The 1153433-nt window shown below is 38.7% G+C and overlaps 2 protein-coding genes, 1 long non-coding RNA gene and 1 pseudogene across 39 annotated transcripts; 3 read left to right on the top strand and 1 right to left on the bottom strand.

Annotated features, from left to right (window-relative positions):
- The first annotated feature begins 192131 nt into the window (after positions 1-192131).
- On the top strand, positions 192132-988778 carry KIAA1217. Of its 27 annotated transcripts, XM_079106261.1 has the most exons (25): positions 192132-192579; positions 375182-375262; positions 375716-375798; positions 508036-508183; positions 675631-675914; positions 833506-833704; positions 881166-881364; positions 885223-885316; positions 920641-921473; positions 940135-940239; positions 940753-940802; positions 946567-946733; positions 957131-957306; positions 962262-962392; positions 963168-963315; positions 969058-969505; positions 972633-972816; positions 975110-975273; positions 976061-976228; positions 979207-979326; positions 983586-983621; positions 983770-983847; positions 983961-985559; positions 986059-986181; positions 986923-988778. In XM_079106261.1, exons 5-25 carry the CDS (start codon positions 675801-675803, stop codon positions 987418-987420), a joined length of 5634 nt encoding a protein of 1877 aa, XP_078962387.1. In that variant the 5' UTR covers positions 192132-192579; positions 375182-375262; positions 375716-375798; positions 508036-508183; positions 675631-675800; the 3' UTR covers positions 987421-988778. The 27 variants fall into 27 exon arrangements, with proteins under 27 accessions (XP_078962387.1, XP_078962394.1, XP_078962403.1 ...); XM_079106268.1 differs by lacking the exons at positions 192132-192579; positions 375182-375262; positions 375716-375798; positions 508036-508183 and adding an exon at positions 540453-540929 and having other exon boundaries at positions 975113-975273; XM_079106277.1 differs by lacking the exons at positions 192132-192579; positions 375182-375262; positions 375716-375798; positions 508036-508183 and adding an exon at positions 540700-540929 and having other exon boundaries at positions 969058-969472.
- Positions 988779-994191: 5413 nt separating this feature from the next.
- Positions 994192-1000410, top strand: LOC306641441 (small ribosomal subunit protein uS2-like; annotated as a pseudogene). The gene is made up of 2 exons: positions 994192-994387; positions 998971-1000410. The product of its transcript is annotated as a small ribosomal subunit protein uS2-like (transcript).
- An 18861-nt stretch (positions 1000411-1019271) lies between these two features.
- ARHGAP21 (Rho GTPase activating protein 21) lies at positions 1019272-1152092 on the bottom strand. 10 transcript variants are annotated; one of them, XM_079106289.1, is made up of 26 exons: positions 1151707-1152092; positions 1149919-1150356; positions 1089603-1089782; positions 1087277-1087301; positions 1064881-1064973; positions 1063189-1063267; positions 1060192-1060246; positions 1052827-1052856; positions 1049635-1051531; positions 1041715-1041873; positions 1041492-1041594; positions 1038816-1038852; positions 1036262-1036387; positions 1035084-1035368; positions 1032480-1032544; positions 1032266-1032405; positions 1031562-1031704; positions 1030672-1030827; positions 1030498-1030576; positions 1029892-1029965; positions 1029725-1029814; positions 1025936-1026061; positions 1025709-1025750; positions 1025302-1025407; positions 1023365-1023396; positions 1019272-1021146 (listed from the first exon to the last, which is right to left on the bottom strand). In XM_079106289.1, the coding sequence occupies exons 2-26, from the start codon at positions 1149994-1149996 to the stop codon at positions 1019461-1019463; spliced, it is 5886 nt and encodes a 1961-aa protein (XP_078962415.1). In that variant the 5' UTR covers positions 1149997-1150356; positions 1151707-1152092; the 3' UTR covers positions 1019272-1019460. The 10 variants fall into 10 exon arrangements, with proteins under 10 accessions (XP_078962415.1, XP_078962419.1, XP_078962417.1 ...); XM_079106293.1 differs by having other exon boundaries at positions 1032266-1032402; positions 1151707-1152090; XM_079106291.1 differs by lacking the exon at positions 1151707-1152092 and adding an exon at positions 1151310-1151424.
- Positions 1112875-1122754, top strand: LOC306641286. Its single transcript, XR_013758106.1, has 2 exons — positions 1112875-1117013; positions 1117053-1122754. It is a non-coding gene; the product is annotated as an uncharacterized lncRNA (long non-coding RNA).
- Positions 1152093-1153433: the final 1341 nt, after the last annotated feature.

Here is a 1153433-nt window from a genome sequence, read left to right as displayed (position 1 = left end):
GTGAAATCTGTAAGATATGAGACCTTGTGGGAGGTTTGAGACCACTGGGGACATGTTCTTTAAGGGGATGTGGGACTCTAGTCCCTTCCCATCTCTTTTTGCTTCCTGGCTGCCATGAGGTGAACAGGTCTCCTCTGCTATGTGCTCCTGCCATAATGTATTGTGCTTACACAGGTCCAAAGCAACAGATTCCAGTGACCATGGACTGAAACCTCCAAAAATGTAGGTCAAAATGAGCCTTTCCTCCGAATAAATACCTTAGGTATTGTTACAGTAATGGAAAGCGACTAACAGTAACCAACTTTTCATTTCTCTTTCCTACCGTAACATTTCAGGAGAAAACAAGCCAGGTGCGGTGGTACACGCCTGTAATCCCAGAGGCTCGGGAGGCTGAGATAGGAGGATCACGAGTTCAAAGCCAGCCTCAGCAATGGCGAGGTGCTAAGCAACTCAATGAGACCCTGTCTTTAAATAAATACAAAATAGGACTGGGGATGTGGCTCAGTGGTCAAGTGCCCCTGATTTCAATCCCCAATACCAAAAAGAAAAAAAAAAAGAAATTAAGATCTTTGAGTGTGCTTTAATTTATCCACCTATGAGTGTGCTTCATAGGACAGAGGAGTTTGTATCTTAACTGTCTGGGATTTCCAAATATTTATGTCTATTTGATAATTTTGGGAGGAATTGTCTTTGAAATGTGAAAAAAAAATTGATAGGCATTTTAAAGTTTTTTTTTTGATGCTGGGGATTTAAACCCAGGACCTTGTGCTCGTGAGGCAAACACTCTACCAACTGAGCTATATCCCCAGCCCATTTTAAAGTTTTTGACTGTCATTTTGTGGGAAAAACAATTTTAAAATAAGGAAAAATTGTTTTCATTAAGTGATACAATTCAGGAAGTAGCATAAGATACAGTCACCAAGTTTGATTTAAATTGTAATGTGTTTGGGGGACTTTGTTCTAATGGCAGCATTAATGAAAGGTGGCATATAGTGAAAGTTACTTTTGAAATTTCTTCAATAAGTTCTCTGTGAATTTCTGGACTTCTAAGTGACGTGAAGTATTGATTCAGATCTGTCAAATTCTCACTCTTTAGATGTCACTTGACCTCCTGGGCACATAATGACAGAGATCTCCCTCACTATTTAAATAGTTTCCTCTTCTTTTCTTTCTTTCTGTTTCTCTACTTTTCCTCAGCTTCTCTTCCTCTTCCCCTCCCTCCCTCTCTCTTTTTCTTTCTATCTCTTCTGCTTTTACCTTATGCTAAAGGCTCATAGTTAAATTCCCTCGAGTTACATTCTCAAAATGAATTTGTGTATGATGCAACTCCGTGGTATTTAGCAACTCATGGTATTTTGGCTTCTGTCCGCATTTCACTTGCAGTAGAATAGATGAAAACAATCCAAGAAACACAGAATGTAGGATTAAGATAAATGCATGTTACAGGGTTGGTGGTTGGTCACGTGCATGTTTTGCCAAGTAATCAGACCTTAAAAGGTAATTACTTTAGGACCTTGACAAAAATCTGGGATGGACTGCTCTTAAAAAGCATACTTTTGATTCTCTAGGATTAGCAAAGAATGAAGCTTTCAGGACACTGAAGCTCAATGATTAATCCGAGGATTTCTCTTACTGTCCCCTTTGTTTCCTACTCAAAACCATGTTAAGCAATATCTAGGTATTACTGTAATTTGTTTCTGGGCATCTAAAAATGAGAGAGTTCTTTACAATATCGCTCAACAGCCTCTTATTTACCAGACAGAAGTATATGTGAAATAATTGCTACAGCACAGAGCGGAGCTCTGGGGGCCTTGAGTGGGTGTCCCTCCAAAGGGTGGTGACATTCTGCCCCTCAGCACACTCCTAAGGAAGAGAAGGGATCAGTGAGAAGACATTCAGGTTTTGTTCTCTCTCCATTGGAGGCATGTTTTCACTGGGTATATTTTCTTTAACTGCCCCATCTGGCAAGGGTACACACATTTTGAATTAAAAGAAAAATTTTTACAGGCCTTTTGCAAACATAACGTGTTCTTCCTTTGTTGCAATGTTTGTGTTCTGGGAAAGGCCTTGCAAAGCCTGTGGTAAGTTGCTTAATAGTGATCATGGCTGTTAATTCAAATTTTTTTCCCGCAAGAAAGAAGGGGGGAAAGAACTATCTAGTGAATATCAGGGTCTTTAGGCTTATTCAGGGGAATTGGACCAAAGGTAGTAATATAACAACAACAACAACAACAATTAATAATAATAATAATAAAATTGGCTTTGCATAGTAGTGATTTTTTAAAAAATTTAAAAATCATTTTGTTTTTGACTAACCTGTATTAATTGTGCATATTAATGTAGTTCTAGGTATTATTTCCACATCTGAATCCAGTGTGCACAGATCAAATCCAGGCTCCTTTTATACACTCCCTTCCTCCTCTAGGAATCACTATTGTACATTCAGGCTTGATATTTTTTAGCTTTCACATATGAAAGAAAATGTGTGATACTTGTTGTTCTATGTCTGGCTTATTTCACTTAGCATAATGACATCTATTTCCATCCATTTTGCCACAAATGATAGTATTCCATTCTTCTTTATGTTTGAATAATATTCTGTTGTGTGCATGTGTGTGCATGTATGTATGTGTATATATATGTGTATTTCATTTTTCTTTGTCCATTCATGTTGGTAGGCACCTAGGTTGATTCCATAGCTTAGTTATTTCAAGGACTGCTGCAATAAAAATAGGCATGAAGGGTTCTCTTTGGCATACTGGTTTCATATCTTTTGGATATATGCCAGAAGTGGGATAGGTGAATTCTATGGAAGATCTATTTTTTGTTTATTTGAGGAAACTCCATACTATTCTCCATAATGGCTGTACTAATTTACATTCCCACTAACAGTGTCTGAGAGCTCCTTTTTCTCCTCATCCTTGCTGACATTTGTTATTTATTTATTTATAGTAGCCATTCTAACTGTGGTGAGATGATAGCTCACTGTTGTTAATTTGGTTAATGATATTGAGTGTTTTTTTCATATATTTGTTGGCCATTTATATTTCTTCTTTTAAGAAGTGTCCGTTTTTAAATTAAATTGTTTATTTTGTGTTGTTAATTTTTGTGTGTTCCTTATGTATTCTTGATACTAATTCTTTGTCAGAAGAGTAGTGATTTAAGCTGGAGTCCATGATCACCCTTGGGGAGAATTTGGCTGGACTGCAGGATGATCTCTCTTTAAAAAAAAAAAAAAGAAAAAAAAATGGCACAATGTTTTTTGTATGTACATTTTGTTAGTTTTCCAGAAATGTCTCTGAGTTGCTAAAATAATCTTTTACAGCATCTCAGAAACTAAGGCTTTCTCTCAAATGATGTTAAAATTAATTCTTATATGAAACCTATATGCCATTATCCAATACTATTTTTCAGAATATTCAATAAATGGATAAATACCAAGAAGACAAGAACTGAAATTTTATTTGTTTTTTGTTTTTAATTTAAGTAGAGGTATATTGATTTCAAGAGATTTGTACTTAAAAATATTAGAATGCCCCTAATTGAAAGAGAAAGATATCTACTTTAAGTAAATGTGTGGTAGTGTGCTGGCTAAGATTTTTGCTTCATAAAATTAAGTAAAAATTACTTGTATTCATGATATGAAAGAAATACTTTTAAAAGATTGTACTTTTTATGATTCTCCATAATGCTAAAATGATCTTTTATTGCCCCTTTCTCTTTTTATTATAATTAACATTTCTATTTGGAACAAGACTACTGGAAAACATTCAGAATAAATTGTGTATTTATATACACAATTTATTATATCAAATACACAATTTATTATATATAATATTATATATACATATATATTACATATATACATATATATATAAAGATTGGATTTTTACATGTAAGAAACTCTATTTCTAGGTAGAGGAATTTGGGTCATGTTTTACTTTCTTTAACTGAGATTCTTCATAGTGCCTAGCTATATAAAGACCACATTATTGTTCATTTAAGAGAAACCCTGTTTTGACAGGGTTAATCCTATTGAGAAATTATAACATCATTATGCAGCAGTTAGAAAGATTCTGAAATCCTAGGTAATAGTGGACATTTACTTGAATTATAATTTTATAAAACTTAAGAGAATTGGTGCTAACCATGTCTGTTTAATGAAGGTTGCTAGCTATTCTGTTTTTGTAAGTTTATATATATCACTTGAATATTTTTATTCAGCTTTTAACTTGTATCATCTCATTTTAGTCAAAAGCTTTTAGTTACTCACAGGGCTTGATGTAAATCATTCCTATAATTAAATACATTGGTTTCTTTTATGTGGTTCCATAATAATGCAAAAAATTGAGCATTTTCTAGACTTGTATTTATACATTTACTTTTGTCCTTAAACTTGCTATATTTTAAGAGGACACCAAGAAGAATCAAGCAGATTTTGGCCTCAAGAAACTTTCAATTAATGTTAGGAATAAAGTATGTACATAAATATTCTTACCGCAAATAATGTGATACCTATTAAGGTCATGCATACAAAAATTTAGATAATACAAATATTCACATTTATGAATAATTTCATAGGCAACATTTTGAGTTTATGAGTGTGCTTATTTCAATGCTTCAATATACACCTTGAAAGGCAAATATTCTTAACCCTAGCACTAGTTGGTGAAGGGGAGGCAAGGGCAGGAAGTAGCAACTGAGTTGGCTTTGAGGGATGGATGGGATTTGCATATCTGATGAGTAGGCGTTCCTGGTGAAAGCAACAGCTGTAGAGGTGCCCTGACACTTCAGGGAAGCATAGAAACATCTCATGCTGCAGGGTCAGGGAATAGTGAGTGGCAAAGTCAAAAGCCTGTTCAAGGTCTCTAATTTGTAGTGAAAGGGAAGACAAGAGAGACTATGTATTGTCATATGTGATGTTGAATTAGGAAAATACTTTGGAGCAAATACAAAGGCTTAAGTGTGCGTCTGAAGTATTGTTTATCAGTGACACTCCAGAGGATGCTCTGAGTGATGTGCTTTATAGAGGCCACACCTTACAACATACAGAACTCACTAATTTCTTCTTTTCCTTTTCACCCATGATTCTTTTTTTTCATTTGATGTAGTCTGTGGTCAGGTCTCTACTATAAGCAATTTGCTTGCAACAGAGCTGTAGTTAAGGCCTTGAAAACTAACTATATAGTTACATCACCTGGAAAGAATTTGATGGTGAATTGAGCCAACAAAGACAGTATTTATTTCATATTGTTTAACCATCTTGGTTCCACTTGGTAGTGGCCTAAGCAATTTTTTTTTTTTTTTGGTGATTATTCAGGTTTATCTTTTTAATTAAATGTTGTTGATTCAAAAATTGACAAGTTAGGGCAGTGACTCTATTTTATGTGATACACAGTGTCATGGATACATGTATATTTGTCAAAACCCATGGAATGGACAACATTTAGAGTGGACCCTAATATCGGTTACAGACTCTGGGTACTAATGACTGTCAATGTAGGTTCATTGATTGCAGAAAATGTGCCTTGTTGTTATGGTTTAGACATCAGGTGTCCCCCAAAAGCTCATGTGTGAAACAATGCAAGGATTGGGTTATGAAAGATGGGTTGGGTTTTGACAGCCTTTACTCAATGAGTGAATTAATCATTGATAGGGATTAACAGAGTGGTAACTGTAGACAGCTAGGGTGTGTTTGGGGGAGGTGGGTCCCTGGAGTGGTGCCTTTGGGGTTTATATTTTGTGCTTGTTGAGCAGAGCTCTCTTCCTCTGCTTTCTGGTATGGTGTCTTTAGTTGCTTCCCTCTGCCACACTATTCTGCCATGATGTTCCGCCTCACCTCAGACCCCAAGGAATGGAACCAGCTATCTATGGACTGACACCTCTGAAACCGTGAGCCCCCAAAATAAACTTTTCTTCTTCTAAAATTGTTCTCGTCAGGTCTTTTAGTCAGCTGACTGAAACACATGTTGATGACAGATGTATATTTTGGGGGAACAGTGTGTGTGGGGGGGTGGGGAAGAGGGTATATGGGAACTCTGTAATTTCTGCTCCTTTTGATGTGAACTTAAAACTGCTGTAAAAAAATCAAGCCCACTTAAAAAAATTAATAGTTGTAAAGAACTGCAAAAGCCTGTGGCCTCTTATAGGTGACTTCATGGGAGAGTTCAGGATAGACGGTGAAGGTGGCAGGTCGCATCACCATGGAGTCTTAGGCAGTGGGGAGTCCTGGTTCTTCCACCTACATGGGGGGAGGAAAGAGGTTCCTTGGACATAATACACTGGGTTGGACTGTGAGAAGAGTCGGCCAAGGAGAGCACAACAGTGGAAAGATCTTAGAAAAAAGAAATTCAGGGCTCATTGTCCTGTATACAAGCCCTATGTATCCACTGACTGCATCCACAGAATCAAGCAACCATGGATTGGAAATATTTTTTAAAACTGCATCTGTTCAGAATATGCGCAGACTATCTTCTTGTCATCATTTCCTAAACAATACAGTGTAACAACTATTTAATAGCATTTACTTTGTATTAGTTATTACACAAATAATCTAGAGATGATTTAAAGAATACAGGATATGTTCTTGACTGGGTAGAATTAATGTTGTCAAAATGGCCCTAGTACCAAAAGCAATATATGAATTCAATGCATGCTCCATCAAAATGGCATTCTTCGTAGAGCCAGGAAAAACAGTCCTTAAATTCAGTTGGAAGAATAAGAGAACCAGAATAACCAAAGCAATTCGGACCAAGAAGAGCAATGAAGGAGGCATCATGATACTTGATCTCAAATTACACGACAGAGCTACAGTAACAGAAATTGACATTAAAATAGACATAAAGACTAATGGAATAGAAGGTACAGACACAAACCCATATACTTATAACCACTTGATACTTGACAAAGGTGCCAAAAATATATTTTGGAGAAAAGACAGTCTTCTTAACAAATGGTGCTGGAAAAACTAGATATCAATATGTAGATGATTGAATTTAAATTCCTCTCTTTCAACCAGTACAAAAATCATATCAAAGCGGATCAAAGACTTAGGAATTAGACCAGAAAACTGCTAGAAGAAAATATAGAGCCCACATGCCATCACATAGTTGCAGGTGCTGATTTCCTCAACAAGACCCCTAAAGTGCAAGAAATAAAACCAAGAATCAATTAAAAAGCTTTTGCACAGCAAAGGGAATTGTTAAGAGCATACAGAGAGAGCCTACAGAATGGGAAAAAAATCTTGGCCAACTATTCCTTTGACAGGGGATTAATATCCAGAATATATAAAGAACTAAAAAAACAAAAAACCCAAATAACCCAATCAATAAATGGGCAGAAGAACTAAAAAGACATTTCTCAAAAGAAGAAACACAAATGGCTAATAAATATGTGAAAAAATGTTCAACTTCTCGAGCAATCAGGGAAGTGCAAATCAAAACTATACTAAGATTTCATCTCACTCTGGTCAGAATGGCAATTATCAAAAACAAAAACAAGGGCTAGGGATATGACTCAGTTGGCAGAGTGCTTGCCTTACAAGCACAAAGCTCTGGGTTCAATCCCCAGCTCTGCAAAACAAAAACAAGAACAAAAACCCACAAAAAAACAAACAAACCAAAAAAATACAAACAATAGTAAATGCTGATGATGATGTAGGGGAAAAAAGCACACTGATACATTGTTGTGGGACTGCAAGTTAATACAACCACTTTGGAAAGCAGTGTGGAGATTCCTCAAAAAACTAGGAATGGATCCACCACATAACCCAGCTATCCCACTTCTTGGTATTTATTCAAAAGAATTAAAATCTGCATACTATGACAATATAGCCACTGTAATGTTTATAGTAGCACAATTCACAGTAGACAAATTATAGAATCAACTCCGATGCCCATCAGTAGATCTACAGGTCAAGAAAATATCTTATATAGACACAATAGAGTTTTTATTCAGTCATAAAGAAGAATGAAATAATGTCATTTGTTGGTAAGTGGATAGAAATGGAGAAAATAATGCTAAGTGAAAATCAAGAATCCAGTGTTTTCTCTTATATGTGGAAGCTAAAGCAAAATAAGGGAAAGAAAGTGGAGGTAGGGGGAGGGGATATGTGTATATATCAATGTATCAAATGGAATTTCTTTATGTATATGTAGAAAGTACCAATAAAAAGTAAATAAATTAACTAATAAAAGGAAAATCAATAGAAAAGAGGAAGGAGAATTGGGGAGGAGGAGAAGAGGGAAAGGGTAGGGAAATGGGGATTGGAATCAAATTCCTTGCATGCATGATTTGTCAAAATATGCCTGACTATTATACATAACTCAAATGCTCTCATAAAAAAATAGTATAGGGGAGAATGTGCATAGCTTATGTGCAAATACCATGCCAATGAATGAATATAAGGGACTTGAATATCTGTGAATTTTGGTATCACCAGGGGTCCTGGAACCCATCCACCATGAATACTGTACTGATGAGGGTCAAATCCCTCTTTCTATCCCTTGCTTTCCAAAAACCCCATTAATGGATATCTTCCCTTAAGAATGCATCTTGAGACCAGGCATGGTGGTGCATGCCTGTAATCCCAGAAACTAAGGAGGCTGAGGCAGGAGGATCACAAGTTCAAGGTCAGCTCTCAGCAACTTAGCAAGACCCTGTCTCAAAGTAAAAAATAAAAAGGACTTGGAATGTCACTCAGTGACAAAGCACCCCTAGCATCAATTTTCAGTGCCCCCTCCAAAAGAAAAAATGCATCTTGATTTTGTAATGGAGGTCGACTCTTAAGGCATTTTTCTTTCTTATTTTATTTTTTTGGTACTGGGGATTGAACTCAGGGCACTTGACCACTGAGCCACATGCCCAGCCCTATTTTGTATTTCATTTGGAGACAGGATCACAATGAGTTGCTTAGCACCTCACTTTTGCTGAGGTTGGTTTTGAACTCATGAGCCTCCTGCCTCAGCCTCCCAAGTGGTTGGGATTACAGGTATGCACCACCGCGCCTGTCCCCTTTCTTATTTTGAGATTTAAGACACAAAGAAAAAAAATGCATATTAATCTGTTAATGTAAGGGATAGTGCTGTACATTGCTGTGCAGGCTTCCTCTTTCTCTCGTCTCAATTTTTAATTATTTTCTTGTTGCTGTTGAAAAATTGCGGCGGTGAAGCCTGTGTGCTGGTGTACACGTGCCCTTTTGCTCTCCTAGGCCTGATGGACTTATATACTCTGTAGTATTCCTTATGCTTTTGTCTCTAAACTCATTTGTTTCGAGGTTCCTTCTTCATTTTTAATAAACTCACTGAGTACTTGCCTTTGAGACTTAATATTAAAAGCTATATCCTAAAAAAAGTCCTGAAAAACAACAAGGAAAACAACATTATATTGAGACTTGGGACCAAGTTTCTTCAGTATTCCTATATGATTGGTTTACTGCAGTCCTTGCTGCTCCTGATCTTGTACACTTTTGTTGGCCTCAGACACCTTTACATTTGTTTAGAGGCCTGATTCTTGGGCCAATAATTTAATTTCTTTGAAGAACGAGATGACTTGTCTAGATGACGTGGGATTAGAATAAGGGACTAAATGAGCCAGGAAATGAGAATCCCTGATCAGTCCTTTGGTTGCTTTCCTTTAGTTTGTAGTGAAATCAATTAAGTCCTCTTTGCATAATTCTTTTTATAAACCTATAACCACTCGTATCAATTTTATTGCTGAGTAGGAAAGAAAATTGGTATGCATTTGTTTGCAGGGGAACAAAATAAATATCGTGGATTCAGTTGTCATACTTTTAGAAGAAAAAGCAATATTTGCTTTTAGAATGCATTATTCAAAAAACCTCTGGAATTTCTTTTTTATATAATCTCTTCATTTTGAAATTTATCTCTTAACAGAAGATATCGCTTCAGAATTTTTTCTTGCATCCTAAAATATCAGTCACAGAGAAATTCAATAAATGCTTAAGAAACAAGTTACAACCTCCTATATCTTTGAATTTTTACTTTATAGTTCTTTTGACTTATCATAATGTTTTATTATTTTCTCCATGCTCCATAGAATGTCTGTGATGTCTATATCTGAAGATCGTGTCCTTTCTGTGTTGTGGCATTGTGCGCTATACCTCATGCTGTCTTGCTAATCCGTCTGCAAATATTTGTTTCTGTTCTGCTCAGACTGAACATCCTGGAATTATTTGACACATCAAAATACTACAGATACCTTTATTTAAGTGATTGATATTGATCTCAAATGATTGTTCATTATTTAATTTTTCCATTAGTTTTAGTTTTGAAATAAGAAAGTAAAACCTCTTCTTCAAAGGAATTATTGGACCACGGGCTGAGGGTATAACTCAGTGGCACAGCCACTGAGCTGCTTCCCAGGCTTCAATTCCAAAATCTTACTAGGGTTCGCTGCTTGAGTAGCCTACAGACGTCTCAGACTCCACCTGTCCACAATTTAATGCGTCATCTTCCCTCTGGCCAGACTCTTTTCCTTTCTCTCCAACTTTGGCTAAAGGTGGCGCCATTTATTTATGTTCTTATGCCGGGAATCTGGGACTAGCCTTTGAACATCCACTACCACTATCACTTTTATACCAAACATGTCACCCATTCCTGTCAGTTTTACCTCTTGGGGTGTGTGTGTGTGTGTGTGTGTGTGTGTTACTGGAGGTTAAACACATGGGCTCTCTACCACTGAGCTATATGCCCAGCCCTGTTTATTTTTTTATTTTTAGACAGGGTCTTTCTAAGTTGCTCCAGCTGGCCTTAGAATGTGTGACCCTCTTGCCTCAGCCTCCCAGGTTGCTGGGATTACAGGTGTGCCCCACACCTGGCCTCGGTTCCCCCCCTTACGTGCCTTTTATCTATTCTCTCTTTCTTCAGGTCCCCATTCTCTCTCTGCTATTAACTAGCTTTCCTTGTTTTCTGCATCGACCTCCTGCACACTGTCCCTTAGAAAGACCAGAGAATACTTTTTCTTTCATGATCATCAGTTTCTTTTAAAATTTTTGGTATTGCCAAATGACTACTATTCATTGTAAAAAGATCAGAAAATACAGATAAATTAATATAAGAAATAAAAACTCCTAGTAATTATCAACCACATAAACAACTGCTCAAAATTCTGTATACATTTTTCACACTATTTTAAGCACAGAAATCACATAATGGCATGTAAAATTGAAATAGTTTTTGAACCATTTATGACATGAAATTGAACACAAATTGAACTAGGGTTTGCAGTCTGACCTGCACTGGGCAATCAATGATATACACACTGTGCTCCTAAATTAAAGCCAGGCCAGTGGGTGGTGACTGATTATTGGTTGAATTTATTTTAGGACACATCAGGCTAAATGCTTTTATTGATGTTATGATATCTCATTAAAAAAAAAAAGATGTACTTGCTGTCAGTCATCCTAGGAAGTGTTCAATCCTTGGAGCATGAAACTTGGAAGGTAGGCTTGGGTGAAATAAAAGCCTTTTTTTCCCCTTTCTTTTTGGTACCAGGGATTGAACCTAGGGTGGAGCTTAACCACTGAGCCACAGCCCTATTCCTTTTTAAAATTTTATCTGGAGAGAGGCTCTCACTGAATTGCTTAGGTACTTGCTAAATTGTTGAGGCTGACCTTGAACTTACCAGCCTCCTGCTTCAGCCTCCTGATCAGGCTTTTCTTTTTCTAACATAAGATATACCTTTAGTCCAAACTCTAAGTAATGAGATGCCAGGAGCATTTCCAGGGAATTAATAGGTGTGGCTACATGAAGGAGGCTGGGAGCAATTAGCCTTTACAGAGACCAAGGATATTCCTGACCACGAACAGTAGGAATTCCGATTCCCCAGATACTGGATGAAAGTTACAATGTGCTTTCAACTGAACTGTGGGGAATTAAGGAAGGAGTCTGCTTCAACTTGTGACAAAATCAAAGACTGAGAAATGCAACTAGGAAGGCCACACAGAGCCAAGATAACCAATTAATAATGTAGTAGAAATAGATTCAGTGTCTGGTCACTTAAATTCACTAGTAGTAGAGATTGAATAAGAGTAGCAGACAATGGAGTCCTTTTCGGTATCAATCGAACTTAATTTACTTGCATTTTATAACCCTGTGTGTGGCAATAAATTACCTGAATGACCTTTAAAAGGTAAAATCTTCTTAAGTGTTTGCTTTTTCTAATCTAGATAATAATCCTTTAAAAAAACAAGCCTTCATACCCAATAGGTGGTCATGGACATCTATTTTATTTCTTTGCCTGTCATTCATCAGTTTTGTAGAGTGGTGGGTGTTTTTGTGGTTACTGGCTCCCCACACAATATTCCATGTTGTCTTCAGGGACAATGTTGCTTTGGGTCTTTTCTTATGACGTATTATCTCTTGAAGGAGTTTTCAGCTCTCCTCTTGAAATCTGTCTTGATAATGCTTCCCTGTTTTACTAGTGGAAAATAGATCTGAGATTTCCTGTCTCAAAAGGCATGCTCTAGATATCTATTACTTTAGCCTAATATTCTTGAGGACAGTAGTTAACATGATATATTTAAGTAGTTAAGTCTCTCAAAGACATTGATCATTTGTATCAGGTAGATGGGGGAAAGATGTTTTAAATTAGTGCAAATATAAGTGCAGACCTTCTATTGTTAAAGTTAGGGTTTTTTTCATTGTTGTATAAGAGATTCCTACTTGAATTGGTTTTTAAAAATATTCTTCCCACTGGTAAAAAAATTTATCTTTTAATGAATATGAGTGGAAATATTTTTAGTTTTTATAGTACCAAGATTATGTCTGAACTTTTTATGATAGAATACCATATACCAAGATAATTTTTATTTTATAAATTGCTTTGTATTGAATAAATTGAATTAGATATGTTCATGTATACTAGAATTTAACTGTTTGTCTTCTAAAGTTCAAGATAGCAGATTGTTTATACCAGTGGGTCTCTAATTTAACATCCATTTGAATTGCCTGGAAGGTGCCAGGTCCACCCTGATTTTCTGATCCAGGAGGTCTTGGAAAGAGCCAGGAATTTGCCTTTCTAACAAGTTCTTAGTTGATATGGATGCTTCTGGCCTGGGGACCCTACAGGGTTTAAACATTCAGAGGCACACTCTTCAGAAGACCCACCTGGATACTAGAAAGTTCCTGTGGCTGAGAGATACAGATGGGGATGGGAGTAAGAACAAAGACACAGAGAGAAGCGACACGAACAACTTATTGACCACCTAGGGACAGATGCCATCATTGACTCATTCCATGAATTCACACCAGTTTCTTGAGAGTAGATTACAAAGTTCTCATTTTTATAGGTGAAGAAGGAAACTGAGATTCAGAAGGCCAAGTGACTGGTTACAAGTATCATGGCAGCAACTTGTAGTTTTCTGGGGCCTCAAGTTGAACCCTAACATCTGTTTCTAAACTCTGTATTACATCTGTGCATGAGAGTTTGAGAAGGGAAGATCACGCACAACAGAAGGACCAGGAAGTATGAAGACTCAGAAAAAGCTGATTAGAATTGCTATTTGAAAAGAAAACTTTTAGTATTTTGGTTGGGAGCCTAAGTTCCCTTTCTGCAGAGGGCAAAGAAGGAGAAACAATAGTGAAGACTGTTCATTTCTTTCATTTGTGTACTGGAGAATCAAACCCAGGACCTCACACATGCTCAGTAATCACTACCACTGATCTACATCCCAGTCCCAAGGCTCACTTTTGAAGAGATTTCCTTTTTAAAAGGCAAGGGGCCAGAGAATGACATCTTGAGGAGTAAGCTCTTTCCCCAATGTAGGTAGTCATGCAAATTGGTAGTTTGTTTATTCAGATGTGGTCCATTAAAAGAGTGCTGCAAGGTTTTTAAATACATCGGGTTGATGTCTCTTGATGTTATTTTTCCCATCCTTACTTCTGCTGGAACACTTACAAACAAGCAGAGTATTCCAGTCTTGTCAGGCTTCTCCTGCCAAATATGCTTAATTATGTAACTGGGTGAGGTGTGCGTTGCCTCTTACATAAGAACCGGTTTTGCTGCCATTTATCAAGCTGCTGGGGCTACTTCTCTTCTGCCTTTGTGCATGTGCTAGTGGGGTGGTGGAGTACTGCCGAAAGCATTCCTTGAGTGGCTTTCAGTTTCGGCTTGGGATTTAGAGTGATGAGCTAAAGTTCATTCTTCACACATTTAACTCCAGGGAAATCAACTCCATTATATTTAAGGGTTGGAAGTGTTTAGAGAGTTACCCAAAACATGAACTATGAAGTCATTGATTCATGTGCATCAGTCCATTCATATAAAAGTGAGTGGGATGTATGACTTCATTTCTGCTATGAACTCATTATTTGATCTTTTGATTTTGGAAGTATAGTAGAGATAAATGACTGTAGATTTTTTTTTTCCTGCCACATGACTAAAAAGATTCTTAGCTGATTTATTACTCTACTCCTAAATATTTAACAGATACGGCCAAGAGAGTGGATTGCAATTTAAACATGAACCTACTGTGGCTTAATTCTTTCTAGCACTAAATAGATTATAAATTAATTAACGTAGTCTCTCTCAGTAACTGCAGGGGATTGTTTTCCAGAAACCCCTGTGGAAACCAATCGGATGATGCTCCAGGCTGTTATGTTAAGTGAATACAGTATTTATATATACCTATACACATCTTCTTGTATTCTTTAAATTATCTCTAGGCTATTTATAATACCTAATACAATGTAAATGCTATGTAAGTAGTTATTCTACTGTATTGTTTAGGGAATAATAACAAGACAAAAAATCTGCCACATATTCAGAATTTTTCCTTGATATTTTGATACATGGTGGTTGAGGTTATTTAGAGGGGACCCATAGGTGCAGAAGGCTTACTATATATTATAGAGATACTAGTCAATATCTAAGGAAAATGATATTGTTGACATTACATGATTTTATGAATTGAAATAGAGCTTGGAAAATTATTTATGATTTTTTTCTTTGTATGAAGCATATTCTAGCTAAGTTTGCAAAACTACTAAGAATTTTCCTTAAGGATTAGTATAGAGTGTGCATGTGAAGGTCTGATTTTTATATTCTTCACCACCCTTGAAGACTCAAGAGTACACAGACACTCAAACTTACCCCAAAGTCTGTCCTGTGTGGTTGGTGAAATTTAGCAACTCTCCATGCAAGATGTTTTTGGGGTGTGGGGGTTGGGGATACTGGGGGATGGAACTGAGGGACACACTACCATTGAGCGGTATCTCTAACCCTTTTGTATTTTATTTTGAGACAGGATCACTCTAAGTTGCCCAGGCTGGCCTCAAATTTTCAATCCCTCTGCCTCAGCCTCCTGAGTTGCCTGCAATTATAGGTGTGCATCACCAAGTCCAGCACCATTCAATATTTTTTTTATTGTTGTTATTTATGGACCAAGGACAGTACTGTCCTTCTTCTGAAAGAAATACCAACTATTAGAACATTGCTTTGAATTGCACATACCAAGCAGATAAAATACCCTGCAACCTCCTTGAATCTACTACATGTATATGATACTATTGCATCTCTTTGTTTTAATTTCCTCATCTGTAAAATGAACATAATTTCATGTACAACCAGAGAAATGGAAAGTTGCGCTCCATTTGTGTACAATGAATCAAAGAGCATTCTGCTGTCAGGTATAATGAATTAGAACAAATAAAAAATAAATAAAGTGGGCATAGTGGTAGTATCTGCCATAGAGAGTTGTTATGAGGAGTAAATATTAATGCATATAAAGCCCTTAGAACAATGTCTGCTCTAGGGTAGGCCCACAATTAAAGTAATATATTTGGAACCTAGAAAGGAAAATGGAATAAGCTGTTTTCCATGAAGCTGTCAGCAAAAGAGTGACAGAAAAGTGGAAGAAGGGATTCGAATTGAGGTAAGTTTTGTAGCACAGTCAGAGAAAAAGGTGTTGGACCAGAGGAAGCTGCTGGAGGGGCACACCATGACTAAGAGTGACCCCCCTGGCTCAGGAAGTCACCTCTCATAGAGACCATGTCTCCCAGTGTGTGGCCAGGGTAAGGCAGGATGGTACTATGGATTCCCTTGAATTGTTCTTTTGCCTTTGGACCATTGCGATCTCTGAGCACGAGCCCCAGCTTGGACAGCCTTTAAAGGATGTCTTGTTCTTCCACCGAAGACTCAGGGTTCACCTAGAGGGACTCTGGTTCCTTTCCATGCTCTCAATTCTTATCTTTTATCTTGTATGGGAACAAAATCACTTTATTTACCTGTTTAAACATATGTAGTCAGATACTTTTTTTAACCAACCACTCTAATCAAAGAATCACAATGCCTCCTCCAGATGTAATATTTAGAAATGTTGCCATGGTCACTGTTTCCAGTTTGGGTGTCTGTCCTTTGGCCATTGCAGCATGGCAATATATGATAAGAATATTCCAATAGCCTCATCATGCCATGTTTGGGCCAATATGGTGGGAGGGGGATGAGGAGCCTGGAAGAGTCTGTTACTGCTGGTAGCATCCTTTTGAGTGCTTTATGATTTTACTTTAACTGGGCAAGTCCCTGGGCCTCTTGGGATTTCATTCTTCCCTTTGTAAAAGGAGCATACTGAATGAGTCTCGAGACACTTTAGGCTCCAGTGTTATATTTGGTTGATATGACCCCAGTCATGAAGAAGTTCCCTGACTCTAGGGCTGCTAATGAATTTCTTCCATATCCATCATACACACACACACACACACACACACAATTCTACTCGAAAACAATTTCCAATAGATTTGATCTAGTGACCTGAAGCTGCCATTATAGTTGAGCATCCTCTGGGCTCCATCCCTTCTAGTCTTCCCCTTTCCCTCCCACTTGAATTGTAATAGGTTTTTAGTTATTTACTTCCTAGATGCTCCCAAAGTTCAAACAAGTTCATCAGAAAAATTCCAAGGCTCATACAACTTTATGGATGTGAAGAACTTTAAGTCTAGCCTAGGCACGAACTACCTGACCAGGGAGAGACTGCATTAAATAAGTACTGTCTGGTGCGCTTCTGTCATTTGTCACTGACAATTGCTGATACAATAACAGCTCAGTAATAATTTGGATGGGATCATTTTCCAGACATGATCATGAAAACATTTTCTAGGCATCTGGCAGCATTGCTTTATGAAGTTTATTAGCACATTGCCTAGCAACTGTGGAGAGAAGACATGCAAAGAAAATTACTCATATGAGACTATGAGGTTGCTGTGAAATTGCAAAATTGGTTTTTTTTGAACATATTTTAGGAATCACAAAGTGATCAGCAAGGAAGGTTAATGCTGATTCCATTAGTGACTAGAGACACTCTAGGGCAAATATATTGAACTCATGGCTATTATATCAAACACTGATGGGATTTGCTATCTGTACATTTCTAGCAGTTCACTGGGTAAATTTCTTGATATTGTACATCTGGAGAAAATGAGCTTGTCATGGTTGCATCAAAGATTTTGTAAATTATTTTGTAGACTTGTAGGTAGGGATTGTCTAATATTCTTTGTCTTACTTCAAGTCCCCAACTTCATTACATTTGGTTGTTCCATACACATTTTAAGTTGAAGAGAGTAGATACCTTGCACATGAATTACTTGCATAGTGTGATCACAAGTTTTGTTAAATGGAAATGTGTTCTCCTTGTCTGTGAGAAAAGCCTACATAGATCCTCTTGAGAAAATTAGTTTAAAATGTTCCATTTTCATTTTGTCATATTGGTTTGGAGACTTGGAAGACTTAAATCATCAAAATACATAAAACAAGAAAATTTCCTAATACAAGTAACCTATTTTCCTTAGCTTCTTAGGACTGAATGCTGTCAAAGAACTTTAGTGGAAATACTAAAATCTAAAATATTTCATAAAATATATTTTTCAATATCAGATGATTGAAAGTTAGGAATAGTTCATTTACTTCATTTACTAATAATCCAAGCAGTGTAACAATGTACTTTCTCTGTTCCTGAAACCTTCACAAGACCCAGGAACACACACCAGTCTATTCTTCAACCCGATTTATAAATTATTTAAGGTTTCATCTTAAAGGGTATATTTAAATATATTTGCTTATTTGGAGCTATTTTGAAATTATGAATAAAATAAGGTAGACATAAAGAGAGTATAGATGACAGTATAATAAATACCTAACAAACTGATCATCTGGTTTAAGAAGATCACAAACACAATTTGGGCCCCCGTGAAACACCATTTCTGCCTCCTTCCATCTCTTGCTCTCTAGTGTTCATACTTTCACTGCAAACACATACAGCCTTAAAAATGCATGGGATTTGAGCATGTTTTAATTTTTGTATAAGTTGTTTCATACTGTATGTGTATTTTTCTATTTTTGAATGCATTATAATTGTACATAATGATGGGATTTGTTGTTACATATTCTTACACATATACACTATAACAACAAAATCTCACCAATATCACTTCCCACCATTTCCCTGCTCCCTCCTGCTTCCCTCTTCTCTACTGATTTCCTATTGATTTTCATGAGAGTATAACTTCCCATTCTTGCAGTTGTACATGATGTGGATTTTCAATGGTGGTGTATTCATATATGAACATAGGAAAGTCATGTCCAACTTATTCTACTGTTTTTCCTATTCACATCCTCCCTCTCTCTCCTTCATTCCCCTTTGTCTAATCCACTGAACTTGTATTCTCCCCATGTCTTCTTGTATGTTAATATCCATGTATCAGAGAGAACATTTGACCTTTGGTTTTTGGGATTGGCTTAGCATGATAGTCTCCAGATCCATTCATTTACTGGCAAATGTCATAATTTCATTCTTGTTTAATGGATGAGTAATATTCCATTGTGTATATATATATATATATATACCACATTTTCTTTATCCATTTATCTGTTGAAGGACACCTAGGTTGGTTCCATAGCTTAGCTATTGTGGAGTCAAGCTGCTATAAACATTGATGTGGCTGTGTCACTGTACTGTTCTGTTTTAACTCCTTTGGTTATATACTGAGGAGTGGTTTAACCAGGTCAAATGGTGTTTCCATTCCTAGTTTTTTGGGGAGTCTCTAAACTACTTTCCAGAGTGGTTGCACCAATTTGTAGTATCAATTACTATATGAGTGTAACTTTTTCCCCATATCCTCACCAACATTTATTGTTACTTGTATTCTTGACCGTTGCCATTGTGACTAGAGTGAGATAAAATCTTAGTGTAGTCTTAATTTGCATTTCTTTAATTACTCGAGATGCTGAACATTTTTCCGTATATTTGTTGACCATATTTTTTCTTCTGTGAAGTGTCTGTTCAGTTCCTTTGCCCATTTATTGATTGGGTAATATATTTATTTTTTGATGTTTTTTTTGAGTTCTTTATATATCTTGTTAATATTCTTAATGATTTGCAAGAGTTCTTTATCATACTTCATCATTAATTTTTTTCTCCCAGTCTATCATTTGTTTTGATTTTTAAATATTATCTCTTAATTAACAAACCATTCATTAATCATTTGAAAAATTTGTTTTTCATATTTTGCATTCATAAAACTATTTCCAATTTTTCTTTGTTTTAAAGTTTTCCCCCTTTATTTAGATTTTAATCTAGCTGCAATTTAATTTTATAATTGTGTGAGGTAGAGGTCTAATTTTATTTTATTTTCCTATATGAATATTTTTCTAGCATAACTTATTGAATGCAACTTTCCTGTAATGGAAATGGGTAAGTTTATTAAGCTCATTCAGGTTTGTTTTTCTTCTTAAACTAATGAGTCAGGTTATTATCAATTCTGGGAAAACTGAAGACAATGTTTTTGAGTGTTTTATTTCCTTTTATGATTTTTATTTTCTATTTCTGGAATTTGCATTAGGATTATATTGTACATTCTCATTCTTTTTTTTTTTTTTTTTTTTTTGTGGTGCTGGGGATCGAACCCAGGGCCTTGTGCTTGCAAGGCAAGCACTCTACCGACTGAGCTATCTCCCCAGCCTGTACATTCTCATTCTATCTTCCATATTTTTAAAGTTCTTTTTCATATTTCTCACATCTTTCTCTGTCTTTCCTTCTGTGCAATTTCCCCCAATTTTTTCCTCTTATTGTTTCTTCAACTGTGTCTAATATGCTATTTGACATTTTCACAAGTTATTAGTTTCAACAATGATAGCTTTCATATCTGTGAGTTCTGTTCTATTTTTTTCAAATCTATTTTGTCTTTTTTTATGTTATTTTTATATGTTCAATTTTTAATTTTTCCTTTAATCAGTTAAATATACTTATTTCTTGTGCTAACTTCAGCAGCATGCATACTAAAATTGGAATGATACAGAGAAGAATAGGTGACACAGAAATTCATGAAGCGTTTTACGTTTATTCAATGGATGGATGGATAAAGAAGACAGACTATATTTCTATTGAATGAGAAAATGGAATACTATTCATCTATAAAAAGGATAAAATGCTGTCAATTTGTAACATGGATGAACCTGGAGGACATTTTGTTAAAAGAAATAAGCCAGGCACAGAAAGACAAATGCAGCATGAGCTCACTTATATGTGAAATAAAAATAATCATCTCACAGAAATTGAGAATAGAATATTGGTTATTAAAGGCTGGGAAGTGTATAGGAGTAGGATGGGAAGAGATTGGTCAATGGATACAATGTTACAGTCAGATAGGAGGAACAAGTTCTGATGTCTTATTGCATAATAGGGTGATTACAGTTAATGATAATGTCATCTATTTCAAAGTAGTTAGAAGAGAGGATTTTGATTTCATCACAAAGAAATAAATAAATATTTAAAGTGATGGATATGCAAACTACCCTAATTTGATCGTTACACAGCTGTATACGTGCATCAAAATATCACGTTGTATCCCATAAATATCCACAACAATTATGTGTCAGTCAAAAATAAAGTAAAATGGCCATCCAGCTTAGGTTCAAGGCCAATGTGCATGGAAGTCCTGCCCTAGTGGTGGGGCTCCGGGTCCTGGCTTCCAGTTCCCTGACCTGGGCAGCGTTGAAGGGTCCTGTTCAGGATAGGGTGGCCTCAGCAGTCAAGCTTGGGACCTGGACTTCTAAGGTGAAGGGAATGCACGACCAGCAGGTCCCTCGAGAGTGGAAGGGCGATGGATTAGACAACTTTGACATGGGGAGAGGGAGGCCGATGTAAAAGAAAGAACCTTCAAGACATTATGCTTCTTTGTTGTGGCATTCTGGAAATGTGAGTGAGATCACGTCGGTGACATCTTTCAGCTGGAACAATTGCCCAGGGAATAACTCATCAAGTTTGCCAATAGAAGCTAATGATTCTATTACAGAAAGTTAAATCGAAATGTGCAGGGTGTCCAGGCGCAGTGGTGCATGCCTACGGTCCCAGCCACTCTGGAGGCTGAGGAAGGAGGATCACATGAGCCCGTGAGTTTGAGACCACCTTGCAACCTGTTCATGGAGAAAATGGACATCAGTAAGTCTGCCGCACTGTCTTCTGGGAGCTGGCCTTTGGTGATGATCTTTTGAACTTCTCCACGGTTTTCCTGCATCAGGCCCCTGTTGGCTATGGCATCTCGTTGTTTGCACTTTAGGTTATTGGTCTCACTTGGGTAGAGCACATCCTCTGTAGCTTCCTCGCAATGAGTGCGTGGGAGGTCAATTTTCGTGTCGTTTTGTATTTATAATGCCTAAGTTGATATAGAAGTCTAAAGTTTTCTACTTGTGCCTTGATTTTGTTTTGTTACACAGTATGGTTTCCATTGTTGGAATTTTTTCACAAATAGAGTTTAGAGGCAGGCAGTCCTGGATCTGCTTCCATCTCCCAGGGGTTTCATGAGGACACACAATTCCCTCCTCTCCTACATCTTCATCTTGTCAACCTGGAAGACCAGGGTTTTAGGTTTTAGCTTTTATAGTATCTATTCAAAAGTCAGGCAAGGCAGAAACACTTGACCCTACAGACTGAAGGAAAAATTCTGTAGAATATGCCACAAAACTTTTGGGAATGCCATCTGGAATTTGATTTTCATTTCCATTTTGTCTAAGAAATGTGGTTGACTTCTGACTTCTCCATCACCATAGTGAAACTTCTTTTTGTGTGTGTGTGTGTGTTTGGTACTGGGGATCAAACTCAGGGCCTTGTGCTTTCGAGGCAAACACTACCAGCTGAGCCATCTCCCCAGCCCCATAGTGAAACTTCTATTTGGGGATTTAAATGTTTAATTTTGAAGAGCTCATTCTTGACATATGAATATTCTCCTTTCATACAACTTAAAGACTGAACATGTTCTATCTTTTTTGAAGTAATAACTTCATGCTGTCTAAAAGTTGGAAAAAATAAAATAAAACTTAAAAATTCTAATTTCTTATCTCCGATAATTCTGTTATCTAAGTTCTTCCCATTATGTGTTCAGTAGATTGATTTTCACTATTATTCTTTGTTTATTTGTAAATTTTGAATTGTGAATTATCTTATGTGGGATTTCTTGCTGGGAATCATGTACAACCACCAGAGCAGATTTTAAAGTCTTCTGCCGAGGATGTTATAAGATTGTCAACAGTTTTTGTTGTTGCTGTGGATAGTTTTTTGGCTTAGCTATCTTCAGGCAATTGTATAGTTTATGCTAAATGAAATTTATTGGAAATGTAAATTTTGGGTCCAGAGCTTAGGCCAAGATAAAGTCTTGCTTTTTTCTTTTCCTTTGAAGGATGACTTTGTCATTTCACTGCACGCTTTGTAGAGGGGTAAAACCTTAGGGCGCCTTTTTAATTTAGGAGCTTTAGCTTTATCTCCCCTAGGCCAGAAAGACCCCAGTCCATATTTGTTATTCACGTGGTCATTAAGACCTTAGCCCCTTGTGAAGGCTTACCAAACCCTGTAGAGCTATCCAGTATCATCAGCATATTATTATCTTTCTGGTGTATGTTAGTCAGTTTTGGCCATTGTAGATTTCTGTTACCCTATTACACTTTGCTTTACAGCAGGAATGTTTTTTTCATGATTTCCTGGCTCCCTCACTGCCTGAAAGGAATGTCTATTTGCCTGCCTCTGCAAGCTTGGTTATCCAGATAAGAGTCTTGGACTGGAAAATGAATGATTCAAACATGAATAGAGTAAAAAAAAAAAAAAAAAATCAAGTATAATATAAATATGTTCATTGTGTAAACATAATATATTTACATTAAAATTGGTATTGTGCTTTTGCCTTCATGGAACTTTATTTTCAGGAAAATAACTTGCTCTTGACTGAGTAGGTTTACTGTTTCAACAGGAAGTTACTAAATGTCTATCATCTGCATGACAGCCTATCATGAACTTTACTTTTTGGTGTATTGACTACTGACCTGTTTCTTCCCGTCAACAGATAAACATGCTCATGTTTTTATTAGAAAAATGACAATTGGTGAAGAAAATGTTTCCTTAAAAAAGAGAGAGAAAATGGTGCTGGAGTTTTGACAAGGTTGCCAGGAACTTCTACCCATTGAAAGCAATTAGCCCCATTGTTCTTTCTTAACTCAACATATAGCTTAATGGAGCACAAAGAGCTTACAGCCCAAATCTGATTTTATCTCTTTTTATGGATAATTATGACTCCAGGGAAGCCTGAGGAGACAGATCTACACTTATTCACACGTGTAGGTCCATTTTGCTTCCTCGGAAGCAGCATCCTGTTATTTGCACCAATCTAGAAAATTAATTTTTCCAGTTCTGCAAGTGAAGTTAACTTCTCAAGAGAATGCATAAGGCTAGCAGTTCACAGCCATGGATTTGGTAGAGAGATAAAGCAATGCCCTTCATCCAAGGACACCTCTCCCGAAAGATTGCCACAAATGGTTTGGGTTTTTTTTGGTAGTGGGGATTGAACTCAGGGGCACTCAACCACTGAGTCTCCCCAGCTCTTTTTTGTATTTTATTTAGATGCAGGGTCTTACTGAATTGCTTAGTGCCTCACTGTTGCTGAGGCTGGCTTTGAACTCATGATCCTCCTGCCTGAGCCTCCCGAGTCTCTAGGATTACAGCTGTGGTCCACCATGTCCGGCCCACAAATGGTTTTTGAAGCCTAACATTCTTTTAGAGAAATAATCAGAATTGACCAAGTCATTCATATCTATTGCTGTATCAGAAAGACTCTATGTCTTTAAATGGCTAAGGACCTCTACATATAAGGAACAAACAGCAATAGCTATTCCTCGAGCCATCAGAGATCACAAGAAGTCTGTTTCAAGGTCCCTGTAACTTGGAAGCAAGCTGGAGCACAAGCAACCTCTACATTGCTTTTCCTGTGACTCGTCTGTTATGAGATGGCTTAGGAATCACAAGGGACAACTCAGGAAGGTGAAGATTGTTGTGGTAAGAATCCTCCCTCCAAAACTCATGTTGAAAATCAATCCCCAATGCAGCAGTGTTTAGAAGTGAGGCCTAGTGGGAGGTTCTGTGATATCAGTATGGTTCATCCCCACCAAAACTCAGGTCAACGCTTACTTCCTTAATGCAACAGTGTTGGGAGGCTGGGCCTAGTAAGGTCATGGGAGCCGAGCCTTAAAATGGATTAATGCCCTTCTTGAGTAAATGAGTTCTCACACTCAGGGAACTGGATTAGTTGCTAAGAAAATGGGTTGTTATAAAGCAAGTCAGCCTTCATGTTTTCCCTCTCCTACGTGCACCCACTTGCCCTTTTGCTTTCCGCCATGAGTTGAAGCTCTACAAAGCCCTCACCAGAAGTGGAGCTGATGTTGGTGCCTTCCCAGTCTCCAGAACTGTGAATGAAGATAAACCTCTTTCTTTATAAAGTACCCAGTCCCAGGTATTCTGTGATAGCAACAACAACAACAAAAATAAACAAAGACAGGACGTGTTTATTTCATGAGGGTGGATTAATGTTGTCATCAAAGGCATGAGTTAACCGTCAGGAAAACAGGTTGTTCCAGAGCAAACCCAGCCCCTGTGCTTTCTCTTTTGCATGTACTCACTTGCCCTTCCAGTCTTCCACCATGGGGTGATGTATCGCAAAGGTCCTCGCCATGCCCTTGAACTTCCCAGCCTCTAGAAATATAAGAAATAATTTTTTTCTTTGTAAGTTACCCAGTCTGTGGTATTCTGTCCTAGCAACTGAAAACAGACTAAGACAAAGGCAGAAGGGCAAACATCCATTCCTGCCTTATTGTGACACCTCTGAATTGCCCTCATAGTACTTATGATGTCCATGGGACTCACAGCTGAGTACAATGGAAGTTCTGTGGAACTCTTTGCTTCTTCCATGGTTGAGTTGACTAACAAGGCTGAGACATTGCTATGTTTCTCAGGATTGAATTTGTGATTTCCTTGACTCCAAAAATCATTAATGAATGAATGATTCATTTAAAAACACTTAATGAGAGTCAACTAGGTGCTTAGGTTGAAGTGATAAGGCAATTAATAAATGGTTCCCGCCCTACAGGAATTCACAAGCTGGTTCAGGAGGCAGAGGAATCAATAAGTCAGCTCCATATGATAGGATGAGAACAGCGTGGTCAGAGGGGACCACAAATCCACCCTTGGGAACATGGAGGATAGGGTCAGGCAGGGGATTCCTAGAAGAAGTGACTTCCAATCTGAGTAAGAAGGGATTTGTAGGTGTATTCACCAAGTGAAATTTCCTCAATCATATGAGAAAAGCAGAACTTGGGTTAAGAACACAGCAGGCATGGCTATTTCTTGAAGTAAACACTTTCATTGGATTCTCCTTTTTTTAAAATATTACCTTGGTAACTTAGCCTTTATTATTATGTACAGTGTTATTTTTCAGAAGCAAAAGCATTTCATCTTCTGAATTGCTTAAATGTTATATATAGTACTTGATACCTGGAGAGTAGATGCTCCATCACCCATGGCTGGGCCCCGGGTCAGCTTGCAGGGAGTAGAGGGTGACAACAGACATTTCCTATTCAGTTCATCTCATCCAGGTAACGCATCAACTGGGAGAGACTTAGAGTGAGTGCGTTCGTCATCCCAGCCCAGGATCCATGTGAAACCAAATGCACCTTATAACTGTAGCGATCAGAGCAATGCTCTGACCATTTCTTCAAATTCTGTTAATGAGAAGAGGAATTCAAACAATGGACTGAAAGGTAGCCTTAGGTTGAAGCATGAAAAATAGATGGCAGACTCTGAAAGTTTCCAGGAACAAAGGGTTCTTGAGCTCCATTCCAATGAATTGACAATTTTTCTTTCACATTTTGAAAATTCTGCTTTTTATTCTTGAAAGGAAACAATAACATTTAACATGAATTCACCGAGTGCTAATTCTTAGAGAGCTTCTTTAATGAATGCTAGGTTTACAATGCTGTAAAAGACTTATTTCTGGACCCAGTTGCTCTTAGTGGAAATGGGCTGTTAAGTAGGTCACTGTAATGCAGTGACAGAGTGGATCTGGCTAATAGGTGAAAAGATGACATTCCTGTGATTTAACGCTGAAACCCTGACCAGGCCGAATGAAATGCAGGGGCTTCAGTCAGACCCTGCTTCTCTCTTCCAGATCTATCAAGCTGTTACCATTGCAAAATTTTGCTCCTTGCGTTCCACACCTCCAGATCTTGGTCATAATTAAGAATGTCTGTCAATGTACTTCTCTGATTTTGTGGAATTGTCCAGCTGCATGCAAGCCACACTTACAACTCAGAAGTGGGCGCTGTGTCCAAATCACCTCTGTCCCTGGAGTCCCTGTCTCTGCTTGGCATCTCTCTTGCTCTTCGCATGAACCTTGCCCCATGGGGTCTTCAATCTTTGATCTTGTCATCTTCCTCCATCCAACGTAATTTACTCAAGTTCTGCCATTCTCAAACTTCCATGGATCCCAGTGAGATGTGGCTCACTCAAAGTGGAGACACTACTCACAGGAGCTGGGCAGTTTAAAGTTGGTGCAAATTGCAGAAATAGAACCAGGATTCTGAAAGAACTGAAGGTGGCAGTAGAGCAATAAGCTTGCTTTCTGGGCTTGGTGCTGAAGACAAGGATTTTAGCTTCACTCAATTTCTCTCACGTACATATTATTTCTCTTCACATTTTCATTTCTCTTTTTATCCCTTTCTGACTCAGCCTTTTATCTCTCTTTTCTGATTCTTTTTCTCCACATCTTCCCAATTGCTTTTGAAGGCTTTGTGCAAACAGAGATAACATTTCTAGTTGGTTTTCTTCTCTCCTTTACCCATAAAGAAGTATTAAATCTGTCATTCTGTACTTTTCCATCCAGTTAAGCCTTACTTAAATAAATGGGCTCTAAGAACTAATACAACAAAGTTCATTTTCTGTCATCTTTAATATTAAACTGACAGAAATAATACTGGGTAGTTAAAATTAGCCAAGATGTGATCTTAGGCAATTGCCTATAAAAGTTTTAGAAAGTGACTAAACTCCTTATCTTCATAGGGTTTGAAAATATGATTTCATAGGATTTGGAAACAGAACTGCTGCTTGTTTTAGTAAATAAAGTTTTATTGGAACATAGCCAATGTCATTCCTTCCACTCATGTTTTCTTTAGCCAAGCAAGTCCAAGGCCAAACCTGAGAAAAGAAGATCTGGGAGGGAGGAGCTGGTCAGGAAGATTCAGATTACAAGAATGTACTCTATTACAGTGCTGATTCAGCTTTTGTTTAAGGGTTTACTATAAAAATAAAAACCTCTGTAGGTCTTGGGGCAAAACGACTAATTTTTTTTGTTCACTTTTCTTGGAGCATATTCCTCAATATGAGTTCTACGTTGACTACAGCCTTAGAATTCTGTGTGTTCAAAGGGTGAAGGGAAAGCAGACCTTTGGAATCCTGGCAAGATCCATCCCCTGCCTCCTCATCCTTCCCTATCCTTCCACTCAAACTTGCTCACTCTGCTTTGAGAGTCTCAGGATTGATCTCATTCTTCCCTCAGCCCCAGCGTCACTGTGGGATTTCCTGAGAAGGATGCTGTGAGCATTGTGGGGTGCTCCCGGCTTCACAGGCAGTGGGTTTGGGGGGATGGGCTGAGGGAAGCATTCGTAGCCAGGGCCTCAACAGATCTTGAAATGCTAAGGGGAGCACTAATGCTTTGATGTTCCATTGAGTGGCTGCCAGCAAGGTAGGCCAAGGGACAAGGTGGTGATCAGTCCCTGGTGGGATTGGGGCTAGGAAGGGATGTGTCACATAACATGGCTCCCCAGCCACCAAGCTGTGCAGCTAGCCCATTGGTCCCTGCTGAGAAGCAGCAGGGGAGCAGTGAAGTGGCAGAAGGGTGGCCTAGTTAGGCTAAAGCACAGGCAGCAAGCATAGGCTGCCTTGTAGCCTGCCGTGGTGACACAGGCCTGAGGCATGGCAGGCCAGTGTCAGCCTGGGGCAAGCTGCCCCGCCACACCACAGCAGTCTCCCTGCACACACTGGGGATGCCCACTGCCGAAGTACAATCCATGTAGCGCTGCAGCTCTGGACACCCACTGAGCATGCGCAAGTCAGTGACTTCAACCTCTGCTTTCCGAACTGGGAGAAAATTGAAGTAAGGAGAGCCTGAATGGGATTCAGGCCTAACCAATAGCATTATTACTTTTCCAAACCCTAATTAGCATAAGTTTGGATCAATAGCGGTGACTCAAGTGCTACATGACCCCCTAGACTAGCAAGCTCAGATGGAGAAAATCTGCTATTGGACCACATCTTGCATAGCAAGAGTTCTGTTCCTGTTTTTTTTCTTCGGAAATCCTGCTCTTACACTTGCTCATCCTGGTCTGTGGATTTCATGCTTCAAATTCATGAGGCAAGAACCCAGGAAGAAAAAAATTGAGGGTGAGCTGCAGGGGTCTGCTGCAACACTGCAATGGTAGGCATGGCCTACCATTAAGAGCTGCGCAGTTTCTTGGCTTCAGAGGCCTGTAACCTTAAGCAGACCCCGCCTGTGGGCAGAAGTGGGGAATGGAGTTTCAGTTAGGCCCTACGACTCTTGTAAGCCATAGGTAATTCCTGGAGAGAAACTCAGCTCAAAACTTTTAGCACGATTACTTCCAACCCCCGGGACATGAGTGCTTCTGCAGGCCTGGAAAAAGGGTGGGGCTGAGCCAACCACCACAGCATCTATCACCCCCTACCTACTTCAGGCTCTCCCAGGACAGCAGGGCTCTGGGCCCCCAGGTCCTCCCCATCCTCTGGATTCCCATCTCCAGTCAGCTCCGAACATACCTTTTCTCTTCCAATCTCCAACTCTTCTCCAGCTATCATCTTCTCTTCATAACTTATGTCCTCTGGGACCCTCACTCCAACAATTCTTTGACTCCACTGGACCTCAAACACCTGCTTCTTTCTATTCCTTCTGTGCAGCCAACAGGCACGGTCCAGCGCACTCACATTGTCAATTGCATGGTCCTCCTCTCAGCCAGCCCACCGAGCATGCGCAATTCAGTGACTTCAACCTCTGCTTTCTGAACTGGGGAGAAAATGGAAGTAAGGTGAACCTGAATGGGACTCAGGCCTAACCAATAGTGTTATTACTTTTCCAAACCCCAATTATCATAAGTTTGGGTCAATAGCAATGACTCAAGTGCTATATGACCCCCTAGACTAGCACACTCAGATGGAGAAAACCTGCTATTGCATCACGTCTTGCACAGCAAGAGTTCTGTTCCTGTTTTTATTTTCAGAAATCCTACTCTTACACTTGCTCATCCTGGTCTATGGATTTGCACTTAGTAAAAGTCCAACACTATAGCTGGATGTGGCTGGAGAAAACCATGATGTTTGAATTCCTGCACCCTAAGTGAGGTCTTGGGGCTAAGGTCATAACAGCCATAATTATCTAGTCTCTTTCCTTCTCAATGCTCAGAGAAAATTCTTCCATACTTTTTCCTTTCTCCTTGAACTCCTAACATTTTCTCATTCTCAGCTGGCAATTTTACTTTGCATGTTACTGAGAAATAGGAGCAAACGGAAGACACTTTCTACGTGTTCCCACTATTTGCCTCTGTGTCCACGGTCTGCCGCCCTGACCTACTTTTCCTTCTTTACCTACTGAAGGACGTGGCTCTGTGTTTGTCTGTGCCTCCTGTACATCATCACATTATTCTTCTCTACTGCATTAACATCATCAGCAAAAAACTAAGCTGTTCTTTCTTTCCAAGCATGTTTTCCCTCCTTTCTACCGCCAACTCAGTTAAAAGTTTACACATTGCCAGGCTATTTTTTTTTTTTTTTTTTGACAGTCCTGGGCATTGAATCCAGGGCCCCATGCTTGCCTGCACTCTGAGCTGCATCCCAAGCTCTCACAGTGCCAGGATAACAGTCGGTCATCTGTCCTCTTTAGACGCCACCTCTTAGCAGTGTTTGACACAGTTGATCACTTTCCCTTTGAAAAACATCCTTCTCTGTGTTTCCAGAACCCTGGAGGCTTCTGGTTTTCTTTTGATCCTCATGGTTGATTCTTCTTGGTCTCCTTTTCTTGCCCTTCCTCACCCTTGAGATTGCTAAATGTGGCAGTGCCTCAGTCTGCCTCCATCAGACATTTTCTCTTCTCTAACTAGTCTCCCTCCTGAGGAAGCTCATCCAGATGGCTTTAATTACCATCTATATGCTCACAAATCCCAAACTTATTTTCATACCCTGGACCTCTGCCCTGATCTCCAGATGTATATATCTAGATATCTCTGCACATTGCCACTTGGATAACTTCCGGGCAGCTAAAACTTAACATGTCCAACAATGGGCTTCTGATAACAGCTGTTGCAAGACTGCTGTGAGAAGTAAGCAAAGCAATGTATACATTGTATCTTACACATCCTCTCATGGCTAGCACTCAGGAAATAGCTATTATCATAATTGTATTGAGGTACTCAAAAAATATTTGTTCAGGAACTAAATAAATATTTGCTGAATAAATGAATACTACAGTAAATCACTAGGGTACTATAATGCTGGCTTAAGTAGTCACCAATAATAAGTATATGTTGGTGGTAAAGAGAATGAGTAGTATAATCTATTAATTTATTCATTAAATATTAACTTAGTGTCTACTATGTATCAGGCCCTGTTACAGGCACTGAGAACATAGCAGTGAGAAAACTGGCAGTTTCTCTTTTCTCTTGAAGTTTACATTCTAGGGGGAGGGAGGAGAAAAAGAAATAAAATATAGACTATGCAAAGGTGGTGGTATATTCAGTGCAGAAAAATAAAAGAGGGATGAGAGATTAAATGTGCTATGGGACATCTATTTTATTTTTTTAATTTTGATTCATTGTACACAAATGGGGTACAACTATTGTTTCTCTGGTTGTTCACGAAGTAGAACTGCACCATTTGCTTAATCATTCATGTATACAGGGTAATGATATTTGTCTCTGGGGCATCTATTTTAGATAGCATGATTTAAGAATAAATTATTGATGCATAAAATAATGCTTCATAAACTTGAAACAACAACAGATATTTATTACCTCTCATGGTTTCCATGAGTTAGGAATTTTAGGGCACCTGAGCTTAGTGATTTGGGTTCAGGGTTTCTTATATGTTTTAGTCAAGATGGTGATTGAGGTTCCCACCCTCTCAAAACTTCACCAGGTCTGGCTTTCGTTCACTCCCATGGTTGGCAAGTTGGTGCTGGTTGCTGGCAGGAGTAAGAATTTGTTGTCCAGAAATCAAGGGAAGAAATATTTTAAGAAAGAACGAATTGTCATATCCTGATGATCCATAGGAGAGGGTAAGAACATTGATCACTGGATTTGGCAATGGGGAGGTCATAAGTGACTTGGATGGGGGCAGAGAAATGAGGGTGTGGTGGTACCTACAGGGGACTGTGGGATCAATAGTGATATTCTGCCACGAAAGCATGTATAAAGACTGGCAGAAATGGTTCAGTAGAGAGAAAAGTTGATGATATAGAAGAAGGAGGGGCTGTTTGTTGAGTAGGAAAGGGAGAGTGGGATCTAATGCACAAGGACCACATTCATTGCCATAGAAGGGAAGATAAGGTTTCTGACTATAGGTGCAAAAATTAGTGAACTTATTGGTAGGGATTTTCTTTCTTATGGAAATTAAAAAAAAAAAAAAAAGAAAAAGAAAAAGAAAAAGCAATGTGCTGATCTTGAAGGAGGAAAGTGGGGAGGGTTGAGAAGGTCGAGGAAGATGTGAAATGGTTGTGCAGAAGAGAAGAGTTCATGAATGTTCCCAAGGACTGGCTGTGAGCAAGAAGGGTCAGTCCGTTGTTTCTGGTCATGATTTTAAGGAGAACAGGGAGCATGAGTATTATTTTCCTTGAGCTGTGTTTTGTGGCAAAGGCACATGTGAGGAGGGGTAGAGAAAGTCAGACTTTGTTGAGGGTGGAGTTTTATCAGGCAACTATGACTAAAGGAGATGTGAAATTGGAACTGGCCACAAATGACGGAGGCAGGAGACGGGAAGCAAACCTTGCATCAGAAGCTTTCCTTTATTCTGCAGCGAGGTCCATGGATCAAGCACAGGAAGGCCTAATTTCTGGGCATGGAGCCGGCCCCCAGGTTACAGAAGGAGTCTGGGTTTTATAGTTTCATTGGAGACTACGGATGTGCAGTTTGGACAGCCAGGGGCTTGTTGTAAAAGTTAAAACTTTAACTTAGGGAAGGTAGGTTGAAAAAAGGTGGAAACTCATTATTATCTGGGGAGAGAGGAGTCGGGATCCCAAGGGATGAGTACTCAATCTTGCCCACTGCTTTTCTGTCTCTGGGATCCATTGTCTCCCAGGATTTCAAGATGTGCTGTGCCTCCTTTTAGGACTAATTTGCAATGGGGGAAGATCAAAGTTTAGGGCTCAGCATTCAGTGTTTGCCCCTTTCCTTTAGGGCCCATTGTTATTAGGAAAGGATTTACTGGGAGCTTGATCCTTTGCTGGTTTTCCCTCCCTCCTCCTCCCGAGCTGCATTGTCCCTCTGTTTTCTTGGGGAGCGGTTCTTGCAGAACTATTATTTTCCATAACCCTTCAGAAGCATCCACAGAACTGGAAGCATTCCCTGGGGAACTTGAGCTGAGCTAAAGAGAAGAAAGGATGTGAGCAGGGGAAGTGAACAATGAAAAGAAGGATCCCACAGAGGCCAGTGCTGGACCTGGTGGTAGGAGAGTGCCGTGCGTGAAACTGGGAATGTGGATCTGATGACTATGTTGGTAATGATGGGGACAGGGTGTGACGGTGGAGGTGGGTGACTGAGGTGAGATGGAGGACAAGAGTCTTAATTGACAAAGAATCAATGATTGATAGGAATCGGACTTATGACCCTGTGTGCATGTATGATTACATGACCTGGGTAACTCTACATCATGTCCAACCAGATGAATGAAAAGTTATACTCCATTTATGTATGATGTGTCAAAATGCATTCTACTGGCTTGTATAACTAATTAGAACAAATTAAAAAAAAAAAACAAAAAAAAAATAAGAAGCAATGATTGACAGGGTAATGTGTTGAATGTATCACCAACATGGGTTCTTGAAATCCCCAAGAATTAGGACAGGAATAGTATAGGAGAGAGTTGGGTCTAAAATTCGGTGAATAGGAGATAGTAACTGTGAATTCTGTTAGTGACTACAGTAATTAGGGGGTAGGTGTGTCTTCTAATATTGATGTTATGAGCTTAGATTTTTTCATTTAATCAGTATAGGTACCAGTTTCTTTGACCAAAAGTATGGAAGTTGGTCTAAGTCATCTCCAAGTTTTGCTTCTAAATTGTCAAACTTTTGAATAGAAGTCTATGTTACCATCTTTAAAAAACACCTCTATTAACTGGAGAAGAATTGAATTCCACGTATTTTAGGTTTCCTGACCATACAAGGAAATCTATTTATTTTGGACTGTCAAGTATCATCTTGCAGTCTTCAAGGGCATTTTCTTATAGCTCATAAGATAAACTAGGCACCTTGCCGGGTGAAAGGAGGTGGAAGATGACAGGAGAGAGTCAAGATTCAGTCCTACAAATGTGTTGAGTTCCAACCAGGGAAATTTGGAGTTAATGTTCTTGGAGCTTTTATCATTAAATTGAGAAAATTGTACGACTGTTATCTGATGAACTGAGCCACTGGGGCATCTTTGGACTTCTAATTGAACAATCCCCCCCCACCCACACATCAGAGCAGATACCCTTACCCGTCTCTCTCCACTGACTTGCAGTCGTTTTTCTACTGGGACATCTTTCTCAGTGCATCATAGAAATTTCTTTTCCTCTTTATCACCCTGCTTGGAATTGGAGCTCCGTCAGGGAAGTCTTGCTTTTTACTCATCTGAGTACCCATCTTCAAACTCACTACTTGAAATATGAGCTGTTCGATAAATATTGACTCAATGCTGAACTGAACAGTTGATTGAATGGATGCATTAGCCATTTGTTTACTTGCTTTAGCATCTATTAAACAACGACCATCTTGTAGGTTGTAGTTGATGTAAAGTTTAGTAGTTTGCAGGTATCTAACACATATATTTGAACTAGCAAGTGAGAGAGTCTCATGACTAGGCAGTTTGGTAGGTTTTCCTGATTCCTCACTAGTTCCTTTTCGCTAAGTGAGGGTACCTAGTGAACCCACTGCCTCAGCCCTGGAATTAATCCAGCAAATCTCTGACACAAACTCTGGAGCGGTGCATGAGTTTTCTGGAAACTCTCTCTTCTGACAATCCAGGTCTGTTCTGGATTCATGCATGGGTGAGGTGAAGAGGACCAGAATGGTCTGTCTCAGCTCTGTCATTCCTGAAGTCCTGTGGACTTCTTCTTTCAGGGCTGAAAGTGGATTCCAGAACAAGTTGTTCTTCCAGCTTTAAGGGAGCCCAACCTAGCCACTCCCTTCTCTTGAAATAATATTTTAGCTGTAATCTTTCTCCGTCTCCACCTCTGTCCTCTGGCTTTTATCTTGTGAATCATGGTTTTCTCATCCATATCAAATCTAGGTTGGTTTACAAATCTGAGAAAATTGAAATCAACTCATCATATATTTATTTAGATATTAATCTGAAGCAGATACTGGGGACATGGGCAGGAAAAGGCAGGGCTCTCTCCTCCCAGGGTTTACAGCTGGCAGAAATGTCAGTTCGCTGCATGGCTGCAGTTTCATTTTAAAGACCCTAGGTACTCGTGAGTGCCGGCTCTCTCTCCCACTCCGAGAAATTTATTTATGCTACCAGGGAGGAAAAATATTTTTTTTTCTCACTTATCCTAGGTTCAAGGCTGAGGTCTCTGTATCAAAAAACATATTAACAAGGAAAAAGCATGCAAGTTTATTTGATATAAGTTTGATGTGACATAGCAGCCTGCATAAGGAAATGAAGAAAAAGTCAAACCTGAGTGTTTTGCATAGCAGGTTTGATGAAGAGTAGAGAGTGATGGAGAAACGTGGACAGGCAAAGAGGGGATTATATAATGCTAATCAATTGGTAATGGAAAGACCTTCTTGTTCGGATTCTTCTCTGCATCCCTGTGTTTTCGAAGATAAGGGCATTCCTTTCTTCTGGGTATAGGGAGGACACTCTCACATGAGGGTCTTATGACCTGTTCCAGGGAAGCAAGTCAGAGGAAGGTCAGAGAGCTCTTTCTGCACATCCTGTCTCTCAGAATCCTTTAGTCTGAAATAATCAGTATGCCAAGTTGCCAGATTTTGGAGTAGCTTTGTCATGAACCCTGCCAGTGCGTTTCTAAAGGGAGACAAGGATGCTATCAGCAGCTATAAACACCAACATTGATGACCACCTTTCTGTTTCTCTGGAGCAAAGACAATCTATATTTTCTCTCTAGTATTAATTTGTTGTTTTATTTTTCCCTGCCTGAGGGACCGGGGATTCGAACCGTGGTCCTTGAGCATGCCAGGCGAGCACTCTCCAAAACGAGCTGTTTGCTCAGCTCCTTTAGTATTAATTTGATTGGACTCTTTTGGCGTTGCAGAATTGTTATCTTAACAATGGGGGAAACTTTAAGTGAAAATCAGGGTTTTAAAAATCCTGGGGACTCAGAGTTGGAGAGCAAGCAGGCCCAACAGGCTTACAGCAGCGGTGCTGTCCTAAGGGAGGTTGGCTTGGGAGACACAGACGGCTCCAGGGCTCCCTCTAAAGGCGATGCGCTGTTCGTCCTTAAATAAGGTCTTGGAAAGAGCAAACATTTCACGTACTTCTACTCCAAGAGAATAATTTTTATTTAGAACAAGAAGTAACTTTCCATTCCCATCCTAGGAAAGAGTTGAACTCCAGGATGTGGGCTGGCAAGTGACAACTTCCTAGCTATCCACAGTGAGGTTGGTTTTGTGACCTGAAACTGCCACAGAAAATCAAGTTCTCATATAGTTCACTGGAAGCACAAAAGGCTTCCAGGGAAAATTTCAGTAATTTTTGGGTAGTCCACACCTCTGCTTCTCTCTATTATCTTAAATATTAGAGAGTTGATTTTATATATATATATATATGTATATATATATGTACATGTATATATATATATATATACACATGTATATTTATGCCTGAATTTATATATATCTCCCACTATATCTCTACTTCCTCCATATGCATAGCTCTGCCATTATAACATCCCACACCAGAATGGCACATTGTTACATTAGATGAACCTACATTGACATATCATTATTACCCAAAGTCCACAGTTGACATTAGATTTTACTCTTGGTGTTGTACATTCTGTGGGTTTGGACAAATGCAGAATGACATGTGTCCACTATTTTATCATACAGAGCAATTTCACCGTCCTAAAAGTTTTCTGTGCTTTACCTATTCATCTTTCTCTTCCTCTAAACCTTGACAACCACTGATCATTTTCCTGCTTCCATAGTTTTCCTTTTCCAGAATGTCAAGGAGTTGGAAAAGTATGTAACCTTTTCATATTGGCTTCTTTCACCTAGTAAAATGTGTTTGTGTTTCTTACATGCTTTTTTCTGTGTCTGATAGCTCATTCCTTTTTAGTACTGAATAATATTTTACTCCCCAGCTATACCACAGTTCATTCATTTGCTACCTTTGGACATCTTGGTTGCTTCTGAGTTTTTAACAATAACGAATAAAGCTGCAATAAAAATCAGTGTGCAGATTTTTTTGGTGTAGAAATGAGTTTTCTACTTCTTTGGGTAAATTCCAAAGAGCGTGCTGGCTTCCGGATCACATAGTAAGAGTATGTTTAGTTTTGTAAGAAACCACCCAACTACTTTCCAACGTGGTGATACCATTTTGCATTCCATCTCCATTTAAATGGAAGCTCCCATTGATCCATATCCTTGCCAGCATTGGGTGTTGTCAGTGTTTTGAATTTTGACCATTCTAAAAATGTGTAGCAAATAACACATTTTATAGTTAAAATGTGGGGGTAATTTTATCATGCTGATTATTACTTATTGTTCTTATTTATCATAAATGTATATTCGGAAAAAAATATATCGACTTCATTCGGATGTGAAAATACTACAAAATGTGCTTGCTATTAAATAATTTTTAATTAGAAAAAATGTCATTTTTAGGAAACACATCTTTTTATGTAACTTATTCCCTCTGTCCTTTTACTACCATCACAGAGCTCTAATTTCCTCTCCTGAGTTGCCGGTTCTTCAAAAGTAGAGTATCATTTTGCTTGCTTTTTTATTGTCTCCAATTCTTTCTACATGTTTCATAGAAGGGAAAAGTATAATCCAAACTCAATGCCATGGATTTTAGAAAAGTTCTGTGATATGGGCAATTAGGTAAATCATTGGTTCACTTTTTACTTGCCCATGGTCATATAACCACTAACTGGTAAACCTGGAGTCAAAAGCAGTCAGTTTGGCTCCGGAGTTCCCCACACATAGTCAGGTAGATATATATATATATATCACACCCTGACTGGTAGCTTGTACCTTTCCCTTTAGGTATCCATAACCTTATTCACAGTCCCTTTGCTGTGAGGAGTTGATTCCATTCCTGTTGCTGAGATGGGACATGTAGGAAGGTGGATAGTAAGCAATGGTTTTCCATTCCCTGGTCAGAGTTATTGCATTAGGCATGGGCAGCAAGCCGGTAGACCATGTTTACTGAGTAACTTTTTCTTTTTTCTTTTGTGGTGCTGCGGATTGAACCCAGGGCCTTGTGCATGCAAGGCAAGCACTCTACCAACTGAGTTGTAGCTCCAGCCCACTGAATAATTTTTGAGAGAGATGTGTCCGCTGTCTTTTGGAAAAAGTTGGGAAACCAGCTTCTTTCTGTATCCTTAGATATGAATAGAAAGAAGCAGATCCCAGGCAGTTATGAACATCCAACACAGGACAAGTGAGATTAAGGTTGTTGTGGATAAGGGCAGATAGATGACATGGATGACATTAAATGAGCAGGTAAATTGAACCAACCCTACCTCTCGCATTCAGTTGTATAAGCTACTTATTGTTTAAATCATTTTGAGATTTTTTTTTGATATTCAGTGGAAACTATTCATGGCCAGAGTTTGGGAAAATAGGACTATATTCCTTTCTTAGAGGCTAATTGGTTAGACTTTGACCAAGTATAGTTGCTATTCTTGGAAAGAATTAATTAGAACTTGGTATTTAAGAGCTATGCGATAACTGGTTCATGTTATATTTACAACTCTATATTCAAATAAAACCTAAATGTCAGGTGCCCGAATACAAATATAAAAAAATCAAGACCTGCTGTTACTGCAGTTGAAACTGAATTATAACTCCCTAAGGAAGAATCAATACTTTTCTTTTAAGCCAAACTCAGATTCCTAAATGTACTTCCAAATGACAAATAATAAATGGCCAAGGAAAATATTTAAAATGATCTCTACAGAGGATAAAAAGTAGGGGGGAATGGTATCCATGTGCTATAAATGTCTATTATAAGGGTTGGAAAAAACCATCCCTTAAACTCCTCCTCTATAGGAACATGCTTCTTCCTCAGGTTATAGCCAATTAAACAGTTGCTAAAGTGGAAAATTCAATTGTTGGTGATTATAAAGACATGTAACCAAGAATAAAACTGTCACCTTGAAAGAGATTTTCTTTAAGATTTCAATGGTTCTAAATTTTAGAAGGGCAGAGCTTCTGTTGGTACTAAGAAAGTATAGGGAACAAAAATTCTTCAGAATAGTGGAAGGTGTCTTGATTGTTTTTGGTTGGGAAATGTGCAAGACCCTTTTCCTCCAGGGAACCATTGTGCTTTTCCTTTTTTGACAGAATCTAAAAGTGTAATACTTTGCTTCTTTTACCTGCTGACACTCTATCTTGCACAGTCAAATTATAAGGTACTTGTTAAGTCAGGGAAGAAAACAGTCATTTTCTGCTTTTGTTTTATGTGTATCATTCAAAGTAGAAGGCCCCCAGTCTTCTAATGTGATTGACACAGTATCTGGAGAGTTCTGCATTTCAATAAGTTACTCTAGGGAAGAACACTGATTCTCAAGGTCCCTGGACGACAGAGAGCTCAAGCTCTGGCTGTGATTCTTTTCCTCTAAGAAACATAAATAACTACAACTGCCAGAAAATAAAGCAGGTAATCTCTAGCAATGCCTGGATACATTAAAATGAAATACAGTTCAAGACTCTGATTCTTTGACTCTGATTCTTTAGACCATTGAATACTGTTCTCAGTCATCCAGTGAAATTTTAATTCATTTTATTATTGCATTTTTATGACAAAATGTAACATAAGTCATTCATTTTGTCCATTAATTCCCTCTCCTTCATAAAATCGGCATACGTGATGATGACCTACATTAAAGTAATTGTCTACCATGTGTAGTATTATAGTGATAATCTATAAATAACATGAAAGTTTGTAGAAAATTTAGGTGTAAAATGCTGAAAGAGATATAAATCCTTCAATATTTTAGGTTCTTTCCCGCTCGTATGTTGAACCAGTGTCTTAGCTGTTTGAGCCACCTAGTGGTAATAAATGTGAAATATGATTTCTGGTACTGAAAAATAATGTAATCGTTTAAGTTTCCAATTTAAAAAGAATGAACTAAATAAAGCAAATCATAGCCACTGCATACATTGAACTTTTGAGTGAATATTTATTGTTTATAGGTAGAAAGTTGTTATGGTTTGGATGTGAGGTATCCCCATTAAGTTCACATGTGAGGCAATGCAAGAAGGTTCAGAGGAGAAGTAATTGGGCTGGAAAGTGTTAATCTAATCAGTGAATTCATCCCCTGATGGGATTAACTGGGTGGTAACTGAAGGCAGGTGAAGTGTGGCTGGAGGAGGTGGGCATTGGAGGTGTATGTTTGTTTCTGGCAAGTGGAAATCTCTCTCTTTCTCTCTCTCTCTCTCTCTCTCTCTCTCTCTCTCTCTCTCTCTGTCTCTTTCTCTCTCTCTCTCTCTTTCTGTCTCTTTCTCTCTCTCTCTCTCTTTCTGTCTCTCTCTTTCTCTCTCTCTCTTTCTGTCTCTTTCTCTCTCTCTCTCTCTCTCTCTCTCTTTCTGTCTCTCTCTTTCTCTTTTTCTCTCTCTTTCTCTCTCTCTCTCCCTCTCTCTCTCTCTCTCTGTGCTTTCTGATCATCATGTGAGCTGCTTCCCTTTGCCACACTCTTCCACGATGATGTCCTGCCTCACCTTGAGCCCCAAGGAATGGAACCTGCTGTCTATGGACTGAGACCTCTGAAACTGTGAGCCCCCCAAATAACTTTTCCACCTCTGCGGTTGTTCTGGTCAGGTCTTTAAGTCACAGCTGTCAAAAATCTGACTAAAGCAAAAGTTGACTATTAAAAAATGAATTATAAAAACATAGTTATTTGTTATTATCTTTCTTCTACTGGAGGCTACATAGCCAAGAAAATCAAAATTTTAAGAAATTATAATAGAAAGTGACACTTTCAATATGTACGATAAGAAACAACTCTTCAATATTTAATGGATTAAAATGATGAATCCATTTTACAACTTAATTGCATTCAAATGTGACCTTTCACAGGAGGTTTTAGGTATGGTCAGATTTTCTAACTTGTCTTCCAGTTAATCTTGTCTCATGTCTTGTTTATTCAAAGAACAAAAATGAATCACCAATCTGCCCAGTGATCCATTAGAAATATTCTGTAACCAGATTACATTATGGCTAATTTTAGATTTCTTCAACTGAGAACTGTAGATCAAACTAAGTTTCCATTTTGACTCTGTTCTGGAATAATAACTTCCAGCAGAGCCAAATCACGAAATATTACTAACTTGACATGTTAGAACCCACATCCATCTTTGCCTCGTTAACTTTTAAGGAGCTTTTATTTGTTGTTCCAAGAAGCTCAAGTTCTTTGGTTTCCTGCTTTCTTAAATTGCCATATGTCTCGCAATAGGATTTAAAAAAAAATCACAATCAGCACAAAGAAATGATAGATTTGTCTTCTTTGAATTCACCACCCTTCCTAGTTGGTTGATTTGAGAAACCGCAGTGAAAAGGGTCCCCCTTTTTGATGATCCTGCTTGTCTGACTCCAGCCTTCCCCCATCTTTGTCTGTGGTTTCATTCGGCGAGCAGAGGAGAGGCAGCCTTTGCAAGTGATTCTTGGCAGCAACAGCATCTAAAGAAGTTGAGAGACCTGACGCTTCTGCCTCGGAGCAGACAAAACCTCCAGGGGGTGATTGGGCAGAATAAAAATGCAATAGACTCTCCTGTTATCTAAGACACCCAGCAGATTTGTGGGGGAACTAACAGAGAAAACTCTGCTATGAACATAAGTGGCTATTATTTTGCCCACCCCCTCTTTTTTTTTTTTTTTTTTTCTTCTTTTCTGGGAAATTCCATCCATTGGGACAGAACATGTGGTTGTGGGTAGATGTGTTTCCTAGGCTGAGCCAATCAGAGAATTTCCTTAGGTATTTGAACTTGAGAATAATGAAAACAAGTCTGAGCCCTTTGGGGTGAATTGTGATGCTGCCTCCTGCTTTGTGGAGGAAATCAGTCTAAAAGAGGAGAGATGGGAAGTGAGAGCAGCGAGAATCAGAGGCAGGGAACAGGGAGAGGGTCTGAGCCAGGATTCCTGGAAATAACTCATTTCCCCATTGGCCTCTGCTGGTTTGAGCCAGGCTTCTGTTGCTTGCAACCTCAAGTCTTGATTAATCCAAAGCAGATGCTGTCCACACACATTCTTTGCAAATGTATCAGTAAATAGAACATTCTGGAAGATGAGGGAAAGGGGCAGGTCCAGAGTTCTTTTGAGAATCAAAAGATAGTGATCAAGAGCACCTACCAGGACATGATAAGTAGGGTAAGCAATCTCATGGACTATCCAAAAGATACTGAGAGAAGGTGTGACCATGTGGGTATTTGAAGAATTCCAGGATAATGTGGACTTTTACCCTGAAATGCTCATTATGGGCTATACATGTTTCCTTAATTTCTTTTTTCACCATTGAAATTTCTGCTAAAATGGGTATTATAATGTCTAAGTGTCACAAGTGGAAAGTACCGAGATGCCTAATAGTAGTTTCTGAGTTGGAGAGAGAGGCTAGCTGGAGGAAGATTGCCTGAGATACACTTCTCCAACCTTCCATTCCATGCAGCCATGCTTGTTATCAGGTGACCTACCTGTTCCTTTCTGCATTCTCACCCTCTTTATGGTTCATTTGAGACCAAGTCGAAATTTTAAAAAATGGATTCTTTATGATCACACAAATTCCAAAATAAACTCCTAAAATCCACGAAAGATTGCAGAACAGTAAGTAAAATGCACTCAGAGAATATAGTCGCATAAGGGTCTCCTTTCTTCAGGTGCATTTTTAATGTCAAGTGGTAGCCATCAGTGAAAGTGGTTTTGACTTCCTATCCTATTTCATCATTCACAGGCTCTTTGAATGAACATGACCGCCTGACTTTAGCTTCCGCCACTAAGGATACTAAGGATCCCAAGTTCACATCTCTGATATCAAACTCTTTCTTGAACTCAAGACCTGTATGTTAGAAAGTCCTGTGAACCTCAAGGTCAGTGCATCTAAAAGAAAACACTTTCTGAATTCTTCACACTTCCATTGTCAGAGAATGATATCACCATCTCCTGGGTTACTTAAAGCAGGAAACCTGTGAACCCCTATCTTATCAGTCACTATGCTCTTTCCACGACATCTCCATTATTTCTCCAATGCACCTATTTCTTTCCATCTCCGTCGCTACATCCTTAGTCAGGATCCTTATTTTCTTGTGAAGCTTACTATAATAGCCTTGAGTTAGTTATCTTTCAATATCATTTTCTTTCGGGAGTTAACTTTTAAAATTGTGTCATTTCAAGAATCTTTGATAACTTCCCTCACAATGGAACTGTGAGATTTTTTTTTTTATTAAAAATCATAAATTTACATAGGGCAATGTTTGATTCATTCTGTTATTTTTTCCCTCCCCCCCAACCCTCCCACCCCTCTTTTCCCTCTGTACAGTCCTTCCTTCCTCCATTCTTACCACCCTCCTTATCCCTAACCCTAAACCTAAACCTAACCCTAACCCTAACGCTAACCCCTCCTACCCTCCATTATATGTCCTCATCCGCTTATCAGCGAGATCATTCGTCCTTTAGTTTTTTGAGATTGGCTTATCTCACTTAGCATGATATTCTCCAATTTCATCCATTTGCCTGCAAATGCCATAATTCTATCATTCTTCATGGCAGAGTAATATTCCATTGTATATATATGCCACAGTTTCTTTATCCATTCATCAACTGAAGGGCATCTAGGTTGGTTACAATCTGGCTATGGTGAATTGAGCAGCTATGAACATTGATGTGGCTGTATCTCTATAGTATGCTGATTTTAAGTCCTTTGGGTTTAGGCCAAGGAGTGGGATAGCTGGGTCAAATGGTGGTTCCATTCCAAGCTTTCTGAGGAATCTCCACACTGCTTTCCAGAGTGGCTGCACTAATTTGCAACCCCACCAGCAATGTATGAGTGTACCTTTTTCCCCACATCCGTTCCAACACCTATTGTTGCTTGTATTCTTGATAATCGCCATTCTAATTGGGGTGAGATGGAATCTTAGTGTAGTTTTGATTTGCATTTCTCTTATTACTAAAGATGATGAACATTTTTTCATATATCTGTTGATTGCTTGTACAAAATGTTTTTTCTTCCATTCACTCTAACATCTCTTCAGTCTGTTCCTGCCCATGGGAGTTGCTCGTGGAAGGAGCTCTTCTCCCTCATGCCTCAGTATGCAGGCTCCTCCCACTGTGGACATTGTCCCAACTTCTTCTTCCTGCATGACTTCATGATTCAGCACAGGAGCTTCCTCTTCAGAAAGCCTTTCTTAACCTTCTTAACTCTGTGGAAGCTTCTACCATAGTACCTCACACCCTGGCTTGCCCTGGTACTGTTAGTTTTATTTCTTCCCAAACATGTTGTAAACTCCTTGAAGGTAACATTGTCACCTGCATATTCACTAAAAAAAAAAAAAAAAAAATCAAATAGTCTTTTATTCAACCAGTAAGTTAAAAGATGAATAAAACCACAAATTCTTCACTAATTACCCCATTTGGAGTTGACACACCAGGTAACATCGATTTTGAAACAAGAAAAATGATAACGGTGTTATAGTAGTACAATACAAAAGATACTGACAAAGGAGGAATCTCCTGCCATTATCCATACACTTCTAGAAGAAAAGATTGGTAGGTGGGAGAAATGAAATATAGTAACCTAACCTAATGGAAGCTGGGGTGGGAGGAAGGCAATCATTTCATTCTGATAGAATAAAACCTAGGTAGAGACCCTACTCCATTATTAGCTCTGAAGTTCTCTAACAACCAATCTTGGAAGCCTTTGATTGTCCAAAAAAGATTGGAAGAAGCCTATCTAGAAGAAAGAGAGAAGAGTTATATGGAATCCTATGAGGATTCAAACAGAGACAGTATATATAGTTTGGATTTTTATGCTCCCAACTTAAAAGAGGTAGCCCAGGTGGCTGTTTTCATTTGGTTTCCTGTTGTTTTGTATATTTTGAATATTTATCTCTCAGCCTAAAATAGTATTGGACTCTTCGTAGGTCAACTAAATCAGTCTTCAGGATCTCTTGCCTTTGGGCCCAGGGTCTCAATTACCCACTGGAAATATCCTGGCCTTTACCCTCCACAGAGGGGTGCTAGAGATACACTCCAGGGACATAAAACCAAAGATCTGTCATACTGGTCAAATCAGAAGTTTTCAGCAACCTTTGTTTAGTGCTGACTCAAATGTTGCTCCAGAATTGCTACTAAGAGGGGGAGCAAGGGCATGCTTGTTTGAAATGGGAGCTGGGAGGGGCGGATGGAGATTTTGTGGTGGTAGGTAGGCTGGATCCCTTCCCAGCCCCACAAACCTAATTCTTGTTTTGCCTCTGCATCTGTTTTCTTATCACATCGTGCTAGTCATTGTGGGAGATTTTCTGAGGAAGAACTGGGCAAAGATAAGTCCTACCCTCAGGGAAATTAGAGTCCAGTCAGAAAAGACAAAAGAAAAAGAAAAAAAAAAAAAAAATTCCACAGCTTCTTAAACTGTTAATCAACCTAGAACAACTTTCTGAAGACAGTTGAAGTACAGGAAAAGCCTGTCCTAACCTGATCAACGAGGTCCTACATTTTTCAATAGCATAAAAGCTGAATCAATATTATTGTAAGAAATAAAAGAATGAGTGAGCCTATACCACTGGTTGACCAGGAGATCTGGGTCCTTCTGGGTCCCAGATGCCATTTGGCACCTGCTGTGATTTGGAGCCCATGTGTTAAAGGCCCAAGGGTCCCAAGGTGGTGCTGTTGGAAGGTGGTGAACTCTTTAAGAGGTAACACCTGTGGGAGGTCATCATCAGGTCATTGTTGGATATGTTCTCGAAGGCCGAGAGTGGGACCTCTGTTGCTTTCTCCTTTTCTCTTTTGCTTCCTCACCATCAGGTGAGTGGTTTTTCTTGCTATATGCGCCTATCATATGCTGTCTTGCCACAGGCCCAAGAGACCATGGACTGGAACTTCCCAAACTATAAGCAAAAATAAACTTTTGAAAAAATAAGTAATTATCTCAGTTATTTTGTTGTAGTGACAGAGAGCTGGCACACACAACTGTCCTTGGTGGCTGTTGTGTCCTCTGTTTAAATATCAGTGGGTGTTGTGTCTGGACAAACTTTCAGGGCAAAAGCTGGAATTCTCAAATTTTCTGGGTTCCCCGGGGTCCAGTTTCCAGCTGAGTGGAGGGGAGTTGGGCTGAGAGAGTACTAGTGATTGAATATGTTTCCTTTGCTTTCCTTGTTCTGAAGACAGGGTTGCCTGCATTTTCTCTCCTCAGTCTTACCCCCTCATCCCACACATCTCCTGCAGTAAACTAGAAGGTTGCTGGCCCTGCCCCGTTTGAAAAGTGAAGCTATGCACAGGAGAAGACACTGACAATTTCCAATTGCATTAAAAGCTGAATTTACACTATCATGGGGCACCATTGCCTAGAGATCTTCCTATAATAACATTCTCTTTGAGTTGAAAGAAATTATAGTACTGCCCCGAGGAGAAAGAATTTAAGATATAATTGTTGCATGAGGTAGGTGAGTGTGAATTATAATAACTAAGGTTTATTGAATTCTTATGACATGCCAGATACTATTCTAAGCAATTTATTTGTGTTATTTATTTCTCACATTGGTCCAGTGAGTTCTGTACTACTAACATTTCCATTTTAGAGATGTGAAACTTTAGATATAAAAAGAATTTGCCCAGGAGTCCTGCTCAGTGGTAAAGTTAGGGGCAGGAACTCAGCCAGTCTTACTCCATAGGCTATGACTTTAACCACAATGCTGTTTGGAATTGAATGAGTATAGGTTACCATTTTTTGTTTTGTTTTGTTTTTAAATTAGCTGGAATTCACAGCTGGACTATAATAATTAAAATCTTAATAGCTAGCTTTGTTATAAATGAAAAGAACACAATTAGGGTAGGAAAACCCTGCAAACACTTGGAATTTTGATTTCTTATTTACAAAGAAATTCTGATTTGACTTCTAATCCTAGCTGCTTCTTTTTTCCCAGAGGCATCTTTCCATCTTACTTATCTTTTCTTTCTAGAGGATCTTCAGTTTTTCTCTCTCTTTAAATTTTATCCTCTTGCCCGTGTCTATTCCATCTTGGAAAAAATACATAGTATGACTTATTCTTGGCTCTACTTGCTTCCTCTAATTTTTACAAAAGACCCATTTTTTTTTCTTTCTGCTCCTACTACTTCTTCAAGGTTCTTCTCTTGAAGACCCAAGTAACCTCTCTGTGAAATTCAAAGGCATTTGCTATTTCTGTTGCTTCTTGCTCCTTTATCGTCTGTTATAACACAAAACCCAGCTCTTCCGTGTGTCTTTTCTATTGTTTTTTTTTTTTTTAACCTCAATCTTCCTCCTACCCACTCACTGTGGGTTTCGCCCATGCTTATTTCTTAGAACTCTTCTATTCTTTTGAAGCCATCTTCTCTTTTGAAAAGCTCATCCATTTTCAAAGTTTCACCTCTCTCTTTCAGGCAGGTTACTTTGTATCTATCTATACCTTAGTAATTTCCTCTTACCCAGATATCAGTATTTATTTCCAAAGGCTTCCTTGGAATTTCCATTTAAGTATTTTACTGTCACCATGAAGCTCCAAGTGCACAAGCCTTTGTTCATGGTCTGTGTTTCCCACGTGGGTTCTCATGAGGACAATGACGTTGCTGTTGATAATATACAACACTTACGTGGCTTGGCATCATTCTGAGTACTTTGTATAGATTCACTCGTTTAATCCTTAAAACAATTATTGTCCTTGTTCTACAGCTGAGAAATGTTAAGCAATATGTCTCCAAATGATGTCACCTGGCTAAGATTGACCCGGCGCCCCTCTCCTGTCTTGACGCCCAGTCTGAACTCCATGTTTCCATGTGCTGTTTTCTAATTCCTCAAAACTGTGCACCTCCTTTCCTTTATTCTCCCAGTCCAATTCATAACATCTTTTGTCTTTCGAACTGTCTCTGGTGTCCGTATCCGCCAGGGTCTGCTTTGCAGACACAGGCGTGGTTCAGGAGATGGGAGGGGATGAGGAGGCTCTTGGATACTAACAGCAGTGAGATGCTGTCCCCAAACCCAGTCTTGGAAGAACAAAAACGGTAAACCATGTCATGGGGTTCCAGTCCAGAGAAAGCTGGATCTGAGGAATCGTACTGCCACCATTTCCCAGAGGAGTGCAGCCGCCCACGAACCCTGGGAGGCATCCAAGGGGATGAGGCAGTAAATGGGGAGGACGGATGCCCACTCCCGTGTCCCCACGGATCCCCGTTTCTCACGCTTGCTTCATTAACTCTCACGTGAAATCTCGCATCCTCATCATTCTGCTGTACTCTACCTCGCTACCCTGTCACCAGACCAGTTTCTCTGAGATGCCCCATTCCTTGTGGCCTCTTTCTTCTCATAAGTTTGAAAGGCTGTCACCAATCCTCAGTTTGCGCTTGGTAGTCCTTCAAATCCTGAGTCCGATCTCTGCTTCAAATGCTATATCTGCAACTTTGCTAGCCCTGGCTCTGACCGGTCTCTTCATTGACACCCACTTTCTACCAAAATGTCACTTTCACCCCTGCCTCAAATGCTACTTCTCCTCTCCCTCTCTATGCCTGAACTACTCTTGGTCTTCTTCCCAAATACTATCTATGCCGCAAGACCCCTCTTTTCTGTACAAACTACTCTGTATACACAGGTTCCTTTGTCTTCCCTGTTTCTGCTAAATTGTAACACCTTATCAATTCAATTTTAGTTATGTTTGTTTGTTTCATGATTGTATGTCTTGTCTCCTATAAGGGAAGGATGAAGATCACAAATCAAGGGTGTAGTTGATGGTTCATTGACGCGACTCTCATAAGGGGTGCAATTAAAGTAGCCTGGGTGACAAAAAAGTGATCTGTGCTCTCTGCTCCTCACTATAAAATCAGGGGAACCCCAGTCTTCAAGTCCCTCCCTCTCCTGTCAGGGTCCCGATGTTCTCCTTTGCTGCTAGAAGCATGTGGATCACATGCCCCAAGATCGTCTTGATGGGCTGCCGTTGCTACTGCAGGATGTGGGAGTTACCACAGTATGTCTTCAGGATTGATTAGGATTCTGTAGGTATTCTTCAGCTTCCATATTGGGATCGTTCATTTCCATATGACTGACATTTTTCTCACTCTTATGGTGCAAACCATCCTGTTTGCCAAGAGTTACCTGATAGGATGGGGTTATTCAGAGTACAATGTAGGTTCATACTCCCAGAGAATTCCAGTCTCCCGACTCTAAGCTAATGTCTCAGGATCAAGTTCATCTGCAGTAGCAATGACAGCCCATGTTTACAAATTGAGGTTTGTCTTTTTGCTTCTAATATCATACTTTAAGTTCCTAGAACCTCCTTTTACTGCTGCTCAGAAGGCTTGAAATTCAAGCTTTTAACAGTTAAGTGGAGGAAGAATGAGTTCATGAAAACGAATGAACTTATCACCTTGGTCATTTGGATGGTTTCTCTGGTCTTTTATTCAGAAACGTTTCTCATCTTCTTGTATTTTTTCTACCCTGCCTTTTTCACTGTGTGCACCTTTCAATGATACATTGAATCATAATGATAATAATGATAGGTTAAAGTAATAGCTTAGTTAGAACTGGATGAATTTAAAAAAATATCCTAAGAAAGGCCAATGTTCAGAGGGAGAGAGAATTTGCATAGTGAAAACTATTAATAATGGAATCTTTAAGTCTTCTGAAGTGCATACATTTGTTTAAAAAATAATTCTTGGTATTCATTAATTTTGGATCAAGGAAATACAATTTTTCTCCTTTTAAAAACCTACTATCATTTGTAATTAGCCAATGAAATGCACTGTTCTCCAAATTCAGCAGTTTGCTACATAGATATTTCTTTCCAGCAAGTAAAAGCTATATTGCTTTTCTAGAGATGATCACAAAAATGAAAAACATCACCAGATTAGCTAGTTCAAGACACAGGACATGGAGGGGAACAAGGAATCATTTGACAAAGTTATTGAGTCCAACAAGAACTTTCTTCTCTGAAGATTTTGGCGTCTTGAAGGAACTTATTTATCTGTCTATCTCAACCTTTGCAAAATTGTATGATGTGAAAGAGGGAGTAGAGCTGAATGGGAGTGGGGAACCGACTAGGGGCAAAAGACCTTTCCTTGGGGGGAAAAAAGTCAGAAGCTGAACTTGGTGGCTTTGAGGGCTTGCAAATACAGCCAGCTGTAACTTTGTAAACATTTAGCATAAAACTCATTTTTAATCTCATAAACTTAATTTTTTCCCCCTAGCATATGGGATGCATAAAAAGGAAATAAAACTTTAGTAAATTGAGCCTTACTTGTGCTTTATAAAAAAGAAATTGAATTGCTCTAATGGCAGCTGCAGCTGGCTTTCAGCTTCGAACAACCAGTGTAAATCTAGTTTTTAGTGCTTGATTTAGTAAACACTCAGCTGCAAACAGGCTTCGAAACAGCTCTGAATGCAGGGTTCTCCGTAAAGGCAGTTATGTAACCTTTGTGTGATATGCCTTTAAAATATGTGAAGAATAGCAGAAACCCTGATTGGGATATCTTACAATTATCCTTTACTCTATATTTAAATCTGCAGAGAGTTTGCTACTCATTATACACGGAGCTAGCACAAATGGATTCTAATAGGCCATGAATTTAAATGTATGTGTAATATTCATTAAAAATAAAAAAAAAAAAAGTAGAGTACTAATACAGAGTTAGGAAGCTCTAGTAGAGTTGGACACATTGTTTGGTTACCTCAAAGTGATCATCACAGCTTGTTTTTGATCTTGTCCTTCCCAAGCCTTATGTCACACTCCCACACGCTGAAGAGCCTTGTATTCTGTTTAGCAAAGGCTGCATGCACCCAGCTTGCAATTTTTACTAAAAATAGGGAGAAAATCTTGTTCTTGATGAACAAGATGGAATGTCCAAATGCTTTCAAGTGGATGCACCAGTAACTGTTAAGACAATAAGGTTAGTTTATCCAAAATATTCCCCAGTGACCTGGACTCGGTGGGGTGTTTTGCTGTTTTGGTGAAGGTCATTTAGCCAATCGCTAGTAGACAAGATGAGAGTTGGCACCTTATGGTTATGATTCCTTATGTTGAAGGAATCTTTTTTAAAAGAATTCCAGCTAGGCTGGCCAGGATTAATCCTGGGAATAATTTTGCATTAGGATAAATCAGTGCCTGTTCTTTCTCCCTTAAACATCTTCCAATATTTCAGGTTTATTTTTAGCTGTCAACCAAACCTGCCTCAGGCATTAATTGATAAGTGTTAAGATTCTCTGTTTCTCATGGGTATTTCCAATTTTAAAAGAGATGCCTGATATGGAAAAGTCCCAAGACCCCACATTTGGGCTGTTTGTGTGATAGTTTCTGAGACTGATGCGTGCAGGGAGCTACTTGCTTCAAGGCTGGCTCTGGGCACAGTGGCTGGGCTTTAGAGAAGTTAATTCACACACATCCTTTTTCTTTTTTCCACCATCTGGTTGTTTGGCTGCCAGCAATTGGAACTATTAACAAATGGAGACTGTGTGACATTGGAAAATAAGCCTGCTCTACAGCAAGGTAGAGGAGAGAGAGTCATCAGTGAATGTCTCTGTCCGTGGCTCTGCGGCTGCCAGCTGAGTGACCTTAGGGAAGTCATGCAAACTGAGCTTCTGCCTGGCCCCTCTTGCAGGACCTTTGCAGGACCAAATAAGATCATGAGAAAGAACATCGAAAATGAGATAGCAATTTCCTTTGATTATTCATAGCAGCTAAGTTTTTTTTTTTTGTAGAAAGACAGGTAATGAGTACTATCTTCTCATGCCCTGGGAGAGGGTGATTACCACCTAGACCACTGAGATTGAGGGAAATAATGTGAGCAAGTAACAGATCTTGTTATACCTGTGAATAAAATGCTTGCACTTAGAGAAGATTAAATCATCAACTATTCAAACAATTAGAGAATGAAAGCGCCATGGAAAATAAAGCGGCCTTGGTAAGGGGGAAAGAACTGAGCTAGTCAGCACTACACCTCCCCAGCCAGGGGTTCCAGTCATACCAGGTCTCTTGTTCATAGTCAGATTAACCATCTGAGCGATCATCTGCTTGTTAAAGAAAGTTCAGCTTTTAAAATTCTTTTAATATCACATTCTAAACAAAAATTTGGTAGGCACTTTGTATGCAAAGTCAAAATATAGATCTTGTTATGGTTTGATCTGAAATGTTCCCCCAAATCTCTGTGTTGAAGCTGTGCCCCGCCCCCACCCGGCAGTGTTCATCGATCAGGGGTGATTGCAACATGAGGGCTCTAACCACATCAGTGGGCTAATCCACTGATGGAGCCATAGCTTAATAGGTTATTGGGAGGTGGTGGAAACTTTAGGAGATGAGGACTAGTTGTAGGAAACAGGTCACTGGGGGTGTGCCTTTGAAGGGTCTGTTTTGTCCCTGCAATCTTTCTCACCTATCTTCTCCTCTCTCTGTCTTTCCCTTTCTCCTTCCTGGCCACCTGAAGCGAGCAGCTTTGCTCAATGTACTCCTTGACACAATGTTCTGCCTTACCTTTGACCCCCCAAAAATGGAACCAAGTGGCCATGGGCTGAAACCTCTGAAACTATAAGCCAAAATAAATCTCTTCTTCTTTTACATGGTTTCTTTCTGGTATTTTGTCACAGCAACAGAAGCTGAGATGAATGGATAAAGAAACTGTGGTATATATACGCAACGGAATATTATTCGGCCATGAAAAAGAATAAAATTATGGCCTTGGCAGGTAAATGGATGGAATTGGAGAATATCATGCTAAGTGAAATAAGCTAATTCACAAAAACCAAAGACTGAATGATTTCTCTGATAAGTAGAAGATGATACATAATGGGGGGTGGGAGGGAGGCAAGAATGGGGGAGGAATGGATTGTATAGAGGAAAATGAGGGGTGGGGAAGGGGTGGGGGAAGGAAAAATAATAGAATGAAACAAACATCATTACCCTATGTACATCTATGATTATGCAAAAGGTGTGAGTCTACTTTGTATACATCCAGAGCAACAATAGTTGTACCCCACTTGTGTACAATGAATCAAATTTTTTTAAAATAGATCTATTAGAAAATTTCAGCAGTCTCCTGACTTTCCCTTCTCACCTCTCCCTATCCCCCTCCCCAAAGGTACCACTTTCAACTGTTTCGTTCCTTTTGACATTTACATCTACAGCATTCTAAAAGTGATGTGTACACTGCTTGCCCTTGATTTTCCCATTCTAGAAAGTATCTATCCGATTCTTATCATGGAAGATATAGCTAGATTTCTACACTGCTTTCATTGAGCTTGACCCTTTATATCTTCTCAATATGGTTTTATTATAATTTTGATTAAAAGAGTGTTGTAGTCATTCTGATGTTTTTTTATAACTGAGGATTACAGTGTACTATTTTTTCTTCTTTTATCTTTTCTTAAAGATAACAATGCCTATTTTTTCATTTGCTTATTTTTCTTTGTAACTATTTTAAAATCACTTCCATCTCTTCTAATGGTCTTCAGTAAGACTTTCCTCAAAGTCAATCTGTCAGTTCCTGTATATGTGTGTGTGTGTGTGTGTGTGTGTGTGTGTGTGTGTGTGTGTATATATATTTGAGAAGCTTACCATATAGACTTTTCTTTCTTTTTACCCATAGGCTGACTGGGCAGTAGTTATCTTTGAATACATTTCAAGACTGGCTTGAGTTTTTGAACTTTTTTTTTTCTTTGTTTTGTGTTAGAGAACAACCTCTAGTAGTTTTATCTAGGTTAAAAGATGCTTCAGTGGTAGACATCAGGGTGACAGTCATTGCCATGCCAATTTCTTGAATCATACTATGCCATTCAGTTTATTTGGTACCTAATTATCATTAGGAAACTCTTTTCACCATTATTTCTAAACTTTCTCTTTCGTTCTTGTGTTCTGAATCTCCTCTTCCCCTTACCCTATATATTCTTGTTTGGTTTATTCTCTTATTTGTTGAGGATATCTTCAATAGCTTTCTGAGATAATGTGCATGAAAAGCAGATTTTTGAGACTTTTATTTCTAATAGTGTTTTACCTCACAATGTATGGCTAAACTTGAATTCTAAGTTGGAAGTGTCTTCCGTCACCATTTGCGTGGTAGTGCTCCATCGTATTCTGGATTCCAGTGCCGGTGTTGAGAAGTATAAAGGCATTCTGAATCCTGTGCTTTTGAGTAGATATTCTTTTTCTCTAATTAGCAAGAGATTTTCTTTGTCAATGGTACTGTACACTGATGTGCTTTTTGATGAGTCTATTTTCTTCCATTCTACTGAGTAATTAGTGGGCCTTTCACTGTGGAAAATGATGTCTAAGAACAGTTCTAAGATCATGATTTCCTCCCCTGTTTTTGGCATCTTTTTGATAATTGTGTAACTCTGATGTTGGATTTCCTAGCCTTGTGTTCTAATTTCCTTCTTTCTCCAGTTGTCCTTCTCTTTAGCTTTTCCCTAAAGCTCAGGATTTTGGAATTTTCATAGTTTTCATTACTGTCCTCATATTTTTAATTTTCAAGAACACTGTTCTCTGAATGCTCCCTTTTGGGTGATTCTGTTCTTGTTTTATGACTGGATTAACTATTTTTGAGCCTCTGAGGATATTAGTTGTAGTTTTTGTTTTTAAAGCAGTATCCTTCGGTTGTTGCAATTTCCTCCAAGATGCTTTTTTACTTTTTTTCACATGGAGGGGATCCTCATGCTTTTGGTCATCGTTGGCTATCTGCTTATTATCAAAATGAGGGGATCAAAGGCCTGTCTAGAGTTTTTGTGTGTATGGTTGTACTTGTCAATTTTGATATTTACCATGTCCTTGGGTCATTTGTTCCGAGAGTGCTGAGTGTCAAAATCTTGAAGCCTTTCTCATTTTTTTTCTTTGTAGTTTGCTAGACTTCATGATTTTTTTTTTTCTTTTTACTAAAGTGTCAGGATCTACATTGGAGCAGGTAGTGCAATATCATCTTATAATGTTGTGACTTTGAACAACTTTTGTTGTTGAGTAAGATGTTCGTAAATCTTGTCTCCTTTGTCTTTTTCTGACCTTATGTACTACTTCACTATAAAATTTGGCTTATTACATAGTGTCTGTTGGTATATTTTTTTTTCTGAAAAAGAGATTATCCATTGCAAATAAGACAAACAATGTCTTTAAAACAAAAGAAGTATTTCCCAGTTGCCTTACTTTGAAACACATGATTTTCATCAGCTGCTTTTCTTTTCTTGTCAGCAACCATTCAGAAAATGACAGACTCCACTTACACGGTCACCATCCATTCTCCTCACCATCTGCCTGCCCCCTAAGCCAGCAGACATATCTCTACGTGCAAGGCAAAGCCAATCAATGATTATTCTACAACTTCCAGACCCTGCTAGTGGCACATCCATCAGCATATGAGTTACAGATGTCATAAAGTGTAACAAAGCTGGGTTAGGTGCCTAATCTCCCTTTCTGTTCAATGACAAGATGTGTGATCTTAGATCTGGGCCATCTTGCCTTTCCAGGCCTCCCTTTCTCATTCTTATGAGGGGTTTAGCAATGTAATTTGCATAGGGGTTGTGGCATGGTATAGCAACGTAATTTGCATAGTGGGTGTGGCATTAAACATATGATTAGGTTGAAGGCTTTTCATCAGTGTGTTAGGGCAATATGAGCGCTGGAGACTGTCAAGGTGTATTTCAAGAGCTCTTAAGCAAGTGCCCTTTGCAGGAGGTTGTAAGTGCCCACTGTGCCCTAAGGCATGGGCATATGCTGTCGCAGGCATTATTCACCTGAGGTATTTCTTTATGTGATTGTTTTTTTATTTCTCTTAAAAATATTATTGCAGAAAAGAAAACCAGTAATGCAAAATAATTGCTTTTGATACCTGGTGGTATTTTAAGGGATCGATGTTAATGAACTGACATTTTCATTGTCTTTCCTGAATTTTCAACCCCAAATTCTGTCAGATTGACTCCAGCAAATGGATTTAATTTTACTGTGATCAATGTTTATAGTAGCTCAGTTCACAATAGTTAGATTGTGGAACCAACCTAGATGCCCTTCAACAAATGAATGGATGAAGAAACTCTGGTATATATACACAATGGAATACTATTCGGCCATAAAGAATAATAATATTATGGCATTTGCAGGTAAATGGATGGAATTGGAGAATATCATGCTAAGTGAAATAAGCCAAGCCAAAAAAAGCAAAGGCCAAATGTTTTCCCTGATAAGTAGAAAATGATATATAATGGGGGCTGGGGGGAGGGGAATGAGAGAAGAATGGGGGAACTTTGGAATGTGTAGAAGGAAATGAGAGGGAGGGGGTATGAAAAATGGTGGAATGAGACAGACATCATTACCCTATGTACATGTATGATTACACGAATGGTATGAATCTACATCGTGCACGACCATAGAAAATGAAATGATGTACCCCATTTGTGCACAATGAATCAAGATGCAGTCTGTAAAAAATTAAAAGCTAAATAAAAAAAATTTAAAAATTTTACTGTGGTATTTACTATGTGTACACTAATTATACATGAAGCAAATCTATTCAGAAAGAAAAACAGATCAGTTTGGGAGTTGGGGCTGTGGATTGGCACCAACCATGGAAAAAGATCATGAACTGTAGAAACAGATTGACCTGGGTTGGAGTTTGATAGGCCTTTAATCTGTTTGACCTTGTGTGAGTCACCTACCCTAACTGGACTGCAATGTCCTTGTCTATGAGATGAGGTTGATGACATTTTATGGTGTAGATGTGACTATCTAGTGAAATTATGATCTGTAATTGAGTTGGTGCTTGTATGGAGATTCCTCAGAAAACTTGGAATGGACCCACTTGACCCAGCTATCCCACTCTTGGGTTTATATCCAAAGGATTTAAAATCAGCATACTATAGTGATGCAGCCACATCAATGTTCATAGCAGCTTGATTCACAATAGCTAGATTGTGGAACCAACCGAGATGCCCTTCAATTGATGAATGGATAAAGAAACAGTGGTATATATACACAATGGAATATTACTCAGCCATAAAGAAGAATAAAATTATGGCATTTTCTGGTAAATGGATAAAGTTGGAAAATATCATGCTAAGTGAAATAGGCCAAGCCCAAAAAAACCAAAGGCCAAATGTTTTCTCTGATAAGTGAATGATGATACATAACAAGGGGTGTGACAGAGGCAGGGGGAGATATGAATGAAGGAAATTTGAATGGTGTAGAGGAAAATGGGATGGGGGGAAGGAAAGATAATAGACTGAAACAGACAGTATTACCCTATGTATATGTATGATTACATGGATGGTTGAATCTACATTGTGTACAACCATAGAAATGAAAAGTTGTATCCCATGTGTACAATGAATCAAAGTGCAGTCTGTAAAAATAAAAAAAATTTAAATAAAAAAAGAAAAAAATACTTGAGTTGGTGCTTAATAAATATTAGTTCCTTCTCCTTTGTAATATATTAAATACATTTAAATATATGTTTATTACAAAATAATGTGAAACAATTGTTTTTCATATTACTCTGTATTTCTGCACATTGGCCTGAGTTAATTTTTTAGGCACGCGGGAAGTTACAGGGTTCCATGGGGTAGCCACGCTGCAATTGAAATAGTTGTTCACTGGCTATGAGATGGGGACTGTGTGGGGACGGACACCCTTAGGCCATTTCTCCATGACTGAAAAATCACCACTATAGCAACAGGGAATCTTTCCCATAAATCTTCCTACTCTTCAGTGAGATGGACACGGAGGGAAGAAACAATGTGACCATATTAGTTACAAATGCATTCTGAGAACCAAAACATGATAATTAAATGAAGTTCAAGGATTTTTTTTGAAAGGTAGAAAGAGAAAGGTCACCAAAGGACCATAAACACTCCTTTGTGTGTGTGTGTGTGTGTGTCTGTGTGTGTGTGTGTTGTGTTAGCATTGGTTTTTTAATATTATTTCCTGGATATTATTTGTGTACTTGTGTTAGCCAAAATGAATCTAATGGTGCTTCTAGCAGCATTCATTTTATTATTTCACCTCTCTGTGTATTTGTCTTATCTACTATTTCATAGTTCAATGCGTTTATCCCTAGCTTCAGATGTTTATCACTGTTTGGGGGGAGGAGGGTAGAGGAGGGTTTTTCACTCAGTGTTGAGCTTGTGAGAAACCAATTTGTATGAATTCTAATGATCTGGTCTTTTAAGTCAGATGTTTTACATATATCTATATCTATATCTATATATAGATATATTGATCCATAGGATCCATCCTGGTGGACAGAAATGCCAGTGAACTTGCCATACATTTATCCAATAGTACTGGGGTGCATGGACAATAGGCTTTTTAGGATTATGTTAAATTATAATTCAGAATTTTAAATGGACCCCTAAATGCAATAATGTATTTATTAAGATTATGTTAGATTGCAATTTGAATTTTTATGTAGACCTCCAAAACATTCTTAATGTCCATTAAAGCTTTCTGTCACATTCTTTTTTAAAATACTTTTTGAAAAATATTTTTAAAACTTTTTATTTCTTTATATGCAGTGCTGATAATCGAACCCAGTGCCTCACATATGCTAGGCAAGTGCTCTACCACTGAGCTATAATCTCAGCTCATTTCTACCACATTCAAAAAATTATTTTAAGAAATTATAGGGTATTTGGAAGAGAACATATAGTTCCATTTATTTCTTGAATAAATTTATGAATTCTTTCTCCCTTCCTCTTCATCAATATTGAGGTATGATTAACAAAAAATGATCTATATTTAAAGTGTACAACTTGATGTTGTGATATATGTGTACATATTTAGCAATACTGTGTTGTATTGAAGCTGGTTAAAAAGGTAGATGTTCCATGTTCTTACCACACACATACACATACAGAGAGAGAGAGGGGAAACCAGAATATGGTAATTATGTGAAGGTCATGAATATTTTCAAAGGGTAGAAAGAAAGAGAAAGGTCACCAAAAGACCATAAAGAGTGTGTGTGTGTGTGTGTTGGGGGGTTGGGTATGGGTGTTTTTTGTGTAAGACCTGTGTGCATTGTTTTATCAGCAGAATGTTAGAAACTCCTCAGGCCTTGGTGGGAGCAGGGTAGGGGAAACACAAGTGCTCAGTTTTTAGTCGGTTCTTTTCTAAAGAGACCTCAAACTTTAGGAGGATGAAGGTCTTCATGAGCATCCTTTGTGTGTAGCTTTCTGTAACTCCCTAGTACTCAGCATTTGTTGGGTTAGAATCAACACAACAACCAGCAATGAATGAAGCACTTATAGAAAAACCTAGAAGAAAATGGATGCCATTGAGAAGTAGAACAACCAGTAAAGATTGCAGGATGAGAAAGACAGATTTCAATCCCAACTAGTAAGCTGTGGACCTTGAGAGGGTTTTCTTTTTATCCTCAATTTGTTACCTAAAAAAGGAAGAACAAGAGTACTCGATTTAAGACAATGAAGATTAAATTAAATAATGATTGTGTATTAACATTTTCTCAATACACGTTTTTAATAAAAATTTAAATAAATGTTTTTCATCAGTTTTTGACCGTATCAACATTTAATCAAACATCCCTTGGAAGATGTCTCTGGAGGTAAATTCTTGAAGGTATGTAAACCAGTTTTTAAAGTAAATGGGATCACAGTGCACCTGATATTCTATTATCTGATTTGTTAATTTATGTCATAAGGTGTTTTCTAACTCAAAAATTAAAAACTGCATCATCATCTTTTTACATGACTATCAAGAATTTTATTTAATATTTGTCACAATTTTTAAACTATCTCTCTGCATATTTTTTGTGTTCATTTTTAAAAATGGAAATTTCTGGAATAGATATTCTATGGCTATATTTTTTTTGTGTGTGTATTTTTTTCTACAAGGTAAAAAAGTAGAATCACAGGATCCTTAATATATTCTAACTCTTAATTAGCCTCCTCTTAAAATTATGGGCAAGTTATGGAACCAGTCCAGATGCCTGTCAACAAATGTATGGATCAAGAAAATGTAATATATATGAGTTTTACTCAGCTATAAAGAAGAATGAAATTATGGCATTTGCTGGTAAATGGATGGAACTGGAAAACATCATGCTAAGTGAAATAAGCCAGTCTCAGAAAGTCAAGGTTCAAATGCTTTCTCTCATATGTGGAAGATAGACCAAAATAAAAGGGGGAAAAAGGTGGGAGGAATCTCATAAAAATAGAAGAAGGATCAATGGAATAGAGGAAGGGAATCCATGGGCAGGGTCAAGGGACAGGAAAAGGAATGATGGAATGAAACTGAATGAACTATCCCATGCATATATATGAATATACCACAGTGAATTTCACCATATATATATATATATATAATGCATTAATCAAAAAACTATCAATAAATAGAAGAAAGGCCAGTAGAGTAGAAGTAAGTAGAGGGGAGGGATGGGAAGAAGGAAAGTGAAAGTATTGGGTATTGAACTGCTGCAAATTATACTCCGTCTTCATATAATTATGTCAAGAAGAATCCCAATATTAGGTATGACTATAATACAATAATAAAAATTTAAAATATTTTTTAAAAAATAGTTGGTCATCTCTGTTTGAGACCAGTGCAAAGTACCGTTTGAATGACTTTCTTGCAGTGTTGCTTCTATTCTAATTTTCATTTTTTAAATTACATGTTAGATATAATTTTATAATTTGTATGCATAAATTCATGCATAATTTTATATGCGAAATGATATGTATTTTATACATAAGTTTTGGTACATAATCTATGAATATGTAGTGAAATTCTTCACAACACCAATTTTTCAATAACAAATAGACAATCACTCCTATTGGTTTCTATGTCAGTAAATAAATATGTACCTGTCCTTTGAGGCTACTGTATATAGATATAACATGATTTAACCATATTCCAAATTATGAGTATTTAAAATGCTTCCTATTGTTCACTTTTGCAAGTAATGCTTAAGTTAAAATCCATATACTTGCATCTTACGTCTATGTATAAACTTGTCTCTGGAACAGATAACTCGAGTGGAATGCTGGTCCAGGTGTTATGCTTAGATAGCTTTAATAGACACTGCATTACTCTATAATGAGTTTTATGAATTCATATTCCTAAAACAATCTGTGACAATATTCATTTCTCCACACTCTTGCCAATAGAATGGTATCAGTCAAAAATAATTTTTGCCTATTTGATGAGTAAAGAAAATGCTATTTTAGATTGTTTTCTATTTATCTATTTTGTGGTGCTGGGGATCCAACACGGTGCCTTCCATATGCTAGGCAAGAGCTCTAACACCAAAGTACCTCTCCAGCCCCATAAAGCATATTTTAAAGTGATATAGAAATTGAAGGATATTTATTAATTGTATTTTTGAATATATTTTAAAAAGTGTTCCATTCGTATCTATTACCAGTTTTCTTTTAGGTTGTCTCTTTCTTATTGATTTGTAGTTATTTTACTGTGTATGTTTGTATGTGTGTAAAGGCATCTATCAATTCTTTTAAAAATAGATGTTATAGATATTTATTTTAGTTTATTGCTTGATTTTAAACTTTTGTTTTTGTAGAATCTTTTCTTGCATAGTCTTTGAAGTTCTATGTGAAAAAATGTATTAAAATTTTTTGCTTTATTCACAAATTTTTCTAGATCCATTCCATCCTTTTCCTATTAACCTAAAACACCTCCATCATCCATAAGTATGGATCTGTTTCTAGACCCTATTTCTTTATTCTAGCCTTTGTCACACTACTTATGGATTCTAGCGCTACAGTACAGTTTCACTATCTAGTAGGGCAACTATTCCCTCTTTTTTATTTTCTCTTTTCTTTCTTTCTTTTTTTTGAGGGGGTGGGGGAAGCTGGAGATCAAACCCGGGACTTCGTGTATGCTGGGCAAGTATCCTACCACTGAGCTACGTCCACAGCCACCTCATTTTTTTTTCCCCTAAAATTTTCTGTGTTCTTTCATATTTTCTCTTCCATTTTAATTTTAAAATTGCCTTGTCAGGTTTCATCAAATATTGTTTAAATTTTGATTGGAACTTCATTGAAATGAGAGATTCAATTTTCAAGCAATGCTGTCTTTATAATTTTGGGTTTTCCTGTGTTTGTATGAAATTATAACTGTACTTTGTATTCATAGAGGGAGGGTAGAGAGTTCATCTGGAATTAACTTTTTAATTGTGACTGCTGTATGAGGTCATTTTCTGAGGTGGAAACTACACAGGGAGGAGTAGAGTTTAATAAAAGGAGTTTAATAAGAGATCTACTTGGACATATTCTGCCTGAGATGTTTATGAGAAATAAAGATAGAGAAGTACACATCAAATATCACGCTATTAATTTTGGTGAGTTTTTGGAATGATAATATTGAGAACAACAGAACTATAGTGGTGCATTTCTAATAAAGAAGGAAACCCCACAATTAGCCTTTTAATTATAATCACTTTACATTGAAAAATTACTGGGACAAATAATTCTTGGTCACGCTCCCTACTGCCTTCCCTTCCTCCAAGGACGGGTTGCAGTTGGATCTTTCCATTATCTTGGGTTTCAGCACAGCAGGTTGGAACCTGGGTTTCCTAGGCAACCTAAGTGGTTAAAATCAAAGTGATAAGAGTATCTAGTGATATTTCCCTCCTTTTGCACATGGGATCCTCAATTTCTCTGTTTGCCATCCTCCTCAAATATCTCAGGAAACCCTCAGAGGAATCGTGGTGGGTTTTAAGCACAGACATCTTGGGTTTATAATCTCTCTCCTTCTGCTGAACCTCCCACATGACCTGCAGTACTCTTTCTTCTTTGGTGCCAATCAAGGCACTTGATTGACTTAAGGCCAATTTCCACTTTACTCCCAGCACAGAGTCATGCCAATCTTCAGCCACACTGACTTTTCCTGTACTGTGTGAAAGATGCTGCAGCAAATACATGAAAGCCCTGTTATATCCTCTACCAAAACGAGGAGCATCTTTCTCCTTTCCCCAAACATCATATATCATTCTTACCTGTCCAGAGCAGTGATGCCTTGAACTCTCAACAAACACCTGTCTGTGTGGGATGTACTGAGTGACGTGTTCAATATCTCTCTTCCTCTTCAGTTATCCAGCAGTGCATGGGGCCTTGACCTTGAACCAAACTTGTGGACCCGATTACCAGTCTCTTCAGTCTTGATCAACTGCATAAATAGGCCTCTGGAGTCCCATCACTTGGGCCTTCTAGATTAGACCAGAATGTCGACTCTTAAACCGACTCTAGTTTAGGTTCAAGCTGGAGTCCTTTCTGCTCATCTGAGGAAATGACTCAGAATCATGCATGGAATCTGAATCAGACTAGTAGGCCCATGGCCATCTGCTCATACTTGGTAAGGAAAGAGGCACATTGTGGTTTCAGGCATATGGCTTTTGCTGTTAAGCCTTATTGTCTTCTCTTAATGGTGAAAAGGATACATTGTTTAAAACTAATTAGTTACGATACCATGTGACTGAACATACAAAGATAAGTTATATTTGTCATCATATGCTCCAGCTAATGGAATAAGTATGAGATCAGGAACGGATGGTATGTGCAGCAAATGATGGCCACGGACAAAAACCAAGACATTCCTTGCCCCCTTCTTTCTCCCTTTTCTTGTTTGCATTGGCAGGAAGTTGTCAGAGAGAATGGGAAGGCCAGCTTGAGCCTTCTGCTTTCACCCAGTACTGATACCCTAACAATTCCCATGTACTTTCTTTTCAGTTTTTCAAAGGGATGAGTGGATTTGGTATCCTTCATCTGCCCAAGTCTTCAGGACCTGTTCCTCCTGATGCTCCTTATAATTTCTTGAGTTTGAAGTGACTTGAGCCATTGGGAGCAAGTTGAAGTTACTTTTATAAAGTACAAGCTGAATGATTATCAAAAGCCCTCTAATAGGAGGCAGGGATAGTAAGTTGAACGGCAGATGTGGACTTTGGAAGCCAGCTGCTCTAATCCAGTCTCTGCTCTTGGGAAGGATTCCATACAGTTGTCTGACCTATCATAATATGTATTTCAAAGACATCCTGTGGCTATGTATCCTTATGCCTCGCAGGCATTATTAGTTGGGGAAAGGTTTCCAACTTGTAAAACTGATGCCACTTATTCATGTTTCATCTTTAATGAAATGATGAATCTTATTTCATTCTTCTAGTTTCAAATCTCATGTGCAATGTAAAAGAAGGGAAGGCACATCAACTCTGATGTCAGACAGACCTGAATTTAAAACCTGGCTTCACTTCCTATTGGCTGTGTAACCTTGGACAAGTCATGTAACCCTCTTCTTTCAACTCTAGAGATGCCATGCCCATCTCAGCAGTTATTATAGGAATTAAATGAAAGGATAGATATGAACATGGCTGGCATAACTTATGTGTTCAGTAATTGGAATTATTGCCTTATGGGTTATTTTCAGAGATGCCCTAAATCCAAGTCATTATTTTCTATCGATCCTGCTGCTTATGTAGCAGGGTGACGTCAGCAAGGAAAGAGTTCATTACAATCAGGTAGTCTACAGAAACCTAGTTAAAGCCTGAAGATTGGACTGAAATCCAGGAGATGGAATTATTTTGCAACGTAAGATTACTTCAGTGAAAAAGATTAATGAGTCACATTATACAAATGGCTCAAGCTAATAACAAATGAAAATGTTCTGGTTTTAAAGCTAGAGTTGATTTAATAATATTTGTGCAATAACAATATTAAATTCAAAGTCCCTTCTAGCAACTTGGGCTTTACCCAGAACTTTCCTCTCAGAGTTAAGGTCACCTCACATGAAGTCACCATCTGTCTGAATGCTTTGGGGGCAGCCTCCTTTGAAGTGCAGTTGTTGAGAGATCCCCCAAAATCTTAGGTCCTTCTCCTTCCTTCTCTGATATAGATATTGAGGTGACTGAAGCTTTTATCCATCTCTTCCTATGAATTCAATTATCTGGAAGAATTGTAGATTAAGCCAGAATCAAGCACTAAATTAATTTAATTGACATGAGTTTATCTGATTATCCCTAGCAGAGAGTCGAGTCCTGAGGTAAAAGGGTTTGGGGGAAGAGTCAAGGTTGGAGACCATGAGTTGGGTCCACTGGTGAGGGGCAATTCCCTGAGCTGCTGGGACACTCTGCTATGTTCCCATTGGCCTGGGGTTAATTATGCCTTATGGTGTTGACTGTTTTCATGTTTCTGTCATTTGTATTAGAGTATATGATCCTCAAAGAAAGAAACTCCCCTTTCGCATCTCTGAATTTCCCTCAGACTGCCTGGTTTACATCTCACAGGTATTTAATAAATGTCTTCTTTATTGACAGGTAGTCAATAAATGCCTATTGAATGAAAAGTCATTGAAGAAAACTTTTATATATATATATATATTTTTTTTTTTTTTTTTTTTTTTACCGAGGGTTGAACATCATAATTCTATTTCCACTTTTTGCTTCATAAAACTACACTTCTGTGAAATCCTTCCTTTTTTCTTCCCCGTGTTGGACATATCTTCTGTTTTCTCTTGATCTTCAGGGCAATCACCTCTGAGACACCTGAACAGCCTCAGCTCCCCTGTGAAATATGTGGTGGTCTTCACTACATCCGTCTCCCTGACTTCCTGACAACCTACTGACTGTTCAGAGTAACCAGAAGAAATGCATCTTTTCACTCCAATATCATGTGACAGGAAACAGCCTGAGATCCCTGTACTTTTGAAGTGCTATGATAAGTTCAAATTGCAATTCAAAAATTAATCTATTCAGTAATAAAGGCAAACAAATATTACTGAACACACCAAATTCATATAAAGACTGGAAATAGAGGGTTAATCATGTTAAATACTCCAAGGGACTCCTGAAAGCACTTTGATGACTAAAATTTTGTCACCACAATTTTTACAATTTACTCAGAAATATTGGAATGAGTTTACATGATAGAAAAATTCATTGTTTCTTTCATTGGATTGGATAGTGTTGATTCTCTTTTCCCCAAGGAAAGAGCAATATACTCAGATTATTTTATGATTTGAATTTTTATTTCAAAATTGCTAAGATTTACATAAGGTTGTAAGAAAAAATAGAGAAGTTCCATGTTCCCTCTATCCAGTTTCATCAATAAGTCTTACAGAACTATAATACAGTATAACAACAGAACGTTGACATTGACCTGGTCAAGATACATTTCCATCATCTCTAGTGTCTCTCATGTTGCTCTTTAATCTCTGCCCACTTTCCTCCTGCCCACTACCTTGTCAATTCCTGACAACCTATCTGTTCTCCATCCTTATAACCTTAATATTTTAAGAATGTCATAAATAGGATCATACAGTCTGTAACCTTTTTCAGTTATATTTTTATGCAGATTAATCCAGGTTGTTGCATGTATTAATCATTTTTATTACTACAATGTAGATATAATATAGTTTATTTAACTATTCACTTATTTCCACTTTTTGCCTATTATAAATAAAACTACTATAAATATTGGTATATAGTTTTAGTGTGAACATAAATCTTCAGTTCCCCGGGATAAATACTCAGCTGAATGGGAGTTGCATGATCTATCAAAATGTTTAAGTGTATTCTACTGTCATGTACAACAAATTAGAACAAATAAAACATTTAAAAAAAATTTAAGGATTCTTTGCTTAGGTCCTGAGACATTTCTTTCATTTTTTTTTATTAGAATTTTACAATATACTTCTAAATTTTGATAATTTTTAGTTAATTTTTTTCTTTCAGTGCTGGGGATTGAACCCATGGCTGTGTGCTTGCTAGGTAAGCATTCTACCAACTGAGCTATATCCCCAGTCCTTTAGTTAATTATTGTGCAAAGTGTGAGACAGCTTAAGTTTTATTATTATTATTATTTGTCTATAGATGCCCAATTGCCCCAGCGCCATTTGTTAAAAAGGTCATCTCTTTTTCCATTGAATCACTTTTGTACCTTTATCAGAAAATAGTTGGACCTATTTGTGAGGTTCTCTTTTGGGTTCTCTATTCTGATCCATTGATAGGTGTGTCTGGTCCTTTACCCCTTCTGCACAGTCTTGACTACATAGCACTATAATGTGTCATTTTTTTTTAATTGTAAACAAATGGGATACATGTTGTTTCTCTGTTTGTACATGGCGTAAAGGCATACCATTTGTGTAATCATACATTTACATAGGGTAATGTTGTTTGATTCATTGTGTTATTTTTTCCCTTCCCCCCACCCCTCCCACCCCTCCCACCCCTCTTTTCCCTCTATACAGTCCTTCCTTCCTCCATTCTTACCCCCCTCCCTAACCCTAACTCTAACCCTCACACTAACCCCTCCCACCCCCCATTACTATAGTGTGTCTTGACATTCTTCATTCTTCTTTTTCAAACTTGTTTTGGCCATTATAGTTTCTTTGCCTTTTCACATAAATTCTGGTGTAATCTTTTCTATGTTTGCAAAAATATCTCCCTGGGTTTTTGAAAGGAATAGTACTGTACCTGTATACCAATTTTGGGGGAAGTTGACATCTTTATTTTATTAAGTTTCCAATTCATGTATAATATGTCTTCCCATTTATTTAGATTTTCTTTGATTTCTTTCATCGGTATCCTATAGTTTTACATATTGTTAGATTTATACCTAAATATATAGTTTTTTGAGTAATTGTGAATAGCATTATATTTTTAATTCAGATATTAATGAGTTCATTGATAATAGGTCAAAATACAATAGATTTGTGTATGTTTATCTTATATTCCTATGACTTTGTTAAACTCACTCATTGGTTCTTAAAGTCTTTTTTGTAGATTCTGTTGGATTTTCTGTGTAGAAAGAGTATCATCTGCAATGTTATTCCTTCCATTCAGTTCTGACCTGTATGTCTTTCATTTACTTACTTACTTATTACTTTCTCTTTGACTGATTGTGCTGACCAAAACTTCTGGCACTATATTAAATAAGATTGGTGAGAATTAATACCTTTATCCCCTCCCAATCTTAAAAAGCATTTAACCTTTTAAATATAAAGCTAACTCTGGTTTTTAGATTTTTTTTTTAATCTGGATGAAGACATTCCCTTCTATTCTAAGGTTTCTGACAACTTTTAACATGAATGTGTATTAAGTTTGGTCAAATACCTTTTCCTCATCAATTGATGTGACATGTGTTTTTTTTTTTTGTAATTTTTTATTCTGCTAATATGGTGGAATATTTTGTTCAATCTTGAAGTACTAGACCAGACTTGCATTTTTAGAATAAATCCTATTTGTTCCTGGCATACAGTTATCTTTATGTTGCTGAATTTTCCTTGCTAATATTTTTTGTTAAGAGTTATTGCATCTATATCAATGAAAGATACTGTTCTGTAGTTTTCTTTATTTGTCTTGTCTTTGGTTATGGTATTAGAGTGATACTTCATAAATTAATTAAGAGATCTTCTTGTTTCTTCTACTTTTTGGAAGAGATTGTGTAAAATTGGTATTAATTCCTCTCTAAGAGTTTGGTAGATTTACTTAGTGAGTGCTTCTTGGCCTGGAGATTTCTTTTTCTGGAGTGCTGAAATTACAAATTCAATTTCTGTAGTGGATATAGGGCTATTCAAATTAATCGACATCTTATTGGGTGAATTCTGATAGTGTGCTTTTCAAGGGAGTGTTTCATTTCATGTGAGTTGTCAAATTTATGTGTGCAGAGTTTGTTGTATCTTTTTTACTGTCTATAGATTCTGGAGTGATATCTCATGTTCCATTCCTATAAATATTGGTAATCCATGTCTTTTCTTTCTCAGTCTTGCTACATGCTTACCAATTTTAATAATCTCTTCCAAGAACCAGCTCTTTTTTTCACTGATTTTATCAGTCTTTTATCCTTTTTGAAGTATGTATTTATTACTCTAAATTTCTTGCTCAAAATAACATTAGCTGTGTTTTTTTCCAAACTTGATGGATTGAATTTTCATTTTTATCAAGTGCAATGTACTTTTTGAAAATTCCTCCTGAGACTTTGTCTCTGACTCATGAATTTTTTTTAGAAGTGTTTTGTTTTGTTTCTTTGATGTTGATTGTCAACTGGGTTGGATTGAGAGATGCCTAGGAAATTAGTCAAACATACTGTGAGAGTGTTTGCGGAGATTATCAGCGTGTGGGTCTGTGAACTGAGAGTGGGGAAAACTTGCCCTGAATGTCTGTCACCGTCCAGTAGGCTGGAAGCTCAAATGGAACAAAAAAACGGAAGAAGGGAGCAGTCCAAGGGTATGCAAGTCGATTCTTCGTGAGCAGATGGATTTTTTTCTGCTTCTATCACCAGACATATCGAACTCCAGTTTCTTCAGACCTTCAATGTGAACTCACATCAGCAGCTATCCAAGGACTGGTTAGGCCTTCGGTGTTGTACCGAGGCTGCATCATTGGTCCCTTTTGTTCCAGCTTAGACTGAGCAGCTACTGGTTTCTCTAGCTCTTCGGTTTGGAGATGACCATTGTGAGATTGTCCAGGCTGTGAACATGTAAGTCAATCTAATGACAATCATGTGATTATAAGAGGGGATTTTATTAGATCATATATATATATATATTTGATTTGATTTGATTTGATATGTATATATATGTAGATAGATAGATGTTACTGATTCTGTTCCTCTAGATTCTGTTTTTTTATTTTTTATGACTGCATTTTGATTCATTGTACACAAATGGGGTACATCATTTCATTTCTATGGTTGTGACGATGTAGATTCACACCATTCGTGTAATCATACATGTACATAGGGTAATGATGTCTGTCATTACCCATTTTCATACCCATTTTTCATACCCCTTCCCTCTCATTTCCCTCTACATAAAGTTCCTACAGTTTTCCCTTCCCCCCTACCCCCGAAACCCCATTATATATCATCATCCACTTATCAGGGAAAACATTCAGCCTTTAGGTTTTTGGAATTGGCTTATTTCACTTAGCATGATATCCTCCAATTCCATCCATTTATCTGCAAATGCCATAATATTATTTTTCTTTATGGCTGATACATTTTCTAATTTACAATTTCATCCTATTATTTTTTTGTTATTGATTTTCTAGTCAGATTTCAGTGTGATCAGAGAGAGCACTCCGTAAAACTTGAAGTCTTAAGTATTTTGAGATTTGTCTTATGGTTCTGAATTTGGTCTATCTTGGTTTGTCTTTCATAACTTGAGACGAATGTAGTTTCTGCTGTTTGATGGAGTATACTACAAAGGCCTGTTAGATCATGTTGAATGATGATGTTCTTTATTCATATTTTTGCTGACTTTCTGCATAGTCTATGAGTTGTTGAGAGAAGGATGTTGAAGTATTCAAATATGATTAGATGTATCTCTTTATCCTTTCAGTTCTATCAATTTTTGTTATGAATATTTGCAGTTGTATTGTTTGTTGCATACACATTTGGGATGTCAGTGTCTTCTTGATTAGACTCTTTTATCATTATAAAATCTTTCTTGTGTGTCTCTAATAACTTGCCTATATTGTTAGAGATGAACAGAGTTTCTTATACCAGCAAATAGTTTCATGTTTACTAATTCATTCTGTCAATCTCTGTCTTTAAATGGGTATATTTATACCACCTAATATTTACTATAATTATCAATATGTTAGGGATGAAGATTGAGAATTTTGGTTAGTCCTCTTTGCTTTTGAAATTTCTGTTTGCTTTTTCCCCTGAGTTACTTGAACTTTTAAAAAAAATTCCATTTGTATTTTTTTAATATGTCTCCCCATATGTCTGGTTGAACTGTTGCTCTGAATATTACATTATATACACATAATTTATCACAGTCTATTGGTGTTATTGTGTTACCAGTTTGAGTGGAGTATAGAAATCTTACCTTTCTTTATATTTCTTTACCCTCACTTTGGGAATATGTTTGTAATATTCAGTTGATTCTTATTATTTCATGGTAGTTATGTTTTACAAAGTCTCTGTGAATGCTGAATTAGCAAACACTGAATTAGCAAACAAACATTGATCCTAGGGGAACCTGAGGGTTAAGATACTTTATATTGTTGATAATAACATTGAATTCATGGCTGACAACCCTGAACTTCATGAATGAAGCTTATTTCATCCATAGTTTCTTCACAAGGCCTGTTACAGTTTTCTCACTCTTAGCAAACTAGACAGAACTTCAGCACTATATTTGAATTCGCCAACAAAAGCACAGAAATGTAAACAATATGGCACTGAATACATCATAAAAAGGACACTCTATTGCATAAGAGCTGAAACAAAAGGCTACACCTTGCTCAACCTTTGCTTGGAATGTGTCAGAAGACTCAATTTTTTTTGCCACTCTGCATCTATCCATGAATGAACATGAAAGTGCTGTAATGGTCTGAAGATTACAAGTAAATTTTAGTAAGTAAACTAATTCACAAATGTAGAATCCGTGAATAATAAGGGTCAACTATAATTATCTTTGATATTCTTCTACATACAATTAGAACCACAGAAGCAATGTTAGGATTTTTGATAAAACCATCAAATGTAATTTGAGACACTCAAAGAGAGGAGGAAAGCCCATTATATTTGCCTACGTTTTGCATTTTTCATATGACTCTTCTTTTTATCTTCAAGTTCTTTGCTAAGGATTTCTATCTTTCTTGCCAAGTCTTTTTATATTTTTTTGTTTCAAGTGTCTCAATAATTGTTCTTTGAAACATTTTTATCATGGCTGCTTTAAAGTGCTTTCCTCACCAATGTTCCAAGTTTCCTTTTTAAATTATTTCTTTCCTGTTGGGAGAATAGGATCAGGTATCATTTTAGGGTACATCCACTGCTGTAAATCATCATCATCATCATCATTAATATTATTATTAATCTTCTTCTTCTTCTTCTAAATCTGAGAATGTCTTGCTTTCCTATTTTTCCCTAAGACATATTTTCACTGAATATAAGATAGTGGGTTGCCAATTCACTTTTAACAGCACTTGAGAAATATTGTATACTACTTCCTTCAGGTTTCTGTGAGGTCTGATGAGAAATCCACTATTGGAATTATTTTTCCAATATAGATCGGTAGAGTATCATTTTCTTAAATGTTTTCAAGAATTTTCTTTGTCTTTAGTTTTCAGAAATTATGATGTGTTTGGCATAGATTTCTTTGAGTTTATCCTGTATGAGACTGATTCTGCTTATCAAAATTGTATGTTTGTCTCATGCCATATTTGGAAATTTTTCAGCTATTATTTCTTTAAATACTCTTTTAGCTTTCTCTTCTCTCTTCTTCTGAGATTCTGATGACATTAATATTAGATATTTTCTTATATGTCTGCAAGTCTCTAAGTCTCCATTCATTATTTCCCCATCTGTTGCTCAGGCTGAGCAATTACTATTGCTCTCTTCCAGTTCACTACTTCTTTCTATGTCCTCTCCTTTCTGCTGTTAAGTTCATCCATGAGGTTTTTCATTTTACTTATTGTATTTTTCAGTTTGATTTTTCATATGACTCTTCTTTTTATCTTCAAGTTCTTTGCTAAGGATTTCTATCTTTCTTGCCAAGTCTTTATATATTTTTTAAAGTATTTAAAGTATTTGCTTTAAGTATTTGCTAGATAAATCCCACACCTCTGTCACTTGGTGTTGCTATCCACTGATTTTGTCTTTTTGCATTCAGTTTGAAATCTTCTTGGTTCCTGGTATGATATGTAGCTTTTGATTAACATTTGGGCATCTTCATATTGTGTTAAGGGACTCTGGATCTTTTCAGAATTTTCTACTTTAGCTGGCAGTTTTTGACACTGCACTGGCTGAAAGAGAGGGAACTTTGTATTATTACCCCCAGGATGAGGTTACAATCCCAAGTTCCCTATTCAGCTTCCATTGACCCCTGAGGGAGATGCCTCTTTGTTACAACTGGGCAGGAATGGGTATCCTGGTATCCATGTGGTCTTCATGGGTACTGCAGCAAGAATGACCTCATTACTGCTAGTGACAGGTCTGACTTTCCACTAGGCTTCTGACATATCTTCAGTGTGCTATTCTTTTTTTATTTAACCACATAACTTCAGTGTGGGGTATCCTTACTTTATTAAAAACATTTTCCTTATATCTAGGAAATGGATATAATTAAGTTTCTTGATGATCTTCTTACTTTGCCACTTCTATAATCTCTATCATCTCTCTGCTGATTAATTCTTTTTTATAGTAAGTCTCTTCACCTGTCTGGAGCCTGGAAACTGCCCCACTCTGGGATGAATTTTCACATATGAGGCTGTCATTTCCCCCATATCTAATCCAGTTTTTTCCTTATCTCTCCTGCTGTTGTCACAACTCCCCTACCGTGTCCCTTGCTTCTCACTGCTTGCTTCTCTTGAAGCTTTGCTTATATTTCATGTTCTCTCTTCATAGAATTTTACTTTTAAAATACACAACTCAAAATAGGGTTCAGTTAAAGTGCTGAACATGCCAGTCCACACACCTTCAGCTGACTCTCCTCCTTCCTGGTAGAGGGGACAGCTCAAGTTGACTGGGGAGGGGTCAATAAGAAAGCCTGACTGAGGAGCTTATCTTGAAGACTAAAATCCATTTCCTCCGACGAAAGGAAATAGTGCTAATCTATCTTAGATCATATTTCTCCATCTCAGCCACTTGGTTGGTGTGGTGGCGATCAGAAGCTATAAATAGATAAACTTTGTTAGAAGCATCTTAAAGAACCGGCAGGAAATGACCAGCCTTGTTCATGATATTTTAGAAACTAGCATGTTAGCAACAAATACCATCATCTCTAATTTCTCCTTTGCAAAACTTCTTCGAGGGGAATTGTCACCGGTTTGTTGATCTCTGGGATTCTCAGAGGTTCTGTTTAATTAATGCCCTCCTCCCCTGCTTTATACACTCTTAGACTTTTGGATGGCCAAACAGGATTTAAGTGATTGATTAACAAGTTCTGCTAATGATTTTGATTAGCTCTATTTGTTTTGCACATAATCATCTTTTCTTGGTAATTAAGAATTTAGTCACAGTATGCATACTTGATATAATTTTGGGTGAAGACTTCCCTAATTAAACTCAGATGTAGTTATAATTTCCAAACGATTATGGAATCATTTATCAAAACCTATAGTAGTTCTGTCTTCTGGAAGAAAAAAAAAAAAAGAGATTTGTTTTGATTTGCTTTAACATCTGAGGTGTTTTTTGCTTACAGAAGATAACTGATAACACAAATTATGTTTTTAAGAATCATGTTTCCTGGTAAATTATTTGCTGGATAAAATTGATATTAATCTAGGACATAATAACCTTTTCTTTGGAGAGACATTTGAATGGGTTGACCTTTTAGATGCATAAATTAGATGAATGTGTTTTTAGAATCCTATTTTACCATCTCTGGAAAAGAAATAACATGGGTATTTTTTGTGTACCTGTGTTCATAGTCTTCAATGAAACATCACGCTGTGGAGTACAGCATTTGGGGGTGTCTGAGCAGGGCTCCCTTAGGGAATAGAAGCAGTTACCGGGATTTATTCAGGTCAACTGCAGAATCGGGCTGAGCAGGGCTCCAGTGGCTTCATCTTTGAGTCCCCAGCGGCTGTGTGGCTCCCAGAGCCCTTGTTGACAGAAGCACCAAGTGTGTGACAAGTGACAGTTCCACCCCTGCCCGGCCAGTGGGGCCCACGGGGTGAAGACATCTTTTGCACTTGTGAGAGCCCGTGTGGTGTCCGAGATGTTCTCTTTTGAGTTCTCCTTTCTACAGCTTCTTTAAGGTCATCCTAATTGGCTATTCTTTAAAATAAAACCTTTCAAAAGAGACTAACCACATATTCTATTACTCACAGCTGCATATTAATGATATTTCCTTTGGAATTTGATTAAAGCAGCTTCAACTCCAATTTCTGTATGATTTGAAAGTCGTTACAGAATGATCTACACTAACGCCCCCAGCATGACACGTTCCATCAGCAACCCAAGGGGGACTCTGACACAGAGTCACACTCATGCATGCAGTTTATAGGCCACCGGGCTCTTGTGAGTGGCAGCTTATGCAGGTGAAGGAGCTGCCGCTGGGGACCACGTTAACATCAGCACTAATGCTGCTGTCTAAACAGTTTAGCTCCCTCGGCTTGGCTTCCCACAGTCGCTGCTGACTGACTGCTGATAAGCTGAGGAAGGCTGGAGGTCAACAATCCTGAGAAGGCTGGTAATTATTAAAAGATCAAGATATCTTTTTTTTTTTTTTTTTTTTTTTTGAGGTTCTGGGAATCGAACCCAGGGCCTTGTGCTTGCAAGGCAAGCACTCTACTGACTGAGCTATCTCCCCAGCCAGGATCAAGATATCTTAATGTGCACATCCTCTGAACTAGTGGTCAGACTGAGGGGTCTCTGGGAGAGAAGTGTTCCCATTCTCTTTAATTTAGCCACAAACAAACAAACAAAACAAAGAAGTTGTTGGTAGGGGGAGCTGAAGGGATTTTCCCTACATCCTAATTCTAAGTTTAGAATTTAAAATACTGAATAAGGAGTTGGCTCTTATTTACTGTCCAGACTTAAGCTACTGCTTAATGGAGTCTCTTTGCTGATGTGATATATACTTAATCAATGGAACCTTGAATCAGCCGGGTACCATAGAGCATGGGGGACCAATGGCCTTGTCGATACTTGTGTGTCTGCCATGAGTTTGTGGCTTCTCTTTCTTCATCAGACATTACAACATATAATTATCCATCCCACACACTGAACCTGTCTCCAAGGTCAGTGTTTCTTTGTGGCTAAAGGCTGGGTCGTGGTGCAAAAGCAAGTTCCCTTTGCTCTGCCTTCTCCGGTCCTCACTGTCAGACAGTAGGGGAAACTTCTCTTAGTGCTCTGTCTTGGACCGTGGTGCTGAAACTTTTTTTTTTAACCTGGTACTGAGTATTGAACCCAGAGGTGCTTAACCATTGAGTCACATTGCCAGCCCTTTTTATATTATTTAGAGAAAGACAGGGTCTTGCTGAGTTGCTGAGGGCCTTGCTAAGTTGCTGAGGCTGGCTTTGAACATGTGATCTTCCTGCCTCCATCTCCTGAGTCACTGGGATTACAGGTGCGCACCACTGGGCCTGATTGGTGCTGCGATATTTTTTTTTAAATGGTTTTAGGTGTTGATAGACCTTTATTTTATTAATTTATTTATAAGTGGTGCTGAGAATCAAATCCAGTGCCTCACACATGCTAGGCAAGCGTTACACCACTGAGCTACAACCCCAGCCCTGGAATATTTTTTAACATTAGTGATGATATAAAGATAAAGATTATTAACCTGATGAAATATTTGTTGTCCCCGTCTCTCCTTTTCTTCCTTCTTTTTCTTTTTTTCCACAATTTAAGGGAATAATGTCAGGATTTTTTGAGAGCCAAAAAGTTGGATTTAATAAAACAAACAAACAAAAAGAAACCATTGAGTTGTAGTTTACAACATTACTGAAGGAAAAAAGTTTCATGAAATTAGCAGCTGGGTGGATTATCCAATGTACATTTCTTGTGAGATGATGAGATTTGAAAATCTGGCTGGAATGAGTAGTTGGTATGGTGTTGGGTTGGTGTCAAATCTTAGTGAGACTTGGACCAAAACTTGGCTTTGGGGAGTCTTTGTAGGCATCATGAATACATGGCAGTTTTTGTATTAAGTTATTGTGCTTTTCCACACCAATGCTAGAAAAGACAGAGAACAGGCTCAATTTACTGAGAAAAAGCAATATGGGTTGAACATTGCTAATCCAAAAGTCTGAAATCTGAAATGCTCCAAAATCTGAGTCTTTTAAAGTACCAATATGACACCCAAAGTGGAAAATTCCACACCTGACCTCACGTGATGAGTCACAATTCAAACACAGATGCACTGTGAGTATTGTATAAAATGATCTTTAGTCTCTCTATTAAAAGTATGTATGAAACATACAGGAATTTAGTGTGTAGACCTGGGTTCCATCACCGTATGTCTCCTTATGCAGGTGGAAATGTTCCAAAATCCTAGAGAACTCAAAATCCTAAATTCTTCTGGTTCCAAGCATTTCAGATAAGGATACTTAACCTGGAAAACAAAATGGCAAATAAATATAAGAAAATGGGTGTACACTAGTAAATAAATCAGGAGATGCAAATTAGGACACTCTATTTTTGCCTATCAAATTAGCAAAAACATAAGACACAATAATTCCAGCATTGGAGAAGGATACTGGGGGTTCTGGGGTCAAACTGATTAGTTTGCTGCTCAGTACTTCTTTCTAGATTAGGGAACTTGGACAGTGATTTAATCTCTCTAAGATTTAGCTGAAGAATGAAGATGATGTTAGTAGCTACCTCAGGATTTTTGAGGGGATTAAGTAAAACAATGCTTTAAAAATGTTTAACATCATTCCACACATTGCAAATGCTCATTTATTGTTAAAATTGTGGTTATTATTATTGGAAGACAGAATCTTAATACACAGATGGGAAAGTGTAAACTGCTACAACCCGTCAGAATAAAAATTTGATACATATTAACATCTTACTGATGTGCATGCATTTGCCTTAAACATTTTACTTCTAGAAATCGGTCCTGAGGAAACAGGACACAATGACACACTTACAAGAATATAGTTCATAAAATTTTTTATTTTCCAAAAATGAAAACCATTTGAATATCTCACAGTAAGGAAATGTTTAAAACAAAAACAAAAACAAAAACAAAAAAACAAAAACAATGCTTTGTCCATCTACTAGAGTTCCATTCAAATATTACAAAGGGTATTTTTGAAGAAAATTTAATGGCTAAGAAAAAATGACATTATGTAAAATAGTGGCGGTCAGAGTTCAGTGGGATTACCTGTGGTTTGTTATTGTTTTTATTAATTGCATTAGCTTTTTCATTGCTGCGACCCAAATATCTGACACGAATTTCTTAGAGGAGGAAAGATTTATTTTTGGCTCTCGGTTTTAGTCTCCATGTTTGACCAGCTCCATTTCTTTGAGCCTGAGGTGAGGCTACCCTAAAGACCTCCTCTTCTCCATCAGGCAGAAGGGCATGGCAGAGGAAGGCTGCTGAGTACATGGCCGCTGAGAACAGGGAGAGGGTCAGGAAGAAGAGGAACCCTCCCAGGGCACATGCGCAATGACCTACTTCCTCCAGCTGGGTCCCACCTCCCAGTATCCATTCAGCCATCAATGGATTAATCCACCGATGAGGTCAGAGCCCTCACTTCCTAAAAGCTCCACCTCTGAGCGCATGAGGCTTTGCGGGACATTCCAGATCCAGACCATAACATTAACAGTTATTTATAATTTAAAAGTTTTCTGTAGTCAGTCAGTACATACTTTTTGGTCATCTGCTGCACGTTAGGCAAGATGCTGGGGACCACGGATGTGGCAGTGTGGAACAGATGGTGCTGTCCCCATGGAGCTTCTGGACCATCCATTGAACAATGCGCTGCTTTTATAATAAGGAAGATCATTACTAAGACACAAAGGGAAACTGTATTCATTTCCTAGGGCTGTCATAACTGTATCACACACTGAGTGTCTTAAATAACCGAAAAGTATTTTCTCACAGTTCTAGAGACTGAAAGTCTGATATCAAATTGTCAGCAGAGCTGGTTTCTTCTTTCTTCTCCCTGGGTCTTCACTGTTCATACCTGTAGAATTATCTGTGTTCAACTTTCTTCTTATCATGAAGATACTAGTCAAATTGGATTAGGTCCCACCCTAAAGATCTCATCTTGATAGCCTCTTTAAAGACTCTATCTAAATATTCCAAGTAATGAAGGTTAGAACTTTAGCATAGGCATTTTTGAGGGAGATTATTAAATCCCATAACAGAAACCATCTTATAATATTTCTTTTCTGACACTCTCTCTTGAGCCACATAAGGAACTATGTGCACCTCCCCTTCGATTTCTAGCCCCTTCAGACAACCCCTTCAGGAAGACCAAGAACGTGGATCCCTCTTTCAAAGCTTCCTTACTGGCCAGAGCACTGGCAGCTGAGATGGTAAACGTGGCCTTACATGGGAAGTCCTAAATCATCTGTGGAAAACAGTAGCATTCAAGGTTTCCCTGTCACTTCAATTGAGTAAACCTGAGTCCCCTCTCTAGTCCCTGCTTCTCATCTCCACCCAGAACCAGGCATCCTGGGAGGGTCTCCCAGGGAAGACCTCCTGAGGAAGTGGTGCCCAAGATCTAATTAGATTCAGATGCAGAGTCTGAAAATGAAATCTGCCTCTGGGTGTGGCAGGGGCCACCCAAGGAACATGAGTCACTGATGGACAGCAACAGTAAAAATGATTCCACAGCTCTGTAAACCAGAAGCTTCCTTTATTATACAAATTCAATTTTAATTTCATTAAAAGACAGCTAAAGGCAGGAAATAGATTCTTGTTCGCAGCTGATGGATAACCATCATTTCAGATTAATTTAGAAGTGGAAGTAAACCTAAAGAACTTTAAGATGAACGTCCTTATTTTAAAGGTCAGGAAATTAACTTGTCAAAGCCATCTGGATTTGCCTCAAATCACAGATCTAATGAGAAAGAAAGGCCAATTGTAAGTCTAGGAATTGGGACACTGGCCCAGTGTGATTTCCATAATATTTATGAGGGAGGAAGAAGCCCAAGCTGGAGAAAGCACTGGACCTAAGAGTTGGGAACCCTCTGTCTTGGTTGCCAAGCAGCTATATAACAATGAGCACCCTGAGTCTTCTCTTTGGTCTTCTGTCTTTAAACCTTTGAAATCAAAGTTTGACAATACTATTCCTCACATCTCTAACATCCCCCAAGTCTTTCATGGGGGATGAACAAAATTCTATGTTCAAGCAGGTAGAGTTGACAAGTGAGTGCAGATGTATTTGGCAGAGAATGGTCTCGTAATGGTGTCTAGCAGCCTCAAGAAAAGATCAGTGGCCTCAAGTTTTGTCTAAAGACTTATAAGGAGGATTGAAAGTCAAAAATGACCATTACTGGATGCTTGTGTTCCCTCCAAAATTCATACGTTGAAACCTTATCACTAATGTGATAGTATTGAGGTAGAGCTTTTAGGAGGTGATTAAGTCTTGAAAGTAATGGAGCCCTTGTGAGTGGAATTAGCATTCTTACAAAAGGTTGCAGAGAGCTAGGCTGCAGAGAGCTAGGCCCTTTGGTCCTTCTGTCCCTTCCATCATATGAGGATCCAGCTTTCCTCTCCTAAGGATACAGCATTCAAGGTGCCATCTTGGAAGCAGAGACCAGGCCCTCACCTGGTACTGAATCTCTTGGTACCTTGATCTTAGACTTCCCAGTTTCCAGAACTGGGAGAATAAATTTCCATTATTGATAAGCTACCCAGTCTCCAGACTTTTGTTTTAGCTGCACAAATGAACTAAGATAGAAGGGCAAAGTAAAGATTACAAAAGATGGAAAACAAACGAGTTGCAATGTTGTGTTCTGCCTCCATGCATTTAGAGGTGAGCCTCCACCTCTCTCCTCACAGTTGATCAAGTGCTGAATGGTTTTGCTTGCTTTCTCAGATTCTTGCAGCATACTCTGTACTTCTGTTTTTACTCACAGGTAACATCTCCATTTCATTCTCCTCTTAAAAAGCTAAGCTCCTATTTTCCAGGTGCTAAATGTCAAAAAATTGATGAAATTCATTTTAACTTTTTGCTTAGGTCTTTTTATGTCCATCCTTCTTTTTTCCTTCTCCTCTTTTTTTCTTCAGTGTGTGATTATTTTCAAAAGGTGCTATAACCTTTGAAAACTGTCATTAGCATTCCCCATGCATATTTTAATTAAAGAAAACTCATGTTTTGCTTGAGTCACTGGAGAAATGAAAGGTATAATCTAATGGTAAACGTGCTTGTACTTTGCATTGATTTAAACCGGACCCCCTTTTCTGATAGAAGGACAGAAATGAGGCCATAAACTAACACCCACTCTTAGAAAAAATCATAAGTAGCCTGGTTCTGAGACAGTTTCCAATTATCTCATGTCCTTTCTGGTTTTAAAAGGACAAAGATCTAAATTAGGAGATGTACCTTCCTGCATTAATTGCTGCCATTTCCACGTGCTGCTGAGGAACACCTGTGAGGCATGATACATATATTTCTACAAGGTACCTGCATCAATTGTACAATTTTTACTTGAGTTACTTGCATTAGTATTTTTATTAAATGGATGTTGGTAATCCATTCTTCAAAAAAAAATTTTTTTTTTTTTTTTTTTTTTTTTTTAAAACTGAGATTATAAACCATCGGGCTTTTTCTCAAATATATGAAAACCTATTAAGCTGAATTTTACTTGTCAAACCATCTTTTATCAGACAACATGATTATGGGAATAAGAGGGCCCTTTGAGTTTTCTTCTTTTTTTATTCTAGCAATAGGGGAAAATCATCTAGTTTTATTCCAGCAATAAGGGAAGACCAAACTCCTGTTGCTGGGATTTTATTTTATTTTAGTGTTACTGGGGATTGAACCTGTGGTACTTTACCACTGAGCTACATTCCAACTCTTTTTATTTTTTATTTTGAGACAGGGTCTCAATAAATTGCTCAGGCTAGCCTGAAACTTGAAATTCTTCTGCCTCGGTTTCCCAAGTTAATGGTATTACAGGTGTGAGGCACTATGCCTAACCTGCTGCTGGGATTTTAAATGTCCCTGAAGCCTCACTCTACAGAGTCAGATCCAAGAACCTATATTTCTAGTGATCTTTAATTGGTCACTTATAAAAAAATTACTTAAAGGAAACCTTTCATTTCTGTGTTCTTTTGATCAGTATGACTTAAAAATTATCCAAATTGGTGAGTAAAATTATACGATAACTCTTTTCATGTGTCAAAGACCAAAATATTATTAAAAATTTCCTGCTTATGTGCTATGGTTCCTTGGCAATAAATCCTGAACTAGCCAGGAACCCAATAATGGCTGAAAAGAACTCTTTCTACCCACTGTTATGGGGTTACAGGGGCTTGCTTCCACAACCTAGGGTCAATAAACCTAAGAAGCCAATTAAGAATGGATAAACAGATTGAGAGAATGTGTTATGTATATGGAAAGGAATACTATACAGTCTTACAAAGAAGGTCATTCCATCATCTGCAACATTGATGGAGTTGGAGGTCATCAGGCTAAGTGACATAAGCCAGGCACAGAAAGACAAATATCACATGAACTCATCTGCATGTGGAATCTGAAAAATCAATCTCATAGAAAAAGAGTAGAAAGGTGGTTAATGGGAGACTGGGGAGCAGGACAGGAAGAGAAGAATGGAGAAAATAAAAGTGTTGTCCAGAGGGTGCAAAGTTTCAGTTGAATTGGAGGAATAAATTTTAGTGATACTGCATGTGACCACAGTTAATAATAATGTATTATATATTTCAAGATTGCTTAAATAGTTACTTAATTTTCTTAATACACATAAATAAATTGATGAGGTGAGAGATACATTACCTTGATTTAATCTTTCTATAAGGTATACAGAGAATAAAATATCACATGGTACCCCACAAATATACACAATCATTATTTGTCAATTAAAAAAAATTTTTTTAAAGATCAATTTAAGGATCCAAAGAGCAAACACTGGCTAGAACACTAGCCAGGTCATTTCACAATTCATGCATACCATAATTATAAGGTGACAATTAACTAATTCACTATCAAAATTGCTATCACGGAAACCTGAAGTATGGAGTCTGCATGTCATTCTTCCTGTAGACAAATGTACATGAGAAGCTAAATAATAATTATAAAATTGGTATATGAGTATGGAATTACAAAATGGGGAGTTAATGGCATCCTGCTAAAAGAACTGGATATATTCATTTCATAAAAGGGATGTTCTTGCTAATGGGACCACAATGTTTGAAGCCCATTAGCTAATACTCCTCCATTCCTGGATGTGCTTGGATAGGCACTACAGCATTTACTTCCATGACTCACCTTGCTCTATGTTTCCAAACTGACCAGCTCCTTTAAAGATTGATACATTCTTTATTTAGACAGGTCAATACATTTAATCATATCATGGTAAAATTATCCCTGCCTGGGAGCCATTCTGTCTCTTTAAAATGATGGTCATCCATTCATCAAATATTTATGGAGTGTCTATTATGTGCCGGGCCCTGAATCTTACATTGTGCATTCAGCAGTGAGTGAGACAAACAAGTTATACAGTCGAATGGGGAGAATAACAATTACACAAGCAATCACAGCAATGAGGGATCAGTGTTACAGGATGAGAAGAGCGAGGATCTATGGCTCATGTCACCCCTGGTCTTGGAGACTCCAGAGGTCTTCTGTGGGAAAGTGATACCAAATTTGAGATCTGGAGGATGTAAGTGGAAGGCAGAGATGTGAAAGGGAACTTGGCACTTCCCTTGGTCAAGGAAAGTTCCTGTGTGAAGACCCAGAGGAGAGAGAAGGCAGCTAGCTACCTTTGAGCACTGAAAGATTTCATTAGGGCTGTCCTAGAAGGCAAAGGTGTTGATGGCTGGTGAGCTTAGCAGGGAGTAGAGCATGAAGGCTCTCATTAGACCTGCTCAGTAAGTTGGTTTTTTACTACAAGGAACAGGGGAATTTCTGGTGGGTTTAAACCTCATGATGATTAACCTTTCTTTCCTTCCTTCTTTCCTATCTTCCTTCCTTCCTTCCTTTCATGTGGTGAAGGAGATTGAACCCAGGACCTCACACCTGCTAAACATGCATACCACTGAGCTACAGCCCCAGCCCTGATAATTAGGTTTGCAGTTAATGATGAAAAAGCAAAGACAATTAAGGGACGATGGCATTATTTCAGGCAAGAATGGATGGTGAGTTGACAGAGTTAATCAGAGTAGCAACAGTTAGGATGGAGAAGGATGAGGTTTTGAGATGTATTTACAAGGAAGAATAGATAGGTCTTGACCCCAGGTGAGTGTGAAAGGTGGAGGGCATGAGGAATCGAGAAGATTCCAGGTTTTGCTGGAACAGGAATACAGGGGCAAGACTGGGTGTAGGGAGATGGTGGATCCAGGCCAGAATCCGTGGAGTTTGAAGCATTCCCTGCCACTGGAAGATGGTTGGATACATAAATCTGTAGCCCAGGAGAAACGTCTGGACTAGAGATAAGATATTAGAATCATCATCATAAGGATAGTCTTTGAAGCCATGAAACTAGATGAATTCACTTGTGAAAAATATGGAGAACATACAAAGAGACCAGCATTAAATCTCAGTTGCCAAAAAAAAAAGAGAGAGAGAGAGAGAGAGAGAAAGAAAGAAAAAGCAGCCTTAGATAATTTACTCCCAAATCCTGTCCTGCAGTTCAGCTTTCTAGAACCGTTTTCCGGTTCCAATTTTCTTAGCATATTTTTTCCTGGAAAATATTGAGGCAAGAATTAAAGATCCATGCTTTATATGGTATGTTCAAACCCAGGACAGCAATGATGAGGAAAAGTGAAAAGAAGATGAAAATCAAGGCAAAATGATATATAATTATCTTGCTGCCAGTTTTTGGTGAGCAGCAAGAGGCCCAGGAGGTCCCTGCAAGGTGGGTCCACAGGACCTTTGCTGCATGGACCGCAGTGAAGCACCATACCTTGGAATAATCATGGGAAAGGGGGACTCCTTTGCCTCCCTCTTCCCCATCTCTTGTTTCCCTTTAATAAAGGTTACCCTAGGGGTATCTGTTACAGTTTAAATAACCAAGAGGGGATCATACACTTGGATTTGCCACAGGGAAGTAGTTTATGTAGTTGTGGGGTATGTTAAACAGAACTCTCTAGAGCTGTCTCCGTAGTGTAACACAGGAGCTTGAAGTCCACAGGAGGGTGGTCTTCAAGGAAGATCATAAGCGGACTGGAAGTCTGTGAGGATGGGCTGAGACTGGAACTCTCTGTCATAGAACTAAACACATACATCTGACCCCGGAGTTGCCCGATCAGCAACGTGTGCCAACTACAGTATGGCTGCCTCTTTCTTTCCACCTTCCAGATCTTATAGATTTCTTCCTCCTGCTCTTTCTGGGACATAGCTTTTAAAGCCCAGATGATCACCTACTTCTACAAATTTCTTCCTAAGACCAATTCTTGAAAGCAGGGACCAGGTGAGATGTCAACTCCCCACATTTCTGGGTTGCTCACATGGCCTCTATAGTGCAGTGCTTCAGCCGAGTCTTGAGTGACGCAGGACACCAGAAGCTTTGGGGAGCGCTCAGCGCATGCAGAACATGTAATGGCAGCAGGAAGAAGTCAGGAATGTCCGAGGGAATCTGAGTAGGCTAATAAAATATAGCTATCTTGGAAAATTTCAATACATAATGGGACCTTTAAGTTCAAGAGGAAAATGTTTCAAAACTGGGCCAGAAGACTTCAAAAGGTTTATTTTTGTTGAGCAAAGACATTTAATATTTCAGAGGCTTGCCACCTGAAACTTACAGTTCTTTTGTGTTCAGATCAGAACCCTTAGGATAGTGTTCATGCAAAGTCAAGGCAGCTTTCATGTATACACTATGCTGCTGCTTTAAGAATCACTGAATGTGAAACAATTAAATAAGCTCATTAGATTTTATTGGTTTTTTTAAAGGGGAAAAAAAAATCCCAGATAGAAAGACTTAGTTGTAGAGCAACTTCAAATGTGGCCCAGTGACAAAAACAATGCTGGCTGATAGTTAATGAAAAGCATGAGGATCATCTGATTATTGAAAAACAATTATCAAGGCTTTCTGCTTCCAGGCTGTATGCACACGTCCCCAATACAGCCTTTGCAAAACACAGGAAGAATAAATAGGAGAGAGGGTCTTTGCTATTCTGGCATTTCTAAAAAAGAGGATTTTATGTCCAGGTTATTATAGATAGATACAGATTTATTTCCTCTACCTGAGCAGTTCCCTATGATTCTCATTCTCAGTTCCTACCTGTGACAGATTATGTTTATAAAAATAAAACCCCCTGTGGGCTGAGGCATTGTGTCCAATGCCAGCTCTCTGCCTCTGATACTACATACCTCTCTCTTATTTAAGAAATGTCACTAGGATGCATGTGGACCAGGACCAGGGTGATTTGTAATATGGATAACATGACATGATGGTAATTTATTTAAAAATTATTTAATTTGTAATTGTTAGCATTTTCATCACTCAAGTTGTTATGCACATGTATAAAAATTATCTATCACACATGTTTATAATGTGTGGGATGCTACACTGTGTTTCCACATGGCTTCCTGTATGTTCTATGAATAAAGCTTAGTGATAGGGCTACTCCTATTGATTATAGTGAGGGGTTGAGGGTAGGGTCAAGGATTAAAATGTTATATTATTCTTTCACAGTTTGACATAATACTTTATTCTAAAAGTATCCGCTGATTATTCCCTTGTCATGATGTGCCTGTGAGGTGTAGGTCAATTTTAATTCCTGGATTACCTTAAGGTAGAGGTAAGTCATATAATATTTTCAGAATATCTGACAGTAGGAATACCATGGGCAACTTGAAGAAGGAGATGGAGGTTGTCAGTATCCCTCCTTCATTTCCATTTCCACATCCACAAAAATCCTTCAAGTATTAGACAAGACTGTTTGATTGCAAGTGACAGAAACATGACTTGACCTAGATTAAGCCAAAAAAAAAAAAAATCTATCTGGTCTTGTAACTGAAAGTCTAGGAGATCTCCTACGTGGCTGAATTTAGAGACGCAAGTGAATATTGTCAGATCCCCCCACCCTCTCCCACGCACACATACACACACACACACACACACTCACAATCTCTACCAAATCACAGCATCGTCATATAAAAGAGAGTTACTCAATAGCTCTTGAAGAAGAGACTCAGGAAAACTGATGGCTTTGTGGGGATATGCCCAACCCTGAACCAATCAATCACTCAGTGTTGCCAGAGGATAGGGCGTTCCATGTGACAAACTTGAACCAACTAGTTGGCAACCATATAGTTTTCTGTCACTGTAAAAAAATACCTGAGATAAGCACTTTATAAGAAGGGAAGGTTTTGGTGGTTCCAGTTCACAGTAGGTTGGCCCTGTTGTTTTGGGCCTATGGTGAGCAAGTACATCATGGCTGGGAGCATTTGGTGGAGTGAAGATGTTCCCTTCATGGCAGCTAGGAAGCAAAAGAGAGGAAGAGAAGGAGCCAGGGCTCCCATATCCTCTTCAAGGACATGACCCCCATGACGTAACTTCTTCCCACTAGGCCTTACCTCTTAAAACTTTCATTACCTCTAATGCCAAGCTGAAGACTGAGGCTTTAACACATGAACCTTTGCAGGACATGGCAGATCCAAATTATAGCAGCAACCTATTTTTGTAGCAAAGATTTCATTGTACCCAAAGAGGTTTGGTCTTTGTCTTAGATCTTGGGGTTTGGGGGGGTCACATCTCAACCTATAGAATTTCCAGAGGGATAAGTGACTTTGATATTCAGATTTATACCTGATAATTTATGCTAATGAGGTGACTCAGGGTGGTGGAATGGCTACTTGAGAAAGACCAACCATGTGATTAGAAAGTCAGGGACGTTGATTCACAGGATATATCAGCTTGGCCTCCAAGGAGGGGAGCTGAGCTAGGGTGTTGGAGATTGAATTCAGTCATGTGGGCAATGATTCATTCAGTCAGGCCTCGATAAGGAAGCCCCAATAAAAACTGCAAGCCAGAGCTTGGGTGAACTTTCCTGGCTAGTAATACTGTGTTGTCATATTTTGATGCTGGGAAGATAAGACATATTTGAAATTCTCCTGGACTTCATCCCATGTCCCTCTGGTCCTGATTTGTTTCCTTTTGCTACGATAAAACTGTAATTATAAGGACAATATTCTAGCACACTTTCACACTTGAGGATGATCGTAGGAACCCCTGAATTTGTGGCCAGTTAGTCTGAAATGAGGGTGATCCTGGGGGCCCTTAAACTTGCACCTGGTGTCTGAATGGAGGCCAGGCTTGTGGGCAGACTTGGAAGTTTATTTCAATTGGTGTCAGATGTTTTGGGTGAACTGTCCATCTGGAGGACTGTGTCCTTTACCTTGAGTTTGCCTAACTCTGGTCTCCGGTACCTACTTTTTTTTTTTAAACCCTGGGGGAGAAAGTGGTTTCTGAAGGAAAAAAAAAATGCTAGGTAGACAAAAACTAGAATATTGAACCAAAACAAAGCTGATGTCCATCTGTCCACGTTTCAAGGCAACTCATCCCTCCAGATACGTGGTGCCTGTAGTAATGCCTCACGGCTATGAAGTCCTTTTAGGAAATGCTTCTGTGAACCTACAGCTTTGGTAGCAGGTTGTGTTTTGTTTTTTTCCCTAACCACCAGTTCGAAGAGAAAAATTCTAGATAAGTTGCTAATTATTGAAAGTGAATGAATATACTTTTCTTTTAACATTTGCTTTTGAGCGACCTTAAATTTTTAATGGAAATCATAGAGACTCTAGATTGTAGGTGTCATAAGGGAGGGACTGTGAGAAAGCTGCCAGGTGTCAAGGAGGTTATTTAGGACAATGAGCCAAACGCTTGATCCTTCGTTCCTTTTTCTCCACTGTAGAAACGAGAGGCCACTGAGAGAAAGAAGAGGCTGGCTCCCGTTGTTCCATTTTTCACCCCCAGGAATGGCGAGGTCAGATGGATCAGCACAGACAAAGAAATCGTCTCACTGTTGAAGGATCGCTGAATAAAAGGCGGCTGCACTTTAGAGACAGGAAAGGGCTGCAAGTGGGAAAATATTGAATCAGAACATGAAAGTATTTTCAAGATTCTTTTTTTTTTTTTTTTTTTTTTTTTTTGCGGCACTGGGGATTGAACCCAGGGCCTTGTGCTTGCAAGGCAAACACTCTACCAACTGGGCTATATTCCCAACCCTTTTCAAGATTCTTTTCCCCACCAACATAAGTAAGGCAGGGTTGAACAAGGCACCTGAACAGTGTCTCCCGATCCCTCCTTCTGTAAGGAGGCTCGCCTGGGCTAGGAATCTAGGTGCGTTTGAAAGATTGTCCAGTGGGGGCAGAGCTTGAGTGCCTGAGTGTAGCTCCCTCCTGAGAATACAGTGCACCCACTCCTGTGAGAGAAGGACAGCTTTCCCTCCCCTCTGTGAGGCCACCAACCACATCGAACCTTTGTGATTGGCCATCGTCAGACCTAAAAGATCACAAATGGGATTTTGTCCCAGATCAAACCCCTCAAGATCTTTCTCTGTCCCCCCCCACCAATGCATCATAAGTGCCTGAAACAGTGCCTGAACATATTAGGTGTTCAGTAAATTGTTTTTATAGATGGTAACATAGGTGAGGGAGTAGAGCCACCCAGGTGCTATTACATTGGTCTTAATGTCACCAAATGTTGGAGAAGTTGGGTTCAAAATTGATGAGTTCTAGCAACATATCAGATGCTGGGTCCAGGCAGGTCTCCAGCAGAATGAACACAGCGAACAACAGAATTTTGGTATGACATAGGAAAGTTGTCGAAAAGACAAAAGAGCTGGAAAAAGTAGAAAAGAGAATCAATGGTTACAAGAAGTTGGGGAGGAGCCCTTCTGTGCTAACTGGATGACAATGGAGCTTTATGATTCTATACTTTCATTTGAAAAAAGCAGATTAGGTTGTAAAATTTATAGCAACTCTATGTCCCTTCTGCTGTTTGACCTTTGGGCTCATTCATAACATGGTCACAGTACTTTTTATTCCCCATGGTCAGCAGAAGAAATAGCCTCCTGTCTCTGACTATGGCATATTCTCACTTAAGGAGAGGACTCTGCTGTTCTTTCCAGGCTGCTCCCCCATCTGTCCCACCAGTGTGTGCATTTGCTCAAGTTCAGAGCTATAACTCACAGTTTTACTCCGTCCCATGGGATGGCTTCTATGTTCAGTGTTAACTTACAGAATTAAAGGGATTAAAGAGACAACATTTCTAAACAAGAAAAGCCTCTTATAATGAATGCTTCCTGAAAATTTGCATATTTTCACTTCATTGCTTTGTAAATTATTACCAGGAAGTTAAATCTTTGTAGTCAGATAAACCATATGATGAAGTACAATTTTTTTCCCAAATGAATTACTCCATGTCCATATATGACTGCATGACTGATGTGATCCTACAATATGTACAATCAGAAAAATGAGAACTTACACTCCATTTATGTATGATTTATCAAAATGTATAAATGCATTCTACTGTCACGTAGAATGTCACAACTAATTAAAACAAATAAAAAAAATTTTAAAAAGAGAAACAAAGCTTGTATTCAAATGTTTCAAAGATGTTTTCCATGATCTTGTGTTACTTAAAATTCATTCATTAAACATCTGATGAATAGATCTATTACATTTTTTTAAAGCTGATTAAATGCTCATTTTGGAAGGATGGAAAGAATTATCACACAATGATTTTATTGCAATACATCTTCGTAAGTGTCCGGTGTTATAAGGAATTGCATTGCAATTTGCCCTACAAATTGACATGCTACAATCATTACTTTTCATGTTTGAGTTTGAGCCTATGTTTGATCTTATATTTTCAGTAGTAGAACGGATGGCGGTGGTGAAGCATTATTATTTTTCCAGCATAGAAAATTATGCCACAAAATAAATCATATGCAGGGCTGTCATAATAGCCCCAACAGTTATGACAGGAAAAAAGAATAGTTACAGCTACCCTTCAGTGCACAGTGAAATAGTGAACAATTTGTTAAATATCCCTGGAGTCAATTAAACTGGCATATGATCAGTTTGGTGGCTGCCAAGCCTCAGTGGGAGCCAATTAGAATTCACCAAAAATGAAAATGGATGAATCTGGAAAAAACATGTTAGATTTATGGGGGAAAAGCAAACATACCATTGAGCCAAGAATAATCTTGGTGGGCATTTTTTAAAGGATATTTGTAAATAGAGGGCTGCATAGTTGGGCCATGCTCACAGTAATTTGATTGTTTCTTCTGAAATATTTTAAGTCATTACTGTGAAGGAATTAAATTAGTCAGATTTAGTCTACACAACATGGGAGAACAATTCTGAAAATTGCAGCCATTATTAATTTTGTTCCAGAAGCAGCCTTGCATGAAACACTAGAGTGATTTTTCTTTTCTTTTTGCATTTAAACTACAGATAAACACTGCAGATTGCTAGAGATGAATGCTAGTGAAAAGCTGTACAGCAATTTCTTTTAAAGTCAGATATTCAATTGTGAAAGATGTTCGAACAATCTAATGATGGATGTTCATTAGTTCAGTGCTGTCAAGACGAGTTACCACTCCGCATCTCTGATACTGATCCTGCTTTTGCAGTCCTGATTGAGTTGTTAGGGAAAAAACACTCCACAGAGCTCTACCTGCCTGTGTCCAAACCAGCACCAACTTGAAATATCATTGGCTTACTCAGCAGCAACCAAGCCCTCAAAGCAAATAGGATAGATCCATCCCAGAGACTTTCCGGCAGCAGTAAATGGATTTGCCCTCCTTAGAGCAGAGAGCAGTGTTCCAACACAATTATTCTTATTGGAACAGACTAAGGAATTTACTTCAAATGAGGTTGTTGGTTGTTCCATGGAAGCTGTGTCAGAATAAATATTCAACTGCTCTTCAGAGGCATAATTTGTTCATTCTCCCATGAAACCTTGGTGAACCATGAACTGTAGATAGACGGGTTTGTTTAGATAGAGGGAAAAATTCTTTTCACTTGAGCAAAACTTCTATTTAGCTCAGGTAGTTTGGTTTTTTTAAAGAGGCCATTTTCACATGCCAGATGTCCCGAAGCAATAGCCTTTATTACTTGTTTGCAATAAATTTTATTAAGGGAAAAATTCCAAGTGACAGATGTCACCAGTGAACATCCACATCAATTTAATGAAGATGTGGCTCTGAAATGTATCATCATAGGGTAACTATTTAAATGAAAGACCAATACAGTTGCAATTTGACAAGACATGATCCTTTCCAGATTTGTGGGGAAAGGCACTATAAATTCCTCATATGGAAAAACATATAACTCATCCTTCTTCATATCCAGACAGCCCTCACTCTGAGATAGTGCTTAAACATAACAGATACTTGGGAGATGCTTGATATTGAAAGAGATGATGACCAAGGCCCAATGCTTGCTTGATGTCTTTCTTTTTGATGTATTTTTTATTTGTTCTAATTAGTTATACATGTTGCTAGAATGCATTTTGACACATCTTACATAAATGGAGTATAACTTCTCATTTATCTGGTTGTACATGATGTACAGTTACACAGGTCATGTAATCATATGTGCACATAGGGTAATAATGTCTGTTTCATTCTACTATCATTCCTACCCCCTTGCCTTTCCCCACCCTCTACTCCCCTCTGTATAGTACAAAATACCTCTATTCCCCACCCTTCCATTATGAATTAGCATCCATATATCAGAGAAAACATTTGGCATTTGGTTCTTCGGGATTGGCTTATTTCGCTTACCATAATATTCTCTAGTTCCATCCATTTATTGGCAAATACCATAATTTCATTCTTTTTAAAGACTGAGTAATATTTCATAGTGTACATATACCACCATTTTTTTTTTAATCTATGCATCTGTTGAAAGGTACCTAGGTTGGTTTCATCGTTTAGCTATTGTGAATTGAGCCGCTATAAACACTGATGTGGCTGTGTCACTGTAGTGTGCTGATTTTAAGTCCTTTGGATATAAACTGAGGAGTGAGATAACTGGGTCCAATGGTGGTTCCATTCCAAGTTTTCTGAGGAATCTCCACACTGCTTTCCATCGTGGTTGCACCAATTTGCAGTCCTACCAGCAATGTATTGAGTGTTTCTTTTTTCCCGCATCCTTGCCAACATTTATTGTTGCTTGTATTCTTTTTTTTCCTTTTTTTTAAATTAAAAATCATAAATTTACATAGGGCAATGTTGTTTGATTCAGTCTGTTATTTTTTCCCTTCCCCCCACCCCTCTCACCCCTCCCACCCCTCTTTTCCCTCTATACAGTCCTTCCTTCCTCCATTCTTGCCACCCTCCTTATCCCTAACCCTAAACCTAACCCTAACCCTAACGCTAACCCCTCCTACCCCCCATTATATGTCCTCATCTGCTTATCAGCCAGATCATTCATCCTTTAGTTTTTTGAGATTGGCTTATCTCACTTAGCATGATATTCTCCAATTTCATCCATTTGCCTGCAAATGCCATAATTTTATCATTCTTCATGGCAGAGTAACATTCCATTATATATATATGCCAAAGTTTCTTTATCTATTCATCAACTGAAAGGGCATCTAGGTTGGTTCCACAATCTGGCTATGGTGAATTGAGCAGCTATGAACATTGATGTGGCTGTATCTCTATAGTATGCTGATTTTAAGTCCTTTGGGTATAGGCCAAGGAGTGGGATAGCTGGGTCAAATGGTGGTTCCATTCCAAGCTTTCTGAGGAATCTCCATACTGCTTTCCAGAGTGGCTGTACTAATTTGCAACCCCACCAGCAATGTATGAGTGTACCTTTTTGCCCACATCCTCGCCAACACCTATTGTTGCTTGTATTCTTGATAATTGCCATTCCGACTGGAGTGAGATGAACTCTTAGGGTAGTTTTGATTTGCATTCTCTAATTGCTAGAGATGTTGAACATTTTTTCATATATTTGTTGACCAATTATATTTCTTCTTCTGTGAAGTGTCCGCTCCATTCCTTAGCCCATTTATTGATTGGGTTATTTGGCTTTTTGGTGTTAAGTTTTTTGAGTTCTTTATATATCCTAGAGAATAATACTCTATATGAGGAGCTTGTGGTAAAGGTTTTTACCCATTCTGTAGGCTTTCTCTTTATGTTATTGATTATTTGTTTGCTGTGAAGAAACTTTTTAGTTTGAATCCATCCTATTTATTGATTCTTGATTTTACTTCGTGAGCTTTAGGAGTCTTGTTAAGGAAGTCAGATTCTAGGCACACATGGGGAAGATTTGGGCCTACTTTTTCTTCTAGTAGGCACAGGTTCTTTGTTTTAGTGCCTATGTCTTGGATCCACTTTGAGTTGATTTTTGTTGCAGGGTGAGAGACAGAGGTTAAATTTCATTTTGTTACATATGGATTTCCAGTTTTTCCAGGACCATTTATTGAATAGACTATCTTTTCTCCAATTTATGTTTTTGACAATTTTGTCTAGTATGAAATAACTGTATTTTTGTGAGTTTTTCTCTGTGTCTTCTATTCTGTATCACTGGTCTAAGTATCTATTTTGGTTCCCGTACCATGCTGTTTTTTTTTTACTATGATGGTAGTATAGTTTAAGTCTGGTATTGTGATGCCTCCTGCTTCATTTTTCTTGCTAAAGATTGCTTTGTCTGTTCTGGGTCTCTTATTTTTCAAAATGAATTTTGTGTTTGTTTTTTTCTAGTTCTATGAAGACTGTCATTAGGATTTTAATAGGAATTATATTAAATCTGTATAACACTTTTGGTAGTAAGGTCATTTTGACAATGTTAATGATAAATCTTTCAAACGAAAACTAAATAAAGAGCAGGGTGTGGTAATCGCAGTGGCTTGGGAGGCTGAAGCAGGAGAATCGTGAGTTAAAAGCCAGGCTCAGCAAAAGTGAGACGCTAAGCAACTCAGTGAGACCCTGTCTCATAGTAAAAAATAGGGCTGGGGCTGGGGCTCAGTGGCAGAGCACTTGCCTAGCATGTGTGAGGCACTGGGCTCAATCCTTAACACCACAAACAACAATAAGAAAATAAAATAAAAGCATGTTTTCCATCTACAACAATAACAAAAACTTAAAAAAAAAATAAATAAAATCACTATTAAGTGAATGCAATGAAAGATGTGTGTGTGGCCTAAACTTAAAAGAAAATAACTAAACAAAGACACTATAGAACTAAACAATACAATCAACAATTAGACCTTACAGACATATAGAATATTTCATCCATCAATGAGCAAATACACTTTCTTCACAGCAGCACATGGATCCTTCTCTGAAATAGACCTTATCTTATGCCATAAAGTAACTCTTAGCAAATACAAAAAAATAGAGATGATACCCTGCATCCTATCAGATCATAAAGGAATGAAATTAGAAATCAATGATAGAATAAAAATAGAAGCTACTCTAATGTCTGGGGACTAAATAATATGCTATTGAATGATGAATGGATAACACAAGAAATCAGGAATGAAATAAAAAATACTTAGAGGTAAATGAGAATAGTGATACAACATATCAAAATTTCTGGGACACCACAAAGGCAGTGCTAAGAGGAAAGTTCATTGCATTGAGCTCATTCATTAAATGAATAGGAAGTCACTGAATAAAGGATCTAACAGGACATCTCAAGGCCCTAAACAAAGAAGAACAAATCAGCACCAAAAGCAGTAGAAGACAGGAAATAATTAAAATCACAGCTGAAATCAATGAAATTGAAACAAAAGAAATAATTCAAAAAATTGACAAAACAAAAAGTTGGTTCTTTGGACAAACAAATAAAATTGAGAGAAAACTCAAATTACTAAATTCATGATGAAAAAGCAAATATCACAACAGACACTAGGACACTACTGAAATACAGAAGATAATTAGAAACTATTTTGAAAATTTATATTCTAATAAAATATATAATCTTGAAGACATCAACAAATTGCTAGAGACATATGACCTACCCAAACTGAACCAGGAGGACATACACAATTTGAACAGCTCACTCTCAAGCAATGAAATAGAAGACACCATCAAAAGCCTATCAACTGAGAAAAGTCCAGGACCAGAGAGATTCTCAGTCAAGTTCTACAAGACCTTCAAAGAAGAGTTAACACCAATACTTCTCAAATTATACCATGACATCGAAAAGGAGGGAACCCTTCCAAACCCATTTTATGAAGTGAGTATCACTCTGATACCAAAACCAAACAAAAACACATCAAGAAAAGAAAACTTCAGACCAATATCCCTGATGAACATAGTTGAAAAAATTCTCAATTAAATTCTGCAAGTTGCATATAAAAACATATTTAAAAGATAGTGCACCATGATCAAGTGGGGTTCATCCCAGGAATGCAAGGTTGGTTCAACAAATGAAAATCAATAAACATAATTCATCACATCAACGAGTGAGAGAAGTGTGTTAAAGTCACCCAGTATTATTGTGTTGTGGTCTATTTGATTTTTGAGCTTGAGAAGGGTTTGTTTGATGTATGTGGATGCTCTATTGTTTAGGGCATAAATATTTATGATTGTTATGTCTTGTTGTTGTATGATTCCCTTAAGCAGTATGAAATGTCCTTTTTTCTCCATTTTGATTCACTTTGGCTTGAAGTCCACTTTATCTGATATGAGGATAGAAACCCCTGCTTGTAATATTCCATCATATATATATATATCACATTTTCTTGATTTATCAAAATATGTAAATGCATTCTACTGTCATGTACAACTAATTAAAACAAATTTTAAAAATTTTTAAAAAGTGCAGAAAAAGATTAAAATTAAAATAACTGAAAGATTAAAAAAGAGAAGGAACCCCTGCTGTTTGCATGATCAATGTGAGTGATATGTTTCTTCCCACTTTCACCTTCAGTCTTTGGTGTCTTTGCCTATGCGGTGAGTATCTTGGAGACAACATATTGTTGGGTCTTTATTTATTTTAATTTATTTATTTATTTATTTTTTTATTGTAAACAAATGGGATACATGTTGTTTCTCTGTTTGTACATGGCATAAAGGCATACCATTTGTGTAATCATAAATTTACATAGAGTAATGTTGTTTGATTCATTCTGTTATTTTTTCCCTCCCCCCCACCCCTCCCACCCCTCTTTACCCTCTATACAGTACTTCCTTCCTCCATACTTGCCCCCCTCCCTAACCCTAACTCTAACCCTAACACTAACCCTTCCCTCCCCCCATTATGTGTCATCCTCCACTTATTAGCGATATCATTCGTCCTTTGGCTTTTTGAGATTGGCTTATCTCACTTAGCATGATATTCTCCAATTTCATCCATTTGCCTGCAAATGCCATAATTTTATCATTCTTTATGGCTGAGTAATATTCCATTGTATATATATACCATAGTTTCTTTATCCACTCATCAATTGAAGGGCATCTAGGTTGGTTCCACAGTCTGGCTATTGTGAATTGAGCAGCTATGAACATTGATGTGGCTGTATCTCTGTAGTATGCTGATTTTAAGTCCTTTGGGTATAGGCCAAGGAGTGGGATAGCTGGGTCAAATGGAGGGTCCATTCCAAGTTTTCTAAGGAATCTCCACACTGCTTTCCAGAGTGGCTGCACTAATTTGCAGCCCCACCAGCAATGTATGAGTGTACCTTTCTCCCCACATCCTCGCCAACACCTGTTGTTGCTCGTATTCTTGATAATCGCCATTCTAATTGGGGTGAGATGGAATCTTAGGGTGGTTTTGATTTGCATTTCTCTTATTACTAGAGATGTTGAACATTTTTCCATATGTTTGTTGATTGCTTGTAGATCTTCTTCTGTGAAGTGTCTATTCATTTCCTTAGCCCATTTGTTGACTGGATTATTTGACTTCTTGGAGTAGAGTTTTTTGAGTTCTTTATAGATTCTGGAGATTAGTGCTCTATCTGAAGTATGATTGGCAAAGATATTCTCCCACTCTGTAGGCTCTTTCTTCGCATTGCTGATAGTTTCCTTTGCTGAGAGAAAGCTTTTTAGTTTGAATCTATCCCAGTGGTTGATTCTAGCTTTTATTTCTTGTGCTATGGGAGTCCTGTTAAGGAAGTCTGGTCCTAGACCAACAAGGTGAAGATTTGGACCTACTTTTTCTTTTATAATCTGCAGGGTCTCTGGTCTGATTCCGAGGTCCTTAATCCATTTTGAGTTTAGTTTCGTGCATGGTGAGAGATATGGGTTTAGTTTCATTCTGTTGCATATGGCTTTCCAATTCTCCCAGCACCATTTGTTGAAGAGGCTATCTTTTCTCCATTGCATATTTTTGGCACCTTTGTCTAGTATGAGAAAATTGTATTTATTTGGGTTTGTGTCTGTGTCCTCTATTCTGTACCATTGATCTACCTTTCTATTTTGGTACCAATACCATGCCATTTTTGTTACTATTGCTTTGTAGTAGAGTTGAAGATCTGGTATTGCAATATCCCCTGTTTCACTCTTCCTGCTAAGGATTGCTTTAGCTATTCTGGGTTTCTTATTCTTCCAGATGAATTTCATAATTGCTTGCTCTATTTCTGTAAGGTATGTCATTGGGATTTTCATTGGAATTGCATTGAATTTGTATAGCACTTTAGGTAGTATGGCCATTTTGACAATATTAATTCTTCCTATCCAAGAACATGGAAGATCTTTCCATCTTCTAAGGTGTTCTTTCTTTAGTGTTCTGTAGTTCTCATTGTAGAGGTCTTTCACCTCTTTTGTGAGATTGATTCCCAAGTATTTTATTTTTTTCGAGGCTATTGTGAATGGGGTAGTTTTCCTAATTTCTCTTTCTGAAGATTCATCACTTATGTATAAAAATGCGTTGGATTTATGGGCATTGATCTTGTAACCTGCTACTTTACTGAATTCACTTATGAGTTCTAAGAGTTTTCTGGTGGAATTTCCAGGTTCCTCTAAATATATAATCATGTCATCAGTGAACAGGGATAGTTTGAGTTCTTCTTTTCCAATTCCTATCCCTTTAATTTCCTTGGTTTGTCTAATTGCTCTGGCCAGAGTCTCAAGAACGATGTTGAATAGAAGTGGTGAAAGAGGGCATCCCTGCCTTGTTCCAGTTTTTAGGGGGAATGCTTTCAGTTTTTCACCATTTAGAATGATATTAGCCATGGGCTTAGCATAAATGGCCTTTACAATGTTAAGGAATGTTCCCACTATCCCTATTTTTTCTAGTGTTTTGAGCATGAAGGGGTGCTGTATTTTATCAAATGCTTTTTCTGTATCTATTGAAATAATCATGTGATTCTTGACTTTAAGTATATTGATATGGTGAATTACGTTTATTGATTTCCTGATGTTGAACCAACCTTGCATCCCTGGGATGAAACCCACTTGATCATGGTGCACTATCTTTTTAATATGTTTTTGTATGCGATTTGCTAAAATTTTGTTGAGAATTTTTGCGTCGATGTTCATTAAGGATATTGGTCTGAAATTTTCTTTCCTTGATGAGTCTCTGTCTGGTTTAGGTATCAGTGTGATATTGGCTTCATAGAATGAGTTTGGGAGGATTCCCTCCTCTTCTATTTAATGGAATACTTTGAGAAGTATTGGAATGAGCTCTTCTTTAAAGGTTTTGTAGAACTCGGCTGAGAACCCATCTGGTCCCAAACTTTTCTTTGTTGGTAGGCTTTTGATGACTTCTTCTATTTCAGTACTTGATATTGGTCTATTTAAATTGTGTATGTCCTCCTCATTCAGTTTAGGCAATTCATATGTCTCTAGAAACCTGTTGATGTCTTCGAAATTTTCTATTTTGTTGGAGTACAGATTTTCAAAATAGCTTCTAATTATGTTTTGTATTTCAATCCTGTGTGTTGTGATATTTCCTTGTTCATTCCGAATTTTAGTGATTTGGGTTTTCTCTCGTCTTCTCTTTGTTAGTGTGGCTAAAGGTTTATCAATTTTGTTTATTTTTTCGAAGAACCAACTATTTATTTTGTCAATTTTTTGTATTGTTTCTTTTGTTTCAATTTCATTGATTTCAGCTCTGAGTTTAACTATTTCCTGTCTTCTATTACCTTGGTGCTGTTCTGTTCTTCTTTTTCTAGGGCTTTGAGCTGTAGTGTTAGGTCGTTTATTTGTTGAGTTTTACTTCTTTTATTAAATGCGCTCCATGAAATAAATTTCCCTCTAAGTACTGCTTTCATAGTGTCCCAGAGATTTTGATATGATGTTTCTTTGTTCTCATTTACCTCTAAGAATTTTTTAATTTCCTTCCTAATATCTTCTGTTATCCATTCATCATATAATAGCATATTGTTTAATCTCCAGATGTTGGAATAGTTTCTGTGTTTTACTCTTTCATTTATTTCTAACTTCAATCCATTATGATCTGATAGAATACATGGTAGTGTCTCTATCTTCTTGTATTTGCTAACATTAGCTCTGTGGCATAATATATGGTCTATTTTAGAGAAGGATCCATGTGCTGCTGACAAGAAAGTGTATTCGCTCTTGGTTGGATGGTATAATTTATAAATGTCCGTTAAGTCTAAATTATTGATTGTGTTATTGAGATCTATGGTTTCTTTGTTCAATTTTTGTCTGGAAGATCTGTCCAGTGGTGAGAGAGGCGTGTTAAAATCACCTAGTATTATTGTGTTATGGTCTATTTGGTTTCTGTAATTGAGAAGGATTTGTTTGACATACATGGATGAGCCACTGTTTGGGGCATAGATGTTTATGATTGTTATATCTTGCTGATTTATGCTTCCCTTAAGCAGTATGAAATGACCTTCTTTATCCCTTCTGACTAACTTTGGCTTGAAGTCCACATTATCGGAAATGAGGATGGATACTCCAGCTTTTTTGCTGAGTCCATGTGCATGGTATGTTTTTCCCCATCCTTTCACCTGTAGTCTGTGGGTATCTTTTTCTATGAGGTGAGTCTCTTGCAGGCAACATATTGTTGGATCTTTCTTTTTAATCCAATCTGCCAGTCTATGTCTTTTGATTGATGAATTCAGGCCATTAACATTCAGGGTTATTATAGAGATATGATTTGGTTTCCCGGTCATTTGGTTCATTTTTTATTTATTTGTTTGACACAACTTGTTTCCTCCTTTATTTGACAATTCCTTTAGGATAATTCCTCCCTTTGCTGATTTGCTTCTTTGTTTTTCATCTCTTCCTCATGGAATATTTTGCTGAGAATGTTCTGTAATGCTGGCTTTCTTTTTGTAAATTCTTTTAGCTTTTGTTTATCATGGAAGGATTTGATTTCATCGTCAAATTTGAAGGTAAGTTTTGCTGGGTATAAGATTCTTGGTTGGCATCCATTTTCTTCCAGCTCTTGAAAAATGTTGTTCCAGGCCCTTCTAGCTTTTAGGGTCTGGATTGAAAAATCTGCTGATATCCGTATTGGTTTCCCCCTGAATGTAATTTGGTTCTTTTCTCTCACAGCCTTTAAAATTCTGTCTTTATTTTGTCTGTTAGGTATTTTCATTATAATGTGCCTTGGTGTGGGTCTGTCGTAATTTTGTGTATTTGGAGTCCTATAAGCCTCTTGAACTTGATTTTCCATTTCATTCTTCAGATTTGGGAAATTTTCTGATATTATTTCATTGAATAAATTGTTCATTCCTTTGGTTTGTTTCTCTAGGCCTTCCTCAATCCCAATAATTCTTAAATTTGGCCTTTTCATGATATCCCATAGTTCTTATAGATTCTGTTCATGATTTCTTACCATCTCTTCTGTTTGTTCAACTTTGTTTTCAAGGTTAAATATTTTGTCTTCAATGTCTGAGGTTCTGTCTTCCAGGTGTTCTATCCTATTGGATATGCTTTCTATGGAGTTCTTAATTTGGTTTATTGTTTCCTTCATGTCAAGGATTTCTGTTTGGTTTTTTTTCAATATCTCTAACTCTTTATTGAAATGATCTTTTGCTTCCTGTATTTGCTCTTTTAGCTGTCGATTGGTGCGATCATTCAATGCTTGCATTTGCTCTTTCATCTCATCGTTTGCTTCCCTGATCATTTTAATTATGTACATTCTGAACTCCTTTTCTGTCATTTCTTCTGCCCTGCTGTCATTGGGTTTTATTGATGTAACATCTAGATTTGTTTGCAGCATTTTCTTTCCTTGTTTTCTCATATTGTTCAGGTATCAGTGGACTGCTGAGATATTGCAGATTTCCTCTATTGATTTACAATGTCCCTGAAGATTTCTATATATATCCCCCCTTAGCCTTCAGTAGGCTGAAGTCTTGGGGGAAGTTGATAATGCGGTGCTCCACAAGGAAGCTGCCTCTCTAGGAGTGGTGGCCTTCAGGTGGGGTATATTCCCTGCTAGTGGGCAGAGGTGCCTCCACTTGTTGACCAATGGTCATCCAAAGGGGACCTAGGCTGCGGGCTGAGGCAAGGCCTGTTTGGGACTGAGTCTCTGGTTTTACCGTCCTTGTGGGGAAACCTCACCCAGCAGGGAAGACTCACCAGGTGGGGAGGTCTCGCTGGTCAGTTCCCTCCTAGAGGTTCCCCTCAATTTACAGCTACCGCCTGGGCTGGGCTGCCTTCCTCTGCAAAGTTCCCAGGGGCCCGGCCCTACCTCCTGCGCCTGGGAGCCTCACCCTTCGCAGATAAATCTCCTTAGGCTGCCCCTCCTCAGAGAATCTGCCCACAGGTCTGGAACCTTCGCTCCGCCCGAAGCCTGTCTCTGTGCGGCTCTTCCACCAAGAAGCCTCCTAGATCCTGGGACCCTGCTCTGCACCTAATCGCTTGGCTATGCAGCCCCTCCTCTGAGCAGCCACCTGGGGCCCCGTTCAATCGCTCTGAGACCCAGAGACCCGCCACACGCCTTTCCTCCCGACAGCCGCCCAGTATTCCGGTGCGGTCACTAGGAGTCTAAGAAACTCACTGCATGCCTCCACCTCCCACCAACCACCCGTAGCCCGGGCAATCAATCACTCCGAGTCGAAGTGACCCTCCCCGTTCCTCCTCCTTCTCCAGATAACCCCCCGGGTGTTCAGGAGCGGTCGCTCTGAGTGGCTCTGAATCCACGTGACCCGCTGCACGGGTCCTCTGGGCAGCCGCCCGGAACTCTGGTGTGGCCACTCAAGACCAAGCGACCCACCACGCTTCTCCTCCAGGCAGCCCCCCTGTGTTCCGGCGCTGTCACTTTAAGTCCAAACAACTCACCACTCGCCTTCTCCTCTGAGCAGCCGCCTGGAGCACTAATGCAGTCCCTGCGAGTCCAAACGACCCGCCGCGCTCCTCCTCCTCCTCCTCCTCCTCCTCCTCCTCCGGGCAGGCCCCGGGGTTCAGAAGTGGTCTGAGTCCAAACAGCTCACCACGCAGCCCCTCCTCTGGCAACCGCCTGCAGCTCTGGTGCAGTCACTCCGAATCCAAGCGGCCACACTCCTCTTCCTCCTCTTCGTCCTCAGGGCCGGCCCCGGGGTTCAGAAGCGTCGTTCTGAGTCCAAACAGCTCGCCACGGAGCTTCTCCTCTGGCAACCGCCTGTAGCTCTGGTGCAGTCACTCCGAATCTACGCGGCCACGTTCCTCCTCCTCCTCCTCAGGGCAGGCCCCGGTGTCCTGAGTCCACACAGCTCTCCTCGCCACTCTTCCCCTGGGCAGCCGCCGGAGCCCCAGTGGTTACTCCGAGTCCCAGCGCTGTTCCGAGCGGCCTCCTTTACGGCGCTCCCAGTTGTCCGCGTTCACTGCTCCAGCGGGGGGAGGGGCGTCTCGCCGGCAGCTCTACTTCACAAAGTTCCCTGCGTTCCGGGACCACCGTCCCATCCGGGACGCCTTCCCAATGGGTGAGAGTCACCTGGCTGCTTTGAGTTGATCCCAAGTGTCTCAATATCTCCTCTTTTGAATCCTGAGTCCTGGAGCAACATGAAATGCAGCCACCCTCTAGGCCGCCATCTTGAAACCTCGGGTCTTTATTTTTAATCTAATCTGCCCATGTATGTTTTTGATTGATGAGTTTAGACCATTAATGTTTAAGGTTATTATTGAGATATGATTTGTGTTCCTGGTCATTTTGTTTTATTTCTAGTTTTTAATTTGAATTACTTTCTCCTTTGATCAACTATTTTTTTTTTTTTTTTTAGTGTATTTCCTCCCTTCACTGGTTTTTACTTTTTTTTAAAAAATTTCACCTTCAAGGAATTTTTTTTTTTTTTGAGGATATTCTGAAGTGGAGGCTTCAGAGGTTGTGAATTCTTTTAACTTTCATTTCTCATGGAAGGTTTTTATTTCATCTACAAATCTCAAGTCTTAATTTTGCTGGATATAGGATTCTTGGTTGGCATCCATTTTCTTTCAGAGCTTGGTATATGTTATTCCAGAACCTCCTAGATTTGAGGGTTGGGGTTGAGATCTGAACTGGTTTTCCCCCATACTGATATTTGTCTCTCATAACCTTTAAAATTCTATCCTTAATCTGTATACTAGGCATTTTCATTATAATGTGCCTTGGTGTGGATCTGTTGTAATTTTGCACATTTGGGGTCCTGTAAGCCTCTTATTTGATTTTCCATTTTATTCTTTAGATTTGGGAAATTTTATGATATTATTTCATTGAAAAGATTGTACATTCCTTTTGTTTGTACCTCTGTACCTTTGTCTATCCCAATACATCTTATATTTTGTTCTTTAATGTTATCCCATAATTCTTGGGAGTTCTGTTCATGGTTTTCTAATATCTTCTCTCTGTTTCCAAGATTATATATTTTTTCTTCATTGCCAGAGATTCTGTCTTCCAAGTGGTCTAGTCTGTTGGTGATGCTTTCTATTGAATTTTTAAATTGGTTTATTATTTCCTTTATTTCAAGGATTTCTTTTTTCCCCCCTCAGACTCCCTCTTTATTGATGTGATCTTTTGCAACCTGTATTTGCTGTCTTACATCTTCCTTTACTTTGCAGATAAGTTTAACTACGTACCTTGTGAACTCCTTCTCTGACTTTTCTTCCAGCATGGTGTTGATGGAGTCTGTTATTGGCGTTTCTTGGTTTGCTTTGGGTGATTTGTTTCCTTGCTTTTTCATGTTCTTTGTGTGTCTACCCATCTAACCGTATGGATCTGAGGCAGTAGTTTCTACCCCGTGGACTTACAGTGTCCCTAAAGTTTTCCAGTACTCACTGTTTAGGGGGAGACAAATAATAACAACCAATCAAACAATTTACAGCATTAAACCAAATAGTTCCTACTATGATGTCTACAATGTTAATTATCACAATAAACAGAAATAATATGGTCAGTTATTACCTATAATAAAAACAGCAAGTTTGCAAAATGGTTTACAATTTCAAATGGTGAACAGTGAGAGAACAGAAGTGATATAGGATGTGATGATTATGAGGAAAGAGGAGAGAAGACAGAAGTAAAAGATTAAAGGAAGAGTGAAAGAGAGAACAATAGAGATTGGCTGTTAGAAGAAAATAGGGAAACAGATAGTAGGAGAAAAAAATGTATATTAAGCAAAAATTTAAAAAAAATCAAAAATAAAAATAAAGGAATACAAAACAAAACTAAATATACCCCTCCAACATCCTGGTTCACAAAAAATGGAGTTCAAAATATTCTCAGCTTCTGTTCTCAGTAGTTTTAGGTGGGCTCTTCTGGAGTGTAATGCTCCACCCTTTGGTTTGCTGAAGTGAGAGAGGCTGGAAAAGGTGGCATTTCCTTTCTCTGTATTGAAATTTAGGCTCATGAATTGTGGGCTTCCAGTTAATAGAAGGTACTAATATTGACTAATAATGATCTGGGAATGAGATCACCAACCCGGAAGCAGATCACTGTAGCGTGGTTTACTCCATGGGACTGAGTTAATCAATGGGGGACCCTAAGGACAGTAAAAATGACCTTGGAAAATTTTATGTTCATTCCACATCAACACCACAGTGCGTGCTTAAGTCAGCTATGAAGTCACTCGTGGCTTATGTCTGGTTCCTGTGGCTTTTGCCTTTGGAAACGTGAACCCATTATTTTATCTTAGTCCCAGGTAGCCTCCATTTGTTCACGTCAGTCTGGACCACACTCCTTCTCTGGCATCATAAAGTATGCTTTTAGTTGAAGGCATATTTCCCAGTGTTCTAGTTTAGATGTAGTTAGAGTTTGTCTCTCAAGGGTTCATGTGCATGCATGCCTAATTCCAGTGACTTGGGAGGCTAAGGCAGGAAGATCTCAAGTTCAAAGCCAGCCTCAACAAAAGTAAGGTGCTAAGCAACTCAGTGAGACTCTGTCTCTAAATAAAATGCAAAATAGGCTGGGGATGTGACTCAGTAATCCAGTGCCCCTGAGTTCAATCACCAGCAAATCCCCCAGCACACAGAAAAAAGAAGTGGTGGGACTTGTAAGAGGAAGGGCCTGGTGGATCCAAGGGGAGGCTCTTGGATCATTAGGAGTGCTGTCTTAGGGATTAATGGAGTTACAAAAGACTAATTGAGGGTTCTCCCCTCTCTCTGGCTTCTTGTATCGCTGCATGATCTCTCTCTCACACACATGCTTTCCCCGTGATACTATCTCCCATGATGTGCCAAAGCCAAGGAGGCCTTTGCCAGAGCCTGCAATGTGCCATTTAGTTATTCAATTTTCAGAACTATGAACTAAATAAGTCAGTTTTCTTTATAACTTACCCAGCCTTGAGTATTTTGTTAGAGTAACAGAAAATGAACTAACAAGGGGCTAGGAAGATACCCAGTATCTGGAATCTGGCCAATTACATGTCCTTACCATAAAGTCACTTAGAAATATGTATAGCTCTTTTTCCTTTCATGTGCCTTATGTAGATGGCACAGGTATCTTTTGGTGGGGATCACTTTTTCTTAGTGTTTCAAATGCTTTTTAGCACTTAACATATTTATCTGAGTGCTAGAGTTAGCCTGATCTTTCACTGGTATTCAGGGATAATACAAGTACAAGTGATATTGAAAATATCTCCTTTTCAAAGATATTTTTTCATATGGTATCTGATTAAATCAATGCTTCCAATTTATCACAGCATGTTGGTAACAAAACCTGTCAATTTTTTTCCTGGAGCCTCTCCATCTTCTGGTGAAGTCTCCAGGACACAATGAGTACATTTATCATGAGGAGATTATAAAGGTTCACTTTGACATTTCAAGGGAGACTGATTATATGTATTCTTTCTGTGAGGTGCTGAGAATCCATGAATGTATCAGTTATATCCAAGGAGCTACTAGATCTTGGCATCTTTTCTATCTTCAACATTAGACTCTTGAATCCTATAAGTAGAGAAAATTTCTACTTTTTGGCTTAAATTTTCTACCTAGTGTGGTATAAATGGGATTTTTAGAACTTTGAGGTCATTGATAACATGTAAATAATTGGGAAAATAAACTTTTAAAATAGTTTTTATTATGGAAATTTTCAAATAATCAAAAGTATAGAGCATGGTATCATAAATCTATATGTACCTGACTTGTTAAATTATTACTGTTTAGCTAATTATACTCCATTTCCCCTACCTTTTTGCTACAATATTTTAAAGCAAATCCCAGATATTATATTATTTCATACTTAATACTTCAATATGTATTTCTTTTTTTTTTTATGGTGCTGGGGATTGAACCCAGGGCCTTGTTCTTGTGAGGCAAGCACTCTACCAACTGAGCTATATCCCCAGCCCCTTCAATATGTATTTCTAACTAATAAGATTTCTACATAAACTACCATGTCATTATCATGAGCAATAAAACTAGAAATACTCCCCCAACAATTTTCAACTTTCCCTAATTGCCTCAAAAATGTTTTTTATAGTAGTTTTTTAATCATCTTCAAATATAGTCCACATGCTGATTTAATTAATTTGTTAGTTCTTTTTGTTCTTTAAGTATGATCCCCCACCACCATTAATTTGTTGGAGAAACGAGGACATTTATCTATAGAATGTCTTATTCTGGACATGGTCAATTGATTCCTCATGGTGTCAGTTGACTTGTTCTCTCCTCCATATTTTCTGTAGGTGAAGTTTAGTTCTAGAAAACGGATTAGATTTAGGTTGAATTGTGTTAGGTGAGTTCACTTCACGGTTGAGGTGTCTGATCCCAGCTGCATAGTGACTGGTTGTACCACTTATTTGGCGATGTTAAGACTGGGCAGTGTATTTGGGTATTATCAAGTCAATGTTTCCAGTATGAAGTTGGCCATCAACCTTTCTCCAAATGAGCGCCCTTCAGTCATACTCACTGTCAAGAGAGTTATTGTCTCTGACTAATGGGTATAAGCCTTTTTGGCCCATGCTCACTACGGATGCATCCCTGGTTCCCACGCCACTTCTTGTCACTAGTTAGACACCAACTTCATGCTTTAGAATTCTTTACCCTCTGTTCCCCCCCAATAGTCTCCACAATCCTCTTTCTTATTAATAGGAGCTTTCCTTCATCTCCTTCTTTAGCAAACACAGATTCATAAGTGTAGCAATAGACCTTTTAGTAAGGTCCAGGAATCACTTTAATTTGCTCTCTGCTGCAAGATTCCACTATTGTGGCTGGGTGTGGTGGTGCACATCTGTAATCCCAGTGGCTTGGGAAGCCGAGGCAGGACGATCTCAAGTTCAAAGCTGGCCTCAGCAAAAGCGAGGCGCTAAGCAACTCAGTGGGACACTGTCTCTAAATAAAATAGAAAGAAGCACTGGGGATGTGGCTCAGTGGTTCAGGGTCCCTGAGTTTAATCCCTGGTGCCTCCCTGCCCCCCCAAAAGACTCCACTATTGTAATGTGGAAGCATCCTTTTGGGGTCAGGTGTGCCTTCATCTGTGAGGTCCCATGGATCCAAGTGGGTTGTTTAGAGGAACTGAGGTAATTTGTCAGTGACCTAGAAAACAGAACCACCTAGAACATTTTAGGTAATGAATGCTGTAGAATCAATGATTCCTAAATAATTTTACTTTAATTTTTATAGTCTTATTATTTGTGACAAATAAATAGCAAATAGTAAGTATTCTAATGTTATCCATTGAGTCCCACTCTTGGGAGTAAATATTCCTTTACCTGGGAAACTATTTAGACTAGAGACAGAAAACCATTGAGAAAAAGGATTTGAGATGATAGGAAATATTCTTTAGGCAGAAATTCAACAGGTCAATATTTTCCAACTAAGTCTATGCATTTCCATTAACCTCTTTCTACCTTTCCTTAAGAAGACATTTTGAAGAACTAATAGTAAGAGTTACCATTCTGTGAGTGATTATTGAGTACAATCACAGTAACGAACTGTACAAGGTCTCCAGGTTCTGAATGATTATATAATTTGCACAAGATTAATAGGTAGTAATTATTAGAATTTTCCTGAAACTGAAGTCTCTTACACATGATACTATGTTGTTCTCTTCTCAGAGACCTAAGGAAGAACATCTATGAAATGCAGCTTCTTCATTGCAAACATTTGTGCAATAGCTACTGGTAATAGTAAGAAATGCCAAGCCTTAAGTTTGTACTATAAGCATTAAACTTTGGGTAATTGCAGATAATGAAGCAGAATTCTTTAAGATGACATATTAATGACAGTGCCAGAATTCCACCATGGTAGCTCTCACCAAACAGGACCACACGATTAAAGAATGCAAATTGAAAATGTAGAAACAGTAGAGACCAAAGTAGGTGCAGAGGGACATGACTGCACACTGTTCTGAGCTAAGATCTTTACCAAGAGGGAACAAATGGGAACCCAGATTGGACCTTTACTGTGTATTATAATTATAATTTTCTGCCTATATTTGAGGAAAATAATTAGGTGTAACTAGTCTCAACCAGATTTATTTGTTTGTATACTTTTTCAAATTGGAAGATTCTCTTCACTTATTACTAAGAAGGGCAGATTTGGAACAAGGTGGACTTGGATTTTGTGGAGTCACTGTTCCTGTGTGGTAATAAGGTAGAGATAAGGTGAGAGTGACTTTTGCAAACCAGATCTCAAGTAGGGACAATGTTTGCAAGAAACAACTGTTCCACCTGCAGTAAAACACCAAGTACAACACTTAGCAGACTCCATATTCTTAGCATTGATATGCAACACAGTCATGGCAAGACATGTGATTCATTTAAGACTCCCTCACTTGCCGACGGCACAGATGATCCTATGTCATTCCAACCATTTAAAAACCAATATTTAATTACACCTGTTTTACACAATTATATTCTCCCTGCACAAAACAAAACAAAAACTAACACATCTCCTCAGGAAATAGACAGCAAATACTCCAAATGAGCTTTCTTTTTATAGACATTAGAGGGGAGTGGAATTTGAACTGAGAAGGTGTTGAAGATGAATCCTCTGAAATTGGCCCAATTTTCTGAGCATTTCTGTAGGAGAGTTTGCCCGTGTGTTCTGTTAGTTCACTAATTTGTGTCTGAGGCCCACTAAAAGGAATTTCGGGGATCATGTAGTTTATGGTCTGGAAGCAAGACCAGCAAGAATTATATTTCTCCGGGGGCTTGATAATGGCATACACTTAAAAAAAGACTAAGGAGATTTTTTTGATTTTGTTCTTTTCCACAACTCTTTCCCTTTCTGCATATTCTATAACAATACTTTAGGTATCCATTCCCTTATATTAAAAAAAAAAACAACTAATTTTCTTAAAAATATTTTAAACAGGGGGCTGGGGAGATAGCTCAGTCGGTAGAGTGCTTGCCTTGTAAGGACAAGGCCCTGAGTTCGATCCCCAGCACCCAAAAAAAAAAAAAAAAATTTTTTTTTTAAACTTTATCTTGTTTTCCTTTTTTTTGGTTTTGTATTTTCCTGTGGTGCTGCCATTAAAGCATGCCTATGAGAAGAATAAAAAGCTCTTCTAAGAAATGAGAATTTTTAAACTAAACCCATATCTCTCACCATGCACGAAACTAAACTCAAAATGGATTAAGGACCTCGGAATCAGACCAGAGACCCTGCAGATTATAGAAGAAAAAGTAGGTCCAAATCTTCACCTTGTTGGTCTAGGACCAGACTTCCTTAACAGGACTCCCATAGCACAAGAAATAAAAGCTAGAATCAATAACTGGGATAGATTCAAACTAAAAAGCTTTCTCTCAGCAAAGGAAACTATCAGCAATGCGAAGAAAGAGCCTACAGAGTGGGAGAATATCTTTGCCAATCATACTTCAGATAGAGCACTAATCTCCAGAATCTACAAAGAACTCAAAAAACTCTACACCAAGAATACAAATAATCCAGTCAACAAATGGGCTAAGGAAATGAATAGACACTTCGCAGAAGAAGATCTACAAGCAATCAACAAACATATGGAAAAATGTTCAACATCTCTAGTAATAAGAGAAATGCAAATCAAAACCACCCTAAGATTCCATCTCACCCCAATTAGAATGGCGATTATCAAGAATACAAGCAACAACAGGTGTTGGCGAGGATGTGGGGAGAAAGGTACACTCATACATTGCTGGTGGGGCTGCAAATTAGTGCAGCCACTCTGGAAAGCAGTGTGGAGATTCTTTAGAAAACTTGGAATGGACCCTCCATTTGACCCAGCTATCCCACTCCTTGGCCTATACCCAAAGGACTTAAAATCAGCATACTACAGAGATACAGCCACATCAATGTTCACAGCTGCTCAATTCACAATAGCCAGACTGTGGAACCAACCTAGATGCCCTTCAATTGATGAGTGGATAAAGAAACTGTGGTATATATATACAATGGACTATTACTCAGCCATAAAGAATGACAAAATTATGGCATTTGCAGGCAAATGGATGAAATTGGAGAATATCATGCTAAGTGAGATAAGCCAATCTCAAAAAGCCAAAGGACGAATGATATCGCTAATAAGTGGATGATGACACATAATGGGGGGAGGGAAGGGTTAGTGTTAGGGTTAGAGTTAGGGTTAGGGAGGGGGGCAAGTATGGAGGAAGGAAGTACTGTATAGAGGGTAAAGAGGGGTGGGAGGGGTGGGGGGAAGGGAAAAAATAACAGAATGAATCAAACAACATTACTCTATGTAAATTTATGATTACACAAATGGTATGCCTTTACGCCATGTACAAACAGAGAAACAACATGTATCCCATTTGTTTACAATAAAAAAAATACATTAAAAAAATTAAAAAAAATTAAAAAAAGAAATGGGAATTTTTTTTTTTTCTATGTGAGAGAAAAATTGGGGATTTCGGGTTGGTTCCAATATTGCTCTTTAGAAATCATGAATAGCTTTAACTTATTTCTTCTTTTTCTTTTTGATTAGTTCAGTCATTTGGCAAAAAATAAAATAAAATAAAATAAAATAAAATAAAATAAACTCCAGTTGAGGAAAAAAAAAAAAGGCCATGTCAAACTTCTTGATGACTGAGGAACCTGGATAATGTTTTAGAGTGGGTTTTTCTGGGGAGTTGGAGGAGGAGGGTTAGTTTTGGATCAGCATTAACTGGGTGGGGCTGGGGTTGTGGCTCAGTGGCAGAGCTCTTGCCTAGCATGTGTGAGGTGCTGGGTTGGATCCTCAGCACCACATATAAGTAAGTAAGTAAATAAATAAATGTATGTATGTATGTATAAAAATACAAAAACATTTCAAAAAAAATTAACAGGGTATTTTTTTCTTTTCTATTTTTTTTTTTTTTTCCCGAACTCTTTGACTAGTAAGCATAAGGCAGAGTTTGAGGATACTAAAAGTGTTATATAGATAGGCCAGTGGATCCTTTTTATGGAAAATAGTTTATGCTTCACTTTGTCAGAAGTGTTGAGAGATTCTATAGTGTATGTTTGCCCAGAATCTTCCCTTTTCCCTTCTTCACATTTTTTTTTTTTTTTTTTTTTTTTTTTTTTTTGGAGAGAGTGGGAGATTATGTTGAGCATCTTAATTCAACTGCTTTCCCCTAAGGAAACTGAAAAAAATCCTAGGTGCTTTTTCTCATCGTACCTCCCAAGCAATGTGTGAGAATAATTTGGCTTGACCAATTCCATGACCTCAGTGGAACTTGGAGTATGGGGTGAGTGACAGGCAGGACAAGGGTGCCGATGGCTACACTCCCTGTGTGGAGCTGGGCAGGGCAGTAGCAGCTACATGGGACTCACACACGATTCTGGGGACCTAGCTAAGTGCTTTCCACATGCTCTCTCTCTTGTGGAGGAGACCTGTTTGCCTCCAAACCCATCATTTCACCTGACTTCTCTCAGGACTTTCCTTGTCCACATTCATTCCTTGGAAGACAGCTCACTGAAAAGAGTCAAAAAAGCATGATTTCTAGAAAGAGATGCCTGTCATTCACTCTTTCCCATCCTTTCCATGTTGGTTGAATTCGGTTCTTTAATGGACAGCAGTCTGCAATGGGCACAAGGTGTCTTGGTATAGTGTCAGGATTCTGGTAGAAGACAAGCCTGTGTGTGAGTTACCCTCTCCTGATCCTTCCCACCAGTCCATTGAGCCCGTTTGTGGATGGCAAAAAGTAGCAACCCAGAGCTAAGGATGGCTATTACCTGCTAAGACATTCTGAGACACAGCCTCTGAAAATGAGAATATAATTTATCAAGCAGTGTGCTCAATGATTCAGAAAGATCCATATGTGCTTTTGTTCCAGTCACTCTAATGAGAATGTGTCAACTTCAGTTATATTCTCCTCTTACCAGGTTCATTCCTGACTAAAGCAGAGTGACTGCTTTCCAGAGAGGCATGGTCTTAATGCAGGGGCTTGCTAGCTTAGCAGAGAGGCATTTCCTTATCATAAAGGATCTTTGGATTAGGACTGAGCCCCTTTCGGTGGTCAAAAACCAATATATTATTTCTAGAAGGAATTTGTTAACATTCTAGGATCCTTCTTCACCACTGATTTTAGAAAGAAAAGGAAAAGGTCTAAGGTGAGCTCTACAAGAGCAAGTGATTTAAAGGCACATGGGATGGACAGGAGCCAAGGGCTGGTAAAGAACACGATGTCACGTTGTTTAACAGACCAAGACCAAACGGCATTCCTTCTAGTTCCCTGCTGAAATGAAGGTCAAGGCTTTTGGTTTGGAGACAACTGCTGTCTCAAGGGGACAGAATATTTTACAGTCACAAGAATGTGTTGTCCAACAAATAGATGGTGAAATACATGAATGGCCTGTGATTAGTATCAATATTCCATGGAAGGAAAATGATGCTCATCGGAAGCTAGCAAAACCCTCATGGATTTCTATAGAAAGAGAAACCCTGAGGATACAAATTGAAATTTCGTGTGAAGCAAATAATCTTTTTTTTTTTTTTTTTTTTTTTTTTTTAACTTTATCCCCCATCTGCCTTGAGGGTAAAAAACACATGAGAAACTCCATAACAGCAGGAACTAAGCAGAGTTTTCTCCTCAAGTAGCCGAATGTGCTCTGTGTGGGGAACAGAGTCTAATGCCTCATTTGTGGTGATGGTAGACTGGGGAGGCAGACACAGAAAACAAAGAAAGAGTAACCAGTAAGCACTCCTTAGGATTTAATTCTATGCCATCTCTTTTTGGGTATCTGAAACCAAAATCCTGTATCTGATGCCCCAGGCTGAAATTTTTATGCTGATTTCTTCATGGGCAATTTGTATTACATAATTTGCATTTCAGGGGCAAATCTTCACAAATTTTCCTTATTTAACTAAGTTAGTGTATATCTCCATACCACATCATTAGTCGCTTAGGAAACTTTGGCGACAATCATCAAACTTTATGTGGACGGCACAATTGATAGCAAAAATTCTGAGTCTCCCTTGGAATTAAAATTCCATCTGTAATTTACCTTCCCTATTCTACTTGGAACAATGTCTGTATTTTTGATGACTGGTTCCTAGGATTTGTTGTTTGATAACATCCTGAGGAAATTTTGAGATTGTTGAGAGTTTTAGCAAAGTACTAGAATTTTGACCTGTATGTCTGCCACATACTTCTTATGTTTTAATACTAATATAATTCTGTTTATCAAGTGCCAACTACGTACCAAGCATTGTACTATCTTTAATTTTTGGAACAAGTCTGCTGTGTGTTGGTGCTATCTACCCTCATTTTAAGGATTACGAAGCTATCATATGGACGTTAGCTAAGAAATTTCTGGACTCTGGCTGTTTTCTTGTTTAAAATTATATTTCTGTTTTATCTTGTGAGTTCAGGGAGAGTCCTGCTGGCTTCATGGGTTGGTTAACTCACATTCCTGATATTTCACTTCTTCATGCACATCTTCCTTCCATGTCAGTAACACCTCATGCAATTTTGTAATTGTTTCTGATCCTTTCTGAGTTAAGCTGCTTAGTGCTCCCTTTGGCAGGCCATTGAAATTGGCTGCTGGAGTTTGATGGGCATTATCAGAAGCTGCATATCACAGGACACTTCATCACTTAGTGTGTTCTGTGGCTTCAAGAGAGCAAGCGACTTGGGCACTTCTTTCCATCACAATGATGGCATGTTAGTAAGAATTAACTAATTTGCTGTCTTAAGGGGTGCTTGACTCAAAGCTTTAAAACTAGGCTAATACTGTCCAATATCTACTTGAATCCTTGTGTTGAAACTTCAAGGAACTCTGAAAGTGTGTTACCTTTGAGCACATAAAATTATATTTTTCTAACTGCTAAGTCAGTAAAGGGTCAGAATGTACTGTATACTGACTGCATTTTAAAAATATTTAGCTAGTATTTTTATTTGACAGAAAATATGTAGCTGTCAAATAAAAAATAATTATATATATTAAATATATGGACTGAGAATTTTAAAATATGGGTTTAACATGAGAAATTTGGGAAGCAATTATATGGTTAAAGTAGGACTTCTAAAAATTATTATAAGACTTCTCAAAATGTATTTATTGGGACACTAATCCCACAGGTTGTTCCCTGAAAAAAATTGTTAAAGGGTCAAAAACAAAATGTATTTATTGGGACACTAATCCCACAGGTTGTTCCCTGAAAAAAATTGTTAAAGGGTCAAAAACACACAAGACATAAAAACTAAATAAGACAGTATATGCTGTCTTGGAGGGTCACAATGCATGTAAGTATGTTAATGAATCTGAGATCTTCTGCCATAAGAAATCTGTCTGAAGGGGTTTTCTATCAGTACACTGATTCTCAAATGTACTTGGGCATGGAAAATGTTATTGGGTAATATCTTTTAACATCCCACAGACCACTCTTTGGGAAATACTGGACAGTTAAAATAGAAAGAAAGAAATAAGCTTAAACTTTTCAAGTGTAGAGTCTTCTACTAGAGAGATTTTCAGAATTCCAATCTTTGTACTCTGGATTTTGCAGGTTAAAACCTATGAAATAAAAAGTTTTAGTCTTTCAGCACAGGCAGGTTACAGATGGTCACCTAACTTACATACGGTCACCTTCCAACAGCTGAGCATGGATAGTACTTCCTCCTTTTCTTGCAGTTTCACTTTTCATAGTTTCAGTTACCTTCAGTCAACTATGACCTGAAAACATTGAATGAAAAAATGTCAGAAATAAGCAATTTTTAAATTTTAAATCATGTGGCGTTCTGAGTATTGTGATAAAATCTTGCACCAATGTGTTCTGTTTCACCTGGGACAAATCATCCCTTTGTCCAGGGTATCCATGCTGTATACACTACCCACCTGGAAGTCACTTAGTAGCATCTCGATTATTGCAGGATCACAATTATGTTACTTAATAATGGCCCCAAAGTACAAGAGTAGTGATGTGGGCAATTTGGATTAAAAAAAAAGAAAGAGCTGCAAAGTACTTTCTTTAAGTGAAAAGGTGAAAGTTCTTGGCTTAAAGAGGAAAAAGAGACACATGCTAAGTCGCTAAAATCTATGGTAAAAGTGAAAAATGAATCTTCTACCCATGAAACTGTGAAGAATGAAAAGAAATTTGTGCTAGTTTTGCTGTCACACCTCAACCTGTGAATGTTATGGCATTAGTGCATGGTAGGGCTTAGATAAGTTGGAAAGGTACTAACCTGCCACTTGTACCATCCACTGGGGGTCTTGGACTGCATCCTCTGTGGATAAGGGGGGACTACTGTAAGTTGCTAGCCCACCCCTGATGGCACTCTCAGCCGTCGGAAGGGGGATCCTGTGTCAACAATCCCTTCCCCACAAATGCTAGAGCCCTGTGAAACCTGAATTATCGCCTTCTTATTTATTTTTATAAGAAATTTGGCACATGAGAGGTTTGTTCCCCCAAAATAAGTTAAATAGCTTATAATCAATCTTAAGGCCAGTTTCTAGGTGCTGCTTCAGTGGATCTATTGGATATGAAAGGGATTTGTATATGTCACAACTTATTGCAGTAATTTTTTAATGTGAGTATCGCCCTTCATGTCCTTACAGACTGCCTTCACCCCGTTGTTATTCATAAAAACTACTCCAGTTAGACCATAGACTTTTAATACCAGTCACGTCTGTTGCAGGGCAGTTGCCTGTGTCAATTCTCATCAAAGGTTTTTACTTATAAAATGGGCTTCCAAATGGAAGAGGTGACAGGACCGAGTATAGGAAGGCTCTACTTGTCAATAGATCAGCACCTTGAATTTTAAAGGAGATTGCATGTTTTTCAAGCTGTCCTTAGAAGGGGGTAAAGGTTCAGGATTTTATATGCTTCAATTCTTGTTTCCTGGCTTCCTGCCAACTTCCTTGGCGGACCTTGCCCCAGCTGTCAGTAGTACCTGCAGGCTTATGCCATGCTCCCTCTGAAGAGGACTCTCTAATCTGTAAATTACACTGTCCTCTTGTTGAGATGGAGTCTGCAAGATGTAATCCATGAGTTTCTTTGAACTGTATTCAGCCTAATGTACTTGGAAATGATTTTGCTTGTCAGAGAACGATTGACAAAAGAAAGAAAAATCTCCATAAAAATTTGAGTCTAAAAATAGCTGCTTTTAATCACTTCTTAAAATAGCAGCACTCTATTTTATCATTGAACCCACAAAAATGCACAAGGCTGAACTTTGGTCAGTCTTCTTTCAGGTATGAAAAATCTGCCTAACACTTGGTCATGTAAAGCAAAACAAATCAAGTAAAAAAATCCTAAGGTAACTAGAAAAAAAATGTATTTCTTGTTAAGTCCATTTCTATAATTCCTAGTATTATTATCAAATAATACTAGTTTTCTTTCCAGCAAAAATATTTTATTAAGAATATCTTAGCTTTCAGGGAAATCCCCAGCCCAAAGATAGTCATGACTAAGGTATCTTATCTGTTTCTTTGAGTGAAAAGACTTATAAGACAGTCATCAAATACCTTTATCAGTGAGGACTGTAAGGTGTGACCCAAGCCTGCACCTGCTTCTGCTGTCAATTCTGGCTGACCAGCTCACCTGTCACCTCAAGGACAGCCTATGTAGATGGGACTGGAAATATGTCAAAATCAAGATTATTGGGACTTTGAATTATCAGGCAAATCAATATATCTGTATGAAAGTGCATGACAAAAATGTGTTGCCAATGAGGTTGCATGGAGATCAGATGCTGAGTTGGAGATGTATTTGCAGGACCCTTATTAATGTTTCTGGAAACAACACCTATGGAAGGAAAGGCAGCCAGCTGGGCAGATGGAGAAGCTAGGCTGAGACACAATCCCAACAAAGTCTTCAGCTGGCCCCAGGGATGCTTTGGTGCTAGGGTGGTCCTTCAGCATTGTCCCAACTGCAGCCAGAGAACTGTCTTTAGATTTCTGTGTTGACTAATCATTGGATTGATCTGGGGAAGGGGCATGACCTTGAGTGAGATGCCCTTCTGCTGAAGCAGTTCATAAAGGGATCTGACAGCTGAGAGCTTTCTGCCAGCAGAACACCCAGCAGCTGGGGGAGAGTCCTTCATTCACAAAGAGGACCAGGATATGAGTGGCCACTGCAAAATTATTCTACTTATATTCAAACACAGGGGTAGGTCAATTAATTAGCTTATGGAAACAGAGCTTATTAAGGCAGAAGGTTATACTTTCAAAGACATCTTGATGACTCAGGAGAAGCAGCAGTGACTTGTACCCAGTGCCAATAGTGTTTTCTACAGGGGTCAAGTTGGGGACAAGCACAGCTATACCCGCAGTTTCTACTTGCCTAGAAAGTTGGAAAGCACAGTTTTGGCTTTGAAGAGTTTGGTAAGTGATGTCTCAATTTGACACTCTCTCCTCTTATCCGTCTCTCAATTCCACACCTTCTTGACCATGATGGCCTCTCCTCTCATCCCCAAAGTTTAGCTTCTTCCTTTTTTTCCCATTGATCCTTTAAGCACAATATTTTCTGGCATATTTAAAATTATTTTATTTTACATGACATTCTTATATATGAACAGCCTTTCAATAGTTGCTGTATTTCACCCTTGGTAATGAAATTCTGACAACAGAGAAGGCTGTTGAATTTTTTCCTTTGTTACTATGAAAGACAGCAGGCACAGGACTTGTGTGCAAACCAGATGCCCTAGGTTGGAACTTGGCCCACTTTGGGTGACTGGTTAAATCTCTGTGCTTTATTTTCTTCCTCCATGAAAGAGAAATAATAATAGTATGTTCCACAAGTTGTTATGGGAATTAAATGAGCTAATATTGTAATGTAATTAGAGCAATAACTGGGAAACATAAACATCCTATAAATTATCTTTTTACTAAAATAGACATGCAATCTATACTATGTGCATGGAAAGGAAGGGGGTTAGGAAGTAGAGGAAAGACCACACTCTGTTAAGTAATGATTAAGTGCCAGAAACTGTGCAAAATAATTCTCCTAAGAGATGTACAAGGCAGATATTGTCATCCTCTTACAGATGAAGAAAGTAAGGTTTGCAGAGTTTGATTCGCCCATCATCATGAAGCTGGTGGAAATTGAGCCAAACTAGTCTGGTGTTAGTGTCTTTGTTCCATTTTTGTTTGTTCCCTCTCACCCCATTCCCATTCCCTTCTTGTAATACTGCCTTGAAGTGGTCTGGTGGTTTTCCATTTTCCAGTGAACAAAAACTGATATACTTAAAAGTGATAGAAACCAGAATCCTTAACTCCCATGAGAATTTCCCTCTCAAACTGTTAGTTTCATTTTGTTCCTGCTATTACATAAAACAAAGAGTAATAACATGAGAAATATAACTTGACAACATCATTTATATTATAATTTCCCTCATATTATGAACTTTCTCCTTAAAACAATACTTTCATGGCAAAAAATTAGCCTACTTTAGTTGCATTGTTAACTGCAAAAATTATTCTTTAGTTTTTAGGGCTTCTTTGTGTTCAAATAACTCAAGAGCAAATATTTCTACACAGAAGCAAATCCCAAAATGAGAAAATTAATTCATAATAAGTCAAATTTTGATGCTAAAATAGTTTGATCTGAGATTACCATTGACTACAAATTGCCATCTGTGCATACTTGTTAACGATGTCAAGTGTAATTAATTCTGCGGGCCCACTCTTTGACAACCTCTGTTAATGGGATATGCAGAATACACACTGGTATGTTAATTTTCAAATTAAACCTGCCACATAATTGTTGGCTTTGTGAAAGTAGTTGCTTCCCTTGTTTGACCAAACTTTGAAAGACCCCCAAAAGGGACAAAGAAATCAGTTAACCCACATTAGCTTAGATCATCCTTCATATATTTCCATAATAGTTATTAGCTCCTTCAGCAGGAAGTTTTTGTTTCAGACCCCATGAGATTGAGAACTCTTACTTTTGTGTACAAGATTCAGTATATGTGCACATTTTCCTTTATGAGTTCTGGGGGCATGGGGAGCAGAGGGGAAAGAGAAGGGAGGAAATGACTGTGTCACTACCCATGTGCTTCCCAGTCAACACCAGTGGTCAAAACCCTTGCAGGTCCTGAAGGTTTTGGTGTCCTTGCTTGAGGGATGAAGAGGAGAAGCAGGTAGACCGGTCTTGTTCATACTTGGTCAGGGAAAAATGCCATCTATGGTAGAGGCAACACATAGTGGTGGGTTAATACTTGTGAGCAAGATCAGAAACAAACATTGACAGAACGGTCTAAAATCTGGTCCAAGACATGACAGGGAAAGGAAGCCTTGACCCATGAAACTTGACCATGAAACTCTCTACTGCTTCCTTCAAACTTCTACCCAAAACACTGTCTCATTTCCCACCATTAGCCCCTCCTGCTGGAACCCCAACACTAGTCTACGCCACAAGTGTCCAGAGTTGGAGAAGTTGTCACCACTAGTGCTCAGTAGGTAGAAGTGGCAGATGAAGACGGGGTCCAAGTTCCAATGCAGTATAGGAAGAATGTGGATTTCTGGTATCTCAGCTTGAACCCCAAATTTATTCCCCTTGATATAATTTTAAGAAATGGTACATTGACCCTCAAGTATGACTGGAGGTACACTCCAGGAAGAATAAATTTGTGAGAAATATTTTTTTTGTGTGTGTGCATGTGAAATAACCTGAGGATCTAATAATCACAGACAATGAAATTTCTATAAGACACTGTCTTCCCAATTTCCCAGCAACTGTTTTTATGAAGGCTCTGGAGAGAGAACCCAGGGCCTTGTGCATGCTAGGCAAGTACTATAAGACTGAGCAATATCCCTAGTCCAACACCTAATTAAAAAAAAAATTTCTAAAACATATCATAAGATGAGACTAACTTAGACCTGAAAATATGAGGAATAAACTATAGAAAGAATCTAAGAAATTTCTCAAAATAAAAATATAATTGACAAATGAGATTCATAATGACTTAAAAAAGAGCATACAGAAATTGACCAAAATGGGAAAAGAAACTTGCTTTACTATGAAACAATTAACTTACAAAATATGTTAATGCTCAAATTTACTATATTGTTTCTCAGACTTGAATCTCAGATAATATGCATTTACTGTGAGATAAAAATATACATCAAATACAGCAATTCATTGGCTAATTTATTTCTATTTTAAATTTTATGTATTTGCACTAAACTTGTGCATGTAAATGTCTACTATGTTTTTTTCTGAAACAGAATTGAGAAAATTTCTGAAGCATAAATTTTTATGATGATAAAGATTGTGTCAAAGTTCTTAAAATAATTAAATGAAGCCCCCTCCTTTTTATATCCTTACTTATATTATCCTATTGTATTTTAACTGTTTTGGTTTTCAGTATGATTGAACCTGAGCTAAATGATGGCTTTCATCTGTATTTTTATTTCTGGATTTCTGTATTTTATTGAACTTTTAATTTATGTAGTCAGAAACCAAAAGAAAAAAAAAAAAAGAAATCCCTTGCTTACTTTCTAGGCAAGGTAAGGTTGCTGAGGAAGTGCTTGCTGTTTCTTTAATATTTTTTGACATAATTGGATCTATTTTAGCAGTATGAGCTGTTGCAGCTATTATGAACTGAACAATGGAGGAAGGCCAATTATTCCAAAGCTGCATTTAACGGCTGCTCACCTTGCACAGATACCTCTCTTCAAAATCAACTACAATGCAGCGTGCATTTTCTGAGAAATTCAAGAGGTAGGTAGATCGATGCCATTAACAATATCGTTTTGAAGTCTGGTGTCAGACATTAAAATCTTGGACCATCTGTTCTGTCATCCTGCTGCTTGGAGTTCTTGGTCACTTGAATTCTTAACTGTATATTTAAAAGTGCTGAATGATGACTAGGTACTCTAGCAAAGCATTTTTGTTCACAAAATTTTACATACAAGAGGCCTGTTCTCATATGACCTATCAATATCGATGAGTCCTCTCAAAGATGACCTAAGCAAATAGCCATAGCTTTAGGGGAGAAATGTCAAGAAGAACATCTGAATGGAAGGATTTAGTTGAAGGGAACTGAAAAATTAGGTAATCAAACTCAGTTTAAAAATAGCAAGTGAATAACAAAAGTCCAATGTGGCCTCTGTGTCCATGAGTGAGACCATCTAATGTAGGGGTGCCAGGCTAGCTCAGGCGCAGGTAAGAGCCGATGGAGTCATAACCCAGACCCCAGGAGTTGGGTAAATGCAGGCTTGTGGCGAGCAACCTGCAAACTCATTTATTGCAGGAGAACCCATACATTTTATAGACTTTTAACCCAATCACAATGTGCCACGGGGGATCAGACCACCAGGCCCCTATACAGGTCCCTTGGTAACACTAGGTAAATTTGAGGACAGTTTACTTTCTTTCCTAAGTGACCAGAGTGGAAAGAACTTCCAAGCTATTTGACTGTCTTTCCTTGCTTTAAGAAAACTGGTGACTTGAGAGATGCTTGTCTTCAGCACCTCTCTGCTTTATGAGATTCCCCACTCGGTGCTCATCCTTACATCCTAATTCAGTTTCTGGAGTGCTTGGTGTTCCTCTCCTCCTTTTATCTCACCTGCCAATGTCCCATGCCACCAGTCTTTCTGGCCTCATCCCTGCCTAAGTGGCTTGGGTATGTATGCATTTCCTTTGGGACATGTCCGTTTAGATAGCATAGCACAGTATGGGAAATAGAAAGGCCTGGGTTGGAATTCTGACTTGACCGCTTACTATGAGACCTCGGAACAAGTATTTAATTTTTTGAATTCATAGGTAAAATGGGTGCACTAATAGGAGTACATAATAGGTTGTTAGAAGAATTAAAGCACATAATATGTTTCAAGTGGCCAATACGATGTCTGAAAAATAGCAGGGGCCCAATGAATGGAAGTTATTATAACTGACAAGATAACCTCCCCCCAAAGACTTTTTACAGTAGTAACAAATCTAGCAAAAAATTGCAAGTACTGAATGAGGAAGATTATTAAATTTTATTGGGAGAAATTAATGTAGAGCCAAATAAATGGAGTAATATGTATGTGAAGAGTTGATGTACTAAATATTTGAATTTTTCCTAAATCAATCTATCTATATATTCAATTCAGTCTCCATAGCCTTATTATCACATTGACTAACAGATATTAAAATATATAAAGAAATTAAAAAATCCCAAGGATATTCAAGACACCCATATAAAAAGAGGAAAAGGGAAGAAGACTTGTTCTGTCATGTAGGTCTACTTATTTAAAACTCTTACCAATCATGACTGAATGGTATTGAAGCAGACAAACAGATGCAGGGAATGAAAGAGATTCCCAGGACAGACTCATGCGATGGAATTGCCATGATTTATGATAAAAGAGATATTCCAGAACAAACAGGAAAATGGCAATCTTTGCATTACCAATGCTGGGAAAAGTAGATATCTAATTGAGAAAAGACTGAAACTGAACCCCTTTCTCCTGCCATAAATGAAACGAAAATCAACTTCGAGTCAGCTATAAACAAAAATGTGAAAATAAAAATGTTATGTGTTAACATAGTTATAAATATCCTCATGACATTGGGCAGGATTTAAAAATATGGCATAAAAAGAAATATTGTAAATACAATGAACTTAGGTGAACTCATGAAAAGATCTTAAAAGGTGTAAAAATACCAGGTTCAGAATGAGATATTGACAACACATAACCAGTAAAGAACTTGTACCCACATACCAATTAGGAAAATATGAACCAACTTGAGCAGATATTTCACAAAGAGGAAATCCAAACAACCAATAAGAGTATGCAGAGATGCTCAATGTCATAAATCATCAAAAAGTACACATTCAAATCATATTGAGATCCCAATACATATACCAGTTTAGCAAAACAAAAAATCTTAAGAGTAGCAGTTGGCTGGAATGGAGTAATGAGATCTATTACACTATCGGTAAGAGTAGAAAACAGTCCATTCATTTTGGAAAACAGTTCATGTTATCTAATAAAATTGGAGTTACACATGCCTAATGATACAACAACCCCACTGTTGGGTACATCCCTAGAGATATTGTGCATTTGTGTTTCAATAGAAATATATAAGAATGTTCTAAGCAGAATTTTGATAATAGTTTTGAATTGGAAATGAACCAACTATTCATCAACAGTGTAATGACCCTAAACATTAAACAGATGAATAAATTGTGGTACATGTATTGCATATTGGGATTGTTACACTGAGAAGTAGAGTTTTTTTTAAGAACCTTCCTTATAAAGGCAATATGGATTAAAAGAGGCACCAAAGAACGCTTGCAACACACACACACACACACACACACACACATTTTTTGTTGGTCCTGGGGATTGAACCTGGGATATTTAACCACTAAGTCACATCCCCAGCCTTTTTTTTTTTTTTTTTTTTTTTTTTTTTTTTTTTTTTTTTGCGTGTGTATTTTATTTAGAGACAGGGTCTTTCTACGTTGCTTAGGGCCTCACTAGGTTGCTGATGTTGGCTTTGAACTTGTGATCCTCCTGCCTCAGCCTCCCAAGCCACTGTGCCCAGCTGCAGTATATTTCTATTTGAAATAAAGATGTATAACAAGGGTAACCATCAGCTAGATGATAGAACCATAAAGAAAAGCTAAGAGAACTAGAACAGGACCACAGTAAGAGTCAAGGCAGTGGTTTCCTGCAGAGAGAAAGAGGGTTTCCATTAGAAAAAAGGCACAGAGTGAACTTCGGGGGAGCAACCACTATTTCATTTTATAACTTGGATATTGGTTACAAGTGTATTTGCTGTGTAATTACATATTGCCCTGCACATTGAGTGTTTTTGTACTCTCCTTGTTTCACATCCAAATTTTTAAAAATTTAAAAACACTCACCAGAAAGCGAGTCCTGTTGGTATGATTTTAGATTGCAAAATAAAGCAGTGAATTCTTCTTCAGCCTCTGTACTTTGAACATAAAGCCAATGTCATGCTGACATCTTGAGCAGCCTTCCAGGTGCCACCAACAAGCTGCATTTAATGTTAAATAGTAACAGAACTTATACAAGTGAGGTACTTACTATGTCCCCAGCCATGTGCTCAGGGCCTGGCACATTAGCTCATTTAATCGTCACAGCAGTTCTGTGAGACATTATTACGATCACTTTATAAGTGAGGGTAATGCAGGTCTACCAGGGCCTGCATAAAATCTTGCTTTGGTCACACAAATGACAGAGGTAGATTCTAACCCAGCTTGGTGTGACTTTCCACTTGGTGTACTCCACCACTGTCCCATTTGACTCCTTTGTGACACTTAGATATGACCACTAATGGCAAAATCGTGGATACAATTAGAAGCATACTCTACAGCGAAGGTTCCTACAGCTTGGCATTCATTTTTCCTACAGGCAATTATGTGCCAAGCTCTGTGGTGGTGTTTGTGGCTACAAAAAAGAAAGGGACACCAGGAAGAGGATCAGGTAACTACACAAGCAAAACTAGCTTATGGGTACACTGCAGTGGAGAGAGGACAAAAATGTGACATTGGCATTGTGTTCAAGCTCTAGGCTATCACTCACCTTTACTTGCCTGGACCCCAAGTTTTCCTATTGGCTGCCTTGGAAACTGGTTCTTTTTGGTTCCTATCCCCTTTCCCTGCCTCTCCTTCTCTGTTCCTCTCCTTCCTCAATCTCTTTGGCCTCCCTAAGACATGCCTATCCTTTAATGCCTCTCTGTAAATCTCTGGATGCCGCCACTGGAATTGAGCATGCCTTTCCTGACATCCTTCCATGTTTTATTTATTCCACTTTTGCAGCCGATAGCATATTTGGTCTTGTATTATGATTATTTATGTGCACATTTTATCTTCCCTGCTAGAGTGCAAGCTCCTTCAGTCCAGAGACCATGATTAATTTCACTTTTCATTTATCAAAAAGGCCAAGAATAGTGCTTAAAACACATAGCCTTGCTGAATGCAGTTGGACACAAAAACAGAGCTCAGAGGTTTTCCCCAGCAACCTGATTCAAATCTTTTGCACTTGGACAGGTCTTTTAAAGCAAAGGTATCATGAAAATACTAGCACTAATAATAATACTAATACTAATAAAAATAACAGGGTTTGCAGTACTTTTTAATATTTCAAGGTGTTACTATAATTGGGACAAATGGAATTTACAGAGATGCTATGTATTAGGCCAAAGAATTGTGCTGAAATTATTTATGAAAATATTTTCTTGCTGGACATGGTGCAGCATGCCTGTAATCCTTGTGACTTGGGAGGCTGAGTCTGGAAGATCCCAAGTTCAATGCTAGCCTCAGCAACTTAGTGAGACCCTAAACAGCTTATCAAGACCCTGTTTCAAAATAAAAAATAAAAAGAGCTGGGGATGTGGCTCAGCAGTTAAGTGCCCTTGGGTTCAATCCCTGGTTCCCAAAAAAAAAAAAAAAAAAAAAAAAAAAGAAGCAGCATTCTTTTGGGTCACTTTTTGTTAATAAAATTCCCTCTTTCAAAGAAGGAAATACAAGGTTTGGGGACAAACCAGATTACCCGAATGGCCCCTCTTTGCGTGTTGAACAATTCTCAGGAAATATAAAGGTGGCACTTTGCTCATCTCTCCTGCCTTGTGGAAGTTTAGATCTAGAATCAACTGGCAGTTGATTTTTCCCCGCCCTCTTCCTTCAGGAGGCTATGGATATTTTGTTCAAAGTGCAGCCACAACATCCGGTGTGACATGCCTTCTATATGCTCCAGATTCTGGAGCCCAAGAAGAGGAGGGAGCCTCTGGGTCTCACTCTGCCCACCTGCAGTGGTGTGTGGTGGAGGTTAAGAGTAAGACTGCCTGAGCCCACAATTCAAGCTCTGATACATATTTGTTGTGATGTTAGCAAATTGCTTAATGCTTTGTACCTTGGTTTTCTCATCTGTAAAATGGCAATACTAGTACTTACCTCAGAGGACTATTGTGAGGATTTTAGTTAATATATCAATGCTTACTTTAGTTAGCATTTAGTAAATCCAGACTTTGATCTTTAAGAGACTCCATATACCTGTTGAGTTTGGGGACTCATAAGGCTTACTATATTTTTTTGTGAAACAACTGAAGATGTACCACGTATACCAAAGGGTCTCATTACCCACCAGGAACAGCAGGCCTGCATCTGTTCTGTTTGTCACTCTGTCCTCAGTACCTAGTCCCATCCCTGATACAATAAAGACATTAATTATTAGTTATTAGTTTAGAACATATTAGGAAATATAATTATATAAAGATGAGTATTCTTTAAAGATATTTTGGTAAGTTTTGCTCAGATAAAAAAAAATTCAGTGACACGGAATATGGGAATGTGCTGAAACGATCATTTCTGCTTTTTGTGTGACTCCCACTAGCTGGATGTCTTACATGCAATATTTTAGTTAATGTATACATTCTCAGAGGTAGATATTAGTAATCACATTTTGCAGGAGGGAAACAGCTTCCCAGTCGTTGTCAGCTAAATAGAGGTCACAGGGCATTAGTGGCAGAAGGGAACTTTGCACCAGGACTCTGTGGTCCCAAAGTCGGCCACATCTGTGATCCATGTTCATGGTGGTGAGGACAGCTCAGAGGTAGGGCCGCCATAGCACTTCGAGCATCCAGGACCTCTGAGAGTGAAGAGTCGCTGGGAACTGGAGGCCCTCAGGCTTTCTAGACGCTACACATAAATCACCCACTGTTATTCAGTTGCTAAACTGTCCACAAGAAAGTGACATTTATCTGACCTGAAGTTGGAGGCAGACAAATTACTGCACTAAAATCAAATGCCTGATAAATGTTTCACTATATCCTTGTCTTTGATATTGCTTGCTTTTTAGAAGGCAGAATCTAGTTGGTGGATTTTATATGAAGTATCAGGGACTCAAAGACAAATGGTAAGGAGCTACTGGAAAACTGGAGAACATGGAATAGGGACAGTTAAGTTTGAGGTTTTGTTATCATCTGCAAAAGGAGTTAATGCCTATTACCTTTAAACCAAAGAGGAGTTGGCAGGAAGCATTACTTAATGCTTAAACATAAAGCTTTAAATAATTAAGATAAATGCTAAAAATAGCTGGATAATATACCTGTTTTAAATATTTTATGATAGTATGTTGCTAACATGACTTATATTCAGACTACATCCTGATTTGGATATTTCATATTTTGCCACTTTACCTAGTAGATCACCAATTAAAATTAAATAGTGACTGCTAATTATAATGAAAAGTTTTCGAAGGCTGCAAAGAGAAAGGCAATCTTAGAAATACATGCTTTGTCCTAAATAAATTCTCTCTCAAATTACCTGTTGCTTATATGAATACTTTGTTGAGAGAGTTGTGATATAAAAAGTCATGACTAGGAATAATGAGATGAAATAAAGTAGTGGAAATTTTGGGAGAAATGTCAAGAAAAGTCAAGTTTTAAACTTTTCAGCTGTGTGAAATAGTCTACGGAAAGAGGCTAAAGTCCTGAGTATTTAAAATATTGATTAAGTTGCAGCATGATTAAGAGAACTTATTCAGCAGGAAGCATCCCAGTGCTTTCTAAGTACCATCCAAGAATATTATCAAGCCTGCTTCTAATGTTATTGCTTCAGTCCTGAGCAGATAAGACCTTGAGTAAATATTAATTTTAATAGCATCACAAGTAATTATTCCCCAGAGTAATTTCCTTGAGAAGTATACATTGTCTGAGTTTATTTACTTGTTTGGAAGCAAGTTTATTTATTTATTTGCTTACTTATTTTTATTTTATTTTATTATTATTATTATTATTTTTTTTTGCAGGGCTGGGGATCAAACCCAGGGCTTTGTGCTTGCAAGGCAAGCACTCTACCGACTGAGCTATCTCCCCAGCCCTTATTTATTTTTATTTATGTTGTACTAGAAATGGAACCCAGGACCTGGCACGAGCTAGGCAAGAATTCTACCACTGAGCTAAATCCCCAGGTTTATTTTGAAGATCCATGATCTTATCTGTTGTGGGGAATACAGAACGAAAGGCAGGAAATGAGCAATCTTGAAGAGAGTCCTTGTGTCCTGCCATTTTTTATTTTAGTGTTAGTCACATTATTCTGCCATCAAGGTTGCAAAAAAATGCCATGGGATTACTAGATTTGGGTTACCAGAACCAATTTCAGCAGCAAAGTAGATGGGATTGGCTAGGTTGGTTTAGTTAGGGCTCACCATTCAGGAGGGAGAGAGTGAACAGGCATGATGGGGGCCATGGTGGGAACAACCACAAACTCAACCAGATCCTCTCTGGTTATCTTTCCCAGTTTGTGAGTGAGTTCTGAAAAGCCATCAGGTAACAGACGATTGCTATTATAAACTCTTGAAGGGACTTAAAAACGAAAAGGATACTTTTTGTTTACACTATAAAGCCAGCATAACCCTGAAGAGAGGTGTGGCCCTCAAAGGAAAATTATAATCCAGTTTGACAATACAGATGCCAAGTACATAAAGAAAATATTGATAAATCAGTTCTAATGGTATATAAAAATATGTGAGGAACAAAAGGTTTCATCTCATGAACTGAAAGGTGGTTCAACATTGTGATTCCTATTAATCTAATTAACCAAATTAACAAATCACAAAACACCAAATTTGATTTCCATCACGATTATTAAGAACACCCTTTGTAAACTAAGGGCAGAAGATAATTTCCTTAAGTCCCACAATAAACCTGAGGGTGAAGTAATAGAAACCATGCTCACTATAAATGGAAACTTTTCTTCTGTAAACTAATAGAAGGAAACTTCCTTAATCCTACTAAACCTGAGGGTTAAATAGTAGAAGCCACTTCCACTATAAATGGTAAAAAGGCAAGAATAATTACTATCACTGTCACTACTCAGTGTTCTATGGCGGTTCAAATTATTGGGTGAAAAAAAAGAAAAAAAAATCAAATAGATGATCTGAAAAAGCAGGAGTTTTTATAAGAGAATTAACAACTCTGGTGGGAAATAACATGAAAAATTGGTGGTATGCACAATTACCAGTTAGAAAATATAACACATAAAATGATGGCATTTACAATTATCAAATCATTTCTTAAATACATAATAAGAAATGTAAGAATTATATGAATAAAAATGTAAGAATTATATGAAATGAGTCAAGGTGTGCGTGTGTGAGACAGGTTCTACATCACAGGTTCAGCCAACAACAGATTGAAAATATTTGGAAAATATTGCATTTGTACTGAACACACATGGAGTTATTTTCCTTTTCGTTATTCTCTAAACAATATAGTATAACAACTATTTAAAGAGTGTTTACGTCCTATAAGGCATTATACGTATTCCAGAGATGACTTAAGGTATACAGTGGGGTATGTACAGGTTATATGCAAATGCTATGCCATTGTACACATGGGACTTGAACTTCTGTAGATTCTGATTCTTGAAGCAATCATCTGTGGATATTGAGGGACAACTCTATATGTATATATCTATGCATATGCATGTGTGTATGTATATATTCTGGACAGGAATAAGCAACATAAGGAAGACACTAAATAAACTTCAAATTCATTTATAAATTAAATACTGCTTTAATCAAAATTTACCATTCATATAAATTTTCATCAGAATCCTAAGTTTATTTTAAAGATCACATGAAAGAGAAAAAATGCATAAGGGTAGCAAAAACATTTATGCAAAAGTAAAGAGCAAGGGGTGGGGCTTCCCTACCAGGCGGAACACATGCCATAAAGCAGTAGTAAATAGAGAAATGGAGAAGTGGCCCAGAAATAGCCTCGGCAATCAGTGGAACTCAAGGCATCCTGAGGCAGAGTCCTGTAAACGTGGGGGTTAGCTTTGTTACAGGCAGCCTTTCAAATCAGAGGTGAAGGGTGGAAAATTAATAAATATGTTGTGGACAATTTCCCACACATTTGAAAGAACATAAACTAAGATGCTCAAAAATGCACACATTTACAAGAGGTAGATTTAAGACAAAATAAAACCCTTTTGGAAGGCAATATGTCACTCTATAAAAATGAAAAGACATCACAAAGCAAAATTATAAAATTATTAGAAATGTAAGAAAGTATTTTTTATAATATCAAATTGAGTTATACTTTCCTAAACAAGGCAGAAATTGTCAAAATACAAAATTAGATAGAAAATCTCTGTTTTAAAAACATAATGTAAAAAGACAACATGAGCAGAATTCAAATATGAGCAGTAAGATTGAGTAAAATATTTAATGGGCAACTATGTAAAGAAAATATATAAATCAATAAGACAGAACAAAATGACTGAAGGATATAAATAAACAATTCATAGGACAAGAGATTTTAAAATATGAATAGATTAAAAACATTCTCAATCAGGAAAATACTAAAGTCCTAAAATAGATTATAAGCATTGAAACATCAGCTTTAGAAAGAAAACTAATCTTAACTTTTTTTTTTTTTTTTTTTTTTTTTGATACCAGGGATTGAACATACAGGTACTTAACCACAGAGCCACATCTCCAGACCTTTTTTTAAAAAAAATTTATTATTATTATTTCAAATTTTGAGACAGGGTCTTTCAAGGCTTAGGGCCTTGCTAAGTTGTTTAGGCTGACTTTGAACTTGTGATCCTCCTTCCTCAATCTCCCAAATCACTGGGATTATAGGTGTGTACCACCATGCCCATCTAGTCTTAACTTTTGTTGAAGTGCGGGAAAACATGTACTTATAAACTGTAGGTGAAAGTAAAGATAAGAGACCATGTACCTTTTAGTAGGAGTAACAGAAAGGTTCGATCATTTGGTTCATGCATTCTATTTCCAGGATCCAAGTCTTCAGAAATATTCATAAGTAAATCTAGAAACTAGTGCAGAGACTGTCCAGCATTGTTTCTTAACATAAAATGTTGAAAACAGTCAATTTTTTTTGCAAAATGTAGTATTTCTACAATGTAGCCTTAAAAATGGAATACAATGTAGCCTTAAAAAATAAGTTATAGAAAACATCCTCTTATAAAACCATCCTGTTAGCTAGAATAATCCTACTTGTAAATCTTTCCCCACCCAAACATATATGTGTACCTAGATGTATGTGATGTGTAAACTCATAAAAAAGAATGTAAAAGGATCTACTAAGCGTAGACAACAGAGACTGTCATGAGTAGAAGAGAGGGAAGGGGACATTTCGTATTTTCTCCAATTTACCTCTATTTTATTTCATTTTTATTTTAGTAGTAAAAAATAAAATCAGATAATGTGAAGAACTTTAGTCATACCTCATAGCCCAAAATGACCATAAATTTCTACCTCTCAGCCATTTCTGCATTGGCCAATAGATATTCTTGCTTACCTGGTAGGTGAAACCAACTGTTTAATCCTCCTCTACAAGACAACATTATTTGGTTGAGTACTGAAGTGCAAGATTAGATCCACAGAGTGAAAAGGCAAGACAACCTGGCAGAAGATGTTCACAAGGCATGTATTTGACTAAAGACTTGTATCCAGAATCTATCGAGAAGGTAAATAGAAAACTTATAAATCGGCGAGGCAGAAAAATCAAATTAAAAATAAATAGCAGAAGCACATCTGGAATGACAGCGTAAGCGCCTTTAAAAATCCACTCCTCCATAAAAGCAGAAAGAATACTTAAAAAGTTGTCAAAAATAAACTTTCTCAAAACTTGGCCAATTAATCAAAGGTTCACAAAAATCCAAGCCACATCTATTCAAGAAAAACAGCTGCATCTTGGAAAGAACAGTGAGTTTTGTAACATTTTAATTTGCCCCATCCCCTTCTCCCTAGCTCCCCACAGTAGCCTTGAAAACTAACAGTCTTGTAACCATGGTAACGTGAGAACCAGCAGCCTAGCTGCTACCAGAGGGGGAAGAACAAGTCTGGAGCTGCTCCAAAAGCTCTGTCCCCAGAGGATTGAGACTGGCCTGTCTGGCTGCTCCCTGGAAAAGCTCCGTTCTCAGGGTTTGTCTCTGTTTGACCTGACTCAGAGCCTGCTCCGTGGGAACCGTCCATCCCCAGGGTGTTTGTCAAAAACAATCAGTGAAAATTGTTTAACATCACAACTGCCTGAGGTACACAGGATACACTGATTAAAAGTCTTAAAAGGAGAAATATAGGAATGAGATGTTCACAGGGCGCTCTGAAAAGCTTTTACATATTTTGGGGAATCTAGAAGGCCATGTGCATGCACCTGGTTGATTACATGATTAGAAAAGACCAGAGAAGACTCTCATCTCTCACGTCTGCCTTACTCAGAGGCTCTGTACAGGTAGAAAGTAAGTCTAAGCCACATTCACAAGCTGCTAGAGCACTTAAGACATGTTGTAGCATATATCCAGAACCCCTTGGCAAATGCTGTGAGACCTATTGGTTCAAGATATTTAAGGAAATATCTATCCAATCATTAGCAAAGTCAGCAAAGACTTCACTGGCTGCACAACAAACAATACAGACTTTGCAGAATTGGACCGAGTAAGCAACACCAACCATTACCACCAGCAACAATGATAAACTGGTTATAGGTTGTGGGGTGATCTGATTTCCTGAGTTGCTACATGATATTATCAAAAATATCCAGTGCTCAACAAAAATTTAAAAATAATAACAACAAAAGCAAAATGCAAGAAAGCATGGCCTAACCACAAGTTAAAAAAGAAAAGAAAGAAAAACGATAGTAAGGGTCACTGAGGAAGCACGGATGTTAGACATAATATACAAAGACTTTATATCAGCTGTCATAAATCTGAAGAGGTAAATGAAATCATGTCAGAAGAATTCAAATAAAGAATAACAGTGATGTTTCATGAAATAGAAAATATCAATAAAAAGATAGATTATAATTAAGAATAAAATAGAAATTCTGGAATTGAAAAAATAAAATATTCACTAGGGTGGTTCAGCAGAAAATCTGAATTGTTAAAAGAAAAAAATTTAGTGAACTCGAAGATAGATGAATTGAAATTATTCAGCCCGAGGAATAGAAAAAAATAAGGATTAAGACAAAGGAAGGGAACCTTGGGGTTTTTCTATTGGAACCATCGACATACCAATATATATGCACAAAGAATGTTCCAGAAGGAAAGTGGAAAGAGCAAGAAAAAAGAAAAACTACTTACAGAAATAATGGCTGGAAACTTTATAAATTTAATGAAAAATATTAATCTGTACATATAAGTTTAACTCCATGTAGGACAAACTTGTATGTATAAATCACAATACTTAATAGTTGAAATTCAAAGATGAAACCTTGAAAGAAGCAAGAGAACAGTGATTGAACACATAAAATGGATCCCCTATATTATTAACAGTTGATTTCTTATCATCAAATATGGAGGTCAGACGGCAATGGATGAAGTATTCAAAGTACTAAAAGAAAAAAGATTCTCAACCAGGAATTCTATATCAAGCAAAATTATTCTTCAAACACCAAGTAGAAATTGAGAATTTCCCAGATAAACAAATATTTTGAGAATGTGCCACTACTACATGTTCTCAACAAGAATTGCAAAATCAGGCTGAAATGAAAGCACCCTAGACAAACTCAAATTCACACAAAGAAATAAAGGGCACCCATAAAGGCACATAGAAAACTATAAAAGCCAACGTAAATGGCTTTTATAAGCCATTTATAAAAATGGTAAACTATCATGTGTACCATTTTTCTCCTTCTCCAAAATAGACCATATGCTATATACCACAAAGAAGCCATTAGTAAATACAAAAAAATAGAGATACTACCTTGTATTCTATCAGACCATAATGGAATTCAATTAGAAATCAATGATAAAATAAAAAAACAATAACTACTCCAACACCTGGAGATTAAATAATATGTTATTGAATGATGCAATGATAACAGAAGACATTAGGGAAGAAATAAAAAAAAATCTTAGAGGTAAACGAGAACAACAACAAAACATATCAAAATATCTGGGACACTCTGAAAGCAGTATTAAGAGGAAAGTTCATTGCATTGAGCTCATATGTTAAAAAAATTAAAAGTCAACAACTAAATGACCTAACATTATATCTCAAAGCCCTGGAAAAAGAAGGGCAGATCAACACCAAAAATAGAAGACAGGAAATAATTAAAATCAGAGCTGAAATCAATGAAATTGAAACAAGAGAAACAATTCAAAAAATTGACAAAACAAAAAGTTTGTTCTTTGAAAAAGTAAACAAAATTGATAAACCCTTAGCCACACTAAGGAAGAGAAGAAGAGAGAAAACTCAAATTACTAGAATTTCTATGTGATTTAAAAGACAGTCATATGAAGCAATAATTATAAAACCATTGATGGACTTAAAATGTATAAAAATCCAATTTGTGTGACCACAGTAGCTCAAAGAGAGAGTGGAAATGAAGTTCTATTAGGACAAAATTTTCCTTTACTTTCAAAATCAAGTTGTATTGATAAGAACTAGATTAAATTAAGGTGTCTGTCATAAACCCCTAAGAAAATAATCAACAATGTATAGCAAAAGATATAAAGCATAGAGTTATCACATAACAGCATTTTTCTGCTAGGTGTGTATTCAGAATAATTCAAAGTGCATGTTCTATTATGATTTAATTGATAAAATGATTTAATTGATGGATGTGAAATATATCACAAAAACTCAGGTGTTGGATGTCTGATCCCCAGTACAGCAATGCTCAGAGGTGGGGACTCTTGGAAAGCTTTGACCTTATCAATGGATCAATCCATCAAGGAATTTATAGCTGCATGGATTATTGGAAGATGGTAAAAACTATAGGAGGTGAAACCTAGTTGGAGGGAGTATGTCCTTGGGGATGTGCCCTGGGGTATACCATGTTGCCTCTTGTCCCTTCCTCTCTCTCTGATTCCTGGCCACCATGAAGTGAGCAGCTCTGCTCCACCATGTCCTCCTCACCATGATGTTCTGCCTCACCACAAGCCTGCAGCAATGGGATCAAGTGACTTTCTTCCTTTAAGTTGTTTTTCTCAGGTATTTTGCCACAGCAACCAAAAACTGACTAGCATGTTCCTAAAAAATTTATGTACAATATACAAAAAAAAAAAAAAAATGCAAAACAGAGGAAACAATCCAAATGCCCTTCAATAACAATTAGATAAGAAAGAATGTGGTATAGTCATGTGATTGAATATTATTCATAATAAAAAGGACTGAAATACCGAATATGCTGCAATATGGTTGAACATGAAAACATGCTAAGTGAAAAAGCTAGCCACAAAATCCCATGCACTGTAGGATTTAATTGATAAGAAATGTGTGGAATAGGCAGGTCCATGGAGACTAAAAATAGGATAGTGGTTTCCAGTGCCTGGGGAGAGGGTGGCAAGATAGGGAGTGACTGTTGAATGGGAAGAAGATTTCTTTTTGGTGACAAAAGCCTTCTGAACTTAGATGATGGTGATGGTGCATGACTCTATTCTATACTAAAAAATAATGAATTTACAGTTTAGTATGGTAAAATTTCTAACATATGAATTATATCTCAATAAAGTAGTTATTTAAAAAAGAAATGGGCAAAAGGCTTTCACAGGCAGTTTATAAAAGAGCATGTCTAAATGGCAATAAGCATATGAGAATATGCTGAACATCATTAGTCATGGAGAAAAAGAAAATTAAAGCCACTGCACACCCACCACAATGGCTAAAATTAAAAAGATTGACATTGCCCAGTTTGGTAACAACATGAACCAACTGGAACTCTCAAATGTACATGGCTGGTAGGAGTGTAAATTGGTACAAACTCTTAGGGAAAAAAGTTAGCAGTATATCCTAAAATTAAAAATATGTTGACTTAAAGATTCAGTAATTCCACTTCAAAGAGTGTATCCAATAAAAATGAGTAGGAGCATATACCCAAAGACATGTACAAAAATATTTATCACAGGTTTATTAATAGCAAAAACCTCAAAAACCACTTCCCAACAGTATAATTTATAAGCACATGGCTGTTTATTCATACAATGGACTACTACAATAGTGACAGATTATTGCTATTTTTAAATATTGCATATTTAAATATTCCTAAAGATACCCATTTAAGATCAATGCACTTTATGCATATCTCTATAATAAAGTATTAAACTGGGAAAATATTGGCAGAAAGAATGGGTATTTATTTTGGGGGTGGCTGTAGGGGAGCTCTGTGGAGCAGGTAGCCTGGATTTGCTCCTTGACTTTTTTACCAAATGAGGATCATTAAATTAGATCATTGTTGTTCAACTCCAAATATTTACACATTTTTATTATAGTTATTTGAGTCACGTGTTATGTTGAATTATGATTTTTCTACTTTCTGGTTTTCCTAGCTACCTTTTGTTATTAACTTTAACTTAATTGCATTTTGTTCAGTATGTGTGGACCGTGTGATACCTATTCTCTGAAATGCGTTAAGAACTTTTTATGTGCCAGTGTGTGATCCATGTTTTTTGACTCATGTGTTTTGTTCTGTGCTTGAAACTAACTTGTGTATCCAGTTCATGGAGGCAATACTCTATGTTCATTAGATCAAACTTATTCAAAGTATTCTTTAATATTTTATCTTGCATGGTTTCTAATTTGCCAGGTTTATAGATGATTGAAAGACATTCAGAATCTGCAACTATGGCAGTGGATTTATCAATTTATGCTTATAGTTCTAACCATTTTTTTCTTCTTTTGTGTGTGGCTCTGTTAAGCTGAATTTAAGCATTTTGTCATTGCTCCTGAAACAATGGTCTTCACCTCTGTTTTAGTTGATAAACATTTTTTTATCTTTCTCACACATGTGATAATTATATCCACTTTCTTTTTTCCCCTTTCATTGTGCGGTGGGGATAATTTCAACATTATGGAGAAGTCGTAAAAGCAATCTGAATGCTCTCATGTACCCCTTACCCAGAATCCCAAACTGTGAGAATTTTCCTATATTATTCCCCCTTCCTTTCTTTCTCCATTTCTGTGAGGCACGTTCCTTAAAGAAGGGAAAGGGAGTTGATGGAGGGAAGGAGAAAAGAAGACAGAGGAAAGGATGCATAGCAGTTTTCTTTTGATTATTTGCATAATGTAAGTTCTCTTTTTAAATTTTTACTAGTTCTCTTTTAATGTACTTTTATTTTGATTGATTGATTGATTGGAGATAAGAGTCTCACTAGGTTTCCCAGGCTGACCTCTAACTTTTGGGCTCAAGCCATCCTCCTGCCTCAGCCTCTCAAGCAGCTGGGACAACAGGCGTGTGCCACCACACCACACCTTGCTAAACCTGGTGTTTTCTTATATGTACAAAACCAACTGGAGTTTTGTGACTCTAACCTAACAATCCTTGTCTCCAAGTATAGAGTGTAACCTCCTTTTATTAAGACAGTTTGACATTCAGTATTGGGTTTCTACCTGCCATCTAATTTTGAGTTTTAATTTGGACAACTTTTTGTTTTCATTGTTTTCTTTCCCTTCTTGCCTTCCTCCGGATACTACTTTGGAATTTAGTGGATTCATATATCTGGTAACTATGGAAATGTAACCTACCTCATAAAATCTAAGTAAATCCTCCCCTTGACTCTCCTCCTGCATAATACAGTGAGGTTGGGGTGGAAGCCCTGGCCTTCCTGCCACCGGTGCCGGTGCCGTACGAGCCACAATAGTACGCTTGCAGTCAAAAATTATAGACTGAAATAACCAGGTTTATTTTCCAGTTCCCTTTTGCAGGGAAAGTTAGTTTTTATTATACCTTTGTTCTGCATAGGTTGCTCACTAGGTGACCTGGCTTCCTGTAAGTGTACCTATTAGTCTCTCCATCTTAAGCAAGTTCTGGTTTTGATCTCTTACCCTGTGACTGCATGACTTCCTGAAGGGAAGCTACAGTAAGCAGGGGTTGACCCTTTGAGGCTTGGACAAGTTACTTGTGAGCAGGTTAGCATCAGGCTTGGGTCGATGTAGGCCTGCAGAAAATAGCAGAGTTCCAATAAATAGGAACTCTATTGTCCATTGTTTGTGAGAAAATCAACACCTGTGTCTTGGGAGCTATGAGTGGGCACACAGGTGTGGAGCCTCATAACTAGAAAAGTTTTCCAAAGACTGGTGAAATATGAATGCTGCTGCTTCTGTGTTTCAAAGTGACCCACACACCTTGGCTGTTTGGTCTGTGACATTCCCTGTGGCTAACACGGAAGAAGCAGCTGAGTAGTTGGGTACATGCTGGGTCACTCGATGAGATGAAGATGAGGCAACTGCTGTATCAGCTGCTTCCTATCCTTCGATAATACGAAGAAAACACGGCGTTCAATTAAAGGCAATTTGGGCCAGATAGGTCTAATGGGCGGCTCATACCCATAATTTCCTCCATGATGCTACATCCTTAGAACACTCACCGCTTCAATTTCTTCACCTGTATGAATCCCAGAGCATGTAAGGACTGTGTACCTAGACATATAAGTGCTACATGAATACTAGTTGCTATTACTATTATAGTAATTCCCTTATTGAACAATTTTGGTTGTTTTCAGCGTGAGGGTGATTCAACCTCTCTAGTCCATCACACTGCAGAAAATAGAAGCCCATAAGTTCCATCATGAGCAGCGCCATGAAGCTGGATGTGTTACCTGAGGCAAATTTCTAAACCCCTCATTTGGGAGGAATCTGGAGAATTCTTGTTCCATCAGTTTCTTCCAAGTCTCTGGTGCTGCTATACAAGGCATTAAGATGGTTTCTAAAAACAGTCTCCAATCTGCACTCTCTCCTGGCCTCTCAATTTCTTTCTGTTTCTTTTTTTCTTTTTTTCCTTACCCTTTCTTCCTTTCCTTGATATTTTAGAAACATTTTAATGGACTAAGCATAGATGTGTAAAGGTGTTTGTATCACGGAGAGGGGAATGAAATGATTCCACTGTACTAAGAGTCTCAAACCCGGATGCTGATGGAGTGAGACAGATATATGTATGAGGTGTGTTGCGTCAGACACCAGAGAGAGATGGGGACGTGGTGAACACAGAGCGCATACCTTGCTCTCCAGGGGGCTGCCTTACCCAGCTTTAGCCAGTTATCACCTGTAGGAATGCAGGTCTAGAACAGCTGGTCACCTTTTCTCATTTTCCCCCAAAAGACACAAATAAGGATTGTATTGGTAATATCTTCTGGTTTTTACATGTTGAAACTTTCATATTCTGTTTCAAAGCTGCTCTGCATTCCTAACAAAGCATATTGGCATGTTCCATTTGGCCCATGGACTGCTATTTTGAAGACTCTGTGATGCTCTTCTTCCTTTATTTTATGATTATTTATTTTTTTTTATTTTTTCTTCTTCTTAGTCTCTTTTTTGGGCTGAAGTAATTGTAACAGATCTCTGGATTTAAAAGTTCATCTAAAATACTTTTGTTAGTAGCTACGTTGCCATAAAACATGATTAATAAAATGTTTTAGTTCAGTGAAGGTAACATTAAATTAATAGGCAATCTATTGAGGAGTTAATCCATTGTGGAGTATAGTCTTTCTTTTGTGAAAAATTGTAGTAAAGTGTGATATACCCTTGGAGGCATTATTAGAAAGTGGAATAGGGAATAAAAAGGAATAATGACAAGAATGCATTTAAAATAATAACACGCAGAATTAGAGAATATGTAGACCTAATGACAATCTCAGATTTGTAAAGAGCATATGAATATTTAGTCTCTGGAACGCAAATCAAATACCAATTCGCTTTTTGTTTTACTGATTACATCTACTAATAGCTTCCTTTAAAGCAGGCTGGGGTTTCCAGAAGTATGTGCAAATATGCAAACCGTGGCACTTAGAATATATCACATAGGTAGCATTTGCCACCTGGTGAAGTGAGAAACGTCCTTCAGGGTCACATTTCCAGGATAGCAGTTGGAGCTGGGGAAAGCAGGAGACTCTAGCGCTAGGATGGGATTGACTTTTACTGAGCTTGGCTTTGCACAAAAGTTGTAGGTGCTGAGGAAGACATTTCCTAAACGACCAGGCAAACTAGAAAAATAATGAGACTGCAAGGTTGATGAATGCAGTTTGTGCCAGGTGAGCTCAGACACTGGTAAGGACGCAGAGTCAAGACCCCAGACTCCCGGAGTTGGGTGGAAGCAGGCTTGTGGCGAGCAGCCTGCAAACTCCTTTGTTGCAGGAACAGCTATACGTTTTATAGGTTTCTTGCCCAATCACAATGTGCCACTGGGGAACAGACCACCAAGGAACCCCAAGGTTCCTATACGGGTTCCCTTGGTAACACTGAGTCAGCTTGGGGGCAGTTGTTTACTTTCCTAGGTAGCCGAAGTGGAACGCTCCTCCTTGCAAATTTTCCTTACACACTTGAGACGTTCACTACTGCCAGCCAAGAACTAGGATTTCTCCCAACAGATGAATATTATTCTGAATTAAAATGAAGACAGCCTAGTACCTTTCTGATTTGAGAACTGCAGAGGATGCACTTGAGAAGAGCAAATTGTTGAGTTTTATCACTTGAAATGTTAATGGACGAATGTATGTCCTGATTTACTGGCCCTGTGTAACTATCTATAGAAATAAAATCACACTTTCTGCGACTGCAGGAATTTTCTAGGGATGCCGTAACAAAGTACCAGCCCTGGCATACCTAATACAAAAGATGTTTATTCTTTCATAGTTCCGGAGACTCAGGGTGTCAAGAAGGCTCTGTTCCCTCTGAGGCCCCGGGCAGTCCCTGACGTCTGGCGTCATCACGCCAGTCGGTTTCCATCTTTGCATGGCCTCCTCCCGGTGTCTCTGTCCCCAGAGCTTTCCATTGGAAGGAGGGCAGTCATTGTATTTACAGCCCACCCTCGATCAGTGTGAACCCCTCCTAACTCGATCACTTCTGCAAATAGGTCGTTTTCAAACAAGATCACTCACATGCGCAGTACCTTGGGTTAGGACTTTAACACGTCCTTCAAAGGGCTCTAACTCAACCCTCAACAATGATCGTAGCTGGCAGAACGATGTAAAAGGCACATGAAAGCAAAACGAATCTGGCTTTCAAAGAGCTTATATCATATGAAAGGTGCAATTCAGACATGGGCACCATTTAAGTTCAATCATATGCACGAAATACGGAAAATCTCTATTTTAGAACTTGAAAGGATCTTCATCTTTCCAAAGTCCTCATTTCATATATGACGAAAAATTCAGCAATGGACTGGAACCTTCTTTGTTTTGTTATTATATAGGATATTTTGAGAAATACTGTTTTTCTTTCCTTTGGTTATGTCCAGCAAGTTATTTCCAAGTTCAGAGTTTTAATATTAATCAATATTACTTTATGATTTCTTTACACTTAAACTTTAGTGTAAATCATAACACCAAAGGCTAATTAATACTTTTCTCCAAATCTCCATTGTTTAACTCACTTGCATGCTGACTACAAATACCACAATATTCTTCAATCTGCTTCTTTAATCTTTATATTTTTTTCATGGACTTATTTTATTCCTGAGTCAGAAAATAACTTTTAACTTCTGTGGTTTTATAATATTTTGCAATGTATGGTAAAGTAAATCTTTAAAATCGTTTTTCAAACATAACTCTGCTCATCTTGAGTGGTTCTTCAAGTTGAATTTTAGCATAATTTTAAAGTTCTAAAAGATTTTGTTTGGCATTATGGTTGGAAATGCATTAAATTTATAGACTCCTACCATGGGGTTCCAGAGCCAGAGTACCATAAGGAGATGTTCCTATGGAGGCAAAGTGTGGAGTGGGAGATCGGAGCCCAAATAAGGTGAACAGGGAACCTGTACAGAGTTGTTGCTTGACATTGTGTGCTAACGCTCGAGTAGGAAATGCTGGGTGTCCACAAAGGGAGGACACCAGAGCAGGGGGAAGCAGAGAACATGGCACCACATCTGTAATTCTGCCAAAGATGCACAACCTAAGTTCAACTATGAGGGAACAGCAGAAAACCTCAAAGTGAAGAACATTCTACAAAGCAACTGGTATATGGTCTTCAAAGTGTCAAAGTCTTTTCTGGGGGGATACTGGGGAATGAACTCAGGGGAACTCGACCACTAAGCCACATTCCCAGCCTATTGTATTTTATTTAGAGACAGGGTCTCACTGAGTTGTTGGTGTCTCACATTTGCTGAGGCTGGCTTTGAACTCGAGAGCCTCCTGCTTCAGCCTCCTGAGTCACTGGAATTACAGGCCTGAGTCACCATACCTGGCAGTCAAGGTCTTAAGTGATAGAAAAATTAAGAAATAAGGACTAAAGGAGATTAAAGAGACTTTATGACTGAATGCCATGCATAATTCTAAACTTGATGTTTTCACTATAAAATATTATTGGGACAACTGAAACTTGGATATGGATTTTGATGATTAGATGGTGGTAATATATAAATGTTAACTTTCTGATCTTAATGGTTGTTTCGTTATTATATGGCATGTCCTTGTTTATAGAAACACTCAAGTCTTAGATGATAAAGCAACAGAAACTCAATTTACTATCAAAAACTTAGGAAAAAAGAGAGGTCTCTGATTGTATTTCAACTTTCTTATAACTAACTATGTGATTGCTTAAAAATAATTTTTAAAATGGGAAACAACTATGTGACAAAAATAAATTTATAAACTAACTTGAGAAAACATTCATTTAATGTTTTCAAGATGGAATTTTCAGGGGGCAGGCAGGTAAGAGAATATTGGAGGAACTTTGGATTGTGTAGAGGGAAATGAGGGGAGAGGATGGGGTGGGGAAGGAAAGATAGTAGACTGAGATAGACATCATTACCCTATGTACATGTATGATTACATGAATGGTGTCAATCTACATCATACACAACCATAAAAATGAAAAGTTGTACCCCATTTGTGTACAATGAGTCAAAATGTAGTCTAAAAATAAAAATAAATAAAAAAGATGGAATTTTCCTGTTCAGGAACATCTAATGTGCTTAAATTTTAAAACAATATTGTCTAGGCAAGCATTGTTTCTCTTATGTAAGTCTCAAATAGCTCATTCTTAGGCATTATATAATATATATATTATTGCAAATAGGTTTTTTTTCATTTTTTTCTCTCACATTATAATCAGTGAACCTTTATATGTCTACTTTGTATCTTTGGAGCTCAACTGACTTTTGACCATTTTTAGTTCTATTATATTTTCAGTTGTTTACCTTATATTTTATTAGTACTAAATCATGTCCCTTTGAATAATTTTAGTTTCCTTTCTTCATTTTATAAATTTGAACCTTCTTTTCTTATTTCCAGTAATTCCAGAATAATGAAGCACACAATCTTAAAAGCTGATATCTGTGTCTTAATCTGGGTTTCAGGGTGACTGTCACTAATATTTTACTCTTAGCTGTAATATTTACTATTTGTTTGTAATAGATACTCTTTTTTACAGTATGAGAATATCCTTTTATTCTTTAGTTTACTAGGAATTATTTTCTATAACAGTTGAGTATTGAATTTGTCCAAATCTTTGTGTTAATTATCAAGATGTTTATATCATTTTTCACATGCTGACTACATTTCAGTAATTAATTATATAATTAGATTCCTAAAGTCGACCTACTCATAAATTATTAAATATAATTCAAGTTTGGAACTGATATAATGTTGGATTTAATGTTATAATGTTTTACGTGGGATTTTGCAACTATATAAATTATATTGATCTTTATTTCTTCATGTCTATTATGTTGTTCTTGTTCATTTTAAATTTTAAGATAATGATGACCTCATGAAACAAATAGGAATTTCCAATTTGTCTTTTATATTTTTAAATTTTTTATTTTTTTAATTGTAAACAAATGGGATACATGTTGTTTCTCTGTTTGTACGTGGCGTAAAGGCATACCATTTGTGTAATCATAAATTTACATGGAACAATGTTGTTTGATTCATTCTGTTATTTTTTCCCTTCCCCCCACCCCTCCCACCCCTCTTTACCCTCTATACAGTACTTCCTTCCTCCATACTTGCCCCCCTCCCTAACCCTAACTCTAACCCTAACACTAACCCTTCCCTCCCCCCATTATGTGTCATCCTCCACTTATTAGCGATATCATTCGTCCTTTGGCTTTTTGAGATTGGCTTATCTCACTTAGCATGATATTCTCCAATTTCATCCATTTGCCTGCAAATGCCATAATTTTATCATTCTTTATGGCTGAGTAATATTCCATTGTATATATATACCACAGTTTCTTTATCCACTCATCAATTGAAGGGCATCTGGGTTGGTTCCACAGTCTGGCTATTGTGAATTGAGCAGCTATGAACATTGATGTGGCTGTATCTCTGTAGTATGCTGATTTTAAGTCCTTTGGGTATAGGCTGAGGAGTGGGATAGCTGGGTCAAATGGAGGGTCCATTCCAAGTTTTCTAGGAATCTCCACACTGCTTTCCAGAGTGGCTGCACTAATTTGCAGCCCCACCAGCAGTGTATGAGTGTACCTTTCTCCCCACATCCTCGCCAACACCTGTTGTTGCTCGTATTCTTGATAATCGCCATTCTAATTGGGGTGAGATGGAATCTTAGGGTGGTTTTGATTTGCATTTCTCTTATTACTAGAGATGTTGAACATTTTTCCATATGTTTGTTGATTGCTTGTAGATCTTCTTCTCTGAAGTGTCTATTCATTTCCTTAGCCCATTTGTCGACTGGATTATTTGAATTCTTGGAGTAGAGTTTTTTGAGTTCTTTATAGATTCTGGAGATTAGTGCTCTATCTGAAGTATGATTGGCAAAGATATTCTCCCACTCTATAGGCTCTTTCTTCACATTGCTGATAGTTTCCTTTCCTGAGAGAAAGCTTTTTAGTTTGAATCTATCCCAGTTATTGATTCTAGCTTTTATTTCTTGTGCTATGGGAGTCCTGTTAAGGAAGTCTGGTCCTAGGCCGACATGTTGAAGATCTGGACCTACTTTTTCTTCTATAACATGAAGGGTCTCTGGTCTGATTCCGAGGTCCTTAATCCATTTTGAGTTTAGTTTCGTGCATGGTGAGAGATATGGGTTTAGTTTCATTCTGTTGCATATGGATTTCCAATTCTCCCAGCACCATTTGTTGAAGAGGCTATCTTTTCTCCATTGCATATTTTTGGCCCCTTTGTCTAGTATGAGAAAATTGTATTTATTTGGGTTTGTGTCCGTGTCCTCTATTCTGTACCATTGATCTACCTTTCTATTTTGGTACCAATACCATGCCATTTTTGTTACTATTGCTTTGTAGTAGAGTTGAAGATCTGGTATTGCAATATCCCCTGTTTCACTCTTCCTGCTAAGGATTGCTTTAGCTATTCTGGGTTTCTTATTCTTCCAGATGAATTTCATAATTGCTTGCTCTATTTCTGTAAGGTACGTCATTGGGATTTTAATTGGAATTGCATTGAATTTGTATAGCACTTTAGGTAGTATGGCCATTTTGACAATATTAATTCTTCCTATCCAAGAACATGGAAGATCTTTCCATCTTCTAAGGTGTTCTTTAATTTCTTTCTTTAGTGTTCTATAGTTCTCATTGTAGAGGTCTTTCATCTCTTTTGTGAGATTGATTCCCAAGTATTTTATTTTTTTCGAGGCTATTGTGAATGGGGTAGTTTTCCTAATTTCTCTTTCTGAAGATTCATCACTTATGTATAAAAATGCGTTGGATTTATGGGCATTGATCTTGTAACCTGCTACTTTATTGAATTCACTTATGATTTCTAAGAGTTTTCTGGTGGAATTTCCAGGTTCCTCTAAATATATAATCATGTCATCAGCGAACAGGGATAGTTTGAGTTCTTCTTTTCCAATTCGTATCCCTTTAATTTCCTTGGTTTGTCTAATTGCTCTGGCTAGAGTCTCAAGAACGATGTTGAATAGAAGTGGTGAAAGAGGGCATCCCTGCCTTGTTCCAGTTTTTAGGGGGAATGCTTTCAGTTTCTCACCATTTAGAATGATATTAGCCCGTGGGCTTAGCATAAATGGCCTTTACAATGTTAAGGAATGTTCCCACTATCCCTATTTTTTCTAGTGTTTTGAGCATGAAGGGGTGCTGTATTTTATCAAATGCTTTTTCTGTATCTATTGAAATAATCATGTGATTCTTGACTTTAAGTCTATTGATATGGTGAATGACATTTATTGATTTCCTGATGTTAAACCAACCTTGCATCTCTGGGATGAAACCCACTTGATCATGGTGCACTATCTTTTTAATATATTTTTGTATGCGATTTGCTAAAATTTTGTTGAGAATTTTTGCGTCGATGTTCATTAAGGATATTGGTCTGAAATTTTCTTTCCTTGATGAGTCTCTGTCTGGTTTAGGTATCAGTGTGATATTGGCTTCATAGAATGAGTTTGGGAGGGTTCCCTCCTCTTCTATTTTATGGAATACTTTGAGAAGTATTGGAATGAGCTCTTCTTTAAAGGTTTTGTAGAACTCGGCTGAGAACCCATCTGGTCCCGGACTTTTCTTTGTTGGTAGGCTTTTGATGACTTCTTCTATTTCAGTACTTGATATTGGTCTATTTAAATTGTGTATGTCCTCCTCATTCAGTTTAGGCAATTCATATGTCTCTAGAAACCTGTTGATGTCTTCGAAATTTTCTATTTTGTTGGAGTATAGATTTTCAAAATAGCTTCTAATTATGTTTTGTATTTCAATCCTGTCTGTTGTGATATTTCCTTGTTCGTTCCGAATTTTAGTGATTTGGGTTTTCTCTCATCTTCTCTTTGTTAGTGTGGCTAAAGGTTTATCAATTTTGTTTATTTTTTCGAAGAACCAACTATTTATTTTGTCAATTTTTTGTATTGTTTCTTTTGTTTCAATTTCATTGATTTCAGCTCTGAGTTTAACTATTTCCTGTCTTCTACTACTTTTGGGGCTTGTCCGTTCTTCTTTTTCTAGGGCTTTGAGCTGTAGTGTTAGGTCGTTTATTTGTTGAGTTTTACTTCTTTTATTAAATGCGCTCCATGAAATAAATTTCCCTCTAAGTATTGCTTTCATAGTGTCCCAGAGATTTTGATATGATGTTTCTTTGTTCTCATTTACCTCTAAGAATTTGTTAATTTCCTTCCTAATATCTTCTGTTATCCATTCATCATATAATAGCATATTGTTTAATCTCCAGATGTTGGAATAGTTTCTGTGTTTTACTCTTTCATTTATTTCTAACTTCAATCCATTATGATCTGATAGAATACATGGCAGTGTCTCTATCCTCTTGTATTTGCTAACATTAGCTCTGTGGCATAATATATGGTCTATTTTAGAGAAGGATCCATGTGCTGCTGACAAGAAAGTGTATTCGCTCTTGGTTGGATGGTATATTCTATAAATGTCCGTTAAGTCTAAATTATTGATTGTGTTATTGAGATCTATGGTTTCTTTGTTCAATTTTTGTCTGGAAGATCTGTCCAGTGGTGAGAGAGGTGTGTTAAAATCACCTAGTATTATTGTGTTATGGTCTATTTGGTTTCTGAAATTGAGAAGGATTTGTTTGACATACATGGATGAGGCACTGTTTGGGGCATAGATGTTTATGATTGTTATATCTTGCTGATTTATGCTTCCCTTAAGCAGTATGAAATGACCTTCTTTATCCCTTCTGACTAACTTTGGCTTGAAGTCCACATTATCGGAAATGAGGATGGATACTCCAGCTTTTTTGCTGAGTCCATGTGCATGGTATGTTTTTCCCCATCCTTTCACCTGTAGTCTATGGGTATCTTTTTCTATGAGGTGAGTCTCTTGCAGGCAACATATTGTTAAATCTTTCTTTTTAATCCAATCTGCCAGTCTATGTCTTTTGATTGCTGGATTCAGGCCTTTAACATTCAGGGTTATTATAGAGATATGATTTGGTTTCCTGGTCATTTAGTTCATTTTTTAAATTTTATTTATTTATTTGTTTGACACAACTTGTTTCCTCCTTTATTTGACAATTCCTTTAGGATAATTCCTCCCTTTGCTGATTTGCTTCTTTGTTTTTCATCTCTTCCTCATGGAATATTTTGCTGAGAATGTTCTGTAATGCTGGCTTTCTTTTTGTAAATTCTTTTAGCTTTTGTTTATCATGGAAGGATTTGATTTCATCGTCAAATTTGAAGGTAAGTTTTGCTGGGTATAAGATTCTTGGTTGGCATCCATTTTCTTTCAGGGCTTGAAAAATGTTGTTCCAGGCCCTTCTAGCTTTTAGGGTCTAGATTGAAAAATCTGCTGATATGCGTATTGGTTTCCCCCTGAATGTAATTTGGTTCTTTTCTCTCACAGCCTTTAAAATTCTGTCTTTATTTGGTATGTTAGGTATTTTCATTATAATGTGCCTTGGTGTGGGTCTGTTGTAATTTTGTGTATTTGGAGTCGTATAAGCCTCTTGAACTTGATTTTCCATTTCATTCTTCAGATTTGGGAAATTTTCTGATATTATTTCATTGAATAAATTGTTCATTCCTTTGGCTTGTTTCTCTAGGCCTTCCTCAATCCCAATAATTCTTAAATTTGGCCTTTTCATGAAATCCCTTAGTTCTTGTAGATTCTGTTCATGGTTTCTTACCATCTTCTCTGTTTGTTCAACTTTGTTTTCAAGGATAAATATTTTGTCTTCAATGTCTGAGGTTCTGTCTTCCAGGTGTTCTATCCTACTGGATATGCTTTCTATGGAGTTCTTAATTTGGTTTATTGTTTCCTTCATGTCAAGGATTTCTGTTTGGTTTTTTTTCAATATCTCTAACTCTTTATTGAAATGATCTTTTGCTTCCTGTATTTGCTCTTTTAATTGTCAATTGGTGCGATCATTCATTGCCTGCATTTGCTCTTTCATCTCATCATTCAGTGCGTGCATTTGCTCTTTCATCTCATCGTTTGCTTCCCTGATCATTTTAATTATGTACATTCTGAACTCCTTTTCTGTCATTTCTTCTGCCATGCTGTCACTGGGTTTTATTGATGTAACATCTAGATTTGTTTGCAGCATTTTCTTTCCTTGTTTTCTCATATTGTTCAGGTATCAGTGGACCGCTGAGATATTGCAGATTTCCTCTATTGACTTACAATGTCCTTGAAGATTTCTATATATATCCCCCCTTAGCCTTCAGTAGGCTGAAGTCTTGGAGGAAGTTGATAATGTGGTGCTCCACAAGGAAGCTGCCTCTCTAGGAATTGTGGCCTTCAGATGGGGTATATTCCTTGCTAGTGGGCAGAGGTGCCTCCAGTTGTTGACCAATGGTCATCAAAAGGGGAACTAGGCTGCAGGCTGAGGCAAGGCCTGTTTGGGCCTGAGTCTCTGGTTTTACTGTCCTTGTGGGAAAACTTCACCCGGCAGGGAAGACTCACCCGGTGGGGAGGTCTCGCTGGTCAGTTCCCTCCTAGAGGCTCGCCTCAATTTACAGCTACCACCTGGGCTGGGCTGCCTTCCTCTGCAAAGTTCCCAGGGGCCCGGCCCTACCTCCTGTGCCTGGGAGCCTCACCCTTCACAAATGAATCTCCTTAGGCTGCCCCTCCTCAGAGAATCTGTCCGCAGTCCTGGAACCTTCTCTCCGCCCTTAAGCGTGTCTCTGTGCGGCTCTTCCACCAAGAAGCCTCCTAGATCCTGGGACCCTGCTCTGCACCTAATCACCTGGCTATGCGGCCCCTCCTCTGACCAGCCACCTGGGGCCCCGTACAATCGCTCTGAGTCCCAGAGACCCACCACACGCCTCTTCCTCCAGACAGCAGCCCAGTATTCCGGTGCGGTCACTAGGAGTCCAAGCAACTCACTGCGTGCCTCCTCCTCCCACCAACCACCCGTAGCCCTGGGCAATCAATCACTCCGAGTCGAAGTGACCCTCCCCGTTCCTCTTCCTTCTCCAGATAACCCCCCGGGTGTTCAGGAGCGGTCGCTCTGAGTGGCTCTGAATCCACGTGACCCGCTGCACGCGACCTCTGGGCAACCGCGCGGAGCTCTGGTGCAGCCACTCGAGACCAAGCAACCCACCGCGCTTCTCCTCCAGGCAGCTCCCCTGTGTTCAGGAGCTGTCACTTTAAGTCCAAACAACTCACCAATCGCCGCCTCCTCTGAGCAGCCGCCTGGAGCTCTAATGCAGTCACTGCGAGTCCAAACGCCCCGCCGTGCTCCTCCTCCTCCTCCTCCTACTCCTTCGGGCAGGCCCCAGTGTTCAGAAGTGGTCTGAGTCCAAACAGCTCGCCACGCTGCTTCTCCTCTGGCAACCGCCTGTAGCTCTGGTGCAGTCACTTCTAATCCAAGCGGCCGTGCTCCTCCTCCTCCTACTCCTCTGGGCAGCCCTGGTGTTCAGAAGTGGTCTGAGTCCAAACAGCTCGCCACACAGCTTCTCCTCTGGCAACCGCCTGTAGCTCTGGTGCAGTCACTCTGGATCCAAGCGGCCATGCTCCTCCTCCTCCTCCTCAGGGCAGGCCCCGGTGTTCTGAGTCCACACAGCTCTCCTCGCCATTCCTCCCCTGGGCAGCCACCGGAGCCCCAGTGCTTGCTCTGAGTCCCAGCGCTGTGCTGAGCGGCCTCCTCTCCGATGCTCCCAGTTGTCCGAGTTCACTGCTCCAGTGGGGGGAGGGGCGTCTCGCCGGCAGCTCTACTTCACAAAGTTCCCTGCGTTCCAGGACTACCGTCCCATCCGGGACGCCTCCCCAACGGGAGAGAGTCACCCGGCTGCTTTGAGTTGGTCCCAAGTGTCTCAATATCTCCTCTTTTGAATCCTGAGTCCTGGAGCAACATGAAATGCAGCCACCCTCTAGGCCGCCATCTTGAAACCTCAGGAATTTCCAATGTTTCTACCTTCTGTAATTGCACAGATAACATAGGACTTATCAAACCTTCAATAGAGATCTTGTCCCTAAATCATATGGATCTATTGCCTTTTTTCTTTAATAACATTTTTTGTTTCTTTCCAGATTATTATGTTATGCTATGCTTTTCAGTTTTTATATTCTACATTTTCCTAGAAAGCCATTTTTAAAATTTGTATTCTAGCTTTTTCTGCTTCCTTGCTATCTTATACTGTTTGAATTTCCTTTAACACATTTTTCCAGTGATTTGCAAGCTATGTGTCTAATTTCCATTTTTACACTGATTATCTTTACCTTAGAAATACATTGGAACTTAAATTTCTGTGTCACTTTCAAGAACAAAATAATGTCTATGTACTTTCTATACTCTTTCTTTGCTTCTCAAAGATAATGGTTAACATGCTTTATCCCTCTTTCTCCAATCCTTTCCTGGACTTCATCTAAGTAACTGCAGATTATTATTATTATTATTATTATTTGGTACTGGGATTGAACTCAGGGGTGCTTAACCACTGAGTCATATCCCTAACCCTTTTTAGTTTTTATTTTGAGACAGGGTCCTGCTAAGTTGCTTAGGACCTTACTAAGTTGCTGAGTCTAGCTTTGAACTTGTAATCCTTCTGCCTCAGCCTCCCAAGTTGCTGGGATACAGATGTGCACCACCATCTGGGTTCTAGATTATTTTTTAATATGATACACTTTTATTTTAAAATGTTTGTAATTGCTTTATTCTTCATAGTCAGTATATATTCTAATTTTTAGTTCCTTTAATTTCATCAAGTAATATAGGAATATATTCTACTTGCAAAAAATTTAATCATTATACACAAAACTAAAGTCTTCTTTTATAACCACCTATAATGCCAATGCTTTCCAAAGAAGCTATTGCTGTTACAAATTTAGTGTATCTCTTCAAGCATATGGTGATGTATGGCACGTCCACACAAAACATGTGCTACATGTGCTCTATATAGAATAAATAGCTTAATATGGCACAAATAATTTTGCAACTTTCCTTTTTAAGATGGACCAGTATGTCTTGGAGGTTTCTGTTTTGTTGTAAATAAAGATTTACTTTATTCTTCTAAACTGTTGCATACCATTGTATAATAATTCTTTTTTTAAAAAAGTATATTTTTATACATTTAAAAATTTTCCTTAATTTACATACCGTAAAAGTTACTCATCTTGCTTACAGTTCTTTGAGTTTAACAAATGTACTAAGCTATGAAATCGTCACATAATCAATATATGGCACAGTTCCATCACTCTAGAAACTGCCCTTAAATCTGCACGTTACTCCTCACCCCTGGCAACCACCTTGGGTAAATTTTAATGTCCAGTTCAGCGGGGATGGACACGACAGCAATCTCAGGACAAATCTGGTGGTCAAGAGAAGACCATGCTGAGCTCTACTGGGATCTTGCTCGTAAGTCCTTCCTGAACACTCTGTGTTCCTAGGCCCTGGACGAACAGAACCGATCTTTCAGACAGCAGCTTTTTCCTCGGATTCCCTTTCTTCTACTGAGTAGCATAAAAGAACATTAACGAACCATATTCTTTCTGCTGCTATCTCACCACATTTTTTGCTGTAAAATATTCCCTTAATCTGAGCTCCTTGTCCCGTGAACACACCACAGTCTTTTTTAAAATTTATTTTAATTAAAAATCATAAATTTACATAGGGCAATGTTGTTTGATTCATTCTGTTATTTTTTTCCCTCCCCCCCACCCATCCCACCCCTCTTTTCCCTCTATACAGTCCTTCCTTCCTCCATTCTTACCACCCTCCTTATCCCTAACCCTAAACCTAACCCTAACCCTAACACTAACCCCTCCTACACCCCCTTATATGTCCTCATCCACTTATCAGCAAGATCATTTGTCCTTTAGTTTTTTGAGATTGGCTTATCTCACTTAGCATGATATCCTCCAATTTCATCCATTTGCCTGCAAATGCCATAATTTTATCATTCTTCATGGCAGAGTAATATTCTGTTGTATATATATGCCACAGTTTCTTTATCCATTCATCAACTGAAGGGCATCTAGGTTGGTTCCACACTCTGGCTATGGTGAATTGAGCAGCTATGAACATTGATGTGGCTGTATCTCTGTAGTATGCTGATTTTAAGTCCTTTGGGTATAGGCCAAAGAGTGGGATAGCTGGGTCAAATGGTGGTTCCATTCCAAGCTTTCTGAGGAATCTCCACACTGCTTTCCAGAGTGGCTGCACTAATTTGCAACCCCACCAGCAATGTATGAGTGTACCTTTTTCCCCACATCCTCGCCAACACCTATTGTTGCTTATGTTCTTGATAATCGCCATTCTAATTGGGGTAAGATGGAATCTTAGGGTAGTTTTGATTTGCATTTCTCTTATTACTGGAGATGTTGAACATTTTTTCATATATCTGTTGATTGCTTGTACATCTTCTTCTGTGAAGTGTCTGTTCATTTCCTTAGCCCATTTGTTGATTGGATTATTTGTATTCTTGGTGTAGAGTTTTTTGAGTTCTTTATAGATTCACAGTCTTGATTATTAGTACAGGTGGTGCCAATTAGATTCTGTGCAGAGAGGGAACAAGATGATGGCAGTGCTACAGCCTTTCCTGCTTCTGTAGGAATGGTCACAGCTGGGTCCCAGTGACAACAGCCAAGGGACAACCATTGTATATTATTTTGTAATTTATTGAACCATTCCCTGTTGTCCTACATGTAAGTAATGGTTGCTCTGAAGCTATTACAGGGTTTTACATATCTTTCTCTACACTTGTACAAGTGTTTCTCTAGGTTTTCCAGAATCAGTCCTCAATTCACGAAATGGAAAATTCTATATGTTCTCCAAACATAAAAGGATTTAGTAATAGAAATAAGTCATTGAAACTATAATGCATCATTAAAAAATGTAGATAAAAGGAAATAAGCTGTCAATAATGATAAAATCGTTACAAGTGTTGGTGGTGTGGAAGACAGGGTACTTTGTTGGAATGTTGGCTTCAATTTTGACTGCTATTGAGGTGACCACAGGATTAGGTGATTGCTGCTGCCGTTGCTAGCAGAGCTGGGACCCCCACCACCTCTCCTCATGGACCTTGTGAGTAGACAGTGGATCCAAAATTTGGCCACTGTAACCCTCCGACCCTAATTGTAACAGGCACTTGGACAGAGACCTATATCTAGACTAAGATGGTTTTTTAATGAGTTGTATATAAAAGACTAGGTCAAAGCAGGTCTTGAGCAAATTCCATGAGCTCTAACTGCAGAGTCCCCCCTCACAAATGTAATCTCAGCAGGTATGCAGCAATATGGCTAACCCTGGATGTAAAACCATTTAAATATCTCAGTAATACTTCCCTGAACTCCTTAATTCTTTCAGTTCTCTGGGCTCTCTGGCTGCCCTGGATTCTCCTTTCAGACCCAGTGATGGTATATGTGACCTGCTTTTATTTTTATTGTAGTTATCTAACAAAATCAATTTTGACAGAATCCTTCTCCCTAGTGAGAAACATCCTCCTTAGTTTTTCCTGCTCTATGTCTATATCTTCTGATTGAATATACAGTAGGCCTTCACTATGTCTAGTTTGATAAGTAAAAATATCAGAAATTAAGTTTTGGTTTGAAACTTTCTGCCTGTGATTTCCAACCTGAGACTGAGGTTCAGAATTTGACTTTACCTTTTCTGGGTTTGTCTTGGCCCACGTTAGTGAGGTCATGGGAGAAAAGTGCAGGGACATTTTATGGCTGGCTGTCTTAGTCTGTCTAGGTTATTACCAAGAACCATAGACTGGGTAGCTTTCACAACAGAAATGTGTAGTTCTCATAGTGTTGGAAGCCAGAAGTCTATGATCCAGGTGCCATGATGGTCAGGTCAATGGAGGGCCCTCTCCCAGCTTGCAAACTATCGACTTTTCATTGTATTCTCACATGGTGAAAGACTGTGAGAGACTCTCTGGGGTCCCTTTTATAAGGGCATGAATTCCATTCATGGATGTTCCAACCTCATGACCAAACCACCTTACAAAGTTCCCATCTCCTCGTGGGTCTTAGGATTTCAATATATGAATTTTGAATGAGCACAAACATTCAGCCTGTTGCCCTGGATTTATTGTCAGACTCTCCCTCCAGGGCAGTAGACTCAGCAGGTGGGCTGGACACCCATTTCTTACCATGTCCCACTCTGCCTTCACCTGCCAACATCTCTCTGAGAATTCCTCAGTCCTAGAACGTGTGTTGGCATCACACCCTGGCTTATGGCAGAACCATAAAATTTACCCTTTGATTGACTTGCCTTTCCTCATTGCAAACACAGAAAAGGGAAGGAATAAGACCTTGTCATATATGTCTCAAAAAGTATCTGAAAAATTTCTTTAAAAAATTTCACCTATTTGTCTGGGGTATAATTCAGTGGTAGAATGAGTACTTATATGCACAAGGCCATGAGTTCAATCCCCCAGTGCCAAAAAATATATTTATTCTGATTATAAAAATAATACATGGGCATGAAAGAAATATATCATAAAATATATTTTTTCCTTATTCCCATTCTCCCTTTCAGTGATAAGCAATAGCATCAGTTTTATATCAAACAACCCCCCCATATACACACATACACATATATACTATACCAGAGTGATTTATTGGTGTTTGTACTAAGATGAATATTAGTACATAATTGTACATTTTTATTTAATAATATATGTGTTCATTTATCCCTGTCAAATTATCTTATTTGTATTGTTTAGCTTTTTGTTACTGTAACAAAATACCTGAGAAAAACAACTTAATGGAGGAAGGATTTATTTTGACTCATGGTTTTGGAGGTCTCAGAGGTTTCAGTCCATAGTTGACTGGCTCCATTGCTATGGGCCTGTGGTAAAGCAGAGCATTATGGTGGACAGGGCATGGTGGAACAAAGGTGCTAGCCTCATGGCAACCAGAAAGCAGAGAAAGAGAGGAAGGGACTGGGGACAAGATATAATCCCTAAGGACTTACTCCCTTCAACTGGGTCCCTCCTCCTACAGTTTCCATCACCTCCCAATAGTCCATTCAAATTATGAATCCATTGGTATATTAATCCACTAATGAGGTTAGAGTCCCTAGGACCCCATCATTTCCCAAAACCCTCACCACTGAACATAGCCACATTGGGGACCAAGCCTCCAACCATGAGTCTTTGGGATATACTTCAAATCCCAAATTATAACATTATAATAGTGGTGTAGTACTTCACCCTTGATATACAGCATGATTTATCAAAATCAATGCAGTATGAACAGATAGTAGTTTATACATTTTGATTTTTTTTTTTAATCTATGGACATGTGGTATTAATTTTTTAAATCAGAAATTTCACCTATTTTTTTTTTCTTGGATTGCGAACACTTCCCAGAGGCTAGCAAAACACAGAGGCTGCCTAAATTTACAGACCGGATAGCTAGACTTGCTATAAGATATTAACTTAGAAAATTTTTGAACCAGAACAGGTTTCCTTGTTTATTTTTGTTTAGAAAGGATGGAATTGAAGTGTGGTGTTCATGGGTGTAGTTTATGTATAATATTGTTCCCTAAATAAATGTGTGGGATAAAATGCTTTTTAAAGAATGCACTCATCTATGAAGCACATTAAAATATTCTTTATTTTTGTCTTCAAAGAAAATAATAAGAAAAAAATAATAACTCACACAATATTTTAACTGAACACATGAATACACACGCTCACACACATACTCCAACCTCAGAAATTGCACTGCATAGATTTGAGAAATTTTTATACTCTATTTGTAATAACATTAAGTTTTTTAGTCACTGAACCATTGCATCATCAATTTTCATTTCTTTTTATTTTACTTTGAGGTGGACTGGTTCCAAGTTGACTAAGTCTCACATTTAAAATAATTAAAACTTTCATATTGCAGAAGAAAAATATTCTTCCCTCCACCTTGGAGTGTGTCCTTTCTCCACTCATTGATCACCATAATACGGAAAAATAGCAAACCAAAGTAAAATTTCATGTCTAACCTTCTTGCCTTAAATAACCAAGTTGCAACTGATGAGCTTCTGCATGTGGGGCCTGTATTCTTAGGCACCAAAACAAGTAAATGCCTTTAAAATTAGATTTAGACATGTTTGTATATTTGTAATCTTTTAAAAGAGTGTTTCATACCAGAACATGCCGGAATACAAATGACTTGCTCAACAGCAAACCAAGGTGAAAGAAGAGAAATGCTACGGACTGCTAAGGGGAAAGCCCTCTTATTTGAAAACAGTAGGTGATGTCCACTTGTTTTCATGAGGTCACACCAGCCTGTGGGACTCCCTTCTGCAATCTCCTCCTCCCACACCTCTCAACTTCCCGTGTCCATCCTTGATCTCATAGATTCACTGCACTCATAATTATTTATCTAATTCCAAATAAAGGACAGTCCAGAATTTCTATGCGCAAAGAATTAAGAGGGTAGCCATCTCTTAGGTGAGAGAAACTTGAAGATGAAACTACTTTACATAAAATTGAGAGAATATTAATTGTGCTAGAGAATGTCCTTCTTCACTCAGAACCTAGAAATTCCTTGCTTTTGTTGTACAAAGGGAACTTGGGGAGAATGTGCTCTGATTCTATTGCTTCATACATGGTAACGCTGAGGCCCAAGAGATGAGAAAATTTCCCAGTTTTGCAGCTGGCGAATGGCAGAATAGAAATCTCCAATCTCTCCTCCTAGTTCTAATATTTATGAAGTACATTCAAAATGATCAATAATTGTCATAAATTTGGTATTTAGGCTTAGAATATGCTTTTATTTCCACTGAGAAATATAATTTAGCCCCAAAGTAAGGTAAATTACTTCTTTTTCATTTTATTTTCAAAATCTTTTTATTAGTACATTATAGTTGCACATAACAGTGAGGTTCAGTTTTACATAAACATCCATGCATGGAATATAATTTGCTCTATTTCAGACCCTAGTACTTCCTCTTTAGTTCTTTCTTTCTTCCTTTTACTGTTCCCCTTCCTCTACTCATTGGTCTTCCTTCAGTTTATTTATCATTTTAATTGGTGCTATATAGCTGTACATAAAGGTGGAATTCACGGTGGTATGTTCATATACGTATGTAGCATAATTTGGTCAATTTCATTCCACAGTTCCTCCCTATTCCCATCCCTCCATCTTCTCCCAAAATCCCCTTCTAGAATACGCTTTATATTTATGTTTAAATGTTGCCATTCCTGGTCCTTCAAGAATTTGCTTTAAATGAAGTAATCAAGTGACACAGTAAAGGCGTCATTTGGGAGATAATAGAATTGAAAATGCTTCACTTTTTACTCTTTTTCACTGTAACTTCTCTTAAACTTTTCCTAAAATACTGTTGAGGTTGAACGTCGAAGTAGTCTCTCTGCTGTGTGACAATTGGGTCATTTGGAGGCACTAAAAAATTTCAACAAAATTGATTAGGAAGTTGATCATAGACTTTCTTTTTACAAAATTGAAAGAGATTCCCTAAGGAGTATCTTAAGCTCCGAGCTAAGGTGACCGCTCTACCTATGGTGACATTTTAGTTTTTAATTATATGGAGGTTTGGAAAGTATGGAATAATGGAATCCAAGTCTTCTTTGAAGGTTCTATCTCCCCATCAGTACATCTTCCTAGTCTTTACATTTACTTGGAGAGAAAAATACCTTAAGGAGAACTTTAGGGCACACTAATTACTGCATGATGATAAATATGGTGTTAAGGAATTTAATGTTTGTTTGCAGAAAAACCAAAGTTGCATCTAGAGTGGATTCCACATAATAATATGTGTAGAGGGCCAGAGTACATGCTGTTGACATAGAAATAGTCTTTGCATATTGGAAACTGGCCCTCTCAGGGGTGTGCAAGATATTTCATAGGGAAGTAGCACTGTCCAAGAGAATACTGCTTACTAATTCAAATGATTTTATGTCTGTGCATATAGTACAGTAAACACTTGTCTCATGTGGGCATAGAACTCTTGCTGAATTTTAATTAAGTTAAAATTTTTTGAAGGTCTGATCTTATTCATTTGTCACTCTTAAAAATTCTTATTTTTGACTGGACTCAGACTTAGAAGTAGAAGCTCCCAGAGAGGACAGCCTGCATCTCTTGGCAATCTGGTCCTGGTGTTTTTCTTTGGTTTCTTTCATTCTCTTGGCTAAAAGTTTGGCATATTCTGCAGCCCCGTCCTTGTTCTTCTTAGTATGCTGTTTCTTCAGAGCAATATGCCAATGGTGCTTGTGTAACAGGACACATGGAGTAAGGAGGCACTGAATCTTAGGTGCTTTGTTCTTGGGGTTTTTTTTTTACCTTGCTTGTAAGGGTTTTCTGACAACATATTGGCGATGTCATTTTCCTTAGAGAGATCGAAAAGTTTGCGGATTCTCCTAGCTCTTTTGGGTTCCAGTCAACGAGGCACAGAAGTATCTGTAAGTCTAGGAATATCCTTCTCTTCTTTTCTTACAAGAAGCAGTTGAGAACGCTCAGATTTGTATCCACAATGCAACCTCGAACAGATTTGTGCTTTCTCTCTCCAGATCGCCTTGGTCTATAACAGGAATGCTCCTTAATCAGTAGCAGGCAAACCTGGCCCTGGGTCCAGACACCCTGCTTCATGGAGAAACCTTGTTCGTCATTCCCACCACTAATTCAGATCACATAACCCTTCCATTCTTCATCCAGAGTGTCAGCAGAAACTTCTTTGGCCATATGCTTCTCATAAAAAGTACTAAGTTTGTGTTCATTGTCCACTTCAATGAGTTTCTGGCAGCTAGTGTCTGGGAAAGAGATATTCAACTTCATCCTGGAGCAGCTGATCACCCACTAAGCTTAAATTTTAAGGTATGGCTAGTATATACCATGTTGGTCCATGAAGTTCTAGAGCATTGACCAGTGGATTACAGTGCAAAGAGGTAAGATTGGAACAAGCCAAGATGGGAAATATAGACTTTGTTCTGTAGGGAACAAGGAGGAACAGAAGATGACTGGTGACTCAGGGTCCTGCAGTTGACACAAAAGGCTGAGGTCAGGAACACACATGGCAAGATGGCCATGGGATGGAGTTCATGCCTGAGATGAAAGGGAATGAGGTCAGGATGTGTTCGAAACCACCATTTATAAATGGAGGGAGAAGGGAAGGAAAACTTCAGGAAAATCTTATCAGATAGATTTAATTTTCTATAAGTAGCAAGAGACCCATGTGTCTACTGAATGGAGGAAGTGAAAAATGAATAGAATGCCTTGAAGCTGTGAGGAGGAGAGTAGACTTGGTCTGAAATGATATTTCGGTTACTGACTAATGATAAGTGAAAGGATTTCCTTGTGGTAAGACTGAGGGCACAGCTGGGATTGAAGACTGTAGCCTTGAAATGGTCCCAAGCTGCAGTTCCAGAAGTTTATCCATCTAAGTATAGAATTGAAGACGGTGCATTATAGCAGGTTCAGGATTGAGGTACCCCAGGAGTTCACTGAAGAAATCCTTGGTGCAAGGAAATTGAGTAAACTGGTGAGGGAATACTTTAGATAAACAAAAAAGGGGTCATGGAAGACCTAGAGAAGTAAATTAGGTCGAAGAATAGAAATTGGAGTTGAAGACTTCAGAGGCATAGATGTGAACCCAAGAACCGTGGAAGGGCCATGGTAACACATTCATGGCTGAAAAAGATCAGAGGTGAAAGTCATTGGAGATGAGGTGTTGAACGTAGTATGAACATGAACGATAAGTGATCTAACCAGACCTGGGAGACAGAGCAGAAATGTGAGCCTGAATGTCAATAATGAACGAAAGGCACTATCAGGACTTCAGAACGGAACAGAAAAGAGAGAGAGGAAGTGCCCTGTGAGATGGAATGAACGTTAAAAGGAGGTCATTTCTATGTAAAGTCTGAGAAATTATGCTAACTCTGCTTCCTGACTTTGGAACAATACTCTTGGAAGAAAAGCCATGTCCAACACCTAGGGCTGGTTCTGAAGCAATGTCCTTCAGAGTAGAGGCAGACTTTAATTATGGAGGAACAGGGTTTAGTGTGCAGTGATCAAGTTAATGATATCAGAGAGCTTCTCTACTAGTCATGGAGGGTTCTAGAGGCCTCAAGGTTATGTAGCAGTAAGTAGAGACTTGAAAGGAAGTCATGAGAGAAAGTAGAGCCTAGAGACATACACAATGTCTTTTATACTGTGATGAATTTCTTGGTATGATATTTATGGTAACTTTGGGGATGCTTTAAGAAGAAAACAACAGAATTTGGATCTCAGGACTCTATTACCAGTTAGACATGGGGGCAAACAGCCCTCACCATAGGTATGGCATGACCATGGTTAGAATTTTACTTTTTCTCTCATCCAGAATATGGTCATATGTTCAGAAAAGGAGGGTATAGTGGAATATATTTGTTAATCTGCTTTTCTGACCATCCTTAGAAGCAGGATAAATTCTCATTAGTCTGGGATGATTCAGGTATGGCTGTCTACCTGCAGGAGAAGGATAAATTATACTGCCTTACGGGCACCTTTACATTACAATAATTTTGTGAATCTAAGCTAAATTACCTCAGATTCCTGGGTTTTATAAATATAGTGGAATAACAGTGCAACATTTTGTGAGAATTCAGAGTGACCTTATTTTATAAACTTATAACCAGAATTTGTGTTCCAACAATAGATGTTTTCTAATTTCTAAGTTGAAGAATATGGAATCACATTTGGTTAAACATTGAATGTGCTGCTTTTATAGAAAAGAATAAAATAAATTTAACTTGGGATTGCCCCAGAAAAGTCTAAGACTTATGACCACCGTACTTACAACTGAGAATAATTTATCAGGTGGATATTTCAGCAACTATACCTTTTTGCTGTAGTTTAACAAATTCTGATCTAGGGCACAGGATGTCCCTGTGAGGTTCCAATGGAGTTATCCAAATCCAAGAAATGAAAGATATAACTCTTATTCAATAATTTAGACTTTTCTTCTCTACTTTAAAACACTCATCTTACCTCTGTTTCTTGTTATACTCAACTGCTTAGAAAGACATTATCTTACTGAAAATGAGGAAGCCATCAAGAATAAATTGCCTCTTCTTCCAGCACTGTAACTCAAGGAAAATTCTTCTGCAAATGATAAAGAATTCTTTGCATGTCTCCCCACAGCTGATCCTGTTCCTTTGGGTACACTGTGGCCCTGCACATTGGAACATTATACAAGCATCACCCAGCTAGGCAATAAACATGCTTTCAAGGGCTTCTCAGGAGTATGCTGAATCAAAGTAGAAATAATAATATCATCATTTTAAGTTGCCATAGGAGGATACTCATTCTTTCTAGAAATGTAAACCCTTCAAAGTCTTTTGCCTCCTCCATGACAATTTGCTTTTGTAAGAAGACAATCTCACAAGTCAGATCAGGTTTATTGCATGCTCTTAAAATAAACAAAACAATCCAGGAAGTCTTAATATTTATTTGGAATTTCATGAAGGGAACACTTGTAGGTCAAGAAATCAGAGGAAACCTCTTGTCTCTGGTGGCATACCTGGAGTCACCTATGATGTGTCTGGGGTCTCTCTGTGCCACAGACATGGAGGCTGGAGGGATAAGAAAAATAAAGGAATAAAGGGTGAATGAGAGAAGACAAAAGGCACTAGAGCTGAAAGTGGGTTGGAGAAGGCAAGGCCAGAAGCTAGACTAGGGGTTTCTGACAGTAGGACTGTGGGAATAGAAAGTGGTTTCCTGTTTCTTCTGAAATCCGGGCGAAGAAGAAGAAGAAAACTGAAATTGTTAATTCTTGAAAACCTGGGAGTTTTTTCTGACATCTCCAGATATTAAGAATGGGAGTTAACAGGTATGGCCCAGGCATATTGACCTTGAGGCTATTGTGAGATTTCCAAGCTCATACGACTACCCTATGTCATTGTTTTTAAATCCCTTCTTTCCCATAGAAACACTGGCAAATACTTTGAGAATGGATTTTGTCCATGCATTCATTTTGTGATCAGTCAAAAAAAGAAAGAAGAAAAAAGAACAAACTAGACAAATACCTTGTTCTATTGCCCAGCTTGGGGGATGAGTGACTAGCAGACAGAATAGATGTGGGCATCTTCCAAGACGAATAGTAAGCAGGGGCCTCGGAGCAGCTCCTCCCAGGAATCCAACCAACACTGCCCTCAGGAGTCTGGGATAGCCATCTTGGTCAGCTCCCCCGCTTACTGACTGCCATGTCCTGAGCTGCTTTTCTCTGCCAGGCACTACCACCATGCTGTTCTGCTTCACCCTGGGCCCAGAGCAATGGAATTGGCCATCTATGGACTGAGACCTTTCAAACCATGAGCCCCAAGTAAACTTTCCCTCCTCTAAAATTGTTCTTGTTGGATCTTTTGGTAACAGCAGTGAAAAAGCTGACTAAAACAGACCTCATCATCTAATGGATTATTAATTTAAAAGGACTTACTGGGAGGTGGTAAAAACTACAGGCAGATGGGGCATGGCTGAAGAAAGTAGGTCACTGGAGGTATAACATCGGGGACTACGTCTGTCCCCAACCCCTTTCTCTCTCTCTGCTTTCTGGCTGTCACCCCACTTCTACCATGTTGTTTCTGCCTTGGAACCTGCTGACCATAGACTAAAACTTTGAAACCATGAGCCAAAATAAACCTTTCCTCTCCTAAGATGTTCTTGTCAGGTATTTTGGTCACACTGATGAAAAACCAACCGACACACTCAGTAAATATTTATTGCATGAGGGGAATTGGGATTGGAATCCTCTTTCATCCTCAAAAAACACTGGTGACATTGTTTGGTGACATTCTCCATTGAGTCTCCCTCCAAGGCTTGCAGGTTGGCGTTGATGAACTGTCAAATGCTTAGTCATAGGTGTATTTGATCTAATCCCAAAGGGTTTGGCTCTAGAGAAAAAGGAATCTGATGACACATTCCAGAGGATATGGGAGCAACTCATAATGGATTTAGTGCATCCTTCTGTCTGTTTTTTATGCTCGGTTTTCACCAAGAAGGTAAAAAATTACCTTGTGACTCAAGCACCAAAGGTTTCTGGATAAAATGGAATGTAATGTTTCTTTCTTTCTTTCTTTTTTTAATCAGAGATTCAATCCTACTATAAGATGCCTACCCCTCCTCTAAGGCCATAAAGGATAAGCCTCAGGGGCAGGGCTGATGGAGAAGCCTGGGTTGCCAAACTTAAGCACCAATTGCTCCAACCTTTCCACTGATAAAAGCCTCTTCAAGAGCTCACCTCAGACCTGGCTTCCCTTCAAGTCATTGTGACCCTGAGCAGGTGCCATTTGCCATCCCCTTGTTCAGGTATATTTGCCGTGGGTCTTTACTCATGCCTGGGCCTCAGGTCTTTCCTGCTTAGCAATAGTTCCAATCCTTCTGTTGAACCTAGACAAGTCTCAGACCTGCTAGGATCCTGTTCCTACATGCTATAGCCTAGGTCTTGCATGTTCACACATTATTCCCCAGGTGCTGAAGGCTTGGTCCATGCCGAGGACCTCCAGGTCCTAGGCAAAACACAACACCATAGCTTCTTCATGCCTAAGTTTGGATCCAACTGAAATGAGGTAAAATTAACAAAGTGGAAAAGACCAAGTCCTTCTTATGTACCAGATTTTCACTTTCCAACTCATTTTTATCCCTAATGACAATGAGGTAAATGCCATGAGGTGTATATGGGGGGCTGGGAACAACATGGAATATGCCCCTCAAACTCTTACTCAAGGGGATATGTTGCCCTAGATGTGAAGTCTCTGAGCTAGTTTAGTGGCTTCCCCAGCTCTAGAGCACCCCTGACTTGGGGTATGTCCTTGAGGCCCACCTCTAGTGACTAATCATGTCAGTTGTCCCTCTGCCCAGTCCTACTTACTGCCACTCTCTTCCTTGAGTTTTGACCTGCATCCCAAATCCTCTCTCAGCATCTGTAGAACCTAATCCATGACTAACACACCGAGAACAAACCCCAAGGTCTCCCTGACTGGACCGAGGGTGAACATCTGACATCACCCAAGCTAGACTAGAAAACCTCCCCTGAGATATGAAATATGTGGTTGAGACTGCTGGTAAGCTATGAAACTCAAAATGAAAAATGATAATCTAAATATAATTCATATAAAAATTTAATACTAATGCTAATAATATTCAAACTAGAAGAATATGACTAGTTCATGATATTTGAATTCAACTTCCCACTCTACCACATGGGCATATGTGTAAAACTAATTAGAGTGTCAAAAATATGTACAGTAATATGGCAGACTAGATATGTCAAAAACCTACAACAACAAATCATCCAAAAATATCAGAAAGACTAGATATTTTAAAAAGTTATATAAATGGAAGTCAAAAAAAAATCATTGGGATCAGGAGCAAAGCAAGAAAACCATCCCAAGGTAGGCAGAGAGACCAAAAAGCTATTGCAACCTCTGCAACATCTAGAGAACTTCATTCTTAGTGTTTTCTCAAAAGAGTTTCAGGAAGAGCTAATATGTAAGAAAAAGAATAAATAAGAAGAAAAAAGCCCAGAAGACTCAAACAGAGGGAAAGACTGTCTGACCTTCAATTTTGGGGGAGAGTGAAAAAAAATCCCCCTCTATTTCTCTATCACCAGCCATGACCAGGGGGTTAGGTTTTGAACATGCACTGTGTGTGTGATACATACATATATATTCAACCTATAAACCTATATAACATTTGACCTTTGGTTCTTTGGGAATGGCTTATTTCACTTAGCATGATAGTCTCCTGGTTCATCCATTTGCTGGCAAATAACACAGAGTCATTCTTCTTTTTGGTTGTGTATGTGTATATATATATGTATGTATGTGTATATATAAATATGTATATATGTGTGTGTATATATATTTACACACATATATTTAGGACAATAAGAATATATGAAGGAAAAATTAATAGAAATACAAGAATAAATTGACATATAATATGAAATATCAATATGCCTCTCTTAGGTGAAGAATAATGGCAAAATATAGGAAATTTGAACAAAAAAATTGGCAAGTTTTATTTAATGGACAGTATGAAATTTTAAAGAATCGACATTTGCAAGCTGGTATGGACTAGGATATGAAGCAAGTTTGAACAAATTTCAAGAAGCAACTACTATGCAGATCACATTCTCTGACCACACCTAATTATATAAAAATAATAATGTTGGGGGCTGTGCCATGTTGGCGGCGCCGGGATGTCGCCTGATTACATCGGCAGCGAGGAGGTTAATTGACATAAGCACACTCAGGTGATTTTCTCATCCACTGCACACAATGTATGCGCATGTGTTCTCAAGCACTAATTGCCTGCTCAGAGCGACTCGCCTAATCTTTGCGTAAGAGGCGTGGCCCTGCTCTCCGCCTCCTGGAGGTGATATAAGCGTAGGCGGAGCGAGACAGAGACACAGCAGCCATTAGCAGAAAAACAGCAGCAGAAGACACCCGAGGCAGTAGCTAGTAGGGACATACGGACAGCAGCCATTAGCAGAAAAGCAGTAGAAGAAGACACACGCAGAGAAAAGCAGCTAGGAAACGCGCCCTGGCAGCTAGTAGGGAAAAGTGGCACAGCAGCGAGTAGGGGCAGCGCGGAAGGCAGATCGCAGAACGGAGAACTGAGACGCATCACTAGGGCATCTTGGGTGGACGCACCCTTAGTTCACAGGATGCAGGACTTTAAGGTGTAGCAAGTCTCTTCCTCTAAGCTCTAAGCAAAGCCTGTCTTTCTCTCAAAGTTTCTCTCTTAAGCAAAGTTTCTTTCTCTCTGATAAGCGGGGTCTCTCTCTCTCTCCTCTCAAAGCAAGTAAACCTCATTTCCTCTGTCCTCTATAAACAAACAAGCAAGAAAGCAGTGCACTAAAGAGAAAGATAGAAGTGCCTCAGTTTCCACTCCACCACCCATAAGACCCATGCAAGTTATTGCTGCAAGCGGTGACAAATATCCACGGATTTTGTACCGCAAAGAGCCAGCAACAAATAAGATATCAATGCATTTGGAAATAACTAAGTAACTCATAGATCAAGACAAATGAAAGTAGAAATGAACAAATACAAAAGGCTAAATGGTAATGAAAGCACTGTATGTTGGAACTTGAGGAATACAACCAAAGAAATACTTTCAGAGAAATTTATTAGAAAAGGAGAAAATTACCAGGTATAATGGTGGATGCCTATTATCCTAGCTACTTGGAAATGAGGTGGGAGAATGGTGAGATAGAACCCAGAATAGGAAAACATAGCAAGACCCTAACTCAAACAAATAAACAAACAAACAGAGAAAGCAAAAACTAATGCAATTTGCAATTTTAAAAAGTTAGAAAATGATACAATAAAGGACAACATGAAGAATAGGAAAATAAAAGCCCCAAAAATGTAGAGGAGAAGATCAAAAAAGACAAATATGAGTTGAAAATAATTTAAAAATTTAGATAATCCCTTTTTATTATTTTTTTAATCAAATTGTACATGGCAGAAGAATCCATTTTGATATAATTATACAATCATGGAATATATCTTATCCTTATTAGGATCCCCAGTCTTATGGTTGGTTGTACACATGGTAAGATTGACTGTGATATATTTATATATGAACATAGGAAAATTATGTCAGATTCATTCCACTGTCTTTCCTTTTCCTATCTCCCCTCCACTCCCTTCATCCCCTTTTGTCTAATCTACTGAACTTCTATTTTCCCCTTCCTCCCTTATTGTGGGTTAGCTCCCCCTACCAGCAAAAATAGTCAACCTTTGGTTTTATGGACTGGCTTATTTCACTTAGCATGATCATCTCCATATCCATCTCTTTGCTGGCAAATGTCATAAAGTCATTCTTCTTTATGACTGAGTAATACCCCATTATGTATATATCCCACATTTTCTTTATCCCTTCATTTATTAACAGGCATCTAGTTGGGTTCCGTAGCTTAGCTATTGTGAATTGAGTAGTTATAGACATTGATGTGGCTGTGTCACTGTAGTATACAGATTTAAAATCCTTAGAATATGGACCTAGGGGTGGAATAGCTAGGTCAAATGGTGGTTCCATTCCTAGTTTTTTGAGGACTCTCCATGTGCTTTCCAGAGTGATTGTGCCAATTTACAGTCCCACCAACAATGTATGAGTGTACCCCTTTCCCACATCCTCACTAACATTTATTGTTACTTGTATTCTTGATAATTGCCATTCTGACTGGAGTAAGATGAAATCTCAGTGTATTTTAATTTGCAAAACATAGATAATCTCTTGAGAATATTAATAAAAGTGAAGAAACAAGTAAAAAATAATATTTTTAATGGAAGAGACACATAACTACAAATATAGCAAAGGTACAAAGGATAATAAGAGATGTAAGAATAACATTTTTCAAAAAAAATTTAAAAACTTAGATGAAATGGAAATATTTCTAGAAAAATATCACTTATTATAACTGAGTATTAAATAAAGTAGCAATTAAAAGTCTTCCCAGGACCAGTTAGTTTTACAGAGGAGCTTTACTAAAACTTTTTTTTTTCAATTTAAAATTTCTTTTTTCATGAAAAAATTTTAAATTAAATTAGCTTTTCCTGATGCATAAAACTATAAAAGTATGCAAATTAACAGGGTACTGGGTGATGTATGAGAGTGTATATATATATATATATATATATATATATACACACATATATATATATACACTTTACATATAGTATAATGTTTAAATCAGGTAAAACATATCTATGAAATTTTGGAGAACAAATCAGTGGTTAGGGTTGTAGCTCAGTGCACAGTGTGTGCTTAGCATGCATGAAGCACTGGGTGCAGTCCCCCTCTGGCCCCAACTCCACTGAAAAGAAGAGGAGGGAGGAGATGATTCCAATCTTTTAGTAACTCTCCTAGATATGGGGAGGGAAGGTGGACAATATTCCTAAATTTATTTCCTGTGGTCACTATAATCTGGATACTCGAATTGGGTATAAACAGTACTCTAAAAAACACAGTAAGCCGGGTGTGGTGGTCGGTACCTGTGATCTCAGTGACTCAGGAGCCTGAGGTAGGAGGATTACAAGTTCGAGGTCAGCCTCAGCAATTTAACAAGGCCCCAAGGAATTTATCAAGACCCTTTCTCAAAATAAAAAATAAAAAGGGCTGGCGTTGTGACTCATTGGTTAAACACCCCTGGGTTCCATCCCTGGCACCAAAATAAATACTGTAAAAGATTATTGTAGAATCATTTTGCTAATTAATACAAATTAAAAATTAAAAAAAAAATCCTAAGACAATTTTTCACATTTTAATATCTATGAATTTAAGATGCTGTTTTTAAATGGAAGTTTTAGGTAACAGTGGGAAGTTTTACCTACTGTTTAGGTAAGGCAACATCAGTGATCAAAAGATGACTTCCATTGGAAAGGGGGTCACAAATCCCAAGGGGAAAGGGCACCTCAGACCATAGGCAGCTACACCACAGAGCACTGGGGTAGATCAGGAGGCAGAGAAGCAAGAAGAAATCCTGGGCCAGAGGATTTATTGTGATTTCCCTGGGTTAGTCAGCTTTTCATTGCTGTGGCCAAAATACCTTACAAGAATAACTTGGAGAAGGAAAATTTTATTTTGGGCTCATAATTTCAGGGGTCTCAGACCATGGTCAGCTGACTTCATTGCTCTAGGCTTGAGGTGAGGGAGAATATCCCGTTGGAGGAAAGCTGTTGAGCTCATGAAAACCGAAAGCAGAGGGACAGCTGGGAACCAGGGCCAAGATATAATTCCCTAGGGCACATCCCCAGTGAGTAATTCCTCCTTCCACGTCCCTCTTGCCTACAGTTACCACTGAGTAATCCATTCAAATTACTAGTCAATCAAATGGAGTAATCCATTGATGAGGTCATAGAGATCATAATCTACTCATTTCACCTCTGACCATTCCCGTGTTAACACATGAACTTCTCTTGGGACAACTCATATCTGAACCCTAAAACCCTGGGAAGGAATAATGAGGTGGGGTAGGTAAGTTTAAGATGGGCTAGTTGAATAATTTCAGTAGACTCTGGAGCATAACTGGCCCTAATTATCTGGTACTGTTTCTGGGATGATTAGGACCCGTGGATTTTGGCTTGCACTATGAGAATTGGATAAAGGAGGTAACCTAGCATATTGGCTCTGGTTTGGTTGGTCTGTACAAGAAAGGTAGGCTCACAGGTAAATGTTTATTATCTCTGCAAATTGGCTAACCTTGGGAGGGGCAGTCCCTCCTGGGTCAGCAAGGCCCTGGATATCAAAACATCAGAATACAGAAAATACAAGACATGATTAACAGATTCATCTTACAATCAAGTAGGTAGGTAACAATGGACACCAGATGAAAGTCATAGCATAGTTACCATTGGCTAAATATTTATGAACTTAGCTGTTATTCATGAGTTGGACAATTGCAACCCATCAGTTACAATTGATTTTAGTCAAGAAATCATTTATTTTGTTTGGAGAAAAAGGCCAAAAAAGCAATAAACCCTTGCCTATCCTATAAAAAAGCAAATCTAGATAGATCCAGTTTTTCAACCCTAAAAATAAATATATTTAAAGAAAATATAGATGAACATATATCTTGTGGTATTGAAAGATGGGGTAAGCTAAGTACTAATGATATTTTAAAAAATTATAAATCCAATCATATTCTTTTTTATTCAAAAGACATCTTAAATGTTATAATTAACTGGGAGTTGTTTACAATATACATGGACCAAGGGGAATATATATGTATGCACACATAAATAGCATTTCACTGAAAATTAAACACATATGGTCAATAAACATAAAAATTCTCAAACCATTAGTAATGAGAAAAATGGAAGTCAAGACCACAATTAGATATCATTTTGCACCAATTAGTTGCAAAAATGAAGTCTCACAAAATATAATCTTCCAGTATTGTAGAAGATTCTCTTATTGCTGGTAGGAATGCAAGGTGGCAAACCACTCTGGAAGCAATTTGGCATTGTGAAAAGTTAAATTCACACTACAACTCATCAACTCCATTCTTGCACCCAAATACTCTTACATACCACAGTGTTCATAGCAGTAATATTGTGATAGCAGAAGACGTGAGGCCGTCCGGTGTTCACTTGGGTCCTCTAGGAAGCAGATGTGAAGATAGCACTAGAAGTGCAAGATTTAGGGGAGAAATACTTATGAAGAATAAAGTGAAGAGGTTTCAGGAACAGACGGGAAGGGACATCAGATTGTGAGGCAGGTCTGACAGCTTTGGAAGGAGAAGGAAAAAGATAGGAATCTCTACGGGGCCAGTGGGCGACCTTCAGAGGAGACCCACTTTGGACAGGAATAATCCCAGCTTAGTGCCCTTGTCCGCTCTGGCATTGTTTGGAAGCGGCTCAGGAAGACCATGACCTCTGTGTGAACACTACAATGGATCCACTCCTCAGTCACTGGTGGATGTCAGCCAACTGCACTCCTTTAAGGGAGACCTGATTGCCAGAAGGCCTGCATAAGCCACCCCAAATCAAATGCTCATTGATAGGAGCCTCGATAAATAAATTCTGAAACCAGACATATTACATACTGTATATTATAAAGCAGTGAAAAATAATCCAAAAATAATCGAGCACAACAGTGTTGATGATTTTTTTTTTCAGTGCTGGGGGTTGAACACAGGTCCTTACACATGCAAGGCAAGTGCTTTACCACTGAGCTACGCCCCTATCCCCATGTGATGACTTTTAATTTTCAAAAATCAAATGAAAAAAATGAGTTCCAGAAGACCACCTAGGAAACTTTATGAAGTGCAAAAATACTCGAAACTAAATGGTACATTATTTTAGGCACATAAATATATGTGATAAGACTACTTTTAAAATAACAAATAAAGGATTAAAACAAAAATTAGGATAGTTATTATCTTTGAGGATGAAATTGAAAAATATATAATGGAGTAATGAAGTTCACAGAAGATGCAGCAGTATTGGTAATATCCTCACTCTTGGATTAGGTGGCATGTTCACACACATAAGTAACTGATGTATGAAAATAAAGTACATAAAACACTAAAAATAAGCCATTAATTAAAAGACTAGATGACAACATGCAAGTTTCAAGATAGGCTATTGGGTTAGAGCATCTTATGCTCTTATTCAGGAGACAGGTAAAGATAATTAGTTAATGTTTTAGAGTTTAAATGTAAGCGTGTTAAGATTTCAAGGACAACTACTTGAAGACTAGAAATAAAAAATGTATCTTCTGAATCAGCACAGGAGAGAACCATACAAAAAATACAATTCAGAAGACCAGAGAGAAGAAAAGTGGAATTCAGAAAAAAAAAATTGACCAAAATAAATAGGACATACATGTGAGAAATCACAGTGAATGTCATGAACATAGATCAATAATCTGTTTCTTTTTTAAAAAAAAAATTCATCTATAGACATCTTACAAGCTAAAGTCCATGGAATTTTTATTCATCTGGCATGCTTCTGTTGAACTGTCATAATTATGTCCATTGTCTGTGCACTTAACATGCCTAGTACAATAGAAATTCGCATATGGCTGAGCCAAAAAATGTCACACAAGTCAAAATTAATTCTCCTCCAAGGTTCTGGGAGATCTTCAGAGGTATGTTTTTATTTTATTAGTCACTGTCCTGAGGCTGTGAGGTATTTTAAGCCTGTCCTGGAGTTCCTTGAGAAATCTCTATAGATCTTCTAAAATTCACCACTTGACCAAAACTTGTATAAAGCTTTTCGGTAGTTAGAGCTTCACGGAGCTTGGCATAGGACTTCAGTCCAGGGATGTCATTCTGAGACCTTTGCAGAGGGCTGAAATATTTCTTAGTGAGTCTAAGAGCTGAATTTGTTAAAATCTGATTCTATATTTTCCTGTCTATGGTGACATTTACTTATGTCAATTTCATAATGTCAGGAGCAATCTTATATAGGCAAGTCTGCTGTCTAGGGCTGCAAACTATAATGGGTATTAAAGTGCTGGGTAACTATTTATGTTGGCGAAAAGAAAAATCTATTTTAAATGACCACAAAAAAATAGAGCTAAAAGAAAACTATAAAATATAGGAGTTCTTACCTTTGCTTCCTTTAAAGAAAACAATGCCATAAGAAGAAGGTCTGAAACAAGAATCACACTGTGCCCTTTTCTTCCCTAGGAACTAACATGGTTAGCTCTATGCCTAGGCAGATTTGAAAAAACAGAAAACAGCTTCCTTTCTCTTCAAAAATATTATTAGGCAAACTTCCACTCTAACAGTCTTATAATAAGTTATTGGAATTATAATTTTTAATTATATTTTTTCCAAGAAAACATGCATGAAGTTTTTGTTTGTTTGTTTGTTTTAATTAAGACATCTAAAAAATAGCTCTCTCTCTTACCCCAGTCTCCAAGCTGGGTTTCTCAGAGGTAACCTCTTCACTTCTTTTTGTTATTTCTTCTGATAATTACCTATATAATTTAAAATTATGGATTTATTTTTCAGTTTTAGGCATTGTATGTTGAGTCTTAGCTATGAAAGAATAGTATTTGGAATTCTTGAGATCACCTCCACCCCTAATATCCTCTTCCTTCATCCTCCCATACACTTGTAATTTTTAATGAAATCATTAATCAGTGTTGCAGTTTTGTGACTATGAAAGTATTACTCAGTGTTGAGCAAAATATTGTTCTACAATTATATTTTCTTTTTATATGAGACTTTATGTTTTCCTTGGAGTTGATATTGGCTTCATTTTTATTTGTAAGTTTTTTTTAATGTTTCCATAATGAATTCTTCTCAAACTTTTCACAAGAACTCTAAAACCTTTGATACTACTTTTTTATACCATTTTCTACTTGCCAGATATAGCAGATAACATACTGATCCCAGTTTGCTTTTCCCTGGAGACAGATTTCTTGTGCTTTATGTTGTTGTTCATTTTATTTTTATTTTACTTTAGGTTTTCTTTTTCTTTTTTATTGGTGCATTGTAATTATACATAACAATGAGATTCCTTTTTACAAATTTGTACATATACACAATATAATAATTTGTACTTTTGCAATCTGAATGGCTTGATTTGGCCTATTACAGAGATGACATACTGAGATTCTTTTCTGTTTTGTTTCTGTATTACATCCCCTGTTCCTTAGATTTACCACTTTTGTTTTTCTTATTTATTCTTATTTTTCTACATAATATCATACAGTAATTTCCTGAGAAATAGCTCATGGGCAAGTAACATTTTTATGACCTTGAATGTCTAAGAAAATGTTTTTATCACCCTTATACTTTTGATAGGTTAGCTGGATATGGATTCTAATTTTTTTTCTCACAGTTCTGAAGGCTTTATTCCACTGCCTTCTAACTTTCAATGTCTTTCATAAGAAGTATGTCATTCTGATTCTTTAAAATGCAACCAAACTTTTCTCTTCAGAAACTTCATATTGACACTTTGGTTGGGACCCTTCTCATTCATTTTTCTGGGCTTATAATTTCAATTCTATGTAATTACTTTGTGTATTTTGCTGGCCAAATTTCCTCTTCTCTGGTAGCTTTTTCTATATCACTCGGTATTTGGATGTGGCGTTTTGAATTAATCTTGCAACTTTCCAGAATTTTAATTTCTCACTTACTCTCTCTTTATCCTTAGTTCTATTTCCTGGAAGATATTTTTGAATTTATCTTCTAGTCCTTCTGATATTTTTTATTTGGTCTACCTTATATTTAAATTACATAAAATTTTTAATTGTTTTCTATATCACTTTTATTATATTTTTAAAAAAGAGTCAATTTCTTTTCTTAGCTCTTTGAGGATTTTAAATAAATGTTTTCAAATTTTCTTCAAATTTCTACATTGTTTCATTTTTACTGACTTTGGCGCTTTCAGTGTTTGTACTGGTTTCTACATTTCTATTGTATTGTCTTTCATGTTAGGGATTTTCCTCAAATGTAGCTTTTTCTATGACAGTTTATTCTACGAAGCTATTTTGAGTGTGTGTGTACAAGCAGGACACACCAAAAAAGGGCTTTGTGCTAGTTTCACAGCAAAAGGCCCAGCTGTTTCAGGAGAGTTTTTGCAAATGTCAATATATGCAAATATTCCTCTCATCCTCCACTCAGTCTTTTTATATCTCAAGAAAATAATTCTCCAGTCTCCAGCCATGGTAAATACAACTAGACACCTGCATTCTTGGAGCTGAGTCATGAAAAAGTGATGTTTCAATGTTTTGTATGTAGGTTTTCACATTTTGTTTTTTTGGTTTATATACAATAGGGCCTACTGTTTTTGGCTTATAGGTTTGTGAGTTTTGACAAATACAAACTGTTATAAATCCCCACCACAATAACAATAACAATAGCAACAAAGAAGAGTGCTATCAACCCTGCCAGGCCCTTATCCTTGCCCCTTGTTTTCAAATTCTCCTACAAGCTCTAATCATTTTCAACTACCAATCTCTTCACCATCTCTAAGATTTTTGTTTTCTGGAATATAATACACATGGACTTGTTTGTTCTTTATTTTTTGCATCTGGTTATTTTCATTTAGCACAATACATTTGAGATTCATTTATCCCATTTCATTTATCGACAATTCATTTTATTGTTATTGTTGTTGAATAGTATGTTGATGTATCACATATTGTTCATTCATTTTCTGTTGAAGGACATATGGATTAGTTTCAGTCTTTGGTGACTATGAATACAGCTGCTATAAATATTTGCATAGAGACCTTTGTATGAAAACAAATTTTTATTTTAATTTCTCCCTCAGGAGAGGGATTACTAGATCCAAGGTGATCAAAAAGTTCAAACATAAAAGACATGAAGAAAATTATACCAACACACTTCATAATCAAATTCTCCAAACTGTAATAAGAAGAAAATTTTAAAAGGAGCTAGAGAAAAGAGATGTTAAGTAGAGAGGAATAAAGACAAGAATTACAGCATATTTTTTAGCAGAGACAATGTAAGCAAGAAGATAGTGGGACAACTGTAAAGCACTAAAAAAAAAAAACAAACCCAAAAACTATCAACTGAGAATTCTATACCCAGTGAAAACAACGTTTGAGTACAAATTTGAAATAGAGACTTTCCTAGACATATAAAAGCTGAAAGAAATCATCACCAACAGAGACACACTATAAGAAATGCTAAAGGAAGTCCTTTAGACAGAATGAAAATACCAGATGGAAATAAAGATGTTCATAAAAGATTAAAAAGCACTAGAAATGGTAACTATGTGCTTAAGTATAAAATAACTTTTCCCCACTTATTTAAATATCTGCAAAGGATAATTCACTATTTACTGAGAGAATAATAACAATGTATTGTGGAATTTAAAACATGTAGAAATAAAATATACAATAATGATAACAAAAAAGGAAGGAGGTATAAAATGGAAGAATACCATGGTAAGATTCTTTTGCAATATATGTCATGATACAATACCACTTAAAAGTAAAGGTAAGTTAAAGGTATCTATGAAAAATCCTAAAGCAACTGCAAAAATAACAAAACAAAGAGTTACATCTAATAAGCCAACAAAGGAGATAGAATAGAAGTATGAAATATTCAATTTATTCAAGATCATGCAGGGAAAGGAGAAAAGGAGAACAAAGGACAGATGAGACAAGATAGTAATTTTAAATCTGGCCATGTAATTAATCATGAAATTAAATGGTTTAAATACCCTAATCAAAAGGCAGAGAATTTCAGATTAATTAAAAAGTAAGACCCAACTATAAGCTGCCTACAGGAAGTTCATTTTAAATATATATAAGGCAAATGGGTTGAAAGTGAAAGGGTAAAAAAACAAAACAAAACAAAAACCAAAGTGCCATGATACGCAGTTCTAAAGAAAATTGGAGTGAATGTGTCAATACCAAAGTAGACTTTAGAGCAAAGAATATTATTTTGGAAAAATAAGATCATATAATGATAAAGACTTCAATTCATCAAGAGACATAAAAATCTTAAATTTTTATGTACCTAATAAAAAATCTCCAAAATACATGAAGAAAAAACTAAAATACTCTAAGAATAAATGGACAAATCCACAAATATAACCAGAGAGTTAAATGTAACTGATAGAACAAGTAGAGAGAATATCAGTAAACATATAAAAGACTTAAAAAATACTGTAAAGTAACTTGATCTAATTGATATTTATAGAATATTCAGTGACAGCAGAATACATATTTCTTTCAATTGTGCATGAAATATTTGTCAAGGTAGGTCATATTTTGGGTCATAAAAAATCTCAAAATGTTGTCTTGTCACAGTGGAATTAATTTAGAAACTAACAACAGAAATATCTCTGGAAATTTCCTGAGTATTTGGAAACTCTATAACACTTTAAATAACCTGTGGGTCAATTAAAAGATCAAAAAGAAATCAGAAAACATTTTGTACTAGGTGAAAATAGAACAGCATAAATTATTATGGGATACCATTAAAGCAGTAATTAGAAAGAATTTATAGCACTAAATGTCTGTATGATAAGAATGGTCTTAAATTATTGACCTCAACTTCTACCTTGAGAAACTAACCTAACTACAGATTCTACAAGATATTAGATAGAAAATAAAGACTTATTATGAATACTTTTATGCCAGCTTTATGCATACTTTCCAGCTCGTTCTATGCAAACATTTCCCTTATATCAAAACCAGATATGTAATTCAAGGAAAGCAGACAACTGAAATATTCCTCATGAACATAGATTGAAAGTTCTTATCCAAACTTTAGCAAATTAAATCCAACAGTTTACAGCAGTCCCCCACTTAGGATGGTTCAACTTATGATCTTTTCAACCTTATGATGATGCAAAAGTGATACACAATCAGAGGAAACTGTACTTCAAAGTTTGATCTTTCCCTGCGTCAACAATGTCCTCTTGTAATGGTACTTTCTTGTAATGCTGGGAAGAAGCTGCAAGTCACTGCTCCCAGTCAGTAACATGATCACATGGGGAAGAGCGGAAAGGCTACAACTACTGTTGATAAACCAGTGTTTTAGTCAGTTTTTTTTTTGTGACTGTGACCCAAAAGACCTGACAAGAACACTTTTAGAGAAGGAAGTTTATCTTGGCTCATGGTTTCAGTCCATGGTCAACTGACTCCATAGCCCTGGGCCCAAGGTGAGGCAGGACATCATGGCAGAAAAGCATGGTGACCAAAACAGCTCAAGATGTGGTGACCCGGAAAGGGACTGTGGGGGAGTCCTCTGCTCACTGGGAGCAAAATATAAACCCCAAAGGCATGCTCAGTGACCTGCTTCCTCCAGCCACACCCTACTTACCTATAGTTACTGCCCAGTTAATGCATGTCAGTGGATTCATCCACGAATTAGATCAAGGCTCTCATAATCTAACCATTTCGGCTCTGAAAATTCTTGTGTTGTCTCACAATGAGCTTTGGGGGGACACCTTCTATCTAAACCACAACAGCAATAATGTGCAGTTAGGTGTATTATATGCATTTTCAACTTATCAAATTTTCAATTTTCCATGGATGCATTGGGATATACACCATCATAACTATATATTTTATTATTTTTTTTAGTTGTAGGTGGACATAATACCTTTATTATACTTATTTATTTTTATGTGATGCTGAGGATCAAACCCAATGCCTCACACATTCTAGGCAATTGCTCTACCACTGAGCTACAACCCCAGCACCAACAAAAGTATATTTTTAAAAGATAATATGTATGAACAACTGAGGTTTATCTTATTTCATTATTCCTCAAGACAAAAAAGTCTATCAACGTAATTGATCTTATTACCAAACTAAGGAAGCAAACACCCATATGAATATTTCAACAGACACAGAAAAAAATATTTGGAAAAATCCCAAATCCAATCCTAATTAAAATTTTCCTCAACTTAATAAATGGCATATATGAAAAATCTATGACTGACATTATGCTTATTGGTGAAGGACTGAATGTTTTTTCCCCAAGATAAGCAATAGGGCAAGAATTCCACTCTCACCACTTCCATCCATCATCAGATAGATTCTATCCTGTGCAACCCAGCAAGGAAGAGAAATAGAAGGCATCAAGATCAGAAAAGAAGAAGTAAGGACCTTTTTATTCACAGCTAACCTGATTTGTCTTATAGTAATATCTTATGGAAACATACCAAAATATTACCAGAAATAACAACTAAGTTTATAGAAAGTGCAAGATACAGTATCAATGTACAAAAGTCAATGAATTTCAATACAGTATCAATCACCTATCATTTTTAGATCATTTTTATCATTTTTATTAGCGCTAGATATTCAGATATTGAAGTTAAAAATCTTCCCATTAACAACACCAAAATTATGCAATATTTGGGGTAGATGTGACAAGCAATATGTCAGACCTCTACATGGAAAACTAGAGATCAAACTGGGGAAATTTTAAGAGATCTAAATAAAAAGAGAGATGTATTATGTTCATGGGTTAAAAGACTCAACATTGTTAAGATATCTTCTCTCCACTTTCATTTGTAGATTCAGTCTAGTCTCAAAATGCAAAAATAAGCTCAGGGCTAACATTCCACTAATACATCTAAATCACACCAGAGTATTGGCTTGAGGAGAAATTATGACTGTGGGGCTATTCTGCTAGATACTTCCCTTAATACCACTGGGTGCTTGGTTTGCAAGGTTACCTGCAATTCAACCAGGCTTCAACTACTGCTGCCAACACTGACTCCACTGGTAAAGAATTTTCCTCACAATCACGGCTCCTCCTAGAAGCTAATTCTTTGCCATCACTTTCTCCAGTAAAATAAAGGTTCCACACAGAGATTATTTCTCACTTCTTAAGTCCTCTATCGGTACAGCAGAATTCTGGCACACCTACCTGTACTCTGCTGTGAAAGAAATTAAGTGAGACATCTCCTTTTTTAATCTTGAAAAGGAAGAATTTCTGAATGTTATGGTTTGGATACGAGGTGTCCCCCAGAGCTCATGTATGAGAAAAATGCAAGAAGATTTAGAGGAGAAATGATTGGGTTAATGAGAATCTCAACTCAACCCAATCAGTGAATTAATTCCCTGGTAGGGTTTAACTGAGTGGGAACTGAAGGCGGGTAGGGTGTGGCTGGAGGAGGTAGGTCCCTATGGGCCTGGCTTTTGGATATATGTTTTGTATCTGGAGAGTGAAGTCTCTCTCTGCTTCCTGATCATCATGTGAGCTGCTTACCTCCACCACACTCTTCCACCATGATGTTCTGCCTGACCTCTGGACCTGAGGAATAGAGCTGGCCATCTATGGACTGAGATCTCAGAAACCGTGAGCACCCAAATAAACTTTTCCTCCTCTATGATTGTTTTATTTGGGTCTTTTAGTCACAGCAGCAAAAAAAATATGACTAGAACACTGAAAATCAAAAGTGCATTAAAATATGTTGAGCAGCTAGAAACATGATACATGAACCACAGAGGCCAAACACTAAAAATAATTAACTTACAATAACAGGGCTTTAGCTGTATTTTAAAAAAAAAAAAAAACTCCCTAGATTTTAAGTGTAGGAGTCCTTTCAGTATTCCTCAAGACAAGAAAAGCCTGTTTTAGTCCAGAATGTGTGTCCTTCTTGTTTGCTTCAGATTCACCTGAAAAGGAGTTCTGAAAAGTATGTTCAGGTGATTCAGGAGGATAAAATACAAACCCAAAATGAAAAACAAAACAAAACAAAAAAAAAACAGCCAAAGGGATACAGAAAGCCTTCCTAAAACATCTAAGGAGTCACCTGTTTCTCTTTGCCTAAATCACATTGGTTCCCAGGGAGTCCTAGAGAAATGGAGAAAGTGGGGGACCCTTTGATTAGGACACAGACACATGGCCACCTCCTTAAATATCTCTCAAGAAGAGTTAGTGTGTGGACTTTTGCCTCACTTGATTTCCTAAGGCTATTTTTTTTTCTTTTCTTTCTTTTATTATTGTTTTTAAAGATTTCAAAAGTTCCAGGGGAAAAAAAAAATTTCATCTTTCAGCATCATTGTCAATATTGCTGTTATAACTTAAGCCATTATTGGCAGTCTTGTGGCGCAAATAAGCAAGTAAGCTTTGACGGAATAGTCAATTTCTTCACAGGTGTCTTCCATTTTTAAAGAACATTTTATGTAGTTTTATGTGGATATAGTCTAAAAATATACAATTTGTTCCTCTAGACTACCACATAGCAGGGATTTGTTAGGGATAATCTCTCTCTCTCTATCTCTCCTCTCTCTCTCTCTCTCTCTCTCTCTCTCTCTCTCTCTCTCTTACACACACACACACACACACACACACACACACACATACAGTATTTATATAATTCTATATCAGATTCTATTAATGTTTGCCTTTAGTCCTCCACGTAAAGAGCATTTGTCTTAGTCTTCTCCTGGTGCTATAACAAAATATCCTGACTAGGTAATTTATAAAGAACAGAAATTTATTTCTAAAAGTTCTGGAGACTGAGAAGCCCACAATCAAGATGGTGGCACATTCAGTGACTAGGGAAGGTTTGCTCTCTGCTTCAGAGACATCCCCTTGTTGCTATGTCCTCCCATGGCAGAAGGGCATGAAGGGGGCCAAAAAGGACCCCTCAAGTCATTTTAATAAGGGCACTAATCCCATTCCTAAGGACAAAGCCCTCAGGACCTAATCACCTCCAGAAGGCTTCATCTGTTAATATTATTGCCTGGAGGATTAAGTTTCAACTTGAGTTTTGGAGGGACACAAACATTCAAACCATAGCTGAAGTTGTCCTCAAATCCTGGAGGAGTGCAGTCCCAGTCCAAAATCCTCTTAGTGGTTTTATGTGTGTGTGTGTGTGTGTGTGTGTGTGTGTGTGTGTGTGCATGATTGAACCTAAGGCTTCCTGCATGTGGCAACTGCTCTACCCCTGAGTCCTACCTCCAGCCCTTTCTATATATTTTTTAAACAGGGTTTCCCTGAGTTACACAGTCTGGCTGCAATTTGCAATCCTCCTACCTCAGCCTCTGAGTCAGTGTTCTTTCCTTCTGACCGTAGAGCTTTCGGTCTGGCAAAGGCTCATGGTGGAAGTGACCCACCCTAACCCAGATTTGGTGCACAGCCAGGGCACTGCAGTTTTCTGGAGGGAGTTGTTGTCAAAGACTCAGGGCTCCCAGGCCCAGCCACACCATTTGCCTAACTGCAAGTCTAGCCAGGCATCTCCACACAGAGGCCTCCTTGGGAAGGGGCAGGGTTTGACTTAGACACTCTTCTCCACTCCCAACCCCAGCACTCCTCCCTTCTTCCTCCTCATTCAGGGTCCCTAAAATGGCAGGAGGCAGGATTTTTTTGTTACATTAGGAGGATCTCCTCCAATCTGCACTAACCCACCTAACCCTGGCCTGTTTTGCTTCTTACCAGCATTTTTGCAGTAAGTGAGCAAAGCCTTGATTGTTATTCTCAGCTTGGCTTCTCCTACTAATTGGCCACCTCTGCAGCTGGTGGCTTAGCAGCCTCAGCATCTCCCATTTGCCTCAATTTTTTGTGAGTTTGTGCAGAGATTCTCTCCTGTAGGGTGCTCTCAGCTACCTTATTGGACTCATGGTTTCCCTCTTCTCGGGTTCTTTGATCCTGGAGACTGAAAACTCCAAGATGGTCCACTCTGTCTCTTGAGAGGCTCTCTGCTTGAGCCTTACTTTGCTTTTACTTTATTTTCACCTCACTTTCACTTATAATAAAGTTCTCTTGCATGGCTTTTAGTGTTTGACTTTAAATTTTCTTTCGTCAGAGCACTAGAGCCAAGGTTTGGAGTTTCAGCTCTTTGCTTTCCTCTGACAAAACCATTACTGAGTTTCATAGCAGGGATGCTTTGGTTGCTGAGGGATTTAGGGGTTCACGAAATGGCTCTTTCAGTTTTCTTAATGTTCTTTTCTCTCTTGGACTCTAACACAAGGTAACTAGGGTGAGAGAATCATCTGAGCGATAGACATTTATTTTCTCGAAATTACCCCTTTCCTGGTATAACTTAGCCACACTCTTTCTGAGATGGGGAGAACATTTGGGTAATATCTTTCTTAGTCATTGGTCCTCTTTGTTGATTCATTCAATCTCCATTCCATCCACTACTTGGAGACATTGAAAAGGCTAAAATTCCATTTCCTCTGTGGTTCTTTACCTAAGATTCTGAACTCAAGTCAGGACTCACTAATTAGACACCTTCTCGCACCCTTTGGAAGTTAGAAGTGGGGCAGGAGTCATCTTCCAGCTAGCTTTAGATATTTCTGCTGGCAGGGAAGGTCACAGAAATTACAGCTGCTCTGCACTGGCAGTTTCCTGCTTTCTGGATGTGCAGAAACAGCTGCAGTAGCCAAATAGAGGTGCAATGTGGTTCTGAATTCTTTGGTCCAGTGGTGGACTCAGAGGTCACTGCAGCTGACCTGGAAGTTCAGTTCTGTCGTCTTTTTGTGTGTTGTTCCTAGAGATTCAGTTTAGAACATTTTTTCAAGCTCTTCCGGGAATTTGGGGAGCACCTAATTCCAGATAGTAAATCTTTGTGTTCTTAAAATACTCGCAGTAAATTCTCTTTCTTGTACTCCTCCTGGATGGATAGACCACCCTTTTCAGCAGACCTCTGGGACACAAGTTTGCACTCAGTGTGGAACCATCTCTCCTCACCAGAACCCTGCCCATTCCATGTCTCTATAAATAGTTCTCCTTAGGTGTACTTTTTTTCCTGCCCAGTAATGAATAGCTCATATCTTATGATGATTTTTAACTAAGAAGACGTACAGTTTAAAACTTCAGAAGGAGTTGCTGGAGAGCACTTACAGTCATTGTACACTTCTTTTATCATTTTAACAGGAACTTCCTGGAAGTCATTTGAACTTGCATGTCTCATTTGCCATGGTCTTTCACGCACAATCTGAGGTTTAGTTCAAGACAGCTTTATTTCTTCTTAAAAGCAACTGCAATTGAAGACATACATGCCTGATGATTATTTTGGTGGATTGGATAATGTTTCAAATGATGTTTCAAATGTTTCAGGAGCAATATTGCTGACTGCAGACTTCACACCTCTGCCAGTTTTTCAGATCTGTGGCCAGTGATCCATTCTTTCTGGGAACTCCCTTAGGTATTTCTGCAGCAGTGTCAAAGGAATTTTTACTATATGGTGCTATAGCCAATTAATTCAGAAGACTGAAAGTACAGCTTGAGAGGCTGGAATTTTTGACTGCAGAAGTCTCTGGCCAACGTTTCCATTTTGGCACATTAAAATAACATGACTGCATCAGAAGAAAACCCCTCGGGCAAAAAGCAAAGAAGGCAAGGAACTCCCTCTTCTTAGGTAGTAAAATGGTGTGAGGTTTTCAATTTCATATAGTATGACTCTTTCAACACTATGTATTTTCAAGTGGTGTGGGTATTTTGGCCATGTAACCTGTCTGCTCCATGATTTAAACTGCAGCACTAACTTAATTACCTCAACCAGGCAAGTTCATTGCAGGAAGAAATCAGCAGAAATGCTTAGCATAAACCAAGAGGTATTTATTGACCGCATGTTCATCGATGTCTTTGTTCTTTGCTCTGAGTTGGGAAAGGAGAGGTTGTTTGCTGTTCTTCCAACAAAGTCAAGGCTAATCTTCTGATTGCTGTTTAATAAGACCAGGAAAGCTCAACCAGTTTGCAACTGTGTCCATTGGTAGTTAGCAGTGGGTAAAGCTTATATAAATGCTCCTACACCCTACATTTCCTGTGAGAAGTGAGTGGTAGTCTGTAATTTGCAAGCTGTCTTTTACGTGGGAGCAGATTATAGCTTCTCATCTTCTTGATCAAGTTCCTCCTTGTGGACACATATATCTTAACCATCCTTAATGCTAGATGGCTTTAGGGGCAGAAAAGCCTGAAAAAAAGACTACTTTGAATAGTTTGCAACATGAATACGACTTAAGTATCACCCTGCCATTTCTGTATCACAGAAGTGGGTGGAGGGAAACTGCAGGTGCATCTCTTTGCCAGAATATATAGTAACATATTTTTGGAAGATTGTATAATGTAGTGCCCATTATACCATAGGTTTCATGAGATAATTATGAAGTACTAAAGCAAATCGGCATACTAAACTGGTTGAATATGCTAACATTCTAATTTTGTATAGAGGGTGATTACTGTTATTATTATTTATAGAGTGCAGTAAGTGTACATAATGCTTCAGAAACACGTAGGCAGACAAGGGCTTTACCCAAAGGTGCCTAAGTTCTAATTGCCTGAATTAGACAATGTAAATGAAAAAAACACTACTCTGTGCAGAAGTAGGAGGAGATCAGCTGGAAAATAAGGTTAAAGAAATAAGTGTTTATGAAGAAGTGATGGGTAAAAGCATCAACCTAGGTTCTTTTCAACCTAGGTTGAAGTTGCTCTGTACGAGGTAAAAAGAATCCAAGAAGAGTCACTAGATCCATTTTGAAATACTTCCTGAAGATTTTTTTAAAAAATTCTAACCAGTAAATTCAGTGCTCCTTAACTTGCCGGGGTGGGTTTCAATGTTCCTGAGCATAACTCATAGGGAGTTCACAAGGACAGGTGGAGAAGAGACAGAGTCAAGATGGTAGGCTCTTTAAGGGCAGGGATCAAGTCTGATAACACTTGAATTTCTAAATACATTCTGGCTGGGACTTCTCTGGCCTTCAATTTGCAGCATTGTTTTCACATTATGAAGCAAATCTACATCTAGGATCATACCTGAAGGAACAATGTACCCTCAGGTAGCCCCTCCCAAAACTCAAACTGGAAACAATGAATTCTCTCTTCACTCTTGTTAAGTTTATGACATGAATAGATGTTCCTTGTTGTAAATACAGCCCACTTAGATAGCCTGTTCTATAAATTACCATAAGACAGACCCAGGGAATGGCCTATTTTAAATTCAATTTGAAAATCTTGGTGAAGTACAATTACAACATATGAGCACATGTATGAGTTCCATGTCATTATGCAGGAAAACCCAACATTCATCATAAAATTATTGTTAATCTGTGATTATCCATAAAGTATTTGGTTATGTAAATGCTTCCTCATTAACATTTTAGTATAAAACTTAACTAAATTACCTTTGGGAATAACATGTATAAATGTATCAACTTTTTGTTTCGATAATGACATTTCTGAAATTTGAACCTTATCAGTTTGGGACTTTTAACTTCTTAAAAGGAAATTGGCCATTTGGATTTTTGTCTTAGGGGTTAACTGTCAGGATTAGAGGGCACTAGACAAGCAGTTTTCAAATACAAAGCTATTAATATATCATGAAGCATAAAATATTAAGAGCCAGCCCAAGTCCCGAGAGAAGTTGCAGGAAAATTCCAGTGTTTTATACAAAACTTGCTATGTTCTAAAAATAAGTGTTTAAATTTTTTTGGTCTGGTTTTCTCTATCATGAATGAATTTAGCTTTGTCTCAAATGTCTCTTTAGAAAAATACCTACATAATTGGATAGATTTACTAAAATCATTTTATTATCTTTAAGTAATATATATTTGCATATTTATTTACCTACCTAGATAAATATATGTGTGTGTGTATATATATATACACACACATAAAAATATGCTAGAAGTTGTACAAGTAATTTGTAAACTGGTTCTTACGGGACATACAGGAAGCTAAGTACTATGTAAAATAATTTTTATTTTTGTTTTTTTTTTTTCTTTACTTTTCCTGTTGCAGAAAATGAGAAGCTACATCAAAGATAGAGGGAGCTTATTTTGATGGGGAAATAGCTTCTAGAGGCACAGAATTCTGATTCTCCGTAGTTTTGCTAACAAGTACTTGTGTTTGGTTCAGAAGCTTTAACGGCTGTGGCGTACATGATGAAAAGCCACTACTGTATTAAAGTATACCTCCTGCTCCAACACAAGAACCTGCTACCCTGATCCCAACAGAGAAGAGCTATTTCTTCTTTGTGACTGTGATGCTTTGGCTCTAAGGTAGCTGTGGATTGACAAAGGTGTGCTTGTGTGTGTGTGTGTAGCTCATTTTCCACCTGGTGACTGTGATTTGTCTGATGGTTAAACTGCTTGGACAGAGGTAGCCTGAGCGCAGTCATGTAGCATTCATTGGCTTGTGGCCCATCGGGCTGTATTGAGAGTGTCTGAATCCTGGTTCTCCTCATGCTGATTGGGGCACAGTCCAGGTAAGCTGAGTTAACAGTTTCTTAACTTATCAGCAATGCCTATGCCCAATTTAAATGATGGGCTGCATTCTACACAATGAGAAAAATATTTGTAATCCATTTTGGATAGTGCTTCTGATTTCCCCAAACCAAACTTTAAAACACATAAGTGTCAAAATGAACAAGAAAGTAATTCTAATGATGAACTGGATCATCAGTATTTATCCTTTAGAGAGTTAGTTATTTCCTCTCCTTCCCTTTCTTCTCCTCTCTTCTTCGTCCTTTCCATTTCATATATGTATATATGTTTAGATTGATAGAATGGGGGTAGCTCAAAAGATTTTATTTTATTTTACATAGTTTTAAATTAAATGTTGTGTATATTTGAGGTTTATAGCATGATGTATAGGATGCATATAGATGGTAAAATGGATACTATAGCAAGGCAGGTAACATACCATATCACAGTTGCTTTTGTGTGTGTGTGTGTGTGTGTGTGTGTGTGTGTGTGTGTGACAAGAGCAGCCAAAATCTACTTTATTAACAAAATCCCTAATATGATACAATTTTATCCTCATGTTGTATATTTAATCTCTAAACTTGTTCAGCCTACACTCTGCTACTTAGTTTTCTTTGATCTACATATCATTTTCTCTCTCCTCCTCCACCTGTGGAAACCAGTATTTCATTTTCTGTATTGAGCTCACTCTTCAGAAAAAAAACCACACACACACAAATACACTTCACCTATATTTCTGTGAATATATTTTATTTTGTATGTAAAAATCATGCAATATTTGCCATTCTACCACTGGTTTATTGAACTTACCATAACATCCTCTGTTTCTATCCATGTTGTGACAAATGGCAGAATTACCTTTTTTAAGATTGAATAATAGTCCATGGTATAAATACCACCATTTCTTTGCCCATTCATCTGGCAATAGACAATTAGGTTGTTTCTATTACTTAGCTATTTGGATAATGTTGCAATGAACATTGGAGTCTAGATTTCTTTACCAGATAGTGATTTCATCTCCTCTGTATACATAATGAGAAGAGAAATTGATGATCACAGAATAGTTCTATTTTTAATTTCCTTAGGAACCTCCATACTGTTTTCCACAATGGTTGTACCAATCTTTATTCCCACCAACAGTGTACAAATGTCTGCTTTTTTTGATATCCCTGTTCACATTTATCTTTTTGATAGTGACCATTCTAACAGATATGAGGTGATGTCTCAGACTGGTTTTAATTTGCATTTCCCTCATGATTAATGATGCTGACTACCTTTTCACATACCTGCTGGCCATTTTTATGTCTTCTTTGGAGAAAAGTCTGTTCAGGTCCTTTGCTCATTTTTTAATTGGGTCTTTTATTTTTCTGCTATTGAGTTTTAATTATTCTTTATAAATTTTGGATATTAACCCTTTATTAGACATGCGGTTTGCAAATATTTTTCATTTTGTTGATTGTTTCTCTTATTGTGCCCAAGATTTTTGGTTTGATATAATCCCCCGTATTTATTCTTGCTTTTATAGCCTGAGCTTTTGACGTGATATCAAAAAAAAAAAAAAATCATTGCCAAAGTCAATTTCAAGGAGCTTTTCCCTTCTGTTCTCTTGTAGGACCTTTATAGCTTTAGGCCTTATGTTTAGGTCTTTCATCCATTTTGAGTTGATTTTGGGGTACAGCATAAGAAAAGGGTCCCATTTCATTCTTTTGCACATAAGATCCAGTTTTTCCAGCACCATTTATTAAAGTGACTGTTTCTCATTGTGTGCTTTTGGTGTTCTTCTTGATAATTAGTTGGCCGTTTAAAAAACTTCATTTCCAGGCTTTGAGTTTGATCCATTGGTCTGAGCTTCTGTTTTTATGCTAGTACCATACTGTAAAACAGATTGTAAAATGTAGTTATTTTGTATTCTTTAAAAAACAGTCCAGCAACAGATAGTTTTTAAGTGCCTGCCATTGACTAGGTACTGTCCTGGGTCCTAAGGACAACAAGCAAAATTCCTGCCCTGGAGGAGCTTGTAAGTTTAGAAGGAAGACAGAGGTGAAAACGACCTATCAGGTTAGAATGTAAAAAACTGTTATCCTGGATGAGTGGACAGAATGCAATGGGCAATAAGGGAAGGATCAGGGGCCCTTAGGCTGCCACATCCGATAGCTATTATTCACTGTGGTTATGTCAGCCAGGCTGCCATACCTGCTAATAGAGTCACTTGAAGAGGAGCTGTGACCCAGCTTAGAAGGTTCATCGCTGCCACTTCACACATTTGTTTTCAAATCATTCCTTTAATTTGTCAATGGCTTGCTTATTCCCACCCTATTAATCTGAATTAGCATTTTCAGGGAACAGTGACTCCTACTGAGGAATTAACTGCTTTTGAAACATGCATAACTAGAATCTAGTTATATAATTGCTTCATGATGTCAGAGTGCTTTCAAATTTATACTTTAAGAAATAGGACGATTGCGGAAGAACCTGAAGGCTGATGACCGGGTGTCCTTCTCTAATATTCCCTTGTCTATTTAGGAACATGCTGTATCTACTCATTTGAATTATGCTATTTATTTGTGAAATCCAGATTGCAGTTAAAGGTATCTGTAATTTTGCCTAATTAGCTAGAATTCTAATTTTCAAATGTGGGAACTCTTAAGATTATTAAATCTATGACAAGTAGACCAGGGTTCCAGACTTACTTCTATTTTTGTTTTTTATTAAACTTCTCTTGGAGAATTGAGATTGTAATAAAACTTTCTGCTGCTATCTGATCCGATTCTGATGACTTTAGAAAGTTCAAATGTTTTCTCCCTTTCATGTCCCTCATCCTAGTCTCCACGCTTTCCTTTAGAAAGTTATTTTAACGAATAAGAACATCTCGGCAATTAAATAGTGCCTGTCTTCAAGAAGGAAGATGATTGCAATTAAAACGACTGTCACTCAACCAAGGCAAAATTCGCTGGCTGTGCTGGCGGTCACTGCAGAGCGCACCTGACGCCTAGCTGCTGGCAGCCGATTTGGCCTGGGCTGGAGCGCATTGCACATTTTGCTCCCGCTGGGGTGCGGCAGGCAGAGGGCCAGCAGCTCCATCCTGGGCACTCAGCAGCCAGGAGGGGTGCGCTGCAGGCGCATGGAGCCAAGCACTCTGCTCCAAGGTTGCTGGTAAGGCACAAAAGCTCCTGGAACAACCTTTAACCATCCCAGCACCACCTAAAGCGCCTTCATTTGGCGCCTCTGCAGAAAGGCTCTTCTATTTTTGGTCCCTAGGACAATTTCAGAGAGCGAGGAAAGTTGGGTGGCCAGGCTGGTAGGTACCTTTGGAGTACAGGTCCTGGAGGGCAGCAAAGACTCAATGGTGACCTCACCCTGATGACCTCAAGAGAATTTTTCCCGGAGTTCTCACCACCGCGACCTCAGACCCAGAACCGAAGGGCGTGGCCTCACGCACCTGGAGCCCAGCCTTGGCCCTGACCCCTTCAACTGGCCGGGGGAGCTTCTGCCCAGCTTCTGGCAGAGAGACTCCCTCAGGTTCACACCGGGAGAAACTTGAGGGCGGAAGGCCAATCGCTTTGCTTTCTTTGCAGCAGCTTGTCAATAGTCAGAGGTAAGAGGAATCCTTGACTCCTCGAAGTCGGCTCCTTCCTGTCGGGAATTTGCAAGCAGGAGCGGAAGCAGAGAGAACATCCCAACTCCAACCCGACCCTCTCCTACAGGAGCGTGCATATCAACTCTCCATAAGGTCTCTTCCCTCTTCCTCCTAAACCTCTAGCGCAGCTTTTTAAAAGCATCCTGTGCATCCTCCAACTTTGGGGACAGAGTGCCCAACTCCCGCACTTTCACCCCACTGGCTTCGTTAATCCATTTCCCGTGTTCTTGCCCAAACTCAATGTCCCTAGTATCCCCGCCCTAACCTGAAGGCGAGCGCCCCCGGCTGTTCACGACAACCCCTCGGCGACTGTTTGTTGAGAGCTGTTTCAGGCTTTTCTCAGGATCCAGCGGCCGTTCCGATCCGTCCCCAGCCCTGCGGGGCACACGCGCGCGTGCACACACACACACACACACACACACACTCACACACACACACACACACTCACTCACTCCCGATTACACTCACACGTCCTCGCTCTCTGCACCCCACCCTCCGCGCCGCTCCTCCGCGGGGTGGGGTGGGGGATGTAGGTGACGTCAAGACTGCAGTCCCGAGGAGAGCGGCTGGAGAGGGCTGCGCGCTCTTAGCCGAGGAAGCTGGAGGCGCACTCGGGCAGCCGCTGCTCCCGCGCTCCTCCCTCTCCTCTGCACCCGCTGTCACGCTGCCCGCCCTCGGGAGAGCCTCGCCAGCTACCAGGTGAATTGAAAGTCGTTTCCGGGGGAGGACGGAGAGGGTGCTGCAGTCCTGGCATGCACTAAAACTGCAAGTCGGACAGAAACAACCCAGTAGAGGAGCAGAGCGCGCGGCGCTGAGCGCAGCATCCCGGAGCTGCTGAAGCCGGCTACAGCTCAGCTAGCAGCCAAGCGCGGCGGCCGGACCTCCGCCCGGCACTCCGGCCCTGGGCGCACTCGCCAGAGAGACTCCTTTGCTTTCCTGCGCATTTCGCAGCTGCGCTGGTGTGGGGAATGCGAGCGTGGTGGCTCCATGTCGCCGCGGAGCAGCTGCCGGTGCTAGAGCGAGCAGAGGCGAGGGGGCGGCAGCCTCGGCCCGAAGTAAGTGCAGCAGAAGTTTGCGTCGGTTCCCCTGCCGCTCCCCCTGAGCGAGTGGGAGGCACATCTCCTCCCCTCATTCTCTAAGGAAACCGAGGGGAGACTTACAAGGGAGCCTTGTGCAGGAGAGAAAGTGAGCATTTCCGAGGGGGCAAGCACCAGAAGAGGGACGGGAGGGAGGGAGGGGTTGGTGGGATGATGGGTATGCAAGGAGGTGACCCTCAATGGGGTTGAGGGGCCGGAGAAAAATTCGATCCCAGGGATCTCAGGCAGTTGTTTTTGGAGAGTGAAGGTAGAGGCTGTCACGCCTATTCTGGTGACCTTGGCATGCCCCCCTGGGGTGACGAGCCAGGGGGTTAGTGGAGGCTGGTCTCGGGTGCGATTAAGCTATTGCCTTGCTTCTTGAGCTGAACTGAAGGCGTCGTGCTTCGTGACAGCTGGAAGACGGGACAGGAGGAGAAGCTGGCTTGGAGGCAGCAATGCTAAAGGGTGGGGATGCTGAGGAGTCTGGACCCAGGGTCTCCGAGTGGAGTGGGTGGTTGGAGCCCTCTGAAGCGCTCCTGTCTCAACCGGGGCGACAGAGGTCTATGGAGAAAGCAAGTGTGCTGTAGGGTTCTTGAAGTCGATGTGGGGTGTCTTTGAGGGTTCAATCGCTGATTCTTGGAATTGGGCGGCTTCTCTGAGGACGACAGAGCTCCGGGAGCTGAGTGACCGGCAGGGGCCGCGAGCCTTCAGGCTGCCCTCCCTACCCGCTGCTCTTCCCGCGTCGCCACCGGAGCTCTCAGACTGCAAGAGCAGGGCGAGACCCGATCCGCTCAAGAATCCTGGGCACTGTGCTCACTTGTCCTCGTTGTGCGATGATCTCTTTTTGGCCTCTTCTTCTGTAACAGGATTTCCCCTAGGAGGTTTTATTCCGTAACCGACAAACTTCTAAATGGTTTTAAAAGAAAAAAGTTCACTGGAAGCTGCGCTCCTCCTAGGGTCAGAGTCTTGCAGAGGGCAGGGAAGCTAGGGACCGGTATGGTAGCCCACCCTGGTCGCACCTGGGGAGGGGTCTCAGGGAAGTTTATATTAAATGCGTTGAAATGATTCCAGAAAGGCAGAGAAGGCTTCTTCTCTGGGAGGACTGTTTGTGCCTAGGAAACGGGAATCCCACTTAGCTTTTGACACCAAGGATGCCAGTTTGGGAAAAAAAGGAGATAATTAGTCAAAAACTGATTCCAGTGAGCTTAAAAGTCATTCATAACAGATACTGGTTACTCAGTTCCTTCCATCCATCCATCCATCCATCCATCCATCCATCCATCCATCCAGAACACTTTGTAGGGACAGACTATTTGCCAGGCATTGTGTTAGATGCTGGAGCAACAGAAATGACTGATCTGTGGTCCCAGCTCTGAGAACTTGTAGTCCATGAAAAAAGTGGTCTGGAAAGGTGGAGAAAAATACATGTGCCACAGTTAGGGATAGGTGTTAACTGGTTTTAACCACAATGACTTGCTCCAGCTCATTAATTGTGTGACCCAACGTCTACTAGATTACATCCTCCTTGAAGCGGAGAAACTGTCATTCATTTCTGAAGCCCAAGGAACAGCACTGTGCCAGGCACACAGTGGTACTGAATGAATGAATGGATGTACTTAAATGAATGAATGACTGGATGAATAAATCATGGGTCAAAAGTGTCCTGCTGGAGAGATGGGAAAAGAAGGAAGAGAATGAGCTCAAAGAGAAGAAGTAAGGCAACTGGAGAGGGCAGGAGAAGAAAGAAGTTAGGGTTCTTAGATATTTGAAAGTACTCATCCTTCAACAAACAAGCTTCATTTTCCATTTTCACACAATGGAAATTATCAGCACCCAACTCAGTTCCCTATCTATGAAATGCCTACATCTCTAGATTAAAACAGGGTATCTGTTAACTTACCACATGGAGGTCATGAAACAATGCTCATATGGATGTGTTGATAATATGAGTTGGATGTGTCTAGCATAATGTGACAGATTGAAAAAAAAAAAAACTTTAGAATCGCCAAAAATAGCTCCTTGACACATCTAGCAATATACTTAATGTGTACATTTGACCGTTTGTAATTTAAACTGAATTAAAAGATTTACATTCAGATTTTACCCACAAAGATTAAACACATGCATGCAAGACTTTGCTTGGTTTAATGAATCCAGCCCAAGTTAGGGCTGTCAGGTAAAAGGCAGCAAATTCCTAGGTGACTGAAGAGGGGTTTCTCCCCTCCTTAATTTTATTGTGTGTGTGTGTGTGTGTGTGTGTGTGTTTACCAGAAAGCTGAAGTTCGTATAAACAGAACTATTTACTTTTCACTACTTTTTTTGATATTTATCAATGGCATTAACGACTCAGTAATTCGAATCAAGAATTTATAGGCAGTAATGCTGGTTTTAGTTATTGGAACTTTCTCAGAGCTATATGATTTATGTGATTTGGGGATATTTGTGGAATTTTTGTAAACCTTATTTTCTCTACTTACAAAATAAGATAGTTTTACTTATATCATTTCACTAGATATTTAAAATCAGAATATATCAATGTAAAGTACTACTTATTTTGGAACTTTATATTCTGTAATATTAATTTAGTATACCTACATTGATGAGAAGTATATAATCAATGAATAGAAAAAATCCTATATGTTCCACTACTAAGGACTTTGCAGGTATTTTAAGACATTATGAGAGGTCTAGGGAAAGTATTGTGATTATGGATGATTTATGGTGGTTTAAAAATTTTATTTTATGTAAAGGTATTTTAGAAATACTAATAATGGGTGGCTAAACTTTGAAATTATTTAATCAAACTCTGGGATGTTTCTTCCATTGTAGATATTTGATTTGGATTATTTCCAGAACTGCACTGTTAGATCAAATGGCTATTTGGATGAGTCTTGTAGATTTGGTAACAAGTACATACTGGGTAAAAGAAGTGTATTTTGGAAATATAGTTCGGGTACAGAAATGCTGAGGTTTTTAGGGGTGTACTGTTATGAATAGCCAAGTTTAGAAATTATTTAGCTTTGTTTTTGCAGGAGAGAAAACTGGAGTCTAGAATGGTGAGGGGGGTCTACATTTCTCAGGATCACATTCAAATGTGTCAGAGTCTCTATTTTGCCCATTTTAGGCTTGGGAGGAAGTCAGGCCCTTCCTAAAACCAGGAGCAATTTAATGGATTTGCTATCCTTAGACTTCAACTTCCTTCCTCCCTTCCTCCTTTTCTTTTTTTTCTTTTCTTTTCTTTTCTTTTTTTTTTTTTTTTGGCGCTGGAGATCAAACCCAGTGGCCTTACACATACTAGGCATGCTTTGTGTTGCTCTTTCCAGTTCATGCCTTCCTCCTGTCTTCCTCTCTGAAAGGACCGTGTGTCCATCCTGTCATGATTACAACTCCTGCTGCCTTCTTAGGTCCTTCAGAGGACAAAGCAGAAAAGGACTTGGTGAGGGTTCCACGGCTCCTAACCTCCCTTATCGGCCTGGTCCTACACCTGTGTAGTAAATGAAGCATGGGTTGGATGCTCCCCGTAGCTGCCCTGCATTTGAACACTAATAGACATCAAGAATCACAGTTTCAGTTCCAGAAGGGGCTTTGGAGACCACCTAGCCCAAACCCATCATCTTACAGATGAGGAAACTTGGTCCAGGAAATGTTGCAACAATCACATCACAGTCATTGTGGGGACTTCCACGGATTGCATTCTTACTCCCATTGGTTGCTTGTGTTTTCCATCTCTAACTGAATGGTGAGTGAGTGGCACTAGCATTCAATTACTCTAACATAGGTGTGTGGGCAGGCAACCTGTGTTCCTGTTCCAGCCCTCTCTTGCCCCAGCCTTGCAGTCATGAGCAAGTTGCTTAAGTTATTCAACACATCTGCTTCTTTAGTAAAATTCTTTTTTGTTTTATAGGTTATTATTGCATAAGCATTTGCTTATGGATGTACCTCTAGATCATAAGTTTTCCAAGGGAGGGAAATAGCACACAGTTTGGAACATAGTAGACACTAAATAAGTATCTGTTGACTAAAGGGATGAATGAACAAGTGAGTGAATAAGTACAAGAAGGATTGAGTGAAGGAAATATCACCTAGGAACATAGAATCTTAATCACAAGAGCCATGCCCCTTTGCAGATTCTATATCTGATAGACTGTTTCTCCTTTGTCAACATCACTTTCTAGATAGATGAGACCCCAAGCTTGCTACTTCTCTGTCCTCTTCTCAGTAAGTGGCAGATACTTTTATCAGGGCCAAAACCCCTGGAATAATCCTTAATTCCTCTTTTTATCCCAGCTAGCATTCAATCTATTAACAAATCCTACATAGGAACATTTATGATACATTGCAAATCTGACCAGTTCTCACGACTTCCCTTGCCACCATCTCGTCCATGACTTCTCTGGATTAGTGCAATGGCTTCCTAACTTCTCTCCCTCTCCGTCAATTCTCATACCACCCCACAGTCTCACTTCCACTGACACCAGAGCTATACTACCAAGACACAAGCCAGACCAGGAGACTCCTCTGCTTACATTTTACAGGGTCTTCCCGTGTCTTTCACAGTAAAAAAAAAAATGACCTTATACTTAGTTATTAGGTTCTACACTATCTGGTCACTTCCAGTCCTTCAGATGTCTTCTCCTACATCCTCCTTAACTATCATGAGTCCACCACGCTGACCTCCTTCCTGTTCCTGTAACACACCACACTTGATCTCGTCTAAGCAACTTAGAACTCTCTGTGTCCTTTATCTGGAATATTCTTCCCCAGATACCTGCCTGACCTCACTCATGTACTTCCTTCTCCAACAAATCTTCTCAATGAGTTCTTTGTTGGCTAATCTATTAAAAACTTTATCTTCTAACTCTTTATTCCCCTTTCCTGCATAAATGTCCTTGTTAGATATTGAAATTATAAACATATTTTACTCAAGTTTTTTGTTTCTCTCTTCCACTAAGGCCATGAAGGTAGAGATTTTATCTGTTCTATTCATTCCTGTATCCCTAGTACTTAACTGTGTGGCAGATAGTGGATGTTCATCAAATATTTGTTGAAAAAATAAATGGGAATAGAATAGAACCTGTATCATAGGATCTTGTTGGGCTCAAATTAAGCAGATCATATTGAGGCTTAGCAGAGTGCCTGGGGCATGTTTACTCTAGGGGGTGATGATGATGATGGCAATGACAATGACAATGATATTGATATCATCTCTGGTCTCTTGGCCTGTTAGTCCCTCTCTTGAGCAGAATTGTATTCAGAGGTAGAACTCTTCCAGGATCTTTAGATATTATGTTTTTTGTTTTTTTTTTTTTTTTTTTGAAATGACCTTGAAGGAGCCTTATCTGCTTCTGGAAACAATTAGGAGATAGATGAAATCATCTCTTCAAGATGTAGTCTAATCCTTCTGTCCTGGGATTTTTGGAAGATTGCAGTTGTACATTTTGTCCTCGAATTAAACTACCACATTCTCATTACGATGTCCGTGCGAGTTCTCCTCCAGTTGGGGAGGCATCTTCTTCTCCTGAGAGATCATATCCTATTTCTAAAATGATAGTGGAAGTAGGAGACTGGGAATAGTGTCCTCTCAGAGGTCAAAGGTGAAAATCATGGCCTAACTAAAATCACACGGGTATTTCTGGAACATCACTTCGTAATGGAGTTGCCTTGTTGTGTTAGGTTTAAGAACAGGAAGATGGGAGGGAAGAAAGGGGAAGAGAGAGTCTTCTCAGATCAACTGTAGTTGGCTACCTAAATTGGTCATCACAGTTTTCTTGTCCCTTGCTGTTTGCCTTTTGCTTATCTTAACACAAATGTTCTCATTGGTGACCTCCAATGAGCAACTCATTTTAGCTGAGACCTGGCCAAAAAAAAAAAAAGACCTGGAGGACTTGTGAGGCCATATCAATTAATCAATGAGGCATTGCATTAAAAAATGGAACTGAAATAAAATGGCTCCTGTAAATTCATCCCCAGGGTAGGAATGGCCTATGTGCTAAATAAAAAGTTCTTAATTGCTTAATAATGGGCTATACCTGTTTAAATGCACTGTGGAAGTGCCAATAGGACATTTTTATGGTTCTACCAGGATGTTGTCCTTATATGTTAAGTTTGGTGGCCTGTTATATTTTCATGTAAATGACCATACTAGACCATACAGCTCACAATTTCTATGAGCTCAAGACAGTCACTTTAAAAAAATGGACTCAACAGATAGTGCTTTCAGCTCTGTGGATTTATAATAGTTTGACCTCACCAGAGAAAAACATTGTGTTGTGCTCATTTTTTACTCTAGAAATAGAAAGAGAGTCTTTGGCTGTAGTACTTTCAGGTTTCTAGTTCTGTTCTTAGCATGCTCTGTAACCTTGTCCAATTTACATTAGTTTAGAGTCACTTTTCTGGAGCCAGGAAAAGTTACCACAGCGGCAAAAATGGGGCCAACAACCTTGAACTGTATCCGTGAGAAATCTATTTTCTTTTAACTGTGAAAGAGATGCAGCCAGAACATCTCTTTAGGGAAGAGAGCGGAGAGAGAGGAGAAGGGACACGAGAGAGAGATTTGGGGATGGGATGGAACGTGTACTATAGGATAGAAACACATACTGTCATAACAATGAAGAGAAAGAGGGGGGGGAATTTAGCTTTCCAAACAACTGCAGTACACTATTTATTTCCTATCTAGTTCACAAACACATTTTGTCCTCAATGTTCTTCATAAGTAGGTTGTTTGGGACTTTTTTTTTTCTTGTAGAAACAACATTGCATGTGAAATTTAGTTTCTCAGCTGCCTTGGGATAAGCCTGTTTAATTAATTGCTGAGCATTAAAAAAATAACACTGTAGTTTGCTTTCTCAGATGGAAGAATGAGTCTTAATGAAATCAAATTAATTAATAAATAATGAATTAATTAATAAAACCCTAATTTCCTTCATGTCATACCATGAGGATCTAGGTTGGCATGTTGGTATATAATCTCTCTCAACTCCTTGCTGATTTGTTCAACAGAACAGAAGAATGTATATACACATACACATACCTATATTATGCATACTTAAAATATAATATAGGTAATCTACCAAATAGGCAATATTGGATTCCTTTTATTTGCTATCTTTTACAAGAAACCTTATACAATGGCATGGATGCCCTCCTAGCCTCCTACCTTTGGTTTTTGCTGGTTTTTGTGTATTTGTATATTTTTAAATTTATTGGTTCTTTTTAGTTATCCACGGCAGCAGAATCAATTTTGATCTAAGTATATGAGCATGGAACATATTTTTTTCTGGTTAGACTTCCATTCTTGTGATGTACATGGTGGTAAGACTCACTGTGTGGTTTTCATATATGTACATGGGGAAATTATGTCAGATTCATCCCACTTTCCTTTGCCTATCCCCGCTCCCTTCCCTCCATTCCCCATTGTGTCATCTACTGTACTTCTGTTCTTCCCCTCACCAGTTCCCTTATTGTGAGTTAGCTTCCATATATCTGAGAAAACATTCAATCTTTGGTTTTTTGGGACTGGCTTATTTCCTTTAGCATGATCGTGTCCATATCCATCCATTTGCTGGCAAATGTCATAAAGTCATTCTTCTTTATGACTGAGTGATACTCCATTGTGTATATATCCCACATTTTCTTTATCCCTTCATTTATTGAAAGGCATCTAGTTTGGTTCCATATTTAGGTATTGTGAATTGAGCTGCTATAAATACTGATGTGGCTGTGTCACTGTATTATGCTGATTTTAAGTCCTTTGGGTATAAACTGAGGAGTGGAATAACTGGATCAAATGGTTCCATTCAAAGTTTTCTGAGGAATCTCCATATTGCTTTCCATAGTGGTTGTACCAATTTGCAATCCCATCAGCAACGTATGAGTGAACCTCTTTCCCCACATCCTCGCCAATATTTATTGTTGCTTGTATTCTTGATAATTGCCATTCTGCCTGGAGTGAGAGGAAATCTTAGAGCAGTTTGGATTTGCATCTCTCTAATTGCTAGAGATAATGAACATTTTTTCACATATTTATTTCTTCTTCCGTGAAGAGTCTGTTCAGTTCCTTTGCCCATTTATTGATTGTGTGGGGTTTTTTGGTGTTTTTTTAAAATTTTTTTTATATATGCTGGAAATTAATGCTCTATCTGAGGTACAAGTGGCAAAGATTTCTCTCCCATTCTATAGGCTTTCTCTTCATGTTCTTGATTGTTTCCTTTGCTGTGAAGAAGCTTTTTAGTTTGATGGCATCCCATTTATTCATTATTGATTTTACTTCTTGCACTTTGGGGGTCTCATTCAGGAAATCAGTTTGCTGGGACCCCTTCTGCATAGAACAAACATGCCTACTTAGCTTGTTGGAAACTTGTGGAGAGTTCTGATCCTAGTTTTCTGTCACACCTGTTAGATACAATACCCCTTTTCAGTAGAGACAGCAATACTTATTTCCTTTCTTCTTATTTCTCCTTCACTCCTTCCCACTGGTCTTCTTTGCTTTTTCCTTTTGGCCTCAATCTCTGGTTTCCTGCATTTTGACCTCCGCATTCTGGTCGTCTTAATGCCTTCATGGAAAGTGTGACCAGTACTCCCCCTAGTGGTGATCCAGAAATCTTCTCTCCATGCTCTGGTTCATGCCCAACCTTGGTTTCCTCTGATCAGTCCTAGTATGAGATCTGGTCGCTTCTCTTTATAGGAGTCTCCGGACATGGGGGAGTGGAGATTCTCCTGGTGGTCGCTGATGTACACAGCATGTGAATCCTAGCAGAGAAAGTGCAGGTGGTGGACTATCAGAGAAAGTCACCGTGAGCATCAGGAGGGACTCAGACATTGCCCCAAGTACTCCCTATCCACCCCTGGCTTTGCACTGTCCCATCTGCATATCCCCTCTGGATCCAAGTCCTGGGTCAAAGCTTCTTCCCTGCCTTCTGATTTCTGAAAAGTGCAACGATGAGATTTTTGGAAGGTTTTTATCTGAGACATGCTGATTCTCCATTGGAGGAAAAAGCCCTGATTTGTAGGGTTTGCCCATTTCTGTGCTGTAAATATATTTTACAGTAGCCAATTCCAGCATGCTGTCCATTGACTCGCAAAACTCTTCAGAATTTAACAATTGGCTGTCATGAATCTGTCAAGCTGGCTCCTGCCTCGACTGTTTTTATTGTGGACAATGATGTAAGAGAAAGAGGAAGGTTTCCTCCTGTCCTCTCTTTTCCACAGCCCTTTTTTCAGTTGATAAATGTAGAGAAAAGAAAACTTATAGATCAGGAGGCCAGCAACGTTGTTCTAAAAAGGGTTGGCTAGTAAATAAATATTTTAGATTCTTTAGTCCACATTTGGTTTTTGTCACACATTAAAAAAAAAATGCTTCAAAAATGTACAAATTATTCTTAGCTAAAAAGCAGTTCAAAAACAAAAAACCAGGTTGAGAGTTAAATTGGGTCTGTGGGTCTTAAATCGCTGATCTTTGAAACAGATGATTAAAGTGGAAACCCAAATTTCAGAGGATTGGTATAATGTGTGTGTGTGTGTGTGTGTGTGTGTGTGTGTGTGTGTGTGTGTTTCTGCATTTCGTAGAAAAGGTCCAGACTGAATGAGAAGATTCTGAGCATTCACTGTAGGCCCCACCCAGGCTGTGGGGACAATGAGGTCTCTGGGGTTTGAGAGCGAGGCTGCCAAGGATGGTGAGATCAGTGGGGAATAAGAAGAATATGATCACAGGGTAGTATTTTTCTTCTCATTTCTTTTTTAAAAACAGTTTTACTGAGCTCATGCCTGTAATCTCCACAGCAGGGGAGGCTGAGGCAGGAGGTTCACAAGTTCAAAGCCAGCCTTAGCAACTTAGTGAGACCCTAAGCAACTTAGTGAGACCCTGTCTCAAAATAAAATATAGGAGCTGGGGTTGTAACTCAGTGGTGGAGCACTTGCCTACCATGTGTGAAGCACTGGATCTGATCATTAGCACTGCATATAAATAAATAATAAGTAAGTAAATAAACCTCCATTGACAACTAAAAAATATTTTTAAAAAACTAAGAATAAATAAAATATAGGAAAGGACTGGGAATGTCCCTCAGTACTTAAGTGCCCCTGGGTTCAATCCCTGGTACCAAAACAAAACAGTTTTATTGGGATATAATTCACAAAGTTAAAAAAAAAAAATCCATCCATGTAAAGAATAAAGTTCTTTAAAAATCTATTCACAAAATTGTGCAATTCACACCCCCTCCACCAGAAGAAACTGTCACACTCGTTAACAGTCATTCACCATTCCTTCCTTACTGTCCATCGCCCCCCACCCCAGTCCTGGCAACCAGTAATCCACTTTCTGTCTATACGGACTTGCTATCCTGGACATCCCATATGCCTAGATACAATATGTGGCCTGTTGTGGGGTGTATTTTACTTGGCATAATGTTTTCGAGTTTCCTGCATGTCATAGTGCACACCACTACATTTGTTTTTATGTAGACAACGGTGGACTAAATAACAGTGTTGTAGGAATATGCCAGATACTATTCATTCATTCATCAGTTGATGGACAATTGGATTGTTTCCAAATTTTGGCTGATGAATAATGCTGTTATGAAGATGCTTGTACAAGTCTTTGTGGGGAGACATGTGTTTGTTCCTCCTAGGTGGACGCCTTGGAGTAGAGGTGTAGGGGAATAGGGTGAGTATATTTACTATTTTGAGGAATTGCCAACCTGGTCTTGACAGCCACCGTATCATCTTACATTCCCACCAGTAAATGTATGAGGGTTCCATTTTCCCCACATCCTCACCAATGCTTCTGCCTTCTTTTTATAGCTGTCTTAATAAGTGTGAAGCATTATCTTGTGGTTTTGATTTGTACTTCTAGTGATAGCAAGCATCTCCTCATTTGTTTATTGGACATTTGCATATTTTCTTTGGAGAAATGTCTATTCCGATTTATTGTCCATTTTAAGACAGTTTTTAAAAATTTTTTGTAATTGAGTTGTATGTGTTCTAAATATGAGTCACCTGTCAAACAAGTCCCTTCCTGTGGCTTGGTTTTCACCTTTGATGGTTTAGTTTGCAACTCAGAGGTTTTGATATTTTGATGAAATACAATTTATGTAGTTATTATTTCATTGCTTGTGCAGTAAATCCAATTTGATTAAGATTTATTCCTGGCAGGGCGTGGTGGCACACACCTGTAATGCCAGTGGCTCTGGAGGCTGAGGCAGGAGGATCTCTAGTTCAAAGCCAGCCTTAGCAACAGCGTGGTGCTAAGTAACTCAATGAGACCCTGTCTCTAAATAAAATACGAAATAGGGCTGGGGATGTGACTCAGTGGTTGAGTGTCCCTAAGTTTAATCCCTGGTACTGAAAAAAATTTATTCCTGTTTTCTTCTAAAAGTGTTGTAGTTTCAATTCTTGTTTAATTGAGGTCTACAATCTGTTTTGAACATGAATTTTTGTGCATGGTATGAGGAAGGCATCCAGCTTTGTTCTTTTACATAGTGTATTCATTTGTCCCAGCATCATTTGTAGAGAAGAATAGAAATGTCTAGGCACCCTGTGGAAATGAATTGACCACAAGTATGAATGTTTATTTCTAGACTATCAATATTATTCCTTTGATCTGTATTTTGATGGTAATGCCACCTTGTCTTAAATACTGCAGCTGGTCACAAGTTTTAAAATTTGAAAGTGTGAGTCCTCTCACTTTGTTCTTATTTTTTAAGTTTTGGCTACCTGGCTCCCTTGAATCTCCATATACATTTTAGGATCTGCTTGTCAATTTCTGAAGAAAAGAAAAGCAAAGCTGAGATTTTGATGTGTCAAATCTGTAAATAAACTTGGATGCCCAATGTCCAAAGGCCTTTTAACAGAAAAGAGCTTGTAGCAGCCATGGCAGATGCCACTCTCGTTAGAGCACAGCGAGGTGAGGAGAGACAGTGGAAATGGGGAGGAAGAGTTAGAGAGGCCTAGTTACAGCATCTTGTAGTTGGTAAGGAGAGCAGATTTATTCTAAGGACAGTATGAGAGTTTTAAGGAGGGAAGCATTGCAGAAAGATGTATGTACTAAGAAGACGGCTCTTGCTACTTTGTGGAAAGCAAAAGTAAATTAAATATGGCCAGAGCATAGGTGGAGAGTCTGGTAAAAGTCTCTAGAACGTGAGATGGGTGAGGAGAATGGAACAGCACCTAAGTTTGCCCTGGAATTAGAACCAACAGAACTTGGAGATGTTACCTTTAAGACTTGAGTGGGAATTCCAAGTGGAAATGCAATATGACTAATCTCAAGGGAAAGGACAGTGTGGATCCCCCTCTAGACAGGTGCATTATTCTGGATGCAGATATATTGACTCTTTCCTGCGCTTCTGACAGGAACCCCGTTTCAGTTAAGGAATCCATGGTTTAACCTGCAAATGTTTCAACCAGATGTTCCTGTACCAGCCTGTGCCCATGTGACACTGTGTATTTCCTCTCAGGTATCTGGCTATAGGAATAGTGGCAGAAAATTCTCAAAGAAAAAGAAAATTTCCACTAGAGGTATAGCTCCGTGGTAGAGCATGTTCTTAGCATGTGTGAGTCCCTGGATTTAATCCCCAGCAATCCCTTGTCCCTGTCTCCATCCTCAGCACCAAAAAGAAAACAAAAACAAAAACACAGAAATGAAGCCAAGAGAGGTTAAGCAACTTTCCCAAGGTCACGAAGAAGCCATCTGGCTGCATGGTCCCAACACTTGGTCACTACTTTGTGTTTTCTTTAGCTGGGAGCTCTCTGGGCAGAATTACTGGTTTTATTTTGCTTCTAGTCCATAACACATTTTAGGAAAGAACTGTATTATTTACTTTCAAATCCCAAGATGCTGAGTGAGTGAATGAATGAATGAGTAAATGAACATGAATAGATGGATGGATGGATGGATGGATGGATGGATGGGGGATGAAATGAGTCAAGGGGCAGGAGTGGGATGGGGCCTTCTGTTACCATATGGAGGCTGCACATTTTCTAGGCCACAGAGTCCCTGAGCTGCATTCTAATTCAGGCCAGTGTAATATCTGACTTTGCTATCATATTCTTAAAAAATTTCCATTAATCTTTTGGTGTGTTCTCATCAAATAATGTCATTCTCAAATAGATGATGAAGCGTCTGCATTGGCAGGTATTATGCTCTTTAACACAGTTGCTTTGTTGTCACCAAGGACATTTCTGCATCTGATATTGATTTACATATTCAATTATGAATGTCATGAAGACAACTGTCTGTTGCTAATGAGGATTATATTTGCTCAAGAAATTGTGGCAATCTGAACAATACAGTACATACTTGTTAATCCAACATGAATTAAAAAGAGTAACCTCATTGATCCTCATTCCCAGGCTTTTTGTTCTGTGCTGATATGAAGTTAAGAAATATTGGATGCTGTGATTTTACTGTATTTAATGTCAAGTGGTGAAAGTATTTTTGGAAAATTCATTATATCTTGCAGACAGTTCAAGTTGTGTTGAACTTTTGTTCAGTATAGATTTATGCAGGTGTGCCCTGATTTTGAAAAATTTTCTTACCCTCTGAATTACAGAATAGATACCTAAGAAATAAACCCCATCACAAAAAGGAATCTCCAGGGAATTCATCATGTATCTATGGAGTGGGAGCAATGAATCCAGGAGACTGGGTCACCATCTAACCTTCTCATTCTCTGGTGTCTGATCAACAAAGCAAACCAACCAACCAAGATTGCTGGCTTGATGGAAAACATAAATAGTGGGTTTGCTTGTCTGTACAATCCTCAATGCAGAGCTTGTCAAATCTACATTAGAATATATGCTTTAGGCTTTATCCGAAGTCAGAGGTTTTATTCCTATTCTTTATCTAGATTTGGGTCCCCACGGCTCAGGTGTGCTCACAGAGGGGGAGAGGAAGGTGGGACCAGATCCTCAGCGTTGACCCACCACCACCTGCATGTGTATGTGTCTGGAAGGTGGTTTCCGAAGGAAGGCATGGTGGGCAGAGCAATGCCTGCCACACACAGTTGTCCATGTCCTACTTTATGTAGATAAAAGGAACTAGTACATGCAATTATGTTAAGGATCCTGATATAGGGAGATGAGCTTTAACTGTCCATGTGGGCCCAATGTAATCTTAAGAGTTCTTGTAAGAAGGAGGCAAGAGGTTCACAGCAGGAAGGAGAGGTGGATTGAAGGAAAGAGGTCAAGCTGATCAAGCCATGAGCCAAGGAATGTGAACAGCCCCCAAAAGATAGAAAAGGCAAGGAAATAGACTCTCCCCTGGAGTCTCCAGAAGGAGAACAGCTTTGCTGCCACCTTGATTTTAGCCCATCGAAACTTCTGACCTACAGAACTCTAGCAATAATTTGTTTTGTTTTAGGTTACCCAGTTCATGGTACTTTGTTATAGCAGCAATAAGAAACTAATACAGAAGGTTTGAGGACCTACCTAGATGTGCCTACTATAGGCAACAAGACACAAAGGAACATTCTGTAGGTCTGAGTCCAGAAAGGGAAAGGAGAACAACCCTGCTCACTAGGAAATGTGGTCCAGTTAATGTAAAGCTTCAGCAAATCAAATCAACCACTCTCCTCTCCTGGGATGGAGTGAGTCGGGGAAAACAGAAGCTTGTGAAGGTGTCTTGTGGGAATACGTTTAACCTCAGGAATTGGAGGATTCCACAAACATAGAAGAATGGGGGAGCAAAGCCCAGGATGATTGCTTTCCAGAAATGTGAAGTGTGGAAATTGCAGAGAAAGCTACTTACTGGGTGAGTCTCAGGAGAACAAAATTTAGACTTGAAACCTCCCTTCTGTTGTCTGCTGACACCCATGAACTTGCAGCCACCATTGGCGCGTAAGGACTTTCACCTTCCACATCTCACCTGAGGACCTCTCAATGGTGGATTCCTGAGGACCTCAGACACGGGAGAAATGTTGTTTCTAGTCCTTCCCTCCTGAAGGTTAAGTGTCAAACTAGATAAGGTATTGACAAAATCTGGCACAGAGGTGAAGACATGGCAGAAGTTTGCTTCTTTGTAGTTTGAGGGAAGAAGGTAGAAAGAGGAACATAATCATCCCTCAATGCAATCCCCAGTCCTGTGTTTCTCTCTGACCTACTGGGGCTCCATAACGACTCAGTCGCCATTACAAGAGCCCAGACCACACACATCTTGACAAACTCTTTAAGAACTTATAGAACTGCACAGTCAGCTCTGTCCAGAAGAGATAGGAGATAGATGTGAAATAGAGAATTAGTGGGTAAATTTGATCATGGTGTGATTTACCTGTAACTTACCAGGTATCCTTTTTGAACCTACTTTATTTCAAGGGCACTTTTCTTTGAAGCTTTTAACAAATAATTTAAGCAAAATTAATATTCATTGCAAATGTCAGGAACAGTTGCATTTTATTTTCAGAGGGACTTGAAACTTCAGTGCTCACTGTGAAAAGTCACATTGTGGTGCTTTTATTTCTACTTTTTATGATAAAGATACACATCTCACTGTTATCTAATTATTAATAACTATTAATACCATTTAATTAAATAATACAAGAATAAACCCAGTATGCCATCTTCCTTATCTTGCTCTCAATGAAGTAATTTCGGAAGATTTGCACATTATCTATTAGTTCAAACTTTAATTGCCTCTTAAGAGTATGTAGAATTGCTTCTGGTCCACTCAAAGCAGACAAGGGGGTAGTGTGGGTGGGGTTTAACACAGCTTGCAGGCATTTTCTGGTTTATATCGTAGAGGATTAGGGTGGGAAAAGCTGCAGTTAACATCAGGTGGTCAGTAGGTATCTCTAAAAACTGAATGAGAAGAAGAGACAAGTTGTCCCAAGTTTTCAGGTCATGAATGAAGGGTTTATTAAAAAGCTAGGGAGGGATGTATTATAGATTAATTTAAGAATCAGAAAACAGAAATTTAGGAAGAAAATCACTGAATAGAAACTGTTTGAGGCTATCATATTTTGGACTGCACTTGTCTATTTAGGCCATTCAGTGTCTCTGTCAGGCCCACCCAGCATAGGTTCTGGTCTGATAAACTGTTTGCAAACCACTCCCTACTATCATTGAGTTATATCTCCATTTCTAAGACAATAAGGCTCAAATCAGGAGTTAGGCTGGGCACAGTGGCACACGCCTGTAATCCCAGCAGCTCAGGAGGCTGAGGAACGAGGATCTCGAGTTCAAAGCCAGCCTCAGCAAAAGTGAGGTGCTAAGCAATTCAGTGAGACCCTGTCTCTAAATAAAATACAAAATAGGGCTGGGGATGTGGCTCAGTGGTCAAGTGCCCCTGAGTTCAATCCCTGGTCCAAAAAAACAGTAAGAGTTAGTGGGATCAGTTCCTGGGTGTCAATCATTTCAGTTGCATTTTAACAGAGATCTTGTTGTAATCCTTCCAATGGATCAGTCCAGTTCCTAGCTAGACGAACTATCATGGACCAGAAGGCAGGTTCAAATACTGCTCTTTTTAAAATGCATGTCCACAAACATTTCCATAGCCCTCTGCATGTTTATCAGCCTCATGGAATGATGATTTCAATGGCGGGAACCCATCCTACATATTACATGTTGTGTTAATATGGAAGTTCTGCTCTTGTATAGACTAATTTTTAAGGTTCTGTCTAATTTGTCTTTGTCTAGGAACTTGTATTAATTTGCATGGAGATATTATTATCATTATTAGTTATTCTTAAATAAGACAATCCATTAAAATCCTTCAGTATCTCTAATAAAGATTGTCTTTAATTTCTACTAGAATTTGTGATATGATTCTGGAGGTGAAGGCCTTCTAAAACAGAGTCAACTTAGATTACTGTGTTGCACAGCAAGATTAATATTTCATGATTGCCTACTTCTGGCACCTAGGAAATTTCATTTATATCCTTGATTCAAACTATTCTCAAATCTGTTCAGCTCAGAACTTGCTTCTGAATTCAGATATATATATATATATATATATATATGATATATATATATATGATTATTAGGTAGCCTACCAAATGTCTCATAGGTTCCTCATACTTAATATGCCCCCTTCTTCCACTCCTCCAAACCTCTCTTCCTTCTATATTTCTTGGCTCAGAGATTGATGACAGCTAGTTGTCCAAGTCTGATAACTGAACTTTGCCTAGATTTTTTTTCTTCTACCTTTCTTCCATGTTCAATCAGTTGCTTCTAAATATCTCCTTCCCCCTCCTTTCCTCTCTATCCTTTCTGTCACTACATTGCTGTAGTGTTCATGATGTTTCATCTGGAAATATTGCTGAAGATATTCTTACTAACCACTAGCTTAGGGAAGATTCTCCAGAGAGCAGGTCTTAACAGGAAGATTTGTGCATAGCCATGTATTAAGGAATTGCATTTGGGGGAGATTCACGAGGAGTGGGGAAAGAAGGACTAGGGAAGAGAGGAAGGCAAGAAGGTTGAGAACCCAGGCAAAGTTCTGCAGAGGGTCGAGTCTGCCTGACCCCGCAGGTGGGGTCACATTATGGCTTCAGCAGAGTCCTTCCTTCCTGCATACATACATACATATATACATACATGCATATATGCATACATAATAACTTGTACTTTCTTGAATATGCTACGCCTCCTTAAGACTTGCTGGTCCCCTGACCTGAAATATTCTTCTTCGATTCCCTTCTCATTTGACTTCTGGTCAAAAAGTGTCTACAGAGTCCTTTTCCAGCTCTCCTTCTGTGATGCCTTTGGGACTAATCCAATAAGGTGTGGGTGGTAGTTTCTGCCACGCTGCTACAGCACAGTGTACTGATCCCTGTTGTAACAGAGACTCCTCTGCATTGCAAGGTTGCTTGCAGGTCTGCCTTTCCTCAGGATGGTGGTGAAAAGAGACAGATCTTTTCATTTTCATCCCTTTGGTGTTTAGTCCACTGCTTGTTGAGTCAATGAAGTGAGTGTAAAGGAAAAAAAAAATTGATAAATGTACCATGACCTGAGTGTGTAGATATTATGTCCCAAATAATTTCATTTATTAGAAGCTTGAGAATCCACTAGAATAGCTAATGTAAATAAAATCTGTTTTAGCTTATCCTTCCTATTATGTAATCTAATGGTAAAAGTTTTATCAGTTTTAGAGTCTCTTTGACATAGCCATAAGAGTTTACATTTAAAGATTTACCAGGTGAAGTTTCCAATATATACCAAAGAGAATGAAGCAGATAACTAACCTGTACATTTCAGAATTTCAGTTATATATATATATGATATATATATGATATATATATCATATAACATATGCAATGAATAATATAAATAAATATGTATTTTACATATATATTCATTTTCTCTCACCTAAAAATTTTATCTTTTTGTTCCCTACAAATATGTTCTTAAAAATTAGGTTGAACTGATTTTAAAGGTAGAAATCACATTATACAATTTAATTTTTAAAATCAAATTGGTCTATGAAAGAAAAGCAAAATGTACATGACACTTTAATTTTTCTACAACATTTTATTTAAAAAATAAATGTCATTGCTCAGTTCACCAAAATGACCTTTAAAAGCCACGATCTTGAAAAAGTAAATGGCTTTGTTTTAAAGGGAAACACTCGGCTCCAATTTGCAAGTTAATGGTTGCATTTTCACTTTACCAGTAATAAGAAATCAAAAATTGAGGCACAAATAATACAAATGGCGTGTTTCAATCTTGAAAGGCATTGTCACTCTTTTTATTCTTTTTGAATTTTTTTTTTATTTCATAGACTGCATTTTGATTCATTGTACACAAATAGGGTACATCTTTTCATTTCCATGGTTGTGCACGATGTAGATTCACACCATTCGTGTAATCGTACATGTACATAGGGTAATGATGTCTATCTCATTCCACCATTTTTCATACCCCCTCTTTTATTCTTTAAATAAGGTTTTATGGAAGCATTTTGACTAATGCTGTATACAAGAAATTTATGCCCATACTTCTGTTAGATGAGAGTATGTCATAAAAATATATGAACATAGTAGACTGTGTACACAAAATGAAACACAGCTATGCTCAGGGCATTTGGGAAGTTTCTGTTTATAAAATCAATGAATAATGCCTTTATATAAATCCATCTGAAACAAAGTTCTGATGTACAGTATAGGGCTTCGTTTTAGATCATTGAATCCCCTTTGTATTCTTAGGCATACATTTTCTAATAGTTCTAAATAAACAAACTAATCAGCACAGTTCTCCTTTTCCCAGGAGAACTGTGTTGCTCCCTCATGCTAAATAAATGCAACAGGTTAAGAATGTGGACTACAAACCATAAATTAAGACATAAATTCAATATATACATTCAGGCCCACCTGAATTTATAGGATAAACCTGCTTTGTCTTTCCTGGGATAAAATTAAATTTGTTGGGCTTCTGAAGTATTATATTTATAAATAACTTCTCCATCCGGAGACTCCCTCCTCTCCCTATCTCCAGCATGGATTGAACACTCAGAAGACTGAACAATTTTATAATGTAAATCAATGGGAAAGTTGGTCCAATTTACCAGGAACAGCTTTTAGGCCTGTATCATTGTATATATAAAAAGATATTTATATGTACATAAGAACAAAGAAACATTCATGTGACTTTATTTATTAAAGACTTATTTAAAGAAAAAAAGATTCTAAATGATGGTTTCAGAAAGCAGAGCCCCAAGTACTTTATAGTATTTTTTTCTTTGCCAACATCCATTGTCTTTTAGGTCCTAAGTTTTCATTTTCTTTTCATTTTAAATTCCTTACATAGAAGACTTAGTTAAGCTTATCCTCACTCCTTGTGCCTCTCTGTCATGGTGTATATTCATGTTTCACTAATTGCAAAAATAAAATACACAGAAATACATTGCTAAACAAAATAAGAGGCAAACAAAAACAACACGCAAAAATTAAATTCTTTTTCAACACTAAACCTCTGCCCTAGCTTGCCCATTCTCTTTACCGCCTGTTTTTGGAAAACTTTCCTGAACTTGCTATCTTTACTTCTTCGCCTTATCTTCACCTCTAGGTTTCTGTGGACTTAAAATCCTTCTTGGTTTTAAACAACACTTGGTTGTCCTGTGCTTGTGGATTTTTAAATGAAATAAGAGGAATTTTGCTTTTAGATTTTTTTTTTTTTTTGCTCTAAACATAGTTCATAGAAAGACTGGTTAAAATGTGATAGCTAAGAATATTGGAGTTAATATTTACGGAGCACTTAATATCCAGGCAGCATGCTAAACTCATCACATGGATTATCTGATTTAAACATTGCATTCACTGTAGGAGACAGGAATTTTGAAAAATGAGACACAGAAAATTATAGCTGTGCTCTCAGGTACAATAATATGGGCCACCCTGAGAGCACCCCAATCTTGAATATTATATGCTGCTGGAAAAACATGAACCAAGTTCAGAATTCAAAAACCAGCAGTCTAGTTGCAGGTAGAGTAGTTAGATTTATTACTTTATGTTCCTTCATTATTCCTAGTGGAATTTAAGTTAGAGCTGAAAAGATATACACAGTGAGAGCCGAAATAAAGATAAGAAAAAAAATGATCCTAGAATAAAATTAGTATATAAAATGTGTGCTAAAAATCCTATCCCCTTGCAATGTGGATCTGACACTTTGCACTCTGAGCTTAACCAGCAGTCCATGTAAAGATGAAACATTATCTTCATGATTCGCTTTGTGTAAAATCTAAAAACAAACAAGTTGCTCATCAAAAGTACAGCTAATCCGATCATGAGACCTAAGACCGGATAGCAATGATCTTAGAGGATTCCATGGAAATTCTGTTAAAATAATGCATCCTTTAAAAACAAGTTTTCATGAGTTTCCATTTTTTGAACTGTGTGTTAGTGTGAAAACCATTATGCTCAGACTTTCCTGTTGGTTAGCCATAGTTCTCTTTGCTTCCATGTAGTCTGCTTGGTTTGTGAGTCAGTAGGTATGAAATAAATGTGTTTTTTCTTCCTCCCCAACTTATGTCCTCAGTAGAGAGTGTGGACACAGTAGTTAGGATGAGCGACTGCTTTGGAATGATCCTTCATCTATGTCATACCTTTCTACTCATAAGAACAATTTTATTTCTCATTTTTCTTTTTGCAAATACTTAAATGTGTGGTTCATAGGATAGAAATATTCTGAGGAGCCATTTGTTTGTAAGCAAGTTTTGTGTTAAAGGGAAACATTTTATAATTCAGGATTTGTCTCAAGATTTTCCCCATGTTTAAGTAATTCTTTTTGCTTGCTTTGTTATGCACCACAGCTTAAAACGGTTTTAAAATTGCATTCATTTTTAGTTCTTGATAAATTCTTCATCAGGGGAGAAGAGTATGTGGGTGGAGAAACATTAAGACTGTTTGATATGGAATAAATTTACAGAGATAGAAAGTAAGGGAAAAGTAAAAAAGAAATTAACGGATCTGTTTAGTGAAAGAAGATAAATGATAGGGGTTTCTCTTTGTTCAAAAGGATTGTATTCTTTACAGCGTTTTCTCATAGCAGTCTCAAGGTTTATGCAGATGGAGTAACTACTTAATAAATAGTTTTGGACCATTTTAGAAGCATATTAGGGACTATAAACTTTGGAAAGAGGGCGGAAAAGAAAAGAAAAAGAGCAAAATGCAAACTTGATTGAAGACTAGGACTTTTCAAGATAGTATTTAAGGACATGGGAGTTCTTCCCATCTTCCAAGGTCATATCTAATTTCTTTCTTCAGTGTTCTATAATTTTCTTTATAAGGGTCTTTCACCTCCTTGGTTAGATTTATTCCTAAGTTTATTTTTTGTTTGTTTGTTTTTAGGTTATTGTTGAACAGAACAGTGAATTCATTATTAGAGTATAGGGAAGCTATTGACTTTTATGTTGATCTTGTATCCTGCTACTTTGCTAAATTTGTTAATCAGCTCTAGAAGTACTCTGGTGGAGTTTTGGTGTTGGTGGGGGTGCGGGGGGGGGGGAGTCTGCTCCATAAAGGATCGCATCATCAGCAAGCAGATAATTCAACTTCTTCTTTTCCAATTTGAATTCCTTTAATTTCCATCTTGCCTGATTGCTCTGGTTAGAGTTTTGAGAATATTGAACAGTAATAATGAGAGTGAACACCCTTGTCTTCTTCCTGACTTTAGAGGAATGCTCTGCTTTTCTCCATTCAGTACGATGTTGGCTTTTGGTCTGCTGTACCTTGCCTTCGCAATGTTGAGATACGTTCCTTCTCTCCCTGGTATCTCCGGGATTTCTAACATGAATGAATGCTGTAGTTTGTCAAAGGCTTTTTCTGCATCTATTGCAATATCATGTGATTCTTGTCCTGAATGCAGAGCAGTTTGTATTTGACAGTTCCTCAAAAAGTAAAACATAGAATTCACATATGACCCTGCCGTTCCACTTCTAGGTGTATTACTAAAAGAAGTGAAAGCAGATATTCAAATGAGCTTATGTGCACACACGTTCATAGTAGCTCTATTCACCATGGCTGAAGGGTGGAAGTGGCCTAAGCAACAATCAGTGGACAAATGGACAAACAAATGTGTATATGCAAGTAATGGAATATTGTTCAACCATAAGGAGGAGTGACATGCTGATTCATGCTATGACCTCCTGAGATAATGTCTGAAATATTGAAAGAAGCCAGACACAAAAGGTTATATTTACATGAAATATTCAGAATAAATAAAAGCATAGAGATCAAATGCATATTGGTGGTTGCCTAGAGCTATGGGGAAGGGTGAAATAGGGAAAAACTGCTTAATGGGTGTTTTACTCAGGAGTGATGGAAATATTTTGCAACTAGATTGAGGTGGTAGTTGCATAACATTTTTTGAAATTTGTTCTTTTTAGATCTACATGACAGTAGAGTCAACATATTATACATACCTGGAGTATAACTTCCCATTCTTGTGGTTGGTTGCACAACATTTTGTATATACTAAGTGCCGTTGGATTGTTCACTTTAAAATGATTGATTTTGTAATATAGATTTTACCTCCAATTATTTAAGACATAACTATACAGATTGTGTGGAAATCTGTAAATATATAAAAGCCTGATTAAATGGCTGGAGGATTTAAAAAAATGTTTGCTTCTATGGCAAAAAAATGGGGGATTATGGAGGAATGGGACTGTGTCATGGTGTTTTTGCTTTAAATTTTGCAATGATGCTTAACTTGTTAAATGATGTGTATTACTTGATAATATAAAATTAAGAATCTTAAAAGAAGTTTGCTTGTAAAGATTTTATAATTACATGTAGCAAATGATAATGGAATGTTTAAATCCTGGAGAAATGTTGAGTAAAAACGTATGAGAGTCCTCCTTAATTTCATTGACAAAAACTCAGTGCAGGTATATTAACTACCTTTAACCTAGAATTATTCTAACATTCATAGGTCACCTGTATGGAAGTTGCTTACATTCCCTAAGGGATGAAAACTCTGTGAGTCTGGCTTTGCTTAGAAAATTAAAATGAAAAGGTATGCATTCCACTGACACCTAAGACCCTAAGAATATTTTTATATTCGTGGCATTAATAATAGCTTCTACCCACCTGATTCTATAGAGGTTTTGTAGTTTCTAAGTCCTATTTTTTAGGCCCATTTTAAAACCATTTTTAGAATACAATATGTGAAGGCTTCATAAAACATCTGGGAAATTAGCCAGTTTCCCTGAGTGTCCTTGAAAAGTCAGATGGAACTTCCAAAGTGACTCTTAGAATTTTCCAGTTGCTATCAAAACCTACTCCTACATTTCTGCCCAAGAAGTACAACCTCTGGGTAAATTGGAAAACAGGTGAGGGCTTTTGGCTCTCAGTATCATTTAATGTCTTTGGGCTGTGAACCTTCACTTGATTGCTCAGATATACCCATTGCATCGTATAGCATGTGGGTAAAAATCATCAGTAAAACATTATAATCTATTGAAATCAAGTTTACTATTATAGATAACACTTTATTCCTTCTTTTTAAAAACATGATGAACTTCTAGTGCTTTTGCAGTTGGTATATGCTATTCTTCTTTGATACTTATAAAAGTATAAATAAATAACCTATGTTCTTGGTTACATAAATCAATCCAAACTAATAAAAGTAATTACAAATGTTCTCTATGTTTACCTTCAATATAAATAAAATGTTAAAATTTTCCAAAAGAATTTTTTTCCAGGAAAATTTCTCTCATTTTGGAGTCATATTATTTGCCTTCTGAGACAATAGAAGAAATCAACATCAGCACACCTGTTCAGAGTTTAAATCAACCTCAGTGCCTAAAGCACATAATGTGGGTGTTTCTAAGAAAATTTTTGAAGTTTTGCTTTTTCAACAAATCAGGTACACAGGATTTTCCGTATTTTATTGTTTCCATTCAGATTTCCTATTCTTTTGGCTTTTAAAAATACTTTGCTATAGCAACTCAAGTGTTCATTGACAGATAAATGTATAAACCAAATGAGGTATATACATGCAGTGGAAAATTGTTCGGCCTTGAAAAGGAAGGGAATTCTGACACAGGCTACAAACATAGATGGATCTTGAAAACACAATGCAAGTGAAATATGCCAGTCACAAAAAGACACTCTGTATAACTCCATTTAAGTGAGGTAGCTAGTAGTCAGATTCAGAGACAGAAAGTGGAATGTAGATTGCCCAAGGCTGGGGGAAGGGAGAATGGAGTGTTACTGTTTAATGGCTACAGCTTCAGTTCTGCAAGATGAGAAGAGTTCTATGGATGAATGTTGATAATGGTAACATGACAGTGTGCATGTATTAATGCTACTGAAGTGAATGTTTAAAAGTGGTTAAGATGGTGAATTTTATGTGGTGGTTAAGATGGTGAATTTTATGTGATGCATGTTTTGCCAAAATGTAAAAAATTTAAAATATGTGTTTTAAACTTTCATACAAGGAATGGTTTCCAGAAGTTTTCCACAAAATCTATCATGAGCTCTTAGACTTGAATAAATACTTAACTTATGTTAAGGAAAAAATTCAGTAGCTGAGACAAAGGGGAAGGAGGGGAAGGAAGGAGGGATCCGAATAGGAAAGACAGTGGAGTGAATCTGACATAACTTTCCTGTGTACATATATGAATACACCAGAGTGAATCTTCACCTCATGTACAACCACAAGACTGGGATCCTGTTTAGAATAAGATGCACTCCATGTTTGTATAAATATGTCAAAATACAATATATCATCATGTAGAACTAAAAAGAAAAAATTAAAAAAAATCCTCCTGTTATGTTTCATAATTATTTTATAATTCAAATGATTTTGGATAAAAATCTTTTTCCAAAAATACCTAGCTTCTTAAATACAGTCTATTTATGTGATTGGCTTTTAACATATATCATCCATTGGAGTAGCAGACAAGATAATGTACTTTATCTTCATTAGCTCACAAATCCTCACAATTATCAATGAGAAAACTTTTTTTTACCATTGAGGAGACTGAGGGTCAAAAAACATCAAGCATCTTTCTCCAAGTCACATAGCGCTAAACCCAAAATTTAAGTTTAGTCCTTTGGCCTGTATGTAATAGAAATCTAAATTCAAATTGGTTTCAGCGAGGAGATAATATAATCCACATATTCCAGTTCCTGGGGAGTAGGCTTTAGACTTCATTCTTGTCCAGCTGTTTCTCTCTTCCTCCGTTGATTCCTCCCTATCCTGTGTCCAGGTCTCATTCTCAGACTAGTGACAAGAGCCAGAGTAATTCTTGAGTGTCATCCGTCAGCTCTCCTGTAGATTTTGTTCTTTGCCTTATTGGTCAGGGTTAGTTCCCACACCCATTTTTTTTTAAAAAACATTTTTAAAAGTAGATTCTTTTTATAACTTCATTTTTGCATGTGGGGTGAGGATCAAACCCAGTGCATCATGCATGCTAGGCAAACACTCCACCACAGAGCCACAATCCCAGTCCCCTACACCCATTCTTAGACCAGTTTCTGGCCAGCAAGACTGATGAACTTAAGCTCAATTTGGGGGTCAAATGAATCTCGAGGAGTCCACCTCCCCTGATCGTTTTCTCCTGCAGCATGCCACTTTCTAAGGGCTGTTGATGTTTGATCTGCTCATCCTCTGAGCTGCCCTGCTTTTTCATGACTGTCTGGCTCATTACAATTTCTCTAACTCTTGCTGTCACTGAGCTGCTCCTTCTAGTTTCTATTAGTGTGCTTGTTCCCAGCAGTATTTCCATTCCTCCTCTGATTATTTAATTATCTGTTGCTTAGCTGCTGTGCCCTGGGAGAATGAAAAAAACATTACCTTATTAGAACTTTATATAAAAATTTAAAAATAGGCTAATAATCATGGCATGTTGGTCTGTCCTAAGGAAAAAAGTGCATGAGTCTTAATGTATGCAGGTTGAACCTTCACTTTTTGCTGTTCAGATTCATTTTGGCACATTTACTGCTTCATTCTCAAGTTTCCTAATAGTTTAGAATTACTCATGAGTCACTTCTAGTTGTATTTAAAGTTACACAAAAGAATGTATAATACTTTTACATGTTTCAAAGCTATTATGAAACTAGTAAAATTAGACATTTTAGCAGTTGTTTTTTAAAACATTCTTGCTAAGAAATCCTTGTGGTGGTACATGATAGCTTTGCTGTTTGCTGATTTAAAAAATATTAAAATTCATATGTGAAAATGAATACATTGGTAAGCTTAAGCTTTGCATGTTATTTTTATAAGATTTGATAATTCCTATGTGTTCTTTCTTTTCAAAATGTAATAATTCTATCATTTCAATGTTTAACTTTCCAATGCTATTCCTGTTTACATTTTCATTTTATTGATTTCAATTTTTCCTTTTATGAAGTTTTACTTGCTTGCATTTAGTTAGCCATTTTCTACGTCTTAGCTGAAACTTCTAAATCATGCCTTGCGACACTTTGCTCTTCTTGTTTTTAAAGGTATTATCATGTTTTAGATGAGGTGTCCCCAAAAGCTCACAAGTGAGACAATGCAAGAAGGTCTGGAGGAGAAACGATTGGGTTGTAGCCTTAACCTAATCAGTGGATTAATCCCTGGTGGGATAAACTGAGTGATAATTGGAGGCAGGTGGCTGGAGGAGGTGGGCATTGGGGGCGTGGCTTTGGGGTATATATTTTGTAATTGGAGGGTGGAATCTCTCTCCCTCCCTCCTCCCTCCTCCCTCCTCCCTCCTCCCTCTCCCTCTCCCTCCTCCCTCCCTCCCCTCCTCCCTCCTCCCTCCTCCCTCCTCCCTCCTCCCTCCTCCCTCCTCCCTCCTCCCTCCTCTCTCCTCACTCCTCACTCCTCTCTCCTCCCCCCTCCCCGCTCTCCCCTCTCCTCTCTCTCACCTCTCTCTCTCCCCCCCATCATCATGTGAGCTGCCTCCCTCTGCCATACTCTTCCACCGTGATGGAGCTGGCTGTATATGAACTGAGACCTTTGAAACTGTGGGCCCTCTAATAAACCTTTCCTCCTTTACAGTTGTCAGGTCCTTTAGTCACAGCAGTGAAAAAGCTGACTAAAACAGGTGTCAAAAATGTTTCTCATAATGGTATTGGATTTATCAGCAGTAGAAGATAAAATGTGGACAAGATTTTGATTGTCAGTCTGGATAACTTGACATATTCTCTCAAATTTCATCCCTAAGTATCCCTATAGGTAAAAGAGAATGAAGGAATAATCCCATGATTTAGGGGTGGCTAGCCCTAAATGGTTCCCCAAAACCCATAAAAATTTCCTTGAGCCTCCATGTTTTAACTTAAAAGTTCATATAAAAATTTTCTTTCACTCTATGTATGCATAGAATTATTTTAATATGTTATGATCTAAGGATTTGTCATAGAGTTAACTGATGTTCCAGGAAGGCATGCCACATTTGTCTGATGGCTTTGCCACCATATTCCCACACCCAGGAGGACTCACAGCTGGTGCATGACCTTGCTCCCGGGTGAACATGAAGTCTTCCAAGTCCAGTTCTGCTGGCTCTTTGCAGCCGTTGGTTGGCCTCAGTTCCACATAGGGGGACCCCTTCTACATCCAATACTTTATGACAGTTTTTCTAGGAAAATACTTGTTCTTCTGCCTGCTCTTCTCTTGGCTTCTCCTTCTACTTATGTCTTCAGCTGTTCCACTTTTCTGCTTCTAGAGTTCTTTCCCTTTCTAAACCATGTTTGGATTATTGCTGCCCTGCCTTTGGCATCCATGTGCAGTTGGCTCAGCCCATTCCACGGAGCCTTTCCGGTAACTTGCTCTGAAAGTGTTCTGTGACCTGGGTTTAAATGAGGAACTACAGAGTTGCTCATTTATCTGGGTTGGTACTAAAGAAAACAGTTACAGAGGACAACAGTTACAGTGGACATACCAGTTTTTTGACAGGAGGATTATCATGATTCGCTGTTATTATTTAAGCATGACAAAGAGACCATGACCTGTGTATCTTGAACTCTACATTTTTCCCTTTAGTTTTAATACTGTTAACTTCGGCAAATATTGATTCATGTGTAATTTTTAGTTATTTTCCTAAATTTAACTTTAAGATTACAATTATGTATCAGATCTGTGAGAATAAGGCAATTAAATATAACACAGCAAATGAGCTAGTCACCCTCTTCCAAGTAGAATAAAATATAGAATGCTCTACTGGATGGAATAATTAATGCTCACCACTGATTAGAGTGAATTCTTTGGTTTGGAACAATAAATGCTGTTTTGCTTACATACATGGCTTGTTTATTCATTGAACTTTTGACTTACAGAAACCAGCATTTTACTGTAATAAACACTTGGTTACATCTGTTATAAATTGAACAGGATTGGTTTTTCCAAGAATAGTGTTCCAACTCTAAACCAAAATTATAAGCAGCTGTCTGCTAATAGACATGTACACCAAGCCCCCACCTCTGTGTCCTCTTATTTAAAATGTTGTCTGAACCTCAACAATCAAGTTCAAATTGATGTAGTTTCTTAATTTGAAAATTATGCTTTAGGATTTTGTATTATTTACTTTCCTCAAAAAATGCACCATTTGTGTGGGAAGAAATGGTTTTTTGTAGTTTTTTCCCTTCATGTCCTTTTATATGATTTCTGGGGAATATTTCTTTATTAACATTTTCCCTCTATTCCTACTAAATTTAGATTTCACTCTTTTTTAATTCTCATAGGGTTTTTAGATGCACCTTTTAAATTTTTCTTAATGCTTGCTTTTCTTTAGTACCAATCCAAATAAAGTTCCTAGGATTTGGGGGAGAGCAAAACTAATTTGTTAGTAAAATGTAAGCCAAATATTTGAGCATGAGTTTTTAATTTTCTTGTTAACTTTCTTAAATTATAAAGGAGCTATAACTCACAAAGAAAAACTTGGAAGATAAAGAAAATTAAATAATTACTTTCAGTTTTAGCTCATCCATATTATTATAGTTTTGGGGTATTTGATTCCATTTGTTTTTGACAAGCTTGTTTCTTTCTGAAAAGGTGTCATCATTGATGTACATCCACCTTTGTATATCTAATATCCACCTTCTCATCTAATGTTTAATAACATTTGTTTTAAAGATAGATTTCAATTTTTAGAGCAGTTATAGGCTCACAACAGAACAGAGAGGAAGGTCCTGACATTTTCCATATACCCTTTGCCTGGACACACGCCTAGCCTCCTCAGTACCAACATCCCCCATCAGAATGGTACCTTGGTTACAACTGATGAACCTATGCTGATACATCTTTATCTCTCAAAGTCCATAATTTACACAGGGCTCACTTTTGGTGGTGTACATTCTGTGGATTTGAAAATGTGTAATGACATGTATCTATCATTATTGGATGATCATCCAGGGTATTTTTACTGTCCTAAAAATCCTCTCTGCTACTTATTCATCTCTCCAACCCCAACCCAAGGCAACCATTGATCTTTATACTGACCCCATAAAATTATAAGGGAGCTTAAAAGTTTGATTGCCTAGTGACATTACAACCACCATAGTATCACAGTGCCAGGCATCACTCAAACATGTGTGGAGATACTGGTGTAAATACCCAATTGCACTGCCAGCCATATAAAAGTATAGAACATACAATTTTGTACAATACACCATATTTGATAATGATAATAAATGACAATGTTACTGGGTTAGCTATTTACTATACTTTTTATTGTTATTTTAGAGTGTGCTCTTTCCTCTTATTAAAAAATGTAGTTAAATGTAAGACAGCCTCAGGCATGTTCTTCAGGTGGTGTTCCAGAAGAAGGCATTGCTCTCATAGGACTTGACAGCTCCATGTGTGTTATTGTCCCCAAAGACCTTCCAGGGAGATAAGATGTGGAGGAGGTAGACAGTGATAATCGATGATCCTGACTCTCTGTAGGCCTAAGCTAATGTGTGCGTTTGTGTCTTAGTGTTTAACAAAAAAGTTAAAAGGTAAAAATAAGAGCATTTAAAAGTAGAATAAAGTTATATAATAAGAATATAAAGATAGAAAATATATTTGTGGAGTTGTACAATGAGTTTCAAGCTATTATTATAAGATTCGAAAAGTTAAAAAAAATTAAAAAGCTTATAAAGTGAAAAAGTTACAGTGAACTGAAGGTTAATTTATTATTGAAGAAAGAAAAATGTTTTTAATAAATTTAGTGCAGGCTAAGTGCACAGTGTTTACAAAGCCCACAGAGTGGACAGTAATGTCCTGGATGTTCACATCCACTCCACTTGGAGCCACTTCCAGTCCTGTAAAGCATCATTCATACGAAGGGCTCTATACAGTTGTACCACATTTTATCTTTTGTAGCTTAATTTTATTGTGTCTTTTCTATGTTTAGATTTACAAATATTTACCATCATGTTAACAATGGTGTACAGCGTTCATGATAGCTATATACTGTACAGGTTCTTTGCCTAGGAGCAATAGACTGTACCATTGTGGCCTAGGTGTACAGTAGGCTATACCATCTAGCTTTGTCTAAGAATATTCTGGGTGTTTGACAATGATAAAATCACCTAAGCATTCTCAGAATGCATTACCAATGCTTAAGTGACATGTGATTGCATGTGCATTCAATGCTATAAATTTCCCTCTAAATCCAGCTTTTGCTGTATCTCATGAATGGGATGTAAGTTTCTTATGTACTGTACTGGAAAGCAAACTCGAACATTACTTTTTTGTTCTTATATTATCTTTAGAACTATTGTCTCTAAACCATACCTTTGGAGATATATGCCACCTTATTCAGTATATGTTATGTTGTTGAATATGTACATTACTTTTACTTTAAATAATAAACACAGAAACAAGGATTATTAAAAGTGGGGTATCTGGATTAAAATGTTAAGAATATTTTAGACTGCTAAAATATTTTGATAACTTATTCTTCAATAGTATTCTAGTAGTATATGGTATTTATAGAATTATAAGTGACCACTTTTAACTATTGACTGACACTGAATTTTTAAAAATGGGTTAATTTAATTTATAAAACTTACTGCTTCAATTATAGCCTATTGGTTGTTAAGACTATTAAGTCAGTACTTTTTTCTTTCAGATATTTTACCATGTAGCTTTTAACACAAAATTTTAACCAGACATATAAGTTACAAGAATAAATCCATATGATTATAATACTAACTTATCTGGATTTTCCCAACTTGACTGGAAGCCAATTTAATGAGAATTCAGCTACCAACATACTGTGTCTTATCCCAACCAATTCTTCCTCCTGTGTGTTCTTCCCTGTCTTCCCTTCATTGGTAAGCATTATTCTTACTTTGGGAGTTATCTTTGAATTAATTTAAAAAATTTTATCAGGTGCATTTAATTTCTAAAATTTTTTTACTTTATTATATTTTAATTTAAAAATCATATCTTAACTCTCTGTGGTCTTTGAAAATTGTTACTTCTCCTGAAACATTATATTTCAGTGAGTTATCATGTTGCATGTGGATACAGTTTATCCATATTAATCATGATGAATTTTCTGTTGAGAGGATATATCACAATTTATTCATCCATTCATTCCCCTGTTGATGAACATTTGAATTTTTCCTATTTTTTTACTATTATAAATAATACTGAGGATCCAAGATGGCGGTCTAGAGGGAGGCTGCGTTCCTTGTTGCTCCACAACACCGGATTCAAGCAGAGGATATCTGTTTCTCGGTGAGGCAGTTTTTGCTGCTTATCGATCCCCTGCTCTTTACCCCATTTGTCTGCTGTGATCACCTGCAATCTGCCAACTTATCAACGCCTTTTTTGAGTGCAGATTGCTCACTGTCAGGCGTTTGTCATCCGCCATTTGCCTGCCTCTCGCCTGTCCATCGCCTGCCTTGCCCCATCCATCTCCCAACGCTCAAGGTTCACCTCCCGATCTTCCGACAGCTGCCAGCAGATTGACCGCAGACCGCCAGTGGAGAACCAGCTGCCTGCTGCTGCCTGGAAGTTCACTGTTACAGTACCTGCAGGTTTGATTACACGTGGCTGCCGCCATTTTGAGACAACAGCCAGGCCTTGTAGTACCCCTGGCCGGACTGACTGAGCCCCGTCTCCAGGATCCCTCAGCCCAACTGATCACTCCCTGCCTCTGGGGCCCTCACATCAACTGACTGCTCCCTGCCGCCAGGACCCCCAGACCAACTGACTGTGCCCTATCACCGGGAACCCAGACCAACTGATTGCACCCGGCCTCCTGGATCCCACAACCACACCAAACACACCCGACCTCCAGGACCACTGCCGGACCAACTGCATCCTGTCTCCAGGACCTCCAGCTGACCACGTCCACCCCTGAGCTGCAGCTCCCCATTTGCCAACACATTTGGAAGCCAGAGCAGCCATCTTGGATAATCCTGGAAGCCGTAGCTCTGATCTTCGGGTGGGGCAAATCCCATCCTGAGACGCCTGCTGGAGGCCTGAAGCTCATTGTCAGGTACCTCTCATACATCAGGCTACTGAACACTGGGAGGTTTCATTAATATATGACTATTATACAGTAGATTTTCTTTTTTCTCCTTTTTTAAAAAAAATATTTAAGTTTTTATTTCTTTACGTTTCTTGCTTTCTTTTCCTTCTGTTTACCTGTTCCCTCAGAGTCACTTTCTCCCTTATTTACATGATGTTATTGTCTCCATAGGGGCTATTTGGTCTAGGATTGCATAGTGTCTGATTTGGGTACTGCTAATATTGATCTCCCCTTAAATAAAGGGTTTTGGAAACCTATAGGGCCACTATAAGCCTATAGGGGGAAATCTGCAATACCCCAAATCTGCAGCGCTAGAGGGGAAGACACATGAGCAACATGAAAAAACAAGGGAAGAAAATGATCCAAACAAATCTAGATTCTATAGTAATAGAACCCAATGACAGTATGTTAGAAGAAATGTCAGAAAAGGATTTCAGATTATACATGATTAAGATGATTCGCGAAGCAAAGGATGAGATAAGAGAGCAAATGCAGGCAATGAATGATAATACCAATAAGCTGAAAGAACACCTGCAGGAAGCAAAAGATCATTTCAACAAAGAGAGATTCTAAAAAAAAAAAAAAAAAAAAAACGGGAATCCTTGAAATGAAGGAGACAATAAACCAAATAAAAAGCTCAATGGAAAGCATCACCAATAGACTAAACCACTTGGAAGACAGAACCTCAGACAATCAAGACAAAATATTTAATCTTGAAAATAAAGTCACCCAAACAGAGAAGATGGTAAGAAATCATGAACAGAATCTCCAAGAACTATGGGACATCATGAAAAGACCAAATTTAAGAATTATTGGGATTGAGGAAGGCACAGAGATACAAACCAAAGGAATGAACAACCTATTCAATGAAATAATATCAGAAAATTTCCCAAACCTGAAGAATTAAATGGAAAATCAAATACAAGAGGCTTACAGAACACCAAATGCACAGAATCACAACAGATCCACACCAAGGCACATTATAATGAAAATGCCTAACATCCAAAACAAAGATAGGATTTTGAAGGCTGCGAGAGAAAAGCATCAGATTACACAAAGGGGGAGACCAATACGGATAGCAGCAGACTTCTCAACCCAGACTCTAAAAGCTAGAAGGGCCTGGACCAACATATTTCAAGCTCTAAAAGAACATGGTTGCCAACCAAGAATCCTATACCCAGCAAAACTAACCTTCAGATTTGAAGGTGAAATAAAATCCTTCCATGATAAACAAAAGTTAAAAGAATTTACAAATACAAAGCCTGCACTACAGAATGTTCTCAACAAAATATTCCATGAGGAGGAAATGAAAAACAACAATGTAGGTCAGCAAAGGGAGGAACTACCTTAGAGAAAAACCACTCAAAGGAGAAACCAAGCCAACTTAAAAACCAAAAATAAGCCAAATGACTGGGAATACAAATCATTTCTCAATAATAACCCTGAACGTTAATGGCCTGAACTCATCAATCAAAAGACATAGACTGGCAGAATGGATTAAAAAAAAGACCCAACAATATGCTGCCTGCAAGAGACTCATCTCATAGAAAAAGACATCCACAGACTAAAGGTGAAAGGATGGGAAAAAATCTACCACACACATGGACCCAGTAAAAAAGCGGGGGTTTCCATCCTTATATCAGATAAAGTGGACTTCAAGCCAAAGTTAGTCAGAAGGGATAAAGAAGGACATTTCATACTGCTTAAGGGAACCATAAATCAGGAAGACATAACGATAGTAAATATTTATGCCCCAAACAATGCTGCATCCCTGTACATCAAACAAATTCTTCTCAATTTCAAGAATCACATAGACCACAACACAATAATTCTGGGTGATTTTAATGCACCGCTGTCACCACTAGATAGATCTTACAAACAAAATCCAACCAAAGAAACCATAGAACTCAATAACACAATCAATAACCTAGACTTAATAGACATATATAGAATATTCCATCCATCAACGAGCGGACACACTTTCTTCTCAGCAACACATGGAACCTTCTCGAAAATAGACCATATGTTATGCCACAAAGCAGCCCTTAGGAAATGAAAAAAATAGAGATACTGCCTTGTGTTCTATCAGATCATAATGGACTGAGAGTAGAAATCAATGACAAAGTAAAAAAAGGAAATTACTCCAACACTTGGAGACTAAATAATATGCTATTGAATGAAACATGGATAACAAAAAACATCAGGGAGGAGATTAAAAAATTCTTAAGAGGTCAATGAGAATGATGATACAACATATCAAAATCTCTGGGACACTATGAATGTGGTACTAAGAGGAAAATTCATTGCATGGAATGCATTCCAGAAAAGAATGAAAAGTCAACAATTAAATGACCTAATATTACAGCTCAAAGCCCTAGAAAAAGAAGAACAGAATAACAGCAAAAGTAGTAGAAGACAGGAAATAATTAAAATCAGAGCTGAAATCAATGAAATTGAAACAAAAGAAACTATTCAAAAAATTGACATAACAAAAAGTTGGTTCTTTGAGAAAGAAAACAAAATAGATAAACCCTTAGCCACACTAACAAAGAGAAGGAGAGAGAAGATTCAAATTACTAAAATACATGATGCAAAAGGAAATATCACAACAGACACCACTGAGATACAGAACATAATGAGAAGCTACTTTGAAAATCCGTATTCCAACAAAATATAAAGTACCAAAGACATTGACCAATTTCTAAAGACATATGCCCCTCCCAAACTGAATCAGGAGGACATACACGATTTAAACAGATCAATATCAAGCAAAGAAATAGAAGAAGCCATTAAAAATCTACCATCCAAGAAAAACCCAGGACCAGACGGATTCTCAGCCGAGTTCTACAAGACCTTCAAAGAAGAACTCATTTCAATACTTCTCAAAGTATTCAAGGAAATAGAAAAGGAGGGTACCCTACCGAACTCATTCTATGAAGCTAATATCACCCTCATACCCAAACCAGGAAAAGACACATCAAGGAAAGAAAAATTTAGACCAATATCTTTGATGAATATAGATGCAAAGATTATTAACAAAATATTGGCAAACCATATCCAAAAACATATTAAGAAAATTGTGCACCATGATCAAGTGGGTTTCATTCCTGGAATGCAAGGATGGTTTAACATCCGTAAATCAATAAACGTAATCCATCATGTCAATAGACTTAAGGATAAGAATCATATGGTTATTTCAATTGACGCGGAAAAAGCATTTGACAATATACAACACCCCTTCATGCTGAAAACACTAGAAAAAATCGGGATAGTAGGAACATACCTGAACATTGTAAAGGCTATTTATGCTAAGCCCATGGCCAACATCATTCTTAATAGAGAAAAACTGAAACCATTCCCTTTAAAAACGGAACAAGACAGGGATGTCCTCTTTCACCACTTCTATTCAACATTGTTCTCGAAACTCTAGCCAGAGCAATTAGGCAGACTAAAGAAATTAAAGGGATACAAATAGGAAAAGAGGAACTTAAGCTGTCACTATTTGTGGATGACATGATTCTATGTTTAGAGGATCCAAAAACCTCCTCCAGAAAACTTCTAGACCTCATCAATGAATTCAGCAAAATAGCAGGCTATAAAATCAACACGCATAAATCTACAGCATTTTTATATGCAAGCGATGAAACAGCTGAAAGGGAAATGAGGAAAACAACTCCATTTGCAATAGCCAAAAAAAAAAAAAAAACTTGGGTATCAATCTAACCAAAGAGGTAAAAGATCTCTACAAAGAAAACTACAAAACACTGAAGAAAGAAATTAAGGAAGACCTTAGAAGATGGAAAGATCTCCCATGTTCTTGGATAGGCAGAACTAATATTGTCAAAATGACCATACTACCAAAAGTGCTATAGAGATTCAATGCAATTCCAATTAAAATCCCAATGATGTACCTCACAGAAATAGAGCAAGCAATCATGAAATTCATCTGGAAGAATAAGAAACCCAGAATAGCTAAAGCAATCCTTAGCAGGAAGAATGAAACAGGGGGTGTCGCAATACCAGAACTTCAACTATACTACAAAGCAATAGTAACAAAAACAGCATGATATTGGCACCAAAATAGACAGGTAGATCAATGGTACAGAATAGAGGACACGGATACAAACCCAAATAAATACAATTTTCTAATACTAGACAAAGGTGCCAAAAATATGCAATGGAGAAAAGATAGCCTCTTCAACAAATGGTGCTGGAAAAACTGGAAATCCATATGCAAGAGAATGAAACTAAACCCCTATCTCTCACCCTGCACAAAACTCAACTCACAATGGATCAAGGACCTTGAAATCAGACCAGAGACCCTGCATCTTATAAAAGAAAAAGTAGGTCCAAACCTTCAAGTTATTGGCTTAGGGTTGGACTTCCTTAACAGGACTCCCATAGCACAAGAAATAAAAGCAAGAATCAATAACTTGGGATAGATTCAAACTAAGTAGCTTTCTCTCAGCAAAGGAAACTATCATCTATGTGAAGAGAGAGCCTACAGAGTGGGAGAATATCTTTGCCTCTCATACTTCAGATAGAGCACTAATTTCCAGAATCTATAAAGAACTCAAAAAACTCTACACCAAGAATACAAATAATCCAATCAACAAATGGGCTAAGGAAATGAACAGACACTTCACAGAAGAAGATGTACAAGCAATCAACAGATATATGAAAAAATGTTCAACATCTCTAGTAATAAGAGAAATGCAAATCAAAACTACCCTAAGATTCCATCTCACCTCAATTAGAATGGCGATTATCAAGAACACAAGCAACAACAGGTGTTGGCGAGGATGTGAGGAAAAAGGTACACTCATACATTGCTGGTGGGACTGCAAATTAGTGCAGCCACTCTGGAAAGCAGTGTGGCGATTCCTTAGAAAACTTGGAATGGACCTACCATTTGACCCAGCTATCCCACTCCTTGGCCTATACCCAAAGGACTTAAAATCAGCACACTACAGAGATACAGCCACATCAATGTTCATAGCGGCTCAATTCACAATAGCCAGACTATGGAACCAACCTAGATGCCCTTCAATTGATGAATGGATAAAGAAACTGTGGTATATATATATATATATATATATATATATATATATATATACACAATGGAATATTACTCAGCTATAAAGAATAATAAAATTATGGCATTTGCAGGCAAATGGATGAAATTGGAGAATATCATGTTAAGTGAGATAAGCCAATCTCAAAAATCCAAAAGAGGAATGATCTCACCGATAAGCAGATGATGACACTTAATGGGGGGTGGGAGTGGGACAAGAATGGAGGAAGGAGGGACTGTATAGAGGGAAAAGAGAGGTGAGAGGGGAGGGGGGGGAAGGAAAAAAAAATGGAATGAATGAAACATCATTACTCTATGTAAATTTATGAATATGCAAATGGTATGCTGTTACTCCATGTACAAACAGAAACAATATGTATCCCATTTGTTTACAATAAAAATAAATTAAAAAAATAATACTGAAAAATGAATAAATAAATAATACCGTTGTGAACATTGCTGTATTTTGTCTACTTATGAACACATGCAAGACTTTATCTAAAGTCTTATTTTTTATCTAAAATGTGGTCTTGGGAATAGAATTACTGGGTTATAAGACTTGTTGAGCTTCAGTTTTAATGCATAAAGCTGCATTGTGTTTTGGTTTGGTGCTGGAGATTGAGCCCAGGGCCTCTAAACATGCTATGCGTATACTCTAACACTGAGCTGCTGACTCCTGCGTTCCTTTTTCCTTTCTTTTTTCCTGTATCATGGATGGAACCCAGAGGTGCTTTACCACTGAGGTACATTACTTAGTCCTTTAATTTTTTTATTTTAAGACAGGATCTTGCTAAGTTGTCCAGGCTAACTTCAAACTTCCAGTCCTACCTCAGCCTCCATAGTCACGGGATTACAAGTGTGTGCCGTGGGGCCCAGTTCGGGCGTTACCTTTTGAAGAGGCACGCCCTTTTAACTTTCTACAGCAATGTGTACGACTTCCTATTGATCTGAATGCTTGCCTATACTTTCTATTGTTAGAATTTTTAATGTTCGTAAATCTATGGAAGTATAATGGCATATTATTATGATTTTTAAAAATTAAAATTACACTTTTCTGTTTAATGAGGTTTAGCATGTTGTATGTTTAGTTGCTATTTGGGGTCCCTCTTCTGTGAAATGCAAATTTGTCAAGACAAATTCGCCTCTTTTTCTATTAGATTATTTTCCTTATTCTTCTTAGATTTAAGGAGATCTTAATATATTAGGGATAGTATTCCTTTGAAGTTTATATGTGTTGCAGATATCGTCTTCCAGTTTTGGGCTTTTTTTTTTTAACTTTCTTTTTGATATTATTTTAGAACAGCTTTATTGAGTTACAATTGACATATAATAAATTACTTGTATTTTAAATGTACAATTAAGCACATTTTGACATATATACATATGAAGCATCAGCCATCAACATCAAAATAGTGAACTCATCTAGAACTTCCAAAAGTTTTCTTGTGAGCATGTATTTCCTTCACCCTTGGGTAAATGCACAAGAGTGCAATGGTGGGTGTATGGTATGTATATGTTTAAATATTAAGAAATTGCCAAACTATTTTCCAAAGTGGTTATACCATGTTATAACCCAGCTAGCAGTGTATAAGTTTCTTCATGGTATCTTTTTATGACCAGAAGTTCTTAATCTTAAGGTAGTCAAATACATTCATCATTTATTTTATTTCCTCTTTTCCCATGTTATTTAAACATTCTTCTCTACCTGAGTCCATAAAGACATTCTTCCGTATGTTTAAATTTCTTTATGTTTTGACAGTTTTGTTCAAATTCTTTATCGTTTGGTGTGGTATGTGTAGTGTGATGAATATAGTATGGCATATGGGTCTATTTTTTCCCATATGCACAACCAACTGTCTCAGTACCATCCATCAAATAGCTCCCCCTTTCTTGTTTCCAGTGCCAACTCTGCTATACATCCAATTTTCATGTGTGAGAGGCTCACTGTATGCATCTGTATTCTGTTTGTTTTGTCTCTCTCCAAGCCAATATGACACTATAATAATTCATCACCTCAGCTTAACAAAAATCCTAAATGCTGCTGTTATAATTCCCCTCTACCCTCTTATTTTCCTTCAGTAGCTTTTGGCTATACTCAGCCTTTGTTCTTCCACATACATTTTAGAATTAGTTTGTCAAATTGCTTAAAAATGAATTCTGAGATTTTGATTGAATTCTATGTAATTCAAAGATCATAATGAGAAAAATTCAGATCTTTTCAAAGTTGAGTATTCTGACCCCTGAACATGACATTTCTTTATTTGAATTTTTAATGTCTTTCCAAAGAGTAATTGTAATTTTTTCCATGCATGCCTTGACTATCATTTGTAGATGGATTACCTGATATTATGTATTGACAGAAGATGGTGTGCTTTAAGTTCTACAGGACTTACATTAGCATTTTAAAAGGAATTGAGTCTTTTGCTTTACTGTTTCCCTTTCATTGCTCCTCCCCTCAATACTCCCAAGGGTTTATCACTCTTCTGACAGCTTAAGGTGAAATTTTACACAATTATGTTGAAACAAAGTGTTCTCTTTCAATAATGCATTATTTTTCATTCTTCATTACTATAATTGTAATAATTAAAATCATTTCTATTTGTGAGAATGTATTTTTCTCATAGTGATAAATATTTATTTAGTTATTTCTAAGTAGCAAACCAGTTTTAATGCCTGTTGACAGGTATTTTTTTTTTTATTGTAAGATAGGTATTTTTGACTAACATAGTTCCATATTTTAATTCATGGTTTTATTAATCTCTTGGTGATCTGGAATTTATTGTTAGTGGAATTTGTAGAAAACCTGTTAGGTGCAATTTTATAAGAACTTTTCATCTTCTAGTTACATTTTTATAATATTATTCACTTGAAGATATGGTCAGTTATTATATATTGTCCTAGCATATTAACAGCACATATGTTTATGAAATCATTGAATCATTAAGTTTTTTCCCTCTATGCACAATAAACTGCTTTGTTATTTTTCATTTGTTATAACAGAGAAGATAGTAGAAAAAATCGAAAAACTGTTTTTTCAGTTTGGTTAATTTTATTTATTTGTTCATTAAATAGTTTATTTTCAAATATTTATAGTGTAGCTGAGTGTGGTGGTGCATGCCTGTAATCCCAATGGCTTGGGAGGCTGAGTCTGGAGGAACACAAATTCAGTCAGCCTCAGCAACTTAGTGAGGCCCCAAGCAACTTAATGAGACTCTGTCTCAAAATGAAAAAGGACTGGAGATGTGGCTCAGTGCTTAAGCACCTCTGGGTTCAATTCCTGACATCAAAAAATTAAAAATTAAATTAAATTATTGTGCATGAAGTATACAACATGATGTTAAAAGATATGTATACATAGATGTGTGTGTGTGTGTGTGTGTGTGTGTAAATGGTTACTATAGTGGAACAAATTAACATCTATCATTTTATATACTTACTCACTGTCCCACCTGCAGAAGAGCAGCTAGAATGTACTCATTTAGCAAAAATCCTCAATACCATACACTATTATTATGTATAGTGTACTGTACATTAGATATTACAGCTTGTTCATTGTATATATTTGCTACTTTGTGTGCTTTGATGTATGTGTGAGTGTGTGCGTGGGTGTGTGTGTTTGTGTAATTTTTTGGTGCATTGGGCCACTGACAGTTGCGAATGCTTCAGTGAACATGAGTGTATTTTTGTTTTTATGAGATGGTGATTTAATTTTCTTTGGGTATATACCCCAAAGAGGAATTTGTATGTAGTTATATTTCCATTTTGATTAGAAACCGCCATCCCATTTTCCACAATGGCTGTGCCAGTCTACATTCTGACCAGGGTGGTAGGGCTTCCTTTTCTTCTCACCCTGACCAGCACTTGCTATCTCTTGTCTTTTTATGGCAGTGTGGGCACTGGGAATTGAACCTAGGACCTTGGGCATGTTAAGCATGTGCTCTGCCACTGAGCTACATCCCCAACCCCTCTCTTGTCTTTTTGATAATAGTTATCCTAGTGGTTAATTTCAGGACTCATTTAAAAATTCTTTCAGTTTAAAATTTTATGAGACTGTGTCTTAATATTTATTTCTGTTCATTAAATTTCTTGGAAGATGTTAAACTTTCAATTTCTAATCTCAAGTTTGTTTTATGAGGTCTGGAATATTTTATCCTTTCACATCTCTGATTATTGCTCCTTATATATGCATTTGTAATTTTATTGGCAGGTTTTCTTTCTGAGATTTGTCATTCAAATATGTCATAGCCTTGTGCATATTTTTTACAGTTCATCTGTTTTTCTGTTTTGGGGATGCCTCTCAAGTTCATCTTTTACAATCATGCCCTGATTTTATGTATGTCTGTTGATTTTATTTCAGCCACTACATATATAATTTTTCTACATCATAGCTTCTTTCAACTGGTTCTTATTCTTTCCTGGGGCTCAAAAAGTGGATATTCTTAAATATTTCCCCTATTTCTTACAGTCTGAGGGGGAAGATTTTTGAGAAAGCAATAAGAGATTTTCCTTTTAAACCATTATAGTCTGTCATTTGTTTCTTGGGCAGAAGGAATTTATAAATAGATGATTGATTAATTCAGCACTTACTATTGAGCACCTACTGTGAGCTAGTCACTGTTTTTGGCACTGGGGAGATAGCAGTGAACAAAATAGGTTAAAAAAATTGTCCTCTCATGGAGGTTATATTCTGCTGATGGGAGGGGATGGAGGGAATACACACACACACACACACACACACATATATATATAATTGTACACCAGATGGAGCAATGTGCTCAAGAGAAAAATAAAATGGAAAAAGGAGAAAGTGTTCAGTGGAAGTACATGAGATGCTTTTAAAACAAAGAAAGTAAAGATAGATGGAGGAGGACATTCCAAGTGGAAGAAACTTCATAAATCAGGGATTTATGAAGAAGAACAATGGCTTGATCAGAGTGAGCAAGGGCTGAGACACAGGAGAGATTTCAAAAAGGCACATGGGGTTCTGGGCTTTGGTATTTCTCTGCGGGAGATGGGAATGCTGTGGAGGAGTTAGGAGCAGAGAAAAGACATGATTTTACAGGGCATTCTGGATGCTGGGTTAAGAATGGACTGTGAAGGCCAGGATAGAGGTGGGGAGACCATTTGGGAGGCTGCTACAGGTGCAGAAGCTGGTGGCTGGGCCAGGTGGCAGCAGTGATAGGCTAAGGGATAAGCTCCAGACATATTTTGAAGCAGAGCTAACATGATTGTCTGAAGCATACGTCCAATAAAGGAGCAAGAAGTTAAGGGTAAAGTTCAAAGCTATTTATCTGAGAACTGAAAGGGGGTTGCCACCTTCTGAAGAGGGGAAACTGCAGGAAGATTTGATTGAGGGGATGTGGGGGGTTCCATTTTATATATCTTAGCCTGGAGATGCCTTTAAACATGTGAGTGGAGGTAACATATTCGATGTCCCAATGGGGAGTTAAGACTAAAGACACCGTGAGAGTCATCAGTGGCTAAATGATTTTTAAAACAATGATTTTAGATGACACCAAGTGAGGAAGTATAGATAAAAAAATAATAATAATAATTATGTTGCCATTTTCATCAGTTTAATTCACTTTTGAGTTTGGTTTGATCTTTGTTTTCCCAGATATTCTGGGAGATTGATGTTAGGGCTTCTCTTGTGGGTTATGTGTATATAAGTACATGTTGGATTGTTTTTATTTTTTTGAATGTAGAAGGTCCCTCTAGGTCTGGCTTGGAGAAGAGGTTGGGAGGACAATGGTCTTCACCTTGTCACTTAGTGCCATTCCAAAGTTTTCTTCTATTTTTTTTTTTCGTTCTTTTTCATTATACATGACAGTAGACTCTATTTTGATATATTTATACAAACAAGGAATATATAATATTCTAATTAGATAAAATATATGATGTCAAGATTTTCTGTGGTATATTCATACATGTACATGGGAAAGTTACGTCAGATTCTTCTAGACCTAAAGATTAAGTGCAGGTTGAGATGAAAAACATCTCATGTTGTGCTTAGGATCAAGGACCCATTCATCAGGTCCTTGGTGAGAGAGCATCGTACAACATTCTTTAAAGATCCTGAATCTAGCCTGAAATCCCTATAGGGTAGTTTCCTCCCTCCCCATCTCCTTCCTCCTCCTCCTTCTTTTCTCTCTTTCCTTCCTTCCTGCTCTTCCCTCTTATACTTTTTGGAATTGACTTTTGGTTAATTTTCAACTAGAATGATTTTTGACTAATTTGATGTCTACTCAATCCTTCAAGCCCAGCAAGGGAAATAAAAATCCTCAGAGGTGGTTAATTGAACAAAGAAAGCATATTTAGATGCTTCTTTCACTAACTGCCCTCTTTTCTGTATTTTGGAGCTGGCATCAATAAGTGGTTTCTGAATGCCTATCTGTAAGCTCAGAACCTGAACATGCAGAGCCAGCTCTAGGTGACTTGAGCTGCCAGCCAAGACTAGATTGAGGGTGAGTGATGAATGAGTTGTTAAAAATCTATCCCCCACCCCGCTTCTTAAATTGAGTTGGGCAGACAGACATCAAAAAATAAATATATAATTTAAATTATATAGCCAGGTAGGAGATTGGCAGTATGGGGTTCCATTATGGACAGGACAAGCCACCCTATGGGGGTGACCTTCAGATGACACAGAATGAAGAGAATGCACAAGCTTGAGGCCATCTGAGGACGTGAAGTCCTGGCAGAGGACAGAAGGTATAAAGCATTTGGAAGGAGCTTGTGTCTTTGAGAAACTGCGAGAGGCCAGTTGACTGGAACAGAGTGAAGGATGGGAAAGAGTAGTCATCAACATTATATAAGGACCAGGTCCTATTTGGTCTTCAAGTAACATGGTAGGGAGTTCGAAAGTTCTTCTGAGTATAATCAAGAGTCTTGAGATGATTTGGGGCAGATCAGTAATGTTATTTGATTTATTCTTCAAAACATCCCTAAGTCATTAATGGGGAACTGATGTAGAAGCAGGAAAACCAGTTAGGGGCTGATGTAATGGCTGCCCAGGGGAGAGGCAGTGGGATACAATGGGGTCATCAAGAGTGGGAGGTAAAACCGAATGGATAAGCGGATGGATTAGTTTGTGGGGTCTGAGTACATAAGTCAAGGATTGCATGTAAGATTTTTGCCAGAGTAATGTCATTGTGCCATTTATTGATAGGGAAAATAAGGATCAGATTTCAAGTTAGGATGTAAGAGAGTTTTATTTTAGAGCCGTTGTGTTCAGATGCCACTAGACATATGAGAGGAGATGCCTGCTATGTGGATTAGCCTGAAACTCAGGGAAGAGGCGGGCGTTGGAGGTGCACAGGGGAAAGTCATTGACATGTAAGATGAATTTAAAACCATCCGACTGGCTGAGAGGACCTCATGTGAGAGTGTAGAGAAGAAATCAGAGAAGGTCGAGGTCTGAGCTCTGGGAAGGTCTAGAAGCTTCTAATGGGACTAATCTGGAGAGAGGAAGCAGAATTCTAGGTGAGTGTGACATCTTGGAAACCATATGCGTGGGGGTTTTCAAGGGGAGAGGGTTTGACTATATAAAACATTGCTGAGTGACCAGGAACCTTGGGGACTGAGGACTGACTGTGAAGTTTGACACGATCAGATAACCTCGCAGCCAAGGGTTTGGGAGTGATGAAAAAGGGGCTCCTGCTTCTTGACCATCTGTCAAGAACCTCTGATGTGCCCACGGTTAAAGAGCAGGATGTGCAGAAACTGCCACAACCCATTCCTGCCCCTGCAGAACTGGTTAAAAGTGATAGGTTTGATTGTGTGGGATAAAATCCAAAACTGGCTCTCCCAAAGCTGTGGGGAGGGCAGGGAACGCAACCCAGATTGCTGAGAGTTTCAGTAAGATTATTCTGGCATCCCCTTTATGGTATGTTTGAATATGACCTGTGTAGGAAACCTGAAATTTGAGCTAAGTACAAAATTGAAACTGCCTCCTGATGGGCCCCAGGTGACAGATGAACTTTGAAAAAAATATCAGTGTTTATGGTTGTTCTTACCACAGTCTGGTCAGTAATCCCGCCTAACACCTATTTCCATGATTAGATCAGCCTTCTTTATTTTGTGAATCACCTCTAAGCTGAGCATGTGATTTGTGCTAAAATCAACTCCAGGGAGAAAAAGTTCTCTGGCATTTAAATGGGTTTGGACATGTGGTAGTTCCAGAATTTCCAGCAAGAGGGGACGTTTTATTAAGACGTTGTGCTGGAATGAATTGATAGTTGTGTGAGCTGTGCCATTAAATTTGTAAGCTTAGAGATAAAGGAACTAAAGAATGGAGAAAATGAAGGTTTTTGTGATGCTAAACAATTTTAATTATGGAGCTCACACCTTGCTCTGTTGAGAGAAGTGACCAGCAGCCACCTCAAGTGACACTAGACCACAAGTTTTTATATTTTAGAATTCTCTCTGAACTGTCCAATGCTGTGAACTTCTATTTTCAAATTATATTTGTAAATACCTGTGCTTATGGCAGGGATAAAATATAACCAATAAATTTCTACCTTTCCTTCTATCTGGACTAGTTTTCTAGAACAATTTTCATTGGACTGATGTTTTGATTATTTGGTTAATGTGGTCTGGTTTTTATGTGTCCTTTTAAAATTTCAGAATAAATAGAAATGTCTCTGGCAACACAATTGAGTCATTAACTTTTTTTTTTCTGGCAGGAATTGGGGAAGGCTGGAAGGATGGATCATTTTCTGGTAGTAAAGTAAAAAGCATCGCATAGAAAAGCATCTAGGCAAAGGGAAGTGTGAGCAAGAGCTGGCCAGCAGAAGTGCCTGGCATGCTTGGGTACAGACCAAGGCCAACGGAAAGATGGCAACCCTGGAATTCAGGTCTTTAAGAACAGGGAGGCCTTTGTGTTGGCCATGGGTCCTGTAAATAAGCACCTGAGCCAACAGGTGGCCTGCCGTTCCTAGGGCAAGATTGAAGGCCATTTTTTACCACGGTACTGTCTTGCTGCATTTGACAACAAGACCCTGGTAGAAGATCCAAGCTATTGCTGCTCATGTCTAGAGATTAATTAGTATTTGGCCCAGAACACTCAGTGGTGACCCCTGGAGCCCTGAACTGGGAGATTCCTCAGAAGATACCAGAGAGCAAGGAAAGCTGGAAAGGTGCCAGTGGAGGGTGCCAAAGGTGGAGCTTCCAAAGGACAGACTTTCATTGACCACTGTTAATTCAGGCAGGGTCACACGCAGAGTATTTTGTATTTCCCTTGTCAGAGAAAGGCAGATAGGAACCGTCCCTCTGAAGTCAACTCTGGAAATTAGGTGACAGGTGCCATGACGGAAATCGTAGTGGATGATTATGCTAGTACTGGAAAATAGTCCATTCACATCAGCTATTAGAAATATCTGCCCCCGTATCAGTCAGAAACAGAACTGCCTCCTGACGGACCCCAGGTGACAGATAAACATTGAAAAGAATGCAGATGTGCATGCATAGAGAGAGAATTTTATTTTTTAAGGAACTGACTCACATGATTTTAGAAGCTGGATAATCCAAAGTCTGTGTGATGGAACAGCAGGTGGAAGAGAAAAGAAAGAGTTGATTTTGTGGTTCTGTGGTCTGCTGGCAGTGTTCTTGCTTGGGGGAAGTTAGGCTTTGACCTTTTAAGCATGTTGCATGAGGCCCATCTACGTTAGGTGGGGGTAAGCTACTTTACTCAAAGTCCACTGACTTACGTGTATCTATTATCCAAAAAAACAACCTCACAGAAATTTCTGGAACAATGTTTGACCAAATATCTGAGTACCATGGTCCAGTAGACACATAATATTCTTCATAACCCTATCCTAAGACTGAGGTAGAAGAAGGATTCCCTATTAGAATGCAATATGTGCTTATTATCTTTTTGTCCACAAAACAGGAGTGAGTTTTAAAATTTTTTTTTCATGTACTGCATCCTTCAGTACCTATGCTATTACCTGGTACATAGTAGATGCTCATGAAATATTATACGAATAAATGAATAAGAGAATGAAAGTTTGAGTCCATTTGTTTGGATATACATTATCTGACATGCTAGTTATCTCTATCCTGGCCAGAATGTTTGTGCAAACATAATATGATTATTTTGAGATGGTCAATATGTCTGGTTTGAGACCCTGAATCTTCCTAAGCATATATTAGGCATCTTTGGGAAAATTTTAACTCTTTGTAGCATGGATTACCATGGAGATGATGACAGTGGACTTTAACGGGGTGTGATCCGGGGTCCTGTTGAGGAGCTCTCTCCCTCATGAGACTCACTAATAAATGATCTGAGCGATTTTAGCTGTTTGACCTGTATTCACACTATAGCCCTTTGAAAGAGAAAGAGAGATGATCTATCCTCTTCACCAGCAAAGCTTGTGAAGGCTGTTTGTAACTGTACTCGGCCCAAAGATAATTTGTAGCCTTGGAAAGCAAGACTGACAGGTGTGGAAGCGTTCACGGAGCCCTCTGTGAAAGAGTGATAAATTGCAGCTTCGTGAATGGACAGCTAACCACAGGGGGATGGGACCGGAGGGAGGAAGTTCATCAGACAGTGGGTGCAGATGCAAAGGGAGATAAATAAAAGCATCTGCTTCTGATGGTGTCTGCAAGCAAGTGAAGAGAAGACCAAGCTGGGCTTATCTTTCTTTCATGATTCAGACTTCCCTGTTATTTTGCACCCTTTATAAGCAGATGCTATTCCAAAGACTGAACTGAATGCCATTCCCTGTGTCCTCTGTCCTCCATTAACTGACTTTCCAGATCCAAGTTTGGAGCAAAGGAGTGTGTGTAACTTTTCTATCTGGTGTGGCCACATTTGTTCAAGCTAGAATTTGAGTGAGACTTTATATGCATCGACGGTGGGGTCAGGGAAAGTGGGCACTGGGAATCATTTCCTGCCAGCTGCTGTAGGGCAGGAGTTGGAGATGGCAATGGAAGGTTCAGACCCAGCATACCGAGGGCATGCCTGCTCCATTGGTGTGAAGAAAGGTAAAAGGCTGTAAGAAGTGGAGAAGCAATCAGAAAAGCTGGCAGAAAGTCTTGAGTCCAGCAGGAAGGAAGTTGAGACTATTCAGAGCCCAGAGGACTGTCCTGACTCCTAAGTATATCTCATTTGAAAATAAAATAAAATAAAGAATATCTGATTTGAAAAGCATTCTATAGTATGCACAGCCCTCATCTCCTAGGAGGATGATCTAATCAAAAGAATTGGCAAGGAAAAAGACCTCTTGGAGACTCTGCACAAGAAACTTACTAGAAACAAGACTGCAGGAGAGATGATAACAGTAGCCAGAGGAGTCTTGAAGAATAAAAGATATGTAAGTAATGAGATGGTGGAGGAAGTACCTGTGTTTTTCTTTCTTCTTGGATTTGGATGAAGATGGTAATGCATCTTTTATTTTCTATTCTTCCGATTTAGGGTGATTGGTTTGCTTTCAGAGACTATGAAGATGAGCAATGGGGTGGGTTTCAGTCAAAAGGTAAAAACAGCATTCTTTACTATAAGTTCAGGCAACAAAGAACAGTTCAAGGAAATATCCAGCCGATAAAGCTGCTACAGAGGATCTTGCGTAAGGATATTCAGATCATGGTAGACAATTAAGGGATCACATTTCTTGCTGGGAAGGAACTGAGAATAGACCCTGGAGGAACATTCTTGTTTAGTGATGGTCATGATGAAGCCATGCATACAAAAGAGACAGAAAGTTTAGAAAGGTTTGGAGAACCAAGGTCAAGAGTGGATTTCTTCAAAATTTCAATCTGGAATTGGCCAACCCCTTTGCAAAAGATCTAGCTTTACCTTCAGCACCCAGGACTGTTTCTGTACCCAATAGGTGGTCAATCCATCCTCATGTCCTGTGCTATTCTGCAACCAGATTCCCTAGGACCATGGTCTAATTAGGCCAAGGCTGATTCTGTAATGACCCACCTTCCCAATGGTTACCATTGTGTCATATGCTTGAAATCCTTGGAGAAGCTCAATTAATCAGGGCCTGAATGTCTGGAATGAGTTCCACTGCCAACCCCAAGGTCAATTAGCTGGTTCCTGCAGGCTGCACATCCCTGCCATTCTTTTTAAATTTTTTTTCATTTTTTCATTTTTATTTTTAAAATTTGTTCTAATTAGTTATACAAAACAGTAGGATGCATTTTGATACATTGTGCACAAATGGAGCACAACTTCTTGTTCCTCTGACTGTACGTGGTACAGACACATAGGTCATGCAATCATATATGTCTCATTCCACCGTTCTTCCCATCCCACATCCCTTCTCTTCCCTCACTCTCCTCTGTCCAATCCAAAGTTCCTCCATCCTTCCCTACTCCCCACCCTACTCATTATGGACCAGTATCCATTTATCAGAGAAAACATTCAGCCATTGGTTTTTGGGTTTGGCTTATTTCATTTAGCAGCTCCATCCATTTACATGCAAATGCCATAATTTCATTCCTCTTTAAGGCTGAGTAATATTCCATTATGTATATATACCACATTTTCTTTATCCATTTTTAGTTGCTTCCCATCACCTGGCATTATGCTGCATCTGACATTTTGTTTTCATTAGCTTGCATTTCCAGAAGTGAACTGTTATTGTTTATTAAAATATTCTTTACACTGTTGTCTATAATTCCTCATCTCCAAGGTGGTCCATCCTAATTCAATTCAATTGACCAACTCGTCTACTCTCCTTTTCCTTCTCAGAAGGAAAATCTCCCTGTCCTTGTCCTCTTCCCAGTCCTTTTCCTCCTCCTCCTCCTCACTGGAGATCCAACCCAGTCCCTTGCACATGTTAGGCAAGTGCTCTACCTCTAATCCACATACCCAACCCTACTATCTATCTTCCTTTTTTTAATATATATATTTCCATTGTTCTTTTCTGTCTCAGTTGACAACTTGGCAGTATTTGCCAATTTTGACTACTGCCAAATTGTGATATTGGATTTTGACTTCCTTCATACTTAGGCTCTTAGTTTCCCCCTTCCTCTCTTCCTCTAGTCTCTATTCTCCTCCATCTATACCTATTTCTATAACATTGGTATCCCTTAATGTCTAGTCCTCTGCTTATCTTTCTCTTGACTCTGTACTTTCTACCTCTGCTTGCTCTGCCAGACCTATGGCTTGAATAATCATTCGTACCGGGATGTCATGGTGGTGCACACCTGTAATCCCAGCCTCTCCAGAGGCCATGGCAAGAGGGTCACAAGGTCAGGGTCAGCCTCGACAACTTGGTGAGACACCATTTCAAAATAAAAAGTGCCGGGGATATGACTTGGTGGTAGAGTACCCCTGTTCAATCCCCAGTACTGGGAAAAAAGAGAGAGAGAGAGAGAGAGAGAGAGAGAGAGAGAGAGAGAGAGAGAGAGAGAGAGAGAGAGAGAGAGAGAGATGTCATCCAAATTTAGATGTCATCCAAATTTCAATCCCCCAGGCTGGCTGGTGAGTTCCCAACAGCTACCTCTCTGCGCTGTGCTGATTGCTCCTGAAGGGCTCATCCTGACCTCACATTCAGCCTGTTGTAAACTGAGTACATCATTCCCAACCATCTCCCTAAAATTGCGGCATCTCCTGAATTTCTTTTTCCCTTTTCCTTTTCTAAATGTCCTCATCTGTCTTGCTTCTGTTACCTTTTCTCCAGCTCCACTCCCACAGCTGTCTGCTGGTCATCAACATGTCCTGTCTGGGTCACTGCAATCTTTTCTTGAACTCCTTTCCAGGTATCTACTCTGTTATGGTTTAGATATGAGGTGTGCCCCAAAAGCTCATGCCTAAGACAACGCAAGAAAGTGTAGAGGTGAAATGACTGGGTTCGAAAGCCTTACCTCTGAGCAACAGCAGGTGTTGGCGAGGATGTGGGGAGAAAGGTACACTCATACATTGCTGGTGGGGCTGCAAATTAGTGCAGCCACTCTGGAAAGCAGTGTGGAGATTCCTTAGAAAACTTGGAATGGACCCTCCATTTGACCCAGGTATCCCACTCCTTGGCCTATACCCAAAGGACTTAAAATCAGCATACTACAGAGACACAGCCACATCAATGTTTATAGCTGCTCAATTCACAATAGTCAGACTGTGGAACCAACCTAGATGCCCTTCAATTGATGAGTGGATAAAGAAACTGTGGTATATATATACAATGGAATATTACTCAGCCATAAAGAATGATAAAATTATGGCATTTGCAGGCAAATGGATGAATTTGGAGAATATCATGCTAAGTGAGATAAGCCAATCTCAAAAAGCCAAAGGACGGATGATATCGCTAATAAGTGGATGATGACACATATGGGGGGGGGGGGGGGGTTAGTGTTAGGGTTAGAGTTAGGGTTAGGGAGGGGGGGCAAGTATGGAGGAAGGAAGGACTGTATAGAGGAAAAAGAGGGGTGGGAGGGGTGGGGGAAGGGAAAAAATAACAGAATGAATCAAACAACATTACTCTATGTAAATTTATGATTACACAAATGGTATGCCTTTACGCCATGTACAAACAGAGAAGCAACATGTATCCCATTTGTTTACAATAAAAAAAGAAAGCCTTACCTCATCAGTGTATTAACCCATTTGAATGGATTAACTGGATGGAAACTGCAGGCAGGCAGGGTGTGGCTGGAGGAGGTGGATCATGGGAGCATACCTCCTGGGTTTATATTTTGTCCTTGGTCATCGAGCTCTCTCTCTGCTTCCTGATTGCCGTGTCGTGAGTTGCTCTCCTTTCCTGCCCTAATGTTCTTCCTCACCCAGGGTCCAGACCTGTGAAGTCTACAGACTGAGACCGCTTAAACTGTGAGCGCCAAATAAACTTTCTTCCTTCTCTAAAGTTGGTCTTGCTAGGTCTTTTGGCCACAGTGGCAAAAACCCTATCTAAAACATACTACTAATTCCATCCAACTTAGTATCCAAATTGTCATCTTTCTAAAATGAAAATCTGATTGTGTCATTCTCTTGCTTAAAACCCTTCCATTGCTCTGCATTGCTCTAAGAAAAGTCTAAACTTTTTGGCAGGAAATGTACAAATGTAACCCTTCAAAATGCAACCCATTCTCACCTCTCCTGCTTCAACTCTTGCCACTCCTCTCTACTCAACCCCAACTTACAGACAGTATCTGGCTCAAAATATACCTGGTAAATTAATGACTGACTAATAAAGGGCTTGAGTGAGAAGCTGTGACTGACTAATGAGGACATAAATACAGGAGCGTTCTATCAGCAGTGTTTTGGCAGAGTGAGGTTGTTGGTCCTGTTTCCAAGCATCGTTAATGTGGTCCAGTCCCTTCGTAGCTGGGAGAAATGTGAAGTTCAGTGACTCATAGTAGGCATGCACTTTGTCCTTCTTGCTCATGACATGCTGGCCAGAGGTGTTCTCCAAGGTACTGTGTGAATATCCTACACACCACTGTTGTTTGAAAGGTTTATTTAATCACACATTTTGGCGGGGGTACCAGGGCACTTGACCATTGAGCCACATCCCAGCCTTATTTTGTATTTTATTTAGAGACAGGGTCCCACTGAGTTGCTTATTGCCTTGATTTTGCTGAGGTTGGCTTTGAACCAGCTATCCTCCTGCCTCAGCCTTCTGAGCCACTAGGATTACAGGTGTGTGCCACCACAGCGAGCTTCAATCACACATTTTAATCATTAAAATCAGTGGGGAGTGTATATGCTGAAGCATTTAGAAATGCATGCTGAAATGTGTCTTCTAGCTTTTACTTCCTCACATGAGTCATGTCTTTTGTCTAATGGGATGCCATTTCTTCCCTAGTGCCCTTGAACTTACTTTTGGTATGAATAAAACCTAAATTTTATCCCATTTTACTATGATTGATGGAATTAATTTATGATTGTGGCTAGTGGTCTTGAAATTCAAAGTAGTTTCCTTGGTTTAGAAATCTAGTCGAAGAAAAATGCAAGAAAAATGCAAGATACCTACAACCAATTATGAGCAATGAAACTGGGAAAAGAGACTGTTTAGGTTCAGATTTTGAAAACATGTGAACACCAACAGGTATCTTTTATTATGTATATTGTTTTCAAAATAAAATTTCTGGAAAATTATTTTTATAAACCCAAAGTGGGTCTAGTGTGTTATTATTTGTTTTACTTTTGACAATGGATTCTATATCTCACATCAAGAGCCATCCATCCTCAGGTTTAGGAACGACAGGGGCAGTTTCAAGTATCTGTAAGTCCTTTCTAGAACCAATTGGATACCAGCGTCTATAGTGGTTCAGTTATCCTGTGGTCAAGTCCAAAATAGTTTTCAGAAACAGGTTGAGGGGCTGGGGATGTAGCTCAGTTGGTAGAGTGCTTGTCTGTCATGCATCAAGGCCCTGGGTTCAATCCCCAGCACCACCCCAAAAAAAAAAAAAAAAAAAAAAAAAACCAGGTTGAATTTTATTGTGAACATTTTCATCAATTTCTGAAAACTTAGAATGTTATTATTTAACTCAGAATGTTATTAATTAACAAATAGGAAGTATCATGTTCTGTGGGAGGAAAGATCTAATGAATTAGAATACTATTAACTTTGCCTCTATTTTGGTTCTTAAGATTTTTAACTTTTATTTACACTTTAGATGTGATTCTTAAACTTTATTTTTAAAAGTGGAAATCGCTGAATAAATTATTTGTTAGCTCCAAAGGTGGGTTGATTTTATTGCTTTGAATTATATGGAAAAACATTGTACTTAAGAATCCTTGTGTTGATAGGATGCTGCAGAATTGAAATTTGGTGATTTTAAAGCACCTTGATATTTACTCCACTTAAAATAACCACATATGGTATTCTCTTTTACTTTCATTAACTAAAAATTAAGAAGCATGTTATAATTTTCTATTATTGTGTAATATTATACTTTATTTGTACTTTATTTGTACGTAGGCATTGTGTATTTTTTTGAAATGATGCTTTTTTCTCTTGTATCGAAAACATTAGTTATGCCATGTTACTAATGAACATAATCATAAAGGAACAACATTTAATTAAAACTTAATATGTTTTATTTAATATCTTTAGATTATCAATGTTTAAAAAGGATTTGATCAGAAACCCAAATGAACAGGCATTGTACTGAGGGCTAAGCTATATGCAAGATGGTATTTGAAAGAGCCCTACGAAATATTATCATCCCCATTTTGCTTAGAAGGAAGCTGAGGTACAAAGAAGTTAAATACCTGCCTCACATTCACAGATATAGCAATTGGTGGAGTTGGGGTCACAGTTCTTTGAAATTTGTGATAGATGCTCTGCACATCCATTCTCCAGTTTTTATTTATTTATTTATTTTTAAATTAAAAATAGTATTTGTTTGAAAGTATTCAGAATGTCAACAGAAATACTGAAACTTTTTAAAATCTGCAATTAGAGAATGCTACTCAGTTAACAGAACAATAATTATTTCATAGAAGCTATATCAGAAACAAATGAAGATTAAAAAAACTGCCACCCTCCTATATATCTAACAAGAACCTGCTTTACATTTTCTTGCCAATTGACAAGCTCCACACTGTATCAGGCAAAGTTAGTGGCTGCAGAAAATACCACCAGGACAGGGCAACCTAAAGTCGCATTGAGTGGCATGTTAGCTATAGTGTACGGTTTGGAAACAAATCTTACACAACCCTACATTTCATTTTCTTTTCTTAAGAAGGAGTGAATTAGGGCGAGGGAGATAGCTCAGTTGGTAGAGTGCTTGTCTTGCAAGCACAAGGCCTTGGGTTCAATCCCCAACATTGCCAAAAATAAATAAATAAATAAAGAGAAAAGAAGGAGTGAGTTGTACGCAGTGGGATTAAATGTTCCCCAGACAAGGGGGGAAAACTGCACTTGAACCAAATTGCCACAATTGTCTTCTCCATCTTGGTTTTCTTCATCTTGCTGGTCTTCCTCTTTTCCTTCCTTTTCTTGCCTTTCTCAGCCTTGGTAATTCCCACGATGCCACATCAGGCCTTCCTTTAGTTTGTTATATAGCGATATTATTTTCATTTTTCCTTCACTTTAAAGGCCTTCTTTTCTTAAGGCTGCTTGTCATCTGCAGCAGTCTCACTCCACATCTCTCCCTGTTTCTTTGTAACATCATCAAAGGATAGACCAGAATGTTCTCCTTTGATGTGGGGGCAATACTCAAAACAGCACAAGGTCGAAGAATGCCTTCCGGGTGCCTCGAGGTCCTTGGACATTTTTGTTTCCACTTTAGGAGGGACATGAGTTTTTGTTTCTCTTTCATAATGGGCCTGGTTCACCTTTGCCATGTCTTCAGATTTCCCTTTCTCTTTAGTGGACCTCTCTGAGTACTTAGAAAACTCTTAGACACTGACTGAAGCCTCTGGATTCTTCTTGTGCTTCTCCTGCAAGTTTGCCAGGTGAGTGCCTATGATGACATTTGGCCTCTCAGCTTCTCAGGATGCTCCTCTGCAAGGGCACAGAGTCACCCAGTGCCCTTTTCCCTCTTGTTTCCCCTGGTACTCTCTTTATGGAGCCCAAGAACTCTGGTTCTCCGGTTTAATGGCTCCTATTTTTGTGAGAGCTCAAATCTTTGTATAGAAAGCATTCTGTGTCCAGATCAGAAAAGATTCCAGATTAAAAAAAAATTATTTAATTTTATTTGTTCTAATTAGTTGTACATGACAGTAGAATGCATTTATACATTTTGATAGTTTATACATAAATGGAGTGTATTTGCTCATTTTTCTGATTATAATATTGCAGGATCACATTGGTCATGCAGTCATACATGTACATGAGGTAATAATGTCGGTTTTACTCTACTATCATTCTTTTCCCCGTACCCCTTCCCCTCCTTTCACTCCCCTCTACCTAATATAAAGTAATTCTATTCTTCCCTATCCCCACCCCCTTATTGTGAATTAGCATCTGCATATCAGAGACCTTTCATACATTCAGCCTTTGGTTTTTTGGATTTGTCTTATTGGATTTGTCTTATTTTACTTAGCATGGTATTCTCTAACTCCAGATTTGATAAAGAATGATAAAGAATTCTATAGAGGACATGTCAAACACAAATAGAGGAAAGATCCAGTGATACTGGTTGTAATCAGAATACCCATGGTCATCACTTAGGAACTTGGTAGAAGATCATATGCAGAAAAAGATTAGAGGGCCATTTTTACCCCAAGAAGCTCATGACCACTAAGTTCCTGTTAACAGAAATACTTTGACAGCTTTGTACCATAACATGCCATAGATGTTAGAACTGTGTTAGATGTTAGGACCTGTGCATTTGCTTGTGAACATAGTCAAAGTCCAACAGCTAGCCACCTACCTGATTCTTGGTTGGAAATCTTAGGCTGCAAACTAGGATCTGGATTTGGAACACTGCAGCCTGCTTGTGTTTGGGTGAACCCAACTCTCTCCAACATTTACTCTAAAACATTTGGAACAGGAATATCACTGATTAAAGCAAAAGTTATATGGACTTACAGTTTCTAGATGAATGCTAGAAAATGCATTGGGAGTCTATTCAATAATAAGTGAATTAATCATTTTTAATGACTGCAAATATTGGAAATGCCATATGTTCAAAATCCAAACTAATCTCAACAGTTGGTCAATGAAAACTAATGACGAGATTTTGAAGTAACAGCCCATCTGAGTTTTAAAAATACCTGTTTTTCAGAAAATAGAGGAACTCACAGATCTGGGCATTTTCATAGTCTCACTTTCAACTCTGCCTTTGGATTTGGATAATTCTAACTCCTTCAAGTCCTTGACAAATTCAGCTTACCTGCAAGACCCCACTCAAAAATGTCCCTGTCTGTGAGTTCTCCCTCACTTCCCCACTGTTCCCTTCTCTCTGTCCCCATTAGAGTTAACCCTTCCTGGATGTCCCCTGTACATTATTTCATTCCTGACCTTTCTGAGTATCTTTCTTGCTGGGCTGTGAGCATCTAGTGAGGAGCTGCTGGCTTTTTCATCTCAGAATCCTCAGGATGTAGTACAGTCCCCGACATTTAAGAGACACTCATTGTTTGTTAAACAAAACGAATAAATAACAGCATAGTCCAAGCATGTGTGTGCCAGAGACAATCAGGTCAAAGGGAGACAGAAAGGGAAGTCCAAGGAGAGAGGAGGCATCCCATCCACGTTTCTAAAAGGAAACACGGTGACTCTTCACCATGGCCATTCTGGCTCTGTCTGTGTGTCTCACATAGAAGTTCTTTTTAGACTGAACCTTTATTAGAACTCAAAGCTTCACCTGTTCTGCCCAGAAAACTCATTAGCATTTTCCTACGTAATCTGATAGGCAGACAGTTTCTCTTTTCTTGTTATGACTTTGGACAAATCCTGCTGGATGTTCTGTCCTTTCCAGCCTTTTAGAGGGCACAATGCAGACCAAGGGGTGGCCATTGTCAGGACGGCTCTTCCATGTCTCCACCCAGCTCTCTCTCTACCACTTTCGTCCTTTGAGTCCCTCTGTCTCAAGGATAACATGTCCTTCCCCTGATTCCACCCTCTAACTTTCTTTGGGGCCCCTGAGTCCTGCCACTCAGCTAGTTAGATTTCTAAATACTCTTTTTCTTGCTTTACTATTTTTCCTTAATCTCTGGGCATCCTCCAGGGGAAGGAGAGGAGGGTACATTGTATCATTTCCTACGATACTTTTTAAAATGAACATTGCTATTTTTTTTCTATTTGTGTGTGTTAATCAGTGGTATTTAATTGTTGTATTAAGAGGAGGAATAAGATCAAAGGAAAAAGAATTTAAAAAATAATATTGGCAAATGATTTAAAACCACCAAATTATCAAAACAATAATTAAATAAAACTGAATTTCATCTTCATTATATGAACACACAGGCAAATGACAGACTGTGTGGCCATCGGGGCTGACACTCATGAGCCAGAGATCTGCAGCTTCACCCAGACTCCTCTCTGCCCAGCTGCCTCCAGCTGTGGCCCTGATTCCTTCCTGAGCTATAGAGCAAATGGTATAAAAGTTTGGAGGAGAAGATAATGGATCCTTGCAGCTTACTAAGAGAAATTAAAATCCTGTAGAAATCCTAGGAATGCAAATTTATGGGTAGAAGAAATAAATTTTTCACATGTATGACAGTTCTTTTGCCATAAGCAGGGAAATTAAGAGACCTGGTTTATTCCCAATCCAGTCACCAAGTGGCCATAATAATCTTGTCCAAGTCTCCTAACCTGTGACATCTTTAGTGATCATAAAAAGTCCCTAATAGCACTAAAATTCAACACTTCTATGATCCTTTCAGAAGAGTGTACAGAATGTGCAGTGCAGACATGAATGTAGATTCTGATTTCTCCCCAGTGGCCTCGAGTGAGGAGTAAAATGCTTATAACAATGTGAATGCAAAGCAAAAGCAAATGAGGAATGAAAAGAGGGAAACGAAAAATAATAAGCCTAGAGGGAGATTTAAGTTTATTGTGGGAGTAGCAGGGAAAAAATAGAAGAGCCAATAGTTGAAATAAGATGTTTGACCACGCTGGATATCACTGATTGTGAGCTACTAATTACAAGAAAGATTCCAGTTAGTCTGGAGTAACTGTCTCTGCCTTGTGTTCACCAGTATGAACCAGTAAATTAGCACCAACCTTTCATTTTTCTCTGCTACCATTCACATCTGCTTGTATTACCTCTGGTTACTTTGTGATTCTGAGGCTTGCCTTAAAAAAGCATATAAGTTGTTTTTAATGGTAAAGAAGTAAGAATTGGGGCTGGGGATATAGCTCAGTTAGTAGAGTGCTTGCCTCATAAGCACAAAGCCCTGGGTTCGATCCCCAGTACTGCAAAAAAAAAAAAAAAAAAAAAAAGTAAGAATTGATATGGGGTGGGTTAATATTTTTTCAAATAGTATTAAGAAGATTGAAGAGTCTAAATATATGGTGCCTAAATATCTGGTGGTTTTGGTATTTGTTCATGAAAGGACTAGAGTGTATTTTTGGATTATTAGTGTTATTATTTAGTTGTTTTACATATTTTTCTTATTTTTTATTATGAGAAGATATACATAACATACAATTTACTGTATTAACCATTGTAAAATGTATAGTCAATGACATTAAGTATATTCACATTGTCACCCTTCCCTCATGACCACCCATGCAGGGAACCCTTCTCATCCTGCAAGCTTGGACCTCTGTCCCCATTAAAAACTTCTCATTTCCTTATTCTACCACCGTCCCACTTTTTGTCTTTTTGCTTTTGACTACTCTGAGTACCTCATATAAATGGAATCAGACAGTATGTGTCCCCTTCTGACTGGCTTATTTCACATAGCATAATGTCTTTCACGTTCACCTGTGTTATAGCACATGTCAGAATTTCCTTCTAAACTATTTTTATTCAGTAGGTATATGCTGTATTTTGTGTATCCATTCATCTGTCAATGGGGACTTGGCTTACTTCTTAGGCCAAGAAGTAAGCTTGGCTTAAAAAAGTAAGTGTTTTAGCTTTTATGAATAATGCTCCATAAACATGAATGTACAAATTTCTCTTTAAGACCCTACTTTTAATTTAGGGGTTATATTTCCAGAATTAGATTTTCTGAATTACATGATAATTTTATTTTTAACTTTTTGAAGGCCTTCCATACTGCTTTTCACAGTGGTGTACTATTTTGTACTCCCACAAACAAAGCATAAAAATCCAAACTTGTTTACAGCCTTGCCAACATTATTTCTTGTTTTTTAATTCAAAATTATAGCAATCATTCTAATGGGTGTGATGTAGTATTTTGGTGGAATTTTGATTTGCAGTTTTCCAGTGACTAGCAATTAAAGCCTCTTTTCATTGTATTAACCATTTGGATATCTTCTTTGAAGAAATGTCTATTCAAGTTTTTTGCCCATTTTGGATCCTGTTGTTGGGTTTTTGTTGTTGAATTTCAGAGGTTCTCTCTAATATAATAAGATATTAATCCCTTAGAGATATTATTGGTAAATTTGGTGGGTTGCTTTTTTACTATCTTGTTTTTGATTTTTTAAAAAATTTTCATAAAATCCAATCTGTCCCATTTTCTTTGGCGCCTGACCATGTGGTGGTAAACATAAGAAATCCTTCTCAAATCCAAAATTGGGAAGCTGTTGCCTCAAGTTTTCTTCTAAGAGTTTTATAGTTTTCACTTCTATGTTTAGGTCTTTGATCCACTTTGAGTTAATTTTTGCATATGGTGTTAGGGTGTTAGATAAGGATGTTTCACACATGGAGGAAAATAAACTTTTTCCATTTCTGTAGCACAATTTGCTGAAAAGACGTCTTTTCCCATTAAAAAATAATGGGAAATAACTTGACCACACAGGCAAGGGTCTATTTCTGAACTCTATTCTGTTCTGTTGGTCTATGTGTCTGCTTTTATGCCAGCACCATGACATTCTTCTTACTGAACCTTTGTAGCAAGTGTTGAAATCAGAAACTGGGAGTCCTCCAGTTTTGTTCTTTTTTAGGATTGCTTTGATTAACTAAGTTCTCTTGAAATTCCTTATGAATTTTAGGGGTTTGGGGTTTGTGTGGTTCCATGGTAGAGTACCTGCTTAGCAAGTGCAAAGCCCTGTGTATGGTCTCCACATACACTGAAGGGGGAGAAAAGATTTTAGGATGGGTTTTTTCCATTATTGCAAAAAATGCCATGGGATTTTGATGAAGATTGCATTAAATCTGTATATCATTTTAGGTAGTATTGTTATTTTACCAGTAAGTCTTCTTTTAATTTGTTTCAATCTTCAATTTCTTTTAGAACTCTTTTGTAGTTTTTTTTTTTTTTTTGTACAGATATTTTTTCTCCTTTGTTAATTTATTTCCTAAATACTTTGTTCTTTTGGCTGCTACTGTAAATGGGATTTGTTTTTCTTAATTTTCTTTTCAGATTGTTCATCCTCAGTATATAAAAATGCAACTGATTTTTGTGTGTTGACTTTGTATTCAGCTACATTGCTGAATTCATTTATTAGTTATTATAGATGTGTGTGGCAGGGGAGGTTTAGGGCTTTTTACATATAAGATGATATTATCTATGAACAGATAATTTTACTTCTTCATTTCTAATTTGGGTGTCTTTTAATTCATATTTTTGCCTAATTGCTCTGGGTAGGACTTCCAATATTGTTGGATACAAATAGTGAAAGTGGGCATCCTTGCCTTATTCCTGATGTTAGAGGAAAATCTTTGAATCTTTCGCCATTGAGTGCATTAGCTTTGGCTTCTTCATGTATGCAATTTGTTTTGAAGAGGAATATTAGTTTTTCATTTTGAATGCTTGGGTTTCTCTGAATGGCAGATTTCACAGTAGGATAATGATGGATTACAGACCTTAGGCTTGTTTACAACTCTTCTATTTTTTTTTTTTTTTTTTCCTGTCAGGCTTTGAGCAAAGAGCTTATGTTCTGTGAGCCTCCCATTTTGTCTGTGGAATTGTCCTCTCAAAATTGCATGTCGGCATGATTTAGAAGTTTCAGGTAGCTTCTGAATCTGCACCTATATTCTAGGTATGAAGAGTGGGTTACTTTCTTGTGTTATTGTAGTAAAAGAAGGAAGAAATTGTTTCCTTTGGCTTAACACCATAGTCCCATCTAGTTCACTTCTTCTATTTACCTCACATTGTAAATATACTGTGTGTAGGAGACTAGCCAATTTTGCTTTAAAATTTTTCTCTTTTCAGGTTTTTAGCTCACTTCCCAGACCCTTGTTTTCAATAGTTGGCACACTTGGGTTGGTGGGTGTTATGGTTTGGATGTGAGGTGGCCCCTAAAAGCTCACATGTGAGACAATGTAGGAAGGTTCAGAGGAGAAATGATTGGGTTGTAAGAGTCTTAACTCAATCAGTGAATTGATCCCTGATGAGATTATTTGAAGTGGTAGGGTGTGGCTGGAGGAAATTGGAATTGGAGCATGGATTTGGTGTATATATTTTGTATCTAGAGAGTAGAGACTCTGTCTCTCTCTCTCTCTCTGCTTCCTGATGATGTGAGATGCTTCCCTCTACCACACTCTTCCACCATGATGTTCAACCTCACCTTGATATCTGAGGAATGGAGCTGGCTTTCTATGGATGAGAACCTCTGAAACTGTGAGCCCTCAAATAAACCTTTCCTCTTCCATACTTGTGCTGATCAGACCCTTTTACCCAAAGCAGTGAAAAAGCTGACTAAAACAGTGGCATATGCAAATCAAATCCAGACTGAGGAGTTGACAGTATATTTTGCATGTATTTTTTTGCTGTACTTTGGATCCTGAATGTCCATCAAAAGCCTGTGTGTCAAAGACTTGATCCACACAGTGATGCTACTTGTGAAACCTTTGGAAGATGGAGTCTAGCAAGAAGTCCTTAGCTTACTGGGGGTGTGCCCTCAAAGGAGTGTGCCCATTCCCTTATTCTTTCTCTTTTGCCTGTAGCTTATGATGAAAGCATTTTGCTTAGTCATGCACTACCATCATGGTGTGCTACCTTGCCGGAGGCCCAAAGCAACAGAGCTAACTGATCATGGACTAGAAACTCCTAAACTGTGAGCTAAGCAAAACTTTTCTCTTTATAAGTCAGTTTTCTCAGTTATTTCATTATATTACCAGAAATTCAACTAACACTCTTGCTAAGGGGTCTCTCTGAAAGGGAGTTGGCCTCCCTTTTGCCCTGGGCACAGGGTGAAGATGTGAAGATGAGGGTGGCTGGCTATGCTGGCTGCTCTAGGGCATGCATGTGGCAGGTGGAAGTAACTCTTTTTACCTCAAAGCGGATTGATGTAGGCTAGTTTCTGAGAGTCCCTTACCACCTTAATAGGATTAAAGGTAAAATTAATAGAGTTGATGACGTCCTAAGGTTGCATCAGGAATGATCAAAGCAGGAGGGACAGGAGTGGAGAGCTGAGTACAACTGTATAGGTACTCAATTTTTTTAAAAATATTTTTTGCCAATAACAAAGGAAGAATGATAGCTGGGGAAGTCAGGTAGCAACATGGAGGGATGAGAAAGAAATGAGCCGAAGGTTAATAGTAAGAGCAACAAGTGTCTGCATATGCTTATGTTGAGATAGTTTGCCAGTTGATAAAAACCACGAAGTTCTGCGAGTTTAACAAGGGTGCACTTTTGAGGTAATTTAATCCCAAATTCAGTCATTAAAACTTAAATGGTGATGTTTTAAAAATGTAATTGGACAGTCCTTGTAATGTGTGGCAATGCCAGATATTATAAACACTGGATGGAAAGTTATTTTCCTCTTTTCCTTCTCCTCCTTACCCTTTTCCTTTTCTCCCCTTTGCCGCTCCAAAGGCATGCATTAAACATCAGAATTAAAAGCATTTGCCTGCTATTCTATCTAATGTTTGCTGCTTTCAAATTTCCAAGTCTCATCAGGGTTACTCAGTAATTTTATTTTTTATAATTATCACAGTAGGGGAGAATTTGAAGGTGACTTGCAAAAGAGAATGTGGCTAATAATAAGGGAATCAGTAAAGTTCTCTTAATTAGCAATGATTTCAGTATTCTACTGGAGTAGATTTGAGTCAACTAACAAATGGAGAATCATATATGCTGAAAGAAAACTAGGTATGTCCCCAGGAGATTTTTTTTATGGCTCCTAAATCAAGTATGACTTGTGCCCTTTAGCTGTCACTAGTGATGTGGTAGAATGTATATAGCAAATATTGATTTTTGTTTTTGTAATAGTAAATAATAACTTTTATTAATGTCAGTCGTCTTGATATCAGAACAGTTAATAGTTTGTCCAAATTTGACATCATATGATTTCATTCAGGGCACCACTTCACAGCAAAGAGCAATCATTTATTTTTCAACCCTAATGTGAACTTGAAGTTCATTCAACAAACATTTGGGTTCACAGAAGTCATTTGACCCCAGAGATGCTTTTGTCACATGTGCCCAAGTTGACCCTGGAAACATGTCATTCTTTTTCTCACCTCCACTGATTCATTCACCCAGGGCTTATTCTGTGCTAAGCATGAGAGATGCAGGTTCTTCTAAGAACCTATGGATTATCTGGGAGCCATGAGAATGTTCAAGGTACAGTGGGAGCACAGAAGAGCAGTGAGAAATTAGAATAAGCATAGGGGAAGAGTGCTCAGGAATGGGATCCAAAAAGTGATGGAGAAGGAGGGCCGTCAGAGCAATGGGGTAGGACTGTGTGGTGCCTCTTGAGAATGATGGCCAATGATGGGAAGAGGAGGACCAAGGAGGACCAAGCTGGGGTTTAATATGAAAGCTTTGGGGTGACCAAAGGATTTTTAGCAGGATAGTGATCTGAGTAAGTTTTCAGGTAGACGTCAGTGTAGAGAAAGTGTTGGAGGTGGTCTGCTCTGGAAGAAGGATGCTGAGGCTGCTGTGTACCGTATCCTAGATGAGAAGTGCTGAAGTCAAACCAAGGAAACAAAAAGAGCATATTTAGATTCTACTAGAAGAAGAGTTGGAAGGGGAAGCTAACTGAATAAGGAAGAAGAAAGAGGCTGAGACACTCAATTTGGGCAATTGGGAGGTTCCATTCATTGGTGATGCTTTTAGGTTGGGATGGATTTTAATGCCCCTCTTCCCTCTGTAGTTCAGATCTATACTTAAGAAACAAGGTAAATGGGACATAAGCCCTGCTTTAGTAATGTAATGCTTAATTTGAATTGTCAACTTGATTGGATTAAGAGAAGCTGATGACTAACAGGCTTCTGAGTGTGTCAATGGGGCCTGTCTAGGAATGGTTGGAATGTGGGATAGTGAACTGGAGACCCTCTGTAAGCATGGGCAGCACTGCCCAATAGGAGGGTGGCTTGGATGGAATAAAAGTTGGAAGGACAAGGAAGCAGATGCAAATGCGAGCTTGGCTCTTCTTGAACAGGTTCTTGATTGCTGCTTCAATCATCTGAGGATATCAGACACTCGCTTCTTCACTCTTCCAAAGCAGATTCTGCCAGTGATTCTTCAGGTAGTTTCCAGAAGCCTTGGTCTTGGACTAGGGTAGCACTGTTGATCTTTCTTGTTCTAGGGCTTCTGCATCTTGGACTGCGCAGCTCCTGATTCTTCCAGCTCTCCAGCTGCAGACGGCCCTTGTGGACTATCCAGTTTCCGGTCCTGTAGGCCAAGCTAATAAATCCTCTTTTTATAATCATACTTCCTGTTGATTCTGCTCCTCTAGAGAACCCTGACTGATACAATTAATAATCAGGTAAGCATTCTATACCCAAAAGCAAGGCCAGAGCACAAGGCTAAAACCCAGAAATCTCAGCAGGGCTATCCCACAAACAGAGATGGCTGAATCTGTGGGGAAGATGCTGGGTTCTGAATTCCAGAGACCAGAGGAATGGGCTGGCTGGTTACCCCAAAGGCTGAACTCTGCTCAAGTGTCCTTACCCTAGAAGAGCAAGACCTGGGAAAAAACAAAATGGGGAGAGTGCCATTTTGTTGCTGAAGAACATCCATCCCACCTATTCTTTTTTTTTTCCCACCTATTCTTAAAATTTGATCCAGTGAATATTTTAAGAGCTGATCGGTTGGATTTGTAGTTTTTCCCTTGTGGGAGAAATAGTAAGTGGGAGAAGAACAGTGGGTAAGGGACATTATCTCTTCTATGCTCAGAGGTAGAAGGACAGGGGTGGCCAGAGTAGTATGTTCCTTCCTGCACAGTCACCATCAAACCATCAATACTGCACAGTGACTCAGGCTCTGAAAGAACCATGAGGGTGCTTACGCAGAGATGCTTGATCTGGAGAGAAGGAACTATTTGGGATTTATCAAAGAACTATTTTGGATTGTAGCCAAATGCATTGGAGTGGTGCAGGATAATCTTAGAAGAACGTTTCATGACAGAGAAAGGAAGTACATTGAACATGTGATATGGAAGATCAATATTTCAGAGAGAGACAGAAAAAAAGAATTGTCTAGAGAGGGAAGAAAAAAACAAAAACAAGAAAAAAAGTGTTCCTAAATCCAAGAGAGGAGAAAACATCAAAAAGGAGGGAGTAAGCTGGGCATGTTTGTGCATGCCTGCAATCCCAGAGACTCTGGAGGCTGAGGAAGGAGGATCACGAGTTCAAAGTCAGCCTCAGCAAAAGCAAGGTGCTAAGCAACTCAGACCCTGTCTCTAAATAAAATACAAAATAGGTCTGGGAATGTGGCTTAGTGGTTGAGTGCCCTTGAGTTCAATCCCTGGTGCGTCCCCGCCAAAAAAACAGGAGTAGTTAATAGAACAAAATGCTGCAGATACATCAAGCAATATGTTTATTTCAAAATTGACCACTGACTTTTTCAAGCAGGAGCCCCAGGTAGCTGGTCGGGTGTCAGTGGTAGTTGCAGGAAGAGGACAGGTTTATGCACAGAAGGAAAGGCTGAGGGAGTCAGTGGAGGTGAAGTGGGAGCAAACTCAAGATACTGGGAACCAGAGCTACAGGTGACCCTTCACCTCAAGTACATCAGCATCTTTCCTGCCTCAGGGACCATACATTTCTCCTGCTTGGCACTTCCAACTCTTTACCTGTCAACCCCTGCTCATCTGATGTGTCACGTTCTTATCATGCTAAGTGAAATAAGCCAAACCCCCAAAAAACAAACTCTGATATGCAGATGCTAATTCACAATAAGCAGGTGGGATAGGGAAGAATAGAGTTAGTTTATATTAGGTAGAGGGGAGTGAAGGGAGGGGAAGGGGTAGGGGGAAGGAATGATAGTAGAGTGAAATGGACATTATTACCTCAGGTACATGTATGACTGCATGATGGATGTGATCCTGCAGTATGTATAATTAGAAAAATGAGAACTTACACTCCATTTATGTATGATCAAAAAGTATAAATCATTCTATTGTCATGTATAACGGATTAGAACAAATAAAATTAAAAAAAATTTAAATTTAAAAAGGACCTTAACCCAGCATTCTCGATCCAAATGCAGATCTCTCCATTTTATTCTTTTATCATATGCTAAATCTATTACTGCATTTCAGAGCATTTACCACTGTTGATGAGTATGTATTTATCTCCATGCTTATTTTATAAATCTTTTTCTCTTAGACTATAAGTCACAGGAGGGAAGGGATCTTGCCTTGTTTTTTGTTTTTTTTTTTTTTTTTTTTTTTTGGTTTTTTTAGCAAAAATAATTTAAATGTCCAACATAAGGTTCTTTTTTTTATTATTATTTAAACAGATGGGATACATGTTGTTTCTCTATTTGTACATGGAGTCAAGGCATACCATTTGTGTAATCATAAATTTACATAGGACAATGTTGTTTGATTCATTCTGTTATTTTTTTCCCTTCCCCTCCACCCCTCCCACCCCTCTTTTCCCTCTATACAGTCCTTCCTTCCTCCATTCTTACCACCCTCCTTATCCCTAACCCTAAACCTAACCCTAACCCTAACGCTAACCCCTCCTACCCCCCATTATATGTCCTCATCCACTTATCAGCGAGATCATTCGTCCTTTAGTTTTTTGAGATTGGCTTATCTCACTTAGCATGATATTCTCCAATTTCATCCATTTGCCTGCAAATGCCATAATTTTATCACTCTTCATGGTGGAATAATATTCCATTGTATATATATGCCACAGTTTCTTTATCCATTGATCAACTGAAAGAGCATCTAGGTTGGTTCCACAATCTGGCTATGGTGAATTGAGCAGCTATGGACATTGATGTGTCTGTATCTCTGTAGTATGCTGATTTTAAGTCCTTTGGGTATAGGCCAAGGAGTGGGATAGCTGGGTCAAATGGTGGTTCCATTCCAAGCTTTCTGAGGAATCTCCATACTGCTTTCCAGAGTGGCTGCACTAATTTGCAACCCCACCAGCAATGTATGAGTGTATCTTATTCCCCACATCCTCGCCAACACCTATTATTGCTTGTATTCTTGATAATCACCATTCTAATTGGGGTGAGATGAAATCTTAGGGTAATTTTGATTTGCATTTCTCTTATTACTAGAGATGTTGAACATTTATCATATACCTGTTGATTGCTTGTACATCTTCTTCTGTGAAGTGTCTGTTCATTTCCTTAGCCCATTTGTTGATTGGATTATTTGTATTCTTGGTGTAGAGTTTTTTGAGTTCTTTATAGATTCTGGAAATTAGCGCTCTATCTGAAGTATGAGTGGCAAAGATATTCTCCCACTCTGTAGGCTCTCTCTTCACATTACTGATAGTTTCCTTTGCTGAGAGAAAGCTTTTTAGTTTGACTCTATCCCAGTTGTTGATTCTTGCTTTTATTTCTTGTGCTATGGGAGTCCTGTTAAGGAAGTCTGATCATAAGCCAACAAGTTGAAGGTTTGGACCTACTTTTTCTTCTATAAGATGCAGGGTCTCTGGTCTGATTCTGAGGTCCTTGATTCATTTTGAGTTGAGTTTGTGCAGGGTGAGAGATAGGGGTTAAATTTCATTCTGTTGCACATGGTTTTCCAGTTTTCCCAGCACCATTTGTTGAAGAGGCTATATTTTCTCCATTGCGTATTTTTGGCCCCTTTGTCTAGTATGAAAAAGATTGTAATTATTTGGGTTTGTGTCCCTGTCCTCTATTCTGTACCATTGATCTACCTCTCTATTTTGGTGCCAATACCATGCCGTTTTTGTTACTATTGCTTTGTAATAGAGTTGAAGGTCTAATATTGTGATACCCCTTGCTTCGCTCTTTCTACTGAGGATTGCTTTAGCTATTCTGGGTTTCTTATTCTTCCAGATGAATTTCATAATTGCTTGCTCTATTTCTGTAAGGTACATCATTGGGATTTTAATGGGAATTGCATTGAATCTGTATAGCACTTTAGGTAGTATGGCCATTTTGACAATATTAATTCTGCCTCTCCAAGAACATGGGAGATCTTTCCATCTTCCAAGGTTTTCTTTAATTTCTTTCTTTAGTGTTCTATAGTTCTCATTGTAGAGGTCTTTCACCTCTTTTGTGAGATTGATTCCCAAGTATTTTATTTTTTCGATGCTATTGTGAATGGGGTAGTTTTCCTAATTTCTCTTTCTGAAGATTCATCACTTAAGTATAAAAATGCGTTGGATTTATGAGCATTGATCTTGTAACCTGCTACTTTACTGAATTCACGTATGAGTTCGAAGAGTTTTCTGGTGGAATTTCCTGGTTCCTCTAAATATATAATCATGTCATCAGCGAACAGGGATAGTTTGAGTTCTTCTTTTCCTATTCGTATCTCTTTAATTTCTTTGGTTTGTCTAATGGCTCTGGCTAGAGTCTCAAGAACGATGTTGAATAGAAGTGGTAAAAGAGGGCATCCTGCCTTGTTCTAGTTTTTAGGGGGAATACTTTCAGTTTTGCAACATTTAGAATGATATTAGCCATGGGCTTAGCGTAGATGGCCTTTACAATGTTAAGGAATGTTCCCACTACCCCAATTTTTTCTAGTGTTTTGAGCATGAAGGGGTGCTGTATTTTATCAAATGCTTTTTCTGCATCTATTGAAATAATCATGTGATTCTTAACTTTTAGTCTGTTGATATGGTGAATGACATTTATTGATTTCCGGATGTTGAACCAACCTTGCATCCCTGGGATAAAACCCCCTTGATCGTGGTGCACTATCTTTTTAATATATTTTTGCATGGGATTTGCTAAGCTCTTGTTGAGAATTTTTGCATCAATGTTCATTAAGGATATTGGTCTGAAATTTTCTTTCCTTGATGTGTCTCTGTCTGGTTTAGGTATCAGGGTGATATTGGCTTCATAGAATGAGTATGGGAGGGTTCCCTCCTCTTCTATTTCATGGAATACTTTGAGGAGTATTGGAATGAGCTCTTCTTTAAAGGTTTTGTAGAACTCGGCTGAGAACCCATCTGGTCCCGAACTTTTCTTTGTTGGTAGGCTTTTGATGACCTCTTCTATTTCATTGCTTGAAATTGATTTATTTAAATTGTGTATGTCCTCCTCGTTCAGTTTTGGTAATTTCATATGTCTCTAGAAACCTGTTGATGTCTTCGAGGTTTTCTGTTTTGTTGGAGTATAGATTTTCAAAATAGCTTCTAATTATGTTTTGTATTTCACTCGTGTCTGTTGTGATATTTCCTTGTTCATTCCGAATTTTAGTAATTTGAGTGTTCTCCCTCTTTCTCTTTGTTAGTGTGGCTAAGGGTTTATCAATTTTGTTTATTTTTTCAAAGAACCAACTATTTATTTTGTTAATTTTTCCAATTGTTTCTTTTGTTTCAACTTTGTTGATTTTGGCTCTGATTTTAACTATTTCCTGTCTTCTACTACTTTTGGTGTTGGTCTGCTCTTCTTTTTCTAGGGCTTTGAGCTGTAGTGTTAAGTCATTTATTTGTTGATTTCTACATCTTTTGTTGAATGTGCCCCATGAAATAAATCTTCCTCTAAGTACTGCTTTCATAGTGTCCCAGAGATTTTGATATGATGTTCTCATTTACTTCTAAGAATTTTTTAATTTCCCTCCTGATGTCTTCTATTATCCATTCATCATATAATAGTGTATTATTTAATCTCCAGGTGTTGGAGTAGTTTCTGTTTTTTATTCTGTCATTTATTTCTAATTTCAATCCCTTATGATCTGATAGAGTACAAGGTAGTATCTCTATCTTCTTGTATTTGCTAACAGTAGCTTTGTGGCATAAAACATGGTCTATTTTAGAGAAGGATCCATGTGCTGCTGAGAAGAAAGTGTATTCGTTCTTTGTTGGATGGTATATTCTATATATGTCCTTTAAGTCTAAATTATTGATTGTGTTATTGAGATCTATGGTTTCTTTTTTCAATTTTTGTTTGGACGATCTATCCAGAGGTGAGAAAGGTGTGTTAAAATCGCCTAGTATTATTGTGTTGTGGACTATTTGATTTCTGGAATTGAGAAGGATTTGTTTGACCTACATGGATGAGCCAATGTTTGGGGCATAGATATTTATGATTGTTATGTCTTGCTGATTTATGCTTCCCTTAAGAACTATGTAATGTCCTTCTTTATCCCTTCTAACTAGTTTTGGCTTGAAGTCCACATTATCTGAAATGAGGATGGATACTCCAGCTTTTTTGCTGTGTCCGTGTGCATGGTATGTTTTTTCCCATCCTTTCACCTGTAGTTATGGGTATCTCTTTCTATGAGATGAGTCTCTTGCAGGCAGTATATTGTTGGATTTTTCTTTTTAATCCAATCTGCCAGTCCATGTCTTTTGATTGATGAGTTCAAGCCATTAACATTCAGGGTTATTATTGTGATATGATTTATATTCCCAGTCATTTGACTCATTTTTGTTTTTTGACATGATTTGGTTTCTCCTTTATTTGGCTATTCCTTTAGGCTAGTCCCTCCCATTGCTGATTTACATCGTTGTTTTTCATCACTTCCACATGGAATATTTTGCTGAGAATGTTCTGTAATGCCGGCTTTCTTTTTGTAAATTCCTTTAGCTTTTGTTTATCATGGAAGGATCTTATTTCCTCGTCAAATCTGAAAGTAAGTTTTGCTGGGTATAAGATTCTTGGTTGGCATCCATTTTCTTTCAGGGCTTGGCAAATGTTGTTCCAGGCCCTTCTAGCCTTTAGGGTCTGGATTGAAAAATCTGCTGATATTCTTATTGGTTTCCCCCTGAATGTAATCTGATTCTTTTCTCTCGCGGCCTTTAAAATTCTGTCTTTATTTTGTATGTTAGGTATTTTCATAATAATGTGCCTTGGTGTGGGCCTGTTGTAATTTTGTATAGTTGGAGTCCTATAAGACTCTTGTACTTGATTTTGCATTTCATTCTTCAGATTTGGAAAATTTTCTGATATTATTTCATTGAATAGATTGTTCATTTCTTTGGTTTGTTTCTCTAAGCCTTCCTCAATCCCTATAATTCTTAAATTTGGCCTTTTCATGATATCCCATAGTTCTTGTAGATTCTGTTCATGATTTCTTACCATCTTCTCTGTTTGGTCAACTTTGTTTTCAAGATTAAATATTTTGTCTTCAGTATCTGAGGTTCTGTCTTCCAGGTGTTCTATCCTATTGGTTATGCTTTCTATGGAGTTTTTAACTTGGTTTATTGTTTCCTTCATTTCAAGGATTTCTGTTTTTTTTTTTTTTTTTTCAGTATCTCTCTTTATTGAAATGATCTCTTGCTTCCCGTATTTGCTCTTTTAATTGTTGATTGGTGCGATCGTTTAATGCCTGCATTTGCTCTTTCATCTCCTCCTTCAATGTCTGCATTTGCTCTTTCATCTCCTCATTTGCTTCCCTGATTGTTTTAATTATGTACATTCTGAACTCCCTTTCTGACATTTCTTCTGGTGTGCTGTCATTGGGTTTTATTGATATAGAATCTAGGTTTGTTTGGGACATTTTTTTCCCTTGTTTTCTCATATTGGTCAGATGTCAGTGGGACTCTGTGATATTGCAGATTTCCTCTATTGGCTTATAGTGCCCCTGTAGATTTCCAGTGTATCACCTTCCTGCCTTCCGTAGCCTGAAGTCTTGGAGTAACTTGATAATGCAGTGCTTCTGAAGAAAGCTGCCCCTAGCCTGCTACTGGTTGTGGGGCTTGGAGCTGGCTCTGTGTGGGAAGGCTTTCACTGGGGGGCCTGCTCCAAGAAGCTGGTCGTGTGGGAGGAGCCCACCGCCGGAGTGCACAGGGCTGCCTGGGGAAGACTCTAGCTGCCCTGCCCTACTCTGATAAGCCACCCCTATCTGGGCCTGCCACCCAGGCCGAGCTTCACCCAGTGGGGGAGACTCATCCCGTGGCTCTATTTTAGTCCTAGTCTCTCAATGCCTCCCCTTCTTGAATCCTGGTTTCTGGAGTGACTGGAGATGCAGTCACCCTCTAGTCCGCCATCTTGCATCGCCCTGTGGAAAAAGCCTGCAGCCGTAGGGGGCAGGGCCGCCTAGAGAAGTCTCTGGCTGCCCTGCCCTGGTCCCAGAGGCTGCTGTGGGTTGGAGCTCTCTGCTGCTTGGGGACTTGTAGCTGGCTCTGTGTAGAAAGGCTCTCACTGGGCGGTCTGCTCCGAGAAGCTAGCCTAGAAAGGCGCTTCCTGCCGAAGGGATCCAGGCTGCTTGGGGAAGTCCCTGGCTGCCCTGTCCTGGTCCCTGAAGCAACCTGTGGGCCGGAGCTCGCCACGCTGGCTCAGGGACTTGGAGCTGGTTCTGTGCAGAAAGGCTCTCACTGGGGGGGCCTGCTCCGAGAAGCTGGAGAAGCTGGCCGTGTGGGAGGAGCCCACTGCCGGAGTGCACAGGGCTGCCTGGGGAAGATTCTAGCTGCCCTGCCCTACTCTAATAAGCTGCCCATATCCGGGCCTGCTGCCCGGGTGAACTTCACCGGGTGGGGGAGACTCACCCCGTGGCTCTATTTTAGTCCGAGTCTCTCATTGCCTCCCCTTCTTGAATCCTGGGTTCTGGAGCGACTGTAGATGCAGTCACCCTCTAGTCCGCCATCTTGGATCACCCCTCTTGCCTTGTTTTGCTTGTTATTGTATTCCTGGCTTGCTGCCAGGGACATATTAACTGCTCAATAAATATCTATTAAATCCATCAATGAAGTTTCTTGGACTACTCTTATCAACTAAAAGGCACTCACTCAACTTGCAATTTTATTTATTTATTTTTTAAATTTATTTTTATTGTAAACAAATGGGATACATATTGTTTCTCTGTGCATGGAGTAAAGGCATACCATTTGTGTAATCATACATTTACATAGGGTAATGTTGTTTGATTGATTCTGTTATTTTTTCCCTTCCCCCCCACTCCTCCCCCCTCTTATCTCTTTATAAAGTTCCTCCTTCCTCCATTCTTGCCCCCTCCCTCCCCATTATGTGTCATCATCCACTTGTCAGCAAGATCATTCTTCCTTCGGTTTTTTTGAAATTGGCTTATCTCACTTAGCATGATATTCTCCAATTTCATCCATTTACCTGCAAATGCCATAATTGTATTATTCTTTATGGCTGAGTAATATTCCATTGTATAAATATACCACAGTTTCTTTATCCATTCATCAATTGAAGGGCATCAAGATTGGTTCCACAATCTGGCTATTGTGAATTGAGCAGCTATGAACATTGATGTGGCTGTATCTCTGTAGTATGCTGATTTTAAGTCCTTTGGGTATAGGCCGAGGAGTAGGATAGCTGGGTCAAATGGTGGTTCCATTCCAAGCTTTCGGAGGAATCTCCATACTGCTTTCCAGATTGGCTGCACTAATTTGCAACCCCACCAGCAATGTATGAGTGTACCTTTTTGTCCACATCCTCGCCAACACCTGTTGTTGCTTGTATTCTTAATAATCGCCATTCTAATTGGGGAACTTGCAATTTTATTATTCAGATAAAAAGGGATGTTTGTGAACTTTTCAGTGAAGATGTACAATATACCATTTTAAGGACTTAGGGAACTGAGCTGTATTGTGATAATATCACAAGAGATGAGGGGGTGGGGAATATATGGACATATCTCCTTACCATTTAATTAATTCAAGATATGGATTATGGATTAATTCAAGAATTATGGATTAATAATGGATTAATTCAAGATTATGGATTAATTCAAGAATTATTGATTTGCCTACAGGCAGTCCTGGGTTCACCTTGCTTTGGGGTTCTTGGAGCTGAAGAGGATGCATAGTTTTCTGGATCTTCTGGAGTCCAGTTCTAGAGGGAATAGCCTCACTAAACCAGGCCAGAAGGATTAACAAGCATTAATCTCTATGTTCTGCTATTTGCACTGCAAAGGGCTGGGGGTCCTCAGATGACCGGTGCATATCTCCCATTCTCACACAGTTGCAAATCTGGTAGGACTTAGGGCCATGGAGATCAAGTAGGTGACACAGAAACGAGGTATTTTATCAGAGGAGTAGGACTGATTGCTACTGCATCATTCTTTCATTTCAGCTTTCTCAAAGGTTTTGCCTGAACTACTTGAGAGTCTCAGAAACATAGAACACATTTGGCTTTGACATGCGGAATCAGTGCAGATCTTGGAACTTGGTTCCTGTTTAACTCAAAATTATCTATAGGCATTTATATGCCAGTGACCCAAATGAATAATCAAATCTAATTAATTGGTAGTCAACAATACTTTTCTTTTTCTCTGTTCCTCTCCATGTTTAATGTCATGTATTAAGAATATAATCTTATTCTGAACAAACTAGAGGCTCTTTGGAGATGGGGGGAGCCATTCTGACATTTCACATGGGGAATATGATGTGCACCCTATTGGTAGGTAAAGTTCATGAGGTCAGTGGTGACGGGAGAAAGGGAAAAAGCAGGAGTTGGTGACACCACTTGAAAAAGAATATCAAAATGTCACTACATTGACCTCCAAGGGTGGAGAAGACCTTCAGAAAATATAATTGTATTATAACATTAACCTAAAAAGTTAGTTTCTGATGGTCTTTGTGAGAGATGAGAGCAGTTTTCCTTTTAATCACCACTCTTTTCTAGAATCTCCATGATGTATAAGTCTTCCCCAATTTTCTCTAGAAAATGGGATATAGGAGTTGCTTCTGTAGCTTGACCTTTGGTTTCTTGTGGCTCCCAGGGGTATATCCATTTGCCCGTGGAAAGAAGCAGTGGGCCTGATGGAATTAAGAACATAAGTCACCTTTTGTGGTTACTGATAGTACTGCTTATCCAAGGTACTTCTGGTCAAGTTCAAGGCACCCCCTAGCATGACATCATAAATTAGCATGTCATCAACCCACCATTCCTTTTGGTGATCCCTCCTTTCATCTCTTTGTTAGAACCCCACAAGTGCTCGGAAGATGTGGAGAAGTGTACTTTGCAGGGGCTGAAGTACTATTGCAATGAGCTACCAGGAGTGGTTGCCATGTAGTTCCTCTGCCATTGTTAGATCTGCTTCAGGGGTGGTTTCCAGTGGCATAGCTTTGCCTCTAGTATATATTTCAGGTTGAAAAAACTCTCTCTTAATATAAATTGCCCAATTTGTAGAGTTTCTGCAGTGAGTATTATAACCTAGTTGTTATTCTTTCTCTTATGGTACACTTTTGAACCACTCTGTTGTTCCATAGGTTTTGATTTAGGAAAAGTGAATAAACTTTCAATATTAGCATGAGTAAAATAGAATTGGGAAAAAATATGTTTTTTGCTGTCAAGTACTCCAGAACCTGTTACTTCAATGTAAGCCATTAGTTTGTGCATAAAGTGTAGTGGTACTTCCTGAGGAGATCTTGTGCTTATATTAGATAAGGTAACCTGATCACTGCACAGCAGATATGAGCTATGCATCAGCTTGAAAATCTTTAGGAGGAAGCACAACAGGAGTCAGTTTCTCAATCATATAATGTGTGTCCCTTATTAGTGGGTGGCATGAACTAATGATAACTAATCATCCAAGCAATGATTGGGAGACCCAGCTTTCTTTCATCTGTGACTTTGCCAGTTTTGATATAAAGCTTTTATCATCACTATGGAAGGGGAAAGGACATAAAAGATTGTACATGCCCAAGGGCCAGTCTTAGAAAGTGGCACACATCACTTATAACTTGGCCAGTCACATTCAAGGAAGCCAAGACCCAGTCATGTGCTCATGGGGAAGAGGATACAGCTGTGGTCAATAGTTCTCCTATGTCTGCCCCAATTGTTTTCTTTCTTCCTTTATGCCCTCTCTGTGTCTATTTTTTTAAATTTCTATAACAAAAAGTTTGGCAGTGTAACCCAAGTGTTGAGAATTTAAAAAGAATCTAAAACTATACAATCTCTTCATCTTATATGAATTTTAAGTTATGTGAATTTAAAAAGTGTGATTTCAATGTTAGTAAATATTAGTAGAATCTCATCTGATGTGTAAAATTTGAAAAGCTAAAATATACCTAATTTTAAAATAATCTATATGACTTCAAAGCTGGCAAGCAAAGCAAATCGTACAGCAGTTATGCTTTGACACTTGCAGCCTTTCCTTCAGATGATAACCAAAATATTCGCTATTCTTTATAGTTATAACATGAATCATTGAATTCTTTACATGCATAATCTTTGGTGATGCTTTTAATGATTGGTGTGCAATCATCTTAATGTTCATGGTTATTCTAATTTAAAATCTTTTTTATAACCTGAAACAATGCTATATAAGAACTCATGAAGTGTGGTATAAGTACCCATGTTGAAAATGCACCTGCAAAGGTTTATAATAATAATCAATATGTAGATGAGGATGAAAAGAAAAAATAGAATAATAGAAAGAAAATAAGATAAGCTAATATTTAGGAGTACCAGATACTGTTGTAAACACTGGATGGTGTTGACCCTTTTGTGTGGTATGATGTTTTAGATTGAATTGTTCTAAGCACTTGGATGGTACTAAGATGGTACCTTTATCACTCCTCTTGTATAAATTCAGAAACATAATACTCTGGGTCAATGGCCATATACCTCCAAATTCTGCCATGCCATGCCATCCTTTTCATTTAGGAATAAATGATCTGCACACTCTTGGGGATGTTGTTGAAAAAAATCAAAAGAAGATTTAAATAATCTTTTTACTTGGTCCCATTCTGGAATTAGTCCTGTGGGATAGTTAAGAAGTACATGTTAAGATAATATAATTCTACAGGAACATATCCCTGGTATACAAGCAGCTGCCCCATAATTTTCTACACAACCAATGAGTCACATTCTTGTGAGTTCTCCATGCTGCTTGATTTAGAGCCCTAACTTAGTGTCTCTGTTTTCTTGCTCCTCACCCATGGAGCAGGATTTTATTTTATTTTTCCTTCCTGGAACCCTGTGAGATTTGGACATCCAGAAATAAGAATGAAAATTGAGAAAGAGAAGAATGGATGGGATGGAGACAGGGAAATAATTGACAGATTCACTAACTAATCTCTTCATTTATCAGACTGTTATCAGGAGTACTATGTACCAGGCATTATTGTAGGTGAGGGAGATTCACAAAAAAGGAAGCAATCAATGTCTACTAGGGAGGACAAGTGTTAAAAAAAAAATAAAAAACAAATGAGGAACTAAATAAAATGTCTAAGTGTCCCTGTGAAAAGACTTCACATACAGAAGAAGTGAAAGGACTTGCATGTTCCAGAAAAAAAGAGGTGTTCCGTATGGACTGTGCTGGAGACTACTACTGCCTTAACCTTGGGTGATAGGAACTCCCATCCTGGGTCCTGCCCTTTAGGGGGTATCACTCTGGCAAGAGTCTTATGGGACCAGAGACCTTCCAATCTGAAGTCCATGTACTCCGTGTTCCAGGCTTCCTAGAACATTCTGCTCGAATGACTCCCAGCCTCACTTCCACGACCTGTGCAGAGCTCTCCATTGGCAGTTCTCTTGAGGGTGGGAATGCATAGGGAACGGAAGCATCTTCAAGCCCTAAGTGGGATCAGGGGTCATTTGCAGGATGCTGTGACTGAGCTCTGACATCAGACAGGGGTCTCCACAGCATTGCTTATAAGACTGCTCATGTAGGGAAATCAGGGGTGGAATAAGAGGGGGACAGAGTGCAAACCCCGGACCCAGAGCCTTCCCTCCCTATGCCTCTATTTCCCATGTGGGACTCTGAGGAGACCAAGAATCCCTGATCTCCAACTACTTTAAGCAGTTATATTTACTAGGATAGAAAACTTGAGCACACTTAGTACTTTATAAGTTTGATTTTTCGATTTTTATGTTCCTACATAGGATCCATTTCTGCTCTGGTGCAGGACGCACAATTGTAACGGGCGGGCTTCACACAGAAGGTGAAGCTGAGGAGACAGGTCTGGTCAAATGATGCCGATCTTGGTGTCTCCTGCTGGTTAGCAATAGGGAGCTAACAGACATATTTAAGAAGATGCACATGATCAGATGAATTTTATAAAAGACAACTTCAGGCACTGATCCAGTTGGAAGCTGCTGCCTTCAATTAGCTCACTGAGGACCAGAAACCAACCTAAGGCTGTGGAAGAGACAGGGAAAGTGAAGTTGAGAAGCTGAGGGGGACCTGGGTTTGAGGGACATTTATGAGGTAGAATCAATGAGCTTTCCTGATTGGTTAATAGGTTGGTTAATATGTGAAATGACAGAATGGGAGTTGTGGAGTTAAAAGAACATTACTCATCAAAGGAATCAAGAAGGCTTATTTCATTATTGGTTGGCAAACTGTAAGGAGGAAAATGGTATCGATTGAGATTGGAAGGCAGAGTTTGAAGAGACGATGCCTTCAGTTTCAGGTTCCCTGAGTCGGAAGGAGGTGTCTCTAAGACACCTGGGCACAGTTGTACAGCTGACACTGGGAGAAAGAAATCAGAGATAGACCCAGACTGTCCCACCTCTGCATCCCAAAGCCACAAGCCTGTGTTGTAGTGTGTGAGGGTTGAGCAACACTGTATACAAAACGGATGACCAACTGTAATTATTCCTTTGACTAAATGGATTAAATACTTGTGTTAATTCAAGATTGGAAACTTAGGTTGTGATAGACTCTACCTTTTAGGTTATTCTTGTATCTTACATTGCACAAGACTTCAGGGTGATTAAATTTGCTGCCCAGAAGTATTGCATTAAATATGGAATAAATCTGCATGTTCTTGCTTTGATGTAGCTGATTTGTACTAAAAGACATTTCTATCACAGACTTTTAACTCTGGTCAATGCCTTCACTCTATATTTTATATATTCTTGATTTAAATCATTTTATGGTGGAGCTGTGTTAGCTTCTATAACTTCTACAATCATAAAATGTAATTATCCCACGGACATATCAGATAATGTTATGAAAGTAACGCTGAATCAAAATGACTTTCATTGAGTCGTATAAAGAACTCTCATGATTTCTTTCTTCTAATGATTTCAAAAATTATAGGACATGTCATGTTCAGAAAAGAATCAAATTATAAGTAGGGGAATTACATTGGATCTGTGCCCAAATTCTTAAGATAGACCATTGGTGATGATCAGAAGGTCTCCTCTGGACTTGAATCCAAATCGTGTCTTCATGATGCTGTGGTTCCTCATGCTAAGCCTAAGAATGAGTCTGATCCCTCAAGATTCTCTAAGACACACTGGTAACAGGATAATTCATAACTTAATTCCTTCTTAAGGAATTTTGTCAAAAATTCTTATGATAAATAGATGAACTTTAGAGAACTAATGGGAGAATATCTAATTATTATTCTTAAATTATCAGTGATGACGTAGATAATGATATTTCTGTGCTTCATCATTATTGCTCTATTCACGTATTTTATTCATATATTTATTCCTAATAGTCTTCTGTGTTAAGCTATACTTCCAGGTAATGATTACATATGCTAAGGGCCATATTTGGTTATAGAAATTATGTGAGGCTAGCAACTCTTTAAAATAGTAATAGTAACGAAATCTAAAGGCACAGTATTATTTGTAAATGTACTATATAAATGAAATTGCTAGAAAAAATACATTAGAATTATTACTATGTTTATCAAATGGTATCATTGTAAGTCTCTTTTTTTTTATAGATATAGTATTTTCCAAAGTTTATCCAAAAAACTACTGTTATATTTGGAAAAAGTCAATCTATCGTTTTTTAAAAAAAAGAATAAAAGTACGCATGGGAGTCGCAGAGTGAGCTGGCAGGTGAGTCAGGTCGCCTGCACTGCGGAGGTAGCAGGCGGGCACCTAACCCGCCTACCTTGCGGAGCTAGTCAGCGGGCAGCCAACCCGCCCAACCACCAGACCAAAGACAGATGCCATCACTGAGTGACCCCACCTGACCACCACGTGGAGGTCTATTGCCATTGTGGAGCAAGCCAGCAGACAAGCCAGCCCGCCTGCAGCGCGGAGCTAGCCAGAGGCTTCTTTATGGGCTGGTGCAGGCATTTCTAATTATTCCTGAGGGCGTGGCCATCATCACTGGAAGGGCAGCTCCCTTCCTGAGACACCTACAGGAGACTAGAGGACCTTTGACAGGACCCAGGAGTCAAGAAGAGGAGGTATTGAGAGACTCAGGGCCAACTCAGAGCCACCGGGTGAGTCTCTCCCACTGGTCAGGCTCCCGGATGGGGCAGTAGTCCTGAAAGGCAGGGAACTTCGTGGAGTAGAGTGGTCCAGTGAGACTCCCCTGCTGGAGCCGAGAACCCAGTCAATCGGGAGCATTGCAGAGGAGGGCCTCACAGCGAGAGGCTTCGATGCAGAGTGAGGGTCCAAGGCCCAGACGGTAGCTCTGAACCCCAGGGAACATAGCAGAGGAGAGCCACTCAGGAAGGAGTCCCTCACAAGGACAGGCTTCCCAGCCCAGGTGGTAGATCAAGACCCCTAGGAACATCACAGAGGAGGGCTTCCCATGCCAGGTGATAATTCTGGACTGAAGGGAACTACTCAGAGGAGAGCTGCCCAGCAAAACATCCCCACCAGGAGAGTCTTCCCCACTGGGTGAGGCTTTCCCACCAGGGAAGTAGAACCAGAGACACAGGCCCAGATCAGATGTGCCCCAGTCTGCAGTCTAGTCCCCCTTTGGCTGACCATCAGTCAACAAGTGGAGGCGCCTTTGCCCACTGTCAGGGAATATACCCCACCTGAAGGCCACCACCCCTAGAGGAACAACTTCCTAGTGGAGCACCGCATTATCAAGTTCCTCTAAGACTTCAGGCTATTGAAGGCTAAGAGGTGAGTTATTGGAAATCTACAGAGACAATATTAGTCAATAGAGGAAATCTGCAATATCCCAGAGTTTCACTACTAGAGGGGTAGATACCTGAGCAATATGAGAAAACAAGGGAAGAAAATGTCCCAAACAAACCTAAATGGTATAGCAATAAAATCCAATGACAGCATGGCAGAAGAAATGTCAGAAAGGGAGTTCAGAATGTACATGATTAAAATGATTGGGGAAGCAAACAAGGAGATGAAAGAGCAAATGCAGGCATTGAATGATGAGATGAAAGAGCAAATGCAGGCATTGAATGATCACACCAATCGACAGATAAAAGAGCAAATCCAGTAGCAAAAGATCATTTCAATAAAGAGTTAGAGATATTGGAAAAAAAAAAACAAACAGAAATCCTTGAAATGAAGGAAACAATAAACCAAATTAAAAACTCCATAGAAAGCATAACCAATAGGATAGAACACCTGGAAGACAGAACCTCAGACATTGAAGACAAAATATTTAATCTTGAAAACAAAAGTTGATCAAACAGAGAAGATGATAAGAAATCATGAACAGAATCTACAAGAATTGTGGGATATCATGAAAAGGCCAAATTTAAGAATTATTGGGATCGAGGAAGGCTTAGAGAAACAAACCAAAGGAATGAACAATCTTTTCAATGAAATATTATCAGAAAATTTCCCAAATCTGAAGAATGAAATGCAAAATCAAGTACAAGAGGCTTATAGGACTCCAAATACACAAAATTACAACAGACCCACATCAAGGCACATAATAATGAAAATACTTAACATACAAAATAAAGACAGAATTTTAAAGGCTGCAAGAGAAAAGAACCAAATTACATTCTGGGGGAAACCAATATGGATATCAGCAGATTTTTCAATCCAGACCCTAAATGCTAGAAGGTCCTGGAACAACATTTTTCAAGCCCTGAAAGAAAATGGATGCCAACCAAGAATCTTATACCCAGTAAAACTTATCTTCAGATTTGATGAAGAAATAAAATCCTTCCATGATAAACAAAAGCTAAAAGAATTTACAAAAAGAAAGCTGGCATTACAGAACATTCTCAGCAAAATATTCCATGAGGAAGAGATGAAAAACAATGATGTAAATTAGCAAAGGGAGGAACTACCCTAAAGGAACAGCCAAATAAAGGAGAAATCAAGTCATGTAAAAAATAAACTGAGCCAAATGACAAGGAATATAAATCATGTCTCAATAATAACCCTGAATGTTAATGGCTTGAACTCATCAATCAAAAGACATAGATAGGCAGATCAGATTAAAAAGAAAGATCCAACAATTTGCTGCCTGCAAGAGACTCATCTCATAGAAAGAGATTCCCACAGACTAAACGTAAAAGGATGGGAAAAAATATACCATGCACATGGACACAGCAAAAAAAGCCGGAGTATCCATCCTCATTTCAGATAATGTGGACTTCAAGCCAAAGTTAGTCAGAGGGATAAAGAAGGACATTACATACTGCTTAAGGGAAGCATAAATCAGCAAGACATAACAATCATAAATATCTATGCCCCAAACAGTGGCTCATCCATGTACGTCAAGCAAATCCTTCTCAATTCCAGAAATCAAATAGACCACAACACAATAATACTAGGCGATTTTAACACACCTCTCTCACCACTGGACAGATCTTCCAAACAAAAACTGAATAAAGAAACCATAGATCTCAATAACACAATCAATAATTTAAACTTAACGGATATATATATAGAATAAACCATCCAATAAAGAGCGAATATACCTTCTTCTCAGCAGCACATGGATCCTTCTCTAAGATAGACCATATTTTATGCCATAAAGCTAACGTTAACAAGTACAAGAAGATAGAGATACTACCTTTTATTCTATCAGATCATAATGGATTGAAATTAGAAATCAATGACAGAGTAAAAAACAGAAACTACTCTAACACCTGGAGATTAAATAATATGCTATTGTATGATGAATGGATAACAGAAGACACCAGGAAGGAAATTAAAAAATTCTTAGAGAGAGAACAAAGAAACATCATATCAAAATCTCTGGGACACTATGAAAGCAGTTCTTAGAGGAAAATTTATTTCACGGAGTGCATTCAATAAAAGAAAAAAAAAATCAACAAATAAATGACCTAACACTACAGCTCAAAGTCCTAGAAAAAGAAGAACAAAGCAACACCAAAAGTAGTAGATGACAGGAAATAGTTAAAATCAAAGTTGAAATCAATGAAATGGAAACAAAAGAAACAATACAAAAAAATGACAAAATAAATAGTTGGTTCTTTGAAAAAATAAACAAAATAGATAAACCTTTAGCCACACTAACAAAGAGATGGAGAGAGAAAACCCAAATTACTAAAATTCGCAATGAACAAGGAAATAGCACAACAGACACGATTGAAATACAAAACACAACTAGAAGCTATTTGAAAATCTATACGCCAACAAAATAGAAAATCTTGAAGACATCAACAGGTTTCTAGAGACATATGAATTATGTAAACTGAACCAGAAGGATATACACAATATAAATAGATCAATTTCAAGTAATGAAATAGAAGAAGTCATCAAAAGCCTACCAAAAAGAAAAGTCCAGGACTAGGTGGGTTCTCAGCTGAGTTCTACAAAATCTTTAAAGAAGAGCTCATTCCAATACTCCTCAAAGTATTCCATGAAATAGAAGAGGAGGGAACCCTCCCAAACTCATTCTATGAAGCCAATATCACCCTGATACCTAAAGCAGACAGAGACACATCAAGGAAAGAAAATTTCAGACCAATATCCTTAATGAACATTGATGCAAAAATTCTCAACAACAGCTTAGCAAATCCCATGCAAAAATATATTAAAAAGATAGTGCACCACGATCAAGTGGGTTTTATCCCAGGGATGCAAGGTTGGTTCAACACCCAGAAATCAATAAATGTCATTCACCATATCAACAGACTAAAAGTTAAGAATCACATGATTATTTCAATAGATGCAGAAAAAGCATTCGATAAAATACAGCATCCCTTCATGCTCAAAACACTAGAAAAAATTGGGGTAGTGGGATCATTCCTTAACATTGTAAAGGCCATCTACACTAAGCCCATGGCCAATATCATTCTAAATGGTGAAAAACTGAAAGCATTCCCCCTAAAAACTGGAACAAGGCAGGGATGCCCTCTTTCACCACTTCTATTCAACATTGTCCTCAAAACTCTAGCCAGAGCAATTAGACAGACCAAGGAAATTAAAGGGATACGAATAGGAAAAGAAGAACTCAAACTATCCCTATTTGCTAATGACATGATTATTTATTTAGAGGAACCAGGAAATTCCACCAGAAAACGTTTAGAACTCATAAGTGAATTCAGTAAAGTAGCAGGATATAAGATTAATGCTCATAAATCCAATGCATTTTTATACATAAATGGTGATTCTTCAGAAAGAGAAGTTGGGAAATCTACCCCATTCACAATAGCTTCTAAAAAAACAAAATACTTGGGAATCAATCTCACAAAAGAGGTGAAAGACCTCTACAATGAGAACTACAAACACTAAAGAAAGAAATTAAAGAAAACCTTGGAAGATGGAAAGATCTCCCATGTTCTTGGATAAGTAGAACTAATACTGTCAAAATGGCCATACTACCTAAAGTGCTATACAGGTTCAATGCAATTCCAATTAAAATCCCAATGACATACCTTACAGAAATAGAGCAAGCAATCATGAAATTCATCTGGAAGAATAAGAAACCCCAAATAACTAAAGCAATCCTTAGCAGGAAGAGTGAAGCAAAGGGTATCGCGATACCAGACCTTCAACTATACTACAAAGCAATAGTAACAAAAACAGCATGGTATTGGTACCAAAATAGAGAGGTAGATCAATGGTACAGAATAGAGGACATGGACACAAACCCAAATAAATAGAATTTTTTCATGTTAGACAAAGGTGCCAAAAATATGCAATGGAGAATAGATAGCCTCTTCAACAAACAAAAAAAGCCTCTTCAACAAAACAACAAGACTAGCAACAATAGGTGTTGGCGAGGATGTGGAGAAAAAGGTACTCTCATACATTGCTGGTGGGGTTGCAAATTAGTGCAGCTGCTCTGGAAAGCAGTGTGGAGATTTCTTAGAAAACTTGGAAAACTGGGAAAACTGGAAATCCATATGCAACAGAATGAAATTTAACCCCTATCTCTCACCCTGCACAAAACTCAACTCAAAATGGATCAAGGACCTTGGAATCAGACCAGAGACCCTGCATCTTATAGAAGAAAATTGTAGATCTAAATCTTCAACATGTTGGCTTAGGATCAGACTTCCTTAACAGAACTCCCATTGCACAAGAAGTAAAAGCAAGAATCAATAACTGGGATAGATTCAAACTAAAAAGCTTTCTCTCAGCAAAGGAAACTATCAGCCAATGTGAAGAAATAAACTACAGAATGGGAGAAAATCTTTGCCACTCATACTTCAGATGGAGCACTAATTTCCAGAATCTATAAAGAACTCAAAAACCTCTACACCAAGAATACAAATAACCCAATTAACAAATGTGCTAAGGAAATGGACACTTCACTGAAGAAGATCTACAAGCAATCAACAGATATATGAAAAAATGTTCAACATCTCTAGTAATAAGAGAAATGCAAATCAAAACTACCCTAAGATTCCATCTCACCCCAATTAGAATGGCGATTATCAATAAATGTAATTCACCATATCAACAGACTAGCAACAATAGGTGTTGGCGAGGATGTGGAGAAAAAGGTACACTCATACATTGCTGGTGGGGTTTCAAATTAGTGCAGCCGCTCTGGACAGCAGTGTGGAGATTTCTTAGAAAACTTGGAATGGTATCACCATTTGACCCAGCTATCCCACTCCTTGGCCTATACCCAAAGGACTTAAAATCAGCATACTACAGAGATGCAGCCACATCAATGTTCATAGCTGCTCAATTCACAGTAGCCAGATTATGGAACCAACCTTGATGCCCTTCAATTGATGAATGGATAAAGAAAGCGTGGTACACACACACACACACACACACACACACACACACACACACACAATGGAATATTACTCAGCCATAAAGAATGATAAAATTATGGCATTTGCAGGCAAATGGATGAAATTGGAGAATATCATGCTAAGTGAGATAAGCCAATCTCAAAAAAACCAAAGGAAGAAAGATCTTGCTGATAAGCGAATGATGACACATAATGGGGAGTGGGAGGGGGGCAAGAATGGAGGAAGGAGGGACTGAATAGAAGGATAAGAGGGGTGAGAGGGGTGGGCGGAAGAAAAAAATAACAGAATGAATCAAAAACTATTACCCTATGTAGATGTATGATTGCACAAATGGTATGCCTCTACTTCATGTACAAACAGAGATACAAGATGTATCCCATTTGTTTGCAATAGAAATGAATTTTAAAAATATTCATGGAGGAAATGTATGGATGAGGAAGAGGAATGGTAAGGTCGCAAAGGGTCATGGGAAGACACACATGCATGCACACTCACACTCACTGCAAGGAAAGAGTGAAGCCAAGAAAGAGAGCAGAGCAGCTGTCGATATCTTGCCATCCTTGTTGAACAGAAAGGAAGTCAGATCACAACAAGTACTTTCTGTTTATCTCTGAAAAATCACCAACTACCAATCATAACTACATATTTCTGTGGCAAGCAGAAACACCAATTTCTGCATAAGAAATGTTTTTATTTTATAGCCAGGTTTGATGGTGCACACCTGTAATCCCAGTGGATCGGGAGGCTGAAGACAGGAGGATTGTGAGTTCAGAGTCAGCCTCAGCAACTTAGTGAGGCCCTAAGCAACTCAGTGAGACCCTGTCCCTAAATAAAATACAAAAAAGGGCTAGGATGTGGCTCAGTGGTTGAGCGGCTCTGAGTTCAATCCCGGGTACCCTCACAAAAGAAATATTTTTATTTTATAATTTGAATAGTTTCTATTAGCATCTCTTTTTCATACCATTAGAGATTTAAACACAGTGGAAATTAAAGAGAAAAATAAAACAACCATGTGTCCACAATCCAGTTTTGTCAAACTGCCCTCCTGCTAGGTTTGCCTCACACATTGGAGTGGTGCATTCCAGTATAATATTGCTAATTTAGGGTGGATAACAGGGGAGACTCCTGAGGAAGTAGGGGGGGGGGCTAACTAGCAGAGGGGAAGTTTATATAATTAGTTAGGGTAGTATATTTGACTTTCCTTGGTCCTAAGTTGGGAGCGAGGACAAAAATTAAGAAAGTGGGAGGTCATAATCAAGTGCTGGCTACTTGGAGCTGATTGTTGGGGAGGTTTGTGTTGAGCTTCCTCACTGTGACTGGTGACAGCAATCTGGCTTCCTGCAGCTTTGACTTCAAGCAGGCTGGTTTCCTGAGCTGTTTATTGGAGATAAAGGGATTGGTTTCCTGGGCAGGCTGCTGCAGGTCCTGGGTCAGAGTACTATTTTTATATATGGTCTGGCTGTTGTTCATTTGTATATTCAGTCTCATGATACCTGAGGTTATTTATGTTAATCTGTTGCATATTTCATCATATGACTGTATAACATTGTATCCATTCTCCAACTTGGATCTCAGTTTCTTATCATTATGAACAGTGCTGCAATTGATCTTCAGGTCTATTTGCAGAAGAGAGTTTTATTCAGTGCTTCGTATCTTAACCTTCTTTCCATATGTCAGCTTTCTGTTTTTGTTTGAACCAGAGAGATGAGTTTTTACAGGTCTTATCTTTCCCTTTGGTCAAATCTAATGTACTATAACTTAAAAGCAGAATTGAATTATCTCTGGACTTATTATACACTGCCCATGATTTGCAGAGTCTGATAGGTCAGAAGAGTGTGTGTGTTTTGTTTTGAAATTCTTATGACAAAGAAAGAAAAGAAAATCACTGTTTCTCCTCCTTCTGCAAAAATACAAGTTCATTGTTCCGTTCCTCCTTGTCTCCTGGAGTTAGTCCGAAATGCGACTTCATCAATTCAGCAGGATGGGAACCTCTTTAAGCTAGCCATTATAAATAGCCTCCAGTGTTGCTTATTCAGAACATTATCACATAAAGCTCACTCGGTGTGAATGTTTTCGGTCAAGGCCAGGTGACTAATAGATACTTAACTAGAAGTTAAATTGACCGCAAGTTCTAACATGAACCTTTGGTATTGAGTAATTGTCAACACGGTTATTTTATGTTTATCCTCTCCTTTAAAAGTTCTGTGTATTGAATATTAATTTGGTACTCTATCCTGTATATGCTTTCTAGGATTTTCAGTGACTTTTCTCTTTATTCCAGCTAATTATTTACTGCACGTTGACATAAATACTATTTATTTTTTCAAGAAATAAAATATATATATATATATTTATATATATGGCAGAAGAAAATGCAAAGTTGTGATCCTTATGTAACCAATTTTTTTTTTGTATTGTATGAATTTAAGGGGTACAACATGTTTTGATGTATTCAGACAGACTGAAATGGTTACAACAGTCAAGCAATTCGATGTCCTTCATTTCACATAGCTATCTTTGTGGGGGGGGGATGGGTAGTAGCAATTAAAATCTATTCTCTTAGCAAATTTCCAGTATACAATACAATGTTATTTAATATATTCCTCCTGCTATACATTAGGTCTCTGAACTTATTCATTCTACATAGCTGCAACTTTATACCCCTTAACCCACATATCCCCATTTGCTCCCTGCCCTCACCCTATTTACCCCTGGAAGTCCTATTTATTTTCTTTGTTTCTGTATAATAGCCTTTTTTACAGTCTATATTGAAATGAGAACCTGCAATATTTTTCTTCCATTTCTGGCTTATTTCGCTCATCAGAGCTTTCTCCAGGTTCACCCATGATATCACAGGATTTCCTTCTTGTTAAGGCTGAATAATATTCCACTATGTGTATGCATCTATGCATCGCATTTTCTGAAGTATTCATACATAGACACTGGTTGTTTCCATATCTTGGCTATTGTGGATAATACTGCAATGAGTTTGGCAATCCTTTCAATATCAGCCATCCTAACAGGTGTGAGCTTATTATATTTTGATTTGCATCTCCCTGATGATTAGTGACTTTGAGCACCTTTTCGTGTATGTTGTCCATTTTTTTGTCATCTTTGGGGAACTATCTATTGAGGTCTCTCACCCATTTTTAAATAATGTCAGTTTTGTGTGTACATGAGTCATGTGCTTCTTAAAAATATGTTTTGGCTATTAGCCCTTCATAGACAGGTGGTTCTCCAACATTATCTCCCTAGTATAAGCTCCTTTTTCATTTTGCTGTTCCTTTGGCTGTGCAGAAGCTTTTTAGTTTAACTTACTTGTTTTTGCTTTTGTTTGCATTCAAACACGTCTTTGCCGAGATCGATGTTGAGGCACTTTTTTGGCCCCTGTGCTTTCTTTTGGGAATTTTATGACTTCAGATTTGACATTGAGGCGTTTGATCCATTTTGAGTTATTTTCGTAGATGGTGTAAGATGAGTCCATTTGCATTCCTTTGCATGAGGATGTCTAGCTTTCCCAGCACCCTTTACTGACAATGGTACCTAAGCGGTACCCTTGCCAAAAGCTGGTCGACCATACGTGTGCGTAGGTTTATTTCTAGACTCTTCTGTTCCGTTGGTCTCTGTATCTGTTTTTCTGTTACTAACATACTACTTTGATTACTATATCTTTTCAATTTAATTTTAAATTAGGAAGTGTGATGTCTTCAACTTTGTTTTTCTTTTTCAAGCCTGGAAGCATTCCATCTAATTCTGTTTTTTGGAAGAGTTTAAGAAGGATTGGTATTAATTCTTCTCTGGAAGTTTGGTAGAATTCCCAGCAATGAAGCTGTTCAATCCTGGGTTTTTCTTTGTCAGGAAGTTTTATTACTCCTGACTATTTGTTACAGTCTGCTTGGGTTTTTTGTTTCTACCTATTTGTCTTGGTAGGTTGGTTGCATATTTCTAGGAATTGGCACATTTCCTTTAGGTTATCCAATTTGTTGGTGTATAATTATTCTTCCTATTTACTTAGAATCCTTTTTATTTTGGAGTACTTTGTTGTAGTGTCTCCCTTTTCTTATATTATTTGTTTGAATCTGCTCATTTAAAAGAAAATCTACCTTAAGGTTTGCTGGTTTTGTTTGTTTTTCAAAAAATCAACTCTTAGTTTTATTCATTTTTTTCTTTCCTACCACTGAGTCATAGCCCCAGACCTTTTTAATTTTTATTTTGAAACAGAGTCTCCCTACATTGCTGAGGGTCTCCCTAAATTGCCCAAGCTGACCTCAAACTTGCAATTCTCCTGCCTCAGCCTCCTGAATGGCTGGGATTATTGGTGTGTTCCACCATGCCAGCACTTTTTTCCTATAGGTTTTCTATAGGTGTTCCATTTATTTCAACTCTGGTCTTCATTCTTTCTTTCCTTCTGCTTATTTTGACTCACATCCTTCCTCTTTTTCCGCTTGCTTGAGGTGTAATGTTAGGGTGTCTGAGATCATTCTTCTTTCTACATGAAGGTGTCTATCACCCTAGACTTCTCTGTTAGAACAGCTTATTCTGTATCCTTTAGTGTTTGATGTGTTGTGTTTCCATGTCTATTTACCTTGAGGTAGTTTTTAATTTCCCTTTTTATTTCTTCTTTGACTAATTGGTTGTTCAGAAGCATGTTCTTTAGTTTCCATTTATTTATGAATTTTCCTCCTGTTATTGATTTCTAGGTTCATATCATTACAGTTGAAAAAGATGCTTGCCGTGATTAAATCTAAAATTCATTCAGACTTTGTGACCTAACATATGATCTGTACTGAAGAATGTTTCATGTGTGCTTGAGAAGAATGTGTTACACTGCTATTGGATGGAATGTTCTCTAAATATCTGTTAGGTCCATTGGTCTAGTGTGTCTTTCAAGTCCAATGTTTCCTTCCAGTAAACAACTGGATGACCTGTCCATTGTTGAAAATGGGGTATTGAAGCCCACTATTATTGCACTGGTTACCATTTGCATGGGATAGTCTATTCCTTCACTTTTCAGCCTATGGATGTCCTTAAAGCTAAGATGGGTCACTTACAGGCAATATATAGTTAGATCTTGTTTATTTATTCATTCAGCAACTCTATATCTTTTAGTTGGAGAATTTAACTCATTTACAGTCAAGATAGTTATTGATCAGTAAAGAGTTACTACTGCTATTTTGTTCATTATTTTCTCGTTTGTAAATAAGGAAGAAATCCCTTTCTTCCCCTCTTGCTGTCTTCTTTCTGTGAGTAGATGGTTTTCTGTACTAGGATACTTTGACTCTTTCTCTTCCTCTTTTGTGTGTGTATTGCAGGTACTGTTTTGTAATTACCATAATGCTTACATGGACAGTCTTTATCAATCTATTTCATCTGATGACTTCTATCACATATGTAAAATTCTTTAACTCCTCTTCACCACCACATTTTATCTGTGATGTCATAATTTACATTTTTTGATATTGTATAGCTCAACAAATTATTGTCAATACAGTTTTTTTAAAAGTATTTTTCCTGTAACCATGTTTTCAAAACCCAATCTTCTCGCTCATGAACCTGTTTCTATTCATATATTTAACTGTCTCCACTATTTCTTGCCTGGGTTTTTTGTTTTGTTTTGTTTTGTTTTTTTAAGACAAAGCAAAAAACACCTTTCTAACAAATCTTACTCTCTCTGGGCTTTCCCTCCCTCAGGCTATTCTTCCAACTGTTACCAGAATAATATTCTAAAATTAAAAGCTAATTATTCCCCTGGTTAAAACCCATTAAGAATTTTCATCATCTTTAGGATAAAGGGACACCTACTTAGACTGATATGCAAAATGCTTTGTGACCTGAAGGTCACTGCAAGCTCTTCCTCTGTCACTCTGCAGATAGACACATACCAGGCAGCCCTATGCTCCAGCTACACCCAGAGGTTGCCAGATCTGCCACAGGGCCCTAGACCCTTGGCCTGAAGTATTCCTCCTTCCCTTTCTTGTCTTTTTGACTCATCCTTTAGGATTCAACTGCAGAGTAACCTGCTCTGTAATGCTGTTTCAGAGCTTGATCCCTTGCCTACAGAGCTAGGGGCTCCCTGCTCTCTATGCCCCAGCCCATGCATTCTTCCATTTCCCCAATATGGCGCTTGACCCGAGGTTTGTAATTAGGAATAAGTTTGCCTCCCCCACAAGAGTTTGCCAAGGGCCTGTGTCAACTTTTTCACTTTATAGATTTTAATTTAAATTAAAATATATTTACACGTATATACGTGCAAGCATACATGAATACACCTTTCTTTTAGCTCCCTCCTGGCCTTGCTCTCTGAAAGTTAACATGAAATTTAATCCCAAGCCTTCAATTTCCTTATAAAAAGTTTGAGCTTAGGTTTTAGGATCTTGGAGGAGTCATTAAAAATCTCATCAAGAATAAGGCTGTTTGTTCAAACTCCTTTTTCTATCCTTATATCCAGGAAAATGTGTAGTCATTTGTTAAATAATTTGAAGGAAGAAAGAAATGAAAGAGGACAAATAGTGGGGAGGGAGGGAAGAAGGAAGGAAAGAAGGAGGACAGGAAAGGAGAGATCAAGGGAAGGGACAAAAAGGATCATGTAACTCCACCAGGCATTTTTGAAATCTACACAGTGGAGGGACACCTAGACAACATTGAATTCTGACAGAAAAGCGGAAAAGGAAGGAAACCAATTCTGAACAGGAAACTAGCAATATTTCTACCAAAAATGTTCTGTGATATGCAAAAATAAATCAGACATGAAAATTGCCCTCAAAAAGCTTTCTTTCTAATAAAGGAAATGAAAACATGGGTCTATATAAAAGTACAGAGCAAGCAATCAGAATTGGTGCATTAGCCCTCCCATAAAAATCTGTTACATGAATAAATAAGTGAACAAAAATACAGATGAATTTCTTAGGGGGCCACAGAGCAGAAATAAATTCCATCTAACTGAGGGATTATGGGAAGGGGAAAATAATCCTTGACCTAGGACTTGAGGACAGGGAGAATTTGTGCATTATAGGTACGGGGGCAGGGATAGACTTGAGGGGAGGATGGAGAAGGGAACATTCCAGAAGTGAAGAGTGAGAGGGGTGAAGGGAACCTGAGATTAATGGTTTGACCAAACAGCTCTGTTTTAGTGGCTCACCTTTAAGATGGCCATGTCTCCATCTCTTCAAATGCTGGCATTGTACACACATTATTTTGTTGTTTCAGCGTTTCCAGTATTATGGTAATCAACAAATACCATTTCTGCTTCTCCAAAAGCTTTAAAATCTATTCAGAAGTAGCCAAAAGAGTGTCATTTAAAACAGTGATGTGCAACTCTTGTGACTCCAGCCTTGTCCCAGGGCATGCTGGGAAGTGAGCTCCTGTGAGCACCGAGTGTGGGTGATAGCAGAGTGTTCATAGCCTTGCTTCCTAATGCAGGACTGGAAAATCTTTAACCAGAAGAAACCAAAGGCTAAATGACATGCTAAAATTCTCAGGGTCAGGAAACCCAAATAGCACAGAGAATGATAGTGCCCTTGACCAGAAAATCACACCTGCGTGGTGTTGCTCAGGAGCCTGAACCCCTGCAGTGAAAGAGTATTCTTCCAGTCATCAAAGTCTAACCTTTAGCGATTGTGACAGCTATCTCCAAGTGCTTCTCACAGGTGCTCCATTGAGAAGGTTGAGAATGACAATCAGAAAGGGAAATCGTGTTTTCTGTTTAACAGACATTTAAAAAATGTTAAAGTTTAATAGCATGATCTTTTTCTTCTAGTAACATTTAAAATTTTTAAATAGATCTTTGAATTTTTTTTCGTATTATAAGCAACCCTACAAAAGTAGGAAAAGTGAAAGTTTAATGTCTTTTTAAGTATTATAGAGAAAACAATTTCCTTATCTTTATGAATTATTTCATACTTCCAAGTGCTTACCAATCACGCCGATTCTCTGGGGTAACTTAAATGCAGATACTCCTCAACTTCCAGTGGGATTACATCCTGCTGAACGCATTAAAAACTGAAAATATTGGACTGGGGATTTGGCTTAGTGGTAGAGCATTCTCCTGGCATGCATGAGGCCCTGGGTTCTAATTCCCAGCACCACACACACACACACACAAGATGAAAGTTGGAAAAATCTTAAGTCTGTCTTTAATTTAATGTGTCTGACCTATCAAGCATCATATCTTACTCTCGCCTACCTTAAATGTGCTCAAAACATTTATACTCGCATACAATGGGCGTTGCAATGGAGTATCATACAGCATGTTGCTAGGCTGGAAAAGTTCAAAATTCGAAATTGGAAGTATAGTTTCAAAATAGGAAGTATAGTTTTGGAAATTGAAATACATTTTCTACTGAGTGCGTATTGCTTTTGTACCATTATAAAAATTAAAAATATCATGCCAAGTGAAGTAAGCCAATCCCAAAAAACCAAAGGTCAAATGTTTTCCCTGATAAGTGGATGATGATATATAATGGGGATGGGGGAGTGGGGGGTGAGAGAAGAATGGAGGAACTTTAGATTACGTAGAGGAACATGAGAGGGAGGTGGGTATGAAAAATGGTGGAATGAGACAGACATCATTACCCTATGTACATGGATGATTACATGAATGGTATGAATCTACATCGTGCACAACCATAGAAATAAAATGATGTACCTCATTTGTGTACAATGAATCAAAATGCAGTTTTTTAAAAATAAATTAAAAATAGTAAGATGGGGATCATTTGTACAGTTTGACAAGTGGAAAAATCTTTTTGTTTGACTATAGAATGAGAGTATACGAGATCCTAAGAGATGGATGTCAATCGGCTTTCAATAAATAATGGTCACCTGGTTGGGTACTAGGGATAGAATAGTACAGATATACCTCTGAGAAACAGGAAGAGCAAGCAGGCCTAGCAATTGGGGACCTCACAAGTAAACACAGAGGTAAGCACAGGGTTCTTCTGAGGCTTGAAGGAAGGCTCTTTACCCAGTTTTGACGGTTAAGAAAACATCCTAGAAGACAGGGCATTAAGGTGGGTAGAGGTTGGAGATTATATTCTGAACAGAAGAAGCAGCATGCTTGGAGGCTCAGAGAGAAAAAAAGCACAGCACTCAAGAGGTGTTGCAAGGAACTGTGAGAAAACAAAACAAAAATCCACCATGCTACCCAAGTTTCAAATTCAGGGTGCACAGGCATGCTATATGTGGATAGCCTTCTCTCTCTGTAATTGTAAAATCCCCTCATTTTGCAGTAGATTCTTTAGGACTGAAATTTGTGAAACAGCTGTCATCTTGCATTTAGTGTTTTTATAACTGGTAAGCCCTCTTTTAAACACAATTTGTTATTGGAGAAAAATGAAGATCCCTTTCCTTACAGTTTCCATGAGAGAAACGTGGAATTTCTGTGCAGGAAAACCTTCACAGAATCCATAGGGCTTGGTTCACAGAGGAGGCTACAACATTCCTGATGGTCATTGCCCAAAGTTGCAGAGCTTCCTGGGAGTAGAGTTAGATCTACAGTTCAGGATTTAAATTCCTATCCGCATCAGACACTCAGTCCTAAGTTTTCCAACAAAGGCTGCATAGGAATCCTCTGATGCTTTTGTCAAGTGTCCCCCCTGCCATTATCCTTTGCTTCCACTTCCCTCCTCCCCCATGTGGGGCTTTCAATTAATTTATGAAAGGTCAGGGGACAAACGATTCGCTTTCTGATGGGATTTTGATAGGCCTTGTTGAGAGTGATTATGTGTGCACATTTTAGGAAAAAAGTAGCTTCCTGACAGTGCTCATTTACATGGCTAATTGCTGTGGGCAGTGCATGTCAGCCAACCCTATTGAGTAGGGGCAGGACAGGGACAGGGAGAAACCCAAAAGGACATAAGACAAAACATCCACATTATGCTCTTTCATGATTGAAATGCTCAGTGGCACATTTTAGATAAAGCCAAGTGACTCATTATACTGTTCTCAAGGTCCTTTTACTTGAGGCTTCAGATGGTCATAGAACTCAGTGACCTTGAAAGATGAGCTGCAGGTCATAATGGGCAATTTTTGATAAATCTTTGCAGTATAAGAGGGTCAATGAACTCTCAAATACCAATAAAAGGCAAAGGTCTCTATAATTCTTATCAAAATGTCCTGAGACCACATATGAAACTGTATTTCCTTTTCTCTGTCAAACACATTCATAAGTTTTTAAATTTTTTTGGTTTTTTTCCTGTTTTTTTTTTTTTTTTAAATTACAATGGACCTAGTTAAATTATGAATATTAAAGGCTTATGATTCTTGACAGCATGGCCAGCAATGGTGACTTTTGTTTTTAATCTTTGGTGATTCAACTTTTGTATCTTGATTTCTGAAATGGATCATCACTCTATCAGTAATCTGGTATTGTACAGGTTTTCCTTTTTCTGTAGACATACCAGTTCAAAATCTGCTATGGATGCAGGCTCTGGAATCACACATTCTTGGGCTCCTGTCCTAGCTTAGCCTCTCATCACCTAAGAGATGCTGGGTAAGTTTACCTCAACTTTCTAAAACTGATTTCTCACCTGCACAAGGGCATGATCATGGTATCCATGTTATAGGATATTAATGAAGATTAAGCGAGAGAAAGTGGGTAAAGCCCTTGGCAAGGTGTTTGCCCATCCCAAGAACTCAGTAAAGGCTATTAAAATATAATGTGATTGGTAATGTCGAATGTTTTTGACTTTCCCTTGTATTTGGTATCTCAGACTGTCATAGCTGTGCTGACCCTGAGTTCCATAAGAACCGAAGTCCAACTTCGGTTCTAAGTGTGGAAGCATCATTTCTTTATTATTGAGTAAGTTGTCAGTAAGTGACCACAGAGTGGTATTTGTAGTGAATGCTATGCAGAAATTTGATTTTGATGAAAATAGTTCACTTTTAAAGAATAGCTGATGGTTCCCCATTGTATTACCAAGTAAAGTAAGGGGGAAAGGACTATTTGTGAGATCTGAAATAATTTTCTTTCAAGAATTGTGCTAATTTGGTTCATTGATATAGACATTCTTAAGCTAATAATAATAATATGATTCTGATCATTAATAACAGTTGAATTTTTAATGTTACTTTTAAAAACTTTCTATCCTAAAAAATTTCAAACCTATAAAAAAATAGAATAGAATAAGCCTACTTGTACACATCACTCAGTCTCAACAATTAACAATAATATATGGCCAGTCTTGACTTCCCACTCACTCCCCTCCTGCCCCATTATACTCGGTTACATTGAAACAATATTAGACAGCATTTGTTTTATTTCTAAATAGTTGGAAATGCATCGATAGAAGATAAGGATCTATTCCTGTTCATAAAAACTATGATATCATTATTGCACCTTTAAAAAATTAAATTAAATCAACATCCAATATCCAGTCAGTTCTCCAGCTTCTCCAGTTATTTTGTGAATATTGTTTTAGAGTTTGAGTACCATTTTTGAATAGAAGAAGATGGAAAAATAAGTAAGTAGAAAGTAGCTTGTGAATTTGTGTCATGTGATATGTGATATGACAGAAATTTCTGGAGATTGCCTCTCAGGAGGTAAATTGATATCACCTAAAATATTGAAAAATATGTCTTTGGTGGTTAAATTTTAACAGGCAACTACTGGATGCATCTAGATACCAAAGATGTTATTAAAGGTTAACATCACATTGGGGATTAGAATTATAGTAGCCAGCTTCTGCAATACTGTATTGTACTTTTGCCAGAGAAGAACTGAATCCCCCCTCCCCCATTATCTAGACACTGGCCTAATGCAGGATAATTTATGTTTCCAATTTTATATTTAGGAAGGCTAATGCAAGACTTTCCTTTGATTTGCAATTTGAGCTACATCTAAACCACATTGTGTCTGGGAAAAATATCAATATCTAGGGAAGGTTTCATGACCTTCCTCTCTAAAAGTGATGAGTGCCCTAGAAATGAATTAAATAGAAACTCTCTGTTTTGGATGATCATTTTATGATACATTTTATCTTTGCAAACCAGGACACTGGAGGACAAAACAAATGCTGAACCATTCCAGTGGGGTCAGAAAAAGGACAACCCTTTCACTTTCTGCCATAACACTTCCAAAATGGTTGCAGGTCTCATACTTTTAGAGGCAATGCATGTTAGAGATGCCTACAATAGCTTGATATTTAAGAACTATAGTGACTCCTTTTGCAAAGCGAAGAATGCATGATTTAAAACCTTGAGCAAATATTATTAATTTAGTTCTCTTATAGCAAATTTTCCATAGATTAGCCTTTTTTCAAATGGATCTAACTTGAATATCATTACTATTAAAATTTTACTGTATTCTTATTCTTTTATAGTAAGAATGGATGTGGGTGAAAACACTAAGCCTCTGTGGTCTTTAAACTGCTGTGTTCTATAGAATCACATCTTCCTGAGATTCATTTGCTTTTCTGAGCCAAGGGTTATCCTTTGGCTGTTTGTCATGGTGTCTTGCAGTTTGTCCAAGAAATATAACCTCCCATGTGGAGAAGGAACAACGCTTAATATGCAAAGTCATTAAGTTCCAGGTCTTGTCATAGAAGAAATGGGTGAAGATGTGTGCCTCCTTCTATTTCTTCATGATGTGTGTATTTTATTCTCATCACTTTTATGTGCTAACATCAGGATGAGACCTCTAACTGCTCAGTTGTCTTATTATGGTCACAAGAAGGACCTTACAGGTGATTGTGGATGATCCAGGGAACCCCAATTACATTCAGTAACATGCAACTTGTAAGATGGAATTCTATGCCGGCCTCAGATAGCATGTTTGCTGGCGGCAAGGTAATTCCACAGCACGAAAGTCTCCTGGCCAGGCGTTAAACACGGGAGCCCAGAAGTCCTTCCTTTGTTTTTCCCTCCTTCTCTCCCAATTCTGGTCCAATTTTCTTCCTGGACGGTTTGCACCACTTCCAGGAAAAATTCAGCCATTCAGTGCAGATGTAGCACCACTATTAAACACAATTCTACTGAGCACATTCTTGGCAAAGAACGATGCCTGAAACATGCTGATAGTTACTAACCGTGCACATTTTTGCATATGAAATGCCTATGGAGAAGCACCTGCTGTTTGGCCTAGGTTCTTTGCTCTCCCTGCTGCCTGTGACTGCCGCTGTGGCTTCTGCCCTTCGACCTCCTGCATAGCCACCAGATGAGCGCAGGACACACCCTGAACTTTGAGCCTAGAACCAACAGAGGCAATTTAGGCATCTGTCAGTTAAAGCACTTAAAAGCAAAGGAGATGATTTCATTTTGACCTTCTCTCCCCATGGTTGAAATAAGGTGAAATTAATTTTAATAGTCGTTCATCAAAAGCATTTTGACCATTATTATAAAATCATTGCTTTTCAAAGTATGCAAACGCTGCTTAAGAGGAAATGATTGAGCATTCAAATACTCTTCAATTTAGAAAATATCCTTCAACAGCGTAAGATCATAGACTCTTTAGACCTTAAACTTCACTTCCCAATTTGCTTTTAAGCCATTCACTTAGAGACCAAAGTGCAGAGAGACATCTATCAGGTCTTCTCACCTGTTTAAGAGTTGCTTCTCTAAAGTGTCTGCTGGCCTACTTCCTGTCCTTCTGAGATGCTTGTTTCTTTCTGACTTCATTGTCTCTGGTCAGAAAGAACTGAAATGTTTGGGGGCATATCTTCACTTCTGAAGTGGATGCATGGAGGGATAGGAATCATTCCTATAATAACCTGGCTCATGAGCTAAGTTGTAAGGAAGAGCTGATGTAGCTGGGAATGCTTTCTACCTACTTCTGATTACAGGGGATTGGGTTGAGGGTGTAGCTCAGTGGTAAAGCACTTGTCTAGCATGTGTGAGGCCCTGGGGTCAATCCCCATCACCACAAAAAAGTTAAAAAAAAAAAAAAAGAAAAGAAATATAGCCATCTCTGGTTACAGGGGAGTGAGCCAACCTCAAGTTTTCCCTCAAGAAGAACACGTTTTTGCTCAGGCTTTTGCTTACAAAAGCAGAAAAAAACTGTTTGTTAATGTTTTCATTTAGCTGACAAAATTGCAGTTCTCTATTTTAGGAAGGATTTGATATTTGTTAACAGCTCTGAGTCACTTCATATGTAATACAGGCTCTGTTTTTTGTTCTGTCAGATTTCCGAACAAAATTTTAGATTTCCTGAAATAAATATGGTATGCATGATGTGTTCAATGTGGAATCAACCTAAGTCTCTGAAGGTGATTAAACAAGAATAAATGCATAATTAATCAACCTCGCCAGGAATCAGGATTCCTAAAAGATCTGGAAATGTATGATGGTTTTACTTTCTGTATATATGCTTCTTTGGTTGATAAATATCTGAGTGTCAAAAGGCACTTGAACATCATCTTAATTTTGCAACGTGGACATCAGGTGAGCTGCCTATTCCTTGAAGAGCTGCTTACACTTGACCTGACTCAGTTCTGCAAATTCCTCCGTAGGAGGACTGGAAGACCCCAGGGACTCCCAGGTCAGTGTGACAGCTTCTGTTTCACCTGCCCCAACCTGAGAGAACAGACTCATCCTCACTCAGTTTCTTTAAGAACAGGCCCATCTGTCACCTTTTCTTCTTTTAGTAGCCATTTTGACCCTTTGGGGTCCTGGGGAGAAGCCACAAAGGAATGGACTTCCCTTTGATGTCTTGTGAGTCCCAATTCATTTTTTTCCTGACCTCCTTCTGTTCCTTGTCCTCTTGGAGATCCCCGCTTCTACCCTGGTCTCATCTGGGTAGTTTCCAAAGGAAATCTTGATTATTAAGTTATTTCCATCTTGTTACAGGCTACACAAATGTTTTAACTTTCGTTCCCACGGGACTTAATGGCATGTTAGGGAACATGGCCAGCCTAAGAAGCCTGAATAACAGGTCTTAGAATTCTGCCCTTCACCCTCTAGGTGACCTTGGCGAAGTGATTTCACCTCTCTTAACCTCCAAGTCCCCATTTGGAAAGTGGAGATAATCATAAGGCTTTGCTTCCCTCAGAAGCTGCCTGCCTCATTTGTCTCTCATGTTCCCCTGAAGCCCTGGATGGTAGAGGGCTCCAGAGTTTTGGCCTCCAGCCAAATGTTTCTGGGATTACACAACAGTTCTACCACACAGTAACACTTCCACTGGAAACAGACTGCTTTGGGTGCGTAGACTTAATCACTTTGAAAAATGTATATTCCAATATAAATATTGGCCATACAAACATGCATGCCTGGAATATTCTAGTCATATCATTACCCTGATAAGGAATCTGAATAGACATGAGGCCTGGGGATTGAGAATGGAGACCTCTTCCCTCCAAAATATGATGTAGATGTGTTTTTGAACGCTCATATGCTGCATGCCACTGGGCATTTTAGAATCATTATGCAGTGACTACTCACAACCACCTGGAGATACTTTTTCTCTATTTCAGAGAGTAGAAAATTGACGGTGAGAACTGACATCTGCTCAAGACTACTCAGTTAATGTGTCTGATTCCAAAGTATGCTCGACTCCAACACTCACATCTGTTATACCAGTTAGGGTACAGGTTGTCAATCATACAGAAACGTGTCTATACTCTCTATGGCCACCAGAGTCTCATAAACCACAGGAAATTTGAATTAAGAGAAATGATACATTAGAAGGTCTTTAGGCTCACAGCCACCTACAGCATTTGGAGAGGTTATGAACCCAGTCTTCAGCCACAAGTTAAATGTGGGTGCTTCTGGAAGAATTTCTTTCTTCCTTATTTTGCCTCTTCCTTTAGAATAATGGTCTCTAGAGTGTGATGTGAAAGGCAGTCCATTTGGGTGTGGAAAGAAAGTGTGAGACAGGAGGAGGCAGTTTCCAACATGGAAGCCTGGCCTTTATTGGTCAGATAGTTGTAGTGCAAATCCAAATTAAGAGAGGTCAGATAGCCTATCCTTAATGGAAGAAACATCAGAGTTCCTGGCGATTTGAGTCCTCTTTAAGGTGAATTATTTAAAAACAAAAAAACCAAAAGCTAGTATGTCCTCATGGAAGCAGGAAGGACCATTCTTAAGAGTCACATACTGAATCCTTACCCATCGCCAACTCTACCCTCTACCCCGGCATTTGCTTGGAGTTGGAAACATTGACACTCTGAGTTTTTCATGCTTCTTCAGAAAATTTGAAAGGAAAATATGTCCCAAATATTGGAGCTAAAGACATAGGTTGCCACTTGAGTTTAGCAATTTTCTGCTCTCTGCCATGTAGAAGAGCTAGTGGTGTAGTGAGTGAAGGGTTTCTAGGAGTTTGTTGTGTATCTCATGAAAAGTTTAGAAAGGAAAATATTTTGACCTCCACAATATTCTGAAATGAGCAGTGACCCCTGCCAGGCAAGGCATTTTACTTCTGTTGCTTAGCATCCCCACAACTCACAGATTCTTTGCAATTATGACTAGGAAGTTCAGTTGGAGCGTAAGTCCATGGGGAAGAGGGATGAGAGATGACGTCATTGGAAGGGGCCAGAGCACGAAGAGCCTTTGTATCAGTTTGCTAGGGCTGAAAGGTTGTTTTGCAGTTCTGGAGGCTAGAAGTTCAAGATCTAGGTGTCTACAGGGTTGATTCCTTGTGAGGGCTGTGAGAGCAAATCTGTTCCCTTGGCCTTTCCCAGCTTCTGTTGTTTGGCTGGCAATCTTTGGCATTCCTTGGCTTAAAGCTGCCTTACCCTGGTCTGTCTTCACGTACACGTGGCCTTCTCCCTCTGTATGTGTTTGCTTCCAAATTTTCTTTTTCTTTGTAATCAGTCACACTGGATGAGGGCCTACCCAAATGACCACATGGATTTCCATATACGAATTTCTGAGAGGAAACAATTTAGCCCATAACAGCCAAACAGCAAAGAAGTACAGGCTTTGAAATCAGAATTTTTGTTAGGAACATGTAAGATAGTATTTATGAAAACACTTCACAAATTGTGAAGTACAACACAGATGTGAGTGATTGCTATTGTAACTGCTAAGCCTTTTCTAATTATTCAGCCTATTTTTTTCCAAGTCTTGTCCCATTCTTGGGTATTGCAGAGCAGGCTGCTACTTTCCATGAAGTGTGAAGAAGGCAAAGTGTGTCTACCACCAAGAATTAAGAAGAAAGAGAACAAACAGCTACTCTTAGCATATTCTTCTAAGGAATTGAGGTCTTCTAATGTATTTCTGATTTTCTGAGGAAATCCAAGAAACTTCCTCCAGAATTTTTATTTGGCTTTTTATGACTCACTCCTGCATTCAAGGCCAGTGGGCTTGCTTATGAAATAGCAATGCTCTGTTAAAGGAGACCCAGCAGCTACCATTCTTGCTTAAATGAAAAGCCTGAGGCCCACCCTCTTTGGAATGTCAGATTTAAAATATAGAAAAGAACTTATGTTCCAAAAAGCAGTGAAGAGGGTAGGGTTGTATCAGACTAAGAATTAAGAATATGTTAGCCCTTCGAGAAATGCCTTTCTGGGATATAAACAAGATTAATTTTAAAGTGTCTTCTTTTTCTTTGTCTGTATAATATTTTTCTGAGAGCAATTTTGTTTGCTTTGAAAACTACCACCACGGAGCGTCTTAGGAATCTCTTGATTACTTTATCATCTGCTTACAGCCCACCAATCCCCCACCCCAGCCTCTCATGTCTTCACTACAATAGAAGACCAAAATTTATTTAAACAGGAAGGAGAACACCCATAAAAATACAGAGTCAACAGCATAACAGGCAACAAGACGCTAATCCATACTGCTCGGATTTGTTTCTCTGTTCATGTATATAATGACTTTACTCCTCAATGGATTTGAGGTGTTTCATAAAAGCACACAAATTATAGTAGGATTAAATAAACAATGGAGGGAATTGTTTAAGGTTATCAATTGATTAAGGTTAATGGCATAATTCTTAAAAAAAAAAAAAAAAAGAAGGAAAGAAAAACGGTTCTAAAAAATATAGTCCAGCCAGGCACAGTGGTGCCGGTAATCCCAGAGACTTGGGAGGCTGAGGCAGGAGGATTGTGAGTTCAAACCCCAGTCTCAGCAATTTAGCAAGGCCCTAAACAACTCAGCGAGAACCTGTCTCTAAATAAAATATTAAAAAGGGCTGGGGGTGTGACTCAGGGATTAAGCGTCCCTGGGTTTAATACCCAGTACAAAATTAACAAAAAGCAAAAAGAACAAAAAACAATAATAAAAAAAGCATGATCCAAATCAAAACGCTCTGGTGGTTTGACTCTTACCCACAGGGTTAGCCAGGAATATCCAGAGCAGTGTTTCTGAATCTCTGGAGCATGGGCTCCTTTAGTAGGAATATTCATGAATATAAACTGAGAAACTAATATGTGCAGATACCTGAGATTATCTCAGTTAATCTGTGCAGCAACTGCAGGGGTACATATTATTGTTATCTCTCATTTCAGAATAGGAACTTGAGGACCCCTGAAAATAAGCAATTTGCCCAAGATCTCACAGTTAGTACCTGATGGAATCAGACACAAATAAACACAGGCCATCTCATCTCAGTTCAGCTTGGTCAAAACCACCTCACAGGCCGACCCATGACAAAGCCCTTTAATAATCTGAATAAAATAAGAAATCTGTATCTCCAGAAAAATATGCACATGGACATAAACAGAAAAGCCCATGTATCATTTCTCCGCAGTGTTCATATGTTCCCTGAAACACTTCCAAACAGATGAAGTGTCCCCCTGTGAAGACTGAAAACTCAAATGTTATTCAGAACATTCTCGGCAATAGTTTTCTGTTGAGAATTTTGTGAGGCAGGAGAACAGAGAGCTGAAGGCCTTACAGATGGCAGATCCCCAGGTAAGACATTCTAGGATGTAGATGATGGACAGGCCTGTGGGCCTGCACAGCCAGGTGAGATGTGGGGAAGGCTAGGGCCCTCTCAAGAAAGCTGAGGGTGACCACTAAGTATGTGATCATTCTTGCTGCAAGGTTGGGCAGGGACAGCCTGCAGAAAGCCATTCAGTGTCTGCTGCAACACACGGATGAAAGAGTGATTGAGATCCCCAATTGTTTTTACCTACACCATCACTGAGTCAGGAAATACTCTTCAGATCAATGGACCCACGTGAATGTTCTAAGAAGACAGGTATAGTGTTATCTGCATTTAAATGATGTGGTTTCTTGGCTCCTCCCTAACTGAACCATCCGCATATTTTACCCCAATTATTGCTGAATTGAATTAATACATATTAGCAATTAGAGGTTGGGAGACATTGGACACCTACCATGGTTTGATTTTAGAACAGTTGACCTAAAGCTGTACTTGCTTTTCTTTTAGTGTTGTCAACTGTCTATTTGAAACCGTGCTTTCCGGAAATAAATCTAAGTACAGCAGAAAACCACTTCTATTTTTTTTCTTTTTTTAAATTAAATTCAGAAATTTAATTAAAATTAACATTTTAATACATATTCTATTTTCTGGACTAAACACATTCATTGCTGCTATCTCTGAAAACCCAGGAGAATTTTCTTACAGAACACAAAGACTATTGCTCAGATTTCTGGTGAAGACATCATCAGTAATCATTAATGATATTAGTAGACACGGAAAAAAAAAAACAACCCACAAAAACAAAACATTTTGAATTAGGTATTGAATCTTAAAACATGACTCAAAGGTGTGTGTGTGTGTATATATACACATATTGTTACATTAAGAATTTTTTGTTTTTTAGTTATACTTGACAGTGGAATGTATTTTGACATATCATACATACATGGAGTAAAACTTCCCATTCTTGTGGTTGTATATGATGAGGAGTTACATGGTCATGTGTTCATATATGAACATAGGAAAGTTATGCCTGATTCATTCTACTGTCTTTCCCATTTCCATCCTCTCTCCCTTCCCCCCATTTTCCTCTGTCCAATTCAGTGAACCTCCACTCCTAGAACATTTGGCCTTTGGTTTTTTGGTATTGGTTTATTTCACTTAGCATGATAGTCTCCAGTTCCATCCATTTACTGGCAAATGCCATAATTCCTTTCTTTTCTATGACTGAGTAATATTCCGTTTTATATATGTACCACATTTTCTTTATCCATTCATTTGTTGTTGAAGTTCACCTAGGTTGGTTCCACAGCTTAGTTATTGTGAATTGAGCTGCTATGAACATTGAGGCAGCTGCATGAGTATAGTATGCTGATTTTAAGCCCTTTTGGTATATGCTGAGGAGTGGGAAAACTGGGTCAAATGGTGGTTCCATTCTAAGTTTTCTGAGGAATTTCCATACTGTTTTTCAGAGTGGTTGTACTAATTTTCAGTTCCACCAGCAATGCATAAGTGTGCCTTTTTTCCTACATCCTCCCAAGCATTTATTACTACTTGTATTCTTGATAATTGCCATTTTGATGAAAGTGAGATGAAATCTCAGTGTAGTTTTAATTTGCACTTCTCTAATTTCTAGGGATGTTGAACATTTTTTCATAAATTTGTTGACCATTCATATTTCTTTTTCTGTGAAGTGTCTTTTCAGTTCCTTTGCCCATTTATTGTTAGGGTTATTTGTTTTTTTGGTGTTAAGTTTTTTAAGTTCTTTATATATGCTCACTATTAATGCTATGTCTGAGGTATAAGTGGCAAAGATTTTCTCCCATTCTATAGGCTCTCTCTTCATGTTCTTGATTGTTTACTTTGCTGTGAAGAAGCTTTTTAGTTTGATACATCCCATTTATTGATTTTTTATTTTACTTCTTGTGCTTTAAGAGTGTTGTTGAAGAACTGTATTCCTAAGCTGACATGATGAAGATTTGGGCCTACTTTTTCTTCTAGTAGACACCGGGACTCTCGTCTAATGCCTAGGTTAATGCACTTTGATTTCCTGAGTGACATGCAGCCAACCAAAGGTAGTGTGAAGTCATTGGCTATCACCTCCAAAGTGGAGGGAGTGAAAAACTTGGGTTCATCACTGGAACCCACAGTGTTAGAAGGCTGGACAGTCTCCCTGTTCTTACTCTAAGTGGTTTTTGAAGCGGACCCCACATACACAATTGTAACCATGAAGTGATATTGTGCTCACACAGTTTTCCAAAAATCATAATGCTGGTAATAGCTAACCATGTGACAGGTGCTTTTTGAAGACCTTTGCGTGAATAATTTATTCTGCACACCCCATGAGGTCGATACTACTATTACCATCCCTACTTTGTAGATAAAGAAACTGGAACCCACTTTCTTACCCCAAAGTGTGGCATGCAGTGTATTTCAGTCAGATCTCTCCACAGGGTGATTGAGGGCACTTTCTGCGTGGAAAAGATGGACTACCATAACTCACTGACTTAAGTCAGATTATCAGAAGGAAAAATAAACTAGAAGGCATATCTGATAGAACATGGATTTATAATTTGGGGCAACTACTTAGAGACCAAATGGAAAATGAGATGGTCTCTCAAATCTCAAGTAGTGATGCTCTGTGAAACATTCAGCCTCCCCTTCAGGTCTGAGGCTGGTATTTCCCAGCTGCTGAGAATGTCCAGTGCTGATGGATCACATCAGAATCCATCTGCAGGCACTGCCCTCCAAGAAAGGGTGCTGCCTTGCTAAGGTGAAGCCTGCTGGGCAGCCCTCTTTCTATGACTGGTTAGGTTGGGATGCCTCAGTCTAGGACATCTCACAGAGGTCACCCCAGCTCCAGCGTTGCCTGTGGGATTGGCTGGTTTGAAACAGATTCACACTTCCTCTCTTTTTCCTGCTGCACTGCCCTCACTTCTTGCTAAGGACTTGCTCCCAAGGTACTCAGAGGGCATCACACAGACCCACTTTGACCTCAGAACCTGTTGCTCCCCACAGAGTATCATGCAGATACATTTTGACCTCAGAATCTGTGGGGGAAATTGACCCATGACATCTGGACTTGTTTGAAATGTTTCTTTTATTAAATTTAAACCAGTGAAAGATTGCTTTCTCATTCCATATAGGATGCCTATTAAATCACCTTTGGATGTTGAGATTCATTTTTGTTGCTTTCCATTGTTTCATGGGAGAAAGACATCTTCAATCGCATCTTGGCGAAACCACCTTGACAATGCTTGTTGTTACTGAGTGGGTTTGTGTAGGTACACACACACACACACACACACAATAACAAAGACATTGACTTAGAGTCATAAGCATATGTGTGATGATTTTAAATTAAAATAATTATATAGAGCTCTATAAAGAGTGATAAATATGGAAAATATAGATAAAATAACATTTTATATTCATAAACATGTAGATATAAACATAGACAAAATATAGTCATACAGACAAAACAGAACCATGGACATAGATATGGTTTCTGTTGGTGTTTTTTGAGTCTCTGTCTGGATCCTGGTCTTTCTTCATTGCTGGTCCTTCACCTTTATTTATAAGGGGAGCAGGTGGAGTGAAACTGTACCAGTACAGCTTACATCAACTGCTGGAATGCTCTGGGGAAGGCTATAATTACAAGCCGTAGATAGCCTGGAAAATCCTGCAGGGCGGTGAGTAAATCTTTCTGAACCCCTTGTCACTTAGCTTGCTTTTCATAGAGGTGGGCATGACAGGGAGCTGGGTGACAGGTCCTTTTGAACACTTTGAGTTTTTTCTCTTTGTGTAAGTACAGGTAAGAGAGAGCCACTCAAATGTTTTGCATTCAATTCACATAACACCTAACAACCAGACTTTTTGAAATGTTGAATAAATGTTGCATTTTTCACTTGGATAACCTTTTCTGGTACTTTTTAAAACAGAGAATGTATGCACATGGGTAATATAAACATGGGTTTTGTCCTTGATGCCTCTGTCAGGCTGAATTTTGCTCTGAGTTACTTTTTCAATGCAGTGCTTGAGTTGTGCAGGCCTAGATTGCTGTCCTTATCAGTATCTTTTATGTATGCATGTATAATATAATACTATATCATATAAGTGTGATCAATGTATTCTATATACATGATATATAGATGGATGTACTATAACCATAGGTATATAGACATATGGTATATAATACATATACCATACATTTTCAAGTTATTGATTCACTTGCTATATATTACATGTATGTAATATATGGATCACACATATATACCACATACATGATCATACATAATATATACACATGAATGGTATATGATCTAAATATTACATATTATATGGACTGTATTGACAGGGAAACCACCTTGAGGGAATGTGTGCAGTCAATGGACCAGACTACATTATTCCTGTTAGTCTTCTAGTTGGCTGACCCAATCATATATTGAATGAAACTTCAGTTTGAATCCAAACTAGGACCCTGCAAAAGGACAGAATAAGGCAAATATTTTTAAAGCTCTTGATTGTCTAATCAGATGGAACTCCCATCTTGGGAATCTCTCAGAGGTTCAACCCAGAGATGCCTGAGAATTGATTGTGGAGTGTGTGTGTGCGCCCGTGTGGAGAAAAGAAAGGTTTGTTGAAAAGAATGTTCTGTCATTGCTGAGTTTATTACATTGTTATGTGACAATATTTGCAGAGTTAGATAGGATGCATATCTAAGTGCAAATTAAAAGTGATAGATAAACAAGTCCAAATTGGATAATAAATAAGAAATGAATGCTAAAATGTGAATGTCTTTTTTTTTCATTAAATTGGCTTTATTTTGGGTAATAGCATAACTAGAGATTCAGACATGGTACTTTTTCATTTCTTCAGATCCTGCTCTAATTATTGAAGCTCCATTGACCTTGGTGATGACCTTCTATTTTTACATCCATCAGTCTTCCTGAGGATGCCAGTTTGCATTCTCATGAATTATACTGTGGAAAAAAATTCTCAAAACAGACATCTGGGCGGGATATTTTTTTATATTCACATTTCATATTCTATTACTTTCCTCTGTCATCTCTTCTAGGAATAATGATTTTTTGCTAGCCTAGTTGAATCTTCTTAGGTTTGAACCAACTGTCTTTACTCTTTTGAATGAGTTTAATTTGCACTGCTACTTTTTCTTTTTGTCGACTCTTTGAAGATTGCAATCAACTCCTTTTTGCCCTTCACTGGGTATTTTGAAGATATTGATTCACTTGCTATGTAGTATATAAATGAAGCTTACAAATGCAATTTCTTTGGTTCCTAGGTGCATTTCCATCCCCTTCATTTCTCTCATGTTCCAGCAATCCTAACTCCATATCCACAGTATCTTGGCCCATTAGCAGCTAGGATCTGTTTGGGCACGGTGAACTATATTTCCTTGCTCTAATGAAGCACACAAAATATAACAGCTATTTCCTCAGCAGGCTACCCTCTCTAAGGAAGGCAAAGCAAATGTTGCCTTAGAGCAGAGAGCTAAGCTCTGGGAACTTAATGAACTTGAAGATACTGTCTGCACAGGGCTGTGGCATTGGGATAAAACTCAACAGCTCACTTCAGTGGGCTCAGCTGCTGCTCTTGTCTGCCCAGGACCTTTATAGCATCTTGAATGGACACTTTCACTCTCCTCTTTGGCTTTTTTTTAGTTCATTGGGCTAGTGACCTTGATTACATAGTCAGCTGTGCTTTGCATTTTCTGAAGTGGAGGATACATATTTTGAAGAACTCACAAGCCTAGATGAAGGTCACAGACGCTTCTTAGTGTAAGACAACCCTAAATGAAATTTTAAAACAAAGATATTAAGGTGTGATGTTATATAGAATGATTCTGAGTGATGAGACCAACACTGAGAAATTAACATGAAAACTGTCTAGGAGGGGAGACATTCGTAGGCCGCTGGCTGAAGCATCTACAGTCTCACATTGGTACTCTTCCTAAGGACTTCAAAAGACAACTTGCAATGAAAATGAGCTCCCACTCAAAAAATACAAATGGAATAAATACTGGAGAATCACAGAGAGAATAAGAACTTCACATGGTAGAGTGTACATTGCAAGAACCAGCAATGACAGAATAATCAAAACCACTAATGTAAGAACACTTAGAATGTTCCACTGGGTCACTGTAGTTATAGTTTGGGATTGGGGAATTTGGGTTGTGGCCGGAGGTATGGTCAGAATTTCACATGGATATGAAGTATTGAAAGTAGCCACATAAGGATATGAACCTTATTCTTCAAGCAAATGGGGGCCCATTGAAGGCAATGTGATCATATTTGCATGAGAAAAATAAGGCTAAATATGGTTGATTGAGTTGATATGAAATAACTTTCTAGATTTTTACTTCAACACATGGAAATATTGAAAAAATGTGAAAATATAAACGCCTAGCCCAAGTTCAAAATCAAGAAATGGAAATCCTCAGCTATCAGAAATGAAGAGGAAACCCAAAGCCAGAGCAGTGAGCAGGAACTGATGATTTAATGGACCATTAAAAAAGCAATAAAGATGTAGGCCTTAACTTCTGGAGACTGGAGTTTTAAGTCCACGGATGGGAGTTCACACTACACTCTCAGGTCTACCTGCTCCAATCCAGGAGTTAGAAAGGGCTGACTGTCTACTGACAGAGAAACAACTCTGCACTGGCTCGGAGAGCTGATGAGGAAGCTTGCTGTGCCTCTGGGGCCAGCAGGGAAAATATCATAAAAGTGAGTTAGAACTCCAGTTTCCTGCCACTGCAGATGTAAGTCTAAGTTTCTCAAAATGTTATTGATAAATTAACATGAAAGGGACAGGAGACATTAGGGGGCCTCTGGCAGAGACATCCACAACCATCACATTGGTACTCTCCCTAAGGACCTCAGGAAACAACCCCCAGTGGAAATGAGCTCAGACTCAAAAAAGTAGCCAATAAGGAGATGGACCTTATTATTCAAGCAAATGGGGCCCATTTATATTTACAAATAAAATGAGCAGTGAAGAAACAGAGAATGAGAAGACCCAACAAGTGATAGTTGTAGGTTACAAAAACTAGCAATGACAGAATAATCAGAAGCATTAAAATAAGAATGCTCAGGATGTTCCATGAGCTAAAGAAGAAGAAGAAGAAATAGAAAAAGAAGAAGGAGGAGGAGGAAGAGGAGGAGAGGAAGGAGGAGGAGGAAAAGGAGGAGGCGAAAAATTATAGGGCAAGTACTAAATTGTATTATTACCCTACGTACATGTATGATTACATGAATGGTATGAATCTACATCGTGCACAATCATAGAAACGAAAAGATGTACCCCATTTGTGTACAATAAATCAAAATGCAGTCTGTAAAAATTAAAAAAAATACATAAAAAGAAAGTAAGAGTATTTGAAAATAATCAATAGATTTTCTAAAATTAGAATTTCTTTGAAATAAAAAGTGAGAAAATCAATAGAGCAAAAAGCCAAAAGAAGTGGAGAACCAAATAATTACCTGAGGAAATGAGGGAGAAAAGTAGATATGGAAAATAAATAAGGGAAGGAAAGAGAAATGGAGGGGACATGAATAAAACTCAACGTATGTTTAATACAAGTTCCAAGAGAAGAAACAATCAGTAGTCCAAGTGATAGTGGTTAAGAATAGTCCAGAATTAAAGTCCAGGAGCACAGTGAGGTCTGACTAAGTAGATAATAAAATCAAATTATAAACCCACAAAAGGCACGTAACTGTGAAGATGAAGAATATCAACAACATAAAGAAAAAAATTAAATTCATAAGTTTACGAGAGAAAGTAAGTGCAAAAGAAAGAACAGCTGTTAGACAATATGCTTTGCATGGGCAATAAGGCATGAACTAGAACAACAAAATAATATCAATATGCAAAGGAAAAATAACTGTCAGTCCAGAGTAAAATGAAAGATAAAGACAATTTGTGACTTTCGAAGAAGGTCATTTCTGATTCCACAGTTGAAAGATGCCCATCAGAAAGAAGGAAATTCAAGGCAGAAAAGAATGGTGAATGAAAAATTTTGTAAGAAGGCATGGAAGGAGAAATAATGTTCATCTAATGATGGTTCATTACATCTATCCAATGATGGATATCGAATGGTGAATATTTAAGGAAAAAGGAGACACTAACTAGTGATAACATGGGCAGGGAGAGAGTCAAATCCTGGTGTTATTTAGAAGATCAGAGACACTGATCAAATCTGGACATACTAAAATTACATGTGAAAACTATCAAGGTATGCATTACAAGAAATGAAGTAGAATGCATAATTTGGGAAACATAATACATAAAAAGGAAATATATATAAATATACTTAAATATAAGCATATATAAAATATATCTAAGTGTTCTTAGGAATATATATAAAATATTCTTATAAAATATATAAAATATTCTTATATAATATACAAGAAGAAAATATAATGGAAAATAAAAGAATGAAAAAGCTTAATGCAACAGAAGTTAGGTAGGAAAAACAAGCAAAGAAAAAACAAAGCTAATTTAAAACATGAAATAAAATGGCACAACAAATACATAGTCACAATTGCTATAAATACCTCAAACATAACTTATGAAAGACAAAAACTTTCACACATAAAATGCCCACTAATAGGAATTTAATGAGGTCACCAAATTGAAGCTCAATATACAAAAATCTAATTGTATTTATGTAATAGGTAGTGGCAACAATTAAAAATAAGTCTGAAAATATAAGTATCAGAAAAATTCTAAGAAATATTTTTATGGAGATTGGCAAGCAAATATTAGAATTATGTAAAAATGCAAATTCAAGACAGTTCTGAAGAATAACAAAGTTTAAGCATTTATAAGACCAGACAGTAAAATTCGTTTAAATTTACAGAAAATAAGAGCATGACTTTGAAAAATAGACAAAGAGACTAATAGAAAGTCCAGAAGCAGATTCTGATAGGCCACAGAGGCAGGCCTGCAGCACAGAGAAGAAGAGATGGCTTGACTTTGTGTACAAGTAAATGTTGGCACCTACTCCTGCCATGTGCCAAGTCAGTTCTCATCCAGTCGCAGACTGGCATGGTATAACCATGAAGCTCTGAAAGCCCGTACAGGAAAACATCTCGATGATGTAGACAGAAGTTTCCCTAAACAAAATAGGAAAAAAAGCGCTACCAGAAAAGATGGGTAGATGGGGCTTCAAGCCAATGAAGAATTTCCGTTCACTTTCACCATAAAGACAGAGAAAATGTGTGGGATGTTTATATACATACATCGCTTGAATGTCTACTATCTAAAATACACAGATAACTTCCACAAATGAAGAAAAAATCTAATTCTATTATCAGTAGGCAAAAGACTTGAGTAAGCACTTCATGAGAGACGTGCAATATGACCCAAAATATGTTCAACATTATTGAAGAAGTAAAATTTAAACTATCATGAGATACACATACTGGAATTTCTTTTTTTTTTTTTAAAGGCAATATCAAGTATTGGATATGATGAGGAGCAATTGGAACTTCCATGTAACTATTGGTAGAAGTATAAACAAGGTCACTGGAAGTATCTGCTAAGGGTGAATACACAGATATGTACCAGTTCCATTTGTTCATAGCCATGTACCCTTTGTAAATGTGTGTGCACAATAAAAAGACATATATAAGAACACTTATTGAAAAATAATATTTATTGAACAAATCTGTATCTTCAAACCGGAAACAACCCAAAAGATCATCAAGAGTAAAAACAAATAGCATATAATACAGTGGAATAATACACAGCAATGGAAAAGAAAACTGCTTCGTGCATCAGGGATGATCCCCACAAACAGAATGTTGAATGAACAAAATCATACACAAAAATATGTATGCGTGGGCTGGGGAGATAGCTCAGCTGGTAGAGTGCTTGCCTCGCAAGCACAAGACCCTGAGTTTGATCCCCAGTACCGCAAAAAAAAAAAAAAAAAGTATGCGTGTATATACATGTGTGTGTGTGTGTGTGTATGTGTGTGTGTACTGAATCACACAGCATTAACAAATGAGCAAGGTTCTCCCGAGGTAAGAGAAAGCTAAATAGTGAAGGCTGATGACTGAGAGGGATGGAAAGGAGGTTTCTAAGATGCTGGCGATGTTCTGTATCTCAAGGTGGGAGGTGTTGACCTGGGCACATTTGCTTTGTAAATGTTCAACAAGACATACCCTTGAGATAGGTGCCTCTTACTGTATTCTTGTTTTCCTTCAATGGTAAGTAGCAAGCAAAACTGCCAAGCAGCACCACTTACCCATTATGAATAGATAGCATATACATGTATGTTATGTATGTTGTTTCTCTCTCTCTCTCTCTCTCTCTCTCTCTCTCTCTCTCTCTCTCTCTCTCTCTCTCTCTCTGTGTGTGTGTGTGTGTGTGTGTGTAGTAGGAACTGGAATTAAACATCAAGTCATAAAATTGTCTTCAGGTCAAGAAGCAAGAGAAGGAACAGAAAGGAAGCAAAGGGGATCTCAGCCTTGAAATGCTCCATTCTTAATTAGAAAAAAAAATTACAGAAAAAGTTCCATTGTGTAAAAACGTGGTGATTCTCTGTTGTTTCATGGTTTTCTATGTGTAGGTAGATTGGAGGGGCCGGCTGGAGAGGGAGGTAGTGGTGGTCCTAGGCCAGGTGAGAGGTGGTGAAGACATGAACCGGGTGATGGTAGGGGAGAGAGTTTACCACAGGGCCAGGGACAGGAGAGGTAGAACTGTAAGACTGGGTTGGAGTGGGCGTCTAGGGCGCCCATAGACTCCTGGGATTCTGAGAAGGCTGTGCCAAATGGTGTTCCAGATGCAGACGGAAGCAAGTGAATTTGGTATACAGTGAAGTGGGGAAGAATGAAGGAGGACAATATTATTTAAATTTTGAGAAACTAGCTGGAAACCCAGGTCGATATTTCTATGACAATTGGAAATAGGAGATCAGTGTACATTTATAATAAGTAACAAAGTGCATATAAGTATACACACACATATATATATACACTTAGAAAAAGGCAATGGGATAAAAATGATAATGTTCGTCTCATGTTCTTTGTAACGTTGTGAGAAAGTATTGTGCAATTTGTATAGACACACACACACACACACACACTCACACTGCTATTTCTAGCATGAGTTACACTTAATTCATGTGAAACGAGGGTTCACTTTGAAAACAAAGGGTTTACTTTATTTGCGTGATTTTCATTGTGCTTAGCACAGACCACAGTAGGAGTTCACGTAGGGTTAATAGATGAAATAATGAAAACAATTATTCTTGTTCCCTTGGGTTTTAAAAAGATCTGCTTTATTGAGATATAATTCACACTCTATAATTCAATTACTAAAAGCTCATAATTCAGAGGTTTTTAATATATTCAACAGAGTTGTACAACCATTACCACAATCAATCTTAGATCATTTGCATTGCTCCAAAAGGAAACCCCATGTCTATCGCCACCACTAATAATGACCCCCATCAACCTCACACCCCAGAACTAGTTCTTTGCTAATTTAATTTCTGTCTCTACAAATTTATTTGTTACAGATATTTCACATAGATGGAAACACACAGTGTGGTTTTTATGTGTGACTGGCTTCTTTTACTTAGCATAACCTTTTCCAGGTTCGTCCATGTTTTAGCAAGTATCAATACCTCATTTCTATTATATTGACAAAAAACAATTGATTATAATACCACATTGTATCATATCCACTCATCAGTTGATGAATACTTATTTATACTTTTTGAGTATTATTAACATGCTTCTATTAATATTAATTTAAAGCTTTTGGGGAGTTATATTTTTATTTCTCTTGGGTATATATAGGTTTGGAATTACTGGGTCATATAGTAATTTTATGTTTAGTCATTTGAGGAATTGTAAGATCATTTTCCAAAGTGGCTGCAACATTAACATTCCCACCAGCAGCATTAACATTCCCACCAGCAGCATGGGAAGGTTCTGGTTTCTTTATATCCTCTGAGATACTTGCAATTATCTGAAGTTTTTGTGTATGGAGTAGGATGCATGTCATGTGTTTTGGGTTTATATTTCCCTGATGACTCAGTGTTGAGCATCATTTTATGTGCCTTTCAGTCATCTGAATGTCTTCTTTGTACAATTAGCAGTTCTTCTGCCTAATTAATATAATTGGGTTTTTTAAAATTATTGAATTGTATTAGCTCTTTATATATTCTACATGCAATTTTTCTATAGAGTTTGAAATAATGTTTTCTCAGTGTGTTTTCATTTTTCTTCTTTTTCACATTCTTGATCATGACCCCTGAAGAACAAACTTTTGATGATCCTTTATTTTTTCTTTTGTTGGTGGTCTAAGAAGTCATTGCCTAATCAAAGATCACATTCCCTTGCTTTCTGAAAAGTAACTTTTCTTACACTTTACTACTTTCATAGCTTTTTGTTTTGTTTCATTATATCCCTTCTTAAGTAGATATGCCTCACCTTGTCCTTTTGCTTCTCTTACTGCCTGTAACGACCTATATTTAAATAAGATTATCATGTATATAATGGTTTGATACTGTTTTTCTCACTTAAAATTTTATAGTGAACATTTTTCCATATCCTTGAAAATATTTAGAAAAATGCTATAAAATGTCTGTAAATCTCATTGTGTAATTTATGTATCATAATGTATTTAAGCTTTTCCATTTTCTTGCACATGTATAAACTATTTTTGGCATTTTGATATCATTACTATTAAGAACTAGTGAGTATGCATATAAATATATCTGGGTCCAAATACTTAATTCTTTACCCTACAGTAGATTCTAGTTAAGAAGTGGAGTTAAGTGGGTAAAAGGGCTTCATTGTCTTTCTAGGCTACGTGCAAATTGTTTTCCAGAAAATTGTGCCAATTCCCACTCTCCTAGTAAGTGCCTGTTTCACTGTACCCTTATCAGTGTAGTATTATTATTATTTTTTCAGGTACTAGAAATTGAATCCAGAGTATGCTACCATTGAGCTACAATCCAACCCTTTTCATTTTATTTTGAGACAGCGTCTCGCTAAGATGCTGAGGCTTGCTTTGGACTTTTGATCCTCCTGCCTCAGCCTGCCAAGTTGCTGGGATTTCACCAGTGGGCTGCTGTGCCTGGTTAACATGGTATTATTTTTAACCAAGTAGTGATTTGGTGAACACTTCCACTTCATGCCCAGATTCCTGCATTAACTTAAAGCTGAGTCTGCAGCTGCCAGTTCTGGATAGGGAAGCTCTCCCAGGAAGCCATAAATTCTTCCAAAGCTTCCACAATATTTCCATAATTTTTTGGTGACTTAATATTTCACTCATGAGGGCATACAACAATTATGAGGTCATTAGAAGGTTCTTTCCAAAAGTAACTTCAAAAGAATTCTCTGAGCTGGGGATATAGCTCAGTTGGTAGAGTGTTTGCCTTGCAAGCACAAGCCCCTGAGTTCAATCTCCAGCACCGTGAAAAAAAAAAAAAAAAAAAAAAAAAATTCTCATGGAGGTAGCTTCTGGGATTTTATTTTGATAGGGGAACAGGAATAGTTGATAAAAAATAAATAATTTAAAGGCAAGCATCAGAGTTATAGAAGGAATGGGTAGAGCTTCCTGTTCACTGTATTTGGGTATTTTCCTTGAGGACAGGGACTCCAGCTTACTTTGTAGAGTAAGGCACTTAATAGCATAGGCTCAGCATGTGCAGATCAATGTTGGAAATCAGGAGCTCCTATTTTCTGTCTAGGTGATCTTAGGATCTGCCTCAATTCTACACAAATCACCTAGCACTTACTAGGTTCTTACTACATGTTGGCTATTTTCCATTACTATTCATCTCTGAATCCCCAGCAAGCACTAGAGATGGCCAAAACAGATAGTCAATATAATTATGAAGTAAATAAGTTATGGAAGAACTTTTAAAAGTATGTATGGAATAAAACTTCCCATTCCATATTATAGGCCACTCAATAGGTCACCTTCAATTTTAAAACCAAGCCATCTCACATTTGAAATTTTCCTGTTATTATCCACGTAAGCCTCTTTGCTGAGGTTTTATGCTGAAATAAACCATTATTTGTAGCCTGTAATGTCTATTCTTGCAGGAATATACATTGTTCAGCTATTTTAAATCATTTAGCAGAATAGTTCAAAAAATCACTTGGTGTCTGATTTCATCCATAGCACAGGATGAAGTGTGAAAAATCCAGTGTTGTTCTGATCCTTGGCTTTGTTGAAGTCTGCAAAAGGTAAAATTTAAGCGACCTTTCCCAGGTAGGATTTTATGGTTCTGGTAAAGTTCCCAGAGTTAGCAATTCCAGTGAAAACATTCAAGTGAGGATGTGAAGATCTTTTCTTCCTAACTTCACCTCTCTGGCAAGTCAGTGAGATCATGGATTTGAAGGTGCATCCAGAAAAGTAAATTTCCAAAACTCTAAAACATTAAACATTATACACAAACATTAAAATGTCGGTGTTATCAGTACAATAAGATATGAAAGAGTTAACATTGAGACATAGTTTTTCTTCCTCATTTCATAAGATCCTACAGTTAGATGGGTTGTTCAAAGTTCTGAGTTCCAAGTCTGTCACTTTTATATATGACACAAGAATAAAGTAACTTCATCAAGATCGCCTTATTTGTAAAAAATCTCATCCCTTTATATCAAAATAATGGATGCCAAAATTAATTCTTTGAAATGGTCATAAAATACTATTCTAATTATCCTAAAATGTAAAGAAGATAAAAACTTATATTCATGTATTTTATGTATAAGGAGTTTGGGTGCATTTCAAATGTTATTGTCCTAAGGTAAGTTTCAAAAATCTGAAATAAGAAATTTCCGTTGTGAAGTCTTTATTGGAATTGATCATTATAGTGTTTTGAAAATGTCTTTGCTGCATCAGCAGGGCAAAATTTAAATTCCCATCATTAGGGTCTGTTGTAAGTTTGCCAAACAGCCCCTTCCTTTGGAGAACTGCTTACAGAAAGGATGCTATGCTGTTCCCTCTAAAGGTTAATTTATGTTGCAGTTAATATAAGTTAGTGAAAACTTTCATGAACTCCCTTTTTTTAAATTTCCTGTGGGATGCCATACTTAAAATTAAGCTATTTCCTGGCAACCAGTATTCATGTTACTTTGAGCTGCAAAGGTGCTGTATACAAGGTATTGAATGACATTTTGATACACAGAAACAAACAGTAGGTGCCTTTTTTTTTTTTTTTTTTTTTTGCGTGTATTATGTTGATACTTAGGTGAAGAAGTTTTCTACAATTCCTTTTGGATGATACTATATTTATGACCCAATTCTCCTTTATCCAACTTTGGAAGCACTGAGAAGTGAGATATCCAAATTCCTTTAGGGAGCTCTAGAAAATTGTATAATTTACTGTTTTAATTGGAAGGGACAAATGGTCAAGTGATTGGATATCGAAGTTGCTGTAATGTTGGTCACCTTGGAGAGGTCTAGTCAGGAGAGTCATGGAAATCAGCCATTGGGCATAAGTCTTTATGCCATAGGATCAGGTACACAGAAATTCTGGAAGAGAAGTAATACAGAGATGAAAGTGGGGAAAAAGACTCAGGCTACAGCATGGATTGCTGTTCCTGCTTCTGTGAACTTGCAATAACATTGAGGACTGCAGAATATGCATTGCAGAAACACTTGACATCAGATAATCCTGCATAGCTGAGAATCAAGAGAATTCTTTTCCCCTGGCAAAAGACAAAATACTAATTCTTTCAAAACTGTTCTCCGAGCCTATTACATAACACTCATTTTAAATGATTTGAAATCATTTTAATTGGTCCTTACCTGGAAGGCTATATCACTTTTCATTTCACCAACTTCTCAAAATGGCATGGTGAATTGCTTCTCATCCGCAGCTGTGAAAATATGATAAGACAGGATGATGTATACAAATGATTTCTTCTTCAGAATAATTCATCCAGAAGAATTGTCAAATTATTTTTAAATGGCTGTGGTTCTTACTGAAACATTTCAAGAGAAGTTTAAAGCCTTCACTTGCATTAGGTGACACTGCTATTTGGTAGTTCTGCCATAAAATTGTGGAATGTTTTAGCTGGGACATAACTTGAGGGATTGTCTTTTCTAAAGCACCCAATTTTTCAAATGAGATAACAGAAATCCAGAGAGAGTAGAGAACTGGAGGAATTTAAAGTGAACTCAGAAATCTAGAAGATCACAATCACTCTTATAATTGTGAAGAAGAAGGGAGAGTATATAAGATCTCTTTAATATCTGTAGGAAGGACATTGAGGTGGGAGTGATGGAAAGAAGGAAACAGATTAAGAGGAGGGGGTGTTGGGGATTTAGCTCAGTTGGTTGAGTGTTTGCCAGGAGCACAAGGCCCTGGGTTCAAATTCCCAGTACCACAAAAAAAAAAAAAAAAAAAAAAGAGAGAGAAGGGGTATTTCATTGACTTTGGTTACAATGTTGAAACAGTGCTAGCCTTGTTTTCAGATGGTATGTCAGAGAGTTTTGTTCTGATAATTAATGTAGGTTTCCCATATGACTTACAGGGCCAGACTTTCATTCCGAAGAACTTAAAGGAACCAATTAAACCCAAAGTGAAAAATATTTTGCATTTATTTAAAACCTAAATTTTGACTATTTCTATTTTCTGGATTCTTTCTTGGGAATCTCCCCAATATAAGGAAGGAATTATTGGTGATATTAATCTCTGTGGGATCAACATGGAGAGTTTTCTGTGACAGAAGTAAAAACTAGAACTCTATTTAGTCCTGAGCCCCCTCTTGCTTCCTTGGCCTCCTTTAATCACAACATAGGTGGCCAGAATCAACTGGGGAGGGTGAGGATCCTTGGTTGTCTTGGCAATGACTTGGCCTTTGGTGGGGATTAAAGGTTTTAAGTGGGCAGGAAGAGTGGGTGAGATAGGATGATCAGATTCCTAAAGAGACTGCTCACCCCTGTAAACTCTCCTGACAGGTGTCATGATCTGTGACTGTTTTCTTGACTTTGAGGAATTTTCTAATACCCTGGGATTATTTCACTGCTTTTACTAAAGCAATCACTAATCACATTATCACTAAAGCGATAATGTGAGTGTGAGCTTATAATGATTTTATCCTAATAAAATATTCCTTGTATGCAAAATGGTTTAACTGATTGTCTTTATGCTTGTTCACATTACCTCATCCATATAAATCGTACTACTCCATTTTAATACATGGATTGTTTGCATAATATGAAAGCAGTCATTAAATTTTCTAAGAAAGCAGTTAAGTTACTGAGCAGGCATCCTGTGGGAAAGGAGGCTGGTTGTACCTCATCCTTTCTCTCCTTGCCTAGTGACAGAAACTGCCCTTTATCCAGGCACATGGCCACCATGATAAGAGACTACATTGTCCAGGTCCCTTGCATCCAGTGAGATTCACATGACTAGGTTCTCACTAAGGTGATATAAGTAGAACTGTGGTTGGGACCTATAGGAGACCTTCCTAAAAGAGGAGTGTGCTCTTTGTCAGCCTCTTCTCTTTGCTGGCTGAATTCAGAGGACATAGAGCTCAAGGATCAACCTTCAAGTCAGATGTCATATAGAAAAGATGTAGAGTAGCAAGAGAAAGGATGTGGTTCACAGACACCAGGAGTTCCATGCCAGTCCTCAACCCCCTGTGACTGAACTTCTTTTGGTGACAGAAAAATAAATATCATTTCCATTTAAGCCACTCTTACTTTGGGATCTCCAGATACACTCAGTCAATGTAATCCTAAATAATGCCTATCTTAAAATAGTATGCACAACACTTAGCCCGTGTAGGAAAATCATCAAGCAAAAAGTTTTGCCAGTAGACACACAAAATTTATTTTACTTGATACTCTTAGAGTGCACTCTATGTAGCAATTTGTCTTGATGATTTGAACATAGTTATGTCACCATTTGGAAATTTTGGAGCAGATTTTCCCTTCTGTGAATCCTCGAGAGTAAATACTGAATCAATAGTCAGGAGCTTAAATCCCATGCCACCTGGCTCATTTTATTGGAATGTGTTCTTTATTTTTTTTAATATTTTTTACTTGTTAATGGATCTTTTATTTATTTATTTATATGTGGTGCTGAGGATCGAACCCAGGGCCTCGCACATGACATGCGAGTGCTCTACCAGTGGGCCACAACTCCAGCCCAGACTGGGTTCTTGAATCAGCATCCTTAACTCAGTTTCTCTTTGTAAAATAAAAATTCTGAACTAAACAGTTTCCACAATTCTCTAAGCTAAATGGACTATAAATTTATGAAACTATTTCCATTCAAAATCACTAAAACTGGTCTGAGACCGAGTAATATATTCAGATATAGTAGGCCCTCCATATCCATGAGTTCTGCAACTAAGGATTCAACCAACCACAGACCAAAAATATTTTTTAAAAAAATCACATCTGTACTGAATGTGTACAGACATTTTTGTCTTTTTTCCCTAAACACCATGTCACAGCAACCATTTACACAACATATACATTGCTTTAGATATTATAAGCAATCTAGAGATGATTTAAAGTACCCAGGGGTTCTTGCATAGGTTAGATACAATTGCTACATGATTTTATATAAGGGACTTGAACGTATGAAGATTTCATTATTTATGGGGTTGGAAAGAAGTCTGGAACCAATCCCTCTCAGAGATACATACACAGGGTAATCGTACATGTTAATAAATACTTACAGAGTGCCTGCTATATGTAGACAATTATGCAACTTTGCATTATATGGGGTATATATGTGTTGTTGTGGGGAAGGAGAGCCACAAAACTCTGTGTGTAGAAAACTATGCAAATATTCAATCATAGAATTCTGAATAACATATCACTCCTGACTTGAACTCAGTGTTATCTTTTCTATTCCAGGTTCCTTCTCTCATAGAACTCTGCATATTAAATTGACAGAGGTCTACCAGCTCTGTGGTTTGCAGAGAGCTCTCTTTAAGTTCCAACGATTTTATTTAATGCTATGAAATAGAGCTTTGCTCTGTTTTTATCCATCTTGGACTAATCCACTGGCTATGAGAATGGTCATTCAACTTCTCTAATTAACATTAACTGGGCTTCATCTTTTTAAGCTTCATATCAATGAGGACAAAATATTCAAAATATTGTTCAGTGAATGCCCACATGTCAAAAGAGTTGGCAGGACCATTAAATCAGAAAAGAATTTCTGGATGTGAGTTTTGCTCCAGAGTTTTAGGGAGCTGGTAAATGTGAGTGGTTGGAGAAGTGGGGCGGTCAACTTTAAAAGGGTTGAGTGTATGTTCTGAGAGGCCGAGCTGGAACTGATTGAGCAGATGGAGCATGGGATAGAACTGGAAGGAAGTGAGACCCCTGAGCTTTCCTGGCATCCATTTTCTGCCATGACCCTTAGCATGAAATATCTCCTATAAGCCAGTGTTTATTGGAAGTATGGAAGAAACTCATGTTGAAAAGAGATGGATAAGAATATGACTCTGTAGGAAGTAATTTTAAAGTTACAGAGCAGAGAAAGGCAAAATCAGCACTGCAAGAATGTGCTTCTTTGTACAAGAGATATTCTGTTTGCATATTTGGGTTTCATGCTTCATTGTGTGCTTATGTGGTGTGGGTGAGATAAAGTTGCAGAAGGAACTTAGAATTGCCTGACTTTTGAAAGTTAAGTCAGCTGTGACTTTCCTCTAATAAAGTATCTTCATGGGCTTAATTTTATTTTTTGCAGCTGTGTGTGTGTGTGTGTGTGTGTGTGTGTGTGTGTGTGTGTGTGTGAGAGAGAGAGATATTTAGTGGAAAGAGAATAATTAGGCAGCTGATTTATTGCCAGTGTTGTGTTTATCTGAGTGTATCAGCACTGAAATTACCAGAGGTATTAAAAGTAGAAAAGTCATGGTGTTTGAAGTGTCAGCTCCAGACTCCTCCTTTTGCAGCAAAAATCTCAGTCATGATAGTTCCTAAGCAGCAATTTGGACACTCACAAGTAAAAGCTCATAGACACATGTTCCAATAGCACAGTCTACAGCAAATCGGAATGGTCAACTGTAAGAAGACAAGTAAACTACAAATCATAGTATTGGTTTGTGTTTTTGTTAAGACACAGGAAATCAACTCTTCTTCCATGCTCATCTTCCAGAATTCTCTGTCATCTTGCTGTGGCTGATAGATACCTACCCACCAATGGCCATGTTTATTGTATATACCCACAACTCCAATGACAAAAGAAACCTTGAGAATCAGGAGGAGACAGGGCCCTGTTCACTGGACCCTCCTTTCTATAGCTAACTTCTTGGATTCCTTTAATCCATTTCTACTGCCCTCCCATCTGCTCATCCACACATACACATATGGTTGGCATAAATTCGCTTCATAGTAACAACACACAAAATACTATATTGTTTTATGTTTTCATATTTAATTAAATATCAATTCTAGTTGTCTAGGTTTAACCTCAGATACACATTGTGAGTCATCGTTGGAGATCACCTGAGGGTGGTCCAAGGAATCCACGGTGTTCTGCTGTTCAGAAGAAGTGGGGAAAGGCCTCCAACTTCTTCAGCCATTGTGGTGACTGCTGAGACGTGTATTAGCCAAACCCTTGATCTAGTCCCAGGCTGTATTAAACTTTGGGATAGGTACATTCTTCATGTCTCCTGAAGCCACTGCTCCTTGTGTTCAGGCTTCAGCTTCCCAGACCACCCATAGGACACCCTGGACAATAAATAGGGGTAAGGTCAAGACCTGCAGCTCTTTGCACTTACCACTCTACTCTTTGACTCATTTACACCATCTGAACCCCAAGACCGGGCCACTGTCCTTTTCATCAGGAAACACCCACCTTAACCTATCTCTTTGGCTATAACAGACTCCAAAGCTTCTGTAGGTTTTGAGAATTTCTATATTCTCAAGCCTAAAATTTCTGGGTGCCCTAAACATAGAATTCAAGAGTATGTTCTAATAGGAAAATGAGAGTGAAAGTCATCTTACTTTTCCTAGATATTTTTGTAGTAGCAGAAACAAGGCAAGTTCATACTTCAGTAGATTATATTGAACACACACATAACCAAGTATATAGGAATTTGTGGTAGTTGGGAGTAAATAGTAATTTTTTGACATATGGAAAATTGGCAGGATTTTTAATTGTTGTTGATGATTTTGTGTGTGTGTGTGCTATGAGGTGCAAAACTTTTCTTAAGGTTAATTTGACTGATAAATCAAGTCATTAGGCAGAATCAACTTGTTTCTCTATTAAAGACCTACCAACCTTTTGTTCCATTTATAACTTTGGATGCTCTTTATTCCATTCTGTGACGAGGTAGAGAACAAGATGTCTCTTGATTGCTGGAAGAAGCAAAATGTTTTGCTTAAATCTTCTACAAGGACGGAGGGTATGTCAGTTAGCTTTCTGTCACTGTAACAAATTACTGAGATGATGATCAGCTTATACAGAGAAAGTGTTTATTTTGTATTAATTGAAATTGGAGATTTCAATTAGTGGTTGATTAACCCTGTTGTTTCAGGCCTATGGTGAGGTAGCACATCAAGGCAGAAGCACGTGGTGGAGTAAAACAATTCATTTTATGACTAGGCAGCAAAGAGAACAAGGAAGGGGTAAGAGTCCCATAATCCCCTTCAGGAGCACACACCCAAAGACCTGAGGATCTCCCACTAAGCCTGGGGACCAAGCCTTTAGTACATGGATCTTTGGGGGTCTATAAGATCCAAACTATAGCAGAGAGCTATTTAGAAAAAGTCAAATGAGGAAGTTTTTCCTACAGAGTTTTCTGAAAATTAGAGTGAACCAAGTGTTGAAAGTAATGATGCATGCCTTCAGAATGAGTCCCTGTAGATTACGAAGTTTATTCTTTGATCTGAAAACATGACATTGATTAAGAAACTTCTCATATATGCCATATGTCCAAATTTAGCCTAAATTAAAGTTGAGGGAGGCAATCTGTGTTTTAGTTTTAAGGAACCACTAACCCATATGTCCCCACATTAAGTGGGGTTAAATATAATTTATATTACTTTTCTGTTGCTGCTGTTACAAGTTACCCAAAATTTAGTGGCTTAAAACATCCATTTATTATCTCATAGTTTTGCAGACCAGAAGCATGCCTCAGCTAAATTCTCTGCTTAGAGTCTCATGAGGCCAAAATCAAGGTGTCAGCAGGGCTCTGCCCCTCCCTCCCAGAGGTTCTGGGGGAAGAACCACTTCCAAGCACATTGAGGTTGTTTCTAGAATTCAGTTCCTTATGTTTGTTGGACTGAGGTCCTGCCCACTTGCTGACTCTGAGTTGGGGTCACCCTTAGCTCCCAAAGTCTCTCTGGTTCTTGCACAAAGCCTGCCCTGTCACGTAATCCCTTCCATCCCAGAGCCAGCAGGTTTGAATCTGTCTCACCCTTAGGATTTCTCTGACTTCATCTTTTGTTGCATCTTTGCTCTCCTTAGCTAGAGAAATATCTTCACCTTTTTATTTTTTTAGATTAATAATTTTTTAGTATTTATTTCCTTTTGTTTTCCTTCTAGTTTCTTTTTTTAATTTATCTTTTAATTTCTTACAGACTGCATTTTGAGTCATTTGTACACAAATGGGGTACATCATTTCGTTTCTATGGTTGTGCACGATGTAGAGTCATACCATTTGTGTAATCATACATGCACATAGGGTAATGATGTCTGTCTCATTCCATCATTTTTAAATACCCCCTCCCTCTCATTTCCTTCAACATAATCTAAAGATCCCTCATTCTTCTCTCACTCCCCACCCCCCACCCCCATTATATATCATTCTCCACTTATCAGGGAAAATATTCAGCCTTTGGTTTTTTGGAATTGGAGAATATCTTCACCTTTAAGGGCTCATATAAGTAGATTGTTCCACCCAGTTAGCCCACAATGATGCTGTTAAAATTCAAAACTTTAATCCTAATTGCAAAGCCCCTTTTGCCATGGAATGTAACACATTCACAGGTTTCAGGGAATAGAACGTGTTTGACAAGTCATTCTGCCCACCAAAATATCTTTTTGTAGAAAAATAAATATAAAACATTTAATTCACCTTTTTTTGAACTAAAAAAGAAAAAAAAAACTAACAGAAAGCTAGTCAATGAAAATAAAAACAACAATAAAATTTGCAACTTTATTTCAGTCCCAGGTAATGGCAAGTTGAGATGGACTTGATAGGAAGGAGAGGCAATTCAGAATCTAGAAGAGAGAACTTCTTTTAAAAAGAGGAAGAAAGGTCAGCACAGCAGAGATGAGGAGAGTAGAATCCAGGAAAAAGAAGTGGAAGAGGGAAGGAGAAGAAGAGAGAGGGAAAGGAAGAGAAGGAACGAGAGAGAAAGAGGAGAGGTGAAAGGGAAGAGACAAATATAAGTTAAGAAAGATACAAAAAGTTATGTAAAGGAGAAAACAGTTGTAAATGGTGCATGAATAAAGGAAAAGTTCCATGGACTTTGAAGTGAAAATTAATTGAAGATTCTTTGGCTAGTTAGGGCATTTATCATCTATTACAGTGACATAATCTCTAATTTTTCAAAGAAAGTCCCAAATTAATTATCCTAGTATGTCTATTAGCAGCATCCTTTTCACTCCTGTAAGTGTCCTGATTTAAACAACACATTATATAATAATCCTCCCTTAATAGGGTTCTATTGGAAGGTACATTAACTGTTCACTTTTTCTTGCAGCATTTAAGATGTTATCAGGAACATCTGCTGCACAAGAGTTGGTCTCAGAATTCTGCAAAATGCATGAAATTTGTCAGTGACTGACTCAGGTCTCTGAATTAAGTTTCCAATTCCTGAATTCATCTTTTGTTTCTATTTGTCTCTGACATTCACAGTCTGTAAACTCTATTAGTAGAATTAGAAAACGTCTGTGTTTTTTCTTTTAAACTAATTTCTTTTCTCCACTCTCAATATATCATTGTGTAACACATAGTTTAAAATGTAATCCTGTGCTTTTTGGAGGGAGAAAAATGAAAGCTCATTATCTCTTAGATGTTGACTCAAAATATGCTTTTTGGTATTTTCATTCTTTTGCATTAAAATGCCAGCTATTCTGTATCCTTTGGGTATGAAGAATTTAAGTGGTTTAAATTCTTAGAAGCTGCATTCATGTTTGTATGCTAATTAACCTATATTGGTGAACACATGTATGAACAATGATGATAAATAAAAGAGCATCTGACCAATAAACAGATTGGCTTCAACAAGCCTCTAGTTCAGGCAGTTTTGGGGTACTAAACTACAGATAAAAGCTTTTGCCTTCCAGTCATTATACTCAACAGGACTGGTTATCTGATTATGAGATCATTTCAATTTTAGCTTAAATAAAATTGATTTTCAGGGATTACAGTTAAATTATGAATAATCTATGTGTTATTCTGGATTATAATACCTTTGGGAAATAGGGCTGGATAGCTCACCGCAGATAAAAATGTTGTACCCTTCCCTGGTGCAACAACCCAGCAGAGTGGTGAAGTCACCAACTTCAGTCGTACAGGATGAGATTAAATACTGACTTTGCTCCTTAGGAGCCACGTGACCTCAGATAACTCGTTCATCCTTTCTTAACATGTGCTGTCTTCACGAGCAAAACTGGGGTATCATTAACAACCCCAGGGCAAGAGGATTAAATGAGATTAATAGAGATTAAGTAAGATTATTGAAAACTCCCTGGCATAGTTTCTGATATACAGAGTTAGAAAATTACCTTCTTCTTGTCTCTTGGAGGGATAGTATGCAGAAATAGTCATTTCAGCCCCCTCATCCAACCTTAACCTGAACCTGAATTTTATGATGAAAGAATTAGTCTATCTAGACTTAACATTCTCTTTTATTATTCTAATTAGAGTTGAATTTTTTTTCCAGTACACCCTCAGGGTCCACTAGAAAAAGTTTAAGTATTTCATATAATCATTTTCCAAAGCCATAACATAAAGTGGTTTTTCAAAAATATTAGAAATTTTATGAAAGGCCCAGAAACATTTTATTATTTACAGTATATCTGTCATTTTAATAGTAAATATTATTTTATTGTAGCTCAGAGGTCTTACCATGAAGAACTTAATATTAGTTATTGTTCTTAAGAATAGCAAAAATCTACTTTATGTTGCATGTATTATGGAATCAAGATAAAAGCCTCAATTGGTGATTTGAGAACACAAAGTTCCCCTGCATTGACTCTGGTGTCTGGTTTGTGCCTCTCCCCCAAAATGCTCTTGTCCATGGTGCTGATCGCCAGAATCACATTCTGGCTCCAGTTTCGGTATTTGATGGCCAGAGATTTCTTCCATGCTGGGCACGTAAAGAGTATCGTTTGGTTTGTAGCTTATGTTCTTCTGTGTGTTCAGTCTGTTGTAATTTTAAAATTCTTCTTAAATTGTGCCAATACCCCAAGGTCAATCATGTTCCTGGTTATTATTTTTTTAACCCCTCTATATAGTGTCTCATTTCATGTTGTTTTCAGTTTCTTGAAATGTTTCTCCTGCTCAGTGCACTCATAGCTACTGAGACTGGTATCCTCACTCATTCATTCCACCAACTTTAATTGCTCCATTTATAGGGTAGACTTCTGGGCACTGTAGTGAAATTAAAAGAGAACATGATTTAGTACCTAATTTCAAGGAGGCTAGATTCTGGTGAAAAGCAAGAGAGGAAGATCTTTGAATAGATTTGGTTAAGTGAGGCAGAATAGAGAGTTATAGAGGCACAAGCCAAATACAATGTGAGATTGCAGCCATGATTCTCAATCCCAAATGCACATCAGAATCACTTGGGGAAACTTCAAAAAGTTCTAATGTACAAACTCCATCCTGGATGAATTCAGAAGCTCTCAGAGTCAACGCCAGGCTTCAGTATTTTAAAATCTTATTTCAGTGATTCTAGTAGGCATAGTTGAGAACTGCTGGCCTAAAGGAAAGCCCTAATTCTAATGCTAACTAATTCAGTGGTAATGTGAAAATAAAATGAGAGTACCTTGTTCCCATCGACTTCTTGCAGCGTCTTCATGTTACACATTGGACCAGGAGGAGGATCTCCCACTTCAGTATTGATATGGAACTTGTATAATTAGTATACATTCAATACACATTTATTTATTGATAGATGAGTGCCTACTTTTTTTTTTTTTTTTTTTTTTTTTTTTTTGCGGTGCTGGGGATTGAACTTGGGGCCTTACTGCTTGCAAGGCAAGCACTCTGAGACCCACTGAGCTATATCCCCAGCCCATGCCTACTTTTTCAAATGCCTCCCTCCCTTTTTAAAAAACAAACATTTACTGAACACCTACTATGTTTTAGACACCATACCAAGTGGTGGGTTTAAGAAGCAGGAAGTGCAATCATATCTCTGCTTGGAAGCTCAGAATTCCCCACCCTGTGGCTCCCTCTCTTTGAAGTCTGTAAACAGAGTAGACTCTTGATTCCCTACCCAGCTTATTGTTGGCATCTTTGGGAGAATTCCCTCATGCACATGAAAGCCTGAAATCCTGAAATAATGGCACATGCAAAGTCACAATGACAAGACAGATCTAGGTGGGGAGTGCTGTGGGTGTCATATTGGAGAAGTTGACTTCTCCTGGTGGAACCAGAAAAGGTGGTGGGAGGAGGCGGCCTCTGAAATTATCTTGAAGGATGACCATTCGCTCTCAGTGAGAGAATGGAAGGAGGACATTTTAGACAAAAGGGAAGACTCCATGTCTAGTCAACAGAGACAGGAACAGCATGTCAAGGAGACTGGATCCAGACTGTGAAGGCCATTTTTGTAATTTTAAGCTCATTAACTTTTATGGATTTTCTACAATGTTTTAAGCCTGTTCACAAAGAGGTTGATAAACTGCTCAAGGATCAGTTTGTTCCTGGGTATGACTCTGAGCCCTTGTTTTGTTATTTATTTATTTTAGCAGAGCAACGCCAAACTCTGAAAGTCTCCCAAGAACAGAGAGGCCTTCCTGATTCATGGTGACACAAGATACACTCTGCTGTACAAGTGTCTCCTCAAAAAAAGCACAGAGATCTAGCTTGGGTAGCCAGGAACACATTCCATGACACAGACCTGGCAGGTAGAGTAAGGGACCCCCATCCATCCTCAAACTTCTGGAATTTCTAGAGGGGGGCTGTTGGGTTTTGGGAGGGTGGGATAAGGCATAGGCTGGGAGACTCCAGGAGACTATAGTGATCTTGTGAAGTCAGAGGTTTGATTTTATTGCACCACAAACCAGGATACAAACACATGATGAGTAAAGTGGGCTTTGGAGTCTAACCTGGGTCTCTTTTTGTCTAATGAAAAGAATAAACCATGTTCCAAAAACTAAATCTGTTTAATTAATAATAACAATTGGTTGTTTACTAGGTACCTGGCCTCAAATGTTTTCAGCATTTACTTCTCATTAGGGCTCATTTGCTTTTCTCACCAACCCCTTGAGAAAGATAGTATTATTGAATCTCTTACAGATGGTGTGACTTGTCAAAGACAGAGTGAAATCTGAACCAAGGTGCTCATAGCTGTTAAGAAACTGAGTGTGTAGCAGCCATAGCAAGCCACTTTTGGAAGTGCGTCTGTTGATTGTTTGTTTTGGTTACTGAACCCAGGGATGGAACAATCCCTGAGCTATATCCCCAGACGGGCCTTGCTTACTTGCTGAGGCTGGCCTGGAACTTGTGATCCTCCTGCCTCAGCCTCTTGAGTCATTGGAATTACAGGCGTGCACCACCTTACCTGACACTGGTGATTTTCTCACCTTCTGACTTACATATCTCACAATTTTTATAATAGGGGCTTTGTTGAGTAGATAATGTAAGAAAATTAAAAATAAATAAAATGCCCCATAATAGTCAGGAAGACACTAACATCTTACTTCTGTTCCACCATGCTCATCATTATACACAGCCTCCTTTTTCCTATGTACTTTGGCTTAGGCATTCCACATAAAGTGGTAAGAAAATGCAAAGCTATTCAATTTGGTGGGAATTTCAGGTAAAGTTGAATATCAGAGTACTCTGCTCCAAGGAATGTTTTCAGATATAGTAACCAGGGTGATTAGAATTCTGAAAAAAAAAAAAAAAAGATGCTGAGGATTAATTCAGTTGAGTTATGAAAACAAGTGCCATGATTTATAAGTACATTCCCTTATCACCTAATTTCCCCTGACACCTGGATAGTTACCAGGGACTTGAATCACAATCTGCACCTAGTCATTTGATTGTCCACAAAACCCAGAGGGAGGGTAAACTATCAGTTCTGTCAGTTCTATTTGTAGATGTGAAGTCCACAGGAGAACTCCAGAGACTGCTTTGAGAAGAAATTATACTTAAAAATATACAGAAACAAAAAACTTCAGAAAGAGAATTCCTTCACAGGGACCTGGAATTTCAGTAATACTCAGTTATTCCATATTTGTTCCTCTTTTATTCAAAACATTTATTTGCAACGTTACAATTATATTCATGATTTGACATCTATTTCAGTTGTTTTATGTTTATTCATTGGATAGTCTAAATATGTTCTCTCCTTCCAAACTACTACCAATTTTTACAATTACTCCATATGACTCAATTATATCATATTATTTAAATACTACTCTTACTGAATGCCCTCTATGTACCAAGTATTGTTTTTGTAATCTTTTTGTACATGTGGTAATTTCAGATATAAAGGGGTTAACGAAGAATTGCATAGCTGTTAGCCATTTCAAAATATTTATAAGGAAGATATGAATTTATGTGACCTCTTGGTAAAAAGAAATTAATTGAGCTCATGCTGTGTAACTAAATAAATCAGTGGGAAGAAAAATGGCAGGGTTTACTAGCGGAAGTAATTAGATCTAAGAATACTCTGTTGTGCTAAGTTGCCTCTGTTTGTTTCTGAATAGCTGCTAATGTTTAAATCTCTGGGCTGCCAGATTTTTACTATTTTGCCAACATTTTCCCTACTCCAAATGTTACTGGAAAGCTAATCAGAAGCAGTAATTGATTTAACAACAGAATGATTCAATAGTTGCAATCTTCTATAAAAAGCTCCCCTTTTTGTAAATTTGTAAGGTAAACTGTCAATTTATAGATCTTCTCAGAATAGCAATTCTCTTTGCTTTCTTTAAAAAAAAAAAAAAGAGCTGTCTGCACTCTCATTTGTTTTAGGGTAGAATGTTTCACATGTACAGAGTCCTGTGCTGGAGTATAAAGGCTGTCTTTTATTGACAACTGAGTCTCTCTGGAAGTGGTAATGCCCAGGCTAATTATATAGCTGCTCAAAACTGCATATAATCAAAACAACACAACCTTGATAATAGATGACCATATTCAGGATTCTTTGCAGATTTACTAGTAAGAGGTTGGGTACTTGCCTGTTGCTATGATAAAAGATCCAAGGTTTTGCTTTTTGGAATCGTCTCTCTCCCTGAATTGCCTGGTCTAGCCCCTAGCCCCAGTCTTGACAACTGTAGTTCTCCCCCTTACACCTTTATATATACTTAGTTATCACAAAAAGTACAATGCAGACATGAAAACTGTTGGTTTGTGCCAGGGCTGCAAGTCTTTTGAAATGCCCACAGACGTTAAGTACATCATAGGGTTTGTGGTGCAGGAAAGGGATGGGGCAGGGAGACCTGCCCTGCAGTGCCGCCAGCTGAGCTGACTCATGCTATGTTGAGAATTTGTCTTTTCTGCTGATTCCTGGATAACGGACAATTTCCCCCAAAGAGCAGAAATTAGACACTTATTTCACTCCATATATAAAAATCAATTCACAGTGGACCAAAGACATCAACCTAAAAAGACATAAAACTGAAACTACTACTACTAGGAGAAAAACAGAAAAAGATCTCAATGGTGTTGCTCTAGACCATGACTTTTATTTCTAAAATATTTTAAAATTACTGGCTGTGGTATCCACGAATCCCTTTTGGGGTTTGACTAGTTTGCCAGGATGGCTCACACAACTCAGGGAACACTTTACTAACACTCACTGGTTTATTATAATGGATACTACGAAGAGTACAGATGAGCAGTCCGATGAAGAGCTACCTGGGGCAAGGTGAGGGGCTGGGCCATGGAGCCTCCAAGCCCTCTCTGGGCAAGACACCCTCCCAGCACCTCTCCCAGCTCAGCCATCCGGAATTATGTCATTTGGGGTTTTTTATGGAGGTTTCATTACATAGGCATTTGGTGACGTCATTATCCATGGATAAGTTCTCCCCCTCCTTGGAGGTCGGAGGCTTAGAACTAAAAAAACCTTAATCCTCAATCATGTCTTGGTCTTTCTGTTAATTGGCTAGTTCCTGAACTTATGTAGGGACCCCTAGCCCAGACATGTCATTAGTATATAAAATAAGCTCCTCTAGAGATTTCAAGGGTTTTAGAAGCTGTGAGGGGGGAACCAAGGGCAGAAACCAAATATACCATGGCTCTCAACAATACACTTTCCAGTTCTTCTAAATAACCTTAGTCATTATATTTAGGTTCTTCAGCATATTTGTAAAATAGGGATAATTATAAAACCTATTTTATAAGGCTTTTAGGAGGATCAAATGTGAGAACCCATTTAAAGTACTTAGTAGTTATGGCATGTGGTTTGTTCTCAGCTCTTATTCTGGGAGGACGGTTGGCTGCCCCACACTTCCTCCAGTCACCACCTCCTTGGGACATCCCTGTCTGTCAGTAGAGGGTGTGACTTTTACATGATCAGTGTTGATGTCATACATTCTCTCCTGCAGCTTTTCTTGTTGACATAAAAGCAATGACATGCCTTTGCCTAATTCCTGGGGTCTTCCAATGCATGAAAAGCACAGTTGGCTACATAGGCCATGTTCTCCTGGGGCTCTTTGATCACGTTCTAGGTCTACTGAGTCAACCTGGTGTTTCCTTTTCATTGCACAATGTCCTAAGTCCAGTATTAATCATTTCCTTAGTTTTTTTTTTCTCCTTTTACATGTTGAGATCCTTGTTTGAAAATGGATTCTTCTTCTCTCACACTTGAGAATATATGGCTCGAGTTGGAGTGCTAGGTTCAAAATCTTGTTTCTCAGACCATGAAGGCATTGCTGAGGAAGAAGAGGAAAGGGATGTTTCTAACAGTCCCCATGATGAGATAAGAAGGCTGACACCAAATGATTTTGTTCTTTTTAGGTTATTTGGTTTCCTTTCTGAAAGGCTTAAATTTTTTATCCCGAAATGTCAAGAGGATGTATTTTAGCCTGGGGAACGATTTTTACATTCTACGTAGTACTCAATGGAAAAAAATCTCACCTGTTTAGCTTATGGATATTTTCTTCCAGAATTATTTGGATTTATTTTTCACTTCACTTCTATTTTTTAATGTTCTATCATTCACAAACTTATGGTTGTCAACCCTTATAATTAATCTCTATAGTTTCTAATTTTTTATTTGTATATGTTTACTCTATGTTGTAGATTCCATTGGTTTTCCTTTTAACATAACTATCAACCTAAAGGAAAATACAATCATACTTTGAGTCTCTAAGAACTGAGCCTTGTTTTTTAATAAATATTTTTTTCTAGTCTGATCTTGTTTTAGTTATGTGATGCTTATTGAATCACAGAGGTCACTAATTAGATTTTTTGAAATTTCACTATTTCTTTAGTTGTATTTCATTCAATGTCTGTTATTTTTATTATACTTGGTTACTCTTTTCTCTCTTAAATATATTGGGATTGGTTCCTATTTACACATGAAAGTCCAGATTTGTTTGATTGCTTCTTTGTTTTTGGTACCAGGGGATGAACCCATAGTCACCTTACCACAGAGCCACATCCCTGATCCTTTTATTTTTATTTTTTATTTTGAAACAGGGTCTTGATAAGTTGCTTAAAGCCTCACTAAATTGTTGAGGCTGGCTTTGAACTTGCAATCCTCCTGCCTCAGCCTCCTGAGCAGCTGAGATTATAAGCATGTGCCACTGCACCCAGCTTGCTGTTTGTTTTTAATATGGGCAGCTGGAATGGAGACTAACTTTATGTACATCTAACTTTATGTACATCTTTACCCATGGTTTTCCAACAAAATTATCACCCATATTGAAGGAAGGAGGTCCATACAAATATGCAGGAAGTTTGGAACAGCAGTCTTGATATAGAACACGAGGGGAAAAAATCAGTCAAGTGGACTGAGCCCAAATCTATCATCTCCATGAGCTTCACATAGGGACTTTGGCGAGCAACATTTCTCCCACTCCCATGAGGCCAACTTCTCTCAGGGGAGAAGGCCACAGCAGGTAGGAAGGAGGAAATCTTTGCTGGAAGTTTGGCAGATGGGCTGAGTCCACGATTTGGAGACGTAAAAGTGAATTTCCTATAGAATGGTACCTCATCATTCTACCAGTTATCTCTGTGCCAGAACTGGAGAGTTCATCTTTAAATGAGTTACAAGATTAGATGGAAGCACGTTTATTACAATACCCTGGTAGAATTTATTTTACAGGAAAGTTTAAAAGGCAGTTTCCAAATCGTATCAAACCATAAGAGGGCTATAGAAAGTGATTTAACTAAAGAACATTCCAATGAAAGTCTTTATACATGACTCAGCTTAATAGATATGAAAATGTGGGTCTTACGTTAAAATCCTCTTTACTGAGTTGTATGAGAAACTGGGATATGGTCTTGATCCTCTTCTTGATTAATTTACTCAGCGTACATTTTGGAACCAAAAAAAAAAAAAAAAAGATGAGAGATGACATTATTTTCATCAGCAATCTGGCTCAGATGTTAACCCACATCAAAATAAACAAATGCTTGAATGTCCATAGTTACTAGAGAAATTATGATAAAAATGAAAGTTACAATAAAAATGTAGAATTTCTTTTTATAGATGTTAATTCTTTAAAATCAAGAACATTCTGAAAGAGGTTTCTTAGCATATACTAATTTAATTTTGGAGAGTGTATTGCAAATATCCAATGATTACAGACTTTTAAATCACTTTGTATAAAATCCGAGTGCTATGGTCTGAATGTTTGTGCTCCTCCACCCCCACCACAAATTTATATGTTGAATTTCTAACCTTCAAGGTTATAGAATTAGGAAGTAGGGACTTAGTGGGGTGATTGGGTTTTGAGGATGGAATGCTCATGAGTGGGATTTGTGCCCTTATTAAAGAGGATCAAAGGAGCTCAACACCACTTCCACCATATGAGGACTTGCCAAGAAGACATGTGAACCAGGAAGACAACCCTTACCAGATACCTAATCTGTAACCACCTTGATCTTGGACTTCCCATCTTCCAGACCTGAGGACAAATTTCTGTTGTTTATAAGCTACCAAACTATGGTATTTTGTTATAGCAACCTAAATAGATCCTGAGGCTAGAAAACAATTAAAGCAATACTAATTAGAATATGATGTTTCCAAAAGTTGAAAAATATTCCTAATTACTATTTGTATTCCTGATGAAAAGCAAGAATTTACTTTTGAAAGAACTGCCATAGGCAGAAAGAATTGAGAAACAGTTTGGGATTACTTTTACAATCTCTCTTAAACTAAACTCCTCAGGGACTGGTAAGCGGCTTGCCTATGGGTATTAAGAAAGAGCCTTGGGGAACATCAGCCAGTTACAAGAACTCAATCGTAAGTAAACTATTAAAATTTGTTTTTAAAGTTCTAGTAGTAGAAATTGTATTTCTAGTAGCAGAAAATGACATTATCTAAAAGTGGTAAGAAACATTGCTGGGATGAATGAAACCCTTCTGTAACCAAGATAAAGGAGGAGTATTAAAACAGTTTGGGCCCCAGATTATTAGAATTTAAATATATGTTCATAGATAGCAAATTTCTCTGCACCTGTGATTTTAGATATGTGCCAGAATAATGTTATAATCTTTTGTACATACAGCAATATTTCTCAAACTTTGAACTTCACATTTTAGAATTTAGGAATGATGTGAATATAGAAATTGATACCCTGAATAAACACACAGAATCATTTCCAAGAAACTGAAGTATTTCATTACCTATTCTGATAACCTGAATTTTATCATAAAAAATCATGAGTTGCATTGATCAGAGTTCACTGTGCTGCATGAAGTATAAGGGGTTTATTATATGAATTAAATGGTATATCAAACCATTGGGAAGGATGAAGAAATACTTTCTAGACTGAGCTTTCAGCAACTGGATCATATCACACAAGGGTCACCACTGGCTTTTTCTTCTGTGGTCTGCTGTCCCCAGAGCATACCACCACCACCAGGATGTGAAAGGCCCTATGATTAGGAAGTCACCAGGGCCAAAACACTGCTATCAAAACAGTTTTATCTGGCTATGTTTAATTTTCTAATTTCAAACCAGGTATATTGACTTTGCACTAATGATAACAAATAGGTATCAATATCTAAGTAAATAATTATCCTTTCTTAGCATTTGGAATACAGTTTCCTGATTTCTATAGTTTCCAATGGAAAAAAATGTGATCAAATATTATACTTTACTCCCTAAGATTCATCATATCTTCTCTTCTCTTCTCTTCTCTCTCTTCTCTTCTCTTCTCTCTCTCTCTCTCTCTCTCTCTCTCTCTCTCTCTCTCTCTCTCTCTCTCTCTCTCTCTCTCTCTCTCTCTCATTTGGAATTTATTTTTATTTAATGCCCCATTTTGGGCACTCAGGGGCTACTTTCATTCAATATCTTTCTATAATTCTTAGAAATTGTTACCACGATATTGTTTTGTGGTTTTTCCCTAGATTCTGGAATTCCTATTAAACAATATAAACTCTTAATCTATTCCTCTTTATTTAAAAATATGTATATGTTTACTTCTAATATATCAAAGTAGGTCCTTTAAAAATCTTTTTTTGTTTTATCGCCATCTGTTTCATAGTTTATTATTATTAATAGCTCATATGTAAGTATAATTTATATGGATTTATGTCTTTATTTCTCAATATATCCCTTTAAGCCTTTTTCCTACTATTCCATAAAATAATCTTCAGGTATAAAGAGTTCATGTTCCTGTTGTTGATTATTTTTTGTGTGTGTGGTGGTAGGTGGGGGGGATTTGTTAGGATTAGTTTTCTTTAAGGCTTTTGAATTTAGATTTGTAGGTCATTTTGAGTGGAAAATTTTTATTTTGTTTTATTTGTTTTACCTTCTCTATCTGCTCTTCTGGGGGTCCTAGTCCACAACCAGATTTTTGGTCATGTGTTGAGGTCTCTGATCTGTGGTAACATAAGAATGTTTCAAATCCACTTTGGCCCAATTCCCAGATATATGACTTTACCCAAGTTATACCTGTTTACCTCCTGATGAACCAAGTATTTCAAATCGAGGAGCAACACCCAACATCAGGTTTATTTATTCATTTTATAATGTTCACTGAGTGCTCAGTATATTCTAAGCATTATTCTTAGTGCTGGAGGATCAGGGGTAAACAAAGCTAAATCCCCTCCCTCATAAACTGACATTCTAGTGGAACAGAGAGACAATAAAAATTAACACAGTATATAAGAAGACAGAAAGTACTAGGGAGGAAAAGAAAAAAAACAAAGAAAGAAGAATGTGGAGTGTGGGGGGCAGTGTTGTCTTATGTAACATAATCAGGGAAGTTTTCATTGGAAAAACAAGGAGGCAAGGTAGCTCAAATGGAGAAAATAATCAAGCAGAAGCAGCAAAGGTGGTGATACTCAGTTTAAGTTTATAGATAAAACTAAGCAGATTGCATGTGTGACATGATTAAAAAAAAAAAAAAAGAAGGATCAAGGATAATTCCACTAATCATGTTCCAAAGAATTGAATTGCCATTTACTGAAATGAAGACTACAGCTGGAAATTTGTGCCAGGCACAGAGGTGGAAGACATGGTAGGAAGGGACAGAAAGCAATACTTTAGTTTTGGAAATATTCATTTGAAATTATTACTAGATATGCAAGTGGAGATGTGGAATAGGAAGACTGTGTATTGCTATAGTTTCCAGTGGATCTGGAAAATCCCTTAAAGGTTTGGCCCTTACCTTGGTGCTCTTGGAGGTGATGGAACCTTTAGAAGATGGGACCTCGTGGAAGGAAGTTACATCATTGGATATTTGCCCTTGAAGGGGATTGTGGGACACTTCCCCTTCTCCCTTTCATTTCCTGGCCACCATGAGTCCACCTATTTTCTCCACCATTCATTCCCACCATGATGTACTGTGCTGCCACAGGTCCAAAGCAAACAAGATCAAGAGACCATGGACTGAAACCCCTGAAACCATGAGTCAAAACAAACCTTTTTTTCTTTTACATTTATTATTTCAGCCATTTTATTATAGCAAGAGAAATCTGACTGACACAGATGCATTCTGGAGTTTGAAAGAGATTCTGAGTCTGGGAGTTGGAACATGTGGTACATCAGGTCCTGACTGAAGTTCAGGAAGGAAAGAATGTAATAAGAAAAGAGAATAAATAGATCTGAGGGCCAAGCTTTGCATTATGCCTGTCTTTAGAGGTGGGGAGATGAAAACAAACAGACAAAGATGGACAGTGAGAAGTGAATGAAATACTAGAAGAACTAGGATGGAATGGCATTCAGCAAGCCAAGCAAACGCTTCAAGAAGAGGGAGCAAGAAACCAAACTGAGTGCTAATAACAGGAAGATGAATATAAAGGTTGAAAAGTGGAATGCAGTTCCTTGGAGAACGTCATAAAATCTAAGTGTTTTTTTTTTGTTGTTGTTGTTGTTCTTTTCAACTTCTTGTAAGAAGATACATGGGTGTATCTCCCATTCTTGGAGGATTTTTATTTCCAGGAGATAACTACTCCACCACCTACTTGCTTCTACATTAGCAACCAGTAGGGATGTGACATCAGACATTGATGTTACTGACCTTATCCTGATCCAAAGTGAATTTACTTCTTTAAAAGGCTGGCTATACTTGTTCTTTTCCATTTGATTACGTTGGCATCCCAATAGTGGGAAAATATGAATCAATGATACCATTTTGACTGAAATTTTTCTCTGCTGTCTTTAACTTCTTTATGAAGTTTCTTTTATCGTCTGACCTTTCCTGGATCACTATTGTGAACCTTTAAGGATGTGATTTCTGTGGTCACTTTCTCTAATGGAGATCCCTTTCCTACCCCTCTCTATACGCAGCTGGGTTGGAGGTGGAGTTGATATCTCATTCCACTGCTTTATCACTAAAAGTCATCTCTCCTCCATTTTATGGTAATCTCATTTGATATGTCCTGTCTATGTTCATTCTAATTTTTTTTTTATCATTTATTAACCTCCTGGTCACCCCCTGTTATGGATTGAATTGTGTCTCTCCAAATTCATATGTTGAAGTCATATTCTTCAGTATCTCAGAATGTGACCTTATTTGGAGATAGAGTCTTCCAAAGAGGTAATTTAGTTAAAATTAGATTAAGTGACTCCTAATTCAATAAAACTGGTGTCCTTATAAAAAAGAAGAAAATGAGGTCACATACACACAGAAGAAAGGCCATGTGAAAGTAGATACGGGGACAAAGGTCATCTATAATCTGAGAAAGGCCTCAGAAGAATTACCCCTCTAACACCTTGATCTTGAACTTTTAGACTCTTGCACTGTGAAAAAAATAAATTGCTGTTGTTTAAGCCACTCAGTGTATAGTACCTTGTTATGACAGTCCTAGGACATTAATATACTCCAACCCCATTCACAGGTTTGGGTTCCTAACTTACAGATCTTCATTTTACCCAACACCCTGCCCTTCTCCTGGCCAACTTCATTGTACTTGGAAATGGTCCATTCGATGCCCTAGTAACTTAATCATCTCCAGGAACCTCCTCCATTCTACTCAAGCTGTACTTTCCCAAGGCCATTTCCTGGTTCTTATCCAGAACTTTTCCATCATTATGACACCTTTACCTTTGAGTACCTTTAAACAGTCTCACTCAATTGTTTCTACTGCACTGACTCTTCAAGTACTTCATCAAATAGGCTGTTATCTTTTAGACGTCCTCTCTATTTATGAGACAACTGTTCATGACTTCCTCTTCCCCTTGTCATGTTCTTCGATTAAACTCTACCAGCAGCCCTGAGTCTCTTGCTCTGTTGTCCTCTTATTGCATGTGTTTAGTGAACTCCAAATCTGGATTAATCCAAATATCCACCTTCTGTATATCTGCACCTGGGACATGTTTGTCCAATAATTATTGGGTCCATGTAGATTGCTTCCCTTTTTACTATCAAATGAGTCCATGATTAATATCATTGTACATATATTTTTTGTGTTTCTCTGATCACTTACACTAAATTTCCATAAATATAGTTTCAAGATAAAAATGTTGATTAAGACTTTGGAAATACAACATCAGGTTGCCTTTCATTAAGTTTGTAAAGATTTTCCATAATTGATGTGTGAGAATACACATTCCCAAGACTAAGAAAAATGAATTAAAATTTAAATGAACTTAAAAGAAAAATGACAGCTTTTAAGATATTAGTTTATTTAATGAATAGGGAAATAAGAGATTTAAATGTTTATTAACAACTTGTTTTAGGTGTTAGGATTTTTCCCCCCATTGGTTTTCATAAGTTCTTTTTTTCTTCACTAATTGTTTGATGTATTGTTGACTCAAGACTTCCTTAAATTCATAAATGATATATTCTGTTTTATTTTTGTTTCAATAATCTATTACTTGCTGATATACAAACACACATACACACATAAGGGGTTTTTCCTCTCATATTTTGTTTCCTTTTAACATTATGGTCATCTCCTTTATGTTTATTGTTTTAAAAATCATCTCAATTCTTACAAATCACACTAATTTTTTTGCAAAAAATTTTATTTTTATTTTTTAGTGGAGATTGAACCCAGAGGCACTTAACCACTGAGCCACATCCCCAACATTTTCTGTATTTTATTTAGAGACAGGGTCTAGCTGAGATGCTCAGGGCCTCACTAAATTGCTGAGGCTGGTTTTAAACTCTCCATCTTTCTCCTTCAGCCTCCTGAGCCACTGGGATTACAGGCATGCTCCACCACATCCATCTCAAATTACATTGATTTTTTATGTATTTAAAATTTTCAGAAATAATTTCATTGTGGATTTTTAATTCTGCCAATACATTTCCAGTTTTCTTCTAATATGTTCTTTAGCTAGTTCCTTTTCTCATCTAGAGTCTCAGACAGCCTCTTCTTAGTTTCTTGCTCTTTTACTTCATCCTTTTCCATTTTTACAGCCTGCTCAAATTTCAGGGACACAAAACTGATGTTGCCAACCATCTTATTACAAATCTTGTGGTAGACCTTTATTGAAGCATTTATTTCTTCATTGTCTTGAATGGGTCAGTTCTTTGCTTTTGGCTTGCAGAACTCTTTCTGTTGGTTTTCTTTTGTCCTGTATGCTCATCTTGAATGAGGAGATCACTCTTCAGTTCTGTTTTGTTCATGTACAGAGTGAGGGAGCTCTTTTTAGTGTTCCTCGCTGTTTACCTGGTAGCTGTTAGAATTTCTTTCTCATGTAAGAGCCTGCATTATTTTATAGAGATTCTTTTCTATTTCCTGAGTCTGGTGGTCATTTGTTTACAGTATGACTGTGTTGCATGGAGGAAGGAACTTCCATTCTCCCATCATCTCTCAATGTGAAGAGCAATTTATTCTCAGCTCTCAGAAGCATTCTATAGATCATCGTGTTCCAGAAATACTGCAAGAAAAACTATTGCTCCCTCAGTTTGGATGGCTCCCACAACTCTTTCTTCTTCTTTTCATTTTACAATAGAGTTTGTATCCTAGGATTTATGCCCTACAGCAGATCTTTTTCCAGCCCAGTCAGTTTTATTGGAAACTTACATGTCCAAATGGGTATGGAAAAGAAAGGTATACTTTCAATTGGTAGAAATGGGTGGGAAAGGGACCCCCAGTGCTGCAGAATGTAGGTAGCATCTGCATTTAGTAGATGACTTCCCTCATTTTAACCAGAGAAAGTCGCTAAGCCCCAAGTAGTCCTGCCCACCAAGCAAGGTGGAAATCACCTAATGTTCCTTTCCTTGGATTCTGTTCATGCTTGATTAGTATAGATGGTCTATTATTATCCAGTATTCTTAGTTTCAGTGCTCTTGAATTTATGTCTTTCTATTAGTGTAACTGTGAATATTTTCAATGAGAAGATAAAAAAGTGTTGGTGTGAGATCACTAACTACTCTTCATCTTACTAGGGAGACCTATATTTTCTTAAAAGCTACATCATATGGTTTTAAAGGTAATAGTATTAATGAAAGTAAAGAAATATGAAATGAAAAATTAATGATCCTTTTATATTTTCTTTAAATAAGTTATGTAAGAAAAAACTTAAACACCATTGAATTGCTCTGAATTGAAGTTTTTATCTACTTAACACTTGGTAGATTTTTTTTTAGTGTCTGAAAATATGTTTATTATAAGCTGTAATACATTCTTCCTAATTGCTGATAATTAGTTTGTCTTCTATTCATAAAGAAATTCTAGGAACTGGTCATCACTATTAAGACAGTATGAAATATTTGAATTTCCAAGACAGGAAGGGTTCAGCAGAACTGGTAATGAGTGACTTTCTTCATTTTATTCTGCTGGTAGTTGCATTTTTTGCCATATTCCATTTTAAGAGGGAGTCTAGAATAGCAGTCAAGAGCATGAGCTCTGGAGGCAAACTACCCATATTCAAATTTCAGGGCAATTTTTGCTCAACCTGTTTGTATTTTCATTTCCTCAAAAGTAATAGCTTCTGTTTATTATGTACCAATAAGGATTAAGATTTTTAGTTTCACTAAACAGAAAACCAGCTTGAATTAATTAAAACTTAGTGGGTAGTTTATTAGCATATCAGGGTATCTCACAGAATACAGAAACAGGATTCTAGATCTCGCTGATAAGCGGATGAGGACATATAATGGGGGGTAGGAGGGGTTAGCATTAGGGTTAGGGTTAGGTTTAGGGTTAGGGATAAGGAGGGTGGTAAGAATGGAGGAAGGAAGGACTGTATAGAGGGAAAAGAGGGGTGGGAGGGGTGGGGGAAGGGAAAAAATAACAGAATGAATCAAACAACATTGCCCTATGTAAATTTATGATTTTTAATAAAAAAATGGAAAAAAATAAACAAGCATTAAATATCAAAAAAAAAAAAAAAAAAGACAGGGATCAGAAGCTCCATGGCATTGAGACTTTTCTACTGTGCATATCTGCCTTATTCACTCTTAGTATGGACCAATTTTCTGTTTTTCAGTCCATGTGGTAGGAAAAAACATTTTCTGTCAAGAGCTTCAGAAGTTACATCTTCTTAATTCAAGAGGACAGCTAGGCTGCTCTCCAAATCCCCAGAGACCAACGATTGGCTGAGTTTAGGTCAGATTTTCACCCTTGAACCAATCAGTCATAGGATAATTCTGAGCAAAAGGTCAGTTCTCAAAAGAGTTGGTGGAAATATGAAAGGGGTGGTCAGTAGGCAAAAAATAATTTAAAAAAGTAAAAAATAATAATTCTACTACACACATATTTTCTGATTTAATCCTCATCACAAACTTAAGAAGCTAAGAAATAATTTGTCCACCACCATTCATTTTATCAGTAAAGAGAAATAGTTCAAGATCTGAATAATTTTTATCTGTTTACTTCTTACTATGTAAATCTTGCATCACATTGTAGAATCCTGGATGTATATAGATACTCTTTATCTTTTTATTAAAATACCTAAATCTTGGTTAAATAAAATGGTGGTATCATAAGTAATTTCAATGGACAACCCAAAAAGCCTCCTACTCTAAAAATAGGTTTTTATAATTCAGAGTTGATTTTTTTCCCCTAACTTCTAGACCCAATAGATTATTGTCATCCTTACTCAGTCCCAACAGAGATAGCTTCAAAATCAATCCACATTTTCCCTGCCTCTTTTTTGTTTGACTTCTTCACAGTGTTTTCTGCCAGTCTCCAGAAGCACACCCCCAATACTTGGTCCTCCTCAAAGCTTGGCCTTTTGGGGAGAAAAGCTTACACTGACCCCTTCAGATCTGCTTCATCCTTCCTCTTTCTGCTCTCTGCCCTGGGAGAACCCTATTAAACAGGTTCCTTGCCCTTTTTCTTAATTGCATTTGGCCAATGGGATACCCAAAGAGAGATCAAAGGGAGGGAAGAGATTAAGATCAAATCATTGTTCAGTGTTCTTCAATGGAGGATGATAATGACTGACTTGTTTCCTTGGGTAAAACCTATGATTACTTTCTTCAGGTCTTTTCTCTTGTGCTGGTCAGATTTACCAAAGAAGACTCAACCAATCTCTTTCTAGTCCAATAAACAAGCTACCATATATATTGAGGAAGACAGTTTGAGGGTCTCAACATTTTATAAATAAGCTTTGACTTAATTCTTTTTTATTCAGCATAGCACCTATGTTCAGTTGTACCTGGGCTCCACTAGAGATTCTCTTTTTTATCCTTTGCAGAAAATAAACTTCCCATTGTATGTTGGAATGCAGGGTTGGCAGCTGGATAGCTAGAAGGTACGAAAAGGTAGACATGAAAATTTTACTGCTTTAAAAAACATTTTCAAACAATCCTCTTGTGTTTGGCAACCTTTTTCATCCCCACTTTCAAAAAGAACCCAGTGTCATTATTTCTTGAAACTTCTAGTGTTTTCTGAGATATAGCATTACTATCTTGCTTTTCTGAACAGTTTAGGATCCAGCTTTCTAGAATTACCAGTGGTTTCTCTCTTTTCTTTTTTTTCTTTGTGAGTTTATGCCTTTAAATTTTTTTTTTTTATTTTTGTTTTAGTGGAGTTTTGGAAAAGAGCAAAATAAAAGTCTGTTTTCAATGCATTATCTTTAAGTAGTGGTCTTTTACTCTCCTTCAGCTGATTCAAGATACAGCTTCTGTCTCCACCATGCCATTAAAATACCACCTGTTAAGTTACTGGTGACTTGTGCTGTCACATCTAAAGTACAGGCTCTGTTCTCATCTTGACATTTCAGCTGCATTTTATGATGTTGACCACTTGTTTTTAAAGTCTTATCTTCTGAATTTCAACATACCACACACTCTCTTATTTCTTTCTCTCCCTCCCTCCTTCCCTTCTCCCTAATCCCTCTTCCCCTCCCTCCCTTCCTCTCTCCCTCATCCTGTCCTTCTCAGCATCCTCTGCAAGATATACTGATGAAGGTTGGAGTCCTTCAGCCTCAGCTCCAGCTCCAGGCCCTCTTCTCATCTCACTCTACGCCATCACCAAGGAAGTCTCAGTCATGCCTCTGTCTTTAATTTACCCCATTTCCTCCTATCTTCCAACTCTTCCATCTTAGGTATCACTGAGGAACCTCAAATGTCCACCCTGTATCTTCATTCGAATATCTTCAGAGAACCTCGAAATCAGTATGTCTAAAACTGACACACAGAGAACACACGCATACTATCTGCCCCAAATGGTAGCATTTCATGTTTTAGTGACTAGCATCCTTATCCTTACACTTTGATAATTTTGACACCACCTCTTCCCTCATCCCCCATATCCAATGTCTCCATTTTTCTCTTGCTTCTACCTCCCAAATATATATTAAATTGCCACTTAGAGGACAATTTCTGTCTACCCTGAGTGTCACGTGGTTCCACAGTGTACTCTTGTGAATGGGAATTACACCTTGATTGTCACAAACAATGAAATGTTGAGACTGTGGCCAAAGTATCATTTATTTTATCCTGATTAAGACAAAATATGGCAAGATTTGTAATTACGCATACCTTTTAGTAATTAACTTAATGTGCCCCTTCATCACTAAACTGTTAGCATTAGTAGTGCAGAAATTGTATCTGTTCTCTGCACCCCAGAACCTGGCATTCCTAGACATAGAAAATATTTTTAAAAACCTATGTTGGATGAATGAAGGAATAAATTAGACAACATAAAGCTTAATATTATTGTTGATACAATGCTTCTTAGTTTGTCATAGATGTTGGTAGGCCAAACAAATCAGTTGATTTTTGCTATAATTAATATTATGTTATCAATGGAAACCTTCAAATATATAGATCTTCAATCTAGAAATAGGGATTAATGTTAGAAATGAGCTGGAAACTATTTTCTGTGATCCAGTTCTTAATTACAAACAGCCGCCTTCTCTCTGAATTCTGATGGAGAGGGAACTTCAATAGCAACTGGTTTGTGGAAGGTTCTTTGCTCACCTTCTCCCTGGGGTAAGGACCTTGGATCTGTGTTGAAATAGGAAGTGAGAAGGTTGCTTTAAAATCACAGAGAGTAACCCTTGCTTCATGGAATATTATTCCACCCATCCTTCCTAAGGATTCACTGGATTCATTCCAGGGATTGGTAAGACTTTCTGTCCTAACTCATTCTCAGCTCTGATGACCTAAGGTCTCCCAATGTGATAGACCCTGTTTGACCTTTGTCAGTCTTCCCAGGAGTCCTCTGCCAATTTCCAGGTCCTTGCAAACATCAAGAAAAGACACATTGCAATCTTGCCTACTCTCTAATCTGAATAACCTATAAACCCATCCTTCAGAGACTGCTGTGAATTTTTTTATTGTGTTCTCAAACCAGGAGGCTATTTTTAAACATAATTTTCAAATTAGACTTTGGGAAACGAGGTAGTCCAAGTTCTAACATTTACAACAAATAAATGCCTGAAAGTCCATCCCATTAAAGAGTTTTTAATTAAAAAGAACAACCCACAGGTGCCTCATTGTACAAGCGTACTGGATCATTCAGCAGCCTTTGGAGGAAACGAAATAGTTCACTCCATGGTTAACATCCTCTAGACAAAATTAACCCTAGCATGAGAGCGAGGCTGGCCATTAAAGGCTAAGGTAATTTTGCTTGAAGTGTTACCAGCTCCTCATTTTCATTTCTTTAATTCTCCCGGAATAGCATAGGAAAGAGTAATTGTGGCTTCAATTCTTTCATTTCCTCCCAACACTATAATTTTGATATGAATTTCAAAGAATGCCAGCTGACAATACCATTGTAGGGGGAAAACCAGAAGCAGAAATGTAAATAGGGAGAGAACAATTTTCCTCTTCACTACTAAACTGTGATCTTCATGAAGAAGAGACAGTGATTAACACAATTTTGTAGGCCCAGTATCTGGTAGAGTGCATTGAACATAGTAGCCTTTCAGTAAATGTTTGCTGGATGAAATTCACATAAGATTTGAAGTGCTTCCAATTAATCAATTATGATCAGAAAGAGAAAGTCCTCATGCATTATTAACTTACGATGAATTTCAGGGGTCAGTAAATTTTTTTCCTCGGGTTACAAGGGTGTCCTTTGTCACCTCTTCTGAGCATCTTATCAAATAGAGTTGATCGGGTCACTTTGTTTTTTTAAAAGAACAGGACTGAATAGGAAGCCAGAGATAGAATGAGCAGGAATCAAATGGCAAATTGAAGAAAGCATTTGCTAGAAGCAGAGCTCTGTCATTAATAATAATGATCTTCTGCTGTCATTAAAACAGCTTTGTAAATTTGTTCCTGTCTGTGTTCCTTAGAGTGTACAACCTGTCTCTGTATCAGAATAGCCTGAGGTGTGATGAATTCACCTTAAAAGTATCAAATCAGGGGTTGAGGATGTTCAGTGGTAGAATGCTTGCCTAGTATGTGAGGCCCTGGGTTTAAGTCCCAACACTGAAAAAAAAAAAAGATGGTGAATGAGAGAGACATCATGACCCTATGTACATGTATGATTACACGAATGGTATGAATCTACATCGTGCACAACCATAGAAACGAAATGATGTACCCCATTTGTGTACAATGAATCAAAATGCAGTCTGTAAAAATAAAAATAAATAAAAATAAATAAATTTTTAAAGAAACTAAATTTTTTTCCTCTTAATGTATTTATTCTTTTTTAAATTATTTGTTTATTTTTACTGACTGAATTTTATTTTTAAAAAGTGCTAGGATGGGACCCAGGGATCTGCACTTTATGATGAATGGTTCTCTTGCATCATATGAACACCTAGTTAGGAAGCCATCCTGCCTCTAAGAATATCTAGTCTGAATGGATTATTATCACTCCACCATTAGGAGGAAGTGATAAATTTTTTTTTCAAGAATTTCATGAAGAATCAGTCATATCAGAAGAAAAAAGCAACTTAGATTTATGTATGCATGTATGTTTTATGTAGTTATGTATTTACAGAGAAAGCTATAGATAGTGATAAAATGCTTCTGATCTAAGAGTTAAGAGCAGTGAAAATAAAAGTATCAAGCAAAAGCATTTTAAGCCAGGCATGGTGGTACATTGGCAATCAGTTGATTGGTTTTCTAACCTGGGGTGCAATCCCAACAACTAGGGAGGAGGCTGAGGCAGGAGGATTGCAAGTTCAAAACCAACCTCAGCAACTTAGCAATGACCTAAGCAACTTAGCAAGACCTTGTCTCAAAATTTGCAAAATAAAAAGGGCTGGAGATGTGGCTTAGTGGTTAAGTGCCCGTGGGTTCAATACCCAATACCAAAAACAAAACAAAACCCACACATTTTAATCCTTTCCATCTGGTTAAAGGAAAGGATTAAGTCAAGAGACTTCAAATGAGAGACAGCAGAGATGAGACAGGCCAAGAGGATCCCATAGAAAGGGAGGAAAGAACAAGGGTGGGCGCCTTGGAAACTTCTCTCCAAGGCCGGATTCGCTTCTTACCCCGGCTCCTCAATAGACTCTGCTACAGATTGGACATAATCTTGCCAAATTTCAGTTTCTTCTCCTGCAAAATGAACTGGATAGAGAAGAATATAAAATATATGAGGCTTATTGCAGTTATAGATTCACAGTTTCTTTGTTAGGATATCAACCTGAAGCCTGTGGGCTGGGAATCTCTGGACTATAGGACCTCTAAGATTCCTTCCAGCCCTACTGTTAAGTGCTTCTGGGATCTCTACCTTTGGCACTGACCTTGATTGAGAGTTCCTGAAACTTACAGCTTCCAACAATAGACACTAAAATATCTATAAATAATGGCAAGAGCAACTTTGGATGGAATTGTCATTGTCAATCAGTTGATTGGTTTTCTAACCTGGGGTGAAATAAAAATATATTCAGTGTCATATTTGGAGAAATAATAATGGCACAACCTTCCAATAACCATATGCCTTGAGGCATTCTTTGCTCTGGGTACCAAGGATATCTACAGCAGTCTTCTGAAAAATGAGCTGGATGGAGAAGTGTGAAACACATGAAGCAAATTGCACTTATGGATTTGTAGTTCCTTTGTTATGATAGCAACCTGCAATGTGTGGGCTGGGTGACTCTGGACTACAGGATCTCTAGAATTCTTTCCAACCCTAATGTTCAATGCCCCTGGGATCTCATTGCCTTTGGAATGTGGCTGTGATGCTATGTAAGGTTCTTCCACTCAGAAACAGTTTTCCAAGTTTAAATCTGAATTTCATTACTCTTGGCCATGTTATATTGCAAAGCTTTCAAAATTCTTTTTATTCTTTAATACAAAGAATAAGTCAATGGATAGGTTAGAAAAGGTCAGATGCTCTTAGCAGAATTTCTAAATACACAAGTTTATAACTTTTTAAGAGATGGGTTTATTAGCCTCTTAAATGTTATTACTGTGTTTAGACTGAAGTGTCTAAAATGGCTTTAATGTGATTTTTTTCCTTTTAGGCAGACAATGAAAAAGCAATCACTTAGGGTCACAGGCTTATAGACATAAACTTCTGAGTTAGAATATGATACAGACTTTCAAAGGTGAATGTGTTCACTGTCGTGCTCAGTTGAGTGACAGCATTTGCAGCCACGGTGCAGACTGTCATTTGTGTGTGTGTCCCGAGGAGTGAGGGTGTACATCAGCCCTGTTGTACTCACACGGCTCTGCCTGTCCTGTGTGCTGACTCCCACAACCCCCTCTCTAGAATTGGAACTCGCGGCCCAGGGCAGGCCCTCCTGGCCTTCTTGTCTGTTCTCTGTGACCTTCTCCCTTGATGTTCTGGGGCGAATGCTTTTCGTTAATCTTGACATTATACTCCAACTGGCCTTAATGATGAAATCTTTAAAAAATTTATACCTCTGGTTTCCTAGGTGATAATTTAATATCATTACTCCTTGCTTCCAACCTATTTGGAAACCATTCCATTTCACTTTGGTCCTCTTTTTAGTGTCATTTCTATTATCTAACTCCCATCAAGGTGACAGGATTTGCTTGCCATCTGTGAAAAGTATATCATTTAATAGCAATATTACACATGGTAATGGAATGTTTATATTCAGGACCAAACATGTTTAAGAATAAGTAGATTAAACAAATAGAGTTTTTCAGTCAAGAATTGTTATTCTAAGTATTTCCTTTCTTTCTTTGCTTGTAAACAATTTGGGTATATATACATATATATTTGAAATTATTCAAATACATTATTGTATTATACAAGGAACCTGACCCTTGAAAATTTATGGTAGGATGTGGCTTGTCTGTTAACAGTTAAGAAGCAGGAAGGAAGAAAGGTAGAGTTTGTGAAATTCAAGTTAACTTGGCTTGAATGAAGAAACCTACAGACAAAGTGGGTTTGTGGGACTGACTTTATGAGCTATAAGCAATGAAGTAGGCAGAATGGACTTCATCCCTAGAAACTGAATGTGACACATTATAAAACAAGGAGGACTTTGCAAATGTAATTAAGTTTGCATACCTTAAATAGGAGATTATCTGGATTATCCACATGAATCTTTAAAATCAGGGAACTTTCTCTACCTATAGTCAGAGAGATGTGGCATAAGAAGAAGTCACAGAGATTTGAAGCAGATCTGCTCCAAGATGGAGGGGTCAATATGATGGGGATACAGGTAGCTTTAGGGTCCAATCAGCAAGGAAACAGGGACCTCAGAGCTACATCTACATGAAACTGAGTTCTTCCAACCACAAGAATGAACCCAGAAGTGGATTCTTTCCACAGATAACAGCCCGGTCCAACCATCATGTAGATTTCTGTTTTGTGTGCCTCAGAGCAGAGACAGGAATTGAACCACTAGGATTTCTGACCTACGGATCTGTGACAAAACAAATTGTGTTGTTTAAAGTTGTTGAACTGTGGTAATTTAAGGTAGCAATAGAAAACTAACACAAGCAGAAAGGCTGGGACCAATGTCAGAGACTCCAGTTCTGAACTGTCAATGTGGCAAGGATCAAGTCTCTGCACAGCTATGAATAGGATTAACACATTGGACTACAGGTCTGGCCTGGACACCAGACATATTTAGATGAATTCAGAACAACCTAATATGTTCTCGGGTTCCCAAATGTTTAGCTGACATTTCATACTAAATTCTCTCTACCTAGCTTCTTTTATTCCATAATAAGTAATATTTTTACCCCAGGTATGAAAGAAAAATATTAATAAAGATGAATCTCATCTCTATTTCTGTGAACTTGGCACTCAGAGATAATAAATATGATCAGTATGTTTTGTTAAGTTTTAAAAATAAAAAATTGGATTTCAAAACTTGGAGGGGGCTGGGTGGTGAGCCGGGTGTGATGATGCATGTGTAATCCCAGCAGCTGCAGAGGCTGAGACAGGAGAATCTTGAGTTCAAAGTCAGCCTCGGCAAGGACAAGGCACTAAGCAACTCAGTGAGACCCTGTCTCTAAATAAAATACAAAATAGAGCTGAGGATGTGGCTCAGTGGTCAAGTGCCCCTGAGTTCAATCCCTGGTACCCCCCAGATAAAAACTTGGGGGGATGAGAGATAAGCGACAGTTGCCCACATCTGGACAAGTGAGTATCTGCAGTGATTCACAGCTATCCGTAATCCATGTGGACCAAACATTCTGTCTGTGACCACCTGTAACTTTATTTCTGTTTTTGTCACTGCAGTTCTCTAGGAGCCCTATTTCCAGATTATAGTTTAAGATGTAGGGTTACTACATCTTAAAATTTTGCGATTACTCATATTTTATCCAGAGAGTTCAAAAATAGTAGTAGAAATAAGTAGAGATGAAATTCAGGTTATAAAGGCTTATTTTGAGATTTTTGGGGAGCAAAAGCCCTTTTCTATTTCATCATGCCATGCACACAGACATCCCAGGTCGTTGGGGGCCCCTTTGAGTGCTCAGGAATTCCATTTGGTGTGAACGCCATTTGCTCAACTTCTCAGTCTTCATGTATTTTGCCAGCTTTTGAGAACCTTTGTGTCAATGCCCAGATCCCATCCTGGAAGTTTGGAATTAATTGGTCTGTGGTGAGTTGGACCATAAGCATTTCAGCTCTCCCAGTGACTATAAAGTGAAGTCAGATTTGAGGACCACTGACTTAGCAGTCACGAAGGCATTAAATGACACCAAGAGTGGCTTCCTTGGGTTTTCCATGAATCCTAAATGCAAGATGTAAAACTTCATCAGCACCTTTTTTTAAAGTCACAGCCCTGAATTCTGTGTCATTCATAAAGTTTGCTGACACTTGTTGGGGGAAGGCAATGTATATGTCATAAAGAAATAAAAGCAATGGACAAAATCAGTTTCACTAGAGGAGTTTAGTCAGTATTGTGTTTTATGTGTGTGTGTGTGTGTGTGTGTGTGTGTGTGTGTGTGTGTGTATGTGTGTGTGTGAGAGAGAGAGAGAGAATACAGTTAGAACACTCTAAATACAGGAATATATTTAGAACCCCCAAGAGAATTGAATGTCTCCATTACTTTTTCTGTCATTCAACCTTCCCCAGCTCCTGTCTTCAGATAAAATAGTACTTTTCCCTCCCTTACACTTCCCTTCTTGGAAATCCATGTTTTTGTGGTCTTAAAAATAGCACTTGAACCTTTTTCCTTGTGCGACATGTTTCCCAGCGGATCTCTCCCAATCTAGGCTTTCACCTTTGTTTCTGCCCTACAGTAACTCATGCACTCACATGGATATCATGTGTGTGCAGGTGCACATTATATCGCACACACAAAAAAAGGTTGGGCCACTTGGAAGAGCTACCCTGTCTCCCAGTTTCCCAATTTTATGTTTCAGTTCCTCTAACAACTCTCTGTTGAGTTCTAAGAATACATCAACAACGATTCCATTTGCTGGACATATTACAAAGGAAAAAAACAAGTCCCTTTTCTCATGGAGTTCATATTTATTGGCCTGGGAAGACCAACACTGAACAAGCCAATAGATGGTATGGTGACGGGAATCTACAAAGAAAAGCAAATGAGAGAAAAACAAAGAGCCCAAAAGTTTAGGTGAAAGAATATAACATTTTGATTTTGGCTGAGGGCATTAAGACAAAAATGACTTTATCACTTCCAAGTCCTAGAGAAGTTCAACATCTGACACACTGACATTTGACAACAGAGCTCATGTATACATCAGTGCTATTTTACATAGTACATACACACAGAAGTAGGAAAGCTAATTTAGGGAATTTCAGGAGAGTCATAACATAATGATCCTGGATGTGTTTCAGTATCTAACATGAGGCCCATCAGAGAATATTTGGTACAACCTCTTGTATATACCTCAGAGTATATGTTGGTACAACCTTCATAATATAAAACATTATGTAGTTTTGCCAGAGCTTTTTGGCTCTTTGTTTTTCACCAAAGGCCAATTGACTCCTCCCTTCTTTTCATTTCCTATGACTAGTTCTTGTGCCTATCATTAAGTCTTTGACTTCACTGAGCCAAGGGGTAGAGAAAAGGCAGAGCAGAAGCATGTGGGAGGCAAGAGGGAAAGTGCAAACACTGTAGGGAAACTCAAGGGCAGGAACTTGTGAATCAGGATTCAACATGGAATTCTATAAAAGTAGGGTAGATGAGGAGATATGGGTGAGTAGGCGAAGATGGGTTTGTTGATAATATGATTTCTCGCTAAACCAGGTTATATATAAAACTATGTTGGACTTCTTACAAAATGTGCAATAAATAGTGGTGTTTGTATCTAAGTTTTAGTTTCATGTCAGATTTGATACGAACTGAAATGATGGACATTAAATCTTAATCCACCTAATAGATATTTATACTGTGCCCACCAAGTGCCAGGCACTACGCTAGGAGACTTTGTAATTATTAAAGTTACTGAAATTAAAAAAAAAAAAAAAAGCAAATGGGATCTTGGAAGAGCAATGAGAAATGACATGGGGTGGAGGCATACTATTTGGTTTTACTTAAAAAAATTAAGCAAATGTGATTGTGTATACAAAATGATGTTAAGGCATATAAAATGATGTTATAGTATACAGATAGTTAAAAGGTTACTCTAGTGAAGCAAATTAACATATCCACCATATTATATAGTTACCCATTTGTTTTTGTGACAAAGGCAGCTAAAAATCTCATTTTTCATTAATTTCATGTACAGTACAATTTTATAACGATAGTCCTCATTTGGTACCTTAGATCTCTAGACTCTTCTTCATCCTACCTATCTGCTACCCTTTATCCCTCCGCCCCAACCCCAGTAATAACCACTGTTTTGCTCTCTGTCTCTTTTAGATGGCTGCTTTTTTAGATAAATGGATCAGGGAAGGCCTCTGACAAGGAGACATGTGACAGATCTAAATAGACACAGAGCTGATGGGGTAAGGGACTCAGTGAAAACAAATCCAAAGAGCCCTGGGGGCTGAAAGTGCTTCCTGGGGCTGGAGCCCCCTGTAGGCAGCCCTCTGCAACAATACTCTGCAGGTGAGGAAACCTGTCCAGGCGCTGAAAGCTGTCCCATGCAACTTGTACAGCTGTGAACAGAGACAGGATTGGGAACTCATAAAAGAAATTACCCCCAGTCAGTGAAAGAATTCCCAGAGGGTGCCTGAACCAGAGAGACTGAAACAGGCACAAAGAACATTTCACTTGTGAACCACTCAGCCTCTGGATCCCAAGGTGAGGGGAAAAAAAATCCCATAATAGCTGGCAACCCCATAAGAGTCATTGTGAAGATACTGACTGCAGCCAAGCAAGCGCATCTGCACTTCAGGGTGGACCCCTGGTGATTCACCTCCGTAATGCTGCAGGTGAGAACTGTGGAGGGTTAGTCCCTATGCCATAAAAGTGCATTTTTCTGGAAGCCCCAGAGAGCTATCAACCCAGCAGAGATAGAAGCTCCACAGCAATAGGAGGAGCTGACCAATTCTCAGATACCCACCAACAAAGTTCCAGAACCTTCCACCAACAAAGTTCCAAAACCTCACACCAACAAAGTTCCAAAACCTCCCAAAGTCCAAACCCCAGAGACTGGAAACTCCAATCTAGAACTCTGCATCACCCTTGCTGCAGGATTACACATTCCCTCAGCACTGCTCAGTCTATTCCACCCAATCCCCAACTGATGGTTGGGTGAGAAAGAAGAACAGGGGCCAAAAATACAGAACCAAAAATATAAAGACTGAAGGTCCATCCCTGCCAACAGATTTGACCACCACTGTAGAAACAAACCCACCATCTCTCATTAAGATTTTTTCTTTTTTCTTTTCTTTCTTTTTTCTTCTTTTGGCCTTCATTTCCCCTCTTTTAAAATTTTAACTTGTTTTCAGTTTTTTCAAACATCATTTCATCATTTTGTATCCTTCACTTTTTTCATCATGCATAATTTTGAGTGTATATGAGTGTGCATGGGTGGTTCTGTATGCTTTCACTGCACGGATAGGTTAGAATATATATGTGTATATATTCATATAACTTTACTTACATATTAATAGCGCTCTCCTGCATGTGTTCATTATTTAGCATAGATTAGATTAGATTTAGGAGGGATGCCTTTATACCACTGTTTGACTCTTAAATTTACTGGTTCTTTCATGCCTAGGTTCTAGGTCCTCCTAGCTCCCGTTCTTCATTCTCTTCCCCCAGTATCAGAAAAACTTCCCTGTTCTCTCTGCCTCTTTTTTTTTCCCATTACTTTCAGTTAACTTATTCCTTCTTTACAACTGACACCTGCTCCCTATTTCCTGCCTCTCCTCCAATCACTGTTTCAAACACTTCAAACTTTCTCTTGCCTTCCAACCCTATTTCCCCTTTCTTGAGAAATTGTAATCCCACTAAATAATAGAAATTATATAGATTATGCAATTCCTACCCCATTCCAATTGTGATTACTAATACAGTTAACAACATAGTAGGCACCTGCTGTTGAACACCTCATCTTGTTCACATTTTCTTATTATTGGTTCTGTTGTTCATTGCTAACCCCACCATATAGGTGTTACAGATGTCAAAGTAGATAGTTGACACTGGACATTTATCTTAAGACTTTACATCTGTTGCGGACATTAGGGCTATTCCTGGCTCCACGATCCCTCTAAGAGTGGCTTGAAAGAGATTGGTACACTTCAAGGTCACAGAGTAGAAATCCTGCTGCCAAGAAATACATCTCAACCAAACTACAGTGAATCTCGTTTCCCACACAATCTGAGCCTTAACATTATTACAACTCAAAAAATTGAGACAAAACACCAAACCCAAAACCAGGAACAATCATAGAGGGACTTCAGGTTCCACCCCTTGACATTTATTCACCTATCAAAAACAAGAGTCCCAGAACAAATAAGATCATTTCACACAAAAGGATATATGCAAAAAATAGGAAGGGTAATCCATATCAATTGATGCACAAGTCCAAGACCTCTGAAAACACGAGGAAACCCTAATGTTACATGTAACTGAAACAATAAAAGTGAACGAATATGAGGAATCAGGCAAACAAATCTGCTCCCCAAATTCACAATTTTCCAAAAAGGATTCCACTGTTATTGAAATGGATGAAATTCCAGAAGATTATTAAAAAAATTACCATTGGAATGTTTGATGAACTAAAGAACTAAGGAGTAGATTAAGAAAGCAGATATAGGAGATGAAAGATTACTTCAATAGAAACAGTGAAAAGAAACCAATCAGAACACCTAAATATGAAAGACACAATCACCCAAATTAAAAATTAATTTGAAAGCATCACCAACACTTGAAGACAGAACTTCAGACCTTGAAGACAGAACATCAGGACTTAAAGACAGGATATATGAACTTGAGTACTCAGACTACAACACAGGGGAAAAAAGATAGGACATGATCAGAATATGTAAGAACTCTGGGATAACATCAAGAGACCAAACCTGAGAATCACTGGAATAGAAGAGAACAAGGAGATACAAGCTAAAGGCATTAAGAACATTTTCAATGATATAATTATGGAAAATTTTTTCTATATCAGAAATAAGATACACATACAGGAATCTTAAATTACCTCCAAATAGACCTATCCAAATGAGAAGCTCTCCAAGACTCATCATAATAAAAATACATAACATGGAAAACAAATAATGAATATAATAAAAGCTGCAAGAGAGAAACATCAGATTACATTTAGAGGCAAACCAATAAGGCTCACAGCTGATTTCTTAATTCAGACCCCAAAATCAAGGAGAACCTAGAATGAGATGTGCTAAGCTCTAAAAGAAAACAACTGCCAGTCAAGGTTACCATACCCTGCAAAGTTCGGTTTCAAATTCAAGGAGAAAAATAAAAACTTTCTGTGACAAGAATAAACTGAAAGAATCCTTAACCACCAAGCCATTACTATAAAGAATACTCCAAGATAAACTGCACACAGAGAAACTCAAAAACAAATTCCAAAGCTCCCAAATAGAGGAAGATCAAATAGAAGAGTAATTCACTAAATGAGAAACAAGACAGTATTAAATATAGCAAAATATCCAAATGGCAGGAAACCACAAACATATATCCATACTAACATTAAATGTTAATAGTCTTAAAAAGACATATTAACAGAATGGATAAAAAAGCAAGAGAGTCATGGGCAAAGATCCACAGGCTGAAGGTAAAGGGATAGAAAAGAATGTTCCTCAGAAATGGACTCTGAAAGAAGCAGGAGTACCTATTCTCATATCTGACAAAACATATTTCAAGCAAAAATTAATGAAAAGAGGCAAAGGAAACTACATCCCGATAAAGAAAATAATTCAACAAGAAGATATAACAATAGTAAATATTCATGCCCCAGATGTAATTACACCAAATTACACTAAAAAATACTCCATGACATTAAGTCTCAAATAGACTCCAACAGAACAATACTGGGTAACTTCAATACACTGGTATTACTAACAGGTCATCAAAATACAAATATCAATAAAGATATGTGAAATCTAGATAAAAGCATGAATTGAATGGTTCTAACAGACATCTACAGACTATTTCACCTCTAAACACCTAAATTTACCTTCTTATTAGCAACTCATGGAACTTATTCCAAAATATACCATATTCTAGGTCACAAAATAAATTTTGGCAAATACAAAAGAAATCAATATAATCCTATGTATCCTAATAGATCATAACGGAATGAAGCTAGAAATTAACAGCACAAAAAATAATAGAAACCACATAAACACATGAAAATTGAACAAAACTCAAATGAAGAATGAATCACCAATCAACAAATGGGCTAAGGAAATGAACGGACACTTCACAGAAGAAGATCTACAAACAATCAACAGATATATAAAAAAATGCTCAACATCTCTAGTAATAAGAGACATGCAAATCAAAACCACTCTAAGATTCCATCTCACCCCAATTAGAATGGCGATTATCAAGAATACAAGCAACAACAGATGTTGGCGAGGATGTGGGGAAAAAGGTACACTCATACATTGCTGGTGGGGTTGCAAATTAGTGCAGCCACTCTGGAAAGCAGTGTGGAGATTCCTTAGAAAACTTGGAATGGAACCACCATTTGACCCAGCTATCCCACTCCTCAGCCTATCAGCATACTACAGAGATGCAACCACATCAATTTTCATAGCTGCTCAATTCACAATAGCCAGATTGTGGAACCAACTGAGATGCCCTTCAATTGATGAATGGATAAAGATACTGTGAGATATATAAATATATATACACACACATACACACACACATAATGGAGTATTACTCAGTCATAAAGAATAATAAAATTATGGCATTTTCAGGCAAATGGATGAAATTGGAGAATACCATGCTAAGTGAGATAAACCAATCTCAAAAATCCAAAGGACGAATGGTCTCTCTGATCAGTGGATGATGACACGTAATGGGGGGTGGGAAGGAGGTCAGAATGGAGGAAAGAGGAAATGTATAGAGGGAAAAGAGGGATGGGAGGGGTGGAGGGGGAAGGAAAAAATAACAGAATGAATCAAACACTATTATCCTATGTAAAAGTGTGACTACACAAATGGTATGCCTTTACTTCATGTACAGAGAAACAGTATGTATCCCATTTGTGTAGAATAAAAATAAATTTTATAAAAGAATGAATCAAAGAAGAAATGAGAATAGAAATTAAGAAATTCTTAGAAACAAACAAGAACAGAAATGCATCATTATCAAAATCTCTGGGACAGTATGACAAGTGTCATAAGAGGAAAATTTATAGCACTAAGTGCCTACATTAAATAACTAGAGAGATCTCAAATGAATAAACTTAAGTTTTCAAGACCTTGGCAAAAGAACAAACTAATTCCAAAATCAATACAAGATAGGAAATAATTAAGATCAGAACTGAAATTAATGCAATTTAGAATTTTTTCCATTTCTTTATTTGTTCTAATTCGTTACCTTGACACTAGAATGCACTTTGATACATCATATATAGATGGAATGTAATTTCTCATTCTTCTGGTTGTACATGATATAGAATCCCACCAGTCGTATAGTCATACGTGTATACAGGGTAATAATATCTGATAAATTCTACTATTCTTCCTACCCTCACACCCCCTCCTCTCCCTTCACTCCACTCTACCTAATCTAAAGTATCTCTATTTTTCCCTGGTACCCACCCCCATTGTGAATTAGCATCTGCATTTTAGAGAAAACATTCATCCTTTGGTTTTGGGGGATTGGCTTATTTCATTTACCATGATATTCTCTAGCTCCATTCATTTAGCAGCAAATGCCATAATTCATAATTTAATTCTTATTTAAGACTGAGTAATATAGTAATATTCCATTATATATATTATATATATAAATATAAATATATATATTTATATATATATATATATTTGATCCATTCATCTATTAAAGGGCATCTAGGTTGATTCCATAGCTTAGCTATTGTGAATTGAGCTGCTATAAACATTGATGTGGTTGCATCACTGCAGTATGCATATTTTAAGTCTTTGGGGTATAGATGGAAAAGTGGGATAGCTGGGTGAAATGGTGGTTCCATTCTAAGTTTTCTAAGGAATCTCCACACTGCTTTCCATAATGGTTGCACCAATTTGCAGCCCCACAAGCAATATATGAGTGTATCTTTTTCCCCACCTCCTTGCCAACATTTATTGTTGCTTGTATTCTTGATCATTGCCATTCTGACTAGAGTGAGATGAAATCTCAGTGTACTTTTAATTTGCATTTCTCTAATTGCTAGAGATAAAGAACCTTTTCTCGTGTGTTTGTTGATCAATTGTATTCTTCTTCTGTGGTGTGTCTGCTCAGTTCCTTAGCCCATTTATTGATTGGGTTATTTGTTTTTTTGGTGTTGAGTTTTTTATATATTCAGGGAATTAATGCTCTATCTGAGGTGCATATGGTAAAGATTGTCTCCCATTCTATAGGCTTTCTCTTCTCATTATTGTTTCCCTTGTTGAGAAGAGGTTTTTAGATTGAATCAATCCCATTTATTAATTCTTAGTTTTACTTCTCGTGCTTTAGGAGTCTTATTAAGGAACTTAGATTCTAAGCCAACATGGTGAAGATTTGGGCCTACTTTTTCTTTTATTAAGTACAGGGTCTCTATTCTAGTGCCTGTCTTTGATCTACTTTGAGTTGAGTTTCATGCCAGGTGGAGAGAGAGGAGTTTAATTTCATTTTGTTACATGTGACTTTCCAAATTTCCCAGCATCATTTGTTGAAAAGGCCATCTTTTCTCCAGTGAATATTTTTGCAAACTTTGTCTAGATTAACCATATTTATGTGGGATAACTGTATGTATGTGGGTTTGTCTCTGTGACTTCTCTTTTGTACCATTGGTCAACATGTCTGTTTTGGTGCCAATACCATGCTAGTTTTGTTACTATGACTCTATAATATAGTATAAGGTCTTATATTATGATGCCTCCTGCTTTACTCCTCTTGCTAAGAATGCTTTGGCTATTCTGGGTCTCTTATTTTTCCAAATGAATTTTATGATTGCCTTTTCTAGTTCTATGAAGAATATCATTGGGATTTTAATAGGAATTTTATTAAGTCTGTATAATGCTTTTGGTAGTATGACCCTTTTGACTCTATTAAATCTGCCTTTCCAGGAGTATGGAAGGTCTTTCCATCTTTGAAGGACTTCTTTGATTTCTTCCTTTAGTGTTCTGAAGTTTTCATCGTAGAGGTCTTTCACCTCTTTTGTTAGATTGATTTCCAAGTTTTTTTTGTTTTTTTTTTTTTTGAGACTATCATGAATTGGATAGTTTTTCTAATTTCTCTTTCAGTAGATTCATCACTGATGTATAGGAACACATTTGATTTATGGGTGTTGATTTTATATCCTGCTACATTGCTGAATTCATTTATTCTACAAGCTTTCTGGTGGAATTTTCTGGATGTTCTAGAAATAGAATCATGTCATCAACAAATAGTGATAGTTTGAGTTCTTCTTTTCCTATTCCTATCGTTTTCTTTCTCCTGTGTAATTGCTCTGGCTAGAGTTTCAAGGACAATGTTAAATAGAAGTGGTGAAAGAGGGAATCCTTTTCTTGTTCTGGTTTTGAGAGGAAATGCTTTCAATTTTTCTCCATTTAGAATGATGTTGGAGTGCAGGCCATGTAGCCCAACGCGTAGAATGATGTTGGCCTTGGCTTTAGCATATATAGCTTTTACGATACTGAGGTATGTTCCTACTATCCCTAGTTTTTCTAGTATTCTGAACATGAAGAGGTGCTGTATTTTGTCAAATGCTTTTTTGCATGTATTGAGATGATCATATGATTCTCATTTTTAAATTTATGGATGTGATGAGTTACGTTTATTGATTTCTGTATGTTGAACCAAACTTGCATCCCCGGGATGAACCCCACTTGATCATGGTGAATTATCTTTTTAATATGTTTTTGTATGCATTTTGCCAGAATTTTTTTTTGTACCAGTTTAAACCAAGGGGTGCTTAACCACTGAGCAATATTCCCAGCCCTTTTTTGTATTCTATTTAGAGACAAGGTTTCACTGAGTTGCTTAGGGCCTTGCTAAGTTGCTGAGGCTGTCTTTGAACTCATGATCCTCCTGCCTCAGCCTACCAAGCTATTGGGATTACAGACATGCACCACCACACTTAGCTATGATTTGCCAGAATTTTATTGAGAATTTTTGCATCTATGTTCATGAGGAATATTGGTCTCAAGTTTTCTTTTCTTGATGTGTCTTTGTCTGGTTTTGGTATCAGGGTGATACTAAACTCATACCAAGAGTTTTGAAGGGTTCCCTTCTTTTCTATTTCATGGAATACTTTAAGGAATATTGGTGTTAATTCTTCTATTAATACCAATAGTGTATTGATTGGTAAACGTTTGATGGTGTTTTCTGTTTCATTATTCGAAATTCATCTGTTTAAATTATGTATGTCCTCCAGATTCATTTTGGATAGGTCATATGTCTCTAGAAATTTGTCAATGTCTTCAAGGTTTTCTATTTTATTCAAGTATAAATTTTCAAAATAGTTTCTAATTATCTTCTATATTTCAGTCATGTCTGATGTGGTATTTCCTTTTTCATCACATATTTTAGTAATTTGAGTTTTCTCTCTTTTTCTCTTCACCGGCATGGGTAGGGGTTTACCAATTTTATTTTTTCAAAGAACCAATTTTTGGTCAATTGTTTGAATTGTTTCTTTTGTTTCAATTTCATTTATTTTAGCTCTGATTTTAATTGTTTCCTGTCTTCTGTTTTTACTGTTGATTTGTTCTTCTTTTTCTAGGGCTTTAAGATATAATGTTAGGTCATTTATTTGTTGACTTCTTATTATTTTAATGAATGAGCTAAATGCAATAAACTTTCCTCTCAGCACTGCCTTCCTAGTGTCCCGGTGATTTTGATATGTTGTATCACTATTCTCATTTCCCTCTAAGTATTTTTTAATTTCTTCCTTGATTTCTTCCACTGTCCATTCATCATTTAATGTTGTATTATTTAGTCTCCAGGTCTTAGAGTAGTTTCTATTTTTTATTTTATTATTGATTTCTAATTTCATTCCATTATGATCTGATAGAATGCAGGGTATTATCTCCTTTTCTTGTATATACTAAGAGTTTTCCTTTGTGGTATAAGATAGGGTCTATTTTAGGAAAGGATCCATGTGCTGCAGAGAAGAAAGTGTATTCACTTGTTGATGGATGAAATATTCTATATATTTCTGTTAAATCTAAATTATTGATTGTATTATTTAGTTCTGTGATTTCTTTATTTAGTTTTCATTTGGAAGATCTGTCCAATAGTGACAGAGGTGTGTTAAAGCCACCTAGTATTATTGTTCTGTTGTCTCTTTGATTCTTGAAATTGAGAAGGGTTTGTCTGATATACATAGATGCTACATTGTTTGGGAAATAAATAAAATTGTTATGTCTTTCTGATGTATAATTCCCTTAAGCAGTATGAAATATCCTTCTTTATCCCTTCTGATTAATTTGACTTTAAAGTTCACTTTATCTAATATGAAGATGGAAACCCCTGCTTATTTATGTAGTCCATGTGAGGAATATGTTTTTCCCCATCCTTTCACCTTCAGTCTGTGGATGTCTTTGCCTATGAGGTGAGTCTCTTAGAGACAGCATATTGCTGGGTCTTGTTTTATAATCCAATCTGCAAGTCTGTGTCTTTAGAATGATGAGTTTAGACCATTAACATTCAAGGTTATTATTGAGATATGTTTTGTATTCTTGGCCATTTTAGTTTATTTATGGTTTTTAATTTGACTTAGTTTCTCCTTTGATTGACTTTCCCTTAATGTATTTCCTCCCTTGCTGATTTTCACTTTTTTTTCCACTTCATCCTCATGAAATATTTCGTTGAGAATGTTCTGTAGTGTAGGCTTTCTAATTGTAAATTCTTTTAATTTTTATCATGGAAGGTTTTTATTTTATCTTCAAATCTGAAGCTTAATTTTGCTAGATATAAAATTCTTGGTTGGCATCCATTTTCTTTCAGAGCTTGATATATATTATTCCAGGATCTCCTAGCTTTGAGAGTCTGGTTTGAGAAATGTGTTGAGATTCAAGTTGGTTTTCCCCTATATGTAATTTGATATTTTTTTTCTCTCACAGTCTTTAAGAGTTTATCCTTATTCTGTATGTTAGTCATTCTCATTTTAATGTGTCTCGGTGAGTGTGGGTCTGCTGTAATTTTGTACATTTAGGATACTGTGAACCTCTTGTATTTGATTTTACATTTCATTCTTTAGGTTTGGGAAATTTTCGATATTATGCCATTGAAAAGATTGTGCATTCCTTTAGTGCTTTCATCTATCCCAATAACTCTTACATTTGGTCTTTTCATGTTATCCCATAATTCTTGGAAGTTCTGTTCATGGTTTCTTATCATTTTCTCAGCATGGTCAACTTTATTTTCAAGATTATATATTTTGTAATCATTGCCTGACGTTCTGTCTTCTATGTGGTCTAGTCTGTTGGTGATACTTACCATTGAATTTATAATTTGGTTTATGATTCCTTCATTTCAAGGATTTCTGCTTGTTTTATTTTTCCAGAATCTCTGCCTCTTTACTAAAGTGATCTTTCACTTCCTCAATTTTTTCTTTGATTTCACTCTTTATACTATTCTTTACTTTGCAGATCAGTTTATGTACATTCTAAACTCCTTCTCTGACATTTCTTCTACTGTGTTGTCAGTGGATTCTGTTATTGGAGCATCTTGGTTTGTTTGGGCTGCTTTGTTCCCTTGTTTTCATCTTGTTTGTGTGTTTACCACCTAGCAGTGTGGATCTGAGGCAGTACAGATTCTACCCTGTAGACTTAGAGTGTCCCTGGAGGTTTTTAATACCTCACCTGTAAGGGGGAAGACCAATATCAACAGCACCCAATGTGAACAATATAGAGCCTTAAACCTACTAGATCCTATTAAGATGTTTACTTTTTTTAATTAAACAGAAATAATGAGTTCAATTATTGTCTATAATATATACAGTAAATTTGCTAAAAGGTTACAATTTCAAATGGTGGGTAAAGAGAGAACAGAAGTGGTATAGGACGTGATGTCTATGAGGGAGGAGGAGAAAAGCTAGAAGTAAAAACCTATAGGAGTGGAAGAGGAATTGATAGAGATTGGACATTAGCAGGAGAAAAGATAGAAAGAGAATCCAGGAAAACAGACAAGCAAGAGGAAAAATATATACAAAGAAAAAATTAAAAATATAAGAATATACAACAAAGCTGCAAAATATCATTCATATATCAAAGTCTTCAATAAACTGATGCATGAAAAATACCTGGTTTCAAATATAGTAGAAAGTTAGGAAGAAGAAGAAGAAGAAGAAGAAGAGGAGGAGGAGGAGGAGGAAGACGACTAATTCCAAAATCAGTACAAAATAGGAAATATTTAAGATCAGAACTGAAATTAATGAAATCTAGAATTTAAAAAAAGGATCAATGCAATGAATATTTCATTCTTCAAAAACATAAATAACAAACCCTTAGCTAAACTAACCGAGAGAGAGAAGCTCCAAATCAATAAAATTAGAGATGAAAAGGAAGGATCAGGGTTGGGGAGATAGCTCAGTTGGTAGAGTGCTTGCCTTGCAAGCACAAGGCCCTGGGTTCAATCCCCAGCACTGCAATAAAAAAAAAAAAAAGCATTGACACATTTCTAGACACATATGACCTGCCCAAATTGAAACAGGAAGGTACAGAAAACCTAAACAGACCAATATCAAACAACGAAATTGAAACGGCAATTAAAAACCTTCCCAAAAAAGAAAAAAGCCCAGGAACAAATGAATTCTCAACTGAGTTCTCCAGACTTTTAAAGAACTATCACTAGTCTTATTCAAATTATTCCATGAAATTGAAAGTGAGGGAGTACTCCCAGATACATTCTTTGAAACCAGTATAACCCTGATACCAAAACCAAAGCACATCAAGGAAAAAAAAAAAAAAACAAAACTACAGACCAATATCCTTGATAAACATAGATGCAAAAATCCTTAATAAAATATTCACAAACCATGTTCAAAAACACATCAAGAAGTTAATATACCATGATCAAGTGAATTTCATTCCAGAGATGCAAGGTTGGTTCAACATATAAAAATCAATAAATGTAATTCACCACTTAAACAGAATTAAGGACAGAAATCACAAGATCTTCTCAAGAGAACTTTAATAAAAGGTCTCTGATAAAATTCAGCACCCATTCATGTTAAAAACACTAAAGAAGTTAGGAATGGATGGAATTTACCCCAACATCATAAAGCAAATCCAAAGCCACCAACATATTGAATGGAGAAAAACTGAAAGCATTCCTCTAAAATCAGGAACAAGATAAGGTCATCCACTCTCATCACTCCCATTCAATGTAGACCTAAAAACATTAGCAGAGTGATCAGGCAGAGAAGAAATAAAAGGGATACAAATAAGAAAAGAAAAAAATCAAACTATCTGTTTGTTGATGACATGATCCCAGAAGACATCTAGAGCTTATAAATGACTTCAGCAAAATTAAGATACAAGATTGACACCCACAAATTACTATCTTTCCTATACTCCAACAGTGATTCAGTCAAGAAAGAAATCAGGAAAACCATTTCACTCACAATAATCTCAGAAAAAAAAAAAAAAAAGGAAAGAAAAACTTGGGAATTAATCTAACCAAGGAGCTCTAAAAGAGCTCTACAACGAAAATGATAGAACACAGGAAAAAAATTGAAGAAGACCTCAGAAGATGGAAAGACCTACCATGTTCTTGAATAGGCAGATTAACATTGTCAAAATAGCCAGATTTTCATATATATGTTGATTGATTGTATATCTTCTTCTGTGAAGTATCTGCTCAGTTCCTTAGCCCATTTATTGACTGGGTTATTTGGTATTTGGTGTTAAGCTTTTTGAGTTCTTTATATATCCTGGAGATTAGTGCTGTACCTGATGTGCATGTGATAAAGATATTCTCCTACTCTGTAGGCTCTCTCTTCACGTTATTGACTGTTTCCTTTGCTGAGAAGAAGCTTTTTAGTTTGAATCCATCCCACTTGTTGATTCTTGATTTTATTTCTTGCACTTTAGGACTTCTTGTTAAGGAAGTCAGGTCCTAAGATGACAGGATGATTTGGGCCTGCTTTTTCTTCTGTTAGGCACAAGGTCTCTGGTCTAATTCTTAGGTCCTTGATCCAGTTTGAGTTGAGTTTTGTACAACATGAGAGGTAGGGATTTAATGTCATTTTTTTGCATATGGATTTCTAGTTTTCCCAGTGCCATTTGTTAAAGAGGTTATCTTTTTTCCAATGTATGTTTTTGGCACCTTTGTCTAATATGAGATAACTGTATTCATGTGGGTTTGTCTCTTTGTCTTCTATTCTGTACCATTGGCCTACCTGTCTATTTTGATGCCAAAATATTTTGGCTATTTTGTTACTATAACTCTGCAGTATAAACTCTGGTATTGTGATGCCTCCTGCTTCACTCTTCTTGCTAAGGATTGTTTTGGCTACTCTATGTCTCTTATTTTTCCAAATGAATTTCACAATTGCTTTCTCTATTTCCATTAGAAAAGATATTGGGATTTCAATTGAATTGCATTGAATCTGTATAATGCTGGGCTATTTTAGTAGTAGGGCTATTTTGACAATATTAAGTCTGCAGTAATTAGAGAAATGCAAATCAAAACTAAGATATCACCTCACTCCAGTTAGAATGGCAGTAATCAAGAATACAAGCAACGATAAGTGTTGGCGAGGATGTGGTAGGAAAAGTACATTGCTGGTAGGACTGCAAATTAGTGCAATCACTCTGAAAAACAGTATGGAGATTCTTTAGAAAATTTGGAATGGAACAACCATTTTACCCAGCTCCTTGGTCTATACCCAAAAGACTTAAAATCTGCATATTACAGTGATGCAACCACATCAATGTTTATAGCAGCTCAGTTCACAATAGTTAAGCTATGGAACCAACCTAGATGCCCTTCAACAGATGAATGGATCAAGAAATTGTGATATATATATATATATGAATATTATTCAACCTTAAAGGAGAATAAAATCATGGCATTTGCAGGTAAATGGATGGAGTTGGAAAAGATCATGCTAAGCGAAATAATTTAATCCCCAAAAACCAAAGGCCAAATGTTTTCTCTGATATGTGAATCCTGATCCATAATGGTGGTTGGGGAGGGATGAATGGAGAAACTTTGGATTGGGCAGAGGGGAGTGGAAAAGATGGTAGAATGAGATTGACATCATTACCCTAGGTACTTGCATGATCACAAAATGGTATTACTCTACATCATGTACAACCAGAGAAAGGAATAGTTATGCTCCATTGGTGTACAATGAATCAAAATGCATTCTGCTGTCACGTATAACTAATTAGAACAAATAAAAAATCAAAAAAATAAAGTAAAATATAAGCATTAAAAGGCCAAATTACTAAAAATAATATATTCAATGCAATACCCATCAAAATATCAATTACATTCTTCAAAGTATTAGGAAAGAATAATCCTTAAATTCATTTGGAAGAATAAGAGACCCAAAATAGCCAAAGCAATACTGAGCTAGAAAAATGACGCAGGGGACATCACAACACCTGATCTGAAATTTTACTACAGAGCTATAGTAACAAAACAGTATAGTTTTGGCATCAAAATAGACTCAAAGACCATAGCTTAATGGAACAGAATAAAAGACACAAGGACAAACCCACATACCTACAGCCATCTATTATTTGATTAAGGTGCAAAAATTATTTTGGAAAAAAGACACATCTAAACAAATAGTACTGGGAAAGCTGGATAGCTATAGGCAGAAAAATGAAATTAGATCCCTATCTTGCCCTGAACAAAAGTCAATCAAAATGGACTAAAGTCATAGAAGGTAGACCAGAAACCCTGTAAGTGCTAGAATAAAACTCAAGGGTCAACACTCCACTATACATTGTAATTATTTATTAGATATTATTGGATTACTTTTTAAAACTTCAGTATCCACCTTTCCACCTAGCATGTAAAAGAAGTTTTTCTTTGTCCAGGATAGCAGAGGGATTAGAGTTCATTGTAATTAATTCCAATATAATGGATGAAATACAGAATTTTATTGTACCTTTAGTTTGCATTGCCCAGACTATTAATGAACTTGAACACCTCTTCATTTATTTATTAATCAATTTGGACTCTCTTCTATAATTTGTATTTTAAGAAATTAATTATTTTCCTTGCCTTTTTTATTATTAACTTGTATGTCTTTTTCTTATTCATTTATATATTATAGAATTTATAATATTCAATCTCATGTGGTTTGCAAATGTTTTTTCCCCCTCTCTTATTTGTCTTTTGATATTGTGTGTGGAATCATTTAAAATTCTAAATGGTTCTCTAACACTTCTTTTATAACCAACACTGCCTTTTGTTTTATAGCTTTAGAGATTCCTATTTTGCTTAAGGATTCTCTTCATTTTATTTTTCGAATTACTTTAGCATTTGAATCTTTAATTAATCTGGAATTTATCTTCGTATTTGGTGTGGGATGAGGTTGGATGGTTTCTCATTTTTTTCCTCAAAATGATTAGTCAATGGTGCCAGAAAAAAATTAAACTTGATCAAATTTTATTTTAGAGGAGGAAATACAAAATAAGTCATTCTTTCTCCTATTTCCATTTTGCCACATGTCAGTTTCACACGGACACCTGTATCTTTCTATGGATTCTACCCTGATCTATTTGTCTGTGCTAGTTTAATTAAAGTTCATAAGTTTTAAGGATAGTAAGGCATAGCAGGAACGTTGTACTCTGCCTCAAACATTCAAACATTCTATTTTCTCTTTTGTCTCTTGGGTACTTATTGTTCCACATAAATATCTAATTATTTCACATAGTTCACAAAGTAAAATAAATAAAATAACCTCTCCTGTACAAAGCAAACACAACCCTCTAGGATTCTACCTAAATTGCATTGTATTATATTATTATTTAGGGGAGACACATTGCTGCCTTCCTGATATTAAATCTTCCCATCTCAATAAAAGTTGCTTATTTGCTGAACAGCTATTATAGTACATGCTGTTGCTTCAAGCTGATCAGGTCTCAAGGAGAACTCCCCAGTTGGGTCTGGATGATTCTATAGTATTGATTAAAAATCACTAAAATAAAAGTAAAAATTATTGGAGAAAATCTTCCATTTTAGCATCCTTCTCTTTTTTCTAGATAAACACGGGTTTCTCCTCAGTATGTGCCCCCTTTATCATCCTAAAGAGCAAGAAATTCCCTTCCTACTGGAAACCTAGTGGTCAAGGGCCTGGGAGTTTAATTCTGCTGGCTTCCTAGGGACAGCTGTACCGTTGCCCCAGGCTCGACTCTGCTGTGCCTTCTCCAGGCTTCTGAGGGAAGGTGCCTGCAAGTTTCTATGATGCCCATCTCCTTCACCTGCCAAGTCACCTGCCAGTGGCCTGGCAGCTCTGTTTTCCGGCCAATGTATTCTGTAGACCAGAGACCTTGTGCCATTGCAGAGGCAATAGGAACAACCTGGCATTACTGAGCCGTTGTCCTTGGCATAACCCCAGGATGCACTTGCACGTGTTTCCTTTCCCCTTGGATCAGGCCTGTTTGCTGTTTTGCTTTTGTGTTGCTTTTTACCCTTTCTCAACCCACAACATAACTCCTGACCACATGGTTTTCTTTGCTGTCAGGAAAGCAGCCCAGATGTACGGCTGCTCTGTTAAGCCAGTCTTGGCATGAAGGATTGGAAGAAAGACCAGCAAACAGGCTGAGCAAAGCCTGTGCAAAGATTGTCCCGACCCAAGGGCACAGTGACCCTCAATTCACTGCTCACATTGTGCTGGGGGCTCTAGGAAGAATGGGCAAAGGAGAGATTTGCCTAAGTCTCTATCCTTGTCTGTATAGCTCTTTGTATGGAGATTTTCTTTTTTCTTTTTTTAATTTTCTCCATCTGTTACCAAACAATCAGCTTGGGTCAAGATTCAGTGGTTAGTTCCTTGTTCCTTTTGAAGGTTGACATTTTCCAACATCTGCAGCCTGGATACTGAGCATAAATAAATGCTTGTCAATTCACTCAGGGAAAAGATTCTACTTTTCTCTTGTGACCTGTGTCTAGGACATGTGACAGAGCCTGAGCTGTCTGTCATAAGCAGTCTCCCACTTCTCAGGCCTGCTGTACCGTCAGGATGCTTGCAAAAGACCTTTATTGGATATAATGGTTAATAAAAAAGTTATCACTTGGTATCACAAGTTGAGGCTACACTTTCTGTGCATATTTTTGAATAATATCTGAAAAAGTATCTTCCCTTGGAAAAACTAGAATGTCTTTATAAAAATAGGCCTGTTCTAATGTCAATTTTCTGCCTGAATAAAAGTGAATGAATATTAAACATTGCTGCAGGCAGTCTTGTCTTTGGAATTAAAGAGTCTCTGCTATAATAAATAATTTTGTAAAAACACAAATTTCGAATAAGCAATGCTAAGCACCCCCCCACACTTTTTTTTGGTAAATGTATTTTCAGTCTGGAGTACATACATTTACAGAGTAATGTGTGAACATGAAACGTTGGTTTTAGAATAAGTCTCATATATTTTGAAAAAGCGGTACAGCCACCTACCTGTTATAAAGTGGTCCAGTGGCTAAATGGAGAATAGATGACTCTTCCCAGTGGGAAGATGGCATATGTCTTGGAGGAAAAGTGAGTCACATTCTGCACTACTAAATTGTTATTCACTTGAATAACATATTAGGTCTGTGCTGAGGGAAATGTGATGTGTCCTGTAAAAGGAGCTGTAGACTCAAATCAGCTGACTTGGTTTCAAGTGGGTGGTCAGGCTGCTACCTGCTAGCTGTGTGACCTCGAACAATTTATTTATGCGCAATGAACCTCACTTTTATCGACCACGAAAGGGAAACATTAGACTAGATGGAGTTCTAAACCGCGTTACTGCACATGCTGGCATGTCTCACTGGGTTGTGAGGTAAGTAATTGATTGCTGCTAGAAATAAAGTCCTGACGTTTGCAAACAATTTATGGTTGGAGCGCAGATAAGTTTAGCCCGTGATGTCACTTTCACCAATTCACCTTCAGAGATGGTTTCTAGCGGGGGAGAGGAGAGTGACTTATGGTTACCATGCTGGTTGCGACATCAAATTACGTTTAGTATAAACAGAAAAAGGGGGGGTTCATGATTAATGTTCTTTATAAATGAATGTCACTGCTGCCAAGAACTGCAAATGACCAATTTCATTATTTAAGTGCCTATAAAATGTTTTCATGGCTACCATTGTCAGTACATTTCTGGTCATTTGCCTTCCTTCCTAACAAATGGCTTTTGTCAATATTTTGTTGATGTCTTGGCATATCCTGAAGATAGAAATGCAATCTTAAATATGGCCCAGAGTACATGAACTGCTGGGCTGGTTTCCCCTAGCATTTCTCCTGGCTATCCATCCTCTCTGCAATAACAAATGAGGATTCTCACACATCCGGCCTGAGTGGCTAAGGGGCTGGATAATGACAATATCTAGAGGCAGAAAAGTGTTCAGAGGCAGAATGTGTCTGCCTTGTTTCTGCTATTCTTCTGATTCTGTTTTTCTTGCTCGCTGCTTAGCCTTGGAAATTGTGATTTCCTGGGGTTTGAGTATTCTACATTTCAAATTCTGTATTTTTATATTCTAGACCTTCTTTGCCTCAAGGCATCTTAATAAAGGTATAAAATATTGTCAAATCATAATGAATCCCCATCTTCTGTTCCTCCCACCAAACACACACACACTTAAAGATACACCAACAAGACATTGCAGGTCACAACAGTCAGGGGAGTGAGGACTGAGCCCATCTCTGGTTAGGGTTTACTTATTGCTCATTCTGTGCAGGGGGAGGTGCTATATTTTGCATACATTAATTCACTTAATTCTCATAACAACTCTATGAGGTAGGTAATATTAACATATTTTTTGTAAGTGAGAATGCTGAAGCTCAAAGAAATGAAATACCTTGCCCAACTAGCAGCATTTTGCTGAGATTCACACTCAGGTTGTCTGGCTCCAAAATCAAGGCTCTTGACCAGTCTTCTGTGCTGTATCATCAGTATTCAAAGTTAATTGAGCTTATGACAGCTACTTTCACATAACTATTCTCTGAAGTAGCTTTTATTATCCCAGTGGCATATTTGAGGAAGCCAGGAATCAGTGAAATTAAGTACATGACTAAGATCACATGGCTGGATTTGTTGGGGAGGTGGGGAGAAAGAGAATGGGGATTTAATCCAGAAGCACCCTACTTATGAGCTACATTCCCAGACCTGGTTTTCATTTTTATTTTGAGACAGGGTCTCACTAAGTTGACTAGACTGGCCTTGAACTTGCAATCTTCCTTCTTCAGCCTCCCAAATAGCCGGGATTACAGGTGTGCACCCCCATGCCTGGCACATGGCTGGAAATGTTGATGGGCAGTGAAGGAATTTCTTTGACTTAAAAACTATGTACTTTCCTCAGTTATATATTATTTTCTGTATAATCGAAAAATTGGATGTAAATGAATATGAAACACTCCTGGAATTTTTTTCCTGAGATTATTTGTCCTATTTGGAGTTTCGTGTATATCGTGGACTCCTCTTCTAGTCATTGATTATTATCTTTGTAATTTCACCAAGCTCCAGGATTTTTGGATATTGCAGAAGACTTACTCTGCGGCTTGGAGCACACATTCCAAAGAAGAAGGACTGCGCATCTCTGGCTTCCCTAGTCCCCCTCAGGCGCTGATAGGCTGTTAGTTCTCGGGCTCCGCCCCTTTGGTCCTTAGCCAATCAGAACAAAGCTCGACAGTGTACTTGGTCTTTCTGCCCGCTTGCAGTTGGTTAGCAGAGCTGGATTTGCTTACCTAAGGCAGCTCTCTGAGCCGCAGCTTCTTTTTTCTCCACCCCCAGTTATGACCCAGCACAGAATGGAGGTTCTGCCCTAGTTCCCAATTTTAGGCAGCCTTTAATGACTGGGATTTTGCTTGCTCTTTGATCACTGAAAAGCTATCGGTACAGTTTCGCTCCCCTCCTTTGAACATGAGTCTGTCACTTATCCTCAATCATTGGCTAGGATTAACCCAAGCACCTTCTCCTTCCACCCCCATCCTCTAAAACTAATCCCTTACAATTCAGCATGACTTTCAAAGTATAGGGATTTGAACAATGTCGATTAACACTCTTCAGTGGTGGGGATTTTCAAGCCTCTAGTCCTAACCTTACACTGATGCCAAGACTCAGTAACTACTCGGCAGAACCAGTAGCAGTCAGAACCCCTGCTAATAGCGTAGGGAGCAGTGGTACAACATCACATGTCACCAACATGCTAGGCTCTGTGCTAGGCCTCAGTGATCAATAACAGTGCATCTTGCATCATGTCCACAGTTTATTTGTGCCAGCAGAGACGCATTCCTCTCAATTTCTTTTTTTTTTTTTTTTTTTTCCCAGCTTTTCTGAGCTGGTCAACTGACCTCTGTGCTTAGGAATCCTTACATAATGTGTTTTCCCACCTGAGAACAAGCAAACAAAAAACAACTACCAAAGCTTAACTCAGAAGATACTGTATTTGTGTTCAGAAATTGTTGGAACAGCAAGGTGAGATCAGGTAGCCTGGAAAATGCAAGGTGAGCATAGGAAAGTGAACGTTGCCACCTTCTAGAAGAAAAAAGGCTTCACGGATGCAGAAGAAAGGAAAGGATTGCTCCTGGGATGGACCTTGATAGGACACGTTGATTTCGAAGCCCTGAGGGGAAATGTGAGATGGAAGACATCTCATTCCCAACTTTTAGAAGAAAAAGTTTGCTTTTAACTTCCCAAAAGCAAAGGAAGCCGCAGGGACTGAGTGTGCCAATTGCATCTTGGGGACTTTCTCCCCAAAGACTGCATCATGCTAGCCTTGCCAAGACTGCACAGAGCTTCATTTACCACCGTGAAAATATCTTCACTGGCTGGTGTTCACATTAAGGCAAACAATTAACAAGTTAATTAATTGTGTTTTTTCCTTGCTTTTCTGCTTTCCGAACCGCTTTTCCTTGAATAGTAGCCAAAGCACTTTCCTGTGCTCACCGAGCTTGCTTCCAGGGTTCACAGTGCAAGGTTTGCAAAAATATAACGTTTCAGGAAAGCAAGCCAACAAAGGGTTTAATTTCTAATGACAGCACTCAGTGGAAGATCTTTATACATTTATAGACATTTAATTTTTAGAATAGAAACAGAAATGGAGCTATATTTTCTATTGTTCTTCCCGGAGTTTGTCATTAATTGACATTCAGTATTCACCACGGAACACTCTAACAGTAAGTAGTTGCTCACCCATTTAGAAGTCAGGTTTCCTGTATTTTCAGAATGATTTAAACTGGAAATAGGCAAGTAAACAGCTTGAAATGAAGTACCAGTAAGTGACAAAAGTCTGTTAAAACAGCCATGCACTTTACTCAATTAGAAATGTGGACGCCCTCCTGCCCCCAGCCTTAGAAAGTATATAAAAACTAAAAATCAAATTAGAATCAGGATATTGTGACAGTGAAACTGGGGCTCAGAACAACATAGGATGGGGACAATAATCTGGGGCCATTACATGTAGATGCGGATAATTTTCCATACCTTAATATCCTTTCTGAGTACCACAGCTCTTACATATTTGCTATTCATACTTTTAACCCATGTTCTCAAAAATAAAATCAAACTGTTTAGTATATACTAAAAAAAGTCATGATTAATGTTCTTTATAAACAAGTCAATTGACATGACGATTTTATGAATGATGACAAAGGAATGCAATTTATCTAAAAAATGAGTTTATGTGTAATATTTCTTCTGCAAAGATGCCAGGTGAGGCATTACTATTTATCATTGAACATGTTGCATCCTACCTTAGTTATAAGTTAGACTATGCACTCCCTATTTTAAGATGGGAAAATGAGTCAGTAAGGTGAATGGACTAATACTATATTTGAGTTTCCCAGGGCCAATTCAAGACACCATGACCTCTTCTGTTACTGATCGTGTCCCCTGCAAGATTGGTTGAAGGAAAAACAAGGAGAGCCTTGTTGCTCCCATCCCCTAGGTCCTCTGAACTCTCTCTCTCTCTCTCCCTCTCCCTCTCCCCTCTCCCCCCAAAAAGAAAGCACTCTTCACTTTAGGTAAGTGCAGATTTAAAAACTTCAAGATTCCACTTTTATAAGAAAACATGAGCACACAAGCAGTATGACCATAAGGCCCCTGGATGTGGATGGACAGGGGACACTTAGTAGATTTTGCATCCCAATAGCAGTAAACCAGCATCACGCCTGTCTCTGATTGAGCATTTGACCTGTACCAAGCACTGCACTTTATGAGATAAACTTATGTAATATGCACTTTATACATGGTAAGGACATATGCAGGCTTTGTGAGATGATTTCTATAGTTCACACTATTAACATTAACCAAGTCATGCTTTGTTTTTACCCTGACATACGCATGTCATGGTTACTTATGACACCTCATGCCCCCAGTTTCCACTATTCTGTGGTGAGTCATTGTAGATTTGCCTAATTATCCATTCTTGAAAGGTATGCGGTTCACCTCTTGATTGTTACACATTTTGTATTTTCTGAGCAAAGATATCTCTTCCTTTTATTTCTATTCTATGTCCTGCCCACCCCCCACTCTCTCTCTCTCTCTCTCATCAGGGTATTTCCTTTCAAGAATTAGTGAATTCACAAAGTCAAATGACCAGAATCTGGGTTCTTCCACTAACTAGCTCTTAGACCTTTACTTGTTCACTTACCATCCCTGGACTTCAGATTCCTTACCACTTTAGCAAAGGGGTCTTCCTAAGCTCTCTAATATGCCTTCTACCTCTGATTCCACAATCTTTACTCTTATCTCTTTAATCTAGAACAATGCCATAATTAGCTATCTAATCATTTGGAGGTTTTTTTTTTTTTTTTTTTTTTTTTTTTTTTTAAATACAGGATGCTGGTCTCCCTTTCTAGACCAATTAAATGTAGGGGTAAAATACAAACATACTTTTAAAAACTCTCTAATTGATTCTAATGTGCACCCAGAGTCAAGAATAACTAGTTTTCAGTAAAGCATCCTGATTTTATCTTTGGCATCTCTACTGGTCACTGTTGCTTGTAATCAGAAACAAGGAAGAGAGGGAAATGTTATAGAGACAAAGGAGCAAGAAGACAGGAGTCTAATAAGAGGAAGCTAGCCAATAGCAGAGGAGATATCATTGCTTTGGGGGATCTTTATAAGGGGCCATTATTTTCTAAGTGCAGAACATAACCCTTCCCGGGGTTGGCTGTTTTAGTTTCAGGATATTGAAGTAAAAGAGTGACTGGTCCCCATTTCAGCCACTGTTTCAAGTTTTTCAAATAAGATTTTTCCCATGAAAATTTCCCTCTAGTTTTATAAGGATCAGCAGTGAATGTCCAGTATGTGCTACGACTGTGCTTTGAGATCGCTCTTGCCGCTTGGATCTCTTCCCCAAACACCGGCCACACTAGCTTCTGCTGTAATTCTGGTCAAGCGTCCCACCGCGCATGCTCTCCCCTCTCACGTTCTGCTTCCTTGGAAAGCCAGCTTGCTGTAGTTGAATTAGAATCTACAATTCAGTGCTTTTTATCCTTGACTATGAAAATTTTACATTTCTTCCAATAGAAAGGAAAAGGTTCGATTTAAAGCAATATATGCTTAGTACTAAGACTCATGAAATTCTACAGCTGTGTTTGATGACAGCAGTGAGCGATGAGTTACAACAGGTTAGGTCTGGGGTGAGAGGCAGCCAGGGTAGTAGAAAGGACACTGCCTTATGGGTCCCTCAAGATGGAAATGAACTTCACTCTGTGGCTAAGGGATTTGAGCCTGCCAACTGCTTTTTAACCTTTAAATATTCTCCATTTTAAAAAGTGTGGACTGAGAGTGTGACAAGATTGTCTCCCGGGCGCCTTTATGCAATCAGCTATTACAGTCCTAAGCTCTTGTGCTGCTACTGCTTTTCCTTTGGCTGACAAATGGACTTGTCTGGTCCGTTTTCCTCTTTACACAGTACTGAAGTTTCTAAGACTTTGACAAGGTGTCCTCCTCTAAGGCAGAGTGCCCTGGCCTTCTCGTAGCGGAATGAGCCCAAAGGACCTAAGATGCTCCAGCCATGGGGTCCCATCCTATTTAATCATTGTCTTTAATTTCGCATAGGCTTTCACATCTACAGAAAAAAAATGGTTTTTATCCTGATATATGAACACTTATTTCTTCTTTTTAACCTTTCCAGAACTATTCCCTCGGATCCTCAGTTTAACGTCTTCTATCCACAAGCACAGCTCTTTCCGCAGCAAGAAATATTGAATATGGGGTGAGTGAGACAACTCTGTGATTGACATGTCTGTCCTAACAGTGCGTCTGCTTCTGTATCTTGGGAAGTTAATATATTTTTGCTTTAAGTAATTACAGTTTCCCTATGAGAATATTCAAACGTTTCAGCGGGCCATGTATCTTTTGCTGTGTCAGATATGCACAATCGTGTCTTTAAAAATCAGGAGGCTAATTCTCTTTGATAGCTTCTGAATAAATGTTCACTCTCACAAGCTTTAGCGTTAGATATAAATTGACACAAATATAAAGCAGGCTTTTAAAATCTATCATCGTAGTTGGCTAGCATCTGTTTTGTCATCTACCAAATAAATGCGGGTATATAAAAGATTCATCTTGTGGTGCCGATGCTCATGATGGAGGGGTTTATGGACACAGTGAAAATCTTGATTTGCAGTCACATAAAGACATTGGTTTTCCACTGTTTCTTGTCAAGCTCCTGCAGAGCCTCCACGGGAACCAGATTGCCCGGGGCACACGGTTCAGCTGCACCAACAGCCAGTGCAGAGAAGTTACCAGGTAACACAGATGCATGTTGTCACAGTAAAGAGGCACAAATGCCCTCTGCTTTTATTTTTTTCTGTGTCTTTTTTCCTGGCAGAAAGACTCTGAAACAAAAAGACCAACTTAGACGAGACATTGAGTCGGATCATGGCAAGAGAAAATGATGTATTTATTGAAGTAACACGCTGGTTCATTTTGTAATTATGGGGGTAGGCATACGTACACATCAAAATGATTTGTTCTGTTTTGCTTTAACTGTACTGTCAAACCAGTGGGTAGCATCAAATAGTGTTATTCCAATTACAGTTTTTGTTATTTCTTCCTTCTTACTCAAAATGATCACATTTTTTTTCTTTTGGTTTACTTAACGTAATTTTATTTCCAGAGGGATTTATAGGCTAGGATATAAAAGAGTCTATCATTCAGTCAGCCAATACTTAGTGAATGTATACTCTGTTCATGCCCTAGGCTCTGTCTCAGATGCAAGGCTCTCTTGAGCCTGCATTCTAAGGGGGAGGCAGAACTAATGAACAATAAGTGAAACTATAATGTGTCAGATAAATGCGGTGTAAAGTAAAGCTGAGCTGGAGCTGAGGCACGTGGTGATGAGGTGCTGTTTTAAAGAGTCAGAGAATGTCTAAGTGGATAATATTTGGGCAATTAATTGATAGATGTAAGGAGCAAACATTACATCTGTCTTGGGAAAAATGATGGAGGTTTTGGTGGTAAGACAGATGCTAGGCAGTGACAGGTTCTCTATTTTGGAGGTAGAAATGACCAGATTTCTTTCCAGATGGGATGTGGGGCACGAGTGGAAAATGATCAGGATGATTCCAAAGTCTTTGAGCAACTAAAGGATGGAGCTGTCATTGACTGGCACTAACCAGACTGCAAAACTGAGTTTGGACAGGGTGGAATTAGGGTTTTTGTCTTAGGGCTGTGAAGTTTGGAATATTTATTAGACATCTGGATGTAGAACTCAAGTAGGCAGTTGTATATTCAAGCCTGGAGCTCAGAGGCAGGATCTGTGATAAAAACATACATTTCAAGATGCTGGTTCTTAGATGGTGGTCATGGTGGTCTTTACTGCTGCCCACCTTCTCTTTGGGAATTTTAAATATGGTGGCTCCCTGGCTTTTGTATTAAAAAAAAAAAAATCTGCCTGGATGATTCTTATGTATAATGTAGATTTAATACATAGCATATGACTATGGCTAGAGATGAGCAGAAGTCTTAAGAGAATATCCAGGGCATTCTAGAGATCAAAGAGTTGAGGGAAAACCAACAAGAGGAGTTAATAGGAGACCAAAGGAAAGTTGGGAGAGAGGATCTGAAAGCCACATGCATCTTATTTTTATTTTTTTTTTTTTATTTTTTGGTACTAGGGATTGAACCCAAAGGTACTTAACCACTGAGGCACATCCTAAGCCCTTTTTGTTTTATATTTTGAGACAGGGTTTTGCTAAGTTGCTTACAGACTCACCAAGTTACTGAGGCTGACTTTGAACTTGTGATCCTCCTCCCTCAGTCTCCGGAGCTGCTGGAATTACAGGTGTGTACCCCCATGCTTGGTTCCAAGTGCAGCTTATTAAGGAGTGGTTAACTTCATCAACAACCACAGACAGGTTAAGTCAGTGAAGTCTGTTAATTAACCACTGGATTTAACCATGTGAGAATTTTGGTGGCTTTTACAAAAACTGTATCAGTGGTTCAGCAGGAAGATGGCTTAATTGGAGTGGATTCAAGAGGGCCTTGGTGGAGAAAGATTGGAACCAGTCTTTGTAAGTTAACTATTTGAATTAATTTCTCTATTAGTGAGAGCAAAGAAATGGAGAGTTAGAGTGGGAGGTGGTGGTAAGAGAGTCTTGTTTTTTATAAGATAAGGAAAATGGCACCATGTGTGTAGTGCGCTTGGAAATGATCCAGTATGGGGGGTGGGGGAGATGATGATATAGGAGAAAGAAGCAAGAATTGATGGAGTAATTGTTTTAGAAAAGGGGGACAAATGTGCAATGGCTGGTTTACTCTGCTTGGGAACATGGCCAGTAACTCCACAGTCACAGGAGGGAAAGTTTGAATACCTGGGCCATTTGCAGGTAGGTGGATACTTATGAAGCATGTGCTGGAGGACATTCTTTTAAAGACTGCTTCTGTTTTCTCAGGGAAATAGGAAGCAGGTTCTTCAGTGAAGAGAGAGGATTGCAAGGAGGATTTAGAGTCTTGAGGAGAGAACAAACTATGAAATACACTGCTGTAGTTTGGATGTTAAATATCTACCAAAGATTTACATGTTAAAGGTGTGGTCCCCAGGATGGCTACTGAGAGGTGGTAGAATCTTTAAGAGGTGGAGCCTGATGGGAGGTCTTTAGGTCATAGGAAGGGTGTGCCCACAGAAAAGGATTGTGGGATGCTGGTCTTTCAATATCTTTCTGGCTTGTGATGAGAGCAGTTTGTTCTGACTCATGCATCCTACCAATACCATCTGGCATGTTCACTAGAAGCCTAAAGTTATGGGGCCACCAGATCTTATATTGGAACCCCCAGAAACATAAGCTAAATAGATTTTTCTTTATAAATGAATTCCTTGGATATTTTGTACTTGTAATGTGGAACTAATACATATGCATAGGAAAGTGAATGAATAAATGAACAGGGAAATATGAATCATTGGGCAGTTTATGATCTTTAGTATGAGGTTGGCAGCTCTGTGTGTGTTTTCTAGCTACATTGAGCTGTTTGCCTGATGTCACAGACCTGGAGAGTCAGGTAAAACCAGGGTAGACTTTCTGCCAGGTGAACAGACTGGAGGAAGAGTGAGCCATTGAGTTAAGCTGTATGCTGTGGTGTCTTCATGAGGGACCTTACCACATATGCTAGGTTGGGGGAAGTGAGGATGAGAGAGGAGGAGCACAGGGAAAAGATGGTAGGATGAACAGATTGGAGGTCTGCCTATGGTCAAAAAATTGCTGAATATGCAGTTCTAGAAGTTCACTAGGGCATGAAATGACTGTCTGTTTTCATGAAAAGTAAGCATATTTATTACCAAAGTTGATTTCTCTTTGAATCTACTTAATGAAGTTTTCATCCATTAAAATTAGTTAAGTTATGCAAAAAGGACCATAGCTTTGAACATTAGTATGCATTCTTTCACTTACAATTATGAAATGAATATATTAGCGTATAATCTAAAAACAATTAGTGATTGCTAGAATACATCTCAGTAATTCATCTCTTGTAAAGTAATAAATTGCCAAATACAGAATTAAACCATCCTGAGCACTTTTAAAATATTTATGCTTCTTTGCAACCCCAGTGGTTTGGGAAGATGATGACAAACAACATAATGTATGTCTCTGCCTATTTTGTAAATCACTTTAATTTTGCTAAATTGCTGGAGAGGGATGCGCTATGGTTAAGAAACTTTTCAAAAAAATCTAATTGATAAAATTGCTTTACATACGACGGATGTTAGAGCTATAAAATGCTTGACTTTGATAAAATTTTGTCTGTTACACTTCAGAATTGTACGTGAATGGATAGTCAGCCACCCCCAACCTGACCTAAAGACCTTTCATTCCAGCTTGGGTATTTTGCTGCATGCCTGGTTTCCCTAGTTTTCTTGTTATAATTTTTGGCATTGTTAAATGAAATTTGTCAGAGGCTATGGATTTGGACTAGGAACCTGTGCTGGGCCCAATAGACCAAACCAAGGTAGAATTTAATCACCGTAATGGAGCCTGGCTAGTTGAAGGAGGTTCTGTGGCCAATTAAGTAAGCTATAGCCAATTGACTGGCTGATTGACTAAGCTGTAGCCAATTAAATTGTTCTCCATGCCTTGCTTTATTTTTCTATAAATTCTATCTGATAGCAACCTGGCTGGACAGCTCAGAACTTGCTCTTGTTCTAGAAGGAATTTGGTTCACAAATCCTGTTTTGTTTGTTCTTTGCTCATATGAACTCTACTAAATTTAATTGGTTTAAAGGAGTTTTTCTTTTAGCAACATCAAAGTTAAAAGTACAGTTTTAAATAAATTTAAAAACAAGGATGACACATTTAAACAGCCCCATGATATTTAGGTTTCCTGAGTTCCTGGTCAGAATGAGATGATTCCATGTTTGAATCTGTTTGTCATCTTGAGAAGCACGTGTCCCCAGTTTTCTTTCTTGCTCAATCTGCTAGTACACGTCAACAAGATTAAGTTAAAAGCACTCACTATTGTTCTCAAGGTCTTCAAGCCAAGACCCATCAACCCAAATTGTCTTTCCTTCAAATGAGATTGGTCTTAGTCTAAATGAGTCTAAAAGAACCTCTTTAGTGACTCTGGGTTCAATTATTCATCTAGTTCTGGACTGATTTCACCTGAACTTTTACCCTGGTACTAGGTTTAGCTAAAGGCCTTTGACAAAAGTAGTATTCATCTGGCTATAGTGGATAATGCCTTTGCACTCCTGTAGCATTATGGTAAATAAAATCACAGACCTTCCTTTATTTTCATACATGATGTGTTCCTGCAAATGTGAAAAATCAAGTGTGGGAAAAACAAGAACTAGACTTATATCTTACAAGGGATTTGTATTTCTATATAGCTGACAATTAAATCCTTAATGACATTTCCCTTGTAATCCAGTGATATAGTTTTAATATTCAGGATACATTCTTTCATTCTGTTCTTTCAGATGTTAGTTCTAATGGGTGTTCAGTTGAGAGAAGATTTGCTTAAGATTTGCTAAAGTTGAGATTAAAGATTTGCTTTTTGGGGGGTCTGTTTGTTTGTTTTGCAGTGCTAAGGATCAAGCTCTGGGTCTCATGCATGCTGATAAGCACTCTACCCCTGACTTACATCCTCAGCCTGGGATTTGCTGTTTTCTTCATCTATGGTCCTTATCAGTAGCATCAAGGGTTCCATTTTTGTTTCCCCTTTATTTCTTTTAATAGTTTATTTATTTATTTCTACAGTACTGGGGGTTTTTAACCCAGGGGCACTCTACCTATGAGCTAGACCCCCCAGTCCTTTTTATTTTTTATTTTGAGGCAGGGTCTTGTTAAGTTGCCCAGGCTGGCAATTTATCTATCCTCCTGCCTTAGCCTCCCTGTTGCTGGGATTACAGGTGTGCATCACTGTGTCTGGCTGTTTTCCCTTTATTTCTGTAAAATAATTCATACAAAATGCAATACCATGTTCAGATATTCACATTTGCCATCTTGGACAGGTGAGGATAGTGATGCCCCCAAGCTCAGGCTTTGTAGTGCAGACATTGTCATTGCCTGCTGGTGAATATCAGTGTGGTGACTTAGATGATCAGTGTTAGGTTTTCTTTTCAGGTAACTATTGATTATCTATCACCCCGAGAAGGGATTACCTACATACTTTCTTATAAAGATCCACTTGATAAGAGAAGGGGAGCTGGGCATGGTGGCACATGCCTGTAAGCCCAGTAGCTCTGGAGGCTGAGGCAGGAGGATTGTGAGTTCAAAGCCAGCCTCAGCAAAAGCGAGGCGCTAAGCAACTCAGTGAGACCCTGTCTCTAAATGAAATAGAAAAGAGGGTTGGGGATGTGGCTCGGTGGTAGAATTCCCCTGAGTTCAATCCATGGCACCAGCAAAAAAAGGGGGTGTTGAAGTGACTGATGGGAGGTGGTGGAAGAATGTAGAAAATCTTCAAAATTCACTTACAAGTTCATTGAATGAGAGTTACGAAGCAAAGCTCACTCCTCCCTCATGTTTGAATTATGCTTAGTTTGGTTTGGTGTAGCACTGGCAACAGTTCTTCCATATTTCATTGATATATTCACTGATCAATTTGCAATTGGGAAACCAATTGTCCCAATAAGTAAAAAAAAAACCAAACCTGAATTTAAGTCTGTGTTCCCAAACAAGGAGGCAGATGGCCTGTCCTCTGGAGTTACCCTGGCAGTATTGTTCATGCTAAGTATTAAACACTGGACTGTCTGCTACTTTCCTTTGGGTTTAAGCATGTTAATAAACCCTGCTCTTCATAAGGCATCGTCAAGTTTGGAAATATTTATGTGACTCTTCATGAAAATGTGTTAAAGGAAGAAAAATGTGGCTGATTCCAAAATTAACTAATTAATTGGTATAAAGTTCATTAAATTTTGGTCAGAGTTGAGGAGGCAGCAACTGTTGTGTTGAAAAAGTTTACATTTTTAGGATAGATTTCACTAGAAGGATAAGCCACATCCCTCTTTTATCTAGATACCTTGCTCTATAGTAATGGCTACCTTGGCTCATGTTCCACTTTGTAAAGAAACAAATCAGAGGCTCAAAGACAGGTGCTCATATATTCCTTGAGTTGTGATCATTTCAAGAGCCAACCAAATGTTGAGTCATGTGCCACATGACATTTCGGTCAGTGACAGACCTCATATGATGGTGGTGCAAGAGCTTATCATGGAGCTGAAAAATTCCTCTCACCCAGTGACGTCATAGTCCTAACACACAGCACACACATTACCCACACGTTTATGGTGATGCTGGTGTAAACAAACCTGTGCCACCACTTGTGTAAAAGTATGACAATACAATTGTGTATAGTACATAACGCTGTACTTTCTATGGTTATTTTAGCATTTACACTTTTTACTTATTAAAAAGTTTACTATAAAGCAATATGCCATCAACAACCTTAATATCTTATGTTCACTCTGTCTTTTGATTGCATCAAGGGGTTACCTTGGAGTGACTGACCTAGACCATCTAGGTTTGTATCAGTACACTCCGTGCTCTTTGCCCAGAAACAAAATCACCTAATGATGGACTGGTCTAAAGTTTAAGAATTGAGTCCTGGGTTCAGTAAATGTCCCTACTCACTCTTGATCTTAGATACATAAGACTGGATCATCACTCAGATTTCTAGCTTTCAAAAATTAAATTATGTAGAATAAAATGTGGGAAGCAAGTGAGCTACTTTTGCCCCTTGCTTTAAAAAATTAAGTTAAAAAAAGCAAACCTTCATACCTGATTTCTGGTTGCTGTGTTGAAAAGAAAACTTTTGTAGACCTTTTTTTTTTATGGATATTATTTTTTTTTATTGTAAACAAATGGGATACATGTTGTTTCTCTGTTTGTACATGGCGTAAAGGCATACCATTTGTGTAATCATAAATTTACATAGGGTATTGTTGTTTGATTCATTCTGTTATTTTTTTCCCTTCCCCCCACCCGTCCCACCCCTCTTTTTCCTCTGTATAGACCTTCCTTCCTCCATTCTTGCCCCCCTCCCTAACCCTAACTCTAACCCTAACACTAACCCCTCCCTCCCCCCATTATGTGTCCTCATCCACTTATTAACGATATCATTCGACCTTTGGTTTTTTGAGATTGGCTTATCTCACTTAGCAAGATATTCTCCAATTTCATCCATTTGCCTGCAAATGCCGTAATTTTATCATTCTTTATGGCTGAGTAATAGTCCATTGTATATATATACCACAGTTTCTTTATCCATTCATCAATTGAAGGACATCTAGGTTGGTTCCACAATCTGGCTATGGTGAATTGAGCAGCTATGAACATTGATGTGGCTGTATCTCTGTAGTATGCTGATTTTAAGTCCTTTGGGTATAGGCCAAGGACTGGGATAGCTGGGTCAAATGGTGGTTCCATTCCAAGTTTTCTAAGGAATCTCCACACTGCTTTCCAGAGTGGCTGCACTAATTTGCAGCCCCACCAGCAATGTATGAGTGTACCTTTCTCCCCACATCCTCGACAATACCTGTTGTTGGCTGTATTATTGATATTCGCCATTCTAATTGGGGTGAGATGGAATCTTAGGGTGGTTTTGATTTGCATTTCTCTTATTACTAGAGATGTTGAACATTTTTCCATATGTTTGTTGATTGCTTGTAGATCTTCTTCTGTGAAGTGTCTATTCATTTCATTAGCCCATTTGTCGATTGGATTATTTGCATTCTTGGTGTAGTTTTTTTGAGTTCTTTATAGATTCTGGAGATTAGTGCTCTATCTGAAGTATGATTGGCAAAGATTTTCTCCCACTCTGTAGGCTTTCTCTTCACATTACTGATAGTTTCCTTTGCTGAGAGAAAGCTTTTTAGTTTGAATCTATCCCAGTTATTGATTCTTGCTTTTATTTCTTGTGCTATGGGAGTCCTGTTAAGGAAGTCTGGTCCTAGGCCGACATGTTGAAGATTTGGACCTACTTTTCCTTCTATAATCTGCAGGGTCTCTGGTCTGATTCCGAGGTCCTTAACCCATTTTGAGTTTAGTTTCGTGCATGGTGAGAGATATGGGTTTAGTTTCATTCTGTTGCATATGGATTTCCAATTCTCCCAGCACCATTTGTTGAAGAGGCTATCTTTTCTCCATTGCATATTTTTGGCCCCTTTGTCTAGTATAAGAAAATTGTATTTATTTGGGTTTGTGTCTGTGTCCTCTATTCTGTACCATTGATCTACCTTTCTATTTTGGTACCAATACCATGCCGTTTTTGTTACTATTGCTTTGTAGTAGAGTTGAAGATCTGGTATTGCGATACCCCCTGTTTCACTCTTCCTGCTAAGGATTGCTTTAGCTATTCTGGGTTTCTTATTCTTCCAGATGAATTTCATAATTGCTTGCTCTATTTCTGTAAGGTACGTCATTGGGATTTTAATTGGAATTGCATTGAATCTGTATAGCACTTTAGGTAGTATGGCCATTTTGACAATATTAATTCTGCCTATCCAAGAACACGGGAGATCTTTCCATCTTCTAAGGTTTTCTTTAATTTCTTTCTTTAGTGTACTGTAGTTCTCATTGTAGAGGTCTTTCACCTCTTTTGTGAGATTGATTCCCAAGTATTTTATTTTTTTCCAGGCTATTGTGAATGGGGTAGTTTTCCTGATTATTCTTTTCAAAGATTCCTCACTTATGTATAAAAATGCATTCGATTTATGTGCATTGATCTTATATCCCGCTACTTTACTGAATTCACTTATGAGTTCTAAAAGTTTTCTGGTGGAATGTTCTGCTTCCTCTAAATATATAATCATATCATCAGCAAATAGGTGGATATTATTTTTGAGAGCAGTTTTAAGCTCATGGCAAGATTGAGCATCAGAAACAGAGATTTCCCATATGGACCTTTTGCCCTATATGTGCACAGCTTCCTCAGTTATCAACATCTTCCACCTAAGTGCTACCTCTGTTAAAGTTTGTGAACCTACATTGCCACATCATTATCATCAGGAGTCCACAGTTTTTATTAGGATTTACTCTTGGTATTATGTATTTTGAGTTTTGACAAATGAATAATGACATGTACCTACCACTGTGGTTTTACATAAAGGAATTTCAATGCCCTAAAAGTCCTTACCACCGTTCCTGTTTTTACTGTCTCCATAGTTTTGCCTTTTCTAGAATGTCTTGCAATTGGGATCATATAGTATATATATCCTTTTCAGATTGGCTCCTGTCACTTAATAATAAGCATGTAAGTTTCTTCCATGTCTTTTGGTGGCTTGATAGCTCATTTCTTTTTAGTGCTCAATAATATTCCATTGTCTAGATGTATTACGGTTTATCCATTCACCTACGAAAGACATCTTGGTTGCTTCCAAGTTTTGGTTATTATAAATAGAGTTGCTATAAACACCCATGTGCAGGTTTTTATGTAGCCATAAGTTTTCAATTCCTTTGGGTAAATACTGAGGACTGTGATTGCTGGATCATATGGTAGTGGTATGTTTAGTCTTATAAAAACCGCCAAACTGTCTTCCAAAGTGGCTGTACCATTTTATATTCCCACCAGTAACAAATGAAAGTTCCTGTTTCTCTATATCCTCACTAACATTTAGTATTATCAGTGTTTTGGATTTGGGCTCTTCTAATAGATATACAGTGGTATACTTAATACCACTTGTTCTAATTTGAATTTCCCTGATTATGTGGTTGGTATGATTTTTTTTTTTTAACCCATTCTTGATTACTGTGACTCCTGAGAGTGTGTTCTGTGGATGTCCAGAGAGGCCTGACCATGGAAACTTGCCAGGGACAGGCAGGAGAAGCATACTGTCCGTCTTGTGACTGAGACTTGTCCCTTCCCAGACAAGCAAGTCACAGCCTTAGTTCATGTCCTCTTTATCTTTTAAACCAATTTAGCCTGAACTGTCAGTTCAATAGTCTCAAGAGTGGAATTATTTTCAGAGGTAGGGCGGCCTCATTCTCAGCAGTAGCCACAGTGTTATCCAGGGGAAAATCAAGTTCAGCCACTATGATATATAACCTCATGCTTTTCCAGTTGCCTCTCTAATTATCCTATCATGGCCGCTGACACGTGGTAGATTAGAGGACTTGTTCCTGCAGATTTGCCCTTCACTACCTGCTCCAGGTTTGTTCTCAGTCACTTGGGTGTTAGCATCCTATTCTTGGGAATAGCACTGCCTGTTGGTTTCCCAGGTCGCTAACAATCCTAGGTCTCTGCGGATAGTCATTACCTCCAGCACGCGCTTCTCAACTCATCGCCTGGAAGTTGAACTTAATGCTTTAAGCATTGTTCCTGACACCTCTTCTCTCCCATCTGTCTGATTTCACCACACTATTCTCTCCTGGTGGCTTAAATTGCTGGTTTTGGAGGGAAGCTTTTCTGCTTTCTTCACCCAAAGAAACGAAATGATTTTTGAGTTTTAGTGTTCACAGTGCATTTTTAAAACACTTTTATAAAAATTATTTATTTTTTAAGGTGCACAGGTACGATGTTTATGTAAATATTGAAATGATTACCATGGAAAAGCTAATTCCTATAGCCATCTCTTCACACAGTTTGAGATGTGGGTGTGTGCACATGCTACTATTAGGAAATTTCAAATATACATTATATTGTTACTATAGATAGTGTGTTGCTCATTAAATCTCTAGAATGTATTTATCTATATAACCTAAACTTTGTAGCCTTCATATTGATATCGCCATACTGAAGCGCTATTATAGTTTAGAATTGGAATGTTCCCCAAAAGCTATGTGCTAAAAACTTGGCTCCCAGTGCAGTAGGGGCTTTTGGGATGCAATTAGATCATGGCCATGACCTCGTCAGTGGATTAATCCACTGATAACTGAGGAACTACTGGGAAGCACTAAAAACTGTAAGCAACCAGGGCATGGAGGAAGTAGGTCACTGGGAAATGCCATGGGGACTCTGTCTTGTCCCTGACCCCTTCCTTCCCTTCCCTTTCTCCCCACCCCATCTCTCCTTCTCTGCTTCATCAATTGCCATGAGCTGAGCAGCCCTTCCACCATGATGGGCTGCTCACCCTAGACCCAAAGCAATGGAGCCCACCAGCCATGGACTGAAATCTCTGAAACCATGAACCAAAATAAATATTTTCTCCTGTAAGTTGTTCTTTTCGGGTATTTTGTCACAGTGATAAACATCTGACCGACACAAGCCCCTAAACTGAAATCTTTAGATGGAGATGTGGATAGAGAGTAGATTTGAAGGTGAAAGACCTCTACCAGGGAAAGTCTCAGAGGACAAATGCTCTTCTTTCCAGTTCATGACAGAGTTGATCTCTGTAAGTTCAGGGAAAGAGTACCATTTCATCTTTGTATCCTTAGCATGTAGCACTCAGGTGGTACTTGATAATATTTGGGGTGCTTCTCAGAACAACCATACAGTTGAGCCAGGGATACATGGCAGTCAATTAGCTATTGAGAATAATTAATTTTGGAGTGCTGAAACACCCCTGTTCTTATTCCCAGCTATCTCTACCCCTGTTTGAAGCTGTGTGCTTCTAAAACCCATTAACATCACTTCTAAATTGAGTTACTTTCAAATTATTGACATAGAAACAATAGTTGTGCCCATGTTTAGTGGATTATTTGTGGAACCAAAGGTCCCAGATGAAACATTTATTTCTCCAAATCATTTCACAAACATGAAGTGTTGCTTGCTCTTTGAGGTGCACTTACCCGTATTTCCAATCTACCCTGAATGTGATAGTGTGGGTGGAGCCTTCTGTGCTGAGGGAGGCTGTAGAGTCCACAGGTATTAATAGAGAAATCACCATCCAGATGTGTTCATCTTTAAAATTTGTTCTTTTTAGTCTGTTGGCCTATTCTTTACAAAGAATAATAATAAAAATAGCTGGCACTGTAGAGACTTTCCCACTTTGATTTCAGCAACCACATATCTCGCTTATTGCTCACTTTGTGGACGATAAAATTGATGTCTTCACATTTGGATCAGAAAACAATTTTTTTTCCCCTAAAAACACTTTCCTGGGAAAGTCTGTGGCCTTATATTCATTCAAAAGGGTTGTCCCTCGTGTGCTTATATGCCTGACCCTACCAGTTGTTTTTCAGTGAGAGTCCTTTGTGAAAGACACAAGCTCTGTGGGAAGCCGGCCTAGGAAAAGTGATTGCAGAAGTAGCCACAGCAGCCAGGGGCCAGGAAACTCTATCAGATCTGGGGGTCAGATGGAGCAACCTGCTGGCTTTGTTAGAAGTATCTCATTTTTAACCTACTCAGTAGGGTGCAGCAGAGGAAGAAGTTGTGTGTGTTCTCAGAGGTTGACACTCAACCACAGAAAGCAAAAGTAACTTAAATGAACACCAGCTGAATGGGAGAAACACACAGAGTTCAGGGTCAGCTTTCACTCTGCACGTATTCACTCTCTACACAGACATGTCGTCAGCAACTAGCATACCCCCCTTTAGACTGGGTGGTGATATCTTATTACATGTTTTTTAGCATTTCTCTGCTCTAAAAAATTGATAACAAATGATCGATTTTAAAGCACTAGGAGCTAGGGAAATTTTTTATTTATTTTTACTTTTAAAGGGATGTACAGCTAAAATGTTAGTCACTTTTGAATTTTGGAGTCAAATTCTTCAACCAGTACTAATAGAGAATATATTTTCATATATCTTATTCTATAAGCCCATCAGTAATGTAAGAGGTTTGAGACCATTCTTAACTGTGTCTTTATTAAAATATTTCAAGGTATACAGTCATTCCTTGGTATCTGCAGGGGATTGGTTCCAGGACCCCACCATCTGCTACCAAAACCCAAGGATGCTCAGCTGCCTCATGTGATGTGACACAGTATTTGCATTTCACCTATACACATCCTCTTATGCACTTCACTGGACTCTACTTAGAGTACAATATAAATGCTATTTAAATGGTTGTCATACTGTTATTTAGGAAATAAGGACAAGGGAAAAGGGTCTGTGCATGTTCAGTACAGACCCAGTTTGTTTTTGTTTTTGTTTTTAAATATTGGGCATTAAACCCAGGGGTGCCTTACCACTCCAATTTCTTTTTATTTTGAGACAGTGTTTCACTAAATTGCTGAGGCTGGCCTCAAACTTGTGATCTTCCTGCCTCAGCCTCCTGAATCACTGGGATTACAGGTATGCACCACTGCTGTGCCCAACTTTTTAGTGTTTTGACCCAGAGTTAGTGGAATCCACAGATATGGAATCTGGAATCTGTTTATATGGAGGGCCAACAGTATCCAAAAGGAAAACAGATTAAGAATCAGGAATCCTAGATTTTAGATTTGATACTGTCACTATCTCATTTCTTACCTTGGGAACATCTTTTAACCACACTGAACCACAGTTTTGTCAATTGCAAAAAATAAAAGGAAAATAGTACTTAACATCGATCACATGCAATAAAGTATGTCAGTGTTTCTAAAAAAATAAGTGTTATATAAGTGTTTTATGTTTAGGATAAAGATATAATGCAAAGAATAGATTATATAAAAGTTGGAGGGAGAAGAGTGTTTGAGCAATCTCTAAATCTCATTCCTTTGAAATTTTTCCATTACTGATGTTCTTATAACAAAGAGTTTTTGAAAAAAAATAGAAGCAGCAGCACAGCTATAGGCGACCATTAGGATAAGTTAGAATCTGTCTAAAGAAATGTAAGTTTCACATCTCTGTCCTGAGGGGTCAATATCTGCAGTCGCAGAAGAAAAATAAAATTCTATCTGAATACAATCCAGAAATTTCCTTATACTGGCTATGATCAGGCTTTTGTAAAAGTACTCATATATAGTTCTTTTATTCCATATTTTCTTGTTTTTTATATAAAAACATACCTTGTGGGGCTTTTGCAAAGATCCACATTAAATTGCTCTGTGAAAGAAACAGAAGTTTAAAAACAACTAACAAATTTTACTCATGATTCAAATTTTGTTTTCTTTTGGAAATTCCTTGAAACAAATATTATGCAGTTATTCAGTTATTGACCAATAATTATTATATATCTCTTCCAAAATACTTTATTTTTTTGTCATTAATTCTCCAACTTTTGGTATACTTCTTAGGATTTTCTTGGTAGGCAAGATTGTTCTCTATAGAGAACAATGCACAATCTTTGTACTTTTTTTTTTTTTTTTTTTTTGCAGAATTTTAAATTAGCAAAACAGCACCATCAAATTTGAAATTGTTTTTGAGTTGCTTTCCAAACATTTTCACCTGTCTCACATGGAATGTCCAAGGCATGTGCAGAGAGCCCCTTACTAAACTCTGACTCACTTTACCAGGCTGACACCTGACTGACATTAAATGTTAGGATTAGATTTAAGAATGTAAACATAACACAAATTCGACCTCATTCAGTTACTATCAAAAAGAATACAGAATGAAATTAGGATGGGCATTTTCTTGGAAGGCTTTTTCCCTTTCCCCATTTTATCCATGTCCTTCTGTTTTTTTGCCAATTCTATGGGGAAATGAGATGTACTACTCTTGAATAGTAATGCCTATAATCAGCTATAATTATTATGCCTATAATCATCTGAAATTATCTGGATTTGAAACTTCAGGACAATATTTAATGTGTTTTGTTTTGCTTCATATTTAATGGCTTGCAAGTCTTTTTCTTAGAATTTCAGTCCAGGAATCCCAAGTAACATGCAGAGAGACAAAGGAGACTGAGAAGATGGCCTCCTATTACATGTTGTAAATAGTGTAAGTTACTTTTGTATGAAACTGGTTTTTGCACATTTTGGGCAAAGTGATTCTAATTGTAAATCAGTCTGTGCTTGGAAAATGTTAATGAACTTTACTAATGTACAATTTACCCTGAGTAAATGCATATACCCAATGAAAGGAGTTTTGCCAAATGGGTAGGTCGAGGTCACCAACAACCCGGTCAAGTTATAAAACATTTCCTTCACCTAGAAAGTCATCCCTCCACCTCTACCTCTGATCTGACTTCTAACTCTATTGGTTAGCTTTCCCTGCTTTACAGCCTCTATTAAGTGGAATCGTGTAGGACATATTCAGTTTGTGAGGCTTCTCTTTCTCAAAATTATGCTTTTGAGATGCATCCATTTGTGACCACAGAACTTTGTTCCTCGTGGTCATTGAGTAATATTCCATTGTGTGCATATATCACAATTCACCTTTTGTGGATATTTGGGTGGTAGGCAATTAAAGTTGCTCTACATTTTCAACCCACGTTTTGGTGTTGATATGTGTTTTCATTTTTCTTGGGTGAATATTTTTGGCTGGCAGAGCATAAATACATGTATAACTTTACAAGAAATTTCCAAATTATTTTCTACTGCGATGGGACCATTTATCACTCCTATCTGTAACGTATGAAAATTTCAGTTGCTCCACACCCTTGTGGACACTTTGCTTGGTCAAGTCTTTTTTTTTTTTTTTTTTTTTTTCCAGGCATTCTAATGCAGGTGTATAAGTATCTGACTATGCTTTTAATTTACTTTCCTAATGACTAATGAAGCTGAGCACCTTTCGTGGGTTATAACTGATTTACATATTTTCTTTATGTTTTGTCTCTTCCCCATTATTCGAGTGTTCTCCGTATTATAGATTTCTAAGATTTCTTTGCATGTTCTAGATAAAAATCTTGTCAGATATGTGTCTTGCAAGTATTTTCTCACTGTGAGAAAAATTTATCATTTTAAATTACTAAATTCAAAAGAGAAATGGTTTGCATTTGCATTTTCTTAAAAATCTCATTTAAGAAGCAAAAGCTTTTCATTTTAATGAAGGTCATTTAGTCAAACTTTTTCTTTATGACTAATATTTTTGTTTTGTTTTTCTTCCAAGAAGCATTTGTTCACCTTATGGTCAAAAGAGTTTTTTTAAAAATACAGTTGATTTCTGTTTTAACCTTGTGTGATTCTACATTGCTAAAGTCAGTTATTCTTGTTAACTTTTTGTAACTTTCTCAGAATGTTCTACATAGAAGATCTTCATCTCTGTAAATAGGAAAAAATGTCACATCTTTAGCCAGTTTTAATATGCAGTTAATGCTAGTCTCAGAAAATGAGTTTGGAAGCATTTTCCAGTTTCGGAAAGTTTCTATAAGATTGATACCTTTTTTTTTTTCCTTGAAAGTTTAATGGCATTCAGTGAAATCAGTTGGATGTAAAGTTTTCTTTATGAAAACATTTTTTTTTCCAAGGGGGATTCAGGGGGCTGAATGCAGGGATACTCAACCACTGAGCCACATCCGTGGCTCTATTTTATATTTTATTTTAAAACAGGGTCTCACTGAGTTGCTTAGCACCTAGTTTTTGCTGAAACTGGCTTTGAACTCCAGATCCTCCTACCTCAGCCTCCCAAGCCACTGGGATTATAGGTGTGTGCCACCTCGCCTGGCAACATTTTTGATTGTAGACTCAAACTCTTTAGTAAATATAAAGACATCAGCTTTTAAATTTCCTCTTTAGGTAATTTTTTTGCATACTGTATCTTTCAAAGAATGTATCCATCTCCTCTCCATTTATTTAATGTATTGGAATCAGTTCTTCCATTTTTCTCTCCTTAAAATCTGTAGGATCTCTAGTGAGTTCCTTTTCATTTACAATACTGGCAAATTATATTTCCTCTTTATTTTTCCATAATTAGACTTACCAGGAGTTTATCATTTTTAATAATCTTTTCAAAGAAGTAACTTTTAGTTTGTTAATTTCCTCTTTTCATTGATCTCTGCTATTTATTATTACTTTATATTCACTTTGGGACTATTTTGCTATTTTCTAAATTCTTAAGATACATAGAAAAGCTTTTAAACCTTTTCTGAGTTTAGATTTAAATTTTCTAATCACTGCTGTCTTTTGTATATTTTGATATGATATATTTTCATTATTTTGAAAATATTTTCTCATTCATTTTTGGATGCCTTCTGTATAGATTATTTAAAAGTGTTGATTCATTTTGTCAAAAATTCACTATGAAAGAAAGAAAGATAAAAATGGAGAATTTATTTCAATAAGCCGTTTGCAAACCAGGAATACTGCAGTTTTTGGTACAAAATGAAAGTATACTCCGAAGAAACAGAGGACTGGTTTCTATAAAGTTCGGGCCAGGTTTCCATTCTTGTCTACTATGCAAATGAAGGATATAAGCATTCTCAGTCCTGATTGGCTGATTGCAGATCACAGGTCATTGGTCAGGTCTGGGTGGCAAAAGGAGACTTTCCAGAGGTGGTTTATCTTGGCACCCTTAGTAAGAATATGCTAGGGCAAGTGTTCAAACAGTTTGTGGTTAATCCAGGAACGCCACGGAGTAGGAGTATGTCTGTGATACCCCTCCACACCTCTACCTACCTAGTCATCAAATGGCTTCCTTTTAGAATTTAGGTCTAATTAGCCACTTTAGAGAGTCAGTTTTTCTTAAAGCTCACAATTTTTCTAACATTTGGAAATTTTTTAGGTATTTTAGTATTACCAATTTATAATCTAACACTGTTATGGTCAACATTTGGAAATTTTTTAGGTATTTTAGTATTACCAATTTATAATCTAACACTGTTATGGTCAGGGGTTATACCCTGTCACTGTCCAGACTTTTGAAATTGTTTGAACTTATTGTACATTTCAGCATATGGCCTATCTATCTTGAGTAGTTCATGTATCATTGAAGCAAACATGTATTACATGGTTGTTGGGTAAATTATTTGTAAACGTGAATTAGGTGAAGTTAGCAGATAGTGTTTTTCACATCTTCTATATCTTTAATCTTTTAACTACTGACGGAACAATAATTTTTAAAAAAACTCCCATGTGTCTATTTCTTTAATTCTGTCAGTTTTAGCTTATTTTGTCAGTTTTAGTTTTATTTTGAAGTTCTGTCATTAGTGAGCATACATTTAGAATTGCTATGTCTTTTTGACAGATTATATTTTTACAATTATGCAATTTCCTCCTTTAACTAATCCTTCTTTGCTTTGCAAATCATTTTATTAAGACAGCCTCATCAATTTTCTTATTCTGTCTGTTCATAAGTTCATATTACCAATCCTTTTTCTTTCAGTACATTTATATTAAAATTGTTCCCTTCTAATGCACATTAAATAACTGGAAGTTACTTTTAAATACAGCCTGATAACCTTTCCTTTAATTGGATTATTTGATCCATTTATATTTAATGTACCAGTTGATATTTTTATGTTTGAGATAAATACTGCTTTGTGCATATGTATTTTCCATTTATCCTTTCCATTTTTCCTTCCTTCGTTATTCCTTTAGTGTCATCTTTTAGGTTAGCTGAAACGCTTTAATTTTCCGTTTTATTTCTTCTCTGATTTTTTTTTCTGACTCTTTCTGCTTAATTGTTTTTAGTGCTTGCTTTAGAACATGTAACATTTAGCTTTCATTTATCATTGCTTCTTAACTTCACTTTGTACCAATTCTCATTTTCTTCCCTGTCCCTCTTGCTTTTCTCACTTGGTTTTTCATGTCTCAAGTTTAACTGTCTGATATTTGTACAACTCCCTCCATATAACGACCTCTCTCAGTAGTTTGAGCTATTGTTTTCATTTCTTTTACTTCCACATGCAATATAACCCCACCTTACAATGATATTTTTAAATAGTTTTCTTTGAAAGAAATTGCACCAAGAAAAAAAATCTCTTACATTTACCCCAGATATTTTTCATTTTGGGTATTAATTCATTTCTCTGAGATAGAAATGAGCTTCCATCATTTTCCACCAGTTCTGAGTTTCATGTAGTATCATTTCCCTTTAGACTGTAGTAAATCCTTAGGTCTTCTGTCAATACATTCTCATAGCTTTCATTTGTCTTAAGATGTATTTATTTCACCCTTGTTCTTAAAGCATATTTGTTTTCCTGGATACAGAACTCTTGAGTTGACAGTCTTATTTTCCTTCAGAACTTGAATGACATTTCTCTATTGTTCTCTGGCCTCTATTTTATATTATTGGGAAGTCTACCATAATTTGTATCATTATTCCCTTATGCATCTTTTTCTCTAATTATATTCAAGTTCTTCTTTTTGCTTTGATTTTTAGTGACATTATGCCTAAGTGTAGTTTTTGTGTATTTTTCCTGGTTGGGGCATGCTGAACTTTTTGAATCTGTTTATCAGCATTTTAAAATCAAATGTGAGAAATGTTTGTTCCTTATTTCTTCAAATATTTTTCTTACCCTTTCTCATACTTTTGTCCTTCCGTTATTCCAATTACACATACTTTAGGCTATTTTATATTATTACCAGATCCCTGAAATTGTTCATTCTATTACTTTTTATTTTGTTTTTCCAATAATTTCTACTGGCCTCATTTTAAGTTCACTAACCTGTTATTTTCTTTTAATCTGTTTCCAATATACTGTGAATTTTTCATCTAGCAAATTTTTCATTTTGATCATTATATTGTTCAATTCAAGAATTTCCTTTTATATATAATTAACATTTCTCTTCTGTTCAGCCAGTAAATGATGAGATAACTAAATCTGTATTAAGCACTTTTTTCAGTTCTGGGGACTGAACCCTAGAACTCGTGCTTAGTAAGCAGGTGCTTTGACACTGAGTTCCATTCCCATTCCTATATTGGGCTTCTTAAATTGTGTTAGATTGTGATTTTTTTTTTTTTTTTTTTGAAGCCCAAGATGTTTCCTAAAGTCTTCAAATTGACAAATTCCCAAATTCTATCTCCCCTGTAGGTCTTGATGAGTCGTGATTTTAGCATTTGTGAAGATGGGCATAATGAAAGACTTACTAAGCTGTGGCCCTTCCTTCTAAGGGATAGCCTTTCTGGTATCTCAGCATTGTCAATGTCATGCACTAGGATATGATCAAAGCTTTTTCCACCCGGGTAGAGCCAGAACCCTGAGGTCTCCCAGCTTTGCTTGGTCTCAGTATCTCCGTGTGGCTCTCCTCCCAGCAACAGCAGTCATCTGGTTAACCTGGCATATTGTTCTGCACTTGTGTAGCCCGACCCTGCGCAAAAGACTTGTGAGAAACACATTTGCTTTCACCACACTCTGGCAGCTCTGTCCCCTTCAGGACCCGCCATTCAGTGGCTTTAACCACCTCATACTCTGAAATCTGCCTTTTCAGATCAGCAAAACTGCTGTGTCTGAACTGCAAGCCCCTTGCTCCAATCAGGAAGTTGTCTCCAGGCAGAATACCAAGGTAACCCTGGGCCTCACCTCAGGAGCTTCTCTTTTCTCAGGTATCACAGTCTCATATTTCCTGTTGTCCATCTCCCGGAAATTATGACCTCATATATTTTGTCTAGTTGTTTATGGAAGAAAACCCGATCCAGATGAGGCCCCTACATTCTCTTTATAAATTCCTTTTATTCTTTTTCCCCCCCTACTCCTCAGGTGTTCATTTTCTATCATTCATTGGCTTTTTATTTCTACTCTCAGAGCTATTTATTTTTTTAGCCACTTCATAAAATATTTAATTTATCCATCCTGCAAAGGAAACTTCTAGATTAAAAGTCAGTAGAAGTAACCAAGAGAAAATGGCAAGTAATCTAAGACGCCCAGGAAATACAACAGCTCTACAAACTGTTTTTTCTCTTCCTTTAGCCCTTTTTCCCAAGTCAGAAGAAATTGACAAAGCAGAAGAATCCTCCTCTGGAAGGCCACTACAGATTAAGTCAGGGAGACAGAGGGCTGAAATTTGCTTCCTCAATATAGAAATCTGCTTTACCCACTGTGCTTTTCATTTTTGCATGGGTTTCCATACAGACCTATACAATATCCCAGCAAAGAGCTATTTATTTTTATTCTTAATTTAAAAATTAGTTCCCCTCTGAATTTTTACTTATTTGATTTAAAAATCGAAAACCACAGACGAAATGAAATGAAATATATGCTTCTCTGTTTTGTAAAGATAATTTGTGGTGTTTATAAACAGCAAGCATCAACTAATATTTTCTCAGCTTATAAATATCTAAAAGTTATTGGTATGAAATGTTTCTAAATCTTCAAATCTGTGTCAGTTTTCTCAAATTTATAGCTAACATTCACATACATAGCTATTCATGAATTTAGCTCTGGTTACAAAAATGAAAATAATAAATATCATATTTTATGTTGTTCTAGTTATCTTTTATCCCTTTGTTATTGAATGTTCATTTCAATGATCAAAACCTAAATAAGAGAAAAATCATAATTAAATTCTTTAATATCTATTGAATTTGGAAATTCTCTTAAATATTCTTTGTCAGGTAATAATATATAAATAGAACGTCTTTAAGAGAATATAGATAGTGTTTAGACAAACAGTGACATTTGTGAAATTTTCCTTTCCATTAGTTTGATCTCTTCTAACTAATGGAAATAAAATGATGATTGCAGTGAGCCAGAAAGCTGCTTCTAGTCCCCAGGGGCATGGGTCAGGGCCTTGCTGAGCTTTGCAGTACGTCTGGGCTAGCCAAGTGAGTCATCCTTCATAATATGCTCGGTGTCTGCTAGCCTTGGGACCAGCAGTCTGCTGACAGACCATGGCCTCTCAAGTAACAGAAATCAGCCTTTGAATTAAGAGTTATTAATGACACGCATTAGGCATCAGCTGTCATTTCCTCCAGGGAGGAGAAATCTCATGGACAATTTGCAGAGTGTACCTCATCTGTTGTGTTAAATGACTCTTCATAATGATGCCTTACTTTTAAATTTTATTCAAGATCCATGAATTCAAGAGCATAGTTTATTCTGTGTTATAAAGAAAAGATGTTTTGGTTAAGAACTTTAAGAAAACAGGAAAAAAAAACTCCACAATTTAAAATATGTAATGACATAGTTAAAAAATCGTGATCTTGTGGAAATGATGTCCCTGTTCCTCCTGGCAGAATTTCAGTGCAGAAAACATAACATGCCTCTGATGTTTCTTTGAAAAATAGAAGAATAATGAAAAGCAAATGGCTTCATATTTTCATAGTGTATTCACAGGATCATTTTTTATTCATTTTTCCTGTTTTTTGCTATTTTTTCTTAATTCCATAATCACCATCCACATAATCCAATTTACAACACATGAAACTTTAGATTTTATTTCAATAAGTAAAAAGTACCTCTGAATGAGTCTGTCCCACTTTCAGCACTCACTCCACATTCTGTAAGAAGTCCTTATTGCACTTTTTAAAAATTTATTCTTTCCCACATTTTCTTTTGGTGCATTATAATCGTACATACTGATGGGGATTTGTTGTTACATATTTGTACATGCACCCAGTGTGCAATATTACAACATAATTAGGCCAATATAATTCACCAGTACTTTCCTCCTCTCTCCCTAACCTCACCCTTCGGTCCCTTTTCCTCTACGGATCTGCCTTTGATTTTCATGAACTCTGAACCCATCTTTCTTTTGCCTTTTCCTCTCTAGCTTCTGCATATGAGAGAAAACATATGACCTCTTAACCTTCCGAGTTTGACTTATTTCACTTAACATAATGATCTCTAGTTCCATCCATTTTCCTGCAAATGACATAAATGTTGGCGAGAGGAGGTGGAAAAACACAGTTTGAGGGATTATAGATTCATACAACCACTATGAAGATTAGTTTGGAGGTTCCTCAAAAGACTAGTATTTTTTTGTTGATGCCTGAGTAATACTCTGTTGTATATATATACCACGTTTTCTGTATTCATTCATCCACTGATGAACACCTATGTTGGTTCCATAGTTTGGCTATTGTGAATGGTGCTGTTATAAACAAGGGAATGCATGTATGAACTGTAGTATGTTGACTAATTGTTCAGAATAAATACCAAGGAGTGGTGTAGCTGGATCCATATGATGCTTCCATGCCTAGCCTTTTGAGGAACCTCCATGCTGATCTCCATATTGGTTGTACTCATTTACCATCCCATTAACAGTGTAAAGTGTTCCTGTTTCTCCACATTCTCTCCAGTTTTTGTTTTTGTTTGTATTCTTGAAGACTCTCACTGTGTGTTTCTACCCTCTTCCTTCCACCCTCACCTCACCCCGGTAAAGTCATTCCCTGATTATCATGTCTCAGCTTCAGACTAGATCCTGACATCCACAGTACCGTATCAGTCTTTGGTAGGTCATAGCTTATTTCATTTTGACCTCTTATTTTCTTTGTCCTATCCACGATTTGAGACACCAGTTTTCAGTTTGCCCTCTTAGTATCTTTGATCTGTCATGCAGTTAGATAACATGTGATGAGAACTTAAAAAGAATAATTTTTAACACAAACTTACGTTTCTCTGTTGCAACAGATTATTCAGTGGAAAACACCCCCAAGATTGGGTGAATCTCTTTGGAAACATCTTGGGTAGGCCAAACCTGAATGGCACTGGCTGTCTTTGTAAAACATCTCCAAACTTGAGATGTGATCTATTTCAGTTTTATTTTAAATCCTTGAAGTTTTCTGATACCTAGCTTTTGTTTGTTTCGGGGGTACCAAGGATTGAACTCCGGGGCATTTGACCACTGATTCACATCCCCAGCCCTATTTTGTATTTTACTTAGAGACAGGGTCTCACTGATTTGCTTAGCAACTCACTTTTGCTGACGCCGGCTTTGAACTCGTGATCCTCTTGCCTTAGCCTCCTGAGCCAAGGGGTTTATAGGCATGCACCACTGCCAGGTTGCTTGTTTTCAAAAAGTCGTATTGAGTGAAAATAGTCTTTGTACAGTGAAGATGTGATTAGGGTGAGTGGTGATTCATGATTGCAGAGGTTAGATACTCAGTGAACAATTAGGAGTTTTGCAGCTTTAAGTTGTTGGCTGGCCTATATCCACTCCATGGAGACATTTCTGGTAAATACACTGCTAGAAAGAGACATTTCTACATTTGCTTAAAAACATTTTGGGGAAGTAAATGATGAATAACTGAAAGGTGAAGTATATGAAGCTTCCCAGTCGTTCATAGAGTTGAATTTTCTTTCTAGGATGCGTTTTGTACTACCTCATTGGTAGAAATAAGTCCTGATTCCAGGGATTAGAAGTGACTTTGTGAACTCTCCAAATCAGGCATGCAATCTTGGGGTCCTCATCAACTTCCTTCAGTAGCATTTTATTTACAAATCAGAATCAAATCCTTTTGTTCCTTCATCTACAACCAGCGTTCAGGTTGCCAGGCATTACTGGAGTTGTCTCGTTGACACCTCTTGGTTTGATTTCTTTCTACATCCTCCGCCTCATTTTTGTGCTCTTGACTCCGGTCTGAACTATCCACAGGCTTTGCTGGCACTCACGGTCCTCAGAAGGACAGTGGACTTAGATCTCAACTGAGAAGTTTCTCTGATGGAGACTGGGGCTGACTGAGGATGAACGTTGTACACGTCCATGGATTTGGCCAGCTGTGGAGTCAGGGTGCCCGGATGGATCACGGTCCTTTCTGTATTGAAGGTGTTTCTAGGCAGGCCCCTGGGAACAGAACGGCATGAAACTGAGGGAAATAAAAGCTACCTGGCATCTGGGAGCCTCACAGACTCTTCAGGCTCCATTGAACTCGGAATCATAATTGGGCTACAATTTTTCAGTTTTTTATTTGATGTGAGGCCAAATGACTGTTCCGTGTGAAACCAAAAAGGTCTTTCTTTTCTTAAATAGAAGAAAATCTGTATATTTCTGCAGCGTACTAACAACAACAAAAAAAAATCTGAATCTGACATGACATTACATTTTATTTAATAGTAAACAAATTTTAAATTGTTTCCAAAAAAAAGTTCTCTCCTGAATCCTCCATTTCCCTTCTTTTACAAGTAGAATTCTATTTTGGGTTAGGCTAATAGTGAGTGTTTAGAGAGAAACTGCCAGAGCATCTGTGATATGGCTGTTTTTTCTGGTGCCAGAGCTGAGCTGTTGCTAAGGAAGTGAAAGAAAACAGTGTGGCTACTCATATTTTATTGAACAGTCTGCACATAAATTCCGATTCTAGCTAGAAGATGGGGTGCTTTATTGCAAACAGAAGGATTCTCTAACCTGGAACTTGGTTCCATGTGCTCCATAATACTGATCTCAATTCTGACATTCAGATCAGTTTTTTTTGGCATGAAAAAAGTTTAGATAAGATATCCATGTGATATGTGCACAACCATTAAACCATATCTAACACCCAATGGAAGGGTTACAACTATCACCGAGGAAGATCCATGAGTGCTCTTTCCTGTTTCATGGCATCGTCTTACTTTTTAAAATAACTTTACCATACATGTTTGAGTCTAAGAATTACAAATCTGCAGATGTTTGCAATTCATAAAGATTGAATTATGCCCTGTGTGTTCCTCAACTACATTTTAAAAATTTTTTAAATGTTAATTTGTAGCAAAATCGCACATCATATAAAATTTACCATCTTAACTACTTTTAGGTGTGCAGTGCAGTATCGTTAAATATGTGCCCGTGGTTGTGCAAGCAATCTCTGGAACTTTTCCATCTTGCATATTGAAATCTATCCATATGGAGTGACTCCTTGATGTTCCTCTCATCCCAGCCTCTGGCAACCACCATCCTCCTTTAGGGCCTTGTGAATTTGAATAATTGAGGTGACTTCATATAAATTATGAAGCATTTCTCTTTTTTGTCATTAGCCTGGCTTATTTAATGTGATGTCCTCATGGTTCATCCCTATGGAAACATGTGACAGAATTCCCTTCTTTTTTAAGGTTGAATGCAACTTTCTTTTGATCCAGTCAACAGTATACTCATGAGTACACCATGCCAATGCATACAGCTATTGTTGGTTAATTTCCACAGTTGTACGTTATTTCATTATATAAGTGTACCATAACGTCTTTATCCATTGTTTTTTCCTGGGTTTTCTGTTTTGTTACTCTATAATCAATGCTTCTAGAATGGTCTTGTTCGTATCATCTTATTTATATTGTGCATACCTGTGCAAGAGTTTTTCTAAAGCATAAGCCTAGTAAATGAGGGATGATGGGGATGTGCTTGCTAACTTTACTAGACGATGCCAAATTGATGCTCAAAATATTTGTGCTGATTTACATTTCTGTTTGAGGGTTGTCATCTCACATAGCTACCACTTGGTATCATCGGAATTTTCAATGTCTACCAATCTGGTGGGTGCAAAATAGTATCTCATTGTCATTTGAATTTGCATTTCCTTGATTGCTAATGGAGTTGGAACATTTTCTTGTGTGTCTGATTTGAACCTTTGAATTTATTTTTGGATTAAAGGGAAGGGAGATAAGTCAAAGGAAAGAGACAGAAAGTGCTTCATATCAAAACCTTAAATCTGGAGTTATGACTCTGTAATTGACCATGACTCTGGCAGCTTCTATCCCATTGGAGCAGTTTAAATATACAAAATGAACCCTACCTTTAAATTGTCTCCTCAATGACTTCTCTTCCAATACTGCACAGAATCTTTGAATGAAAGGTGGCATGTGGTCTCAGAGCCAGACCTCTGGACATTTCAAAGGACCATTCTCTTTTCTGACTGAAAGATATGTATGAATATGTGTGTGTGTGTGTATGTGTGTATGTATGTGTATATATATATATATATGTATAAATCTATGTGTATATATACATATGTATATATATATATACATACATATATCTATGTAAAACACTATGTACAGTGTTTCATAAATAATCCATAACCTTACTAGGAACAATATATTTTCATATTTTTACTTTGATTTATTCCATTTTCTTCTTTCTCTTCCTTTTTCACCCTTTCTCCCTCCTTCTATCCTTCCTCCCTCATTTCTTCTCTCACTCCTTCCTTCCTGATCATCACTAACTAGATTGATTTCACAGTCCATACATGCAATGTTTCCCAGTGGGACAAGACCACACCCAGGCAATGTTCTGGCTATTTGTGGGAGCGTCTCTGGAATTGATTGTCCACAAACCAAGGATGTGATGATTGAGACAGCTCAAACAATAAAGAATCATTTCCCATGTCACAGAACATTGAATATTGATAAAGGTGATCATTAGCTATTCACATGGGTTTTAAAAAATGAAGAAATTCCTTTCACAAAGTATATTTTTCAGAGTTTTTATATACAACATATGCTTGCATTACAGGATTAATATCATTCTGCCTTATAAAATAGTGGTCTGTTACCCACTGAAGTGGAAGTTCCTTGAAATCAGGAGAGGTGTGGTAGTCACCCAGGTGACCTCTGGTCTTATGTAAAGTTGGGGAGATGAGAACAGTCTTCAGTTAGGAAAAGACTTGATTTAAATTTCAGCTGCATCTCAGCCAGTGATTGTAGATCAAATAAGTTATGAAGCTTCTCTATCTATTCCTTACTCACCTGGAAAAATGAATTAATAATTCACATACATAAAGTTTATGTGGGGACTAAATAAAGTTTGTAAAAGTACATATGGTTGCTCAAATTATCAAATCTCTTATGACTATTAATAGATTTTTTAATTCATTTTTATTGTAAAAATGGGATACAACTTGTTTCTCTGTACATGAAGTACAGGCATACCATTTGTGTAATCATACATTTACATAGGGTAATAGTTTTTGATTCATTCTGTTATTTTTTTTCTCTCTCCCCACCCCTCCCACCCCTCTTATCCCTCTATAGAGTCCCTCCTTCCTCCATTCTTGCCCCCTTCCACCCCCCATTATGTGTCATCATCTGCTTATCAGTGAGATCATTTGTCCTTTGGTTTTTTGAGATTGGCTTATCTCACTTAGCATGATATTCTCCAACTGCATCTATTTGCCTGCAAATGCCATAATTTTATTATTCATTATGGCTGAGTAATATTCCATGGCATATATATACCATAGTTTCTTTAACCATTCATCAATTGAGGGGCATCTAGGGTGGTTCCAGAATCTGGCTATTGTGAATTGAGCAGCTATGAACATTGTTGTGACTGTATCTCTGTAGTATGCTGATTTTAAGTCCTTTGGGTATAGGCCGAGGAATGGGATAGCTGGGTCAAATGGTGGTTCCATTCCAAGATTTCTAAGGAATCTCCACACTGCTTTCCAGAGTGGCTGCACTAATTTGCAACCCCTCCAGCAATTTATGAGTATACCTTTTTCCCCACATCCTCTCCAACACCTATTATTGCTTGTATTCTTGATGATAACCATTCTAATTGGGGTGAGATGGAATCTTAGGGTAGTTCTGATTGCATTTCTCTTATTACTAAAGATGTTGAGCATTTTTTCATATGTTTGTTGATTGTTTGTAGATCTTCTGTGAAGTGTCTGTTCATATCCTTAGCCCATTTGTTGATTGGGTTATTTGTATTCTTGGTGTAGAGTTTTTTGAGTTCTGTATGTATTCTGGAAATTAGTGCTCTATCTGAAGTATGAGTGGAAAGATTTTCTCCCAATCTGTAGGCACTCTCTTCACATTGCTGATAGTTTCCTTTGCTGAGAGAAAGCTTTTTAGTTTGAATCTATCCCAGTTATTGAATCTTGCTTTTATTTCTTGTGCTATGGGAGTCCTGTTAAGGAAGTCTGATCCTAAGCCAACAAATTGAAGATTTGGACCTACTTTTTCTTCTATAAGATGCAGGGTCTGGTCTGATTTCAAGGTCCTTGATCCATTGTGAGTAGATTTTTGTGCAGGGTGAGAGATAGGGGTTAAATTTCATTCTGTTGCATATGGATTTCCAATTTTCCCAGCACCATTTGTTGAAGAGGCTATCTTTTCTCCATTGCATATTTTTGGCACCTTTGTCTAGTATGAGAAAATTATATTTATTTGGGTTTGTGTCCGTGTCCTCTATTCTGTACCATTGATCTACCTCTCTATTTTGGTGCCAATATCAAGCCATTTTTGTTACTATTGCTTTGTAGTATAGTTGAAGGTCTGGTATTGAGATACCCCCTGCTTCACTCTTCCTGCTAAGGATTGCTTTAGCTTTTCTGGGTTTCTTATTCTTCCAGATGAATTTCATGATTGCTTGCTCTGTTTCTGTAAGGTACGTCATTGGGATTTTAATTGGAATCACATTGAATCTATACAGCACTTCAGGTAGTATGGCCATTTTGACAATATTAGTTCTGCCTATCCAAGAACATGGGAGATCTTTCCATCTTCTAAGATTTTCTTTAATTTCTTTCTTTAGTGTTCTGTAGTTCTCATTGTAGAGGTCATTCACCTCTTTTGTGAGATTGATTCCTAAATATTTTCTTTTTTTCGAAGCTATTGTGAATGGGGTACTTTTCCTAATTTCTCTTTCTGAAGATTCATCATTTATGTATAAAAATGCATTGGATTTATGAGCATTAATCTTATGTCCTGCTACTTTACTGAATTCACTTATGAGTTCTAAAAGTTTTCTGGTGGAATGTTCTGGTTCCTCTAAATATATAATCATGTCATCAGCAAATAGGGATAGTTTGAGTTCTTCTGTTCCTATTCATATCCCTTTAATTTCCTTGGTCTGTCTAATTGTTCTGGCTAGAGTTTTGAGGACAGTGTTGAATAGAAGTGGTCAAAGAGGGCATCCCCGCCTTGTTCCAGTTTTTAGGGGAAATGCTTTCAGTTTTTCACCATTTAGAATGATATTGGCCTTGGCTTAGCATAGATGACCTTTACAATGTTAAGGAATGTTACCACTATCCCTATTTTTGTCAGTGTTTTGAGCATGAAGTGATGCTGTATTTTATCAAAAGCTTTTTCTGCATCTATCGCAATAATCATGTGATTTTTGACTTTAAGTCTATTGATATGGTGAATTACATTTATTGATTTCCGGATGTTGAATCAACCTTGCATCCCTGGGGTAAAACCACTTGATCGTGGTGCACTATCTTTTTAATATATTTTTGTATGCGATTTGCTAAGATTTTGTTGAGAATTTTTGCATCAATGTTCATTAAGGATATTGGTCTAAAATTTTCTTTCCTCGATGTGTCTCTGTCTGGTTTAGGTATCAGGGTGATATTGGCTTCATAGAATGAGTTTGAGAGGGTTCCCTCCTCTTCTATTTCATGGAATACTTTGAGAAGTGTTGGAATGAGCTGTTCTTTAAAGATTTTGTAGAACTCGGCTGAGAACCCATCTGGTCCCGGACTTTTCTTTGTTGGTAGGCTTTTGATGACTTCTTCTATTTCATTACTTGAAATTGATCTATTTAAATTGTGTATGTCCTCCTGGTTCAGTTTAGGTAATTCATATGTCTCTAGAAACCTGTTGATGTCTTCGAAATTTTCTGTTTTGTTGGAGTATAGATTTTCAAAATAGCTTCTAATTATGTTTTGTATTTCAATCCTGGCTGTTGTGATATTTCCTTGTTCATTGCAAATTTTAGTAATTTGGGTTTTCTCTCTTCTCTTTGTTAGTGTGACTAAGGGTTTATCAATTTTGTTTATTTTTTCAGAGAACCAGCTATTTATTTTGTCAATTTTTTCGATTGTTTCTTTTGTTTCAATTTCGTCGATTGCAGCTCTGATTTTAACTATTTCTTGTCTTCTACTATTTTTGATGTTGCTCTGTTCTTTTTCTAGGGCTTTGATCCATAGTGCTAGGTCGTTTATTTGTTGATTTTTTTCTTCTTTTATTGAATGCACTCCATGAAATAAATTTTCCTCTAAGAACTGCTTTCATAGTGTCCCAGAGATTTTGATATGTTGTTTCTTTGTTCTCATTTACCTCTAAGAATTTTTAAATTTCCTTCCTGATATCTTCAGTTATCCATTCATCATACGATAGCATATTATTTAATATCCAGGTGTTGGAGTAGTTTCTGTTTTTTACTCTGTTATTTATTTCTAATTTCAATCCATTATGATCTGATAGAATACAAGGTAGTGTCTCTATCTTCTTGTATTTGCTAACAGTAGCTTTGTGGCCTAAAACATGGTCTATTTTAGAGAAGGATCCATGTGCTGCTAAGAAGAAAGTGTATCCGCTCTTTGTTGGATAGTATATTCTATCTATGTCCATTAGGTCTAAATTATTGATTGTGTTATTGAGATCTATGGTTTCTTTGTTCAGTTTTTATTTGGAGTATCTGTCCAGTGGTGAGAGGTGTGTTAAAATCACCTCGTATTATTGTGTTGTGGTCTATTTGATTTCTGTAATTGAGAAGGATTTGCTTGATGTACATGGATGAGCCACTGTTTGGGGCCTAGATATTTATGATTGTTATATCTTGCTGATTTATGCTTCCCTTAAGCAGTATGAAATGTCCTTCTTTATCCCTTCTGACTAACTTTGGCTTGAAGTCCACATTATCTGATATGAGGATGGATACTCCGGCTTTTTTGCTGTGTCCATGTGCATGGTATGTTTTCCCCATCCTTTCACCTTTAGTCTATGGGTATCTCTTTCTATGAAATGAGTCTCTTGCAGGCAACAAATTGTTGGATCTTTTTTTATAATTCGATCTGCCAGTCTGTCTTTTGATTGATGAGTTCAGGCCATTAACATTCAGGGTTATTATCGAGATATGATTTATATTCCTGATCATTTGGCTCTTTTTTTTTTTTTTTTGACATGACTTGATTTCTCCTTTATTTGGCTGCTCCTTTAGGGTAGTTCTTCCCTTTGCTAATTTACATCATTGTTTTTCATCTCTTCCTCATGGAATATTTTTCTGAGAATGTTCTGTAATTCCAGCTTTCTTTTTGTAAATTCTTTTAGCTTTTGTTTATCATGGAAGGATTTTATTTCATCTTCAAATCTGAAGGTAAGTTTTATTGGGTATAAGATTCTTGGTTGGCATCCATTGTCTTTCAGGGCTTGAAAAATGTTGTTCCAGGCCCTTCTAGCTTTTAGGGTCTGGATTGAAAAAGCTGCTGATATCCGTATTGGTTTCCCCCAGAATGTAATTTGATTCTTTTCTCTCGTAGTCTTTAAAATTCTGTCTTTATTTTGTCTGTTAGATATTTTCATTATAATGTGCCTTGGTGTGGGTCTATTGTAATTTTGTGTACTTGGAGTCCTATAAGCCTCTTGTACTTGATTTTCCATTTCATTCTTCAGATTTGGGAAATTTTCTGATATTATTTCATTGAATAGATTGTTCATTCCTTTGGTTTGTTTCTCTAAGCCTTCCTCAATCCCTATAATTCTTAAATTTGGCCTTTTCATGATATCCCATAGTTCTTGGAGATTCTGTTCATGATTTCTTACCATCTTGTCTGTTTGGTCAACTTTGTTTTCAAGATTAAATATTTTGTCTTTGATATCTGAGGTTCTCTGTTTCAGGTGTTCTATCCTAGTGGTTATGCTTTCTATGTAGATTAGATTTTAATTTGGTTTATTGTTTCCTTCACTTCAAGGATTTCTGTTTGGTTTTTTTCCAATATCTCTAACTCTTTATTGAAATGATCTTTTGCTTCCTGGATTTGCTCTTTTAACTGTTGATTGGTGTGATCATTTAATGCCTGCATTTGCTCTTTCATCTTCTCATTTGCTTCCCTGATCACTTTGATTATGTACATTCTGAACTCTCTTTCTGACATTTCTTCTGCCATGCTGTCATTGGATTTTATTGCTATACCATCTAGGTTTGTTTGGGACATTTTCTTCCCTTGTTTTCTCATATTTCTCAGGTATCTGCCCCTCTAATAGTGAAACTCTGGGATATTGCAGATTTCCTCTATTGACTAATGTTGTCTCTGAAGATTTCCAATAACTCACCTCTTAGCCTTCAGTAGCCTGAAGTCTCGGAGGAACTTGATAATGCGGTGCTCCACGAGGAAGCTGGCCTTCTAGGGGTGGTGGTCTTCAGGTGGGAGTATATTCCCTGGTGGTTCTGAGTCGGTCCCGAGTCTCTCAATACCTCCTCTTCTTGACTCCTGGGTCCTGTCAAAGGTCCTCTAGTCTGCTGTAGGCATCTCAGAAAGGGAGTTGCCCTTCCAATGATGATGGCCACACTCTCAGGAGTCATTCAAAATGCCTGCACCAGCCCATAAAGAAGCCTCTGGCTAACTCCGTGATGGTGAGAAATCTCGGCTTGGTGGTCGGCAGGGTTTTTCAGTGATGGCATCCTTCTTTGGCCTGGTGGTTGGGTGGGCTGGCTAACCGCCTCCCAGCTCCGCAAGGCAGGTGGGTTGGGTGCCCACCTGCAACCTCCTCAATGCAAGCGGCCTGACTTGCCCACCAGCTCGCTCTGCAACTGCAACCAACCAGTGAAGGCACTGACCTAGGTGCAGGGGTCAGGCAAGGTCGCTCAGTTATGACGTCTGTCCTGGGCCTGCTGGCTGGACGGGATAGCTGCCCGCCACCTACCTCCGGAATGTAGGTGGCCTGGCTCACCCACCTGCTTTCTCCGAGACTCCGATCAACCAGTGATGGCACCAACCTAGGTGCAGGGGTCAGGCCAATAGTTTTTATTTAATAAATGTTCCCTTGACTTTGGCCCATCTTGTTCTAATATTTATTTAATTATAATAGCATGCATTGACATTTATTGACTGCTTGTGTCAGACAAAAGCTTTCCACAGATTACTTCTCTTTGGTTACAATCCAATAAAGTAATTGTAATTATTATCTAGTTGACAAACATTGAGATATAAAAGTCAGGTTAACTTGCTTAGGATCTCACTGCTAGGAAGGAAACTAGGGTTGGAACCAAGAAGTCTGGTGTCTTTACCATTATACTATGCTGTTCGTTAAAATAAGGAACAGTTTAAACTTCTTTAATACCACTTTCCATTTCAACTGTCTTCAAGTTTGATATGTCTTTGATATTTCTCCTCAGAAAATGCACTGATATATAGCAGAAACCAAACCCTGTGGCCAGGAACACAAGTATTAGAAAGTGTGTAAAAGTGTTGTGAAGCTAACTTAAATATTGGAAATCAAGCATTCAACTCCAAAACCTAGTTTGTGACTTGGGCTGAACCTGTTTGGGAATCTTCTCTAATAATACCCTATTATTAACCAATCAAGTACTGAATTATGAATGAGCCAGCATGCTTGGATATGACAACATCAAGCATGGAAATACAATTTTAGGCAGAGATAGCTTTGTGTCTAGAGTGAGGTAGAATGCAAATTTCCCCAGCATTTCTGGTCTCAATTCTGTGTGTGCACACTCATGTGTGTGTTGGGGTCCACCCGACCTATGGCCACAAAAGGAGTTGTGGTTTTCATTTTGGCTAGAAGCATTACAAAACCACCAATCTCATAGAGATGGGCAAGAAGTCTGGATAAATGGATGTCAACCATCACTAGTCCTGGAAACACTGTGCAGAATACCCTCCTAAGGGCTGAGGTGAAGGTTCTGGTGTCCAATGCATTCTTTATATATCACAAATTTATGCATGAATGTAGGAAGGAGGGTATGGATGTCATGCCAAGGTCCAGAGCCATTTTCACAGCCATTGCAACATCAGACGCCAGGCCAGGCTGTCATGATGCGATCCAACGACATTAAACGAGTGCTTATTACAATTTCATTTTCCTGGCACCAATGTGATGGGATGTTAAAGTTCAGGAAAATTAAGATAGGGGAACAGAAACACCCAGCTGAGCTGGAGTCTGGGTGTGGTAGCTGAACTGTCCCTTGATTTGCCAAAGGGGTCTGCAAGCTCAGTGTGACACATAGATTAGAGAGTATCAGGGAAGGAGAATGTGATCAAAACCTCTGAAGTTTGGACTGAAGTTATGCCACAAAGAGAAAGCCTTGGGGGCCGGGGGGGTGTGATGACCACAGAGACATGAAAGCAAGGTGAGGCAGTTAAGTCTGAGCCAATGTCAATGAAAGTTTTATAGTTCCTTTGCACAGTTTTAAAAGAATATATGAGTGTGGGAAAGGAAGCCCTTCAGTTTCTGAGAGTGAGGTGATTCTTGCCATTAGCCTACACACATACTAGAAATGAGGGTGCAGATGAGGAAATATTTTCTCCATATCCTCAGAAGATTTGCTTTCTGTTAATTTCTAAAATGAAATCAATTTGATTCTTGTTATTTTTTTTTAAACTGTCAGTGATAAACATTCATTTCTATCAGGTGTTGGTGAGTCTTTGATTAAATATTAGGAAAAAAAGCTAAAAAGTCTTGTGAGGGTGAGAAAGTAGTATCTTTTCTCACCCATCACAAGGTGTATAACCGACACCTCTGTAACAAAGACAGACTAGCCAGAGAAAAGCAGAACAAACGTATTTCAGCAAAGTTTTTCATGACACAAGAGACTCCAGAAATGAAAACACACACACACATACACACACACACACAAATAAAACAAAACAAAAAAGGGAAAATTACACCTTAGTGTGCTCAGGCATAATGAAGAGTACTGTGAGGTATTCTTGGAGGACAGAGGAGGAGTGATCTGAATGGAGCAGGGTGGACAAACTTAGCAAGGCCTGTTAGTTTTGATTCTTCAAGAATCTTTGTCTTCATTCCTTTTCTCTAGGCATATGACAGAGCACCTGTCACAGGGGGGTCTTATGACTACTATCAGGAGAGGTAGGTCAGAGAATTATTTTATGGCCATCTACACAGAAAGGTTAAGGGAAAACAGGAAGTGACCTTCTTCAGTTTTTTCCACGTCCCAGGTATCATGATCTGGGGTAGCATTTCCTGCACCCCCATCCATCAATGTCTAGTCCCAGAATTTGGGAATAAGTTAGCTTCCCTTCTGTTACACAAAGGAGAAATGATTCCACACAAAGTCAGTCACATAGCTTTAGAATTGTCAAGAGGTGGCAAACTAATTTGTACCAAGCTTTGGATTTCTGTGCTGGCATATACAAGTTCCTGACCATGGAGTTCTTGAAACAGATTGTTCCTGTATGCCCTCAAATAGTTTTGTTCAGGTTCCCCTACCCCAAAGAAACAGAAACCTAGAAGAGTTTTACCAAGTAAAAGACTTTCATTATGAGTCTGAAGTTGGATGATGAGCCATTGTTTTCCAAGGACTTGCCAAATGTAAATGTAACAGTATTTAAGATGCTCCATCAAAAAGGAAGTACTGCATGCACATTGCCTGTAATAATATCAGAAACACAGTGGGTACTCACTCAGTCTGTAGGTATTTGACGGTGAATATGAGGGAATGAGAAGGAGCACCTTAACTGTAGTCCAGATATATTATATCTTGCTCCCATGGTTCTTCCGTGGGGTTTAGCAACATGATTTGTACTGATACTTGAAATAGCAATAGTTCACATTAATAGAGAACGATATATTTGACAAAGCTTTTCCTACATATATTTGTCAGAATAGGTGTAAGTTTGTAGTGTTTACAAAAACCTCCAAAATATTCTTGGCTTAGCAAAACAAAGGTGCACATCTCATTCATGCAAAGCCAGCTGCAGGCTCCAGTGCATCTGTCAGAGGCCACTTTAGGTTAGGGCATTTATATATCAGGGTGGACTGCAGAGTCATCACAGCAGGCAAAGGAGAGACCATAAAAAGTATGCTTCCACCAGGAAGTGACACATATCCCTTTAGCTTGTATGTCATTGGCCAAAGCAAATCATGTGGCTGCATCTAACATCATGGGTAGACACATGCAATTTTTCTTTTTGCTTATTGATTCTTTTTAGATATACGTGAGAGCAGAGTGTATTTTGACATATTATAATATGTAGAATATAACTTATTCTAATTAGGATCCCATTCTTGTGGTTGAACATGATGAGGAGTTAAAACAGTCATGTATACATATATGAACATAGGAAAGTGATGTCTGATTCGTTCTATTGTCTTTCCCATTTCCATCCCCTCTCCCTTCCCTTCGGTCTCCTTTTTCTAATCTAATGAACTTCTCTACTTCCCCTCCCTACCCTTCCTTTTTATGGTTTGGTATTCACATATCAGAGAAAACATTCAGCCTTTGATTTTTTGGTGATTGGCTGATTTCACTTAATATGAAAGTCTCCAATTCCATCCTTTTACCAGCAAATGCCGTAATTTCATTCTTTATGTCTGAGCAATATTCCATTGTGTACATATGCCACATTTTCTTTATCTATTCATCTGTAGAAGGGCATCTAGGTTGGTTCCATAGTTTAGTTATTATGAATTGAGCTGCTATAAACATTGATGTGGCTGTGTCACTGTAGTATGCTGATTTTAAGTCCTTTGAGTATAAACTGAGGAGTGGGATAACTGGGTCAAAAAGTGGTGCCATTCCAAGTTTTCTGAGGAATCTCCATACTGCTTTCCAGAGTAGGTGCACAGTTTGTAACTCCACTAGCAATGTATGAGTGAAACTTTTCCCCCACATCCATGCCAATATTTACTGATACTTTGTATTCCTGATAATTGCCCATCCTGACTGGAGTGAGATGGAATCTCAGTGTGGTTTTAATTTGAATTTCTCTAATTGCTAGAGATGTTAAACATTTTTTTCATATATTTGCTGACCATTCATATTTCTTCTGTGAAGAGGCACATGCAATCTTGTGACCCAGAAAGAAATGAGAAAATGAAATATTTGTGAACAACAGTATTGTCACCAGACCCACATTATTTACCATTTAGTCTTCAAAGGAGCTCTGTGAGGGACAAGATTTTTTTCCATCTTGTTTTGTAGGTGAGATGAGAATGAATCAGAAAGGTTAAGTAACTTTCCTACAGTCACCCAGCTTCTAAGAAATGGGTCAGCATTTGACTTTAATCCTCTAATTCTAAATCTTTTCTTTATATCTGCCACAGGGTGGACTGTGTTCCTGGGAGTATGTATTTAGAGGCAGAGTTCATATTTATTTAGGTTGTTTGCAGAGTACCCACCACATTGCCATGTGTGTGGCTGTACCTAACCTGCCTGTACATAGCCTGCCATCTGAAACTGAGGTGAGGAAAAGGGCAGTTTATTGTCTTGATGTGGTTAGAGTGCTTAGGTACAGTGGGGGAAATCTGTTCAGGACCCTGGAACACATGTGCTGAGTTGGCCTAGAGAAGATGAGCACGGAAGTGTCTCCTGGAGTCTGTCCCACCAGGTCTGTCATGGACCAGCCCTCTGTGTGTCCTGTCTCATGTCCTGCCCCATAGCCAGGCAGTCCACAGATGGAATTCCATTGGTAGCTGGCATTCCTTTAAGAGCCTAAAGTTTTGTTCCCATTTGGCAGATGATAACAGCAGGTCCTCAGAAAGGTTCATTCACTTCCTCAAGGCCACAGAGCTAAAAGAGGTGGGGAGGGAGATCCCCAAGTCTGCCATCCTGGGGCAGACTCCTTTCAGAACATCAACTGCTTATGCAAAGGGCCCCACAAGGTGCTTTGCCCTGGACTTCTGAGAGCAGATGAGAGGTAGGGAGAGGGACCTAGTTGCATCCCTCAGCTGGAAAAAGCCCATTCTGTAATGAAAAGGGGGAGGAATGAAAGACCCTGTCATTCATCAAACAGTATCATTACCACCTTCCAACAGCTTTGAAACATTGAAAGATAAAGTCAAGCTATTACCTCAAAAGTCCAAGGCTGAGATTGCCCTGGTAGGGATGTGAGTGCACACAGGTACTCTTGGTCTGTTTGTGTCACCATTACAAAGTCAGAATGAGTAATTTATAACAAGAAAAGTTATTTTATCATGATTCTGAAGACTGGGATATCCGAGACCAAGGTATGGGCAGATTTGGTGTCTAGTGAAGTCTTTTCTCTTCTTCCAGGTTGGTGCTATACCGCTCTGTTTTCACCTGGAAAAGCAAAAGGGCCCAGCTAGTTCTGTCAAGTCGTGATGTAAAGAACTGATCTCATACACAAGGGCAGAGCCCTCATGGCCTAATCACCCCTTGAAGGCCTTTTCTCTTACTACCAAGTTTTCAAAAGGGCTCAAACAATCAAACCAAAGCAAGCAAGCATGCACAGACACACACACACACACACACACACACACACACACACACACACACACACCCCAAATACATAATCAAGACTTGTCCCATAACCTTATGTTTCTAATTTCTCTATTACTCATTACTTTCTTAGAAGAACTAGATGTGAAATAGAATGCTTTTCAACAACAAATTAAAAGTGAAGAAAGAAATTACTTTTGGTAGATGGTTAGAGTTTTGATATATGTGATTTTAGTATTTTATTTGAGGTAAAACCGTAATTAGGTTGAATTATTACTCTGACTTATGCCAAGTAGTCCTGAATACTAAAAGCATTTCACAAGGTTCCCAGTTAGTAATATGTTATAGAACTGTGTCTAGGAAAATGGGATTGGGTGCACAGCTTAAGAAAATTGAGAATCTCCAAGGCTGAATCCCCAGCATGGATTTGGTTTCATAAGCCTGAGCATCTGAGGGCCATCGCAGGCAAGACAGGCAAAACTGCACTGTGGTCACTAGTGCTTCCACAGCTATGTGGACATCAACAGAGAACACAGAAGAAGCCTTGCTCTGGGGCTAAAGAGGAATCCCTCCATCCGGCTAAATTTCTTTATAATTGATGATAATATAGACCTTTGCCACCATGACAGGTCCCTTAGGGTTTATAAATGTCTTTTTTGCAAATGGGTAATTTACTGGGCTAAATTTTATGAGAATGTTTATGAGAAAAAATTCCTTTCTCAATGACTCAAATATTTTTACACTGAGGTAGTGAGGATTGAAATGTATATGAAGCTGTCTGAGACAGCTTAAAGCCCTTTAGAGATATCTATATGTAAATAATTGCCATGAAAACCCATGCCATTCTTCCATGTATATTAAAGGAAATGGCCTAAAGACCTTTACTGGGCTACTGCTCTGCCTGAGTTATTAGCAAATAGGTTGTATTTATCTTCTTTTCTCCCACCTTGTTCCTCCTTCCCTTCTTTCTTTTCTTCAACAAATAATTATTAAGGATTGGATTAGTCAGGGGAGTTCTATAGAGAAACAGAACTGATAAGACAAACAGAGAGGAAGAGAGAGGTTTATTATGAGATTTCGCTCTTGCATTTATGGAGATTGAGAAGTCCCACAATTTGCTGTCTATAAACTGGAGAAATGGGAAAGCCAGTGAGGTAATTTAGTCTGAATGGTTTCATCTGGTTCAGGTCTGGAAGCACAGACACCCAAGGGCATGAGTTGATGGATGTCCCAGCTCAGAGAGCAAATTTTCTCTTCCTCTGCCTTCTCGTTTAGCCAGTTCCTCAGCAGATTGGATGATGCCTGCTCACATTGGTGAGGGTAGATCTTCTTTACTCAGCATACTGATTCAAATACTAATCAAGTTCTGGAAACACCCTCAGGAAGACACCCAGAAATAATGTCTTACCACCTATCTTGGCATCAAGTTGACAAATGAAATCAATCATCTCAGGGGTTAATGATATACCTTCCCCTCTTCTAGGCTCTGAGGAAACTAATGAACAGGAATAATCATCTTCTCATGGAGTTAACATTTAAGAGTAAAGGGGGAAACACAGCAACAAATACATGAAGAAAAAGATAATTCTTCATAGGAGACAGGGGGTTGGTAATGATGCCAGATTGTGTAATCAAGGAATGAGTCTCTGAAGAGTTTGCATTTGAAATGTGAGTAAATGACTGTGAGAAGACCTGTGGGAACAGAATTCAAGGCAGAGGGACGAGCTGAAGCAGAGATAGCAGTAGGAGGGGCTGCGAGGCTGGAGGAAGGCAGCCAACAATGACTGAAGCAGTCAGAGGAGGGGAAGAGGGCAGGACACCAACCCGGCAGGGCTGGGCTGCTGCTGTGGAGTTTGTGTTTAAGGATCTACTGTGTTGATTTGTTTCGACAGCTTTGCATAATTTGGGTTACATCCTCTCAGCTGTGCTTCCTCCACTTCCAAAGCTGATACTTTCCCCTTCAGACTCTGCTACCAGGTTCCCATTTCTTCCCACCATGTTGCTTGCCCTCTGCTCCTTCCCTGGTTTCTCTGCCTCCTCTCACCCCTTCTGAGCAGGTGTGCTCAGACATGATGCTCACTGTCTTCGTTCTCCAATGCCCTGAGTAACTGATTTTGAACCACAGGTTCTCTCCCACTAGTTCTCTGACTCAGTCTTGACTTCTCAGCTAAGCCACAGACCATCTGGACATCAGCACTGATGTCCAGCCTTTTCACTATCTCCTTATCCCCAACAGAAGAAAAGCTCTTGAGTGACGCTAATGTTCTACCCCTGCTCCATCTTCAATGTCATGCCCTTCATCTTCCTTCCTATGCTGAGACATGAGGAAGGCAGCTTGTGAGTCATTGTCACCAATCGGTTCTTTCCCCCAATGCAGCACCATGAGTGAACTTGTTCCGTGAACTCTGACCATCTAACATGTGTCAGGTGGTTCCCGATGGGCTCAACACTCAAAGATGAACAAGCTCTGCTGGGTCATATGGAGAGACTGAGGGAGTCAATGGTGGAGATGGCAGAGCTTGGAATAAGCAGTAAGCATACAGAGAAAATAACTGGAAGAAAAGAAATGACCTTTAAACAATTTTAAAGAGTCCTTCAAATTTAAAAACTGGAATTGAGGAAAGACATGATTTGGGGAAAAGGTAGAGGGGATGGAAAATAGTTTTAAAAATAGAAGTTATATAGAAAAGGAAAGCTGAGGGAAAGAGAATATTAGAATCTCAGGTAAAACAACGTTCTGAAGAAGCAGGAAAACTTGGAAATTTCTAGATAGGAAGAGAAGAGGAAGACTCTGAGGGCAAATTCTGACTGCCCTGACTAAACGGTGGGCGGAGGGTTCAGATGTTCTCCTGGCCACAGCTGAAGAAAGGTGAAGGAAGGTATGTTCCCTAAGTCAAGGCAGACCTCCCCTGAGAACAGGACTCCAGTTAAATGAAAAAGAATAAAATATGCAGAAGAAGAAAATTAATCCTAGGTAGGGAAACCTGAGGTGTGATAAATGACAAGGCAGATAAAGAAGAACTGAAGTGGTTTTTTCAGGAGGATGTTTGATGTGAGCTGGCTCATTCAGCTCACTGACGTGAATACCCACAGGCTGAGGGTTGGTCCCTGATGGTGAATACCACCCAGAAAAACTGTTGGTCACCACCTAGTCCCAGCAGGTGCTTCAGCTTAGAACTGTTCTCCCCATCAGCAGTGGTATAGTCACTTACCATTAAAATGCAAGCAACCCATTCTTCTTGCATTTACCATCACATGTAAGAACAGAAGCTATTAAAATAGAAGATCAGTGGAGTAAAGGAAGGGGGTTGAGGGGCAGGGAGGAAGGATAGGATAAGGGAAAAATAGTGGAATGAATCTGACTTAACATTCCTACGTACATATAGAAATAGAACACCGTGAATCTCACCATTATGTGTATCCACAAGACACTAATTTAAAAGCACTAAGTAGCAGAAAGATCAGCAGAGTAGAGGAAAGGGAACAGAGAGGAGGTAGGAGAGAAGGGGAAGGGGAAGTACGGGGGACTTAATTAGAGCAAATTACATGCCATGCTTTTATAATCATGTCGAAATGAATCCTAATGTTATGTATAACTAATATGAACCAATAAAAATGAAAAAAATGAGAACAGATGCTGTAAGAAGCAAAAGATTCGTGTTTCTGAATATAGGCATGTGTATGCATGCACATGTACATGTGTGTTTACAGGGTTTTTGTTTCTCTGCCAATTTTCCTTCCCCTGCTGACCACCCCCCCAATAAGAAGTGAATAAATAAAACGTTTGAGAGGGAAGTTTTATTATGTCTTATGAATATGACAAGACTGTAGTGACAGCACCCAGTGTTTTAGCACAGCATCAAAGGACAAGTCCTTTCTTTCCCATGGTAGGAGTGAATGTCTAGGCCTGGCGTCATTGTCCAGCTGAGGAGGTGCAACATCCTCCACTCTCACATCTGGGTCGGGCCATGCTTTGCAATTGACACGCAGCAAAGATGAGGTTTCCTTGTCAGTAACCCCCCGGCTGTATGCGGCTGTGATCCTGTGGATGGCTTTAGGTGATGGAGAACCAGAGGCAGGACAAGTACTCACAAAACCCTCAGCTGCAGGCCTATCACTGCATCCCACCAGGCTGCCACTGGCCTTGCTAGGAGGCCTGGTTCCTTGGCCTGAATCCCTTCTCTTCCTCCTCCTGCATCAGCCTGCCCCTTGATACTGTCCCCGTCATTGACAATCAGCCCTGTGGTTCCTCAGCATTGAGAAGAGCTGTAAGTGTAAACTCCCTTGAGGGAAGTAACATATTGATCTCAGTGACATTGAGGTGAAGACTTCCCATGGATTAGGCCAGGAATTCCAAGGCTGAGCCTTCTAGAACTTCCCTCCACACTTTTCCACCAAACTTTAAATAAGCATTTGATATAGTCCATTAAAGAAGGTCTGGAAGTACCAGGAAGAACTGTCATGAGTCTCAAAGTCAATTATTTATTTTTGGGGTGGTGATACCCAGGTCAAACTCAGGGCTTCCTTCATGCTAAGCATGCACTCCATCATTGAGCTGTGTGTATCCCCAGCCCTCAAAAGAAAAATTTAATAAAGAAGTTACTTGTACTTTAATATGATTAGAAGACTCTAATCCACATTCCAACAGAAGGAATTTGAGAACCAAGTCAAGAGCAGCAAGAATAGAGAGCCAGCATTCAGACCCTGGCAGCAAAAGGAGACTGGGATGCCAGCCGTCTTCGTTCCACTTCATTGTCCCTTGTAAACACAGTGACATAATCTCAGCCCGCTTTGGCCTGTCTGTCGCTGATGTTTTCTTTAGAACATCAGTTTTTCTGTTGTCTATAGAGCATTCAACAGAATTGCTAGCAGGAGAAGTCTAAAGCAACATTATTTTCATTCATCTGTCCTTAGGAACACGGGTCATTGCCTTCCCCCACCCCGCACCCCATAACTGTCCTTTACTAAGACAGCCTGTGAGTTCACAGTGACTTGTGACAGCCAGCCAAAGTCTTAATGGAGACCTTCCTTTCACTGAGAAGAATTCCCCCAAGGCTCTGCATTAGTCTCCTGCACTGCAGGAAGGACACTGGGAGTTCTCAGGGACTCTTTGGGTCAGGGATAAAGAAGTTGTCACACTGAATCAGTCCAAGAGGACAGACATCCTGTGAAGCACATGAGTTTATATTGGCAAGGAAGACAATTATAGTCGGTTGTACTGTTTGTTTCTTTAACCAAATGCTTCTCTGTTTGGAAAATAAAGCAAGCAAAGGAGGCCAACCTTTTCTCTGGTTTTAGGTAGCCTACCGCACAGCTCACTGTATACTTAATACATAGACAGTTATGTGAAGAGGCATCCTTATGGGCTGGGGAGAGCAGCAGACCCATGGGGTCTGTGGGTTCCTTGGGGGTGAGTGTGAGGGGGAGTGAGCAGAGAGTAGTGAGATTTATTGAATTACAGGGCCAGGAACTGAAATGGAAGGATGAGTGAGGGGGACATCCCGAGGCCACTGGAAAGTTCCTGAGTTCCTGGTTGGTGAAGCACATGAAGCAGGCTGCCAGGGAAATTCCTTATTCCAAAATGGTGCTGGCATTCTGGCTTGGCATACGCTCCGTGAGAAGAAACATCAGCCAGGTTCTTCAGTTAGACTAATACAAATCTGACTTCTCTCCCTCTGATTCTCCCTTTGCAGGTTGGGGAGTAGACAGTTATGTGAAGAGGCACCCTTATGGGCTGGGGAGAGCAGGTAGCTGCTTCCTGCTCCTTTTACTTGTTGTCCTGACACCTGCAAGGTGTTCACTCATACAGCCTGTTATCCACTTAACCAGCATTTATAGGCACATTCCTCGGAGCAGACATTTCTAGGTGCTGGAGGTGCCACAGTAAGACACATGCACTCTGGGGGCCTGGGACTTGGTGCTAACCTGGCAATGCTAAGTTAGAGAAGAGTATACCCAACCTAACCAGAGGGCTCCCATGAGCCTATCCGAGGAAGGGACCACTTAGACCAGATGTAAAGGATGAGGGGGCCATGGCCAGTCTTCCAGGTAGAGCAAGACCCTTCCAGATGGAGGGAACTCAGCCTTGAAGGCAGAGTGCAGCTTACCAGGGGCTGCACAGCTGTGGTGGAGACGCCTCTGAGGCTGGTCACCAGCATGCACACATTCACCTCTGCCTCAGCCTTGGTATGACGTCTTATCATCAGTTCTTGCTCAGATGCCATGACCCGGTGTGTGTAGCACACACACACAGAGAAGCAGCCTCACCTCTGTCACTCCTGCTCAGGTTTGGGGACAGTGTGGATTCCTATACAACCTTTCAAATTTAGGACCAGGTCAATATTCCTTTTTTAGTCAAATCCGTTGAAAATAGGAAATTGTCACCTGGAGATTGCAACAGTCTCTCTATACTCAACTCAGGAACAGCCCAAATTCCTAAGCCAGTTTATATAGGTCATGGAATAAAGCCCTCAAGACAGCAGGCAAGGGGTTGGGCAGGGAGACAGTAGGGAGATGAGGACTGTGGTGCTGGACCAGGCGGCCTGGCCACCTATGGAGTAGGCCAGTCGGTACTTTCAGAAATGGCCTGATTCTTTGGTGCTCAAGGGAGATTTGGGGGCGAGATATAGCTTTGAGAATCATTTATTAAATGAAGAAATGAGATCTCTCAACAAGAATGCCGAGAGTGGTAAGAAAAAATATATAATCAGGTCTGAGGCAGGAGAAAAAGAACCCACAAGAAAAAAACAGGAGGGGGGATAAAGGAGGAAAGGAAGGACGAGAAAGAAAGAGGAGTAGCTTGAAGGCAGGATGAAAATCATAAATACGAAATTGCTTAGGAATTAGGGGAAGTGGTCAGTGCTACAGGGAAGTCATGTAGCTAAGAAAAAAGTTGTCCTTAGATTCAGAAATAAGTGGGTTGTTAAGAAAATTGGCAAAGGCAATTTTAGTGGTTGCAGGGGGCTGAAGTTGAGGAGGCAAAACTAATTAGACCAGGGTAGCTGAAGGAAGCCATGGGTTTAACACAGCTTTTAGTTATCCTTTTATGTTGTAATATTATAGAGACTTGATAGTGGTATAATGCTGTCGGGAACAGAAAAAGATAAGAAAGCTGATGAAATCCAAGTAAGTCTAGCAGTTAGTTCCCAGTCTTATACTAATGTTAGTCCCTTAACTTTGGCAGATGTACCAGAGTACTGTATGATGCTAACTGAGGGAAGCTGCATGAGAGTATGTGGGAATTCTCGGTACTATTTTTGCAACTTTTCTAGGAATCTAAAACTACCCCAAAGCAAAGAGTTTATTTTAAAATTAATGCCTGGGAACATGTTTGTAGAGATGGAATGAGAGACCCAGAGGAGAGGAAGGAGTAAGAATGGTTGAAGGCAGGGCTAGTGACCAGACCTGGAGGAAATTTTGGGCAGTGAGAGAGCACATTTATAGATTTGCCAGTGGGAAGTTCAAAGCCATTTTATAAATGGCATCTGCTTTCTCTGTCAGAGAGAAGCTCCTATCATTGTTTAATTTGGGCAAAAGAGAAAAGGAAGATTTAAGAGCTAGAAATTATTTGAAAAGCCACAATCTATAGCAGGAGAGAAAGAGTGCCTAGAGAAATGTAGAATATATGATTGCCATGGGTGGTTTTCAGGCATTGTCTTGTATGCCAGTTATCAGTATCACTTAAAAATGTTCAGCCCTGGTTTTGAATACCACAGTCTAGGTTAACTTTGGATAGTCTACTTGCTCTATTTTAATGCAAAAGTGAAGCAGAACAGTGTCTTACAGGTTGACTAACATCATGAGGGCAAGCTAAACCTGCAGTTCTTCCTAATAACCAATCAGTGCATCTATGAAATTCTCTAACTTGAGCTTTTGAGGAGATGGAGAAATGACACATTTGGATCGCATTCTTTATTGTCTGTGCTTTGTCCTCTTTGGCTCTCACAGTTTGCCCCCATCCTTCCTAGCCAGGCACAGTGGGTCCCTCCTCTGTACCGCTCAGCGCCCATCCCAGGCAATGAAAGCATGGCTTCCTTCACCGCCCACACCACTTCCTGTATCCTTGAACCAGAGCTAGCCTTGACCTCACTGTACCGCATGCAGTCACTGGGTTGGTTTATTGAGTGCTTTGGTACTAGATTAAACGTACAGTCACTTTCCAATGCTAAACATAGAAGTATTTTTTCCTGAAGGGAACAAGAAGTAAACGGGAGGTTTTCCTACCCATGGGACTTAGAACCATATCCTGGCACCAGACAATGTGGACTTGGAAATGTTTTGCTTCATCCATCTCTTTTTTACCCTGCCTTCTTCCTTTTCTTTTCTTACAGAATATAACACCTGCATTACCATTGGGTCCCAAAATTTTAACATTTAAACAGTTTATTTGGGGGGGGGGGGTGCGGTGTCATACTTCCAGTTAATTTTAGTGTCAGTGACACCAAGATAGCTGTCATGTCCAAGTTGAATGGGCTATTGTGGAGGAAAAATCCAAATGCAGCACAAATTCAAATATTGCACATAGACCTAAATTTTATGTGCAGGATTGGAAGTCATCGAATTGCTATTTACAAATTTCCACTGTGATTCACCAAAACCAACCAGCATTATTTCCCTACCATGAGTTGCCAAGAGCCATAGGGCAACCCAGGCAAGGGGCTACTCAGATCCCAATTTCTCACACTGAAACTTTCAGATCGCTTGTTCTGTGAATAGTTGGCAGTGGTCCTGTAGCCTGGTCAAAAAGAGCAGCAGAAATGGGAAGTGGAGGTTCAGACTGAAGCGGAGCAGGTCAGGAAACAGGTGTGTTTGAGAGTGACAGAGAAAGAGGCAGCAGGGTGGAATGTGGAGAAGAGAACTCTTCCTGTGTGACTAGAAAGGGGCTCGAGTTTTAATCGGGAGACATTATTTCCCAGAGCTTGTCTGTTGCAGGCCATATGAAAGGTCAACAAGAAAGAGCCAGCAAGAGAGTTCCAAAGAGGTAACACAGGGCTCTCCCCAACTGTCCCAGCAGCTGTCGCTGACAAATGATGTCTGGTTCTTGCTCCCACAGCATGTCCAAAGTCCCGAGTCTGATCACCGAGGCAAGACAAGGAACCAGTTGCATTGCCTGCGGCTGTGAAGGGCTTGTGACTCTCTCCCCCTTTGGGAGAAGTTTGATCACTTGAGTATTTTGTCTTCAGATTTGAGCTGTGGATTACGTATATCTGTACAGGTGTACGAAGTAATAAGCTAGATCGGTTTACGCTTAAATACATTTAATTAGGATTCATATTTTCCATCAGGAGACAATACATTTTTTTATCCCACAATTCTCAGAGGAAAAAAATAAAGAGGCTGATGAGAAATTGGCTGATCTCATTCATGTGAAAAATGGCTCAGAAAACTACTGGTCACAAATGGATCTTGTCCAATTCATGTAGCATCACTGACCCATGACCTGTCCTTTTGGGAAGCTGTTTTTAGCCCTGATAACCTTTGCATGAGGCCTGCTCCAGTTCTGGGTCATGTCAGAGATCCCTAGGAAATGTCACTATTCCCACAGTTGCTTCAGCAGGAAGGCCACTGTGAGCCCTTGCTCTACTGAGAACCTGCCACTGACATCAAACTGCCACCAACTGTTACTCAGGACAAAATTAGCCAAGTCCCCCACATACCCAGTGTTGGCTGGAACACAAAAAAATTTCCATCTCTTTGGTCGTAGTATTGTGCTCTTTGAAAATTAAAGAAAAACATAAATCAGTGACAATAACAGCGCTCCACTCTCCCCAGTAAAGCAAGTCGACTGACAGCAGATGCCAGAATTGTTGTCTGTATCAGCAGGGCTGCTACAGAGCCACCGGTGTGTGTCCCAAAGCCTGATTAGAAGCTGCCCCTTACAGGTCTTAAGCAAGCAGGTGGCGTTGAAACCAGGTCTCTGGGAAGTAAGAGAGGGATCACACAGACTCTGCAATAGGGTCCAGAGGACAGAATGAGTTATGGGCACACGTGACTGATTGTCAGTCTGTGACATTGAGAGAGTGGGAAGTGACCGCCCTCAGCCCGTCACTCAGTGTTTATCATCCTTGGTCTGTGTCTGTCTGGTCGAAGGTCTATCTCATTGCAGGAATCTGGAAGTCTCTAACAAATTTGGGTCACAGTCTTTATAGAAGTTATATACTTCTCTTGGCTACAACTATTGCCCACTAAATCTCAAGTAACTGTACCCCACTAAAACCCTAACAGGCTATGGTTATGCAGATTCTTTCAATTATTCAAAAAGTATTTATTCACACTTGCTAAGCACTCAGGGAGTACTGTTTTAAGCTCTGGGAGCAGATGACAATGTTCGTTAGCCCAAGACTTTGGTCCCAAATCCCTTTCTAGTGCTGACCTGAATCTAGAGGAACCTCTTTGACTGGAATATGAGAATGAAAAACTCTGTCCCGTGCCTACTTTCTTCTTGGCATCCAATTCCTATGTAGCTTCTTTGGGGCAGAGCACTCTTGGGCTTGCTAACATCTCAGAGTCATATGGAACACAATCCACAGAGAAAGTACTTCCCTGATAGACCAATTGAAGAATCAGTCCTCTAAGAAAAGATTCCAAGCTAGGTGATTTTAAAAGGCCTTGCTCCCAAGTGCAGAGGTCATTAATCCCGAGTTCCACCCCAGTAACTCTTAGACAGAAGGTTCTTTGTTTAGACCCTGGCTCTTCCCAGTGTTTCTGCCAACATACTGACTTTCAACCCTTTTCTGCCTCAACACAACACGGGAAGAAGTGAAGGGATGGGGACCAGATGCCCTTTTCCAAGGTTTCATGTGGGACTAGCCTTGGGGACGCAGATTCAGAGAAGGACATTGGGCACTTATTTTAGTTTCTGGCCATGCATTGCAGCCTGTTCTCTTGTATGGGAAGGTCTCTGATTGGCTGGGTTGGTTAACATATATTACATTTCCGTGACAAAATTCATTTTGAAGGCAACCTGGGCTTGCTGGGTGGCCACAGAATTCACTGGTCTCTCCAGAGTTCCTTCAACTCCATAACTTAGGATGAGTCATCAGACCACTTCAGACTTGGCTTTGGAATGATTGAATGCCCGATTTTTAAGAACCTTCAAGGACATTAAGATTAATTTCCTCTTTCATTGTGCTACTTGTCATTTAAATCCCCTCTGTTACTTTGAGAGGTATTTGAACTTTTTTGAGCACAGGGACAGAGACTCCTCCATCTCATGATGGCTACCTTTGTCCATTTTCTGTTTGATAATTCATAAAGAATAAATGTTTATTCAGCTCTTGGCTCTGGATGTCTAAGTTCAAAGGGCCACATCTAGTAAGGGTTCTCTTGCTGGTGGACACTTACTGCAGTGTTTCAAGTCAGCCCAGGGCATTACATGACGAGATAGAGCAAGCATGCTAGCTCTGGTCTCTCATCTTCCTTTTTTAAAGCCACTGATGCCATCATGGGGACCTTACCCTTATGACCTACCTCATCTTATCCTCCCAAAAGACTCCACCTCCAAACACCATTAACATAAAAATTTGGGGACTAAGTTTCCAACACATGAATTCTGGGGACACACCCAAACCAATGACTCAGCCCACTGATCACTCTAATGAACAGAGGCTTTACCTGTTATATGAACTGGGTTTCAGGTTATAGAAAACTTGTTTTCATTTTAAAGTCAAAACATTACTTTCTTTGTAAAGGACCATTCCAACAACTGGCATGTTTATCTCTGGGGATATACATGTGTCGGGATTCCTATACCAATAGGAAGTCATCGATTTCTCTAAGGGATTGAGTCAAAGACACAGAACACACCTTCACTGTCACTGGAGCCCAAAATGGACAACTGTGGGCTCCTCGTGGCACTGTTTTCTGATCCAGTAAGCAGATTCCATTAGTGACAGCACTTGCTTTTCTTCCCGGCTCCATCTGCTTGAATGATTTTGTTTAAGATTCAAGCGCATTATTGTCACTTCCTCTTCTCATGATTAGAACAGTATTGCCTATCTGTTCTTAAGATATTTTATGTACAGTGCAAGGATATTTCTTAAACTTTGCCAGGGAAATCAGAATGCTATCTTCAGAAGGCTCAGATAGCCCGTGTTCAAGATGCGCAATACAGTACCTTGAGACAAGTGCTAGGCACGTGCTTCTCTGTTCAGGCCAGTGATGTCCTCCTGGGAGGGCATTCGGGGATGAACAGATGTTCTCCAGTGGCTGTTCAGTTGCAGTTAAGTGCCTGTCACCTCTTCAGAATGGGTGGCCAATGAACCTGGTTTATTGCACTGCTCTTAACTTTTCGTTAGCAAAACAATGCTATTTGCCAGGTTGTGACTTTGTGTAACTCTGACAAAATAAGAAATAGTATTTGATCTTAGTCTTTGGTTCCTTCCAGAAGTGCTAAGGACCTTGGAGTCTCCAGACTGATCAACTGTCTTTTAATATGCTGATAAGATCCTTGGTGGCTTCAAACTGCTTAGATGGCTTTAAGATGGGGATTGAGGCTGCCAGAGGAACCCACCTTGTGTTACGACTCTTGGAATGGTCAGCTTCATACCCTCCAACCCCCACCTTTGGGAAAGGAGAGGGACTGGAAACCGAATTTGATCACCAATGCCAATGATTTAATGAATCATGCCCAATTCATGGGACCTTCCTAAAAGAATGGATGCAGAGAGCTTCAGGGTTGGACAACACACTGAAGTGCTGGGAGCGCCCAAGGAGGGCAATGGAAGCTTTGCCTTACCTCCCCTTCCTTACCCTATGTACCTTTACATCTGACAGATTGCTCATTTGTATCTTTGTATCCTTTATCATTATTCAGTTAATGTAAGGAAAGTGTTACCCCAAGTTATGTGAACTGTTATACAAGAGGAGGAAGCTATAGGGACTCCCAGTTTGTAATCTGGTCAGACATAAGTGTGGGTAACCTGGGAACCCATACTTAGTGGGAGTGGAGACAGCCTTGTGGGGCTTCCCCTAACCTGTGGGGTCTGTACTAACTCCAGATAATAAATGTCACAATAAATGAAATTGCTCCCTCTCTCTTTCCCCTGTGCAACCTTAGACAATATGCTGAATTTCTCAAAGTTTGAAGTTTGGGATTCAAGGTGACCCACTTCTCTTTTCCATAGGTTTTGATCAGTTGAGAATTGCAGTAAAGTAGTTAAGGAAGGACAATTTGATTTACATCAAATGGATAGTAGACTTTCCCACACTGAATTTCAGAATGTGCATACATAACCACATTCCATCACTGTGGATCTGGACTCAGGCAGACCTTACTCCAATGGGACAGAGCCTACTCCTGGAAAGGGTCAAAAACAGCTCAAGGTACATTGGTCCTCAGGAAAAAGAAGGGGCAGATCTACACAAGCCCAGTATCTCCTTCCTTACCCTTAATTAAATCAAGTCCCTTCACCTCCCCAGGGACAGGTTAGAGGTGGGTTAGGGGGCTAAGTTTTTTTAAAAATGAGTGTCTTAGTCAGCTTTCCTTTACTGTGCTAAAATATCTGAGATAATAACTAGTAAAAAGGAAAGGTTTATTTTGGTTCATGGTTTCAGAGGTTTCAGTTCATGGTGTCTTGACCCTATTGTTTTGGGAAAATGGGATACATTTCACCATGGCAGAAGCATGTGACAGAGAAGGCCTGTTCACCTCATGGCTGTCAGGAAGGAAAGAGAAAGGGGAAAAGATCAGTATCCTCTTCAACAGCACAACCCAGTGACCCCACTTCCTCCCACTAGGCCCCACCTTCTGAAGGTTCCACCACTTCCTGGTAGCACCACAAACTGCTGTAAAGCTTTAGCACCTGTGTCTTTGAGGGACATTCCAGGTTCAAACTAGAGCAGAGTAACCACTGTGGCTTCCTGTATGTGAAAGGAAGCATCAGAAGTGAAGAAACATCTCTAGCACTCATTTCTCCTCTTTGAAGTGGAGTTCATATACACGGGAGTATGACGGAGCGTCTACTGTATGACAGAGCACCTGGAAACGGTCACCAGCCTTGCTCCCTCCTGTCCTTTCTCCTCCCTCCTTTCTCACTTACCTCTTACCCTTACCTCTCACCCTTTATGTCCAGAACAAATCACATGAGAGCAACCTAGCCTCTTTATTTTAACTACCTGAAAATGTTTACTATAAGTGAGTTTCCATCCTACCAACTACCATGTTCTCTCCCCTGGCATTTCCTAGCAAGTCATAAGAAAGGTGTGTGTGGCGGGGAGGTCATCTGTATGTGAATTCTCTTGGAATACTACGGATACTTTTTCTTCTTGAAGTATGCATAGAAATCTCCTGAGAATTAATACTATATGAAACGTCTGGTATATTAGAGGTAGAATTTTGAAGAATCAAAATCATATCATGTGTGAAATGCTACTAGGTGATAGAAAGTGATTGTGTGAGTTCCTGAGGAAGATAAAATGATTATGAAATAGGCTTTTGGTCAAATATTTTTAGGATGAGATTTATAAACTCTTTGTCCTTCCCTCAAGTTAATGCATACAAATGTTTTCTTGTTTTGAACTCTCTGAATGTCACCTGATTTGTGTGTATAGGTGTGGGTGGTTTGGGGGAAATTTCCATAGCAAATTCGTGTACAAACAGATGTGCTATTCAGGCCTCCAGAGACAGTGAGATTCTTTTTCTGACTCACTTCTGAGTCTGGTGTGCGATAAACCAAATGTCACATTGAATATAAGACTTGGGAGGAAACCCATGTATAAAGCGGTTAATTAAATGGCAGAGATGGGGGGGGCGGGGTTTACCATAAACTTACATCTTCACATTGCTATTGAAGTGGTGCCGCTAAACTTTAGGTCAGAAGCACCAACTGGTCCAAACTGCAAGTCAGCACAGCATGAACTCCCAGCACAGTGTCTTGCTTTTTGTTTAAAAGCAGAGCTTAAAAGAAATGAATGGTTAAGTTGTCTAGCTCTTTAGGTTGGCTGACTTATGCATGATCATCAAGTAATTCAGTCCCTCCTGGAAACACGGCATTTTTGTATCTCACAAGCAAGGCACATCTGGAAGCTCCTGCCAAGCAGCCAGGGGACCCCCAAGAGTCTTTTACGGTTTGGTCAGGCCCTGTTCCAGATCTACTGGGTAGAGGAAGCATTGCTTCTGGCTCTTCATTTTGGAAGTGAATGACACAATCTAAGTGGAAAACATTATCAGTTATCTGAAAAAGTAGTTTCCCAGAAATTGCAGTGAATTTGAGTATCATTGGAGCTCTTTTTCCTTGTTAATTTCCATGTATTTGATCATTTGTTCACTTATAAGCCTGTACAGTCATTCATTTAATAAGTAGTTATTGAGCATGTACTGTATGCAAGACATTATCTTGGTATCTAGGATTGGGGATTGAGTATTGTACAGAGCATAACAAGCACCTTGTTCTCATGGAACTTAGAGCCTTTAGATATGGAAAATAGCCAGTGAACATGGAATTATAAATGCACACTCAGAGGGCTTACCATGTGTCATGCTCCTAACAGGTGGAAACGGTTATCCACATTTTACTGATGAAGCTGAGGTACTTGCAACTCAAGGGCTCACACAATTATTAAAGAATTTGAACATGGAAATATGACTTCAGACTGTTTTCTTCACTTTCACAGTGAAAATTAAAATGCAAGGCTACTTTAAATTGAGAGGTATCAGCAGGTGTCTCTCTCTGAGATGTTCTGTAAGCTGAGGTCTGAATGGCAAGATGTCAATATGCAATGACCCAGGCAAGAGACAGCAAAGGTAAAGTCTCCAAGGTGCAAATGAGCATGGCAGTGTAGAGGATCTAAAAGCACCCCGTGTGGCAGCCAAGCTGGAGGAAAGAGGTAAAGACCAGGTGGCCACACACAGGCCAAATCAGGTATGACTCTGTAGGTCATGGAAATGAGTTTGAAAAGTTATTATTTTTAACTTATTGCCATGCCAAAAAAGTAAAGTGAAAAGGATCTTTTTACTTAATAAATAACAGAGATTTATTTAACTTGCAGTTCTAGAAAAGAATGTCAAGCCACAGAAAACTCATTTGTTGTTAATTGTTCATACAGATCTTCATGGCTAACTACCATGAAGTCTGTTCCAATAAAAAAGAAAATATATATAAATGGATACACTTTTATAAGGGATTTTAAAATCAACCCCATGATCTTAAAAAAAAAAAAAAGCATCCTCTATGTCATTTTATATAGTTATTATCTAAAAATTTAAATATTTAAACTAAAAAATAGTTGGAAGACGTGGGGAAGGGCAGTAGTGCTTTACCAAGAGCAAAGTCCACGTTCATTCTGTGTCATACACTCTGCTTTTAATTCTATGGCAGACATTTCCTCACATTTGAGTGTTTCTAAAATTGGTTTGCATCTCACAACCAAGATGTTCATATATACACTACCAAAATATACAGGGACTTTCAGAAGTTGCAATTTCTGCATCTTGCTGGAGAAGGGCAATATGAGAATTAAGCTATTTACAATTTCAACAGAATCCAGAGACAGCGAAATAGATTTTTCTGGTGTACCCGTGATTCCCTGGGAAGGTGTTAGGTGCTTGAGGATGTTCTCCCTCATTCTCCCTGCACTCCAGCTCTGTCTGATTCGCAGCTGACTCCTGGATGCCATGCCCTCAACAGCCACTTGGTCTCATCACAACCACAAACAACCCTCAGTGTTAAGTCTGACCTCAGTGTGTGCTTCCCACTGAAGCAGCAGACCAACCACATGGATCTCCTAGTTCATGGCCTTTTCCAAAATTAAAGGGAACATGACATGTCTTGAATCTGGAGGGAGTATCATGGTCACAGAATGAGTAGCAGGAAATTTATATCAACCACTTGTCTATAGTTCTCTACAGTCCTTACTTCGGGGCTATGAGTTAACTCATCCTACCTGTTTCTATCACATATTATTTATAGCAACAACCAGCATTTATTCTGGTTAGCATGGCCAAGCCCACATTAAACAGTTCTATACCTGGACGTCTTGTGTAATTCCTGTGCCACTGGGTAGCAGGTGTTGACATTAGCGTGTTCATTTCATAGATGGACAAACTGAGCCCCAGAGAATGGGTAACCTGTCCTTGGTTAACATACTCATGAGAGGGCAAGGCAATTGAAATCTAGACTATCTTAGCTTTGTCCCCTAATTACCTGTGCCCTTGCCCTCCACTCCTGCATTTAAACATACATATAAAAAGAAGATTCACTGTGCAAAGGATATGCTATTGAACACTTAGCCATAGCCTGCCCTGCATGGATTGTAGGGCAAGTGCCATACACCAACTAAGACAAGAAGAGTATCTTGTATTTTTCCTGTATTCTCTCCCGTGCCTGGCATGAAATCTCTGCACGACCATTTTTAGGGGATGGATTATCCCTGTTTAGAGATAGGAAACCTTATCAGATTGACCTGAAATGATCAGCTCACCCTCAACAAATGAGCGCCATTTTCCCTTCTCATTGGTGATGGAAGTGTATCTTCTCATGTTTGAATACATGGCTGACACTCACCCCTTGGAACTCTTGTGTATCAGTCAGAGTCCTGGAAGTAAACAGAGAGTTCAGTTGAGCCCAGGAGTTGGGAAGCATTGACTAAAGAGGTGGACACTGGAGGGATGATGCTGTTCTGTAGGGTTGGTGGCTGCAGGAGTGGTCACCACTCTCCAACCTGAAGGGACCAGGTTGGAATAGCTGCTGGACTCTGAAGAGTGGCTGAAAGAAGACCATCTGGCAAGAGATGAGGCCATTGGTTAAAGAAAACAACCACAGCAGCCCACCAGGAGGGAGCAGAAGAATTTTATTCAGTTTGGTTTTTCCCTTCTCCCTCTCTGCCGGCATTTTCTATTGGCTGAAGGTAACCGGAAACCAAGGGGTAAGGGAGCTTTTTATGCAGTCCTAAATTTACCTCCTGAGGCACAGATAAAGTGCAGAATGACAGGGAAGGCATCTGGTGGAGGAAGCAGATGATATTCATCACAGCTTGTGAGGAAAGCCGAGACTGTAGCCTGTATAGTGCAAAAACGTAATTCATGAAAATAGCATAGCTCTCACTTACTCAATTCAATTTTCATTCATTCATCAACTATTTGTTGAAGGTTTCATATATGCCAGGCAAAGTATATAAATTGAGCCGGATTCTTCTAGTCTTTGGAAAAAGTGTGACTTTAGAAAATCCTGGAAACATTAACTCTTCCAAGACACTTGAGCACTAAGATCTATCAATTCCAGGGACCTCGTGTGTATCTGTGAAGACATTTATTCATCAAGAGTGTTGAACAACTAGCAAAATTTTATGCATAAAGACTTACTCAAAGGCCATTGAACCTTATTCTCATGAAGAATTTTCTTTGATTTTGAGATGATAATATTTTCACATCATTTTACCTCATACCATGGACATAATATCTGTTTTTGGTGTTAATCTTTCTTCAAAGGAGCCAAATATAGTTGTCTACTTCTAGGTGATTTGCTTTTTGAAGTTTCAGTTATGCATGGTCACCTGTGGTCCAAAAATATTAATATTTTTATGGATTATTTCAAGATAGAGACCACATTCACATTGTTTTTATTACAGTATATCTTATAATTATTCTATGGTTAATGTCTGACTTGCCTAATTTATACATTAAACATTATTCTAGGTATGAATGTACAAGAAAATAATGGAGCATACCTAGCATTACATACTATTCATTGTTTCAGGCATCTACTACTGGGGTCTTGAAACACATCCCTCATGAATAAAGATGGGCTTATAAAGACAGTATTAAGTTTTGGTTTGCAAATATAAAATAACTGGTTGTACAGCTGTGAATTTCTCTAAAGTATCTTGGCCTAAATTAATACTTCAGATAATGGCAATACAAAAAGAAATAAATGAATAAAGTTGCTTAGAAGAACTTTAATAAACGTGAGGTGAAATTGGAGCCACTTATAAGTACTGCTCTTGTTTTTAGGTTGTTATTATGGCAGGCAAATTAAATACCTAAGAACCTGTTAGGGACAATTAGTTAGTTGATTAGCTAGAACTACAGGCATTTGTAATATCAGAGCTTTAGAGGTATTGCATTAGCATTTCAACATTGCTTATCATTGCTATTATTTTGCCCATTTGACTTCCTATGTAATAAAACCAGCATATTCTCTGCCGAATGTTGTGAAGCTCTGGTCTATTTACATCTTTACATCTTCTCTGCAAGCTAATGACACTGATAGAAATGCATAGAATTTCGGGTTATTATAAAGCCTTGAAGGTCAGTGCCATTCTCAGAGGAAGGACGAATTGGTTTCTAAGATGACCATCTTAGCTACTCTAGGGACCTAGGAGGTGCTCTTTACTGAGAAACCTACACCTTTACCTAGAGCAAGACTCTTTTGTGGTTTCTTTCATTGTAAAATTGTTGCACTTACTTTTAATGGTTACCAATTTTCTTTCCAGCTCTAAAATTTCAGTTTTCAGCTAGACAAAATATTAAGAGGACTTAGAGCATATTCTTTAGGTTCTCTAGGATAAAACATCCAAAACAAATGCAAACGAATTCATTCAGTCTCAAAAGTTCAAGCCTACCATGACTATTGACCAGAGGGAGGAATCAGTGACCCCATGAGCTATTCATATCCTTCTCCACCATGTTGGTGGCATGCCTAGTTAAGAAAGATATGTGTTCTATAAGGAAATGAGTAAAAGCAATGATACCGCCTGTCTGTGGAATTCCTGGCCAGTCCCAAGATCTAGAAAGGTAAACAATGGATAAGAAAGCATATAAAGACCATGGGCTTATTGCTGATTATTACACTGACTTTGAATCAATATAAATTGATGTTTCTCCAAATGTCAGGCTTCTGTCAACCTCCAACTACTGCAAGAAAAGCACATCTGAGCACTCAGAATATTTAATGACAAACATCTGTATTAAAGCAATATTATTTCATTTGTACTTACTCAGCACTTATTGCCTTGTGTTAGCCTGAAATTTTCAGCTTAATATGCAATGTAATCAGAAATTCTATAATCTAGATGATTGAACTATAGCCCAAAGCATATTAACAACAAACTAGGCGTCAGATATCAGGAAGCACAAATGCACCTAATAATGGCAAAGGAAGTAAAGTTTCAGAGCCGGAATCTAAGTAATAGATAAAACAAATAAAATACAGAGGGAAAATTGTATAATATTTATAATAAAGTTCCACATCATTAGTTATAATTTATTTGCACTGGCATATATTTTTAAAAATTAGTATATAATCTTGTCTTAAAGGTTTTCATTAAAATGGTCCCTTTTTCTTTTAAGCTTTAGTACTTTGAGAGATGAGCTATAAACTTTTTGTTTGTTTGTTTGTTTTAAATTACCATTTTAGAAGAACCAAAGCTCAAATGATGGTGGATAAATGTCAAGGTCCCCACAGGAAACAGATGGTACACATAAATTAGGATAATTCTAGATGGTTTGTTAATAAAGGAACTGATTACAAAGGAGGCAGTAAGACAGATTGCAGGACCTAACAGAAGCCTCACTATATCCTCAGCCCTTGGTCCAAAGGACAAGAGGAAGAGTTACTGGAACCAGGATGGTAACATATAGTAAATTATTGCAGACAGCCTGCTCCGCTTCTGTAAATGCATACAACAAAGCTGGGGTCACTTCACAGGAAGGAACCAGGTAAATAAATTCTGACCTCACTCTTCTCTTCCCTCCAGTCTACTCATTTGCTGAATTCAGCTGGAAACCTGAAATCAAGGGCTGTGAGACAGGAGGAGGAGGGTGGAACATGGCAGTCAGGGCGGAAGTATGGTATCTGGCACCCCAGTTGTTGAAGGCTGAATGATGTCCCTCCTTCCAGAGATTTGTTTAAACCCAACCCTGGTACCTGTGAATGGGAACTCATTTAGAGATAGAATCTGGACAAATAAATGTTAGCATGTTAAATGAAGTCGTACTGGATGAGAGTGGACTTCAAGTTCAATGACTTTTGTCTTTGTAAGTGAAAGTGGAGGGAAATTTGAACACTGAAATCCAGAGCATCCCCAGGGAAGAAGGCTAAGAGATGAAGGGGCAGAGAGGAAGTGACGCACCTATAAGCCAAGGAAAACCAGGGATTACCAGCTACCAGGAGAATCTGGAGAAAGCAAGGAAGACTTCTTCCCTAGGGCGTTCAGAGGGCACTTGGGCCTGCTGACACCTAGACTTCAGATTTCTAGTCTCCAAAACTATGAAAGAATAACTGTTATTTTAAGTCACATAGTTTGTGATAATTAGTTATGACAGCCCTAGGAAAATAATATACACACATAAAGTAGTCATGATGTCCATGTAGTTATAATACATATACAGTTGAATTCTCTTTCACTTGATTCTGTTTTAAACAACCATGGTCACCAAAACAGATCATTCATGATGTAAGTGTAGGGATGGAAGTTCTTAAAAATGAGGAGGAGTGTACTTACTAGAACTAAAAAGTTGTTCTTCAAGACACTCAGGTTGAAGAGTAGTATGTCCCCCAAACACATGCTCTCCTGCCTGGCCACTCTGTGACAACAATGACTCTCCAGTCTCTCCAATCTGGAACTCATTCCTAGAACCTATCCTCCAAACCTTCTATGGATAACCTGGTTTTAACTTGCCCTCCTTCCAGATTTTATCCTGAGGCAGTACTGCCTCAATTCAATTCAATTCATTTAAATTTGTACTCCCTCAGACCCTCTATCCCAAGTTTAATGTGCTACTTTCAAAAAAGAGAAGAATTTTTTTAAAACCAGGATATAAAAGGTGGCCAACTGGAAGATCCATATACCAGTTAGTTCACATCTTGGCTTCCCTATAGCATGTTGCTTAATGTGGCATCATGAGTAGGAACTGTTTTAGGTCAAATTGGAGTGACAGGGCCCAGACTCACCTGCTCACATGAAATAACTCAAACTGTAGAAAACCTAAGAAACAACAGTTTTCAGACCCTGGGCATCAGGCAATGTAGGAAAGTGAGTCTGAGATGGAAAACAACTATGAGACAAGTCCTGGAGTTACTCCAGTCCATTTCTTGGGAATGAGTTGCCAGATTCATTCATGAGGAACAGGAGCTGGGCAAAGCCTGGAGGAAACCCTGAACCAAGAGGATGGAGTTGGGCATTCAGGACAAAGTATCTGATGTTCACGCACAGGGCAGCACATCAGAAAAGAGAATTGCATGGAGAGGAAGCACTGACTTTTGAGGTCACTTCCAAGTCTTGTGCTGAGTGCTAAGACTGAAGGATGAACCACTCAAAATAAGCAAGCAGGATTTCCCCCCGAGATTACACAAGAATTGGCATAGTAGGTGTTCCCACTAGACGGAGTAGGAATACATCATACATGGGACTCAGGTAGAGTGACTGGGTGGGTATGGGTATTGCCTCAGTCAAATTCAGAAGGAAAAATCAATCCTAGATTAAAGTCTCCCCTATTCCGATTACTCTTAAACGCATGCCTTGATATGATCAGACTAAGAAACTAAATTAATATCTCAGAAAAAGCTTATACATGCTTATGTAGAAGTGTATACAGCACTCAATAAGTTAAAATTCACAAAGTCTGGTATTCAATAAAAATAAATAGGCATGGAAGAAAGCAGGGAAATGTGACCCATAACAAGGAACATAATAAACCTAGAAACCAGTCCATAAATGACACAGATAATAGAATTAGTAGATAAGGACATTAAAACAACAGTTATAACTGTATTCTGTATAAGAAAATGGATTAAAAAATAAGAAAATTTATATTTATTTAATAAAATAGAAGAAAACATGTTAAAGACATAAAAGAGATTGCATTCAGATAAATACCATAAACCCTAACACTGACACTTAAAAATAAATATTGCTAATAAGTCAACAAATAGTTAATGGGGTAAAAAAAATAGTCCAAAAAAAAAGTCACAAAAGGAAGAAAAAGAGCAAATGGAAAAAAGTAGCAAGATAGTATACTTAAATCCAACATGTGAGTGCTCTCTCTTTCTCTCTTTCTCTCTCTCTCTCTCTCTCTCATACTGGGGATTGAATCCAGGGGTGCTTTACCACTGAGCAACATCCCCAGTTCTTTTTATTGTTTATTTTGAGACAGGATCTCACTAAAATGCTGAGATTGGCCTCAAACTTGTGATTCTCCTGTCTCAATCTCCCAAATCACTGGAATTACAGGCATGAGCACCACATCCATCAATACAACTATATTTTTTAAAAAATCACATAAAATGTGAATTATTTGGGCATTACAATAGCAAAGCAGAGATTGTCATATTCAATAGTCTATATATAGATGCATAAATATATACATGTATACTTTAAGTTCAAAGACACAAAGATTAAAAATAAAAAGATGTATCATATTAATCATCAAGAGAAAACTGTGGCTATGTTAAATATCAGATGCACTTGATTTTTGAGGAAAGAGTAAAAGATGAAGAGGTTTAGTAATGTCAAACAAATTGATCTTCAAGAGGACAAAACAATCCTATATGTTTATTCACATAAAAAAAGAGCTTCAAAAATACATGAAACAGGAAATTAAAACTAAAAGAACAAGGAAACAAATCCACAATTATTCAGATTTCAACAGTTTTAAATTATTGATAAAATAATTGAACAATTAAATGTATGTAGAAGACTTGAACAAGACTTCAACTAAGTTGACCTAAGGGACATACATAAAACATTTTCCCAATGACAAAATACACATTCTTTACATGCACACATGGAACTTTTACCAAGATGGATCATATTTCAGGTCATCGAACAAAACAGTATTTAAAAAGATGTTATTATACAACATTCTATTACAACAGTGGAATTAAGATAGAAGTCAATTACAGAAATGTATGTGCAAAATCACCCAACTAGTTGGAAATAACACATTTCCGAATAACCCATGCATCAAAGAAGAAATTCTGAATGTGTCAGCATCTATTTAATAATTTCTTTCTGGCCACTGTCATAACATTTCAACTTCTTATTTCTATTTCTGTTTGTAAATGTATGAAACCAAGTGAAGCTATCAAAACCTAGAAATTCTGAGCAAGAATGAGCAAGTAACTTCTCCCACATTTCTTGATAGAGCAGCTCTGTCTGCAGGTGTTTGCATATGAAAATTGTTCAGGTGCCTCCAACCTTGATAGAGATATAGGTCATTACATCCCTGTTATTTACTCATGGACAAAAGTCTGGAGGTAGAGATGGCACTTTTTTTATTGGTGCATTACAACTATACATAATACTGGGGTTTGTCGTGACACATTCATATCTGCACATAACATAGTTTGATCAGTTTCATTCCCCTTGCCCTCTTCTCCTCCTTCCCCATAACCTCCTTCCTCTACCTTACTGATATCCCTTCTATTTTTACGAGATGCCATTTTTTCCTCTTTCTCTCTACTTCCACATGAGAGAGAACATAACAGCCCTTAACTTTTGGGGTCTGACTTGTTTTGCTTAGTATGATGTTCTCCACATCCATCCATTCTCCTGTAAATGACAATTTGGTTCTTCTTTATGGTTGGATAAAATGCCATTGTGTATATATGCCACATTTTCTTTATCCATTTATCTGCTAATGGACACTTAAGCTGATTCCAGAACTTGGTTATGTGAATTGTGCAGCTATAAAAATGGGCATGCAACTACCACTATAGTGTGATGACTTTAATTCTTTAGGGAAAATACCAACTAATGGTATAGCTGGATCATGTGGTGGTACATTTCCTAGTCTTCTGAGGAACCTCCATACTCATTTCCATGGTGGTTGTATTAATTTACGATCCCGCCAATAGTGTGTAAGTATTCCTTTCTTCGCATCCTCACCAGCATTTAATTTTAGTTGTATTCTTGATGACTGCTTTTCTAACTGGAATGGGATGAAGTCTCATGTACTTTTGACTTGCATTTACCTGACTGCTAAAGATGTTGAACATACTTTCATGTATTTGTCAGTCATTTGTATTCTTTTAAGAAATGTCTATTTAGTTCATTTACCAATTTACAGTTTTGTTTTGTTTGTTTTTGCTGTTAGGTCTTTTGAGTTCCTTGTGTGTTCCAGGTAATAATTCTCTGTTGGAAGTATAGCTGGCAAACATTTTCTCCCATTCTGCAGGTTCTCTCCTCATGCTGTTGTTTCCTTTGCCGTGCAGAAGTTTAAGTTGATGCGGTTCTATTTAGTAGTTCTTTATATGATTCCTTGGACCATAGGAGTCCTATTGAGGAAACCATCGCCTATGCCTGTATACATTGGAGTGTTGACCATATGTTCTTTTCTGGCAGTTGTGAAGTCTCTGGTCTAATTCCCAGGTCTTTGGTCCATTGTGAGTTGACATTTGTGTAGGTTGAGAGATAGGGGTCTAGTTTCATTTTTCTGCATATGGAGATCCATATGCAGGGATATCCCTGCACCATTTGTTTAAAAGGCTATCTTTTTCTCTGATATAAGTTTTCAATACCTTTGTCAAGAACTAGCTGACTGTATCTGTGTAGGTTTGACTCTGTGTCTTCTTCTGGCCTACATGTTTGTTTTTAGGCTAGTCCCTTGCTGTTTTGGTTGCTATAGTTCTGCAGTATAATTTGAAGTCAGGTACTGTAATGCTTCTAGCATTGCTTTTTTTGTTTAGAATTGCTTTGGGTAGTCTGGGTCTATTAATCTTCCATATGAATTTTAGGAGTTTTTTTTTTCCCCCTTAATTCTGTGAAAAATGTCACTGACATTTGGTGGGGATTGTAGTTTTCCCCAAGGGAAGAAAACAAAAATCACATCTACAAGAATGTTCATACTAGCATTATTCAATAACATCCCAAAAGTGGAAATGGTGGAATCTGTGTTAACAAAAGAATGGATAAATAAATTGTGATGCATCACGTAATGGAACACACCTCAGCAACAAAAATGTGACTATTGATACTTGTACTCACATGGATGAACTTTGACTGTGACACTCAGAAGGGAATTTAGGGTGATGTTGGAAATGTTCTGCATTTCAACTAAACAGTGCTTACAGTAGTGTTTATATTTATCAAAGCTCCTCACATTTTATATTCAAAATCAGTGCCATGTAAGTTTTACCAAAAAAACAAAAACAAAAACAAAACAAAACACCATAGGAGAACTCTAAGAAGCTATCAAAATTCTCTTATTATGCAGGAGAGATTCAAAAATCAAATATTTAGTGGCATAAAATAAGTGGTGCATTTGCTAGAACTTGGCAGTGATTCTCCTGTACTTAGTTCTGAAGTACAGAGCAGTGGTAGTTATTATTTTGAAGGAGAATTCCACGCATGTAAGATGACAAGCCTATTCACAAGAAAGAAGTAAAAACTCTATTCTGACATGGCTCTTCACCCCTGTATGGGGGCTCTATAAATCCCCGTACCTATTTTCAGTTCATGGGTAACTTTAAAGCCTGGATTTTATACTCTGAGAATACTTGACTGTAGAACTTAGTGTAGTAGTTACTAAATTAGCAGTGATTAGCCACACAGAATTCATTTTGATTGCACCCAGCTTATGAAACATAGCTAACTCTTTTGGGCAACTTCCTACCCTTCTCCTCTGACTTCTGCCTACACATAGGCTTTGTGTCTCCCATGTCTTTTCTGTAACAAAAAAAATTAAGAGAACTCTTTGGCATGTAGAAGAAAAAAAAAAACATTGCATAGAAAAACAACCTAGAATTTCATTAGGCCTCCCTGATTTATTTCAGAATCTCAGATTCTATAAGTCTTTCTTTGAATACATATGTAGTCACCCTCAGTTCATATTTTACTCATATCCAGTCATCACTGAGTTTAAATTCACCTGCCCACAACAAGAAATTTTCAAGCCGATCAAAGTAATGTCCTCACCTGCCAGACAGATTGAAAAGCAAGAACTAAGAACACCACTGTTTAGAAATGATCACTGCCTAGAGTTTCTTTCATCTTTCTTTTCCTTTCCTATTATTCTTATGCTTATCTGCAAGACGATGTGATCACCACCTAATAGCTTAGGTGGATTTTTCAAGGACCCATAAGAACCCATCTTTCCAATAGGAAAAGATTTTGACAATATTCTAGTTTAAAAGATGGGGATAGGAGAAATGGAAGGATCAAGTGTGTATAATATGAAAATGAATATATTATTCTCTAATGAAACACTTAAGACTGGAAAAAATGTAATTAAATAAAACTACTTCAATAGAGCCTGAGTTCAGCTGGCCAACAATCAAGATTAGGACTTTTCAGCAGTAAGTATTGATCTCATTAACTAATTCTTCATTCTATGACTTGTAATTAAAGTAATCACATTATGTGCCATCCAAAAATACACACCCCAAGCTTTGGTTTTAACCAGTCCCGTAAAATTTATTCCATACCAAAGCTTTCCACCTAATTACTCAAAGCAGCAAAAATAACATTTTTGCTTTTCATGATCTTTTCCCTCTCCTCCTTCCTTTTTTCAACCATAGAAATCAATAGGTGATAACTTGGAGCAATCTACAATAGAGTAAAAATTATGAAATTATTGTGAAATTCTTTCATTCAATAAAATTTTTGTCATGCTTCTTATGATGTGGCAGGCATTATTCTTGCTGCTGAGATATGGTAGGAAAGGAAATGGATAAGAATTCTGATCTGAGGGAGTTTGCACACTAATGCAGTAATAGAGATAATAGGCAAGATTCGTACTTATGACATGATGGCGAGAATTTTTAAGGAGAAAAATTAAGAAGAAATATCTAGGTAAGGGAAAATTCACCTGATCCAATGTTGAATAATTGAGGAATTACTGTGTCCCCACCATCTCCCAGGCCTTGTCTAAGCAGAGAATCTTGTCCTTGACTCATAATCTCTGATCCTGCCAATTCTGGACTTCTTCATAGTTACGTTTTACCCACTACAACACAGGAGAAGGGACTCCTAGATTTTGGGGTTTGAATCTAAGCTCACACCAACTGTGTGACCTTGAGTAAGATTGTGAACACCCCTGTGCTTCAGTCTCTTCAGTCAGATCATGGGGATGAAGTTAGTACCTACCTCAGAGAACTCTTGGGTTAATGTCGGTATAGAACACTTTTTGTAAATTATATACAAGGAATAGTTACTGGCAAATTGTTTATTAAATGATACAAAGAAGACTGCTTTGGGCACGTATACACCAGGTTTTCAGAGTTAAGATCAGATTGAAGATTACAACCAATGCCACACCCACTCTTCAAATGGTTCAGGTAAATGCTCCTTGGTGAAATTCCTTGGAGTGATACTAGCCGTAATGCAGTTTGCTCTGAGGTTTAAAGAGATGATAAACACTGTGTTTACTGACTTGTGGTTTTGAAAATTGTGTTCCTATAAATCGGAAAGGCCTTGGCTGTTGCTGAGTCCCCACTGTCAGATAAGTTCCATGAGGATAAGGATTTTCGTTTTGTGTTTCCTTTTGTTGTTTGAAGCTGTATCCCCTGTGCATTAGTATTTGGCACACAGCAGGCATTCAATATATTGGATAAAAATACATGAATAAAAGAAGGAATAAATAAGGGCATGAAGAAGTGAAAAAAAATGCAAACTAAAAAGAAGTCAGAGGAGCTGGGTTTCATTCTGTCTTGACCCCTGGAGGGCCCCATTACTTATCTATAGTATTTCTTTTTAAATTTTTTGGAACGCTAATGTACATAGGTAATCTGCTAGACTGAACCCTCAAGAAGCTGACAGCTTGGTAGCAGGAATATGAAAAGAACATAAATCATGTAAATTAGAAAGATGTACATACTCTGAAAAGAAAATGAGAGAACTCGAGGGAAGAGAAAGGTCCTTTCATGACCTTTTACCTGTTAGGAACACTCAGGCTGATTCTTTTGATGGTCCCATGAAGTCATCTTAAATTATTCTTTTGAAAGTTAAGATATCTGTCCAGTTGACAGGTGTATAAAACCTTGGCAGAAAACGAACAGGGAGTTCTAGGGAAACAAGACACCCTTGTATATAAAAGCAAACTAGCAGTGAGAGGGGACAGTTGTTTTCTGCAGACACTTGATGAGATTTTTTTAAGTGTGATTATTTTTCAGTTGATTCCTATGTGTTTACACTTCCAATGTTACTTCTCCGAGGTATTTATGTCATTTAATTTGTACATATACACAAGATGGCGCGGCATGTGCATGGAGCGAATTTGTTTCTCTGACAATGATTACTTATCTTTGTACAGAATAACATCCCAAATGCATTAAATCCAGATATCCAAGAGAAATTGCAGCTATAAATTTTATTTGCCAGAAAAAAAAAAAGATGGCAGCATTTCTTTAATTTTTACCTTCTTTTTTTTTTAGATTTCATCTTTATGGCAGTGAAGAGAAGATTGTCTAGTGTTTTTAAAAGCAACTGTACTAAAAGTCATTTATGATCATGATGATAGGAAGCACTGAGGATGAAATTTTTATTTAAAAAAGCTGGAAAGTACTCAGTTTCATGCATAGGAAAGAACTGAGAAAAATCAACCTGAGAAAATTATAGCTTCTTTATAATTAAATTCTCTCGTTTGTTTGGTAAAACATCTTTAGTTGTGTTATGAGGCGAAGGCAGGGTAGTGGCATTGCAATCTTGAGTCAGAATAGGAATGGCTAACTTTTTTCTTTTGATTCATTATACACAAATGGGGTACAACTTTCAATTCTCTGGTTATTCACAAAGTAGAATCACACCATTTGTGTAATCATACATGTACATAGGATAATGATATTTGTCTCATTCTATTACCTTTCCTTCCCTCACCCCCTCCTCACCCCTCATTTTTCTCTATACAGTCCATCCTTCCTCCATTCTTGCCTCCTTCCCATGTCCCATTATGTATCATCATCCGCTTGTCAGAGAAATCAGCCTTTGGTTTTTTGGGGGATTGGCTTATTTCACTTAGCATGATATTCTCCAACTCATCCATTTACCTGCAAATGCCATAATTTTATTCTTCTTTACTGCTGAATAATATTCCATTATGTATATATACTACAGTTTCTTTATCCATTCATCTATTGAAGGGCATCTAGATTGCTTTCACAATCTAGCAATTGTGAATTGAGCTGCTATAAACATTGACATAGCTGCATCTCTGTAGTATGTGGAACAGCTAACTTTTAATGAGTACTTCTCATAGGTCATGAATTCTTCAATGGATTTTACATTTATTAACTCATTGAATCCTTACTAAAACCCTGGGAGTTAGGTGATTTTATTATCTTAATCATAGATTAACAAATCAAAAGAGAGGCATTAGGGAATTGTAATCTTTCAGGACCAGTAAGTGGTAGACTAGAAGTTTGAACCAAGACCCCAGTAATTCAACTACCCTGAAAGGCCCTGGATCAATGGTGTCAGTTACACCATTAGTGTACTACTACTACAAGTTGTAGTTATATCATCTTTTAACTGTGGCAACAATCTAGTCTTTCCCTATCAAGTTTAGAAACCACCCCCTGCCATAAGATGACTAGGATTTTTTTTGGTAATCATTACACTGAAGAGCTGTAAGAATATGAATGCTTCATGGTCTTCTGTACCAGCTACAGTAAAGTTCATACTCAAATGTCAAATGTTGGCAGAGTTGAACCTTTTTTTCCTTCTTATGCCTTTTCAGTGTTAACTTTAGATCTCACTTCTGATTCATTGAGATCTTAAAGACATAAAAGACAAGATATAATCATGGAGAGAAGCACCTGGGAAAAGAAAGGTTTATTGAGCACCTAAGTGCACTAGGCCTGTACTAAGGCTCTTCTGACATTGTCTCAAGGAATACACAAAGTAACTTATTATACATGCATTTGTGGAGATGGTATAGACATGATTTTCAAGTTGGGCATGTGTAGATAAGAAGAGGGTAGAGTTAGACCCTGGGATGGGGCTGGGGATGGGATGCCCCTGTGGGTAATTGATCACAAACTGACAAACTATGTTTTACTTATTTGTTGATTTTTTTTCACCCTATTAGAATATAAACTCTATGAGGGTTCTGGTTTCTTTGTTTTCTTTACTTTTTATTTCCAGGGTTAGAATGAGGCCTACTACATTGTGGGCATTAATACTTGCTGAGTGAATGAGTGAGTCAACAAATGATTCATTTCATAAATGTTTATTGTGCTATACCAGTCACTTCCCTACTGCTGGGGCCCACAATAAGAAAATTTGCCCTTGATCTTAATAAACATGATGCGTAGTATGAGAGATGAATACATGGACAGGAATTTGCTGTTTGGTGTGAAAAGTAACACTTCTATAAAGGCAGGAATTCGAGAAACACCTGTGTGAATCTGTGGACCTAACACAGACAGAGGGAGGCAGAGTGGTCTCCTGGAAAATGAAAAGCATCTAAGCTGAGGTCTAGGCAATAGGAATAGCCCAATAAGTAGACAGGAAGAATGTTCCAGATAGAGGGTAACAGGAAGCATCACATGTTTAGGGAACTCTGCAGTGGCTAGCAGTATCTGCATTTTCAAAAAACTTAAAACTCAGAAGAGTAAATTCATTGACCCAAGGTCACACCAAAATATGATTCCAACTCCATTCTGTCTGCATCCAAATGCCTCACCTTGCCCAGTGTGCTGTGTGAGTGACCCACAACCCAGAGTCTTCTAACATGTCAGACCCTCCCCTTCTGTTTGGTAAAACATCTTCGGTTGTGTTATGAGGTAAATGTGGTGGAGTAGCATTCACCTCATATTGAATGAGGCTGTTCCTTTCCAAATGGAACGTGATGGTTCTGATTCTTGCCTAGTAACTTTTGTCTCACTTATTCCTATTTAAAATATTCCTGGGAGAACCACAAAGCTAATTTTTCAGGTTTTTTTCTATGTGAGTTAGATTGGGACCAAGTTCAACATATGGCACACTATGTTTGCTTCCTTAGGAACCAGAGATGCATTTTGTGGACTGCTGTGTACATTTAATCAAGGCATCCTAAAGTGCTGGAGGAATTCATTTGCCTTCCAAAAAGGCTGATGTTTCCTCTGGGGGAATGACTTGCATGTGGGGATTATCATCACTGTTCCAAGAGAATCATTGGACCGAATTCTAGAATATTTGGAGACAAACTCTGATGGAAGACTGGGCTTGTGTCTAGCCACCACCCTCTGCAGGTACAACATGTATCCTGCATTACCTGTCAGCTGTCTCAGTCTTCTTTTGAAAACTTCATCTGTTCTTGTCCACAGAACCACACATTGTCTGAGTTGGAAGTGTTTCTGTCCCCTTCCTTAATATTTCTGCTATAAATGGCAGCACTTTCCTGTGCACTAGACTTTCCTGTCTTCCAAGTACCTTTATGCACTCAGGAGATATCTCAAAGTCAGGAACATAGCAATCTCCAAATCTGAAAGGGGAAACCCTATTGCAATCAGCTCTTGAAACCATGAGGGACTGTATTAATATCCACTGCCAAGAAGAATTGACTCTGGCAGAGTGCTTTAATCAGGCAATTCTGAACCTTTGGCATCAGGCAAGATCTCAAGCATTTTTCTACCTTGCAAGTTTTACCAAGACACTTCAAGGCTCTTCTTGGCCATTTTCTCCCATCTAGAAACACTGTACCAGGATTTGGAGAATCTGAGTCTCATCTTCAATTCGGCTGTATAGAATTCCTTAGTCATCTTGAGCCTCAATTTCCTAATCTGTGAAATAGGAATAGTAACAAAGGACTTGGCTATTTTATAGTGTTTTCATGAGGAACAGATGAGATAATGTTTTTAAGCATAACTTATAAAATACAAAGCATCCTGGAAATGTAACCCATTAAGATTGTTATTAGCCATAGATTGAGATATATATGGACATTTTAATTTCAGCTCTCTTCTGTGACAAGTCATCATTTCAGGCATGAGGATTGGCTCAGATGATATAGAAACATATTGCTGAGTGTCAGCAACACCTCCATTCCACTTGGCACGCCTTCATTCACAAAGTGAAGGAGGGTAGCAACAGATTTCAGGGATTTCACACAAGGAGTTCTACTAATGTCACTTTACTTCCTGAGAGACGACAGTTGAGATGTTCTGTAATTCTACTCAATGGTATCTTAAATGTTTTTAAAGACTAACTTTAGGACTAGAACTTAGCAAATATAATGTCAGTGGTCCAGAAGGTATAACATAAAGGTTACAAATTTGAGCTCTGAAGTCAATCCAATGTTCTAACACAGTACCATTTTATGCTACATACACCAATTAATCTTGAATATCAGTGGTTTAACGTTTTGCAAGTTTCTCTCTTATGTAAAAGCTGATGCAGGTCAACAATGGTTCTCTTCCATTTAGTGTCTCAGGAATCCAGACTCCTTCTACCCTGAGGCCTTGCTACTCAGCAGATGGCTTCTATACTTGCCAAGGCAAAAGGAAAAGTTGGTATCAAGTTGGCACGTCAGCTCTTGAGTGCCTTGGTCTAGAGGTATCACCTATCATTCCCATCCACGTTTGATTGGCGAGAAGAGTCATTTGGCTGTGTCTAACCACCAGATTCTGGGTAGTGTGGCCTTTTCATGATGCCAGGAAGAAGAGGAGTAGCAATAAAGAGAACCATTAGGCATCCCAACCATACCTGGTTCCACCCCTTCCTTAGCCAAGTGAGTTTGGGCACATTAGGTATCTTCACATGTAAAACAGAAGCAGTAATAGTTTCTACCCCCATGTGGCTCTTGTACAGATCAAATGAGGCAAGGTACAAAAAAATACTTTGCATAATCCCTGACATGGAATATATGTATAATAAATGTTAAGTAGTAGTATTGTTACTAATCAAGCAATTGACCCAATAGTCAACTGATGAAGGCACTCCATAACTGTCATGGTTTACATATGAGATGTCCCCTAAAAGCTCATGTTTGAGACAATGCAAAACTTTTCATAGGTGAAATTATTAGATTATGAGAGCTTTAACCTAATCAGTGGATTCATCCACTGTTAGGGATTGCCCAGGTGGTAACTACAGGCAGGTAGGATGTGGCTGAGGAAAGTAGGTCACTGGGGTGGGCCTTTGGGGTTTATATTTTGTCCCTGGTGAGTGTAGCTCTCTGCTTCCTGGTTACCATGTCCTGAGCTGTTCTTCCTGCCACATGATTCTGCCATGATGTTCTGCTTAACATTAGGTCCGGAGCTACAGAGTTCGCTGACCATGGACTAAACCTCTGAAACCATGAGCCAAAATAAACTTTTTCTCTTCTGTTGTTCTTATCATGTCTTTTGGTCACCATGATGAAAAAGCTGACTGAAACAGTTGACCTCTAAATTATTTGGAAGTCTTTCAGCACCAGATGCAGTATCATTTTCAAGAGACTTTGAGTCTTTTCCAAAAACTATTGACACATGCATCTTGTAACCTCTAGATGGAAATCTTCTCTTGCTATGAAACCAACACTTTCCTTATTTAAATTTATTCTATCCAAAATTTCAAAGATGAAAGGGTATTTACATGGTGAGATGTCAACTCTTGAAAGAGTTTGTCATTTTTTGTATCCATTGAGCAGTACTTGGTTGTGATTTTTTTTCAGGTGTACATGTTGAAAGACTGTAAATCATTCTCTAGAAAGTCAATTGCCAGAATTTTAAAGCAGATTGATCCAATAGGTAAGAAAATTCTTAAGAGTCCTGGCCCTCAATGAAAAGGGAGGGTAGACCAATTGATATTGATTACCTGTTCTCCACTGACTGCTTAACATGTTGCTTCATTTAATCCTCACAGAAAATTTATGAGATCAGTACTGTCCCTCAGTTTCAAGATGAGAAAACTAAGTCTCAGAAGGACTGAGTACCTTGCCCAAGATCTCAAAGCCGGTAAAATTAGCACTTGAATTTGAACCATGGCTTGAGAAAAGGAGGAAAAATAATATAAATAATACACACATTGAAGGGAAAAAAAAAAACTGAATTTGAATCCTGGCTTTAAAACTTACTTAGGTTACTTAATCTAGTTGATCCAGTCATAAAATGAAGAGGATGATAATAATGGCAACAATAGTAGCTTATGTAATGCTTATTGGTAGGGATTTTTTAAATTTTTTATTTGTTCTAATTAGTTATGTGTTTATTTTTAAGCCCTTACATAGAACTTACTCTGCCATATTCTTTTTTTTTTTTTTTCCTTAGGCCACAAATCAAGTTTTAATAAATTTTAAAAATTATAATCATATTGTTTATCTTCATCAACAATAAGAATAAAAAATATATGAATACATAGAAGTTGAGTGTTCCAAAATGACCAATGGGTATTAAGAAAAATTTAATTTAATTAAAAAATTAAATTTCTAAAATTTAAAAATTTTAGAAAAAAATGCATATCAAAATCTGTGGGCATTCCCTTAAATCTGGCTTGATGCTTTTCTATTACTATTTTTAGAATTCTATCCTTGTACTTTAAAAGCTTTTTTTCTTTTGATGTACTTTATATATATAAACTCACTTAATCCACACACTCATTGGTTGAGGTAGAGCACATTATCATCCCTATTTTATAGAAAAGCAAGGTAATTTCTGTAATCTCAAGGAAAGCAAATACTATGTGGGTTTGCCCAATCCGTTAGTCTGCAGTGGGTGGGTCGTCTGCCCACTGGGAAGCCTGAGGCTGACAAAATGCAAAGAGATGAAGAAGTCAGATCTCCGCCTTGGAGAAGACCATCCATCAAAGCATGGGTTAGCAGGACAGAGTAATTGCTTAGAGATTTTATCATCTATTTGGTTGTTCACTAATGGAGAGCTCAACTATAATCCTCCCAAATTGATTAGCTGTTATTCCTATCATTAGAGTTGTTAAGAATAGTTCCTTATTTTCTCTTGGTTCATTTTATCACAAAAATCTGAGAGATGAAAGGAAGTTCTCCTTTCACAGAAACAGTTAAATGGATAGAGACAATGAGAGTACATAGGAGACACCGGAAATCTTTAGATTAGATATGGTGTCTAGTGAATTTGGAGGAAACACTGAAAGAGGGAGCCACCTGCTACCTGAACGGAAAGATGATTAAGTATATTGACTACAGAGAGTGGGCATTGTGAGTTACTATGGAAATATTTTTCAAACCTCCAGGCAAAAGCACAGACTCAGTGAAGACAAATAACTCTCAGAGTGCTTTTGTTAGGTGAATCCATAAGGGAGCTACAACTTATGAACTCTCTCTAATGGCCTTCTGTTAATCTTTCTTTCTAACACTGAATTTTTAAAAAAAGTAAAAGGCAGGGTTAAGTGAGAAAGTGGTCTTTCATGATAGCTATGTGTTCTTACATCTTTAACAGATTCTCACCCTTAATTTCAAAATTAAAAAACATACAGCACACACACACACACACACACACACAGAGTCATTTTAGCATTATTGTATATCATGTGAATTGCTTGCTGCCCTTGGTCTCTTGTAGGAACATTACAGTAGTAATTCAATAAATGTAATTGAAGACATATAATATTCAAGGCAGCAAGCTAATTACCTCCCTGCATTAGAAAGAATGTCTGCAGAAATCACCTTGATGCCACCTTCTAACCCCTATCTAATCAGCTCCCAAATCCTTTGACTTCACAGCAAGGACATCCCTCTTCAGTGCCTTATACTTGTCACCAACGTCTGGCCTGTACCACCCACCAGCTTCTTACCTGGCTCCTCCTGCCTCTTCCCTGCCTTTGAACATCCCTCTGGTCTTTAAGATGTAAATCTCATCTTGCTACTGCCCCACTGAGCACTCTTCAGTGGTACCCAGCAGCTCTAAGCATAACGACCTTACAGGGCCTTGCACGCTCTGGCCTTCTGGAACGGACAGCATCCCCATGTACTCTTTCTAGTTGCACATTCTCAAGTGTCCTGTACTCTCAGTCACTTCTCCAAAGAGCCCCACCGCTTCCTGCCCCATTATCTTCCTATGCCAGCAGATCACCCCCGTTGCACCTAGCAGATCCCTGATCATCCTTATGTTCTTAAATATTATTTTCCTAAAAAATTCCATCCCACCTTTCCTCCCCTCCTCTTCTCTCCCCTTCATTTATTGAAGGCCTAACTACATAAGCATACAACAGCAGCAACATACACTTTTGATTCTTGGTTGGTTGAATCCAAGGATACCAAACCAGCAGATGTGGAGGACTTGATTCTATTTTCTATAATCCAGAGGATATTTGCCACTCCACTAATACAAAGAAGAGAGAAAGAAATACTGTGTGAATGCATATAAGAGAGTCATTAATGTTCTATAGTGGGATCAAAGAAATCTCCATTGATTTAAAGTACACTTGTAAGAGAAAGCAAAATTAAGAGATGCAAAATAGAAAGTCCTGCCCCTTAAAAGATAAGTACTACGTCAAAGGCTGCAACCACTGAGCAATAGAGAGAAGTCTAATAGAGTCCAAGTTTAAAGGGCTATGGCAGACATAGAGACAGGTGAGGTTCAGAGATGAATGCGTCACCCAAACTGGGGCAGGTGTGTAGGTGAAAGCAGGCTTCAGTGTCCTGACAAGGAAGAATATCAGTGCCACACAGGATTTTATCAGTACCTGATGGGTAAAAATTTGAAGTTGGACTAGATTAATGGTAAGGAAATGGAAACAGGAAATAGATTTAAGACACAGCATAAAAAGTGAGGTTGCTTTCCACATTGAAATAAAATACAACTTTTTTTTTATTGTTTTACTTTTTTGTTCTTTTTGTAATGATTAATCTTCATATTTTCTTTTTCACTGAGACCCCTCATTCAATTATTCTGAGCTTGGGTAATAGGTACCCTAGGAAACTGAAAATACAAAAGTAGGCTATAATATTTCAGACAGAAAAACTTAACTTTTTAAGACTACACAGGGTAATATTACTTTATGCCTAAAGGTAAAATAAATTTAGCTTAAAAATTACATGTCTTGATGTGTAAAAATGATCAGATAAACTCATTACTTAACAATTTCAATTTTTTGTTAACCTAGCATTTAAAACATAGGGTACCTGGGGACAAGAAGTTTGGTCTGTGGGATGTAAAATATGACCCCACACATAGGAATAGCTCAATAAAATTATATCAACTGAGGAAATGAAATACATTTTCATTTTAAAGCAGCATTCTGATTTAAAATATAATACAAACTTTCCTCCTAACAAAAAATTTATTTTAAACATTGATTATACAATAGGGAATAGTGGGCTGGCTCTCATTAAAGTTGGGGTGAGGGGGATGGTCTTCCAGAATCCTGCTCTCTGTGCCACCTTTGACCACTTGGAAGTTTCTCAGGTATGTGGATTCTGAAGGCCTCACATATATAGTTTTAAAATCACTCCCTTAAATATTATCACCATAGAACTCTACTCTTCACCTGTGTTTTAGTCAGCTTTTTCACACCTATGACTATAAGACCCAACCAGAACAATTTTAGGGGAGGAAAAGTTTATTTGAGGGCTCATGTTTTCAGAGGTCTTAGTCCATAGAAGGCCAGTATTATAAAATTCCTTGGGGCTCAAGGCGAGGCTGAACAACATGACAAAAGAGTGTGACGGAGGGAAGAAGCTCATATGGTGATCAGGAAGCAGAGAGAGACTCCACTCTCCAGATACAAAATATATACCCCAAAGCCATACCCCCAGGACCCACTTCCTCCAGCCACACCCTACCTGCCTTCTCAGTTAATCCCTATCAGGGCATTAATTCACTGATTGGGTTAAGATTCTCATAACACAATCATTTCTCCTCTGAACCTTCTTGCATTGTCTCACATGTAAGCTTCTGGGGGACACTTCACATCCAAACTCTAACAATCTGATTCCTACATCTATTTTAGCATCAGCCATTTGGATAAACAAAGTAATTTTCATTATGTAAATAGTAGTAACTGAAACAGGGAAAGGTAAAAATAGTGGGCTGGCTCTTAACTTTTTAACTTTTTAAGACTACACAGAGTAATATTGCTTTATGCCTAAAGGTAAAATAAATTTAGCTTAAAAATTACATGTCTTGATGTGTAAAAATGATCAGATTAACTCATTACTTAACAATTTCAATTTTTTGTTAAAAATTTCAATTTTTTGTTAACCTAGCATTTACTGTGTTAGATTGCTTCAGCTCCCTCAACCCCTGAAAAGCTTAAGTCCAAGTTCAAGGTGTCCACAGGGTTAAACACAAGTTTAATATAAGTTTGCTGAGAACCACTTTGACTTTTCCCCTGTGAACAATTCATCATTTGAAACAACTTTGTGCAATGTTTCTTGCAAGTGAGAAAAAGTGACAGAGAAAGATTGGTTGATCTTTTCAGTTGCAGGGGAGAGAGACCTAACCCAAACTGGTTTAGGTACTATGGGGAATTCATTGTCTGGCACCAAGAACAGGCTGGTTGACTGCTGGAGGTTTTTAATTTCTTGCTGTGTTTCCTCTCTGCTTTACTTTGGATGTCAGTTTTACTCTGGCAGATGGGTACTTTTTGATCTTTTTCTTGCAATGGTTGTCTCCAACTTCCTTGACATGCTGCAGGTTGCACATCTCTAATTGTAAAATCCAAAATCCAAACTGCTCCAAACTCTGAAATGTTTTGAGTATCAATATTACACCACAAGAGGAAAATTCTTCTGACCTTAGGTATCTGTCAAAAGGAGCACCATTAACATTGTATAAATTACCTTCAGTGTACATATAAAAGTGAATATTATGTTTAGACTTGAGTTCCATTCCCAAGATCTCATTATGTACAGGAAGATATTCCCAAATCCCAAACACTTCTGGCCTTAAGAATTTTGGATAGGGGATATTTGACCTACATTAGAAAATTCCAAAAGAAGGGTTCTAAGTGACCTAGTGGGGCTGCTCATCCTCCCAGGACAGGATGGAAGAGTTTGATGCCAGCCACTCACCAGTGCCATACACCTGACATTGTCTATAGGGCTGGATATCTGAATAAAGAGGGATCCATTATGGGAAAAGGAAATGTTCTCATGAGGCAAAACAATAGATGTCTACTACATATACCATGCCCTACAGCATCAAAAGGGCTGAATATTACCATGTTTTTGGAGACCCTAGATCAGCATAGTGTAGGAAAAGAAAATATTTCTCTTCTCGCCCATCCTTAGGTTTATGGCTAAGAGCTTAATCACAAGAGACAGGTTAACAAGGAAGGACACATGCATCTACATAATGTATATTTTACACAATACCAGAGACTTCAGAAACGAAGACCAAAGGCACAGGCAAACTTGTACATGTTTGTGTAAGTTTGATGAAGAGTGGACAGACATACAGAAGCAGGATTGGACCAATGGGGATATCATCTAATGGTAATAAACTTGGGGGAACTTAGCAAGGCCTATTTTTCCGGATTCTTCTGGGTGTCTCTGTCTAGAAGGATAAGAATGCTGCTTTCCTCTGGGTATATGGAGGACACCTCTTGAATGAAGATATTATGACCTACTTGAGAGGAAGGAGAATAATTTTATGGCCTGCTTTGGTGGGGACAGGCAAGTGGAAGATCAGAATGACTTTCCTGCTTCTGCTGTTTTCTTAAATGCCAATATGCTGAATTGTAGGGTATCCTACTCTGAACCCTTTGACCTTTGAGCCTTTAGTGCCAATATGCTGAATTGTAGGGTATCCTACCCTGAACCCCTTTGAGTCTTCTCACGGGCTCCTCCTGGACATTGTCTTGTCTTATCACAACCCAAATATCTTCTCAAGCACCCTCTGCTTATAATTTGAAGAAAATATCCTTCTCTCTCTTGACTCTTCCTTCCTCCTTTCCTGTGGATCTGGGAATTGATTAACTGAAAGTTCCTATTCTTCCTTTAACGGAGTTGGAGATGGCTCCTTTCATTCCAGAAATAGAAGAATATTTGTGTAGAAAAGTATATAGCTGAAATATTTCTGCTTCTGATTTTACCTTGCTTCATAATATCCCAGGCAGGAGGGGGAAATAAACAGAACCAATATTTCATGTAAGAACTTTCAAATTTCATTTAAGAAATTTAAACAAAGCAAAACAAATAGTCATGCAAGTTCCAGAAATCTAACCCAGCTTGACAAACCCTGTTTCATTAAGACTTTATTCTCTACATAAATTAAAAATGATCCATTAAAAAACCCAAACAGATGAATATAGCTAACTGCTTAATAGTTGCTCTTATATTTCATGTAATCACTCTTGCATATTTATTTTGCAATAGCAAAATAAGAGTTGACAGCTGTGGATTTGGGCAAGTATATCTAAGGGCAGATAATTTAAAACATATTATGCTTAAAAGAGATATCTTGATATTCTTTGGAAATCAAAGTCAGTAAAATATGAAATTACCCTGCACTGAGAATGTTCAAATATGTTTTTATGGATTATAAATTATAAGATCTTTGCAAATCCTCCAGAGAATTTTAGAATTTGTATTGGAAGCCATTCTGTGGAATTCCATAAAACACTTTAAAGGTAGGAATGTTCATGGGTCACTAAGGACTTCTGTAAGGCACCATAAAAGTGCAATTTCCATAAAGTACCATGTTAATACATTTCCAGTTTATTTATCTTTGTGCTTTCCTCCAGCTCTCTCCTAGCAATCATTTCATCTTTTACTTTTTATGTTACTTTTTTAAGGTTATCCAAATGTAAATCTGTACATTCATTATATTTCATATGCCCTTTTGAGGACCCTGTTATCCAAAAGTAATATTAGAAATGGCTCCAAGAAACATTTCTGTGAGGCTATCAGCCAACACTACCGTGCATTAGGAGCAGATTGAAATAGACACTTTAAAACATTTCTAAACAATCACAAATTTCACAAGAGCCTCTATAGTTCTAGAAATATTCAGCAACCATTGCACTCATAGATGTCCCTGGTTTTATCTGTGTGCACTGTGGTCTGGTTGGTAAAAGCACAGTTTCTGTTGTATTATTACACCTATAAACTATCTTCAAACTAACCCTCGAGCTTTTTATTTAATGTGGCAAATCAAATTAAACAGATTCAATTACTAGCAGAACTGTTCTTTCAGCAGCAGATGAGATAAGATGGTATATGAGTTTGCTAAGGTTACCATCACAAAGCACCATAGACTTAGCGCTTTAACAGGAATGTATCATCTCAGAGTTCAGGAGGCTAGGAGTGCAATTCAGGTGTTGCTAGGGTTAGTTCCTTCTGAAGGCTGTGAAGGATGGGTCTGGTCCAGGTGTCTTTATAAGTAGGCTAATCATTGTTTATCTTTACATCACTGTAACAAATCTTGAGATAATTGACTTATAAAGAAAAAAGGTTTATTTTGGCTCATGGTTTTGGAGGCTCTGGGTCCATGATGAATTGGTCCTGTTGCTTTTGGGTCTGTGATGAGGCAGAAGCACATGGTAGAGCAAAACCATTCCCCTCATGGACAGGAAGCAAATGAGAAAGGGACCTGAGTCCCACAGCTTCCTTCCACAGCACAATACTAGTGACCTAGGTACCAGACCTTACCTCCTTTAGGTTCCACTGTCTCCCAATAGCACCACCCTTGAGACCCAGCCTTTAGCACAAGGGACCTTGGAGAGGCATTCTGAATCTGAATGATAACAGCCATCCTCTCCCTCTCCCTTCACATTGTCTTCTCTCTTTGTTTCTATGTCCAAATTTCACTTTCTTATAAAGATAGCAGTTGTATTAGATGAAGACCCACCCTACTGACCTCATCTTAACTTGATTGCCTCTGTAAAGATCCTATCTTCAAATACAGTCACACACTGAGAATTTGGGAGGAGCCAGTTCAACCCATGACAAACTGGTAGGCCTGGCTGTCTGACCACACAGGCCAATTCTGGCCAAGGATATTATTACACATTTTCATGGAGAGTACTAAGAGTGCAGGCCCTGAAGTTGGCAATCAGGGTTAGAATATTCTTGTGGGCACTTGTTAGGTGTTTGACTGGGGCTAACACTTTAACCTCACATAATCTCAGTAGCCACGTTTGTAAAACAAGGGTATGAAAATCACCTAAGTCTTGAATGGTATAATCCATGACAGTGTTTAGCAACAAAAATTGATGTCCACGCAGACCTGGTATTCTTTTTATTATTAGTATTAAATCATCTGTCTATTGTTTATTAAAACTTCTCCATGATAACAACTTTTTATTTATGCAACAACAACACAAAGTTCTCTGGGTCTGTTTCCACACTGCCATCCCTTGGTATCTGTGAAGGGGTGGTTGCAGGACCTTCCTGCATACCAAAATCTGCAGAGGCTCAAGTCCCTCATGTGGAACAGCATAGTATTTGCACAGAATCTACATGCATTGCCCCATATACTTTAAATTATCTCTAGGTAACTCACATAATACAATGAAAATACTTTGTAAATATTTGCTAGATTGTGCTGTTTAGGGCATTAATGACAAGAAAAAGTATGTGTGTGTTTGGAATGATGGAATTCTGTTTTCCAAAGGTTTTTAATCAGTGTTTAATCCAAGGATGTTGAACCAGTGAATATGAAGGGTCAACTGCATTGATAACTCTGATGTACCTCAAGAAACTTAGAATGAAAGGCTCTATATACCATACCTAGAATTTGATTACACTTAGAAAAACAGTGGCAGATTGATTCCTGTACTAGATAGTACATATAAAAAATTCTAATTCCATTTACACCTCAAATTATTTGGCACACACATAACTGGACCAGGAGAGAGAGAGTAAAAGAGAGAGACTGCCTGACTTGAGACTAAGATTTTGTTATTTCTAGTAGGAAGCTAGATCAGCTCCCCCTCCACGGGTCACTACTGCCTGCCTTCTCTGGCAGAGCAAGGAAGGAGGTAGGTGCCCAGGATCCAATCTGGCCTCATTTGAGCTGTGTTTTCTACAGACAAAATATTAGGAAAATATAAAATCTCTAAAGGAAAAAAAATTAGTTATCTGGTCATGATCTTCATTCAAGTATTAGGTTGAACAACTGTGAAAATGATAATATTTAATCTTATTTGACACACAAAAATAGTGGTTTTATATCATGCAACTTAATAATTGGATTCTAAGAGAATGAAAGACTATAAGCTTCACCTGAGATTGGTGATCTGGGGTCACTTCTATTGGTGACAAAGGAGCAGAGGTGACTTCTCCTTCCCCTCTCCCTGCTGCACATTGAAGGGGAAACAGCCACATGATCCTTTGCTTCTGTGTTAGAGCCTTTTGCAAATGGAAACATGAAATGCTGTAAAAGGCATTTCCGTGATTAGGACCAACTGATCAAGTGCAGCTGGAATTAACAAAAATAAAATTTTGCACACACACACACACACACACACACACACACACACACATATGCATGCGCATACACATTCTTTCTCAGTCTCGTAATTTTAGAATGTCTTTTCAAAAGTAACTTAAGCTATGCCTAGCAGGTTGAGTGAGCTTCAAAGCCTATCCAGGAAAAGTTTCTGCAGGTGTTTAGGAATATGTGACCTGCAGATCACTGGAGCTTGTAATCAACTGTACATCTGAAACAAACTAGGTGTGGTCTTACCAGCAAATGCCCTACAAGGTTTTCTGCTCCTAGGTCATTCAACAACACCAGAGAAAAATGTAGTGTGGTTGTTGTCCATAGAGTACCTTGTTATTTGGGCTGCCTTTTCCTATTTCCATCCTGGGGTCTGAACCTGGATATCAACCTGGAGCTGTGTGGGAGGGTCAGGAGATGACATTGAGCTGTCAGTAACTGGAAGTTTACTATATACAGGAATGATCACATCAGAAATCTACAACATCACCATCACAAAGTTCTTATGTCTGCAGGGATGCAGGAAGTGAAGGAAAAGATCGAAGCAGCAATAAGCCCCAGCTACACATGTACACAGTGTAGGGACGAGCTGCCTTGCAGAATAGCCTGGAATCATATAGGATGCCTTTTCTAGCACTTGAGACTACAAATACCTGGGAAACTATGCCCGCAGGGCCTCTGAAGATTTTGTTCACTAATATCTTTAAAAGCTGCCCATCACTGTTAGCAAGAGAGGGTTGCAGAGTCTCTGTAATTGACATTGATGTAACGGCATGCCCATGACATGGCATGATCCCTTCTGAACCACAGCATCGTGGCATGCTGTGCAGCATTGCTCCAAGACGTGGGTTGTCAGAAGAGCTGGCTTTGTGGGCAAGTGGCCTGTGCCATTCCATCAAATACTGTGCTTAGAAGGTCCCTGTGTCTGGTTTAATGCTCTGCTGTCTCCATCCAGAGACTCTTCATTTTTGGAAACGGACCCCACATTCTGACTTTCCACTGGAACCTGAGAGTTATTGGCGATGCTGATGAACACAAAGGGTCCACACCACCTTTTCTGGGGAGACCTAGAGACTGAACAACTGCATGTTGATCGAGGAACTGAAATGAACCTCAAAGATGGGCATGTGGGGAAAGGAAGTCGGTAGATAGGAGTGTTTGGGAAAATCCTCTTAGAAGAGCGAGTGAGGAAAGGAAGTGCGTATCAGTAGCCCACCCGTCAAGTCCACCAGAGTGGACTGCTCACACTTGGACCCTTCAAACCTGCTTAAACTCTGCTTTTTCAGGAAGGAACAGTTTGCCCTGGTTGCCCTCTGCTTCCAGCAGACACCAGTCCCCTGCCCTGTTGTTGATACCTGCCACTCTGGCTAACCGTGAGGCAGACGTTCGAAGCAAGGAAGTAAAAAAGAGACTCACCCTTCTTACAGTTCAGTAGTGCCCCTTCATCCTCAGGGGATATGTCACTATGCTCACACTGGATACCCAAAATCACAGAGAGTAACAAACCTTTACATGCTATACTTTCTCCTGCATGCCTTGCCACATTGCCACATAGTAACAGAGTTCATCTGTCCTTCCTGTGACATGCCCTGGTGCCTCCTCTGCATCCACAATCTTGTGGTTTAAGGCCATTAATAAAAAGCTTAAGGGTTACTTGAACACAAGCACTGCTATACTAGGACAGACCTATTGATAGCTAAAATGGCTAAGAGGTAACAAATGGGCAGTTAACATATACAGTGTGGATACACTGGACAAAGAGACAATTCACATCCTGGGAGGAATGTAGCAGGAAGGTGTGAGATTTTTATCATGTTACTTAGAAGGCCACACAATTTTAAAGTTACCAATTGCTTATTTCTGGAATTTTCATTTGATATTTTGGGCCATGGTTGACCATAGATCACTGAAACTATGGAAAGTAAAATCGTGGATAAGAGATGACTTTGTAAGTGACTGTTTACCCAAGCTCCATTCTTCCCTAGACTTTTAGTCTTCCAGAGAAAAATGAAGACAGAGATGAAAGATTTATGATCCAGACGGGTAAAGACCTCTCTATTCAGCCTCACAAAAGTAATAATGTAGTAAGAAATTGATGAAACGACTGTTATGATATAATTAATTCTCTTAGGGTAGCTATTCAAATGAATATTAATAAAATATCAGAGGTACTTTTTTCTCTTGATAGTTGGGTTATGTGCCTCAACCAAAAAAAAAAAAAAGTATGATACTTGATTTGGCAGATGACCTTTCTATTTTAAAACTAAATAAATATTTAAAATATCACCAATTTGGTATTGTCCCCAATTTTTTATTTCACAAAATCAAAATTAATAATTAATCATTACATTTTTGAAATAACCATTAGGAAATGTGAAAAATCTCTTTCAAAAAAAAAAACTCTGCAAAGAAAAAAATATATATACAAGTTGTTGAATAGAAAGTAATAATCATAAATAGATGACATATAACTAAACGTATCATTTTTAATGCTTACACATGTAAACCACATAAAGAAAAATAAGTGAACTGAGTCCCCAATTCTAAAAGGAGGAAAGTGACCACAGGTAAACCTAGGAAAAGGGAATCAAATTAATAAAAACAGAAAATAGAATTAGTGAAGAAACCCAAAAGTAGTTTCTTTAAAAAGCAAGTAAATAAGAAGGATAAATAATTTACTGGTCTGGTCAAGAAAAAAAGAAGGAAGTTTAAGTCACAAGATCAAAATTGAAAAAGGAAAGCCAGGCATGGTGGCATGTGCTGCTTCTCCGGTGCACTCTGGAGCCTGAGACCAGATGATCCCTTGAGCCTAGGAGTTCAGGGCCAGTCTGGGCAATATAGCAAGATCCCTTTTAGGGGGGCAGGAAGAGAAATAATGCATACAGAGAAATAAACAACTAGATCATACTGTTTATGACTGTGAATAAATTTAAAAGCCAAGATGAATTGTCTAAGAAAATAAATACTACCAAAATTGACTTTAGGAGAGAGAAAAATCTAAATATCTCAATAAGCCAAGAAGAAATTAGGATATCATAAAGCACCCCAACTCCAAACACACACATCATCGACACTAAGTTTAAATGAATTCATGGAGAAGATATAATTTGGATAATCTATAAACATTTCTAGAGCATAGCAAAAAAAAAAAAACATCTGAATTCTTTTTACAAAGCCAGGAACTAAATCCTATGAATAATGCTAAAGGCAAAAGGAAAAATGCAGAATTCTACATGTTTACAAATACAATATTAACTACAGTCTTACTAAAATTTGTCAGTAGTGCATGAAAGAAATAGTTCATCGCAACTAAATGGTATTCATTGATGGCAAGGATGGTTTCATATTATAAGGCAAAAAAATCCAGAAAATTTAGTTTGCTTTTTACCTTATGCATGAGATGACTGTATAGATGTCAATAAATTTGAAGGTTATGTTTGAGATAATATTACAAACAAATTTAAGCTATATGGGTCTAGGAACCTCCCACAAGATGAGGACAACCATCTTTCAGAATTGTTGAAAAAGCAAAAGATAGCTCCAGAAAACGCCTCCCATTGACCCAAAGTCTTAAGAGGAGAAGTTTCTTCTCACAGAGTAACTCTATCTCACATGCTGCAGGGGAGGGGCAGCTGGGGTTTATTTGATAATAAAGATTGAGAATTTTCCAGAGCATTACCGCAGCAGCCAGCTAGACATATACATTTCACTGTTATGCTTAATATTGAATACAATGGCATTTTTATTGAAGGCAGAAACTATTCAGGAGATACCCCACTGTTACCACTTTCATTTAACATATTTATAGAAAAATTAGCCAAAGCAACTAGACATAAAAATGTGTGTGTGTGGTGTATATTAGGGGAGAGAAAAATTTAGATTGTTTTCAGATGTAAAAGTATATGAATGTAAAACTCAATTACATAAGAGAATCAACTAAAACATTAACATCAATGATGTAATTCAGAGAGATGGCTGGTTAACAGTTCAACATATTAAAATAAGCATGCCTGTATCCTTTCCAAACACAAAACAATTGTCAGAGGATAAATACAATGGGGAGACAGAAAGATATTTATAATAACAAAAAATACTTAAGAGTTAACTACAGAAGAAATGTATAGGAGCTATCTGAAGGGAACCTTAGCAATTCTAGGGGAATATTTAAGAAAGTTTGAATACATGAAAAACACCCCTTATGTCTAAAACAAGTGCTTATTTAAAAAGGTATTGTTGTTTTGTTTGTTCTTTTTAGATATACATGACAGTAGAATGTATTTTAACATACTACATGTGAAATATAATTTCCCATCCTTGCAGTTGTACATGATGTAGAGTTTCACTAGTGATGTATTAATATACAAACATAGGAAAGTTATGTCTGATTCATTCTATTCTTTCCTATTCCCATTCCCCCTCCCTTCCCTTCATTCCCCTTTGTCTAATCCAATGAACTTCTATTCTTCCCTCCCCCTACCTTATTATGTGTTAGCATTCACCTATCAGAGAGAACATTTGGCCTTTGACTTTTGGAATTGGCTCATTTCACCTAGCATGATAGTTTTCAGTTCCATCCATTTACTGGCAAATGCCATCATTTCATTCATCTTTATGGCTGAGTAATATTCCATTGTGTATATATACCCCATATTCTTTATGCATTCAGCTGTTGAAGGGGACCTAGGTTGGTTTCATAGTTTAGCTATTGTGAATTGAGCTGCTGTAAACATTGATGTGGCTGTGTCACTGCAATATGCAGATTTTAAGTCCTTTTGGTATAAACCAAAGAGTGGGATAATTGAGTCAAATGGTGGTCCCATTCCAAGTAAAACAGATATTCTTAAATATCAGTACCAACAAGACAATTTTCTGGGACCTTAACAAAATAAAGACAGAGAAACAAACATGTGATGTTAGGATATTTCTGGAAGAGTAATGAGAGGGCCAACTAAATAGTAAGACATATTCTGAAACTACAGTAATTAAAATACTTAAGTGCTGAAAATAAAATGTTTAGATCACCAGAATAAAATAGTCTGGAAATTGACCCAAATTTATGGAACTTATGAAATGTTCACGCTAAAAGTAGAAACAAATAGAAAAATTAGGATAGGTGTTAACTATTTAAAAAAATAAAAAGGTGACTCTTTAACCCATTTGTTGCATCGAAACTACAAGTATCAAAGTTTTCAATATAAAAAGTAAAACCATAAAAATTATCAAAAAAGAATACAAATTTATTTCTAATCTTGAAATAGAAAAGCTCTTTGTAAAGATGATATAAAACTCAAGCCATAAATGAAATCATCAATAAAACTGACAGCTTAAAATTTTAGAAAATTGTATGGCAAATTACATTATGAAAACAATAATTTGCAATATGTATATCATCAGGAAAATCACAAATTTATTTAATTTTCCATAGAAAAATCAATAAAAATACAAGAAGTCCATGAAAAAGAAATACAAATGGCCAGTAATACTTGGATTTCCTTATGAGTAAATTTCATTTAAAGTACAAATGTATTAATTACACTTATTGGAATTAGATACTATTGCCAAAGATATTGGTAAACAGGTATCATGTGGTACTGTTAGGAAAGTAAATGAAGGCAAATTTTTTTAAAAAATTTATTTGTTCCTTTTAGATATTCATGACAGTGGTGTATATTTTCACATATTATACATATATGGAGTATAATTTCCCATTCTTGTGGTTGTACATGATGTGGAATTTCACTTATTGTGTATTCCTATATGAACTAGGAAAGTGATGTCCAATTCATTCCACTATCTTTCCTGTTCCCATCCATCCTTCCTTCCCTTCATTCCCTTTTGTCTAATCCAATGTACTTCTATTCTTCCCTCCCCACTCTTATTGTCTGTTACCATCACATATCAGAGAGAACATTTGACCTTTGGTTTTCTGGGATTGGCTTATTTCACTTAGCATGATATTTTCCAGTTCTATCCATTATCCAGTAAATGCCATAATTGCATTCTTCTTTATGGCTGAGTAACATTCCATTATGTATATATACCACATTTTCTTTTATCCTTTCATCTATTGAAGAGTACCTAGTTTGGTTCCATAACTTAGATATTGTGAATTGAGCTGCTATGAACATTGATGTGGCTACATCACTGTAGTATGCTGATTTTTAAGTCCTTTGGGTATAAACCAAGGAGTGGGATTGCTGGGTCAAATGGTGGGTCTAAGTTCTCTGAGGAATCTCCATACTGCTTTCCAGAGTGGTTGTACCAATTGGCAGTCCCGCCCGCAATGCATGAGTGTACTGAAAGCATGTTTTGAGAACCATTTGGCACTATAATTCTCCTACCAAGAGTTTGCCCTACATTAATTGTTACAAAAGAGATACTCTAAAAAGAATGCCAAAGTGTAAATGTGTGTATGTATATATAATAATATGTACATATACATGTTTTAGCATATATAAATACACATATCTGCACCCACATGAATGTAATATTGCAACATCAAATGGGAGGATGAAAGCATTCTAAGTGTCCACGATGAGAACAGTAGTTATATATTTATAGAAAAGATACCAAAGAACTGTTTAACAAGGGAAGAGGTTGACAGTATGTACTTGAGAGGGAAGGCTCTCCATGAGAAATGGCTCATTTCCTTTCATTGCTTGGTTCATGTAGATAGACTATTTGTAATTAGACTTAATGAAAAGTCCCAGCACTTTTTTGTTGTTATTGCTTTTAACAGTTTTATTAAGGCACAGTTCATATAGCATACAATGCATCTACTGAAAGTGTACTATTCAGTGAGAATTGGGTTTTTTTTTTTTTTTTTTTTTTTTGTGGTGCTAGAGATTGAATTTAGAACCTTGTACATGCGAGGCAAACAAACTAACTACCAACTGAGCTATATTCACAACCCCAATTCAGTGATATTTAAATAGTTGTGCAACCATCAACCACAATCAATTTTAGCCCCCTTCAAATGAAGCCCTCTATTTATTATGTTTTAACAGTCATCCCCCATTACCACCCAAACTCCTAACCCTACATAATCACTAATGAATCTCTATTCATTAGTGACATTTCATATATGTCTGGTCTTTATAAACAGCTTCTTTCACTTCATGTAAAGTTTCCAAGTTCATCCAGCATTTAGTAAGTATCAATACTTTATTCCTTTAATTGCTAACTTATATTCCACCAGTAAGGATATACCACATTTTATTCATCTATAAGTTGACAGAGACTTGGATTTTTTTCTACTTTTTAGCTATTATGATGTTGTGGTTGTGAATATTTAGGTACAAGCTCTTCCATAGATGTGTCCTTTCATTTCTCTTGAGTATATGCCTAAGAACAGAATTCCTGCATCATGTGGAAACTCTACATTTAATTACATTTGAGGAACTGCCAGCCCTTTTCCAAAGTGGCAGTACCATTTTACAGTCCAATTTTTCAATTCGTGAGGTTTTAATTTCTTCCTAACCTTGCCAGTATTTGTCATTATATGACTCTATTAAAGTCATTCTGATGTGCGTGGAGTGACACCTCATTGTGGTCTGTATTTGCATTTCCATAGTGCATGTTGTGTGTCTTTCCACATGCCTGTGGGCTATTTTTCTATCATCTTTGGCAAAACATTTATTTAGATCTTTTGCTCATTTTTCAATTGGGTTATTACTCTTTATTATTTGACTATAAGAGCTAAACATTCATTATCTAATATATAATTTCAAATATTTATTCTTTTTCTGTGGCTTGTCTTTTCACTTTACTAATGAAATAATTTGCAGGACAAAAATTTTAAATTTTGTTGAAATCCAATTTATCATTTTCCTTTGTCATTCATGCTTTTGGTACTGTATCAAAGAAGTCACAATACAAGGTCACAGGATTTACTCCTATGTCTTCTTGGAGTGCCATAGTTTTATCTCTTTTATTTAAGTCTTTGATTCATATATACTTATATATGTACAATATATAATATGTACAATGTATATAGTGGAATATGATTCAGTCTTAAAAAGAAGGACATTTTGTCATTGGTGACAACATGGGTGAACCTGAGGATGATGTGCTAAGTGAAATAAGCCAGGCACAGAGAGAAGAATGTCACATCATCTCACTGATACGGGAATCTGAAAAGGTCAAACTCCTAGAAGTACAGAGGTTGCCATGGACTGGGAGGGGTCCGGTAAGGAAAGGGAAAAGTTGAGCAAAGGGTAAAAAGTTCTAGTTAAATAGGAGAAATAAGGATTTTTTTTTAATTGGTGATTTACAATTATACAAAATAGTGCAATTTGTTGTCATATATTACATATGCACATGATATAATTTGGTCAGTTTCATTGCCCATTGCCTCTCCTTTCCTTTCCCTTCCCCAGATCCCTATCCTCTTCTCTACTGGTCTCCCTTCATGAAAATATTATTTCCCCCTTTTGTCTCTGTAGCTTCCACAAATGAGAGAAAACATGCAACCTTTGACTTTCTGAGCCTGGCTTATTTCACTTAACATGAAGCTCTCCAGTTCCATCCATTTACACACAAATGACATAACTTTGTTCTTCTTTATGACTGTAAAACTTCTCTGTGTATATACACCACGTTCACTTTATATTCTCATTCATTGATGGATTCCTAGCTTTGTTCCAGAACTTGGCTTTTGTGATTTGTATTGCTATAAACATGGATATGCACATACCTACTGCTAGAGTATGCTGACTTTACTTCTTTCAGATAAATATTGAGAGATGGTATAGCTGGGTCCTATGATAGTTCCATTTCCAGTCCTTTGAGGAACTTTTATACCAATTTCCAGAGTGGTTGTACAAATTTACAATTTCACCAACAGTATATAAGTATTCTTTTCCCCCACATCCTTGCCAGCATTGAGGAATACGTCTTTTCAGATCTATTCCACAGCATGGTGACTGTAGTTAATAATAATGTATGTGTACTTGAAAATTGCCAAGTGAGTAGATTTTAAGTGTTCTTTCCACAAGTAAAAAATTAATAACTATGTGAAGTAAGGTATATATTAAGTAACTTGATTATGGTAATCATTTCTCTCTCTATACACACATGTATAACACATATACACACATTATATATGAATATATATCTCACATTATACACCATAAATGCATACAAAATTTGTCAATTAAATCTCAAGAAATCTGGGGAATAAAAGGATTCTGCTTGAATTGAAAAGGCTCAATTTGAAAAGCCATATGTCTTTATTTTTTCTCTCACATTTCAAAATTGTAACATCACTTTGACAGCTGATTCTAATCAATGCAAAGAGTTTTTAATATCCTTATTATTTAGATACACAGAGAATTAAGTATAGGAGAAAACAGGAGAAAGGGAAAGGGGAATTATTGAAGAATATTATCTTGATCATTATAATTATAGCTTCCATTTATTGTGCACTTGCTGATTTAATCCTTTATATCCCCCAAGTCATACTGATTGCAAATGGTAGAAATGGAATTCAAAGCCAGGTTTACTTTTTCCTAAGCTTCAAAGATAAGGGACTGGGGCTTGAGGGTTTGTCTAGCATGCGTGAAATGCTGAGTTTAATTCCCAGAACTACACAACCACACACAATGAAAATTAAAGGAAGTTTACTGTTTTTTTTTTTTTTTTTTTTTGGACCTGGGATGAATGCAGAGGCACTTAACCACTGAGTCACATCCCCAGCCCTTTTTTTATTTTTTACTTTTGAGACAGGGTCTTGCTGAGTTGCTTAGGGTCTCGCCTGTTTGGTCAGACTGGCTTTGAACTTGTGATCCTTCTGCTTCAGCCTTCCAAGTCACTAGGATTACAGGCATGCACCACTGTGTTCAGATCACTGGTCATTCTTTGTATGATTCCTATCCTTGCAGAAAGATCATGCCAAAACTCTATAAAATCATATTATACACTAGAGGAAAAAAAAGGCATGTATTTATGCTGATAAAAGATACTCATTTTGCCCAGATTAAGGAAGACCAGTTGGCAAATTCTTGCTGAATATACTTCAAACAAGCACTCTGTTCACTTCTGCAAAGGTTGGCCCTCATTGCAGGCAATCAGGTGATGATGGGAAACCATGACTCATGCTGGGCCCCTGTGGTGTCTCTCAAGTCTTAGATTTCACCCCAATCCCTGCCAGCTGTTTTTTCCTATGGGTCATTCTGATCAAAGAAGAAAATATGGCTTGGTGAAGCGGGGCAGGGAGAAGCCTCCCATTTCAGCTCTGGAAAGAAATCAGCAGCACTCCACCTGTGTTGCATGTTCAACTCTTTGGGACAATCCTAGAATCAGATGTTACCCAAATAGCCTCCCAATGTATTAACAGCATTGAACATGAGAAAGGATATGACCACTGTAGAATGCAATTTGGGCTAATTCATTGACTAAAAGAAAGAAGCATTTGTATTGACAGTGTGCGTATCCCAGATTGAAAAATTTAAAGACTAGCCCTTAAATATGAAGCATGTCATCATTAAACATGCTGCACAAGGAAGGCTTTACTGCTAGTAGAGGTGTAAAAAAACATGTGTATGAAAGACTAGGCTTTAAGTCTATACCCCAAGACTTTTAAGAAGCTAATCTGGAAAAATATTACAAGACTCTCCAAATGTCATTTTCCTAATCTATAAAACAAGGATGCTAGTAGCTATTAATTAAATATGTAGTTGCATGTAGAGTTTAAGGACTTCGTAGATAATCATACCAGGGTTCAAATCCTGGTTCTTGTTCTTATCAACTGTTGTGATGCTAGGCAAGGAGCTGGTCTCTCTGGATCTGTTTGTCTTCTCCAAATGGGCGCAACACAAAGGGTTTATGAGAATTAAGTAAAATACTACATTGAAAGCACATAAAATTGAAACTGCCTTCCATTACATGCTAAAAGATGCAAGTACCATTTTTTAAACTATCATCACTACTGCTACATGAAACCGTCCAGCACAATGCCTGCCCCGAAGCAGCAGCTGAGTCTCTCTCCATAATCTGAAAGGATGTTTGTAAATCTTATGATTACCCTCCCTCCTCTAGACAGGCATTTGCTGGTTAGCCATAACATAAATGTGGAAAACTTTTGACTCCTTTTCATGAGGCTTTCTGGGTGTAGCTGTGCTATTTCTTTCTTTTTAACCAGTTAACTTGAAAGTTTTACTTTCATTGCTCAAAGCATGGTGCAGATAGCAGAGCTTCCCTGGGTCAGTGATTCACAGAACAGATACACACAGAAGCAGAGGAACCGGGAGATGGCCTGCCAGCTGCCTGACTCTTTACATGGGAAATGTGCATTTCCAATTTAGAAACACCAAGGAAGTCACTGGCCCCAGAGGCAGAGACTATTTTTATCAAGAGAAGTTGGCCCCTTAAACTTTCTTTGCCAGCTGATTTTATAGCATTCTGGCTCCTCTAGTCTGGCTCCCCATACTCCTTTCTGCCTGGAAGTGAGATCCAGTTTCAGGGAAATGCTTGGCTGGCTGGCAGGCAGGACACGTTTTATAAAAAGCAAGTATCCGAAATTAAGACTTCAGCCTGCTGTCCCAGCAGCAGCTTCTTCCAAATTTTACTTTCTATTCTCCAATTAAATTAGAAAGACCAAAAAGTTCCTTTGAAAAGGAAAGGTAAGTCAAATGACGTAACAGAGTTAAAGCAACTTTCCATGCCAGGATGCTGTTGGTGAAAGGAAACCTGGACATCAACTAGTCCAGTCTACTTTGGGGTGCCACCGATACACCCAGTGTCTCAAGATACAAAGATCCCACACCACCGTGGAACAACACATCTCCGTGTTGTACCTCTGTCCTTGGAGTAAGGGATTTCTATCCTTTTTGCTTTCCTTCTACGTCATGATATCACAATGTATCCCTGTGACATGGATTACTTTCTGGAAATTGACATGGCTTCACAGTGATTGTTACAATCTCATGCCCAAATCCCTTTTTGACCCATTGCACCCATTATCAGAACTAGCCTCTTCCACTGTAAGAACTCCGTGGTCCACATAGACAGTATTCCTGTTAGCACTCTGTGCCTGTCTTTCAATCCATCATCCACAGATCCAAAATGAATTCAGAGACTCTCAGATATATGTAAGAATGAACTAGGACCCTACAGATCAACCAACTTCATCCACTCATTGTGAGATGAAGAACTGAATTGAATCTTAGGGAGATAAAATAATTTATTCTACAGACACCCTTAGTAGCTTATGGCAAAATTGGGACCAGAAAATCTTTTCGTCATTCCAGACTGACCTTCTTCCTATAACTAAACTGTGGGAATTTACTGAGCAGTAGCTTAGCCGGACACATGCTTCCTGTACAAGATAATAAATGGTCTATTCTCAAATGAACTGCAACAATTAACTTGTTGGTAGCAATTTAGGCATATTAAAATATGGTAATTTGTACCCACAGGCATAACTTCTATTTATGGACAGATGACACATACATACCTATGCCAAAATTCTCCCTCCTGACTCAGGCTCACACAGTGCTTATATCCAAGATGATATTCCTCAATACTCAGTGCAGATTTGATGAGTACCTCCTATAAACTCGACAGTCTCCTCGGTGTGGTAGAGACTAGAGGGAAAACAATTGCTAACAACAGAACGAATGAAGTTGTGGAAGGAATTTGGAAGGAAAAAAGTCCAACGGTTCTGGTTCCCAAGAACATTCTGAATCTTGAAAGGTCAATGACTGCTGATGGGTAGACAGGGAAAAAAGAGTAGAGATACTCTGTAATGTCCCACTGGAGTCAATGATATATTATACTGACCAGCTTAAGAGAAAGCTCTTGATGCTTCAAGATGAAATATATTTTCCTTTGCTTAAATAAGGAGGCTCTGTGTGCATTTAACTTGCACTACAGGAGTACAAGAGCAAAGTCATCTGCAGTCAGAGAGCTAATAAAACCCCAGGTGGCACCTCTTTTTTCCCTCAGCAGAATAATAGCTAAAAGTTAAAGATGATTATGACTTTTAGACTATGAGCTTTTCTGCTGACAGAGATCTTTCTCATGTGTGTTTTATATCTAAATGGAACAATGAGTATCCTTGAAAAAAAAATGTTGTCTATATAATTAGGTTCTTCTCAGTCCCATAAGGATGATTTGTGACCCAAGATTTGGAAAGGATTTTGATTTGAGTTGTAAGAAGAAAGGAACATTTTGAACTGATTTCAAACTTTATCAAGCATCTTTAATGAATGAATGCCACCTTCCTTCCTCTTTTAGAATATTATAAATTTATTTATCACTGAAGTTTATAAAGCATTTTCATTTCCCTGCTTAGAGCAGGAGAGCCAACACCTTCATGTTATAGATGAAACAACTAAGCTTCAGAGAGGTTAGGTGACTTTCCCAAGGTCGTACAGCTAATAAGTGGTAGCGTTAGATGAGAGGCAAAGTCATTGCTGATTTTACCTGACATCTTTCCTGCCACACTCGGATGCCCTAGAGTTAAGAAGAAAGGAGAAAGTAAGGAAGATAGAGGAAAGGGTGAGGACTGATGGATATCACTAGCGTAACTCAGCTTCCCAAAAAGGGAAACAGTAAGAAAAGAAAATCTGCTCTATTTTTATGTGCTTTTAAAGCCCTCGCCAGTGTTATATAAAATGAAAAATGAATGAACACCTGTAAAAGATTTCATTGCCCAGCTCTCTGGGGCCACAATTTAAAGTTAATGTTATTTTCTATATTAATAGCTGCTCCCAATGATGTTTCCTTTTTAAATTAATGCAGATGCCAGGTAATTTGGAAGAGGCCAAATAGACCAGGAGGGACAGCTCAAATCGCTCACTCAGCAGCACTCTAATTTGAAAAAGAGCTTCAGGAGCAGTTACTACCACTGGGACCTTGTCTGGGGTCATTAGATGTATACCAGCTACTACTTAAGAATAACATCTCCTATTTCATATCCTTTAGAAAAACTTGCAGCTCCTCGTAATTGCAGAATAGAATTCCATTATCACATCCTTTCCACTGAGTTCCCCCGTCCACTCTCCATTTGTCAAACATTTTCCTTAAGCATGACTGTTTGCTCCAGCACCAATAAGGGAGTCAAATGACACATTCTGTTCATAAAATGGCAATGATCATCATCATGGTGATTTCAGGTGAAGAATGGAAACTTCCCGATGTGAGAGCCAAGCCCAGTGTTCAGAGACCTCCTCAAGATTCTGCAAGCTCTCCAAGTCATGCCCATATTCTGGAAGAGTAGAGGTGGCCCCCACCCTCCTTCAACTGCTAGCCTGACCTCCCACCAGCAAAGAGGTGCTCCCAAAGGCTTCTGGGAGCAAAGGCTGCTTTTTTTTGGTTCTTTCCCTTTTCTGATCAGAAACATAAAATGTAATTATTTCTTTGAGCAAGAAACAAGCAAAATATGTAAGTGTTCTGTCACTGGCTTGAAGATATTCTGTTAAATCAATCTATGTTAGAGTGGAATTCCTCAAGTGCAGCAACTATATCATGTTGATTCACATTTGGTCTTCATATGTACCTGTCTCTTTTCTGTCAGTTTCTCCATTTGACTTTGAAGCACAACATTATGGAGATTTAATGGACTGGTTGGAGAATCAACAGACTCCACATATTCCCAGTAATAAATATACTACATGTAGTAGTTAATTTGAATTGTCAACTTGATTGGATTAAGAGATGCTGATGATTAAGAGGTTTCAGGATGTGTCAATGAGGGTGTGTCTAGGAATGATTGGAATGTGGGATGGTAAACTGAAGTGGAGACCCTCCCTAAGCGTGGGCAGCACCGCCCAAAAGAATGGTGGCTTGGATGGAATAAAAGTTGGAAGAATAAGGAAGCAGATGCAGATGCAAGCTCAGCTCTTCTTGAATGAGTTCTTGATTGCTGCTTCCATCGTCTAAGTATATCAGACTCTTGCTTCTTCACTCTTCCAAAGCAGACTCTGCCAGTGAATCTTCAGGTAGTTTCCAGAAGCCTTGGTCTCAGATTAAGGTAGCACTGTTGATCTTTCTTGTTTTGGGGCTCCTGCCTCTTGGACTGCACAGCTGCTGATTCTTCCAGCTCTCCAGCTGCAGATGGCCATTGTGAACTATCCACCTTCTGGTAATGTAAGCCAATTTAATAAAGACCCTTTCTATAATCATACTTCCTGTTGGTTCTGTTCCTCTAGAGAGAAACCTGGCTAATACACTACATATATTCACACTTACATATATACTTGTGTATGTACATGTGTATACACACATACATATATAATTCATGCGCCACTTGACAAATATGTACAGATCAAGCATCCCTAATCCAAAAATTTAAAATTCTAAATGATCCAAATCCGTAAGGTTTTAATGCCACAAATAGAAAATTCTACACCAGACTTCATGTGACAGGATTGGGGTGGGGGGCAGTCACAATGCAGATGCACTAAAAATATTGTATAAAATTACCTTTAGGCTATCTATATAGATATATATATAAAACACAAATGATTTTCGTGTTTAGAATTGGGTCCCAGCCTCAAGATATCTCTTTATGTATGTGCAAATGTTCCAAAATCCAAAACATTTCTGCTGCCAAGGATTTCAGACAAGTGATACTCAACCTGTACTATGTAGTATGCACTATAAAACGTGTAGAAAATGCAAACTAAACGATGAGATAACTATGAATAGAAGCTATTCTTTTCCTGCACTTGCATGATTCATTTAAAAATTTTCCTTATAAAGCTTTAAAGTCCTTTAATGATGCCAGGGAGCTAACCATTGTGTTCTACCTGACGTTTTTCTCTCTGGTGGTGCTATTAGGGATGGCAGGGACAGTGGTTTCATGTGCTCCATTGGAATTATTTCCACTTGCTTGTTACTTGGGGGGTAAGGTGAGTGGGGCACAGAGATGGGGACAGAGCATCATGTTTGCAGGTACTTGGAACTTCTGGGGAGGAACGCTGGAGTTGAGACTCATCCTCTCCTCAAAGCATGCCTCAAATGAATGATGCCAGGTCTTGCTTAAATTGCTACTATATAAAATCTCCTTGAATAGCCACTAAAAACAGAAGAAGGTAACATATTGGCTCTTCTGAGCATTCCTTGAACTTACAGATTCAGGATTAGAAGTCACTTTGCAGGTGAGAATATGGAGTCCCAGAGAGGTGAAAAGATGTACCTGTGTTTACACAGCCAGTCCTGGTGGCTGGCAGATCTGATACTTGAACCCTGTCGTGTACATTCCTTGGCTCTAGTGGAATTTATGTTTAATGTGGAGAAGTATTGGCTTCCTGGGGGGCGAACCACCCCACTTCTTATACCCCTAAATTCTTTCTTGTCTCACTTTCCTTAAGGAAAATATGTTGTAGTGAAGATTTGTATATAACATTCTTTTTCTCTGGCTTAAGATAACTTATCATTTTATTATAAATGAAAATAGATACAAAACACAAAACGAGTTTGGTTGCCATTTCCCCAAGAGGGACTTGGAAGTACCCTTGCCTGCCCCTCCTGTTTAGGTGTGCTGGTCCCCTCTACTGCCGGTCTCCCGGCAATTGGTATTTCAGTGTGGAAGCTAAATGCGGGCTCTTCTTTCCCTCATTCTCCTCTGTTTCTTGACAGGTTCCTGCAAACTCTTATATGGGACATTCCTTTGCTGATTCCAGCTGATTTTCTATTTAAAAAATAATGTGTTTCATATTTCTCTTCTCTCTGCTTTCAGCAAGATTTCTTTAACACCCAGCTTGATTATCAATTATTTAAAATGTGGCTATTTTAATTTCATTTTCCATAAAACAATCTTGTTACCAATTCTTTCTACAGCATCTGTTTATTTCATGGATGCAGGACTTTCCTCTTCTTTGCTGACAACAGTAAAGGATCTGTTTCAGGTTTTCCTCTAACCTTCGCAGGTTCTCATTCTCCTGTGCCATCTTTCCTTCTTGGTATTTGTTTTGATCCTTCCCTTCAGGCCAGAGGTTTTACCCAGTGTCTGGTGACCTTGCCTGTCTGTCCTGTTGAAGAGGGAGGCACTAAAAACAAGACAAGGAATCCTGCAGGAAGGGACAGGGTGCTGACTGGTGATTTCACCACCAGACAGTTGAGGAGCTGATCAAATGACAGAAGTCATGGAGGCTGTTTTCTGAGTTCTCAAGCTTCCTCACAGAGGATTCATCCAGTTTAACTTATAACCAAAATTATGGAAGCAGGACCGAGAAAGGTGCCTGAGGAGTTCACTTTCCATACATGGAGTTTGGCTTCATCCGCTGCCTGGAGCCCAACTCCCCTCTGCATCCCCCACTCAACCTGGGGCCTTAAGTCCTGACATCATCAGAGGATGGAACCACAGGTTCCATGAGGAAAAGATGTGTTGGGACAGTTGGGTAGAGAACGGGCAAAGAGCCACTTTGTAAGGCCTCAGAGAAGTCAATGTTCTTCCAGCCTCCTGCTTTGTCCTTGTCCTTGTCCCCTCCATATCTCCCACCCTCCTGGCAGCTAAAGTCCATAGGGGAATTGATGGCTTCTGGTTGGCCTCTCGGCTCCATCTTCCTCTCGGCACCATCTTGGATCTTGACTCTGCTGGTTCCAACCTGTGACCACCCCTCCTTCTCTTTCCCACCTTGTGATGTTTGTCAGAACTTCTCATCCATGACTCCAGTTCTCTTTGTCCTTATGGTTAATACCTTTTATGTTTTGAGAAAGAGAGAAGATACATGAATGGGTTAACTTGCTGTTTTGACTCAGAAATCCATAGAGTTCCTTGGCCTACTCAGTATTCATTGGTATCTCCATCCAGTTACTTACTCATAGTTTTTCAAAGTTGCTTACAATTTCAAAATAAAACCATATTTAGACCAAAAGTAGAAAGAAACTAGTTAACATGCCAGCCAGTGGAGCCTTATAAAAGGACAGAAAACTTTTGTATGCTCAGATAATAATGTTTTTAAACTATTGAAAACATTCATTAATCATATTGATACGAGATTTGTTTGGGCACTTCTTGAAATTATAAGGTGATTTTGTTTAACTTGGATATTCTTCTCAAATTATAGAATTTTAGATTATCTTTATTTTGGAGGATATTTTCCTGAAGGAACTTCTTTGAACTGCTTCATCTGTATTATATTTAACAGCTTCATCTGTATTATAACTGTAGTTTTCCTTTTTAGAAAGCATCCACTACATTTAGTCAAGCAAAACTTTGTCTTATGGTGTTAATGTAGGCAGATTGTGAAGTCTCTATGTCCTTGCACATTGAAAAAAAAAAAAAAGGCTATTGGTGACCTTTAATTCAAAGGTTAATTTTGATTCTGCAAGCTTTTGTCACATCTATAAGCAAGTGAGGGTCATTTTCAGAACAGATAATAACTTAATAAGCTAAAAAATCTATTTTTTGCTCTCTGTGAGGACTCCAACATTCATTTTTTTATAGTCAGAACAAAAGACCTTGTTATTTAACCTGAATCTTCTCTATTTTCTCACTAAAAATGTTTAACTTTCTTCACACATTAGAACCAGCCCTATTTATGGACAGCCTGTACTCTGAGGAGACTTTTACAGGTCTCCTAACCCAGCAAAGAAGTACACCTGGATCTCAATTTGTCACCATTAGTCATTTCTTGGGTTTGCTCATGAAAGCCCAGTTAAAATGCAAATATATCAGAAACACTTTCATCTACTTCTATCTTGGAAAAACTGGAACAATTGAGTTCAACTGGGCTGTAAGAGATTAGAATGGATAAAACATTGCTGGACCAAATCAAAGAAAACAGTGGTGCATGAAAAACTGTCCAAAACTAGAGAGGAGAGAGGTGGAGAAGTAGGAATCCCTCAAAACTGAGAATGGAACAGCTGCCTCTGGTGGTGGTGAGCCACATCCCTGGAATAGTTTATGCAGCCCTCACGTGAAATCTGGCAGAGATCCTAAAATAACAATGGTACCCCTAGTTATATAGCAGTACCACTTTTAAACTATTTTCATTTCCATTACCTCCTTTCCTTCACTCTTAACAATCCTGTGGATCCTATAAAGTAGGAGACAAGTTACAGTTCATAAAGAAAATTGGGTACCCGGCAAACAGTGTGACACTCCTGAGACCACACAGCTGATAAGTAGTAGGACCAGCATGAACATCCAGGTTTCCTGATTGCAGCCTGGGGCTCTTTATAGATAGTGGTTTTTCAAATTCCCTGAATAACAGTGGAAGTGACCAGTGAACCCCTGAGCTCAGAAGGTTTAATCCCAAGATATCTATCAGGAATATGAGATTTTCTTCAAGTCTTGTATTTTATCTTTAAAAATAGTGGGCAGTTTATTTTCACTCTGTGTTGATCTAGGTTTTTGTTTTTGTTTTTCTTGGTCACAAACAACTTCAAAGATCTCAGGACTTGTGGTATCAAGTTTATTTTCTCATCTGTAGGTCTGTGGGTTGACCATGGCTGTGTGGACTTGACTGGGCTTGCCTGGCCTTGACCCCAAGCTGTGTATTGGATTCTGCTTGAACCAGCAGTGTCCCAGTGCATGTTCCACTCATGGCATATCAGAGGCATGCAAGGCAGAAGCAGGCAGTGACTCTCAACACAGTGCCACTCCAGTCTCCTTCCATTGGCTAACGCATGTCATACAGCTAAGCCCCAAATCACACAGGATACACGTTCCGCTAGCTCTACTGTACTGTGAAGCACAGTTGCCCATACCCTTCCCTCCTGACCAATTATCACTCCACTTGCAGGCAAAACACATGCACTTCCAAAATTTTCACCTAATTCCAATATTAAGCGTCAATTCCTGAATACCATAGTTCCTACCAGGTCCAGATGCAGCTCCTCTAAATATGGAAGGGTTATAAACTAAAATGTCAAGTTACCCAAAAACCCCTATGCCCATATACACATCATTGTATACCTACCATAAAATGGTGAAAAAGGCAGAAGTTAAATGCAAAAAGCAGTCCCATTTGGAAAAATCAAGGATGGGACGCACGTAGCAGTCACCAGTCCACCGTAGTTTTAAAATTACATTGGGCACATATTGCCACATCAGAGCTAATGGAATGTTCTTTGATTGATCCCAGTTCTGTTACCTGGGACCACCCTCATCCCACCCCCAGTACCTTGTTCTCTGTTGCTCTTGGCTCTGCTCACCTGAAGGTTCTTCTTTTTCCATAATTGTTAGTAGACTAGTCCTTCCTAGTGACTGAGCAGCTTTCTTTGCCTATTCCTACCTACAGACTCTTGGTTGCCCTTAGATCTTTTTGTAGCTAGTCATAGTCTCTTTCAATGAAGGACAGAAATACTTTTGCCAGGATGATTATTTCAAAAGTTTTAGAAGTTTTCCATGTATTTGATTCCAGTCAAATCTTTGTACTTAAGCCATGCCCACCATTCTTTTGGGTCATCACTCTTTGTAGACTTGAAAAAGTCCTGTGAGTTGAGTAGGCTACTCAGGAACCACACCCTCAAAATGCGCAGCACATTCCCAGCTAGAACCTTTAATCCTTTCAGAGGTATGAATACCAGGCTCTTGACTTAGTGTTTAACTTGAGGTTATATTTCAATAAGAGGCCTAGGCTAGGTCTTTGTCCAATGTAGTGTCCTAATGGCTTCATCTTGGATTTCATAAGAAACATTTTCATTTGCCAACGCTACAATTGCCCAACATTCCTGAGTTCTCTTCTGGTTGAAAATTGGTCTTTTCAGAGTTCATCTTATTCTTTTAATAGTTCAACTGAAGGAACCACCCCCTTCTATCAATTTGTTGCTTCAAAGCTTTCTCATCAAACACAAGTAATTGACATTTTCTGTATTATGAGTTACCACAGAGTTTAAAGCATGACTAAATGTCTAGTCAATTACATTAATATAGGTCACTATTTTTCTGTTCTCCTAGTTTCCCTATTGCCTATCGGCTGATCTTGAAGTCAGTGCTACATATTAGATATCTATTACAGAAGCCTTTTACTTCCAGGTACCAATTTTTATTAGACAATGTTTGACACATAACGATCAAAATCTCAGTGGCTAAAACAAAAGGCCCATATTTTTCTTGGTTCTTCAGACCTGCTAGGTGTGGCTTCAGGCTTTAGGTTGAGTTTAAGTCTGTTCTGCATGTTTCTTCGTAATCTTTAAACCAGTGACAACCTGCAACATATTTTTCTCATGGCACATCATAAGAGGGGTGATCAGATATGCAGAATGCCTCATAAAGTCTCAGACCAGAAGGTAACTGTCACTTCTTCCCCCATTCTACTGGCCGTGACAGAACATGGCTGAACCCCAAATCAGGTGCAGAAGTATACATTCTTTCTACTTTATAGCTCTGCAAGTCATTGGGAAGAGAGGAAGAATTGAAATAAATAATATAATCTGTCATGTGCTTCATAATGCACCTTGGTTTAAATATAGTTGTTTAATTTATCATTATCCTCAAAGTCTTCAAGTAAAATGAATGATCTGTGATTATTTCATGACTTTGACATTTGACATTTCCTGACATTCTATCACATGTCCCTCGGAAGCACACGTCCCTGTGAAAATCAGAGCTTCATCAAAAATGCTTGGAGCATTGAAAGGGACAATGATTTTATAAGACCCCTTCCAATAAGGAGTCTCTACCTTTCTGACAGGAACTGCAGACACTGACCACAAACTTCATCTAACTCATAGTTTTGCTTTATGCTGATCTTTATTAAATGATGTCACTTGAATGTTAAACCTTATTTCCTATTTCCTGTCTTCCAACAACAAAATACACGAAGACTGAGAATGTAAGAAAGTCTTTGAAAACATGCATGGGCTTTTGCCTACGTGCCTTGCACAATGATAGTACAATAGTGCAATGTCCTTCTACTCGTTCATTCAACAAGACTCTTCCATACATCTGTCCTATCAGATGTGACACTAATGGCGAGGAATGTGATTGTACAGTGGTTAAAAAGTGTGATCTAGGGACCCTGAGTGTCCCTGAGAAATTTTCAGAGAGTCTTTAAGGGCCAAATTATTTTCATAATAATAAAAAAGTGGTTTGCATTTTCACCTCCATTGTTTTATGAACAGAGTGAAGCTCTCATTCATTATGCCAGGCATTTTAAAGAATTCCAGAAATGAAAAAAATGCCACTCTTCTCACAACCTTCATTTTGAAAAGTAATCATAGTTCATAATAAATATTTTTATATTAATGTGTAATAATTTTTTATTGATTTATTTTTAAATGACAAACTTTTATTTATCATTTATAACTTGCTATTTTGAAATAGGCATATATGAAGGGCTAAGTCAAGCATTGATGTGTTCATTACACCCCAGACTTCCTTCAAGTATGTGTGATAAAAACACTTAAAATCTATTCTTGCAATTAAAAAAAAATTGCATTCAACTATAGTCACCATGTTATACAATAGATCTTTTCAACTTATTCCTTTTAACTTAAATTTTATATCCTTTGACCAACAACTCTCCAACCCCCTTATTGTTGCTGTTAGTGTGGATTAATTAACAATTTTAACAGTTGACAAAAGTTCTCATTGATATTTCCAAAAACAAAAATTGAAGAGTGTTTCACAAACTTCTTAGTCTCAGGATCATTTATATTCTTCAATGTTATGTGGGGTCTAACAGTATTTACCATAATAGAAATTAAAACTGTGAACATTAAAAAGTGTTTCTTTTTGGGGTGAGGCATTATCAACTCTTACAGGTTCATTATAACTATATATAATAGTGGGGTTATGCCCTACATGTACATGCACATAACATTATTTGATTGATCTGTTCCCCTTTCCCTGCTCTCCTCCATTCTCACCTGATTCACTTGCTGTACCCTGCAGATCTCCCTTCTATTGTTATTTTTTAAAGTGTTTTTATTTTTTAAGTAGTATGAATCTCTCCCATTTGCAACTCCAAGAAGTTATCTGTAGGCCATCCAGCAACATCCACTGCCTTCTATGTACTGACCTCTGAAACAAAGCTTGGAAGCCTGAGAACTCTATTTTCTAAAATCCTTTACCAGAAGGAATCCAGATTAGATTTTGCCAACAAGAAGCATTCTCACAATTTGGAAGTCAGGCTGAAACCAGATTGTAATGAAAGAACAGGTGGCGGGTGGGGGGGGGGCTTCAGCAAATGTGAGATTTTTCAGCAGTTTGAAGGTGTTCCTGTAATTACTGGTTTCATGAGTCACAAAACCACAATTTTAACCAATAGTTTTCTGGGGTTCACCCAACTTTCTGCTTCTTAAAAAGTGGCAATTTACATTTGTTCTCCTCCACCCCCTTGCACCATTTTTGTGATATACATCAATTCACTGATGTATATCCCTTTCTACTTGGAGTACCTAGAGACCTTCTTTTCCTGAACCAGCTTCCTCTAGTTGGGAGTCAAAGACCAAATGAAAAAATAAATACGCAAAATTCATAAAAATATGGTAAGCACCACAAGAGAAATAAAATGTTATAATATAGACTCAGAAGATAGGATTTACCTCAGGTTTAAAAATGTATTAAAACACCTTAAATACATGAGAACTCCATAGTTTGTTCACTTGTTATTGATTATGTACCTGTTTTTGGTTTTCTAAAACATGTGGGTTTTTTTTTTTCAAGGAACAAGGAAATAAAATCATAAAATTATACTGGGAAAATGACATTGACTTTTAAGAAATTAACACCAGTGTTCCTTGTCACAATGATTTGTGAATGTGATATAAAACTTTACAGACTCTTGCCATATGGGATTGTTTTACACAGAATTCTTGAGGACATGATTTAGAATCTCATTACATCATACCTTGATATAAAACACTGATTCGCTGAAATGATTGATTAAAAACAAAATTTCCATTAATTTCTATTTTAATTTCTGAACATTTGTATATCTCATTAACTCTTCTGGAAAAATCACCACATTCTAAGTTATGTGAAACACACTTCCAATGATTGGAACAGAAACCTTATATTGTAACAGTGAGATATATTGTACCTCAGGTTTGCAGAAAAAAACAACATTCACAATTGAGGGGGAAGAGAAATGTTTTTTCCTTACACATCCTAGGTTCATGACCAAGGCCCCTGTTGTTAACAAAAGAGAATCACACAAATTTATTTGCTATAAGTTATAAGATGCAGGAGTAGCTGCAAGGAAATGAAGACCCAATGAAATGGATAAACCTATGTAATTTTTATTCTAGGTTTGATGAAAAAGTAGAGGATTGTGGATACATATGACTGGACAAGGGGAAATGATCTCATTGTAGTAAACCAGTGGAACTTGGCAAAGCCTCTTTGTTCAGATTCTTCTCTGTGTTCCTCAGTCTTCAGAGATAGGATGTCCCTTTCCTTCAACTATAGGGGAGCATCTCAGACAGTCTATGACCTGCCTCAATGACAAAGGAAATGAGAAGGCAAGGGTGACTTTCTCCTTCTAGTATTTTTTCAGATTGCTCCAGCTTAAAATAGTCAATATGCCAACATTGTGAAGTAGCCCGTCCTGGTCGCATCATTGTCAATCATTTTAATTATTTTGCCAAAGTTGTTGGAAAGACATAAATATTGCAATTATATTCACCACATAAACCCACTTCTGGAGGTATATGTATATGTTAGAATTAGTTTTCTCTGACACATGAAACTATCTTCGTAGATCTGTAGGAGAAAAGGGTGTGACATGGAGATACACAAATATCTAAATCAGTTCATTTTCCAGATTTTAAAAACTTACTGGACTCATGACTTGTCCAAGGTCACACACAGACTACAGCTCCAATCTGTGTTCCAGAGCAGTTAGTAGACCCACTGACCACAGAGATTTCCAGAGCTCAGCCTTCTGGGATTTGTAACATGAAAATAAAAGAATTTGAAATATTTTTTTGAATATAAAATGTCCTATCATGTTATAAATATTTTTTAATAACTCTATGTTCTTTCCGAGAGATGATTACAAGTTTCTTTCCCTAGGCTCACCCCCTGGGGAGAGTTTCTCCCCAGACTTTTAGAGGATGTTGCTTTGAAAGAAAGCGAAGATGGATGAAGTGGAAGGCATATCATTACATTTTTTGTAAGGGAGAAAATGTAATATCTTTTCCTCACTTATGGCAAGGTTCATGGCTGACACCTCTGTAACAAAAGACAGATTAATGAGAGAAAAGCATGACAAATTTAAATTTTATGTGGCACGGGAGTCTTCAGAAATGAAAACCCAAAGATCCAGGAAAAACTATGTATTTTTATGCTTAGGTTGATGAAGATTGGACAGTGTTTAGAAGCATGAATGGACAAAAGGGGGTGCCACCTAATGGTAATAAGCTGGGGGTGGGGATTAGCAAGACCTGTCAATTCAGATTTTTCTTGACCTTTATGTAACATTCCTTCCTTCAGATACAGGGAAGGACACCTGTCCTGTGAGAGTCTTTGAGAGACAAGGTCAGAGAGACCTTTCTACTTCTCCAGTTTCCCCAATTTCCTTCAGCTTAAAATACACAGTATGCCAATGTGCCACATTTTGGGGTACCATTTCCTAGACCCTATCACTTTTAGTTAGGTATTCTTATTCAGGGAAACTGTATGCTATAAAAAGAGTGAATATGGTATCAGAATTACCTTGGACTAAGTTTCTTAAATAATTTAGAACCTCTTTGTCCTGCAGTCCTGAGGAAAAAACAAGGGTAGGGAAAAACGTAAGGAAATGAAAGTTGCTTAATCTCAAAGCTCAGTTTCCTGTTCAGAAAAGAAGGAGGTGATCATACCTACCTACCAGTCTGTAGCCAGGATTAAACCCAGAAACGAATATTAAGTGCCTTGGGCAGTAGAGAACAGAGTGTGGACCTAAATACAGTGAATTCCTACACATCCACCCAGGGTAAGAGTGGTCAAAACCATGAACGTTAGTTGATCCTATGTCACTCTTTTCATTGTGTAATGTGTAATGAAGTTTAGAAATGCTCAGGAATAGGGCAGGTAGCAAAAATATCTTCACTGGGATGAATTTGTTGGTTTTTGGCAATAGAGAGAGGGAAGGAGAACTATATGACTCAATGTATTGTCTCCTAACTCCCAAGGTTGAATCATGGTTATGTTTTCCAACTAAGCACATTCTATAAAAAGCACCACACATTCATATATTTACAGGATTAGATTTTCATATTTTTATTAGTCAGTTCTTAAATCTTCCCCTTTTCTACTTCTTTTTATTAAAGACTTAATCATTTTAATCTCTCTCCAGTAAATAACACCTTTTGCCAATGAATTATATCAATAATATGTTTTAAATGAGGTAGGCTTTTTATTCATGTCCAATCAGAAGAATCAACATTCTTCTCCTAATTCAGTTTCTATGGGTACCTCTCCCCTCTTCTAATGATTAATTATATCTAATGTTGAAAAGAGAGATTACCTAAAATGTATTTTAGGAAAGCATGCACTTTGTTTTTTTTCTGAAATTTTCTTCATAGGAGGCATATCTTTTTAAAGTACCACTAGCTTTGTAAGAACCAAATCACTATAGGAAGAATGACAGAACCATGATCAAATGAAAACTTAAGAAATTGTGCTTTAATTACTTTTAAAATGCTGCTCTATAAATATTTTTCCAAGAGGTTCTAATGAACAGATAAATGTTCTGCCTTCTTTACCTGGTAGCACTGGGGTTTGATGGGTAATAAATTGATGAATGGTGTGTTGGCCAGACAGCAAGAAAAAGGCTATCAAGGAAGGAAGTGGGATCGAAGGGCATAAGATGTAAAGGGCCTTGGAGAACAATTTAATTGTGTTAATTAACTTTCTGCGACTCTAACAAAATGCCTGAGGTCATCAACTTAGTAAGAGTAAGGATTAGTTCTGGCTCACAGTTCTGTTCAGTTCACAGTCAAGTGACCCTATTGCTTTGGGCTTGTGATGAGGCAGTGCATCACTGTGGGGCATAGGACAAAGGAAACCTCACATAATGGCTGAGAAGCAGACAGACAGGAAGGGGCTTGGATCCCCAACTCCCTTCAAGGACACGTTTCCAGTGACCTAACTTCCTTCCACGAGGCACCTTCAAAAGGTTCTACCACCTCCTAATAGCACCACAAGCTGGCAACCAAGCTTGCGGTATGTGGGATTTGAGGCACATTCCAGATCCAAATTATATCAGTAAGATTCCAAATTCCTCATTTAATAAGTGCAGGAATTGTGGGCAAATGAGACAAAGTGACAGCAATACTGAGAATCTGTCACTGTAAAATCGAGTTGTCAGTGACTTTGCACAAAAAAAGCTAAGTGTAAGATAAAGGTCTTTCTCTTTGTTGGAATTATGTTTAGAACCAAAACTAACAACTTTTGTAGTCTATGTTGATTGGGTCATCAAATTAATTGGGTATTTTTCTAATGTCTACTAAAGTTGTGCTTTCTCTAACCCAACTTGTGTGTCTAAAGGAGAGTTAAGTTTGGACCCAGTTCCCCAGAGGCTTCCTGGTCATCTTTTAGCACCATTGTTAAAAATGGTTGCTCAGTTTTGTGCTGATAAATTGTCTTCCTGTAATACTGTTTATTGCAGAAGCACACTGGTTTCTCTATTATTTTTTTCACATAGTCCATTATCAACTAAGCACCTAAGATTTGTGTAGCCCCAGATTAAGTGCTCCATGGGAATATAAAGGTACAAGACATAGTCCTTAAGGAGCTTATCTAATTAGGACACAATTTTAGATGAGGAAGATTATGTACCTGTGGATCACGGGTCATATACCTGCAAGCGTGATACTAATACTGTGGCTGGTAAAGGGGGCGACACTGCCTGAATTTGAACTGGCCCATAAAATGTGGATAGGTTGTATATGAATATATAGATGATATATATGTACATATTATATCATATCTAGGTTCTATATGAATGAATATACTTAGATTATATATACATGTTTATGTTCATATATTCCATGCATCATATATCTAGAGCCTATCCATATTTCATATAAATGACATACTGATATATCATTTATATATGATGTATTGAAGGAGACAGAGACTTCATTCTAGGAAACAAAATATCATGCATACACACTTTAACTTGGTAATAAACACCGTATACCCCAGGATCAGACAGGAAAATAATTTGTTGGAGGTGGGTTAACTCATGTAGGGAACAATTCATTAGGTATGTTTTAGGAGAATGTGAATACCAGGCTGAGAACTTTATGATTATCTCATTTAATGGAACAATCCTACAACTATATAACTAAATAAATCCTTCATGGTAGACAGTAGAGAAAACAAATTGTCTTGTGAGCCATTAAAATAATGACATGAATCTAAGTTGCCTGATTACCAAAAAAAAAAAAAAAAGTTTCATGAACTCTCCTGTGGCAGAGGAGTTTTCCAATTCTTCAATATAGAAGAATACTTTCCAACCTACAACACTGAAATAACTAGAGTGGTTGGGGTTTTGCTCCCTTTGTGGATTTGAAAGTCTTCTCTTTATTGCTATTTTGCTGAAAATTATTTTGGAAAATATATATTCAGATGAGACAAAAACCATTACCCTATGTACATGAATGATCACACAAATGGTGCGACTCTACTTCATGGACAACCAGAGAAACAACAGTCGTACCCCATTTGTGTATGATGAATCAAAATAAATAAATAAAATAAATAATCACCCAAATAATAACCACAAAAAATAAAAAAGAAGTACACTCAAAGGGAAATGCTTGCTAAGCAAAAAAAAAAAAAAATTAAAGATGCAATGAATCTCACACAGCAACAAAGAAACAGGAAAGGTGAGGCTTGAGCTTCCAGGACACATATCAGTGTTCCGTGTGATTGATCCAGAAGGAGAGGCAACACTCCACCCACCCCTGCTACAACCTTGAAACCTCAAGAATGAGACCCGAGAGATCCACGAAGCAACAGGTGCTGGTAAAGACAAAGCAGTCGAAGGAAGCCACTTCAACCTCATGTCCTGATGGAGGTTGAGGACCCACCAGGATATGGGATGTTTTTGCATGATATATTTATGTGGCAGAAAATAAGGCCAAGGTGCTCAATTCCATCGTTTTTTGTTTTTGTTTTTGTTTTTTTTTTTTTCTTGGAGGACCTCATGGTAGGATAAGAATAAACATGTCACAGCCAGTGGTCTGGAAGGAAGTCTGTTGTCAGGATAGGAGAGGGAAATCCTGGAACCCTGCCATTACTCTACCTGTTTGCTCCTGTAAATGGACCAGGAGAGTTTGGCTTATAACAGGGTCACAGGGTTTATCCTCCTCCACTGAACTTGCTGTTCTAGAAGGGCACAGGAGAAGAAAACGGAGGCCAGATCCACTTAACCACCAGATCAGCAGAATCTATACTGCAGGACAATGGATTAAGTGTTGTCACCACCAAATTCGCTTCACTCTTCTTCACTTACATGTCATTTAAGAGCTACTTGGTCCCTTCTCTGCATGGACATGGATGCTCTGATAGCTCTCTTTTTGACCCCACCTATATAAGTTGCTCAGCAGTAAGCCTCATGGATCCCTTTAAGGTGCCCTCTTTTTTTTTTATGCTAGGCCATTTGTTCTTCCTTCTAATTCTAACTAGAAGTAGTTAATACCTTTGGAGATAGCACAGGAAACTCTGGGTGCCAGGAGTTGTGCAGCCATTTCAAATTTACCAGAGTTCAAGAACTTAGCTATTTGTAACCAGCCTCTTCCAAAGAGAGGCTGGATGGGAGCAGATCTTCTGAGTCTACCTACATCTCAGATTGGACTCCTAAGCATTTGGGAGAACAAGGAAATAATCCTGGGGTTCAAATTCCTTCTGCTTCTCCCCATCCTGTGAGGCAGGAGTGAAGGCCAGGTCTTTCTGCTGGTCCAGCTCAGGAGCAGAGAAAGAGAAGAATGTGAATAGCCTGGGAGTTTCCTTTGGTCTAACCAGAAATGACTGTGCTGCATTCATGACCTGGCCTGGGCTAGGAAAACCCTCACATTACAAAGCCTTTCTTGGTTTCTAAACCACAGGTTTATGGCTACTGAAGCTAAACATGACCTCAATGTTCTTTTAGTTGTCACAGGATACTGGGTTGGCATTGGGGCGTGTGATTATGTGAGTTTGGGAGATGCAGGTTAGGTAGCTGAGGATCATGTTCTCATGTATAGGAAACTTCTTTGGGACTGAGGTTTGGTCCTAGGGCAGCCTAGTGCCCAACACCATCCCACACATAGCCTGCCAAGGTTACTGAGTTGGAACCTTAACACCCCCCACTTGAGAAGTTTACCTTCCTCTCTGCTACCAAGGTCAAGTTTTAGAGAAATGAGACAAATGTAGTATCTAAAAAGTGAAGAGGATAAATGTTTATAGCTTCCAACTCAGAAGGTTTGCTGAGGAAGCCTAGATCATGGCTGGGTTTGACTCTCCTGTTGATGGTTTCTGAGCTTAGGAGAGCTTGGCACCACCAGGGGGCAGTGTGAATCTGTGTCCATTATTCATCATTTCAGTCTTGACCAAAGTCAAATTCAAACCACAAAATCTTTTCTGTCCTTGTACAAGAGCTTCACTAAAGCCCTTAGGCAGCATTTAAACTTTAACTCTGTAGAAGCATTTAGTAAATACAGAAGCATCGTTAAGTGTAGGTTGGATTTTCTTCTCATGAGCAATACTGAATTAAATTTTACTGGGAACCCGTCATTTATTCTTTTGTACGAAATGGCTATTTCCTACTAGTCTCAAGATCTGAAATAAGGATGCATTATTTACAATTACATAATATTCTTGTCCTAAGCTGTAAAACAGAAAACTTTTGCTTTCCTGAGTCTTTGAAAGCATTGCCTCTAATCCATGTTATTAAATTTTTAAAAAGCCCAAGAGCAGCATGGTGTAACAAAGACAGATTCACAATCAAATTAATCTTTGTTCAGCTCTTTCCATGTGTCAAGCATTGCCCTGGGAACCAGGGGTGCAGCAATGGCTCCTGCCCTCAGGGAGCTAACAATCTCCTGGGGATCCCACAAAATAACAGAAGCACTGGTTCCCTGGCACATCTGGTACACTCAGAGTGCTGTTCTCAGCTTCCAGTTGAGAAATGGGAAAGAGAAGCACAATAGAATCATTTTGGGAACGACCACAGCTCAGGAAACCTGACCTGTCCATAATCTCAGGATTTGGGGTAAAACCCTAAAAGTGAACTTTCTCTTTAATCAATTCCATTACAGCCCATTATGGCATGCTGTGTGTATGCGTCTATATATAACACAATTAGGGTAAATGGCTTCCTCATTATTAAGAGAGCACTTTTCCCTTTACTGGTGTTTTCATAATTTCCTAAGTAATGTTTTCTCAGGGCAATTTTGCAAATATATGATACATGGGAATAGATACAGGTTGAAATGGTAATCCAGGGACTGTCTCATAAAAATGTTGAGAAGTTTGGAAGAATATTGACTTTTTAGATTGAAACAGCAGTAAAATAATACCACAGTGTTATGAACCAGGCGCTGCCTTCTTGTCTAATGTGTCTAATGTGATTCTAATTAGTTAAATGGCCGTGTAAGGCCCCCAAAAAGGAAACCCCAACTCTGTCCCATGGATCGTCGGCAACCCCAATCAACCGCAGGAGGTGTCACTTGATGCAAACCGCAAGAGGTGTTTATTCCAGCACGCTGGGACCCAACTCATGACTCACGCAGGAGTCCAGGAGTCGAGTCCCTAGCAGAAAATCTTGTAGGTTTATAAAGGCAGAGACCACACATCGGGAGGGGTCGCACATGAAAGGGAAAAGGGGAACAAAGCTGCCGGGAAATTTCAAAGGGGTTCTGGGTTTGCTGATAACATACATGTTTCACAATGTTTTACAACAGGGCGTAGATTCTGGTCAATAGTTTCTGGTAATCCTACTGTCTGAGCACTATCTGGCTATCTGGCTCAATTTACCCTTTTACTCCCTGTTTGGGGCTGATTCCTGGAACAGCTTTAAGGGCTTTGTTCCCGTCACTGGGAGGGAGACCTTAGGGAGTTGAGATAAAACAGACAGCTTAAAAAAAATGTCCATTCTTTCATTTCCCCATTTTCTTTTCTGGCAAGTTCTAATCATGGAACTTCTGTCTCTATATACTCTTCTCCAAAGCTATTTCCTTGGCGGAGGGACTGGTATTGTTGCCTGAGCATTAGTACCTGTACAGCACTTACTCTCTCCCTGATGAAGGTGACTAGGCGATTTCAGGCAGGCAAGAGCCCAGGGGGCGGGCCACCAATTAGCAGCCCCTTGTTTGCAGTCCTTGATAAACAGTCCTTGATAAAGGCAGGTAAATTTGGTAATCAATGGCCTCTGGAGATCCTTGACATTCCATTCTTCCAGGGGCAGTCTCCAACTTGCAGAGGCAGATGACCTCATGGCTTCATTTCCTCGATTTGACCCGATCCCCTATTTCTACACTAACTACCTATTCCCATCTGGCTTCATTCCCCCCTTTAACTTTAGGAACCCATAACTACTTGTTAAGGAAATGAAAAGGGGCGTCGGTTGTTCTGGCTGCTTCGAAGCTGAATGGGGGCAGCGAGGGGCAAGCAGTTTGGAGTTCCTTCTTTTTTAAAAAATCGGGTCAATCGAGGGGTCCCAGGATGACGCCTGGTTGGGGAAGAGCAGGTTGTAAAGTCATCTGGGGGTGGGTGCTTCTATGATAGAAGAACAAAAAGACATGAGTACTGAAATGAGATTAGTACAAAGTAAATGTTGCAGCATTTGAAACATGCCACTGAGTATCATGAAAATGACAGAAGTCAATCTCTCACCAGGAGGTGGAAGAACTGAGAAATTGTTCCCATAACTAGGCCTAGCAAAGGCTGGAGAGGACAAGGCCTTTATTTGGGGACTTTAACATTGTCCAGGTTATCAGGAATGTAAACACAACATTTAACTCTTAATGTCATAGATGTCCCCAGAAAATATAGTTAAGCTACTTAATGTCATCTGATTTTGTAAAATATCCCTTTATTGGTATAACCTGTGTGTAGTAGAGATCTCTATACTTCTGTTACTTAGGGATAGATAATCATACGAGCAAACATAGATTAAGTCTACCTGTGTAGCTTAGGAAGGTCTGCAGGCCTTAAACTGACTAAAAACTTCTGACTCTAGCAGTTTCTCTTAATAGTTATCAGGCACATTTGCTGAAGAATCTTTCTTTCATTTGTAGCTTCCAGCCTTTATTCTAGTGGGCTAATACAAGTGTACATCTTAAGTTACATTTAACTATTATTTCCTTTAAATGCCCAAGAATGGCTATATTTTGGTTTTAACTGTTTTGCTGGGTATCTAAGACCAAGCTGGTCAAATTGACCTGGTTCCTGTCTTGTTAAAGAGTCAGCCGAGTTCCCACAGGGGTCACTCGTACAGAACTTAAGAGCGGCTCCTTAGCTCCACCAGTGACTTTGATTAGGCAGGGTCTCTTGATGAGGTGACTTCCTTTAGAAGCATCAAGGGATGTTTCCCCTTTTCCATGACCCTCCTCTGCAGCAGATGCACTGGGTGATTTTTCACCCTCTAGTCTCAACAATCTCCTTGACCAGGAGGTTGTGTGACCCAGAGTTGCAACGCTCCTTAGAGAAGTTCTCTTATTCCCTGGGTTCAGGCTGACGTTGAGGGCAAGACCAAATATGGACTTTTCTTGACCTCTGTATTTAACTCCAATCTCTAAGTTTGATCTTAATTATCCAGCAAGCCAGTCTCACCAGTCATAAAGTAAGAGTACTGGGCTTTAACTTCAATGTCTATAACTTTACAGTTATTTACCCTTTTATCTAACTGGAGTCTGCATTAGTACTGGAAGTTACCACTATCTATTCTATAGGTGATGGCTTATTATCACAAGTTACCTAGGTTGTGTGTTCTTGGAGCAGCTACTTCTGCAAAACATTAACAGGTAACAGTTTTACAAAATGAAGTTAGCAAGAGTAAAAATATATTCAGCTTCTATAATAGCTATCTTGAATTTTGATTGAGAACTACATTCTATCCCCTATTTGAGATCACAGTACTTTTACAACAAGAACCAATCTTTTGACTATAACTTTAAATAAGCTGAAGTCTGACTTATTTTGGAGTCACTCTAACATGCAGTAAGGTGGGAGGCAGAGCCTTATCTCAGGTAAGGCGTGGCTCTTTACAGATCTTAAGTGTTCTAATTCTGATGTTGATCTTTGCTTCTTCCTTAAATATCATTAAGTAGTTTACATATACTGTTTCCTGAGTCTATATAAACTTTATAATTAACACAATTTAACATAGTATCTAAAACACGAATCAAAGAAAGGCTGAGAGAGCTTTTAACTTTCCTTTTGTGTGATTAAGTGGCAAAATGTTTTCATGTTTCTTTCATATTTCACAATATTAACCTTTAAACAAATCAGACTCTAATGTTTAGAAATACATTTACATTTGAAATTCTTTATCTCAGTGTAAAAAGTAACAAATTTTACACATACCCTATTGATAGCAGGTCCTATAATAGAACATTAAATGATAGAAATAAATCCTCAATAAAATTTACTCTTTATAAGTTTAAGATTGCCATTACAGACAAGTTTAATCTGGAGGATAGCAGAGCTTAATAAATTCCTTGCTTTAAAAACTTGTGGTCCTGAAAAATATGAACACATTTAATATACAACTAGTGACCATTTCACAATTACCTTGACACTTTTATCTTACCAAATTGAGTTTTTAAAGAGAAATGTAGACTCTGTAACATAGTACAATACTCTATAACAGTTGTTTAACCATAATTGTATACACCCCAATTTTTAAGACTAATTGTTCTAAAGAATAAAACTTAATAGACACAAAGTTAAGAGTAAATTAGTGTTTCAAATCCTTGTCATTTTACCATGTCATTTTACCATACAGATTAAACTTTGGTTTATATCAGAACATTAGTATTTCGCCTTAGGAAAAACCTTAAATAGTTTTAGCTGTCTCACATACATATAACCAACTTAGTTACACACAAACTTGTTGAAACTTGCCCTTTACTTACACAGACTTTCTTAGCACTTACTTAGACCCAGAAACATTTCCTTTTACTAAATATATTTCCATACCCAGAACCTTTTATTTTCTTTCCTGTTTGTTGACCCCTTTTTGTTCACATTCTGAAACAACTCTTATGAAATTTCTGAATTTAGATAAATTACTCTATTTTAGCAAGATAAAATACTTTGTTGTTATAGTACTCTAACTGAAACACTGTGAGAGGGGAGATGGTAACATTAAAACCAAATCTAAGAGCTCCTTGGAGCTTAGCAGATGGAACACTCACCCTCCAGGTTGGGATTTTACCTGTTAGGACATAGCTCTTAATAACCTAGTTTTTAGTAATGACACAAAGCAATTTTAAACACTTTTATTTACCAACCTATGAAAACACCAATAATGTTTAAGTATGATACCCCATGGAATTTAAGGAGTTAAAAGTACTCGATGTTATTTAACAATTAGCATTTTAACTTTGTAAATTAATCAGATGTCTTTACAAACACATTTGAGTAATCCCATGCATGTTAACTCTAATTCGCTTATTCTGTAAAAACCAAGATATCAGACAAGTGTCCTGAACAGTATTTGCTGTCTCTTTCCTGTTGAAGAAAAGTCCTAGAAACAATTGATATTAGACACATTATTAACATCAATATTTTATTAGCTTGACCACCTAGAGACTTGTGAGTTATTTTCAAAGACATTTTACTTTTATTAGTTTACCCAATTTGAACCTTTTTAAATCACGTGAATTAAAAGTATCTGGATCCATTTTTAAATTTTAATTTTAGGAGCGCTCAGTTTTGATACAGACAAAACATGACATTAGACAGCACGACATACAAATAACACAAAATCAAGGCCTTGTAACTTTATAGGTGAATCTCCATTGCAATGTAACAGATGTTCAAAAACTCTAGTTGAATAAAAATAGAACTGATCAAAAAATCATGAGCTCAAAAAAACATATAATTAAAAAAACAAGAGTCCTGGAAAAATGATACGGCCGTTAATTACTTTAGTAAAGTACCATAGCATTTACTTTGCTGGAGTTTTAAAGACTCTTTTTACCTTTTCTTTCCCTGGGTTTGAGACCGGTCTCCTACTGAGCCTTTAGGCTTCTTTTATTTATATTTCAATGTAAGCCTTGACTGAGATCTGGAAGAAGCTAACAGGTTTTAACAGAAACTCTGTGTCTAAGGCATTTTAGCCATCTCATCAGGACAGGTTGGATGTTAAAATTATGAGACCTTATTTTTCATTACTTTTGAGACTGAAGCTACTTTGCTAAGTTACCCTTCAGGGCTGTCGGGAGGAGGAGTCCAGAGAAGGAACCTTTGGGGTCCACCCGAGAGTAGCCCGGGCCGAGAACCCCGCAGTTGTTCTAACCTTTCCTCCACCTCCGCCACAAACACACAACAGAACCAGATACAGACGGGCGCCAATCTCTGATCCACCAATTGAACCCATCAGCGCCCTTACCGACGGAGACTACCAGGTGTCCCTGGCTCTCCTCCACCCTTAGGGCGTCCCCAGGGCTGCAACCTGTGGCCCCCCAGGCACATCTACCGACCACTGTTCGGCCACTCTCACGAGTCACCGAACGGTTGCCACCGAAACCGAAAGCGTGCTCACAGAACCAGACCAACTAACAAAACACAAGACAAAGACAGACAACTTCGGGGTACCCCTTCTTACCTCCAAGGTCGACTCCGCGGATGAGGGGGGCCATCTTATCCTGGACGAGCCCCCAAATGTAAGGCCCCCAAAAAGGAAACCCCAACTCTGTCCCATGGATCGTCAGCAACCCCAATCAACCGCAGGAGGCGTCACTTGATGCAAACCGCAAGAGGTGTTTATTCCAGCGCGCTGGGACCCAACTCATGACTCACGCAGGAGTCCAGGAGTCGAGTCCCTAGCAGAAAATCTTGTAGGTTTATAAAGGCAGAGACCACACATCGGGAGGGGTCGCACATGAAAGGGAAAAGGGGAACAAAGCTGCCGGGAAATTTCAAAGGGGTTCTGGGTTTGCTGATAACATACATGTTTCACAATGTTTTACAACAGGGCGTAGATTCTGGTCAATAGTTTCTGGTAATCCTACTGTCTGAGCACTATCTGGCTATCTGGCTCAATTTACCCTTTTACTCCCTGTTTGGGGCTGATTCCTGGAACAGCTTTAAGGGCTTTGTTCCCGTCACTGGGAGGGAGACCTTAGGGAGTTGAGATAAAACAGGCAGCTTAAAAAAATGTCCATTCTTTCAGCAGAATGGAGTCTTAATTTGGGGGCAAGATCAAGTGCACTCAGTGCGGTATAGGGATTGGCAAATTCTGAATCCCAGTCCCTGGCCTGTGATTGACTTTGGGAAAACCTTTTAACTTATTTTTTCTTATTTCTCTTGAGTAAAATGGAAGGCATACAATGGTCCACCTTGACGGGATCTTGTGATTAATGTCACAAATGATGGAAGTATACTCTTTTTTTTTTTAGAGTAGAAAGTAAACTTTATTAAAGAAAAGTAAAAGCAGACTCCTCCCCCCCCCCGGGTGGAAAAAGGGGACCCAAAGGTGGAATCCATCAGATTGAGCAAATCTTGTCCTTTTTATAGGTTTTATTCTCCCATTCTTTCCCCCTTATCTCTTTCCTTCCTGCCTAGTGATTAGGCCTGGTTTTACATAAAGTGAGAAGCATGGACAGGGGGAGGGCCAAGGTGATTCAGGCAGGTAAAGGCCCAGGGGGCATCAATTAGCATCTCCTTGTCTGTAGTCCCTGACAAGGGCAGGTAAATTTGGTTATTAATAGGCTCTGCAGGTCCTTGACATTCCATTCTCCCAGGGCAGACTCCAACTTCCAGAGGCAAATGGCTTTCATGACCTCCATTTCCTCCATCTGACCCAATCCCCTATTCTACACTAACTGCCTGTCCCCAATTCTGGCTTCGCTCCCTCTCTAGTTTTAGGAACTCCTTACTGCTGTAAGGAAAGGGGCCAATGACCGCTCTGGCTGCTTCGAGCTGGAAGGGAGTTCCCTTTTAGAAATCATGTCAATTGAGGGGTCCACAGTAAAAGTCTGGTTGAGAAGTAATAGCCTGGAGGGTCATCTGAGAGATGAGCAGTCCAACAAGAAGTTATAAGTACTGGGATAAGATTAATGCAACAGTAAATGCCACAGCATAGGAACATGCCAATAAGTATGATGATGATGATGACAGAGACTAATAATGTTTTCCACCAGGAGGTACCAGAGAACCAGGAGCTAAGAATTTGTTCCCATGATGGGTCTGGGGAGGACATGGCCTCTATCTGAGAATGTAAATCTTTAAGGATGTCAGTCACATTGTTAGAGTTGTCAGGGATGTAAACACAGCATTCAGTTCTAACAATGGCACAAGTACCACCTTGGGCTGCAGTGAGGATATCTAAAGCCATCCAGTTTTGTAAGACAGCTTTCTTCTGGAGTGTCTTCTGTGTTAAGGAGAGAGATGCTTTCTTCAACGTCATGGAGGGTGGTTTGGGTATAATTGTTTAGAGTCTCCACATGCCACATTACATCTTCTAAACCAATTTGTGGGATAAACATTGAAGCTAAATGATCATACCAATGAAAAACAGATTGTCCCCATTTATGTTTGAGATTGGGGAGATTTGCTGGCTGTTCTATACTTGGGGTCCATCTCCCTTGCATCCAGAGTACCTGATAGTACATCTTCCTATCCAGCCTGGGGGAAGCCAGGGTCATAAGTTAGTTCCACATATCCATTGTGTCCCATTGGGTGCTGGCCAGCTAATTTCAGGTCTAGAGAGCCAATTAGTTCCAAACCAATCATTGGCTTGTAAAATTACAATTTGTTGGCATAGTGACTCTGGGATCCATCCTAATTATTGAGTACTATTAGGCCATTTATCATAGGTATGGTTATGTTGTTCCTAACAGATTGGGGCCTTTTGGTTTAGATGCCCAGTGGTGGGTATAAGCCATAAATTTCCGGCCCAAGCCTGATAATTATCATCTTTGTATCTGTGACATATTGGTGGCAGTGGTGGAGAGTTAGAAGTGGATGGGCCTGTATGTGACTTAACAGCAGTAGAAATTTGAACGTTGGTCTGCTCTAAAGTGAAAGCCTTTTTATGACCTGGTAGTGATAGAGTTTCATTGATAGGCCATCAACTAACATTGGCACGAGTAGCAGTTTGTAAGGAGAGTCTTTCTTTCTTTCTTTCTTTTGTTCTAATATTAAGGACCATAAATTTGTCCAGTCATCTCCCTTTAAAGGAGATACCCACCAAGGTAGTCCAGAGGTGCTGGAAAGGGGTAATAGTCCACATATCCAGCAATTATCTTTCTGTAACTTTGTGGCATATTGCTGTGGCCAATTTAGAAAAGAATTAGTTTCAGTGGATCTGTCTACAATAATAAAGAAAGAGAGGAAGAAAAGTTTACATATCATCATTATCTCTGCAGAAGAGATATTTTAGGTCTTCTGTTGGAGTGCAGGAGTATCGTTTCTTAGTTCCTTGGGAGGAAGTTTCTTTGGGAGTCGACTCAGGATGACAGGCTTTAACTCGAGAGTGGTGGATCCAGTTCTCTTGTCCCAGCACTTTTATTTGGTGTAGATCTCCATGGGACCTCCAAATCTGATACCGCCGTTTACCGTGACGAGTCCTGCTTCCTCAGGTGTTGAGGTATAATGCCAGAGAAGCACGCCAAGGCAAGCGTAGAGTAGAAAGCAAGCTTTATTAAAGAAAAGTAAAAGACTTCTCCCGGGTGGAAGAAGGGGACCCAAAGGTGGAATCCTGGAAGTATACTTTGCAAAGGCAAATTGACATTAAAACACTGATACTAATCCCTGGCAAAGGAGCATGTATGTGTTTCATAGAGAAGGGACATTGCCTCCCTCTTTTGTCTTCGCCCATCATCTGAATATGTCCAGACTCCAAGGCCATCATTTAGACCTTCTTGCCTTTAAACAAAGCAGATGCATAGTCATTTCAAAGACTTTGAGCAAGCCTCTTGTCTTTGTGTTCTTCAAGAATCCCGGGCAACTAAAGTCAAGCTACTGTAGATTGTGTTTACACTGCTTCTTGCTTTCAGATGGAGAGGGTAAGTGCGAGTTTTGGGAACATAGAGGCAAGGTGGATTGATTACATGCAAGGAGACAATCTCTTCATATGGAAAGGAGAACATTAGACCAGTATTTCTTTGTGGTGGTTTTCTTTTCACTAGACAGTCACACTGTCACAGTGTCTGGCATGGCGTCATCCTATAGCAAATATTTGCTGAAAGAATGGTGGGGGGAAATATCAGCTGGTTCACTGGAAACTGCTAATTGCCAAACCAAAGAAAGTACTTTAAAAACTTCATCTTCTAAGACATAAAATAACCACAAAAATCAAAGCTATTAATACTAATAAAAATTTTACCTCAATTTACACATAAATTTTAATACCTTCAAAAGAATGCACTTTTGAGAAAGCAAATTTTAATTTTGGACTTGGTTGTTTTTTAGCAGTCAGGTTTTTCTCTAAGCCTGAGTGCCCAGGATGCAAAAGAATGAAGAGAGATGCTGCTTCAAACTTATGAGAATTTCCAACTAAATCTAAGTAGCTCACATGGGAAAAAGTGTTTTCAGTCAGATGAATTTTATTCTTGTTTACTCTTAAGCATCCAAGATATTTTAAACTGTGAAGGTAGAAAGAGCAGATGCAAAAGCCTTCAAAACCCACTATTACTTCTTAGAATCTCAGTGTTACCTGAAAAATGAAAAAATAGAAGTCACCTTTACAGAGGTGACTCCCAAGTCTCTCCTACAAATGATTTGAACTGGGATTTCAGTAGTTTGTTCCTTTCAAAGCTCTTTAAGGAAGAAGCAGTTGCATTTCAAGATCCTACCCAACTTACAGAAAGTTCTACAGTGAACATAAAAACAAAACAAAACAAAACAAAACAAAAAAAAAAAAAAATGGGTATTGTTTTCATGAGAAGAGTTACGTTCTCCCAGATTACCCCATGTCCCCAAAAATCTTATTGTTGAAGGGAAAACCAATTACTGCTCAAAGGAAAATATAGGCTTAAAGTGATTTTGAAAAAGAAATGCTTTATTTTTTTTTAAATTGTTTGGTTCCATATTCAATAAAGAGCTTTGCTAATCATTTTTCCTAATTACTTTGGCTAACTCATATTTGATGAAAAAACTATATTGTGAAAACTGCAGTGAAATGTAAGTTGCTCTCCCATGTAATTAATTTGTTCTAGGAGCTCGTTTTTATTACAAAAATAATTTGCGGTGGGTAGTTAGGAGAGAAAGACTCAAGCTGGAAAGCTGCAGAGTAATATTTCCTATATGAAACCTTCTCTGCCATGACAACTCATTTAACTCTTTGGAATTCAAACATCTACTTTACATCTAATTCCAGATATACAGAGTTAGCAGGTCCAGGTTTTTGACTCTGTGATAACATTTTTGGTGGCATTATGTCCATGGAAGGAATTAAAGGCTTTGGATACCAATGACCATGTATTTTTTCCCAAGGACCCTATTTCTGGGGCCCTGTTTCTCTTTTTTCCTTTTCTCTTCCTCCCAGTGTCAATTTGATTGTAGGGGAGGTCTAGGGAATGAACAAAGGACAAAGCTATGCCCATACTTGGAGTGGTTTCTCTTCCAGACATTGGCTGGCTTTGTTCATTGTTCCCTGATGCTGGGAGAAAAGGAAAGGGAGTCATTTTCTTTTCCAAGACCAATCTCTCTGCCTGGACTCTGGATCCCATCCATACTCTAGAACTTCCTCTCCGCTATTTTCAGTTTTACCCTCCACCTCACTCTTTCTCCTTTGCTTTCAAACATGAGTAAATTCATTTACATTAAAAACAAGGAAGGAAAAAAAAAAAAAAAGAAATCGGACTTCCCCTTAGCAAAATCTTCAAACAATTGTTCTTTCCCTGGTGCCTTTCTTTGTGGATCCACTTAGTTTCATGTACTTTGCAGCCTGGCCTTTTTCCCTGAAATGTCTTTATTTCTAAAATTGTCATTCAATAAAATCAATCCTCAATGCAGAAAAGAATTCCAAGAGATTACCTGGTCTCCAAAACTTCAGGTATCAGAGGCCATGTGTTTATTTCCCTGGTGGCTCGTATTTCCAGGACTGTGTTTCTCTCTTACCTCTCTCTTGACCCAGTGTCAATGTAGATGTCTGGAAGGCTCATGGAGATTCAGCCACGTTGTTCCTGGAGTAATGCCCTGCTTTGGAGAACAAACTTGGAACCAACACCCAGAGGAAGCTGTGTCTTTGATAAATCTTACACTGTTTTCTCACCTTCCTTAATCTTTCAGCCACGCTTGATACAGTTACAAGGCCAGTAACTTTCCTTGATGCTGTGTTTTGAATTTAATTCTGAACAACAGGGAAGAATTAATTGGGGGAATGGGATACATAGAAAAGGTCTCAATGATCCTACAGATCAACAAAGACTTCTGAGGGCCTTCACATTTCATGGAAAATACTTTTATTCTGTGGAAAGAAGAAAACACAAGCATATTTGTAATGAGGAAAGATTCTTGATTTAAAAACAATTGGACACTAAGTTCCAGATTTAATGAAACATTAAAGATCGTGGTTCTTTATTTAGACCGGAAATATTTCCAAGAGAAAAAGGAGGCATTGATAAAGTTACAGCATAATAGATAGTATATTTAAACAAGTATTTAAATATTCAAAACTGAACCTCTCATTGGGATAGTTTTATATTCATGCTTCTGAGAATAGCTTTATCACTCAAACAGCCATACATAATATTTCCTGTTTTTCTACTTTGTTTCTACTTATTAATATTAAACAATCGGTTAAAACCAAAATACTGCATTGCATCTAGAAAGGAGAATACAGAAAAAGTGGGTTGCACTGTTGTTTGTGTATTTGATAATTGTTGCTTTGTAAAGTCCTTTAGTTGATTTGAAAGGAGGATTCAAACAGCAGGTGAAGGCTGTGTGTTTGCCCGGGGAGAATTCCCAACTGCAAGAAACAAGCGGACCCAGTTGAGAAGAGTGTGGCCTCACAGACCCTGGGAGCACTGTAGCCAGTCTCGGACTACCAACAGAACCGGGTGGGATCTGAGAGTTAAGGAGCAGGAGCCATGTTGCTGGGGGCTGCCTCTGCCATCCCTGGCTACCAAACCCTCCCACACTACTGTGGTCTCTGCTTCCACCCTTCTCCCTGTCTTTGAGTCATTCCCTCAGGGTTTAAATTGGACCTATGTCACCTTCCTGGTCATTCCTGCCAGAGATGCTGAAAAGTGATGGGGAATGAGGAGGGAAAGATCTGGGAAGGGTCTTATACCTTCAGCTTCCTTAAATTGGAGGTTGGGAAGACAGAGGTTCTCTGTCTGACACTGGAGACAATTTCCCAATGGCAAGGAACTTTGAAGAGTGGACACATCCCTAATATCCATTAAAGAGGAAATATATTAAAATTCTCTGGCTAATGAAAATTCCATGTGCCTGCTACTGATTCACTAAGATGGTTATAGACCTCACAGCACTGTCGTAAGCATGGTTAATGTCTTATAATCTCTCCCATTGTATTCTTTTAAAATCCAACTCAGCAACCGCATACTTTTATACAGTTAGCATCAGGCATCTAGGAGTACAACATGCATGCTGTAGGTCTGTGGTGTCCTTTCTATGCCATGTGGTACCTAGAGGCTCAGTCAGCCCTCAGGTAACAGGAGGTATATAGTATGTTGCTTCTTTTACTGTTGGAGTGAGAATATTTTAATTGAAACATTGTCCTATTCATAATTTGGGATAGGTCATACTACATAACCTAGTCATTTTCTTTGTATAATAAGTGTGATTGCTTATGTTCTGTTTTCACGAGTCCTTTCATTCATAGATCTGCACACTTTGCATAATGGTATCTGCCAGAGAGTAGCCATTTGGTGAATTCTCATTGAACAAATGATTGAACTGTGTAGTAAACATTACCGATTTTGAGAAACGCAAAGTAAATAAGGCACAGGTCATCCCCAAAAGACTGCATATTTTCCTGGAGAAGATAGAAAGTAAACAGAGTTTAATGATATGATATTCTAGGAGAAACACAGGAATAGATTCTAACGTTTACTGATTCCTTGCTCTATGCCAGGCAGTTAATGGTTCACAATTATTATTTGATTATCAGGACTAGTAAATGACATGCATGTATTTTTATTGCCATCATTATTATTTCCATTTACAGATGAGGAAACTGAGTCTTGGAGAGGTTCACTGACTTATCAGGCTTGCTTTGGTTGTAGAAAGTGGTGATTTGAAATAGGGATTCAAAGGAACAGGATGAAATCTGAGTTTCTCCAGGAGAAAGTTCCTGATTGCAAGAAGCAGACGTTGACCTAAGGTAGATAATGTCTAAATTCAAGCCACTACTGTCCATCTGTACTGTACTATGGGTCACTACTTTCTATTGTACTTTTAGCAAAGAGGAGTTAGCTATGGATTTTTGCAGAAAAAAGAAAGTTGTTGGTCCAGTTTCCTGGAAGAGGATTTTTCAGGCAGATACTGAACATTCCAGACAGTCAGAAACAGACTGGAGACCTGAGAGAACATAGATAAGTATCTGCAGATAGTTCAGCCGTAACCTAGGCATTGAATCCTTATGAGGAATGTGCTAGATGAGGTGGAAAAAGAAACCAAGAGGCATGAACTTGATAGTGGACGATGTCATGGTCCTCTCTTGGGGGCATGGACTTTAGTTTCAGGATGATGGGGACCCACAAGGGGAGTCTGATAAGCCCTCAGTGCTGTACCCCCATCCCTTCTCTCTGCTAACTTCCAGCCAGGTCCCATGGTTTCTCACAGAACTTTCATTTCATTCTTAACCTCCTTTATCCCTGAAGCTCAGGTTTGGGTCCACCAGGGCTAGGCTGGGGTCAGGTCTCAGATTGCCACACATCTGACCACCGAGGCATGATTAGAGCAGTACAGAGAGCTGAATCTCTCCTTCTTTGCAGGAAGTGTTCTCTCTACCAGCCCTCTATAGTGAATGGGCCCACAGGATGCTGGAGGGACCCCCACTGCGTCCAGCTTCAGACGTCATCCTTGCTGCACATGAAACCCATGGTGACTAGCCAAGCGTTAAAATGCTTTATTGAATAGGAACGGCATTAAAGTCCCTCATGCTTATACGGTTTAAATAGTATATCTTCAACTCTGAATATCATCCACCATTCCACATTTGGGAGAAATCTCATCTTACAGTCTTGCATTTATGCAGCCAGTTTATGCAGCCAGGTTGGATTTCTTAAACAAGAAAATCTGAGTGGCAGCCAGTGGACCAGAGGGAGAAATTCTGTCACAAAAAGAGGCGAATTTCACAATTGCTTCTCTCATAAATATTGTGCTGTCACGGGATAACCCTCTGATGATTAACGCGTCACTCTGAATCACAGGATGTTTCTATAATTCTGCTACTACAGTAACTTGCAGTAGTCTGACAGTCAAATTTCATTCATTCAGCCTCAGTGGTTTGCGGAGTCCTTTTCTTTCAAAATCTTTGAGTTTTTAAGTAATTTGGAGTCCAACTGATTTGATGTTAATATTGACTAAGTAAACTCTCTTTTCCTAAACCTTACAAACTGGGTAACAATATTCAAACTATCCCAGGAGCTTTTTTATTTTATTCAAAGACAAGATTTTCAGGTTAATCCAAGTACTTTCAGCACACTCGTTTTTTGTTGTTTTTTTTTTTAACAACCACAGAATTGTTAATGTTCTTATTCATTCATTATAATAAAATCCATTAAGGATTTCCACTTGGCCATTTTAGTAGTATAACTGAAGTCACTCTGTGTAAAAGGAATGAAACTATATTTGGAAATATACTTCTCCGTTATCTCCCCCCAATTAGTCTGAATTCTCTCCAGGCTTGCCCCTAGAGATTACTGACATTACTACACAGATAATCAAGCAATGGATTAGCATTATTAATTACGTTCTAACAAGACCCAGCAACCAGCAAATAATTCAAGATACATTTGCCTGTCCTGATGTTACAATACTAGCAGCGTGCGTACACCCTCCATCCGATCTCTCGCGCGCAACTTTCTCAAACTGCTCTTTTCTTCTTCTCTCTCACATTCAGTGGTATGAGCAGGAAGGAAAAGCAAAAGCCTCGGACTGGGGGTGTAGCTCAGTGGTAGAGCTCTTGCCTACCATGCACAAAGCCCTGGGTTCAATCCCCAGCTCCACTACAGAAATCAAAATCCAGAAAAGCGTAATCATGTTTATTGGGACAAAGATTTAGAAGAAAAGGAGCAGGAAAAAACTAATATAAATCTTTAAAACAAAGATGGAATTGGAAAAATCCAGTTGAAAGGTGAACTGTGAAACTAGGGGCAACCAGAAGCCCCGTGTGGAATCGTGGGAGACAGGAGAGGGAAGACAGATGGTAAGACTCAAGGAATAGGGAAGGATGGTAGAAGCAGCTGAGGACTAATTGTCCCAAACAGTAAACTTATGCATGCAGAATAGCACACTACTGGCAACACAGAAACACAGTAGCTGGTGAGAGAATGGCCTGCAGAACTAGACACACCTGAGTTTAAGATCAAGCTCTGTCACTTACGATGTGACTTTGGACCACTCATTTAACCTCAGTGAGCCTCAGTGTGTTCACTGATGCTAACAGTGTCTAGCTGGTAAGGTTATTGAGGGAATTAAATGAGATAATGTGTAGGACACAAGGCTTGGCACTCCATACAGTCATTGTCTTATTTTATTTATATAAATATTTAATTGCCTCCCCAATATTATTTAGACTTCTCCAGATATGACCCTCAAGAATATCTTCATAAAGATATCCAAGCAATGTATTATTAATTTTTTAAAATTTTTTTGCAGACTGCATTTTGATTCATTGTACACAAATGAGATACATCATTTCATTTCTATGGTTGTGCACGATGTAGATTCCTACCATTGGTGTAATCATACATGTACATAGGGTAATGATGTCTGTCTCATTCCACCATTTAATGTATTATTATTGAATAATTATTTGAAACAAACAACTAACTATGTTTAAAATATTTTATTAAGTGAAATAATCCCTCCTTAATCTGGTCAGTGGTTTATGTAAACTTTGAAGTCAGATCAACCTGGGTTCAAATCTGGGCCCATTACTCACCAGGAATATCATCATTTTAATCTAAAGAATTTTGCTCTACTTTGCATCTGGAATGTTCCCCAGAGGACCATGTGAGCTTGGTCCTCAGTTCATGGTACTATTGGGGACGCTGAAACCTGTGAAATGTGGGGCCTAATGAGAGGAAGTCAGGTCATTGCGGATGTGCCCTGGGAGGGAATATTAGGACCCCACCCTTTTCTATCTCCTCTTTGCTTCTTGACCACCATAAGGTAAACAAGACTCTTCTGCTGTGTACTTCTGCCATCATGTACTGTATCAGCCCAAAGCAAAAGTCAAGTGATCATGAATGAAAATATCTGAAACCATGAGTCAAAGTAAACCTTTCTTCTTTATGAGCTGATTATCTCAGGTATTTTCTCATAGTAATGAAAAGCTAACATATTTTATTTTCTTGTTAGTAATGTGGGATCAAATCTACTTTTCTAGAGAGTAGTTAAGAATAAAAGTGATAATAATGGGCTTATTGTGGTACCTTATTAAAGTGTCAGCTACTTGGGATAGTGACTTCCAATTTTTAGTATTTCACAATTTTGGTGTCATTCCTTGGCATGGGAAACTTAATATAGTGAGTAAAGAAAATGATGTCACCAGTATTAAATAAAGGAAGAACCCAGAGTATATAAGAATGTGCTTAATAAAGTCTCATAATGAGGTGGTTGTAGAATCAATATTAAGTCCTTGAATATAGATTAGCAGAGTTGAGAGGTCTATTCCTGACTGTCCAAGACCTCATAACTTTATTTTATTGGTAAGGAACCTGAGCCCAGAATCTAAATGGCTTCCCCAGTAACATCAATTTCAAATTTCTGACATCTGGGCCACTCATCTCCCCCTGGGTTATATATAAATTTCTACTGGATCACTTTGATGCCCAAAGGAGATTTTTAAATAAATAACTTGAATAGTGTAGCATTCATAACTCATTGAACTCAGCACAAGAAATAAGTAAATAAAGTGGGTATAGTCAATATTTTAGAAGTTTAATAACATGACTATTTCAGGGTTAAAATGTAATAATGTTTTTGCAATGTATATTATGTATTTTCAATGGATTTTTTTTTCATGATTCCATTCACCATTTTTTTTTTTTTTCATTTGAAATGTGTTTCTCTGGATCCTAAGAGGGGTTGGTGGAAAGAAATTGCCATTGTTCTAAACTGTTGTGCTATTCTGTGTGCACCTGGCTCTCTGACATCAACTGAATCACCCCAGCTTCCAGAAACATAGAAACCTACTGACTGTAGGAAGAGATGACCATGTCAAGTTCCTTGATGATCCTGGAACCTTCCTCCACAGAAGAGGTGCCTATCAACCTCATCCATGATTTCCATATCTTTAGGCCTGGGGAATTTTATTCAATGGAGTCTTTGCATTGGGGAACTCATGTTCACCGGTGGTCCAGCCTCTGGACCTATTTACATTCCCATGCCATTCCTGACTGGCTGGCTAACAGAATCCAGGCATCTCTGTACAGCTAGCTCTCTGAGTGACATATGGCAGCTCCTCTCAAAGAGAACAGAAAAGCAAGTCATTTGACCTCTCTGATTCTCAATTGGCCTCTCCTGATTTCCTCCTGCACTCCACTACAGAAGCCCGCTCTTATTCTCATGGTTGGTCTAGTTTAATGTGGTTGCCTTCCTTTGTGATGTCCAACATTTTGGAGAAAGCACTGGAAAACTGGGAATTAAAACTTGTAACTTTGAATTACTATATAAAAGTCATGTGAGATGACACGCATCCTGCTCTATGTATCATAATCATACGGGCTTTTTACTCTTTGCTCTCCTGGTGAATTTTCTTATTTATTTTTTTTAAGTAGTTGATGCACCTTTATTTTATTCATTTATTTATATGTGGTGCTGAGAATTGAACTCAGTACCTTGCACATGCTAGGCAAGCACTCCATCACTGAGCCACAGTCCCAGCCCTCACCTGGTGTTTTAATCAGGATGAGTTTCTCATTTTTCAGTTAGCAGTTACATTGTTATTTATATTGTCTTACAATTACATTACTATTTATATTTTGCAGATGGAGATACTGGGGTCCTAAGTTTGTAGCTGATTACACAGCATCCCAGAGACAAAATCGGAGCCACCATCCAGAGCCCGTGGATATCTTCCCCATAAGGCTGTGCTGCTCATCTGTGGAGTCTTCTTCCTCCTTATTTTCTTCTTAGGTAAGTTCCATCTTTTTATTAAATCATAAAAGTGAGTTTCTATCATCTTGACAGCACCTGAATTGTGAGCTGAAGGCCTGTCTATGAAACTTGACTTCTGCTAATTCCTTCCTGGAGCCCAGTGGAACAGTGCCTGGGTTGAGCCCCGCAGTCTCCCCACATGTGTTCCTTCTGAGGCCCAGCTGGTTTATTCTGCAAGCCATTCTTCCTTTGGTCTTATAGACAATGTCATCAACATATGTATTATTTTTCAGGCCATGCATTATATTAATTTATAGTCTGTCTTTGTGTTCAGTCTCTAGCTCAAAGCCATCATAATGACTAAGGCATAAGAAAGTGCTCAAAGAGCACATGATGTTTTGCCAGACAACCTGGGGACCTGTGGAGGTATCTGATGACTTTGTCTGTATCCATGGAGTGGAAAGGATGCATTAAAAATGAAATTCCTGTTTAGTCCTACCCAGTCTGAAATTAATTTATTAAAAAATGTATAAATCAATTTCACTGGGTCCTATTGCTTTGCCTAATCACACTATGTAGGTGGCCCTGATTATCTGGAACGAGATAACCCAGTTAACCCCCAACTTTAACTATATTCATTCAGCCTAAATTCTATTATAAATCCACCTATTCAGGATTTTATCCTAATAAAACTCATGTCCATTTTGAATTTTCACCTATCACAGAGATCCTCAGATAACCTTTATCCTTCTGATACTGAGTTGTAAAATGTGAATATTTGATCCAGAGGAAGAGAACACAGAGAATAGACAGATTCTGACATGGTACCATCTTTATTCAGCTTGGTTTTTGGTTTAGTGAGCTATGTGGACCAATACTCAGTCACATATCAGAGTGCATTAACAGTGGAAAGGTCTTCATGACATCATGATCAGACACTCACCGTCAGGAAGCCATGAAACGGAGCTTCAGCAACATTGGAACCAGGAGTTTGCGGTTTCCATGTTTGCACCAGCTGTGGCACAAGAAGTCCACTCCGTAATGGCAAAAGCCAAGCTTGCAAAGTAGCTTTGGAACTCAAGAAACAAAAGAGACTCTTTTCCCTCCTTCTGTAAAGTGAGTGTCAGTAGCACATCATCAGACAAAGGGCATAGGGACGCTGGAGTTTGTACAGCTAGAGAGCTGAGTGGTAGGTCCTGTTTACTCTCTGCCAGAAGCCTACAGGCCCCCAAAAAGGAGTTCAGGATGTCTCTTTGCTCCTGGTGATTTACTCTGGTTTCCTTTTGTAAGCATATGGATTCTATTTTCTACTGTCTCTATAAATACTGTTGTGACTGTCTCTGCCAAACCGGCTACCTTTCTCACCCCAGGGAGAAGGCAAAAATCAGACATTCTCATTCTGCCGCCCCATTAGACACCGCCATAAGGGGAGGGAACAGATTTGGCAGTCAAAATGATGTGTGTATTTGAATCTTTAAAGAGCCAGGCTAAACTTAGAGTCAGAGGGCTACCATAAATAACCTTCGTCCCTCTCTCTTTGTGCGGTTGGGCCGGAATGCCTTTCTCTTTAGAGTTGTACAAGCAGCAAGAGATCAAAGAGTCACCGGTTTATGGATGCATAGTTCATTACAGAGTCAGCACCCTCAGTGGGAGGACTCTGGCAAAGGCACTAATAATTCTCTCCCGTGACTATGTTGTTGCATGGATTGGGGTTGGAGGGCACGAGAAGAACTTGCAACTACTTAAAATAAGTTTTTTTGTTGTTGTTGTTTTTTTTAATAAAAGTGAAAATTCACTTTCAAAGGAAAGTTAAAACAACTGGCATCTTTTTAGGACATGAAATATGGTAGGAGAGAAGTGGAAGTAAAGAAATTGACCCATTACCACATGGAACATAGTTTGAGAAGAATAATAGGATGTAGAACTGTATCCGGTGTAATTTACTTATCCTTGGGTAAGCATTATAGAGAGCCTTTGATAAGCAGAGCAGAACATACACAGGGATTTTTTTTTTTTTTTTTTTTAGCCCAAACTAGATAATGTATTTGAAGAACAGGCTTTGAACGAGGTTGCTAGACTATAAAGAATAAATATATTTAAAATTATAGCATTGTGATGTTACAATTTCAAGATTATAATCACAATGCTACAAAATAACAACTACTACTTATTCAACATCAGCTGTGTGCCACATGCTGTGTTGCATATGTGTTATCTTTTAATCCTGACAACCACAACCAGACCGCAACCATGTACAAGGGTAACATGGTGTTATTCCCATTTTATACACAGGACAATGAGAATTCAGAGTTGAAGTACTTGCTCAAGGTCACTCAGACATTCATTTGTAAGCCCAGGATTTGAATTGAGCTCCAGAATGAAGCAGAAATTACCGTAGTTAATAATTCTGGCTCCTGTCCCTTTCTCTGGCCTCCGTTGTACAAGTTGTTGGAATTCCCCTCCCCTCTAAGCATTGGAGCTTCCTCAATCTGTGATTGCATTTATTCGAGTCAGACTAGATCATCTCTAAGTTCGGCTACCTTGCTTTCCCACTGTACACACACACACACACACACACACACACACACACACACACACAGAGGCCTATTTGGGATGATGGAACTACTACAGACCACAGGCAGGTCTCCACCAAAATCTTTCCCAGAATGTATGATGAAAAAGGCAGGTAAAGGAAATACTTTGCCAGGTCCTTTTTTCAAGGGCAATAAAGGACCCTTGTTGGACATCTTGTTGAATTTATATACAGCATGTAAAATACTAAGAATTCTCAAGACACTAAATGTGGGTATGTGGGGGGTGCCCTGTACCTGTGGTCCATAGGCAGTCAGATTGAATTACTGATACCCATACAACATTTTGCATAAGGTTCTTGATCCGGCATTTTTTGCATGATGGTAGAGACCCACATTTTGTAAAAGCACCTGTCACAACATGCTTGACCAGGTTATAGTGATAGCTGAAGAAACGTTTCCTCGAAAGTGTTATTTTAACAGGAATCATGTTGAAGTTTCCCCTTCTTTATGGTACTTTAATTTTAATAAAAGCTGAACTGTGTGAACCTTTTTTTAAGAACAGCATAGAGTGCAGTATAAAGAACTCAATGATTAGAGTCAATAAAGACTCAATGGCTGTGTGTAATCCCCAAAAGCTTTTGTCCCTGTCACAGAAAAAAACCTGAATCACAGGGATGCCACAAGATCAAATGATTAAGGTGATTGGGAAACCACAGCTCTCTGTGAATGTTACCTTCTTTCTGTGCTTCCCAGCAATGATAACTTTTGTTCAACCCATCTCTTCATGTTGCTGAAAAACAAAAGTAAGAAGGTCAGAAATAGGAGCAAAGAACGAATCAATTCCTTTTCATATGAATTTAATAGCAATTGAGTACATCATTCGAAATCCTGGGGCTCTCACCAGCCCCCCTCCAAGTTTTCCTGAAAGATTTCACACATGCCGTGTAAGAAATTGTGAGTCAGCCTTCTCTAATCCTGACTTTAAGAGTTGCAGAAATCATCTGCCAGGCAGCACATATGTTCTCCGTTCCAGGAGAGGAAGAAAACACATTTGCTGAAAAGCAATGGAAACTTTAAAAACCAGTTGAGTTGTAATAAAGGCACTTTACATTTTGCTAAATTCTTTTTCTCTCGGGTGCCTCAAGGCTTTTCTGGCCTTGGACAGGTTCTATGCTCATGAGGCATCTGTCACCCTGAATACTCCCTCCCTGGGGTGGGAGCTCTTGCTAGGCATGGAAGCTTGGGTAATTCAGAATGACCAAAATGTGAAATTATGATGAAGAAATAACAAATCGACATCTACCATTGTTGAAGGCAAGAAACCAAAGTTTGTAAATTCATTCTCTCCATAAGATCTTATAACACTCTAATGCAACCGATAATTAACTTCATTCTGCTTGTGCAGAGACATGACCTTTAGCAGGCTAAATCACTTGGCCAGGGTTTAGAGCTTGTGAACCAGGTAGAGAAGAATACCAAAGCATGTGATTGTAGCATTACACTTACATGCGCAGCATTATGTAGGGGACCTCTGGAATGTTGGAAAGATTTTTATCTAGAAAATTGTCTTCCACAGAGATAGAAAGAACACCCTGGTGTCCTAAAGGGTTATACTGCTGGCAAGTACTATTGTCTTCATATTAACATTGTAGAAACCAGATTCAAATAAGTCGTGGGTTTCTCTTGAAGCAAAAGAAATCAATTACAGGGAAAATGAAACTCTCAACTTAGTGCTGTACTTCAGAAATGTTCAACTCATTTCATGATTGTTTTGCCTTTCTTCACCTCTCACTGAAGCAGTCTTGTTCTTCAGTAACTGGTATTTGGTTGTTCTTGTGGATCGTCAGTCTGAGTGTTTTTAATCATTAAATTGTGTAAGTAAAAATTGATGTGATGGAATAATCATGGCAGTCTCTGCCACAGAACAACGGCTTTTCTAAACCAGTATTTCTCCCCTAACATCTGGGCAGATGTTTTATGTGGTTTTTCTTTCTGCAAGTATCCAAAGGCATGATTCCACATTTACAAGGAATTGACAGTGACATTTCATTTGGCCGGGGGGGGGGGGGGGGGGAGATATTTCTACATTTACCAGAACCCAAAGGCAACTTGAAAAACACGTTGAAAGCTGATTTCCATTTTACCATCTAAAGCAGACGCAAGGTATATCTACAGACAGGTGGTGCCAGATGTAGCTCTGCTATGAGTCCTTGTGACATGGATTATGTTGACTTCCTGAGAATATTTCAGGATTCATCATCAGAAAGGACTCTGAAACAGTGGTTTTAAACTCCCTTAGAATTGTGTCACTATATAAATCCTAAAGGAAAAACCAAGCTGGGTAAACCTAGGATCTTGACTTTGTGTCAAACCTTACAATTTAAAATCACAGGTCGTTTCTCCAATAGCCCCCTAACCCGGACATCCATCCTCATTAGTCACAGCCCTCAACAACGCTGGGACTTCCTTAATCCTGCTAAAATTTAGCCAAAAGCTCAGGGCTTGCCCTTTTGCATAAAATTGTTGGACAAAATAAAGGGAAGACAACATGAAAGGAATTTGTCAGTCATAGAAAACCATGGTGTTTGATGGTCAGATAGAAGTCTCTTCCTTCAGGATCAGTAGGTAAAATTCTCCCCTGTGCCTTTGAATGAGGGATTTCCCCTAAACACAATACAGAACATTGTGTCTAGTTGCAGGAACCCTGAAGACCAGTGAATAAAGAAAATTAGGAACTTTCTGGGGAAGCTGGAATATAATGCCTATTATGATAAACCCTGTAGAGAAAAGAAAAGTCAAGACTTTAAACATACTTTTAAAAATTTAAACTTTGTCTGGATTAAGCTCTAACTGACTTTCTCATGTTGCAGTTGGTAGAAAATATACCTTTTAAAATGCACATTTTAAAAATTTTGTGCATTTCCCCACATTTCTTGGAGATTTCAGTTTAAAATGGTGCCTGAGCTCAGTTCTGAAGTACTCTCTCTAGTGCACCTAAGTGCAAGAGGGTTGCGATGAGCCTTATGGAGAAAATACTTAAGCTTTGTTCAGGTATAAACTATATGTTAATGAGTTAACAACACTTAGTAAATAAGGTGTTTTTAAATAGATATATGCATAAAACAAGTTTTTATAATAATTTACTTGACAAATATGTCACCAGAAGTTTGTAGGAAATGCACCCTGTTTTTCTCTGTAGAAGCAATGGCTCAATATTCACTAGTTTAATATTCATATTGGCATTGTAGAACATAACTACTGTGAGCTAAAGAAAATCTACTTTATTTGATTAAAAACTCTGCACCATCTAGTTCTTTGAGAGGCTGTATTGTATATAACAGACGACTCCACTTATCCTCTTGAGACTCAGAAACAACCTGTGACATTCAGGACCAAGTTTCAGAAAACTTGGGCATTGGGAACACGAGATGAGAGTCATATGACTTACACCTGAAGCAGAGAAAGGGAAACTGGTACTGGAATGTGGAGGGAGGGAGGGGAAACTTGGCCGTTTTCCTTGGGAAGGAGATAAGGGGAGTGAGGTGGAGATGCAGGAAGAAGATGAAGAGAATCAGAAGGAGAGGGGGACATGGGTATGTTCAGGTCTGACATCGAGTCATTTCTCAAGACAATGCTGTGAATCATGGGGTCTGCCATTGCCTGAGAACATTCATCTTTACCCCTTCTACTGTAATTGGTGTGTATAAAATGTCATCTGTTATACTTTCTGGATATACCAACGCATTCTGAAGAGTTTAATGACATCATTTTATACAAACTGAGCCTGTTTATTTGTTTTTCTGGGGTTCATGTAAGGTCGCAACTCATCATTTCAAGGCTACCCTGAATAGGCAATTTTGTTTTTCAGTAAGTAGTATCTATAGGATAGATTTCTCTAAAATCAGAAGCACTATCAGGCACTTAAGTCAATGGAATTTAATAACATATTTAATACGCCATGGCCAGAAAGATTTTTACTAGCTAATGTAGAGAAACTACATGTCCTCATATTCATGCATAAGGTAATTTGTTTTATAGGCAGAAAATAGAGTTTACAGTTTGAAATAAACAAATCATTGCTTTAAATAGTGTGGAAAAAAGTATTCTACTTCAAAAATAATAGCTTGTTTACATGCATTTGCTTGTTGGAGACAATAGATTGAAATGGGAGCTCCTCTATCATTACTTTGTTATGTGAAGAAATGAGAAAATGTATACAGGGACCCAAAGCAGTGGAGACACTTTCCCATAATGCCTGGTGGACATGATAAATGGTACTATTTTGCCACTTAATGGTTTATAAGATCAATACAGTATCTAACTCATGAGTTTCACTGGAAATCTCAAATCTGATGGAAAAGAATTTTTTAGTATCTTGTGAAAGACTCTCAAACTTCTAGGAAAAAAAATAAGTGTTTGTGAAATATGGCCAAGTTATATCCTCACACATGAAAAATGTACTATATTTTCCCAGGAGTAAAATTCATGTGAAATAAGGCTTTTTAAAAGCAGTGTTAAAACTACATTGAACTGCTGTTAAAGAGCAATAATCACTCTCATGTTTTTTGAAAATTAAAATGAAGCACATACATAAAACAAAAATTAATACAATTTTTCAATAAGAATGAACTATTAAAATAATGTTAGAGTGAATGTTAACCTAAAATAGCCTATAGTTATCAAAATTGTCCTGAACCAAATATCTTTTCTTTTTTCACTACTATCATTGGGTCAACCATCGCATTCTTGATAACCCTTAGGATCAGCAAAGTAAAAGATAGAAAACAATGAGGCAAAGGAAATTTTAACAGCTAAAAATATACTCTCCTGAGTCCTCCAAAACATTTCTTACAAAAGACTATACAGTGATTTTGCTTGGTCTACATTCATACCTGCTTTGTTAGTAATTAAAACTAACTGCTATAATAAGCAACCTCAAAATATCAGGAGCTCAAGACAAGAAGATTTATTTATTGCTGATGTGAAAGTTACACAAAGGGTCAGGTGGTTCTTGTGGAGATTCTCCTTTAAGTAGTTTATTCCATCTTGTGGCCTCCAGAGTCTCATTGGAGGAGAAAGAATTTGTATGACAGGGAGGTTTATGACCAGACCCAGATATAGCAATGTAATTTCCACTCCATTTCTTTTACCAGAACCTGGCCCTACAATCACAAAGCAACTTCAAGGTGTGCTGGAAAACGTTGCTCATCCTCCACTCTAGGAGGAACAGGAAAAGAAAATATCTTCCTTCAGACTGACTCACCACACTCTTTTTTTGCCCCCAAAAGGGCAAAATTTAAGTTTAAGTTGGCCTCAAGTTGGTAGTAGTGTTTCAGGTGCTTGATAGAAGACATGAAAACGCTTTCTGGAAGAATATATTTTAAACGATGAAGCTTCACATTTAAGGGGGGAAAAAAAAGTTTACAAGGAAACTGAGCTCACAAACAAAATCGCCAAGTCTGAAAAAGTAAGACATGATTAGCAAAAAACAAAACAAAACAAAACAAAAAAATCAACAAAGGGAAAAATTTTGGACATTGGAATTATCAGGCTTAGATTATATGTTTTATCTTTAATATGCTCCAGAAAGTAAAAGCATATAGGCATATAGTAAATATCATAAAGTTATATAATATTAGCAAGTGAAATTTGAAAGAAATTCCTAGAAATAAAAAATGCAATAATTAAAATTAGAAATTGCTTTAAACATCAGGTTAGATTCAGCTAAAGAGAGAATTTGTGAACTGGAAGATAGAGTAAAAGTAAAGATTTAAAATGTCACTGAGACAAAAAAGAGGTGACTATAAAAGAAGTGTTTAAAGATGGAGAAACTATAGTGGGCAAGATAGTATAATTTTCAAATTGGAGATTTAGATTGGGGATGGGAAATTTTTTCTGTAAAAGATCACATGGTTAATGTTTTAGATGTATTGGGCCATAAAGTCTTCACTGGAAATACTCAATACTCTGCTATTGTAATGTTCTGAAAGCAGTCATAGATAAAAATGTGAGCCAGTGAGCCTGGTTATATTTCACTAAGACTTCATTTACAAAAATGCAACAGCTGTATTTGACCACCAACCATAAATTTGTTTACTTCCTGCTTAGAAAATAATTTTAAAAATCAGGGAAGAATAAAATTTGAGAAGATAGTAGATTATATCTCAATTATATCTCAATTGAGTAGATTATATCTCAATTATATCTCAATCCAATATCTAAGAAAACACAATTCTTAGATCCAAAAAAGGGGGGAAAAATTCAAAGCAGGATAAAATAAAAGTAAAAAGCTCAGACAAGAATGTAAATGAGCACATCTTAAAATTAATCATAAAATCAGTAAATTCTTTTACCCAAAAAAATGAAGAAATCAGACAAAATTGTCAAAAATAACCATATCAGGGTCCTTGAAATTGAACATAGATTAACAGTAATTATGAAGCAGTTATTCATTTTAAAAAGGCTACAACTTTGCATAAAAAGAGTGGGAGTCTCTAACTTCATTCCTGGGGTTAGTTTCATTACTCCACCACCGGCAGCGTCTCTGGTGTTGCTATAGTTTTACAAGAGTGGAGCTGGTTGTGGAAGCCAGCAGCTTACCTGTCAGAGGTAGGTAACTTGATTTGGATTGACAAGTAAAAATTCACACTATGGGGAGTGGTCAAGGAGCAAACTTGATAGGAAATGAATGGGGAAAATCTGCTGCTTGAGGTTGTGGGTTTGTGTTGGGTAAGCATCGCACAAGCAAGAAATTTAGCAACAAGATCCTGGAAAGAGGAGTTATAGGAGAGTTGGATAAGATCCTCACATCTAGGACTGCTTGGAATCTATGGATGCACAAGGAATACCAGAGACAGACCTGAGCAAACTAAAAGTCAAAACAGAGATGCAATTATAGCAAAGTTGCAGGATGCAAGGTTAATATTTTTAAAAGCCAATTGTTTCTTGTATACCAGCAATGAATAGTTGAAACTTATAATCAACGCATCATTCACATAAGCCCCCAAAAGTTGATATTTACATATTAATCTGAAATACGGAAAAAAAAAAACTGAAAACTCTGATAAATCAAAGATCTAAATAAATCAAGAGAGATACCATATTCATGGCCAGGAAGATTCACTATTGCCAAGGTATCAGTTTTTTCCAGCTCTCCAGATTCATAGCAGTTCCAATGAACATCCCAGTTGAGTTATTTTTTTTTGGGTTGCTTTTTTTAAAAATATTAACAAACTAATTCTACAGTTTACTTGAAAGGCAAAAGGCCCAAATAGCCACTGACACTACCCAGCTTCAGATTTACTAGGAAGCTACAGTAATCAAGACAGTTGTGTTGGTCAAAGAACAGGTAGATGGAACAGAATGAGTGGCACAGAGATTGACCCACACGCATGTAGTCAGCTCATCTTTGACAAAGAAATAGAGACAACTCAGTGGAGAAAGAATAGCCTTTTCAACATCTAAAACTCCACATACAAAAATAAATCTAGACACAGACCTATTCCTTTCACAAAAATTAACTCTAGGCAGATATTAGATCTAAGTGTAAATCCCCAACTATAATAATACTTTAGAAGATGACACAGGAGAAATTCTTTTAATCATTTGATGCATAAAAGATTAAAATCACTTAAGACACTATACTAATTGCAAGTATCATGAAAGAAAAAGCTAATAAACCGAACTTCTTTGGTATTCAGAATTGATTATCTGTGAAAGCACTATGAAGAGAATGAAAAGATAAGCCACACATTGAGAGGAAACATTTGCAAAACACATATCTGATAAAGGACTTACATCCAAAACATAGAACACTTAAAATTCAACAATAAGAAAACAATCTTTTTTTAAAATGTCCAAAAAATCTCGACACCTCACCAAAGAAGATAAACGGGGTGCAAATAAGCATATGAAATGATGTGCAAAATTCTATGACATAAGGAAATTACAAATTAAGACAACAATAAGATGTTATTACACACTTATTAGAATGCTTAAAATCCAATACACTGACAAAAACAAATGCTGGCAAGGATGTGAAAACCCTGCTGAAGGGAACACAAAATGGGACAGCCTCTTTTGAAGACAGTTTAGCCAAATGCAAGACTTACAAAACTAAGCTTTCTTTGTAAGAAAACATAGGCTTACCATACAATCTGGCAGTCACACTAGTAGGTATTTACCCAAATGTGTTGAAAACTTATGTCCACAGAAAAACTTGCACATGTTGGGCAAGGTAATACACACTTGTAATCCCTGGGGCGTGGGAGGCTGAGGCAGGAGGATTAGGAGTTCAAAACCAGCCTCAGGAATTCAGCGAGGCCCTAAGCCATTTAGCAACCCTGTCTCTAAATAAAATATTAAAAAGGGCTGGGGATGTGGCTCAGTGGCTAAGCACCCCTGAGTTCAATTCCCAGTACAAAAATAAAAACCTGTTCATGATATCAAAATTTTCAAAAGTTGTAAAGAACCAAGACACCCTTCAATGGATGAATGGATAAACAGACTGCAGTATGTCTATGCAATGAAATATTATGCAGAGAAAAATGTTAACCAGAAGCCATGGAAAGACATGGAAGAAATGTAAATGTGTACTGCTAACTGAAAGAAGATAATTTGACTCCAATTACTTGACATTCTATAATAGGTAAAACTAAGATGGTACTAAAAACCTCGATGACTGCTAGGTGGCAGAGAAGGAGAACACAGAAATTAGTACGTGTCAGGGTTTTAGAAGGTGACGCCATCCTGTGCTATTCTAGGTAGTAGATACGTAGCATTATGCATTTACAGAAACCCACACACCAGCACAGTCCTCAGAGTGAACTCTATGGACTTTAGTTGGTAACAATGTAATATATCATCATTGGTTCATCAGTTGCAAGATGTTAATAGTAGAGAAGATTATTTGCAGGAGGAGAGGGGATATATGAAAGTCTGCACTTTTTATGCAATTTTTCTTTAAACCTAAAAAGGAAAGTCCATTACAAATATTTTCTCACAGGTGTTCCTTACAAGAAATGGTAAAGAAAGTATTTCAGTCTTAACGGGGGTTGAGATCCCTGAAATTTGAATTTCTGTTGAGACCCAACAGAAATTTGAATTCAGAGGAGAAAATTAAATGTTTTGAAGTGGGAAATATGTAGGTAAATACAAGATGGTTTAAAATCTTTTTCTTAATTTCTATAAAAATCACAAAATCATATAAAGCAATAATTTAATGTACTGTTGGGCTTTTAACCCATGTACATATATATGGCCATATATGCAACACATATGAAGGGGAACACATATAGGAAGGGGAAAATAATGCTATATTGGAGCAAAATTGGAATAAAATCATTATTTACCTGAATATAGAATATATTAAACTAAAACAAATATTGTAAACTCTACAGCAGGTTCTAAGAAAATAATTAAAAACTAAAGTTTGAAACTAATAAAGGAATTAATAATGGTGTATTAATATTTCTTAACACAAATAGGACCAAGATAGCAGGCACGAACCTAACTCTACCCACTAATATCAAATACCAATAGACTAAAATATGAAAGGACGCCCATCACAAGACTAGAAAATATCTAACTGTGCTATACACAAGAGACTAAATTTAGATTTTAAGACATACATAGATTGAAAGTTTTTAAAAAAGGAAACAAAAAGATATACCACGCAAACAGTAACTGTAAGGAAGCCAAAGTGACTAAAGTCATATATAACAAGACTTTAATATAAAATTAAAATTGCTAGGAAAAAAGAGAGGGGTAAGTGATAATGATAGAAGGGCTGACATATTATGAAGATAGAACAATCACAAGTGTACATGCATCTAATATCAAACACATGACAAAATTAAAGAAAAAGAGCTGAGTCGACCATTGCAGTGGCAAATTTCAGGATGAACTATAGTGGCCACTTTCATAAAGAAGATCACCCAAAAGAATGGAATTTGATTTAGTCTGTTAGGTCAACAGCAGTGGGAGCCACACACAGTGGAATGAAGCCTCTAAGGAACTGGGAGACGGGACCTGTCATGCTTGACAGTGTGCCCAAGAATGAGAATGAATGAACTCTTTTTTTTTTTTTTTTTTTTCCAAAAAACAAAAACTGACAGCAAATTCCACCAACAGAAATGCACTAAAGGGAGACACTTTTAAGTCTTTGGATGTATACCAAGGAGTGGGACAGCTGGGTCAAATGGTGGTTCCATTCCTAGTTTTCTGAGGAATTCCCATATTGCTTTCCAGAGGGGTTTCACCAATTTACAGTCCCACCAACAATGTATGAGTGTACCCTTTTCATCCTTACCAACATTCCAACATTTATTGTTACTTGTCTTCTTGATAATTGCCATTCTGACTGAGAACAGAGAAAACATTAATTGTTTAGAATTTTTAGAAAATAAACATTCGTGTTTAAACCTAATATAAACACAAAAAAGTAGAATGTATCTTTACAAACTTATAAAAGAAAAAATTATAAGGAGAATAAAAAAAATTAAGTGAAGAAAAATGACAAAATATGAGACTAGAAGTAAATTAAAATATATTCAGTCACAATGTAAATAAATGATTGATGTAAATCATTACATGAGTAAATTAAAGGAGAAAAACTACATAATAATCTCCAAAGATTCAAAAACAAAAGAAAAATGTGTGATAAATTTCAGCAATTATTTATGGGCAAAACTTTTAACTAGCAATTATAAAATATATACTTAACCTGGAAAAAATGATATCTACAAAAAACTACAGCAAATATTATAACCAGTGGAGAAATATTAATGGCCATTTAATACCAGCTATTCTCCTGGGTTCTTTTCCACATTGAATTTAGCCATCCCAATAAGACAAGAAAAAGGAGTAGAAGGCAAAATGGTTAGAGAAAAGAAACAAAATGCCATTATTGATTATCTGTCTGGAAAATCCCAATGAATCCATGCATTATTAAAGTTAACAAGGCAGTTTAATAAAATTGTGTGAGATCAAGCTGTAGAGTTCATTTTAAACACAAATGCAGGCAAGTTTGCACAGAAACCAGAATTGTTATTCTTTGTTGAAGGAAGAACAAAATTTTACAACCATTCTGGCAAATTATTTGCCAGTGTCTATTAAGCTAAATAAATAAACACACACACACACACACACACACACACACACACACACCCCTTATAACCTATCATTTTTTTCATGGAAATAAGTGCTTTGCCTCTTAAAAGATGTACAAGAATTCCCATAGAGGCTTTATTTATAATTTAAAAAAATAAAAAACAAAATAAATACATTGTGCTGTCATATGAAAAAATATTTACATCATAATGAATGAACAACCAACATCTACAACAACATTCAGACTTAATATTGAACAAAGAAGACAGATTAAAAATTCCTACTGTATGATTCCGTTTATAGGAAGTGCAAATGATAAAAATTAATCTCCATTGACAAAGATCAGAACAGAGGTCGGATGAAGGCGGCGTTCCCTCAGAAGGTGCGTGATAGAGCCTTCAGGGTGGTCTGAGTGGTGGGTACCCAGGTGTATACACACATAAAAATCAACCTCAATATTTTCTTTTTAAAAATTCAGATAGTTGAGAATCTCCTAAGCTTTATTTTATTTTATGAGTTTTACTGAGACTAAACATACAAGTACTGAATGGGCAAATGTTAAATGTATACTTTCACAAGTTTGGATAAATATATGCATGTTTATAATCATCACTATGACATAGAACATTTCTATGACCCTCCAAATGTCCAGTGTGCCCTTTTGCAGTCTGTCTCCTTCTTTCATCCTGCTCCTAAATAAATGGCATCATACAATAGATAGGTTGTCTTTGGTGTCTGCTATCTTCCAGTTATAGTGACACTTCACATTTATCCATCTTATTTTGTTTATCAGGAATACATTCCTTTTTATTTATTTATTTATTTATTTTGTAAATAAAGTTTTTATAACTTTTTTTTTTAATTTATTTTTATTGTAAACAAATGGGGTACATCTTGTTTCTGTGTGTACATGAAGCAGAGGCATACCATTTGTGTAATCATACATTTACATAGGGTAATAGTGTTTGATTCATTCTGTTATTTTTTTCCTCCCCTCACCCCTCTTTTCCCTCTATACAGTCCCTCTTTCCTCCATTCTTGCCCCCCTACCACCCCCCATTATGTGTCGTCATCCGCTTATCAGTGAGATCATTCGTCCTTTGGTTTTTTGAGATTGGCTTATCTCACTTAGCATGGTATTCTCCAATTTCTTCCATTTGCCTGCAAATGCCATAATTTTATTATTCTTTATAGCCAAGTAATAGTCCATTGTGTGTGTGTGTGTGTGTGTGTGTGTGTGTGTGTGTATACACCACAGTTTCTTTGTTCATTCATCAATTGAGGGGCATCTAGGTTGGTTCCACAATCTGGCTATCGTGAATTGAGCAGCTATGAACCTCGTTGTGGCTGTATCTCTGTAGTATGCTGATTTTAAGTCCTTTGGGTATAGGCCAAGGAGTGGGATAGCTGGGTCAAATAGTGGTTCCATTCCAAGTTTTCTAAGAAATCTCCACACTGCTTTCCAGAGTGGTTGCACTAATTTGCAGCCCCACCAGCAATGTATGAGTGTACCTTTCTCCCTACATCCTCTCCAACACCTATTGTTGCTCATATTCTTAATAATCGCCATTCTAATTGGGGTGAGATGGAATCTTAGGGTAGTTTTGATTTGAATTTCTCTTATTACTAAAGATGTTGAACATTTTTTCATGTATCTGTTGATTGCTGAATAGCACTTTATGGACATAGTTGTCCATCCAGTAATTGATGGCTATGTGAGGTGCTTTCAGTTTGGAGCCCTTATGACTGGCAACGAGGAGCATTTGGGCACATACAGACATGTTTTCTCTTGAGTAAAAACCTAGGAGCAGAATGACTAGATCATAACATAACTATCACATTTTATAATAAATTGGTCAACTGACTTTCACGGTGGTTGTATCATTTTACATTTCTGTCACCAATATATGGGAATTCCATTGGTTCCACATTCTTACCAAACCTTGGTAGTCAGTATTTTTAATTCCAGTCATTCTAGTGGGATTTTTAATTTGCCTTTCCTTAATGAGCAGTGATGCTGAGCACCTTCTCATGTGCTTCTTTGCAATCTGTATGTCTTTTTCAATTAAGTGGCTGCCAAATGTTTTACCCATTTCTGATCAGTTGTCTCATTCTTGATTTGTAAGAATTCTTTATATATAAAATATATTTTTATATATTTTATAAATATATAATATATAAATATATAATATATATTTAATAAATATATAATAAATAAATAATAATATATTAAATATAAATAATAATAAATATAAATATATAATAAATATATAAATATATAATATAAATATATAATATATATTTATAAAGAATTCTTGATTTGTAAGAATTCTTTATATATTTTAGATACAAGTCCATTACTAGATATGCTTTTGGAAAAATATATTTCAGTCTATGTCTTCCCTAAACATTTTTTTAAGTGTGACTTTTTTAAAAATTTTACATGTAATTTAATGATTTAATATTTTTTATTGTATAGTTCATATTTTTTGTCTACTTAAGAAATCTTAGTTTAACTCCAAATTACAAAGTTTCCTGCTATGTTTCCTTCTAGAAGTTTTAAGGTTTTAAATGTAGGTTCATATTTCAGTTTGAGCAAATACTTGTGTTTGGCGTGAGATAAGAATTGAGGCTTGTGTTTCACCTATGAATACCCAATTATTCTGGTATAATTTCCTTAAGAGTGTTCTTTGCCCCATTAAATTGTCTTGATATTTTTTTCAAAAATCAAATGTCCATACACACATGAATTTATATCTGGAATTTCTGTTGTGTTCCATTGATTTGTATGTCTATTCTTATTCCAAATACATTTTCTTGATGATAGTCATCTTCAAGACTTATATTGTCAACCTCAAGACACAGCTATAAATTAAGACTTGGAATTGTGGAAGGTAGATTTTGTACTTTTATTCTTCCTTTTCAAGCTGTTTTGGCTGCCTTTTATATTAAAAGTTCAGAATCAGTTTGCCACTTTCTACATACAAAATGCCTAGAATTACATTTGATATTACAATGAATTTAAGGTGAACTGGAGAATAATCAAAAGCAAAACCATAGCTAATCGCCTAATCTATGAAAATGGTATATCTCTCCATTTACATCTACCTTAATTTTCTTCAGCAAAGATTTGAAGCTTCTAGTACATGGGTCTTGAACATCTCTTTAAATTTATCTCCAATTATTTCAAGGTTTTGTACTTTTAAGAATGACAGTTTGGGGTTTAATTTCCAATTATTATTTGCTAAAATATAGAAATGCAACTAAATTTATATATTTTCCTCACCTTCTGTGAACTTGCCAAACCTATTGGTCCTAGTTGCTTTATTATAGATTCTTTTGGATTTTTCTACATGGACAATCATATCATCTATAAATAAAGGGAGTACCTTTTCCTTTCTGATCTGAATTCATTTTATTTAATTTTTCTTGCATTATTGAACTAGCTAAAACTGTCAATTAAATCCTGAACAAAAATGGTAGGAACAGCATCTTGTTTTTTTTTCCCCCCAGTCTGAAAATTGTTAATCTTTCACAATTAAGAAAATAATAATAATAATAATAATAATAATAATAATAATAATAATAATAATAAAAAGATGGTAGGTGTAAGGTTTTTGTACATATTTCCAGAGTCCTGTGTGATGAATTGATGCATGTACACAATATGTAATGATCAAATCATGGTAATAGTATTTGCATCCCCTTAAACATTTATCACTTCTTTGTGTTGGGAACCTTTAAACTCCTTTCCAAGATAAATGATAAATAATTGTAAATGACAGTCACCCTACCATGCTGTAGAACACTAGAACTTATTCCTCCCATCTAACTGAATTTTGGTGCCAGTTATATTTTGGTACCAGTTATCTGATCTCCCTCTACTCTTCCTGACCTCTAGTGACCCATATTCTCCTTTCTACTTCTATGAAATCACCATTTTAGTTTTCACATACAAGGCCATGTCTTTCAATAACTGGATTATTTCACTTAATATGACATTCCCAGTTCCAGTCACTTGACTCGAATGACAGCATTTTGTTCATTTTTTCTGATAATTCAGGCTTCAAAGAACAAGTTAGAAAATGTTCCCTCTTCTATTTTCTGAAAGGACGTGAATAGGATTTATGCTGTGCTTATATGTGTCTGGTCGTTTGTGTCTTTAAAACAATTGTACATTTCACCAATGAAGCCAGCTCAGTCTTGTGTTATCATCTTGGCCAGTGTTTGTTTTTCATTTTGTTTTTGTTTTTTTGGTTCTTATTTGTTTATTTTTGGTACTGGGAATTGAACCTGAGGACACTTTCCCACTGAGCCACATACCCAGCCATTTTTTAATATTTTATCTAGGGACAGGGTCTCACTAAGTTGCTCAGGGCCTCGCTGAGTTGCCGAGGCTGGCTTTGAGCATGCAATCCTCCTGCTTCAGCCTCCTGAGCTGCTGAGATTACAGGTGTGTGCCACTGAGCCCAGCCCTTGGTGAGGTTTTTAATCACTAATTCCATTTATGTTACAGGAAGGAATATTACCCATTTCTTTGCAAGTAAACTCCAGTAGCTTATATCTTTAAAACGATTGTACATTTAACCTAAGTTGTTGAATTTTTTAGTATAAAGTTGTTAGTTTCTTCCCATGGATATGTCTTTTTTCACACCTAATATTGGTCATCTATGTAATTGTCCTTTATTGTCAATTAGTGTGACTTCAGTCTTAGACATTTTCTTGATCCTTTCATAGAATTAGCTTGTCATAGACTTGCTTTTTCTTATCTATTTCATTGATTTCTATTCTTTATTACTTTTCACTTTATATTCATTTTAAATTTAATTTTTTTCAGGGTGGAAGCTTAGATCAGTGACTTGAGACTTTAGCAAAAGCACTTATAACATAAGCCCATATAATACTATATAATAAATGACTTCAATGTGTATGTGTCCTGGGTTTACTTTCAGTCAGTTCGAATTACTTAATAATTTATCTTGTTTCTCCTTTACCCTTTACATGTTTGCTGTTTAACTTCCAAATACTTGGGAATTTTCCAATATCTTTCTGTAACTGATTTCTAATTTAATTCGTTGTTACCAGAGAAAATTCTGCATGTATCTTCATATCTCTGGGCAGCCCCTTCTCTCATATTTCACCCTGTAAATTTAACCTTTCCTTCTTGGAACTATGAACACTGTCTTTCCAACTCAGAATGAGCCCTGTTTGAGTGTCCTCTCCCTTCACCGTGACCTGGAAAGTTCCTCCAGGCTGTGACCCGGAGCAGTCATTGAGTCTACCTCATTTGTTTTTTGTTCTCTCAGCAATCTCTGTGCTGTGCTGCACATCACACAATGTCTGAAAACAATTTTTTCAGACATGGAGACAATGACCGCAAACCATTTTGTCTGTTTTTCTGGTTGTTTAGAGAGGAAGAGTAAATCTGGCCTCTTTTTTTCCACCATTACCAGAAGCAAGTGAAGAACTAAAATCAATTGTGTTTCCTCAAATAGCAACAGATGGAAAATACAACTTTAAAATGCCATTTTATGTATGAGGAATAATATAATTTACCTAGGAATATATTTAACAAAACATCTGCAGGATGTTATAAAACATGACAGAAACATGTTATTTCATTTTAAAAAGGAAGAAAAATACCATGTTAATGGATAGGAAAATTCCATGGTATAAATTTATTTGCAGATTTAAGGAATATCCATGAAAATTTTAGTATTTTTTGCTTTGCATAGAACTTAACAAAATGTTTATAAATTTGTATCTAAGAAAAAAGGACTAAGAACACCCAAGACATTCCTATATAAGACCACTGCCCAATCAGATATCATGATTTACAATAAGAGTATGGTTTGCATAATGTTTAATTGTAAAACCTTAGGATTGTATAACCTCAGTGGCTTAGGCAATTTTTGGATTTAGTTTTTAATGTTGCCTAGATACTTATAATCTATTTCTCTGAGCTCAGATTTCTCAGAACAGTGGTAGGTTTCTCATGAACTTCTCTTTTTGGTATTTACTTCTAATCATTAATGATTGCCTCTTATCATTAAGACAAGACAGCACAACATAAAGATAAAAAGTAAGAGATTTGCACAAAATGGAAACTAATGACAAAGCTTAACATTTCAGATCTGTGGGAAAGAATACATTTGGAGTGTGGTACGATTATGGATCCATGTTGGGAGAAGAATGAATATAGACCCTTTCCACACACTAAAAACCAACAAAATGTTCATCAACTGTAACATATTCATTGTAATATACTTATGTTTTGGACAAACATACAAAGTGAAAATGAGTGAATTACAATGTATCAAATATACATGAATCTCAAAAAACTTAATGCTGAGCATAAAAGCAAATCATAGTTATAAGAATATAACTTATTTCACTTGATACATTTACATAAAATTTTTAAAAATAATACTAAAATACACACTTTTAAAACCATAAGGAAAATATGAGAATCATTAGTAAATCCAGGATGCTGTCACATCAGGGTACAAAGAGCACATGATCAACTGAATATACTTTGTTCCCTTCATGGTTTTACAAATGCATGTATTTCAGTTTTCCTTTTTCCTAAACTCCATACACATATCGAATGAGAGTAAGTTATATTTTTCTTCAGTGACTTGCTTTTTGGCTCAGCATTGTTTTGGGGGGATTAATTTATATATCTGACATATTGTAATTCACTTGTTTTCACTTTGCATGTTTGTCAAAAGACTTTAAAATGTTGTGTATTATTTCTAAGACTTGGCAATGTGCTCTTATATGTCCTTTGTAGTGTTTCTATCTTTACCTTTTAGTATATGTCCTTTTCAAATTTTATGTTTCAAAACTTTTACAAATGATCTGAGGAATACGAAAAGATCTGAGTGATGATTATTTGTGGTGTATCAATAGTTTTCTGCTTCCATAAATAAACATTATATTTGGCATTTTAAAATTTAATGCTGTGAAATAAACTTCTTGTTGTCACCTAAAAATAATTCTGCAAGTTATAAATACCCCCATGAAGATCCTTTCCAGAAAGCTGGCTTTCAGTGGGGTAGAATTAGGGGTCTCCTGAGGACATAAAAAAGATGTCCAGGAAGCAGGAAGAAATAAAGAGAGCTGAGGGCTGTGAAATGATATTAAAATATAACAGAAAATAAATTTATAACTTACAGTTTTTCTAGTTGCCCGTAGTGAATAATTTTTTTGCCTATGAAAATTTTTAAGGAAGAATGTATTTTCTGAATCATCCTATCTTAGGGTAGAGATGCAGGCTATCTCAGAACAGACCTTATGGGACCCATCTGGTTTAGTAAATTAGAAATGTCTGAATGGCAGAGAACCAAACCTCTCTTTATGATATATGCTGCTCTGTTTCTCTGCATAAATATCTGCATTGCCTTGTTTGTGAACATGAGTCTGCAGAGATATGAGGGCTGTAGACTTTTCTCACTCATCATGGCATTAATTCTTCCTTTCATCAATTCTAAAGTGAACTTGGGGACTGGTATGAGCTTTTGTTCCTTTATAAAAACAAGTGCAAGGTGCTCGGTGGAGCTTTAGTTACGTATTTAGGAAAAACGGAACATTGTAGTTCAGTAATTTCTAGAATGTAATTCAGGGCAAATTTTGGAAAGTCAGGGCTGAAGGATTGGCTATCAAGGGTTCTAAGGCAATGGGAGAAAAAAATCTCTTCCTCCTTTTGAATGGTAGTTACTAAGAAAGAAGTGTCTTAAAAAAAAAAAAAAAAAAAAAAAAAAACCACAGAGCCGAAGAACCAGATGCCAGGAGATAAGTTTCAGGGGTAGGAGTGGAGCTCAGTGGTAGAGCGCTTAGCACGTGCCAGGGCTGAACTCCATCCCCAGCACCCATTCTCTCCCCAAAAAGGTATTTTCAAAATCCTGATGAGGCCATTTACTCACTAGCTTGCCTGTGACTGTTAGAATGGCATTGGGCATTTATCTCTGTTTAAATGAGGGAGAGAGGGGAAGTAAATTCCTGTATAAGGGCTTGGCATCATTTTTGTTTTGCAGTGTGGCTATGTGACAAGGTAAGGGGACATGTTGAGTCTGCATGGCAACGAGGGTGAGGACTCAGAGAAAGACTGAGGTCCCTTCTGTAGTGGCAGGGAGACTTGGGCCATTTCCTATATCCACCTTGAGAAACAGGGCTTGCATGTAGAAATTGCCCGGTCTACAGAATGTTGGAAAGAGGGAAGGACCATTGCCTAACTCTAAGTTTCACAGGAAAAAGTATTAATTGATGCAAATACAATTTCAAAAAATCTTTATTTGTGATGAGATAAACACAGTATAAAATTTCCCATTGTCATCATTTGCGAGTGTATAGTTCTTTGCATTAAGTGCTAGACATTGTTTGCAGTCAACACCACCACTCATCTCCAGAATTTTTTCATCTTCCTCAACTTAAACTCTGACTCCCCATTTCCCACTCCTAGGCCCCTGACATCACCCTTCTACTTTCTTCCTCTATGACTCCAACTACTCTAGTTAACCTTGTATACATGGAATCACACAGTATTTGTTATTTTGTGAATGGGTTATTTTGCTTAACATGATGTCCTCAAGGTTCATCCATGTTATAGCATATGTCAGAATTTCTTTCCTTTTAAGACTGAATAATATTCCATGGTATGTATATGCTACATTTTCTTTATTCATTTGTCTATGGACTTTGGGTTGCATCTTTATTTTGGATGTTGTGAATAGTGCTACTATGAACATAGTTGTGCAAATATCTATTATATTTCCTGCTTTCATTTCTGTGGGATTTAAACCCAGAAACAGAATTGCTGGATATATGATGATTCTGTTTAACTCTTTGAGGATTCACCATACTATTTTTTCATGTGACTGCACCATTTTACATTCCTACCAACGGTACACAAGGGTTCCAATTTTTCTACATCCTTATCAATATTTTTTCTATTGTTTGGGGGTTTTTTAATACAGTATCAATTCTAGTGAGTGTGAAGTGCTATCTGATTGTGATTCTGAGTTGTTAGTGATGATGAGCACCTTTTCACATGCTTATGGCCCTCAAATAATTTTTAAAGTTGTGCAATCTCATATTCCAAGGAAAGAGCCTGTTCTTAAATTTTCTCTGTGTGTGTGTGTGTGTGTGTGTGTGTGTGTGTGTGTGTGTGTGTGTGTTTTGTTTTGGTATGTATAAAGTTTCTGTGCTTTGTCTATGAGAAAGGGGAAATGTGATTTTTAAACACATTTAAAAATATGTGCATTGACTTTGTTAATGGATCACATGATTTTCAAAATGTTTAATGAATGTACTTTCTCTTTACTCTCCTTCATCAAAAGTTAATTAAACATACAGAATTTCCTCAGAAGCTTACCACCTCCTTAGATGGATTCAATTTTGCTCCTTCACGTAATAATTTATCCTGTCTCCCACCACCATTAAATTGGAGTATTTTAAAACTTATCGAAACTAGAAAGGATTCCTATAGGTGTTTCAAAAAACCAGCAGGTATATGTTTAAATGTTGCTCCACATTTCCACAAGTGCCTGGGCATTATGAAATGACCTCTTCTTGCTTTTTCCTTTTTTAAGATTTGGATCTTAATAACCTGGAAACTTCATTATGTTGGATGGTTTGTAATAACTAAGAAGCAAGATAATTTGAAATTATGCAAATGAGACCCCATCACCTTTCTTAAGCTACAGTGAAAGAATTAATAAGCTCATCCACCTGCCAAATAATCATTGTAGTGTTGCTTGCTTCTAAGCCTTCATCAATTTTTGCTGATGTTTTCCTTCTCAGAACTATGTACTTCTCATTAGGAGTCTTTAAAAAGCTGGGGAGGGAATTCGGTCACCATTGCCTCATTTGCATTTTAGAGTAAGTGAAAGGTCAGGCCCATTAGTTAGAATCACAAGTATTTAAAACCTCATATGAATGCAGCATTATTACTAATAAGTAATAAGAATAACTCTTAGTTACTCAATGTTTTCAGGTTTTTATATAATTTTTTTACCCTTTTTTCTTTTTGTATTTTTACTGGTGTATTCTAGCTGTATATAATGGTGGGACTCATCATTATATATTTGTACAAGCACATGTATGCAATATAATTTTTCTAACATCACTTCCCAGTATTTCCCTTTTCGCTCCCCTTGTTATATTGCTTTAATAATACCACTGGAGATCAACCTAATAAGAAAGAGCTTATCTTTACTTTAGGACTCTGCTCTGAAGCATAAAATTCTAACTTGCACTTAAAGCCAAGATAATTCTTAAAATGGCACATGGAAAACTGCCTGTGACTACAGAATTCCAGCCTCCGTCACAACCTGGCTGTCTAACACATTTTTGTACAACTTTTCAAACCATTTCCAACTCTACTTGCTGGTTCAGATAAGTCATTCAGCCTTCTATGTTTGGGAGTTTTCTGCAATAAAAAAACAACAGAAAAAAAAGTTATCTTGGCATTGACAACTTTATAACATAATGAAACATGTCTTAAATGATTTTAAGATTCTTTTATAATATAGAAGCACAGATGGGTGACATCATGGCATGAAGCAACTTTTATTGAAAGCATTAAAAATGCTTTTTAAAGGATTCTTAGAATTTCTATAGCATTCGACCAGGAAATTGAGGAATCTGACCTTATAAACCTTTGTCTTGAATCTAGGAAGCATGAAAATAGTTCAGATAAGCCCAGACACAGACTCAATTATCCAAGCACTCAAACCATGCATCCCTATATATTGGAACCTGTGTAAATTAACAATTCAAATAAAATTTCAAAGCATGACATAAATCAGGTAGTTAGAGGTGGGCATTACTCTCATGCACACTGCATTTTGTAATTAGCAATCAATATTGGATGTCTTTGGTGACCACCATGAGACTTAGCTCAAGTCACCAAAAATAAGATCCAAATATTAGGGTAAGGTAAATTTGAGAAATCTACATTTAGGATTGGCACTAGATCAAAGAATTCACCTACCTAGACATATAATGAGGTAAAGAATGAATGTCACAGGTGTTGATCAAGGGGACAGGAATCAAACTGACATTATAATTCACAAATGGTTTTAGTTAACTGCTACAGAATAGAACTCAACAAACAGCAGGTGACTCTCTGGACACCTGTTTTTGTAAACAAAGTTTTATTGAAACATAGCCCTGCTTGTTCATTTACACTTTATCTATGGCTGTTTTCATGCTCCAGTGGCAAAATGGAATAGTCGAACAGAGACCAGAAGACTTACAAAGCTGAACATATTTACTGCCTAGACCTTTACCAAAAAAATTTGATGACCACAGCTACAGAACATTCTGCTAAGAAACTAAGACAGTCTTCAGGCAGAACAAAGTGGGGGGAAATGCGTATTAGGCCAGGATCAAATAGGAAATTTGTATTTTATAATCATTAAAATTATGAGCTTTAATTCGTGTGTTATTTTGTAATTATCAAAGTGCTTTTATATTCATGAGCTCACCTGAATGTCCAGACAACCCCGCCATATAAACAAGGAAAATACCACAACACCGTCTTTGAGGTGATTCAGCCCTGAGAGCTAAAGTGACTACTCTGAGGTTCTGTTTTCTAGAAGGGCGAGCCTAAAAGTCAGATGAATCTTGCCAAGTTGTTTCTTTTGACAAGAGAAAGCAAAGATCAGGAGGCAGGGAGCAGGGAAAGGGCAAGTCTCTGGAGACAGGGATGCTCAGGCCTGAGCCCCTCAGGAGAGCATGACTCCACCGTGGAGCTCTCTCCATCTCTGACCTTTTCCACAGCTCGTTGGCTCCACACAGGAAGCTGCTCTGCTCCCATCCTCCAGATGGCAGCTTTCCCATCTGCTCCCCAGCACAGGATGTTGTTCTTCCAGATTGGAGCTGCTGGATTCCCAGGACGCTCAACTCCTGCACACATCCTATCCGGGCAGACTCTTGCAGCTGTGGGGTTGTGATGCCTTCTGGGGTTTGGCACACAGCATCCATGATGGGAGAGGGACTCTTCCCAGGTCACTGCTGTGAGCAAACTGTTACTGGATGTTCACACTCAGTGTGCAGTGTGGACTGCAGCCAGACTTTTTGATTTACAGAGAAGAGGGCAGATTCTGGAGCCAGATTAAGTGAGTTCCAATCCCAGTTCCAGAATTTATTCTTTCTGAATTCTTAGATGAGTTTCTTTGAACGCTTCCATTTACTCATATGTAAGATAGGGCTATTAATAGCTTCTACTTCCTAGGGATGCTGTCAGAGATAAATGTCTGAGGACAGTGTTAGGCACATAGTAAGTGCACAATTAATGTTGGCATTTGTTACCAGAGGTCAATACTGCTTCAGGGAGAGTCAGGACCTGTCACAGCCTCTAGCATTTTCATCCTGGAAGACATCTTTATTGTCTTGTGGTACCTAGTGCCTTTATACCTCTAGTTGGGTCTGAATTGTTGCTATCATTTCTCACTTGGGGGACATCCTGCAGGATGTAAAGAAGACCCACTCCGTATCTGCAACAGAAGGTGCTGGCACACTGGGAAGACACCAGTCTCTCCAGCTTCTGGGGCAGAGTGTGGCTACCTGGAAAAGTGACTGGGGTCAATTCTTATCCACAGGTCATGGGGAAACCCCCAATTAGGCAATACACAGAATGCTAATCATGTAGGGTTTCTCGTGGACCTTGGAGAAATAAGAGAAAGTGTTCCCTTATAAGTAATCTCAGTGTCATTGTTCAGAACAAGTGAAGGTTTGTTTGGAGTTCTTAGGAAGAATTTGTTGGCTACCTCAATGAACCAGTAAGCATGGAGTTTTGTGTGCCACCAATAAAGCAACATCGCCTATGCCTTCAGGATTTGGAAAACAGAATAGACTCTGAGAGGCGTAAAGCAGCTCTGAGCTGAGCTTATTTGAACCAGGAATCCCGAGAGACAGACCCCAGCTATGGATCAAAGAACCCATCATGGGTGGGTACACACTGGTGTCAGATCCTGATGAAAAGGCAGAGGCTGCAGATAAAAGGGTAGAACCTTCCAGCCAGCTTCCCAAGCACAGGATCCCTGCAGGCTGTGGACTTGAACCAGCCCCTAGGAGCAGTATCCCAGCAGCCCCCTTCTTTGCTGGGGCAGCCAAAGATCGTTGTGGACCAGGGCTATGAAGACATCTACAAAGGCAGAACCCAGGAACCACAGCAGAGAGGGTCAGAAACCAGGAAGAATGTTCACGAGAAGAGCTAGCTGATTTACTCAAGCTGTATATTCCAAACATCATCGTGCTGTCTCTGATAAGAAATAACATCTATTAATGAAGCGTTCAAGGGGTGTGGCTGGAGGCATTCAGTCATGAAATTGAACAGAGAGTGGGGGAGAGCATGGAGGGACAAAAGCCCAGCGAATAATTCAATAATGAGAACACTGGAAGTGGCTCAGTAAGATGTTCTCATGCTGCAAAAGTGGTGACTGAGTTCTGGTGAACTTGAAATTTTTTTATTGTTTGTTCTATTTGGTTACACGTAACAGCAGGCTCATTGTACACAAATAGGGTACAACTTTTCATTTCTCTGGTTGTACACAATGTAGTCACACCATTCATGGGATCATACATGTACATAGAGTAATGGTGTCAGTCTCATTCCACCATCTTTCCCACTCCCTGCCCCCTCTTCTCCCCTCATTCCCCTCTGCACAATCCAAAGTTCCTCCATTCTTCCCTTACCCCCGAACTCCCTGCCCCTGTTATGTATCATCGTCTACTTATCAGAGAAAACATTTGGCCTTTGGATTTGGGGAATTGGCTTATCCCACTTAGCATGATATTCTCCAACTCCATCCATTTACCTGCAAATGCCATAATTTTATTGTTTATGGTGAGTAATATTTCACTGTGTATATATACCACAGTTTCTTTATCCATTCATCTGTGAAAGGACACCTAGGTGGGTTCCATAGCTTAGCTATTGTGAATTGAGCTGCTATAAACATTGATGTGGCTGTGTCACAGTAGTATGCTGATTTTAAGTCCTTTGGGTATAGGTCAAGGAGTGGGATAGCTGGGTCAGATGATGGTTTCATTTCACGTTTTCTAAGCAATCTCCATATTGCTTAAAGTAAGAAAAAACTTCTGGTCCTACCTTTTTCAAACAGGCCACAGATGAACAGACCAACTACAAAGCTGTCAGCAGGGAGATTGAGAACTCCAAAGGGCTGTGTTTCCACCAGCACATGCAGGAATCTTGACACAACGAGTTAAAGAAAGGGCCAATGTTAAGGTCCATGTGTCATATCATGCTGGGATTAGGACATTGTGGGGTATATGAACCAGAAAGGGGGCTGAACAAGTCCCTGATTGCCTGGGAAATGATCTTCAAAACCATTAGGGGGCTGGGGAGATAGCTCAGTTGGTAGAGTGCTTGCCTTGCAAGCACAAGGCCCTGGGTTCGATCCCCAGCACCACCCAAAAAAAAAAAAAAAAAAAAAAAAATCATGAGGGCCTGGAGTAGAGGGGCATTTTGCCCATTAATCCCGGAAAAGAAATGATCTATTATAGATTAAAGCAGCATCTTAGAAGAAGCTTAGAGATGGGCATTATTTCCTAGAATGAGGCAGGGTTTGTTCTAGTCTTTGCTCTGAGATCGTTCAAAATTCAGACAAGATCCTTGTGCTCTAATGGCAACTTTCTTTTTTTTTTTTTTTTATTTCTTTTTTTTTTTTATTGTAAACAAATGGGATACATGTTGTTTCTCTGTACATGGCGTAAAGGCATACCATTTGTGTAATCATAAATTTACATAGAGTAATGTTGTTTGATTCATTCTGTTATTTTTTTCCCTTCCCCCCACCCCTCCCACCCCTCTTTACCCTCTATACAGTGCTTCCTTCCTCCATACTTGCCCCCCTCCCTAACCCTAACTCTAACCCTAACACTAACCCTTCCCTCCCCCCCATTATGTGTCATCCTCCACTTATTAGTGATATCATTCGTCCTTTGGCTTTTTGAGATTGGCTTATCTCACTTAGCATGATATTCTCCAATTTCATCCATTTGCCTGCAAATGCCATAATTTTATCATTCTTTATGGCTGAGTAATATTCCATTGTATATATATACCACAGTTTCTTTATCCACTCATCAATTGAAGGGCATCTAGGTTGGTTCCACAGTCTGGCTATTGTGAATTGAGCAGCTATGAACATTGATGTGGCTGTATCTCTGTAGTATGCTGATTTTAAGTCCTTTGGGTATAGGCCAAGGAGTGGGATAGCTGGGTCAAATGGAGGGTCCTCTAATGGCAACTTTCTTACCTTTAGAACCAAACTAATGTTAAAATAACATAAATCGTACAAATTCTCCTCTGCCATTTTGCTTTTGTGCTAGGAAGTTCCGAGTCAAAACGATTTTCCTCTAGTCTCCATTATTATTCACTTCTTATTTTAACTTCACACAAAGTCTAACCTAATGATGTATGTATCTTGCAAGTCAACTCTAATACATTTTTAGGAATAAATAAAGGATTTTTAAAAAGTAAATAAAACCTTTCCCATTTATGTCCATCTTCATTTTCACAAGGGTTTTGTTGGGTAGGTTTGGGACTACCTGACCAAACAAATGTTTCTGTGTCAACTTTCTTTTCTTTTCTTGGATTAAAATAAAAATATCCCATGCACTGTTGACCAGAGCCCATGTTTTCTGACTAGCAAAGGGAACCATGTGGTACTCTCCAGTGCTTTCAAGCATTGACCTTGTGGTTGAACCAATCTTACTTAAACAGATGCATGAATTTTGGGGCAGACAGGTGAAGTCTATTTCTTGAGTGACAGGGGAGTAAGTCTATTCCAAGTATTACTGCTTAAACCAAGCATGGTCATTGAAACTGATGACATGAGAAGTGACAAGAGTTTGGTGTTCTCACACAGGTTCCCCAGGACACCCATCAGGGACCCACCAGACAACCTATTTACAGCAGACAGTCTCTACACAATGGAAAGAACAAAATAAGCAAGCAGTTCTCCAGGCAACCCAAGCCCTGAGGTGCAGCAGCACCAATAGGGCAGCCAAGAAGACGCCACCTGTCAGCTCAGGGAAAGAAGGTGGCCTAAGGGCAGCTCTGAAAACAGCTGCTCCCGTAACCTTCTGAGCAGGAAAATTGCCTGAGAAATGCTTTGGTAAATTTCTGGGAATGCCTTGTGGGCTGTGCCCAGAAATTTTAATTCACTGGGCCTGATGTGGAGCCCAGAAGTGTTCATTTTTGGATATTAGGTGATTCTGTAGGCTCTCAGGCTTGGAAAACTAAATAGCCTAGAGACTATAGACTTGGCAACCCTCACCCCAGAGTTCTAGGCACCCACCTCATAGATACATGTATATTCTATTCACACACACACATGCACATATATACACATATATATCGTACATATGCATGTATGTACATATGCATACATACCTACTGGTTAAATATATATGCATATGTATTAGACATATATGTGTATGATATATATTATACATATGTGTATTTATATGTGCATGTATATATTATATACGCACATTTTCTATTTGTTCTATTCTATTAGGATTAGAATCCTAATCCAGTCCCCAATGCTACAAGTAGTCCATTCCATAATTAGTTTGATTTTTTTTTTCCCTTTCCTTCATAAAATTGGTACAATTATACTGGCCTGTGCTGAAGAAGGAAAGAGTGCTATAAGGAGATGTAATTCTATCTCTCTGAAATGCTTCTCTCCACATTGGATGGGTAAACCACCTGCTCTGAGCAGTGTCCGGATGCAGCCACATTCTTTCCTAGCTCTGGTCATTCCAGCCAGCTTCTCAGGCTAAGGTCCACTGCCAGACACCACAGGCTCTGGGCATGATGTGATTTGGACACCCTGGGGTTCAAGCTATGCCACTGGTGGTTGCTGTTCCGAGGCGGGAGTCGGGACTGCGTGCTTGGCCTTTGGCATGGTCACTTGGATGGTGAGTGGATGTTACTGACCACCTGAGCTCAACTCAGAGGCTCTACACTTGGCAGTCTCTGAAGTGGCCAAAGTTGGTTTCTTTGCAAAATCTATTTCTGAAATAAAAGTCGACAGCTAACGTGATGACAGAAAGGAAGAAATGTGAGCAAGCCTAAGAAAGCAGGGTTCTCGCAGACAGAAAAGATAATGTGAATACATTAAAGCATAGACTGCCTTATTTGGACAGAATTAAGAGTAAAGGGGTCACCTACATTTTATGCTTTACTATTTAATGGTTTGGATTTCACGATGCAACAGTATGTGCAAACGTAGTTGTTCATTACATTCATGGGACGCTTTCCTCCTAATATTAGGGGTTTACTTTCCCATTATTTTTCCCAGTTTTATAGGTCTGAGGTCATGAATGTGATCCTACCGTGGACTCTCTGAGTCAGGATTTAAGCTTGTAACTCTGGTATTTTTTTTATAAGACTGTGCTAAACTCATGAAGAATCATTAAAACTGAATTTTTGGAAGGACAGGATAAGGAAATTTGTATTTATTGAGTGCTACCATATGCCAGACAAGGTGCAGATTTGTCATCTCACTTTACCCATGCAGTAATCCGAGGAGGCAATAATTACTCTTCCAATTTTATTAATGAAAAGTTGGAAAAGGTCATTGCTCAGGGTTGGGCCCACATTTCGAATTTAGAAATAACTGTTCCAGTGGATGCCAAAACATATACTCTTCCTAGCACATAATTCTACCTCTGATAAAGTGCTAAGTAACTGCTCATTTATCACGGTATTTACACTTGGAGTGGAGTTATATGATCACAAATTCCCGGAACCTTTTTATAGTTCATAAAGAGTTTGTGTAGACTGTCCCTAAGGGACCACAGAATAATTGAGGTTAGAAACAGCTTAACCCCAAGTCATAAAAATCACTGACGTGGGAAACTTAGAGGGAAAACTGTTACACTTACCAAGGAAAGGGTTGTGTGCTTCTGGTACTGGCTTCTGGCTCTGTGTTCGACTGGTGGAAGGGACATTTTCTGTCTAGAAACATGTGACTTCAGCACACTTTATTTTAACATCATTATTTTTAATCTTTCAGAAAACAAGGTAGTTACAGGTATTCATTTCTTCATTAAAATAAACTCCAAGCATGAAAAATATTTTATATTCCCAGACTTAAAACACACACACAAATGCTTACACATGCACGCACACACACACTCATGCATGTACACACACATCACATCCAGACTCACAAACCCCCACCTTATCAATGAGTACTCTATGGCATTCCCAAAGAAGTATGGAAATTACATTCTGTTTTCATTCTTTTCCATGGTGCTATGTGTGTTCTGTAAACAGCAGGAGAAGTAATTATGTAGGTGGGCATTCATTATACGGTCAACTCTTGGAATATAATATAGGAATGTGCTATGGCAAGGAAATATTCACTTGAACCAATGCCTGGAAACTGAACGTGGTATGAGCTTCATAGTAATATAAACCACAGATCTGGCTCATTTTCACATATTGTACCTGAGTGGGCAGGGTAGTATTTACATTCATTTTCCATTTCGAGGCTGTCCAGTGTCTAGTCGGTGCTTGCTAGGGAGTTCTCTGTGCATGTGTGTGAGCGTGTGTGTGCATATTTCACATTCCCTATTCCAGAATCTGCCGTTCACTCCAAGTTGGAGCATTTACCATTGCAAAACTGTCACCAGCATCTTAGAAACACACATTTACATTCCACAGGTCTAGGAAGTGGGCTATGTGGCTGCATGATGCCTTTTGTTTAAAAGAAACCCAAGTGGCAGTCGGGCACTTTCTATCCAGCTGCACTTCATACTGTAACTACGCCCGCTGAAAAGTGAAGCTCAAAGGATTTTTTTAGAATTTGCTGCCCCAGCAGGTAACATTCTCGGGTTGGTTCCTTCTGTTGTTGTTGTTGGGTTTTTTTTTTTCCTGCTGTTTAAAATGTCCAAACCATCTCGCTCGGCAAGACCTTTCTTTGCTAATGCAGCTTCTAAGCTGCAGTCCTCGAAGAAGGATGATTTAAACAGCAAACAGAAAAAAATCAGCGTAGGTGAGAAGATTCTGAGAACTGGAAGTGAAGGAAATTTGGTCAAACAGCAGCAGGTGCAAAGCACGGCGACCCCTGCTCAGCGGAAAGCTTCAGCACACAAAGGTAACGTCTCCAACTGGCTGCTTTTGTCAGTTTATGCTTAGAAACTTCCTGCTTAATAATATGCCAGGTAACTTGAATGAATGAGGCTTTTATGGTCTCAAAAGTTCTCTGTTTGTGTGCATGTAACCTTTTCTAAAATCCTGGCGTGCGTTGCTAAAATAACCAATAATTAGGAAGAAGAAAGCAATAAAACTTTAATTAAATCGTTAATTAAGAACGATGGAAGAAAAAACACTGTTCTCACATCTCTTTCAGAATGACATTTTATTTTTGAGTGTTTTACAGTCTTTCATAATCTCACCATATTTACACAAAGTTTCTCATTGCTTATCTATATGAAAAAAAGAAGAAAAGTACCTTAAACCCACATCATTAGCTAGCAACAGAATTTTTGCATACTTAATTGTTTGCAGGGCCTTTTAAAAATGAATTATACCTGAAATGCTAATCTAATGGTATGGTTCCTTGCCAAGCACGGTAAAAATCCCTGCTAGCACTGTTACCTGCATCATTTAAATAAGCCCTCTGAGATGAATGTTAAAAAGTTTCACTTAGCAAGAATATTGTTGAATATTTGACCCTGATCTTGAAAATATAGTAACTAAAAAGAGCTCTTATTTTAGTGTATGTAATCACACAGAACAATTAAATCATAGCTAAAAATATAATAGTAATTTCCTGCAATGTACATATTAAATTTCTAAAATATTTTATAATATTTTAATACATTTTAAGCTCTCTAGTAAAAACACAACATTTGGTCCCGTGACTTTTATAGTAAAATAAAAAATTGTTTTAATATTCTCATTCTTATAACTGGAAGTTTGTATTTTATATAAAAAAAAATGTCCATTTTATAGTTTAATCCTGACTCCTCCACTACTAAAAACTATTGCAAATGAATATGCAATGATACATTTTGGGTCGTGTACTATTTCAAAGATGCAAATATCTGTAGAAAATTTCAGGTTTTTCCTTTGACTTTATTATTAATATTTTGTCCATTTGATCAGTGAAGTGTTTGTACAAAAACTGAGATAAAAATACTTTCTAAAAAGCACATAAAATTAACACTGAAAAACTCTGGTGGAAGTTTTGATAGAAGTTGTTGAGTAGACTGAATTTCAACTGCTTGAAAGGGAAACTTTCTTGGATGTGATAATGTATGTAAGAGTCTGAAACATTCTTATAAAATCGAATGCCAATCACATTAACCTAAAGAATGTCCAAACATTAATATAGTGTGTATATCTGTGTCTATGCAAGGTGTGCATGGAGACAGATATTTTTATACAAAAAATCCAAGGCTACATGTTCACTCCAAAGATGATTCAAAATGCCGACCTTCTTTGGGCAACCTCTGAGGACATCGCTAAATAGACTTTGTGGGTAAAAATATTTTTTTTTACAACAGATTTGGTTTGAGGGTTTGGTTGAAGTCATTTGAAACCAGGAGTTGTTACCAACATGCAAGATCAACGTAGATGATGCACATCTTTATAAAAACTAGACTGAGTAAAGATTATCAATGAATAAGGTGGTATTTCCTGTGTATTTCTCTGATAAGACAGGAAGAGTTTCACCATCAAATTTTTTAAATTGACAGCTAGATAAGATTAGTTTGAAAGATCTTTAGAATGTATGTTATTTATTTATTTATTTATTTGATTTATTGTAGTGCTAGGATTGAACCTAGGACCTTGTGCTTGGCAGGCAAGCACTCTACCAACTGAGCTACATCCCCAGCCCAGAGTGTATGTTATTTTTTAATCAGAATTCTTCTTCTCATAGCCACACTGTTTCATAGAGTACCAGTTGAAGCCTTTCATTCATGGAGAACAGGATTTGCTCTCTATATGTATTAGCTATGTTGTATTAGGCTTTTGCTTAAGGTGGTTGTCATAAGATCCAGAAATTCAGGGGCTGGGAATGTAGTTCAGCAATAGAGTGTTTGTTTAGCATGTGTGAGGCCCTGGATTCCACACCCAACACCACAAAAGAAAGGAAATCCAAGTAATGCATGTCAGGTTATGTTAGGTTTGTGTTGAACTGGTCCTTGTTCTGCCCCACTTGACTATGAGCTTAGTGTTAATTCTTTAGATGTTTATTGCACTTGGTCCACAGGAATAGCTTTGTCTTTTTATGCAAGTTACCATGTTTCTGACTTCATTTTCCCATTGTGTGACCTGTTAAGTAGGGCATTCAGGTACAGTTCTAACTTAAGGGAAAAAAATTGTGTCTCATTCATTGTATTTCCCCTGTCATCCTCTCTGCTGCTGACGTGTTTCCATGATAGTTTGAACAGCCATAGACTTTTAGACTGAAATTAATTTTTCCTGCATTAACAAAGCCCTTCTTCATACTGTCTTGGGATCTGTGAGTGTGATGAGAAGGCTGGACTGTCGCCTTCTCAGGTGCCCTGTAGATGATTTCCTCTCTTTCTATCTCTTTCCCATCTTTTTGAGTATCCTCTTTACCCTTCTTATTTTGAAATTACCCTTCAGTATTTAAAATCAGGTTTTCTTTTTCATTCATCTTAACTACTTACTTAATGGGACTTTTCACTTTGAAGAATAATAGTCTCCAGTTCTTTTCTATTCATTACATGATAAGCTGTTCCTCTGTATTTGCTTTTATTTGTGCTGTGTGGGTCTCCTAAGAGTCAATTGTTCAACCTACTACATCAGTTATCTGAAATTTATCCTCCTCCTATATTTTTAAACTCTTTTCTTTTTATGACTTTTAGAAGATTTTCTTGACTTTCTTTTCCAGCTTTTCTACTGTCTAATTGGAATCATGGTTATATTGAATTTCCCAAAGAACATTTTTTTTACTCTGATTATTTTAAAATTAAAATACATGGTATTATTTTTGTGTACATAAGCAATGTGTCTGTGTGCTTTATTTACCTACTTTAGATATCATTGCCTATTCTACTTTGTGGGTACCATGTACCATGTAAGTCAAATTTAATCCCATCACTGTGACGTTGTGATGTTGGTGTGCCTACATCATCTGAACCAACGATCCAGGTGGGCCCCTAGAACACTAGAGACTGATGATAAAAACTCCTTAGGACAACAGCATTAACAACTAATTTTCACACACAAAGAACTTCCTTCATGATGAAAGTACACTAAATGGAAGATAAATGTTGAAGTGTTATATCGATATGAGCCAACCATTTTATTCAAGATAAGGATATGAGTCAGTGTCTGAGAATGTGGCATGTCTTCCTAAGTTCTTGATATTCCCCTGATCTCTGGTTAGAAACATTCTCCAAAATGATTTTATCCTGATTATATATACAAATATAAATATATATATATATATATGCACATACATATATAAAGCTTCATACATGGTAGGCAAGCACTCTACCATTCAACCACACCCCTAGTCCTTGATTTTTCAATTTATGTTTGCTTTTTTTATTGTTCTAAAGAAAAGCTTTCTTGTGGACATGAGTACTGACAAAATTGGATTAAAAAGATAGTTTCCATCTCATGTATTCATGGTGGTGATATCTGACCTCTATATGGCTCTTTCTACATGGTCAGCTCAGTTGTAAGCCCATTATAAATACACAGTCCCATAAAGCCCTTGCAATTATCTTGTGACTTTGCATTGTTACTATGCAATGTTACAGATGAGGAAACCAAGACAGAAAATTTGAACTCTTTTCCCAAAATCATACAGATAGAAAGAGAGAGAAACCAGAATTCTAATCCCAGCAGTTTTAACTCCTGAACTTGTACATTTCACTACTATGCTAAAGAACATTTCTATTAAAAAAAAAAAAAAACTCATCTAAGAAATTAATGAAATCAAGATTTGTGGTTGATTGGTCCCTGGGAAAAGAAAAAAAAATTTGATGACATTCTGCAATTCAGAATAAGCTCTTCTATTTTTAACCTTTTTGATTGGTTGTCCAGGGTTGCTCTTTCTTAAAACAAAACAAAAAAAAATGGAAAAGAAAGAGAACAAATTTTAGAGTTAATGTGTCATGATATGTGAGAGCTATTTTAATATCAAAAACACTAAAGGATACATTGGATATAGGACCCAGATGAGCCAATATATGTGCTCATGCCTGCAGACGAGAGTGTACACAGACAGACACATGCTCTCTGCATATAATTGCAAAAAAGGCCTTTTTTTCCCAACTGACTTGGTGGTCCAAATCCAGCCTGAAGGCCAGAAATTACTCAAGTCTAATTCTGTTCTGACACAAGTTTCCTTCTGTGGCCTTGAGCAAGGCAATTATCCTTCCTGACTGAGTTTCATCAACCATTAAAGAATAGTAATATGTGGTTTATGGGAAGAAGTATTGGTGAGGATTAATGACTTAGTTAATGTGTGTCTAGTGCTTTCAAGAGCCCGTGTGCCGCATGAATACACTAAGTCAAGCACAATGGGGTCTCTGTTTACCTCCAGTTACCAAGGAAGGTAAAAACTTACTCTCTTACAGATACCATGCCTGTACCCTACCTAGGAAAACTCAACTATAAACCCCTATTTGTATGCCCTACACTATTCTTTCTGTCCAAAAAGTAACCTCACATGCATGTTATTTGCACTTACTAATTGAAATTTGAATACCTGGGTGTTAATATTGTCCACCTCTAAGTAAAAAATATGCCCTAAGGAAAAAATATGAATAACTAGAGCAAAAACCTGACTTGTCTCTAGTAGGGTACATATATATTCTGAATATTACTGATGACTGATTGATGTTATATCTTTGCACATGGAGTGAAGGAACATGGACAGTAATCATGGTTGTGAGTGGGAAATATCTCTAAAAGGTATACTCAACATAATGTTTCTCCTGCAACAAGCTGATAATAGCTGTGAATGGTTCTCATCCTCTGGTAGAGCCTTTACTTTGACTAGTAGTTTCTAAAAGCAGCAGTGGGTTTATACTGATCATGTGCATTTCTTTATCCAACTGCCTTTGGGTTCAATACCATGCAGTATGTGAAAAGAGCCAAAGCCAACCATACAGTATTTATTCAACACAGCAGTGGTTAGTTAGGTTTACAGTGTGAGCTCATTACTGCTACCAGTCAGTCCAGTCATGTATTACACATCTGTATAAGCCAGTAAATTTGTCTCCATCCACTTTACCTTCAAAACACTTTCATTCTATCAGATTCAGTTAAGTAATCATAATTTGCCCTTTTGAAAAACCAGAATAAGTATAGATGAAAGTATGTGATTACATTGTTATTTGGGAATATATTTATTAAAATTTTCCCAAGCAAATAAATCATCTCCTTATATCATTACATGCTGTACATGTTCTTAAGAATGGTTTCATCAATCCTGGCTGCTTAGGAGCAGACTATCAGGAGTCTCCACCTGTCTGCCTATTGGGTTACTTATCTCTTTTATAATTACATAATGCCAATCTTCTTAGCTCATGGCCACATATGAGTAAGATAAGTGTCTGGGAATGCAAAAATTTAGAAAGAATAAAAGCCTTCTTCTTAATGATGCTGTTCTACCAAGTTAACTATTATAGTTTCTTGAGTTAATGATTTCAGAGTCTAAATCAGGCCAAAAGTCTACCTGTATTTCTTACACTTTTTTAACAAAAAAAAAAAAAAAAAACTCAAATAAGCTCATTAATTTTACTTTGCCTGTTTCCAAAATGTATAATTTATAATACCAAAACAGAAAAAAAACACAAATAAGTAAAGAAATGCTTCTTACATACAAGAAACATCAACTAAATATATCCAGAAGGAATAAAGATATTTTTATTATATTTCTTGACAATTCATATTTACAAATAGAATATACCAGTGAGCCTTTAATTGGAGTCCATTATTTAAACACATGTATTTAATCAGACTACAGATATTATGCTTATAAGCAATAGCTTATCATATGTACCATGAATATATATAGATAATATGCTGGCATATGGCATTTCATATATTGTTTTGAAATTAATAAGCTCAAGAAGTTCTGTTTTGAATATACATATATATTAAATATGCTTTAGGTAGAACTTTTTTGAGCTAATGTTTTAATATTTGACCCTGGTAGTTAGGTTGATAATTCTTACAATGCCTTTATTCACTCAAAAACAATTTTTAAAAAATGACAATCTATTCTATGTCTGACATTGTGCAAAATACTGGAAAGTTAATAAAAAGTAAGTAAAACATGGTTTTTACCCTTGAGGAGTATTATACAGTGAGTGAGATCTGGATTGTCTGGATATTGAAATAAAATTTTCAGAACAGATTTATATACAAATTTAGAAGTACACAGAAGAAGTTGAGTGAGCTATTTCCCTCAGGTGATAAGAATATACCAGCTAGGAGGAGAAAGTAAGTACTATAAAGGCCACGCTATATTTAGAAAATGGACTGGTATGGTTGGAACAGGAGAGAACCAGTGAGGGAAAAGGGACAGGGGGGTAGAGGCTGTTGAAATGATTTCAAAAAGGAAAAGTGTGTTCGCCTTTTTGATTCTATTAACAAACATTTATTGGTTACCTTCTATGTGCTGGGCATTGTTCTAGACTCTAACCAAGATAAAGACCATGATAGATAAAGGCTGGGGTGCCATGGGGCTTAACTGTGTTTCTATGACAAAAATTAAACAAGGAAAAGTGATAGAGTAACTGATGTCTCTTGGTAATATTAATGTGGTGTGGCTATTGAGGACTTAAGAGGTGTCAGGCAGGCAAAATGCATGTGTCTAGTGATCAGGGCAGGACAGGGGTTACAGTTATAAACATAGACCACCACCGTATGACATGTTTAAAGCATGGACTGGATGAGCTTGGAAGGGATAGAAAAGAGAATGTGACCCATGACTGAGGGGAGAAAGTGACCTAGGATCCTGGGGCATTGCAACATTCAAGGGTCCCAGAGGGAGCAGAGGTAAGACCTAAGTATTCAGGCTCATACACAGCAACTTAAGAACTTCCCTTTGAAACTCCAAGCCAGGGTGCAAATAAGTATTAGAAATATTTTAAATATGTTGTACTTAAAAAGTGATGCAAGTCATATAAGCTAGCCCATAGTATCTTGTTTAAGTTCATTTTAGATCTTTGGAATTGCCATCAGAATTAAAATGCTTCCTATCATTTTTAATTTATAGTTTCAGGTAACCCCCCAAACTCAGGGGTGGTATTAACTCTCCACTTTAAGAGGAGAGATTCAGCAATGGGGAGCCATTAGGAAGCATTCAACTTCCTTCTATTTTTATTTGTAATTTCATATTTGTATCATATATTATTTTATATCATTTGATAGTACTTGTTTGACTGTCCTTTATCCCTGAAAGTAGTTTTCTGCCTTTGATTATAAACTTCTTTCTCAGAAGGTGAGGACTGATTTGTTACTTCAATTTCTAACACAATGTAATGTCATTTTTTACAATGAGACTTCTATTTACATTCTTAGAGACTCATGAAGAAGCATCTTGAATATTTAAAGATAATGTGCTAGGAAAATCTCAACTCTATTTTACTTGTGCCCTACTTATTGAAGTCATTTCACAAAGATTTTTGAATAACTATACCTATAAGAATCATCAACAAATAACAGAAATAGTAGATGTTCAAGAATGTCCTCCCAGAAGATCAAAGCTAAAACTGCTGAATTTTTTTTAAAAAATACTACAAATATCTTTTGTAACACCTGGTTGTTCTGGCAGGAAAGAATTTCTCTAGAGCAAAAACAGTAAAGTTTCAATGGAAAGGACTAAGTGAAAAGTCAGAGCCATCACTTGCTGTGTGGTGGTAGTCTCTGTCAATCCCCTGTGGCCCAGAAAATTTTAATAGGCACATTTAGTAGGCAATAAGTAACTCCTGAGTCCCAACAAGAATGGGAATTCAGGAGATGAAAAAGAAAAAAATATCTGCCCTGCTGAGGGAGACCTCAAAGAAAACTCTTTTATGCAACCTCATCTGTGAGTTAAGAATGAAAGGGAATACATGGAGAACATCTAACCTCATGTTTGCACTCACATGGTTTTGGAGCCTAAAGTTAAATTATAATAGGATTATGGGAGATAAAAAAAGTCAAGAGATAAAAATGCTATCTAATGGTCCCAGATTGATAGTGTCCTTGCATAGTGGCAGAATGATGAAAATCCTCTTGGAAAGAATATACTTCATATCTAGGCATCTAAGAATTCCCACAGATGAAAGTTCAAAAAAACATGAGCTCACAATAAAAATTCACTAAATACCTAAGGAAACAAGTGACTGTGAGCAAGAGTCAGGAAAGGAAAAGAACCCTACTGAATCAGATTCACATAAACTCCTGAAACTCAGATTATCAGATATAGGATATGAAATACACGTATATGTATTGATTGAACACGTTCTAGCAAAATTGACTTGACATATTTTAATAACAAGTGTCCTAGAAATGAAAAGTGCAATAAGTAAAGGTAGAAACTCAATTGATTTGTTAAGGTAGGCCAGATATAATGAAGAGGGAAAACTAAAAAACTGTAGGGTAGATCTAAAATGATTTTTTTGTTGTTGTTGTTATGGCAATATAACCCGAGACCTACTCACTTATCAGATTTGCAAATATACAATATTATTAATTGTAGGTACATTGTGTACAGCAGATCTTTAAAATTTATTCATCATGTATATCTGAAATGTTATACTCATTGTTGAGCTACTTGCCATTTCTCCCTCCCCTCTACTTCCTGCTTTCATGAGTTGGACCATTTTAGACATCTCATGTAAGTGGAATCATACAGTATTTGTTTTCTTATGACTGACTTATGTCATTTAGCATAATGTCTTTAAGGTACATTTATGTTATTGCATATTACAGATGACATCTCATTAAGGTTTTGATTTGCATGAAATGATGATGTTTAGCATCATTTCATATCATTATTGGCCATTTGTATGCCTTTTTTTTGGAGTCATGTCTATTCAAGTTCTTAGCCCATTTTTAAATCAGATTACCACGGTTGTTTTGCTATTTGAGTTGTAGGAATTCCTTATTGTTTTAGAAATTAACTCATTCACAGACATATGGCTTGAAAATACTTTATCCCATTCTACAGCTTGTCTTTTCACTCTGCTGACTGCTTCCTTTGATAAGCAGAAGCATTTTACTTCAATGTAGTATAGCTTGTGGTGTTATTACTTTTGTTCCCTATGCTTTTGGTGTCAAATCTATGAAAGCATTGCAGGAGCCAATGTTCTGAAACTTTTCCCTTGTTGTCTCGTGGGCCTTTTACAGTTTCAAGTCTTATGTTTTAAGTCTTTAATCCATTTTTAGTTTATTTTTGTGTGCTGTGTAAAATAAGCATCCGATTTCATTCTTCTGCATGTGGATTTCTGGCATTCCCAATGTCATTTGTTGAAGAGACTGTCCTTTCTTCATTGTATATCTTGGCACCCTGTCAAAGATCACTTGGCTGTGTATGTGTGGGTTTATTACTGTGCCCCATTGGTCTGTATGTCTGTCTTTATACCAGTATCATTGTGTTAATTACTGTAGCTTTGTAATATATTTTGAAACGAGAGAGTGTGATGCTTTCAGTTTTATTATTTCTCAGGATAGCTCTTCAGAATATTTGTGATTCCATATGAATTTTAGAATTGAATGTTTTATTTCTGTCAAAAATTTCATTGGATGAAGGAAGGAGGGACTGTATAGAGGGAAAAGAGGGGTGGGAGGGGTGGGAGGAAGGAAAAAATAACAGAATGAATCAAACACCATTACCCTATGCAAATGTATGATTATACAAATGGTATGCCTCTACTTCATGTACAAACAGAGAAACAAGTTGTACCCCATTTGTTTACAATTAAAAAAATTTCATTGGGATTTTGATAGAGTTTGCACTATAATTCAGTGGGTAGTGTGGATTTTTTAATAATATTAGTATTATAATCCATGATCATGGAATGTCTTCCTATTTATTTGTAACTTCTTTATTTTTTAATTATGTTTTATTATTTTAAGCATGCAAGTATTTTACTTCCCTACGTAAGTTTATTTCTAAATATTTTGTTCTTTTTGGTGCTATTTTAATTTCTAATTTCCTTTTGACAGTTTGCTCATATGTAGAAATACAACTGATTTTTTTAACATTTATTTAATGTCCTTGAAATTTGCAAAATTCATTTATTCATTTATTAGTTCTAGTAGTTTTTTACTAGTGTTTAGGATTTTTATATATAAGATCATGTCATCTGAAAACAGTAATAATTTCATTTCTTTCTTTCTGATCTGCATGCAATTTCTTTCTTTTTCTTGCCTAACTGTTCTGGGTAGGACTTCCAGTACTGTACTGAAAAGAAGTGGTGAAAGTGGACATACTTGTCTTATTCTTGATCTCAGAGGAAAAGTTTTCAGGTTTACATGATTTAAGTCTGGTGTTAGGGATAAGCTCGTCATATATATCTTTAGTATATTGAGGCAATTTCTCTCTATTTCTAGTTTGTTGAGTGTTTTTATTATGAAAATGTTGAATTTTATCAAATGCTTTTTCTGTGTCTATTAAGATGATCATCCTTCACTGATTATCTTTTTTAACATTCTTTCTGTTAATGTGTACCATGTTAATTGATTTTCATCCATTCAACCAACCTTGCATTCCAGAGATAAATCTCACTTGATCTTTTTTCTGTGATGTTGAATTTTTCTTTCTTTATTTCTTTATTATATCCTTATTTCACATTAGTATCAGGGTAAGACTGGCCTTATAAAATGAGTTTGGAAGTTTCCCCTTCTCTTCAATTTTTTGGAAGAGTTAGTTTGAGATTTAGCATTATTTCTTTAAATGTTTGGTAACGTTCAGCAGTGATGCCACCTGGTCCTAGATTTTTCTTTGGGGGGAAGTTTTTTATTCCAAAGTTGGTATCCTTATTAGTTTTAAGTCTAAGTAGTCTCCCTATTTCTTCATGATTCAGTCATGGCATGCTGTGTGTTCTTAGGAATTTGTACATTTCTTCTAGGTTTACCCAGTTTATTAACATGTAACTTTTCATAGTAGTCTCATAAATTTTTTCTTGTGGAATCAGTTATAATATTTCCTCTTATTATTTTATTCATTGCAATAAAACAGAATTGATCTGTTTATTACTATTGAATCTATGTGCCCATAGGTGCAAGTACAGAGCTTCTTATTGTACTACCAAATTCTACTATCTTGCCAATATAACCCTCCAACACAAACTCTTAAGATTCCTGATAATGAAGCACTAAGAGAAAAAGTGAAAGGAAACATGAAAGGTTAAAAGATACAAACAATATAGTGAAATATTACAATGTATGTCTAATTAGATGTCTGGTAAAGATCATATAGAAGAAGGATAATTTGAAAGATAATGAATGAGAATATCACAAAATTGATTTTTAAAACAATATTCATCTCTGAAACCAAGAAGACCAACAGTTCCCAAGCAACATCCATTGGAAAACAATGAATTTGAAAACCCACACCTAGATATATTATAATAAAATAATAACTTAATTTTTTACATCTATATGGTCATGACCAAATAATAGCCGATTGTTATGTAACAGTTCATCAATTTTAATATAATGTGTGCTCCGTAGAAAGATCTTAGATACACAATAATACATAAATTATTTACTAGTTCTGTTATAATTGAGTCAAATGCATCTGAAAGGACTGATTTTTAGTCACATGTTGCTTCCTAAATCAACCAAAAACAATGATTAAACTCTCAAGGTTTTTTAATTGCTAAAAACGTTTTTCCCATTGTGGGGAAGGGGAAAAAAATCTGCTGATTTGTTCAATATTTGCTGAAAGTGTCCTTAACTCATTTTCATTTGCACTTTATCAATTTAAAGAACAGTTGAATAAAAGGGGAGAACCTATTTAGAGAGCAGTATGTAAATGGACAGTAGAAAATAGAATGCTGGATTCTCATTGTTTGTGTTCAGAGCATTTGTATGTACTGAAAGCTTTTCTCTGTGGGATTCAATGAGGCCTCAGGTTGCTTGGATAATATTGTAGTCTTGTTAATATTTTAAGAGTATTTTTATAATCATTATTTCTTGAATATTCATGAAAGTAGATAGTATATCTACTAAATAAATCACTCTGTTAGCATATCTAATGGTACCAATTAAAGGAATATTGTGGCACCATCAAGGGAATTAGAATTTCCCTTAATAGATAATCCCCAATTACTGAAGATAATATAGTTTGCTTCTTTTTTATTATCCTTCTAAAGAGCTAGAAACTCCAAAACCTGTGCAGATAATTGTGTAAGCATCTTTTCTATGACTGCATCAGAAGTAGACAAAATATTGCAAGGTTTTCTATTTGTTCATAAAATCTTCATTGGAAAAAGAAAAGCGGCTTGAGAGGTACCTTTGCACCTTCTAGTTCACTTGTACATTAAATTTTTTTTTATTTACTTGAAACTAATGCATAAGCATTCAACATTGGATATCCTAATATTAGCTTCCCTCTTTCTGCTTTTTCTCAAATAGTCTCATTATTTCTCCAGATCCAAGCCTTAATTGCTCATTGAAATTAGGGGGAAAAAAGAGGAATAGAGAATTTTTAAAATTTTTCTTTACAACTTATTTAATTAAATAGCAACTATACTTGATGATTTCTGATTTTAAAGTACACGTTTTGGGGAAGTCACTTTTCTGCATTAGTGTTCTTACCACATTGTGAGTGAAAGATCAAGTCTAGCCCAGTGTGGACTTACACAGGATGAAGGGTTCATTTTGTATGATGAATGTTTAACTAAATGTCATTAGTTACCAGATGACAATACACGTGAACTGCGAATACAGCAGTGACCCCGAAAAGGCATGATTGACCATCATTGTCATAGAGTAGGAGAAAAATATAGTGTTAAGGATGGACTTGGGAAGTAATGCACAGAGGAAGAAAGAAGAAAGACTTTTAAAATGTATCTGAAAACTGACAAAAAATGACAATTATTTCACCATCTTTTAACTCAAAATATGAAATCTTTCATTAAAAAGTAATTCCTCAGCAGCATCTTTTTATAAAGGTTGCTGAAAAACATAAAAGAAAAATATTTTTTCTACTTTCATAACAAAGTCTAATTCTAGAAGAAAGATGTTTTGAGAAGCTCTAATTAATACAAACATCCTAAATTTGATATTGGCCAATTGATGAATAAAGAAAAAATAAATTCCATATAATTCTTTCCTAAATGTATGACATAAACATCAGTAAAAATAAACATGGTCATTTTCAGATTATTATTTATAAGATTAAACTCAGATTTTAAATAATGTTTTGCCTTCATAGGATCCCTTGAGGGACTGTGTGTGGTCAAATGCCTTCAAGGATCATTATCTTCTTCAAGAGTCAAGTGACAAGAGTCACTCTTGGGCAGCCACTACCATAGAAATCTAGACTATGCACAGAACACTGATAATTCAGCATATTTTTTTGAAGAATATTGAGATGGGAAGAGTGACGTGATTAAATTTATACTACCAAAATATCTTTGGAAGGAATTTGAAGGATTGGGGATAGAGATAAGAATACATGCAGAGATTAGAGAAATGCAGATCAACACTACACTGATATTCCATCTCACTCCAGTCAGAATGGCAATTTCCAAGAATACAAGTACCAATAAATGTTGGCGAGGATGTGGGGAAAAAGGTACACTCACATTGCTGGTGGGACTGCAAACTGGTGCAACCACTCTGGAAAGCAGTATGAAGATTCCTCAGAAAACTTGGAATGGAACCACCATTTGACCCAGTTATCCCACTCCTCAGTCTATACCCAAAGGATGTAAAATCAGCATACTACAGTGACACAGCCACATCAATGTTTATTGCAGTTCAATTCACAATAGCTAAGCTATGGAACCAACCTAGGTGCCCTTCGACAGATGAATGGATAAGAAAATGTGGTATATATACACAGCCATGTGGTATATATACACTCAGCCATAAAGAAGAATGAAATTATGGCATTTGCTGGTAAAAGGATGGAACTGGAGACTAAATGAAATAAGCCAATCTTAAAAGAAATCAAAGGCCAAATGTTCTCTCTGATATGTGGATGCTAACACACAATTAGAGGGAGGAGGGAAGAATAGAAGTTCATTGGATTAAACAAAGGGGAATGAAGGGAAGAGAAGGAGGATTGGAATGGGAAAGACAGAAGAATTAATTGGACATAACTTTCCTATTTCATATGTGAATTCATGACCAGTGTAACTCCATATCATGTACAAACACAAAAATGGAACGTTATACTCCACGTATGTATGATATGTGAAATACACTCTACTATCATGTATAGCTAAAAAGAACAAATTAAAAACATATTAAAAAAAAAAAAGATACAACATAAATCTTTCCTAAGTTGACTATCTCAGGTACTTGTCGTAATATCAGAAAACTGACTAATGCACAGGCAGAGGACTAGAGTCTAGAGATTTGAGATGGTCTTAATCTAGCTGTTATATTTTCAGAGAGGCAGTGATCAAGCAGAACAGCATTAGGATATGGAACTTGATTAGAATACTGGAAATCTGAGAGATAAATGCTATTCCAATATGACAGTGCTGTGGGCAGGCATAGTCTTCTCAGGACTTCCACAGCAGAGACAGGACCAACTGAGGAAGTTAAATGAAGAGAGATTTGAACTTTATATAGAAGAGAGTGAAAGAATAATCAGAGTGCCACAACAGATGGCCTCAAGAAGCAGGGACTTTCCTCTCACTGGGCCAAATGGACATTGAGGTAAACAGTGGGTCTGCACTAGGTGGGAGCAGAATAAGGTGGATTTCACTGCCTCTTTCAACTCTCAGATTCAGGAGAAAGTGTGTACTGTAGTAGGCTGAAATGCATAAAAATACCTGCGTCAAAGAAAATATTTGGACTGTCCCTATAAAGAAGGATTTTTTAACATTTGATCTTGTACACATTGTCATTTTCAGCCTCTATTTCCTCTATTACCCTATTCCTCTCTGATTCTTTCCCTTCTCTTCCTATAGTTCTCCCTCAGAACATGTCAATGACAAACTCAGTTTTTGTCTCATAAAAATATGTCAAAAGGAACCCAACAGAAAAGAGAAGAACAAAGGGAGGCAGGTCAGACGGCATTCTTTTGAGGGCCAACGTCTTCTTTTCTTTTTTATTTCTCTTTCTATTACCTGGTGTTCTTATTTCAACTCCTGCACTACCTGTCACCACCTTCTCTGCTCCACCATAGTTGTTCTGCCTGCTGAGGGTTCAAGGAAGCTCACCGAGTCCTTCCGCCTCTAAACACACACAGACACACACACCTTCCTGATGTGCTCTGCACAGCCTGAAATTCCAAAGGAAGAATTTCACTCCCTAACTTAAAGTAGACTTCCCAGCAAAAACAAAAGCGTTATGGGTTTCTTAACTTTGTGCAAATGAGCTTTTTAAAAGCTCATATTAAAGTGGGAGATGTATCCTGAAGAGGAAGGAAAGGACACAAGGAGGCTGGGGATCTCTCTGCCCCTTCCCATCTGGTCTTCAAGTGCCACCTCTGAATATATTATAGGATTTTTGCATCCATTAAAAAGACATGTCACCGATATTTTTACCGCATATTTTGAGTTTATCCTTTCTAGTTTTTTCCTGCTCTCTTACACTGTCTCAGTGATGGTTCATCTCACTCTTTATTGAACAGTGATTTCTCAATCTGCTTATTTGATGTTTATGACGTTATCTCTTCCATTGCTTCCCTGGTGACATGAAAATGTAGTTCTTTTCAAAAATCTAACATCATCTCATCCATTCTTGTTATGGTGCTTTATTAACTAACCTAACTTTTACTGTTTTTTTGTTTTGAGCGGTCATTACTGACCATAGTCTATTCTCTAAAAAAAATAAATACATAAATAAACCCTTGGAAATTTCCTATTATTCCAGGCAACTGAAGAGATTTTTCCCTGAGGAATCAATTGTGGAAGGTAGGGCCCCAGAGGGCATGACTGACAGACAGTGAGTGGGCCTTATCAACCTGTTGGTTTTGTTGAGAGTGCAGGCAGAGATGAGCAGCCTATGGTGCTGTCTCAGGTGCTACCAGACTAGCATGGCCAACCCATGAGTTGTCTCAGGTCATGGGTTATTTTTTTCTACCAGCTAACCTACAGATGGATGAGCAATCTACCACATTTAATGCTGAGCACCCAGAATCAACTGCTTGGAGAACATACTGCAGTTAAAGAGTTGCAGAGAGACATGGCTCCTGCCCCATGACCAGGAAGAGTGGCTCATTTTAGACGTAAACAGAAATTTGCATGGTGACCATGAAGAAAAGATACTGATTCTTGGGATTTGTTGTGTGGGCCACTCCCTGGAGCCCGGTGAGCTCTTCCTTGTGTTTCTGGATCTTGGAGTCCAAGAACATCGGGAGGGTGGTAGGTGAATTCTTTCTGTGATTTGCTTAAAAAGCAGGAAAAGTTCCCATTCCTGTCTCCTGATGACGCCAGGAGTCACATTCACTTTCTTGTGTGCAGATTCCCTTTCAGTCCAGACAACAACCTCATTGACCATGAGGAAACAAAAGCATAGAAAAGCGAGGGGACTTATCAGAGGGTCCCCCAAAATGTCAGAGTTGCAATCCAAATTCAAGTTCTTCTCTTTCCAAAGTCGCTGATTTCTCTTGCCCTAAGCAATAAAATATAATAAATAAACACTGTTCTCTTTTTCTGTGCTAAGAGAATGCTAGAAAAAGTGGTAGAACAGCTGAAATTCTTGTGAGTTCACAAGTTTTTAAAGGAAAAAGAGGGTGTTGTACTCTCAGATTTAGTAAGCTAAAATTAGTTTTAAACTAATAATGAAAATACAATTTAAAGGAGATTCAGGTATAAAATATGATAAGAATTGAGAGAAAGAAGAAACATTATTCAGGGAAATATTTGGCCCAGGGATTTGAGCTGTATCTTGAAATTCAGGGCACCGACCACTATTACAAAGGATAACTCGGAGGGAGCAGTACCCTGGGGACCCTGAGGAACTGGGCACCTGGAGAAGGGATGAGTGATGGAGAGAGTAGTTGCTTTAATTTACACTGGCAGCTTTCTAGGATTTATCCCAAGCAAAGGCCAAATCCATTAGCTTTACCCAAACTCCTGTCTCCAGTGAGAATTGTGATTCCATTGTATACTCAACAATAATGCTAATGCGTGGGCAAGTTCTTGGGCTCTGATCTTGGTGTTTTCTCCAACTAGCTGTATGACCATTCACGTTTCTGAACCTGGGTGTTTTTTTGTTTTGTTTTGGTTTTTGGTGTTTTTTTTGTTTTGTTTTGTTTTTTGTTGTTTTTTTTTTTTCTTATGAAGTGAAGGGACACAGTAGGGGATTGACTTCCATGTTCCTTTTGACAGCTTTCCTATTCCATGAAATAGTGGTCCACGATGTGGCCTTTGGGGTTTCTATTATGCATGGAACACACTGGCAACTGTGTTAACCCGTTTCATGCCTTCATCACTGGAGTATTGATCACGTGTCCGTAATGTGCAAGGATTGGGGGAGGACAACTAGGAAAGACATACAAGTAAAGAAAACAGACACAGTGCCACTGCGAGGTGTAGTCTAGAGCCTCAGGCCCACGGCACTGGGAGAACCGTGCTCACCTATACCCTGCCGAGGATCATAGGAAGCTCTGTAATGCCATAAGCTCCAGAGTTAGTTTGGGCACATTCTGTCCATACCATTAAGCTCTCCTGTCACTGCTTACCAAGTGACATCTCTTAGCTTTCTCTCTGTGTGAGTAGTATAACAATGTTCATTTCCCTTAGAAAATAAATGGAATAATACCATATACCCCTTAAGGGTATTATATTGTCAGAAGAAGGAAATAAGATAAGCCTATTTAAATATAAATAAGATATCTGATTATTCTCATTCCTTTGAAATACTGAGGCATGCTTCCTATAAAAACTCTTTGGTCGATCTTGGAAAAGAAACTATTCATTTCATGATATGACATTATTTTTTTGTGGTGCTGGGACTTTTTTATGCATATTCAGAAAAACTGATCATTTGTAAAAGGGAGGGACAGTCTTGATGATGTTTGTAGAAGAAAATTGGTCATTTGCAAAAGGAAAGGAATCCTTGATGATGGTTGTAACTTTGGGGATGATGTCACATCTCTGTATCTCCATCAGTCACAGACATAGCCTGTGTGCAATATTTGTGTTCTCAATGCCAGGCACAACTAAATTGAAAAATTGACAATAACAGATAGTCTTCTGAAAATTTGGAATTGTATCTGAGAGTCACTAGGAAGCTGCTGTTGATACTTAAGACAGAACATTCTGGAACATCCAAGGTTAGCCCAGTGCACTGATAGAGTCCTCTGAGGCCCCCTTGTGTCCCATGAGCAATATCCCACATCCATTAAATCCTCCTTATTGTCTGAGCTAATGAATGTGTGTTTCTGTTACGGAGAATCAAAGGATCTCTAATTAAAACACTCTAATTGTCAAACCTTTCTTTTCCTCTCTGGTTTTGGTGTGAGGATTCATATAGGCGCATCACAGGTGGTGAAATCTTAGCAGAGTGAGCACTGGGATCCGTCTTTCCTACTAGGAATGGCTGTTGACTGGAGAGGACCTTGAAAAGCCTGAGGACACTCTATGTGGTTTGGTTGTTTTTACAGGGCTCCTGGGTCAGTGTTCGTCCTTGGTTTTATTTAAGAGGATGGAAGAGGAAGAAGGGACGCTCTGTCCTTGGCATGACTAGTATTGTTCAGTGGCACATCTGTTTTCCCAAGTCCTTAATGGATTCTTCTGGAAGCAGCCAATCCTTTCTCAAGCATTAGGTCAGCAATCCTGATTAGAATCGGCATCAACCACCCATGAAACTAGAAACTTCCCCTGTGATTTATTATGACAATAAAACCTCACTAATTAACCATAATTAGGAGGAAAGACCCATCTCAAATTTAAGATTCTAAAAGAAGTAACATTTTAATTTCTTCCAACTTTGCACAGTGATTTAAATTAAGCTGAGTATATTTGACTTAATGTGTAAATAAAAATTATTTCTAAACAGAACATCAACCTAATATGTGCGTTTTTGGTATGTGAATGGTCTTTAAGGAACAGCTTGTTCTTTCAAGCAGGCAGTTTAAGCATTCTTATGCTCTTATCGTATTAATAGCTTAGCAAGTGCTTTTTTTCCCATTGAAAACACAATGATTAACTTAATCTTAACACTTGTCAAAATTATTTTTAAACAAGAGTGGCCTGAATTACAGAGATTATCATATTTTTGGATCAATATGACAACGATTAGAGTAACGAATGGTATGAGTTAAGTGTCATGAAAACCCGTTCTAAAGTTTTCTACATGGTACCTGGGGTTTAACATTTCAGCTCAAAATGAAGCTGATTTATTAGTCGAGTGGAATGACTGTGTAGTGAGTGAGCTGAAAGTTACTTCTCCTGCATGCCTGATAATGCCACAATCTTTACGCCATTGTTCCAATTTACAAAGAGACAAGGGTAAAAGCAAACACGCCCAGGGTGGGATGTTTGGAGTCCCAGAACATTTCTCCTGATTGTTGACTTGCTGTTTATAAAGCCTAAAGAAAATGAGCTGGGAAACCCAGACCCGTGTTGTGAATAGAGATATCTTAAACCACTATACTAATTTCAGGCCTGCGGGACATGAGATGTGAGATGTATTTGACATCCAAGGCAGAGTTTTTGTTTGCTTTCTGCAGGGTGGGGAGAGGAATAAAACCTGAGATGAGACAGCCAGGCCCAGCATTCAGGCTGGCTCAGGGAGCACCTGTTGGGAGGCCCAGGAGTCTGACTCTTGTGGGCCATTCATCCCCTGTTGGAGTCTCCCTTCTGCTTTGTCCTTCCTCCATCCTGTACTGTGGTTGCTTTGGGCTTCCAGCCTTGCTTTTCACCTGAATCCTTAAATTGATCTGCACAATCTAGTGAGCCAGAGTATGAAAACTAAGGCAGGTTTCTAGAAGGGGATAGAAACTGCCTACATTCTTGTGCCCCTCCTCACAGAAATTGCAGCCCTGCCCAGCTGGGCCCAGAGTGCCTCTTTGACTTCACAAGGTCAAGTCTACAAAAGGCATGACCTTGGCAGATGTCCTAGCCAGTTAAGATGGGACTAAATGTGGCGCTCACATTGCCAGAGTTCATAAAGGGAGAAGAAAAGAAACTTTCTGTTGCTGAAGGCCAGAGTGCTTTGTCCCCACTTGTAATTCAACCTCTGGTTGGGAATGACTGACAGGCTGAGGGGAACTTCATCCCTGAGGAATTCATTGTGCTTGTCCCGGGTACCAGCTGGGTTTTTGTTCCGATTCTCTTTGGACGTCAACAATTTTTAGAGTATCTGTTATTTCTTGGCATCTTTGCTGCCTTTTTACGATTTTTCATCTTTATATGAAATTAAAGCATGTATGAGGATGCAAAATCAGGGTTTCCTGGAGAAGGAAGACAGGAAAGAAGCAGGACCAAAGCAGCCCAGACTTCCTCCAGCTGCTCTACCCTTGCTGCTTTTGATGCCACAAACTGTTCAGACCATCTTTCTGCCTCATCCAGCCATGGTCTCCTGCTCCACGTGGGCACCACCACCCAGACAGCAGCACTGGGTATTCACTGCCCAAGTTGAAATCCAGACCCTACTGTTCACTGTTTGCATAATCTCCAGCAGATTACTACATGTCTCTAGGCCACGGGTTTGTAGAAAACACAATTAAATACTAAATAAGTGCTCAATAATTGCTAGCTAGTGCTTTGACATGGGCTGTAGGGTGATTTGTGAGTTTTTGTAGACCCTGGAATTAAGGTCTATAAATTAATTAATTCCTAGAAGGAATTAATCTCCACATTCTTATCTAGTAACTTCTTCACCACAGAAAATAGCAAATTACATCTCAGAGTATTTAGACACACATCTGTAAATATTTTTCACATCTTCTTCAGGTCTTTGCTCAAGATGTCCTCTTTGGGGCTGGGGAGATAGCTCAGTTGGTAGAGTGCTTGCCTTGCAAGCACAAGGTCCTGAGTTCAATCCCTAGCACCGCAAAAAAAAAAAAAAAAAAAAAAAAAAAAAAAAAAGATGTCCTCTTTGCAGTAAGATTCTCCTAGTCACACAATTTTAAATGGAAGATGCCTGCTACTCACACACTCCATGTCTACATGTCTACCTTCTCTGCATTATATTTTTCCCATAGCAGAACGCATTCTCTAACTGGCTAAATGTTTTACTTCCTTTTACTTATTTACTTTGTTTACTATGTTCTACCTGTTCAAATGTAAGGTCCACGTGGGCAGGGATTCTGTCTATTTTGCTCCCTTCTCTATCCCCAGCAGGCAGCATAGTGCTGGTTACAAATGCACATTCAGTGAACAGTGGTCGGATGAGGACGCGATTCCTTCTCATGTGTATGAGAAGTGCTTTCCTTGTGTTGTTTCATTTTATGTGAGTGAGAGAGGTAAATTTAAGAGATATAGCTTTATACAAAAATGAATGAGATCTGCAGGAAAAGTGTTTAAACAAAAAAAAAAATGGGGACTGAGAATATCACCCTTTAGAAATAGGTAAAGGAAATGACCGTTACACGGGAAACCTAGAAAAGTCACTCAGAGCAGGAGGAAAACCAGTAGGCTGGGGTGTGTGGAGATTAGCTGAGGGAACATTTTCAGAGGGAGCAAGCACACAAAGATGTTGCAGAGAGGTTGGGTTAGGTAGGGGACAGACGGTGATTGAAAGAGATATGCCAGAGAAGTCTCCTGCTGCTGCTGCATCTGATTTAGACTCAGTGCTGACAAGCCTCAGACCCAAATGGGTAGAATTGTTTTTATTACTCTCCACTCTGACAAAGCTTATCACAAAGACATAAATAGCCCAGTTTACTTTTTAGCCGAATGTAGATAAATGTAGATGATGATAGTTCAGTGGTTCCCACTCGTTAGGATGTCATGAGCTAATCAGATTTGAAATATCAGGATCACTGAAATATCAGGCCACCTTGCCAAACCTCCGAGTCACTCCACGCAAGTCATACCGGGCAATCTGACTAGAGGGAGTAATAAATTGAATATCATATAGGAGACGTGAAACCCAGTCAAGATCACTTGACTTGGCTTTCTGTTCTTCAGTGCTAGGCAGAAATTCTTTTAGGAAGGATTAAGATTTCCTGCCCTTTGCCCCCAACATTGCACCATTGTGGTGCCTATTGCTCGCTGGGCTATTTTGCTTGCCATCACACAGAACTGTGACAATCTGGACTGAGTCAGAGTAACAGTGGTTTCCAGAACTGCAAGGAGTAGCCTGAAAATTCTTCGGGATCCTCAGCCACTCATCTTCAATTTGCTTTGTCACCTTGAGAAAAGTCCCCTCACTGTTCATCCCAGCCACCCCTTCCCCCACCCACATGCATACACATACCTGGCTGCTGCTTCTCAGCTCCCTGTTTAAAAACCCAGCAGCAACCACTGGGCAGGTGAGATTCTAAGTGATGTGGTGTCTGGTGTTGTTTGACAATGGAGTAAGGCTTTAAAAGGAATTTATTAAACACAGAATGGAAATGACTCTAAAAAGGAGCTTCAACAAAGGGAAGTTTTTTCAGGGCCAGCTCTGCCTTTGGGCAGTTGAGCAAATTAGGTATTCTTTTTTGCTTCAGACAGTGTTTCAAACTTGGGTAGCCTCCTTCATGTTTGAGAGTACAGATACTCTTTCATTATCAAGTTGACATTAGCCAGAATATTTTAATGTCAACAAAGACATGTGAATGATTGTTGGCCTAATTATTTCTTATATCCCTTTTGGAAGTTTCCATGTATACCAGATTTTAAAGAAGGAGTATTTCCAGACTGGTTTTGCTGTTGTTCCTTTAAGGATCCCAAATTTTATCAAGGATATAGTCTAAATGAACTTGGAATGAAGCTTGAGTTTCCTATTTTCTGGCTAATGTCACACATGTCTAACTTGACTTTTTTTGATGGGGAGTGTGTGTTTTTTTAAAGATATGCAAAACATTAATGAAGGAAGGAGGATAGAGAACAACTGAGAAATGCCATCTCAAGCTCAAAAATATCCAAATTAGCAGTAAAAATAGAAGTTTCTTATCGTCAGGAATGGGAGGGAGATAGAGACATTAAAACAGACCTAGTCTGTTCCTTGCTCCAAGTTTCCCATGAGGAACTCCCAGGGTAACCTTGACCCAGCAGTTCAACCTCTTCATGCTTGTGGGTCCTCCATGTGCCCAGTGAGTACTGGAGTACTCGTTTGCCTAAGTGACACTGAGATTTGTAGCCAGTGCAGAATATTGTAACAGTCCTACAGATGACATGGCCTTAGGTCATCCTCATCCCCCCAATTATCCACTAAGACTCTACACAGACTCCATCTAATTTGGACACTTGTGTGATATTTATGGTACCCAAATTCCGCAAATCCATTAATCCTTAAATGAAAGCTGCTCCGCAGGCAAAGGTTTCATACCAACGAGGGTAGAAAGGAAAGTCAGTCTAACTTACTTAGAAGTATGAGATCAGGACGATTTCAAGAAATGTTGTTTTATTACTTTGAAAGATTTGTAGTAACTGGGATAAGGTTACCTCCTGGCCTTATGGCAAGTTTTTCAGAAACGACTTTGGCACCTCTTTGGGAAGGGTCTGTTTATAAAGGATTATTTTTATGTGCTTCTGAAGGTACTTCTAAAAGGAGAGTTCTTGAAAACTACTGGCATCCATAATTTAAGCATTCTTCTATTACAACTGTATTTATGTTCTTCATTGGTTCACTAAATATTCAGTGCTGAGATTTAAGTGCTTTCTCAAATTCTTAACTAAAGGGATATAAATACATGGGGTACTATTGTTGTGTTTCTCATCTGTTATCCCAGGTTTTCTCTGCTCACAGTGCTTGGCAAATATAATAAATATTTTACTGAATTACTTAGTCAGTAAAGGGCAAAAGGCTATGAAATCAACCCTCATTCTAATTAGTTGGCCCCACTTTATTCCACGTGCAGACATAGAATCCCTAATTCTGGTTACCCACTAAATGCCATTTGCAAAGGCCTTTTGTAGAATCCGGGTCACACAGGAAAGCTGTGTGATCTGGGGTTTATGCTGTCACAGCAATCATCTTGCTCCCGGCATCAGGTCTCAATACTCCTCACATTTGCACATTTATTGCAAGAAATTAGGAATTGTGTATTCTTCTTGGCTGCAAAGGAGTTAGAAAGCATATGTTATGAGCACATTTGTCCCCCATCCATGGGGAAAATATTCCCCCAGTCAATGCCCAAAACCATGTACAATACCAAATCCTATCATTTAATGCCTTTTTCTTCTTAACTAAGCACTTATTTTTCAGTTTGAAGTGCAATAGCAAATCTAGCTTGATTTTTTTTCTCTTTTTCGCAATTTTATGGATAGAAGAGTCATTGTTACTATATATCTTAGCAACTTCAGCATATGATTTTCTTTTACTTTCCTCATTAATTTAAGAATTTCACATCTTCTCTTAAAGGAAATAATTTACAGCTTCTCTTTGGCATATCCAAATGGCTAACTTTCCTGTACTTTGGGGCCATTATTAAGTAAATAAAGACTATTTGAACTCAAGCACTGTGATACCACAACAGTTACTTACTCTGGTATGTAGTTGCTCATGTAACCTACAGCTATCAAATAATGAGAGGGTAGCTTATACAGTGTGCATCACTGGACAAAGGGATGATTTTTGTCCTAAGCAGGATGGAGCAAGACAGCATAAAATTTCATCACATTATTAAGAATAGAGCATAATTTGAAATGTATGAATTGTCATTTCTGGAAATATCCCTTTAATATTTTTGGATAGCAATTGACCTTGGTTACTGAAAAACATGGAAAGTGAAATGCTGGATAAGGGAGGTTTGCTGCCATTTTCTCATTATCTCTGATCAGACTGTGTCAGACTCCCAGGGCTTCTGGTGTTGAGATGTAAATGGAACAGAGCAGGTATCAGTTTCCCAAACCAAGGAAGTAGACTGTCTTCTGTTGACAAGGTAGCTCAAATAAAAGTCCTTTCTCTAAGCTTAATGGTCCATTAAGAGTTTCTATTCCAACCTCTCAGTGGTCCTATGGCTATGTTGTACAGGATAAACTCTAAGGATTAGGTAATGATCTTTCCCTGAAGAAAAGGATAATGGCATCCTCTGGCCAAGCTCAAGGAGGCATTTCCAAACACATGTTCTCCTAGTCCCTGGGCTTTAATGCATCTTAACCACTTTGCCTTTGCCTTGCTTTCCTCTGCCACCCAAATTGAGGAGATCCTACCCATTTGCTAAAATTCAGGAAATATAGCAGCTTCTTAATTCAGTAAATATAGAAGCTCCTTAATCACATTTCTCAATTTTGCAAACAAAGCCACGATTTCCTGGATGCCAGTGACCCAAATCACAATCTCTGCTTTTGGGTCTCTCCCAAAAGAATATATAGGGAAGGTCTTTGACCATTCTGAGGGGATGAAGTATTTCTAATCCACAGTAGATCCCCAGTTCTGAGTCTATAGTAACTGCCCTGGGAATGTCTTGTGAATCAAACTCAAACAACAACTTTTTATAATCATGGAGCTACCTCCCAGGATTCTCGGCCCTGATGTTAATGGTGCCTAGTCTTATAAACAAGATTTCTGGAAAGTGGAGGCATTTTATTTATAATATGGCAGCCCTGCAAGCTGAGAAAAACAAAACAAGAGCCAAGAGTCATTAAAACACTAGTCACCTGTGTAGATTATTTCTGGATTCACAGCCCAAGTTTCCATCCAAGGAATTCCTCCCTGATTGTATTAGGTTTATGGCCCTCTCTAAGCCTTTTCCAAAAATGAGAAATGTTCCCAGCCTTAGCGCCCCTAAGTTTTCAAGATACATTAAGATGAGATTATCACAGTGAGTTCTTTTGTACAGGACTATTTCGCAAAACAAGTATTGATTCCTAAGAATAAGGTTTTAAATCTGATATCCAGCAACAAACTGTGTTATCAGTCCTAGCTCACAAATTGCTCTGCTATGTATCAGAATGTGGTTTCACAGCATCTGAATGATTGACTAGAGTCATTTCAGATATTTCCCTGAAGGTCTTAAAACCATAACTTCCAAAACAAGATGCCCAGAGACTCCTATCCTCACCATTTTAGTTAATACAATGTTGTTTTTCTTATGGTATCACTGTTGTGACTATTTTCTTGAAAAATGCAAGGAAAAAAATAGAGCCTGTTTTACTCATTAATGACTCAGAGGAAAAGTCTCTACTGATTCTAATTATCAGGGGTCAGTGTCAGGATCTCCAGCAAGGACACATGTGTATGTTATCAAAAAAGTTAACAGCTATTCCAAACTGAACAAAATTAAGGGAATTTTCATGATCATGTCACCAGCCCCCTCATCCTGAATATACCCAAGTCCTGTGGCTTGGGGGCTATTTGGTGACAAAGTGGTTATTGGGACATTGAGATCAGAATTTCAACATCATACCAGTTTTTTTGGTAGAAAATGAGACAAAGCATACCTTTGGGAATAAATATGAATAAGCTGCTGAACCTGTAGCTTTGCTGCTTCTCCTTAGCAAGTGCTCAACTCTACTGGACAAGCAAAGGCAATGGACAACTCCCTCCAAGAAGGCTCTTAACTGCATGAGCACGAAATCATCATGGTACCCTGTGGCTGGGGTCAAGGGGTCATGCAGGCGTGCAGTGTGAAAAGGCGGAACCTGTCTTCTGCATCCCCTGAGAAGTCCCGTCAAGGTCAGATGAGGGGTATGAAAGACTCATTGCTTTTGTGCTCTCTCCTTGAAAGGGAGGGGCTACCCTTTCACCAAAAGTCAGTTCCTCCTGCATTTTCAGATAACTTCCACTCCTCTTCCCACATCCTTTTTTTCCCCTTATCTTCAGCTCACCCTGTCTGGTTCCCCTTTCCATCCTCATTAAACCTGCTCAAGTCCCTGTTATCTTTGACAAGTCCTCTCTCCCTAAACCTGGCAGCTACCCTCAACCCCAGGGGGCTGGATTCCCTACAGCAATGCTTCCCTTGGTGTCTCTGCCTCCTCACCTCCCTACCTCCCTTCTACCCTTTAACCCTCTGCCCTCCTGTTTGCACCTTAGAAAACTACCGTCGTCATCAAGAGACTAATGATTAGAAAGCTAGACGGAGCCTTGCTGTATTGCCCAGCCATCCCACTTTCAAGAGAAATGAACTTTTGTTCAGAAAACACCCGTATAAAAATATTTTTTCCTTCCCTTCTTCTTTGTGCTAGGGATTCATCCCTGGACCGTGAGCATGTTAGACAAGTGCTCTATCATTGAGCTACATCCCCCATCCTGTGGGCATATCTTTCAAATGGCTTTATTTGTAATTAACAAAAAATGGAAAATAACCAACTTGAACTTCACCCCCTGAAAGGATAAACAAATCACTGCATATCCATGCCATGAAATGCTACTCAGCAATAAAAAGGAATGAGCGATTACCTCATGCAATAACATGAATGATTCCTAAGTATATTTTGCTAAGTAAAGGAAGCCTGGTCCAAAATGTTACGTACTGTATGATTTCATTTATGACATGGAAAACAACAGGAGTGGAGGAGAAAGACTGAACAATAAACGGGCAGTAGAAAGAACTCTGGGGGTGACAACAGTCATTGTCAGAACCCAGAGAACTCTACAGCACAGACTGAGTTTTCCTGCACAGAATTTTTTTCAAAAACTAACCAGGGCATTGAGGGTGTGGCTCAGAGTCAGAGTACTTACCTAGATGTGCAAGGCTCTGGGTTTGAATCCTAACACCACAAAATAAAAATAAATAAAAATCAACCAGAATGTGAAGGGGACGTTACAATAGAAACTAATATATAGTTTTAACAAATGGTGCTAATGACTACCTTGTCTCCATGGGACTAATAGTCCATAGCCATCCTGCATCCTGCACTGTGACACACCCCACCCCACCCTGTCCTGGCTTTCTGCCCTGCAGGGAAAGTGCTACTTCCTGCCCCAGACTCTTGCAAGCTCTTTCTTTCCTACACAGCCTTTCCAAGTTGCTCTCTCTTGAGACTCAGGACTACGCCACTCTCTCTACATTCTACAAGATCTCTCCCTAGACTACCTCCTCAAACCCATGGTCTCAATTACAAATGTGTTGATGAATCTCAAGTGTACATCTCACACTGGCTCCTCTCTTCGGATTTCAGATTGACCCATGCTGCTACCTCCTAGTGGTCTATCCTCCTTGGACTCACAGGTCCAAAAGCTAAACTCAGTTTCTAGTTCCTCCCCACACCCTTCCCAGGTTCCTCTCCTGGGGTCCCAACTCATTAAACACAACCACTATCCTTGGCCTCTAGTGCTAAAAACTTGGACCTTGTCCTAACATCCCTCTGTGTTGCGTTGCCCTGCCTCTCTCCCCCAGGGCTGATCACTAATTCTCATTCTCTCTTGAATCCAGGTATTCCCCCCTTTTCTGCTGTCTTCAACGGCACCACACTGATCCCAGGCGCCACGGTCTCTTATCTACACAACGCCTCCTTCTATGTGGTCACCCAGCCTCCTCTCCTTCTGTTCTTCTCCAGTTTGCAGCTGGGGTGATCTTTCAGCAACATAATAAATTATTGCATTCCTCTGCTTCAAACCTGCTGTGGTTTCCCATTGCTTTTATAATAAAGCCCAAATTCCTCAACATGTCCTGCCAGGCTGTACACAGTCTGGCCCCTGGTGACCTCCCTGCCTGTATCCCCCCACTGTGCTTCCCCATCTCCTCCCACATCCTGACGCTGACACTCCAGTCCACTTTCCTTCCACACATGCATCAGACTCTTTTCCACATCAGGCCCTTTGCACATGCTGGTGCCATTGCCCGAAATTCACTCATTCATCCTGCACTTGGACCTCAGCTGAAATGTCACTTCCCAGGTCCCCAGACACTAGATTTGCTTTCCTCATTACATGCTCTTATAGTTCCTCTTTCTGATCACGTATCCGTAATAACTCCCTTCGCTAAAGGTAAGAAAGAAATGAGTCTGGCTTATCTGTTGCTGTCTCTCCAGAGCCAAAGACGATGTATAACACACTGCAAATATGGAATAAATATCTGTTGGGAGAAAATAAGTTAAGATAATGAGTTGAGCAACACACAGTAAAAAACATTGAATACAGGTAATAAGGAGCCTTTGAAGACATCAGTACATGGAAAGGAAAGGGGGATACGTGAATGGACATAACCTTAGCGATCACATGCAAGAGAGATTGAGAAAACCAGAAACAGAAGAATTATCATGTTGTAGACCAGACAAGGAGTAATGAGCAATAAGACTTGGGTTAGAATGGTGACAAAAGGAATGAGGGAGGAAAAATTACAATAGCCTCTGAAGGCTAATTGTATTTAAAAGGGCACAGGGAAAAAGTAGTTTCTGAAATTAGGATCTGGTAATTTTTTTGAATAATAGGAATTTATGAAAAGAGAACTGGGTTTCTGAGGAAGCTAATGATTTCAGGTTAATAAATTGTCACAGTGATGGTGAGACGGATAAAGAATTCCAAGTGGCCTAAAACACAGAAGTCATATTTCAAAGACTGGCTGCATACCTTTTCCAAATCAGGACCATCTGCAAGGAAAGCTCCAGTGAGATCGTTATTTATGCAGATAATTTTCTCTGCAGGTGGTCTCCTTTTCTTCAGGCAGAATTGTCCTGAGACCAGACCACATTTCATATGCCATAATGGCCTTAGCACCATTGGGGAGGGACCCGCAGATTTCTAGGGAATTTTCCTGAAACTGGAAGTCGCAGATCTCTGTATTCCAGGAGCATCAAACCTTCCCTTCTGCTTGCATTCCTTCTAGCTGCCTCTGATCTTTGACAAGGTGGCCTAGAAGAAGGGTCACTTAACCCTTAGACAGTAATGCTATGTCCTCTAAGTATGTGGGTTATGGACCTGGTGGTGCACATTAGTTTTCTGAGACAAGAAGAAAAGAGTAGCTGTCATAAGGCACAAGGGATTCTATGAAAACAATAATTGAGGAGAGCATTATAAAGTATGAGAGTAGAACAGAGATTTGTTGGTGCTTAGGGGCTGAGATTCTCACCTGCATGTTGAGGGCATACAACTGGTTTGCCCACCTTAATTTGAAAGGGAATATAAAGCATGGTTTTAGTCTACGAAGTATAGAGAATGAGCAATGTCAAAAAACCCACATAGCGTTGAAAGAAAGACCATTCAGTGCTGAAAGCCTGCAGAGGCTCTAGATACATTACTTCCGGTCTGGGAGTGGATAAGGGTCTGTCCAGTTGTTTCTACATAGACCAGCAACCAAAAGCACTCTGCACAACCCACACCAGTTACCTTTGTGGTAGCTCTGGAAGGAAGGGAATTTCTCTAAACTCTGGGGGTAGACGGGGAGTGGGTTTAAGGAGGGCTCCGTAGAGTCAGAGTCTTTGCTGAGACCCTAGGTTGTTTGTCTGATAGAGAGCAGCTGTCATTCTCATCTCTGTGTGTGCACATTTATGCAAGAGAAAGATGGAGACAGAGGGCTTGACTTTGCCAGGGTCCATGTTAGAAAAGGGTTAAGTCCAAACTATGGCCACTCACATCTACCACTGTAGGGAAAACAACTGCAAGAAAATCTCTAAGGCTCCCCCTCTAACCCTGCTCGTGAATCTTACCCTCATTTAGAAAAACCAGCTCGCAGGAGGAAAACGGGAAGGCCCTTCTGTTATACCCTGGGAGGAAGTGGATAGTTGACTAATGCTGCCACTGAGATCCAAACCTCAAACGCTGCCTGCCTGTACCTGCCTCAAAAGGGAAACTTGATTTGATTTTCTTGTTTTTGTATTTGAATTCCATCACATCCTACCTGATAAGAGGCGCTCGCAGCTGCTTATGCTTTCTGTGGTATTAGGGCAGCCCTTGTATTTGTCCTTCCCCTCCTCTCCCTCTCTCCCGCTCACTATAACAATCAACCCACAAAGTTTCTTATTTCAGATTCTTCAAATCTTTTTTTTTTTTTTTTTTTTTTAATTACCCCACCAGGGAACAAGGGGTCTGAGACTGCCATTATGATAGTTATGTTGGTAACAAGCCCAAAGTTGTTACTCTACTTGGTCAATAATGTCTGAGCCCAGCAGGTAGCACATCTGTTTCATTAAGAATAAAAGGTTTCCCTGCTGACAGCAGCCCAATGGGTGTAGGTGCTAGCAGCTCCCAGAGAGGATGCTCTGTTCCTCTTAGTGTAGAGTCTGGGAGGTGGTAATAGTGCACTTAGAATAAGAAAAGAATTAATCTCCCCCAAATACATTTGATACTTTGGGTATGAAAATTATCATAAAAACAACAACAAAATCAACATAAGTAGACATTACCCAAATCAGAAGATTCTCTTTCTCAAGTCTTTCTGCCGTTCCTCCATTTTCACTGTGAATAGGATATATTTTCACTCAGAGTCTTATATAAGACAAGCACTTAATACATAAAGTGAATATTACTTTTAGCACGAATGGTCTGGTTTGGGTCCTGGTCCAGTTCAGAGAGTTGCCTGAAAGGCAAGAATATCACTAACTCTTCCTTTTGCAAACTATTTCACAAGGTTATCACTTCTTATCGTAAGGGATAGATTTCTAACATGAATGCAATCTTTATTATTTAGATCTAAATTATCCCCAATATTTTCCTTCTCAATTTTTTCCTTTTCTTGTCAGTTTTAGGGAAATTAGGGGTTTTCAGTAGGGAGATGGTGTGTTTTAGTTTTTTTTTGTTTTTTTTGTTTTTGTTTTTGTTTTTTGACAGTTTCCTCATAAAGTAGGATAGGAAAATAAAATATCAGATACATCACCCTGTTATGAAATGATATAAAAATAATGCAGGTAAAGATTTTTTCCAAGGGACCTGGGGTGAATGTTTATCATCAGGAATTTCAGACCCACTTTTTAGGTAAATTTTAGGTAGCCTTGCTAACAAGCATTCTTTAAGCTTGTCATTATTTTTCTTTTCTGGCTTTTTTTTTTTTAAAGAAATGTTCCAAATGTTACTATTAGCCAAAAGATCTAAAACAGCAAGCTGCAATTCATCCCATCAATTCAAATCACAATAATTGTCAAGGTCAAAGTGCAGCCTCACCTTAGTGAAGACAACACCTCTTTGTTAGTAGCATATTTCACTGCAAAAACCCAGCCCATCTGAGAAACTCATTAGCCCTGGGTATGGCATTGGCACCAGGTACACATTTTCTTTCTCTAATGGTTATTAGTGGGGTTGTCTAATATGTTTGTGAGTTATTCATGAGATTATCTAGCAAACTTAAATACTGTAAGTTATTTATTTATTTTTTTTAATTAAAGTGTTTGGGTCCCCTTTCAGTACGTGCTTAGAAACCCTCCAGGACACCTGTTCTTGTGGAGATGTTAGCACTTGTGGACACTTAAGGATTATTTATTCATATTTTGTTTGCTACTATATTTAGAAGGTGACTAAGTTAAGATGAAGTCTATATTCTTCAAGGTATTTGGAAGAAATTTATTGATTCAAACATACAAGGGCAAATTAGGTGGAAACATAAGAAGTTACCATAAATATGCCATTTTCCTTCTAAAAATGATAATTTCGGTATTTTTACTTAGATATTAGCCTATCATGCCTTTAAGTGGATTTTGATTTTGGTTTTTCTTTTCCCTTTTATACTTTACAATTGTATAATAGTAAGTTTACTTATCATGAATGTTGGGTCTTGGTGTAAACTGTTGACACATCCAAGAAGTGAGAGAATCAGAATTGGTGATTAATAGACATGGGATTTTTTCAAAAGGTGATGAAATGGACTGGAAATAAATAGTGATGGTTACACACTTTCTTAAATATACTAAAAACACTGAGTCATACATTTCAAAAGGTCCAACTGGATGGTATGTGACTTATACTACAATAACAAAAATTATCTGGGTGGAAGAAATAAAACTATCTTTGTAGGTAAAATAATTGTCTATGTGGAATATCTCAGAAAAATAAAAAATATAAGATCCTCGACTAAGAAATAATTATAACAGGATTGCAGCATGCAAGGGATTAATGTACGGAAACCAGTTGCTTTGTAATATACCAGCAAAGAAGAATTGGGATTTGAAATTTAGATCTGTATCAAAATATTATAATACTTCGGCATAACTCTAACAAAATATGTACAAAATCAACATAAGGAAAACTATAAAACTCTGATAAAAAGTCAGAGAAAAACTCAGTAAGTTGAAATATCCCATGTTCATGGATTGGAAGGTACAATAGCATCAAAATGTCAGTTCTTCCCAACTTGATCTGTAATCCCAATCAAGTTATTTTGTGGATATCAACAAACTGATTATACAATTTATGTGAATAGGCAAAAGAGTGAATACAATATTAAAAAACAGATTTGGAGGACTGACACTTTTCAACACTTAGTATCAAGTTACAATAATCAAGACAATAGGGTATAGTGAAACAATAAACCTATAGATCAGCAGAAAGAATAGAGACTCCCCCCAAGTAACAGATCCAAACACAGTCAACTGATCTTTGAAAAAGGAGAAAGGGTGATACAGTAGAGAAGATACTATTTTCAAAAACTGGTACTGGAGGACTAGAGATGTAACTCAGTAGTAAAGTTGCATGCCTCGTATGCATGAGGCCCTGGATTCAATGCCATTAATAATAATAATAATAATAATAATAATAATAATAATAATAATAATATAAGCTGGTGCTGGAACAACTGGACAACAAATGCAACAACAAAAAAGAATCTAAACACAGGCCTTTTTTTTTTTTGGTACCAGGGATTGAACCTGGGTTTCTTAACCACTGAGCAATACTCCCAAGCCCTTTTTATGTTTTTATTTTGAGACTAAGTCTCACTAAGTTCTTAGGACCTCGCTGCTGCTGAGGCTGGCCTCGAACTTGTAATCCTCCTGCCTCAGCCTTCCAAGTCACGGGGATTAAAGGTGTGTGCCACTACACCCATCTAAACACAGACTTTGTATCCTTCACAGAAATTAACTCAAACCGGACGTAGGTATTAATATAAAACACTAGACTATAATAATTCCTAGAAGAATTATAAAAGAAAACCTAGATGAGCTTCAGTCTGGTAATGACTTACTAGATAAAACACAAAAGTCACAACCCATGAAATAACTAATAAACTGGATTTCATTAGAAGTTTCTGCTCTTTAAATACAAGGTCAAAAGAATGAAAAGACATTCCACAAACTGGGAGAAATATTTGCAAAAAACACAACTGATAAAGAACCATTATCCAAAACATACAAATAACTCTTAAAACTCAACAATAAGAAGACAACCCAATTAAAAATGAGCCAAAGATTTTAGTAGATACCTCCTGGAAGAAGATACACAAACAGCAAGTAAGCATATGTCATCAAGGAAATACAAACGAAAACACCGAGACAGCACTGTGCACCAATTGGAATGGATAAAATCTAGAACCCTGACAATCCAGGCAAAGATGTAGAGCAAAAGAAACCCCATTTGTTGCTGATGGGAATGGAAAATGATACAGCTACTTTGGAAGACATATGGAAGGTTTTTTTTTTTTACAGAACTAAACCTACTCTTCCCATGTGACCCAGCAATCACACTCCCTGGTATTTACCCAAAAAGAGTTGAAAACTTTTTCCACATAAAACCCTGCACCTAGATGCTTACAGATTTTTTATTCAGAATTGCTTAAACTTGGAAGCAACCCATATGTCTCTGTCCTTCAGTAGGTGAATGGATAAATAAATGGGTACAGACAATGAATATTACCTGGAGCTAAAAAGGTTTGAATTGACATGGAAGAATCATAAATGCATATCAGTAAGTGAAAGAAGCCAATCTATATGATTCTGTATGATTCCAAATATATTTTATATATATATTTATATATATATATATATATATATATGTCATTCTTGAGAAGGCTAAACTGGGGACATAATAAAAAAGATCAGTGGTTTCCAGAGGGCAGGGGGAAAAGATGAATAGACAAAGTACAGAGGATTGTTAAGGCAAATAAACTTCTGTATGACTGTAATGGTAGGCACATGAGATCATACTTTTGTCAAAACCCATAGAATGTAAAGCAGCAAGAAAGAACCCTAATGTAAACTATGGATTTAAGGTGATGATGTGTCAATGTAGGTTCATTGAATATAATGAGTGTACCATGGCGATGCAGATGTTGATGGTGGCTACAACTGGGGGTGGAGCAGGAAGTAGGAAACTCTGTACTTTGTGCTCCATTTGGCCACAAACCTAAAGTTGCTCGGAAAAAAGTCTACTTTTAAAAATGTATCCATCTCTAGAGAGAAAAGTGGTAAAGATTGTTTTTTAAAACCACCAAAATGTATAAATGCATTCTACTGTCATGCACAACTAATTAGAACAAAATGAAAATTAGTTAAAATTTTTTTTGTTCAGTTGGCTGTGCATCTGGTTTTGACCACTGTGAATCTTACCTGGCATAATCAGGGAGCTCCCCCTCAAACACATTCCTCTCTAAGTTCTTGGAGTCACTTCGTACTTGGAATTTTGTGGAGACACCTCAGAAAATGTTGAAAAGTGCTGCATTTCTCACCACAGAATGCTAACTGTTCATACTTTATAGTTATAGAAACATAAATATATATGGCCAACTAATTAGAATACACCTATGAGATCCTAGGTTTGGGGTCTATGTTAAAATTTTAGAAGCTCCTTAGAGACAAAAAAGTAGAGAGCAAAAGAAAACATAATATAGAGTCCCAGAAAAAAATAAATAAACTGGAGAGAAGAAAACATTCAAGTGGTACAAAGTATCAAGTCCCAAAGATTACTAGGTAAGTAGACAGCAAAAATATAAAAGCTCAGCCACAAGGGTCACCAGATGGCACAGGCTTAAAAGAGGGAAAGGCAGGGGAGTCAGGTTCACAGGAGACATTCAAATACCAAAGGCAGTGAATTTTAAGGCACCTCTTTCAGCCCAGTCCATACGTGAAGACAGAACTTGTAAGAGCGATGAGCTGGGCCAGGCAGAGATAAGGGTCTAATTCCTTTTGCCAGAGAGCCCAGAAGTATCCGATCTCATCCAGAACTGAGAGGCCTTTTATTCCAGGCTCAGGGATCCCCATGCCTGCAAGGGCTGCAGTTCTGTCCATCACCCTTTAAACAGAGCAGGTCCTTGGCAGGGCTGCTTTGCCTCTGAAGAGTGGCTTGATTCCTGTCTCAACAGATCTTTATTGAATACCTACTCTCTCCCACACACTTTTCTAGAATGTTATGGTGAATAACAAATGAAAGGCCCTAGGATGGAAATCACTGCAGCCATCGATCCACCAGGCACTGTGCACATGGAAAACCCCCACCTGGCTCTGCAGTGTGGAAAGAAGACCCCCGTCCAGGCCGGGAAGGCCCTCCCAGGAAAGGGGAGAGGCTGAGTTCTGAGGGAGGAGTAGGAGTCCTTAAAGAGTTGGAGACTGGTTCTGGGCACAGAGAATGCAGTGATGGGAATGAACTCCGAGCAGTAGTTCCAACACCACCTTGTCACCCATTAGATGATGGGCATGCGTGGAACGGTCACTTCCAGTACAGGGTGGCCCACAGGGGGGTTAGTTGTCTACCACTGCATTTTGCCTCCTTGGCATATGGAGAAATGATTTTATTTCCCAGGCTCCCTTACAATGAGGTGTGACCATGAACATACACTAACCAATGAGATGTAAGTGATCAGCTGTACAGGACTTCAGGAAAACATCTTTTAAAGAGGGTACAAGAAGGTCTTCCACACTTTCTCCTTCTTCTTCCCTAAAACGCAGATTTAATGGGTGGCACTCCGATAACAATTCTGGACCACAAGACAACTTGGAAACTGAAAGCCAGCTTTCACTTACTTGGTCCCTGATTATGTGGATCTCCTATTCAACCCCTAACTGCCTACAAACTGATACTTTGCAGAAGAAACCCCTGTGTGTTTATGCTTCATTGATGGGAGTGGGGAATCTTAATCACCTAGAGCCAGGAAATATGGGCATCATTGCTTATCCCAGTTTGTTCCACTCTTCTGCTATCAAGTATACCATGCCAAGGGCTGGGGAAATAGCTCAGTTGGTAGAGTGCTTGCCCTATAAGCACAAGGCCCTGGGTTCAATCCCCAGCACTGCAAAAAAAAAAAAAAAAAAAAAAAGTATACCATGCCAGATGAATAACAGGATATGTCTCAACCTGCTCTTAATCAGTTTACATATTTTTTTCTGCCTAAATGAGGAGGATGGGACCAAATGCTTTCCCAAAATTCCCACAAGTTATTTCATCATCAATCCTTGTATAGTACTTCTTGGAAGGGGATATCGTGCCACATCAAATCTCCTAACAATTGTTATCAACTCTAATATTAGAGTTGTTTTCCTTTTAAAAGGCCCTTGAAGGCCAGCTGTGGTGGTGCACACCTATAATCCCAGGGATTCAGGAGACCAAGGAGAATGGCAAGTTCAAAGTCAGCCTCAGCAATCAAGTGAGGCCCTAAGCAACTTAGTGAAACCCTGTTTCAAAACAAAAAGATAAAAAGAGGCTGGGGATGTGGTTCAGTGGTTAAGCACCCCGGGGTTCAATCCCCAGTGCCAAAAAAGATAAAAGAAAATAAGGCCCTTTAACTCACAAGAGATGAAGAATGTTGTTTAGGTGCAAAGAGGAAGCACAGTACTGACAAAGTGCTTCGGGATTAACATCTACAAGTCACTTTGATTAGTTGTGGAACTGTAAGGTGAAGGGAAAAAAATACGTAAATGAAATATTAATGGAGGGATCACATTACTCTGTTACATAGTAAGAGTTTGGATGGAAATTCATCTGGAAGAGGGTCCATAGGCACCCAGCAGGTATAACATGTCAGGGCAAAGAAAAGAGAAGCAGTCAGGAAGGTTCCAGAAGCCTGCAAATGTTAGATTTGACCTCTCTTCCTAAAACAGGCTATTTTATTTATCTAATAGTTGTGAGCGGGGGCTGGGGAGATAGCTCAGTTGGTAGAGTGCTTGTCTTGCAAGCACAAGGCCCTGGGTTCGATCCCCAGCACTGCAAAAAAAAAAAAAAAAAAAAAAAAAAAAAAAAAAAAGTGAGGCTAATAGTTGTGAGCAACTGTGTAACCATAAGGATTGTTTATAACACAAGAAAATCACACACACACACACACACACACCAAAAAAATAAAATAGTAACCTCAATTGCATCAGGACAGAAATGCTGGGATTATCTCACAGCCAAAAATATTTCGGTGGAAAAATAGATAAGGATGCCTGATGTTCATGTTATTAACTAGAATTAAATGATGATTTAAGATTAAAAAGACATTGTAGGTTGGATAGTATAAGAGCAGAGGGAAAACAAAACATGATACTTTTAGTTTTAAAGGATGTTAGTAAAATATCGCTTAAAATTTTACTACCCAGAAAGCCTAACTTAAATCCATTATAAAATACTTGAACAATTATGAAGAAGAAAAGTTTTGTTTTTTGTTTTTATTTTGTTTTGTTTTGTTTTTGCAGTACTGGGGATTGAAACCAGGAATGCTTTCCCACTGAGTGACATCTTCAGCCATTTTTAATGTTTGTTTCAAAACAGATTCTCACTAAATTGCCCAAGCTGAACTCAAATCTGCAATCCTCCTGCCTCAGCCTCTTGAGTCACCAGATTTATAGACATGGTCCAGTACAAGAAGAAACAAAATCGTTAACCAACTAAACATTGCAGAAGTGAGGAACAGCAATCACGTTGTACTAACTCAGCTGCTTTTTAATGGACAAAGAGAGAGCATTAGATGTGATGTAATATAGATGAACTTTCCAGAAAAGTTATTGCCATGTTACCAAATTTTACTTGATAAGTTGTTTCAGACTTCCCAAGATCTAAATAAGACCCCTAGGTTAGAAAGTAGATGGGAACATAGATAACATCTGATGAATGGTGGGGAGACTTGAGAGAAAGCAAAGTGCTCTCGAAACTGGCTACACCTTGAATTCCACTTTGTCACACTTATCTGATTATCTGAGGGACGGGAACTACACCAGGAATAACATCAAAAAAAAAAAAAAATGCTACAATGAATTCCTTACTTAATATCACAGATGCAAAGATACTCTCTTATCTGTCTTCCTAGTTGTCATTTCAACTGAGGTAACTATTGTCCTATTAATTTTATTCACTTTTCAGTTGGATTGGGGTCTCATTTTTATTAACATATGTGCATTTTCTGATTATGTTACTGAGCAATATTTACACTGATTCACTGGTCTATGATCTTTGTATGACTTCCACCATCTGTCAGTAATTCCCTACGTGGATTCACTGGGCTGAAGAAAACCGAGGGAAAGCAAATGGAAACCGGAGGGCGAGGTAGAAAGTTAGTTCACGAGGATTTGAAATCACAGATACCCAGATGGCTATTTAGGAGAAAATGAAGAATATTGGAAGAGATGAAAAGATGCTGAAATGTGAAAGAAAACTGACAAAAGGAAAAATAATCACAGAATAAAATTTAAAAGAACCAGGAATAAAAAGTAAATGTTTGAGGATATAAAAGATAAAGAAAGAAATGAATAACCATGAAAGCAATTCAGGACAGTAACACTGTTTGGTTTGAGACCAATTTGGAAGTGATGAAATTTGAAATGAAACTTCCATTTAAAAGTTTCTGACAAGACATAGATCGTTTGGTCTTTTTGTTTTGGTTTGGTTTGATTTCGGTGGGAGGGAAAGTTGCATTCACAATTGTTTGCAATCTCATCAAATGCCAAATGACTTTGCTGAAACTATGGATGAAAATTGGACTTTGGGATGGTCTTACTTGAGTTTGTGTAAGAGGATTGTGGTTCTTACTAATTCACCTTTTCAACGTTGATAAGTCAGTTCATCTCTCTCTTTATATGAAGACAGGCAAGTTGTATATTTATATTGATCACAGGAAAGTGAAGTGTCAGTGCAGATGTTCAGAGATTTCCCATATTCATATGACAGAATGACTAATATATTCAGTGATTTTATTCAGTGACTTTGGGAAGTCAAAAAATAAGGAAAGCTGTGAAAATCCACTTAATTTTTTTTTTACTAATAATAATTGCTATGATTAAACAATAAAAACAAATTTAAGATATTCGGCATTCCTTTAATGAAATTTTACAATCACATGGCTAGAGGGGAAAAATATAAAGGCATATTTTTTGCAAAGTCCTGATCAATACTTTTTCCTGTAATCTCGTGGCTCCGATGCTTTCTGTGGAACGTGAAAAAACTCAAATACTCTTGTCTTAATTTCTCCACCTAAAGCAAATGGATTATAAAACTTTATTGAGAAGTGTTATGAGAAATAATTCATTTATAAATGTGAAATGTTGGCAAATAGCAAAATGAAACATAGGCTTTAAATGCTCATTACGCCAGTAATGTTTCTGCACTGTAAATCTGGATTTTTAAGTTATGTGAAGACAGATGCTTAGGTTAGAGCAAAGCAGGTCTTGATTTCCTCACAGTACATATTAAAAATGAGGTGATTTAACAGCTAACCACCAAAATCTATTTTCAAATTATTTTTTCAGACATGACATATTTTTCTTAATATTCTAATGCATTCTTTTAAGTTAAATATTCAGATTTCAGCTACAATAGGCATTGTATTCCTATTTTCAGTGACACATTGATGTATGCCAAGAACAATTGTGTTGTGTGGTTTGTTTATACCAGTAGTTATTTTTGATGCTAGCTATTTGATACAAAATACAATTCTTACATGTTATAGGATCATAAACTTTATTGCTGTCTCATTACCATGCAGAAGCCAAATATGAGCAAAAGAAGAACATCCTGTATTAATCTTCCGCAGATTGGCTATGGGTAACCCAGCTGATTGCGTTATAGTTTAATTATTGGAATAAAAAGGGAAAAAATAGCTTCAATGTTGCCCGATAAATGTAATTCTCTCCTGGCAAGATATATACAGTGAAAAACAATAAAAGAATTCTGATGGAATGACTTTTTGTCTAGTTGAATAATGTAATCTTCTCTTCTGTGCTCATAAAAAAAGATATTCCATCCTAAGGCTATATTTTATAGTGCTATTTTAGGTGTTCATGGTGGGGGGATACTTCTTCAGCTTTAAGGAATTAGATCTCATTGAACTAGAAAAAAGTATCTAAAATAGCTTAAATTATTTTTTGATTTGTGAAACCTAGAAAGTCCCCCCCGTGGATGAGTGGAGTCACATTCATTTCAGTACTTTTGCCTGACTTTTTTCTCCTCTGCACAAACACTGCCCTTTGCTGATGGTACTACAGGAGTTCCTGTAGCAGAACAAAATCAGAGGGGGTGTATTTGTGGGATTTTTTTTTTTTTTTAGATGAAAAGGTTTGTATTCTTAGATGTTTAGCTTGAGTTAATTATGGACATTTTCCTCTAAGTTTTAAGACTTTCTGAAAACAGAGGCATTAGAAGAATTTAAAACATCATATATGGAAGTATTATGAATGGTTGAATGGTAGGATGTACTCAAAGGTAAACCAATCTGTAGTTCCACTTTCTTTGCGGTGCTGGGGATGGAACCCAGGGCTTTGTGCTTGCAAGGCAAGCACTCTACAGACTGAGCTATCTCCCCAGCCCTCACTTTCTTTCTTGACAGTGGGGCCACCTCTAAGTCTTTCTAACCTCTCCTGTCTGTAGCTGGTTGGTTCAACTGACCAGGTACAGTAATGGGTTCATCAATGTCATCCCAAAATTTATGTCCATCCAAAGCTTGAGACTGACCTTTATTTAGAAATTAGGTCTTTTTAGTTCTTTGTAGATGTAATGAAAATGAGGAAATAGTCATCAGTGTAAGGAAGGCAAGGCTTCCTGGCAACCACTAGATGCTGGGAGAGAGACATAGGATGCGTTTTCCCTCAAGTCTCCAGAAGGAACCAACCCCACCACACCTTGACTTTGGATATTTGGCTTCCAGAATTGAGAGTAATTCCTATCATGTTAGGTCACTCCGTTTGTGGCTACTTACTATGGCAGCCAGTGATAACCAGTACACCGGGATGCAGGGCTTGCTCATGTTGTAGCAGTCACACCGACATCCATGTGCCGACCAGACTAATGTTTCCAGATCCTCTGTGGGGACTCAACAGCCTATCTGTAAGGGGAAAAAATACATCTTTATAATCTAAGGGTGTAACTGACATGTCCAAGTTCATCCCTAGTGGGCAATGGTTCAGACTCTTCACCTAATGAGAATCAGGACCAGGACATGGAATCTCAAAAGTGCCAGTAAATTCTACCCCATCAACAGCACAAAGGCTGTTGACAAAGAAGTATAAAAGCTCTTTGAGGAAGCTAACTGAACTTGTAAGAGTGACCTTCATTTAGGATGAATATCGAAGATAATTATATTCTTTCAATAGAAAGGCAATCCTACTTACGAAATCCATTGGAAAGACTAGGAGAGCTGGATCTAGTCTAGGATCCCATAAATGACTACTAAAGCAATACATCTGAGTGACCCAGCCTGCAAGGGAACTAGCCCCTGTCATGAACAGGAAGACAGAGAACAAGAAGCCTGTGTTCCAGCTATGGATTCCTGTATCTTACTGCCTGAGGCAATATCCAGGAAACCAGAAGCCACTGCCTTACCTGCTGGTTTTTGAGAACACATAGACTAGCTTCCTTTTGGGTGGAGAAGGCAAATACCAGAACTCTAAGCAGGATCAGCTACATAATTTGTTCAGGCCAGTGCAAATGAAAATACAGATCCTTCCAAAATTATTAAGAGTCAGGACAATGACAGCAGAACTGTAAATCAAGTGTGGGACCCTTCTAAGTGTGGGCCTGTGTAACTGTTTGCACAGTCCATGCAGCTGGTCCCAGCGCTTGGCTTCAGAGCCAAGGCAGCATGCTAACCTGAATCTGTAAAATGGATGCATTCTGTACTGTCACACATTCCTGTCGACGCCAGCACCAGATTTAAGTGTATGAGAACCTGTAAAACTTGCAAGGACCCACAAAGAGAGTCTGAAGAATGGCCTTCTTACTATTCAGGGTATGCTATGAGGGAAGGACCTGGAGAAGATGCTGAGTGAGCCAATTGACTGGGTCTACACAAGGGTTCAAATTCGAGAAAAAATATAACGTTTTGCACTCTTCTTGCTTCTGTATGTTCACCATTTCTACCATACAACTACAGAATCACATGCATTGCTTCTCTATGCCAGGCAAGTGCTAAGTACTCTGGATATGGTGATATCTAAGGAACACAAGGTCCCTTATCTCTGGATTTTCCTCATGTGGATGAAAATTAAAAATAAGCTAGCAAACAACTAAACAAGACCCCCAGATTACCATCACAGGAGCTGAGTCTCCCTCTCTGCAGAATACAACCCCAAACCATTCTTTCCCATGGAACACCATGTTAGTCCTTGCCACCATCCATCCTTCCACCGATCTCATGCCCTCTCACCTCCTTCACTCCATCTTCAACATAGCTGGAGAAACCCTTCTGAAAATGTACATTAGATCATACACATTCCCCTTCTTAGATCCTTTCCATGGTTTTGCCTCGCCCTTGGAAAAAATCCAAACCTCCTCATCATTCCTGACAAGACCACACACCATCTGGTCTCTGCCTATGGCTCACCCTCCCCCACTTGCCCACTAAGCCACACTAGTGTCCTCTCTGCTTTCTGGGACATGCCAAGTTCCTGTTTATCTCTGTCGTTGAACTTAAGCCCTCCTAGCTCATTGCACAGCCCGCTCCTTCTCAGCTCCCAGCATTCAGCTAAAATGTCACCTGCTCAGGATGGTCCCCGGTGATCATCCCACCTGAGACAGAATCCCCACCTCAGCCTGGGTCTTCTACATGATAGCACATTGCTTATTTCTCCCCAAGCCCTTGTCACCATCTGAAATTATCCTGTTTGCATGTTTGTGTGTTTCTCTGTCCTTTGCACTGAACAGAGTTCTCTCCTGTCTGATTCAGTCTTTTACGCCAGGCTCAGCACAGTACCTGGCACATAGTACAAGCTCACACAGTTGATACACAGACAGGTTGATGGATATCTACATATAAAAAAAAAAGAAAGAAAGAAAGAAAGAAACAAGAAAAAAAAAATTACATTCCTGGCACCTGGGAAGTTGGATCAGTATCTCTCATTGAGGTTAAAGAAATTAAACTTAAAAACTGAGCATTAAAATACAATAGAATGAATCAGACAGAACTTTCCTATATTCATACATGAACCCACAACCAGTGTAACTCCACATCATGTTCAAGCACAAGATTTGGAAGTTATACTCCATGTATGTATGATATGTCAAAATATATTCTACTGTCAGGTATAACTAAAAAGAACAAATAATTCTTTTCAACAAAACTGAACATTATTGGGGATGGCTGTGGGGTTTGGGGGAAATTAAAGCAGAGAATTTAAGGCAACAGGCAGTCATCAAATCACACAAGTCAGCTCTTCTGGAAAAACTGCAGGCTGGCTTTGGGGTGAAAAGGCCAGGCCAAGAACTGTCCAGTAGTACAGATGACCTCACACTTGTTTACGGGTTGTTCTGAGGTTGTGTTCTTCCTGTTCACACAGTGTGTGTTCTCGCAGCCAGATCATTTGCTCACTGAGATCTGGAACCAGTCGGTATTCCGCTGGTGCCCTGGTAGCAGGGCAGAGCCCTGCTTCTTATCCAAGCTCTTTAGGAAGGAAAGGTGCTAAGACAGGCAAAGCTGCCAGACTTCAACTTTCTTTTCAGCCTGACTTCCACCACCAGGTAGGGTGACCGACCATCCCGATTCCTTGGGACTAAGGAGGTACCCTGATGCGGGGCCTTCAGTTTGAAAACTTAGTCACAAGGCACAGGGTCAGCAGAAAGAAGCTAGCCCATATCCTTAGTTTTGCTCAAAGTGTTCGTTCTACGGTGTGCTCCAGGCCATTTCTTTCTCATATCCTAACTCGTACCCAGGTCTCATTGTTCCCTTCTGCACCGTTGGCTTTATTGTATTTCTCCCTGCTCAAGTTCAGCTCTGCTTCTCTGGCTTCCCTCCTTCACAGTGTCTGCATTCTTCCTCTGACTATGTCATCCTACAGCATTCCTACGATCTTGTCCCCTGGGAGCTTGGGGTTCCTCACCCCAGGACCCATACAAGCCTCCTGCCACATTTCCCTGGGAGCAGCAGAGTAAGGGAACATGTATGGGATGATCATTATCCTTAAAAATGGTTATGATGTAACACTTCCAACTACACAGCTCAGAATAAAAAGGTCAAAGGATTCAGTGGCTTTCTGATGATACCTCTGTCACATAGAAGAAGAGTCTGTAAACTTTTTCTGTAAAGGGCCAGAGAGTCAATATTTTGGGTTTTGTGGACCACACAGTGTCTGTCTTAAGTAATCAGCCCTGTTATTGTAGAATAAAAATCAGTTACAGACAATATGACAATAAACAGGTGTGAGTGTGTGCTAATAAAAGCTTATCTATAATTATAGGCAATGCATCGAATTCAGCCCATGGACCATAATTTGTAAACTCCTGATATAGAACATCCTTCCAGATAATCTTGGATTTTTTAAAATTAAGCTTGCAAAAGTTTTCTTTGACCTCACCACTTAGATATGCCAAAGCTCTACTTGGCGATTTATACGCCTTCTTCATCATGCTCTTAATCATTTGCTCTATCATTCGGCTGAGCTTATAGAAATCTTTGCCCAATGAAAATAAATTCTTGCACCAAGACATTGACATGGAAGCAAGGATCACATGGCATTTATTTTTAGAGGCATGTTTAGCCCAAGTTTGCAACATGAAAGATGTTCGTGGAGTTGGATGAAATGTTAAGAAAATTGATGTGATACACGGTGGATGTTTTGTTAACAGGACTTCTAGAGTAACTGGGGAAAACCTCCTCTGATGGGCAATGGTGTCCTGACTCTTTGTGATGAGGAAGGAAATGGAATTTTTAAATATAGTTCTGGCCTTAGCTGTGTCTGTGTTGTTTTTCACTGGAGTGTCAATCTATGTACAGGGCTCCATAGCTCTGAGTGCTTTGTGTAGAGTCCTGTTTTCCTCATTTAATAATTACCAAGTCAATCAGCATCTTCATAACACATTAAAAAAGTGTTATGCTGTCCTTAGAATGTACTTCCATTGGAAGGAGGGGTAGAAGGAGAAGGAAAACTTCCATAACATTTTTTTTATTAATTTTTAAAATTTGTTCTAATTAGTTGTACATGACAGTAGAATGCATTGATACATTTTGATCAATCATTCATAAATGGAGTATAATTTCTCATTTTTCTGATGGTACATATTGTAGGATCACATGGATCATGCACTCATTTATGTACATGAGGTAATAATGTCTGTTTCACTCTGATTTTCGGGACTACATTCATAATATGCATATACCTGGAAACTGCTTCTATCAGATAAGAAATGTGGGAAGAGAGAAGAACAGGAATGGGAAGACAATTTCAGCAAATTGTCCTATGTGCATTTATCTGGTCCTGGAGGTCAGATGAGATTGAAACAGGGATGTAACAAACAGGACACTAACATATTGTTGACTTGCTCCTGCAGGCCATGGCTGTTAGTGGCGTTATCACAGAATGACAGAGCTCTCTTTAGCATGAGACAGCTCTTGTGAGCTCGTTGCTGAGCAGATACTGCTGAGCCCAGAAAACTGAGAGCCTTAACAAGTCAATTCCACACCCCCTCGAATTTGTGCCTCGGTAGGGAGTCCTCAGCAGGAAATCCTCCATCTGTTTTCCTTTACTACAAGGAACTTCAGAGGATGAGTTCATTTTGCTTCAAACACCCTCATGTTGCTGTAAAACAGTACTGGACTGAATGATGAGAAATGTCACCAGGAAAGCAAGAGGACATCTTCAAATGGAGACAGTTATGCTTCTGAATTAGATTCTAGTTTTTAGACAGGGCTTATTTTTTTTTTCTTTGTTGTTTACATTCCAATTTGGCTTTCTGTTCTTTCTTTCTTTCTTTTTTTTTTTTTTTTTTTGTTTGTTTGTTTCTTTCTTTTAAGGACAGTCTTTTGTTTTTTACAACTTCCTTATAGAACTTGGATATTTGGAGAAATAAATATCAAAGGAAGATCTCTCAAGATTTGTCCCGTGGATTAATGGAGTAAACCTTGAAGTCCAAAGGATTATAGCTAGATCAGTCTCTCTTTTTAAACAAAACTCTAATTTGAATATCAGGATTACTTTTAAAATATTGCTGCAAAGTAAGTACTTTGATTTTCTCTTTCCTTGCTTTTAATCCCCTAATAAGCATCTTTTTGCATATGGTAATCTTGGTGGAGTTATTGGTTGGAGTACAAATATAAGTAAAATGATTTGCCAACCCATAAATTAATTACAAGATGAGATACTGAGTTTTTGCTCTTAATGCTGTTTAGCAGGTAGCAGGTAATATTTATAGTCATATTTATATTTGTATGTCAAGAATTATTTAATTTCATTAACATTTCAAGTGAATATCTTTTGCCTCATTTCCTCTAGTAATATAAACTAACTTTTAAATTGGAAAATAAGCAAGGAAAAGTCTCTCTGGAAAACAACACTGTTGGCCCTAGCAAGCAAATCACACTGTCGATTTTTCTGGAATGTACAGGTAAATTGGCTGAAAAACCTATAAATCTAGAGAGTAAAATTAACTAAAAATGTGACTTTTGTAACATCTCTTTTGAAAATGCCATTAAATTGTATTGCAGACTTGGGGTCAGGGAAAATACTCCTTGGCAAAGGGCATAGAAACATTAAAATATTTCAACTGCTGTTACCTTTCTGCAGTAACACTATTAGGTTGAGCTACAACTGTGCTTGTTTTTGAAGCTTCTCAGGACTCCAAGAATCTAGAGCCCTGATGCTGATCCATCTGGATGCAGTTAAACGGTGCACAGATGATCAGGGAGGACTCTAGAAGCGGCCAAACTGTGCTTTTCCCCCTCGAGGCTCCTATCTCCTGCCATCCATCCCTCATCCCTTCCATCCTAATGCAGTTAGCGGTAAATCCTGAACGTGCTGTTGGAGAGCCGGCATTTCCCTTCCCAGCAGTCAGTTAGGGGAAGAGTCAGCTGTGTGGATGTGCTTTCTGGATGCTATCTGGGCGCCTATGAACATAGGGATGATCCATCTGTACTTCTTCCACATCCCATGTCCCGCATTTTACCACCAAATCCTCACCTGTACCACAGACCAGCTGGCCTGAAAGGACATATTCCAGAGAAAGATAATGAGTGAAACCCACTTCCACAGAAGTGTTGCATCCCTCCCTCCATCTTTCTGTCATCTTTGTCAAACTTATTCTCTGAGAAACATGATTCCTATCCAGCCTCTCTTGCCAATGCCAAGTGCTCTCAGAATCACTGTCTAGCCCTTTACTTAAAGATCATTATCTGCCAGGCCATCTGTTATTTTCATTTAGGAGAGGGTATTATTTCAGATCTGTAGGTGTCCTTTAAATTCCCCCCCGCCTCATGTTGTAGTCCAAGGGCAAAGACCTGTGGTGAACAGTAGGAATCTGTGCCCCACTTTTGCAAGCTTTAGTGGCAATGGCATAAGCGTGGATGGCCATAAAAACCACCTTTAGAGGAGGAGGGACAGTGATCAAGAACTGTGAAAAATGAAACAAAATGAGAGTATGGACTTTGCCATCCAGGATGGTTGTTGCTTTTAGAGGAATTATCCACTTCTGATTTAGATCCGCAAGGATTTGTGCTTCTTTCTAAGGTGCATAGTGTCGCCCCAGCAGACCCTGCTTGTGGAGGGCAGTATCTATGCTCCACCTTTACAAAGGAGAGCCGTGAAGAGAGGAAGTTTGAGGTTGGTGTGTCGCTCAGGAATAGAGGGCTTGCTTAGTGTGCAAAAAGAATGAAGTTTTTCTGCTCATCATGACCTTCCTTCTGAGTTAAGAAAGTGCTCAGTAGAATTTACCTTTTGTAAATGGCCTGTTGTCTGTTTGCTAAATGACAGTGAGTCTTGTGACTTCTCATTCCCTGCCACAGAAATTATATTGCTGAGTTGCCAAAGGCATCAGGCCATCTCTGAACCCTTAGGTAGCTTTGCTTTGTAAGGAGAATGGTTTGTATTGAATAACTCTTTTATAAACCTGTGCTCTGGACAAACCCGAAGGGCCCTGTTGTGTGTATCAGACGATGATAATGGCGACAATGCTGATGTCTAACAAGGATTGACAGGGCCCATTTACTAGATGTGATAAAAATTTTATGACATTTATCACATTACATCTTCCTACCCTACCTGTAATGTAGGTAAGGAAACAGTTTCATTCAAATATGTCAATAGAGGAGGAACAATAAAGATCTATGAATATTGTTATCGACCAACATCCTGTATTCTTTTTGAGTTTATTGTCACTATTGTTTCTTTCCTAACTGCTGAGGCTGTAGATTGCCTAGGCTCCTTCCATATTATTTTAATATGTGGATAGCATTTCTGGCAGAAAATGGGCAGCCAGGAGTGGGTGGCAGGCTGGGATGGGGTGGAGTGAGAGGAGAAATTGAAACCTCAGCAATGAGTTTTTGTTACTTGTATTGGAAATGGATTTCAGTTCTCTATGCTCTGCGTTAACTTCCATGTCAAGAGTGACTTCACCCCACACCATGTGTTTCTGTGCTTGGGTTTCTGTAGAGTTATAGGGATAATTAATCCTTGTTGGCTAAAAACATAATTCTTGGAAGAAAACATCACATTAGTGAACAAATGTGTGTTAGTTGTTTGTGTTGGGCCAGGTTTTCATTATCCACTTAGAGAATGGAATAAAGTCTTTCAAATTACCAAGAAGGGACCAGGGATCATAATTTTTGCTGCCATAAAACATAAATTTTAAGTAAAATTTGCCATAACATCTGCTCTTATAAAAACTATGTTAATAAATGAAAAATAGTGTTAACTGACTTATAAACAAGCATTCCAGATGAGACATGATATAATCAATGAACAAGTGAATAAACATTTATAAATTTGGAGATGGAAGTCATTGGGTATTTTATAACAGTTTTCTTCATTTTAATATTTTTTCTGGGTTATGGGACATTTTCAGCCTAATCTGCCATTTTCGTTACGTCGTTGATTCAAAGTTTACTTATTGAATGTCCCTTAGGCTATACCTTTTGAAATGGCCCATGATTACATTTGAAAATAAATGTATTGCTACAGGATAAGTATGTATTTTGAAGATAGCATCCAAGGAGAGAGAAAAATTGAATTCAGAAATACTATATCCTCACTATTTGGTCCATAGAAATTGGAAATTAGAATGGATTCTGGATCATCTCATCCAACTACTTTATGTATGAGGAAACTGGAGGCAGTTTGGTAACATGGTTTATACAACAGCACAAATTAGCTGCAGAACTAGGGCAAGAATTCTAGCCTCTGGCCTCCAAATCCAATGACTTTTTTTTTTTTTTACTTTTTACTTCTTATGTTTTAAAAGTGTTATTGCTAGCTGGACACAGTGGCACACACCTGTAATCCCAGTGAATTGGAAGGTTGAGGTAGGAGAACTTCAAGTTCAAACCCAGCCTCAGCAACTTAGGGAGACCCTAAGCAACCCTGTCTGTAATAAAATGTAAAAAAGGGCTGGGGATGTGGCTCTGTGGTTAAGCACTCCTGGGTTCAGTCCTAGTACCAAAAAAAACCAAAAAAACAAACAAACAACAACAACAAAAAAGTATTACTGTTTCTTACAGTGATTAAAAAATAATATGGATATGGCCCCACAGTCATTTCAATCAATTTCTTTTTGGCCTTTTAAATATTTTTTATATAAAATATCACACACACACACACACACACACACACACACACAATCATTTAATAGTTATCTGCAAACCAATCACCAAGATTAAATGTTATTTTGTCAACTTCAGTTCAGATAACTTGTAAAACAAAATAAAATTCATTATAAACACAACTGAAACACTACCCTTTCCCTCTCTTTTTTAAGATAATTACTGTCCTGAAACTGCTGAATATCACTCCCTTGTCATTTTTTGGTAGTTCGGTATTTTTACCATATGCATGTGTATGTGTGTTAGATACAGGTATGGATACATCTATATCTGGTTATATCCATTTGTTATTATATTCATGTTATGTGTTCACATTTTAAAATATATAAAGCATCTTCATATTCCTTGGTAACATTTTTTAAATTCAGCCTTGTTTGGGGAATGTATCCATGTTTACATAGGTAGGTATCTATTGTATTTATTGCAACTTCAGGATACTATCATGTTGCATAAATAACTCAAGGTTGATTTATCCATTTTCAAACTGAGAGAAATTTGGATTATTCTTGCAATTTTGCTATTGCCATTACAACCATACTGAAGGGATCTCTATACATAACTTCTTATGTGTCTGCTAAAATTTCCTGAGGGAAGTTGCCTAGAAGTTGGATTATTGGGTTGTAGGGAATGCATGTCTTCCCTTTAGCACATGATGCTAAATCACCCTACAAACAGTACTGGCTTACTCAGCAATGACCAGTGCTGAGTAGTAGTTCCAAACTAGGTGCCAATGAGATCACTTATGAAGCTTTTAAAAATTACAAATGCCTAAGTCCTATCCCAGACCAATTAAGTCAGAATCTTTGGGGATGGGACCCGATACTTATTTTAAAACTTTCCCCTGGTGATTCAAATGCACAATCAGTATAGCATCTGTTTCTCCATGTCTTTTCCAATACTTGTTGTGTTCAGACATTCTTTTTTAGCCAGTCCTCTCAGGTGCTTTCTTCATACAGTTAATAATTTAGGATTATGTATTCATCTTCAATGGAAAATATATTGTAAAACTATGTAGCCAGAAGTAGATAGAACCAGCCCTAAAGACACATTCTGTATTTGTTTTGATTTGTGTTCTAGGATAATTCTTAAGTTATTTTCTTGATTTGGGTTTCCTGGATCATGCACATATCTTGGTTATAAATTATGAGTAGATATTGTCTTTTTTCTTCACTTGGCATCTAGATAGAGATGGATTGGCATTATTTGGTGTGTCCATTTTCCGGCACACATCTGTCTCCTGTTTCTACCCAGGCATTTGATTCTAAGCTTCTAGATTACTGAGACCCATAAGTTTGTTGATTGTAGACCAGTATCTGTTTATTTCCTTACCCATACTGCCTTTTAGATCTCTGTGTCTCAAACCTGGGTGTACTCTCTTTCTCTCTCTTTCTCTCTCTCTCTCATTCTTGTTCTTGCTCTCTTTTTGAGAGCTTGGAATACATTTGGAAAAAAGAATAGCATCTTTGATCTGTTATTTCTAAGTGTTCATAGTAGAAAAGTTTTCAGGTTTTCCTGAGAGACAAATGCAGAACAGAAGTTCTACTTTGACCTTTTTGACAATAAAAAATAAAAGATCTAAGAATTTCACAAATCATATTCTCTGTGCCAAGTTTTCTTGCCAGCTTCTATAGAAATTTACACTGTCCAAGAATCAGCTTGAAATTTATTAAACTAACGTAACCCTGAAGTGTTACTATATAACCTCTGAGGAGGTACATCCCTTTGAACTTCTACAATAAGCTCAACCACAGCCTGGTGGATTGACAATGATGGGGTAGAGCTTGGGGAAGGGCTATGCCCTACTTTGAGAAAATTTTTAGGGAGTATACCTTCTGAAACACTGCAAACCTTATTTACTTTTCTTTATTGAGAGACTAGAACATATTTAAAGGTTTATAAGGAAAAGCCTTAAGTCCTTTCTAGCCCTAGAATTTTGTGATGTTTTTTTCTCCTACCTTGGGACATTTTCCTGACAAATCTTCTTATAGACTACATACAGCTGTGTTACCAGATCCTCGGTATCAAAGTTGCCCAATCTTCTGAAAACACATTCCATTTCTGCTTTCCGTAACACCCCAATAATTTCATAGAAATGAAGGAACTGTATTCAACTTTTTTCTACTGTTAATATTGCTCTTGTCTGATATTCCACACATAATTTTTCTATCAAAATTATTAACCCACCAATTATTTTGTTAGTTAACTAATAAAATATTTGTTTGTTATTACAAACAAAACCATTGGTGCATTTAACAAAACATTAATTGCTGAACACAATACATACTATTGAAAAACTTTTATTGCTTCTATTGAACCTGCTATAATTTGGAGACATTTTACCCTAAAATTCTCTTTGAAAACAAGTTAGGAGGAAGAAGTCAGTAATAAGACACAATTAAAATAAAAACAAAAAATTCATAAAAATAAAGCAAATATTCTTTCAACACTTGATACCCAAAGTTATTTCTGAAGATTCAGCATATTATTTTAGATTAAATATCTAAAACAGATCTTTACAAAAATAAACCTATCTGTTTGCTGAATTTCATTCTGTGTTTGGATTGAGGGAGGTGGAGTCAGTGGTTAGCTGCATGATAAGGGGGCAGACGCTGAGTCTTTTTATTTTCTTAATTAAGAATTACCATTTCAAGCCCTTGTCAGTAGTTTACAATGGCAATAATCCCTCCCAAAACAGTTGTTACTCTAGATCCTAAGTGGTTTGCCAGAACATTAACCTCAACTTGACCCCTCATGGTTGCAAGAAGGGGTATACAAGGGTCAATAATCATTTCTAGAAAATTATCAGGCACGGGCTGCACCCTGAATTATGTAACTAGCTTTAAAAAATAATATAATGTGTTTGTCATTTTAAATAACTGGGATCAGCAAGGCTAATGAAAATATTTAAATCCTTATCCATTGGAATAAAAAGGGTTGGCTCCAGAAAGTGCTGACTTTAAAATTTTTGTGCTGCTTTTGTTGATCCCGTCTGCTGATGCACACGACCCACTGATGTGTGGCTTGGCATGTCATGGAGACCCATTCATCCATGTTAGACGGGAAAGGGGCTTCTGGGCCTCAACATGTACTGCAGAACATTCCTTTAGTTTTCTAACAAAGCTTTTAATGGGTGACTGTGACTAATGAGCATGGCGTCCCAGGAGAAATGGAGCATGTGGGCTTTCACTGCTCGTTAAGACAAGCTCCCAGCCCTGAGTTCATCGTGCTTAAACCAAGGAGAAGCCGGGGCCAAAGGCTTGAGATCAACAATAACTAATAGTTTCATTTTCCACCTTTATAAACTGGCATTAATAATTCTTAGCTAAATGGTATGAATCTGCATCGTGCAACGACCATAGAAATGAAAAATTGTATCCCTTTTGTGTACAATGAATCAAAATGCAGTCTGTATAAATAAAAAACAAATAAAGTTTAAAAATAATAATTGTTAGTTAAATTGCACTACACCTTTAGTGGTATTACCTAAGCTATCATAGCAATCTGGCTCTGGACACTAAGCCACTAAAGGCCATACATCTCTCTTCCTGAGAATCCAAGTTAACCTTACATTAACTAAAGTACACTTTGAGTTATTTGCTTAAGCAGAGAAATCTTCCCCTCTTTGTGTAGGGCAGCAATTTTCTTCTGCCTGAGATCATGTTGGATGAGGCAAGTGCTGTGTACATAGGCCATCCTGAGCTGGTGAGAAAGGTACTAAACACCTACTATGTGCAGATAAGACTGATGCAGATAGTTCCTCTCTGAGATTTTACTCATTTTTGGTTTTTAATTTATACTTTTAATTATGTACCTTGCTGCAGTGCAACAGAGAAATAAGTGGGAATAATAAAGGGGATTCAGGACATAGTTGCTACCTATTATTTATTATATCAAGGACACTAGGTAAATGAGGTCATTAAAATCTGGTTGTTGCTAGGATCAGGGGGAGGGGGTGTGCTTATTCCCCAAGATCTCAACATTAGTGTTTGAAAGGACACTGAGAGGTCTCATTTGGTCATTGGTATATTATAGACTTCATATTTGTAAGTGATAGGAGTATGAATACACCTTCAATAAAAAGAATTTAAATGTTTTTAAAGTATGTGAATAATTTCTAATTCTGAAACTGTTATAACCCATAGCCTGGAGGACTCTTCCTCACTTCCACTGCTGATCTTGATTTTTTGAACAGCCTCAGTCTACTCTATTACCTCTTGTTCTATGATCTGTATCCTATCATTTCTACTCACTTATCTCACTTTACAGCTTCCTCTTTCCAGCCCTGGAAACTGGATTTGAACTTCCTTTCATCCTGTCCACATTGGCAGTCTAGTCCTTAGTGTCTCCTGGAACTTTTTCTTTCTTTTGTGACATTCCACTGGCTCATTTTTCTCCAGTAAAGATGCATGACCTTAGGCTTCACGTGTCTCTCATGATCAAGATCCAAGTTCATGATCACAGACCTCCTATCTCTGCCCAAACACCCTATCCCCTGTTGCCTTTGAGTCCCTCTGCCTCCTTCCTCCCCTTTAATAAGACTGTAATCCTTAGCATCTGCACACTATTTGGAAAACTGGTTGATCATTCTCTCCTGCTGTCTCTTACAGAATTTTTTTCTTAAGTTTCTGTTCACATCCCTTCCTCTCTCAGTGTGTAAGTTACAACTCAGCCTTTCAAAGGAAACTTTCCAGATTGGAGCTATTGGGCTATTTGAAGTTTTACTAGCTTATGATATAAGTTGTGCAGCTCTCATTTTCTATATAAAAACATGTATCATTGGCAGGCTTTGGGAAGGGAAAGTTTCACTATTCTCCTGGACCAACTTATAGGCTGTTTTAAGACAGTAATCAGGTTTTGTGTCCTGTAGCATCTTGTATAAATCACTGAATTCTTAATTTGTGTAATGTTAGCTATTAATGATGGTGGCACTATCCAACTCCCTACGTAAGATGAATTTCTGGAAAAAATGGGCCTAGAACACAGAGTTGATAGAGTACAATGAAGTTTCCGTACTATACTTGACAAGCAGAAAATTATAAAGAAGTAAGTATCCCAGGAACCACCCCAAACAGAGAAGCCATCCAGCTGTTCATCAAAATGAGAACAATACCAACTGGGATTACTGCTGAATGTACCTAAAGTAAGTTCGCAATGATATTAAATTGACTATGATTATAATGTTTTCAAGCCCATATGATTGACCACCATCATCAACTTATTCAGCAATTTCTGTATCAAATCTACAGTTATTTTATGGTTATTATGAGATTCCAAAAGACATTATAAATCAATGCAATAACTGGACTCCTTAAACTGAGTCCTTTAATCTGGGAGTATAAGCCTCTCTCTTCCCTTGACATGTCATAACAAATTAAAGATCGTCAAAATTCGTAAGAGAGTGATAACACTTCTTCCTCATGGAAGAATAGAATGTATGTCTTTAGTTATTCCATGAATTATTTAGTTAAAATATAAAGAATTATTATAATTCAGCATTATTGAGTATTGAAACAGTAGTAGAAAATATGAAATTTCCTTCCTTATATCTTATTAAAAATAGGATTACCATACTGATATTCAAGGCAGGTTTGAAAACTATTTTAAGCTGTAAAGATCTAGCATTTTGCACTCATCAATAATAGTTCCTCTGTTCTTTGATTGCTGGGTGCTTTTTCTGAGATATTTATAACTCTGGAACACTGAAACAAATATGTTCAAATTCAACCTGGGAGTTTCAAACAGCATCTTTTCACCAAAGACATTTACCAACCCTGTGTTATTTAAAGGCCAAATGGAACTGTTATGGTAAAAATCTGGAAAGAATGTCAGAATGAACATAGTACAGAGAACACATTTTCACAGAAATAATGATTCCCAGTCTTATAATTTAATTTGCATGGTTGAATGAACTTGTCTTTCTCCTACACCAAAAATACAACCTAATACTTCTGAACTGCAGTCCTTCAGAAAAGCAGCTCAGTCCCTAACTTAGCATCCCATAATTATGCCCTCTCTGTACTTTCATACCCCAAAATTTTTTAATTAAAAATAAATTTTAGGCCTTTAGGCCTGAGGAAATGATGGGAAAAGGAAAGAATTTCTGTACATTTCTTTTACCTAAAAATGAAATCCCTTAAACTAAAAGGAGCAATGAGACTCATATTTTGGGTGAGGGTATGTGGACTGTCACAGGAAAGAATAGATCGTAATTTGTGAAACCTTAGGAAACATATTTTTGGCATTTTCTCAAGGGAGTTAAGAAAAAAGTTTCTAGGAGAATTTCCTTAGCTTGCTTTTAGAAGTATATTATTAGAATCCAGCCCTCTGCGTTGTCAGTCATAACTGTAATAACAATCTCCATATCCCAGTGGCTTCTCACTTTAAGGGTGTGGTTATTACTCACAACACAGTCCAGTGGTATTAGGATGAGGAAAGCATATGGCTCTATACAAACTAAGCCCTCATTCAAGGACCCATACTACTTACAGTGTGTGGCTTCACTATTTCTAGGGCTTTCCTTCTCTGCTTTCAGCCCATGGAGGACTGTCCAGGAAGTCTTCTGGGGTCTGACTTGAAAGGAGTGTATGCCATTCTTACCCTAATCCCATTGGCTGGAGCTCAGTTATATAGCCCCACCTAACTGCAAGGGAGACTAGTAAATGTAACCAGGCTGCCTGTAAGAGGATAAGAAAATAGATGTGATGAGCACAGGGTAGTCACAACATCAATAATTTTGAATTGAGATTTAAAAAGAGGGTATATGAGCTGGGTATGGTGGCACATGCCTGTAATCCCAACAGCTTGGAGGCTGAGACAGAAGGATGGAGAGTTCAAAGCCAGCCTCATCGAAAGTGAGGCACGAAGCAACTCAGTGAGACCCTATCCTAAATAAAATACAAAAAAAAAAAAAAAAAAAAAAATAGGGCTGTGGATGTGGTTCAGTGGTCGAGTACCCCTAAGTTTAAAAACCCAGTATCCCACCACCCAAAAAAAAGAGGGTGTGTGAAAATACCTTCTTGTTTGGTTTTGAATACTAGTAGAAGAAAATAGAAGACTAAGTATGTCCATTCTAAGGAGCTGTACTTATAGAATGCATATTAAGGAAGATGCTCAATTTTAGATGTTGTGAAGGGTATAAGATGAATCAGACATCATCCCTGCCCTCAGGAAGTATGCAGTCTTCTAAAGAAGCAGGCTTTCTGCACAACTATTCTGTAGCTGTATTACAAGATGTTAAACTGGAAATTTCTACCAAGTCAACTTGCTGTAGTAGATATAAAATTCCAAAGTAATATACCAGGTCTCTATGGGAATTTCCAAAGGAAAATCAAGAATAGGTTCTATAAACTAAACATTTCTCAGCCACAAAGAGGACATAAATGGTTTACCTCAGCTGAGAAAAGCTGAGGTGGATATCTGGGAACCCAGGTTGTAATAAAGAAGCAACCAGCAGGATTCCAGCTACTTTCCTTGAGTCGACAAATAAAAAGAGTGGGAGAGTCTCTGGAGAACCTACTGAAAGTGGTCTTGAGAGAAATGATCAACTTTAAATACTGGCTCAACTCTCTTATGTATCAAAAAATTATTGTTCCAGCTGTTTGAGTCAACGTTGTGTCACTGTGACCAAAAGACCTGACAAGAATAAAGTAGACAAGAAGGTTTATTTTGGCTCATGGTTCAGTCCATGGTCAGCCAACTCCATAGCTCTGGACCCAAGGTGAGACAGAACATCATGGCAGAAGGACAGTGGGGAGAGAAGCAACTCAACATGGCCACCAGGAAGCAGAGAGAGCTTCTCTAACCAGGGACGAAATAGAAAACCCAAAGACATGCCCGAGAGTGACCTACTTCCTCCAGCAACACCCTGCCTGCCTCCACTTACCATCCAATTAATCCATATCAGTGGCTTACTCCACTGATTAAGTTATGTCTCTCCTAATCATTTCACCTCTGAAAGTTCTTGCTCTGTCTCACAGTGAGCTTTTGGGAGTCACCTCATATCTAAACACCTGCCCTTCTTATCTCTTTTCCTCACTTTGACCCTGGTGAAGGGGGTTGATCAGAAACAGCAGTTAGTGAGTGAAGGAGGATAGAAGTGAGAGAGATAAAGGAAGTCAGACATGCTCTGTATTTTGAAGACAGCAATTTGCCTACAGACAGCCTCAGCCTATTATGGTAAAGCAGTGTTACCTGTGAGTGATAATTCAAGTATTGGTGAATATTAGCCTGTGTATTTTAATTTCTGGGTTGAGACGGTTTTTGTAACCTACTATGAATGTGGAACTTTTTCTTAAGAGGAGTGATCAGAAAATCATGGTTTGGACTAACTTTTCATGAGGGGCAAAGGAAGAGCTAACCCCTTAGATCGGGCTCAGAGGCTCAGAGAAAAATTCAAAGATCTTTTATGACAGAGCTAACAGAGTTGATTTGCTCATTTACATTTGAATTCTGGAGAAGTGCCCCAGAAGAAGCACAAATGAAGTCAAAAGAGCGGGCTTGCTTCTAGCTAGAGTACAAGTTTGCATAAGGAGAGGCTTCCTGGAGAAGGTGGGTGTACCAGATTGGAAAGATAAAGTGAGTTGCATAGTCAGAGATCTGGGAGGGGTTGGGAGAGGGTAGGTGGCTGATGGAGCACTGTTAAAGGCATTTCTAGCAGAAAAAAACATCAAGAAGATTAAAAAAAAAAAAAAAGCATATCAGATGCATAAAGAAGAGCAATTAGTTCCATTTGACTGAAGCCAAGCGTGGGGCAATAATGGAAAATAAGGTGGAGAGTATTGGCTTCCAGACTGGGCAACAGGCTTCAAGCATGCTTGAAACTCCAGCAGGGTGTCTGCGGAAGAAAACAGGTGTCAGGACTCAGGCAGGTAATCAAAGCAAAAGGAGGAGCCTTAGAGTTTGGCTGACCTTCATGGTAAGTGGACAATGTCCGCCTTACAGTGCCCCATGAGGTGTGTGGCATGAATTTTACCATGGTAAGTGGACAATGTCCGCCTTACAGTGCCCCATGAGGTGTGTGGCATTAATTTTACCTAGGCCAGGTTGGCATCCAACTGGGTGGGTCTAATGTGACAGGGAGTGAAAATGAAGAATCATAGGTATTGGGATGATATATTCAGTTTGCTGTGCTTTTGTTCTCCACTTTGAGTATGTTTGGGAATCAACTCTATATAGACAGGAAAACCTTCTTTTGGACAGGCAGCTCTACCATTCTGTGGGCTCTGATAAGTAATTTGGTTTTTCTAAGCTGTTTCCTCATCTGTGAGGTGGTAATAGTACTATAATATAAAACAATCCACATAGAGGTCATTCAGCAAGGCTTCTGGCATGTATTTGGGGTCCAGGAAACTAATGCCCAATCTAAGCAGGGTACAATTCAAGTTATGGTCCCTGTCTCAGCCAGGCCTCTAGAGGAAAAATCAGGATGCTAGAGCAGATGGCTGTTTCTAGACTGAGCTGCCAGTAGGAGTTGGGGGAAGGCTTTAGGTCAATGGACTAGAGATCCCCCAAAGACCAAATTTAGGGCAAGAAATGCCCACCCTATGTTAGGTCTGAGTCTGCTGGCATGGGCAGGACTGGCTCAGGGACTGGCTGGGGGCTCTGTTTGTAGGTCACACAGCCTCGATAGCTTAAGTACTCAGGAAAGCAGAAATAAAACAGATAATGGGGAGGAGGTATGTCAACCAGTACCGTGGAGGACAGAGCTGGAGCAGGGGACACACCTAAGACCTCACATATCCATGCAGCAATGAGAGCTGGCAAAGTGACAGGTGGGGACAGCCCAGATAGTGAAAAGGCATGGACTCAGACCAGAAGGCAGAAAGGAATAGTGAGACCAGAAGATGGGCTGCAGACACAGGTCAACTGCAAAGCTTTCTGAGCCTGGTTTCTCCATCCATCAGATGGGCTTCAAGTGAAGCCCCCCACCCCTGTAGGGCAAGCTGAAATCTCGAGTCAATAATGCAGCCAAAGCATCAAAGTAAATAAAAGTCTTTTCAGCAGTATTGATATTATGACAGCATTATTGCTTTGACTCAGGATGGTCCACCTTGTGATTTTTCAGCTTTATAATGGTGCAAAAGCAATACTCATTTAACACAGAGTGTACTTTGTGTTTTGAATTTGGATATTTTCCAGGGCTAGTGACTTGTGGTATGATATCCTGCGGTGATGCTGGCCCATGGCAGCAAACCACAGCTTCCAGTCAGCTACCCAGTCATAAGGGGAAAGAAGCATACTCGGCAGTATGTGTTACTAAGCTAGGACATTTGGTGGGTTAGGGGCATTCAGTGCACCTCTAACTTAACAAGATTTTCAGTTTACAATGGGCCTGTGAGAATGAAACCCCAACCTAAATTGAGAAGCATCTATCTGTATTTAACTTGGACACAATTTAATGTATTTGACATTCTGGTTATTCTTGTTGCAGATAAAGAGGGGGTATTAGAATATGAGATTCATGCTTGTGAATAGACACATGCAGGAGTAAAGAGCCCACTACAAAAAGGAGAAAAAATTAGGCACAGGAATTTTTTCCCAAATGATAATGTGGGGCCATTTGGTGTAGGGACAAAGAATATGCACATCTTCATGTACTCTGGGGATCACTCCATATTTTTGCTATATACTTCTCAATCTTCCAAACATAATGAGTAATTGATGTTTACAAGGATAGCTCTGAGTCATCAAGAAATGGAGAAATTGTGTCCAGAAGCCTCTATTTTAAGAGAATCAGGGAGGGAAGAGGAATACATTGTTAAGTTCTATTCAAAATTATAAGATTTTTTTTTAATTGGGGTTTTCAAAGGGATAAGTGTTCATTATACAAACATTTATTTATCCAACATTTGTCTTTCAGAAGTTACATGATTCTTATTATAGTAATAGGAATACAAAATATAAAGACTGTTTTAAGGAGGGGCAGATATACCAAAATATAGTCAAATGAACAGTCTATAATGAAGAGTGCAAACTTATACTGATGATCCAGCCTTTGCTGAAAATATTTTTGTAATTAATATGAATAGTCCATATAGCCTTTTTGAGTGTGTTTATAATAATAGAAAGCAACAGCTTCCTTACTTTAGAATCTCACCTGATTATTTGCAAAGAAAACTGCCACCACTCAACAACAATGTATTCTGAGCTTAGTTCTTCCAGGAAGAAGTGACTGAGCATTATGTCATAGCAGGGAAACACTGGCCCTTGAAATTAGCTCAAGTGTAGCTCAATGTCCATATTATTTAAAAGACGTGTTCCTTTTGACCACTTACAAAAAAAAAAAAAAATAGCTGAATGTCCATATTATTTAAAAGACTTGTTCCTTTTGACCATTAATCCACTAATCTTACCTTAAAGGTCTGAAAGGTCAAAATGTTGGAAATGTTGAAAAGATTTTTTTTAATGTACCATAATTTCTGTTGTCAGTGTCCAAAGTGTAATATCAAAGGCAACTTGAATGATAACAGCATCATTAAAATAAAATAATCTTTTGAAGGGGACAGCACTCATTTAATATGCAAGTTCTGGCATATTTGTTTAAAAGATTCATCACATGGAATGACATGTGAGAGAATACTGGCAATTATTAATCTCTTTTCAAAAGTAAAAATGTCCTCATCATGCTGCAGGCTGCCCAGGTCCCCTTGCAGAAAGGCTTCCCGGTTGCTGTCAGGATTCCTAGTTCTCTCTGCCCCAGGCAGCATGCATTGTGAGGGATGAATACCTGGAATCTCCTGAATACCTACTGCTAGTAGGTGTGTCATTACCAGCTCAAAGCCAGATGCCTGGGCTTGTAGCAGAGCGTCTGTAGGCCCCCAGGAGTGGACTCTCTCCTGGTGATTCACAGCAGAGGATGACATTTTGCAAATAGCATTTTCTTCTGCCACACCTACTCTTTCTCTGGAAGATCACAGAACACTTCAGTAAACCTGCTTTTCTTGAGATTCCTAGCACCACTAAGGTGGGCTAAGACCCAAAACTTTTTGCCTAGACATTTTTTTTTTAAATTATCATGGCCTGAGTTCATTTTTTGCATGTATTTTTAAAAATAGAGCCAAATCATATTATTAGATAAAGTATTATAAGCCATTTATAACTCTTCCAGTGTGTACTAAGCCTGAACTTAAAAACAGTAAAGAAGGGATGTTTTATTTAGAAGGTTTCAACGTCATCCTAAAGACTAAGCATTGGATCTGTTTTTTAAATCTCTTTTAGAACTACTATCATGACATTTTATTCACTCCTTTTCTGTTCTTAAAAACAAGGTTTATGTGTCAGTTCTTCAGTTCTTTCAAATACTCAAATGAATGCCATTGAGATTTTTTTCAGTGCAAAAAAAAAGAAACATTGTTTTGCTTTAAATTATGGCAGTAAACAAATATTTAAATATTTTATACCTATAAAAAAATTTTCAGGGCAGGATATAACTCAGCTGGTAGAATGCTTGCCTCATAAGCACAAGGCCCTGGGTTCAATCCCCAGCACCGCAAAAAAAAAAAAAAATTTCGAATATAATATTCTTAATGTCCATTTTAAATAGAGAAAGGAATTAAGAAGAAAAATTAAAGACAACCACTGCTAACAACAGTGAAAAAGGCCAGCCTCCACTCTAGTCAGGACTGGTTTTCTTCTGTGCTTCTAGTTTATGTGGTTGTTTTTGTTTTTTAATGTACTTACCATCTTTATGTGAATAATCAGACTATTTTTTTCTTAAGAAAAAATGTTTTCATGTTATCATAAGCTATGTACAGACACAACGATAATGCCTCTGTAGTTTTCCATAAAATGAATGTTCCACCATGGGCTTTGCTAATTTCCTATGGTCTTATATTGACATTTCCTCTGTTGATGTAAAGTACTCACACATTTCACTGGATGGCTATATATCACCACCCCCCTGTATTTGGAATTATTCCCTTTAGATGTATTTCCAGAAATGTCTCCAATCAAAATGTAATTACATTTTTAAGAATCTTCTCATATACTACAAATTTGGTGTCTAAAATTTGTTTGTTTTGTTTTTCTAACTATTTTATAGCTTTATATCAAGGGCTTCAGTGCCATTAAGTTTTATCTCTTTTTAAGCTAGTAAGTGACATAATGGTCCTAATTCAATGTGCTTTTTTTTAATAATGTTGAATTTTTTTCATGTCTCAATGTTTATGAATAAAGAAGTATCTCTTTATGTCCTTTATTCATCTGTTTATGGTCTGAATGTTTTCTTAAAATTTATATGGCCACTAAATTAATAATATTAAAACTGTGTCTTCTTTGTAAGAATTTTTCCAAAATATTTTGTCTTTTCATTTTTATTTATGAGTTTTTGTACTTTAAATAACAAATAACGATTACCAATATCACTTTTTTTTTTAAAGTAAGCCACAGGTCCTGATCATTATGCATTCATTCATTTCTTTTTTTTTTTTTAGTTGTAGATGGACACAATATCTTTATTTTATTTATTTATTTATATGCGGTGCTGAGGATCGAACCACTGGGCACTGCCTCACATATGCTAGGCAAGTGCTCTACCACTAAACCACAACCCCAGCCCCCCATTATCACTTTTTAGCTTAGGAAATCCTCCCCTGGAGAGATTTAGTAATATTTACTTGAGTTTGTCTAGTTTATTGAATGTTTCTATTTTTATATATATCTTTTTGAAACTTGGTTGTGGTATATAACGTGTAGTTACAAATTATTCTTTTACACTCAGCTAAACCATTGTTCCAAAATATTTCATTTTATCCTTATTGTCTTGTGGCACTGCCTTTTTACATATCGATTTCTCTTATGTTATAGAGTTTGTATTGGAACTACCTATGCTGTCGTGTTCATCTAAATGATTTTTTGTGTCGGTGCCAAAATATTTCAAGTATTGTACCTTGATACTATGTCTTAATGTTGGTTAGGATTTCTCTGCTTCACTCTTACTCTTTTTCAATAATTTTTCAATTAATTATGTTGGGTTACGAACACAGGTCTTGTAGTTCTTATCTATTGGGACTACCATACAGGCTCTTCCACTAACGGACTCCATGATCTTGAGCAAATTAAATAATTTAATATGGCCTTAGTTTCTCTATCTGTGAAGTGGAGATGGTAGTAATAATGCCCAGCTCATAGGCTTGTTTGAGGATCACATGAGGTCATGTATGTATAAATTACTATAGATCATGTTTGACACAGTAGGCACTCAATTAATGTTGGCTCTTAAAATTTGCAAACAGTAATCATTTGACTCCTTTTCAACCATTGCATCTCATTTCTATGTCATGTCTTTTGTTGCATTGCTTAGAACTTAGAACTAAAACAATGTGAAACGATAATAATAGTGCAAATTCCATTCTGGTTAAGGTGGAGCAAAGACATTCTGTCTCACTGAATGCAGCTATAAGACCTAGACAGAGTGCATGTAACAGCATCCTGGGAAAATGAAAAGTTCTTGGGGAAAGAAGAGAAAAAATTTGGACTATCCCTGAAATGACAGTCGGCATACCTTGTTTGTTTCCTGCAGCGTCTGTCAGCCTGAATGCAACAGAACTCACAATTGAGACATGGACATTGGTGCCAACAGGGACACCCTCAGGAGAGTCAAAGAACAAGAAAGGATCTCTTAATGTGCAGAAAGAGCAATTCTCTTTTTCTTTCCGTTTCTCTGTATGCTTGCATCCAAATCCCCAAATAGTCTCACAATGGCGATAGTAACAATGGAACTAGCAGGAGCCTAAGACTCTGACTTTGGAGAATTTTCCTCTTTGATCATATCTATTGGTTTTACTCACTCTATGTCTTCCTACCACTCAGACCTGGACACAGAGTAGTCACAGGAAATACACCATAGTAGCAGGATAAATAGAGTTCCAGAATTCTGGGAAAGTCTCAGGGAACTGCAAAGTACCATGGCACAGAGCTATTGCATAAATAGAGGAACTTGGGAAAGTAACCATTAACTCCTAGGACTCACCCCTAAACTGTATGCATGCGGTGCTGAACCTACACAGCATGCATCAGTTATTGAGAACTGCGCAATGGCAAGAGTAGGTTGGCATGTCCCACACTCGATGTAGCAGGTGTCATGTGCAGGACAGATCTAAATCACACTGCAAAGACTTTGAAAATTAAATTTATATTGGAATCACAAACCACTGGAGGTTTCTCAGAACAGGCAGCCTTGACCCAATAAGGTCAATGCCTAACAAAGGAAAAAGCTTAGCACTCTACATAAAAGTAAAAGACAAGACCATGGCCTGATAACCCCACATTCAAAACCTCTAGGATAACATCTAAAAGTTCTAACCAGACAGAAGACAATCAACAATGTTACTGTGATGGCAGAGATTAGAAGAATTTGGTGAAGAATTTAGAGTATCTATTATAAAAATGCTCCAAATAAGTACAAACTCTTGAAGCAAGTAGGTAATAGGAACTTGAAAATCTAACCACTTATAAAATCAAAGATGTCTCAAGAGAATTTTTTAAATGTTTTAAAATGAACTAAAATGAAATTAACCCCAAATTTGTGAGATTCCACTAAAGGAGTAATTGAAATTCATAGCATTCTATGCTTATATTAAAAAAAAGATGGAAGGTTTCAAATCAGTTACTGTCTCAAGGAGCTATAAAAAGAGGCTGGTTATGGTGCTGCACACCTATAATTCTAGCAACTCAGGAGGCTGAGTCAAGAAGATTGCAAGTTGGAGGTCAGCCTCAGCAACTTAGTGAGACTCTATCTCAAAAAATAAAGAAATGGGGATAAAGCTCAGAGGTAAAATGCCTACGTGTTCAATCCCCTGTGCCACCAATAAGAGAAAAAAGAAACGATAAAGAGAACAAAAGTAAGCCCAATGAAGTAGAAAGAAGGAAATAATAAAGAGCAGAAATCAATAACATTAAACAGAGAGGAAATGAAGAAAATAAATGAAGCTAAAAGATAGATTTTTTGACTAAATAAATAAATAAATAAAACTGACAAAATTCTAGTGAGATCGACAAGTGAAAAAGAGAGAAGACACTAAAATCACAAGTACCAGGAATTAAAGAAGGGATGTCACCACAGACCCCACATATGTTACAAGGTTAACTCTGTACATGTACATTTGATTACCTCAATGTACCTCAAATTCCTCAAAACAAAAGCAAGAACCCACAAACCACCTGAACTCATTCAAAATACTAAAAACAATAATCTTCCATTCAAAAAACTGAATTTGTAGTTTAAAATCTTCCTAAAAGGAGGACTCCAGACCCAGATGATCTCACTGTGGAATTCTACCAAATATTTAAAGAAGAAATAATATTAATTCTTCCTGATCTCTTCTAGAACAAAAAAGAAGAGAGACCACTTTCCTACTCACTTAATGAGACCAGCATTACTCTACTATCAAAATCAAAGACATCATGATGATAGAAAATTACAGACCAATGGCCTTCATGAGCACAAATCTAAGAATTCTTAATAAAATGCAGGCAGATTAAATGCAACCATACATAAAAAAAGAAATAATATGACACAAAAAGGTAGTTTTTATCCTGGGAAAGTCAGGCATATTCAATATTTGAGAATCAGATTATTTTACAATACTGACAATCTAAAAAAGAAAAACCAGATGATCATATACATAAATGCAGAACAAACATTTGACAAAATTCAGCATCTGTTCCTCATAAAACTCACAACCTAGGAATAGAAGATAACTTCCACAAACTGATAAAGAGTATCTTCAGCATTCTACAGCAAAGACACCTAATGGTGAAAGACTGCAGACTTTCCCTAAAATCAAGAGCGAAGCAAAGATGGTCACTCTAACTGGTTCTAGTCTGTGTAATTCTGGGATTATGCATGACACTAGGACAAGAAAAACAAATAAAAGCATTTCAATAAAAAGGAAGGAACAAAACTTTCCCTGTTCACAGATGACATGATCGCTTACACAGAGAACCACAAAGAATCTACAAAATAACTCCTATTAAATGAGTTAAGTAAGGTGGCAGAATAAAAAGCCAAGATCCAAAAATACAATTATACACTGCAATGATAGCAAGTAAATGCTTTAGTACTATTTTCAATAGCTACAAAACAATGAAATACTTAGGTGTAACTCTAATAAAATATATATGCTGACTTCCTCTACTTTTTCCCCCATCTTCCTTCCTTCTACACATTTACCCTGAAAAGCCATTTTTATCCCTTATCCGCTAAACATTTAAAATTTGCTTTTCATTTGAGATATTTGTGACTTTAAATTTTTGCCAAAAATTCCTGCCCCAAAGTTGAAAATCCCTTCAAAGAAATCAACTAGTTCATTTCTCAGAGTGGTTGCCATAAAGTCAGAAAAGTCCCTTAGAGCCTAAAAGCCAATCCTAGCCCTCCCTGGCAATGCAGAGCCAGAGACAAAGCAATTCAAAGGAGGTCAGACACCTCCCCAAACCACGTCCCCCAGCTGGAACACACCTTCACAGAGCTTTAGAACACCCTCCCCCATTAAAAACCTGGAACTTGAGTTCATAGACTAGACAGAAAATCATCTCATTTCTATTATAAGAATTTGAATTTCACTCAGTCATGAACTGATCCTCTTTCCTTGCAAAAGAACTTTTGTCTGTGCAATTTTGCACCAAGCAGGCAGGATTAGTGTTCAACAACAATGGAAATTCTTGGACCTTGAATGGGATATGCTTTGACCCAGAAATTCTGTGTGCTTTTCCGGTGGATAGCTTCATTCCCAGATAATCTTCGTTAGTTGGAAAGAGTATGTTCGCATTGTTCTTAACCCAGAGATGATTGCAGCTGGGCATGGTCAGATCATGACTCCTGAGTGGGTATTTCCACTGAATTGTGAGTCCAGTCACTGGATGGAACAGCTGTGGTCTAATTACCTTCAGCCGCTGTTCTTTTGCAAACATGAATCTCGGGCTTGTCAAACTTGTGATGTCAAAGACATAGATAATAAAAACAAATTGAACTGAGTCCCTATTTTGGATCATTTCAAATGACCTAGATCAATATGAACATATAGAACCAGCTTACAGACTTCTTATATGTGTTTATAAAATGTTATTTTTAATTGACTTATTAAAATTTAGAACTAAGTAGCCCATAAAATTATGGGATTATAAATAATGAACAGATGCTTTTTTTCATATTTTTCTAGTTGTCAAGAAACCTTTATTTTATTTATGTATATGCAGGGCTGAGAATTGAACCCAGTGACTCACACATGCCAGGCAAGTGTTTTACCACTTAGCCACAACCCCAGCACAAATGATCAGATTCTTAGGCTGTATTTTGAGAATATATTTAACTTACAAGTTAACTGAATCATGGAAACTTAGCAGTACATACAGCCTTATTTCTCTGGAAAAACAGATTTCAATTTCAGACACAAAATAGTAGGCAAACATCCCTCCATCCAGGCTGCCAGGGAAAGGACTCTTCTCCATCTCAGCGGCTTATTCAATGGGCAGACTACACATTCCCTAAGAATATTAACAAAGTAGAAACATTAGGACCTCTTTTGAAATAATTTGATATAAATATTTTATATTCATACTTATGTTTGAGAGTAAACATGCAAGGCATGCATAGGGAAAATCAGAATTTGTTGAACTTCCTTAACTAAGATTAGTATTACTTTTCTATTCAAGTGTATGTAGAGATCACTAGAGCCCTTGGGGGGTCTTCATCAGACCCATCTTGTCCCCCACACTTCTCCCTCCTCAGTTCCCACCATCATTTAACCCCGGCAGTGGAACCTAAATGGGGAGAGTCATTTCCTCAGCGGGCTGCAACCATTGTGGAGGGCTACAGCAGAGATAGGTTTGATGACAAGTAGTGGCAGGGTCCAAGAAAGTGTTTCCTTGCAGTACTTCAGCTTCCTGGTATTTATATGAATTCCAATGGCAGTGGCAATAATGGGGCCTCAGTTGGTTCTTCATGAGCTTCCATAGTTCAGAAATGGGGTCTTGCTCCCGGGCAGTATGGACATCTCAGAAAGCAGGAGTATATGAACTGTTGTGCTGTTTGTGTTTCATATGAATGGAGGATCTTCCATCATGAGAAAGGTCATGCAGGAAGGCCAAATGACAGGGAGTGAGATTGAATACAGATGATCTTGAAAGGTACAAGCCATGGGAACCCAAGAGCAGCTGCATGAATCCGAGGGAGAAGCGTGAATCTTGGTTCAAGATTGGAGATTTGAACTAGCAACTGATGAGGAGCACAGTTTGTTCCAAATGTTGTGTTAAAAACCAAGGTTTGAATTGGGGAGTGTTCAGAAGCTAGCCTGTTGAAGATAATGTGATTTGGTTAGAAAAAGAGAAAGAATTTATTGAAGATATTGAAATTGAAATTTGGTGATAATGAATATTAGCCCATTTCTCATGGCTGGGGATAGATTACCTGCCAAACATGAAATTTTACACCTGGACCAAGTAGAACTTATATATACACATTGGTTCTCCTAACCAGACTGTTGTTTTCCAATAGGAATATATTGCAAGCCACGTAGGTAATTAAAATTGTCTAGTATCCATGTTAAAAAATTACAGAGAAACAGATGTAGTTCATTTCAATAGTATATTTTATTAATCCAATTGCTTATGGTCTGAGTGTTCATGTCCCCAAAATTCCCTGTCTTAAAATTTAATCATCCATGTGATGGTACTGGGAGGTGATTAAGTCATGAGGTTAGAGTCCTCATGAATGGGATTAGTGCCCTTATAAAGCAGATCCCAGAGGTCTGCCTTGTTCCTTCCACCATTTGAGGCCCTGTCTCAAGAATCATCTATAAACCAGGAAAGAAGCCATCACCAGACACTGAACCTGCACATTCCTTTGTCTTGGACTTCCCAGTCTCCAGAATTCTAAGAAACAAGTTGTTTATAAGCCACTCAGTCCATGGTATTTTGTTATAGCAGCCCAAACAGACTAAGACACGTATATTCAAACTATTAGTTTGGCATGTACATAATCCACATAAAAATGTTAATGGGATAGTTTCTCCTCTTCATAAAAGTCTTCAAAATCCAGTGTGTATATTATGTTTACAGCTCAGTTCCATGGAGACATTCAGTTTCCATCAGAAAGACCTGAAGTGTATTTAGATTTCATAAAATTTACAATTCAAAAAGTAGATCCATATTCTCAAGTTTTTCTAAATGTACCTAAAAGTTGTTAAGAGGAAAATTCCTTAGAGTTCCATTGAGTGGAGTTTATTTGAGCAAAACAAAATAAAAACACAACTTTTAACTTTCCCAGGATCAGCAGGTCTAAGAACTCCAACAATAGTCTGATCAGACAGTATTTTTAGGAAAGTAGAAGTGAGGCATATAAGACAACTCAATTGGCTACAGCCTCATCAATTGGTTACAGCTTAACTGGTTAGTTGTTTACTTCTTTATTAATTGATTGGCTACAGTGCCTTTTGCAACCCAATAATGCTCATTTGTTTTTTGTTTGTTGGTTGGTTGGTTTTGTTTTGTTTTTATTTGTTTTTTGGTACTGCATATTGAACCCAAGGGCACTTAACCACTGAGCCACATCCCCAATCCTTTTTATATTTTTCATTTAGAGACAGGGTCTCACTAAGTTGCGTATGGGCCTGGCTAAATTGCTGAGATTGGATTTGAACTCTCAATCCTCCTGCCTCGGCTTTTCAAGCACCTGGGATTACCCACCACACTCTGCACAAAAGCTCATCTGTTACGATAAAATTCTATTAGGTCTTTTGTGCCAGGGGCTGGGATCCAGTCGAAATCTGTGGCCTTGTACAAAATTTTATTTAACCAAGTTTTCCAGGAAGTGAATCAAATATAGGTTTTTTAAATTTCAGTTTATAAATTGAGGGACTTGGTCTAGGTGATAACTTCCTGGTCTAACAATCTGTGGCTGTATGTTTTCATAGGCTGTACAACTCAATTTTCTTAGGCATGGTCTGCAAATAGGAAAGGCGGTGCTGAAGTAGTATCTTGATATAGATAATATGGTCTAGAGAGAGGAGAACAGGAACAAAGGGGGCACAGAGAGGAGCGGGGCAAAGAACGGAGGCTGCAAATATGCTAAGGGCTGTCTTTATAAAGACAGGACACAGAATGACTGTCCACCTTTAGCACTGTTGAGAATTTAACAGACTAAGCCAGTTCGGCCTCTGTGGATGACATGTGACTAGGAACTGTTACTGAGAAGCATCGCCCTTCTCCCTATGGGTTTAATACCAAAAGTGACTTAAAAAAAAATCCAAGTGCTGTTCTTGATACGAAGAAACCATAATATATATCAGGAAGAGAAAAGGAATTTATTACCAGTGTCAACGACCAAAACTACCATAATCTGCAGCAGGGGAAAAACATTAATCCATATCATGCCGAAATTGTTTCTTACCATTAAAAAGCAGAAGGACAGGGAGGACAAATAGCAATGAGCAATTTCCTGGTAGACTCTTTAAGGTTGCAGGGAGATGTATAGCTCCCCTAAGTTGAAGAAAGTTTAAAGTGGAGAAATAAGGAGGGAGGTGTCTCTATAGCTGCAGAGAAGTCTCTGGGCACAGGAAAGCCATTCAGGATGCAGCTGTAGTTCCAGAAGTGCTCTGCACACCACAACTGTGGTGATCTGCTTCTCTTGTCATCCTTTGTCAACAAGGGTCCATTTCTTCTAGCTGCTGCTTATTTTGCTGCTATTACTTACTAAGAAACTAACCCTCCCAATTCGAACACACTCAGTCCTCACTCTTGCTAGTAACCGGGCTGTGATTGACTCAACCCCACACCACTGAGAAGGTGCAGCCTTGCTGACATATCTGGCTTCCTCCTAGTCTAGCAAACCCTCTCTTGCAAAAAACAACTCTGGCTAGGACAGCAGGACTGTGTGGTACCAAGCATCTTGCCTAGAGAACATTGGTTTCCTCAGAGGGAGTGCAGACACTCTAGGAATCTTGGGATTCTCTACCAATTTAAGATCAAGTCCATAATCCAGCTCTGTAAAAATGAAAGCACATGCTCATGATGAGCAGTATTGGACTAGTTTTAGATCTACATAATCTGAATAGGAAAGTGAGCATAAAGGGACCCCAGCAATAAAATAAATAAAATTAAATTGATTAAAAGTTTTATTATGTAAAGGATTTTGTTTTCATTTATACATTCATTCCAAACTTTAAGTGGTTTTTCAATATTCAATGCAGGGCTAAATTTTCATTTCACCAATTCATATAAGACACATCACTCATTCAGAAGCCTTCAATGGATTAACATTAGGAAGACAAAGTCAAAAAATATTTACGGGACATCCTTTGTGATACAAAAGGCATAGAGAAATAAAAGAGAAGATGCTGAATAAAAAGTAATGTAGAGTGAGCTCTACTAAGGGTAGGAAGGGCACATACTTTAAATTGAGTTTACAAATCACACATCTGCTTTGTTCTCCTACTTCCATGGTTGGTTGCAAAAACAAAAGGGCAACTCTTGACTTTATTCTGTGATTCGTGGAAATTCCAAAAGAGAAAGCAACCATAACAAGTGACTGACTTTTTCATTTTTAATGTAAGAAATTAAGAAATCCTGGTGCAAGGGCCACCAGCTTGAAGCAGGATGTGTAATCAGTACCTTTACTGGATAGATCGGAAGGAGATGATGCATTTTTATAGTCCTGAACTCAAAATGGCAGGATTTGGATTACAATGGCAGATTGAATATCTTTGAGACAATTTCCTGCCCTGCTATTTTTAGATGTTTTGTGCTTACTTCTTCCTTTGGTCCTCCTTTGCTGCCTTTTAGGGTCCTCCAACTTACTCAGGGTATCTGCTTTCTCTTGTGGGCCCCACCTCTCTCCGTCCTCTCTCACATTCTTTATAATTTATATATCCTGCTTCTCTTTGCCCAGTTTTCCAATCCTAAACAAAGAGTTATTTGCAGCAGCCAAATAGGCACAATGGTTTTGTAAACAGAGAACTTATTTAAGTTAATGATTATCATCTTATTTGGATTTTCATTATAGATCAAAGAACACTTTGGAATTTGATTTAATATGAGATTGAAATTCTTAGAGGTCCTATTTTGAAGTTGCAGAGATAAAAGAATGCAAGCAAAGTCTTCCTCCATGTGAGCTGGTTCTTATTCCAAGAGCCTACGCCTGCAGTTCATACTTCTTATATCTCTGACCCATCTCCAGCAGTTGCACAAACAGGTCTTGAATTGCTGGAACATCAGGAGAACAATTGCAAGCAATTTTGCCAAGGAAAACTCTGGTATGTTCTTCATTGTCCATTTCACTGTCACTTTGATGCCTTGCTTATTAACACATCCCAATGTTGATTATGAAGATTATTATCAGAGGCTTAAATTATAAAATTATAATGTCTCACATCTATGCATGTATACCTCTTCCAGGAGACGGTCTAGCAATTAATTACTATAAAAGAATTATATAATCAGACTTCTAGATAGACAAAGTCAGAAAATAATAATTCATTGCTGAGTAACCAGCATATGAATTTCTTTGTTTGCCTTTGTAAGACACTTAGCATTTAACTCTTGAAAGAAGAAAACAGTCTACTCAGAATAAGGATCACCTGTTGTGTATTGCATTTGTAACATTGGGTCAGGAAAGATAGATACATGGTACTGAATAGTCACAGATAATTCTCCTGCCGATGTTTTATTTTTATTATTTTTTAGGTTATATTCAATATAATTCATTTCTCTTGTTATGGAGTTCTGCAGACTGGGAAGTCCAAGATCAGGATGCCAGTGTGGTGTAGTTCTGATGAAGGTCCTCCTCTGGGTTTGCTGATGGTCACTTTCTTGTTGTGTCTTCCTATAGTGGAAGGGCAAGGCAGATCTCTAGAGCCTCTTTTATATAAGCTCTTTTTAATTTTAGCACCTTTCAAAAATATTTGGTAATCTGAGAAAAAGTCAAAAGCTACCATGCTTGGTGAGGGGCTATTTCTAAGTTATATGCAGTGTATAGAGAAATTCTGTGGCCTGGGGCAGAGCACTTGTGTAGCATGCATAATGCTCTGGGTTCAATCCCAGAACCACATGAGAAAGAAAAGGAAAAAACAGAGTCCTTAACTGGATGCAAGAGATAGGCCAGGATGACCCATATGCCACTTCCCAAATGTCTCCCTGTCTCCCAACAATGGAGCTAGAAGTCACCAAACAGACCTGTGTCAAAAACAAAGTTGCCAGGAAATATTTGCCCTATCTAGAGAGATTTGCAAATGGCTGATCTTCTCAAGGTCATATGCTGTGGCTTGCAAATTCCAGCATATCTAAGAACCAATTAGGGAGCAAGTTTAAAAAAAAAAAAATTGCAGTGATTCTAATTCCAAGTATAAACTCAAAATAAGTAATCAAAAATAAGTCCACATTTTTGATTACTTATTTTAGGCCTCAGGATGTGCAGTATTAGTGACCATCTCTCTGTAATTCTGGAATGATCAGGGTAATAGCTTCTGCTGATTGATAAATGTGGAACATCTTGCTGTTTTCTACCAGTGTTTTCATTGTAGAGATCAACAAGCATCCTTTTTTTTTTTGGCAGTTTGAAAATTTAATATTTTTATTTTGCAATTCCATGGGGATTGGGGAGAGTGAAGAATGGGTTGTCATTAGAGAAACTTTTTAAGGTGATCTTTATTGCCAATTCTGAGAGAACCTATCCTCACCGAAAGCATTGCTTTGGGAATTCTTTGAAGGGTGCAGTTAATATGGTTGAGTTTTAGAGAGTAAATTGTCCAACAGATGTGCTCTGTGTAAACAGTGATAAAATAGCCATAATGTCAGAGATGTGTTGAGCAAAATCTTTTAGTCATTTGAAAAATGAACTTTCTACTCTGTGCCCAGATCCACATTTTTGATTACTTATATTTTAGAAAGTGCAAAATATAAGCTATTAAATTTAGCACATGTATTACCCAAAACACTGTTTTTTTTAGAATATAAAGTTTGGGATTGTGGTGTAGCTCAGTGGTAGAGCGCTTGCCTAACATGTGCAAGGCCCTGGGTTGGATCCCCAGCACCACAGTAAATAAACAAACAAACAAATAAATAAATACATAAAATACTGTTTTAAATATAAATAGTCACTTGGAGCACAAAAATCCAAAAGAGCTAAAAGGTATTTTTTCTTCTGTTTCCTAAAAATAAGTTTCCTTTGCATAAAAGCCATATATGGAATATTTATCCCTCAAGGAGACTTTTTTCCTTTCTGGTTTTAAATTTCTAAAACTATTTTGCATTCTTAATGACAGCATTCATTCCTATGAATAGATTTAACATTTTTCTTGCACAACTTTGAACTGAGTTTTATAGAGCACTTATGTAGTATTGTGTGGAAGATTGCTACCTCTGAGGTTGATCTTTCACATGTAAATATATGCATTTTTCTGAAACTAAACTGGAAAAAAACTGAAGTCAAAAGTATTTTCCCATATACTTATATTTAATTATTCTAAGAAAAGATATCTACTATTTTATAACTGAATATGTGTTTTTATTTCTATAAAATGATCATTCCTGACCTTCAGATCTTAATCCATTTTGGGTATCTTAAAATCATATGGAAACCTGAGTTTTCTTATTTTATAGAATAGACAAGAGATAACCCCATCTTGAGTGAAGTGAGAATCTGAGTTCTGCAGGTACCCTGAATATTGCTCAGCATCTCATTTCTCAGGGAATCGTAGTTAAAGTTTTCTGCACCTTACGGAGGGAGGGTATAAATGCTTTGATAGAACTAACAGTTTCCAAAAGGGTATATCAACCATTTTTCCTCAAGAACTTTTTTTTAAGTAAGAAAATAGATGCATCTTATTTATAAACAGATGCTGAACTTTGTGTACATACATATGAAGTGTGATAAAAGAAAAGTATGGGCAAATCTTTATTATTTTAAGATTTTTTTTTTTAATTTTATGTTTTTACTACTGGGGATTGAACCCAGAGGCACTTAATCACTGAGTCACATGCCCAGCCCTTTTTATTTTTCATTTTGGGACAGGATCTCACTAATTTGCTGGAAATAATTTGCAGGAAATAATGTCTGCCTTCCTCCTGCTTGAATTCCCCTGGAGTTTCTTCGCTAGTTATACTCTTGGCTCTTTGTATTGTTCTACCAGGGAATCATAGTCTTTTAAAGCTACACAGACCCCAGGGGAAGATTTAAACCCAGTCTGCTCATTTTATAGTTAGGGAACTATAATGGAGGGCCACAATGGATGAGTGGTTTACTCAGTCATACAACTAGGGAGAGGCAGTGCTAAGACTTGAATCTAATCTAACTCCATATCCTGTGTTCTTTCCATACTAACCTCAACCATTTAAGTTTTATGCTTAAATAACTAGGTAGAAATTCCATGCTGCTACCAAACTAATTAAGTTTTGTGACCATAGGTCAGAGCTAACATTTCAGTTTAGGATAGTTTTCCTCTTCCTCCTTCCCTTTCTCTTTTTATTCTTTCCTGTCTCAAGATTGGTTTGGTCTTTTGGAGATGGGCAATAAACTCTCCCTCCTCCTCTCTCCCTCCCCATCTCCCTCCCCCCCCAGTACTTAGTAGATCATGATTTTTTTTTCTGATGTTGGTTTATGTATTTAAAACTCTGGTTTAACTGGTCTACATTTGCTGCAAATGCCCAGATTGCAAATAGTGGTGAGGTGCTATAAAAGAAAAATGTTCTTATTGTAGTAAATATCCACAGATAGAAAATGAGTGAGTATTCCCATCTCCTTTGCTTCTCATTTACTGGATAACTACTTAGCCTTTTGAAAACCTTTCCCTGTGAATCAATATGTAAAAGATTTACTATGTGTCCAAACTGAAAGTTAATGAATTACAAAAAATTTTTATTTTGTGCAATAGCATTTTACATCTTTTTATGTATGAACTTCACAGAAAGACACAATGCTTTGAGAGTGACAATGATCTTTACAAAGCGGAGATTATGTTACTTCTGTGAGATTTCTAAATCCCCCTCTATATCCACTACATAATTCTCTCTTTGGACTAAATAAGGCAGAACATATTACTCCTTTTTCGTCTAACACTTAAATAAACTTTACTATCTTGTACTTTCTATTCCCTTTAAAGGGAGAGGAATGAAGTTTTCTTTGTAAAGAGAGATTGTATTGATTTATTTTCAAAGCAATGCTAAATTTTTTAACAGGAAAAGAAGACTCTAAGGTTGAATTTTGTTCTCATTAAAAACAAACAGCTCCTAGAAATTGTGGAATGCTTGCAAAACTCTGTAATAATGAATAAATAATTCTCAAATGACTACTATAGAAAAGGAACAAGATTCACTCATTCTGGAGTTAAGACTAAATCTAAGAACAGTTTTGTATTTAAAAAAAAATATCTCCAAATGTCTGCAAGGTAAACTTACTCAGAAGGGAGCCTGCTGGGTGCAAATCCATGATTTCGGGCTGTAGGGCCTACTCTCAGTTCCTGAACTGTTAGCCTTAAGTCAGTTGGCCCTGCACAGACCCTTTTATCCTTCCTACCATGAAGCCTGGCTGTGGGGTTGTCTGGTTCACTCTGAGGTTGATTGGCCACAGCTGGTCTTAGAAGCCAATATCCCTTCATACAACATTGAGTTGCAAATTCCTACCCCCTAGGATTCACCACCAGCTGAAACAGCAGCCGGGAAAAGGTTGGTTTACGCTTTCCAGGGTGGGAACACCACTTGTGGTTATGTCTGTCTGGAATCTCATTCTATATTTTCTAGAGACATTTAACTCTAATCGCTGGAAGTAATAAAAACACGTACTGTGGTTACGTGGTATTCCACTTCTTTCAGAAAGCTCTTGGAGCTTCCCCACTTCATCTAACTCATTTTTATTTCACCTTGGTTATAGGAATGAAGTACTATAAATAAACACACACACACAAACACACAATTAACAGAGATGTGGAAACCAAGTCACTATGGTTTTAAGTGACACATTATGATCCAATCATCACGAGAGTTGAGTGAATTCCACTGCCCTGTATTTTATTATCAAACTCCTGTCCTCTCGTAGCTACATCACTGCCTTTTTATTAAATGTATTGTTGTGTGATAACAGTCATGGAAGGACCAGCTGACCTATGTCTCAAAGCTGGGCCAGTGATTTCTTAGTTGTGTGATACAAAACTCTTGTAGCTCAGTGGTAAATGTCTTGCCTAGCTCAGGTGAGGTCCTGGGTTCAATTCTCAGGACCACATTAAAACAAACAAACAAAAAAAGATTAATTTCTTTAAATGCCTTTATTTGTTAACCTTTTTAGTTTTTGTTGTTGTTGTTGTTAATGGTTAGTTCCTACTTCCTGGCTTATTGGCAGACATGTGATGAGATCATCCACTGATTGTGTTGGATGATGCTATTTATATGAAGAACATAGAGAAATCAAATTCATAGAGACCAAAATGGTGTTGGCCAGAGCATTGGGGAAGGGAGAATGGAGAGTTTGTGTTTAATACATACTAAGTTAGTTTTGCAAAATGAAATGAGTTCTGTAGGTGGAGGGTGGTGACAGGTATGCAGCAACATAAATGGACTTGGTGCCACTGAGTTGTGGCCTGAGACACAGTTGCAATGGTAACTTTTGTGGTATGTGTGGATCACCATGATGGAAAAAGACAGCGCTGAGTGCACTGCCAGGAGACTTTAGTTAATTCTGCCCCCTTTCTTCATCTTCCTTTGCACCCTTGACAGATGGCTGATGGTCACTGACCTTGTTTTCTGGGAACTCTCTGAGCTGGGCAACTTAGATAGAGCCACAGAAGCCAAGTACTGGTATTGGGTTCACTGTTGGGAAGTACAAAATCAGAGACTGTCAGAGATGGCAAGCACTCAGAGAATATTGAGTCCCATGTGTTCACGTTGTACACGCAAAAAAACTGAGATCTAGAAAAATTCAGTGATTCAACTATAATGACACGGCCACTCAGTGACAACACTAGAATCAAAACCCATGATTACTGTCTCCTGGTCAGATTTGCTTCCCAAGAAAGCTTGGATCTGCACTGTCTCTCAGAATCATGTGAGCCACTCTGTGACCTTGAATTAGTCTGAGGATTTTTTATGCTCTGATTTGATAATTCCAGAGGCTGGAATATAAAATATTTCCTTGACAGCCAGTTGTTTTAAATAGCTTTATTGAGGTATAAGTGACTTTGAGTAACTTCACACATTTAAATTACCATTTAATCAGCCTTGAGATATGTTTATCCTATGAAACCATCACACCAGTCAAGACAATGACATATCCATCACCCCTAAAAGTTTCCTGGTGATAGATAAATAGTACCTGGATTCGATCCCCAGTACTGAAAAAAAATAAAGTCAATGTAGGTCTCTTTCTAGATTCTCTATTCTGATTCTGTTCTATTGATCTGTTTATCTATCTCTCTGCTAATTCCACAGTCTTGATTACTATTGATTCATAAGAAATCATGAAATCACGTAGTGTTAGTCTTCCAACTTTGTTCTTCCAAAGTTATTTTTGCTGTTCTAGGTCCTCTCTGTTTAACAAACATTTGAGAATTGTCTTGTCATTTTTTTTTTTCTTTTCACAGCCTTCTGGGATGTTCATAGGAATCCTCCAATGTGGGAAAAAGTAATATCTTAAGTTTTAATTCTTCTAACCTAAGAACATTGTCTCTACATTTTTGAAGTCTTCTGGAACTTTTCTAAGCAATATTTTGTGATTTTTCAGCATAAATGTATTGCCCATCTTTTGTGAAATTTATCCTAAAGCATTTCAAATTTTTGATGCTATATAAATGGTATTCTTTTCTTAATTTTAATTTCCAATTGGGAAAAAAACCTTGTTACTTCAAACTTCAATGTTCTGTTTCCATAGAGAACAGTAAAACAATGGTTTCTCTGTTCTATTTTGGCCCCTATCTCTCTCTAAAGAAGTTCTACAAATGGATTTTTTCTCTCAGCCTTTCAAACTAAATGCCAAGAGTCCTATAATGAGGCTGAAAATGTAACCATATTGCTCAGAGGGAGCTAACAGTGCTGTCCTCTTTTGCAAAAGCAGCCGAGTATATTACAGACACAAATTTCTGGGGCTTGTAAGAATTCTGTCAAGAATGTGTAATGGGGATGAATTACTCCTGCTAGGAGAACATCAACTTTTGCACTTCCTGACTTTGCTATGGCTAAAATTGAAATATTAAAGTGATATTCCCCAAAGTGCTTGAATTTAATAGCATTAATTACCAGACCCCCCACAAGTCTATAAATTCTTATTTGAAAATTCGGTTATCCTACTTATACTTTCTGGGTGTGCTTCACTTGGAGTTCCCTACCTGTAAACTTTTCAAAAAGCTAACAATCTCACCTCTGACATCAAATCCTCATAAGGAATGAGTGAACGGCTCTATCTCCCAGAGAAGTGGCTGTCCTCAGAAGTCTCCTGAGCTAAATTAAGCTGGGTCTTATTCCCTCGTGTTCTATGAAACTCTGTTCTCTCAGAGCCCTGAGGAAACATGTTCTGTGAAACTCCCTCAGCATAAAATATTTTATGAAAATCGAGCGGTTTAACATTTTAAAAATTATTTGCATTTCAAAAAAGGCTGTTAACTCTAATGCAGAAGCATTTATTGTAACAGTGGATTTCAGGGATCATGGGAGGGAAAGACAGAGGAGAAAGAAATCCTGCCACCCCCTCTAATCTCATGGCTAGTACTGCCTTTTGGGAAGAACTGGTGTGACCTCTGACTGTGTAAAGGCTGGGCCCTAACTCCTAAAGTACATTACTAATGCACACAGGACTTTTCTGTCTATCCCCAACTTTGTAACAATGAATCATGGATTTTTTTCTTTTTTTCTATTTCCTCACAGAGAAAGTTGAGAAGATCAAAGATAGTAGGCAAAGTTTACTAAGGAAAATTCACGTGCAGGTTAAATGTTATCATTATCCAATCCTTCCTCACCAGGCAAGCTTCTCAGGCACTGACATTATTGGGTGATATTTATTAGGCCCCCACTGTTCAAAGTCTCAAGTACCCTCAATTCAGAGAATCAAGTTGTCAAGTTGGGGAGCCAAGAAGAACACCCACAGAAATAAAAGAAAGATAGAACTAAGCCCAGTTCTACTCATGCATGAGGCATAATGGTGAGGGGGAGAGAGGTTAAAAAATGATACCAACCAGATCGATCCACTTTAGAAAGGTTTTGTGAAACTGGTGTTTTGTTGAGTTTTTGTGACCACAATACCTGATAAGAACAACTTAGAGGAAGGAAAGTTTATCTGGGGCTCCCGGTTTTAGAGGTCTCAGTCCACAGATGGCCAAGTCCATTGCTCTGGGTCCAAGGTGAGGCAGCACCTCAGGAAAGCTGCTCAGCTCATAGTGGAGTCAGGAAGCAGAAAGGGAGAGAGGGACAGGACCACAGGGAAGATGCACCCTTCTAGGGCACACCCCCAGTGACCACCTCCTCAGCTATGTCCTGCCTGCCTACAGTTACCACCCCGTCCATTCAAATGAAGATAGGTCACAGCTCTAATAATCTAATCATTTCATCTCTGACTATCCCTGCATTAACTGGACCTTTTGGGGAATACCTTGTATCCAAACCAGAACAGGTGGCGAGCTCAAACCTAGTCATAAAAAAAGGAAAGAAATATAGTCCAGCAGAGAAACAAGAGTGGTGTGACTCAGGTGCCAGATGTTGCTTTAAGACACAGGCACAGAAGACCAGCAGATCCTAGGCCCTAAATTGCAAGGATTTTAAGTGTCCGCAGGCCTGCAACTGGTTAAGGAAATATTTAATTTGTGTTGACTGATATCTCCAAACATCTTTTCTACTGAAATTTGTAATAGGACAGAAACAGGACAGCCTCTGGAAATTTCTAGTTTTCCGAAAGCATAAAAATAACAGCGAGAGAAAAAAATAGATAAATAACAGCGAGAGACTGTGCATGTCTAAAGGAAATCTGACTAAAGCCGTGCTTTGTATTCACTTTTCTCTGAGAACATCAAACCACAGACATGGCTTTGGTTCTGGTTTTCCAACAGATGTTTGCACCTAGGCTAACCCCTGCCATGAATTGCCCTTTGAGGAGGCCTTGTTGGCATCCGGCAGGGCCACTGTCCACCCTCTTTATCTCTGCAGGAGAGATGGAGCTTAGGCAGGTCCTTGAGCAGAGCAGGCATCTCTCTTCCCTTGGTGTGAGAAGGAAACAGAGTTATCACTGAGTAATGCGGTCACCACATGGTACCTAGGATCCCCTAAAGGAAGAGAACATGATGTTTATATTAGTTATTTATTGCTACATAAAAATGGCAGGTTAAATATCGATTATCTCATAATTTTTTTGGTAGGAATCTTATCAGCAGAATAGTTGGGTGGTCAAGCTTGGGGTCTCTGTGAGGTCTCTGTTGACCAGGGTTATAGTCACAATAGACTGGAGAATCTGTTTCTAAGTTCATTCATGGTTGTTGGCAAGAATCTGTTTCTTGCTGGCTGTTGGTTAAATATCTCACTTCCCCTCCATGTGGTTCTTTCCATAGACTAAGCATCTTCATGACATGGCAGCTGGCTCTCCCCAGGGAATATATTCCAAGAGGCAGAGAACAGTACAGCAACCACAGTCTTTTATATCCTACCTTGGAAGTGATATACCATCACTTCCACCATATACTATTGGTCATGTAGACCAACCTTGGTGCAATGTAAGAGGTGGGATATTAGGAAGCAAGGATCTCTGGGGACCATCTTCAAGGCTGCCCACAGTAACACCTCAAATCAAATTGTGCTGACAGCACAGTTGACTTTGGTGTTTGATAGACTGCATATCAGGTAACAGTTCTCAACTTAGAATTACTTATAACACAGCAGCAAGACTAATGGGCCAGGAGTAAAGAAGATGAGATTGAGTTCACTTCTGACAATTATGAATGCTATGTGACTTGGGAATGCTGCATTACCTTTTTGGACATCCGTTATCTCATCTGTGAAATGAGAGTGTTGTTATCAATTATCTCAAAGATATCTCTCAGATCCAAAGTTCAATGCCACAAAGAATTATGCCATTTCAGGCATGAATGTTATGAAGGCAATTTTGTTTAACAAAATGAGTGATTTTTCCAATGAGGTTTCTCTTATTTCAAAGTAATAAACCAACTGGAGAAATGGCACCCTAAAGTTTTCTTGGAACTTATTTCCTTGCCATTCATTATTCATACTTTCCTAGTAAGTGAGCCTCACAATAACATACCAATAACATACCTGCATCTGTATGATGCTTTAAGGTGTAATGAACAGATTTTATATATGTCATTGACTTCATCACTGAAACTCATTAGGAAGGTGTCAGGATGGGAAGCCTTCTGGCTTTATTTGTCCTTTGCTAGCGGCTGATGTTCTCTTGAGTGGCACTTTGACCAGAATGCTACAGTAGCCTTCTGATAAGGATATTCCTGGGCATATAACCCAAATAAATGAGTGAAAATACTCCTTAATATCTAAAGTCTCTACATCTAAAAAGAGCTGTAATGGCCTAGCCTATGCAGGATGGACTAGCAATGAAACGAACAGTGGATCTCATAGACTAGCCTAGAATAAACAGAGGACAGGGAAACTATCTTGGGAGGTTTATCTTCTAAGATGAAAGTGGAAAAACCATCTACTTGTTTTTCTCTAAATTCCTCAAATGTGCCAAACAGGTTTCCACCTCAGGACTTTTGCATTTTCCCTTGTTGGGAATCATTCAGATCCAGGTCGGTGCTCACCCCTTTAGGTAGGCCTTCTGCAGCCATGAGTCTTGAGTGACATCCTTCCCACTATAGTCATTCTCTATCACACCATTTTTTTTTTTTTTTTTTTTTTTTACTATCTTGGGGCACTTAGCACTATGTGAAATCATCTTGCTAACATATCTATTTAAAGTGTCCACCTCCAATAAAGAGTAAGCTGTCAGAGAAGGAATCCGTTCTGTCCTATTTGCTACCACATCCCCAGTGCCTAGAATAGTTCCCAGTGCAGAGTGGGGACTCAGTAAATATTTGTTAAATGGATGGAAAAGCTTATGGTTTGATGGAAGAGAGTTTGGTGAGACATTTGGAGAGTAATAGAGAAAAATATTAAATGGCCTATTTCATGGGAAACAGCAAGTAGAGACTAAATCAGAGAACAAAGAGATTTGTGTAGCCCACATACTGAAGATAACCCCCAACAGTTGGGAGAATCCCCTCTGGGATTCTAGGGGACAGGCCCTGCTCTCCAAACCAACAGCTGTGCCCCAGGAAAGGGAGAACAGGAGACAGGGGCTCTCCTGGAATATTTGCAACCAACATATGAACGCTGTGCTCACTGTGATGCATGCGGTTCTATCCCCTGGGGAAATGTGGGGTAGCTTCCCCTTCCTGAAGCCAGGGGAAGATTGCCTTGAAAAGAAGGGCAGAGTGAGACTGGTAAGCCTTTCGCCAGCAGGAGATCAGCTTAGCAGCAGCCCAGCAGTTCAGCTCCCTTGTTCTGTTAACCTGGGGAGTAAGAGAAACTTGGCAGTGCAAAGCAGAGATCACTGGCACGGGTTGCCAAGGATGGGGGATATTCCTGCATGGACCACAGGCAGACCGATGAAATCTTACGTGTTCTCCGCCAGCAGGAAAGGGCTCCCCAGTTTACAAGAAGATGTCTATGTGTAAGTGTGTGTGTGTGTGTGTGTGTGTGTGTAGATATGGGAGACTACTGCCAGAGCAGGGGCTCTGTTGGAATGGGAGAGGGTGACTTAGTCCCTTTGTGATGCTATAATGAAACGCTTGAGATTAGAAAGCTGATAAAGAAAGGTATTTCACACAGTTCTGGAGACTGGGAAGTTCAAGATCAAGGGGCTTTATCTGGTGAGGGCCTTCTCTCTACATCATAACATGGTAAAAGGCATCACAAGGGAGAGTAAGACCTGCAGACTCAGGTCCCTGTTCCTTTTCTGATAAAGCCACAGATGCCCTCATGGGGGACACATCCTCAACACCTCATCTGATCCCTATTGCCTCCTGAAGGCAGCACATTCAAATGCCATTGATATATGGAGTTAAGGATCCAGTTTTCAACACATGAACTTCTGGAAAGTTCCAACCATAGCATAAGGAACACAGTCAGCCAGTGAGTCAGGCCCCTGAGAGAATTTCCCTCATACCTTCTCACCACCCGAAAACCACAGAAGAGCCAGATTTGGGGTGAAAGTGGAGGAGAAGGTGTCCAGAAACAGACCACATCCTGGACCTGTGAAGTATACCTTGAGCCACACCCAGCTGCACCAGGGAAGAGATGAGATGAAGTTGGATATGAGTTGGAGCTTTAAACCAGCTTAGATTTTCTAAAACTGAAAGTGAACAGAATTTATAGGATCTAGTTGAGATATCATTAAGGGACAGAAAGAAGCTAGTTGACAGAGCATGGTTAAAGGCAGTCACGCGGGAAAACATAAATAACTGAAACCATTTCATGTTTTCAACACTGAGTTTGAATGCTCAGATCACCTAGTTACAGCAAGAAAAAGGCAATTGGGCAGACTTTTAGTAAGTGAGTCTTTCAAGATTTGATTTTTCTTTGGGCAAACTATTGCTGCTTTTGTCAGAGGGTAAAGTATCAGGACAATTCATAGAAATCCAAGATTCAAGACAGCCTCAGCGCGGAGGGCTCAGTTGTCCTTCCTTCTTTACAAAGTCATCCCCTCTGCCTGACCCCCAATTTTTTGACTTAAGGGAGGAAAAGACTAAAAACTATTTTTCTGAAAATCATTTCCCTACAACTTCAAAGGATTTTTTTAAACCTTTGGGCAAATCATTTAAGTTTCCCAAGGTACTTTGTACCACTACTGTGTGGCTAGATTGAAAGGCAACCAGCATCGTTCTTCATTCCCTCTTTCCTTAACCACGAGATCACTGGAAGGTGCTCTGAATGGGTGGACGTCCTGGGAGGCCATGTCCTGTGGCTGCTGAGGACTGGCTTCAGGGAACTCTTCCTGCAGTCAAGGAGAGCCCCAGCTGGAAGATAAATGTTGCAATTGCTGATAAATGGAAAGAAAGCTGTTTTAGAAAGGGATGATAGTGAAACATATAGCTTTGAGTGTAAGACTCATTTGAAAGTGTATTTATTGAATAATTTTTAAAACAGGAAAAACAATATCTTCCTTTAAAATTAATGCAAGTATTGGCAGTCAGTAAGTCTCTGTCTTGCTTTTCTAACCTTTGTTTTTCTCTCCTGCACATTCCTTTCATCTTCCAGAGGAAAAGTGTGGTACAGAGTAGCACCTACTAGCAGACATTAGAAAGATTTGTGTGTGTGTGCATGGATGTGTGAGCGGGTTCCTTCAGATGTTTCTGTTCAATGTGAAAGAAACCAAGGTCCTATGCTTGTCTTTTCAGAATCTCGTGGAATTCAAAAACTCTGTCATGACATTGGTGAAGTCATCTGTCAGTTGGCAGCCCAAACTCAGGGACTGTCTGTCTTTCCTGCTGATCTCTAACCTGTGCACAGGAAAGGCCTCTGGCAGCCAAGGGCTGGTTATCTTCTAAGGGGTCCAGACCCACTCACTTCTGAGCACTGACATTTTCCACTTTTGCCCAGTGTTGACATCTGTGAAGAACTCACTGGGTTTCATGATCAAGCTTCCATCCATTAACGAACACCTTTCCTCACTGACCCTTCTCCTCCCTCACATGAAACCACTACTGCCTGGTTGTCATCCATACCATTTTATCTCCTTTAACAATTTCTGTCCATTGGTAGAGGGTGCTGGGGTACTGTGTTAAGAAGGATTCCAAATAGCACTTTGGTCAGAACTGGTCAAGGGGAAGGAGCTGGATCAACAGCACGTTCACACTGCATCTGTCTTCCTTGGGCTGACCTTTGTTGATGGATAAAACATTGAGATTCTAATTCTGACAGATTGTGCCCTCTCAGATTGCTACTAAACTTGAATCTGGTGGGTATGTAACACAAAAAACTAAAAATGATAAGATTGGAATTACTATTCATAATAATAAAAGTTATGACCATCGATTAAGTGCCTACTAAATGCACTGTAATATAAAAATCTTGAACTATAATTGCCAGTCCTGAAGCTTACTTTTTTTTTTTTGGTACCCAGGATTGAACCCAGAGGCGCTCACCACTGAGCCACATCCCCACCGCATTTTTCATATCTTATTTAGAGACAGAGTCTTGGTAAGTTGCTTAGGTCCTTGCTAAGTTGCTGAGGCTGACCTTGAACTCATGATCCTTCTGCCTCAGACTCCCCAGCCCCTGGGATTACAGGCGTGCATATGCCACTGTGCCCAGCTCCTAGAGCTTACTCCTAAATGAGAGAACTATTATTTTTCAGATGAAGAAACAAGTCTCAATGAAAGCAGTAATTTGACCCAAAACACACACAACTAGTAAGTACCTAACTGGGACTCGATTCTGAGCATGTCTGGCTAGTGCATGGTTTTCTTCTAGAGAAATTCTTAAGCAGAAATATGGCAGGACAGGTCCCTGTGCCCAGGAGACCTTTTGTGGTACAATGCAGGTATAAGCAGTTCTCTCCCTTTAGGGGATGCCCACATTTTTTTTTTAAAGAGCAACATGACAGATTGAATAGCTCATGATTAAATAATTGGGTCCCTTTCTGCATGATAAAGCGAGAAGGGAACAAGGAACAGCATGGCCAGTATATCAGGATTTCCTGGCATCTCCTAAAGCAGAATGGGCTGCCCCTGTCTCCTCCACGCACTGGGCTCTCCCGAGCCGCGGCCTGACATTATCGGTGTTCACACGTGCTAGCCTCAAAGGGTGCCCTGAATTCCACAGCACCCGCCTCTCCATTCCTGGAGAAATTGTTTTACTTCTTTTAAGCCAAGGAAAAACCTCACAGAGTAAAGAGGACATTTTCACCTGATTCATCCAGCAGTGCCTCTGAAGGTGTGTTTAAGTCCATTTTCAGAAGCCAAGCCCACGATGCAGGTGTTGGCAGGGCATGGCTCACTCAGGTACATAATTCACTAGATACCAGCCACTGGCAGAGTCTGGGGCTCTCAGCAGGAAGGACGCCTGTTCTAATGGGTTTAGCTAACTCTTCAGAGGCATGAGATACAGCAACATTTCCAAATATCTTCCACACATTGGATTTCTGTTGCTGTGCCCAGCATTTATCTTCATTTATCCATCATCTTTACATCACCAAATGCATTAAAAGTCAGAGCTGAAGGGCTCCTAGCAATTGTACTACTGCTGCTCCTTACACTCCGCATAAATAGTTATAAGACCCCAAGTGGTTTTGCCCATGCCAAATGTGGATCTTCCTGACCCATATAACACTACTCTCCGTCTTTTTCAGTCCATTCTAGTCTCAATGACTTGGCAATGCTCTGATTATTTACCAAATATTCTGTGCCCCAGGATATTTGCATCTCTTTGCTCTTTCTTCCACCTGGAACATTTTCTTCTAATAGGTGCATATCTCCCTCTAACACATCATTTTGGCATCTAGAGCATCAGTGTTACCTTGTCACAAACACGTTTCCTTAGTCAACTTTCTGTTCCTGTGACAAATACTTGAGATAAATCAACTAAAGAAAGGAAATGTTTATTTATCTCACAGTTTTGGAGATTTCAGTTCATGACTGAATGGGTCTCCTTGCTTGGGGCCTGTGGGGGCCCATTCATTGCTTGGCAGGGAAACAAAAGAGTGGAAGACACCACAGTCCCATAGTCCTCTTCAAAGACACACCCCCAAGTGACCAAAATCCTCCAACTAAACACTACCTCTTAAATTCCCACCACTTGCCAATAGTGCCAAGCTGAGGACCAAGCCTTTAATGCATGGGACTTTGTGGGACATTCCAGATTCAAACTGTAGTATTTCTTAATCACACTCCTTCCTAACTACCAAAAACACTGCCTTCATTGTTAATACTGTCTTTCTTTACTGTATTAAAAAATTCTTGATTTACTGTTGTCTATGCCAACAGAAAGCAAACTCTGAGAAGGTGAAATCTGTTTTGTTCTGAATGCCTAGGATTTTTTTAGAAAAGCATCATCTTCATCTGTTTTCCATTACTATAACAAAATACCTGAGATTGGGCAACGTATTAGGAAAAGAAATGTATGTATTTAGTTCACAGCTTTATAGTCTGGTAAGTCCAGGAGTATGGTGCCAGCCATTGGGTCAGAGCATTCCTGCTACATCATTACAAGGCAGAGGACATTACATGATGAGACAGAGCAAGTCTGCTAGCTTGAGTCTCTCTTCTTTTTATTGTAAAGCTACTCATGCCATCTTGGGGCCCTATTCTCATAACTTCATCTAATCCTAATTATCTATCCAAGGATCCTACTTTCAAATACCTTAAGCTTCCTGCACACCAATTTTGGGGGGACATATTCAAACCATAGCAACCATGATGAATCAATGAATGAATTATAGACCTGGAAAGGCAGTAGTGTTTAATCTGCAAGTCTTTTGGATTTTGCTACTTGACCTCTTCTGGGTTCACTGTGCTAGAATCTGTGCAGCCCTTAGGCACCGTAGGTTGCCAGGACTGTTCCAAAGGTTGCCTCCCTCAGACAGAGGGGAGTTCTTCTTCTCTTGGTTGCCATCTTGTTTTTGTGGCAGTCCATGCTCAAAGTGAAAAGGCTTGTCTGAGCAACTTATGGGAAATAAAGTACCCTACACTCTCAAAAAAACAAAAGAACCTAACCTCCCTAAATTACTATTTTGGCAGAGAACTGATCATTAATATTCAAAAAGTTTTGAGGGATTACTTTTTTCCAAAACAGACTATGTGTAGTAGCAATAGTTGAATATGTTACATGAGTGCATCCCTCTGCTAGTCATGAAAAATATAGATTTTAGCTGGGGATATAGCTCAGTTGGTAGAGTGCTTGCCTTGCAAGCACAAGGCCCTGGGTTCAAACCCCAGCACTGTAAAAAAAATAAATAAATGTAGATTTTATGTTATCATGAAGACTATTTGCTGTGATTATCTCCATATATCTATGCTCCATACAAAACCCAAATTAAGTGAAGAATAACATTTTCCAACACTAGTTTATTTCTATACTACATACAGCAGTATTAAAAAGTCTTATGTTCACCCTGTTGTAGCATTTGCTATACTTAGCCTGGTGGCAAGTTGGGGTTTCAGAGCAGAGAAATAAATATTTATTCCTGAAAGGAAGAAAGGAAGGTGGGCCTCCCAGGGAAACCCGGCCTTTGTGTTTGATGAATGAGTCTTTTTCAAGGGTCTCTAGTGTTTGGTTGTTAAAGGAAATAGAGCTGCTCTCCTAAGTGTCCCCAGGTTCCCTGTGTGAAATTTGCCTTGTTTGGGGACTCCATTATTTTCCTGGCTGTGCAATGTAGAGTGAGTGGGGTTTTCAGGATGTACCCTCTGGAGATACTGCCAGGGCAGGCTCTTCTTTGGCAACATCCTTCCTACAGGAGTCAGAGATGGGTGCTCAGTAGAGGACTCCAAGTTCCATGATGGAGTGAGGGAAATGGCCATGGTGAACGGATATGATAGTCAAAAGAACTCTCCACCCTGACTCTTCAGGTTCTTACCACCTCTACCACTCACGCCACCGAAGATTCAAGTTTATGCCACCCATTTCTGTTGAGTTGATGAGAGTCAGACAGGCCTAAACAGATGCTCTATAAACGTAGCGTCTTCATGGATCGGAAGTTAGAAGCACACAAAATAGTACTGTTTGTAGCTGTCGGATATCCAGCCCCGCAACTCACCCCACAGAAACTGCCTTCTGAATAAAGAGACGCCAAGTCCCGTGGGTCTTCTGTATGTGCCATCAGACGGGGGTCCCGGATAGGCCTGCTTCATTCGGGACAATACTCTGCCCAATAATGCCTCGGAGAAAAGCCAAGTCCCAACGCAGATTTCCACACTCTCTCTTTTCTCTGAATGGCAGCAGCAAACGGGGTCTTGCCAACCCCTTTGGGACAGCCGAAAGCTTAGAGGGGCAGGGTGCACCTGACAAGAGCAAATAAGGCATAAGGCACCTCCTGCGATTGGAGATGTGAGGACCGGAATTATTCGCAGGCAGATTAGGTACCATTCAAATGTGAATGCTCCGAGTGAAAAGGCTTGTCATTGGTGTCTCTGTGGTGTTGTCACCAACGCCCTCTTCACCTTGCTTTATAATGATCTGTGACACCAGTACATGCCTCTAACAATAGAGGTCAGAAGAAACACTTGTACTGAAAGATCTCAAAAATAGGGAACTTAGTACATCCGCTCATCTAGATATTTACAAAGACTTCATGATTTTTTTAAAATAAGTGATCTTAATAGAAAGTATTGAAAAAAATATTTAAAATAGAGTGCTGTTTTCCCTCCGGTAATGCTGAACTGATGATCCATATCATAATTAAAATCGTAGCACTTAGGCAGGAGTCACTGCAATCAGGAACTGGGGGGAGCAGTTTAGCGGCACTGTTTTAACGTGAGCACTGTGACGTCCTGAGACTGGTGCTGTATTTATCCTGTGTGCCAAGGAAGAAGCAGGCTTAGAGAGTGCATGCGTGAGTTGACAGAAGTCATGCAGCCAGTATGGGCTGGAACTAGAATTTAAACCCCAAACTACTGGCTACTGGCCTGAGTGTGCAGTTCACACAGGGCAGTAGAGAAAAGAATGAAAGAAATGTGGAATTCTGGGTTTCTTATGAGACAGCAACCATTTGAATGGGAGTTAAGGGTCTGCCCTGAAATGGAAGAGGATAGAAGATTTAAAGAAAATATTATCAGGGGGCTGGGGAGATAGCTCAGTTGGTAGAGTGCTTGCCTTGTAAGCATAAGGCCCTGTGTTCAATCCTCAGCACCCCCCAAAAAATATATATATATATTATCAAATAACTGGTTGCTCCTGAGGGAACTAGACCTCTTCCCACTATCACTACATCAAGATATTTTTTCATCTCCAAATTCATAGAGATACTGTAAATCCGCTGCTCCAGGATTCTTAAAGACGAGACCATCTTGGTTTGTGTCATGCTTAGGTGCAAAGCCAGGCACCAAACTCTGGATTTGAATACTGGCCTCAGTACATATGGGCTGTATGATCTTATATAAATATAAATTGAGATCACAGCAGAACCTCCTTTCCTGAGTCAGTCTGAGGATTAAATGAGTTAATATTTTCCAGTGGCACATGGCATACACTGTATTAGGATTGGCTAGTTTTTAGTGCCTACACTGGAATAACCTTACTCAAGAACTGAAGGATGCAGATGGCCAAAAAGCTCAGTGCTGTTCAGGACTCCCTGCCAGTCCACAAGTTCAAACCCAAGCACTCCAAGGTATTTGGGGTCTGATATGGCTCAGATCTTCAATATCCCCCAATGTCCATATGGTAAACCTTGCTCCCTGGAGTGGTGATCCCCACATTATCAGGCCTATGCCTTGAAGGGGCCTGTGGGACCCTGGTCTCTTCTTCTTCATCTTCTCTTTCACTTCCGGTCTGCCACATGCTCCTGCTGTGATGTGCTGCCTCACCACAGGCCAAACAGCAATGGAACCAACCAATAATGGACTGAAACCTCCAAAACTCTGAGACAGAATAAACCTCTTCTCTTTAGAAATTGCATGCCTCAAGTATTTGTGGTAACAGCTAAAAACATTTATTTATTTGCTTTTATTTTTAAGAAAAATTATTTATTAAAAATAATTATTTTTTGTTTATTTTCTCCCTTTGACCTGACACATTAAACCTGTTCTTAACTTCCTGGCTTGTTCTTAAACAAACCATGGACTTTTTCTTTGTGCTGTACCCAAACTAGTAAGTTTCAATGAAGTTAATTAACAAGATAATTCACAGAAACATAAACACTCAAAAGTCACCAAGACTATTTAGATGACATATGATAGTTACAGAATCTTAAAAGTAGGCTTCTGAGGTGATTGGGTTCAGTTCACCATCCAAAAGATGCTTCCACTTCATCACACTGAAATCTTTTATAGACTCAAAGTAGAAGAAGATTCTAAAAATGGAGTTTTCCGTAGAAAATTCTACATTTAAAAAGCTTAACATACTGCCTGGTCTATATGAAATGCTGAATAACTATCAACCATAATATTAATATTAATATCAGTATTATTTTGAGTAATCCAAATCTTTTAGCTCCCCAGCCTGTGACTACCAAAAAAAAAAAAAAAAAAAAAGTCACATTGGTTTTCCATTTTTCAATGTATTGAGCTGCATCTCTTTGCCATAACTTTGCCAATATCTATGTGCCCCATAGACATTTCCAAATGTCTCAGGGGCCTCTCGCATCCTCAGGAAAACGTGCCTCTGGCATAGGCCATGACCTACCCCTGGGGCTCCCCTGGCTTTGGTAGCCTACATGGAAATGTCCCCTCTTGGGACTCAGTTCTCTGAGACCACGATCATGTCCACTGCTACTCGACCTCTGGAGAAGGATCTGGAGGCCTAGCAGGGGCATGGTCTCACTGTGCGTGGAGGCCAAGTTTTCTGGAAGTTCTGCGGCACAGGATGTGGAACGGGGATTCCCGTTGCTTCTCCTGCCTGGAGGGGCTCACTCGGCGCCCAGACGCAGGCCTTGCCGCATCCGTCTAGCTCTAGGTTGCTCCCCATGACCTGGCTGGCTCGCCCCTCACCAGGAGGTCTTCCCAGGTGTCTGTACCTCTCAGCGTCCACAGCACATCGCCGCCCAGACCCTGGCGTAGTGGAGGGCGGTCCTCCCACCATGTACACATACGCGTGTGCGCATGTGCACGTGTGTACCCATGCACGGTTCTCAAGCAGTACCTCGAGGTGCATCACAGGATCTATCGCTGATTCTTCCAGGACACGTTAAAGTGAGTCTGTATTCTTTCCTAAGGAAACAACAGCCCCCTAACAAGAGAAGTGGTCTTGCCCGATGGCCTCCAAATAAGTAGCTTATATCAGAACATACATTTAGGGTCACAGTCAGCAATTCTTAAAAATTCCAGTTAGGCCATCAGCGCACGGGACATCTCAGTCCAGAACATCCACAGTCAGGCACTGTTTCAGCACATTTACATCTTTCCCTTGCTTACATCGCTATGATTAAAAAGACCATTTCAGCCCTGAGGTTGAATTCAAGTCCCCATTCTAAAGAGCTCTAAACTGCTTCCAACTATAGCTGATTAATTTAATCTTTGAAGTTTAGTGTATGAGCTCAGGGCCTCTCTATATAAAAGACAAATATGCTGAATATGTGCCCACCTCCCATGCCCCCCAACCCTCCCTCCCTGCCTGTGTGTGTTTGTGTCTGTCTCTCTTTCACACAGAAGGAGTAAACCAGAGGGCTTGCATAGCTTGTGCATCCCCAGCACTGTAAAAGAAGGGGGGTGGGGAAAGGCTGCCTACTGAATTTGTCACTCATACCTTGACAAGAAGGGCTTCAGTGGAGTGGAGGACAAGGATAAAAGCCTGTAGGAGAGAACCTCGGAACTTGAGGGCAAAGGGACCTATGGTTTTATTTCCCCTGCAGGCTCTGACTGTAAACCAGACTTGTGAATCCACGCCAACTTCTAGAATCTTTCCATAATCCTAGTCCTCTTTAAAGTAGTCATAGCTTTTTAACATTTTGGAAGGAAAATACTGTGATTACCATTAAAACACGTGAAGCACGTGATTTTTTGAAATGTCAGGTGTAAACAGCATTACTGAAATTCTAGAAGTAGCATGGTTAGATGGTTGAAAACAGGAATGTTATCACGCCAAGTCACTGAATATGTATTCTCTGGCATATCAGATGGTGGGAGGAGCCCTTCAAAGGTAATGCCCAGCCCAGGATCCTCTCTCCACCTCCACCTGCTACCTGCTGAGGGTCAAGGCTTGTTCACCTTGCAGAGGAAGGAACTGGCTCAGCTTAGTGCATCGGAAGTGGAAATGAGAGTCCCCTGTCTAAGGACAGACTGGAAAGTCAAGCTGATCCATTATGTGGAACCAAAGGACAAAGAAAAGACGGATATGAGATGAAATATGGAGGAAAAGAATTGAGAAACAAAGTGCGAAATCAAAAGAGGACCCAGAGAGGAGTAGATTAGAAAAGAAAGGACAGATAATTAGAGGAGATATTCAAAGGGGTGCATTTATGAGCTCCAGGTTCCTGTTGGTTTGGGTCAACTGGGTTCATTTACAGGTACCCGAGGAGGATGGTCCCCTGTAGTAACAGTACTGAGAGAAAAGGCTATCATATACGCCTTATAGGATCATCTGATAGGATCTGATTTGGGTTGTTTGGAACTGTTATTGGTTGTGGTGTGTCCCTCAAAAGAATATGCTGGAGTCCTAAAACCTCATACTTATGAATATAGCTGTATTTAAAATTAAGGTCTTTGTAGATATAATCAGGTTAAAATGAGGTCATACTGGAGTAGGCTGGGCCCTAATCTAATATGACCAGTATCCTTAAAAGAAGAAAAAAAATCATATACAGATTAATACAGAGGAAAGATGGCCTTGTAAAGTTGAGACAGAGATTGATATTTTGCTAACATAAGCCAAGAAAGTCTTGGGGCTACCATGATCAGGAAGAGACAAGGAAGGTATTATAATTTAAATATAGGTGTTCCCCACAAGTTCAAGTGTAAGATAATGCAAGAATTTTCAGAGGTGAAATGATTAGGTTATAAGAACTTTAACCTAATCAGTGCATTAATCCACTTGAATGGATTGACTGAGCAGTAACCACAAGCAGGTAGGGTGTGGCTGGAGAAGGTAGGTCACTGGGGCTGTGTTTTGGGGGTATGTATCTTGTTCCTGATGCTCTCTCTGCTTTCTGGTTGCCATGTCCTAAGCAGCTTCCCTCCTCCACACCCTTCCTCCATGATGTTCTGCTTCACCTCCAGCCCAGAGCAATGGAGTCAGCCTTCCATGAACTGAGACCTCTGAAACCATGAGCCCCAAATAAACTTGTCCTCCTCTAAAGTTGTTTTGGTCAGGTCTTTTGATCACAGGTCTTTTAGTCAGTGAAAACACTGACTAAAACTGAAAAATATTACTCTAGAAACTTCAGAGGAAGCATGGCAATGTCCACAACTTGATTTCCCCCAGAACTGTTAGAGAATAAATTTCTCTTGTTTTAAGTCACCTTGTGTGTGGTACCTTGTTATAGCAGCCTTGGGAGACTGCTGTAGGAACTATATACACTTTTTGCCTGTGATACATTTAAATCTGTATAATATGTCAACATTTTGTAAATGTATATGAGGATGAAATTTTTTAAATATCCTAGAAAAAAAATTTCACAATCCAAATCAATACCTACATTTATTTTTTTCTCCCAAGTATGATTAAACAAACTTAATTGGTTTCCAATGAACAGCATTGATAAATCAGGACCATTACATCTCAGAAAGCACTCTTAAAAAGCAGTCTGAGTGTTGTGTTTACTAAAGTGATACCATATGTTGGTTGATTAACAAGTCGTCAGAATATTAGAAGTTCTTGGCTGATTGCAAGAAGGAGCATCTGTTTGCTGAATCCTTTAATGTGTGTACAGATATTGCCAGGTTTGGCACTTTTCCTCAATATCAAAAATAAATCCCTTCAGTATTTAGTCTTCAGAGAGTCACACTGACGTACTACTGGATTTTAGGGTGTTTATTTCTGAGGAAAGCAAATGAAGTAAGGCCAGATAAAAACAATAAGTGTACACACGAGTGTATTTGTGTCATTCACAATTGTTTGGCCACTATACCTGACATCGCCTAAGACAACTAATGTTTACCTGAATGTCACCTGCATAGTAATTTAAGAAAAAGAAAAGAAGAAAGAAAAATATCTTTTGGACTTATTTATTGCTTCAGCTGCTTCACCTTTGGTAAATATTAATAATGCCTCCTATTTATATAGTGACTTACAGTTTACAAATGGTTTCACATTGGATTCTCACAACCTTGGAAAGAAGGCAAGGAATTCTATCCCCATTTTGAGGGCTGGGGGTATAGCTCAGTTGTAGAACACATGCTTAGCATGCATGAGACCCCAGGTTTGATACCAACACCAAAAAGCAAACAGAAAATTGAATCTGCAGTTGAGTTGAGGTAAGTCCATGTGACTTGGATGTGGTAGAACCAGAACATAAAGCCACGTCTTCTGAACTCTACCCGGTCCCACCTGCAAACTCCCTGAGTAGAAGTTCAGGAGCTGGTTGTAGGTACTATGAAGGGATCTAGTCAGGGTGAAATTCTGGAGTCTTCCTTCGTACCTTTTGGCACCTTCCCCTCCTTTGATAATTACCATATATTGGATTGCGCCATTTTAATTTCAGCCAGTAGATCTCTTTCCACTGCTCATCAAAGCTGACATGAAATAAGGAAGGGGGGGGGCACTTCTTATGTTACGTAAGTTCAAAGGTAGACATATCTCTGTTCCATTTTCTTTGAAATTTCTCAGTACCTGTGGTTTTAGAACTAAGTGCCTCTGATATGACGTACATAGCATCTTTTTCTTTGGCTTGGGCTTTTTGTCCTCTATTTTTACGACATACAGGAAGGCTTTGTTATGGAGAAGTCTTTTAATGTTTCAGAGAAATGGAGGATATTATGAAAAATAGGGTATTTCCTTTTAAGTGTTTCAAATTTTAGTCCTTCATTTAAACCATAAGTCAGTGTTACATTTGGGCATTTCAGTCTATCACTCCTCTTTGCTTAATATAGTGGGGGGAACAAAAAACAAAACAAAACAAAAAAAAACTTTTCCTCTACCCTCAAGTTCATGATGTGTGAGTAGGGGGGTGAATTAATCTGATAAAGGATAGATTAACAAAAGAAAAGATTTTCCTTCATGTGCACGTAGAAGGACTCTCAGAAAAGACATGAAAACCTCCAAAGAGTAGTGAGACCTTGAAGTTTACATACCATTTTAACAAAGTGGAAAGATAAAGTAAAGGGGGTTTGGACTTCTAAGAGCCATAAAGTATAGGAGAGTAAATAGATGGGAGGTGGGTGTAATAGCAATGCCCTGGGTTCAATTCCCAGCACTACTAAAAAAGAAGGAAAAAAAGTAAATATATGGAAGGAACTAAGGGAAGATAAGGGTTGTTTATTAAGGCTTGTTATGCAGAGGCAAGTTGGTGCCACCGCCAGGTGAGAGTCATCCCCTCTCCCTAGTGGAGGCCAGGGTAAAAGGACACTTCGCACAGGGAAATCCATGCCCTCTTTTTAGGCAGAAAGAGGTAGGGGAGAGACTTCTTGTGTTGACTGTTTCTCAACTGCCTTCAGCTCAAAATGGCCCTCATGCTGAAGTGGCATGTTGGGAGTGGACGTTCTAAGGACGTTCTGAGGACGTTCTTCATTAACTGTGAGGCCTACAGCAGTCAGGCCTTTCCCGCCTTTTTCCAACCAGGTCCTCAACCGCTCAGTTCCTGAGCCTCTCCTGTCACTCTGAGCTTCCCCTCCTCTGAACCCACGTTCTTACTAGTCTGTCTGTCATTCTATTACGCTCCTCTTCTCCTTTCCAGCCATCGCCACCCTTCAACACAAGCCCAAATCTACTTCCCTATTTGGGCGACTCCCCAGACCTCCAGCTCCCTCAGGTTGCAGCTTCTAAGGTTTGAAGCCATCCTTGTCCATCAATGTGACGACCTACTACTGTTCAGCCCTTCAGATGTTCACAGCTGTCTTCACAGCCACTGTGGTTATTTAACTTCTCACATTTTCCTCCCTTTTGTGTCCTTCGCCTCAATTCTACTTCTTTCCCTTGCTCCCTGTATCCTAGAATATTGATTTCTGTAGTATGAGCTAAGGAAGACCTGAACTAAAGTTCCACCACAGTTGGCATTGGAAAGATAGATTCCTGGGACTTCCCTTGGATCTGCTAAATTGACTTCCCAGGTGATTGTTCTCATGGTGCAGGCTGTGAATCACTGACCTGGACAACACATCTCTCTCACTCATGTACTCAGGCAACAAGTTGTTGAGTACAAATTAGGTGCCAAGTACCTAGATTACATGGTCCCTTCTATCTTGAAATTTCTAATCTAGTTTAAGAAAATAGATGACAAACAAGGATTTAAAGTGTGATGTGGTCTACAAGGGAGAGATATGAAGAGCCTTAGGAATATCTCAGGGGAACTATGCCAGCAGGGACTGGTCTCTGAGGACATGGAGTTGAGACCTAAGGGAAAAGTAAGACTTGTCTAGCTGAAGGGAGGGAGACACGAAGGAAAGACAGAAGGAATTGCATAAAAGAAGGCTCTGAGGTGGGAAAAAGCATGGCCTCTTTTATGGCCATGTATATTAGCTCATGTTCTGTTACTGCAGCAAAATACCTGAGACAAGTAATTTATAAAGAATAAAAGTATATTTGACTCACGGCTTTGGAGGCTGGGAAGTCCAAGAGTATAGTGCTCAGTATCTGGTGAGGACCTTCTTGCTGTATCCTACTGTGACAGAAGGCATCCTTAGTAAGACAGAACCATCCTGCTAGTTTCTTATGAAACCACTAACGACATGTGCAAAATCCTGAATTCAATTCCCAGAACTGAAAAGAGTCACTAGTGTCATCATGCAGTCCCCACTCTTGTGACTTCATCTAATTCTACCTGCCTTCCAAAGGCCCTGCCTCCAAATATCATAAACATGAAACTTGGGAACAACTTCAAACCACAGCATACAGTAAACAGTTTTCCAGGGGAGAGAAGATGGTTTTATACAAGATGGTAGTGGTAGGATGTATTCAAATGGTATTCAGGAGATAGATTATGTGGCAGTTAGTTAATAATTGCATCCAAGAGTGAGAGGAAAGGAAGTTTCAGAGAGGTCTTTGATTTTTATCTTGCTAATAATTGGGAGAACCATGTAACACTGAAAGAGGATAAGGCTGCCAAGACAAAATTACAAATTCAATTCCAGGTACACAGATTTTGAAGCACCTATAAAATGTTCAGAATGTCAGGTACGTTTTCCTATTTGCAATGAAAGAGTGGAATTCAAGTGGGCTTTGAGAGAACTGTGGAGTTTAGATTAGCACCAGTGGGAATCTAGCTAGAGAACCCCAAGTATGCTCATGTAGTGTTTCAGTCTGCTCTTCCACCACTGTGACCAAAAGACCAAACAAGAACAGTTAGAGGAGGAAAAGTTTATTTGGGCGCTCATGGTTCCAGAGGTCTCAGTCCATAGACAACTGCTCTATTCCCTGGGGTTCAAGATGAGGTACAACATCATGGTAGAAGAGTATGATGGAGGGAAGCAGCTCAAGACATGGCGGTCAGGAAGCTGAGAGAGACTCCACTCACCAGATACAAAATATATACCCAAAGGCACACCCCCAATGACCCACCTCTTCTAGCCACACCCTACCCACCTTCAGCTAGTACTCAGTTAATCCCTATTAGGGGATTAATTCACTGATTGGATTAAGGCTCTCATAACCCAATTTGTTCACTCTTAAGTCTTCTTTCATTGTTTTACTCATGAACTTTTTGGGACACCTCATATCTAAACCATAACATCCATCGAAGGATGTCTTAATGCTGAGTTCACAGTTCTTTTTTAATCTGTCTTTAAAAGCAACTGCTCTCCAGGGAGATTATAAAGGCTCTGTTTATTTTCATTTCCTCTTGGTTAGGAAGAAGATTTGGTCAATGAGGCTTTTTGCATGTATTTATGTGTGTTCTTTCTGTTGTTAGTAGACTTGGTATAAGTATGTATGTTCTTTAATTGTAAATACTATTTGCACTTCTGAAAATATATTCATCAGTTAGGGATGATCCCAGACACCCTCAAAGATGTGACAGAACATCGTGAAGAGAACAGGTTAAAAACAAGAACATTTCATTTTGTTCTAAAATTGTAGTGCTGCTGATGGAAATTCATGTCCAGTGAAGGATTTTCAGAGTCTGTTTGCAAGGGCGAGTTGCTTTGATGTAAATTCACTCTAGTTATACAAGGGTTTACATTTCATAGGACTATTCAATTATTGCCTCATTTCAGAGAGAGAAGATCATAGAAATTCTCCTTGTTCTCCTCTTCCTCTGATTTTTCTTCCCCCTTTTCTGTTCATCATCTGCTTCCAATTCATCTTCAAAAAAGAGAATAATGAATTTAAAAAAAAAAGAAATGGGGCTAAATTACTCACTGTGTCTTAAAGATAATTCCCCAACATCATTATTCTCTACATTTTGAAAATTATGTAAAAGGCTTTATAACAGCCCAAATGATAGAATGTAAAAGTAGGTTCTTTGATTATTCTCATACACTCTGCGCAATTCCCAAGCAATGTTCAACTAGCCTGTACTTGGTTATTCTTAGCAGCGGGGAGCTCCCTCTCTATTTCAGGAAAAAAACAACTTTTTTTTTTTTTAACTAAATCAAATTATAGAGATATCTTTCTATAATGAATGAAAATTAGCTTCCTCACTGACACTGGTTCTGCTCCTCACAGCAACACAGAATAAATCTATTCCATATTCTACCTGACAAGCGTTCAAATATATTGACAACTGCCATGTTTCTCAAACTTTCTCCTTTGCTGACTAAATATCCCCACATCCCTCAGTACATTTCTTACAAGTCCCAGTTTCTGCCTTCTCCACCATCTATATAGAAATTTGGCCCTCTCAAATGACAGTCACCCCTAAGTGACATCTGCTCTCTGACTAGCAACATGGACAGCAGGACAACTGCCTCTTAGTTGTTCTTGTGTTTATTTTTAATGACAGACACTTCAGTTTGCAACAGCAGACAATGAGTGCAATGAGTGGAGACTTAGCGATCCATGTTGTTTTTAAAGCTCTGACAAATCCCAAGGTAGGTGGGATATTTAATTATGATTTATAACACAGGTGGTTTTTCACTTGTGGAACTTGAAATGTGCTGAATCCCAAGTGGAATTACTAGGTAATAAATGGGGGGCGCGAGAATTAATTTTTATCAGAGTATGGGTAAAATTGGAAGATGTTCCTCTTTTCTTCTTTTATGTGGCAATTGTACCTTACTCGGCGTTTAGGAACAGCTGTTAGAACAGATGTTGATTTTAGATGGTATCATTCTTTTATCTATTTATTTATTTTTAGTATACCTAGCAAGATCCTCTCCATAAAGAGATGTTTTTGAAAGCCCAGAACCTTTTTCTAATGCAAATAAGTTACACAGCACTTTCAGTCTGTCACCCACGCTGTCTAAACCCCTGCCAAGGCACAGTCAGTTACACACGTAGAAGGTCTCCCATGAAACCACATCCATCTTCACCACAAGAAACTCATGCACTGATGGCTATCTAGTGCAGGCTTCCAGATAAGGGCCAGAGGTCACTGGTCAACCAAGGGGTGCTTGGAGAAGCAAGAATGTTGGCCCCATTACTTGGAGTATGAGACTCAAAACCAGGTATCTTCACTACTACGTTTTTTTACCTTGGCACTACAGATATTCATTAAAGCCAGAAGGAAATCAGAGATAGGCTGGTGAATCCTGCTCCTGGCTAGTACAAAACTCTTACTATCTCCATGACCTGTAGTATATCATGTCAAGATGTATAATGTTTATAATATTCATCCCTGAAAAGAGAAATGGGTGTATAGGCTAAAACAATTATTTCAACTAAAATAATTATTTAAACTAAAATAATTATTGACTTGAAAGAAAGATGAGGCTCCTCATGTTGGTTTTTGGTCTCCACTAATGCATGATCTAAAAGGGGAGTTCCTTGCTGCAGAGTGAAATCTTGGGATCACCATTTACCTAGGTGTCAGAGTTATGGAAGTCTTCACACTTCCATGGTGTACCTGGTAAAACTATGGGCAACTCCTGTTTCTTGTGTGATATTGATGCCCCAAGAAGATATGCTCATGTGTTAACCCTGCAGGATAAGGAATTCCAACGGAAGTAAGTTACAAGTACCTGTCCAAAACCAGCACTCCATTCTGTAGTACATAATCCCCTTTGAGACATTCTCTGAATCCTTAAGCTCTTTCTTTATTGCAACTATTACTTTATTGGTCTTCATTTATTTTAATAAGTCATCTCTGTTTAATAAGTCATCAGTCAGCTTCCTGCTACTGTAACACATACTTGAGAAAATCAATTTAAAGAGAGGAAATGTTTATTTTGATTCACAGTTTCAGAGGTTTTGGCCCATGGTTGGTTAGCCCCATCATTTGGGGGTGAGGCAGCCCATCATGGTGGGAGCCCATGGCAGAGGAAGCTGCCCATCTGATGGCAGCCAGGAAGCCAAAGATGAAAGAGGAGGGAATAGGACTCACTGATCCCTTCCAGGGCATATCTCCAGTGACCTAACTCCCTTCTACTATTCTTCACCTTCGAAAGGTTCTACCACTCTCTACTAGCACAACAGGTGGTGACCAAGCCTTTAACCCCTTTAGGGAACACATCCAAACAATAGCATTATCCATACACATGTTTTTTTAAAATCAGACAAAATCCTACTCCTGTTTCCTGATTTATCGGATTTAAAAGATGAATGCCTTTTGACCCTCCATTTGAAAAGTGAGGAAACTGTCACATTGATCTAACTCTATCTTCTCTTCCCCTCAACTTCCTAATGCTTATTAGCAATACTGTTGTGAAATGGACCCTGTTCATGAAATTTAAGTTCTGAAATCTTAATTCCTATGGTTACCTTAGGTTTAGTTTGAGACCCATATATGTTCAGTCCTCAAGGTAGCCCTTTGCCCCAGCTTTTTCAATTATCTCTTGAATGTTTGGTCTTCTGGTATTTCCTCAAAAGGACTCACAGATCTCACAGATAGTATTTTCCTGAGTTCTTAAGTTTGAAAATCCTTTGCCTTTTTACCTGGATGACAGTGTTGAGTCCAGTACTCTTGAGCCTCACTTTACATCTCTGAAGTTTTTATACTTATTATCAACTCTCCTCCAGAACTGACCTCCCCACCCCCCATAACCATCTGATCTGTGTCTTAGTCTCTATGCAACACAGAGAATTCCATTTTTCATTTTGCTAAAGTTTCTTAAGTTGTATTTGGAGGTGGTTTCTCTTTCAGTTGCTTGGATTTTTACAGAGATACCTATTATTTAAAAGCTGGATCTTCCTTCTTTTCCTCACCTATAATTGTTATCCATTTTCTACTATTTGTTCAGTTCATTTTACTCAGTTTCCTCAAGAGAACTCTCTACAACTTGGACTCTGCTCTTAGCACTGCCTGGTCTTCTCTACTCCTCTTACAAAGATGCCTCTTTCCTAAGAGGGCTCTATTCATGTGCCTGCAGATTTTCCTCACAGACCTGATTTGCCAGCCTGGGCATTCTCGTTAGGATTTTCTCATAAACAATTTCTGAAAACCTGACTATGAATCCAATCTTTGACTCTATTTTTCCTAACCTTATCTTCCTTTTTTGCTTTAACATCATGAGTTCAATAAGCCCCTTTCTCTCATTCTTTTTTATACTTGCTCGCATAATCTTTGTGGCTGACTGAGTGAGCAGTAATTAAGCTCCCTATGAACTGCTCCTTCTTGCTGACTCTCAGACATCTATTTCCTTTCTCAGTCGGTAGAGTTCAGCTTCTAAAAATTGTCACTGGTCTATCCTTCTCCATCTCCCTTCACTAATTAATATGCTCTGTGCTTTAAACGTAGCACCTAGTTTTGAGGCATCATAACTCTCTACAGAGAAAAGAGAACAAGTGCCCCCTGGGAATTCAAGGGTACAATGCTGAGGGAAATGACCTCACACATGCAATTTCTTTGAAGTCCAGCACTTTATCTTTAAAAATAAGGCAATATATTTATTCAGCTCCATAATAGTCACACTTATTTTACATGTTTGTTTAAATACTTTAAATAACTTAGCTATTAAATTACTTAATTCCCCTGCCCCACCGCTAATATTTGAGTAAAATTGAAGCCATAAAGAGATAAAATTTAATAATAATGAGGTTTCAAGTTCTTTCTAGCAGACCACTAGAGATTCTCAGTGGTGTGAAGATCACAGTCATGAATAAATTGCATGTTAAAAAGGGCCCCTTATTTGCATCTTTGAATCTCTGGCCTCTGGTATATTACCAGGTGCACACTTGGTGTTCAGTAATCATTTGTGAAGCTGACTGCAATTGAACTTGCAAGCTTTCTTCTTAGCTACATTCAATAGGCTGCTGCCCATTGGAGCTTATTCTTGGTGCTGTTCTATCTAAAAGGAAATTGTTCCTTGCATTAAAAGAAAGGTGGAGGTTGGGCATTAAAGAATTAAAATGTAGTCATTCCTTCCATATCCATAGGGGGATGGTTCCAGAACTCCCCCATTGATACTAAAATTCATAGATGCTTAAGTCCCTTTTATTATGTATGCATATATTCCCCCAATCATCTCCAGATTAATTATAATACCTAATACAATGTAAATGCTATGTAAATAGTTGTTATACATTGTTTAGGGAAGAACGACAAGAAAAAAAGTCTGTATGTCTTATAAAGATGTAACCTTTCTTTCCAATTCTTTTCAACCAACAATTATTGATTGAATTCCAGGGTACAAAACCCAGATATAGAAGGATATTGATAATATGTGCTTATACTTCGATTGTCAGAAGTCAGTCATTGATTTCAGTGTTTTCTGGACATTCCTTCTGGCATTAAGGCGATTAAACACCTCCCTTGAATCTTATGTCCAAGGGCTTATTGTTTGACCAGCCAAAGCTTCATTTCCCTCATCTGTAACCTGAGAAAGATAACTACCTCATTGTTTTTTTTTTTAATTTTTAAAAAAAATTTTAATTTTTTATTGTTTGTTCTATTTAGTTATACATGACAGTAGAATGGCAGAATGCATTTTGATTCATAGTACACAAAGGGTTGCAACTTTTCGTTTCTCTGGTTGTGCACGATGTAGAGTCACAGCATTCATGTAATCATACATGTACATAGGATAATAATGTTTGTATCATTCCATTATCTTTCCTTTCCCCTGCCCCCTCCCTCCCCTCACTTCCTTCTACACAATCCAATGTGCCTCCATTCTTCTCTTACCCCCTCTCTCCTCCTGTTTTGTCTCAGCAGCCACTTGTCAGAGAAAACATTCGGCCTTTGGTTTGCCTCATTGGCTTATTAAGAACAATAAATAATGCCACCCTGAAATTAGTTCACATGCCACCTGATACAAAGCATGCACTCCTTACGTGGTGACTGTTGCTACTATTAAGTGGTTAGCTGACGGGGTAGACTTCAAATGTCCTGGGAGAATCCAGAGCTATCTAGGAATTCCAGAATTAAAAAGCCATGTAGAAGGGGTAGAGAGATCATAGGAATGGGCTCCCATCATTTTGTTTAAAAATACTTCGAAAATGTGACCCAGAGACTAGGAAGCAGTTCTAAACAATAATTAATTGTGTTGCTGTAACAGCCCCTTATTCCTATAATTAAATAATCACTTAAAATACTTTCCCATTCCCCATCCTCACCATACATACCTCTACATACACTCTTAGCCACGCAAGGGACCAAAAGTAATACTTTTCTCCACATTCATCACGAGGGTCACCACTGCCACCCTATAACAAAAGACAGATTAATAAGAGAAAAGTACCACAAGTTTATTCAACCAAAGTTTCATGGACATGGGAGACTTCAGAAATGAAGACCCAAAGGCAACTGGAAAACTGTGTTTTTATGCTCAGGCTTGATGAAGAATTAGAAATCAGGTAGAAATACTATTGGACAAAATGGGTCTAATTTAATAGTGGTGGTGGGGGAGAGGACTAGCGGGGCCTGTTTGTTCAGATTCTTCTTGGCCTCTCTGTGTAGGATTCCTTTCATCTGGACCAGGGCGGGACGCCTATCACATGAAGATCTTTTGACCTATTTTCAGGAGAGGTAAATCAGAGCATTTCTTTATGGCCAGCTCTCTCACAGAAGAGGGGTAGTCAGGAACAGACCTCCAGAGTACCTTGCTATACTAACACGGCGTCTTATAAAGGTAGTAAGCAAGGACAGGTTTTGCCTTCAGAGCCCATGCTATAGTCATTTCTCATCCTGACTTCTAACACCAGAGCTTCTCTGAACAGCTTGGTAGCCTGGATAGCTGAGACTGGCTTCCCAGGCTTGGGGCCTTTACATGGGAGAGTGGTAAGCAGCTCTGGACTCTGCTGGACTTCTGATGTGAACTGTAGGGCTTTCCCATAGCAGGATTGCCCTGGCTGACAAACACAGAGCGTCCAGAAGTTTCTCCTACCCACAGATTCCCCCATATGTCCTGGGAGAGCCCAGAGCTATCTAGGAATTCCAGAATTAGAATGAGGATATCACGTCTAGGGGTAGGCAAGCTGCTGACCAGTTATTTTCTTAACACCTCTCCATCCTTTGGCTCCTACTCCAGGAAATGCTGGCCAGAACTCTCCAATTAGCTACCATATGGAGAGACTCTATAAGAAGGAAATGTATATTAGTTAAGTGCTCTGATGAACAGATGACTTCATGGACAGGAAAGGATAACAAGCATGTGGGTTTGTCACGCTGTCCTCTTAAAACAGTATCAGGTACTTGGTGCCACAGAATCTATGTTTTCCATAGCGCAGTTTTACTCTGCTTAATGTGATTGAAAGACCTGCATTTTTACCCTACTAATCTGGTCAGGATTAAGAAACATTTAATGAGCAGAATAGGAAAGTTCTCCATTCAAGAGAGCTATTTATGGTCTTATAAGTCCTGCCAAAGAGATCCAGATGAAGATCAAAGAGGGAGGCAACGAAACTGTAGAGGAGGGACAGTTTCTTTTCCTTACCCAGTGCTAGGTTCATGATTGAGGCACCTAAAACAAAAGAAGATTAACAAGAGAGGCAGACAAAGTTATTTAGTGTATGTTTTACGGGACATGGAAGCCTTTGGAAATGAAAACCCAAATAAACAGGTAAACTTGTATATTTTCATGACTAAGTTTGATGAAGGAGGGGGCAGCCATGCAAAAGTCTGACTGGTGGGCGTAAAGGGTCTGGTCTATGGTCATAAACTTAGCAAATCCTATTTGTTCAGATTCTTCCCTGAGTCCCTGTGTCTTCAGAGGTAAGGTGTTACCCTTTCTTCTGGAAATAGAGAGGGTACTTCTCACAAGATAAACTGAGAGTCTGCTTCAGGAGAGAAGGGTGAGGGGACAGTGAGTGACCTTCTTGTTTCTGCTGTTTTCTCAAATGCTGAGGTGCTGCCTCCTGGGGTAACATGTCCTGAACCCCATCAAAACAGTCATTGTGACTTTATTTACCAGCACCACCCCCACAAGGTTAAGTGAGTCACATTCTATTTGTTCATGACCCTGGTTTCTAAGAGAAACACATTTGGGACAAATGACAAGGGGCCATGGGAGGGCCTTCTAACCAGGGTTAAGGTCACACCCAGATGAGGATGGACGAGATCCTTAATGGAATGGAGAAAAGCACGGGGTCCACTTAGTTCATTCTGTGTTTGTGACCAGAGGTGACATTTACAATGGCTGAGACTGTGTTTTCAGCAAGACTTCGGGAAGCTCCATTGATAGTGGCTAAAAGACTCTGGCTGCCAAATTCCCTCACTTAACTCTTTTATTCATCTGCAGCAAATCTTATAGCTCTGGTTTTATAAGAGTCTTCTTGACTTATCCGGAAAGATATTTTGCTGTGAAGACTGATCAGACTAATCAACAGATATAAGATTTTAGATTGATGTCCAGTTTAAATAGGTACCTGGCAAAGTTTTCTATCATGATCCAAATGCTGAGCCCTGTGTAAACCATAGGGTCTCGTCTGTACTGTCTCTGGTCATCTGTCCTGCTGAGTTACAAGTACAACATTTGGCACTACTTCTTCATCTTCCTGTAGTCAGGCCAGATAATACCTGTCACCCTTTATCTACAGGGGAGAACTCTCTAAATTGTTGCTATCTAACCTGAACAAGAGCGATAGCTTCAATTGTTTTTCCCTGGGGAAATAAGTGAGCTGCTAGATCCAGCTCTGTGCGCTCATCCTGACAACTCTATCTAAGTCAGCAAGAGATGAGAGGAGCATTCAACTCCTAATGTTTGACACAGGAGGGCAGATCTCAGCTCCCGAGGATGTTTGTCTTGGTGGTTTTTTTCCCCTTTGGCTTTTTAAATTCTTTGTTTCAAAAGCATAGCCATATACATGTACTTTGGTTTGCTCATTTAAAAATAATTTAGAACTGGGGTAACTTTGATTAAAAATAACTTAGGGCTGGGGTGACGTAGTGATGGAACACTTGGCTGGAATACAGGAGTTCCTAGGTTCAATCTCCAGCAGCAGCAGCAGCAGCAGCAGCAGCAGCAGTAGCAGCAACAGAATGCATTATTATTTATTTGCAATAACTTGGTTAGGAAAAAATGAAAGAATTATGCCACAAAAGAGGTCAAGAGAGAGGCAATATAGCTTGAAAGCAGATAGTTCTATAGAAAGACCGTGAGTTCAAATCCAGATCCTATCCTTCCTAACTCTGTGACCTCTGTCAGGTTATTGAACGTCTTCATTTCCTCATTTACAAAATAGGAAGAATAATAATAATAGCACCTTCTTCATAGGGTTGTGATGAGGATTCAATAGTAAAGCACATGTCAAGAACTTAGTATAATGACTAACACGTACAAGGGGCTAGTGTTTCGATAGTTTGTGGTTTAAGAAGATTCCTACTTAATGTGACTTTTCATACCAAGTCCTAATAAAAAAAAGGAAGAAGTAAAGGAGTAAGAGACTGAAATACCACATAGGTACTAAGAAAGCTGATGTTAAAACATGCATCATTATGTTTTAACATAAATCATACAGCATTAAAGCAAGTGTGAGCTTTTATCAGTCAGTTTGACTTTTGTCAAAGTGATGGAAAATTAGCTTAAAAGGAGGTGAGACTTATTTTGGCTCAAAGTTTCAAAGTCCTCAGTTCAAGATCATTTGGTGCCATTACTTTGGGCTTGTGGTGAGGCAGAGCATCATGGTGAGGAGTGCAGGGGGAACAGAGCTGCTCACCTCAAGGAGGCCAGGAAGCAGAGAGAGAGGAAGAGACTGGGGTCCCAGTATCCCCTTAGGGCACCTCTGAAAGGCCGGCCTGCATTCCACTAGGCCCCACCTCCTAAAGTCACACTGACCTCCCAAGCCAGGTGTCTCTACCACTCACTTGATCCCTGGCACGGACAACCTGTACTGGCATCTCTATTTCATATGCCTGTTCTTTCTCTCCACATGCATAACAAGTCCTCAATCTTATCCCTCCATGTTCCTCAATACCCTGTATGCATGGGCTTCACACTGTTATCTCAGATTCCTTGCTATTTCCCAACCCTACAGAAGGAGACACCAGATGCCTTTCAGAGAGACCACAGTGGGAACCAGTCCATGGGCCTTTGGGGATCACACCCTCCCCGTTCCCCACATTGCTTCTGTCTCCAAATCCACAAATTTCCTACTGCATTCAATTCAACAAGCTCTGAACAAGCACAGCTGCAAACCAGAAGTCAAAAAGAAAAAGAGGCTGGCTCCTTCCTCCTCTGACTTCCTTCTTGCTGGGCCACCAGGAATGGACCATGCTCTTCTAGGGAAAGCCAGGCAGCTGTCGCCCAGAGCTTTCTCTCGAGGCTGGGTGGATACTACCTGAGAGATGCGAAGGTAAGAGTCCCTGTCCTCTGACTACAGCATTGCTAGTAGGTATTTTGAGCCCTGCCCATTCTTATTAAAATACTGAAGTCCCTTTACTAAGCTGCTTTCTACTGCCAGTTTTAGGGTACCATGTCTTCCTATCCACAATTCTGCCTGCACGAGCCTTTAGGTAGCGAACCCAGGAGCATTTCCTCTTGTTTAAGCTGAACCTAGTCATCCTCAGATGGTGGTTCTAATCCTGAGCGCTTCCCAAGGAAGCCTGAGCACAGGCTTTTAAGGATGAGGCCTCTGTGAGTCTGCCCTGCCTGGAAAGTCAACTATTAACCCCTGGGATGAGGGACAAGCAAGCCTGTTTTATGGCATCCACCTCCATAAAAGTGGGCAGAAGCAGAGGGGAGGGTGGGGTTAGAAGGCAACGGAAGTCCTAAGATATGTGAACATGCTTCCAGAAGAGTCAGAAGTTAAGAAGAGCTAATGATGGCCAGGTACCAAATGGGTTTTCCTCTTTGTCAGGCGAGTGAAGAACTGATAGGGTGTCAGGGGAGGGGAGGGGAGTGAGGGGCAAGTCTCTTAGATGAATGTGCCAGAAAGACAACTAAGGAAGGGATGTATTTTGTTGTTTATTTTTACAAAGATCTAGGGACTGTTGTGGGGGGGGGGGGTGGGTGTTTTTGGTTTTTTTTTTTTTTTTTTTTTTTTTTTTTTAAGTTTTGTTTTGCTTTTATGCTAGGGATTGAACCCAGGGCCTCAGACATGCAAAGAATGTGCTCTACCACCTAAACTGAGGAGCTTGATTATTTCATTTAACGTGTATGAGTGTCTGTTAGGAGCGGGTATCTCTGCTAACTGCAGAAGAATGGAGAGGGAAGTCAAGAACAAGATCTAGGTTCTGCTCTCCAGGGACTTGCTGGCTACAGCAGGGTTTCCAGCCATGTGTTTCTCCAGTATGTAGGGACATCTAGAATGACCTCTTCTCCTGAGAGCTTCGCATCCTTCACCTTTCTTCTGGTCCCCATCGAGAATCACAGCTCAGGTGCCCACAGGCGCTTCCTGGATACCAGGCTGGCTGTGACCAACACTGGGTGCTACAGCCCTCCATTCAGCAGCACTGGTGAGGAAGGATGCAAGGAGGGACCCTCAGCCAGATCCTGAACAGGGACCAGATAAATGGGTAGGTGGGTAAAGTGACGGAGGAAAACCTTCCAGGCAGGAGGAAGGGCACAACCAACACAGAGGCATGAGAGGGGACAGGGGGCATTTGGGGAAGAGCAGGCATCCTAGTGCCCCATGCCAGTGGGGTTACCAGACTAACCCATAAAAATAGCACATTTCCCCTCACAATGGAGCATAATTATATGTTAGAAATTATTCATTGTTTATCTGAAATTCTGATTTAACTGGACAGCCTGTATTTTCCCTGGTGGCCCTACCCGACCTGCAGTGCATCTGGTCATATCATATGGTGGTAAAGAGGAGCACAGAGAAATTCAGCCAGGAAATTACACACAAGGCAGCTCAGAGCAGTGGTTCACCTTGGGAAATTTTCCTGATTATTTTCTGGTTTTCTTTAAAAAATATTAGAAACACACACACACACACACACACACACACACACAAGCATTGCCAAAGGTGGATATTTCAAATTGCCCAGGGGTAAAAATCATATTCCAATTCCCGATTCCTGCTATACTATATATTGGGGACTACTGATAAAGGGAATTCTAAGCCTGCTGTATCCACAAGCACAGGAGGAAGTTTATACCCTTAAAGGGCAAGGCTGGCTTCCAGAGCAGGCTTTTGACTCTCTTGCCCTCTAGTGGTTGAATGCCCACATAAAGATTTGAGCTGCTATCCCTTACACTGTCTCAGCCCCTTTGACTCTCCCATGCCAAAGTGCAGATCTAGAAAGATCCTAAGCACCAAAGTCAGGCAGAGAGGTGCTGGGAACTGGCAGGAGGTACAGAAGGATGTACTGTCCCTGTGTAGCCTCTTGTTACTTTATGAGACTTCTAGACTCGGAAGGGAAAATCTGGCTGAGTCCTGGGGCCTAAACCTGCCTGCTGTTGGTTGCCTTTGTTATCATTCATTTATCCAACAAATATTGCTGGAGTGATATTTGTGCCTTATACATGCCAGGCACTGTTCCAGGTACAGGGCATGACAGCTGACATATTTCATTATGACAGAGAGTTGAATAAAGAATTTGCAACAGAGTTCTGGGGTGTGCAGGTAAGGCACACTGAACACATGGCTAGTCATAGGCAGAGATTTTAGAACTGTAAGGGATCTGCCTAAGTATTGGCTTTTTAGTTGAGCTATACCTTTCCAGCCACTTCTTTCTTTATAACTCCATACAGGGTTTCAGCATCGTTTAGATAAATGGTCATTAGACTTCTTGACAAGGACTTAGAATTTGGCACATGAAAATCAATCAAAATTGCATAGTGTACAAAGTTAACGCCACGTGATGTGATGTGCCTAGGACCATTCCAAACTGAGGAAAAAGGAGGGCCTTGGCAGAATGTTGAATTTCTTTCCCCTTTTTCTAGATCATGAAATACTGTTATTGATACTTGAAACAATGTACCGACAGAAACCTATTAGAGCAATGAAGTTGTTTTGGAAATAGTTGGGCCCACGTGCGGTAATACTAACAAACCAACTCAACACCAAGAAGTAGGTGGAATGTTGATACATAACCTGAGTTTGTTCAGTTAAACGGGGGTCATCCCCCAACTTCTACCGCCCCACAGTTAATTCATATCTACACCCTGCCAATTTTACTTTTGAAGTATTTCTCATGGCTCTGCACTCTTCTGATTTTTTCCTACCTCCGTGGTTCAGACTCACATTTTCCCCTGAACTATGGCAATAAACACTTTATTGCAGTCCCTTATCCTGCTCCTCTCAGATCCATTCTGCACACAGGTTTATCTCAAACGCAAATCCGGTTGTGTTTCTACTCTGATTTTGTCCTGATCCTGGGTCCATCATGCTTACAGGACAATCAAGTTTTTCCTGCATTGAATGGTGAACCTGTTAATCTGTCATCCTTCTCCTCATGTCCCTGCTGGGGTCTTGCAGGTCCTCTGAATAGCATAATGGAGTTTTTAAATGCATAAGTAAACACATGTACTTACTTTTGTGCTAAATTGTGTTTGGGTTTTCCCTTCGCATTCCAGGTAACTCTGAGGTGACCTGTGTTATGAGTCTGTATTGACACTGTTTTAAGAATCCCATTACAATATGTTTATCAGACTCCAGAGTCTTCCTTCTCTTCCCTTTCCCTATCTCTCAGTTGCACAGAATTTTCTGGCTACCTCTCTTTGGGTGCTCAGGGTTGAGTTAATTGGATTTTGACCTCAACATGGAATATAAATGCTTTGGTCACAAAGGCCCATTGTTTGCGTTTTGGAAAGGTTACCAGTGGGGCCGGGGTGGAGAGCCCTGGTCTTTCTAACTGGGGGAGCAAGTTCTTCCTGGCAGATGCTTCTACACTAAGTGTCTAAGTATTCAAACTTTCCCAGCCAGGCTTGGAAACGTACTGTGACTGGGCAAGGCTCATCCAGATCTATTCTTAATATTCCTATTATGTTCAGATCACTGAGGTCACCACATTTTATTTTTATTCAGAACACTCAAGACACTGAAGAAAAGTGCCAAAATGAATTCCCTGTGAATTAAGGAATAGCCGTCTGAATTGCTGTGTAGGAGCAAACTGATGAGTCCTAAGGGATCTTGCTGTTTGTCCAGCAATGTCATTGTCACTTTGACCCACATGTCTGGGTCTCTTAGGGATCTGAGGAACCCGTATTTGGACAATCGTGGCAGTGATTGCCAAGATTCACAGGATGGTTTATCACATTATTCTATTTATTCACTTCACGCCCCTTATATGGCAATTACGACGGGCCAAGCTCAGGTCTTCAGTTCTCACAACCAACCAGCGAGGTAGCTACTGTTGTTATTGCCAGTTTGTAGGTAGAAAGCAGAAGTGCCTTGCCCCAGATAGCACAGCAAGCAGAGTGGAGATCTGGCCTGAGCAGTCTGTGCTCTTCCTCGTGGATGCTCTTGCAGAGACATCAGCAGCTGGTGATGGAAAAAGCAGGGGATGTCCCCAGAGCTCAGTGTGGGCTCCCCACAGACTCCACGTAAAGGCAAGGCCTGGAGAACCAGGCTATTGCTGTGTGTGTTTGCAACATTGGAGCCTGCAGGTGGACCCAGAGAGCAAAGCGTAGGTAACCCTCCTCCTTTCCATTAGTGCAACTGAGGCAGGGCCTGGCATGTGTTAGCTAGTCTTACTAATAATATGAACATGTGCAGTGTGGAAGGGCCAGAGGAGGAGAATCAAAATCAAATGTTATCTGAGAGAGATCTCAGAGTTTATCTAGCCTAAAACCTTCACGGATGAGAAAGTCCAGGGCTCACAGAGGTTGAACAATGACACTTCAAGCAAGCTCTCACAGATCAAGTGCAAGCTCCAAGGTGCTTCTGTGCAAACTGAGAGCCTGAACGAAACAGTGTTTTGTTCATTCATAGTGCTTTCTGCCTGTTTCATTATCTTTTTTATTATTTATTGCTCATCAGGATACATTATTGTTATTGATTTTTTTACTCTCGTTGGATAAACATAGATGCTGGTTTGATAGTTGACATAATTTTTGAATGACAGTGACTTTGACTTGTGTTTAATGGATAAGCTTTCACTGAGGAGAACATTTATCAATGGTGGGCAGGTTGCTGGGCACTGGCCTTTGTCAATATGTGGAAAAGGGGAGAAGGAGTAATAGAGGGACCTTGTCCATGCCTCCCAGAAGACACATACCATGAACTACAGTACATTCACCATCTCTAATCATAGCTAATTTCCCTGCTGCTCACTCCCCCGCCTTCATTACAACCTCCGTCGGGCCAACAGAATCACTTTTCTAAAGTACAGTCAGGGCCAGGATGTAGCTCAGTGGTAGAGTCCCTGCAAAGGGGGTGCAAGACCCGGGGTTCCACCCCAGCACTGCCAAAATGGAAAAAGAAAAAGAAACTATCCATAAAGGACAGACCCGGTGCCTTTGTTCCTCAGGACCTGCCAGATCTGTGAAAGCTTGTCATTTGTGATGCAAGAACACTCAAAATCAGCCTTGTTTGTCAACTGCTTATCTCTGCCCACTCCTGCCATTAATTTTTAACATGTCTTTATTACTGCATTATAGTTATGCATGGTTGTGGGGTTCATTTTGACATAGTCATACAAGAATGGAATATAATGTGCTTTATTTCAGTCCTCAGTGCCCACCATTCTTTTTTTTTTTTTTTTTTTTTTAATTTTTACAATTTCCTGTCATTATTTGCCAGCACTACTTATCCTTTGCCATCCCTGACATAAAACATCTTGCTTTTATTTTTCCAAGACACTGGCTGTGGCACTGGGGGTCCCCTGGACTTGAAATGCTCTTTCTGCATTAAGTACCAGGTGAATCTATTCATCCTTTGTCACCACTTCTCCCAAGTTTTTCCTGTTGATAGTGTGGTCGCTCCGTTTCCTGTGTTCTTCCTTTACATCTCCAACAGAACTCTTCTTGCTCTAAGTGAAAGTAGACATTATTTTCTTCATCTCCAGGTTTCATCCTTCACTGATTGTGTGATGGAAAAACCCTTTGCTCAGCATCTTTGTGTACCAAGGGTTGTGGATGGAGTTGGGGATTCAGAGATAACCAAAGTTTTGTTTTTTCTTTTTTTCTCCTTTGAGACCTCACAATGTCATGGGAGAGGGTCACAGAAAAGCAAGTAAGTCCCATGTGGTCTGCTAAATATTCACAAAGCTATGGATTTTCTTAGCCATATTAACATTCTTAGTACTCACACTCAGCAAATGAGGACTTGATCACTTTTGAACAAATGAACATGCTATAGTTTGAATGTGGCTTGGCCCCACCAGAACTCAAGTTGAGGCTTAGTCCCCAGTGTAATGGTGTTGAGAGGTATATGGGTCATGCAGGGAGAGACTGTGAATAGGTTAAAGCCTTCTCTTGGGGAATGAGTGGTTTTCTTCTCTCTCTCCCTCCTCCCCGGTCTCTCCTGGATCAAGTTACCATACAAAACAAGTTCGACTCCTTTGGTTTCTTGTGCTTCTCTCACATACATGCTTCTCTTCCCCACACATCCGTGGTCCTCTTCCACTTGTTGCCTGCCACATGTAAGAAGCACACAGTCTTTGTCAGAAGCACAGCAGATGTCAGCCCCATTCTTTTGGATCTCAAGAACTGTGAGCCAAAATGAACCTCTTTCCTTCATAAATTACCCAGTCTTGCGTATTCTATTACAGCTGTGAGTCAAGGAAGAGAGGGATGAATAGGTTACCTGGGGCCTAAACCATTACTCTCCAAACTTCAGTGTCTTCGGAAGAAATTTTAAAATGACATGAACAGTGACACACACCTTTAATCCAGCTACTTGAGAGGCTGAGGCAGGAGGATCACAATTTGGAGGCCACACTCACCAACTGAGCCCTGGTCTCAAAATAAATAAATAAATAAAAAGAGCTGGGGATTTAGCTCAATGTTAGAATGCCCATGGATTTAATGCCCAGTATTGAGGGGAAAAAATACATGAACAAAACAAATTATTTTACTCTTTTCGGTGCTGGGAATTGAACCCAGGGCCACAACATGCCAGGCAGGCACTCTACCACTGAGCTATATCCCCAGTTCAACAATTTACTCTTTTAGTAATATGTTTAATAACTGCATGTAAAAAAATTACTCTTTTATCAAACCCACAATGTAACAATATTATACATGAGGAGGACACAAGTTGATATAAAGTCAATGTAATAATATAAATGGTTAATAATTTGATGAGAAGATACACCAAGACAAGTTGTTTTCATTATTCCTTTTTCTTTAAGTTTCATTTTTTTTCCCTCTGGGTTCAGTATATACACATACCTTTAGCATTTGGGGAACCTTTTATTTCTTTTTGTAGTTCTAGGATTTAACCCAAAAGTGCTCACCACTGACTTACATCCCCAGTTCTTTTTTTTATTTTTTCTTTTGAGACAGCATGTTGCTAAGTTGCTGAGGTTGGCCTTGAAATTATGATCCTCCTGACTCAGCCTCCTGAGTCTCTAAGATTGCAGATGTAAATCACTATGTCTACCTGGGGAGGGTTGTCTTGAAATGAATCATTTGTGCAAAAAAGATATCCTATTAAAGATCATTGGGGCTGGGGAGATAGCTCAGTCGGTAGAGTGCTTGCCTTGTAAGCACAAGGCCCAGGGTTCAATCCCCAGCACCCCCCCAAAAAAAAAAGACCATTGTGTGCATGTAGGTCTGTTTTTAAGATGAACCAAACCATATTTATTACTTATTTTATTTCAGAAGTGATTCTAGAAAATCTCCAGATGAATTTCCTGATTTTCACAGGTACATTATAGATCTGCCCATAAATTGTGTTATTGCCTATATGTGGAAGTAAAGAAAAAGAGGAAACGGCTTTTCCAGGCCTCTGAGCAGTCAAACATGATTCTTTGACATTTTGGATATAGCAGTAGCTGTAGCAGGTTGATAGCAACTCTGGGGACCCAGCGGGAATTCCTGTCTCCCCTCTCGGCCTCCCTGCCTCTCTCTCTCACTTTGTCTGCCTTGTGCTGCCTCTGGGCTTTTGCTTGCTATGTTCATTAGTGCCTCAGCTTCTATCCTCCATACTGCCTGCATCCGGGGTGACAACTCAGTCCGATTTTCCTAGAACTTTTTTAGTTTGGACACCAAAATTTCTTCATCGGGCAGCTGGTCACCCTGCCTGCATCCCTTTTCTGTACATCTCACATTCCCATTTTGTAGGAGAGAAGAGAAAAGATCTGGCTGGGTCTATGCAACCCTTTTCCAGCCCAGTGAATCCTCCAGCTTTCCCACTAGGACAAGTCCATGCTGACCCCTGCTGAATGGACCAAGAAAGACTTGGGGTTGATATAAAGAAGCATCGCTGGCTGCCTTCCTCAGAAGGGACCTGGGGATATCATCAGTTGTTCTCTGGTCTACTTTTCTACACCAGTTTGTCACATATCAGAGCCTGGCATTGTGCAGGCTGAGTGTGTGCAATGGGGGATGTCTGTGGTGAGGGCAGGTCAAAACATTTTTTTAAAAAAATATTTCATCCTTTTCATTTTTATGAATTCAATCATGTTTTACAAATCAGGCTCCTGATGCACTATTATGGAACACTGGCTCAGTGTGTAATTAAATAGTTTATTCCACTGAATCCTGTCCAGTTGAGAGATTACAAAGCTTGCAAAGGGGGTTATTTCAAAAGCAAAACAGTAAAATCTAGGAAATGAAAACTTTTAAGCTCTAGCAGCATGTGGGGACAAACAAAATTCACCTTGGCCTAAGGGCAGAGAAGCTGAGCCATTGAATAATTTGTGAGTGCTGGAGGGCTTCTCCTACCTCTCCCAATTTCAGCACGGGGTCTACCCACTTGATCTAAAAGTGAGTCCATTATTAAAACTCTTTTTCCCATTGGCAAGGAATAGCAGTGCCCCCTCTCACCCGGTTTCCACTTCATCTTCAATCCTGTGAACTGGGATGCAGAGGGAAAAAAAAATTACTGCAAATTTAACTCCTGAAGCATGGAACTGGTTTTCAAAAATTATACAAAATTGAGGTGCTGCGACTTAAACACACTGAGCACAGCTTGGAGTTGGGTGGAGCTCCTTTGTCACTGAGCCCTGAGTCCCCAGAACTTTCGGAACACTGGCCCTCCTCCCTGGGAGCCCTGGGAGTACCCAGAAGCCTTCAAGTACCTCTAGCCTTCCCAGCACTGACCCCCTCATCCTTGCCTGACCCTGGAACCCCTCCAGCATAGGTCCCTTGAGCACCAGCCATCTGATGGTTTCAAATCCTTAAGTAACCTGGGTTTCCTCTGAACTCTCTGGACCCTCTGAAACTCTCTTGATCCCTGATCATCTGGAATCTCCAGAGGGCCAGCCACTCCAGGTTCTAGGTGACGGAGGCCTGTCCCGAGGATCTCGGTCTAGATGTGATTGCTCATGAATGCCTGCCTCCCTGGTGAGATGAAAGGACTAATGTATTGGTACCATCAGCCTCTTTCATTCTCTCTTGTCTGCATTGCTCTTAAAAGTGGTGAATATGGCTGGGCAAGGTGGTCCCTGCCTGTAATCCCAGCAGCTCAGAAGACTGAGGCAGGAGGATCGTGCGTTCAAGCAATGGTGAATTAAGCCTCAGCAACTTAGGGAGGCCCTAAGCAACTCCGTGAGATCCTGTCTCTAAATAAAATATATAAAAGGACTAGGGATATGGCTCAGTACTTACGTGCCCCTGGCGTTCAATCCCAGGTACCAAAAAGAAAGTTTTGAATATGGGGTTGGGCTGGGGGTGTAGCTCAGAAGTAGAGTGCTTGCCTAGCATGTGTTAGACCCTGGGTTTGAGATGATCTCCAGTATCACAGTCCCACCACACAGACCAAGGACCAGAAAAGGCACTCAACTCAAGACTTTTGGTAAATACCTGTAGTGAACTGCCTCATATCTCAAGGATTTTATAGCAATTTCCCCCCAATAATACCAGACCCAATTCTGTGGTTTATAGTGAGGGATGTTAGTTTGGTTGGTTTTTTTTCCCCCCCTAGTTCCAACCCCAGGGCCTTGGGCATACTAGGGAATCACCCTACCTCTGAGCTCATCCTCAGCTCTGTGACTCATTTTCAAGTTGATTCTGAGTTAGGTCTCACTGAATTGTTCAGGCTGGCCTTGAACTTGTCGTTCTCCTTCCTCAGTCTCCCCCATGGATTACAGGTGTATTGCACCTTGCAAAGTGGGAGATTTTTGAAAATAACTTACACCCTCCCCTATACCAACCCTGGTTTTATTCTCTATTCCAATATAGAAAAAAGAATTAGAATATATGAGGGGTCATCCAGGGACATTGTCTCTGACTTTGCTGGTGAGAAAAGAGGATAAAAGATCCTAATGGATTCAACAAGTGTGTCAAAGGTTAGAGGAGAGATGGGAGCCATATGCTGATTCATGGGGAGAGGCAATAGGAAAAATGAGAACTTCATGATTAAATTTCCCGACAGTGTGATTGTCCCCCTAGTTCCTACCCTTCTCTACTTCTCACTGCCTTTGGGTGAGGGCTTATGCAGAACCCGAGGGACAACAAATGGGCCAGAAAAGTCCCTTTTCAACAAATCCATTCTATTGAAAGGGCTGATAATGGCACCGTTGGGTAAAGCTAGGAAGCGCAGGAGATGCTGGGGTCAGTGGAATTTCTCACATCCTCATGGATTCCACCCTGAGCATCCAGGACCTCCTGCAGAACAGGCCATGATTTAGTTCACCCCGGGATAAAAGAGATGAGCAAATACAACGTAGTAATTTTCACTTAAAAGTTGCCACCTGGAATCCAGACTTGCTCTGTGGTGACCAGGGAGGAGAGCTGAGCCCCACTTTCCAGATGTGGTACACAGATGGCAGCTCTGCCGTGCTGTATCTTCCAACTTAGAAGAGATGAAAGAAACCCTGATAAAACTGAACATCAATAGATTTGCTTTAAAAAGAAAGCAAATATGCTTAAAGTATTAACACATTGTATCTAAATGCAGTGATATATTATATAACCACCCGAGGAATTTGTCGGAAGGGGCAGGAGGACGGTCCCAAGGCACATGAACAGGGCTCTTGGCCTCCTTACTTCTCAGATCTTTTAAGAACTTTGTGTTAGAGAAGCTTGGAGATCCTCCGGAAAGAATACTGGGGATATAAATGACGACCTGGTCACATCTGTGAGGTTGTTACTCTTAACACAGAAAGGAAAATTCTAAGTACACAGGGCTTATCTTGGATTCATAGGTGACCCTCTGTGCTCATTTACAAGAGAGAGTCAGGGTTTCTTATTGTCCAGTTGTAATTATTAATAGTTCCCCCTTACACTCTTTCAAGTGCTCAGAGTTTATATTTAAGTGTAAGGTCACCCTGGCCACCTGACACGTTGATGTCAAAACTAGGATGGGCGAGCCTGCATTTCACGTTCACCAGATCATCCACTCAAGCAAATGTTTTCCCAGTTGTTAAAAGTCCTTTTCTTCTGCCCTACAGGACAACTCCCTGCAGCCTGTCCCTTGGAAATGGTGATGTGTAATATATATCAAACAAGAGGCCTCTGCTTGAAACATTTTTGTTGAATTGTTTGCTTTTCACTTTATTTCATTTGTCTATTTTTTTTTTACTACCATCAGTGCCTTTGAAAAGTACATTAAAGGACTTCAGCAAGTATTAATTACCTCTTTTGTGTCTTAATGTTATCTTAAACGATCTTGCTCTTAAAAGGGAAAGGAAATAAAAGATTAAACATATATCACTTAGGCTTGGTTCTAGCAATTTCTCTTCTGAAAAACTTACATAAAGGAAATTTACATGTTTTCCTCTGTCCCATAATTAAATAGGTCTACTGAGAAATCATCCACAATTGTTTATGATTCTTGTATTGAATTCCCATCATGGCATATGCCTCTTAATTTGCATTATCAAAACCTATAATCGTTCGGTTCTGCAATAGATCACCTATGACTGAAAAATCACCTTTGTCCTTGTAGCATTCTTTGAGCACTTGTTTTCTCTTCTAAATGACACATTTTTGTGCGTTAGCTCATTTTAAGTCATGAAGTACAACATATGGAGTCATTAACCAAATAGTCTTGCACCTTTCCTGGTTAACAGAAATGGAATTGAAAACTTAGCCCCCTGGCATATCACTGGAGCTGTCTATATGACTACAGGAAAAATCAAATTTCAAGTTCTTTCTACTTTCTCAGCAAATTTCAAAGTATGGCAGTAGGCAGATTGGAACGAAATAGCAATTTTTAAAGCCAGAAATTAAATTAAACCCAAAACAGTGTACTTCTAGTTCAAAGAGAGTTTCTTCCAGAAAAGAGCACATCTCCCCAGTAACTGTAAAGACAATAGTACCATTTTTCACGAAAACTGGAGTTATCAAGTTTATGTGGATTGCAGAATATAGCTGCTGTTTTCTAGAGAAACTGACAATCAGGGTTAAGTTCTTGGTAAGGTCTGTGTGCTTTGGGGAGAGATATGTGAAACAGTCTGGGCGAAATAGTATAAACACAGTGCATTCTCAAATTGTTTTCAGTTCCTTTTCTTAAGAAGGAGGAACAAAAGGCCAGTAACTCACCCAATATATAGAAGCTCTTTCTTGTAGACTCTCCAGAAGGTTTGATCATTCAAGAGAACCTATGTGTTCAAACATATGCATCAATTTCATGGTTCTGGATGATTCTGGTTAATTATCTTCTTTCATACTGCTTTTTTCTTTTGTGCATTCCCCAAGAGTTTGCTTCCTAGAATATCTATAGAGGTGACAGTCCACTTTACCCATGGGGGAGGGGAGGTCAGAGCAGCGTGAACACATGGGCGGCTAAGGGTGGTCCTTGGTCTGTGTGAAAACTGGGATCTCTGACATGGTGGGAGGATTTCCTCCCATTTTCCCTATCTGGGAATCAACAGAGACCTGAGGGCTGCTCTGACACTTTCCAAACAGTCCCAGAAAAGCATCATTTGAGTCCACAAATGGAAACTTTCTGATGGATTGAGCTAGCCAGGAAGACTCCAAGATGCTGCTGTTATCTCCTTACTTGTCAAGTGACAGGTAGGAGCTGCTAAGAGCGGGTTCTGCCCACACCAGTGCAAGTGGGATTGGTGTGGAGCCCAAGGCCAAGGGACACGTGGTTTAGGCTGACAATCTAAGGCTACAATGCTCCCCACTTTCGGTATTAATAATTTGAAGATAGAGCTATACAAGAGCTGTACAAAAATCAGGATAATTGGGAACGGGTGGCCTGAACCAGGAGATTTTTCCTTCTTGAGCATTTTGTACCTAAAGAAATAGCGAGGTTCGTGGGGTGCTTGCCTGCAGGCCACTAACACAGAAACTGTTAAGATTAGTTTCTTCTTGAAGCGAAATTACCAGGTAATTGTGTTGCAAAGTCGTGGAGACCTTGAGTTAGCTGCCCTGTAAAACCAACTGTTTGTATTCACACTGCCAAGGCACAGCTTTAATTTTCTGAAAGATTGACCACATCTTTTTGGATTTTAATAATTCTGTTAAGAGCTGAGGGGCTCTCTCTTTCCCTCTCACTGTGGATATAACTTACTTTTTCACACTTCTACTTTCCTTTTGGTTCATACCCTTTGTCCAACACACAGGTGACTCAAGGTCATAATCTGGCCGAGAGGTCATCCTTCGTTCTACACACATTTGGGACCTAAGTCGACGTAGAAACACCTTGCCTGAATGGCCTGTAAGTTGGGTCAAGGTATGGCCATCAGTCTCACCATTGTTCTTTTTTTGCTGGAATGCTATGGAACCACAGATTAAAATATCCCACTCTTCCTACCAGTTATTGTGTTACTTTTGGGAATCTGAAAAGCAGGGCAAATGTTGCTTAGATTATTTTCCCATCCTTTTTCGTGTGGACATTGTGCCTCCTATTTTCACTTTCTGGGAAGTGTGCCAGTTTTTCAAGGACTGGGTAAAGAACAAAATAAATATTTGTAGGTAGTTTAAAAGGAGAACAAGTATGTTGGATGTAACTCTGCCCATCCACAGAAAAGCATTTTAATTGCCCTTCAGATGTTTTAAAGTAATTAACTTGGGAGATTCAGAAGGTAGATTTACTAGGTCACTTTTCAGATTTGTGATCAAGGGGTGTGCGTGCATGCGTGCGTGCGTGCGCGCGCGTGGAGCGGGAGTGAAGGAGTCAGAGAAAGTGAACTCAACGGAGTGAAAACTCGTTTAGACCCAGAGTAAGACATTGAAATGGACCTTATGGAAATTACACTACCTTTTTATCGATGCTAATCAGTCCCAAAAAAGTTAGTGCCGGAACATGCTTATTTCACAGCATTCAGGATATACTTTCTTTCAAAACTTTTAAGGGATTTCTCTTAAATCTGGGAGGTTCCGTAGCTCATTGTTTCTAATAGGTGTATCGTAGGGGTGGATTTTGGAGGCTCATTCCGCTCCTGAGATTAAAGAGACCGGGGTACTGGCTTCCAGCTAAGGTTCCTGTCCCTAATCATGTGTGAAATGTTTTCCTTCCTCGCTGGGCTGCAGAGTCTCGGTCGGTAGTTTGCTCTGGGGGAATCAGACTGGCTGAGTCCTGGGTAAGCAAAGGCCGTCACCTGTTGGGGCCTCCCAGCAAGAGAGGCGCGGGGACACCAGGCGGGGACAGCCGCAGCCTCGGGAGCACGCCCCCAAGCCTAGGAGACCTGCCTGGCGGGTGGACCCGGCAGACCCGGGACATAGCGACTGGAGGCGAGGGAGGCCCGGCGCTGGAATGCAGTTTCCTCGGGCGAGGGAGACTTTGCACTGGACTGGAAAATAGTTTGGGGTGGGGTTTTGCAAGGTCCCCTCCTCCCCACCCCGGGGCCCCTTCCAGGCGCTTTCTGGGAGCTTTAAGAACTGCGCTCTGAAGTTTCAAGAGAGCAGGGAGCCTGTGCCGCAGGCAGGGACAATGGAAGAAAACGAAAGCCAGAAATGTGAGCCGTGCCTTCCTTACTCAGCAGACAGCAGACAGATGCAGGGTAAGTAACAGAGTCATTCAAAGATGGAGTTACAGGGACGCGTGCCCTTCGCCGCTTGCTGCTTTTTATAAACTGGAGACCCGGCGCCTGGCAAAAGGAAAAGTTTATTTCTGGGGGGTGGTGCGTTTTCTAAACTGAGTTGAGAGCTGTGATTTCTTGGGCTTCACCTTATCTCTGGCAGGATTTTCTTAAGTAGCCAAAGAGGCAGTGGGCGATGTCATATTTGTAGCACAGTGAGCGGTCAGTTTGTGCGGTATCTCTAGGCAATGACAAATAAATCGCTAAGCAGCTTTTAATAATTTCCCCTGTGCTTTAGCAGTGCGCAGAAAGGAACAGTTTTTGTGAAATTACCTCCAGGACGGCAGCATTTCCATTCATTGGTTGGGGATTCCACGAGGCAAATACATGTGGGATGCAAAGTTTTGCAGCATTTTAGAGTAAAATCACAGAGTTGAGGGATGTTTTGTTTTGCAGATCAGAACAGCAGGGAGTACTTACATTTGAATGAGAGGTAGAACTCTGAATCTTCTTTATATTTTAATTTGAAAGTTAGGAGTTGTTAGACAATTTTGGTAAAAGTTCTCCAGGCAGTTTCCTTTTCATTGTGTTTATAATAGACTTGTCTTTTCCGTAGGGAATTTCCAGAAGCTTATGTTCCAAAGAAATTTTGTAGAGAGGTTGGGTGACAGAAGACTTCTCTGCTCACCAGGTTCTGAAGTCTGTGATGCCAGAGCCTATCCTATAGTATCATATAGGTGGCATGTTCATAAACTGCAGGATCCTGAACCACCCCCATCCCACCCTTCACCAGGTTCATCCAGGGGCCAGTTAGTAACAAAAAGGCTTGCTGGAGTGCTGTGCTGTGCGTGGGAGTTGGGATTATGCACAGGGGAAAAGGTGTGTGTTTTTTTTTAAATGCAAAAGGGAAGAAACACATGACTCATCCACACTGAAAATGCAAAACCAAGCCAGACGGAAGAAAATACAATTAGAAGAGAGAAATCCCCTAGTGAAATACAGGAAACCTTAAGCTTCCTAAACGCTGGAGAAGAATCCCTGGGTTTTACAGTATCAGCCTAGTTATCTGTGCTTCCAAAGCAGAACACTCCTTGAGGGCACCAGGTCAGGGGGATCCAGCTGGAGATAAGCGCCCCCCCACCCCCACCCCGAGTCCCTCTCATTTGATAGGATAGGATTAGACTGCAGGAATTCAACCTCTGAGCTTGTCCTGAAAGAAATGACCCAGATTCTAAAGGGGGCAATTAGAATGAGACCAATTTAAGAAATAACTTTCAAACAACCAGAGCAATTCATAGATGTTTGAGAAACTGACATGGTCAGACTGAGAGAGTGTCTCACATCCTTCACTGATTCATTCATTCAATGAATATTGGACATCTGTTGTACAGTAGCCACTTTTGGAGCTGCTGGGGATTCAATGGTGAAAAAAAAAAAAAAAAAAAAAAAAAAACAGACTAAAAAACACTTGCCTTCATTGAATTTGTGTTCTAAGGACCAAGTTGGGGTGGGGTAGCGTGGTAGAGACAGGTGATGAACAAATGAATAAAATATATAGCATGTTAGATGATGGAGGTGCCAGATTTAGCCCATAAAAATTCAGGATGCCCTGTTAAATTTGAAATTCAGATAAACAATAATTTGTTAGCATAAGTATGGCCCAACTATTGCATGGGATATACTACATATAACAAGAAATCACTCACTGTGTACTGAAATTCAGATTCAACTGAGCATCCTATATTTTATCTGGCAATCCTGAGCAGAAATAAAGCAGGGAAAGAGAATAGGGGAATGTGGGTTTGGAAGGTAAAACTGTAATTAGGATTATCCCAAGTCTCAGTGAGGTGATATTTTAACAAAGTTGAGGGAGGAACAGCAGGAATCTAACATGTTCAGAGAATAGCAAGAACTTGGGAGAAGGATGGAAGGAGAAGAGGTTGAGATAATCCGGGGCCAGATCCTGTAGGGCCTGTGGAACAATAATAAGGATTTGGGCTTCTCTTTCCAGGGAGGTGAGGAGCTGCTGGCAGTTTGGACTTGTCTTTTAAAGGGTAGTTCTGGGTGGTGTCATCTTGAGCATAACCCAAGTGGGGCGGGGCAAGGGCAGGGAGGCCCTTTCCGAGGCATCTGCAGGCATCTGCAGTAAACCGGCAAGAAGCAGTGATAGTTTGAGGCCAGGTGGTGATAAGAAGGTAGATTCTAGATGTATGTTGAAGGTAAAACCAAATGAATTAGTGGAAAAATTGCTCGTGAGATATAACAGAAAAAGAGAGATCAAAGATGACGTCAAAAGTTTTGGTCCAAGAGGCTGGAAGAATGGAGTTGCTGTTTATCTAAGTGGGAAGGCATTTGAAGAGGAGTAGATGAGGGGCTGCTTATGGTTTGGGGTTCAGGGAGCAGAAAATCTTTTGTCTATGTTAGGGTTGAGAAGTTTATCAGGGATCCTAATGGAGACGCAGATTGCAATTGGGATGTTGGTGACTGGAGTTGAGGGAGGACTGTGAGAGATGTCCTATAATTGAGTCTGTGCACAGAAGGACAAGTCCAAGGGATGCTGTAGGGCGTGCCAGTATTTAGAGGGCAGGGAAGTTGGAAGCAGTGCCTAGAAAGATTGCAAAAAGAGGGTAAGAATCCAATTTACATTTTTCAAGATCCCATTCAGTTCTGGGTGAATATAATGCCCTGAAGGGGTTGGCTTCATTTCCAGTTCTTCTGGTGAGGATGAGGACAGCAGAGGAGACAGTGTCTCTGAGACAAGCACATGAGATAACTACATGTCTGTATCTGTCATTGCACTCAGTCTTGTATCTGTCTACATATCTGTTTCACCCAGTTGCAATTTGGTCTTCCAGTGCAAAGACCATGTCTCAATCACCTCTGCATTCCCAGCACCCAATGGAGCACCTGGCATGTGGAAGACACTCAATAAATAATTCGTTGAATGGAAGGATAATTATATTACTTCAGGGACTTTGAGTTTGTCAGTCTACTATAGATAAGGATCATTTGAGTGATCATGTAACTTATTGTCCAAACCCAGACATTTTTGAGAGTGAAAAGGAACCTTCTGAATAATTTTGCTGGGCGACAGTTGTAACCCAGAGCTATTTGGGCGAAGTGAGGCATGTGGTTGCCTCAAGAATAGCTCTAATCAACGAGGGTCCCACGGTTAGTAGGCAAGCAAAATGTGGAAGTGTATTGCAAACTGCATTTGGCAGAGTGGGCGCTCAATAATTATTGGTGGAATTTGAATCTAACTGTATCATGTTCCCTTTGAAGGCCATGGGCTCCGTAGTGTGGCCCTGGGGGATAGGAATTCCTTGGGATACCTGTGTCTTCCCATAGCATCCTGAGTTGTCTACTTTTGCTCTGGCCTCTAAAATCTTGAAACCTCTATGTGGGTGAAGATTGGTCAGCCCACCTGCTTGCCTCCCGACCTCACGGTGAATGACAGATATGTAGGTCTGGGCTCAAAAATCTCCTCTAAAATAACTCCATCAGTGTTTGTCCTCTTGTCCCGTTTTCTTCTTTAAAGCACTTAACACTACCTGACATTTAGATTGTGTATTATTTGTTGTCTGCCTCCCTAATTATAATGAGGTCCCCTCTAAGAGGACAGGAAATTAAGCCTGTCTTGATCACAACTTCCCACTCTGTCTCCTGACTCTTCTCAGTATACAGAGCAGGCACTCAATAAATATTTGTGTGACTGAATGAATCAATCAAACAATCAATCTGTCATTTAACTTTAATCAACACTTTACACGAGCAGGCTTTTCTGGGGGAGGGGGAGGGGCTGGCCTTATTTTGTCTAAGGTCTATATCAGAAATCTTTTTCACCATTGACTTGCACTTTAAGGTTCATTATATTCCTGTAAGGAATATAATGGCCGGGTTTCAACTATAGTTTTTGTGCTAATTTGTATATATGGTGGTGATCCTTATACTAACAAGGAAGCTAGGAAACTGAAGGACTCCTTGAGCATCCAACAGATTATCTGTGTTAGTCAGATAGGCTCACTGTTTTGACAGCCCTCTCATCGTGGTGGTTTTACATGATCAAGGTTAATGTCTTGCCCACACACTGTGAAATATGATTTTCCTGTGCTGGTGGGTCTCTTGCATGGCCTATCAGGGTTCTCCTGTTCCACCACTTTGCCATCCTTCAGGAGACTTCCACTGGATTCTTTGCATGCAGCAGACCAAAAGGTAAAAAGAGACAACATGGAAGATTATTCAGGAGGTCGAGGGGCCAATACTTAATGTGGTCCACATCACTTCTGCCCACATTGCATTGACCAGAATGAGCACAAGGCCCCGATTAGATGGAGGGATTTGAGAAAAACAATCATCCTGTGTATACAGCAGATTGCTATGGTATTGACACTGCCGTGTCACACCCAGAGAGGTTGTGCAGTCAGACAAATCAGTAACTCCACACGATATTCCCTAAGACAAGAGCATTTCAATACTATTTTAAAAGCTTTGTCTCAGAGACAACTAACCAAAAGCCACTATTACAGAAGTGAGGGGCCAGGCACTGTGGCTCAGGCCTGTAATCCCAGCCATTCCAGAGACTGAGGCGGGAAGATTGCAAGTTTGAGATCAACCTTGGCCATTTAGCAAGACCCCGTCTCAAAAGAAAAAATAAAAAGGCCTGGGGGTGCTATTCAATCTCCTGTATCAAAACTAATCTTGACCCAGGAATAAAATCTCAGGGAAGGACCTGGGTATAACTCAGTGGTAGAGTGTATGTTTAGCATGTGGAGACCCTGGATTAAATTTCCAGCACCAAAAAAAAAAAAAAAAAAAAAAAAGAGAATAATAATAATAATCCCTGTGAAGCTGCCAGCACTGTCTTCTGCTCCCAGCAGGGGTAGAATGCCTGCATGATGCACAGCCCCAGATCCCTTGCTGTGGGTCAGCTGACCCAGCCCGAGTAACCTGAGTGTGGCAAAGAAGCCAGCCTTGGCAGCTCCTGCAGTCGCCTGTCTGCATAGCTTGCTATATGGGTATCTCCTTCTGGATGCCCAGTTTCCCACACCCCTCTGCTATTGGTGTCTGCCCTGCCCCCACTCTCTAATTTCCAGAATGCCTACACATCCTAGCAGGGAAGCCTTTGCAACTCTGCAGAGTGTCTGTCTCTCTGGCTTTCCTGCCTTCTTCCTCCCCACTTCTGCTCCAGGGAATGTTTAAGGGGTTGTTTTCCACTTTCAACTCCTGTTTGCTCTTTGCCCTACTTGAAGAGTTGCTGCTCTGGGCTCTGCAGAGGCCGGGAGGGGTGGGGAGAGGACACAGGCTGCCTTTCAGCATGGCCTGAGCCTTGTCCTCATGGTTCAGCTTCATTATTTTGTTAGACCAGGGCTCCCAGAATAGCAAACAACTAGACACACCCATGTTTAAATGTTAGCACCAAAGCTCATTCCAAACAAGAAATAGAATTGTATTTCTGTTTGGAAGACTTGGTTAATCCCCACTTGAGCTTTTTCTATTCATGTGGATAATGAGGAATTGGTGGGATTCAGTTCTCTGACTCCATGACTGAGGAATTGTGATGACATGTCCTTTGCCTGTTCCCTCTCTTGTTTATTTGTAACCCTGCTTAGTTTTTCTCAACTGAAAGACCACATTCTCTTCTAGTTGTCACTTCTCCCTCAGGTGTGGGAGTTGACAGCTTCCAGGAGTAAGCGTTGGTGAGGAAGAGGCTCAGGTGACTGGGAAGCATGGGAAGTGGCTTTTGTGTTGGTTCTGGTAGTGCTGGTGATGGTGGAGCAGGTGCCCGCTGGTGGGATGTGGGAGGCAAATGGCCCTGATAAAGCATTGGGCAGGAGGTCCAAGCCTGCTTTCCACTCAATCACAATAAACCTTGTTAAAAATCCACAAGAAAGAGAAAAAGTAGAAAAGCAGTAGAAGGTTGATGTGGCACTCACAGTGAAAAGTGTTAGAAAAGAATGAGGATTTGGAGTCCAAGTTAGTTGGGGCCACCCAAAGGTTAACATTGACAGAAGATTGACAATGACCTCCAAGACCCTCCTTCTAGCTCTTCTCCAAATTTATTTTAAAGAAGAAAGTAGAAAACTCTTTTTAGTCTCTAAGGGGTTACTGTTCTGGCTGGCTTGACCTCTTCTGATGATCCTTGGATGAAATAGAATAGCTCAGGGGAGTCTGTGTGTCATAGCCAAGCAGGAAGCCACTTTCTGCTGGTGGTGGGATTGGCTGGGCATGAACTTTTATCCATATGGTGTATGTGCAGCATGTGTTATATCTGTGTAAAGAAATCACCTTTCCAGAGACTCAATCCTGATCATTAATCTAGCTGGCCTAGATAGTTTTAAAAACACTATTTTAATCCTGTCAAAAATAATCTTAAAAATTGACTAAAAAGTTAACAGTATTTTGTCAGGTATGTAACAGTTTTGGCTAATGCAAAATGCACGCATGACACAAACGATAGACTTCTTCAGGTTGTATATGTGTTTATCAACCTGAGAAATGGGCTTTTCTGCATTTATCTTTATTTTTATGGTTCTGGGGATCAAACCCAGGGTCTTGAATGTGCTAGGTAAGCACTCTACCACTGAGCCACATCCCCAGATCTGCATCTTGTTTTATGCCCTAGTTCCTGTTACTTCTGTGTTTTGAGGGAAGTGACCCTAAAAACAAAAACAAAACAAAACAAAAACCAAAGGTAGCTGTAATATGAATCTGAGTATTAAAAGACTAACCTAAATAAATAAAATCCCTTAGTGAATTACAGTGAATCCCTCAGTTATCTTTTTAACCAACAGTTCCATCTTTTCCCCTTTAAACTTACTGCTGAAACTAACAGAAAAGTAGGATTAACTAATTTGGCTGTGCTTTTCCTCCCTTTCTTCATCAGTGTCTGATGGAGATGCTATAATTAGCAATATAATGAGAAGTGAAGGGTAAACTAGAAACATTATTCCCAGAACACGCATCAAGTTTTGGAAGACTAGGACAGGAAAACCAGCCCTAGATTAAAATGTTTCTTATGCTGAAGCAAAGGGAGTCTGTACCTGAAGTTCTATGTACAGATATTTCTAGGCAAAGAGGGAAACTATGTTGATGGCATTGCTTTTAGGGAACTTGGCCTATCCCTAACTCTGGACACCTGTCATTTTGCATCTCCAGTGTGAAGGTTTGGGTCTCTGTTTATCTGATGCAAGGGAGCAGAACTCTCAAATATGGAATCTGTGTTGCTGCATTTAACTTTAAATTACTGGCAAATAAGCTGTTATTGGAAATGTATTATTTTAAACATTTATAGTAGTATTATTTAAACATTTATAGTATATATATATAGAGAGAGAGAGAGAGAAGGCTCTTGACATTTCTAATGCTAGTCCAAACCATCCTCTTGTTTTTTGTTTTTGTTTTTTGTTTTTTTGTATGGGGGATTAAGCCCAAGGGTGCTTTACTACTGAGCTCCATCCCTTTGTATTTTGAGGCAGGGTCTTGCTAAATTGCTGAGGCTGGTCTCAAACGTACAGTTCCTCTGCTCAGCCTCCCAAGCCGCTGGGATTACAGGCATGCGCCACCATGCCCTGCTAACCACCCGACTTTATTAGTGTAGAAGATGAGGCTAAGAGAGGTCAAATTGTTTGTTCTAAATTTAGGATTAAAGCCAGAACTCCCGAGTCCCAATCTAGTGGTTTTTCCAGGGAATTCAGTGAATAGGGACACATCATTCTGCCTGCATCTGTAAGACTGTGTGACAAGAACTGTCCTCTGTGAGGCTTGATGCAGAGAATCCATCCGGTTTCTGACTTGCTTCCAAGTGTTCTTTACTTTCATTCTCTCAACTGGCTTTTGAAAGAAGTAACTCACACGTTTTTCCAGTTAGCTGAAGTATTCTGAGAAGGGACCTCCACAGAACATGAATGGGGATTCCGTGTACAGGATCTGCACTGTAACCACTGACCCTGCATGTCTTAGTTGTTCTGTTCTCAGTATAAACCACCTTGTCCCTTAAAGATCAGTTTGGAGGCAGTGTATCTTGATCAAAGGTATCAACACATACAATAGCTCTTCCTTTTCTTTTCTTTCTTCCTTTTCTTTGTGTGCTTAAAAAGTCCACTTCAAGTTAAATGTCTTTAAATCTTCACATCCCCTCAATTAATACCCCTAATGATGTACTCTGCTTGCTTTTGGCTTGTGCTAATGGAAGAAGTAGAATTTTCAAGTTGTTCACACGTGTCAATGATTATCTGACTTATGTGTAGGGTGATAGCTATTTTTGTTCTTGGTGATGAAACACATGTTTCAGAAACCATCTTCAGATTATACAAACATAAAAATCCTGGCACCAGGATGATGCTATAATTAAGAATACAGAAATAATCAGAATCACTGGTGTTAACTTTGCTGCAATTACAGATGAAGGTAAGGGGTGACCCAATTGCTTGTGGACAACTGTTTGAACAAATGATCCTGTTGGGAAAGACTTCGGGGAAAGAGAGGCAGAAATAGCAGTTTTTGCTGTAACATCTTTTATTTCTACAATGTAATTTTTCATATTTCTCCTGATTATGGATATTTTCCCCTTTCTTGCTACAAAAGGAAAAGGAAAAGGTTTGCTAAGTTACAATGATTCATTAACAACTGCCACAAACCCTCTTGGTGTTCTATAAATGAGATTTCTTGTGTGAAATCATTAATTGCAAAATGTGTCTTTTTGTTTTTTTCATTTTGCAGAACAAGGAAAAAGCAATCTGCATGTAACATCAGTGGAAGATGCAGAATGTCGCAGAACCAAGGAGCGCCTTTCTAATGGAAACAATCGTACTTCGGTTTCCAAGTCTTCCCGAAATATCCCAAGGAGACACACTCTAGGTGGGCCCCGAAGTTCCAAAGAAATACTGGGAATGCAAACATCGGAGATGGATAGAAAGAGAGAAGCTTTCCTGGAACACCTAAAGCAGAAGTACCCTCATCATGCCACAGCAATCATGGGCCACCAAGAGAGGCTGAGAGACCAGGTAAGGACATGTGCTGTCCCTCCTTACGTACATCATTCTTCAGTGAGCACAAGGGAATGCTAAGTGACCTTTAGTTTAAAGGGAGAAAATATGGTTTAGTGGACTGTGCCTACCACTTGACTGTTCCAGACCTCTTTTCCAGCTTGGTGTAGCAACCTGAAAGTTCATTCTTCTTTAGCAGTACAGCAAGCAAACAGGAGATCTGACCAGAGAAGAAGGGCCCAGAGAGCTTGCAATTTCCCAGAAGAGTATTCCCATTTCAACCACAGATCCATCTAAAGTGCAGGCAATGAAGGGGTATTACTTTACTGAGTAAAAGCATGGTAACAACTATGATGCACCCTGAAAGCACTGAGTGCTTAGCTCAGCGAATGAATGGGTAAATGAATGCACCAATGCATAAATGCATTGTTAGGGCAGAATGGAGCCCAGGATGGCCTCGTGGTGACCACTCTTTCCTTAAGCTGATGTTAGGCTTTTGCTTCTGTTCTTTTTTCCTCTCTTTTAAATCACAGATGATCCCCTTCTGCGTGCCTTGCTTTCTGCTGTCTTCAGCTACCTGTTTTCACTGGTTATCTTGACAGCTACACAGATATCATCCAACTGTGGCTGGGGGTGGTTTTGTTTCTTGGCTGTGTGCAATTACTTTTTAGCAGACAGAGCAGGTTTGGGGTCAGAGGAGATGTGAGGCCTTCTCCGTGGACCTCTCTGGCGTGTTTTCAGATTGAACTTTGAGTGTAGAGAAGGTAGTCAAGGAAGCAGAGAGCGCTTAGCCGTTGTGCATGGTGGATGGGCAGGGGGAGGGAGGCAGACAGCTACTGGTCCCTGCACTCCAGGAAGAGAGACACTCTCAGGTTTGTGCTCTACTCTCTTGTCAGCTAGTTGCCAAAATTATGTCTGACTCCCCTAGCTCTTGATTATCCATGGAAGTGGAAATTGGCATCAGCAGGTATAATTTTAATCTATATCCTCAATTTCATTTTCTACCTTAAATGCATCCTCCTTTCTAGGAGGACATCCTTTATCAGAATGCCAAAAGATGTGAGGTGTGTTCACTCTTTGCTCACACTGCCAAAAGGCAGTAGACTCAGAAGAGGAGAAAAGATCCTGGTGAATGTAAAGATAGGCTGGTGATTAAGTCTTTGGTAATTAGGGAAGGAAGGCTGTCTTCATTTTAAGCATGTACAGAAAATACCTCTATTTTCTGTTGATAGTAGGGTCACTGTGAATCCAGGAAATGGAATCTTTGCTTCTCCCTGCTCTGTTACTTTTTGAGACACAATATGTTATCCAAAGCTGTTCACATTGAGGAAACTCGAATTCAGGTTAGTTACAGTTATACAATAAGCTAAGGAAAAGTTGGGATTTGATTTGAAATAAGTCTGAACTCAGAATCCACTCACTATCCCACTGGTTAAAAAGTCACATTTATAGAGTAGATTGTGTGGTTTGACTACATGGGCAGGGGACATGCTGAGGCGGTATTTGGGGCTGAGGTGAAAAAGACTAAGATGTTGAGTGGCAAGGGAAATATATTTATTTAAAAGTTAAAATGTACATCCTGGCGCTGGGCCATCTACCTATAACCCCAGTTACTAGGGAGTCCAAGGCAGGAGGAGGATTACAAGTCCTAGACTAGCCTGAGTAACTTCATGAGACCCCTTGCCTCAAAATAATAAAAATGAATGGGGAAGTAGCTCAGTGGTAGAGCATCCCTGGATTCAATTCCCAGTACTGGGTTCAATTCCCATATACATGCATATATATATATATATATGTATATAAATAAATATACATATGTATGTATTTATTTGGCTGAGAAATATAGAAATTTACCTGTCAAAATGGCATTCTTTTCTATTATATTCCAAAAATATTTCAGTTGTTCTTATTTGCAATGTCATAATTATTGCTACTACTATAATGATGGTAGCTTTGACTAAAAATACTATGTGAGCAGCTAATTGTAACCAGAAAGTTGTGAGGGGTTCATGGTAGCAGATAAAAGGGATATGAATATGGTCTGTGGTCTCCAGCTCTGGTCTCTTGTTACATACATCTCCTCCATAGGGACAGCCCTGCCATTGCTGGTCAGCTGTCCCTTCCTGGTAATGCAGAATGAACACAAGCCACATTCTGTCTTCTTCCTCTTTTGTATTCCATGCTGACTATCCAAAATGGAGAGATTTTGATGGACAGATCTGTATACATATGTTCCAGTCGTTGCTGGAACAACCAGCATCATGAACCACCAGAAATTAACTTGAGCATGGCTGATAAAATTCTTACAGCCATTACCTCATCTTCTGTTTTATTTCATTGTTTAGCATCTATTTCCCTGTTCTTTTCCTTTTTGTGGTACTGGGAATTAAACCCAGAGGCTACATTTCCAGCCCCCTTTTTTTTTTTTTCTTTTCTTGCTTTCTTTCTTTCTTTCTTTCTTTCTTTTTTTTTTTTGAGACAGTGTCTTGCTAAATTGTCAAGATAGCCTCGAACTCACAATCTTCCTACCTCAGCCCCCTTCCCCCTAGCAGCTTCCAGTCCTTTGCTTTGTAACAACTTTTGTTCTTCCCAGACCTTCTCTCTATGGATTCTCCCAGACATCCTCTGCAGGAAGAGCACATGGCCAGCCTCAAGGAGGAAGTCAAATTACTTAAGGCTGATATGCATCTCTAGATATTGAGGTTCCCAAAGCAGATCCTCCATTGCTGGCTGTGTTCCTGGCTGCTTCCCCAGGAGGCGGCCTTAGTGAGAGCAGCGCCAAAGAGCAAGCAAGAGAGAGAGAATAAGGTGTTGAAAATGACATGTCTGCTGACTTACATGAACTATCTTGGTCATAGGAAAATCTAGGTTCTAATTCCTTGGTGTTAATGACAATGAGAATTAGAATATGCCTTATGTTTCAAAATCTGAATCCAAACACCGGGAGATTCATGGTTGAAAAACATACATTTGAGTCTTTAAAAAAAAAAAAAGGTGGTCGAGAGTTTTCCTTGGTCTAAATTATTGAAAAGGTAAGGGTCCCTTTAAGACCCTTCTGCAAGCCTGGGAAGATGCAGTGATCACTAGTGCAGCCTAATGCTTATTTGCACAGGAGTCCCTGTCATCATTCCCAGCTCCCTGCACATTCCTAAACCTTTTGAGTTGTGCAGGCAAATCAGCAGGTGAGGCCTCCTAGCCTGGTGGCTGAGGGGTCACTCTGGAGTGAGACAAGGCTGGATGGAACCCAGCCTTCACTTCCTGCTCTTGTGTGATTTGGGGCTTGTCTTTGTCTGTCTCAGTTCCCTCATTTGACAAAGGACAACAGTATCTCCATCACAGAGGGCTGAGAAAGAAGCCCATGGAACCTCCTACTGAAGATTAAGCTTAGCATTTTGCTGTTCTGGTTTATGGTGTCCAAAAGAAGAGTTTCAGAGGCTGGTATTTCAAAATGAGTATTTGAAGTTATTTTACTTTTTATCAACCGATATTGGAGTACCCGAAGAGGTTTATTCTTCCTCTTGTCAGAAAATAATATATTTCTGAGGCTTATATTTTTCTTTCATTAAAAGCATCAAATTCAGATTTCATTCAGTTTATTTTAAAATCTCGAATGCATTTATTTGGCACTTACCATGGTAAAGGCATCCTGAGGAATACAAACTATAAGGTGTGGCCCTATTTTCAAGTCAGTTGAAGAAATAATCATTCATGTACCAAGATTAATCCTTCAAGATTCCACCCAAATGCCCTGTCTTTGAGTTGGTCATAATGTCGTGCATCACTGATGTTGTAACATCTAATCATGCCGTTACTGTGCATCTAATTGTGATGTACTACATTTCTTTGTGTTTCTTTCTTCCATCTAGAATACTCTTCTTTTGTTGTTGTTCTGGGAATTAAATCACTGAGCCACACCCCCAGCCCTTTAAAAAAAAAATATTTTATTTAGATATAGGTCTCGCTGAGTTGCTTAGGGCCTCAATAAATTGAACTCAAGATTCTCCTGCCTCAGCCACCCAAGCTGCTGGGATACAAGCATGTGCTACTTTGCCCAGCTACAATACTATTTCAACTTAAAAATTTGATGTGTTCTTTTGTTCAACATCAAGAGGGAAAGAGACTTGAAGGTGTTGCCCTTCAACATGAACATTATGGTGGACCAAAATAAGGAGATAAGAGCATGAACAATAAAGGTCAGTAGGGCCAGAAGGCCTTTGCTCTGACTGCCTTCTTCATGGCTACTGCTGTTGAGTGTCCCCCAGGCCTCTGTGGCAGCCCCCTCCTCAGCTAGTCTCCCGTTGGTCTTGCTCATGTGGAAACAGCACCAGAGGCCACTTAGCTTCTGTGCCTGGTTAGTTCTGCACCATTTGGTTAGTTCTGCACCATTCTTTGCTATAGTCATATGTATCCAGCTCTGAAATGTAACTGTGCTGACAAGCACAAACTGAAATTCAGGAAACTCTCGGTATGTTTATTCATAAACACCCCAAGTTGTAGCTCATCTTCCTCTTTCAACAACCTCTCAAAAAACTTGATTCACCAGAGAAGAGTTGTTGTATGCAAGTTGGAACTTGTGGCCTTGATTCAGCCTCAACATTATCTATTCCTTTGACTGACTTCTTTTCAGAAGTATACATATACTTGATTTTGTCAAGAACCATGGAAAGTTAAAGGCAGAGGACAAGAAAAGTTTTAACTGTATTTGAATCAGGAGAGCAGGTTTGCAGAGGTAGACTCAAGGCATTTTGTCTCCTGTTTCCTCAAAACTCACAGAAAACTATGAAAAGTATTAACAATGGAGAGAAGAAAACAACTTCTCTACCTTGAATAAAAGAGGCAAATGTCAGGACCTGAGGAATGGATGGCTTTCAGAAGATCCAGCATACAGAGAATGAGACAGGAAAGGAGAGCTAATGGAGGAATGCATGCTACCAAGGACTCCTGTGACCTCGACCTCCCCTTCAAATAGAGAAAACTCTCCAATGAAAAGCAGGGTTAATAGAAAAGAGAAGCAGTGATTACTAGACCTCAACACTTCCAATCATAGAAAGACCATGGTTTAAATGACTTTGCTGTGAGCCTCAGAGACTTTGAATGCCACACACTGAAGAGGGAGGGTGACATGCTTTCAGGACAAAGCAAGTGTCATATTTTTGTGCAGAGATCGTTTGATGTCACAAACCTGAACCGTGGGTGCAGCCTGCCTCTGCTATTTCTCCCTTCTGCACACCATTTTTCCATAACCAGTTGGCCTCTTTCAGATATAAGTTTTAAGAAAAAACGAGTCAGTAGGAGATGTATGTCTTAAAACTATATTGATCAGGATAGTCTAGATTATGCTTCGTAACAAATAAGTCTTGTAGTTCATTTGTGGTAGTTCACGGATTGACACAAAAATGTTTTGTTTCTTACACACACAAAGTATTGTCACTTGTGGGCAGCTCTGCAGAGAAGCTATTTGTACAATGACTTATTAATTCTGGCTCCTTCTGGCTTGTGATGATGCTGTCTCAGTGCACAATGTGCCTCGTGCCAGTGAGTATGAAATTTAGTCATGATCCTTAAAGGCTGAAGTGCCAGTCTCCTGCTTGCATCTTCCTTTAATAATTTGGAGAAAAAAAGGAACTTTCAGTAAAGAGGCAGTGACACAAAGGGTGGGTAGCAGCTGAGATGGATGAACACTGGGAAAATGCTACTATTGCCAGAGCAATACCAGCAGATGGAAGGACCATGGTGTAGTTGTAGTTAACCAGTCGTAGTTACAGAATTTCTATTAGTGTGTGTATAGCATGTGCTTAATAAAATCCTAGAGCCCTGTGAGTAAAGAATGTGATATTTGGAAGAATCAGTATAAAAACATTTCTGGTCCTCAGAGAAATACCAAATAATCTTCATGTAGCTAAAGCAGAAACAATAGTTACCTAAATCTGCATATGATGAAAATCAATAGTAAAATCATGAACAGAAAGAATAGAAAGAATAGTCTAATACTTAATGGGACTAGATGTAGGAGCTTACCTGGAAATGTTTTCGGAGGACTGACATCTTGAATTGTGACTTAAAGGTTGTAGGTAGAGTGCTTGCCTAGCATGTGTGAAGCTCTGGGTTTCAACCCAACATCCTCTCCATCCCCATCAAAAACAAAAACAAAACAAACAAACAAACAACAACAACAACAACAACAACAACAAAAACAGTTGCGGAGTTGTAGAAGCATATCTCAGAAGATTTGGAATATCAGTGAGTGAACAGACAGAAATCCAGGGGTTGCAGTTTTACTTGCAGAATTGACCTTCGGTTGACGTTTATCATTCAGGATACAGCAAAGAGAAAAAAGGATCCTAAGGGGGATCATTCATAATGTGTGCCTTTTGATCCATGTTTAATTGGGTGCCACCAACCTCAACATTCACTTTCATTTTAATTAGTGTTGTAGAAGAACAAGAGAGCACATCTTAAGAAGAGTGCTATATTAAGAGTGCTGCAAAAAAAAAAAAAAAAAAAAAAAAAAGTCAAAATAAAATTCTACTGGAAAACCTGCTAAGGAGTGCCCAGGAGTAGGTGGGAAAGTAGGGGGAGGCAAGAACCAAAGTGTAGCTATGCAGTGGCAGGAGACACCTGGGAAATGGTAATCAGCAAAACCTAGAGAAAATTGCCACTAAATTAGATGGAAATTTTCCATATTGAGGGATCTAAAAAAGACCAGTGTGATTTAATCCGATACGTAGATATAGAACGCACATTGCAAAAATCTAAATTACCCTTCCTCTCTTCACTGATCAAGCTTACTTCCTGGCCATTGATTCATTTATTCTTCCTCCTGCAGGTGTGGTGTTCTTGGATTAATTCAGTCAAATGGTTATTTGTCATGGACCTACAGGCTGAGCTCAGCTTTGGGCATTATATAAAAAGTACAAAACCCAACATCTGACCTGCCAAGGATACATCTCTTTAATGGAAAGAGTATGAGCTGTGTGTGATAAAACTGAGTTTATATGTGCTGGGATGCTCTTAGCTGCTAGGTTGTAGTGAGTCAATTTCCCTGAGGCTTTTTCTTAACTGTAGCATCAGACAAACAATATGACCGAAATGAGGATTAGATGATGTTAATTCTTCTCGACCGTTAGCAGGTGTTAAAGACATGTCAAAACCCTTCTCATTAAGGGGAAGGCATTCTGGTTGGAAAGCCAGGGCCAGGACACGTGGACATTTCCAATCAGTGGAAGTTCTAGATTGCTTTATGTACAAATGTCTTCTACAGAATCCTAGGTCTCCAGGCTGTTAGTGGTTGGTTGAAGAATGGGGAGAAAGTTTTAAATTGGGGGAAAAGTCTTGGTTAATCAAAGTAAAATGAATTTCTACAGGATGGGCCAGATCTCTGTTGTCGTTACTGATTCTGCAGTACTGGGATTGAACCCAGGGGCTGTCTACCACCTCAGCCTTTTCTATTTTTATTTTGAGACAGTATCTAAGTTGCCCAATTTTTTTTTTTTTTTTTTTTTTTTTTGGCTTTGAATTTGCAATGCTCCTGCCTCAGCCTCCACAGTAGCTTAGATTATAAACCTTTTCCTCTGCATGCCCTCTAGGCCAGGACTTTAATATGCAAACAGACATAACTGGTGAGTCTCAGGTAGAGATACTGGGAGCAGGTGGATAAGAAATGAAATACTTAGCACTGGGACTGGGGGTGTAGCTCAATGGTAATGGGCTTGCCTAACATGCACGGGGTCCTGGTTTGATCCTCAGAACTGCAAAAATAAAATAAAATGTTCAGTGTTTTCCCAAAAGTATTGCTTTAGGGACTCATGTTTTATGGAATGTGCATTAGGAAATGGTAATATGTTTCTCAGAAGTTTGCTGGAGCACAGAGCACTGTGTGAAGGAAAGATTTCACACTGGAGATCAGAATTTGAATGGAATCTCTTGGAATGATGGAAGACTCCTAGAGACAGGAGCCTTTTCCTAATTATTTCCCCAATGCCCAGTCCATAGCAGGTATATAAACATATCTATGTCAAGGATACTGATAGCTCAGAATTTGAATGAATAGGATGAAGACATGAGGGCATTCTGTTGGAGAAGGGGGGTCAGGAGAAGCAATGTTGAGACAATGCATATGGCTTCCTTATGGCTCAAGGGGTAGGACAATCTAAGTGAGATAGAAATAGCCTTTGGTGAAGCAGGAAATCAGTGGATTCAAGGAGAAGGAAGCCAGATGGTGTTGAGCTTTGAACAGCAGGAGAAAGTGCTGGTCCACCAGCAAATACAGGCCCTGTGGTAGCCTTGAGTAAAAGCAAAGTGAAAGGTCAACCTCTCAGTACTCTGCGAGGGGAATGATGGGAGGAGTCTGGTGCTGGCCTGGAAGTGATTGCAGTGTCCACATCCACAGTGATAGGCCCACGGCAGTAGCTGGAGCAGAGCTCAGCCAGAATTGCATGCCAACACACATATTTGGAAGAAAAATGGGAACCATGTCGTGTGTGATAGGAGGAGGAAGGCGGTGTGAGAGGGCTGATGCAGGTGTAGCAGAAAGGGTGAAATCTCTCCAGGGGTCACACAAGGCCTGGGTTCTGGTCCCGCTCTGCCTTCTACCTTGGCCAGGACCTTTAGCAAGTCACCTGTATCATCTGACCATGTTGTGTGGAAACACTGGAGAGCCAGAGAACTATGAAGTACCACTAGCAATACTCATGAGAGAAAGGCGTGGCAAATGACACCAGAGTGTCCATTCTTGGGGTCAGTTGATGGGGTGGAATTTGGAGAAAAAGATCTAGTCTGGAGCTTGTGGATTTTTCTTTTTCTTTTTTCTAAAATTTATTTATTTTGATTCATTGTAAACAAATGGGATAAAACTTATCTCATGTCTCCCCTTGGCGGGGTTCTCACAGCCCCGAGTTAGCAGCAGCCTCACTTTACACTCTCGTCCCAGCATTTCTGTCCCATCAGGCCCGCTTTCTTCTTCTTTCCAGTCCCCTAATCTGTGGTTTTCAAGGGGAGCCGCCAGCCCTCCACAGGTGTGAAGGCCAGCTGTGCAAGCATCATCTGCCTCAACTTTGAACTGAGAGCTGATTTTGGCAAAGTATGGAGAGGGGGATGCAGTTCAGAAGGTGAATGGCGTGTGTCAGTCGGTAGTGGTTGCAGGAGAGAAATGAAGGGCTTACATGTGCTGTCCTGATGAGCAATGGATTCCATGTCTTGTGTCCACCCTTCATCTTCCTTCTTCCTCCATTTCTTTGTTCCTTTCCTCTTTTCCTTTCTGTTTTTAAACATTTCAAGTAAACCAGAACTTTCTCTTACACAAAAGCATGCTGAATATAGAAAGTGTGAAAATCATTAACTTGTTCAAAGGTCAACATGGTCTTTCTCCCTGACTCTTTCTCCAATTCTCCACAAAACACCTGTTTTCCTTCTGGTTAATACCAAGAATTTAGTGCCCATATATAAGCTCTCAGGGAGCAAAAGACTTTTGTGTTCTCTCCTCTCAGATTTACCTGCTTCCTTTTCTTCTTCTTCTCTTCCTTGTCCTCCTCCTCCTCCTCTTCTTCTTCTTCTTCATCATCATCTTACTCTTTGCACGTGGATAGCAGTATTGGGGAATCAATCTAGGAGCATTCTACCTCTGAGCTATATCCTCAGTCCTTTTAAAAAATTCCCTTTGAGGCAAGGTCTCCTAAGTTGCTGAGGCTGGTCTTGAACTTCAATCCTCCTGCCTCAGCCTCCTGAGTAGCTGGGATTACATGCATGCACCACCGTGCCTGGCTACATTAATTATTTCCAAATTATTGTCTGCTATCTTGTTATTTTTAACTTATGTCTCAATTTCCTTTTCCTAGTTTTTATAGTTATCTTGGTTTTTCTCTTATTATTTGTATAATGAGTATTAAATTTAGTTTTAGTGTTTCTCTTTTAATAATGGACACATTAAAGGATATAGGTTTCCTGACACCAGTTTGTTCAGTGTCCTGTGGTTTTTGAGGAAATATTTTCTGTTTCATTGTTTTAAAGAAAGTTGAAAAGTTTTTTAATTTTTATTTTGATTTTAAGGGTTGACTGAGAATTTAATTTCTGAGTAGTTGAGATTGTTTTTAAGCTTATGGATGTGATCAGAGAATGTTTATCAAATTTCTACTTTAAAATTTTTTTAATGGTTTGTTAATTTTTTTTTGGATAGCCAAATACAAAATGGAAGTTTCTAGGTGTTTCAGAGTCATAGAAGAGTATCTGTTCTATGTTTATTAAACAGACATGTCTGTACATACACATACACACAACACATGCCTCGTGTGTTGTTTCTATCATTTTTCTCAGTTATTATTTTTCAAGTCTATCTAATTCTAAGTGAAATACAATAATATCTTCTATAATTTCATTCTTATCCTATTCTTGCATACATAAAAATTCTCTAAATTTTTCTTGTATGTTGCAAACAAACTTGTTATGATTCAATATCTTCATAAATTGTCTTTTAACAATAGAGTTTGATAATTTTTTTAAATGTCATCACATTTCATTTGAGGATGTAGCTCAGTACACTGTAGGGCACATGCTTAGCATGGGTAAGACACTGTGTTCAGTATCCAGCACAATAAATAAATAAATAAAGACATTTATATCTATATACACACACATATAATCGCTTTTTTTAAACACCTTTATTTATTCATATGTGGTGCTGAAGTTCGAAGTCAGTGCTTCGCACATGCCAGGCAAGTGCTCTATCACTGAGCTACAACTCCAGCCTTATAATCACTTTTGATTTATATTTGTTTGCATTTGTTGGGAACTGCATGTCACTTTGTTTTGCTTCTTAAAATCCAGTTTGTTAGTTTTAATGGGAGAATTCAGTCCATTAACATTGAATATAACCACCAGTGGATTTGATTATTGCCCTTCATCTTAATTTGATAGCAAATTTGTCCATTTTTCTCTAATTAGATACAGTTCATGCTGGGTATATGCTAAACAGTTGTTTGAGTTTAGGTCTTGATCAGCTATATTTGAAATGACAGTAGGTGCTCTAAGTGAAAATGACTTAGGTTTGGGATCTATGCCAGAAAACAAGACTGTAGAGATATGTACTGGAGTTATCTGCTGTGTTTGTCATGGTTCTCCAGAGAAACAGAACCGATGCAATTCCTTTTTCTTCAGGGAAGCAGTCTGCTCCTAGGGTCTTCTAGTGATTGAATTAGGGTGGGCAATCTGCTTTCGTCAAAGTCTACTGACTTAAATGTTAATCACATCTTAAAAATACCTTCCCAACAATATCTAAGTCTGGTGTTTGACCAAACAATTGGGCACTATAGCCCAGCCAAGTGACACATGAAATTAACTGCAGCAATAGACAAAACATGAATGACTAATTTCTAAAACAAGTAACAAAATCAAAAACAGCAGAAAGATCAAGGTCTTCACATTAAGGAATTAGCACAGTTGGTTTCCACTGATACAGTCAAAAGTCCAAATACCCTTATTTTTTGGTGGTACCTAGAGTATGTTCCAACTTATAAAATGTATGCTTTTCTTTCTTTCTTTCTTTCTTTTGAGTGTTTGTCAGTTTTTCTTTAGGCCAGAACTTTAGATTGCAAATATTTCTTGAGTATCTGGTGTTGCATCAGCCTTATCTTCTTCCCAGGAATCTGTTGGCCCTGGGGTTATGAGGGCTGAGCTCTCTGAGTTGCAGTGCCTTACCCCTGCTTGGTGCAATCCTTGCATGTCTGCACACAGCCTGAAGCTAAGTAAACGCCTCTCCTCCCCTGCTCCTGCTGTGCAGATACAGCATCCTTGTCTGCCTTGCCAGAGCCTGGTACCATCTGTTGTCTCTATCTGGGCAGATCTATAGAAGGTCTGTGTTTACACTTTGCAACCCAATATGTACTTTCAGGTAAGTCTGAGAAATAAATACTTCTGGCATGGATTAATTTACTTAGGATTTTAGTATCCTCAGTTATGAGCAGTTTTATTCAGCTAGGAGTATCAGTGTCTGGTTAAGCACAGGTGTTCTGAGTTCAAATCTCAGGTCAATCTAGGTTCAAATTGAGACTCCAGCACTTAGTAGCCATGTAAACCTGTTCCAGTTACCTCTCTTTGAGGCTCACTTTCTCCATATTTCATAATACTATTGTGAAACTTAAATGGAACAAGGATTGGTTTTTTTGAATGATAAAAGTTTTGGTTTTTCTAGTCAAAGAAATATTCCTTTTCTACATGACAATTTCTACTTGTGTTTCCTAAGAAACAAAAATTCAGACTCCTAACCTCTTTCACCAGTTATTTGTATGCTTGTATTTTCAGGGTCATTTTTAGTGAGCTGTTTTCTACCTGTGTTACAAAATAGATTTGTTGAAATAAGTTCAAGAGAAAGAAACTAATTTGCTTCCCAAGGCAATTGTAGATACCTATGATGTTGCTAAATATAGAAACAAAATAATAGCTCATAACATACATTTCTTGAGCTCTGACTTAGTTGGTGTGGTGCCGAGTCTCAAGCAAATCATGCCATTAAGGGGGACTCAGCTTGATGTTTTCCTCATTTGGAGCCAGGAAGAAAATCATTACTGGCCCGGTCACCTCTAATCAAGTCTTGGCATTTCTGCCCAGCCCTCATGCTTTGTCCTTATTGTTGAGATTGTTGTTGCCCAAAACATTCCCCACACTAAATAGTCCAAGATTCTCACATCATCGTCATGATGTCATCCTTGGTTACAAATTCTTCAGTCATCGTTTACCTCTGCCTGCCTGCCCATGAATGAGTTAACCAAGCTGCTTTCACCTCTAAATTATTTCTGTGAATCCGTGTGCCTTTCACATCCTGATTCTTTTGGATCTCTTTTCCAAGCTGACTTCAGTAAGCAAAAGCCGAGATATTGTAATTTCCTAAATAACCCAAAGGGAAGATTTGGCCTATTATAACAACTCTGATTGTCGAATCAGCTTTCACATGCTCTTGTCTCTAATGGAACTTTGAGGAATAACCGTAATTGAATTGTACCTCCACACCATCTGCAGATTTCACCGCATAAAACCTAGATCTGGTTCTCCCGTTTGTTTCACGTTGTGTTTGTGCCCCATTGAGTAAAGCATAAGCTTGGGCTTCATCTGGATGTATTTTCAACTCACAGAGGCAGTAATTGAATCTCTGACAATAGTCTTGCCTCCCTGGAGTATCCCAACTCTGGCTGCTATATTAAACCAGTCTACTTCTTGGTTCCCTTCAAAGGTAATGTCCCATCTGTTGACTGTGAGCTAGGGCAATGCAAAACTCAGAATCATCAGAGGATGGGATCCAAAGCATCTTTAATTCCCCCTATGGAGAGAGCCATTCAGGGTTTCTGAAATGGTTGCATTGCTCTCTCTGTAAATAGCAGTGCAACTCAGCAAAGGTGGAGAGGTTCATATTTGCTTGCTAACCTTTGAGGACATGTGCTGCTGGGCCTGGTGCAGTTTGCAGCAGGAGCTTCGACAAGTCAGAGCAGGCAGTTCTTTTGGCTATTGCTGCTTCTCTGCAGTGTCGAATTGGATTCTGCTTGAGGCTACCTTAAAGTGCTCCTTAGTTCTTCTGTGTGTTGTTTCATTCAGCTCCTGGTTCAGTCCCACTGAAGAACTTTATGCTATGGCATGTGACAGCCACTGGATAAGATTATGATAAATTCCTGTGGGCTTGGACCCAACTCCACCCAAACCTTTTTGGGTCCTCAGGGTCAGTAATCTTAGACTTGAGGAATATGAGTTGTCTCTAGTGAATTTAGAGGTGAAACGTGAGTGCCAGGTTCAGTGTTACCTAGAGAGTTTTGTACAAATTTGGCAGAAGTTTGTCCAAACCTTTGTGCAAACAGTAAGGATTCTGTAAAATTTGAGATAGTGAAAGGTGAATGAATGAATGAAAGAGGATTGAATATCTTTTAGAACTTGCTTACCATTCCTCAAAAGCCAAACATAGATTTCAGTGTTATTCTAGTAACTTACATAAACCAGGTTAGACATTGCAAAAGATGTGGGTGTGTTAGGAAAGAGTTAAAAAGTTCTTCCTTGGCAACTGGCAACCGCAGAGGCCAAGGGAAAATGTACACAGGCATGTGTGTGTGTGTGTGTGTGTGCGCGTGCACACACACACACACACACACACACACACACACACAACACATACACAGGCTAGGCAGGGAACCTGTTTTGCAAGTTTTGCTGGTAAAAAAAGTAGGAAGGGGGTTGCTGGAGAGCCGAGTGGGAAAGCCTTAGAAGTATCTATTGAAGATTTTTCAAAACCTGAGTTTTCAAAGTAACTTTATCCTGCAGGGAGAGGTACACATGTGCCTCTGTAGTTTTTTTCTTCCCCTGATTAAGTGCATTGTTAGACAGGGAGGGGCAGATTAACCAATGCCTATAATTTTGATCATTGTTTTCTGCAAAACAGCTCAGGCTTTGAAAATGAAGCCATCGTTCTTGGCTAAGTTTCTGCCAACAGCACAAATTACACTGTGCAGAGATCCAAAGCCCCTAAAAAGGTTTCATTAATGAACAATTTCAGGCGATTGTTTAAGTCTTTGCCTGACAGGTAACGTTGGCATGTAGGCAGGTGGGGTTAGAGTTTCCATGGAGATTTATGATGTCATGCTTGAAAGAGCATGTCAAGACAGCCAATTTAACAAGTAGCTACTCAAAAAGTCCTATAGGCTACAAGTAGGTTTTATGCAAATGACAAGAGTTTTACTGGGAAAAACTGCAAAAGAAAACAGCGGAGACATGGAGGGGGGGTTACCTGACAGCTCGGAAGGATGACCCCGGAGTGCAGTAGAGACGAAAACTTCCAGAAGACGAGTTAGATTTTCTGCCTTAACTGCCGCCTCACCTGTGGAGCTCTGGGTGCAGGTAAATATGTGTCTTTTTTTTTCCTTCCGAGTTATTGCCAAAAATTATTTGGAAACCTTGTGGTCTGTTTCTGTGCATTGTTCGCTTGGCAGGAAGAACTGAATAAGCACAGCTTTCCCACACCGAATGTTGAGCTTCGGGGCTGTTTTAAGGGCTTTTTTTTTGTTGTTGAATGAACGGAGATTTTTGAATAGGACTGAAAAACAAGAGATGCATTATGCATTATGCTGATTGTGCCCTCTGAATAATGTTGTAAGAATGCCATAGATAAGGATTAGAGCAACCATCTGAGAATTGAGATACTATACATATTTGTTGATTATTCCCATATGTTGTGCATGCATTTTCTTTTACTCCAAAATTGGGACTATTTTCTGTATGTTCACCTTGTAAAATACCCCGAAATAAAATCCCTGGAATATCACAGAAATCGTCTTAGAATCAGGCTTAGGAACATTGCATGTTTGTGTTGTTTGTTTTAATGTATATTGTATACTTATCTCATAGAGGCACTTCCTGAGACTAGAAAAAAATTCCTGTTTGAGATATTCATTTCTGGACTTTGAGGGAAACAGGAGTTCTGAATTCTGGGAAAAGAGATAAAGTCTTCTTGGGGGAAGAGAGGAGCATTGGTGATAAAGGTGGTTTGTTTGTAAAGAGTGCTTTAAATAAGAAACCTCCGCACCTGGGAGTTGGGGGGGTGGGTTCTGTTCGCATCGGGCACACTGAAGTGGGCTAAACAGTCTTGGCAGCCATTTGAGTGTGATAAAGATCACTCAGGTGGCTGCAGATCAGGGAGTTAGTTGAGCGACAGCAGTTGAGGTGAGCAGTTAGGTTCATCAAGCTTAAAAAAAAAACATAAAGAGAACTCATTTGTCTCTTACAGTACGGGAAGTTAAAGCACAGAATTTAAAGATACATGTGCAATGGGAATTTGGACTTTTGAAACAAAATTACTTAGGAGCAAGCCGATAGGCTTTAAAGTGTTTTAGAAACTGTAATATCCAAACATGAGACCTCCTGAAATTTTACAGTTGAATAACATGGATTAGCGCTGGAATTGCCATTTGTATGAAATTGTGGTTGCCATAGTTATTGCAGAACAGTGAATGATAAAGGGGACTTTGCAGCCTGGCGTTGCCACTTATTAACTGTGTAAACTTGGGAAAAGTAAATGCACGTCCCTAAGCCTCCCTTTTCACCTCTATAAAGTGGGGGTAACAATAGCAACATTGTAGCACGATTCTAAGCATTCATGCTTCATGCGTTAGGGATTGTTTTTATTTACTATTTATAAGGCACTATTTATAGTGTCCCCCTCCCCAATCCTTTATCTTATCATTACAACAGCCCAGTGAGACTCTCAGATTCTTTTATTCCCACTTTACAGATGAAGAAACCATATATCATTGAGAGAAAGAAAAACACAACATAATAAACCATTCTGCCTTTTTTTCTTATTTTAAGGAGCATAGAAAAAATTAATGTGACTAATATAATTCCCAGCAGCAAGCAATTATTTCTATAAATTAATTAAAATACAAAATGTTAAGTGTGTCAAAGGAGCTAGGATTTTTTTTTTTTTTTTTTTAACCAAGTTAATTATGCTCATGTCTTTTTCCTGGAGATGCTATAGACGTAGTATTAATTTACTTTTTGCTGGTTCCTATTGAAGAAGCTCTAGTCCACTGCATGGATTTGAATTTTAAAACTTTATCTGCCTCAAATTTCTCTCAGCCCCAAGAGCAGAGTCAGGTTTGATGTTACAGGTATTTGCTGAGCAGGAACCTGAGTCGAGTGGGGGGAGGGGTGGTGGTGGCTGGGAGTTCCACAGGGTACAGAAGCCAGCCAGGAGTTGGACACAAGGTCCCTTTACTCCCTTTGTGTTCTGGGTGTTGGCACCTCTTCCCTTGTCTTCATCCCAGACGGATACACAACCCATAATTATATTCTGCATCCATTGTGTAGCAGAGACAAATATGTTTTTCATTGTGTTATTTTTAGCAGTTGTGTTTCTAGCCAGGGAAAATACTCTATTAGTTCCAGAGTTTTTCTAGCAACTTTTCCAATTTTTCCAGTTTTTCCATGTCATGCTATTTAGAATAATTCAGGTTCCATACCGCTGAAAGGAGGGTCTTTCAGCAGGAGTCATGGGTGGGCCCATCAAGTGGAATTATAGCGAACATCTTTTGACATCTGAACCGCTGAGGCTGGGCCCACTGATTGACAGATAACCTCAGCGGTCAGATGAATTCGGCCGTGAGGCTGACTTCAGCACACTGTAGGGATACGGGTGAAAAGCTCTGGTTATCTTATCTCAAGGGCAGATCTAGAAGTCTGAAAGCAAATATATATTTCATTCAAAGTTTCAGAACTGCAAAGCAGCAATTTTGAGGTGGAAGGAGAGCCAGGAAATCTAACACCAATGGGGCACCAAAATTCCAAATAGGCTTGGAATCACTAATGAGCATTCTTATTCATTTTTTTTTTCAATCCTGCAGACCATGTTTTAAAACTCCACTGAAACTTCGTATTGCACATACTTGTGGTGGTGATCAGAGATATCTTTGATTAGTAAGTAGAGATGACTTCCAGGAGGGCACTTTGCACCTGGCAGTGCTTCGGGAAGACTTGCGTAGTCAGAGGATCTGTGCTCAGTGGTTGAAGAATCGGGCTGTGGGGACTGCAATCCCCGGTCCATTCCTCACTCACAACACACGTTTTCCGTTGAAGAAGTAACCCTGTAGGTTTGTTCTTATTCCAAATAAATCCAGCATCTGAATTTGAAAAGTTTCCTAATAGAGGAGTTTGTGATCTTTAAGTATTATATTATTCTCTCGTAGAAAACTGTTTTGAAAATCCCATGTAAGTTATTTATAAGTTACTTCTTCAAAAAGAAAGGGACTGGAGTCTCCCAGTGCCAGAAATGGAACTAGAAATTTTTCTCTGACTGGCTGTTGAGGAATCAGAGAGCAGAAAGTTCTCCTGAGTGGGAGGGAAGCTGCTTCTTGAGGGCAGTTTTCATGGTTATCCATCAATTGAACTCCATGAGGGACACCCCAGTTTTACTTCTGTGTGTGTGACCAGGGCCTCACACAGTTCAGGCAAATGCACTAGGCAGAGCGACACCCGCAGCCCTGAAGGCAGGATTCTGTCACTACTAAATCTGCTCTCCCTCCTGGTTTCATAACCAAAGAGATAAGCCCCACGTTGGTTCATTACGACAGTTGTGTGATGTTAGGGCAGCTGGAGGTCTTGAGACCTGTGGGATATCTTGGGAAGAATGGAATCAGGATGGCCTTAGGTGGACCAGGATGAGCGTTATCCGAAAGACAGGAAATGTGACTGCTTTTGTTTCCAGAAATCAGACTAACTAGGCAGCAGAAACAATGTTCACATGCCCAGCTGTATGAAGTACAAAAGCAAATGTGGAATATTATGCATGTGGAGAAAACCTTCACTAGAGCTTACAGAAAGTAGCTAATTTAATGGGACACAGGAGTTCTGTCAGTCAGAGCACAGGTAGATCTTAGCATCTTTTGGCTTTGATAGCCCCAGGATTCTGCATTGTGGTTTAATTTTGCAACCTGTCTCTTTTGTGTGATTCCCTTACCTTCCATTCTTTTCTGTTTGCTCATGATTAAGCAACAGCAGTTAGAATGGTATTTCCTACTCTCAGTTTTATTAGGGTTAGTAATGCAGATGATCAAGTCGACCATAAAATTAAATGGTGGGAGTCCTCTGGCTTCCCTGGGCTCTTTGCCTCTGCTTAGTAGTGATCAGGTAAGATGAAGAAGCCAAGGCCCAATCAGAGAGAGGTTCTGCTGGACTGCCCCAAGGGTGCTGTAGACTTTTCAGAGAGGACATTCATTGGCCATACTGTTTGCCCCTCAGAAGCAAAGCAGGCTGCTGCCTCCTATGTTTGGAACAGCTGAGAGAACAGAGAACCAGGTGGACCTTTGGTTGTTTTCTCTCTTTGATGTTAATAAAGTTGGTGGATGTCCCTCAGACCATCAAGGAGGATGTCAGCTCTCATTTACATAGTAGTCATTAGTAAGACAAACATGCTATAGCCGTTATTTGGCCTGTCATTCCAGAAGGACAGGTTTGTTTTGTAATTTTGCACTGAAAAAGGTTGCATGAACTCCTTTCTTCTTTAACTGTGTTTTTATTTGGTTCCCTTCTCATGTTAAGTTTTAAGACTCCAGAGGACGGCAATTCCAACCAATTGTCTCATAAAGGACAATTTTCAGTTTCTTCCTTGTGGTGTGTGTGTGTGTGGCGGGGGGGTGTATGTGTTCATGACTGCGAGACCAGTACAAACTCTGATTTAAAACTATTCTCTCTTCCAGAGCAATTATAACTGTGGCTACCTCATATATTAATTTGACCCCTTTTTAATTGCTCTTTAGATTGCCTTTTTTTTTTTTTTTCCTTCCCTGTTTTGAACAGCACTGCACTGACCCTCCTTGGATCTGTACACATATCAGCACATCAGAAGGACAAATTTCTACACGTCAAATTGGATTACTAGAGTTGAAAGGTATTCTCCAGTTTTCTCTAAAAAAGACTCACCAATTTATTCTGTCTATAGGAATCGCGCAGAGGATGTTCCGGCACGTTCACGTAATACAGTTCCCTGCAGTCATGGCAATACATGAAGGAGATCCTCTATACACGTATGGACACATAACCAAGTGTCCTAAGTAAGCAGTACAAGCTACAGAGCAGTGTAGATAGTGGGATCCTATTTATTTTAAAAGGGGTGGACCCTATTTGTATGAGAAAACACAGACATTTTCTGTGCACTTATCTAGACATTAAACTTTTCTAGAATAATGTCCAATAAATCAGAGAGAGGAACTAGCAGGCCATGAGAAGGAAGTTTTATTAATTTCTGTACTTCTCTACTATTTACATTTTTATCATTGACATGTAATACTTTGACATTTAAAAACTAGTTTAAAATGAAACCAATTATGTAAAACTATAATGCACTAATAAAAACAAACTAAAAACAAAACAGAACCCGTTGCACTGGAGTGTAGCATGTGTTCTTTTGAGGGAAGCCAGCAGTTTCCAGGTAGGCTGAGAAAAGTGACTTCATATCATACGTCATGTTTATGCTTTGATGGAGTTGTCCCTTGAAGAGGGAAGCAACTCTCTCCTCTGTCCTTCTTTATAGAAGCAGCCGCCTCTGATGTCATTAGTCATCTTGTTCCTCAGTAGAATCTTCCCTGAATGAGTTTATTCCAACTAGAACCCCTCCTTTCTAAACAGATCCTGTTTGGTATGCCAAGTATCAGGTGTGTTTGATTTAAATGTTTTTAAGTTGCCGGAACTTTTCAACAAACACAATAAACTCATCTTTGTAGGGCAGGACATGTTTTCAACCCCATGTACCAAAAAAAAAAAAATCACTTTATAACTAAATTCCAACCCTTACCAAGGTACTGAGAATCAACTATAGATAAAGGCTATTTAGGTTTCCATATGAAGTCTTTACCTGTATAATGATGGTTTCGTTTCCTAAGTGAAACTAACAGACCTGTTTTCATCTATGGAATATTTAGATCTGCAAAGACTATAAGCTCTTTTTTCTTTACCGCAGAGCAAGTCAAGAATAGAAGGCACACTGTCAGAGTATCCCTTATGAAAGGAAAGAAACAACACGTGTTATACTCCCAAATCACCCAGCAAAGTCTTAGACATGGTTTTCAACTCCCAACTCCTCTTTAATTCAGATGTGCAGAAAGCAGTCAAACCACAAGTGTAGGGGTTTGATTTGTTAGCACAAATCAGTGACTGTCTTCACTGTAATTAGATTCTTCTTCCTTCTTCCTTCTCAAAAGCTACTTCTGAAACTTTATGCTTTCTCTTGATATATTATTATTATTATTATTTTTACTTCATAAAATAGTTCTGCAGCTTACAGCAAATATTTGCAAAAGGGAAACAAATATAAAATAAATGCCTCTTAATGTAGTATTTCGTGAATAAACATGCCTGGCATGAGTTGGCTAACCTAAAAATTAATGAGAAACAACTCTGCTTAGAGGAAAAAGGATAAAACTATGGCTGTGATGTGCAAGTCAAGGGAAAGCTGTATTTTAAATAATTCCATTAAAGAGAATATAATTACTGTAGCCCCAGGTTGGAGGCCTAATTGAACTTTTTCTATATATTTAGAAAAATGGGCCAGATTTGCTATATCATAGGTTATCTACAATATTTTCTTCCTCCATATATTTAAATACCATTGGCTTGGTAAGACATATACATCCAAATCTCATATGCCTTTTTACATTCTAATGCAATACAATAAAAATTTTCCCTGTATGCATTCAAATCTTTGCAAATAAATTCAGGTAGTCGAATCCCCATACATATTATATCACTTACTATATGTCAGAAACTTTCACACAAATTATTTAAAGTATAATTCTTTTTTTTTTTAGTTCTTATTTATATGTATGAAGAGAGACATAAATAAAGCAACCAAGGCTCAGGACAATCTAGAGACTTGATTCTTTAAGCAAAGGAATGGGGATTTGAACTCAGCAATTCTGACTCAGCCTAGGGCATTTTTTCTGGGATCCCTGAGGGGTGTGCTATGACAACTGTGGCTCTTTTTATGAGGTTGGATTTCCAAACACTATAATCATGCTGGGAATGATTTACCTCATGCCTTTGTAGCCTGAAGTTCTCTTTGGCACCTCCTACCTTTACTTTTTTTTTTTTTTTTTTTTTCTTCCCCTTTTCAATATACACCAGAGGGTGGAGTTGAGCAACCTGGTGGAGTCGAAGCCATCCTTTTGCTACTGATTAGCAGTACTCTCCAAAAGGGGAGGGAAGGAGAGCTTTGCTTAGCCTTGAAGTCAAGCCTGAAGATTACTTGTCAGGAATGTGGAAAGCATTTATTCAGCAACCTTCTTCCTGGCATTTCAGGAAGAAAGCCTCATACACAGATCAAATCTTTTCCTTCAGAGATCTGTCCTCTGTACTCTGTGAACAGGCCCTTAGATTTCACCTCAGAGAAAGAACACATGGTTCATAGAACTTCACAGCATGGCTCCATTCACACATTTTGCACAGTGACCCCCAAACACACGCTCTCATGTTGCCAGTATTTCCACTTGGATTGCAGAAGTGCTTCCTGTAATTAGAGTCAAATGGGGCAACTTCTAGAGGTTTAGCCCTAAGAAGAGATTGGAGGCACCTGTCTTGGGGCCAAGGGTCTTTAGAAAAAGCAGCACAATGACTTCTGCAAATTTCAATAAAACACTAAAACGTAGTTATTGTATAGCTCAGTGATAATAGTATGCACTTTGTATACTTGGGGCCCTGAATTTGATCCTCAGCACTGCAAAAAAACAAACAAAAGAGTCAAAACAGACAAAACCACTAAAGCTTTGAATGGCTTAGAATTAGGCATTTTCACCTAAAATCAAATTTCTTACATCCTGACCAAAAGAAGAAAAAAAAACCGTATGATCAAGAAAAACTGTCAGAATCTTTGGTAGCACTAAGTAGCAGCTGCCCCTTTAAGACTGGGATGTAAATTCTGGGGAGTACCTTACTCCCCCACTTTCTGTCCCACACACCTGCTGTTCTTATCTGCTTGACTTCTACTGTAGACAATGACCCTAACCTAATGTTTTTATAGACTTTGTCCAAGAAACAGTGCAGAGGTGAGAGGGATCTTACCTTTGTTGTTGACCAGACTTAGCTTTAAGAACTGGTTCTACTACTTACTATTTGTGTGGTTTTGAGCAAAACCTGATCTAAGTAAGCTTCCACTTCTGCATCTGTGAAAAAGGACTGAGAGTCCCTACCCAGCAAGGTGGTTTGCAGATCAGAGGTAGTGTGTGAGAAGTACTTAACACAGTGCCTGGCATGTGGTAGGTGCTCAGTATATGGCGGCAAGTATAATGCAGACATCCCCCAAAACATTTTGTGAGTAAGGATCCGTTTCTGCCCAATCAGTGTCTTAAGTATTCTTAGATTGTTCAAAGTGGAAAGTCCCTTTGAGTGCAGTGGGATTCGTCTTAATTTCATGGAGAAGAATCCAAAGTTAGTGGAGTTGACTAGTACAAGATTACTCCATTACTTAAAGGCAAACAGGTTGAGAAACAGTGGGTTCGACTTCCACTGACCCATGAAAAGACTCCGGAATGTGGTTTTGATGTTTACGTATGTGAAATTGTGCTATTTGAAGCTTAAGTGAGAATTAAGATAATTTTGAATAGCATAAAAATGGTACAGCAACGTGATGTTTGATTTAGAAAAAAATAACTATCATTTATTCATTTAGCACTGAATCTTTAGTTCAAATAGTTCCTTCACAGGGCACAGGGAATTTACTACGTGAGATGACAGGGCCATTCACTGCCTTCACAGAGCTTAGAATCTAATGGGAGAAGGCAGAGAAGAAAGCGTAGTACCCTCTGCCTCCATCCATGGCTTCACTTTCTATGGTTTCATTTACCTTCTGTCAACCTCAGTCTGAAAACATTAAAGTCCTAGAAATAAACAATCCAGAACTTTGAAATTGTATCATATTCTGAGTAGCATGATGAAATCTTGTACCTATCAGGATGTGAATTGTCCCTTTGTCCATTGTACCCAAACTGTGTATGCTACCCTCCCATTAGTCACTTAGTAGCTATGTTGGTTATCAGATTAATTGCCATAATGTCATAGCACTTGTGTTCAAATAATCCTTATTTTACTGAATAATGGCTCGAAAACACAAGAGTGATGCTGGCTGGCATTGAATATGTCAAAGAGAAGTGTGTGTGAGTGTGTGTGTGTGTGTGTATGTGTGTGTGTGTAAAGCATAGTTTATATAAGATTCAGTACTAGCCATGGTTTCAAGACAGCACTGGGGGTCTTGCTATTAGGAAATAAAAGAGGATTACGTGAGAAAGAAGCCAGGTTAGAAAACAGTCAAGAAAACAGGCTAGGCAAATAATGGGCATGTTTTTCAGGAAGAAGAGTAGCAAGAGAGTGGACCCCAAGGCAGGAAGAGACTTGTCTGTCGAATGACTCAGATGACATGAAAGAGGCAGCTGGAATTATTAAGCCACAGTTAGGACTTTTGCATTCTTAGTGTAGGGCAAAGATTTTAAGTAGGAGAGTGATTGAATATTTTTAGCTTTTGTTCAGACAGTACACAGAAGTTCCTTTGAGTGGGTTGGGGGACACGTCTAACTAAGCCTGTTCCCTTTTTTGTCTCTGTGACTGTCCTTAAAGGAGCCCTAAAGAACTAATTCCAGGCCTCCCCAAAACACACTGTGGGCAGTTTACAGAATCTTGAGGAAGCACGATTTGTGCCACAGGTGTCCAGGAGCACGATCCATCATTCTTGTCATTTACCCAAAGGCCAAATATAGATATTTTTGTTCTCCCCTCTCCCCCAGTTCTAAATCCATTCAGAGTATTCAGTCAGGTTACCAAAATATTTCCTCTTGACCACACACAAACAAAAAAGCCATACATTGAATGCAGTGATGTGAAATAGGATACATGTGTTACAAATCCTTGAGTTTGAGTTTTTCCAGTGACATGATGGCAGTACATCGAACCTTTGCCTTTTTATCTGCTGTCAATGGGAAAAAATTAACACTGTATACTTCAAGGAGCCCCCTCTTGTTTCTCCCCTGTCCTCCCTGGCTCAGGCTGGGCACTCAGAATACACCCAGTGAAGGCCGGCAGAACAGAGGAGCAGTACAGGCACCGAGTTTGCATTTGTTTTGTTTGTTTTTGGTGCGGTCCGCTGATCCCCAGGCCTGTGCTCTGTGCTCTACCATCAACCTGCGCTCACAGCCCCAGGTGGTAGACACTGAGTTCCCACCAGCACCAGTAACACCTGAATCCAGGTTTCTGACCTTTGCACAGCGTGACTCGCGCTTCAGAAGCTGCCCTGAGACAGCAGCCTCGCCGTCAGGAATGTGGCAGGGGGCTGTCCACCGGGTGGTTCTCCAGCATTTGGGTATTATATCCTCCTCCCGTTTATTATCCTGTTCTAGAAGTTCCAGAATGGCATATTTTAGAGGCAGATGTGGCCACAAGTAATGCAGATTCACCATGCCTACGTGGCTTTTCAGGCTCAAGCGATTTAACACTGGCATTGCGACAGTTGGCTATTTGGCCACTTGACGGTAACCATGATCAATGTCTTTTTTTAAATATTATTTTATTTTATTTTATTTCTTTGCAGTGCTGGGGATTGAACCCAGGGCCTTGTGCTTGTGTGGCAAGCGCTCTTCCAACTGAGCTACATCCCCAGCCCTGATCAATGTATTTTTTGTATTAATTACATAAAGATTCTGTCTCTAATCTCACATTGCGTGTGAATATTAACTCTCCCAGTGTATACTAGCGAGCTGTACGTGGCCCCTTCCCACTCTGTTCACTTTAATTTTCTTCACTGATTGGCATGTGGGCGGAGCCTATTTGGTCAAGTGAGATGTACGAAAAAGAGACACATTCTTGCCCTCATTTTTGTTTTTTGGATTTTTTTTTTTTTTTTTGGTGTCCACATCCGGATTTACCTAAACCCCACCCAGCCTGCATTTGCGTAGCAATGAAAAACCGGTATTTTCCACCTGTGAATCACACTCCCAATCCTGAGCCTGTCTGTCTGTCAGGAGTGTGTCAGGCCAGCTTGCTGGAAGAATGGGTGAGACTGAAGGCGAGCCAAGTGTGAAGGGGGCAGGTCCTGTCACTCGTGGGCCAGGCGCTTGACTGCTCTGGGAAGTTAAAGGTCTGGCTGATGGTCACTGCTGGATGTGGACATGGAACCAACAGTCTGTCCTCTGGGGGAAAGGCCACAGGAGGAAGGAGGATTCATGTGTTTCTGCTGTCGGGGGCCCCGAAGTGCAGCAGGCCGAAGCCAGGTACAGAAGTGGTGTGATTCGGGGGGTTGCCTTCCTCTCGGGGTCCCTACCCTGCTGTGTCATGCATTCCCGATCATCTGGGCAGCCCACCTGGAAGTGAGCAGTTCCTGGCCATTTCTTGCTGAGTGGGAGCCAGAGAGGGCCACAGGTCACAGGGTTTCTTAAGTTCAATTATGCTTCTCAGTGAGAGGATGATTGCTCATAGCGGTTAAATCTTGTTTAATGATAATTAAATTGCTTTTCTTTATTCGGAAACACCTCTTCATTTTCTGCACAAAGCCAGGAAGCATTTTTCTTTTTTTCTTTGATTGTAATGACTATTTCTAGGTAAGATCTAATCAATGCATCTTACCTCACTGGACTCTGAAATAATGTGTCTGTGCCATTCTAATTTGGAAATGCCATAAAAGGTAGCAAACCCAGTGCTACTAGTTAAAATTTTTTCAGAAATCAAAAAAGCTGCTTTTCCCTATTTCCTCTTCTCCCTCTGGTTCTGCCTTAACATTTTGCTTTGGAACTTTGTTTCCTTTTTTTTTTTTTTTTTTTGCAGTGCTGGGGATGGAACCCAGGGCTTCCTGCATGTTGGGCATGTACCCTATCACTGAGCTACACCCCCAGCCCAGAGAATTTCTTAAACCTGCACTGCTGCTTGGGAACTGGGCTGCCTCACCTTTTCAAAGTGTGGCTGAGGCTTGGCACGTTCCGTCTTGTTCCTGCCTGACTTAAACACTGCATGAAGATGGTGTTGATCTGTCACAGTCGCCTACGGTCCTCAGAGCTTGGATGGTAGAAGCCTCAGAGCTTTCCAGTGCTGGGAAGTTGATCGTCTGTCTTCCCACGAGGAAAATGTTTTGAGATGGTGGAAGCAGGGGAGAAACTTTCACTGAAGCCCACGTAGAGAAAAAAGTAAAACTTCAAAAAAGAGAAACCCTAGAACAGGGCTTCATTTGACAAGTCCTTGAATCTGATCTGTTATTTCATGGGCCTGTCTTCCTATTGCCAGAATGAAGATGTTCTGGAAAGAAACCTTAAGGAAATGAAGACTGGTTACCAAGTTTTATATAGGAATAGAGTGGAGGAAAAAAGAATTTTCTTAAAGGAACTGAACCAACTGTGGTTTTAATAAACCTGAGTTTTAAATTTTAGTAGAAATTATGAGCAATACGAGGACTTGTTTGTGTGTGTGTACGCATGTGTGTTGTCTTTTAGCACATTTGAATGTTTTGGTTACTGTGCTGCTGCTATCTCAGGCATGGAGGCTAATTCTGTGACCGAGCATGCTTTGTTCAGACTTCTTTGGGCTGAGATGATACTGAGCAGGAGACACTGGCAGCAGAAGGGGCGGGGGTAAGATATGGAATGTTGAGTTGATGAAGAGTAACTACAGAATAAGAAACAATATGGTCATAAGTAAACAAAATAGCTGCTAGTCATTTAGGTAAAGAAGAAAAGAAAGACCCAGCCATTTAGAAGGGCTGTAAAGACATTTCAGACAGGCAGAGTTTGAGTACTTTTAACTGTATAGAACCAAGATGGTCAGAAAAAATTTTAAGATAGTATGAGCAGAGTGAGGTAAGGAAATACACATTCACCAAATTGGTGGCTGTTAGTCAGCTTTTCATAGCTGTGACAAAATACCTGACAAAATCAACTCAGAGGAGGAAGTGTTTCTTTTGCTTCACAGTTTCAGAGGCTTCAGTCCATTTTGCCTAGCTCCATCATTGTGGGCTTGTGGTGAGGCAGAACATCATGTCAGGCGTGTATGATGGAGTAAAACTGCTCACTTTATGGCAGCTAGGAATTAGGGGCAAGACTGGGGACAAGGTATAACTTTCAAGTACTTGTCCCTAGTGACCTCCCTCCTCCAAATAGGCCCCATCTCCTAAAGTGTCTACCACCTTCCCAGTAGCGCTCCTAGCTGGGAACTGAGCCTTCAACACAGGAGGTGACGGGGACAGGGGACATTCCAGGTCCAAACTGTACAATGGTATAAGGGATGCTAAGGTTTACACATGGGTTGTCTTCTCCAAAACTCATGCTGAAATTGGTTGCCATGTTGTTTCCGGAAGTAGGGGTTTTCAGAGGTGACTAGGTTGTTAAGACATTTAATGCCTTTCTTGTGGGACTGGTTTAAAGATCCTTGAGGGATTGGATTAATTCTGGAAGGACTGGATTATTTACTGTGAGAGCAGGTTAGTGTTTTGCATCGTTGTGTGCCCTTCTGCTTTTTGCTGTGAGTTGAAGCAGCTTGAAGCCCTTCCTGGAGTCCTGCTCTTGGACTTCCCAGCCTTCAGAACCATGAGACCAAATAAACCTCTTTCCTTTATAAATATCCCAATGTCAGGCATTTTGTCATAGCAGGAGAAAATGGACAAAAACCAGTGAGAAAGATTAGAGTAATGGCTTCTACAGAGAGACTTTAGTTCTGCTCCTGCCAGAAGAGGGGGTTCAAGAATATTCTGTTTGGGAGCGGCCATTCAGTTTCTACCTGATTTTCTAATGACTTTTTATAACTTTAGAAGTATATTGAGGAAATGGAAAGGCAGGTGATCATTTATTAGAAAAACAGCTCACAAGAAGCATGAACTTCTTCTTGAGGAAGACTGGAGTGGCAGGTAAGAGGGAACCACGCTTAGAATTCCCCTAAGATGATCACATGGTACACACAGATTCACCAGACACCTGAAGGTAGCCCGGATTGCATACTATTTCCTTCCCCTGTGTCATTTTTCTTCTCTCTTCAAACGTGAATCAGAATGGTTTTCTGAGTCTGTCATGGAGTCCCAAGACCCTTTGTTAGTCAAGTAAAGTCTTAGTCTTTCTCTTTTTTTTTTTTTTTTGGCCCCAGGGATTGAATCCTGGGGTGCTTTGCCACTGAATCACATCCCCAGCACTTTTTATTTTTTATTTTGAGACAGGGTCTTGCTAAGTTGCTTAGGGCCTTGCTAAATTGCTGAGCCTGGCTTTGAACCCGTGATCCTCCTGCCTCAGCCTCCCAAGTCGCTGGAATCACAGGCATGCATCACCACACCAAGCTGTCTTAGGCTTGATCTGAGAATCAAAGTGAACTCAGGTCAAATTTTACCTTGGAAAACCAAAGAATGTAAAAGCTAAAAAGTATAGTCAGTCTTTTCCATGGGACAGATGAAGACACTGAGTCCAGAAAGTTCCAGTGACTTATCCAGGGGCACACAAGGAATCAGTCAGAGTTGGAATTGGGAGACCTCTGAGCTCGGGCTTATGATTTTTGTGGCGAGAGGGTGGAAGGATGTGGGTAAGGCAGGATGATCTAGCAGTCCCAGTGGACCTGGGCGCACACCCTGACATGTCCCGATAGAAGAGTTTCCTGATTTCTAACTCAGGTCCTGCCTCCCACCTTTCTCTTCCTTCAGTGGCCCACAGGTAGCCAGGGAAGTCCATTGGCATTTCCTCCCAGGTGCGTGTTTACCAGTGTTGTGCCTCAGTCTTTAAGGACTCTGGTAAGTGCTATTCAGCGCGTTCTATGTAGGCAGGTTCTGGATGGGAAAAGGAACGTGACGGGAGGTGAGAGAGAGAATATTGTACTTGATTATTTATTGTGTTTTCCAAACCCCGGACACACACACACACACACACACACACACACACACACACACACACACACACACGATGTTTGAAATCCTGACTGGCTTTGACAGTCTGGAATTAATGATCACAATGACGTGAAAGGTGAATGAAAAAGCAAATCTGTCAGTGGCCCAGATTGGGAATCAGGGCCTGTCGCAGGAGTGCTTTCTGTTGGACCCACACATCACAATGAGCAAACCTGGCACAGGAGCCATTCTCGGCATCCCGGGGCTTTGGGGTCAATGAGCCTGTGATGCCCATCAGCTCTGTGTCGTCACAGAGGTGATACCCTTTCCTAGGAAGCTATTTTCCCCCCAAAGCCCAGGGCTCAGGGTCAGCTCTGTGAAGATGAACCACTATCTGATCCCAGCAGATGCATGTGGCAGGCGGTTAAGCTGCTTCTACCCTGTTCAGCTGTGATGAGAGTCTAGCTAAGATTAGCCATCTAGGGACTGTTCGCAGGGGGCTCTGGGATTTAAAAATAAAGAGTGAGGTATCTGCCTGTGTGTCTATGTGTGTGAGCCTGGTTTTAAGACTAAGGGAGAGTGTCGATGTTCATAAATAAAACTTTGGCCACTTACCATCATTTTTCCTAAATAAAATAATGTGGGCCAGAGCAATTGGAGTTACCCTAATAGGGACTTCGTTAGAGTATGGGTGCTAGATGGGGGTCCTCCTCTGGGGTTCTTTCTGGAAAGTTCTAGAGCCTAGAATTGAGCTATATGTGTTTCTACTACACCCTGCCTCTGAAGACTGAGCATCCTTGAAGGTGACAGACACAGGGGATTCTGTGCCTGGTAGAGGGGGCCATCTACTCTCTCAGATGGAGAAAGGGAAGGGTTTGAAAGAGAAGGCAACAAACCACCACTTCCTTCCCTAGCCCCTCAGCGCCAGCCCCCAACATGTGTGCACGCACACATACACATAGAAAGAGCTAGAATCGAAGCTCTTTCTTCTGCAAAGCTGGATTCTGAAAGACCAGACCATTCTATCCACTGTGTTTTGGTTCAGTTGCTCCAAAGAGCTCAAATATCTGCTTTTGGTTATTTTCCCCAGGGTTTAAAATTCCAGTCCTGCAGATCCATGCCCTGGAGGAAACAGAGGGGCCTTCCGTGTGTTTGTTTTTCTCACCCTGTAAGGAAAACATAAAGGTTTAGACTTCAGTTTTGAGAGACCAGGGAGGAAGGAAAGATAATTTAAATCAAAGTACACTCACTGTAGAATCCAAGCTTGAATTTCATGTGCATGCAGTTCCAGCCAGAAAATGAGGTCGAGAGTCAGGCCTCTTGAAGCATTAGAAGGGGGATGGAGAAATAAGCAGCTGTGCTTCAGGTGGCACATTTTCATCCATATTCTTAGAAAGACTCTCTAAAAGCAATTAGGAAGCCCCTGACCTGGGAGCTACTATGGAAAACAAAAACACAAAGTAGCTGTTAACCAGTTATAATCAATCCTGCTGTAATCAACATTTGTATTATAATTATACTCTTAAAACCACCAAATGTTCTAAAAGACAATTTTGAAATATAAAATCGTCTGCTAACAACTTTAGACTACAAACCTTTTCTCTAGACTTGTCAAAAATTGTTAAATACTGGATTGTATTTTTTTTTTTTTTTAAATCTTGCCTCCTCTGGTCTGTGAATTGAGGTGTATGTTCTTTACGTATTTGATAGGACTCTCGAAGGAGAGGTAAAGTAATAATGGACTCATAGTATTGGAGGTGGAGTGTCAAAATGCCTATTTTAAAAAAGTTACAGAGCTACATGAAGTAATCATTTAATCTGTGCTAAGTGGTGGTTCTCAAGGCCACAGATACCTCATGCATCAATCCTCTGCCATTGCACATATGTTCTTTCCCAGTTGATGGTTTATTGCTGTGAAAGCTGTCTCCTAAGCTGGTTATGTGGAATTGGGCACCAGCCTCCCAAGTTGTCCAACAGAAGTGCCATAGAATCTGCTGTTGAACGGACCTGCTGTACTCTGATTTTCCCATTATTTCTGTGGGAAATGGGTCCTCAGTTCTAATTCTGTACTTGGGACTTGGTAAGTACTTCTTTAACAGGGGAATCCTCTGCTGGGAGCTCTGGAGTGGAGTAGGAAGGGAATGACTGATTTTGCATGGGAAGTATATTTGCCTGAGCTAAGCCATGGGGAAGAAAATCTAAATTTAGATATCTGAGCTTTTCTCAGCAACCAAGCCAAGGCACAGTTGACAGAATGGTTTGGCCTTTCAGAATCCAGTTCTTGACATGCAAGCTTCCAGATTCAAGGAAGAAAGAACCTCCTCAATGCCTGTGTGTATAGGAAAAGAACTTTCGATATGCAAGAATCATTGTAATGTACTGGATCCATATCATAGCATTCAGCCCAGTCATTGCAGAGAATTCAAAGAGGAAAAAGGCAATGACAGTGACAAAAGCGATGGAAAGGTCAAAGGCACTGGGGTTGACATTGAAGACAAGGCTAATGGTGATTTATGGCTGTGGGAAGTCTCTGGTAGGTTGCTCTGAGAAGCCTCCCAGTGTCATTCCACGTATGGATGACAAGCACACAAGGAGGAAAGGACTCAAGGTAAAACAGTGCTTGATCAAATCCTAAGAGTCCAGGTGATCAAATATTGCCATCAGAGAGACTGTTAAGTAAATATTCCTTAGAGTCCTAATTTATGGGGCTAGGCGAAGTGGGAGTTCTATATGAGGTCTTTTCAAGATAAAATGTCTTATTAAAATACTCCTAAGTGACTTCACTATGAGGGGGGCAAGGTCCAGTCACCAGTGAAACTGCTGCTAATAAGTAGGTTCATCTGTGTGTCTCAGGCTCCGCTTGGTGTTGCTTCTGAGGTCATCCATTCATTCTAGTCTTGCTCCTTCTCTGTTCCAGACTTGGGCTGGTACGTGAGAGCCTGCATGTGCCTGCCAGGGCTTCGCCCACTTTTCTCTGTGTGTTTAAATACACACAAGAGATTAACATCTTTTTATAAACTTTCCAATTGTGTTTCTGCAATAATGATTACTGCTGCTCTGTTGCTGTCAGGGAATTGTCCGTGTAGAGGTGACAGAGAATTAAAAATGTGCAAAACACTGGACCCATTTCTGGGAGTGGGGAAGGCAGGGGAGACTTGCCGAGTGAAGTCTTGGGTCTTCCCATTGTGCTTAGTTAGCTCTTGCCAGACCATGGTATTGTGTCCTGCTAGGTTCCAGTCCCAGTGCAGGAAGAGTGTGAAGGCTGTCTTTAGGATCTCCAAAAAGGGGGTTCTTGGATGCCTAAATCTACTATCCCTCTCTGATTCCTCTGGACTCCAAGGAAGGCATTTGCCTAGTTTCTAGCCAAAGATAACTCGGTTGTTCATCTCCCATGTGTGATGGGAGATTAACTATGAGGCATTTCAGGTTTTAGGTTAGAGGGGTTCTTTTCTCCTGAGACCTACATTGTTACAGACCTGACTTACTTGATTGAGTGGATTGTGTATCCATTGTGTGGTGTGGAAAAGACTCTACCACTTTTATTTTGAAAAAAGATATGTGTTTTTTTGTCCATTGAGTGGTAGATTTGGCAGGAGTTCTAAAGTTTTGGTAAGATGATTATAAATTTAGTGCTTGATGTATGGTTGACCCTCGGGATCCCTGGGGGATTGGTTCCCCACAGATACCGAAGTATGCAGTTGCTCAAGTGTCTAATATAATTTGTTGTAGTATTTCCTTGTAACCTCCAAACATCTTCCTGTATACTTTAAATCATTTCCCTAGACTGGTTATGATGCTTAATACAATGTAAATGGTATGTAAATAGTTGTTATTATATGTGGGGGTGGATAATGACAAATATGTTTAGCACAGCACATTTTTTCCCCCAAATATTTCTGACCCATGGTTAAATGCATTCTGCACAACCCCTAGATGCAGAACCAACCTGTGGCTTCAGGGGGCCTACTGAACCCTATCAAACATACACCCCAAATCCATACAAATACAGTATGGTTTTTCTTTCTCTGCTCTGAGTGAGAAAGCTAGGAAGAACATAAATAATAAAGGTCAATGCTGGGTTCAAAGTTCAGTCTTTCCCTATTTTTGTTATATGTCTGAAACATGTAAAGGGACAGGAGGAAGATACCTTTTTAAAAGAACTGCTAGTGAACACATACCTAAGTGGTAATTAGGGAAGGGGGTAGGCAAGATGGAACAAAAGCAGACATGCTTAGATTTTGCCAGGTCGGCACAATTGTGTAAGCAGATGAAAGGTGAAGTCGTACTGAACTAGTAAGACCAGCTTTAGAGTTTAAAAAGGAGGAGGAGGAGGAGGAGGAGGAGGAGGAGGAGGAGGAGGAGGAGAAGGAGAAGGAAGAGGGGGGGGGAGGGGAGGGAGGGAGGGAGGAGGGAGGGGGAGGCATACACAAAAGGAATTGCACAGAACATTCCAGGAAAGCATTGAACTGTGAATGATAACATGTTTCCGTCTTTTCCTCCAAAGATTTGTTTCAGAGAACAGCTAGGATAAGAGCTTCCACTGTGGAAACAATAGAGAAGATTTGTAAAGAACAGGGAAAGGAACTATCTGGCGCAACATTTTATTTATCATCAAAGTTTTCTTACATTGATTTAGCCTGAACTCACTGTTGTGTTAGCCTTGGTATTTCAAGGACATTGGTCATGACCACCATCAATTTTCTGGGCTCGAAGACTTCATATTTTTAGCCATCCACGGTGCTTAGGTTGATCTTACACATGGCTTCAAATTCACTAACAATGTCTTCTGCTAATACAACAGTCATCTTGTTTATGCCACCATGAAGGCCTTTCAAGAACATTAAAAAAAATCTTCATATCTGATAACACTGTGACTATCATCTTCATGTCAGCTCACACTTCTTTATCCCATGACAATGTGTACTGTCCCATATAGAGATAGGCAAGCCTTCTTCTTGGCTGTCTTTCTCAGCTTTGTCCCAAGACAAAGTCTGAATGAAACCTCTTCTTGCGCAACAAAGCTCTGAGATGGAAGAGTACAGGGGGGAAAGGGACAGGAGGCAAGCCACCCTAGCTCTCTCGTCCACCCTAATGTCTTTGCCTCTGCCATCTTCATGTGAAAGCGCTCCTCTCCCTTCTTCCCCTTTCCCTCTGTTCACTGAATAAACAGAATCTATATTTGCACTTGACACTCTCCTGGGCAGTGGGTGCTAGCACTTAGCAAGATGGACTGTATTTCTGTCTTCTTGTACTTGGTAGCGTGTGGGAGGGAATTAAACAGCTACAAGGGCAATGAGTAGTAAGTAAGAAAAGATAAGGGATGTTTAATGGGAGACATCATTTGGGGTGGAATTAGGAGTCACAGAAGTCTGAGTAAAAAAATCAGAGCAAAATTAATACTGAGCTCTAAGATTTATCTGTAGAAGAGAGGAAGGTGAATGAAATAAGATTCCTAAGAAGAAAGGGCAGAAAGATGCTGTGTTTATACAGAGCTTTGAAGGCCACACTGTATTCAACCCCAAATCTGTGTAGCTGTGAAGACAGATAATTTTTTATTGATTGTCCAAATACTTTATCTTTTCTCCTGTGGAACCATTATTTTTGACCATTCTTATCAGCACCTCCCCCTGTGGCTAGATGATAGGAATTAAAAGATATCTGCCAGAATAGTATTGAGATCCTGTCATAGGTATTATTGAAGGTGAAGGTTTGGAGTAGAAATTCGTTAGTTTTTATTACAATGAAGTTGAGTTATTTATAACATTGTGTCATTCATCTTCTCTATAATATAATTAAATAAACTCATATTAAACATCCACTAAGAGCCGAGAATTCATGTAGCTGTTGGAAGCATAAAGATGAATAAAGGCCATTAATGTTCTCCAGAAGCTCCTGTTTATCGGCAGAGACTGTATACATAGACTCCCCGAAATAACCTTTCTGTTGGTCATATGAGTAAAACTTTATAGGAACCCAGAGGAGGAAAGAGTTCTCCCAAGGGTGCAAGGACTCTCTCTCAGAAAGGGGGAGATATTTAAATTGACCCTCAAAGGATGATAGAACAGTAAGGTTTTTTTTTTTTTTTTAAAGAGTCAAAGTATTTTTGTATTTTAATACTTAATAGGAGTGACAATGCTTTAGAAAGAGAAAAAAGCACCAACTGAAAGTAGACATAATGTTTTCTTTTCATCTAGGCATAATGTTGGTTGAGAAATGACTCGATATTCCGCTTATGCCGTTGCCTGGTTTGCCCACCCCTCGGCAATAAATGGGGTCTTGATATTTTGGTGGGGGTTGTTTTTTCATAAATTGCATTTCCCATTATTTTACATTTAATTAAAGAGATGGTGTGCTTTCTGATTACCCTGTAATTGACTGTGGTAGCCAACTTTTTAACTCTGATTTCCTGCCCTGCAGCTCCCTACGCTAGCAGTTAATTATCTGTGCACTCAGACTAACAGTTTCTTGGGGAGTTGCTGTCTGTCTGTCTATCTATCTATCTATCTATTTACTTGTGTGGTGATTGAACCCAAGACCTTGGGCATGCTAGGCAAAGTGCACTACCACAAGCTATACCCATAGCACAAGAAGGTGCTATCTAAATTTAAAAAAAAAAAGAGGAAAGAAAAGAAAATGCTGGGTGAACAGTAAAGAATTCTATGCAAATCCTTACTCCCTGGTTCATTTGGGTGGGAAGATCAGAAGAAGTCTTATATTCTTATACTGGACTTTCATAAAATTGGGCAGACTAACGTTTCTCTATGCACAGTGTGTTAACAACCTGTTGTATTTGAAATTACTCTTTAAATAGTGGTGTGCGAAATTGTGCTTTACTTTCTCCCTGCCAATTAATTGACTTGCTAACCTCCTGCCAAGCTTTGTCCATTTTAAAAAGGATTGCTTTAAACAGTCATCAAAAAGCAATAATATAGGAAGAAAATCATGCTTTGGCAGAAACATGAAGGCTCCTTTTTGGATTCAAGCATCTACCCATTCCTACAGGGCTTATCACACGGCAGGCAGAATGACAATAGGGTTGGTTTTACTCCGGGACAAGGAGTCTTTGGTATGTTCTGTGCAGCCCCCACCGTTAAATAGATCTGATTTCTTCAAGAAAGTTCTATGAAATGTTCACACAATACAGATAATTGGCATGTAGTGTCAATACCCACTCCAAGATTGGGGCTCTCTACTACAAAAATTACTAAATAAATTTCTCAGTCTGTGTTGGGAAAAGACAGCGAAAGGGGCTCTCATCTCATCTCTTCCTACCATGTCATTTGCAGTTGTCCCTCACCTAAATCAGCACAGTCTCCCTCACCATGAGAGTGGGCAATGGGTAGTAGAGACAGAATTCAAGTCACATTGCTGTGCTTGGGCTGGGGTTGTGGCTCAGCGGTACAGCACCTGCCTAACATGTGTGAGGCACTGGGTTCAATTCTCAGCACCACATTTAAATAAATAAAATAAAGGTATTGGGTCTGCCTACAACTGAAAAAAATAAAATAAAAAAAGAAAAATGCTGTGCTCAACCTCTAGGTACAACCCAGTCAGCAGTCTGGACTTTTCCCTAATTGTGCAATGATGGTGTTAGAAATGGAAAATTCATAATACATTCTTTGATTTCCAGGGGAGAGTATTTGATTTTTAATTCCTTTTTTAGTAAACCTTTCCCATTATTAGTAATTAGTCTAGACCCAAACTCAAGGTCATTGTTGTTGTAAAGATTTGGTTTGGTCACTAAACACTGTGACACTCAGTTGAATTCTATCATAGGTGACTCTTGCTCACCCACTGAGGTTCTAGTGACACTGTTCTTGGGGGCTATTAGATCAAATACTTAAAACCCATCCCTCCATTATCATAAAGGTGATTTATATGCATACAGCCCAGTGAAATAGAGTGCACTGTCAGTGAATTGCATGAATAATGACATCTTTCTTATTTTTATCCGTTTGCCAATTAGCAAGCTTGCAAATTAAAGGCAGTGGATTAAGCTACTGCATTGTGAAGTGTAGCTTAGATTTCTTTCTTCTGATGATACTCAAGTAATCCTGGCATGTGCCCCCAACCTCCATTGTAAACCAATATTTCTTTGAACTACAAACCACACCATATACTGGTCTATTATTTCTGCCAGGGGGAAATGGGTGAGATTGCCAGATTTCTATGAGAATTACAGGGTTTTAGAGCATCGCGGAGAAAATTACTGAGGTTCAATGTCATTGGAAAAGGCATATTCTTAATTTGCCTGTAATTTTTTCCTTTAATGGATACTTTGGCTCCATTTTCAAAGTACTTTTGAAGCTTTTTTTTTTTTTTCCAATTTGGCATCAAAATTATTTTTTTAAATGCCTTTAATTTTAGGATTATTTTCTGTTTTGATTGACATAAACTATATAATTCTGGAGGGTAGGACTCAGTAATGCTGTTTTGTAATCACTTCCCTAGGAGTGAAGTTTAATGCTGTAGATATTGGGAAAACCTCACCATATAGCCATATGTTATATGAATCTTAGCGGAAATTTCACTTCTGACTATAGCCATTTTATTAGTTGCTACTTACTTTTTACTAAGGGAATAAAGAGTAGAAATAATGAAACTTTATCTACAGGGGTCTCAACACACTTCTTCCCTGAGCACAGCTCATTCTAACTCTTTATATCTTTGGACCCCACCCTCTTCAAATGAAAATTGTTTCATTTAAAAAGCATGACCTGGCCTCCTACAAGATGAAGTACCCCCCTCATTGTCAGATTTATGCAGAACTTGCTTTCATTTAGGCTGGTTGCAAGAAGCGCAGAGAGATCAAGACCCATGGGGGCAGTCACAAGATCAAGAAATATGATGGGAGGGGCTCTGGGTTGGGGAGGTAACCTAACATTTCCCTACTTAGCCTAACATTTGATTAGAAGGTCCCTCAGGTCTGCTCGCTTTCTTTGTGATGGGTCCCATTCCCATAACAAACGGTAATGTGTTTAGGCAGTAAAATTAGATAAAGAAAATTACCAGGAAATCACTACTCACTTAGGGATGTGCCTGTGTAGACGAGGCAGCAGGAGGGCTCAGATCTAGCCTAGAGCTGCTTCTAGCTCAATGTATGGGCTTTACCATTTATTTATTTATTTTTGCCATGGTCCTGTGACCTATTAGAAAAAAATGTTCAATTTGCACTGATAACTGAATCATGGCTGAGATTTCTTTCAATTCTGACGTTTCTCTACTAAGCATCTCTTTGAGAGAAGAGTATGAGGTCCCAAGTCTGCGTTCTAGGGAACTCAACCTAGTCACTTCATCATTGATGAGAATAAAATACTGAGGTTGACTGATTGTCAAGAGCCACATTCCTGTCAAATTGAATCACGTACATGAATTTTAGTTTACATTCCAGCCAAACCGAGATAACTGTTAAACTAAAAATGGATTTTATTTCATAATCGCCTTGAAATCCTTTACGTCTTTCAAGGTGACATTAAAAGACATCCTAGAATTTCCGCAGAGGATCTGTTTTCACACACTCTTCAGGTGATCCCTGTGAAATAAATCATATTGAAGAGTTTTTTTGGCCCTTATAAATTATTTGCCTGGAGGAAAAATTCTTCACTTTCTTTCTCTTCTAAATGCATGTTGGAATAAAGTCTCCTTTGAAAAGTTTTAATGAAAAAGAGCAAACATGAGAATAGCACCCACCCCAATTCTTCCTCTGGTCTCTGAGCTCTGAGAAGGAAGTCTTAGATTGCTAGCAGAATGTCAAAGAACTCCCACTATATGAAAGTCTACACCCTTCTGCCCCCAAGACAGTTGGTCTGTTGACTATTTATGGAGAACATCCTTTGAGAAGAAAATGATTAAAATCTAGTTAATTGTCTAGGGTTATTTTAGCAACACTAAATTTATGCAAGAAAGACTGGCATTTTCTACATAAGATGAGAACTTCTTCATTTTTCCCAACTCAGTAGAGACTCTGGGAAGAATTATGTTTAGAGACTGATCAAGTTCCCTGTGGTTACTATCGAGAGATCAGATTCATTAACATTTGCAATGTGTGAACAAAAGGAACCTTTAAACAGTAAGCAATCAAATTAAGTGTTTCTCTCCCTCGTTCCTTCCCCTCTACAGACATGGAGTCCCTGCTAAACACTAACAGTCTTTGTGCTAAAATGTACCCTTGCTACTTTTCATTTCATTTATTTAAGTTCTTTACAGAATGCTCAAAGCAGATGACATGGCAGATCTGTAAGGCAAAGCACAACCTCTTAAACTTAGGAACACTAGACAGCACTTCGGCACTGTGCTTGGGGGTTATTTAAATAACAAAATCACGTTCACACAAAAAAGACTTAAAAGAGAAACACGTGGCACAAAATAGACCACAAAAAGGCCACCGTTTTTTACAGTATGAGGGCTGAAACAAGAAGGCAGAGTGCTGTTTAGTTGGACTCTACTTGAGAATGTGTTTTGCTGAGCACCCAAACTGTTTACTGCTCTGCTCGTGTCTCGTGTCCATGAATGAATGTGAAAGTGCCAACAGCTTTGATTTGGGGGTTACCTCTAAATTTAGACAAGTAGGTGAATTTACAAATAAACAATCTGCAAATGGTAGGTGACTATTGAGAACAGAGAAGTTTCCAGTATCTAGAGATTTGTTTTTGTTTTGTTTTCCTTATATCCCTATATATCTTATATCTTATATCTATCCCTATATATCTTATATCTATATGATATTGATGCTCCCAGCCATGTTGACTTTTAGCCTCAGTGTAATTTGATTAATCATAGAATTTTCCAGAGTACCTTTTCTTCCACAGTCAGACTACAGTGAAGGCCCTGGCCTTGACTTCTGCCATCTTACCTTCTTTGATTCTGTATAGTCCTTGCATTCACAACTCTCCAGTGGTCTTGGGGGGTTGTAGTGAGTTATTGGAGGGGAGGGGAGCTACTGCTCCCAGTTCTGGCCATTTCTCTTTCCACCCAGGCCTGCTCAGACTGGGAAGAAAAGATGAATTGAATTCATAAATCTCTTGAATACTGTTGATTTTACTGCTATTTGGTGACACACTGATTGAATTGGGGTACAAGGTCATTGGAGTCAGTACCGTTTCATTTCATATCATTTTACATATTGTTAGTCTAATAAAAATGGAGAATAACAAATAGACTTGGAGGCTATTTGCCAATCATCTATTTTATTGATATCATTGAATATACCACAGAAGCACAAAGGGAATTATATGGCGTTTCAGCTTCAATGTCCTCCCAACAATGAAGGTCCTTTCAGAATTACTAAAGGTAATTACTAAAGGCTCATTCTTCCTCATTTGCATGCTTCCCTCACTGTTCCTGAGGTAGCTAATGAGAATCCTGAGGAAGTTTGGGTTTGAATTCTTCAAACACTTTTTAACACATATTAAAATGTTTTATCCTCTTAGAATCTTATCCCGAGTTCTGTAGTTTGGAAATTCTTGCTTTTTTCAAAACGGGACTTTACTTGAACCTGATGAGAAAGTGGCAGTTTTCAAATACAGGCCACCTCAGCCCTCAGCCTGGATTCGTCAGTCACAGAGGATGGCATTTTCCTGGATTACTGCATTGACCTGCAATCACTCAGAGGTGTCTGAGGTCGACCCTGGCATGACTCTCCCAGCGAGCAGGTCTGTGGCAGGTCCCCCTCCTAGAGAGAAACCTTATAAATGGATTTGGAGAGATGCTGCCCTGGGGGACTTGTGAATGGGAAAACAAGGCCACCCATTATCTGCTCATTGCCATGTCTGCTCTCAGAGAAAACAGCCAGAGGACAGCAGCAGCACCTCCAGCCATTGTCCAGGGACCTTACCCCATCAACATAAAGTGGTGTTTACTTTTTTCTTGGGATGCAGTTGGATGGAGATGGCATGAATGTGAGGCTTTTGTCTTTGACCCTGTTGTGCATGGTCTTTGCTGCTGGAGGAAGCTGTCAGGGATGAGATGTTCTAGACTATAGTAACACCATTTCTTAGGCTCTGTATGAAAATAGCAACAGATGCAGGGTCTCAGTGAGTTAGTTTGGGACAGGCTTTAAGCACCATGAAGAAGAACATTCTCACCACAGTGGGGGTGTGAAGTGTTAAGCTAACCACTGGCTTCTGGAAAGTTTTCATTTTTGAAGGACTGTCAGGGAGAAGACAGATGAGAATTACTCTGTGAGGCCCAACACGTAGCACTCTGGTTGTTGTGTGCAGGTTACAGGGAGAGGCACTGTTTGGAGTGAGATAAGCAGGAATTTTGAAGTTATGCAGACCTGGTTTTGAATTCACTTGTGAGCCGTATGACTTAGAAAGAGCTGTTTAATCCTACTGAGTGTTGTCTGTAAAATGTCCAAAAAAATAGTGCACAATTTGCAGAGTGGTGGTGTGGCGTGAATAAGAGATGATCTGTTCAAAGTGTCTCGCAGCCATGCCACAGGTCTTGGGTAAATGGAGGCTCCTTTTTATTCAGTCTCATTCATCCATTCACTGAATGTGTGGCTGTGACTCTAACCTGGGCATTGTGTTAGGCCTTGACGGGACAAGAGGTAGAGGAGAGACAGGGCAAGCAGGCATTTACAATGGGACTGCAAATGAACAGGTACTTAAAACTGACCTGTGATAAGTTTGTGGTATAGGAAGAAGTTGGTCATCTGAGGACACATAGAAATGGTTCCCAACCCACAGCCAAAAAAGTTTCCATGAGGAAGAAACACAAGGCCTTGAAATGTGAGCTATGCAGGCGGGATAGCAAGGACTGGGCTTCCAGGCACACAGAGGAGCATATACAAAGGCTTGGAGGGAGAAGAGGGCCTGGATCTTTGGTGGATGTGAACAAGGCTCAAGGCACCTGAGCACAGGTATAACAGGATGTTACATCTGGGCATGGTGGGAAGAACATGAAGAGGGGATAAGCGGAGCAGGAGGGTGTGGAACAGCCTAGAGTTTATGTAAGGGAATAGGCAGCCCAGGAAGGGTTTTAACTGCTGAATGGCTTGATCACATTTGCTTTTAGAAAAGTCACTGGCTGCAGAGTGGAGATGGAATGGAAGAAGGGGTGAGAGAGGTAATTGTAGGATAGCAGATGGGGGCGCTTGCTATCAGGCTGTTGGAATAATCTGTGCCACAAACCAGGAAAGCTCGAATTAGAATAAAAGAGGTTAATAGTAAGAGGATGGAGAGAAGCAAATGGATCTGAGGTGTGTTAAAGATTCCAAATCCCGGAATCAATAGGACTTGGTGAATGGAGGATACAGAAGGAAAAAGAAGAGTTGAAGGAGATTCTTCAATTTCTAGCATGGACATCAGAGTAGATAATGGGATCTTTGATGAGAGGAGGGAGCAGTTTGAGAGGATGAGGTAGATAAGGAATTTGGTTTGGCTACTGTGTTTGGCATACTGGATACTCAACTGTTGAACCATACAGAAGAGACATGAGCTAGAGAATTAATACTCATGTTCACATAGATTATTTGAATCTGAAGGAGTAGATAGGATGAACAAGGAGAATGGGTAGAGCAGGGTGAGAGGGCCTAGCCAGCCTCTGTATACAGTGGCACATGACTGAAAAGCATCAGATTCTCTCTGAACCTCTTTGTTTTTTACCTATTGATCAGCTATGTTAGATCAATAAGTAAGGGTGAACAGAAAGGTTAGAGAGTTTTCTGTTTTGGGGTTGGATAATAACAACAAAAACAAAACTATCTTTTAATAAAAGCACATCTTAACACATTTAGAAAAAATGGTGAGGACTTTATAGAGACAAAGTATTCTAAGAAATTAGGACATTCCTAAAATTATGTATATAGATTAAGGCCCAAGGACTGCAAAACTGAAGCCTGAGAGCTGAAGGGCATTGCAATTAAATGTTACTCTGTAGAGAATTTGAAATTTATCTCCCAGGATGTAGTATTAGTGAACCCTTCTAGATAAGTTTTATTTGCATCTTTTACTTTGGAAATGAAATAGAACCAAAGAGTTGCATTCTGCAGATGAATACAGTTGTTTTTACTTGATAACTGTTCCTTTCAATAACATGGATGATAGTTTAATTTAAGGGTTAGCAGAAACTGTGCAACAATAAAAATTAACATTTGGGATGCTTGGCATTTTTGTCCAGCCACCTCTGCCTGCCTGCCCATGAATGAGTTAACCAAGCTGCTTTCACCTCTAAATTATTTCTGTGAATCCGTGTGCCTTTCACATCCTGATTCTTTTGGATCTCTTTTCCAAGCTGACTTCAGTAAGCAAAAGCCGAGATATTGTAATTTCCTAAATAACCCAAAGGGAAGATTTGGCCTATTATAACAACTCTGATTGTCGAATCAGCTTTCACATGCTCTTGTCTCTAATGGAACTTTGAGGAATAACCGTAATTGAATTGTACCTCCACACCATCTGCAGATTTCACCGCATAAAACCTAGATCTGGTTCTCCCGTTTGTTTCACGTTGTGTTTGTGCCCCATTGAGTAAAGCATAAGCTTGGGCTTCATCTGGATGTATTTTCAACTCACAGAGGCAGTAATTGAATCTCTGACAATAGTCTTGCCTCCCTGGAGTATCCCAACTCTGGCTGCTATATTAAACCAGTCTACTTCTTGGTTCCCTTCAAAGGTAATGTCCCATCTGTTGACTGTGAGCTAGGGCAATGCAAAACTCAGAATCATCAGAGGATGGGATCCAAAGCATCTTTAATTCCCCCTATGGAGAGAGCCATTCAGGGTTTCTGAAATGGTTGCATTGCTCTCTCTGTAAATAGCAGTGCAACTCAGCAAAGGTGGAGAGGTTCATATTTGCTTGCTAACCTTTGAGGACATGTGCTGCTGGGCCTGGTGCAGTTTGCAGCAGGAGCTTCGACAAGTCAGAGCAGGCAGTTCTTTTGGCTATTGCTGCTTCTCTGCAGTGTCGAATTGGATTCTGCTTGAGGCTACCTTAAAGTGCTCCTTAGTTCTTCTGTGTGTTGTTTCATTCAGCTCCTGGTTCAGTCCCACTGAAGAACTTTATGCTATGGCATGTGACAGCCACTGGATAAGATTATGATAAATTCCTGTGGGCTTGGACCCAACTCCACCCAAACCTTTTTGGGTCCTCAGGGTCAGTAATCTTAGACTTGAGGAATATGAGTTGTCTCTAGTGAATTTAGAGGTGAAACGTGAGTGCCAGGTTCAGTGTTACCTAGAGAGTTTTGTACAAATTTGGCAGAAGTTTGTCCAAACCTTTGTGCAAACAGTAAGGATTCTGTAAAATTTGAGATAGTGAAAGGTGAATGAATGAATGAAAGAGGATTGAATATCTTTTAGAACTTGCTTACCATTCCTCAAAAGCCAAACATAGATTTCAGTGTTATTCTAGTAACTTACATAAACCAGGTTAGACATTGCAAAAGATGTGGGTGTGTTAGGAAAGAGTTAAAAAGTTCTTCCTTGGCAACTGGCAACCGCAGAGGCCAAGGGAAAATGTACACAGGCATGTGTGTGTGCACACACACACACACACACACACACACACACACACACACAACACATACACAGGCTAGGCAGGGAACCTGTTTTGCAAGTTTTGCTGGTAAAAAAAGTAGGAAGGGGGTTGCTGGAGAGCCGAGTGGGAAAGCCTTAGAAGTATCTATTGAAGAGTTTTCAAAACCTGAGTTTTCAAAGTAACTTTATCCTGCAGGGAGAGGTACACATGTGCCTCTGTAGTTTTTTTCTTCCCCTGATTAAGTGCATTGTTAGACAGGGAGGGGCAGATTAACCAATGCCTATAATTTTGATCATTGTTTTCTGCAAAACAGCTCAGGCTTTGAAAATGAAGCCATCGTTCTTGGCTAAGTTTCTGCCAACAGCACAAATTACACTGTGCAGAGATCCAAAGCCCCTAAAAAGGTTTCATTAATGAACAATTTCAGGCGATTGTTTAAGTCTTTGCCTGACAGGTAACGTTGGCATGTAGGCAGGTGGGGTTAGAGTTTCCATGGAGATTTATGATGTCATGCTTGAAAGAGCATGTCAAGACAGCCAATTTAACAAGTAGCTACTCAAAAAGTCCTATAGGCTACAAGTAGGTTTTATGCAAATGACAAGAGTTTTACTGGGAAAAACTGCAAAAGAAAACAGCGGAGACATGGAGGGGGGGTTACCTGACAGCTCGGAAGGATGACCCCGGAGTGCAGTAGAGACGAAAACTTCCAGAAGACGAGTTAGATTTTCTGCCTTAACTGCCGCCTCACCTGTGGAGCTCTGGGTGCAGGTAAATATGTGTCTTTTTTTTTCCTTCCGAGTTATTGCCAAAAATTATTTGGAAACCTTGTGGTCTGTTTCTGTGCATTGTTCGCTTGGCAGGAAGAACTGAATAAGCACAGCTTTCCCACACCGAATGTTGAGCTTCGGGGCTGTTTTAAGGGCTTTTTTTTTGTTGTTGAATGAACGGAGATTTTTGAATAGGACTGAAAAACAAGAGATGCATTATGCATTATGCTGATTGTGCCCTCTGAATAATGTTGTAAGAATGCCATAGATAAGGATTAGAGCAACCATCTGAGAATTGAGATACTATACATATTTGTTGATTATTCCCATATGTTGTGCATGCATTTTCTTTTACTCCAAAATTGGGACTATTTTCTGTATGTTCACCTTGTAAAATACCCCAAATAAAATCCCTGGAATATCACAGAAATCGTCTTAGAATCAGGCTTAGGAACATTGCATGTTTGTGTTGTTTGTTTTAATGTATATTGTATACTTATCTCATAGAGGCACTTCCTGAGACTAGAAAAAAATTCCTGTTTGAGATATTCATTTCTGGACTTTGAGGGAAACAGGAGTTCTGAATTCTGGGAAAAGAGATAAAGTCTTCTTGGGGGAAGAGAGCATTGGTGATAAAGGTGGTTTGTTTGTAAAGAGTGCTTTAAATAAGAAACCTCCGCACCTGGGAGTTGGGGGGTGGGTTCTGTTCGCATCGGGCACACTGAAGTGGGCTAAACAGTCTTGGCAGCCATTTGAGTGTGATAAAGATCACTCAGGTGGCTGCAGATCAGGGAGTTAGTTGAGCGACAGCAGTTGAGGTGAGCAGTTAGGTTCATCAAGCTTAAAAAAAAAACATAAAGAGAACTCATTTGTCTCTTACAGTACGGGAAGTTAAAGCACAGAATTTAAAGATACATGTGCAATGGGAATTTGGACTTTTGAAACAAAATTACTTAGGAGCAAGCCGATAGGCTTTAAAGTGTTTTAGAAACTGTAATATCCAAACATGAGACCTCCTGAAATTTTACAGTTGAATAACATGGATTAGCGCTGGAATTGCCATTTGTATGAAATTGTGGTTGCCATAGTTATTGCAGAACAGTGAATGATAAAGGGGACTTTGCAGCCTGGCGTTGCCACTTATTAACTGTGTAAACTTGGGAAAAGTAAATGCACGTCCCTAAGCCTCCCTTTTCACCTCTATAAAGTGGGGGTAACAATAGCAACATTGTAGCACGATTCTAAGCATTCATGCTTCATGCGTTAGGGATTGTTTTTATTTACTATTTATAAGGCACTATTTATAGTGTCCCCCTCCCCAATCCTTTATCTTATCATTACAACAGCCCAGTGAGACTCTCAGATTCTTTTATTCCCACTTTACAGATGAAGAAACCATATATCATTGAGAGAAAGAAAAACACAACATAATAAACCATTCTGCCTTTTTTTCTTATTTTAAGGAGCATAGAAAAAATTAATGTGACTAATATAATTCCCAGCAGCAAGCAATTATTTCTATAAATTAATTAAAATACAAAATGTTAAGTGTGTCAAAGGAGCTAGGATTTTTTTTTTTTTTTTTTAACCAAGTTAATTATGCTCATGTCTTTTTCCTGGAGATGCTATAGACGTAGTATTAATTTACTTTTTGCTGGTTCCTATTGAAGAAGCTCTAGTCCACTGCATGGATTTGAATTTTAAAACTTTATCTGCCTCAAATTTCTCTCAGCCCCAAGAGCAGAGTCAGGTTTGATGTTACAGGTATTTGCTGAGCAGGAACCTGAGTCGAGTGGGGGGAGGGGTGGTGGTGGCTGGGAGTTCCACAGGGTACAGAAGCCAGCCAGGAGTTGGACACAAGGTCCCTTTACTCCCTTTGTGTTCTGGGTGTTGGCACCTCTTCCCTTGTCTTCATCCCAGACGGATACACAACCCATAATTATATTCTGCATCCATTGTGTAGCAGAGACAAATATGTTTTTCATTGTGTTATTTTTAGCAGTTGTGTTTCTAGCCAGGGAAAATACTCTATTAGTTCCAGAGTTTTTCTAGCAACTTTTCCAATTTTTCCAGTTTTTCCATGTCATGCTATTTAGAATAATTCAGGTTCCATACCGCTGAAAGGAGGGTCTTTCAGCAGGAGTCATGGGTGGGCCCATCAAGTGGAATTATAGCGAACATCTTTTGACATCTGAACCGCTGAGGCTGGGCCCACTGATTGACAGATAACCTCAGCGGTCAGATGAATTCGGCCGTGAGGCTGACTTCAGCACACTGTAGGGATACGGGTGAAAAGCTCTGGTTATCTTATCTCAAGGGCAGATCTAGAAGTCTGAAAGCAAATATATATTTCATTCAAAGTTTCAGAACTGCAAAGCAGCAATTTTGAGGTGGAAGGAGAGCCAGGAAATCTAACACCAATGGGGCACCAAAATTCCAAATAGGCTTGGAATCACTAATGAGCATTCTTATTCATTTTTTTTTTCAATCCTGCAGACCATGTTTTAAAACTCCACTGAAACTTCGTATTGCACATACTTGTGGTGGTGATCAGAGATATCTTTGATTAGTAAGTAGAGATGACTTCCAGGAGGGCACTTTGCACCTGGCAGTGCTTCGGGAAGACTTGCGTAGTCAGAGGATCTGTGCTCAGTGGTTGAAGAATCGGGCTGTGGGGACTGCAATCCCCGGTCCATTCCTCACTCACAACACACGTTTTCCGTTGAAGAAGTAACCCTGTAGGTTTGTTCTTATTCCAAATAAATCCAGCATCTGAATTTGAAAAGTTTCCTAATAGAGGAGTTTGTGATCTTTAAGTATTATATTATTCTCTCGTAGAAAACTGTTTTGAAAATCCCATGTAAGTTATTTATAAGTTACTTCTTCAAAAAGAAAGGGACTGGAGTCTCCCAGTGCCAGAAATGGAACTAGAAATTTTTCTCTGACTGGCTGTTGAGGAATCAGAGAGCAGAAAGTTCTCCTGAGTGGGAGGGAAGCTGCTTCTTGAGGGCAGTTTTCATGGTTATCCATCAATTGAACTCCATGAGGGACACCCCAGTTTTACTTCTGTGTGTGTGACCAGGGCCTCACACAGTTCAGGCAAATGCACTAGGCAGAGCGACACCCGCAGCCCTGAAGGCAGGATTCTGTCACTACTAAATCTGCTCTCCCTCCTGGTTTCATAACCAAAGAGATAAGCCCCACGTTGGTTCATTACGACAGTTGTGTGATGTTAGGGCAGCTGGAGGTCTTGAGACCTGTGGGATATCTTGGGAAGAATGGAATCAGGATGGCCTTAGGTGGACCAGGATGAGCGTTATCCGAAAGACAGGAAATGTGACTGCTTTTGTTTCCAGAAATCAGACTAACTAGGCAGCAGAAACAATGTTCACATGCCCAGCTGTATGAAGTACAAAAGCAAATGTGGAATATTATGCATGTGGAGAAAACCTTCACTAGAGCTTACAGAAAGTAGCTAATTTAATGGGACACAGGAGTTCTGTCAGTCAGAGCACAGGTAGATCTTAGCATCTTTTGGCTTTGATAGCCCCAGGATTCTGCATTGTGGTTTAATTTTGCAACCTGTCTCTTTTGTGTGATTCCCTTACCTTCCATTCTTTTCTGTTTGCTCATGATTAAGCAACAGCAGTTAGAATGGTATTTCCTACTCTCAGTTTTATTAGGGTTAGTAATGCAGATGATCAAGTCGACCATAAAATTAAATGGTGGGAGTCCTCTGGCTTCCCTGGGCTCTTTGCCTCTGCTTAGTAGTGATCAGGTAAGATGAAGAAGCCAAGGCCCAATCAGAGAGAGGTTCTGCTGGACTGCCCCAAGGGTGCTGTAGACTTTTCAGAGAGGACATTCATTGGCCATACTGTTTGCCCCTCAGAAGCAAAGCAGGCTGCTGCCTCCTATGTTTGGAACAGCTGAGAGAACAGAGAACCAGGTGGACCTTTGGTTGTTTTCTCTCTTTGATGTTAATAAAGTTGGTGGATGTCCCTCAGACCATCAAGGAGGATGTCAGCTCTCATTTACATAGTAGTCATTAGTAAGACAAACATGCTATAGCCGTTATTTGGCCTGTCATTCCAGAAGGACAGGTTTGTTTTGTAATTTTGCACTGAAAAAGGTTGCATGAACTCCTTTCTTCTTTAACTGTGTTTTTATTTGGTTCCCTTCTCATGTTAAGTTTTAAGACTCCAGAGGACGGCAATTCCAACCAATTGTCTCATAAAGGACAATTTTCAGTTTCTTCCTTGTGGTGTGTGTGTGGCGGGGGGTGTATGTGTTCATGACTGCGAGACCAGTACAAACTCTGATTTAAAACTATTCTCTCTTCCAGAGCAATTATAACTGTGGCTACCTCATATATTAATTTGACCCCTTTTTAATTGCTCTTTAGATTGCCTTTTTTTTTTTTTTTCCTTCCCTGTTTTGAACAGCACTGCACTGACCCTCCTTGGATCTGTACACATATCAGCACATCAGAAGGACAAATTTCTACACGTCAAATTGGATTACTAGAGTTGAAAGGTATTCTCCAGTTTTCTCTAAAAAAGACTCACCAATTTATTCTGTCTATAGGAATCGCGCAGAGGATGTTCCGGCACGTTCACGTAATACAGTTCCCTGCAGTCATGGCAATACATGAAGGAGATCCTCTATACACGTATGGACACATAACCAAGTGTCCTAAGTAAGCAGTACAAGCTACAGAGCAGTGTAGATAGTGGGATCCTATTTATTTTAAAAGGGGTGGACCCTATTTGTATGAGAAAACACAGACATTTTCTGTGCACTTATCTAGACATTAAACTTTTCTAGAATAATGTCCAATAAATCAGAGAGAGGAACTAGCAGGCCATGAGAAGGAAGTTTTATTAATTTCTGTACTTCTCTACTATTTACATTTTTATCATTGACATGTAATACTTTGACATTTAAAAACTAGTTTAAAATGAAACCAATTATGTAAAACTATAATGCACTAATAAAAACAAACTAAAAACAAAACAGAACCCGTTGCACTGGAGTGTAGCATGTGTTCTTTTGAGGGAAGCCAGCAGTTTCCAGGTAGGCTGAGAAAAGTGACTTCATATCATACGTCATGTTTATGCTTTGATGGAGTTGTCCCTTGAAGAGGGAAGCAACTCTCTCCTCTGTCCTTCTTTATAGAAGCAGCCGCCTCTGATGTCATTAGTCATCTTGTTCCTCAGTAGAATCTTCCCTGAATGAGTTTATTCCAACTAGAACCCCTCCTTTCTAAACAGATCCTGTTTGGTATGCCAAGTATCAGGTGTGTTTGATTTAAATGTTTTTAAGTTGCCGGAACTTTTCAACAAACACAATAAACTCATCTTTGTAGGGCAGGACATGTTTTCAACCCCATGTACCAAAAAAAAAAAAATCACTTTATAACTAAATTCCAACCCTTACCAAGGTACTGAGAATCAACTATAGATAAAGGCTATTTAGGTTTCCATATGAAGTCTTTACCTGTATAATGATGGTTTCGTTTCCTAAGTGAAACTAACAGACCTGTTTTCATCTATGGAATATTTAGATCTGCAAAGACTATAAGCTCTTTTTTCTTTACCGCAGAGCAAGTCAAGAATAGAAGGCACACTGTCAGAGTATCCCTTATGAAAGGAAAGAAACAACACGTGTTATACTCCCAAATCACCCAGCAAAGTCTTAGACATGGTTTTCAACTCCCAACTCCTCTTTAATTCAGATGTGCAGAAAGCAGTCAAACCACAAGTGTAGGGGTTTGATTTGTTAGCACAATCAGTGACTGTCTTCACTGTAATTAGATTCTTCTTCCTTCTTCCTTCTCAAAAGCTACTTCTGAAACTTTATGCTTTCTCTTGATATATTATTATTATTATTATTTTTACTTCATAAAATAGTTCTGCAGCTTACAGCAAATATTTGCAAAAGGGAAACAAATATAAAATAAATGCCTCTTAATGTAGTATTTCGTGAATAAACATGCCTGGCATGAGTTGGCTAACCTAAAAATTAATGAGAAACAACTCTGCTTAGAGGAAAAGGATACTATGGCTGTGATGTGCAAGTCAAGGGAAAGCTGTATTTTAAATAATTCCATTAAAGAGAATATAATTACTGTAGCCCCAGGTTGGAGGCCTATTGAACTTTTTCATATATTTAGAAAAATGGGCCAGATTTGCATATCATAGGTTATCTACAATATTTTCTTCCTCCATATATTTAAATACCATTGGCTTGGTAAGACATATACATCCAAATCTCATATGCCTTTTTACATTCTAATGCAATACAATAAAAATTTTCCCTGTATGCATTCAAATCTTTGCAAATAAATTCAGGTAGTCGAATCCCCATACATATTATATCACTTACTATATGTCAGAAACTTTCACACAAATTATTTAAAGTATAATTCTTTTTTTTTTTTAGTTCTTATTTATATGTATGAAGAGAGACATAAATAAAGCAACCAAGGCTCAGGACAATCTAGAGACTTGATTCTTTAAGCAAAGGAATGGGGATTTGAACTCAGCAATTCTGACTCAGCCTAGGGCATTTTTTCTGGGATCCCTGAGGGGTGTGCTATGACAACTGTGGCTCTTTTTATGAGGTTGGATTTCCAAACACTATAATCATGCTGGGAATGATTTACCTCATGCCTTTGTAGCCTGAAGTTCTCTTTGGCACCTCCTACCTTTACTTTTTTTTTTTTTTTTTTTTTCTTCCCCTTTTCAATATACACCAGAGGGTGGAGTTGAGCAACCTGGTGGAGTCGAAGCCATCCTTTGCTACTGATTAGCAGTACTCTCCAAAAGGGGAGGGAAGGAGAGCTTTGCTTAGCCTTGAAGTCAAGCCTGAAGATTACTTGTCAGGAATGTGGAAAGCATTTATTCAGCAACCTTCTTCCCTGGCATTTCAGGAAGAAAGCCTCATACACAGATCAATCTTTTCCTTCAGAGATCTGTCCTCTGTCCTCTGTGAACAGGCCCTTAGATTTCACCTCAGAGAAAGACACCTGGTTCATAGAACTTCACAGCATGGCTCCATTCCACACATTTTGCACAGTGACCCCCAAAACACACGCTCTCATGTTGCCAGTATTTCCACTTGGATTGCGAAGTGCTTCCTGTAATTAGAGTCAAATGGGGCAACTTCTAGAGGTTTAGGCCATAAGAAGAGATTGGAGGCACCTGTCTTGGGGCCAAGGGTCTTTAGAAAAAGCAGCACAATGACTTCTGCAAATTTCAATAAAACACTAAAACGTAGTTATTGTATAGCTCAGTGATAATAGTATGCCACTTTGGTATACTTGGGCCCATGAATTTGATCCTCAGCACTGCAAAAAAAACCAAACAAAAGAGTCCAAAACAGACAAAACCACTAAAGCTTGAATGGCTTAGAATTAGGCATTTTCACCTAAAATCAAATTTCTTACATCCTGACCAAAAGAAGAAAAAAAAACCGTATGATCAAGAAAAACTGTCAGAATCTTTGGTAGCACTAAGTAGCAGCTGCCCCTTTAAGACTGGGATGTAAATTCTGGGGAGTACCTTACTCCCCCACTTTCTGTCCCACACACCTGCTGTTCTTATCTGCTTGACTTCTACTGTAGACAATGACCCTAACCTAATGTTTTTATAGACTTTGTCCAAGAAACAGTGCAGAGGTGAGAGGGATCTTACCTTGTTGTTGACCAGACTTAAGCTTTAAGAACTGGTTCTACTACTTACTATTTGTGTGGTTTTGAGCAAAACCTGATCTAAGTAAGCTTCCACTTCTGCATCTGTGAAAAAGGACTGAGAGTCCCTACCCAGCAAGGTGGTTTGCAGATCAGAGGTAGTGTGTGAGAAGTACTTAACACAGTGCCTGCATGTGGTAGGTGCTCAGTATATGGCGGCAAGTATAATGCAGACATCCCCCAAAACATTTTGTGAGTAAGGATCCGTTTCTGCCCAATCAGTGTCTTAAGTATTCTTAGATTGTTCAAAGTGGAAAGTCCCTTTGAGTGCAGTGGGATTCGTCTTAATTTCATGGAGAAGAATCCAAAGTTAGTGGAGTTGACTAGTACAAGATTACTCCATTACTTAAAGGCAAACAGGTTGAGAAACAGTGGGTTCGACTTCCACTGACCCATGAAAAGACTCCGGAATGTGGTTTTGATGTTTACGTATGTGAAATTGTGCTATTTGAAGCTTAAGTGAGAATTAAGATAATTTTGAATAGCATAAAAATGGTACAAGCAACGTGATGTTTGATTTAGAAAAAAATAACTATCATTTATTCATTTAGCACTGAATCTTTAGTTCAAATAGTTCCTTCACAGGGCACAGGGAATTTACTACGTGAGATGACAGGGCCATTCACTGCCTTCACAGAGCTTAGAATCTAATGGGAGAAGGCAGAGAAGAAAGCGTAGTACCCTCTGCCTCCATCCATGGCTTCACTTTCTATGGTTTCATTTACCTTCTGTCAACCTCAGTCTGAAAACATTAAAGTCCTAGAAATAAACAATCCAGAACTTTGAAATTGTATCATATTCTGAGTAGCATGATGAAATCTTGTACCTATCAGGATGTGAATTGTCCCTTTGTCCATTGTACCCAAACTGTGTATGCCTACCCTCCCATTAGTCACTTAGTAGCTATGTTGGTTATCAGATTAATTGCCATAATGTCATAGCACTTGTGTTCAAATAATCCTTATTTTACTGAATAATGGCTCGAAAACACAAGAGTGATGCTGGCTGGCATTGAATATGTCAAAGAGAAGTGTGTGTGAGTGTGTGTGTGTGTGTGTATGTGTGTGTGTGTAAAGCATAGTTTATATAAGATTCAGTACTAGCCATGGTTTCAAGACAGCACTGGGGGTCTTGCTATTAGGAAATAAAAGAGGATTACGTGAGAAAGAAGCCAGGTTAGAAAACAGTCAAGAAAACAGGCTAGGCCAAATAATGGGCATGTTTTTCAGGAAGAAGAGTAGCAAGAGAGTGGACCCCAAGGCAGGAAGAGACTTGTCTGTCGAATGACTCAGATGACATGAAAGAGGCAGCTGGAATTATTAAGCCACAGTTAGGACTTTTGCATTCTTAGTGTAGGGCAAAGATTTTAAGTAGGAGAGTGATGAATATTTTAGCTTTTGTTCAGACAGTACACAGAAGTTCCTTTGAGTGGGTTGGGGGACACGTCTAACTAAGCCTGTTCCCTTTTTGTCTCTGTGACTGTCCTTAAAGGAGCCCTAAAGAACTAATTCCAGGCCTCCCCAAAACACACTGTGGGCAGTTTACAGAATCTGAGGAAGCACGTTTGTGCCACAGGTGTCCAGGAGCACGATCCATCATTCTTGCATTTACCCAAGGCCAAATATAGATATTTTTGTTCTCCCCTCTCCCCCAGTTCTAAATCCATTCAGGTATTCATCAGGTTACCAAAATATTTCCTCTTGACCACACACAACAAAAAAGCCATACATTGAATGCAGTGATGTGAAATAGGATACCTGTGTTACAAATCCTTGAGTTGAGTTTTCCAGTGACATGATGGCAGTACATCGAACCTTTGCCTTTTTATCTGCTGTCAATGGGAAAAAAGTACACTTATACTTCAAGGAGCCCCCTCTTGTTTCTCCCCTGTCCTCCCTGGCTCAGGCTGGGCACTCAGAATACACCCAGTGAAGGCCGGCAGAACAGAGGAGCAGTACAGGCACCGAGTTTGCATTTGTTTTGTTTGTTTTTGGTGCGGTCCGCTGATCCCCAGGCCTGTGCTCTGTGCTCTACCATCAACCTGCGCTCACAGCCCCAGGTGGTAGACACTGAGTTCCCACCAGCACCAGTAACACCTGAATCCAGGTTCTGACCTTTGCACAGCGTGACTCGCGCTTCAGAAGCTGCCCTGAGACAGCAGCCTCGCCGTCAGGAATGTGGCAGGGGCTGTCCACCGGGTGGTTCTCCAGCATTTGGGTATTATATCCTCCTCCCGTTTATTATCCTGTTCTAGAAGTTCCAGAATGGCATATTTTAGAGGCAGATGTGGCCACAAGTAATGCAGATTCACCATGCCTACGTGGCTTTTCAGGCTCAAGCGATTTAACACTGGCATTGCGACAGTTGGCTATTTGGCCACTTGACGGTAACCATGATCAATGTCTTTTTTTAAATATTATTTATTTTATTTTATTTCTTTGCAGTGCTGGGGATTGAACCCAGGGCCTTGTGCTTGTGTGGCAAGCGCTCTTCCAACTGAGCTACATCCCAGCCCTGATCAATGTATTTTTTGTATAATTACATAAAGATTCTGTCTCTAATCTCACATTGCGTGTGAATATTAACTCTCCCAGTGTATACTAGCGAGCTGTACGTGGCCCCTTCCCACTCTGTTCACTTTAATTTTCTTCACTGATGGGCATGTGGGCGGAGCCTATTTGGTCCAAGTGAGATGTACGAAAAAGAGACACATTCTTGCCCTCAGTTTTGTTTTTGGATTTTTTTTTTTTTTTGGTGTCCACATCCGGATTTACCTAAACCCCACCCAGCCTGCATTTGCGTAGCAATGAAAAACCGGTATTTTCCACCTGTGAATCACACTCCCAATCCTGAGCCTGTCTGTCTGTCAGGAGTGTGTCAGGCCAGCTTGCTGGAAGAATGGGTGAGACTGAAGGCGAGCCAAGTGTGAAGGGGGCAGGTCCTGTCACTCGTGGGCCAGGCGCTTGACTGCTCTGGGAAGTTAAAGGTCTGGCTGATGGTCACTGCTGGATGTGGACATGGAACAACAGTCCTGTCCTCTGGGGGAAAGGCCCAGAGGAAGGAGGATTCATGTGTTTCTGGCTGTCGGGGGGCCCCGAAGTGCAGCAGGCCGAAGCCGGTACAGAAGTGGTTTGATTCGGGGGTGTGCCTTCCTCTCGGGGTCCTACCCTGCTGTGTCATGCATTCCCGATCATCTGGGCAGCCCACCTGGAAGTGAGCAAGTTCCTGGCCATTTCTTGCTGAGTGGGAGCCAGAGAGGGACCACAGGTCACAGGGTTTCTTAAGTTCAATTATGCTTCTCAGTGAGAGGATGATTGCTCATAGCGGTTAAATCTTGTTTAATGATAATTAAATTGCTTTCTTTATTCGAAACACCTCTTCATTTTCTGCACAAAGCCAGGAAGCATTTTTCTTTTTTCTTTGATTGTAATGACTATTTCTAGGTAAGATCTAATCAATGCATCTTACCTCACTGGACTCTGAAATAATGTGTCTGTGCCATTCTAATTTGGAAATGCCATAAAAGGTAGCAAACCCAGTGCTACTAGTTAAAATTTTTCAGAAATCAAAAAGCTGCTTTTCCCTATTTCCTCTTCTCCCTCTGGTTCTGCCTTAACATTTTGCTTTGGAACTTTGTTTCCTTTTTTTTTTTTTTTTTTTTTGCAGTGCTGGGGATGGAACCCAGGGCTTCCTGCATGTTGGGCATGTACCCTATCACTGAGCTACACCCCCAGCCCAGAGAATTTCTTAAACCTGCACTGCTGCTTGGGAACTGGGCTGCCTCACCTTTTCAAAGTGTGGCTGAGGCTTGGCACGTTCCGTCTTGTTCCTGCCTGACTTAAACACTGCATGAAGATGGTGTTGATCTGTCACAGTCGCCTACGGTCCTCAGAGCTTGGATGGTAGAAGCCTCAGAGCTTTCCAGTGCTGGGAAGTTGATCGTCTGTCTTCCCACGAGGAAAATGTTTTGAGATGGTGGAAGCAGGGGAGAAACTTTCACTGAAGCCCACGTAGAGAAAAAAGTAAAACTTCAAAAAAGAGAAACCCTAGAACAGGGCTTCATTTGACAAGTCCTTGAATCTGATCTGTTATTTCATGGGCCTGTCTTCCTATTGCCAGAATGAAGATGTTCTGGAAAGAAACCTTAAGGAAATGAGACTGGTTACCAAGTTTTATATAGGAATAGAGTGGAGGAAAAAAGAATTTTCTTAAAGGAACTGAACCAACTGTGGTTTTAATAAACCTGAGTTTTAAATTTTAGTAGAAATTATGAGCAATACGAGGACTTGTTTGTGTGTGTGTACGCATGTGTGTTGTCTTTTAGCACATTTGAATGTTTTGGTTACTGTGCTGCTGCTATCTCAGGCATGGAGGCTAATTCTGTGACCGAGCATGCTTTGTTCAGACTTCTTTGGGCTGAGATGATACTGAGCAGGAGGACACTGGCAGCAGAAGGGGCGGGGGTAAGATATGGAATGTTGAGTTGATGAAGAGTAACTACAGAATAAGAACAATATGGTCATAAGTAAACAAAATAGCTGCTAGTCATTTAGGTAAAGAAGAAAAGAAAGACCCAGCCATTTAGAAGGGCTGTAAAGACATTTCAGACAGGCAGAGTTTGAGTACTTTTAACTGTATAGAACCAAGATGGTCAGAAAAAATTTTAAGATAGTATGAGCAGAGTGAGGTAAGGAAATACACATTCACCAAATTGGTGGCTGTTAGTCAGCTTTTCATAGCTGTGACAAAATACCTGACAAAATCAACTCAGAGGAGGAAGTGTTTCTTTTGCTTCACAGTTTCAGAGGCTTCAGTCCATTTTGCCTAGCTCCATCATTGTGGCTTGTGGTGAGGCAGAACATCATGTCAGGCGTGTATGATGGAGTAAAACTGCTCACTTTATGGCAGCTAGGAATTAGGGGCAAGACTGGGGACAAGGTATAACTTTCAAGTACTTGTCCCTAGTGACCTCCCTCCTCCAAATAGGCCCCATCTCCTAAAGTGTCTACCACCTTCCCAGTAGCGCTCCTAGCTGGGAACTGAGCCTTCAACACAGGAGGTGACGGGGACAGGGGACATTCCAGGTCCAAACTGTACAATGGTATAAGGGATGCTAAGGTTTACACATGGGTTGTCTTCTCCAAAACTCATGCTGAAATTGGTTGCCATGTTGTTTCCGGAAGTAGGGGTTTTCAGAGGTGACTAGGTTGTTAAGACATTTAATGCCTTTCTTGTGGGAACTGGTTTAAGATCCTTGAGGGATTGGATTAATTCTGGAAGGACTGGATTATTTACTGTGAGAGCAGGTTAGTGTTTTGCATCGTTGTGTGCCCTTCTGCTTTTTGCTGTGAGTTGAAGCAGCTTGAAGCCCTTCCTGGAGTCCTGCTCTTGGACTTCCCAGCCTTCAGAACCATGAGACCAAATAAACCTCTTTCCTTTATAAATATCCCAATGTCAGGCATTTTGTCATAGCAGGAGAAAATGGACAAAAACCAGTGAGAAAGATTAGAGTAATGGCTTCTACAGAGAGACTTTAGTTCTGCTCCTGCCAGAAGAGGGGGTTCAAGAATATTCTGTTTGGGAGCGGCCATTCAGTTTCTACCTGATTTTCTAATGACTTTTTATAACTTTAGAAGTATATTGAGGAAATGGAAAGGCAGGTGATCATTTATTAGAAAAACAGCTCACAAGAAGCATGAACTTCTTCTTGAGGAAGACTGGAGTGGCAGGTAAGAGGGAACCACGCTTAGAATTCCCCTAAGATGATCACATGGTACACACAGATTCACCAGACACCTGAAGGTAGCCCGGATTGCATACTATTTCCTTCCCCTGTGTCATTTTTCTTCTCTCTTCAAACGTGAATCAGAATGGTTTTCTGAGTCTGTCATGGAGTCCCAAGACCCTTTGTTAGTCAAGTAAAGTCTTAGTCTTTCTCTTTTTTTTTTTTTTTGGCCCCAGGGATTGAATCCTGGGGTGCTTTGCCACTGAATCACATCCCCAGCACTTTTTATTTTTATTTTGAGACAGGGTCTTGCTAAGTTGCTTAGGGCCTTGCTAAATTGCTGAGCCTGGCTTTGAACCCGTGATCCTCCTGCCTCAGCCTCCCAAGTCGCTGGAATCACAGGCATGCATCACCACACCAAGCTGTCTTAGGCTTGATCTGAGAATCAAAGTGAACTCAGGTCAAATTTTACCTTGGAAAACCAAAGAATGTAAAAGCTAAAAAGTATAGTCAGTCTTTTCCATGGGACAGATGAAGACACTGAGTCCAGAAAGTTCCAGTGACTTATCCAGGGGCACACAAGGAATCAGTCAGAGTTGGAATTGGGAGACCTCTGAGCTCGGGCTTATGATTTTTGTGGCGAGAGGGTGGAAGGATGTGGGTAAGGCAGGATGATCTAGCAGTCCCAGTGGACCTGGGCGCACACCCTGACATGTCCCGATAGAAGAGTTTCCTGATTTCTAACTCAGGTCCTGCCTCCCACCTTTCTCTTCCTTCAGTGGCCCACAGGTAGCCAGGGAAGTCCATTGGCATTTCCTCCCAGGTGCGTGTTTACCAGTGTTGTGCCTCAGTCTTTAAGGACTCTGGTAAGTGCTATTCAGCGCGTTCTATGTAGGCAGGTTCTGGATGGGAAAAGGAACGTGACGGGAGGTGAGAGAGAGAATATTGTACTTGATTATTTATTGTGTTTTCCAAACCCCGGACACACACACACACACACACACACACACACACACACACACACACACACACACACACGATGTTTGAAATCCTGACTGGCTTTGACAGTCTGGAATTAATGATCACAATGACGTGAAAGGTGAATGAAAAAGCAAATCTGTCAGTGGCCCAGATTGGAATCAGGGCCTGTCGCAGGAGTGCTTTCTGTTGGACCCACACATCACAATGAGCAAACCTGGCACAGGAGCCATTCTCGGCATCCCGGGGCTTTGGGGTCAATGAGCCTGTGATGCCCATCAGCTCTGTGTCGTCACAGAGGTGATACCCTTTCCTAGGAAGCTATTTTCCCCCCAAAGCCCAGGGCTCAGGGTCAGCTCTGTGAAGATGAACCACTATCTGATCCCAGCAGATGCATGTGGCAGGCGGTTAAGCTGCTTCTACCCTGTTCAGCTGTGATGAGAGTCTAGCTAAGATTAGCCATCTAGGGACTGTTCGCAGGGGGCTCTGGGATTTAAAAATAAAGAGTGAGGTATCTGCCTGTGTGTCTATGTGTGTGAGCCTGGTTTTAAGACTAAGGGAGAGTGTCGATGTTCATAAATAAAACTTTGGCCACTTACCATCATTTTTCCTAAATAAAATAATGTGGGCCAGAGCAATTGGAGTTACCCTAATAGGGACTTCGTTAGAGTATGGGTGCTAGATGGGGGTCCTCCTCTGGGGTTCTTTCTGGAAAGTTCTAGAGCCTAGAATTGAGCTATATGTGTTTCTACTACACCCTGCCTCTGAAGACTGAGCATCCTTGAAGGTGACAGACACAGGGGATTCTGTGCCTGGTAGAGGGGGCCATCTACTCTCTCAGATGGAGAAAGGGAAGGGTTTGAAAGAGAAGGCAACAAACCACCACTTCCTTCCCTAGCCCCTCAGCGCCAGCCCCCAACATGTGTGCACGCACACATACACATAGAAAGAGCTAGAATCGAAGCTCTTTCTTCTGCAAAGCTGGATTCTGAAAGACCAGACCATTCTATCCACTGTGTTTTGGTTCAGTTGCTCCAAAGAGCTCAAATATCTGCTTTTGGTTATTTTCCCCAGGGTTTAAAATTCCAGTCCTGCAGATCCATGCCCTGGAGGAAACAGAGGGGCCTTCCGTGTGTTTGTTTTTCTCACCCTGTAAGGAAAACATAAAGGTTTAGACTTCAGTTTTGAGAGACCAGGGAGGAAGGAAAGATAATTTAAATCAAAGTACACTCACTGTAGAATCCAAAGCTTGAATTTCATGTGCATGCAGTTCCAGCCAGAAAATGAGGTCGAGAGTCAGGCCTCTTTGAAGCATTAGAAGGGGGATGGAGAAATAAGCAGCTGTGCTTCAGGTGGCACATTTTCATCCATATTCTTAGAAAGACTCTCTAAAAGCAATTAGGAAGCCCCTGACCTGGGAGCTACTATGGAAAACAAAAACACAAAGTAGCTGTTAACCAGTTATAATCAATCCTGCTGTAATCAACATTTGTATTATAATTATACTCTTAAACCACCAAATGTTCTAAAAGACAATTTTGAAATATAAAATCGTCTGCTAACAACTTTAGACTACAAACCTTTTCTCTAGACTTGTCAAAAATTGTTAAATACTGGATTGTATTTTTTTTTTTTTTTAAATCTTGCCTCCTCTGGTCTGTGAATTGAGGTGTATGTTCTTTACGTATTTGATAGGACTCTCGAAGGAGAGGTAAAGTAATAATGGACTCATAGTATTGGAGGTGGAGTGTCAAAATGCCTATTTTAAAAAAGTTACAGAGCTACATGAAGTAATCATTTAATCTGTGCTAAGTGGTGGTTCTCAAGGCCACAGATACCTCATGCATCAATCCTCTGCCATTGCACATATGTTCTTTCCCAGTTGATGGTTTATTGCTGTGAAAGTCTGTCTCCTAAGCTGGTTATGTGGAATTGGGCACCAGCCTCCCAAGTTGTCCAACAGAAGTGCCATAGAATCTGCTGTTGAACGGACCTGCTGTACTCTGATTTTCCCATTATTTCTGTGGGAAATGGGTCCTCAGTTCTAATTCTGTACTTGGGACTTGGTAAGTACTTCTTTAACAGGGGAATCCTCTGCTGGGAGCTCTGGAGTGGAGTAGGAAGGGAATGACTGATTTTGCATGGGAAGTATATTTGCCTGAGCTAAGCCATGGGGAAGAAAATCTAAATTTAGATATCTGAGCTTTTCTCAGCAACCAAGCCAAGGCACAGTTGACAGAATGGTTTGGCCTTTCAGAATCCAGTTCTTGACATGCAAGCTTCCAGATTCAAGGAAGAAAGAACCTCCTCAATGCCTGTGTGTATAGGAAAAGAACTTTCAATATGCAAGAATCATTGTAATGTACTGGATCCATATCATAGCATTCAGCCCAGTCATTGCAGAGAATTCAAAGAGGAAAAAGGCAATGACAGTGACAAAAGCGATGGAAAGGTCAAAGGCACTGGGGTTGACATTGAAGACAAGGCTAATGGTGATTTATGGCTGTGGGAAGTCTCTGGTAGGTTGCTCTGAGAAGCCTCCCAGTGTCATTCCACGTATGGATGACAAGCACACAAGGAGGAAAGGACTCAAGGTAAAACAGTGCTTGATCAAATCCTAAGAGTCCAGGTGATCAAATATTGCCATCAGAGAGACTGTTAAGTAAATATTCCTTAGAGTCCTAATTTATGGGGCTAGGCGAAGTGGGAGTTCTATATGAGGTCTTTTCAAGATAAAATGTCTTATTAAAATACTCCTAAGTGACTTCACTATGAGGGGGGCAAGGTCCAGTCACCAGTGAAACTGCTGCTAATAAGTAGGTTCATCTGTGTGTCTCAGGCTCCGCTTGGTGTTGCTTCTGAGGTCATCCATTCATTCTAGTCTTGCTCCTTCTCTGTTCCAGACTTGGGCTGGTACGTGAGAGCCTGCATGTGCCTGCCAGGGCTTCGCCCACTTTTCTCTGTGTGTTTAAATACACACAAGAGATTAACATCTTTTTATAAACTTTCCAATTGTGTTTCTGCAATAATGATTACTGCTGCTCTGTTGCTGTCAGGGAATTGTCCGTGTAGAGGTGACAGAGAATTAAAAATGTGCAAAACACTGGACCCATTTCTGGGAGTGGGGAAGGCAGGGGAGACTTGCCGAGTGAAGTCTTGGGTCTTCCCATTGTGCTTAGTTAGCTCTTGCCAGACCATGGTATTGTGTCCTGCTAGGTTCCAGTCCCAGTGCAGGAAGAGTGTGAAGGCTGTCTTTAGGATCTCCAAAAAGGGGGTTCTTGGATGCCTAAATCTACTATCCCTCTCTGATTCCTCTGGACTCCAAGGAAGGCATTTGCCTAGTTTCTAGCCAAAGATAACTCGGTTGTTCATCTCCCATGTGTGATGGGAGATTAACTATGAGGCATTTCAGGTTTTAGGTTAGAGGGGTTCTTTTCTCCTGAGACCTACATTGTTACAGACCTGACTTACTTGATTGAGTGGATTGTGTATCCATTGTGTGGTGTGGAAAGACTCTACCACTTTTATTTTGAAAAAAGATATGTGTTTTTTTGTCCATTGAGTGGTAGATTTGGCAGGAGTTCTAAAGTTTTGGTAAGATGATTATAAATTTAGTGCTTGATGTATGGTTGACCCTCGGGATCCCTGGGGGATTGGTTCCCCACAGATACCGAAGTATGCAGTTGCTCAAGTGTCTAATATAATTTGTTGTAGTATTTCCTTGTAACCTCCAAACATCTTCCTGTATACTTTAAATCATTTCCCTAGACTGGTTATGATGCTTAATACAATGTAAATGGTATGTAAATAGTTGTTATTATATGTGGGGGTGGATAATGACAAATATGTTTAGCACAGCACATTTTTTCCCCCCAAATATTTCTGACCCATGGTTAAATGCATTCTGCACAACCCCTAGATGCAGAACCAACCTGTGGCTTCAGGGGGCCTACTGAACCCTATCAAACATACACCCCAAATCCATACAAATACAGTATGGTTTTTCTTTCTCTGCTCTGAGTGAGAAAGCTAGGAAGAACATAAATAATAAAGGTCAATGCTGGGTTCAAAGTTCAGTCTTTCCCTATTTTTGTTATATGTCTGAAACATGTAAAGGGACAGGAGGAAGATACCTTTTTAAAAGAACTGCTAGTGAACACATACCTAAGTGGTAATTAGGGAAGGGGGTAGGCAAGATGGAACAAAAGCAGACATGCTTAGATTTTGCCAGGTCGGCACAATTGTGTAAGCAGATGAAAGGTGAAGTCGTACTGAACTAGTAAGACCAGCTTTAGAGTTTAAAAAAGGAGGAGGAGGAGGAGGAGGAGGAGGAGGAGGAGGAGGAGAAGGAGAAGGAAGAGGGGGGGGAGGGGAGGGAGGGAGGGAGGAGGGAGGGGGAGGCATACACAAAAGGAATTGCACAGAACATTCCAGGAAAGCATTGAACTGTGAATGATAACATGTTTCCGTCTTTTCCTCCAAAGATTTGTTTCAGAGAACAGCTAGGATAAGAGCTTCCACTGTGGAAACAATAGAGAAGATTTGTAAAGAACAGGGAAAGGAACTATCTGGCGCAACATTTTATTTATCATCAAAGTTTTCTTACATTGATTTAGCCTGAACTCACTGTTGTGTTAGCCTTGGTATTTCAAGGACATTGGTCATGACCACCATCAATTTTCTGGGCTCGAAGACTTCATATTTTTAGCCATCCACGGTGCTTAGGTTGATCTTACACATGGCTTCAAATTCACTAACAATGTCTTCTGCTAATACAACAGTCATCTTGTTTATGCCACCATGAAGGCCTTTCAAGAACATTAAAAAAATCTTCATATCTGATAACACTGTGACTATCATCTTCATGTCAGCTCACACTTCTTTATCCCATGACAATGTGTACTGTCCCATATAGAGATAGGCAGCCTTCTTCTTGGCTGTCTTTCTCAGCTTTGTCCCAAGACAAAGTCTGAATGAAACCTCTTCTTGCGCAACAAAGCTCTGAGATGGAAGAGTACAGGGGGAAAGGGACAGGAGGCAAGCCACCCTAGCTCTCTCGTCCACCCTAATGTCTTTGCCTCTGCCATCTTCATGTGAAAGCGCTCCTCTCCCTTCTTCCCCTTTCCCTCTGTTCACTGAATAAACAGAATCTATATTTTGCACTTGACACTCTCCTGGGCAGTGGGTGCTAGCACTTAGCAAGATGGACTGTATTTCTGTCTTCTTGTACTTGGTAGCGTGTGGGAGGGAATTAAACAGCTACAAGGGCAATGAGTAGTAAGTAAGAAAAGATAAGGGATGTTTAATGGGAGACATCATTTGGGGTGGAATTAGGAGTCACAGAAGTCTGAGTAAAAAAATTCAGAGCAAAATTAATACTGAGCTCTAAGATTTATCTGTAGAAGAGAGGAAGGTGAATGAAATAAGATTCCTAAGAAGAAAGGGCAGAAAGATGCTGTGTTTATACAGAGCTTTGAAGGCCACACTGTATTCAACCCCAAATCTGTGTAGCTGTGAAGACAGATAATTTTTTATTGATTGTCCAAATACTTTATCTTTTCTCCTGTGGAACCATTATTTTTGACCATTCTTATCAGCACCTCCCCCTGTGGCTAGATGATAGGAATTAAAAGATATCTGCCAGAATAGTATTGAGATCCTGTCATAGGTATTATTGAAGGTGAAGGTTTGGAGTAGAAATTCGTTAGTTTTTATTACAATGAAGTTGAGTTATTTATAACATTGTGTCATTCATCTTCTCTATAAATATAATTAAATAAACTCATATTAAACATCCACTAAGAGCCGAGAATTCATGTAGCTGTTGGAAGCATAAAGATGAATAAAGGCCATTAATGTTCTCCAGAAGCTCCTGTTTATCGGCAGAGACTGGTATACATAGACTCCCCGAAATAACCTTTCTGTTGGTCATATGAGTAAAACTTTATAGGAACCCAGAGGAGGAAAGAGTTCTCCCAAGGGTGCAAGGACTCTCTCTCAGAAAGGGGGAGATATTTAAATTGACCCTCAAAGGATGATAGAACAGTAAGGTTTTTTTTTTTTTTTAAAGAGTCAAAGTATTTTTGTATTTTAATACTTAATAGGAGTGACAATGCTTTAGAAAGAGAAAAAAGCACCAACTGAAAGTAGACATAATGTTTTCTTTTCATCTAGGCATAATGTTGGTTGAGAAATGACTCGATATTCCGCTTATGCCGTTGCCTGGTTTGCCCACCCCTCGGCAATAAATGGGGTCTTGATATTTTGGTGGGGGTTGTTTTTCATAAATTGCATTTCCCATTATTTTACATTTAATTAAAGAGATGGTGTGCTTTCTGATTACCCTGTAATTGACTGTGGTAGCCAACTTTTTAACTCTGATTTCCTGCCCTGCAGCTCCCTACGCTAGCAGTTAATTATCTGTGCACTCAGACTAACAGTTTCTTGGGGAGTTGCTGTCTGTCTGTCTATCTATCTATCTATCTATTTACTTGTGTGGTGATTGAACCCAAGACCTTGGGCATGCTAGGCAAAGTGCACTACCACAAGCTATACCCATAGCACAAGAAGGTGCTATCTAAATTTAAAAAAAAAAAGAGGAAAGAAAAGAAAATGCTGGGTGAACAGTAAAGAATTCTATGCAAATCCTTACTCCCTGGTTCATTTGGGTGGGAAGATCAGAAGAAGTCTTATATTCTTATACTGGACTTTCATAAAATTGGGCAGACTAACGTTTCTCTATGCACAGTGTGTTAACAACCTGTTGTATTTGAAATTACTCTTTAAATAGTGGTGTGCGAAATTGTGCTTTACTTTCTCCCTGCCAATTAATTGACTTGCTAACCTCCTGCCAAGCTTTGTCCATTTTAAAAAGGATTGCTTTAAACAGTCATCAAAAAAGCAATAATATAGGAAGAAAATCATGCTTTGGCAGAAACATGAAGGCTCCTTTTTGGATTCAAGCATCTACCCATTCCTACAGGGCTTATCACACGGCAGGCAGAATGACAATAGGGTTGGTTTTACTCCGGGACAAGGAGTCTTTGGTATGTTCTGTGCAGCCCCCACCGTTAAATAGATCTGATTTCTTCAAGAAAGTTCTATGAAATGTTCACACAATACAGATAATTGGCATGTAGTGTCAATACCCACTCCAAAATTGGGGCTCTCTACTACAAAAATTACTAAATAAATTTCTCAGTCTGTGTTGGGAAAAGACAGCGAAAGGGGCTCTCATCTCATCTCTTCCTACCATGTCATTTGCAGTTGTCCCTCACCTAAATCAGCACAGTCTCCCTCACCATGAGAGTGGGCAATGGGTAGTAGAGACAGAATTCAAGTCACATTGCTGTGCTTGGGCTGGGGTTGTGGCTCAGCGGTTACAGCACCTGCCTAACATGTGTGAGGCACTGGGTTCAATTCTCAGCACCACATATAAATAAATAAAATAAAGGTATTGGGTCTGCCTACAACTGAAAAAAATAAAATTAAAAAAAAATGCTGTGCTCAACCTCTAGGTACAACCCAGTCAGCAGTCTGGACTTTTTCCCTAATTGTGCAATGACGGTGTTAGAAATGGAAAATTCATAATACATTCTTTGATTTCCAGGGGAGAGTATTTGATTTTTAATTCCTTTTTTAGTAAACCTTTCCCATTATTAGTAATTAGTCTAGACCCAAACTCAAGGTCATTGTTGTTGTAAAGATTTGGTTTGGTCACTAAACACTGTGACACTCAGTTGAATTCTATCATAGGTGACTCTTGCTCACCCACTGAGGTTCTAGTGACACTGTTCTTGGGGGCTATTAGATCAAATACTTAAAACCCATCCCTCCATTATCATAAAGGTGATTTATATGCATACAGCCCAGTGAAATAGAGTGCACTGTCAGTGAATTGCATGAATAATGACATCTTTCTTATTTTTATCCGTTTGCCAATTAGCAAGCTTGCAAATTAAAGGCAGTGGATTAAGCTACTGCATTGTGAAGTGTAGCTTAGATTTCTTTCTTCTGATGATACTCAAGTAATCCTGGCATGTGCCCCCAACCTCCATTGTAAACCAATATTTCTTTGAACTACAAACCACACCATATACTGGTCTATTTATTCTGCCAGGGGGAAATGGGTGAGATTGCCAGATTTCTATGAGAATTACAGGGTTTTAGAGCATCGCGGAGAAAATTACTGAGGTTCAATGTCATTGGAAAAGGCATATTCTTAATTTGCCTGTAATTTTTCCTTTAATGGATACTTTGGCTCCATTTTCAAAGTACTTTTGAAGCTTTTTTTTTTTTTCCAATTTGGCATCAAAATTATTTTTTTTAAATGCCTTTAATTTTAGGATTATTTCTGTTTTGATTGACATAAACTATATAATTCTGGAGGGTAAGGAACTCAGTAATGCTGTTTTGTAATCACTTCCCTAGGAGTGAAGTTTAATGCTGTAGATATTGGGAAAACCTCACCATATAGCCAATATGTTATATGAATCTTAGCGGAAATTTCACTTCTGACTATAGCCATTTTATTAGTTGCTACTTACTTTTTACTAAGGGAATAAAGAGTAGAAATAATGAAACTTTATCTACAGGGGTCTCAACACACTTCTTCCCTGAGCACAGCTCATTCTAACTCTTTATATCTTTGGACCCCACCCTCTTCAAATGAAAATTGTTTCATTTAAAAGCATGACCTGGCCTCCTACAAGATGAAGTACCCCCTCATTGTCAGATTTATGCAGAACTTGCTTTCATTTTAGGCTGGTTGCAAGAAGCGCAGAGAGATCAAGACCCATGGGGGCAGTCACAAGATCAAGAAATATGATGGGAGGGGCTCTGGGTTGGGGAGGTAACCTAACATTTCCCTACTTAGCCTAACATTTGATTAGAAGGTCCCTCAGGTCTGCTCGCTTTCTTTGTGATGGGTCCCATTCCCATAACAAACGGTAATGTGTTTAGGCAGTAAAATTAGATAAAGAAAATTACCAGGAAAATCACTACTCACTTAGGGATGTGCCTGTGTAGACGAGGCAGCAGGAGGGCTCAGATCTAGCCTAGAGCTGCTTCTAGCTCAATGTATGGGCTTTACCATTTATTTATTTATTTTTGCCATGGTCCTGTGACCTATTAGGAAAAAAATGTTCAATTTGCACTGATAACTGAATCATGGCTGAGATTTCTTTCAATTCTGACGTTTCTCTACTAAGCATCTCTTTGAGAGAAGAGTATGAGGTCCCAAGTCTGCGTTCTAGGGAACTCAACCTAGTCACTTCATCATTGATGAGAATAAAATACTGAGGTTGACTGATTGTCAAGAGCCACATTCCTGTCAAATTGAATCACGTACATGAATTTTAGTTACATTCCAGCCAAACCGAGATAACTGTTAAACTAAAAATGGATTTATTTCATAATCGCCTTTGAAATCCTTTACGTCTTTCAAGGTGACATTAAAAGACATCCTAGAATTTCCGCAGAGATCTGTTTTCACACACTCTTCAGTGATCCCTGTGAAATAAATCATATTGAAGAGTTTTTTTGGCCCTTATAAATTATTTGCCTGGAGGAAAAATTCTTCACTTTCTTTCTCTTCTAAATGCATGTTGGAATAAAGTCTCCTTTGAAAAGTTTTAATGAAAAGAGCAAACATGAGAATAGCACCCACCCCAATTCTTCCTCTGGTCTCTGAGCTCTGAGAAGGAAGTCTTAGATTGCTAGCAGAATGTCAAAGAACTCCCACTATATGAAAGTCTACACCCTTCTGCCCCACAGACAGTTGGTCTGTTGACTATTTATGGAGAACATCCTTTGAGAAGAAAATGATTAAAATCTAGTTAATTTTCTAGGGGTTATTTTAGCAACACTAAATTTATGCAAGAAAGACTGGCATTTTCTACATAAGATGAGAAACTTCTTCATTTTTCCCAACTCAGTAGAGACTCTGGGAAGAATTATGTTTAGAGACTGATCAAGTTCCCTGTGGTTACTATCGAGAGATCAGATTCATTAACATTTGCAATGTGTGAACAAAAAGGAACCTTTAAACAGTAAGCATCAAATTAAGTGTTTCTCTCCCTCGTTCCTTCCCCTCTACAGACATGGAGTCCCTGCTAAACACTAACAGTCTTTGTGCTAAAATGTACCCTGGCTACTTTTCATTTCATTTATTTAAGTTCTTTACAGAATGCTCAAAGCAGATGACATGGCAGATCTGTAAGGCAAAGCACAACCTCTTAAACTTAGGAACACTAGACAGCACTTCGGCACTGTGCTTGGGGGTTATTTAAATAACAAAATCACGTTCACACAAAAAAGACTTAAAAGAGAAACACGTGGCACAAAATAGACCACAAAAAGGCCACCGTTTTTACAGTATGAGGGCTGAAACAAGAAGGCAGAGTGCTGTTTAGTTGGACTCTACTTGAGAATGTGTTTGCTGAGCAACCCAAACTGTTTACTGCTCTGCTCGTGTCTCGTGTCCATGAATGAATGTGAAAGTGCCAACAGCTTTGATTTGGGGGTTACCTCTAAATTTAGACAAGTAGGTGAATTTACAAATAAACAATCTGCAAATGGTAGGTGACTATTGAGAACAGAGAAGTTTCCAGTATCTAGAGATTTGTTTTTGTTTTGTTTTCCTTATATCTCTATATATCTTATATCTTATATCTATCCCTATATATCTTATATCTATATGATATTGATGCTCCCAGCCATGTTGACTTTTAGCCTCAGTGTAATTTGATTAATCATAGAATTTTCCAGAGTACCTTTTCTTCCACAGTCAGACTACAGTGAAGGCCCTGGCCTTGACTTCTGCCATCTTACCTTCTTTGATTCTGTATAGTCCTTGCATTCACAACTCTCCAGTGGTCTTGGGGGGGTTGTAGTGAGTTATTGGAGGGGAGGGGAGCTACTGCTCCCAGTTCTGGCCATTTCTCTTTCCACCCAGGCCTGCTCAGACTGGGGAAGAAAAGATGAATTGAATTCATAAATCTCTTGAATACTGTTGATTTTACTGCTATTTGGTGACACACTGATTGAATTGGGGTACAAGGTCATTGGAGTCAGTACCGTTTCATTTCATATCATTTTACATATTGTTAGTCTAATAAAAATGGAGAATAACAAATAGACTTGGAGGCTATTTGCCAATCATCTATTTTATTGATATCATTGAATATACCACAGAAGCACAAAGGGAATTATATGGCGTTTCAGCTTCAATGTCCTCCCAACAATGAAGGTCCTTTCAGAATTACTAAAGGTAATTACTAAAGGCTCATTCTTCCTCATTTGCATGCTTCCCTCACTGTTCCTGAGGTAGCTAATGAGAATCCTGAGGAAGTTTGGGTTTGAATTCTTCAAACACTTTTTAACACATATTAAAATGTTTTATCCTCTTAGAATCTTATCCCGAGTTCTGTAGTTTGGAAATTCTTGCTTTTTTCAAACCGGGACTTTACTTGAACCTGATGAGAAAGTGGCAGTTTTCAACTACAGGCCACCTCAGCCCTCAGCCTGGATTCGTCAGTCACAGAGGATGGCATTTTCCTGGATTACTGCATTGACCTGCAATCACTCAGAGGTGTCTGAGGTCGACCCTGGCATGACTCTCCCAGCGAGCAGGTCTGTGGCAGGTCCCCCTCCTAGAGAGAAACCTTATAAATGGATTTGGAGAGATGCTGCCCTGGGGGACTTGTGAATGGGAAAACAAGGCCACCCATTATCTGCTCATTGCCATGTCTGCTCTCAGAGAAAACAGCCAGAGGACAGCAGCAGCACCTCCAGCCATTGTCCAGGGACCTTACCCCATCAACATAAAGTGGTGTTTACTTTTTTCTTGGGATGCAGTTGGATGGAGATGGCATGAATGTGAGGCTTTTGTCTTTGACCCTGTTGTGCATGGTCTTTGCTGCTGGAGGAAGCTGTCAGGGATGAGATGTTCTAGACTATAGTAACACCATTTCTTAGGCTCTGTATGAAAATAGCAACAGATGCAGGGTCTCAGTGAGTTAGTTTGGGACAGGCTTTAAGCACCATGAAGAAGAACATTCTCACCACAGTGGGGGTGTGAAGTGTTAAGCTAACCACTGGCTTCTGGAAAGTTTTCATTTTTGAAGGACTGTCAGGGAGAAGACAGATGAGAATTACTCTGTGAGGCCCAACACGTAGCACTCTGGTTGTTGTGTGCAGGTTACAGGGAGAGGCACTGTTTGGAGTGAGATAAGCAGGAATTTTGAAGTTATGCAGACCTGGTTTTGAATTCACTTGTGAGCCGTATGACTTAGAAAGAGCTGTTTAATCCTACTGAGTGTTGTCTGTAAAATGTCCAAAAAAATAGTGCACAATTTGCAGAGTGGTGGTGTGGCGTGAATAAGAGATGATCTGTTCAAAGTGTCTCGCAGCCATGCCACAGGTCTTGGGTAAATGGAGGCTCCTTTTTATTCAGTCTCATTCATCCATTCACTGAATGTGTGGCTGTGACTCTAACCTGGGCATTGTGTTAGGCCTTGACGGGACAAGAGGTAGAGGAGAGACAGGGCAAGCAGGCATTTACAATGGGACTGCAAATGAACAGGTACTTAAAACTGACCTGTGATAAGTTTGTGGTATAGGAAGAAGTTGGTCATCTGAGGACACATAGAAATGGTTCCCAACCCACAGCCAAAAAAGTTTCCATGAGGAAGAAACACAAGGCCTTGAAATGTGAGCTATGCAGGCGGGATAGCAAGGACTGGGCTTCCAGGCACACAGAGGAGCATATACAAAGGCTTGGAGGGAGAAGAGGGCCTGGATCTTTGGTGGATGTGAACAAGGCTCAAGGCACCTGAGCACAGGTATAACAGGATGTTACATCTGGGCATGGTGGGAAGAACATGAAGAGGGGATAAGCGGAGCAGGAGGGTGTGGAACAGCCTAGAGTTTATGTAAGGGAATAGGCAGCCCAGGAAGGGTTTTAACTGCTGAATGGCTTGATCACATTTGCTTTTAGAAAAGTCACTGGCTGCAGAGTGGAGATGGAATGGAAGAAGGGGTGAGAGAGGTAATTGTAGGATAGCAGATGGGGGCGCTTGCTATCAGGCTGTTGGAATAATCTGTGCCACAAACCAGGAAAGCTCGAATTAGAATAAAAGAGGTTAATAGTAAGAGGATGGAGAGAAGCAAATGGATCTGAGGTGTGTTAAAGATTCCAAATCCCGGAATCAATAGGACTTGGTGAATGGAGGATACAGAAGGAAAAAGAAGAGTTGAAGGAGATTCTTCAATTTCTAGCATGGACATCAGAGTAGATAATGGGATCTTTGATGAGAGGAGGGAGCAGTTTGAGAGGATGAGGTAGATAAGGAATTTGGTTTTGGCTACTGTGTTTGGCATACTGGATACTCAACTGTTGAACCATACAGAAGAGACATGAGCTAGAGAATTAATACTCATGTTCACATAGATTATTTGAATCTGAAGGAGTAGATAGGATGAACAAGGAGAATGGGTAGAGCAGGGTGAGAGGGCCTAGCACAGCCTCTGTATACAGTGGCACATGACTGAAAGCATCAGATTCTCTCTGAAACCTCTTTGTTTTTTACCTATTGATCAGCTATGTTGATCAATAAGTAAGGGTGAACAGAAAGGTTAGAGAGTTTTCTGTTTTGGGGTTGGATAATAACAACAAAAACAAAACTATCTTTTAATAAAAGCACATCTTAACACATTTAGAAAAAATGGTGAGGACTTTATAGAGACAAAGTATTCTAAGAAATTAGGACATTCCTAAAATTATGTATATAGATTAAGGCCCAAGGACTGCAAAACTGAAGCCTGAGAGCTGAAGGGCATTGCAATTAAATGTTACTCTGTAGAGAATTTTGAAATTTATCTCCCAGGATGTAGTATTAGTGAACCCTTCTAGATAAGTTTTATTTGCATCTTTTACTTTGGAAATGAAATAGAACCAAAGAGTTGCATTCTGCAGATGAATACAGTTGTTTTTACTTGTATAACTGTTCCTTTCAATAACATGGATGATAGTTTAATTTAAGGGTTAGCAGAAACTGTGCAACAATAAAAATTAACATTTGGGATGCTTGGCATTTTTGTCCAGCCATCTGTATGCTAGGATTTCCTGTGTGGTACCAGTGAGGATAGGCTGTCTGTGTGCACCAGAAAGGAGCTTTCCTAGCATCTGCTGCGTTCCAGTTTGACCACATTTATAGAAATCTGTGCCATAGTCCTGGGTCAGGAAAGGTTAGACAAAAGCCATCTAAAATGCACATTGGGAAACCTAAGTTCTGTCTTTGGAAAACATACTCTTTTGTTTCTAAACTGCATTTCTATTTGAGACATTTATTTAAAGTAGTTTCTGTGGAGGAAATTGGTACAGAGTTAATGACCTGTATCTTATGGAAAACTAAGAATATAAAATGAATGTGGTGTTCAATACACAAACTTTAACTTCTTAGCAAGGTAACTCAGACTCAGGAGCCCACCATTACTCTCAGCCGAAATCCCCAGCTGGGCCTCAACACGTTATAAGTTAATGGCATCTCAGCATAAAGAGGTTTAAAGTCTTGCTAATTTACAGCTAGTGCTTTGGTTATCTAAACTAGAGATTAATAAAGAGCTTAGATGCTACTTTCCTTTTTTATGTTTACAGGACCTGGTGACTAGGAAGGCCAGACAAACTCTTTCTTGGCTTTTGGCTACTCAGTCTTTCTTTCGTGGGAACATAAACTGTTTCAGGCAGGTTCTTAGAGTTCTCTAGAATATCTATACCTATCTTGTCATTTTTATTTTTTTGTCATAGGAACAATTCCCATGTTACATTGAGGCAAAATATTGAAATTTCAAAAGGCATTGTTCTAAATTCCAAGGTTTGATTTTGTTAGAGTAGCTCTCATTAGGTTTTGTAAAATGGCATCAATGTGAAGTTTTAAAATTTTATTTATTCTGGAGAACAAAGTTGAAAATGTCTGGTCCTCAAGAAATAATCTCTCTTAACTTTTTCATTTATTATTTTCAGTTTTCACCGATGATATTTTTAGACAAAAACAGGATCTCTGAGAACACTCTTATCTTAAATTTGTCAACATTTCATGAGCATGTTATCAAGTCATCAAGTAAATAATATAAATTTTTAACTTTACTCAGATCCTCTAAAAACTGAAAATTCATCCCATTTCAACTCTCCTTTACTGCTGCTCAGCAAACCTCAACTTTAGAGGCTGACTGTAAGCAGTAAGTGTAGAATTACCTTCTCTTAGGAATCATTATAATTCTTTTATCTCACTTACACCAGAGATGTCAGTTGAAATATGTGATAGCTAGAATCCATTATTTATTTCATTCAGTCATGGAAAGTCCCAGTTGGCTATGTAGCAAACCATCACGTAACTGTCATCTCTATCAGAAAGCATTAATTAAGTACATAATTTGTAGAGCATCCTATAATTAATAGAAACACTATACTAAATAATTCCTACCTTCAAGGATTTGTCACTGCAAGTGAATGAGTCCCAGGTTGTACTCCACAGACATATAGCTCTGCCATAACAGGAGCTTCTCTCTCATCACACATGGGTGGTGGTGGTTGGCTAATGTGAATCACCATGCTAGATCAGGCCATTCAGAATTGAATCAAAGCACAGCAGTTTTCAAGTTCATCAATTCCAACAACCAGATATGCCTTGCAAAATGAATTTGGTTGTAACCACTAACATGCTCCACAATGTCATGCTAGATAAAAATTACCTCTGTGAAGTGGCCACCATCTCCTTGTTTTTGAAGAAGAAATGGATTGAAGATTGCTACCTATGAAGGTAGAATAACAAAGAGCTGAACCAGTCGAATCTGCTGGGCATGGACTGTAATAGGAATGACCGAAAAAAAGACAGGGCATAAACATAAGATAGGAGTTCTCTATTCTTGTGCTCTCTCCTTTGGGTTTCTTATATCTGTGTTTTGTCCATGTATAAAACAAAACAGAACCAGATTTACAGAGCCTGTCCTATACTTTGCTAGGGTCAAGGAGCCCAGTAGAATTGTTTACTTCAGAGTCCTTTGGCATTGATGGCATCTGACTCATAATTGTTTTTAACAAATCACTATAAAATCTACAATATCACTCAAGTGAAGAGATTGCCTTTTTAACTGGGTGATGTTACTAATTAATGAGTATCTGGAAAATTTCTCCTAGAAAATGAAATCTTTACCAAAGGGATCAAAAGATTTTTTCACAGTGAGCACGTGAGGAAGACATTATAAATGACAAGTTTATGGATTCTACATCTTAAATATAACTAGTTGTTCAAATATTCATTGTATTATAATTAAAAAGAGTAATTAAATTAGAACTCATCATTAAGAATCTGAGACTTATGTGGAAACCTCTTCCACTGAAATGTTATAGGTTGTAAGTGCAAAATAGAAATTAAAAAAAAAAAAACAAAAAAAAACCTTACTAACAAACTCTATCTTTTTGCAGTGACTAAGGAAGCAAAATACATCCTAAATATGTTTTCCTGGTTTGAAAAATACTGTTGTTAGTGAACAGAAAAACGAGAGGGACACTGAAAGGCTCAAGTTTATCTGATGTGTTAAGATGTTCGAAGAAGGTTCTCTGCCATTCCATTCTCCAAGTTTAATACTTGAATTTTTTAAGAAATTAATTGGAAAATTCATGACATGCAGAGCTCAGTGAAGGCTCATTTGCTAAAGAAATGACTTTATGAAACACTATGAACATATGAACATATGGAACCTTTATCATTTTTTATTGAAATAGAGTGCTTGGACTCAGGAGGAGGATAGGTTTGGTAACATTTGATGTTCTTCCTCTGTTTATCATAGCTGCTTTTCTAGATAAGGAATGTCGAAGTCTTTTAGATACCGTGTGAACATGACATTTATATGCATTGACATATAATATTTATCAAATGCCCTCCATTTCATGTGGTTCATGCTAATAGATTCTACACAGAACTCAGACTCTGCAAGGAATGATGTTCCTTATTTCAGAGACAAAAGACTTGAAGATGTTTGCAAAAATGTAACAAAATTGAAAGGAGCAAAACATTTTTGCCTTTCTGGAATTTTTGGACTAATCTGGGGTGCAGAAAGTAAAATAATATCAGTGAAGCAAAGTAAAATATGCAAAGAAACAAAGTGAAAAAGCACTGAACTTCACCACTAATCTGAAATATGCTCAGATTCTAGGTTGAAAATGACCTTTTCTCATAGGTAAACAAAATATTTCAGTAAAACAATAAACTTAATTATAATTCTTAAGATGGATATTTTTCTGTGTAAGAAAACAAAACTGTCAAATAGAGAAATTTGAATTTATATTCAAATAATGTGATTTCAACACATGTGAAGACCAATTAATATTCCTTAGATTTGTGTGCTGATAGCATATTTCAAATCATTCTTTTTCATTTATTAAAACTGGACTCACAATAGGCAGTGTTTGGTAGAAAATAATGTAATTTTCAAGGTTTCACTGATACATTTAAAATAAACTTTTTATTTTAGAACAATTTTAGATTTCCAGAAAAATTGTGAACATAACATAGGGTTTTAGGTACTCCAGTTACAGTCTTCCACCATTAACATCTTACATTAGTCTATTGCATTTGTTATAATTAGTAAAACCGAGTTGATGCATTATATTGTCTAAATCTCATATTTATTCAGATTTCCATACTTCTTATCTGTCTGTAATGCGTTTGAGCATCCCACTTCACATTTGGTTGTCCTATCTCCTTAGGCTGCCCTTAGTTGTGACAGCTTCTCAGACTTTCCTTCTTTTTAATGACCTCAACAATTCCGAGGAGTCCTGGTGAGGTATTTTGTAGAATCTCCCTAGGTTGGGACTTGTCTGGTGTTTCTATCTTTATTAGACAAGGGCTAATAAAGGAAGAAACATATGAACAGCTGTCCTTGTCTCATCAGATCAAAAGTACAAATAATCAACAAATTAACACGTTGAGGTTGACCTTGATTACAGAATGAGGAGCGTTTGCTGATTTCTCCACTGGAATGTTACTCATTCTTGTCTTTTTGTTGCTTGATAGCTTTTCATTGCTTCATGAGAAACTGACAAACTGTTCTTCCAAGTGGCTGGACCATTTGGCATTTCCAACAATGAATGAAAGTTCCTTTACTCTGTATCCTTTGAGTTGCCAGTTGTTTAATTTTAACTGTTCTAATAAATGCACAGTCGTATCTTGTTTCAAATTGTAGATGACAATAATGACAAATAATGACAAAAGATGTTGGGCATCTTTTCATAAATTTTTTTGCCTTCTAGGCAAAGAAAGTTATGTTCTTTGGTCTTTGTTCAGGTCTTCTACCTGTTGTTTCTATTTTTGAGCAGTTTGTTTTCTTATTTAGTTTAAAGCATTTTCTGAATAACTGCATGTATTTTCCACATATTTTAAGAGACATTAAACATGATTATCAACGTTTTATTTTTTAATTTATTTTTTGTGGCATCGTGAATTAAACCTATGGCCTTGTGTATGCCAGGCAAGCCACAACCCCAACCCCAAACATTTAATTTTTCAATTTTTCAATTTTTCAATTTTTTTTTTTTTTTTTTTAGAACAAGACTCTACTTTTAGAAGTCAATCAGGAAGGAAGATTCAATGGGAGGTATTATTACGGATTTAATTTGATGGGAAATGAGGCAGAAAGTTTCAAGGACATTTTCCTCTTAATATCTTCTTTGCCCTTTTCTGATTCTGGCTTTAGAGACTTCAGAGGTTTTCCAGAGACATTTTTGCATTCTCTAAAGGAATGGTTAAAAAAAAAAAAAAAAAAAAACTTAATTCTGGATAACCTTATTTTACTCCAGGCTCTTAGATTCTGTTACACATTTTCTCACAAAGCAACTATTCTTATAGTTTCTGTCCCCTCCAAGAAAGCAAATATTTGACAAAGAAAAATACCCATGCTTTCCTGCCGTTCTTTCCCTTAGCACTAATTGGAAAGGCCACCTGGTCAGGCCATTTATTTCACTTTAAATCATAAGATGGAAGATTATAATTATATTTGATTCAACTAAATAATATGAAATTCCCCAATGCATGCCTGTGAATTTGGATTGAAGAGCATCCTGCCCTTTACCTCTCAGCTTTTCCAACTTCCTTTGAATTAGGATGTTTAGGTCAGTGAGAGCTTTTGTGAACCAAAAACAGCCATTTTCACATTTGAGATGACTGAGGCCCACAAATCAAGTTTTTAATTATAGAAAATAATCACAAACTACTTGGAGAAGCAATTAAAGGCATTTTTTCCTTTGGAGGGAGCTTGTTTGTCCTTTGTCTCTCCCCCCAAGCTCATTATAAAAAAATACTATGTTCTTTTATACTTATAGTCTGAACTCTGTAACTTCCTACTGTGAAGATGGAAATGAATTTTGTTAAAAATCAAAAAAATTTCTTAATAGGATTTTTTTAGTCCATTAATATAAGTGGTTTAACATTTATAAAGAATATTGGCTTAACTCATGATTTAACTAAACATCTGACCTCTGATAATCTTTCAAATCCCATGCCTCTGTTTGTGACCCATGAATTGCCTTCAGTTTTACTACTTTACTACTTGAGAATTCATGAAATAAAGCCACAGTTCAATTCCCTGAACTGTTTAGAATTCAAATTTATAAAATATATTTCATGTAATAGCATAAGAGTGTTTTGTTTTTCTTTTAAGATATCCCTTCTGGCCTTTAGTAGCCATGAGAGAAACACATGAGTTTGGAAGGGCATCTTAGGTCAGTCTTAAAAGCCTGCGAAAGAACTGAGTTGAAATTTATTTTCTTTTGAAATTTATTTTCTTCCAAAAAGTACTACACTTTTTTTTTTTTTTAAATAACATAGTTAGGCATGCTTCTTAGGAGCCTCTTCTTTAATGTTCCTCTAATTATTCATTTGCCAAGATCACTTGTTTATTTGGAAGATATCATGGTGGAGGTTGGACTAAATATATCATGAGTGATTTTCTTCCTGTGTATTTTACTATATTATTATTATTATTATTATTATTATTACTATCATTATCATTATTTTCTTTTTCACTACTGGGGATGGAACCCAGGGTGCTTTACCCCTGAGCTACATCTCTAGCTCTTTTTATTTTTTATAGAAGAATTTTGAGACAGGGTCTTGCTAAATTGCCAAGGCTGGCCTTGAACTTGCAATCTTCCTGACTCAGCCTCCTGAGTATGTATTATTAAAATTTGAAAATATCAAAGTATATCCCCAACCTTTTTCTGTTTTACCAATTTATAGACTGAGATGCATAATTTGGTTGGGTGTGAGTTCCCAGATCACCATTACACTTCCTCTACCCTTTCTTCTACCATTTCAGTGTAATTCATACAAGGCAGCTGCATTGTGGAGCATTTTATTTGAGTCTTACTTCTGTTTGCCGCTGCTTCAACATACACCTTGAACAGCAACCACAGGCTAGGCAATGGAACTTCCAAGTACAGACAGTGCTGAGTGCTTGCCCTTGAGCCTAGAAAGAGACAACATTGCTATGTAGGACATAAGCGTTGGGACAGAGCATGCAGTGGGACCTGAGGGACAGGGCACTGAACATTGACCAGAGCAAGGACACAAGAGGTGATTTGGACCAGGGAAGGTGACCATTAAAGTGTCTTAAAGAATGGGAGTTTGTCAGACACAGGAGTCCATTGGAAGCAAAAAGATCATGTGTCCAACAATTGGCCCGTAAGTAGTTTAATGAGCACAGCACAGCATGTATATAGGGCATGCTGGGAAGTGAGACAGCTGGGGCCTCTGTGGTTAAGAAGTTTAGATTTAATCCTATGGATCATGGTAAGCAACTGAAAGATCATAATTAGGAAAGTGACATGATAAAATTTGCATTTTACACGTGTCCACTGAGAAGGTTTGAGTAGCTGCACCTAGATGCTTCTTCACACACAGCTGCCATATGTTAATGCCCTACTGTGAGCCTGGGCATGCACATATGCTTTCTCCTGTAACTTTTACCCTTTTCTTTTGACTGTCTCTTACCTGTTTTATCCCATGCTAAGTTTATAAATATAACTATGTCCAGGATTACAATTTCAAAATAATGACATCACTGTTGGAGTCAGCAACCAGGAGGTCATGAACCTTGGGAAGAATCGTCTCAGCGGAGGGGCAGGGGCAGTAGGCAGAGATGGATTGGGAGGTCGGGAAAGTGAAGTGGGAGTATAGATGTTCTTTCTGGAAACTGAATTGTAAATGGAGGGAATTAACCGCAGAAGATGGGAAGAAGTCATGGCCTCTACGAAGGCTGACAGGTGAGACCCTGAAGCATGGGGAAGATTGGTGGGTGCATTTGATTTCCATAGAGAATAGAGAAGAAATAACCTTTTTTGTTGTCAGTGACCAAAGATTGGTAGTTGGATCCCAGCAACTTGGGAGGTTGAGGCAGGAGGAATTCAAAGCCAGACTCAGCAATTTAGCAAGACCCTATCTCTAAGTAAAATATAAAAAGAACTGGGGATGTGGCTTAGTAGTTGAGTGCCCCTGGGTTCAATCCCCAGTACCCCAAAAATACAAAAATAAAAAAATAAATTGGGAGATGGGGCTGAATCTAGATTATCCATGGAAGTGGAAAATGTCAGAGAAGGCTGACAACCCATCTTTCCAATGACGATCTTCCACTAAGAATGGTAGAAGAGGCTGGTGAGGAAATAGGCAGAGGGAGAACAAAAAAGGTTTGAGTGTTTATATGGAAGGAAGGGAGGGGAGTGTCACCGTATGAGCACAGCTGAGGGTAGGGACTGTGAATAGGTGGTGATACCTTGCAGCAAAGCTGAGGACTTCTCAGCAGTAATCATTAACTCAGTGCAGGAGAGAGTCAGATGCTGTGACTGAGTGGAGTTTGGGATTTAATTGTATCGGTATGGTAGGAGGGTAGGTAGTCAAGGGTGTCCAAGAACTGAATTCAGCTAATTTGGGCCAATGAGTTGAGGTCAGCATGTCCCGTTGTGTTCCTCTGGTCACATGCCCATTCCAAATGCTCATTTCTCTACCTGGTAGTGCAGGCTGATCACACAAACATTCCTGAAGATCCTTATGGTTCTGGCTCTAAGGAAATTATTTGCTCTACTCAGCAGAAGTAAGAAGGATTTATTCTGCATAGCTGTGTAAAGGTCAGGGAGAAGGGTGGGAAGCAGTGGGTGTTCTTACATTTCTCACATTGTATCTACAGGTAAATGTTTTCTGTTACCTTCTCAAAAGGCTGGCAGAATTTGCTCAGAGTATTTATGGTGCACTTCAGAGCGACAATGGAATTACATTTATAGTTGATGTGCTTACTTCAGAACTGGGGAAACCCATTGCATGGCTGTTCTCTTGATAAGGAAAAGCTACCAAGTCATGGTTGAGGTTGGCTCTTTCAAGAGATTCCAGTGAATTAAAGGAACACTTTAGATAATTGTAGCCTCAGTAGGGAAGGAAGGAAAAAAAAGATGGAAAGAAAGGAAGGAGGAGGCAGGACCGGATGGGCTAAAATATTCTTATATATTGAAATAAATAGTTCCTTAATTGTAACATCCCATGAACCAAAAATGAGACTCCTACTTGCTTGCAAGCTGCACTTCAGAATGCACGTCAGTGTGTGCTCAAGGAAGTCTGTGTTAATGGCAATAACCCAATGAACTTTTTCTTGCCTTTGCTATTCTGAATGCACGACACTCTGCTGCCCCTGTCACTTCTACTCACCATGGGAAAGCACTTGCATTAGCATTTTTCATTCAGCATCTAAGAACAATGGATATGCTTAGGGGGCTTTTCCTCTATCTTGTAACCAGGGATGTTTGCTGGACTTGACAGCTATCTGCATGAGAGGGACTCGACTTAAAAGCTTCCACTGCTGATCACACCAAGTGTGCACCATTGGGCGTAGACTTTCAGAATGTCTTATGCCTACTTCAACCTCCGAAGCCCTCTGTCATCCTGTTCTTTAGGCAGACTGCATGATCAAAAGCGTCTGAATGAGAATCTTCTCTCTATTGCCAGAGCTGACATGGGATTCCTGAGTCCCGAGTGCCCTTCGGTGACCCTAACACCTGGAACACAGAAACAGTTTGCCATCCTTGTCACATCCTAGCATGAAGGGTCACACAGTTGCCTTTGGTATAGTCGCTTTCCACCAGAGGTGGACTGGCCACCTTAGGGTTCCATCTTTGCCTGTTTGGTTCAGGAAATTTTGTCCCATTTCATGTACATTTCACTCTTTACTAAATTCTCTCAATCCAAATTCTTAATGTAATTGCCTATCAGATATATATTTCTTCTCATAGTCAACCACTTAAAGACTCCCAATTTTTTTGTCATTCAGATGGGGACCGATCCACTGACATGGCCCATTTCACATCCATTGAGGGGTGTGCTGTTTGCTAGGCATTGGTGCCACTTCTGTTAGGCAAGTTAATAGTAGTTACAGGCATTCATGCTGAGGAGACAATAGGCCACTGTACTGCATATGTATTTGGCAAATAGAAATGTCATTTGGGTGGATTTGTTTGCTTAACAAAATGTGGTTCTGTTGCACTGTACAATTTGACCAACTGCTTTAGAGTAAATTTATTCCTGAGAAGAATTTTCATCTAAGTAAGACTTAAATAAGAATATGGCAACTTTAAGATCTCTGTTCAGTCTGCTGCATATTTCAGGGCTTCTGATAATTTCCTGCTAGGACAGAAAAAGCGTCATAGGTCTGAAACTTTAAGATTCAAAAGATAAGCACAATTTGGTATTGTGCATGTTACCAGAATGTCAAATCATACACCTGCCTGCTAAGGTGAGAATTGGAGAATTTAAAATTATAATATTTTCTGCTTTGGAACACCTTCCATTCCCCCTTTCTGAAAACTGACGTTCAGAGGCATCCTCTCTCACTATAGTTCAAAGCCAGATGCTTTTCCTGTGGCAATACATTTCTTTTGGGGTGACTTACACTTGGAACTGTGCAGAAAACCTGACCATCTCATCTGAGAATGAAAAATGACAATTTTGTATTGGTAGACCTTATTCATTAATAGCAAACTTAAGTCTGAAGTGTCTGAAAACAACAAAAAAAAAGATGACAGCATCTTTTAGTTATTTCCAACATAAAGCAGGTGAACCAAAGTGTCCTTTTACTCAAAATGGGGTCTGCTAACCAATTAATTATAACTTAGTTACTATATTGGTTTTTCCCAAATGCTTGAAGAAATGCTTGTAACTTTGCTTATGAGAACAGGAAAAAGTAGCTCATTGTTCAAAGTGAAGCTCAAACAGGAAATTTAGATATAAATATATATATTTAGATATAAATATAGATGTGGTATTTTTTCCCCCATATCCAGGATTTATGACTATCTCTATGTCAGACCTTCTGTATCTCTTCCAGACTGTTTCAGTCACCTCTCTATTGGTCTGTCTTCCTCCACCCCTTAAGCCTGTCTGCCCACTACCCAGAGGACAGTTTGTGAAGCTGACTTCTAAATTTCCTGACTTGGGGTGTTCAGGGTGCTTCCCAGCTGCCCTCGGGTGACTTCTCGATTCCATCTCCCACCATCTTATTCTCATCACCTACAATCATGCCTCTAAATGGGACTTTTCCTCTCCACCTAAGCATGTGACACTTAGGGAGAGACTGATCTCTCTGCCAGGCACGTTCTACCTCCCACTCATCTTGGTTGCTATATGCCCAATCCTGCTTTCACTCAAAGCCACCTGAATGCCATCTTCTTCACCATCTTCCCAAGTATCCAGCCACCCCCCCATCCAGGAGGAATTCTTTGACCTGGAGTAGATCTTTACTTCTTGTATCACTCTGATAGCACATAGCTCCTATGTTTCTTGGGAAGGAATATACCTCCTTTCGTAAACTGTAAGTTTGATGAAAGCAGAGTCCACTTTTAATTATTTTGCTTGAGAAATGGTCTTTTACTCAAAATGTGACCTGCTGACCAACAGCATTTTTATATCCCTGGGAAACTCAAACTTCACCTTTGAAATTTTGATAGTTGAGTCTGCTAAAATAACTGGATAGTAGATATATTATTGGAAAAAAAACATACAAATGTATTAATGTACACATGTACACAGGAACCACACAAAATATGAAACTCAAAGAAGGGTCAGATATTTGAAGTTTAAATATCATCTTTATAGGAGACAGGGAAGTGGGGGGGGGGGACGTGGGCAGTTTTGAGGGATAATAAATTATTTTTAGGGAAGTTGAATGGGCCCAAAGTACAGACAGTATAAGTGATTCTGGAAGTTGAATGGGCCTGATGAACAGGTCAGTAATAACTTGTGACAACTTCTGTCTAGTTGGGATGACATTCCTCAATCTTCTTTTGATATGAGTTGAATCTTTCCTCACTAATGAAATTTCACAGAGGGGATTGAAGGCCACTGTGTTCCTTCTGGAGGACCTTCAGATAAGGGAACTTCAGAGAGCGAGAGTTCCACTCTGCCAGAGGGAAGAAACCGAAGGTCAGAAAGTCTCTGGTTCTGAGGATGCTTCTAAGTCCTTTCAGTTTGCTTTATTTCTAAGTGCACAGCATGCCAAAATGCCAGACTTGGGGGTATCATTTTTTGAGCCCCAGCAATAAAAATGTATCATCTCAGTCTCCATCCCAGACCAGCTAAATCAGAAATCCATTTTAACAAAGCTCCCCAGGAGACTCCAGTGCCACAGTGAAGCAGAAGCTCTGCTATGGCACATCACCCAGCACCTTCTGTGAAGCAGGAATTCCATGACTCTCTCTTGAATGACTAATGAATGAATTCCATTAAAAGTTAAGGTTCTCCTCATTGACTTAGAAGAAGATTACCTCATAATCTATTCAGATGTAGAAGATGTAACCCAGCATAGATAATTTTCCTGTGACCCTTTTCAGTCTCAAAAGCATGGAGATCTTTTTCTTACTTTACAATCTTTGATTTATTGCTTTTATCACCTTTGGTAGTGTTTTGTTGTCATTTTCTTTTTCTTTTTTTGAATACCCATGCAAAGTAGTATTTGGCCTATGCAAACATGCAGAAAGAGAAACCTTGTTAATTGGGTATAATTATAGACTTTATGCAAAAAAAAAAAATTGCTAGCATCTAAGAATAAACACCCACCTGGGTGAATCGTTTTTGTCATCTCATCAGCTGTGTTCTTCAGGACCACGCATGTGGCAAGGAAGACGTAAAGGTTAGGAGGATGTTCTCTGTCACTGTGTCAAAAACTCAGTTTTCCAGTTCACACGTACTTGCTAATAACCTCAGAAGGAGATGACAATGTAATATGCTGAGGTTTTCAAAATTGTAAAGAATTGGATAGGAAAGTCTCCTTAGCTGTCTGAGAAGAAAATAAGAGTGTAAAGTAAGGAGGTGTATCTGCCCACAGCCCAGACCAGGCCAAAGTCAGGTACCAACCACAGTAGAGTATTGTGGAGATATGTGGGACTACCACTTTTGCTTGGCACAATAATTGGGATAGTGACATTTTGTGAGGGCAGGCCAGGAACGGTAGACATCCTGAAGACATAAAATATTCTCACATTGTGAAGAATTGTCCAGTGTGAGGCTGTGACTTCAGAGTATCTGGCCAGATGTACTTTGGGCGAATATCTATATTACTAGAATCTCAGCATGTTGCATATATAAACTAAAAGCACCTTACATGCATGCCGAATTTTCTAGCAGTGCAACCATCTTTTCAGTTGAAAGGCTATTGCTCTGTGTTTATAACCTCATTTACTTGTTTATTTCAGAAAATCGTGTCCCTGCTTATGTCAATCTCTCTGTGTAGCTACAGAATTCACACGTAGGAGTGCAAGGATCTGTCTTTTTATGCCTCTTGATGTAATTATACCTGGGCATTTATATATTGAAATGCATCTTATGTGTGTATAACTTTCTCTTTTATTGCTCCTTTATAAAATAGTTAAGGATTTTGTATTGATTTTTTTTAACTTAAATGTGAGTAGGCAAGTTTTTTATTAATTCTATATTAGGATTTAAAAGGAGGCTTCAAGTGTGAAGGGTTTGAGAATCGCCAGCCTAGTCAACCTCATTAGTTCTCATCTAAAGAGAGAAAGTAAAAGTAAAGAAACAGGTTTAATCGGAGTATAAGAAATAGGAAGAGTCATATCCCTTGTGAAAAGAAACTGGGAGGGAAGCTCAGTTCAAGATTCCTGCAGGGTGAACCTGTGACCCAGACGGCTTGCCATACGGGACGGAGCTTGGGCTCACAGGTGAAAGCGCTTGAGTCTGAAGTTCCCTGCCATTTTCTACTCATGGTCTTCATATCTGTCCTGGATTCTTACTTCTGGGGATCTTGGGAGGGTCAGAATGAGTGTTAGAGATAATGCCCGTAAAACACCTGGCAGAAGAGTACAAAAGTGCTATAAATTGTAAATAATAGTGTAATAACCCTAATGTTGGTGGATTCTGGGAAAGTTAACCGAGTGTTCCATGATTCCTTAGGGCTGGGTTTTGGGTCCAGGCTCTCAAATCCAGATTCTCCCTTCTTATTGCTGTTGTTTTGACAGTGCTAGGGATGGAACCCAGGGCCTTGCACATGCAAGGCAAGGGTTCTACCTCTGGGCTTGTACGCCCCCAGCCTCCAAGTTCTTTACATTATTGTGACACTAACATCCAACAGTAGGTGAAGCTCTTGAGTTACATCGCTGTCTAAAAACCCCTCGCCTCTTGTTTTGCCTACACAGGATATTTCCCTCAGATGATACCGAGCATTGTGCAGTGCCTCAAGCACACCTGTGGCTTTCCCATGTCATCTTAAGTGTCTTGAACATGCTAATTTTTTTCTGGGAAAAAAAAATAGAAAATCCCTACAATTTCAGGAAGGGAGGGGGGATGGAAAAAAGAAATTCCCCGGCTCTCTTTCCTTTAACCATCCCAGAACCTCCTCCAGTACCAGAGCTATATCCTTCTGCCCCAGTGTGTGAATCAGCTTTCTGTCACTATAATGAATACCAGAAATAATCAACTTAGAAAGATGAAAGATTAATTTAGGCTCCTGATTTTGTAGGTTTCAGTCTGACTGTAGTGGTCCTCTGAGGAAAACAGGGGAGTCAAGATTATTGTAAGCAAGGCTGGTGACCTCAGCAGTAGGGGATTCTTGATAAGATTTACTGAAATGGTGGGGCAGGGAGCTGAGGGAGGAGAAAGTATGGAGGACAAACTCAAGTTGGGTTTTGGACAGGTGACATTCCAAGGGCCCATTGGTCATCCACGTTGTTGACTGAGTTTCCCTTCCTAAATTGGGTGTCCTTGATTTCAAGGTCAGGTCTTGGCCATCTTTGTATTCTCCAAATTAGTTTGCAGAGGTTTTGACCTGTAGGATGCCTAACATTTGCATCTGAACTAATGGAATCCATATTTATGTGTGGGGATTTCTGAAGGTGGTCTACAGTTTTACTTACATCTTCATTTTCTTTTTTTTCATAATTAGTAAAAGCAGAGAAAAGACAATTGGAAAGAAATGCGGTATGAAACATTCTGAAAATGGATAGGACACAGAAATGATGCTGACAGGAGATTTAGAAGTGAAAAATAGAGAGTACTCAGACCAAAATGTAAGGAAATTAGCATAAATCATCCCTCTTGATTTCCATGCCTATTGCACCCGAGTTGGTTGACTCAACAGCTGCTCTGGTGACTACGGCTGTGTAATTCCTCCACATTTTCTTTTTGCATGGAAAAAGTGTGCCAGTTTGTCATTGCTTCATCATTTTCGGTTTATACTAGGTCCCTTTATTATTTTTTTTAATCTGACCATAATGGTTAAGGAAACCCTTGCAACTCTTTTTTGATTTTGTTGAGTAAATTATTTTGCTGGAGTTTGGTGTTAGACCCATTTGGGGTTTTAATATTTGTGTTCAAGGCCCTCCCAGAAACTCTTCTGAGAGGTTTGGGGAAGACTCCTCTAAAGAAACTTTATTATACTTGCCGAGCATGCTGGGATGATGAGGATTCCAGGTCCAGAAAGACCTTGGAGGCAGAAGCAAAAGGCATGAAGCTTCTGGAAGAACGGGTACATGGTTTGGTGTGATTAGAACATGGATTTCAATATCATGCTAAGTGAGATAAACCATTCTCAAAAAACCAAAGGGCGAATGATCTCGCTGGTAAGCGGATGATGATACATAATGGGGGGCGCGGTGTGGGAGGGAGGCAAGAATGAAGGAAGGAGAAACTGTATAGAAGAAAAGAGGGGTGGGAGGGGTGGGGGTAGGAAAAATAACAGAATAAATCAAACAGCATTGTTCTATATAAATGTACGAATATACAAATGATACGCCTCTACTTCATGTACAGAGAAACAAGTTGTACCCCTTTTGTTTGCAATAAAAAAAAAGAATAAATGTTATCAGGGAGGAAGGAGAAAGTGTAAATTTTGGGAAAATTATCAGTGTTTCTTTTTCTCAGCTATAAGTTGCACACATGAACCATAAATTCTGATAAAAAATAAGACATTAACATTTTGAAATCTTTCACAGTGTGTATGAAGATTGTTTGAAATATAAAATAGTAACTATGTAGCAGTATGTTATGCCTCTCCTCTGTGCTCTATACTCTATGAGGTAGGCACTATGATGGTCCTTCTTTTGCACCAGGAGACTGAGGCAATAAAACCCAATAACTTGCTCAGAGTCACACAGCTGATAAGCAGTAGCATCCTGGAGCATCCTGCTCTGAGTCTTCTGTGGACCAACACACCATATAACTTTATGTCAGTTTCAAAAAAGGGTAATTCTGGGTCATTTCATTGTCACCTTAATTGCATTAACTCTTTGTATCATTTTATTATAAATTCATTCAAGTTAAAAAAAAACAAAACATGGATTTCATAGGAATTGGGAAGATTGCCGAAGCACAAAGGGCAGGTGACAGGCAATAAAGGTCTTTATGTGCAGTGCTAAGGAGCGTAGAAAATGAGGAGTGTCAGCAGTTTGGGGCCTCCAGGAGGTATGATATTTGTATTTTGAAGTAACACTACTTTGATTGCCACAGGAAGAACAGATGGGAAGTGAGGGAGATTGGTTAGATTTTTGAGGCAAGAGATACTAAAGATCTTATAAAATTCTTAGAGAAGTGACTGACACACACTTTAAGGTATTTAAGTGTTAAAAAAAAACACACAATGTAGAAATATTTGCGGTGGTGAGGAGAGCATAAAATAGGGAAGCATCTGACTTGTAGGATTACAACATCAGCTTCGATGAAGGTGATGTCATTCCAGGACAAGGAGCACAGGCAGTGAGGTGGAGGTTGAATACAGGCCATGGTTCCGTCTGGACACGTCATCTCTGTACACTCATGGATCATCCATTAGGCAGCTGGAAACATAGCTCTGGGGCATAGCAGAGGCCATGCCCTGAAAGAACACCTTTAGAAGTCTTCACCGTTTAGATAAGTATGAAAGACTGCACCCCAGGAAAGGAAATAAAACAAGGAGAGAAAATGGTCAAAGATGGACACAGTCCTCATGGGACTGATTCTCTGTGGCACTAATGGTCCAACCATGAATGTTGGAGTTTAAAAAGAAGAGAGCGCTGTCTTCAAATTCTGGTCTTTTATTAACATTTTTTGAACTCTCCAAGTGTCCCAGAAAAATATATTAGTTTTCTTTCATTAAAAAAAAAAAAAGAGTGCAGACTATAATCACTCTTTAGGCAGTGCCCAAAGGTGTCAATAAAAGCATCCTAATAAGGTGCCCTTTCTACTGTCAATGCCCTACCACAACCAACTGAACTCATTCATCATTCAGACAACATGTTCTGACTCCCCTACACACCAACAATTTGCAACTTTGGGCATTGTTGCTTTGTTATTAATGTTGAACAACACTCAGTGGTATTGGGGATTTGGGGAATCTTTTAAGAGTTGAAGCACAGCATCATTTTACCCCAAAACTAGACACCATAATAAAATGCCACACAGCCTGCTCTTCTACCAGCAATATGGAGTATCGCTGTGATATGGATATCATGGCACGATAACACAAAATAACAAATACTACTTCTGTGAACCCTCCTAAGCTCCAAGTCCTTAAGCAAGACATTTAAAAGCTGTTTCCTTGGCTACTTGGTACGTCTTATTGACTGGCAAGCAGCTATTTGTCTTTAGGAGGAGTTGTTTTCTGAAGCCGTGGGTGTTGGGAAATGCTGACGCACATCTCACACCTCACACCTGCATGGGATGTAGTACCTTTCAATAGCGGCATCTTCCAAGTGATAAAAATAACTCTGCTTTGTCACTCTGCCTGAAGCCAAGTGTCCCCTTTCACTTCCTGTTCTCTGATGGTATTCTGTAAAAGGACATCTTGTCTTCCAGAGTGTGCAAGGTGATGTGTCTGTTCTTGCTGATTTAACTTGCTGCTTCTCGTGTCATGTATTTCAAGGGTCCTCGTCTCCCGATCATTAGCATTTTTACATTCCTTGTGTCTGTTGTTAATTCATACAGAGTGTGACAGTTACCTAGGATAACTGAGTTAAGCGTAGATGCTGAAGCTCTGATTTCTATCATTTTCCCAGTTTAGTTTTAAAACCTTAGCTGTTTAGTTTTGGGGCAACAACTCTTGGGTTGGTAAGTCTCTTAAAGATCTTACGTTATTTATTCCCCCATCACAGAAAGCTCCTCGAGGCCCTACATTCTGATAATAGATGTAGTTCCTCCAAAATATTGGGTCAGTTTTTAGATTTCGAAGTTCTTCGCAAGTGTCCTTGTTGAAACCTCTTGATTTGTGGATTTCCCCTTTTCCTCCAGATCTGGGTTGAGCGCCTTCTTAAAGGTTCTGACGTTATAAAGCCTGCAGTAATGAGCAGAGAAGGAGGTATGGTGGGTGTTATTAATCATAGAAAGATGTGGCTGCCGGGGTGTTATTTCATGAGTCAAACTTCCCACCAGTAGACCTGGCACAGTGCGACGCGGGGACCGCCTTCACAGCAACACTGTTTGGCCCCAGACTTCTTCCTGTTGAGACAGAATGACATATATCACCACCCAGAAGGCTGGAGCAGCTGTGCTGTCTCATTCACTGTGGAGAAAACTCCCATGAAGCTGCTAAAATAGTATCTGAGCACTTTGTTTGGGAAACAGAGGAATGTGAAGTCACGGCCTGAGTCGGGAGTTGGCAGGGGGAGGCATCACTTTCTAAGCCATAGAAAGTTCTAGATTTTTGAAGCCATGTTTAACGGACCACTTACATTTAAAATTGCAAAAGAAAAGTATAACCTGAGATAATGGGATACAATAAACCAATTTGACTCACCTATTCTTACATATACAAACTGTTGTGCAGGTGACCATGGTCTTTATTGCTGTGCCGTCTAAGGAGCCTTCTTTGTGAACTCTCTCAGCTCTTCTTCCCCGTCATTTCCCCAACCTTGTCCTTCCTCCTCGTGTGTTAACTGATAGCACATGTGTCTCACAATGGAACCTGGAAAAGGAATGTGTATGGTCCTCGTATGGAAATACCATTTCAAATTCCATATGCCACTAGATAATACTCTGGCTAGACTGTCAAAGTCACCCCAGAAAGAGGGAATTTAGATTGGAAGGGAATCAAAGGAATTGTGAGGCTCATATAATTGACTGCAGTTAAGCAGTAATAGGTAGTCTGGACAATTGGACCAAGGCCAGGTTCAAAATCACAAGTAATCCCCCTGCCCTTTCAGAATGAGGTGAGGTCTACTGAATAGAGACTAGGGCAAGCCATTCACTTTCTCAGGGCTTAATCCAAACATAGCCCCTAAGCTTTGTCTTTTGTTCTCTGAGAGGGACAAAGATATTGAATCCAGTCAGAAAAATGTGTGCTTATCCATCATAAAAATCCCCCTTGTCCTTCTCTCTCAGAAAGAGGATTCTGAATTAAGTTCTTGGTTGCATCTGACAAATGTCAGCAAGTTCCTGTGATTCCTCCATTTCTTTTGTCCCTATACTTGAAACAGTATCTAGCACAACATACTTTTTGAATGAAGAGCAAGGTGTCAAAACAACAGGGAATTGTTAGCGAGTGGAAATCCTGGTTTTAAGAATAAGTCTTATTATGCACTCAGTGGCATGAGTGTGGGGTTTTCCAAGTGTAGCCCATGGAACAGAAGGCTACTGCAGATTATACGTAAACTCACGCCAGAGATCTCCATGATCTGACAGAGGTTGCCCACTGTATCACACTGTGGGATCTATAGTGTACACTTGCCTACTGACATCTCAGGGGGAAAAAAAAAAAAAAAAAAACCCTGCAATTAAGATAACCTGAGGTTAACCTTTATTTGACTTGGCTTTCCCCATTTTACTAACCACCGTAGAACACCTCTTTACATCCCAGACCCCACTAGAAAACAACACTTGTAGAAATGTACAAAGTCATCGTACAGTTTCTCATGTATTGTCTGATCCTCATTCAAATAGAGTTACTTCTGATCCCTTCTTTCCTCATCTGGAAGACAAGGATAATGTTCATCTCCAAAATGTGGGATTTAAACCAGATATTGCAGGTAAACGATTTCCATGCAACCAGTACTGGGCGGACCTTTCCTGATTATTAATTTCCACCTTCATTCTTGATATTTCTCTTCAACACACTGCTACCCACAAAGAGAGGCTTCTCAGGATATTATCTGTTGTCTTTAATCTTTATGATCATCAAAGACTTGTACTTGTAAAATGTGAAGACTACTCTTATTTTCAAAACTGCTTTCTCAAAAGAAATGTATGACAAAGTGCTTATATTACAGATAATGTTTGCATTCCTTGGTGCTACTGACTCTTATGTTCTAGCACTATGATTTCTCTGGTTTTCTCCTGCCCCCCTCTTCCCCCAATTATTCTATATTGGATATTAAAAATAAAAAGTCTTTTGGGAAATGTCTTATGTTAGATAATTTTACCTCCTATAACAAAATGCCTGAGAAAATTGACTCATAAGGAAGAAATGTCTCCAGTTCATACTCAAGTGACCCCCTTTGATTTGGACCTGTGTTGAAGCAGCACACCTTGGTGGGAGCACGTGGTGGAGCAAAAGCACTTATATCACAAGCCAGGGAGCAAAGAGAGAGAGGAAAGGTCTGGGGTCCCATAAGCTGCTTCATGGACATGCCCCCAACAACCCAAAGACCTCCCACTAGAGCCTATCTCTCAAAGGTTCTACCACTTCCCAATAGTGCCACCCTGGTAACCAATCCTTTAACACATAGGCCTTTGGGAGGCATCTGGCATCCAAGCTATAGCATGTTATTTATTATTCCACTAAATAAATGCCCAACAACTATGTGTAAGAATAACAGCCACTAACATTCATTTCCTTTTCCCATAATTCACTTAATCTTTACAACAACCCAATAAGGAGTACACTGTCATCTGTAATGTGCAAATAAGGAAAGTAAAGTTTTAGAAGACTTACACCTAAGCGGGTGCAGTGACTTGTGCCTGTAATCCAGTGACTCAGGAGGCTGAGGCAGGAGGATTGCTAGTTTGAGGCCAGCCTCAGCAATTCTGTGAAGTCCTAAGCAACTTAGCAAGACCCTGTCTCAAAATAAAAAAGACTGGGGTTGTAGGTCAGTGGTAGAGTGACCTTGGGTTCAATCTCCAGTACCAAAACAAAAAACTGAAAGGAAAAGAAGTCACATGCCTAAGGCTACCCAGAGTGAAGGATGACCAACTCAGTGACAGGACTAATGCAGGTAAGCCAGGACACAGATGATTAAAACTAGCAAAGCCACCTGGCAGAGAACCTCACAGTTTTGTTCTCTTGCTAAGTCTAGGTGAACAATCATCGTTTTTAAGGAAATAAGAGTTCTATATTCTAAATTAGACATAATCCTCTCCAGTCTCTACATTTCAAGCAAGATCAATACAACCTAGTGGAATTCTACCAAATTCAGGAATCTCATTCCAAAAGTTCTTCAAAACTCTGCCCCTTTCATAAGACAGGTTACATACAGCTGAATTTGTTAAATATTCGAGTAACAGTGGCTGCTAATTTGAAAGTAAGGATCTCTTTGATGTCCCCTGGGCCAGAAACTCCTAACCCTGGATCCCAGGCTCCATGGGGTGGTGTAGAGTTGACCTTAGATTCAGAGCTTTGGGCTCTGCATGCTTGCAACAGCCCAGGATTGGCTATGTGTTAGGTCTTAGCCTGTGTCCTGAGACAACTGGGAGGGTGATGGAGATAGAGATTTGGAGAATTAAGAAAGGAAACTTCCCTTTTCTGTTTCCTCAGCTGAAACGTAAGGCAGTGGACCCTTAGTTGGGCTTGTCTGTGAGCTTCATACCTTGTCTCGCAGGAATCAAGTAGTAAATACTGGCTATTCACCAAACCAGCAGGTGTTTGGGTATTCGATGTGCATTCTAGAATTCGCTAGGGAAACAGTGATAAGGGGGAAGAAAAAGACAAGGAGTGACAGCTGAGCTGCTCTTTGAGCGACTCAGTGATGTGGATCAGCATCGTCTTAGCTGGTGGTTTTTGCTCTGTAACTCTTCACATCCTAGACCCAGAGGGCATCACCTTCAAACCCTGGGGATGGGTCCCGAGCTGGGCAGTGCTGCTTTGGTGACATTTCCATTTGAGTTAGGGTTCCTGTGACACACCAATAGATGCATACGGGTCTCGAGTCAGGGCATTTTCAATCATTAGGGAACTTTATGTTCATCTGGGGAAAAAAAAGGAAAATAAAATCTTGATTTTATTCTGAGGGTGAGAAAGAAATGCAAGTAAGGATAGGCAGGGGTTTCTCTCATAGACCAAAAAAGCTAGGACCTTGGCATGTGACATCTGAACTTTGTCACCTGCCAAAGAAAGATAGGAGAAAGAGCAGGAACAGAGTTTTTGTTTTCAAGACTCACTCACCCTATGACCCATTGACAAGGCACCATGTGCCCTACAGTGTGGACTCCCCTACTGGTGGAATTTTGTCTTGGCCCTTGGTCCAGGGTTAGTCTGGACACCTGATGTGACAGGAGGAGGAGCAGTTGTCATCCCATCACAAATTATTTGTAGAATCTGGACCAGCAACAATGCCTTTCCTCCAGAGGAGGCGACACCATTGCCCAAGATGCCTGCCCACTCTGAACTTCTGGGCACAAAAGCCAGGAGAGGTGTCCAGGGAGGGAGGCCAGTCCCAGGTCATTCAGGAAAAACGAATATAAATAGAAACTAAACAGCAGGAAGTCTGGATGTGTTTTTCTGCTGTGGGAACGTTAAGGTGGAGCTCTAACTCGCAGATTGATTTGTTTTGAGACAGGGTCTCACTATGTTGCTCAGGTTGGCCTCGAACCCCTGGGCACAAGCGATCCTCATGCCTGAGCTGCCAGCTGGGACTCTAACATCTGACTCAGAGATTGTTTTGAAAATGAGGATTTAAGAATACACCTGCATTGCCCACCCCTGGGGTGGAATTTGAGGACAGTGACGGGCGCCCTGCTTGTCTTCAGAGAGAACCGTGAAGCTGTATTTGTTCACAAGCACTGAAATAATGTATAACAAAGTGCTCTTATTGGAAGGCTTGAGAAAAGTTGCCCGGTGATTAAATGTTCTTATTCAGAGTGAGCAACTCGGCTGTGTTTGGAAGAGCCTGTTATGCTGAACACAAGGCCCATCAACAACCCAATTAAGAGAAAAGCAAGTGTGGCTGAGAAAAATCAGTGGGTTGTGTTGTTAAAGCTGTCTGGGTTTAGAGCCAAGTGGGCTTCTTGGGATGCAGCTGATAGGAAGCTGGTGTGTATTTTCGTGTGGGATGCCTTCCTACAGGGGGAGATGGTTTTAGATAATGATTGTTTTGCTTGTTTGGGATACCACCTGCAGAAACATGTTTATTTTGACTGCTTATAGATTGCAGAAAGCAGGGGATAGTCTCTTCTGAGAGGTGATTCTTTGGATGGATCTTGTCCCACCCTGTGATGAAGTTGTCTTGGAATTGCCAACAGGTTGAAGGTTGAATGAGAGCTGATGCTTGGTTGAGAACTGCTGGTTGTGGTTTTGGTGGAAAAATTGGGTCCACCTTATTTACTTCTGAAAGAAAGACAACTTGGTCCTCAGTGGGAGAGCTTTGAAAATATCTATTTATATCTTCATTTAAAAACACACCCTGGGTTGGGGAGATAGCTCAGTTGGTAGAGTGCTCATCTCGCAAGCACAAGGCCCTGGGTTCGATCCCCAGCACCGCAAAAAAAATAATTAAATAAATCCTTATTGCCCTGTTAACTCTTTTCCAATTTCTACTCTGATTCTGTTTACATATCAACTAAAGAGAACTGATTTCCTGTCTTTGTTAGTCCGTGGTAGCACTTCTGCCCAGAATTTGGTCATTTTGACACCATGGTGAAGACTTAGGTAGGGCAGATAAGGACCTTTGCTCAGAAGAGAAACACCACAGCTCAGCAGTTGTGTGATCCATCCAGGGGAGCACTCTAACAGCTTCCTATGGGGGGGAAGGTACCCACATGTGCAGGCATGATTGTGTATGTGTGTGTGCGTGTGTGTGCATGTTCACACACTCTTGAGTGTTATGGGATGTTGCTCTACACCTCTAGTTTCCGTGGTTGTTGATGGAGGATCAGATGTGACACTACATGACCCCTACTATCCATGTTATAAAGCCATCGTTCACCCAAGAACCCACTCTTGTCTTTTGGTGGCTCTCTGTCTGGTCTTGGTGCTCCCAGTCTTCTGTGGTACCTCGCAGTGCCCAGGGGCATCTCTGGAAGGTTGAGTTGGAGATGAAAGGGACAAAAGGTGGGATGGGGAGATACCCAGGAAGCTCATGAAGAGGAGAAGGTGGTATAAGGTGATACACGGCAACACAGGACCTCCCTCACGGCCTCAGCTGCTGCCCATCAGGATAACTGCAGAAAATTGATGTAGCCACATTAAGGAGCGAGAGGACAGCATTTGAGGCCCGGAGGGAATTTTTCCTAAGATGAAAATGAGCCCGATTTTCCCAAGAATCACTTGACAGATAAGAATTCTCCCCTGTCTTTGCCAGATCCCCTGCTTCAGAAGTGGAAATCCTTTGGTTAAAGGAGAGAGAAACATTGTGCAGACTGCATGCCTCTCTGCCTGTTCTCTGGAGTGATGCTAAATGTTTTGGACCCCCTGCAGGGAAGGAGACACAGCTTTGACTAACTGCGCAAACAGTGATTTTCTGTTTTCAAATTACAGGGCCTCACTCCTGGGCCTGAAAAACCTCCATGAGGAGGTCTTGGCTTGGCCTAAGAATGGTTTCACAAGCAGTATCCCTGAGAGAGGAAATGATTGTAATTTTGTCCATTGCCAGAACAGCAGTTAAATACTTTAAAATCTTGAACAGTGAAATGGGCATCAGTTTATTATCATTTTATTACTTATAGTAACCTTAACTTTCAGTTGCTTGATCAGTGACTGGATGGAAGTTTATCTTAATATTATTTCATAGTGGGGGGATCAAAGGGGTACATAAGAAAAATAACTGGTATAATTAGGGTTGTCAAGGGGATAGTCACCTGCAAAGCCGAAAACTCTTTGGACATCTGTTCCTCCCTAAAGGACATGTTATGAAGGTCAGCCTAGAGTAGCTCCCACTTTAATTTGTGCAGCTACATCCTGGTGATGTTAGAAACACCAGGTTTCTCCTGCTCACTTCAGGTGACACGTGTTCTCCACAATCCAGACTGTTCATCAGTTCTTGTCTGACGTGTGAGTCTCTTCAACATGAGGTCAGTCGGCAGCGGAGCTATTTTATAGTATTATATGGAGGAGAATTCACTGTCCTGTCTGGTTTGTGGCACTGAGGGGGTTCCCAGGATATGATATTTTCCATTTTAAAACTGGGAAAGTCCTGGACAAACCAGAATGAGTCATCACCCTGTGTGGGGCAAGGGACTGGCCATGAACTTAAATATTCCATTTCAAAATGTTAAGCTATTGGCCTTCTGAATGTCTCTGAACCTATCTTATATCACAGACTGGCCTTGATGTCCATTACCTGCTCCTGCCTGTTGACTCTCGGCTCCTGACATGCCCCAGATAGGAAGAGGCACCAAAAGCATTTTAGAACACATCCCATTCTACTTGTCCCCAAGTGTGACCCTTTGGTGGCTCTGTGTTCTTGCTCTGTGGTTTAGACATGGCAAAGTGCCTCAGCAGCTGCTGGTGAGCTTAGACAACAGGACACCCTCTCTGTGGCTGTACTCCTGCCTCCTAGCCCTTTGTTCAGCCAAGAGGTCACTACTTTTATCTGTCAGGAGAAGAAAGCTTTACAAGTAAAATGTAAAATAATAATAATAATAATAATGTTTCCAAGTCAAAGATTAGGTTTCTGCATATCCCTTCCACTTGCAGCATCCTGTGGTCCTCTATGGAGAATTGCTAATTTTCCAAAGGCTTTGAATGGAATGAACTTTTAAAAAAACTGGATCTTCAAATGTTTCTGGTGATAGTGAGAGGTGCTCACTGTGTGGTCCTTTTATTTTTAGAAAAAGTGTTGGAAAAATCAGGTTATGTTTATTCTATGTGTCTAGGGGGGTTGGTGAGATTGTGTAGTCTAGAAAATGCTGGAGTTGTAAATTATTATAAATGCCTGCTGGTTGGGGAGATTCATATACCAAAAGTATTGCAATATATAAGTCAGCCTATAGATTTCCACCTAGTTCATTGCCCAAAAATGTATACATCGGCTGACGAGAATAAACTAAGAAAGTGCATTTGCAGAGAAATAGAAATATGTTTAACTGTGCTATTCTTTTATCAGATTTCTGGTGTGTCCCCAAACCCTCTATTCGGAGTTCATTTATTTTGGTTGCCTTCATGATACATCTTAATGTGAATTATTTTCCTGTTAGATAAACACAATCAAATTGTAATATTTTCTAGTTTCTAGTACTAACCAATTTTTTGAAGGATTTTCTCTGAGCTATTGTTTCTTTTTAGCCTCCTGATATTTATTTTCATGGGAATACTGAGTTTTCCACAGGATTGCCCCGTCCCTAGGTGCGAGGAGGGGTGTGGATGGCCAGCATCCACTTAGCTGAGGCTGGCAGCCCCATTTAAATGGGATGATTTTTTTTTTTTTTTTTTTATGGCAAACCAATTGCTCTTTATGAATAACAAGTACTCCTCCTTGAGAGAGAGAAATCACATTGCCTTGTATCTCAGGAGTGCAGTTCCATAAATATTATTATGCATGATGGAGCAGCATCTTTATTCAACAGAGCAGATACTGCCAACAAAAATGAAAGAATAGAGGAAATGACTTCCAGTGGTTTCCAGCTGTAATTATGAAAAAATAAGGTAAAAAAGAGAGAGTTTACAATCAAAGTATTTTTGCACAGCGATCTAGTGGTCACCTTTGACTCAAGCATGCATTCATTCTCTGGGGAAATTAGATACAATGGCATTGGGGTGGTGGGTAACACTTTTATCTTTGGTTTTTGAGATACTTCTGTTTTAAGCCACCCACAGACTGAGCCTGGGTGGGGTGGACTCCTTCCTCATGGTGTGTGTGTGTGTTGGTGGAGCTGGCCTGGTTGTTACTGTGAAGGGTCTAGCCATCTCCAAGCTCACTGAATGAACTACTTGCTTCCACAATGTTCTATTATAGGTCATGCTTTAAAGTGTTATTTCTTGAAAATCAAGGAGAATAATTCCTTATCAATGCATGCTCACTGCCATTGTGCTGAGCACCCTGTCTGCACTGCTTTTTCTAGATGGGAAGACGTGGTAGAAGTTAAAAATAAACACTTTCCCTTGAAAAATTATAAATCCATGTTTTGTGACAAGAGCTTTTGATCTGTCACTATTTAATTTTGTTTTTATAATAAAATATGACATGGGTGAAATTCTTTGTATTGCCCTTGAAGGGAGTAGTTACCAAAGAGGAGCATGCTGGAAATCAGACTGACAATAGGTTTGGTGGAGGACATAGAAATTCGTTTTGGAACATACAAGGAGACATAGCTGTGGTAATTCCCCATCTTATATTATACATGTATATTGATGTGTGTTTAGAGTATGCACGTCCATAACTCCTGAATACAGTCTGAGCTGCAGCCAGCAGAGTGTAAGCTGAAGATTCCCAAGCTCTCTCTGCTCATGACATTCTTTAGGTCCATAGGCAGAAATATCTAACTTGTATTTATTAAGAGGTAAAATCCAAACAACTTAGTATTTATAACTTAACAATTCAGTGACTGATTAAAAATATAATCACACAAATTCAAAGGAAAATGTATGTCCTTTTCATTATAAGGTGATACTTAGGTTTATGTGTAAATTTGGCTAGACCCTGATACTCAGATATTTGGTAAACACCAGTCTGGATAGTGCTGTGGAGATGAGACTGATATTTAAATTAGTAGATTTTGAATAAAGCATATTACCCTCTACCCCTCCATAATGTGGGTAAGCCTCATCCAAGCAATTGAAGGCCTTAAGAGAGAGCAGATTAAGGTTTCCCCAAAGAAGAGGGAACTCTGCCCTGCTTCCAGATTATCTTTTGATTTATGCTACAGTGCCAACTCTTTCTTGTGTCTATATCCTGCTGACCTGCCTGGCAGATTTTGGATTTGGTAACTTTCACAGTTGTGTGAGCCAATTCTTTTTTACCTCCATGCCCCCCCAGCCCCATTTTACACACACACACACACACACACACACATACACACACACACATACTCACACCCCTCACACCTCTTATGGGTTCTGGGTTTCTGGGGAACCCTAATTCACTTCCCAAAGGGATGCATTTATCTGTTGAACACTGTACAATTTCCCAAACCCTGGAATCAGATTGGACACCATTTCTTATTCCACTTTGATTTTTGTACATACTTGCTTTTTATCATGGCAACCTCTGCAAACCCTGCTTTGTAAAGATGATACCATCAGAAGGAATGTAGATGATCTAATGCTGAAACTGTTGTTGGGGCTTAGATTAAGTGTCTCCCCAAAGCTCACATGTGAGATAATGCAAGACAGTTCAGAGGTGAAATGATTGGGTTATGAGAGTTGTAACCTAATCAGTGCATTAATCCCCTGATAGGGATTAACAAGGTGGCAACTGTAGGCAGATAGGATGTGACTGCAGGAGGGGGTTTTGGGGGTGTGCCTTTGAGGTATACTTTTTTGTGAGCTGAGTTTAATCTCTCTCTGCTTCCTATTGTCATGTCCTGAGCTATTTTCCTCCACCACACTCTTCCGCCATGATGATCTGCCTCACCTCAGGCAGAGAGCAATGGAATCTACAGTCTGTGGACTGAGACCGCTGAAACCATGAGCCCCAAATAATCTTTTTCTCCTCTAAGTTGTTCTTGTTGGGTATTTTGGTCACTGTGAGGAAAAAGTAACTAAATTACTTTGTTTCCTTCAAAATTTTTAAATATCACACATTGCCTCTGTAGATTCACAGTAGTATCCCAGGGCACCTGGGTACACAGTTTGGGAACAAGGATACAGGTGACAGCGGTAGGCATGAGGAGTAGATTAGCTCAAGCAGGGAGAGCACCACAGGAGGTGTAGAGAGTAGAGATGAACTTCACAGAGCACCTGGAAGAAGGAGGACACAGTGGAAGAGGAGTTTTTGAGAGAAGATTCTAACAGAAGACTAGAGACATGGGGAAAACCGATACACTGTCTGAAAGGAGGGCAAATGCAATTCTAGTACAATTCCAATGAAGAAATGAGTTTAGCATAGGAAAGAAAGCAGGGAGAAAATCCTATGAAGCTTTCAAGTTTGGAGGAATTAGGATTGTGGGATGATAGCAATATCTCACTCTCATCTCTCTTTTTTTAAAAATGTACTTTGTATGTCTTTATCATGTCATAAAATATATATGTTTGCAATCATGAAAAAAAGTTGCTCTCTAGCTCTTTTCTTAACTCAACCCTGCAAACTTTTTCTTCTTGTCCCGTTTCATGCACCGTGCTTCTACTCAGTTCCAGCATCGATCTGTGGACACAAGGGGAGTGTTGTTTGGGGAAGAGGTTAACAGAAGCTGTAACAAAAGAAAATATTTCCATGTTTGCTTTCCTTTAGAAAATTCTCTTTAGGACTTGGAGGTAAGAAATGAAGGGGAGTTACATAAAGTGGTATAAGGAAGCCTCAGGAAAAAAGTCACACAGCCCCATGTGCCCAGAACAAGGACTAGAAAAGGCCCCCCGGCCGGAATGCCCCTAGTGGAGGTTGTGAGAACCGCACCAATGACTCAAGCCTGTAAGAACAACACCTAGGACTGAGCCTCAGCACAGCACTTGGACCAGGCCCCTGTGATTAGACACAAGAAGGGCCTCAGTTGTTGGTGTGTGGCCCTACTTTCAGAGCTTTAGAGTTAACAAGCCAATATTAAATCCATGAGTTTTTGCCAAAGCACTTTAAGTCTCTTGGCATTTACTGAAATTAATTTGCCTGCAAGAAAATACACATCTCCAGCTTTGTTAACTGTACATTTGAGTAAATGTTTCCAGGAGATAAGTAATGCCCGTGTTAATGATACAACAGTGTGACAAAATGAAAAGGTGGCATAATTAAGCACAAAACTCTAGATTTTCTTTCTTTTTTTTTTTTTCTTGCAATTACTCTTTGCTGTAACGAGTTGTTTCATTGGGTAAAAGCAATGATTCTGACAGAGTCATGTGACTGGAATCAGTAAATTTTTTGTATCATAGAAGATGTTACTATTAAATTTTTATCATAGAAAACATTACTATTAAATTTTTATTTTGGGGGGTGGGGGGAAGAACCAGGAAAGCATCTTATTCCAAGTCTCCAAGAAGGTTATGTTTTTAATTCCACACCACAGAAAATGCAAGCAAATTCGTAATTACGCTTCATGCATGGAGCTCTGAAGAGGAAAAATAAATTGGTACCCATCTACCCAAAAGCCATAAATCAGACATAGAATGGCTAATCACAGATAAAAAGTGTACGCTTGATGCTGATTACTTTCTTCTTGGTCTATTGTAAACAATTAAGAATTTAGATCTTGGGCTGGCAGTGCTGTTTTGGAAGTAAGACTCAAAATCAAAAAGTTTGTTTTAAATTCTCTTGATCCTGGTTAGCACTTTCCATTCCTTTTTGGTTCACTACGATCTTCAGGATGTCCATATTAAACTATAAAAATTGCTTTGAGACCATTTTCAGAGTACTATAGCAACTATCCGTTTGTCAGAATCATCAGATCTGCATGAGAGAATGCTGTCATTTTCACCGTGGGAAAACCAAACAGCTCTCAGTAGTAGTCACTATTAGTTGATTTAATGGGATCGATGGGCCCACACTGGATCTCCACTTTCTCACTCTCATTAGAGTCACCTAGGAACATCTTTAAAACCACAGAGAAGAGGTGCAGCTTCTATAACAAACAGTATGGCAGTTCCTCAGAAAAAAATAAAAATAGAATTACCCTGTGACCTTGCAATCCGCTTCTCGAAGAGATATTTGTACTTCCATGTTCATAGAAGCGTTGTTCACAATGGTCAAGAGGTGGAATCCACCCACGTGTCCATCAGTGAAAGATTGCAAAAACAAAATGGGAAAGAAAATTCTGAAACGGGCTATAACATGGATGAACCTTGAAAGCTATGCTCAGTGAAATAAGCCAGTCAAAACCAGACAAATTCTGTGTGTTTCTACCTATATGAGGTACTTAGAATAGTCAGTTTATAAAGACAAAAGGTATAGTGCTTGTTTGTCAGTTGGGAAAGGCAAAATAGGGAATTATTATTCAATGGGTTGAGCTTCAGTTTTGCAAGATGAAAAGAGCTTTGGCAGTAGAGGGACCATAGTACAACAGTGTAAATGTACCTAATGCCCCTGAATTCTACGCTTAAAAATGTTTAAGGGCTGAGTAGGTAGCTCAGTGATAGAGTTCTTGCCTATATTGCAGGAAGCCCTATTTGACCATAGTACCACGTACAACAGACACAGACGTTAAGATAGTGAATTTGATTGTGTGCGTAGTTTATTGCAAATTTAAAAACATCCCAAAATAAAAACTACAGAGGAATGGGCTCCACCACAGAAGTTCAGTCCACTTGGCCAATAGCAGGGGCCCACACTGCAGTGGTTCTGGTCAATAGTGTGGGATGGTCTCTGGAGTAGTTAGACCAAGTGGTATGGCCCACATGGCAGGCTGGGCGAGCTCAGTGTTGGGAAGGAGAATGTCAACACAAGGAGCAGGGAGACCAGTGCCAATAAGGAAGAAGACCCTGCCACGTGAACTTGGCAAAGGAATTGTTCCAGTGGTGGAAATTTCAGGCATTGTAAGTGATTTATGCACATGGGCCAGAAGGGGTCTTTAAATCACATTTGGGCTCCTGACTATCAGTGGATCTCTGTCACATCTCTTCAAAGTAACTACTCTGTTCTGGGTCTCATCTTGCATGCTGCTCATCAGAATCCCAAAGATAGTGGACATCCATCTGCTCGGAATAAAAAAGAGGGTGGCTCAAAAGGAATGAACCAGGGTTTTCCTTCTGGCCCTTTTATCTATGAAGGGATAGACCTGGCCTCAGCCCTCTTGTTTCTTCAAGGACCTGGTCTTCTCCTGGTCCAAAAACACCTTATTGAACTTTGGACTAATGGAGTGACCTAGGTGTCGATTTAATTTATACGAATTCACAGAGAGTTCTGTGCATGCCTCAGTTCGTGCAAAGCACAGTACTCTTGATGAAGTCTTAAACTGCAAGCTGTCCCCATAGGACTCCATTCCTCTGTTCACTGAGGATTTGGTGGGCATTGATAGTGAGCTCTGGTGTCCCTGCCCACACTCCTTATTGAATACAATTCATTCTGAGTGACCTTTACTTTTCAGTAATAGTTCTTTATTTGTGAAGTGCAGATTGCAAACAGCCTTAATCAGCCCTCTGACTTTTGGTTACTAGCATTCCTTCTGCTTTTTAATGTCATTGTAAAAACCAGCTGTGCTAGGAAGGGAAAAAGTATTGATTGGATCTTTTTCACACTGGAAGAAAAATTGGTGTGCCATTAAGATTGCCCTAAACTCAAGTGGACTTTGAAGCAAGCGACAATGTCATCTGTGTGTGTGTGTGTGTGTGTGTGTGTGTGTGTGTGTGTGTGTGTATAACTTAAGGTGTTTTTTTGTACCCCGGACTTATGATAAAGTGTCTAAAAACCTAAGGAGGTATAATAATTTCAGTAAAGTGAAGCTGTAGAAATGGAGGAAAAAAAATATAGATACAGGGTTGAGCCCAAGGTGGAGTGTTAGGAATGACTCTTGGATTTTGGACCCCAGACTTTGATTCCTTATTTATTTATTTTGTAATCCTGTTTCCTCATGATCTTTACACTGTCTCACAGACCTTTTTATTTTTATTGTTTTAAAGGCGCTGTTGATACTCGTTTGTGCGCTGGTCTTGTCAAGTCTTGCAAGCTTGTACCTCTGTTGCACTAATTTCTCGGCTAAGAGCCCAAGGTGATCATGTTTTCATAATAATGCTTATACTTGCTTTTCTTCAGAGGCTGCTTGGAAGAGCCTTCCCTTGTTAAGTTGATCATGAACTTGACTTCTTAGACATGGACAGTGCAGAATTTGAGTTGGAAAAGGTAACCATCTAGGTGCTGGTTGGGTGTCACCTTTTCGACTTGAAATAATCCTAGAAATTTTTGTTTCTGCATATCAAAGAACAATACCAAAGTCATCTGGAGGTAATCAGTCAATTAAAACGGAAGCTCAGCTTTCTCCCTTGTCTTTATTCTTCTGGGATTTCCTGATTACAGGAGGGGCAATGATTTGTAAGTTCTTTAATGTTTTATCTTGGGGATTTTCTTGTCCCTTTTGGAGCTCAGCTCTTTGGTTTTCAGGGGGAAAGCTCAGGCAGGCTCTGGTAGTTCAGCTGTCTCTGCTGGCATCGGTGCCTAGAGTTATGAATATTTCAGAATTATTAGATGAACTGTATAGAAGCAAGAGGAGATGAGAAAAGTGTGTCTGGGTGCTGCGTGAACAGCTAAGAATGACTGAGAAAGTGTCTTAGTCCCAGCCCTTCATGTAGGAAGACTGTTCAGAGAGAATACAGGGCTCTCAACCAAGCTCTTGGAGAGTTCAGCCACTCAGTCCTTACCCCCTCATCTGCTGTCTTTTACACCACAATAAGGATAAATCCTCTTAAACCTCTAGACAAGACTAATTACAAGCAGCCCCTTGATCTTGCAATTTACTTATTTGTCTGGTCTGGCCATAAGATTAGAGAACATTATTCTCCTGATGCAGACTGTGGAAAACAGTAGGTATGAACTTCAAGTTTTGCTTTGCATATGAATAGAGATGGACAGGCAGGTATGTGCACTTCAGAGGGTTGATGAGGGGAAGAAATTGAAGAAACCTGCTCATTTACTGGTTTCTCTTCTCAATTCAGTTTCAGTGCTTTATGGTCTTTCTACCTTGAGCCGTTTTCTCGTATCAGTTTGCATTGTTTGGATTAGATTCTATGGTATTATCCTTGGGGTTCTTTTTCCTTGAATCCAGGATTCGTAGAATGTTTTGAGCTTACAGGTAGTAAGATGTGCACTGGTGAAACCACTTTACTTGGCTTGCCATTGCAACTCTCAGTAACTGGGTGGGTTACTGCCAACTCCCTCCCCGACTCACTCTTTTGGATTACTCTGTGGTACATGGCTTGAAAATCCCTGACTCTAGATTTATAAGTGAGTAAATAACAGATGTTATTTATATGACTTGTTATACAATATTTACATGTTATTAAAATTGCCTCTAAATTGTAATGATTTTTTTTTTTTTGCATTCAAAATATCTGTTAATTACAAGGCTATTGGTTTTGATGTTTGAAAATCATCTATAGATTAGCTATGATCCTTTTACTAACAAAATGCATTTCTTCTGGCAGTGATCATTATTTCTTAGGTTGGAATTCAGAGATGATGTAAGAATGACTCCTGGGACGTGGGTTTCTTCCCCTGTCCCTTGCCTGAGTGCTGCCTTTGGTCTCTTGCTTTCAGGAGACATGGATTGTAGCCACTAGTCTTCTTTGGAGCCTACTATGTCTGTGCTATGGTTTGGCTATGACTTAAGCATTCTTTTGAGTATGCCTCCTCGTGGTTTGTGTGTTGAGAGCTTGGTCCTCAGTACGGCGGTGTTGAGAGATGGTAGGCCCTTTAAGAGCTGAGGCCTAGTAGGAGGTCACAAGATTGGCTCCTGTCTTACAATGTGATCTTTTTCCCACAACTTGTGTTTCCACCCTAATACCATCTGCCATGAAATGACACTGGCAGGAGAACCCTGACTAGAACCAACACCAAGCTGTTTGAACTTTCAGCCTCTAGGCTGAAACCTCTATTCTTTATAAAGTACCCAACCTTGGACATTTTGTTATAGTAACATAAAATAAGCTTATATAGTCTACGGATATTATTCAGAATTGTTTTTTACCCGGGTATCCTTAGGAGGACTGACAGATTCAGATCCCAGGCCTGCTCAAGAGATTCTAATAGAACATCATTACCTAGACCCATCAACCCAGAATGAACAGAGAATACCATTTCCAACTGTCTCAGCGACTCACCCTGCATCCTCCTCAGATTTATCCCTCATATCATCCATGCTCTTAAGAGAGATGCTTCTCTTTCTAAATGAATGTTTCCACTAGTTGGTAAGGAAAAACCCTCTTTAGGAATAACAAATAATTGTGTTCATTTTTTTTTGTTTGTTTTAAATTTAATTCATACTGCTTGCATCTTGTTTCATTTGCATGTGACATTAGTAATGAAATAGCATGTTCTCTAGCTAAATAATTTCATGAAAATCACCTGTTGTATACTTAAAGCTACTCAGCTCAAGGATATTTCATGACAGTTAAATGTTTTGGTTTTACTTCATCTATTATATATCATTGAATTTTATAGTTCAAGGGAAACATGAACATAAAACCATCATTTTTGGTTTTTAAGGTGGGAAATAGAGAGGCAAACTTGTATCCCCTGTGAATGATCTAGAGATGAGAGGGGACAGTATAGGAGGGAAGATATTGAGTAGGCCAGAGATTTGGGACTTAGTACATGGTGGAAGGGTTGGCCTCTGTCCATCTTAAGAGCAGGAAAAACACAATTCATAGGTACATGAATTTGGTGGCTTTGAGGGTGAGGGGATGTGACTTTTTTTCTTTGTCTATTAATAACACATGAAGGAGGTTGTTTTAGTCAGCTTTTTCACTGCTGCTACTAAATGGTCCGACCAGCACAATAATAGAGGAGGAAAGTTTTATTTGAGATCTTAGTCCATAGAAGGCCAGCTCCATTCCTTGAGACTCAAGGTGAGGCTGAACTTCGTGGCAGGAGAGGGTGGCAGAGGGAAGCAGCTCACATCAAGGTGATCAGGTAGCAGAGAGAGAGACTCCACTCTCCAGATACAAAATATATACCCAAGAGCTACACCTCAATCCCAATCTCCTCCAGCCACACCCTACCACTTCAATTAGTCCCGTCAGGGATTAATTCACTGATTAGGTTAAGACTCTTACAACCCAGTCATTTCTCTGAACCTTCCTGCATTGTCTCACCTGTGAGCTTTTCGGGGTATACCTCACATCAAAACCATAACCGAGATGATCAAAAGATAAAAGAGGATAAGCCAGGCATGGTGGTACACACCTGTAATACCAGCTACTCATGAACTGAGGCAGGGGGATCACAGGTCCCAGGCCAGCCTGGGCAACTCTGCAAGACCCTGTCTCAGAATTATAAAAAGGACTGAGGATGTAGCTTTGTGGTCAAGTGCCCTGGGTTCAATCCCAGTCCTGCAAAAAAAGAAAAAAAAAGAAGAAGGAGGAAGAAAATGTTGGAACTTTGAGGAAAGAGGAAAAACTATTAGGATTGTCATCCAGGAAGAATAAAAAGTAATAAAACTAGAAAAGTGTAAAAGAATCATTCAAAGTTGAGTGCCAATTTGAGATTTGGGATAATGAATTCGAAGTAAGAGCATTAAGCAGTTTTGGGGGATTTGATCCTTCCAGGAATTTTAACTGCTCAATTGTGAATGGCCCGTTGGGTTGGACCCATGCTGTTTCCAATGGTGCAAGAGAGAGGCAAGACAGAAAAAATATTTTTGAGGAATTGATCATAAAGTTGCACCACAGAATCTAAGCTGGATCTGGAGGACAAAGAGCACATGGTTAGAATTATTCAAGGATAAGGTCCCTGTATGTCAAGGGATTATTGGAAAGTAGGAGCTGGGTTAGTGGTTTTTACAGTTTTAATCTTTATGCCTTCAATTTGTACATAGTCTAAATTATACCCCAAATAGACAACTGTCCTCAGAGCAAAAGGTGGAGAGTATTTTCTATGGGTCCAATAGTCAAATTCCCACATCAGGATTTTTATTTAATAGACTATTGCATTAGTCAGTGTTATGACTTGGATATGAGGTGTCCCCAGAAGCTCTTGTGTGAGACAGTGCAACAAAGTTTAGACAATGCAAGAGATGACTGGGTTAGAAGAATATTCACATAATCAGTGCATTAATTCTCTGACAGGGATTAACTGGGTGGAAACTATAGGCAGGTAGGGTGTAGCTGGAGGAAGTGGGTCCCTGGGGACATACCTTTGGGATATATATTTTGTCCTTGTTGAGCGAGAACTCTCTCTCTGCTTCCTGATGTGATGTCCTTATCCACTTTCCTCCGTTACACTCTTCCACCATGATGTCCCACCTCCCCTTGAGCCCCAAGGAATGCAGTCCGCTATCTATGAGCTGAGACCTCTGAAACTGTGAGTTCTGAAACTAAAACAGTCAGCTTTTTGCCACTGTGACCAAAATACCTGACAAGAACAACTTAGAGAGGGAGAAGTTTATTTAGAGTTCATGGTTTCATACAGTCCAGGGACAGCTGATTTCACTGCTATGGGTTCAAGGTAAGGCAGAACATCATGGCAGATGGGCGTGTTGGAGGAAATCTGCTCAGCTCATGGCAGCCAGGAAGCAGAGAGGGCGTGTGAGGAGCCAAATCCCCAAAGCCTTGCCCCCAGTGATCTACTTCCTCCTGCCACACCCCCTTGCCTACAGTTACTACTACCCAGTAGTCTTACTAAATGGATTAATCCATTGATGAGGTTACAGTTTTCATAATAATATCATTCACCTCTGAATTTTGCCACATTTCCTGACATATGAGCTTTTGGGGGGACATTAAAGATTCAAACTATAACATCTATGTTAGTATTTGGGATGATGATAGAAGATTTTTATTGCTTTTATTCAATATGGGGTAAACTTATCAGTTAACAATGAAAAAATATGTAAAAGCTCAGCTATTCTTTGCTGTTTTTTACTATAAAACTGTCTCTTTATAAAATTTCTTTTTAAACTGCTTTTGTAACTTACCAATGAATCACAAATAAGGATGACAATTAATATTTAGTTCTCTGGAAATAAAAATTTAAAAAGGAAATCACATTCATTATGGAAAATTCAGAGAGTTTAAGAAAACATTTTTAAGAATCCTATTCTCCAGACACAAATGCCTTTCCATTTTTAGGCATATTTTAATAGTTTTTATTACTTTATGTCTTTTTTAATGGTTGCAAGATATTTGTGTTGATTCTTAAAATACATGAAATTATTTTTTTCTTATGATACAGTTTAGATTCTTTTCACTTTTATGATATGAAAAAGTCTAAAATGAGCCCCAGCAAGACACTATCAAGTTATAGGTGTATCAATTAGGAAGACCATGACCTATGCTGCTAAGGCTTAGTTTGGAGCAATGTTTCCATGTCAGAATGTTCCAGAACTGTCTGGAAGAAAGTACTATTAGGAGGACTTTGGATACCTGGGAAAGAAAAATAACCTTTCTTCTTATCCAATTTTCACTTTTTTATCTTTTTCATCAAGCCCTTTCATTACCACAGTAACTGAATCAATGCTTAGATTTTCTAAGTTGGAAAAGGTCCTATAAACTACCATTTTACTCACTGTATCTTGTAAGATTGTTCATCTCACTCAGGACCTTGAAATTGACAGAGACTATCTTAAATCTCAAATATTCTATCTGCTTCCTTTCTCCCATTACCCCCAAAAGTGAAAAAAAAAATGCTATTTTTAAAATATCAGTAACAGAATACTTAATCCTAGTTCATGAAGTATAAATATTTTTGGTTGCCTAGTTTGAAGAATAACTGATAAAATTTCTTGAGGAAATAGGTGTCATAGTTACATAATTCAATTTTTTCCAGCGTTCTCTAACATTTCTAGAATCTAAAGGTGTGAAAGACATGGTTACAGAAACCAAATGCATGTAAATGGTGCTGCGTCAGAAAATGTCATGCTTCTTGATGTGTTCATCATGAATTATCTCAAACAAAGATGGATTTTCCTTTTTTTTATGTGTTTGCATTGTTTCAGCAGGGCTATCAACTAAAGGTTCACATTCTTCTTTTAACAATGCATGGGAATCTGAATTTCATTTGGGCACTTTCATAGTTGTATGAGTTAATACCAGCCTTTGAATCCTTTATACCCAAGGAAAGTATAGTTGGAATTGGAATGGTATTTTGATGATAAGTAGGAAAGAAAAATGAGATGAATGGGTTTGTAAATGGCCTCAATAATTTAGACAGAGAAAGATGGTAAACTGTTACCTACACTGAAAGTGTTTTATGCATACCACTTTTGATTTTGCTTTTGTTGAGTTATTGCTTGATATGTTTGAAAGGCAGCATAAAATATTTGGTTTTGATTTCTTTTCTGAAAGATAAGATACAAAGTGCAAACTCATCAGATTTATATGAGAATGGATGCAAGCTAGTTATAGTCTTCTAAATTGGAATTGCTTATTCTTTGGCAAGAACTAGCTTGGGTATTGTCAGCATTTTAGAAAAACACCTCATAAGAGCTGCCTTCACAAAGCAAGGTAAGATACCAAGTACTGCTGTTTCAGAACTCTAAGTTTAGTGGACAAGCATCACTGTGGTACCCAGAGTAAGTATGACATATTATGTAAATGAGATGTTTGAGAATTTCTCCCAAATTATGGTTGCCTATTGGATTGATTATTTACTTATTTGTGTATCTAGGTCCTGGGATTGGAACCCAGGGTCTCGTGCACGCTAGGCAAGCACTCTTCCACTGGGTTGTACTTCCATCCCCCTACTAGATTTGAATGTGTTCCTGTTATTTGATTAATTAACAAAAAGTCCCTTTTAAGTGTAAATTTAAGGAAATTATTCATTGAGTCCTAATGCCTTTCAATACCCATTGAGACATGTGGCTTTATTTTTATCCCCATTTAATAACCAGGAAATAAAGGCACAAGGATTTATGCAACTTGCCCAGGATCACAGATAACAACAAATGGCAGAGCAGGATTTAAACTCTAGTTCCACACAGTGTAGTCTTCAACGTGTTTCCTTGTGGATTCTAGTTTCCTCCATGGGCTCCATATAGTAATGGCAAACCCTCTTCCAGAGGCTGAATGTGAATGTTACCTTTGCGTGTGACACCTTTCTGTTGACTATGAAGAGATTGTCATAAAGAATTTGAACAGGTTTGGAGAATCAACCATTGGCAAAAAAATCATAATGAAAGAGTCTAGGGAGATGCGCCAAGCCAGCACTGTGTTATGGGTTTGCCTAAATTATAGGAAGTAAGGGGAAGATGGGGCAAAGAACTTTCTATTCTGGTCTTGTCTGATGCATAACTTACCCAAGGTTCCAAAATGTGACCTGTTTAAGAATAGGAAGGTACTTAGAAAGTAAGATTGTCACCCTTGGCACATTTTTTTTTTTTTTTTTTTTTTTTTTTTTTTTAGCCTTTAAGAAGACATAAGAGGAAATCATCACACAGAGAGTTTATAGGTTTTGAAAGTAAAATTTTTTAAAAAAGCAAAGGGAACCCTTTCAGGGACTTTTGATATAGATCTTTGATGTATGAGAAGCTGTTGGGTAGGCCTCTTGAACATCTGACTAAGCCTTAGGCCTTGAAGGTATCAGCAACCTCATTGCCCTTTTCTGCGTTATACAATGAAATACCCTCATAGAGAGACAGTAGGGACATTTTATTTGTCATTTTGGTGCTGGGGATTGAACCTAGGGCCTCGTGCAGAGTAAGCCAGCCCTCTATCAGTGAGCTACATTCTGGACCCCAGTAGGGATATTTTAAAGAAGAAAACCAAAGGAGGCCCTGGGATGGTGGCCCTATCCAAAATTAAATATTACAAACCTAAGAGTTCGATAAGTATCTCATGACAAGTGATGTTAGTGTTTTGCAGTATCTTCAAAAGCTACAAATCAGTAGCGTTCATGAAGTCGAATCGATGAAAGCAGCTCAGGTATTTAAGAGGAAGCTATCGGTGTAGAGATTGGAGAGAAAGAGACATGGGGGATCCAGCAACTGATGAGGCCTTAATGAAATTCCAGTTAAGGAAGCAATTGTAAGGCCATTCTGACTAAGGTGGGGAAGGTAGGAGGGAACCCAGCTTGCTGAACAAAGCGCTGCGTGGATGGCTAAGGCAGGAAGAAGGATGCCACACCAAAGTAGAGGGTGGCAGCCGGCCAAGGAGGAACGCAAAGAAACAGCAGAAGCGGAAAGTCGGGCAGCTCAGACAGGAAATGAGAAGCAACTTTCAAAACACATCAAGGGAAACCTTCTTTAAATACATCAGAAACAACAGGACAGGGAAATGTAGTTTCTCTGTTAAGCAGAAGAGGGATTTGGTTTTAAATGACACCTGTAAGTCAGTTTGTCTGTTTTTTTTTTTTTTTCTTTCCCACAAATGCAAAATGTCTGTGTTTTCAAGGAGTCTGGTAGTATTGACTGGGAGTTGGAGGAGTCAACAAAGTTATTAGAAGAACTGGCGAAAAGGTGGTTTTTTCCCCAGTTTGTATTCATGTCTGTAGGCACCAGTGACTTATCCATCAGGATACTGAAATATTTGTTTTGAATGATAACCTCACAGAGCACCAGCCACAGAGAGAATATAGAACCTAGGAAAGGGGCAACATGCCATTTCTATGTAATATGAAATGAAGAATAGCCTTGAAATGACAAATTTGAAAAATTTTATGACCTAGAAGAAAATTTGGTGGTGGTAGTAGGGAAGAGTTACAGATATCAAGTAGGTGTGTATCATCAATTTCCAAAATGGATTTGGAAATACTTTGCAGGCTGGTAGGTAGCAGGTATTACCAATGTGGTCTAAAAGACAGCAGAGCTTGTCAGAATAATGCAGTTTCTCTCTCTCTGTGACAGAATGGCGGCCCATAGATTGTGGGAAAGTGAACGGTGCAATTTAGTTTGATTTTAGAAAGGCTGATGAATCTTGGCCACAAGTCACATCTATCAGACCCCAAAGAAATGATTATTTTTCACTACACAACTCTTTGAGGGGCTACCTCAATGGAGTACCTTGAAAGCATGTTTAAAATTAGAAATGAAGTAGTGGCGTGGGTAAAAAGGGTGATATCAACAAATGCTCTATAGTGATTATTAATAGATCCAGCGCTTATTGAAAATGCCCAGTAACCATCAAGAAGCATAGAAAGTAATCAGGAAGCATAGAAAATGACTAGGTTGGTGGCAGAAGTATGGGAGATTTAAGATCATTGGTCAAAATGCTTGTGGTCCTTGAAAGATATGGTTGAAAACCAAGTAGTAGATGGTAATATCAGGGACAGAAGCGGGGACATATAGAGTCCCTATATTTTATGTGAGGAATCACAATAAATGAATGTTCAAAAGGCATATAATTTGAGGCACTCTGATAGTGGTGTGTGTGTGTGTGTGTGTGTGTGTGTTTTTCTTCCAAAATCAGTATTGAGTTGGTTTGTTTCTGAGTCATGTAAGTTGGTCCTTTCTGGACCAGCTTAGAGATCAGCTGCCCTCTAAGTAGAGTTAGGAGAAGACCTTGTTAATCTATAGCTCATAAACACCATATGACTTCCAAGGTCAAGGAACAGAACACATCGTACTAAGCACATGTTGCAGCCTGAGTGAAGCAAGGATCTGGTCTTAGCTCCACGAGGGAACAATTGTAGATACTGAAAAAGCCAGGAAGATGGTTAAAAGGTTGGGAAAGAAAAAAAAAAGAGGGAGACTTCCAGCACAAGCAAAACTTGACTTCGGTGTGGAAGAATGTTGAGAGATAAGTTGTTCATGTGAAGTATGCAAAGAACTCCTAAAAGCACATTGGTGACAGCTGTTCTGCTTTTCTTTTGACGACAAAGAGGGCAAAGGCTTAACTGCATAAAGGATTTGGAATAGATTTAAAAGAAGATAGTCTGTTCCTAAACATTGAGATAAGTGAGGGAGGGAGAATGTGTGCCTCCTTCTAAGGAATCTTTAGAATTATAAGCTATTTGTGTATGTGGGGGGGGGGATACATGGGTATTTATGAAATGTTTGAATTTGGACTAAAAAAATCATGGAGATGAACCCTCTTAAGTCTTTTAACTGCATGTCAAAATTTGTATTTGTTTTGAAGGACTTAATCTGTAAGAAAAGTTTTAATTGACATTTTCTTCTTCCTACCACAAATGTGTGCTCAGCTCTCTTCTAATTGCCTCTCTTCTAACTCCTTCACAGCTCTTGGACTTTTATTATGTGTGCTTCTCCTTGGTGCCTCTCAGCTGTGTAAATGGACCCTTTCTATCCTGCTCACCATTGAATTCCAGGTCCAACACAGGATCAGGCACATAGTCCTAACATTTAGAAAATGAATGATGGATGTTGAAAGAAGTATGGCACAGAAGGCTACAGGCTTGAAAGTTTGTCATTTTAGGAATTATTTGCACAGAATAGAAGCTCGGTAAAATGTGTCTCCCAATCTTTATCAAGTTCTTGAAGGCTTACTACTGCTGGAAATACATGTCATCTGAACCAAAGAGCTCCATCTCTAACCATCTTCTTTTGAAATCTAAGTGAAATCCATCCATTTGGATGTTCACAGTGGTGATATGCATGATGACCAAGAAATGGAAAGCCAGATGTCCGTTAACTGATGACTTTGATAAACAAAATGTGGTACATACAAACAGTGGTACTAACGTGTTACAACATGGGCTAATATCGAAAATGTTATGCTGTGTGAAATAAGCCAGTCTCAGAGGACCACCTATTATGACTCTGCTTTTAAGAAATGTCCAGAACAGAGATATCCAGAGACAGAAGGTAGATTGGTAGCTGTCCAGGATCAGAGAAGTTAGGAGGAAAGAGGGAGCAACTGCCATTAAGTGTGTAAAAATGTTCTAAAATAGATTGGCAAGATGCCACAACCCTGCAAATAGCCCCTAAACCATTGAATTATGCACTTTATGTGGGTGCATTCATAGGGGACACCTGGCACCATGGTGACAGGCCTCTAGCAAGAAAAGAACACAAAGACTGTGGAGTTGAGACAGCCAAAATTCTATTTTTTCCTGTCTTCCCAATTTACCTTTGACTAACCTGTGCTTAAGGACTACACTAGGAAAACATGTTTTCTACAAAACAAGTCTTGTGATACTGCTGTTTCCCCTTAAAATGTGTGCGGACCTCCTAATCTTGCATTTAATGTGTTAGATCTTTAGTGCCTTTTTCTGTATCTATCTTGCCCTTCACAACATGAACTTGAGTCCTGTGATTCCATTCCTGGTCACTGCTGTGTCTGTGTTGATTTGCCCAAGACTTGACACTGGTAGGAAGACTACAGGTGTGTGCTCAATTATCTATATTTAGATATAAAGACCTGGAAAGATTTTGTTTAAATAAAGAGTGTAGAGGGTCTTGTGAGTTTAACAGAGTTGTTCGTTGCGGAAAGTCTTTTAAAAAAAATTAATATTCAAGTGACTTTCAGTGAGGGTGCCAAGACCATTCGTGGAGTCAAGATGGTGTCTTTAACAGATGTTCTTGGAAAAACTGGATGTCTATTTGCAAAAGAATAACGTTGAACCCTTACCTTACACTGTATGCACAAATTTAAAAAATACTCAAAATGGATCTAAGACCTAAAATGTAACATTCAAAACTGTAAAACTCTTAGGACAAAATGAAGAAAGTTTCATGATACTAAGTTAACAGTGGTTTTGTGGAAGCAACACCAAAGCACAGGCAACAATAGTAGGTATGGTGGGGCAGCCATGTAATCCAAGTGGCTCAGGAGGCTGAGGTAGAGGATAGCAAGTTCAAAGCCAGTCTCAGCAACTTAGCAACATAACGAGACCCTGTCTCAAAATAAAAAATAAAAAGGGCTGGGGATGTGGCTCAGTGGTTAAGTGCTTCTGGGTTCAATCCCTGGTACCAAACAAACAAAGAGTTCTGGGTATGAATGGTGGTGACAGTTGTATAACAGTATGAATGTACTTAAGGCCATTGAATTATACATATAAAAATAAAGCAGTGAATTTTATGTTTTATATTTTTTAACCATAATAAAAAAATTATTATTTTTAAATAAGGGTATTTACTTATATAGATAGAATTGGTATAAAAGCCCTTTACACCAGTCCCAGTTGCTGCTTCTAGAAACAGCCAGGGCTGTTACCTTCATTGTCTGACAGCTTGTCCTTCAGAATTACTGGGTGAGCCACACAGTAATTTACAAAGTTTGCAATACTACTGAAAACAATCTTGAGAAAAACCTGGAACTCAATATGTGTCATCTGGGTCAAATTCTATGAGATTTCATAATGTTGTGTTTGGTGTCATTATTGGTGATTTACTGATTTTCATAGTGATTATTTGAAACAGCACCTTAAAAATGCATTTACAGAAATTGTATCTTTGAAAGATACTACTGTCTCATGAGCCGTTTCCTAGTAGAAATCAAGAACTCGCTGATATGATGGAATACGAGTTTGGTGCTTCAAAAGGGGTTTATGAAAAATGGTGGACTGAGACAGACATCATTACCCTATGATTACACAAATGGTATGAATCTACATCGTGCACAACCATAGAAATGAAACGATGTACCCCATTTGTGTACAATGAATCAAAATGCAGTCTGTAAAAAACTTTTTTAAAAAAGGGGTCTGAGAAATGGATGCTGGTACAACTGATTTCTTCTGTGACAAACGGCTTGACTGTCTTGGGTTGGATGCCTGTACATACCTCACTTCATGAAAGCATGACAAATAATGTTTTGTTAGTCTGCACATTTAGCTTTAGACTTTTCCCTCAACATTTTGCCAATAATACATGGTATATGGGACATGGTAATCTCTCAAAATGTTTTCTAAATTAAACATGCATCTGTAGTCTAGAAAGCAACCTGTCTAGCATGTGTCTCAGTGTCCTACCAGCCTTCCTCAATTCCCCTGAAGTCTTTTTATTGCCAGAAGTTCTGTAATCTATATCCAAGTAGGTTACTTTGTAGGGTTTTCTGCCAAAACTTCCAGCAGGCTGCTCCCAGGTTACTCTAAAGAGAATGGAATAGCTATCCTTTTATCAAAACCCTGATAGAGAATCCTCACCTATATCTATACAGTCAGCTGTGAATCCCTCATGCACAGTTTCAACCAACCATGAGTTAAAAATATTCAGAAAAAAATTGCACCTGTACTAAACACGCACATCACTTTTTTCTTTATATTCCCTAATCAATACAATCTACCAGCCATTTACTTAGCATTTACATTGCATTATGCATTGAGTCATCTAGAGATGATTTAATGTATATGGGAGATGAATATAGGTTATATGCAAACACCATGCCATTTTTAGTAAGAAACTTCAGCACCTGTGAATTTTGGTATTTCTGGGGTTTTGGAGTCAATAAGGAATGACTACTTAGGAGTTCCCTAGTATCTGGAGAAGGTTTTTGCTGGTCCTCTGCAGAATACCAAAAATCCCTTTTTGGGGAATCTCGACCTTAATCAACCCTCTCAGTCCTACTCTCTTAGTCCTGGAGGTTGACATATAAATGGCCCTAAAATGAATAACATCAACACCCCCTCACTTCTGGAGAATTGACAGACAGTCCCCCAGGTCCTATAGCAATTAGACAACCTGGAGAGAACCTCGTGAAATTATTCATGCATCCAAGCTGGACTGGATTTAATCCTTCAACAAAAGGCAATTTGTCAACTTTTTAAGAAGCTGAGCATATTTTACAACTCTGACCTTGACGTCCAAGGAACACCTGTCCAACCTAAAAATTGTTGGAAATAGATTTGCTTTGCGTGTAATATAAATTTGGTTTTTTTTCCTCATTCTAGAAGTATTACATGTTCCTTTAAAAATATTGTCAATTGGAGGCCTTTTAAGTTTATTTCTTTCAGTTCTTTTCTTGTGGCTAAACATTCTAGACAGAATCAATTCCCATAATACAGATGACTCTTAAGAAAGCATAATTTCAGCTAGGTGCAGTGGCACATGCCTGTAATCCCAACAATCTGGAAGGCCAAGGCAGGAGGACTGCAAGTTCAAGACCATCCTCAGTAACTTAGCGAGACCCTGTCACAGAATAAAAAATAAAAAGGACTAAGAATGTGACTCAGAGTAAAGCAACCCTGGGTTCAATCCCCAATACCAATAAATAAATAAACAAAGAAACAAATAATTTCATTGTAACAGAATTATATTCAAAGTTTTATAGAAGGATATATATATATAGATAGATATAGATATATAGATATGAAGATAAAGCAAATTCAGGAATAAATTTTATGTTCTATGGGGAAGGAAAACTTTGAGTCAAAGTGACTCACATTTAAATCCTACCAATACGTTTTTTTTATTTTTTATGTTTTTTAGTTGTAGATGGACATGATATCTTTATTTTTTTTATGTGGTGCTGAGAATTGAACCCAGTGCTTCACACATGCGGGACAAGCCCTCTACCACTGAACCACAACTCCAGCCCTTAAATCCTGCCAATCAGTGTTAATATATAGATTACATAAAACCCTACATATCGAAGAACCTGGTAAGTATCTGGTACATGCAGCAGCTTTTCAAATAATGATCTCTCCTTCATACCACCTTCTTTTTTTTTTTTTTTTTTTTTTTTTCTGTTTACTAACCGCCACACACTTAGTGTTATAAATATTTTGCTTTTTTGCGTGTGAAGCGGGGATTGAAGCTTAGGGCCTTGTACAATGCTAGGAAAGCACTCTACCCCTGAACTATACCCCCAACCCTTGGATATCTCTTTATATTAACATAGAAAATGTTTTTCCTTTGGGTCATGATCACTGCCCATCAGTTGTTGGACATTGCCAGTCAGCCAGTTTTTGACCATTTCAGTCGATCTGCATTTATATAGCTCATTAGTTATTACCTAATTTAAATCTACAGAAAATTAGCCTTCTAAATGAAAGGATGTCCCATGTCATCCTTTGTAAAAGGTCCACTTTCTTAGTGTCAGAGTTGCTTCTTGGGCTCTTGGCCTTAACCTTACAAGGACCTGTTCGATCACTGAGTTTGGGAGCCAGTGACCTCACAGGTGAGATGGTAGTCAGGAATGATAGTATTTGTCTAATAAATACGGCGGGCCAGGAATCGGGCCAAGTGCTTGACATACATTTTCACCTTTAATCTGTGCTACTCTCCAGTGGGCATCATTAACACTATTTTATAGGATTGGAACTTAAGACCCTCAGAGGTTGGTTAATTCACTCTGGACAGCACACTAAGAAGATTCTGGCCCGTGTTGCACCTCGGCCTCTCTGAGATGTTTAATATTTTCCACAGTTGAGTTGCCTTTAGGGGTTATGATATGGGGGACACCTTCTAGCCAAAGGAACTTTAGGATCCTCCAAAACCAGCGTTAAAGGCTGCCTCACAAAATTGGTCCCCACTTTCTTGCAATTCCATCTTCTCTTCCTCTCTCCCTTGCCTGCTGGAATAGCAGGTTCATTTTCTAACACGTGTTAATAAATGTCGCTGGTTCCAAGGATTCAGTGCCATGCTGTAGAAAAGAAGACTCACTGCAGGCTATGTGTTCTCTGTAGAAGGAGAGGCTTTTTCAACCATCTCACTGGAATTGATCTCCAGGCCATTTGGGGTCAGGTAGGAGAATGGCTGAGAGAACTGGCTGACTTGGCTCCTTTTTGTGAGGGAGTGTCAATCAGCCACTGCTACAACTTTTGTTGTCCTCTGGTTAGTGCTGTGGAACTTACTTCTCCATCTCCTCCCTCCACCTCTCTCTCCTCCCTTACCCTTGTAGCATCTGTCACATCACAAAGGTGATGCCAGGCAAGGCTTCTCTGGCTCAGACAGAATGATCCATTGTGAAGTTGACTTTTGGAGGTTTTCTTTTAAACTGCCACAAAAAGAATGTTCTAGATACTACCTTATATAGTTAAATACCCACCCCCATTTAGTGCAATGCTCTTTCCTTCTAATAGATCAACCTTGTGAGGAACTTTCTTCCTTCCTTCCTTCCTTCCTTCCTTCCTTCCTTCCTTTCTTTCTTCTTTCTTCCTTTCTTTTCTTTTCTCCTTTCTTTCCTTCCTTCCTTCTTCCCTTTTTATTTGTATATTTGTTTTCCCTTTTGTTTATTGTAGTACTTGGGATGGAACACAGGGCCTCCTGCATACTAGGCAAGCAGTCTACTGCTGAGCAACATCCCTGACCCTTTTTATTTATTTTTAAAATTTTGAAACAGGGTCCTGCTCAGTCACCCAGGCTGACCTCCAATTTGTAGTCCTCCTGCCTCAGCCTCCTGAGTAGCTGGGATTAGCAGACATGTGTCACCACATCCAGCTGGAAATTCTTTTCAAGTAAACAAAAATAACCTCAGCATCCTATCCAGCCTCTTAATGGGTCAGAATATTTTTTGAGAGAAGGACAGTGTGTGTGTGTGTGTGTGTGTGTGTGTGTGTGTGTGTGTGTGTTTAAAAATGTGTCTTAAAAAGGCTTTGTGGAGATAGTACTTAGTCATGTAATCCTAAGAAATACAAATCCCCTTCTCTGATTGCTTCACTCTTTCCTGGAGATACCACATTCTGCTCAACAGGCTGCCAAGTCCATATGGATTACAGACCTTGTTAACCTGTTTGGACTCCTGTTGAAATAACCATTACATTGCAGAAGGAAAACCAAGAAATATATTATCCTTGGGCTACCGTGGGACTCAGTGCCCCAGATTGCAAATGAACTTTATTAAAATTTCTTTCTTGAAGCATGCCACAGTTGTATATAATAGGATTCCCTTTTCCATGTCTTTTGCATGTAAACAGACTCTGCACAGGTTGAACATCCCTAACTCCAAAATCCAAGATTCAAGATGTTCCAAAATCTAAAAATTCTTGAGCATTGATGTGAATCACAAGTGGAGAATTCCATACCTGACCTAATGTAACAGGTCACAGTCAAAATGTAGATGCAGTAAATATATTATAAAAATTACTTTCAGATCCTGTGTATAAGGTGTATAGGAGATGTAAATGAGTCTTTTGTTTAGATTCAGATTCAACCCCCAAGATATCTCATTATGTGTATGTCAATATTCCAATTTTTTAAAATCCAAAGTCTGAAACATTCCTTGTCCCAAGAATTTCAAACAAGGGGTAATCAAACTGTGTTAAACCTCTCCTTGAGATAGCAGTCCCAGAGGTCAGCTGGAGGATTGTCCTGTTAAGATGATTCCTTCTCATCCATCCCTAAAAAGAGATCTCATAAATTATTTTTATTTAAACCAGATGTTTTGTTAATCTCTATCTGGAATTGAGTTCTCCTTTTGTGTTCCTTTTCCATGGAGTCTTGATGTATTATTTCATTACTTCCACCTCTAGGTAAGTATAGTCAGTCTTCCTACAGTATCCAAGGGGGTTGATTCCAGGACCCCTGTGGATACTAAAATCTATAGATGTTCCTATAATATGGCTTAGTATTTGCATATTACCTATGCACTTCCTGTGTTTGCTTTAAATCATCTCTAGATTACATATAATACCTAATGCAATGTACATGCTATGTAAGCAGTTGTTATACAGTGTTTTTTAGGGAATATTGACAAGAAAAGAGCTCTGTGCATAATTACTACAGACAGTTTTTTCCCAAGTATTTTCCATCTACAGTTGTTGACTCTGTGAATGTGGAACCTGTGGGTTCCCTTTCTGAACCCAGCATTCCTGGGAAAACTTTATCAAGTTGAATTAGAGAAACAAAATGTGTTTTCTTCCATACTTCCTATCATCTCTCATGACTCCTCTAATATTTATTTTCATGAACTGAAGTTGAAGTTTAGATCTCCTTAACATGATTTTTTGGACAAAGAGCATGCAACTGACGTCAAGTGTTCTACCATTTCTGTGCCAGTTGCTAACTGGTGACTTTACACGAGACATTGAACTTTCCCTAGTTCATCCTCTTAAATGTGGAAGCTGAAATGGATGTTCTCAAAAATTCCTTTTAGACTTGATAGTTCCAGGACTTTGAAAAAAAATTTTTGCACAGATAAGAATATCCTGTTTGTTCCTTAAGTATTGTTATAAAGTATCATTTATAACAATCAATGTATCAAATCAAAGTATCCTTTATAATAGTCCATGTTTGAAAGGAATGCCAGTATACAGATCTTGGATGAATAATTAAAATTGAAGGAAATCTACCAGACTGTCCTTACTAGCATGAATTATGATCCTAGTAGCTGGGGAGCTAGAGATATGTGTAAGTCCATGGTCACAGAGAGCAGCTATCACAAACATTGGAGTATATCAGCTCAGATGTGGAGAAAAAGAAGACAGTTGAGAAACAATTGTCAATAAATCTAAGCATTTTAATTAGAGATACTTTCCTTATATACTTAATCAATTTAGTAGAAGACTGGCCACAGGAAAGATGCCAGTTGGCAGTCAAAGAGAACTATTTTTTAAATTAAAAATTTAAATGTAATATATGTAAGGTACATGGGAAATCTCAAATATATGTTTAAATGAGCTGTGCATACCTACATTTACAAAACTAAAAGCTCTTACCCTCAATTTTTAATCCTTTCTGAAAGTAACCATTGTTAATAGTTTCTTGTGAGAGCCTTTCCCAAAATAACATTTGTATATCCCAGTAGGCAAATGCACAGCACATTTATGTAAATTATCATAATGTACACTTCAGTTGGTGCATCTTCAAGGTATTCAACATCAGTTCATACAGACATAACGGGGTTTTTAATGACTATGTTTTTTACCACCATATTAATTATCACAATTGAGTAAATCCATCTCCTGTACAACTTAGGAGATCATTTCTCTTATTTCCACCTTTCTCAAACTGCAACTCCAGTGTTCTGTCTTTAATCTTCTTAGATGAAACTTCTCAGTGAGTTTTTCCCAGCTATTATATATATAAGGGAAATTTCTAAAATCAACTGATTGTTAAAAAAATGTTTATGAATTTTATCAGAATGGTTGTACCAATTTGGACATCTCTGCAACATGGAAGAATTATAGTTTATTGTTATAAAACCTAGATATCAAATTTTAAAAAGTTTTTCTCATCTAATGAGTGAAAACAAATTTGATTTAAATTTTTAAAATCATTTATGTTAAAGTATATTTTTCTGTTAGTTGATTTTGTGTTCGTATAAAGTTCCAGTTAGTGTGTTTGCCTGTTTTTAATTGGATAATTACTCTTTTTTGTATTCCTTTGGTAAGACCACTTCATAAATCGAGGAATTAACTTTCTAATACACTTGATGTAAACTTTTTCCGGTTTGTGTTTTGATTTCATTTGTGGAGAGTTTTTCCCTGAGAAATTTAAATTTTTCATATAATCAAATTTAGAAATCTTTTATATTTCTGTCTTTGGAGTGTAGTTTTAGAAAAGCCTTCCCCCATTCCAATATGATATATATAAAAATTGTGTTTTATTCTAATCCTTTTAGTGTTTAACATATCTTGTTTGTAGTATTTAATCCACCTGAAGTTTATTATGAGGTGAGGCATCTGATAGGGAACCAGATTTATTTCTTTTTCCAAGTGACTAGTCGTTTGTGTCACTATCACTGACTGAATAATTAATCTTTTCCCACTGATTTGAAATATCTGTCTGTAAGACCCAACTTTCTGCTCATGTTGGGGTATATTTATGAGCCCTGTATTTGGTTCCACAGAGCTGTTGTTTCCTTCTGCAATTGCAGTTTGTTGGAGTTACTGTATTTTCAGTCATGGGTCAAACTGGAGGAAGATTAGCCCTTCTTCTTCTCTGCTCACTGTTTTGGTGTTACTTCATTTAGAGACCTCTTTGTTCTAGTTTTTTCTATGAACTTCAGAACTAATAATGCTTATGATGACATTATATCATCTAAAAAGAATTAACTTTGCCATTTTAGTAAGCTTAAGAAGATTGAATATTCAAAATTAAAAATAAGATGATTTTTAAAATAGCATCTAGAAAGAAATTTTTAAGTGTCTTATCTAGAAATCTTACTTCTGGAATGTTCAGTAAATAAGATATTACTGTACCTATTCATGCACACATTTGTAGGCAATCAGCCAGAAGAGTGTTAGTATTTCTTAAGCTGCATCTTTTAGTATGTGGCACATCAAATAGAGTTATGGGTTGCCCTGATCTGATTGATTTCATATAAAGGTCTTAGTTCTGGCAGCAGTTAGGACAGATTCATTCTTGGAGGTAAATCTTCTTGCAGCAGGAAGCTGAGGTTTTGGGGTAGATTCCAAGAGTCAGTTCTGATCTTATTGTTGGGGAATGTAGAAACCTAAAGCCTTTCTTTAGTTAATAATGTGAATAGTGAAGGCTTTTTTTTCTTCCCTGAGCTGATTGGGTATTTTCCAAAAGAGGACAAGCTTTTAATAACAGGGACGTAACTTTTCATTCTACACAGATCTATACTTAAACATGGTCAGAGAACGGTCCCCGCTGTAAAATATCCTTATTTGTACATGTAAAAGTGCAAGGGAGAGACCTTACTATTTATACGTAGAGAAAGAAAAATGAGATTTCTTTTCTGTCCATATGTTTAATGGTAGAATTGTGTCTTGGCTCCTGACTTAAAACACAGCATGGATTCAGTGAGTTGATACAGTTGAGAACTGTTCCTATCTCAGAATCACCTCCGCAGTCTCTCTCAGAGAATTCAGTTATCAGCTGTCCAGGTGGCAAATCTATCTTAAGTTGATGGGGCAGTTTGGTTGTTTCTTTTCAGTTGAGCAAATAGATAGATGTGTGCCTTCATCTCAGCCCCAAGTCAGAGAAGTGATCTTGGGGTATGAAAAAAGTATTTGCAGTATATCCTATTACCTTGACTTTACATAAGAAAAATACTTTTCTCAATCCAACTATATCAAGCACAAGGTTTTCTTCACTGACAATTAGCACTGAAAATGAATTTCATTTGCCTTTCAGCACACAAAAACAAGCTGTGAGAAGCTATGTCAGATGGTACTCGAGGGATAGCTATCATTCTAGACTTGAGTTCCTTCAGCATCAAGCACACATCTGTCCACCTAAGTAGGAATGGGACAAGATTTGTCTTTATATGGCCATCATCCCCAATGAAAAGGGTAACCGGGACTCACAGCAGTCTACCTCAGTGAGCCTGTCCAAAAGACATCTGCACATAGTCCAGCATTAAAGTAAGAACATGGGTAAATCTCTCAAAGAATCAGAAAATACCAAAGGGACCATTAGGCTAAATGAAATGCGTCCACGATCATCACTCAAACTTGACTGAGTTCAGGGACAGTCCCCTCTAGAAAGAGCTGTTAGATAAGGATGAGTTTTGTCTAAATATAAAAGTAAGAAATTGCCCCTGCAATACAAATGACATACTAGGAATAATTTGTCCTTTGAGCCCTCCTTATTTTCTTAGACTTTTTCTTATTTTTCTTACTCTGGAGAATCTTGGGCAAGGAGTTGTTCTCTTTGATACACTTTTTTTCCCCTCTATTATTTAACAGTTGACAGTATTTTTAAAATTGTGGTAAAATGCACGTGACATAAAAATTTCCATCTTAATCATTTTGAAGTATACTTTGAAGTGGTGTTAAGTATATTGACATTGTTATGCAATCAATTGCTAGAACCTTCTTATCTTGTACAACTGGAACTCAGGATCCATTAAATAGCCCTCCATTCCCCATTGCCCTGAGCAACTGGCCACCAACATTCAGCTTTCTATTTTTCTGAGTTTGACTAGATAATGCATTTATGTAAAATCATATAGCGATTTTCTTTGTGTGATTTATTTCACTTAACATGATTCCCTTAAGGTTCACCTGTGTTGAATCATGGATCAATATTTCTTTCCTTTCTGAAGCTGAATGATATTCCATTGGATCCCTGTCTTTGTTTTTTTCATTCATCTGTCAGTGGAAATTTGGGTTGTATTCACTTTTAATCAATACAATGTACACACATTGTCTTTGTCCCTCTAAATATGTCTCAACAAAGTTATTTTAGAATCCGAAGGTAACTTCCTAGTTAGAATTTTACTCTTGTGCATAACTGTGAGTTAGCTCAATGAGGGTAACAGCACATAGTAGTAGTCCAAATAATTGTTTTAGAAATAAGTTACTGTGATTGGTCATAGTTCTGACCCCTCATTTCTTCCTCACTTTGGATAGACAGGTGTAGGTTCCATGAAGAAGCCAAATGACAAAGGTGGCAAGGGATGTTTGCTTTCTTGAGTTGATATCCCTCTACCCACATCCAGAAAGGTGCTTTTTACGGACATTTTAAGACCTCTCATAAGCTGGAGATGTGGTTTTATTTCCTCAAGTACACAGTGTGTGATCTTTCTCACCAGACTTTAAAAAAGACTGCTAGAAAAACAGAGGTCAGGAGAATGGTACTGGAGGGAGCCATTTATACTTTTCACATTCTCTGACCCCAGAGTCCATTCTTTTCTCAATACTTTCTTCACATTTCTCAGAGAAAGCTAGAAATGGGAACTTTCTACATTTGTTTTTCACACACGTGCTAGCTTTGACCACTCTTGGCTCTGGGTGAGTGGAGATTAGTAGTTGGGATTTTGCCATGCAAAAGCAATAAAAGCTTACTTCACCATTTTTATTTTTAAAAATGTTGTGTTTTCATAGCTGTGGATTACTCTATTGACATAGGGTAAGAGAGAATGAAAAAATATAGTATGACCAAAATCAGAATAATAATTAAAACAACAGCATACACACAGGCATTTTAAAAATATACAAATTCTATGTCAGTTTTGTGAAGATGTGCATTGAGGATTGTTTTAGTCAGCATTTCACTGCTGTGACTGAAAGACCTGACAAAAAGAATTTTAGAGGAAGAAAAGACTTATTTGAGGGCTCACGGTTTTAGGGTCTCAAGCCATTTCTATAGGCTCAAGGTGAGGCAGAACATCATGGCGGAAGAGTATGGCGGAGGGAAGCAATTCACATGGTGAGTAGGAAGCAGAGAGAGACTCCACTCCCCAGATACAAATATATACCCCAAAGTCACACCCCCAGTGCCCACCTCCTCCAGCCACACCTGATCTGCCTTCAATTACCACTCAATTAATCCCACCAGGTGATTAATTCACTGATTGGGTTAAGGCTCTCACAGCCCAATATTATCTCCTCTGAACCTTCTTGCATTGTCTCACCTGAGCTTTTGGGGGACATCTCACATCCAAACCATAACAAGGATTTTTCTCCTGGCTTTATTTATTGAAGTATAAATAACAAAGAAAAACGGTGAACAGGACAGTCTAGGTGTGCAAATTCAATTTGGTAAGCGAGTATGTTGTGAAATGATTACCACTGTCAAGTTAATTAACACGTGCATCTTTCACACATTGTGCTTTAAGTTTTAAGGTAAATAAACAGAATATGTTGCATGTGTATGTCATTGCATATCATTCTTTGCCTCAGGAAAATTGCTGAATAACTAAAATAAATAAATAACTAAAAAATAAATAACTAAAAGGTAATTACTGACCCAATGAACTTAAAGTATGATTATTCATATCCTAAAAAGAATACCAAAAATTTGCCTCTAGAATAGAAGTTACTCTAGTTTGTTCCAGTATAATAAACTGAACTTATTTTACAACTGTATGTTCAACAGTGAAAATGTAATTGAAGATAAATTATAAATGAAAATAAAAGCATTGGGATAAGCCTAATATTTAACCAATATGGAAATTAAAAATCTAATTCCATTAAAATTTATTTGACTTATATGTACTTTTCAGGAACAACCCTGTGTAAACCTAACATATACAAATAGCTAGCAATGTTTAAATGCATGTCTAAACTTATCATTGGTGGATGTGGAGGCTTTAAAATAGCTTATATAGCATATTGTAGCAAATGGACCCATTTACTGGACCTGTGTATACAGTCACAGCAGATATTTCTTACCTTTTTACTTTCTTATATTTTATTGGTACTTATGGATTGAGAGATCTGTTTATAATTATTTCATGATTTTGGTAAAAATTACCTGAAAGGCAGTTATTAAATTATTTAACCAATGGTACATTAGTGAGATCTTGGGGGGAATGAAGAATTGCTGTACAAATGTCAGGAAAGCCCACCACCTGCACTTTCCATAGGATCTTGTACATAATGGAAACCAGAAAATCTAGGTTCAGAGCAGATCTGAAGGATAAGAAGAATAAATTTCCATACCCATTCTTTGGGCAGTGATTTCATTGCAAAGCAATTTTCGTGTTGGGGAGAAACTTGGGGACCCCACCTAGAGGTGATGATACTCTGAGCAAGTAACTGTACCTATAGTGCAGGCCCATGCACTCAAAAGGAACTAGGAGCTGCTAGTTTTATGAGAGGTTACATTGATTGTCAGTGCATGCATATTAACTTAGAAATCTTATTTGTAAAGAGCATGTAACTTGTGATTTGAATGAAAAAGATGACGACCAAGATCAGCCAAAGTGTAATACAAAATGCCATCCCATTAACTGCGCCCCCTTGACATCTCTGTATGTTCTGGCAATATTTTTGAGTAGAGGTTGGAGAATGAGCAATGCAAAGGTATTTGTTGAGTACTAACTAACCATGTGCCAGACACTGATATTTCATTTACTCCTGACTGCATTCTGGATCAGGCACATAGGCATATTCCCATTTTACAGACGAGAAGTCTGAGGTTTTTTTTTTTTTTTTTTTTTTTTTTCCCAGTAGACCATGCATCTAAGATGATCTGTTTCCAAGGCAATCTCTTTGCAAGACACCTTCCCCATGCCTGGACAGCTTGATTCCACCAGACACAGGCATAGAGAGCCTTCTTCTTAGCCCCTGAGGTTGTTCCCCTTGTAGGGTGGGGGCATTGTCAACATTGGCATGTGCGTGCCAGTAACTGAAAGTCCTTAGTGAAAACAAGTAACTTGCTGAATGCATCGAGCTTCTTTAGATGATGAGAACTTTGAGGAGAAATAAAGTACAGAAATGATTTTTCTTCTTAAAAAGAATTGGAACTCCCTGGAGTAGAGATTGCTGGCAGGCTCATGGATAATCATGGTCAGCAGAAAAGATATTTAAGCAATAATGAAAAGCTCATGTACTTGGAATGCCTTTAGTGCCAGGGAGCTGAAGAGCAGGCCTTTGGGGAGACGATATTGAAAGGAGGGAGAATATTGGGGCATGAAAAGAATCTTGGTCCTGGAGTGAATGGCAGGTAAAAAGAAAATAAGAGTCGAAGGAGCAGGCACGATGCGTGGCTACTCTTCACCCCTGGGTAAGGTGGTATAAATTGCTTCTGTCTTAGACCCTATCCTCCTAAATAACTTTTTTTTTTAAAGAAAGAAAAGAAAATAGTTTTAAGGTAACTCATTACCTTTTGGCTTTAGGCCTAGAAGCCTCTGAAGTTGAAAGTAATTTTATATGCTGCAGATGCTTCCTGGTCTTAAAATTGTGACCTAGCTGCTAAACAATTATGACATCAATTTTGAAGGATAGCATTCTTCCATATCATATAATTCCAGTAGCCAGCCATGGGGCAGCCTTTACAAAACTAGGGGCAGGGGAGGCAGTCTGATTTAGATTGTGAACTGACCAAAGAAAAGTAATTTAGAGTGACTTTTCTTGTGTGTGAAGATAAGTTTTTATTGTGTCCCAGTTCTGAGACAGTATTACAGATAACTTATCAGGCCTGTTTGCACTTAAATGGTCTTTGTATGGATTCGCTCCTTTTGATGTGTTTTCATGATCGGTTCAGACTACTCAAGCCAAAAACCATAATTAAGAGAAACTCCCCTTTAGAGAAGAATCAAGGAAATTATTCTTCCTTTATTCAATTTTTGACATCTCTGGGGAGACACAATAAATCTTTTACCCATTAGTAGTTGACCTTGAAATAGGATATGTATTTCATCTGTAATCTAGAACTGAGTCTCGGTTTTATTCTTGTTAGCATGAGGTTAAGTGGTAGAACCAAAGGAATTTCATAAAACAGATTGTCCCTAAACTGTTCCCCTTCCATTCTCTGGAGTTAGCTGGCAGTATATACAGCAGGAGAGTAGAGTAGGAGAAAGCTAAGTGATGAAAAAAAATAACAAATATTGTGTCATTTGCATGGTTGATCGTACCCGATGGGCTGTTGTATTTCACCCGTCACTTTCTGGAAGAATGAATATATGTTTTATAAATAGATTTTTTGAATCTGAGTTTTTAAAAAGTTCCTGTCTGACTCGCCTCTAAAGTGGATTTTCTTCTGTGCCCTAGGCTTCATTCTTTTCTAGAGCTCTTGCCATTTGTAATGACCAGGCCCTTAACTGCCCATCAGAGGTCAGCAGGAGTGCAGGTCTCCGCTTGGTCACTCAGCTGTGTACATGGGTGACCCCAGACCCCTTTGCTTACTGTACAGTGGCAAGGTTAGAGTCCGGCAAGAGAAGAGGAGCTGCAGAACCAGGGAGAATATAGAACTTTTCTCCCCCTGGGTCAAGGAGGAACTCATGGAAAACAATGAAGGAAGGAATAGTTGCCTTTTGCACCAATTATTTCATCTCCTGGCCCGTTTCCCTGCATCTTAATAAATTCCCCCTCAAAAAGGTTCTACTAAACTTATTAACATTGAAATCCATCTAATCAAGTTGCTGTTGTGTTGTCTCCTCTTTGAACGATGGAGGTAGACCCTGCTTAGCTCCTCAGGGAGCTGTGGATTTGCAGGGTTACAGCAGGCAAATTGGTGAGGCATTTGTGGAACTAGGAGGCTCCTAGTTCTCATGAAGTCACTCTCCACAGTTCATTGATAAGACACCACCCTACCTGCTCACAGGTCTGACCCTGCCCTGTGGTCCATGGACCAGACAAGAGTTTATATATGAAGATGCTTGGTAAGACAATGGGAAACCCACCAGGGACATCTAATCTGGGCCAGGAATTGCATTTCTGGATGCTCTCATGAAGGATCACTTGCCCATCTGGCTGTTTTCCCTTTTTCCTGAATGGCAAGTGCTGGCTATCAGTTTGCTTGCTCTGTGCACCCAGTGGAGGCCTGCCTTCCCTCTCTGCCACACTCCTGGTCTACTGGAGTGGGAAAGAAGTCAGCAGATGCATCCACGGCAGAGCTAAACATCAGACTAGACTTTCTCCATTAGTAGTTTGAGCTAACTAAAGAACTGCATTATGCATGGAGACCAGGAACGAATCACTAAGGTCATCCTTTAAAGAAAGGTTTGAGGCCATAAAAAAATGTACCTTCTTTCAAGTGTTCCATGTGGAATAATCACAGATATATTGTTTTTGCATTTACATGCAATCATGCAAAGTTGGAAGTTTTTTTTTTGTTTTTTTTTTTTTTTTTTGCATACTTTAAGTATAAAGTTAAAATGTTGCTTTACCCTTCTCATAAATGGGTGTGTTGATCTGCAAGTTGGGCTGACCGGCATTCCATTAAAAAGAATGATCTTTTGTTTTTTTTTTGCCAATCAGATGCTCTTTGTTTAAATTCTGCCCTCCACTCTGGGTTTTAAAGCTCTTCATTTGCATCTCAAGGACAATTCCATAATGAGAAGGTCAATGTCAAATTAGGAATAAAGGAAGAGTCAAGGTTACTCTTGCTCAGCAATTTGGTGTTGAAAGAGTGAGTTACTGTTCCTAGGGGCAAAGAAACTGATGCTGTGCTTTGGTTGATGATATGCAAGTGGGATTTATTAGCTTTGTGAAGGAGGTAGGAGGTCATCATGATACTTGATAAATTATGAGAGGGCCAGGGTCAAAAGGAAGGAGACTGCATGCCAGACGTCCCTGTCTAAGAGTTGAATTACCAAGGAGCAAATAATCTGAAAATTATGAGTGACCTTCTCAACTTTGTCCTCAACCTTCATGCCTGGGAGTGCAAATCAAGGGAGGAAATGTGGCTTTGTAGGGATTGGGGGTTGGTGGGTGGCCAATTCCTTGTGGGGTTCTCCAAGGTGGTGCTGGAGGGTGCCAAGAGTGTTGGGGCTTCCCCAAGAGCCCTAGAATGACCCCATATCCCTCCACACCAGCCCCAGACTCCTAACAACCTCTTGGGACTTCTAAGAAGATGAGCTAGGGATATTCCATGCAGGGTATGTTCAGAGCAGCTGGGAACCCTCAACTCGATAATACAGTTGTTTATTTGTTCCCTGAATTTAGTGTCCCTCGCTGCACCCCAGAGCTCCTGAGCTATTTTTCAGAGGAGGAAAAAGGAAGCCACTTCACCCCGTTGGTGTGCACCTCCAGTACTGTGGGTGCCTACCAGAGTTCTGAAGGACATAAGGACTATCCCTGACAGGTATTACAGATGCAAATGTCTGTAGAATAACAATGTCATTCCAATACCCATATGGACCTTATTTATGACAAAACCATCTTTACAATAGATCTATATTTTATTTGTGAGTACAAATTTCAGTTTTTCTTTCCCTCCCAAACATATTTCCCATTAGGTTTGTTCTAGTGTGTAGATTCAGCTTAGGTCTCTAAAGTTTTGACTGGAGAGGTACCCAGGAAGTTCCATAGTAACTTTTTCCCCCTGGCAGGGCTCTGGGTAGTTTTCTTAAGTATTTTTCAAAAGCCTATTGCACCATACAGGGTGCTGGTTCATCCTTTGTGAGTTGCAGTTGCACACAGCTCCAAAGTTCCATATTGAAGATGATCAACCTAAGCTGTAACGTTTTGATATTGCTAAATGGCTCTTTGCTCTCTCTTCATCTAACTCTCCGAGATTTCCAGTGCAAGGCCAGGGGCTGTTTGCCTACTCAGATTGTATTTTCAACTTTTGGAAGTTCTCTCGATATTCCCAGGCAATTAGCAAAGTCTGTTTAGAGTTGAATTGTTATGTGCATACATTCTATTTTAATTCATTGTAATTAGAGGAATGAGCATTAAACTTCTTTAAGAGCTCTTAGAAACCAATCTTCTGATTGCGGAGGATTGAAATCTTCACTTGTTTCATGAATAAAAGATTTGACTGGATATTAAAAATGGCAACCAATAATATTCACCCAGCTAGCAGAATGTATGAAGTCCACTCCTGTGACTTCAAAATCATGGTGTAGAAATATAGCTATGGGCTGCAGAGATAGCTCAGTTGGTAAAGTGCTTGCCTTGCTAGCACAAGGCCCTCGGTTCAATCCCCAGCACCGCAAGAAAAAAAAAAAAGGAAAGAAATATAGCTATGTTATTTTGTTTCATCCTCAGATTATCTTCCTAAAATGCAATGTTAAAAATAATTTGTAGCTATCATCCTCAGTTATGCTGTGTTCTTTATGATGATGATGTTGTTTGATCATACCAATTAGCAACTGGTGATGGTCTGTATTCCCTGTTTAAATATCTTTGAGTTTAAGAAATGGCATCACCCTCTTATTTGATTGCAATTAGCAGCAAAATGGCACTGTCAAGATTAGTATTCTGCATGAAGGCATTTTTTTCCTTTCAATAAAGCTTATTAGCTTTCACAGAGTAATTTTTGGCCTCCAATGTATATTTGTGTATATTTAGTTGTTTCTGGAGGTTAATAGGCCAGAAATTAGAAAATGAGATCAGAGCCCAGCATCGAGTTCTCCAGGTGATGCAGGTTGGCGAGGACGGTCAGGTTGACTGAGCCTAGAACATGATGCTTGGGGTCAGGGGAGGTTGTAGCACCTAGCACCATGGGTAGGTGGGCCTCTAGGCCTCAGGACAGCAAGTCTTATGGCTTAGATTCACCCACAAATGCCAATTTCTGCCACCATGGTTTTCATTGGTTGATTATCCTAGTAAATTTGGGCTGCTGTAACAAATACCATAGATGGAGTGGCTTAAACAACAGAAATTTATTTCTCATAGTTCTGGAGACTAGAAGTCCAAGACCAGGGTGCCAGTATTGTCAGGTTCCAGTGAGGGCCTCTACCTAATTTGCAGACAGCTGTCTTCTTGCTGTATTTATATGTGACAGAGAGAAAAGTGGTCACTCCATCTCTCTTTCATGAGGACAATAATCCTATGTTGAATGCTCCGCCTCTGAGCACCACCACACTGGAGATTGGGACTCCAGCCTGTGAACACAGGGAGGTGCATTCAGTCCATCGTATTCAAGAACTGAAGCTGAGTGTTAAAGGTCTTCTGTCCCTACAGTGGGCTGGCCTGGGTATATCAAGTCCTCGACCTGAAAATTTTTAGGATCCCTTTCTTTTGAGCATGTCTGAAGCTTCATAGTCATAATAACACAATTGTGTTCATATTTTTAGGGTATTACAGTTGATAGTGCTTTCACCCAGCTTGTCTCATTTGTGCTTCTTGGTTGCCTTATTAGTAGGGGGGATGAGGGGCTGGGGTTGTGGCTCAGTGATAGAGCACTTGCTTAGCAAAATGTGTGAGGCTCAACAAACAACTAAAAAAAAAAAAAAAGCAGAGGGGATGATTATTGCCATTTTGCAGATATAGAAAGTGAGGCTCAGTGGTTTAACAGGTCCAATACAAAGCCTGACATTGGATTAAGTAGTTTATTCTATATAAAATGCTTAACGAATGCGGACCTAGGTCTTCATCCCAGGGCCTTCTGACATCAGGCTTTTCCCAAGGCGTTGAGCTTTTCAGACGACGGTGGAGTTGGGATCCTTTACCATAGGCTTTGCCTCATAGTGACTCTGTGAGGGGGACCTCTGTTGCACCCAGGTGTTTGTGGAGGCATCCTGTGTCAAGCAGTTCAAAGCTAAAATTCGCCATAAAAGGTTTCATCCACCCCTTCATTTGAATGCAAAAGGAAATCCAGGGCTCAGACAGTTGCATAAATTACATGGAATTCAAGGCGGAATCTGGATAAGAACCAGGTCTGCAACTCTAGTGCTCTCTGGACCACCAAGCTGTGCCTCTCCCTCAGAGAGTGGTGTCAGCAATCATTCCACTGATGTTCCATGTATATTCCTGTCAGTCGTTTTGGTAGTTTCCAGAGTGAATGTTGTGTGAAGGCTTAGCCTCTCCCTCTTCCCTGTAGGTGGAGCAAGGCGGGGTGCCTGTGGGTGCCTTCCAGCTAGTTGCTTTGTGCCTGGGGCAGAGTGAATCTTCCCACTTATGATGCAAATTGGTCAGGATCTTTGAGGTTCTAGACTTTGAACTTGTTTCTGTGGGAGGAAAAGGGAAATCAAATCATGTTTCTGATGGGCTTCAATGAACCATCCTAGGTCTTATTCTAACTCTTTCCTATTAAAATTGTTACTTTTAGCCAGTCCTCCAGCATGAGAAGCAGCTCCTAAAGGGAGCCCCCTTGGGACTGTGCTCCAGGCAAGTATTCACTGGTACCTGCCATCCCAACTGAAAAGTATAATTCCCCAGTCACCCACATAAAGCTGCTGAAGCAAGAATGGAATGCTTTACAAAGCTCTTGTAATAATGAGGGGGAAATAGAAACCAGGAATTTTGGGAGTCTCCCCCCAACCCCCCAAGGGATTCTGGGTATTTTGGTTTAACTTCAGTGTTCCAGGGAAGGGGAGGAGGATTTGGGTGAAAACTGAAGTGAAGTCCTGCCAAACAGAAATTCCATATCAGGTAGATTTTTTTTCCTCCTTTCAAGAAGGTGTGAGGGTGGCCCAGAAGCAAGAAAGTGTGGGGGAGCCAGGAGATAGATCAGAGTGCTCTGGATGGAGCAGCACGATTGGCGGCTGGAACTGAGGTTGGTGGTGGGACACACAGGAGTGTTGGGTTGGACCTGGGTCTCTGGAGCCTACAGTCCTGCTTAAGCTGCTGGCACCACTCCCTGAGGCTCAGATCCTCAGACCTCAGAGGTAGTTTATTATCAAAAGGTAAGCCTTAGCTGGGTGTGATGGCACACATCTTTAATCCCAGTGGCTTGGGAGGCTGAGACAGAAGGATTCAAGGCCAGACTCAGCAACTTAGCAAGGCCTTGAGCAACTTAGCAAGACCTTGTCTCACAATGGGATAAATAAATAAATACATAAATAAAAGGGCTGGGCATGTGGCTCTGTTGTAAAGCACCCCTGAACTCTTTACCTAACACAAAAACAAAAACAAAACAAAGACAGGCCATCAAATCAAGCAGGCTTCAAAAAAAAAAAAAAAAAAAAAACAAAAAACACAAGACTCCCAAGAGCCAGTGCCTCCTTCCTGATGTTCGTTCATTCATTCTGCAAGTAAAGACTGAGTACTGAAGCTATCCCGGCCTTTGTGAGGCCTATATTCTAGAGTGGTGATGCTGGGAGGGGAAAAAGCAAGTAAGTATAATGTATTAGCTTGGCATTACTGTAATGAAATACCCAAGACTAGCTACCTTATGAAGAGAAGAAGTTTACTTAGCTTAGTCTTGGAAATTTGAGGGCATGGTGCCCGTATCAGCTCAGTTCTGGTGAAAACCTCATGACGTGTTAGAACAAGTGATCACATTGCCAGGGAGTAGAGAGGACAGGGTGTGGCCAAACCAACCTCAGGCTTTCTAACAACCTTCTTAGGGGAAACACCAAGATGTTCTATAAGAATTTCTATGAAGAACTTCAGGGGATGCCCCCCCCCCCCACCAGTGGCCTAGGATTTCCCACTAGGCACCGCCTCCTAAAGGTTCTGCCACTTTGTAACAGTGCCACCCTGGGGACCAAGACTTCAATCACAGTGGACCTTCAGATGACACTCAAACCATAGAATAAACTGTATCAGGTGGTGGCCGTGGAGGAACATGGGCAGAGTTCTCAAGGAATTGATTGATCATAGGGAGCAGTGCTAAGAATATCTCACCCTTGCAGAAATGACTTGGGCTAACTCTTCCCAGAGACTTGGTATAACTGGGGTGTGGAGACACTTCCAATTCAGCTTCCTTCCATTCCTGACCTCCTTAACAGGGAATATGGGGGCTTAGGAAAGAACTCTGGAATCTGTTTCCGAGACACCAGTCATCCTATAAATAGTTAGCCGATGTGTTTATTCTAATACCACCTTTGTTGGCATGAAAATATTAACTTTCAAACTTATCGTAAATATATGGCATCATTTTGGTCTCATACTCAAGGAGTTAAAAAGGGTGAATATTGAGACACAGAATTGAAAATAAAGGACCAAGGTTAATATTACAATTGGACAGCTGTTGTGGCTTGAATTGTTCAATCAAACAACAGCCAGGCCCAGTGAGAACTGGCTGAAGGTCCACCCTGTGTATGACACATGTATTTTACAGTCTGTTTTTGTGGGTAGTGGCAAGGTCATAGAAATAATTGTGTAACACTTCAAACTCACTGCTGTGAAAACCTGCGCCATATTATGTGCAGAAGTACCCGTGATATATTTGTTCTTTTAAAAGATCAGGCTCCTCTGCTTTGACTCATGAGAACAGGAGCTCAGAGAGTTTTGGATGTTGCCTTGATCTCTACTGCCAAAGAGCAGAGGGTAGGCACAATACCTACCAGACTCTTCCTAGGTCAGGTACTGCATGGATGCTATGTACTGGCTTTTGCCTTTTTTCATCAATTACCTATTTCATAAAATAAGCTGTAATATAAACATTATTACCTATGGGTGGGGAGGAAATTGCACATGAAACACCATAAAAGTAATGTGCCCAAGGTCTCACAGATATCTAGTGTTGAAATTAAGGTTCAAGTCCAGTACTGCCTCTTCCAAAATTTATCTTCTCAACCACTATCCTATATTCACTATAGGATTACTTAGAATTCCCAGGATTTCTTAGGAAACTAGAAGTTCTTAGGATTATAGATTCATAGGCTATCTGCCCAAACTCTTTTTTTCTAATTTCCTTTTTTAAATTTTATTTTATTCCTTCTAATTAGTTACATATGACAGTAGAACTCTTTTTACTTTTGTTAGAAGTGGCTGCCTTTTCTGTTGGTCTGCCTTTTAGAACCTAATACTAATTTTAAGATTATCATTATAGCCATTGTGAATGTTAGCATGACTTAGTCTCACAAGGCCACATAAATTTTTTAAAATTTAATTTTATTTATTTATTTATATATGTATGTTAGTATTGGAGTTTGAACCCAGGGTTGCTTAACCACTGAGCCATATCTCCAGCCCTCTTTTTAAAAAATATTCTATTTAGAGACAGAGTCCCTCTAAGTTGCTTTAGGGCCTCAGCCTCCTAAGCCACAAGGCCACATAATTTTTTTCCATCTTTACTCGTTAAAACATTTTTAAAGGGATTATATTACAATTGGATTTCTTAATTGGGTAACTTCTTTTTAACCCCAAAGAGTCTGAAATTGCTTTAGTCCCCCAAGTTACTGGTAGACTATGTGTCTGTAGGTTAGACTACTTCTAAGACTGTTTCTCCAGTTGGGATTTTATTGTGTTCTTTAGTTTTGTGTCACTGGGGCAAAATTGATTCTTCAATGGCAACTCGATTAAATCTGTCAGGCTTGCAGAAATCAACTCTCCCTTCCATCGTGGGTGTTAATTATGCAGGTTATTACTCCACTGTAGCTTTTTCACAAACTTGGTAGCCTAGCGTCAGGGTGAGTTTGGACTAGGGCCCTGTGGCATACTGAAGAGGCTGAAGATGACCCAAAGCCAGCAGCCAGGAGGTGTCTTGTTTCCTCCAAGTCTGGGATTCCAGCTGCTTCCTTCCATCATGCGGGAGGGAGACTGTATTGTTCTTGCCAAGTTCAGGGCACCCCCTCGTGGTGCAACTGATACATGATCAATGTGAGAAAACTAGGAAAGCAGGCTTAAAATATTGAAGAGCCTACCCATTCAGATATATCTTCCAGTTCTCCCCATTTTTAAAGCCCCCAAATGAATAACATCTTATCTCCTTTTGTCTTGAGCTCTTTTGCAGTTATTTACATCATATTCAATGTTATTGTTTTTAGAGATAGAAATATCAGAAAAGCAGGCACAAGTCATTTGAGGCCATATCCTAGGCGATTTTTTTAAAAAGAATTTCTTGGGTTTTTTTTTTTTTTTTTTCTTTTTTTTTTCGATTTCCAGAGTAATACATGTGATCTAGAAAGAATAAAGAGAAGAATCATTCACAATCCCTTGGCCCACATAGGATACCTCTATTAGTATTTTGGTGTATCCTTCTGCTATTCCCCCGGCCCCTCCTCCTCCAGGCATAAAGAAGGAAAGAAAACCAAAATCACATGTCATTTTTTCTGACATGGTTTTTTCCACTTTAATTATATGTGTGAGCTTCTTCCTGTGTTGCAGAGTTGGCTCCTTCATCATTGCTAGTGGTTGCTGGTTTCGTTGGTTCTGGGGTGTGCACACACCACTGTATGCAAATAAAATGTTGTGCTTGGCTCCTTGTGGATTATTTCCTTAGGGTCAATCACTGCAAATAGAATGACTGAATCAAAAGGATAAGCATAAGTTTAGGGCTTTGGCTATTTATTATTGATTCATTTTAAAAGTATTTTTGATACAAATTTCTAAAGACTTCAAATTCTTATCATTTGCATTCTTAGTCTGTGCCAGGAATTGGTGGCATAGTGTTTTACATGCCTCCATCTCATTTAATCTGCCCAACAACCTGTTAATTTCTATTATTATTCCTATATTCCAGATGAGGGAAGTCGAGTTTGAGGAAATTAAATCGCTATTATGAGACTCCGAAAGCAGAGAGGAAGTAGGCTTTCCAACATTGGATAAAAATAACATTTTATGTTCCTTGAATCTTGAACCAAGTACTGAAAATTTTCCACTGGTAAATTAGAAAACAAGTAAAAGAAGAGAAGAAGAAACAAAAGTATGTTTCCATATTCTGGGTTTAGAAATGTGAATAAAAATCTAAGCGAAATGTCTGGCAATTAGGTTTCCGGTTAGAAGATGATGCGGGGAACGACACACTGATCACTATATCATTACAAGGCTAGAGGATTTCTCATAAAGAGAAGTTTGCCCTGAATCTTATCATTTTTTCATAAATGGCATTTTATTTAGTCATCGTCTGACTGGTGAAGTGATTCCCAAGGAGTCAAAAGTTGATTTCCTGTAAATCTGCCAGAAATTCTTCAATTTCCAAATGAAACCAAAATTTAACCTTTAAGACTTAAACTTTTAAAATTTTAGCAGTCTCCAAAATTCTTTACAGTTTTTCATTGATGCTCACTAGAGACCTACATGTCATGTTCGTCGCTTTTACCAGTACTGTTCTTTGCACAGTATGAGACAAACTCAGAAATAGGCATAGCAAGATAAGACTCATCATTCAAGCTGTCATAAATGCTGTATGGGTGTTCCACATTCTTGGCACTCTCTGCTACATCTGCATATTAGGTGTTTCCCCAATATTTGCCATTCCTGATCAGCTTGTCTCAAGGCACTGTCTTTATCTCAGGAAAGAAACTCAGGAAAGAAACTTTGAGGGATGGGGATGTAGCTCAAGGGAATAGTGCTTGCCTAGCATACACGAGACCCTGTGTTCAATCCCCAGGAGGAAAGGAGGGAAGAAGGAAACTTCGAGTCTCTTTTCTTTCCTGCCACACTTAGCCTTTCAAAGAGATCTCCAGTACCATTCAGAAACACCCGTAGTTTCTTTTACCATTTTCCTCTATGATAACCTGGGAATTTATTAGACATCTTAGAAAGAATAAACATCCTCTGTTTAGATTTTAGGTTTCTTTTTTTGGGGGGGGGCGGGGTTTTGGTTTTGAATGTTTTGTTTTGTTTTTCTGGTTAACATTTCCTTAATCTTAATATAACCTCTTTATATTCAGTAAACTGTTGGTAATCATTATAATTGATAATCAAGTAGTTTATCAAAGATTACTTCTTTCCCACCATACTTAGAGTTGTAGGAACAATTTATTTTCTAGCCAAAGTCACACATCAGACTTCTAAGTTCTATACACTTGATTAAGCTGGTATATAGGAGAAGTCCATTAAAAATTCAATTTTCTTTCTGTTGATCTTAAAATCTTTTCCACACAAATGTAACCTACTGGGAACAGAATTTTATGAGCTTCCTTTTGTCATCTTGGGAAAACTTGTCTGTGATTATAGAGAATAAAGGCTCTTTGGCCTCACATTCTAGAGCTTGAGATCCACTCCATCTTATAGGAAGAGCTTCCCCTTTCAAGGTCCCTTGGATCCTTTCCTGCTGTGCTCCTGGGAGACTCTGCTGGCTTCCTTGACCTCACTCAGTATTATAATTTGGATGGGAGGTATCCCCCGAAAGTTCATGTGAACTTTGCAAGAAGATTTCATGTGAACATTGTTCATGTGAACAATGCAAGAAGATTTAAAGGAGAAATGATTGGGTTATGAGAGCCTTAACTTAATCAGCTAATTAATCCCCCTGATGGGATTATCTGAGTGGAAGCTGAAGGTGGGGGTAGGGTGTGACTAGAGGAGGTGGAGGCATTGGGGGTGTGCCTTTGGGGTATATATTTTGTATCTGGCAAGATGAGTCTCTCTCTGCTTTCTGATCATCATATGAGCCACTTCCTGCCACCAACCTCTTCCACCTTGATGTTCTGCCTCACCTTGGGCCTTAAGGAATGGAGCCTACTATCTGTGGATTGAGACCTCTGAAAGTATGAGCCCCAGAATAAAATTTTCCTCCTCTAAAATTGTTCTGGTCAGGTATTTTAGTCACAGCAGTGAAAAAGCTGACTTAAATGATCAGAAAAGCAAGAAGAGACACAACTAGTAGAATTGGTTCGTGACGGAGTTTGGAGCCTTTGTTTTTCTGGCCCCTATTTTCTAAACTTTCAGGTGATATTTACCTAAATCAGTTGCTTTAGCCACTTTCCTTTCCCCAAGTATTCTCCCTTTCTCTCTGTATTCCGTTATCTTGGTTCCAAGTTTCTCTGATGAGAGGCCCCTTGCAGAGAGACCTTGAGATCTCCTTCAACCTTTCCCATTTCTGGCCATCTCTGTGTCCCCTACCCAATATATACCATGTCCTTGTATTGGAATCTGTGATTTCCTACGCCCTTTCTCCTCTTGTCTCCCCACAGAAGTTCTTCAAATCTATCACCCTGTTTTCATCTTACACTTTTATGTACCATGTACCTACAGGGCTTTCTTATTTGTGGTCTACTTCAAGATATTTCTTCTGTAGTTGGCGAAGGCTATAAACTTTGGAGCAGAGAATCAGAGAGCCTGCAGCAATCCTCACCTTTCTAGGGAGAATATATTCACCAAACTAAGGGCTTTTATAAGGTCAGCCTTGCTAATAGTTCTTCTAAGTGTGTTGCTTTTCTTTCCTCTAAAAGTTTTTATCAAGTTCTTTGATGTTTTTTTAATCTCTAAAAGCATTCTGGGTAACATACTTTAGTACAGTTCTTGTTTGTAGACCTGTCTTTTGGCTTTTTGGCTTTTGAGAACAGCCATCATGATATTTGAATTTTCTTTTTCTTTGAATGAGTTGCATCTGATATGTGTGGGTTTAGGTTCTAAAATATATAGTTATTGAAATAAATGCACACATATAGAATAGATATGTGTATTTATGCTTATATCATGTGTGTAAAATGGTAATAGGGATCATGGGTATTACATCATTTGATTATGATGGTTTTTAGAGGCTCCTATACGTTGGCAGCCTGCATGGATATATCGGAGTACATGTGTAATAATGTGGCTAGGACACCACATTGGCTGACTTGGGGTGCAAAAAGCAGTCATTCTATATGAGGATTGTGAAAATTTTTATCTTTTTAATACATAAAAATATGTTTCTACTATGTTTTTTAAATTAAGTTGTCCAAAAATTAACCCATAGGATAAAAGAAAATTAAAATATTTAAGCACTAGTACAATAAACACCATCAACCGAAGGCAGACTCCAGGACAATATTAGCACTTATGCTCTGAATTTTTATGCTGATCTTCCAATCCTACACATATTTTCACTGAGTATGGCACACAGTCTGACAATGTGTAGGCAGAGGTCACTGCACTCAGGACTACTTTTGTAGGACAACCCAATGGCCAGTGTCCCAGTGACCAGTGCCAATCAAGATGGCAGCCTTGGGCCTCACCAAATTGCATTCTGACTAAGAAAGGTATTTCTTTGGGGATGGGCAGACTCTGATAAGACCTCTGTAGTCCTAGGACAACCCAGGGTTAATGTTACTTATTCTCAGATGATGCAAAGTGAATTCAGATGTGCCTGTAGCAGGATATTTTGGTGAAAAAACTCATTGCTACTTAGGGCTTGCTTTCAACATTCCTTTCTAAAAAACATAAGGATGAACTGTCACGATTTTTTATTGCTTTTGGGGAGGAAGGTAACTATATTTTTTATAAAGAATGAATAAATGTTCCATTTACTCAAGTTATTCTTTTTTCCTCTTCATATTTTCACTCTTTTTCTTTTTCCTTCTTTCTTTTTTTTTTTTTTTTTTTCTCTCTCTCTCTCTTTCTCTCCTGGTCCACAGGCTTTGCAGTGCATGCTGATCTCTCTTCAGGCAGAACTTGACATTCAAAGGTACTTGATGAAAATTGAGTCATCTCAGCGAGTTAGTACTCTCCCTTTTCTTTTTCTGCATCAAGTTGCACCTCCTCCTGTGCCTTTTCACTCAGCCACCTGTGGCATTCTAATCTGTGTCAGTGACTAAACCAGCTTCCTGTGCTGTCCCCTGTTTACTCCAAGCCCTAATTCAAATCTCTCCAAGCCAAGTGCTTGCAGCATTCTGACTCGTATGCTGTTAAATGGCAGGAGTTGATATTGGAATGAACATTAATTGCATGCTTGCTTCAAAATATTTAATATGCTTTCCACATATTTTGTGGAAATCAGTGGCACTGAAACAGCAAGTCAGGGGTCTTTGCACAATCATGTGAAAAGTGATCTTCTGTAACGAGAGACACCAACCTTGCCTGCTATGAGGCAGAATGTTCATGGAAATGAAACAGAAGTCCGCATTCTTCTCACAATCCCAGAGCAATATGACTCTTACAGCTCCACCACATCCAATATTGGGTCCAGATCATTTTACCGACATACATTTTAATAACGATGATGCGAATAAACACATTTCTCTAGAACTTACTATGTGTCTGGCGCTATTCTAAGTGCTTTATAAGTATTAACTTCTCACAGCAACTCTTGGGGGTCGTTATACTGTGATGCCCATTTTACAAATTAGGAAACTGACACAGATGACTTGCCTAAAGCTACACAGCTAGTTAGTGACAGAACTGGAAGTTTGACCCCAGTAGTCAATTGTGAACAGATTATTTACCCATAAACCTCAGTGCCTTCTATAAACATAGCTGTCCACATCCCTTTTGTCCCCCAAACGTGGACAGTTTCTCCACTTTCCCCTGAACATGCATGTGTCGGAACCCTTGGTCTTTCCTGGGAGGCCAAACACACTGTCCTTTGGAAATGTCTAGCTGTCCAGCCTTTGTACAAAGGGAGCTCCTTCCCTCTTGGTCAGTCTTCAGTGACCACACTGACCTAGTCACCTGCCTTTTTTAAATAATCAGTTTCTTTGATTTTTTTTTCTTTTTTAGGATGACAAGCTCAAATTAGAAAGTCCTTCTCAAAACAAATAAACATAAAAGCTAAATTTGGGCTAAACATACCAACAAAGATCATTGTCAAACCCTCCAGCAACCTGATTCTGAGAGGTGTTTATCCTTATTTTTTCCATGAGTTCTTAATTGTTTGCACATTTCTACACTCCATATGAAATAGATGCATCTTTATAATTTCCTTGCACATGAACCATGCACTGAATGGAAATGCAGAAGTGGGAAAGAATGCCTGGGAACGCCTTCCCAACAACTTTACACATTGCCCTTTACTGCTTTTCCTACTCTCAGAATAGAGATTTGATATTATGATGTGGAATTTTTCCATCATAAATAGTACAGAGCCTGGGAGGGGTCCCATATTTTGTGTGTGTGTGTGTGTGTGTGTGTGTGTGCACGTGCATGCGTGCTGGGGATTGAACTCAGGGTCCTGCACCAGCTAAGCACTCCCTCAATCCCTTCCCATATTCTTTTTCTTTTTATGATTGAAATAAATAAGTCCTTAGTACTGACTTTTCTTTCCTCCTTTTTGAATTTGTCAGCAAATAATTGGATGTCAGAAAATCTTCTCAAGTTTTCATTTGCATTTATAGACAAGTTACAGTAGTGATTTTCAGCGATGTATAGGATGAAGGGCAAGAGTGGAAACTGAAGGCATTTGTTCTCCCACTGAGTAAATGAGTAACTACTCCCAGGACCTCTGTGGATGTCAATTCTCTGTGGTGAAATTGGGAGTAACCATTTACCAATCTCAGAAGCCCAAAACAGGTGCAGTGGACACCTTATGGCATTAGCTGTATCCTTCTCGTCTCATGTGGGATCCCATTAGCCATGGGATGCACCAGTGTGGCAGGAAACTGAGTGACCTAGAACTACCCTAATGAAAGTGACACTGGATAAAGGTAGCTAAATGTTTTGTGTCATTCATAGTTTACAAATTACTGTCCTGTGCATTTTATTCAAATTATCCTCATCTCAAGTCTATCAAATAGATATTCTGATTATCTTCTGTATTGTTTACAGTGCTGGGGACCAAACCCAGGATTTTGCCCCAGCAAAGCAAGTGCTCCACTCTTGAGCCGTATCCCAGCCCCTCTGAATATTTTGGTAAAGTAATTGATGTTCAGATAAGTTTCACGTGGACCATGCCCCCAGTACATGGCATTATTGGAAACTGTGTTTCATATAGTAACATAAGATCAGTTAAGTCCTCTCATTCTTAATTTTGTCTTCTGTCCATGTCTCCAAACCCTGAGATAGTTTACCATAACAGGAAGAAAAGAACTTTTTTTGGTCCAGAAAACTATTCAGAACTTTCATAAGTTCTTTTATGTATGTATATATATATATATATGAAAATCATCCCCGTGAAATTGGGCAGGTGGTGTGCATGTGTGTGTGAGCATGTGTGTGTTGTGAGTTAAGGTAGTAGGACACTTTATTCCCGGGACGTATGGAGAGGTTCTGGCCACAGCACTTAAGACTCCTTGGACTTGGGCTCCCAGTAGCAGCCCCTCTGGGCCATCTCCGTGTGGCCTTCCCCCCCGGGGTGGTGAGGACATAGTCATCTCCCATGACGCTGTTCATGTCCTTGCTGAGATTGGGGCCTTTGCTATTGGGTAAAGCCTCATTGGTTTCACAACAGTGCAGTTAATCCAGGGTCTGGGCTTTTCCTCCCAGAAAGCAGGAAAGCCTAGGTTGCAGGAGTGGATTGATAAGGGCTTTTGTTCGGAGGTCTTCTAAGGTGTGGGTTTAGCACCGCATGTTATGCTGGTTGTATTGTATTTGAAATATCAAAGCCTGCAAGCTGGTCCCTTTCCTTTCATCAGTATAATAACAGCCATCCTCACACAGCCACCTTTTATCCCGAAGCCTTTTAAAGTGCATTCCTGACTCCGAATTCCAAAGGCATCTGCAGCCTGCTCAGATGTCATCCAGTGAGAACTGTGGGAGCCAAAGCTTGTTCAACTTTCTGCTTGTTTATAATGTATACCTTGATTGTTTCAGAAAGAAACAAAGGAAGGGATATATTCATTGATTGCTTAACTCAAAGAAATATGCTGTGAAGCGGCATCCCCACGAAGGTCAACCCAACAAAAATCAAAGGCTAACCCTTGTAGGAGGAGGAAGCAGATTTACAAATATAGGTACTATGATTAGCTTGAACATTAAATTTAGCTTCAAGATTCCAGATATGTGCCATACTATACATAATTCTTATTATATGACAAATTAAGGCTTATTCAGGCAGCAAAACATTTTCATTGCCTTAAAATCTAAAGAACTACTGTTTGCTCATGCCTTCATGAAAGGGACTTGGATCAACATCATAGGCAGAGTCAACAAGTAAGCACAGTATTCTTCATTTAGTCTTTTCTTTTGTATCAGCAAAATAAAAGAGGAAAACACACCACTAAATAACAATTGCCTGAGCAAATGTCTGAAAGCAGTGGGGGAAGGGGTTTTGAGATCTAGATTAGTGAGATCCAGATGTGGAACTTGCTGATGATTGAACTTTCTAACTTGATGGAAGGATGCTAAATAGAGATGATGAGAGAGTGAGGATGTATCTTTAAATAGCCTTTATCTCAGGCTGGTTTTGGGGAGGAGTCAAAAATCAGCCAATTACAGGAGTAATTTCAGAAGACAGCCTGTGTTATAGGTAGACCACCAGGTAGGCAGGTGTCAGGTTGACGTCTAATCCTGAAAGTCAGAAGGGCTACCATGCATTCAGACCAGGTGAGGTGATTTTGTTCTGTTCACAGTGAAACAGACTCAAGCAGCAACTCTACACAGAACCAAACCTCTTACAGCTGCATACCTCAAAGGGGTTGAAAAGTAGAAACTATTCAAGAGATCGTAGAAAATGGCTAAAATTCCAAATTTACCTGGAGTTAAATTTTTAAAGCCTTGAACTAAAGTTGCTGTAATGACATCAGCACTACAGATGTGAAAATCTGTTCTCTTTAAAAGGTGAAGTGCAATCTGCATGTCCAAAATTGATTTGCTGGCTTTGATTCTTCTTTCCTAACTGCATCTTTTTTGAAATTGGAAGTTCTGGGTTCCTGCCAAATTTGCATGGCATGAAAGTGAGACTGTTGCTTTCCTGTGTTGTCCCTATGCATTTATGTCCTCATTTCAGGAATCCTTGCTAAGGACAAGACCTTTAATCTGGAATCCAGTTGTACAGAATGCACAGAGAAGATGGGGAAAAGGGTACAAATATCTAAGGGTGACCACAGACAGAAATCCTTCTGGATCCTCTTTTGTTAAAGTCTTCCCTTCCCCTTATCTACTCTAAAAATACCTTGCTTTTTCTGTAATTCTCTGACATATGAAAGCAATATATTCGCACTTTGGGGAAATAAAGGAAGTATGTTACCCATAATACCACCATCAAAAGAAGACCAATGCTAATATTTGGGTGTATTGCTTCATTTTCTGAATTATATAGAAACATTCTTTTAAAACACCTTTAGTATGGCTGCATAGTATTCTAGGGTAGGAATACATTGTAATTTCTTAACCAGCCATGTAAGGTTTTTCTAGATTTATTTTATTAAAGATGTAATACGTACAGATTTGCTCTCTGCCACTCAAGTGTAGAAATTACTATTTTTCTTAATTTTCCTAAATCAAATAAATCTGTCTTGCCTTCAGCAGTTATTGAGAAATTTTCACTCTCATATTCAGGGGAAACAATACTCTCTCATTTGGGGTCATAAAGAAATCCCGGGGAACCTGGCCTAGTCAGTGAATCTGGGGAAGGGGTTTTGGGCCTCTCAGGATTCATGGTGAATGGCCTCCCATGCAGTCTGTCTGCAGACAGGTGCATGGGGATCTTTGCCGTATCTTTTCCTAGGCTTGAGAACCTGGTTCCAGTTACTCTAAGCATGCCACACATCCACCATCGCAGTCAGAGTTGTTCTTTGCACGGGAATTCAGGTCTTCCCAGTTTGAAGAACACCATCAGTATCACCACCACTGACAACAAAACCGCCCTCTTCTTCTTGGTCCTGGAAAGTCATTCACTGTCCTCTTCCTGCCAGAAGTAACTTCCCTCCCATTCACATTCATTTTCCAAATTCCTTTACCTTCTAAGCCCAAACTAGGGAGAGGGTTTTCAGGGCTGTCTGTGTAGCATGAAGATACCGTCCACCCCTCTTCCTGGGAAGACCTTAGTGCTCAAAGACTTGGCAATTTTCCAAGGAGATGGAGGTAGAAGTTCCATAAATTTTTGATTGTTTCTGAAAATTACAAGAACAAGATGAATTAATACTATCTCAAAAGATGAATCTAATGTACAAACTATACTCTAGGGGGGAGTATGTTATTGTGGTATTACTTTAAAAGATGAGGAACACCCTTTTCTGCACATAGAGGGGTCCCGCTTGGCACTGGGTCATGGGTAGCTCACCACACAGATGCCTGTGCATGGCTCTCATTAGGCTATCGAGTACCTGGCATCTCAGCGTTTGCATCTTTCTGATCTGGTCATGCATCCAGGAAGGAAACCGTGAATACAATAGGTGTGGTTGTCCTTGGCTCAGCTGCTGAATCGTCTGATTTGACTCCAGACCAAACATGGTTGTTTTCACAGGTGAAAATCATGAATTATGTCTGGGTACTCTTCTGGTGGAAGAGGGAGGAAAGCATTGAAATATTAGTCTTGAAGAAACAAGGTATAAACTGAGTTTATCGAGGATAATTCATCAAAATATATCCTAGAAGAAAGATTTCCCCCCTTGTCCAAGTTGGGGAAGGGAAATACTAATTTTCAGAACTCAATGTAAGGTAGGGGAATCTCAGGTATATGCAGTTGGAAGGTGGCGTTAGAATGAGGGCTTGGGATTATAGATCTACCTGCTTATAAGACCCAGAAGTTCCTGGTTACTAATAAATTTGGCATATGTCCCCAAACTGCCAACATGAAGGACCCAGAAATACACTAAATTTTGTATGACTTTATTTCTTGCTCTTGATTAACAACAGGACTCTTTACTGCTTGGCCCCAAGTTTTTTTTTGTTTTTGTTTTTTTTTTAAGCTGATTGATTTTCCTCTACCACCATTCTTCAGAGTCGTCAGTGTCAGTCCCCCCCCTCCCCAAAGTTACAAGATTGTAACAAAACTACAGTTCTTTCTCCAAGATGGATCACATTTCATATCCACCCATCATTATCTAGAACTATGGATGTTCTAGTTCACTTTCCAGATTAACCATCATCATAAGAATGGTGCTGAGGGATATACTGGCTCAGATTTTGATGGCCACAGAAGCTTTGGGAAGTAGGAAGGAGCCATACCGACCCAGGGCTGCTGCTGATGTACACCCTGAGGTGGGTGTACGCAAGGACAGGAGACTGAATGGAAGCCAGGTGTGATGTTGGGGAGGACTTTCCCTGTCTTCTCATCCCCAATCCCAAACTTAGAGTCTTTGAAAGACCAGAAAAAAAGAGCAGAGAATGGAAAGGAGGTGATTGCATTGTAGATTGTAGAAAGGACTCTCTAACTTAGGTAGAAGTGTAGACCTTCCATAGTGGGTTCATTAATTCTCCTTGAACTACTAGAGTATTGTGGAGCAGGGATGGTAGAGAAAAGCTAAAATCCATGGATGACTCATTGTCTGTTAACATAATACTGTTTTGCTTCCAGCAACAAGAAAGTTCTCTGGGATTGAAGTTGGAATTTTGATGAGGTTGAGTTGAAAGTTTCACAGGTGCAAGAAATGGGTCAAAGCACAGAGTGTCATGGTTAACCATGTCAGTTAATGAGGACTAGGAATGAGTCATTCTGAATACATTTGCATGTGGGAAGCCTCATTATATTTCCGAATTCTCTGTGGCAAATTGGGCATTAATTAGGATGAAGTGAAACTTCATTAAGGCAACATTGGTTTTTCTTTTCAAAATAGAATGTACCCTGAAGGAAGGTGAATACCTTGGCTAACCAGGAACCCTACTGTTCCTGACAATGAACTTGTTACATAAAGCTGCATTTCTGATTCACTTTCTGGACCTCAGCATTTCATTTCAGAGTTTAAAGGAACTGAAAAATGTGAATGAAAAAATATCATCAATGACTCTAGCTCCAATTTTCCTTCCTCTTTGGCTGTGGTTTTCAAATCCAACAGCATTGCAAAAAAAAATAAGAATAAATCTGATCCCCTAGTAAAGCATAATGCACACGGTGAACATTTCAGCAAATATTTGTTCATGGTGATAAAAATGCAAGCGTGGCAGTATTTTAAAAATTAATGCTGTGCAGAAAACTAGATCTTGCCATAGTCTTATTATGTATTTCTATAGAGCAGGTGCTATACAGTAAATAATTTGTAGGAAATCTCAGTCAACTGATTTTTTTTTTTCTAGACGACATGATCTCTTTTTTTGTGTGTGATGTATATCTTAGAGTTATGCAATTTTAGTCCTAAAAAGGATCTTAAATATCAAGTAGTTCAAGCTCTTGCCTTATAGATGAGAGAGTTGTGAACCAGTGAGTTTAGACAATGACCAGTTTTGGGTGGAAGCTGAACTAGAGCCAGCACCCCTAGACTCCTGGTTAAATACCATGCCCTTGAGTGTCAGCTGTAGGATCCTATACAGCGGATCCCAGTTCCTTCATTTGCTAGAATTTCAGAACAATTTGGTCGGCATCACTATTTTCTCAGTGGTAACCAGTGAAGTTACAATGAGATCATCATACTGATCACCTAGCAGAGTGCCCCAGGCACTCCATTATGTTAGCTCCTCCCACTCCTCCCTCACCCCTCCATTAGGAAGAGAATGTTCCATAAATTGCAGATGAAGATGAGAGGAGAACTGCAGGGAGCTGTGACAACCCTGTTTTGGGGAAGGATATGAAATCCTCTTTGAAGAAGAGAAGACTAGAAAGGATGAGTGGATCAGGTGACATCATTGTACAGACAACCTGTTCCTGTTTGAGTTTGTACATTTGGGGCCTTTGATGCTCTGTAGAAATCTCTAGAAGGTTATGATGGAAACAGAGGGAGATTGGTGTTGGGGTTTCCTGGGGCAAGAAGGGAAATCCGGTCTTAGGGAGATTTGATTCCTGCTCAAGTGGCCTAGAGAACATTTCCATCATCCCCTGCTCCCTCCCCAGGTGGGGACAGTTCTTTATTCTGCATAAATAAATAACTACAGCACAGGCTGCACCTACTGTGCCGTAGACCGTGCTGTAGGTCATGCAGGACTGAGAAAAAGTTTTAGCTGAGGCAAAATGAGACCAAATATAAAATTGCATGAGTATCTTGTCTTTTGGGGACATTGAGATGTTTTTCCTTTCTTGTGATAATAATGATACCATAGATAGTAGGCTTTGTTTTGTTTCGTTTCGTTTCGTTTTGGGGGTAGGGATAGAACTCAGGGCCTCACACATGTGCAGCATGTGCTCTACCACTGAGTGATACCACCAGCCACAAAGTTAGTTTTCATCACCTCTAACTTTGCAAAAATAAAAACAGCATTCCTATGTTTTAACCTCTTATAATTTTTTTTTTTTTTACAAGTTCTACTCCTTGAAATACAAACTAATGGGTTCTACTGCTCTAGAGAGTTATTTTAGTCAACTTTTTCATTGATGTCACCAAATGATCCAAAAAAGAACAGTTGGAGGAGGAAAAGTTTATTTGGCTCATGTGTTCAGAAGTCTCAGTTCATAGATGGCCAACTCCATAGATGGGTCCAAGGTGGAACAGATACCCCTCAACACCCACAGTGACTTGCTCCTTAGCTCCTCTTGTCCAACTGTTATGGATATGTTATCTTGGGTCCCCCAAACCTTAAATACCTCATGAGCCCAAGAACCACATGTGGTTACTTGTCATCCACCGTGCCTAGCCGTGTGCTGGGTACCGAGTCCCTGTTCCAAAAGCTTTTTACCTTGTTATTTTTCCAGCATATCACATCACAGTGTATCTGATCCTGCTGTCAGCAATTTCCATTGTCTTCTCCCTGAAGTAAATGATGTCTCAGCAGCGAGCTGGCATCAGAGGGGAGGGTACCACGTGTGAGGAGATTGCTAATATACAGGGATAGTTTTCAATGAGAAAGGAATGACATTAAAAAAAAAAAAAAAAAAAAAAGAGGAGTTTGTACATAGAACTGAATAGCTATGTATAGGCAGTGAGAAAAAAAAATTAGCCCTGACATCTCTATTTGAATACTTACCTACCACCATGATGACCCTGAAGAAGAAATAGAGATTTGATTTTTATTTTCTTCTAGGATTATTGCTTTTACAATGGTAAATGACAACTTATCAAATGTATGGAGTCTGCAGAGATGCCCAGCACAGGTGGTAAATGTGGCCTCATTGCTTATTTCTTGGCTATCTTGCTAAACTAAAAGTGTATTTTTTAAGGTAGAAATGAGGACATCTTAGTCCAATATTCTGCTGAGCATAGTGACTGGGAAACTACTTCTGTGAAAACCACATACATTTTTGTAAATCTTGGTGAGCAAGTTAGTCATTGAGGGATGATTTTCCTAGTCAAATAATACTCTTAAAGGGTGCCAAAGTCAGATCCCCATCAGAGAAGCAGACTTTATGAAAAATAAATCTGGGAACAAACCACTTTGGAAATAAGCACAGAAAAGTTAATCAGCAAGACAATTTGCATGTTAATGGATGTTCTTTCTGGCCATGATTTTGATGCGTAAACTCATTGGTTTGTAATTGGCTGAGTTTTCTATAAGACACTCAGGCCTCCCCCCCAAAGCCACATCCTTTCAGGGATGCAAAAAGGGAAGAACTGATCTTATTCTTGTTTCCCTCTATGAGAAGGTCCAGAAAGGTGTAGCAAAATGTGTATGTGTCTAGGTAATATGATAGTGCTGCTGCCAAGAGGGGTTTCCTTGTATATATAATCAAGAAAGAGAGGAAGAAATGGACTCTCCAATCCCCAAAGGGTCCCCTAGAATATCTGGTATACCTGGGGCAATCCTCAAAGAATGCCAAAGTCAAAGAATGCCAAAGTCAAAGCCTTGAAGAAGGACTTGCTCCATGATTTCCAGGTTCCCTTGTTCAAAAAACTCATTAAGAAGTTTAGGAATACCACAGCATACCATGAAACCAAGTGCAGACCCATTGGAGAGCAGGCTCTGCCTGACTTGACAAGTGTACTCCCAGGAAGCTGGCCCTGCCTTGAGAGTTAAAAGTCTTGGTGCTTAAGGTCAAATGCATTGGCAGCCTTAGGAAGGATTAAAGGAAATTAAGAAATGAAACAAATAACAAAACCTGGCTCTTGGGAACTGCTGGTTTCCTATCACCAGCCCATCAGCAACTTTGGCATCTTCTTAGAGCCAGTTCATCTACCTGATTAATTTAAATCAGTTTGCTTCCCAGATAGTGCATGGAATCATGTAATAGAGTCAGGGATGGGTCATGGAAGAAGGGGAAACTGAGACAATGCATTCACCCAGCATAGCCCCCCAGTTTTTCTAGCTCACCTTCTCTGCACGTCTACCTGTGTACTCTCCAATCTCTACACAACAGCCAGAGTGATCTTCTAAAAAATTTATCTGATCCTTCCTACCTTATCCCTTTCCCTAAATACCTCAGTGGCCTTCTGTTACCTGAAAGTCAAAGTGAGAATTCTCACCATGATTCCAAGACTGGGTGATCTGCTCTCTTGCTCACCAAACCTCCAGTGATCACCACTTTCTCTGTCCTGGGACCTTTGCACATGCTGTTGACTGCAACCAGAGTGTCTACTGTCTCTTTGTTCCCACCCTCTGGGATCAAAGTTTACTTGCTTTTCTGTCTCTCTACCCATAAACATCCACCTCTGAGTTGCACACTCCATCTCACCTTTAATTTATCTTGAATGTATGTCCTCTTTCTGGATTACAAACACCATTGGGCAAAAGTCGTGTTTGTTTTATACAGTATTCTGTCCCCAGTACCTCGCATAGTGCCTAGAACACAATAAGTGCTCAATAGGTGTTTGTTGAAAGACAAATTTATGTACCACCCAATTCATAGTTTATACTTGAATTATACATTATCTTGTGTTATTTGTTGTTCTTCACAAATGTCACCCAATTAGTTCAGAAAACTTTGACATCAGTCGACATGTTGTCTCTTTCTTCTGAATCTGTAGTTCACGTTCAAAGAATAGTATTGACTAATAGATTATGGGCATGTTGTACATTCAGCCCCTGCCGTTGCAGTAGAGGTAACTAGGAGAGAAAGTCAACTGGGTGTTGAGTAAGTAGGCTTAAATCATTAATAGATACTTGTTCTTGATAAGCAAGGTAAATAATAACCAAAGCTAGACATGATCTTACTTATGGGATTTCTGCCTCAAAATAAAAATTTTCAGCTGCTATATAAATATCTCCCTTCACCATTTTAGTTTGCTGATTTTGGAAACAACCTTGATAAAAGACTCTGAAGGATGGGTTGTGTTCAGTCACTCTGGTGTGAGTACTTCATCCATGTTGGGTATGAAATGTGCACAGTCCAAGCTGTTTCGATGACAACTGTGAAAATTTGTCTGGAAAAAGGAATTGATTTGCCGTCATTCTTTCCTGTGTCATGACTTGTCCTCAACTCCCTCTTTGAAATGGCATTTGCACGGTAGATGTCCAGTGGTAAAATGCTCTTAATAGAGTATTCAGGGATAATTTTTTTTTCAGTAACCTTCACAACTGATGCTTGCCCACTGGGCAAGAGTTCTCCAGCCAGTCCTTCTCATGGACTTTCCCCTTGGGCCATATTATTTTTTCAGATTGGCAGAGATGGCATTGAAAATATTTTCAGCATTATTAATAAAAGTCGATTTTACCACTTTCTTTAAAATATCTTTTGCAGACAAGGAGCCCCAAACTGTCTCACAGTCCTCAACCTCCTAGTTTGAGTGACCCAGTCGAGCATTTATCAGAGACATCCGGTGATTCTTTGGAAGCCATGTCTGAGGGGGAAGCGCCAAGTCCTTTCTCCAGAGGCAGCCGAACTCGTGCAAGCCTTCCTGTGGTGAGGTCAACCAACCAGACGAAAGAAAGATCTCTGGGTAAGCTTCTGGAGGAAGGTTCTGATGCTCCTTTCTTATTGTATGTGTGTATATTTACACTTCCAGACACAAATCCATGCATTAAAATATTAATTCAACTGTTATTTATAAAAACACTGATCCTGGGAAATTTCGTTGACTTAATATTGTGTTAGTCAGCTTTCCATCACTGTGACAAAATAACTGAGGTAATCAACTTATAAGGAGGAAAGACTTATTTTGTCTCATGGTTTTAAAGATTTCAGTCCATGGTCAGTTGACTCCATTGCTTTTGGGCCTGTGATGAGGTAGTACGTTATGGCAGGGATTGCATGGTAGAGCCACGCTGCTCACCTTGTGGTGGCCAGAAAGCAAACAGAGACTCCTAAAATCCCCTTCCAGGGTATACCCCTTAATGATCTAACTTCCTTCCACAAGGTCCCACCGCCTCCCAATAAGCATCATAGTCTGGCAACCAAGCTTTTAGCATATGGACTTTAAGAGACCTTTAGAATCCATATATCAAATATTGAATATTTGCTGAGGCTGGGCACATTCAGAAGTGGCTGAAATTAGCAGCTTGAGCCATGAGACTGGTAGTACTTGCCTGTGTTCCTGGAATAAGGGACACCAAGGGACAGACTACAGAAAGCCTCGACTCATCTCCCCAACCTTCCCCTGACAGTCCCAGGAGCTATGTGGTTGGGGTGCGGGTCCAGAGAGGGGGGTGTTAGCAGCCTCTACCACTTGCCCCGCAGTCTGGTAGAGGATATGAATGGCTGCAGGAAGAAGGGGGCCAATGTGGCCATCACCCCCAGGTCTGTTGTGAAAGCCATGAATAGGAATCTGCTTTTCCTTCAAAAAGTTTTCCCAAGAAGCAAAGATTCTACCTTTCTACCATTCCCACCTACATTCACTTCCTTCCTTTGTTTTTCATTGTTGGGGTTGTTCCTTTTTCCCCCTTTCACCAAATGCACAAGTCATAGGATTTAAGTTTCTTTGCAGACCATGCTGCTGTGCTGGCGTTTCGTATACTTCATCTCCTATTTGCAGGTTCCCACTTGGTACTTCTGTGTGCAGACAGATGAAGTCAGGGACATCTTGGATAGGAAAGGGTCAATGTGAAAACATCTTCAGGGGCTGGCCCTTGCAGAAGACAGCTGAATTCTGTCATGTAAAACCTAGCAAGTGTGTTGTTGGGAGAGAAAGAGGGAGACTGATGTACAACGATACCTTGATATTTGTTTCCTCAATTGCAGAGGACAACCAGAGAAAATTGGGTTTATAACTGGTCTTTAATAATAGGTTTTTAAAAAATCTGTGCTGGGGAGATAGCTCAGTTGGTAGAGTGCTTTTCTTGTAAGCACAAGGCCCTGGGTTTGATTCCCAGCACCAAAAAAAAAAAAATCTGTGATGTCATTATTATTATTATTATTATTATCATTATTTACTTTTACCTGGTCATTTTCATTAATTATTTTAATTCTACAAATTTATAGAGTATAGTGTAATTTGATATGTATATATAGTATGTAACAATCAAAGCAGAGTAGTTACTTTTCCATCCCTAAATTTTTTTTTTTTTTGATAGCAGGGATTGAACCCAGAGGTGCTTAACCACTGAGCCACATCCCCAGCCCTTTATATATTTTTTATTTTTGAGATAGAGTGTCACTAAGTTGCATAGGGCCTCACTAAGTTGCTGAGTCTGGTTTTGACCTTTCAATCCTCCTTCCTCAACCTCCAGAGTTGTTGGGATTATACGTGAACCACTGCACCCAGCTCCTTAAACAATTTTGAAAAACTTACTAATACATAATCGCACGTGTTTATGAGGTATGGTGTGATGCTTCATCACATGTACGATATGTATTGATCAAATCAGGGCAATTAATTTTTCCATCTCTTTATCATTATGGTGTGTTCAGAGACTTTGAGTTCCCCACTTCTATTTATTTATAAGATATATCATTGGTTATCATAAAAACATTGGAACATTGTTTTCCTGTCTTGTGTAGGAGCCAGCCATGCTTATCTTTGTTGTTTCAATTTTACTCTATATACTGCCAATGCCAACATTCAATATGAATATTTAATATTAAATTTATATACTTGATCTTAAATTAATAATGCAAGGTCTTTTTTTGTCAAATGAGAGAGGAAGGTCGTGGAAAATCTGCTTGTTTGTTTGTTTATTTGTTTAGTAGGGCACAGTTATTTAAATGGCAGAAACAGGAAGTACAGACTTCTAGTTACACATGAAGGTACAGGAACATGCAACACGAAGATGACATGGCTTTTCCACTGCCACCAGGCTGTGGCTTTCCATCTGGGTTGAAGAGCTTTGTGCTTTCTCAGACTTGGGGCAGGAGCCAGGCAGGGGGTGGAATTTCTCCTTTGTGCTCTGCAGGAAATGAGTGAGGTTCAGGTCTCTGTAGAGATAGCCTCTGCTTTGCAAAATAAAATGAAGATAAAAAGAACTGCCAACCCCTCCCCCCATACCTGGGGAACCTTGAGTTGTTGGATTCAATAGATCCTTTGTTTCCAAGGCAGGAATTTCCCCTGGCAGCATCCACAGTTGGCAGTGCAGGTAGATACTTGCAGAGTTCAGGAACCAAGCCTCAGGGCGGAGAGCCAGCAGGAGCTGGGGGGGCAGCCCGGTGTTTTTGCACACCGGTGCAGTGGGTGGCTGTCCTTCTGCAAAGCATGGTTTTACTCTGCACTCACCTTGCTGTGAAGTGCTGCTCAGCAGTCTGTCACAGTGGGTTGAAAAAACCGTGTCTGAGGTGTTTATTCTGCCATCTCCATGAACCGATTTTTGACCTGTGATTTTTTTCCTAATTTCTGGATAGAAACACACAGGGAGAAGGCAGGAGAGAATGAGAAATTTGCCAAAGTGAGGAAGGCTGTGGTTTCAGAAAATGAGGCAGGCACCTGGACCGCAAGGTTGTGGCTGCCCTTGACCACCTCTTTTAGGCCAATGTGGAAACGTCCATCCAGATGCACCTGGCCCTCCTGGTGTAATCTGTTTAACAGGGATGGGAAATAAAGGGGAAAATGTGAGTCACGAGGAGTCCAGATGCAATCTCCCTTCCAGGGGTCTTGCTCAGCCTCATCTTTGGGAAAATTCCCATGCACTTGGCCTTCTTTAGAAACGCAGGCTCCTGGGAAGAGCACACTTTCTGGAGAGCCTAGCCAGAGTTACAGTGTCCTCCAGCACGATGGTGACCCAGAAGCATAACTGTGACCCTCAGGGCCTCAGAGGCTGCACATTGGGTACTTAGAGCTGTGACCTTCTGGAAACCCACAGTTGTGCCATTTGGTAGCCCTGGCTGACTTAGAACTGTGCATTGGCATTTATCTTATCCACAGAGTTTTAAGATCTCATTCAAAGCCCTGTTTATCTAGCCGGGTGCAGTGGTGCATGCCTATAATCCCAGTAGCTAGGGAGGCTGAACTAGGAGGATTGGGAGTTCAAAGCCAGCCTCAGCAAAAGTGAGGCACGAAGCAACTCAGTGAGACCCTGTCTCTAAATAAAGTACAAAATAGGGCTGGGGATGTGGCTCAGAGATGGAGTGCCCCTGAGTTCAATCCCTGGTACACCCCTTCCCCCCCCCCAAAAAAAAAAAAAGCCCTGTGTACTTTTATTTATTGAAATTTTTGATGGTTTGTGCATCATATAATTTTTTTTTTTTAACCAGATATTGAACCCAGAACAGGAGTGCTTAACCACGGAGTCACATCCCTGACCTTTTATTTATTTTTTTAAATTTTGAGACAAGGTCTCGCTAAGTTTCTTAGAGCCTCTCTAAGTTGCTGAGGCCTGACTTTGAACTTCCAGTCCTCCTGCTTCAGCCTCCCAAATCACTGGGGTTACAGGTGTGCACTGCTGCACCTGGCATAGATTTTTTTAAAAGACTTTATTATTTCAGAGCAGTTTTAGGTTAACAGCAAAACAGAGAGGAAAGCACAGAGCATTCCCGTACACCCCTGCCCCACACAAGTACAGCTTCCCTGGCTACCAGTGTGCCTCACCAGAGTGGTTGCATTGGTGTCAGTTGATAAACCTACATCTACACATCATTATCACCCAGAAACGGTAGTTTACCTTAGGGTTCACTCTTGGTTTTGTGCATTTTATGAGTGTGGACACATTACGCTGACATGTTCATAGAGTATTTTTACGACCCTAAACATGCCCTGTCCTCCACCTATTTATCTGCTCTCTCCCCCTAATTCCTGGCAACCTCTGAGCTCTTTGTTGTCTTTATAGTTTTACCTCTTCCAGAATGTCATACAGTTGGAATCAGACAGTATGTAGACTGCAGATTGGTTTCTTCCACATAGTAATATGCATTTAAGTTTCCTCCATGTCTTTTCATGGCTCAATCATTTCTTTTTAGCACTGAATAATTTTCCACCATCTAGATGTGTCACAGTTTACCCATTCTTCCACTGAGGGACATCTTGGTTGCTTCCAGCTTTTGGCAGTTATGAATAAAGCTGCTAAAAACATCCACGTGGAGGTTTTTGTGTGGACCGAACTTTTTAACTTCTTCACATGAATTTCAAGGAGCACTATTGCTGGATTATAGGGGAAGACGATATTTAGTTTAGTCTCATTGTGGATTCTTGAGTTAATCTTGAGTTTTGAAAATATCACAGTACGATCGCTGAGTTTGGGGAACCCTGTGAATTTTACACTGAAAGCTGCGTCCCATTGGCATCTTTCCAGTGCCTACCCAAATGCCACCCCAGGAATGTAAGATGCCACCACCACCAGTCTCCAGCCAGAGTCTAGAATGAGGGTGGATAGGGAAAGTCTGGTCCCCAGCCTGTGCTTCTACACATAGCATTATTTGTCTCTGGAGTCCTTCTTAGCTCAGGCTATGCTATTAAGAGGCTTGACACCTGATGGAGGAGCCTGGATGGACAGAATTCTCAAAATACTCCCACTCCCTCGGAGGGGGGGAGGGGAGGGCTTAAACCTTCCCTCACTTTGGGCTGCCTGTGCTTGAAGATAAACCTCCCGCTTCACAATTATTCCACTTGAATAATTCTTTGTTCTGTGGCTTCAGTGTATTTCCAGAAGGAGAAATGCAGGAAGGCTGAGCGTGTTACAGATTGCAGAGGCTGTTAGGAGACTACAGGATATAGAATGGAGAGCAGGAAATAATACATTTATGTATAAATATAGATACTTATATTTCACATATATGCATATTTACATAGCTCATAAATACAAGTTACCCTCTGTATCTGCCAGTTATGAATCCTTGGATTAATCCAACCACAGATTGAAAATCTTTGAAAAATGAATTTCATCTGTAGTGAACACGTACAGATTTTCTTTTGTTTGTCATTATTCCCTAAATACTACAGTTTAACAACCATTTGCTTAGCCCTAACATTGTATAAGGTATTATAAGTAACACAGAGATCATTTAAAGTATATCAGAGGGTGTGCATGGGTGACATGCAAACACTATACCATCTTATATGAGGAATTTGTGCTTTGGGAGACTTTGGTATCTGAGGTGGGATCCTGGAACCGATCCCCTGTGGACATTGAGTCACAGCTGTACTGGAAGGCAAGATGTGAGCTTCTCACTTGAAGAGGCATGTTGAGTCTTCTGGAGAAACCAAATGACAGCAAGACATAGTCCCTTCTGATGCTGAGGGCCGACTAGCCGTTCTTGGAGATGTGCAAAGCAGCAAGGTGAAGAAAGAAATTTGTGTCAGGCGTGGTGGCGCAGGCCTGTAATCCCAGCCACTCAGGAGGCCGAGGCAGGAGGATTTCGAGTTCCAAGCCAGCCTCAACAAAAGTGAGGCACTAAGCAACTCAGTGAGACCCTGTCTCTAAATAAAATACAGAATAGGGCTGGGGAGGTGGCTCAGTGGTCGAGTGCCCCTCAATCCCCGGTATCCCCCACAAAAAGAGAGAGAGAGAGAAGGAAGGAAGAAATTTGTTCAGCACGGAACCTGGACCAGGTTCCAGTGGCTTCCATCTTTCAGTCTTCACTTCTGTAGGGCAGTGGGTTCCCCTTCACTCCACACATCCAAAACAGAGCTGAAATTCTTCTCAGTGAAACTAGGGCCATTTCTCCTTTACTCTCTTTTTGATGAAAATACAGAGGAACCAGAAGAACGGCAGCCTAAAAAAATGCAACCCACTTTTCAGTAGGCCTTGGTTTTAGAAATAATTTCCATGAAAAATCGTCCCCACTGATATTAGGTCTGCAGCCTTAATGATGGAGTAGTTGTCTTTTAATCACGGTGCTGTCTTATAAATCCCCATCTGGAATGTGACCATAGGCAGGGCTGGTGTCTGGCTGCTCCGCAGTTGGCCTTCGGGGAAAGGGTAGCCACAAGATGTTCCCTCCTCTCTCTGTGCCCTCAGGAATTTGAAAATAAAACTCATGAAAACAAGAACAACAGCAGCAACTGCCTTCTTCCTACAGCCAGATTCCTTTGTTGACCATATTCCACATGGAGGGCTTTAGAAAACAGTCTTGCTTACCAGACTAGCAGCCAGAGGTATTGCCATTTCTGTAACAAACTGCCTCTTGAACACTCAGACTGCTATGGCAAAAATGATTTTAAACAGCATAGGAGGATTTTAGACTAGTTGGGGGACAAGGATCCTATTGGATGTGAATTATTGAGTGTATGGCTGTTTTCTCATTCCAAGCAGATAGCTTTGTTGGTTATCAGGTCCTGTGGGAGTTTAAGGAAAGGGAGGTTCTTGGCAGCCAGAATCTGCCATTCTGCACAGGACTAGGTAGGAGGTTAGGGCAAAGTACAGAGGAGACGTCCATCTCAAAAGGGAGAGTGGGCAACCACTACAAGACCAGCATTAGTTTGTTTGAGCATGAATAATTATCCCTTGACTATCAAAAAAACTAATTTTAAACAAATAAGATAAGTATTACTCTGTAGAGTAAGTAAAACATGATACCTATTTTCCCAAGCACTGGTAGTAATTGAAATATTATAAGCATAACAAAAATTTGCAGAAAAGATGTTCACAGCAAGTCAATACATTTGAACATATCCCTGACCTTTTTGAAGTGCTGAGGGCCCAGGTGTGGCCAGGCCCTACCACAGTACTGACAACTTTCTGTTCAAGGCCATATGGCTTTGGAGTCACACCTGCACAGGGTGGCAGGAAGCTGCTTCCTTGTCAAAGGGGTTATGCAGTGGCCCAGTTCCACAGTGAAAATTCAGCCCAGTGATTCTGCAGACCATTTCATGAATCCATTTTTGCTTTAACTAGATGCAGCTGGTTCAGTTCTGGGCAACTACACACTGACTGATTTTCTGTGTTTGTAGATAAGGTGGTGCTGTCCGGTTTCTATTTCAAGAGAAGGCATGAATACTGGTGTAGATTGGTGCCTTCTAGAGGCTTGGCGGTGAACTGCAAGTGTGATTTCCAAACTTAGAGAACTCTGACTCGAGTTCTATGGAGTTTTCTTTGCTATAAATTTTTCAGTTTCATGTAAGATTTCATTTGAACAATGAGCTGATGCTAAACTGGAAAAAGGAATAAAATATCTACGTACCTACCAAAATATAGTAAGTAGACCCAGAGATATAGGGAAAGGAAGAAAGGAAAGATGAAGGAAGAAAGGAATAAATTTCCTCTATACAGAAGAGTCTTTAGGTACTTTAATTTGGCTATTTTGGGGTTAAAAAAATGTTTTTTGAAGAAATATTACCTCTTAGTTTTCTTGTGCTCGATGTAGTGAATGCCCTGAGAGGTAGTTTCTACAAACTGAGTCGATCTTTAAATGAAAGATAGGTGGAGCTGGGAATTAATCATTAGCAGAAATGTTTCAAGAAATCCTTTCGTATAGTGGAACATGCATTAGTAATTCAAGCAATTCACCCTTCATTTGGCCTTTAAAAACTAGTATTTTCATATATGAGGTTTACTGAAGGAAGGGAAGATTGATCCAAGTTTATCCACTTGGCACATAATTCCCTCCTACAAAAGAATGTTCCTGTGAAAGATTGTGTAGATTCATGAAGCGTTTGTTCTTAGTTTAAAAAATATAGTTAGATATTTAGAAATATCTAAATCTCTTGCTATTAGAGATTAGAAATCTCTTGCTATTAAAATTCCTGGGTTGTAACTCTAGATTTCTCAAATATTGAAGAAGTTGTTTAGTTCACATAGACCTGAGGATTGTATGCCCTTTACCAGTATCTTCTAGGATTATTTTGTAGACAGGATGCTGTAGGAATAGCACCAATGGAAGTGAATGGAAGATTTGGTTGATTCTAAGGGTCTAAGTCCTCTCTGAGCAACCATTATTTTATAGGGTCCACAGTATTCAGGTGGGTAACAGATGCAGAGGCATCATAATGGTGAAAAGGATCTTAGAGAAGACTTGGGGTCTCCTGTTTCTGTTTCTCCCTTGGCAAACAGGGTGTTGCTAAACTGGATTTTAGGTCACTATTTTGTAAAGTTAACAGAACTCTTTTTAATGAAGATGAAGCTAACAGGTTCAAATAACTGGAAAGGCGATATACGTCCAAAGTCATTTCAGAAATTTGGTTTTCCTGAGGGTCGGTATGAAATATTCCTGTCTATCTATCATGGTCACAATGCCATACCCCAACACAGACATGTAGCCATCTTTTTGTAATGTGAAAAATACTCTCATTCAAAAAGAAACTCTTCAGGTTTCAAAGATAACATAGGAGAAAGTAAAACAAGTTTTGTCTCTTATACTTCTCTACATTCAAAATCAATTTGATTTGGCTTAATAAAAACCAACAAAAAATATAAGGACCATTAAAACAAGAATTAATACAAGTAGCAGTTGAACATAATATGTGAGCCAGAAAAATTAAGAATGATTGTTGTAATTTCAACCAAGACAAAAGAGAGAGAGAGAGAGAGAGAGAACAAGAAGAGAAATACAACAAGTTTAAGAAGAGATTTATACTAGTTAAATAGGAAAAAAACAAAGCTTTATAGCATTGTAATCCAAGAACTCTTATATGTTTATATTTATGACATATTATGTAGTTATATTTAAGGTAGTTATATTTAAGTTTTGTGAAAGTTTTTTTCATATAGCTCTATATTTACATAAAAATTCAAAATCCAATGACAGTATTATATCATGCTGTAAGAAGGGCACATTTTAGCATCTGTAGATTTCTTTAGATCTAATTTGATACATGGAAAGAGTTGATAGAGTCTTGGCAATTTACAAGGCTCTCAAGTGATTGATCCCTGGTAATTAATTGTTGTATTAGGGTGGGCAGCTTCTTCCTTGAAGAGGATTATTTGAGGGGTAGGTCATTGTTGAAGGGTTAGACAGCAAAAGAGAGTTGGAGAAGGAATCTCTTCGGTGACAAAACTTTAGATTTTGAATGCTAATAATACCGACTACTACTGTACACTCCGGGAGTGAGATGAGAAGTATCTGAATCCAGATGTTGTGCTCTCAGATACTCTGAAATGGTTTGGTTGGAATCAGAGATGAGACATTGAAAGAGGTTGCCTGAACTACTTATGGGGGGAAAGATTTAGTTTATCAGTCTCTTTTATTTTCTTTTGCCATTACAGCTCTATCAGAAATCTGTTCACTGACCCTTGTTATCTGGGGTAAATGCAAGATTAATAGTACATGCTATTTTTTAATTAAAAGTTTCTTGTCAAATGCATTTTTTGTTCTAACAACTGACTTTCAAATGTGATCTTTTGTGTTCATTTAACTGTAGGAATCACACACTTTTTTTTTTTTTTTTTTTTGCACCAGCTTTTGGAGAATAATCTGTGAAGTGCTAGAAATAAAATTAACATGCAAGCCTGCATTACGTAATATACTCAAGTAGAACTTCCTCCTTGATGTTCTCATCCTAGCAGTGGCCTCCAGAAGGCTGCCTGGTGGCATCTGGAAACAGATTTGTGGCAGTTTCTCATATTTCAGGTGAAGGAGAAGAACACATTCTGCATTGCGAGAGGGCAGACATACATTTTCTTAGGCAAAGGAGTTACAGAACCGTTCAGGTCCACTTCCCGTTCAGATTTCTCAGGCTGGCTCTATGATGTGGAATTGAGACTAAGCAGACCCCGTGTCTGGAAGGAGGTTCTCTCTGGAGCACTGGAAGCTGGGCTTTCTGTCCTGGATTTTGAGCACAGCAGCAGGTGTATCCCCGGGTACCAACATGACATCTTTGGTTTCTTGCAAATCTGAGTCACTCTTGGGAGCTATTATGAGCCTGTGTCCCCCCTAAATTCGTATGTTGAAGTCCCAACCCCCAATTCTTTAGAAGGTGGCTTTATTTGGAAATAAGATCTTTAAAGAGGTGATTAAGTTAAAATGAGGTCATAAGGGTGGATTCTAGTCCAATATGACTAATGTCCTTATGAGAAGAGCAAATTAGGATAACAGAATAAAGTGAGGAAGGAGAACCATCTGCAAACCATGGCAAGAGGCCTCAGCAGACACCTACCCAGCCAACACCTTGATCTTGAAGGCTGTGGTTTAAGCCTGAAGGACTTGGTTATGGCAGCCTGACCAAATGACTCAGGCCACTCTGCCCCTTTCTGATTTCCCTTCTCAACTGCTTATGGTAGTTGTCTCAAATATATTATCTTTCTTCAAGCTGTTAATGTTTGTCAAGTTTTCCATTTGTTTTAATTTGATTTTATTCCAGCCTCCCTCCCACCTGACCCCCTTTTGCAAGGAGAAATTTTAAAATTTTGGGTACAGACTCACCTGCCCATTCCTATGTTTCCTTTTGGTACCTCCCAAATCCCATCCTCAAATTTAGCAAACAGATGTTGTTTGATAGCTAATCGATTCAACTACATCCCATCAAGAAAAGTTTCTGTTTTCATCGTGCTGAGTTTGAGTTCTTGAAAGTTTGGTAATGTCATTAAAAATGATATTCTACCAACTTTTCATTTTTCAGACTTTTCCAAGGTGTTAATTGGCTTTCAGACATTTTTGGCTAAATGTCTCCCAGTAATATAATGATAAAAATAAATCCTCCTTTCACCCCCACCCCAAGTTTTACCCACTTTCTATTTTTTTTTTCTTGATTCATGTATTTATTAAAAATCTACTTGGTTTCTGGCAGTGTTAAAAGTGCCATGGTGAGTTATTTTAAAAATATATGAAAGCTGGTTCTTGTATTTAAGGAATTTTTAGTATAACTAAAGACACATGGAAAGACCAACTTTAAAATACATATAAATCACAGACTTCACAGACAAAGTTATGATGATAGCCAGTCACGCGGGCCTTCTGACTGCTCAGTCTGCTCTTCAGATTCTCTGGTCCTGCTGCTGCTCTGCCTGGGTTCCCCTGTCGACCCAACCTACTATCTGCATGTACCTTCTCCACGTCTTTCAGACCTCTGCTCATCAGAACCCTCCACTTCACTTAGTAAAATAATACTTACCCAGCACAGCCTTTATTGTGTGTGTGTGTGTGTGTGTGTGTGTGTGTGTACTTATTTTGAACACTGGTTCTCAGACTTCAGCAGAGAACTTAATAAAACACAGATTTCTAGTCCTACCTCTTGAGTTTGTGATTCAGTAGATCTGGACTAGGATGTAAGAATTCACATCTCTAACAAGTTTCCAGGTCAGTGCATGTCAGGGAACCACTGATTGAGGGCAATAGTATGTCCTCAGAAAGAATTTAAGGGTTATTACAACATTGAACCACATGAGGGTATGTTAATCTGTCCCCGTCAGATGAAAAGTTGAAAAGATGAAATGAAAAGTTGTCATTATACTTTGGTAGGAAAACATGGAAGACTTCCTGTGGAGGAAATATGGAGTTCTGGTCTGGATTAGGACCTTACTATCTAAAGCTTTTAGGTCTGGCGAGGTAGCTCACTGAGAGAGCACTTGCCTAGCATACCTGAGTTGCTGGGTTCAATCCCCAGCACCACCGACAGATTTAAAGTTTTAAATCCCAGCACTCATGACTTGCATGACCCTCCCAAGGAAGGAGGAGCCACATCCTCCCCACGGGAGCCTGGGAGGCATCCTGCTTACCTAGATCTGTCTCTCCTGCTCTTTATGTTTCTATTTTTGATCACTACTTAATCTTTGAATCACTTTAATCTGCCATCTCAGCCCCTACCTCAACCAACTTAGAAATGTGCATAGTCACAACAATTTACCCCTGACCTGGTCCTTGGATCGTAGGAGCCTAACCTTCTAATATGATTTCACATCATTCTGTATACACATCCCAGTTTACCTGATTCAGGGATTTTTCACACCAGTGTTCTGTGCTTGCCTTGCCCTAAGGGATCTCTGCTCTGGCCTTAGTCATGGTCACTTAGCACCCAAACATTGATATTGTTCATGGTGTGGACAAGGCAGGGGACGAATAGATAGGACCCCTGCACCTGAAGATTTCCTTGACGAAGAAAGTTCCCCGGGACCAGAAGCTTTAGGATTTGATTCAGTGATTGATCTTCCATGATTCTAGGATTAGACACTTTCATATGCTTCCATTCCCCTTCATGAGAAGAGTCACGTAATAAAAGAGTAAAAATATGTATTTACTGCCTACAGTGAACACACTACTCTATTCGATAGGAAGAAAGAAAATAATTCTTTTAAGAAATGCTTACTGAATATCTTCTAGGCTCTCAGAGTACTGTGCACCACTGGATACAGTCAACAAAAGAGCATGAGTTTCTGTACTATTGGAGAAAGAAATAATAAGTGCATTATATAATTGTTATGGTTTAGATATGAGGTGTCTCCCAAAAGCTCATATGTGAGACAAGGTAAGAAGGTTCAGAGATGAAATGATTTGATTATGAGGACTTTAACCTAATATATGGATTAATCCACTCATATGAATTAACCAGGTGGTAACAGTAGGCAGATAGGATGTGGCTGGAGGAAGTAGGTCACTAGGGGTATGCTTTTGGGGTTTATATTTTGTCCCTGGTGGGAGGACCTCTCTCTGCTTCCTGGTTACCATGTCCTGAGCTGCTTCCTTACCTCATCCTTCTGCCATGATGTTCTGCCTCATCTTAGACCTATTATGGACTTAACCTGTGAAACTGTGAGTAAAAGAAACCTTTCCTGCTGTACGTTATTCTTCTTAGGTATTCTGGTCACAGAGACTACAAAACCTGACTAAAACAATAATGGATTGTGTAAGGGCTATGGAGATAAATTAAGCAAGGGAAGGAGAACAGGAACTGCTAAAGAGTTGTAAATTTGCAAAGGATAGACAGAGAAAGAACACGGGGAAGTGGCCTTGAGGCCATGACCCGGAACATGTGAAGATGCATATCTGGGAGAAGAGAATTCCAGGCAGAAAAAACAGTGCAAAGGCCCTGAGCATCTGAAGAACTGCAAGAAGACCACTGTGATTGCAGACTTGCAGTAGGTAGCAAAGGAGCAGGGAATAAGTTTGGAGAGGTAGTAGAGATGGATATTGTAGGGGTTTTGCAACTGCAAAGACCCTGGCTACGCTATCCCTATTGAAATGAGCTTGGCTACATTGTAGGTGATAAGCATTGATGTTACTTCAGATTTAAAGATGCATTCTGGCTTCTAGGTTTGGAATAGACTGAAGTGGAGATGAGCAAAGTTGGGAGACAAGTAAAGAGTTTTGCAAAAGTGAGGCAGGGGGGCATTAGCAATGGAGGCTTTGAGAAGAATTTGAATTCTGTAGGTATTTTGACTTTAGAATAAAGTTGGCTAGCACCATCTAGGAGTTAGCACTGGAATGGAGAAGGCATAATGGTAGTAGACATTTGCTAGGCACCTACTGAATGCCAGGCAGTGTCTAACCCACTGAGCAGCAGTTGTTCAACTCTGTTCTCTGCCATTCATACCTATAGCTGTAGCTATTCCCACCCTATTACTAGAGAAAAGAAGGCACTGAGTATAATAGGAGCAGCCACGGTCATGATTAGGGTCACCTCACCTGGCTTCTGTGCCTTTCCTGATATGTGACACTACAGAAATTATTCTGCCTCTGAGCCCCTTCCATAAATACCTACCTCATAAAATATGTGTAATTGATAATCAAGATTCTGAAGGTAATGTTCTAATACAGTCCTTGGTACATGGTTAGTACTCTGTAAATTAGCAGGTGGCCATAATGAGATCTGAATTATTATATTTTTAATTCCACTCCATTTTGTTTTCTAACATGGGATATTTTGAATTTCATTTAGAAATGCTGTGTTTCAGACTGATTAAAATCAAGACATTTCCTGTTTAAGATGAGTTTGTTTTTAACTTATTCTTTTTACCCTCAAAATTAACTAAAACAGATCATTTTATCTTTCTCCTAATTAAAAAAAAAAAAACCCTTCTATCTTTGTCCTTTCTTATTATGTTTCATTTCTAAGTTAATAAGTTGTTTTCTATGTATGAATTTCCAGTTTTCCCAGCACCATTTGTTGAAGGGGTTACCTTTTCTCCAGTATGTTTTTGGCGCTTTTCTCTAGTATGAGATAACTGTATTTATATGAGTTTGTCTCTGTCTCTTCTGTTCTGTTCCGTTGGCCTTCATGTCTGTTTTGGTGCCAATAGCATGCTGTTTTTGCTACTTTAGCTCTGTAGTATAATTTAAGGTCTGGTATTGTGATGCTTCCTGCTTCAGTTTTCTTGCTAACAAATGCTTTTGGCTATTCTGGGTCTCTTATTTTTCCAAATAAATTTCATGACTGTTTTTCCTATTTCTATAAAGAACATCATTGGGATTTTAATAGGTTGCATTGAATCTGTATAGCACTTTTGGTAGTATGGCCATTTTGATTAATGGCCAAAATTAATTATTTCTGCCTATTCAAGAACATGGGAGATCTTTCCATCTTCTAAGGTCTTCTTCAATTTCTTTCTTTAGTGTTCTGTAGTTTCTGTTGTAGAGGTCTTTTACCTCTAGATTGATTCCCCAATTTTTTTGAGGCTATTGTGTGAATACAATAGAGTTAAGGGTGTTAATTTTAAATCTTGCTATTTTGCTGAATTAAATTATTTATGAGTTCTAGAAATTTTCTGGTAGAGTTTTTTTTTTTTTTTTTTTTTTTTTTTTTTTTTGGGGGGGGGTCTTCTAAACATAGAATCATGTCTTCACCAAATAGGGATAGTTTGAGTTCTTCTTTTCCTATTCATATCCCTTTACTTTCTTGCTTCTGTCTAATTGCTCAACTAAAAGTGGATCAAGGACTTAGGCATTAGACCAGAAACCCCACACCTAATAGAAGAAAAAGTAAGCCCAAATCTACATCATGTTGGCTTAGGAACTAACTTACTTAACAAGATTCCTAACGTGCAAGAAGTAAAATCAAGAATCAATAAATGGGATGGAATCAAACTAAAAAGCTTCTTCACAGCAAAGGAAACAATCAGGAATGTGAAGAGACCCCACAGAATGGGAGAAAATCTTTTCCACCTGCACCTCAGATACAGCATTAATCTCCAGGATATATAAAAATCTCAAAAAAGTTAGCACCAAAAGAACAAATAACCCAATCAATAAATGGGCAAAGGAGCTGAGCAAGCACTTCACAGAATATATGAAAAAATACATGAAAAAACGTTCAACACCACTAGCAATTAAAGAAATGCAAATTAAAACTACACTGAGATTCCATCTCACTCTAGTCAGAATGGCAATTATCAAGAACACAAGTAACAATAAACGTTGGTTAGATTGTAGGGAAAAAAAAGGTACACTCATACATTACTGGTAGAATTGCAAACTGGTGCAACCATTATGGAAAGCTGTATGGAAATTCCCCAGAAAACTTGGAATGGAACCACCATTTGAACCAGTTATCCCACTCCTTGGTTTATACCCAAAGGACTTAAAATGATCATATTACAGTGATGCAGCCACATCATTGTTTCTAGCAGCTCATGGAACTATGGAACAGCCTAGGTGCCAATAGATGAATAGATAAAGAAAATGTGATTTTATACACACACACACACACACACACACACACACACACACAATGGAATATTACTCAGCCATAAAGAGAAATGAAATTATGGCATTTGCCAGTATACGGATGGAACCAGAGACTCTCATGCTAAGTGAAATAAGCCAACCCCAAAAAACTAAAGGCCTAATAAACATTAGGCCTAATATATCTCTGATATATGGATGCTAACTCACAATAGTGGGGTGGTTAGGGAAGAATAGAAGTACTTTGGATTAGACAGCGGGGAATGAAGAGAAGGGGGAAATGGGAATAGGAAAGATGGTAGAATGAATGGGACATGACTTTCCTATGTGCATATATGAATACACAACCAATGTAATTCATCACGTACAACCATAAGAATTAGGTTATACTCCATATATGTGTAATTTGTCAAAATGCATTCTACTGTCATGTATGACTAATAAGAACATATTTTTTAAGCAAGAAAAGAAGATCTTGGGGAAAAAGTTGGTTGTCTAGTAATTAGCATTTCATTTTGACTGATTTTTCATATTCTTGTCAGTAGCTTTTCTTCACATTTTAGGTTATATTGTTTCTGGAAATCCCTCTGTGGGCAACTTGCTCCACTCATGATGGTCCTTCTCTGTTTGCCTATTACATATTCTCTCTAAATTCTCATGACCCCTTCATCTTCTCTTGTTTTTCTGATTCACTGTCTTTCAAGTCTTGTGTTCATCAGCTTGAAAAGTACCACCCAGGCATCCCAGCAAAGAGAGAGTTAATGTAAGTCAACTATGGATAGTTCTTCAAAAAGAGTCCAAGAAAAAGAGAATTATGCTGGTAGGGAAGAATGATCTCAGGAAGATTTCTAGCAATATGGTAGCATGAAAGAGCACAGGATGCAAACAGTACCCCTCATTACTACAGACACAGAGAAATACAGAAATATAATAACAACAACAAAAATTAAAACATGGCATGTTTGAAAGGAAGGAAAGGAAATCTCCAAGTTCCAGAAGTAAAGCCTATCAAAGTAGAAAAGACTGTGGACATGCATGTTTCATAAATGCATACCCGACCTTTGGGCAAAGGACTCTGATTCTTACACAGCTACAGGAAAATGAGCAGAAAGATAGAATAATGGCCCCAGCATAAATAAATAGCCTAGAGGTTCAAATAGCTGATTACCTATAAAATGGAGTGGGAACAAGGGAGTACTCTGCTCACAGCCCAGGAAAACAGCAAGGAGTTTGCCTCTAGCAAGGGCAATGGGGCTGAAATGAGAAAATTATCTGGGACAAACAAATGCTCTAGACAGGACCTAGCCACAGGGAGGTGTCCTGAATTTAAAATTTCTGCATCTGGGGGACTTTTTCAATTATATCAGTCAGGATAGGCTAGGTAATGCTGCAGTAACAACCCCCAAATCTCAGTGGCACTTAACACAAGCGATGGCTATTTCTTATTCAAGCTGCATGTCCAGCTCAGGTTGGACACAGCCCTGCCTGCCAGAGGCACTCAGGTCCCGTGTTGATGGAGTCTCTATCTCAACACGTCAGCAATGCAGGATTAATGGATAATAATGAATCTTGTTTTAGCCCTAACACTTTCTGTAAGAAGTGATACTCATGTTTAAACAAGTCATAAGGCCATATTTAACTTCAGAGAGAATAAGGAGGTGTATTTAATGATGGGCCTAGAATATCTGTGAACAATATAAGTAAAATCATCTCAAGTTTATAAATTGGCATAAAAACAATCAAGATCATTCAAGATTTGGTTGGCTAAAAATAGCCAACTAAAATATAGATCTGAGGAAATCTCCATATCCAAAGAGAGATGAAGGGAAAGAAAATGTGAAAGGACTATTCAGAGACGAGATACGATGACCAAAGATGATCTGTTTCATAGGAATTCTGGAAGATAAAACTAGAGAAAACTGGAGAAAGGCAACAGTGGAAGGGAGAATGGATGAGAATTTTTTAGATTTGAAGATGTTATGATTTGGATGTGAGGTGTCCTTCCCCCAAAAGCTCACATGTGAGACAATGCAGGAGGTTTCAGAGGACGAATGATTGGATTGTAAGAGTCTTAACCCAATCAGAGAATTTATCCCTGAAGGAATTAATTGAAGTAGTAGGGTGTGGCTAAAGAGTTGGAATTGGGGTGTGGCTTTGGGGTATATATTTTGTATCTGGAGAGTGGAGACCCTCTCTCTCTGCTTCCTGCTGATGTGAGCTGCTTCCCTTGGCCACGCTCTTCTGCCATGATGTTCACCTTCAGCCCTAAGGAATGGAAGTGGCCTTCTATGGACTAAGATCTCTGAAACTGTGAACCCTCAAATGAACCCTTCCTCCTTTACAGTTGTGCTGGTCGGGTCATTTGGTCACAGCAGCGAAAAAGCTGACTAAAATAGAAGACAAACCACGTCTTAAGATTGAAAAATAACAGAAAATCCCAAGCAAGATTTTTTTAAAAACTGCACATAGGCCCACCATGGAGAGACTGCAAAGCACCAATGATCAAAAGAGAATCTTAAAAGCCGCCAGAGAAATGACAGGTACCAACAAAGAAAAGAAAACTTCTCCACAGTATGTTTTTACAAGCCAAGAAGTCAGAAAATCATGGAATAAGATCTTCAAAATTCAGAGGAAAAAAATGACCATCAACCAATGTATATTTATCTAGCAAAATTATTATTTAAGAGTGAGGGCAAAAAGAAGCCAATTCTGGATCACAAGATTTGAAGTATTCACCATTCCCAGACTCAATGAAATAATTAGTAATATATGTATTCCACACAAAAATCCTCAATAAGATATTAGCAAATTGAATCCATCAGTGTATAAAAACAGCACAATACAACCAAGTGGGATTTGTTCCAGACAGACAAAGCTGGTTTCATATTTGAAAATCAGTTAATGAAATTCATCATATCAACAGGCTAAAAAATTTAAATCATAAGATAACATTGCTTAGCACATAAAAACTGTTTGATAAAACCCAATACCGAGTCATAATTTAAACAGAAAAACAGAAGACCCTTAGAACATCTGCAGAAAAGCTTGAGCTAACATCTTAAGGGTGAAAAGTTGAATACTATCCATCTGGTAGGGAACCACCAGTAGTGTCTGACTTCACCTGTTGCTCAGCATAATTCTCCATATTATAGCTGGAGCAACAGGCAGGAAAAAGAAAGAAAGGACATGCAGATTAGAAAGGAAGAAATAAAATGGTTCCTGCTTTCAGATAACATTATCTACATTGAAAATTCCAAATAATGTACAAAAAGAGCCAAAACAAAACAAAACCGTTCTGGAAGTAATGAGATCAGCAAGGTCGCAGGACATAAGATCAACACACAAAATCAATTGCATTTCTACATACAACCAACAAGCAAATGGAAGCCCAAAAAACCCCACAGTCTTATTTACAATTGTTCCAAAGAAAATGAAACACTTAGGTATAAATATAACAAAACAGGTATAGGATCCATAGACTGAAAATTACAGTTTGCTCATGAAAGAAACCAAAGACCTCATAATCAAGGCATACCTTATTCATATCTGGAAGACTCAGCAAAGTAAAGATGTCAGTTCTAAACAAATAGAATTGTGGGTTTGAAACAATTCCTGTCAAAACCACAGCAAGATTTTTTAATTCATGTAAACAAGATTATTCAAAAAATTATATTAAAAAGCAAAGGAGGTAGTTAGGATAGCTAAAACTGTTTTGAAAAAGAAGAGTAAAGAGGGATAAGTCCACCTGATTTCAAGATATGATATAGGACTATACTAATAAAGATTAATTGGTGTTGGTGGAGGAATAGACACACAGATCAATGAAACAGAAGCCAGAAGCCAGAAATAGATCCATACAAAATGCCCACCTGATTTTTTTTTTTTTTTTCTTTTAACAAAATGAAAAAGTAGTTCAAGGGAGGAAAAATAGCATTTTCAACACCTGGAACTGAAGCAATAAGATAGCAATAGGTAAAAAAACAATGTGCTTCAATCTAAGTCTTATACAAAATTAGTTCAAAATACTTCATGGACTTAATATTAAAAGGTAAAATTATAATAAAATTTTACTCCTTTTTTTTTTTTTCAGTACTGGAAATTGAACCCAGGAGTGCTTAACCGCCGATCCACTGAGTCCCCAGCCCTTTTTATGTTTTATTTTGAGACAGGTCTTGGCTAAGTTGTTTAGGGCCTCGCTAGGTTGCTGAGGCTGGCTTTTAAACTCACAATCCTCCTGCTTCAGCCTCCTGAGTCACTGAAATTACAAGCATGGCCCATGCCCAGAAAATGTAGAAACTTTTCAATTAAAAAAATAGGAGATAGTATTCAAGACCTATGGGCCATAGTTTGAATTGAGAATATTCCCCAGAGGCCTATAAGTAGAGACTTAGTCCCCAGCCTGTGGGGCTACTGGAAGGTGGTAGAACCTTTAAGAGGTGGGGCTTCGCAAGAAGACTTAGTCATTGAGGGGGTGCCCTTGAAGGGTACTGTGAGACCCTGGTCTCCTCCCCGCTCCCTCTTGGCCATGAGGTGGGGTTTCCTCTATTATGCACTCCCACCATAATATATAGCCTCACAGGACCCCAAGCAACAGGACAACTGATCATGAGCTGAAATCTCCAAAACTGTGAACCAGAAATAAGCCTCTCCTTATTTGTGTTATTACTTTTTTTTTTGGGGGGGGGGGGTGATGCTGGGGATGGAACCCAGGGGTGCTTAACCACTGAGCCATATTCCCAGCCCTTTTTTTATTTTGATTTTGATACCAGGTCTCACTAGGTTGCTTGGGGCCTCACAGAGTTGCTGAGGCTGGCCTCAAACTTGCTATCCTCCTACCTCAGCCTCCAGAGTCACTGAGATTATAACCAGCTATATCATATGTATTTTTACAGTATCAGAAAGTTACTAGGGTTTTGTAAAGTTTTCTTAGACTTAACACCAAAAACATGACCCGTAAAAGGAAAAATTGATCATTTGGATCTTGTTTTTTAAAAAGGCCCTGTTAAAAGGAAGAAAAGACAAGCCAAAGACTGAAAAAATATTTGTAAACTGTTTATCTGACAAAGGACCCTTATCTAGAACATATAAAGAACTCTCAAAACTCTAATTTAAAAAAAAAAAAAAGAACAATCCAATTAGAGATTGGACAAAATACAAAAAGAGACACATTACTAAAAAGGATGTACAGATGGTAAATAAGCACATGAAAAGATGCCCACCATCATTAGCCTTTAGAAAAATGTAAATTAAAGCCACAGCAAGATATCACTATAGAATAGTTAAATAAAAAATAGTGATAATACCCAATGCTGGTAAGGATTCAAACTGAACCACTCATCCATTGCTGATGGGAATGTAAAGTGACAAAACCCCTCTGCGAATTGGTTTTACTGTTTCTTTTAAAACTTAAAAAAATGAACTTATCACGGGACCCGGCAATTGTACTCTTTAACATTTATCTCAGAGAAATGCAAACTTCTCTACTCAGAATCTTGTACATGTGTGTTCAAAGCAGCTTTGCTTGTAATAGCCAGAAGATAGAAATTATCTGTGTTAGCTTTTTGTTGCTGGGACAAAATATCTGAGAAAATCAACTTAAAGGAGGAAAGATTAATTTTTGCTCATAGTTAGAGAGGTTCCAGTCCTTGGCTGACTGGCTCCATTGTTTCTGTGGTGGGGCAGTACATCATGGTGGAAGGATGTGGTAGAGGGAAACTACTTACCTCATGAAGCTGGGAAGCAGAGAGAGAAGGGACCAGGGACAAGATATAATCTGGAAGGACATACTCCTAAGGACTTATTTCCTACAAGTAGGCCCCACCTCCTACAGTTTCCCCCACTTCCCAATTATCCATTTAGCCATGAATCCCTCAGTGGAGTAGTTCATTGATGAGGTCAGAGTCCTTGTGATCCAAATCTTTACCTTTGAACATTGCTGTATTGGGGAACAAGACTTGAACACATGACTCTTTGGGGGACTCTTCATATCCAAGCCATAATAACTTCCCAGATGCCCTTCAGTGGGCGAATGTTTAATCTAGGTTCCAACCATACCATGCAATACTATGCAGTAATCAGGGATGAATTATTAATATGCTCAACACCTTGGATGCACATCAAAGAAATTGTGCTTTGTAAAATAAAGCCAATCTCGAAACACACTGAACCATTCCATTTATACATAACACACTTGAGATAAAATTGAAGAGATGGGCAATTCTTTACATGCTGATAGTGTTCCTGCAAATGTGGTAAATATTCCTAAAACCTGCCAGACTTTCTATAAGAAGTATAGCAGGCACCAATACCACAAGTGGCACAGTACACAAAGGGCAAGGACTCTCTGTGCCCAAGTAAAGCAGCATTATGACAGGAAGCAGAAGGGCTACAGTGGACAGACTGAGTTGATTCTCCAGGGAGAAAAAGGCTAAAACTCTAAGAAAATGCTGACTGTTAGAGATGCAAGCATTTGACGTGGAAGGAGATAAGAGGAGAAGGGACTGAGGGATCCGATCCTTAGCTTGTCCTCTTGTTTTATTATGAAGATAGTAGCATCCTGATGATCTGTTCACTTCATGTGGTTGCAGTTGACCTGGGCAGGGAATAAACTAGATCTATCTATAAAATAATTGTGTTTCAAAAAATTTTTTTAAAGATATGAAGAACAGATTAGCAGTAGTCAGGTGTGAAAGATGTGGGAGAGGAGTTTGAATTCAAAATGTGGCATAGTGATTCTCTTTATGATGGTATAATTGAGTATGTTGGTTACACACAGGGACATATGTGATAAAACTGCATGGAGCAACACAGACACACACACACACACACAGTTATACAATTGGGAGAGGGAGGGTGTGATGATTTGGATGTGTTGTCCCCCAAAAGCTCACCCGGGAGACAATGCAAGAAGGTTCAGAGAAATGATTGGGTTGTGAGAGCCTTAACCCAATCAGGGAATTAATCACCTGATGGGATTGAGTGGTAGCTGAAGGCTGGTGGGATGTGGCTGGGGGAGGTGGGGCAGTGGGGGCGTGGCTTTGGGGTATATATTTGTATCTGGAGGGTAGAGTCTCCCTCTCTGCTTTCTGATCACCACGTGAGCTGCTTCCCTGTGCCACACTCTTCCGCCTGATGTTCTGCCTCACCTCAAACCCTGAGGAATGGAGCTGACCTCCTATGGACTAAGTCCTCTGAAACCATGAGCCCTCAAATAAACTTTCCTCCTCTACAATTGTTCTGGTTGGGTCCTTCAGTCACAGCAGCAAAAAAAAAAAAAAAAACTGGCTAAAACAGAGGGCCAAGAGTGCATGGGCTCTCCCTATATTTCTGTGCAACTTTCTTCTTGTAACCATTTCAGCATAAAAGGTTGAAATACATATACTTCACTAAGAAGGATAGGAAACACAGAAGGCGGGTGTGGAATGTGTGAAACCTTGGTGATAATATAAAATAGTAAACATGTTTTTGGAAAATCAAAATAAGCCTAATGTAACAAGTCATGTAAGGAGGTTAAAAGTAAGACAAAATGAAAATACAAGATAGAAACAAAGAAAGACCAGAGGGGATCACATCGAAAGCATTCTAAAATCCTCCTGTTTCCTTGGAGGAGATTGACATGCATGCATTTGAACGACTATTTCTATGACAGAAAGACAGAATGGCATTTAAACCAATCAATACTGTTTAATATGAGATGTCATCTGCTGAGCATCTGCTCTGATTTGGAGACCTACTGATGTTCACAATCCCTGTTATAATCTGGAGGGGAAATGGGTTTCTCTTCTTTTGATTGATGAACAGCAGAGGCCAAACAGGGCCTGATATGTGTAGGTCAGAGCAGGAAGTGGCAGAATTAGATTTGAGCCCAGAACTCTCTCTCCCCCAGTCTTATGTTCTCTAACCCTCCCCAGGCCCTCCTGGGCATACTGAATAATTTTTCCAAAAGAAGTGCTTACAATGTTTGGGAGGTGAAATAATCTCACCTTTTATTGAAATTGAAATCTCCTTCAAACTACAGGCAAAACAGAAAACTTTCACGTTTCTTTTTTGCTGGAGTTGACCATACTCTGGGCAAAACATACCACAAAACTGGAAGCCTTCATATTGGACCCTAAACAATCATTGAAAAGCCATCTGTCCCAGGAGCCCAGCATTCAAGGAATTGGGAGAATGAAGACCACTAATGCATTTTCAAATTTAGTGTCTTCTTAATAAAGCGATGAGCATAGAAATAAAATTTTTGACCTGATCCTGTATTTGGTTGAGAAAAGGGGGGTTATTTTAAAGACTAAGAACACTACACATCTATTGATTTCCCACTTGTAAATCTTATTTCTGTTTCTCCTGATGCTAAAATTTTCTTGAAATCTGGGTGCCCTCAGGTATATTCTCATATATCCCTGTCCACAGAGCCCACAGGGCAAACTTGCACGCACGCACACACACACACACACACACACGCACACACATGCACACACACACACACACACAGAAGTATGCTTTGGATGTGTCCTGGGAAGGTGGTGGCGATAGGGCTCAGTGGCTCATATTTCTTGATGGCCTTCAATAAAAGAAACCTGAAGAAGGCTCTTTCTTCTTTTAGTCTGGAATAAATGACTAAAACTCCTCGGTTTATAGAATTGGGAAGAGGAAGTACTGTGATCATACCTGAAATGTTGTGCAGAAGAAGCTTCTATTTACCGACTCATAAAAGATTTTATGCCTCATCTGTTATACTTTAGATGACTATAGAGAAAGCACTAGAAAAAGATTTTGAAATGTGTTGCCTCCTGAAGTTAGAATTATAATCAGGTGTATTACTGCATAATCCCACTTCATTTCAGCCTTGGCAGGAAACTCTGAAGTAAGCCCAAATAGAGCATTAAGCAAATGGTAGCAGCCAACTCTCCAAACACGTTCCTTTGCCCGGCCCTTTGTGGGCAGGCTGCAGAATGAGTTTGCCCAACTCTTTCACAATAGTTTCATCTGCTGAAACAACAGAAGCACCTGTCACAGGGTGAGCTCATAGGCGTCTATAAAACCATCAGGAACATTCTGGTCCCAGCTCTACTATTCCAGCTCTGTCATGGATTAGGTCAGAGACCCTATGCCCAATCTTTTATCCTTCCTAGTATTCAGATTCCTCATTCATGAAATCCTGACCCATTTCCCAGGAAATTTGAGGGACGTGTTGGCCTTATAGAGATGGCTACATGCAGCAGATGTCTTCCAGTAAAATTCTATCATTATTAATGATAAAATAGGAGGCATTGATTTAATTTGTGCCCTTCCTTGATAAAGTGACGATAGCTCTTCTTTGTCAAGAAAAAATGAAAATCCAGAAAGGGTGCACCAAACGGAAAACAGGCATGCCTTGAACAATGCTCTGAATTGTTCATGTCTGGTGCCACGTAGAGGTCCACATGTTCCAGAGTCACCCTCAGTACTGTCCTTGACAGCACTTAGCATTTCTGTGACTGTGGTTGTGAATTGTGGCCAGGTGGCCCAACCAGGTAGACCTGCCAAAGTGTCTCCATTGAAAATGGGCTTATCACTCAGGCGTGATGTCCCTCACCTGTAATCCCAGTGGCTAGGGAGGCTGAGGCAGGAGGATCTCAAGTTCAAAGCCAGCCTCAGCAAAAACAAGGCACTAAGCAACTCAGACCCTGTCTCTGAATAAAATACAAAATAAGGCTGGGGATGTGGCACAGTGGTCAGGTGTCCCTGTGTTCAATCCCTGATACCAAAAAGAAAGAAAATAGATTTATCATATTTTAAATTTTAAATGCAAGGAAATATCTTCTTCCACTTTGATGATGAAAGGAACATAGAAACAAAACAAACGTAAAACAAAAACATTCCCTTCTATGTCCCCCCCACTAATCTGGAGCGTCCCTGGGGGACCTGGGCTGCCACAGGGGTAAGGCCCGGCTCAGGCGACACACTTCCCTCGTGTACAAGGGGTTTATCTTTTTTTTTTTTTTTTTTTTTGCGCTACTGGGGATTGAACTCAGGACCTTGTGCTCCCGAGGCAAGCACTCTACCAGCTGAGCTATCTCCCCAGCCCGGTTTATCATATTCTTGACGAAAGGTAATGAGGTTGTTTCTGAAACTTTGGTTTGAAATCCTAAGTTTTAAATGAACAGCCATTATAATACGATCTTCAACATTTTATTGTTCTAGGTTCTCCTTGAACAAAACAGTAGTTCTTTTATACTTTAAAATTGATAAGCCATAGAGCATGTAGTTAGCAGCATGGACTCTGAAGTCAGACTGCCTGATGTCACATCTCAGCTGAATCCTCTGCCACTATGTGAGGTTGGTCAAGCCATCCAACTACTCATGCCTCAATTTCCTCATCAGGAAGAAATATAAAGGCAGAATCTATCTATGGTGTCATGAGGATTAAAATAGTTAATTTATGTTAATTGCTCAGTATAGTACCTAAACCATAGTAAGGATTTTATAAGGGAGGGGGCCTTTATTATTACATATTTCCTGGAACTACTGTAGGAAAGTAAAATCATAACCAGAACTTGACCTCTTCTTACTTCCTTGACTCTCAGTCTACCACTATCTCTTGCTAGGACTATTGCAGTAGCCTCCTAAAGTGGTTTCTTGCTTCCCCTTTTGTTATCAGCAGTCTTTACAGAGGGCCTGCACAGTTGTTCAACTCCTAAGTTGTAATAGTTTACAATAGTTTGCATTGGATTTTACACTCGCTATCCTATTTAATTCCCAGAAGTAAGGATCTCAGGAGGACAAATTTCTTCTCTTACCCCTACACCTATGAAGATTGGGTCAGATCCAGAGAACTCTATTGTTCCCAGTCCTGAGCAGCCTGTTGCCGCTTGACTTCTGTACTTACGTAAAGTGTTACTGATTTATTTGATTAGTGAGGTACAGTAAGTTAATATACTCTTGATACAGCAGCAACATGAGCGAATTTCAAAATCATTACTCCAGAGTAGAGGAAGCCAGACCAGAGAGTATGTGTTGTATAAAATTCTGCAAGATGAAAAATAATTGGTAGTGACAGAGAGCAGCCCAGTGGTTACTCAGGGACTGAGGGGGATTCACAAAGGATCTAGGGGAACATTTTAACTTATTAACTTCACTTTAATGCTGGTTATGGGTATATGTATATATCAAAACTAATCAAGCTTTACCCTTTAAATATATGTAATTTATTATATATCATTTTGCTCGATAAAGGTGTTTTGGGGAAAAAATTGCCCAAGATATTATTACATACTTTTACAAAGCCTGAGTAGAGACCACATCTGTTGATTCCCTGAGTGTTCTTCCATTTCTTGCATTTCCACCAGGTAATCTTTCAATATTAATGACTCCTGTTTACAATAACATTTATTTCGTATTTCTCTGTGTTAAAAGGAAGATGTAAACTTTACAGGTTAGAGGTTGTTCCTATCACTTTTTGAGCCTCTCTCTTGAATTGAATTGAATAAAAAGCTAATAGTCAAAATTAATTGAGTAGTATTTGTGGAATTGCAGGTTTAGAGAACTTTTAGATGAGCAAATTGAAAGCATTAAATGATTTAACTGAGGTCACCAAGAAGAACCACTTTAGCACAGGAATCAAAAACTGGATAACTGGATAACTTTGCATTTCGTTTTTCAGCATAGAAGCCACATAGCTCTTTCTTGTCTGTCCCTCTCTGTCTTTGTGTGTGTGTGTGTGTGTGATCAAACCAGGGCTCACATATGCTGGGCAAGCCCTCTACCACTGAGCTACATCATCCTTTATTGACAAGGCTCTTTTTTATTCCTAAAGTACCTAAAACACCTGTTTCTCAGTTTTTTGTGCATGTCTTCTTTTTCTCTCTGTGAAGGCTGCTTGTAAAAAAGTTACCAGCTACTAAAAGCAGTATCAACAGTCAGTAAGGGTATTGTAGTAAGTTGTGCATATCAGATTAAGGCTGAAATTAAACTCTAATAGTTAAATGGACCACATTGTAATTAATGAACTTGTTCCTGACAAAGCAATCGCTCTTCAGTTGATGAGCACTTTACCAATCAGAGGGACACATTTTCTCCCTCCACTACTAAGTACGCACTTAATGCTCATTGACACAAAGGAATTCAAAGATAAGTCAGCCTAACTCTCCAGCAGACAGAATAGAACAAATGCACAAGTATTTTGTAATTGTAAGGAAAGCGTATTGTTTTTGAGATATTTGAAAGTTTGGGATTTTTTTTAAAGAAATTATTAATTCTCTTTACACTTTACCTTTGAGTGCATTGGTTTATCCCCTTTTTTGCACTTATATTCCCAAAACCTTTGGCCAGTTCATTCACAATTGTGATTTTAAATGCATTTTGACACTAACTGCTAATTAAAGTATTTCTTTGGTGAATTCTTTCATGGTATTATTACTTTATTATAAGATACATGTACACAAACACACATACACACATACAGCATACACACTCGCATGGAATTGTACCTCCATATATCTGTGGGTTCCACATTCATAGATATAACCAATTACAGGTCAGAATTCTTGGGAAAAAAAAATTACGCTTGCACTGAACATGTACTACAGGCTTTTTTCTTGTTACTCCCTGAAAAATATAGGTCACCAACTCTTTACATAGCATTACTATTGTGTTAAATATTATAAGTAATCTTGAGCTAGTTTACAGTATTTGAAGGTATGCAAACACCATATTATTTTTATGTGGAGTATCTTGAGTATCTATGGATTTTGGTATTTGCATGGGGTTCTGGAGCCAGTCTCCCATGGATACCGAGGGACAACTCTGCATACATTTCCTTAGATTAGGACATCCTTTTCTTTTATGTTTGCAAGAGTTTCTAAGTAATCAGAGTTAAGCCTGTTCTGGGAAAGAGAAAGAAAATAATGGAAAATTGAAACTAAAATATGAATTTTTTCATTTGTATCATGGCTCACATCTGAATGAACACTAGCATGTTTCCTTGGATCTAACTGTGAACACTGAAATTTTTTTATTTTTCTTTGGAATTTGGAAACTAGATGCTATCAGTAGGAAGTTGCTAATAGAAATGGATGCCTTTGATTGTGGCCAAGCATACCTCAAAGATCACAGAGGTAACAGACAAGTTGTTCACATGCCTTATAAAACAAGAGCAGGCAGTGCTGAGGCTGGCTTAGTAATGTCTGCAAAGGAAAAACCCTAGCTGCGTGGCTAGACATATCGCTGTGACCAAAAGTTGTTTGCTTCTGCAGAATTCTAAAAGAAAGATCCTGTGCAATTGTTATGTTTGTTACAATTTTCCGTTATGACTGTAACAATCCCACAAAAATCTTTGGTTGAAAAAAAAAAAAAAAAGACAAGAAATCTGAATCTTCTAAAAATATTTGTTTTATTTCTGATGACATTTGAGTTGTGTCTCATCTGCCTGGCTTGTCACTCTTTGGGAATCATTTGGGACTATTTTGAGACTGCATTACCCAATGTTGTAGCTTAGCCCTGTGTCGTTTACTAAGTCCCTCTCAAGCTACTGAGCCATGGCGACAGAGTGACTGGAAAGGGTTGTCAGTGGCGCTGTCTCCAGTTCCGCTCTGGGTGTTTCTCCAGCTTGGGCTTTCAGACCTCTAATCCCACCACTCCACCAGAGCAGCCCTGGTCAAGGTCACAGGTGACCTCTACTTGACGGCCAGCACTTCACAAGCTAAACCACTTCCCATCCTTAAGACCCACATGTCCTTCCCTGGGCTCTAGAGACCTTTATCTCCCAGCCTTCTTACTACCTCACTGGTGGCTCCTCCTCTGTCTCCTTTGTTGGTCCCTCATCATTTTGTCACTCATACGTACTGGCCTCTGCCCCAGAGCTCATCACTTCTCTAAACCAACACTGTGGGTGATTTCATCCAGTCCCGTCCCAATGGTGCCAAGTGTCAGCCACATGATGATGCTCCCTCTGGCCCAGACTCTCCTCTGAAGTCCAGATTAATATTTCTTGACCTATCAACCTTAGCAGGTCTGAAAAGGAACTTCTATTCCCCCAACAGTCTTCTCTGTGTAAGTAGATTCTAGCCTTGTCCTGACACACCAAACTTTGCTCACGCAAAAACTTTACTGTTATCCTTGACTCTTTGGGGTCTCATTTCATATCCAATCTGTCAGAAAATCTGATTCACTCCACCTTCAAAATATAGTCAGTCCCCCATATTTGTAGGTTCCACATCCACAGACTCAACCAAACATGGATTGAAAATATTCAGGAAAAAAAAATTACATCTGCACCTAACACATACAGACTCTTTTTCTTGACATTACTCCCTAAACAAAAAGATTTATGTTAGATTTTAGACCTAATAGAGATGATTTAAAGTACATGGGAGAATGCACAGGTTATATGCAAATGCTGTCCTTTGGATAAGAAACTTGAGCATCTATGGAATATGGTATTTATGGGAGTTCTGGAACCTTCCTCCCCATGGATACAAAAGGACCACTGTTTATTCAGAAATCTGACTACTTCTCCCCATCTCTAACCCTCCACCCTGGTCTGACCCATCATAAGCTCCCTCCTGGATTTTTGCTTAGCCTCCTATAGTTTCTTAATTTGGTCTTTGCCCCACTCTGGTCAGTTCTTACCAAAGCAGCCCCGGTAAGAAATCTCATCTTGTCACTCCTCTGCTCTGTGGGCTTTCCAGCTCCGTGGGACATAGGAGGTTCTGCACAGACTGACCACTGCTGCAGTTCTAACCTCAGCCCCTTCCATTCGCTTCCTCACTCATTTTCCACCAAACACAGTAGCCCTCTGCTGTTCTGGACCATACCACATGTGTTCCCATGCCAAGAAAACTTGCTGTGCCCTTTGCCTGGGTGGGATATCTGCAAAGCTCGCTCCCATACTTCTTTCAGACATCTTCATATCAGCAGGGCACCCAACTACCATGCATGAAACAGCCGTCCACCTTCTCCCCCCCCCCTGCTGCTCTCTGTTCCCCACCCCGGGTTTTATTTTCCTTCCTATTATTTGGCACACTGTATGCTACTTATCTATGAGTTTACCTTTTGTTCTTTCTATTTTTAGGTATGCATGACAGTAGGGTGTATTTTGACATATTATACATACATGGGGTGCAACCCATTAGAGTTTTGATCCCCTTCTTGTGGTTGTACATGATGTGGAGTTACACTGGTCAGGTACTCATATATGAACATAGGAAAGTGATGTCCAATTCATTCTACTGTCTTTCCTTTTCCCATCCCTCCTCCCTTCCTTTTATCCCCCTTTATCTAATCCAATGAACTTCTATACTTCCCCTCCCTACCTTCCCGTGTTATGGGTTAGTATCTGCATATGAGAGAGAACATTCAGTCTTTGGTTTTGGGGGACTGGCTTATTTCACTTAGCACGATAGTCTCTATTTCCCTCCATTTACCTGCAAATGCCATAATTTCATTCTTCTGCATACTTGAGTAATATTCCATTGTGTACATATAGCACATTTTCTATCCATTCATCTGTTGAAAAACTTTGGTTCCAAAACATGGCTATTGTGAATTGAGCTGCTATAAATATTAATTTTTGCTGCATCACTGTAGTATGCTCATTTTAAGTCCTTTGGTTATAAGCCAAGGAATGGGATAACTGGGTCAAATGGTGGTTCCATTCCATGTTTTCTAAGGAATCTCCATACTGTTTTCCAGAGTGATTGCACCAATTTGCAGTCCTAACAGCGATGTATGAGTGAACATTTTTCCCTACAACCTGGTATTCTTGATAATTGCCATTCTGACTGGAGTGAGATGGAATCTCAGTGTAGTTTTAATTGCATTTCTCTAATTGCTAGAGATGTTGAACATTTTTTCATATATGTGTTGACCATTCATCTTTCTTCTGTGGAGTGCTTATTCAGTTCCTTTGCCCTATTCTTTATTCTTCATCAATGGAAGCTGAGATCTCTGAGGTAACCGTTGTACCACCAGCCTTTGTGGTATCCGTAGCATGCCATGAATATCTCTAGAGTAAATTAAATCCATCTGTAATTACACTGATTCTGTTCAAATGGATGCAGTGCTGCTGCTGTGTAAATCAGAAACAGCCTTAAGTTTCAACAGATCTCTGATCCTAAAGAACGCATTTAAGGATCAAAATAATAGCTCAGTCTGCCTTTCTTTAGTTGTTATTACTTGCATAAGCGCAGTGCGGATGTAAGTTTAATTATCTTGTCCTGCGGAAAGGGGACATTGACCATTATTCCCCCTTTTGTTACGCTTGTTACATAAGCATAATGTTTATATGTGAGCTGAGAGGCTGTTATGGAAGAGAAAGCTAAGAGAACACACCGAGATCTGTAAAAGCCATCTGAGTTGGGTCTTGTCTCTCCCACCTTCCTGCAGCCCAGAACTGGTACCCACCCCATTCAGTGCACGTTACGAGGGGCACAGCACCAAACAATGACTTTGCTTGCTAAATTCCTCAGCTAAAAAAGCAGCCAGAAGTTTACAGCTCCTCTCCTAGTGTTTTCAGTTGGAATGCCCACACCATTCATTCAGATCCAGCATTTCGAAGGGACCTGTACCTGTGAACACACAAGGAGGAAAGACAATGTGGGCGAATCTAAAGCAGAGGCTGTGTTTTGCAGGCAGTGGGTGAGGGGGACCTGTGGACATGAATCCAGCAGGGACACTTTGTCATTGCCATCCCTCCCTCCCCACCCGCCTCTCCCAGGGCTCCTCCCATGGGGCCCTGCATGCTTCAGCCACCCTCAGACATCATTCCTTATTATCCTGTGGTTGACATCACAAGTTCCTTTTAAGAGGCATTGCTGAGACTTCAAAAGGATGTGGGGAGGAGGACCAGACATGTGTGACGTCTCTTAAATGCGTCTTCAGAAAGTACCCAAGAGGAGTAAAATGGAAGGGGACAGAAAGTCTTTCTGGGTCTCGTAAGAGCAGATTGGAATCATTGGTCAGGCCCAGCCCTGGAGGTTTATGTCATGAGAACAAGTGCCCCCACGATGTCCTCTTCTTAAAGTCCCTTTGTGCTGGAGGCCCAACCGTTTGGGGGAGAAAATGTGGCCCCATCTTCTCGCCTTCTTCACCCAGACTCAAGTCAGCAGCAACTCTGTCCTTTCTCACTTACGCTGAAAGCAAGAGATGGCATACAGAGAACAGATTAGGTTCACCTCACAATTTCTTTGTCCCTTCCCTGCTAGGACAGAAGCCACCAAATGACCTAGCTCAAAACCCTTCACCAACAGAGGAGTCTCAACCCCTGTTCCCTCTTCCCTTCCCACTTGCACACTCTTGCACACTCTCACGAATGACTTTGAATCCAAGCACCCATCCCAGGCTCTTGAGAGTCGGGGCTCCTCCCACTGCCGTCTCTCTGGGCTCTCCTGCAATAGAAGCTCTTGGAACCCCTTTACCCTTCTGGCCAGGGTGAATAAGGACATTCCATTTCTCCCATAAGGCCAGGGCATGTAGATGGACAAAGACAGAAGACAGACGAGGTTGCCAGTGATCCACACCCTCTGGCATGAGCCTGAGGACACACTAAGAGCAGCAGGCAGGACCCAGGCGGGGCAGTGGGCAGCGAGCCAGGGACAAGCCTCAGAACGGAATGGACCCATCCTGCGGCCGGCACCCTATCACTGCCCACTGCAGGCCAGAGTCTGACTGGTTTGTCTGGGAGTGTCTGTGGGGCAGCTGTGAAATTTTATATCCTCCCTCGGAAAGCCTACTGAGAGCCCCAAGGAATCAGAAAGGGAACAAATGACAGAATAATCAGCACACAATTGCAAAGGGGGAGTTTTAGAACTGAAGGAGTTCACCAACGTATAAGAGGTGGGTACCCTAAAAGCAGCTCGGCAGGACTCTGCTGCTAGCATAAAACCCCAAATAACCCTGCAGTAGTAGACGACACTCTGGTGCCTGCCTCTATTAGGACCTCTTAAAAAATAAAAATACAACCACCTGTTGACGGCGTGGACAGCTCAGCACGGTGGATGTCAGGAGGCGAAGGAAGCTCTATTCCTGGCTTTGATGCTGACATTTAGGAAACCCACAGGCCTTTGTGTATCACACACAAATCTGCCTGGGTCAAGAATACAGAGGACTGTATAATTTCCATCTAAATATTTTTAAAGGTATAAATCAACAGTCAGAATGTTCCATCCTTGTATTTTGACAGACATACCTTCACAATGGCCAGATCTGACCATAAAGCCAGGTTTGAGTTTAGAATTCTCTGATCTGTCAGGTTCATGCTGGATCGAGTAATATGGAAAAGTCCCCTCCAGCCCACCCTGCAGTAGCCTTTCCTCCCCGCTTCCGGTTCTACCTCCAAGTCCTTTCCACGTCTCCGGGGGGTCTCAGACGCATGTCATGGTTGCCCCGACCTGCATGGGCAGGCTCCTTCCTTATGTCCTGCCAACCGCCCTGTTTTGTCAGTCCTCGGTCTTAGGGGGTACATATGCCAGTGATCGGGATTGTGGGGAGCAGAGGCTCCTTTGCCAGACTCCTCCTCCGTCCCGTAGTTTAACCCTTATTCCGTCAGCATTTATACATATTAAATCCTGCACTTCCTTTAAATCGAATAGTAAAGATTTAGGCAAGTTGATCACTCCTCGCACACCTGTCATGGGTTTTATGGTTTCAGATCACGGGGAGATACAGCCATTCTTTCTTTCTTTGCTTGTCTGTTTGTTTTAAGCTTCAACATGAAGGCTAGTGAGATATGGGCCCACACACTCTTCCTCACCATTCTCTGAAAAAGTTTCGGGCCTGCCCCTCAGGCCCCTAACAGGAAACTGAGAAAAGGCTGCCGCAGAGGAACAGCAGCTTAGTGTGTGCCCGCCCTTCCTGACTGGCATTGTTTCCAACTTTATTGCCTTCTGCAGTAGATCTGGGGACTGAAAAAGCAAGGAGTGAAATCTGAGTGTTCCTGAATCTCTCAATGGCTTAATGTGAACAGGTAATTAAGGCAGGCAGGATTTAGGGTCCTGGGATGTGGATGGGTGGGTACACCCAAAAACCCAAGGGTGGCGAAGGCCAGCCATTTGTAGACTGATGAAAATTGCATCCCCAAAATGCTTCCTGAGGTGTTAGAAAGGGGATGATTTCCCTGAGAGTCACGGACTGATGGGAACTACAACAGCGGAACAGGAAACCCACGCAGAGAGCTGGGTTTTGGGACAAGTTCAGGGGAAGGCCCTAGGTATGGAGCCTTGGAATTAGACTGAGAAAGAAAAGAGGTGGAAAGGGTTGTTACCAAAGAGCAGGATCTCTGAAGTCCAGGGAGATTGTATCCGTGACTTTAAAAATGAACTTGAGCCCAATGGTGCAGACCTATAGTCTCAGCTATTAGGAGATGGAGGCAGGAGGATCACTTGAGCCCAGGAGTTCAAAGCCAGGCTGAGCAACAGGGCAAGACCCCCATCTCTACAAAAATTAAAAATAGGGCTGAGGTTACGACTCAAGAGGTAGAGTGCGTGTCTAAATGTGTACCATCCTGGGCTTGATTCCCAGCATTGCAAAAAAGAAATTAAATAAATTTTTAATTTAAAAATTACAAATGAGTTTGAACAAGTAGAATGTTGATCCTGTGACTTGGAATTCCACGGGTATAGGTCTTCTGATGTTTGTTTACAATATTTGTTGTCCAAGGATAGCCTTGCAGCTTTGTTTTGCATTGTTTTGTCATCAACGTGACTTATGATGTAAAGGAGGCACGCCTATCTCCCCCTACTCTGAAGTGTCCTTTGGAAACTCCTGGAGATCCTGAGTTTTGTTCCTTAGGGTAGAAAAAGCTCATCACATTAACACTTCCTGATCCCTCTCTCCCCCTACTTGAGGACTAAATAGACTGTATCTTTTCAAGCGGGATAATTTTTCCTCCAATAGTAGGAAATCAAAGAAGTTCTTAGCAATTTAATTCATGATACTAGATAATGTTTTTTTTTTTAAAGTTTACATTTATTAATATTAAAAACTGGTATTTCATAGCACAAAAACTTTTCTGAGGATCTTTTCATTCATTTGTAATAATTATTGGTTATTACTGTGTAGAATCCTAATACTTTTACAAAGAAAAAACATTTAGATGAACTCAGACTGTTTCCCCTTCATGTCCATAATCTTTGCGCCTAAATTTGCTAATCAGTCTGACTGTAGAAACCACAGGATATGTAACTCTCCTAGGTGACGTGGTTACCACCTTTAAAAAAAAAAATTCATAGCCAGAGTCTTTCTGATGCTGAGAAAGGATGCATTGGAAAATCTGTATGATCTGCACCGTGTGTGTGTGTGTGTGTGTGTGTGTGTGTGCGTGCGTGCGCAGGCACTGGGGTTCCAAGCCAGGCCTCCAGCATGCTAAGGAGGTTAAAGATGTGCTCTGCCACTAAGCTGGATCCACTGCCCAAGTTACATTTTCGTATCCCTAAAAGGCCAGTTCATTTTCAGATCCCTTGCTTCCCTGACCACAATTATTATACTTTTACCCTTTTGTTCTTATCTTTTAAAAAATCTCATTCTTCCCTTTGTAGCCTTTCCTCTTTGCTTTGTGTTATAGAATTTCAGCACCCACTGTTTTATTACAAACCAAAGAAAACTCCCAAATTCCCATAACTGCATCCAGATTTGAGCTCCCAGGTCAGATCATGGGACTCCATGAAAGGAACAATATGAAAATGGTATTACTTTGACATTCTTTTTGCTAAAATGATTTTTCTTTAATTTATTGAATGTAAACAGAGAGAGAGAGAGAGAGAGAGAGAAAACAGGGATATAGTAGATATTACCAAAAGTAAACAGATGCCAACATCTGTTTATGATCTGAGAGGCAGCTAAACATGATGGGCAAGATCTTTAGCTAAGTGAATCACACACATTACTTCTCTTTGCTTCAGTTTTCCTCATCTGTGAAATGGGGATGATAGTAATGACCTCAGAGAGAAGATTTGATGAGTTCATACTTGGAAGAGGGTTTAGATCAGTGCCTGGCACATAGCAAGTGCTATGAACATTTTTGTCAAATTTTAAAACGAAAATGTTTCCATGATTATTTCAGGCCTAAAATATTGTAAAACTCCATATCCTTTCCTTCCCTCTTCTTCCCCAGAGTTAATCACTTGCTAAAATTGGAGGAATAACTGGCATGAAAATTTTGGTGTATCTACTATATTTGGTGTCTTTATACAATGTGTGTCATTATTTGTATATTGTAAAACTTTAAATGGAATACTACTGCAAGCATTCTTTTGCAAGTTTCTATGGTTGTTCAACATTATTATTATTATTATTTTTAGATTTAGCCATGTTGGCAGATATGATTCTACTTCATTCCTTGTTACTGCAGTTTACTATTACATTGTATAAGTGAGCCACTGCAAATAAATCAATGACAAAGGTGCTGCGGTGAGCATCCTGGAACAGGGCCCACTTGTAAGATTTTTTTGTGTGATGGACAGCCTAAAGACATAGCCAACTATGGGATGCACGTCCTTAACTTTCCCAGGCATCCCAAAGAGACTGTGCAAATTACTCTCACCAGCAATAAATAACAGGCGCCACTTTCCCATGTGTCCCCACCAATACTTGAAGCTATTACATTTTCTGACTTTTACCTCTGTGATGGTCATAAGAGAGCATGTCACTGTTTTCATTTGGTATTGCATTTTAAATTCCTAGTGAGCATTTTAAAGTTTATTAGCCATTGGGGGTTTCTTCTTTGAATTGCCTATTCATATCCATTTTTGGATATCCATTATTACCCATTTTCTATTTTGCTGTTTTCTTATTGATTTATAAGTCATGTTTAAATTATTCTGAATACTAATCCTGGGTAGAACATGAGTGCTATAAATGTCTTCTTTCAGAATGTGATATGTCTTCCTTATGTACGGTGTCTTTTGTAGTGTAAAATATTCATTATAATGTAGGATAGTAAAGCAACATTTTGTTCTGTGGGTTGTGATTTTTAAAAAATCTTTCACTATGCCAATGTGCTAGGAGACAACACCATGTATTTTTTCCTAAGTTGACTTTCTTGCATACAGATCTTTAGTCCATCAGGAATTTATTTTACCTACAGTGCAAGATAGGGATGTATTTCTTACTTTTCCCATATGGAGAACCAATTTTCCTGACACCATTTACTGAATAGTCATTTCTCCATGGATTTGTAGGACCAGTTCTGTCGTATATCAAGCTCTTATAAACTCTTTTCCTACGCTCTCTGTTTTACTCCATAATCCTATTTGTTCTGGGCCAAAACCACACTGCTTTACCAGTGTCGATATCTGGTAGAGTAAGTACTTCGACTTCTTATTGTTCTTCAGAATCCCCAGATTGTTGTTATAAATGGCATGTTTAATTTAACTGTATTCTCTATTTTTTTAAATAGTATCTGTGTTGCTCTTGATCTCGTGCATTGATCTTACATCATTTAGTCATATTGAATCCTTATGGTTCTAATGATACATCACAGTTTCCCTTGGATTCTCTATTATGTCACCTACGAACAGTATCATTTTGGTATCCCTTTCTAATCTATCTACCTTTTATTTCTTTTTCTTATATTAACTGTGCTAGCTGGATCTTTCCATGAAGAATTTATAAATATTCTGAATTTAAAACCAAGGCTTCTAACATTTCATCATTGAGCATTGTGCTTGTTTGAGATTCTTTTGGGTTGATACCTTTCTCTTTTTTTTTAATTAAATGATTCATTACTTTATTAGAAGCACTTCATCAGACACTGTTTTTAAAAGTACAAAGAGAACTTTAAGTGTTTTCTATTAGATGTTTAATAACAGTTCCCTATTTTCATGATTGGGGTAAATCATTATCCCTTTATCATACATTTGAATTGGTAGATACATTTCCCCAAGTCTTCACAGATGAACAACAGTCTCCTCAATTATTGTGTGTTGGTGGCAGGGTGGGCTGGGGATGGAACCCAGGGCTTCACTAAACTATATTCTCAGCCCTCTCCTCAATTCTTAAATTACTATTTAAAAAAAAAAAAAATCATTGTGTTAGATTTTTCTCAACATTGATCTGACTCTGTTAAGCTTAGTGTATAGTATATAGATCTATTTAGAATATATAGAAAAGAAATGGCAAATGGTTACCATATTTATAGTTTACTGTAACTATTTACATTTTACAAATCAAGATTGTTATCAAAGAAACATTCTATATTATTCTACTTAACTAGTAGAATTTGTGGTGAAAATTTAATTTGATTGTGGTCCTGTAATAGACCACGAGTTTAAAGTGGCGTGATGAAGTTCTTCCTTTTCAAACCTAGGCCTAAACTCCATCTCTAGGTCTACATGTATACTCCTAAATGTCAGAAATCAAAATATCAAAAATAAAAATTCAAGGCCCTCTACAAATGTGCCTCACAAAAAAGGATCAGTGTATACTTTTTGTACTTACTCATCGTACAGAAAATACTTCTCATGTTCAGCCATCTTTATGTTCCTGTGATAAACTTCTTGGTCATGAGGTATTTTTTTCATACATATTTGCTTTGTTCGTGTTTTCTTAAAGAGTTTACATTGAAATTTGAAGTCCTTTCTCATATTGTCTAATATCTAGGTAAATACTAGCCTTATAAAGTGGAGTGTTAACAGCAATATCCAATTTATCTTATTGTTCACTAGGTTAAGAGAGAATTTAGTTACAGTTATAATATACCCATAATTGATATAGTATTTTTCCACAGCATTTTCAATAGCATTTTCTGCCTTAATTGTTGAATAACATGTAAGACTACCACATCGACCTGGTTGATGTTCCTGCATGTTCCGTTGTGACTTTGCATGATACTTTTTTCATAGACAAGTTTCTAAATATACATAAAAGGACGGTGAGACCCGTTGAAAATGAATATGATCCCAGTGCTAGAAATCAGCACTCATGTCTTCCTTGCTAAATGCATTCATGTCTTTAACACACCCAGAGTTTCCACAAGTCATTATAGATGTTTTTTCACAGAAATGCCTTGGGATGCTTATTTCAATGGCATTTTCATTTCACTTGAGACCCAACTAAACCAGTTTGTCTAGAACAAAGCGAAGTTACAGGGTTAAACACTGATAATGCTATTACCAAGACTCAGTGCTGAGAAACAAGCCTCTCCAAGCAGGATCTGCATCCAGCGACTACTATCTCTCAGGTTGTGGCTGGGGTGAGACTCTGTCATATTGAACTTCCTACATGTTCATTTCAACACGTGCTCACAGTTTGAACCACAATAATGACTCTTTTTAAAGTACCTTCTAGATTAGAATTTGGCTTAAAATTGCTATTGCCTGGAATCTCCTTGAGAGATTTTCCAGAGGGCCTCCAAGTTCCACGTTATAACAAATAAAAGGAAAATTAATTAAAAGACTTAGCAAAGTCTTATGTTGTCTTAAATGGCAGCTCTCCTAGCGAAATAATAATGGGTTGACTTAATCCTTTTTTAGAGACTACAGCAAAGGTTTGGTGTTCATCAAGTGAAGATAAAGACAGCAGAATCTAAGAGTAAAGTGATTCCAAAAATAGAGTTTCCAGACTTTCCATGGAGAATGAAATTCCTACTCTTTCTTCCTCCCCAAGCAACTGCAACCATTCTACTTTGTCACCTTGCTTGAAAAGCTGTTCCATAGGAAGGGACTTAGGCACGCCGTGTCCTCTCCTAGGGGTTTACAGGGAACACACAGCCTTGCTCAGCCTGCTGCTGTGTTTGAAGCAAATGTGAGTTGTGTTAGGTATGAACTGCTAACTTCCAAGGAATAGTATCATTTATGGAATCACTGTAGTTGGTGACCACAAAACCCCTCCTGGAAGAAAGGAATTGTGATTATTTTGTTGCCGCTGTGTCCCCAGTTCCTGGCACAGACCAGGCACACAACAGGGGCTTACCTAGCAAATGAAATGAAATAATTCTTATAGTACCAGTAAGGTGCCTCCAAGTACTAAGCCTTTATTAGTTTGTTTCACAACATAAGGCTCTTAACTAGCCTTTTTTAAAAACTATTTTTAGTTTGTAGACGGACACAATACCTTTATTTTATTTATTTATTTTTATGTGGTGCTGAGGATCGAGCCCAGTGCCTCACAGGTACCAAGCAAGCACTCTACCACTGAGCCATAACTGCAGCCCCTTGAATAGTCTCTTAATGGTACACTACTGTGATAACTACCCTGGAAGCCTTTGCTTAAATACCAATATCTGCCCCATTCAGATGCCAATTTACGTTCTTCCCCCTAACCAAAAGTTTTTATTTGAGCCACCTCTCTTGATCCTTCTCTCTGGCTTAAAAAAACATTACCAAGGTAACCAAATAAGATTCCCAGTTGGCCAGTCTTTTTAGATGTGTGGAAGTTATCTTATAAGCATACTTATTTTAGAAAGAAGATATAGAAAATCATAAAGAAGTGTGGGTGAACTGCTTACCCAAAGACAACCCTCTTTTAACATTTTGGAATATAATCATCAAATTGGTAAACTTACCACGAAGCTAATGTCACTAAAGTTTATACCTAGTTCTGTTTGTAACTTTTCATTCTTAGTCTTAGGCTCCTCAAATTTTTATGACGTTTCAGCAACCACAAAACCTGGCTCCACCACGGTCCTCCATCATGGTGATTAACTGATTTTTATAAATCTAGTTCCTTTCCATTTTGTAATAAGCTTTTCCACCTAATGGAAATATAATTTTCTGTTCATTGTCACATACTTTTAGAATTCCTTTTAAAAACAGTGTAATGTTCCAATGAATAGATCTATTAAGATAATTGATTTACTAAATTACTTCCCTGTTTTTGGAAAGAAACTTCCCCACCCCTTTCATTGTACATACAAATTTGCTTCATCTAACACCCTGCTCTGTGCCTAACTATGTAAAAAGTTGATTTACTGGCTCAAACCATATGTGTATTTTCGGGGACTTTGAATATATATCCACAAATAGCCCATCAGAAAAATGGTATTAATTTATTTTCCCAACAGTCATATGTGAGAATATCCATTTTCCTAACTTTTCTCTAGACTATTTATTTTATTGTAAAAACATTTGCTGATTTCATAAGTATAAAAAAAAAAACTGTCTTATATTTTAATTTAAATTTTTTTCCTTCAGTTGAAAAATAAGTACGGCAAGAGCTCTCTATATATTTAGGGCATTAGCTATTTGCCATTGGTAATGCAAATAGTAATTTGCATAATGGTCAATTGAATTCAGAGAAACTAAGGAATTTAGTTCATTTGGAATTGTCACATTATCTGCCTGCAGAATATGCCCTTTAGGGGAAATTGTATTGCCATTCCAGAAGGCAAGCATACTTCATATTAACTTGACCACATTACGGAGAGAATTGAATTTATTTTAACTAAAGATGTTTGAGCATCTACCAGGTGCTTAACACTTTACTGTATATTACCATCCAATGAGGGGAACTGTCACATATACAACTAACTGTAATGCAGAATTAAAAGCCGTGGTGGCAATTTCAACAAACACAATGTGAACACATATGTGAGAGGAAATTAATTCCTTAACTCATAATGGAAAAGTGATGGAGGAGGGGTTGCCAAAGATGATGCAGAGGAGGTGTTACGTATGTGTGAAGCAAAGTGGGGAGAAGACCATCACCAGCCAGTGGTACAGCACGTAGTGCCAACATTCATGGCACCCAAGGAAGGTGGGATGATTTGGGGTAAGAAGGCTGGAATAGGAGGGGCCACACTGTCAATATCCTTGGACACCTTCAGATAAAGATTTCCCACATTGTGGAACTAATTCTGAGATTCAAAAGTCAATGAAAATATTCAGACACAAGTCTGGAGGACCTGCCAGGCCAGGCCCTTTGTTGTAGTGTGACTGGGAGGTTTTTTTTTGTTTGTTTTGGTTTTTTTTGCTGAAATCCACATTGCCTTCACAGTCATTGAGGAGGGAGGACTTTGAAGGCTCAGACTTCTCAGAAGGACTCCAAGTGTCATGAGGTTCATTCAAAGCCCTGACGCTCTCGGCCTCCCCAGAACCCCTCCACCAGGTCTGGCATGTGGATTGTTTCTGACCACAGGTTGGCATTTCCCTCAGTGGAGTTAGAGACAGGAGGTTTCCGAGGCCTGCACAGTGTTAATTCAGAGGCTGGTGAGGGGGAATGAGGGATTAAGAAAAGACACACAAACATTAAGAGAAAAAGGTGAGATCAGGTGGGTACTGTCCTGGGACAGAGGAACAGGGACCCAGAGCTGGCTCCACATGTTTACTCTATAGGTTTTATCATCAAAAGTTTATTTGTGAGAAAGTTTCTGGAAAGCAGGCAGACTCGAAGGTCACAACATGGTGGAGACAGGGTTATCTTGCTATATTCAAAATCTTCTCTTCCTAGGAGACCGTGTTGGTGACTCAAGGTTAACACTGACATCTCTGGACATTAGCCCAGAGAGACCAAGGGCTGGTGTGCCATAGCAACTGGGGAGTGTTAACCCTATGCTGTTGTACAGGGAGATTGCAGGGCAAGCACATCATAACAACAAGGTCATCAGACCCCTTGATTCCCATCACTGCTCCCCACGGGAGATGTTTTCCTCCACTGCCCTGGTCATGCCTCAGCATCTTCAAGCACATGGTCAGTCTAAGTGTGAGGACAGCTAAGGTTGTCCCAGCAGGATGATTGGAAGGGATGGACACAGCTAAATGTGGAATTTCAGAAGCAGCATGCCTAAAGGGAGAGATCCTGGTTTCGCAGATTGACAGAATTCGATATATTTCTTAGAAGCTATAACTTTTAGGCAAGTTACTTGATTGGACCTTCTGAGCCTCCATTTCCCTATCGGTGAATGATAGTCTTACTAACAACTTGATGAGGTGCTGTGTTGATTGAATGTAATAATGCACTCTATTTCTGACAGATAGTAGGCATCCCATAAATGCATTTCTTTGTCCGTTTCCCCTCTTCATAAAAAGGGAGGTTATGATCCGGAGGCCCTCAGACATCCTCTGTGAATCTGGCGTAGCCAGGACTCACTGAGAGAGAGAGAGAGAGAGAGAGAGAGAGAGAGAGAGAGAGAGAGAGAGAGAGAGAGAATGTGCCAACCCTGCTGAATCTCCAGAAACCACATAGGTTTTAGCTTATCACTATGCCAACAAAACGCCACTGTATATTAAGAGAACTCCTTCTGAGTTTAAGCATTTCTAAATACCTTTCCTGAATCAAGTGTGAAAAGACTGTTCTTCTCTGTTTGTAAAGGCATCTTTCCCATCCTCCCCGGATTTTCACATTCTGTAACTGGACTTGTGTACCCAGCTGGCAGCTGCATCAGCCAGACCTGAGGTAACTAGAGTTTAGGCCCATTTTTTTTCCCCACTCCAGAGCTTACAAATTCTATTTCAAGCACTCACACGTACAGAATGCAGATGTGGGGATGAAAACCAGGCCCTTTCGGGGAGCGAGGCTGTGATATTAAACTGGAGTGAAACCATAGTGGCCCATCTGCAGTGGCCTCGCCCCAGGCACAGTTGGGGCCCAGACCTCAAGAGTGGTTTTGGCCTTTTGATATAGCATTAGCAATCCTCTGGGACAGTGACCACACCTCCCATTTGGGGCAAGACATTGCACAATCTGTGATTTACACAGGCTTGAAAGATTTTCCTCTGCATTCTGAGGAACGTGTAACCATGTGGAAATTCTGGAGAACTCATTCCCTGAGGAAGTTGAGGGCCAGAATTAGGATGGGCAGAGGGAAAATTGAGCTGCTTATGCCCCAATGCAAGAGGACTACGCTGGTCAAAGAAATCACCACTTCAGAATGTATTGCTAATGAGAATACAAACCAGCAGTGAAGGCTGTCTGGCTGTTCACATCACCTAACAAAAGCTCTTACGGCTCAGATAGACTGCATGTGAGATCCCTTTTGGATGACTGATAACTTATTCATTCACTCAACAAATATTGAGAAACCTACTACCTGAATGGTACTATCATAGGTACAAAGGACAACAACAACAAAAAATTTTTAAGTCTCCGATCTCATGAAAGTTACATTCTAGTAAGAAAAACTGACAGTAAACAACATAAATAATTAAAATGTGAATTATAATATTTACACAAGACTCTCAAAGGTGTTGCTATTATCTTGGTTCCTGGTTGCTGATGAGAAAGCTACCACTCTTCTGATATTAGGTCCCTCCCAAGTGACTTTGCCTCCACCTCTGGGAGATTTTAACAGCCTTCTGCTTTGTCCTGTGATCTCCATTGTCTCAGTGACAAGCCTAAATGCATGCTAGGGCATTTCATGAGTGTTTTAAATCTTTAATCTTGTACTTCAGTTTGGGAGAGAAAGAAAAAGAAAAAGAAAATTCTTCTATTATTTTTGAGGGAACTTCTCTTTTTCTCATCTCTCTTACCCAAATCCCTTTTACTAGGACTTTGGATGCTCTGATGTCATTCTCTCTTTTTCTTATTGCTCTTCTCCCTTTTTCATCCCTTAGTCTTTTTGCTCTACTTTCTAAGTTTTCATCAACTTTTTATTCTTCACCAGATTTTTTTTTCTACCGCATGGTTCTCAGAGATTGTACTTACTCTCCAAATATTCCCCTGTGCCTGAACTGTCTCACCTCTGCAGAGTTTCTGTTTCCTGTTTACCTTGGTCTTTTCTTTCGTAGCACAGGCTTCTATAAAATACATGTTAATCCTTGTGAGTCTTAATGTATGCTCAAGACATGGTCAGACTAGCTGGAAGTTTTTATACATGGAGCTACACATGTCCCTTTTCCACTATAGGGGGACCAGACGGAATCTAAATATCACCCTCAAAAATCTACTGGTGGGGCTGGAGATAGAGCTCAGTTGGTAGAGTGCTTGCCTAGCAAACACAAGGCCCTGGGTTCAATCCCCAGCACTGCCAAAAAAAAAAAAAAAAAAAAAAAAAATCTACTGGTCTCTTTTTCCAGGCCACTCAGTTTTCTAGGGGAAACTTCCAGTTTCATGGTTGAAGTTGGCTAGCATTCTCCTCTAGACGTGGGCATCCTGAATCCAATCTTTGGTTTGAGCTCTTTAGTCCTCTGATGTGAAAGCAAAAAGGAATTCCTTGGCCAAGTATGGTGGAAAGGGAGAGATGGACATCTTGCCATACACTGGGGAAGAAAAATGTTCAACCAGGTCTCATGCATTCAATTCACTGCTCCTTCCTACCCTTTCCTGGATTTCTGTGACCCTGCAGTTTTAGGTCATATTCTTCCCTTAAAGATGTAGATGTCAACTTTCTGTCCTCTGCTATTGTTTTTTTCTCTCATTCTTGTAATCGTTGACTTATGCAGTTTTTGATTCCTCATTGCCATTTTAAATGGAATTTCTGAAGGAAGTAATCAATTTGTTTCATGAACCACCATGTTTATCTAGAAGTCACTCACTCTATTCTCTTATTAGTCTCTCCTTTTAAGGCTTAGCTGAGTGGTGGTCCACCCTTGGTAGAATCTCACAAAGAGTCACATTCAATATCAGGATATTAGACATTCTATTTCAGTGATGTGTTTCTGAATAACAAATGACCATAAACATAGTGACTTGGAACAACTGCAATCATTTATTTGTTTATGATTCTGCAATTTCAGCAGCGTTTGGAGTGAGCATCTCATTTCTGTTCCATGTGGCATCATTTGGGATAGCTCATTCACGTGAGCAGTCAGTAGTTTGGGCTGTAGAATGAGTGCATAACTGGAGCCGACAGGACTTTGGTTCTTCGTGTGGACTCCTGTGTGCCTTGGTTGAACTCCTGGGAGTGGGGTTCTATAAGGGAATATCCCAAAATCCAGCTCACCAAGAGGAAAACCTCCAGTGTGCAAACACATATCAAGTTTTCATTCTGCATCACACTTGCTAATAATGTTTTCATGGCCAAAGCAAGTCACATAGGCCAAGCCCAGAATCAATATGGAAAGTGGGAATAAAATACTGAAAAATGTAGTTCACTGGGGACCACCTTCCCCCTGGAATTCTATCATTCTGTGATTCAGTGCTTGTGTTTTTCTTTACGTAACTGACTTTTTCCATTTTATGTATGAAACGTTGCTGTGTCAGAATCTTTTCTTGTACATAACTTAATATGGTATAAATATACAGTAGGTACATATTAAAACCACAGAAATATGGTAGCCTTTTCACTAAAAAATGTTTCTGAATGGACTACAAAGACTTACGCTCTATAGCTTACCCCTTGCTATAATGATTATGTTCCTAGTTAATGAAAGACATGGAAAAAAATAACCCTAAAGGATCAGGTCCTAAATATACCTTCCAAAGGAATTAAATGCTACCTTTCACCTTAGGCTAATGAGGTCAGTTCCTTGTCCTTTTGGTTTTAAAACAGTGGTGAATTAGCCTCTTTAATACCTGCCTGGACTCCAAAGAATAAAAGCAGATACTTATGTGATAACCAGATAGTGCATTCCTTGGAAATTCCAAACATATATTCCTTGTCACATGCTTTTCAAGCTTGTCCTGAACATCTGTAAGTGCAGTAGGACAGACGTGAGCTTCAAGTCCTCTTGATCCGTGACTGATAACCATGCTCCTTTTGCACGCAGGGGTTCTCTATCTCCAGTACGGAGATGAAACCAAGCAGCTCAGGATGCCGAATGAAATCACAAGTGCAGACACGATCCGTGCTCTCTTTGTAAGTGCCTTTCCACAGCAGCTCACCATGAAAATGTTGGAGTCGCCCAGTGTCGCCATTTACATCAAAGATGAAAGCAGAAATGTCTATTATGAATTAAATGATGTAAGGTAAGTAGTTGTAACATTTTTTAAAATTTGGTCTACCATGTGTTGTATTTACTGTTTGTTTGTTTTTCTCCATCAGATTGTATTTAGAGGGTCTTTTGGACCATTGTATTGCATTGCTAGAAATTGTTCTGAGCCTTAATTTTTTCTCATCCCAGTGAAGAAAGCACAGCCATTATCATGATTGACAGGATTATTCACCCAGGTGTGAATTCACTGTCTGACTTTCTACAGTTCATTTGCAAGGCATAGTTTACAAAGATGAGGGCAAAAGACTTTTGTATGGATCTTTGAATGTTACATCAGATCTTTCAATGTCATATCTGAAAAGAACATTAGAAATGATCTGGTTCACCGTTTCATCTAAAAGTTAGGAAAACCAGGGCCAGAAAATTGGTGGAGGAACTTGGTGAGAATTGAAAACAGTACTTAAGACTAGAAATTTCCAAACTCCTTCTCAAGTTCTCTTTCCCTGTAAATAGAGACTGTGGCTGTTTTAGGTAAGATCCTACTGGGTCATTATTTACACCTAACAAGTTAGAATAAAAGCAGTAGCCTCAGCTTTATTGCCTATACAAACCAAGGCTGAAAAGCATTCTCACTTTCCATTTGTTTCTTTGAGAATGTCCTTTACCCAAAAGTCTCACTTTACAGGAGGGCTTTTTCCAGGACCCCCAGCTGGATGTACTCTAAAACTCTACTGTGGAGACTCATCCTGTTGCAAATGGCAAGAAAACAGAAACATCCTTATTGACTGCAATGGGGGTGTATACAGAACAGAAGGGACACTCACATCTGGGGACTCATTGAACTATTCTATTCAAACCTGAGAAACAGGACTTAAATCACTAATATAGTAGCCTCTAACTATTTTAGAACTCAAAAGATTATTTAGTGGATAATCTGTCCCTTTCATTTAATGGAACCAGAAACTCAGACAACATCAAAGTTAAGGATCTTATTCAAGAGCACACAGTCAATTAAGCAACAAGCCCCACCCCAAACCTGGCTGTCTACATTCTCAGTCAGATCATCGAGGGCAGAACTTGTGGTTTCTGGGTCCTTACCCCGTGGACATAGCAAACTCTTCTGTTTCTTCATCATGGAAATAACGAGTCCTTCTTTTTAAAAATATGCCTTTAGAGCACAGTAAATGTAAACCGATAAATATCTAACAATGATAACAAATGATATATTTAGTATTGTGCCAAGGTGTGTGAGTAATTTAGGGATTTCAAAGTTTGACACATGCCCTAAGGTGTAGGTGCTACTATTACACAACCTTTCTGCTTTTTAAAAATGGGTTTAAATATTCATGAGTACCAGAATATTCATGCTTATTTTCTAAATAAATTATTAGTCAAGCTGTCACCAAAAAAATTTTTTTTTAATTTGCAAAGCATAAACTTAAACCTGAGATAATCACATTGTAATTGAAGACTGTTTGCAATAATATAATTCCATGTAGTACTTTTACATGGACATGCCATTTTGTAGCAATCATATTTCCCCACTTAGGGGCATGGTGGGATGCTGTGATAGTAAGTAGGTGTGAAATCAAGCAAAGCCACTCTTGATTATGGAGCTCAGGGCTGAGGAGGGGATGGTAAACAACTGGTGCTCACTGTCTTGCAGTCCATGGGAAATTTTCATATTGCCATAAGTCACTGTTTTCTAGAATCTTTCCCAAGCCTCAAAATGTGATTCCTTTAGTTCCTTTTTTGCATTCTTTGGGAACTTTGGAAAGCTGTGACAAAGAGAAGTGCAGAAGGATGAGGAGGAAAGAGGTCATGGTTCTCCTTGGAAATCCAGTTGATAAGACTGGCGAAAGTAGCACTTGAAAGGCAGTCACTTTAAACACTATCGTTCTCAGTTGATGTTTACATTTTACGTTTGCAAAAATGATGATCTTATTGCTGCTCCTTACGCTGCAGTACTGATAGCCTGTTTTAAAAAAAAAAAAATCTCATTTAAAAAGATTAAGTGGAAAGTCATTGGTTTGTAAATTTTCAATAATTTTATTTCTCAGTTTCTTTGATTTAAAAATTTAAAAAGACCTAAAAGTGTTCAAGCAGAGAGAATGCTTCTGTTTGATGAATATAATATTTATGCTAAATGATCACTTATATATTCTTCCTGAGAATCATTCTATCTTTTTTTTTTTTTTTTGGTTTTATACAAATGATGTTTCAATTCTATTTTATTTGAATGGTAGAAGACATTTTTACCACAAGCATTATTTAAGACCTACCCACCCCACCCCCCATAAAAACCTATCACAGGTATTAACTGAAGACAATGGCTTTAATCTAAACTCAAGGCAAATTTCATTTCACCCCCCTCGGTCTATTTGAAGCAAGAGTATATTTGCTCACCATTTGGCTTATTTCATCATGTGTTGGGTTCTGATTATTTTCCTTAGGGAAATGCTGCAGAGTTCAGGTCAGAATACTGTGCTGTAAATGTCACCGCAGTAAATGCAATCTGGCCTTCTACTGTTGGTTCTTCTCAGATGAACATGTTTCTAAATTAATCATAAACCAAGCTCATGTATTTTCAAAATACTTTACAGTTGCAATAAGTCTTTCCACCAGTGAGGTTTTCGGTTTCTCCACATGGTCACACATGACTTCTGCCTCTAGCTAGAGGGTGAGTTCCTTTCGTGAATCCCCAAGGCCTTGCCTCAGCGACGCTCCCCTTCTCATCATCTGAGCCCCTTTTAATAACAAGGGCTGTACACTCCCCTCAGCAGACTTCTAATGAGCTCCTTGAAATGTGGAACAAGTGTGCAAGCCAGGACTAGTCCTTGCTTCAAAGTAATGACTGGAAGATATTTAAAGGAGAGGAACAAGACCAGTCCAAGAATCCTCCACTTCATTTAAAACCCAAACATAACACAGGAATCCCAGTGATTGCAATCAGCCCATTAAATATGTGGCTGCACCTGGGAGAAGGTATTCGCCCTCCTGCACACGTTGCTCTGAGTTTGCCCAGCCATCATTGGAGTGGAATCACAGGGTAGACAGGGATAAAGGGACTTTGGGTGGCCCTTCTAAGGCTGCACATGCTGAAACCAGGACTTCATAGACATTCATGTGCTCTTAAATAACTTCAAGGTAGGCTCCAAGCAAGGTATGGGATTTCTGTCTTTGGCTGTAAGTGCTAGGTTTAGAAGGAGTGAAGAATTTATCTGCTGCTATTCCTTTATGGCCCATGATTTAATTTGTATGTTGGAAAGTATTTTTTAAAACCCATGGTGGAAGAAACAAATGCACTGTAAAGATATTAATTTTGATACTTTTTTTTTTTAGATTGCATATACATTTTATTTTCTTTGCTGAACATGTTTATAGACAAAAAGAAAAGGAAAAAGGCCGTGTGTGTGTGTGTGTGTGTGTGTGTGTGTGTGTGTGTGTGTGTGTATGTGTGTGCATTCATTAGATAAGCAGCAAACCAGGTGTTTGGGCAAAGTAAACAATTAAATATTTAAAAATTAACTGGAATCTCTTTGAACATTTTGTAAACGTTGGAGTTTTATTGTTTTTGAAAGCGTTAGTTTTCCACCCTCAGAATCTTGGAAGAAAGTTCTTGTTACCTGATATTTATGGGTGGAGAGCTACATCGAAAGAATAATACTTTCCCGTGGAACGAGACAAGGAAAGAAAAGCTGAAGTCGTTTTTCTTCTTTTCCTTATTTATATTTGCCTATTTTATGGTGAAAGAATTTTTTGTGTGGTTTCTGGTAGACAACTGCCATTTTGTCTGTTCACAGCTTTTACCTGATCCTCCAGGGCAGGCAGAGGAAATGGCCACAGTCAGACTTCTCTCATCTGCCATAGTTTTTGATGTTTTTGATTCCAGGAACATTCAGGACAGATCCCTCCTCAAAGTGTACAACAAGGATCCTTCACACGCATTCAGTCACACACCAAAAACTGTGAATGGAGACATGAGGGTAAGCGGCCTGTTCTATTTTTAACTTTTCTTGGTGGGTCAAACCATCTCTTCTCTTTGTTCCTTCTTCTCGGGTAGTCACACCCCACCACCTGGTTTTATGGGTTCTCCTCACATCTGGTGACTCATTATTTGTTTCATGGTAAAAAAAAAAAAAAAAAAAGAAAAAAGTAAAGAAAAGAAAAGAAATAATAATACATCCTAGTCATCTGGGGCGACCAAATGGAAATGGGAGTGGTATATCCCCTAATTCCTCTCTAAGTATGGAGTTTATGTTTTATTTTTATCTTGGGTAATGCTGGGGTTTGAATCCAGGGTCTCCTGCCTGCTAGGCAAGTTCTCTACCACTGAGCTACACCCCTCAACCCCTAAGCCTGGAGCTTAGAAATAGCCTCATTCCAAGGAGATCCTGAAAGTCTTCACATAAAAGAATGCTTAGTCCTTAATACACTAATTTAGAGGAACCCTTGGAAATTTTTCTCCAATGTAAACAAAACTCACAAACAAAGAGTATATGTTACATGGACAAACTATTCGTGTTCTCAGAGTGATTCTTCCAAGTTCCTCACAATCTCATTTAATTATTCATCTTCTAATTCAGGATTGTTTGCTGTATTTAATATTATCAGATCTTCTATGAACCATGTTGTGGGCAAGCACAAACATCTGTGTGATTTAGGAGCTAAAATTCTCTAGATTTAGGTCATCTCAGGAGATCAAACAAGTATTCACGGTGCATAGGGGTGTTTTGAAGAAAAACGAATAAGGACACTAAAAAAGGAAATTTTAAGATCACATTAATGTCGTTCCATCAGGAATGGATTGAGTTTCTAACAATGTTACATTCCTCTGAAGTAAAAATGGGAGGGGAAAATAAAAGATCAGGTTCTGCACACCCCATAGCACCCCACAACGCACACATTTAGATGGCTCTGCACCATTTCATATCATCTTTTCTGTGGATTAGCCCTTAACTGAATGTTGAAGTTTAACTGGAAAACAAAACAAAACCAAACAAAAAAGTTTTACTGTCAAAGAAACGCAGGCATGATTCTTTCCTGAAGTTGGAGTATTGTTCCAGTGGGGTGCTGTCTGTCTCCTGATGGTGCTTATTGGTTTCCTATTGCCACTAGAATAAATTATTACAGATATAGTAACTTAAAATGCTGCAAATTGATGATCTTATGGTTCTAGAGTCTTTAGACTGACATGAGTCTTGCTGGTTCAAAAAAAGGAGTCACTAGCAGGACTTTCCTGGAGGCTCTGGAGAGAATCTATTTCCTCCCCCCACCACCCCTATCTTCTAGAGGTCATCCATATTGATTTCTTCCACGTTCAAACCCAGCAAAATAGCATCCCGTTGACCCAGTTTCTTTGACCTGTTGTCTGCTTTTAAGACATTTATGGTTACAGTGGGCTTACCCAGTACTCCTTATTTTCAAGTTAGCTGATTAGCAACTTTAATCTCTCTTTCCCAAATACCCCAATATAACCACAAGTGAAGGGAATTAGGGTGCAAACATCATTGGGGGGGCCACAGTTCTACCTCCCGCAAAAGGTATGTAAGTTCAAGACCAAGAAACAGGTCAGGAGGTTTAGTTGAAAGTGCTGGAAGAATTTCTGTGTAATTCTGAATTGGAATGTGAAACCCTATGGAACCAGGGTATACCCTTATGGAGAAAAAGGCCTTTTATATCTTCAACGGCTTTTTTTATGTCTAAAATGATGTGTGAGTGGAACCGAAGTCTTTATTGCTACTTTGGAAAATCTAGAATTTTGAGATCCACTTTTAACCAGTTTTACTTTAACTGTAAACCAGAGCTACGTGAAGACAGATTGTGTCATGCTAATTATGAAGCGTGGATAAATATTACGAGACCCTATGCTTTTTATTACTCTGTTACACTCTCTTTTGGTGACATTCATAGGAGTCTTTGCCCCCTTGGATAGCTTTTATATATATCTGGACTTCAAACTGGAGTTCTGTCATGCTTGGAGTTGTTTCTGTTACGTAGAGCCATTCCCAGACAGGCGCCCCACAATTGCCTTTGAGAGTCTTGTTTATGGCTGGGAGGACACCTGTTTTAACTCTTAAGCAGATGTGGTGCCTACATAAAGACCTACTGTAAGAACTGAAAGCATCAAATATTAACCATATGCACAAAGCCTATTAAAATGCACAACTTTCGCTAAGGATTTCAGCAAGTGGATCTGTTTTTGTTTGTAGATGAGATGGTAATCGTCACTTTCTGGGTTATCCGCAGCCTATGTTAGACACCAGTTGTTTGTATGAGAAAGTCAACCATTGTCCCCAAATGAGGGGACAACAAATGTTCACCACCTAATACAACAGAGAAGCTCTTCTGTCTCAGTTGAAGACTCTTTAGAAATGAAAAAATAGAGAAACCAGCTTGATGTGATCATGCCTATAGTTTGTAGCTTGGCCCCTATTCACAGGTTCTCCAAACTTAAAGACAAGAAATTCCTTGGGCCTCACCTTTCGGTCCTGGAAGTTAAAATTCTTTTTCTTTTCCTGATAAATGTGTCTGCATCGCTATGAAACTACAGGAAGTTTTGTTGAGCCCTGTTTGTAGCCCAGCTGCAAAACCCCATTGCTCATGGTAAAGAACAGAGCTAGGATCACTTGTCACAGACTAAACCAAGCTGCATGCTGGGTTTAGGGGAACTGCATCCTCCATATGTTTACAATGTGAGTGTGGCCTGAAGGAATTCCATGGTAACCACTCGCTTGCGTCAGTCACTGCAGCCCTGCCCCTGATGTCATTAGACTTAACTTGCCAGCCTCCAGAGTCAGTCTGGGCCAGAACTCCCAGCTGCCCACTCCTTACCAATAAACATGCATATGAGAAAGACATTGGTTGGAACAAGTAGAGGCATAACACCAGCCATGCCAGAACTCTGCAGTGGCCTCTGAGACTTTCCTGAAATGATAAATTTAATATCTTGCCTTTGAACAAAAAGAGAATGTAAGATTGTATGTCCAAAATTTCCAGGCAGTTCTCCCAGAGCAGTTTTATGATAGAATGGTGTTCCCCAGGAAGTGTGTTAGACTAACGTATTAACTCTGAGGTTATGGGCCTCAGAGTGTGCATGGAGTTTATGCTTGGTGGGAAGCATGTGTCTAGCTTTTCATTTAGCATCTAGCTGAGCATTTTTGAGCCTAGGATATCTAATGAGACGGGTGGTTCTCCGCTGGATCTGAGCCCACCCAGCTCCTGATTTTTGCACAGGGGTGCGAATCACTCTGATGTAATTTAATCACATGGCTTTCGTTTATTGCATCTGATGGTAGAGCTGATAATTCAGTTCCCAAGGGATGGAGTGCCCTATATGGAACAGGATCTTTTGCGCAAATTATATATGTACTCGCAGGGTTTTCGATTCACAAATATACAACTTAAAATGAACCATTCCATTTTGTGGTTCTCAAAGAGTACAGGTGATTTCCTGGTGGTGTTTTCAGTTTGGGGGCTTCTCCACCTTCTTGTGTATAATCAAGATTACTGCCCAAGATTCTCTGCTCTCATTTAATTCTCTCCTTCTTGTCTCCTTCTGTTAATTTCACTTGTATGTCTCTGATTTTTACTTGTATACAGACAAGCACCAGATTTTCATTTAGATCATACTCCCCAAAATTGACCCTGCATCTTAAATTACTCCCTAATACCCAGATGAGTCACCTTGGCCCAGGCCTCTTCTATTTGAACTTTGTGTTTGATGCTGAGGAATGGTCTCCTTAGAAACCGTGGGCTTCCATTACATCGCCATGTCTAAATTCCTTATCCACATTCAAACACCCCCCACCTCCATTGTTCACTAGTGTTTCTTCCTCCCCTTTCCCCCTAAATGGTCTCCAGTGTGTTCCAGAAGTCTTTTCCAGTTTGGGGTTTTCAGTTTTTATGTCTTTTGCCTGTTTTCTGGATTGGTTCTTCTTTCCATCTGAATCTTTGCACTTGTGGCTTTTATTTTACCACTTATTTAACTATTGCCTCCATGTGAATGACCCTTAAAACTATATGCTACTTCTGCCATCTCTAGAGTTCAAGACCCAAATGTTGGACTTTTAAGTGGTTGTTTTTACATTGATGTTCTTCTAGTATTTCTAATGTATCCATTGAAGGAAAAAAATTGCTATTTTTTTTCTCCAAGCCTTTATCCTCCTTGATTTTTTTTGTTATCTTTTGAAGGACAGAGTGGTTGTATTGGGGGGAACACGTGTGCATAAATGTTTTAAGGAGTGGAGAATGTAAGGTTTAAAACATTGAGTTGTCCATGATTCTTCATTTGCCTGATTCCTGCTCTTCAACTTATTCAAACAACCCACCAGTGCCTGTCCATTCGATCCTGCAAGTTCTTTTAGAGATGTCCTTCTGCCATTGCCACTTGTGCATGTGATTTTATTTAATCCTTAAGACAAAATTTTGAGACAGGCCTTGTAATAAGTCCCTTTATTTATGGCTGATGAAACAGTTTCTTATGTTAGAAATTACCCCAAGGCCACATAGCTAGAAAGAAAGGGCTGATCTTTGAATCCAAGTAGCCCAGTTCTAGATACAAGGCTCCTTAGCTAGCATCTTGCTGCTGTGGTTACAAAATTCATTATTTCTCTACCAAGCTGCATCAGCTGCAGTCTGTTCTTATTGCTCACACTGATGTTTTTAGTTCCAAGTTTCTGAAATGCCCTTTTCCTTCCCATATGTCTGCCTGCTATGGTTTGAGGTGTCCCCCAAGACTCATGGGCTGGAAGCTTGGTCACCACATAACAGTAGTGAGAAGTGGTGGATCTTTAAGAGATGGGGCCTGGTGGAAGGTGGTTGGGTCATGCATGGGGAGGGGGGGTCTACCCTCAGAGAGGATCGATTTTGTTCTCTCAGGACTGGGTTAATTCTACAAGAATGGTTTGTTATGAAGCAAGGTTACCCCCACATGCTTGGCCCCTTCCACGCATGACCATTTCCCTTTCTGTTTCTCAGCCATGTTGTAATGCAGCTTGGTCCATACCAAATACTGGCACCAGGCTCTCTGGGCTTTTTAGCTACCAGATCATCAGAATCATGAGGAGGAAAAAAATAAAATAAAACCAAACCTCAGGCATTTTGTTATAGTAACATGAAACAGACTTAAGACGTTGTCTTTCAAAATTCTGCTCTCGAAACATATTGCGGGACAATTGTCTGATTTCCTTAACAACCTGTCACCTTGAAAAAAGTGTGGAAAAAGAGTGCTAAGTTTCTCAGGACTTTACTATGCTGTAACAACCAGGTGCCATATGCACCCCAGTGTTTGGATACTGAGTTGAGCAAACCAACTGTAAAAGATGTCTTTAAAACTATGTGGAAGAATTCTACATGTGTTAGGAATCAGATGATATTAAGAGAAAACTGGTAATTCCGTGGGGTATAATAGTAAGTTGGTAGTTATGGTTTTTAAAATTAAACATACAAAAGTATTGCAGGTTAAATGATAGGATGAATGGAATTTGCTTTCAAATACTCCAGCAAACAGTAACAAAAATATACCCACATACAGGAAGTAGATGAGACAAAATTGGTAAAATGTTGAAATAGGCCAAAGCTGGAAGATAGGTGTTCATTATATTATTTTCTCCACTTTTTTATGTTTGAACGTTTCCATAATAAAATGTTTTAAAGATAAAAGCTTACTTTTTGAGTCTAAAGAAAAGAATGCCTACTCCACACAGCTTTCCCTAATGCTGTCGGGATTAATCTTCCCCTGTCGAGGACACGTTGCACATTCCCCTGGCCGTGTAGTCATTTAGGTCATGTTCGTCTCATCCACAGACTGTAAGTTCTTCAAAGGCACAAACCATAACATGTTCATCTCAGTAGACCTCCGAAGGCCAGGATAGCATCCTAACCCATGGTGCACACCAAGTAAATCTCCTTACATAGTCTGCATTGAGTACTATAATGATAGTGCTACAAATGTTAGATTATTCATTTTCTGTCATTAATGAGGACCCACTGTAAAAATATCTCTCTGTTCTCATCGCCAGAAATAGTTGTGCTTCTCTTGGTTTATTTTTATCCTATGGACACTCTGAATCTTGTAAGTGATCATTTTCCCTCTTTGTGTTGCTCCTCTAAAGCTTAGAATTAAAACTGTGGCCCACCCACAGCCAGGAGACAGGCATTTGTGGTGGGTATTTTGTGTATTGGCTTTGTTCCTGGCCCCTCTTTTTAGCCACTCTACTCTCGATTTCCTCTTGTACATTCCACTTTGACTTTCATTTTTTTTAAACAAAATCATAATAAGTAATGTGAACTCTGTTCATTTCTTGCAGAATCTGTCAGGATATAAATGGAGTTCATTCTATACCACCGTTGTCCTGAATGTGAGATAGTAGACCTTTTCGTGTCTGGAATGGACAATGTGTTAAAGTACTTTACATATTGTTCTAGTTAATCCACAACTCTGCAAAGTAGGTATGCTGACTCCATTTTTACAGATGACACAACTGAAGCCAAAGAGGTCATTCCCAAGCTCACCTCTTTCTGTTTCTTTGTATGTAGTCCACAGCTTCCCTTCCTTGATATTTCCATTTAGGTTTTGCAAGTTTTGAAATAATGTTCCTAATAAAATTTTAAAATATACAAAATATCCTTTGTTAACTTTTGTTTCATCTCGTGACACTATTTTGTACCTTGTTCATGGCAGCATTTAATATTTCACTTTGCCCCGTTCTGTTCTCTGCTGGCTGACTATACTAGAAAGAAACCGTTAGGGGAGGTGGATAAGGAAAAAAGAAACAGAGAAAGTATGGAGAAAAAAATCCCAAGAGAAGGAAGTTTCAGAAAACACTCTTAGCTGATTTTCTCATCTGTTCAAAGTCTTCTTTGACCCAACCATGATATCCTCTTGGCTGACACCAGGACAGTGGTATTAAAAAGTGACAGGTACTTCTCTGTGCCTGGCAACTTGATGAGTGTTTTGCTGTAGTTGTTCACCTTTGACTTTAAAAATGATGTAATATGAGAGTTCTTATTATCTCTATTATCTTATCACCATTGCAAGCTTTCTGAGGAATCTCCATACTGCTTTCCAGAGTGGCTGCACTAATTTGCAACCATACCAGTAATGTATGAGTGTACCTTTCTCCCCACATTCTCGCCAACACCTATTGTTGCTTGTGTTCTTGATAATCGCCATTCTAATTGGGGTGAGATGGAATCTTAGGGTAGTTTTGATTTGCATTTCTCTTATTACTAGAGATATTGAACATTTTTTCATATATCTGTTGATTGCTTGTACATCTTCTTCTGTGAAGTATCTGTTCATTTCCTTAGCCCATTTGTTGATTGGATTATTTGTATTCTTGCTGTAGAGTTTTTTGAGTTCTTTATAGATTCTGGAAATTAACGCTCTATCTGTAGTATGAGTGGCAAAGATTTTCTCCAACTTTGTAGGCTCTCTCTTCACATTGCTGATAGTTTCCTTTGCTGAGAGAAAGTTTTTTAGTTTGAATCTAGTCCAGTTATTGATTCTTGCTTTTATTTCTTGTGCTATGGGAGTCCTGTTAAGGAAGTCTGATCCTAAGCCAACAAGTTGAAGGTTTGGATCTACTTTTTCTTCTATAAGATGCGAGATCCCTGGTCTGATTCTGAGGTCTTGATCCATTTTGAGTTGAGTTTTGTGCAGGGTGAGAGATAGGGGTTTAATTTCATTCTGTTGCATGGTTTTCCAGTTTTCCCAGCACCATTTGTTGAAGAGGCTATCTTTTCTCCATTGCATTTTTTTGGCACCTTTGTCTAGTATGAGAAAATTGTATTTATTTGGGTTTGTGTCCGTGTCCTCTATTCTGTACCATTGATCTACCAGTCTGTTTTGGTATCAATACCATGCTGTTTTTGTTACTATTGCTTTGTAGTAGAGTTGAAGATCTGGTATTGCGATACCCCCTGCTTCGCTCTTTCTGCTAAGGATTGCTTTAGCTATTCTGGGTTTCTTATTCTTCCAGATGAATTTCATAATTGCTTGCTCTATTTCTGTAAGTTACGTCATTGGGATTTTAATTGGAATTGCATTGGATGTGTATGGCACTTTTGGTAGTATGGCCATTTTGACAATATTAATTCTTCCTATCCAAGAACATGGGAGATCTTTCCATCTTCTAAGGTTTTCTTTAATTTCTTTCTTTAGTGTTCTGTAGTTCTCATTGTAGAGGTCTTTCACCTCTTTTGTGAGATTGATTCCCAAGTATTTTATTTTTTTCGAGGCTATTGTGAATGGGGTAGTTTTCCTAACTTCTCTTTCTGAAGATTCATCACTTATGTATAAAAATGCATTGGATTTATGAGCATTGATCTTGTAACCTGCTACTTTACTGAATTCACTTATGACTTCTAAAAGTTTTCTGGTGGAATTTCCAGGTTCCTCTAAATATATAATCATGTCATCAGCGAACAGGGATAGTTTGAGTTCTTCTTTTCCTATTCGTATCCTTTAATTTCTTTGGTTTGTCTAATTGCTCTAGCTAGAGTTTCAAGGACGATGTTGAATAGAAGTGGTGAAAGAGGGCATCCCTGCCTTGTTCCAGTTTTAGGGGGAATGCTTTCAGTTTTTCACCATTTAGAATGATATTGGCCATGGGCTTAGCATAGATGACCTTTACAATGTTAAGGAATGTTCCCACTATCCCTATTTTTTCTAGTGTTTTGAGCATGAAGGGATGCTGTATTTTATCGAATGCTTTTTCTGCATCTATCGAAATAATCATGTGATCCTTATCTTTAAGTCTGTTGATATGGTGAATGACATTTATTGATTTCCGGATGTTGAACCAACCTTGCATCCCTGGGTGAAACCCACTTGATAGTGGTGCACTATCTTTTTAATATATTTTTATATGTGATTTGCTAAAATTTTGTTGAGAATTTTTGCGTCAATATTCATTAAGGATATTGGTCTGGAATTTTCTTTCTTCGATGTGTCTCTGTCTGGTTTAGGTATCAGGGTGATATTGGCTTCATAGAATGAGTTTGGGAGGGTTCTCTCCTCTTCTATTTTATGGAATACTTTGAGGAATATTGGAATGAGTTCTTCTTTAAAGGTTTTGTAGAACTCGGCTGAGAACCCATCTGGTCCCGGACTTTTCTTTGTTGGTAGGCTTTTGATGACCTCTTCTATTTCATTGCTTGAAATTGATTTATCTAAGTTGTGTATGTCCTCCTCGTTCAGTTTAGGTAATTCATATGTCTCTAGAAACTTGTTTTGTTGGAATATAGATTTTCAAAATAGCTTCTAATTATGTTTTGTATTTCAATCAACATGGATGAGCCAATGTTCAGGGCATAAGTATTTATGATTGTTATGTCTTGCTGATTTATGCTTCCTTTAAGCAGTATGTAATGTCCTTCTTTATCCCTTCTGACTAGTTTTGGCTTGAAGTCCACATTATCTGAAATGAGGATGGATACTCTAGCTTTTTTGCTGTGTCCATGTGCATGGTATTTTTTTCCCATCCTTTCACCTTTAATCTATGGGTATCTCTTTCTATGAGATGAGTCTCTTGCAGGCAGCAAATTGTTGGATTTTTCTTTTTAATCCAATCTGCCCGTCTATGTCTTTTGGTTGATGAGTTCAGGCCATTAACATTCAGGGTTATTATTGTGATATGATTTGTATTCCCAGTCATTTGAGTCATTTTGTTTTTTGACAGGATTTGGTTTCTCCTTTATTTGGCTATTCCTTTAGGCTAGTTCCTCCCGTTGCTGATTTGCATCGTTGTTTTTCATCTCTTCCTCATGGAATATTTTGCTGAGAATGTTCTGTAATGCCGGCTTTCTTTTTGTAAATTAATTTAGCTTTTGTTTATCATGAAAGGATCTTATTTCATCATCAAATCGGAAAGTAAGTTTTGCCGGGTATAAGATTCTTGGTTGGCATCCATTTTCTTTCAGGGCTTGGTAAATGTTGTTCTAGGCCCTTCTTGCTTTTAGGGTCTGGATTGAAAAATCTGCTGATATTCTTATTGGTTTCCCCCTGAATGTAATTTGATTCTTTTCTCTCGTGGCCTTTAAAATTCTGTCTTTATTTTGTATGTTAGGTATTTTCATAATAATGTGCCTTGGTGTGGGTCTGTTGTAATTTTGTATATTTGGAGTCCCATAAGCCTCTTGTACCTGATTTTCCATTTCATTCTTCAGATTTGGGAAATTTTCTGATATTATTTCATTGAATAGATTGTTCATTCCTTTGGTTTGTTTCTCTAAGCCTTCCTCAATCCCAATAATTCTTAAATTTGGCCTTTTCATGATATCCCATAATTCTTGTAGATTCTGTTCATGATTTCTTACCATCTTCTCTGTTTAGTCAACTTTGTTTTCAAGGTTAAATATTTTGTCTTCAATGTCTGAGGTCTGTCTTCCAGGTGTTCTATCCTATTGGTTATGCTTTCTATGGAGTTTTTAACTTGGTTTATTGTTTCCTTCATTTCAAAGATTTCTGTTTGTTTGTTTTTTTTTTTTTTTCAGTATCTCTAACTCTTTATTGAAATGATCTCTTGCTTCCCATATTTGCTCTTTTAACTGTTGATTGGTGCGATCATTTAATGCCTGCCTGCATTTGCTCTGTCATCTCCTCATTCAGTGCCTGCATTTGCTCTTTCATCTCCTCATTTGCTTCCCTGATTGTTTTCATTATGTACATTCTGAACTCCCTTTCTGACATTTTTTCTGCTGTGCTGTCATTGGGTTTTATTGATATAGTATCTAAGTTTGTTTGGGACATTTTCTTCCCTTGTTTTCTCATATTGGTCAGATGTCAGTGGGATTCTGAGATATTGCAGATTTCCTCTTTGGCTTATAGTGTCCCTGTAGATTTCCAGTGTATCACCTCCCATCCTTCAGTAGCCTGAAGTCTTGGAGGAACTTGATAATGCAGTGCTTCCAAAGAAAGCTGCCCCTAGCCTGCTACTGGTTCCAGGGCTGGGGGCTGGCTCTTTGCGGAAAAGCTGTTACTGGGCCGGTCTGCTTGGAGGAGCTGGCTGTAGATCACGCCTGCCGCCAGAGGGAGCAGGGCTGCTTGGGGAAGTCTCTGGCTGCCCTGCCCTGGTCCCAGAATCCGCCTGTGGGCCGGGGCCTGCCGCTGGGTCCAGGGCTTGGAGCTGGCTATGTGGGGAGAGGCTCTCACTGGGCGGCCTGCTCCAAGAAGCTGGCTGTGGAACGAGCCTGCTGCCAGAGGGAACAGGACTGCTTGGGGAAGACTCTAGCTGCCCTGCCCTACTCCGAGAAGCTGCCCCTGGCGGGCCTGTAGCCCAGCCAAGCTTCACCCAGTGGGAGAGACTCACCCCACAGCTCTATGTTACTCCGAGTCTCTCAATGCCTCCCCTTCTTGAATTCTGGGTTCTGGAGCGACGGGAGACGCAGTCACCCTCTAGTTCGCCATCTTGGAACCCATAATCTCACATTCTTAATTGTTTTCTTTGTTGTGCAGAAGCTTGCTAGTTCAATGCCATCCCATGTATTAACTCTTATTATTTCCTGAGCTTCAGGGTCCTATTGAGAATGCCACTACCTGTGCCCATATGTTGGAGTGTTGACCTTACATTTCCTTCTAGGAGATGCATAGTTTCTGATCTAATTCCTAGATCTTTGATCCATTTTGAGTTGATTTTTGTGCAGAATGAGAGATAAGGGTCTCGTTTCATTCTTCTACCTGTAGATAACCAGTTTTCCCAGCGCCATTTGTACTAGCCAGTGCATGGTTTTGGTACCTTCAAGGATCAGATGACTCGATAGGTGGGCTTGTCTCTGCATCTCCTATTCTGTACCATTGGTCTATGCGTCTATTTTTATGCTAGTACCATGCAGGTTTTGTTACCATAACTCTGTAGTATAATTCGTGATGCCTCCAGCATTGCTTTTTTTGTCTTAAAACTGCTTTGGCTATTCTAGATTTTTTATTCTTCCAAATCAATTTTTCTAGTTCTGTGAATCATGCCATTGGTATTTGGATGGGGATTGTGTTGAATCTTTTTAGTAGTTACTGATGCACATATTTTAAGTTCTTTTACAAACTCTCAGCTTCCTGGAGGCCAGAGCCCCGTTTCATTCATCTTCCTGCTCCCTCTGGCTCTCTTCAGTGTCCTTGTCCTGAGCAGATTCTCACTCAGTATCTGAATGACAAATGGTTCTTACTTCAGCACTCTCCTGTCCAACTTCCTGCTAATACCTTATCTACTAAGATCCATACAATGATCTGTAAACACAGACATTAGAGGTTTGCAGCACATCCCTGGTTTATCCTGGTATGGGTTGCTGGCCCAAATGAGAAATAAGAGTGTCTACCTGATTCTAACATAATTCCCCATTTCATCAATACGATTTGATAGCAGTTAATCAGGAAGTTTAAGAATAACAATAGGGGGAAAGTCTGGATTTGTCAGACTGTAAGTGATTGTCAAGAAAACATTTATCTTTTTTTTGGTGGGGGCAGTGGGTTTTAGGAACTATATCCATTGATGTTAAAAAGTAAGTTAAGTACCGGTGATAAATCTACATCATATAGATCATGTGTTGCTGTGTTTATGACTCACTAGGACAAATCTTGCTTTCAGATTGAGTTTGTAGTCAGTACTTCAAATGCCTCCAAACTTAAGAAATAGGGGCCATGGTTTTAGGACAGACAACTTCACCCTCTTATTACAAACCTTCACTGTTTCTTTCTCCCATCTCTTGAGAGCCTAGTCCCACTCTGGTCTAGTCTCTCATGGGAGATCCTAAAGATAATGGTGAGCAAGATAGGTGTGGTAGCTACCTGCCCAGAAGCTAATCTTTGATGATATAAGCACAGACATCTTTTTAATTTTCCACATCAATGCCACACTATATGAAATCCTTGCCTAGTGTTTGCTTGAGTTGACACTCCGGACCTCATTAGTACACATGCTAATATTCCTTTTCTCTTGCGCCTCTCTGACATGCAAAATGATGATTCTATTGCTACTAATTAGAAATGACTTCCTAAAATGATTAGCCGTCAAATACATTTTAATGCAGTGGCTGTCTAGAACCCAGCAGATGTTTCCTTCTTCCCTCACTGCTCCCAGTTATAAAGTCTGATTTTTTTAGGAAGCAAGAAGGTAACATATGCACATCTGAGATACAGCTTCCAAGTGATACAAATCCTATCTTTCTTGCTGCATGACTGCCTGCTTTTCCATGCACTTTTTTTTTTTGTCATTGAGAGGTTATGACAACATGAGCCATATTGTATTTATAAACATCACGTGTTTCCTTGATATGGCTTGCAGTTTCTGCCAGACAGAACACATGGAAGAAACACTTCTTGTTAGCTCAGCATTGGTTTTAGTTATGCTGATTTCCGGGACAGGAAAAATGCCTTCCTATTTAGATTTAACTTTCATAGAGTAGAAACAAAACCTCTGGATGTCCGTGAAATGGTTTTAACAAGGGTGGATACTGCTCCTTTAAACCACATATTTTGACTAAAAGCTTCCTTCTGTAAGAAAACCAAGCCTGGCGTTTAGTCACCAAGAAGACAGGCAGAGCAGGAAGCATTCGAGAGATGGGTGATTTCCAGGTCTCTGCAAGTCTAGAAAGTTTTTTCTAGAAAATAAAGGTCCACGGAAGATGAAAGGTAAGAACTGTGTCTTTATAACAAAATGTAATCTTCCAATTTTTTTTTTTTTTTTGTCACGCTCTGGCACATTACATTCACTCGAGTTAAGCCTTCTGTATTCAAGTTCAATTCAGTAAGGAATTACAATTGAGGTTTTTATGTCAACTTCATGCACTCTGCTTGGAAGGAGACCTCTTTGTTACTGGCGTTCATCTGTTTTTAAAGATCCACTGAAATTACACTGGGCTGTCTCCATTCCACAAATCTTGTGATCTAGTTTCTGTTTAACCTTATAATTTAGAAAGGGATTTAAAATGTCAATGTAGTTTGCTTGTACAGAGCCCATTGATTTATGTGTTTTGTGAGTTTTCAGGAAGATGTTGACTTGCGTTCAGTTTCTGAGACAAATGTAGAAAATTAGTACAAATAGGGAGGGGAATTACTATGTGTCCTTTAACATGCAGGGATAAATTATTTGGTCTTTTTTTTTTTTTCCTATGAAAATCTCTTTCAGTTTTTAAATAAAAATAACCCTTTTATCTTGGTTTTAAAAAATGTTTAAAAGAATTATCAAGTTAAGCCTTACAAAATAATATTGAAAACTCCTACAGTTTATAAATCACAGACTTGAGTCTGTTACACCAGGTTTAATGATTGCCTAAAAAAAATCTTTGATAGAAATCATGTTGATTGAAGTAACTATTTTGTCTTACTCTTGCAGTAGTTTGTTCACAAACTATCCAGTGACCTTTTATGTCCGTTGGTTTTTCTTTTAAGGTACCTGTGTGCGTGCTGCTTATCCATATTCTGGTGGATGTCTTTATCCCAGTCTATAGATGAGTTGATGTACATGAGGTGTTATTATCCAATGTGATCTCAATAACAGATCTTTTTTATTAAGTCATAATGATAACCTTATAGCATAGTTACTATTGTATCCATTTTAAGATTGGAAAACTGAGACTGAGAGAGATGAAGTAGCACACTAGTAATAATAAGTAGCAGATCTGGGGTTTAAATCCAGGCTGATTCTCCATAGCCCCTGTTTTTACATCCCACACTGCACAGCCTCGCCAGTAGCTGATGCTTACAGTCTGGAGTCAAATACAGATAATTTATCTTGAGAGTAATAACAATAAGCAAGTAATATTGGAATTGACTTTGAGATAAGTTATTTTGTACTTTTTAGAATTTATGTTTGCTTAGATCTGGGGCATCTAAAACCTTGGACTGTATAAGGCGAATTATTTATCCATGGACTTGGTTATAAGTTAGTGAAATGAAAATAGTGAACATCAGATAATGTGGAAATAGCAAAAAAACACCTTGGGTAAACTGCTCATTTTACTGCTGAAGCTTTTATTGCTTTTTTTTTTCTTGCTTTGTGTGCTGCTCACAGTTCATTTAAAATGTGTTGGGAAGAACAAGACAGGGAGCGTATTTGAGCTTGATTTGCAAGTGAGAAAGGGTCCTTGAATGGAGACTGACTCAATGTGCCCCCCTGCCACCCTTTCAGGAGGAGGTCAGGAGAATGTTCCAGAAAGTTGGAGGTGCAGGTTCTAGGGTTAGGGCAGCGAGCTGAGCGAGTCACCTCAGGACCAGAACTTCACCTCCAGCATTCTCTTCCCACCCCCCTTATGAAGACTGAGACATCAACTAAGCAGCAAAAATACCCTCGTGATTTGCGATGCAAAGTAATTACTGCCAACAGCATCACCAGGCGATGCAGCTGCTCATCATAACACAGAATTTGGGCTTCAAGATCAAGTCAACTTGCTTCCAACCCCACTTCAGCATAAATCCCAGGGTTAGCTAAACAACCAGCACAGCTCAAGCAGGCACTTGGAACAGAGAATCAGCAGGTATCGGGTGGGGTTGGCTCCCAAGGAGTTCCCAGACATCACTGGAGTGTGAGAGGGTTTTGCAACACCCATCTGCCCTTTGATGTTCAAGCCACACCTCTCTTCTTTGCTCTTATAAATAAAGTTGTTAACAGAAATGGCCTTTGACTGGGAACATATGTCCTTGTATTTTTAAGTTGTATCCCTTGTACCTACAGGTCGTTATCTGGCCATGATCTTGCTTTCCCAAACCATACCAAATTGTTCCCTACCACATCAGCTGAAGCTCCCTGGGTCCAGAGCATGCTTCTGGTTGACCATTCTTTGCTTTATGCTTTTCCCAAACTGTCTCAGGTGAGCATGTGTCATTTCATATAAATTTGAGAGTGGAGGGAATCACATATAAATCTTGAAAGAGAAAAAAGTGTTTTTTTCCTGCTGGTAGCACAGTTCCTCCCTGGCATGCTGTTCCCCATAGGGTAGCAAGCTCTTCGCGTGCCTGTAATTTTCAAGAGTGACAGACACTCTGTCTGCTTTTGAGGAAACGGAGCAAGCGACTTTAGATTTGTGACTGAGCAAATCTCCCTGACTTCTATCATTGATGCTCCTTCAATGAACAGACTTGACTTATTTAGTCATTGGGCTTCCGAGGTGGAAAGAGGATCTTAGGTGCCATCTTTTATAACCCATTGTAAGATGAGACCCAGGAGGTTCAGAGTGGTTGAAGAGATTTGGTCAAAATCATAAAATAAAGCAGGGCACAGTGGCGCATACCTATAATCACAGGGGCTCAGGAGGTGGAAGCAGGAGGATCACGAGTTCAAAGCCAGTCTCAGCAACTTAGGGAGGCTCTAAGCAACTTAGAGAGACCCTGTCTCTAAATTAAAAATATTTTTTTCAAAAGGGCTGGGGATGTGGCTCAGTGGGAAAGCGCCCCTGGGTTCAACCCCCAGTACCAAAATAAATAAATAAATAAATAGCAAAATAAGATAGTGACAAAAATAGGACTATAGCCCAAGCTATTGGTCTGGTCCCCAGACCAGCCCCTTGTCCTTATCTAATGCCATGTCAGCCTGTTCCTTGCTTTCGTTCTCCCTTCCAGGCCTCGAGGTTCGTTTGCTCGATGGACTTAGGAGAGCTGTGTATTTGACTTCTCTTTGCCTTCCATTACCAAAGTCGAGAATTGCCAGATGTTACCTCTCCTCCTGAAAGCAGCTCAAGTCTCACTCTTTTTAGGTTATCATCCTAAAAAAGACCCAGAAATCCTGCAGTAGGTCTAGAGTTCAGTAACTGAAAATGCATGGACTTGCACCAAAAATAAGTGCATTTTGAACTAACTGAATTTAGATTATCCAGTATTTTTATGGAAGGAGAATAGGCCATCAAGTCAACTGCAACAACAGCAGCTGCTTCAAATTATGAGATACTTTGAAGAAAACAAGGTTGGCTTAACAAAGTCATGTAGTATTATAGTATTATCTCTAAATATGAGTTTCTTTGCTGTGTGAAGTAGCTCCTACCATCACTCTGTTTGAAACTTTAATGTACTAAAGCTCAAACTATTTTCTAAGTTGTTCTTCACTTGGAACCAATGATTTTTAGGTGACACGGAGAAATGCAGTTATTAAATTTTAATAATTGTATAATGTTGTTTTTATTGATTTTTGGAAGGACACACAAAGAGCCTGAGAGTGAATGAATATTGTTGTTTCTGTTGCACTTAAGGAGAAAAAGAAAAGTCAATTTAAAATTGACTTAAAGAGAATTGTTAAATAGGTGTTAGTGCAACTGGCATAAGGATGTGGCCACAATGGTGACAGAATCTCATTAATGCTTGAAATGCAGAAACTGAGGCTTTAGGACAAAGCCCAAGTTGAGGGTTCTTGGAGGGGTGGAGGAAAACATTTTTAGTGTCAAAATCCGTCCAATTCTTCTTCAGGAAGTCTCAAGACCTCGGTGTCTCATTATTTGCCACAAAAGAGGAGCTATTCCTTAAGTCATTTTTTTGTGCAGATTTATCCATTGGAGGCCCCACCGGATACAAGTTGTGAATATCCAGTGTGTCCTTTAAGGAGGCGGACCTGTCCCCACTGTTAGGCAACACAAACATATTCTATATTCCTGAACTAGACAATATGTTTGACTCGTTTTGTTGATTGACACATCTACTTGATTTCATTGTCTTCTTTTTTTTTTTTTTCTGTGACATCAAAGGTCATGCTTTTCCTTGCTGTGACTTTACTCTTTGAACCTGTTCCTTTTCATTTGCCTTGGATAGAGTAGGAAGAGCCTCCAAACAAAGCCCCAGATGGCAAGAAATCACCATGATATCCGCAATGGGTTATCGGAAATAACAGAGCATGCTTAAACATCGGTGTGCATTTTTCACGAAACACTCCACCTCTAAGGCATGGCATTTGTGACCATTGCCTGATGACGTCATCTGGACTACATGGCTGACACCCTGTAGTAGTGACTAAAGGAATATTCTGCATGCATATCCACAGAGTAGATACCATTTTTCCTTGCCTTTTAAAGTAAATCTAAAAATATATTTCCTAGCAGCTGTGTAATTGCAAAAAGAAAAGAAAAAAAAATCTGCTCCATTGCAGCGTAATTTACTCACCAGATATCTACAGGGTTCAGACCTTAACGCTTTAGAAATTTGCTGCAGATTTTACTGTATATATTTAGACCAAGGAGCCTATTAGCTTGTGATCTGAGCGAACTTCTACATTCTCATGAAAATGAGATCCATGGCACTGTTGGCAACCTAAGGCTGTAATTATGTTAATCTGACCATTTTAAGACTGAAATATGTTGTTTTAAAATGTTTCCGTGTTTTTATTATTCACAACAATGATCTGAAGAAATTTAGCAAAATGCTAATAAGTTTCTATTCAGTACCCCTTTGTGATTAGAGCATGAAATTGAGTCCAGTGTGGAATTTGTATATCTTTTATTTTGACACAAAAATATTCTTAGAAATGTGCTTATATATAAAGTCAATCTTAATATAAAAATTGCTTAAATTTTGTTTTTAAAATATGGTGGATATATATGCAATGCCATCTCAGCATAAATAGTCTACGTTTGCATTAGATCTCTACTTTTTGTCATCTACCCCAATAATGCCAAGAATCAATTTATTTTTGCCAAGAATTTATTTTGAGCAATATTATAAGATAAATGTTTTTCTATCAAGAACTAGCCCAAAATGCCAACTCTATGCTTTGAGTATAAATGTGGGATGTGTCTAGAAGGGATGATAATCGTTAATTCCGAGAACATCCAAAAACTTACCTTGAACTAATTGAGCTTCCTTCTCACCGACTACAAGCTTTATTCTGGCCACACGTAAGTAATGACATGAATTCTCTTTTCATTTCCAAAGAGATCTCTCCCAGATGGTAAGATGGGAAGGGGAAGAGAAAAGCACAGATAAGGATAATCGATCATTTCATACGTATTATAAATCATTGGCATTTGAGTCTACTTCTTGCCATAATGGTATGAAATGATTGGGGAATCTTTTAGAGAGCTAGGGCTAGACTCAGAATCGTCAGTTGATTTGGGAATGGAACCATGAAAAGTGTCTTCTCAGATGTGAGTTCATGGCATGCGATTGGCCTTTTGTCCTCAAGGATGACATCTATGGTATAAAATACTGCAAGGTGTTCTCACACTAACTACATTCACAATTCCCATCCTTTCCTCAGTTCTGGTGCTTCAAGAAGAGAATGTGTCATTTTCTTCCTCTCCCTAGGAATACATTCAAGTGGGTGGTATTCATCATGTTCGTTTTGTTCTGCTCACAACTCTTTGAGTAAGTGCATGAGTGTTTGTTGGTGATGTTATTAATAATGTATGTGTTTTACACATTTCTACACACACAATAATGTGGTGATGGTTTAGCCCATTTGGCATTCATGGCCCCAGAAGTTTAAGTACAAAAGGTATGCCTGGAACAACCAGCAGAATCCGAGGCTCAGAGAAGGACAGGGTCAGGACCACAGTCAGGGTGGTAAGACTACTGCCAATGAGCTCCTACAGAGGGACTGAGTCTTTTGGTTCATAATCCTGTGCTTGTCCTACCACCACGCTCTTCTGTCTTCCTTGAGTACTAGGGAGGGAAGGAGTAATGATTAATGAAGATTATCATACCAACAACAATTTTTAGAAATCAATTTGTACATTGAAGCAGAGGGTCACTAAAGCAGAGTCGAAGAAGCCTTGCTGTATGAATCTGAAGAAATACCCTCTATGTATTGATTCACATCTTCTTATCATCTCTGGAGGAGATAAATTTTGCCCAGTGTTGCTTTTCAGAAAAGAGAAGAAATATATAGAAAAGATAATAAAGGGGGGTTTGAGCCGTGGGGGAGATGAGCTACCTTCAGTTCAGCTTGGAGCATTTCTCTTTGAAGTGGAAGACAAAGCCTTTTCTTCACATGCCTGGCCTCGTGTGGGGCAAAGCATTCTTGCCTGTGGGGGGTGTGGGGCAATTTGGGAGGGAACCACTAGGCAGTATCACCTCCTTCCTGATGTGGGCATTTTGTCATATGGTGCTTGGCTTCTCTCTGTGGAGTCACTGGACCTGGAACTCTCTGCTTGGTTTCTTATGAGTTACTCTGTTGCAGGAATGCAGGGCTTCATTAGAGAGTAGGAATGCTCAAAGGTTTGGCAGTTTGTTGTTGAGATACAGGGAAGCAGACCTAGTCTCTAAAGAGGGTCCTATCAGTGTCAGAGCCCAGTGGGGACAATGGGACTGACTGATGACTGGCTAGACTTCCCTAGCCAGTCAGGACAGGGCAGGGCAGGGCAGGGTGTGGGCAGAGATGCTTGCCAAGCTCAGCCTCAGGATATGCACGACTCCCAAACTGCTTGTCTTTGAGGCTGTTATTTATCCAAATAAGGCGAAGCAGTGGTTTTGCTAACCATCTCAGATTTCCTAGCCATGTTTGCTGGCCGGCTGACTTGATATTTGAACTAAAAACAAGGGAAGGTATTCCTTTGAAATGGAGTGCTGTTGTGAAGTTCACGCATATCCCAGAGTCATTGTTTGGAAGATATGCTTTTACCCCACATTGTAGATAGCACTAATATGGTCGGGTCTACTTCACCCTTCTCTCATGACCCTTGTAACAATCAGTGCAGATGTCTTTATTGAGAGAACTCTGGACCTGGTTTTGGACAGAAATCATACTTATCTTCAGTGGTCCTCAAGCCATTGCCCTTCTTAAGAGCATTCAGAGAAAGTCAGACATCCTCACTGACTTCTTGACACTAGAATGCAAGATGGCCCTGTCCTTTCCTGGGTTCTGGCCCTGTTGTTTGACTTTGGAGAAGACACTTGATGTCTCTGGGACCCAGTTTGTTCCTTTGTGAAATGGTGATGATGATATTTATTTGCTGGGAATAAGCTGGAGATTAAATGAGGTAATTCTGGAAGGCATTTGGGAGATATAATATTTCATTAATATTTAATATTTTTAGAGACCTCCCCATTTTCGTCTTCTCCTATTCGATTTAGTTGAAATTATTTCCTGCTGGAGAAACTTTAGGTAATGAAAACAGTTGGCACCCAAAGGTGAATAAGGTCACCCTCCTGAACTAGAATTTAGCCCAGAGGAGAATGGAGAGCTCACCATGAGTTTCTAGTGACTCCACATGGCACTTTTCCTCTACTTTTTAGAGCGACAGTTCTCAAAGAGTGGTTCCTGGTCCAGTAGGGCAGCATCCTCTAGGGACATGTTAGAAATGCAAATTTTGGGGCCCCATTCAGACTTCCCAAATCAAATACTGTGAATGTGAAACCGAGTAATCTTTTAACAAACTCTTTGACTGATTCTGATGCACACTGAAGTTGGAGAATCACTGACCTAAACCAACTTTCTGGTGGTATCAGGGGTCTCTCTATTCCCCTGGGGCACCTGGTCTTCCCTACCTTCTATCTCTGACCATGCCTTACTTCCTGCAAGAATGCAGAAGAAAGGAAACTCTATTTTACCTACTGAAACGCTACTCTTAATCCATGACCTATCCAAATCTCACCTCTTAAGATTATTGCTACTCAGCTGACTCAACCAGAAGGTTCTCATTCTCTGTGAACTCTAAGAGTATTTGTCTCTCATTAAAATGGTTCTTGCTTCGTCTTGTTTTTTGACATTTATGTCCATGCCTTAGTTTCCCTACCGGAATGTAAGCTCTTCAAAAGTAGGAATGATGTCTTAAAGATCTCCTTACTCCCAGACCAGCCTTACCCCTGGACTTGTCGTAGTGTAGGTTAGTCAGCTTTGCATCACTGTGACCAAAATGCTAGACAAGAACATCTCAGAGGAGGAAAAGTTGATTTTGGCTCATGGTTTCAGAGGTTCAGTCCATGGTCAGCTCCTTTGCTTTGGGCCCAAAGTGAGGCAGGACATTATAGTGGAAGAGAATGGTGGAGGAAAGCTGCTCCACTCTTGGCAGCCAGGAAGCGGAGAGATAAAGGCACCAGGAATAAAATAAAAACCCCAAATTCACGCCTTCAGTGACCAATGGAGGGCCACACCCTACCTCCCTGTAGTTACCACCCAGTGCACTAGTCCTTTTAAATTATTAATTCATCAAATGGATTCATCCACTGATTAGATTACAGCTCTCATAATCTGATCACTTCACCTCTAAACATTCCTACATTGTCTCACATATGAGCTTTCTGGGGACACCTCATATCTAAACCATAACACAGTAGCCACTCAGAAAATATTTCATGAACCCTCAGACTCTTATAATTGGGTTGGGCACTTAGAGAAAGTTTTGACCAAGCTTCTAATTTATTGGTAAAGAAACTGACGTTAACACTTGAAGCAGATTTCAGATTCCATGAGTCCCCATTGATCTTCCTCCCCCTCCATTATGTTGCACTGACTTCTAAGAGACATACCCGAGGGAATTCAGGGCCACGGGTCTGGTCCAAAAACTAGCAGGTGCTTTTGTGCTGTCTGTCACAGACTCCGACTCAAACCAAGGAAGACAGATGGATTTTCAAAGGCGTATTCATTTAATTTATAAACCTGGCAGCTCTTAGATTTTTTCATAACTAATGAGTACTGGGGAAGTCCACTTTTTTACTCGTGAGCCTTTATAACACATAGCTTTAATTCCTAGTCTGAGCCATAAGGATTTCCTCAGATAACATACTCGATATACCTAGGATACCTGTGGAATTTCTTTTGGTTTTGAAGGTTACTTTAGGAGTGGGACAAGTGGCTCTTCTTAATCCAGGATGAGTTGGCACAAGGGCTATTTTAGCTTGACACTCCATCATTGTTTTTTCATGTTTATTTTGAGGGAAAATTGAACTAAAGTGATTTGTGGGTTATTGTCTTCTATTTACCCTCTGGGACTCTTCCCTCACACATTCCTTCGATTCCCTGACACACTGGCTGATATTATTTAGCCAAATATCAAAATAATGACACGGTGAAACACCTTTTATTGGAAGCCATCCATGATGTCTCTTTAAAAAATACTCTGCTAACACAGCTCACCTTGCGTTATATGTTAGCTCTTTTAAATGATAATAGAAGTAGCATATATCCTACTGGGATCGATATAAAGAAAGAAATGGAGTGAGTCCTGTAGAAGGGCTAAAATTATAACCTCGGTCATCGGAGCTGGTTCCAGGTAAGCTGTGAGGAAAGCAAAGGAAGGTGCAGGAAGACCTGGGAGGGACAAACCTTACCAGGTGGTAAGAAACTGGGACTGCTTGAGACTGCCTGAGGCTATGAGAAATGAGTTATTGGAAGAACAGGAGTCCTGAGAGTGAATGAGCATCTCTGTCAACCGTGGTTCAAAATGTACAATGGCAAATTTCCAGACTAGTCCAGTCATAGGTCTTTAATTCTATTCCATTCTGATCAGTGTCATGAAATTTTGTGCCATCTCTACCCTTTTCCAAGGTGTATATTATTCCTTTGTCCAGTGTATCCACACTGTATACACTACCCACCCATGAGTCACCTGTAGCAATTCTCAGTTATCAGATCAACTGTCAAATGTCATAGTAATTGTGTTTAAGTAATCTTCATTTAATTTACTGATAGCCCCAGAGCACAAGAATAGAGATACAGGCAATTTAAATATGCCAAACAGAAGCTATCAAGTGCTTCCTTTAAGGCAAAAGGTAAAAGTTCTTGATCAAGGGAAAGAAAAAAAAAATATGCTGAGGTTGCTAAGATCTGTAATAAGTTAATGTTACTAGTCGCTTACCAAGTCAGATTTATAAAGTAAACCTCATTATAAATATGTATGTAAGGAAAATGTAGTATATATATAGGATTTGGTACTAGCCCCTAGTTTCAGGCACCTATTAAGGGTCTTGGATTATATCCCCCAAAGATGGGGAAGGGTACGTTCTTGGTTTCCAAGTTGGCATCTGTCCTTCATCAATGTGTTTGCCATCATTTTCTCTAATGGGCCCTGAAAACTATCCATCCTTTAAGCTGCAGATATAGAATATAAAATTCTATATAATCATCAACCCATATGGTAACTTTTGATCTGTCATGTCATCAAACCAAAAAAAAAAAAAAAAAAAAAAAAAATATATATATATATATATATATACTTTTGTAATTCTCACATTGTCACAATCATGTGAAAGTTCTGTAGTGCTGAATCTAACTTCATTCACTTACAACATAATCAGCTTGATCAGTTTCCCTAATGAAAAGAAAGATGGGCAAAGGGCCCAGAGACGGACACCTAATACCTCTGTCAATGGTTAATGCATCTCCCAGAAAGGTCACCCAGTAGCACAATTGGGTCATAATGCTAAGGAATTTTAATCTGATATGTCCCAGATAACTAGCCCATGAGTAACCTGGTGTCTGACTGAAGATAATATGTATGTATGTTTGTGTATACACATACACATATGAATAACTAATAGCGATGTAATGATATCTATATGGTGATAACTTATAAGCAATGTATAATTACATAAATATATGTGAACATGATATACATAAGCACAATATTTACTGATATATCTATTAGTTAATTATAAAGTTAATTTTCACCCAGTTTCAAAGGTTCAGTCCATGATCCTCCAACTTCATAGCTCTGGGCCCTCCATGAGGCAGAACCTCATGGTGGAAGGGTACGGCAGAGGAAAACAGCTCAGGACATGACAGCCAGGAGACAAAGAGCTCTGCTCACCAAGGACAAAATAGAAACCCCAAAGGCACACACCCAGTGACCTATTTTCTCCAGTCACACCCTACCTGTCTATGGTTACCACCGAGTTAATCCATTTTAGTGGATTAACCCAATGATTAAATTATGTCTTTCATAGTCTGATCATTTCACCCCTGAAAATTCTTGCATTGTCTCACCCATGAGCTTTTGGGGGACACTTCATATCTAAACCATAACAGGGCAAGTATATAAAACCTTGTAAGTATATAAAACTCTTAATAAACTAAGAGACCAACTGGATACTTAGATGCCATGCCCAGGAAGACATCCAGAGATTCTTTTCCTTTGCTGTGACAATCCAGACCTGCGAGTTAAGCAATGGAGGTACTTCTCAGATGGTATTTTCCATGTTATACACCAAAGTCCAAGAATAGCATTGCCCTTCAGGGATCCTGGCTGGGAAGGCACTGGGATGTGATTCTCTGCAGACACTCAGTGTCCTGGAGGACACGGCATTTCACAGTGGTAGGGGGAAGTGAAGTAGTGGTAATCCTGGAACTGAGGCTCTTGCTATCTCACGGCAGTTGCCCCCCACTTGTCTGCAGTTTCCCTTTCCAAGTGTCAGTTCCCTTGAGCACAGTCACAATCTGAAAATATTAAATGGAAAATTCCAGAAGCAATTCATGAGTTCCAAACAGCTTTAATTACAGCATATTGTTGTAATTGTCCTGTTTTAGTATTGTTGTTGTTAGTCTTATAATAGGCCTAATTTGTAAATTAAACCTATCGTAAGTAAGTATGTTATAGGAAAAAAACAACAGTATATGTTTGAGACTTCCACCATTTAAGGGTCTCGGAATAAGGGGGGACTGCTGTACGTCCTGGCTGCCAGAAGTTGGACAAGGTACTTAACTCCCCACACTCCATTTCCTAACCATTCAAATGGGGCAGAAACACCTGTCATAGGTATTTCACTGAGTTCTGGGGGCCATGAAACAAAACTGTAACTGAAAGCACTTTGCAAACTGCAAACTGGTGGGTGATTATCGGTGTGTTTTCACGGGAGGCGATGTATAATTACATCAGTATATGTGAGCGTCAGACACATAGCATAATATGTACTTATATTATGAAATAGAATAAAATCACATGAAAATAAATGAAATCACAATTAAAAGCACTTTGTAAACTGCAAACTTCTGGGTGATTATCAGTGAGTATTTCCAGAGAGGAGGAGGCATCTAAAATTTTTTATACAATAAGAAGTGTTATAAGTAAATAAAGCAACATACTATATATTGTTGATGAGTTAAGTAGACTTTTTGAGACCTATCATCAAAAGAAAACATCTAAGGCACTGAATAGCTTGAGTTTGGTAACAGATGATGTACCAGAAACAAGCTCAGAAAATGCTAAAAGGGAGTCAAGTATACAAGGGCTATTTCCATCCAGGAAATGGGTGGATATGCAGAGAAGGAGATAAGAAATGAGAAGGAGTAGTTGGCTCCATCTCTTCCAAGTGGTAGAAACAAGATGTGATTGTACAAACTGTAACTATTTTAGGTACAAAAGGAGGTTGTCCTTGGCCTGGAAAACACAGGAGTAGCCCAGTGGAAGGTCAAGTATCTGGGAGAGAAAGGCTTCTTTCTTTTATCTGTCCTGTGACTGGCATAGTTATTGATTGTGGGTTGGAAGTTGAATGATTTATTTAATATCACTTCTTTATTCTGTTCCAGACCAAGATCTTTAATCAGTGTCGGGCATGGGAATGCTCCGCCAGGTCTGGCATTGGAGGGCTCAGCAGAGTTTTCTGTGTCAAAATATTGGTGGAAATTAACTCTCCTCTTAAATGCACCCATCAGCTGACTGGACCCTCTCTTTCCTGAGAATTCAATAATTTTGGCAACAGTCTGTCTGCTGCATGGCTAATAGACATTCCATTTATGACAAATGAAACATTTAATAGGTTAATAAGACTTCACAAACAACCCTCTTTGCAATTTTAACAGCATAAACAAGATGCATATGAAATGTTTCCAACATAATAATCACTTACTTTCACAATATCATCATTATATTTATAGGCACATTTTGGATTTTCTCTTAGCATTTCTCTAGTTTTTTTATTTTTAAGCCAATAAAGAAATGAACAAGAAAGGGGAATTAGGAATAAATTTCATAATACTATTGGCTTTCCCAGAGCATAGAAATTGTTTCCTACTGAGGTAATGCTGAATATTTACTAGCATGTCCTTTCTTAACACTAACTCAAAAGAAATAAATTGCTTCCACTTTCCTTATAGCCTTGGTCAATGAAAGGAAGAGGGAAAATGAATAGCAGGGCACTTTATGCGCTGCTGGGAAAGAGTAATTTGACAAGGCTGTTGCATCCCAGGGTAGGCAGGGCTGAGAAGGGTCTGGTGAAGTAATCAGACCAGAGCATGGGGTTGTCGGGAGTTGGCTGTATGCAGACTGAACCAACTTTTTGGTAAGAAGTGAGTCTGAGGAAGCCCTTCTCTGGAGAGCACGCTCCACTCGGGTGAAGCCGGTAGGTCCCATGTATGGCACCAGGATATTGCTGGGGAAATGAGCGTGTCTGGTTCATTAGCTGCTACTCTGGGGCCTTGGGATATTGAACTTCCCTTCTCTCTGGGGTGAGCTTCATGCTTACTAGAGAGCATTTAACTCATCCTGATTCACCGCAGGATTGGGCTGGCTTTCAAACTCCTGACAGTGAATTACTGCCCTTGTAATGAGGAAGCCATGCCTGCTCGGTGCAGACAGCACCCTGGAGCATTTTGAAAGTGAAAGGAAATTGCTCTGAACAGGGCAGGAAGGAAGAAGTGGGAGAAGTAAGCCAGACCTCCTCTCACATGGCACCCACTGACTCACGTGCTCTCGGGGTCAGAGAAGCCACTGCTCTCTGGGGCGGAGAAGCCACTGCTCTCTGGGGCGTATGACATGGAATAATATGTCGAACACGGCGTGATTCATGGGTCAACAGCACGGAGAGGTCACAGCTTCTGTTTCCTGGTGAGGGACGACAGGGCCCCAGATCCTTCACACACAGTCCTACATGTTACAGATGGCAGGTCAACAGAACCCCCAAGAGCCATGCTCCTTAGGGCCCCTCCTGCCATAAAACGGGGACCGTGGGAGACATGGCTCCATCATTCCAGGGAGGCAGCCCCTGCATCCGTCTGCCTTCCTGGAAAGCCCGCGTGTGACTGGGGAAACAAAACCTGCCAAATGTATACCAGATGCCTCGGGGGCCGATAGCGTGTGCCTCCCGTGACCTGGTGAGAAATAACAAACCCTTGCTGATTAGATTTAAAAAAATCACAACAAGGGTTTTCACATTCCTTCTACTCTCCCCACTTCTTAGGTGGCATCTGTCACAACCACTTCATCCAAATATTGTTTCTAATGAGACATCCTGGGAGGGAGGCGATGTCACATGCCCCATTTTTCCCTTTCTTTAATGGCCACGAAGCCGTCCCGTGGCAGTAAACAGTTTCTTTAGGAAGCCGGCAACACAGACTGGATTCGGACTTAAGAGACGTCATGGAATTCTTTTGGTCGGCAAGAACAACCTCCAAAAACCTTAAAATGTTTGAAAAATGTACAGGCCGCCCAGAGCGTGGTCGTTGGGTGTGGCATGAGGCCAGCCCAGCATTCAGAGCTCCCTGTCACAGCCTTCCCAGTTGGAGAGCCACTGGGTGCCACTCAGTCCCCGAGGGCTCAGAAAGCATGACGTTGATTAAACACAGCCTACCTGCAAGCCAAGGAAACGCTTCCGTCTCCCTCACCTTTTGCCAGCTCTGTGTTAATACCTGTCCTCGGCTGAGAGCTGCACAAACCACTTCTTGTTGTAGAGACGCACTTCCTCGTCCCGGCCCCCCTGGGAGAGTGTCTGTGCTGACAGCGAGTGTGCAGGGGAGGTCTCTGGAGAATGCCCTGCCTGCTCCTCTTCCATCTTGCTTGGGTGGGGTTGCTGGGCTCCGGTGTCTTGCTCCTCTTTGAGTAGCTGTGGCTTCCTTCTCTTGCCTTCTCATTTCGATTGCAGTTGCTTGCCTGCCGGGCGTTGTGAAGGTCTGGTGAATGGCTGCTACCCAAAGTTCAGCTTAGTAAAGCCAGGCTGGTTAATTAATAGACAGCCTCCTTATCGCCCATGTTTTCCCTTCAGCATGATGAAGCAGGGGAAGAGACTCGGGTTGCCTTCACTCGCCCATTCCCAAACTTCAGAAGTCTGGCCGCAGACAGAATTTGGGGTACTGGTCTAGGTTTTCCGAGCAGCACCCTTAACAGAAAAGTGATCTAAGAGTTGCTCCTTGGAAGTGATAGGCAGATTGGGTTTTCTGATGGTTTTGTTTGTTGGCTTGCTCGTTTTAATGATCCTGTTTGACTTAGGGAGAATTGATTCAGTGAGATATTCTTGATTTAACCCATTTACCTAAGTCTCTCAAGACTTCCTTTGCTGGTGTGTGTTTTCCCTGTAAGCAATTGTTGAAGGACTGAGTCACCCGTGCGGTAGCCCGTGGTTGGATGTGGGCTGAGGTTATTCAGTGACTAATTTCCAAGGGGAGGAGAAATTGGCTTATCATGGGGAGGGCTACTTTTTACCCATGCCTGTGGCGGCTCCACTCCGAGGACTAGGTGAAGTAAATGGTCTTTGCTGGTTGTGGACACTCACGCTGGGGAACGTTTTAGGATCTCCGCGTCCTCTGTGTTGATTCCGTCAGAAGAGGAAGCTGCCTAAGATATCTGAGAGTGGAACTGAGAATTTAGATGAAGCCAGCAAACAAAGGGATCACATAACCGGGAGCTGAGCCAATGTGCTTTTTTCACAGCGTAATTATACAGGTGGTTTCCTGAAGAAAAAGTAAGTGGCTTTAATTCTTCCAGGATCAAAGTATATCATAAGAATCCTTTTCTCCAGTTACTTCATTGTGTGGTCTTATGGAGTGGTATGTTTACGAATTCTAGTCTTGCAAGGGTGGGGTTTGAAATGCAATAAACTATACATAATACTCCCTTTCTGCAAAGCATATATCTCTGCATTCTAAGTGTTCCACAGAGAGACACAATTACATGAGACAGCTTCCCCAAATGATTGTTAGATAAACATATTTCATGCTAGATTTTTTTTTCCCCCCAGAAACAATTTTAAGGTGTTCTTTCTTACCTTCAAGAAACTTCTAAATGAGTGATATTTTTGACATACAGGGCTTTGGGGAAATGAAATATAGCTGTATATAAAAATCCCTAACTCAAACTTCAAATAATTAATTGGAAGCCATCTAGGGTATTTCCTAGACTGTTGGAAATGTAGGGCAAACAGCATGTTGAACCGAGTGTTATAGGCAGAGACAATAGCCTTCTACCCGGGTCCACAGTGACGAGACTCTGGAGGAAATTTTCCTCTTTATAAAAACCAGAAGGGCTCAAACAACCAAGACACGTTAGTGATTTGGGCAGTAATGGAAAGAAGGAAAGATGAAACCCCAGAAAATCATATGAATGAGGGAGAATAGTCTGGTTCCTACCCTGCCAGAAAATTGAATGCATTCTATCTGAGCTTAGGTTCAGGGGGAAAAACAAAACTGTATTGAATTCAGAAGAATCATTATTTTGTGTTTAGGTCATCTTTTTCTTGCTATAAAATGAAATTATTTAAATCTCACAAATTTTCTAGGAAGAAAGTGTCAATGATACAACATAGCCAGATACTTTTAACTTCCTAAGAGAAGGGAGATGATTGCTAGAGACCAGTGGCATAAGAGAGGTTGATGGGAGAATAAATTCAGATATATGAAGGTGAATGGCAATTCCATATGTGTCTTCAGACTTGTGTGTTTTGTGCTTTGTTTATTTATTTTACCTTGTAAGCTTAGTATCATTTTCTCCAAGGAGGTCTGACTTTTTGACTACTAGAACAGGAAAACCTCAGTATGTATTTAATGTCATGTCTTTACTCATTACCCAGAGAGTTAAAAAGCAAAATGAAATAAAACTGCATAGGTGTGTCACTCTAGGAAGTATTGACATGGGAAGAACACCAGCCTGAAAGGCGGGTGTTGTTTTAAGTTATGAATTATAAGACTCTTACTCATTATCTGCTTCAATCAGACGAATACCTGCAAAGTCAAGGAAGTCCACTTTTTATTGGACTAGCAAGTGGCCTCCTTGGGAGATCACACGGAAGACCTGGAGAAGGTTCTCTCTTATCATATTCCAGTACTTTGACACACCCTAAGAGCGAGTTGTCTTTGGTCCATATCTTTTGGTGTAGGAATCCAGGGTATTTCATTTTAAGAGTTATTCTAGTTGTAGGCTTAAAACCTATTTCCCAAAACTTAATGGGATAATCATGTCATTGTCTTCTTGGGCTCTGGAGTCAAGGATGAAATTATTAAAACTGTCTTAGGAAGTCAGTCATCACTTGGCAAACCAACACGACCATTCTGCCAGAGGCTTCCAATTTCTACATCACTTAATTGATAGAAACATTGATGCTCAGAGCAGCTGTTCTCTCATAACTGAATCCTTATATTCAATTCCATTATGGATAGCTCAGAGATTTATTCTGTGACCCTGGTGGATGATGGCAATATTATTTTGAAGTGGACCATGTAGGGCCGATACACAGCATTACCACCAGGTACACCATGCCAATCGCTGTTGGCCAGGATCATCCTCACTAGCTGAAGTCCCATTGAGCTTGATGGGTACCCATGCCATACTGAATATTGACTGTTAGATATCTTGACTATCATCCACATTCCCCATATGAATTTACAACACAGTGTCACAGAGTTATTCTTAACTACCTGTTACATTTCTTTTTGATCACATCTACACATGCCACTGGAAAGTCTAATGAATTTTTTCCTAATGAGAATTTTTTAATGTTTCATTTATAAAATATAACTCCTAACCATTTCTTTTCATATCCCCAAACATATTTTTAAATACCCATCCAGATATCTCTACTGTTTTTAAAAAATGTATTCAACTTTTTATTAATTAAAATTAATTTTAGTTTTCTTTTATTAATATTATTTATCTCCTAGACAGTTTTATACTCCCTGGAATCTGGATGGCTCTTTTTTAGTCTTGTACCAGAAAGAGGAAGGTTCCCACTCTGTGTTAATTAGAGTCAGTATTCCCCAAACCAAGATGTTATCTAAAGCAGAACAAAGAGGGAAAGGGGAACAGAGAATAGGGACAAGCTCAGTTGGAACTATTGTTCATCTCAAGGGGTTCTAGACATTTGGAATCTTTGGGGGGGGGTGTTAATTTTCTTTTTCTTCTCTCTCTTTCTCTCTCTTTCAGACAGGAGCAAGGCATGGGGGTATTAATAACATTAACGACAAGAGCACCTGCCATTTGCTCTTCACTTGTCTTGGGCACTGTGTGATGCTTTATAGACAGTGCCATGTTTGAGTCAACATGATGAATTTATCTTGATGTTCATTTCAGTTGATCACTGCATTGTTTGGTCTGCTTGCACAGAGAATCCAGTCAGATATCCACTGCTGGCTGAGCCAGGGCCTCTCACATTTCCTGACCTCTGAAGCCCTGCTGAGCCATACCTTTCTTTTCACTGAATCCTATATTGTAGAAGACTGAGTGGGAGAGACGTTCATAGAAGCTCTGTGCTGAGTTCCTATGAAACCTCTGTCACATGGTTGCTATAGCCATTCTGGAATGAGAACCATTCTGATATACTATCCCACAGTGACCTTGGGACTGGCCATCCTGGTCTGCAGCCCTGTACACCTGAGTCATGAGGGTGTCAAGTGAGCAGAGGGAGGATTGCTTGGACAGGAGCACCAGGGCACCTGGAGCCGAGGCCTAGATCTGGATCCACGTGGGGGAGGACATGAACAGAATTCCAGGGGGTGCGAACAACCTGAGGACATCGCAGGTCAGGTTTAGAGATGGGAGAGCAGACTAGCCTGTGATGATAGGAACCCAGTGTGAGAGGAGTGGAGATAAATTGTGCTTGTGAATGATTAACCAGCATGCTCTGGGTGGGGTCCCCAGAAACAGCCCCAAAGGGAGCTGAGAAGCCAACGTGCTGGTGCTCAGGAACTGAGCGCTCAGAGGGCTTCATTTTGTTGCTGCCTATGTGAACCTTGTGTGTTTGTAATCAGTGACTTCCATTATGAAATCCTCTATAATAGGTGGAACTTCCTGGTCCTACCCAGGGTTCTAGATGGCAGGATCCTCCCAGGGTCAAGATAAGGAAGCTGTGGAAGACCCACTGGGTCTTGCCCTGCGTCCAACCATTCGTACCAAAGATCTCAGCCTCTCCCTGGCAGGAACTTAGGGGCTTGTTCAGAACTATATCTTAGAATAATGTCTGACTCTTACTAAGTGCTTAGTAAATGTAGTTTACTAAACAAATGAACTTATGTGATAAGGAATTAATTACTTTGTATCTAAGACTGTGGGATCCATTTCATTTTCAAGCTTCTCTTGTTGTTGCCTTTATTTTTTCTGTGCTTTTCCCCCATCAGCCAACTGTTAGTCTTTGTTGTTGTAGATATACCCGACAGTAGAGTGTATTTTGACACAGTGTACATACTTGGAGTGTAACTTCCCATTCTCGTGACTGTACGTAATGTGGAGTTCCACTGGTTGTGTATTCATATATGAACATAGGAAAGTGATGTCCAATTCATTCTACTTTCTTTCCTATTCCCATCTCCCCTTTATTCCCCTTTATCTAGTTCAATGATCTTCTATTCTTCCCTCCCCTCCACCTTATTGTATGTTAGCATCTGCATATCACAGAGAACATTCAGCCTTTGATTTTGAAGGATTTGCTTATTTCACTTAGCATGGTAGACTCCAATTCCATCTATAATTTCATTCTTCTTTATGACTGAGTAATATTCCATTATGTATTTATATATACTACATTTTCTTTATCCATTCATCCGTTGAAGGGCACTTAGGTTGGTTCGATAGCTTTGCTATTGTAAATTTAGCTGCTATAAATATTGCTGTGGCTGTGTCACTGTAATATGCTGATTTTAAGTCTTTTGGGGATAAGCCTAGGAGTGGGATAACTGGGTCAAATGGTGGTTCCATTCCAAGTTTTCTGAGGACTCTCCCTACTGCTTTCCCAGTCATTAGTTTTTTGGCAGTACATCTTGGTTCTTGTTTGTTCAGGGGCTCTTCTCTCTCTTCATGCCACTATCTCAACCCCTCTGTAAACACTTATATTCTTCCTGTCTGTCACATCTCTTGGAAATTCATACAAATATTAAAATTAAATTAATAGTAATCTCTTGGAAATGTATCAAACTATTATATCCTGAATTCATTTGTATTTTTTAACGCTGGCCCTTACTAAACATAGTAGTGTAATTGAAATTACAAATTCATTTCCCTTGTCCCCATTGACTTCATTCTTCAGCTATTGCTTTCCTACGGGGAAGTCAGTGGGAGACCCTGTGGGAGGGAATGACACAACCAGGCACAAAGCCTCAGTCACAATGGCTGCACCAGAAGGCTCCTTATCACCACACGGCAGCTCAGTGTACTCTTAGGGTTCTTTCTCTGTGCCCTGCTTGGACTTTTCACCCTCTTCTACCCCTCAACCTCCCATCTATGAGTTTTGACTATAATTTTACTGTCATCTCCAGGATCACTGTCCCCTCCCCCAGCTTCTCAGTGCTGGTTTCACATAGGCCCAAATAAAGAGCTGGTGGACGAATGGAACTTCCAGGTTTCCCCCAGGGATCTCCTTTGCCTCTCTGGTTATATCTCTAGATTGTATTATCTTGGAAAGATGGAAAAGATGATTACTATTTCCCAGAACTAATAGTAGGAACACATGTCCAGGACACGTTTACAAAACAACTTCAGAACTATGGACCCATAGTTCTACATTTATTAAGAGTGTCTAAGAAACTATGATTTTAAAAGTCAAACCACTGCAGTATTTTGTCCCCAAACCTCACAGCATTGAGTGCTCTCCATCAGGTACGTTCATTTACTGTGGTTACTTTAACAATACTAAAACTTAGATGACTCTAGGGTTGCAAGTGTAGCTCAGTGGTAGAACGTTTGCCTGGCATGTATGAGGGCTTGGGTTCAATCCCCAGCACTGGGAGGAAAATAATCTTAGCTTGAAACACCACCAATTTATTATATTGTACAGGTGAGAATTCCAAAATGAGTTTCACAGGCCGATATCAACCTGTGGGCAGGGCCACGCTTTCTCTGGAAGACAAAAGGGACAATCCATTTCTTGACCTTTTGCAGCTTCTAGAAGCTATGCCCATTCCTTGGCTCATGCCTCCTCCTATCTTCAAGTCAGCAGTGTAGCACCTCTGGTCTTTCCCTCTCTGCTGCCATCATTACAGCTCACCCCTGACCTTGAGTCCCCCGCCTCCTCTTCTACATGTAACGACCTTTGTGACTCCTCTGAGAATACCTGGATAATCTCCCTTGTCCGCATCCTTGACTTCATCACATCAGTAAAGTCCCTTTTGTAAGGGAACATAGACACAGGTTCCAGGAACTAGGGTGTGGGCAGGTTATAAGAGAGGGACATTATTCAGACTCCCATGTCAAGGAAGCCACAGTATCACAATGAGACGTCTCTAAAAACACAAATCTCAAAGTAGACTTTCTGATTCCTGTATTTATTTTTCAGATGCAGAGAGAAATTGTTTATGCAAGAGGAGATGGCCCAGGTGCCTCTCGACCCGGATCCACAGCTCATCCACCCCATGGGATTCCCAGTTCTCCACCATCCACTCCTGTGCCTCATTCCATGCCTCCCTCCCCATCCAGAATTCCTTATGGGGGCACTCGCCCCATGGTTGTTCCTGGCAATGCCACTATCCCCCGGGACAGACTCTCCAGCCTGCCAGTCTCCAGATCCATCTCACCAAGCCCAAGCGCCATCTTGGAAAGGAGAGACGTCAAGCCAGATGAAGACATGAGCAGTAAAAACATAGCAATGTACAGAAACGAGGGTTTCTATGCTGATCCTTACCTCTATCATGAGGGAAGGATGAGCATAGCCTCCTCCCACGGCGGACACCCCCTGGATGTCCCTGATCACATCATTGCATATCACCGCACAGCGATTCGGTCGGCGAGTGCTTATTGTAACCCCTCCATGCAAGCTGAAATGCACATGGAGCAGTCGCTGTACAGACAGAAATCAAGGAAATATCCAGATAGCCACTTGCCTACTTTGGGCTCCAAAACACCCCCCGCCTCTCCTCACCGAGTCAGTGACCTGAGAATGATAGACATGCACGCACATCATAATGCTCACGGGCCCCCTCACACCATGCAGCCAGACCGGGCCTCACCCAGCCGCCAGTCCTTTAAAAAGGAGCCAGGCACCTTGGTGTATTTCGAAAAGCCCCGGAACGCTCCAGGATTATCTGGCATTGTGGACCTTGGCCCTCCTCTAGTTGAGAAGCAAGTTTTTGCTTACAGCACTGCTACAATCCCCAAAGACAGAGACACCAGGTAAGGCATGGGAAGGGTAGCCATGGGTGGTCTATGCTCATGTGTTGCTGAGGGAGGGCTGTCAAGAAATCAAATCAGAGAACAAATGCCGAGCTCCAGCCATGTACAGTACAGGTGTTGCTGAGGGCACAGAGAGGCATCTGCGGTTGGCCTTCTCTGCAAAGAGCTTCTGAATCAATGGGGTCCTGTGAGGTACACAGTAGCCATGATAAAGAGTACTGGTGTACCCACAAGGAACATCAGTCCAGCAGGTCTCTGGACTGTGGTCTTGCCAGCATTATCACTAATGTAAATCTGAATCACATAGAGAAAATTGTGATTAGCAATAACTGTTCAGAGAAATAGATCAAGAGATCATAATAATTGGTCTGCTATGGAAAATAAGGAGTGAGGGATTTAATTGTTTGCAGTGGCAATTTGTGTTTTTCCTTTAGAATGCAATTTTGTTTTCTCATCTGGTTTTGGGAAATGGAAAGAATGTGTCATTGCCTGTCTTGTAGGATGATAAAATGTGAATTTGCATGAACATAGAATGGTTTAGATTTAATATTCACTCAGGAATGGTGCTAAAATCAGCAAAACTTTTCTAGTGAACGAAGCACTCTGGGTATTTAAATTTCTTTTTATATACATATGTTTTTATGATTTACCAGTGCAGATCCTTCTTCTCATGTTTTGAAACCCCTCCAAAATTTATAAAGTAATAACAGAAAAGCAAATTTCGGGAGAGGGAATTTCTCTAACCTGAATTGGTTGAAGGAAGCCAACATATAATTACAATGGTAAAAATCTAGTCAAGGAAATTGAGGCCCAAAGAAGTGAAGAATTTTTATCTGACCTCATATGTGAATTCACAAGGTGTATAAAAAATAAGAATCAGATATTCAGTCACTCAGAACCTTCTTAGAACCACTGTTCCTCACCTAAAATGGCATTATCACTTACTGTTATATAACCTTATAAAAAGAAGACCAAACTTGTGAATGGAATGTGAACTCTCTACCTCAATGTTTTCACACAGAAATCAGACAGTCCTGTCCCCTTTAGCAAAATATCATGAAAAGCTTGTCCCTCCTTATTTGTTCAGTCATAAGGAATCTCACAGGAGACAGATTTCAAGAGAATGGAACAAGAATGAACATGAACATTTTGGGGTCATTAAGGCAACAACAGATTCTTACTCACATGGCTAAAAAACATCAGTGGTGATTGACTGGATTATGCAGAACTCAGAAAAATTAATGATTGGAAAATAGTATTCACTCTCTCCTTTTCAAAGTTTTTAGGAAGTAAAATTCAGAGAATCAAAGAAAGGGACTCTTCTCATAATCCCAGACAGTGAAGGGGATGGGATAAATGCCCACAGTGGCTGGCTGGAACAGACCAGTGTCACAGCTGGAGAGGAATCTACCAAGACATGTCATGGGCTGGAGCTTGTACTGTGTTCTTTGTGGAAGGGGTAACAGATGTGTCCCCTGTAGTGGGCTATGAGATGTAGATTGAGGAGTGGCATATCACTAGAGGATGGAATTTAAAGCCACAAGAATTTAGTCCAGAATGATAATAAAAAGAATCCATCTCCCGGATATAATGTTGAGAGCCAGGATCCATCTTCCCTATCATCCCACCATTTCCACACCTCCCCACACTGCCTACCTTGTGGGGATCAGAGGATCAAGACCATTCATCCCACCATGATCATATTAAACTGGGTCCACCCACTGGGTTTGAATACATTTTGGCCTACAGTGGTGTGTGCCTCCTTCCCAGTGCCTAGCGGGGTGTCATCCATGTGGTTACCACATGCAGACAACTTCAGGGCTTTGCTGAGCCACATTTTCAGGGACTTGGTTATTAGAGAGAATCAAACAAGAGTCTTCTGCAGACTGCGGTCTTCCCTATGCAGCTCCCTGACCAAAGACTAGAAGGACAGGAGCTTTCAGTGCTGTTCTCTTTTAAGACCTCCACTCTCTTTTTAAAGAGGAGTTGCCCACCTCAGAGACGTTTTTCCAAATCTTAGAAAATTCTGTGGATTTCTGTTTTACATGTTAGAAAAGCTTTTCAGAAAATCTAAGTTAGTAGAAATGTAGAACAGAAAATATTTGAAAAAATGGACCAAAAAGATTAATGTTCTCCTAAAAGGCACTGCCATTATTGCCATCATATTCTGACATATGATTATAATTATGAATGTAGTTTAACATTTTCACATTTTCCCTTCCCCAAAAGAAGACTTTTATCTCACACATCGGGCTGGGTGACTCCTCACCTGTTAGTCAACTTGACTCCAAAGAGTAGAACTGGGGTGCTTGTGCGTATGTGGGCTGGCTAGACTCCGCTCTCTTATAGCCCTAAACAGACACACACATGTACATAAACACACCCATACACATGCACATGGACACACAAATGCATAGACACACCTGTATATACAAACACATACAAATACACAGAAACAGACACCTACAGACATATACATATACACACAGTACTTAGAAACACACACATATACCTCATAAACCACAGACATACACATATATAACTACACACACACAGATACACATATATGTATACCACATAAACACACAAAGATACACAGACCCACACAGATACATGCACATACCATACAGATGCGAGCAGACACATGAACACACAGATATAAGCACAGAGACGCAGATACAGACAGACATGCACACGCTCATGTACCCTCTGTATTAAGAGCTGCTATTAGTAAAAGACTAACCTCCATCCCAGCTCAGCCGGGCAAGTGCCAAGAGTGAATAGTGACTCTCTAGTCAAAAGAACTGAACTCTGGAACTTCGGCTTTTCGTCTCCTTACCCATCTCCCCACTGCTACCAAAACAGGAAAGAAGGTGGGACAAAGGGAGACGCATAGGTCCTGTGCCCATTTCCTTCTCTCCAGCTATCCCTCTGAATCTGACAGTGAACTCTTGGAGAGCTTGGTGACTGGACTGAAATGCAGGGTTGCTGGGTGTTATATGACTGTTGAAGGCAGTTATCATTTACTTTATCTTTTTACGAGCAAGCCTATGTAAGTAGTTTGTACACATCAGGAGATGTAATTGTCCTGACAACCCACTGAGATACGTACTAACATCATCCCTCCTTTACAGATGCAGAAACTGAGGCTCAGACAGGTTAAGTAGTTGGCCCAAGGTTACAGAGCCAGGAAGTGGCATAAAATGTTCAGACCTGTTCAAGAATCTATACTTTTTACTACCGTGTAGTATTCTTTCTTGGGACTGAGAACCATGAGCCCCATCTTCATATAGCAAAGAAGTAAATTCAGGAGTGAATTCTGAGCATTTCAACCAGAATCCTTGAAAAATTGTTTCAGGACTAGATGCTAAGTAACTGCTCCCAAAGGATATTTACAATAATAAACATGGTAGAATTTGCATAATTATACTGCTAAATATATACATGCCATTTAAAACATAACTGCCCTAGCTAATATATTAGCACAATTATGCAGAAGTAGGGAAAGAAGGAAGAGAACATTCTTGGTCGATTTTGTTTTCAAAAAAATGCATCTGAGTACTATGTCAAAGAAAAAAAATTAAAATAAGAACACCAGAAACAATTACTGAAGCACAAAATTATAGTCCATTGTCTTGCTTATCCCATGACGTTATTTTAGAAATATTTAATCTGGATAAGTACTTTTAAAGAGTGTTCAACCCCTTAAAGTCTAACTTCACGAGTACAGGGTATAAAGTGCCAAACCAATTTCTGTTGCAATTTCATAATATTAAAAAGCAAATAAATCTTAGAGTGCTTTTTATATGAGACTCTCAGTGAAATTTTGCATCTAAGATGTGAAGCTACAAAAACACAGGAGGGAGACTGAGAAATTCGTAGCTCTGCTTTCTTCTGGGCACTGCTGGATTCAAATACCGTTCCAAAGAGCACTTCCATGTTATAGCCCAAATAACTGCAGGACATTAGTAATCAGAGAAAAAGTCTTTCACGTCCATACCTAAGAGCCACCCAACCGTAGCTTACTTGAAGGAACACGCAGTTGACATGGAAATGAAGAGCTAAAGACTAAATGGCTCGATCTTGATTCTTATATTTAGTCGCGGGCCTTTTTCTAATGAATTTGCCGTCTCTTTTCGAAGGTGCTTCAATAAGTGTATACTAATGACCCATTCTATCTAGAAGATCTGAAAAACACAGAGTGTATGGTATAACATGTGACTTGGGGGGTTCTTCTTCCAAGGAGCCCATGGACGTTGGGGTAAAGTAACAGATCACAACCACTTTGACTTTCAGGACAGCAGTTCTCATGTCTGAGCTTCTAGAAGTAAGACAACCTTGAGTGCTGAAGTGGCTGTACCCGAGTGACACCCTTCACCTGGGTCTTCAAGAGGAAAGTGGGTCTGAAAACCTAGGAGAGATGCAGAGGGAGAGAGCTTGTGGCGGACAGTGCATGAGGTTATGAAATGACTTAATTAAACAGCATCATGCTCTCTACCCAGGGCACATAAAACAGCCCTCAAGAATTGTAAAATTTGAGGACATGTATGTTTTGCTATTTTCTGTTTGTAGCTTGGATTGTATAGTATAAAACATCTTTATCGAAATAACTCTCCAAATTCAAGTGTGCTCATTGCTAAGTGACTAATAACTCCCCTTCCAAATGTGTAACAGATTCCTCCAAATGGAATATGATTTGTCAGACTCAGTAAACTTGAGCTGAGATCATATTTTTACACTGTTCTTTACCTAGCGCAGCTAAATCCAACAAAGAGGAAAGAGGCTCACTTAGGAGCAAGTTCTTGCCCTGTGTCTAGACAAAGAAAAGCCACGTGAGACCTCTCAGGATTTTTGCAACACTGTAGACTTAAGTGAGCAGAGACTCTTGTTTTGGGTCAGTTAGGAAGACTAAGAAAAACTGTGTCTCACAAACCTGCATGCTAACTGGTGGTGTGTGTCTGTTTTTAATCTTTTTAACAGTTCTCATTTTACGAAGATTAAATGTTATTGTGATGGTAGCTTTGAGAGGTGGGATGGATCCTTGGTTTAGCAGTTGATTGGGTGAAAGTCTAAATTTGGGTTTCTATCATTTAAAAATGTCCACAGTGACTGGCAGACTTTTGAAGATTTTTCTAAGCTGTGCTTTATCCTGCTAGGGAGCAGTGAGTCTGAATGACCCAAAAAAAATGATTGCTTCCCCAACCCCCTTCTTGGTTAGTCAAAAGTGAGCCACGTCAGAGATCTCCTAACTACTTGACACCACTCTAAAGCAGGGCTTTTTGGTCTCTGTGCGCTGTTGACAGTTCAGGCCTGATGATTTGTGAGCGGTGGGTAGGGGGTGACCTGTGCTGAGCAGCCACCTCTTTGGCCTAGAGGTCTTTGGTAGACCCCCTGGAGCAAAATATGTCCCAAGCCTGCCCTAGTCTTGACAGTCAAAGATGTCTCCAGAAATTGTCAAATGCCCCTCACCAAATTAAAATGCCCCTTGTTGAGAAACACTGCTCAAAAAAATTTGGAGTTTTCAAAAAACATAATGAAGTAGAGAAATGAAAGACTGCTCATGCTCAATACAGGCAAATTGTGACATTCATAAGATATGAATCACACCAATTATTACTTCAATTCTGCCATAACTTACTTCTTGGTAAAGCAACTCGTTGTTGACAGAACTTGCTGTTATTACCATCAATTCAATCCATCTCCCAGCAACCATTTATTGAGAAGCAGTAACTTCTCATAGACTTCAAAGGCAGACTGCCTGGGTTCAAATCCCAGTTCTAGTACTTCTTCCCAGTGTCTTTGACCACTTATGGAATTTTTTTCTGCCTCCATGTGCTCATTTGTAAAATGGAGAAATAATAGTAACTACTTCATAGGATGCATGGAATACAGCAAGAACCAAGAATTCCTACATTGAGCACTCTACTAAATGCTAATGGGAGATAAAATACACAGACATGGCTTGGACAAAGGACTGCCTGAAGAGATAAGGAGGCATATTTTTAAATAAAATACCAAAAAACACAATATGGTTGAATAGGGGTGGTGAGAAAGTAAACCTAATTGGAACAGAGAGTAGAATTAGGGGGCTTAAAGATTCAAATTAGAAAAGAGTATCAAAGCCACTTTTAAGTCCATTTCAGGAAAGTGTTAGAGCGGTGTATCCTCTTGGGTTCAGGGACAAAAAGAGAAGCCGGCTGTGGGTCATCCTTTTAAGATTGCTTCTAAGCTATATGACTGATGATAAAGACCCCTAACAGGTTTGGCTGAAATTATTAGGTTGTCTGTTTGGATACCTGATAACACTCGACTCACCCAGCTCTTGCCTGAATTGCTATTTCAGGAAACCCTAATTATGGATCAATAAATGTTTATTAAGCTTCTGGGTTTATCTGTGGACTAGATGCTTTTCTGTTTACCAAAAAACTTAGATGTAGTTCTCATACACAAGGCACATAAACTGAGAAGACCATCATAAAACATGAAAAGTTTAGTATACGTGTGTAAGTTATGCCACAGTTAAATACAGGAAGCTTCTGGGCTCCAAATGCCTACTGAATACCCATTTTGGAGAAATAACTACAACAGGATTTCATTGGTGGCATTTTTTTGGCTTTGATAATACCCTGGATGTTCTTCTTGTCATCTCAAGAGTGACAGTGTCTCTAGCAAAGCAGGAAGGAGGGAGGAGGACATGCCCAGTCCAGCACATCTCCCAAAGGCTTGAGCTTCAGGGAGAGATTTTTTTCCAATGTTGCAAAGTCCAGCTGGAAAGTTAGGACACATTTTCCTTGGAAACGATGCCGAACAACAATAGGATTAATAATACATTGTAGGTTAAAGAGGGTTCCGTGGGCCAGCTGGAAATCCAACCACCACTTATTGCAAGTTCTAAACAATGAAAGTACAAGTAAACTTTTCAATTACAAGACTGCCATAATTTGGGGGCTGCTCCTACATAATTAATTCCAAAGTAGTGATACAGACGGTAATTGCTAAGAATTCAGAAAAGGGAGCACTTTCCCAAAGTTATTCTGGTCTAGAAGCCTCCATGAGAATATTAAGATGGTCTGGAATATAAGGCACGTACATAAGGAAACGAAAAGATCTCATTTGAGATGGCAGACTGATCTTTCTCCAAAATTTATATTTCTACCATTACCGTACCTATAAAAATGACATTACAATATGATACTTTTGCCAGTCTCAGATATCAAGTAAGTACCAGTAAATAGGAGCTATTACTTCCATCACAGGAATATCATTTCATGGTTAAGTAATATTTGCTAGACCTTTCTTTGCTGAGATCAGGCAATAGATATCTGATAAATATATTTGCTATCTGACAGAAGACTGCTGGGGAGATTCTGTCCAAAATATCAGAGAATGACTGCCACAAGATCTGTGCTACTTTAAACCAATTTTTCAAAAGTAAAATCCATCATCTTCCCTCATTATATCAAATTAAAATGCACCTCTCCATCTTCTCTGAACATTCATGAGGTGCTGTTAACCAGAGACCTTAAGTCTGAAACCCAAACGAAACCAGAGTTGCCTGTGTGCTTCAGATAGCTCCCTTTCCTTTCCCAACTAGAGCCTCATCAAAGAGAAGAGTAATGTGAAGGTGCAGATTTAGCCTCCTTAAAAGATGGCAAGATCAGCCTTGTGTAGATTCAACATGGCAACCACCCAGCCTAGGGATGGGGCTCATGGGAGCAGCCAGTGGCACAGCAGGTGCCTAATCTCAGGCTCTCCTAATGCCAAGAGCATGTTAGCCTCTGTAGTGATTAGCTGTCCTCTCAGGGGGAAGATCAGGGAGATTATATTCATCCTTATTTGAAATCTAGACTTTATTTTCAATGAATGATGTGATTCAAAAATATAGCCAAGTCTAAGCATGAACTAACTTTCAAAAATGGTGGGTCTTGGGCTGAGGTTGTGGCTCAGAGGTAGAGCACTTGCCTGGCATGTGTGAGACACTGGGTTCAATTGTCAGCACCACATATGAATAAATGAATAAAATAAAGGTCTATCAACATCTAAAAAATATTTTTTAAAAATGGCGAGTCTTAAAAAGTCAGTATTGCCCACTATTCTTGTGTAGGCCAAGTTGTATTATCAGCAAATACTTCAATGCCTGACTTTGGAGAAGAAAAAACAGAAGAGAAACCCCAAAGGTGCTACGGCCAGGGTATGCTAGTCAGGTATTTTCATCATCATTCTGCCTCAACATTCTTTTCATGATGAAGATAGCATGTCCCTACCTCCCCCATCATGCAGAAGTAACTAAGAAGACAAAATGAATAAAGAAACAGGCCACACATAGAGAATATCTTCCTTCTTTTTTCTAAGCATCATTATCTTTTTGTCTTTGGCATCCACTCTAAGATTTTGTAGATCAAAAGCGAGTGGGAGAGGGAGCTTATTTTCACAACCACCTGAGGACCACTCAAGAGACATCTCCTCATAGCTTCTAACGCCATCTCTCACCTGAAGGTAAATTATAGGCCCTAACATGAATGAACAGCTCTTCCTACTAGTTTGTACCTGTATAAAAAAAAAAAAAAAAGGAGATGTCATTTCCAGAGCATGAATATTAAAGATTTCCCTCAGGGAAGAGAGAAAAAAATGCAAAATAAGTGATTTCATGAAGCAGGGTGTAGGCTCTCCCTAGGGAGTGGAGGCTGTAGTCACCCAATGGAGAGGCAACAGGAAGCGAAGTGCCTCACCCCAGGCTGCACGTCACCGCAGGACTCAAATCTGAGCCAAGGACAGAGAGAGCACTGGCATGGAGGTCTGAAGACTAATTCGCTGTTATTCCCAAAGAAATCCCTGCCTCACTGAGCTTCAGACACCTTGGCTATAATCTGGGGATGGCCACTAGTATTTCTCAAGGGTTCTGGGCAGTTTAAGTGAAAACAGGTACAAAAGCACTTTGCGAACCAGAAAGTTCTCTATTAATAAGAGCCTTACTGATCTAAAACCATGAAGTCATCTAGTCATGCTGGCCATTTGGATCTGAGAGACTATTGTGTCCTTGTCCCTGACTTGGAACCGTTTTCTGGTCCCAACCAGAACAGGCTGCACAGAAAGTAAATTGTGAAATAGATGAAAGGCTACCTGGAGGACTTCCCAGATGCATTTGCTGTGCTCGGAAGAACCCTGCTGGAGTGTCAAATTGTGCGCATTGGGAGTATAAGACTAGGTGTGGCTAAGCTTTGCCCTACTTGCCCAGGCTGCCACACCCTAGGGTTGTTTTTTTTTTTTTTTTTTTTTTCTCTCTTCTATCAAGATCATAGATCCATAATGAGAAGAAGTATGAGGCCCAAACAAATTCCTTCCAACAAGAAAATTTATAATTCTGGAATTCAAAGTCCGATTGGATTTCAGAAATTATCTCCTCTGGGTGGTGGGCAAAAGGCAATGGGTATCTGTAATCCTTTAAACGAGGGGTAGAAGTCTTCTGAGACCCTGTGCTGTCTATTTGCTGAGACCTTCAGCCTTGTATCAGTTAGCTTTCTGTTACCTATAACAAAATAGCTGAGATAAGCAACTCGAAAAGAGAAAAGGTTTATTTTGACTCATGGTTTCACAGATTTCAGTTCATGAACACTTGGCCCTGTCACTTTGGGTCTGTGGTAGCAAAGTACAGCATGGCAAGAGTGTAGTGGAGGAGGCTTGTTTACTTCATGGTGACCTGGAAGCAAAGAGCAAATGGAGCCAGGGTCCCAATATCCCCTTCCAGGTCATAATTCTAGTAACCTAACTTCTTTCCATTAGGCCCCACCTCTTAAAGGTTCCACCACCTCCCAGTAGTACCACAGGCTGGGAACCAAGCCTTCAACACATGGGCCTTTGAGAGACATTCAAGATCCAAACTGTAGCAAACCTCCTACATTCTGTGTCACATTCTTCGCTCCACATTCACAGCATCCTGGGTTGGAACTTGTCAGAGAGGTTCCTGCCTCAGGACTTTGCAGTTGTCGTCTCTGCTGGCTTCTGCATTCTCCCACCAAACACCCACTGACTAGACTCCAACCTCAGGACTCTACCCAAATGCCCTCAACTCAGGGAGGCCATTCCTGATCATCATTTAGGACATGGCAACACCCCTGGTCCTACCCCAACCACGGGCAAATATGTAAAAAGTGTAAGTAATTAAATAATGTGTGTTTATATATAAGCATATGTGCGCATATACTTTTATATTTCATGGCGCAGTCAATTAAATGATTATATATGTGTTGGCCGGGCACAGTGGCGCACGCCTGTAATCCCAGCAGCTCAGGAGGCTGAGGCAGGAGGATGGTGAGTTCAAAGCAACTTAATAAGGTACTAAAACAACTCAGTGAGACCCTGTCTCTAAATAAAATACAAAAATGGGCTGGGGATATGGCTCAGTGGTTGAGTGCTCAGTACCAAAATATTTGTCAGGGGGGATAAGCTTATATAATATATACGTGTATATTATGTTTGTGTGTATATAATATCACATATGCTTATATAATATCACATATGCTTACTGCACCTCAAGTCTGGCCCCCAGGATGAACATTCCCAAGGGCAAACCCTTTGTTTTATTTACCACTATATCCCCAGCACCTTGAACCGTGCCTGATCAGTACCTAAGAGATATTGGTTAAATGCATGAAGGGGTATGCTCTAGCCTCACCTTCCATAATGCCACACAGGTTATAAGAGACCTGCCTGCTCATTTCATCATTTGCCCCTATTTCCCACGTCACTGTAGGATGACAGTCTTGGAAGAGGTAAGGGGGTTGGTATCCCAGTTGGATGACTGAGGAAACTGGGACTCAGACATTCGGTGACTTACGAGTAGAGCCTTATATCTCCCCTTGGGTGTCAGGGTGTCACCTTGAATGCAGCATGTCCAAAAGTGAACTTCCGTCTTCCCATCTCAGGTGGTGACAACTCCATCCATCTAGTCACTTAGGCCTTGGTGTCCTCCTGACTGGCATCACATATGAACACCCTGAGGATACAGTCAGATCTGTATGCAAAGATGTCTTAATTCCAGCTCTTAACTCTTTCCTTCACAGGGACCTCCTGGTCCAAGCCACCACCGTCTCACCCAGTCCACCATGTAGCCTCCTATGAGGTCTCCCCATGTGTCCCTGCCAATTCAGTCTGTCCTCAGCTGAAAAGGCAGTGTTCTGGTGCCCTCCTTAGATCACTCCTTCCCCTCTTCCTTTAGTAAAATGCTCCCATTTTTACCAGCATTATTCACGTTAGCTCTTTTAATTTTACCACATTTTTTATTATTATTTGTTCTTTTTAGATATACATGACAGTAGACTGGATTTTCACATATTGTACATACATGGAATATAGCTTATTCTAATTAGGATCCTATTCTTGTGATTGTGCATGATGTGAAGTTGCCCTGGTCATATGTTCATATACAAGGCTAGGAAAGTGGTGTCCAATTAATTCTACTACCTTTCCTATTCCCTTTGTTCCCCTTTGTCTAATCCAAGTACTTCCATTCTTCTCCTCCCCACTCTCCCTTGTTGTTCGTTATCATCCACATATCAGGCAGCACATCTGGCCTTTCATTTTTTGGAACAGGCTTATTTCACTTAGCCTGATAGTTCTATCCATTACCAGCAAATGCCATCATTTCATTCTCCTTTATGGCTGAGTAATATTCCATTGTGTATATATACCACATTTTCTTTATCCATTCATCTGTTGAAGGACACCTACATTGGTTTCATAGCTTAGCTGAGCTGCTTGTGAGTTGAGCTGATATAAACATTGATGTGGCTACATGATGCAGCCACCTGTCAGGTCTCAGGAGGATTTACTATTTCCAAGCTGACTGCTCTGTCTCCATCATCCAGGAGTACCTTGTTGACAGTGCTGACAATATAGGAAGCCCTCAGAATCCTGGTTAGGATATAGCACCCATGTCTACCTAAGCAAGATCATCTGAAGCCTGGGACAAGGAAGAAAGATTCTGGATCCCAGGCACCTGCGCCCACACCCAAAGTGATTAATGAAGTGAACTGACGTTGATGTTGATAATCAAACAAGTCCCAAGCCTTTGGGAAAATGTACACCATCAGTTACTAGTACGTGCATCCCACAGAAGCTTTTATCTCAGTGCCCGAGTGCATTTATGAAGATAGAAATAGATTTTTTTCCTCCAGATATATGTAAATGGGGCTCCATTTTTTCCAATTTCTTTTTAAACAGACATCTACATGTGTGTATCTTCATGCATCATCAGTTAACCTCAGAGCATTTCAGATGGTTTGGTCACTGTCTCTTTCCTGACTTGGGAAAACATGGCTGCCTAGTGACAACGAGCTCCTCTCTGTTTCCTTAAAACATCACCAAAAGGAAATGGCATGGGAAGAAATAGAAGGGACACAGTGGAAGGAAGTTAGGTCATTGGCAGAATGCCCTTGAATGGGATATTGGAACCCTGGCCCTTACATGTCTCTCTCTTTGCTTCCTGGCTGCTATGCAGTTAACAGACCTCCGCCATCATGTGCTTCCACCAGGATGTGCTGTGCTATCACAGACCCAAAGCAACAGGGCCAATTGACCCTGAATTGAAACCTCTTGAATCTATGAGCCAAATTAAACCTTTCCTCTTTTTCAGTTGTGTATCTCAGGTATTTTGTCACAGTGATAAGCCTGACTAACACTGAATAAGGAGCCAGAGAAATTAACAGGGACTGTCCCAGAAATACTGATGACTGATGGAGAAGCAGTAGGGTCAGGAAGCAGGCAAAGTGTTAGTTTGTATAAATAAGGGAACTGAAGCCAACAAAAAAGTTGCTTTACTTAATAGAGATTTTGGAGTTTCAGATATAGACAGTAAAACCATCCTGAGTTAGAATTCAAGGTCAGAGTAAGATTGAAAAAAAGAGTTTAAGAATCTGAAATGGCAAACCTCAGAAAGCATTCTCTGTGTAGATGCTAAAGCATAAAAGATAGTGAAGTGGTTGACTAGTAAGAGGATTCCCCTACTCTAGCTCCTTAAAGCCTCACCAAAAGGAAATGGGTAGGAAGAAACAGAAGGGACAAAAGGGGTCATTTCTTTTCATTTATTTCCCCTCCCAGATAGTCAGAAGGCAAAGCCAGTCTAGCCTGGACACAAGGAGGCTGGGAAATAGCCTAGAAACAAGAGTCCTATCAGCAGGTGGTGAGGGAGTTTGAGGTCCCTACCAGGTGCTATAATTTGGTTGGTTGGTTTTCTGTTTTGTTTTGGTTTGGTTTGGTTTGGTTTGGATTTTGGTACCGTGGATTGAACTCAGGGACATGCGACCACTGAGCCACATCCCCAGCCCTGTTTTGTATTTTATTTAGAGACAGGGTCTCACTGAGTTGCTGAGAGCCTCACTTTTGCTGAGGCTGGCTTTGAACTCACCATCCTCCTATTCAGCCTCCCGAGCCACTGGAATTACAGGCATGCACTACCACACCCAGCTAGTGATAATTTGGATATGGACTGTCCCTCAAAGGCCTATCTGTTAAAGGCTTGGTCACCAGTCTATGGTGCTATTGGAGGTGGAAGAACCGTTAGAAGGCGGGCCAGGTGTGTCAGAGAGGAAGACAGCTTCCTGGGCTGAAATCATCCAAAGATGTGGAAATGAATTTCCTGGCTATTGAAACCCAACTTAACAGATGTGTAATGTGTAATTCCAAAATCAGAAGCAGGGGACACATTGAGATGGATTGAAGTCACAACAAGGAATACAGAATATACTCAGTCTTCCTGCTCTCTCCATAAGCAGAAGGCAGAGAGGGGGGAAAAATAGCAGAGTTCAGTCACCAACATCCCCTCAATAAATCCAAATGTTTCAATGATAAGTTAATTTTATTGGGAGGCTTTGGAACCATGTGTTTAGTTATATAGGTTTGCTGCTGCTTTTTTTTTTTTTTTTTTTTTTTTTTTTTGGACTCCAGGGATTTTTGTTTGACTCATCAGAAAACAATGTCTTTACTCAGGTTTTTTTCCCCTTGTACATAGAATCAGGGCATGAACAAGTAAGGGCATGGCTTTACTTTAAACCTGTTGACTCTTCAGGTACAGAGGATTCTTGGAGCACTACCAGGACTAAAGGTTTCCGTTGAATTAGATTTCTAATTGGAAATTAGATATCATGAGAAGAGGGCGCTGCTGGGATTGACCAGGCTCTGTTCTCCTCTGTTTAAGGCGGAAGCACATAGCACCCATCCACACCTGGCACAGCAATACCTGCCGACCAACTCAGTGACCATTCATCACTTTCTCAGGGGAGAAAGATGAAAGATCATGAGCATGAAGCAAAAAAAATTCACAAAATATTAGAATCGGAAGTGAATTGGCGGGCCACCTCGGAAGTACTCTTCGAAGGCCATTCTTGGTTATTGGAGTTCTTCCTGACTCCTGGTTTTCAAAAAAAGTAACCAGTTAGGAAGGTTAGTGCTTCTGATTGGGAACTAATCTCATCAGCTAAGTTGGCTGGGTCCAGTCAACTCCTCTGTAGCTCCTTTGGATATTTAAAAGCATATCTTGTGGGATTCAGTATAGGGGACTTGCCAGCCTCACGCTTGCTACAACGTTGACCTATTTCTTAATAGCCATTAAATTGCTTAGCTCTATGGGATAAGAACCTTATTCGGGCTAAATGAGGCCTGGGTCGGTACAAAGACCCAGCCCTCGTCAAAAACTGGTAAAGGTGAAATTTGAATCAAAAATTGTATAAATGGAGTCACTGGCCAAAAATATTTCCCCGAACCGGTTTCTTTCCCTGCACTCTGAAGACAGAGAGCCACCCCTGACCCCAAGCAGTGTGGTCACAGACAGAGATAGGGCTTAGAGGAAACCTGGCTGAAGCAGAAGCTGAAGCCGGATTCAGTGGCATATACCTGTAATCCCAGCCGCTCGGGAGGCTGAGCAGGAGGATCCCAAGTTCAAGAGCAGCCTGGGCAACTTAGCAAGACCTTGTCTCAAAGTAAACATTAAAAATAACTAGGAATGTAGCTCCATGGTAGAGCACTTGCCTAGCATGTGCAAGGCCCTGGGTTCCATCCTCAGCACCAAAAGTAAAAACAAAAAAAAGCAGTAGTCATTGAAACCAGGATCAGCACTTTCAGAATGTGACTTGAAATTTTTTTATTCATATTATGTTTGGACCTCCAGAAGATTCATTCAGCCAAGCTGACTTATGACACTAAATAACTAGTTAACCATACCTACTAATCACATAAATACGGTTTATGGAATTATATAAAATGGTTTATGAAATCATTTTTGAAACCATCTTTTCAACAGTAATTACCCCAGTTCTGTAATACCTTAAAGCCAGTGACGTTGGCAGGAATTAGCCCAGGCATCTTTAATATTCTGATGATTATCATGCAAAATTGCCACTGCAGTAAAATGACAGGGTTGTGTTTAATTTCCCTTCTTCCACTGCATTTCTTTTATATTTTTCCCTTTTTACATTAAAACATACTTCATAGCATTTCATCATGGGAGAAGGCTGCGTAAATTTCCAGTTGCTGTAATTTAGTTAAACCATAAAATTGTTTCCAGATTACCAACCATGAAATGGAAAGACAATCTTATTTATGAATTTATAAATCAGATAATCTCCCTCAAATGAATCCTGAAACCAGAAACACTTTGATGATTAACTAAGAGGGGAAAACTTTTCTCATTACCATGTGTCAAAAGAATTGTATTTTCATAGGGTGGTTTTGGCTGAGACTCAGCAGCACACGTCTGTGCTCAGTGTGCTGAGCCTTGCTGGTTGCATCGTGCTCAGACCCTGCTGTTTTCTGGAGAGGGGGAAAGACACACTCCCTCTCTGCTGCCTGGCTCAAACGTCTGAACCCTTCAGAGAAGGATGTCAGTCATCTCACCCCATGTCTCTGCTAAATCACATCTCCTTCCTGATGGCCCTGCCGGTGACACTGCCTGGAAGAGGCCACCCAGGGAGTGTTAATGCACTAACTTACAATACGAGAAGGTGCACGGAGCCTCTGAATGCCCATTAGATATAGTGCTTTGCTCCTGAGCATCTCATCCCAGGAAGTCCTACAACTATGCCCTGAAGGATAAGGAAATGAGATGTGATTGGGGAATTGTCTTTCTCCAGGTCCTAAAACCTTTACCTGAGGGAAGCCCAGGGGAGAATCCAGGTACCCACAGAGCTGAGGAAAATGCCAGCATTCACCCTGCAGACTTCTGGGTGGAGACAGCTTAGCCTGTGCTTGACTTTCTACAATTATAACCATCGTGATAAACCAGTTGAAGATCAATGTCCTCCATCTAGAATCGTTTTGGTGCTATGTTTGGGGGGATTTTTGTTTTATTTTATTGTTTCTCTTTTTTTCTTTTTCCTGCTCTCCGTTGTTGGAAAAGATAATGAAAGCCATTGATCAGAGAGGATTCAGAAAGAACGCTGGTTTAACCCTAATCAGCTTTGTGCCCATGTCCTGCATTGGAATCCCTGCACTCCCTTTCACCATTTGCATCTTAGCAGAGTCTTTATCCTCTACAGCTATAGACTTACCTATTTTCTTGCATTTCTTAATATCACTGTCTTCTTTGTGTTCTTGGGTCATACCATGCCTCACAATCTCACCCCTAGTTGTACAGAACCCTTAAGTCATTTCTTAACCACAGCCATCTAGATTCTAAAAATACCATGCCACTTAAAAAAAAAAAGAAAGAAAGAAAGAAAAGATACCTTCCTTTCATTGCCTGAGATTGAATAAGATACTGGTAAACTCGTAGTTCTGAATGGATCTCCTATCTTTGGGACATAAGTTTGGCTTCAAGCACTGCTGGGGACAGAACCATCCCCTGTGGGACAAATGAGGGCAAGGGAAGACTGTCACCTGATACTGAGCACTTCCCCCAAAGAAGTCATTAATTTCCCAAGAGTTTGCGTGAGTTCCTGTCTCCAGTATGGCCAATGCATGATCACCATTACCCCATTGCTTCTGAGATGTCACTGTGTGACTTGGTTCAGTAAACTTGGGATTCCCACTGGGTTTTTACTAACCTGCTTTCCTTATTTGAATTTCTGACTAATTTTTCTCTTTGACACATTAGCAATTTTATGGGAAAGAGGTGTGACTGATCTATAACTCATGAGGTTCAGCATCCACTGGCGTGCCTGGAGACATTTGCCAAGTCACTCCAGAGAGATGCATTTCTACATTCACCTTTGGAGATTTCTTTCTACTCCATTAGAACAGAGAAATCATACTATCAATACCTAATTTTTTTTTCTTTTTGGGGTTTACAGTCATTAATGATCCTTACTGCATAACTTATGTCTGAAAAATTCAATGTTGTGACAAACCATCCATTTTAAACTAAAGAAAATGCATGGACTTCTGAAGTCAGAGGCGTGTAATTGCAAAACCGAAATGTCACATGGCAATATGGGTCCCATTCCAAGGTACAACTCATCAAGCCGTGCTTGAAAATGCCATAAAATTTAGGACATGGATGTATCATCTCTCAATGAGCCCAACTTCGTAAAAGAATAGGTCACTGTTATTTGTTCCCCCTGAGTACCAGAGAAAGTCACTGGGCTGTATTTGAGAGCCATAGTGTATGCATATGCTGTTTGTAGCATAGGAATCACCATTGTTCCCATGAAAGATCCATGAACTGAGACCCACGTGGTCGCTTATCCCAAGCTCACATAGGACACCTACTCATGGGGTATGACCCGTACTATTTAAGCCATTCTCCCCTCTCTTCCTGTTTTTAGCTACCAGGTATGCATAAATGAATTCACAGGAGGTGACATTTGATGCCACACTTCATGTAGTCAGTTGTTTTTATAATGTGTCGAAAATAACAGTGACCGTTCTGTGAAATGTCCATTGTCTGAGGTCCAGAAATGTGATCCTATCTGAAATGACTGACATGGCCCCTGTGAGTTCCTGAAGACAGAGAGGTATGGTGTCTGTCTGGAGTCAATAATGAAGGGAGTTGTTTTTATCAATGCCTTGTGATATCAGGTTGTTAGGGAAGTTCATTTTCCTGCTTGATTCTATAAAAGCCTGCAGGCTAAAGTTTCTACGGCATCAGATTGAGCATCATCTCTTCCCAAACATACACTAATTTCAATCATTTTCCATGGTCTTAATAAGAGACATTTGTTTGCGTTGCCCTTGGGCTATAAAAGAAGTGTAAATACACATACAGCAAACATCTCCCTCATTCACACAAAAACCATCCTGCAGCCTCCCAGCAGAGAACAGTTTAGAACTGTGAATGACTGTGCAGCACCTCGCCTAGGGCACCCTTGGTCCAGAGAGGAGCCTTTTGGTACAAAGTAAAATAACAAAGCAGGACAAAAACACTCAAAAACACATGATGTGCCAACAGAAGTATTTGAGGAAGATTGCTTTCTTCCTTTCAGTTTTCCAGGAGGCCTCTGATGGTCTGCACAGTGTCTTTTTAGTGAGGTCACTGGCTTAATCCTCAGCTCTGATCATCAAATCTCAATCTCAGCCAAGGATTTGCAGGCTCTTCCGGTTTCTGAGCCAGGTTGGAGTGAACTTTGGTGGCCTAGTAGGTGGTACATTTTATAACCCTCAGGTGGATCATTCACCTAGAAAAACCAGTCTGAAAGTCAATAGAGCTTTAACAAACAATTCTCTTGTTTTCCAGAGAGAGGATGCAAGCTATGGAGAAGCAGATTGCCAGTTTAACTGGCCTTGTTCAGTCTGCGCTTTTTAAAGGGCCCATTACAAGTAGTAGCAAAGATGCATCTAGGTAAAAAGAAATGAGCTATCCAATTAAAAACTTTAATTCAACCTGTTTCTCTTTAATCATTAAGATCATTCATTCATTCAAATTCGTTTCCTCGTAATCATTTCAAGCTAAAATATTCACGTCTCTATGAATCATGTTTTTTTTAAATTTTTTTTTTTTAATTTTGTTTTCCTTCTGGTAATTCTTGGATGAAGGTAATTTTGACCCAGAAAGGGCAAATGAGCTTCCCAGTGCATGTGGCTTCATGGACCACCCCCTGCACAGTGCCTGCAACCACCATCCATGTGTGTCCACGTCTGCCACCATCTAAAGTCACGAGTGTGCCTGGCTGCATTTCCCAGTGTAGGATGCACACCTGGGAAGCCTTTTCCATCCAAGCCAGTCATGGTGCTGATGCTGAAATACCCTCATTGCTTAATCTCATCACTGCTAATTGCTTAGAATAATGAAGGGTACAAAAAAATAAGGGCATTTTGGAAAGTATGTCGCTGACTCTCTTTGTCTTTCATTCAGTGAGAAAATGATGAAAACCACAGCCAATAGGAACCACACAGAAAGTGCAGGTAAGTAAATGTTCTTGGGAGGTCTAGGAGGCCTGCTGATTTCAGAATTAGTAGACCTTTCCCCAAGTCCCCCAGTCGGTGTGACTTGGAAGGCTTTAGGTATAACTCCCTACATAACAGCTTCTGGCTAGTGCTGAAAAATCAGAGTTAGTCATTGGTTCAGGGATGAAACGTTGTCATCTTCAATCATCCATTCACTTGCTAATTCATTAATTCATTTATGTGGCCACACATCCAAGACATATTTATGTGCTTGGCACTGGATGAGGATGGTGAATACAGCAGGCATCAGACCCAGGACTGACTGCCTAGAACTTGGACTCCAATGGGAAAGTTGAGAATAAGACAAGTAATTTTATGTGTGTTGAGTTTCAAGAAGGACAAGAGAAATGTTTAACCCCAGGGCTGGTCTACACTGAGAGCATCCCCTTGGGAAAGTGTCAAAGTGAAGTGCAAAGCGTGGCCAGGAGTTAGGGAGGTGAACACAGGCAGGAACCATCCAGGTGGAGGGAACACAGATGCTGACCTAACTGGAGAGTGAAACCATTGGAAGGCTGGACACTGGGGAAGAACATCAGCCCAGCGACAGCATGAGAATAGACAAGCAGGGACAGGAGCCGGTAGGGAGCAGCAGTGGTCCGGGTGAGAGAAGAAGGTGTGCTTGGACCAGGTTCTGCTTTTTAAATGCCAGTCTTCTCCAAGAAGAGGACCACTTCCATCATCAGAGGAGTTTCCTGGTCCCCAGGTATATTCAGTGCCAGCCTCCCCTGCATTCTCCAGGCAGAGCTCTGTTGAGAAGATGCAGTCCCCCCCAACACCTTCTTCAAGTTAGAAATAGAAATCATCGGCAGAAATGTGTTCAGATGCTAAATTACCCAAAAACATATGGCAAGTTGGGTGAAACCCCTTATTTGGGGAAACCACATCTCCTAGTTTTGTGCAGTGTAGTAGAGTGGACAGAATTTGGGACTTAGGTTTAATCCCCTGCTGGCCCTGGTTCACGCTGGCTGAGCACAGTTTAGCTCTAAAGCCAACAGGGGCTGCTTTTCCAGCATTTTGCTTAGAAATCAATCAGTGGCCTTGGCCAAAGCCAGAGAATTATTTCATGGAAATTGCTAAAACTTGTTTTCAGAGCAATTGCCAGTTTCTCTTGGAGATAGTTATTTGTTCATTTATTTTCTTATGTATTATGAACTGGAGCAGGGGTAAGGAAACTACTAAAACCTTCCATCACTTTGGGATCCTTATTAGAAATGATTAGTGTCTGATACCATTGATCAATATGCACACACTGGTTTATTATTCTCCTTCTATTCCTTTTCCCTTTTTGTGGAGTAATAATTTAGTAAGTACTTTATATATGTCATAAACTATTTAGGGTTTTTTCATGCATTAACCCATTAACTCCTGAATCCAGCCTCCAGGCTAAGGAGCAATTATGTTTCCATGTTTTCAATAAGGAACCTGAACATATTATACACACATGTGACACCTATCAACCTAGTTCACATACCTGTCCTTTTATCACATTGTTTTAAGTTAAGATACCCTAGTCTCTGAAAAGATATACCAGTTGTTTTATTTCTTTGTTTTGAAAAATGTTATAAATGTCTCTTTTGAGCATGGGGGAAGGAGCAGGTGTAATGTATCCTTGGATATTTTCCCCAAATTGGAATCAATAAGTCCAAAGGGATAAGCAGTTTAGTAGCCCTGGCGACATGCTGCCAGCTCTCTCTTCTGAAAGACCGAACCCATTTGCAAAGCCACTGGCAACACCGAGCACTCTTTCTCCCACGTCTCTGCTGAGTCTGGTCTTTCTCATTCTAATGTCTCAAGGCTAGGTACTGTCCACAGGGGTTTAGTTGCCATAGCAGCTCTATATAGAGCACAAAATACACAAATGCTTCCAGAATCCTAGCAAGTATTAGCCCTGTTCTGTAGACAAATGGAATTACATAGAAGTCAAGGAACTTGTTTGACCAAAGGTACGGGAAAATCAGACTTCCTGGTTACCTTAGGGATATGTAGTTTACTATAGATCCAAGGCATACAGTGTGTTCTGCTGCACATCATAACACTTAACACACATAACCCTATAAGGAAGTGTATGTGTCCATATTTTATGATGCTCAGAGTTTAAGTTAGTCATTCAAAGCCACACAGCTGGTAAGAGTGACAGCCAGTCTTGCCAAACCTCAAACCCATGTTCATTCTGTTACAATAAATTCACATCAAATGTGTACTTTATAAGATTCAAATTAAGATGTAACTGACAAAAATAAATGACCAGGGGTAGGTTAAGTACTCAGAAAAGAATGAGGTTCTGAGGACAAATCCTGTGTTGACTCTCACTAAACCAGGCATGAGGGGGACAGAATATGACTACCCATGTCTGGGCATGGAAGGCCAATCCCAGGTTCTGGGAACCTAAGTGGGGACCCGCTGATGGTATCCAACCAGCAGATCATCTCCATCCTGAATCTAGACTTCAGCGCATTTACCAGAGATCTCAGCCAGGTACTGCTGCCACCTCCAGCCTCAATACCTTCCGAGACTCTAGGTGAGGAGGGGAGAGCTGGCAGAATCTCTTTCTGACACTCTGCTCAGAGAAATAACACAGTTAACAGCCACAAGGGTTCCCCCTGTGCCAGACGGAGCAGTTATGTGTGTTCACTCCACTAGCCTACACAATAACTCTTGGGCCCATTTTATAGATAAGGAAATAAATTCCGACAGATTGGTACTTGCTCAAGATCACACTACAGAGTGGATACTGAGAATGATTCCCAGGTTCTGACTTTAAAAATTGAGTGGATATTGTACTCCTGGGCTAAAATTAGGTCTGTAGAAACAGAAGGCTGTTTAAGGAAGATGAGTGGAAATAATCAATTTGACCTGCTTGTGGGAAAGTCCAGTAAGTGACTTGAAGCTGTTGGTCTATGGAGCTGAAGATATTTGTAGGCTGGTGACAAGGACATGGGATTCCTGGGCAGATGATGGAGGTAGAGGTAATCTGTAGAAAGCACATCCAGTGAGAAGAGAATCAGGATAGTACGTGCAGGATTTCAAGGGTTGACAAGAGAAAGGAATTAGGAAAGAGATTGACCAAGACAGAGCAATAGAGGAGGGCAAGGGAGAGGAAATGTTCAAAGTAACTGAAGAGAAATGACTCAATGTCACATTGCAACGAAGTCATGTCAGCCCTGGAGCACGCCCATCAGGCCGACAACTAAGAAACCATTGGTCACCTTACAAAGAGCCATTCCAGTGAATGATGGAGTAGGAACCAAATGTGATGAACTAAAGAGACAATAGAAGAAGACATGGGCATCTCAAAAGATGAGCCTAGGACTGGCGAGGTAGCTCAGAGGAACAGCGACTGTGTAGCATGTGTGAGGACCTGGGTTTAAGCCTCAGCACCTTTATGGGGATAGATTCCATAAAGAATTTGGTTGTGAATGCCACTTACCAGCATTTAGCTGTCACAGGTAGCATGTAGACTTGACCTCTTTTCTCTAACAGTGAAAGATGGGTGAGGTGCAGAGGTGTCCTCAGATTGTTCAAAGAGGGAGAGGAATGTTGAGGGAATGTGAGCCCTCACCAGGTTGAAGAATTAGCAGAACAGTTCCTGTCACCAAACAGGAGGTGGCCAGATAGCACAGTGCTATTTCCGTAGGAGGGGTACCTGCCGGTGCCCTTCGCTGTACACGTAATATTCTGTGGTGGGGCAGGGATGTTGGCACACGCATACACGTGCACTTAGGCACACAGGGAATGATGATAAAAATAAGGCACTGATTCCCCAGAGGAGAACTTCTGCCTGGTTGTGATCCTCCCCCAGAATAGTTGACCCTGGGAAACGCTAATTCTTGACATACTACTGTCACTGGAAATGCTATCGGATGTCCTTTTACTTCTTACCTTCCCAGTAGAGAATAATCCTTTGAACAACTGCAGAGATGGCAAATATTGCTCATTTCCAGGGCCGTTTTCATTTTGGGGTGGGGGAAGGGGACATCCTGTTAAGAGCAACCACGTCTGCTCATAAAAATAACAAAAAGCTCACGGTCTGGTGTGCTGGGTTTCCCTCATAAATCTTTTAAGATGCCTTCTGATCTATTCTGATTTCCACCCCAGCAGCCCTTAGAGGGGCAGGGAGGAGACCTGCTCTCCTTGGATGGTCTTCCAAGGGTGAAGAACTTGTGCCTTGACACCCTCCAGTGGTGTGGTGGAGGCCAAGCTAGTCAGAGGACAGTGGCCAGCACTCCCTGAATCATTGCAGGCCACCTTTAGCCCAGGGCATCAGCTCCACTGAGACTTACAGGGTTGTGTGTGCCGGGGAAGGAAAGGGTTCCTTGGTTGCTGAGCCAGAATGGAAAGACAGGCCTCTGCTAGGTAACCAGCCACTCCGGGGTATGCACATAAGTCATGGGGTTCTGTCCAGCAAGGCCAGCTTGGCCCATTACAAAGCTTCCAGAAAGAACTGAACAGGTGTGTGTGTGTGTGTGTGTGTGTGTGTGTGTGTGTGTGTGTGCATTCATGTGTTCCAGGGCACCTTGCGTGTATGCGTATGCATGTGAAAGTTAGTAACTCATCCGCTCTGGAAGCCTGTTCCACACAATTACCTTAAAGAGGAGGCAGTCCTTCCTTTTCATTCCCATTCCTTAAACTTAGCTACTTGGATTCTTTTTAAGTCCTTTTACAAACAAACCTTAGCCAAAGCAGGCCCTTCCCTGATGAACTTATGAAATACATGAGGTTTATTTAAGTTGAATTCAAAAAACAAAAATTTATAGCATCTATAAAATAACTTAGGCAGAGTTCCCCTGCTCTGCCCCATGCCCCATGCCCCTTTGATTCTGGGGATGGAACCCAGGGCTTCACTCATGCTGGGCAACTGTACTACCACTGAGCCACATCCCAGCCCCAGAAGAGTTTCTTTCTGCTTTTTTTATTCCATTCCTAAAGAATTTTTGAGCCGCACCATATGTTCTTACTAAAGGAGATGTGTACAGAGGTCCTACTCCTTTGGGTTTGGGAAACCTGCAGGGATTCAGGAGAGAAACAAACCCTTATTAGTTTCCCTTGGTGATCCCCTCTGGAATCTCTGTCCAGAAATGATGTGGCGCATCCTTAGGGTACATTGCCATGCAGGACATGGTCACTGAGCACTTTCTCTGAGGTCCCAAAATCTTAAAGTTATTTTTTCCATTATAAAATTACAGATGTACCCTCTGTAGATTTAAAAATCTAAGAATTTACAGTAGGAATATGAAATTTGTGTGGAACAACACCAGTGGGAGATACTGTTTTTATATATATATATATTTTAAACTTTTATCCATGCAAACCTGTGTGCTTACAGAAGATAGGAAGAGGAGGGAGGGAGAAAGAAAAAAGAAAGGAGAACAAATGGAAGGAAAGAGAGAAAGAAAGAAAGAAGGGAGGAAGCAGCATGGACATGTAACTTCCTAAAGTGGCGTCCTGCTCTGTGCTCTTCTAGAGCATGGTATTTACAGACTGCATCCCATAACATTGTGTGGCTTATGTTTCCTAGTGAAGGAAATGGCATTCTCATTGTTTGTTTGTTTTTGCGGTGCTGGGGATTGAACCCAGGGCCTTCAAGCACTCTACCAACTGAGCTATCTCCCCAGCCCAGGAAATGGTGTTCTTAAAGCTACCAGAAATCTCTCCTGGGATGGGGCTCAGAGCTTGGACTTCCGTCTCTGGCATTCTGAGGTCTTTTGCTGCTCTTTTCTCATAGGAACTCCTCACATTTCTGGAGGGAAGACTCTGGGCACCTTAGAGGCCACAGTGCCACCCAGCCAGCCCCTGCCTACAGGAGCCTCCGCCATCCACATGAGCCTGCTGGACATGAAGCGAAGTGTGGCTGAACTCAAGCTGCAGCTCCAGCAGATGAGACAGCTCCAGGTACCCCTCATGGATCCACCCTGTCTCACCTGCCCTAAGTCACCTTTTACCTCCTTCCAGATCCCTGCCCCACTGGCTCTTCTCTGGGCTCTTTCTGCCACCTTTTTCCTAGGGGCTAACTGAAGACCTGAAGCATAGAACCACAATGGCATGCTTCCCCTGCACCACTTAATCCTGGTCTAGAGTCTTCTGCTGCAACTACAATCCATAATGATTTCTTTAAGTGGCGCATGCTCTTAGACATGACAAAAAAAAAAAAAAGTACTATTGATATCTGCTATTAGAGAAGACTTGAATAGACAGGAGCCCTGTGGAGCATTCTAACAACCAGTTAAGGCTGCCAGCTCAATGTAAGCTACTTCCTTCTCTCCAGGGAGCAGGCACAAGGTGCTACAGTCAGTCAAGCTTTTTCTTGTTGTTTTTTTTTTTTTTTTTTTTTTTTTTTCTTCTTTTTTTGCAAAGAGCTGTGATGTATTTAGAGCTATGAATTTAGAATAGAAGATGAATTCATAAGGAAAAAAGCCATTCTGGATGATTTGTTGAGAAAAACATCTGCATTTTATTTGCATAGTATGTTCCAAGTTTTCTTTATCCTTTTCCATTGTTGAAGAATATATGAACTATAGGGGAATTAAAGGGAAGAGAAAATAACTCTCATGTCACAAATCTTGGTCAACAAATTCCATAAATCTTACAATGCATAAAACTCCTATCACGGGTGGAGGGACTGAGGAGCGGGCTCACACATCTCTTTATGAGGTCACAGGTTTGTTATGTATCAGCCTCACACCTCCCTGCCTTTGGTGGGAGGTGGAGCACTGAGGACATAGTCCTGGCTTAGACTTGATCAACATCTTCCCTGACTTTCTTCAAGATACTCATGAGCTAAACATTGCTAAAAGGCAAACAACAGGAGCCTGAAGCCACCACTCTGACGTCCTCAGTAGCCAGTGGAAGGCAACCCCCTAAGCACCTGAGGTGCAGTAAGGAAAGGTCTTTGAATCACAGCTCTTCTCTCCCTTCCACATGCTAATGACATAAACCCTACATTTTTTTTCACCACCTAATTATAGCTAAGAAAATGATTTCCCTTTGCTCTCTGCATACAAGAGGACAAAAAGAGCAGCTGACTTGAGAGACCTGCTCTAAGTCTCTTGCTTGGGTCTCAAGAGTTAATAGAACAGATCACACTGGTCAGTGCTGAGATCCCCACACCTTGGATATTTGGTGCCAATTTACTTAAATCGCTTCTGAATCATGTTGTCTGAAATTGCCCATCCTTGCATGGATTCCTAAAATTGCTTCTCAATTTTAAAGAATTTGCAATGAAATGCAGTATTCAGGTTAGCCTGGGGTTGTATGGTGGGGTGTCGAAGTCAGAAGTCTCCAGTGTCCAGGCAGTAATGTAACAGGGGAAATGAGGAGGGACAAGGGGAAACTGCCCTTAGAGAGCCGTGGCCACTCTGTCCCAGCCAACTCAGTCTGATAGTCGGTTATTTCAAGAGAGTGTGGAAATACAGGTTTTACATGAATATATGTGTCTTTAAATGTTGGAAAATAATTAAACTCAACCGTTTAGTGCTCTGATGGCCAAAAGACACATATGCAGGCCAGAGATGGTCAGGGTTTCTGCCCATGAAGCCCCTCTTCACACCTCTCCTGCCTTTTAGCGCCACCTGCTGGCTATTTGGAAATTATGCTCTCCTCATTTTGCCCGTCAAAAAAATGAGTGAATCTATCATGTATATAGTAATCCCTCACTGCTCTCAAAAGTGAGCAGTTGTTGGTTTGGAGACAAAAGTAGGATTAATTTAATATCAATATCTTACTTTCCCTGTACACTTCATGGGTGTTAAGGTGAATTCGATACTGCAGCTATGGTGTTCATGTCTACAGCATTGCTCTTTGGTGACTGGTATCATTTGGTACCCCGCTGGCTGGGAGAGGTCTCCCACAACTTGCCACCCCTTGCAACCTTGAACTTGAAGTTTTGGGGTCAAGGTCTAGGTCCTTTTAACACCCAAGTTCCGCTATTGCTTCGGAATTCTATTTTCTCTGGCTCTCAGAAAAGAAAGAAAAATGTACAAAGGTGCTTTTGAGCTTAGAAATTTCTACAGTTCTCAAGTGCAGATATGCTGGGGAAGATAAGTACTTTGTTTCTTAACCCAGTTGGTATTGTTTCTACCTGTGACTTGGTATTCTCTGCTTCCCATTTGACTTCCCTCCCCCTCAGATTTCTATCTTTTCAGTCAGGGGAGTCTGTTTAAGCCAAAAACAATTCAGAATAATTAAGCTATGGCAGCTCCCATTCTCTTTCAGCACGTGTATTATTATACACCAAAAATGAAGTGCAACCCCAAAGTGATTATAAGTCCAATAATGGAGCTATCATTAGAGATATGCGAAACTCTCTAGAAGAGTCTCAAAAGAACAAAAATTGAATTAGAAATTCAAATGTTCTTTGAACTGTGTTATAAAATAGTGAAAATGAATGAAATCTTTTGTGCTTGGCAGCCAGCTCCAGTAATTAGATAATTAAATCATTGGAAAATCCTAGACTGCAAGCGTATCGTATTTGAGCATCTCACTTTCAGCACTGATGGATTCTTCTCAGGAACAGAAATGGGATGCAGACACAGAAGGGGGCATAGATTTTAGCAGGATGAAAGGAAAGTTAAGGGAGGAAAATGGAGCCTAAGCAGATCAAGAAAACCCCTAAAAATAAATTCAAATAATCCTCTGCTCCACAGTTTCACATGGATTATCTGTCTATGGATGACTCTCAATCCTGGCTACCCCTTAGAGCCACTTCAAGCCCTTAACAAAATGACCAACACTGAGGCAGCCCTACCAGAAACTGACTTTAATGGTGTGGACTAGAGGTTAAGCTGGTGATTCTAGAATGTTCCAGGGCAAGAACTACTGCTCTCAGGTTATTATGGATGCTCATTCTTATAAGGTATCTCATGGAACTGTTGTGATCAGTCAACTATCATAGAGGGTAAAACAGGAACTAACAGAGTTACCTACTGCTTGGTAAGAAGAGAACACAGGGTAACTTAAAGCCTCTTTTCCAGGAGCTAATCGGATGTGCCCTCTGCTTAGGTTTATTTGGTAGGAGCACTCTATGCATCTTTTATATTGCTATTTTCCTATTCCCAAATAACAGTCTATAATTGACTGGCAACAATGGAAAATACTTTTATTCCTAACAAATGTTTTTTTTGTAACAAATGTTTTTAAATGTAATTATCTATGTCTGTTACCTTGATATGATTTGGGGGTGAGGGAGCTCCTAAGTGATGAACAACATCTCTTTTCCAAATGGCCCAGTACTTGGATTTTGCCAAAATGATTCCAGATCCTCAGAAGCAACTACACTTCTCACCCTCCCTGTAGGCTGAGGAGAGAAATAAGTTTCTGGAAGTGATGGTTGCAGCTTCTGTGGAAACCTGATGAGACTTGACCTAAATCAAGAAACTAGAAACATCTGACTTGTTTAATTCCCACCATTTTATTTTCTTAGACCCTACCTCCTTATTTTGCTTCCTGATAAATAAACAAATTGAGTTATTCTGAATTTAGTGTTACATTTTTGAGACTACTGTGAATGTGCTATTTCTGCCCAGAGAGGGAGGATCAGCATTAAAAAGAAACAGCAGTTCACAGAACCCTTGTGTTTGAAATGATATAATTCAATAGTTATCTGAATGTATCTTTTTATAAGATACTACTTCATGTGTCAGGGTCTTATTTATTTTCTGATGTCCAAAATAACGGTCAGGGGAAGGCGTATCCCAGAGAAAAAGACACCAGGAGTGGCTTCTGTGGAGAAAACCTGTTTTCTCCTGCCAGGCAGAAATAATAAATAAAACTAGTACAGGGTTTGACAATGGGGCTGCTTGGTGGAATATCCCCAGCCTCAATCAGATCTTCAGACAATAAGAAGCTGTCTGAGATGGGGAGATAGCATCCAGATGACATGCAGCTGTGACCAGGCCTCCTTTGTCTTGTTCCCTAAAGCCTGGGGGAACTTGCTGAGTTGCTCATGAGTCATTCTGGGCTCTGGCAATCATCATGAAACTCCCCAGCTCTTGGGGTAGGCGCTGTTGAGTATCACTTCTAGACAGCAGTCAGTCCCATCACACTGTCCACTCTTGTCAAAACAGATTTTACCAAAGAAATCAGGAATAAGTGCACAAAATACAGGTCTATTTCTGTGAGGTGGGTGGAATTTGATTTAAACAGTTTCCTACTTTGTTTATGAAGTTGATATGAATAACTCATTTGGCCCAATTAAAATTTTAATGGCCAAGAACATTATTTCTGCCTAAGTATGCTTATTAACATGTCAAAGACATTTGCAATAAATTATGTTTCCAGCTATGAGGGAATAACTGCAAATCTATTTGCCTTCCCACTGTTGACAGCTACAGTACTGAAAAAACAAACGGAACAACTACTTTCAGATACTGGACAACAGATAACTGGGGTGTGATGTTTTGGGGAATGGGAATAAAGGTGGTGAGACCTACCACTGATCAAGGTTTCTGCCTCGAGGTGCTTTTCAGATGGAATGCCTGGGAAACCCCAAGCAACCCAAGATCAGCTGCTGAGTTGAAATAAGAGCTACATTTAGAGAGCTGAAGCAGCTAGGATTTGTGGAATGGCGTACCAAGTAGAAGAAAACTGTGCACAGAACTACATAACTCTGTGGATCTGTTGTTTGATCATCAGCCAAGTCTGTGTAGAGTGGGAAGACGACTGAACCAGGCGAAGACCAAGTCGGGGGAGCTGTAAGCTAAAAACTTCCCAGAGCTGATGCAGGCCTGGAAGATGTTCATAATTCAACAGGCAAGAGTGAAGAAGCCTTGTAGAGCACATAAGCATTCAACAAAGAGCAGAGAAAGGCTGTGCCTCAGTCTTAAGGACCACCCTTAAGTCTTTAAAGGAAAAAGTTGATCCATAAGTAACTGAACTGTCTGCCAGAGAAAGTCCAGAATCTGTAAAGGAAAACAACAAAATCCCAAACTCCATGTCGAGCATCTCATCAAAAATTACTAGACACAATGATTCTGAAAAATGTGATTTATAGCCTTAAGAAATATCACCCAGTAAAAACCAACCAGAAATGGCATGGATAATAAAGTCATCAGCAAGAACTTCAAAACAGATATTCTTCTTCTCAAGGATTTAAAGGAAAATGTAAACATAATAAAACAAGATATGGAAAGGTCCTTTTCTAAAAATCCCAATGCAGCTTTCAATGCTGAAAAGCATAGTATTTGAGCAGACTTAGAAGACGAGTCACTGCCCAAACAAAATATCAGTCCACTTGAAAACATAGCGATAAAGACTGCCCGAGCTGAAGCATAAGAATAAAACAAATCAAAATTTAGTGACCTGTGGAACAAAATCAAGGGGTCAGCAAAGGACAGAAAAATATTCAGAGATCATGGCTGCGATTTTGCCAAATTTGATGAAAGTTGTAAATCCACAGACCAAAAGAGCTCAATAAACACCTTGACTGGTTAGCACAAAGGAAACCATGTCGGATTGCTGAAGATCAAGGGATAACTAGGAGAATTTTAAAACAGCCAGAAGGGAAACATAAACAAGAATGAATCCCACTTCTCATCAGAAATGAAATACAGGTCAGAAGACAGAGGAACGGCATCTTTAAAGCAGTAAAAGGAAATATCTCAGAAGATAGAAGACACTTCCCAACTCATTTCACGAAGCCAGTGTTATCCTAAGAACAAAACCAGATAGAAATATTATAGGAAAAGCACAGACCAGTGTCCCTCATGAAAATAGATACAGCAAATCCTTAACAAAATAATAGCAGGGAAATCCAACCATAAGTAAAAAGGATATAAATTTTCCCAGGAATACCAGACTGTTCTAATATGAGAAATATAATCAATATCTTTGACTTTATTAGTAGTGCAAAGGAGAAACTGTATCATTTCAATAAAAATTGAGAGAGCATGTGACAGGATGATAAAAACATGCAGTGATTTAGGAAGAGAAGGAATCTGTTGTTTGATCATAAGCCACATCTGTGTAGAGTGCTCTACGGAGAGCATCATTTTACTCATGGTAAAACACCAGACACGTCCCCGTAACATCAGCAACAAGGCCAAGGGAATCTGCTCTCACTTCTATTTCATGCTGTACTGAAAACCCTGCAAGTGTAAAAGACTAGACAAAGAAAAGAGGCATCCAGCCTGCGGGGCTGAGGTGGGATGATCCCTCAAGCCTGAGTTCAAGACTAGCCTGGCAACATAGTGAGACCCTGTCTCAAAACAAAACAAACCAACAAAAAGAAATAGAGGCATGCAGGTGGGACAGTAAGCAGTGTAACTGGTTTTACTCACAAGGGATGTTACTGTGCATGTATGAAATCAAGAAATCTACAGCATACACTACTAGAAATAGAATATGCTACTAGAAATAAGTGAATTTAGCAAGATCAACAGGATCAAGATAATATGTAAAAATACAAAAATGCTAGTATAACCATACAATGGAATACCACCCAGCGATGAAGAGAATGAATTATTAAAACATTCAACTGCATGGCCAGGATCTCAAACATCAGTGTACTGTGCTGGGGATGTAGCTCAGAGGTAGAGTTCTTGCCTAGCTAGCTGGGTTCCTTCCCCGGCGCCACAAAACAACAACCAAACAAACACAAAATGTACTGAATGAAAGAAGCCAGACACCAAGGAGTACAAACTGACTGTATAATTCCATTTATGTGACATTCTGGGACAGGAGGGATTCATCTTTAATGACAGAAAGCAGACTGTGGCTTCCCTGGACTGAGGGTTGGGGATTAATTGCAAAGGATAAGGAAGGAAATTTTTAGAGTGATAAAAAATGTTGTCTGTCTTTTGGGTGGGGATTATACTGGCATATCTATTTGTCAAAACTCACAGAACTCTGGCTTAAAATGGGTATATTTTATTGCATGTAAACCATACTCCGCGGAGTTGATTTAAAAAAAAAAAAAAGTTGAAATGTGAGCATCACCTCCTAAGCAAAAATAAACCAATGATTTGAGCTGCCAATAACTACTCACTGGAAGCATTTTCCATAAGCACTGTTTGCACTGTGCTGAGATGAACGGGCACATTCCTGTGGCCTGGAGACCGTATCAGGGACATGAGGCAGGAAGCATGGGGGGAGCAGAGAAAAGTGGACAGAGAAACGAGGCAAATGTTTACTCCTCCAGGGGTCACGCAGCGCTGCCCATGTGCCAGCCAGAGTGCTGGGAAGTGTTCCCTCTTGGGTCCTCGCAACTGGATCCCCTAAAGCCCCTCTTCCTGGGAAGGAGGATAATAAAGCCTAGAATGCCAGGAGAGTCCCTCGCTCCTCTTCTAGCACTTGAATGTGAGGTGCAGTTGTATTCCCCCGGTGCATCCATGGTCTTTGCAGAAACATCACAGTTAGAGCCACTCACGCAACCTACCACCTGCCAGAAACTGTGCTTGCAGCTGGGGACAAAACAGACGTGCTCCCATATCCTGAGGGAAGAGCAACTTGGGCCAGTGGGAGAATAGGTTGAATTCACATTTCCCGCTTCTAATCCTGACCGTGCCCTGGGACCGTGAGGTGAGTCTGAACAAGCCCCTTCAGCTTTCAGGGCTTTACTTTAACTATCTTTCACATTTCAATTTCGAGAATCTTAAAATGTTCCAGCAATAATCTCTCACTTGGTGACCCTTGTTAATACTCGCTGCTAATGAGACCACAGTGGGGTTTGTTTGGGGGGATTCGAGCAGAAGGGTTGATACAGAGGGCTGCGCACAGCACAGCGACATCATCTGTACATTGGAGAGCCCTTTTCTTAGCCTATGATGCTATTCTTGGTGGCAAATCAGAACCATCTGAGAAGTTTAAAAATTCCCAATGCTCAGGCTGCACCTCAGACCAATTAAATTAGAATCTCTCAGGAGTGCGACTCTGGCTTCTGTAACTTTTAGACCTATTTAATTATCTGTTTACTTGTCCCTTACATACCCATCACTATTCACACCCCCTCCCTTTCGAAGGCAGTGACTCTGTGGAATTCAATCCAGGGGAGTGAATTTTGAGCATACCATTTTGATAGCAGGTAGTGGTGTGTATTTAATTGACCTGTGCAGTGCTGACTGGTAGCCCTGCCACAGCTACTGCCATTAGAGCAAGGTGGAACAGTAGAGCTGAGCCCAGGGCCTGTAAGCCCCTCCATATTTTAATCATTTAGACCATAATTATGAACTCTCCATTGTTCTGTTATCATCAACATTGCTGCTTAATGCAGTTCATTCATTCAACAGGCATTTATTTTTTGTTTCTGCTCTGTGCTTGGCACAGTGTCCTGGAGTCTTTGGAGAGCAGAAATTAACCAGGTGGAGGGAGAAGCATTCAAGAGGTCAAAATAGCAGGTGCAAAGTCCCTGTGGCATAAAAGAGCTTGGCCAGCCAGAAGAATTGAAAGGAGGGATTGGGGCTGAGGCTCAGTGGTAGAGTGCTTGCCTAGCACATGTGAGGCACTGGGTTTGATCCTCAGCAGCACATAAAAATAAATAAAATGAAGGTATGGTGTTTATCTGCAACTAAAATTTAAAAAAAAAAAAAAAGATGGATACTGGTGTGTCTGGAACAGAGAGGTCTAGGTGCATGCAGTGAGAGGAGACTGGCCATGTGGGAAGGGGCCAGGCTGCCTAGCACCTTGTGGACAGGCTGGAGCTGCCGAGAGCATGGCAGGAAGTTGTTTCCAGAAATGGTGCCTTTTAGCAACATGTCAACTGTTTTTAAGACCACAGTAAAAAGACATTAGCAAAAGCAGTTGTGAGAGCATGATTGTGAGTCATATACAGAAGGTCACCAAGAGCCGCACATTTTTATTTGGTTCCCTCCCAAACAAAACCGCAGGCTCCACCCCCAGGTTTCTGCTGCCTGATAAAAGCAGGTGGTACGTGCTCAGAGCTGGATTCATGCCAGGGACTATCATAAGCACTTGATCGTCTCACTAAGTCTCCATAACCAGCCAAGAGCTCTGAACTATTACTGCACCTTCTTATGGGTGGACACAGAGATTCATAACTTAGCCACAGACGCACCACTTCTCTGTAGTTAAACTAGAAACTGGACCCAGACAGTCTCTTTCTGGAAGCTAGTTAATCATCAGGCAATGCTCAGGTTGGAAACCAAAGTGGTTTTACTTGTGGCCTGAGTTAAAATGTGTTGTCTTTACTCAGAGAAAGTAGAAACCATGACGAGGTCTCAAGCAAGTGGTCACACAGTCAAATTGCACTGCTGCTTAGCATGCACAGATTGTGGGCAATTGGCAACGACACCTTCACTCCCACAAGGTGGTATACAGGAGTTGGAGAACAGCCATGAAACCCGAAAACAAAGGAAACAATTGAATTTTGCTAATTGATATTTCAGGGGAACCTTAGGGATAATATAATAGGCATAATAGAAGCACCGCTGTTGAGGCTGATCAAGGGAACTCGCTTGATGGATATGCTGTCCTAAAATTGTCCTTCCCCAGAGACTCACGTTGTTTGTCTAGATTCTTGTGAAGTCTGGATACAAACTTGCTCATCCTATTTACTCTGGGATAACACACCAGAGAGTTCTGGAAGCTATGGAAAGTGTGGGCTTATGTACATCTGCAGCCTTTATCAAATCCAGGGATATTAGTAAATTGCCAAGAGACTTGGGCTCAGCTAGAATTCTGATCAATGCCATCAACGTCAAATAATGCTTTTAGGGTCTTGGATTCCTAGGTGAGGCACCAGCTAGAGAGGCACAGATTCACTTTTAACTGATACTCTGAAATATGCCATAACCAAGTTCTCAATCTAAGCAATATTTCATATAATCCTCAGAATAGCCCCAAAAGAAAAAGTAGGTCCCCCATCATTATGGATAGGGAAATGAAGACCAAGAAGGTCTGAGTAACATGCCCAAAGTCTCGCAGTGGGCTTAGAAGAAGGTTTGGGATTGATACAAAGTCTGCTTGGCTCCCAAGTTAGGGTTCCTTGTTGCTTTCTATTAAAAAAAAACCTGTCCATAAGAGTTTATATCTCATACCCAGGCTGCACTGGCCAAATAATAGAAAGGATCCTTTTTCTTTTTCTTTTTTTTTTTTTTCTTTTGTAGCCACAGACACGAAAGTCTGGTTGTCAGTCAGTTGCTAGAACTCAGATGTTGGCTGAAGAAGTAAATAGGATGTACAGTCTTTGCGCCCTTCCCTTTCCTGCTGAAATAGAGAAATAATGATGCAGTTGCAAAGATTCTGTTTATCCGAATCCACTTCTGAAGTCTGCAGGGCTTTCAGTCACCACGATGGCAGGCAGCCACAGCCCATTGAGGCTGATTTCTTTTGTTCCACAGCTGCAGAACCAGGAGCTGCTGAGGGCCATGATGAAGAAGGCTGAGCTGGAAATCAGTAGCAAAGTTATGGAAACAATGAAGAGGCTGGAGGATCCCGTGCAGCGACAGCGCACCCTAGTGGAGCAAGAGAGACAGAAATACCTCCACGAAGAGGAGAGGATTGTCAAGAAGTTATGGTGAGTTGCCAAGAAGTCACTGTTCACACAGTCTAGCTGTTGAACCTGAAAAGGAAAAATGTCTTTACCCAAAAGAAGGATTTTTCTTAGTTGGTGTTTTCTCCCTTTCTCTTTATGAAGCCCCTACTGTGTACAAGTCAGCATTCCATTGGTCCTGGTATCTGTGAACACAGGTACCTCTCCATTGAGGCCTGCAAAATCCAACAATCCCTAGGTGACTGAGCTAATCTTTTTACAAAGTTGGAGCATCACATTTTTTCTTTAGGGTTCAGCAACACATAAAATTAAAAGCAGTAAATGGCAAAACCCAATGATAAATGGGAAGTCTATATTTAATCTCAATAAATTAAAACTAATAGCCAAAATAACAAAGCACTAAAATTATCTTCCTATTATTCAACCATAGTTAAAATTGCTGGAGAAGAATTTAAATGTAAAGTGCGTCTGATCCAGAATGAAAGATGCTTCCTTGGATGTTACCAATCTTATATCAGGCTCTTATTGAAACATCTATCAAACACCACCATTGAAATGAGCCTCTGCTCATTACTCCCCATCAGGACACAGGCACACCTTTTATGTTAATGTATGTTTTGTTATGCAGCAAAGATTTGTTATAGAATTATTTCACCTTTTAGTGTAATGAATAGTAATTTTTCTAGGTTTCTCTAGTGTTGGTAGTTTTCTTTTGCTTAGAAATCTTAAACCTCCCAAATTGGGATTATAAATTTGCAGATTCTTCCTATGACCAGCATAACCAGAATTTTCCATGATGGAAAGTGTTATATTCTATCACCTATTTCATATTTCAACTGTAGCTACATTATCCCAATACTAATCCCATGTGTTTGATTAAAATGAGAATGTCCCTCTCAACAATCTACAGGGAAAAAAAATCAATATGGGTAATTATTTTCCAAATAAAAATAGACCATTCTTCACTGACATCTGAAAATAGCTTCTAAGATTTTACTTAGTTCATACTTTGTGGACAGAGTTGATTACTCACCATGAGGCAGTAAGGCTATTATTTGTCTGAAATAATTTTTAATAATTTTTGTGACAGCTGGATTATTTAATACTAGGTCTCAAGATTTATCTATAAATATATATACTTATATGTGCATACATGTATACATACATTTAATATTTTTATAAATGTTCTAGTAAAATTATGAAAAAAAGAAAATATCCTAAATTTTTTTGTTTATTGGTTAACTGAAATAACTCCTGTTTCTGGCCTTTAACAAGCATCTTTATCTCAATAATATCCTAAGCCTAGCAGCAGAGCTGATAATGGAACAGATATACAATATTTTGCTGCATAATTGTTACAGATTTGATGCCAAATTTTTTTTGCATAAAAGTGGGATGCAATCTTTATGTGAGGCTTTTAAAAAAATTATGCCAATATTACTAAAAAGTCATTTATTACTAAACTGTCTTTGGTGCAAGATCAGGATGCACAGAATACTCGTGAATGTATATTAACACAGTTGCAACAACTATGCTATGAAATATGGGTAAGAGACTTTTTATCTGGTTGGTATTGGGATGGCCATAAATGAATAAGGTATGCATTGGGCCCTTGGGGAACTTCAATGTAGCAAAGCAAAATGTAAAAATGTATAATTCAAAACTGGTGATGTGCAGGTTGCAGGTGAACCTCCTGCTTCTGAGCCCAGGGATCAGGAAGACTTAACCTGAATTAGTTATTCTTTATATGCCCCACAGGGCAAGCGCAGTACTATATGCATGGTAATGTCAAAAGTGGTTTGTTAAACTGAACTGAGACGGCCTTAAAGACAGGTGAATTTCATCAGCAGAGGCTAGAGACCTTTCAGGCAGAGGAACCCTATGGACCACAAAGTCTCTGAACCAGGAAAGTGCAGGATGTCCTTAGAGAATTGGGGGTAGACCAGTTTGGCAGGAGAATTGAGTGCAAGAGACTACTAAAGTCTCCTATTTGAGTTGCGCCATTCATTCCTCTATCTTATAGTATACTCCAGCCTTGAATTTCTGCCCGATGCCTTTCTGGGCTGTGCTTACCAAGGTTGGAAGAGCATGTTAACAGTAAACTGAATTTCTCGGTTTTGTTTTTGTTTGTTTATTGTTTTCTTTTGTTTTGTTTTTATTTGATTTGGTTTGGTACCAGGGATTGAACCCAGGAGCACTTAACCACTGAACCACCCTTTTTATATTTTTTAATTTAGAAACAGGGACTCAATAAGCTGCGTTGGGCCTTGCTAAATTGCTGAGGCTGGCTTTGAACTCCTCCTGCCTCAGCCTCCCAAGCCACTGGGATTACAGGCATGTGCCACTGCACCAGGCTGACTTTCTGGTTTTTATACACGTTCCCAGGTCCAACCCCAGATTGGAATTTCTTTCAATGGAATTAGAGATGTGCAATTTACAAAGCCACATGGATGATTCTGAAGTACCTTTACATGATGAGGAAGAATTTTTGATCAAGGAAATAGCAAAAACAGACCTATAATCTGGAAAGGTCACTCTGGTGGTCCTGTGCAGGACCGATGGGAGAAGGAGATTAGTAATTGGCCACACTAGAAACAAGTGTAACGATCCAGGAACGAGGCAATGAAGCCTAAACCAAGCAATAGAAAAAAGAAATAGGAAAAGAAATCAAAGACAAACCAATTGCCTAAAACTAGGTCTGGATTCTTCTTGAAAATGTCTTCAAAAATATATACCCTTATAATATTTTTGTAACTTTTCCTTTACCTCTTAAAAGGTATAAAGCAAGTTAACTGGATGTGTCTGCATGGTGAGAGCACAGGTTATAAAAGATAAAAACTGCCAAACTGCCTAGGACATGAGGGAACAGAGACCTCTCTCTTCTTCCTCCTCCTCCTGCTCCTCCCTCTCCTTCCAAGCACTGGAAAACAAGTTCCCTTGTGAGCATGTGAAGCCCAGGTACTAGCAAGCCAGTCAGATGGCAGAGAGATGAAATTTGAGTCTGAAAGGATAGACAGATATTGGGTCAAGATCATTTCTCTTTCATGATTTTCTACGTAGAAATAATAATTTGGCTTATAATAACAGTGAGATGAAATCTATTTTAGCAAACTATGCTTTTTAACAAAAGTAGCATGAAAAGCAACTTAATATTTCAAAAGTCACATTGATTATCAGGTCAAAAGATGTTCCACATTCATTTTTAGCTCCAGTGTCTCTTTTACAATTTTTCAGTTCACAAATGTAATGTTTAATGTTTTGTCTAAATAGGTATCATGAACGTAAGTATAGAAGGGACACTATGTATTATAGTATCAGTAGTCTATAGGTTCTAAGTCGCACAACAAAGAAAATCTGTGAGTTTTGAGGTCTCCTATGTCCAGGGTTAGAAAATCCAAGAGACATCCTGTGTAGAAGAGATGAAAATGGAATTTCAGGCAGAGTGACTTTGGGTCCTGTTTGGTCATGCAATGGAAAAGAACTTTTCCAAAGATACCATGTTTAGAGCTCTCATGAGGGACAGCGCACAGTCTCTCCTCCTCAGGGATACAGTAGATGTAGGAAGCATCCTTTGGGTATGTACACCTAGCACTGAGCACCTTTCCATGGTTCACAAGTGTGGACACTGAGCAAGCGAGACTTTCCCTTTGGGTTCTGGAGGGAATCATTTCATCAGAAATGGTCAATTTCTACAACAGAATGAATGTCATCACTGAATTCTGCATCCCACTTATCAGAGGTGGATGAATTTGTCCTTTAGAGAAAGGACCTTGTTGGATATACAGCACATCCCTGCCTGAATTTCTTCCACAGCTGCCCTGGTGCCATCCACTTGCCCAAGGGGCTTTGAGGTCCATATTTTCGCTGATGAGTCCGCTGCCCGCTCCCTGTTCCACACTCAGGGCTCCAAGAAGCAGAATCACCGTTCACTTACTGCCACCTAGTGGTCCTGCATTTCTCAGCATTGCTTCCCCTGTTACTGTTGCGGGGGAATGTGCACCCTTGTGTGCTCAGGCACACTTATTTATTACACAGAATGGGGGGATCTCACTGTGGCATAATCATACATGCTTATAACAAGGTTTGATCAAATACATCCCCCATTACCTCTCCTTTCCTTTCCCTCCTCCTCCCAACCCCCTTCCTCTACTCTAGTAGGTTCCCTTTTATATTCATGATGAAGATTTTCTCTGGTTGCATTCCCTGGCAAACTGAAATGATACCGACAGGTGTTTATGGTAGGGTTAATAATGTACCCAGAGGCAGGTTATTGTTTTTTTTTTGTAGTTTCAAGTGGAAGAGCTTAACTTAGCTTTGCTGGAGCTGACGTCTCTACACCCAAACACATACACAAACACCAGAAACCAGACTGGTAAATATGTCTTCTATTTGTAGCGTGGATAGGAAAGAGTTAATCCTCAGGACAGTTTTGTTCCTCCTCCCCAGGGACATTTGACAATGTCTGGAGACATGCTTATTTATCACAAGTTACATGGGGAGAGTGTCAGGGTGCTACTTGCATCTCATAAGTGAAGGCCAGGGGGGCTGCTAAACATCATATATTCACAGGACAGTCCCTGACCCCCCCCAAAAAAGGAATTATTTGGCACAAGATGTCATATAATGAAGTTGAGAAACCTGATGTAAAGCAAACCATACTTCTCATTTCACTCCACCAAGTGCTTCTTTGTGCACTTCGTGCCCGCCCCCATCACAAAGTACACACATCCCTCCCTTAGCCGGCATCAGCACCTCTGGGAATTAAGAACGGGTCTTACACCAGGCACGATCACCCTTCTGGCCAACAATGGCCTCCCCATGAACAGGCCCTGGGAAGACTTCCTTGTACCTGCCTTACACCTCACTGCTCACCTGGGACACTATGAAATGGGAGACCCAGGAGAGCACTCAGCCCCTGCACTGGTCCTTCCTGAGGACCTCCCTGGTCAGCTCTGTTTGCTCTCTGTTTTCCCCCACAGTGAGCTGGAAGACTTTGTGGAAGACTTGAAGAAGGATTCATCATCTGCTGGCCGAGTGGTTACTCTCAAAGATGTGGAAGATGGGGCTTTCCTCTTACGACAAGTGGGAGAAGCAGTAGCTACCCTGAAAGGTGAGCATTCTGCTGGAGGGAAGAAGTCCAAAGTGTGTTTCCTGAGATGTTTAAAGATCTGTCAAATATGTATCAGGTATGGCAGTGTGTACCTGTAATCCCAGCTACTGTGGAGGCTGAGGCAGGAGGATTGCTTGAGGCCAGGAGTTCAAGACCAGACTGGAGAGTGTAGTGAAACTCCATTTAAAATAAATAAATATAGATAGATATATAATTTGTAAGTATTTTAGTTATATATATACATATGTGTGTATGTGTATATATGTGTGTGTGCACATATACATATATATATTAAATAGTGAAGGATTCATGCATGCATGCATGTGAGCAATTATTTATCCAGTAACTAGACTCTTACTTGCGAACTCTGTCCTGGGAACTTGGGATAAGTCATGGAGCAAAGCAGGCAAACATCCTCCCTTCTTGGAGTTTATATTTTAGTGAGTTCTGTAAGATTCAAGACTAATGATGCTAATAACACTTTCTATTTGCTTTTCTATTTGCTGGGTCCATACAGTCTGCCAAGACACCCGTGCCAAACTCTTTAAAAAGTAACCCCAAGGTTCAGTTGGCCTTAACCCCAATATACAGGAAGTGGGCCCGGAGGAGCCGTGACCGGGGGCAAAGCCACTTGCTCTGGCCCTCTCCTATGCCTGGCGCTTCCCGCAGACATGTGAATTCCACACTTCTCATGGCTACCCAATGTCGGGGTGCAGGATGGGGGTGGTTGTTCTGGCATTTTCTCTTATAATTCACCAGCCGGTTTGGCCTGCAGGAGAATTTCCAACCTTACAAAACAAGATGCGAGCCGTCCTGCGCATAGAGGTCGAGGCCGTGCGGTTTCTGAAGGAGGAGCCCCACAAGCTGGACTGTCTTCTGAAGCGCGTGCGCAGCATGACGGACGTCCTGACCATGCTGCGGAGGTAACTGGGCACCCCCAACCTCCAGCCTGGGAAGGCCTGCAGAGCGGGTGGGCCGGGAAACCCGGGAGCGCGTGTCGAAGACACCCAGCCTTTGTCACCCTCCAAGAGCCTGCCTTCAGTGTCAGGACTTATCAATCCTTGCTTCTGGTGTCCCGTACGCCACGACTCCTTCCACCTCTGGGCTTTTGTCACAGTATGCCTCGAGGTTCTAATTTTTCAGCATAGACTTGCAACGTCGGGCCCATCCTACAACTTAAAATTAACAGACATGGGCTGGGGCGGGTAGCTCAGTGGTAGAGCACATGCGTAGCACGTTCCGGGGTTCCATCCCCAGCACCGCAAAAAAATAAAATCACGAGATTAGTAGACACAATCGACATTTCTTTAAAAAAAAAAAAAAAAAAATCATTTGAAAGTAGGTTTTGTTTTTTTGGCTCCGTTTGGTTTGCTTTGTTTTTTTAGTAACACTTTGAAGTTGAAGACTAAATCAAAGTATTCTGTTAGCCTCCTTCACTTCAGGAGCAGGGATGACTGGTTTGAAGTAAATGAGTAGAAACAAGCAAGTCTTTCTTAAATTTCCTACTGAGGGAGCTGAAGGAGGATCTGAGAATGTGTTGGTGTCACCTAGAAAAGAGAACAAGACTCCTTGAGTGGCATGGGTCAGTCCCCTACGAACCTACTCATCAAAGAGGGTTACTGGAGAGGAAAGACTAGAGAAATCACTGAGTGGTCCATGGCTTCATTGAAAAGAAAAAGTCAGAACTCCATGACCCACTCAAAGAGTGCTTAGAGGGCTGGGTGCCGCTGAGCAGTGGAGCCCTTGCCTAGCATGTGAGAGGCCCTGGGTTCAATCCTGGGGGTGGGGAGGGAGGGATCTGCTGACATGTAAGCATGCAGGATTTGGAAGCACCTTTGTAAATGACATCTCCTGTGCTCTTTGAGTTATAATTGGATCTCTCTGTTCTCAACCTAATAATAATTATAATTTAGGCCTTCCAGCACTTTCTATGTATCAGACCAGGACAGAACCCTTGACGCTATTATTTCATTATTTATAGGTGGAATCTGAGGCTTAGGAACATGCATTGCTAGTCAGAGGTGGGTCTGGGATGTGAACAGATCTTTTGACTCCAGAGTAGATGTCGGTTCTTCTCTCACAGCCAGTGATGCAATAAAATTCAGTAACATTCTCTGTTCTAACCCTGGTGCTGGCTTTTCTAGCTACAGTAATAAACAAGACAAGTGGGACCTTATCCTTATAAAAATTACTCTCTCCCATGAGGAATAGACACTAAACAACAACCAAAAATAAACCACTGCCTTATAGTGACAATCCCTAAAGTTTCAGGGTTTTTAAAATAAGATCAGAAAGTTCCCCTTTGGATCAGATTTGAGAGCAGGTCCCAAACAGAAGTAATTTTAAGAAACTTGCTTGTGAGAATTTTAATCACTAGCTATAATCATTTGGTCAGATTTAGAAGAAAAGTATATGAAGTATACAGTTAACCAAGGTGAATTATTTAACTATAAAGAGCAAATGAGATTTTTTTAGTAATGAACAATGAAAAAAAAAAAAAAGCCCTTTTGAGATAACCCTCTACATAACTGTATGGTCAACAATGCAAGCACCAGGATGCTAAAGGAATTCTAAATTAAAATAAAAATACCTCCTCCTGCATAGTCCACATCTGACTGTATACAGGAAGAAATTTCATCTGTGTTAAACTTCTCATAAAGTCGCATATTTTAAATTGCCAAAGGAGCTTTTTCTCCAATAAGATAAAAATCTGTTAAACTAATTCTGTAATAAGCTTTTACCCAAATGTGGTAAGCCACTCACAAGGCCGCAAGCAAACAAACCAACCTTATTAAGCAAAAATAGAGAATGGACTGGCAGGTAACACTGCTCATTCTCCCTTCCCTACCCTTTCCTTCCCCGAAAAGGAGTTAAAGGATGTATTTAGAGCCAGCACAGAGTGATAGAGCTCAGTATTTATCTTAGCTCCTGCAGATACAAGTTCTAAAAGAAGGTGGGTTTTGAATGTTACATGACATTTTTACTCATAAATACTCAGTGGTGAGAGTGGTACATAAAATGAGTTAAACAATTAAACATAAAATAAATTTTGGCTGCTATCAGGGCACCCATGACAAGCCTATTTATAGTTAATTGTGTACTAGCATGTTTTGTGCATAACATGATACTCAGCATGGTGGAGGACAGGACAGGATGAAGGTGGGCATGTGCACATTCCCAAGGACATGCCCATGACCTTACACCATGGCAGAGAAGGTAAGGTGGGTGACAAATGGTCACAGTTCAGAGCTCGCTTAGGAGCTTGAAAAAATCCCCAAGTGGTTTGGCACAAGTTGAATTTGAGGTGTTGGAAGTATATCCAAACAGACATTCCTAATAGGGCACCTAGAATAATGGACTGAAGTTCCAGGGACATAGTTAGAGGGAATCACTGCCTAGCTCAGAGCAAGAGGTGAGGAGAGGAGAGGAGAGGAGGGGAGGGGAGGGGAGGGAAGAGAAGAGGGAGGGGGAGAAGGAGGGAGGATTTAAAACAAAATCACCTTCATGGAGATGATTACTGAAGATGGAAGTAGTAGCCAAGTAAAATGATAGAGATAGGAGAAAAAAAATCCTTGGAAATCCTTGGAGAGTTAAGAACCTGGGATTGGTAAAGAAACAGAAGCGAGTAGCAGAGGACAGTAATAGAATACAGTGTCTTTTTTGTTTCAAATCAGAAAAGAGAGAAGAGAGCATTTTTTTTTAATTGTAAACAAATGGGATACAAGTTGTTTCTCTCTTTGTACATGGAGTCAAGGCATACCATTTGTGTAATCATAAGTTTACATAGGGTAATGTTGTTTGATTCATTCTATTATTTTTTCCTTCCCCCCACCCCTCCCACCCCTCTTTTCTCTCTATACAGTCCTTCCCTCCTCCATTCTTGCCCGCCTCTTTAACCCTAACCCTAAACCTAACCCTAACCCTAACGCTAACCCCTCCCACCCCCCATTATATGTTATCATCAGCTTATCAGCGAGATCATTCGTCCTTTAGTTTTTTGAGATTGGCTTATCTCACTTAGCATGATATTCTCCAATTTCATCCATTTGCCTGCAAATGCCATAATTTTATCATTCTTCATGGTGGAGTAATATTCCATTGTATATATATGCCACAGTTTCTTTATCCATTCATCAATTGAAGGACATCTAGGTTGGTTCCACAATCTGGCTATGCTGAATTGAGCAGCAATGAACATTAATGTGGCTGTATCTCTGTAGTATGCTGATTTGAAGTCCTTTGGGTATAGGCCAAGGAGTGGGATAGCTGGGTCAAATGGTGGTTCCATTCCAAGCTTTCTGAGGAATCTCCATACTACTTTCCAGAGTGGCTGCACTAATTTGCAACCACACCAGCAATGTGGGAGTGTACCTTTTTCCCCACATCCTCGCCAACACCTATTGTTGCTTGTGTTCTTGATAATCGCCATTCTAATTGGGATGAGATGGAATCTTAGGGTAGTTTTGATTTGCATTTCTCTTATTACTAGAGATGTTGAACATTTTTTCATATATCTGTTGATTGCTTGTACATCTTCTTCTGTGAAGTGTCCATTTCCTTAGCCCATTTGTTGATTGGATTATTTGTATTCTTGGTGTAGAGTTTTTTGAGTTCTTTATAGATTCTGGAAATTAGCGCTCTATCTGAATTATGAGTGGCAAAGATATTCTCCCACTCTGTAGGCTCTCTCTTCACATTACTGATAGTTTCCTTTGCTGAGAGAAAGCTTTTTAGTTTGAATCTATCCCAGTTGCTGATTCTTGCTTTTATTTCTTGGGCTATGGGAGTCCTGTTAAGGAAGTCTGATCCTAAGCCGACATGTTGAAGATTTGGACCTACTTTTTTTTTATAAGATGCAGGGTCTCTGGTCTGATTTTGAGGTCCTTGATCCATTTTGAGTTGAGTTTTGTGCAGGGTGAGAAATAGGGGTTTAATTTCATTCTGTTGCATATGGTTTTCCAGTTTTCCCAGCACCATTTGTTGAAGAGGCTATCTTTTCTCCATTGCATATTTTTGGCCCCTTTGTCTAGTATGAGAAAAGTGTATTTATTTGGGTTTGTGTCCATGTCCTCTATTCTGTACCATTGATCTACCTCTCTATTTTGGTGCCAATACCATGCCGTTTTTGTTACTATTGCTTTGTAGTAGAGTTGAAGATCTGGTATTGCGATACCCCCTGCTTCACTCTTTCTACTGAGGATTGCTTTAGCTATTCTGGGTTTCTTATTCTTCCAGATGAATTTCATAATTGCTTGCTCTATTTCTGTAAGGTACATCATTGGGATTTTAATTGGACTTGCATTGAATCTGTATAGCACTTTTGGTAGTATGGCCATTTTGACAATATTAATTCTGCCTATCCAAGAACATGGGAGATCTTTCCATCTTCTAAGGTTTTCTTTAATTCCTTTCTTTAGTGTTCTGTAGTTCTCATTGTAGAGGTCTTTCACCTCTTTTGTGAGATTGATTCCCAAGTATTTTATTTTTATTTTTTTGGATGCTATTGTGAATGGGGTAATTTTCCTAACTTCTCTTTCTGAAGATTCATCACTTATGTATAAAAATGCATTGGATTTATGAGCATTGACCTTGTAACCTGCTACTTTATTGAATTCACTTATGAGTTCTAAAAGTTTTCTGGTGGAATTTCCAGGTTCCTCTAAATATATAATCATGTCATCAGCGAACAGGGATAGCTTGAGTTCTTCTTTTCCAATTCGTATCCCTTTAATTTCCATGGTTTGTCTAATTGCTAAGAGAGCATTTTAATAAGAAGGGAATGTAGGACTCATTAAAAGTTATGGGTCAAGTAACAGACTTGACATGGTCTTAAATTATAACTTCACATTAGTTCTAACAACAACCTCCAAAGAAGGCATTATGACCATTGTCATTACCACCATCCGTATATTTTACAGAAAAGTATCTTAAGGCTCAAAAAGGTGATGTTCCTGGTGTTATAGAACTAGAACATGATAGAAGTGATACTCCAACACAGGTGTGTCTGTCAGCAAAGGTCCTGGCTTTTCCTCTAAAGACTGGGTAGAGATGGACAAATAGCAATAAATGACTCCCCAAAGCAGAGGAGGATGAGGACTAAGCACAGTGTTACATCTAGAGTCAGCAATGACCTTGCAGAAAGATTTGGTTGGGTCCAGGTGGGGATGCAAGAGAACAGGTTGAGCTATAAGCAGAGCAAACAGAAGGAGTTTGAATGCAGGTTACCCTTTGAGGTGTCTGACAATGGATGGAGGGGGGATGGAGGGCTTCAGGAAGCTCTTGGGTGAAAACTGAGTGTGTTTAAGGTCTACACAGGCCAGGATCAGGTGATGGAGTTAGAGTGTTTTTGGAATCCTACTGTTCACGTCATGTCACCACCATCCAAACAATGATGGACGGGCATCAGTCTGGGCACAAGAGTGCTAGTGGAAAGGGAAAGAGATTATCTCCTGAAGAGTGGCCTGGAGAAGCAGCTCCTAGATAACTAGGGGGCCATAGGGGTTTTAGGGAGTTGCTATGGAAACCCTCACCCCTGAACAGCTACTCTGAGTTTCAAATGTTTTCATCTCACCTAGCTTTGGGATGCAAGGCCTTCGAGTACCCCAGTGATAAAACAGAAGTGACATATTTTAGCAGGTAATACTCCTGTGCATGGTTTCTCCTAGACATGTCACCGATGGGCTCCTGAAAGGCGCAGATGCAGCCCAAGCCGCACAATATGTCGCTATGGAAAAGGCCACAGCCGCAGAAGTCCTGAAGAACCAGGAGGAAGCAGCCCACGCCCCCAGCCAGCCCCTCCATGGCATGGGAGTCCCTGGCGATGTGAAGTCGGAAGTGGTGCCTTTGTCTGGCATGACAGTGCACCACGCACAGAGCTCTCCTGTGGTTATCCAGCCCTCCCAGCACTCCCTGGCCCTGGTGAACCCTGCCCAGAACTTGCCTGTGGGGACTGGTACCCACACAGCCAGCTCTCCTGCAGTCACACAGGAAGTCCTGCAGTCAACTCCGGCCCCACAGTCGCCTCAGACGCCCATGAATGGGTCCACCATGCAGAGCTTGTTCATTGAGGAAATCCACAGTGTGAGTGCCAAGAACAGGGCAGTGTCCATTGAGGTAGAGTCCTGTTTCCATTTCTCATCACCCCATAAACAAAGACCTTTCCCTTAATGAGTTACAGTCTAATTGTAGAGATAATGTGTATATGAATTCATTTGTGGGTCAGATATATTTTTATCAAAGACAGAATTTTCTTAACTGGGGATTCAGTAGCCAGGTTAAGGGGAAGGTCATCGGATTTGAGAAAGATGACACCTAACCTTATTCGGAATATTAGTCAGTGGTGTGCTGGTAAATATTTAACAACCGGCTCTCTGGAAGAAAAGCTCTGATTTGTGGCATTTGCCAGTTTCTATGGTGTAAATTCTCCCACCTTGGCAAATTCAAGCTACAGTATGACATCCCTGAGCATGAAATTAAGGAGAGGTGTGACAGTCAGTTTCCTGAGCCAGTGCATGCTGGCTTGAGCTTCCGTGCTAAAGGCAGGCCTGGGGAGAGTTTACTACTGATCTGGAAAGAGAGAAGACTCACAGTAAACAGAGAAGGGTGTTGTGAGCACTTCAGGATGGAGGGATGCGGAAGCAGAGGCCAAGTTCATGAATAAGTCCTTATAACTGGAACCGAGGAGATAAAGATGGGGGACATAGATGAAACCAGTTTGAGAAATGTGTGGAATTTATTTTGAAGGTGTCAGAGAAATAATACTGCAGATCTGACCAGAAAATGGCATCTTGAGGAAATTAATCTGGAAACAATGTAGAGGATTGATGGAGGCTGTAGGTCTAGAATTAAGGAAGCAGAATGGCAAGTTAGAGTAGTCTGAGAATAACAAGCAGAACCGGTCAAAACGGAAGAGAAAGGTAGGTCTTAAGATCAGCTGAGGCCTGGGAGTGGAGCTCAGTGGAAGAGCACTTGCTTAGCATATGTGAGGACCAGGGATCCATCACCAGCACCTCAAAAAAAATTTTTTTTAAACACCCTGACATACAGAAAAATGCACTGTTTTTGAAATTCTTTTATTAATGCTTAAATCACATATTTTGCTTCTATAGCTCTCTTTTTCCTCTACCCCGTAGCTCAATACTGTATCCCCAGCAACCTAGTCCTAGCCCTTCCTGCCTTTCTTGCAAGTCACCAGGGTATATCAAGATGACCTCTTAAAACCAGTGTGGCCACAGTCTTGACCAAAAAGTTGGTAGTGAAACACATACCTTTGACAGCATTATCTGTGTCCCTATGTAGCTTTTCTGTGTTCCAAGTTTAGAGGTTGTGCTCCTGATCCAAGTCAGCAACATTTAAAAATTGTTATCGCCTGGTGCAGTGGCACACACCTCTAATCCCAGGGACTTGAGACGCTAAGGCAAGAGGATCACAAGTTCAAGGACAGCCCTTGCAACTTAGTGAGATCCTGTCTCAAAATAAAAAAATAAAAAGCCCTGGGGATGTAGCTCAGTGGTCGAGTACCACTGGGTTCAATCCCCAAAACTGCAAAAATTAATTAATTAATATTGCTTTTCATAGAAGGGCATGAAAAGTTGAAGCTGGGGAATACGCATTTCTTCCTGAGAATTTATGGATCTGCCTCTTAGGACATCTCATCACTTTATCTCAGTGTTTACAGGGTGTCAGTCTGATGACACCTCTATTTCACAAATATCCATCAAGAGTATGGATATTGCTGGGTGTGGTAGCACGCACCTCTGATCCCAGCCACTCAGGAGCCTGAAGCACAAAGATCATGAGTTCAAAGCCAGCCTCAGCCCTACACAACTTAGCTAGACCCTGTCTCAAAATAAAACATTAAAAAAAGGGCTGGGATGTGGCTTAGTGAAGTGCCCCTGGGTTCAATCCTGGTACCTGCCTTCCAACAACAACAACAACAACAAAGAATATGAATATTTGAGAACTTAGTGAGCATAATAATCATTGTGATTTGTATATTTTAAGCTTTAAGAGGAGAGGAGACACGAATCATCTCCAAAAATGCCCTCATCCACAAATAGGGAGGCCTGGGTCTTTCTGTTAGTTTAGCTACTAATAAATGGGATGAACCTCATTCATTCAGTAGAGATGCTGAGCTCCACTGTGTACCAGGCCCTCATAGGCTCTGGGTTAGGCAGCAAACAGAGGAGATAAGGTCTGTGCCCTCAAGAATCATACCTACTTGTAGGGAGACTGAGAACAAGTATATCCAGCTGATAGTAAATGGTAAGAAGAAAAAATAAAAGAGGGTACTGATGGTGAAGGAGGTGGCTTTTATTTACATGGGGTGACCTTGGGCAAATTCTTCGTCTTACTGGACCCCAAACTCCCATGTAAAATGTGTTGATTCAGTGATCTTTTCTAATTCCTGCATTCTGAGGTTACACCAGTCGTGGGGCTAATTTCCACTCTATCCTTCTAGAATGATTAATGAACCCATCTGTAAAATCACAGGAGAAATGTCCTTTAAAATGTAGGTATTTAAAAAGATTTTTAATGTATCTCTCTTATGGAATTTGATGAAGCTAGCGGTCATCTAAACAATATCTGCCCTCACTTTAAGAAGAAAACATGACCTAGTTCTTAGGAGAAGTGGAACTAAGATGTAGGATTTTTTTAAAATTATCTTTTATAAACTGATACACAAAGACATGAAAAGTGTGCATATTAATGAAGGGCCATGTGACATTTCAGTACACATCCATATTTGTACATGTGTAGTGTATAATCAGGACAGGACAGGATTGTTTTATTCTTAGTGTTGTTTTTTTTTTTTTTTATTTGTTTGGACATATCCTCTATAATAAAACTTATTTTAAAAAGCAAAAATTTGGTAGTGAAAAATATACCTTTGACAGCATTATCTGGTGTCCCTTTTTTTTTCAGTATTGATAAAAGTATGTCATAGGGCCCAGTGATAATTTAAGGAGTGGGTTTGGGTTTCTGAGCTTGCTTCTCTGTGGATGACTGTCACCTGGACTGAAATGTCAACCACGTAGCTCTAGATGATGTGGCAGACAACAGAAGGGTCAGGTGGCCAGGACTCATCTGATGTGTGCAGTTGTCCCTCCAAGGGAAACCAGGACATTATCTTATCATCATTTTAACTGAGTTACACTCCCCACTTAGATGCAAAATCTCCAAACTCAATTAGCTTTTCCCTCTAGTTTTAAAACTACCTTCCTTTGCCATTTCCCTTCAGAAAGCAGAAAGGAAATGGGAAGAGAAAAGGCAAAATCTGGACCACTATAATGGGAAAGAGTTTGAGAAGCTCCTGGAAGAGGCTCAGGCCAACATCATGAAGTCAATTCCAAACCTGGAGATGCCACCAGCCTCGGGCCCATTGCCAAGGGGAGATGCCCCAGCGGACAAGCTAGAGCTTTCAGGTGAGGTGGTCTCACAACAGGAGCTGCTGGTATGGGCTGTCTTCAACTCAGAGTGATGTCACACCTGTGAGCTTGTGCTGGACAACGGGACCAAGGTCTCGCTTCATAGGAATCATATAAAGTGATCCCCAGGTATTCCTTAGATCCTTGCTACTACTTTTTACCTCTCGCTGTGGCAGGAAAGCCATGTTGGGTGTTAGGATGCCAGATAATGTCCAATAAAGAAAAATGTAATTTTCCAGCTTCTGTATTTCCTCAGAATATAGGACACTTGCAGTAGAAGCTGGGAGAGTATGAGGCCTGCATTTAAAACAAGAACTTTTTTTACCCCCGCAGAAGGAAAATGGCGGCCTTTTATGAGTTCCCCAGGGGATATTATCTCCATCATCAGGTGAAATTCTACCTTTGAAAAAATTCTGAAAAATCTACATTTAGCCAACTCAATCATGGAAGTTTAAGCATCAATGTATCAAAAATAATATAAAATGCAGTCTTGTGCCACATAACGTTTGGCCAACAGTGGACCTCATACACCATGGTGGTCTCGTAAGACTGTATTGCCTAGTGATGTGGTAGCCATCCTGGTTTGTGTAGGCACATCCTATGATGTTCGTATACTGACACAATCACCTAAGAACACATTTCTCAGCATATGTCTCCCTATTTTTAAGTGATACGTGAATATAACTTTTAAAAACTCAAACTACAAAATCTTTTACTAATTACAAACCACACGCCCTACAATTATATACAGAGATGATGTTATTTTACTTGCAGCCTAAAGTGTCTGCAGTGTCACATTCAACAATACCTTGTCCAATAACAAATTAAATTGAAAAGGAATCACCATCTGGACTTGCATGTCCAGGAACATTAGCGTGGATTTGACTGAAAATCCATGGAATATTCCCCGGCCACATTTCATTCCCCAAAGCTTCACTCACTGAAACTCTCCCGCTCAGCCTCTGTTCAGAGGCCCCTGTGCCCCTGCCCAACCTCAACCCATTTACCATCTGGGTGAGGCTTGTCTGGGGCCCCTGGACAGCCAGACAACAACTGTCCTGAGAGGGTAGGACCCTGGGAGGGGTGCTTCTCTCACAAAGATGGCCTGTCTCCCAAAGTCCCCAGGAAGAATTTCTGGTAGATAAAATGACCCACTCATTACATTTCTATCTTATCTAATTCTGCACTGGCCTATCATTCACTTTGCCCTACATCCCTTTATATAATCTCAATTTTTCTTTCTACTTTTGTATAACAAAAATATCATATTTTATTAACGTCCCTCATTTTCACTTTTTACTCTTTCAGATTGAAAAGGGTTTTACATAAATGTTTTAAGTTACTCCCAAGAATATTTTTACTTAGTTAAAATGTTGTATTCATTATTGTTGTTATATTTTTTTATTACTGTTTATGTTTTTAATGCTCTGATTCCTTCTCAGAAATAATCCATTAATGTACAGGCCACTAGAAATGTGTGACCAGATATTAACTCTTATTTATTACACTCTGATTTTTGCACTTCCTGCCTCCTTTGATTAGCAAAAAGAATCCTTTCCAACCACATAACCATAACCCAATTAAAAAAAAAAATTCACTTCCTCTCTGGCTTTGACCTTTGTTCCCATTTGTCTTATTTCCTCCCTGGCCTTCACTCAGCTAGATCCGACTGTTAACATTCCCCACGTACATCCCTCTTAATACAGCTGTCTTTTTCACTGAGGGATTGAAGACTTTGGAGGACACACAAGGCATTTTGGATTTATCTTTAGTTCCTCATTTTTCCAAGTGACAGTTTTTTTTTTGTGTCACAAGAAATTCATTTAATGGGGCTGGGTTGGTGGCTCAGTGTTAGAGCACTTGCCTAGCATGTTCAAGGTACTAGGTTCGATTCTCAGCACCACATACAAAAGTAAATAAAATATATTGTGTCCAGGTGCAGCTAAAAATATTTTTAGAAAAGAAATTCATTTAATAATGATAGCTAATACAATGCATATCATTTACAATAAGCAAAGTATCTTATTTAGGTCATTGAATCCTCAGACCACCCCAGTGGAAAGGATAGTTTTATAATACCACTTAATAGATGAGAAAACTAAGACACAGAGAGGTTAGGGGATCTGGGCAGAGTCTTCCTGAGATTTAAATCCAGTTGACCTTGGGGATTAATATCCTTTATCATTGCTATGTAGAAAATTTTTAAGACAATATTCTTCAAGTTTATAGCAATACACTGAACTTTCTGAACATAGTCTTTAAAAAATTACAATGGCACATTGTTTTCCAGAAGACTCACCAAATTCAGAACCAGACTTGGACAAGCTGGGGGGAAAGTCACCTCCCCCACCTCCCCCACCTCCTCGGCGAAGTTACCTCCCTGGATCGGGGCTCACCACTACAAGATCCGGCGATGTGGTCTACACCGGCAGGAAGGACAGCACCACCACCAAGGTCTGACGGGTTGAATCCTAGTAAACTGGTTTCTGGGCACTGATACCCTTAGACAAAGTGCTCTGTGTTCAAACATAAAAGTGGTGAGGTAGAGAAGTAGAACCTCAACTAAACTAAATGCCCAAGGAGTGCCCATGTGGGAAAACTACTGCTGTCGTGATTAGACTAGACTCGCAGGTTTTATCTGACTTTTTACTTGACTTTTTACTGCATTGATGTGAGCACAAATCACAAGCCTATAATCCCAGCAACTCCAGAGGCTGAGGAAGGAGGATCATAAGTTCAAAGCCAGCCTCAGCAAGACCTTATGCAACTGAGACCCTGTCTCTAAGAAATAAAACACAAAAAGGGCTGGGAATGTGACTCAGTGGTGAAGTGCCCCTGGGTTGAATCCCCATTACCAAAAAAAAAAAAAAAATCACAAGCTACTTTCCAAACAGGGCATCTTAAGATTGAATTAGAGGAGGGAGGTGGGAGTGAAAGAAAGGTATCTTCTAGGGGCAGCAGCTAGGTGACTCAGGGGTGAGGGTTTATACAGAAAGACGTTAAGTGAGCTATAGCTTCTACTTCACTTGGCACATTTTGTCACATAGGATGTAAAATACAATTTCCAAGGAATTCTTCAATCCATTTATCAAGATGACAACTTGTAGAAACAAAAACACAAACTGAATGTGAAGATCCAGGAAGCCAAAGGATCAGGCAGTGAGGGATCATGTGATCTGTCACTTTTTTGCTGGTACCTAAGAGGTATTAAGCCATTATCTGTGGTTCTCATCTCCCACAGGCAAGCAGTGAAGATGCTGCTTCAAGCCCACAGACCAGAGCCACAAAATGTCCACCAGAAGAGCCTGCTTCAGCCTGGACCCCATCCCCACCGCCAGTCACTGCCTCCTCCTTGAAAGATGAGGAGGAAGAAGAAGAAGAAGGGGACAAAATAATGGCAGAACTCCAGGTATGTGAGTGAGGTGACTGCCACTAACTCCCTGCCATCTCATCAAAGGCTTTCACAGATTTGCTAGCTAGAGAAGGCTGGTGAGGGGCCCCTGCACCTAGGACACATAAGCTTTGTCCTCTAGCCTTGGCCTCCACTTTTCTAAGATGGTGCCATACCAGGCTCTTGGGTTGCCTATGAGACGTGTGAGGAACGACCATCTCCAAAACAACTCAAGAAAATGTACACAGAAAAATCATTTGCATACCTCCCTAGCTCTGGATGGTAGAATTTTCTTTTTCTTCTGTCTTAATAGTCTTGCTTCATCCAAAAGCAATTAAGATGGGGATTAGAAATACCAGCCACTGTCTTGCCTTGATAAGGACTGATTAAAGAGCACTTTAGGTGGATTCCTGTTCTTTGGCTTTAAACTTTAGAGTTGACCTTGAGTCCTGACTCAGCTGACCTCCTGTAGTTCATACTAGGTTCCTGTTCTATGTGAATGTCATCTTGTCAGATATTCTGACGAGCTGAATACATTTGCTCTGCATTTGTCTTGGCCTATTTAGGAAATGATGCTTTATTAGTTTTACATACTTACTTTTTAACTAATGGACATAATTCACTTATAGGATTAAGGATGGGATACAGAAACTATACCCAAACTGCTATCCCATGTTCTAGTCACGGATAAGAATCTGCCCTAGGTGTGTGTCCTAAGAACTTGTCTAATTAGAGGTGTGTACACAATTCCTAAACTCTGAATTTTGTTTGACATGCATATTATAGAATATTTCCATCAGTCAAATAGACCACACCCACCCTCCTTGGGGCTCCAGAACATGTCACTCCACCCCTGCACCAGTGGGGTTGTGTAGGCCCATGAATCCTTCATTTGGAGTACGGAGGGCTTTCAAACCATATCATTTTCACTGCACTTGTTCTACTACGATTTCCATGGTAATAACTGCCAGAATTGAGCTGCCGAATTTTACAGGGGAAATAGGGCTGCTGATTGTTCTGTCATCCATAAACCCCATTGAGCCTTAGTGAAACTCAGACTGGCCTGGGACGTCCCTCCATCAAATCAGTCTGTTTACAGGTTTTCAGAATGGTTGGAGCATATAGAATTATAAAGTGAATAACTTATAGATCTGTAAATAATCCAGGTTCAGCCCTTGAAGAGAAATCATATTTTATGGTGGTCACTTCCAACCTGCCACCTGAGAATGCCTCTCTCCACTGAAATCTTAATCTTCGATACCCTCTTTGATGACTGCTTTTCATTGTGTGGAGTATCTGACCTCCTGCTTCATGGTGGGTGGTCATTTAACAGTGATAAATGAAGCGATGTGACCCTAACTCAGCCAAGCCCTGTTGGCTCTTCTGCTGGGACAAAGACTCAACCTGAATGTTGCCAGCGGTCAAGGGCCTTGCTGATTTCTTTGCCTTTTTATTCTCTAGATTTAGACCTGGGGCAGGTGGGAGACTGGAGTCCCCTCTAAGAGTGTCACCAGGCAACAGAAGAAAACACAGGTTCTGAAATCCAGGGCTAATAGCCCAGAAGAGATGGCAAATAGATTCAGTAAGCAGGGATCTAAGCAGGCAGTTAAGCCAGTCATACTCAGGGTGAGCCAGGACTGGCTTTCTGCAGGGTAGCAGGGATGGCAGAGGGGCAGGAAGTGAGTCATGGGAGAATGCAGAGGAGACCCTAGCCATCAGCTATATTTGAACTTTAGGACCAGTTCTGGAATGTTCACGTAGAGACGACACCTATTCTCTTTTCTGCCTGCCAACTTTATTTCCAAATGACTATATTTGAAAATACTAGACAATTCTCTTAAATAAGTGGGGTTTTTTTGTTTATTTATTGGGGTTTTGTTTGTTTGTTTTTGGCAGAGCTAGGGATCAAACCCAGGGCTTCATGCATGTGAGGCAAGTGCTCTACCACTGAACTCCCCCAACCCCAGCCCTAATTAAGTGATCTTCAATTCTAGCTTTCCTTTAGAATTATTTGGGGGATTAGAAAAAAGTCCAGAGATTTTGATTTACTTTCAGCTCTCCTACTGTCATGTTTTTTTTTTGTTTTTTTGCGGTGCTGGGGATTGAACCCAGGGCCTTGTGCTTGCAAGGCAAGCACTCTACCCACTGAGCTGTCTCCCCAGCCCCTCCTGCTGTCATGTTGAACATGTCAGGAGATTCTCGGGATGCCCACTGCCTTCTCAGCCCTCTAGTCACATCCTTTACTTTCCTTCTCTGTCAGGGAACTGGCCTCCCTGAGTCAGTATCCACAGCAGCCAGCCGCTGGCTCCCACAATGTCAAGGGTTAGTTTTCAGAGGCAGATCTCCCAGGCTCAGGCAGCTCCCTGGCCATTCAGAAATGCACGGGTGGTGAGGAGACCACTTCATCGTAAGCGAGCCTGAGAGCATGGTAGGACTGCTAACTATTTCAGAGAATGGGTTAGTAAGGATTACTTTTAAGGTTTAAAGTGTCCTATGAGCTTTTTTCCCCCTGTAATTCAATGAAATTGATTAAAAAAGAGAGAGAGAGAGAGAGAGAGAGAGAATAAAGGAAAAGATATCCTTTTCTTTCAATTCACTTACATTCAACATTTTGCAAAGGTCAGAGCAAGAAGCCCTACTAAGTGCAAATCAGGTTCACCACAGACAAAAGAAAGGGTTTTCCCCTTCTCCTTTTTGTTTTCTTTTCTTCTTCTCTTTGGTGCTGGGGGTTAAACCCAGGGTCTCATGCATGTCAAGCATGTGTTCAGCCATAAGATACACCTGTTCTTTCTCACTTTATCTTGGTGAGGAAGTCTTTGTCGGAGGTTCAGCCCCCAAGCCAACTCTGCTGACTTGAGGGCCAGTGGGGAGCAGGATTTCAGGGTACCACTGCCCTGGTGTGACTGCAAGGCAGGTCCCCATGCTTCTGGATTCCTGCTGTCTTTTCTACTTGGTACACTTGGATCCCTGTTAACCTCACTATTTTAATTCCTCAGGCATTCCAGAAGTGTTCCTTTATGGAAGTAAATTCAAACAGTCATGCTGAGCAGTCGCGGGCTGACAGTCACGTTAAAGACACTAGGCCAGGCGCCACAGTGCCACCCAAGGAGAAGAAGGTAACGACGTGGCAATTACACATTTGCCACACGGTCAGACAGCCCTTTCTTCCTTGCTCTGACGCTAACACAGCTCTGTTGCACTTGACCTTCATACCCTCTCTCTCCTCTTCTCTGCCTTTTTTTTTTTTTTTTTTTTTTTAACTAGTAAAGACACAGGTTGAGATCAGAGATACCTGGCTCAGGTTTCCAGAGTGAACACTGTGTCCCTGTGCACAGCATACAACAGTGTATGTGAAAGCTAGACAATATCTTCCCAAACTAAAGAGTATTGGATTTTCTAGAACAACTCTAGGTACAAAAAAAATAGAAATAGCAACCAAATATACAGAAGTTTTCCCAACTCTATATATGTCTTCTGGACCAAAAAATAGAAAGAACCTATATTAAAAATAGGTGAAAGCCTTAGATTCAGAGAAGACCTGCATAATAGAAAATACCTCTGTCACATATGTACAAATATGGAATCATAGAAACCTATGAGTATTTACACATATGTCCATGGATGCCCAACAGAATTTTTGTGAAATACTACCAGTTTTTAAAGTGTGTCTTCCAAGATGCACATCTGAAATAATTTTAGCACTAAAATATGTTTATAGCTTCTTAAAGATTGTTCAGGCTCTGAAACAAAGCAGCTGTCCTTACATACTTTATAGAAAGGATGTTAACCTGGACATTGGAGCAGCAACTTTAAGTTGGTTCTAGAATACTTTTGCAGGGGGTGGGGGGTATAGGAATTGAATTCAGGGGCACTCAACCACTGAACCACATCCCCAGCCCTATTTTATATTTTATTTAGAGACAGGGCCTCACTGAGTTGCTTAGCACCTCGCCATTGCTGAGGCTGGCTTTGAACTCCTATCTTAGCCTCTCTAGCACTGGGTAGAGCACTTTGATTTGGTAGTTTTGAGCCATCTTATTTTAATGAAGATCTTATCTAAATATCAGGATAGAAAGCTTGACCAACTCAAGTCCTAACATTTCTCACCAGGAACTTATATTTCAGGATTCAGGGACTTGAAGTTTCCCTTAAATTAAGTCAAACCAATCAGTTGCAAGATATCCCCTCAGCTTCTGCAGCTGGGATCCTTGGTCCATGTCTAAATAAGCTCAGTGAAGGAAATGGCACGTCACGGTGTCTGAGGGTTGCTCCTCTCTGGCTCATAGCCAGCATAGAGCCCTAGGGTGAGCCACATCTGCCATGTAAGGGACATACATAACCGTTACCAGGGGAAGGGGAATCCTTCTCTGCACCAGGGGAGGTCACAAGATTATTGAGAAATTTTTCTCATGAAGAAAACCTCCTTCTAATTTGAATTGACCTCATAAAGTCACGTCAGAAGTATATTGCTTTTCCAGTATGTGGAATTTTCTTATGTGACCTTATCAACACATGGGTGACCCCTGGCATGACATAGCATGACATATTTGGGCCAGTGCAACCCTTTCTGTCTAAAGCACTGACTTGGAATTTCTCGATGATCCCTTTGGAGACAATTATTGACTCATTGTAGAGCTTTCCAAATTGGCTACAATGATGCATGAAATTTCTTGTTTTCCATAATTAGAAATCCAAATCCCATTGATATCATTCATCACAATCAAGGATCCTTTGGAAAACCAACAGGTCTTTCTTGCGTGCCCAGCACTGGGTTTAATTGCAGGTGCTTTTTCTGGATCATTCTACTCAGATATACATCTTCTTCATAATAACCATAAGTTTCAAATTTGTCTACCATTTTTGTCATTATTAACCTCTACCTGGGCTATTTATCTGTCCCATAAATGAAATGTTTTCTTAAAATGTTTTTCTCTTATCATCATGAAGCTCTAGCCTAGCACTTTGCTTTTATGCAATTTTCTTGTAACTATGTCTCTAATTTTAGTTTATTGTCCATTTGCATATTGAGTATGGTTCTACAGTTATCTAAGGAATCCAAATCTTGGGGCCTAATTAAAGAGGCTTAATTACTTTTCACATAGAATTTTAACCATCTAAGACTAAAATAATCATTTTCCATTTACATGACACTTGACCCAGTTACCTTGGATGAAGGTCATGTACTCATACATTTATTCCTTTTTCTAGGTCATGATAAAAATGATAGTTCACTTGAAAACTAAACTCAACATCTTTAATGTAGTGGCTTTTCCACTGGAGTATTTCTGCTATTAAATCAGTATCAAAATAGATGTCCTGCAGGGTGACACTGGAAATATTTAACATGGGTGTGGCTTGGGCCCTGACCAACCAAGACAGATGCTCCGATCAATGGGAGGCAGGACACACCATCCAGGCACGTGTCTTCCCAAGATTGCGTGCCAATCCCTTCTTTGATTCAGAGGGTAAATTCTCACTCAGATCCTAGGATGATATGCTAACTCCATATTTGGAGTTGAAACCTTAGGCCAGAACTTATTTTTTTCTTTTTGAAACCCTTTGCTTGCTATGTTAGTTGTTTTATTATCTAAACGTTTTAAATCCCACAAGAGAAACGGTGTGGTTCACGCTGCAGCCCTGCCCTTTTACATGGCCTTCGGGGTGAGGACATGCAGAGGTTAAAGCAGGAGGAATAGGGCAGCTAACGTGCCTTGTACCTTGTGAATATTTCTGTGTGATTAACACTGACATTGCCATGTGTGTGTTTCTCCTTGAGTATGTATAAACATTCTTTCCGTCTTTAACCAGGGCACTAGGATTGCTTTGGGTTGACTTTGGCCGGGCCTGGGTTATTGTGCTTTGTTATGCTCTCATTAGTTTAACCAAATTGCCTTCTTTGGGATTGTATTGCATCCTATTATAATCACCACTCCTTTGGGATTCTGCAGCAAGAAGGGGCAGCAGTGCCTTGGAAGCCCCAAGGCATTGCTGATATCCAGGTGGTCGCATATGGCCTGAGGCGGCTCATGCACCCAGGCTGGCCAGGTTGTGCTTCTAGGGGAAGCTCAGTTATTACCTGCATCCTCACGTTTGGGGCCCTTTAGTCCTGAGTCTTGGTGAGACCCTCAGAAATGTATCTTTGCTCTGAACCATAAAATGTAGAGAATAAAAGCTGCATGGTAATATACAGAGAATTAAAGTTGAATCATGATGTCACAATCACTGTCTTAGCTTAAAATATCTGTTCTGTGTTTAGATCACAGTCATGCACCACATAACAATGTTTTGGTCCACAGTGGACCTTATTTACAATGGTGATCCTAAAAAATCCCTGTCCCCTAGTGACATCCCTGTATCCATAAGGTGGTACCACAGCCCATTACTGCCATGTTTGTGGCCATGCTGTGGAAACAGACCTACTGTGTTGCCAGTCATGTAAAAGTGTAGGATATGCAACTATGCACAGTACGTTATACTTGATAATAAACAACTGATACCAGTTTGTGTGTCTTCTAGACTTTCAATACTTATGTATCTTCGATACTTTGTATCGTTACTTTAGTGTGTACTTATTTTTAAAAATATATTTACAGTAAGACAGACTGCCCTGTTGTACTGGCAGTGGCCTTATACATGCCGTGTTTACAGTGTCCCTTGATGACATCAAGAGGCTACACTGAGTGATTGAGGTACCTTCTGGGTTTGTATAGGCACACTCGATCTTGTTCACACAAAGATGAAATCACCTAATGAAGCATCTGTCACAATGGGTCCCCATCGTTAAGTGATGCATGACTATATTTTGTGGCATTATCACTGTGAATTTGGATTTGATTGTCTTGGCTCTTATTAATTTGAAGGTTATTTTGACCCTTTGACACTTGTTTACAAACTGCAAAGACATTTTCAATATGTTATTTGACCAGTGAAAAATAATGTTTGTGTTTTTGGGTTTTTTTGTTGTTGTTGTTGTTGTTTAATTCCAAAGCACCATACCTAATCAATACAGAAGTCTTTATAGGACAATTTCACAGAAGCAGAGATAGGACTGAAATCAAGCCGGAAGGGACATTTAAAATCTCCTGGTCTTGTTCCTCAGTTTCTAGGCAAGAAAACTAAAGTGCAGAGAAGTGAAATAAATGACTTGCTTAAAGTCATACAGTTAAGAGAAAGATCTGGATTAGAATCCAAACATGCAACTTCTCCATATGCTGTGCTTTCTGCAGTTCTGTCTCCAGATTCTACTAAGATCACAGTCAGAGGTTGAAAAGAAGTTGTATTGATTGGTCCCCTTATCCACTTAAAAGTTTCCCCACAAAATTTTAAATACTTAAAATATTTTGCTAATCGAGACTTTCATCTTGTGCAAACACAGGGCATTTTTGGAAGTTGGAGAACAAAGCAATCCCAGGTAAACAGAGCTGTAGGCTTTGGATTGGCGTGTAACAATTGTGCTTGACCAGCATGTTTGGAAATGTAATTAAAGAAACAATTTAGGTATAGTCCACTTTGTGGGGATGTGGTTTTGTGGAGTAACATGTCCTACGCTATTCTACCAGAATTTGGAATTTTTCCACGAAGATGTACGGAAATCTGATGTAGAATATGACAATGGCCCCCAAATGGAATCACAAAAGGTGAGTGTGCCACATCTGTGTTCCAGCTGATAACCCTGCAGATTGATTACCTTCCCTTGCAGATCCATTGCTGATTAATGTGTGTGGTTTCCCTCCTCCACTCTCCCTCACAGGTTACTGCAGGGGCTCTAAGACCTACTGACCCTCCCAAATGGGAAAGAGGAATGGAGAATAGTATTTCTGACACATCCAGAACCTCAGAATATAAAACTGACACCTTAATGAAGGAAAGTTCCATATCCAATAAGAATTTATTCAGAGACAGTAGAAACTATTCCCAGAAAAATGTGCCACAGGTCAACTTTAGTTTCGCTGGCATGAACTCATTAGAAGATGAAATAAACAAAGGGCCTAAAGTCTCAGGACTGCAGTACCTTCTACCTGACCCTGAGAATCAGAAGTTGAATTATGGAAAGACCAAGGAACTGGGTGAACAAGGACAGGAAAATACAGATAAGGTTCATGTTCCCTCCCCTGCCAGATCAACAGAATTGAATATTCCCGATATCAGAACACAAGCTCAAGATGGTCTCATGACAGATATTGGCCAAGTTGTTCTAAGACCCAAAGGGACTAGGCATGGAAACCTGAGTCCTCCTGATGATGGAGACTCAATTTCAAGTTCTCCCACTGATGAAAATTCAGCCACTGACAACATCGCCTTTATGATCACCAAAACTGCTGTCCAGGTGCTCTCCAGTGGGGAGGTCCATGACATAGTGAGCCAAAAGGGACAAGATGTGCAGACAGTTAATATTGATACCAAGAAAGAGACGGCCTCCCACCCAGAGGGAACCGAAGGTGAAGAGCCGGTCGTGTGCCTAGACAAGAAACCAGTTATCATCATTTTTGATGAGCCCATGGACATCCGGTCTGCCTATAAGAGACTTTCCACCATCTTTGAGGAATGCGATGAGGAATTAGAGAGAATGATGACCGAAGAAAAGATAGAGGAGGAGGAAGAGGAGGAAAATGGAGACTCCATAGTCAAGAATAACGCTTCCCAAATGTTTCCTACTCAGGTTGCCTCAGGAAAGCTTAGGGTGGGACAGCAGACAGAGAGGAAATTAGAGCCACACTCCCTGTCAGCAGAGACCCAGACCCCAGGAGGACAGGACGTGAACAAAACGGAGCAGAGCAAATTGAGCCTGGCAGATTCTCCAAATTCTGAAATCAAGTGTGACGTGGCCGATGACCAATTTGAAAGCCCCAAGAAAAAATTTAAATTCAAGTTCCCTAAAAAGCAACTTGCTGCTCTCACTCAGGCAATTCGCACAGGAACCAAGACTGGGAAGAAGACCCTGCAGGTGGTGGTCTACGAGGAAGAGGAAGAGGATGGCACTTTGAAACAGCACAAAGAAGCCAAGCGATTCGAAATTACCAGGTCTCAACCTGAAGACACCCCGAAAAATATGGCTAGGAGACAAGAGCAGCCCAGCCTAGAGAACACAGTTCAGATTTCAAGAACTGATGAAATTAGAAAAAATACCTACAGAACATTGGACAGCCTGGAGCAGACCATTAAACAGCTTGAAAATACTATCAGTGAAATGAGCCCCAAAGCCCTAGTTGACTCCTGTTCCTCCAACAGAGAATCTGTTGCAAGCTCATCCCACACAGCCCACGAGGCCTCTCCCCGAACCTTGCTAGTTCTGGATGAAGCCCCCCCTGCCCTAGAGCCCCCCACGTCAGTATCTTCAGCTTCACGTAAGGTATCTTGGTCTGGTGGAAAATGAAAAGACCCAGCTGCTTTCTTAAATCTGCCATAATCACCATTAGCAAAAGGTGTCTTGTGATTTAATTGCTTCCTTTCAGGTGGCTCGTGTTTTTTTTGGTTTTGTTTTTTTTGTCTGTTCGCCATGATCCCCTTCTCTCATCCTTTCTCACCTTCAAAACAACAACAACTAGGTGGCTAACAGCTAATTGATTCTGTTTTTACCTCTGTTGCTGATTGGTGTCGGGTAAACGTCCGGATGCTGGGTCAGCCATTTGCTCTGGAAATGATTGCTCTGATACTCACATTAAAATCCGTTTGATCAGTAGTGAGCAGTTGATTCTGTTTGATTCTTTCAATTAACCCCAGTTGGTGTCTTCTAGATCTGTCCTGCATGTAGGGTTCTGGCTTCTCCCCTCAGCCTTCTCTGCAGCCTTGGTGATGATTTACTCATGTGCTTCTCTTTCTCTTCCCCCTCCTGCTGGTCCTTCCCACAGGGCTCCAGTGGGACCCCACAGACAAGCAGGATGCCCGTCCCTATGAGTTCCAAGAATAGACCCGGAAGCCTGGACAAACCTGGCAAGCAATCCAAACTGCAGGATCCTCGCCAATATCGTCAGGTAGTTTTACCTTAAACCCAATTTTGGATGGACATGATTGCCGTTATGAAGCAAGTCACTGACTTAGTTTATACCAAATACTATGTTTTCTTTGTAAGATATGGTTTACAGTAGACATCCTGGATCTGGGGGCATGAAGAAAGTCTTAAAAAAAAAAAAAAAAAAAAAAAAACCTTTGTTAAACTTTTCACCACGCTCTTGCATGCTTGCAATAAAACATCTTTTACTTTGTGACTCCAAATTTTAACTGTTAACACACGGTGCCAGACCAGTTGAATTTCCGTTGGTGAACGTAGTGCTTCATCAAGAACACGTTGGGAAGCAGAGACAAACCAACCTGCTGTTGAACTGCCCTTAAAGTCACCAATACTAACGTCTGTGTTGACTGCATCTCTAGGAGCACATTAACTCTCCCATCACAATATCCCACCCACACTCAATAATAATCCCAATGCACGGCCAACCTTGCCCACTGGAAGTGGTAGTTGGAGTGACGTGACATGCTTTCTTCCTTTCCGCCTGCCTGGACATCCTTTGCTATGTGGTTGAAGTGGGGTGGGTGATCGGGAGGGTGGGGGGAAATCTGCCAGGTCTAGAGAAGCACAAGACTTAGCTCAGGCCTTGAACTATTTTGTTATTCTTGTATTGAGTGAGTCTCAGAAGGGCTGTGTTGCCAGGCCCTGTGGGCTGATCATGTTACCAGCTTTCTGATAAACTGTCTTCCGCCATCTTTGTTTGCAGGCTAATGGAAGTGCTAAGAAAGCTGTTGGGGACTGTAAGCCTACTTCCCCCTCCTTACCTGCTTCTAAGATTCCAGCCCTTTCCCCCAGCTCTGGGAAAAGCAGTTCTCTGCCCTCTTCTAGTGGTGACAGCTCTAACCTTCCTAATCCGCCTGCTACTAAACCATCGATTACTTCTAACCCTCTCAGCCCTCAAACAGGACGATCCGCTCACTCCGCCTCCCTCATCCCTTCTGTCTCTAATGGCTCCTTAAAATTTCAGAGCCCCCCTCACACAGGTAAAGGTCACCACCTTTCATTCTCACTGCAGACTCAAAATGGCCGAGCAGTCCCTCCTTCCTCTTCCTCCTCCTCCCCTCCCTCCCCGGCCTCCCCGACCTCCCTCAGTCAAGGTGCCAAGGGCATCAGGACCATCCATACTCCCAGCCTCACCAGCTACAAGGCACAGAATGGAAGTTCCAGCAAAGCCACCCCTTCCACAGCAAAGGAAACCTCTTAAAGGCCAAATCTTATTAGCACAAGTCGGAGTTACATTTTTGTTTTGTTCTGTTTTTGATTTTTAGCAGTCTGCAACAACTGTTTTCACAAGAGAATGTAACATATTGCTGTACTGTTTGAGGCTTAATGAGAAGTATGTGCTAAATACTGGATTAATAGATCTCAGTAAAGCTTGTTTGTTTTTTGTTGCTGTTGTATCTACATAGTGTTTACTGTCTAGAGTCGATACCTATTAAATGGAGTGAGCATGTGCTACTAAAAGAGAGTATGGGGAGAGGACATGGTGTGTGAGAGATGGGAAAACTGTATTAAGCATGTAAAACATGTATGATTCCAGAACTTTAGTATGTTTTGTATAAAAATATTTTTCATTACGGAGACTAGAAGTGAACAGAGAAATACACAAGTGTGACTATATAAATTGTAAAACAGATACTATAATATTTCCTTTTATTTTAGTGTTATTTAGCTTTATTACAGATTTCTATTTTTGTCAAAACTTCATGGTTCCTTTCAAGATCTTTTCTGCCAAAACATTTTGATACTATAGCATTGTACATTTGAAAGTAGTGTGCTAGACTCTAAGCCAATGAACTTCTACGTAAGCCAGTAGGGAGGCTTCTGTAGAAAGCAGTTTATCAAAACTATTGCACTGCCATAAAAAGTATGTATAATAATTTGCTAGCCCAGGCAAGCTTGTTTTCTTTGCTTTTTCTTTTTCGTTTTCTTTTTTTTGTTTTGTTTTGCTTTGTTTTAAACACATTGAGATTCTCTACTTGGTTTCTTTCAGTATCTAACCCCTTCCTTTGTTTTCTGAGACCTGGTAAGCCACACTATTGCATTGTGGATTTTAAAATGTACACTTCTGTACGGTTCTGTAAACTGATCAACTTTTGTAAATATATAAATAGACAAAATACTGTATGTGATAGCACATAGAGTAGTTTTCCCACACCAAAGTTAATTTTTATGCATGCTTTAAAAAGATATATTGGGATGGGCAGAAATGGGGCTATCCATACATTTTTAAAAAGCAATGGGTTTGCACAGCTAGAGTGTTTTGTAAATAAATGTATTTGTATAACACAGTCATGTAATATACAGAACTATAAGCAGAGACTTTGCAAAACTAAATAAAGGGCTGCATGCTTATTATTTTTTGTACCTTGTCACTATAACTACTTCCTGGTCAAAGAACAAAATGTAACTATTACCAAGTTAAGTGTTTTTGGCTTTGAGGGCATTATAAGTAACATGTAACCCACCACCTCTCAGACAACATTGCTTTTCTGAAAATTCTGGGGTGACTAATGATGAGTTCCTAATAAATTAATTGCAAGTGTCGTAACTTGTATGTAACCGGCTGACTCACTTTCTTCTTTGTGGCTCCTCAAGGCTTGGCTAAGAGAAAGCAAACCTGGTTTCCACTCTCACTTCCTGGAGAGTCTCTTCTTTCTCTTTTTCTTAAATTTCCAGTAGAAGTAAAATAGAAATAAAATGACTCTACCACTGAGATTTATATTTTGAGTTCTCAACTGGAAAAAAAATGATGTTGTCGATCTAGAGGGAAATATACTATCAAACACCACACTGTATGCTTTCATTTTTAAAAAGTGGGAGGAAAATTGGTGCATATACCAAGATTATGAATCAATTACAGAAACAATCTCAGGAACCTACTTATCATTATTTTCCTCCTCCAAAATATTTAATTTGGTGGCTTGATATAAACTGTAAAGTCTTACGCTTTAGAACCCAGTTGTATGATCCCAAGCTTCAGGCTTACTGAGCTGGGATGGTTTCACCAGAAATACTTTTTGTCTCTTCTCATTATTGTAATGGTAACACATATGTTAGCACTTAAGCAAGTATTTAGGTATAAACGATTGCAACACTTCAGTCATCTCCCATGATCTCACTACATTGTTTATATATATATAATTATTATATTATTATATATTTTATTATATATTATTATATAATATATACTATTTATTATATATAATATAAATAATTATATTATTATAATATATATTATATATATATAAAATAGCTAGCTAATCCATACCAATATATTTGCTTCCCTCTATGGAGGAGCTGAGAATTGTCTGGGGGAGCTAAATAGCACATTGTGGCTCACATTTTCAGTTTGACCTCAGACTTCCCATTACTTTGGCAAAGCTATGCAGGTAATAGTCCATTTCAGCCAAGGTAAAGCTGCAGGACAGAGCCTGTTCTCCAGGTAAGGGACAATTCAACTCAGGTCCATCACCTCCCCTGACTATTGCTTCCTCCTTAGCAAATTGGAAACCACCAGAGCTGCAGATCCCAATCCAAGTATGCATGGGCTGCCTATGACCACACCTACCAAAAAGGCACCTGTCATAAACTATGGGCCTTGACTTTCTGTTTCAGTCTGACATATCTTGTAGGAAGCCCCCTGGCACCCTAGGTGACTTTTGGCCTAGTTAAAACCTCCCTTCCCCATGTGGTTGTTTATGATGTGACCCCCATTTGTCCCTCATCTCTCTGACCTACAACACAGCTCATAGCAGCTGACCATGATAAGCCTAATGGGCAACAACAGAAACCTATAAATAAGTCCCCCATTTCCCACATTTTCTTCAAACCAGCCCATCCGCACCCCCATGGGAAAGCCCAAGGCAGAGCTCACCCATGGGCCTTGATTAGGACGTGGCCCCTCATCCTCTCTCGCCTGTTCCCCATCTGCCCATTGAGCTCTCTGCTGCTTCCAGGCTTCCTGTCTGCTCCCATCTGCTTCCGAACTTCTCTAGGATCTGTAAGTAGTGGATTTCTTCTGTTTTGTGCATTTCGGTCCTTTTGTGTCTCACTTGAACAACACCTGAACTTAACCAAGCCCACCTCCCATGGGGACTCTCCTAGAGTTACTTGGCTCATGGCCACTCCCTCCCAAGAGACCCCAAAACAGCAAGAAACTAGAACAAAAGTAACAACAGCACCTCAGTTATTTGAACATCCAAAGCGTGTGATGTCAGGCAGAATGAACTGCTGGATTTGTTATTAACAGATTCACTTAAGGGGAAGTCCATCATTCAACTAACCAATCTCTACATCTCTACATCTAAAAAAAAAAAAAAAAAAAAGATCCTTAGAAATAAACTAGATGAGCTTTTCAGAAGCATGCAATACCAACTCACTGAGTGTCTCTAGTGCACAGGGCGGGGCAGCAGGTGGGGTGTGGCTGTGACCTGTGACGTCAGTGCTGCTTCCTGGCTGTGCAACTCAGCATGTTTTGCTTCCGTCCTGTGTTAATAAAGGACCCTACCTGGTAAGACTGCTGGGAGAATTAAATACAAAGCTCTTAGGCTGAGCCTAACACTTAATTCCACACAGGTCAGGATTATTGTGATCACAGCTGCAACTTAGCCCACCTTCTGCCCTTCAGAGGCTTCTGGTCTGGTTGAGGGTGTGGGGAGGCATGAACACCAGGAGGTCTGATTACATTCCAGGTGGACAGGTAAAAGTGAGTCCTGAAGGTTGTCGCAGGAGTCCAGAGCCAGAGGTCTTGTCATGTGTTCCATGGAAGTGGTAGCACTTGGCCCTCAAAGGTCTTTTCTCACAGAACCTTCAAAAGTGTTGTGACATTAAAGAAGCTGCTTGTCTTTTAGTGCCGCTTGTGACTGGAATTTTTTCCAGTGTAAAATAGACATTGACACAAACTTGGAGAAAAGCCAAGGCCCTGGGAATCATGGCCACAGAAAAGCCGTCATCTGTGAAGTTGCCGTCTCAAACTTGGGAGTAGGTGCTCCCAAATTGCCCAGCTAGATGCCCAGATGGTGCCCATCACTGAGCAGGGTGCCAGGAACAAGACCCATGAGGAAAGGGGACACGTCCACTGGGCACAGACAGCAGGTTTAGCCACCACCCCACTCTTCCTGGCTGGATTCATAGGCAAACCCAGTCCTCTTCCCAAATGCCCACTTTAATTCTAACCAACCTCCTTTCTTTTCCAATGCTCTGTAAAGGCAGACATTTGAGCAACCAGGAAGCTTTTTGGAGGGAGTCAGAGAACGATAACTACTTCCACCAACTGAAAGGTAGTTTTGCGGAAGTAACCAGACATTGTCTGGAAAACACTATTAGCCATGCAACCAAAGTCTGCTTTTGGCCACTGAGCCCAGAGAGTAGAAAATCCCAGGCCCTGCCAGAGCGCTGGTTCCTCTGTCTCTGGAGAGGGTACTTACCTTAGAATCAACTCCCCACCTGGCTGACCCAAAAGCAGCGAAGTGAATTATGAGCAACACACTCTGTGAAAGAGGCAGAGGAGTTTACAGTGCCTACCTTAGGTGTAGACATACATGCTTCTGGTTTTAAGTGCCTAGGATTTACAAGAATTCCTTAGTGCTTGGGTCTGAACATATCAGCAATAGCCCCCCACAATCTGTGATGCTTTGAGGACCAGGTGTAATGCTAAGGTGTTTTACAGCCATTGCTTTTTAATTCTCACAAACTTCCTGTGAGGACTTTACTGTACTGCCTCCCCATCTCACTGTAGAAAATAAGCCTGGTAGGCCTCACCTTCCAAGCCTGCCTTGCTGGGCCACACCCAGGTTCTGCCCAGCTGCCCTCCGCTCCCTGTGGGATGCTCCTCCTCCAGCCCCACCGGCCCCACCCCCTGCAACTCTCCTGTAACCTGCATCTATCTCTGAGGTGCTGTGACTAAGCAGATCCCCGGCACCTCATAAAAGGGGTTCTCTAGGGCTCTGTTTCCTGAGACTTTGGACCATGGACCTGTGAAGACACTTTAGCCTCTTGGCCTTTGAAATTCAAGAACAGGTTTTGATCCTATCAGATCCACTTCCCCTTTTAAATATATGAGAGAAAATTCTTGATGTATCCTACCTGCTCTCCTAGGTTTCAAAATAAGACATTACAGAAAGCCTTAGCAGTAGTATAATAAGGCCCTCATGATATTTAAACGTCTGAACTGATCAGCAAAAATTCAGAGGAGTGATGGGGGACTTAAACAGCACAAGTGTTTGGTGATGCGGCTTTTCTCAAACAATGAACAACTTTTTAAAACTTAAGACAAGGCTGGGGATGTGACTCAGGGGGATAGTTCTTGCCTAACATATACAAAGTCCTGGGTTTGATCACCTGCACCAAAAATTTAAGAAAGAAAGAAAAAAAAAACACTTAAATGTAAAATGGAATTGGCCCCTAGGCTCAAATAATTATAGCAGAGTTTTCAACATGCCCAATGGATGTTACCAGGCCCTGCTAGGGGTGGGACCACTCTTGCTGGGCCGATGTCTAGCATCCTGACCACGTTCAGTGCCAGCGCCACCTCTGTCACTGGGACAACTAAAACACTCCCCACAAATACCCAGAATGGTCCCTGAGTGGCAGAACTGCTTTGACTGAAAACCACCAGCATGTAATAATGAACATGGGCTTCATGGTTGAAAAGGTCAAGTCAACCCCAAGTGCACAGGATCCAACAATGAGGAGCCACCACAGGACTGGCCTGGAGACCCCCCTGCACGTGATGGTGGCACTTCAGGGACACACGTAGAGCTCAGCTATACAGCCTTAACACTCTTCTACCATGGCTGGAACTTCCTTGTGAAGCCTAAATCCATTTTCGCTCTTGTCATTTGTGCCTGGAGGGGTAAGTGATTAGCCCATAAGTAACTGTGAGGAGGGAGGAATGGATGTTTGGAAAGGTGAGGTGGAACGGGTTCAGGATGCCTGAAGCTCTTGGAGCCGGGTGGGGGACTCATCACTTAGCAGCTGCAATCTTCTATCTCCCAGCTAATCTTCTAACAAGAAAAGATGGGGAACAGCGAGATATACCCCAATAGCAGAGAAATTCAAGAAAGCCCAGTCTTCCATCAGGGTAACCTTGATTCACTTGCCAGGTTCTCAAACTGGCTGCAGGCTGCCATCACCTGGAAGGTGCTCAGAGGTACAAGTAGAGTTTCAAAAACATCCTCAGGCAATGCTAATGGGGTAGCAGGACAACCACAGTCTCCCTGGAGAGAACCAGTGGCTAATAAGAAAAATAAAGTGACTATTGCCACACAGCAGAAAGTTCATGCTTGAAGAGTATTGGCTCAAGCCCCGCATGGTGGGTCTCACCTGTAATTCCAGCACTCAGGAGGCTGAGGCAGGAGGATCATAAGTTCAAGGCCAGCCTCAGCAACTTAGTGAGGCCCTGAGCAACTTAGCAAGACCCTGATTTAAAATAAAAGGGTTTGGGGCGTGGCTCAGTGGTTAAGCACTCCTAGATTCAGTCCCTGGTACCAAAAAAAAAAAAAAAAAAAAAAAGAGTATTGGTTTGGCCACCACTTTTTTTAACTTTCCAACTGTGTTCTTTGAAAGTTGGAATTTATAAACAGTATTTGTCCTTCTACTAGATAATTACTTGGTGACATTTTAGAGATGGGCTTGGGTTTTGACGCTTCCAGTTCTGTGGACATCTTCCAATCCTGGCTAGACTTAAAGCTGTGTTCCTCAGGACGGGATGTTTATAGTATTGAAGGGTCTTTGGAGTTGAAACAATTTTAAGGATTTGACTTCATGAAAGTGCAGGTGTGGCTCCTCCCTCAGCCTGTGGAAATTCTGGAATTTTCCTACAAGGGTTCCTAATATGAGATGTTCCAAGAGTATTTTGTTACGAAGTTGCCCCGGATGGCGAATAACATTAGTGAGGTACTTCATCTGCTGCCTCTGTGACGTGACATGAATGCCTAAAGCAAAACTTCCCTTTGGGGAGTGTAGATGTGACATGGGCTTTGGGAATGTAGCTGAGGAGTTAAGAAACAGATGCTCTGGGGCAGGAGGAAAGCCTGTCCCAGACTACGGGGAAGTTCCCAAATCATCGGGTGACAAGTGCTGGCAGCACCAGGTCAAAACCAAGAAGTTCCTCTTGTCTCCAAAAGCCCTGGGCCTGATGCTACTTGTCAGAGGGTTGGCTCTTCCAGGTAGCCCCCTCCCTGTATCCTCAACGTCACCATGTCTGCATCAGGCAGGTTGATACTTGGACAAGTTGCTTCTGTTCCTTCACCAGCCCCCGGCTCTGCCTCAGTTCCTCTCTCATCTGCCAGCTGGGTCTGCCCACCTCACTACCTCCTGTCTCCGCCCTCAGCCAAGCTGACAGGCTTGGGCTGGCTCTGCCATCACCAGTATCTCCTTGTTTCTGCGCCCAGGGCAACTTTTTAGTCCCCATCTTTGACTTTACCATTGTTCCATATTAGACAAGCCCCTTCCTATTGAAGCCAGAATTGGGGACAGTATAGAAATAGGGGATTGGGTCAAATTGAGGAAATGGAGGCCAGGAAAACCATCTGCATCTGGAAGTTGGAGACTCCCCTGGGAGAATGGAAGGTCAAGGATCTCTGGAGCCCACTGATTACCAAATTTACCTGCCCTTGTCAAGGACTACAGGCAGGGAGCTGCTAATTAATGCCCCCTGGGCCCTTACCTGCCATCTGCTGCTCACCTTTTTTGCTATGTCACTGGCAACTCCTGGGCCTAGTCATGTAAGCAGGAAGATATAGGGTGTGTTCACTTCTTGGGACTCTTAGAACATCAGCCATGCCCCCTTCTCCTTCCCGGGGGAAGTCTGTATAATTACCTTTAAATAAAACCTGCTTAATATATAATATTATGTAATATTATATGTTAATATTAATATTATATATAATAACATTAATATTATATATAACATAAGCCTTGGCGTGCTTCTCTCATGTTCAAACTTCAACATTTAAGGAAGTGGAACTCGTCACCAGTAAATGACAGTATCACTATGTACACAAGGAAATGGGGGCCAATCCTGACACCTTCCCAAGTCAGCACATCTCTGCAGGGCAACGGATGATCCACAACACTGGCAAGCAACTGTCCCGCCCTTGTATGTGTGGAAGGCTGGAAGTCCTTCGTCCTCCCAAGCACATCTCCGTTGTTTTGTTTAAGGCAGCATTAAAAGTGGACCGTGCTATCCTTTACTCAGATTGCACCTAAAATTGCATGTTAGATTAAGAATGATGAACAGATGAGAGCATTCAACTGTCTTAGACCTATGAGAAAGGCAAAGTTTGTCACATTTCCTTTCGTAGCCACCTCTCACCCCAATTTTCTGCTCCTTTCACTGCAGACCAGTGGCAGTCAGGGGTCCCAGCCACTTCTCATCCAAGGCCCTGTTCTTTTCTGGGCCAGGAAGGAACCTTCCAGATGCAGCCCCTGTACTTTCTGAGAAGTGGGGGGTTTTTTGTTTGTTTGTTTGTTTTTTGTTTTATTTACATCTAACGTCAACTCAAAGCCAAGAGTCTGTATTTTGTAGAAGCCTCCCAGTGCCTTGAGGTGGAGGCAGGCAGGAAAACCTGTAGGAATAAATAGGTCATTATACAAATGAAGGGAATCGCAGTGGAAGAGGCCTCGCCAGGCCTGACATGCCTTACCCAACCTGGTTAAAGGATGTTCTGTTCCTGACACTCCAGAGAAAGAGGCCAGGAACTCCTCCTCCTCCCTCTAGAACCCCAAGCAAGGGAGATACTCCTGATGTGAAGCGAGGCATTCCTGCCCTAAGGGTGGGACCTGGTTTCTCCTTGCCCTTCACAGCTCCAACCACCCTGCCTCAGTCTGCTCCTCAGACAAGCCAAAACCACAGGGTGCTTCCTCTGCCTAGAATATTCTCCCCTACCTCCAGCCTCACCTGCGTATTCATCCTCTGGTCTCCACTGCCCCTCCAGGAAGCCTGGACGTGGGTCCCTGTTGTGAATATCCCTCCTTCACAGCACTTAAGGAAGACTAAATTATACAGTGGTATGTAAATATTTAATAAGTACAGAAATTAAAGTCTATATGTAACACATGGAGAGGTCCATAGCAGGACCTGCCCAAAGTCTCGTAGACCCATGCTCTTCTGTGGGGACACTGGCTAGTAGAGGGGATGTGGGGGACAAACTGACATGATCCCTACCATTCACATCATCCACCAAAATCTCTTTGAAGACTTGAGATTTAAGGTTCCTTTAAGAATCTACAGCAGTTTAGGAAAAGATTGTTCACCGCCTGCCACCTAGTGGTCATTTCTGGAACTTCCTTGACGAGACTAGAGCAAGCCTTGCTCCTCGTGGAAATCTTTCCACTTCTTCATTGCAGTTTTTACTGCAGTTATAAAAGTGCAAAATTGACCAGTTTTTGCAGCTGTGGCCCTGGATAAAGGTGTGAGGCAGGTGACACTTGTCCTCCCTTGCAGAACTACTCACTACCTCCCATTATTCCAATTTGGGGGGAAAGTAAAATGAACTAAGACATTAAAAAACGAATGTTCCCTTCTAAGCACCTTAGGACTGCAAGAAAAGAACATTTAGGTAGTTTGTCCAGTGATGGAATCTGAGGATCAGATGGCAGATCAAAGGTGGAATTCCCCAGAACTCAAACCCAAGGGGCAGAAACAAGCCCACATGAGGTGGCCCTCTCCTGCCTACTGGACATTTTGCTGTGCTCACTCAGCTTGCTGTTCTTTCATTTCTAGCTGTGGAATTTCTGAAGAAAATTTTGCTATCCACTGCAGAGATGAAAGAACTAAAATCTGTAAACACATGGGGCAAATGGTATGGCCACAGGAACAGAGCGGGTCCTGACCCAGATGAGCTAAGCAGAGTGATAGTTCAGTTTAGAAAAGCTAGTGACAAGGAGATGTTGTATTTTAATCAAAACATGAAGAGACATCTCCAGGCAGAGCCAAGTGGGACTGTTCCCTCTCTTAACCCAAATGCTGTGTTCTTGCTGGGCACAGTGGCACATGCCTGTGATCCAGTAACTCAGGAGGCTGAGGCAGGAGGATCACAAGTTTGAGGCCAGCCTCAGCAACTTAGCAAGAACCTAACTCAAAAAGGGCTGGGAGTGTGGTTCAGTGTTGCTGCGCGCAACAACAATCCCACAGATATTTGTTACCGCCTACAGCAACAATCTCACGGGTATTTATCAGAGGTGGACTGGAAATAAACTACTTCTATTCCTGAGCTGCTTCCTTGCTTGCTTACTTATTCTCTAGCTTATAGAGGAGGAGAGGCTTGCTTGATTTTAGAGGAAGAGGGGCTTTGAGAGGGAGTTTTAGAGAAAGAGGCTTGCTACGCTTTCAGAGACCTATTTCTTCTTAGAGTTCTGCTGCTGCTTCTTAGAGGTGCGTCCTGCATCCTGCAAACTAAAGGTGCGTGCTAGAGGTGCGTGCTAAGGGTGCTATCAGAGGTGCTTCTTAGTGGTGCGTCCCGCATACTGCGATCTGTGATCTGCGACCTAGAGGTGTGTTCTTAGTCCTCTGCTCTGCGATCTGCCATCTGCCTTCTGCCTTCTGCCTACTGCTTTTTGCCTTCTGCCTACTGCCCGCTTATAATCCTTCCAGGAGGCGGAGGGTAGGGCCATGCCAGTTAAGCGAAGGTCAGGCGAGGAGCCAGCTGCCCAATCACGGTAAAGGTCAAAAAGAGCAGGCACGAGCAGGAGCACTCGGGAACACATGTGCACACGTTGTGTGCGTGGACTCACTTGAATACGGCCAATGATAAAGCACCTGAGCGTGTCTATGTTAACTGACTTCCTCACCGCTGATGTGATCAAAACAACTTCTGGCTGGCTGCCAGGCACCATCTTGGCATAGTCCACATGGCATAGCCCCCAACAGTTCAGTAGTAGAGCACCCTCAGTGCCAAAAAAAAATAAAAAAGTACTTGTGACTGCATTGAATTCTAAATACCAACATCCTACAGTTCACTCGATGATGTCTGTCTCCAAAAGCCCTGAGTCCCTTCCACCTGCTCAAATGCTATTTTTGCAATTGATATTTTGGACCCAAGGACAAATTTATATGTATCTCTGACATTTCCACCTGTTGCACTCAACAGAACATTCCAGGTGCATTTAAACAAATCCCAGAGGTTTTACTAGGCCTCTCCAGGCTCTGCTGCTGCACGGGCTGCCAACATCTCCAACTTTGCTGACTCCTACTCCACAGAAACTTTTTGATGAGCAAGTACCAAGACTTTACCTCCTGTGTGTCAATACGCCCAGCTTGGGGAGTCGCCCTTATTCTCCCCCAAAGCCACGTGAGAATGGTGGAGGAGCTATGTAGTATTTTCATCTGTAACAGGGCTGGAGAAATTCCACTTTGGCATCTTTTTGAAGCTCTGCTCTCAGTACTTTCTATATCCTGGCTTTCACTGAATAAAATCTGGGACCTCTTAGAGCATGAAGCAAAGCCATGATTATCAACTGTGGCCATGACAGAATGAACTGCGGGCTTTCAAACCTCTTTGGCCTAGAGAAAGAAAAGGCCACTGAGCGATTCCTAAAGCTCAATCCGGTTAGGGAATGGCTGAAATGAGGTGGAGCTGCCCTGACCTCTGGTGCCCACCAGGGGGCGCTGCACCAAGGACTGCAGGTTGACTTAACAGAAAAGGATCAAAATCTGCGAAGGCCTTCCGCGCTACCCAGGGAGGGGACCGTAGCGCGTTGTTCTTGATTCCCGACGTAACTTAAAAGGGAAACTGTCATATATCCTGAGCCCTTGACGTTCTGCAAATGAAGGATGTCCTCAAGTTCCTCGCAGCAAGAACCCACTTAGGTGGCACTAACCTTGATTTCCAGATGGAACGATATGTCTACACAAGGAGAAGCGATGGCATACACATCATAAATCTGAAGAGGACCTGGGCGAAGCGTCTGCTGGCTGCTTGTGCCATTGTTGCCATTGAAATCCCTGCCAATGGCAGTGTCATATCCCTAGGAATACTGGCCAGCGGGCTGTGCTGATGTTTGCTGCTGCCACCAGAGCCACTTCTATTGCTGGTCAGCTTCACTCCTGGAACCTTCACTAACCAGATCCAGGCAGCCTTCCAGGAGCCATGTCTGCTGGTGGCTACTGATCCCAGGGCCTTACAGCCACCACCTCTTACAGAAGCCTCTCATGTCAATCTGCCCACCATTGCTCTGTGTAACACAGACTCCCTTCTGCGCTACATGGACACAGCCATTCCATGCAATAATAAGGGAGCTCATTCTGTGGGTCCGATGTGGTGGATGCTGGCCTGAGAAGTTCTGCTCATACCTGGCACCATTTCCTGTGCACACCCATGGGAGGTCATGCCTGAGCTCTACTTCCACAGAGATCCTGAAGAGGTTGAAAGGAAGAGCAGGCTGCTGCTGAAAAAGCTGTGACCAAGGAGGAATTTCAGGGTGAATGGACTGCTCCAGCTCCTGAGTTCACTGCCACTCAACCTGAGGTTGCAGACTGGTCTGCAGGTGGGCAGGTGCCCTCCGTGCCTATCCAGCAGTTCCCCACTGAAGACTGGTCTGCAGCTCCCCACTGCTCAGGCCACTGAATGGGTAGGAACAACCACCCAGTGGTCTTGGACTGTTCTGCTGACATTGAATAAGCAAAATGGAACTAAGGTTATGGAAATGAACTTGTTTCTTTAAAAAAAAAAATCTACTAGGGTCTGGGTCCCTGAGAGAATCTGTTGCAAAGAACTGACCCTCTCCTCGGGTCTTCCCTCAGTTTTTGTCCATGTCTCCACCCCACAAGCTAAGAATCTCTGGGCTTTATTTCCAGATGTCCCTCACAAAGGGGGGAAATCGTGGAGTAGAGGAGACAAATCTCCTGCCTCCTGGGCACCCCCAGAAGGATTCCTGCAGAAACGGACAGCCGTGTCCTCACGTCCCTTCAGCTCCACAGCCGCATTAGAATGAGGTGACCAGGGCATCCCTTGGCCTTCCAGTTGATTGCACGCTCAACATTTTCAGGATTGCCTGTCCCAAGATGACCCAATGATGAGTCACTGTCATTGTCACCTGCTTCCATGTAACTGATTTTATTCCATTTGCTGACTTTCAAAACATTCACAGTGTTGTAGATTTGATTAGAAAGAACATCTTGACTCTATCCCAGGTCCTTTTTTATCATTTAAAATCTGTGAGACTGTTTTCTTGTTTGCAAATACAAAAGTTTTAGGATATGTACCTGTTTTTAAAGAATGATAACTGCTGTGGACTAAATGTTTGTGCACTCCCTTCCCCAAATTTATGTGTTGAAATTCTAAGGAAATAATGTTAGGAGGTGGAGACTCTGGGCGGTGATTCCATCATGGGGGAAGAGTCCTCATGAATGGTTAGAGCCCCTGTAAGAGATCCAGAGGGCTGAGGGTGTAGCTCAGTGGCAGGGCACTTCCTAGCCTGCACCAGGCTCTGGGTTTGACCCCCAACCCCACAAAACAATAAACAAACCTGGAGAGCTCATTCATCCCTTCACCATGTGAAGACCCGACAAAGAGATGTTATCCATTCATGAACCAGGGAGCAGGCCCTTGCACCAGGCTGGAATCTGCGAGCCCCTTGAACTTGGACTTACACCTTCCGGAACCATGATAAATAAATCCCTGTTTATAAGTTGTCTGCTGTATATTTTGTCCTAACAGTCCCAATGGACTAAGGTAACAGTAGGTATGACAAGCACTTCTGTAGACCTGGTAAAATCCCATACAACTCTTAGGCATGGTATTTTTAAATCATCTCTATTCATATAAATTAGCTCAAGTCACATTTTTATGAACTGTAATACACATAAAAGTACACAAAGTAGAAAAGTTTGCAATTAAATTTTTATAAAGTAAACTTACCTGGAGTGACTCCCATCCCAGTTCAAGAAAGAAAATCCTAAGAGCTCTTCATGTCGCCTCCTGGACATGACCCCACCAGGTAACTGATTTCATTAGAACTGACTCTAACCATATGTTTGACCTGATTTTCACCTTTATGTGAGTAAAATAATCAAATATGATATGTTATTCTTCTTGTACTCAGGGCCATGAGCCGGCTGAAGTTTTGCCGATATTGGTAGCTTGTTCTTCTTGCTATATAGTGTTTCTGTGGACAAAAACATCACAATCCACTTTGTTAATTGGAACTTGACTTATTCAGTTTGACACTATTCCTAATTTCTTTGACATTTTATGTATTTTTGGTGCACATGTGGGTACATTTTTACTGGGTCTGTAGTTAGGTGGGTACTTGCCCAGCCGTAGAGGTTTCCAAAAAGGCAGCACCAGTTTACAGCTCCAGCTACTCCATTCACAAGCATTTGACACTCTGTCTTTATTTCTGGTTGCTCTGGTGGTCATTTTAGGCATTTGGTTTGCTTGCTTATTAATTGTATTTTATTTTATTTGTGAAACACATGACCACAAACTTAGTGGCTTAAAGCAAATTGTTTCTGTGGATCACAGGGCCAGATGGTTTAGCTGGGTTGTCTGCTTTGGGAATTCCCAGAAGGCCACACGTGAGCTGTCAGTGGGGACTGGGGTGGGATCTGCTCCCAGGTTCTAGAGCTTGTTGGCAGGGTTCTGTTCTTGCCATGATCATCTTGAGTTCCTAGGCATAAAATTGGTCATAGAATTCCCATGTTGTCCTTTTCATATCTCTATAATCCATAGTAATATCAACTTCCTCATTTCTGATATTGATAACTTCTATCTCCTCCTACAGCGCCCCCCCCCCAATAGAATTAGCAGGAGCAGTTGTCTCTTTTTTCTGTCCTACTCTCATGGTTAAAGCTTGCAATATTTACCAGTCAGTATAACATTTGCTATAGTATTTCTTTGTAAAATCATCTTGATTATATTCCATTATCAGATTATATTCTATTCCTAGTGTGGTCAGAGCTTTGATTTCCACCTAATAAATGGGTATTGAGTTTTGTTAGGATGTTTTTCTCTCACCTATCAAGATGGCCACCTGTTTCTTTTCCCCCCTTCATTCTGCTAATGTGGTTAATGACATTGATTAGATAATTCTTATTAATATCCCTTCCCCCTTTGTCTAATCCAGTGAACATCTACCGACCCCCCACTTGTGTGTTAGTATCTGCATATCAGAGAAAACATTTAACTTTTGTTTTTTGGGGATTGACTTATTTCACTTAGCAAGATAGTCTCTAGATCCATTCATTTACCGGCAAAAATGATTTTTTTATGGCTGAGTTATATTACATTGAAAATATCCATTCCTCTGTTGAAGGGCACCTAGTTGGTTTCGTAGCTTAACCATTGTGAATTGTGTTGCTTATAAACATGGATGTGGCTGCATCGCTGTAGTATGCTGATATTAACTCCTTTAGGTATACTCCCAGGAGTAGGATAACTGGGTCAAATAGTGGTTCCATTCCATATTGGTGGATTTTAAGCACAGAAGTGACCCAACTTGCATTTTGCAATGAAGAAAGGGAGAAGGTAGCTCAGGAAGACTCCACAGGGTTGGTGAGTCTGAACTGTGGCTGACTAGGAAGGGGTGACCCCACTGGGGACCTGCTTAGATGTGTGCGTGACTGATACCTCCTGAGCCTTCTTTCCACCTCTACCTTCTATAAAATTAAAACATGCTATTTGTCCATGAATGGCCCTCCAAAGAGGGAAATCGCTGAATTCCATCAACAAGAGCCACAGTTCATGCTGCTAAGCACATTTTACTTATTCCTTTGCCATGAGAATACTTCTGGCACGTTGGAGGCATTGAGATAAATTGGCAATCTTTGCACTTGGGGTTCTTAAATTGGAAAACTAAGTTTAGAAAAGCTAGCTCAGTTGCGGTCTGAAGGTCGATGGCACCAAAGTCTAAAGGGCAGATCTCCTAACAGATGGCCCTATACTTTCCCATGGAACTACTATTGTGGATGTATCCATCCCACCCACCAGGCTAAGCCTTCACTACCCAGTTCTCTGTCAGGGCCAGACTACCCTGTCTTACTTGCTTCCAGAGTAAATGCCAACCCATTTCCAGTGCCCCTGAGGTGGTGAGAGCTGGCTTGCTCTGGAAGAAGAGTGCAGTGTTCTCAGCGACCTGAGTGGCATGCAGCCCACCTGACGAGCAAGCCCACACCCAAGGAGTCAGCTTTGGGCCTACCTGAGGTTTGGGCTGCCCTTTGCTGCTTTCTGCCAGGCTATCTTCCTGCTGCAGAATTAGAACAGTCCAGCATGGGCTGGAGGAAGTCAAGGGACCCAGCTGGTTCTCCCAAGATCTCGCCTCACATTCTTCCCAGAGGGAAATGTCACCTGACAGAAGTGTCAATTATTACTGTAGATAAGGAGCAGAGGAATGCAGGGAGGGTGGCTGAGGGAAATGGGACGCAGTGGTGAGATGATGTTAGAGCTCTGGAGAATGGAGGAGCTGTGCCCATGTTCGGGAGAGGCTTCCGGGAGCTGAGAACAGGCAAAGAGGCTGAGTCAGAAAAGCCAGTGTCATCAGAGGGGAACACTCTGTGGGGCAGAAGAAGAGTCAAGGGCTGCGGCTGTAGCCCAGTGCACTTGCCTAGAATGTGTGAGGCACTGGGTTCGATCTTCAGCGCCACATTAAAAATCAACAAATAAAACAAAGGCATTCTGTCCATCTAAAACTACAAAAAATAAAAAATAAACAAAAAGAAGAGCCGAGTGCCCTAAAACAGGATGGTTGAATGAAACTCTAGGATCAGTTCTAATCTTTACAGGCTTGGCATATTTTGTTTTCTTTTAAAAAAAAAATCTGTGTGTACCCCGATATTGTTTGAATTTCAAATAGCAACTGAGGTATGGTATGTTCAGTTTGGCATTACTTCTCTAGGAAGTGAATTTTGATGGCAAAAAATGGAATTTTAAATAAATCAGAGCATTTGTCTTGAGAAAGCCTTATTTCTCAGAGACTTTACTCTTGAGTTTACCTTTCCTATAAAAAACTAAGATTGCTTATGAAAACAGTCCAGCATTAGCAATAAAAAATTAATTTACATATGGAAGAAAAAGTAAATATTTAATTGAAGTTCTTGTTCCATAGGCTGTTTTCTTCTTCCCCAATAAATACTCGTTTTAGAAAAATCCTAGTTCTGACATGTTATATGTAAACCCTCAAGTGAATAGATTTTATTGAAATAAATAATAATAACCTGATGTTTATACCTAATTTTGTGTTCTTAGTATATCATAAAGGAGTAGATATTTCTAAATTATGTGTTCTAATATTCTGTATTATGAAGATAAAAACTAGACTCCCTGAGTCAATCTGGCAGAATTTTAACACCAGAATTCTTGAGGGGGCCCTGACTGGAGTAGAAATTTCAGATTTGTTGTTCCTAGCTGACTAAATCTGGACGAATGGCTGAGTGTCTCTATGCCTGAGCTTCCTCATCTGTAAGATTGCATATTACTCTTCTGTGTAACCTAGGCTAGGGGTAGCTGCAAGTAACAGAAAACCCAAAGTAATAATGGCTTAAACAAAAGAGGGGTCTATTTCTCTCATGTCCAAACAGCTCAGGTAGGTGGCCCAGGGCTGGTGTGGCAGACCACTGCATCAGGTCCTCTGAGCCCACTGTGCAAGGTCAAGGTTATCGTATGGATCTGTGGAAAGAGGAACACAAGCAGAAGCCTATCCAATTTCAGACAATCAGCAAGAACCTAGTCATATGGCCACACCTAGCCGAGAGAGTCTGAGAATTGCAGTCTTTAAGAACAGGATCTGGGGAATAACCAGGGCTCTGTGACATGAATGTGCTTCACTGGATAGTTATGAGCACTCAACAGGATGATATGAGTGAAATGCTTAAACAGTTCTTAGTACTCTAAATATTCCCACCCCATGTTAGCTGCTATCCTCAGACAGGAAGTGGTGGGAAATGGCAGTTTGGCATTAAGGAAGCATGTGTGTCAAAAGAATGTCCATGTCCATTGTCCTTCCCTATTTTCATCTCTGATTAGACCCTGAGACTGAGACTGGGGAGAGAAGCTCTGGTGAAGGATATTTCAATCATGTCAGGAGTCAGGATAGTATTTCAGGGCTTCAAGTGGAAAATGTAATATTAGTGTGAAGTGAGCCCAGGCAAGGGGCTGGGGAGGTCCATGCGGCTGAGCAAACCAGAAGTACATGCATGTTCTCTAGGGCTGTCTGCTGCCTGTCACTACCCTGTGGGAGTGTGGCACTAGTGCTGCCAGACCTTCCAGTTTTTAAAATGTTTAGATTTTTATGGGACATCTTTTTGTTCATCCCGAACACTGTCTTCTTATGGCCATAGGCAAGTGACCAGTCCACGAAGATCACATGACATGGAAATGACGAGGTAGGGGACAGATTGGAAAAAACCATCACAAGCCAGGTGTGGTGGCTCACGCCTATAATTCCAGAGACTCAGGAGAATCGCAAGTTCAAGGCCAGCCTCAGCAACTTAGCGAGGCTAAACAACTTAGACCCTATCTCAAAAATAAAAAGAGCTGGGGATGTGGATCAGTGCCAAAGCATTCCCTGGGTTCAATACCCAGTAGCCACCCCACCACCACAAAAAAAAAAAAAAAAAAAGCCACCCCCTGTCACTGGAGGGCGCGTGTGTAAAATGTTACGTGGAAAGGTGGTACAGGAATCACATCCAGGGCAGAGCTTATCAAAGTTGGGTTGGAGTGACCTTCAGTCCAAAACTCCTTCTCGGTTGTTCAAGGAACCCAAAGAGGGAAGGAATGCTTAAGCTACAGTTTTATGACTTAAGAGTTTTGCTTGCATGGTGTCTGTTCAAATGGGCTGAAGGAATGGCAATAATAAGGTTTTCTAATATTTAAAATGTTGCTAGGCACAGTGGTGCATGCCTGTAATCCCAGTGACTTGGGAGGTGCAGGCAGGAGGATCTCAAATTCAATCCCAGCCTCAGTGACTTACCAAGGCCTAACCAATTTAGCAAGAACATGTCTCAGAAATAAAAAGGGCTGGGGATATGACTCGTGGTAAAGCACATCTGGGCTAAATCCTTGGCACCAAAATAAATAAAATAAGTCATCTGTCTTAAAAACATAACACAGCACTTATTAGGAAAAAAAAATAGTCACATAACTGTTTTCATGGTTGGTTCACATGAAGCTACCTGTTTGAGTTTTTGTTCTATTTTCCAACCCCCATGAAAAATCTATAAGCAGAAGGAGATTATTTTGCTCATCTTTGCTTTGATTGAGGATAAAGCCCTCTCTTTCCAAATGATCCAAGGGTGGGAAGGAGAAATGTCTGTCAATCAATAAGAATCAACCATTACGAATCACTAGAGTCTATAATCGAAGCACAGCTCACCTTATTATTCCATTAGCTAAAGAGTGCTCTGGGATGTACTTAGGCTTTCAGAACAGGTGGCTTATGGGAAGTGGAGAGGAAATAATTCGATATTTTTTCTCCTGAGATCATGAGGAGGAAAAATTTGGAATGTTATAAGATCAACATAGTGTAAGAGGAACTTTATTAGGCTTCTTCAATTCAGTTATTTTGGTCCCCAAAAATTACAGATTTAGAACTCTTTCCGTCTGCTTGAAAAATGAAATGGAGACTGATTTTTTTTTTTTTTGTTTTGATCAGTGATAAAGTCTAAAATTGCCAATGCTTCTTGTCTGGTAACGGTTTCTTGGTGACTGAGGTTAATCATACAAGGTTAAATATGCTATCACCTGGATTTGTAGTGACTCTGTTAGGTTATTGATAACCTTTTATTTTCAGATTCTTAAGATAAAGGCTCCTTTATATAAACTCTCCTGAGACTGTGAATCTTATGCTGACTTCCAAAGTCACTGGGTGAATAGGACATTAAATGTCTATGCAATTCCTCCTCTCCCTTAGTCTTCAAATTGCCTTTGAGTTTTGTCAAACATGGAAAAGGATAAACATATAATTTGGGTATGTCAAAATGAACCGTGTACACCATAACAAATGTTTACTTTTCTAGATCAAATATGATATAAAATTATGAGTCTACTGTTCTTATATGACTAGAGACTGAAAATATGCTTTGAGAAAATGGATCATCATCATCAAGAGTCTCTAGAAATAGCAGATTAAATGATCAGACCTACTAAAGCTGAATTATGGAAATTATTGAATCCAAAATATAATAACGGGAAATACATTAACAGGAAACACATTAACTTTGAAGCAGAGATTGCTATTTCCTTCATTTTATATATGATGACACTGAGAAAAGGAGATGTTAGATAGCTTGTCCAAACTCACCTACTTCATAAGTGGTAGAGTCTAGATCTGAAGTCAGGTAGTCTGGTTCTAGAAGTCATGCTAAGATAAATGTGTTTAATATTTTACCAAAATAGGGTCTAAAATATGATGTAAGCAAGATCTAAAAATTGGGCTATATTGGAAAAACTGAGAACCATTTTCTGTATGTGAACTTCTTTTTAAAAATTTTTTAAGTATGTTCTTTTTGTTACACATGACAGTGGAGTATTTTGACATACATATGCATACATGGAGTATAACTTCCCATCCTTGTGGTTGTACATGACAGAGTTAACTGGGCATGTATTAATATATGAACATAGGAAAGTTATATCCGATTCATTCTATTGTTTTTCCTATCCCCCCTTCCCTTCCCTTCATTCCCCTTTGTCTAACACAATGACCTTCTATTCTTCCCTCCCCGCACCTTATTGTGTGTTAGTATCTGCATATCAGAGAGAACATTTGACCTTTAGTTTTTTGGGATTGGCTTATTTCACTTAGCATGATAGTCTCCATAAACTTCTGAAGGACAAATTCAGGTAGAATGTAAATGATCCTAGAAGGTAGCCCTGGAATGCCAGAAGGAGCAAGATCACTTAACATGGCATGTATGTGAGCAAATCTAACCACTCACCTGCCCTCGACTTGCAGAACATAGTGCCCAACTCATGGAGTAAAAAATAAAAGTCTGGAACATGTTACTATATGGGTTGGAAGAAAATGGAAATTAAAGTATGCTTAGATCTTGTATCACCTGAGAGGAAGTTTTTGATTGACTTGAAATTTGTTTAGTATACACATTAAAGTTTCTGGGATATCCACAGAAAGGGTAGAAATTGGATGAGGGGAAATGGAAAGAGAAGAATACATCAGTCGATTCAAATTAAAGTAAGGATGAAAAGTGTAAAATAGGCTATTCAACAGATAATAATTAACAATTCATTTCTATATATCAGTGGAAAAACACTAATCACGGAAGTTCATTAGATGGATTTAAAAACAAAGCCACCATTTTGCCACATGACATTTATAAAGACAACAGACACCAAGAAAGGTTAAAGATTTAAACATGGGAAAAATGCTCCAAGGGTGGGAAATATACAAACCAAAACAGGACTAGTATATTTAAATTAATATGAGACAAAATACAAAATAGACTTTAAGTTAAAATAGAAATGATAAAATAGAAAATGATAAAACATTTAGCCATTATGTAATTGCAAGTGTCCTTACAAAAGGCAGGAAGTTATAGCAATGCTAAACTTGGAGCAAACAACAAACACAAATCCATCATCTTAGGGGGCAGCCTTCCTCAGTAATAATTTCAAAAATCAGAAAGGGTATAAATTTAAGATTGCAATGCAAATAGGATGGTGATTGTCTTGTAGCTGAGGAACATACTTTTTCAAACAGAATATCAATTAAAACAGATTATATACTAACTTCAACCAACTGCCAAGAACTTAGATCATACAGATCACAAAATCCACCACAATTCTAGGAAAACATTGTAAAAAGATAAACTAGAAAAATGGCATGTTTGGAAAACTTAAAGCATCCCTCTATACAACATGTGTCAAGAAGAAATCACAATGGAAACATACAAATACTTAGAATTAAAACTTGTTTTGACATAATCTGTACTCTTTAGAGGGAAATGCATAATCCTAATTCTATTTGAAAATAATGTTTACCCAACTTAAGCATCCAAGTTAAGAAATTAAAAAGACAGTTCCCCCAATACAAAGAAAAAATTGAAGACAATACCATACTGAACTATGAAATTCATGTGGGAGCTAAGAAGAACTAGAATAGCCTGGATTAGAAGAAATGAAAAGAAAAATTTTCAAGATTTATAAAGTGTGCTGTAGGCCCAGTTGATGAGACAAATGGAATAAAATACTGAGCCCCAAGTTGTCCTGCACGTATAAGGAAAGTGATATATGACAGAGCTCACATTATAGGTCAGTGGGAAAACAGGGCACATTCAGGACATGGTATTGAGACCACAGTATCAAAAAACATAGATCCCATCTCATCTGCAAAGAGCAGTGCCCCCCAGATCAAGAGCCTTTACTTTAAAAACTGTCCAACGTTGGACAATGTTCTGGTTTGAGTGTGTACCCAGGTGTTCATGTACTGGAGTCTTGATCCTTGGCACAGAGGTAGTAAAACCTTCAGCAGGTAGGGGCACCACCCTCAGAAGTGATTAGTGCTGGTCTCAAGGAGTGAGTTCTTCAGAGCAGGGGTTGTTACAAAGTGAAGCTACCCCATGTGTTTGGCCTTTTCTGCCTGGCTATTCCCTTTCCACTTCTCTGTCGTGTTGTGCAGACCCTGGAGCCCTCCAGGACGCTGGTACCATGTTCATGGACGTCCAGGACTGGGAGCTAAATAGACCCCTGTATAAAGTACTCAGACTCAGGTATATTGCTATAACAACACAATGCAAACGAGACAGTGAAGTATGTGGTCACCCGATTTTTAACCATATGATTTTACTCAGTCTAGGCTTTCAACATGACTCTCATTCATTCAGCTAATATTGTCTGTACACCTACTATGTTCCTGCCATTGTTCTAAGCATTGGAATACAACACCGTGAACCAAAATCTCCACCCTTTTGGGGCTCACATTCCCATGGATAGCTAACATCTGTGGCACTTATGTAGCAGTCAGTTTCTAAGCCTTGACATGACTTACTTAATCCTTCAAAAGAGCTATAATCTGTAAGTGGCAGAGCCAGAATCTGAAGTCAGTTTGTCAGCACTCCGGCCCCAATCCCGGCTGTTTTATTATCTATACAGCCTCTTTAGTCCTGGTACCTTGGTGAAAGGTGCTCGGTAAAATGCTTCTGCTAAACTACGTGCAATGATTCTATGAAACCCATGGTGCATAATCAATTCTAGGAATCTAAAATGGTCCTGGGGTATACCACTCATCACTAGATGAATTTAGAGAATAGCTCCTCAAAGCATTTCCTGTGTTGTGTGGCTTAGAGGATTTCTCGGAGAAAGGCTGCAAAGACGATATACAGTGGCCAGACAGTACTGAAGAAAGGCATTACTAAGCTGGAATTCTTACTTTGAATCTGCCCCTTCTTTCCTAAAAATGCTAATATTTGTTGGTCAGTTATTCTCAGAAATAGCCCTAATTGTCTCAAGGCAGTGGTAGATCTGACTGGTTTCTAGACATTTGAATTTGCCAATTTCTTCAAGTGTACAATGTGGTAGTCCTCAAGGTGTGCTTCCTGAGGTGCTGAGGTAATATTGGTAGAAAGGTGAGGAGCGAAAGTCCTGGGTTTCTGGACACAGCATCAGCTCATGAGGAGAGTGTTCAAGAGCCCACATAGATTTTATTTCCAAAATCCACGATTTTCTTGCACTTCAACAAACATAAACTGAATGGAACCATAATCGAGGGCAATTCAGGACAGCACATGCCACTAAATCGTGATGTTTTAGAGACAAAAGACGTGAGTTGGTGCTGCCAGTGGATTTAGGCTGAGTTTTCAAGTCAGTTTGATTCCTTTTTAAAAGACAGAATTGGTTAGAACTCCCTAGCTCATCTGGAGATAAAATCCACCTAAGGTTCTTCCACTCTTCCACATTAAGAGGTTAAAATGCTTTACGTGGAAAAGATAAGTTGGTAAACATCATAAATCTCTTCAAATCTTTGTTGGGTTATTCTGCAAAAAACATAGGTTGACTTTATTGACTACTGACTTTATACGTTTAAAAAGCCACCATGAAACAATACCATATCTACATTACCCAAATAAATATCTACAGAGAGGGCGCCATACCATAGTGCAGACAACCGAGGCAAGTGATATTACCTAGTCAGGTAAAACCCTTCCTCAAAATCTAATGCCAACTAATCTATGTGAAATTCAGACAAGAGAGCATATGAGCACATTGGTTAGTTGGTTTTGCTTTATTGTTAAATTTTCACAGTGACCATCTTTATTCTTTTTCTCAAATGTAAAGCTTTCAAGACATTTTTTGAGGGTTTTAAAAAAATTGTTCTTTGTATATATACATGTCAATAGAGTGTATTTTGACATATTTTGCATACATGGAGCAAAACTAATTAGGATCCCATTCTTGTGGTTGCACATATCGAGTTTCACTGTTGGTGTATTCATATGTGAACAAAGGAAAGTTATGTCGCTTTCATTCTACTGTCTTTCCTGTTCCCATTCACCCTCGCTTCCCTTTGTCTAATCCAATGAACATCTAGCCACTCCCTGTCATCACAATTGTGTATTAGCATCTACATATCAGAGAATATTCAGCTTTTGTTTGGGGGTTCACTTAGTTTCTATATCCATTTACCAGCAAAAGTAACTCTTTGTGGCTAAGTAGTATTACATTGAAAATACCATTTTCTTGATTCATTCCTCTGTTGAAGGGCATCTAGGTTGATTCCATAGCTTAACTATTGTGAATTGAGCTGCTATAAACACTGATGTGGCTGTCACTGTAGTGTGATTCCAACTCCTTTGGGTGTAAACCAAGGAGCAGCATAACTGCATGAAATGGTGATTCTATTCCAAGTTTTCTGAGGAATCTCCACACTGCTTTCCAGAGTAATCGCACCAATTTGCAGTCCCATCAGCAATGTATGAGTGTACCTTTTCCCCACATCCTCACCAACCTTTATCATTATTTGTATTCTTGATAATTGCCATTCTGACTGAAGTGAGATGGAATCTGTGGTTTTAATTTGCATTTCTCTAATTGCTAGAGACATTGAACATTTTTCCATATAGTTGACCCTTTGTATTTCTTCTTCTGTGAGGTGCCTATTGAGTTTCTTTGCCCATTTATTGATTAGATTATTGGTGGGGGGGTAGTGTTTAAGATTTTTTAGTTCTTTATATATCCTAGATATTAATGCTCTATCTAAAGTGTCTCTGGCAAAGATTTTCTCCCATTCTATAGGCTTTCTTCATATTGTTTCCTTTGCTGTAAAAAAGCTTTTTAGTTTTATATCATCCCATTTATTAATTTAAAATTTTTAATTGTAGATGAACACAATACCTTTATTTTTTTTAGGCAGTGTTGAGGATCAAGCCCAGTGCCTCAAATGTGCTAGGCAAGTGTTCTACCATGGAGCTATAACCCCAGTCACCATTTATTGATTCTTGATTTTACTTCTTGTGTTTTAAGAGTCTTGTTGAGAAATTCAGTTCCTAAGCTGACATGATGAAGATTTGGGTCTACTTTTTATTCTAGTAGACACTGATTTCTGGTCTCATCCTTGATCCACTTTGACTTTTGTGCAGGGTGAGAGATAGGGGTTCAATATCATTCTGCTACATATGGATCTCCAGTGTTCCCAGCACCATTTGTTGAAGAGGCTCTTTCCTCCACTGTATGTTGATGGCACGATAACTGTATTTGTATGGGTTTGTCTCTGTGTCTTCTATACCATTGTTCTTCGTGTTTGTTTTGGTGCCAACACCATACTGATCTTGTTATTATATCTCTGTAGTATAATTGAAGGTCTGACATTGTGATGCCTCCTGCTTTGCTTTTCTCACTGAGGATTGTTTTGGCTATTCTGAACCTCACATTTTTCCAAATAAATTTCATGACTGCTTTTTCTTTTTCTATGAAGAATGTCATTGGAATTTTAATAGGAATTGCATCAAATCTGTATAGTTTTTTGGTAGTATGGTCATTTTGGCAATGATAATTTTGCCTATCCAAAGACATGGGATATCTTTCCATCTTCTAAGGCCTTCTTCAATTTCTTTGTAGAGCTCTTTCACCTCTTTTGTTAGATTGAGTCCTCAGTTTTTTGTTGTTGTTTTTGTTTTTTTGAGGCTATTGTGAATGGGATAGTTTTCCTTATTTCCCTTTCAGCAGATTCATCATTGGTGTATAGGACACAATTGATTCATAGGTGTTAATTTTATATCCTGCTACTTTGCCAAATTTGTTTGAGTTCCAGAAGTTTTCTGGTACAGTTTTTTTTTTTTTTTTTTTTTTGTCTTCTAAATAAAGAATCAAAGACATCTTTTTAAATTTTTTTTAATGTCTGTAAGCAAACTTCTTCAGAACTCAGTGGTCAACACACTTTTCAACTGATAAACCTCTGATTCTCATTATTTCTTTTTGTTAACTGCTTTGGGACAGAAAGGTTTGAGCATATCCTATGTCTCAGTCCTCTCCAACGCTGGACAAAATTAAATATTTTTTTTCCTGCTTTGTATTTTACTCTCCCCTAAGATTGCTGTTCTGTCACTTAAAATTTCAGAGGTGCTAGGAGGCACAGGTTATAGTTGTTCTTATAGTGTTACTTCCCTCTTCCTTTCTGAGGAGCCAGCTGAAATTTCTGTATTATAACCAGCTCTTACTGTTCTGCTAAAGCTGCCTACTGGGGTATAATGTCTTCATCTTACTGCAGTGAAGTGTCAAGTAAGGACATTTTACTTTTTTGCATAATAATTCATAGATACTAAATTTTGGAACACAGAGTGCATCAATTACCATGGGGAGAAAATGTTGCCATTCTACTTCACATTATTCACAAAATAAATTCCAGACATGTGAAAACCATACTTGAAGTCTACTAGAGGATAATGTAACTTACACTTATGATTATTGAAGTACTTCTAAATGGGTCTGAATATACACATAAAAGCTGATAAATCTGTTAAGTTAAAAATAAAAACAACACTTAACTTTGGAAAGAAATACCTCAAAGGTGAGGCAGTGGGGTGGGGGGAGGGGCCTACACTGAAAAAAGTATTTGAAATCAGGATTAATGGTCAGAGAATTGTTTTTTTCTTTTGCAAAGAACACAAACAGGAAAATGATGAGAGGTGAACAGACCCAACACAGGAAAATTGGAACATAAATATATGAAAAACATCATTACCTAGTCATGTTAGTCATGTAGGAAATGCACACCAGTGTGGGGTCATCTCAGCTCCATTTTGTGTTACAAACAGAAAACTTCCAAACCCTGACAATGCCCAATTGTCTCAGGATATACAAAGATGAGAACCCTCACACGGCACCGTATCTGGTGAACTGGCATAACCTTAGAGATGAATTTGGCAAATAGTAAAGTTGAAAATGTACGTTCCTTACCACCTGGAGGTGTGAATGTGCATGTACAATGAGGTAAGCACAAAGAAACCACATCAATGATCACGGCCATCCCCAAGAAAATCAGATGATAAAATGATCAATATGTGTCAATAAGGGCACATCTCAATATTGTAGAATGAAAACAGCAAGCCACAACTGTAACCACTATGACAAGATTTACATAAATTAGAAACATTAACAACTACGGTCATGTACATTATAAAAATAAAATGTGGACTAGAGAGATGCTCACAATAGGGCTGTCTATTGGGAGGAACAGAAGGGAATAATGTGCCTGGAAAAAGCACATTATTAACCAAATGGGGTCAACTATCACAAATACATTTTTTTTTAAAAAGATCTGATGCAAGTATCATAAAAATGTCAACATTGTGTGTGATTTAACAGTCCTTTTGGTAGTTCCCCCCCCCCCCAAAAAAAAAAGAAAGGGTGATGTGGTTAGAGGACTGTAATACTGTTGTCTACAGAAGAATTATAGAATGGTAGGCTGGAAATTACTTTAGGATGATCCACTTTAATTCACTTGTTTTTATACATCAGAGAACTGCAAGCCAGAGAAGTGAAGTGACGTGCCTGAAGTCAGATGGCTGGCCAGAGGCGAGGTCAGGGCTATCACCTGGAATCATCACCACTGGGTGTGTGGCATTGCAGGAGACTTGAGGTTAGGCTTCAAGAATGAACATGACATGAAATATCAAGGAATGTGAGTTTTTGCTATCTCCATATATTTTCATCCCTCAACTTCAGAGGCCAGAAACTCCACATCAGCAAGCCCTTCATTAATGTTTCAATGAATGAACCCTAAATAAATGCTGTATTCTATCTTGCAGCAAAGGAGCGGATATTTTGTAAAATACTTTTTAAATTTGGGTGAAAAATCCTCAAAGCATTTTCATTAAAAAGTACTATAAGTCCCTCACCCCCTTAATCCAGTTTGTTAACGAAGGGTAACCAAAAATATTAATTGAAAGCTTCTGAACTAATGTTTTAAATTACTGTTCTGAGTAGCATAAAATCTTGCATCATTCCTCTCCAGCCAACCCAGTTCACCAAACTAGCCTCTGTGCATATCCAGGCTGTATACACTACCTGCCCCTTGACAGTTGAACAAGAAAGACATTTGTGTAACTTTTATTACAGCTATCGTTATAGTGTTCTACATTATTATCATTTATTGTTGTCTCACTGTGCCTAATTTAAACTTTATAAGTACGTGTATGAGAAAACATAATAACATGTTGCTTAAGTACCAAGATATGTTCTGAGAAATGTGAGGTGATTTTTGTGAAGTGAATGTCATGGATACAATCCTAGATGGTAAAATCAATCACCTGCCAAGCCTCTTGATGTAATAAAGAGATGTGGTAAACTTGAGACATAGGAGACTGCTGCTGGCATAACTTGGTACCAATGTAGTGTTTCATAGTAAAATTTTTGTAAGTAGGAGTATACTCTAAAACAATGGTTAAAAGTCTAGTATAGTAAACATATCAAAAGTAACCCAAATATGTGCCACACAATTGTATGTCATACTTTCATGACAGGCAGTGCAGATCTGTTTACACCACCACAAACGTTAGATGTCACATTATGGCCTTATGATGATTATGATGTCTCTAGGCAATAAGAATTTTCCTGCTCCATTATAATCTTAAGGGACCACCATTGTACAGGTGGTCCACTGTTCCAAATTCCATGGTGACATCTGACCATGTATGTATTTTAACCACATACATGATGATCCACATTTTCAGATATCCACTACAAGTCTTGAAATCTATCTCTGCCTAATAAGGGGAACTGCTGTAGAAGCAAAAATGAAAAACAGTATCTACGAGATGAGGCTATTCTAAACATTAGTGTTACCAAAATGAAACTACAATTTAAATGGACTGAGGGCGGTCAGTCTGAATAACTGTAAATCACTGAGTTATTCATATAAAATCGGGTTACTTAAGCCAACAATCTTCTGGCTGCTTTTAGAGATACCATTATTTAAAAATTTATTAGAGAATAATAGTTGTAGCAGTATATATTTATTATAATAAAATTTCATTTTGGAGGTTTTGGTGTGACACATGTATCAAAATTTCCACACAGAACTGCATTATGTCCCACACATTTATGATTTTCCTGCCTGACATTCTTATAGATATGAATTTTTCAAAAACTTATTTATAATGATCTGAGTTTAGGGAATACCTATTTCCAACCTTAGGCCGATTACCCCTTTACCAAAATGCTTTGGGCCAGAAGTATTTCAGACTGGAGTTTCTCAAATTTTGGGAAATTCACATAGACTTTATTGGTTAAGTGTCCCTAATCCAAAATGCTACCAAAAATTGGAAATTTTGAGTGCTGAAAAAAAAGAGGAAAAAAAAAAAAAAAAAAAAAAAAGACTCATGTTTCAGACCTCTTTGGATTTTTGACTTCTGAATTAGGAAAGACAAGATGCTACTACGAAAGATCAGTCCTGAAAATAAAGTACAAAAAGACTGGAAATAAAAGAATGAAAACTGAATTACATAAATACTAGCTCCATTAATATTACATCATATAACCTTAGGCAAGGACCTTTGGTAGAGATAATGAGGAATGTTCCATGATAGGAGGGTTAATCCACATGAAGATATAACAATTCTTAAATCCACTTAGTAACCTAACTTCAAAATGTATAAAGAAAAAACTAACAAAAAAAAAAAAAAAGAAAAAAGAAAAGGAAAAAAGAAGAGAGACAACTCTATAATCATGAGACTTGGGAGACATGAAAAACATGCTCAATGAATTTGACTTAATCAACCTAACATAACACCCAATGATGACAGAATACATGTTCTTTCCATGTTGATATGCAGCATTTCTCAAAACTGATCATATACTGGATCACAATTAATGTCTCAACTTCAAATGTCTGAAAACTATCAATATGTTTAGTGATCAAATAGAATCATGCTAGCCATTAATGTAATTAGAAAGCCTTCAAATGTTTGGAAATTAAGCAACACACACCCGGAAAATCAGAATGGAAACTAGAAACTGCTTCTAAATTAATAAAGTATACAGCCTAAAATATAGATATTAGGAAACAGGACTAGAAAACCAACAATCTAAGCGATCATCTTCTCAGGAACTTAAAATATGCACAGCCAATTAAATTCAAACAATGGAGAAAATACTACACTTAAGAGTAGAATGAATGAAATAAAATTGAACCTGGACCTAACTTTTTAAATGTATTGAAGAATTTTTGATGGTTTTAATAATACCAACTTTTCCAAGAATGCACCTTCCATGTAAACTAAGCAAAAAGGCCTCTACTTCTGTCATGCCCTGTTTAAGAGAATCCCATCATGGTATGCCCCCATTTGATTACTGCCTTGTGATTCTACACATATGTAAAAATATCTGACAACTTCATTGTTTTTATAAGGTAGTTGTGCCTGAATGTTTGCATATTGAAATATTACAAACTTTTCCTTTTGTAGTAAGGGAATCAATCTATATCATATAGTATGTTGAATACATCCAAACTTAGATGTGGATGCATTAACTGGGAATTTCAGAATCTTTTATTTGGGTCTGAGAGAGTTGAGACTGAATTCTGAGTTTTAAGATCCTTCTCAGCCTTAACATTCTGAGATTTTTCTGTAATCATTATTGCTATGAATAGCTCTAACCTGTTTTGCAACTAGTGTGTATTAAACACTACATTTGGAACAGTGTCTCATTTAAATCTAATAGCTCCCCTTAGATGGGGTAGTAGTAGTATTGTCACTGTTTAAAAGAAAACAAAGATAGAAATTAAACAGTTTGTCCAAGTTTACATATCAAATTATTGAGTCAAATAACTCCTGAACTCAATGTTCTTTTCATTCAAAGTTCTCTAAGAAAAATAAATACACATTATTTTAGCTAGAAAATTTAAATATTGTCTCTATACAGGAGTAAGGTTAGGCTAATGTAAGTATTTATAAGGGATCTCTGCAGCCACAGCAAGAAAGAGATGGAATGTATAAATGTAGTAGGTAATTTTTTAAAAAGTTAGGGCCAATTAGTCATATAAATGGTAACATTTAAAAACAACCCATGCAAAGTTCACCAAAACAATTTTTATTTCCAGTGTTTAATTTGGTATGCACACAGGCATGACACAGGTTTGGATCATTAGGTCCTCATGCAGAATTATATTCTTCTCAATAAAGAAGCCAGTTCCATCCAGGATCCACTATCTACACAACTATGTTACAAGATTTATATCAAATCTGGTATCTGAAGAAAAGATACACATATAATATGTTCATTTAAGTTACGTATTTTACAGAAAGATTAAAAATTCAAGTCACACAAAACTCAAAAACTGTATTAAAAGTTTGAATATAAAACTCAGATCCACCTGGAATGACTAAAGAATGGAAGTTCTGTATCCACCTGTGTTAAAACTGGTAAATGTAATGAAATTTGTTACCGATAAAACGCATTCATTTATTCAATGTAAGTTATCTAATTTTAACAATATGGCACCCTAAAAATCAAATGTATTTTTATGATGAGGCACTTTTGTTAGTGATGAAACCAAAAGAACAAATTTGCTGCATACTAATGTCAGCGATTTTCTTCAGTAATTTGGGGTATATACTATGTAGTGAGTTGCAACAAAGACCTTGTTCATTTGTATACAACTATCCAATATATTTTTAAATATATATGTGTTCTTCTGGCTGTAGTAATGCACTGTAAAGTTATTTCACAGTGCAAAATGATGAAACCAGCCCAAATGAAGGCTGCATAATAACAATTCTGGTACAAGAAAATATTTACAGAGTTACTGGAACGTGTAACAGTAGCTTTTTATTTGCTAGAGTGGACATACCCCCAGTTTAAAGACAGGGATGAAACTGTGCTTTACTCCCTGTGGTTTCAGACAGTTTATGAGGATGGGCATTAGCTGCAGAACTAGCATTTTGGCTCATGTTCTGGAAGCTTTCTCCATTTATTTGGTCAGGTGACTGTGGTGGTATGGAAAGAAGGGGCCTATTTGTTGATGCTGAAGAACTGCCAGTGTCGGATTGAAAAAACAAGGTTGTGTCAGTTCTGGGTGATTCTGATGTGCCAGGATTTTCCAGCTGGGGGTCCCCGGTTTCTCCTTTGCTAAGGTCAGATGTACTTGTGCGTAGGCGCTCCCTGGCAAGCCAATCTGAGATTGAGAGGTCCTGGGCTGAGCATTTTGGTTTTAACCGATTCACAGCTGAAAGTTCAGATTCCCTATCCCCGCTCTGCTCATGTGTTTTCCAGAAATTCAAAACACTGATTTCAGTAGCATCTCTATGTCCTCCTAGTGTGTGTCTGCGCTTGATGTTTTTCCTTTTAGCTGTCTCAGCATTTGTTTTTTGATTCCCTACTCCAAACATATCATCTGCAGGTGCTCTGGGTCTCAGTTTTAGCCGATCTGCTATTTTCATTTTCCAAGTGGGTTCTGGCTTTTCTGATTCACTTCTGGTTGGTGTTAGTAGACTCCCAGTTGACTTTCCTTTTTTCATGACATCAAACACTTTGGTTATTGAAGGTGTTTCTTTCTCACTCTTGGCATCTCCTAGACTTCCACTGTCTGACTTGAATCTTGCAGATTTTTTTCTGGATAGTGTATCACATTCAATAAGTTTGTGTGAACTAAAGAGCTGTCTCCGGCTATCTAAACTTGGTGTTAAACTTCCCTCGGTACAACTTACTTCACTTCCTTCTGAGTTCCTCCGGCTTGTCTTAGTTACCTCTTGCAGTTTTCCTCGGAAAAGCCTCTCAGAAGTCAAAGCTGTGGGGAAGACAGGAAACTCGCTCTCACTGTCTGTCTCCACAGGCCGCCCCTCACTTATCAGTTCACTTCTCTCGTCATCAGCCTCGTCTCCCTTGCTTTCTGCCACAGATTGCACTTCAGGGCTTAGTCGACTGGAGTCAAGGCTAGTCAAGTACATAGTAGATGACGTAGTGGAATAATCTGAGGTGATGGTGCCAATATTGGCCAAAAACTCATAATGTTTAGGTTCTGGACTGGTTGATTTCTTGGTAGAAAATCTTGCCAGAGAAGCCTGGGAAGATGTGCTGAGCAAAGTGCCAGAGTCAGACCCTGTCTCTTCGAAATGGGAGGACTTTTGTGTCAGAAGTGATTTAGGGCTCTCTTTCAGTAAAGTAAAGCGACTGCTAAGAGTTGGGGACCGGTTATGTCTGGAACTGTGTGGTGGGGAGGGTTCTTCAGATGGTGTGCTCTCTTTTCTTAGAGATGTCTTCTCATCTTTTGTTGTGCTGATGTCTGTCTTAGAACTGTTTTCTTTGGCAATGATGATCCTTTGTTTTCTGCCCAATGTCTCACTTTCCTTTTTGGACTCTTCTTTAATGTCACTGTGGCACTGTTCCACATTTTCCTTCTTAAAAAATACATTGTCCAATTCGTCTTCTGAGCTACTAGGCTGTGCTTTTTCTTTTGGCTTTTTCCTCTTGCGACTAGCAGCTGCAAAGATGGAGGACACAAGCAGTTCTCTGCTATACTGATCCTTTCCAGATCCCCAAGAACCCTGGGAAGCAACCAGAGAAAGGAGACTGTAAACATAAGAACCATACTGAGTGTAATCTATTTTTTATACCCCCCCTTTTGAACTTATACCAAAGACAAATTTTTATTTAACCACCAATCCCATTTCTTGCCTGGTGGTATTTATTTTTCAATTCATAACTCAAATACAAGACTTTCAGGGAAAACTCTGTATTTAGAGGCATCTAGCTCTCCTGATTCTTAATTTTCCTGTGAATTTCATCTGGAACACAGGTTTAATAATTAAATAATGTTCTAATATAGTTGACTATAATATCCTGAAATACATCATTAAAATTTTATGGTGAATTCAGTGTTTTAATTATAGATTACATATGACAGATACTGTATCATGTAGGCAAACTGGATTTCCACTGGTTCAGCCAGATTGAATCTTCAGGGATTTGCCTTAGGTGGGCCAGGTTAGAAATGCCTTCATTTATCTAATGGTAATGACACAGTGGAAAATTCAAATAACGTAAGGTCAAAGGATCTTCAATCTTTATTATGGAATCATTTTAATGTATTATTACTGGTAAAGTCACTTTCTATGTATAATAGGTCCTTTTAATAACTACTTAGTTCGAAGCAAGGGTCAATACATTCTTGTTTTAGCACACACTAATATAGGGAGGCAGGAAGGATACTGAATAACAAATCAAATTATTTCTCTCTTGCAATAAAAATTTTAGAAAGGCTGAAACTGTGAAACTGAAGTCTTTTAAAAAATACCCATCACAGTCTAAATGGTTACTCATATTTTCTCACATTCTGATGAAGACCATAGGGGATAATGGTTGTGACTGGGCTCTGAATAAGGAGACCTGATGTTCCATCCTCTAGCTGGCTGTATAGGACAAGGAACAATTGATTGATTCATTTTTAAAACATCTCAATTTCATTGTTTATGTGAGATGCAAATAGAATATCTTAAGTGTGTTGGGACAAGTGACCTGACTTTTTTTTACGATTGAGAAAGTGGAAGTAGTTACAGCATTTGGACACCCACTACCTTGCAGGCACTGTAGAAACAACATCATCATTAAGATGAAGAGACAGGTTAAGGAACATGTTAAAGGCAGAGATTTCAAACAAATTTTATTTCTGACAAATACTTTTGGAAGATTTTAAAAGCCTAAAGGGACATGACAATGAAATACAAGGATTGACTGTATCCTATATAGAGAAATGGAGAAGAATCTTGAAATTTACATAGAAACTATACATTAGATAATAATGTATTGCAAGATTAGTATCCTGAGTATAATTATACTGTTGTTAATAGGAGGATGCCCTTGTACTTGGGAGGAACATGCTGAAATTCTTAGGAGTAGCATTATCTTGTCTACAAGTAAGTCTCAAATGACTCAGAAAAAAGTGTGTGTATGTATAACAGAATCAACAGATGAATTTAGGCAAAAGGGTATAGAAACTTGTCTATAGGTTTCAAGTTTTTTAAAATAAAAAGTTAGAGCACAAAGATGGTGAAAACCCTAAGTGATACTGATGATAAAATCAACAGATATTTTTAAGAATTATAATTTAATCATACAATTCTAGTTGCTACTGTCTCAGCAGTCTAGTGATTCAAAAAACTTTCTAAGAACTATACATAAGAATTTCCTACAAACTGCTCAAAAAAATCATGTAATTTGGTTTTGCTGTCAATGGAACAAAAATTATCAATTTTGGTTTTATAGTTAGTATTTTTATATAATTTTGCTGAAAAGGCAGGAATATATGCATTTTCTATAACAATGTATAATAGTAACAGAAGTTCATAATATTAATGAAGTTATAAAATTATATCATGCTTGAGACTTGCTTGAAATAGTCCCAGAAGAGGAAAGTGGGTGGAGTTCAGAAGCAGCAGAATTGACAAGTGCTGGTAATTATTGAAGATGGACAATAGGTACCTCATACCATTCTCCCTAATTTTGTATGTGTTGGAAAACTTTCCAGAATGAGAAAAAAAAGCCTAGTTGGTTGCTATATGCTAAACTATTCTATGAGAAACTTACTCTAACTCACAATTCAGCATTAGTTTATCATAACCTAAGAACTAATTTTTCTATTTATTAGAACTTCTTGTTCTGGCTCATCAGACTAGGACAGGGATGTATTTGTATATTAGTCATAACAATCAGTAAGTAATTCTCCCTAAAATACTCCTAAACTAGATAAAATAAAAAACAATTTACCTTAGATTTTGTTGAGTCACTAGTGGCTGAATCTGTGAGAAGTTAAATAAAACATGGTCAATATTAGTCAATCTTTCCTGCTTTCAACAAACAATGCAAAACTTATGGAGAAGACAGGCACAGAACAAAATGTGAAAGCAAAACTCAAAACAATAACACAGTGGATAGTCAGAGCTCACAAAGATGCAAGCTGCACCACAGAAAGCCACCGCCATGAAAGGATGCTGTGAATTGTAGGCAGAACCAGCTCAATGATAGGAATGGCAAAGGAGCCCTGTACTAAACAAAAACAGAAACACTAATGTTTATTTTCTAAGTATTAAATCTAGCAATAAATAGAAGCTTGAAGACCTTTTAAGAATTATATCATGTACCACATCCTGTATCTGGAACTGATACACAATGTAGAACTTTTAAGATTGTTGGCTGTCCTAGCTACAAATTGAGACACTCATACTGGTGTATTTGTTTATTTTTGTCAGACTTAAATTTTATAAGCATATACTGTATGCTTATGGATGCAGAAGAGGCATTAGGATAATCCTGCTACCAAGTCACTTTGGTTTTTATTAGATAAGGTTGATTTTTGTGCTTCAGACCCCAGTTTCATATCAGTGCAGTCAGGGATCCTTTTGACTAGTTTGGTTAAATTGCTACCAGTTTTATAATTATCTATTAACAGATGCTATTATGGAAATGGAAAAATGGAGACCATAATTTTACTGTCTGGCAAAAACTCAGATTATACAATTATAAAGAGGGTAGAACGGGGCTAGCACTATTTAGAATAATACAAATTTTGAAATTTTATCTTTCAGTTTCTGGGAAATTGATTTTCAAAATTAATGAGCTGAGCCCCATGCCACACCCCTTTTTAACACATGGCTAAATGCTTTATGACTTTAAGAACTGGTAGACCATACCATGCTATTTCTCCTCAGGGTCTGCTTCAGAAATAACAAGAAACAGCAGAAAAACTTTTAAGAAAGTAGTATTGATCTGTTTACAATATTCTTAAGAGAAACTTTACACCACAGATCAACTGTGTTTGCATTTACAAGAATCGGGGGTTTCTGCAGACAAGGCAGCTACAGTGTGGACAACAATCCTCCTTCTTTCTACAGTTCCAGCTGTCCATCAGGGACATCACAGAATCCACTAGTGACATTACCGTGTGATAGACTCCTCCCACTTCGCCTGTTCAACATCAGTATAGATTTGCCTGTGTCAGTAAGTGCTGAAAAAACCCTTTAGGACTAAAACAAGAACTAGAGACAAAGGGAGAACATTGTGTGAAACAACATGCTAGGTTAGTGCAACAGTCTGGCAGGAGAAAATTTTCATCAAAAGAGCCTATAAAAACTAATACTTAACCAAGCATTAGGGTGGCAATAGGAAACAGAAGAAAATAAAGGTCAAATAGATTGACTTTTACTGTGACATCTATAGTGACAGATAGTACACTGTATTTGAGAATGGTGTCCATTAGCAGTTTGATACAAGTAACTTGCTGCTCTTAAACAGAACTTCTAGGTCAGGTATAAGAACTACATATACAGTCTAGATCATACTTTCTGCCATCACAGCAACCACATATTCAGTAGCATATATCTGTTTTACCTTGTGATGACTATTACATGGAAACTGTGAATTAAAAAAAAAAAAAAAAAAGAACAAAACAGTGGTTTGCATGCTCATTTCCCTCATATTTCCGTTCTGACAAACATTACAACTCCATGCACTGTCAATGGCATTATAGTCACTGGAAGATAAGTACAATAAATCAGAAAAGGAAGATTATTTTTTTTATTAGTAGAAAGGAAAAAAAGAAAAAGAATAAAATCATAGTGAATTGTTACTCATGATTGATTTGTTCTTTCATGTTACAAGAATGTAGCTTTTAACCTAGAGCTCAATACTGCCCAGGCAAGAGTTACCTGATACATCTCCAGGGGAGACTCCTGTCCTTCCAATGTTGGTGAGTAAATGATCTATGTTTGGCACTGGCTGGGAGTCTACTGTGTTTTCCTCCTGCACTGAGGTCTATGGTTAACAAACAAAGATCTCTTCATCATCTCTTCAAAGGTACTTTAAAATTCAAACAACATTTAGTAAAAGATACATTACTGAATGGAGCACCTGTGCTTAACATTTTTACATCAGTTATACATCATTAACTGCAAAATAAGCTTCATATGATCAGAAACTAAGGAGCTAGAGACCTGCTTCTGGAATGCAAAGCAGGCAATAGCATACAAAGCAGGAGACTGACACTGCTGCGGCATCAGGATCTTGTGTCCCAAATGAAAATAACTGAGTGCAAATGCTGCTGCGTTATACTTACAAGAGGCTCTTCAGCACCCTCTTCCGTGAAAAACCAGTCATGCTAAAATTTAAAATAAAAGAGGTGAAAAGAAAAATTAAATAACCCCCTAAACATACTCATATCTTGGAGGATAGTTGTTTTTTTTTTTTTTTTTTTTTTTTAAGACCAAAAAAAACAAATTCTGTCCTACCAAGTATCAGCTGCTCATTAGATTAAGTGGTCTTGGACATGAAGAGTGAACTTACATGCTGGATGAGGGTCTCTACGATCTTGTATTGGTCGGGCATGTGTGTGACCATATGGGTCATGTTGTCTTCTGATGTGCGCACTAGAGTTGGACCAAAAACAATTGCTAGGTTTCTTGGTTCCATCTGAAAGAATGAATGATGGTAGAAAATTAAAATTTTTCTTTAAGAATTAGACTTACAGGTTTGGCATTTTATATGTGAAAAGTTATTTTTGAAGGAAAAAAAATTACAAAACAATTTTTTTAACCCTTTGCAGCCCTATCACAATTCAGGACACTGCCCATCTAGAGGAAACTCGAACGTTGCTGTAGTCTTCTGGATTTGCAAGTAATGGGGGGGTTGATACTACTCATTTCAATGGGGGGGGGTTGATACTACTCATTTCATAATCCAACCTTACTACAACTGAGTGCTACTATCTTCCAGAACATGCATAGCCACTGCACTGACCTGAATATATGTACAATTTTCTACATTAAACAGAAATTACTCCTAGGAAAGGGAGTGGTAGCAGTGTTCTTAGGCTTCTGGTGTTTTCTCTTACTCTCCAGAAATCAACTGTTTGAGAACTTTAACAAGTAATGCCACAGAATTAGAAAATCATTATTTTGCAATTTCTAATAATGGAACAATTGTTACTGAGGAAAAGGATGAATAACTGTATCACCAAATACAATGTGTGAATCTTGTCTAGATAGTTAAATAAATAGAAACCTTTTAAAAATTAGTCAAAAACAGAACATGAATTTTTTTTTTCTTTACTTATTTATATATGGTGCTATATAACCCAGTGCCTCACATGTGCTAGGCAAGAGCTCTACCACTGAGCTATGACCCCAGTCCCAGAACATGAATATTAATAAGAATAGTAAATTTAGCGGTTCAATAATGTGTTAAAGGGGGCAAAAAACCTATCTGTTTAAAACAACAAAAAAAATGTTATTTTTCACTGTGTACCATGTGTATATCACCTGTTCAAAAAGGTGATATGCAGCTAAAAAAGAGTAACATTTCTGACTTTTTCATATTTCTTGCTGGATAAAGATAATATGAAGGAACCTTTTTAAAATAGTGACAACTGGTATTTGTAGATTTTTTGCTTTTAAGAGTGCTCTTCAAGCTTAGAAGATGCAAAGATCTTCCACGTTCTTGGATAGGTAGAATTAATATCATCAAAATAGCCATATTACCAAAAGCGCTATACAGATTTGGTGCAATTCCTATTAAGATTTCGATGACATTCTTCTTAGAAATAAAAAAAGCAGTCATGAAATTTATTTGGAAAAATGTGAGGTTCAGAATAGCCAAAACAATCCTCAGTGAGAAAAGCAAAGCAGGAGGCATCACAATGTCAGACCTTCAATTATACTACAGAGATATAATAACAAGACCAGTATGGTGTTGGCACCAAAACAAACACGAAGAACAATGGTATAGAAGACACAGAGACAAACCCACACAAATACAGTTATCTGACACTAGACAAAGGTGCCATCAACATACAGTGGAGGAAAGATAGCCTCTTCAACAAGTGGTGCTGGGAACACTAGAGATCCATATGTAGCAGAATGATATTGAACCTCTATCTCTCACCCTGCACAAAAGTCAAAGTGGATCAAGGATATAGGCATGAGACCAGAAACCAGTGTCTACTAGAATAAAAAGTAGACCCAAATCTTCATCTTGTCAGCTTAGGAACTGAATTTCTCAACAAGACTCCTAAAACACAAGAAGTAAAATCAAGAATCAATAGATGGGATGGCATCAAACTAAAATCTTCTTTACTGCAAAGGAAACAAGAATGTGAAGAGAGAGCCTACAGAATGGGAGAAAATCTTTGCCACCTGTACCTCAGAGCATTAATCTCCAGGGTACATAAAGAACTAAAAAATTTCAATGTAAAATACAAATAAATAATCCAATCAATAAACTGACAGAGGAACTGAACAGACACTTCACAGAAATACAATCAGCAACAAATATATGAAAAAATGTTCAACATTTCTAGCAATTCGAGTAATACAAATTAAAACTACACTGAGATTTCATCTCACTCCAATCAGAATGGCAATTGTTAAGAATACAAGTCAACAATAAATGTTGGTGAGAATGTGGGGGCAAAGGTACACTCATACACTGCTGGTGGGACTACAAATTGGTGCAACCACTCTGGAAAGCAGTATGGAGATTCCTTAGAAAACTTGGAATGGAACCACCATTTGATCCAGTTATCCTACTCCTTGGTATACATCCAAAGGACTTAAAATCAGCATACTGTAGTGATTCAATCATATCAATGTTTACAGCAGCTCAATTCACAATAGCTAAGCTATGGAACCAACCTAGGTGCCCTTCAACAGAGAAATGGATAAAAAAAAAAAAATGTGTATATACACAATGGAACATTATTCAGTCACAGAGAAAAATGAAATTATGGCATTTGTCAATAAATGGATGGAACTGGAGAATATCATGCTAAGTGAAATAAGCCAAACCACAAAAAACAAAGGCTGAATGATCTGACATGTAGATGTTAATGTACAATAAAGAGGTGTGGTAGTGGTGGGGTGGCACAGAATAGAAGTTCACTGGATTAGAAAAAGGGGAATGAGGGGAAGGGAGAGGGAAGGGGAATAGGAAAGACAGTAGAAAGAACTTGAAATAACTTCCTTATGTTCATATATGAATACATGACCAGTGTAACTCCACATCAAGTACAACCACAAGAAAGGGAAGTTATACTCCATGTATGAATAACATGTCAAAATATATTATACTACCATGTATATCTAAAAAGAACAAAAAAAATTTTTTAAAAAGGAGTGCTCTTCGGAGACTCAGCCAGGTCAATGTATTTTTAGAGTTTTTGTTGAATTCTAATTTTCTTTTTGACAATTAGGCTGAAGCAATCAGGAATATCTTTTAAACTAAAGTCGCTGAAGTTATATTTCTTTTTTTTTCTTTTTTTTTAATCTGAAAACGGGATGCATTTTCCTTTTATTCATAAGTTACTACACATTGTCAACACACCCTTTTAAAGTAAGGAGAATATGGGGGGAAAACACCTTTTAAACCTCACCTTTAAATGTTTGCAACCTTTTGTTTTTTTTCTTAATATGCTTGGTATAGTTAATCTTTCGACAGAAGTAAAAACCAAATCTGAATACTTCAAAATCCTTTTTTAAAAAAATCCATAAATGAATTAAGTCATATGACTTTAGACATACACAACCAGGTTTTTTAAGTTATTTTTTCACATATACCATCAAGATACTTCAAGTGCAATAATGGAAAGCTACAGTACTTCTTCCTGGACCAGTTCACATTCGCTCTGTGCCTTTGTCTCTTCCTCAAGAGAAATACGGACCAATCCTAAACATTAAAGTACATCTGTGCATTAAATCCCTGTGCATTCTGCATAAAGTAGGAAAAAGTCAAACATGTTCTAGTGCTCAATGTAAACATTTTAACTATTATTTATTAATTTTCCTTAAAGGTACTTAGGAGTGTGTATGTTATGTACTTAAAGTTAACCTTAGGAAAAGCACCATAACCAAAAACCCCGTAAGAACACTATTCTCCATTAAGCCCTTGGATTTAACTTCAGAAGTTGAGAAGCCACCATTGACAACCTCCCTTTTAATGTCACCAGGTTCATTCTTGCCTTTTCTGATAAAACGATATACTATTAAACCAAAATACTAAATCTATACCCATGGGTCTAACCATTTTGGACAAAAAGAAAAATTACATTAGCTGACCAGTCTAAATATGCATTTCGCATACCTTATTTTTTTCTGAATTTTCTGCTACTGTCTTCAGATGAGCCGAAAGAAACTTAAGGGTTTCGTAATGATGTTCAGGCAAATCATGGATCTGAAACATATTATTTCATGACGGATTTAAATGTTGCATTTCAGTTGTGCCTCCCAAACTAAAAAAATAATACCTACTAGTCTTTTCAATGTTTTCAGTCGATCTAGAGGATCTTCTTTACGATTGGCTTCAATAAAATCAGCATATTTATCTGATAAGAATAAGAACAAGAAAATAAATTTATCTTAAATCATTTATCTTAAACCCTGTAAAGTTTAAACACAATAAAAAGTAGATTCCCAAAAAAATGAGGCTTTGAATTGTAAGTATCTACAAATTACATGTTAGATATGATTTTTAATCTTCCAAACCTTACCAACCAATAGAAGAAAATCCACTGAAATGTGAGTTCCATTCATACAGCTTCTCCAGTTTTCCCCCAGCAACAACTACAGTGGCCCATACAGAATTCAAATTTTTGAAAAGGTTTTTCTATTATCTGTACTTTATTATGTATGCAAGCTTTTGACTGAAAACAATAATAAACAGTCAAATGGGAAAAAATACATATTTTCTGAATGGAAATGTTTTTAAAAATTCAATTTTTCACTGTATAAAGTAGAACCAAACACCATTTCCTGTTTCTTTTAACAATATATATTTTTCTGGTTCAATTAGCCTATTTTTTCTAACAGTTGTAATGTGGACTGTTCCTCTGGCAGCTTTCATGGGAGTTAACTTACCATTTGTGAAGAGAGGTTCAGGAAGTTTTCTGAAGAAGGATTTTAGTAAACTGCTTATCACATTCAAATCTCGCCATTTCTAGGTAAGCAAAATACAAACAAGATATTTTTTTAGACAACATTAGCAAAGGGGGGAAAACAGGTGACCAGTTATTCAAATAGAAATAAACTTACATCATCTTGTATATCAATATCAGCCATTCCCTTGTTGAGTTCTTCTTGCATACTTGAAATGGCTGCATTATTTCCAGGAACTCTATAAATACCTGTATATTCAAGACCTCTTTCTTCAACTAATTTGCAACATATGTCAACTATTAATGGAATATACTGCAAAACAAGAAATAAACATTTTATTTAACACAGCACAAAAATTTATGTTCAAGTAGTAGTTTTATATCACAGTTAAAAGTACCTTTGCATCCAAAAGGAAATATGTAAATTGCCATTATATAAAAATAAAACAGAAAATATAGACATTCAGAAATTTGGAATACATCAAACCAGCAGGACATTTTTTAAAGAGTAGGAAAAGAATGAATAGGCAAAGACAGAACTAGAAGGACCCCCCCCACCCCCCCCCAGGGAGGTAACGGTCTAGAAAGGAAAGGAACAATTAAGAAGGATGTGGAAGTAGTTTAGATGAATAAATAGGAATAAAGTCAAGAGAAGAAGTGTGATAGAATAGCATCATTCAACTCACAACATGCATCCTAGCATGGGAGTTGTAAACAAATACACATGTACACTTAATATTCTTAAGCAGGTCCTTATTGTCATACTTTTAAGATGCAAAAGATGAAAAGTAAATTGAAATTTGAAAACAAATTCTGATAACCTTTTCAGATACATTCTTAATGGTTAAATCATTCTATTTCAGAGTCGATATGTTAAAAAAAGTATCATATATAAAATTACTCAAGACCCACAGGTCAGAATCACTCAGGGAAACTAAGGTCTGGATGAAGAGGAAAATGCTCAACAAATGAAAGCCTGTATGCTCAGATCCTATAATCACAACTGAATGAATACTTCAGGAAACCCGGCTGGCTGGTGTCTCCTACCCGATTAGTGTGAGCTGGTGGACAATCATCCAGTCTGACGCCAAATGTTCCCGTAGCAGTAGGCTTTTTTTCAAATGTCTTTCTCATAATACTTGGAATACCTTTTCTCCACGTGCCTTTGTCTTTTGGAGGACTGGTATCATCTTTTGATTGTTATTGAAAATAAAATCACATAATAAAGAGAATGGAAATAAGAGTGTTTAAATCATGATTCTAGCAATCCTTTACTGGAGTCCTGTTATATAAACCACCCTACCATTTATTTAAAATATTTGAGTCTCTTCCAAAATGTCCACTCCTTTTAACCTTCCATATAATGTAACAGACATCAATTATACTTCTTCATCCTTTTATAGTCCATATCATGATTTTCTTTCAAACAATAAGAAAGTACAATCAACAAAACCACAGGTTTTGTTTCACAGTGGTACCACCTGCATCTTCTGAGTCATTCAAATCTGCCATGTCTCTTATGTATGTGCATATTTGCCTTCACTTTGTCTTGATTATAAAAACTGGTATCTTGGGCCTCACCCTAAAGGAAAAGGCCCTATTAACCAACACTAGGTCTCTAGTGATCTTTGACTACCTGACCCCATGTCGGGGTCAGTACAAATGGTACCGAAAAACATGAAAATACCTTTAAGATCCCCATTTAAACATTTTATTTGTTACAATTTACCCAAGAAAGCTAGCATTGGTACCTTTGCTGAGAAGTTTCCTTTCAGACTCTTCCTTGGGAGAATGTGGGCTTTGAGTCTTTGGCTCTGATTTAGCACCAAGTAAAGTTTGCCTGATGCTGAGACTCTGGCGAGGTGTTTTTGGCAACTGATCTGCTTTGCTGCTAAAAGAAATGAACATTTTTTAATGGCTCCTTTTTTACATACAAATTAACTCTTGGCAGGATGGGATTCTCACCTCATCAGATTGTTATATTCTTTTATTCTCCGACTAATTAAGTCCCTGTTAGTAACTCCAGTGTCCTACAGAGTAAACAGAAGGTAATATTAAAAAGTCAGTACCAAGCATAAATAGGTGATTCTTATCAGTGGAGCTGTTTTAAGGACTACTCAACATCACCATGTGACAGATATTCCAAGTACCTTCTGACATTGCCAAAAGTTTTATTTTATGTATTCATACAATAATTAGAATAGTTTCAGCAAGCAACAAGATATTCAATACTTATTGATCTGTCACTCTAAAATGACAGGGCAACAGATGTCAGTTTCTTTAATACTTTGTAGATGGATACAATATCCTTATTTTATTTACTTTTTTTAATGTGGTGCTAAGGATCAAACAAGCTCTCTACCACCGAGCTCCAGCCCCAGCCCAGTTTCTTTAATACTTAAATGATGAGCACTTAATACTATTGGATAGAAGATTGAAAAATACTGCCAGAATTTATTAATAATTTGTAGTAACAGTGAGATTGAAGGTCAGTTAGTATCAGAAGGGGCAGATTATCAAGGACTTATTCATTTTTTTTAAACCTTAGCAGGTTAATGTTTATAACATGATAAATTCAAAGGGGAACATAAGTTTTTTCCTAGTGATTCCAATTATATGTTGATGTGTGTTCTCAATTTTTTAACTTGTCTTATTTTGCTTATAATGAAAAACAGTTTACAAAGAATTTTGATTGTTTTGTTCCAAAGTTTTCAATGGACATTTCCATTGGATCAGATGATTAAGATCTAGAATAAGATTGCCTTATTTTAAATCCTAACTCTGACATTAAACTTATGAACCTGGGGAAATTACTTAATCTCTATTTGCCAGTTTACTTGCTTATAATCCATATGGTTGCTAAGATTAATTCACGTAAAATCTTTAAAACAGTGTCTGCCATGGTATATGTTCAGCAAATCATTTTTTTAATGCATAAAACTGGGGGGAAATATCCGTGTTTTAAGATTGGATGATGATAATGACTGACATTAAATGTTTATTAACTGCCAGGCATTATATTACATTCTTCATGAGCAGTATCTCATTCAATCCTCAAAACAGCTGTTTCAAAGATGAAATCATCTGAAGGAATTTTAATGATACTATGTCTAATAGACAAATGACACACAGCAGTATTTAGTAAATGGGAACTCCTTTAAACCATTACTTAAAGCTGAAATCTACATCTGTGATCTTATTCTCCCTGTTTCTTTTACAAAATTCAGGTCCAATATTGTCTACAGTGAGTGGTGGCAGGACAAAGGTTGTGTTGACAAAGATCTGGTGTTAATTTTTAATCACAATCAAGGCGGGGGAAAACTAGCAGAAGAAACTGGCACTTTTCTTCATGGTGTAAGTTTTCATAATTTGAATTATAAACAATGAAAATGATTAAATTGTAGAACATAATTTGTATGGCTTTACAAGGAACATACTTCTGAATAATGTGAGCAAAAGAAAAGAAACTGGTGTGTGCTTTTTTCGGTCATAACAGGCACAAAAAGTGAGACAAAATGTAGGAGGAAAATTGAAGAAAACTGGGGGGAAAAAAGGGAGCACTCTTGAGCAAAAGTTTGATTTCATTATCACTGGGTTTTTTTCCCCATAGTTTATAGCTATATGTAAACATATCTTTAAAACTACCTTTCCTATTGAAATCTGCTGTAAACTCTCAGAAACTTTATTCCTCATGAAAAAGAAAAGCTGACAATTTTTGATGGTGTACACTTTCTTAGGAACCAACTACTATACTACACTAGGCTATATTTTTGCCTATATAATTCAATTAACAAAAATCAGGCCAGTATCTCTGCCTTTACATAGTAATTCCTGCCCACCCACTCCAACCCACCCCAGTACTGGGGATTAAAACCAGGGGTACTCAACCAGTGAACTACATCACCAGCCCTTTTTTAAATTTTGAAACGGGATCTTGCTAAATTGCTGAGGCTGGCCTTGAATTTGTGATTCTCTTGCCTAGACCTCCTGAATCATTATGACTGCAGGTATGTGCCTCTGTTATGTTAAGTAGTTTTATACTAACCTAAGCCCACAATAATTCTGTTTTTGAAATCAGGAAACAGACCCAGAAAAATCTGGACATAAAAGTTCAACTGACCCTCTCTATCCACAAGTCCCTCATCTGAAATAGACTTTTTTTCTTAGTCCCTTAACAATACAGTGTAACAACGATTTGCTTAGCATTCACATTACAGGTAGAGATTTAAAGTACACAGAAGCATGTTCATAGGGTCTTGAGCATCTGCAGATTTGGGTAGCCAGGGACAGTCCTAGAATCAATCCTCACATATAGCAAGGGATAACTAGAATGATCAGGATTTGAAACAAAGGTATCCTATCTGTGGTTTATTGCTTCTGAGAAGGTCTGCAAAGTATGAATAGTCTATGTTTCTAGTTCAGTAATGGTGATTTTTAAATAAGTTAAAATAATCTAAAAAGGCACACACTTGAGTTTTCTTTTGATTGGTCATTTTTAAAAGAAAATAGCACATTATAATGTTTTGTAAAAATGTATCAGATTCTTTCAGTCATCTTTTAAACACGTACCTCTTCGTTTAGGTTGCTACTTTCCTGGATAGTCTTGATCCATGCTAACATATCATCTCTGTCTTCTGCCTGAAATAGGCATTCACAATCAGATGTGGTAAGTCGAAACACATTTTTCCTCTTGGTCTCACTGTAAGAGATGTCTATCAGGCAAGCATTAACACTGATGGGTTGCTCTTCATCAGAAGGAAGCATCTGCTCTCTCTTATCTTTGTACAAGTACAGTGAATGGCCCCGAAGTACAACATACATCTGTTTCCAAGGCCGAATACTTCCACCAACTCTCTGGAAAACACAAATCGTTCCATGAATACACAACACATGGCTAAATCTTTGTGACAGGATAAACATATTGAACGACACCTTTAACATGTGCATACAGACACAAGCACACACCCAGTATGGCAGGTGTCTGATTTACTTTAATATATGTTTTGTTAGGAAAGGAAGGATAAAAAAGTGGAGTGTAAATCCCTCAGGCAACGTATTCATATCAAAATCAAGAATAAGTGAAATCCCAACTTTAGTTGGGAAGATAAAATGAAAAAAGAAATTAAAGTTTTGCAAAATATATTTAAAAATTAATCAGAAAAATCTCTAGATAAAAGTGGGACTTAAGACAAGTCTTAGCTTGAAAATGATACACACTACAGAAGGAGTCCCCAAAACAACACATACAAATGATGAATTAAGTTACCAAAGTTGATCAACTTTATTTGGTAAAGCAAAAATATGCATATTCAAAGTAGGTCCTCTTAAAAATTTTAAATTCTTGCAGTATTAAAATGTTCTCATAAATAAGCTGATCAAATATTATAGGAAATTGTTATGGCAAACTTTTATTATATTTGGAGTCTACCTGATGAAGCACATAACCTAATATTTGTTAAATAAAATGAAACAAGAAAATTATAAAAAAGCAGAGTTCCTTCTTACTTTTACCTTAGCAGCATGTAAGAGAATATTGTCTACCAATTGTCAATATTGTCTACCAATTGTCAATACATAGACTAAAAAATAATAAAATCAGTGATCAAAATCTTCTTAAGTCATCTTTCTTTTATGTAGGAGATATTTTTTCCTCTTTAATCTGGACATCTTTTCATTTTACATACACACAGTATGCTTTGTCAGGGCCTGCATTTTTGACATTTACAGGAGCTGAGTAAATGCACTACCTTGCCCTTATCAGTGACAAGTGGTCGAAAATGGAGCCACCCTTCCTTTGCAGCATCACTGAAAACCTCTGAGGAAGAATCCTTTCTGGATCCAGAGTCTTCCGATGACTTTTGACTGTCTGTGATCTACAGAAAAGGCCAAGAAAACATAGTCAAATGTCAGCTTTTTCATTTATAAATATTTGCATATTTCAAGTTGCTTTGCCAAAAGTCTTATGTTCCAAGTGAAGAGTTAGCTATTTTTTGGAAAATCCTAACTTCCTAATCGCATAAGAAAAATTTCTAGTCTTGTTTTAAAAATATTATTAAAGTCATCTGAAGGAATTTTAAAATATAAACTGATTTTTCCTGCTCTCATGAATTTGTATTGTAGCAGGAAAAAAAATGACTGTTTGAGATTTGTGTCCATTGGAGAATGAAAATAGCAAGATGCAATAATCAAGGACTGAGTAGCAACTCTAAGTTGGTGGTGCTGAGGCAAGATCTTTCTGAAGAAGTAACATTTAGTTGACATCTGGAGGAAAAAAGAGCCAGTCATAAAGGGTAAGAGGGATAAAAATTTCAGGGAAAATGTATGTTCATCATTATCATTTTAAATATCCACTGTTCAATGTGAGTTACCAGATGTTTTGGTTTAGGTTCCTTAGGCTATGGTAGGATGAGTAAAGGGAAGCTGTTAAAAAGTGATGAATCAGAGAGTAACACGTGTTCACATAGTTCAAAGATTAAACTGAATGCTGTATGAGAATGGATTCTAAAAGGGCAAGATGAAAAGATGAGTTATTGTAGGAATCCAAGTGACAAACAAATGGTTTAGATAAGTGAAAAGAGGAAGGTATGCAAAGATTGAGGGTATGTTTTAGAGAATGAATAGAATTAGGGCTGGGGATATAGCTCAGTTGGTAGAGTGCTTGCCTTGCAAGCACAAGGCCCTGGGTTCAATTCCCAGCACTGCACAAAAAAAAAAAAAAAAAAAAAAAAAAAAATTACTGTGGGGGAGAGTGAGCATAGAAGAAACAAGACTAATTTCTAGAATGTGGCTTGAGCAATGGTGAATAAAAGTAAATTTAGTGAGATGGGGAAAACTAAGTGATAAACCAGTCTGAGGAAATCAAGATACATTGCTCATGTAGAGCTTGAATTGTTTATTAAAAGTCTCAATGAAGCTGTCATATAGTAAGTAGCTTATATAAGCTGCAGTTTGGGGGAAAGGTCAGGGCAACACAAACACTGGGAGACCTCTGTGTAAGATCATCAAGGAAATCGAGGTAGATAAAGAATGGGTAAGAACAAGTTCTAGGTACTCCAACATTTTACATATTAGGCAGGAACAGAACTGCCAGCAAAGTAGACTTAGAGATAAAAGGAAAGCAGAAAAGATGCTAAAATGGAATCCAGCACATGGAAATATTTCAAGGAAGGATTGGCAAGTTGTGTTGGATAATATTGAAAGGTCAAGTAAATTAAAAATCAAGTAATCAGGGGCTGGGGTTGTAGCTCTGTGATAAAGAGCTTATCTAGCATGTGTGAGGCACAGGGTTTGATCCTCAGCACCACATACCAATCAATAAATAAAGGATTGTGTCCATCTACAACTAAAAATTTAATAAAAAATGTTTTTAAAAAGTTGGGGCTGGGGCTGTAGCTCAATGGCAGAGCACTTGCCTAGCATGTGTGAGGCACTGGGTTTGATCCTTAGCATCATGTTAAAAATAAACAAAGGCAGTCTGTCCATCTATAACTACAAAAAAACCAAAATAAAAAACCAAACAGTAATCATTAGTTTTGGAACCTGAATGTCTCTGGCAACCTCGGCATGAATGGTGTCATTCTCGTGTGTGGACTGAGAAGCACAGAATAGACAATCTTTTCAAGGAAATCAGTGTAAAATATAGAGGTGAAAGCAGGAGTACTACCTAGAGGGGGCAGTGGCTTCCAGGAAGGTTTCTGTTTAATGTAGGGAATAGAACATAACTGTTATACAAGGGTGAATGAGCCACTAGAAAGACAATGCTTCTGCAGAGGAGAAAGGGGCATGAGTGAGTGGTGACCCAATCCAAAGGACTGTGGGTACTGGTTTTCCATAGTTTTTCAAGTAAAAAGATGGTTGAGATAAGGAAGGCAGAAAGTGTGGGCATTAATGCAAGCTGACAGATATTTTTGGAGATGGTAAGGAAGGAATGTCTCATCATTTCTATTTTTTCAATGAAGCATGAGGGAAGGTTACAGAAGAAAGGATAGAGGTGGGCTGAAGGGAGAGGGTGGAGAAGTCATGAAATAATTCTAAGAATAGAAAAATAAACACACAATATAAAACAGAAGGATTGCTAAGTTAGATTTGTGGCCATGAATTAAGAAAAATAAGCAGTATATGAATATGTGTGGAAATTAGAAATGTTCATAATATTTTCAAAAATGCAACTGACAGTCACAGAAAAAAAGGTTATGACATTTAAATATTAAATATCCAATGGATAACAGAGAGACTTTTTATGAAGAGTAAACTAAAGTAAACATTTATTTGCTTGATGTTTTAAAAATATTGAATACTAACCTTGATACCCTTCAGGCTCGATACATGCTTAAAGGATCTGTTGGGAAAGAAGTGTATTTGCAATTAGTACAAAAAATAACTTAATGTAAGAATCTAAACACTGCACATAACCTTTCATTAAGGAAATGACATTTCACCATTACCATGTTAAAAGTTCACTATTCAATGTAAGTGAAAAAAAAACAGATAATTTTATAAATACTTAAATTTCCAATAACAGAAACTTTCTTAGCTGATCTGGCAAAGAGTTTTAAAACTGTTTCTGTGTAAGTGTGTGATTTTCTTATCCAAGATCAAAGAAAAAACTATTCGGGCTAAACACTGGTCTTTGTTATTAGGTGACCACGGCTATAAAGCTAGGGTAAGGATTTCCATGGTACTTATTATGCTCTGTAAGTAGCTGGTTTTAGCGGTCAGTTAGAGAGTGTGGTACACCTCTACACATGGAGTTGGTAGGTATCCTGACCTGTAAATGCAGCAGCCAGAGCACTACCACATTGTGAGTGTTTTCAAGAAGGTGAATGACAAATGTTGTCTGCAAAAAGGCTTAAGGCTTTAGGAGACCGGTCTATATTAAAGTATTCAAAATAACTTTTCAAAATTCATTTACAGAACTCAAAATTTTAAGATAGCTAAAATCTTTTTAAGGCTAAAAATGTCACTGACCTCTCCTGTCAGAAACCATACCAATGAACAAGGTAATCAGGCAGTTATATAATCTTGAACAGTACAGGGAGATAATACCTTCTAAAGTGAAGTGAACAAAGAAGGGTGGCTAAATGCAGTGAAGTAAAAAATGGATACAGAGGGGACACCATTTGTTACATATCTCAAAACTGTAGTTCACTGAGAGATCAAAACCAATATCCCCTTGTTTGGAACAATGAGAAACAGGGGCTAGGGTCAGTGACAGAAATTTTAAGATACAAGGAAAAAAAAAATGAGGAAAAAATCCTGTCATCTTTGCAGGAAGCAGTGAACAGCTAGTGCAGGACAACAGAGAATGAAAATGTGGCAGTTACTGACATTTTTTTAGTGAGGGGAAACTAAAGGTTAAAATAGCTCCCAAATCCATCCTGGGATCATTAGAAAAATTCCTGCTGGGCTGGAACACTGTGCCCTGGCCATACCTCACCACAAATCTCCCACCAGTGGCTTGTCTAACATTATAATGAAATAAAAATCTAATGGATACTTCAGAGTATCTTATACAAAGATAATAAAAAAGAAAGACTATATCACAAAAGAGGTCAATATTACCTAAATTAAGTATGTCAATAAAATATCCATAAGAATCTAAGAGCTAGAAAAGCTGATTTACAAAAAATTCAGAATTTCAAAAAAGCATAAATAATGGGTAAGAGCCCTACCAAATAAGAGAAACATAAAACTATTATAATTAATAGAATCTAGTATACATGACCAGACAGATAAATCAATTGAAGGAGCCCCAAAATAAAAGAAGATACAAATAATTTAGTGTATAATAAAGATGATGTATCAGTGGGAAAAGGATGATAGTCAATAGATGCTTTCGGGACAACTGAAAGAAACTGGAAAATACAAGGTTGGCACTATCTCAAATCAAAGTTGTAAATATACAAAAAAGAAAAACATAAGTACACATTGCAGGATTTTATAATTTTGGAGTTAATATGGACTTTTTCAGTAAGAATCAAAATCCAAAACCACAAAAACATTCCCTAAGTTCAACCACAGTGGTTAAAAAAAAGCGCCAAATTAAAAAAATCTGAATTGGGAAGAGACTTATAATGCTTATTACTGGAAAAGTTATGTTTTTTTTAATATACTAAGGGTTTGTAGAAATCAATAAGAAAAACCAGTAGAAAATGGGCACAAGATATGAAAAAGCAGTTCATGAAAAATGTCAAATATATGATGTTCAATTGATATTTCAAAGTAAAACTATGATACCATAAGATCTATTTTTAAAATAAAAAATGATATACTGCATTGGTGAGAGTAATGGAGACTTCTGTACATAGTTGGTTGGAATATGATTTGACACAATCTTTATGAAGAGCAACTGACAACAGATATTAGAGTAAAAAAATAAATACACATCCCTTGATGCAACAATCCTAGTGACACTTATACTCACACATGCTAAATTAACTGTAGAAAATATAGTCAATGAAGTATTGTTGTAGCATAAGATTTAGTAAGATCTAGAATATGAATTAAATATATTCAATAGAAATTTAAGCAATTATGAAAAAGAATGTGGCAAGAATATGTGAATGGAATGTGGAAGGATCTCCTAAACATTATGTATACCAACTACCATTTGTTTATCAAAATAATTAGAACACAAACACATATAAATGTGTGTAAGTGATTTTACACACAGAATAGCTCTAGAATTATACACAAGAAAACAGAGTTATGTCTGGGTGGTACTGAGAGGTTGCAGGTATGGGTAGGAGGAGTGTTGGTGTGTGTGTATATACATACCATGTTTGTATATTACTGACTTAAAAAATTTTTTAAAAATTCAATTGAATACATTAGACAACTTTGATTTCATTTTTATTTGCCTTTCTAATGATGAAGTTAGAAAATATAAGGCAATCTTAAATTCCATATCTATATGCCAAACTTATACCGAACACTCACCCATATACAAATATTTAAAATAGTACACACAAGACTTACAATTTTGCATCTTCTCTATAATCATCCAGACCCTCATCGTATGATTTTGATCTTTCTGTCTTTGAGTTGGGCTGGGCATCCAGGCTAGGAGGTCCAACAGATTCTGTAATTAGAACCCAACATTCATGCATTTGCAAGTGGTTTTCAGATTCTTTTAATGGTGAAAAGATCAGTTTGTCATATTATTCTAAGATATAATTTGTATAACCAATCTTAAATGTACCTTGGTCGTGGGAGAGCTGACGTCGAATTAAAGGAGCTGAAGTTGTGAGACTGGGAGGAACTGTTGCTATGGAGGGGACTTGAGAGGTAGAGGCAGAGATAACAGCAGAAGCAGGGATATGGGCAATGTCATGATCAATGCTAGGGCTAGTTGGTTCATCTATAAGAAATAGGAAGATAAACATTGGAAAAATTAAAAACCCAAATATATTAATAATACAACTAACAGCCAATAATCATTACTAAAAGAGCCAGATAAATATTTTAATACTTAACCAACAACAAACCAACAAATGATATATTTGATCTTCTAAAAATATACTTACACAGTTTTTTATTCTAGTCATTCCAAATAAATTTCAGAATATGGCATAACAAATTAAATGAGTTGTCTTGTCTACCCGGTGATAATCAAGGTACCAAAGATTATAGGTATTCAGAACCTAAACTTATCAAAGCAGATCAATAATCATACAGTAAAAAACTAAAAAAAAAAAAAACAACCAAAAAACCTAAAAAACTACTTATCAAATTTTAAATGCATTATAATTATCAATTCGGGAAGCTAAGCAAGGTAATTTGGATAAGGTCTACCTTTCAAAGTTCCGTTTCTCACATCTTCCCTCTCCACCACATTCCCACACAAATGTATCTTTAATTTTTGTAGAAAGACAAAGAAGCTCAGTCTGTAGTTGTCAGAAGTTGTGTATTACCAGGGCCACTGCTAGTATAATTGGTACCTTTGTGTAAATCACAAAAAAGCATTCCCTGGTAGATGTTGGTTTTGGCCTTCCCCATTTGCCTTCTTGAGCAGATACCCTTGTACCCTTATAGAAAAATGAGTATTTTCTAGGCACTATGAATTTTAAGTTTCCCAAAGTCAGTCTCTATCATATACAAATTCACATGCATGCATAATAGCCAACATATAGCCAACTGACTAGTTAATAGCACCATTATAAATACTTTGTATTATTACTTCCTATAATAGTGGTGAAATTATAAGAATACTCTTTCACAGACAAAGACCAAGACAGATTAAGTAACTTGCATAAAAGTTGCAAAACTCTGGGATGGAATTTGAACTCAATCTGATACCTGAGAGGTCCTGCTCTGTTTGGCTTTCGTTTGATGAACTTTCAAAAGCTCAATCAAAATTTCTCTTGTAAAAACTTTAGTGGTGTAAATTCTAATATTTTAGGCCAAGAGAATGTAATTTAATAGAATGTTGAAACTATAATCTTTAAAATTAAATGTCTTATTACACCTTTTATATTATAATGATAAAACAGGTTTGATTCCTTGATTCAGAAGGTCAAGTTATTAATTCTGACTGAATTCTAAGAATCCTGTATCATCTTAATGATCAGCAGTATTCCAATAAGGAGGGTTCATGCTTATAAAAGTATAACATTTGAATTTCATGACTAAATCAGTATATTCTGAATATCTTATGATTGTTTCTGGTTTTGCAATTTTTATTAAAAGCACCTCTACATTTTAGCAAAAGAAAACATCTGAAAATCTACAAGTCACTTCTACTAAGTATATGACAGTTTATTATGACAGAATTCAATAATTCCATCTAAAATGAAGGAGCTACACGAAGTTTTTAAACTAATTCAGTGAAGATAAAAATTTATTATTAAAACTTATAGCATTTAAAACTATCATTAGGATTTAAATTATCAAAAATTTAACAAATTTTGGGCTGATTATAGCTCAGATGGTAGAGGGCTTGCCTTGCATGCATAAGGCCCTGGGTTCAATCTCCAGTACCACAAAAAAAAAAAAAAATTTTTTTACAAATTTCTTTATATGAAACAGAGATAAAGTAAGTGGATTTTATGGACTCTTGTTCGCAATCATACAATGAGTCATAAATACTGAAATGAATAGGAAAATACCATTATTTTCTAGAAACTACCTGGCATACGTATACAGTATAACTGTATTAACAGTCTTAAGAGATTTTTGTAGTAAAAACATTCAATTCACAGAATGGTTCACATAGATCAAATGAACAAATTAACAAGGAGAAAAAGATATAAAAACCTATTTTTAAAAGAATTGAGAAGATACTCCTGTCAGATAACATTTCTCAAAGCCAAGAAACTATCCCTGGGCAAATGTGGTCATCATATCTGTTAAAGGGTGCCTATGAGATGCTGTGAAATAAATCTTTTAGGAGAATAATTATATGACTTGTTAAAGTAATTTTTAAATATATATTATTTAAAATAAAACATGGAGTGAAATTAAATTGTACATGGATTAGACATTAAAAAAATTTCAAAGGCAAGCTTTGTTTTCTTTTAAATGAGTCTGGATTTGCTGGTGGGACTCATTCAACCTCTTTTGACTTACTACATTTTGGAGGATATTGTTTGAAACTGACAAATGGTTGTACATATTTATAGAGTACAGCTGGTGTTTTAATACATATATACATTGTGTAATGATCAAATTGGCGTGATTATCCATCGTAAGCATTTATCATCTGTGGTGAGCATATTCAAAAATCTCTCTCCTAGATATTTTGAAACATTATAGTCACTCTACTGTGCAATAGAACACTGGAAGTTATTCTCTTTGAAACTGACCAAATTATGTGTATGTTCATGTCATGTATAATTGTTACACACCAATAAAAATTAATTTTAAAAAATTATTTCTTCTACTTGAAACTTTGTGCCCACTGAAATTTTCCCCCTTCCTTTTCTCCTCCCTTCATCACTCCCTGGTCTCTGGTAACCATTACTTTACTCTCTACTTTGATAAGGTCAATTTTTTCATATTTTATATATGAGTGAGATCCTATGGTATGTCTTTGTGCATCCAATGTATATTTCACCCCAATTTAGGATGGCAATTATCAAAAAGACAACAAATAACAAATGCTATCAAGGCTGTGGAGAAAGGGGAACTCCTTTTTTTTTTTTTTTTGGTGCTGGGGATCAAACCCAGGGCCTCATGCTTGCAAGGCAAGCACTCTACCGACTGAGCTGTCTCCCCAGCCCCAGAAAGGGGAACTCTTGACAGGAATATAAACGTAGCACAACCATTATGGAGAACAGTATGGAAGTTCCTCAAAGATCTAAAAATAGAACTACATATGATCCAGCAATCCCAGTGGTGGGCATATATCTAAAGGAAATGAAATCATTGTATCAGAAGGGTAACTGCAAAGCTCATGTTTATAGAGGCACTATTCACAGCAGCCAAGATTTAGAATCAACCTAAATGCTAACAATGATGAATGGATAAAGAAAACCTGATGTATATACTCAATGGAACACTATTCATTTGTAGAAAAGGATGAAATACTGTTATTTGTCAGTAAGAAAATAGTTGTTCAAATGAAAAATGAAACTACTGGGTTGTCACATTTTCAATTTCTAGATTTTTAAATAATCAAACTTATAATACATAAGTGTGTTTTGCATATTTTAGTTTAAATGTCTTAATGTAATAAATGACATATCTAAAATGAAGATGACTGATTATTTTCAGAATATTTATATTGACAATATTTTAGGGCTAATAACTAGCTATTGTCGAGCACTATTATCAATCATTCATGTTAAACTGAATTATATAATCAAAGAACTGGGTTAAGAAATGAAGCCTTAATTCACTTTTTTCACTAAAATTCCCACAGCTCTTCATAACAAACAGAAGATTGAGGATACTTTTTAAAAAACTCAGTGTCATCAGTTTCTTTCTTTCTTTTTGCACTGTTGGGAATTGAACCCAGGGCCTTGGGCTTGCAAGGCAGGTGCTCTACAAACTGAGCCTCCTCATCACTATTTCTTAACCCATAAAAAGTATAAGACTTAATGTTCAAAAATTTTGTCTTTTGAAAAACAGTGTTTTTCACAATATATATCACATAAATCAATATGGATTTTTTCCAAATAGAAACTATTGAGTTATTATGTTTATATTTATTATTTATATCTGATTAAGAAATTTTTACTATGGTTTTTTAAATCAAATATTCTAGAAGGACAGCTCAGATTTCACAAAGCAAGAAAAACAGGAACATACAAAAATTAAGCAAACATTGTGAAATTTTATGTATAACTATTAGAGTTATCAAATACCAAACATTAAAAAAAATACAAAAATTCAAAATAGATTAAAGACTTTAATATTTGACATGAGACTATTAGAAGAAAATACAGAGGAAAACACTCCATGACATTAGTTTGGGCAAGGAGTTTTTGGACAAAGAGCCTAAAAGCAGAGGGAACTTAAAGCAAAAATAGACAAAAAAGAATTATTATAACAAGCCTAAAAGTTTCTGCAGAGCAAAGGAAACAAAGTAAAAAGTCAATCCACAGAATTAAAGTACTTGCAAACTATACATTTGACAAGGTGTTAACACCCAAAATATATCTGAAATGCAATAGCAAAAAACAACCTGATTAAAAAAATGACATATTTCTTAAAAGAAGACATATAAATTGCCAGTAGATTTATGAAACAATACGCAACATCACCAATTATAAGAAAAATGCAAATCAAAAACACAATAAAATACCAACTGACTCAAGTTAGAATGGCTATTATCAAAAAGAAAAAACACAAGTGTTGGTGAGGAAGGCGCAAAGTACCTTTTCACACTCTTGATGGTGAATGTAAATTAGTATAGCCATTATGCAAAATGATGTGGAGGCTCAAAATATAAAAAATAGAACTACCATATAATCCTGCTTTCCCACTACTGGGTATATATCCAAAGGTAAGGAAATCAGTATGTCAAACAGACACCTGCACTCCTACATTTATTGTAGCACTATTCACAGTAGCCAAAATATGGAATCAATTTAAGTGTTCATCATTGAACCAATGGATAAAGAAAATGTGGTATATGCACACAACAGAATACTATGCCTCCTAAAAAAGGATGAAATTCTATAATTTGTAATAACATGGGCAAGCTTGGGAGGACACTGTGTTAAATGAAATCATTCAAGAACCCAAAAGACAAATACCATCTGAACAAACTCGCATGTGGAATCTAAAAAAGTTGATCTCTTAGAAGTAGACAGTAGAACAATGGTTACCAGAGGCAAGAGAAGGTAGAGGGTACATATGGATAAGGACAGATAGGTCAACAGGTACAAAGTTATAGTTAGATAAGAGAAATAAGGGTAACTATGCCTAGCAATAATAAATTATGTATTTCAAAATATCTAGCTGTTTATTGAATGAATTTATAACAAAATGATAAATGGATGAGATGGATATGCTATTTTGACCATTACACAAGGTATACATGTATCAAAACATCACACTGTACCACCAAATAAGTACAATTAGTGTCAATTAAAAGTAAAGAAGACGAACAAAAAGCATGAAATGCAGCTTGTTTCTAGCTTCCTTTGAGAAATATGCATCTCCTCTTAACACCCAGTGTCCAATGCAGCAGGTTGGAACACAAAGGAAAGAGACCCTTCTAACATGAGCTGAGGTAGGAGGATTGTTTCTCACAGATGAATAATCACTCTAGAAAGAAGTACATAATCAATGTAGTTTAAATTTCATAATTATAGTTGAGAATAATTTTATAAAATTCAGTGAAATTATAAAAACTTTGCATAGACTGTGACAGAATAATCAGTTTCTTGATGTAATTTTGTTTTCTACTTGACCCCTCCTAAGAGGTAATCCTACTTCCTCCCCAAATTACATCACAAAAAGTTAATGTACATTAATATTACAATATTAGTTTTTATGTCAATAAAACTATATATTATAAAAGGAGGCATAAATCTATATAAATTGGAAGAAATTATGACTTAAAAATTATATGTGTTCCAAAATAGTTAAAGCTTGTATGTTTGTGTATCTCTGTGTGCGTGTTTATCTTTTTTACTAAAAATATGGAAACTGAATAACTGGTTCTGTTCCAACTCCTGCCATAAAGGACACTCACTGCAAATGTCTTGAAAAATCAATCTGTATCTCCTATACCTGTTTAAAATCTTTGGAATTTTTTCTTGTTCTTAAAGGAAAAGGAGAATAAATGCCACTAATAGATTTGTCTTAAATGTGATAAATATTCTTGGTTTTTGCCTTCCCAAGTATATGTTCAGTTTAAGTCAAATGATGTGAACAACAGGTATATAAAGTCAAATTACCTTTTTTTTTAAAAAAAAAAAGACAGCATCTCTTATTGTTGCCCAAGCTGGCTGGCCTCCATCTTCTAGTGGGCTCAGTTGATTTCCCTACCTCAGCCTCCTGAGCACAATTTTTACTACTCTAAAGTCATCTTATTATGTAGAAAGAAAATATATATTATATATAACATATATATATATAAAAAATATATATAACATTCTTATTATGTAGAAAGAAAATATATATTATCCTGATAAGATCTCACAAGCCTATGAAATACAGTCACAGGTGGTAGGTATTTTTAAAAAGTCATAGAACAATTGTTAGTCCTCAGCTGCTTTCTATAAAATATCTATTCTAGATGCTATAATTAAGTTCCATCTATGACAAGATTCAAGATTCTACTATTCACTGAGGTTGACTCTGAAGATGAAGATATGAACATGCGCACAATTTTGGTTAAGATCCCCCACAGTGTTTACAACTTGAATACATCATATTTATAAAAATTCTAGGTTATGTGGAAACTTTTAAAGTTGATTTGGATAGTGTCACCTGTTACTCTAATAGTTCAATAGACTGAAGTTTCTCTAGAAAAGAAAAACCCAGAACTATTGCTCACAGAGAAGCACATTGTATTATAAAATTATTGTTAGCCTATGAGATACCAGGGTAAGCAGGCGTGTGCCTTGATGACAGAGCAAGGGCCCAGTGTCATAAAACTCCGGATGGTGCTCTTCACAATGCCCTCTGTATGCATGGTGCCCTCAGAGGTGTGCTCTGTGATCATGTGGAATCAAGCTAAACTAGAGTCCCTATCTCTACCATTTACCTGTATGCTTCTAGGAAAGTTATTTACTCTTTCTATAGCTTAAAATGTCTCATTTATCAATGAAGATAATATTAAGGCATGTATCATAATCATGTTTTCAGATTATGTCTTAGAGCTGTATAGTAATTAAGAGAACTTTTTTTTGTTTTTGCTATACATTTAACCATTATCTAGAAATTATTATTCAGTCATCATTTCAACAAATATTTACTGAGTGAATGCCTTTTCTATGTCAAGCAGTGTTCTAAGGAATTGGGGACATCAAAGTGATCCAGAGATTTAAAATCTCAGCTTTCATGTACTTTACATTTTAGTTCTACAAAGAAACATGTACTAAAAAGTACAAAATAACCTCTGTGGACATGTGTAGGGCACCTATTTTGGATAGGTTGGACAGGAAAGCCTGTTTGGATAAGGTAATATCTGAGCAGAGATCCAAAACAAAGGGAGGGAGAGAGCCTTGTGATTATCTGTGGAATGTGTTCCAGGGCTGGGAACTGGCAGTGCCAGAGGACTGTAGAAGGGCACACTTAGCATGTTCCACAATAGCAAGGAGGCTAGTGTGGCAGCAGATGGGATGCAGGGGGGAGATCAAAACAGGAGATGGAATACTAAGCACTAAAGCTATTCCAATTGTTTTTCAACAACTTGAATCAACATCTGGGTACAACTGGTTTGCTGGAGTCTCCTGGTTCCTGATGGTGGGAATTTGTTTCATCAAAATTAAAATAAAAAATGGGTACTAGATACAAGCCGTTTTTAAAAAAGGAAAATTGAAACCAGAAATAATTTTAAGGATAAAAGATGACAGCTCTGGTTGAAGCACAACTTACAAAATTCAGAACACATGTTTTGTAAAGTCACAGTGCAAGATTTCTATGCCTGCAGAACTACAAATTATACTTTTCTGATAAGACTCACATAGTTGACGTTTTAGTCAATGACTCTAAATGAGCTCACCTATAAATGGGATGGAAGCCAAGGAATCACCAGGTGGGCTGGTACTTGAGGCCTTCCTTTCTTCCATTCTTTTTATATGGACCTCTCGGCGGGCATCATTCGGCAACCAGCAGGTGGTATCTGACCCAGTATCCTGGTCATTTACTGCTAAGATGTAAGATTGATGCCGTAAAGGCTGTGGTGTTTGGCGACCAGATGGAGGTTTTTCTCTTAGGATGACAGTTTCTTTATTATCTAAAGCATTTGATTGCTGAAGTTCAGCCTCTTGTAAATTTAGATCTTGATTCCTTTGAATAAGAGAGAGTTCTAAATCTGAAGTGCCCACACTCTCGCTCACCTGAGGGCCAGGCTTAACAGAAGCTCCAGATAAAGAGAGAGACTTCCCAGTCTCCACTTGGTGATCAGGGGTGCTTTCAGCTCTGAACCATGACTGCTGATTCAATACAATGTTTTGATGCAAGTGATTTACTGGTCTTTGGTCTTTGATAGACACCAATGAGTTCTGGCTGAATGATGGTTTTGTGACATGTGCAGAAGGTGCTTTCAGAGAATTACTCCGGACTTTTACAAGAGGTGACCTGTCTTGTGAAATACCCCGAGGCAGTGACGTTCCACCAGTAGTTTGAAAATTTCTGTTGGACTGCAGTGTTTTTAGATCTGGTGGAATTTTTTTAAACTGTGACACAGATCCCACTCCTCTACCACTCATTCGCCTATGATCAGAATTAACAACACTTGGAGCCACAGTCAAATTTGGACCTCGAAAAGATTTATGAATTTCTTGTTGCCTGGGCCTTTCATAAATACCTCTTCTATCATCCTGTTCAGTAAACCCACTCCACTTATAAGTCTGTTTTTTCTCCCCATTTAAATCAGGTATTTGACTTTCAGAATTAACATTTTCTAAGGTGTCACCCTGTCCCTCAATGTAATCCCATGAACGAGTTCTATGATTACTGAAAGTAACCGGTGGGGATGTCAGTGCTCCTTGAGATGCACTTCTTGGACAATACTTCATTAGCACAGAATCCTCCAGTCTTTCCTGGGACACACTGCGTTGCCGAATCTGAGCAGACTGGGGCACTCGATCATGAGAAGTGCTTCGGCGACGTACCTGCAAAGAAGTGCGGGTTGGTACCACCTGGTTATAATCCGCCGTGCTCTGAGATGCTGCTCTTAAACTATCCAATCTTTCTTGAATTGTCCGACAACCTATGTGCAATCGTCTGTTATCAATATACTCCTTGTAAGTTTTATAGTTTTTCCAGTCTATGTGCTGATGGGAATTTGGGGAATAGTGATTAACAGATACGGAAGGAGAATCCACAGCTGGAGATCTACTGTTTGAGATCCCTTCAGATTGTCCACTGTAATTTCCAGATTTAAGTAAAATTCCAGAAGGTTCTAATGACCTAGAACCTGTAGTCTGATGAATAAGATGGGCAGTAGGAATTGATGATGGTGGTGATGTGGTTCTTGACACTATTTTTAAAGGGGTCTGTTCACTTATACCATACCTTACTTCTTCAGTTCTGTGTGAAGGACCTGTATGGTTGTTTCTATTGGATAACAAGTCTACAACCTTCTCAGAAGGCACAATGACAGTCCTTACACTTTCATTGCAAACACACACTGCTGTGTTTGATTTTGCAACATCTGTTGGTGATGGAGGCACTTGTATTTCCATTCTATAAGCCCTGGCAGGTTGCGTCAGGACTGGTGTACTGGTTTGCTGTTTGCTCAATGATGAGTCTGGAGGAGATGTTTCAACTGGCTGTGCCATGGCTGAAGGGGCAGATGGCAACCAGGGATAGCAAATTGGTGGAGGTTCTGGTATATTACGGGCATTGCCACTGTAGGCTTCATTGCCTTTCAGGTAGGCATCTTGAGAATATGCCTATATGGAAATGAGAGAAAAGTATCACTTCAAATTCATAAAACAACAAAAATTCCCATATTTGTAGTTCACTATTTTACTTTACTATTTTTCCTTGTTCCTGAATGACACTTACTATAGCATGCATGCAAACACAACATTAAGGGATATTCCACATATCTAGAAAAGAGCTTTTCTTGTAGAAATCAAATAGATTGTAGAATATGCAACAAATGGATTACAATCATTTGTTTTCTCATAAGATGTAAGAGAACATCAAATTTTCCCTAAGCAATTAGCCATGTTGCTTCTGAAATTTTACTCGTTCAAACCTTCATGATTTTTCAACAGTCGACAGGTTAAATGGTTGCCTAATAAATTCCAGCAAAAGACTTTTTTCTTTTGCCAGAGAGAAGGTGAAAAATATTAAAAATCTTAAACCAAATACATTTATTTTAAGCACTACTCCTATCATCAATGAAATAAAATATATTGAAGTGTCAATTAACCATTCCAGAATTAATAATAATCTATTTTGATAAATTAAGCACTTCAAAAGCCATGTTAAATATTTTAATATTTAAAATAACAATATGTATGTTTAAGAAATTAAGCACACGTAATACAGGTTAAAAAAAGCAAAAGGTAATTCATCTTTCTATATGTAATTACATTTTTAATTTTCAGCTCATGCAAAATTATATCAATTTATTTGGCCTCTTTTATTTATTATAAAAAGACCTTTATTACTAACAGGCAGGCATGCAGCTCAAATTATTTTTTTATCAATTATTTATAAAATTGCAATATTTTTTAAAATTTAAGAACAACTGAAATTAACTATAGAGACTACAAAACAGCTCATCAATGCAACATAGTACTACTATGTTCTGCATCTGAGAGTTAGGTGTGGTAACATATCTTCCCCTAATCAAAACAAGCTTAACTCAAGACTATCATATTCTGTCTTTGCATTAGACAGCTTGCAAAGCTCAAAGGCAGCCACAAACATATCAACATGACATAACATAACATAACAGCAAAGTACTAGGGAAAAGAAGGGTGAGAAACTTAAAAAAAATACTGATGCAAACACATATTATGCTTTCAAACCAGTTATGTACAGAATATAAAAGCAAATCAAACATAAAAAAAGAAAGAAGGAAAACACCACAAATGCTTTCTGCAAATTAGTAAGATTAACACTATGAAGGGATTTCTCTAAGCAAACTTACAGTTTTAATAAACTGGCTTATTACAAATCTCTATAAAACATGACTTTAAAAGCAAGGAAATGGCTACTATGCATTTCTTACCAGAGCTGTGATATCCTTTGTAAATTGTAGCTAGCAGAAAATAGGAAACATAGCAGAAGATGCTTACTGATATAAGGACAGAATCATGTTGTCATATTGATGCTGGAAACAGCAAGCTAAAAATACATCTATACTGATTTCTCTGGAAGGTACCAAGAGAGGTAAAGGGCAGTGAAGCATAAAGAATAACTTCAGAATCCTTCTGAGCATCTTTTTCTCAGGTTTTTATCTGGGTCTTATTTGATTGGTCTAACACTCTTGAAGCAAAATACATTTGATGACGTGCATCCCTAACAGATTTTTTTCTTCAATATGCACTGCTATCTGATAATGTGCTACAAAAGCTTCCCTTCCACACGAGCAACATTGATGCCTCTCATTTCCCTTGAGCTTCTTCCATCTCTGCTATCCAGATGACGAAATGAATGCTCTATTATGCATTTAAAATAGTACAACCTCCTCCTTCCCCAGTAAATCAGAGCATAACCACAAGCTGTCAGCTGACTGCAGCTGCCTTTACACTATGATTTGGGTGAAAAAAGACTGTTTTGTTAAATAAATTTCACTGAGAAATGAAGACCTTTCAACATTGTACCTTTTGTGCTATTTTATTAGTTTTTAAATGATTTTTAAATATACACGCAAATATTATTTCTGGAGTAAAACTTGCAATGAATACTATAGAACAAAGACTGGAATGCAGGGAGAAATTAAAGCTAAGTATATAAAAAGGAAATATGCATACCATAACATTTTTACAGCATAAACACAGTAAATCAGAACGTGCATCTTGCATCTTGAGTATGAGCATGGACATAACAACACTATCATATTCAAGCTGATTAAATACACACCATTGCTTTTCTGTGACAGGAAAACTGCCTGAATGAGCATCCTGTAGTCTGGTGCAGTATTTCCTGCAGCAGGTTTGTGTAATCTCATTAGGTACCACTTGAAAAGCAGGGCAGATCCCTACAGCCAGTGATGTAGGGGAAGTTGGTAAGCTTCTGGACCTCTGAAAATCTCTGTATTAGTATACATTGTGAAACTTGAAGGCAAAGTAAGAACCTCACTTACTATAGAACCTATTTATTCCCAAAGGTTTTAACGTGATTAAAATATCTGCTTGGGAAATACTATTCTAGAACTAATAATTTAAAGATACCTCTTTTATTCAAAATTTGGAGAGGAATATTATTTTAGTAATAGAAGTATATGATCAGAACTATTTAACACTTTTAAAACACATATACTTCAGATATGTCTAAGATTCCTATACAGCAAGTCTAAATACTAAGAAGCCTACCTATAGTCACAGATTCCAACTTCTGAGTAAAAAGATATAACAAGGGGTCCTTAAATTTATACACATGGACCAAACATTAACAATAAATTGATTAAACAGAATATCTCACATATACTGAACTATTATCTAATATGAGCAAATACAGTCGAGATAATATGAATTCATTCAAGAACACTGCTGAATTTCCTCACAGAGTCTCAGTGGGTGAACACCAAAAAGCTTGTTTATTTACTTTCTTATTTAAAGACTCCTCATTTTAATAAAATGTGGGAACAATACTATTCCAAATTACCATCCATGAGAAAATAACAGTGCCTCTCAGATCATTCTGGATTAGTATATGTAATACTGGCATATGGTGACTGGCAGGTTATGAACACACCTGAGAATAATTCTGGAACATGTATGGCTATTCTGAGAGGTGTGGTATAAGACACAAATTAGTTCCCAAGTAATATTAGAGAAGTAAATTAGGCATAGACAATAAGCATCTTAAGGAATTCTTTCTGCATGATACCTCTACATGTTCCCCTAGAAAACCACTGGCCTGCTAAGGAATGCTTTAGACTCCTTCTAGGAAGAAAGCATTCATAGGGGCTTGGACAAATACTGGGTGGGTCATCTGGAATAGAACACAGTATGCAGCTCTTTGAGGTGAATATTAAATGCAAATGGTTTTATATTCTGGGAATAGATGTTCTCTTGTGTCCTTGCTAACAAGGTACCAATCTTTCATTGAGTCATCATGGACTCAATGTTTTAACTACTCAATGGGAATCTTTTGACTTGTCAGTAGGTACCAATTAAATGGCATAAAATATCATTTAAACAAAATAATTATATTCTTTTTTAAATATTTTTTTTAGTTGTACATGAACACAATACCTTTATTATTTTTTTAAGGTGGAGCTGAGAATCAAACCCAGTGCCTCCCATGTGCTAGGCAAGCACTGAGCTATGACCCTAGCCCCAAAGTAATTATATTTTTATATAATGATGTCAAAACCACACTGTATTACTAAGTTGTCTGAAATGGTATGATGAAACCAATGTCATTAAGAATTGTATATTCAGCTATTAACAATTTTTGTGTGTGTGTGTGTGGTGCGGGGGACTGACCCAGGGTCTTGTACATGCAAGACAAGCACTCCAGCAACTGAGCTATATCCCCAGCCCTTTGGTTTTTTTTTTTTTTTTTTAAAGCCCAAATGGATATTTTACAACATGTACAGGTGTTTAAGAGAGATAGACTAACACTTAAGTTTTCCCAAACTAGAATATGTTTTTTTTTTTTTTTTTAAAGTCAATTCTTGTCATTTAGCCCCCTTCTTATACCACTCCACATCCTTTCTTGGACTTCTTTTAGCCTTGCACTTAAGTTTTACATCTTAGGTTTTATAGATTACATTTTAAAATTAAAATCATCCCTAATGAAAACGGAGTAGTAGTGACTTTATTGTGCCTACTGCATCCAAAAAGTTCCGAAACAAAACAAAACTGAAAAGGTGAAAGAGAAATAAATAAAGATGACCCACAGAATTCCTCATTTGGAATTAGAATTGTAAAGAGCATGTTAAATAAACTTAATATTAATAGTCTGGGTCTTAAGTATAGTTACCATGCCAAACAGTAACTAAATAATCCTAAAATAATTTTTTCAGTTCAGTTTTTAAGAGTCACATCAAAATCACTATTATCATACCTATGATACCATTAAATGGTAAACAAATAAATAACAACAACAAAAACCCAGCAAAATAAAATGTCCTAGAAAACAAAGAAGCTGATGCGATTAAAATTCTTGGCTACAGTTCATCTCTAACAAGTTAATTTATTAATTTAATGTCATTACCTATGGAAAAAAGCAAGAAAAATCACCTGATTGTTGGCATACTAAAATACAAGTTGGCCATACTACAGTGAGGTATGGGAGAAAGGCATGGCACAGGTGGGGAGGGACAAAGAGAGCCCTGGATGTAGCCCAGAGATGTTGAGTTAGAATGACAGCTCTGACACTAACTAGGAAGATGACTGAAGGTAAACCCCCAACCCCCACCCAGGCACCAATCTGTACTTAATGGCAGCACAACACTGTTGTTCAGAACAGGATTCGGCCTTACACTCACCTGAGTCCAAATTCTAGTACCAATGCTTTCTTCCTTATTCTGTTACACAGGTTGTTTAACAGTGCCATGGTTAACAAAGAATAGCACAGAGCAAGCTAGAAATGCTCTGGCCAAACAACAAACCCATCCAAGAATCTCCAGAGTTAACTAATAATAAAATTTAAATTTTAAATTTGAGTCCACTGAGCCAAATACTTAACAAAATATCTTGTGTCATACACCAAGAAAAATGCCCAAATTTAGTTCTCCTATCACTATTTCATTTAAGGAAGGATTTGCTAATGGTCTCTTATGATGCAATAGATAGTGCATTGGACTTCTGGCCAAACCTTTACTGGCCATTCAAGAAAGGATTTGCTGTCTGTGTGGCCTCAAATTCATATTTTGAAAGCTTATCACCTGAGTTACAAGTGTTAGGAGATGAGACCTTTGGGAGGTGATGACATCATGAGGATGGAGCCCTCGTGCATGAGATTAATGCTCTTTTGAAACAGGCCCCACACAGCTGCCTTGGCCTTACCTACCACCAAGTAAAGATACCATCCCTAAGGAAACACACCCTTACTAGACACCAAATCAATCTGAGCTTTGATCTTGAACTTCCCAGCCTCCAAAACTGTGAAAAATAAATACCTGTTGTTTATAAGCCACCCACCCAGTCAAAGGAATTCTGTTATAGCAGCCTGAACTACGACAACCCCATTCCTTAGGTTACTTGAAGGGTAGTGGCTATTTCATTCATGCATAGACAACATTTGATACCGAAACAAAACCTTTTTTTTTTTTTTTTTTTGAAAATGAAACAAGAAATGCTATTCACCCTGTTAATCTAGAAAGTATATTGGTTTTAAAAAAAGGCTGCCAAGCACAGAAGTACTATTTAAAAACAATTATTCTTAATTTTATTTTATGCTTTCAACATTATATTAATCTATCATTATATAACTATCTAAACAGACCAAGTTAAATTTTCTATGCCATCTCTCAAAGATAATAATTTGGTTCATACATCATTTCAGGAAACAAATATCATGTACAACCCAACCCTGCTATTGCAAGCAAGCATATATAAACTACTATGGACTTTTCCATGGGTGAATGATTTTTACTTTTTTTCCCTTTACAATGAATATTTAATCTCACAGAGATAGACAACATATTTTAAAGCACATCTTTTGAGTATCAAATTTAAGATCAGCATACTTAAGTACTCCTAAAGGTTCCTGATAAAATATTTTAGCTCAAGAATCTGGGCTAGAGACACAGTACTTCTACATATGGTTTTTAAATCCCAGACTCTGTTATATAACAGCTCTAAATATTGACACTTATTCTGGTGAAAAACAGTTTATGCAGAAAAGAAGTTGCCATAGCCTAATGTCCTTTGTAGAGCAATTTATGTTATGCATTGATTATATACATATATACTCCTAATGAATTACAGTAGATTAAAATGTGAATTAAGGCAAGGTTTAAAAACAGACTTTTCTGGGCCAACCATAGTGGCACATGCTTGTAATCCCAGTGGTTTGGGAGGCTGAGGCTGGAGGATGGAGAATTCTAAGCCAGCCTCAGCAATTTAGCAAGGCCCTAAGCAACTTAGTGAGACCCTGTTTCTAAATAAAATACAAAAAAGGGATAGGAATGTGGCTTAGTGTTTGAGATTTTTCTGCACTGGGAACATAGCTCTGTGGTAGCTTACCTAGTATATGCAAGGCCCTGATTTCAATCCCCAGTACCATGGCGGGGGTGGGGGGAGACAACAACAAAAAGAACTTTTTATTAAAGGCATGTGCTTTTATACTTTTTATGATTACATAATTCAAATAACATGTTTTTAAAGTGAATTTTATGTTACAGTATACAAAAATATTTTACCAATGAGTCTTGAAGATCTGTATGCTGATGTCAGCTACTACTTTCCCCTATGTTTGTAACACATTGCATTTTACCTTTATTTTAAATTTACTTACTATAAATAAAATAGAGCAAGACAAACTAACTTAATTTCTACTGATCATATCACAAGAAAATTCTTCTTTTCACTGCATCAAGTGGTTTGCAATTTTTTGTCTACCACACATTGGGTTATGTTGGAATTCTACATTTAATTCCTTCCTTAGAAATTCAGAACAATGCCATTCATTCTAGAAACTAGTTCTTCTTTCTAAAAGGCATCCAAACAATGCTTTTACCTTGGCAAGGAAAGAGTGTACTAAAGATCAGAAAACAGTTTGGTTTGAGAAGTCAAGTCTGTCTTTAAGTTTCCAGATTTCAAGGAGGATCAAGGTATAGCTTTCACTACATTAATATATCACCTCCTAGTACTCTGTACAGAAGACGATTAGAGGAACATCCTGTTTCTAGTCTAATGACTCACAACCATTGGCTTCAATGGCTATGGTTGCTGCTCTAACACCATACTGGATTATCAGGGTAGGAAATCTGTGACTATCTCTCTATGTGCCTAAGAAAATTGCTGAGGAGAACTGCACCTTCCTTCTATTTATTTATTTATTTATTTATTTATTTTTTTAGTTGTAGTTGTACCTCTATTTTATTTTTATATGTGGTGCTGAGGATCAAACCCAGTGCCTCACACACACTAGCCAAGCACTCTACCACTGAGCTACCACCGCAGTCCCATGCACCTTCCTTCTTGAGCCTCCTTAATCCCACGGAACTGTGAACTTCAGAAAGGTAATCCATTATTATCAGTAATAAGTAAAATCTATTTCCATGTAAAATCAACACCCCTTGAAAACACTGGGTTGATCTCCATAGATTTCAGTTAATTATATTTTATACATCAGTGAATAATATGAATCAAGCAGGGTTCCATTTTAGTGCCTTTTTTAAACTTTTACAAAAAATTATCTAGGACTTTAATTGAGCTAATTTCAAACTAAGTTCCCTGTTTTTCTTTTTCTTTTATTTGTTCTTTTTAGTTAAACATGAGCGTAGAATATATTTTGATATATTTATTCTTTAATTTAGTTATAATAAGAAAAAACTCAATTATTCACAAAAAACAATTTTAAAAAATACTTCAGTGTCCATTCCCATTTCCTAGATGTGTTGGTGGTCAGTATGTTACTTAAAGGGCTTTCCTCAGTGTACTTTGTTCTACTGAACTACAAAGTGAATCAAAGAAGAATATTATTTTTTGCATAAAATTTTTATTTTTATCATCTTAAATTTTACTTTCAGAAATACTGAAGCTAAATAAAGGAATTAAGTATTCCATTAAATTTCTTCCTTTCGTAAAAATCAGAAAAACATGTTTGACTGAATTTGCTCAAGTTTTCACCTACATAATTTCATTTCCTCTAGCACAGATATTTTCACCTTAAGTTGTACATCCCATTCATTGTGGCCAATACTTTTAATGCAATGAATTGATACTGTTAACAAAACTGCTTGGTAATTTTAAACAGTAATAGTTATTAAAACATTAGGAAATTTCTTTCATAAAATCTCTCTGCTTTTATGTTTTTTAAAAAAGGTTCTAATTCCTAGGAATATGCACTTACACTCTTATGTCTGGCATTTGTTCAAAGCATGACCAAGATGTAACACTGGCTCTGACCCTAAAGGATAATATTGAGAGTGCACTGTGAAATCAATATAACTCAATTCTCATGTCACTTAATTGCAAATAATTAACAAGTATTTTTGTTTTTCACAAAATGTAGAGAAATACCCATACTCTGCTAAATGAACTGGAGGATTTTTTTTTTTCCCTATAATTTTTTTTTTTTTTTTAATGTAATTTACCTTCTCAAAACTTTTTTTTTTTTTTTTTTTTGCTATGTTGAGGATTGAACCCAGGGCCTTATGCTTGCAAGGAAGGCACTCTATCAAACCCTCAAAACTATCTTATTAATATTTCTGACTATAAAAGAATTCATACTTGAATCAATAAAAACTTACCACTTGGAGAATATCTTCATCTTTTGGCATAACACTAAGTTCCAATGTTGTATCACTGAAATTGAACATACACAAATAGTATTTTAGGAGAAATAGAAATGTATACAAAAGACTTAAAGGAAAAGAATTAACTTAAATATTTTTTAAATTGTTTCAGAGTTTAATTTTGTTATTTTTTTAATCTTTACTTTCCAAAACCATATCATTAGGAAAAAAATAGGTCATTTTTATTTAGGTAAAATAACATTCAAGGGCTGGGGTTGTGGCTCAGTGGTAGAGCGCTTGCCTAGCGTGTGTGAGGCACTGGGTTGGATCCTCGGCACCACATATAAATGAATTACTGTGTCCATCTACAACTAAAAATATTTTTTAAAATAAATAAAAATATACAAAAAAGAGCACACTGCCATATGCCTGTACTACTCATTCGGGTCTTCTTTAAAATGTACGTCAAATTTAGAAATATAGTGCTACTTATTAGCTATTATTTATTCAAGTCACAAAAAAATTGAGATTTTTATCAGATTGTCTGTTATCAAGTTAACACTTGTTAACATAAAATAACCAGAGAACTTCACATTTAACTATCTGTGTGTATGTGTGGTCCTGTGAATTGAACCAAGAACCTTGAACAAGCGAGGCACATGCTCTGCCACAGAGACTGACCCCCTAGGCCCTCAAATCTAACACTTTAAGCAATACTAAACATTCTGATTCTAAATATTTCCTCTTAGCCTCAGAGATAATGTAAATCAGTTCATCATTGCAACTACTGAAATGATTTATTTTTAATAACTACAACAATAATCATCTCAACTATGTGCTTTCTTTCATTCCCATGATTTAATTTTAGAACCTTATTTTGGTGCTATAAAATTCCTGTTAAATATGACAGAGAAGTTTCTCTAGGTTTAAAAAGGCTGAAAGGAGGATGGAGGTGTAGTTCAGTGGCAGAGTGCTTGCCTTGCATAGGCAAGACTCTGGGTTTGATCCCAGCACCATAAAAGCCAAAGGGGTAAATTAAATGAAATTCCATGATCTGGAATTACATTTAAATACAGCAAGGACAGTGGTGCTCTCTCTACCAAGTGCTTTAATAGTTAATCTAACAAAATCATATTTCTCCCCAATACAACTGAAAGATCAAGGGGGGGAGAAAACGGAAAAAAACGCAAAATCTAATAATTTACTTGTACCTCTTTTGGACAGATTTGAACCATTATTTTTAGGATCATAAATGCTGGGAGAATGGTAAAACAATGAGAACCACAGGTTCCAATAAATGTAACTGGTAAAATATGGAGGTACTTATATTTCAATACTTAAAAGAGTTGGTAGAAAATGCGTACTACTGTTTAAAAAAATTCTTCTGCAAGGATATATTTTTACGTTAATATACTGCAGAATCTCAATGGCTTTTTGCAGTATTATCCATTTGCTACCAACTGTAGACAAAGGAATAAAACTTCTTAAAATAAGATCATGAAAAAAGTGTTTCTTTAATCTTCAAACTGTTTTTATTGCAAAAAAATTAAGACTGTCATTCCAACGTGTTATTACTCTGAAAGATCTGAACCAATAATAATGGGATTATATGGATTTTAAAGAAAACAAAGATTAAGTATGGTTGGGAAAACAGTATTTTTAAAGAAGAGATATTAACAAATATACTAAAAAAATCCTTAAATTATAGGCTGACAAAATATTGTACTTATGAATGATCTCAATCATGAGGAAAAGAAAATGTCTCTCATAAAGGCCTTAAGTTCACCACCAACATTAAATGTGGCAAGATTTTAAAAACTGTTTTCTCAAAGAATCTCATTAAATATTAAAACATTAAAGAGAATACCTTGAGATCAATTAATCGTGATGTCATTTAATTGTAAAAAATGACAATTTATTAGGGCATTACCATAAATAATTTAGCATGAAATGCTTTAGACATATCTAGAGGAACTTGACAAAAATATTTAAAAAATAAAAAAACTTCAATGGAATTGTAGACAGGTAAGTGTAACTGACAGGAAACATTAGATATCCAAAAGTTATATAGTATTTGAATCTGAGAAGAATCTCTTAAAATAGAGTGATGATCTGGAAATTGGACCCAGACTCATGGTCTATTCTTTTTTTTTTTTTTTTTTTTTTTTAAGTTTTTAAATTTTTATTTATTTTGTGGTTATAGATAGAATGCATTTTGGCCTCTTTGGCTTTTCATTTCTTCATTTGTGATTTAAAATTTTGTGGGTAAAAGAAACAGAGTACAACTCAATTATCTTTGAGGTCTCCCAGACAGTTCTATAAATATGTATTTACCTTTATAACTCAAAATTCTACCATTCTATAGATTATATGCAAATGGATTAAAAGGGAATGTCTTGCTGTGTCTTACAAATGAATAAATTTAAGCCAAGAAAAGTATTTGAAAAGATATTCAGTAAGACACATTAATTAAAAAAAATTAGTTATAGATGGACATAATACCTCTATTTCATTTATTTATTTTTATGCGGTGCTGAGGATCAAACCCAGTGCCTCACATGTGCTAGCCAAGCACTCTACCTCTGAGCTACAACCCCAGCCCAAGATACATTAATTTTAATGGAACATATGAAAAGTAATGTATCTCAGTAAGAGATTTTAAAATAAACTAAGTATGCATTTATTTACAGTTACTTCAAACAAGTTATATACATTTGCTGCTTCAAAAACAAAAGTGGGAAACTTTCAGTAAATCTAAAATGTGGCCTCTCAGAGTCTAAAGAATTTTAATCACAAATCTGACAAATTTGCCAAAGCAAAGCCACCAACTAACCTATCCCCTTAGGTAAGTGATGCTTGACAACTTTCAAATACAGTATCCACTACAAAGGAAAGTTCCATATTGCCGTGTCATCCCAGTTCCTTACAGGAATATGAGACTATTAAATCTGCTTGCTACTGGTTTATAAAACCCATCTTTGGTCAAAATAAATCATGTTTCAAGAATCTTACCTGTTCTGAATTAGAGCAATTACTTGTGAATAGGTCTTTCCAATAACACTTTCTCCATTGACTTTTATAATTCGGTCACCTTCAAAGAGGAATAAAACAACATATGAGGAAGTCCTAAAGAAAGTCACTTTAGAATCATTTTTAAATATTTCTTCTTCTTCTTCTCCCAACCCCCTTTCCCCCACGTGCTGGAGACTGAACTCCGGGCCTTGAACATGCTAAGAAGTGCTCTACCACTGAGCTGCATCCCCAGCCCTGAAAATGTCCTTATTTTTAATATTTCTTTGTTCATATTTTTTAAAAGTATCCTTTACACAAATGAATCTAAATTGTAATATATTCATCTACTTATGAAATATAGCCATGTTCTAAGTAAGAGTTCTTGACACTGATGAATTTAGAAAATTCAGAAGGTATAGTCACCAGGTAACTCAGTTAGTTATACTACTAACATCCCTGTCAGATGTTTTCTGGCGTGTAGAACTACTGGTTATCTCTCCATTTATGCTGTCATATCTAGTAGAGAACATTATTCAACAGTCTTAAGATAGTGATGGTTTTTATTTCATCAGTGTCCTCTAATTTTAGTACAACTGATTTCCTGCTAGTATTCTTTTGATCTACATGTTTGATTTATTGATTTGTCTATACTATAAAACTTAAATATGGGTATTCACATGTTTTTTGACTTGTTCTTCATTTTAATGGTGAAAAAGACTGAATAACTTAGAAAAGACTTAGAGGAACAAAAAGGGAAAGGGAACAAAGGACTAAGGAGAGAAAGAAAAGAGGAAAATAGAATACAGAAAAAAATTTACTTTTTGTGTGTTTCTCAAGGATCTCATTTCATCTTCTCAATCTTGTGACACTGATAATATCATAGTAACTGTTACATTCTTTATAATCAAATACCATATGAACATTAACATACATTTTAATTATATTAAAATTAGGCTTACTTTAAGAATGCTGAAAAGGATAGTTAAGCTAAGTAATACATTAACAGTGTATCCTAATAAATCTTAGCATTGACACTATTTGTAGCAAAATACATTGTAGTCAAGACTACATTTTTCATTGATTCCCATTTTAAATTATTTCATGTCTTTAAACAAGAGAAAATAAAGACTATTTTAAAGTATTCACTCATCTATGACATCTCTATTTGGTTTACTAAAACCAAAAATCACAAAATATTTTAGATTCAGTTAATTAGATCACATTCACTGATACCTACAGATCAAGGGAGGCTTACAACAGCATTGGAAACCTAAACAGCTCTTTGTGCTGAAAATTAATTAATTCACCTCTGGCTGATCAGGTACTTCAAGAACTTGGAGATCTGAGATTATTTCAATTATGCAAAACAAATATCTTCCATCAGTTTGCTATTTGGTAATCCTTTGTAAAAGTTTGATGTATGAAAAACAGATCTTTACAAGAGCCATCAAGCCTGTTATCTGTAGGGTAACTAAAAGTGCTCACAATTTATCAATGTATATTATTATTTTTGTTTGAACCCATTTATTTGGGTATCAAGAAACATAACTAGGTCTCAAACAGTAACAGATATCAAGAAAAAGGAACAAACTCATAGAATATAAAAGGAAAAAAATGTGGAACAAAAAAATGTGGAAGGAAGAAATGAAGTAAAAAAAGTAAAAGGTTTTGTTTAAAGCAGATTATCAGCACCTGTGCATAATCCAGCTTCAAAAGCAGGTCCTCCTTCTTTAACTTGTTTAACAAATATGGTATCCATTGGTTCCAAGCGGTTTCTTTGTTTTCCTATGGGAAAGAAAAGGCCCAGGGCATGGTTTTACTTCACAATATTTTATTAAAATACCAAAATATAAAATGAGATTCAGACAAGCAGAGATTTCTGAGGAAGTAATAAATGTATATCCTTGAATCTGGATGATAAAGTCACAATGTAGGGGTTTTCATTAACTCTGACAACACAATGAAAACTACAACATTTGATGGTTTCCATTTACCAAGTATACTTTGTATGTCAATTACTACACTACATACTATACATACCTTTAAGCTGCTATTTTTCATAGCAAGTAAGTCTTAACAACCACCATTGCGTGAAAGAGAAAACTGAGGGTCAGGGAGATTAAGTAAGTTCTCCAAGGACACACAGCTAACAAGTAGCAAAGTTCATTATACAGGAGGTGCCAGGCTACTGCTTTTTAATTATTGTATTGTGCTAAGCATTATGACATGATGCACAAGAGATTTCTTCCCTTAAGGATACTGGGAGAGAAAAGACATACATATAAACATCAGTATAGTATAAAAACAAACACAAAACATAGTCATGGAAATGAAAACATGATCAACTCTGTAGTATAGTCAGAATTTCACAAAATGTTATCCATGGATCATCTGCATTAACAACAAAAGTGTTTGCTGAAAATGAATGTTCTGGAGTCCAAACAGAAATCTGCTTTGTTAACAAGTTTCCCAGGTGATCTTTATATACACTAAAATTTGAGAAAAACAGTTTCAGTAAAAAAGAAGTCAAGGGAAGATTCAGAGATAGGAGGACACTTTGGCTAAGAGATAAATACTGTTATCTATTGTGGGAGGACAAAAAGGTAGATAAGAGTTCTCAAAGTGTGGTACCCAGACCAGCAGCATCAATATCACCTGGGAATGTGTTAGAAATGCAAATCTTGTGGACCCCTCCCCAGATCTACTGAATTAGTCACTGAGGTGATTGTGATGCACACTCAAGTTTGAGAACTACTGAAGTAGAAGACACACAGTCTGGAAACTTAAAGAAGAATATAACCACAAAATGAGTAATACATGTGTAGAGTAATATACTACTGCTTGTTAAATAGCATCATTGAGTAGAAAATGATTGTTAATATAAAGAAATCATAGCTATTGCATATACAACTGAATTTTTATCATGGTGTATGCACAAAGGTAGCTCAGAAGAAGTTTCTTAATGATAAAATATCTATCAGTATCTCTTCTCAAACACTTAGTTAATTTACTTTGAAAGAAGCCCTCTAAAGCAATGAGTAACTTCAACTACAAATTTTTTATGTTTCAGAAGCCAGTAGACATGGGTTCAAACACTTGCTTTGCCACCATAAATTTTCTTTGTGTTCCAGGCTTTATTTTTCTTCATAGAACTTCCTACTTACTGCCTAAAATTAGATTTGTATTTGCTTACGGATTTGTTGTATGTCACTCCCACTAACAAACTTGCAGGAAGTTTGCATGCTCACTGATATCCAAAAGCACCTACAACAACACCTGGTATACAGTAGGCAGTCAATAAATAATTACTGAATAAATGTATTATTTAATTCACATGAGCCTTCAAGAAGGGCATTATGATCCTAAAATTGCCATTTGAGGAGAAAAAGGACTAAGTAATTTACAAGAGGATAAGTAGGGATTTGAACCCAGGTCTGAATTTACATGTGGCATTCCATGAGTTGCTTCATGAGTTGGTCAATGATAGGCCACATATATAATGGTGGCTATATCATATAGCCTAGGAGTGTAGCAGGCTACACCATCTAGGTTTTCTAAGTACAAACTATTTAACTCACACAACAATATCACCTAACAAAGCACTTCACTTCTCAGATTGCAGTTCTGTGACACATGACCATGATTTAAAAGGAAAAAAGTCTTTTCAATTTAAGTCACTCAAAATGTAAACACTGACTTCCAATCAAGTGGCAATTAATCAGGCAATTAATCCCTCTATGGCCAACCCAACATTTGCAACAGGTGGCATCAGAAGAAAATCGTCTATCTCCTTGGCTAGAGATTTGAGGGTTCAATAAGATTTATTTTATCAAGACAATGCTTTGATGGGAAGAGTTATAAAACAAAGAAAGGAGGTGGTTTTTTCTTGTTTTGTTTTTGTTTTTACTGCTGTCTTCTAGTCCACTGTGTCTCAAAATTGATTATACCATACTTATATTTAAAATATACAAAATGTAAATGACTATTAATGAATTCTACAAAATAACAAAAAGTTGGTTGGGTAGCAATGGGGTGACTTCTGGAAATTCTGATAGAAAAGTTCACTTACACAGAACAGAGGTGGTCCAAAATAATTTGGTGTGCTAATGTCTATAAAGGAAATACTAATTTTGCAATGACTGCCGTTGTAAAGTCAGAGATACTTTGCCATTGATAAATCTCTCAATACACTATGCCTGAAAACATATGAAGATGGAATAGATTAAAAGAGAGGCCAATCCTATTTTGTAAGCACCATTACATCTGCTGAGAGTTGCACTTTTTGATTTTTGTTCACTTTCTTTTCTGGATTTTCTTAATTCCACCTAGATTCCTAACTCCTCTACACAAGAGAAAATTGTCCCCAAATATCCCTTAAATATAAATCAATTTCATTAAGAAATATACTTCTTTTCAATTTCCATACTTGACTCAAAGTCTTGAGTTACACATGATTTAGTAACATTAATAGTGTCCTCTTTAATATATGTCATCTTCAATTCCGCTGGAACTTGATAAAAATGATCAAATTCAAAATGTCTCATTCAATCTCGTGGGTCTTTGTTTGTTTGAGGTGGGGGTGTGTTGATACTGGGGATTGAACCCAGAGGTGCTTTACCACTGAGACATATGCCCATATTTTTTAAATATTTTGAGACAGGGTCTTCTTGCTTAGTTACTGAGGCTAGCCTTGGAACTTGGGATCTTCCTGCCTTAGCCTCTCAAGTCACTAGGATTAGGTATGTGCCAACACACCTGGCTCCTGGGTCTTTAGTTTTTGCAAGTAAATTTCTGAGACATGCAAAACTAAAAGCCTGATCCTGAATTATGATAATCCAAACAGGAAAAATTACTTTTTCACTTCCCTGTATGAATATTTAACAGAGCCCAATAGCTTCCCTGGCAATTCTTAGTAAAAGCCTCTTTGATTTTCACATCTATACTCCAGATTCTTGATTTTATGGAAACATAAAACGTATTTCCAAATCAAGTTAAGTATTTTATTCAAGTGCCATTCCCTTGACCTTATCAAAAGAAAAGGAAAATGTGTCTTTTTAGCATAAAGTAATTAAATCTTTCTGTATTTATAGTAAAAAGATAATGATCTTACAAGGATGAGAAACTAAATAAGGAAACATTTTGAAAAAGCACATATAAATTTACCTGAAGTTGAATATTATATATTAAATCAGGAAGAATGCACATACTTCTACATTATATTAATAAGATCAGTTGGGGAAAATGAGTAAAAAAACTAATTATATATAGGGAGGAGCTATCATCCAAACACTGAATGTCTAGGCGAGGTATTACTGTCAGTGTCCAGTATAATGCAGTAGTAATTAAGACTTTAGGCCCTATAACCACAATAACATGGTTGAAAACCTCAACTCTACCATTTCTTTTCAAAGTAGGGCTATCTGATTTTGAAGTTATTGGATACATATTGGAACTAACAATTAATAGTTATCAATCTGAAATTCAAATTTGACTGGGCATTCTTTATCTGGAAACTCTATTTCCAAGTGACTTTACACAATTATTTACATGTGCCCCAATTTGCTGATCTGAAAAATGGAAATGATGAGAAATTATTCCTACCTGGCAAAGATATTGTAAGGATTAAAAGAGATACTCCATTAAGTGCTTATATACTACCTAGTATAAATGGGTATTTAATAGAATTATGTATTAATATGCTAGTGTAATTATAAACCTTCAAAAGGTGACATAAAGCTCATCACACTGCAAGTAATTAAAATACTGGTTGAAAGAATATCCATAAAATTCAACTATCATAAGGAAGTTGAGGAGTACAGTCCAAGGAAAAAAGGACAAAAAAGAAAAGAAAGTAGAAAGGTAAAAGAGATCGCACCAAAACAATAATTTTTTTTAAAAAAATCAAATCCAGTATCTCTGACATGAACCACTTATCTGTTTTCAAAGAGAGTGGTGTCTACATCTCTAGAACTTTGTAGGTCAAGAATGATTTAAATCTCTAATTACCTCCCTTTTTTGGAGAAAGCTAAAGTCAAAAATCACTTGCAACATTTAAGTTACTTGCAAATTTGAAGTTTTAAGTATATAAAGCAAACAGACTAAAGCAAATAGATTACAAAGCAATAAATTTAAAGTATAACCATTATGAAGAGTACCCTGAAAGGAAAATCCACAGAAACACAGATCATTTTAGTCAGGGAATTCTATAATTTGGGGGACAAGAGAAACATTTCTTAACAAACTGGGGATGGGGAGACTTTATACAAGAAAATCATCCCATATTTTAACTAAAAGCAAAGCAATGAAAAATAATGACTATCACCGAAGTTAAGATTTTTCCTTCTTCTGAGTTCTCAAATATACTACTGAAGATTTTTTTCTAATGGAAACAAATCTCTGCTTATATAATGATGGTTATTTTTTAAAGTTTTCTTTTCATTGATTTCTTTGTTGTTTAAAAAGAATCTATCTCTAAATTTAAAAAAAGGCTCACTACACAAATAGAGGCTAATGAAATGACACTGAATTTTATGAAAGTCAGATAAGTCTGAAAAAATGCCCTTCCACAATGGTGCAAAGCTAAAGACATACATTACATAAAGAAATATAAAAGCACCAGGTGCCAATTATTTAAAGAGAATAAATTAAATAGCTTATAGAAATTAATATCTATTTTTCAGATGAAAACTTTAACAACAGTAAGGGCTGGGAGTGTAGCTCCATGGTAAAGTCCTTGCATAGCATGTCCAAGGCCCTGGGTTATATACCCAGCACTGCAAAAAACAAAAAATTAAAAAATTGACTGAAATTTCAATGTAGAAATAAATATCAAAGTTAAGTTTGAATGATGTTTTTTAAACTTCATTTTTCTTTGAGGGAGAATAGATTACCATGTTGAATATTTTATTGAGCTATCATTAGAAATTACAAATCATTAAGGCAAAAAGCAAACAGAAGTAGTAATGCCAAATTCATGCTAGTGGTTACTTCTGGGAGAAGATAATAGGGAAGGAACAGTATAAAATACCTAAACTATATTTGCAAGCATTTATATAGGATAGGGAGGAGAAAGGGGAAGGAAATGGAGGAAGGTGGGAATATCAAGATACAAGTTAGTATGCCTTATCTAAAATGCTTGGGACTAAAAAGTTTTGTATTTCAAAGTTTTTCAGATTTTAAAATATTTGCAAACTATCAGTTGAGCACCCCTAATTTCAAAATCCAAAATCTGAAACTTTTTGAGCATGTAATGACCTGATTTCAGACTTTGGATTTTTGGATTTGGGGATGTTTAATTTGTACTAAAATGCTAAGAGGACAAAGAAGAGTATCAATATCGAGCATTCAAAAGTTACATTTTTCCCCTATATTTTGTTTGCCTGAAATATTTCACAATATTTGTTTTTGAAAACATGTTTCAGACACAACATAACCAAAATAGAACAAAAGCAGTACTAAGAGGGAACTTTACAGCAATGAATATCTATATCAAAAAAGTAAAATACCTTAAACATCCTATCACTGCATGTTAAGGAACTAGAAAAGCAAGAACCAAATTCAAAATTAACAGAAGGAAAAAAATAATAAAGATCAGAGAAGAAACAAATGAAAAAGGGACTAAAACACAACACAAAAGTTCAGCAGAAAAGATAAAAATAGACAAACTCTTAGACTAAGAAAAACAAAAAATAAAAGATGCAAAGCAACACATTACAAATAACACCACAGAAATTTGTAAAAAGAATAATTAGAGATTATTATGAACAACTATCTATCTACCAATAAATTTGATAACCTACAAGAAATGGATAAACGTCCTAGATACATATACCTTATCAAAATTGAATCATAATGGGAAGGAAACTGAGCAAACTGTGTACATGTTCAAATATGACATAATGAGACTCACTATTATGTATAATTATAGTGCATCAATGAAAATTTTTTAAAAATCAAAAAAGCCTGAATTTAAAAACAGAAAAACAGCTGAGTGCGATGGCGCACTCCTGGAATCCCAGCAACTCCGGAGGCTGAGTTCAAAGCCAGCCTTAGCAAAAGCAAGGTGCTAATAAGCAACTCAGTGAGACCCTGTCTCTAAATAAAATACAAAAGAGGGCTGGGGATGTGGCTCAGTGGTCAAATGCCTCTGAGTTCAATCCCTGATACGCACACCCCAAAAGGAAAAAACAGAAAACCTAAATAGACTAATAAAAAATATTCCAAACATATCCTAAGAAGCCAGCATTAGCCTGATAATAAAACCAAATAAGGGCACAACAACAATAGAAAGAGAAAGTAAGATAAACTACATGCCAATATGCTTGATGAACAGATGCAAAAATCCTCCACAAAATATTAGCAAACAGAATTCAACAGCAAATTAAAAATATTACTCATCATGATCAAGCTGGATTCATCCCAAGTATGCAAGGATGGTTCTTCATAGCCCAGTGGATAAACTGTAAACCACATCAAGAGAATGAAGGACAAAAACTATATGATCATCTCAACAGATTCAGAAAAGACCTTTGATAAAATTCAACATCCCTTCATGATAAAAATGCTGAGCAAATCAGGTACAGAAGGAACATACCTCAAAAAAATTAGCATTTATTAAGCTAACTGCTAAAATTATACTGAATGAAAACTTTAACATGGATGCCCAGTTTTATTCAACATAAAGATAGAAGTCCTAGTCAAGGCAATCAGGCAAGAGAAAGAAAGAAAAGGCATCTTAAAGTCAAATTGTAACTGAAAGAAACTGAGAAGGACACACACACATAAATGGAAATATATCCCATGTTTATGGATTGGAGGGATAAATACTATTAAAATGTCCATACTATCCAAAGCAATCTGATTCAAAGCAATCCTTATCAAAATACAATGACATTCTTCACATAACCAGAAAAAAACAACCCTTAAATTTTTATGGAACTACAAAAAGACTACAAACTACAAATAGACAAGGCTATGTTGAGAAAAAACAAAAACAAAAAAAAACAAAGTAGAAAGCATTACACTACCTGAATTTAAAATATGCTACGTAAAACAGTATGGTGTTGGCATAAAAACAGACATACAAATCAATGGAACAGAACAGAAACTAGAAGGAAATCCCTGCATCTGTGGCCAAATGATTTTCAACAAAGTCACTAAGATCATGCATTGAAGAAAGGACATCACACTGAAAAGCTTCTGCATACTAAAGGAAATAATTATCAGATTGAAGAGACAACTCAGAATAAGGGGAAACATTAGCAAACTATACATATGACAAGGGATTGATATCTAGAACATATGAAGGACTTAAAAACTCAACAGCCAAAAAAAAAAAAAATTAAAAAATTAGGCAATAAGGCTAAACAGACATTTCTCAAAACAAGACATACAGATGTCCAATAGGTATAGGAAAAATATGTTCAATATCACTAATTATCAGAGAAATGCAAATCAAAACCACAATGAACTATCATCTCACCCCAGTAATTGACTACTATAAAAAAGACTAAAGTCCAAGTGCTGGCATAAACCTAGAAAAAAGGGAACCCTTGTGCGATGCTGATGGAAATGCAAATTGGTACAGCCATAGGAAAAACCATATGGAAATTCTTTGAAAAATCAAAAATAGAACCACCATATAATCCAGCAATCCCACTAGCATGTATATATCCAAAGGAAAGGAGATCAGTCAAAGAGACATCTGCATTCTCATGTTCACTGTGGCACTATTCACAATAGCAAAGAAGTGGAAACAACCAAAATGTCCATCAGCTGATAAATAGATAAAAAGTGTGTCGTACATCACAATGAAATATTGTTGGCCATAAAAAGAATGAAATCTTCTCATCGGCAACAACACGAACTGAAGATTATTATGTTAACTGAAATAAACCAGGCATAGAAAGACAAGTATTGTATGATCTCCCTCATGTGGAATCTGCAAACATTGATCCTACATAAGTTGTGAGTAAAATGGTGACTACTAGAGGCTCAGAATAAAGGGAGAGGTAAGGATAAGGAAAGGTTGATCAATAGATACTAAATTACAATTAGAAGCAAAAAGTTCTGATGTTAAAAGTTCTTTCAACCTATACCTAATTTTTAAAAATGTTTTATTGTGGAAAACGTTCAGCATACACAAAAATAGAAAAGACAATAGGATAAAGTCATGAATCCATTTTAAATGATTTTGAAAAACCTGTCAGTTTTGTTTCATTAAAACCTATCGACTTTTTTTCTAAATCATTTTAAAAAGCAAACCCCAGATCATATGTCAATTCATTTACAAATACTTTATTTCAGTATGATTCACAAGAGATAAAAATTTAGTTTTTTATTAAAGGAAAACAACAAATGCTTCAATGGTTCTCTATAGTATGTAGTATTCTGCATAACGTAGGTTTCTAATATAAGCTGACAACACACCCAATCTTTCTACTTTCATCTTCCTAAATGCCTACTCAACATTAATGAAGGCAGTGTCATGACAGAAATGACAGCACCCAAAGCAAGTATTTCAGATGTAAAAATCACAACAAAGCCCTAAATAAAATTTCTGAACAAGCTAATTCCCAATCAAATTATTCTGTGCATTCAAATTCACTGAGTTTATTTATATAAGCAAGAGAATATATGCTACAAGAAAATCTCCAGCATATAACAGGGCTTGGCATATAGTAGATACTCAAATATTCGCTGATTCAAATTATCACCTTGGAAAATGTTAACAGTAAAACTGCACAAAAGCATTTCAGAGATTTGTTTCAGAAACAAAGCTATTATACTACAGTTGACCTATAATATTTCCCACATAAGGGGGGGGCATGCTGCCATTCAATAGCAGTTTAAGTGCCATACCACTAGGTGTCAGACGTGAATCAAAACTTTCTGGCAGTATAACAAAGCAAGACTACAGAAGCATGTTACTCATCAACAAATATTTACTGAGCTCTTACTCTGAGCCAGGCACTGATTCTTCTAAATAAACCCAACAGTCCTGAGATTTGCTTTCTGGAGCATCTGAAGTTTATGCAGCACTGTTGTTTCTCAAAATTTTAGGAATTTCACAAATCATGCATAATTTCTAGATACATAGTGCTGTTATTTCTTTTATACTAGATTTAAATTTCTCCAGAGAAATTTGTTACAGTTCTCTAACCACAATCAACTGTCTTTCCATTTTTGACTTTACCATCTCTCAATCCTAACCAATCAAACTTGCTCTTCAACTTTGTGCTGTACTTTTTAAGACTATTAGTCCCACCTCCTGCCAATCACTTTCTTTCTAAGATTACCCATGAATCAAAATTCACCTGGAATCTCAACTTCCTGTTCCCCTGGACCTTTCAAAACATTCAATTTGCCAATCTCTAACTGTGGAGAATTCCAACCATATGCCAACTTGTCCCATTCTGATTTCCTCATACTCTTTGGATATCTTTATCTCCTACTTCACTCTATCTCAGTTACTCTATTCTCAATTTTCTTCCACTTTGTCCTATCACTGGTAAGGATTTAGTTATAAGCCTTCTCCAGAACTTCGCTCCCATAAATCTCTCTCCGGTTGTTTATAAAACTTCAGTCAATCCCCAAGACTTCTCTCAAAATCTTTTTATGTTGGGGGGCAAGGGGGTAACCAGGAATTGAACCCAGGAGAACTTAACCACTGAGCCACATCCCCAGCCCTTTTTATCTAGACAAGGTCTCCCTGAAGTTATAAGGCTGGCTTTAAACTCGAAATCTTCCTGCCTCAGCCTCCCAAGCCACTGGGATTACAGGTGTGCACCACAGTGCCTGGATTCTCTCAAAATCTCTTACGGACATAGTTTTCAAAACTTAAAAACAAAAGTTCTTCCCACATTTCCACACTGCTTTCATCAACATCACTTCATTTTCATACTTCCTACAAATGCAGTCTACATTCACTTATCTTCACCTACCTCTATTGCAGGATTCCTCAGATATTAACAAATATCCCCTGGGGAGGAAAAAAATCATCACCCACACCACCCCCATCCTCAAGTTTGCTTTCGTCATCACTTCTGTCCACTGTACTCAAACTATTCTCAGTAACGTTACCAATGTGCCTTTTTTCCGGTCTGGTCTGAGTCACTCTGTTAAAGCAAGATATAATTAGTTTGAGAGATAGTGATGTTATGGAGAACAATAAACAGAGTGAGAGTGAAAGGCAGGGCTGCTGTATAAAACAGCCAGGGAAGTCCTCTAGAACAGGTGATATTTGAACAACACTGAAGGAAGTGAGGTCAGAGGCCATGTTGCTTCCTTCCCAGCAATTAGTTTAGTGGCTGGCTTATGATAGTGACTCAACAGATGTTTGCTGAGTGAGTAAATAAACAATAAGAAGAATATTTTTCAATTCAATGTATTCAGCATTTATATGCAAATATTTTTGTTCTGTTTTTTATACCAAAGATTAAAAGTTTCTTTTAAACATCGAAAGCAGGGACTGTTAACTACTGCAATTAACTTTTTATTAACTGAATTTATGAACTGCCATACTCTCAATGTAGATTAGCTAGAGAGCAATCAGAAATGAAAATCCCAACTATCCAGCCAGGTGGTGTCTATGATCAAGGTCACGAATTAAGGAGCAGCTAGGAAAAGATAGCTCAAAATCACCTAATTACAAAGCTGCCTCTGGGCCAACATTTCCACAGAGAACTTATTTCCAGAAGAGAGATTAATATTCCAGAGAATATAAATACCCTAACCATATACTTGTCTTGACATTTTTACCTTTATAGTCCTATCTGTTCAGTATCTCCAATCAGTTCTCTAAAATCCTAGATTTCATGCTTTGTAAAGCTTTTAGAACCCTTAAAAGAGACTTTTTTGAAAATTACATTTATTTTTTGACTCATTACATGTGGTGTGTTTCTCAAAGTCTTAAACTCTACTCCTAATAAAAGGATTTCTAGCAATATCTACTTTAATCCAACTGAATTCCCTTCATTATAGATTACTATAATTATGGTTTCCTGGGACTTTCAAAGTAAAGAGAGTTTGTTTTTTAAGCCTTTCATTTAACTTAACCACCTTACCAAGTAACTTTAGAAAGAGGATGTCTAAATTCCTACGTAGGCCTATAGCTTCCATATTTTTGATATTATTGTTCTAGTTTGTGTTTTCTAAATAAAAAGAACTGTCACACTTGTGTTAGGAGAACTGATGAGAAAAAAGGGAAACAAAAGTAGCAGAAAAGAAAGAAGGCAGAAAAGAAAAGGTTTTCTTTCTCAGCAGCAGAAACAGACTTGGGCTCTGATTACAGTCAATGAGGAACATGCAAGGAAAGGTGGCAGCCAGCACAGCAGCTATCACAGTGCACTTCCCGTTATTCAACGCACCCACTCCACAAACATTAGAGCTCATCTGTGGACCAGGTACTTATTAGACACTAAAAATTCAGCCATAAAAGATCTGTCCCTAATGATCTTCGTTCTGAAAGTAATATATAAAAACTATTTTTCACTAATACAGTGAATGCTGCATACAGTGGCATGGGCCTGTAGTTCCAGGCCCATGATCAAGAGGATCACCTGAGCCAAGGAGTTAAAGATCAGTTTGAGCAACTGCTAGCAGACTCTGTCTGGGGAAAGGAAGGAAGGGGAAGGGAGGAGAGAAAAGGGAAGACTGAACTATGTAAGTATACAGAAAATTTTTACTTTATATATTTTAATAACCAATTTTTGCCTTAGTTCTTTATATCACATAATTAGTTCTTTATATCAGATTTGTGTCAGTGCCACTATCTCCCTAAAAAGGTAAATCAAGAAGCAAGAATGCTCAACTTATTTATGACATACATGAATAATCATTACATTGTCTCCAAAATAGGAGCAGGAAATTTCCATTGTAGAATTAAGGAAAATGCCTGTCTGCATCTTTTACTAATGGTGAAACATTAAACAATCTACTGCGTTTTTGTACAAAGTATCCCTTCAAACATTTGAGAACAGTTATCACCTTTTCCCTAAACATCTCTCTCTTCCAAGCAAAAATATGTAAATATATGTTTAATTGGGGTCCCAGAAAAAATGAAAAGAGACCATTAGGATACAGATAATGGCAATATGTGAAGAGAAACTGGCTGAAAATGTTCTAGAACTGATGAAAGAACATCCACACAGTCACAAGAAGCTCAATGAATCCCAACGAAAGATAGGAAGAAATCCTCACCTATACTCATTACTATGGAAAGGCTGAACACCAGAGAAAAATCTTAAAAAGCAGATATATATATATTTTTTTTTAAATATTTTTTTTATATTTTTTCTTTTCAAAGAAGGGATGAACCAAAATATAACTTCTTACTAGTAATCAAAGACTAGCCAGTTAGAGTAGTATCTTCAAAATTATTGAAGAATTCTATACCAAGCAAAAACATATTTCAAAAATGAAGATGAAATGAAGACATTTATTTCACTTAAAAAAATTCAACAGCATAAAAATAGCATGTAGGTATGAGGGAGATAAATGGAATTTAACATATTATGAAGTCTATATTATTATTTCAGAAGATAATAAAATTTTGGTGAGCTTGCTTATTATAATTTCTAGTATGACCACTAAAAAATACCAATATGCTACTTAACCTCTTAAGTAGAAAGTATGAAAGAGAAATGATATTTTTCATCTCAACAAAGAAAGTCTGCACCAACATAAACCTCAAAATAAAACTGAAGGCTAATATATAATTAATTAATTAAATGTAAATAGACAAGAATCTCCAAATCTACCAATGATGAAGTAGTTGGTTTCAGATTCAACCAGAAAAGCTAGACAAAGTACAAATCACAGAGCTTCTAGCACTCAGGAGGCTGAGGGAAGAAAAAAATGGGTATTCATGAAGGACTAGCCAAGGAAGAAAGTACTGGAAAACACCAAATGTTTTTAACTAGGGTCACCAAAAGAACAAAACCTATGAGTAGGGGTAAAAATGAAACTGCCCAACCCTGTCAATCATGAAGGCATATCACTCCTTCAAGAGAACTTGCTACAGGGAGTATAGTGATTGACAGACCCAGCTGCCAGCCTTTGTATCAACCAGTCCATGCTCTCACCATGGTCACAGTTCTCCATCCCTGCCCAAAGCAGGATTCCTCTAGAAGAGTCTGCCTGAGGACTCCCCACTGGCCACGCAGAGACTTCCTCCCTTCTCTCACAGGGGTTAGATCAGTATCATATCCTCATTCCTTTATCATTTCCTTATCCTTATCCTTTTATAAGCATTTCTCACAATAAATCTTTTTGCTATATCATCCTTTTTTGACAACTGCTTCTTCTTGGTGCCTGCTATCAGTGGACACAAGCTGACACAGCAATTATCACAAAGGTCAAGGCCCAAAGACTTCTAGGTGAGGGCAACCATTGAACAGAGAAGCAAAGATCCTAAACAAAAGAGAAACTCAAACCTGGTAATACATAAAAACATCATATATCATGAACAAGCTTGGCTTAATCCAGTAATGCAAGGTTGGTTTAACATTTGAAAACTAATCAACATAATCCACTATATTTAGAGATTAAGAAAGAAAAACCACAGGATTATCCTAAAAGTAGCAGACTAATTCTTGGGAGAGCTATACCAAATTCACAGACTGGAAAATTCAATATTTCAAGTATTTTAAAATACTACAAACAATACAAAATCAAAATTCCAGCAGGATTTTGTTGTTGTCATTATTGTTGTTGTTATTGTTAGGTGCAGAAACTGAAAACCTCATTTTTATACTACAAATGGAAAAATTTAGCCCAGGTAATCCAAACTCCCCCACCCCATACCCCTTCAACTGTTCTGAAAGCTTCATATACCCTAGGTAACCTTGAAAAATAATTGGAAGACTTACTCTGCCCAATAGCAAACCTTATCATAAAGCTGCAGTAATTCAGATAGTACTGTCTTGGTGCAAAGAAGATGACCAACAGACCAAGAACAAAGTTTGGGGAACTTCTATGAAGAGTAAAATAAAAATTTCTTAAATAGGACTCATAAAGTATTAACCATAAAAGAAAATATCAATCATTAGACTACATTAAAATAGGAAATTCTCTTTATCAAAATCACAAATAAGGAACTGAAAAGCAATTCAACTGGTGCACATCTGTTTAACTCAGCAACTCAAGAAGTTGAGGCAGGAGGTTCACAAGTTTGAGGCCAGTCTGAGCTACTTAGGGAGACCCTGCCTCAAAATAAAAAGCAAAAAGGGCTGGAAATGTAGGTCGGTAGTGAAGTGCCCCTGGGTTCAATTCCCTTTACCAAAAAATTAAAATTAAAAAAAAAAAAAGAAAGAAATTGAAAGGCAAGTCACAGACTGGACATCTGCTATACATATATAATAACGAAGTCCTCATTCAGAACATTTAAATAGAATAATTAAATTTCTATTTAAATAGAATAAGTAAATAGAATTATTTAAATCAATAGAATGCACAGTCATTTGTCTTCGGGAGTATCAAAATTAAAGCTACAATCTATACCACCATACACCCATGGGGATGACTAAAAAAGGATTGACAAATAGCAAATGTTAAAGAGAATAAAGGGCAACTGGAACATTCATATTCTGTTGGTGAGCACATAAAATGAAACACACTTTGGAAAACTGGCAGAAATTCCTAAATATTACTGTATGTACATCTATAATATATGAATAAATTATACATATACTTTTGGGTTTTTAGCTTTATTTAGGGCTAATATGTGATAAAACACACTTAAGTACACAGTTCAAAAAGTCTTAACAAATGTATATACCTATGTAACCACCACTATAATCAAGACCTGGCCGTTTTCATCATGTCAAAAGTTTCCTTGTGTTCCTTCCCAGTCAGTTCAGACAACCACACTACATTAAGTAGTATTGTTTAGATTTGTCTTTCCTAGAATTTCATATAAATAAATGGAATCAGACAGTATGTACTCTTTTGTGCTTGACTTCTTTCACTCGTCAAAATGTTTTTTGACTGCAAACACATGTGCAACCAAAGAAAAAGCACATAAAATGGATACCATCAAAATTAAAAGTTTCTGTTCATCAAAGGCACTATAGAGAAAATAAAGACAACCTACAGAGGATAAAATATATACAAAGTATATATCTGATAAGAATCTACTAACCAGAATATATCAAAACCCTTAAAACTCAACACCAAAAGGACAATGATCCCACTTTAAAAATGGGCAATAGGGCCAGGGGTGTAGCTCAGTAGTACAGCACTTGTCAAACCATTTTTGAGGCCCTGGGTTCTCCACCCAGCACTGCAAAAAAATAAAATAAAATAAAAAGTAAATCAAAATAAATAAATAATAAAAAGTTTAAAGGGGGATTTGCCCAAAGAAGATGTACAAATGGCCAACAAGCATATGAAATGATGCCCCAAATCATTAGTCATTAAAGAAATGCAAATCATAATTACATGAGATATCATTGCATACCTACTAGATTAACTATAATACAAAACCATGAAACATGTTGGTAAGGATATGCAAAAAACAAGACCTTCATGCATTGCTGATGGGATTGTAGTGGTAAACAGTCTGGCAGTTTCTCAAGAATGTTAAACAGAATACCATATGACCCAGAAATTTACACTGCTAAGTATACACTCAAAAGAACAGAAAACAAAAGACTCAAACAAATGCTTGTATGTCTATGTTCATGAAAGCACTAGTAAGAACAGCCAAAAGATGGAAACAGCCCAAATGTCCAAGAATGAAAGAATATATAAACAAACTGTGGTGTGCACATACAATGTGATTATTATTCAGCCACAAAAAGGAGCAAAGTATTGCTACATACTACACACAGATGAACCTTTAAAACATTACACTAAGTGAAAGAAGCCTTGGAAAAGGGTATATATTATATGACTCCAGTTATATGAAATAATCAGAATAGGTAAATTAACAGGGACAAAACATTGGTGACTGTCATGAACTTCAAGGAGGAAGAGCATAGTTTCCTTTTGGAGTGATGAAAATATTTTGGAACTAAGCAGGAATGGTGAATGTACAACATTTCATGCAAATTCTGTATTGTCACTGAATTATTCACTTTAAAATGTTGAATTTTATGTTATGTTAATTTTACCTCAATAAAAAATGTTCTTTAGATTCATCCATGTGGCTGTGTATGTATCCCATTATACAGATATACCACAATTTACCTATTTATATATTAATGAATGTTTGGGTTGAATCCAGTGTTTATTTCTTTTAAATACAGTGGTTATGTACATTTCTATACAAATCTTTTTGAGGATGTATGTTTTGTTTATTTTAGGTAAATACCTAGGACTGCTCTCATCTTTCCATAAAAGTGAAAAAAAAAAATGTGTTACCAGCCATAAAATGCATAGGTATCAAAAATATAACTAAAAACTAAAAACTGAAAGCAATTTCAGATATTAAAACTGATGCTATATTCTTAGCTAAAAGCTCAACAAACTTAAGCCAATAATACATGTCAAACTGAAGATAAAGGAAAAAAATTAAAGATAATTATGAAATATTAATTATGTTAGCCAAAATTGGAACGACAGATCTTTTAATATTGTTTACCTTTAAAGAGAAAAAAACCCTCTTTCTTATACATTTCCAAGAATGAATTGTGTAAGCATAAGGGTCTTACTGACAGGCTACAGTAGGAATTAGAGAGGAAAACCCAGAAACAGACTGCCTGAGGTTTAGTCCAAGCTCCTTTTCTTGCTAGTTATTTAAACATTCTATGCCTCTGTTTCATCCTCTAAAACACAGAAGGTGATCATCGGATCCACTGTAGAAAGCAGTTATGGGAAGTGAACGACTTCGTGCAGTCTGAGAACAGCAGGTAACATGTCATTACGACAGATATCACTGCCACTGTCCTCATCGTCATCATCATCATCCTTCCTACTTCCTAAAATACCCTAAATCCTATTAAAATACCTATAGTTGTTCTACTGAGCAGCATTAAAATAAAAATATATAACCAGTTAGTGTATTTACCTAACTACCAGAGAAACTCAAATAGTTAAAATTTCAACACAGTTTAAAATATGTATCCTACGGGATTCAATTCATGCGCCATCCTAAAGACATCACAAAAGAAATTCGTGGAGTTGCTTAGTACTGCTTCACTAAAAGCAATGAAAACATCCTTCTGATATCTCACCACCAAACCTTACACCACGAACCTGCCCACAACAAACTTTCCTGTAACAAAATTTTCAAGTTTGTATTTTAGCGCTATAGTATTCTGATAGAACAGGTTTTCAATATATTAACTGAAATCAGTGGCATAAAGTATACTATAATTACTCAGTTTTACAAAATTTTTCTAATAAGCAAACTGAAGAACATTTTATCTCTGAACAGTGGGGGCTGTAATATTACTGACATTAAATAGTAAACTGGGTCAATTAGACTTCTCAGGGATTTGGAAGTATTATGAGAGAGAAGTCAAAGAGAAGGTATAGTGAGGGTTGTATCTCATACAGAGGTCAGTTCATGATACTCACTGTGAACATCCTTTAAGTCATCCTTAGAATACCAGAGCTTGAGCTTTGAAAGCTCAAATTTAAGATGTTATTATTGTTACTGAGCATTTAGTTGCTTTCCAAGTCCCAGTTCCAAGACCCTGGGTATACTATAGCTCCTGTCTTTAAATATGGAGACACTGAGTTGTTTTGTAGAATTTAATACAACTGTCCTTAGGTTACATGAATAAATTTCTATTTCTTGTCACTAGTCAAACACTTCCGTGGAGACTACCCAGCTATACAGTCAGAAACAACTGCAAACACAATACAAATTTTTACTAATTTTCTATTTATATAATGGCCATTTGCTTTCTTCTCCCTACTATTAACAGGTTTTAATTTTTTTTTTCTTTTTTTGGTATTAGGAACTGAACCCATGGGTACTTTTCCACTGACCTACATCCCCAGTCCTTTTTATTTTGAGACAGAGTCTTGTAAGTTGCCCAGAGTCTTGCTAAGTTGCTGAGGCTGGCCTCAAACCTTGTGAAGGTTCAATTCTGCTGCCTCAGTTTCTGCACGCCTCTGGGGGATTATAGGCATGTGCAATTATGACCAGCTTGAATAAAAATTTTAACATCAAAAGTTATTTTTAAGTTCCTTAACAAAATGATGCACAAATTTAAGAGCGGTAGAAATGTCCCTACAATTAAACTAGGACAGAATGCTTACTCATGGAATAAGTAGAAAGTAACTAAAGATCTTACTCTTATTTTGATTACTTATGAATATTTTCTCTAGAGATTTTAAAAGACAATAGGATGTTTAAAAGATATCAATTATCAATAAGTAACTTATCAAAACTGAAAAATAATTTTCTACTTAAAATGGCCTTTTCTTATCAATATTATTTTCTCATAGTTACAGGAAATTTAACCAAAAGAAGAAAAATAATTTGAAAACATAAAAAAATACACACATATAGGATATAAGAAACTACACAATGGAAAAACTGGGTAAGTAAAATAATCAGAAAATTAAGTGGTATGAGATTTTATTACATTGTCAAAAGGATACCAAAACAAAACCTTTCAACTATTTAACAGAATTTTGGCATGATAACAAGATCTCTTAGAAGTGTGAATAAAATTCTGGCAATTATATTCTCTCCAGTGTTTCTAGGCTTTGTCTCTCTGTTCATTACACTGGAAGGTAGGATTCTATTATATTAAAACAAAATTCTACATGAAAGGATTTCATAATCTCCATAGACTTGGAAATATGTTTTAAAGGAAATGAGACTATAAAACAAAAATGGTTAAATTCCATTGAATTAAATTAATAAATTATTAAGAGTCTACCTCTAAATAGGCTGTATTCCAAAAAAAAAATCTATAAATAATTACATAGAAATCAGAAGAAATTTCCCCCCACACAGACTATCGGACAATGGTTGACCAGTTTTGTTGAAATGATGTATGTTTATTATGTTAAGCTAAATAGGCCTTTGTGAATTAGCCTGGGGCCCTACTTAGGATGACAAAAGCAAACCTACATCTGAAGGGACAAGGCACAATCAGGTAGGCCTAGCACTTAAACTCAAGAAACTTTCCATGTGTATAACCAGAAATGAAAATGTGTACTCCATTTGTGTACAATGAATCAAATTATCTTCTGCTATCACATATAACTAAATAGAACAATAAAAAAGAAATGTAATATAATGTTATAATGTAACATAAACAATGTTTTATCTCAAGTGATCTATTTTTAGTATTATCCTTTTACCAAAAATATTCAGTAGCTTGTGTACAAGACATTGTGCTACTTCTGTTATACTGAAAAATATATAATGGTAAATAACAAAAAAGAAAAAGAAAAAAGAAACATTCCAGGAATTCCAAACTAAGTGAGAAGTAATGGTTACTCCTAAAAAGTGCTTAGGGCCTCAAAACTTGAGATCTCCTTGACCTATATGTGAATTGTCTTTAAAAGTGTTCAGAAATATGAAACAAGTTTCCTTGATGTTAACTTCTTCTATGAAGGCTTCATAGTTACTCTCATAGTATACTAAATACACTCTACATTTATCTACTAATTCTTGACCCTACATAAGTGAAACCATTTTTTAAATGACAGAATTATTTTTAAAACAAAATTAAATGATGAAGGAGATTAAAAATAACAGAAATAAGATGGTGAAGTTAAAAGAATAGAGACTTAGGCTGGGGATATAGCTCAGTTGGTAGAGTGCTTGCCTTGCAAGCACAAGGCCCTGGGTTCAATCCCTAGCACTGTGCAAAAAAAAAGAGAGAGAGAGAGAGAGAGACTTAAAGAGTTAGAATAGAACAGCTGATTTGAAACAGGACAATACCCTGTATTATAATGTCAGGTACAGATTAAGTCCTCAATTGTATGCTAATTGGCCACTGGAAAGCTCAAAAATAAATTCACAGTCCATCTATGAATGAATTTATGTGTGATAAAGGTGCATAAATTTATGTGTAATAAAGCTCCTGAATGTTAATTCCTTTTTCAACCCTAACCCTTTTTTTAACCTTATTTATTTTATTATATAATAAATGCATTCTTGCATGTAGGCACAAAATCTTTTTTGAATGAGATTAGGAATAAATTAACAAATAAATAAATTATAATCTTCCCCAGCAGATCATACCCTTTGTTCCCACTTTATCATCCCTCTCCAAATCTTTTTGCTAGACCAAGATCTATTGGTTTTTCTTTGCAAATATTTATTCTCCTGTCAAAGCAAATAATTAACTAAATTCAATCACTTAAGTAAGCTATGTCAGATACATGATGATCTGCATAGTTTCAAGACTTTATCTTTGTATATTTATTCAATATGTATAACCCACAGCAGGCAGAAAATTCTATGTGTTATGTGTCCAGTGGTTGCCCTGGCATCCGACTATCAGCCTGGAGGATGCTGGGAAGATAGACACACATCCTCTGTCCTCTTGCTAAAGCTGGTTTATAATAAGTTTTCTTTTTCCTCACAAAGGCCTATTTATAACCCATGCCAAATAGTTTTTGGAATTCAACCTAAACCTAGTGCATGATAAGACAGTGACAGAGGAGTGGTCTATCTTGCACAAATGACAACTACAAAGGGTCCTACCTGGTTTTACATCCTCAGATTACTTTTGGTAGTGCTGAAAGAAACCATTTTCCTCTTTATTTTAACACATAATCTAACCTTTCCAAGACCTCGATTCAGATTCACCAGCTATGGATATTTTAGAAGTCCACTGATGGATAAACAATTTGTGCTAAATACATAAAAAAGAAAATTTCACCACCACCACAAACAACAAAAGGTAATACTACTAATACTCATACATGCAATATGGCGAACTTCAAAAATATGCATGTTAGACAAAAGACACAAAGATAATATATTGTACTGATCCATTTATAAGAAATTCTGAAAGAGGCAAAACTAACCTATAGTGACAAAAAGCAGATTAGTGATTGTCTAGGACCAGGAGAGTAAAAAGGAGTATAAGAAACTTTATGGAATGATGGAAAGGTAATTTTTGATATTGTATCTAATTGGGACAGTGGTTTCATAGAACATTTATTAAAACTCACCCAAATGTACACTTAAAATAGGTACAAATGTAGTATTCCTTCTAGAAATGCATAAACTTGAACTAACAGTGAGAAAACATCAGACAAATCCAAATTCAAGGATATTCTATAAAATAAAAACCAACCAGTACTTTTCAAAAGTCAAGGTCATAAAATTAAAAAAAAAAAAAAAAAAAAAGATTAAGGAACTGTCACAGACTGGAGGAGACTAAGGTGGGGTGGTATAGCAAATGAATGCAATGTAGGATCTGGAACAGAAAGACACTAGTGGAAAAACTGGTAAAATCCAAATAAAATCTGTAAGTTAAAGCAATAATATCATACCCACGCTAATTTCTTACTTTTGTTGATTGTATCATGGTTATGTAAGTTTTTAATACAGGGGAAGCTCAATGAAAGATATCTGGAAATTTTCTGTACTATTTTTGCAACTTTCTCAAGTCTAAAATTTTCTGGAAACGAAAAAGTTTTTAATGGGTTCATTTTGTTGTATGTAAGCTTTAACTAAAGTTGATCTAAAATTTAAAATTCAATAAAAATAAATGTTATTAAGAAATAATACTATCCTCAGCATAATTCTCTTTTTAAGCTCCTTAAATAATTTTTAAATGAACAGTAAGATTAACTACAAGAAGATTCCAAATCTTCTTCTTTTCAATATTTGAGTCAATAAACCTATGTGATAAAACACAAAACATTTCTTTCCCAAAAGGATCACTAAATTGAGAAAGGTTATTAATTAAAATAAAAATCTCAGATACCTTCCTGAGAATCATAATGATATAAATAATAAAATCACTATCAAATTATAATAACAGAATTCCTAAAACTTTGAAGTATACAGTAAAAAAAAATATTTAATTTCTAAGATTCTCACATCTGAAAACTCTACATTTGAACTTCAAAAACTACATTATCTCAGTTAATATTACTTAAAAACAGAACAACATAGGTAGAAAAACATTCAGAGAAAATTAATGCTTTTATAGCATACCTCCTCTGTTTCCATTTTCTTCATCCTACAAAATAAAAAAATAATAAACATTTATGAATACACATTTATAAACTCTTGTCAAATCATAGTAAGGCTCAATTTAATCCAAACTAACCTCCCAATTATAATCTCATTAATAGTGCCTTTTGTCAGAAAAAGTAGTTTTCAAAACAGAGAAGAGAAAACTATAGATGAAGACAATCAAGAACAAGAGGAGTTCAGTTTTTGACATGCTGAGTGTGAGATGTCTAATGAAGATATTCAAGAGGAGTCTCCAATTAAGCAGTTGGACAAATGAAGCTGGAGTCTGGGATAAAAGGCTGGTCATTACTTACTACTGTACCCTGTATTTAAATGTGGTGTCTTTAGAGGCTATTACAGGACCCAAAACTGTTTACATAAATGAATTGGTTCCAAGTTGCTACATATTTAAATTCTTGTACTCAATCTGGCAGTTTACCTACTTGGTTTCCTTCTTTGCTGCTTTGCTGCCCTGTTACCTACATCTAGCTGAGAAATTAGGAAAGCAACCTTTAAAAACTAGTTAAAAAATTATTTATTCAAACACTTGCTGAGCCTCTACCATATGGAAGTTACCATGTACTGCAGAAAGAAAAACAAGACATTTGATTAAGGGCTGATAATTTATTACATAATTTTTGACCTTTACTTTGGCTGCTGAAATGTTGTTTTCTTCTTCTTTTGATTATAAGCTCTGTTCTGAGACTAGTAATACTGCCAACTAAGTGACATAATAAAGACATTGTTGTATTAATTACATGCTTTCTAAAAGCTATACAATATTAAATTTTTTAAAGAAAAAAGTCCTTTGGGGCTGGGGACATAGATGAGTGGGCATATGCTTGCCTGGCATGCATAAGGTACTGGTTCAATCACCACTGAAAAAACAACAATAACAAGATTTCAAGGTTTATTTTTCATGAAAAATGTGTTAAGACTGAGAACTATTTGCAAGAGTATCTGTTCAAAATAATAGCATGAATAGCTAAAATTTACTGGGCAATTATTATATGTCAATTCCTGTTCTAAGTGTTTTGTATATACTACATCATTTAATCATCACACAACCAGTGAGAAGGAATGCTTATTTAAGGATACAGAGTTAAAAGGAGACAGAGATGGAACTCAAACCAAGGCTCTTTTGACTCCAGTGACTATGCTATTAACAATTATACTTTGCTACTGAAATTTCTAGAAATATTTCCTATTATGAATATACTTTTAACCTAGGCTTGGTAAAATTTCTTATAAAAACTGTAACTACCTATTTGTCATGACCCAAAGCTTTTACTCAAAACAAAATAAAAAGGCAAAAATACTCAACCCTAAAATGTAATTATCAAGTACCCTGATATGTAACCTAACATATAATATTATCTTAGACCTTTTAAGGTGAAGAAGATTCTTAGACAGCAGTATTACAACACATCAGGAAACCCATGCTAGTAAATTCTAATTCTAAGTTAACAATTATTTATAATCCTTAAAAGCGATTCTGATTTTTAAAAGAGTAAAACATTTTACTGGAAAGATGTAGTTAACAAAAATAGAATATGAAAGAGATGGTTTCCAGATACAATTAGATACTAGTTTTTAAAAACAGATTTAAATCCTTGAATACATATTTATTAGCCATGTTCAAACCCCACTTACCACACTTACCCACTATTTGTCCTGGATCAGTTTTCACATCTGTTATATAAGACTAATGATACCACTTGCTCCACAGGATTTTGGTGTGGATGAAATGAGATAATGGACATAAAGAGTAGTAATGAACAGAGCCAAGTATTCAATGTGTCAACTGCAATCATAATTAATACACGTTGCTCCTTTTTAGACTCTATTGCTAACTGGTACAGTAGATTCATGACATGTACTCTAACAAGAAGCTATTTTAAAATCCTGACTATCATATTATGTTATCTGAAAGTATCATTTTAATCTTGTTAATTTTCTATAACCATCAAAATATTTTCATGAATGATTTCTGCTATATACTCTGCCCAGAAAACTCACTACTTTTCTAGATAGTAAGAAAAGCATTACATATTAGAAAAAGTAGAATGCAGCCTATAAGACCTTGAAAAATAAATTTGGAGTTTAGAATTAGTTTGTTCTTTCAGAGAAGACTAACGTGTTTGTTCTAGAAAATGGAAAAATATCTCAAAAATGGAACAATAATAAAAATGCAAATATGACAATTAAGATAGAAAAAAAGAAAAGGCAGTGGGGAAGGGAAGTATGACTGGGAGACCAAAAGGAAATAGAAATTGCCTTGTGTTTTCCAAGTTATTTTTCTTACCTTATATGAAAACTGAATTGCAGACTCTGGGGGATAAACAATAAAATGCCTTAATGTAAAACCAAAGCCTTGAGATGTTCTTTTCAGCATAACTGTTTTGGGACCTGGCCAGGAGAATGTTTCATCTTCAGATGGTGATACAGTTTCACTTTGTTCTTTTCCATCTTTATTTTTTGATACCTAAAGAAGAGATATGTAAAAGTTAACAAGAGAACACATTATACTTGCTCACTTGGAAAATTATATATAAAAATATAAAGCCTTGCATACAGATATGAACTTAATGGAGACAAAGAACTATATTCTGATGCCTGAATTAGATGTACTGCAACAAATCATGTGATCATCATCAAAAACTAATTTTTTTCTAGAAAATGATGCTATGAAAAATTAATCAACAGCAAAAAGGAACTCTTGGAAATCAGAAATACAATCACTAAGATTTAAAATGCAACAAAAGGAATAAATGATAATAAGAAAATATCACAGTGCACAAAGAACCAAAAAACAAACTAAGAAAGAGACAGAACTCTCACAAAAGAAGTACTAACCTTATTAGTTCAGTGGCAACAAAGATAATTAAAAAATAATAGAAAAGGACTGTAGGTTCTGAGCATCAACTTAGAAACCAGATATAGATAATCCTTCCAACATATCCTGGTCTTTCAGGATATGACTTCTCTTCCACTCTTGGCTTTTGCCTGGGCACGACTAAAACCCTTTTACAAACCCAAAATCAAGAATCCTACTTAGACCCATCACCTCCTTTCCTCAATCTGGGAACCCTACCACCCTTTCCCAGTTCCTCACCAACCCTAGGTCCTCAATTCCCTCTTAAGCCAATTGCAATCCATTCCTTTATACTCTGATATTCTCACTTCCTCAAAGTCACCTGACAAAGCCTAACCTCAGATAAATCAATACTGCCTACTTTGGACCTGTACCTACGCAAATGACAATGAGTGAAGAAAGACAAAAGTATTTTCACTTAAAGTCATGATAACTAACCTCAAGAGACCTCATAATGCTGTCAGTCAATGATAATACATTCTCTGTGGTCCATTCATATAGATCATTTCATCCCTTCTCCCCTCCTCCCTTGTAGCAGATGACCCTACTTTCTATTGCATTGAGAAAACAACAGCAATGAAGAGAGAACTTAATCTCCTGCCACGCCTACCCATCTGTCTGCAATTGTGCCCATGATCCTGCATTTTCTCTAGAACACAATGGATACTGTCCACTCTTCTAAGGCCCCACCACTTGCATACTAGATCCCATCACTGCACTATTCAAAAATATGGTTCCAGTAATTCTCCCCTCTCTTTTCTGCATCACCACTTTCTCTTTACTCTATCATTCCCATATGCATCCACACATTTTGCAACTTCTTTCTTTCATCTTAACACGATATTCATATAACCCTCTCCAGTTATCATCTTGTTTGTCAGTTTCTCCTTAGAGCAAAGCTCTGTTTTGTTTTATTTTGTTTTGGGGGTACTGGGGATTGAACCAAGGGGCACTTGACCACTGAGCCACATCCCCACCCCTTTTTTGTGTTTTATTTAGAGGTAGGATCTTACTGAATTGATTAAGCCTTCGCTAAGTTGCTGAGGCTGGCTTTGAACTCGTGATCCTCCTGCCTCATCCTCCTCCAGAGCCACTGGGATGACAGGTGTGCACCACCACTACCAGCTAGAGCAAAGCTCTTGAAAGCTATCTATACTTGCCATTTCTTTTCCTCTCATTTTCTCTTCAGTCTCATTAAACCAGGCTCTTATCGTCATAATTCTTTAAAACTGATCTTGTCAACATCACTAATGGCTTCTACACTGATAAACTAAATGGTCAATTCTTGGTTCATATCTTATGTGATTTATCATTTAACACGGAGATTACTTCCTCCTTGAAAAATTTTCTCCACTTGACTTCCCACACTTATTTTCCTCCCAACTCATGGGCTACTTTTTTCTCAGTCTCCTTTTGCTACTTCATCTACTAAATTTCTGAACTTGGAAGTACCCAAGACTCAGTCCATGGACTCTTCTTATACTCTTTCTCCTAGAGATTTCATTCAGTCTTATGCATTAAACACCATCTATATGTGAATGACTCCCAAATATTTTTCTCTCCCAGACATCTCCCCAGATAGGTATCTCAAACTTTGCCTGTCTATATTGCTGATAAGACTTTGCTTACAAGCCAATTTCAAGTCAGCCTTTTTGAAATGTCACCTTTATCAAAATGGGAAATACTTGAATATGCTCGATTCTGCAATAATTTTTATTATCTTTTACCAGTAAATTTATCTATTCTCCCACAAAGATTTGTTTCATATGAAGATGGAAAGATAACTAGATAATAACTTTACCCAGTTGAATTTGCAATACAGGTTACTATATGATTTGAGTGATTACAATGTGAATGAAAGTAAGGTGCAATATATAATGTCAACAGTATTTCTATAGAATAGCAATGAGTAATTGAAAATTTTAAAGAGTTATCATTTAAAATGGCATTAAAATGTTAAATATTTAGAGATAAGTCTGAAAAAACATTTGAAAGACCTGCAAACTAAAACTCTGCAAACACTACTGAGACACATTAAAGAATACTTAAATAAATGAAGAGATATACCATGTTCATGGCTCAAAAGACCCATACCTCTTCCAAAATTCATCTACAGATTCAGTGCAACCCCAATCAAAATCCAAGGAAACTTTTGCAAAGAAGTTGCTGTTTCTAAAATTCACTTTAAAATTCAAAGAACCTAAAATAGTTTAAACAATTTCTAAAAAGAACAAAGTTGGTATACATATACTACAAGTCTTCAAGAATTACAAAGCTACAATAATCAAGATAACACAGTGTTAGCGACAAGATGCACAGATTCATAAAACAACAGAGTCCAGCGACCCACAATCATAAGACACAGCAACTCCAGGTATTCAGTCAAGAGAAACATGAACATCTGGTCAACTTTGTACAACACAAATACTAGAACACAACGGTCCTGGAACAACTGGCTATCCACATGTAAAATATATAAAATTTTCATCTCTAATTCATATCACATACAATTATTAACTCAAATGATTATATGGTTAAAATCACTGGGAAAAAAAGCAGACAAAAATCTTTATGAATTTAAGATTAGGCTAAGATTTCTTAGATATGTCACCAAAGAGCCAGGTGTGGCGGTGCATGCCTGTAATCCCAGCAACTAGGGAGGCTGTCAGGAGGATCACAAGTTCAAAGCCAGCCTCAACAACTTAGCAAGGCCCTAAGCAACTTAGTGAGATCCTGTCTCAAAATTAAAAAATAAAAAGGGCTAGGAATGTAGTTCAGTGATTAAGTGCCCCTGAGTTTAAACCCTGGTACCATAAATCAAAACAAAACAAAACAAAAATTCAATTGTAAAAAAAAATCCCACAAACCACCCCCGACCCCACAAATGGAGGCAGAAGATCTGAGCAAACTTTATCAAAGGAGGCTATCTGGATGCAAATAAGTATTATGAAGAGATGACCAACATAGAGTTAATAGGGAAATACAAACTAAAACCACAATGAAAGATCATTACACACCTTTAGAAGTGCTAAAATTATCAAGATTGACTATACCAAGTGCTGCTTAGGATAGGAAGAAACAAACTCTCAGATACTGCTAGTGAGAACCTAATGGTACAAACACTTTGGAAAACAGCCTGATAGCTGTTTTTTTTTGTTTTTTTTTTTGTTTTTTTTTAAGTTAAATATAGTTTATCTACCATATGAAGAAACCATTCTGTTCCTAGGTAAATACCTAAGAGAAATCTGAAAGTACATGTTAATATAAAGATGAATACAGAAATATTCATAGCAGCTTTATCTGCTATAGCCACAAACTGGAAAATATCCCAAATGTTTTATCAATAGATGAACAGATAAACTGATAAATAAAAGTAACACAAGATTATTTAGCAATGAAATAAAATGAATTATGGATATATGTAGCTATGTGTAATTATGCTGAGTTAAAGAACCCAAACCAAGAAATAGTACATACTATATGATTCCATTTGTATAAAATCCTAGAAAAACCCTAAACTCTATACTGACTGAAAGTAGATTTGTGGTTGCTCAGGTAGGTGAAGGGGAGGGAGGTATCACAGAGCAGCATGAAGAAATTGCGGGGTGGGTAATGAATATGTTCATTACCTCAAATGTAATAATGTTTTCAAGGGTACATACATGTGTAAAAACTTCTCAAATTATACCATTTAAATACATGCAACTGATTATAAGTAAAGCATACTTCAATAAAGATATTCAAACAAAAATAGAGGAATGAAATAACTGCCATGAAACTCAAGAAGAGTTTGGGGTGACAAAAGAAAGTGAATAAGGAAGCAAGGGTCTGAAGTGGAAGAAGTACACAAGCTTCTTCAGCAGTATTGTGATGTTGTTAAAATCTATGGAGAGTTTCAAAGGGCTCATTTTATTATGCCATATGATGTCAATATGTATTACATATATTATTTTGTATGTATCAAATATAAACATAAAAATTCTTAAAAGTAATTTAACACTGTAAAAATTAACAATTATTTTCTATCTATAAGATACTATTTTGAGTGGAAGATTCTATTTTGATACTATCTCTTTTTATCTAACTCAACATTTTAATTTTCATTTTTAACACTGTGATTAAGACTTGGGATTTGGAGTCAGCTGAATCAGTTACTAATCCTGGCTCTGCCATTTGCTGATTTTATAATAGTGGACAGTTACTTAATTTCTCTGAAGACTCAGTATTCTTAAGAATAAAGTACTTCTCTCAAAGAATTAATGTATACTCAGAAATGTATATAAAATACCAAGCACAGAAACATTTAATAAATATTAGCTCCTTATTCTTTCTCTGCACACAAAATATATAACCATCTTCTCTAATTCTCTTTTCAAATTTATTTTTCCTGGTAGTTCTTTAAGTCACAATATTTCACAATGTTTTAACATGTATAAAATGCTGTTGGAAAGATGTATCAAAGCAAACTTTCTGAACTTCAGAAAATAAAAGAGACTCTGGAAACAAAACTAGGTTAAGCAATCAATAGATTAGAAACTGAATCTTAGATATCAGCTAATTTTTTCCTTCCTAATTTTAGCTCTTTGAATGAACAAGAATTCTAAAGTCACCCATAGAAATTTTTGGATCACAAGTTCTAGATCAGTCTCAGCAACTTGGTGAGACTTGTCTCAAAACAAAGAATTTTAAAAGGGGTGGGGGCTCAGCAGCAAAGCACCCCTGTGTTTAATTCCCAATACCCACACACACAAAAAAAAATTGTTTTGTATATTAGAAACTAATTTTTGGTAAACTTATCATAGTTTATCTCCCCTTCTCAGATTTTGGGTTTGTTAGGGGGCAGGGAAGCATAACATTGTCAAATAAAATTACAGGAGGCCACTATATAAACTAAGCTCCTAGGCCCCAACAACCAGACTAAAAACCAAAATGGAGTCACTCATACTATAGATCCAAATCAAACTGAAACTACATTGTTGACTGACTTTCTGAGAAGCCAGGAAAGAGAGAGAACAACCAAATTTCCAAACATGCCAGTTTCAATCAGCATGATAATGAAATTCCCTCTGCTCTAACCCTTACTGAAGAAAGTCATCTGAAATAACCTGATGTTAACCAATGAGCTGTTTTTCTGTTGTGCATAAGGCTACCCACCCGCACCCCCCACCTTACGAGGAATGCAACTCTGAAATGACCTATCTGCTAATTGTTTCTGCTTTCTTCAGACCTTCTCTGTCTATAAAACCAACCCCTTCTGTTCATATCATGGGAATATTTACTCTGTTCTGAGTAAGGTGTTGCCCTATTCTAGAATCACAAATAAATCCAATTAATAAGATCTTTAAATTTTTCGTAATTTTGTCTTTGGACAACACCAAATTGATCAACATGGGGAACTCAAGTAGGGACCCAAGTGACTGCAAAAGTGATCATATGATTACTAGGTAAAGTCTGGAGGCTAAAGATTATTCTAGGCTTAATTACCCAAACAGTTTAATTAAGTTTTTTAAAAATATTTTTTGATGTTGACAGACCTTAATTTTATTCATTTATTTATATGTGATGCTAAGAATCGAACCCAGTGCTTCATACATGCTATGCAAGTGCTCAACCATGGAGCCACAATCCCTGCGCCTTAGTTAAGCTTTAATGGTAACTGGCTCCTCCTTTTTTGATCCAAATAAAAGCATTATTTTGTACATGCAGCTCATGCTTTTTTAGTTCAAGCACTCACTCACTCTTTATAAATTAAGTAAATAAATAGCTCTGGAAAACATACTTTGTATCCAACATAGTTTCATACAGCATGGCTACCAGGATAAACAAAATATACACTAAGTTTTTAACTTATTTTTTTAGACTAAGCTTTTCATTTTGAGATAATTTTAGAGTCCCATGCAATTGTGAGAAATAATACAGAGGGAGCTCATGGAACCTTTATGCAATTTCCTTCAACATCATCTTGGAAAACAATATTACCATATCACACCCAGGATTCTGACATATATAATCGGCCTGTCTTCTTCAGCATTCCCCAGCTTTACTTGTACTTGTGTGTGTTTTCCTTTCTTTTTCTTTTGGGCGGGGGGGGGGGGGGGGGGGGGTTCAAAACCAGCCAAGATTTGGAATAGTTCCACTACCACAGGATATTTCCTATACTCTTTCATAACTATACCCACTCTCTCCCGTCACCTAGTACCTATCTATTCTGGGCAACCACCAATCTATTCTACATTTCCAACATTTTTGTCAATTCAAGAATGTTATATAAATGAACTCATACAGTCAGCAACTGTTTGGGATTGACTTTTTTCTATTGACATAATTCTCTGAAGATTCATTCAGTTGTTGAGTATATCAATACTTCATTCCTTCTTATTGCTTAGTAGTTAAGTCCTTAGTATGAATGTACTACACTTTATTTAATTAACCTATAGAAGGACATCTAAGAACTGGGACTGTAGCTCAGTGGCCCTGGGTTTAATTCCCCACAAAAGAGAAAAAAGGACATTCTAAGTTGTTTCTGATTTGGGGCTCTTTTTCAAAAATGTACTGTGAATATTCATATGTTTATTTTCATGTGAAGATAGTTTCAATTTCTCTGGAATAAATGTCCAGAGTACAATTGCTGGGTTGTATGCTGTTTTAGTACATTTGGTCTGCAATAATAAAAAGCATAGACTGGGTGGTTTATAAACGATGGAAATTTATTTCTTAAAGTTCTGAAAGGTTGGAAGTTCAAGATTAAGGCAACAGTAGACCTGGTGTTTGGTGAATGCCCTCTTCCTTAGAGACGGCCCCTTCTTGTGGTGTTCTAACACGGTGGAAGTAGAAGGTAGTTCTCAGGCCGTCTTTCTAAGAGGCCACTTATCAGGACTCTGCCTTCATATCCTAATCACCTACTAAAACCATCACTGTGAGGCTCAGGATTTCAACATGCATTTTGGGAGGACACAAACATTCATACTACAGCATACAGAAACTGCACTTTATAAGAAACTGCCCAACTCTGGCAATTTTATATTGCCCACCATTAATACATGAATGATTCAGTTTCTCCACATCCTCCATGTTTGGCACTGCCACTATTTTTTAGTCACTGTGATAGGTACATAAGTGATATCCTATTGTGATCTTAATTTACATTTCCCTAATGGCTAATGATGATGAACATCTTTCTGTTCATGTGCTCAGTTGCCACCTTGACTGCATAGTTTTCAAGCATGAAAGACTGAGATTTAATCTAAGTAGGTGAGCCCTTTTCCTATGACACATGAGGAAGCCAACAGTCAGATTTGTTAAGTAATTCATCCAAGATCATGGCTGACTAGAATCAGGGAAAAAATTAAAATCATTGTTTTCTGAATGTGAGGCTAGAATACTTGCTATCACATTATTTTTCATTGTCTCTCTTTTTTTTTTTTTTTTTTTTTGTGGTACCGGGGATCGTACTCAGGGCCTTATGCTTGCAAGGCAAGCACTCTACCAGCTAAGCTATCTTCCCAGCCCTCATTGTCTTTTCTTAGTTTGTAATCTGCATAGAGTCTTGCCCCAATAGCTCTTTGATCTTAATTTACTGTCTTTTTAAATTTCCTTTTTCTGTAGGACTCTAATTTAACACTTTAAAAACTATATTAAATTCGTTTCTAGTATATTAATTATGACTTGGCTTCACAACTCCCAAACATATTCAGGTTTTCATTTAAATTATAAAGGAAACTTGGATTGTGGTTTCATGCTTCTAGTTTCTGAACTGGACTTGCTATGTCTTGTTTCACTGAACTATTTATACAAAAAGAAAGGATGGGATGAAGAGTAAGTAATGTCATTTTTGCTCTCTGAAAACTAAGATCTTTTAATGGTATAGCTCAGCTGTCACAATTATTCCACCATTCAGAACATCACATTAAAAACCCTCTAATCTCCTACCTTTTCCATGCAGGAAAGAAGAGACTTACATTTTCATGGGTCTGTATACAAAAAAAAAAGACAAAAAGAAATATACATATGTGCCTTCTTCACTCCTTCTACATGCCAACAATGTGCTTTTGTTCTCTCAGATTATACAAAAAGGGCGGGCTGTGGACACACACGGTGTAGGACACAGCAGTCATAGATTCTCACCTTAAGTAGACCTCTACTACTAGTCCTCTACACACATCTCTTTTCCCCACCATGAGCAACCAAGCCATGTAACAAACAGCCTCGAAGGGCAAGAAGCCCAAAAGTGACTAGAGTAATAGCAGTTAAATTCCTTTGGACTAAGAACTGTCATTTGATTTCCTTAAAAGACTTTACAATAAGGTCATTTGATTGAGTAATACTCAAGGTTAAAAGAAGCCAAAATAAAGGGTAAAAACTAACTCCATGAAAATTAGATATAACAACAAGTCAAAGCAAACTAAAAGAAGATCGAGAGAAAGTATAAGGGGAAAACACCCATCATAGAACAATACAATAATAAAAGCCTCACATAAGGGAACACAAATAGGCATGACTGAACTTTGAGGACAGTGGAAATGTTCTAAAATATTATGATGAAAGTTTCAAACTATATAAATCTTTCAGAAACAATTAAAATGTATACTTAAGATGGGTAAATTTTTTTGTTTATAAATTATACCTCAATAAAGATGGTCTTAACAGGGGAAAAAAATCCTTAAGTGAAATTGTACAATTTTGTCAGAGATAAGAGAGAGGGTTGTCGCAAAAGTATACATAACAATATTATGAAAGAATACTGGTATACATAACCAACCTATGTCTTAAGCTATCTTCTGAAATTATTTGTACTTAAAGTAGAATTAGGTCAGCTTCCTAGTACATTCCAGAAATTATTCATGATAAAGTATAAAAAAGTATGTGTATTGTGCCCATCTTAAAAGATCCTAATATCAGGCACAATGGTATGCAACTGTAATCCCAGTGAATCAGGAGGCTGAGGCAGGATTGGAAATTCGATAACAGCCTTAGCAACTTAGCAAGGTACAAAGCAACTTACCAAGGCCTTATCTCAAAATAAAAAATAAAAACAATAAAAAGGACTGATGATGTAGTTCAGTGGTCAAGCACCCCTTGGTTCAATCCCCAGTACCGCCCACAAGAAAAATTCCTAATATCAACTTATGTCCAGTAGATAGGCACCCTACCATTAAGCAATACCCCTAGTTAAAATTTTTACTAGATTTTGACATACATCACAAATATATTGGAGAAATGAACTCACAGTCATTCAGTAACTTGACAAAAACAAACAGCTATTAAGTGATAAAGTTACTTTTTTCAGTATATGCCACAAGTAGATAGGAGTAATAATATGCTCAGAAACAATTAGATATTGCTTATCTTTAACCCACTTTTCCCACAGTCCTAATGCTAGAAAGAATTAATCTTACAGCAAATAATTCCTCACATACCAGAATTGATAGGATACTTCTCTGCAAATTTTTTCAATATATGTGGAACCCTAATGTTTTGAATTAAAGGGTTTTATTTAAATTCCAATTTAGTTAAAGGACTCTTAAATACAATTTGTATATACTAATTATGTTTGGGGACACCCTGTACCCACACTACCCCTCCAGTACTAGTGACTGAACCCAGGGGTTCTCTATCACTGAGCAACATCCCCAGCCCTTTTTAAGATTTTCAAACAGGGTTTTGCTAAATAGTCCAGGCTAGCCTTGAACTTTTCATCCTCCTGCCTAGGTTTCTCCAGTAGCTTGGATTATACATGCATGCCACTGTGCCCAATCCTAATGATTTTTAACACGGAGACTCTAATTTTAAAGGGTTTTTGTTGTTGTTGTTTTTGCCAACCAGGTTTAAAATGATAAAAATTATTTTGATGCTAAAAATCTAGCTATATCTTCATGTACTTCAAAAAGTAATTCTGGAAGATATTTAATATGACCAAGAAACCATACCACTCTCACAATTAGAAGGTAAAAGATCTAGGAGATTTTTGCCCATAATATTTCAAATTAAACAGTTGGAATGAGTTTTTTGAAATATAAAAACTTTCAATTTTTAAGGTTACTATTCACTTGAACATTTATTTATAATACCTTTTACATAGCTAACTTTCATAAACTGTTGACATAGGTCCTTCCTGCTGTTGTTTCTGTATGGTTTTGTTTATTGATTATTTTGCTGGTATTTTCACTATGGGGTTTCCTTTCCTATTCAGGTTTCTGCTTTTTACTGTAATTTTTACCTAAATTTTTATGGCACTTTTATATTTTCCTCTGATTTACTTTATTTTTAGACCCCAACATTTCAAAGCTCTTTAATCCTCATTTTAAAACTTCAAGTTCATAGAAGATAGCTATTTTTAAGTTGGAAAAAATATTGTGAAACACCTAGAAATGTTTCACAAACAGTTTAGTTTTGACTGCTATTTTGACTTGGAAAGTTATTTCTGATATATTTATGACACATATAATCTGGTAACAATATTATCAGTCTTACAAATCACAAGGCACTTCTCTTCATAACCACTGATCCATTTCCTGAGCACTATTTTCCCTTGCTTAACAAGGAAAATTCTCTAATTCTCTCTCTTGGTCCTCCTAGGGACTAACATGTCTTCATGATAACAGGGAAAGTTTTCAGATAGTTTCCTAAAATTAAAAAAAAAAAAAAATCATTTTCAAAACTATGCCTGGAATGAAAATCCTAACTTTTGTCTGACATTTGTATAACTTTTCTTATAATTTTAAATCTTATTCCAGAAATAAGATTAACTGGTGGACTGGGGTTGTAGCTCAGTGGTAGAGCAATTGCTTAGCATGTATGAGGCACTGGGTTCGATCCTCAGCACCACATATAAATAAATAAAGGTACTGTGACTATCTACAACTAAAATTATTTTTTAAAAAAGATTAACTAAAAAATGTTCAACATCTTTAGTAATAAGAGAAACGCAAATCAAAACTACACTAAGATTCCATCTCACCCCAATGAGAATGGCGATTATCAAGAATACTTGCAACAATAGGTGTTGGTGAGGATTTGGGGAAAAAGGTACACTCAGTGTGGAGATTCCTTAGAAAACTTGGAATGGAAACACCATTTGACCCAGCTCCTCGGCCTATTCCCAAAGGACTTAAAATCAGCATACTACAGAGATACAGCCACAACAATGTTCATAGCTGCTCAAATCACAATAGCCAGATTGTGGAACCAACCTAGATGCCCTTCAATGGATGAATGGATAAAGAAACTGTGGTGTATATATATATACAATGGAATATTACTCAGCTATTAAAAAAAATAATAATAAAATTATGGCATTTACAGGCAAATGGATGAAATTGGAGAATATCATGCTAAGTGAGATAAGCCAATCTCAAAAAACTAAAGGACGAATGATCTCGCTGATAAGTGGATTATGACACATAATGGAGGGTGGGAGGGGGGAAAGAATGGAGGAAGGAGGGACTATATAGAGGGATAAGAGGGGTGGGAGGGGTGGGGGGGAAGAAAAAAAAATAACAGAATGAATCAAAAACTATTACCCTGGGTAAATGTATGATTACAAAAACGGTAATGTATCCCATTTATTTACAATAAAAATGAATAAAAAAAAGATGAGCTAACCACTGTTTACTTTGGTTCATTTATTTTCACTGATGAATACAGTTCTTATAAATATATCACCTCTTATTTATCCCTCTCAAATAAATGGAAATAGGAGTTTTCCCCAACATTATTTTGCTATTGCAATTTTTAAATGTTGCTAAGAAAATCTTCCCATTGTAAAGATATACTTTATACCAGTTTCTTCAAGGTATCTGTATTATTTCTTTGTTTTATATACACACACACACCCACACAGGGTTTACACAGTTTCTTTAAAGGAACTTAGCTGGTATAGGATGTGTCTTTAAAGTATAATGCCAGAAGACAGCTTCTTAATATACAGTGAGTTTGAAATGTGTGATCTGGACTCTAGCCAAAGCAATCACCACTCTTGTCTATCCCTGACACCTCCCAGAGGGAGACATAAGGTTAGGAAATCACCTGCCCTTTGGACATGCACAGGCTTGGTTCAATATTTTACCCTCAAAGTTTCACTCATACTCCCTTAGAACTATCCTCAGAGAAATTAGAAATCATCCACCTGTTATCTTTAAATAGTGGTTTATGGCTTTGACCTTAGAGAAAAACAAACCAAATGAAAAATATTTTAAGGGTTGGAGTTGTGGCTCAGTGGTAAAGCACTTGCCTAGCATGTGTGAGGCACTGGGTTTGATTCTCAGCACCAGATAAATAAATAAAATAAAGGTCTATCAACAACTAAAATAATTTTTTTAAGTATTTTATAAGGTATTTATACTTTGCAGAGTTGTTTCCTAAAGAACAGAAAGCTCAAATTCCACTTCACAAAGAATATTTGTACTTAAATATTTGTGACTATAAAATCTCTTCAAATATTAATTATGATTAAATAAGAGGATACAAGATCCCAAAAGTTCAATTCACAATTGCCATATTTAATTATTAACTTTAAGAGGCATATTTTGGCATTTAAAAAAATGAGTCTCAGAAAAATTTATACTTCAAGCATTTTCTTTTTTAATGAAGGTTTAAATACCTTAAGAAACAAAAACTGCACACTAAATACCTGTCAAAAACAAATTTTCCAGGAGTATATAAATTTACTTTTTTATTTTTACAAAAGAGAAGACTAGAATGACTAAATCCAATGTTTAAAATGGGAAAAAAAATCTAATAATGTAACTTTATCCATTTACATACTTCTTCCTCAACAAATCATGTAGCAGTTCTATATAAACAAGTATTAAAATTTCTGCTCAATTGCTTTTTTTCATTCCTACCTTTTTGTAAACATGTAACATTCTAAAGGCAAAAAGAGACCTAAATATAAAAAGAAATAATTTGCTAAATACATATTTTTAAAAGTACAGTGATAGTCAATCAAATCTAACATGCTGAAAACAACCAAACAGCATCAGATCACTGTAGATATTTGCAGTTTAATAAAATGTATACAGGCAAAAGCATTTTGCACTTACTTTCAAAGCCTAACTAGCACTATTGAGCATTTACCATCAATCACATTTCAAGCATGTCTACCAAATCAGCGAGCATAATTTTAGTTATAGTCCTTATGTGCTCCTGATTTGCCAGAAAGTAACTATTAATTATAAAGATGCCATGATGGAATATAGTTTAGTGCAATATGCAAACCTCCTCTTTTCCAGATGTAATAATGTACCAACAGAACTGTCTTTTTCAATATGTCATTAATCAGTTTCTAAAGTACCAATGTATGAGATTTTCAGATTATAAAGGGAAAACATTGTATTTCCAAAATATGTTTCTGCTAAGGGTTTCTGCAGAAGTTACTTCAGTATCTCAAGTTTAGCTAAGTCTCAGTGAGCAATGTACTTGTACTCAATAAGCAGAGGACACTGAAGAAAAGATACTACACTAAAATTAATTGGGGGAAAAAATGGCCCCACAGTATTATTGAAAATGAAATCAAATGGCAATGCTCCTGCATTCCTACTGAGAGTACAATCTTTCTGTAAACCTCCTTGGCAGTATCTATTCACAGCTATAAATTTAATACTGTTTAAGCAAGTAACTAAAAAATAAAAGGGCAAAAATCATATTACAAGATATTCACTCCAAGGTACAATAAGCTCAAATTGAAAGCTATTTAAAGAGGAATGGGCTCTCCCATTGGGGAGGTGTCCCGGATAGGGCGGTAGTCCTGGAGAGCAGGGAACTTTGTGAAGTAGAGCTGCCTGGCGAGACACCCCTCCCCCCGCTAGAGCAGTGAACTTGGACAACGGGGAGCATCATAGAGGAGACTGCTTAGCACAGCGCTTGGACTCGGAGCAACCACTGGGGCTCCGTGTGGCTGCCCAGAGGAGGAGCTGCGGAGCGAGCTGTTTGGACTCAGAGCGACCGCTCCTGGACGCTGGGACCTGCCCTGAAGAGGAGGAGGAGGAGGAGCGCGGTGGGTCGCTTGGACTCAGAGTGACTGCACCAGAGCTACAGGCGGTTGCCAGAGGAGGAACTGTGCGGTGAGCTGTTTGGACTCAGAGAGACCGCTTCTGAACACCGGGGACAGGCCCGGGGGAGGAGGAGGAAGAGCGCAGTGGGTTGCTTGGACTCAGAGTGACTGCATCAGAGCTCCAGATGGCTGCTCAGAGGAGGAGACGAGTGGTGAGTTGTTTGACCGCTCCTGAGCACCGGGGGGCTGCCCGGAGGAGGAGGAGAAATGGGGCAGGTCACTTGGACTTGGAGTGACTGCCCAGGACTACCAGCGGTTGTTGGGAGTAGGAGGCACGCAGTGAGTTGCTTGGACTCCTAGTGACCACACTGGAACACCGGGTGGCTGTCTGGAGGAAGAGGCGTGCGGCGAGTCGCTGGAACTCACAGCGATTATACGGGGCTCCAGGTGGCTGCTCAGAGGAGGGGCGGCATAGCCAGGCGATTAGGAGCAGAGCAGGGTCCCAGGACCTAGGAGGCTTCTTGGTGGAAGAGCCGCACAGAGACAAGCTTAGTGGCGGAGCGAAGGTTCCAGGACTGTGGGCAGATTCTCTGAGAGGCAGCCTGAGGAGACTCGTCTGCGAAGGGTGAGGCTCCCAGGCCCAGGAGGTAGGGCCCGGCCCCTGGAAATGTTGCAGAGGACGGCAGCCCAGCCCAGGCGGTAGTTGTAGATTGAGAGGAAACTCTAGGAGGGGAACTGACCAGCAAGACCTCCCCACCGGGTGAGTCTTCCCTGCCTGGTAAGGTTTTCCCACAAGGACGGTAAAATCAGAGACAAAGGCACAAACAGGCCTTGCCTCAGCCCGCAGCCTAGTTCCCCTTTGGATGTCCACTGGTAAATAAATGGAGGCACCTCTGCCCACTAGCAGGGAATATACCCCACCTGAAGGCCACCACCCCTAGACAGGCAGCTTCCTTGTGGAGCCCCACAATATCAACTTCCTCCAAGACTTCAGCCCACTGAAGGCTAAGAGGGGATATACTAGAAATCTTCAGGGACATTATAAGTCAATAGAGGAAATCTGCAATATCTCAGCGGTCCACTCATACCTGAACAACATGAGAAAACAAGGGAAGAAAAAGCCCCAAACAAATCTAGATGTTACATCAATAAAACCCAATGACAGCATGGCAGAAGAAATGACAGAAAAGGAGTTCAGAATGTACATAATTAAAATGATCAGGGAAGCAAACGATGAGATGAAAGAGCAAATGCAGGCACTGAATGATAAGATCAAAGAGCAAATGCAGGCACTGAATGATCGTACCAATCAACAGTTAAAAGAGCAAATACAGGAAGCAAAAGATCATTTCAATAAAGAGTTAGAGATATTGAAAAAAAAAAAAAAAAAAACCAAACAGAAATCCTTGAAATGAAGGAAACAATAAACCAAATTAAGAACTCCATAGAAAGCATATCCAGCAGGATAGAACACCTGGAAGACAGAACCTCAGACATTGAAGACAAAATATTTAACCTTGAAAACAAAGTTGAACAAACAGAGAAGATGGTAAGAAATCATGAACAGAATCTACAAGAACTATGGGATATCATGAAAAGGCCAAATTTAAGAATTACTGGGATTGAGGAAGGCCTAGAGAAACAAACCAAAGGAATGAACAATTTATTCAATGAAATAATATCAGAAAATTTCCCAAATCTGAAGAATGAAATGGAAAATCAAGTTCAAGAGGCTTATAGGACTCCAAATACACAAAATTACAACAGACTCACACCAAGGCACATTATAATGAAAATGCCTAACATACAAAATAAAGACAGAATTTTAAAGGCGGTGAGGGAAAAGAACCAAATTACATTCAGGGGGAAACCAATACGGATATTAGCAGATTTTTCAATCCAGACCCTAAAAGCTAGAAGGGCCTGGAACAACATTTTTCAAGCCCTGAAAGAAAATGGATGCCAACCAAGAATCTTATACTCAGCAAAACTTATCTTCAAATTTGACGATGAAATAAAATCCTTCCATGATAAACAAAAGCTAAAAGAATTTACAAAAAGAAAGCCAGCATTACAGAACATTCTCAGCAAAATATTCCATGAGGAAGAGATGAAAAACAAAGAAGCAAATCAGCAAAGGGAGGAACTATCCTAAAGGAATTGTCAAATAAAGGAGGAACCAAGTCGTGTAAAAAAAATAAATAAGTTAAATAAAATAAATGAACCAAATGACCGGGAATACAAATCATATCTCAATAATAACCCTGAATGTTAATGGCCTGAACTCATCAATCAAAAGACATAGACTGGCAGATTGGAATAAAAAGAAAGATTCAACAATTTGCTACCTGCAAGAGACTCACCTCATAGAAAAAGATACCTACAGACTAAAGGTGAAAGGATGGGGAAAAACATACCATGCACATGGACTCAGCAAAAAAGCTGGAGTATCCATCCTCATTTCAGATAATGTGGACTTCAAGCCAAAACTAGTCAGAAGGGATAAATAAGGACATTTCGTACTGCTTAAGGGAAGCATAAATCATAACAATCATAAACATCTATGCCCCAAACAGTGGCTCATCCATGTATGTCAAACAAATCCTTCTCAATTTCAGAAGCCAAATAGACCATAACACAATAATACTAGGTGATTTTAACATGCCTCTCTCACCACTGGACAGATCTTCCAAACAAAAATTGAACAAAAAAACCATAGATCTCAATAACACAATCAATAATTTAGACTTAACAGATATGTACAGAGTATACCATCCAACCAAGAGCGAATACACTTTCTTCTCAGCAGCACATGAATCCTTCTCTAAAATAGATCATATATTATGCCACAAAGCTAATGTTGGCAAATACAAGAAGACAGAGACACTACCTTGTATTCTATCAGATCATAATGGATTGAAGTTAGAAATAAATGAAAGAGTAAAAAACAGAAACTACTCCAACACCTGGAGATTAAACAATATGCTATTATATGATGAATGGATAACAGAAGACATTAGGAAGAAAATTAAAAAATTCTTAGAGGTAAATGAGAACAAAGAAACATATCAAAATCTCTGGGACACTATGAAAGCAGTACTTATAGGACAATTTATTGCATGGAGCGCATTTAATAAAAGAAGTAAAACTCAACAAATAAACGACCTAACACTCTGGCTCAAAGCCCTAGAAAAAGAAGAACAGACCAGCACCAAAAGTAGTAGAAGACATGAAATAGTTAAACTCAGAGCTGAAATCAACGAAACTGAAACAAAAGAAACAATACAAAAAATGGACAAAATAAATAGTTGGTTCTTCGAAAAAATAAACAAAATTGATAAACCTTTAGCCACACTAACAAAGAGAAGATGAGAGAAAACCCAAATCACTAAAATTCGGAATGAACAAGGAAATATCACAACAGACACGAGTGAAATACAAAACATAATTAGAAGCTATTTTGAAAATCTATACTCCAACAAAATAGAAAATTCTGAAGACATCAACAGGTTTCTAGAGACATATGAATTGCCTAAACTGAAGGAGGAGGACATACACAATTTAAATAGACCAATTTCAAGTAATGAAATAGAAGAAGTCATCAAAAGCCTACCAACAAAGAAAAGTCTGGGAACAGATGGGTTCTCAGCCAAGTTCTACAAAACCTTTAAAGAAGAGCTCATTCCAATACTTCTCAAAGTATTCCATAAAATAGAAGAGGAGGAAACCCTCCCAAACTCATTCTATGAAGACAACATCACCCTGATACCTAAACCAGACAGAGACACATTGAGGAAAGAAAATTTCAGACCAATATCCTTAATGAACATCGACGCAAAAATTCTCAACAAAATTTTAGCAAATCGCATAAAAAAACATATTAAATAGATAGTGCACCATGTCAAGTGGGTTTCATCCCAGGGATGCAAGGTTGCTTCAACATCAGGAAATCAATAAATGTAATTCACCATATCAAAAGACTTAAAGTCAAGAATCACATGATTATTTCAATAGATGCAGACAAAGCATTTGATAAAATACAGCACCCCTTCATGCTCAAAACACTAGAAAAAATAGGGATAGTGGGAACATTCCTTAACATTGTAAAGGCCATCTATGCTAAGCCCATGGCTAATATTCTAAATGGTGAAAACTGAAAGCATTCCCCCTAAAAACTGGAACAAGGCAGGGATGCCCTCTTTCACCACTTCTATTCAATATCATCCTTGAAACTCTAGCCAAAGCAATTAGATAGACCAAAGAAATTAAAGGGATATGAATAGGAAAAGAAGAACTCAAACTATCCCTATTTGCTGATGATATGATTATATACTTAGAGGAACCAGGAAATTCCACCAAAAAACTTTTAGAACTCATAAGTGAATTCAGTAAAGTAGTGGGATATAAGATCAATGCACATAAATCTAATGCATTTTTATACATAAGTGATGAATCTTTCGAAAGAATAATTAGGAAAACTACCCCATTCACAATAGCCTTGAAAAAAATAAAATACTTGGGAATCAATCTCACAAAAGAGGTGAAAGACCTCTACAATGAGAACTACAGAACACTAAAGAAAAATTAAAGAAAACCTTAGAAGATGGAAAGAGCTCCCATGTTCTTGGATAGGAAGAATTAATATTGCCAAAATGGCCATACTACCTAAAGTGCTATACAGATTCAATGCAATTTCAATTAAAATCCCAATGACCTACCTTACAGAAATAGAGCAAGCAATTATGAAATTCATCTGGAAGAATAAGAAACCCAGAATAGCTAAAGCAATCCTTAGCAGGAAGAGTGAAACAGGGGGTATTGCAATACCAGATCTTCAACTCTACTACAAAGCAATAGTAACAAAAACGGCATGGTATTGGTACCAAAATAGAAAGGTAGATCAATGGTACAGAATAGAGGACACAGACACAAACCCAAATAAATACAACTTTCTCATACTAGACAAAGGGGTCAAAAATATGCAATGGAGAAAAGATAGCCTCTTCAACAAATGGTGCTGGGAGAATTGGAAATCAATATGCAACAGAATGAAACTAAACCCGTATCTCTCACCATGCACGAAACTAAACTCAAAATGCATTAAGGACCTCGGAATCAGACCAGACCCTGCATCTTATAGAAGAAAAAGTAGGTCCAGATTTTCAACATGTCAGCTTAGGACCAGACTTCCTCAACAGGACTCCCATAGCACAAGAAATAAAAGCAAGAATCAATAACTGGGATAGATTCAAACTAAAAACGTTTCTCTCAGCAAAGGAAACTATCAGCAATGGGAAGAAAGAGTGGGAGAAAATCTTTGCCAATCATACTTCAGATAGAGCACTAATCTCTAGAATCTATAAAGAACTCAAAAAACTCTACACCAAGAATACAAATCATCCAATTGACAAATGGGCTAAGGAAATGAATAGACACTTCACAGAAGATCTACAAGCAATCAACAAACATATGGAAAAATGTTCAACATCTCTAGTAATAAGAGAAATGCAAATCAAAACCACCCTAAGTTTCCATCTCACCCCAATTAGAATGGCGATTATCAAGAATACAAGCAACAACAGGTGTTGGCGAGGATGTGGGGAGAAAGGTACACTCATACATTTCTGGTGGGGCTGCAAATTAGTGCAGCCACTCTGGAAAGCAGCGTGGAGATTCCTTAGAAAACTTGGAATGGAAACACCATTCGACCCAGCTATCCCACTCCTTGGCCTATACCCAAAGGACTTAAAATCAGCATACTATAGAGATACAGCCACATCAATGTTCATTGCTGCTCAATTCACCATAGCCAGATTGTGGAACCAACCTAGATGTCCTTCAGTTGATGAATGGATAAAGAAACTGTGGTGTATATATATACAATGGAATATTACTCAGCCATAAAGAATGATAAAATTATGGCATTTGCAGGCAAATGGATGAAATTGGAGAATATCATGCTAAGTGAGATAAGCCAATCTCAAAAAACTAAAGGACGAATGATCTCACTGATAAGCGGATGATGACATATAATGGGGGGAGGGAGGGGTTAGTGTTAGGGTTAGAGTTAGGGTTAGGGAGGGCGGCAAGAATGAAGGAAGGAAGGACTGTATAGAGGGAAAACAGGGTGGGAGGGGTGGGGGAAGGGAAAAAATAACAGAATGAATCAAATAACATTACCCTATGTAAATTTATGATTACACAAATGGTATGCCTTTACGCCATGTACAGAGAAACAACATGTATCCCATTTGTTTACAATTTAAAAAAAACTAAAAATCGAATAAATAAATAAATAAATAAATAAATAAATAAATAAATAAATAGGAATGGTTAATTGCAATATAGCTACTGAAGTCATGAGTGTGAAAATTTTTCAGTAGCATGGGAAAATACTCAAGATACACTGCTAAGGAAAACAAGGAGATGTAAAACTTCACGATATGATCCAAGTTATTTTAATCTCACATACTCATACGCACAGAATCTTTGGAAATAGGAGTTTTTTATTTTTTTCCTAAACAACTCATCGATTTCCCATAGTCAACATGCATTCAAGCTGCAGCAACTTTCCACATCAGGCTGCAATGTTCTGTAGCCTATGCCTGCTAAGAAGTTGTATCTGTTTTAAAATTTTTTTCTGTGCTAATAATCTATTATTTTTCTTAGTACCAAAAACTTAGGCAAAACTTCCCAACCATTGTACTCTAATACTTAGAAACAATTTCCCAGGTTCATTAATAAAAGAGTGCCTTTATTGTACAACTTTTTATCATATTATAATCACTTGCTTCTATATCAATCTTTTTAATCATAGAACAGTTTCTGAAGAGAAGGTCCACGTTTTATTCCAGTGCCCAACACAAAATCTTAACAGAAAGGAGAACCTCAAAAATGGATTAAACTTATATGAATTAAATGAGTAAGGTTTATATAAAATAAGGATAACAAAAGAAAATGATTACTATAAAATTTTGTTGAATAATTGCTCCTATCTACATATTTCCTCATTTTTCTCATTTGAGATGGTGAATGCATACAGCACTATTTCACATTAAAGAAACAAAGGTATAGAAATTGGTAAATATAGATATGTCTTTTCTTATACATTTTTTCTTGACCCTTTATCACTAGGTAATACAGTGGAAATATTTTCAAAAGGTATTTTTGTGATACAAGTAAAATCTTGTTTACTCTGAGTGAGAGAACAGACTGTATTTTCAGATTAAAAACAATTATCTCCTTATCCATGGGGTAGACAGGAATCACAAACTTTAATGTCAGGCTTAAATTTCAGTTCATCCAAGCTATTAATGAAATAATGCAGTCTCCTCTGAACACATATAAGCAATACTAAGCAAATGGTCAGATCCATATCAGGTAGTTTCACTCCTCTGTTTAAAGCACCATGATGATCTAGAGCATTAGAGATTCATCTTGTTAAAAATACATGTTTTCCAAATATCATCCCAAGTGTAGCATCAATGATAACAGCAACTAACGTTAACAGTGTACTCAACTTTACTAGTTATCACCTTAGAGACTAAATAATTTCACATAAATTTACTACTAAAGGAAAGTGGGAGATAACAATCCAAGTTGGTCATTCACCATCTTATAAAACAATATTGAAACTCTAAGAGGTTAAATAACTGGCCTAAAATTACACAAATATTGGTGTCCCAAGCTATTCGCCAGGGTCCAAATTACAGTAGGACAGATCAGGAAGACAAAACTACTTTTTATGAGTAGGGACTAAATGAAAAACAACTCATAAAAGATGCTGAAAACGTTTTCACATATGTAAAAGTACATTTCTCTATGTCTGCTATGGTAAAAGCACTCCGTTAATTAGCTGTCAATGAATGTAGATCATCAGAGTCTGATATTTCCAGGAATGTATGCTGATACATAAGATAAACTCTGTCAAGAAGAAAGCTTAAGAATAGCACCAAATGGGTCTAGAATTGCTGAATCTTAAAGATGAGGTTTTCCTTTTCCTTCCTCCATCCCAAATCTATGGAAGATGGATGAAAACAGAAACTCAACATACAAAAACATCAGTTGTACAGAGTTGCTTTTGTTTGGGGACAGAGGCAGGGGAGTTTATATAGAAACCTGCTCCATCCTGATAATTTCTTGGAACCTTGAACAGTCTGTTAAAGAGTTTAAAAATCACAGACTTAGGTCAATCAATTTATTTTACAAATACAGATTTTAAGACAGAGAGAGACATGCTGATGGTCTCAGAGCTAATTAGTGACAGCATTGGAATATAACTGAAGTTTCCAGTCTCTGATCTGGAACTTTTCTACTACACCACACCATTAACAGATTGTTTTAGAAATTTGAGGATAACAGTTAATGGATAACATACCATTCTTCTTTCCTTTTATAATTTATATTCATGAGACATATAATGTATGTTTATTAAAGACAAATGATAAAACTAAACAAAATGAAAATGATTTATCTACCATTACCCTTTAGAGAAAATGAGGTCAATACTTCCATGTATACATGTGTATATATCCTTCCAGACTTTTTTCATATGTAAATATACACAAATGTACCCTTTGGAAATGTTTTCTTCTCAATTACTTAATATTTTACAATGGTCTTTCCACATAAAATATATATATATATATATACCTATATATGTATATATATATACCTATATAGGTATATATATATATACCTATATGTGTGGTATTTAACATAAGGTATTTAGTCACATAAACAAACTTGTATTTATCCATTCTTCTCTTTATAATTAAGTATATGTACTATTCATTATCATTTTTTGTACTACTACTCCTATTACTATTACTCCTACATCCACCTTGTAGACCAGTGTCTTGTGAAAAACTATGATAATTACATTAGGATAAATTCCTAAAAACAGAGCTTCTAGCTCAAATTGTCGCTTTTTGTTTTTTAGTTTTAGATACAAAATTTCAAAGTACTGTCCATAGAGGAAAAACAAAATCACAAACCCAAGGACAGAATAAGACTGCCATAGCCATATTCCAATTAATACAGGGTTGTTTTTAATTTTTTTCAAATATGACAAAATGAAAATGTTTCTTAGTTTTAATTTTTGTTTCTTTCATTACTAGTAAGGCTAAAGATCTTTGTATGTAACATCCTATTCCTAGTGTCTTTTAATATAAATAACATGGAAAAGAATATATAGTCTCCAGATTCTTTAAAATAAAATAATACACTATATGGTATCGTTAGAATTCAGAACTGTTCCTATGTAACATTAATGAATGGAAGTTGACAGGAATGTCTCAAAACACCTAAGTAGAGACACACACCCCCCCCCCCCGCCAAAAAAAAAAAAAATTCTTGAGGGCTAGGGAGGAAGCTAAAAATATACATTACCGAGGTTTATCACCTGCAACGGTGGACTCCAGGTATCAGAGAGGAGATAGCAAGGAGGATAGAACTGTCTTACAATCAGATTAGTCTGAGCACTGGGATGTATCCAAACTTTGTATGGAAATATCAGAGTGGATCCAGCATTGAGATGTTTAAGTCCAGCAAGTTCAAATGACATGAAGCTAAGCTAAGAACACCCCCATAGTTCCCTGTGAGGAAGACAGGCCTTGAGAAAAGTCAAGAGACTACCTCAATCCAGTATCTAATATGGTAATGCACAGTTCCTTAATGTCCCTTTCAAATGCACAGTTGTTTCAAGATCATACTCAATTATGTTTTATTTATTTCAAAACCCCAGCTAACTAAAAAACTCCAAATGCAACAAATATTCATTTTATAATTTGTTCATGAAAAGTCATGGTTAAATATCAAAAAAAAAAAACTTTTAGACACATTTTAGGGACAGTGTTGGAGCTTAATAGTTAAAGGAATCTTGATGTAAACCTTTTGGAAAGCATTACTGTAACAATTCCACAATTTATGTCCTATAAACACAACAGCCTTTTAATGTAATAATTTATTTCCAGAAACATTATAAAATGAATCAGTTTAACAGATATTTTTACATATTAAAAAAAAAAAAACTTCAGTTGGAAGAGTAATGACCCAACAATATTAGGTAGCAAAGACTGAGCAATTAGATCTTCAAAAACCATTTACAAGGGCAAACCGTTACAATTTTTAGATAACTATAAATGCAAAAAAAGTTGAATATTACATAAGTGCTATCTTAAAGTATTATAAAGTATAACACAAAAAAAAATACAAATTCAATATACTATAAATTTTACCAGAAATTTATAAGCTAGAAATAAGAAACATTAGTCATTCCAATTCAGACTGAATGTAAAACCAATATATCATGATAGAAGTCTGGTAGTGATCATCCGTAGAAAAGAAATAATGACTGGAAGGGGCACGGCAGAGGCTTTCCAAGGTGGTTAATGCTCTGAATTCTGATGTGAACAAGGATTACCCAGGAGTGTTCACTCTTTAAAATTCACCAGTCTGTGCATTTATAATTTACACATGTCATGCACTGATATTTTTCTATTTAAAACACATATAAAACCAAATGTGAATCTGATTATCATGCTAAAAACCCCACAATTAGCTTCCTACTGCACTGGAAGGGATACTTAAACCCTTTTCTTCTTTCAAATCCTAAACTAACTGGCCCCATACACTCTACCTTCCCCCTGCTCACAGGCCCCTGCCACACAATTCTCCTTGCTGCCTCAAGGTTCACCACACCAACCTACCCCATCTTAGAAAGTATACTTTATAATGCCCTCTAAATGAAATGTAGGTGTTTGAACAGTCTTGTTTCCTTAAATTCATCCAGCAGTCTGTGAAATACTATGTATTTATTATGCATTTATTCATTTGTTATCTGGGCACCTACCAGGACCTAATTAAAAGCTAGGGTCTTTGAGAGCAAGGGTTTCATTTTGTTCAAGTCAGAAAAGTAACATAAAACAGGCATGTAAAATACAATATTGAATAAATAGAAAATGAATATTTTCTTTTCCTGTAAAGAAACCTTTTATGTAATTATATATTTCTGTGTTCGTTTGTTTAATATCTGCCTCCCTCACTAGACTAAAATCCTCAAGATGGCAGACTATATATGCTCACCATTCTATAGCCCATACTTACCTAGCATAGCAACCAGGCCCAACCCAAATGCTGAATAAAAATTTGTATAAAAAATAACGTACATCAATTCACCACTGAAACATCTTTTTTTCCTCCTAAGCTCAAAACAAGTATATATTGTTAACACCCAAGCTAGGACCTAAATGTTAGTATTACTGCCTGAATAAAGTTATTTTGTTCTCCAAGCCCTAGAAAGTACCATTTCCCCCACCCTCACACCATTACACCTAGACTCAGAATGAACAAATTTAACAAAATATTTTGTGTGATCACTCTTATTTAATGATAAGCTTAACATAAATCCCCTTCCATCCTGTGCACAAAAATGTTAACACAGCACATGTGACTCCTCTCCTTAGAACACAAAGAAGGCGGCCTTCAGTTAATGTCTCACAATTTGGATTTGGATTTTAAGAATGTTCCCACCCTTCTCTAATTGATAAAAGTAGTTTATTTTGCCTAAATTCTGTGTGCAAACAATGTAGTTTATGCTGGACACCTGCTTTCCTTCAGAGAGTCTACAAATTTGGTATGCTAAGCAGAAGATACCTCTATGACTAGCCCTCAGAAAACATCTTTTCTTGAATAAGCTTCACGTTACACAAGGCTTCCCACGTATCATAGTCATTTGTTGCTGGGAGGGATTAAGTACATCCTGTGTGCCTACACTGGGAAAGGATTCTTGTGTGTGGCTTTCTCTGAACTTTGCCCCATCTGCCTTTTCCTTTTCATTTTGCTGATTTTGCATTGTGTCTTTCACTGTAATAAATCATAGCTTAGTACTACTATATGCTGAATCTGGTAAGCCTTCTCTCAAATCAATAAACAAAAGCTTATGTGGGAGAGTTCCAACACATCTCCCAATTCTAAAATATATTATAATCAAATTAAAAAAAAAACTACAGAAAAACAAAAGGAGAAAGAGAACAATGATTTTTGCCTTCCGGCATTCATGCCTATGTGGAATCCCCTCCCCCAGAGTGTGGACTGGACTTTTTTATAATGAATGGAATTCCATGAAAGTGATGAGATGCCACTTTCAAGGTTATATTCCAAAACACTGTGATGTCTGTCTTCCTCACATTCTCTCTAGTTCTTCTCCCTTGTTTCTTCTTATGAAACAAGCTCCCATGTAGTGAGCTACCCTCAGGAGAGGACAGAAGTGGCAAAATATTAAGGGTGGCCTCCACCCCATAGCCAGTTTAAGAACTGAGGCCCTCAGCTCAACAGTCTCAGAGGAGCTCAACCCCACCATCAATCATATGGGTGGATCTAGAAGAAGATGCTACTCCAGGCAAGTTCTAAGACAACTGGGGTCCTAAGGTGACTGTAGCTCTGGCTGACCCCTTGGTTAAAGCCCTAAAGGATGCTGTCTGACAGAGGACCCAGTAAAAGCCATCCCTGGATTTCTAACCTGCAGAGAAACTGGGATAATGTTATTGTTTTAGTCACTAAGTTTGAGAGTTAATCTGTTACTCAGCAACAGATAACTAACATACTCTACCACATAAAACAACTAAAAATCAAGAGAATATCTATTATGCAATGGCTTCCAGATGTTCGACATCAGGCAACAGATGACAAAGATGCCTGGAAATAGTGAAGTGAGCCTATGACAGCCCTAGCTTACTGCTCTAAAAGTTCAAGCCCTTGCTGCAGGGAAAGGCAACTCAGGCAGAGAAGCTTAAGTTCCCAGGGCAGAGTCCTAGAGAATAAAGGGTTTCAGAGAGAGAGAGAGAGAGAGCGTGAGCCCAAGGGGAGCACAGGGAACAGGCAGGGAACAGGCAGAGAACAGGCAGGGAACAGGCAGGACTGCCCCACACCAGTCTTCAGCTAAGGACCAAAAAGCCAGTGTGAAAACTGCCTGAATGGAAAGAATCTCCTGAAAGAATGAGAAGGACCAATTCCTGAAACTCACTTAGGATCAGGAAAGGTACCTACTACCACCATGAGAGTGGGAAACCCTCATTAATTCATGGGGCATCAGGTAATAATGAGGCAAAAATAGCACTAAACTGAAGTTGATCCCATCTAATAAAGCTTAAAAACAAGACCAAAAAAGAACAAAAGGAAAGGGATTCTATTCCAAAGAATGGCAGGACACGGCTAATATACAAAGGTATATGAGAGAGTATGCCTGGGGGGTGGTTCTGAGGATGGTACAGCAAGGGAGCAAAACAGAAAACTAGGCTGGGCACAGTGATGTACTCCTGAGGCAAACTGGAGGCCAGCCTGGGCAACTCATCCAGACTCTGTCTCAAAATAAAATTTAAAAAGGAAAGAGCTAGTGGCATAGCTCAGAGTAGAACACTTCTAGTTTCAATCCCTAATTCCCAGTACTAAAAAAAAAATTTAAAAAGATAGAATATAAGGCTGGATTAAGGTTAAGATGAGGCACCATAACATGTCACAGGATACAACACTAAGGCAAGGGTTTGGTGAGGGCTCAAATATACTGCTGCAACAGCTCTAGGAAAGTGAAAAAGGTGAGATTTCATATTGATCCATTATGGCCCATCATCCTATATATAAAACACCTATAAAAACTTAAATTGAGCAATTTTATAGGTGTCCTACAAATTTTTATAAGTTTTCATAGGTGCCCCATATATAGGACAATGGAGCATAATGAATTAAATAGAGATGTCAGAACTGCTAAGGCAGACTATGGTGGAAGTGATTTAAAGACTCAGAGAGCTGGACATGCTAAAATGGGTCTACATATTTGACCCAAAAATCAACCAGTCAACAGTGATCCGCCAGAGGTGTCAGAGGACACTATTTTACCAAGGCAGCACTGGGTCCTCTAAGATGCTCAGTGTTGACTGTCCTCTTCAGGTCAGTGCTGAGAGTGGAAAGCACTGCTATTGATATTATTCTTTTTTCTTTTTAATGTTTTTTTAGTTGTTGATGGCCCTTTATTTTATTTATATATTTATATGTGGTGCTGAGAATCGAACCCAGTGCCTCGCACGTGCTAGGCAAGCACTCTATCACTGAGCTACAACCCCAACCTTGATGGAGTCTTCTTAAGGAGCAATGAGGATGTTAGGATCACAGAACAGCAAAGGTCAAGCAGCAGCATTTAACCTTCAGAGACAAGTTGAAATTCAGGAATGAATATCAAAATCAGAATGACTTCCAGGGGTCTGACCCTGACACTAGAGATGGGTAATGAAACATGCTGTTCCTAGGGCAACCCATCAATTAGCTCTCATCTGCCTGGGGGAAATATCCCAAGAGAGGCCAATCAGAAACCATGCAGAGGAGCAGGGCAGTTGGGAGTTATCGGCTGCTGAGAGATGGGTGAAAGGTTTTGTACAGGGGATTGTGGTGAAGGGATGAGGATGAGGTTTGGGAATAACATGGAAAACAAAGGAATGCTTTCCAGCAAAAGAAAAGAAAGTGAGAATGAGACCAGACTTCCACTTTCCTGCTTTCCTTAGCTTTTTGACTAACCTACAGTCTATACCATTTTTTCCTTCTTCTTCCTGTTCTTATTATCCACTTTCAGTCAGCAACTTTTGATAATCCCTAGCTTTATCCTGGTCATCAATTTGATGTATGTGTTTTTAAAAAAACAAAAAAAAATTTTTTTAAAAGCCCACATTTTTGAACACAGCTTCTTAGTCCCTATTTCAAAGCCTAATGAGTTGAGCCCTGTTTTCTTCTAAGAGGTGGTACAGTGTGAGAGTAATAAGTATCACATTCAGGGGGAAGCATTCTAAGCCATGTCACTGATAAAACAAGTAAATTCTATAGGTCCTACATTTGTTTATGTTTGCACACCCTATGAAAAATCAGGCATGCTACTTTTTAACACACCTGTTGTGAAGTTGTATGAAGTGAAGAATTTTCCCATTCATCCTCTCAACCCAAAGTCACTAAGAATGGTACCCTATGTAAGGAATTATGACTAACTTCATGCAAGACACTGTTAAAATTTCATATCCTATACCATAGCATACAATATATACACATATATAGTATGCTATATATATGTATGTGTGTATATATATTTATAAATATATATACAGCCTGCTTTCCTAAGAATTACTTTTTGTTAGAATTGGAATTAAGAAACCTAGAAATCCTCTAATCAGTTTATACATTAAAAAAAAAAAAAAAAAAACCAGACACTTAAGATTTGCTCAGAATCAATCAACTACAGTCAACTACAGGTTGACTGTAGGTTAGTCCAGGGTTCTTCCCACCAAACCTTATGACTTCTTAAGCAAACTGTTTTCCCCAGTTGAAAAGAAGGTAATAGTTGAAAGTTAATATGTTTAAGTGCCTTTCTCTTGCAATCAAGTTCAATTCTCTGCAAGAAACCAAAACAGACGGGCCTGCCATTCCATTCATCCATACACCATTTAGACTGTCTCCTTGACATCTACTTTTTCCCCCAGAGATTTCCATTTCTGTCTTCCTTATTCATTTAAACCTGATTTCAGTCATCAACAAGAGTTCTCAGGGAAAATGCACAGGCCAAATACAAACGACAAAGTTGGTTACTGGGTCCCCAACATTGCAGATATAGAGGCAGCTGGTTTGGTATTAACCATCAATAGGAACTAGATAAGCTAACTGCTTAGAATTCAATACCAACTATGTTTCAGCTCAAAAGCAACTATGCATATTGATAAATGTCATTAATGACACCATTTTTAAAACTTTAACATTGAATTCTCACATTGCTCAATGTTTACACTATTTATCATGTTCGCCAACTCACAATATGTTTATTACATATATACTAGCAATGCTAAACTTTCAGTAACAGAACAGAGGAAGCTAAGCAAGCAACTCATCAAATTAACATTACAAAAGGCACCTAAAACTCAGTTACTAATCTTTAAATAATTACTAATGTCCCCCTTTTCTCCCACCTTTCTTAGACTATTCTAACCTTTCCTCTTTTGCATGTATCTATCGTTCTGGACATCCCCATCATCTTTTTCCCTTGTTCCTACTCTTTTGTTGTTGTTGTTGTTCTAATTAGTTATACATGACAGCAGAATGCATTTCGATTCATTGTACACAAATGGGGCATAACTTTTCATTTCTCTGGTTGTACATGATGCAGAGTCACATTATTCATGCAATCATACATGTACACAGGGTAAAAATGTCTGTCTCATTCCACCTTATTTCCCAACTCCATACCCCATCACCTCCCCTCACTCCCCTCTGCCCAGTCTAAAGTTCCTCTATCCTTCCCTTGCCCTCCACCCCATTATGGATCTGCATCCATATATCACAGAAAACATTTGGCCTTTGGTTTTTGGGGACTGGCTTACTTTGCTCAGCATGATATTCTCCAACTCCATCCATTTACCTGCAAATGCCATAATTTTGTTCTTCTTTAAGGCTGAGTAATATTCCATTATGTATATACACTACAGTTTCTTTATCCATTCATCTACTGAAGAGCATCTAGGTTGCTTCCACAGTTTAGCTATTGTGAATTGAGCTGCTATAAACATTGATGTGGCTGCATCACTGTAGTATGCTGATTTTAAGTCCTTTGAGTATAGACCAAGGAATAGGTTAGCTGGGTCAAATGGCGGTTCCTATCCCAGTTTTCTAAGGAATCTCCATACTACTTTCCAAGTTGTACCAATTTGCAGTCCTAACTGTTCCTACTCTTATCCCTTTCACAGTCTACTGTTCTCTACTACTCTCTAAATTGGCCATCAACGGGGGTTGAGGGTACATAATTTATATAAACATATAAATCACATATTTACATAATTTTTAATATAGCTTTAGTCCTACTAGTTTTAAAAGCTGACGACTAGAACACTGATGACTAGAAATAGTATAGTATGGGCATTAAGAGCAGGACTCTGGAGTTGGTATAGCTGGGTCAGTGTCCTGTTCTGCGACTTCTGAGATGTGTGACCTGATCAAATGACTTAGCCCACCCATCAGTCTCCTCTTGTGTAGAACTGGAATGCAACAATAAAATCATCTCCACAGGATTATAAGAACTAAAGGAAAATAAAAGTACTCACTAAATGTGACCTATTTTAGTCTCTCACAAAATATTGAACTAAAGCTCCTCAGTGCCTTTTTCATTGTTTTAGAGACTTAGTATGACGGGTTAACTGTAGGACATAGATAGGTGTCTTTTCCTCCTATGCTGAAGGCCAGTATTTCTGACAGCTACAATTCTAAAGCTTCCGGTGAATAGTTCTCCAGTACCACTGGTGAAATATGCAAGTGGTCTGGTTGGGTTTCTCCTAACAGTGATGAATAGACCTCTCATTCCCATGTACCCAATGGCACCTGCAAACCTTACCAGAGGAAAATTGTTTCTGATAATACTATATTCACCACCAGCAAGTTTTTCCCATGCTGCTTCCAGCTGATATACCTACCTATCTCCTGTCCACAAAGAAGGGAGCAGTGAGCACTAGGAGCAGAGAGAGAAGAGGACTGCAGAATCACATCTACAAGTTACACAAAGGTCATCCTGGAGGTCAAGTTAAGGAGAAGGCTCAAAACCCTCAGGGTCCTTAGCCTGAAGTCCTTTCAGGCTCCTAGCTGATTAAAACAACAATAATTAAACATGCTATGTTGACAATGAAATATTACAAAACATGAAAAGTTGAGATCTTTTTCTACATGTTCAAGTATTCTGGATTAAGTCGAGCTCCTCTCCAGTTGTTGGGAAAAAGATAAGAGATAGAGACAGAGAAGGAGGAGGAGGAGAATTTGGCCACTTAGAGTTCTTCTACAATTATTTAAATAATACGGTAAGTGATAACAACATAACACTTTAACATTTGCCTTAATTTTTAAAAGAAGATATAAAGTAATATTTAAACAAGACAGTAAACTTCAGTTTCTCCTTTAAAAAATATTTAAAAATAGAAAGTAAAAAACTCTAACTCCCTTTCCATCACTGAAGACCAATATGGAGGAGAATCAACTGCGAGTCTGGGTTAAAATGCAGTTGTAATTATGAAAGTCTGGGGTGGGACTGTCTGCATGTCTCAGAGGTACCCAGAGATACACACAATGCTGTTTCCCAGACCACACAAAGGAGAGCAAGAAAAAAAGTTTCCCTAAACATCCAAAGGCCTATTCCCAACGTCCTAACTTATAAGTCTGAAGTTTCCTTCCACAGGTATTAGAAGCAGAATTCTAGCAGCTCGAAGAAGGAAACTCATCGTTACTATGATCGTAAGACCAACAAATTCTATGAAGAAGCTCTTTCAATTTTCCATGTGGTTTCCCTACAAAAGAAAAGCCTAAATAGATTTATACAGAATGACCATTTCTGTTAAATAAAAAAGTTTCAAAGCATTTTACTGCCTTCTTTAAAAGAAAGAAAATGCACCTTCTTCAATGGTATGGTATTTTTCCATTCTTTTTTTTTTTTTTTTTTTTTTGTAGTGCTGGGGATCGAACCCAGGGCCTTATGCTTGCGAGGCAATATTTTTCCATTCTTAACATTTTAAAACAAACATGAACAGAACTCTTCTCTGAAAAGAGGATATGTGAATAAAAACCTGAAGAAAGTGAAGAAGCATGCCAAGACAAGATCTGGGAGGACAGTGTTTCAAGAGGGAAAGTGCAAAGGCCCTGAGACTGAAACAAGGAGGCCACTGTGTTGAAGAATGAGTAGGGGAAACACAAATGTTCACCAAAGTAAGGGAGATAAGAAAGGAAGGTCCTTGGCTTTTATGCAAGTGATACTGGCAGTCTTTGCAGGCTCTGGGTAGAATAACTTGCTGAGTTTAAAAAGATCACATTGGCTGCTAAACTGAAAACAGGCTTTCGCTGTATATACAGAAATATATACAAAGAAAGTAATGTGAGGTTCTCCCAAACTTGATGGTCCCCCATATTCCTTATGAGCTCTCTCTGTATATAGCTACTATACACACATAGAAACAACTGTCACTTGCCATCTGAAACAAACAAACAAACAAACAAGAACTGGCGTGATGGGATACATCATACGTATGAAATACTGATGCCCAATTTATTGTATCTAAGTCCATTCCTAACTTTCAACCACTAGCTCTAAATACTGGTAAGAACATTTGAAATTTATCACACACCAAGGTGGGAGGAAAAAAGAGAGAAGCACGTGCTCTCTTTTCCTAACAGTAATATGGGAATTAATAATGTTATTATCTATAAAATTTAAAAGTAACTTTCATAATAATAATCTCCTAAGATTTACTCAATCAATATAAAGATGTTTTTCTAAGTAATGCCTTAAAAATATTACTCTGACCCAGTAATTTCACTTGAGATAATATCCAGTGAAAATAACAGTAAACAGGAAACAAATTTCATCACAAAAATATTCTCTACTTTATAAAAGCAAAAAAAAAAAAAAAAACACACTTTAAATATCCACAGACATGTGATTAAAATACATAAATCTTGTAGATTATGCAGCCAATAAAAAATGATGCCTCAAAACTGTAAAAATGGGGGCTGGGGAGGTAGCTCAGTCGGCAGAGTACTTGCCTTGTAAGCACAAGGCCCTGGGTTTGATCCTCAGCACCCAAAAAATAAATAAATAAATAAATAAATAAATAAATAAAAATGTTCATAACACAATTTTTATATTTGTAAGATAAAAATACAAAAACTGGAAAACACAAAAGCACCAGGAAAAAACTGGCAGTGTAACACATCAAAATATTAACAGTAGTTACATTTGGAAGATTAAATTATGTAAATCAATTTTAATTTGTATTTTCTAATGCTTATAAGTGATTTTATTTATAATTTTAACATTATTTTATTTCCAATATAAATCATGTAACATCACCTCTCTGCATACTATATCAACCTAGAAAACATTAATAATAATTTGTAAGATGTATCAAGTACCTAGCATGCCAGACACTGTGCTAAATGCTGAATCCTGGCTATCTCACTTTAATCTTCACAGTAATCCCTAATGGCAATACTATCAGAGATAAGGAAGTAATGCTCTAGTTCACACATCCACCACAGCACCAGGATCATCTCTGGACCTTGAATTTAGTTTCTTGGGCACTAAAATCTGTACTCAAATATAGTACTATCCTGCCTCCCTACAACAATGTAGAAATACTTAGTAAGTAATGTAACCTTGATCAGAGTTCCCAGCATGCCACACTGATCAGCATTCTCAGTATAGTAGCACTCTCCTACTTCCCATATCATTTCATTTATCTCCTTCAGTCTGCCTCCCTCATTCCTCATCCACCTTTTTATTTACTCCTTTTCTTTCTCTTCCACACTTCATCTCTACCTATACCATACCATCAGCTTTTAACCAGCAGGATCCTTGAGCATTGATTAACTCTGGTGGTGAAACTCAAAGGAATCAACTGCTGTTTTAAGTCTTATTATAAATTGGAAATTACACACTGGAAGCCAAAAGCCACTTCGGACTACCAGATATGTTTTGCTCTAGAGCCTACTGTTTTGAATAAGTCATCATTTAAAAATTAAGACAAGTTCACCTAAAAAATCCAAAATTTTAGCTTCTCTTAAAATAAATTAAAAAAAAAAATCTGACAACAGAGGTGAAACATGGCTTATTCTCCTAAAGATTAATCTCCCATTTTATCTACAGTCCCCACCAATCCCTAATCTCTGACACCTGACTTTTTTCAAGTCTCTTAACTCTTTTATGACCCCCTTCATTCTCCAATGCCTAATCCCAAAGGTACTGAGTTTGGACCCCCCTCTAAATACTTTTAATAATGGCACCAAAGTCCTGGGACATGTTGTCACATGCCATTTTTACTTTTTACTAAGTTCTGCTAATTCTTCTGAGAGATGCTAAGAGCTAAAAGGCCTATTGTCAGATCTAAACCACAAGGAAGGTAGCAACAGCAATCATGGCAAAACCACAGGCAAAGGCATATCCAAAAGAATTTGCTATTAGCTGGCTCACTGGATCAACTCACCTCTAGGATCTATCGCAACTCATATATTCCTTTATCATTAGCCAGAATGAGGAAGGTTTTAGTATTAAGTTTTCTGATGATGAGACTAATTAGTTTAGTAATTGCTGCAAAGCAGTTACAAAACGTACAAAAAAAAAAACAAAAAAAAAAAAAAAAGCATTTTTTAAGTTTAAGCTCTGTTGGGCTTCTGATAGAAGAATTTTAAATAGTAAGATTAACGGCAGTATCTACCTTCTTTTATTGTCTTACTAGCTATTCAAAATCTATATTTTTATGGTAATGTAATTCCATTAGAGAGAGGGTTTTAAAGTGAACTGAAGGATCAATCTTACACTGGAAGAAAAATAGACTAAATGACGTCCATCTCTGATTTCTCTAACACATTAGTCTGTTGTATTCAGCTTCAACTATCAAACTTTTTTTTTTTTTTAACAATTCCAGAACAGAAAGAAAAACATACAGAAAACTTTTAGAGACCCAAAGGTCCAAACTAATTTCAAGTCTCATATACTGAGAAGTTTGTCATGGCTGTGGAAGAAATGACAATGGGGAAAGGAGAGAAGTATGGGTCCGCACATTTCATTTATCATTCGTTGCTTTGAATAATATTTTAAATTGTTTTTCTTCTAAATTTCAAACAATACTAAAAACTTGTTTTTAATAAGGAATACCCATGAAATGGTTAATAACCCATGAGGTAAATAATTCATAATTCTGAAATATTCACTGATGAGTGGAACAAAAGCTATGGTCCACATTTCTTTGTATTATGTAAGAAAGGCTATTATGCTAAATATGTAAAATATAATTTATGATTTACAAAAGCAGTCTGTACCTGATAACATTGATTAAGGGTTGAAAAGAGAAATATGGGATTTGCTTCTTGGAGAAGAAAACTAAAAAGCAGATAACTATTGTAAAAATATACCCAGCAAATTTTCTCCACTGCAAAATATGTATTTTCTTCAAAAGCCTGGCTAATAACAGAAAAAGTTCAAAAAATTATTTTGGTTTGATCCCACTGTGAAAGAAACCAAGAACCATTTTTTCATTATAAATGAAAAACCTGAAAAACAAAACACAGTCCAAAATCTTGCCTACCATCTTATAAGCAAAATATTAAACACCTCCAAAGATAATAAACATTTTTACAATTTTATTACTTTATTATTTGCTAGTTTTATTGTTTAATTCATTCCAACTCCCCTCCCCCACAATTTAACACTATACAAACAGTCTCATCTGTGCTACTTCTATTCATTCTTGTAGAATTCAGAACATTAGATTTATAATGTTGCATATTAAGGAAGCATTCCAAAAAATAGTAGTAGTTTAAAAGATTACATCTGTACTGTTACAAGAAGAATGCTTTCTTAGCTAGCATCGTCACTCTGCTCTATACATTATAGCAGTTTTAAATTCAAAAGCAAAATTATGTATTTATCAAACAAACCTGACCACTCCATGCACAATACAGATTGCATAATAAACTCCAATTATGGTTGATCATGCAGTCTAGAAGCCTGAATTGGGCCATGACTGCCTATAGGGCAGTCTTCCTCTCTTCTCTGACTCAGCTTTTGTCAGCACAGCAGCCTGCCACAAGAGCTCTGCAGTGATGTGATCGGCACAGAGGCTCTTTTCCCCCCTCCCTTTCCTGTCTAAGCCACTACAGCTAACTGGCAGAACTACATCATCTTCCCAATCACTGGTACACTTAAAATATTTACAGTATGAAGGAAAGGCTTTCTCAAAAGTCTTATTCAGGAATTAACATTATTTAGTTTTTAAAAGATTATCACTTTTTCTTCTTTTTAGGTTACACATGTTAGTATTTATTTATTCAATGAAAACAACTTTATAATTAATCATGCTAACTATGTTCCAAAACAAAACAATTTTGACACAAGCTTGTGGCACCATTAATGACCCTTTGACTCAACCCAAGGATACCAAAGAGTACTCAGTCCTTTCTTAATCTCTCAATAGCATCTCATACTGCTAACAATTCCTTTAATGTCCCTCATCCTGGATACCATATACCATATGATCACTCTCTTTGTTGTCTTATTTCTTTAACTCTTTTGCCTTCTTTGGAGGATGCAATGCAAGTCCTAGTAAGACAGACTCCACTACCTCAATTACTACCTACTACATGTAGGACAAGGAGCATTATAATACCTTTACCTTCAAACTTCAAATCATTCATTCATAAAATAAGAATAGTAACACCTACCCTCATGGAGGTTATTTTCTGTATGAAATAAAATAACATCTTTAACATACTTAAGACAGTATCTAACAGACACCTAATAAATTATTCTCATCAATATTCTTAAAACCTGAATTCCCTTATCTAAATTAGAATTCTATCCATAACCCACTTTCTCCTTTCTCATACTATACCTAGATGAGGTCATTCTCCAGACTTGATTTTAACTATGAATTACTTCCAAACCTCTTTACAGTGCCACCCATTATCCCAAGATCCAAATTTGTATGACTAAGCTCTTGCTACTCACACACACCTAGACACCTTACACTATATGTCCAAAACCAAACTCATTATCTTCCCTCTCACAACCTCACCTGCCACTGTAATCCCCTCATCTGCATGATGGCAGCATAACTCATCCCCTTGGTCACCAAAACAGAGAAACTAGAGTCTTCCCAACTTCTCTTCCTTACTTCTCATATCCAGCTACCAAATCCTGCCACTTCTAAAATACACATTGAATGGTCACTTTTCTATTCCTCTACCACGGCCTGAATTCAGATCTCCATCAACCTTCTCCTAGACTATTAGTTGGTCTTTCAAACAACCTGTCTCACTCCTCTCGGAATGTTGCCTATCTGGCATTGATATATATTTAAACCTAAAGCTAATCATGTGACTACCCTGCCTAAAATCCCTTTCCTTGCTCCTTTTTGCCCGCATAGCAGGGCTTCTCCAAGTACATTCCCACTTGTTCCATAGGATGCAGAACGTGAATTAAAGTTAGATGAAAAAGGTCAGCAACAGCCAAATAACTTTGAAAAAAAGTCAGGTTAAACATAAGAGAAATAAAATTGCGGGCTAGGGTTATGGCTCATGGGTTAGGGTTGTAGCTTAGTGGTAGAGGGCTCACCTAGCATGTGTGAGGCCTTGGGTTCGACCTTCAGCACCACAGAAAAATAAAATAAAGGTATTGTGACCACCTACAACTAAAAAATATATTTTAAAAAACTGCAAGGCCGCTTAAAGTATAAATATGAAAATCAAATTCAAGGTCTTCAAAATCTGAAAACTGAGGTTCCTGAAAAACTTATTTCTAACTCGCTCTTGAAATCTTAGCTAGCTGGTCTGTTCTGTCTGTCCCTTTGTTGGTGGTGTCCCCCAAGATTCTGACCTCCTTCCGTCCTTATCTCCCTCAATAAGCCAAAACTACAATTATGGTAGATGTTGGCCAACTTACCCTTGCCTATCAAACCAAAGTTCTTGATTCCTCTCTATGAGTCCTGGCTGATCACAAGGCCAATTCAACTCTTACATGTGGGAAAACACTCTAGCCACTCATTTCTGTTCCCATCATGTGACAGTTGAGTTTAAAACAAGTCAGTTTTATTTAAGCACAAGGCTCTTTTTTGTCCATTTTGTGTTACTATAATTATAGATGATAATGGAAACTGATGAAATGTGAACAAAAATGAAAGTTGTTCTTTCTAAGAAAACTAACTTGAATATTTTGGAAAGATTCAATAGAGGCTGTTCTCATCTATATTTTCCCCTTAGTTTTGTCCTTTTTTGTCTCCAGTGAGAGAAATTCTCTCTGAATTTAGCTACATTCAACTGTAGCATATTCCAAAACTAAGTCTGTTCCTTCTGCCAGGACATTCTTCTCTTTTTATCCTGCTAACTCCTTCCAAAACTGTTTGAACACAATCTTCCCAGAAAAATTTCCCTGTGCCCTACACTAGATGAGCTCTTTTTGTTACATGTTTTCATAGCTCCATGCTCTTCAAAACTCTTATTCATCACATTCTAAGTACTTGTCCCATTGTTTGCAATGCCCATTATCCATGTACACTCATGAAGGCAGGGACAAGACCACATCTTTATTTCTTTATTGTTGTATCCTCACTTAAAAGGTACACAACAAATTTTTGTTGAATAAGTTAATAAATGTGGGAGGACAATTCTAAAGAGAATAGAAATTTGTAGTCCTAAAAGTGTCAAACATGAATCATTTTAAGATAGAATAATTTTTATCTTGTGAACAAAAGGGCCATTTGAATAGTTGTGAGCAAAATCCAAGTTGTTTCCTTCCTTAAATAATTGCACTAATATAGCAATTAGAGCAGATGGGATTGTAGCAAAATCTCTAACTACCTACACTGACACTATACCATCCCCACCCTAAGATTCTTAAAAAGTCTGGTGGGGAGGGAAGGATTTCAGGCATCTGATTTTCACCAATTCTCAGGTAAGAGGCTAGTTAAAATTCAGTAAACAAAAGTTCACACCTAAAAAAAACAAACACTCAGAGACTAATGGCCTAATGATATCAAGCTTTTACAAATCATTCCTAAACACAGTCTGATTTTTACACTTTGATGGTCCCCATGGGAAGCATCTCCACCTGCAAAAAATCCTTTCAAAAACTCGTGAAGGAAAATATTGCATTACTATCCAACTCTCCCTTATTTAAAAGTCATATGGAAATCTCCCTAAATTCCTTTCCTCCCCAGAAAAAAGGAAATGTACACAGACAGCAAACCAAAAAAAAAAAAAAAAAAATATATATATATATATATATATATAAAACATACATACATATATATATATGTGTGTATGTATGTGTGTGTGTGTGTGTATATATATATATATCTCGCATGGACAATATTAACAAAAAAACTAAATTGACAAGGTATCCCTTTGAACCCCAAAATAAAAGTGAGTAAAGACAAATAACTAATAGCAACAAATTCTACACAACATCAGCATCTGCAGAAAGAGTCAAAGAGAAACAGCAGGGCATGTGATTGAACAGAAGCACCCACAATGTATCATCCCTGAAAAAAGATATGTCCATCTGGAACCTATGAATGTGAACTTATTTAGGAAAAACGTCTTGTGTATATAATTAAAGTAAAGATCTCCAGATGAGATCATCCTGAATTACCTAGATGGGATCTAAATTCAATGACATGTGTTATGGTTTGGATGTGAAGTGTCCCCCAAAAGTTCATGTGTGAGACAATGCAAGATGGTTGAGAGGAGAAATGATGAGGCTGTGAGAGTCTTAAACCAATCAGTGATTTACTCCCCTGATAAGGATTAACTGAGCGGTAATGAAATGGTAGGGTGTGGGTGGAGGAGGTGGGAATTGGGGCGTGGCTTTGGGTATACACTTGTATCTGGTGAGTGGAGTCTCTCTGCTTCCTGGTCACCAGCTAAGCCTCCTCTCTGCCACACTCTTCCTCAGTTTTGTTCCTGCCTCACCTGGAGCCCTGAGGAATGGAGTGAGCTGTCTATGGATGAGACCTCTGAAACCATGAGCCCTTCTTCCTCCTCTACAGTTGCACTAGTCAGGTCATTTAGTCACAGCAGTGAAAACGCGGACTTAAACAACATGTGACCTTATGAGGAAAAGGCAGAAGACTGGATATGGAGTGAAGAAGAGCACACGAAGAAGAAGGTACAGACTGGAGTTATGCTGCCACAAACCAAGGAATACTTGGAGCTACCAGAAGTGTTTTGTTTTAGGCCAACAAGTATTTGTAATTTATCACAGTAGGCCCCAACAGCCAAGAGGTACTCACTGGAAAGAACAGGAGCCAATATGGGAGAAACAAGTAAAACTAGGGTAAGTTTTACCCACTTGACAGGAGGTGCACAAACATGAATATAGATTCATGTTAGAAAATCCACACTCAGGACCACAAAATGGAGAAGCAAGTCTCCTTCCCAAGAAAAAGTTGCACATGTGAGGAGAAACTACTGGAAACAAAACTCAAATTGAGTAGTACAAGTTAAAAGACATTATAAAAAAGAAAAAAAGGATATGAAAGAACATGATTCTTTAGCAATCATGCAAACTCAGAAATGAACTTATGGAACTCAGAAAATAATCAGAAGTAGAAGAAATTAACTTAGAAATAAAAACTAAGCTGGAAGAGATACAGGAAAATGTAACAATACTTAAGATAGACAAGGAGATTTTAATATGTGTACAACAGAATTCCTTAGGAAGAAAACCAAACAGCCAAGCAGAGAATAGAACAGATACTAAAAACTATAATTTAATTATGCTTTCCTGAGGGTTAAAAGTAGCTGGTCAGGCTCAGTGGTGCATGCCTGTAATCAAGAGACTGAGGCAGGAGGATCACAAGTTCAAAGCCAATTTTAGCAGCTTAGTGACGACCTCGGCAACTTGGCAAGACCCTGTCTCAAAATAAAAAATAAAAAGGGCTTGGGATGGGGTTTAGTGGTTAAGCACCTCTGGGTTCAATTCCTGGTATGGGGGTATATATGAGCCCCCATTTCCACAATTTAAAATGCATATAATAGTATATATCTTGCAGGGTTATTGTGAAGATTAACTGTGGTAAATAAGATTTGAGGTACTTAATGAGTTAAATATTCTCCTTTATAACTGCTAAATTATCTAAAATCTACTTTCTCTCATTGTATATTTTTAGGAAACAGACATTACAGTTTAGCACTTACAAAGAACTGAACAATACTTTAACACAAAATAGATATTAAGACTAATAAATGTCAATAGCATAAATGTCTATAGTGCAACAGAAATAAAAAATATTAAAAGGTTGCAAAACAATCAAAGACAAATAGATGAAATTACATAATGTATAGCAGATATCAAAAGGATTACTAAGAACTTCTTCCTGATTTATATATCTGCAGACCAAGAAAATTAAGAGAACAAACTATATGGCTATTTAACAACTATACTACTCTTTGCAAAACATTTTACTCTGATCTCCAGCTGTTGGGAATCTATTCTCATGATCTGTACTTTTATCTTGAGACAAAAAGAAAGAGAGAGGGAGAGAAAGAGAGAAATTCAACTAGTCTGTTTCCCTGCTAAAATTTTAAGACCATCTTAACAAATAAATTCTACAAATATACACAGTTAATCTAACAGAAACAAACTCATTTTTCATGACCTCATCTATTCAGCAAGCAAAAATCTCTACCAGTTTACAGATTATAAGTGGTAAAGGGGAAAAAAAATAGCAGAAGTAGAGGTTAGGTAGATGAAGCATTCAAAACCAGAATGTATTAAAACAGATAACTCTCTGGTTATCAAAACAAAAAACAAAAAATAAAAATAAAATCATTATTGTTCCTCAGGGTCCTCAAACCAGATTGTGAATATTAACAGATTTCACAGGTTTACTTTTTTTAAAAAATTACTCACTAGATAATAGTTGGCCAGACCCTAGGGTTTTTGTTGTTGTTATTGTTCTTGTTCTTGTTTTTGTTTTTGTTTTAAGAATCTGATGCTGAATACAAAATATACCAGAGATTTCCTATGCGGTACCCTCATGTGCCAAAAACAGTTCTGAACTAGAAAGAAAAACACTGCAAAGACTTCAAACACTAAAATGTGTGCATTTCATGTTACATAGAGGCAATGGAAGGGAAAAATCTTACATGGTTTATAAATTTATAGTTTATAGATTACCAAGTATTTTAATAGGACTTTTCTTCCTTAATTTTTTGGCAGTTTTCCTACTTAGTCATTCTCTCATATTTTGCCTTTCCCACAGGGTTCTCTCTGCCTGAAGCACCTGCCATCAATTCCACTCTCAAAAAAAGATGGAAATAGAGGTTCAAACAGAAACATGTACACCAATGTTTATTGCAGCATTATTATAGCAGCATTATTTACAATAGCCAAAAGGTGGAAACAACCCAAGTGTCCATCAACAGATAAATGGATAAGAAAAGATGGTATGTTCATACAATTGTATATTATTTAGCCCTAAAAAGAAACTAGAGCTGAAATCATTGGAACTCCAATAATTGGATGAACCTTGAACATTATATAAAGTAAAGTAAATCAACACAAATGAACAAACACTGTATTATTCTATTGATATAAGGTATCTAGAATAGGCAAATCTATAACTGAAATAGAATAGAGGCTACTAAGGGCTAGGGAGAAGAGGAAATTATTGCTTAACAGGTAAGAGTTTCTGTTTGGGATGATGAAAAAGACAGATGATGATTATACAACCTTATGAATATATACCTAATGCACTGAATTATGCACCTAAAATAGGTTAAAACTGTAAATTCTGTCATGTATATTTTACTACAGTATCAAAAAAAAAAAAAAAAAAAAAAAAAAAAAAAAAAAAAAAACTAGTTAATCAAGAATTCCTGAACAAACACCAAAATGTAATCATTGGGCAAAACTAACTTAACAAATTAGTTACCACTTTTTTACAAAGTGATTCAGAGAAGTTTACTTACTTATCTGCACTTCCAAAACAAATCAAAGGTTATATGAAGTCAACTAGTATTTGCTTACCAGTCTCATTAAACTCAGACAAATCAACCTTGTGCAACCTAACAATTTATTGCATATGTAATTTCTCAATTGTTTTTTAGTTTCACTATTTTTATTTTTTTACTATAACCTACAATTAAGAAAATACAATTTTAAAACTTTTCTCTTGGGCTGGGGTTGTGGCTCAGTGGCAGAGCACTTGCCTAGCATATGTGAGGCACTGGGTTTGATTCTCAGCACCACATATAAATAAATAAAATAAAGGTCCTTTGACAACTAAAAAATAAAATAAAATAAATGAAAGCATTAAAAATAAAAACCTTTTCTCTAGAGAAAACCAAACTACTACAAATTCTGCTGAACAACTTAGGAAGATAAGAGAAATTGAATATATTAGAGATACAAATTAAGTCCAGGGTTTAAGAGTTCAACTACCTGAAAGCAATTTTCTATTTTCAAAAAAGTTGTAAAATTAGACCTTAAAAATCACAGACACTTATGGGGGTAGGAAGGATAGTAGAATGAATCAGACATTATTACCCTACATATATAATCTACGACTGATGGGATTCTACATCATGCTCAACCAAAAGAATGAGAAATTATACTCCATTATATATGATGTATCAGAGTGCATTCTACTGTCATGTTTTACTAATTAAAACAAATTTTAAAATCTTTTAAAAAGAACTTAGACACTAAAAACATTCTGATTTTCTTCTTTTTAAAAATAAATGAGGATACGAGAATGAGAGAGAACAGATCTAATATTATAGTACTGGGCAAGGTGCTATCTTACTCAACAGTTTAGTTTTGTTCTTTAACTTCTTTATATTGTTAATTTTTTCCACCTTGTTTTATATTTTAATTTCATCTTTTGTGTCTTAAGTGTACAATTCATAAAATCTTTCAATTCCATGTACCTCAGTAAACCCACATCAAGATATGGAAATTTCCATGACCTCCAAAAGGTTCTCTATGTATCCACCTACTTGTTTCCCTCACCCTAGAGGTAATCAGGGTGGTTTCTACTACTATACATTAGTTCTGTCTGCTCTAAAACTTTTTATAAATGAAATTATACAGCAGGTACCCTTTTGTCTTCCTTCTTTTGTTTAGCATGTTTCTGATATTCATCCATATTGATGTATGATTCAGAGGCTGCTTTTTATTATTGAAAAATATTCTGTATGAATATACTATGATTTTTATCAGTTTCCTGTTAGTGGATATTTTGAGTTGTTTCTAGTTTGGGACTACCATCTGTCAACCCTTATCAACACTCCTATACAAATCTTTTGTGTGGATATGTGTTTTATTTCTCTTGGGATATTATCTAGGAATGGAAATATTGGGTCCTACAGTAGATATATGGTGAATTTTATAAAAAACTGTCAATGGGCATGGTGATGCATGCCTAAAATCCCCGTGGCTCAGGAGACTGAGGCAGAGGATCACAAGTTCAAAGCCAGACTCAGCAACTTAGCAAGAACCTGTCTCAAAATAAAAATAAAAATGGGCTGGGGATATGGCTCAGTGGTTAAGTGCCCTGGGGTTCAATCCCAGGCACCAAAAAAATTAATTAATTACTACACACACACACACACACTCACAAACATATATATATATATGAACCTGCCAAAGGCTTAAAAAAAATGTTGTACCACTTTAAACGCTCACGAGCAAGAGCAATATATCAGAGCTTTGGTTGCTCTACATCTTCATCAAAATTTGCTGCTGCCAATCTTTTATTCTTTGGACCCATTCTAAATGTACAATTCAATGAATTCTAACAAATAAATACAAATAATCACTACTACCACACAATTAAGTTACAGAGCATTTCCATAGCCCCATGTCCCTTCATGTCTCTTTGCAATCAAGCCTTCCCCAGTCTCTGCTAATCTGCTTTCTATCACTATAAATTACTTAACCAGTTCTAGAATTTCATAAGTAGAACCATACATTACATACTCTTTCATTGGCTTCTTTTTCTCAACATTTTTTAGATTGTTGTTATGTATATCCTTAATTCATTCTTTGGTAATTGCTGAGCAGTGTTCCACTACATGGATATACTGTAATTTGTTTATCCATTCACCTGTAGATAGACATTTGGGCTCTTTCAAACTTGGGGATGTTAGTTATGAACATAATACATAAAAGTAGGCCACACGGGAAATGTAAGCTTGACTTTCAGAGAAACAGGCAAAATGTTTTCCTACATGGCATTTACCATCCCCATGAAGCAATGTGAGAGTTCAACTGTTACACACACTCGCACACCCACTCGCCCCAACACCTGGTATATTCTTATTCTTCTTAATTTTAGTTTGATTCTAATGGGTGCATAATGATATCTCATTGTAGTTTTAATTTGCATTTTTCCCTGATTATTGATGCTGTTGAACATCTTCATGTGTTTATTTGGCATTCAAATATATCTTCTGTGGAGTTCAACTTTTGCCCATTTTTAAAATTGGGTTGTTTGTCTTACTATTGACTCATAAGAGTTCTTTATATATTCTGGAAGCAAGTTCTTGATCAGATATATGTTTTGTGTTTTGCTAATCTCTTCTCCCTGTTTTGTTTTGTTTTTTAAGTACTGGGGATTGAACCCAGTGGTGCACTACCATTAAGCTACATTCCCAGCCCTTTTAATTTTGACACAGTGTCTCCATAAACTGCCCAGGCTAGCCTCAAACTTGCCATCCTCCTGCCTCAGAGGCCTTCCATGTCACTGGGATTATAGGCATTCACAACGAGACCTAGCTGATTTTTCATTTTCATACTGGTGTTTTACAAAAGGTGTTTTACTGGTGTTTTGACAAAGTCTAACTGATCTTTCTTTTTTCCTGGTTAATGCTTTTTGGGTCTTGTCACAGAAATCTATGTCTACTCAAAAGTTATGTATTTTTTTTGTTCTTCATTAGAAGTTTTATATTCAGCTTTTACATTTACATCAGTGATAGATCTTGGGTTAACTTTTTTGTGTGATATGATATAAAGATGGAAATTCATTTTTTATGACTATCCACTTATTCCATAATACCACCAAATTCAAATGGATATACATGGGTCTATCAACTCTCCATTCCTATATATGTCAATCAGTACACCAATTCTACATTGTCTTGATTTTTGTGACTATTAATAAGTATTATAAAACAGTAATGTAAGTCCTCCATCTTTGTTCTTATTCAAAATTGATCTAGCTACTCTATGTTCTTTGCATTTTCACCTTAATTTTAAATCCTTGTTTATTTCTACAAAAAAAAAAAAAAAAAAAAAGAAAGAAAGGAAAGGAAAAGAATAGCTTACTAGGTTTCAATTGGTATTAAATTGAGTCCAATGAAGTAATTTTTAGGTAAGTTTCAATTTAGGTCCTCTTTAAAATGCTGAAATAATGCTATTCCTTTTTTTTTTTTAATTAAAAATCATAAATTTACATAGGGCAATATTGTTTGATTCATTCTGTTATTTTTTTCCCTTCCCCCCCCACCCCTCCCACCCCTCTTTTCCCTCTATACAGTCCTTCCTTCCTCCATTCTTACCACCCTCCTTATCCCTAACCCTAAACCTAACCCTAACCCTAACGCTAACCCCTCCTACCCCCCATTATATGTCCTCATCTGCTTATCAGCGAGATCATTCGTCCTTTAGCTATTCCTTTTAATTTTTATTTTCTAGTTGTTTGTTTTTAGTATATAGAAATAAGAAATCTGGACACTGTGGTACACACCTGTAATCCCAGCCTCCAGAGTTGCTGAGGATGAAAAGTCTCAGCAACAAAGGGAGAACCTGTCTGAAAATTAAAAAATTTAAAGAACTGGGAATGTAGCTCAGTGGTAAAGTGCCCATGGGTTCAAGTTCAAGTGGGAGGGAGGGAGGGAGGGAGGGAGGGAGGGAGGAAGGAAGGAAGGAAGGAAGGAAGGAAGGAAGGAAGGAAGGAAGGAAGGAAGGAAAGAAAAATTATATAGTAACCCTGGAACCTCTAACCTTGAAAAATTCACTTACTAGTTCTAGTTGGGTTATTTGTTGTTTTTTGTATATACCTTACAATTTTGTTTTTCCATCATTTATTTCCTTTTCTTGACATATTAAGTAGGGCCTCTAGTATAATATTAAACAGAAATGTTGAAAGCAGACACCCTTGCCCCATTTCTGATCTTAACAGGAAAATGTTCAACATTTCAACAAATAATGATAGATGGCGACTTTTTCACAGATGATTTTTATCAAATTGAGAAAGTTTCATTATATTCCCTTTTCAGAGTTTTGATGCTAAATGACTTATATTTGTCAGATGCTTTTCTGCATCTAAGATGATCACATGAACTTTCTACTTTGTTCTGTTACTAGAGTAAATTACATTCATTTTTGAATGATATACTAATTTTCATTCCTGAGATAACTCCAACTTAGTCATGACACACTATCTTTTTCATATATTGCTAGATTTGATTTGCTAATATTTTCTTAAGGACTGTTCACATCTACAAACATGAGGGGTGTTGGTATAGGTTCCTTTTATATGTTCTCATCTGGATGTCACCAGGCTTATACTGGTCTCACTAAATGAGATCAGAACTGTTCCCTCTGCATTCATTTTCTGAGTCTGCATAGAAGTAGCAGACTTTCTTCTTTAACTCATTAAGTCCCAAGTTTTCAATTCTGCAACATAATTATTTCTAAGTCACCATAAGTATTTATTGATCAATGTAGGTTTTTTATAGGAGCTCCACATCTGGGATGATGAGACAAAATAGATTAAACTATGATAGGCTATATCAGAGTACAACCTGGATCTAGAGTGTCTCTTTTGTGGGGATATTTTTAATTACGAATGCAATTTCTTTATATGGCACCACTCAGATTTCTTTTTTAGTTTCTCATTGTATCAGTTTTGGTCATTTATATTTCTCAAGAAATCTGTCCATTTAAGTCCTCAAATTCATCGACATAAAGTTGTTCATAAAATTCCCTTTTTGTCCTTTCAATGTCTGTAGGCTTTGAATAATGTCCCTATTTTACTCTTGATTTTGGTGTTCTGCGTTTTACTTAATAGTACCAACTGGTTTCTAAAATTTAAAATCCTCTTAAGATACTAATATAATATCTCTAGTCTGCAGTCAATTCAAAACTAGGTACAAAAGACACACTTTTTTCCTATCAAACAATATGCCAAGATTCCAGCAATTAAAAGGCTGAAGCAGGAGGAAAACTTGGGCCCAGGCGTTCAAGACCAGTGTAGGAAACAAAGGGACAGTCTCTCCCCAAAATAAAAAAAAAGTATAAATAAATAAATTCCAAATATTTCACTATAGTTGGGCAAATTAGGTAGTAGCAGTTACTGTCTAAGCCATATGTTTTGGGGCAATGTTATGTTTCCTGAATTACATGTATATTTTAGGTCTTTAAATATAGGACTACCTCTATCCTAGAGATCCACAATGATCCAAATACAAAGTCTGAATAACTTGTTTGAAAATCAAAGTTAAAAATAAAGATTATGTTGGTCAAATAAAAACAGTCAAGAGTGGTAGAAGCAGTCAAGAATTAAACAAGAAAAATTATTCTTTTTCTAAGTTCTCCTCCTGAGCTGGAAAGAATCCATATTTCTGCAGGTTCAGGGCAGATGCAGTTCAAACAGCCATAAACTATGGTTCTGTCAAAATCTTCAGCAAGAGATTCTAGTTTGGCTCATACCATCCCCAAGAAGACTCCAATGGTACCTAATCTCTCCCAGTAAGTCTACAGGGTCACTGTTCCTAACAGTATAGATCTTAACCAACTGCACATTTTGCTAGGACATTACTGGGAGCAAAGATCCATGGGGGTCAGAAATGTTGGTAGACACTGAACTATCCTCATCTAAGGACTATTTTAACAGTACAGCCTCTCAAAAAGCTAACTCAGGACCTTTAAATATTGAAAAATATTTAAATATTGAAAATATTGAAAAATCAAATAGAAAAGCCAGATTTTTCTGTTAACTCTCAGTAGCACTTCTTATAGGAAAAGAGAGAAAAAGAGAAATCTGTTCACTATAACAATTCCTTCTTCCATCAAAACATTCTTATCGACTTTTTAGTGTCTCTTGGCAAAAAGCTGAAAAAAAAAAAAAAAAAAAAAAAAAAACCTTGGGTCCAAACTAAATTTCACTTTCTGGAAGAAAAGAAATACATCCCTGGACTGGGGTTGTAGCTCATGGTAAAGCCCTTCCTTGTGTAACAAGTGTGAGGCACTAGGTTTGATCCTCAGCACCACTTAAAAAAATAAGTAAAAAATAAAGGTATTGTGTCCATCTACAATTAAAAAAAAAATTGTTTTTAAATGAGCTAAAATAAACTTCTTTAAAAATTAATATAAAAAAAACAAAGAAATACATCCCCTTTCATGCAATCACATTCAAAGGCATCCGTTTTCTCAAGTTTCTCTTAATCCTTGGAATTCAACTTGCTCTCCTTTGAGATGCCTATCAACCTTGATTACATTTTCTTCATTTGTTAACTGGCCTCACTGCCAGATTCTGTCAGTGGCGTTGCTCCTTCATCACTTTCACTGACTTCAAGAAATCCTGCTTCTTTTGCAGAATTAACAATTAGGCATTCCAATTAGTTTGCACTGTATTTGCATGATATTATCCAATTCAGTGAGATTGAAAGACAAGATTGATTTAATGGACAGAGAGAGACTTGTCACTGGTGTGAAATGAGCAAAGGTATGCAGAGGAAATTGCTTTATTAATTATCAGTTATTAAAAATTTATGCTGGAATGAGTCCTGTAACCTTTCACAATGTATAATTAATTAGATAAAGGACATCTTCCATTTGTAACTGAACATTTCCTATTTTTTATAAAGTTTTAAAATGAACAAATGATTACAACATGCACATGCACAAAATAATTTATTGTCTTTAAAGAAAATATACCCCTCTGTAAATGATGTTAACAAAATACTTTTATAATACAGCTTAAAAGCAACACTATTAGCTACAATAAGCCAAAGACAGAAGTTCATCACTTTAAATTTTTTTAATTTTGATTGAAGTATAGTATACATACAAAAAGTACAACACCTACAACTGTTGTAATTTTAAAGTGCTCTTTTGACACAAAATTTACTTTATTTGAAAAGAATATTTCCAGGCACTGTGGCACACACCTGTAATCCCAGCAATTCAGGAGGTTAAAGCAAGAGGTCAAAAAGTTCTAGGTCAGCCTTAGCAACTTACTGAGATCCTATCTCAAAAAAAAAAAAAAAAAAAAAAAAAAAAATAGGACTGGGGATATGGATCAGTGGTAAAGCATGGAGTTCAACTCTCAGTAGAAAAAAAGAAAAGAAAATCACTTTGGTATATCAGTGACATGTTTAAAAAAAAATGTTTGATTATAACTAGAGTAATATAACTTTAATCTTGAAATGTTCACTGGTTTACAACCATTTAAAATTTCCCTTCATATGTTTGCCTGTTTTCTTTACAATGACTTCAATTTGCTTATAACAATTCCAAAATCAGGGTATCATAAGAATTTAGATCTTGGAAGGATCTGTGAATGTCATCTAGTCCTGTTGGTCCCAAACTTGGATAACAACGAGATTAAGCAGGGGACCTGCCCAAAATTAAGGTTTTGAGGTCGCACCCAAGGATTCTGATGCATTAAATCAGTACTAGGACCATGAATCTGAAATTTCAAAAGTTGTCCAAGTGATTCTAATGCTCACCAGATTTGCCTGATTTAAATTCCTAACAAAGCAGGAAATTTCCTCTAGCATACATTTAACTGAAGGTCATCCTACCATCCTACCTCTTCAAAAACACTTGAATTTCAGTTAACTTCAAATTTAAAAATTTTTTTTTTTTCGAAATGGTGGACTAAATAAATTGGTCCATCTATCTATCCATTGATCCTAGTTCTACCCTTCATAGACATACAAATAAATCTAATCCCTCTTTTACATTACAGCCTTTGAACTGTGTTTTTTAAGTTTCTTTTCCTCCATTTACAAAATGGACAAGACCTACCTATATAACCTTTGGACAAAGAGGTATGTCTGTGGCAGAGCACTTGCCTAGCACATGGGAGGCACTGGGTTTGATCCTCAGCACCACATAAAAATAAATAAAGGTATTGTGTCCATCTACACCTAAAAAAATTTTTTAATAAAAAAAGGTGTCTGTGATACATTTTTAGATGAAAAAGCAAACTGAAAAACAATTCCCTAAAAATAGTATAATAAAAATCTGATTTTAACAGGGTGCCCAGAGCATTCCCTTCTCCTCACATCCACTAGTACATAATATATTTCCAGAAGCCATGCAGAAAATATATTTCCTCTCCATGCAGAATGGAGAGGAAAAAGCAAGTCTTACTGATCAAGATTATGCAATTTCTTTTAAATACAGAATCTTTATTTAGAGGAAGATACTGAATATTAAGGTTAAAGTGCCTATTAATTCCAAGACCAGATTAGATAAGCTACATCCAGAAGAAATGTCTAAATGTAATAATAAGTTCATTTTTGTATCCACTGATTTTTAAGGATACTCTATCTCATAAGTAGGGAGAAAACTGGATGTTCTTAAGAATATAAGTCCTCTTAAAATATAGTAAAGATTACTGCAGTAAACAAAAGAATATGAAGTCCAGAAAGTAAGTCTTATTAGTTTACAAGAAAGACAACGAAGCTGAAGGATCATAAGATGCACTGCATACATGGCACTACTCAACTACACCAGATGTCTATTCCATTCAGAACAGAGAAAAGCAATGGGGAAAATGGCAGCAAGTAACCAATTCTGAATCAAAAAACATACCCAATATCAAATAAAAGACTCAACAGCAGCTCGTCGCTAGGGAAAAGTAAATAACATCTTCAACTTGCCATTTTTCTATAGTGAGTTTGTTCTGTCTGTCTAAATACTTTTCCCAAAACAGACAAATATTTAGAAATATCAAACTTGGGTTCTAAGCCTATTCTTTTATTCACAGCTCAACACAATGAACTTTTTTAAAATCTCTTTCATCAGTCTTATAATTTTTTTTCAGGTTATTTTAAAAACACAAAATGCCATCTTCTGGATTTTACTGTGAAATAACTGTTCACTATTCAATTTTATAAGAATATGGTAGGTTAAACTACAAGACTAGTTTGATAAAAACAATCCAAAATTGAGTTTTTGCATGAAGATGTCTACTTCAAACCAAAAGAATATATAGAAGGCTTATAATATTTTAACACATTTAATTCCTTAAGGTCAATTAAAATTAGATAAATACTAAAACAATCTTTAAGTACAATAACCTTTCATTTTAGTAATCTAATCACATCAACCAGAAAGAAAAACAAGTGCCTACCATATGTTCCTTCTGTAACAGAAAATAGCAGCATTCAACAACAGCATCTGTGCATCTTATCAACACTAGCACTACCCACTTAAATCAACATAGTGTTAAATATAATAAGATGACAAGTCCCTTCACAAAGCAAAGAACAAAAGAAACTGAATATTACTTTTGTTCTATGTTACTCGACCTGGTAGTAGCTAAAGAAATGAAGAACATTAAATCAAGACACAATGAATTTTAAAAACTGCTAAACTTAGAAGGAATGAATGCTAAGGAACTCAAAGCAATTTATGGTGGAAATTTTCTTCAGATCTGAGTACTCATTTTGTTGATGGCTATCTAGTGATAGGTCCCACTCAATACATTCAAATCCAGGTTTCTGCGAAATGCCACTCAGCAATAATACCTGCTGCTACCCCTGCCATTATTCTCACCCTCACAGGCTTTACCTTGAACCCTAACTTGCAGCATAAGATTCTGACATGTAGTGGTATTCTGACGTTTAGATTCAGGTATATGAAGGAAACACAATGAAAATTAAGTAATAGTTATAACTCTCTAAGAATGAATCCCAAGCCTCCAAAGAAGAAAACATACTTCTTTAAAGCTATTTAAATATTGTTTTAAGTGTTATAGTTCGCTAGCAAACTGATTTTCACAATACTGGTAACATACAACCTATTTTCGAAAATCCGTAAACAGTATCTTTTTATTGTAGTCTTAGAATTAAAAAAAGAAAAAATTCAAGAAAGAGAAAGTAATACAATTTCAATATTCTCATTATCCAGAATTAACAACTGTTGACATTTTATCATACTCAATGTTGTGATCTCCTTTGAATTGGTCACAAAATATTTATGACAGAAGAAATAAAAATACATAAGGAACATATACTGGACATTCATTTTAAGAAATAAAACACTGTTAAAAGAGACATATTACCTTTTTATAGCTTTTCCTATCCACCAATCTAATTACCCTTCCAGTTGTCTGTTATCATTACCCCTCAGTGAAAATTATTTCATATATCTGTACTACATATTTTCTTGGTTACTATTAATTGGTAACCAGCTTCCCAAAGGTAAGAAAGATGCAAAGAATAAAAGCCTCTGAAATTTTAACAGCAGTTGTAATGAAAATGGAATGGAATTTAAGATGGGGAAAAAAAAAAATCAAAGGAAAAACATGCACTTCACACTCTTACATGTTTTACATAATCTAAAGGAAGTATTCACATATTTACATGCCTACACACAAACTCAGTAACATTTTTGAATTTTTCCAGTCTTGTTTCATTTTTAAACAATGTATTTATGGAGGACACATTAAGGACTACATACTCTTCTTGGCACATGAAATACAAGATGAATGAAACAAACTGCACTCTTATTTTACATTCTCTATATATTACATTCTCTATACTTTGCCAAGTCTGATGGATAAGCACTTCAAGTGGAGATTACATGATATAGAGATAAATAAAACAAAGAAGGAGGGCTGGGCAGGGCAAAGCATGGCATGGCGTGAGGAGCAGGGGAGTCACAAAAGGGAGAGGTTGGCAAAGATTCCCTGGGAAGGTGACCTCTAAGCAACAGCCCAAAGGAGACAAGGAAGTGAGCCAAGCAGAGACCTGGAAAAAGAGTGTTCCAAGAAGGTTCAGCAAGTGGGAAGGCTCTGGGGACTAACCAAGCTTGGTGTGCATGAAGATAAGAGTCCAGAAAAGCCAGTACAGAGAGTAAGGAGAGGAAGAGTAACAGAAAGTGAGGTCAGGGAAGTAGGAGGGTAGGTTATGCCGGGCTTTACAGATCACCATAAAAACTCTGGCCTTTAATCTCCAGGGAAATGAAATCCCTTTGAGAGGAATTTGAGAAAAGGAGTGACATGATCTGATTTATAAATTATCTACTCTGATTACTGTGGGGAGAATACTGTGTGATTACTGTTACTGTGTGGAGAACAGACTCTAGGCTCACAAGGACTGAAGTTGAGAGGCCAAACAGATTTGCATGCCACATCTGAGGAAAAAAGGAAAGACATCAAAAATCACTCCAAGAAGCCTGGCCTGGAAGGGTCAAATTGCTATTGCTTGAGATGAAGCAGAATGGAAGGAGCAATTGGAGGAAGGTGAGGAACAGATGTAAAGAATCGGGAATTTGGTTTGGAATATGCCTTTTAATATCCAAGTGGAGATTCTGAGTGATCAGATCATTTGAATGTAGGAATCTGAATTCAAAAGACAGAGAGGTAAGTCAGCGGTGAAGATACACACACTCGCACACACAAATAGGTATCTGGGTGTGTAAATACACCTATGTTATACATATATGTGTGCGTACATATATTCTATATATGTGAATTAGCAATATATACTTGATATTTAAAACCATGAAACTGAATATAGAAATAAAGATCATCAAATTGAGCCCTGAGGTGTACAAAGGTCAGGAGAGGACAATAAGTAAGCAGAATAATCATGAGAGTACAGTGTACTAGAATTTAAATGAACATTCATTAAAATCTAAAGCTTTTTCTGCATATTCATTCATTCAACGAATATATTCTGAACACTTATGTGTCAGACACTGTGGAAGAAAACATGGTCTCTGCTCTTATGAGAATCACAATCCACGGAGGCTAGAGAGAAACAGACTTGTAAAGGCTGTTACCGGTAAAGTTCAGTGTGTTTTAGAATAATGCACTAGAGACAACTAATCCCAGGCCTGAAGAGTCAGAAAAGGCTTTCCTGAGGAAGAAAAGATCAGAATAAATAAAGATCAGCCATGAAGAGGCAGGAGGAGGGGGAGGAGAAAGTGGGAAAAGGGTTGAAAGACTGCATTTACAGAGTTCTAAAGTTAAAAAAGAAATATTGTTCTGTCCCTACAGACCTGAAAGGAGTTCAGTATAGAAAGAAATAACAAGGGAGATAGGAGAAGGACAGCCCATGTCCTTTAATACTTCTAAGGAGTTTGAACTTTATTTCAAAGGCAATAGAAAGCTAGAAAATTATTATATATGGGGGGAACGTAGCTCACTTTCTGTTACTCTCCCCCTCCTTACCCTCTGTACCCTTTCTATTTCAGGAGGATCACTGATTATGGTAGAGACCAATCTCTGGAAAGGAGCATGGCTGGGTTACTGAGAAGCTCCTTAAGAAGCCTGTTTTCATGGTTCATCAAGTAGATGCACCTGATACCTGAACTTAGGTGGTGGCAGTGGGAATTTGGAATATACTCAACAGGACTTTGGATATGAGGAGTCAAGGATGATAACCTAGTTTTCGACCTGGACAAATAAGCCGACAGTAGCACTACTCACTAAAAGGAGGAGCACAGAAGAGGGAAGGTATGTGGCAGGGGTAGAATGTGTTGAGCTTACGACGCCTGTGGGCTATGCCAAAACACAGTTAAGTAAAAAGGCAAAGTGATTATATAGGTCTAGAGGTCAACCATAAAATCTGGAATAAAGTTATAGGTTGGGAGTCATGAACATGGATTAATACCACATGAAAAGTGTAAAATAAAACCCAGGGAGTGAGAAGAGTGGAGAAATGGAGAGGATTTAGCTCTAGTTAAATCCAATATGAAACAGACAAGCAGTGAAAGAGGAACCCTATAAAAAGTAAAGAAAACAAAAAGAAATACAAAGGGAAAGCGAATAGGAGAGTGATGGAGGAAGGGTAAGAAAGAGATGGAAAGGGAGAGAGAGAGAGCCTGAGAAGGAGCAAAGGATTCTAGAACAAAAGCAAAATGGATAGTAAGCCAGAAAGACAACCAAAGCATAAGTTCATGCAAGTTCATGCAAGAAAAATGACCTCTTTATTATTCCATAATCAACCAACACATAGTTTTCATGAGCCTCAATATATTTCAGTGCTAGAATAACCTCAGCCTGGGTGAAGAAGCAAAACACAAAAGTTAATTATAATAATAAATACAGTTTTAAAATAACAATAAAAATGCTAAAAAAAAATTCCATGACTGGACACTAATGTGGACTTCAGGTAAAAGTGAAATCATGTTAAGAATGGCTAAAAAGCTGAGGGAAAGTTTTTACTCATTTGGTTTAAAAAAACAAAGCAAGTTGAACCTTAAAGGATGAAACTACATGATAAGGGAGGGACAATCACATCACAGAGGATTCAGAGTTTATATAAAGTGATTCTGTGAGCAGTTACTCAAGGCTTGCTGTCGGAATACTTCACAAATCAGAATAAACATACACATACAAATACATGGTACACAGTGAATGAAACCAATTTTGAAAACACATCTTTTAGATACATTAAGTATATAAATTTGTTCAAATACAATTTGTGCTATCCTTTATTGCATAATGCCAAGTCATAGTCTACTGAATTATTTGAAGAGGACCATAGTTAACTGTTTACCCACCCCTTCCAGGGGCTGAATCCATGGATCCATTTATTTTTATTTTTTAAATTTTGAGACAGGGTCTTGCTAAGATGTTGAGCCTGTCCTTGATATTTCAAACCTCCAGCCTCAGCCTCCCAATCCTCCTGGGATTACTGGTTGGTTATCTGGTTTTAGGTCTTCCAATATATTCTCAGGGGAGTGCCTAAATGATTTCACATAGCAACACAATTAGACTGAAATACTTATGATGAACAAGAAATCTCAGATTGTTTTCAACAAAGCAAAATAGACTTCACAGAAGGCGGAGTTAGCTAATTAGAAAAGACATGAAACAGACACCTATTAATTTGCCACACTGATTTCTTCTTTCTCACAAACTTAGGTATTTTGGCTGATTAACAGCATTACTATTAAGACACAATACTTGTCTCCTGTTTAGTTCATTCAAAAACATTGAGGAATATACCTATTGGTTTTGAAAGTTTTTTAAAGAGTAACAGTCCTATAAAACAAAATCCTTCTAATAAAAAGTGCAGTGTTCAGAGATTTAGATATCTGTCAATCCAAAGCATTCTAATGGCAACTTCCTTTCTATTCCTAAAAAATATTCACAAGACGTAACGTGCAACAGAGGCATCAGAGAATAAATTCAAATCACAATGAAACAGAGGCAAAAATCACATTTCCAGAGGTTTTATTTCTGTTTCCACAAAGAATCTCAGCAAAATATCTACCTAGTCTTTAAAAAGCCAAATAATATTATGGCTTAATAATGAATTCATGTACTGTTTATACTCTTTCTTCTTTTCCAAATTAGAAACAATATAGCCAAGCCAGAAGTAAGGTCCAAATGAAAACAAATTTCACAGCCCTTAAAAAAATACACAACTGTCACTGTTAATAAAAGCCAAGTGTGCAACTAACTGCTCTCTGTCTAAATTCTTGGTTTGGGGCATCTCTTAAATCACACACACACACACACACACAGAGAAAATCAAATAAACATTAGTTCTTGCAAATATAATGCAAATAGCATGCTAATTAAAGTATTCACAAAACAATGACAAACAGGGCTTTAGGACTTCAGTACATATTATTATGTAACTACAATACACATTAAGCAATCACCAGGTTGTAGGTAGGCCTTCCAAAAGGAGTTATTATGGTTTACTCTGATCAGAGGATTGTGGTGTTATACTTAATCATGCTTTTACCTGCAAGCAGGTGTTTACAGATGTCAAGAAGTAAAATCTGATTGTAAATGCAAACCTACAATTCTGCTTAATAAATTGTGCAGTATCTGCACACTGTACCTCCCTGTGTTTTCTGCACAAACTTTCTACTCCAATGTGAAATAAAATGCACAAAGCAAATTTCTCTCATGTTTTGTGGACCAAAATTTAACTTCCAATTCATTTTTAGTACAACACCCAAACTCACACACTTAAAACTAGACTTGTTTCAAGAGCTATTAAGTTAAAAGACCCAGAGAAATAGCCTCAGGATTTCAATAAAAGTTTAGGTGTCTCAAAAAGAAAGTTTAACAATATTCAGTACATGAATAAGAAAATTACAAAAACCATACAAAACTAACTAAACACAATCTACTCACTATGGAAAGAAATTCCAAATACTCCCAATTTCTAAATACAAGGAGAAAAAAAGAAGAGATATGAGAAAGTGGTAGGGTATATAGTTGCCATAAATCAATGGATTTTTCTATGAGTTCTGTTGTGCCTGCTCAACAAATTTTAGGAAACCTGGAGTGAATTTTCTGGGCCTTCTCAAGATGCTAGTCCAAACAGCAAAGCAAGACACCTGACACCCCAGAGCAGCTCAGAGATCTTCTGAGCAGTGAAAGGAAGGGCATAAATAAAAGAACAGTCAAAGCAGGAGATTCTTCAGGGAGTTGGAATTACAACACTACAAGGTGTTTTCCAAGGCTTGGCCTAAAATGTCCATGGGAAAAAATTTCTCTTCTACCCAAAGCAGAGATCTGCACAAACAGGTAAGCCAGAACCCTCATCAGTGTCCCAGACTCAGTTCCAAGTGATACCACCTACCCTCTCCACCAGGGAGGGCAAACCCTGCATACACATACACACCAAATGCACACACAACCAAACCCAAACAGCTCAACATGAAAAATACTGAAGGTTGGGGACTGAAGGAAAACGGATACTGAGGTGTCCTTTTTTCAGGTTTACAGTAGTCAGTCTCTGGAAATGGGAGGACTCCACACTCTGAAGGGGTGACCAAGATGGGGACAAGTCAAAGACAAGAACAGTGTTCCTGCAGAAGAATCACTGGAAGCCCTGAGAAATAAGAGTGGGATTCACCTTGCTCCTGGTCAACGGAGTCACTCCCACCAACCAGCTCAAAGTCCCAGAAAGCCCCTTGTGACACCCAGTAACAGCTGAACTCCCTACTTTCAGGACCGCCAACGATGGCATGCCTGGTTGGCTTACCTCACAGGCCGGGACCCGGCAGGCCTTGAGCTTGTCACCATCTCCTTCAGGCAGACCAGTCCGACGTGTGGCCATCATTTCATTTCAAATTGCAAAGAAAGGACAAATCCTTTGGAGTCCACATTGGGGGTTGGGTGGGGAATGCCACCACACACCAAAAGGGCAAGATTTCCACGCCAGGCTCTGAGAAGATGCAAGGCTGGTGAAACAGCGTGCCAGGGAATAAAGGTTTTTCAGGAAGCTTCCAATGCTGGCTTCAACTGACTCCGCGGTCTTCTTCCATTTCTTGAGACTTAAAAAAACAAAGGCGACAGATCTCCTTAGCAGTGTATGTCCAAGCCAAGGGCAGAAAATGGTCTCTTCCAAGCAGTGCTAACTCCGGGGGCCAAAAGCAAGCCCAGTGGGTGGCTCCAGCGTCAGCTCCTCAAGAGATCCTTCCTACAACAGGGAGAAGTGAAATGGGCATGAACTTTCTCCAGACACCGATCTTTAGCCTTGCCACATGTCGACACCAAGTTCGCGTGTCCGACACTCGGATTATTCGGTAAAAGACGATGTACCATACAAATGAAAAAAGAACTCATCTTTGCATGCATCCAATTGGGGGAGGGGGGGACTTTAAAGGAAACGCCTATAAACGCAGGAGGGACACACCGAAATGAGAAACCTCAGAATTTCCCCAGGGTTGTGTCAAACACAACTGGTTGTTGTGCAGCCTTCAAGGAAAAAAAAAAGAAACCTTGTTCAAGTGCATTTTAATTAATGAATTTCCAGGGCAGAACAGAGGCAGTATGTATGTTCTGCATCACCCGGATACGCACACTTCGGGGATGTTTTCTCCCCAGGGGGTTAAAATGGGATCCTTTCGGGCGGCCTCCCCGCTCCCCTCCACCTCCCCAAAAAACAAACAAAAAGCCGGCCGGGGCCGGGGCCGGGGCCAGGGCCGGAGCCGGCGTGGGCTCGGCGGAGTCTCCAGGCGGGCTGCCCCGGCCGCCCGCACCCTGCCCTCCGCCCGGGCCGGCGTCCCCGAGGAGGCGGCTGTTTTCCTTGGCCCGCGGCGAGGCTGGGTGGGGACTCGGGCCGGCTGGGAGGCGTGCGGCCGCGAGCGGGACGCGGCGCCGCTCCCGCTCCGGGGCATTACTGCGGAGCTACCGAAACGGAGCCTCAGCCCAAGCAACTTTCATCTCGTGCAGTTCCCCCGACTACGACTCAGACACCTAGGGAAAGGGGGAAAAAAAGAGGAAAAACCAACCACCACCCACCTACCACTATTTCCTCCGCCCCTTCCTGAGGCGGGTCGGGAGCTCGAGCTCCCGGGAAGAGTCGCCCAAATATGTACTCCGAAAAAGGTGCGGGGAGACGCGGGCAAAGACCCGGGCGAGGGGGCCCACCTTCCCGCCCGCTCGGGCTCAGCTGCCCCGCGCGGCGGCCAGCAGGAGCGGGGACGCGGGCCGGGCGCCGGGCCGGGCCGGGACGCGCTAGGCCGCAGGCTCGGTTAATATTCATGAGCGGCCCGAGGCGCCCCTCCTCCACGGCCGGCCAGCCGGCCGGACCCCGGGGCCCGCCACCGGCCTTTGTGCCCTTCCCTCCTCCCGCCGGCCCTCCCTGGCTCCGCACACGCGGGCGCGGCCCCTCCGCCCCCGCCGCGGACTCCCTGCGGCCCCGCGCCAGCTCCGGCACTGGTCTGAGGTGGCGGGAAGGGAGGGAGCCCGCTGCGAACCGGGCTCTCCACAGCCCCGCGAGCGCTCTGCCCTCCCAGCTAAAACGGAAAAGAAAACAGACACGCACCGGAGGAAGCGGGACCAGTGGATCCGCACGGGGCCGCCGACCGCCGACAGCGCTCTCCGCACGCCGGCGCTAACCGAACCCAGCGGGAGAACCAGCCGGCGCTGCCCGCCGCCGCGCTCCGAGGCCGCCGCCCCCGGCCGGCCGCTCCCAAGCACCGCCGCGACCTGCCCCGGCCGGCCCCGGGCTCTCGGCCGCCGCGGGAGGGCGTGGGGCGGGGCGGCGGCGGCCGGACTCTCCCCTCGCCTCGCCGGGCCCGGCCGGGGCCCTGCTCCGGCGCCCGCGATCGCCAAGTGACAGAAACGCCTGGCTCCGCTGCCGCGCGGAGCTGCTTCCCGGGGGCGGATTTCTCGCGTCTTCCTCCCTGGATCCACCTCCTCCCACTCCACCTCCTTCCCCTCCCCTCCCCAGGGGAGGCTCTGGGGCTGAATATTTTCTGTCTTGAATAATACGGTCCTGGGGAACCGACACAGGAGGAGGAGGATTATCCCGGGGCAGGAGGGGTGCTCGCTAGCCCCCTCCCGACGCAGCTGGGGAGCCCCAAGCCCTCAGGCCCCGCAGCACCCCAAAACCAGGCGCACAAAACCCTCCCGCCCTCTCCGACCTCCCGAGCGCTGAACGGAGCGGCCAGGAACGGGGTTTTATCCTGGGGAAGAGAGACTTGGTGGCTGGTGTCCGGGTCGCACAGAGGGGGACAGTGTAGAACCGAGGGAGCAGAGGTCCTAGACTGCGAAGGACATGTCTTGGTGAATTATTGGCCCCTTTTTTGAAGCGGGAGGAGCACGAAGCTGGGAGCTGTGGGACTTCCAGATAAGGGAGTGTCCTCTCACACCAGGCAGCAAAATATCCTCCCGTGGTGGGAAAAAGGGGGCGGGTAGCAGCGGAGCGTTGCTCATTCAATTCTTTCCTTTTAAAACATCTGCAGAGCCGCTGAGCTACTTCGGAGCGACTAGCAGAACTGAGGAGAGGTGGCTGTGCTTCTCCACACTACAGGTCACTGCGGTTCCATACCCAGAGCACAGCCGCGCGCCCTCCCTCCCCACCCAACTCCAGGGCCTGGTCTTAGACCCCGGGCGACTCGCTCCACCCCGCCGCGCCTCACAACATCTCCCGCTGCAAATTGTCCAATCGGGAGGCGCGACAAGAGACCAGGAACCAATCAGAGGCTGCTGACTCAGGCCTCCCTCCACCCTTTGCCCCGCCCCCAGGAGGAAGGCCACCGCCCCCCCCACCATCCCCCCCAGTCTCCCTTTCCCACCCCGCCTGGGGTCTCGGGAGGTGGCTCACCAGCTCTGGTCCTCGTCGCGCTGAAGTGCAGTAGTAGCTGGATGCGGCGGCGGCGTTTGTCACCTTGTCACCCTCTTCCTCTACCCCTCCCATACACAGCCCTCCTCCCTTTCCCAGTCCTCCTGCTGGTGCTGAGGGTCATTTCTATCCTCACTTCAGCGGGGGACTGCTCGCTATTGTGTCTGATCAGCTGCCACCACCATCCTCAGGGAGAAAGGAGGAACAAAACCAAGAGGCTTAGGGGTGTCTACCTTTTCCTTCTTTCTTACACACTTATCTCCTAAAGACTCAGACACCTCTCCTCCCCTGCTCCTCCCCCGCCGCCTCGGGTTCTGTTTCTTGTTGGGCGGGGGACAAAAATCACTCCCTGGGGTTGGAATACCTGTGCCTCCGTTTTTTTGGTCTTCCTTAGAGTGGAAGGCGCCAATTAACAACTAAATCCT

Source organism: Sciurus vulgaris (assembly GCF_902686455.1).
Source record: "Sciurus vulgaris genome assembly, chromosome: 12".
Lineage (NCBI taxonomy): Eukaryota > Metazoa > Chordata > Mammalia > Rodentia > Sciuridae > Sciurus > Sciurus vulgaris.
Note: the sequence above shows the minus strand (reverse complement) of the source record. Positions and strands in the feature narration are given on the sequence as shown.

Excerpts from the sequence above, each read along its gene's own strand:
- KIAA1217 (XM_079106257.1), top strand. The coding sequence starts at position 540,719 with ATGTCCAAACCATCTCGCTCGGCAAGACCTTTCTTTGCTAATGCAGCT. Across the intron at positions 940,240-940,752 it reads AGTAGCAAAGATGCATCTAG|TGAGAAAATGATGAAAACCA; the intron begins GTAAAAAGAAAT and ends TCTTTCATTCAG. Across the intron at positions 962,393-963,167 it reads AGCAGTAGCTACCCTGAAAG|GAGAATTTCCAACCTTACAA; the intron begins GTGAGCATTCTG and ends TTTGGCCTGCAG.
- ARHGAP21 (XM_079106290.1), bottom strand. The coding sequence starts at position 1,126,737 with ATGGCCCAATTCAGGCTTCTAGACTGCATGATCAACCATAATTGGAGT. Across the intron at positions 1,052,857-1,060,191 it reads ATGAAGATATTCTCCAAGTG|CTACAATTTACAAAGGATAT; the intron begins GTAAGTTTTTAT and ends ATTTTCTGCTAG. Across the intron at positions 1,023,397-1,025,301 it reads CTCCCCTGGAGATGTATCAG|ATTCAGCCACTAGTGACTCA; the intron begins GTAACTCTTGCC and ends AACTTCTCACAG.